Below are 1,153,433 nucleotides of genomic sequence, written 5' to 3' on the forward strand. Positions count from 1 at the left end.
TGGTTTTTCTCATTTTTTTAACCTTTGTGAATGACTTTGCAACAATTTTTAAATAATTCAGCAACAAAAATATTTTTGCGTATGTAAAATATATATGCACCATTCAACTCCTAATTAAGGCAAGATGCTTTATAAATTTAAGTTTAAAAGAAAAAATGCAATTTCCGGCGAAAAAAACTTAAATAATCAATAAAAATTTGATTTTTTCATTGAAAAATCATGTTTTTGGGTAGTTTTTGTTGAAATACTAAGTCAAAACCATTTTTTAGAAAAATGTGTTCTATGAACAATTTAAAAACAAATAAATTTGCTTCAAAAGCATGAAAAAAGATTCGGAATCGATTGAGTAATTATGAAGTTATGGACAAACAAAAATGATTTTTTTAGTAAAATGAGGAAAAATTTTGATAAAAGTATTTTTGACTAAGACTAGTTTTGATTTTAGACAAATTTGATGTTCTAGAAAGTTTTTACAAATTTAATTTTGAAGGTATTAATGCTAAAAGTTTCAAATTTGGTTGAAAAACTACAAAGTTATGTTTATTTCACTGAAGGTCATATTTCATAACTTAAAAATTCACCTTCAAGACGCTTGCGCCACCTCTAAATGTTAATATTTTTGGCTCAGATTTTGAGGTTTCTCTTTTAATGTGATTAGAATTCAGTAGAGCATACGAATTTTTGGTTTAGAGAACTTTTGAAAAATAAGCCGCACCCTACTATACAGTCTAGCTAGAGCAAACAACAAACAGGGCCGTTGTACATCACGCGTGAATGTTGTGCTGTGTTGTACTATTGCTTTTATATTGCACGAGCCGTTTTCTTTGCTGGTGGTCTGTGTGGCGTGTGGTTGTGGAAAAGCTCCCAATAACTGCACAACTTGAATGCGAACCCAGTAATCCCACAGAGTGCACTCGTCGTCGGTTCCCGGGTAGAGGTGAATAACAAAATAATGCTGAAATGAGAACATTTTTTGCAATTATCTTCATCTTCTTTCTAGCGTTACGTCTCTACTGGGACAGAGCCATCTTCTCAGCTTCTTATGAGCACTTCCACAGTTATCATCTGAGAGCTTTCCTTTGCAATTAACCATTTATGCATGTGTATTATCATGTTGCAAACACGGGGCCTTCTTTAGCCGAGTGGTTAGAGTCCGCGGCTACAAAGCACAGCCATGCTGAAGGTGTCTGGGTTCGATTCAGGATGTTTTAGTTGGAAATTTCGTTGACTTCTCTGGGCATAAAGTACCCTTGTACCTGCCACACGATATACGAATGCGAAAATGGCAACTTTGGCAAATAAAGCTCTCATTGCTCACGTAGTGCTCATAAGAACACTAAGCCGAAAAGCAGACTCTGTCACAGTGAGGACATAATGCCAAGAAGAAGAAGCTCGAAGATACTCTATGCCCTGGAAGCCGAGAAAATTTCCAACCCGAGAAGATTCTCGACCAGTGGGGTTCAAACCCATGACCTTCAGCTTGGTCTTGCTGAATAACTACGCATTTACCGCTACGGCTATCTGGGCCCCTGAAGAGTTATTGAGGTATTATTTTGTATTCAATTTATCAAAAATAACTTATCATGTAATAAACTTGTTTCTATACTTTTGTTATTGGTTCGTTATTACAATGGCAAAATAAAATATTTTTAGGTTTTTACCATACAAATTGAATTATTTTTTTTTTGTTATTTCTATCTCAAACAAACAAATAACAAATTTTGATATTCAACCGTTCTATTTCAATGGCAGAATTGGACATTTATTTGCAATTCTCCACCACCCGGGTTGGTTGTTAGGTCACATTTTCCCGAACAGTTCCTACTGTATGGGACTTCTTCCACGGCTTGAACAACAGAAGTGTGCTTCCAGCGGAGAGCTGCGGTGCCACTGAGCCAAGGCGGAAGGAAGGAAACTAAAGGGCGCAGCGAGCTTCGTCGACCAACAACAAAACAGGATTTGTAAACATTTATTTTCCCCGAACCACTTCCGGTAGTCGTCGTCGTTGCAGGCTGCACATTCATGGTGTGGCGTGCGACAGAGGATCTCAATTTGTCGTAAAAGTTTACTTCTCGTTATTTTTACACCAATTTTCAACAAGGTTCCATAAATCATCTATTTTCAAATTATGTGTCGTAGTTCTTTGTTCAGTAGTTCTTTGCAGAATCTCAAACACTATGAAAAATTTCTTCAGTCACCATGTTGCTGTAGTCATTCCATAAAAAATAAAAATATTTAATGTCAGGCAGAAAAAAGCTCCTATGAAAAAAAAAATAACACGCTGAGCTATATCTATGAAATCTCTAAATTACAAAATGCTGTTTTCATAAGACCATGGTGGTACCAGAACTATTACCAGAATCGATTTAGGGACAACATATCGAAAGACAAAATGTCTAAATACAAAACGTCGAATAATAAATCTTCAAGCTGCTTAGTGGAATATCTATAAATACAATCATTTCTCCCTTACTCGATATTGAATGGACCACCGAGTTAGGGAGGTATCGAGTTACATAACACAAAACCAATGCAACTGCGATCCAAGGGACCATCGAGTTTGCCATGAAAACCAACTTTTTCAATGGTTCTCTAACTCGATATCGAGATACGGAATATCGAGTAAGGGAGAGTTAACTGTACATGAAAACCGAATTTAGTACCTTACCATTAAATTCCACTAGAGTTTGTATCCTTTGACAGATACGCGTATTTCGACTTCAACTGTAAGGCCGTTTTCAGTGTCGTGTACTAGGCTTGACTTACAAAACGCCGAAAGCGGTAAATTTCCTACATTGTTTCTAGATTTATTTTTCGCATCGTGTTCGATTGAATGTGCTATGAATAATAGAGATTCTCTATTGATGTCTTTCATTTTATTTAGAAGATGTGTCCAATATTTCCTCGTAGAAATCTGCATTTATTTAGTCGTTTAACTAAGTATGATTTTTTCATATACAGTAACCTGTCCCTTATTTCTATATTTTGTTTCTCGATATCGGTTAGAGTACAAATTGGTCACTTTATAATAAATTTAAGATGTCCTGGGACCTAAAAATAGTCATTTTTAGGATCATTCAAATGCAGGAAACGTTGTTACCCAATTTAATCGATTCTCAAAAAGTTCCACCGATTCCGGAAACTATTTGTGACTTGAAATTTGCTTACCTCCAGGGGCATGAAAGCACAGCACCCTTTTCTTCCGACCTGACCCAGTTTCTCACCGGATTAACTCCGGCCATAGCAATATTCCCGAAATCCTTTGGTCACTTTTAGAAGCTAGAAACAGTACTAGACAGAATAAAGTACGCTTTGGCTGTTTTTTATTCAAAATGGTCAAGTTTGGAGTTTGTGTGCCAGTCTACTGACAAAAATGAATGAAATCCGTTAAGTATTCGCTGAGCGGTGAGAGTTTTAGTATTTTTTCTTTCACTCAGGCCTTAACGGGTTAAGTGAATACCCCTATTGTCTTGATTCGATCCAGAAAAATCAGGCAACAATGATGAAATTTCATCCAGCTTGAACAGCCAATCAGGCTCCGCATTCGATCCTAGTTGTTCACCAGAGTCGATGCTCACAGGATTTTCAGCTGCATTGTGTCCAGCCCCAAGCATCTTCAAAATTCACAGGTTGTCTCTTGATCCAGCAAAGGATCTTCCGATACTTATAAAAGCTTAGACTCTATCCCACTTCTAAATTGAAGAAAAGACTGGAATTATTGACTCCTTGAAGGTTTATTCCACTATATTAAGAAGGTGGTATCTTCCGAAAACTGACAGCTACTTGACGACGTCATTCCTATCCACTAGAGATGGTCGGGTCTCGGGTTTGAAAATTTGAATTTTTTCGAGTTCGGATCGAGCAGTGAGGAGCCTGCCTTGTTAATTTTTATGCCGTGGTTTATTCAAGAATGTCTTGTATTAATGTCTTCAGTAGGCTTAAATCAAAAGTCATACTCTCAGACTACTATGATTATAGCATTAGTGTTCCAAGAGCGCTTCTACAGTTGTTAGTTGAGAGCTTTCTTTGCAAAAGTTGCCGTTTTTGGATTTGTATGCCGTGTGACCTGACAGGTACGGTGATACTTTATTCCCAAGGAATTTAGGACAATTTTCATGACGGAAAGATTCTGAACCTATCGGAAATCGAACGCAGACACCTTCAGCATGAATTTGCTTTGTAGCCGCGGACGTTACCACTAGGAAGGCCCGTGGATGTGATATGAATCAAAAGTCTTGAAATAATATACGAAATCACAATTGAGAACCCCTGCCACAAAACACCCCGTGCGGAACTACGAGCATTCGAGGAGCGCCACCACTGTTAAGAATCAGGGGGACTCGTGCGCTCCGTCGATTGTTCTTTTTCGGTTGCTTCCCCGCGATGCACTTTTGTTCGGGTTCTCTCTCACTGTGTGGAAGGTCCATTTCTTTTCCGCAGAAAACTCCTTGCAGTGATAGGGGAACATGGGGAAATATGCGCTTCATAACGAAAAACAATACTTACGTTCGATGTCCGTGTGACATGTGAACATTTCCAGAAACCTGGAAGAAATTACCAGAACCCCACTCAGTGCCGTCGGTGCCAAAAGTGGGGTCATGGTACAAAAAATTGTCGCATGGATGCCAAATGCATGAAGGAAGATACCTCCAAGTTTATATGCTCTAATTGTGGGGCTAATCATAAGTCAAATTTTTGGAATTGCCCTTCACGCAAAAGAGTCATTGAGGCTCGTGCCAGGCAGATGAAAGATAATATCCGTTACGATAACGGTCGTTTCCGGAATTTGCCTGGTAGAATATCGAACAATACCGTAAAACGGGGTAACTTTGATAATGCGGGTAACTTTGATAGTGCGAGACCCACAACATATTAAACGAAATAACGAAGTTTCTGTTAATCAGTTAAGCAAAACGAATGCAAAAGTAAAGAGTATTAGTATGACACCTCATGTCAAAGCTATTTTCATTGGAATCAAGTGCATTTGAGGCTTTTTATACGAATATTAAAAATTGACACAATTTTAGCATTTTCGAAACGCTTACAAACAATCTGTTCTACGATCACTATTTGATGTAGTTTTGAATAGTTGGCCACTTATCTTTGACAGCCTAGTTATCATAGAACTTGAATACGGTCTCAAATCTCTTAGCGAATAGCATTTTCACAAACTGGGATCATTTTTGTAATCTAAGTCAGAAATTTCCATATAACGTTAAACGCCTAGAGGTATGCAATACCCTACAAATGTACGTTATTCATTCAATTTTGTTCGATTCATACTCCATTATCAAAGTTACCCCAAAACAGAAAACCAACTTTCGATTATATGAAAAATTATATATCCATTCAAAATAAATCTTTTGGAAATCTATCGACTGCAATCGATAGCTAGGATGCCAGTACTTGTTTTAAAAATATAAATTATTATTCTTTGAAACAGCATGCATAAATATTCAAGTTTTCTTCGAAAAAACTATCAAAGTTACCCCGTTTTACGGTACTCATTTTTCAGTTAACGATCGCTTGATCATAAATCATACCCATCAGGAAGATCATAATCATGCTCATTCATAACTAATTTTAATCCATCGGGTAGCCGTTCGAATCTTTCAATTTCGAATGTATCTACCCACGGTAAATCCTGTGTCGATATCGTAACAGGTAATTTGAACTCCTCCCCTGTTCTTTCCATGAGTACCCATTCTACTTGTTTCAAATCAAATGGAAAAAACCCTATCGCCACAGCTACGCTACTCAGCTTCTTCGTCTACCGAAAAATCTAATGGGAAATCATCAAATGTACCCAAAAGTGTTTGAGCGTATCGTTAATAGGAGATTGACCACAGAACTTGAGGAGAAGGGACGACTTGACCAAAGGCAGCATGCCTTCCGGGCCGGCCGCGGCGTCGATACGTATCTAGCGGAGCTGGATAGATCGTTACCCAATCGCGATGAACACTGCCTTGTAGCATCACTAGACCTTTCAAAGGCCTACGACTGCACATGGAGATTCGGAATTTTGCGTACCCTACGGAAGTGGCGGATTTCTGGGCGAATGTTCAACATTTTGAACAGTTTTCTCGCTGACCGTACATTTAGAGTAAACGTGTGTGGTGTGCTCTCGCAAGAAATGCAACTGGAAAATGGTGTCCCTCAGGGCTCTGTGTTATCGGTCACGCTCTTTCTCGTAGCGATGCAACCGATATTCCGTGTAGTCCCACGTACCGTCACTGTTCTTCTATACGCGGATGATATCTTGCTGATAGTACGGAAGAATAAGAAGCAACTTTTACATCATGAACTGCAGGCCGCTGTAACAGCAGTCAATAAGTGGGCAAAAAGTGTCGGTTTCAAAATCTCAGCGGATAAATCCAATATATTTTATTGTAGCCCAAACGCTCGCCAGGAACCGAAGAAAGACATCACTATCGACAAGATGGCTGTGCCAAAAACACGGCAATTGAAAATTGTCGGCATTATTCTGGATCGAACTCTGACGTTTAAACAGCACTGCAAGCTGTTAAAGGCTACCTGCGAATCACGATTACGAACACTAAAAATAATTGGTGCTAGAAACCCTCGTGGACAGCGGGGATCGTTGCTGCGTATAGGTTCAGCGATCATCACGTCACGCCTTCTCTATGGAGCTGGAATCATCAGCAGAGCGAAAGAATCGGTGTTTCGAAATCTCGTACCCGTATATAATAAGATGATTAGAATAGCATCTGGCGCGTTTGTAACAAGCCCGATTCCAGCTGTTATGGCTGAAGCAGGCACTTTGCCATTTAACCTCGTGTACCTCCAAGCAGTAGTTCGTGTTGCCATCCGCATGTTGGAGAAGGACTCCAGTAATAGCAGCCACCCTGTTGTTCAACGAGCGACTGAACGCCTCATGGAGACAACTGGCGTACAAACCCCAAACATTGCTGTGCGGACACGATTTGGAAACCGAGCGTGGCATGCATCCAAGCCAAACGTCATGTGGGACGTGAAACGTCAAGTAAAAGCAGGGGATCCCCCGGATATCGTACGCCCCGTTGTAAACGAGTTATTGACAAACCGGTTTCGTCAAGCTACAGTAGTGTACACCGATGGATCAGAATCCGATAGTGCTGTTGGAGCGGGTGTGTTTAGCAGCAGTGTGCAAAGATCAATAGGCCTTCCACCACAGTGTAGTGTTTTCTCAGCGGAGGCGTTTGCAATCAAATCAGCCTTATTAAATGTCACATCAAACGAATTGCTGATATTATCTGATTCAGCTAGCTGTCTTTCGGCCATAGAAAGTGGCAAATCACAGCATCCTTGGATTCAAGAAATTGAAGATATAGTTCGAAACCGCCAGGTACGCCTCTGCTGGATCCCTGCACATACTGGTGTCCACGGCAATGAAGCAGCTGATCGTCTAGCTGGCGAAGCAAGAAATAATCCGCCGCAAAACGTAGCAATTCCAAGAAGAGATGCCGTGAAAGGAGTGAACTACACCATCCGTCAACAATGGGAAAACCAATGGATGTTAATGACAGACATGAAACTGAAGGAGATCAAGTCCGACACAAAAAAGTGGATGGATCAAGAAAGTTCAGCTGATCAGAGAGTTCTCACTCGACTTTGCATCGGACACACAAGACTAACTCACGAATTCTTGTTGAAGAAATCATCACCCCCGGTTTGTGAATGCTGTGGAACGGTCGTTGATGTTCGTCATATGATTCTGCATTGCAGAAAATACGATGACGTTCGAAGGAAGTACGGAATCGAACCGACGAGTCTACGTGAAGCCTTGTGTAATGATGATGACAACGAGAAACGAATGCTGATGTTCCTAAAAGAAATTGATGTTTATCGCAAACTGTAAAAAGAGATGCGTTTAAGAAGGATGAAACCAGCTGGAAAAAGAAGAAGATGGAAGAAATGGTGAAGGAGAAACGAATAAGAACAGAGTATGGCGTGAAAAGTGATAAAAGTGATAACTTATAAAGATGAAATTAAGGGAAAAAACTACATAAGTGATTCATGCGAACACAAGTTGCGCGAAGATGAGACAATGCAAATGAAACAGTGCCTAAGACAAACTACACAATGTAATGCAACGAAGAAAGCAGGCGAAGCAGAACGGACCAGAGCCACATAATTGCAAATCAAGGAAACGAAAACGTCCAAGATAAGTACAGAATGAATCTAATATTATGTGTAATACAAAAGATTTTTTTTTATACGACACGAATGCACTTCGGTGTAAAGTGTCTCTAATAAATAATAATAATAATCATAATAATAATAATCAAATGTACCCACTTCAAGTGATATGTCTGCCTCTGATTTTAATTTTCTAACTGAACAATTGAATCTAATGATTGATGCAATGTTCAAAGCCACCACTATGACTGAAGCAGTCCAAGTTGGTGTAAAATTTACAAATCAAATTGTTATTGGATTACGTTTTTCTAATGGATCCAAAAAATAATTTAAATATTTTAAATTGGAATGCTCGTTCTTTGAATGGTAATGAAGACGAGCTGTTTAATTTTCTTACGGTTAATAACGTGCATATAGCAGTTATTACCGAAACGTATTTAAAAACTGGATCTAAACTCAAAAGAGATCCTAACTTTTTTGTTTATCGTAATGATCGACTTGATGGGGCATGTGGGGGAGTTGCAATCATCATTCATAGGCGTATAAAACATCAACTGTTTTCGTCATTTGAAACTACAGTTTTTGAAACTTTAGGTGTATCTGTTGAAACACAGTTTGGTAAATATACTTTCATAGCTGCTCATTTGCCTTTTCAATGCTCTGGACAGCAAGTTTATTTGCTCCAAACTGGCATGCGAAAATTGACTAGCAATAAGTCAAAATTTTTTGTCATTGGTGACTTTGATGCCAAACATCGGTCATGGAATAATTCTCAAAGTAATTCCAACGGCAGAATTTTATTTGATGACTGCTCTTCAGGATATTTCTCAATTCAATACCCTGATAGCCCTACATGATTTTCCTCTTCTAAAACCCATCTACGATTGACTTGGTCTTAACCGATGCTGATTTTGATTCTGATCATGTCCCTGTTACGTTTCAAATATCCCATAAAACGATTCTAAATCCTATCAACTCCACTTTCAATTATTTTCGAGCCGACTGGAATATATATGAAACATATATTGATTCTAATCTTGATGTTAACATTTCTTTACAAACAAAACTTGAAATTGACAATGCTCTTGAAACTTTAACAAATTACATTGTTGAAGCCAAGAGCATTGCAATTCCAAAATGTGAAGTAAAATTTGAATCCGTGATTATAGACGATGCTCTTAAACTTTTGATCCGTCTTAAAAACGTGAGAAGAAGGCAATTTCAACGCACTCGCGATCCTGCTTCGAAAATTATGTGGCAAGATTTGCAGAGAAACGTTCTTCACAATTCAGAAACGACAATTTTGAAAATAAAATTTCTATATTGGACCCTGGCTTTGGAAATTATCTAGAAATTTGTAAAAAATTAAGAAGCCAATACCGGCATTGAAAGAGGAAAACAAATTATTACTAACTAATTGCGAAAAAGCTCAAAAATTTGCTATGCAGTTTGAAAGTGCGAACAATTTTAATTTAGAACTTACTAGTCCAGGTTACTCAGGTTTTCGAAAATTCCTGGGAGACTGATTTGGAAGAAGTGAGAACTATTATTAAGAAATTCAAAAACATGAAAGCCCTTGGTGATGATGGAATTTTCTACATCCTCATCAAGAAACTTCCAGAAAGTAGCTTGTTATTCTTGGTTGATATATTTTACAAATGTTTTTAGTTGGCATATTTCGTTGACGAATAGAAAAATGCTAAGATTGTACCAATTTTAAAACCAGACAAAAATCCTGCAGAAGCTTCTAGCTATCATCCAGTCAGTTTGCTATCCTCCATCAGTAAACTTTTTCAAAGGGTAATTTTGAAAAGAATGATGGTCCACATCAACGAAAATTAAATTTTTGGCAATGAGCAGTCCGAATTCCGCCATGGACATTCAACCACTCATCAACTTTTACGTGTAACAAATTTGATTCGTTCCAAAAAACTGAAGGCTATTCTACTGGTCTTGATCTTCTGAACATAGAAAAAGCATTCGACAGTGTTTGGCATGAAGGTTTGATTGTAAAATTAATAAAAAAACTTTAATTTTCCTACATATACATTGTTAGAATAATCCGAAGTCATCGGTCAAATCGTACGCTTCAGGTTAATTATCAGAACTCCAAGTCTGTAAGATTTCCTGTAAGAGCTGGTAATGATATTAAAAAAGGAATTAAAAAAAATCATTAATATGTTTCTTAATCTTTGAGATAAATATTGTAGTGGCGCATTTCACTCCTAGTTTCCCTACAAACGAAACGCAATGTCGTTGTTGTTGTTGCTGGTTCTTCTGATGCTGCTGTTTCGCTGGGAGTGTTGTATTTATGGGAGATAATTTGTATGAGAAAGTGCTTGTTGGAACACAATTGTCTACGATTTCCTGGCTCCTGGTCGGTAGTTTTTGGTTTTTGCCGCTTCCTTCCGTCCCATTCGAGAATGGAACCTCGGAGGAAAAAATAAAGGAAGGCGAGCGGTGCGAGAGGTGATGCCATTCCAATGGCAGCATATTTCTCCCGAAAGTGCACCCAAAGTGCTGTTGATTTATCTGTTATGGTATGATTTTTCCTCGTTTTCGTTTGCCGGTTCGAGTGGCCATTTATATTACACTGGCTGCTTCTCCGGACATGTTCTCCGAGCTTAAGAGTTTGTAATTAGCGCAATAAATCAGACTATTAAAAAGTGCATCAGCAGGGTTCGCCATTTGGTGGATTTGATTCACGACCCGCAGGAAGTGTGCCAACATTTGCAAATCAATCCACTTAAAAAAGCTATCAATCGAATTAGGGTAGGCATGATGATATGCCAGCTGCAAACAGCTGAAGCATCAACAAATACTAAATTGAAATGTGCCCAATGGTCCTTGTCGATACAATAGATTGTAGTAAATGAAAAAGCCCAATTTAAGAATTTATTCATAAAATCATGAATACACATATTCATGGCACTCTCCATATCCATGATTCCAGGAATAGATTTTTTCCGTGTGGCCTTAAAAAAGTTATCAAACCAATTCCATAAGTTATACGCGTCTTCAGATTTCAAAGTTTTTATCTAAATTTAGTTCTAACTTTTAAATGTCAAATATTATAAACTTGCAATACTTTGCAAAACTGTGTATGTTAACAACTTTGTTTTCCTGCAAAATTGTCGATTCGGACCATTGTGCTATCGAAAAGTGTACTGACCGAATTTGAGGGCTCTATGCAAGTCCAACAAGAGTTGAGGGATAATCAAACAAAGCGTAGACATGTATGAAATTGATATCATGTTTACATTCGATGGTCGCTCTTTCTATATTTGCTCAATCTGTTTGATAGACAGGACTCAATTTGTTGAATTATATTCCACTCCCATGCCGATCTTCCATCTGCTTACAAACGCAACCGAATCCCATGCCCATATGCACTGAAATTCAAATTACATTTATTGATCAACTTTCCGTAGGCTATCTGTCGGTTATTTAGTTTGATTGCATGACATCCATATGCAACACGGTTGAGATTTATCTGATAGAATTTGACTGACTGCCCCCAAGCGAAACCGAATCTTGTATGGAGAGCATACGCAATGCATACAATGTTGAGTTTCCATGAACAGTGTTTGACGTACCTTGCCAGTCATAAGCAAAACCCAATTATTATTGAGCTCTTTTCCGCGATGCACAGACTCGTGTGCAGTCATGTAAGCGAATATTGCGCTTGGATGTGCTGATAAAAATAGTTTCCTGTGAACACTACAGCTATCAATACAAAGTCATCAATATCGCAGTTACATACTCAGTCTTCATCAGAGAGTTGCTCATAAAATTTGCTTGAAAGCTGATCTTGAAATTCCCCAAAGAGTCTCTTTAGTAATATTTCCAGAAGTCCCTTTTGCATTCCTAAAGCATCTTGTTTTGGAATTTCTGAAGAAATGACTACTATTTTTTTCTGTGTATTTATTGCAGGAGTTGCTGTCGTTTTTACTCCTGCAGTTCATTGTGAAGTTGCTTGCAAATTTCTTCAGGAGTTCCTTATATAATTCGTTTTGGATATTTCTCTAAAAGTCGTAAAATAGTTTTCCTATTAGTTGTTTCTGAAATTCATCAAGAAGTTACTTCAGAAATTATTCCAGAAATTTTAGAAGGGTCTCCTTCTGAAATTCCTCTAATTTTTAATGCATTCCCCCCTGCTTCTGAAACTGCTTCACGAGTTATTTTTGAAATTAGTCTAAGGAGTTTTTCTTCTGGAATTCAAACATGTTTTTTTGTAAATCTCCTTCAGGTTCATAGAGGAGTAATTCTCACAGAAATTCCTCCTGAAATTTATCTGGCAGTTGCCTCTAAAATTTCTCAAATTGTTGCTTCTGGAATTCCTCAAAGAGTTGTATCGGAAATTCCATCAAGAAATCCTTCTTATTTTTGTCTGGGAAATGTTTCCGGAATTCCACCAAGAAATCCTTGAGTTCTTACTGGATTACTTCCAGAATTGGTTTTAATATTTTGCAACTTGTAACTTTTTTTATGAACTAAGGGAAGTTCTCTTCAATCCAGAAAGATCGAAATATTTCAAAATATTGGAAATGCCATTACCTATAGTCCTCACCCTTTTCTGGAACGCAAATATTTTGTTCAACTATTTTCCTCCACAACGCCTCACAGCGTCAATCAATGTAGTGCCACCGAAAACCGATGTCCCGAACAGAAGCCGTAGGTACTTTTCCCCAAATATCGATTCCCCAGCCAATCCCATCAAAACGTCATTCATTCGGAAATAAAGCCATTCTCCTAATGCCGCATGATGGATGTATCAACGACCGTCAGTCATATGGTTTGCCACACCTACGTTAACCATCACATGGCGTGGCTGTGGGCTCCATAGTTCGCGGACGAAGCTATAGTTTTGTAAATTTCCATTCAACGGGCTCTCTATTGTCACATGGCGAAACATTTCCACGGGCCTACAACCGGGACTGGCGTGTGCATTAGGGTGCAGCTTATAGAGGAAGGTCTCAAAACCGTTGTTGTTTGTGTTCGTGTTTGAATTATTCAAAAAGAGAATCAAAAAGTGGATGCTATAGTTATTGTAACCGAAGAAGACTATAAGTCACATGTCACTTCTAATTCTTCATATTTTTAGCTCATACTTTGAGCTTTCTCTTTTTATCTGATTTGAATTTAGAACAGCACACTATTTGTTAGTTTTGAAAACCTTCGAAGAATAACCCACACCCTATCGTGCATATGGTCTCCGAAAAAGTCTGCTCCAACCAGACACAACACAGGGCCATCCTTTGTCCGCTACTGAGAATTAGGTTCAGCCTGCATCTCCACACCGTGCATAGTTTGACCGACTAGAAAGCTTCAGTTTTAGAATTTTTTTCCCAAAGGCTACAACTTTAGCTGAATCGAATCTCCAAAACAGCTTTGCCACGCATCATGAAACGGAATAATGAAAAATGGTGACTGGCTCGTTTGTCGGAGAGTTTTTGGATGTGTGTGTGTCGAGATGCTATTGGATACTCGAAAAAATGGATCCTCCTATCAGGACGAAGATATCAAATGACACCGAGGGACACGACGCTGCTCGGCCTGATGGGCTTAACGCCAGCCATTCCACAGCAATTGCTATGCCCCTCGCTTAGTTCTGTTGTTCATTGACGTAGTCAGGAATTCGTTTAGGGGAGGACAAACAGTCTCTGGGGGTAAATTACTGGACGTTGCGTACCATGTGTACCGTGATCCGGGGTAACATTGATCATTTTTCTGAAGGTTTCTTAAATATTTCTTTTGAAAATGCAAATGTTGTAAATTTTATATTTTTTAAATAAGTACTGCCTCCCATAGCTCGAGACTTTGTACTGTATTTTGTTTATTGAAAGATTTAAGCATGTTAAAAAATGTTTTAGGCGATTTATTTTATTTACCTGATATGGGGTAACATTGATCACCTATGTAAATAACGTTCGGAAATACTGAAAATGTCGTTACTTACTTAAATCATGGCCTCTTATGCCGAATATGAAGGCAAAACGCTTACAAGTCATTTACTTTTCAGGTTCATACTTAAAAACACCACGAACCACGGAGTATGCCTGAATTTAGGCAATTTTCTAAGAGAATTTTACATTCTTAACAGTACTTCGGTAATGTTGCCTAATTGAGCATACTTATAAAAGTTTTGACAATGAAATCGTTTTCGGAGATGTCATTTTAAGTAAGCACCACATTTTCCATGCTTATATCGTTTGCAGAACTTATGTGAGACATGAATCTTCGGTAGTGTCATCCTTAACAATTAAAATCATTATTTCGAAAAGACAGTGCGCATCGTACCTTCGTGCTGTGCGTACACGAATTCTCTCTGCTCTTGGAAGTTTTCTTAAAAACTACCTAAAGCAATAAAACAGTACTTTTCAGTGCTACAAAAACAGTACTTTTCAGTGCTAAAATTAAAAACGGTACTTTTCAGTGCTACTAAAACAGTACTTTTCAGTACTATTTTTTCTACTATTGATCCCTTTACGATTCTTGTTTGGACCCGTGCCTTCGATTTTTCGTTGGACCCGTTGGCGAAAGCTAGCGGTGGTAATCCTTCTTGGACACCGTCTAGGGAAAAACCTCTCGAAGGTCACGTCTTCTTTCGTTTATTAACTAAACATGGTATCAACAACAAACAAAAGGAAGGGTGAATCTCTGAATTCACTACTTCCTTCCAAAAAAGTGGGTTTTAAAACTGTCACTACACGTGGCAAGAATGGAAGAAAGGACGTTTCTCCGGAATGCGAACTTTCTTCCAAGGGTGAAAAGAATAATTGTATCGAAATGAGCAATCAGTTCGATGCTCTAGACAAATTTTCCGAACACCAAATCGAAGCAGCCTCTAGCCCGGGCTCTTTGATTCAAGTGAGGAAGCAAAGAGTGCCGCCTATCGTGGACAGTTGTTCCGAATTTGCGGGATTTAGGCAGGAGATCTTGAGCTCCATTAGGGGAATCAAGGTTTCCTTCCAAATCGCAAAGAAAGGAGACTGTCGCGTTTTGCCGGAAACTCTTAAAGATCGTGAACTTCTTCTCAAACATCTTGAAGAGAAGAAGCACAATTTTTTTACTTATGACGACAAAACTGAACGTTTGTTCAAAGTTGTCTTGAAAGGTCTCTCAAGTGACTATAAGTCACCTGAAGAGATCAAAAATGGAATAAATGATTTACTTAGATTTTCCCCAGTCCAAGTAATCATTATGAAAAAGAGAACCCAATCTGGCATTGTTCGGAAAGGGCTTTCTCAAGAATTTTATTTAGTTCACTTTAACAAAAAAGAACTAAATAATATTAAAGCTTTAGAAAAAGCAAAACTTTTGTTTGATGTCCGTGTGACATGGGAACATTTCCAGAAACCTGGAGGAAATTACCAGAACCCCACTCAGTGCCGTCGGTGCCAAAAGTGGGGTCATGGTACAAAAAATTGTCGCATGGATGCTAAATGCATGATTTGCGGAGGTTCTTCTCACGCCAAAGACGTCTGTCCAGTGAAGGAAGATACCACCAAATTCATATGCTGTAATTGCGGGGCTAACCATAAGTCCAATTTTTTGAATTGTCCTTCATGCAAAAGGGTCATTGAGGCTCGTGCCAGGCAGATGAAAGATAATATCCGTTACGATAACGGTCGTTTCCGGAATTTGCCCGGTAGAGTATCGAACAATGCTCATTTTTCAGTTAACGATCGCTTGATCATGAATCATACCCATCAGGAAGATCATAATCATGCTCATTCACAAACTAATTTTAATCCGTCGGGTAGCCGTTCGAATCTTTCAATTTCGAATGTATATACCCACGGTAAATCCTGTGCCGATATCGTAGCAGGAAATTCGAACTTCTTCCCTGTTCGATCCATGGGTACCCATTCTACTTGTTTCAAATCAAATGGAAAAAAAAACCCTACCGCCACAGGTAACTCCGCTTCTTCGTCTACCGGAAATTCCAATGGGAAATCACATGACATGTCTGCCTCTGATTTTAATTTTCTAACTGAACAATTGAATCTAATGATTGATGCAATGTTCAAAGCCACCACTATGACTGAAGCAGTCCAAGTAGGTGTAAAATTTACAAATCAAATTGTTATTGGATTACGTTTTTCTAATGGATCCAAATAATAATTTAAATATTTTAAATTGGAATGCTCGTTCTCTGAATGGTAAAGAGGACGAGCTGTTTAATTTTCTTACGGTTAATAACGTGCATATAGCAGTTATTACCGAAACGTATTTAAAACCTGGATCTAAACTCAAAAGAGATCCTAACTTTTTTGTTTATCGTAATGATCGACTTGATGGGGCATGTGGGGGAGTTGCAATCATCATTCATAGGCGTATAAAACATCAACTGTTTTCGTCATTTGAAACTAAAGTTTTTGAAACTTTAGGTGTTTCTGTTGAAACACAGTTTGGTAAATATACTTTCATAGCTGCCTATTTGCCTTTTCAATGCTCTGGGCAGCAAGTTAATTTGTTCCAAACTGACCTGCGTAAATTGACTCGCAATAAGTCAAAATTTTTTGTCATTGGTGACTTTAATGCCAAACATCGGTCATGGAATAATTCTCAAAGTAATTCAAACGGCAGAATTTTATTTGATGAGTGCTCTTCAGGATATTTCTCAATTCAATACCCTGATAGCCCCACATGTTTTTCCTCTTCTAGAAATCCATCTACGATTGATTTGGTCTTAACCGACTCTAGTCATCTTTGTAGCCAACTGATTACTCATGCTGATTTTGATTCTGATCATGTCCCTTTTACATTTCAAATATCCCATGAAGCGATTCTCAATCCTATCAGCTCCACTTTCAATTATTTACGAGCTGACTGGAATATATATACAACGTATGTTGACTCTAATCTTGATGTTGACATTTCTTTAGAAACTAAACTTGATATTGACAATGCTCTTGAAACTTTAACAAATTCCATTGTTGAAGCCCGGAGCATTGCAATTCCAAAATGTGAAGTAAAATTTGAATCCGTGATTATAGACGATGATCTTAAACTCTTGATCCGTCTTAAAAACGTGAGGAGAAGGCAATTTCAACGCACTCGCGATCCTGCTATGAAAATTATATGGCAGGATTTGCAGAAAGAAATCAAGAAACGTTTTGCTCAATTAAGAAACAAAAATTTTGAAAATAAAATTTCTCAATTGGACCCTGGCTCTAAGCCCTTTTGGAAACTATCTAAAATCTTGAAAAAACCTCAGAAGCCAATACCGGCATTGAAAGAGGAAAACAAATTATTACTAACTAATTGCGAAAAAGCTCAAAAACTTGCTATGCAGTTTGAAAGTGCGCACAATTTTAATTTAGGACTTACTAGTCCAATTGAAAATGAAGTTACTCAGGAGTTCGAAAATATTCTCAATCAAGAGAACGTTCTCGAAAATGCCTGGGAGACTGATTTGGAAGAAGTGAGAACTATTATTAAAAAATTCAAAAACATGAAAGCTCCTGGCGATGATGGAATTTTCTACATCCTCATCAAGAAACTTCCAGAAAGTACTTGTTTTAATTATGAATCGTGGTTTACGGCCAACCAGCCGAGTGGAAGTTTAACAACTACCGAAAAGCTAAACATTACATATAATTTGCAATTGGATTAGATGGACAAATTGATGTGAAGATTTGCGAAAAAGTTACACGTCTTCTCAGTGAGAATCGAACTCACGACTCCCCGATCTCTAGTTGGGGCGCGTTAACCACTACGCCATGAGAGGACTCATGAACGCAGAAGTTAACCTGAATTCGATTTCAGCTCAATAATCACGTGGTCCTCTTTCGCAAAGTGCACCTCTTTCGGAAGAATTAGATGCCCATCCAAACACAACGCTTTCTATATATATCCAATGCCTAGCCCGAGAGCGCATTGTTTTTTAGGTATAGGAATAGCACACTACACTAGCCAGCAACTGCGCTGGCTGAGGTTTCTATTGTGTGGGCTTCCAATGGGTCGCGACGTTCTCAAACGACCGGTTACGGAACATGAGTCCGTTGCTCGATAAATACTTGTTTTAATTATGAATCGTGGTTTACGGCCAACCAGCCGAGTGGAAGTTTAACAACTACCGAAAAGCTAAACATTACATATAATTTGCAATTGGATTAGATGGACAAATTGATGTGAAGATTTGCGAAAAAGTTACACGTCTTCTCAGTGAGAATCGAACTCACGACTCCCCGATCTCTAGTTGGGGCGCGTTAACCACTACGCCATGAGAGGACTCATGAACGCAGAAGTTAACCTGAATTCGATTTCAGCTCAATAATCACGTGGTCCTCTTTCGCAAAGTGCACCTCTTTCGGAAGAATTAGATGCCCATCCAAACACAACGCTTTCTATATATATCCAATGCCTAGCCCGAGAGCGCATTGTTTTTTAGGTATAGGAATAGCACACTACACTAACTAGAGATCGGGGAGTCGTGAGTTCGATTCTCACTGAGAAGACGTGTAACTTTTTCGCAAATCTTCACATCAATTTGTCCATCTAATCCAATTGCAAATTATATGTAATGTTTAGCTTTTCGGTAGTTGTTAAACTTCCACTCGGCTGGTTGGCCGTAAACCACGATTCATAATTAAAACAAGTATTTATCGAGCAACGGACTCATGTTCCGTAACCGGTCGTTTGAGAACGTCGCGACCCATTGGAAGCCCACACAATAGAAACCTCAGCCAGCGCAGTTGCTGGCTAGTGTAGTGTGCTATTCCTATACCTAAAAAACAATGCGCTCTCGGGCTAGGCATTGGATATATATAGAAAGCGTTGTGTTTGGATGGGCATCTAATTCTTCCGAAAGAGGTGCACTTTGCGAAAGAGGACCACGTGATTATTGAGCTGAAATCGAATTCAGGTTAACTTCTGCGTTCATGAGTCCTCTCATGGCGTAGTGGTTAACGCGCCCCAACTAGAGATCGGGGAGTCGTGAGTTCGATTCTCACTGAGAAGACGTGTAACTTTTTCGCAAATCTTCACATCAATTTGTCCATCTAATCCAATTGCAAATTATATGTAATGTTTAGCTTTTCGGTAGTTCCAGAAAGTAGCTTATCATTTTTAGTTGATATATTTAACAAATGTTTTCAATTAGCATATTTTCCTGACAAATGGAAAAATGCTAAGGTTGTTCCAATTTTAAAACCAGACAAAAATCCTGCAGAAGCTTCTAGCTATCGTCCAATCAGTTTGCTTTCCTCCATCAGTAAACTTTTTGAAAAGGTTATTTTGAACAGAATGATAGCTCACATCAACGAAAATTCAATTTTTGCCAATGAACAGTTCGGATTCCGCCATGGACATTCGACCACTCATCAACTTTTACGTGTAACAAATTTGATCCGTTCCAACAATTCTGAAGGCTATTCTACTGGTCTTGCTCTTCTAGACATAGAAAAAGCATTCGACAGTGTTTGGCATGAAGGTTTGATTGTAAAATTGAAAAACTTTAATTTTCCAACATACATTGTTAGAATAATTCAAAGTTATCTGTCAAATCGTACACTTCAGGTTAATTATCAGAACTCCAGATCTGAAAGACTTCCTGTAAGAGCTGGTGTTCCTCAAGGCAGCATTTTGGGACCAATATTATACAATATTTTCACATCTGACTTACCTGAGCTACCTCAGGGATGTCAAAAATCTTTGTTTGCGGATGACACAGGCCTCTCCGCCAAAGGACGAAGCCTGCGTGTTATCTGTAGTCGATTGCAAAAAAGTTTGGATATTTTTTCTTCATACTTGTAAAAATGGAAGATTTCTCCTAATGCTTCCAAAACTCAACTAATAATATTCCCACATAAACCAAAAGCTCTTTATTTGAAACCTTCAAGTAGACATGTTGTCACGATGAGAGGGGTTCCAATAAATTGGTCAGATGAAGTTAAGTATCTAGGGCTCATGCTAGATAAGAATTTAACTTTCAAAAATCACATTGAGGACATTCAAGCCAAATGTAATAAATATGTAATATGTCTCTATCCCCTTATTAATAGAAAATCAAAACTTTGTCTTAAGAACAAGCTGTTGATATTCAAACAAATTTTCAGGCCAGCCATGTTGTATGCTGTACCAATATGGACTAGCTGTTGTAATACCAGGAAGAAAGCTCTGCAGAGAATTCAAAATAAAATTTTGAAAATGATTCTGAGGCTTCCTCCCTGGTATAGTACCAATGAGTTACATAGAATATCCAATGTTGAAACATTGGAACAAATGTCAAATACAATCATTAATAATTTCAGGCAAAAATCGTTACAATCTTCTATTGCCACGATTAATGCGTTATATGTTTAGGTTAAGTTAGGTTAAGTATATTAAAAACGTTTTTTTTTTCTCTTATAAGCAGGTGAAATCAACTCACCTGTAAAAAAACTGAACTGCTACGGCAAATAAAATGTAATATGTTGTTAACAATATGTTAATTAAATCTTAAATTTGTTTTACCAAATTAAAAAGGGCAAATCGTCCACTGGAAGCATTAACGTATTGGTGTCTTTTTTAAATCTCTCTTCGGAGGGTGTTGCTGATCATCATCCTCATGCCAGCGTGAAACTCTAAAAACAGTAATTAAGCCTTATTGGCATGAAGCTCATTCCCAAATTATTGAGAAATCTTCAGTTCCGCCTGTAGATTCGAGGGCCTATACAGAAGAGAGTTCTTGGAGTAGTGTCAACGATAAAACTATCATAAAAATAAATAAAACTAGTTAGAATCTTGACCTTGTCGATAAGCCATTGTCAGTCAGTCAGTCTGTCAGTCAGTCATCTGGTATGGAAATGATTAATGCAACCGATGAACTCATCGTGATCGGTGATTTCAATCTACATGACATATCATGGGATACGTCACATAGCGGCTTTCTTTTTCCGGATGTGGATCAATTCGTTGTTCAAGCCAACGCCTCATTTATCCTGGATAATTTCAGTTCAGCGACTCTTTTTCAAATCATGACATGGTTGATCAAAATCAAAATCATCGCAGTTTAGATCTCTGCTTTGTGCTCAGGACATAGCCCAATTATTATGTGAATCTCCTTCTTCTCTAGTAAAAACAACCCAGGTAACCGATAAGCATTTGAATAAGCCGTGTTGTAGAAGTCTTACTGCATTTGGCTTGCTTGCTGCCCTATCTAAGCAGCATGATTGCTTAGCTGCCATGAATTAGCAAAGGCACTGCTATTCAAAATCTCTTGGTTGTTAATAAGCATCTCCACAGCACAGGCTTTTTACTGTTTTCAGCCATCGGAATGCTCTTTTGTTGCTGTACAAATGCAGTTAAGGAGTAGTACAGAGTGTGTGTTACATAGTCAACATTGCATTCTATCTCTCTCACACTTTAGTGCGCTCGCTTTGACGTCTGATGTAACCGATTTTGGGGGAGACATGAATGATTGTTGCAAAAGGAATTAGCAGAATTTTGCTTTCTCGGATACACATATTCCGGCATGGCAGAATGAAAATTAAATGATTTTCTTTTGGTTTTTTTTTTCAAGCTTCCAGCTATCAATGTGCGGTTATACAACGAATGTTCATAATGTGCTTGTTGGTAACTGAATGAACATTCCAACCCTACGTTCCTAGATAAGGGTATAAAATCAGTGCTCGACACAACATCGTTTGTAGCGTATACTGCAGCGCGAGGCATTATCATCAACTTCGGCAATCACCAGGTCTTAAGTTTCAACCACACTCAGCTCAGAAATAAAAAAAAATGCACCAAACAGCGAACAGTATCCGAAAATAACCCAACAAAGACGGCGAACCGGTGAGAGAAGATAGACAGAGGTGAAAAATATTTTTGTTTTGATTTGCTCCTGGCGGAGGCGTTACTCTTTTTTGACAGCAGGATTCGACTTTCCTGAAGGTGCAGCATTGAAGCAGCCCGTTATTTCGCCAAAACCTGCATTGAGGCAGCACTATATGCTGCTATACGTTCAACTAGCATTAAATGCATAGCCATGCGGGCACATATAACGCTGAATGAATGCTGTGTTAAGTGCTCCTTGGTTACTTGGGAACTCTTCATCATCCTCCTATGCAGTTTTCTATCAAAACTACGCTGTTACATGACTTTGGCACATCTCCCGCCACAGTGTCATACGATTTTCGCAAAACTGACCACCGTAACATCGCCAACTTGCTCTCCAGTTTCAATTGAAATGACATTCTTTTCAATGCTGATATCGATACAGATCACAGATTTTTTCTAACGTTTTGAACTACGTCATCGACCGACACGTCCGAATGAAGTCTCATCATCTCCCATCTCGTTTCCTTTGGCAAGTAAATGAACTGCGTCATCTGAAATCGAGAAAAAGAGCAGCCTTTAGGAAGTACACAAAGCATCGAACAACATCTCTTCGTCCATATAGTTCATATCGAACAACGCCGTGAAGCGTCCTCTTTGATGCTCAATGGCATCTCAGCTTCCACCCTGAATTAATTTGTTAGAATTTTGCATAAAAATTAGATTGATTGATCGAGGGCGATATTTAGCTCGCCACCAATAGTGTTCCACTTCTTGGCGATAGCATGAAGAATATCGATATTGATAGAAACGTAATTGCTAGAGCATACTCCAAACTAAAACAAAACCTTCAATCATGTATTCGATGGTATTCCTTCGGCGTTCCTCAGTTGTCAATGACCATCGGCGTCTTCCAATCATGCTGGAAGCTAGCGTATATGTTTCCTGTTCACAAAAAAGGGAACAAACGGGACTGCGGCAATTATCGCGAGATTACCGCATTAAGTGCTATCGCCAAGCTGTTCGACCTGACTATAATGCATGATCATACATGGAGCCATTGCTCTCGCACACTGTAAGCAGCACATTAGTACCGATCAGAATGGTTTCTTGGCTGGTCGATCCACGCCTAATAACATCTTATGACTTACATCGTAGGGGAACTGGGGGTAATTTGCCCATAGGGGGCAAAACGCGCCACCCTCGATTTGGACAAACGATGTGTTTTAGAATGCTTTTTTCCACTCTAGATTGTAGAAAATAGATATTAATGCTTCTCTTAATATATTTTAATGTGTTCTTCTCAAGAAAATCGTAAAAAAACGTATAAAAACTTTTTTCGCTGTTTTCGTTGTAATTTTGTGTGACTTTCAAGACCATTTTTAAGGTCGAAAAATAACCAAATTTCTGAAACTATCGACGAGAGCCAACTTGCGCACTGTCATAGTTTGTATTACATGCAAAAAATATGTTAAATTTGTCCTTAAAACGCTTATTGAAGAACCTAAACTTTAATCAACTCGTGGGGCAAAACGCTCACCCCTTTTTCATATTATAAAAACAGCCATTTGAATTCGATTTCTACCGAACGTTATGCCACGTTGAAGTTACGCGCAAATTGAAACCTTACAAAAGCACATTTTTCGCATCAGCATGTATACTATTATTCGAAAACAACATCTGAACAAAAGTCCGGATGCATGCAGCATATAAGCGGGTATGATTGTGTGCGTACGTTTACAGCACGAGTAACACCAAATTCAAGCGGGGCGTTTTACCCCGCAAAACAATACATATGCAGTTAAGCAAGCATTTTTTGAAAATTGATATATGAACCCCAAAAGAGCTGAAATTGATACCTGTTCCGACTATTTGATAGATGACATGTTTGTTTATCCGACCATAGTTCATAAATTAGAGTTTTAATAAAAAGTTTCAATTTTTTTATGAAATTATTTTGCTTCAAATTCATTTATATTCGATTTTAGGTTTACCGCAAGTGCTTCTACAATGCTAAAATGAATTAAAAATACTTACTTCAAAGCAATGTAATGGAAATTGTTTCTATTTTCTCAAAAAATATCGCCGTTTTTAATACAAACCTGATTATTTAATAAGCTAGCATCCTCTATTGCACTGAATGAATGAAACGTATAAGAAACAACAAAATCATGAACCTTGATGTTTGAATTTGTTCACAAGATTTGCTTTAAAAGGATTCTGATTGCACTGGCTTCTGTATCGCCAAGATTATCAACTGAAAAACAACAAGGCAATCTTAGTAGAGCTGTCTCGTCCTGTTCTAGGCCCAAACCAGCCTCCTGACACCGCCCATACAACCCCATAGGAAAATAACGAGCAAACATCTCTGGTTCCCACTGGGAAGTGGTTCCCACTGACAGCTCAATGTTTGTAAACAAATAGTCTTTTAAGGACTAACCATCGAGGAAGGCGTAATCTTTTTTGCCGAAAAATTTCTTTTCTCACAACAACAGTTATACTAGCACAAACAAACGGTTGCAAACTATTCGTTTGCAGTACAGCAAGTTAATTAGAGTTGATATGGTGAGCGTGGCAAACATTCAAATATCGGAGAAAAATGTCCCTAATATGATTACGCCAATGTACGTTGTTGTTCTTGAGTTTGATGCTGACCTCAAAATCATGGCTGCCTAGCACCAGGCTGGCCCAAACAGACGTTATTTATACGGATTAGTTGCTTTAGACAAATTAAATCACCGCATAGCTGTTGCAAAGCTTAATAGGCTGGAAATCAACTGCAGCGTTTTGCAATGGTTTCAATCAGAGTGTCGTCAATTGCAAAATTGGAACAGCGGCGAACTGTCATTTCCATACAAATCCGCGTTCCAATCGAGCAGGAGACCTGTCAAAACTGGAACATGACGACACTCTTGTTTATATAGGCACTCTAGTGTCAATCGTACTTAATCGGTCTTCATCTGATAGCCGCGGTGACGTGTCGGCGCGCCGCTTTAGGAGTAAATCGCCTACTGTTGTTGTCACATCTGAAATTCCAAAGGGAAGCCACCTGGGAACCATATTATTCTTGACTTACCATGCCCACACAGTTACGGATCACCCACAGTGACGGATCACTTTGGCGTTCAACATCGGATAATTCGCTCAAAACATGAACGTTGACGTAAAACATATATTTCCCATGTTATACTATTTGTCGTCTACCATTTGTAATGTTAAGCACAACATTCAACCGCTAAATAACGGTGTATTTGACAAATGTTTAGTTGGTACCACACAGCTATCATTATATGGTCGTTTTCTGTAAGAAGTGCTGTCAGCATTCATAAGCTCCCACAGGTGGTAAAATTCAAATGTTATAGCATAAAACATGCTTGTTCGCTTCGATTAAGTATGAATTCATCTTTGGAAAACATTTTCTTGATTGTTGATTCCAAATACCGATTATTAGCACTTCTAACTAGTGATCCATAATATGGACCAGGAAATAATTGTTTACCACGGTTATGGATCACTTCCTATAAATGTAAATTTCTGCCGTTTTAAGCAGTAGATTCGACATTTTCAGACAATAGCACTAAGGATCAAACTAATAAAACATCAAGGTTTGTAAATTTCATTTTTAGCAGACAAAAATGGGTGGAATACTTGGTGTGGAGCAAACACAGTTCATGTCTCAGTTATTACAATGCAGTATCACAAAAAAGGGCATTTAATCCTTGTTTCCAGTTCTAACACTACTATTTTTTGCAGTAATATGTGACACATTGTTTACTTTAGCCAAATCATGCAATACAGATGAATTGAGTTGAAAATCTCTTGATTTTACACATTGATCAGTAACGTGCTACAATTTGATCCATAATATGAAAATTGATCCATAACATGGTTTTCAGAAACCGATACAATTTTCAATTTTTATTCAATCCTATGTAAATATTTCACTCAAAACAGTTTACTAACCGAAGTTCCAATTTGCAACGATTCAATTCGTGCTTTTAAATTACAATTTTACGTTTTACATGCCGTTTTATTGAATTTTATAGGTTGGACTTTACACTATTTGATCCATAACTGTGGGGTCATGGTACTTTAACTTGGTGACTTGAAGATTTTTCATCGAATTCGTTCAACTGATAGCTGTAGATTTCTTCAATTTCAGCAGAAGAATGAAGAATAAAGAATAGTAGAAGGCTTGAATTTCGAGAAACTTACGGCTCTTCCAGTACAGTAGTTCAAAAACGTGAATCTCATCAAGTAGCTTATGTTGGGTACATGCATTTTCTAAATCATTAGTGTCATTAAATGCAAGAAATGCAGCAGGAAATAGAACATTTTTCTACAGTTATTTTGGGATGCCCTTAGCAACGGGTGTTTTGCTATTTTCATGGCTTTTTGCCTAAGGCTGCGATGGGCGTGAATTTTACTGGCTTCGCTGACTGTAATTTGCATTGCTTCGCTACTGTAAAGTAAATTTCAAGATTTTTCCCAACCCTGACAAGAACTGTTCGGTAGTTTGGACGCCTTACTACAACAATGGAGTTGGAGAGAGTTGAATCTGTTCAAAGGAGATTTTTACCGTGATCGGATCGCTATCGTCTGCCAAGCTATGGAAGCCATTGCCTCCTTATTCGCCTGGAACCTCTGTCCATCCGCAGAGATACAGTTAGAGCTTTGTGAATTGTCGATATTCTGCAGGGACACATAGATTGCCTTGCCCTGCTGGAGCATGTCAACATAAATGTGCAGCGCGAGTCCTTTGCAACAACGTGACGATGAAATTACCTCTTCAACGAACTTATTACAACCTGAGAGAGACTCGCGAAGAGGAAACATATCAACGTCATATGCAGTCCAGATCTCGCTGTCACAAAACGTCAAATGGAGCCCGTCGTTTTTATGGCTGAAAAAGTGAAAAGTATTGTATTCAAAATAAACTGTTATTTAAAACCTCAGTCAGCAGAGCAATTTTTCCAAATATGCTGATAAATCCAAACACAAAACTAGGTAATACTAATGTCTGCTACGTTTGCTGACATGATTTTTTTTTTGCTGAGATGTTCATGCGATGGTTTGAACGGCCGGCGCATGATTGATGTAAACACAGAGTGTAATAAGAAGAAAAACGCAGCAATCACAGAAAAAGAAGACCGTCTACGCGAGTCTCGTCTCAGACAGTGCCGTAGCATGCGGTTGGCCAGGTTGGCACCCGCCAAGGGCGCCAGGCTTCAGGGGGCGCCAAAATGCGTGACGCACCTAAGAATTTTTTTTGAGAATCATATTTGTTAAGGGCGTTTCTGGAGTCACAGTATTTAGAAAAACAAAACTTAGACATTTACAAATTTAGATAGAGGGCTAATGAACAAACTACAGTCAACTCTCCCTTACTCGATATTGAAGGGGCCATCGAGTTAGGGAGGTATCGAGATACAGAACACATATTTTTCAATTTTTAAACTTTTTATTATTTTAATAAAATACATTAAAAATAGTAATTTAAACGTGAAAACAAATTTTTTATTACATTCACCTATGGGGCTCTGCATAAAAATCTTCCTCTCTCTTTCACTCCTCCGTGAAACTTGTAAACAACAAGGCCAGTAAAAGTCAAAATCCCATGCAAATTCAAAACAGTGCATGTGAAGCTTTTTGAACAGTATCTTCTTCTTCTTCTTTCTGGCGTTACGTCCCAACTGGGACAAAGCCTGCTTCTCAGATTAGTGTTCTTATGAGCACTTCCACAGTTATTAACTGAGAGCTTTCTTTGCCGATTGACCATTTTTGCATGTGTATATCGTGTGGCAGGTACGAAGATACTCTATGCCCTGGGAATCCAGAAAATTTCCATTACGAAAAGATCCTCGACCAGCGGGGTTCGAACCCACGACCCTTAGCATGGTCATGCTGAATAGCTGCACGTTTACCGCTACGGCTATCTGAGCCCCTCAAACAGGGGAACAGTATACAAAAGTTAAAAAATTTTTAACCCTGAAATGGGTCGTAAACCATCATTTTACTATCAGTATAAGCAAATTATTCAAATTCATAAAATTCATTTACATTTGGATGATATTTGAAACTTTTCATGGAAATATCGAGTTAGGGAGGTAAATTTGCATGCAAAACTGAATCAGATAGCATCGAGTTAGGGAACATCGAGTTAGAGAGGTACCTATCTATTAACAGAGGGATCAAAGATTGATCTTACACATTCGTGTAAGAGAAAAAATCGAGATACAGAATATCGAATAAGGGAGAGTTGACTGTAGTTCCATCATTACTCTTATATAAATTATTAACTCTATTCATAAACATGGTCGATTTAAACTATTTCTTTGAACGATTTTAACAAAATACTTTGGAAGCATCTCAGAAGGATTTCCTGAGATACGGACTTTATAATAAAAATTCATTCAATAATTTCGAAAACAGTTCTCCATAGCAATGATAAATCAGCTTATGCACGGTGCCTTGTTTAAAAATGTCTATAAAACATCCACATAATGAATATGTAGATTTAACCAACAGGAAATTAAAATAGTAGCATTCCACAGAATAGCTAAAAGGATTCTCACACAACTCGGCACATAATTTCCATAAAAAAATACATCCAAAATAACCTATAGCCAATACCATCAAATAGCAGGCGGATTCCAGACAGAATTTTAAACAGAATTTTTTGGTATTATTTAATGGTGTTCTCGCAGAACCTCAAGCCAGTTTTGCATAGAATCTTCAATAAAAATTTGATTCAATCCTGAGCGAAATTATCATATATTCCCGAAAAGGATTATCAGATATTAACATAACATTGAAAAAAAGAACATAAGTGAAAAACGGAAGCGGGCCATTTGGCATACAACCATTTGTCATGAAAGACTGTTAAGCCAAATGACCATCATGTCAAATTACCGTTATGCCAAAAGCCCTTTAGGGTATTTTTGTAAACCAGTTTTTAGTCTTGATTTTTCTCAAACACTGCTCCGAACTGACTGATAAATGTTTGAATTCGTACAGAACTTTTCATAACATCCATTTTATTGATTGACAACGTTTGGTATTTAATTCTCTCATTCTAATTAAAAAAAATTAAATATAGAAGATCTTGGTAAGATTTCCTTAAAAATCTTCTTTTGATCTCTTTGAGTAATTCCTGAGAATAGAGTATCAAACTTTTTTCACAAATTCATTGCGTAAACTTTAAACTTCTACTTACAAAATCATTGTGCTACTTTGATGAAAATTATTCTTGTATGATTCAAGGCAAACATATTCGACAAATTCTAGTTGTTTATCAAGAATTTAATCAAGCGCTTTTTTGAATATATTCGACTATTGACCTTCGTTTTTCAAGTCAGCAAAATATGCCTAATATAGCAATTACGATTTTTTTGATCGTTTCCTTTAAAATATTGGACAAAGGAATTAAAAACTTATGAAAAAATAAATGAATCAACGATGTCTACTATAATGTTTTCAGAGGTATGCATTTCATTGAAACTTTAATAAAGGCACCTAAGAGACGTGACGCTAAGTTCTTGGCAGTGAAACCAGTAATTTCTCTCGTCTTTACCCATATAAACATTCATTTAATTTAAAAATCTTCAAAAATCTTAAAGATCCTCTGGTTATACACACAATTCACCTTTAGAAGTGATTTGAAAAAAAATGTGTTTGACTTGTTGCACAAGCCTAGCCAAAGTAAGCTAATGTTTAAGTACTATATGAGCTTTAACATGTTATTTTTTGATAATTTTGATGAACAATATTTTCAGGAAACGCTTTAGAATTTCGAAACAAATTCTTCAAAATCTTCTGGAACTACGTAAATCTGTGAAAAATAAAGAACCACGAACAAAGGGCGCTCAAATTGCGGTTCGCCAAGGGCGCCATGAGGTCACGCTACGGCTCTGGTCTCAGATTGCAACTAATGTAGTCCCACGTTGCAAAGTAAGGGCATAACAGTCTCAATATGAAGTTTGAAGCCCTATAGCAGCTACAAAGCTTTAATTATGTTCAACTTTACATTTTTTGCTTAGCAATAGTAGCTAAATTTGTTAATTGTGCGGTTACGTCAAATTAATATGACATGCGGAAATGTACTAGAAAATTATGAATATTTGTATGAAAAGGCAAATTTCATGCTTTGTTCGTTATTTCCCCAATGCCTTCTTTTTCCATATGGAACAGTTATGCCTTTATGAGCAGTGCAAGACACAAATTATTACGATATCGATCATCAAACATGCAGCAACAAAGTCATTGTCCTCCCCTACTCTTGTTCTACTACAATTCTATTCTGCAACAGCAGATTATCACCACTTGAACAAAATATGACAATGATCGCTCACCACGTACCCCGTGATATTTTAGGCTTTGCATTGCAATTTTCGAGAACTTTCTCCGTGTTGGTAAACAATGCCACATATGCGAACAGCATCCATAAAAAAATTCGTACTTCGCTAGTAGAGCAGCATGAACACTGTTGTTCTTCTGATATCAGCCACAGTGCATCTTGAGCGCCTGTACACTAAGGAGGTGTGGCTCAACCAGCGTCTGTTCTGGCACCCAGCGACTGAATACGAAATGCTCTTCTTCGGAAGCTGTACCTGGGTAGATTCTCTAGCCGATGAAGGCGAGAAAGCTGCAGCAGCTGGCGACATACGCCTCTATCTATCTATCTATGATACTTTACGTCGCCTAAGTGGGGTAAAGATGGAAAGAAACGCTGCTCATTGATTCAGCTGAACCGATGGTTTGAACACTTTGCAATTTTTTGGAAGTTTCAACCACGTCATCAACTTCTCGACATGATTTGCCAAGAGTTTGACACCTTACTCGTGCCGAGCTGGAGATAGAAATTATTTATTCTACAATATCTGGGAAACCACGAGATTCAAGGCATCTTAGTGAAGGTACCTAAAAGGTGACCTGACTGCCCAGGTAACCATTAAGCCGTATATTGGGCCAAAATGTTGATTTACGGCTGATATAATGCCAATAAGCCGCTGAATAGCATTATACAGTGGCCGAAATTCCTATAAGCGCACACGCATTTTTCAACATTTGCGACTAGTTATTACATAAAACATTGACGATCTGTTACTAACATGATATTTACTATATTTCCACTTGGTTGTATGAAAGACAGTCAAAATTAATAATTTTTCGATTTTGTGAAATAAAAATATCATTTTTTGGCCAGGAAATTCCTATAAGCGCACAGTGTCCAAGCTAACGCCATTTGTGTTTGCTTCACTCACACTACAAAAACTTGTCATTTTCTTTTGCTGCCGATGTAAACGGATGCGTGCGGAAAGTTTTGCGATTCGTGCACAGTGTTGTTTGTTGACAGTTTTCAAGATGCCGAAAGGAAAGTTCTTGGACGAAACGGAGCGAAGATTAATCCTTGAATTGAAGGATGTTGGCCAAAGTAACCGTGCAATCGCCAAGAGGATCGGTAGAGGAGAGACGGTCGTGCGAAATTTCCTGAAGAAAGGTGAGAATTACGGCATCCGGAAGAAAAACAAGGGCAACTCCAAGATCACCAACCGTGAGAGGAACTGAATTATCCAGCTTGGTGAAGCCGGGGAGCTGGATTCATCCGGTATTAAGAAGGAATTGGGTCTTTCCATCACAACAAGGCGAGTATCTCAAATACTACGTGGATCTGGACACATGGTGTACACGAAAAAGGCCAAAAAACCCAACCTTACTCCGAGGCATGTTCAGGCAAGACTGGATTTTGCCAGAAACCATATGTTTTGGAAGCGGGAATGGAACAACGTGATTTTTTCCGACGAGAAGAAGTTTAATTTAATGGTCCTGACTGCTGCGCGTATTATTGGCACGATCTTCGGAAGGATCCGCAAGTGAAGCTGAGCAGAAATTTCGGTGGAGGAAGTTTGATGGTCTGGGCTGCATTTTCACGTAGAGGTAAAACCCCGATTGCAACAATTACTACCAGAATGAAGTCCGAAAACTATGTTGAGCTTCTGGACAGTGTTTTGATCCCATTTACGGAGGATGTGATGGAAAACGAATTTGTTTTTCAACAAGATAACGCTGCGATCCATGTCAGCAATGGTTTTTGGAGCAGGACATCCCAGTTATGGATTGGCCAGCGCGGAGTCCGGACCTAAACCCAATCGAAAATCTTTGGGGAATCCTCGCAAGACGGGTTTACAGTGGAGGACGGCAGTTCGGATCAGTTCGAGAGCTGGAAGCAGCTGTTAGAGAGGAGTGGCGTAAAATTCCTTTGACAATGCTGCAGAACCTCGTCGATTCAATGCCGAAACGAATTTATGAAACAATTCTGAAAAATGGTAAACAAACCAAGTACTAAAGTTGTTGTGTTCTTGTGATATGATTTTTTATGATCTGAAAATAAAGGTGCGCTTATAAGAATTTCCATACTCAAATCCCGTTTTTTCCTCTTCATTCCAAACTGTTTGAAAGAAAAGTCTTAGTAGTTGGTAGAAATATCATATTATCCGAATACCTAAAAGCAGAGATGATTTATTGAAGTATTGGACTTTCATACTACATGTGCCGGTGAAAAATGGTCATGCGCTTATAGGAATTTCGGGCACTGTATAAGCCTTATATAGGGAATTGGGCCCGATATACGGCTCATGGTTACCTGGGTGTCTGCGATAATTGGCGAGGCATCAAGTAATTGTGTATAGGTCTCAAATTTCTGTGCAAAGTAATCTTGGAGCGGATACAGGAGAAGATTGACGCGACTCTCCGGCGGTATCACGCAGGATTTCGTGCCGGGCGATCCTGCTTGGAGCATACTTACACGTTCTGTGTCATCCCGGAGTCGGTCAACGAATAACAAGAGTCCCTACTTGTTGTTCAATGACGTCGAAAAATAATTTAACCGGCTTAAACACGAAATACGAGGCGCAAGGATGTCCCTGAGAAAATCGTCGACCTCATTGAAGCACAGTGCGAGACATTCACTTGTAAAGTTTTACACAACGGCATTTTGTCCGACCGGACGGATCATGGTGGCGCAGCTTCAACAAAGAAATAAATTAAGTTGACCAAAATTTTATCTGCCAGTCAAGACCAGGAAGTTAAGCAACAATTTGTCGTTTCAATTGTGTTATTCACACATATGGCCCTCTGTTAAAACAAATTTTCAACATCTATTCATTTCTCTCGTCGCTCGCTTGCGATTCTATCCATCTTGTCGTTCCATTACTTTCGTTACTCCCTTTCGCTCTGAGTATAGATATCGCTTGCACCTAAAAAAAACAATACATTTTCATAATAATAGTAGTAAGTGATTGTTTGGCTTAAAACTCGATAGATTATGTTTGTTCAACCTGCTTGAGTATGAATCTCATTTAATAAGTTTCGAGAGTTTACTAGTTATGCCTGTAGATTCAGAGAAATACTGTTTTAAACAGAGTTTTTTGATAACCTCACAGAGTTGTGGGATTGAAATCTGAGTAGGACATATTTTATTGCGCCTCTTTGGGTATAATTAATACTATTTGACCTTCAAGAGATCATCAGAAGATTTACACTCCAAGGATTTTAACAGTAACCTGAAAGCTTAACCGGAACCGAAACTTAGTCCAACATGATTGTATGAGCCTGCATGAGTTAAAACCATGTTTTTAAATAAATTTCTTGAACAACCCTAGTCGGTCAATGGATTCAAATCTGATTTACCCCTAAAACTCCCTCTAGTTTCACCAGCGGTTGAAAGAATTCCTGAAATGCTGGGACAATCATAAAAAATTATTACGAGGAGTATCTGAAGCATTCTCTTTTCTTTTCCTCATCCAGGGGAGGAGAGCAACGACTTCTGGCTACGCCCATGCCGAAGTCTATTCGCCGGTGAGCCCGAATTCGCAAGCTCGGCAACATATCTCGGTCACGAGGTATTAAATTCACCTTGATGAGTTTCCAACAACATGCTCCACAGACCGACCAACACTGGGTTCGCTCGCTTCAACCGCGGAAGTTACGAATCTCCACTCGCAAAGTTCTTCTTTTTTCCGCGCTTCCGTTTTGGGCCGGGAGGTATTAGCGCTTGTTGAACGAATGGAAACAGACAGCCAAGTTAAAAAGCATTTAAAGAGTACATTGTTAAAATAATGCAAAGTTAACTGTCAATTCGTACATTTCACGTAAATCATTAGAAGTCCTAGTCTTAAAGACTTCCTGTAAGAGCTGGTGTTCCTCAAGGCAGCATTTTGGGACCAATATTATACAATATTTTACATCTGACTTACCTGAGTTATCTCAGGGATGTCAAAAATCTTTGTTTGCGGATGACATAGGCCTCTCCGTCAAAGAACGAAGCCTGTTTGTCATCTGTTGTAGATTGCAAAAAAGTTGGGATATATATTCTTCATAATTGTAAAAATGAAAGATTTTTCATAAAGCTTCCAAAACTCAACTTAAAATATTCAACACAAACCTGAAGCTTGTTATTTGATATTTACCTTCATGTAGACTTGTTATCACGATAAGAGGGTCTCCAATAAATATGTCAGATGAAGTTAAGCATCTAAGGTTCACGATAGATAAAACAATAACTTTCAAAAATCACATTTAAAGCATTCAATCCTTTGTCTCAGAATTCAATTCCTTACTCTTCTATAATTTTATCATTGCTTATTTATACTCATATGTTGCTTGTTTTGAATTATTTTACTGGCTGGTTTTTTGATAATTTTAAGAAGGCTATCCTTTTCCTAGGGCATGATTATATTTTCCCCGATGGAAAACGGGGGCGGCGATGGCATCAGCAGCTGTGATGACGGTGCGGATCAAGAGCGCTTACCTGCTTGATGATGAAGGCTTCAGTTTTCCGCGGTGACGATCTGAGAGTTGGCCTTAATGAAAGATTACCTGCTGCGATAGTATTCCTCCTACCTAGTGTGGAGAGCCGAAGCGTCGCCTTCAGCGTGGCAACAGCAGGAAGAGGGCATCGTTTGCAATTTTATCTTCCAAGCCGCGCGGTCTGGGCTGCAGCCGCCGTACCATGAGAGGTTGATACGGGGTTTAATCCGGATTTCTGCCGAGGGGAAATCTGATAGGATTTTAATTGCTCCGGCTAAAATTTTATTCCGGCGCGAATTAAAGCATTCGACGGCTGACGATATGATTGGATGACAGAGCTGAAGACTTCTGAAAAAAAAAGTGAACTTAAGAACATGAACCAAGAACACTAAAAAACAAAGATTATTTTTTTTTTAAATTCCTTGTTACATTACGACAAGTCTTTCTGTTCAAAATCTCATTTTATATTTTTTTCGCAGAGTTTTTTTTCTATTTTTCTTGAAATTTCCTTCAAGATATTTTCAAGATCTTAACTCATTTTTTCCAAGCATAATCCTAGGGATTACTTCAGAGTATTCTCAAGGAATAGGGTCTTAAAACCCCATCCCCATATTTGTATCAAACGCATTAACTTAAGCCAGAAACACATGTACAGTTAGTTTTTAAATGTGTGTATGTAGTTTAAGCCGAAAAAAAATATTCTTCGGTGTTTTAAGATTTTTCCACATTTCTTCACTGCTCATAACTGCATATTTGTAACATTCGAAAAGAATTCAGTAAATGGAATACCAAGTATGAACTTTATGGCAGTATGGGACGAAACTAAAATTTCTAAAAGTAACCAAGAATTCAAAAGTGCTTTTTTGAGGATGAAATTTTGTACAACTCATATCGTATATCATACTGAGTGAATAGTCAGAAAATAATTCTGCTGGATATTTTATCGCTACTTAATTACGGTATTCATGTATAATATCAATGTACAATTACCAATGTGACAAAACAACTTGGATTTTTTTTCGTATTTAATTGAACTAACTTACAGATTTCAGTGAGTTGATCCAAAGCATTTATCATTTGATGACTCTCCCCGGTATTAACTTTAAATTATCAAAAATGTCGAATTTCACAAATATGCAGTTATGGGCAGTTCAGTTAATTCAAATATTGGGTGAATTTTGTTTTCAGTCTACCTTCCAAAATATCAGAGTAAGATATTTTGTTGTATATTAAGGCCTGTTTGTCGATGAAATAAGCGTCATGATTGTTTAAATTCTCAAGGTTGGTGTTCCGTACGGAACATACCGTAAACATGTGCGATTTAAAATACATCCGAGTGCAGCCCCTTACACGACCCTCCCTGCCGACGCCTCTGTGGTCGAGAGTTCCCACATTGAGCGAATGAACTCCGTGAGTTACCGAATGATCCCGTGAGTTCCCTTCCACGAGTGAGTGACCGAGCTACGTGCATCGCGACTATAGGCCAGGAGAAGTGGATGAACTTGTCATTCATTTTTTCTGTCAATTCTCATACAAAATCTACTTTTTCTTTGACATGAATTCACTCTAAGTGAACCACTTCCCCTGGCCTATTCCACGTGCTTCTATGAATGACGACTTCGGGTGAATGACCTGAATGACCTTCGGGTGAAAGTCCCTCACAAACAACAACAACAACAATAGTAGTCGAGTCAGTCTTGTTTTAACCACCGCGAGTCTACTATCGACCGAAAGTGAATTAAAGTGGAAGTATAGTGAACAGAGTGTAACTAGTGAACAGTAGTAGTGAGAAATAAAGTAGTAGTGACTAGTATAATCAGTGGTGTTGATTCCCTTCATCCGAAAATTCAGTCCACCCCGACCCGACCGGAGTTGGCCACGGTTGACGCGCCAACATTTTTGTTTTAATTTATGAGCTCAGTTAAGAATGTTCGCAAAGAATCAGGAACTCATTGAAGAAATTCTCGATAAATCCGAAAGGTATTACAAAGGGAATTCTTTATGTATTCTTCATTGAAACCTCTGTAGAAATTCCTGATTAGTTTTTGCAAGCCTCTGAAAGGGGGGCGGGACGTTTCACATAAAGGCGTTTCGCATACGAATGTTTGGCATAATGGACATTTGGCATTATCAGAATTATATGCCTCTCTTTAAAATGCTACCTATTGTTGAATGAATCTGCTTTATGCCAAACGTTCGTTTGCGGAATGGGTCACCCTTTCTCTGAAAGAGCTTGTTGAATCATCAAATCTCAAATTTCATAAAAACAAAATAGAAACAAGAATAGTTCTTTAGATTAATACCATCTTTAAAATTACTTTGAGTATAGGATTTTAAAAGACACCTACACGTTAATGCTTCCAGTGGACGATTTGCCCTTTGAAGGAAGCACCACACTAGACAACGGACTAGTGGCACAGTAGAAATACATTCCTGATGGAATATTTTCCGGACTGAAGCGGGAATCGAACCCATACTCCATGACTCGATGCGGCTAATTGCTTGCTATCACTAACCGCACGGCCACGAAGTCCACAATTTTTTAATGATGCTTAATATTATGTATGATACTTTTGGTTTTTCTTTTTTATTTTTGTTTCAAGATTGGTTAACCATTAGAGTGATGCAAATTTTGAAATTTTGGCTTCCCTTTGCTTAAACGATTTATATTATGGTAAATAGCATCCTCCCAATGTTTGAAATGATTCGGAAGAAATTTGACTGTGCACAAGCCATTTGAAGTTAATATGGGGATTACTATGGAAAACGCCAACTTTTTGTGTTCACGCCTCTATCACTTCGGCATAATATTTTATGGAAAAATGAACAACCTCAGCTCATGTGAAATCCTTTCAGCTACAACTTTGCTGAAGACCACATTTTAATAGGACTTAAGGATAAATTGCTATTCCTAATCATAAACAAGGTTTGCATTTTGCAAGCTTAACTGCTGTTGGCTCTGCTATGGATCAATGTCGTTTGAGCCTTTAGTATATAAAAATTTCTGTACCGATTTCAGAAAAGATAAAGAGGGTTTATGCCTTTTTGGGAAACATATATTAAATGATAATCACTCAAAGGGGCTTTTCGCTCTTTCTAAATTTTAGTTACAATAAATAATTAGAATACATGTTGAATTTTTTATGTTTTTTTAAAACATTATGCTCAATTTCCGGACAAATTTCTGTTGCAATGGTGGGATAAATCACTGAAGTATAGCTTAGCTAAGCTTAGCCTAGCTTAGACTGACTACACATACATATCAATAATTGCTATTCCGTGATTGACCGAAGTCAGTGAAAATGCACAAAGAATCAACTAGAAGTTCGGCTGGGATTGGTCATAATCTTCTTCAGTGTGCATAATTCAGTGCCTCTATTTATACATGGTCAATAACGGCGCCGGCCACGTCCTTGCAGTCAGGTGAGATTGGGAGAAGGAATGTTAGTGTGTAACCTTTGCTATTTGGAGATCGTATTTGCCTCTGCATCTCCACAAAGGTTACTGGGAGGGATGTTTGTTAATGGGAAGGATCGTTGGGTCACAGGATTCACTTTGATAAGCGATTAGGCCATGATAAATAATTATTTGTGAGATATAAACATGCTTATATGTAAATATAATATTTTCGTTTGATATGAACAATATCTATGTAGAGAAAAATTATGCCGACACTTTTAGTGTCGAACCATTCAAAGTATTTTTTTAATTACAAAATAAAAAGTAAAAGAAGAAGGTGTCTTCAAAAAAGAAATTGACATAAATTATTTATGAATCAGAGTTTATGTCGACACTCATAGTGACGATCCATTCATAGTTTGTTGAAAAATCATATTTACGTCTCACCGTTGTAACGATTATCTGCAGTCATACATATTTTATAGATTAGAAATAGTAGCATGAAACGAGCTCACCAATTGATCCGTCATCCTTGAGCAGCCACTATCAGTTTCAGTTTCACCCGTTTGCTCGGCTATATAAAAGCACTCAGAGAAAGTAGGCGCGTGACCCGAGAGGGAAAACAACTCACGACTGCTCGGACTTTCATGACGCACTGCCCAGGAGCAAGCGTCAATGTCGAAAGATCAAAAAGGACTAATCGAACGCGTCACTTTTTCACTTTACTCGACCGACGCGCGACATGTTTGATCCTGCTCTCATCGCCGGCCCTCGCAGGAGCAAGCGTCAAGGTCGAAGGATCAAACACAACTCGGTGGGCTAAATCACTGAAGTATTACCTTTAAACTACTGTTGAAATATCTTCAAAAATGAAGAAATAATTCTTGGTAAAAATGCTGAAAAATATTAAGAGTAAATTAATGAGAAATCCCCGGTCAAATGTTGGACGATTTCCTAAAGAAAGAAGAAGCTCTGTTATTTACCCGAGGTTATCAACACTGTTAGCAAAGCCATATATGTGCTTGAGGAATGTTATTAAGCTGGAAGTCACAATACGCCAATTGGCCATAAGTACAGTTACCGACACCTAACATTCACTTCGTCATAAAGGCAAATTTTTCCTGCTTTTTTAATTCTGATTTCCGCATTTAAAAATCTTACCCACGTTCGTAAGCTGCAAGACCCAAAATTCAAGGAAGATCCCGACCACACTCTCCGAATGCTTTCATCAGATGAAGATCAGCAGTTCATTACGAAGAACGATGATATTTTCAAAATAATAATAAATAATAAAAACATTACGTTCATATCTTTGAGTAATAAAATAACTTGTGGAGCAATTTTTCGAAGAATGATGATATTTTCTAAGAATAATTTATTCACAAGAGCTTAATATTTCAGTCAATGTACAAAAAAACTACTTCTAAAAGGTTCATTTGAACAATCATCAAAATCCTAGATTTTGGCAAAACTTCAAATTATAAATAAAAATATGTATGAAATTTAAAAATAAGACTACATAAAATGTCACATTTTTATTCAACAAAGTTAATGATTCAGGTTATTGAACAGATTACGTTATCTTACAAACTATAAAAAACTTAGAAAATAATGATCAAGTTTACCAAGTGATCTTTCAATAAACCATTTGAAGATAAGCTTTCAACTAAATTTCCGTTTAACTACCAATATAAATGTTACAAAGCAATTCGACCAAATGTCCTTTCGACCAAGTGTCATTCGAGCAAATGTCATTCGACGAAATATCCTAAAGCCAATGTAGCTAACACTGTAGCCTAGGCTCAATCATAACATTGGTAAAATGCGTAGAATGCGGCGAGCAAAGGGATCACGAGTAGGACTAGACCAAGAAGAGCGGGCCAGGCATTGCAGGATTCGCTCTCATTTGAGTATGAAGCACGATCAAAGCAAGCAAAGAAAAACATCCCATCTGTTGCGGTCCACGATCGTCATTGTATCGCAAGGTGTAACAAGTCTGATAAATGGAAGCAGCGAGCGAGAGCCCCAAAGAGAGAGCGATGATAAAATCCATTTTTCACGCTTGTTTACCGTTGGGGATAGGTGTTTTTCTTCACTTGCACTCTAAACAATCTACGAACTTCCAATAGCAATAGTGTCCCCCAGGCTTGGAGCATGGTTAGAGGGGTTTTATCATGCACTACTATCCCCCCAATTTGATCAAAGTTGTAGCAGTATACGATAAACAGTCTCTCATAATGTGCAGCATGTTATGATAGTTACGGAGAGCGATACGTGAGAGATTCTCTCAATTTTCTCAGGATTCAATCCCTGGAGCGGGCGTACCGTAGTTTCGGTTATGAGTAGTTAGGGCAAATCCTCTTCAGCGAGATCGCAGGACCGACCACGGCATCTGTCTAGATGTTCGTCGGAGTTGGATAGATCCACCGCCGGGAACTATTCTGAGTAGTACGTAGCGTATCACCGACTTGAGTTGTCAGAGTGGCAGTGAACAAGAAGCTATCTTACCTACTTGTGTGAATGAACAGGAAACCATCATCCACCCATATTTGAACCGACTTCAGCACTCAACCGGCTAGTTTCGGAGCAAGAAGAGCCGCCTTCGATGAACAGGCACTAATTGAAGCAAATCACCAGTTTCGGGTAGTCTAGGTACAGCGAACGGGAAGACATCATCCAACCGAAATCGCTGGACCGACCTTGGCATATAGGTCAATAGGTCGCGACGGGTTAACTTCTAGATTCCTCGCCGGTAAAAGCACCACTTTCAAAAAGCTTTCATATATGCTACTGGATCTATGGATCTATGCAACAGTGCTTCGCGATTGAAATTATAATCAATTGATGATTATTTGGTGACAATCAAGATACAGTTAAAATTCATTGATAATATCATAAAAGGGTAATGTAAAAAATGTACAAAATATCGCAAACTTTTACGCAACTTCTCCAAAACAAAACAGAATCTCGTCCATGTCCTTGCCACAAACTAGCTTCCATCATTCACCATGGAAATACATGTGTCACTTTGTCCGTGTGATATCTCTTTCAGAAACTATGCTGCGGGTTGAATCAATGTCGTCCCACTTGCGTCGTCGTCGTTATCGTCGTCCCTAACCTAGCCACATTAGAGAAGAGATGTGTGAGCGTCCAGTCCATCAAAGCCCGAAAACCGGACAACAGTAAACAGAACTTCAAAACCATTTCACCGATGAATGGATGTGCTTTGGCTGCTGCAGTTTCGTCCATTTTCCCATATTCAGCTTCTGTGAATTTGGGTGCGGGTCTCCCGGTTCCAGTTCAGTTGAGTGCTTCATCGGTTCGGGTGCTGGTCCATTTATTCATACTCGTTGGGTTGCCGGCTTCTGTCTCTACGATGATGGAAACAGTTCTGCGTTTGAAAGCAGCAAACCCACTCTCGCCGTTCGGACAATTTCTTAAAACAATTGAAATATAAATGGTCTCATATTGTCATTCCGTCTGCTCCAGAGGGATGGCTTTCTCCGGTTCCCGGAGAAGTGAATTTGTATCGGTCATTCTTTCTGTGAAATGTGATCCTGTCTCCTGGGCTTGTTTAGGGATGCTGCTGCAATGGGAGTTGCAGCCGGTCTTGTTTGCAAGCCATCCCTTGCTGAAATAGAGCAGTCGTTTGTATGCAGATTTGATGCAAGCACCAAACACTCTAACGAGTCAGGAGTAGGGTGTCCCAAAGTTAAGATACAATGTACTACTTTTTGCTTATGGAAGATCAATGCTTTGTTTTCAAATTTTCTGTCGAGAATCCTGAGAGAATTCTGTCGAGGACCACGAGATAATTCTTCCACTGAACCCTAGAAGGATTTTATCAAGAAACCGAAAAGGATTCTGTTGAGAATCATGAGAGGTTTCAATTGATAATCCTGAGAGGATTCTGTCGAGAACTCTGAGAAAGTTGTGTTGAGAAACCTGAGATGAATCTGTCGAGAATCTTGAGAGGATTCTGATGAAAATCTTGAGGCGATTCTGTCGAAAATCCTGTGAGGATTCTGTTGAGAATAATAAGAGGATTCTGTTGAGCATCATGAGGAGATTCTGTTAAAAATCCTTAGAAGATTTTATCAAGGGTCCTGAGAGGATTCTTTTGAGAATTCTGAGAGGATTCTGTCGAATATCGTGAGAGGATTCTATCGAGAATCCTGTAAGGATTGTGTCGAGAATCCTGAGAGGATTCTGTCGAGGATCATGAGAGGATTCTTTTGAGAATCCTGAGACGAATCTGCCGAGAATTATGAGAGGATTCTATCGAGAGACCTGAGAGGATTCTGGTGAGAATTCTGAGAGGATTCTGTAGAAATTCCTGAGAAAATTCTGTCGAGAATCTTGAGAGGATTCTGTCGAGAATCTTGTGAGGATTGTGTCAAGAATCCTGAGAGGATTCTATCGAGAATCCTGAGAGGATTTTATAGAGAATCCTGAGAAGATTTTGTCGAGAATTTTGAGAGGATTATTTCGAGAATCTTGTAAGGATTGTGTCGAGAATTCTTGAAGGATTCTGTTCAGATTCCTGTTAGGATTCTGTCAAGGATCATGAGAGGATTCTGTAGAAAATCCTGAGAAGAATCTGCCGAGAAACCGGCGAAGATTCTGTTGAGAATCTTGAGAGCATTCTGAGGAATATCGTGAGAGGATTCTATCGAGAATCCTGTCGAGAATCCTGAGAGGATTATTTCGAGAATCCTGAGAGGATTCTGTTGAGAATTATGAGAGGATTCTGTTGAGAATCATGAAGAGATTCTGTTGAAAATCCTGAGAGGATTCTGTTGAGAATTCTGAGAGGATTCTCTCGAATATCCTGAGAGGATTCTGTAGAAAATCCTGAGAGGATTCTGTCGAGAATCTTGAAAGGATTCTATCGAGAGTCTTGAAAGGATTCTGTCGAGAATCTTGAAAATTTTGTGTCGAGGATCCTGAGAGGATTCTGTCGAGGATCATGAGAGGATTCTGTTGAGAATCCTGTGGTAGCTAGAGCCGGTATATTGTATATTATTTGAAATATTACTTATGTTTAGTTGAGTGACATGTATGGTATGTTATTGGCGTGCATGTTTTATATCAGCTTGCCTTTTAATTTCAGTGTAATAAAATTGACAGTTTGAATGAGCGCGCAAACAGCTTGCAGCTTTGTCTCGCGATCGAAACCTTAGTTTAGTGAAAATAGTTATGGAGTGCAGATGCTCTGTTTGAAGCAGAGGAAAACTAATTCGGCTGATGGTGGAATCAGCCGTATGTGCAGGCTGAGTTTTGGATACTACAAATCCTGAATCTTCCGAGAATTATGAGAGGATTCTGTTGAGGATCATGAGGAGACTCGGTTTAAAATTCTGAGAGAATTCTATCGAGAGTCCTGAGAGGATTCTGTTGAGAATTCTGAGAGGATTACGTAGAAATTCCTGATAAGATTCTGTCGAGAATCTTGAGAGGATTCTGTCGAGAATCCTGTAACGATTGTGTCGAGAATCCTGAGAGGATTCTGTCGAGAATCCTGAGAGGATTCTGTCGAGAATCCTGAAAGGATTCTGTAGATAATCCTGAGAATATTCTGTTGAGAATCCTCAGAGGATTCTGTCAAAAATCCTCAAAGAATTCTGTCGAGAATCCTCAAAGGATTCTGTCGAAAATCCTGAGAGGATTATTTCGAGAATCTTGAGAGGATTTTGTTAAGGATCCTGAAAGTATTCTGTTTAGCATTCTCTTAGAGGATTCTACTGAGAATCCCAAAAGGATTCTACTGAAAATCCTCAAAGGATTCTGTCTTGAATCCTGAGAGGATTTTGTTGAGGATCCTGAGAGGATTATGTCGAGAATCCTTGGATGATTCTGTCAAGAATCCTGAGAGGATTCTGTAAATAACCCTGAGAGGATACTGCTGACAATCCTGAAAGAATTATATTGACAATCCTGGAAGGATTCTGTTGAGAGTCCCTAGAATATTCTGTCGAGAATCCTGAGAGGTTTCTATATTAAATTCGCAAAGGGTTCTATACAAAACCCTAAGAGAATTCAGTCAAGAGTCCTGATAAATTTCTGTCAAAAATCCTGAGAGAATTCTATTGATATTCCTGAGAGTATTCTGTTGAGAACCCTGAGAGGAAGGATTCTGTCGAGATTCCTGAGAGAGTTCAGTCAAAACCCTGAAAGGATTCTTTTAAGAATCCGTATAGGATTCTGTTAAGAATCCGTAGAGGATTCTGATAAGAATCCGTAGAGTATTCTGTCGAGATTCCTTAGAGTGTGCTGTTGAGAATCCTGAGAGGATTCTGTAAAAAAAAAACTTAGAAGATGCTTTTCAGAATCCTGAGTGGATTCTATTTAGAATCCTGAGAGAATTCTGTCAAGAATCCTGAAAGGATTCTGTCGCGAATCCTGAGAGGATACTGTTGAGAATGCTGACATGATTCTCTGATGTTTAGAATCATTAGAGGATTCTGTTTAAAATCTTAAGAAGATTCTGTTGAGAGAGTCCTGTGAGAATTTTGTTGAGATCCTGTGGAGACTTAACGTCTTTATCTCTCATTTGGGGGATGAGCCCGCCAAGTTTTCTGACAGAGTGAAATTCTGGAACACCCAAGTGACGAGGCTCTCCCATAGAACAAAAGCTTGTTTTGTTATGACGGCAACTTGAACATCGAGAGAAGGTTAATGCAGTTTTATGGTAGAATCTGCTTCGAAAGCCATCCGCTTCTTCCGCATCCCGCCGGAATGCGTTGCCTACGAAGACCAACGCCTACATTTCTGCCTTTGTTCTGCCGGGGAAAGTGAACTGACCGACGACGAGCAAAAGGCAACTCCCACTCCTGTTGGCGGTGCGTTGGGGACGAGAAACGATAGATAAATTAACATGCACAAATTGTTTTGGTAATGGTAAGAGTAATAAAATCCTTTCCCTTATGTGAGCCGGCAGACTGTCTACTGGCTCTGGACTAGAAGCGATGCCCGAGCAGAACCTAGATACAAAATCTCATCAAAATTAAATCAAATTTTGTCTTTCACTACTTATTTCTAATAGGTTTTGATCATAATGAATCATATTGTAGATTTTAATCATAGTCAAGATTTGATATTCCTAAAATTTATTGTTTAACGACCAAGAATACCTCTGCATTTCCACAATTATCACGGGAATGGTGTTGGTTAGTGAGGGAGGATATTTGAATTTGTTTTCTAATTTAAATATTAAAATTTTTATCAACTTAGGTTTCATTTATTATATTTCCACAATTCAAGAAAAAAAAATCTGCTATGTCTTTTTTATGTTTTAGATTAAAATATCGATTTGTTCAATTAGCTTTTGGTTTGATATAGTGCTGCAACATTTTATTATTCTTTTTTTAAACAGCATTTCGATCCCATATATTACTATGTTTGTTGTCAACGGTAATGACAATTTCGACTGGATCTTGAGTACTACTTTCGGATGGCTTCTCAGTCTTGAAGTCGAAAACGATGTTTTTTACATTCCCGACATTTCGGCCGATACGTATTGGCCTTTTTCAAGGGGCCCCTTAAAAGAGGCCAATAACCCATCGACCGAAACGTCGGGAATGTAAAAAACATCGTTTTTCGACTTCCATACTGAGAAAGCCATCCGGAAGTAGTTTGTTGTCAACTTAATCAGAGTATTCCCTCATATAAGATGATCACAACATCAAAATTAGTTACCATTAGTTACCATCGCCTGCTCGGGTAGCTTGTGCTTTGCCAATGCAATCCATAACAACATCCCACACACACTCACACGCCTTCCATCATACTGCACAGCACCGAGTAGTTAGTTTTGGTCGGAAAACGTGAAATAGGAGTTACTGACATCTGAGATATTTTACGAGCTTTCCATGTTCGTCAGTTCGGGGGAAAACTGCTAACTAACTGCCTGCTAGAGACCGGTGGTGGCTGTTGTGGCATTAGGGGGGAAGGGGGAAAGTAGCTCCCATCTCGGTCACTCTGACATAGTGTAATAAATGTTCTGACATGTAGGTAATGATTTACGCTTGATGAAAAGCTGGGACATTACGGTTGCGTAGGTGCTTTCGATAAATGAGTAATGGTTTTCAACTTTACTGGTCTTTTGGCTACAGCTGACTTCATACAGTACCATGGATTCTATGAGATAAGAAAAGTTGTTTGTTTAAATATAGAAAACATTTTTTGAATTACTAGCTCAATTGAAAACTTTTATCTTAATTGTCTAAAACTTTTAATATAATCTGATTCTAAAAATATGATCCATGTAATACCAAGCCGATTTCTCCGGAATCCGTAAAATAATCAAAATGATATTTTGATTTACTTGGTAAACTGGCACGACATACCATAATTCACAAAAATGTTTCGATCTTATCCGACTAGCTGAAGCTATCAAAACTATAACTTGATGAGTTATTTAGTTACGATCTTTTTTTTAACATCGATTGTTATAAATTAGATGCAGGATGTTGTTAAAGTGGTTGTAGGACAAAAGGTCGAAGGACATAAGGTCGAATGGACAAAAGGTTGAATGAAAAAAAAAGGTCGAATGGACAAAAGGTCGAATGGACAAAAGGTCGAATGGACAAAAGGTCGAATGGACAAAAGGTTGAATGAAAAAAAAAGGTCGAATGGACAAAAGGTCGAATGGACAAAAGGTCGAATGGACAAAAGGTCCAAATTGTACCGTTGAAAAGATTATCGTACACTCAGTTGCTAACATTTTGACCACAAATTCCTCCCTTCTCATCTGAAGTTTTTCCTTCTTTTAAATGATAGCGGTTCTTCAGAATTACCATTTGAAGCAATAATTTTTATTAAGGCTATTGTTTTCCAAACAAAAGATTCATTTTCTGAATGTTGGTTGGTATTATTTTCAAATATAATATATATATGCCAAAGCATAGAGTAATTATAATTAGCTTTTTATTTGATACACTTTGAATAGAGATTTGTCCTTCTTTTAAAGATTGGCTGATCTTTTGGAGTTATACATTATAATGAGTTTATACTGATGTAGACACTTGTATCGACGATTATTCCTTCTTTTATACACCAGCTGCTCTTCATAGATTTCCCTTTTAAATCTTGCCTGTATTTTTTTTTTAATTGAAATGTTGCCTTCTTATGAATATCGGCTGTTCTTCATGATTTACAGTATTTATGGAAGTATTTTCCTTCTTTTGAAGTTTTCAGGAAAAAATAGTCACCCTTTTTCTGGAATTAGGTCCCAACTAGGGTAAGGTCTGCTTCTAAGCTACTCTAGCATTTACTGAGAGCTTTTCTGATAACTTGATCGTTTTTGCTTATGTGCATCATGCTTTTTATTAGGAGATGATCTGCAACCCGAACCGTTAGAAGATAATTCAATACTACCCATGCTCTGAATGGAGGTTTACAGAAAACACATACGGACTCAGACTAATTTCTCTTCCGAACCACTTGATGGTTTTACTTCGAGGAGAGGCTATTGCATATAGCAGTTTACCATTTGCAGCAGAAAAAGACTAGGCAAACTGCTTCTCCTAGCCGCCTTGAATATTGTTACAGGGAATCAGCCTCGGCAGAGCGAACCCTCTGCTCTGCAGTCCACTCATGGCTGCACGGTGTTTTAATTCCAGAATGCACCTATGTACGAGTTTATTATTTGACATTTGAGCGGTGCCGTGTTGTTTATGCGACCATGGTAACGAGTGAATATGGCACCGATCAAACGTCTAATTAGTGAACTCTTGCATTGGTCCATAATCTGAATGACAGCCGTAGTTACTGCATTCCAACACATAGTACATCGAGTGCCATGCAGAGTTACATAATTACCAGGAGAACATAAATGAACTAACGAGTCTCCAACCAAACCGCCTTTCAACGCATCAGAATCTTAGTGTGCTGCGCTAGGTTCACGAAAATTTTGAAAGCGCGCGCTAGGGGAGATTCAACACATGCGCTGCTAAGCGCTACGCTCGCCATCGATAACCAAGTTGTAAAACAACTGCTCAGTAACGAAGAGTCTCTACAGCTATTTTTACCTTATTATACAGGTGTCTAGATGGTCTACATGATACGGTCGAAGACGCGCGATCCGGAAGCTACAATTTAGATTCTCGTTTTGAAATTTTGTTTTCACATCAATTATTGTGCTCTGAACAAGCATGTGACGAGAAGCGCATGAGACGCATTGAGAAATTACCCTAAAAAAGCGGGGAACACCAACACAGGTCTCAAAATGTACTGTACACGGGTGAGAATGAAAGGAATATGGCTCTTGCACATAAGGCTACAGTACGTACACAGTAAAGAGTTACTGCAACGACCTGAAAAGTCTAACAAAATTTCACCCCGAAAAGATCGTTGACCAGCTGTATGGTCTTTTTGAAAATATGCGCGTTTTCGTCACGTCTATTTTAGCTATAGCGCTTGTGCTTAAATTAGTAATAAGTGCTTTTTATCTAAAGAGTATAGCCTTTTGTACTCCCTAAATTTTTAATCATTCGAACTTTTATCCATTCGACCTATTGTCCCTTTGACCTTCTGTCCATTCGACCTTTTGTCCATTCGACCTTTTGTCCATTCGACCTTTTGTCCATTCGACCTTTTGTCCCTTCGACCTTTTGTCCTTCGACCTTTTGTCATAGATTCATACGTCGATCTGCTAGATTGAAGCGATATTTCCCAACCGTTTGCCCTTCCGCGACCCACTGTCGCTGAGGTTGAAGTGAACCTGTATCGAGCAAACGGCCGCATCAAACCCCGTAGGAACCCGTTCCCGTCCTCGCTGTGGCCCCAAAACCGCAAAAGTCACTTAGCCACACATCCATTGCCCATAATCTGATGCCGTGACCAGGATATCTGGTCCTCCCGTTCCCGAACACGTGCACAACATAACCTCCTTTCGATTCGCTCTCCGTCATAAATCTCCCTGGAGGCTGTAGCTGGATCCTGATTTTATAAATATACAAGCCTCTCTTATAGAGAGGTTCCAGATAAGTACCTCTCCAACCTGTTTACCCCCAGTTGTGCGGTACTTCTTGGATCTTTTTGATCTTTCAGCCCGTCTATCGATCAGCGTCGTTGGAATGAGGCTCAGCAATGGTCGACGAAAAGTGCCTGAAGATCAAGGAGGTTAAGCGGCGGAACGCGATCGAGGTCTTTAAGTGGATGGATATATTTCTCGCCAGCTATGTTCCTGAGCAACACCAGCGTGAGATTGCTCCTCGTTTGAACCGTTTGGAAAAAGTATGGGAGATTTTTGAAACCGTGCAGGACGAATGTGAAGAGCTGGATGAAGCGGAAGAATCCGTGCAGAAGAATTTGGAATTACGTGGTCAAGTAGAGGCTTTATACGTTCGCGTTAAAGCTGGTCTTGATGCAAAACTGCCACCAGCACCTGTTCCAGCAGTACCAGGACCTTCATCGGCGCCGATTACTCCGTCGCAACTCGCTAACGTCAAGTTACCTATCATATCGCTCCCCGAGTGTGATGGCGATTTCAATACCTGGCTGACTTTCCACGACACCTTTTTGTCAATGATTCATTCATTGGTGCAGGTGCAGAAATTCCATTATCTGCGTGTTGCTTTAAAGGGTGAAGCGGCCAGTTCGATCCAGTCGATCACGATCAAAGCCAACAATTACGCCGTTGCTTGGAACACTTTGGTCAACCGGTACACCAACAAGGCCATCCTACGAAAGAAGCATATAAGAGCCTTGCTCAAGTACCCTAAGATCCGTGGAGGCGCTTCACAAGGTCGTCGATGAGTTTCAGCGCCACACCAAAGTGCTAGAGCAGCTTGGTGAGCCAGTGGACCATTTCAGCTCTATTTTGATCGAGTTGCTGGAGGATAAATTGGATGATGCTTCGCTCACAGCTTGGGATGAGTCGATTGCTAATGATGCACATCCCACCTATGACAAGATGGTCGACTTTCTGCTAAAACGAGCCCGCATTTTGGAGACAATCGTCATAAATCGTCCACAGTATCCTATCGCCAAGCCGGCGGCTCATAATCACGCATCGAAGAAACCAATTCAGCCCCGTATAAGCATTATGGCAGCGGCTTAAATCCAATCGAAGACGTTCCCGATTTGCCCAGCATGTGACAAGTACTCAATATTCGACTGCTCTGTCTTCAATGGCTTGGACACAAAAGGCCGTTTAAAGGTGGTGGCCAACAAAAAGCTTTGCAGCAATTGCTTCCGCAGCGACCATTTTGCCCGCAACTGTCGCTCCAAATACTGCAAGCACTGCTCCAAACGTCACCATTCCATGATCCACCTAGGACCATTCGAGATTGCTTCCGAAGGAATTTTTTGCCCAATATCGACGCTACGCTGCACAGTGGGACGAAACCTGCACAGTGGGCTTCGTAGCCGTGCGGTTAGTGTTACCAGGCATTTAGCCGCATCGTGTGGGTTCGATTCCCGCCTCAGGCCGGTAAACTTTTCGTGAGGAATGTTTTCCGATTGTGCCACTGGGCGTTGCATGCTTGTCCGTTGTCAAGTGTGGTGCTTCCTTCAAAGGGCATAAATGCCCACTGGAAGCATTAACGTGTCAGTGTCTATTTATAAAACTGAAAATTGACGGTCAAAACCTCTTAGAGGCGATTTAGTTCATAAGTGTCTTCGGGACATTGTTTTGAATTAGCATCCCGAGTAATAATAAAAAAATAATTTTCAAATTAGACTGAACAAAACACCCGAGCAAGAAATAATTTCTTGAAATTTTTTTTTTCAAGACCGTTAATTGCTTTAGCAAAGTTTTAGAATCTTTTTATTTTCAACAACTTTACTGAACATACTTGATATTTTTGACTTCGTTTTCACGGCTAAATTCTTAAATTTAACCTATTTTAACATAAATATCAGTTTTTTGACCATTTCTATGCTCAATGTGCAATTTATGAACATGGCATGTTGTACAACATTTTATATGTTACAAAAATGCACAACTTTGCCGAATATTTCAAAGCTGTAACAACATCACATCAAAAGATATAATGAAATGATGGTAAAATTTATATAATTTTTGACCATTTTTCTATGCAAGTTTCTCCTGAATCGGCACTTTTCGGCAGCCATATTTAGTATACTTTGATGCCTCATTATATCAACTAAAGCCCCATGGCAAAAGAATGATCGGGTCTCACAGGGCACATTGATTTCAACCATTTTTTGACAAGCATGGAATTTTATTTTGACATCAAATAGATTTTTGACCTTTTGTGTGCTCACAGTGCAATCAATAAACTTGTGATGTTCTGTTATTTTTTGTATCACAAAAGTCAATAACTATATCGAATGCATCTGTATAAGCTGACAAGCTGTAAAAGCGTTGCACATCGAAAAACATAATGTTTTTATTAAAATAAATACTATTTTTGAGAATTTACTTGGTAGATATCTCATGTATCAGCAATTTCCAGCATTAGTTAACTTTTGCTGGCACAACAACCTAATGGTTGAAAAATGAGAGGAATTGAGTTTAACAGGTGAAATTATGTTTCACTGTATATTATTATTATTATTTGCTTTTTGTCATAAAATACATATTATTATATGTTCTTAAAATTTTCACGTATTCATGCCCGAAGCCGAATTATCGTCGGCTACTACGATTTGATGCTAAAATTGAGCAGTTTTAGTATGACAAAGGTGTTGAATACATAGTATTCCAAATTTATTGATTGCACTGTGTGCATACAAAAGGTCAAAAAACTATTTAAGATCGAAATTCCAAGCTCGTCAAAAAATGGTGGAAATCAATGTGCCCTGTGAGACCCGATCATTCTTTTGCCATGGGGCTTTAGCTGATATAATGAGGCATCAAAGTATACTAAGTATGGTTGCCGAAAAGTGCCGATTCTGGAGAAAATTGCATAGAAAAATGATCAAAAATTATATAAATTTTACCATAATTTAATTATATCTTATGATGTGATGTTGTTATAGCTTTGAAATATTCGGCAAGGTTGTGCATTTTTGTAACATATAAAATGTTGTACAACATGCCATGTTCATAAATTGCACATTGAGCAAAGAAATGGTCAAAAACTGATATTTATGGAAAAATAGGCAAAATTCAGAAATTTAACTGTGGAAACGAAGTCAAAAATATCAAGTATGTTCAGCAAAGTTGTTGAAAATAAAAAGATCTAAGACTTTGCTGAAGCAATGATCGCCCTAAAACATTTTTTTTAGAAAATATTTTTTGCTCGGGTGCTCTGTTTAGTCTAAGAGTGATTCCAAGCAACAGCACCAAAATTTGGTAAATTTTTTAATTCATTTTTTTCTATTGAGCTGAAACTTTGCACAGTTTTCCAGTTCCATCTAAATCGTCATTTTCCGATATCAAATCTTCAAGTTGAGTCACGACTAACTTTTCAAAAGGATGTATGTGAAAATGGTTCAAAAATATTCAAAAAGCTGCACAGCAAAACACAAAAACTCAAATATCTCAAAACCCTATCGGAATACCAACGGTCCATTATATTAGCTATCTACCATAAAAATTTGGTGATGGTAAACCAATAAACAAAAAAGTTATGACATTTCAAACATGTCACAATTTTCACATTTAGTAGAAAAAAAAATTTTTTTTCGGTGTAAATTATTACGGGAACCGCAGTTTGTTGCTGATTTTATTGTTAAGGGCCTTGCGTGAATTAAACAAGTCGTTTTCATGTATTCATTAGTATTATGTATATTATATGTATAAATATTATGTATATTTATAAATATTATATGTATATGTATACATTGTCTTACCGATTTCGGCAACAAGGCTCGATTTTTATGTTGCCAAAATTGGGATGTTGCCAAATTCGGGAATTTTGAAATGCTTGTGTTTTTATCATTCTAATCTCTAAAAGAATCAGAACATGCATGGCAATTACTACGAATGATGTGAAAAATGTCTGTGAGCCTTCTTCAGTTCAGCTTTTGATTTAAAAGCAGAAACATGTACCGTAAAACGGGGTAACTTTGATAATGCGGATAACTTTTATAGTGCGTAACCCACCGCATACTAAACGAAATATCATAATTTCTGTTAATCAGTTAAGCAAAACGAATGCAAAACTAAAGAATATTAGTATGACACTTCATGTAAGAGCGGTTTTCATTTGAATCAAGAACATTTTAGGCTTTTTATATGAATTTAAAAACATTACACAATTTTAGCATTTTCGAAACGCTTACAAATAATCTGTTCTACGATCACTATTTGGTGTAGTTTTGAATAGTTTGTCACTTATCTTTGATAGCCTAGTTATCATAGAACTTGAATACGGTCTCAAATCTCTTAGCGAAAAGCATATTCACAAACTGGGACCATTTTTGTAATCTAAGTCAGAAATTTCCATATAACGTTAAACGCCTAGAGGTATGCAATGCCCTACAAATGTTCGTTATTCATTCAATTTTTTTCGAATCATACTCCATTATCAAAGTTACCCCAAAACAGAAAACCAGCTTTCGATTATATGAAAAATTATATATCCATTCAAAATGAATATTTTGCCAATTTATCGACTGTAATCGATAGCTAGGATGCCAGTACTTGTTTTAAAAATATAAATTGTAAATCTTTGAAACAACATGCAAAAATATTCAAGTTTTCTTCGAAAAAACTATCAAAGTTAGCCCGTTTTACGGTACTGATAATATGCGCCATCTGAAAAGCACACTTGTTCTACACAGTACAAGCGTGGTATTACTTCCAGTGGCCATTTGCGACTGTGCTTTAAAACCAGACCATATCAAAAGTAGCTGATTATGAATACAAGTTCGGTTGAGGATCCTTTCGGGTGGGTTTATTTTAGAGATTTCGTGAACATATAGCGCAATTTTGGTGACCACACGTCTTAATAGTGAAGAAGGTTCTAAGTGGATCTCCAGATCCAGATCTCCGGTCCAGATTTTTTTCGTAATGGAAATTTTCTTGACTTCCCTGGGCGTACTTGCCATACGATATACGCATGCAAAAATGGCAACTTTTGGCGTAGAAACTTCTTAGTTAATAACTGTGGAAGTGCTCATTGAAACAAAGCTGAGAAGCAGGCCCTGTCTCAGTGAGGACGTAATGTCAAGAAGAAGAAGAAGGATTGGAAGATATTTCTAGAAACAAAAAATCATGTTATAGAAGAAATAATGTGTGAAGAGCAACGCGAGGAGTTATATTCAAACTGAAAGTTATTGAAAATTTTGCTGCCGAAATTTCAAATTTCATTCATTTCATTGCGTTTCATTTTTCAAGATTTATTTATTAGATTTTTTTTACGAACTCGTCAAGAAACTGCTTGCAAAATCTCTATTGTGCATATAAATTTACTCAAGGATTTCACTATTTGATGCTTCTGGTAGATATACAATCGCTGCATGTATCTCTAATGTTTTGATTTGATTTCTGTAAGATTCTGTAACATCCGTAAAAATGAAAACGGATAGCAAAAAAAATGTAGCTTAGATGCGGAGTCAGTGGAAAAAAATTGTAGTACAGGTCGGACTCGATTATCCGGAGTATCGATTTTTTTTCACTCTGGATAATCGAATCACTGAGAAAAAAAATGAAATCTTCGATAGAAGAACATAAATATTATCTTCTTTTGTTATTTTATTTATATGACGCGGTGGTGTAACCTGAAACTATTTCTAGGAAAGTAGGGGTCTTTACAAGAAACAAATTTTTTTTTTGACCAGCATACACAAAAACCACTTTTTTAAACCCCCCTGTTCTTAAATATTTTCAAAACTGCAAAACCATTCATGTTGTATATTGCAATACCAAATTATCTCAGATTTATGCATAAAAATGCAAAACAAGAACATCAAAAATCAAGTTCCGGATAATCGAGTCTTAAATTCCGGAGATTCGAATCCCGGATAATCGAGTCCCCGGATAATCGAGTCTCCGGATAATCGAGTCAGACCTGTAATCATTTATTTTTTCTTCTTTTTAATTGTAGAGAAGAATCATATAAATGTTAACAATGTCCAAAGAATTTTGAGCATAGGCTTTTTACTCACTCCTAGAATTCTTCTAAAGAAGTTTTTCAATGACTACTTCAAAACCCATTCTCAACAATTTGCCCAAATTGTCAACTAGTGTTATGAACAAACTTTCTCGACGTTTTCCTCAATAACTGTTACTAAAATTCCTACAGAAATACCCAAAAGAAATCATTCATCAATTATTCAATAAAATTTTCTACGGATTAACTAATCAATGATCACGAGACAATTTGAAAACATTTTGAGGATCTTCAAACCACCACACATAATCCGATTTGTACGTTAATTACAAGCACATAACAATAACAAAACATTAACGATCAACACAGTAAAGATAATCATCTTAACATTTGATGCTTTTATTACACTTGTTTTTACTGTTGATTACTATCCTATTCCTCCAAATTATTATGCCTTTTAAACAATGTAGCATTTATTTTTACAGCTTGCCTGCTTTATGTCAATTCCTTATTGAAATAAGCGCGTTTTACTTATAAGTACATTCAACATTAGCTTTCTAAGCTCGCAATGGTCACCAACATTTTCATTTTGACTAATTTTTGCTTTGTTTGAACTCACAATATTAGGTTTCAGTGCTTAATTATCAATTGAAAATATTTTTCCATGTGTTGCCAAATTCGGGAAGAAAATGTTGCCAAAAACGGGTGTTGCCAAAATCTGAGGTAGACAAAAGCGGGTGTTGCCAAAATCGGGAAGGCACTGTATATGTATGTATATATGTAATGAATTAACAGATTACACGAAAATAAAAATTTTTTTTACCAGGATATTTTTTTTTAGAGTATGATCGATGAGTTTCTAAATGTTATATGTAAACTTTAAAAGTTTTGGATTTGGGTATGCGTTATGAGATCATGAAAACATTTTATTAATACTTATTTATTTATTTATTGTTATTCAATTTTTTTACAATATCGAACACTTTTGCATCATTATCAGTACAGTTCGAGTATAGTTTTGCTTTAATTTTATTTTCTGACAATGGAATGAAACAGTGAAATTTTTGGGTTCCTTGGATCGTTTTCGCGTTATTATATTGCTCGCTGAGCTCTGATGCCGTTAATTCGTACTCTTCAGTAGTAGTAAAACAAAATGATAATTTTGTTAAATCTTCTTCTTTTCTGCGATTCGCCCAATCAAATAGTTCTTTTGCAGTTTTAATTGGATGCTCACGTTCTTTGGCTAAACTTGCTCTTGTGGCCATGCGCTTTATGTTTCCTCCAATAGCATCACAAGGACCTTTGCCATGTGACGTAGCAAAGAAATGCCATCCTGCATCAATTCCGTACTTTGATTTAAATTTACATAGGCTCGAAAAATTCTTACGGTTTTTGTACTGCGATGCTGCTCCATCAGACATGAAATATATCTTTCTGATTTTTTTTATCCTTATCAACGCGTAAAAAGTTAATCATTTTGGCAATGAACAAATTTACAGATACTGAGTCGTGTCTTAAATCTTCGGAAATTACAATAAAACTTAAATGTTCAATTTGCGTACTTCCATTGAAATAAATAACGAATGGATGAATTGTAGCTTGTTGTACATTCCAGTGATGGGACTGCACTTCATCTTGCAATACAAAGCTATAGTTTTCAGAAAAATCACAAATGACTAAAAATTCACCATCTTGTAATGTATTTTTCGTATTTTTTAAAAAGCGGGATTGCTCTGTTTTAATAAAGTCGTGAGGAATTGAACTTTCTAATTTCAAGCAAAAAAATGACACAAACTCATCTACAGGTTTTACAATAGTTTCTAGGTCACACCTATCCGTGGTCACCCATTGCTCAAATGATAACTGATCAATATAATTTTCTTCAAACTCAGCGAATAAAGTATTTTCCAATGATGAAGAATCTGGACAATCCGAACAAGATCGTAGATAGCAATTTGATGTTGTATTTTCACACAAAAGACTACCAGTTAACATTTTAATATTCTTTGATAAATTGATTCTTTTCAAACTATGTAAGATTAGGTTAATATTTTCGTGTGTTGTGCACACACAAACATTATGTGTTCCTGAATTGGATAGAAGCTTGCATTGCCTTGGACGAAGGCTTGCAAATGAGGAAAAACCTACCTTAATATTTTCGTTAATTTCCTTGAAGCGTGTATACGCTTCTTTCAAAGTAGTCATCATTAATCGTTTTTGGATTGCTTGACGCTTTCCATCTTTTTTTACAGATACATAATCTTTTTGGCCAGGCATAGCTCTACTTACTTCATCGTCTTCAAAATATTGAATTATTTTTTCTTTTGTCTCATCTGTTAATGAAGTACTCGACCTAGCATTTTTGGTTGCAAGACAGTTATTTTTGAATTGTTTTGCCTCTTTTGCTGTATTTCTATTGGTTTTGAACTCATCAATGGCGTCTTGAATAGACCACGAGCTTGGCAGCATCGACAAAATCAATAATTTTTCTTTCCTTGTCGTGGCTAGATTCGAGAACCTTTCCTTCATATTCATAATTACCTCATCGTAGTCTGTATTTTCCATATCCTCAGGTCCTAATTTGAAGAGGTTTCTTCGTACAGCTTCGTTGATTTCACGGTATTTTTTCTCGGGATAATTGACGTAACCCATCTTCGTCCATTTAATCGAAGTCAATTTTATTCCAGCTATTCCTTCGTTGAAGCGTTCGATGTTGACCTTCTGGATGCACTTATCTTCTGATTGATTTGTTGAAACAAAATTAAATTTGTATTCAATGTAGACATTGGAGCATAACCAGCCGCTTTCAGTTTATCTATGGTGCTTTCGGTGAGATTTCGTAGCTCTTTCGAACACTTTTTTTCTGCAAACGGCCTGCAACAGTTGAGAAAGCGACTACTCATGTTGCTCGTTAGATTTTAATAAACAAAATCACTTTTAAGTTTTTACTGACTAGTTTGGTGTCGTTTGCTTGACTGAAGAAAAATTTTACAATTAAATCTTTTATAACCATAGTGGTAGTATATTTTTAGCTTTTTCGTGAGTATGTTCATGGTATGTACCCATCATGTTTTTGATGTTGTTGAAGTTACTCGCTTTCTCCCAAATATGATTAACAAAGTCTATTATCTACCAAGGCGGGTCTATACCCAGGTGTAATCAGATTTTAACTTTGTGGAGAAAACCAGCGCCGAGAAAACCGACCTGCTTTACGTATACTAGATCACCTGGGTATAGACCCGCCTTGTTCTCTACGAGGTAAACTTTTTGTAGGTAAACTAGTCGTATACCTGTATAGAAAACTTTTTTTGTAGCTTTTGTCTTCAATATTAGATTTCTTATAGGTTTCTTTTATCAAAAGGTTTCAACACTATTGAGAGAATTTTTCTTCAGTTACGTACAATAAAAAATATGACACTATCAAGACTTTAGATCACAACACTGGATCGCGTCTAACTTTCTAATAGATGCTATAATAGTTATGAATAATTAGATAAAATATCATGAAAACAACTTGTTAACCTCATGTAGTACCCTTAACAAAAAATTCAGCAACAAACTGCGGTCCTAAAAAAAATTAACAATGAAAAAAAAAAAAATTCACTAAGTGTCAAATTTGTGAAATATTTGAAATGTCATAACTTTTTTGTTTATTGGCTTACCATCACCAAATTTTTATGGTAGATAGCTAACATAATGGACCGTTTTCCCTCAAAAAATTACGTTTTCCGATAGGGTTTTGAGATATTTGAGTTTTTGTGACAAAAATTATTTTTTTTAATGCAAATAAAATTTTTTTTACTGTGTGTTTTTTTTTTGGAATCTTTATTTAGTTGTCTAACTTTGTTTCTTTAGTTGTCTAACAATCGAACGAACCGTTTTTGCTGTGCAGCTTTTTGAATATTTTTGAACCATTTTCACATACACCCTTTTGAAAAGTTAGTCGTGACTCAACTTGAAGGTTTGATATCGGAAAATGACGATTTAGATGGAACTGAAAAACTGTGCAAAGTTTCAGATATATTTCAAATGGTCGATCAGAATCGACTTGCATGCCTCCGTGGAATCCCTCCTAATTTAAAAATTATTTTTTATTATTACTCGGGATGCTAATTCAAAACAATGTCCCGAAGACACCTATGAGCTAAAACGCCTCTAAGAGGTTTTGACCGTAAATTTTCAGTTTCGTTCCACTGTGCGCTGCCCAGCACTTCCAGTGTTACCACCGCAGTGGCAGCAGCACCCGTATCAGAGATTGTGACCACGGCTAAATCATCCAGCACTAATGTTCTCCTCACGACCGTCGTGCTGATCATCGTTGATGTCTACGGTCAAGAGCATATCGCTCGCGCTCTGTTGGACACAGGCTCGCAACCCAATGCAATCAGTGAGCGATTGTGTCAGCAGCTTCATCTCCCCCGAAAGGTTGCCAACGTGCCGATTGCTGGAGTGGACAGTATCGTCACTAATGTGAAACACGAAGTTCGGGCAGAAATTTGCTCTCGAATTGCTAATTTCAACGAATCTCTAGATTTCCTTGTTCTGCAAAAAGTGACCCATGATTCGCCATCCATGTCGTTTTCCACGTCACAATGGAGACTTCCCGATAGTCTTCCACTAGCTGATCCCGACTTTCATACTTCTCGAAAAGTGGATATGATTATTGGCGCCGGTCATTTTTACTCGTTCCTGAAGGATGGAAGGTTCCGCTTGCACAACAATGGTCCGTTACTCGTCGAAACGGTATTTGGTTGTCCTTGCTTGTCCTTGCTTGTCGAACCCGTCGTCCAAGACGATTTGTTTAGTCTGGTCATCCGATTTCGGAAATTTGCGATCGCTTTGGTGGCTGACATCGAGAAGATGTACCGCCAGATTGTGATGCAAGGACAAGATCGTCCGTTGCAAAGAATTTTGTGGCGCTTCGACAGTACGCTTCCGGTTCAAGAGTTTGAATTGAGCACCGTTACTTACGGTTTGGCTCCATCTTCGTTCCTCGCTACACGAACGCTTCTGCAACTTGTCGCACCAACTTGGCACCCCGTTCCCGCATGCAAGCACAGCCATCAAGAAAAACACTTACATCGACGATCTACTCGCTGGAGCCGACAGTATTGCTGACGCAATTCAGCTCCGTGAAGAACTCTCTAATCTGCTACAAAAGGGAGGTTTTCGTCTACGCAAATGGTGTTCGAATTCGCTCCCGGTCCTATCCGGACTTCCCTCTGAGCTGCTTGGGACACAATCGTCTGTGAGGTTCGATCCCGGTGAAATAATCAAGACCTTGGGAATCGGCTAGGATTTTGTAACAGATGTCTTTCGTTTCGATGAGTCTCCCATGGTGAAGAACCAACCTGCTTCCAAGCGCAATATTTTATCAACAATTGCGCAATTATTTGACCTGCTTGGTATCATCGCTCCCGTTGTCGTGCAAGCAAAAATACTAATGCAGCATTTATGGTTACTGGCCTCAGATTGGGACGACGAAGTATCGCCTGACTTGCAACGAAAATGGCACTAATTCTGCGAGCAACTTCCACATCTCTCCAACTTTAGCATCAACAGATTTGCGTTTGCTCACGGCTATTGCTCTGCGGAACTGCACTGTATTGCTGATGCGTCTGAGGTCGGTTATGGCGCCTGCATGTACATCCGCTCCGAGGATCCTGAAGGACGTGTACGTACATGTGAGCTTGCTCGCTTTCAAATCGAAGGTAGCCCATCTAAAACCGTTGCACAGTGGCGGTCCTTCACACAAAGGTCGGACATAACCTCAAGTACGTCCCAAATCGCTTGATAATGGTAATCTAATAAATATCTTGTATACCTGATATCATCCCGTTGGAAATAATTGTTAAATTAGAAATTCGATTTTCTAGTGAATTTTGTCTAAATTAAGTATTTCCACCCAATCGAATAAAAAGGCTAGTATTACAATAATATTGGTTGTAATGCAGAAATTCATGCACAAACTAGAACTAGAGACACACATTTAATTTCCTTTTAGGAATTTTAGTAAAGTTTCAAACGAGTTATGACGCACACGGAAAAATCAGTTTACCTAATTTTTGAGTTGACTTTACCCAAAATTAAGTATACCGATTATTCTCTCAACCCAAAATCTCTCGGTATTCTCTCTCTTCCCCACCAATGTTGTCAAAAACAGAGAAAACTGCACCTACTCAATGGGGGTAGTTTGGCCCAATAAGATAAATTTGGGTAAAATGCATTATTCTCAAGCTTGGGTTGAATGAACTTAATATTGCGTTGAATCAAACCAAATTTAAGTAAATTTTTCTTATGGCTTTTAAGGCAAAGTACCTAATGGAGGCCTTGGAAATTTAGCCAAATTTGGGTTATTGGGCTCAACTACGGTTTTGCGGTGAAACAACTCAGATTGGAGTAGATCCGCGTTGCCGTGCATTATACAGATTTGAATGATGAAATAGATGAATTATTTTCATCATTCAAATCTGTATGGGATCTGTAATGGGATGTTTTTAACAAACTATCTTCAAAATTTTGGTACATTTTTAATACGTCGTCAGTTTTATGTGAAGTGTTTCGGGAAAATGAGTCACTCACTATGAACCAGCTAAGCATCCATACTTTCAGACGTGTAATAGTTTTTCTTGCCCCTCTTTGCCCCTAGAGGTAAAAATTCCGTTTCCATTTATAAAAATTTTGCTTTCTAAAATATGCTTTTTTATATAATGATCAATTTCGCTCCAATGTGTCATTTTCAATTTTTTATGATTTTTTTAATTTTATGAAATGTTAAATTTTATTTACAGATACGCAGTTTGGTTTTCGCAGAGCCAAAGGAACGAACGACTGTCTTGCGCTGCTTTCTTCAGAAATTCAACTTGCCTTTGCCCAAAAGGAACAGATGGGTTCAGTGTTTTTGGATATTAAGGGTGCTTTTGACTCAGTTTGTGTTGATGTTCTTTCAGACAAACTCCACGCAAGTGGCCTTTCATCAATTTTGAACAATTTTTTGTTCAATTTGTTGTCCGAGAAGCATATGAGTTTTACTCATGGCAACTTGTCAGTTTCACGAATTAGCTACATGGGTCTACCACAGGGCTCATGTCTGAGTCCCCTTCTTTATAATTTTTATGTGAGAGACATTGATGACTGTCTCATGGAAAATTGCTCGTTAAGACAGCTTGCAGACGACTGTGTTGTTTCTGTCACAGGACCAACAGCAGCCGAACTACAAGGACCCTTACAAGATACTCTGGACAATTTGTCTACTTGGGCCTTAAAGCTGGGTATCGAATTCTCTGCGGAGAAAACTGAGATGGTTGTCTTTTCAAAGAAACACAAACCTGCCAAGTTTCCGCTTACACTCATGGGTAAAACAATCACTCATAGCTTATCTTCTAAATATCTTGGGGTCTGGTTCGACGCCAAATGCACCTGGGGAAAACACATTGCGTATCTGACACAGAAATGCCAAAAACGAATCAACTTCATGCGAACTATAACCGGAACATGGTGGGGAGCCCATCCGGAAGATCTGATCAAGCTGTACCAAACAACCATCTTGTCGGTCTTGGAGTACGGTAGCTTTTGTTTTCAATCCGCGGCGAAAACACATATGCTGAAGATACAGCGGATTCAGTACCGTTGTCTTCGCATCGCGCTAGGTTGCATGAACTCGACTCACACAATGAGTTTAGAGGTACTTGCAGGAGTACAGCCTCTGACAGATCGTTTCGCGGAGTTAACACTCAGGTTCCTCATCCGTTGTGAGGTTCTCAATCCATTGGTTATTGACAACTACGAAAAGCTGCTTGAACATAACCCGCAAACTCGTTTCATGAGTGTGTACTACTGGTACATGACGCTGGAGGTTAGCCCATCTTCGGTTAACACCAATCGTGATAACTTCCTAGACTTCGACTGTTCCTCTGTAGTATTTGATTTGTCCATGAAGCAAGATATCCATGGTATACCAGATCACTTTCGTTCAAAGTTTATCCCTCCCATGTTTGCAAGTAAATTCGGGCATGTCAGCGAGAACCGGCAGTTCTTCACTGATGGGTCAAAAATGGATGATATCACTGGTTTCGGTGTTTACAACGTTTTTCATAGCGCCTCCTTCATGCTTCAAAAGCCATGTTCTGTATATGTTGCTGAGCTAGCAGCTATACATTACGCCTTAGAGTATATCAGTTCTCTCCCACCCGAGCACTTCTTCATTTTTTCCGACAGTCTAAGCTCTCTGGAGGCTCTGCGGTCAATGAAGCCGGTGAAGCACTCAGCGTACTTCCCGAATAAAATACGCCAAGCATTGAGTGCTTTGTCAAATCGCTCTTACACTATTACCCTAGCTTGGGTCCCTTCCCATTGCTCCATTCCGGGCAATGAGAAAGCGGACTCTCTGGCTAAGGTAGGCGCTAAAGAAGGCGATGTTTACGAGCGTCAAATCGCCTTCGATGAATTTTTTGCATTGGCCCGTCGGGAGACCTTGATCAGCTGGCAACAGAAATGGAGAGACGGAGAAATGGGTAGATGGCTGCATTCCATATTTCCACAGGTGTCGAAAAAACCATGGTTTAAGGGGTTGGGCATGAGCCGTGATTTCATTCGTGTCATGTGTCGGCTTATGTCCAATCACTATTCGTTAAGCGCGCATACCCACCGTATTGGGCTCTCAGAAAGCAATCTCTGTGTTTGCGGCGTGGCTTACCAGGATATCGAGCATGTTGTGTGGGGATGCAGTGAACATCGTGGCATCAGATCTGAACTGACTGAAACTCTCCGGATCCGAGGAAAACAGCAGAAGTCTGTCAGGGAAGTGTTGGCGGGCCTTGATTTAGAATATATGAATTTTATCTATCTGTTTTTGAAGCGTATCAATGTCCGAGTTTGATTGTCGTTCGTTCCCTGTCTTTCTTTTTCCCCTTCAAATTGTCCTCTTCTCGTCGTGTCTCCCATAAACCGTTTTTGTTTAGACTCGTTACAGATCTGGACATCCTGTCCCTTCAAGCTTCATCAGCATAGTAGTCTAAGTAGCTTAAGATATCCCGAAAAATCCTTTCCTTTCCTGATGTACAAATGTATTCCCTAACCTTAAAACTTTCCCAAACTAACATAGTTTTTAAAATAAATACAAATTTCAAAATGTATATAATGTAAACAAAAAGAAAAGATTTCGGCTCTGTTATGCCATACGGCGCCCGAGCCTGCCAAATAAACGAGATAAGTAAAAAAAAAAAAAATAAATTTTATTTCATAAAAAATCGGTTACATAAACTGATAGAGATCAATGAAGTACTGATTTTACCGAAATAAATTTGGCAATTTTTGAATTCCAAAGAAAATCATGACAAAAAGTTGTGAAAAAGTGATCAATTTGCCCCCGGATTACGGTACTTTGTCTTGGTCGCATTCACCACCAGTCCAACTTTTGCTGCCTCGCGTTTCAGGCGGATGTATTGGTCTGCCACTTTTTCAAATGTTCGGCCGAGAATGTCCATAACATCCGCAAAGCAAACAAATTGACTGGATCTTGTAAAAATCGTACCCCGGCTGTTGAGCCCGGCTCTCCGCATAACACCTTCTAGCGCAATATTGAACAACAGGCACGAAAGTCCATCACCTTGTTGTAGTCCCCGGCGGGATTTAAAAGAAACTGGAATGTTCGCCTGAAACCTTCACACAATTTTGCACACCTTCCATCGTCGCTCATCAGTTTCGTGAGCTTCCCGGGAAAGCTGTTCTGGTCCATGACTTTCCACAGCTCTACGTGGTCGATACTATCGTATGCCGCCTTAAAATCGATGAAAAGATGATGCATTGGGACTTGGTATTCACGACATTTTTGGAGGATTGGCCGTACAGTAAAGATCTGGTCCGTTGTCGATCGGCCGTCAACGAAGCCGGCTTGATAACTTCCCACGAATTCACTTTCTATAGGTGACAGAGGACGGGAAATGATCTGGATAATACTTTGTAGGCCGCATTTAGAATGGTGATCGCTCGGAAGTTCTCACAATCTAACTTGTCGTCTTTCTTGTATATGGGACATATTACCCCTTCCTTCCACTCATCCGGTAGCTGTTCTGTTTCCCAGATTGTGCCTATCAGCCGGTGCAGACAAATGGCCAGCCAGCCTTCAGTTTTGTCGTCATAATTGAAAAAAGTGTTTCTTCTCTTCAAGATGTTTGAGAAGAAGTTCGCGATCTTTAAGAGTTTTCGACAAAACGTAGCAGTTCTCTTTTATTTGGAAGGAAACCATGATTCCCCTACCTTCAGGAGTTGAAGATGGCACCCTTTGTTTCCTCACTTGAATCAAAGAGCATGGGCTAGAGGGTGCTTCGATTTAATGTTCGGAAAATTTATTTAAAGCTGTCTAAAGCATCAAATCTAAAGCATTTCGATGCAATTATTAATTGTTTTTAACATTGAGAGTTACATCTACATCCAGACCGTTGTTACATCATTCCTCAGAATCTCTTACAATCTTCACATATCTGTTGCTATTTTTATATCAGCACTGCACCCACCACATCATCATCATGATTCGTTCGTTTGATTAAAGGTTCATTACGTCATCATGTCCTCAGCCTTATTCAAATAAGTGGGCACTAGAGTAAAGACAACCAACCAACCAACTTTCCACCACAGCGCACTCCTTTCTATGTAGTACTCGGAATGTGAGTCTCATTTTTCTCTTCACTTTGCAATGATTCAAGCACCAGCAGCAGCAGCAAGTACATTTCCTTTGCCAAGTGTCCCATGTTTGTCTTGCCAGCAGCCATATCGATGGCAGTTTCCGAATGCTCTTATTATGTCAGCTCACCCGGCACCCACTACGATCCGTCGCTACAGCAGACGTTCAACAACTACTGAACATATAGAAATAGGTATACCCAATGCACCTCAAATCATTTTTCCATCTTACGAACAACCCCGACCGACCCTCGACGTTTGCATTGATACGGCAGAGGAGCCAGAAGGATGGCGTTGTTCTTGTTCAATATTCTTGGCATTCGCTCGCTGCATCCTTGTTTTTTCGTCTTATGTTTGCTGTGTTGTTCCATCCGAGGTAAAGTAAATCTTCGAGTAGGGCAGTTGTGGTGGGCGTCAGTTGAGGTTAGAATAAGAATGATTCTAAATGAAGCTTACGTAGATTCATAATACAGAAAAATCAGTTCTTTGGAGGATCCGAATCATAGAATCATCTTTGAACTGATATTTATATCGTTAACGTGGTTGAAGTGTATGCATGCTGTTATTAATTTGATAAAGCACTGATTATTGCTCCCAGCTTACGCTGTTGAATAGCGTTGGGCGAATTTGAAATCGATGTTTTCATTCCGAATAATCGATTTTTTGAATCGATGTTTGGGGAATCTGACATCGGCTGAATCGATTTTCTGCATTTGGTTTTTTGATTCGATTCATTTGGTTGAACTTGATAAATATTTCTTAACGAGCTGGTGAGAAGGGAACCAAATTTTGAACTACCGTTTCGATTCATATTACGGACAGCTTCAAATTCCGGACACTCTACTTTGTATGGGAAACATTTCACACGAAATGTTTCAATTTTTGTAGTTCAAAAGTTAACACGTTCGAGGCTCGTTTTAATAAGCTTTTTCCATGAATATCTATGCAAGTTTATAATGCCCAATTGCCTTAGACGTCTCTTTAGTGGTTGAACGATTTCCATTGATGATTTGACTTGTCTATTAATGATTTTCATGAGCTGTCCGGAATTTGAATCAAAGTGTCCGGAATATAAGGCAAAAATGAGGAAGCGTCTGGAATAAGAATCATGAAACGGCCATACATTTCGATTTATTTAAAATTATTCAAATAGCGCAAGTGTATTCTTTACCCACCATTCGAAAGTTAAGGGTTTCCGACGCTCGATAACGCTGAGGAATCATACAGAATGATTTATTTAATATGCGTTGTGATGAGTTATACGTCACTGAGGCCTTAAGTGTCCATAATATGAATCAAAACGGTAGCCTCGAAGTAGTAATTCTGTTTGTACAAATTTCAAAACTAATATATTTTAAGGATGGTAAAATCGAATGCAAATGCTTTTGGTCTCACATAAAAATTCATAAATTTTAATTCGTATTCGATTCGAATTGATTCAAAAACATCGATTCAAATGATTCGGTGAATCGATTTGCAGTTCAAATGTGAATCGAATCAGTAACATCGATGTTGTAGACAAATTCGTCCAACGCTACTGTTGAACGTACTCTCCATACATTGACGACTGACTTGATTGCATCCATAATTGATTAAACTTTTCTGAATCCGGATTGGTTAAGTTGACCGTTCATATTGGGTCTTCCACGAATGTTCAGGTTTTTTTTTGATAATTTTGATATCTACAGCAAATCATTAAGAGAAAAAATGAGATTTGGCCCTCGCATCCATGACCAACCCGAATTTATCAGCGCTCTCCACGCTAAAGTGGGCCAAGTTTTCCAGTGAGTCGTCCAACCCATGTTATAGCCAGTTAGTTGTAGTCCGTGCAGCGAATATTGGATTGTTTTCAGTGGTACAATGAAACCAGCGTTTTTCAAGCCAATCAGCATACAGGGTCGAGCATCTTGAACAGCAGCCAGCTTGTCTTCATCAAACATTGAGTTCAGCTGCCTCACTTTCTCGATATCGAAGTTCATATCGAGAGTTTGCACATAACGAATGTAATTTTGCTCTGTGCCTTTTTTCTTGAGCTGCAAAGCCAGAGATGTCGATGTGATATACCGTTCGTCTAACGATAATTCACAAAAGAAGTTGGTCCTTAAAGTCCAGTTTTCGCCAAAATGGTAGCAGGTATTGACAAAATTGAAATAGCGCGAAGATTTCTTCGACGCAATTTAAAACTTTGATCCTCACCTTTCTTTGGTTAGAGTCCGCGGTTGAGAAGCAGGCTCTGTCCCAGTGGGAACGTAATGCCAAGAAGAAGATCCTCACCTTTCCAATATGAAATAATGTGTACGCGTTTTTATTGAGCATTTTGCACCTTATTAGACTACTGTGCAAATAATTTTTGCACAGTGAACATTTTCACACCTCACACATGCACTTGCATAACAGCCTGACAGTTGCTTCGATAGGTACCAAAGTTTTTCGTCTTTGTTTTGAGTTTTCTTTGCGCGAAATATTATCATCACCTGAATAAGTGCATATTTAGGATTTCCATCAAAACTCATCCGCAATTTATCTCTGGTAAGTGTTACGTTTGAATTTCGATGTATTTAAGTGATCAACAGTGATTTCTGTCGAGAGTCACGTATATTGTTCTAGTCATCATTTTAAAATTTCAAAATGCAATCCGATCATTTCTAGAAACGCCACCGGAAGAATGCTCCAGTTATTAGTGCAGATGACCATGGTGATCCTGTAGTTCAGGACGTTCCTGCCTGAGCGGTTAAGATTGCTTAAAGTTCTACCAGTAGAATGCCGGAATGCCGTTCCGCTCATCGACAAAGAACTGAACCTGGCAACAGGAAACGTAACCGATTCCTAGCACTCGGATAATGATCAACCGTCCCTGACATGGAGTACAGGCACTGCAAAAGCAAACCCTCCCCCTTCTCTGTTAGCATACGACCTAAGTTCCCATCGGTATTGATGACACGATCTTCCCTAAGGTTGCTCGAACCCCGGTCAGTACCGTGAGAAGATAGAGATAGGAGTGGCTTGGTTGGTGGCTAAGCACCACACAGATGTTGAAGTGGATCAAAAGTTAAAAAATAGGATCCGGTCCCTCATATTCAAATATTTATTTATATTCAAAACACAACCTGAAAACGTGCGTGAAAATAAACAAATTTTGATAACATCCATCTTACTACTTTGAATAATTCTGAAACGTCATAGCTTCTAAAACATACGCCTACTGGTCTTAGCGAGTGTGTAAGTTGTATCTAGCAAACGAACAATTGCATTAGAATCTAAAAATTCGTGCAATGGTCAATACCATTTACATTGCACACATTCGGCATACTATTTAGGTGGAAATCTACTAGGTAACTTATCGCAGTGAGCCAATTCGTGATGCTTTTGATACGAATTAAACACTTTTTTGAAGATCTACAGTTTCTTCTGGCGTGATCCGATTGCTGGTTCTGCGTTAAGCAACAGAAAGTCCCCGAAACTGCTCGCCCTTGTCCAGACTGAAGTTGGAACATACATACGGAAAATATTTCAGCGCGCAATCGCACCGACTGCTGCGATCATTTTTTCTCATTTTTTTATTAACAAGTCTCGTCGAGTAAAGAAGCGTTGCGTTATTAAGGTGAAGATGAATCGAAGCCAAACTTCAAATTTTCAAGAGCACGGATCTGGAGAACCAATCATCCGTTTGGGCAGAGAACTTAATCGATTGGTCACCACGAGCTAGTGACCAATCGATTAAGTTTTCAGCTCAAACGGATGTTTGGTTCTCCAGATCCGTGCTATTGAAAATTTGAAGTTTGGCTTCGATTCATCTTCACCTTTAATCAATATTTTAAATTCAAATCTATTTCCGGTGTAAAGCAAAGTATGCACTTCAACAGAAAAGTAATCGCCTATCTCGATGCGTGGGAAATTTCTTACAAGAAAGGTACGCAGTTGAAAAGGAATGTCATTTCAAATTGAGCTCATTGTAGGAAATTGCTTGGCCATTTCTTGAGCAGAATTTTTTTTTCTTGAGCGGAACAGCATACCTAGCTTAAAGCCTGATTTGCTACTGAACAGGAATCGCTAAAGAAATTTCTCGCCGATTCCTTGTAGAAATTTTCTACAGTGACTCCCGTTTGAAATGACATCTCTTTCTAACTGCATACTGCGATCAGAAAAAAGCGCTTCCTTGATCGATTCTTTGCAGGAATTTCCCATGCATAAAGATAGGCCAAGAAATTACTAGGCAGCAGAGAATCAGGCTTAACGCGGAATTTGTGGACATTTAGAAAAAAAAAGATCCGTGAAGTGTTTTTCGTGGCGCGAACATTTTGCATCGCGAGTGAACAAAATGGCGGATACAAAAGTGTCCTTGGAGAAGCTGGACGACCAGAACTATTCGATCTGGAAGTTCAAGATGGAGCTTCTTCTGGTGAATGAAGAACTGTTGACCTTTGTCACGGATCCTAAGCCTGATGTGCCGACGGTGGATTGGTCTTTGAAAGACGGAAAAACTCGCGCGATGGTCAGTTTGGTAGTGGAAGACAGTCAGCTAGTGCATATCATCCGGAAGAAGACAGCCAAGGAGCAGTGGGACGCGTTGAAGCCGATTCACGAGGCATCGTCCTTGTCGTCAACACTTCACGTCTTGCGCAAGCAGTGTTCCCTGCAGCTATCAGAAGAAGTCGATCTCCCTGCAAGGAAGAGGGAGTTTTCCGAACACGACAAAAGAAGAAGAAATCGGCAGATGGTAAGGTGAATCTGGCCGCTGAGGTACCGGATGGAATGGAGATGTGTCTAATGGCTGTGACGACCTCTGGCGCAAACTGGTGGTACTTGTACTCCGGTGCTACGTCTCACCTGACCAGCGACAAGATTCTCCTGAAGGACGTGAACTCAGCAAAGCAGCCGGAAATCTGCCTCGCCCGTGAGAAACGAATCAAGTCGAGCGGCGCCGGAAGGCGGAAAGCTGGTGTCAGTCAATGGTGATGATGTGCGGATGGATGTCACCTTCAAGGATATGTATCATGCTCCTTCGTTATCAGGAAATTTGCTCTGAGTAAGTAAAATTTGTGACTGGATGTGAAGTTAATTAAGATCAAAAAGCAGTGCTGGTTGGTGAACGGAGTGATGGCTTGTACCGTTTGAAGAACTACTCTCAACAAGTTTTTGTGACCAAGGCTGAGCATCCGGAACTGTGTGAGCACCTGTGGCATCGAAAGTTCGGACATCGGATCAGTGAAGCAATCTCGAAAATCGACGATGAAGAACTTGGTTTCTGACCATTTTCAGTCAGAAATGTGACATCCAGTGAGTTTGTGGTATTTGCTGCGAAGGGAAGATGAGTCGCATACCGTTTCCGAAAGGATCCGGTAGTAAATCCAAAGCAGTTTGGGATTTAGTGCATTCTGATCTGGGGGTCCAATGAAGAAAGCGACTCCCAGTGGTTTCAAGTACTATATGACGATGGTGGACGATTACAGTGGCTATACAGTGATTTACTTGATGAAAGCAAACACTGAACAGAAGTTTCGGGAATATTGTGTCATGGTGAAGAACCAGTTTGGTCGTGCTCTGAGGGTGATTCGTACCGATGGAGGCGGTAAATATTCCAGTGCATCGTTGAAGGTGTACCTGGCGGAGAACGACATCATTCATCAGCAACTGCTCCGTATTCGCCACAGTAGAACGGGTAGGCGTAACGTAAAAATCGGTATGAAGTGGAGATGAGGTGCTTGCCGGCGGAGTCTGGTCTTGACAAGAAGTACTGGGGAGAACCGATTTGCACTGCAAACTACTTGCAGAATCGGCTACCAACTTCTCGAGAAGACGTCGTACGAGCTGTAGCATGGGAAGAAGCCGTCGTACTCTCATTTAAGGACCTTTGGATCCGAGGCATATGTTCATGTGCCAAAAGAAAAATGTTTGAATCTGTGCAAGATGGCGAAGAAGATGATTTTTGTCGGATACGCAGAAGGAAGGAAAGCTTACCGTTCTCTGGATCCAAAAAAGGATTGGATTGCAATCAGCCGAGATGCCAAATTTTTGGGACTGGTGTCTTGAAGTCAGAACGTGCGGCCGAATCGGAACAGTCCTCGACGGTTCAACAACCAGACTCATTGGAGATAAAAACGTTTGCTGAATAGGCGGAAGATAAGGTGGTGGCGGAAACTCCCAATCCGGGTTCATTGCCTGAAGCTGTGGACAACCTGGAGTCTGAGGAAGAACTGGAGAATTCGAATCCCAGTCGCAAGACGTACATCGCGGCCTAACAAAGGCATTGAACCGAGAAGATTAATCAAGGAGATATTTGCTGCCGCTGATGTGTCGTTCCAGGATCCGATAGAGCCAACCGGCTTTAAGGATGCGATGACCGGTGAAAAGTGCGTAGAATGGAGGCGTGTCATGGAAGCTGAAATGCTGAAGCTACCTGATGGCCGAATACCCGTTGGATGTCGTTGGGTATATAAGTTGAAACGGAATGCGGTCGGTGATGTGGTGAAATATAAGGCACGACTAGTGGGTCAAGGTTTTAGCCAGAAATTTGGTCAGGACTATGACGAGGTCTTTGCTCCTGTAACCAAGCAAACAACTTTAACTGGTTGGTCGACTGTATATTGGATGTTTTGGGTTGAAATTGGCAGTTCAGTCTATTGAATTAATTAACAACAACTATATGTTTTTGTTGTCCGACGTTTCGGTCCTTATTGGACCTTTTTTCTAATCCTTGACTGAACTGCCAATTTCAACCCAAAACAAGCAAACAACGCTGAGGATCCTATTGGCCGTCGCAAGCAAGGAGAAACTGATCCTGAAGCATTCCGACGTGAAGACGGCGTATGGTGAGCTTGAAAATGAGCTGTACATGAAGCAACCGTCTGGGTTTGAAATAAAAGGTAAATACGCATTGGTCTGCCGCTTGAGGAGGAACATCTAAGGGCTGAAGCACGAGAAGAGGACTGGTTGGCGGCCAAGCGACTGGTCCGCTTCTTGAAGGCTACGAACGACTGGCGTCTTCAGTACGGAGAACCGGCTGGAACACCAATTGTCTATTCCAACGCAGATTGGGCTGGTGATGCCAAAACAAGGAAATCGACGACCGGCAACATCTTTTGGTTTGCTGACGTGGCAATATCTTGGGTGAGTCGTTTGCAGAGCTGCGTAACTTTGTCGTCAATGGAGTCGGAGTACGTTGCTCTAGGATAGGCAAGTCATTAGGCTTCGGAAGCTGCTCGAAGATTTTGGTGAACCACAATTGGAACCTGTGGATATATCAGCCCGACCAACCAGTCCTCCGATTTCTTTATAGTTCTTTGTCCAACGATGACGATCGCCAACGATTCAAAACGAATCGATATAGATCGCTGTCAAAAATTACTGACTGGTTGACCGGGAGAAGACAACCAAAGTTGTATTAGGTTCGTCGGATCGGAGAGAGGCAGTCGACGATCGAAGCACATAGAAACCCGAGAGACCTACGTGAAGGAACTGTTGTACCGTCCCACCGAAGACATGGTACGCACTTACCAACCCGCTGAGCAGGATCAAGTTACATAAATTTTATTGAGTCATCATTTTGAGTTCAAATCTAATTCCAGCGTTATTATTTCATTGCATTTCAACCTAATATGGAACAGGCACATCATTCGATGCAGGCTCTCGGGACACTGTACGCACTCGACCTGCTACCTCTGCTGATGCATACACTCAAGCCGTAACTTGAACCAGTCTTAACTTCTTCCATAGACGTTTTTGGTTCTTCCTTTTTAAGTTCACGCTCGCGCTTTCGCTTGAGGCTTTCTTCCGTCTTCAACGCCAGGTCTTGTGTCTTCAGGTCATCTTCCTCGATATCCTCTTCCCACAAAATAGCCTTTAGTTGGCTGTTTGCATACAAATAATATGTGGTCGGCCGATATAGCACTCATCGAGCAGTGCGCCTTCTATACCTTGCCAGGATCGAACGTTTTACTAGAATCAGTGCAATTTAATTCTCAAGGAAAATTACGTGAAATAAAAAAGTTTTTAAGAAGTTAGTGTTAATAAAACCAGTATTCGATTGAAGATTCGCCAATAAAGTCTACGTATAGTGTTACAAATCGCATTGAGTGCTTTTGGACTGCGAATTATAAACTCACTCCGAAACAAAAAGTGATTGTGTCGCTCGAGATAAGTATCGTCGATGGATCGAGTGCTTTCGTTCTCTTGGATGTAAGTCTACTCCTCACCCTGACCGCTACATTGGCTGTTAGCTTCGCTGATACGAGAAGATACGCTTTTCTTTGAACTAGAGAACAGCTAATCCACCAGAGAAATAAAAATGCAGTATGGAGAAAGTGCGATAGGTGATGCCTAAGATAACATGAATACAAAGTCATGTCTATCAATGGGTTGAATGGCCTTATACGGTCAATGTACAGGAAAAAGCACATATCTCGCGTTCAGTATCATAAGGGCGTAATTGCAGTGATCGATTTTCTCTTTGGCTAATAACTTGGCCGGACGACTATTTTCAACTGTTATTTTTGTCTCAGTAGAAAGTATTCATCATCCTGCTTCGTACTGAACAGTAAAATGTTTCGAAAATCGATTCAATTTCTTGAAATATTGCAAAGAGAAAATCGACGAAGAGAAATCGATCACTGCAGATACGCCTGTATGATACTCAACGCGAGATATTATTGTGCGCCAGCTACCGAGGAGTATCTCTCCTGAATTTAGTGTACAAAATAACATATCGTGTCTTGTTTAGCAGGCTATGATTGCTTAAGTAGTCCTCCGGTGTTGTTACGTGAGAATGGTTATGCAAACCCCTGAACGCTGTCGGACTACGTGCAATTATATGTATGTCAAACTTCGGTGTTTTCGGCTTTGCTTTGTCGTTGTTGATTATAAACAACAGCAGAAGAACCAAGTTTGTTCTTAGACGAAAACACCGAAGCTGTAAGTAATGTCCTATTTTTATGTTTATAGTAAAGTATTTAACAATAAATTTTAGCTTTATAGCATGTGGCAATGCAAACTACGGTGTGTTCATCATTATTGCCCTGCTAAAAGAACGGTGTCTTTCGCTGTTTGCAATAGGTGTCGTATACCACCCTCTAGTTTTCGTTTAGAGCGCTCAACAACATAATGGCTTGCAGACTCATTACTGATATCAAGACAGCGTATGATTCAGTGAAGAACAGAAGCTTTGGCAGATAATGTCTGAACGTGGTTTTCCAGCAACAATAATTAGTCTAATATGTGCTACCCTGGATTGTTCGATATCAAGTGTTCTGAATGCTTAGGCTGCATAAGCAGTAGAAAAGCACTTGAGAATCGTTAACAGCCGTAGAACTTATGAAATATTTTCCAAGACCTATGTAGATGGAGCTATTCAATACTCCCGGCAATAGCGTGTAAACATCATGATTCAAGGCAGGTTTTTTCCAACCCCAAAAGTCCACACTTCACGAGCACAACCTGTAGTTACCCGATTTTCTCCATCAAGTATACATAACCATTATTGGCGGATCGCTGGCTGGTTCTATTGCTTTCCGTATCATTATCTCCGGCCAACGATTCAGAATTGGAGACATTCACGTCTTCCGGTTTCTACCATTCTCTTTTCAACCAGTAAGCAACGCTGCACCACACTCAACAAGCATACCCTCAGTGAGAGTAGGGCAGTCCCAGAGTTCTGGTATCGACGACTGGTGGCGCAATGACCAGCGACGCGACTGAGAGCGGGAAAAGCTGGCTGATGCCTTTCTACATGAACGTTGCTCCTTTTCGGCGCTGGGAAGCGTTTTTCTCCAGCACAAGGATCATAAACGAAAAGAAAGGGATTATACTGGCAAACAACAAGATGAATAACGATAAACAATTGTTTCATATGTATACTGGATGTTCATTCCTTTTTTTTCAAGCACCACACTCAATTGTGCATCCTTATTGAAGATGACTTTGAACCGAACTGTGTCGAAGTTTGGAAAATTCCAGGGATGGTAGCGACTAAGTGTCTTAAAACTAGAAATATAAGATACAAGTTTTAATATTTTTTCAATTGCAAAAAAAAATATGTGAAATATATGAAATGTCTGGATGAAGAGGAAAATTGTTGTCTATGTGTTGGTTATAAAAGAGATATTCTACAATCTCTTAAAAGAGAGCTGCTACCAGCACAGCAATTCTTACTTCATGCTTTCATACCTTATGCCAACAAGATCCCCAAACTTAAATCAAATATTTGTATCGATTCTTTTTCCCTTTTCACATCTGAACCCTTCGGAAGTTCGGAACAACAATCTGGCCCCGGGTGAGAATTTTCAGCTGGGTGAAACCATCGATGATGATGACTCCGGAGATGCCAACCAGCAATGGGAACATTTCTTGGCAACAGGCGTGCGATTCTGAATTCTGAGACTGAATTGCAAATAAACCCCCATGACTTGGCGATGAGGATGACGACGATGCACAGAGGTTCTGTTTTCCATAATGCTGGTAAAAATGCGCCGGAATGCAGGTCAATTTGGAGATGGGATGGAAATGTTGACGTGTTACTTGCTTTATGGAAGCCGAGTAGTCCTCTGCACTTCCACAAGAATATACTGGGAGTTTGGATATGGGAAAAGTTACTTAAGGTTTAATGTACTTAAGTGTTTAAGAGGTTTAAGGTTTAAGTATTTAAGGTTGTTTGTTATGTTCCTTAACACTATTCGTAGCTTAAGGTAGTAAAATACCGAGAATGCGAAATTTCAGTAATGATTTTCCCAAACCGGACCACTATTCGATTATGGGTTATAGTAAAAGAGACGAATCATTGCTCGGCGTCGTCGGCATGCATGTGTGTTCCCGTAAGATTGAGTTAAATCTTGCCCGGAGGCCCATATCTGGGTTGTTGTTGCTGAAGTTTTCCTTCCACCCTTGTGCTCCTTTCCAACCAGCTGGAAGATATAATAATGTGATTAGTTGACGAGTTAAATACTTGAGAGTGCTTTAGGGCACCGTTTGCCTGAGAATCGAAGTGTGTTTGAGCATGCATGGTTCGAAAAATTTGCCTAACGAGTTTGAAACCGATCAACAAACTCGAATAGAGATTTAATTATGATTTATTGAAAAGCATAATCGATAGGCGTTTGAAACTGGGAACGTGTCGAATGCTTTCGAGATTGAAGTCTTCAAGCTGTAACTTAATAGTAGGGTTCATTTCCTGTTAAGGTATTTTATCAGTTTACATTCATTAGGATTCTTATATAGACTAGTGTATAGTTAAGTAAATAAACACCGAAGTTAGTGCGAAAAAATTCCGAAAATTTACCAAAATTTCTGATAAAATACCTGCCACTGGTTTTAAAATTCTATATGAATAATTTGTGAAAATGATTAATGCGATGGCGACTACGGTTGAAGCTGTCCAAGTTGGCGTGAAATTTATAAACGAAATTGTAATTTGAAATACAAAGTGCTCAAAAGAACACGTAAAGTTGTGAAGAAGGTTTTGTCCCAGTTGGGACGTAAAGCCAGAGGAGGAGGAAGAATGTATATGTTTCAATACTCATTTTTTAATTGATGGAGAGGAGGAACTGTTTGATTTTCTTACAGTTGATAACTTGCATATAGCAGCTTTTACTGACATCTATTTGAAAAATAGGTACCCACATTTTTTTTTGACCGTAATGACTGGATGGAGCATGTGGTGAACTTCCGGGCAAATGGTTTCTGTGCTAATGTTACAAAATCGATTGAAAGTCGACCAAATTCCAATTGTTATTTAGTCATACATTTGAACGAAGTCTTACAAAGCCAAACAGATGTCACTCAAACATGGGACATGTATTGAAATGAAATTGAAAACTGTATCTCAAACTATGCTAGTCAATCCAGGTTTGGATTATAATCTTATATCACCAAAATAATAGCGTCCATCCCGTAAGATTCATTGTCCTTGTCAATCTTACTGTTACACTTCATCATACCAGCACTCCCATTATTATTATTGGCAGACTGAGCTGTACGCCACAATGGACGGACGAGAGGATTTGCTTTTACGTCACCTCATGTGTAGCTATAATGCACCTAGTTACTACTATCCTGATATAGAGTAACTTGGTGTAATACGCTCCATCTGGGAAACACGACAGTCCTTGATACTCAATGGCCGAAAATCTTTATAACATATAAAATTACTTTAAATCTTTATTATTCACAAATTTATTTCTCAATGCAAGTTTGACAGCTGTCTTGCACAGCAAAGCCAAAATAATGCAAATTTCGATGCATTTCTTTTTGTTTTAGCATTTTTTATAGATAAGATTAACAGGTATGATACATCTTTCTGATTCCGGGTCATTTGACCGAATGGCGTTTGACCGAACGCCATTTGGCCGAAAGGGTCATTTGGCCAAAATTAATAACAATAGTGAAGTATAGTTAGCATGCATTAATATCGAATTTAAAAAAAACTGCTTCCCTTTAAAGATAGATAAATCATAATTGATACCCGAATAATAAACTCGTTAGTGTTAGTTCAAGAAACAGTCAGTGCTCAAGGAAGAACATCCTAAGTGTAAGCAATTATTCACTTCTCTGCTAGCAGTAATAGTTGCCAGCAGAGCTTTCCGCATTGCGTGTAGTCAGCTTGTGACAGTAACTAAAGCGGTTTATGGCTTTTCTTCCTTCTGTAGGAGCGGTTTACTACGATCCCTCGAATCGTACTAAGTAAATTATTTCTTAATTCTAGCCTGTTGTTTCACTTTCAATAAGTATGAAAATTAGTTTTCTCTTGAAAACACAGCCTTTGATCAAAAGCCGGAAAAATCTTTTATGAAAATTTTAGAAATTGTAATACAAATAATCGTTATATCAGTATAACTCTCAATAACTTGTTTTTAATTATTTATAATTCGTGGTTTACGGCTACCCTGCCGAGTGGAAGTTTGACAACTACCGAAAATAGCTTTGAACATTACATATACTTTGTAATTGGATTAAATGGACAAATTGATAAGAAGTTTGCGAAAAAGTCAATCTCAGGGTGAGATTCGAACTCACGACTTCCTGTCCTCTAGATAGGGCGCGTTACCCCTACGCCACAAGAGGAATCATGGACTTCACCTTTTAAACTGAACCGCACATAGCCATGTCTAAAAATAACTTCGATTCTATTTTGGACGGAGCGGGATAGCATTATCTTAAACGATGCCCAACGCAGCGTGAATAAACACAAATTGCTAACGACCATCATAACGCGACATTGCACCGGTCGTTGCTAAAAACGTATGGGAAACAGCAACCCATCCTATCGGTTAACAGCGCGTTTGTATATTTGGCAACGTTATCCAACCGATCCAACCGTTGCTATTCTTCAAAACAAAGTGACGTGCAGTCTTTCAGGCATTCATCCGGGGATTTGCTGCAAGAATTTCTCCGGGGACTCGCTCCAGGTATCCCGTCGGGTATATATTTTCTTCAGAAATTTATCCGTGGATTTCTTGCAGAAATTCCTTTTGGGATTTCAGGATTTTCTCTAGGATAATTTTCTTCAGAAAAACTTTCGGAAATTTTTTCAGAGAATTTTTCCGGAGATTTCCTCCGAGAATTTCTCTTGGGATTTAAACCAGGAATTCATTCGAGAATTCTCTCCAGGATTTTTTTTTCTAGAATTCCTCCAGGGGTTTCGAGGATTCCTTCGGCGATTTCCCCAGAACCTCCTCCGGGAGTTTTCTCCAGGAATTTCTCCGAGAATTTCAGGGTTTCTCTCTGGGGGTATTCCTAGACCTTCTTAGAGATTTTTTCCAGGAATTCAACAGGGGATTTCTATACCAATTTCTCCGGGGATTTCGTCCAGGATTTTCTTCAAAAAATCTGTCGGGGATTTTTTTTTCAGAGAATTTTTTCGGAGATTTCCTTTACGAATTTCTCTTAGGATTTGAATTAGGAATTTCTCTTGGGATTTCAACCAGGAATTTCTCCGGGGATTGCAAGGATTACTCCAGCAATATCCCCAAGAACTCCTCTGAGAATTTTCGCCAGGAATTTTTCAGGGGATTTACAATAGTTATTCCTCACGGGATTTACTCCAGGAATTCCTCAAGGATTTTCCAATAGCAATTCCTCCGGAGATTTCGTACAGGATTTTCTCTGGGGATTTCGTCTAGAAATTCATTGAGAAATTCCTCTGAGGATTTTCATCAAAAATTGTTTGTGGGATTTTTTTTAAGAGAATTTTTTCTTCTCGAAACTTCTCCTGGGATATCCTCCAGGAATTCTTCTGGGAATTTCGTCCAGAAATTCCTCCAGAGATTTCGTCCAGGAATTCCTCTAGAAACTTCTTTGACGATATGCTCCAGGCATTCCTTCCGGAGAATTCCCCCAAGAACTCCTCCGGGGATTTTCTTCAAAAACTCTTCAGGAGATCTCCAATAGCAATTCCTTCGGGGATTTGCACCAGAAATTTCCCTGGGGATTTTCTTAAAAAAATCCTTCGGAGATTGTTTTATAGAATTCCTCTGGGGATTTACTCCAGGAATTTTTCCGAGAATATCAAAAAGAAATTCCTTCGGGGATGTTCGTCAAGACCTCTATTGAGAATTTTCTCCAGGAATTCCCCAAAGGACTTCTAATAACAATTCCTACGGGGATTTCGTCCAGAAATTCTTCTGTGCTTTCCTCCAGGAATTGCTTCGAAATTTCCTCCAGAAGCACCTCCGGAGATTGGTCCAGGAATTCCCCTGGGCATTTCCTCCAGAAACTTCCCTGGCGATTTGCTCTAGGAATTACCAAGGGGATTTCCAATAGCAATCTATCAGGGGATTTCGTCCAGAATTTCCTCTGGGTATTTCACCCAAAAAACATCATAAGGATATTTCTCCGGGGATTTTTTTCAGAAATAATTTCGGTGATATTTGCAGAGAATTTTACTGGAAATTTTCTTCAAGTAGAAAATGGAAAATTGGCAACAGAATTTTTCCCGAAGATTTTTTCCAGGAATTTCTTAGAGGATTTCTTTCAGGAATGCCCCCGGGGTTTCTTCCAAGAACTTTTTCGAGAATTAATTATTAAATAATCCGGGGATTTCCTTTGGAGATATTCTCCAAGAATTCCTCCGGGAATTCTTTTGGAGCTCCACCAGGAATTCCTTGGAATTTCCTTCTTAGTTTCTCCAGGAATATCTCTAGAGTTCGTCAAGCAATTACCCCGGAGTTTCTCTAGAAACGCCTCCAGAGTTCCTCCAGAAACACATCCGGACGGAGTTCCTCCATAGTTTTTCTAGGATTTTCTTTTGGAGATTCTGTAGGATTTTGTCCAGACTTCCTACAGGAATTTCTTTAATGATCTCTGGGTATTCCTTCGAAGCTTCACCGTTTATTCCTCCTGAGTTGTTCCAGAAATTCTTTAGGAGTTCATTCAGCAATTCTTCTAGATGAAATCCAGTATATCCTCCGAAGTTCCTCCAAAGTTCCACCGGGAAGTACTTTGGATTTCCTTCGTAGCTCCTTTAGAATTGTTGTGTAGTTCTTTTGGGTATTCCTCAAGGAATTTTCCGGGTTTCCCCCGTGAATTCCTCTGTAGGTCCTCTAACAATTCTTCCGGCGTTCCTTCAGAAATTTCTCCGGAGTTCTTCCTGAAGCTTTGAAGAAACATCGAAACATATGCTGGATAAAATCCAAAAGAATTGCTGAAAGAACTCCAGAGGAATTTCTGGAGCAACTCAGGAGGAATCGCCGGTGAAGCTCCGAAGGAACTCTAAAGGTATTCCTGTAGGAATTTTGGACAAAACCCTAGAAAATCTCCAAAGGAAATCCTGGAGTAACTACGAAGCAATTCATGGAGAAACTTAGGCGGCGTTCCTGGAGAAACTCCGGATGTGTTATTGGAGGAAGTCCGGAAGCGTTTCTAGAGAAACACCGAAGTAATTGCTTGACGAACTCCGAAGAAATTCCTGGAGAAACTAAGGAGAAAATTCAAATTCCCACAGTTGGAAAGAAATTCCGGAGGAACTTTCTAGAAATCCAAATGAATCGCTGGAGGAATTTCTGGAAGAAATTTAGAAGAATTGCCGGTGGAACCCGGAGGAAGTTCCGAGGAATTGCTGGATGATATCCAGAAGAATTGCCGATGGAAACCCGGAATAATTTTTAGAGGAATCCCCAGAAGAAGTCTAGAGAAATTCCTGGAGAAACTTTTCAGAAATTTTCTGAGGAACTCTGGACAAACTCCCGGAGGGAATGTAGTGAATTATTCGAAGCAACTTCAGAAGAATTCCATTTCATGTTTACTATGATGGTCCTCTCAATCAACTTTCCAAAGCATTTCTGTTCTATGAGTCGATGGGAACTTCAGTAATCGATTCATGGAGGTTTGGCTGTACTTGAGGAACTCTGGAAAATTCTGGAGATATTTCGAAAAAAAAATCAGGACGAATTATGGAGAAAATCCGAAGGAATTCCCGGTGGAGCTTCAAAAAAAATTCCCGGAAGAGTTCTTGAAAAACTAATCTCTGGAGGATTTTTTGGTGGAACGCCATGGAGGAAATCCTTGACCCCGGAGGTGAAACCTTAAGAGGAGTTCATGGGACATCCCTGGAGGATTTTTTTGAGAAAATCACCGGATGAATTTCTGAAGAAAATTCTGGTGGAATTCCTGGTGGAAATAACCAAAGGAATTCATTAGCGATAATTTTTGTCTAAACGTCCAAACAATGCGGAACAAACACTCCACGTTATGTCGTGCAAACACTGTAGCTGTCAATAATGATAAACAAGAAGCAAGAATAGCAACTACCGGTGCGGAAGCAGGGTCGTACTCTACCAACCTTGATATTAACGATCGGTGCAGAAATGAAAGAATAGCTAAAATAGAACCGCTTTGCGTATTCATTTTATGCACGCATCTGTGAACGCACTGGTGGGCATCGTCTTAAACATCAGCTTCACACTATGCTATCCTTCTTTTGTTTTTAGTTGGCATTCGAATACAATCTGGTTTCGTATTAAGCGCACTCCTACTACGCGAACTTTGGAACCAGGGCTTATGGGATTTCGTATTTTGGGCTATTATTGAATATCTCATATGTGGTAAAAGATAGCGCGGTACTATCTTCGAGGGAGTTTCAGTACTCTTTACGATCTACCTTAAAGAGTTAGTGATCATCCTTTCGAGCTGGCTGGAATATATATATGAAACATATATCGATAGTAATTTTGATGTTAGCATTTCTTTACAAACACTTCTAGATATTGACAATACTCTAGAAACTTTAACAAATTCCATTGTTGAAGCATGGGGCATTGCAATTCCAAAATTTTCAGTAAAATTCGAATCTTTGATTATGGACTATATCATATAAAACTTAATCCGTCTTTAAAACGTGAATTATATGGCAGGACCTGCACAAAGAAACAAAAAAAAAAACTTTTTTCTCAGTTAAGAAACAAAAAATTTGAAAATTTGACCCTGGGTCATAGCCTTTTTGGAAATTTGGAAATTATTACTAATTGCGAAAAAAAAAAACTCAAAAACTTGCTCTGTAGTTTGAAAGCGCGCACAGTTTTAATTTAGGACTTTCTAGTCCATCATAAAATCAAGCAACTAAGGATATCAAAAACATTCTCAATCAAGAGAAACTTTTCAAAAAATTCTTGGAAACTGATTTGGAATAGTGAGAACTATTATTAACCTTCCAGTCGTCACGTGGTTGACCACCATCAGAACCAGCTGTTGTGATCGAAAGGCGAGGTTTTTTCCCCAGTGTTGTACCAAATACAACAGCGCGACGACTGAAGTGTTAAAAAAAATCAAAATTATGAAAGCCCCTGGTAATGATGAGGTTTTTTTACATCCATATCGAGAAACTTCCAGAAAGTAGCCTATCATTCTTAGTTGATATATTGAACAAATGTTTCCAGTTATCGTCCAATCAGTTTGCTTTCCTCCATTAGTAAACTTTTTGAAAAGGTTATATTAAACAGAATGATGGCCCACATCAACGAAAATTCAATTTGGCCAATGAACGGTTCGGATTCCGCCATGGACATTCGACCACTCACCAACTTTTACGTGTAACAAATTTGATTCGTTCCAACAAATCTGAAGGCTATCCTACTGGTCTTACTCTTCTAGACATAGAAAAAGCATTCGACAGTGTTTGACATGAATGTTTGATTGTGAAATTAAAAATCTTTTATGTTCCAACATAAACATCTGTCGAATCATACACTGCAGGTCAATTGTCAGTCGTTCGAGTTAATTTCGAGAAAACACTTGCATTTTTACACAACTCTCAAGATAATGAGCCAAATGAAGTTTTTACTTTAGATATAGTAGTTAGAGAAAACAATATTTTCATTTTTCTTCAGAGTGCGTATTATACCGGGTTATCCTAGTAGAGCTGCATCAACTGCACTGCGATGGCGGTCTTTGTTTTTATCTCGTTTATTAGAGGCAAGTGGATTAGACCATTATCTAGACTGGTGTTCACTGGCTGCGAATGTGTAGCGATATTCTCACCCTCGTTAAATCCTCCATCAAATCCTAGTCTCGTATGCATCGCTGGAATATGCGCTACGTTCGGAATGGAGCCATGAACGCGGCTGCGAATGGCTCCCACAGGTGGACGATAAGCCGGGATCGAAATTAAAATACCACTACAATTTCACGCCAGAAAGTGGCACCGATCGCTCCGAGGTAGATAAGGTCCTCCAAGTTGGGCCCTTACTCCTGGTTGAGTACAATAGCTCTTTGGCGTTGCCGTCGTAAAGCTGCTAATGACTTTTAATTTACTGGACCGTCAACGACTCGCGAATACTCAGTTGTCAAAGGCAAACACAAACGACGGTCTTATCGGAAGGTACGCAGCGTGAATCGATGGCACATGTGGATGCAGTCCGTGGGATAGATAGTCTAGCTGGGTGTATGGGCGTAAACAGGGTTTCTGCCAGGGGGTGTGTAACCTTAGAAGTTCATTATATATAGGTGTACTGTGTATTGCCTGGTTCACGTTGTTCGGGTGAAAAAAATAAGAGTGCGTCAGGAGTGTCTGGTTCGCTTAGTAACCGCATAGTATCGCCCATTTTTATGTATGCTCACGTATTTATTTCTAATTATAACTCTATCGTTTACCAATACGAATCCTTTCCCAAATTCAAACTCCCAGTGCATTCTCATGGAAATGCAGAGGATTGCTTGGCTTCTATAAAGCAAGTAACACGTCAACATTTCCCTTTCATCCAAATTGACCTGTATTCGGACGTAGCTGGCACCCTTATTGTTTGTTATAATAATGAGAGCACTAGTATTTACACATTAAAGATGCTACTGATCCTAATTAAGTACAGCTGTTCTTGCATGTTTTGTTTGGAAAGAAATGCTATCATCAAGATGGCTATCGATGTATGTTTCATATGTATTCCAGTTAGCTCGAAAATAATTGAAAATGAAGCTGATAGGATTAAGAATCGCTTCATGGAATATATTAAATGTAAAAGGGACATGATCAGAATAACAATCATCATTAACAATCAATTGGCTACATAGGTGACTAGAGTCGGTTAAGACCAAATCAATCTAGAAGAGGAAAATCAGGTAGGGCTATCAGGGTATTGAATTGAGAAATATCTTGAAGAGCTCCCATCAAAAAAAATTGTGCTATTGGAACCATTTTGCGAATTATTCCATGAGCGATGTTTGACATTGAAGTCACCAATGACAAAAATTGTCAATTTTAAGCAAATTAATTTGCTGTCCAGTGCATTGAAAAGGCAAACAGGCAGCTATGAAAGTATATTTACCAAGCAGTATTCCAACAGAAACGCTCAAAGTTTTAAAAACTTTGGTTTCAAATGTCTAAACAAGTTTATGCTTTATACGCATATGAATTATGATTGCAACTCACCCACATTACCCATCAAGTCCATCATTACGATAAATAAAAAAGTTCAAATCTATTTTCAATTTGGAGCCAGGTTTCAAAAATGTTTTAGTAATAACTGAACCCCATTTGGCATAAAGCCATTTGGCATAATGCCATTTGGCATAATAGCCATTTGGCATAACGGCCATTTGGCATAATTGGATGAAATATTATTTTTCTCTCACATTTCAAAACGTTCATTTAGGTGCTTGAAATACCGTTTTGATTCATATTACGGACAGCTTCAAATTCCGGACACTCTCGTTTGTATGGGAAACATTTCACACGAAATATTTCAATTTTCGCCGTCCAAAAGTTCTCATTTTCGAGGCTCGTTTTATTAGGTTTTTTACATGAATATCAAGGCAAATTTATAATGCCCAACTACCTTAGACGTCTCTTAAGTGGTTGAACGATTTCAATTGATGATTTAACTGTTCCATTAATGATTATCATGAGCTGTCCGTAATTCGAATCAAAGCGTCCGGAATATGAGGCAAAAGTGAGGGAGCGTCCGGAATAAGAATCATGAAAAGGCCACACGTTTTGATTTATTTAAAATTATTCAAGTTGCGGATGCGTATTCTTTAACCACCATCCGAAAGTTAAGGGCTTCCGACGCTTGATAACGCTAAAAATACAAACAGAATGATTTATTTTGTATGGTCCAAGCTGGGTTATACTTCACTGAGGCCTTAAGTGTCCGTAATATGAATCAAAACGGTATATGTCAAAGACAAGTAAAGTTTATTGGTAGAAGGCGAAAATATTGACTATGATTTTAAGTTTGAATAAGTAATGTGAAGTACAAGGAAACACATTAAGGAATAATCGTTGTCACAAAGTGTGCATTTGAGGCTGATGACAAAAACATCAGCAATGTAAAGTCACATCTGTGATTAAGCATATCGTGGAGATGGAGATCCTAGCATATGGGATAATTGATTTCAATACAGCATCATTAGAAAGGTTTCAAGTTTGAGTGTGTTGAAACACAAACACCTAACCGAATTGTTGTGTACAATTTGACCAAATGAAAGAATGGGCTTGACTCCCATAAGTCATAAAATTCCTTTTGCGGCTGAGAACTCTCTTTGATTTATTTGAATTTCACGTATACATTATACATCTAGAGGAGAAGTTGAAGTGGCAGAACCTGCAAAATAGTGCAACCAATAGTTCCAATTTTACAGAAATGAAAATTCGCGTTGGTGCAGAGCAATTAAAATAGATTAGTGAATTTCTCCTTCTTCCAAACATGAGCTGTTCTTTCGAATTTGCATTTCAGCTAATCTTAACTTTTAAACCGTGCTCCTTCGAATTGCTAGACGCTTTGAAAGCAGGGTAGTGGCATGTTTTTGGACCTTATTCCGACTTTCTCGTAGCGGTGTCGATGGTGTAGTGGTAAGCGTGATTGCTGCTCTCCCCAGGTGGTCGGGTATCAATTCTCGTCGACGGCGTCGGTCACGTCTTCTTTCGAAAGGGAAGAAAAGTCCTTGGTCCTAGCCCATTTGCTTATGTGTTCGATATGTAGGGTCCCAGGTGTGTGTGGCTGTCTCTCTGGCCATCGGAATTTAAAGGCTTCGATTCTAGACCCAGTCAAAACAGTCGTATTAAACAAACAACTGGCCCAGTAAAATAAGAAGAAGTGTTTTTTCGCCTAAACTCCATAATTGCAGCTTCTTCTACATTATTCATGCATAAAAGTAGCCGAAAAACGATTTTTGTGTGAATTAAGGCCGGTGTCCAAAATTCGAAGCGTATGAGCAATTCGAATCAACACAATCTGATGTAATAAACTTCAATCTTGGCGTGCCTATGATCCGTTACGTTCCAAACTAAAAAGAACAGGTTATGTTGGAAAGAAGGTATAATTTCTAAAAGAGTAATTGGCCAACTGTTGAATGCCTAAAGGCTCGCTAATAGTAGAACATTCAACGAGATGTTAACTGCCCTACTGAATTATTAACCAATATCAACTGATTTTTGTAGCATTTAAGGAAAAGCCTCTCTCTTGAGATTGTCCTTCCTTAGAACATTGGTAGTTCTTCATATTCGGTTTCTACGCCCTCAGAAATAAAAAAAAATCTATTTGTTTAGAGGCTAAGCTAATGGTTTCATATAAAATTGTGACATCCAAGCCACGGTCAAAAATCGAACTACAGCATTACCACAAATAAAAGAAGACAGACGTTCAGAGAGCATTATACGATTGATTAAGTGAGATCACTCTATGGTGGCAAATTTTATACTCCTCATATTACTCCTTCATGAAGCGATACGAATAAGTACTCAAATCTACAAGTGTGACTTGGAAGGCGTCGGTCGGAACTGGGAAGTGATTAAATTCTATTGTCTAGAGTCGAAGATGACACATTGGGCCAAAATTTGAGATTTTTTTTTGGAAATGTATTCTTCAAATTATGCCAAATGGCCGTTATGCCAAATGGCCATTATGCCAATTGGCAATGGCGTTATGCCAAACGGCATTATGCCAAATGGCATTATGCTAAATGGGGTAGAGTCATAACTGATATATGTGCGTTATTAGCTGAAAATTAAACAGTTCTTAAATAAAACTCAGAATCTTCCCGATACTCAGAAGAGCGAACTTCCTTTTTCACCTTCCTCTTCGCTCACGCCATGCTTGAAACGTTCTTGATTCAAAATTCAAAAAAAAAAATCCTGTTTCGAGCTAAATTCAAAAAAATTCTTCAGAATTTGAATCACAGACTATTACATTTTTTTTCCTAAAACTTCTGTACAATCCATCCAGAAGTTTTGTCTGGAATTTTTATCAACAATTCATAAAAAAATGTTATCTTAAAGGAATTATTCGGGTCATTTTTTAAAGAAAATCACTTACAGAAATTTATACAATGCAAGAAGTTATGTCTGGAGAAAGTTCTTTGGAATTCTGCAGATAAATTTCGGTGGGATATTCAAAAAAATAATAATGCCTGAAGAAATCATTCGACGAACTCCTTAAAAATCTATGACACATCTTCCAATGTATCTATGAAAAAAATTCTTTTCCAATATTTGGAGACGATCTACAAAAAAAAATCTATAAAAGTCACAAGATTAGTTCCTGAATAATTATTATTTATCGTTGTTTGAGTGGCTTTTCGCCCTTGGCGAGTTCGTTACTTATAATTCCTGTAGGAATCAATGCTATATATTTTCGATAAACTTTGTTGTCATAACTGAAGGAAATCAAAGCAAAACCAAATATTAGGTCCTTGTGGTAAAATAATTGAAATTCTAATAAATTGAAGAACTTCTGAAATATGTACATAGAATATATATTTGTGTGGAACTTCAGGGATAAGTTCAAGCCCCTTGGAAATTCTTGGAAAAATCTATCATGAAAACCCAAAGAAATTCTTGCAGGAATCATTATGAGATATTTTTATGTGATACCTGAGGTGTTTCCTAGAATAATCCGAGAAATAATGCTAGAAAAAATATGGAGCCAAAAAACTTTAGTGTATGCCAATCATATGAATAATCCTGTAAACCGCCTTGAAGAAGCCCACTCAGTATTTCTGAAGAAATTGCTGCGATAATAATGTATGAAAATATTGAAGATCAATTACTGGAAAAAAAAATCGTTTGTTGAGATAAGTGGTTAAAATCGTACCTTCAACAAAAATCTCTACAAAATAGTGGAACGCTACGCAATCAGTAATGACTAATCAATCGTAAACGGCATTAAACTTATCTTACAATCTAAATTTCCTTTTCAGATATAATTGATCGATACGCTACTACCAAAAACGAATAACAGATGGAGTCTCCTCTAGCTAGATAAAATTTGACTACGCTGAATCACGGTCTATACATGTATTGAAGAATGTAGTGAGAAGGATCGGTTGAATTGTCCATGAAATTTAAACTGTGTCTCAAGCAGATTAAACTTATGGGACAACATTAATGGATTAATTTGTTGAGGAACCCTTTTTCAAGGTAATGCTCTCAGTGAAATTCCTTTCGGTTTCTATGAACAAAGTTTTTGACTAGTTGCACTTTTAGAAATCAACAATTCCCAGAAAAAGTTTAGAGAAAATTAATTTTTCAAGGTTTTTTTTTCTAATTTTATTTTATTTCTAATTATTTTATTTATAGCTCTGGGCTAGTTTTTCTCAGGTCCATCGGTTTTACTTCCCTTGCGGAGGATGTCGTCGCTTTTACCTTTCAAGGATAAATTTACTAGTAATTCTAGAATGAAATCAAAGATATCTACTGGAATAATTTCCGGAATTATTTATTGGAATGGTTTTTGAAGAAATTCTTTGAAGAATCTAAAGAAAAATGTAGAGTGGACAATAGATAGGAATCCCAGAAGGAATTCCTGAAGAATTTGAGAAGGGATCTCTTATCGGGTTTCTTCTACGAAAAATTCTTTGATGCATTCATTTTAAGATAACTTTTTGAGTTTCATAACGAAATTTTGGCAGATTCCCCGCCAGATTCATTGCGTACAGTTGCTGAATACTTCGAATGTTTTGAGGTAAGATCTTTGGGATGTATACTTGGACTCCAAGAATAATTCTAAAAAGTTTTTATGACAAAATTTTACGTGAACATCAATGCAGAGGACCATCTGTTAAAAGTTCAATCCTTTGTAGCAAACCAGTCAAATATATTTATTTTTGTTATCCAGGAGGAGCTACAGTCCCCTGTCCCTGATTACGCCCAACCTATAATTTTTCGATCTCGGCGTCCCAAGGTGGGTTCGATCCAAAAAGCTTCACTTCGTAGGTACTGCAGCAACGTAAAGCGCCTACGGTTGACTAATTTAATTCAGCCTTCAGATATTTTGGCGCTTCATCCTGCAACGACAAACTGGCACCAGCGGCTGTAGAATAGTCCAAATTTCGAACGTCCTCACACGCAATACACCCTCCTACTTGAGTAGCAGTGACGTGAACTTAATTAGACTGCCTTCGGAGGAGCGGATTCACAGAACACACCACCTCCAGTAGCAGCAGAAGCAGCAGTAGTGATTGGCACTGGTCCGACCATACAGGAGGACAAACCGTACAAAACTATAGCCCCAGCGATGCAATCTTCTTTGCGAAACCGTCCATGACGTCCGGAAATAAGATAACCAGGGTGTTTGTCTTTCGAAGTGGACAGTTTGCAGAGTACAAATCTTGTTATGTAAATGACACTTTTGCATTTCTAACGAACTAATTCCGGCTCGCTACTGCTACCTATTGCTGATGCTAACAAATGTTCCCAAATCGCTCCACCTACCCGAATGGGAACAACGATTCGTTTTCGGAAACAGCAAAACTTATCGCAAACTTTCATTTTTAATACGAATTATCATTTGCCCACGAAACCATCTCCTTTGAGCACTCGCCGTCTTTTGAATGTGCCTCCACGCCCAACAACAAAACGATGAGAGGTTGAAGTTTAATATCCTAAAAGCATATCCTTTCTTGTGTGCTCGCTGCGTTTCAACGGGAATCGTAAAGAACGGAAACAGACTTGGGCTGCCATTCATGAGACGACGACCGCAAACGGCACCAGCAACAGGCTCTTCCCCTTCATACATTGAAATGTGGCAAAGGCGAATGGTATTTATGCTTTTCTTCGACTTTTACGCCATTCATCCGAAAATAAAATACGCCGTTTTACGAGACATTCGCCGATATGACATCACCTGGATGTGGACGTGGGGGAAAAAGGCTGAACTTTCACCGTTTCTCAAAAGATTTGCTTTTATGAAAAACGAAAACCAATGTTCGCCGCCGAGATTCGTAAAGTTTGCCTATGTTATTGAAAGGAAGTCGAATATGAGATTAAGTGGAAAAAAAGGATGTGGCTTTTTCGATATTAATAAATAGAGCGAGAAGTGTTACGTAGCTCTTCGGTAACAAGTGCAGCTATATAATAAAACCAAATTTTGGAAGACTAACTTCGAATCCCGATTAGTTCTAGGATCATTTTAACGATATTTCATTTTTAATTATTTTGAATGAAATCTTTTGATGTACTCGCAGATTACTAAACACATTTATTTCGTGTTCGATCTTTACTTTCATCACGTGATGAATTCCTTGCTAAATGTCTGGATGATACTTATGAAGATCCTTGATTTTCTCCGTAGGATATATGAAAACTATATGTATAGAATTTATTAGAGCGTTCTATACAAAATGAGCTGGCATTTTTCTATGAAGCATTGTCGATTACATGCTGAATTATCCATGTGCTATTCCATGTTTGCTGAAAGTAGCAAAAACTGGGTATTTAGTTAGAAATTCCCCTTCGAAAGTAAGGTACTTGAACAAGCACCACTTAGACTGTACCATTTTGCATGAGTCTTGATCGTTGTTTTTATTTTATGCTTAAGAATATTCTGTGCTATCCTAACCGTAGCCACAATTCAAAATAGGCAAGGTTAAGCTTCTATTTCAGTACAAAAAAAAAAGTTAGATATCGATTATTAATAGCTGTTACGTAAAAACGCTCCCCCAGATCAAAGCGAATTTTTTTATAGCGAAAAAAAAAAAATTGCCGCAATTTTGCTGCATGCACTGTTTGATGAACGCGTCCAAGCCACAGCGACGCGATTTTGGTCGCGTCAGTCTAGATGGTTCCATTGTGTGCTTGCAGCGACCCAACAACGAAATCGCGACGATTTTTTGTCGCTGTCGCCGTTAATAGTCGCGTGGATATAGGGAAGCATTAAATCTTCACTGGCCCACGGATTATAGCCCTGTCTATCTTCGACAGGAATCACCCCGTCCGACACCACAGTCTTCAGTGTCGTCTTCCAAATCTACGAGACATGACATCAGTGCACGGATTCATCGTCTTTGGGGGCTTACTTAAATACTCGCCACCTGCTGCCTTAAGTGCCCCAGCGGGGGCTACTGTACTTAGTCAACTTGGCGGACGAATGATGTAATGGTGCTGAACGGTCTATTGAGCTTCCTCAGCATGCTGTTGATTGTCGCGAATGAGAAGAATGCATATCTTCTGGATTCCTGGACGGAATGATCCTTACTGCGTGCAAACGGTAACCACTCTGATGATACCATCAGCGCCTGGGTGAATCTCAGTAGTGTCACTCGACCAAGTTGCCACTGCAGCGGTGGTACCTCATCCTCCTTCAGCAATACCATAGTACCGATGTGCAGGTTGTCCCATTTTCTCGTCCATTTGTTTCCGTTGTGAAGATCCGACAAGAAGTGCGTAGACAACCGTTACCACAGCATTTGACTGAAACGCTGAACCAGTTGCCACCTACTCAGTCGATTCTCCGGAATATCTGTGAGATAATCGGTGTAATCGGCCTCGAGTTGAGGCAAGCCTCGATCTGCGTGACAACCGTCAGAAATTCATCCGAACGAAGTACGATGTTGCCGATGACTATCCGCATGTGTCTCTTGAATGACTTCACAGCCGCTTCCCATAATCCGCCGAAGTTCGACGATTTGGCTGGAATGAGTTTAAACTAGATGGAATCTTTAACTGTATCTGACACTACTGCGTTCTGGAATTGTTCTGTTCGGTACAGTCGATGTATATCGCTGATTTCTCTCTGCGCGTTATCACAGAAGATAACTTATGGCTTGCCACGCCTCGCAACAAACCTCCTTAATGCGGCCATGAACGCATCTGTAGTGAGATCTGCAACCATATCTACGTGCATCGCCTTCGCTACCAGGCAGACGAATACGCATAGGTAACAGTTTACCGGAGTGGCCTTACGAGATCCTTATCGAACATTGAAAGGTCCACAATTGTCAACTCTGACACGAAGAAATACAGAAGCAGGAGTCACTCGTTCCATTGGAAGATCTCCCAGCTGTTCGTGGACCTGTGGACGAGCCCTGAAGCAGATCAGGCGCTCGTGCACTACTTCCCTTGCTAAGTTTCTTCCGTATAGCCGCCAGAACCTATCCTTCATGCAGGATAGCATCAGCTGTGGTCTTCGGTGAAGTAGTCGACGGTGGTAGTCAACCATAATCAGCTTCGTCAACGGATGACACTCCGACTGTGCTAATTTCACTAATACGCTCAGAGCTTCCTCGTGTTCCTTCGCGTTGAGCACTCCAGTTCTTCTGCATGCTCGGTTGCTGACTCTGCAGTTTTGGGCGAAGCGGAGTGTCAACGCCATTGACCGAATCAACTTCAGCAGCGACGAATACCGGGTAAAGATTTCGCTCGGCGGTAGTATCTGCAGCCGCTAGTAACAGGTTTCTCCTCCAAAGTTACCGAATCAAACTGCTGTTCTGAACTACTTCTCATCATCGGCCACACAGTCGAATCTTCTTGAAGCCACGCCGGGCCATTCCACCACACAGTGCTTTTGACAAGTTGTAACGGTGTTACACCGCGCGATATAACATCTGCTGGGTTCTCGACGCGAGGCACGAGATTTCAAACGCCATCTAGAGTAATGTGCTGAATCTGCGACACTCTGTTGGAGACGAACGCTTGCCATCTTGACGGATGGGAGGAAAGCCAGCATTTCACGATCGTCGAATCAGTCCAGAAGTAGGTTGTTGCTGAAAACTGAATACTCTCCTCTACTGTCTCGTACAAACGCACCAATAGTAGAGCCGACGACAACTCTAATCTGGGGATCGACTGCCTCTTCTTCTTCCGTTTCAAATCCTCCAACGGAGCTACCTTGGAATTAGCCATTACTAATTGGACTGTGTCTTCTCCCTTCTGTGTTACGCATCAGAGATACATTACTGCTCCGTACGCCATTTCTGAGACGTCACAGAATCCGTGTAACTCGCATGATACCACGTTATGACTGAATACGATCCAGCGTGGTACGGAAACTGCATCAATTCGATCCAAATTCGGTCTGGATTCTAGCCACTGTGACTGGGTGGTAAATGACTGGACAATGCGTACCATTGGTACTTCGCGTACCTGCAGGTATAAAATAGATCCCATTTGTGGTCCGTAGCCTCTTGTCCAGTAACTCCTATCCCTACCTCCCCGTGGTGCCGCCTGGGGTACGAGTAACCGTAGGGAAGATCGGGTAACCAATCCTGGTGGGACCTTGGTCGTATGCTGACAGGGTGTATCAGAGCGTCTGTTCTCCATGTTAGGAGCGGCTCAAAACAGCGTCTGTTTTCCATGTTAGGAGCGGCTGATCATCGTCCTAGTGCCAGCGTGGGACTCTAAACAGTGCTGTGCACGATGATCTTCCGGCGAGACAGGGGGTTGGTGCAGGCCTTACAAGCCAGCCGTAAAAATCATCAGTACAGGAAGCATACAATGTAAATTCGCACCGGAACCATCGACATAGACCCAGGTATAAAAAACGGACTAACGATTGGAAACTCGGATCATGGAACTCTAAGTTTCTCAATTTCTTGGGAAGTACCCGCATTCTTTCCGAATTATTGAGGGTCCGCAAGTTCGACATCGTAGCGCTGCAGGAGGTTTGCTGGAAAGGGTCGACGGTACATACGTATAGGGATGGTTATATCATCTACCAGAGCTGCGGCAACAGACATGAGCTGGGCACAGCTTTTATCGTGATGGGCGAAATGCAGAGACGCGTGATTGGGTGGTGGCCAATCGATATCAGAATGTGCAAGTTGAGGATCAAGTGCCGTTTATTCAATATCAGCATAATCAACGTGCACAGCCCTCACCTAGCATGTGACGATAACGATAAGGACGCTTTCTACTCGCAGCTGGAACGTGAATATGACGGCTGCCCAAGCCATGATGTCAAAATCGTTATCGGAGATCTAAACGCTCAGGTTGGCCAGGATGAGGAATTCAGACCGATTATGGGGAAGTTCAGCGCTCACCAGCTTACGAACGAAAACGGCCTTAGACTGATTGATTTCGCCGCCTCCAAAAACATGGCCATACGTAGTACCTACTTCCAGCACAGCCTCTCATATCGGTACACCTGGAGATCACCCCAACAGACTGAATCACAAATCGACCACGTGTTGATTAATGGAAGGCACTTCTCGGACATTATCGACGTCCGAACCTATCGCGGTGCAAACATAAATTCGGACCTCTACCTTGTGATGGTTAAAGTGCGCCAACGACTCTCCGTTGTGAACAACATTTTGTACCGTCGCCCACCCCGGTACAATCTGGAACGACTCAAGCTACCCGAAGTCGCAACTAAATACGCGCGAAGCCTTGAGGCAGCGTTGCCGGAAGAGGGAGAGCTCACCGAAGCCCCTCTTGAGGACTGCTGGAGTAGTTTCAAAGCAGCCATTAACAATGTGGCGGAAGGTGCCATTGGGTTCGTGGTAGGAAATCGACGGAACGGTTGGTTCGACGAGGAGTGTCAGACGATTTTGGACTAGAAGAATGCAGCGCGGGCGATGATGCTGCAGCAAGGCACCCGTCAAAACGTAGAACGATACAAACAGAAGCGAAGACAGCAAACCCATCGATTCCGGGATAAAAAGCGCCACCTGGAAGAGTTGGAGTGCGAAGAGATGGAGCAGCTGTATCTCAAGAAACACGTAAGTTATACAAGAAACTCAATGCATCCCGCAAAGGCTTTGTGCCGCGAGCCGAAATGTGCCGGGATAAGGATGGAGGTATCTTGACGGACGAATGTGAGGTGATCGAAAGGTGGAAGCAGCACTACGATGAACACCTAAACGGCACAGAGGAGGAAGATCAGGACAGCAGGAGGAATGGCTTCATCAGTACGGCGGATGAGGGAGCCGTGCCAACTTCCACAATTGACGATGTTAAGGATGCTATCAAACAGCTCAAGAACAACAAAGCAGCTGGAAAGGATGGTATTGGAGCGAAACTTATTAAAATGGGCCCGGACAGGTTGGCCACTTGTCTGCACCGATTGATAGCCAGGATCTGGGATACAGAACAGTACCGGAGGAGTGGAAGTAGGGAATAATATATCCAATATACAAAAAGGGTGACAAGTTAGAATGTGAGAACTATCGAGCGATCACCATTCTTAACGCAACCTATAAAGTGCTTTCCCAGATCATCTTCCGCCGTCTATCGCCACAGGCAAGCAGATTTGTGGGATATTATCAAGCCAGTTTTGTGGACGGGCGATCGACAACAGACCAAATCTTTATGTTGCGACAGATCCTTCAAAAATGTCGCGAATATCAAGTCCCTACGCACCACCTATTCATCGATTTCAAAACGGCCTTCGACCGCGAAGAGTTCATCTGCTTTGCTGACGACGTGGAGATTGCCGGAAGAACGTTCCAGGTGGTTTCTGAACAGTATACCAGGCTGAAACGTGAAACAGATCGGGTTGGATTGAAGGTAAATACGTCGAAGACGAAATATCTACTGGTTGGAGGAACCGAGCGCGATAGAGCTCGCATTGGCATATGCGTGATGATCGACGGAGATGAGTTCGAGGTGGCGGACGAATTTTTCTACCTCGGATCATTGCTAACGTCGGATAACAACTGCAGCAGAGAAATCCGAAGACGTATCATTGCCGGAAGTCGTGCTTATTACGGATTCCACAAGACCTAGCGGTCTGGTAAGCTTCACTTCCGTACTAAGTGTACCATGTACAAGACGCTGATAAGACCGGTAGTTCTCTACGGGCATGAGACGTGGACAATACTCGAAGAAGACCTGCAAGCGCTAGGAGTTTTTGAACGACGTGTGCTTAGGACGATCTTCGGCGGAGTATGTGAGAATGGCGTATGGAGGAGAAGAATGAACCACGAGCTTGCACAACTCTACGATGATCTCAGTATCCAGAAAGTCGCCAAAGCTGGAAGAATGCCGGACAACAATCCCGCAAAAATGGTGTTCACCTCAAATTCGGCCGGTACAAGACGAAGGGGAGCGCAACGAGCTAGGTGGTTTGACCAAGTGGAGCAGGATCTTGGAAGCGTGGGGCGATCGAAAAATTGGAGGATAACAGCCATGGACCGAGTTAGTGGGCGAAACATTGTGGCGCAGGTCATGTCTTGAAGGACGTTGAGCCAGCATAAGTAAAGTAAGCCACTGTGACTGCACTGCCCCTACTCGCATAACATATTTTAATTACGTGGGATTTCCTACATATGGGACTGTTATGCGAGTATAGGCAGTGCAGGTCTGGGCTCAACGGTTCATCCCAAGAATACATCTGTTTCCAAAGCTCTTGGAGAAACATCTTTGCCTGCACGATCACTGGCCCCACTAGTCCATAAGGATCGAATAAACGTGCGGAATCAGACAGCACGATGCGCTGAGTAACGGGTAGAGGCAGCTTTTTGTGCGGCACAACTCTAACTCCCAGAAGCATGCGAGCTGCTCATGAACTTCTTTGGTGGTAACAGAAGCGGTTACTGCAGTAAAAGTAGAGATGGAATTGTCAGGAACTTCTCCAGCTACTATCCAACTTGACAGCAACTCGTAGAAGATGTCCACACCCAGAATAGCATCTATGGCCGAAAACTCGTGGAAATCTGGATCGGCGAGACAAATGTCTGTGGACAGGTTCCAGGAACTGGTGTCGATGTTATGCTATGGCAGGTTCAGCGTAATCCGGGGCAAAAAACTACACTTCTGCAGTTTCAAATGATGAGCAACGTGACACTGATTGTTTGGACACCGTCGAAACACCGCCAACTCCATTCACCGGTAAATTTTCGTGGAACTATTTGAAGTTCAGCCGCCGCGATAGGTTTCCCGTGATAACGTTGTGAAAAGTAGCAGTATGGTGAGAAGTAGTCGGTGTATTTGTGGGAGGTGGCTGTCGTGTTAGACTGGCCCTTAAACAAAAAAGTTGTAAAACTTAACGGGGCACCCCCCTAGATATGAGCCTTAGGGTAAGAAAAACGCTCGCTCAAAATTTCAATTCAATTGGTTGGTGGTGGCTGGTGCAATCGTTATGAAGTTTGTATGGGATATTCGTCTCAAATATATTGAAAATTGACCCTATGTCACTGTTTCGTTCCGTATACTAATTGTTCGCGTTCAAATAAGCCCAGAATGACAAATACACTAGTTGATACCCTAATGAACATCATTGCAGAAGGTTGTATCTGGATTTAATCTCATTTTCATTACTTTTTCAGTAGTTGAAAGTTAGGCTTAAATCAGCACTCCCGTACAGTCACTTATATGCATCCGAAATGTGCCTCAGCTCTCCCAGCGTCATAGGTGGCTATGATGCGCTTAGTGGCTACCTCCAAGCTATGTTGAAGAAATACAAGCTGTATTGCATGATATACTTCAGATAGTTAAAACACCAACTTTATTAATTTTGATCATGGTACAATCTTCTGCAATATTCTTCGCTATTATATCAAGTAGTGTTTTTGACATTCTGGATCCAATTGAACGCGATCATCAATTTTCCTGAACCAAACAGTAGATGATGTGCTGTTCCTCATATGTTTGAGCTGATAATCCTATATTAACTTCAATTCAAATGCGCCAGCTTATGGAACGACCAAATGAGCTGAATTTTTCAGAAAGGCTTCCTCTAACCCCAAGAAATAATCCTGGGGGGTGCCCCGTGGAATCATACAACTTTATTTTTCGCCCATACTGAGCTGGGCCAGTCTACTGTCGTGTATGTGGCGGGGTAGTGTTTTGTACTGGAGATGCGATTGCGATTGTTGTCCTTGGAACTAAGGACGAGAGACGTTTATATTCGCGTTCGCGACTTGAGACCTGCTAGGGTTGATCGGGTGTTGATTCAGCGGGATAGAAGTGTGTGGAGAATACGGATGTAACAGGTAATGATATCGTTGACCACACTTGGAGCACGTACGTCTGGAACAATCAACCACAAAATGTCCGGACGATAAACAATTCAGGCAGAGTCCAAGTCTACGAACAAGCATTTTCCTGTCGACCACTCTCATCTTCGCAAAACGACAACACTGCTCGATGCTGTGCTGTCCACGGTTGCAGTTTGAACAACTGCTGGTAACTGACACTAAAGTGAGAACAATTGAACTCTTGAAGGGTCGTTTTTGTTCTACTGCACTTCGAGTAGAAGTAGACTAAAGAATGGCGCAATGTTTCTCAAGAAAATCGACCATGGGATCGTATTGAGGGATATCCTTGGATCCATGATGAGTCTCCGATTGGCGAAGCGTAGTGGTATCCAGCTTCTGCGATAGCATGAACGTCAAAAGAATGCTTCAAACTTTGGTATTTACTCCCAGTTTCTCCAGTTGCTGTAGATTGACCTTGATTATCGTAAAACCGATGATCAGCGCCTCAAAGGTCTCTGATTTAATTGCTGGAACTGCAAACAGCGCTTTCAAGTGCTCGTGTGCTATCAGCTTGTGGTTTTCATACTTCAACCTCAAAAAACAGCTCAATTATCAACCACTAATTGTGGGAAGAATCGCAAGTGTGTCAATTAATCAACCAGAGATCTTAAATTAATCCTCCCCAATTCGAATGATTAAAATAAAATTTGTCAAAACTCGCACCACAGTACGGTAACAGAACGCAAGCTATGTGTAGCATTCAAATGCGCTTTAAATTGATAAGCCTTTCTTTACATGCAGGGCACACTATCCAAAGCCACCTGAACCACACATTCACACGCACTGGCTACTTATCTGACTCCGTTGGGCGCTATATGATGATCCTGGGAAGAAACGATGTGCCGAAAAACTGCATCCAAGAATTCAATGAGCAGCCGACGGGTTGATGGAGGGTGAAAAGCATCCAAGGCTCTGGAAAGCAGTTGATGATGTCAGTTAATCTCCAACTGCATACAGGGCACTGCTGCAGCCTTAAGCACTATTTTGTGATCAAATTCGATCACCACTTCACACGGGCAATCCAGACGGCCATGTTTGTAAAAGTTACAATGGGCAGAAACACTTTTTGAGCGCGAGCAATGGCTTCGATCTAAAGTTCACTGATCGAGCACTACGAAATCGACGGAAAATGGGTCACCGCACAATGTATCCAAGCCACTTCACAGTATTCGCTATTGACGTGGTCACGCGGATTGCCCTGATCTGGTTCGAAGTCAATATTACGTATAAATCTTCACTGGCCGGATTAGTACACCCATGGTTCACTCGCGGAATAGCGCGTTAACGGAAGTTGGTTTAAACACTCGATTTAACACTTAGCACGAAACAGATTTAGTCACAATGAATGTAAAAATACACGAGCTTACTGTAGTGAACTGTATATTCAAAATTATTTGTACCTAAAATGTCCGCTCACTACTATTTAACCGAGAAGGGAGACTGTTTACGGGTATTCTTCCGGAGGGTCAACCGATAGATAACAAGTTCAGTTTAACTTCACGATCAGAACTGATCTTTCGATTTCTTTATTGACATCAGAACAGCTAGCAAGTAGCTAGCAGTGTTGCGCGTAACGCTTTCTTTTCTTAACATGGTTGCTGAATATGCATATGCACGTATAAATGTTTTCAGTCAAATGTTATTTCAATATACAATAGTCCTTTCCCCTTTGGAAAGTTTGAAGGAAATACAATTATAGTGATATAATCTTGGATTTAATAATATTCGAATTCACTGTCTAATCTCGATCTCTTAATTCTACTTGAACGTCTAGGTAGGCCAGTAAGCTCTGCCGGTTCGATATGTTTTCTTTTCCTGGCTCTTCTTGTTGCACTAACTTCTGTTGCATCGTCACTCAGATCAGGTAACTGCCTGACAGTAATCTTGTCGTTCTCGATGGGCATCTCGGATTCTGGGACATCAGTCGGAAATTGCCGACCTGTCTGGACCACACGCATCGACGGCCTGTTCTGGCCAGATGCTCCACGTCCATAACGACTCGAATCTGCGTTGGATGGGCGGTTGTTGTTGCCCCGCTTCCAACCATGATCTGTAAAAGATTTTTCGAAAGTCTTTTTAGGAATGATGCTTTTATCCATTTTTCATGCATGTGTGGAACGTTGTGCTTCTACCACAGCACGTTCCCAGGTATTAGTGCGTCCAACGGATCTAATTGTATATTCGTATGATTTGAAACAGTTACAGATTCAACATCGGGGGTTTTTGGTTCCAGCATCTGCTTATAGTGTTTCTTTGGGTTAACCAAATCGATCAACATCTTTGGTGTATAAGCAAAAACCTTTTCAGAAGGGAAACTGCCTTCCATCGTCAAATTGTTATTTCTATAGTTGAATAAAAAAAAAGATTTATCTGGTCTTCCAAACTCAATTTTAGCATTTCTGGTAGGAATTTCTTAAGCACGTCCTTCAGCGTTCTTACGAGTCTTTCCACCTGGCCATTACTAGCAGGATTGTAAGGAGGACTGTTCAATACATTTATACCTTGCTTTTGAAGGTAACTTTTAAACGAAAACGAGTTAAAAGGAGGACCATTGTCCGATACTACAACGTCTGGCAATCCAAAACGAGCAAAATATTCAATAAGTTTCGTTAAAACTTCTGAACATTTAGTACCTTTGTTCATCACTTCTACCTCCACCCATTTAGAGAAACAATCTACCAATAATAAGCACCTTCTTATGCTTATGCTCAAAATAAAAAAAATCTATATGAATCCTACTGAAAGGTCTTGAAGTAGGTGTCCATTTTGTAGTAATATTTTGTTTCGGGACGCTTGCCATACTTGAACAGACATAACATGCAGCAGCAAATTTTTCAATATGTGCGTTTATTCCAACCCAGTATACCGATCACTAGCCAATCTTTTCATTTTGAGGACTGCCTGGTTACTGTGTAAAAGTTTCAAAATCCTGTTTTGTATCACCTATGGTACGACAACCCTATCTTGAAACAACAAGCACTCATTGATAATCTCTAAATCATGCTGACTTGCAAAAATAATTGCAAAACGTTTAGGTATCCTTTTTGACCAACCCAGGCACATGAAATTCATAATTTCTTGTAGAAACGAATCTTCTTTCGGTATTTCTGGAGCAAGACAGAATCCGTCTTGTCCAGGACTTCTTTGAGCTTCTGGGTAAGTACCTCATAAGTCACTTCCTCTAACAGCGCTTCCGTAGGATAAGTTTTCTCGGCAACGCTAAATAAATAGTCGCCTCCCAAGAGGAACATCTGGTCCTTCCTTTGACCATCGTCGACTTTATTAACTCGGAAATGGAAAACAAGTCGCGGTATCCACGAAGCGAAAGACTGTCCCTTACGATAGGGTTCAATGTTGGGAGCCACCACATAAGATTACATATGAGCCAATATCTACACGAAACACAGATGATAAATTTATGAATGGATGCACAACAATAATTGGCAATTGTTAGTTAAATAGTGCAACATTTTCTAGACAAAAATTTAATCTAATATCGTTTTATCCCTTTTTTCGAGCAAAAAAAACTCAAAATGAAAGAGGCACAATTTATGCAACTCCGTTCCAACCACAAAGTTAAAATGTCAAATGTTTCAAAACTCAACGTAGTAGATCCTTAACGGCAAAGGCAAAGTCCGCCGCAAGATGTTACGATGTATAACCTCTCAAAAATAAAGGAAAAAACACTCCTAATAGCTGATATTTAACTCTTCAATATGTTTAAAAGAATTCAAAGCAAGCAGAAACGTAGTTCTACTCCAAAATCTCAGTTCTAATAAACTATTCTTTTGTTCTTAATAAAACGACGCTACGCCACCAACGAACGCAAATGGCTTTCCGATTAACAAAGGTGCTTTATTTCCTTTTGTTACCACCAAAAAACCACGCCAACTGTTCACCTTTAAACAATAGCTGCGGTACCTTCTACCTTGAACCGGATTGTCACCAGCCAATTTCCGCTGCCTACTCCAGCTCGTGTTTCGGAAATCCGTTCTTCGAAAAAGTCGTGCCATATTCCGCCGCTTCCAAATTCTCTCGTCGGCACTAAAATGTCCGCTAACTACTATTTAACCGAGAAGGAAGACTGTTTACGGGTATTTTCCGGAGGGTCAACCGATAGATAACAACTTGTGTTCAGTTTAACTTCACGATCAGAACTGATCTTTCGATCTCTTTATTGACATCAGAACAGCTAGCAAGTAGCTAGCAGTGTTGCGCGTAATACCGAAACGGCAGACGTACGGGAGAGAACTGACTCTAGCTATCGAATCTACTTATCAACAACATGATCGGTGGCACTCAACTGCCAAATAGCTACCTATACTAATTATCGATATGGCACTCTTCAGCGCATTAGATATGTTGATCTGATCGTGTGTACCCTCTGATGCTCTGAGATGAGGCAATCGCGCTGTGATTCTAACATAAGTCTATATGTATCTCATATACAACGTAACAGTCGCCAAAGTCGAAAAAGTACGGAATACGCTGTAAAAAATGCATAGTTCATAATCCAAGTTCATTAATATCTAAAGCTAAATTTAAGTAAATCTCCAAATTCTTACCATACCATACCAAAGTCCAAAGACATTTTGAAGTCCATGTCCAAATACATGTTCTATTGTACCAAGTAATATTGCTTTCCGAATCAAAGTTAAGATCCAAGCCCAAATCGACATCAAGTTCAAATCCAATTACAGGTTCAAACTCAAGTCCAAAACCATGTGCATATCTAGGTTCAAAATTCAAATTTCCAAAATTCAAGTACAAATCCCAAATCCATGTCCCATGCAAAGTTCAGACAAACTTCAAATCCATGACTAAATGCAAGTTGAAATACTTTCCAAATCAAAGTTGAAGGCATGTACGAATCCAAATCTGAATCTATGCTCAAGTCTTAAGTCAAAATTTATGCAAGTCAAAATCCAACATATTCAAATTCAAGTTGAAATTCAAGTCTAAATCTAAATTCAAATACATGTCCAAACTCAAGTCCCAGCCAATTTTCAAATCAATGTCAAAATCCAAGTGCAAATCCATGTCCAAATCCAGTCCAAATTCAATCCTTATTTACCATATAACATATTATTCATTTGCATGTTTCTATTTTTGTCAATATTCTATCAAGATTTTTGTTCATGGCTCAAACTAGCATTCCGGTTCAGACATCATGTCGCGCTTGAACTCCAAAATCGCACAAACATATCATGCATTGTCCTGCCACTGTGAATAGCTTGACAAGCGGTTACATTCCGGGGGCTATTCTTGAGACAATACACGACAACAGTCAAGGTGACGGCATTCCATTGCATAGCATCCACGTGTTGAATGGCAACTCCAACCCCAACCGTCTGCGAAACCATCGTCGTCGTTGCCAGTGTGGACAATAGCTGATCCTATGCATCTTGACACAAAGGACATGTCATGTAAATTATGCTGCACAAACTCCCCCACATGATGTGGATGAATACTCGTGTATTTCTTGCTTCTGTCGCAGGTATAAAGTACGGACGGGAGCTTTCGCCAATGCAGCTACTGACTATGTGGGTGAAAATGCACATTTCTAGGGAGAACATCAATGAGCCAGAAGTGCAACAATTGTGTGTTCTCCATTCTTCAAGATACTATGCAAACTTATGCTTAAGGTACACTGGAGGCTCCATTTACGCAATGGGTAAGGGGTACGAAAATAGAATTTGCAGACTCACCATCTGTTTGTTAATTTCAAGACAGCTTATTCAGTGAAAAGAAATGAGCTGTGCTTAGCTGAGATAATGTCTGACATGGTTTTCCAGCGACACTAATACGATTGATACGGGCAAGGCTGGATGGTTCGATACCGGGTTTTTGGATTGCAGATGGGGTGTCAACCTCGTTTGTGACGTTAGACGGTTTGAAACAGGGAGACACACTTTCGTAATATTACGTAAATGGAATTTTAATAAATAAAAGTTACATTAATGGAGAATTCAGTGCATAATGCTATACTCCTCAATAAAGGCGCACTTATGATCACAATGGTATGCACTCTGTATCCCAAGGCGCACACAATACTTTGTATTCACTATCGGTTTACGTGCTATTTACAGTTGTGGGAACGGAACATTCTTCAATGCCTCCGCAATAGTCTGGAACTTCTCATCCATCATCGATTATTTTGTCTTGTGCTGATAGCTGTCGCTGTCGTTTCCGGTAAACCAGCTAACCAAACAAAAGCATACCATAAGTTGTGACGTTAGGCAATCCGATATTTATTGCCGTTTTATGCTCTCCCCAGGATAATGTCCCGCGCTAAACTATTCCACCACAGTCCCAGCGCATAAAAATGTCCACTGGAGAGCATACATACATCTCCGGATCTGCCATTCGCTTTTTGCGTTTATGTACTCACACGGATGATGTAGTCATAAATGTACCTACTTTTTTACTATCGCAGACTATCATCCGCAGCCGTACACACGATTATCGTTCTCGAGATGTCATGATACAGTGAGAAGCTGGTTGGGATTCTACCAACCCACTCCACCGTATCGGAAAAACACGTAAATACCACATGAAGAAGCTCTGCCGTGCATCAACTCACTACTTCCGAAGGGAGGACATAAATTGCGAATCGTATGCTGGAGGTAATGGTTGGATGTTTTTCCTGTCGTAAGCTCTCGTTTTATTTAGAGTTGACTCGGTTAAGTCAGATCCGACGTTGTGTAACACTAATCTGGAGGATGGGATTATGATATTTATGGAGCTGTGCAGGTAATAACTGTCTATTCGGAATATTGCCCTTTTAGCGTTTACCGATGTTTTTGATGATTGAATTTGTCCGTCATTAGGAAACACTATAACAGTTATGAAGAAATTCCAAGCGATATTGAGACAAATAATGAAAACATGCGTGCATTTTTTTTAATGAGAACAATGTAAAAAAAAAAACATAATGTTGGTAAATGTTTGGCATGACGTTCCATTGGTAATTCGTGCACTTGAGGTAAATACACCTCGTTGTGTTTTCCTTAAGCCAGAACCTTCCAGAAATTCTTATCCCTACCTCGTCGAGATACTGGTAACCTTGAGGATGATCGTTAGAAATGCTGGAGTACAGAAGGAGCGGCCATCAAAGCTGCTGAAGGCAACGACTTGTAAGGAGTCGACAGAACGATTGGTTCAACAATCGAATGTAGGCAAATTCTGCAGTAGAAAAATGCATTTAGAATGGATCTACGTGGAATATTATAAACTAAAACAGCAGACCTGCCTCTTCCAGGAGGAAAAACGTCGTCTGAAAAAAGCGTCGGGAAGATAGAGCAGCAGTTCGGGAATGAAAATGGGAGTATCGAACGAGACGGATAAACGAGAGGTGATGGAAAGGTGAAAACAGCACTTCGATGAACACCTGAATGGTGCTGAGAATTTCACTTCAGCCAAATCGTTATAAATTTTGAACTCGTTAATAGAAAAGAAAATACTAAAAAATATATCTTGAAATTCAAGTTATGTTTGATGTGCTGTGAAAATTTCATCGAATCTGAGATCTAGCTTACCAAAGTTGATAATTTTGTAGGGAAAATCAAAAAAGTTGCAAATAGTTTGTTTCATGACGGATTGGCATGACGAAAAACAACCTTTACGATGAGAAATTGCATAAGTTCTGCTATAAGTATAAATTCAAATGGACTGATGGACATAGGCCGAGAAAGGACCGAACGCTTTTAAATAATCAGGTGACTCAAACATTTTGTCCGGAGTTAAATTTCCTCAAACAGTAAAGCAGCCCAGTAACTTCTAGTCACTAAGTTGCAAAAAGCTATCCCTCCCCGGGACAGGTTGAAACGATTTTAAGATAAAATATTTCATACAGGATTACAGCAGTCCATGAACCTGCTGCTTGACAACATCAACAAGCACTATCTGCCGTGTAACGAAGGTCGGTTTGGTTGGGTAGGTAGGTACCTTCCCAGCTTCAAACCAATAAAGTCTGCTGCCGGTAACAAATACGACCAACTGTGACACAAAAACATCGTCACAAATCGTAAAAGCTTAGATAAGCATCCTGACGGTTCTGTCCTGGTCGAAGTCGAATGCTGCCTGGCAGTTACTACCGATGATGGCACCCTTCACAAGTTGTTGGTAGCACGGTGAACGCAGGGCTGGTAGCGACTAAGTGCCTTCAGCGTATGAACTTTAGAGACCTTATCGTATGAAAAAAAGGCTGAAAAAGAACGAGAACCAATGAGAGACCATACAACCAAGAAAGCAAAAACAATGCAAACCGGAATAGGACACCTATTTTTACAACACAATTTTACAATTTTCATGATCTTTTGGCTCTAATTTCAATAATTTTCAGTCAATTTCAATAAAACTTTGACATAACATCACAACACTATTCGAGTTTCGTGACCTGTACTGGGATCCTTAGTCCTATGGTCGGTTCCGGATTTATATGGGTGTTCCGTGGGGTCTGTTCGAAGGTTATTTATGACTTTCAATAATAAATTTGTACGGATCATAAACAATTAGTACATTCCGACTCTTTCAACTCATTTGAAACCATTATGGCCGGTTCAGGACTTCCTGGAACCAGTTACACACAAAATTTGATCAATACAAAGGATATCATGCGACACATCAATCTTCAAGATTTTACAACAAAATTATAATACAAAGCTTATTGAGTAATTGTATGCAACATTGGACCATCTTCTTCAAGTACTTCTGAAATATCCTTCAGCCAATTCCGGGACTCTAGTCTTGGCGATATATTTTGAGGATTGTTGTATCGCATGATATGGATGGCAATCATTAGATTGATGTCCTTCTTCAAGGTCCCTGAATCTTCAGTACATCCCGGAACTACTTGTTTATGACCCTATGTTGCAATGAATCATGAGTATACATCGCCTTGAAGATTGATGTGTCGCATGATAGGGTTTGTAATCATCTGATTGATGTTCTGGTTTGAAGATCCAGATGATATGATTTGTGCTGATCAAATGTAGGTCAACCAACTGACGCCTCAGAAAAAGGTTCCAGGGATTCCTGAACCAGCCAGAATGGTTCCAAATGAGTTGAAAGAGTCGAAATTTACTAATTCAGCTACAACCACTGTAGTTTTGTTTGATCGTTACAAAATAATTATGGAAATGTAACAAATGACCTTCGGACGAACCCCACGAAACATATGAATACATCCGCAACCGAGTGTCTGATTCCCAGAAAAGGTCACAAAATTTGAAAAGTGATGGGGTATTCTGTCAAAATTGTATTGAAATTGGCTGAAAATTATGGAGGTTAAAGCCAAAAGATCACGAAAATTTTATTGTAAAAACAGGTCAGGGACGCAAAGGTTAAAGTTCTCATGAAAAGTTTTCAGAATATCTGACCGAAAAATTTCCTGTAAATCTTGTCAATTTTTAAAAATCACAAGTATTACTCTTTGAATTTTTTCAAGATATTTTCAAATAATTCCGTTGAAAACAAATTCTGAAATTTGCCCGCAGAATACATTTATTTATTTAATGGCCATTCAAGGAACTCCCTGTAGATTTTTTCAATATGCTTCTAAGAAATCAACCTGAAATACTCCACACATTTATCAACAAACATTTTTGTATTGATTTCGCTAGGATTTCACCCAAATTTCCGTAAAGGACATTTTCATGAGCTCAAGTAATAATGTATCCAATGATACATCCACTGATTTCTTAAGATTTTCTAGAATCAAGAATTTCTCAGAGTATAGCTTTAGTAATTACTCCAGAAATTCCAGCAAAAAATCATCGAAAAATCCAAGGAATCATCAAGAACATTTTGAGAAATTATCGTGGAAATCCATTAAAAAACCTGGCAACTATTTTTATTCATAGTCCTCATAAAATAACCATTCGAATTCCTGGATAAAATTCAACCGGATTTTCTGGAAATATTCCTTGAAAAAATACTAAACAGTATTCCTGAAGAAAATTTTTAAAAATGTCTGGAGAAATTGCCAAAGTATTTACTGATGTAAACGCTTAACAAAATATTAAGATTTCAAAAAATTTATATTTGAAACAATTCTCGATGGTGGTAGGTCATTTGGCATAAATTCGTTTGGCATAAAGCCGTTTGGCATAAAGTAGTTTGGCATAATGGTCATTTGGCATAAAGTCGTTTAGCATAACGGTCGTTTGGCATAATGGTCGTTTGGCATAATAATCGTTTGGCATAATAGTCGTTTGGCATAATAAGTCTGAAACCAAGAATTTCTAAAGATGACATTTTTTTACGTTTCTATTGAATCTTCCTGATAACATCAAGCTAGTTGTTTAGTCAATTGATGCAAAATGTCACTTTATTCATCAATCATATGCTCTTGAATAAACTAATGCATATTAGGAATGTTACTGCCAATAGTATTTTATTATTTATCCTGAAATTACCTTTCTTTCAAATATTAATTCTTCTTTTGAGTTCCGCTATTGGAATAAATGTGGAATAAACACTGAAGATTGATGTTGATATATTTAGCACAAATTTAGCCTTCTTTAAAACATTCTATGTTTTTTTTAACTATGATGTAATTATCATAATAGGTATATAAACTATTGATTTGAAATTTCAATAAATTTCATCTTATTTTATACATAGGCTGTTCTTTGGAGCTATATTTTTTAGATATATTTTTGTTACTAACTGACAAAAGGGCGGCAATCGATAACATTGTTATGTTCAAGTTATCAGCGAAGAGAGAAATCGATTATAGCGGTTGTGCTTCTTTTCCCCAAAAGTCGGTTGTCCGAATGTGGTCACCCTAAATGCCAGTTCCCTGAATGCCTTTTCCCCGAATAGCCCATTTCCCAGAAAAGTTTGAGGCTCTCATAATTGTCGTAACTTTATACATTTCAGGGTGGTAAACGAACTAGCCATCTGATATGCATCCTTCTTTATTTAATTGGCAGTTCTATCGAGTTTTACCGTCCTCAGCATTTTTGCCAACATGTAGATAGCCGAGAATGACAGAATACTTCCTTCTTTTGATTGCTTATCATTCTTTCTCGTTCACCATCCCGCCACTGTGTACTATTATAACACCTATTTAAACTGCACCACTTTTCGGAGGAACGGGTCATTCGGGGAGCCGACATTCGGGAAAAATTACACAATCACTTAGATGTTTCTAACCCAATTTTTGATGTCTTTTCGTTGTATTATGCCGCAATATTTTTTGGCTTCCAATCTTCTATTGGTTTAATCATAAATGTTGCCTTCTTTTAAAAATAGGCTGTTCTTTATATTTATACTGTTTCAAATTTTATTATTTATTATTATAAGCTGGATTTTAATAATTTTTATATTTTGCTATTTTAATAATTCTTGCAAGCACCTTTAGAATGATAATAACTTTAGAATTTGCCAACATTCATTTTTTGTGCAAACACAAGATCTCTTTTCGAGATATGCTGGTAAAAATATTATTTCAATCACAAATTTTCCCTTCTTTCGATAATAGACAGTGCATGAAAAACACTTCCAAAATTAAAATTTATATTGAATCGTTGAAAAGTTTTGCCACAAATATTGTCTTTCAAACATGTTTTGTTCATTTGAATCATGTTGTGAGAAGATATTCTGCGTTAGAGCCTTGAACATTTTAAGCGAAAAATAATCTGCTCTCGTATATAGACTATTTTGGCATTATGCTGCAATAATAGATCTTTGGATAAGAGATTTTAATATGTTGCAAATAAATTTTCCTTTCTTTTACCAAGTAATTTTCATCAAGTGTGTTACGTCCAGACTGGGACAGAGCTTGATCTGCAGCGAAGTATTCTATGAGCGTTCCCTTTATTAATAACTTTTGACTTTTGACATTCATAGTTTGGAATATCTCTGAACGACCACCACGCTTGTTGAGAACCTACGCAATTTTTTGCTATGGGCTCGGTGGTGTTGATCTCGATAAAATCTTCGAAAATGCCGATATTCATACTAAGTCAATCATTAAGCCAAACGATCATTATGCCAAACGGCTATTATGCTAAACGACCATTATGCCAAACGACTTTATGCCAAACGGCTTTATGCCAAACGGCCTTATGCCAAACGACTTTATGCCAAACGGGGTACAATCATTCTCGATTATTGTTTGGAACTGATGGGGTAGCTGCCCAGCAACGCCAGCAACTAGACGAGCGGTTGGATAAGGGACGAATGACCTTCGGGTTAAAGTCCCTCTCAAACAACAACAACAACAACAACAACGAGCGGTTGGGAAGAATCAACGCTTCTGGCGATATCAACAGCCTGTGGAACCCTATCCACGATGCTGTAAACACAACAGCGCGAGAAATGATTGGCACTGGTCAATGACGAAGACGAAACGAATGGTTCGATGAATGGTTCGTGAAGAACGTCGCCAGAAGCCGTTTGCTTGTGGACGGTACCTGACAAAACAGAGAGCGGTACCGGACAGTTAGAGCCGAAGAAAATCGAATCCACCGCAGAAAGAAAAGGCAGCATAAGGAATATGTGGCATGGTAATCCGGGGTAATATTGATCAGTTTTTTTTTATATTAATCAAATATTTCATTTGAAAATGCAAATGATGCTAGTTCTCTATTTTGAAAACAATTACTGGCTTCCATCGCTCGTGGCTTTATGCGGTATTCTGTATTGTTTCCGCTTACCGATGAAAGCCGTTAGTAATCAGAGCTGTAGAGTTGTTGCTAATAAATCGTTAACGTTCAACGCTCCCTCATCGTAATCATCGCCATCATCGATATTTCAAGAGCAGTTTTTCTGTTCAAAACTAGAAATTATTCAATAAAAATGTGTTCAATGTGTTTTTGTTGGAGAGTAGAATACAGTGAACACATTATCCTGTAAATTTTCTTGATTTGAACGAAAAAACTGCTTTTGAAAGTTTTGAAATCAATTACGGATCCTGCACCCTTAACTGCAGCAAACTGTATATCGTTGCGTATATCCAGTATAGCAAATAAAGTGTCGTTTTTTCATTCCCCAAAAAGACGGAATAGACCGATCAAAACAAACATGAAAAAACAAATTGTAAATCCCCACACGCACACTGCAGTTTAGATTTTAATTACACACACCGACAAACACGATATGCCACACTAGGGTGATTCAAAAAATCGTTTTTGCTCCACACCGCTCATTCAATTCGAGATCATATTCTAAGTGTCCTCCCAAAATTTGAGACAATTCGGGTGAAAAATCAAGCCCTTCAAAGTTTATATGGGAATTACTATGGGAAAAGCAAACAAATTATTCAATCGGTCATAATATTTGCCCATGTGCTCTTGGGGATTAGAACTATGTTGATAACGTAAGATACATTCATCAGATACAACTTTGCTGAAGAACGTTTTCAAATCGGACGCCTCAGTAATTAGTTATTGATTTGATCATATAACCATGTAATCATTATGGTTTAGAATCACTTCAAGATTTTACTCTATCATCAGAACGTATTTATTTTGACCAAAAAACAGAATTTTGAAAATCGACCAATAGTAGTTCTTAGAAAAACTTTTCTAATAAAAATTTCTCCATCATGAAACTTTGTCCAAAGCATCTTTTTACTATCGAGATTCTATGATGAAAATTAAAAAATATTAAAAATGGGGTTTTTGTGTAACATAAATTTAAGTTTGTTTTGGAATTTACCATGAAAAAACATAAAATATTTTTCAGTGTATATTTTTTTCTTGTAGGCCAAACGGTTCACTACAATTTCTTTATAGAACATTTTTCTCTAAAATAAACAGTTTCGGAGTTAAAATTTTTCAAATAAGTTGCATGCAAAAAATTATAGACCATTTTCAAAAGCTATTCTCAAGGCAAAATGATCGATTTTTCTATGGAAAACATTTATTGTTTCATACCAAAACCTGCGCAAAATTTAATCCAAATCGAAGACTATCAAGCACGATTTTTATTTTTTTTTTCGGCTCATTCTGGATGGAATTCGTCATAACATATTAACATATGAAAGAGAAGCACCGTGCATGCAATAAAAATATTCCTTTGAAAAATGGTGTTTCGAACTTCTAACTAGGAGGGACTTTCCGATCAATGTTACTCCGGATTAAGGTAGCTGAAGCTCAAAATGGCATGACCTGGAACGATATGCGGAGATTTTATGTAACGGTCAATGGCACGCGGCACAATACCGCCCCAGTGCTCGCCATGTGCAATGATCGAGAAGGAAATTTGCTGACCAATAAAACAGCAGTGTAGAACAGCTTTCAGCAGTTGTTGAACATTGATGATGACGATCAAGATGTGGACCCACCGACCATTGGTTGAAAAGGCTCTCAGCGAGCTGAAGAACTGTCAGGCTGCTGGGATGAGTGAGACACGGTCAAGCTTCTCAAGCACGGAGGTCAGCTGCTTTATCAGTCGATCCACCGAATACTTCTGAAGGTATGGGACATAGACTGGAATGCGCCAACTACAGATAAATAACCCTGCTGAATTTGGCGTACAAAATACTGTCACGCATCCTGTTTAACAGACTGCGACAGTTCGAGGAGTCCTTCGTCGGCGAATACCAAGCTAGTTTTCGTGAGGGTCGATCGACGACGGATCAGATGTTTACATTTCGGATGGACCAAGTTATCTTGGTCCGGGAAGTTAAACTCCCTGCAGACTCACCATCTGTTTATTGATCTCAAGGCTGCGTACGATTCAGTAAAGAGAAATGAGCTGTGGCAAGTAATTTCTGAACATGGTTTTCCGGTGAATATAATTAGGTTGATACGTGCAACGCTGGATGGTTCGGAATCAAGTGTTCGGATTGTCGTCGAAATGTCAACCTCGTTAGTGAAATTAGCAGTGAGGCGTACTTTCAAATATATTGATAATCATTGCACTAGAGGGTGTTATTAGGGGATATGGTGTACATAGAAACGGCACTATCATCACACGATCACACATGCTGCTTGGCTTGCGGACGATATCGACCTTATTGGAATGGATCGCAGGTCAGTGGAGGAGGCCTCGATGCCTTTGAAGAAAGAGACAGCGAGGATAGGCCTGACCATTAATTCTACCAAGACAAAGTGCATGGTTGCAGGTAGAGATATATGAAGGCTTGTTGGTGTAAGTACCGAGGAAGTGTTTGATGGGCACGTGTTTGAAGTTTGAATTCGTGTTTAACTTGGAACATTTGTGACAGGTGACAATTACGTGTCTCGCGAAATGAGGAGAACTATTGAGACTGGGAATAGGGCTTTTCACGAGCTCAGTTCCCGCAACATGCACACGGAAACAAAATTCGCCCTGTATATTACATTGATTCTTCAGGTGGCTCTCTTCTGGCACAAACCGTGGACGTTGAAGGGAAGCTGGTGACCCTAAACGTTCGGGGCAACTGGAGAAGTATCGCCCAAGACCGACAAAGATGTAGCTCTACAATACTCTCGGCAAAAGCGTGTCGCTTTTCTGTAGTCATCAAGGCAAAGTAAGGTATTGTTTGGAAAAGCTGTATCAGTGATCATAGGTGAAATGTTAGGGAATTTAGGAACAGATTTCCATGTATTTTTGGAAGAATTTGCGGCAACTCGACAATATCCTGTATATGAATTCACGAAGGAGTTCATATGACAATGGCTGGAGGAATAACAGGAAAATCGACGTAGCTACACTTTGAGGAGTTCTTGTAGGAATTCTTGGAAAAACTCAAACGAATTCGTTCAAAAAATCTGGAATGATCTCTTGGGGATTTCATTGGAAGAGCTCATGCAGCAATTGGAAGATCTGCTAGAGTATTGGTGGAATAATACCAAAAGAAAATATTAGAATGACATTTTGAAGATATCACTGTGGAAATTAATCAATTAATCAATTTCAATCAAGAGGTGGCCCAATACTGTCTTCATCGAAATTTCAGCACTCAGTACGATCTACCTTTAGAAGTTGAAGATCATTCTTTTAGTCGCGAACTTGGTAGGTAGAGGTGCTTTTTCTACTTACACTATATGAACATTGAGGGATAATAATACAATTTTTTTAACATATAATAGATCTCTGGTAGGATTCTGATGATTTCGAAGGTTGGTTTCTTTGGAAGAATTGTTCAGTAGCTCAAGGGCCGACATAAGGTTATCATTCAGATACAGAATTAGAATTGCTAGTGAGCACAAACTTTTCTTTGGAGATATCTCAGGAACCTGGCCACCTAGGAAAAATATTTCTTTGTTGGCAGGATTCTTAGAATACGCAAAACAAAAGTTTTATATTCACTAGCGCTGTGTGGTGGCAAAATTTTCAATCAATAAACTCAAATCATGATAACCATAGATACTGAACAATTTTACCAAAAACGCCACCTTTCTAACGCAAAATAAAAGTTAAATACTCACTAGCGCTGCCTGGTGCTATTCCTTATGTCAGCCCTTGTACACAAACCTTCCAAATCATCAGGAACTGGAGATTTATTATATGTTCTAAAGTTAGCATTCTTATCCTTCAAGGTTCATAAATTGCAAGATAGAAAAAGTGCCCCTACTGGCTAAGTTCTCAACTAAGAGGATCATCTTCAACTTCTAAAGGTAGATCGTACTAAGTACTGAAACTTTGCCGAAGACAGTATTATGCAATCCAGTGTCTGCATATTTCAATATACAGCCAACAACGTCGACCCTCAGTAGGATCCGTTATGGTTGATTTCTTCTTTGTGTGAATCTTGCTTTGACAATACTTGCACGAATCTGGTACCATTCAGTATTTCAATAAATGTATCTACACTGATTCTCATCCACCTACCGAAATTCGGTGGCAGCATATTTAATTTCGCCTGTGAAAAAAAAAATCATTTTCATCAAAATACCCCACAAAAACATCCGCAAATGACAAAAAATGTATTTTTTTTTTTCATGAAAGACAATCCTGATTCATCACCACTTTTCCGTTTTCTTACACCAATATATAAAAAATGTTTGCATTTTTTATATTTAATTCTCAATGTCACTGCCACTAGCTGAAATTGAAAATTTAAATGACACCAACAGTGAGTGACACTGAATGTGTGCGTGTGTTGCACCCATTCTCTTTCTCGTCGCATTCGCTCTTATTCTCAGATTGGCTTCGTGCTAGTGGAGTTTGTTTTTGTCGTTTTCGCACTGATCGGGAATCATTCGGCTATTTTTTTACGATACTGATACTTTCTCTTAATGTATGCGAGATATTAAACGACACCCCTAAATTGATGAAATTCCATAAGCCCTAAGTCTCCTGTACTGATAGTATCTGATAGTATGGTTATCATCCGTCCTGATTCAGCAGGACATGTCCTAATATTGAGGTGTCCTGATTTATTTTTCATATTGCAGGTTTTGCCTTGCTTTTTCCTGCTTGACGAACAACGTGAGATGTCAGAGATATAAGCATAAGCATAGATGACCGTATAATTCGTAGTTGCTACTCCGTGATTGACCGGAATAATCAATATTGCACAGGGAATCAACAAAAGTAGCTTGGGAGTATCATACATTTTTAATGTATAATTTCGCGGATTCCAAACTTGGTAATTTCAATAACGGCGCCGGCCTCGTCCTTACGTTCATCGCGGAAAGGGAAGGAATATGAATGTGACGTCCATTGCTACTAGAGACCGAGATCACCTCTGCATCTTCATGGTTTTCACAGAAAGAAGTGTTTTTAGTAACATTGCTACTATACAAATTTGTGTTATCACCATGCATTAAATGATCTCATGAATTATCATTTTCGATGGGTTTCGTACTACATACAATTTGAACGAACTCATCAAATTTATCAACACATTGAGGTTAAATGAAAATCTTCAATCTGTCCAGGGATGACCAGAACATTTCTCCAAAAATAGGTATCCTCCATATAGACGCCCTGTCTCAGGTCCTGCCTTGCGTTCTGCACTCTATGAATCTGCAACTTCCGGAACATCCATTTTTCAATCTATGGACCGATGCACGTGTTCACTAATTTGACGTTTGAGCGGTGCCAAATTCATTCGTTACCATGGCCACATAAATAACACGGCACCGCTCAAAAGTCAAATAGTGAACTCGTGCATTGGTCCATTTCAATCTTAAAAAATTAAAAATTGAACCAAAAATTTGACGGGAGCTCAAACAAAGGAAAGAAGCACAGCACACTTCGATCTCCAACAACGTGAGATGTATGCGATATTTCGAATAAGGGAAAGCTATTCTTATACCTAAAACTGCAAGAATGTTTAAATGGCATCTATCCAAAAATCCATGTTGAGTTTTGTGGGACAGAAACCGACTTCAGCTGTATAGAAAGTTTGGGATGCGTTTTCTATTGTATCACAACACTTTCAGGTTCAGCCAATGATTGACGATTCTGATGTTTTTGATGGAATCCTTTGGGCTCGTACTTTAACACAAGCTATCTTTTTTGGTGTATTTTCACAGAATTTTATTGCAATTAGCATGAAAGAGATTCTCTCATTATTTTGCCATATTTTTGGAACTGAAAGAAATCTCAAATGAGAAAGCTTGTACGATCATTGTCATTGTCATTGTACGTCATTGAAGGTGTTTTTAAAAGGCACAATTTGCAATTTTAGAGGAATTTTTTTTCTGTGTTGGGCGCATTATAACTGCGATCATTTGGTTGATCTTTAATATCTATAAAACACATGGCCGGATCGAATCTATGACATTTGGTCGAAACTGATTTGGTCGAATGACATTTAGTCGAATGACATTTGGTCGAAAGTACATTTGGTCGAACGGACATTTCGTCGAATGGACATTTGGTCGAAAATATTTAGTTGCAACAGAAAGCATATAATATTTGGCCGAACCAACTTTCGTAGAAAAGATAGTGGTCGAATCTAAATAGTATGAAAACGAGGGTTTGCGTTTAGTCTGACTATCGTTGAGAGCTGAGAGAGAGCAGACAGCTCACTGACAACTGGCTTGTTTTCTTGGCTTCTTTGATTTCTTCTTCTCATGTTTGGGTTGTGCACAATGGTTCGGAGAGCACAAAGTGGGTCAAAACCATTTTCACATTTCATTCGTTATCAAAAAAATCATAAAATTAAAAAAATAATAGCATTTTGAGTCCAATCGACAATATTTGAATAATCAACGATTTTATATGCGAGAGCACCGGAAAACAACCTGAATTTTCAATCATATCCAGTTTTAGTTTGGCTAAATTTTGACGGGTTTTCACGCTCTGCCCTTCGAATGTGCAGTTTTCCAGCGACAGTTGATGACAGGTTCCCTTGACTTTTGGGAGCTCACAATCTAAGACAGCTGTCTCCTCTCTCTCAGGTTGAGAGTATTATTTTGACGCTAATACTAAAGTGATTGAATCATTGAAAGAAAAAAAATTGTAATCCTACCAATAATCCATATGCGCAATCCAACTTTTGTCGCCTCAGTCAACTCGTCTTCCCTATCCGGATACATTAGCTCAATTTTATATTTTTATAATTCAAAGCTTTTACTGCATACTCTGTTCATTCAAGGTCAGCCAAGCCATATGTTTGCTTGAGAAATGTTATCAAGCTGGAAGTCACAATAAGCCAATTGGCAATTAGTAGAGTTACCGACACCTGACAATCACTTCGCCATAAAGGGTTTCCTTAAAGCAAATTTTTCCTTCCATTTTATTCCTAATTTCCGCATGTAAAAATCTTACCCACATCCGTAAGCTGCAAGACACGGTATTCAAAGAAAGATACCGAGTACTCTCTCCGAATGCTTCCATCAGATGAAGATCAGCAGTTCATTACGAAGAACGATAACATTTAAAAAGGATAATAAATAATAAAAACATTACGTTCGCATCGTTGAGCAATAAAATAACTTGTTTAGTAGTTTTGCAAAGAATGATGAAATTTTCAAAAAATAATAAATCCACTAGAGGAAAACATTTCAGGCAATGTACAAAAAACCTACATCTAAAACTAAACGTCATTCGACAAAAATAATTATTTTTAAAGCAATTCGATCAAATGTCCATTTGACCAAATCTCCTTTGGACCAAATGTACTTTCGATCAAATGTCATTCGACCAAAAGTCATTCGACCAAATGTCATTCGACGAAATGTCCTAAAGCCGGCCGGATCTACAATATTAAACCAGAAGAGCACGACCGACTAGCATGTCGCACTCCATGAGTGTCTGGAGAGATCCTTAACGAATGTCTCTCAGAATTGTGTTGAAAAAACCGTCGGTTTCTTGTGAAGATCTTTGCCTGATCTCTCCCAAAAACTTTGATTGATTTTTTGTAGGACTCTTCGTGAATTTCTAGCAAGATCGTTGTCGAATTATCACGAGTTCTCAATGAAAACATAACGGAAGCTTCTTTGTGAAACTTCTATAAAGATTTTTAGCAGATTATTTGTGAAACCATAAGTCAAAGAATCCAAGCGATGAAATGATCTTTATAATAAATCTCCAAAAAGACTAAGCGGATTTTGAATATAATTCTACTATTTATACTTTAATCTTAAGTATTCTTTGTAATTTTCGAAAGAGATCTTGAACAGACACATCACAACAGTTTTTTTTTATTAAAATCATCGGTAAATTGTTGACGATATTGAGACCCTCGATAGATTCGATATTTAAAAAGTTTCTCGAGATTGCACATTACAAGCCCTCTACGTTAATAATTGAAAAAATAAAATCTTCGTAATCGCTGCTGTTATATGAGTCATGTTAAGAATTTGTGACAACGTGGAATATGCGCAGGAAAATGGCAACATGTTCTGATTTTGAATCTCCAGGATATAGTCACTGTATTTAATAGGAGACCTGATAGTTTCTAGAACCAGAATTCACTGTAAGGCTAAGGAAAATAGCGACTTTGGAGACCATTTTTGATAAAAAAAAAGAGACTTTAGAGTCCATCCATTAAAAATAGATTTACATTAACTTAGAGTCCAAGTCTCTGAAAAGACACTACCAGCCCTGCAAACGATAACAGCCTGCAGCGTATATAAAAATATTACGGTAGCAGCATCTTTGGGATCGGACGCGGACGAATCCGCTTTACAACGAATACACAGACCAACGGGAAGTATCCTGCTTTAGTATTCATATCGATTTCGTTTCGCAGCAGATAAGAACGACAACTGGCTTTAGTGCTTGGGCAAACGGTAATCGTACGATTAACTGTTAAATATGTACCTGGGCTCAGAGCAATAATCTGAAATAACCAGAAATTTTATTCCTTACTCTGAATTATTTTCGCGGAAATGCTCAACTGATCGATCGATAATAAAGCATATAACTGTTAAAACACAAACAAAGGGACCCTCCTCCAGGCCAACGATGTCACAAGTCGTGAAATATGACTCTGCCCCGGGAAAGGGAATCGTCTTCATTAATCCAAACATCAAGGGATCCAAGAATTTCCAATATCAGGCCTCATTTGGTCAAATATTCACAGTCGCAAACCAAACATATGCTACGACTAGATTATTCAGAGTCCGCTGTACTACAACGTCCACATTAGAATTGAGTTGGAACAAGACACGGGGGCAGACACATTTGTTTGTCCCATATCGAGAATTAGGGAAAATCTACTACAACGCCCAAGTGTAACCTACTGCAGACAATACTGCCGGTTTCCCCCCTGATGCCAAATCATAAATCAATCGGTGAAATAGCATCGGAATCCCCCGGCTTTATCGTTTTATTGTGTGTAGGGTGAAGTAGTTTGAAATGCACTTATGGGGTAATATGGCCCCGTTTATGTTTTAATGAAATTGGTCTCAAAATAATAATTTTTACACTATTAAGTCACGGGTCTCTCGGCAGGAGCTGGTTGATTTCTTTAAAAAACTTTTCTTGGCAAAATTGCTTAACATTGAATGGTTTGCAACTTTGCTGAAGCATGTATAAAATAATTTCGACAAAAGAGCAAGCTAGTTATACCATTTCTATAATAATGTCGACCACCTTCTGGACCTTATACATTGCTAGATGGTACCAGATCGCATATTCGCTTATCGATTTATAAAAAATGCCTATTTTTGATAAAAATTGTCTTTGTTATTTCATTATTCAATGCGATTGAGCTTAAGTTACCATTTTGAACCCTCTTCCCCTAGTGTATGGAATAGTGGCGAATGGGGCTCGCCCGCAATGCAGACGTCGACGGCGACTCATCTTGGTCCCCTCTCTCCATCGGTGAGTAATAGCGAGCGGATGGCGGATGGCGAGGTCGGGCGTGGGAGATTAAATTTCTTCGATTTGTCAATATGTGCTGTGTGGCTGTGGCTGTGACCGACCTCGGCGTTTTCCGACAACGACCAACAAGGGGGGAGATCGATAGATCTTTCGCGTTTGTGGACTTAATGCTCCCATGTCACGGTCTTTTGACTGGGACACTTAATTTTACCGGCGGCTCATGGCATTCGAGATGGCAATGACAATTGTATAATTGAGTTTTCAACTGATTTACGTAGTTAAGGATCTGCGGTTTGAAGTTGAGAACGGTAGAGTCTTATACCGATGGGATGTCACGTGGGTTTATTTGTGGTAGCGAATGAAGTATGGGAGAGAGATTCGTTTTAAGTGACATTATTGTAAGAACATTGTATACTGAAACCATCATTTGAGTGAAATCTTCTTCTGTAAATTGTTTGTTACGGAAACTGTTTATAACTGCATATACAGTATCGGACATATAAAATGCATCAAAGCCGTTTTCCCATACAAAATGGTCAACTTCAGAGAACTATATCTCCGCCGTTTCTCAACAGATTTTTCTCATTTTTTTTATGTGACAAACTACAAATTACCTCAATTTTTGAAAACTATTAAAAAAGTTGTGTGAAAACTATTGAGTCAAAAGTTACAGATATGTTGAATTTTGACATAAAAAATGCACCAAGACACAAAGTGCTGTAGCAGAAAAACTAAGCGTCGTATCCTTTCGGTGTCTTCAGCGCATATGGTTCTTATGACTCAATGAACAAATGCGCTGAAAAAACCGAAAGGATACGACACGTAGTTTTTCTGCTACAACATTTTGTGTCTTGGTGAAATTTTTATGTCAAAATTGAACCTTTCTGTAACTTTTGAATCAATAGTTTTCACACAACTTTTTTAATAGTTTTCGAAAATTGAGGCAATTTGTAGTTCGTCACAGAAGAAATGAGAAGAATCGGTTGAGTAACGGTGGAGATATAGTTCTCTGAAGTTGACCATTTTGTATGGGAAAACGGCTTTTGTGCATTTTATATGTCCGATACTGTAAATATGGACATCAAACTTCAAGATTTTTGAAAGTGATAATTCCGGAAGCATTTCTAGAACCACCGACTCCCATGACCACTGTATAGTAGGTTCGAGGTACCCCGATGGTAGTAACCAATTGCACACTTGTACGAAATCATATTAATTTGGGTAACAAAATTCAACATTTATACACAGCATAAAAATTCTCAAATTTACATGGCATGGCATTTTTATGATAATCATGTAAAAGAAGTTGCAAATGAACATTCAACGATAATAAATGTAAACTGTCTCATTGCATTCGAAAATGCTTGCAATCTTGAGTGAAACTGAAACATTTCATGAACTTACATCCAACATTCGCCAATATTGCATGCTTTCTTGCATCCTGAAAGTGAAATTGCAAACTAGAATGCTCGGTTTACATGAGTCTACGCTGAATATTCTGTCAAAAATAATGCACATGGATGGATCGACGGCTTGTCATGTCATGTGCATTATTTATGATTAAATTTTCAGCGTGAAAATCTTGTAAACCGAGCCGTTTTGCATGCAACATCCTTCGAGAGAAGACGTTTCGCGTTCAATATTAAGGATTTTGGTAACAATGTTGTATATAATAGATGTGTTTATAGGTTTTATCATTGAATAATACATGAGAAATGGCTTTGCATGATTGGGGCTAAAATTACGTTACCGTAATTCGGGGTGTAGTTGATCAGCGGGGAGAAGTTGATCATTCCCGTACCCACATGTATAGAGTGTTATAAAAGCTATGACACGATTTCAATTGTCACAATTTCTGAGTTGTGGCATTACCTGATAGCTACTCTTGATTTTCATAAATTCGGTTTAGCATTCAAGGTAATTATTTCATGGAAAAACAGATATTTTAAGAAATGTTTGAAGAACTGTTGAAGGGTTCTTCTCCAAACAATCGACTATTTCCACGGCTATACAAGATTTCAATTTTAATAAACTGTTTCATACATTCCAGATATATTTTGTGTACCCAGTTTTGAATTTATATTGAGGATACAAATTCTTTATTAAGAGAAAAAATTATCTTTTTGCAAAAGAATTGCGAATTTCAAAGAAAATTGCCTACCTTTAGGCGTTTAATGTGGTGTAATCTGTAGTTCACAACTTTCAATTAAAAAAATACCCGATTTATCAATAAGTTGTAAGATTTTTGAGTCTTGATTCAGATTCAGAGACCCCAAATTTAGTAAAGAGCATACTTCTTTATTTTAGGAAACCTATCGCAGTAATTGATCAACTTCACCCCGGAATCAAAAACACCACTTTTTGATTTCCAAAAAATGTTTTTGTTATTATGATAATAATTCGTCAAAATTTCGTTTATATAATTCGTTAAACATTCAACCAGTACAGGTTTTAAAAATATTTGGATGATAATACATGCATCCCACTAGGAATTATAGCACAGAATCGGTCAAAAGTGATCAACTTCCCCCCAGTTTACGGTACGTGTAAATCTAAGATTTTTTGGTGTGTACAATTCATGATTCAGGAAGCAGTTTTACCCTTTGCTTTTGTTTTCAACATTATCCATTTTTTGGGAGGGTCCAAGGTATTGGAAGGAATTATACAGTACAATGGAACGTTATATTTCTATTTTTGCCATGTTTAGCGACATCTTCAAATCTCATATTTTTGGGGGGGGTGGGGGTAGTTGTGAATCCAGATTCACCCTTCGTAGACATTGTTCAAGAAACTATTCTGAAATAGATCCAAACGGATCCAAATGAGATTCGTTGAAAAAATCAAAAGATAATGAAAGTAGTATTAAAAAGTACTGCTGTATTACATTAGGTAGTGCTGCCAAAACTGAATCTTCAATGCCAGTGAACGAAATCCACCCTCTGTAAATGGAATAACCAGCTTCAATAGCGACATTTCTCAAATTTTTCATGAACGAAAGTGAATGACCTTCGATAACAAAACAGCCAAATCAATAAATCATCCATCTCCCAAGCACTGCTTACAGAAAACACCTGCTCGTTTCGAGCCGAACCCTCTGCCTCTTCATTAGTCTCATCACCCTTCAGAACTTTCTTCGACTCGACTCCTTCTGCCACTGCTGGCTGTCGCCTCCCATTTGAGCTATGACAAATGTTTGTTTATAATTAGTAATTAGGTGATTTATTTCCAATCCCGCGCCCATTGCGGCGGCGTCGGCGCCCTCAGGAAGGGAAAAACGATTGAAATGGATGATTTATGTTTTGTCACAATGCCAGTTAGGGTAGATGTACCAATAGTGGAGGTACTAAGCACGATTGAACTTCATTCAAACGCTCAAATTCAAGATGCGCAATTAATGTACATGTTAATGTTGTAACGGGAAGTAACGACCATTGACTTAATGAAAAAAATGATTTCATCGCAGTAATCCACGGCATGTCAGTGAAAAATAATACCTCCACTATTGATACACTGTTCCTTTAGTTGAGGTAAATTTTTAATTTGTGTTCCTATAGTTGCGGTATCCGTTGTTTTCTTATGGAATCCTCCACTATAGGAACACTTTACCGCAACTATTGGTACAAGTGAAACAAGTTTGAGCAGTTTTGGTAATATTTCTTCAGTTTAAAGTAATTTGAACGCTCTTTAAAACTATTCCGTGTATCAACAAGCCAATACATCGATTGGCAGTGTCGGTTCTGTGGTTAATGGAATAAAATCAGTGAAAACGGCACTACCGCAACTATAGGAACACCCACAACTAAGGGAACACTTACTGTTCGGTTCAAAACCGAAGTTTAGTTTTAAGTCATTTTTGTTTTATTTGTTTTCCACCATTTTGTTTGAATTTAGCCCTGAAATCCATTACCTTTATGTAAATCCAAAATCATTGCCCCCTTTTCCCCACTCCCCATGTTAATTAGTCATTGCGCCTTTTCCCCAATATCCACAAAAGTCAATACCTTTCTCCCATTCCCGAAACGAAAAGTAATAAATGTTAGTTTGTAAGTCAACCAATCCAAAAGTCAGCCAGAATGACAGTATTTCCCATCGCAGCAACCCTGTCCCATCCAGCTTTGTAGTTTTTGTTCTTTTTGTTGTTTTTTTTTTTTTCTTGCCTTTGACGTTTCCATGGAGATGGGAGGAGCTAGTTAGAATTTTTCAATTGTCACGATGCCAAGATTATAGGTATAAAAGTAAACCATTTTGCGCAAAGCGCATCAGTATTTTTGTAACCGTTGTAGTGGTAAGATCGAGAATAAATCGCCGATTGAAGAAGCCAGCAGTTTTTTCTTTCACCGAAGAGCATCCAGTTCCCGTCCTCCACTGCCAAGTCGAGCCGATCGCTGCTGCTGCCGAAACCACCGATTCAAGATACAGTCCACCGTTCGTCGCTGGCAATTGGATTTATCCGTTCGTTCCTGTCCACAAATTGATCCCACCCGAGGTAGTCGATTGTGGACACGGTTCGTTTGCACGCGGAAAACCAATTGTCCAGCAGCATTCGAGTTCCGCCGCTTCTGGAACAGCAACCAGGGTTTCATAGTAGTGTTCGTCCCCTCGATTCGATCCACGGTCAGACCTTTCCGGTAATCTGCTGTGGACACCGTTTCGACTGTACACGGACAACCTACTAGCCCTGGCCGGTTGTTGTTAGCCAGTCGCTGGAACCGATTGCGCACCCGCAAGGATCCCGTTCCCTCCCGTTTGCCACTTTGTGCACCGCACATTGTTTGGTCCCATTTCGAACCGGATAGCAGCATCGGTGGCATTCCAAGCGCAGCTGGAAGGACACTTAGTCAGCTCTGGTGGAGGAAAAAGAAATTGCTCCGCGATCATCCCTCCCCGTACGGCGTCTCTCGCGTTCCGAAAGTACAGTTCGCGCGAAGTGAAAAAGTGAAACAGGTCCGAACAAGTTCGGTGAAAATAGTTGTGTGTGTGAGCCCGTCGAGGGCTGAAAATCCTGTCCGAACAGGTTTCGGAAAAGACAGTAGCGTTGTGTTGTGAGCCCGACGTGGGCTGAAAAATCCTGTCCGAACAAGTTTCGGAAAAGACTTTAGTGTGTGTGAAAAAGGACAGTTCCAGTAGTGTGTGTGCCCAACCGGGACGAAGAAAAAGTGCTAAAACGTGTGTCGATAATGCTAGAACACACCCCCGTGAAAAGCAAGCAGGACAAAATGGCCGAGTTGAAGACGCTCGTCCATCTCCGTGGCCAAGCCAAGGCCAAAGTGACCCGGATCCGGAAAGCCATCGAGGAAGTTATTGAAGGCGACGTCATTCAGTTCACCATTGCCCAGCTGAAAGTGTACTCGAGGAATTTGGAGACCCATTTCCAAGAGTACCTCAACTTGCACCACCAAATCACAGCTTTACTACCACCGGAAAAGCTGGATGATAATGATGCCACCTACCTTCAGTTCGAGACCCACCACACGGAAACCGCCATGTTGGTGGAAGGCCTGATTTCGTCCGCTACCCCGCAACCCAACCAGCCACCGCAAGTGCTCCAACCCGATGCAGGTATGATGCAACCACAGATTGTTGTCCAACAGCAACCACTTCCGGTTCCTATTCCGTCATTTGATGGGAAGCCGGAAAATTGGCCACGATTCCAGCAAGTGTTTTCCGACATCATGAATCGATCCAGGGACTCCAACGCTGTGAAGCTACACCATCTTGAGCGGGCACTAGCGGGTGGTTCCGCCGCGAAACTTATTGACCCGAAGACGCTCAGCGACGGAAATTTCGCCCACGCTTGGGAGTTATTGCTTGACGTGTACGAAGACGAACGAAAGGCAGTAGACTCTCACATCCATGGCTTGCTGGGTTTGAAGCGGATGAATAAGGAGAGCTCCAAGCAGATGAGGGAGCTTTTGAACGAGGTAACCCGCCACGTCGAAGGATTGAAGCTGTTGGAGCAGGATTTGGAAGGCGTATCCGAGAGGTTTGTCGTCGTCATCCTGTCCGATGCATTCGACCCCGAGACGAGGAAGCAGTGGGAAGCTACCATTCCCCATAAGAAAATCCCAACCTATGAAGCCACCATCAAGTTTTTGAAGGAGCGATGTTCTTTGTTGGAACGTTGGGAAGCCAGCCACCCGAAGTTGTCGTCCACCAAGGAATCCAACCCGAAGTCCACCCCGAAGCCCCAACCGGCGAAGTCGTTCGCTATGGCTACACCCGTAGCTAATAGTGAGGCGACCTGTGAGATTTGCAGTGCGAGTCATCCCAACTTCAAGTGCGACAGGTTTGTTTCCCTAACGGTACCTCAAAGAAGAGTTAAGGTAAGAGATCTTAATCTTTGCTTTAATTGCTTGAGGAAGGGCCACCTTGCCTTGAAATGCTCTTCCAGCAAATCTTGCCAGGAGTGTCAAGGAAGACACCATACCCTACTGCATGAGCCCAAAATTCCAAAACCCGATCCAAAGCTTGTTGACATTCCAAAATCCAAACCAGAATCTGCCCAAGTTGTCGTTAGTTCCGAAGTTCCACCTCCAGTGGAAAGTGTTTCGCCTCCTGTTACGTCTAATCCTGTCCATAAGGTTCCTCGGTCGGATGGCACACTTTTGTTAACGGCCATGGTTGACGTCCTAGACAGCCATGAAAATTCCCATCCTTGCCGTGCATTCCTCGACTGTGGTTCCCAACCACATTTGGTTTCCCGTTCATTAGTAGAATGTTTGGGAATCGACCAGGAACCTGTCCACGTTGAAGTGTTTGGAGCAACCGGTAAAAGATCGGTGCTCGATAGGAAGGCGACACTTTCATTCCGCTCCCGTTGCTCGAATTACCAATCCAAAATCGAATGTTTAGTCACTGATGTGGTGACTGGTCCTCTCCCTGGTCGAAAGATTGAAACCCAGTCTTGGAACATTCCCTCAGGTTTGTTGCTTGCCGATCCGAACTTCCATACTCCTGGAGAAGTTCAGCTTTTGATTGGAATGAAGCTTTTCTTCCATTTAATGTTGCCCGGTCAGTTGATGCTTGGTAGTCAGCTCCCAATCCTAAAGGAAACTCGTTTGGGATGGGTTGTGGCCGGTGGTGCCGAGGATGTTGATGAAAATCAGCATTGCTATACAGCCAGTTTGCGACCGCTCACAGAATGTATGGAGAAGTTTTGGTCTGTTGAGTCGGTTGAGTCCATTGATGCTGTGTCTAAGGAAGAGCAAGATTGTGAACAGCTTTTCAGTTCCACTACCGTTCGAAATCCTAATGGTACTTACACTGTCCATCTTCCGTTGAAGGAATCCGTAAGCGAACTGGGAAATAACCGTTCATTGGCTTTGAAACGATTCAACATTCTCGAAAATCGCTTTGCCAAGAATGCTGACTTGAAACAAGCTTACGTCGACTTCATAAAGGAATACAAATCGTTGTCCCATTGCCAGCCTGTAGCTGAATCTGATGATGCCCCTGACAAGCTCGTTCACTATTTGCCTCACCACGCGGTTTTGAAACCAAGCAGTTCCACTACCCGATTAAGAGTTGTCTTCGATGCCTCGGCTCGATCAACTGGTCCATCTCTGAACGATGTTCTAATGATCGGTCCTACCGTCCAGGACAATTTGTTTTCGATAATCCTCCGATTCCGAAAGCATCGTTATGCCATAACAGCTGACATCTCCAAAATGTACAGAAGAATCCAGGTTGATGAAAGTCATTCTGGTCTTCAAAGAATTTTTTGGAGGGAAAACCCCGATGATCCACTCCAGATTCTTGAGTTGACTACTGTCACTTATGGCACAGCCAGTGCCCCATATTTGGCCACCCGAACACTTTTGCAGCTAGCCCGTGATGAATCTCAGCGTTTTCCAATAGCGTCCAAGGTAGTAGAAGAGGATGTCTATGTGGATGACGTGGTGACGGGAGCTGATACTGTTGAGCAGGCCGTCAATCTCCGCTCGGATTTGACAAATCTGTTCAACTCTGGCGGATTCCCAGTCCATAAATGGTGTGCGAGTGATGCAACCATTCTCGACACTGTTCCGGAGGAAGACCGCGAGAAGTTTATAGAATTTGAAAGCTCAGATGTCAACAGAGTTATCAAAACCCTGGGCCTACTATGGGATCCAGAGCAAGATATTTTCCGTTTTCATTGTGAGCTGAAATTCGAACCATTATCCATGCCAACCAAACGTATCGTCCTTTCCGAAATAGCCCGGTTGTTTGATCCTTTGGGACTAGTCGCCCCGGTGATAGTTTTGGCCAAAGAGATTATGCAACGGTTGTGGAAGAATAAGGTAGGATGGGACGATCCTTTGGATGAGGATATTTTGAAGTCTTGGCTTGAGTTTCGGAATTCTTTGAAACATATTGACATGATCAAAATTCCGCGCTTTGTTGGATTGGAAGGTGTCGAGTACGTTGAAGTACATGGGTTTGCCGACGCTTCCAGTCGTGCCTACGGAGCTGTGGTCTATCTGAAAGTTGTTGCTGAGAACGGCATCAAAATCTCATTGCTCTGTAGTAAGTCAAGAATTGCCCCGCTAACTCCTTTGACAATTCCGAAAATGGAATTGTGTGCCGCCCTGTTACTGTCAAGGTTGATTCCCAAGTCCATTTCCGCTTTGAAAATAGACTTCCAACGCGTCTGTTTGTGGTCCGATAGTAGCATTGTTCTTGCATGGCTCAAGAAGTCTGCCAACCAGCTTGAGGTCTTTGTCCGCAACCGTGTGACGGAGATTAATACCGCTACTGAAGGCTATGAGTGGTCTTACATCCGATCGGAAGAAAACCCAGCTGATGTCGTGTCCAGAGGCCAAATGCCACAAAACCTTGCGAATAATTGTCTGTGGTGGAATGGACCATCCTTTTTGAAATCGCGCAAGTATGAAGTAGCGAATCCCGATGCGATCCCAGATTCTGAATTGCCCTGTCTAATTGTGACTCTGCCAGTTGTCTGTGCTACCGTTGTTTTGGAGGACGTTCCCTTTCTTGAAGCTTTCGGATCTTTCCGTAAGTTGCAGCGAGTAGTCGGATATGCTTTGCGCTTTGTGAACAACTGCAGATCTAGCCGTGCAGATCGCATAATTTCCAAAACTCTGACTGTTCCCGAACTGCGTAAGTCGATGATTGTCATCATCGGACTGGTTCAACGTATTGAAATGTCGGATGAAATTAACCTGGTCTCATTCAAAAAACCCAGTCGTCGTTTGGCTGCGCTAGACCCAATGTTGGTTGATGGCTTACTAAGAGTAGGCGGTAGATTGGAGAATTCTCGTCTGCCTTACGAAGCGCGGCATCAAATCATACTTCCGAATAAGAGTCCAGTTTGTGACTTGCTGATTCGAGACATGCACCTGGAAAACCTTCACATTGGTCCCTCTGGATTATTGTCCTTGCTTCGTCAGAGGTTCTGGTTGATCAACGCCAAATCAACCATTCGGAAGATTTTGAGAAAGTGTGTGACTTGTTTCCGCAGTCGTCCTCGTTGTCTGCAACCCATGATGGGCCGTTTACCCGAGACTCGCGTTGTTCCTTCCGCTCCATTCTCTCGCACCGGCGTGGACTTTGCCGGTCCGGTTTTCGTAAAGGTTGGCCTCCGAAAGTCCGTGAGAGTGAAGGCCTACATATGTATTTTTGTTTGCCTTGTCACAAAGGCAATCCATTTAGAATTAGTTTCTGATCTGTCATCTGCAGCATTTGTCGCTGCTCTGCAAAGGTTTGTGAGCCGTCGGGGTCTCGTGGAAGAAATCCATTCCGACCACGGCACAAACTTTGCCGGAGCTAAATCCGATCTCCATGATCTCTATTTGCTGTTCCGCGACGATCAGACTAAGGGAAAGATCGATGAGTTTTGTTGCGCACGAGAAATCGTCTGGAAATTCATTCCACCTCGATCTCCCAACTTTGGGGGATTGTGGGAGGCTGGGGTGAAGAGTACAAAAACCCACCTACGGAAAGTCTTGTCGAATGCCTGCCTCACATTTGAGGAGTTCTACACTGTTCTCACACAAATCGAAGCAGTGTTAAATTCGCGTCCCCTCTTCGCTAACTCTTTGGATACCCACGAACCCTCTGCCTTAACGCCTGGTCATTTCCTTATCGGCAGAGAATTGGTCGCTATTCCTGAGCCTACGCTTGAAGATATCCCTGCAAACCGTTTGACCCGATGGAAATACTTGCAATCTCTCCGTGAACACTTTTGGAGACGATGGTCAAACGAATACCTCAACACTCTACAAGCTCGCTCTAAGTGGTTCAAGGGATCCCAAAACGTAATTCCCGGATTGATCGTTCTGGTTAAGGAAGACAATCTTCCACCGCAGTCATGGAAATTGGGCAAGATCATGAAGGTTTATCCTGGCAAGGATTTGATAGTAAGGGTAGTAGATGTAAAAACTGCAACCGGGGTATACCGTCGTCCAGTTTCCCGACTCGCACCACTTCCAATAGAAGAAAACGATGACGCACTCGCATCTGCAGATCCACAGTGAATCCCGGCGGGTGTATGTTCGGTTCAAAACCGAAGTTTAGTTTTAAGTCATTTTTGTTTTATTTGTTTTCCACCATTTTGTTTGAATTTAGCCCTGAAATCCATTACCTTTATGTAAATCCAAAATCATTGCCCCCTTTTCCCCACTCCCCATGTTAATTAGTCATTGCGCCTTTTCCCCAATATCCACAAAAGTCAATACCTTTCTCCCATTCCCGAAACGAAAAGTAATAAATGTTAGTTTGTAAGTCAACCAATCCAAAAGTCAGCCAGAATGACAGTATTTCCCATCGCAGCAACCCTGTCCCATCCAGCTTTGTAGTTTTTGTTCTTTTTGTTGTTTTTTTTTTTCTTGCCTTTGACGTTTCCATGGAGATGGGAGGAGCTAGTTAGAATTTTTCAATTGTCACGATGCCAAGATTATAGGTATAAAAGTAAACCATTTTGCGCAAAGCGCATCAGTATTTTTGTAACCGTTGTAGTGGTAAGATCGAGAATAAATCGCCGATTGAAGAAGCCAGCAGTTTTTTCTTTCACCGAAGAGCATCCAGTTCCCGTCCTCCACTGCCAAGTCGAGCCGATCGCTGCTGCTGCCGAAACCACCGATTCAAGATACAGTCCACCGTTCGTCGCTGGCAATTGGATTTATCCGTTCGTTCCTGTCCACAAATTGATCCCACCCGAGGTAGTCGATTGTGGACACGGTTCGTTTGCATGCGGAAAACCAATTGTCCAGCAGCATTCGAGTTCCGCCGCTTCTGGAACAGCAACCAGGGTTTCATAGTAGTGTTCGTCCCCTCGATTCGATCCACGGTCAGACCTTTCCGGTAATCTGCTGTGGACACCGTTTCGACTGTACACGGACAACCTACTAGCCCTGGCCGGTTGTTGTTAGCCAGTCGCTGGAACCGATTGCGCACCCGCAAGGATCCCGTTCCCTCCCGTTTGCCACTTTGTGCACCGCACACTTACCCTAGTTGGCATAACAACCGAGATGATATGTGCTCGTTCCGAAAATCGACCATCAATCTGTCGGTGAGCAACTGGCGACCTCCCATAAAGGGTCCACGCGGCGATAAATCATTCGACCGGGGAAATACAATGTTGCAAACTTTATGGAATCAAACAGTGTTTGCGCAGGTGCTAATTGTATCAATTGGTTTCTGAAAACGGGCTGAATATTATTTGAGTTGAATCAATCTGGTCACTTCCGTTTTCTGTTGATTATTCCAACTAGCAAAACTTTTCAACAAGAGTCCCAAACATCTGTTAACGCCCACATCCAATCCAATTCCAGTTTTGCCGCCTGAACCGAGCTTACCCAGAAGCCAGAGTTGTGATTTTAACAGCCGATAGAATTAAAAACACTTCAGCCAAGTTTGTTTAAACAACATTTAATTACAGAGATAATCGGCGCGTCCCGATGACTGACGGGCACTTTTTCGAAGAAGCAACGTACGCATCACCAAATCACTCTGCTACGCCTCCCTCTTTCCACGGGATGGGAAAGGGAAAATTTGTTCACCCAAACCATGAGCGTACTTTGCCGCAGTGATGCCAGTTCTACAAAAATTCCAATGTATCTGTAGTAATAATGATGAACTTTAAAAATAATAAACGATTTAATAAAACAATATGGAATATGAAATGTCTGAAAATACTTGAGAGTGTAAGATTTGGAATGTATCGCGGGTCTTCTTCGTTCGGTTGCATCGAGTTCTACTTCTTGTTGTAACGATGGACCGGTTATGTGAAAGTGTGAGTCTGAAACTAGCAACACATGCTTGAGTGACTAGCAACACATGCTCAACCACTGAATTTCTCCAGAGTTCCTTAAGTAGTTCCTCGGAAATGCTCCAGAGTTCCATTCCAATTACTTCGAAAAAAATCCCTATATTCTCGCCGGAAATTCTCCCAAAGTTCTTCCAGAAATTTATCCGGATTTCCTCCAGCAATTCCTTTGAATATCATCGAGAAATTCGGCAGAACTAACTTCGTATTTCCACCATAAAATTTTCCAGAGTTCTTTCAAAAAAAAAATTGAAGTTCCTCTAGCGATTCCTCTGGATTTCATCCAATAATTCCTGGAAAGTGCCTCCGGAACTCCATCAGCAATTTCTTTGAATTTCCTTCTTAGTTCCTCCAAGAATTGTTCGAGTAACTCTCCGGAGTTACTCGAACAATTACCCCGAAGTTCCTCTAGAAACGGAATTCCTCCAGAAATTGTTCTGTAGTTCCTGCAGGTTTTTCTTTGGAGATTTTATAGGATTCTGTCCAGAGTTCCTCCATTTCTTCCGAGCTTCACCGGTATCCTCCGAAGTTAGTCCAGAGCTCCACCAGAACTCCCTCCGTGGATTTCCTCTATAGTTCCATTTGGAATTGTTCCGCAGCTCTTTTAGGAACTCCTCCAGAATTTTTTTTTACTCTGAGGTGAGCTCCACCGGAAACTCCTTCGGATTTCTGCCGTAGTTCCTTCAGGAATTTTATTGGAGTTTAAACAGAACTTTTTCAGATTTCCTCCAGTAATTCCTCGGAAATTCTCCAGAGTTTAACTATGAATTTTTCTGAAGTTACTCTGAGAAATCTCCTATATTTCATCCCAGAAATCCTCCAGAGTTCCCCCAAGAAATCCTCCAAAGTTTCTTCGGGAATTTCTCAAGAGTTTCTCCTAAAATACCTCCGGAGTTCCCCCAGAAAATTCTCTGGATTTCATCCAGCAATTCCTCGGAAGTTTCCTACGAAGATTCACCGGAAATTGCTGTGATGTTCTACCCTTAAGGTGAAGATGAATCGAAGCCAAACTTCTAATTTTCAAGAGCACGGATCTGGAGAACCAAACATCTGTTTAAGCTGAAAACATAATCGATTGGTCACCAGCTGGTGGTGACCAATCGATAAGGTTTTCAGCACAAACGGATGTTCGGTTCTCCAGATCCGTGTTCTTGAAAATTTGAACTTTGGCTTCGATTCATCTGCACCTTAATTCATCTGGAGTTCCTGCAGCAATTCCTCCGGATTTGATCTAGCAATTCCCGGTAGTTCCTTTGGAGCTTCAAAAGGAAATCCTTCGGGTTTCCTCCATAGTTTATTCAGGAATTTCACCAGAGTTTTTTAAGCAATTACATTGGAGTTCCAACAGGAACACCTCCGGTATTCCTCTAGGAATCCCCCCGGAGTTCTTCTAGGATTTCTAGTAATTCCTCGGAAATCCTCCAGAGTTCCACTAGGAATTTTTATTTTCTGGAGTTACTCTGAGAATTTCTCTAGATTTCCTCCGAGAAATACTCCAGAGTTTCTTCGGGAAATCCTCCAGAGTTTCTTCGGGAATTTTTCACGAGTTTGTCCTAGAATTTCTCCAGAGTTCCCCCAGAAATTCCTCTGGATTTCATCCAGCAATTCTTCGGAAGTTCCTCGGCGTTTCACCGGAAAGTGCTCTAGAAATCACTCCAGAGTTACTCTACCAATTCCTCCGGAGTTCTTATAGAGTTTTTATCCTATATCCTCCAGGAATTCCTCGGAAATCCTCCAGAGTTCCACTAGGTGTTTTTCTGGAGCTACTCTAAGAATTTCCTCCGAGAAGTCCTCCGGGTTCTTTCGGGAATTTCTTAAGAGTATCTCCTAGAATTACTCCGGAGTTCCTCAGAAGTTCCTACGAAGTTTCACTGGAAATTTCTGTAATGTTCTACCATAAATTCATCTGCAGCAATCTCTCCAGATTTGCTCCAGAAATTTCCGGTAGTTTCTTTGGAGCTCCAACGGTCATTCCTTCGGGTTTTTCCATAATTTCTCCAGGAATTACACCGGAGTTCCTCAAGCAATAACTTTGGAGTTCCAACAGGAACGCCTCCGAAGTTCCGCTATGAATGGCTCTGGACTTTCCTCTACCGATTCCTCCAGAGTTCTGCTAGGATTTTTATCATATGTCCTCCAGGAATTCTTTCAGAGTTCCTCTGGTAATTCCCTCAGATTTTCTTCACGGTTGCTCCAGCAACTTCTCGGGAGTTCCTCCAGTAATTCCTTTGGAGTTCTTCTAGAAATTCCTTAGGGGTATCTTCAGAAATTCTTGCACGATTTCTCCAGAAATTCCTCAGAAGTTTCTTTGAGAATTCTTTCAGACTTTCTCTGGGAAATACTATAGAGTTCTTTTGGGAAGTCCTCCAGAATTCCTTAAGGAGCTTCTCTCCAGAATTTGCCCAGGGATTCCTCCGCACTTCTTCTAAAAGCTGGAAGCTAGAAGCTGTGAGCTGACAGCTAGAGGATAGAAACTGGAAGCTAGAACCTAGAACCTAGAAGCTAGAATTTTGAACCTATAAGCTTGAAGCTAGAAGCTAGAAGCTTGAGCTAGTAGCTAGTAGCTAGAAGCTAGAAGCTAAAAGAAAGAAGCTAGAAGCTACAAGCCGGAAGCTAGAAGCTAGAGAGAAGAAGAAAGAAGGTAGAAGCCTGAAGCTAGAAGCTAGGAGCTAGAAGCTAGTAACTACAAGCCAGAAGCTGGAAGCTACAATTTAGAAGCTAGAAATTAGAAACTAGAAACTAGAAGATAGAAGACAAAAGAAAGAAGCTAGAAGATAAATAATAGTATAGAGAAGCTAGAAGCCAAAAGGAAGAAAATAAAAGCTAGGATGAAGAAGTTAGTAGGCATGAGCTAGAAACTAGAAGCTATAATTTAGCAGCTAGAAGCTTGAAATTAGAAGCTAGTTTTAGCTTCTAGCTTCTGATTTCTAGCATCCAGCTTTTAATTCTTAATTCAAGCTCTAGCTAGTAAAAGCTAGAATATAGAAGCTAAAAGCTTGAATACGGAAGACAGAAGATAGAAGCTAGAAGCTAGGAACTGAAAGCTAGAAGCTAGAAGCCAGAAGCTAGAAGCTAGAAGTTAAAAGTTACAAACCAGAAGCCAGAAGCTAGAAGCTAGAAATTAGAAGCTAGAAGCTAGGAACTAGAAGCTAGAAGATAGAAGCTAGAATACAAAAGATATAAAGAAGACATAAGATAGAAGCTAGAAGCTAGAAGATAAAAGATAGAAGATAAAAGCTTGAAGCTAGAAGCCAGAAGCTAGAAGGCAAGAGCTAGAAGTTGGAAGCTAGAATTTAGAAGCTAGAAGCTTCTAAAGTTTTAGCTTCTAGCTTCTAAATTCTAGCTTCCAGCTACTAGCTCCTGATTCTTGCTCTAGCCTGCTAGAAGCTAAAAGAAAGAAGCTAGAAGCAAGAAGCTAGAAGATAGAAGCTAGAATATGGAAGACAGAAGATAGAAGCTAAGAGCTTGATGCAAGAAATTAAAAGCTAGAAGATCAAAGCTTGAGCTAGAAGCTAGAATATAGAAGTTAGAAACTTGAAGCCAGAAGCTAGAAGCTTGAAACTAGAAGCTAAAAGCTAGGAGCTAGAAGCTAGGATACATGTTAGAAGCTAGAAGATAGAGGATAAAAGCTTGAAGATATAAGCTAGAATATAGAAGACATAAGATAGAAGCTAGAAGTTAGAAGATAAAAGATAGATGCTCGAAGGTATTATCTAGAAGATAGAAGATAGAAGCTAAATGCTAGAAATTAGAAGATAGAAGATAAAAGCTAGAAGCCAGAAGCTAGAAGCCAGGAGCTAGAAGCTAGAAGCTAAAAGCCAGAAGCTGGAAGCTTGTAGCTAAATTCTAGAAGCAAGTAAAATAAATGAATTAACCGATAAAAATATCAAATTATTTGGGATTTTCTTGTTTGCCTTCGTTTCGGAATTTCCATTGGTACGGTTCATTCTTCATGGTTTTGGATACCTGTGACTCTTCTAGTACAGCTTTAGCAGAATGAGTACTTTGGCCCTTCCTTATAGATAAATTACCACTCTGAATTGTTTTGACCACCGAAATAACCCACTGGAGATATTCGTATTGTAGAATATTTTAGTTTTTGTACCAAATCTAGACATGCGACGGCGCAATTTTCATGATTTTGAATACATGTGACTTTTCTAGTTCAATTATATACGAACGACCACTTTGGATAATTGTGATCGAAAATAAAATCTGAAGTTCGTGGACACAAAAGTCAATTTGGATAAATTGAGATGTAAAATTTGTGAAAAATAATGGAAACGTTCAGGTAAGCTTTGATCCCACTACTCCCTATACGCTAGACTGGGCACGTTAATCAACTACACCACAGAACGGGTAACAAATCTGCAGCATTGTCGGCCAATCTGAAACCTGAGAACCTGAGTGGACATTTACTTATTGTTGTGTGAGAAAAATCACATGCCCAAAAAACCAGGGAGATTGAGCCGAGTCACAGGTATCCAAAATCATGAAGAATGAGCCGTCGCATTCCTAGTTTTGGTACAAAAACTAAAATGTCCCACAATATCTCTGGTGAACATTCTCAGATTATTTCGGTGGCCCAGAAGTACCAAAGTGGCCATTTATCTATAACTAAACTAGCAGAGTCACAGGGATTCAAAATCATGAAGATTGAGCCGTCGCATGCCTACTAAAGAATTGGGCACAATTCATTTGGTTTTGGGGCATAAATCTGAGTAATTTCATCCATTTGTCCTGATTGGCCACCTTCCGGGACTCCAGAAACCGGTTCCGCATAGACCATACTTGACCGAATTTTTTAAGGGATGTGCGCCGGTAATTGGTTCCTCATTACAGAAAAAAATATGCCAAAATATCCATCAACCGAATAGTACCGATGTGAATTACATAAACAAAACTGCGATGGAAACTTACTTTTCGGATGTTCCGGGTTTCCGGAACCGGGTATGAATAACTAAGTGATTTGAGAATCTCTATTCACAGTCTACGTGAATACCTATTCAACAATATGAGGACAGCTAATATTACTTCTTTAGTTACGAAACTACAGGCTGTCAAAGTAAGGGTCTCTAAAGGGACTTCTTTCAGATGTAGCAGGTTCCCGGTGGCCATAGTGACCATAAATCCGGATCTCCAGGAGGGTTTCTGACACTAGACATGTGTGCCTTTCATTAAAGCCCAACAGAACTAAATAAGGTTGAACTAAAACACATAGATTTTTGCGAGCTGTATGAATGTTCGGGTCGAAAACGACCCTAAGTCACAATTTGTAACTTTTTGTAAGGGACTAAGGAAGGATAAGTACTTATATAGGGTAAATGTACTAGTTATGGACATAGTGGTTCCCTATTTCGCCATACGTAATTAATGTCTTAAAATTTTTATTTTTTGTGTGTTGTAGTAGTTTGATTTAAGATATAACTTCATGTTAAAACATCCAAAAAGAATCAAAAAGTCATCAAAATTTCACACATAGCCAAATAGGGAGCCATAACTGGTACACTTGCCCTATATACATAATTTTGTTTTTCAAATTTTTGTGCCACAAAAAAGTGATAACAAACATTCGAATTATTTTCAAACGGCAAAAAAACGTTCAATTGGATGGACATCTTGTGAACTAAGTAAAACTAAAATTGTGAAATACTATTCCTGGAGTAAAAATATTCGATGATGTACAAATTTTCAGAAATTAAGCCAATTTCATATTCTGTCCGGTATTGGGAGCCACCATTTATAATTGGCCAATTTGGTACTAGAATACATCATCAAAATGTAATAATAAAATTTACAAAACCAATATTTATTGAATAAATAATTTAGTGACTTAAATGTCCGATTGTGTCAGATCTATGAAATCAATGCTCAAAGAAAATTTGGCATCACTGACTTTACGATGGACACAATACGCCAGGGCAATGAACGGCGAAAACCGAAAACGAAAGAAATCGAGAAAAACATACAAATTAGAGATTTAGCCACTGTGTGCGTCCATCGCTCCCTCCGATTTAGAAAATGTCCCTCCGGATTTCGGTTGTCTCTTCAGTTTCCATCAGCTCGACCGACGAATGCGACGAGACGACGTGAGGGGAATTCGGTAGATGTTTGTGTTGTTCCAAGTAAGCGCGCGTGGTTCGTTCGATGTTTTATGTTTGGTTTAATTTGTTTTCATTAGAGGCCAGCTGGAAACAGATCTTCCCCCGGGTTCCGAAACCGCTGAAGCGCCATCGAAACGTATTTTTCCCGGCTCTTCAACGACAGATAGATAAATCCTCCTCTCAATTCGGAGTAAGGGTGTGCGATGTGTATTTTTTTCATGCCGATATGAAACGAAACTGGAATTGAAAGCAAACATTGACAGGTCATTTTGAATTCAGATCAAAATTTCGTGAAATTCTGCTTTATTTAGTCTGTTATCCAAAAAAAACACTGTCTTAGTCTGTTATCCAAAACATACTTTATTAGATTCCACGGAATTTTACGGAATCATTAGAAATGTCACATACCCTTATTCCGGATCGGCATGTTACCTTCATCATCACATCCATTGAGACAACCGAGGCTTTAACCTGGGAAATCGTTCGCAATTATCAGCCGTACTTCTGGGAATCTTAAAGATACCATAGATAGATGCGAGAGGGTGGTTTGAGGCGCAAAGGAGACAAGCACGACATAACTCATAGGAAAAAAGAAGGAGACACGATTGCGACTGGAAACCTTTGGTGAAAAATTGCCATCCTGGTACCGGAACATGCGGGATCGAATGGCACGACACGGCCTTCCCCCGACTACTGGGTCAAGTTTTCCCAACCGTGAGGCAATCAATTTCAATTTGAGGGGTTTTCCGAGGATGATTGTTTTCCTTTCCGGGAATGGTTGGAACGTGTGAGGAAGGTGCCGGTGGAAGGGAATGTTCTATGAGTGTTCTTAAATTGGCACCAAACGTATGATGTTGATTGTTTGATACGGATAAAAGCGGGAAAATAGTCCTAGTGCTCTTAAAAACTTGTAAATGAACATTTTTTTGTCTTTTTTCTAATCAATACCGTTTTATTAAAGTAGCGACAAATCTATGATAAATGCTGGGCATGGCGTACTTTTGGTACTTCACGTACCTTCAGGAATAAATTAGACCCCTTTGTGTGGTCCTTAGCCTCCTGCCCAGCAACTCCTATCCCTACTTTCTCGTGGTACTGGCCGGGGTACGAGCAACCTTAGGGAAGATCGAGTAACTAACCCCGGTGTGAACTCTGGTGATATGCTGACAGGGAAGGGGAGGTTTTGCTTTTGCTTTTGCTTCTGCAAACCTGGAGCGTCTGTACTCCATGTTAGGAGCGGCTCACAACAGCGTCTGTTCGCCATGTCAGGAGCAGCTGATCATCGTCCGAGTGCCAGAGAAGGACTCTAAGCTAAACTGTGCACTACGGTCCTCCGAACATTTTGGAGGAATGGCCCTTCGAAAGTCTAGGGGGTTGATGTCAGGCCCTGCAAGCCAGCCGCAAAAAAAAACATCAGCATTGGGAAAGTTATTCTCTCGTTAACAGACCAGAACAATCGGCAAATACTACTGACGAATTCCATCCAGAATGAGTCGAAAAAAATAAAAATCGTGCTCGATAGTCGTCGATTTGGATTAAATTTTGCACATGTTTTTGGTATGGTAGAATAAGTGTTTTCCATAGAAAAATTGATCATTTTGACTCAAGTGTAACTTTAGAAAATGACCTACAAATTTTTGCAGGTATCTTATTTGAAAAATTCTAACTCCGAAACTGTTGATTTTAGAGAAAAGTGTTCTATGAAGAAGTTGTAGTGAACCATTTGGACTATAAGAAAAAAATATACACTGAAAAAATATTTTATTTATTTTCATGAAAAATTCAAAAAGAAAACTTAAATTTTAATTTACACAAAAACCCCATTTTAAATATTTTTCAAATTTTCACCATAGAATTTTGATAGTAAACAGATGTTTGAGACAAAGTTTCATGATGGAGAAATTTTTAATAAAAAAGTTTTTCTAAGAACAACTTTTGGTCAATTTTCAAAATTTTGATTTTTTGTCAAAATAAATATGTTCTGATGATACAGTAAGCATCTTGAAACGATTCTACGCCATAATTATTACATGAATAATTTATCCAGAAGTAGCCATTTTCGAATTTTAGCGAGTTTAATGCAAAAAAATTTATTTAACTAATAAAATAGGCCATTTTCATTAGTTATTCGTGATTCTCCATCAAGGAAAATAAGTAAGTTGAAAGAAATATGGTCTTTACTCTCGTTAACGTATTATTATTAATGGAGAAACGCGAATAACTTATAAAAATGGCCTTTTTTTAATTTTCAAACAATATTTTTTGCATTAAACTCGATATAATTTGAAAATGGCTACTTTAAGAGAAATTATTCATATAATCAATATGGTTCAGAATAATTTCAAGATGCTTACTGTATCATCAGAACGTATTTATTTTAACAAAAAACCAAAATTTTGAAGATCAACCAAAGGTTGTTCATCGAAAAACTTTTTTATTAAAAATTTCTCCATTATGAAACTTTGTGCTAAACATCTTTTTACTATCATGATTCTATGGTGAAATTATAAAAAAATATTAAAAATGGGGTTTTTGTGTAATTAAAAATTCAAGTTTTATTTTTGATTTTTCTATGAAAATAAATAAAATATTTTTTCAGTGTATATTTTTTTTCTTATAGTCCAAACGGTTCACCACAACTTCTTCATAGAACATTTTATCTCTAAAATCAACAGTTTCGGAGTTAGAATTTTTCAAATAAGTAGCATGCAAAAAATATAGGCCATTTTCAAAAGTTACACTTGAGTCAAAATGATCAATTTTTCTATGGAAAATACTTATTCTACAATACCAAAAACATGTGCAAAATTTAATCCAAATCGAAGATGGTCGAGTTCTGTGACTGACCGATTTGACATGGAATCCGTCTACTGTGACGGAAACGGACTAGCGACTGGAAACTCGGTACATGCTGAACAGCATCGATGATGCGAACATTTGGAGGTAACCATACCATCTACCAGGGCTGCGGCAACACACGTGAGCTGGGAACAGCTTTTATAGTGATGGGTGATATGCAGAGGCGTGTGATCGGGTGGTGGCCGATCAACGAAAGAATGTGCAAGTTGAGGCTCAAAGGCCGGTTCTTCAACTTCAGCATCATAAACGTGCATAGCCCACACTCCGGAAGCACTGATGATAACAAGGGCGCATTTACGCGCAGCTTGAACGTGAATACGATCGCTGCCAAGCTACGACATCAAGATCATCATAGGAGATCTAAACGCACCGGCTGATCAGGAGGAGGAGTTCAGACCGACGATTGGAAAGTTCAGCGTCAGACGGCTGACGAACGAAAACGGCTTACGACTGATTGATTTCACCACCTCCAAGAATAAAGCCTGTCCACGTTAAATTTCGGACACCCAAATAATGGCAGCAACAAAAAGTTACTCATAATTCAACAAAAACAATTGTTTATTTCAGAATAAAAGAGTTATATCTACAAAATAAACAGTTGACAAGGATGTTAATCCTTCTTTCTGTAAAATTCTCGAACTTTCTGTGGTACACCCGCCATCCGTGTCCGAAATTTATCGTGGACAGGCTTTATAGCCATTCATAGCACCTACTTCCAGGACAGCCTTCCATACCATTAAACCTGAAAGTCACCACAGCAGACAAAATTACAAATCGATCACGTTCTAATTGGTGAACGGCACTTCGACATTATCGACGTCAGGACCGTGGCGCTAACATAGACTCTGACCACTATCTGGTGATGGTTGAGCTGCGCCCAGAACTCTTTGTCGTTAACAACGTACGGAAATAAACCATAACAGAGCCAAGATCTTGAAGGAAGAAAATCAATAAGCTGTGGTGGTCAACGGACAAACGATGAGATAGGTTCCCTAAACTCTGAAAAGATATTCAAAAAAGCCAGTAACATACAACACAAATTTCATTTAAATACTCAAACATAATTGTCATCATAGAAAGGAAATTACAGCCAATAATATCACGAATGGATAAAGGTTCAGCGTGACCTAATGTTTAAAAATTATCAAGAATTTTCTTTCTAAGTAAAACATAATTCTTGCAACAAAAAATAATGTGATCAATATCTTGATAAGACTCGCCACAGCCACATAAATTAGAATCTACAATATTAATGCGATATAAATGGCTATTGCAAATATAATGATTAGAAAAAAGGCAAATGAAATTTCTAACAACACACAATTACGGAAACGATCTTATCATCAGTACACTGAATTAAATAACAAATATTAGGTCATATGTATAAAATATCAATTGTGAACAAGTTTTATAAAAACAGTTGCTTCTCACCTCTCAACGAGTACGGTTGTGTTTTATATCCAGCTGTGGTTCAGTACAGAAAAATATACTAGTAGCGTGTGATCTTTGGGATCTCATTTTTCGTGCTATCTTCTTTCCACCTTCGTTTTTCGGTTCGCAGATAAGTACCCTTTTGATTGATTTTTCTTTTTTGAGTGACTACAGCAACTGCTGCAACAAAAAAAAAGTTATCCGTTTGACGCTCTGGAAGCTAAGCTTCCATATTGAACCATGGACCAAGACAGCGATCACTGCGAGGAACCTCCAGCTAAGATCAAGCCACCTGATCCGAATGGTCATGTACAGCATACACAGCCGATTTTGCTGTCACAGATTCCTTCTCCTGACTCTGCTCTTTCCGTACCGCCATTGTCCGCTCACGCTGCTCCTGTCGTTCCTCCTCCGCCTATGCCTCCGTCTTCCAGTCACGTTGCTCCACCGTCGTCGTCGTCGTCGCCATCACTCCAGTCGATCTCAATACCAAAGCCCCCGCAATCAAAACGGCACAGATGTTACCCAGAGTCCTCCAAGGGTCCGTACGAAGTGTTCGTTCGTCAGAAAGATAAACCAGTCAAAGTTCTGCTTGTACCGGCCGAGGTTCATAAACATTTTCGGTCTGTCAAGGAAGTCAAACAGATCGGGTTCACTAAGGTTCGAATCTGAGAGAGACTCGCGTAGATGGAAAATATCAACGTCATATGCAGCCCAGATTCCGCTGTCACGAAACGTCAAATGCAGCCCATCGTTTTTATGGCTGAAAAAGTGAAAAGTATTGTATTCAAAATAAACTATTATTAAAAAGCTCAGCCAGCGGAGCAGTTTTTCCAAAGATGCTTATAAATCTAAACATAAGACTAGTTATTTATAATGTCTGCTACGTTTACTGGCATGAAATTTCACTCAAAATGCCGTTTTTGCTTCGGTGTGATGCAAACGCAATTTTTTTTTTTGCTGAGATGGTCACGTGAAAGCTTGCGCGTCCACACCCCGAAGGTCATGCTCTGTGCCAAATGTAAAAGATTTGGTCATACCGAAATCTATTGTTCGAATCAAGCTTGTTGTGGTAGCTGCGGTAAACGCCACGCTGAGGGTGAATGTACGATACAACAACCAGCTTGCTTGTATTGCAAAGGTACTCACCTTAACAAAAATGAGTGCCCTACCTATAAGAAACAAATGATGCTAGCAAAGGCTAGAGCTGTTCAAAAGTCCAAATTGAGCTACGCAGCGATAGTGAAAGCTCCAGTATCTCCCAATTTTGAGCATGAAAACGAATACAGCTCGTTGATCGAACTGTCCGATCTTGAAGAAGAAGCACATCATAGCAGTTATGTTCCTCCCTAAAGGAAAAAACTTCGATTTGATAATGTTGCTAAGCGTACAAAGCAGCACAACGATAAAGTTCCCTCCCCAGTCGGTCAATTTCTCCAAGCAAGCTAGGTCTCCTCTAGAAATTCCCGGATTCAAGAAAGATGCATTTCCTCCATTCCCAGATCGTAATGGTGGTTTGGATAGCAACCGATGCGCAAATGAGTCCTCTAATTCGAACCTATGTACAGATAAGTTCAATGTTCCTCAATTGATTCAATTGTTCGCAGAAGCGTTCGATCTAGGCAAATTTTGGATCGACCTGCTGTTGAAACTGACTCCCATTTTCAAAACCATTCTTTAGAAGATAATAACGTGCTTGCCTCTCCTCGGTTCATTCCTGTCTATCGATGGCTAATTCGAATCGAAAAAAAAAAAGATTCTCCATTTTGCAATGGAACTGTCGAAGTATTTACCAAAAATAGGTAATCTTCACTCTTTTCTCAATCGAATAGAAGCAGATTGTTTTGCACTCTCTGAAACATTTCTAGTAGAAAATTTGTTCTTTAGCATTCCTTCGTTTAATATTGTTCGTCTAGATCGTGAAACTCGGTCAGGAGGAGTATTGATCGGTATTTAGAACAACTATTCATTCGAACGAGTGACCATCCGAAATAGTTTGCCCATAGAAATTGTCGCCTGTTCTGTCCAGATAGATAATCAAAATATCACAATTGCCTCCATTTATATTCCACCCTCGGCTAAAATAGATAGAAATAAGCTGCGTGTAGTAATTGGTCAAATTCCGCAACCAGCATTCATATTAGGTGATTTTAACTCCCATGGCACTGAATGGGGAGAGTCAGTTTACCCGAATAGCTTGTCCACCCCACAGATGTAGCAGAGTAGACCTTTCTCTCTGCGCTTCAGGAATTGCGTTAAGTTCATCCTGGTCTGTCATGGATGATCCAGCGGACAGTGACCATCTTCCCATTCACATCACATTCGGTTCTTTTGAACATCAACAAGCAACTGTACCATTTGATCTTTGTCGCCACATAAATTGGAATGATTATTCGTCATTGATTTTGCAAGCTATTGATGACAAAAATGAGTTGCAACCGGACGAATTATATTCTTTTCTCACTTCGATCATAAACGAAGCCGCAATGAAAGCTCAAACAAAGTCCATATTGAAACACCCATCTAAATCTAAAACACCTACAATTTGGTGGGATAAGGATTGCACTGAACTGCAAGCTTCCGAGGCTCTTGTTTATTGTCAAAATTTCAATCGTATGAGAGGATCTTCAAAAATCAAGCAAATCCATAAAAACATATTAGCGTCATATTTTCCGATCATATTAGGCACAGAAACAAGTTGGGACGAATCTATAAAAAGCGAAGAAGTTTTCGGATGTGATTATAACGTTTTTAGAGACGATCGTGATTTTCTTATGTCACAAAGAAAATCAGGAGGAGGGGTCCTCATTGCAGTTTCTTCAAAATTTAATTCTGAAATTATTTGTTCCTCGAAATTTAAAGAGTTTGAACATGTTTGGGTGAAAGTAAATATAGAAAACGAAAAACATGTATTTGCATCAGTGTACTTTCCACCTGATCATGCCAACAAACATGCTTACGACTCCTTTTTCAAAAATGCTGAAGATATCATATCTGGCCTTCCCCCTGAGGTGAAAGTACACATATATGGTGACTTCAACCAACGCAATGCTGACTTCATCCCTGATTTTGAAAATGAGGGCATCATGCTTCCAGTGGTCGGGGAAAATGAAACATTACAATTAATTTTCGACAAAATTGCAATTTTGGGCTTGAACCAAATTAATCATGTAAAAAATCGGCAAAATTGTTACCTTGACTTTCTATTGACAAACATCCAAGAAGATTTCTACGTTAATGAAAGTATTGCACCCTTGTGGAAAAATGAAGCATTTCATACAGCACTAGAATACTCATTATTTATTCACAATAACTGCAGACCCACAGTGTGCGAATATGAGGATATCTATGAATACGATAATGCAAATTATGAAAACATAAAAAATAGAATAAATTTAATTGACTGGCAATCACTGATCAGAGAAGAAAATACTGTCGAAAAAGCTGTTGATATCTTTTATAGTTTACTAATGGAAATTATTCGTGAAGAGGTACCTCTCAAAAGGAAAAAACTTTTTGGTAATTCAAAAAATCCCATATGGTTCAATAGAAATATCAGAAATTTAAAAAATCGAAAGCAAAAGGCTCACAAAATTTATAAAAAGCATGAAAGTGATGATAATATGCAGAAATACCTGGACTTATGTGAACAGTTGAACATTGCTATAAATTCTGCACTTGAAGAGTACAATAGAAAAATTGAGAGCGATATAAAGTCATGCCCAAGAAGTTTCTTTAACTATACTAAAACAAAATTAAAATCAAACAATCTACCATCAAAAATGCAACTTGACGATAAAGACGCTAACAACCCGGAAGAAATTTGCCACCTCTTCTCAACGTTTTTCCAAGAAATCTATACGACATTTTCAGAAGAGGATCGGGACCTAAATTATTTTTCATTCTTCCCTGCTTCCTCAAATGACATTAGTGTGCACCAGATAAGTGTACAAGACATCTTATCAGGCTTGAAAGGATTGGATGCCACAAAAAGTGCAGGACCTGATGAAATCCCTCCAGTATTTATGAAGAAGCTTGCTGTTGAATTAACATTTCCTTTGTTTTGGCTGTTCAATATGTCACTAAAATCCGGCAAATTTCCTAAAATTTGGAAGAAATCATTCTTAGTACCTATTTACAAATCAGGGAAGAAAACTGATATTCGTAATTATCGTGGAATTGCTATAATTTCCTGTATTCCAAAGCTCTTTGAATCCATTGTTAATAGAAAATTGTTTGGGCAATTAAGGAACAGAGTTACAAATGCACAACATGGATTTTTTAAAGGCCGTTCCACTTCTACAAATTTACTAGAATTCACCAATTATACTTTGAATGCTATGGACAATGGTAACTATGTAGAGGCTCTGTATACTGATTTCAGCAAAGCATTTGACCGCATTGACATCTCTATGTTACTCTTCAAGTTAGAAAAAATAGGATTTGATAAACCATCTTTAAACTGGATACAATCATATTTAACAAATCGGCAACAAATAGTAAGATATAATGGTAAAAAATCGAATCCTATCCATGTTACATCAGGAGTTCCTCAAGGCTCACATCTAGGACCTCTTCTTTTCATATTATATGTAAATGATATTTCCTACATTCTTAAGCATATAAATATTCTTATCTATGCTGATGATATGAAGTTATTCATGGAAATCAAGTATGCCAACGACATTGACATCTATCTGAGTGAAATATCTATTTTTGATGAATGGTGTAGTAAAAGCCTACTTCAGTTAAATGTTAAAAAATGCAATTTAATTACTTTTAGCAGAAAGCGAAACACAGAAGAAACAACTGTAGTTTTAGGAAATCAAATCGTTGAAAAATGCGATAGGGTCAGAGATTTAGGCGTAATTTTAGACTCAAAACTCACTTTTATCGATCATTACAACACCATTATACATAAAGCAACAAATATGCTCGGTTTTATCAAACGCTTTGGTTTTAACTTTAATGATCCATACACTATCAAAACTTTGTACGTCGCTTACGTGAGGTCTATATTAGAGTATTGTAGTATTGTATGGTCTCCTTTTATGAAGACGCATGAAGAACGTCTTGAATCAGTTCAAAAGCAATTTCTGTTATATGCTCTTCGTAAATTGAGCTGGACATCCTTCCCTCTTCCATCTTATGAATCAAGATGCATGCTCATTGATATTCAGACATTGAAAAAGCGCCGCGAATTCGCTATGGTTTCATTCGTGAACGATATTGTTTCGCATCGTATAGATTCTCCTAACCTATTAAACAGTTTAAATTTTTATACTCCTTCCCGGCAATTGAGGAATCGTAACTTGTTTTTTATTAATCACCGTCGTACTAATTATGCAAAATTTTCTCCTCTAAACCGAATGATGAGTTTATATAATCAACATTGCGAAACAATAGACTTAACAATGTCGCGTAGTAACCTAAGAATATACTTTAACTCTGTAAGATATAGCAGTATATAGATTTAAGTGTTAACATGTAGTCTACTTTGATTGACGATAATAATAAATAAATAATAAATAAATAAATAGATATGATCAATCAAAGATCAGAAGCTTATAAAACGTTCAGAAGATCGGGAGCGACAGAACATTTTTTACATTATAAGAAAGTTGAAGCGAAAACTAAACGCCTTCTTAAACAGAAGAAACGTACTTTTTGGAGAACATATGTAGAATCACTTGATAGTCAAACTGCTTTCAGTTCTCTATGGAGTACAGCACGCAAAATGCGTAATTATGTCCCTCCACCGAGCAATCTTGTTAAATTCAATTCTGAATGGATTCAAGATTTTGCCCAAATCATATGTCCTGCTTTTGCGCCCGTGAAAAGACCAAACTTTCAGAATGAAAGCTTGGTTATGGATGGCTTAGATTTATGTCAAAATTATAGTTTATCTGAATTGGAACATGCATTAACAGCTTGTAAGAACTCAGCACCTGGATTTTACAATGTTAAATTTCCTCTGATTCAAAAATTGCCTGATAAAGCTAAAGTCCTTTTATTAAAATCATTCAATTGGATCGTTCAAAATAACATCATTCTAGATTCATGGTCGATAGTGAAAATCGTTGCAATCAAAAAACCTGGGAGAGATCCAGGCAGCGCGGATTCTTATCGTCCCATAGGATTATTATCATGTTACCGAAAAACATCTCATAAAATGGGCCAATGACAATGGATTAACGTTTTCACCAAATAAAAGCGAAATTGTAGTCTTTTCAAGAAAACGTTTCCCCGCAAAAGTTGAAGTACAACTTGGATCAGAAAAGATTCCTACATCATCAAGCACAAAATACCTTGGAGTATGGTACGATTAGAAATCTACATGGAAAATGCACGTTGAATATCTTGTCACGAAATGTCAAAAGCGGATAAACTTTCTTCGAACAATATCAAGTACATGGTGGGGTGCACATCCGAATGATATGATTAAACTTTACAAAACAACCATTCTGTCAGTAATAGAGTACGGTTGCTTCGTGTTCCATCAAACAGCGAAAGTCTACTTTTTGAAACTAGAAAGGATTCAATATAAAAGTCTACGAATATGCTTAGGACTAATGACTTCAACCCACACAATGACAGTCGAAATACTAGCAGAAGTGCCGCCGGTCGATGTAAGATTTCTAGAATTGAACTCTTGAACACATATCTTCGTCACCTATCCTCAATAACCTAGATAAACTGTTTGAAATGAATCCGGAGTCCACTTATTTGAAATCATATAGACTTTGTTTAACGATCCCTTCTGGACCTCAAGAACATTTACATTACTTTGACATAGACCGCTCATCTGCCTTCCCTGATATACCAATCGATAAGTCTTTGATATCTGCAGTTAGAGATGTGCCAAGCGTTGAGCGTAGGATGATACCAGCTATCTGCAACGAAAAATTATCTGGTTTTGACGAACAGAACATATTCTACACCGATGGATCGTTGTTGGATGAACATGTGGGCTTTGGGGTTTACAATGTTAATCACCAAGTGTATTTTAGATTGGTTGAACCATGTTCAGTGTTTATGGCTGAACTTACAGCAATATTGTATGTATTAAATTATGTTGGGTCTTTACCACCAGGCGAATTCTTAATATGCTCAGATAGTTTGAGCTCTTTAGAAGCCATTAAAAGCCATTATCCTCCAAAACTAGTAACACGGTACTTGAGATCAGAAATAGTATTTCTGAATTGCAAGGAAGAAATTTCAAAATTTCATTCCTTTGGGTTCCTGCTCATTCCGGAATACAAGGAAACGAGTATGCGGATGCCCTGGCAAAAGAAGGCACAGTACAAGGAGAGGAGTTTCATCGAGCATTGGAACCACATGATTTTAATACTGTTATAAAGCACACTATGATAGAAATTTGGCAAAACCAATGGAGTCACAGCGATCTGGGAAGATTCTGTTATGGTATTCTTCCTAATGTAAAACTAAAACCTTGGTACACTGGAATCAATTGCGACCGCACGTTTATATAAAATATGTCAAGACTCGTATCTAATCACTTCACTCTGAACGCTCATCTTTTCAGAATTAAGATTACTCAAACCAACCTATGCGAATGCAATGAAGACTACGAACACTTCGACCACATCCTTTGGAACTGCAACAAACATACGGATTCAAGAATTACGATGCAGACCGCTCTGAGTCGAATAGGAAGACCTCTTAACACTCCCATTAGAGATGTTCTTGGAACGATGGACATTCCAGTTATGCGAATCATCAATAATTTCATATTAAACGCCAAAATCAAAATATAATATCTAGTAGTAATAAGAAAAAAAAATGCTTAACCATATATAAAATTCAACTATTTTATAAAAAAAAACTCGATGTATCGGCTACGAAATGGTTACAACTAACTAAAATTGCCTAATAAATCGTGGGTTTGTACCAACAAGAAATTAAAAAATAATAAAAAATAAAGTTTTATAAAAATGAACTCAAACAAGATCCTTGAGGAAGGCCAAAATAACTATAACGGGACATTTTTGATGAACCATTATGATAAAAATGCATAATTTTGAACGAAAATAAATTGTAAATGAAATTGGATAAAATCGAAGGAACTTTACAACTATTCATTTCTAAAGATGTAGAAATAACTTCTTGTTTTCTGTTGAAAGAAAGTTGTTTTTGAGAAGCTAAAACAGCTGTACAACCTCGAGTACCTCGACCTTTTCTGAAACCGAATAGAGATGAAGAAAAAATAGTTTTTTTTTCAGCCCACAATTCAAGACGATTCAAAATCATCCTTTCCATTAATTTACGAAGACAAGATAATAAACTTATTGGTCAACGACTATCTAACAAAGCAAGATCTTTTCCAGGTTTTAGAATACTTACTACTTTCATTGAACGCCATTCAAACGGACACATATTTTGAATAAGGAAAGAGATGTATGAGGAGCCTTGCTTAGCCTAGTGGTTAGAGTCCGCGGCTACAAAGCAAAGCCATGCTGAATGTGTCTGAGTTCGATTCCCGGTCGGTCCAGGATCTTTTAGTAATGGAAATTTCCTCGACTTCCCTGGGCATAGAGTACAATCTTACCTGCCACACGATATACCAATGCGAAAATGGCAATTAAGGCAAAGGAGGCTCTCAGTTAATAACTGTGAAAGTGCACTAAGAACACTACGCTGAGTAGCCGGCTCTGTCCCAGTGGGGACGTTAATGCCAAGAAGAAGAAGATGTATGAGGATATCAAATGATTTTTTCCTTCAAATGGTAGATTTTTAAGAACAATAAATTCAATATCATCAATACCTGGAGCTGTATAATTAGTAATAGATAAAGCCAAATTTAATTCTTCTAATGTTAATGGAAAACTTAACTCTGTAAAATAATTGATTTTATTATTATTTTTAAAAGTAATAGGACGAGGTACAAAATCAGGAAAGGCGAAGAACTTCCCTACAATATATCATATAGTTTTCTCTTGGGCAAAATCGACGAAATGTTTTAAAAGCCTTAGATTTATTCTTCGAAGCATTAGAATAATCGTTATCCCACCAAAAAGTGGGACGCCTTTCCCGTTGAGTATGTGAAATTATTTTCCTTTTCTGAGACTTGAGTAAACATTTTATTAAATTTTTGATGAATTGATCATAATATTTATCTACAGAACTATAGTTTTCTAAATTAATTAATGAAATTGAAATTTAATCGGAAAATTGTGTCCAGTCCACATGTTTTGTACAATCATGTAAATTTTGGTTTTCTAAATTTTCATTATTAGAAGAACTATTAACTTCAATTAAAATAGGAAGATGATCATTTCCATTTGGGTCATTGATTATCTTCAAAGATGATATAAGAGATAAATTACTCGAACATAAGGATAAATCAATACATGAATTTTATAGGGGTGGAACAGCAATTCTTGTAAAAGAACCATCATTGAAGATATTTAAATTAAATTCATCAATTAAATCCATTAATAAAGAACCTCGACCATCAGTTCTATCACTACCCCAAGAATAATTATGAGCATTGAAATCGCCTTAAATAAAAAAAAGGAGCAGAAACATTATCTAAAGCCATTTTAAGTTCAGAAATTGAAAAAGTTGAATTAGGGGGAGCATACAAACAAATAATACAAAATGTACATTCGTTATGTTTCACAGAAATAATAACATATTCAAATTGTACATTAAATGAAAAATACAAATATTTACATTCAAAATCATAATTGATGCCAATCAAAACTCCTCCATATGTAGTACCCCTATCTTTTCTTATTTTATTAAATTTGGGAATACTCAAAAATTTGGAACTAGTAAACCACGTCTCATTCAAACAAAAAAAAATGTCTATATTGTTGTAACTAATTAAAACTTTCAATCTCTCTATTCTAGGAATAATGCTACGGCAATTCCATCGCGAAATTTTTGAGTTTATCTTCTCATTCGAAGCCATTACTATTAAAAAAAACGAAGCAATTAAGGGACCAAATGAGTTCAACTTATCAAGTTAATAAGCTTTAAATGGTTAAATCATTTTGATAATCTTTTTACAAAAATCATTAAATCTCAAAAATACGACTAATACTTCCAAAATTCCTAAAACTGATGTTTTATCATTGGCACTGGTATCATCATTTGCTTCTACGTTTGCGTTAAAATTACTGTTTGATGGATTCGAATCAACACGTTGAAATCCAGGTACTGTTCGCGAAGTAGATGAATTTAAACGAGAAAAATGTTTATCAAACGATTTAGTATCAGGACTTAAATTATTTTGAGCATGTGTAGCAGATTTTTTAATGCGCTTTCTTTTAGAAGGGGGTTTGCAAACAAAATTTACCGAATCAGGAGAATCGTCTTGCTCATCATCACTTAAAGATCGATATATATTGGGAGCAGAAATATCCTCGGATTTTTTTTTAATTTCTTATTACGATAATTGACTTCTACTTTTTAATTTCTTATTTATTTTGAGTTGGTTATTTATTTAAACAGGGCAATCTTACAATTAATCATGTTTTTGATTACAATAAACACAAATGTCTGATTTTTTATTACAATCAGAAGCTAAATGTGATAATCCACATTTAGAACATTTGGATTTATTAGAGCAAAATTTATTGCAATTTTAGAGATAACTTTCCGTTCTACGGTTGAACAGAAAGCTACCGCAGTCGTCACATTACTGATTGTCACAAAGCATCATCGATCGGCTGCGATGATACCTTGGAAACCACGCTAATGACTGCTGTTTTCTGCCGCGTTTCAAAGCTTGGGACTCTACAAGCATACTTTGATTAGATGGTTTCGTTCAATGATACAATGATTTTCAAGCCTGCGGTAGAACTTTGACAGCTGCGGTAGAACTTGGCGGCTACCGCAGAACGGAAATTTTTCAAAAGAACCGTAATAATAGTATGTCCAAAAAGAAGGCATTTCTCACAGTGCATTAATTTTGTAAAATAAAGGCTTTCATGAAAAATTACTCCATCTACTTGAACAAAATCTGGAAGAACTGATCCAGCAAAAGCAATTGTAATACAATTTGAATGAATATATTGTCCTCCTATGTCATTAAAAAGAAGCTTAGATAAGCGTTGACTGGCGATATAGATCTATTTTTTAAAATACCAATGCCATGATTGTTAATATCATCACATTCTAAAGATTCATCGTATATGACACCACTGGTTTCACAAAAATCACATGGTGCATATATACGATCCAACCCAGAAAAAAGCTGAGATTCAAGAAGGGAATTCGCTTCATCACGAGAACCAAAAACAATTCTCAATTTATCAAGAGACATCTTTTTGATTTCCTTGACTGATGAAAATTTGTCATAAACTTTGGCAGATATTAGTAAAACGTTGATCGGTTTCTCCTTTTTCCGAAAAAATACTACATACGCGCCAGAAAAAAAAGACAATTTACAGCGTCTTCAGCACATAGGCTGCACAGACTGAACGATCACTAACATTAGGCAACGAACAACACGAAACACCCAGTAGCCCCGCACCACACAGGAGTCGTATTTCCAGATTCTTGAAAAAAATTATCCTGAAAAGAGAAAAATGTCAAATGATGGAAAAAAACGTTTTACTCGTTCAAGGCCTGCTACAAGAAAAAAAGAAGTACTCTTAGTAGTTCTTGAGTATCTTTAAACAGTCGTTGAACTGAAATCTTGATAGACTATAAGTATAAACTTAAGTTCGTATAGATCAACCAAGTTCCTAATCCTACAAACGATCCCTAGCTACGCTTTTAAATCTGAAGGCCTGATTCCATAAAAAAAAATTAAGGATAATCTTCAATAGTCGCTTGATAAAAGCTTACTGTAGAAACCTACCTGTGTGGATGCATTCCAAGTATTTGAAATGTCACTCATTGCGCTAGTAGATCCCTGTACTCGCTTGATGATGACCTGTACTCCAAGAAGCTCTTGAGTAACCTTATATAGTCGTTTAACTCAAATCCTGGAAGTATGTAATAATAAAAGTTCGTAGGGGTATCAACCTTGTTGGCCTTCAAGGTTGAACTCAAATTTTGACGAGCCTGTCATGAGCCTGTCTGAATATAAATGTTGTTCATAAACCTTCGAGAGATCACTAGTTACGCTTGTAGATCTGAAGACCTGGTTCCCATGGAGTTCGGTTCTGACCTAGCTCACTGTAGGAACTCAGTAAAACACCTGTTGACTGCTTGAATGTCGGTATCGAAAGAGAGTGTTTATTTCCCACCAGCTTGCTATGATTATAATTTATTTCTTAGCCTACTACATCTCTCCCTTAGTTTATATTAAAGAATCTATTTCTATATTATGAATTTTTGTATTTTTGACTACGTTACATAATTTTTAAGATAAACTGGTTTTCGATGATTTCTTGTTAATCTGTTTCGTATTGAGCTTGAGCTTGAGCTTGATTGGCCGCCCGTGGATGCACTCCAGTATCGCCAGATCAGCTGCACTTACACAAGGAACCAACCGAATGACTGCTTGGGACTAACAGGCATCCTCAGTGTATAAGTGCTGGTGATCTTCTATTTTTAGGCAACAATGGCACCTGCCACGTCAGAATGCAGACCAATGAGGGGAAGGGGGAGGAATTGATGATGCATTGAACTGACTCCCACGTAGACCGTATATTCCACTGCATCCACGTCAGTTCATGCGGGAGTGTATGGATTGTGGGAAAGGCATGGGGCAGAGAGGTTTGCTTTTGTGGTTAGCAGACTGCCTATGTATCAGGCGTAAGAAATGCATGCGCGTGGAAGTAGGAAGCGTTAGGGAAACGGTTTCTTGTCCGTTTCTGGTTCTAGCGTTTGCTATGAACGAATAGTATGAGTGGGATATATTTAGAATGGAAGATTGAAGCAAGTGAGAGATATACAACTACAAAGTACGAGGAAAGGGACGGGCCTGGGATTGAACCCATGACCTTCTGCATATGAAGCAGAAGCGGTAGCCATCAGACCACCAACCCCGTATCTTGTTAATCTGTTTCGTATTGGACCTGAATTTGATAACTGGTTCTGATTAGACATTTTTGCGCTGTCGCTTTCAACGGTAGTCTTCGGTTTAGTACAAGCTTTCTCCAAAATCGGAGACTGTACTGTGTTTTTCATTTGATGGTCAGAAAGTTCCAGACTGCGGAATGGACTGTTAGAAATAAGGATCTTTACATGATTAACATGCCTATCTAGTTCAACTCCTGTATCGAGATTCCTTAACGTAAGGCGGGTTCCGGTTTTCTTCACCACGATGTGAGGCTGAGGGTTGAAAGTCCGAGTGAGCTTATTTTGTTTAACCACATTTTTAATCAACACGTGATCACCGATATCGACTGTAGAGTGCTTTGCTTTCCGCTTCCGATCGCCATATTTCTTCCCTTTTTCTTTATTCTTGTCATCTATGCTGGTTACATTATCCTTTTCCTCCAATTCCTCTGTCAGCATGTCAGGTATTTTGTCTTTTAAATTTCTACCAAACATGAGTTTTGCTGGAGAAATGTTTGTGACCGTACCGTAAATTCGGGTGAAATTGATCAGTAGGGTGAAATTGATCACCGTGTCACTCGATTTTATTTCTTCCTAATGGAGCACAAATATCAATGTAACCTGCAGTGAATGAACGTTGTTTGTCGTAACTATTGTTGAATTGTGTATTGTTAAGTGTTTTGCGTTAAAGAATGTTTATTTCTATGAAAATAATGTAAAATTCCAATATCATGTGCGGTGCAATATTGACAAACATCCATAAACTTCTAGTTCTAAACAAGGATTTGAACATGTTATAAACCTGAAAGTTTGTGAGGATGCTTGGGATATATCCCCAAACAAGATTTCATAACCAAAACACGTACCAATTTGGTCATTCGGTGGAAATAATTGAATTTCTAATAGATATCGAGATATTCCTTAGGAAATTGCATACATTTAGGCGTTTTTCGCGTAATTCTTGAAATTTAACTATTCATTATTTCTATAATTATTGTATTGTTAAGAATTTAGCAAGCATATTCGGATTCAGGGACCTCAAATTTATTATATAGAGTTGGTTTGAAAACTAACAATAATTGCATTGACAAGTGATCAATTTCACCCCGAAATAAGATTTCCCGATTTTTTATTTTAGAGATATTTCTTAGCACTAAAATGACATTTGTTAGAAAATTTCGGTACATGAGTCAATGAGACTCACCTTCGTACTTGTTTTCCTGCATTCAATTTTTTGGCATTGTTAACATTATAGAAAACGGACAAGAAAAACCGTGAAAAATGATCAATTTCACCCGAAATTACGGTATGTGGTGTATTCCGGTAAGCCAGAAGAAAATCATAAAGGTCGTTCTTCCAGTCTCTTCCCATTGCTACGCTTATCTTGACTATTTTCAGAAGAGTTCTGTTATGTCTCTCTACTAGTCCATTTTGAAACGAGCGTATCGAATGCTTAAGAACAATACCAAAAGCGGTGCAAAAATTTACGAACTCGTCTGATGTAAAAGGTGGCCCATTGTCACACACAATTTCGTAAGGATACCCAAATCTTGCAAATATTGTACGGAGTTTGAATATCGTATATTTGGCAGTCATAGAAGTGATGATTTCAACTTCGGGATACCTTAAATAGTAATCAACAATTACCAACAAATGAATTCCTTTAGTCACTTCTGTGAAATCCAACGCCAGCTTTTTCCATGGTTTGTCAAGTAATGGGGACCTTACCATCGGTTCAGTAGCCGGTTCGGAAACTAGAAGGCATCCATTGCATGAACTGACGTATTCTTCTACCATAGAGTCCATTCGTACCCACCAGACTTCTTCTCTCAACCGCTTTTTCATAGCTGTGTTTCCCAAATGTGGCTCATGACCTAGTTTAAGTATCTTATCATATAGTTTTCGTGGAATGATAATCTTCTTATTTTTCAGAACAATATTACCGTCACTGGAAAGATCATCAGCTATTGGTCTATATCGTGTAAGAGTGCTTGGCCAACGTCTTGGCGGATATGGCAGCCAACGCATCAATTCAGTCAGCTCTATATCATGCTGAGTGGCTTCGATAATTTCATCAAGTGAAATAGCAACCGGACATACATTGGTCGAGACTAAACGAATTACTCTCTCGCACTCTTCATCGTAACTTTCTGCATCACCAGATTCTCCTTGACACAATCGCGAAAGAGTGTCTGCAATGTTCGTTTTGCCTGGTCGATAGAGAACTTTGTAGTCGTAGGACATTAATCTAATCTTCCACCGTTCGATTCTTGCTGAAGGTTTGATTCTATCGCCAAATATTGAAACCAAAGGTTTGTGATCAGTGACTATCCAAAATGACATTCCATAGAGATAGTAATGGAACTTCTCTGGAGCCCATACTAATGCTAAAGCTTCTCTCTCTGTTTGAGCGTAGCGTCTTTCTACCTCAGATAGGGTCTTTGAGGCGTAACATATAATGTTAAACGTTCCGTTTACAGATTTCTGGTACAAGACAGCATCCAACCCTACTGGACTCGCATCGGTTTCTACATACGTCTCTAGATTTGGGTTGAAAAACGCCAATGTTTCAGATTTGCTCATCAAATCCTTCAATGTTTCAAATGCTTCTTGATGTGAATCTTTCCATTCAAATGGTGCACTTTTCCTTGTTAATGCATTCAAAGGACTACTTATTGTTGAGAAGTTTGGTATATGCCGACTTAAACTACGCTAACGCTAACGCTTACGCTAGAAGTTTGGTATATGCCGACTTACGAAAGTAGCTAGCCCCAAAAAGCTTCTAACTTCTTCGGCAGATTTTGGCAGTCGAAATGTCTTTATGGCTTCTAATTTTCCAGGTGAGATTTTGACACCTTCAGCAGATAATTGATATCCAAGAAAATCTATCTCTGTAGCACATTCTACCGTCTTATTTTCGTTCAAAACAATACCATACTGCTTGAAACGATTCTTCACTAAACTCATTCTTAGTTTCAGTGATTCCTTATTTGGAGCATGAATCAGAACGTCGTCAATGAAAATTACCAACCATGGAAAATCTGCAAGTATGGTTTCCATACATTTCTGGAAAATTTCTGGTGCCGCCGACAATCCAAATACTAATCGTTTGTAACGCATTAGACCCAAAGGCGATATAAAAGTTGTGATATATCGACAATCTTCTCGTAATAGAAGATGGTGGAAAGCTTGCTTAATATCAAGTTTTCCAAAAACTGTACTGCCCCTTAATTTAGCCATCATTTGTTCCATTGTAGGTAGGGGATGAACTTCTCTTACAACGGCTTTGTTGGCTTCACGAAGGTCAATAATAATTCGCACATCATTCAAACTTTTCCGCTTGACGAGCATTGGCGATATCCATTCCGATGCCTCATAAACTCGTTCAATTACATCTTGACGTTCCAACTCCTTTAGTTTCAGAATAGTAACTTCTTCTAGAGGAATTGGGATACGGCGATAACTCTGACGAACAGGGGGTACGATTTTATCTATTTTAATGCTTGCACTCATATCTGCATAATGAATTTACAATATAATAATCTATCCTATTTTTAAATCAGTTACAGATTCTTACCTTTGATAACCGGGAAAATCTCTTCACTCACCGATCTCAGAAATTTAACTACACCGAGCTTTTCTGCGCTACGTCCGGAAAGTAGCGAATGCTTACCATCCTGAATCACAAACAATGTGGTTCTTAAAGATTCATCTGCTGTTTTCAACATCGCGTCGACTTCTCCTAGAACGGTCAACGGCTTTCTTGATCCGTAAGCTTGAAAAACCTTAGCGCCTCCCTTTCTAATCGCAAACGCCTCAAATCCAGTCCTTTTTAATGTGTTCCAATCTTCAATACTCAAAACGTCCTCGTCTGCCCCAGTATCCACGATAAACCGGAGCTGGACCCCAACTACGGAGACGACTGTTGTGCGCTTACCATTCAAATGGAATAACTCGCGTATTTCCGCTGTCTTGGTGACGTCATCAACTTCTCGTACAAACTTTTGTTCACGACGATCTTCCTGCATTTGTTCGTATGCTTGACGCTTTCTGCTGATTGATTTCGAATGGTGTTGTAGAAACGGTTTCTTCATACCTCTGCAACAGCGCGCATAATGTCCCATTTTATTGCATCGGTTACAATGCGATCCACGAGCTGGACATTTTGAATCAGTAGGCAGGTGATTCCCCAAACAACGACTGCAGGACAGCCTGGGTTTCGCTTGTTTTACGGAATCGTCTATCACGTTTAGCTCGGAATTGTCGGTTGGATTGATGCGAAATTCTTGAACCCAATAATTTTTTTCTTAAAATCTGTGAAAAATAACCAAATTATTAATATACCTGCTTATTGACGATTTCATGCGTGCGACCGATTTTCAACATTTCGTCTAAAGAAGTGTCGACCTCCAAATACTTAGATCGCAGTTTGTCATCCGTTTGAGTTACGTAAATTATTTGGTCCATTATCATTCCCTCAATTTGGTCACCATAACTGCAAGCGGCAGCTTGAGCCCTTAATCGTATAACAAACTGATCCAGCTTCTCTTTAGGGTTGAAAGTCATTTGCCGAAACTTGAATCGTTCATAACGTAACGACATTCGAGGTGAATAATAATTGTCGAGTGCATCCAGTACAGCACGATAAGCATTGTCCAAAATATTTCCGCTTACAGTCACATCCTTGGCAATCTTCCTCACGTCAGGTCCACTAAAACATATTAGTGCTTTATGCTTTTCGTCTACGTCACATATTCCTTTCAGGTCGAGGTATGCAATAAACTGGTCTCTCCATTCTTCCCAACGAGAACTAACGAGGCCAGCTCCAGATTCACAATAAGGTGTAATGTTGTAATTCAACTGAAACATAACATATATGTTGTCACAACAAAAATAATGCTTCCTAGTTACTATAGCAACCTGTATGTATCTGTCAGACTGATGATTTTCAAATTTATTTTTGTTTTTTTTTTTACATAACGTGAACGCAAGCTAGTAGTCGTAGGCTGTTTCCATAACAACAATTTTTCCGGGTTTTTTTTTTTTTTATTTTATTTTCTCACTCCAAGCAGACTGGAATAACCAAGGGGCAAGACAGTGTTCAAAGCAGAGTAAATCTGGAGCAGTTCAGAGTAACTCTGAGCAACTCTGAGGAATTTGCGAATTAAAATTCCCACCCTTCAATCATCTTGATTTTGACAAAACGGTACAAAAAAAAAAACAATAATAAAGCAAACTCAGTGTGTCGAATCGAATCAGCGATAAAACATAAAGATGAAAAGATTTGAAGTGATTTCAAACTGTGAAGTAAGTAAATCCACATTATTATTATTTCAAATTTCCCTAATTTATTATGATTCTTTTTTTCCTGGCAATTATTTCTTAGCTACATACAGCAATAGATCCAGCGTTGAAGACATCCCTTGTGCAACAATCAAACGGTAATCCTGCTGCTCTTTCGCCTACGCTTTGACAAGTCTGGATATTAAAACCAAATCGGAATCAACAACCAAGTAAGAGCTGAAGCAGATGAATTTACCCAAAACATGGGGAAAATTTCTAGAAAATGAAAGCGCCGACTCCTAACGAGGAAAATGTTTGTCCGAGAAAGACAAGAGACCGATAGACCTGAAGGAAAAAAAAACAGCAAATGAGTTGATTTTCCAGTGCTGGAGAGAAAAGTTCAGGATGGTTCAGTTCACAATTCGGGTAAGAAGCAGGAACTATTTCCTGTCGGAGATTTTACTCAGTTTCAATATTTGTTTTTGAATACTTTGATGTTACACTTGAAATAAAATGTGAATTGAAAATATTTTCATGTTTTTTTGTTGTTGTTTTGAAGCTCATAACGGAGAAGATTCGAGCTGAAAGACCATCTCTTCTCAGACAGTCGTTTTGTTCGACGCAGCATACGCATTGTTCTGCCGGAAAAATCCTAGCGGTTCGGCTACATCAACGGTGTGCATTCAATTTATATATAATTGCAATGTAAACCTTCAGCATACGTGTAATGACCAAATAAATGGTACACAATAGATCCACTTAATCATCGATCGAAAGTAATCATACACAACCATAGTCAATTTGAAGAGTGACAGCTGGCGGCAGAATTTGATTTGGTCTGATTATGTATGAGGCAAACTGAAGCATGCTGAGCAAACCTGAGCAACTCTCGTGTTTTCTCAGGAATACCCGTTTAGAACTTCCCACCATGTTTTACCTTGGGATCACCCAGAAAAATTTGTAATCTAAGTGAATTTGATGAATTATGAGTAACTCTGGAGAAAATATTCACTCGTGTTGAATCTGTCTTGCCCCTTGGGAATAACTTTATTCCCTATACTTGAATGCAGAAACGGACTAGAACTTCCGGAAAGTTCCCTACGTTTCTTCCAGGAATAAGACTGAGATTCTTTGAACCTCCTATAATTCCTTTGAAACAGCGAACTGGAATCCCCTTCGCTTGTTCCTTCCGGTGGGCTGGAACTCGAGGTTCCCACACCGTTTGTGTTGCTCATGGAAACTAACTGGAATATTTTCCAATGAAAAATAGATTTTCCATTTTCTCGATGGATTTGACGATAGGAATAAATATCCCATTTTCAGTTCACTTCTTGCGTTCACGAATGCACTTTTTTCTCATTTAACCATCACACAAAATTGAATTCTATACTTTACCGATGTCATTTTTCGAAAATGTCCACGTTTGACTTTCGCCGATGCTCCAGAAAAAAAATCCCAATCACTCGTATGCCAATGTAGGAACTCAGTAAAACACGTGTTGACTACTTGAATGTCGGTATCGAAAGAGAGTGTTTATTTCCCACCAGCTTGCTATGATTATAATTTATTTCTTAGCCTACTACACTCACCAAGGCAAATAAACATACAGCTGACATAGCTTTACACAGGTTTTTTCATACAAGTCTTGTGTGTAGTTCATTTGATATGGATTCAAGAAATTTTATACAACATTAATTTCATTGGCTTGCATCCCATTTACGTAACAAACAAAAAATAAACTCATAGAGAGAAAAAAAAACATTTGCTCGTTGTAGTAGAAAATAGAGGTTGCCAACTTATTCCTATTGCAGACTTGCCCAAAATTCCACTATTTGTTTTCCATAAATTAATATTCGCTCGCAACGATATTTTTGACTCCTACACAGTTCAATTTTCACGACACCCTCCAAGTTTGAAGCAAATGCTGAGAGCATATTTTCCATTGCGTTGCATTGTTGGAGAACACGTAACACCAATAACGTCAGCTGCATCAAAACAACTTCCTGAGCTCACTTCTCACCACTCACCACAAATGATCTGTGTTTTCCACTTTTCCACAGACCATAGCTGACATTCTCTCGCTCTCTCGTTATTCTCACGAACGAGCGCCCTTACTTCTCACCGATTACTGGTCCATCCAACCGCGCGCTCCGACGAAACCTGACCTTCGTTACATTTTGAATTCCCTCAGTGCCAACCGATTCGGATCGACGAACGACGAGAGAATTTGGACCACGCGCGAGAGCGTCGAGAGCAGCAAACTGCTTCCGATTTTCCTTTCGTGAATGGAAAGCCTGGCGACTGTATCTACGGATGGTGATGACGATGATGATGATGACGGCCTGGCTTGGCGCTTGTAGGATTCGATCTGGTTGCTCTCGGAACGACAGTCGGGCGCGCGGATGCTCCTTTAGATGCGAATCGCATGCCGGTCGTTCAGGACGTGTACTCGCGGCGTGATTTTTCGTGGTTCCTAGTTGCTGCTCGTGCTTGGATTGCAATCTGTGTGCTGTAGTTCTGAAGTTCTGATTTCGCGCAGCATAGTTTCCGCTGATTAGCCTGCGGTGGCTGAACGAGGTGTTCTATTGCGCGAAGTGACCTACGTGACGGAGTGCACTTCCGGAAGTTGAGAACCGAATTAGGGTGGATCGGAACTAAATGGCTTCATTATAGGAGTGCGCTCGGGAGTTTCTCGTGAACATCGGACCCGGATGCAGTCAGCCGTCCAGCTGCGCTATTGTTTTTGTATGGTCAACCGGACGCAAGTCCTTTGTGCTTCCGAAGGGGCGCTCGTTTGCGTTAGGAAGAAGAGAGTGGAAACAAAAAACAGCGGTAAAAGCAAATATTTGAGTGCTCTCCAGTGAAATTGGATGTGCTGCTGACCGAGTGGCTGGACGAGTCCTGCGGTCCAAAAAGCGATAGTGATACTCAGTTGGAGGTGGGGAAGGTCATAAGGTGGAAAGCGAGGCCAAGTGCTCAGTGTAGGTGGAAAATTGAGTTGAAAGTTATTGGCGAGTCGAGTTCACGTGCTTGGGAATATTTGCCGCAGCTCTCTGTGCTCTGTGACCGTACGTAAAGCTAGAAATCACACAGAAAAAAAAAGAGTGCAATTGCAACTGTGCGGTGTGTGGGAAGACGCGAGCATCAGCCAAATAGTTTGTGAAAGGAATCGGAGCATACCCGTCCGATGAAAGAAAAATAAAAACCAGCTCAGTGTCATTTATCCTACGGAAAAAATACATACTGAAGCAATAAGTGTGTGTGTATGCAGCCGTGGAAAATAAATGTGTTTCCGAAGCGAGTAAAAAAAGTGCGAAGGTGAAAAAACAGGTGCTCAAATGAATGGCACTTTGATACAGTGAAACTCAACAACAACCAGTGAATACCGATTGAGTGAGATGTACCAGTTTTATTGAATCTGCAAACAGTGATTCCGACAAAAAGGTAGGAAAATATGATCCAATTCGGACCATGTAACAATTTTTACAGTGATTTGAATCATAACATTATTTGATGTAAGCCAGGGGTTTTCAGCCTTTTTGACTCGCGGAGCACTTTTTGAAATAAAATTGTTGCGCGGAGCACCTGCTTTCCATCACCACTCCGTTTGAATTCCGGATTTTTTTTTCAAGCCTTAATTGACCCTATAATTTCTATGAGAACGTTTAATTAAGATTCATGTTGGTCAGTCTTCCAATAATTTTGATTTTATTTTGAACTTTTAACTCTAGTTTAAAAATATTTGTTTCATTTTATTATTATAGCTATTTTATTATAGACTGAATTTGTGACAATTAGCCATCTAAATTGAACTAAAAATTTTGTGACCTGGAAATGGTACAATTGCTTTGGGTAGGAAATTTTCCGACTTTTGTTTTTAGTTCGAACAACTAAGCAATTCTCTGCAGCAAAATATTTTTTTTTCAACCCCTTATTAATTTGTTTGAATGGAATAACCACAAGTTCAACACTCACGGAAATATTTATAATCTTGATAAAACTCGAGGTACAACTACCTAAATTTACGCATGAACAAAACTTATTTTTTCCAAAAACTTTCAGCTTTAATAAGCTCCTTAATATAGAAAAATGAAACAGCATTCATACATTAAAAATGTTACAAAATGTTGATTCAAACTTCTTGCTACGAAGGTAATACCGATCAATTGAACCCCGGTTTACGTTTACGTTTTACAGATTTCTGTCGATGAGGATGAGTATCCCGTTAAAAATTTCATACCCTGAAAGTTTTAAAATATTTTATTGGAGAAAATTGAATTTCTTCAACTTGAAGGTTTGTTGTTTTTTAAGTTTAACTCAAGAATGATCAATTTTGCAGCTAAAATTGTCCTAAACAAAATTATTAAATATTTTCGACGGCAGGATATTTCTAATTTTCCAAAAACAAAATGTTGGCGCAAATGCTGATTTTTTTCGTAAAACCACCCAAGGTATATGAAAGTTCGATAATGTCTATATATTGCCACCGTGGAACCTTTGTTTCGTCTTACACTACAGCCACATAAACTTCATACAGTAAAGATGAATTAAAACTACCTCTAAATTTTCTGGAGCACAAATCTAGCGAACAAAACAACGGTCTTCAATAAAAAATTGATTATTTAGTCGCAATAATCAGTCATCATTGAAATTTACAGCAGGATCGTTCGTTTGTTCTCAAAATTTGTACTTATGAAAGTTTTGACTATGGCTTGGTTTGATGTAATTAAAAGCGTGTTTTAAAATAAAAAGTTGAGATGTTTCAAGGAATTCCTACACATTTTTTAAACGATCGCGGAGCACCTGCCAAGGCTTTGCGGAGCACCAAGTGCTGAAAACCGCTGATGTAAGCTATTATCGTTATGTTTGATGAAATGCAACACGCCTTTGGCGCTACCAAGCAAATTAATGACGTTTATTGGAACGATTAGAAACAGAATAAATGGAAGGGGAAATCCTTCAGTAGGGGAACTGGAGGTAAAATGAACACCCTAAGCAATTTTCATGCTTTCTTGCTTATGGATCTGTCAGATTCTTCTTTTATAGCTCAGAATTGAAGAAGGATGTCTATGAAATGTAACAAGTTGAAATATTGAGATGGGAATAAAATTTTAGCAACATTATTATAATTTTGAAAACTTCTTTGCACAGAGTCAATGTTCCAAACATGTGGGTAAAATGAACATGTAACGGGGATAAAATGAACATATTCTTGGGAGTAAAATGAACAGATGCTGGGGGTAAAATGAACATGTGGTGGGGGTAAAATGAACACATTCGAAATTGAACGGGATGCGGCATGATTCTCGGCATCTGGTACATGATCACATACATTCCAGAATCGATGGATCGTTTAGCCGCGGCCATTTGGATGGCTGTCCACGTCTGTATTTGTATTTTCTCTGGAATACTCTCTGCAACTAAAATAAAATCCGGTAGTATTCGCCCTGCCCCGGTGTTCATATTACCCCCATCTCGAATGGTTCGTTTTACCCCCAAAGAATCAACATCTTCAAATCATTGGTTTTAAGAATTTACAAGATGAAAATACTTTCAATCTCGGTCTACTTATCATAAATATTTTAGAGACATGATGTGCCACGCTGTTCAGTACATTTTTGATGATTTTAGTCATTAAAACCTTAATTCCTCAAGTGAAAAATTACATCATCTGAGAAAACGGAGAGACATACTTTGTTTTTGTTTACTTTTCCAGCTTTTGACAGTTCTAAATCGCGTAAGAGTTGTCGAAATAGTTCCTTAGTCTGAGGATTAAGGATGGTACTATTTTTTGCATAGATTTATTGCATAATTACCGTAAAACACAGACCTGTTCATTTTACCCACAGTTCTCCTACCGGATGTATGTATGTATATTTATTAGATACCGTTTAACCATTTGGTCATTCCGGTCGTTGATTTCATGTTAAATACAATTTGGTCTTATTATGTTGTTCACTTCTTAATTCTAACACGTTTTAAAAGGTTCTATGTTCCATTTGTTTCCGTGGATGGAGATTTCTGCCTAGACATCGAGGGCTGCTACAGATTTTGCAGCTTACATTGCGGTTTTCTTCCACTGTTTCCTTAGAATAGTGAGGATGCCGATGAGCAGTTGTATTGTTGAGATTATCAGGATCAGGTTAATCTTCCAATCGTGGTCTTCTAGAAGTCCGGTGTGGACTTCCTGATTCTCGATAATGGTGACGTCCTGGTCACCGTTTTGGGTGGGTTTCTTGGAGTTGTCGTTGCCCATGATGTTGATGAGGTTTGGTTTTCCACTGGTGGTCGATAATATTACTGATGCTTGTTTGTCATTCGTCGACGGTATAAGTAGGAGAATTATGCTGACATGTTGGCTTGATGGTGGATGGCTTTTGCAGCTTAATGTTGGATCAGCATTGGTGTGTGTTTTTGGTGTTTTTTGTAGGTTTATATCAGCTTGTCGAGTTTGCAGTCTTTCAGAAATTGTTTTGTTTTTTCAAGGGTGCTCGTGTCGTTCCCCAACAGTTCATGCAGGGAATTGCCGAGTTTGTAATTTCTGCGCTCTGTTTCGTAGAGACGACATTCGATTAGTATGTGGCTTACGGTGATTGGTTCACTGCATGTTCTACAAATTGCTGGATCTTCTTTTTTTGCATAGTGCCCATGGGTCAGATATGTATGCCCAATTCTTAGCCTAGTTAATATTCGACTGAAGTGTCTGTCTTCATTGTATGACGTGTTCCATTCTTCTATAGTATTTTTGATTTGCCTGAGCTTGTTTCTGCTTGCATACCATTTGTTTTGCCACACTTGTTTAATTTGTGTGTTTATGAGGTGTTTGAAGTCTGCGAAGGGCGTTTTAATATCTAACGGAGTTTGAAGCATGGCACCATTTTTTGCAAGCTCATCCGCTTTCTCGTTTCCATGGATGTTTATATGTACTGGGACCCAACATAGTTCGATGCTGCCTTTTTTGTCCTGTAGAATGTTTCTGATGCGTGTTATCCATGGATGGCTTGAATTTTTGTTAGCGACGGCTTCCAGAACACTTTTAGAATCGCTAAATATGACATTAAGCCCACTGGGACAGCTGTCTATCGCTCTCAGTATAGCGAATGCTTCTGCGCTGAATATGGTTAGATGTTTTAATAGGCATATCGATGTGTTGAGGTTGAGGTCGTGTGAATATATCCCGCATCCAACTCCATCATCCATTTTTGAGCCATCGGTGTATGTGTGAGTATGGTTATGATACTCGGTATTGCAAAGCTCCTTGAAGTGATTTTGTTTTGCTGCCGGTGGGAGTCGTTCTGGTATTTCTAAGTTGATTCTGTAGGTGGTTTCTTCCCAGTCCAGTAGTGCTGTAGAGTCTTCTTCTGTGACGGTCATTGGTGGTATCTGTAGATCATCCAGAATACTGCTTACTTTATTTATTAGGTGGAGATCAGGATTGTGGATTCCGCGCGCAAGTTGTTTCAATGAGTAGTTGATAGTCATTTTTGTGAAGATAAGTTCCAGGAGAAGAAGTCCGCTTTCCGATAAAATACTGTCTATTGGGCTAGAATGAAATGCACCAGTGGCATATCGGATTCCCTGGTGATATATTGGGTTTAGTTTGGTGATTACTTGTTGCTCCGAACAGGTTCGTGCTGGTGCACCATATGTGAGTTTTGGGAGGATGATCATGTTCAGTATATGCAGTAAAGATTTTCTGTCCGCTCCAAATTTGGTTTTGCTAAGGCATTTCATGATGTCCAATCGTCGCTTTACTTCATCTCTGGTTATTTTTATGTGGTAGTTATAGTTTAGTCGGTGATCGATCCACACTCCCAATAATTTGTGTTGTTTCACTAAGTTGATTGCTTCTGAATTAAGCATAGGTGTTGCTTGTTTTTGTAGTTTTCTTCGTTTTCCAACGTGCATTATTGCTGATTTTGTGGCTGATACGCTGAAACCGGTTTCGGTACACCATTTCTGAATGCCGTTGAGAATTTTCTGTACTTTTGATCGGGTCCATTTAGCGGATTTTGTTTCGACTGCAATGGTGATGTCGTCTGCATACATTCTGATAAAAGTGTCCTGTGGGATCAAGGTTTTGATGCTTTCCACTGCTAATAGGAAGAACGTCACTGCCAAGACTGATCCTTGTGGGACCCCATTTTCTTGGATTTTTGGGTTTGAGAGCTGCCCGTTATAACGGACATGGAACTCTCTGCGTTCTAGAAATGAACTACAAAATTTTGCCATGTTTCCTGTAACATTGGCTTTTGCAAGTCTTTTTAAAATAAGTCTGCGCCATGTTCGGTCGTATGCCTTCTGCAGGTCGAGGAATATGATTTCTGCGTGTTTCTTGTCGTTGATTGCTTTTCTTGCATAATTATCTATGTGAGAGATTACGTCGTTAGTCTGATGGCCTCTCCTGAAACCGAATTGTACTTTTCCTAGTGTGTTGTTCTTTTCCAAATAGCGCATAAGTCGCCTATTTACCATTCGTTCGAATAGCTTTAAAACACAGCTTGATAAACAAATGGGCCTGAGATTGTTTGGGGTATTGGGACATTTTCCTGGTTTCGGAATAGGTACCAAGATGGATGTTCCCCATAGCTCTGGAAAGTTCCCGTTTTTCCATATTGTGTTGTATGCTTCAAGTAGTTTTCTTTTAACGTAAAATGGTAGTTGTTTCAGCATTGAGTTGTGAATACCGTCTGGACCAGGTGAAGATCCAGTAAGCTTGTCTATTTGGAAGATCATTTCATTCATAGAGAAGTCCATATCCATTTCGGGATTTTCTTGCCTTTTAAATTTGATTGTAGTTTTTTCGTCTTTTTGCTTTTTTTGTTGGAATTCTGGAGAGTTAGCATCGTTGGATGATTCTTTGTAAAAATGTCCTGCTAGATGGTTGGCTATGTCTGCTGGGTCATAAAGAATTCTTTCACCCGTGTCAATAGCCCATGTCCTTTGTGAAGATGATCCTTTTTTGGATATTGCCCGTATTTTCTTCCATATTTCGTTTGTGGGAGTGTCTTTGTTGATTGAAGATGCGTATTGTTCCCAAGACTTTTGTTTTTCTTCTTCAATAATTTTCCTGGCGTTGTTTCTGGCTTTTTGGAATTCATCCAGAATTATTGGAAACATAGGGTCACCTGGGTGGGTATTTTGCTTTTTCCTTAGTTTTTTCCTTCTCACTTTTATGGCGTCCGCCACTTTCTGGTTCCACCATGGGACAGTTCTTGGATGTCCCTCCGTGGATGTCTTTGGGATTGATAGGGAGGCTGCAGTTTGGATTGCAACTGTTAGCTCTTCGATTGTGTAGTGTTGACTTTGGTGAATGAGTTCTTCGAGCTTATCTTCAAAGAGGTTCCAATTTGCTTCGTGGATTTTCCATCTGGGTGTTCGTGAATGTTTTGCAGCCGTGGAAAGGCCAATCGTAATTGGGAAATGGTCACTGCCATGTTGATCGTCTAGAGTTATCCAATTCAGTTTGTCTGCTAATTCAGCTGAGCAAAATGTTAGGTCAATGCACGTTGAGCTGTTTTGTGCTCCCGTGTGAATGAAAGTGGGGCTGCCGTCGTTAAGAGTAATTAATTCGTTTTCCTTAACTATGTTTTCAATGGTTTTGCCACGGCTGTCGTCTTTGGATGATCCCCAGAGGCTATGGTGTGCGTTGAAGTCTACTGAGGTAATACATGGTTTTGGTAGTAGCTCAATGATGTTGTCAATTTCTGTGTTGTTTATGGGTTGGTTAGGTGATAAGTATATACTGCATACAGACATTTTCCTTGGAATATTGGTTTCAATGGCAATTGCTTCGATATTTGTGTTTAGGTCAACTTTTGAGAACTTTATTCCGTGTTTGATAGCGATGGCAGCTCCACCTTGACCTGATGGTCGATGGCAGAATACAGTATCGTAACCAGGAATTGAGTAGTTGGTCGAGCTGTTTGTTCTTGTTTCTTGCAAGGTTATCAAAAATGGGTTATACTTGGTGATCAAAACTTGTAGTTCGGCGGTTTGGCTTCTGAGGCCATTACAGTTCCATTGGATTAATTCTGCTGTTGTTTGATGTATAATAGAGGGGTCCATATTCAGTTCCTTTGTTTGTTGAGCTAGTCTTCTTCAATGATTGAATCATCAGATTCAATCACTAATGACTGTGTGTCCATTTTTTTGCAGGATTTTTTTCTTAATGGTGATGTTTGATAGTCTGAGCTTTGCCTTCCATGTTTCGTTCCGGATCCAATGTTTTGAGCTTGTGTTTCCTTCCTTTCGGTGGATTGAATCCACTTCGAAAGGTCGTCGTATTCTTTCTCTGCGCGTTTCCGAGCTGTTCTTTCTTCCGTCATCCTGTTTAGTGCCTTTTGGTAATTTTCGTTAATTTTTTGAACTTCCATTTCCAGTGACTTGATTTTGTTTTCGTATGCTTTGATCATTTCTTTGAACTCGTTTTCTCTTTGCAATGCAGCTTTCTCGTAAACCTCTGCTGTCGCTTGTTTAACTTGTTCCGCATAGCTTTTCTTCTGTTCTGCTTCAATTAACTTTTTGGCTTCCCAGTAGCTTATTCTCTTATCTACTTTCAGCTTCGTGATTTTAACTTGTTCTTGGTATTTTTCGCACTCGTTGCTGAGAGCATTGTGTTTGCCCTTGCAGTTTATGCATTTTTCTTCTTCTTCACAGGATTCACTGTGATACACTTGGCTGCACTTTCTACATGTTTTTTCTCTTTTGCACTCTCTTCCTAGATGTCCGAACTGTAGACAGTTGAAGCATCTTAGTGGCCTTGGATAATACGGCCTTGCTACCACTGATAGATATCCAATTTTAAAGTTTGATGGGGGGACACTGGCTTTCACATGTACAATGAAGGATGAGGTTTTTTGGAGTTCCGCATCCCTTTTCCTCATAATTCGTTCCACTTTTATCACGCCTTGTGGTTTCAGTACTTTTTCGATTTCCGAGTCTTCTTCGTACATCAGTTCTCTATCTGAGATCACTACGCGACAGGTGTTGAGCGACCTGTGCTCAACAACCGACACTTCGTAATTTCCCATTTTTTCCAGCTTCATCATCACTTTTGCTTGTTTTTCCGATTTGGTCAACACCAAGATTTTGCCATCGCTAGTTTTTTTTATAGATTGCACTTCACCGCATGTAGCTTTGACGGTTTTTTCCACCAGAATTGGAGAAGCTTTGGCAAGGTTTTCGTCTTCGGATTTGCACTGAATTACAAGATAAGTCCCGTTTGATTTGTTCGGGTTTTCTCTCAAGACGGGAAAGGCCCCAGTTCCGCCGCTGGGAGGCGGCATTGCGGAATTTGATCCCCCCTGAGGGGTGCTTGGTTCTTGATTTATTATTTATGCACTGATTTGTTCGCTATGTCACCTCGCGGTCACCTGCTTACACTGCGTAATTTGATCCCTCCCGATGGTTGGTGTCGGCGAAGTTAAATTTAATTGCTTTATCGCACCGATTTGTATGCACGTCTGAATGCACCGAATAGTTAAACTCGAAATGCTCCTACCGGCTACCTAAGCCAATAAGTTCATGTTTACATAATTATTGGTTTATACCCATTCATGATAAATATTATCAATTACGTAAATAACGTGAAAAAAAATATTTGAAAATATAAATATGAATTTGGGTATAATTATTTGCTATAATAACAAATACAGCCCTTATAAAAAAAACATAATGGAAAAGAGATTATTTCAATTTGAATCCTTTGCAGAGCTTTCATCCGGGTGTTACAACTAGCGTTGGGCAAATTTGTCCAGAACATCGATGTTACTGAATCGATTCACATTTCAACTGCCGAATCGATTCACCGATTAAATCGAATCATTTGAATCGATGTTTTTGAATCGATTCAAATCGGATGAAAATTGACATTTATGAAACATGGAATGAGACCAAATGCATTAGCATTCAATTTCGACATCTTTCAATCAAAACAGTTTCGAAAATCAATCGAACAGATTTACTACTTCAAGATAAGTTCAAAATATGGTTCCTTTTCCACAAACTCATTAAGAAATATTTAACGATTTCAACAAATTGAATCGAATCAAAAAATCGAATGAAGAGTATCGATTCATCCGATTTTAGGTGCTCCAAACATCGATTCAAAAAATCGATTAATCGGAAAGCAAACATCGATTTTCGGAACATCGATTCAAAATCGCCCAACGCTAGTTACAACTATTCCATATTGGAACAATATACAACATGGCAGGCCTGACAATTTGTTTGAAAATCAAAAACTTCTTCATGTTTTTGTTTCTTATGTTATCATGTCTTTTCGAAGACAGTCGAGGAACTGAAGAAAGTATGGGTTCACATGCAAAAAAACGGTTGATTCACAGGTTGTGCAGAATCTCATGGCCGGGGTTGAGGCCAAGGTGCGGGCATTTACGTATGGACTGTAAATAAAATACGAGTAAAATGGTAAAATGAAGTTTAATAGTTATTTCTCAATCCCTGATATTTAGATGACATTCGGATGAAAACTCGAATTTTGCGAATCAATTTTGTGTGTGGCAATTTCATCGTGGACACCCTTTACTCTATGCCCAATTCAGTCAAGAATATTTTTGTTACGAAAAGATCCGGGACCGACCGGGAATCGAACCCGGAACGCTCAGCATGGTCATGAAGAATACCCTCGTCTTTACATCTTCGGCTATGGAAGCCCTATATAACCTGGTAGATTATATAACTGGACTCTATTTAGCAAAAAAAAAAAAACACTGCCACAAGGGCAGATTTGACGTTCTGAGCTCCAGGATAGTTTGGAAAAGCTTTTGAGATTCTCAGAGGTCAATAGATTCCGTTTGAGTTGAAAATATTATTATTTGCAGCGTTGCCAGATTTACGGAAATTCCCGCTTATCACTTTTAGTCTACGGAATGATTTTCAAAGAAATCTGGCATCGCTGATTATTTCTAGCGCAAGCAACTACTGCTGGAAATTTCGAGAATTGAGCTTCGGGATAGTCTGAACGTCGCAGAATATCCCCGGACATGAAAAGGCATGTGAAGCAGCGTTTTTCTTGACATAATAGGTATGTATTACCAAGTACGAACATCAATTGTATTTACAAAAGGCATTTTAAGCTATTTTCATACTAATTATTCTATTTGTCAGACTTCTGCATGTTCAGGATGTTCTAGGTTGCCAAGTAGGACATTAAGGCATACACCTAAAATTTTTCCCTGACAGGGAAGTATATTTGCAAGGACTTTTCCGAAGACAGTAAATTTTATTCATTAGTTCTTTTTATACAGCCATTTTCCGACTGCGGTCATAAATGACCGTGCCGGCCCCAAAGGGAAAACTTTGATCATTTTAGCGAGAAAAGTTACAAGGGTAGACCTGTAGTTCTGAACTCCAGGGTAAATTGGAGGGCCTGGAATATCACCAACGTTCCTTGAAATAGCCAATTGGTCTGTGAGAAGGTTCAGTGAACATGGTAGATTATATAATTTCACTCAGTTTAGAAGGAAATATTACTGGAAAAATAGTGGACCTGAAGTTCTGAAGTCCTGGGGAAATTTTGAAGGATCTGCAATATCTCAATCGTTCCTTGAAACAGCATATTGATAAATGAGAAGGTTCAGTCAACATAGTAGACTATATGGTCGCCGTTAAGTCAGAGAGGACCAAGTACAAAACTTGGGAAAATTGGATTATTCTTTCATTAGATGCGAATTTACCTTGCCTCCGTTACACTTTGATCAGATTTGAAGAATGCTGTAAACTGCGAGAGATATGTAATAAGTTTACTCTGGATGATCAACAAAAATCGATAAAAGTGTGCAGTCAGAATGGACCAAGTGCTGATTACCATAACAGCGAAAATGATCAGCGCGCTGAGGAATGCGAGGAAATGAAAAACAATTCAGGAGATTTGTCAGATTTTTCGACATCGAATCATTCTTCTACTTATCCATCAATAGAAATTTATAAATGTAACTTAATTCGATGCATTTGATTTTGATTTCTGACCATTTACCATATTCGGATGGGTGATCGGAAATTGCAACAAATTCTGTGCAGACAGAGCGGACCAAGTGTTGAAAAGCAATAAAATGATTGATTACTGTATTTTATGAGTCAATTTCAGAGTCCGATAGAAGTTTACGGTAGATTTATGGTGTATGTATGGCATTTTCTAGGACCCGCTTATTGAAGCAGCATATTTTGGTCGGTACTCAAGATTTTCACTTGGTCCACTCCGACTGAACGCATATTTGAATATTTCTGGTCTTCAATGCCCTGACCCTGCGAAACCTTAATTTTCAAGCTCTCGTAATGCCACTGATTTTGGTATTTACTACATGGATTATTTAAGAATTTACGATACTGGTGTCGAAGGGTCTTGATAATCTGTTTGTCTTAAAGATATGCACCCAATTTGACCATGATTGTTATTTTCCAAGAAATTGTTCAGTCAGAGTGAACCAACTCACTGAACGGTGGTCTTTAGTTAAGTCAGAGTGGACCAAGTACACATAGTCCATTAAAAAATCGTTCTATTAGAGGTTTGGAATATGATTTTTAATTATTATTAGTTCACATTATATTGTTTGAAAGTAACATAAAGACGTGTAGAAATATTGAACTACAATTTAAACGAGTGCAAAAATTACAGAGTGTTAGACTTTGAACCCGTTTTTCTCAAAATTACAAAAATGTCACTTGGTCCACTCTGACTTAACGCCGACCATATAACTTCACTCAGTTTAGAAAGAAAAATTACTGGAACAAGGGGAGACCTGTAGTTCTGAACTCCAGGGTAATTTGGAGGGCCTGGAATACTCCAAACGTTCCTTGAATTATCTTTTTGATTCGTGAGAAAGCTCAGTAAACATTAAATAACTTCATCGTTTAGTAAGAAAAATTACTAGAACAATTGTAGATCTGAATTTCTAAACTCCGGAGTAATCTGGGTGGCTCGGAATACCCCAAACGTTCCTTGAATTAGCCTATTGATCCGTGACAAGGTTCAGTAAACTTGGTAAGTTATATATCTTTACTCAGTTTAGCACGAAAAAAATACTGGAATAAGTGTAGACCTGAAGTTCTGAACTCCAGGGTAATTTGGAGCACCTATAATATCCCAAACGTTCCTTGAAACAGCCTATTGATGCATGAGAAGGTTTAGTGAACAGGAAAGATTTTATAAATTCACTCAGTTTAGCGAGATAAATTTCTGGAATAAGTGTAGCCCTGAAGTTCTGAACTCCATGGTAATTTGGAGGGCCCGGAATACTCCAAACGTTCTTAAAAACATCCTATTGATACGTGCGAAAGTTCAGTGAACATGGTAGATTATATAACTTCACCCAGTTTAGCAAGAAATACTACTGCAATAAGTATAGACATGAAATTCAGATTTCCAGGGTAATATGAAGGGCCTGGAATACCCCAAACGTTTCTTGAAGTAGCCTTTTGATCCGTGACAAGGTTCAGTAAACATTGTAGATTATATAACTTCACTCAGTTTAGCGAGAATAACTACTGGAACAAGTGTAGACCTGAAGTTCTGAACTCCAGGGTAATTTGGAGGGCCTGGAATATCCAAAACGTTCCTTGAAATAGCTCTTGAGATTCTCAGAGGTTGGTAGATTCTTTTTGGATTTGTAATGTTATTGGTTTTAACCCAAACAATTACTGTTACGGTTGTAGATTTCAAAGAGTGTGCTTCAGGACAGTTTGGACGTCCTAGAACATCCCAGGACATAGCAAAGCAAGTGAAATAGTGTTTCCGTTAAAAGAGTAATTCTGTATTATCTAGCCTGAACATCATTTATGTTCACAAACAGCATTTCACGCTTCGTATGTACTTATAGTTCAATTTTCCAAACTTCAGGATGTTCAGGATGTTCTAGGTTGTCAATTAGGTCATAAAGGCATATACTTCGTATTTTTCTCTGATAAAAGAGTATATTTGGGACAACTTTGCCGAAGACAGTATATACATTTGTTCATTGGTTCATTTTTTACAGCCTTTTTTGTACATGCGTCATATATGACCGCGCCGGCCCCAAAGGGTTAAGACAAACTTTTGTTTTTCCGTTAATAAAGTGGATAAAGAAATTTCATATATTTGTTACAAAGCAAAGCAATGCTGAAGGTGTCTGAGTTCGATTCCTGGTCGGTCCAGGATATTTTTGTAATGGAAATTTTCTTTGACTTGTGGGCAAAGAGTAATAACGTACCCAAAGGCGCGACCACGTTTGAAACCATGGGTAGGACAAACTTTGAAACATATTGTGAGCATACAAGAAAAAAAGCCTGGACTGGTAATTAAAAGATACTATATCTGAGGGGCTCAAATGTAAAGGAGTGTGATATTTTGGGGCGTTTGAGTTAAAAAAAATTCTACTGTAAAGCGATCTAACGATGTCTCCAGGTGATTTTTCCACTGAACAGAGAGAAATAATATACTCATTTTTTAGAAAACTGGTTTGTTTTTTTTTGGCTTATTTCTCCAATACAATTTGTGTAAAATGAAGTTTGAAAAAAACTTGAAAATGGATTTTCTCAAAACTAGGTTTTTGTCACTGACACCCCCTTTTGCCGTCTAATTTTCATGCTAGTCGTTACCACAAGTCTAAGAAAACTTTCTTCGGGAGGTGGCGGCTGAGTGCTTTAAAAATAGGGAATCGAAGTCCTCTGCAAGAAAAAAGAGACTTAAAAGGAACCAAACAGAGGCCGAAAAGAGACCAAATAAGAACCGACACAACAAAACGAAACCTAATAGGAGCCAAGAGATAAGAGTTTTTTTTTCTTGATAGCATCAGAGCTGACATTTCTTCGAGGTCTAAGACTTCTTTATGATAATTACTCGTAACGACAAGTATTACTGAATGTGTTTTTCATAATTTTCTCTAAAAATTTCATTAGAAATGTTGTCAAGTATGTGCCCAAATGTTCGGATAATACTCCGGAAATTTCTAAAGGAGTTCATTTTGTGATTATTTTCCAAGGAATTTGTTTACGAATTTTTCTAGGGAACTTTCCCAAGATGTTTTTTTTTACGGATACCTCAAGAATTCAACCTGATTTTTTTCCAAGGAGAACCATAGAAATTTGATTTCTCCAATGATTATTTCAAAAAATATCTGAATTCCTCCTAACACTATTTGAGAAATTTTCCAAGAGAATCCTCACTCCTCCAATATTCTATCCAGTGATTCATCCATAGATTTCAAACAATAACTTTTCCAGAAAAATTCAGGGATTCTAGGATTCAGGATTTGTATAAAATTTCAACTAGGAATTTCTCTAAATATGCTTTCAGCATTTGCTCACAAGAATCGTTCTAAGATTTCTACAAAAATTCCTCCAGTAGTTCTTTGAAATTGTCTCAAGTAAGTCTTGAAAGTTTTTTTTTTCAGAGATTCTTCCAGGAATGTCTCCAGGGAAATAAAAGGCAATTTTTTCTGGAAAATAAATCCTTTAGGTTTTTCTTAGGAAAGTCTTAGATTAACCTCTGATGAAACTTGGGTAAGTTTTGAAGTCATTCTTAATGAAAAAGGAATTTTGAAACAACTCCATGATTCTTAAGAAAGTTTCAGAAGCTTCCCTAGATAATTTGTTAAGATAATCGAAAAAAAAAAAAATCAATCGAATCTGGGAGTAGTTTTTCACAGCATGTTCTAAAGAAATTTCCCGCAAAACATTGAACAGAATCACTATAGAAATTAGTGTAAGAATGATCGTAAGAATTATTTAAAAAATGCTGTTCATACTAATGGAGTGAAAACTTATAGAAGCTTTTAAGAATTGCATGGGAATTTTTTGAGAAACTTTTTAAGAATTGATAGACCTGCAGTTTAGGTGTGGATGAAAAAACCATTAAGGAAAGAAAACATGAAATTTTTGATGAAACCCATACGAACAGGCAGCTGAAGTTGATTTATTCAAACGCTTTGGAATAAACCTTTGTGGACTTCTTCGGAAGAAATTCTGAGGACATCTTATAAGTAAAATGTGGAGAATCTGGTTGACAGATAAGTGAAAAAATGTCTTGAGGAAATTGTAGGATAGTTTTGGAAATAAATCAAAGTAATACCTGAAAAAATCGCTAGCGATAGTAACTTTGGAGTTCTCAAAGATTTCTTGGAACAAATTCTGGAGAAAATCTTTCAAGAACCCTTTGAAAAACCGCGGAAAGAATTTCTGGGGTAGTTGGCAGGGAAATCTCTAGAAAAATTTCTGGAAAGATCCCAGTAAGGTACCCTGGAAGTAATAAATAAAATCACAATGATAATTCCTGAAGATTTTCCTCAGGAAATCTGAAACAAAATTCTTGAAGAGCCTGTTGAACCCGTTATAGTCTCTGAAGGTTTCTTGATGCTTTAGAGTCCATTGAAAATTTATACTTTTTAGAAAATTGTATTAACATATAGACCAAGCCTTTTAAAAGAAATATCAGCCTGTCATTCATTGGATTAACTTTTATTATTATTCATGTTAAAAAATATGATTATCCTTTATACATATTATTTAAAAATAAATTTTAATGAACAAGTTTGACAAAAATAAACCAGCTTGCTAGTAAGATTTTTTCTAGTTAACAAATTGATGAACGTCAAAAAAATATTAAATTGTGGGCTTCGTGGCCCTGTGGTTAGCGACGTCAGTCGTTTAGGCGTAATGTGCCACGATGCGTGGGTTCGATTCCCGCTCCAGTCGGTGGAAACTTTTCGTCAAACGAAAAGTTCATCACAGGGCTACTGGGTTTTCTGTGTTGCCCGTTGCCTAATGTTCGTGATTGTTCAGTCTGTGCAGTCTTTGGCTGAAGATATTTACACCGTGTACCTTTTTTTTAATTATGTAAATTTGTGTGGTTTTTTGTTTCTTTGTACCAAAGTGACCCGGACAATCGCAAAAGCTTTCAGCAGTAACATATGGTTGAAAAATGTTTTATCGCGCAGAAACTCTATTAAATATTTTTCTGGACTTTTTTCAACAATTCTGCAAAAAAATCTCTCAAAAATTGTTATGGTCTGCATTAAATATTTTTATGGGTGATGCCACAAAAAAAAGAAGAATTTTGTTCAAATCATTTTGTATGAATTATTCTTAAAAATGATTTGATTCTAGGGATTTCTATAGGAATTAACTAGCATAAGTATAAGCAATTAATTACTAATGATGCATATTAGAGTGGTTCAAAAAATCGTTTTTGCTCCACACCGCTTATTCGATCCTAGATCAAATTCTGAGTGTCCTCCCAAAATTTGAGCTCATTCGGATGAAAACTGAGACTGCACAAGCCCTTTGAAGTTTATATGGAAATTACTATGGGGAAAGCAAGCAGTTCATTCAATCGGTCATAGTGTTTGCCCATGTGCTCTTGGGGATTAGAACTATGTTGATACTGTGAGGTACAATTATCAGCTACAACTTTGCCGAAGACCGTTCTTAAATCGGATGCCCCAGTAATTAGTTGTTGATTTTTGAATGAGTTGTAAAACTTTGGCAATAATTATTGGGCTGTTCAGCGGACATCACTGGATATATGCAGTAAAACATAGTAGCCATGATTTGTGCGTGTATCTTTCGCGCCATGTGCAGCAATGTTGCCTGTTAAGAATTTAAATGAGCACTGCTGAAGAATTTGTGACTGGATATAAATCAATAACTAATTACTGAGGCGTCCGATTTGAAAACGGTCTTCAGCAAAGTTGTAGCTGATGAATGTATCTCACAGTATCAATGTAGCTCTAATCCCCAAGAGCACATGGGTAAAAACTATGACCGATTGAATGAATTGCTTGCTTTTCCCATAGTAATTCCCATATAAACTTCAAAGGACTTGTGCAGTCTCAGTTTTCATCCAAATGAGTTCAAATTTTGGGAGGACACTTGGAATTTGATCTAGAATCGAATGAGCGGTGTGGAGCAAAAACGATTTTTTGAACCACTCTAATAAGCATAGATGACCGTACAATTCGTAGTTGCTACTCCGTGATTGACTAGAACAGTCGAAATTGCACAGAGAACCATTTAACGGGGCTTGGGATTAGCTAACCATGCTTAATGTGCACAATTCTAGAGCTCAGAATATTATGAAGTCAATAACGGCACCGGCCACGTCCTTACAGTCATCAAAGGAAGGGAAGGGATGTTAGTGTGACTACCGTTGTTACTAGAGATCGAGATCAGCTCTGCATCTCCACTATTGTCACAGGAAGGATTTTTGTTAGTGAGAAGGGTTAAAAAGTTTCATGACCAGGATTCACCTTGGTAAGTGATACGACTTAGGAAACTTTGATTTAAAATATAACTATTTTTGGGTACAAATGGACCAGTTTTCGAACCGGCGTTCAAACCAATGTTTGGGTTTGGCTCAGGTTCGCGTGTTTCGGTTTGCACACGAGAATAGAGTACAAGAAGAGTACGAAACCGCCTGAAGCAACGTGTTCGGTGTTCGTTTGGGAAGACTGGTTTGTCCACATCTGTGGTGACAAACTATTGAAATTTCAAAAAAAAAAAATTAGATTTGATGAAAGCTTTTTGCCATCACAGGGAGTGTATTAATTTATTATATTCAATTCAAATACCATTTTTTGATGTTTAATCTTCGGTCTCCGAGTGTCGCGACTAATATCTGAATAGTTCGCTGTATCCATAAAAAGTTTAAGAAGGCAGCGCCTCGCTATAAATCCTGTTTAAAATCACGGCGAGTTGAGGTACGTCGCGAGGGAGTTGTGCGCTTTTCGGTTTGCTAGCCGAAACTTTGATCACAAGCTCTGTTATACCTTCTATTTCTCCCATTGATAGCTCATTGTATTATCAATTAGTTAGAAAGATCGAGTAATGTTCACAAATATTTGACGTCATTCACCCGTCGATGGCATCCTCGACCTGACAGCTCAAAATTCGTTTATAACAAGGGGTCATACACAAATAACGTCACGTTCCAAGGGGGGGGGAGGGGGTCAAACCAAGCGTGACAAGCCTTACAAAATTTTTGGATGACTTATACAAAAAACATGACAAGGGGGGAGTCAAAAAATAACAAAATGATTACCTTGTTATTGCTTTATTATGTAGTTGTTATTCGACTTTGCGTGGGAGATTATATCGAAGATGATCAAACGTTCGAAAATCGCTAGCACCAGCAAACTCGTGCTGTGTATAACACGATGCGATTGGTATTAGATTTATCCAAATGGATATAATGTTACTTCATCCAAATCTCATCAATGTTTATCTGAAAATTCTCTATGGATGTTCCAGAAACTTCCCAACTGGCCAGAACTTCTGGGGAAAATGCAATACCATATCACGCTGTACTAGGCATGAGAATACCATGAGAAATCTTATCGTTTCTTCCATCCTCCATAAGGATAATTTCGACGTTGTTCAAGTTTGTTTGTATCTTGAACAAATTATATTATAAAAATAGGGGTCTCGTAGCCTCGAGGTTACGCTTTCGCTTCGTAAGCGGAAGGTCATGGGTTCGATTCCCAAACCCCCCACACAAAAAACTCTGTCCAGTCACAAGAAGACGCCGCACGAAGGAACGTGTATTGGGGAGCACATCCATCCTCCGTCAGTATCAGATGGTGACTGAGACACACTGACCCTCTTTGTAGGCTGTTGCCTCACATGACACGGAAACAGTGTTGCCACATTTTTCCGAATTTCATCTGTGATTTCAGTCGAAAAAATCTTTTTTATCCTAGGTAAAAATCTGTGTTGTGCAAAAATCCAAAATATATGTTTGTAGATCGAGAAGAATCTTTGCAAACGTATTATTTGTAATTGAAAGATGCATTCTGATGCTTCTGAAAGTTCAAATACTTAAGTTTTTGAGAAAAAAATAAACAGAGTAATGGCATTTCTACGTTACAAAACTGGGTGCTTAACTCGTGAAATATCCTAAAATTGTAAAAATATTTTTTATCTCAAAAATCTGTGATCTGTGATCGCAGATATCTGTAGGCAAGAACGGAAAAAAATCTGTGTAATTACAGATAAATCTGTGTATGTGACATCACTGCACGGAAACATGGCAAAATGAACCACCGCACACCGATGGACTACCGCTATATGGATATGAATTGGACCAATTGCAGCACTCTCCTCTACCTATCTAGGCTATAAATAGATTCTATAGCTACACAGCTTTAGAAACGATATGATAGTCGGCATTGTACGCAATGAGAATACATACCAAGGTGTGGAAGAAGAAGCAATGGCTAAGTATTGATAAAGAGAAAAAAACGTTAACAAAAATAACTACATCACTAATTTACACGGCTTTTTATGGGAGCTCACTAGCTTGTAGTTGTGAGACATTTTGCACCATACACGGATGTCACGCACACTAAATTTCATTTGCACACCTAGGCTGATTTTTATCACGCCAATCTGTCATGAAACGGCCTACTTTCCTGTACTGAAGTATGCAGTGCGGGAATAGTCATTACGCAACTGAAACCAGTGCTGTAATGATTTATTACGCAACGCTTTTCTCATTACGCAACTGTTTTGAGTTGCGTAATGAATCATAACACAACAATTTTCCAGAAATTGTAAATTAATGGTGAATTCATTCTGATATAATTTCTGATATCCTCAAGTGGTTTTCTACGAAATTGCGAAAAATGTTGTACCTAATTCGTTTCAGAAGTCGATTTTTACAGCACTCGCTGTAATTATCCTACTCGACAAGCCTAGTAGGATAAATTTACGACTCGTGCTTTAAAAATCATCATTCTGCAACGTTAACTACTATTAATGAACACTAGATTGAAAATCACTCCGTTGCCAGGAATAGTAAGGACTGTTCATTTTATAAAGTGGACACCTTGTGCATACTGTATCTTTTTAATTTATCAATGAAATTTCAATCTGTTTTCTGCACATCGTTCGACTAGTATTGTACAATGTTGTGATAATAAAAATTCTCCAAAATAATTAATTTTCACGCGAATATGGAACAACGATTAGAACGGTCGATTTTTTAGAGGTTATCAAAATCAATGATTGATAGAAATTGGCTGGAAAATTCAACAACTTATATTTTTTATTTTCAAAAAAGGCTTGTTTTTCGAAAGCATCATCAATCAGAAGCCTGATAGAAAAAATCAAGTTATTTTTGGAACAACAATTTTACAGATATAATAAAATCATTTTTACCCCATATTTTCTAGAGAAACTATTTTAAATTTGAAGGGAACTGATATGAGTAGAATCTTTTGATTAAAAGTACGTCCTGACGGAAGACATTGACAATCATCAAAATTGGCAACACTGCTGTAATAAAATCTATTTTATTTTCCACATATTATTTTCATAAAATGTTATTTTAAGATTACCAATTGAAATATTCGGAAAAAAACATTTACAATTTGCTGTAGATCGATGAACATGAGTACACGATTTTAAAAGTATGAGACTTTCTAGTAAAACTACCATAAACAGTAAAATTTGTACTTAAGACTGTGGTTTAAACGCACGATTTAGCTTTCGTTTGTACAAATATAGTTTCTTTAGTGAAACAAACTAGTTTTGAACACACTTTTTGCTTTTCTCTTTTACTGGGAGTGATAGGATGGAGTATCAACAAATTTGACCATAAATGAGTAAATCACTAAAGTTACCTAATGTCAGAGAATGGTGGAATATAGTGAATACATACAATTTGTGCATAAATATTGAAAGTTTTGTTTTACGAAAAATAATGTTGAACTTTGACGAACAGCTTTTATTAGGAGTTTTTGGAAAAACTATTTAGCTCTTCAACCAAAAGCATTTTCTAAGATCTTATATTTTCATAGCATTGTAGAATAATAGTTAAACGATGCACAGAAAACCGATTATGATTTCATCAATAAATAAAAAAAATATAGCATAAACAAAGTGTCCACTTTATAAAATGAACAGTCCTTAAAACAAACAGACGTCATTTCGTCTACGCAAATTACTTTGAATCCCTCAAATCTAGTCTTGACACCTTTGATAGTGAACATATTGACATACGGAGAGAAAATCTGGAATGAAAATAACACTGAGATAGGGAGATATCGAGATAAGGAGGATATCGATACATGGAGAGTCTGTCTCTTCATTCTGCATACCTTTTTGTATGCAGAATGAAGAGACAGAAAAAATCATCAACACACAGTGGCCCGCAACTGGCCAAAATTCATGAAGTTTGCAAATCATTTCTCGAACATTTTTCCTTGATTTCTTTCGTATTGAATAACAATTCCCTTAAGTTTCAGATTGATCGGTGTATATTTTAATTTTTCACAGCATGTGACCTGAAGAGCTGTTAGCTGAAATTAACCCTTTTGAATTTTTCAAATTTCGTGAAGGTTGTTCTATAGAAATTGCAGTTTCTGTAATAAATCAAGACCAAGTCTTTCTCAACCGGTCTCATTTGAAAAAAATATACCTTAGGGTTTGTTTTGAAGATATTCCGAACCATATTTGGCATGTTTCTTTTTGAGAATATCAAGAAGTGTATAGCATAGAGCTCCTTTAAAAATAAGGCATTTTTTCAAAGATGGTGCAAGATATCTAGGAAATGCTCTAAAATTATCATTCACCCCTCAATGTGTGGCAACGTGTTTCATAGTATTTGATGTACTTTGGCTTCACTTGCGCTTTTTTGCGCCAAGATAAGGAAAAATATTTTTTTTAGTTACACTACGAATCAGAGAATTAGACCATCATACTTGTTATAAATATCGCATTTTTTACCATAATTCACACCTAACCGGACACTCGGAGTTCGGTAAAGAAAATTACCAGAATACATCGGTGATATAGAAATTTACTGATGATTCGGTATTTTATAGCCCGATTACCAATATCTGTAACTTAAAAGACGAAAGGTTTGCGAATTTTCACGAATTTAACGAACACGGTGAAATATTTTACTGATTAATCAGTAAATCAGCCATATTATCGAAATCCGTAAAATTATAAGCCAAATTTTGGTAAATCATGTCCTTCAATACCGAGTGTAGCATGTTTATTTTAACGCATTTCAAAAAGATCATAATTTAAGGATCATGACAGCTTACATTGCTCAACTTCTAGGAAAACATTCCCACACGCAAGTTAGCTGTACTTGCATCTTCAAAGCATTTGGTACATGTCATTTTTCAACTAATCGACTAGGTTTCATTTTTCACAACCCATCGATTATCCACATACCACACAACTTGAGCAACTTATTTTGTTCTCATGACGAAGCGCATTCATGCTGAGAAGCTTCATATTTCAATTCCCATAAAGACAATTTCTACTTTTGCCTTTGCACTGATTTGACCCGACAGTGCAACGGCCCAGCGAACACACATGTAAACGTTTACCCATCCGTTTGGTAAACGCCTTCTTTTAAATTTGTATTCTATGATTGGTTAATTGATATTGGTTGTTTCAGCCTTCTCGTAATATAGTGGAGTACTAGATTAAGCTCGAGGTTAGCTGTAAGATTGACTTCAAAATAAAAGAGAGAACATAATCAACAACCATAGAGGCAAGTTGACTAATTCCGATATGTCCTTTATGGTATCATACCAGATGGCGACCGGACTGGTTGACACTTTGTGAAATATTCACAGTCGACAAAGTTTTAGTGGAAAAACTGACAAAGTCTTAGTGGAAAATCAGACAAAGTTTTAGTGGAAAAACAGTGATATTATAAGTGATAATGGGCTTTTTCAGTAACGATGAGATTGTTGCCAATGCATCCACGCCCGAGAACACAGTAATTGCATCTACACTCGTAGTGATTGTGGCAGTTTTAATTCTTTTCGTCATAATGAGGATGTACACAAAGTACATGCAAGGAAAAGTGAAAGAAGAAGCGAGGAGAGAAGTACAATTAAGTAACCTCCGCACAGTTTGAAAAGGTTAAAAGGTGATTACGAACAAAACATTCTTGGTTCCAGTACAGTATGTGTGCAAATGAAAATCTAATACAGCCGTACAGTGCACAATTATGTGAGCATTTTGAGAGTTCACGGAAAAAGTTATTTCAGAAAAGTGGAAAAGAATGACTCTACATGGTTCAAGGTGAAAGTGCGAGTCGTGTAAATTTGAGATTTTTTTGCGGTGGAGCAGTGGTGCAACAATTCAACGTACAGGGATGGTGCCAGTGTCCAGTGATTCTAGGCAGCTTAATAAGAAGATGATGCCTGCTTGCTGCCGCGGAGATTCGTGGTTGCGGAATGCGGACCAGTTAGTACGTAAGATGATTCCGGCTTACCGTCGCTGAGGTTTGTAGTCGCGGACCAGTCGACTAGATGAGGTCAGTGTATCTATTTCTCTACGTGCAATTACATCACTATTACATCACCATCATATACTGATTTAGGAAAAATTATTATGTAACACATAGCAAGCATCACAAATTTATTGTTATTTTAGTAATTTCATTTATAGTTAATAATTTCCAAAGATTTAATAATCTTGAATTTCAAATGAGTGAATATGAAAAATTAAAACATTTATATAATTATATAAAAAAATCAATTAACACTCCTCTAACAGAGAACACCCTGAGAGAGAAATCAGATTCTTGTAAGGAAATTTATGAAAATTTGCAAATTTATTTTAGTGAAAACTCTGTGGATGAAATTTTAATAAGTAATGCAAAAAAGTGGTATTTAGAAATAAATCAAGTTTTAAAAGCCAAGTTAGATAATTTAAACACCAAAAACCAGTTGGACGAAACTTCGATCAGTATGGTGCAACCAGAAGTGGAACGTCAATTTGACGTTAAACAAGCAACAGCGCTAGTGCAGCCCTATGATGGTAGTGCGGCTGGTTTGGAATCGTTTATTGATTCTGTAAATTTTTTAAAAGAATTGATTCAACCTAACCATACGGCAATGGCCGTAAAATTCCTTAAAACACGTTTAATAGGAAAAGCTCGCTGTGGCTTTCCAGATACGATAGTAACAATTGATGCATTAATTGAGCACATTAAAATAAAGTGTCAAGATACTTTAACACCAGATCTGATTGTTGCAAAATTAAATGCAACAAAACAGAGAGGGCAAGTATTAAATTTCTGTGAAGAGATTGAAAATCTCTGTAGCAAACTCGAAAATAGTTACATTTCCCAAAAGGTCCCGGAAAATGTAGCAAAGGCAATGACCACAAAAGCAGGCGTAAATGCTCTCATTAATGGCATTAACGCTAGCGAAACTAAACTAATCCTAAAAGCTGGCAATTTCTCTTCGATTAGAGAAGCCTTGCAAAAAGCACAAGAGAGTGCTACTGATAATACATCATCGCAAGTTTTCAATTTGCGGAATAAACAATTTAACCCAAATGAAAGGAAAATGAATTTCCGAGGTAATGGTTTCAACAGAAACCGAAATTTTGGAAATTGCTATAGAGGAGGTTTTTCTCAAAGACCCCAAAACAATTATTATCATAACTCTTCGCGTGGAAGATACCAACGTGGTGGTTACCATAACGGATACAATAATCGTGGAAGATTTAATGATAATCGTCCACGATATGACAACCCTAATCGAGTATATGTGGCAAATGTGGATCAACCGTACGGTCCACCACAAAACCAGAACCGCGATGCTCCAAACAGAGCTGCTCCCCAACAACAACAACAACAACAAAGTCAAAGAAATTTTTTAGGTCAGTGTTAACCATAAACCTTTCTGCTTCTAATTTTATCGAGATTGGAGTAGAAATGGCAAATTCAGTTTGTACTTTACTTGTAGATTCCGGTGCGGACATTTCTATATTTAAAACTGACAAAATTTTAACAAATCACAATATAAACTACAAAGTTAAAACAAGAATTACAGGCATTACAGAAGGAGAAATTGAAACAATGGCAATAACAGAGACAGTGTTGAATTTTGGAAATGGGATAAGAGTTAATCATTCATTTCATTTAGTTGATGCGAATTTTCCGATTTTAACAGATGGTATTTTAGGAAGAGATTTTTTGTCTCTTTTTAGATGCAATATTGATTACGAATCTTGGCTTTTGAATTTTAATATTGATAATATAGCTGTATCTGTTCCAATCCAAGATACAGTAAATGAGAATTACATAATTCCGCAGAGATGTGAAGTGATTCGGAAGATCAAAGATTTAAAAATCACGGAAGACATGGTTTTATTTTCTAAGGAAATTAAGCCTGGTCTTTTCTGTGGTAATGCAATAATTTCACCAACCTGTCAGTATGTAAAATTTATGAATACTACATCACGACCCATCAATGTTTCAAATGTTGACCTAGAATTTATGTTAGAACCATTAACCCGTTATCAAATATTAAATACTAGAAAAAATAATAAACCCGATGACACACAGAAAAGAAATAATGAAATTTTGAAGGAAGTTGACTTAACAAATGTTCCAGATTATGCAAAAAATGATTTAAAACAATTAATTACAAAATATACAGATATTTTTTCACTACCCGATGAACCAGTAACTACAAACAATTTTTACGAACAGACCATTAATTTGAATGATCCAGTTCCAACTTATATACCAAATTATAAAACTATTCATTCTCAAAGTAATGAAATACAATCCCAAGTTAATAAAATGTTGAAGGATAATATTATTGAACCCTCAGTATCCTCATATAATAGTCCAATACTCTTGGTTCCGAAGAAATCAACAGATGATAAGAAAAAATGGCGTCTTGTCATAGATTTTAGACAACTCAACAAAAAGATTTTAAGTGACAAATTTCCTTTACCAAGAATTGATTCCATATTAGATCAGCTTGGTAGAGCGAAGTATTTTTCAACTTTAGATTTAATGTCGGGATTTCACCAAATCCCATTGGATGAAAATTCGAAAAAATATACAGCTTTTTCGACCCAATCAGGTCATTACCAGTTTACAAGATTGCCGTTTGGACTAAACATTAGCCCAAACAGCTTTCAAAGGATGATGACAATTGCAATGTCTGGGTTGACGCCAGAACTAGCATTTGTTTACATCGATGATATAATTGTTGTAGGTTGTTCAATGTAACACCATTTACACAACTTATCAGTTGTTTTTGAAAGAATTCGAAAATATAATTTAAAATTAAATTTGTCAAAATGCAAATTTTTTAATACAGAAGTAACGTACTTAGGGCACAGAATAACCGATAGAGGTATTTTGCCTGACAGTAGTAAATATGATACCGTAAAGAACTATCCAGTTCCCAAGAACAGTGACGAAGTCAGAAGGTTTGTAGCTTTTTGTAACTACTACCGGAAATTCGTCCCAAATTTTGCAACAATTGCATACCCGTTGAATCAATTGTTGAGAAAAAACATAAAATTTGAATGGTCATCAAAATGTGAAGATGCTTTTAATGCTCTAAAATCATTTTTGATGTCACCAAAACTATTACAATATCCAGATTTTAAGCAAACATTTATATTGACTACCGACGCATCAGATGTAGGATGTGGTGCGGTATTATCACAGAATATTGATGGCAACGATTTACCCATAGCGTTTGCCAGTAAAAGTTTTACGCCTGGAGAAAAAAATAAATCAGTAATTTTGAAGGAATTGACAGCAATACATTGGGCTATCGATTACTTCAAAGCTTATTTGTATGGACGTAAATTTGTAATTCGTACAGATCATCGTCCATTGGTATTTTTATTTAATATGAAAAACCCAACATCCAAACTGACCCGGATGAGATTAGATTTGGAAGATTTCGATTTTACTATTGAATATATTCAAGGTAAAACAAATGTTACTGCCGACGCGTTATCACGTATAGTAACGACGTCAGATGAATTAAAATCTAAAAGTATATTTACTGTTAATACACGAGCCATGACAAAAAGAAAACTGAAAGAGTCTAAACGTAGTCAGGAACTACCTGATGAAAACAAAAGTCAAAACAATGCCGTTAATAATAAGCCTGATCAACTTGTTATTTATACGACAGAGAATCCGACTGAAACTAGAAAACTACCAAAACTTCGAAGTGCTATGGAAAATGAGAATTTAATTTTTACATTACATGAAGCATCACAAAAGAATAAAATAATAATACGAATTACAACACAACTGCGAAGTATAAGACAAACATTAGTGTTTGCACTTTCAGTGTTAGAAAAAGAAATGCAAATGAAGAGAATTACAAAAATCGCGCTATCGAGTCATGACTGTATTTTTGAATGGGTACCCAAAGAAACATTTAAAGAACTAGTTTTGAAATCTATAAAAAATTTGCAGATAATAATATATAATCCACCCAAGTTCATTAGTGATCTTGATGAGATTAAAAGAATACTTGAAAATTACCATCAAACACCGACTGGAGGACATATAGGTCAGCACAGACTATACCTCAAGTTGAGAGAAATTTATAATTGGACAAATATGAAAAGTTCAATAGCACAATTTATAAAGGCCTGTGAATTGTGTAAACTGAACAAGATAACCAAACATACAAAGGAAAAATTAACAATTACAAATACACCGTCTAAACCGTTTGAAGTGGTATCTATTGATACTATAGGACCACTTCCCAAATCAAACAATAATAATAGATATGCTGTAACGATACAGTGTGAATTAACTAAATATGTAGTTTTAGTCCCTATTCCAACAAAAGAAGCAAACGTAATTGCTAAATCTTTAGTTGAAAATTTTATTTTAATATATGGAAAATTTTTAGAGTTAAAATCGGATCAAGGAACTGAATACAAAAATGAAGTCCTTGATCAAATTTGTAAACTATTACAGGTTAAGCAAACTTTTTCTACAGCCTATCATCCTCAAACGATTGGTTCGTTGGAAAGAAATCACAGGTGCTTAAATGAATACCTGCGAAATTTTGTCAACGAACATCAGTCAGATTGGGATGATTGGTTACAATTTTATGCATTTACATATAATACTAGCCCACACACTGATCATGGTTTAACACCATATGAATTGGTTTTTGGAGTTAAAGCAAGAGTACCACACGAAACATACACAGATAGAATTGATCCTGTTTATAATTTTGATCTCTATAGTAAAGAATTAAGATACAAACTTCAAAAGTCACATGAAATAGTTAAACAAAAATTACTTGAACAAAAACAAATACGAAAGGAAATAAATGATCGTTCGATAAACCCATTACAAATCAAGATAGGAGATATAGTTTATTTGCAAAAAGAAAACAGACGTAAATTAGATTCATTTTATTCAGGTCCATATAAAGTAAAATCAATAACAGAACCAAATTGTGAGATCATCAATTTACAAACAAATCAATTATCTTTAGTTCATAAAAATAGGTTAATTAAATCCTAGGAAGTGTTAGTTTTAAAACCGAGCCTAATCTCATAAAAAAAAAATAATGAAAATCAAAAAACAGTAAAAAAATGAGATAGGTCAAAATTCTTAGCGCAAGCTGAGAAGTGAGAAATTCGGATATTTAATTAAGCATTTTTTCTTCTTGTTTTTGAATACATTTACCAATATTCTATCAAAATAATATAATCTAACATTGTAAAGGAGATTGAAACAACATTTTTTTTTTCATTTATATCACATATGTTGACAAGAATTGAATGTCTTCACTACGTTACGTCATTCACCCAAAGGGGGATGGTGTAGCATGTTTATTTTAACGCATTTCAAAAAGATCATAATTTAAGGATCATGACAGCTTACATTGCTCAACTTCTAGGAAAACATTCCCACACGCAAGTTAGCTGTACTTGCATCTTCAAAGCATTTGGTACATGTCATTTTTCAACTAATCGACTAGGTTTCATTTTTCACAACCCATCGATTATCCACATACCACACAACTTGAGCAACTTATTTTGTTCTCATGACGAAGCGCATTCATGCTGAGAAGCTTCATATTTCAATTCCCATAAAGACAATTTCTACTTTTGCCTTTGCACTGATTTGACCCGACAGTGCAACGGCCCAGCGAACACACATGTAAACGTTTACCCATCCGTTTGGTAAACGCCTTCTTTTAAATTTGTATTCTATGATTGGTTAATTGATATTGGTTGTTTCAGCCTTCTCGTAATATAGTGGAGTACTAGATTAAGCTCGAGGTTAGCTGTAAGATTGACTTCAAAATAAAAGAGAGAACATAATCAACAACCATAGAGGCAAGTTGACTAATTCCGATATGTCCTTTATGGTATCATACCAGACGAGATCGGTACAGGGCAGCGAGAAACGTCAAGTCCACCATTTTTCCACCAGTTTTCGTTCAGCTCTTGTGTCTTGATTGGATGCGTCTGAGTGGTTTAGTGACAATTTTTGTTATTTCGTGAAGAGAATATACCTATGCCAAATAGAAGGAGCAAAGCAAGAAGGTTAGATTTTTTTGTAGAGAAATTATTCGGTGGCTTAAGTCAAAACATGTTTTTTTTTTCAGATGGTTAGTAGTTAGGTATGGCTACTTTCATTCGAACGCTGTTTCAGCACATGATTATATACCGTGGTGAATCAAAATCCGGACGGTATCAATATCCGGAAACTCTGAATTTTTTCTTCAATTACAAGTTAAATTTAGTGTTAATATATTTGGTTTTACACTTAACTTACACTTTTATCAACGTTGATCATTTTTCTTTCTTTGGTAATCTAGTTACCATTGCCAGATAATTAATAGAAATGAATACAAAATTGTACCCCCAGATAGACTTTATTCATTGTCAGTGCTAGATAAATTTTGAAATCGGTGACGAACGCATCACAACATTTAGTCAACAAAATAGTGCTGAAATTATATTCTTGTATTATATTTCATCATGAAAGTGAAGAGCAACGATTATACATGGATTTGGCTACCGAGCTGTCTTAAAATATAGTGTGTATTATTATTTAAAGTAGTGAACGAAAGCTGTCCGGGATCTCAGGCAAGTGGTTTTAAATCCGGACAACATATAAAGTCCACATTTTTTACTTGTTCGAGCTTGTATTTCAATGAAATGAATACAATACCAACACAACATTATTGTAAGAAGTGTTCTTAGTGAATAGAATGCTTTTTTGCCTAAAAACAATGTATTCGCATAATCACTGAACCAGTTCAAACCCGCAGGGTCAAATCAGATATGTTTTGCCTCAAGTGAGATAATAAAACCAAAAGCTGTTTACTGCTCATACAATTATGTAATTTGAAGCTTAAAATTGTTATACATGTGGCATTTATCGATTTAACCTATACTTTCACAAACTTTTCACGAATTTTTCGCGTTGAAATGTAGCTGTCCGGATTTTGATTCAAATGTGTCCGAAATTAAATACAAGCTTTCCTCTGATGTCCGGATTCAAGGACTAGACTTATCTCATTGTACTAGCAATTTACACGCTCTAATTGTAATTTTAAACGTAAAATTTATCATTATTAGCAAGATATAATGTATAAGTGTCTGTTAGATAATTGGACTTCAACTTGACTCGATGAAATTTTTTTCAAAACTGAATTTGAAGATTTGCTATTGTTTAAGCGTCCGGGTATTGATGCATCATGGTATAAGGCAAACGATTCAAGAGCTCGATTCCAACCGCATACATATCTCGCATAACTTCTGATCTCGCCCTAAAAGCCATTGGTAACCATGTGTGTAGCTCGTTGTTTCTGAGCATTTGAAAGAATGTTCATGTTATTTAACAACGCTAAGGGAAAGAAAGGATCATTAGCTACCTGCCCGTGATGTTGGTTTGGATGCTTATTCTTTCTTTTGCTCAGAAACAACGATCTACACATGTGGCTACCAATGGCTTTTAGGGCGTTATCTCAGAGTATGCGAGATATCTGCAATCGCAAAATCATGGCCTGCTCCGTGAAAGGGGACTGTAAGACGTAACATGGATATCAGCTGAAGCACGGGCAGATGCTAAGACAAGACGTGACAGGTCAAAGTACAAAAATGAAACCAATTGCCTGTCAAAAAAGACCACTTCTCATTGGTCGTTTTGGCAAAGGTCTACTGTCACATCGTTGAGTTGGATTGCAACAGGGTACTTTGTTACTAGCTCGACCGTGTTGCCAGTTCATAAATTAGAATTTTCATCGAAAGTTTGGAAATTTTTCGTGGAATCTTTTCGTTTCAAATCTATTTATATTCGATGTTAAGTTCAACGCATGTGCTCTTACAATGCTAAAATAAATATAAAATACCTAATTGAGACCAAAATAGTGAAAATTGTGTCAATTTTCTCTAAAAATATCACCGGTTTAAATTTCAACATAATTGTTTGAAAATATAGCACCCTCTATTGCGCAAAATGAATCAAGCGTGCAAGTAAATATCAGATTATGAGCCTTGATATTTGAATTTGTTCACAAGATTTACATAAAAAGGATACTGGTTACACTGGCTTTTGTATCGTCAAGGTTATCGACGGAAAAACAACAGGGCAGTCTTAGTTGAGCTGTCACGTCCTGTCCTAGGGCAGATGGATGTTTATTGGCCACGGGATCCTGATTTACCGGATTACCGCGAGCTTCAACAAGAGGAAGAGTACCCGAGGAGGAAAGAATAACTCGCCAATAACTTATGCATACCATATTTTGGTATCATACCAGAATTAGGTATTGTTCAGTTATCAATACCTCATTTTGGTATTATAAAGGTATTTGAAAAAAATGTTTAAAACAATTAAAAATACTTCATTTTGGTATTCGACAGCTATTGAGGACTGCTGCAGGTATTGAACTAGTATTGAAAAACTTCACTTTTATATGAAAATCCATCAAGTATTATTGAGGTATTACAATACCTGATCTAAGTATCAGCTTGGTATTTGTTGAATATGCAGAAGGTATTATTTGAGGTATTTTACCTCTTATGAAGGGCTCATTCATACCTCATTCAGGTTGTAAGTATTGGAAATTATCTGGTATGGAATACCTCAATTTGGTATTTAGTAGTTATTTTCTTCTGCTCGGGTAGGCCGATCGATTGACTTTTCCCAATATAGTATATAACTATAAAATAGTCCTAGTTTACAAATGTGACGGTATTTTTTTCGTTTACCGAATCGATTACCGACGGTTCAGCTGTTAAGATTTTGTAGACGAATCACCGAAGTCGGTAATTTTTCCTTAGTGTGTATGCTCCCGAATAGATTCAGAAATCACCTCGAGTTTGACCACGATATTGAACTTCAAATAGGCATCCTAACAATGACGTTTCATTTGATTTTGATCTGGATACGAATGTCATTGATTGTATTAAAAAATATGCAATTTTAAACTAATTCTGTCAAATGTACCGGAAACGTTTTGAGTGAGAATTGTACTTTTGGCCAGCATTTGTATGGAGTGCTGCCACTATGCGATATAGATGTAGAACATCCAGATGTGGAGAGTCGACTGTAGTTTGATATATTTTTCAAGTTTTCTACTGATCTTTTTTTGTGTTGAATCGTGGGTGGTACAATTTTTTAACTGTCATACCCAAGTGTTTAAGTGCCACTGATCGTACCTGCATACACGATATACGAATGCGAAAATGGCTATCTTTGAAAAGAAAGTTCACAGTTAATAACGGTGGAAGTGCTAATTGAACACTAAGCTGAGATGCAGGCTCTATCCCAGTTAGGACGTAATCTCAAACAGAAGAAGATGATATATTTGTTACATTTTGCTTGAATATCGAATATTGAATATGAAGCCAATGTGGTTTAAGAAAGTTAATTTTTTATCTAACATGAGCTTCAGCATATTTTGCCAAATTTTGAGGTCATCGACCGTCCTAGGTTGTACAAGAACTTCTTCGAGTATATGCCTTCAGATCTACAAGCGTAACCATTGATCTTTCGAAAATCTATGAATAAGATTTACGTCTGTTAATACGAAGGCCTTCACTCAAAGATGTTTTTGGATAACCGTAGATAATCGTTAATTTAGAAACTTTATAGGACATATTTCATTGAGCCAGTTTGGCTGCGAACCTTATTTATTAATGTCAGTAACGTTACAAGTTACGCTTGTAGGCAACATTCAGATTACCGACATCTCAGTAAAATCAGTACCGAGATTAGGGATCAAAAACTACTGAGATCTCAGCTATTTGGTTCCCGGCGATCCGTTTTTCGTGATGAAATAATTAAAGTGCGAGCCAGCTGTGTTGAAATTTATCACGCCAATCACAAAGGAGCAACATTTATAAAGTATCTGAAATTAAATAATTTTCATTAAGCCAATCAAAGCGAATTCAACGAAACCGCCAGAATCCTTTTTCAAGCTTAAAGCTTGACAATAGTCCCCTTTTGCTTGATATCACCATGCAACGCCCACCCATTTCCATACAAATAATAAATATTTACATTCTGAGGACAATGCAGCATAAATGAATTTCAATTATGGTCCATATTCATAAAACCGACCGACAAAAAAATCGCAAAAATTAAGCCCAAAAAGGTGAAATGCCTACCGTCCCCCTCAAAACAGTTCGAAGCGTTCCCGGAATTGGGCAACGTATTTCCTGGAACCGTGCATTTCGAATATATTTATTGAAAATTGGAATGAACATGAAACCGATCGTTGACCCCCATTTACTTCCGAAGCCTCATATCCCCCTTAAGGATCGAAACAGTATGAATCGTAAAACATATCCGTTTACTGTGTCCTTCAATTAATAGCCAATTAATTACCTTTTGTCGCGTATCACCTTTCGCAGACTCAACAGAAATGGTGCATCTCACTCAATCGCGGTAGTCATTGGTTGTCGTTTCACGTACTGTATTATTGTGCCATTCATTCAAGCATGGTTTGTTTTTCACCTCCGCACTTTTTTTTTTATTCGCTTCAGAAACACATTTATCTCCCACGGTTGCTTGCACACTAGGGTTTCCCATGAAAAATGTATTCAGGGAGTCAAGATTAAGCCCTACAACAAAATATATGCTAACTTATACCATTTTTGTAGCACAAATCAATTTTCTCCATGCCCTCGGAAGTTTTCAAAATTATCTAAAGCAGTAAAACAGTACTTTTCAATGTAACTTTTTCTACCAATTGAACCCTTCTTGGTCCATGTTTGGACCCGTACTTTCGAATTTCCTTTGGACCCGCGACTTTGATGCCAAACATCGCTCATGGAATAATTCGCAAAGTAATTCCAACGGCAGAATTTTATTTGACGAATGCTATTCAGTATATAACGCAATTCAATGCCCTGATAGCCCTACATGTTTTTTCTCTTCTAGAAACCCTTCTACAATTGATTTGGCCTTAACCGACTCTAGTCACCTAGTAGCCAACTGGTTACTCATGCTGATTTTGATTCTGATCATGTCCCAGTTACATTTCTAATATCCCATAAAGCGATTCTCAATTCTATCAGCTCCACTTTTAATTATTTTTGAGCCGACTGGAATATATATGAAACATATATTGACTGTGATCTTGATGTTAACATTTCTTTAAAAACAAAACTTGATATTGACAATGCTCTTGAAGCTTTAACAAATTCCATTGTTGAAGACAGGAGTATTGCAATTCCAAAATTTGATTCCGTGATTATAGACGATGATCTTAAACTCTTGATCCGTCTTGAAAACGTGAGGAGAAGGCAATTCCAACGCACTTGCGATCCTGCTTTAAAAGTTATATGGCAGGATTTGCAGAAAGGAACTAAAAAAACGTTTTTCACAATTAACAAACAAAAATTTTAGAAATAAAATTTCTCAACTGGACCCTAGCTCTAAGCCCTTTTGGAAATTATATAAAATTTTGAAAAAACAGGCATTGGAAGAGGAAAACAAATTATTATTAACTAATTGCGAAACAGCTCAAAAACCTGCTTTGCAGTATGAAAACGCGCACAATTTTAATTTAGGACTTACTAGTCCAATAAAAAATCAAGTTACTCAGGAATTCGAAAATATTCTCAATCAAGAGAACGTTTTCGAAAATTCCTGGGAGACTGATTTGGAAGAAGTAAGAACTAATACTAAAACAATCATAAATATTAAAGCTCCTGGCGATGATGCATTTTTCCACATCCTCATCAAGAAACTTCCAGAAAGTAGCTTATCATTCCTAGTTGATATATTTAACAAATGTTTTCAATTAGAATATTTTCTGGACAAATGGAAAAATGTTAAGGTTGTACCAATTTTAATACCAGACAAAAATCCTGCAAAAGCTTCTGACTATCATCCAATCAGTTTGCCTTCCTCCATCAGTAAACTTTTTGAAAAGGTCATTTTGAACAGAATGATGACCCACCAATATGGACTAGCTGTTGTAATACCAAGAAGAAAGCTCTGCAGAGAATGCAAAACAAAATTTTGAAAAGGATTCTGAAGCTTCTTCCATGGTATAATACCAATGAATTACATAGAATATCCAATGTTGAAACATTGGATAAAATATCAAATAGAATAATCAATAATTTTAGGCAAAAATTGTTACAATCTCCTATTGCCACGATAAATGCGTTATATATTGAGGTTAAGTAAACTGAAAACGTGTTTTTTTCTCTTATAAGCAGGTGAAATTTGTTGGCAGAGCCAAACCAGCAGCAGGAAGTGAGAGACCAAGGGGGTTCCACCACTTTCCTACTGTTACTTACTTACCAATATCTTTTCCGTGTCTTTAAGGACCTTCCGAGTGACTCTGCTCGGACTTCACGGTTCGGACGTTGCTAAAGAAAATAAGCCTAAAAGAAAACTTTGAATAAATGGCCTTCAAGTTTATTCAAGTTCACAAGCCGGGTTGCCGACCGAAAACTAGTTGAACTGAACTGGTCAAGTAACCGAACTACCCTACTCTGCTACATTCTACTCTAGCGATGTCTAACATAACTGCTGACACTGTTGCCGTTTTTGGTTTTGCTATTTCATAGGGTTTTATTTTCATCCATCTGTCATCTCTTGTAGAGGGCCGGCTACCAAATGTACTTTTACTGTTTACGGCCTTCCTGTACTTTTACTGTTTACGGCTAACGTTACCTAATGATAAATTACATATTTCAACAAAATTAACTTACCTGTAAAAAATCTGAACTGCTACAGCAAATGAAATGTAATTTGTTGTTTATAAAATGTTAAAAAAACACAAATTTGTTTTACCAAATTAGGATGATAATGTTGTCTAACACAGAACACTTAGATATAAGAATAATAATACTCATAAAAAATTGAAAAAAAAAAATCATATGGGACAAAAACTTTATCAGCACTCTAAATTTGTTATTACTTTTGTAAAATATTTTACTAGGATTTATTTTTGAAAAATTTTGGATTTTCTTGACTTAATACTTTGCAATCTTGTGGGTAGGTGATCCAATAGTTGGAACAATGTCACGCATTTTATTATCAAGCTTATGAACTTTAAGAAGTCTTTTAACTCTTGGCAATGAAGGTTAGATTCTTTCAGTGAGTTTACAACATCAACAAAAACCGATTGATTGATTCTTTAAGCGCTTCGTCAACATGCCTTACCATTCCTGGAAGAGAATCTGTTCTTTGTATACGGTAAGGTCATTCTTGAATTTAATTTTTCATTATTTCTTCGTACTTTACTTTATCAAAAATTACTGTGGATTTTCGTTTTGTGTTTCCGGTTTTGTGTTGAGTTTTTTGCTTACACTGCGGAACACGTTTTGTCTCAAGCACCAAAAATACCGCTATTTACTTAATCAGGGGTTGCTGAATTCATTTCCGTTTTAAAAAATATCATAGCACATCTACTTTCTGAGATATAGGCTGTTGACAATACAAAAATTGACTATGGTAGTCATTTTGCATACAAGTTTGCCGGCTTGTAAGGCAATTTATCTGCCTAATTTGCCACAGAATTTAAACTTTATGTGTATAACAATACTTATCAAAAAAGTTTATAATACTTTCGATGCAGAAAAGTTTTTTTTTATGATTTGAAGAAGTATTGTATTTTCCTTTATGAGAGAAACGAAAAATTTTGAATGGCTACAGCAAGCATGTTCAAAAAATCGGTTTAAACTAAATTTAATCGTGCAATTTTAACCAAATTATTTCCAAATTCAAAACTCAGGTCCTATTTTGCATGCTTAGTGGATTAGATCACAAAAAAGTTTGATACTTTAAATTTTATGTATACATCAATAAAACTAGTGTTTTATACAACTTTGACGACCTGTAGCTAAAAATTGTGACGTGCTGGAATATTTCTGAGAATGGCATCAGATTCAGCAACCCCAAAACTACTAGAGACACATAATTTGATCCTTGAGACACGCAAAATTTTAATTTTTGTTACGCCGTGTAATGTTGTGTCTTGGGGTGTAGTGTTCGTGTTAAAGACACAGACACCGTCTTCAGCCATTTAGCTGCACAGACTGTAACTTAACACTAGACAACGGACAAACATGCTCCAGTGGCACAGCCGAGAAATATGTCTGACGAAAAGTTTCAATGGCTGAAGCGGGAATCGAACCCACACCCAATGACACGATGCGCTAAAATGTCTGACAACACTAATCGCACGGCCACGAGGCCCACAGGTGTTGCGGATGATGTTGGCGGTGTGTGATTTTGTGAATTATGTTGATTATTAATATTGATTGCTGTTTCGATATAAAATCTTTTCAATTCAATCTTAAAAAAATATATTCAAAGCACTCCAATGAAACGAAAGTTTCAAAACACAAGGCATTGCTTTATAAGCTTATCTAGGAATTCTGGTAAACATTTCTCTAATTTTTATTACTATGTTTAAAGCGAGATTTTCGGTCGTAAACTGATTCATATCGTAGATTTCAAACTCTAAATTACTTAATTTTTAATTACTCCAGGACATCATCCAAAGATTGCTTTGAGGATACTGCCTTGGCTGGATTGTTTGGCAGGAATCAAAACTAGTTATTTTTCTCAATTTCTTTCATTTGCATTCAACTCCCATCTTGGAAATCCACTATAGATATCTTTTTTATTTATTAACAATTATTCCTGGATTCTCAGGAACTCAACCAAGAATTCCTCTACAGACCTTTTTTCTAAAGCTTCCTTCGATGCAAACCTTCGTTCAGAATTGTCATCAGTTACAAAGAAACAAATCTCAATATTTCCACTAGATCACTGAAAATTGTTCAGAGATTCTTCTTAATATCTTGAGAGATTTCTCCCTTTCAGTGATATGTTGAATAGGGTCCTAAAGCCCTGTCCCAATTTTAGTATCAAACGCTTAAGTTTAGGGCAGAAACATATGTTTACTCAATTTTTAAATGGTTTTCATTGGTTTAAGTACAAAAAACATTTTTTTTAATGATTTCTGAGATTTTGTCACACCCCTTGGTTTAAACTCAAATTTTGGGTATATTTTTTTCCGTGTCCCTTCCGAAATGTCAGATAGGAACTACCCCAGTGTTAAAACTATAATCCCTGTGGAATTTTTGTCGAAAAAGTGAATGTCAAACATGATCACAAGTGTCAAGGTTCATATTTGGAACCATTTTTAAAATTGAAGTTTAAAAATGTTTTAGCCGCAATTTGAGCTGGAAAACTTGCTAAAGTAGTTGCAAGAACATGCTCTTTCGTATTATTAAATAAAAACAAGAATTCATTAAACATTTTAGGATCCAATTCAAGATATAATATTATGAAAAAACTTCATAGGTATTTCACAGACGAATCCGTGGAGATGTCCTTAAAGTTATTAATGTATAAATCCCAGTAGTAACTCCTGAAATTGGAACTGGATGAATTTTTTGAGGCATTTCTGAAACCATGTGAAGTACCGTAAAATGGGGTGTTGAGGGATGAAAAAAAAAGTCATCTCGAATTTCAAGCAACTTATATTATGTCAATAATAGAACGAACGACAGCCCTACCATTCTCTCGTCATTTATATCAAATGCCAAATGCAATTATGAGGATACTATGATAGATATCTGAGATAATAATGAAAATGTGTGATTTTTGGCCGGAATGCAAAATGGGGTGTTAAGGAATTTGAGTTTCATAAATATTCCATATTTTGCCAACAACAAAACATAATCTTTTTGGTCAATTACTTTGATGCTTTCATTCATTTCATTTCCAACCTTAATCAGATAATACATCAATATTATTGAACTTGGAACTCCTGCAAACGCAAATCGTTTTATTTTAACTGCTAAATCTTTCATAGTTATTATTATTATTAATGAACTATCAATACATCGTAAAATTGTCTTGAAATGGTTTTTATACTTATATGCAACAGGATCGCAACTTCTTTTTTTGCAGTTAGCGAATCCAAATAATGCGTAACTTCATAAATAATCTATAATACAAGGATAATTTCAACAAGCTTTTAGTTTTAACAGGGGAAATGGCCAATTTGCCCTGCAAATACAACACTACACTAAACAAAGTATTTGCATGCAACACCCAGTGGCATGGTCAAAAAAATACTGAAGAAAAGTGTTCTAGTATGCAGCGGAAATCTAACGCTCACTCTATAACACAATACGATCAGTGCCCGACCAGTCCGCGAAGTTTCTCAAAAAGAGCTCGGAAATGACAGAAACTTTATATAGAGAGTTGCACGAAAAGGATTCATTGAATGATTGTTTTGCTTCGTCTTCGAAAATAGCCCCTATCTATCTTGCTGGTCTGCTCGATAGGTAGACGGTTTGACAGTTCGATTTGGTTTTGGTTTCACTCTTCGCGCAACTCTTCATTTATAGACTTTGAGAAATGACAAAATATTATTATTGTTTACCACTTCAAAGGATTATCATTAAAAGAATCAATGGCTTCAAAACCATTTCAAAATACAGTCGACTCTCCATAACTCGATATTCAAGGGACCATCGACTTATAGAATTATCGAGTTATAGAACATACCGAAACCAAAAATTTTAAAATCAAAGGTTCAAATTTCTATATTTCTAATACTTTTATGATCACTTCTGCAAACAAACAATATCATCTTGTTGATAGCATTTTGAAAAAATATCTTTGGACACTTTTTTCAAAATGTTCGGAAAAACCCTTGTTTTTACTAAAAAAAATATTTTTTTATTTTTATGTTTTTAAACTTTTATTACACCTTGCAAGTCCTTTATTCACTGCCAAACCAAAAATGGTCCATGTCTCCCTGTATAAAAAAGGGTTTTTAGATGGATATCGAGTTATGGAGGGAAATTTTCCTCCTGCGTGGCATCGACTAATGGAGACATCGAGTTATAGAAATATCGACTTATGGAGAGCATGTTGTATGGGAATTTGAAGGGACCGCAAAATCCATCGAGTTATAGAATATATCGAGTTATAGAACATCGAGTTGTGGAGAGTCGACTGTAAAATAATCATTCAAACTTTCCAAACATTTTATCAGTGTGTTCGAAAAAGTTTTGGAAATAGTATCAAGAAAATTCCCAAATTTACTTCAATACGTTGTTAACAAGAATTTCCTACCAATTTTACCGGTTTTCGAGATAAGACATTTTTTGTGATAATAAGTAACAAACAAACTAACTATTACAATGCAGTTTTACTTCGTGAAGCAAGCCAAAAGCATATTGGAATATACGGCGGCATAAATCGAATGAATTTTGTTATTTGTAAAAAATAGAAATAAATCTCTTAACACACCACGTATTTTCAAAAAAAAAATTTTTTCCATAAAAAATATTAAAAGTCGAAATCTAGATAACATTTTCAAAAATTTTTGTCTGCGTTGTGATCTCAGAAATTGAGTATACTCTTGAAGGTTTACAGGTAGTTGAACACAAATAACTAACGCATTTTCTTGACCGTATATGAGTATAAATGTTGTTCAAAAACCTTTTCGAGATCAGTCGTCATGGGGTTGAGGCAAGCACATTTATTGAAGTTCACCAAGCATTCGACTTACTTTTGGAAAAAAGGAAAAAGGTAGTATAGATTCTTCCCATTACCATAATTTGTTTGTAATCTCGTTATTGTGCTGGTTTCTCTCAACTGGCAGAACATCTACGATAGAATCCACCAGACGCAATCAATCGCAACACTGACAGATTACACCATCAGCACACAAATCAACAAACCATTGCCTGCAAACGATAAGCCACACTACTGTAGCAACCACTGCGGATTATAGCAATTAAAATTTCAACATTGCCATTTCCCTGACTGACCGCCCAGTAGTACCTACTAGTGGGCGTGGGGTGGAAACTCAATGTGGAACAACGATGGATGTTGTAAAACAAGACTGAAAACGATCGCCGCCACTCCCTCCGCAAAACGGGATAAACAAACACCGCAGACTGTCCGACCAAAAGACCGTCCGACTCGGGGGGAAATATTTATTGCACAACCCATTAAGCGCCATTCGTCATAATTAAATTAATTACAAAAATCATGTCCCGCCAGAGTCGGTACGAATGGACATATCTACCGACCAACCACCATACGAGCGACCAATTGTATGCATAAACTCTCTCACGTGTGCCGATATGATGATGGGTCCAGACAGAAATGGCCAACGCAATTCAATGGCTACCGTAATTTTGGGTGAAATTGATCACGCCCTATTCTACATGCATGGAGGAGTGAGCCTTACTGGATCAAGTACATAAATTTTCTACCAAAAGTAATATACAGTTAACTCTTCCTTACTCGATATTGAAGGTACCATCAAGTTAGGGAGGTATCGAGTTACAGAACACAAAATCAGTACAACTGCTATCCAAGGGACCATCGAGTTAGCAATGAAAACCAACTTTTACTATTGTTCTTTAACACGATATCGAGTAAGGGAGAGTTAACTGTAATAATATTTCGAAGTGAAATTGATCACCCATTGAAATGATGATCGTTGGTTTTGAAAACAACTCTAGTGTAAGGTGGGGTGACCTAGGATAGTATAATCATCATTTCCAGATAAACTAGTGAAATTTGGGCCACCTTCAGCAATTTATTCTCTAAATTTGTCCAATGCATATCACACCTACCGATTAATAGCATCATGGTGTGTTTTTTTTTTTCTGTTCGGAACATAAACCACTACGACCAAGATTTGATCTATTGTAGTATATCCCGCGTCCTTTGTTTAGTGCATGTCGTGTTACCTTATCACTATTGAGAAGTGATAAAGTATTCGGTTTTCTTACAGTTGTAATTCCTAACTTGATCGCAGGAAAGCATTCTAATTGAAAGGTTCCGCTATTTATACCCTTTGAAGAATGTGGTGGGTACACTCTCCACAGGTGCGCCCCTTTATCAGTCAAAATCGGATCCCTTGATAAAGCCAAGAAATTACAACGATATTGTCCAAACTAGAGAACTAAATAAATAACAGATTAGAAAACAAATTGTTGTATTCGACTCATTTTTTTTTCCTTGTCTCAAGATCATTCTCGGCAACCGGGAAAACCGAGACTTGTCACTTTCAACAAGGTTTACAATTGTGATAAGGACTAAAACATGTTCCTTTGATTACTATAATATCCTGTTATCTTCGTTTGAAGCAGTCAGGACTAGGGTTCACTGGTAGATCTTTACCCCATAACGCACCACGAAAAGGTGATCTACCAGCGTTATGGGTGTTATGGTGTTAGTTTAACATCTTCTCATAGGCATTGTGCTATCTAACTACATACATAAAAATGGAATGGTGTTTGTATGTCACAAAATGGATTGAGAACAGGTCAACCGAAACGAACGCTGAGTACCAGTTAGAGTTACATATTTCTCAGAAGCACATAAATGTACTGACGAATCTTCATCCAAACCGTCTCTCAGCTCACCGGAATCCTAGTGTGCTGCGCTAGATGGAGGCTCATGAAAATTCTAAAAGGCGCGTGCTAGGTGATGTGCTCTCGGAGAGACTCGCCCCATGCGCTGTTCGGTTGTTGAAACAACTGCTTAGTAACGAAGAGCCTCTACTACTATTTCGCCTGCAGGTGTCTAGATGGCTTACATGATATGGTCGAAGACTTGCGACCAGAGAGTTACAATTTCGATCCTCGTTGAACGTTTTTATAATCACTTCAGTTATTGCACTGAACTTTAAACAGAGCATGTGACGGAGCGCATGAGACCGCAGTGAGACACATCTCAAGAAAAATGAGGCGCACCAAAAAAGGTCTCACAATGCCCGTTCGCTTGCAAGCAATGAGGTTCCTGCACATAATGCAGCCCACAGACGTCTGAGCAGCATTGACTCCGCTCCCAGGTTGGTGCTATGTTTGACCGTGTGTGATGCTGCTTGACGAACCAACTTGACAGTTTATGAAACCGATTTGACGGTTGGCGAATCGATCGGATTTAGCTCAAACCACTGGTGGGTGGAGCCAAAAGTTTGACGAAAAGATCGTACCGTCTGTGGTGCTGTTGTACCAACAAATTGTCAAATCTCAGTTTGTGCTCTGTTGGTCATGAGCTAGAATATTTTCATTTGCGGTCGCGAATACGTTTGCAGTTGCAGATGCAAGAAACAGCAGCAACACAAAGTTCCTGAATCGCGCAAAAAAATCGCCTGGACAGTGTTCCACGGAAAGTAAATTCCATAAAAAGATCCACAGGAGGAAAACAATGACGGTCGATCTTGGTGGATACATGGGTTTGATTGCGCCGGATGTACTGGCCGCCACTTTGTTCCATCAATCGGTCCATCTAGTTATTTCTCCAATAATTCTTAGGGGTTGGTAGCGAATCATTCTTTGGTGACTTGGGCACTTTTGACTATTAGCAATAAAAAATCACTATTTTCAAAAAATTGGCCACCAAAATTACTATTTTTAAACGAAGGTGAAGAAACGATAAGTAATCTTTCCTCAAACTCAAACAGCAAGGGGTTTTTTTAAGGACTGTTCATTTTGTGCATGCTGTATCTTAATAATTTATCAATGAAATTTCAAGCGGTTCTCTGCACATCGTTCGACTAGTATTGTACAATGTTGTGATAATAAAAATTCTCCAAAATAATTGAATTGCACACGATTATGGCACAACGATTAGAACTGGCGATTTTTGGAGGTCATTCAAATCAATGATTGTAAGAAATGGGCTGTAAAATTCAACAATTTATATTTTTTATTTTCAAAAAGGCTTGTTTTTCGAAAGCATCATCAATCAGAAGCCTGATGGAAAAAATCAAGCTATTTTTGGAACAACAGTTTTACAGATATAATAAAATCATTTTCCCCTATATTTTTTAGAGAAAACAATTTAAAATTTGAAGGGCACTGATATGAGTAAAATTTTTTGATTTAAAGTATATCCTGACGGAAGTTCTAACATAATATTAATATGAAAAATAACTTACGCTTTCATAAAGATACTTATCTAGTCCTCACGTCACATATAAAGAGCAATAGTAACACAATTGCTTTATTCTTACAAGACCTTTCAAAGAACATTGACAATCATCAAAAATGGTAACACTGCTGTAAAATATCGATTTAATTTTCCACATATTATTTTCATAATATGTATGTTATTCTGAGAATACCAATTGAAATATTTGAAGAAAACCATTTTAAATTTGCTGTGGATCGATAAATATGCGTACACGATTTTAAAATTATGAGACGTTTTAGTAAAACAACCATTAATAGTAAAATTTGTACTTTAGACTATGGTTTAAACGCACGATTTAGATCTCATTTGTATAAACATAATTTCTTTAGAAAACCAAACTAGTTTATAAAAAGCTTTTTACTTTTTTTTTTGCTTTGAGTGAAACGATGGTGTATCAACAAATTTGACCATAAATGGGTAAATCCCTAAAGTTACCTAATGTCAGAGAATGGTGCAATATACTTGATTTGTTTAAAGCTATACCTTCAGTAGAATAGTAAAGAATACGAACATACAATTTGTTTATAAAAATTAGGATTTTTGTTTTGCGAAAAATAATGTTAAACTTTGACAAACAGCTTTTCTTAGGAGTTTTTGGAAAAAAAACTATTTAGCTCAACCAAAAGCATTTTCTAAGATCTTATATGTTCATACCATTGTAGAATAATAGTTGAACGATGCACAGAAAACCAATTTCGATTTTATCAATGAATAAAAAGGATATAGCATAAACAACGTGTCCAATTTATAAAATGAACAGACCTTAGATATTTTAATTTCAATAGACAAGTACTTTTGTTGATACCGACTTTGAAAAGCCGAAAAACATTTTGGTTAGAGATTCTGTGAGTAATTTTTCCAGGAGTTCCTGAAGAATATTTCCCTGGGATACCTCGAGTGATTCCGACCCCTCCAAGAATTATCAGGGTTATTACTTTCGACCTGGTCACTAAAATTCCATTAGTCATCTAACGTTCTAGTTTTCACAAAATTGGTCACTAAGGTCACTATTATTCATACGAAGATAATGAAACGACAAGCAATCTTTTGTTATTCGAATAGCAAGATTTTTTTTTATTTTCTATGAACAAGTAATATTGTTGATATTGACATGAAAAAGTCAAGTAGGGAAGAGATTAATAGCGATTTTTTCTAGCAGAATGTCTTAAACTTAATTTTTGGAAATGAGAAGTAATTTGTGGTGAAAACTCTAAAAAAGAACAAGTAAGGGCATATACTTTTAGGCATCAAATTACCAATATACCTGTTATGAGAATTAATGGTTAAATTTAGAATTTATTCAATTTCAGTCGTAAAATCAACTAGGACTTGTATGAAAAAACTTTACAGTTTCAGAAAGTATGGTTTTCAGCAAAATATTATACATTATCTTGATTATACAGTCAAACCAAGTCGATATTGAAGAAACCATCGACTCATGGAAATATCGAGTCATGGAACGGCTATTCTTTGGAAAGCTGTTTGAAGGGACCATCATAGTAACCATGATTTTATGTTTTTAGTATGGCTCCATGAGTCGATATCGAGTAATGGAACATCGACTCATGGAGGTATGACTGTAGTAGTTTACAGAACAAGTTGCAGAATGATGATGAATATTTTTTGCAATTTCGAAGAAGACTACTTGAGGGTATCAGAAATTATATCGGAATGCATTCACCATTACATTTAACTCTCCCTTACTCGATATTCGGAATATCGATATCGAGATAGAGAACCATAGTAAAAGTTGGTTGTCATGGCTAACTCGATGGTCCCTTGGATAGCAATTGCACTGATTTTGTGTTCTATAACTCGATACCTCCCTAACTCGATGGACCCTTCAATATCGAGTAAGGGAGAGTTAACTGTATTTTACAACTTCTGAAATATTGTTGTGTTATGATTCATTACGCAACTCAAAACAGTTCTGCAATGAGAAAGCGTTGCGTAATGAATCATTACAGTACTGGTTTCAATTGCGTAATGACTATTCGCGCACTGCATACTTCAGTGCAGGAAAGTAGGCCGTTTTATAACAGATTGGCGTGATGAAAAACAGCCTATTACAATTAGAGAATGCAAAAAATATATTTTTGCAATGTTTTCTTCAGATTTTAATTTAAATTGATTCCCAAGAAAACACTGTTTCATTATATCACGCTTCAGTCTATCACGCCAAAATTTTGGGGATCCGTGATATAATCGGAAAATTATTGTACAAGGGATTCGTCAAAAAAATCGGTGAAAAATAATGATGATGATTTATGTTTATTATAATTAGATTATTGAATTTTTGAATCTAGTCTTGTCGTTGACTGACTAAACTGGAGATGGGCAAAAAGAATCGGAGCCGTTCAAAAGATCCGGATCAATCAAATGAATGAATGATCCGTGGCTCTTTTTTTGGTGAGAGTTGGTTCATTTGATCAGCACGGATTAGACGAAAAGTGACCCAAACAAATAACAAACCAATTCATTTCCCCTATTTTCTCTTGTTAATTTCTCGTATAACGCTTGACACCTAACTCGCTTTGCGCGTCATACCACAAATGCAAACACAGTTTGCTGTAGATCCGCACTCTCAGCATTACACAACCAAACAACTACCTAATTTGCATACATTTGGGTTCGGGTAGGGGAAATCGGCCGAGTATATCGTTAGTTTCTGGGGAACAATGTTCAAAGAATTAGAAAGCAAAAGAAGGTACGACGCATGCCGCGCAAATTGGAGTGAACCGCTCTTCATTGCTTGGTAAAGTACGTTCTTCTTTGAGAGCCGCTGAGCCACTGAACCGTTCAAAAGATCCGGTTCACTAAAATTAGTGATTCGGATCGGATCCGTTCACTAAAATGAGCCGTTTTGCCTATCTAAAGACTAAACATATCTTAGTTTGTTACTGAATACAATTTTAAATAGTGTTCAATATGATTGGTTACTATTAATGATGGTAAAGAGCGCATTTTTGTTGCAGATGTCAATTTTCAGTCTCTATTTTGTTCATTTTAGGCACTTTAATTTTGCTGTCTGGTCTACGCTCTTCAATTCTATTATTAAAGAATATCTCCCAGTTCTTCCTTCATGGTGTCCTCCAGGATTTCCTAAAACCGTGTCTATAAGGCTTCTTCCAGAGATTCATCTAGGAATTTCGACAGGAATCCGTCAGAAAATCCTTAAGAAATTCTTTGAGAAATTCCACCGCAAATTTATGCAGAAAATATTACAGTCCTCCTTCCTCCAAACGTGTACTCAGGGGTTCTTCTATAAATTCCAGCAGGAGTTCCTTCAGAGAATTCTTCGGACTTTTTTTCAGGGATTTCTTCAGAAATTACTCTCTAAATGCTTTTGGTTTTACTAAGGGCTTGTTCATATATTTCATAACGTCTAAATTGGTCCTTATTTTTCGAAAATGCGAAGTGTTATAAGTTTGTCATTGTAAAGTGCTCATTTTAGAATGAAAAAAAAAATCAGGTAAAAATTTGAAGTCCATACGTGACGCTAAGTGGTTTTCAACGGCCTTAAAGGTATTATGCGTAGATGACCCCGTGTGCCAAATCGAGCTCACTGCTCTAGTGTACGCAACATGAGTACGAAAAGCCACCAGTAACAAATTGACCTGCGCGCGTTTTTAGAAGTTTTTTTTTCTTTGTAGTTCTGAATTTTATGTCAGCGTGCAGTGTTAGTGGCTTTTCGTACTCATGTTGCGTACACTAGAGCAGCGAGCTCGATTTGGAGCAAGGGGTCATCTACGCCTAATACCTTCTGCGTTGGGGGACCACTTAGAGTCCACGTACGAACTTCAATTTTTTACCTGATTTTTTCCTTACCAAAACGAGTACTTTACAATGACGAAATGTTATAATTTCGCATTTTCGAATAATAAGGGACGGCCTAGTGTCCCTGCCTGAAATTAGTGCCACTTCTTAAAGCGGTATCATGCCACTCCCTAAACCGTTATGAAATTTATGAATAGCCCCTCGCATAAGAATAGTTTGAAAATACAAAATTCTTTTAGAGATTGCTCCAGAAATTTGAACCTTGTCCTTCAGCTATTCCATGAAATCCCCTAAGAATTCCTCTAGACATGTTTTGGCAACATCACTGCAAGAATCCCACAAAGAATACATGACTCAATACCTAAAAACCCTTAAGAAATCTTTGCAAACATTCTGGAAGGAACCTGTGGAAGAATTTTTGAAGTAATTTATGAAATGCTTTGAAATTCCTGGCGGTGCTATACCTGGAGGAATCTCTTGGTTGCATTAGATGTTTCTGAAAAAAAAACCTGAAAAAATCTATCAAAGATTTCGATTTTGATCCCATGAAAGAGAAACTCATGGAAAAATATTTGAAGGGTTCTTTATGAAGAAAATTGAGATGAGGAATAACTGGAAGAATCTCTGAAGTAATTTCTGCATAAATCTTTTGGAGAATTTCGAAAGAAATTCCTGGATGTATTTCTGGAGAAATCTCTGCAAATACTTCTGACGGAGAAATTCCTGAAAGTGGTATACCTGGAGGAGTCATTGGAACAAATCCAAGAGGAAACCCTGGGCGTATCTCCAGAGGAATTCTAGGAATAATCTCAGGAATATTTTCGGAGTTATAGTAGAAAAAATTTCTGTATGAATACCCAGAAAAAACATTAAGTAATCTGCGCTTATTTTACAGGAAAAAATAAGGAAAAATTCCTGGATGATTCCCTGGATAAATATTTGGAGGAATTTCTGAAGCAACGCAATGAACGATTTTGCTTAATCTGAGCTGAAACGAAGAAATCTTGAAAAGCATTTCTGTGAGAATTTGTTGTTAAACTTATAGAAGAATCCCAAGTGGAATTCCCGTAGGAAACCCTGTAGGATTTTATGGAGAAATTCTTAAAGGAATGTCTATAAGAATACTTGGATACATTTCCAGAGGAATTTTAGAACGAATTCTTTTAAAAAATAAGATCTGCAGTCATTTATGGAGAAAGCTATGTAGTCAGTTTATAAAGAATTTACTGGATTAATCGCTAAAGTTAATCACTGGAGGAATTTCTCAAGTAATCTCTGAGAGATTTTTTGAAGGAGAACTGGAATTTTATGGAAGGACTTTCAGATGTATTTCTGAAGTTATCTATGATAATAACTACTTTAGGAATTTTTAGCCTAATTTCTGTAGAAAATTCTGGATGAATCACTGAAGAAATTTCTGGATGAATCTGGAATATTTCCTGAAAGAATCCCTCGATTATGTACACATGGAATTTCTGAAGGAATCGCTAAGACACTTCTGGTAAAACCCCTGAAATAATTGGGAAAAGAATCCCAGTAATATTTTCTTGAGTAATCTCCCAAGAATTTTCACGCATCTCTGGAGATATTACTGAAGAAATCACTGGAAAATTTGCTAAAGGAATCATTAAAAGATTTTATTAGGGATTTCTGAAGAAGTTCATTGTAGAATTTGTGCATGTATTCCTGGTGTCATATCTGGAAGAAATTATAAAGGAATCTCTGATGGTCACTCTTGGTAAACTTGTAGTAAGTTGTTTGGAGGAAGCTCGTATGGAATCTTTGAAAAATATTCTGAATGTATCCCTGGAAGAATTTCTAAGAGGTATTCGTATTTCTGGAGGAATCTATGGAGGATTTTCTGAAAATATGCTTGGAAGTATTTTCTACCAGGAATACTTGTGGATTTTGTGGAATAATTCTTATAAGAATTTCTAAAGAAATCTTATACCTCATGTAGTAATTTCTGGTGGGATTTCTAGATGAATCGCTGAAGGATTTCCTGGAGGAATTTCCCGATGAATTTCTGGTGGAATTTTACAAAGATTTTCTAAAGGAGAAATATTTCGAGTAATTTGTTTGGAATTTTTGGTAGAAATTTCTGGAGGAATTTATGATGTTAATATCTCGGGAAAGTTCCAAATAAATCTCTGGAGGGTTACATTGAGGAATCCCTTATGGAATTTGGAGAATTTTTGGTGAAATTCTATGTAGAATTCCTGAAGCAATATTTATTGTTTACTTCTGGAAGAGTCGCTGAGACAATTTCTGGATGAATCCGTATATGATTTTGTGGAGTAAAGCCCGATGAAATTATTGGAAAAACTATTAAAGGAATTGCTGATAGAATCCCGGACAGAGTTTCTGTATAGCGAATGGTGGAAGATTTCACTTAGGAATTCCTGCATAAAACCCTAGATGAAAAAGTAGGGAAATTGGTAGAGGATAATTTGGAGAAATTTCTTTGGGCATGCCTAGTAAAATCGCAAATTTCAATAATAAATTCCAATGTTGCTTTAGAGAATAGCCTCAGTAAAAATTTTAGATCCAAGTGGGGTAAAGAATCACTTTGTTACATTCTGGATTCATTTGGTACTTTGGGGTTTTTATTGGCCGAATTGTCTGAAATGCAGCTCCCTGCATGTTTCCAATCATCAAATACCGGTGTTTGATGATGAGCCACAATAATCGCGTGTCAAATTATTTAAGCTTGTTCAAGATCCACTATTCGATGGAAATCCGATGTTTTTTTTCTGCTGCATTGCATTCACGCAACAATCGAAAATATCCTCCATCCAGGTTCCATAATCACATCAGTACTCTATGAGCCGATATCACTCGAAATATGGTGAATAATGTTGGTGTAATCAAATCTGACAGTTCGTCAAGCGGTCGTACGAACTTAACTCGGTTTGACTAACTTGGGGGCGGAGTCAATGTTTGTCAAACCTTCTGAGCGTCTGAGGCCTACATAAAGCTACAGCACGTGCACAGTAACTCCAGTACCAGTACTTATTTTGAAAACACAAACCTTTCAACATTTGCACTTTGAAATACATTTTTTTAAGAAATTCAACTGACCAATGTTACCTCGGATTACGGTATCTCTTTTTCCGAGTTGTAATAATCCTTGGCTGTGTTAATTCGCTTACGGTATGCCATTTATTACAACGGTGTGTTGTGCGACGAAGGATATTGATGGGGGAAAGGTCGGTATCGTCAGCCACTGAATGGGTCGTAAAACAAATATCCACACTCGGGCAAAGTGTGGGTGTAAGTTTAATGCGTTGAAGCGCCAAAAAAAAACCACCATTTGCCACAAACTTTGACCCATTTTCCCTCGAGTCGTTAACGGTGGCTAGATAGGAGTGGAGATTTCGACGATCTTTGAAAAACACAATGACCTCACATTTTTTTTTAAATTTCTTCATTAGTATCATTCTAAACATTACATTCATTTCTTATATCTAGGTGTTCTGTGTTATAAGACAACACTATCATCCTAATTTGGTAAAACAAATTTAAGATTTCATTAACATTTTGTTAGCAACATATTACATTTCATTTGCCGTAGCAGTTCAGATTTTTTACAGGTGAGTTGATATCACCTGCTTATAAGAAAAAAAAAAAACGTTTTCAATTTACTTAAACTAAGCATATAACGCATTAATCGTGGCAATAGAAGATTGTAACGATTTTTGCCTGAAATTATTGATTATTTTATTTGACATTTGTTCCAATGTTTCAACATTGGATATTCTATGTAACTCATTGGTACTATACCAGGGAGGAAGCCTCAGAATCATTTTCAAAATTTTATTTTGAATTCTCTGCAGAGCTTTCTTCCTGGTATTACAACAGCTAGTCCATATTGGTACAGCATACAACATGGCTGGCCTGAAAATTTGTTTGAATATCAAAAGCTTGTTCTTGAGACAAATTTTTGATTTTCTATTAAAAAGGGGATAGAGACATTTTACATATTTGTTACATTTGGCTTGAATGCCCTCAATATTATTTTTGAAAGTTAAATTCTTATCTAGCAGGAGCCCTAGATACTTAACTTCATCTGACCAATTTATTGGAACCCCTCTCATCGTGACAACATGTCTACTTGAAGGTTTAAAATAAAGAGCTTTTGGTTTATGTGGGAATATTGTTAGTTGAGTTTTGGAAGCATTAGGAGAAATCTTCCATTTTTGCATGAATGAAGAAAAAATATCCAAACTTTTTTGCAATCGACTACAGATGACACGCAGACTTCGTCCTTTGGCGGAGAGGCCTATGTCATCCGCAAACAAGGATTATTGACATCCCTGAGGTAACTCAGGTAAGTCAGATGTGAAAATATTGTATAATATTGGTCCCAAAATGCTGCCTTGAGGAACACCACTTACAGGAAGTCTTTCAGACCTGGAGTTCTGATAATTAACCTGAAGTGTTCGATTTGACAGATAACTTTGAATTATTCTAACAATGTATGTTGGAAAATTAAAGTTTTTTTTTTTAATTTTACAATCAAACCTTCATGCCAAACACTGTCGAATGCTTTTTCTATGTCTAGAAGAGCAAGACCAGTAGAATAGCCTTCAGATTTGTTGGAACGGATCAAATTTGTTACACGTAAAAGTTGATGAGTGGTCGAATGTCCATGGCGGAATCCGAACTGTTCATTGGCAAAAATTGAATTTTCGTTGATGTGGGCCATCATTCTGTTCAAAATAACCTTTTCAAAAAGTTTACTGATGGAGGAAAGCAAACTGATTGGACGATAGCTAGAAACTTCTGCAGGATTTTTGTCTGGTTTTAAAATTGGAACAACCTTAGCATTTTTCCATTTGTCAGGAAAATATGCTAATTGAAAACATTTGTTATATATATCAACTAAAAATGATAAGCTACTTTCTGCAAGTTTCTTGATGAGGATGTAGAAAATTCCATCATCGCTAGGAGCTTTCATATTTTTTATTTTTTTAATAAAAGTTCTCACTTCTTCCAAATCAGTCTCCCAGGCATTTTCGAAAACGTTCTCTTGATTGAGAATATTTTCGAAGTCCTGAGTAACATGATTTTTAATTGGACTAGTAAGTCCTAAATTAAAATTATGCGCGCTTTCAATCTACATAGCAGCTTTTTCGCAATTGGCTTCTGAGGTTTTTTTTTTCAAAATTTTAGATAATTTCCAAAAGGGCTTAGAGCCAGGGTAAAATTGAGAAATCTTATTTTCAAAATTTTTGTTTATTAATTGTGCAAAACGTTTCTTGATTTCTTTCTGCAAATCCTGCCATATAATTTTTATAGCAGGATCGCGAGTGCGTTGAAATTGCCTTCTCCTCACGTTATTAAGGCGGATCAAGAGTTTAAGATTATCGTCTATAATCACGGATTCAAATTTTATTTCACATTTAGGAATTGCAATGCTTCTGGCTTCAACAATGGAATTTGTTAAGGTTTCAAGAGCATTGTCAATATCAAGTTATGTTTGTAAAGGAATATTAACATCAAGATTAGAGTCAATAAATGTTTCATATATATTCCAGTCGGCTCGTAAATAATTGAAAGTGGAGCTGATAGGATTGAGAATCGCTTCATGGGATACTTGAAATGTAACAGGGACATGATCAGAATCAAAATCAGAATGAGTAATCTGTTGGCTACAAAGATGACTAGAGTCAGTTAAGACCAAGTCAATCGTAGATGGGTTTCTGGAAAAGGAAAAACATGTAGGGCTATCAGGGTATTGAATTGAGAAATATCCTGAAGAGCACTCATCAAATAAAATTCTGCCGTTGGAATTACTTTGAGAATTATTACATGACCGATGTTTGGCATTAAAGTCACCAATGACAAACATTTTTGACTTATTGCGAGTCAATTTTCGCAAGTCAGTTTGGAGCCAATTAACTTGCTGTCCAAAAGGCAAATAGGCAGCTATGAAAGTATATTTACCAAACTGTGTTTCAACAGAAACACCTAAAGTTTCAAAAACTTTAGTTTCAAATGACGAAAACAGTTGATGTTTTATACGCCTATGAATGATGATTGCAACTCCCCCACATGCCCCATCAAGTCGATCATTACGATAAACAAAAAAGTTAGGATCTTTTTTTAGTTTGGATCAAGGTTTTAAATAAGTTTCGGTAATAACTGCTATATGCACGTTATTAGCTGTAAGAAAATTAAACCGCTCGTCCTCTTTACCATTAAGAGAACGAGCATTCCAATTTAAAATATTTAAATTATTATTTGGATCCATTAGAAAAACGTAATCCAATAACAATTTGATTTGTAAATTTTACACCTACTTGGACTGCTTCAGTCATAGTGGTGGCTTTGAACATTGCATCAATCATTAGATTCAATTGTTCAGTTAGAAAATTAAAATCAGAGGCAGACATATCACTTGAAGTGGGTACATTGTCTGATGATTTCCCATTAGAATTTTCGGTAGACGAAGAAGCGGAGTAGGATTTACCTGTGGCGGTAGGGTTTTTTCCATTTGATTTGAAACAAGTAGAATGGGTACTCATAGTACGAATAGGGGAGGAGTTCAAATTTCCTGCTACGATATCGGCAAAGGATTTTCCGTGGGTAGATACATTCGAAATTGAAAGATTCGAACGGCTACCCGACGGATTAAAATTAGTTTGTGAATGAGCATGATTTTGATCTTCCTGATGGGTATGATTCCTAATCAAGCGATCGTTAACTGAAAAATGAGCATTGTTCGATACTCTACCAGGCAAATTCCGGAAACGACCATTATCGTAACGGATATTATCTTTCATCTGCCTAGCACGATCCTCAATGACCCTTTTGCGTGAAGGGCAATTCCAAAAATTGGACTTATGGTCAGCCCCGCAATTACAGCATATGAACTTGGTGGTATCTTCCTTCACTGGACAGACGTCCTTGGCGTGAGAAGAACCTCCGCAACTCATGCATTTAGCATCCATGCGACAATCTTTTGTAGCATGACCCCACTTTTGGCACTGAGTGGGGTTCTGGTAATTTCCTACAGGTTTCTGGAAATGTTCCCATGTCACACGGACATCGAACATAAGTTTTTCATTTTCTAAAGCTTTAATAATATTTAGATCTTTTTTGTTAAAGTGAACTAAATAATATTCTTGAGAAAGCCCTTTCCGAACAATGCCAAATTGGGTTCTCTTTTTCATTATGATTACTTGGACTGGAGAAAATCCAAGTAAATCTTTTATTCCATTTTTGATCTCTTCAGGTGACTTATAGTCACTTGAGAGACCTTTCAAGACAACTTTGAATAAACGTTCAGTTTTGTCGTCATAAGTAAAAAATGTGTGCTTCTTCTCTTCAAGATGTTTGAGAAGAAGTTCGCGATCTTTAAGAGTTTCCGGCAAAACGCGACAGTCTCCTTCCTTTGCGATTTGGAAGGAAACCTTGATTCCCCCAATGAAGTTCAAGATCTCCTGCCTAAATTCTCCAAAATCGGAACAACTGACCACGATAGGCGGCACTCTTTGCTTCCTCACTTGAATCAAAGAGCCTGGGCTAGAGGCTGCTTCGATTTGGTGTTCGGAAAATTTGTCTAGAGCATCGAACTGATTGCTCATTTCGATACAATTATTCATTTCAACCTTGGAAGAACGTTTGCATTCCGTGGAAGCGCCCTTTCTTCCATTTTTGTCACGTTTAGTGACAGTTTTAAATCCCACTTTTTTGGAAGGAAGTTGTGAATTCAGAGATTCACTCTTCCTTTTGTTTGTTGTTGATACCATGTTTAGTTAATAAACGAAAGAAGACGTGACCTTCGAGAGATTTTTTCCCAAGACGGATTACCACCGCTAGCTTTCGCCAACGGGTCCAACGAAAAATGGAAGGCACGAGTCCAAACAAGGATCGTAAAGAGATCAATAGTAGAAAAAATAGTACTTAAAAGTAATGTTTTAGTAGCACTGAAAAGTACCGTTTTAAATTTTAGCACTGAAAAGTACTGTTTTATTGCTTCAGGTAGTTTATAAGAAAACTTCCAAGAGCAGAGAGCATTCGTGTACGCACAGCACGAAGGTACGATGCGCACTGACAATTGTACACTAATTAAAGCAATCTCAAAGCTACTGAATGTCCTCACAAAGTAAACGGTATGTGACTTTCATTCCCATTTCAACTCCACTCTGATGTAAGTACTGTGAAAGAACAAACATCAAATTCCTTCTCAGTAAGTTCCATCCTGGCGTCGACGACGACGATTCCAACTCTGTCGTAGTCGTCGTCGTAATTCACGGTCAAACAAAGAGTTGAAAGAGTCAAAGATTTATCGTTTCCTCCGGCTTCTTGTTCCTTCGAGTTGCCATCACCACCCAGAGTTGCCATAACTGGGTTTCAGGTCGGTCGGGTGGGAAATCCATTGCGGTGCCACCTTCCACCACATTTATGCACCTTGGTGGGAAACACATTGCATTCGACTAGGTATTTCCCATCCGAGCTCGACGAAGACGACTCAACCACCAACGAATGCGACGACGACGACGACACTCGTTCAGGAACGAGGAAGATGAATGAAAATCACACTGCGGGAGCGCCGTGACGACGACGACGACGATGGAAAACCGTTCGTTCCTTCCGAGGGGTAGCTACTCTTGGTTGGCCGGAGCAGCGCGTATGGTTTCGGGGGAGTTTGTCATCGTTCTTGCTGCTGCTGGCTTCCCGTTTTCCATTGCCATTCTTCTTCTCGACTGGCAGCTAATGGTAGAGCAGCAGTACCGTAAAGCGGGGTAACTATCATAATTTTTCAAAAGCAAATCTCACTGTTTTTACATTCTGCCAAAATGTTTTGTTTTAATATTGCATAAAAAATAATTTAAAATACATCTACATTCTCCAAACTCAATTTTAACTTTTGGAGGTATGCATTCATTTCATTTAAATAATTTACTGAAATTATGTTATTTCGTATGATATTTTGCGGGTTCGTACTATCGAAGCTACCCCGTTTTACGGTACGCATACTTCAGTAACAACTGTACCGGCGAAATCTGCGGATGATCACACAAATGTGGCATGATTTAAGAAGTCAGGCCTCCCCGCCGTCGCAGAGCCCTCCCGGCACTTACGCCAAATGAAGAGTGAAAAGGAACAAGGTGGAAATTTGTTGGAGTAAATTATGATACATCGTGAATGTCAACTGGCTTTTCGGGCGAAACGAGAGCAGAACTACATCGGCTACAATCTTACTGCCTGGGAGTAGTTATTTATGAGATTTTGATCTTTGCCAGGGCGAATCATTGGTGTACATATTTTTCCAAGGTTCGGTTCGGTCGAACGCAAATTTGAATGATCATTTTCTGTCGGGCGTGATGGATGGGAATATTAGTATATCAGGAGTGTTAGCATAAATTACGAAATGCAGTTAACAAGGGTAATAAATTTGGTATTTCGTTTAAACAGAATCTGCAAAAGAATTGTAATCAATCGAAACTTATCCATTGAGTCGAGGAGTCTTTATGGATTGCTGTCAAACATGGAGTTGGCTCCTCCAATTTTTGACTTTTTTATTGGTAATACTACTGACTGGTATCAAAAAACAACCTATTGAATAAATTCAAAAAACCAAAATAAAGAATATAAAACGCGTAAAAGTTTAAAGTAAAAACACGCTTTTTCTAGCTATAGCAGAAATTGACACGGTAAACAAGGGTAAGAACATCTATTATGAAAATTAAGAAGAGGAATTTGGAATAGATCAATGAATGATCCTTGACAGCGGTAAAAAGATAAGTAACAAAAACGCCAGATGCCGTTTTCTAGTTTACCGCCGAGTATTGTTCGCAGCACTTTACGTTTAAACACCCCGAAAGCTCTCCGGTCGACTTCCTTCAATGTCCATGATTCATGGCCATAAAGGACAACCGGAAGGATCAGTATCTTGTATAACGCGAGTTTTGTTTTCGTTTGCAGACTACGGGACTTCAGCTGGTTACGGAGCCCGTAGAAAGCCCGTCCCGCAGCTGCAATACGTCTTTTCACCTCGCGGGTAACATCATTATCGCATGTCACTAGTGTTTCAAGATACACAAATTCTTCTACCACTTCAAACTTTTCACCACCTAGCACCATTTCGCTACCACTAACACGTCCGGACCCACGTTGACCACCAGCTATCATGTACTTCGTTTTTGTGGTGTTGATCGTGAGCCCGATCCTCGCTGTCTCCCACTTGAAAGGCACGAACGCTTCTTCCACTGCCCGACGGTCAATCCCGATGATGTCGATATCGTCCGCAAAGCCAAGGAGCATATAGTGGTTTCGCAGCGCCATCTCACCAATACATTCTCACTTGTGTAATCGTATAAAAACGAGTTGTTTTCAACCAGCAAATTAGCTGTCAAACTGTTGTTGAAAAATATTAAAATTGTTTTCGTTTTCATAATGGTGTGAAGTGTATGATTTTTTCGTGTCCGGTTTATTCAAGCCATAAAACACATCAGATGTTTCGACTTCCAGCGATATTGAAACGGATGACCGAATCTGAGCGATGTTTAGCTGTAAATCGGCTTGAGCTGTGGATGCAAGCATGCGGATTGGCAAAAACTCCCGCGTCCCATCACCGTGTTTGCAGTCGCCACTTCATGTCTGGCAGACCAGCCAAAAGTTTTGAAAAGGATGCTGTAGATTGGATTCCGACGCAGAATTTATCAAATGAGGTCGTACCGGAGAAGGTTGATGCTGATAACATATCGGTAGACTGTGAAGAGGAGGGTAACAACGGCACTGAACTCAATCCAGTTGTCCCGGATAATGACCACAGCGAAAGTTTGGAATGCAGTGTTGTTCAGTCCTATGAACATTTTTTACGTGATATATCCGACAATGCTACAGTGGAATCTATGCTAAATGGACGACATGTCTCTGAAAAGGAGTTACGACCAAATGAGCTGAATGGTATTCAAATCAATGAAGAGTATGTTCTCAATTTGTTTTCAAGACACATTCTATTCAAATATAGTGGCTCAATTTCATATTCGTACTGAACACTTTTCACAAAAAAAACTATTGAATGATATATTGGGTTTAAAATGTTTTAGGGTAGGGCGGGGCAAGATGAGCACCCTAAGGATAGACAGATTTTTGCATGTTATAATTATTTTTCATTCAAAATAATATGGAACTGATTATGTAACATGTTTTCTACCTGCTATAAACATAGCAGGTTCAAAAAATAAAAAAAATCATATGCTGCGGGCCAAGTTGAGCACCCCTGCGGGGCCAAAAGGGTACTCTCTTAATTAACTAGGGTAATTAACGGCTTCGGCTATGACCTTCATTATTGATAAAATGTATTCGAGTCGATATGTAATTTAATAGTTTTTTTACCGACTTGATGTGAAAACAGTGCCCTGTACGAGTATGTAATTTTGTAATTTTGAGTGTATAATTTTGAATGAATTTCAGATCATCCTTTAAATCAGCTGATAGTGGTTATGTTGATAAGGATGTCTCGTTCTCGGGTCAATCTTCAGGTTTAGCCACATTTGTCTTGCCAGTTTCCATGAATAGGTAAATATAAATTAATCTTTCAATAATGTTTTTATCGTAAAACTATCAATCCATTTATAGCGTATCCAGCGTAGGAAACGTCATCAATATTCATTTCCCTGCTGATGATATCACCTGGGCCAATTCACATTTTTCGATCACACAACCTGTTGATTTGACAACGATATCAGAGATGCCGCAAAAATTCTTCAGTGATATCAGTGTTCAAACTGATACATGCATGGAGAAGGAAGTGCAGCTGTGGAAAAGCGCAATCGATCAAACCAACAAAGAAGTAGTTTTTCTTCGAAACCTCCGAGAAAAGTTGCAACGGGACTTACGTTTCGCCAGAGACACTAGCCAGCTTTCCGTTTCGTCACTTGAAATCAGTGACAAAAAATGTTGCTATTTCACTGGACTGAGCTCTGGGCGTACGTTGAGGCACCTCTACGAAAATTTGAAAGGATATTTACCAGAATATGAAACGCTGGATAAGGAAAAAACCTTCGTTTTGGCCTTGCGCAAACTGCGATTAAATGAGCCGTTCTGCACTTTAGGCTATCTATATGGCCTGAACCAAACAGCGATTTCTAAATATTTTTTCGAAACGATAAATGCGATTTTTCCTTTCATGAAAGGTTTAGTTCGATTTCCATCCCGGGCTGTCTTGAAACAACATATGCCATTATCGTTTCGGCAGAAATACGATGATAATGTGACCATTATCATCGACTGCTTTGAGATAAATACTGAATCTCCGAATACGAAAGCCATGGTAGCCAGTGCTAATGTATTTTCGAACTATAAAAAGCACAACACTATCAAAGTGCTGATTGGAATTAGTGCATCTGGTGGAATCATTTATGTATCTGAGGCATTTGGTGGTCGAGCGTCCGATAAGGAAATTGTAAAATCTTCCGGATTCTTGGGGCTAATTCGTGAAGGGGACTTTGTGATGGCTGATCGTGGTTTCCTGATCGAGGACCTGCTGGCACCGTTGAATGCATCCATAGCCTACCCAGCGTTCAAGAAAAAAAATCAGCAGCTGGAGCCGCTTGATGCAGTTCACTCTAAAGAACTCTCATCTCTAAGGATACATGTCGAACGGTTGATTGGTTCCCTACGGCAAAAGTTTTTGATATTAACTGATATAATCCCCATAACAATGTTGCAACATTGGAATAATAATACACCTGCGATTGATCAACTTATAATGATATGTGCAGCACTAGTTAATTTGTGCCCTACAATAGTTCCAGCAGTTTAAGTTCTATTTTTTATTTTGATTAAGTATTAACTTCTAGATTTTAACATGTTTGTATCTGTATTCACACATTTGTAAATGTCTTAGCAACTAGTTCAGGAAATAGAACATTTTCAAAAAAAAGTACAGCCTTTTGCTTGCAATATTTCCAAAAATCATCATAACGTTTAATTTCAAAGAGCAAAACTTGATTAGGTGATCATACATAGAAATAACCATAACTTGCATTACAAATATAAATCTGCATTAAAGCTTGATAGTAGTATTTATGTTTAGTTCTAAGTATGACTTGATAATCCTCGTTGCGTGCAATAAAAGAGCCATTTAATTCTAATAACGTTTCGACCATATCTGAACGATTTCTAGCTGAGAAAGGACATTTCACTTCAATCGTTATCTTACCATGACAATCGCAAAGAAAAACCGCATCCGGAGACGCCCCCAAGAATGGAAACTCGTTGTCGATCACCAGTCCTGATTTTGATTTCCGCAGATTTTCATGCAAATGTTTTACAGATTGGAACAACTGGTCAACTGCTTTGTCCTCATTCTTTTTGCCATACCTTGTAGCTGCTGTCGAAAATGCTTTTACACTAGGGTAACAAATTTTCTTAATCAACGATACAGATGGTCGCTCCAACCGCGTGCAACAAACATCTTTCAAATTAGATGCTGTGATACGCCCACTCCTGAATATATTCCACCACTTGGAATTAGATTGATCGATGGTGAGGGTGTTGATCCGCTTCAAAAAAATTGGTTCCTTCGGGAGATTTCGAACAAACTCGGACGCCCGTGCTTTTAAATCAGCTATCGAATTTATATTTGATGGATCATACAATAGTTGATAGTTGTAATCTTTAAGTTCATCTCTCAGTCCATCTTCATACGAGCATTCGCTGCACCTAAAGTTCTCTTCTCCGCAAAACAGGCTGCTGGCAACAACATTCAAACCATCATTCTGCAGTGTGTTTAAAAGATCGCGGCAACGATTGTCGATGTTTGATGAAGAGGAATTGCTGGTAAAGTAGTCTCTCTGTATCTGTCTCCCAAAATCAATATCACGTACTTTTTTATAAAGATTGACATTGATACTTGCAGGTGGCTTTTTCCAGTACGCCGGCAAGTCTGCAACAGCCATCTGGAACAAAAAAGTCACGGGTTAAAATTGTATTCAAAACAACTAATATTATGGGTAATGTTACAACACTAGCCCGAATGCCATTAGCCTTTGGGATAGTCACGTAGAGTCATTGGCGTAGCTATATTTTTTTATAGAGATGGGTGGTGAGGGGAGGGGACTCGATTATCAGGGATTCGATTATCCGGAAATTTAGGGCCCTATTCCGGATTTCACTCACGGTGACGAATAGGTGAAGTGATCACTTTCCTATTACGGATACCACCTAAGTGGGAAAATGTGGAGAAGTTCATCGCAAGTGACAACTCGCATGAACACGAGCTATTACGAATAGCACGCTAACGGTGAAGATCGACAAAAGCCGTCACTTGAGGTGGAAACTTTTCACTGTTATTTCTGAAGGTGGAAAGTTGTCGCGTGAGATGGAGTGCGTTAAAAACAACATTATTTTCGGCTTTTATGTAATAAATCGTATATTTTCGTCATCCTAGGAAGCAGAAAACAAACAAGCGACAACTCGCTTGGCTTGTTTCGTTCATGGAGAAAAATCCAGAGCTAGCAAAAGGCGTCAAATTTACAGATTCTCGAGAATCAGTTTCTACTTTGTGGGCGACAGCGCAAAGTTCCCTTAACAGTTTGGGACCTCCAACACGGTCCGTTGTCAAGTGGCAAAAAGTAAGTAGAAGTTCCTGTATCCACTTACATATTTAAATTAAATATATTCCCATTTTATATTAGGTTTGGACCGACAAAAAACTGCAATTAAAAAAGAAATTGCAGCATAATAGAAACGAGGTTAGAGCTACTGGAGGGGGGCAAAACACGCAGCACTCCTTTACGGATTTGGAAGAGGCTATCATTCGCCTTTTATCTCTGGATAGATTGGTTAATCACAGTGGTAAAAATTCATTAATTAATCGTAGTGTATGATAACTTGTATTTTCATTTCTGAATGAAGGAGCCGTATTCGGAACACCGCCTTCTGTTTCCGGCACTGAAAATGGATGTCCTGGCCGATCACTTCCTCGCGATGAGGATCTGCAAGCGGATTAAGGCGAATCTGCGAATCTTGAGCAGCCGCATCCTGACGAATCACACTCTGATCGGCAGCAACAAGCCAATCAAATATTGACCGGAACAGCACGAGAACATGAACCTGAAATAAATCGTCGGCCTACTATCAACCGTGGCCATATAAAGAAGCGCAACTATCGCAAACCTCTTCTCGAAAAACAGACTCATGACCTCAACAAGATGATGGAATATGTTTCAGATTGCGCTAGATATTCACGTAAATCTTTCGCAGTACATCAGAAACGATTGGCTGTGGATGAAAAACGCTTTCAATTGGAAGAAGAAAAGTTTTGATTTGAGAGGCAAATACGTTTGGAGGAACAAGAACTGCGATGCAAACAACTACAGTTAAAATTGCAAATGCTGGATTATAAAAAGCAGAAACTGGATTTCAAGATGGGACGGGCAACTACCGAACAAACTGAAAAGCGTTACGACACATGTTGTTCCAACGAAGAGATATGAGGGCCATGATTTGAATAGCTGCTCGATCCTGTGGAACTTCGATAGAGTCGAAATTCAACCGCTGCTGTAGTCAGAGTAGAAATCGTACATGTATAAACCTTTAAGTTTTTCAGAATGTTACCGAAACGTGGTTTCTTGTAGTGTAATACAAGACGTCTTTGTTTTGAAGATATTTTAAACTTTCTGTATTTTTTAAAGTAAAATTAATTTTAAAACTGAGAAATAAAATTTTCGTTTACATTTATTGAGACTTCTTTTGGGTTACATTTGCTTGTCTGTGGATCTAGTTTCCAAGTGCAGATTAATTTTATGACTTTAATCATTTACAGAATATTATGCATGATTTCTTCCCTGATTCTAATTGCATTTTCATAATTCGCGTCAATATCTACAAAATCCTCATCCGCTTCGTCATTCAGCTCCGGTTCATCCAAATCCATTTTATATCTGATTCTGAGGTTATGTAGCGCAACACACACGTTGATGATTTGAGTTGCTTTTTCCGGCTGGTAATGCAACTGTCGTTCTTTCAACATACATCTGAAAGTATTCTTAAACACTCCGATTGATCTTTCCACAGTAATCCTGGTCTTAGAATGTATTCCGTTGAATCTTGTCTGTCGTTCATCGGTTTGTTCTCCAGTACGAAAAGGTGTAATCAGAAATGGTGTTAGGGGGTAGCCAGCGTCACCTGCAATGAAAATTTGCATTTCAACATAAATGCAATATTACTTAAGTTCCATTTTTACCAAGTAACCAAGAGTTTCTCTCTCCGTTTGTATATTCCTGTTGCAATAATTGATTTAGTACACTTCCATTCCAAACAAATGAATCGTGAGAGGAACCCGGGTGATTGGCGTTCACATATCGGATCAACAGATTGTGGTCACATACCTGTAATAATAATGTATGAGTTAATTCAACGAACTGCTGTTTAAGTTTTACAACTTACCAACATAACATTTAGACTGTAGAACCCTTTTCGGTTGTAAAATATGTGTTTGTCATGAGTTGGAGCTATTATGCTCACATGGGTTCCGTCTACGCAACCGATGACTCCTGGAAATCCCGTTTGTTCGTAAAAGCCCTGTTTTATGATATGCTTTTCACGTTCGTCGGTTGGGAAAACAATTTCGACGGGGCATATTTCCTTCTCAGGTATGTCCAAAACCAACTGCAATACTTTTGACATCGTAGGTTGCGCCAATCCAACATATCGATCATTTCCAACACCCTTCTGATAACTTCCGTCGGAAAAGAACCTCAAAGAAGCCGCTAGCATAATCAATGGAGAAACTGCAGTTGAATGACTAGATGGTTTCAGTTTCGTATCAATGATTTCCAGCAGGTGTGAAAAAATGTCTTTTGACACTCTAAACAATTTGACAAAACTAAGAAATATGCCATTAAACATAGATGTCGATCAATATATATTCGAGAAATAAACTTACGATTTTTCTGTTTGATCTAGTGGATTAGAGTAATCCCTTATACGCCTACGTTCTACGGCAAGATTGGCATACTCCTCGTCGTCTTCACTGTCAGTATCAAACCAAAGTTCCACGCTCATGATTGAAACAAAAACTGAACTATCCCACCTTCTTAGCAACAATTAAGCAAATAAGTAATGAATACTCTTCTACTTTCATTTGTTAGAAAGAACAACGAACGCAGCAAGTGACAGTTTGTGGCTTCCGATGTTGCACTATAAACATTGCGATTATGAATACCACTACACTGCAGTTGTCACTCCACTGAGTTCATTTTCAATCACTTCACCGTCCGTGACAACGGGAATAGACCAAAACAAGTGAAGTGATTGGAAGGTGAAGTGTAAGTGAACGTGAAAGTGATATCCATAATAGGGCCCTTAGACTCGATTATCAGAATTTTGTTTTCTGATGTTCTTGTTTTTCAATTTTTATGCATAAATCTGAGATAAATTGATATTGCAATATACAATATGAATGGTTTTGCAGTTCAGAACGAATTTAAGAAAATAAATCTGAGATAATTTGGTATTACAATATACAATATGAATGGTTTTGCAGTTTAGAACGAATTTAAGAAAAGTAGGGATTTGAAAAGGTGTTTTTTGTGTATGCTGGTCAAAATTGTTTTTCTTGTAAAGACCCCTACTGTTCCAAGAAAAAATTCCTGGCAACGCCACTGCATTATATAAATGAAATAACGAAAACAGATAATATTTAAGTTCTTTTGTCAAAGATTTCAATTTTTTTCTTTGTGATTCGATTATCCGGAGTGAAACAAAAAATCGATACACCGTATAATCGAGTCCGACCTGTACTTAGCCTTCATTTAAGGTGAAATTTTTTCATATCGGACTATTTTTGCAAACGATTGATGTCGAAAAAGAGCCAAAGAAAATGTTAGACAAGCCTGGCCTAGAATCATTATGGATACCTACCTTCTTCTCGATTATCGATGTTCGAATCCCTTCTAGGGCAAAAAGCGTTGCTCCGACGTGGCTGCAAGCTTCCAGAAGACCAATTGCACAATTGCAGTGTGCCGCAAGTATCTTTTCGGACTCATTGATTAAAATCCACGGCGTGAGCGGCTTCTCGTTGAGAGCAAACGAATGTCGCACAATTCCATGCACTACAAAAATATCTTGGATCTTCTTGCCTGAGACGCTTTTCACCCAGCCATTTTTGCAATAAAAAAGTGCATCCATTCCTTTGGCACAGTTCTTGGGGGCTCCCGTAAACAGATTGGGGTCAACTACCAGGAATTGATAGATGCTGGCGAACGTTACTGTTAAAGGCACTTCCTGAGGTTTCGTTTGCAATGCTGACGGATTCACCCCGTAGCACATAGCAACTTTCTCGCGGTATCTCTGAGCTGCGACTTCACAATCCTTAAAATATATTCAAACAGAGTTAGTTTTGATACCGATAGATGTTTTAAATTAATCAATTTACCATTTTTGGAACGGCAATTTGGTTTTGCTACTATTTTTTCACTGATGGTTTGACCAGGCTTGACAGCAGTTTGTTTATATTTTCAACCAGCAAAATTTATGTGGTTGTGAAACATCTCACTAACACTAGAGAAAGCAGAAACCACTATGAGAACGTGTGATCACTGTTCGACAAAAAAGTCGATATGAATGCACAGAGACCGGACACCCCGGGCTTGAAAGTATAAAAATAAACAAAAATAATGGCGTTTTCAGAATGTTCGTGTCTGGACGGGTCAACTAATCTAATTTTGAGGTGCATCCACGGAGATGAACTATGACCACCGGATACCGGTGATAATCCGGATTTCCGGAAGCATGTCTTATGCAGTAAAATTATGACGTGTTTTTAGCAAAGGTCTCGGCTAAAAAATCAAAATTTTACTACACATGAAGATAGAAGATCTAATTCTGAAGCGATTGGTGCGCCAAGTATTAATATTGGTCCAGAAACAACCAATATATGGCCATTTCCCCGGAATCGGTGCCGGTAGTGGATCCGAATTGGGATCAAACAATTTATTCACTCAAAATATGTCGCGCAATATTGTTTTCTCCCTAGCTTATCATAAAATACCCTATTATAAGTTAAAAATGAGTCTTGTACAGATTTGGCCATTCATGGCGCCGCCCAGTGCCCCGGGGGAACCTTGCATAGGGGACATTTCGATTTTGACACCAAAGCATATCATGCGACGGCTCATTCTTCATGTCTTGTCGTAAATAGGGCAACTGTAGACTCAAAATGGATAGTTGACTACAGTGACTACTTCCGGGACCACCGGATGTTCCAGAGGGAACCTATAATTAGGGACAATTGATATTGAACTCCAATACATATCGTGCGACAGTTCATTTTTCATGTCTCGTGCTAAATAGGGCTATTGTAGAACTAAAATGGATAATTGACTACAGTGGCCAATTTTTGGAACAACCGGAATTTCTCGGAGGAACTTGGCATTGGGGACATTTCTGTTTTTACACCAAAACATATCATGCGATGGCTCTTTCTTCATGCCTTGTCGTAAATAAAATAACTGTAGACTCAAAATGGGAATTTAATTGAATTGGCCACTTTTGGGACTACCGGGTGTCCCCTAGGGAACCTATGATTAGGGACAATTGGAATTGAGCTCCAATACTCATCGTGACACGGCTCATTCTTCATGTTTAGTCATGAAAAGGTCAACTTTAGACCGAAAATGGATATTTAACTAGAATGGCCACTTTGGGGACCTCCTATAGTTCCCTAAGGAACCTATCACTTTTGAGACCACCATCACAAGACATCACAGCCTCCCTCAGGGATATCCGGTGGTCACAAAAGTGGCCACTGTAGTCAAATATCCACTTAAGGTCTACAATAGCCCTATTTAGCACGAGACATGAAAAATGAACTGTCGCACGATATGTATTGGAGTTCAATATCAATTGTCCCTAATTACAGGTTCCCTCTGGAACATCCGGTGGTCCCGGAAGTAGTCACTGTAGTCAACTATCCATTTTGAGTCTACAGTTGTCCTATTTACGACAAGACATGAAGAATGAACCGTCGCATGATATGCTTTGGTGTCAAAATCGAAATGTCCCCTATGCAAGGTTCCCCCGGGGCACTGGGCGGCGCCATGAGTGGCCAAATCTGTACAAGACTCATTTTCAACTTATAATAGGGTATTTTATGATAAGCTAGGGAGAAAACAATATTGCGCGACATATTTTGAGTGAATAAATTGTTTGATCCCAATTCGGATCCACTACCGGCACCGATTCCGGGGAAATGGCCATATATTGGTTGTTTCTGGACCAATATTAATACTTGGCGCACCAATCGCTTCAGAATTAGATCTTCTATCTTCATGTGTAGTAAAATTTTGATTTTTTAGCCGAGACCTTTGCTAAAAACACGTCATAATTTTACTGCATAAGACATGCTTCCGGAAATCCGGATTATCACCGGTATCCGGTGGTCATAGTTCATCTCCGTGGATGCACTTCAAAACTAGATTAGTTGACCCGTCCATTACTTCTTAAAGAATTGAAATCGGTCAATTTTTGTCAAAGTTACAGCATTCCAAAGTTGGTCCAATTTTTGCCTGTCCCAGTTATTTTGACAACCCCCTGTATATCAAATATTCCATCATTTGCGATACTTTAAAAATGGGGTGGGTACAAAAAAGGGGGGAGGGCTCCCTGCAAATCTTATAACAACTCTTCATATTGTATTTAAAGTTGAAAACATTATATGGCACATGAATTCCCCTGTCCTGAATATAAAACACTGTGTCGGTTTATTGATTAGATTAGATTTTTAAATAAAAAATGCAAAAAGTTCAAGTATATTTTAAAAATGACCAGGGGCAGACACGAACATTCTGAAAATGCCATTATTTTTGTTTATTTTTATACTTTCAAGCCCGGGATGTCCGGGCCCAGATAGCCGTAGCGGTAAACGCGCAGTTATTCAGCAAGACCAAGCTGAGGGTCGTGGGTTCGAATCCCACCGGTCGAGGATCTTTTCCGGTTGGAAATTTTCTCGACTTCCCAGGGCATAGAGTATCTTCGTACCTGCCACACGATATACACATGCAAAAATGGTCAATTGGCATAGAAAGCTCTCAGTTAATAACTGTGGAAGTGCTCATAAGAACACTAAGCTGAGAAGCAGGCTTTATCCCAGTTGGGACGTAACGCCAGAAAGAAGAAGAAGAATAAGTGTCCGGTCTCTGTGCATTCATATCGACTTTTTTTGTCGAACTGTGTAATGGTACCGCTTCTCTGCACACCGGCTCTCCTGATAGCACCTTCAAGCGCTATGTTAAACAGCAAGTTAGAAAGAGCGTCACTCTGTTTCAATCTATCTAAGGTTACGAACGATGAAGAAATCTCGTCCATCACCCGCACACTTGATTTCGATCCATCAAGCGTTGCACGAATCAGTCTCATCAGCTTCGCCGGAGAGCCATGTTCGGACATAATTTGCCACAACTCGTTTCTCTTCACTGAATCGTACGCTGCTTTGAAATCTACAAACAGATGATGAGTCTGCAAGTTGTACTCCCGGAATTTATCTAGGATTTGACGCAGGGTAAACATTTGATCCGTCTTTGATCGGCCCTCTCGAAAACCGGCTAGGTATTCGCTGACAAAGGACTCCTCATACGGTCTCAATCTGTTGAACAGAATTCCAGACATGATTTTGTACGCCGAATTAAGGAGTGTTATCCCTCGGTAATTGGCGCACTCCAGTCGATGCCCTTTCTTGTACAGAGGGGTAATGAGACCTTCCAACCAACTAGTAGGCATTTGTTCTTCCTCCCATATCATCAATATGATACGGTGAAGGAGTTCGTGCAGCTGCTCACTTCCGTGTTTGAGAAGTTCGGCCGGGAGCTCGTACTTCCCAGCAGCCTTGTTGTTCTTCAGCCCATTGATAGCTTTTTTTACCTCATCTAGCGTTGGAGGTTCCGCAGCCTGTCCATCGTCATCGATTTGAATTTTGCTACCAGATCCACTTCCGTTATCTCCGTTCAACAATGACTCGAAGTACTCTTTCCACCTGGCGGCCACCATTGTTTTATCCTCAGCAAGTTTCCTTCACGGTCGTTGCACATGGCGGGAGACGGCGCTGTTTTTCTCCGCACACCATTTACGGACTCACAGACCCGTCGCATGTCGTTCTGTTCCATAGGATCCGTTTTTCGGTTCCCCTTGCTTCCTTGTACCGCTGCTCTGCGGGTACCAGTCACCAGCATCCGGCTTCTAGCCAAGTTCTTCTCGTTCGTCATTCTCTGGTACTCCTCGTCGAACCAACCGTTCCTTGGTCTTCGTTGAGCAGTACCTACCACTTCTCGCGCTACTGTGCTCACCGCTCCGTGGACTGACTCCCACAGATCGCTGAGGTTGACGCTTTCCTCGATTTCGCTAATCCGCTCGTCGAGCTTTTGATGGTAGTCCGCTGCTACACCATCTGCTGACAGACGTTGGATATTGAAACGCAACGATTGTCGATTTCTAGAACTCGAAACGGTTGATAATCGCGCTCGAATTTTACTTAAAACGAGATAGTGGTCTGAGTCAATATTAGGACCCCTGAAAGTTCTAACATCGATGACATCGGAAAAATGTCGGCCGTTTACCAGAACATGGTCGATTTGGTTGCAAAGTTCGCCATTTGGGTGTTGCCAGGTGTGCTTGTGAATATCCTTGCGTGCAAAGTAGGTGCTACTGATGGCCATCCCCCTGGTGGCAGCAAAGTTAATTAAACGTAGGCCGTTGTCGTTGGTAACAGAGTGAAGGCTCTCTTTATCAATGATAGAGCGGAAGAAGTCCTCTTTTCCGACCTGCACATTAGCGTCGCCGATGACAATATTCACGTCGTGTTTTGGGCATTCTCCATAGGTCTTGTCGAGACAATCGTGAAACGCGTCCTTCACGTCATCGGGTTTGTCGATAGTCGGTGCATAGACGTTGATCAGGCTGTAGTTGAAGAACTTGCCCCAAATCCTCAATACGCAGATCCGCTCGTTTATCGGCCTCCACCTAATAAAGCGCTTCATCTGCTTCCCGATCTGAAACCGACTCCGTGTTCAGCTTTATCGCCACCGCTGTGGTAGATGTTGTATTTGAATGCGGTGTTAGCGACGGGGTCTACCGCTCTGAATTCACGTTCTCCAGATCTTAGCCAACGCACTTTCTGAATAGCAGCCACGCACACGCCAACTTTTCGCAATTCACGAGCCAAAAGGCTCACTCGTCCAGGTTCATTTAAGGTCCTGACGTTCCAGGTACCGAGTTTCCAATCAGTCCTTATTACGTTGCCAGGTCGGTTGCCGAAAATAACGTTCGTTCGTGGTGGATAATGAATTCGGTATGCTACCTCACAGGGGTCGCGCTACCTACATCACGTTGATGGGACTGCCATCTTAGGTGTAGCTGACGTGATACAGCATTTCATACTCAGACGCTGGATGCCAGAACAGACGCTGTTTGAGCCGCACCTCCTGGTGCACAGACGCTCAGAACGTACCTCCTCACTCTAGCTGATGTCAGAAGGACAACAGTGCCCAGGCTGCACTACCAGCTAAGTACGCAACCCTTTGCTGGCGGTCTTTGTCATCATTTGACCCGTGGAAGCGCGAGGTAGGAACTTGTGAGGACCAGAGCTGTGTTGGTCGCTCCTTCCTGATTGTCGACTTACTATTTTGCAGCCCAAATGTTGATCACACTTCTTCAGAACACAACGATATGTTGATAGCTTTTCAATACCAACTCAATATGTGTCAAAAACTTCATCATTTTGAGATTGAATATTGTGTTTAATATTACAAGTAGTGGAAAATAAATAGCACGATTGGACAAAATCTCTCCAAGAAACCTTTTCGTTCCAGTAAATAGCGAATGTTTTCATTGAATAATCAAGCAACTTTCTAATGTTGAACAATTTTCATCCAGTGCGAGTAGTAGCTTCAGTGGCCGACAAACGCAAACAAACGAAAACGGTCAACTATGAATTGCTAAAAGTGTATTTTGAAAATATGTCATTAGGCAGTATTCTGATTCAAAAAATGCTTCAAAACTGGTTTTCATAAAAAAATTAGTGCTTTTCAAATCGACTTTTTCTTACCTACCGAACTAGGTCAAAAAACTATATATGACGTTTTGTAGGACACCTCAAGAGATTTCATTTGAGACGTAATTTAAGAACGCCTTTCCAAAGATTTTCGATTTTTTTTTCGGATAGCCTTTGAACACAATCAATCCGCGAGAGCACGCAACTTCATACAATATCTATGTTTTTAGATTGGACTGGGGTTTTATTCACCATGAGGCTTGCTTATCAAAAGCAAATTTTTAAATAAAAAACCTGATTTTCGATATCTTTTGATTTTTTTTTTGATTGTTTATACTTCTCAAAGAACATATACAGGGTGATTACTATATCCTGTCAGTAAAATAAGTAATCATAGAAAAAATATGGTTGTATGAATTTTAATAACCAGTGCATATCCAGTATTGGACATCTAGAACATTTATCTTCACTATACATAGATAACATATTAATTTTTTCACCTCAATTTCCAGCCACATGCGTGGGTTCAGAAGCGTTACAGTTAACACGAACGTTATTCTAAAGCATATATTTTAACCAAAAAATACATATTTTTTTCGCTAAAATTTTCCATAATCAGTCTTATGCTATTTCCTAGTTAGTCTTAAAGATTGTGGTAACATGCAGTTTCAATCAGGCAATTTTTCCAGCGGAGTTTAGTCAAAAATATAAATCTGTGGAAAACGTGCGTGCCAGGTGCAATGCCTTTAAAACAACACATATGGCTAAAAACTAAGGTAAATGAAAAAAGATTCAATCTATACTTTGTCAAAACAAACTTTATAGATATGCAAAACAGGATGTATACTGAAAATTAAAATTCATACATACATCTTTTATCTATGATAATTTACTTTACTAACAGGAATTAGTAATCACCCTGTATGCGCAACATCATTTTTTCGCGAATAATTCAGATATGTGATCCTATTTACGAGTAAAAGAAGCCTCAATCCCGTGAACATGAAGAGGGGCATATTGCTCCTTTGGGGCGTATTACACCGTGTTACCTTAATGTAGAGTAAACATGCCAAATTTCAACTGAATCCGTGCATATTTACTAAAGTTACAGCAATTTTTGTGATTTTGCATGTTTTGCTGCATGAAATCTTTGATGATTAGTTTGTCCCACTTCCCCCTAAAATAAAAATCTGAAATTTTGCAAAACATCTACTTGTAGAGGAAGACGGGGTAAGACCCGCCTAAGCAATTTAACCTTTCAGTCGTCGCGCGGTTTGCCACCGTCAGAACCACCGCGCTGCTGTTGTGAACGTAAAGCGAGGTTTTTCCAGCAGTGTTGTACAAAATACAACAGCGCGACGACTGAAGTGTTAATTCACATGTCAAAATCAAGAATCAATAAATCGTTTTCCGACGCAGCATGTCGTTTTTTGAAGCCTTGGGCATGATCAAAAAATATCACAGGTGTTGTATTTGTAAAAAAATATTTATTACTTGAAGCTTGAAAAAATGATTTCTTATCACGATTATTTTGAGCGACGGGGTAAAACCGCCTACCCACGGGGTAAAAGTGACCACCTCGATTTTCGTTCACAATTTTGCCATAAAATATATCAGTTACCTGTATTCTAAAAAGTATAGGGGGAGATCCCCTAGTACCGGACAGCACCCAATACCGGACAAAGTCGAAACATTGAGAAATCATGGTCCATGCAAGATGGTGTATTAGTAGTGAAGGAAGCATGCATGCCTTCTTAAAAAAGTACAAAAGTTTGAACATTTCTGAAAAAATTACGTGTTGCCTTAATTTTGAGCCTATTTAGTAATTATTTTGAATATGAAAAAATAATTTGAATCACGCAAGCATATTCGAACATAATCCTGATTTGATAGTATGAATGTATTTTGTACCATAATTGGACTGAATATGGACAAATCACAATTTTGGTTAAGCACCTCCTGTCCCCCAGTTTCGGACAGCCTGATTTGTTATATGATATCTTTGTAATTATTGCACCAGTGTCTCAAAATACTTTCATTTTTCATGGATTCCGTCGATCATGGCATCAAAGATGCAATAAAAATAAGGAAAATGAACATTCAGAACAACATTATAAAATGTGCTATTTTTCATCATATAAGAAAGAGGTTTTTTATGTACATCTTGGTAACTAAGAAATATTCAAATTGTTCTTTTAAATGTTGCAAATGCATTGAATTGGCAATTATATACTATTCCTATGGGACCTTCCTTAGCCGAGTGGTAAGAGTCCGCGGCTACAAAGCAAAGCCATGCTGAAGGTGTCTGGGTTCGATTCCCGGTTGGTCCAGGATCTTTTCGTAATGGAAATTTCCTTGACTTCCCTGGGCATAGAGTATCATCGTACCTGCCACACGATATACGAATGCGAAAAATGGCAACTTAGGCAAAGAAAGCTCTCAGTTAATAACTGTGGAAGTGCTCATAAAGAACACTAAGCTGAGTAGCAGGCTCTGTCCTAGTGGGGGCGTCAATGCCAAAAAGAAGAAGAAGAATACTATTCCTATAGTAAACACATTCAATGATGTTCAAATTTACAGAATTCGAGGCATTTCCAGATCGTGTCCGGTATTAGGTGCCACCTTTCATGATCGATCAATTTGGTACTAAAATACATCATCAAAATGCAATGTCAAAATTCATATTTATATATTCAAATTTATTTTTGTACACTATAAAAATGATAATATTTATCATAAATGAGTAACACGAGTGCATAAAATCAATATTTTACGAATTATGAATTTAGTGGCTTAAGTGTCCGGTACTGGGGGATCTCCCCCTATTGTTTTATAATTCTACATTGATTAACGTGGATATTGAATTATTTTTAGGGTTAATTAGTTCCAAAAACTTAGATATATACAATGATAAGTATAGATTTTGGAAAAATATGCGGATTTGGTTTGTATTTTTAACAAACTTGATTTTATTTTACTTGAATAGTAATGTACAGCGTAGTTACAACTTTTAAAATGGTTTAGATATTTTATTTGGTATAAATTAGGGATCGCGGTCTTACCCCATTAACAGTGGTCAGTTTTACCCCGCTTGCGCAATTTTCATAAGTAGGGCATCATTTCAAAGCTAAACATTTACAACTCATATTTTACTTCACTGAAGCATATTTCACATTTATGTTAAAGCAGAGACGGGTATTTTGTTATGTTTTGACAAAAAATCCCGTCCGAAATCCTTAAGTGAGCAACTGTTAAAATTAGATCAAATTCAGAATATACGAGCAAAAACTTTGTTCTGATATTTTTCATTGAGAAAATAATGTTGGTATCACCCTAAATGCTTTGGAATGTCTAAAATTTTGTGTTTATGCAAAGTGCTTGATGAACTTTCAAGAAAACCGCCATTTTCATGCCAAACTGGAGGTGGTCCGTCTTACCCCGGCGGGCGCTCTTACCCCGTCTTCCCCTACATAAAAGAACAACACCTGAAAATTTTCCGATTTGCCCGATCGGAGAATACCAATGCAACCTCATTTACTCATTACAAGCAAATTTATTCGATACCTCTTTGTTATCGCTTTGAAACTTATCAATTCCAATTTTATTTGGTATCGAATAAACAGTTTTTACACTTCTTTGCAGTTCAAAATTGTGACGTGCTGTAAGCTTTTTGGGAGTGGTATCAAATTGAGAAACCCCCAATTTACTAACGACACATGACTTAAACTTCGAGACATGCAAAAACAATATTTTTACTACGTTGTGCTTTGAACACTTATTGAATTGAATTTTGATATTTCGCTGCATTTATCTTTATCATTCAGTTTGCAAAGAAAAAATAGAATAAAACGAAAATACCTTAAAATCATCTTTTGTGGCTTTTTTCGGTCAAACGTAGTGAAAGCATTGTGCTAGAACCTTCCCCAGAATAATTTCTCGAATTCGGTGACAATCATGGCTTGGATTTTTTGAAATCCGACTATGAACTCTTAGACTACCTTGCCCAACGTTTTTAAGAATCCGACTTATATTTTCCGGAAAATTTAGGTCAGAATATAAGCTAATGATCATGCATTCATCTTCTACTTATTCTTGACATTATCGTCCCTGCCACTCAGCGTAGTGTTCTCATGAGCACTTCCACAGTTATTGACTGAGAGCTTTCTTTACATAAGTTGCCATTTTTGCATTCGTGTATCGTGTGGAAGGTACGATAATACTCTATGCCCAGGGAAGTCAAGGAAATTTACATTACGAAAAGATCCTGAACCGACCGGGGATCGTACCCAGACACCTTCAGCATGGCTTTGCTTTGTACCTCTAACCACTTTTTTTTTCGAATGGAAATTTCGTAATCTCGTAATGGAATCTTTTCGTAATGGAAATTTCCTTGACGTCCCTGGGCATAGAGTATCATCGTACCTGTCAAACTATATACGCGAAAATGCCAATTTTGGCAAAGGAAGCTCTCAGGTAATAACTGTAGAATTAGGGTGCGGCTTATTTTTCAAAAGTTCTCAAAACCAAAAATTCGTGTGCTCTACTGAATTCAAATCACATGGAAAGAGAATCCTCAAAATCTGAGCCAAAAATATTAACATTTAGGGGTGGCGCAAGCGCCTTGAAGGTGAATTTTCAAGTTATAAAAAATAACCTTCAGTGAAGTTAACATAACTTTGTTATTTTTCAAGCGATTTTAAAACTTTTAGCATCAACACCTTCAAAATAAAATTTACAAAAACTTTGTATAACATCAAATTTTTAGACAAATTTCAAAACATGTTTTAGTTAAAAGTAATTTATTCCAAATTTTTCCTCATTTTGCTAAAAATTTCAACTTTGTTTGACCATAACTTCATGATTACTCAAACGATTCCAAATCTTTACATGCTTTTGAAGCTATTTTAATTGTCTTCAAACTGTTCATACAACACATTTCACCAAATAAATGTTTTGAGCAAGTTATTCAGCAAAAACTGCACAAAAACATGATTTTTTAACGAAAAATGCCAGTTTTCCCAAATTTTTGCCAGTTAAATATTATCTCTAAAGCTGAAACTGGTTTTTCTCATTTGTAAAACCTTTGAGAAGGACTTTGCAACAATTTTTAAATAATTTTGAAACAAAACTATGTTTTCATATGTTGAAAAATATATGCTCTATTCAACTCGTAATGAAGGAAATATGCTTTCTAAATTTAAGTTTTATAGAAAAAATGCAATTTCTGGCAAAAAAAAAACTTAAATAATCAAAAGAAATTTGATTTTTTCATTAAAAAATCATGTTTTTGGATAGTTTTTGGTGAAAAACTTAGGCAAAACCATTTTTAAGAAAAATGTGTTATATGAACAGTTTGAAAACAACTAAGTTCGCTTCAAAAACATGTAAAAAGATTCGGAATCGATTGAGTATTCAAGAAGTTATGGTCCAAATAATTTGAAATTTTTAGTGAAAATGAGTAAAAATTTGTATAAAAGTATTTTAAACTATGACTAGTTTTGATTTTAGACAAATTTGATGTTCAACAAAGTTTTTATAAATTGAAAAGAAAATGATGCTAAAAGATTTGAAATTGGTTGGAAAACAACAAAGTTATGTTTACTTCACTGAAGGTAATTTTTTATAACTTTAAAATTCACCTTCAAGACGCGTGCGCCACCTCTAAATATAAATATTTTTGGCTCAGATTTTGAGGTTTCTCTTTTGAGGTGATTTAAATTCAGTAGAGCACACGAATTTTTGGTTTTGAGAACTTTTGAAAAATAAGCCGCACCCTACTGTGGAAGTACTCATTGAACACTAAGCTGAGAAGCAGGCGCAGTCCCAGTGGGAACGTCATACCAAGAAGAAGAATAAGTTGTTGATATGTTTTTCAGAAAGCCTAAAACTAACTTTGCTAGATGAAGGCGTTGACTGATTATTTCTTAATAACAATCTGAACTCACTCACAATCAGCATGATAAATGGAGCACTGCAAAACTTAATGAACCGTTCCGAATGGTAGTGAACACTAGCAAATCAACCAGAAGAAATTGAAATTCCGCTGGCGGGCGCCACCCGGACAATCGTTCAAAATCTGCAAATGAACTGATTTCGTTTTACGACACAGCTGCGATTGCCCGAATAACATTTATGTTTGTACGGAGAGGGCAGAATGCGTGTCTAACCAGCATCCGGTAGCGGTGGGATTTTTCCCCGCTTCCTCAGAACTCTTGTTGGGTCATAAATTAAAAACAAAACCTAAAGAGAGAGATGAACCAACGCGGTTGTATCGCCCTTCCAAAAAACCACCCAACGAGTGAACGGTTCCCCCCCTTTACAGTTAGCGACTAGCGAATGAGAATGAAAAGGATTGTTCTCTTGTATATCAGTGCCACGGTGCTCCCCAGACCATTATTGTTAGGAAAATCTCCATTTAATCGGTGCTAACTAATCGATTTCTTTACCTTTAACAAAAAAAAATCGTATACCTCGTTTATGATGTTACGCTTTTTTGTATGCCAGTCTACAAATTAAAGAGAAACAGTGATATTAACACGATTTGGCCTTTGCCGTTACTAGCAGAGGAAACATACCATTAGGTTTTTGTTGGTTTTCTGTACAAAATGTGAGGTTAATTCGAATCCGTATTTATAGCCGATGATCTTAAAACCTTGATCTGTCTTTGAAAAGTGAGGAGAAGGCAATTTTAACGCATTCGCTATCTTGCTTTGGAAATTATATGGAAGGATGTGAAAAAATAAATCAACAAACGTTTCACTAAGAAACAAAAATTTTAAAAACTAAATTTATCAATTGGACTCTGACTCTGAGCTCTTTAGGAAATAATCTAAACTTATGAAAAAAAGAACCAGAAAAAACTCAGGAGCCAACTTTGGCGTTGAAACAGAAAAACAAATTATTAACAATTATAACAATAATAAACAAAATACAAAAAATAATCTTGGGGACTGATTTGGAAAAAGTGAGAACTATTACTTAAAAAATCAATGGTATTTTTAACTTCCTCCAACCAAGAAACTTCCAGAGAGTAATGTTCTTAGTCGATAAATTCAAAAAATGTTTTCAGTTGGCACAGTTTACTAATAAATGGAAAAATGCCAAGGACCGGACGAAATCCTGCAGAGTTCTACAGACGCTTCAAGGCTAGCGTTTTGGGACCAATATTGTACAATATTTTCGAAGTCAAATTCTGAACATAGATTTTAAGGAGATTTTTTCCCCAGGCAATAACGATCTAGGGAGCACCGTACAGTGCGCTTGTTAGAGGATGAATTAGATGAGTATCTCATTCGGTGGTATATTACCCGAGAGACTGACTTATGGTCTGTCTCAGCCAGAATTGTTGCGATTACCATTAGTGGGGAAAACGACGAAGACCCAAGGAAAGGAAGGCTTGGCAGCATTCAAGTAGAAGAATGTTTCGTTTGTTCAGTGTTTTGCGAATCGGTGCGGTTCAAACGACCGACCGATCCCTGATGATGATGACTGTATGGCAACAGCCAGCGAGCGAGCTTCGCAAACAAACATTTCTTTTAGGACCAATGGAACATAAAAGGAAAGTTTTTTGCGAGCTCCCGTCGTCGTCGTTGGTTTGGCAGGAAAACAAAGCAAAAGTTGTTGGAGAAAATTTCAACTTTGCTAATTGTGAGTGTGGTGAACCGTAACAACATCGTCCGCTGCCTGATAAGTAGGTGTACATGAAACAGCAACGCACTCTCGGGGGATGTGCGCAGATCGGGTGGGCACGCTGTTTAGGAGTACAGAACTACTTGTAATGTACATATGAACATACAGCTACATTGTGGAATTCTAAAGGACGAGCTAAATCTTGCTATTAGGTTGCTCACTAGTTGTGAAGCTGGTGAGATGGCAAGGAGTTTTCACATCTATCTTCCAAAGGATACCTTTCCTTTTCGCGAAAATAAGTCATTTACTCAATGACAGTCGGATATTTGTATTTGTTTAAGCAGTCAAAAGTTTTTCATTTTTGTTTTTGCTTTAAACGTTAAAGTATAATGGCAGCAGTTTTATTCAATCCGTCTAACGTCATAAATGAGCTTGACATCTCGTCTGCAATCCCAATACTTGATTTCGTACCATCAAGCGTAGCACGTTCCAGCCTTATTAGTTTTGCCGGAAAACCGTGTTCAGACATTATCTGCGACAGCTTAGAACTTCTCACTGAATCGTTCGCCAACTTGAAATAAATAACCATATGGTGGGCCTGCAAGTTATACTCCCGGAATTTATCTAAGATCATTCGCAAGGTTGACATCTAGTCCGTTGTCGAGCGGTCCTTAAGAAAACCAGCTTGGTATTCGCCGACGAATGACTCCTCTATCAGTCTGTTAAACAGGATTCCTAGGGGCCTTACAGTTCATCGGATTTCCAACCTCTCTTATTATCTAGTTGTCCCCAGGCTTGATAGATACTCCTCTGCGATGGAAAGATGAGTCAATTTTACCGTTTTTCTGAGGAATAAAAACGAAACTCAAAATTTTCAACACAGATTTTTTTTTGTACTCTCTTTTTTGTTGCGATTCTCACTTTTACTCACGCTTCAAAAGAACTCTTGTGTGTCCTTCCCGAACAAGACAGTTCTCGGAGAGTTGTGAGAGCACTCTGTTTTGATGGAATTTTAATCTGTTTTATTTCGTGCTGCATCATCCTCGTTCATTTTTCGTTGCCTCTCTGTTTAGCAGTTTTACGCTCTCTCAAAAAGAGGCATATGCAGCACGCTGCTCTAGAGTATGACACCGAAATCTGATGATGTTGAGGAGTATTATCAAGCCTGGTTGTTCCTCATTCTTCTTCTTTCTGGCGTAACGCCCCCACTGGGATAGAGCCTGCTTCTCAGCTTCCACAGTTATTAACTGAGAGCTAACTATGCCAATGACCATTTTTGCATGCGTATTTCGTGTGGCAGGTACGAAGATATTCTATGCCCTGGGAAGTCGAGAAAATTTCCAACCCGAATAGATCCTCGACCGGTGGTATTCGATCCCACGACCGTTACCTTGGTCTTGCTGAATAGCTGCGCATTAACCGCTACGGCTATCTGGGCCCCCTTACTACATTTATATTTTAGCCGTTCAACAACTGTTGATAGTGCTCCTTCTACCTGACACCCACCGCGATTTTATCGGTCAGCAAATTCCCGTCCCGGCCATTGCACATGGCGGGCACTGGTACGGTATTGTGCCACGTGTCGTTGATCGTTTCATGAAATTTCCGCATATCATTCTAGTTCATGCTATCATGAGCTTCAACTATCACAGTTTCCTCGTGCTACCTTTTCTTTGTGCGGTGGAATCGCTTTTCTTCAGCTCTCGCTGTCCTGTACCGCACTCTGTTCTATCGCGTACCGGCCACAAGCATTCGGCTTCTGGCGACATTCTTCACGTCTGTCACTCTCTGGCACTCTTCATTGAACCAGTCTTTTCGTGTTCGTCGTTGAGCAGTGCATCGCATCCCGCGCCGTTGTAGTTACCGTTTCGTAGATGGGGTCCCACAGTTTTTTGACATCTCCAGAAACGTTGAGTCTTCCCAACTGCCCATCTAGCGGTACTGTGCAGCTACTCCATCAGTCGATAAGCGTTGGATATAGAAGTTCAGCATTCTGTTAGTTCTGGAACTCGTGACGCTGGTGAACCGCATTCGAATTTTAGCTACAATGAGATAATGAACCGAGTTGATATTAGAGCCTCGAAAGGACCTGACATCCACGACTTCTGAGAAATGTCATTGATTAACCGGCATGTGAGCTGACTTCAATAATTTCAGGGAAAACTCCCGGGAATTTTTAACCGACAGGGTGAGGGATGCATCTGCCGAAATGATTTCACGTATCTCCTTTCCTGGCTTGCAAGTTTTTAAAAGTCCTTTGATTCGTAAAAGATTAGGTTTTGCTCCTTTCAAACGAGCCTCGCCAATGATCGCCGCAGTCCTTCAAGGTTTTGTCCGTAACCTTCAATGAGTCCGGGTAGTGGATCCACTCTCAAATGGCGGTAGGAGCCTTCGATTATCTTTTTCTCAATTTGCTGGTCTTAATCCGTCTTCTTCATGATGACGACCGCATTGCTTTGACCCGCCGTGACACTGGCTTCTCTTTAAGTTCTTTCCTGTTCCTCGTCTCGTCCTGGTATGTCTTGATGCGTTGTCCTGTCTTCATGACCCCTGCAACGATGCTTCTTGAGTATTCTGGTCATTTACTGTTACGTTTATCGCTTTTTCCATGTCTACGATGATTTTTCCCTCATCTGATTGCGTAGTCAACGCCTATTCTAACCGCTCGTTGAGGTGCGTCAATTGTTCGACTGTAAACTGCTGCGTCGAATGATTAACTGCGAAATCTTCTATAAGTTCTATCACCGGAGTAGAAATGCGGGTACATTCTGTCCTCCTGGATCGCAGATTAGCTAGCTTCTTCCAGTGTAGTCTGTTCTTTCTGTCTACTTCGCATTCTTCTGCTCGGCGTAACCTTGGTCAGGAATAATGAGAATCCTTTGGGATACTCCTGATCCAGTTTTAAATGCTGGGATCAGCACATCAGCTTGTCCAGTTTAACGTAGAGGCGTTGAATTGAATCCACCATGTACTCTTTTAAAGCTTTCTTTCCAGTACATTTTGGAATTTAGGAGTTCATATTCATCCTATGGCTAACGGCTGTTAGATTTTCTTCTTGATACTTCCTCAGCAATGCCACATCCTTCTGTGCGCTTAAGATGGATCTCTTCAAATCGATGAAAATACTCGGCTCCATGATTCAATAATATGAGGAATATTTGCGGCGATTTCTAGTAATGTTTTTGAAGAAATTCATTCAAAGATTTCTCCAGAAATATCACAAGGGATTGAACCAAAAATATCTTCAGGTAATCCTGCAGTATATCACAATCGCATAATCCATCCCAAAGAAATTCTTCCGGAAAAGTTTCTATGTGAAATTCCTAATGGAATCTTCAGAAGATCAATGTATAGTTCATAGAGGAATTTCTGAAAAAAATGCTGACGAATTGCCTAGAAAAATTCCTGATTGATTTTTCGAAGCAATTTTGGGTGAAAATTATGGAAGGATACTCTTAGGAGTATCACTGTAAGGAAATACCATGAAAAGTACAAGAAGAAATACCTGATTATTCTGAAATGTTTTTGTAAAGTAATATCTGATAAATCTCCGACGGAATTGGTGGTCTAAAGGCAATCGCTTCTGCTTCATAAGCAGAAGGTCATGGATTCAATCTCAGGCCCGTCCCTTTCCTCGTACCAAAACTACAAATAGTTGTATCTCTCACTTGCTTCTATCTTCCATTCTTAATCCATCACACTCAAACTATTCGTTCATAGCAAACGCTAGAACCAGAGACGGGCAAGAAATCGTTTCCCTGACGCTTCCATTGTTCCATCGTTATAGCACGCCTTTCCTTACGCCTGATACATAGGCAGTCTGCTAACCATAAAAGCAAATCTCTCTGCCATATACCTTCCCCCAATCCATACACTCCCGTATGAACTGGAGTAGATGCAGTCGGTCTCCACGGTCTACAGCGGGCCAGTATAAGTGCAACATCAATTCCTCCCCCTTTCCCACATTGGTCTGCATTCTGACGTGACAGGCGCCTTTGTTGCCTAAAAATAAAAGATCACTAGTACTTATACACTGAGGGTGTCTGTTTTTCCCAAGTAGTCATTTGGGTTGGTTCCTTGTGTAACTGCAGCCAATCTGGTGATACTGGAGTAGCATACATGGGCGGCCAATCAAGTTCAAGCTCAAGTAATATCTGATAAATCTCCTGAGGAATTCCTGGCGGTGGTATACCAGGAGGAATCTCTTTGGAAGTTTCTTAAGATGTTTATGGAGAAATACCTAAAGAATCATGATTAAATTTTTGCAAGTACTTTTAAATAATTCTCTGGAAAAATATATGAAAGATTTCCTCGCTGAAACCATAAAGAAATTACTGAAGGAATTGTTGGAGAAAACAGAAAAAAAACAGAAGGAATTCGTGGAGAAATACTTGGAGGAAGATTCCTTGATAAATAGAAACATAAAAATGTCATAAAGAATTACTGGAATAATTTCTAAAGTAAATTCTGCATAAATATTTTGGAGAATTATGACAAAAGTTCCTGCAATAATTTTTGGAGGAATACCTGAAGAAATCTTTGCAAATATTCTGAGAGGATTCTCTGGAGGAATTTCTGAAAAACTATGAACTCCCTTGGTAAATAATTAGGAAGAAATTTCTGACGATGGTGTAATTGGCGGAATCGTTGGAAGAAATTCAAGAGGGAATTCTGGACGTATCCTAAAGGAATTCCATGAAAAAATCCCTGGAATATTTTCGAAGTAATCGCTTGAAAAAAATCCTCAGAAATACGTGGAAATAATTATGAAGTAATTCATGGCTATATTCCATATCTAGGATGATTCCCTGGAGAAATATCTGGAGGAATTTCTGGAGCAATCCAATAACAAATTATGCTGAATATGAGCAGAAAAATAGCTCTTAGCTTATTTTAGTAAAATAAACTTCAGCTATTACTGTTACATGAGAATTCCTGAAGATATTCTTTAGGAATTCCTGAATGATTTATCAAGAAAATTTGTGAAGAACTAGTTAAAAAGCGACTTTCTGGAAGGAATCAATGAAGGAACGCTCAGGAGAATCCCTTTGAATTTCTGCTGGAAGCTTGGAAGTAATTTCTAGAATTCTCTCTTGTTAAAATTCAGAATCAATATCTGGAAGAAAGGCCTTGGGCCCAGTTAGCCGTAGCGGTAAACGCGCAGCTAATCAGCAAGACCAAGCTGAGGGTCGCGAGTTCGAATCCCACCGGTCGAGGATCTTTTCGAGTTGGAAATTTTCTCGACTTCGCAGGGCATACAGTATCGTCGTACCTGCCACACGATATACGCATGCAAAAATGGTCATTGGCACAGTAAGCTCTCAGTTAATAGCTGAGTAGCAGGCTCTGTTCCAGTGGGGACGTAATACTAGAAAGAAGAAGAATCTGGAAGAAAGCATAGAAGAAATTCAGAAGTACTTCGTGGAAATATTCCTGGGTGGATTCCTGATGGAATTCTTGTAAAAACCGTTGCAGTGAAAAATTCCTGAAGCAAATCGTAGAGGAGCTCGTGGAAAACAATCTGAAGGAATTCGTTATTGATATTCTAGAGATATTACTGGATGACTTTTCAGAGGAATCGCAGAAGGAAATCTTTGAGGAATTCCTGTCAAAATTTCGGGAGAACTTTATGTAAGAATCGTAGAGGAATCTCTGTTGGAATTTCCTGTGCATGAATTTCTGAAGAAATCCCTAAGAGAATTTCTGTGAGAATTTGGTGTAGATTTAAAGATGAATTCCTAGAGGAATTTCTTAATGAATCTCTGAATGATTTTTAAAGAAATTATTAGAAGAATGCCTATATGAACTCCTGGATACAATCCCAGAGGAATTTAGAAATGATTTTCTGAACCAGAACTGGAATTTACTGAATGAACTCTCAGAGAAATTCCTGGAGGATTCTATGATGGAAACTTCCTTAGGAATTCCTGGAGTAATTTCTGTAAAAAATTATAGATGAATCACTTAAGAAATTTCTGGAAGAATCCGGAATATTTCCTGTAGGAGTTCCTGGAGAATTGATTAAGGAAGGAATCCCTGGAACATTTCCTGGAGTAATCCTTGAGGAATTTCCAGAAAGAATTCGTTAAGTAGGAATTTGTTTCAGAATTTTGAAAGGATTTTTCGGATGGATTCACTGACAGAAATGCTGGAGGATTTTTTCAATGAATTCCTAGAACAGAAAAAAACTTCAGGAGGTTGGTTTGGAAATCTTGTAAGAATTTGTGGAGGGAGCATCCATACTTCAGCCATTCTATGAAAAACCGATCAAGTGGGTCACCGAATTCCGTGAAAATTTACTTCCTTATCCGAAATAAGGATACACGTGTTTTTGGATTTTTTTTTTTATAAGGGTGACCATTTCCGAAACAGGGTGACCAGAAAAAATCGCGACTTTGCAAATTTTTTATGTAAAAAAAAAACCATAACTTTAGAACCGCTTGACCGATTTATAATTTTCTTGGACGAAATGAATGCTCAAGATTTTGACTTTTAAGAAGAAAATAATCATCATCGTTTTTCAAAACCAGTTTTTTCGCTCAAAATTGAAGCAATGTTCAATTAAATCTATCATTGCATTGCACTTACTATCTGTAATTTAATGATAGATTTTCATGAGAATTTCTTTAAATTTGAACGAAAAAACTGGTTTTTCGTTTTTGATGATTGAATGATGGATTCTTGAGCCTTAAAGAAAAATTAAAAAAAAAACACAAAAATTGGATTTTTGTATGAAAAAAAATCAAAATTTTCTGGTTTCTTTCGTGTCTTGAAGGCCTCATGACAAAACGGGCTAATGCTGTTCTAATTTTTTCTTGGAAGTTCAGAAAATTTTCCGTTTACTGTAAAATTTTCAGCGATGTATATTTTGTTTTTCAGTTTTTGAGATAATTTTTTTGAAAGTAAATAATCGGTTATTTTTATCGGCACACACTGTAGGTTTCAGCGCATTAATTTTTTTTTTTATTTTCGATAATCATAACTTTTGATCAGCTCGACCGATTTTCAATCTTTTTTATAGAATAAAAGCTTAAGATTTTAACTTTTCGGAAAAAAATATTGAACTCTGAAAAAAATACATGAAAACATTTAAAAAATTCGAATTTTTATTTTATATTTTCTCCTGTTACAAAAAATCAGAGTTTAATAGTTTTCTGAAAAGTTGAAATCTTAAGCTTTCATTCTATAAAAAAAATCCAATCCAATCGGTTAAGCTGTTCAAAACGTATGATTTTTTTGAAATAAAAAATCTAATGCGCTGAGACCTGCAATGTGTACCGATGAAAAACGACTGATTTTTTATATTCAAAAGTAAATATATCTAAAAAACTAAAACACATACATCGCTGAAAATTTGACAGTAAACGAAAAATTTTCTAAACATTCAAGAAAAAATCAGAACAGCTTTTGTCCCGAGGCCTTCAAAACACGAAAAAATAACAGAAAATTTTGATTTTTTGACATGTAAAGAAAAAAACAATGTTCGTTAAATTTTATATTATTCTTTAAAAGTCAAAATCTTTAGCTTTCATTTCGTTCAAAAGATAAAAATCGGTCAAGCGGTTCAAAAGTTATGATTCATTAAAAAATAAAAATTTTGCAAAGTCGTGATTTTCCTGGTCTCCCTATTTCGGAAATGGTCTCCTTAATCGAACAATCAAAAAACACGTATATCCTTATTTCGGATAAGGAGAAAAAAACAGCAAATTTTCACGGAATTCGGTGACCCTCTAGATCGGTTTTTCATGGAATGGCTGTATGTATAAGTGGAATTTCGAAGGAATCACCAAGAAACTTCTGGTCAAACCCCTGACATGATTAAGAAAGGAATCCCTGGAAGATTTTCTGGGGGAATCTTTGAAGAATTCTCAGAAAGAATTTCTTATGGAGGAATTTGTTGAGGAACTCCGAAAAAGTTTGAGGCTATAGAAATCTCTGGAGAATGTCCTGAAAAATATCCCTGAAAAATTAGCTGAAGGAATTTCTAAAGAAATCACAGACAGAAATGCTGGAAATTTCGTCGACGAGATCCTTATACAAAAAAAAAACATGTAGGAGGTTGTTTGGGAATCTTTGAAAGAATTTGTGGACGAAGCTCCTATATTTATTTCTGGTGGATTATTTGAAGGAAAACTTTGCAACATGTCTGAAGGAATTTCCGCTGAAATCTACGAAAAAAAAAAAATCTGGAAGAAGAATTTTTCAGGGCTATGTCAGAAGGAATCTCTGGAGGATTTCTGAAAATTTCTTGAAAGTATTCCCTGAGGCATTCTTTGTGGAGTTTCTGGAATTCTCAGAAGAATTTCTAATCAAGGATTTTTGGATGAATCGCTGAAGGTATTGATGGAGGATTGTCCGGATGAATTCTTGGTGTAATTTTTGAAGGATTTCTTAAAGGAGGAAAATCTTGAGTAATGTCTTGGGGATTTATCGTAGAAATTTCTGAAAGAATTTCTGATGTAAATATCTGGACAAAGGGACCCAGATAACCGTAGCGGTAAACGCGCAGCTATTCAGCATGACCATGCTGAGGATCGTGGGTTCGAATTCCGCTGGTTGAGGATCTTTTCGCAAAGGAAATTTTTTCGATTCTCAGGGCATAGAGTATCTTCGTACCTGCCACACGATAAACACATGCAAAAATGGTCAATCGGAAAAGAAAGCTCTCAGTTCATAACTGTGGAAGTGCTTATAAGAACACTAAGCTGAGAAGCAGGCTTTGTCCCAGTTAGGACGTTACGCCAGAAAGAAGAAGAAGATCTGGACAAAACCATGGAGTAAGTTCGTGTAGAATTTCTGGAGGGTTTCTATGAGGAATTCCTAGTAGTATTTGGAGAGTTCCTGGCGGAACCCTATGTGGCATTGCTGAAGAAATATTTGGTCTTAACTTTTAGAGGAGTCACTGAGACAATTTCTGGAAAAATCCGTTTAGGATTTTTTGGAGTAATCCCTGGTGAAATTATTTAAATAAATCTCTAGAGGAATTATTGGGAAAATTCGTAAGGACTATTCTGGAGTAATTTCTTGAAGCACTTCTAGTAACATCGCAAAATTCAATAATAATATCCACTGTTTTCTTCGGAATTTTGTTGAGTGAAAAATATAGATCCAAGTGGGGTAAAGAACTATACTTGGTTACTTTCTTGATTTTTTCGGAACTTTGGGGTAATTATCGGCTGAATTGGGTCCTAAAATTTTTAATGAAATCTTGTTTTTATTTAATAACACGGAGGAGCATGTTACTGCAATTCCTTTAGCAATTTTTCCCGCTCGAACAATGACTATATCCTGTTTATACTTTAATTTAAAAATTTGGTCCATGAATGAACCTTGACACTTTTGATCATGTTTGACGTTCGCTTAGTCGTCAAAAACACCACAGGGCTTTTAGTTTAAACACTGGGGTTGTTCCTATCTGACATTTCGGAAGGGACACGGAAAACAAAATATATCCAAAAATTTGAGTTTAAGCCAAGGGGTGTGACAAAATCTGAAGAAACATAAAAAAATGGTTTTCGGGCTTAAACCAACGGAGAACATTAAAAAAATTAGTAAACACGTGTTTTTGGCCTAAACTTAAGCGTTTAGCACTAAAATTGGGACAGGGATTTAGGACCCTATTGTCTGAAATTCAGCTCCCTACATGTTTCCAATCATCAATACTGGTATTTGATGTTGAGCCATAAAAATCGCGTGTCAGATTGAACAACTTGAGCAAGAGTCACTATTTGATTGAAATCCGATGTTTTTATTTTTGATGCATCGCATTTTCAAAAATATCATAGCACGTATAGTTTTTGAGATGTTAACTGTTGAAAATGCAATATTTGACTATTTTAGCCAACATGCAAGCAAGTTCGTCAGCTTGTATGGCATTATGCATATTAAGCAAATAAAATTTGCCACGGAACTCAAACTTCATGAATACAACAATATCTAAAACAAAGTGCTTAATACATTCGATCCTCAAAAGTTATTTTTTGACGGTTTAGAGAAGTATTGTATGTATCAATTTAAGAGATACGAAGAATTTTGTATGAAGCATGCATGCTTGTTAGGGGCCCAGATAGCCGTAGCGGTAAACGCGCAGCTATTCAGCAAGACCAAGCTGAGGGTCGTGGGTTCGAATCCCACCGGTCGAGGATCTTTTCGGGTTGGAAATGTTCTCGACTTCCCAGGGCATAGAGTATCATCGTACCTGCCACACGATATACGCATGCAAAAATGGTCATTGGCAAAGTATGCTCTCAGTTAATAACTGTGGAAGTGCTCATAATAACACTAAGCTGAGAAGCAGGCTCTGTCCCAGTGGGGACGTAACGCCAGAAAGAAGAAGAAGAAGATGCATGCATGTTGAAAAAATTGATGTAATCTGAATTTAATGTTGCAAAGTTATATCTGAAATGAAAGTTCAAGTCCTATTTTGCATGCCGGGTGAATAAGATTATCAAAAAGTTTGATATATCATACCTCAAATTTCATGTAAACATTAATAAAACCAGTGCTTTATAGAACTTTGGCGACCTGTGACGTGCAGGAAAATTTCTGAGAACGGTCTGAGATTTAGCAACCCCATATCTACAAGAGACACATTTTTTTATCCTTGAGATACGCATAAATGTCATTTTTGTTACGCTTTGTAATCATATCACTTGAAAAAAATATGTTTTTTGTGTAGTTAGTGTAGTAGTTAGATATCAACAGAACATTGAAAATTATTCAAACATGTGCAAGTTTATGAAATTTCACATGTGTTCAACAAGGGAACCACTATGGTCATAACTGACACACTCTCCCCAGATAATTTTGTGTATTTAGATTATCTTCCAAGGTGTATTCTTTGATACATAATTTCGTATTAACTACCACTGAAAAAGTGTCATATGTTGCTTTATCATATTTCGTTGTAATAAAATACGATTCCGCACCTTGTTAAAACCGAATGAAGGAACAATTTATCTAACCATCATATCACATTACATAAAACAGTTCAGTCAGATATCACTCCTCGCACAAAGAACAATTTCCCCCTTGCATAAAAGCTTGTACAACGTTCCATTTCTCATTAGTCCCAGGAGTGTTTATCGAAATGCAAATTTTGCAATTTATTCTCGACTGCACTCGACGGCTGACTGTCCGATGACCATTTATTCTATTTTTTTTTGCTGCGCTTCTTTCCCTGTTGCAAACCTGCCGTTTTTTTTTCTGCCGTTTGGAAGAAGCTGAGGGACCTTGTGAACGGCAAAATAAAATCGTACCCATTTCTCCTGTCCCTTGAAGTTGCTGTCGGACGTGCTGCCTGGTGAATGGAAATCGGACGCCCTTTGGGAGCGGAGGTGCACAGTAAAAAAGAAATTGATATTGGCCAACATAATTTTTGAGTTGATTTCAAAATATTAATATTTGGGCTTAAATGAATTCGATTACATCATATTTCACAAGAATATTTCGCTGAAAACGTAATCGGATTCGATCAACGAGGCAAAGAGACCCATTTCGAATAGCAGCACAAAATTTGTATCATATTGATCTCACTGATGTGATCACCGTTGAGATGATCTAAAGGTATCGGACGTGACTCTCACTCGGTAGACCATGAATCTCGAAAGCTTTTCTGTTTTTTTTTTGTTAATATCTCAAACTGGTTTTATTGATTGCTTGACCCTGATTATCAGTAGTCTGATTTATATGTAATTGTATACCATATTTGCAAATCAGTGCAGCCAAAATGACGTCATCAGTGAATCAAATTGTCACTGAAACAGACGCAAAACAAACAACAAAGCAAGCATGCTGAAAATCTTTTGTCTTAACTTTTGCGGATCGGGACAACATCGCACGCGGTTAGCGATCGTTGTTATATTATGTTAAGGTTGTGATAATCTATTGTTGCGGAATAAGATTGTTGCAACAAGAATGTTGTTACGTGTTGGTTGCCAATTGATTCACTGGACTTGATATCCCAATTTATTTTTTGCTGTGCAGCTGGCAAAAGCAGTCCATCGTTATTTCTGTTGCTCGAGCACGAATTGTACGTACCTACGAACATTTCGCTCTGACTGACTTTTTCTTCTCGCTTTTATTGACGTTTCGAAATTTGATAAGGAGAAAATGATAAATAGGGGTGCCGTCAGCAAACGAATGGAAACGAAATCACACCCCGCAACGCAAAAGGGGCCGCCGAATCCTAGGGAGACGTCATATCTTTCAGCTGTCTATTTAGCGCGTGCTAAATTACCCCCAAAGAAGACGGCAGAAGCCTACAGCTTCTCCCAATTGAGTGGGTGGGTTGCTCGGGGAAATGATATATTTTTCCTCGCAATTACATTTTGCCACTTCCAATAAGGTGCTAATCCAGTGAAGCCTCCGGGAAACGATTCCGATTTATTCATGGGCGGGGTTAGGATTTCTATCATTACACATAACCTCTGCATTCATTCTGCATTAAACGTCAAACTATAAATTGTTTTTTAGCACTTCCACAGCTATTAACTGAGAGCTTTCATTTTTTTTTCTTGATTAACGAGATTTTTAGCCCTGGGCTAGTTCATCTCGGGACCAACGGCTTTACTTCCCTTCCGAAGGAAGTCGTCACTACAACTTTTTTGTCAGTGACTATCTCGGGGATGGGATTCGATCCCAGGTCCTCGGCGTGAGAGAACTTTCTTTGCCAACGCTGCCATTTTTGCATTCGTATATCGGGTGGCCAGTACAATGGCACTCTATCCTCAGGGAGTCAAGAAAATTTCCATTACGAAAAGATCCTAGACCGACCGGGAATCGAACCCAGACACCTTCAGCTTGGTTTTGCTTTGTAGCCACGGACTCTAACCACTCAATACAAGAAGGCTCTAAACTAGCTATTTATCCTTTTTTTTTGTGGGCAATGGTACCTTCCTCTATTCCTCTCTGACTACCCCTCTGGATTTACCAGACGAATACGAAGAAGACGGAGACGCCGAACTTAATGGAGGTGTCAATTTCGTATTCTATTGCGTGTACCTTTTAGTACAGGCGAGGAATCGTGCTGCGAATCCGAGCGTCTTTCCATAAATTTATCTTCCGGGAAAGCTAGGATTTCTATCCTTCTGATGAAACTCAATTTTCCAGCCACTCCCCAGAGAAACAAAACTCCGAGCCGTAGAAAACGAAGATGTTTAAAACAATCATCACCCATATCGCCATTATCTTTATCACGGCGGCGAAATTGCTGCTGTCAGGATAGATTCCCTCACGGCTCACTCCCGACCAACTTCCCATTTGCGCTGCATCGTAGCTTGGTGGCCAGTTGGGTAACATGGAATAGGATCTACCTGGTCGGCAACAATCTTCGGAGAAGCGATCCGGAATTCCGCGAAGGAAATCGACACCCAATTTCCACCTCATAAACTCCACAGGCCGAAGCAGTATTCCTTCACGGCTTGGTGGGTGCCTGCTAAAATGCGACCTGCACAGTGGGAATATCTCCATTTTCAATGAAAGAATCGTCAAGATATTGAATGGTAATAGTTTCATTCACCGGAATCGTGTGTTAATGCCCATTTTGCCCTAAAAATGTTTTCTTTTTCTTTGGAATAAAAAACAGGTGCAACTGAATTAGGCTGGTGCGACGTGCAACTAGGTTTTGCTTGGTGATGACTATCGGCTGAAATGGACCTTTAACTCTAGCCTTGAAAAAGGCTGTTTTGGCTTTCGGTAGAAGGGGAAAAGGGAATTTGTTCACTTAACTACTATATATCTGCTCTTCGATGGTTACAGAATGGTGATTGAAGGAAAACTGATAGTTACTGACTGCCGATTCAAAGAACACTGATGAATGGGATGTTTTTCAATTCAATTTAATTCATATTTATTTTCATTAAGTTTTGCATGTTAAATTTTCAAGCGATTGATTTTCTATTGGACTAGTAAGTCCTAAAATAAAATTGTGAGCGCTTACAAACTGCATAGAAATCTTTTGAAGAAATATACCTATTAGTACTGAACGATCCTTAGTGAGCATTAATTTTCCTTCACTATTTTCTTAAAAGGTTAATTATTGTAACCAAAATTCCGTTTTTGGAAGGTCAAAATATATTCCAGCGGGGAAAAACAAACAATATCCATACAATGGCGTAGCCAGAACTTCTGTTGGGAGTAGTTTGAACCGACATTTTGTGTTAATTGTTATAGGCATGATATGATTTTTAAAATGATCTTGAAGGGTATTCTAAGAAAACTTTCTGTGGTTAGTGTAGAAGAAGAATAACTGGAATAATTGGTAGAAGTATGCTAAGAGTAATTCCAAGTTGTGCTTCTGGAAGTATCATCAAAAGAATCCTGGAACAATTTATAGGAAACATCTGATGAATTCGCTGGAAAAAATTGCGGGAATTTAAGTAGCAAATTTTGCGCATATTACCGACAAAATCTTTGTTGTGTCTTTTTATTCAATTCTTGAAGGCAATCAAGATAATTCTTGATGCTAGATGATGTTATTTTTTGAGGAATGTTATTCAAATTCTCTAGGGACTTTCTCTTGTATTTGCTGGAAGACACCTAGCTTGCTGAGGAGTTAAAATATACTTCTTTTTTTACTGTTGAAGTTCTTTAAATTCTTGAAAGAAACTCTTTGTAACGGTCTAAGAAAAATTCTTGCAAGAATATTCAGAGGAAAATTTGAAGTAAAATCTGGTAGAACCGCTATGGAAATATGCTACATGTATTACTTGAAGAACTTCTTTCAGTAATGTCTAGAATAAGTCCTGATCAAATCCAAGAGGGATGGCCAATTATCTGATAATTTACGCAAACTTCCAAGATAAATACTAGAAGGAAATCGTAAATGCGTAAAATAACTAAAATAATCCGTGGAAGAATCCCTGGAACACTTCGGAAATCACCCAAAAAGATTTATTGGTGTACGCTTGGGAAGGAAATGCCTGGAAGTCTCCTCAGTATAAAAACTCTAAAATTTTGCTTGATTGATTCCTGTTAGAATTCTAAAAGAATCCCAAAAAAACTGAATTGAAGGGTTGTCCGTCCATTTAGGAACGTCGGATTGATTATAACTAGCTCTATTGGTGGCGTTGTTTGGAATATTCTATAGAATTTCTGTATGGAAGCAAAGGGGAAAATTTCCTGGAGTAGTTGCTAATTCAGATTCTCAAAGAAATCCAATGAGAATTTCGGCAAAAACTTCTTGGAGAATTCCCAAACAAATTCTTGTTAATGTTTCAGTAGTTTTTAACTTAATTTTGGAGGAATTACTGGATATGTTTGACCTAAGACCTAAGACCTAAGGGGCCCAAATAGCCGTAGCGGTAAACGCGCAGCTATTCAGCAAGACCAAGCTGAGGGTCGTGGGTTCGAATCCCACCAGTCGAGGATCTTTTCGGGTTGGAAATTTTCTCGACTTCCCAGGGCATAGAGTATCTTCATACCTGCCACACGATATACGCATGCAAAAATGGTCATTGGCATAGTAAGCTCTCAGTTAATAACTGTGGAAGTGCTCATAAGAACACTAAACTGAGAAGCAGGCTCTGTCCCAGTGGGGACGTAACGCCAAAAAAGAAGAAGAAGAAGAAGATGTAACCTAATATTGATGGTATAATTCATGGCATAATCTATATTAATAAAAATGGAATGGTGTTTGTATGTCACGAAATAACATGATTGTGAAGAATAATATTTGTTGGAATCAGGCGAGATAGTTAAGAACAACGAGAAATAGAAATTCATCTTTTGTATAGGTATTTGACATAGCCTATTTCAAAGCCTACATGGCAATGCAACGCTTGCCACAAAAACTAGTCTCAAATAAATTATCAGTAGAAAATTTTTGAACAAATATCTCGATCATTTATTCTAGTTTTCTCTAGGATAAATTTGGATGAATGTTGGTTACATACCTACATGAAACATATCAAGCTTTCAGGTTTTCGAAGTCCTTTAGACCAAACTCAACATATATAAAATAGAGTCCTGAGCCTACTTAAAAATCTCAGAGTCACATTAAGGTGAAGATGAATCGAAGCTACAGCTAAAATTTTCAAGAGCACAAATCATAAGTATCAGACAGCGTATCGAGCTGAAAACTTTATCGATTGGTTATCATCAGCGAGTGTCGTTTACAGCTTGAACGGCTGTCTAGTTATCTAGATTTGTGCTTCGATTCATCTTAATCTAAAGCTATAAGAAGCTTATAGCTTACAAGAATATCAGCTAAAAGTAAATTAATTTATTTTTCTCGAGGCCCCTAAACTGTGAGGACCCAAGGACATGGTCCTCTGGGCCCCTCAGGCTCACTGTAGATTTCGCCCTGTTGTTTTAAAAATAAGTGATAATCATGAGACCCCTGTACATTTCTTATCCAGGTCTCATCAAAAAATTGTGCTTGCCATGTTCATTTTAATTTATTATCTTACAAATTGTCAGTTTCCTACTTGTTTCTGTGCTATAAGATTTATGATGATTTTTAGGTTTTTAACCTCTTATATAATCGGTTGGTCCACAGCTTGACCGTCTTCATCAATCGCTACATATCCCTTTCGGGACGAACCAGCACAATTGTGCTATTCGGCACCCTTGACATTGAATAATTATTTCAGCCATTAAATCATTGTTTTACTAAACTTTTTCGATTTCGATTATTGAATTATCATTGATACTTGTAATCAAGCACAACAGCTTTTGTTTACATCGTGTTTAGAAAACACCAGCTCAGGGTAAACAAAAAGTAAACAAACACCGTAAGAATTGAAAAAGTTTTATCTGTCGCAACTTTTCAACTATTCGTTTTTTCTAGGTATGCAAAGATACGAATCGAGAGTGAAAGAGTTATTCTTTGAAATGGTGAAGACCAAATGAAAATTGATTCAACCAGCAAAGATTTCTGGAGGGACAAAGTGGGACCAGCACAATTGTGCTAACCTAAACATATTACGCATTAATCGTGGCAATAGAAGATTGTAACGATTTTTGCCTGAAATTATTTATTATTTTATTTGACATTTGTTCCAATGTTTCAACATTGGATATTCTATGTAACTCATTGGTACTATACCAGGGAGAAAGCCTCAGAATCATTTTCAAAATTTTATTTTGAATTCTCTGCAGAGCTTTCTTCCTGGTATTACAACAGCTAGTCCATATTGGTACAGCATACAACATGGCTGGCCTGAAAATTTGTTTGAATATCAAAAGCTTGTTCTTAAGACAAAGTTTTGATTTTCTATTAATAAGGGGATAGAGACATTTTACATATTTATTACATTTGGCTTGAATGCCCTCAATGTGATTTTTGAAAGTTAAATTCTTATCTAGCATGAGCCCTAGATACTTAACTTCATCTGACCAATTTATTGGAACCCCTCTCATCGTGACAACATGTCTACTTGAAGGTTTCAAATAAAGAGCTTTTGGTTTATGTGGGTATATTATTAGTTGAGTTTTGGAAGCATTAGGAGAAATCTTCCATTTTTGCAAGTATGAAGAAAAAATATCCAAACTTTTTTGCAATCGACTACAGATGACACGCAGGCTTCGTCCTTTGGCGGAGAGGCCTGTGTCATCCGCAAACAAAGATTTTTGACATCCCTGAGGTAGCTCAGGTAAGTCAGATGTGAAAATATTGTATAATATTGGTCCCAAAATGCTGCCTTGAGGAACACCAGCTCTTACAGGAAGTCTTTCAGATCTGGAGTTCTGATAATTAACCAGAAGTGTACGATTCGACAGATAACTTTGAATTATTCTAACAATGTATGTTGGAAAATTAAAGTTTTTTAATTTTACAATCAAACCTTCATGCCAAACACTGTCGAATGCTTTTTCTATGTCTAGAAGAGCAAGACCAGTAGAATAGCCTTCAGATTTGTTGGAACGGATCAAATTTGTTACACGTAAAAGTTGATGAGTGGTCGAATGTCCATGGCGGAATCCGAACTGTTCATTGGCAAAAATTGAATTTTCGTTGATGTGGGCCATCATTCTGTTCAAAATAACCTTTTCAAAAAGTTTACTGATGGAGGAAAGCAAACTGATTGGACGATAGCTAGAAGCTTCTGCAGGATTTTTGTCTGGTTTTAAAATTGGAACAACCTTAGCATTTTTCCATTTGTCAGGAAAATATGCTAATTGAAAACATTTGTTAAATATATCAACTAAAAATGATAAGCTACTTTCTGGAAGTTTCTTGATGAGGATGTAGAAAATTCCATCATCGCCAGGAGCTTTCATGTTTTTGAATTTTTTAATAATAGTTCTCACTTCTTCCAAATCAGTCTCCCAGGCATTTTCGAAAACGTTCTCTTGATTGAGAATATTTTCGAACTCCTGAGTAACTTGATTTTCAATTGGACTAGTAAGTCCTAAATTAAAATTGTGCGCACTTTCAAACTGCATAGCAAGTTTTTGAGCTTTTTCGCAATTAGTTAGTAATAATTTGTTTTCCTCTTTCAATGCCGGTATTGGCTTCTGAGGTTTTTTCAAGATTTTCGATAATTTCCAAAAGGGCTTAGAGCCAGGGTCCAATTGAGAAATTTTATTTTCAAAATTTTTGTTTCTGAATTGAGCAAAACGTTTCTTGATTTCTTTCTGCAAATCCTGCCATATAATTTTCATAGCAGGATCGCGAGTGCGTTGAAATTGCCTTCTCCTCACGTTTTTAAGACGGATCAAGAGTTTAAGATCATCGTCTACAATCACGGATTCAAATTTTACTTCACATTTTGGAATTGCAATGCTCCGGGCTTCAACAATGGAATTTGTTAAAGTTTCAAGAGCATTGTCAATATCAAGTTTAGTTTCTAAAGAAATGTTAACATCAAGATTAGAGTCAACATACGTTTTATATATATTCCAGTCGGCTCGTAAATAATTGAAAGTGGAGCTGATAGGATTGAGAATCGCTGCTTGGGATATTTGAAATGTAACAGGGACATGATCAGAATCAAAATCAGCATGAGTAATCAGTTGGCTACAAAGATGACTAGAGTCGGTTAAGACCAAATCAATCGTAGATGGATTTCTAGAAGAGGAAAAACATGTGGGGCTATCAGGGTATTGAATTGAGAAATATCCTGAAGAGCACTCATCAAATAAAATTCTGCCGTTGGAATTACTTTGAGAATTATTCCATGACCGATGTTTGGCATTAAAGTCACCAATGACAAAAAATTTTGACTTATTGCGAGTCAATTTACGCAAGTCAGTTTGGAGCAAATTAACTTGCTGCCCAGAGCATTGAAAAGGCAAATAGGCAGCTATGAAAGTATATTTACCAAACTGTGTTTCAACAGAAACACCTAAAGTTTCAAAAACTTTAGTTTCAAATGATGAAAACAGTTGATGTTTTATACGCCTATGAATGATGATTGCAACTCCCCCACATGCCCCATCAAGTCGATCATTACGATAAACAAAAAAGTTAGGATCTCTTTTGAGTTTAGATCCAGGTTTTAAATACGTTTCGGTAATAACTGCTATATGCACGTTATTAACCGTAAGAAAATTAAACAGCTCGTCCTCTTTACCATTCAGAGAACGAGCATTCCAATTTAAAATATTTAAATTATTATTTGGATCCATTAGAAAAACGTAATCCAATAACAATTTGATTTGTAAATTTTACACCTACTTGGACTGCTTCAGTCATAGTGGTGGCTTTGAACATTGCATCAATCATTAGATTCAATTGTTCTGTTAGAAAATTAAAATCAGAGGCAGACATGTCATGTGATTTCCCATTGGAATTTCCGGTAGACGAAGAAGCGGAGTTACCTGTGGCGGTAGGGTTTTTTCCATTTGATTTGAAACAAGTAGAATGGGTACCCATGGATCGAACTGGGGAGGAGTTCGAATTTCCTGCTACGATATCGGCAAAGGATTTACCGTGGGTAGATACATTCGAAATAGAAAGATTCGAACGGCTACCCGACGGATTAAAATTAGATTGTGAATGAGCATGATTATGATCTTCCTGATGGGTATGATTCATGATCAAGCGATCGTTAACTGAAAAATGAGCATTGTTCGATACTCTACCAGGCAAATTCCGGAAACGACCGTTATCGTAACGGATATTATCTTTCATCTGCCTTGCACGAGCCTCAATGACCTTTTTGCGTGAAGGACAATTCCAAAAATTGGACTTATGGTTAGCCCCGCAATTACAACATATGAATTTGGTGGTATCTTCCTTCACTGGACAGACGTCTTTGGCGTGAGAAGAACCTCCGCAAATCATGCATTTAGCATCCATGCGACAATTTTTTGTACCATGACCCCACTTTTGGCACCGACGGCACTGAGTGGGGTTCTGGTAATTTCCTCCAGGTTTCTGGAAATGTTCCCATGTCACACGGACATCAAACAAAAGTTTTGCTTTTTCTAAAGCTTTAATATTATTTAGTTCTTTTTTGTTAAAGTGAACTAAATAATATTCTTGAGAAAGCCCTTTCCGAACTATGCCAGATTGGGTTCTCTTTTTCATAATGATTACTTGGACTGGGGAAAATCCAAGTAAATCATTTATTCCATTTTTGATCTCTTCAGGTGATTTATAGTCACTTGAGAGACCTTTCAAGACAACTTTGAACAAACGTTCAGTTTTGTCGTCATAAGTAAAAAATTTGTGCTTCTTCTCTTCAAGATGTTTGAGAAGAAGCTCACGATCTTTAAGAGTTTCCGGCAAAACGCGACAGTCTCCTTTCTTTGCGATTTGGAAGGAAACCTTGATTCCCCTAATGGAGTTCAAGATCTCCTGCCTAAATCCCCCGAATTCGGAACAACTGACCACGATAGGCGGCACTCCTTGCTTCCTCACTTGAATCAAAGAGCCTGGGCTAGAGGCTGCTTCGATTTGGTGTTCGGAAAATTTGTCTAGAGCATCGAACTGATTGCTCATTTCGATACAATTATTCATTTCACCCTTGGAAGAAAGTTCGCATTCCGGGGAAGCGTCCTTTCTTCCATTCTTGCCACGTGTAGTGACAGTTTTAAAACCCACTTTTTTGGAAGGAAGTAGTGAATTCAGATATTCATCCTTCCTTTTGTTTGTTGTTGATACCATGTTTAATTAATAAACGAAAGAAGACGTGACCTTCGAAAGGTTTTTTCCCAAGACGGTGTCCAAGAAGGATTACCACCGCTAGCTTTCGCCAAAGGGTCCAACGAAAAATCGAAGGCACGGGTCCAAACAAGGATCGTAAAGGGATCAATAGTAGAAAAAATAGTACTGAAAAGTACTGTTTTAGTAGCACTGAAAAGTACCGTTTTTAATTTTAGCACTGAAAAGTACTGTTTTTGTAGCACTGAAAAGTACTGCTTTATTGCTTTAGGTAGTTTTTAAGAAAACTTCCAAGAGCAGAGAGAATTCGTGTACGCACAGCACGAAGGTACGATGCGCACTGATTCTATGAATTATACTTAAAGGCATTGCAAGACGAGCTTCGAGGCAATTACTGATGCCATTTTAAAAGAAATTCTGGAAAAAAAACCTAAAGAAATTTTCGTTTGTTTTTTCTTAGGAATTCCGGTGTCGTAAGAAAAATTCTTAGATAATTCAACGGTTAGGTAGAACTAAGATTCAGATTGATGCCGGTTGTCTTACAGGCCAGAGCAAAATTGCCGATCAAAGGGATCCTTTGGCGCGAAATTTGAGAATGAAATTGTGAGGGCCGCTTTTCTTCCCCTGATAAACAAAAAAAACACCTGACTTCGCCCATGTTCCTCGCCCCCTTTAAAGGCTATGTAGGTCGTAAACGTAGTTCATAAGCAAATATTAACACGTTTAAATTTGAAGAACAGAAACAAAAAATATGTCCCGATTTTGTCAGGTTCCCCATTTTGTCAACCTAAAATTCATCGGTGGCTGACAAAATCGGGTCTCTACTGTACTACAATGACTTAAATTCCATTTTAAGCAAATAGACTCGATGTAAAAAATAAAATAAAGTTAATTTGATATTGGGAGCCAGATAGTCATAACGGTAAACGCGCAGATACTAAGCAAGATCATGCTGAGGGTCGTAGGTTAGAGTCCAGCCGGTCGAGCATCTTTTTGTAAAGGGAATTTTCTCGACTTTCCTGAGCGTAGAGTATGATCGTACCTGCCACTCGATATACACATGCAACATTGGTCGATTGACAAAGAGAACTGTTAGTAAATATCTGTGGAAGTGCTCATGAGAAGTTGAGAAGCAGGCTTCTTTAGCGTCAGAAAGAAGAAGAAGAATTTTTTTGGTAATTATTTGCACTTAAAAATGCGCCATTCTTGTTCATTAACGTCCAAGCTGTCGCTCACATATGACGTAAATTTACATGAATTTTTAGGGAAGCTGCTTACGCAGACTGAATATTTTGACGTTTCCATTTTAGCTCTAGGAATAAAATGAATGATTCCAGTTATTTAAAATAAATTAGTTCCATGTTATCAACCTTAACAAAAACATCGTTCAAGCATCATTTGAAGGAGGGCTAAATGATTTCAAAAGTGATAGTGTATATGTTAGGTAAAGTGAGTGAAAGAGAGTGGAGGGAGTTTCTAAAAAAATAATTTAATTATCGAGTTTAGTACACGACTCTGACAACGGCCTTATAGTGGAGGTCGAATTATGCGTAACTGTCAAAGGATAGAAACTTTTATTGGTATTCCACTAAACAATTCGAAGGTTTATTATTATTTTCATTTTTTGACGTTGGATAACGTCTTACGGCAACATACTGGGGTACAATTTCGAAAAACGAAAAATCGCTCGCGTCACGAAAAGTGGTTAGATTTTGACTGTTAATAACTTACTAATGCCCGGATAGATTTTCTAGATTCTTGCACCAATCGATTGGAAATCTTTCTACGAATCTACTCCAACAATGAAAACTATTGATTCTCATGGCTAAACTATTGAAAAATTGAGAAATATCGAAGCATGTCTTATTTTTCGAAGAAAAGCACATTTTTCCTGTGTATTCCTGACACAGACATCATTGAGAGATATCTTAGCCACTTTCGTCATTCGAAGGGAAACGCCCCTTTCGGTCTTCTTCTTACTTCTCTTTATTATCTCGTGTTCAGTCAAAGCCAATCAAATTCCACTTCACGCGCACGACCGCATTTTAATTCAATCGTCTTCGGTAATCTTTTGGTGTGTTTCTGTCTAACAATGGAATGAAAACCCAGTTCGATGGATTGTGACTACCACCAACCGTCCTTATCAGGACGACAATTTAATTTTGAAAGAGAGTTATGAGAATTTTACACCGTGAAGAGCGACATTACTGGTGAATGGATGTGATGGATTCATATTTCGGTCAGTCATTTGCCACATGCATGCCAAAGCAATCAGTATAAACTTGTTGAATTGAAAGCTAAAACTTATCAGCAACAGCTTTGTTGATGATTTGATTTGGTAAGAAATTGTCGATCGAAACCAAATAAGCGCATAGAGAAAACTGCAAAAATGCTACCGCCGCCCGACGGGAACCTAGCTAAAACTTTGTTTGCCGTTGAAAAACTAATCATCCGAAATTTAAATTGGCAATTAAATAAATTAATTAGTTAATAATAGGTGAAATATCTTAAGCCGTAACTCTTTTACGTGGAATACATTGTTGTGGCTCTGAAAAGGGCCGTTTTGCTTGAAATTGCGTCCTAATTCAATTTAAACTCGTTCGCCACGGATACGACGAGCCAGCTAGAAGGCCTTCGGCATGATGGTGACACGCTTGGCGTGGATCGCGCACTTGTTAGTACCCTCAAAGATAGGCCTCGCTCGCTTCCTGCTGGGCCATGACGCCAAGCTGTGTAATCGCAAATCGGTCTTGAAGTCCTGAGCGATTTCACGGACCAGGCGCTGGAAATACAACTTGTCGATCAGCAGCTCCGTAGAATTCTGGTAGCGACGGATCTCACGCAGAGCGACCGTTCCTGGCCGATAGCGATACGGCTTCTTGACTCCTCCGGTGGCTGTGGCGCTCTTGCGAGCGACTTTCGTGACCGGCTGCTTGCGAGGGGCTGCTTTCCAGCCATCGTCGTAGTAATGTTCTCTGGACGGATTGAAACAAACGAATGATTGAATTTGCGCGGCTGCCGGTCCCTTTTATGACCTTCTCTTGCGAGCGAGCGAGACGAACAGTGAACAGCGAGCGAGCAAGAAGATTTCATCCATCGCGTACCGCATAAAAGCAGCCGAGCCGGCGGCCGAGCATCAGTTTTGTTACAATCGTTGCCGAAGTTAGACCGGCCTCGGAAAAGGAAGCGCCAAGCGTGACAACATCCATTGCATCATCATCAAGCCCGCCATCCGCCGTCTGGCTCGCCGTGGCGACGTCAATCGTACCTCCGGTCTCATCTACGAGGAAACCCGCGGTGTGCTGAAGTCATCCAGAATTCTGTCGGCTACGCTCTGAAGTGGCAGGGCCATACGCTGTACAGATTTGGAAGCTAAATCGTCCCCATCACCGACAGCAAAACTACCACTGAATTCACAAAACCTGAGCATGAAATGGCGATCGACGATATCCTCACCCAACCGTCCTTTTCAGGACGACAATTTAATTTTGAAAGAGTTTCGAAAATATTTCACGCAACATTATTGGCAATAGTCACAGCAACAGAACTGTCGGTGAATCAAAAATAATAGTTTTGGTGAAATTTTTAGTGATTTGCGGTAAACATTTTACCAAAATCAGTAAAATTCCAACAATATCTACAAATTTTGTTTACCGAATGTTCCGCTGCTGAGTTATTACCAAAATTCGTAACTCACCCTTAGTGTGTGGACAAGAAATAGCATCAATAATTTACAATCATTAAGGTGAAGAAGAATCGAAGCCAAACCTCAAATTTTCAAGAGCACGGATCTGGAGAACCGAAAACCCGTTTGAGCTGAAAACTTAATCGATTGGTCACCACCAGCGAGTGACCAATCGATTAAGTTTTCAGCTTAAACGTATGTTTGGTTCTCCAGATCCGTGCTCTTGAAAATTTGAGGTTTGGCTTCGATTCATCTTCACCTTAAGCTGCTGCAAATCCAGTGTCCGGTTTGTGAAATCGCTGGCTACGAGATGGCTGAAGAAAATCAGCTCAAGCCGCTTGTTCAAGCGCCCATCATCATCGCCACCGCAAATCTTATCGGGCGAGGAGGATTTCAACCTGTTCGCTGGCAAAATGTGTCCGCGTTACTCGATTCTCACAGTTCAATCGGCCCTTTTCAGTGCCAACAAATGTGTCCTAAAGAGTTATTTGTGTAATATTTGCTAATGTGTTTACCATATTCTTACATTTATTCATCTCGTAGCATCATACAATATCTGATTAGTTATGAATAATTGACAAAACGACAAATCAAGAATGTTTCCGAGTCGTGCTGTCGGAATGCAATAAATATATTTTCTATTGTTAAGGAATGATTCAAATATTACATAACCCAAAATGTGCCAGTTCTAGACCCCCTCCTTCCCCACGTAACAACTTTTGTATGGAAGATTTAAATTGTGTATAAGGGCTGTAACACTATGGAAGACCCTCTCCCTCCCCATGTGACGGAACGATATATTTGAACGATAAGGCCTGATGTCGTCACTGCGTTCGCATGTTTTCCAATCTCCGTTGTGATGCGCCGTCATTGCCAAAGCCAAGATAAAATTTTCCTCAGTACCGCCAGATGCAATTTCTTCTTAGCAGACGCAAAAGTTATCTTCTTTTTGACGTTGGATAACGTCTTACGGCAACATATGGGGGTACAATTCAGAAAAACCAAAAATTGAGCATGTAACGAAAAATGGTCAGGTTTTGACCGCTAATAACTCAGTCATTTATCGATAGATTTTCAATATTTATCCATGAATCGATTGGAAATTTATCTACGCGTCGATTCAAATGGAGGACACTATTGATTATTAGCAACAAACTATTGAAGTATCGTAAAACGTTGACCCCTTTCTTATCTAACCAATCACGTTCAAGCACATTTTTCGGTTCCGCTTCCCACTATAAAAGCGCACCGCACCCTGCTTCTTCCCTCATATCAGTTAGGGACGAATGACCTTCGGGTTAAAGTCCCTCTCAAACAACAACAACAAACTTCTTCCCTCATTCTTCTTTTTGCCGTCAGACTGTGAACACGGTCGGCAAGCAAATTTCGAGAGTCATTCGCGTCCTCAGTTCAGTTTTCAATAGGACGCGAATACAACACGCATTAGAACCGAAGAACCACGCATTTCGGAGCCGCAGCAACTGAAGCCGCTCATTTGAGTGCACCAGCCAGCATAATCGTTTTCGGCCAGAAATCGTCGCTACCAGCCATTGCTCCGCTGTCATTGCCATGCGGGAGGCTAGCGTGGTCATTCTGGTTCATTAGATCGAGCGGCACAGCCGTCACCGTCCGTGTAATATTCCCTAATTTGTTCGAGATGGCTGAAGAAAATCGACCAAAGCCGCTTGTTGAAGCGCACATCGTCATCCGCACCGCAAATCTCATCGGGCGAGGAGGATTGCAACCAGTGCGCCGTCAAAGTGTGTCTGTGTTACGCAAATTCAACAATTCAATCGGCACTTTTCAGAGCCAACAAATGTGTTTTAAAGAGTTGATTGTGTAATATTCTTTAATTTGTTCGAGATGGCTGAAGAAAATCGACCAAAGCCGCCAAAATGTGTCCGTGTTACGCAAATTCAACAATTCAATCGGCCCTTTCCGGAGCCAACAAATGTGTTTTAAAGAGTTATTTGTATAATATTCCCTAATGTGTTTACCACATACTTGCTATAATCTCTTAATTCATCTCATAGCATCATACAATAATTGATTTATTACGAATAATTGACAATACGGCAATTTGAAGCTGTTTCCGAGGATGCTGCTGCAGTGCCGTCGGGTTGCAATAACAGCATAATGCTAATCTGTACCAGTGTTGCCACATTTTTTCCAACTCTTATCTGTGTTTTCGACTGAAAAAATCTTTTTTATCGTAAGTCAACCTCCAAAAATCTTGGTAAATATCTGTGTTGTAAAATAATCAAATTTTCAATGCTTTTATTCAAAAAAAAAAAAGACTCTTTACAAACGTATTTCAGCTGTTCTTGGCATGTCAACAATTGTTAATTTGAACTTATTGTTCTAGATGTAAAATAAAAATGCGTTATTGTTTCTAAAACTTATTATAACTTGAGTTTTTGAGAAAAACTAAATAGAGTAATAGCATTTCTGATTTAAATCTCCCAAAACCATGTCCTTAATTCGCTAAATATCCTTAAATCTTTAAAATCTTTTTCTATCTCAAAAATCTGTGATCTGTGATCACAGATATCTGTAGGCAAGAACAGTAAAAAATCTGTGTAATTACAGATAAATCTGTGTATGTGGCATCACTGATCTGTACATCCCTTACCCAGACATCAGTTTCATATAGCCTATTTCCCAGATAAGAAAACGAAGAATATGAAAGGAGGAGCATCATCTGCTATTCTAAGGGTATAAAACATCCCTCCCTCGTTGAATCTGGTTTGCAGTTTACTTTCACCCCTTGAGGGTATCGGACGTTTTTCGAGAGCGCGGTTTAATATCGTAGTAAGTTCGCGGCTTGCAACCCAGTATGGGACGCAAGCGAAAGGTTCGGAACGGAAAGCCGGCCGACATCACGGCCAGCACACCGGAGCAGTCAAACATGAAGAAGAAGCGTCAAGTTGACGAAATCTCTCTTCAGGAGACAATCCTGTCGCGAAATCGGTACAGCACTGGCGGAACGGCTGTCAACGATAGCGACCTTGGCGACTTTGGCGACGTACCGGATGAGCAGCAGCAACAACAACAGCAGCGCGATCCGCCTGGAAAAATCCCTCCGCTGATGGTAAAGTCTGTCGGCCTCAGCAAACTGCAAGCCACCATGAAGGCGCTCAACATCAACGCGATGTACAAGCTATGTCGCATTGGAGTCAAAGTGATCCTCAACTGCAAGGAAGACTACCAAAAGGCCAAGGCCTACCTGGTCAGGAGCAAAGCCGAGTTCTACAGTTTCGACATGCCGTCGGAAAAGCCATTCAAGGCTGTTATCCGTGGCCTCGATAACATGGAACCAGAGGCCATCAAGATGGAATTGGAAAATCGCTACAAACTCAAGCCACTAGCGGTGTTTCCAATGAACCGTCACGACAAGAATAAAGTGTACCGAGACGCCCTGTACCTCGTGCATTTTAGGAAAGGAACCGTGACTCTTGGAGCTCTGAAGGCAGCTAGAGCAATCAACGACGTCATCATCACTTGGGAGGCATACCGTGGAGCAAACCGAGATGTTACCCAGTGTATGCGATGCCTGCATTTCGGTCACGGAGCAAGAAATTGCAATGTGAAACCGAGGTGCGGTGTCTGCACTCAGCAACACGAGACCAGGGACTGCCCCATCGAAGAGGTAGTCGACTACAAATGTGCCAATTGTGGCGGCAACCATCGAGCGACCGATCGCACCTGCGAAAAACGAGCGGAATACAAGCGGATTCGAACTCAAGCAGCAAGCCAATACCAGCCTAGACGCCGGATGAAGGAGGCACCGCAGTTCAACGTGGAGAATTTTCCTCAAATGCCATCGCAAGCCGGAGTCAAGCCATCCGACCGCCAAGCAAGCGCCCCACCACCGGGTTGGTCCTATCGGGATCGACTCTGCCAGCGTGGAACATCTGGCTGCCAGCCTCAGCAGAGCAATGCCGCGCCGCACGACAACTCGGCTCCATTGCTTACGCCTGAGCAATTACTGCCCATCTTCCACGATATGTGGCAACAAATGCAACAGTGTCGCACCCGTGCGGACCAAATCCTCTGCTTGGGGGAATTCATCATCAGACATGGCTACTAACAGTCTGAAAATCCTGCAATGGAATGCCCACGCCGTCAAAGCGAAGGGCGTCGAGCTTCTGGACCTAGCAACAAGAGAAGACGTCGAGGTTATCGTCATCACGGAAACACACTTGAAACCGGGAGTCAACTTTAGCCTGTCCGGATACACTACGGTAAGAATGGATCGAACATCAGCCCGAGGAGGAGGAGTCGCCATCGCTATCAAGCAACCAATCAAGTTTACAGTGCTTCCTCACTGCAAAACGACGATAATAGAGGCCATCGGTGTTGAGCTGGCCACGTCCAATGGTCCACTCCTTGTGATCGCCGCGTACTGCCCCCAGCAGTGCTTCGAACGCCAAGGGAAAGCTAAGCAGTTCAAGAACGACCTTGTCAAGCTGACACGCCACAACAGGAAGTTCATCGTGGCATGTGACCTCAACGCCAAGCATGAGTCCTGGGGTAATCATCGTCGGAACCAGAATGGTAAGCTCCTGTTCGGAGAATCGCAGCTTGGGTACTTCTCCGTTCAAGCTCCCTGTGAACCAACGTACACATCGCCGGCGGGTGCACCGGCCTACATCGATATTTTCCTCACCAACACGGATGTGTCGCCCCCATCATCAATCAACGATCTGAGCTCGGACCACTTGCCCGTTACCATTCGGGTCGGTGGTACAGCGGAGAGGCGGCAGCGACGAACGCGAAAGGACTACCAACGAGTGAACTGGGTCGAGTTTCAGCGCAGAGTGGATGCCGAGATCGACACCGAAACAGAGATACAGACCAAGGAGGACGTCGATCGCGCAGTGGCCAATCTGCAATCGGCCATCACTTCAGCGGAGAGTGCTTGCGTCCCTCAAATTTCGCTTGTAAGTACACAACACCAACTAGATCCATTCACAAAGAGTGTCATTCGAGCTAGGAATGTCTTTCGGCGCCAGTTTCAACGCACAGGTGACGAAGACAAAAAGAACAAAGCTAGATACCTAACAAAAGTGATCGCTTCTCGAGTCCAAGCATTGAAAAATGATAGGTTCAGCCAAGATATTAGTAAGATGAATCCATATGATAGGCCCTTCTGGAAAGTAGCTAAAGTGCTCAAGTCGAAACCTCAGCAAATTCCTCCTCTAAAGTGTAACAACAACCTTCTTGTGTCACCATTGGAGAAAGCAAATGCCATTGCTTCTCAGTTTGCAGAATCGCATCTGTTAGGGAGAGCTTTGGTCAGCCCCGTAGAACAAACGGTCGCAGATACCCTGTCTACCTTGCGCAACACTCCCTGCTATGTCCCAGCGAACAAGCGTATAACTGCTGAACAAGTGGCTACGGCACTGAAAGGCTCCAAGAGTATGAAAGCCCCAGGCTTTGACTGCATATTCAACCTGGTCCTCAAAAAGTTAAGCATGACTACATTGTCCCACATAGCCAACATTTGCAACAAGTGTCTCGATTTGCACTATTTCCCTTCCTCTTGGAAATTGGCGAAAATAGTGCCCATTTTGAAGCCCGGGAAAGATCCAACTAGCCCGAAAAGCTACAGACCGATTAGCTTGCTATCCGCCCTAAGCAAACTTTTCGAGAAGTTGGTACTTGATCGCGTTCAGGACCATGTTCTGAACAACAACATACTGCTTCAAGAGCAATTCGGGTTCCGCAAGGGTCACTCGACGACCCACCAGTTGTACCGAGTAAGGGAAATAATCAACCGAAATAAATCCGTTGCCAAGTCCACATTCATGGGCCTTCTCGACGTTGAGAAGGCCTTTGACAATGTGTGGCATGATGGATTGATACATAAGCTGTACCGGTATAACTTTCCGAACTACGTCATCAAAATTATTCAAAACTACCTCCAAGATAGGCAGTTCAAGGTATCCCTCAGCGGCGCTATCTCAGACAGCCAGCAAATCCCAGCCGGCGTCCCACAAGGGAGTTTGCTCGGCCCCATACTCTACAGCATATACACGTCGGATGTTCCTCAACTCCCAGATGGTTGCTATTTGTCGCTATTCGCTGATGACACTGGTATCATGGTCAAGGCTCGAAACACGTCCACCGGGATCCGCAAGCTCCAAGAATGCTTGGATTCATTCCAGCTATACGCTGGAACTTGGAAGATCAAAATCAATTCAGCAAAAACGCAAGTTATCATCTTTCCCTACAATCGTTCTGCTAGACTGATTCCTTCAGAAAACCAAAGAATTGTTATGGATGGAACACCACTCGATTGGTCGGTTGAAGTGGTGTACCTGGGGCTGACTTTAGACCAGAAACTACTGTTCAAATCTCATGTTGAGAAAACCAAAACAAAATGTAACAAAGTTGTGCGTGCTCTGTATCCGCTAATAAATCGTAGGTCTAGATTGTGTTTAAAGAACAAATTAGCAGTATACAATCAAATAATAGCACCTGTGATACAGTATGCTATGCCAGTTTGGCAAACCACTGCTATGTCACACAGGAAATCACTCCAAAGATTACAGAGTAAAACATTGAGAATGATTATGAATGTACCGTTCAATACTAGAACTACAGAAGTACATGAGATGGCAGGAGTGCAGACTATAGATCAAAAGATAGAACAAATATTTCAAAAATTCAAAGAGAAGGCGGTACAATCCGAGTTTGTACTAATAAGAACGCTCTTGTGTGTGTGTGTGTGTGTGTGTGTGTGATACAATCCACCTCCCACTGGCCGGCAGTGCTTTTATGGAAGAAAATTGTATGCATGTATTTAATAATACCCTTCGATATCTTTATATCTGCAGACAATTTTAGCCCAGGAGATGAAAGGTGATAGCTCTACTGAAATTCCAACGACCCATTTCAAGAATGGCAGTAAATACACACACATTCTGAGGTCATTTTCATTTACAGTAAGCCCCGCATAAAAACATCCAGATATCAAATGGATATATGCAATGTTTTTACACTTCCCGAATCGAAAATTATATTTTCGACCCTGGCACGTATTTAGTTTGAATTGGTAATAAGTGAGTAAAGTAAACAATAATAAAGAACGATTTTACCAGGATGTGAAGCAGATTTTCTCCGTCGCCGCACTGGGGTTTCCGTAAAATACTATACACTTTTTCACCGCACTCCACGCGTAACACGTTCGATCCTGACCGCATCACCCGCCCCGCAGGAGCAAGTGTCGTAGTCAAAGGATCACACACTCTTGTACTAATAAGAACGCTCTTTGAGCAAAATTAGATATAGGTAGGAAAATTAGTTTATAAGTAGATTTAAGGTAATTTTAAATGAATTATTTGCTAAGAGCAACAAAACAAATGTTTAACTCAAAATGAAACAAACCAAAAACAAAAAGGTCAAAGCTGAAATGTTGTAAACAGTATCACTTGAAATGTAAACCATACAAAAATGTAAAAATAATCAGAAATAAATATGAATTTAAATCAAAAAAGTAAGAGGTTGTTTCCGAGATACGACCGCCAAGTTGACGTTGGATAACGTTAGCTTCTTCTATTTCCTGATTTAGGACCGTCACGAACTTATGAAAGATTTACCTAGAAATCTAAAAATCTAATCAATTTCCAAACTATTTGTTGCATGTCAATTCTGATCTATTATGGATATTGAGTGTTATTATTTGGTTGGTTCGGTTAACACTTCAACACCGATAGAACCGGTCGATGGAAGAAAAAGCATGGGCGGTAACTTTTGCTCTCCAAATAAACAGAGAAAACTCTTTCTGTGTTCTGTTTGTAGTATGAAAATGATGTCCGTAATAGGGAATGCATCACCAAACTCGCAACTAATCAATGATCATGACTGCGATAATTGACAAGAAAATTATGAATGAAATGGATCACTTGGGAAATACGACCGTTCCTTATGAATAATCCCAGAGATAATCATATTCTTTAGTCCTTACATTTAATAGATGGAAATAATATCCTTGGGGGTCATCCATTTATTACATAAAGGTTCATGGGGGGAGGGGGTTTCAGATTTCTCACGCGCTATACAATTTATATTTTAATTTATTATTATTTCTATACAAAAATCAAACGGGGCTGTGTACAAGACCCGATTGCATGACGTTAACTACGCTGCGTCCTCGGAACCAGCCTCAAATTGCCGTATTGTCAATTATTAATAATTAATCAATTATTGTATGATGGAATGAGATGAATTAAGAGATTATAGCAAGTATGTGGTAAACACATTATGGAATATTATACAAATAACTCTTTAAAACACATTTGTTGGCTCTGAAAAGGGCCGATTGAATTGTTGAATTTGCGTAACACGGACACATTTTGACGGCGCACTGGTTTCAATCCTCCTCGCCCGATGAGATTTGCGGTGCGGATGACGATGTGCGCTTCAACAAGCGGCTTTGGTCGATTTTCTTCAGCCATCTCGTACAACAGCTTGCCTCTGGTGGCGAGGAGCTGAGCAGGTTTGGAGGAGCTCTTACCAGCTCGAAAGCGAAAACAGAATCAAACCAGATTCAACGAGGGAGGGATGTTTTATACCCTTAGAATAGCAGATGATGCTCCTCCTTTCATATTCTTCGTTTTCTTATCTGGGAAATAGGCTATATGAAACTGATGTCTGGGTAAGGGATGTACAGATCAGTGATGCCACATACACAGATTTATCTGTAATTACACAGATTTTTTACTGTTCTTGCCTACAGATATCTGTGATCACAGATCACAGATTTTTGAGATAGAAAAAGATTTTAAAGATTTAAGGATATTTAGCGAATTAAGGACATGGTTTTGGGAGATTTAAATCAGAAATGCTATTACTCTATTTAGTTTTTCTCAAAAACTCAAGTTATAATAAGTTTTAGAAACAATAACGCATTTTTATTTTACATCTAGAACAATAAGTTCAAATTAACAATTGTTGACATGCCAAGAACAGCTGAAATACGTTTGTAAAGAGTCTTTTTTTTTTTTGAATAAAAGCATTGAAAATTTGATTATTTTACAACACAGATATTTACCAAGATTTTTGGAGGTTGACTTACGATAAAAAAGATTTTTTCAGTCGAAAACACAGATAAGAGTTGGAAAAAATGTGGCAACACTGGTACAGATTAGCATTATGCTGTTATTGCAACCCGACGGCACTGCAGCAGCATCCTCGGAAACAGCTTCAAATTGCCGTATTGTCAATTATTCGTAATAAATCAATTATTGTATGATGCTATGAGATGAATTAAGAGATTATAGCAAGTATGTGGTAAACACATTAGGGAATATTATACAAATAACTCTTTAAAACACATTTGTTGGCTCCGGAAAGGGCCGATTGAATTGTTGAATTTGCGTAACACGGACACATTTTGGCGGCTTTGGTCGATTTTCTTCAGCCATCTCGAACAAATTAAAGAATATTACACAATCAACTCTTTAAAACACATTTGTTGGCTCTGAAAAGTGCCGATTGAATTGTTGAATTTGCGTAACACAGACACACTTTGACGGCGCACTGGTTGCAATCCTCCTCGCCCGATGAGATTTGCGGTGCGGATGACGATGTGCGCTTCAACAAGCGGCTTTGGTCGATTTTCTTCAGCCATCTCGAACAAATTAGGGAATATTACACGGACGGTGACGGCTGTGCCGCTCGATCTAATGAACCAGAATGACCACGCTAGCCTCCCGCATGGCAATGACAGCGGAGCAATGGCTGGTAGCGACGATTTCTGGCCGAAAACGATTATGCTGGCTGGTGCACTCAAATGAGCGGCTTCAGTTGCTGCGGCTCCGAAATGCGTGGTTCTTCGGTTCTAATGCGTGTTGTATTCGCGTCCTATTGAAAACTGAACTGAGGACGCGAATGACTCTCGAAATTTGCTTGCCGACCGTGTTCACAGTCTGACGGCAAAAAGAAGAATGAGGGAAGAAGTTTGTTGTTGTTGTTTGAGAGGGACTTTAACCCGAAGGTCATTCGTCCCTAACTGATATGAGGGAAGAAGCAGGGTGCGGTGCGCTTTTATAGTGGGAAGCGGAACCGAAAAATGTGCTTGAACGTGATTGGTTAGATAAGAAAGGGGTCAACGTTTTACGATACTTCAATAGTTTGTTGCTAATAATCAATAGTGTCCTCCATTTGAATCGACGCGTAGATAAATTTCCAATCGATTCATGGATAAATATTGAAAATCTATCGATAAATGACTGAGTTATTAGCGGTCAAAACCTGACCATTTTTCGTTACATGCTCAATTTTTGGTTTTTCTGAATTGTACCCCCATATGTTGCCGTAAGACGTTATCCAACGTCAAAAATCATACAAGAAGTGTTAGGAGGGGGTGAGTTAATTGGTTGATTATAAATTACTATTTTCGGTGTTATGAAATTTAACAATGAATTCATTATCGCAAGATATAGAAGAAGATTGTTGTCATGGTCATTGTTATCATTCCAGATCAATCCATTATTGTAGGTAGAGTTGAAGCTTGTTATAACGACAACTTTTATAGTGACTAAAGCTCTCTATAGCTCTCATTTTCCGGTCCCTTGAAAAATATATTAATGTTATAACTATTCTCTATAGCGACTTTTCTCTATTACGACGGTCCCTTGAAATGTCGTTATAAGAAGCTTCGACTGTAGTCGTTTATATTTGCAATAGGCAAGTATTATTTATTTCTAGAGATGTTTAGTTTGGTGAGTATATGTCATATTTTGTTATATATCTCTTACATAAGTTCGTTGAGTGCTTCGTGAAGCCCAAGCAGGACAGTTCGGTTTTGCGTCGTCGGATAGATTATGCTCACGGTTTCGCGCGTGTTTTCGTCTCCGAAGAATTTTTTTTCTGTTTTGGAGCGTCTTGCTGGGTAGGTATTTAGGAAGGTACAAGCAAGACGGGTTGTTTTCGGGACGCCAAGAAGTTTTGCTGTCAGTGTCAGTTTTGTGTTCAGTCGAGGATGGATTACCAACTGGTGAGTTCGTTTCATGCTTGTGATAACACATATTTTCTTGAAAGCGTAACTTTCAAGTAATATTAAAACAAACTTTGTATGGTTCGTCACTATAAGTGTCGGAATTATGCTTTTTTCTTACACAATTTCAATATACATATATTTTTCTCTAAATTATTAAAAATTATCTTTAGAATTGTTCGACATTGTGAATGTTGACGTATTTTTTGAAACTTCTACCATATCCAGACAAAATGCACAGTAATACTCATATGTAATTTTCAAACAAACTATGTATGTATATAGGATATATCTTGATGTTAAAACATTCGAAAAGATTAAAAATGTTAAGGTTATCGAAATTTCACATATGGCCAAATAGGGAACCACTATGACCATAACTGGTACACTTTCCCTATTAGATCTGCTAAAATTGCACTTCGAGAGTAAGCGGAAACTCCCATCCCTTATTCATTTGGATCGTAGTGCAATTCTTACCAGTTCCGATCAATCACGGAGTAGCAACCATTGACATGTACAGTCAGTCAATGCTATGGTATGCTATGCTATCTCTTACATAATTTCGTTAATTCCAAAGAAGGGAAATCTTCCATATAATTATAAATACTTAAAATGCAAATGATTAACTTGAAGACAAACATCTAGAGTCAAGTCAAAAATTCATGTTATGATACGTGACATCATCTTCAACAATTATATTCTAGTAGTGTGACGCCAAGAAAAGCGTTACATTCGCACTCCGAGTCTGCTCTTCAATTTAATGCAGTGAAAATAGTTCCTTTGTCTCTTCTGCCAACAATTTTCAATGATTTTAAAACAATTTTGATCACATTTTGAGCCACATATATAAGCATTGCCAAAAGCAGCTTGAAAATATTTGAAATTCGTCGAGTTTGCAAAGTAAAATTTGATTTCAAAGTCAATTCAGCAGTCAAGCTCCAATTTAACATACATAGTACAGGTCGGACTCGATTATCCGGAGTATCGATTTTTTGTTTCATTCCGATTAATCGAATCACTAAAAGAAAAATTCAAATCTGCAACAAAAGAACTCAAGTGTTATCTTTTTCCTTTGTTTTATTTATTTGATGCAGTGGCGTAGCCAGAAATTATTTCTAGGAGCATTAGGGGTCTTGAGAAGAAAAAAAAATTGACCAGCGTACACAAAAAACCTTTTTTCAAACTCCCCTCTTACCTACGTCAAAAACTGCAAACCATTTTTATTGTATATTGTAATACTAAATTATCTTAAATTTATGATTAAAAATTGAAAAAAAAAAACAAGAACATCAAAATTCATACTTCGGATAACCGAGTCTTAAATTCCGGATAATCGATTCTCCGTATAATCAAGTCCGACATGTATTCAGCATTTAGTATGGCGTGCATTTATGATGGTATAAAGAATAAGGTATAAAGAATAGCCTATGATTTAAAGAAGGGAAAATGTATAATAGAAGTTTAAAGAGCAATAATGAAATTAATGAATGAATAAGTATGACTCGAAAGAACAGTTCAAGCATAAAAAAAAATAAAAAATTGCTGATTGAAACACAAATAGCAGCACAAACTCCAATAATTTTGTCGTCAGTATAAATATAAAGAACAGCCTTCAATTTAAAGAAGGCATAATCTCTGATGAAAAAATTGCCAATCATAAGTGTACAACCAAATTCGAAAGATGAGTAGCAGTTAAAGTGTCGTTCATATTCTTGGCATTACGCCCCAACCCAAGTTTTCAGTTAAGTGTTCTAGAAGCACTTCCACAGTTATTAGCCAAAAGCTTTGCCAAAGTAATTTGGAAATTATGCCTATCGTCTATTATGCCTAATGTCCAATGTGCCAAACGTCCATTATGCCAAACATCCATTATACCTATCGTATTTATGCCTATCGTACTTATGCCTAACGTATTTATGCCTAACGTCGTGCACCCCTTTATCAGGGCTTTGGACCTGTAGCTCTGGTTCCCTATAGTTTCAAGGTCATTCAGACATGCCATATGCTATGGTGAGCCGTAAGGTGCTTGCGGTGTTTCAAAGTTACCGGCATCATAAAAGATACCCTGTTTTACGGTACGGTACCCTTATATAAAGATTAGGACACTTCTACACAACTCTGGTGCATGAAACTGTCAATTTCTTGACGTTTTTTTTAATGGAATGGGTATGGAAGTTTTGGAGAAATAAAACCAGCCACAAGAATTTGAAGCTGTTTTGGGTCCATTTTGTCCCACTGTGGCACCGGTAAACGCTTGATTTGGCCTTTTCGGGTAGTTGTTGCTATCGGCGGAGAGCCGGATTTGGATTACTCTCAATGTGACCTTCTGGGAAAACAGGACGCGATTTGGGCAAACAGTTCCTCGTTGGTCGAACTTTGGTTCTGCTTGGTCCGCAACGAAATGCCTTCGGGCGATGGAAAATCAATGATGTGCAGTTTTTTTTGGGTGGGCTGTGATAGGTAATCGCTCTGGTGACCCGAGTCGGGTGCTAACGCTGTGTCATGAAGTTAACTTCAGGAGGGATGTTGTGTTATCTGGAAGTTTCTATATGATTACCTCAGCTCAATTTTAGAGCAACAGACAGAGCTGTTAAATGTCATGAATATCACGTGACTTTGACGATTGAATATTGCTAATATCATCCTTCCCCATGAAAAAAGTCATCGAGAAATGTTTTTTTTTCCAGTGACTTTTTCCAAAATACTATCAGTTGGAAATATTTCCCGATACGATATTTCGCATGGGAGAGTGCTATAAGCATTTTGAAATTTTCTAAAATTTTGACATTCAACAGCACTGGCAACAGTACTATGAACTATGAAGTGCATTGCTTCTTATTATTCGCAATAAAATGCGTGTTTTTTTTTAAATACAAGCATTAAACTGCAAACAGACGAAAAGTGGGAATGCTGCACCATGGCCGGTCAAAACCTCAAAAATTCATGTTCTTAAAATCGTTTGTTAATATTTTCTATAGACTTCTATACTATTAAGTGACGATTTCTCAAAATTTGAGATTGATCTGTTTCGTTTTCGATTTTTGGCAGCATCGTAAGTGCGCAAAAGTCAACCAAATTAGACTGCTTAACATTCATCAACTATGGTACACTAAGCAAACTTCAAACAGCTATATCTCAAAGAAATCAAAACCGATTTAAGCTCAATAGGCTTATATTGAAAGCGTAGTCTTAAGCCTTTGATTTGGCTATAACATAAATTTTAACACATTAAGTTGTTAATTGCAACAAAAAATATTTTTTTTTGTAATCATTCTCTAAAATTTTGAGAAATTTTCAAAACTTCGTCCGTTTAACGTGAATTGTTTCGAGAAAATGAGTCACTCACTATGAAGCAGCATATCATCCATACTTTCTGAAGTGTAATATTTTTTCTTTCCCCTCTTTACCCCAAGAGGTAAATTTTCATTTTTCATTATAATTTATCTATTTCATCATTCTAATCTGTATAATGTGTCATAAAGCGTTATAAATTATACTGAAATTACTACAAGGAACTTGAATATGTATCTCTAGTTTAGGTTTACACACACATTTCTGCATTACAACTATTTTATTTGTTGTAATCGCCTTTTTATTTGATTGAATTACAAAACTTAATTTGGACAAATTTCACTAGAAAATCGAATTTTCAATTTGGCAGTAAGATGTTTGACCTTTTGTCCCTCTTCTTTTGTTCTTCGAACTTTTGTCCTTTCGACCTTTTGTCTTTCGACCTTTTGTCATAGATTCCGTATTTGAGGTTTTGTCCGACCTTTGTATGAAGGCCCGCCACTGTGCGATTCACTAAAAATCAGCCTATGCTCTGCAGCAGAGACGAAGTTCAGGGGCTTAAAGGAACCTTCTCCCCCCTAGGACCTCTGAGAGTTGGAGTGTTGCTCAGGATGAGGTAGTTCATAAATACCATAAAATTCCGAAAGCTATTCTATCAAAGCGACCGGTGCCGCTTAAAGTGGCAAAGCACCCTAGCCCAAATTAACAAGAGGGTCAACCCGAGGAGGAAAGAATATATCGGAATAACTTATGCATACCACATTTTGGTATCATACCCCAATTAGGTATTGTTCAGTTGTCAATACCTCATTTTGGTATTATAATGGTATTAATTAAATGCTTCATTTTGATACTCAATAGCTATTGAGGACTGCTGGAGGTATTGAACTACTATTGAGAAATTTCACTTTTATATGAAAATCCATCATGTATTATTTAGGTATTACAATACCTGATCTAATTATCAGCTTGGTATTTGTAGAATAGGCAGAAGGTATTATTTGAGGTATTTTACCTCTTATGCAGGGCTCATTCATACCTCATTCAGGTTGTAAGTATTGGAAATTATCTGGTATGGAATACCTTAGTTTGGTATTCAGTAGTTATTTTCTTCTGCTCGGGAACCGGTTCATCAGGATTGATGCCAGTATGATCCTGATTATGGCATACTGGTATCGACACACTAGCTGGTGGTGACCAATCGATTAGGTTTCTGCTCAAACGGGTGTTTGCTTTTCCAGATTTGTGCTCTTGAAAATTTGAGGTTTGGCTTCGATTCATCTTCACCTTAAGCTTGGAATATTATCAACCAGTCAAGCATTATTCTGTATCGTTAACATCGTGTATCGTTTGAAAACCTGCAAACCTATCCAAATAGATTTTTACACGCTACAAAAATGATAATAAATCATAAATGTGTAGAAAAATCGAATAAACCAACATATTTGTTTTTGTTATAAATTTAGCGGCTTGGGAGTTCGGAACTGGAGGATCTTCCTTTAATGCTTTTTATGGTTACATAATTTTGAATGATATGTATACACCTTGGTTCTTTTCCAAAAGTTTTCGAAACAATTTAACAGAAACGCTCATCTACCATCGTCACTAGCAACGGCCAGCGTAGGATTAAATTTCCAAAAAGGATTAAAACGTCGCAGCGTGGCCCTGACACTCGGAAGTCCGTGCGGTTGGATCCCACACTATCGTTAGTCCTTGGCCATATCGCCGCCAAGACCGTGGCAACGACGATTGGGGGCGTCCTCGTTGGACAAAATTTTTGGATTGCAATTTTTCATAGGATATATTTTAATTAAAAATTGTTTGCGGTAGATTCTCCCCGCGAGTGGTGGGCGCTTCATGCGCGTAAATAGACAAACGGTTGACCCGGACGCGCTTTGCGATGGATTGAGCGAATAAATTAAAACGGATTTATGGTTTTCCGCTGAAGTCGGTCGTGGGGTGATAAATTGAGATGATGATATATGAAAAATTTGTCGTAATGAAAAGCGCCATTCACATTGACTCTTTGTGAGGAATTTATGCATCATTTCAATGGATGTATGCAGGAAACATTTCAAATTAGCACACGAGTTGAAGAAGTCTGTTGTATTCATTATATGATTGAAAAGCAGGTGTTGAAGCAACACCTCGATCAAAGAGAAGTATACGCGTTTTCAATCTGAACCCCTTTCCTAACTCCTCACTCATTTTCGTTAGAGCTGATATCAACCCTCTTTGGGGTTCGTTACTAGCGATTCCGTTGAGGGTTCTGAGTAGAGCGATTCATAATATGAAAGTGTTTAAAAATACAATCACCTAGAGCTTCCTTACCACCCCTACCATAAAAATAGCTTTCTGTGAAATTTTCAGCTTTCCAGGTGGTGATTTAAAGGTGGCCCAAAGACGATGTAAGTTTACATGAAAAATACTATGGAGAAATTTTGAAAACTATTCCAAACACGTTAGTACTGTAATGCAAGTACAAACTTATAATCCCATAGTGAAAACGCATTCTTCAAACCTTCGGGCAGACCAATTTCAGTTCCTTTTATTTTTTTGGAAAAATTATTATTCTGCAACTTGTTGCGTAAGCTACTATTTTGTAATTTGTATTTTTAAATCAAAGTTATTATAAAGTTATAAAGGGCTCATAATCAAATACATGGTTTATCACCTTATCATAATATTACTTGTCATTTTTTTCAAATTATTGTTTACTGATAAATTTGATAGCTGCTCTGCCTCCTGCAATCTTTAAATTTCGTGTTATTCCACGTTCTTGTCGGATTGAGGTCTGAAACCTCAAAGCACCTTCGAGCTACACATATCTAGTAGGATGAACTTTTCGGATTGGCGCCACTTCAACCGTCATTTGCGATATGTGTTTGTTTACCTTCCTTCTGTTGCTCTAACTGCCAAACATGAGACCGCCTGCCGGCAGTGTCCGTCCCTCCATGTTTGTTCGCACTTCCTGAACCGGGAAATAGGGTCAAAAAACAACAACACCATCAATCATCACCCGGTAATTGACACACCCTCTCAAAGGGACAGGCGATGATTTGTTGACACAGGAGACGGACGGCCATCCAATTGGCTAAGTGGTGAAATGCGAGATTGGAGATGTGTGGGTGTGTGCGCGAGATTTGGACTGATTTATTTGACATGCTGGACAAAGATGCTTTATGAAAAAGGTCATCGATTACACACGTCTCCATAGGGGTTCTCTGGGCAAACTTTCTATAATTTATATATCAATTGCCTACAGTTCTAGGGCATTCCAGCCTAAAAAATTACTTACCTTGTACCTTGAGGGCTCCAGTGTAGCGTTACGCCATTGCCGGGCGTATTGAAGAGCTTCATCTTCGTCGGCCTTGGGCGATACTACTCCAGTTGCTCCGAACGTTTAGGGTCGCCAGGTCCTGTTCCACTACGTACAGAGAGCGTATTTGTTGTCTTCCACATCTACCTGCTTCTTGCTGAATATTATTTTCGTAATTCTTTCTTCCAACATTCGCACTAAGTGACCAGCCCACTGAAGTCTGCTGTATTTTGCACGTGCAATTCGCATTTTTATACACTTGATACGATTTGTAATTGATGCATCTGCGCCACAATCGAGCTCCTGAAGTGACAATGCTCACTACTGAAAATTTGTGGATGATTTGAAGAAGACGTTTGAGTTTCAATCCGACTGCTGACATACATTGAGCGTTGTCCATTGAGTCCAACTTAGAATAACAAAGAGATGGAAACTGTAAGGACTCCTTTGTATTTGTTAAACAAGATAGCTTTTTTGTCGCAATCTTTAGAGAATCTTCTCTACGACTTTTAAAAAACTAATCCTCGATTATTCTTTCATTACAGGTAATTCATCAACTTTTGAACTTAAATATTATCTCTAGGTATACGGTAAGTACTTCTCCACTTGAAGAATTTCTTCGACCACTACATTATTAAGTACCGTAAACCAGGGTAACATTGATCATTTTGGTTTTATTATTTCTTGAAAATGACATGAAAACCACAAATGATGCAAGTTTTGCATATTGGATATAAGTTATGCCATCGAAGGCTTGTAACAATGTAGTATGGTCCAGAAAGCAGATTACGGCGAAAGGATGTATTTAGAGCTTTAGGATAAAACATTAGACGAAATGTGTCTTTTACAAAGTTGTTTGAAGCTAGGCCCTTTGTTTCGTGTTATTCAAATTTAAGCTGGTCCAAGTTTCTAAAGCAATGGAATACAAAACATTCTGTTTTGTATGAATTATGATGTACATACTTCTGCAAAGTTGTTGACCATTCAATTTAAAGCAATGTTACCAAGATAGTTTTTTTTTGTTTTTTTTTGCTCTAAGAGACCGATTCCGAGCTTCTTTCCTGTGTTGACCTACTAAAAAAATTGAGACGCGTCATTTTTCTATTTTTAATAAAATGCACCGAAAACTAAGAGTATTGTTAAAAAAATCTTTAATAATTTTTGAACTTAAATAGATACAAACAATCTTATTGCATGCAAATTGGCGGCAAAGTGGCAAACGTCAAAATTAAATCAACGTTTCCAAAAAAAAAAAACGTTTCTGCGGCTCAACTTTTTTCGATTCAAAGAATTTTTCTCCAAACAACTTAGGGTTATAAGTAAAACATGTTTTTTGACTCTAGTTTTTTTTTACTCTGTGACTCAATGGTTAGTCGGTCCCTTCAAATTTCCATACTTCGTGCTCTCCATAAATCGATATTTCTATAACTCGATATCTCCCTTAGTCGATGTCTCGTGAAAGGTAAATTTCTCTCCATAACTCGATATCGTTGAAATCTTTCTTTGATTTCTTTCTTATTTGCAGAAACGTGGTCCTTTTTTTGTTTGAAGTTGAATTAATAATTGCAATTTGTAATAAAAGTTGAAAAAATGAAAATAATTAAAAATATTGTCAGTAAAAATAATATGATTTTTTAACATTTCGAAAAAAGTTTTCAGATAATTGCTTGTAAAATACAATCAATGAAATAATATTGCTTTCTTACAGAAGTGATCATATATGTATTAGAAATGTAAAAATTTGTGATTTTTTGTGTGGGTATATTCTATAACTCGATGATCCTATAAGTCGATGGACTCTTGAATATCGAGCTATGGCAGGTTAACTGTACTAACTTCTCGCCAAAATAGCTTATGAACGATTTCTGGAACTTGGGAATATTCAAATTTTCATGCAAAAAGATTGTTGTATTTTCATTGGTTCAAAAGCTCAGAAAGTTCATAGATTACAAGGTGAATAACAAAATATTAAAAAAAAGCTTTTTATCCAAGCTATACACACATTTTTCATGAGGCTTGGATATGCTTCTCCAAGTATCTTCGAGAAGGTTCTCCAATAAGTTTGGAAAAGCTTCTACAAGAAGCTTGGAAATGCTTCTCCAAGATGCTTGGAAAAGCTTCTCCAGAATGCTTGGAAAATTTTCTCCAAGAAGCTTGGAAAACTTTCATCAAGAAGCTTGACAAATTTTCTCCAATTAGCTTTGGATTGTTTCTCCTAGAAGCTGACAAAAGCTTCTCCAAGATGATTAGATATGTGCTTCTCCAAGAAGCTTGCAAAAGCTTATTCATGAAGCATGCAAAACCTTCCTCCAGAAGCTTTGGAAAGCTTTTCCAAGAAGCTTTGAAAAGCTTCTCCAAGATGCTTTGAAAAGTTTCTCCAAGAAGCTTCAACAAACTTCTCCTAGATGCTTGGAAAAAACTTCTCTAAGATGCTTTGAAACGTTTCTCCAAGAAGCCTGGAAAAGCTACTCCAAGATACTCGAAAAAACTTAAAGTTTGCAAAAGCTTTACCAAGAAGCTATGAAAAGTCTTTCCATAAAACTAGGATAAGCTTCTCGAAGATGCTTGGAAGAGTTTCTTGATGAAGCTTCTCCATGATGCTTGGAAATGCTTTTTCTCGAAGCTTGGAAAAGCTTCTTCATGAAGCTTGAAAAAACTTCTTAAATAAGCTTTGAAAGCATTGAAAAGCTTCTCCAAGATGCCTAACAACGGTTCTCCAATCAACTTTGGAAAGTTTTTCCAAAATTTTTTAGAAAGTTTCTAATAATTCTCCAAGAAGCTTGGAAATGCTTCTCCAAGATGCTTGGAAAAGCTTCTCCAGAATGCTTGGAAAAGTTTCTCCAAGAGGCTTGGAAAACTTTCCTCAAGAAGCTTGGAAATGATTTTCCAATTAGCTTTGGATAGTTTCTCCTAGAAGCTGATAAAAGCTTCTCCAAGATGATTAGATGTGTGCTTTTCCAAGAAGCTTCAACAAACTTCTCATAGATGCTTGTAAAAACTTCTCTAAGATGCTTTGAAACGTTTTTCCAAGAAGCCTGGAAAAGCTACTCCAAGATGCTTGGAAAAGCTTCTCCAAGAAGCTTGAAAATGCTTCTCCAAGAAGCTTGAAAATGCTTCTCCAAGAAGCTTGGAAATGCTTCTCCAAGAAGCTTGAAAATGCTTCTCCAAGAAGCTTGGAAATGCTTCTCTAAGAAGCTAGGAAAAGCTTCTCCAAGAAGCTTGAAAAGGCTTCTCCAAAACGCTTAGAAAAGCTTCTCCAAGATGTTTGGAAAAGCTTCTCAAAGAAGCTTGAAAATGCTTCTCTTAGTAGCTTGGAATAGCTTCCCAAGGTGCTTGGAAATGCTAATTCAAGAAGCTTGGGAAATCTTCTCCGAGAAGCTTGCAAAAGCTTCTTCAAGAAGCTTGCAGAAGCTTCTTCAAGAAGCTTTGAAAAGCTTCTCCAAGATGCTTGAAAAAGCTTCTTCAAGAAGCTTGAAAAAGCTTCTCTTAGTAGCTTGGAAAAGTTTCTCCAGGAAGCTTGGAAAAACTTTTCCGAGAAGCTATGAAAAGTCTCTTCATAAAGCTAGGAATAGCTTCTTCAAGAAGCTTTGAAGAGCTTATTGATGAAGCTTGGAAAAGCTTTTCCATGATGCTTGGAAATGCTTCTTCTCGAAGCTTGGAAAAGCTCCTTCAAGAAGCTTGGGAAAGCTTCTCCAAGAAGCTTTGAAAAGCTTCTCCAAGAATCTTGGAAAAGCTTCTCTAAGAAGCTAGGAAATGTATGTAAATTCTTCATGTAAAAGCTACTTCAAGAAGCTTGAAAAAGCTTCAAGTTTGCAAAAGCTTCACCAAGAAGCTATGAAAAATCTCTTCATAAAGCTAGGAAAAGCTTCTCCAAGAAGCTTGAAAAAGTTTCTCCAAGTAGCTTGAAAAACTTTTCCAAGAAGCTTTGAAAGCTTTGAAAAGCTCCTCCAAGATGCTTGAAAACGGTTCTCCAATCAACTTTGAAACGTGTCCCCAAGATTCTTTAGAAAGTTTCTAATAGTTTTCCAAAAGCCTCCTCAAAAGATTGGAAAAGCTTCTCTAAGAAGCTTGGAAAAGCTTCTCTTAGAAGCTTGGAATGCTTATCCAAGATGCTAGGAAATGCTATTCCAAGTAGCTTGGGAATGCTTCTCCAAGTAGCTTGCAAAACCTTCTTCAAGAAGCTTTGAAGAGCTTCTCCAAGATGCTTGAAAAAGCTTCTTCAAGAAGCATGGGAAAGCTTCGCCAAGAAGCTTGGGAAAGCTTCTCCAAGAAGCTTGAGAAACTTGAACTTCTCCAAAAAGCTCGAAAATGCTTCTCCAAGAAGCCTGGAAAAGCTACTTCAAGAAGCTTGGAAAAGCTTCATGTTTGTCAAAGCTTCACCAAGAAGCTATGAAAAGTCTTTTCGTAAAGCTTGGAAAAGCTTCTCCAAGAAGCTTGGAAGAATTTCTTAATGAAGCTAAGAAAAACTTCTTCATGATGCTTGGAAAAGGTTCTTAAAAAAGTTTGAAAACCGTTCTCCAAAAAGCTTTGAAAAGTTTCTCCAAGAATCATTAGAAAGAAAGTTTCTACTAGTTCTACAAGAAGCTTGGAAAAGCTTCTCCAAGAATCTTTGGAGAGCTTCTCCAATAAGCGTTGAAAAGTTTTTTCAAGAAGCTTGGAAAACCTTCTCCAAAAAGCTTGGAAAAGCTTCCTCAAGAAACTTTGGAAAAGTTTCTTCAGGAAGCTTGGAAAAACTTCTCAAATAAGCATTGAAAAGTTTCTCCAAGAAATTTCGAAAAACTTCTCCAAGATGCTTGGAAAAACTTTTCAAAGAAGCTTTGAAAAGTTTTACCAAGAAGCTTGAAAAAGCTTCTCCAAGAAGCTTGGAAATGCTTCTCCAAGAAACCTGGAAAAGCTACTTCTTGAAGCTTGGAAAAGCTACTTCTTGAAGCTTGGAAAAGCTTCAAGTTTGCAAAAGCTTCACCAAGAAGCTATGAAAAGTCTGCTTGGAAGAGTTTCTTGATGAAGCTTAGAAAAACTTCTTCATGCTAACAACTACCGAAAAGATAAACATTACATATACTTTGCAATTGAATTAAATGGACAAATTGATGTGAAGTTCAGGGAGTCGTGAGTTCCATTCTCACTGAGAAGACGTGTAACTTTTTCGCAAAACTTCACATCAATTTGTCCATTTAATCCTTTTTTTCGGTAGTTGTTAAACTTCCACTCGGCTGGTTAGCCGTAAACCACGATTCATAATTAAAAACAAGTATTCTTCATGATGTTTGGAAAAAGTTCTTCAAGAAGCATGGAAAAGCTTCTCCAAAACGCTTTGAAAAGTTTCTCAAAGAAGCTTGGAAAGCTTCCTCAAAAAGCTTGGAAAAGCTTCTTTGGCTTGTTACAACTTGCGAAAACTTTCCGATCATGGACCGATACCGAAGGGAAACCCTATTTCTGCATAATTGATGCTTTTGAGCTACTTTATAGTATATAATTATTCAAACTTTTGCAGTGATAATACAGCCGGGGATGACCCATTTCGCATAAAAACGTTTCGCATAAGGACGTTTTGCATAAAGCAGTTCCATACAAGAACAGGTAGCATTTTAAAGAAGGTGTATAATTTTGATCATGCCAGATGCCCATTATACCAAACGTCCGTATGCGAAATGTCCCACCCCCAATACAGCCGATCAATGTATCAAATATAAGTAAAATTCAGCAAAAACTCATTTCTTTATGGGTAGTGTTTCCCCCAAGAGATGAACGAGTTGATCCTGCTGTGGAGCCAGGAGGAGGAGAGATTGAGAAATTATTTCCAACCATCCGAGTAGAGACTAATCTGTGGCCGAAACTTTCCATCCAACTCGGTGGGTAATCTACACGATGTGCTGCACACAACGAATGGAAGCGGATCATCCATCCCGAGCATCAATTAACAAATTGATGTTAAACTTGCAACGCTCAACTTTCCCGAAAAAAAAAAGTTGAGCAAAAACGTATCGGGAAGTTTCCCGGAAGCGTGTAAGCCGCCAGGTGGATAATGAACTGCTACGCAATAATTTCCCGGAGCGTTGAGAAAGTTGTTCTTTTCCGGAAGCTCTGCCTAGAATTATTATGAGTATATCTGTTTCATTGACTACGGCGAGATGATTCAAGTCGGATTAAAGCTCTACTGGAACAACTTGAAGATCAATCTTGCTTCCAGCCGTATTTATTCCGGGAAATATCATTTCATTGCTCCCAATATCGATCGGCCATAATTTGCAGCAGCATAAAGGTTTTCCCTCCGTCGAGAGCCATTTCGGAGCGGCACGTACACGTGGGTCATAACACCATCAATCAAAGCAAATCACCCAAGTTTGTGAGAGCCGTGTTTGTGTTGCTCCTTTTGGCTCCGGCAGAGACATCCTTAATGTGGAACGACAAACCATCTGTCGGCTTGGCTGTCGACGTTAGGGTGCGAATTATTCCGTGAGCGATGTTTGGCATTCAAGTCACCAATGAAAACAAATGTTGACTTGCGAGTCAATTTCTGCAAGTCATTTTGAAGCGAAATAACTTGATGCCCAGGGCATTTAAAAAGAAAATAGGCAGCTATGACGGTATATTTACCAAGCTGTGTTTCAACAGAAACATCCAAAGGTTCAAAAACTTCGGTTTCAACTGACGAAAAAAGTTGATGTTTATACGCCCCATCAATTCGATCATTACGATAAACAAAAAAGTGTGGATCTCTTGTGTGAGTGTGTTTGGATCCAGGTCTCAAATAAGTTTCAGTAATAAATGCTATATGTACGTTTAAAGCTGTTATAAAATTAAACAGCTCGTAAAACGTATTCCAATAACAATTTGATTAGTAAATTTTACACCAACTTGGACTGCTTCAGTCATAGTGATGGTTTTGAACATTGATTTGATTCAATTGTTCAGTTAGAAAAATAAAATCAGACGCAGACATATCACTTGAAGTGTGTACATTATCTGATGATTTTCCGTTAGGATTTTCGGTAGACGAAGAGGCGGAAAAGAGGTTTCCCGTGGCGACAGGGTTTTTTTTTCATTTGATTCGAAACAATTAGAATGGTTACTCGTAGTATGAAAAGGGGAGGAGTTTAAATTACCTGCTAAGATATCGGCATATGATTTTCCTTGGGTAGATCCATTCGAATGGCTACCCGATAGAATAAAATTAGTTTGTGATCTTCCTGATGGGTATGATTCCTAATCAAGCGATCGTTAACTGAAAAATGAACATTATTCGATACACTACCAGGGAAATTCCGGAAACGAAAAACATGACCGCCATGTGGCTGGCACGAGCCTCGACGACTCGCCTAAGCGAAGGGCAATCCCATAAGTTTGACTTATGATCGCCCCCGCAATTGGCGCATACAAACTTTGTAGTATCATCCTTCACACGATAGACGTCCTTAGCGTGAGAAGAACCTCCGCGAATCTTGCATTTAGCATCCATGCTGTAATGTTTTGTTCCATGACCCCACTTTAGGCACCGACGGCACTGAGTGGGATTCTGGAAATTGCCTCCAGGTTTCTGGAAATGTCCCCATGTCACACGGACATCTTGAAGTTTCAATATTATTTGAATCACTTTTGTTAAGGTGAACTAAATAATATTCTTGAGGAAGCCCTTTCCGAGGAATACCAGATTGGGTTCCTTTTTCATAATGATTACTTGGACTGTGGAAAATCCTAGTAAATAATTTATTCCAGTTTTGATCTCTTCAGGTGACTTATAGTTACTTGAGAGACCTTTCAAGAGACTGTTCCGACCTGATGTTCGACAAATTTGTCTAGAGCATCGAACTGATTGCTCATTTCGATGCAATTATCAACATTATCCATTTCACCTTCGGAAAAAAGCGGGTATTTCGGAGAAACTTCCTTTCTTCCATTCTTGTCACGTTTAGTATTAGTTTTTTTTTCATCAGTTTTCTCTATTAACGAAATTTTTAGCCCTGGGCTAGTTCATCTCTGGTCAAGGTGCTGTACTTCCCTAGTAGTTCCATTGTAGTTGCAATCATGTTTAGTGAACGAACGAAATAAGACGTGACCTTCGAGAGGTTTTTTTTTCCCAAGACGGTGTCCAAGAAGGATTACCACCGCTAGCTTTCGCCAACAGGTCCAACGAAAAATCGAAGGCACGGGTCCAAACAAGGATCGTAAGGAGATCAATAGTAGAAAAAATAGTACTGAAAAGTACCGTATTTTATTTTAGCGCTAAAAGCACTGTTTTTGTAGCACTGAAAAGTATTGTTTTTTTGCTTTAGGTTGTTTTTAAAAATCTTCCAAGAGCAGAAAGAATTGGTGTACGTACAGCATGAAGGTACAATGCGCACTGAGTGCCATTACCTACCTTGATACCTTGATGGCTACAGCGTAGCATCACGCCATTGCCGGGCGTATTGTAGAGCTCCATCTTTGTCGGTCTTGGGCAAAACTTCTCCAGAACAGATGGGAAACCAAGGATTTCTATGGAAATCCTGAGCTTCTAGTGGGATGGCTGTAGAAGTTATGTTGAAATGATGAACAAATATTTTGGTAGACTGCTTAAATACTGAAGAAATCAACTAAAAATACATCAGGAATCTTATTTAACCCTGCAGTTCTCGTAAATGACCTGAGAAAATCGTCTGAAAAATTGATGAATGAAATCCTGTGGAAATGGAAATCTTTTCATAATACTGACACATAACTGGTAATCTTCTCGAAACTGTATGTGAAACCTTCATGAATTCTGTAGAAATAGTCAGACAATATTTTCATTGAATCATGTGAGATTTTTTTTATCCGGTGAATACTTTTAAGCATCCTTTGAGAATTCTGTTGGAATCTGCGGGAAACCTTCAAGTTGTCCTATTGAAATAATGTTGAAATACGTTAGGAATCCTGCTAAACTTTCAGTGGTTTTGAACACGATAAGATATTATCATATTTGTGGAAACTTTATAAGTATGTACCCCGGAACCATTTGATACTAACAAGATTGGAGTAAAAATGCATACAAGTATGCCTGGCCTGTTGTGTGTTGGTACGGTGTAGGACTCACGTTAGCCGTGCTCAATAGCTAAAAAACATTCTCTATTGTTTCTGTGTCTCGATCCCCCAGAACTACATCACGCAGCTTCAACGGGGGAGGGCTGTGCTCATGCACTTTGTCAGTCTCAGCCTCTAGCTGTTCTTCTAGTTCGCTTTTGGAGCTCAATTTCGTCAAAAACGCTGCTCACTACGACATTTCAGCGATGTCTTTGCGACTACTCGTTTTTCCCAATTGGCGGTTGAAGATCTCGTCGAGGCCTTGGACAGCTTTCTGTGCGACGACGAATACTCCCCTTGGTCTGGCCTCGCGTCAGAGCCCTGTTGAATTTCTGCTGGACGGTCATGTGCATTTCGTTACTCTACGACAACTCGTTCTTCGCTGCTGCTGCTCTCCTGGTTAAGCAGTCGGATGCCGAAGTTGGTCCAGCGATTCCGGTTGGTGGATGGCTTCCGATTCACTGGCGCTCCGACGACTCAACCCGGTGATACGCTACGTACTACTCAGAGTAGTCCCCAGCGTTGGATGTATCCTACACCGACGAAGATGCTATCCGGGCAGATACCGAGGTTGGTCATGCGATTCCGGTGGTGCAAAGCTTCCGGATCACAGGCGCCCCGACGACCATTTGCTGGTGCTGATTCGCGAACTACTCAGCTACACCCCAGCGGTGAACTCAGCCTACACCGACTCGAAGTTGGTCGGTTCTGCAATTCCGGTTGGAGAATGACTTCCGATTTGCAGGCGCCTCGACCGCTACGCTACGCCCGCTCTACTCGATCTAGTCCTCGACGGACGATCTTGCCTACTCCGATCGTTTCCCGGAGCTCTCTGGTCATCATGCCATCTCCTTTGCAGCGACGACATAATCTGCATTATCCCTCTGTTCACTGCATTCAAGGTTCTTTCATGCTGACATATGGTCTGCACGATGTTGTCCGGATTTAGGACGCTTGCGGTTTCTGGCATCTTCTCGCTTCGTATATCCCTGATCCGAGGGCAGTCAAATATAACATGCTCCGGATTGACAAACCAGACAATGCGGAGATTCTGTGCATTCCGGAAGCATTAATGGCCTGACAAAACTGGGTCAGAAATAAATTATCTTTTCCATGTTTTCTGGTCGTCCACACTGACACGTTTTAAATGAGTCTGTGGGTCAACCTTCCTTTCTCCAAGTTATTTCTCTCTTGTTCCCACTTGGCCATTGTATCCAATCTGATGGTATTCCTCACATTCCTTGTGTCACTTTGCTGCTAGCATGCTATATCCTCAGCCAGAGTGACACAGATGGAGATCATTCCGGTGATAACGCACACTGCATCCGACGATATAGTGCGGTAGGCACTCGTCACCCGTATAGCCATGAGCCGGAACGTATCTGCCAGATTTTCTCGATTGCGTACTTAACGCTGCAGCTCAAACCGGGACTCCGTATCTCAGTATGAACGATGATACGGTCGCCAGAAGACGCCTCGTACTGCTTCTTGGTCCTCCAATCTTGGGCATGGTCCTAGCTACAGTGTTAGCTGCTTTCGCTGACCTTTTGGCAGACATAGTCTATGCGATGGCCTCTCCTCTTCTCCTTTCTCCGTGCACGCGATGACTGTCCGAATACCATCCATCGTCGATTTTTTTTTACGGGAACTGAACTGCCTTTTCGACAATCCTTTCTCGCCTTCCGTGTAGATCGAGAGCTTGCCGGGGATGACCTTCTCCAGAAGTTTGCCAAGAGTATCCAGCAAGCATATTGCTCTATATGAAGCAGGATCTTCTGGCGGTTTTTCCGGTTTTGGCAGCAACACCAGCTTCTGCACCTTCCATCTGTTTGGGAAGCAGCTTTCCGCTAGACACTTCTGTGACGCTGTACTAAATATATCTGGGAACGCCAAGATTGCTGCCCTTAGCAATACGTTAGGAATACCATCTAGACTGGGAGCTTTGTTCAGCTTCAATCCTTTCGCAACCGTTATCAGCTCGGCGCTAGAAACTAGGATACCGGCATTTTCTTCATCTACGTCAGCGTACGGTGTGGGTGGCACGCGGCGGGAGCATCCGTAGGAAAGACACCGTTCACTATCAACTTCAGTTTTTCGGGGCACATATTAGCTGGTGTTACTAAGCCCTTAATCTTCACCATCACTACTCGATAAGCGTCCCTGGGGCAAAGGGAATTGCGTCAGCTTCCCGGCACAACTCCGTGTAGCAGTTCGATTTACACGTTGCTATCTCCCGTTTGAACGCGGCTCTGGCCAGTCAGTAGGTCGCTGTACGCTCTTCCATGCCGGCTTCGGATCTAGCTCTCTGCACGCGTCTTCTGGCTCTTAAGCAGGCTGCACGGATGGTGCTGAGTCTGTCGTTCCACTAATATGCAGGACGCCGTTGATTCTTTGGCTTCAATTATTTCGGCAAAGTTACGTCACACTCTCTCGCCAACGCTTCTTTCAGCTCTCCTGCATCCATGTTTGGAGCGTCGCTTACTGATCGGAGTACTTCGACGAAAAGATCCTTTCGAAATGTTTCGTCTTCCATCTACGTTCTTCATTCCTCCTCTGCCGTACTGCACAACTTCTCTGGCCTACGCATTAGTGGATTGCTTAATGGTCACTGTGGGTGTATTCGTCACTAACTCTCCAGTTCATATTGGTAATCAGCGACGGGCTAAAGGTCATGTTGATGATGGATTGCCGTCGCCTCTGCTCTGTCTGCTACAAAAATGCCGTTATCGAGAGGAATCCGATACGGGTTTGCAATGATCGCAACGTCGCACTTTGTTTCCGTTGTCGACTGCCACAATAGACCAATCCAATTGCGTCTGCGTAGTAGTGCAATGTTGACAAAATTGTCTTTGTTCGTTGTGAAAACTGTGAGAAAGCAAACATAAACGGAATAGCTGCCGAGCATTCACTTCCTTGTTGGACTGACGTTGACCAAAAGCTCAAATGACGTCAAATAAAAATCGATACGTTTTTCATTCTAAGGAAACCGACTTGTGTAAGATTGATCGTGCGTTGGTGTTCTTGGTAGTTTATTTGTAGACCTCTATAGTTGTTGACGTCGTCGAAATGATTGAGGTTCACTTGCGTTATCTTCATCATCATTACTGCCCTGCCTTCACCTTCTGATATTTTGGGCAGTTGTAAGTATTGTGCATTTACGTGTATGTGCTTGTGTGTGTTTCGATCGCATATCAGTTTGCGTTGCAAGTTTTTTTTTTTAATTTTTAAACATATCTCGTTTTGCCATTTATATTTGTGGTAACTCGTTATTACAGTTACATTGAATTTGGTCCTAAAATAACAAAGTTATGTGAACTTTACTAAAGATCACATGTTCTTACTTTAAGTCGCATGCGTCTTCATTCTAAACATTGAGGTTTCTCTTTGAATGTAATTTAAAGTCATAAAATAGCACGATATTTTTGGTTTTGAGAACTATCGCAAAAAAAGCCCCACCCTACCGGACATGAAAGTCCGGCTCTTCCGGGGGACCAGTTGATGACCAAACAAGAAGGCGCTTTTTTGGGGAAACATCCGGAGACGTATGAAGTCACGTCATACGTGAGGATGAACGGCCACGACGATGATGCAAAAACTTTCCTACGCCGGAAGAAAGCAAAGAATCTGGCACAACATATTTGTCAATGTCATCGTATATATTAAATAGATATTAATAGACACGTCTCTGAGTGAAGCATTAGTGCCAGCGTGGTGCTTGGCCTTTGCTGATTCATTGGGTTGACACTGGAACAAATGCAATAAATGCCATTTCTTCGAAATAATGCTCTGTTTACTTCATTATTATCAGATTAAAGCAAAGAAAAGTGATTGAAATAGGATTTTTTAAAAGCAATGCATTCTAAATATCAAAATTAAGTTAAAAACAACGTCATTAAACCGATGCCCGAGATATCAAAAATCTCTAAGGTTTTAGAACATCTATTGCGATTCCGATCTTAACGTATAACTTTAAAAAAAGGACTAGGGTAGGTGTACCAATTATGGATGCAATATGTCAACAGTAGTGATGAAAATCAAGTTTTCACCGCGTTTCTAAAACGTAAACATGACTTGTTGGTGTCAATTACTAGTTTAAAACCTTGCGAATCTGTTGATTTAAACAGTTTTAGTACTAAATTGACTTTGAGCTGCTAAAAATTGATTTTAAAAAGCGTTGTCTTTGTACCAATTATGGCAATAGCGTTCCTAGCATTCGACATAAAAGTGTACCAATTATGGACTCTCGAATATTTGCACGAAATGAATTCGAACGCCATCCAGAGCGAATGATAATGCAACGCTAATATGTAATAAAGTGATTGCTTATAAAACTTTCCAAAAATTTTGTGTTGAATAAATTTCAAATCAATTTATTGCAATGGGTTCATGGGAGAAAATTTATTTTCGAAAAGGAGTCGAAATGTAGTGCAAATTATGATACAAAACAGCATTAATGATCTCACATTACCTTTCCAGTGCCTAATTTTAACGAAAAAAAGAGGGAAAATTAAAAAATCGAGTGTCGCTGAAAACCCTTCTATACCATTATATTAGCATCTTCCGCTTGCGAACGTTTTCGAACGTGTGATTGAAAAATCTTAGTAATTGGGTACAAAACACGCAGATAATGCCTTACTAAACCGTCCCGTCGTGGAAGTAACCCGTGAAATAGCTTTACTTTTTTTATTTCACTGATCAAAAAATGTAAACAAACCGCCTCCAGAGTATCGCCATAATTGGGCTCTCATACACTTTTTGTACCATTTATCGTAATAGTGGAAAAAAACACGATTTCCAACTTAAAACAGAAGATTTGTTTGCACACCAGCTACATTTATTCATTTGTTCTCACTAGGCATCATACATTCATCGGTTGAAGCAGTTTTGCCGGATGAAAACATACATTTCGTAACGGGTGTCCCTTATCAAACTGCTAAGAAGGTGACATAAATGTGAGGTAAAATTTTCAAATGTTCATTTTTCGAAGCTTATTGCACGAATGTTCTTTTCAAGGTATAGTTACCATCAAAAACAAATAGTTTTATCATTTCTGTGAATATTAGCCGTTACATTCTAGTGAAACATTAAAAAAATCTCTTTTTGTTTCCACTATTGCCATAATTGGTACTTCTACCCTACTGCAGATCCGTCCAGAAAAGGAACTTCACGACATCGTTAAATAATGAATTTCATCCCCAAAGCCGTAAAGGCAGTTGGGAGGAAAGCATTCTGCACTGCACACAGGTAGGTGGCTATCAGAGCAGGATTTACGAGAAAAGCCTACTTGACGTGGCCCAAGAAGATGACGACGCTGATGATGATGATGACGATGCAGCAGATGCTGGTGAGAGCAAAACTGTTAACTCATTTGTCACACAGTGTACCAGATCCGAAGTGTTGCACAGAGGTCCAGTTTTGCAAAATTTTGGAAGAAACTCAATTTCAAAATACAGCTTAAAGTTGAGTAAACGGTGTCAAAGTTATATCTGAAATTTGAAATAATCGAGAGTACACATGAGAATTCCAAATGAAAAATGTTTTTATCATTTTTGGACGCTAAATAGCTACAGGCACCTTCAGTGTATTTCTTGGGGCTAAGGCAGGCCGAGTGGTTAGAGTCCGCAACTACAAAGCAAAGCAATGCTGAAGGTGTCTGGGTTCGATTCCCGTTCGGACCAGGATCTTTTTGTAATGGAAATTTCTTTGACTACCCAGGGCATAGAGTATCATCGTACCTGCCACACGCATTCATATGAAAATGGCAACTTAGTGCTCTTAGAACACTACGCTGAGTAGCCAGCTTTGTCCCAGTAGGGGCGTTAATTCCAAGAAGAAGAAAAGAACCTTCAGTGTATGAGTACTGGTGACCTCATACTTCTAGGCATAATAGCGCCTGCCACGTCAGAATGCAGATTAAGGGATAAGATAATATTATGACAAAGAGGATTGCTTCCTGATAGCACACTGCCTATGCATCAGGCGTAAGGAAAGGCGTGCTATAATGATGGAAGAATGGAAACGTAGGGAATTTTTCCATGAATTTTAAAACCTGGACCACTGTGTGCCGGTAGGCTCACCAGGATGACGCCGATGGTCGCCTATAAAAGGACACTGCACTGGTGATGGCAATGGCAGGATAAGAACGGTTACGACGGCGATGGCTCAGTAGGTTAATGGGAAGAAAATGCTGTCAACTTTGGTAAACGACCTACCATGTTGTGAAAATTAGTGAGTTACAAAACGGTGCACAATGTGATACCGTTTGCGCAAATTTGGAGCAAAGATGGAGAGACTGCATGGAAAACAGATGAACAACGAGTGACTAATCGTTTTGCTACTTTGGAGCAATTACTCAAGTATTTGATTTATGTTGAGTTACGTTAATGCAATTTTTGATTTTAATGAAAATATTCCCTCGAAATTGCAAGAAACAGGTTGATTTCTATTGTTGCTTTAATGAATATTATAAGCTTTCATGAAGAGTCGATCTTGTTCATGATTTTCAATAATTTCACGTTGACGTTACATTGCTTAGCAGTTGGTTTAAATGTATTTCATCACGTCCCATCTCTCAGTTTGACTCAGCTTACTTTAGAGCTAACTTGGGCAGGCGTCAGTACTGTACATTATTGTTTTTTTTTTGGAAATAAGTTATGCGCTGAACATTACTTTCACCAAGTGGTAGTGATCAAAATCGATTGTAAAAGAGTTACGAATTTTTTAACAGAATGTACACAAAATCGTATGAAAAAATAGTTAGAAATCATTTTTATTCGTAACTGTTGACTGAGATTTTTAACATTTTTTGTCTACTACAAAGTTGTTAGATATCTTTAAACGCGTGTTTTTGCTGAACATCACACCTCTCTATCTCTTGAAGTAAAGGAATTATCGGTAGAAATCGTTTTAATAAGGCTTATTTGTTCAATAGTTAGAACCCATTGAAAGACGCTTATAGACAAATGTTTTTATCATCTGCCGAAAGAGAAGATATGGTACTGAGTTGTCTGCGCCATTTTGCGCCGAAGGCAGTTGTAGGGGCCTTAACTACCCCTTGAAAAAAAGAGTTATTCTTAAATAACTTTGGTACTGCAAAAGATAGCGTGATGATGTATTCAGCAAAAACACGGTTTTTTATGACAAAAAACTTTGTAGAAAACACAAAAAATGTCAAAATTCTTGAAAAAAAGTTATGATTGAAAATATGATTCTTAGGGGCCATTCACCTACAGCGGCATATAACTCAAAAAGTATAAGAGATAGAAAAATCATGTCTTCGACAAAGTTGTTTCAAATTGCCAACTCTACAACTTTTCCTAAGACACTATATGTCTATCTAAATGTTTTGAAAAAATAGTTTTTCTATCTCACTGCTAGGTGGATTGATCACAAAACTTTTTTCATCAGAAGATGCGCTTTAATATACCAAGAAACTTCTCCGAACAAACTATATCGCTTAAATTATTGGTTTGGGCGCTATTCAAAAAGCGCATGAAATCGACGAAATAATACACAGTGCATTAAAGGACGAAATAAATGATCAGCAAAAGTTGATGTTCATTATTTAACATTTCCTAATTCGTTTGAATTTCACAGAAGCCAATCACAACACAATGGTTTAAGCAATTTTTCATACCACGTACGAGTTCTCAGCGGCACAATTTGTATTTCGAAGGTTTATTCAATTAAGTCTTTGCCGCACCCTTCAACACACTTTCCAAAATCTACACATTCTCTGCCTATCATGCACGCACCAAGGAACCCATCCAAACTCTAAACACGCACCGAGCACTCTCCCTAAGACATCATACATCCTCAAAACCACTTCAGACCGAAAGGAGCCGTACGTCGTCTGATAGGAACAATTTTGGCAATTTTAGAACTGAACCATACTGCGGTCGAATGATAAATTGGAAGGAAAAGGCAAAATTACTTAATGGAATTTAATAAGCTCCAGCAGGCGAATGGAGGAACGGAAGCGCATCAGTATCAGCACTCGAGCCCGTCGGAGACAGACTCACCCCGCTGATATCTAGCGAAGACACGGCCATGGGGAGAAGACTGATGGTGGGCAATCCTCGACTCGACCCGGACGAATTTGGAAAGCTAAAGCTCCAAAAAGGCAGCGTCGTCGCAGAAACAGGGATGCCAGCTTGGAAAATATCAAAGTGGAGTAGATTTTTCAAGAAATACTTCTAGTAATATATTTAAGGGCAACTCTAGAGCGGTCGATAAGAGATTCTTTCAAACAATTCTCATGAAATCTCTACAATTCAGATTTTTTTTCTGGGAATCCATGCTTCTGAAATTCTCCTCAAAGTTTTCTATGGTTAACACCGAGTTTTTTTCGGGAGATTTATGTATTTTTTCCAGGCATTCCTCATGAAACTCCTGCTGAAATCCTTAATTCCTTGGAAATCAAATATTTCTTCAAAAACCCTTTTTATAAACGCACTCAGTGCTGTCGGTACCAAAAATGGAGTCAGGGTACTAAAAATTGCCGCATGGATGCCGAATGTACAGATTGTGGAGGGTCTTCTCACGCTACGGACGTCTGTCCTGTAAACGAAGATACCAAAAAGTTTGTATGCGCAAATTGCGGGGGCAACTATAAGTTTACCTTTGGGATGCCCTTCTCGCAAATGATCCGTTGAAGCTAGTATCAGGCAGATGATTGATAAAGCTTTTCGTTTCCGGAATACCCCAGGCAGCATCTCCAACAATGCTTATATTTCAGTTAACGATCGCTTGTTTAAGAATCATACCCATCAGGTGAATTACAATCATGCTCATTAACAAGCTAATTTTCTTCCTTCGGGTAATCGTTCGAATCCTTTGAATTGGAATGGAAATACCCAAGGAATTACCTATGCCTATATTGCCGCAGGTATTTTCAATTCCTCCCCTTTAAATTTTTTTCTTACGAATAACCGTTCGATTTATTTCAATTCAATTGGAAACGTCTTTCTATCAATAGAAAATCCCGACAGAGTATGTATCTACTTCTAGTAACTTGTTTCCCTCTGGTTTTGCACCATTTTTTTTTAATTTTTCTTTCTGATTCCATCTGAATTCTCTTATGCATTTTTTAAATACAAACAGGCTTATATTTGGATGCTTCTGTACACAGAATGCAATATAATGTACTGCTATCCAAGACACAGTTTCCTGACAAGGACACTCTAAATCAAAATCCCAACTTAAGATGTCTTCAAAATCATTGAATTGTACTTTTAATGTCTTATGTATAATACTACATACCCAATCCCTCACTTCCTTCGATGAGCTGCACATTTTAATACGACGCTCATTACTATCAATTACGTTGCTTCCACATCGTTCACAGAAGGCAATTTCAACCCCACCGATACCGTATTGGACCTCTTCCAGTTTATTAACAATCAGATCGTTGAATAATTGAAACAATGCTGATTTATCTTCAGCAAGAAGATAAGAATAACTTAAGATTTTCCATCTAGAAGCCAAATTATTTGCGGATATAATGATTCCACAAGAGGTGTGAAACCTTTTGAACTGAGAAACGATCGATAAAGCAGTTTCACAGAATCGAGACCATTGTCCAATTGGGGTATTAGTGTTATCCATTTCTTTTCATTCCGTGTTAATTTAGACATGTGCTTAAAATTTAGAAGATATTTTTCTCCAACTTCACAGTTCTCGTCATTGTTTTTAATGATATTCCAAACAAAAAGGGCTTTACATTTTTCCGTTGGGTCTATCAAGCCAAGACCACCACTATCAGTATCGCGATAAAGCTGTCGCCTATCAACTCTTAAAATACAATTTTTCCATATGAAGTTTCCCACTATTGTTTTGCCAAATAGAGATTTTTCGCAGGAAAAATCTGGGCCAAATACCACAACTTCGATAAAACAAAAACGTTGACATACCAAACTTTTTCCAATAAGCACATGTTGCGGAATGACACTTGCCAAATACGATGCCTCATTTCACCTAATAATTTTACATAATTCGATTCAACAGTAACGTTCCAAAAGGAATTGAAAGTAACCCCTAGTAACCGCAAATTTTCAGTTTCTGGGACCTGGAATGGGCCACCACGACAGTTATTGATCCTTAAAAATTTTGATTTTTTCAGATTCAAGCTAATCTTCGAAAACTTTGAAAAAATAGCTATAATATTCAGCACGTTATCAAGCTCTTCCGAGTTTCGAAGAAAGATATTCACGTCTTCCGCAAATGCGATCACTCTCAGGAATTTGTCATACACAAGTACCCCGAGCACGCTTTGATCAATCATCCGAATAAGAGGTTCCACATATAAAACAAATAGCAACATGCTCAGAGGGCAGCCTTGTCTGACAGACGACCTAATTTGAATTTCCTGCGTCAGGAATCCGTTGAACAAAATCTTGGATGTTGCCTTTCCGTATAAACGCAGAATACATTGAATCAATTGGTCTGGAAAACCAATATTTCCTAGAACTTTCCATAAAAAAGCGTGGTCAACCTTATCGAAGGCTTTTTCCAAGTTGAGACTAAGGACTAGACCTTTGAACCGTTTGCTTTCTGCAGCTTTAGTCATTATCCTACGCACATCTTTCAAGTTTTCAATACAGGATCACCCTGGTATGCTTGCAATTTGTCCGGGTCCTACGAGTTTCTCAACACTTATCTGCATTCTATAACAAATCATTTTGATGAAGAGCTTGTAATCAGTATTTAATAAGCTGATGAGGCGATGGTTGTCCAAATTTGTCAGATCTCCTTTTTTGGAATCAAAGTAATAATTCCATCAGAAAAATCTTTTGGAGGTATAATCTGTCCACTTAAGTACGCGTTGTACAATCGCAAAAGTTCGGTTTTCAAAATTTCAAAGTTAGAAAGGTAAAACTCGTAGGTCAAACCATCAGGACCCGGTGACTTTTTCTTATTGCAAGCTTTTAGATTCCTCAACAATTCATCCTCAGAAATTTCTTGCACCAAATCATCAACCTCTTCTGCAGGAAGAGTTTTAACGATCGAATTCAACGGATTTTCATATCTATTTAAGTCTGAGTCATCTATTGTACCTTTATACAACTTTGAAAAGTGGTCATGTACCAAAGAACCTATCTTTGAGTTGTCCGTTTCAAGAGTATTTACATTTTTAGTCTCAACCCAAACACATTTGATCTGTGGATTCCTTTAGAAAGAATATAAATTGTTACTTTTTGTCCTCTGTTATTGCACTTGTAGAAATTTTGGAACTTGAATTCTGTAGTCTGCTCTGCTCTAGATCCATTAGTTTGGATTTGGTAATAGCAATTTCGTTGGTAACATTTTCACCTGCGGTTTGTCTGTTGAAGTACTCAAAAAGCTTGCTGGAAAGAACTGCTTTCGATGATCGGTTGGATTGGTTCAAATGCCAACTCTCCGATTTATAAAAACTTCTTGCTTTTGGTTTAAAGCAATAATGCCACCAATCGCTAATATCTGACGTATAGGATGACCTTTGCTTAAGTTTTTCATACTCAGCACGGAATCTGTTTCTGGTTTCAACACAATGTAAAAAACTAAGATTAACTCTCCAATAGCCACGGCCACGTGATGATATCTGTTCTTTTGTAACTTTTAACGTTAAAATCACACAATGGTGATCAGAAAATACAAGAGGCAAAGTTTTGCAGTAGCTAACATTGCAACCAAACTCCTTCGGTATATAAAAACGATCTAAACGTGAAGCTGATTGATTTCTATGAAAGGTGAAACGGTCTGATTTGAGCGATTTGGCTACATCTTTGAAAGAAAAAAGTTCAACTAAATTCTTCAACCCATTAGAAAAGTTCTTTGTCGATCCCAACGAATCTTTAGGATCCAAAATACAATTGAAATCACCTCCAAGCATCGTGAAAACAGTTTGTGGTTTGTTAAGGTGAACGCTTAAACCAGGCCTGTCCAACCTTTTTTGCTCTTTTTCGACATAAATTGTTGGTGCGTTCGCAAGAATAGGCCAATATGAACAAAATTAGTCTCAATTGAAAGCTTTGTAGTATATATGTCTAATCCATGCTGAAAATTTTAAATTTATATCAAACTACTCACTTACGATGCAAGCAAAGGTAAAAATCAGTCCGGCCCGCGGGCCGGATCATTTTTTGCACTTAATTGCATCGGCAGCAAAGAGGTTAGTATACATTTTAAATTTCCAGCATGGATTAGACAAATATACTAACAAGCTTTCATTTGAGACTAATTTTGTTCATATCGGTCTATTTTTGCGAACGGTCTATTTTTGCGATTGGTGCAATCATTTATGTCGAAAAAAAGCCAAAAAGGTTGGACAGGCCTGGCTTAAACCTTCTGTGAACAGTTCATCCCTCTCTCACTTCTTATCACTTCCTGACTGCGCGATAATATTTATTTAGTTCACTCCATTTACAACTAGGGTAGGTGTACCAGTTATGGCCATAGTGGTTCCCTATTTCGCCATACGTGATATTTTGAATGCCTTTACATTTTGAAAAATCTTTTGTGTTTTAGCAGTAAATTAAAGAGTAAATCTTGATGTTAAAACATTCAAAAAGATTAAAAATATAAAAGTTCTCCAAATTTTGCATATGGCCAAATAGGGAACCACTATGGCCATAACTGGTACACTTTCCCTACTGATAAAATCCTACCAGATGGATCGAATATAAAATCCGAGTAGCTGAAGCTTTTTCTAATTAGAATTGCCGTCCCTTTCCTTACGTTCACCAATGCATTGTGTGATGACACAAAAGCAAAATCATTGTAGCTTACTTCCTGTAAGAACACAATTGAAATTGTGCTCGTAGATGAAATCTTTTAAAAGGCTCCTATTAACTGCTGTGTTAGTACTGTTAAGGTTTATCGTTGCTACTGAACAAATAAAATTCATTGTTAGTATATGTTAGCCTACTCTCTGTGGTTGGTTTTCTTTTTGGTCGTGACTGACCTTGAACTACGCTGCCGTGAATCGCAAGTCAGTCCCATCTGCATTTTTGTCAAAATTGAGTTGAGCTCAGTTTTCAACATATCTTTCAATACTCTTTCATCTGTACTAATGAGATAATATGATTTGTTCGGGAAAATTAGGAAAAAAACAGCAAGTCAAATTATCCCATAATGAAAAGTAATCATATATCAGTCTCAGTACAGATTTCCGCATAGTGTAGCACAAAAATTATACGCGTTTTGATTATCTTTATATTTATCTCGGAAAGATACCATAGTAAAAAGCAAATTGTGATAGTTTCATTAAGATTCAAACATGTTCCAACCCTCAGGATTTTTTTGAATATTCGTGTGGAAAACGAGTTTGGAAACTTCACAGTCCATTTTTCTCAATGCCTACTTTTTGCAGATGGGACTGACTTTCGATTCACGGCAGTACGGTTCTGTGCTACTAGCAGTTTGCTATCGTCGGATGGTACGATGATTTGCTTCCTCGACACCGCATCAGACTCTGACGATTCAGAGTCCACGCGTTTCAGATCACGTGTACGTTTTTTTTATCCATTTCCTTCATCTATCGACTCTACCACAGCAGGCTTGCTGGGAGATTCACCGGCCGATGGTTCGACTGGCACCGCGACGCTGTTCACATTAGAGGAACCCAATAGTTCCTCCGGTTTACTGCCATTTTTGGTTAGCACCACCATACCCGGCATGGGATCTGGTTGTGCCAAGAGACCTTTGACGACAACGTTTGCGAAGGATCCAGGTTCCTTACTTCCACAGGCTGAGTTGGCTGCTGCGTCTCTCTGGCCATAAACTTCCTCCGTAGAAAGCTTCATCCGCGCGTTCACACTCTGACGTTTTGGACAAGCCGCTTTCAAGTGATCCAAAGCTCCGCAAACGAAACACTAATGCTGCAATCCTTCATAGAAGACCCTTGCTCTGGATGCTCTGGATATGGAGTTGCGCCGGAATCTCGGACACCATCTCCATATGTACTCCTCGAATACCATTCCAGATAGGGAAACCCGTCTCCACAGAGTATCGTTCACGGACCATCTGATGGATGGTACCGTACTTCGTCAATACAGTAGTGATCTGTTCGTCCTTCACCTCTGGCGGCAAACCAAAAATGCGGACATAACGGAACGCTCCGTTCGCCAAACTCACCGATGTTTGTACCTTATCTCCGTTAGCGTACTTGAAATCGACGTGCGAGCCCAGCTTAATAAGGGCATCCTTTACACGTGCCTCCGTCTGGAAGCGCACAAACAAGCTAAAATTCTCCCGGTACATAGCACTCAGGTCATCACAGCTCCATCCTTGTTCCTTGAAAAACGTGAACATTTCTTCGTTGGACGGATTCCAGGTATGCGATCCAAAGCGAAGCTTGATGGTGTTTTCTCGTTTCGGTTCCATTGTTCGTTCCTCTAACTAAACACTACTATGATACAAAAAAAGGGAAACAATATCCACAATAGCACTCTTTCACTGTCTTGAAACACGTCTGATTCGGACGAAGACTGAAAGCGAACTGACAAAGTTGTTGTTGGATTATGTTTTTCTACTGAATCCAGATAAATATTTGAATATTTTGAATTGGAATGCTCGTTCTTCCAATATTAAGAAGGATGAGCTGTTTAATAGCTGATGACTTACATATAGTAGTAATTACTGTAATTTATTTGAAACCCCAGGATCCAAACTCAAAAGAGATCCAAACTTTTTTGTTCATCGAAATGATCGCCTGGATGTAGTTTATGGTAGAGTTGCTATCATAACTTTGGGTGTTTCTGTTGTAGGACCAATAAAGGAGAGCTTGATATTCGGACTTGACTCAATATATGCAATGAGTAGAAGATATTTTCTGGTCCTATAGAAGACATTGAAAGAAATAAAACAAACTGGCATCCCGGCCGAGCAGCGAAGCGATGAATTGTGGGTTCCAGTTTGGGAGGAGGAAAAGAGCCAAGATAAATGTCTTACCGACGCACGCACTTACTCACACTCGCACACCCTTCGAGGATACGAGCTCACCGATGCCGATGGTGGAGACGAACAGAACAGCTTGGTTTGGCTTTTCATGGCATATTGTTCGGAGGCGTTCCAGCTGGGAGGCGATGGGGCTGGATAGTGGATGGCTTCAAACATGGAAAATTGTCTCAATTTGGCATTGTTCGATGGGGGCCGAGAGTGGGGTGGTGCAGTTTTGGGTTGAGGGTTTGCCTTTCTGACACCGTAGCGAAACTAATTTGTGCTAAAGGCGGTGAAAACGGTCACGCACGGAGTAAATTGCGGTTTTGGGGCGAGTAATGTGGTTTGTCAGGGGTTTTACCGATAGGTGTGCAGTGTTTTCATAGGTGACCACCTAATGCAAGATCAAGATATCAAATTTGAAATGATGACAAACTCACATTAACTTTCATCCAGCCAACGTACTTCTCACTTGTTGAAAAAACACACTGAATTGGCGTATTTTTTTGTTTCTGGACGGATTTGGTTGCAAATTTATGGTGAAGATGAATCGAAGCCAAACTTAAAATTTTCAAGAGCACAAATCTGAATATCCAAATACCTGTTTGAGCTGAAAACCTAATCGAGTGGTCACCACCAGCTAATGACCAATCCATAAGGTTTTCAGCTTAAACTGATGTTTGGTTCTCCAGATTTGTGCTCTGGAAAATTTGAGGTTTGGCTTCGATTCATCTTCACCGTAATAATTCAATGTCCGAGAAATTTGGTTGCATGATCCAAATGGTTCAGGAGTTATTCCGAGTTTTCGTAGGTTAGCTGATCTGGCCATAACGTCCATTCAACGCATATCTCAATATGCCGATGAGCTAGAAGGTTAATGGTGCTAAAGACTGGAACGCGCAAAAATTGGTCGACGTAAATATAGGATCTTTCAGTCAACATTCATAATACAAAACCTCCTTTTAAGTTTTTTGGTAGCTCGATTCATACATTTAAAAGAAAAAATATTCGTTTGTTCTTTTGGTTTGCCAAATCCGAGCTGTCAAGCCTTCAGGTTAACCCCTTCAATACAATTTTGCACATTGGTCTTATCGCTCTTATTTGCAGCCAAACGCCAAACGTTTTCCATGGACCTATTAGTTTTTTTTTGAAATTCCATCTGACCAAGGTCCCATACCGTTCGATACGGTGGAGTTATAGGCTGTGAGGAGGGTTGTGGTTTTTGGGTACCGTCGATGGGGGTGACAATGGGTCTAGGGGGTGAGATTGGGACAAAACGGAAAATATGATTAATGACATATTTCAACTAATAACGCTGATATTACGTAAATTAATAATTCAAATGTTAGGGAACATATTAGAACATGGAATTTATCACAATATACATTTTTAGAAACAGTAGATTTTGTTTACTATATCAATAAAACTCTATGTTGAAACTAGACAAAATATTCATCAAAGTGCAAAGTATCAAGCATGTTCTTTAACCTCTATCGTTATATTAGTAGAAAGTTGAAAGTCTTTTAATGACACTTCACACGTATTTTCCGGAATATATTTGATTTTTTCACAAAAATTTCATTTTTTTCGGTACGGTGTCTAAAACATCAAAATTGGGGGTGAGATTGGGGCAAGCAAGAACGATAGTACCGTAAAATGGGGTGTTAAGGGATGAAAAAAAAAATCACTTAAAATTCGAGCAACTTCTAGTATGCCAATAGTTGAACAAAATACAGTCCTACCATTCTCCCGGCGTGTATACCAAAAGCCAATTACAATAAAGACGATTCTATGGCAGATTTCTGAGATAATCATAAAAATGTGTGATTTTTGGCGAAAATGCAAAATGGGGTGTTAAGGAATTTGAGCTTTGTATATAAAACTATATTTTGCCAACAGCAACAAAAATATTTTGGTCAACATCGTTGAAGTGTCCCTTCAACTCTAAAGGTATTGTTCAATCTAAAGATGATATTACTTCAATATAATTCAAGTTGGAACTCCTGAAAACGCTAATCGTTTTATTTTAACTGTTAAATCTCTCATACCCATTGATTCTATTTTCAAGCAAGCTATCAGTGCATCGCACAATTGTCTTGAAAAGATTTTTATACTTATATGCAGTATTCGTATCCTAGAACAGTGCAGAGCAATCTAGTCATGACTTGTCAAAAGAAGGATAATTTCAACAAGCTCTAAGTGTGAATAGGGTAAGTGTCCAATTTGCCTTTTAAATAAAGCACCACACCAAATTCAGAGTTTCTTAATATCAAAAGTATCAGCTGATGGCTGATGCTCTAAAACTATGTATCAGTATCACTTGCGAGCTATCAATATCACATTGATTTGACAACCAACAGCATTGATGCGACATAGAAATTTAGATCATAATCACTGCAGAATGAGTGATCACGTGGTAATTATCCATACTTTTAAGGTTTTTCAGTGACCAACACGTAATTTTAATCTGCTTGCAGCACTGTCAAAAATATCATACTAATAAATTGCCATTTTATTTGCCTAATTTTAGGCTAAACTTAACCCATCAGTGATATCCATAGTCTATCGCCATCAATGCACTGGTGATGTGATATGGAATGATCTGAATTGTATCGCATTCGGCCTGTACAAATCAGCAAATTTTAAGCGTTGATAGTGTCAGCGAGCAACTCTGCACCAAATAACGGATTTGCATGTAACACCCAGTGGCATGATCGAGAAAAATCCTAACGAATATTTTCCAATATAGAGCGGAAATTGCTCACACTATACCGCACACTATATATTTTCCAAAAAGAGCTCGAAAATATCCTTATATTATAATTGTTTATCTAGGTCCTAGGTAATGCTTAAAAGAATTAATAGCTCCAAAACCATCTCAAATAAGATAATAATTCTTATATGCAAACTTTTCACCAATGTGAACAGCTTTTGAAAATATTATCATGAAAAACCCATATTCACATGAATCAGTTTTTATCTACATTTTCCTACCAATTTTACCAAATTTTGAAATAAGTCATTTTTGGTGATATTTAGTGGCTTACTAAATAGACACCTTAACTTTACGTTGCAGTTCAACTTCACGGAACAACTCAAAACTATATTGAAATATATTACGGCATAAATTTAATGAGTTTAGTTACTTAGAAAAGCTAGAATAGATAATTCCTTAACACCCCACTTATTTTCAAAACGAGACTTTTTTCATAAAAGTTTCTAAAAATCGAAACCTAGACATAATTTTAAGAAGTTTTTGTCTGTACTATGATCTCAATTAAATTTCCTTATCTTCTACCTTACTCGCGAATTTTTCTCAAATATATTTCATGGTTTTGTAGATAAATGTTTTTAGACCCTAAAATTTGAACAAAAATGTTTGGAAAGGTTTTCAATTTCTAGAAACCACAATACTTCATATTAATAGACAGCTCCTATTACATAATGCAATTAACAATCCTCTGAACAAATCGAACATTTCAGATGACTTATATATCGACTTTCTAGGTTTCTGTGATTTGTCGAACTTGGCTGAGAAGTTCAATCCCTTAAAACTCCACGAGTCCTTAACACCCCATTTTACGGTAAATGAAATTGCACGTCCATTTTTTTTGACGTTTAACGGTGCTGGGTTTTCAATGTTTTCATTAAGATGTGTTTATTCTTTCTAAATACAGCATCTCTGAAACATCAAACAAGTCTACTTGAGTATTCCATGCATTGAATAACAATGCAACGCATTTTGACAACTTCTCAAACCAGCAGCTGTGTTTCGTGCGCAGCAACATCGTAAATTTTTATCAAATGGATTTTTTTTTTAATTAAATTATTAATCAGTGTTTTCATATTATAGAAACTTCTCACGGAAGTACAAAAGAGTTGGATCGCTGAAATACCGGGATTATGACGTCAACATCTGTCCGAAATATATTGATCGTGGAATGTCGCACCGAAATTTAACTATTTGCGAAGGTTTAAAATAATCACTGTTTCAATACACCTTTGTGGAAACTGAATAGGCTTTATGGCAATTAAGATAAGGCTTTAAAGACAATTTCAGGGAAAAAACAGAAAAAAAATGTATGTAAACTTGACGATAAATGTTGGGTTTACATATTTTTTCTCATAGCTCTTCAATTTATTGGTATAATTGTTATATTAAGAGGGTTTATCATACTTGTGGAACATCTTAGATATCTTTTCGTCTTGTTTGCATCGTATATCATCAATATTTCTCAGCTGTTGGGGACGGACCTGGTGTAGTGGTTAGAACACTCGCCTCTCACGCCGAGGACCTGGGATCGAATCCCATCCCCGACATAGTCACTTATGACGCAAAAAGTTATAGTGACGACTTCCTTCGGAAGGGAAGTAAAGCCGTTGGTCCCGAGATGAACTAGCCCAGGGCTAAAAATCTCGTTAATAAAGACAAACCAACCAATCTCAGCTGTTAATGGTTTTGCAATCATATTCTCAAAAACAAGTTATTTCAATTACAGTGACCCAATGTCACCCCCTCTATGGGGTGAGATTGGATCATTTTTCATGCACTTGTGGTGCCGCTGTGAATAAATATTTTTCTTTGATTTTTTGAATAGTTTTTAATGTACCATTACAGTACATACACTCCAAATATGAAGTTTATTGGAGTTAAATTGCGATAGGTATTCAATAAATAAATCGTACGTATCCCTTTTTTACCCCCAACGACGGTATCAAAACCACATTGTTTGCAACGTTCTGCTTGCTAAGTCTGGCCAGAACAGCACAGGTCAATTATGTTGCTTCAGGAATGATAGCAGTTGCTTTCCGAGGCTCTCCTAGACGTAAATCTTCTGATTGATGACAATGTCACTTTTTAGATCATACGTACATATGGCATGCCGATCAAGGTTTTGTTCCGCGAACTTAGATAGTTTGATAGTTTTGAACATTTCAGCCACCTTAAGGGAATTCCCTTTTCCTGATGCGATATAAAACTCCAGTCCCTGAAGCTGCTTAATATCCGCCTTCACATAGGTTCGTACGAGAAATTCGGATTCTGCAGCTGCGCGAGCAAAATTTTGATGCGCTGCTCCCCTTGCTTGGACGTCATTTTGAAAACTAGAGATCAAAAATTGATAACTCATCATAGCCCATCATTTTATATAACTTTCAAATGCAGCTTTCAGGGGTTTTAAATGCATTTTCAATAGAAATACATCAATTTTAAGTTGACCAATTTTTGCGCGTTCCAGTCTTTAGTTACAATTTCTTCGATCTTTTGTATCTCAAGAGCTTGATCTGCTAGAATTGATCGAAGATAGCTCTTTGCATCCCGTTCATTCTTGTTGTCAAACGAGGCTGCATCGTCGGTCTAATTACTATCGCTATGGCTCACTAAGCGGAAGGTCAACGATTGTATTGAGCGAAGATGTTTAGATTTTCTCTGTTAGTCGAATCTCTCTCAAAAAAAAATTTTTGGAACTATATGGACATCGTCAAAAATTAGCTCTAAGCCTTCAACAAAAAGCCCATTGAAAAATACAAATGAACTATTGTATAAAAAAAAAACCTCTATAAAATGTACTGTGAATACGGACTTCTACTTTCAAGTGAGGTTTCCGATCGAACTGCTAATATTTTTTTTTTTTGATTCTTATTGAAACGTTGTTTTTTTTCATGTTCCATATACGTTCCCCAATCGTAACAGTGTTGCAAGAATATTTCCAGTTTGAGAGCCTTTTTTGCTAAAATCTTCATTTTGTATTCGTATATCGAGTGACAAACACGATTTCAATTACGACAAAATCCTGGACTAACAAGAGTCGATCCCCTATATTTTGCTTTTAAGAACATTATCCACATGACTTCAATCGTTATTTTTTCATCTCGAATGTGATTCTCAAAAGAATCACAATTATGACGCGATTGTAAGGCAACCACTTTGTAAAGAACACTATTGCCCTATGATGCCTTAAACAGCAATCAAATAAGTCAGTTAATAAATAAAGTAATTCCATTTCTCATTTTGAAAATTATGCCTACCGTACATTATGCCAAACATCCAATATGCCTATCGCACCTATGCCTAACGTCCGTATGCCTAACGCATTTATACCTAACGTCGTGCACTCGTTCTGGAGTGCAAATGCACAGCTTTGAGGCAAGATTATTTTGAAAACAGCCGATTTCAAATATATGTTTGGTTGAGGACCTTTGAGGTGGTTTTATTTTTAGGATTTCTTGAACATAGAGTGCAACTCTGGTTACCACACGTCTTATGTAAAAATAGTGAACAAGGTTCTTAGTTGAAAAAAAATGAAATGTCTTATAAATGATTATGCTAAAATCAATTTTATCACAGTTGAAATTTAATGTCAGGAACACATAGAGAACAAGAGGATGAAAGATATCTATCAAATATTTACAGTTGGGTACGGTAAAAAACTACACGCCTGTTTTGGATCATAATACTTTTTTAATGATTAATATCGTTTGCTGAGATTCGGGAAATATTTTTCTGAAAATAACAAAATGGATGATGAGAAGATTGGAAGGAATTTCTTGAAAAGAAAATATGTTAAGGAATAAATGTGCAGTTCGACGGATTTCACGCCAACTCAACACGCGATTGGCAGCACCCCTTCAGAATTCAATGAAACTTTCTGGATGTCAAAAGTATGCAAAACTAAGATACTTTGCATATATTGTTTTTTTTTTCAAAATCGATCTAGACTAACATTTGGAAAGGGTCAAAGTTTTTTTTTACTTTTTTTTATAAACCCGTATAACTCAAAAACAGTAAGACCTACAAAAAAGTGTTGTATGGGGGACTGTCGTGAAATATCCTGACGTTTTAGAAAAAAAAAATTGAAAAAATGAAAAACATTTTCTACACTGAAAAAAAAAAATGATTCAAAACTTTGAAGTCGATTTAAAAAAAATGGCCAGATTTTGATCATCCTTAAGCAAAAAGTTTCGTAATTAAATTTACTAAAAGTCGTCCATACATTGCAAATTGGGCATATTTTAGAGAAAAAAATTTTTCTAACATCAATTTTTTTAAGTTCCAAAGTTTTTTTTTACTCTTTTTTTATAAACCCGTATAACTCGAAAACGGTAAGACCTACAAAAAAGTGTTGTATGGGGAACTGTCGTGAAATTTCCTGAAGTTTTAGAAAAAAATATTGAAAAAATAAAAACACATTTTCTAAAATGTTCAAAACTTTAAAGTCGATTTTAAAAACAAACGGCCATTTCAAATTTTGATCATCCTTAAGCAAAAAGATTCGTAATTAAATTTACTAAAAGTCGTCCATACATTGCAAATTGGGAATATATTAGGGAAAAAAGTTTTTCTAACTTCAAATTTTTTAAGTCCCAAACTGAAATTTATTTTTTCAAAGATTTTGTTTTAAACCGGCAAATATGATTGTGTTTTCAAGTGATAAATGAGTTTGAATCAGAAAATAGATTGTATTGTTTATTGAGAATAGTTAAAAAACGGAATTATACAGTGATTATGTTTTTTAAATGCAGGCAATCAATGGACTTCGCCTCTGCCTATGAGAAAATCAACTCCGTCTAACAATCCGACGGATTTTTATGGTTCTGTATGTAAAGTATCTTAGTTTCACATAGTCTTCACACCCAGAAAGTTTCATTGAATTCTGAAGGGGTACTGCCAATCCCTTTGTCGAGTTGAAGTTCTAAAGTTGAATTTAGTGTTTTAACATTTAAAGTGGCCACATTGTTGTAGATTTTATTACTTTTAGAAATTAATGGTGAACATAAATGTTGACAGTCAGTGAAAGCAAGTAAGTTTGAGTTGAAAATTTATCCGAAAGTGTTGGTCGTAGCGTGTTTGTTGCAGTACGAAATATCTTTCCAATTTAGTGTAACGATCAATCAACGGGAATGAAAATAAAGTGAAAATAGGAAACATCTTTGAATTGAAGAAACATTGAGTTACAATCAGTAATGTTTTGTTTAAATGAGCCTTTAAAGAAAGCCTTAGCAACCGAAAAAGTTTCTCGCTGCCAGCCGGAAGATGAAAAAATAATGCAAATGATTGGTACACCACGTGTTACCAAGGTGATGGTTTTTTGGTTGACATAAGGAGGATTTCACCTTATATTTAAATGCGATGGACTGCTATGATACGTTTATGGTTGTGAGTAAATTATGAGTATATGGTACTTAATATTATGTGTGACCGACGAGTAGATGACGGAAATCGATGTCCGACACCATTTTTAAATCCAAGATGGCGACTTCAGGTTTGCCAAAATTCCTTCAAACCTATGGAATATGGGTACTTTTGGAACGGGACCGATAAGTAGATGACGGAAATCGATGTCTTACACCATTTTGGAATCTAAGATGGCGGCTCCCGGTTTGCAGAAATCCCTTCGAACTTAGTTCGAGGAAGTCGCCATCTTGGATTCCAAAAGAGCGTCGGACATCGACTTCCGTCATCTACTCGTCAGTCCCGTTCCAAAAATACCCATATTGCGTGGGTTTGAAGCACTTTTGACAAACCGAAATTCGCCATCTTGGATTCGAAAATGGCGTCGGACATCGATTTCCGTCATCTTCTTTTTGGCCCGTTCCAAAAATACCCATATTGCATGGGTTTGAAGCGATTTTCACAACCGGAAGTCGCCATCTTGGATTCCAAAACAACTTCGGACATCGATATCCGTCATCTTTTCGTTGGTCTCGTTTTAAAAATACTCATGTTATAATGTAAAAAGTGTCAAATTGTGTACACTTTGAGCATGTTTGGCCAACACACTCCGTCAGCATCACTCTTTGCGTAATCGCTTACACTCTCTTTCGTACTGCGTGCCCTCATTGTGTTCGTGTTGTTACACTTTGCGCGCGTCTGTCTCCTCTTTGTGCAGTGGTTAAATTCTGCTCTTTGCGCGCATTGTGCGAGTTGATGTCAGCCCTGATTATAGCAGCACGCCTTGCAAGAATTGATAAAACAGCAAAATATAAAAATGGTTAACATAAATAATAAAATTAAAACCAGTATTAAAATAAAGAAAAGTCTATTTTTAAAAGAAGGCAAAATTAATAATTAAATCTATAGAAGATTGGACGCCAAAAATTATTGCGGCAGATTAAACGAAAAGACATCAACAATTGCGTTCAAAATCATCGAAGTGATTGTACTACTTTTCTCCGAATGTCCTTTCTCTGAATGTCGGTTCCCCGAATGCCAGTTCACCGAATGACCCTTTTCTTCGAATGCCATTTCCCCGAATGACCGATTTTCCCGAATAATTAAAATAGGTGCAATAATAGTCTTCAGTGGCAAGATAGTGAACGAGAAAGAACGATGAGCAATCCAAAAAAGGAGTTATTCTATCGTTCTCGGCTATACACATGTTGGAAAAAATAATGAGGACGGTAAATTTCGAAAAAACCGCCATTTAAATAAAGAAGGGTGCATATTAGATGGCCAGTTCGTTCACCACTCTGAAATGTAGAAAGTTACGACAATTATGAGTGGTAAAAATTTAAGCAGATCAATGTTATCGAATGCCGCCCATTTGTCAAATGGAAACAAAAAAATATTTATAAAAAATATAGCTCCAAAGAACAGCATATGTATGGAAGAAGGTGAAATTTATTGAAATTTTAAATTAACAGTTTTTATACTTATAATTATGGTTACATCATATTGAAAAAAAAAAAGACAGAACGTTTGAAAGAAGGATAAATTTGTGTCAAATATATCAAAATCTTCAGTGCAAAAATTCATTCCAATAGCGAAACTCAAAAGAACAATTAATATTTGAAAGAAAGGTAATTTCTGGATAAATTACGAAATGTTATTGGCAATTACTCTCCTAATATGCTTTAGTTAATTCAAGAGCATATTGTAACAATAAATTTTAACATGGATCTTGTTCACCGTCAATAAAATTAACAGTGTAGCCAAAGCTTCTATAAATTTAGACCCTTTTGCAACACCTGCGCCATCTCCCGTATTAGTAGAGACATCTGAAGCTTTGAAATTCAAAAGCTCCGATTGATCGTTTCAAATAACAGGTGAGAGCCTCCACAGGATCTCATTTAGCTGACCAAAAGACAAATTTAAAGAACCTATTTGAACTAATTTGGACTGCAAGCGGAAATCTGCTACCTGCGTATATAGGATTTATACAGCGAAAAAGGTAGAGCGAGATCGGAAAAAATATAAATGAGTAAGGCAAAATGAGATGGGGTGTTTCTAAATTGCGTTCAAACAAAAATAGGTAAGCAATTGGGGGGATTTTATAAAAACTAAAATTTTGTTGCGGACATTTTATTCTCGTGCGATTTGTCAACGATTCGAAATCGGTTTTTGAGAAATGTTGAAAACGTTTGAACGAAGATCAGAATAGTTCATTATTTAAAACTAATTGAAAAGTATTTTGTGCAAAAAGGTTAAAAGTTTCACAAAGTTTGCTAATAGTGCAGGTGAATAATCCCAATAGTGTTTAAGGCGCTTAAGTTTAATTAATTTAAATAATTCTCCTTAGATAAAAGACAAAGTGCCTAGAACGCCATTTTGAAATTCGCCTTTTAAGTAAATTGAATTCCCAATTATTTGAGGTAAGGTGAATTTCCTATTAAACTCATTATACCGTGAATTAATACGAAATATCGAATGACCAGGTGAATCCCGCTGGTCATTGCGGGCGTTTATGATAGGTTGTGAAGTGCGTACTCAACTGAAGAAACCGTGACTGGAATTACCCGTCTTCGAGTCGAACCACCCTAGCGAACTCTATTGCGAGCGGCTGGCCAGCGTGCAACATCCGAAAGCTCTCTTCGCATCGTCTTGTGTCGCATCAGTAACTCGCTCACCACGCTCGTCGCAAGCTCCCTGTCGCTCTCGAAACATCGCACGAAAGAGACACGAGGCACCGAAGCTTTTGAGTGTGCCATCTGCAGGTGAGAAGTGACAACTTTCCGTACTGCTAAGGGAGTACGCGACCAACGATTTGATCGGTACGTGGGCAAGTTAGTTGCGAAGGCTCGAATCGATTTAGGAATTGCACTTTTGCATGCGCATGCGATCACGTGGAAAGGAGATCACGTGGGAGGATTATCGCCGATGAAGTGACCTCATCAGTGGATTGGAGGATTCCTGGGCTACAGCTGACAACCGGCAGGTTTGCTGATAGAAAGGTCAGAGATTTTATTTGTACTTTTTTCCCTTTTAGTTTGTAAGAACCAAAAATAATAGAGTTGTGTTTGATCTTCCAACCTTGACACTTGCTCATGCGGGGGCCGGCGATGAGGGCAGGATCAAACATGTCGCGCGTCGATCGAGTAAAGTGAAAAAGTGCCGCTTTCGATTAGTTCTTTATGATCTTCCAACATTGACGCTTGCTCCTGGGCAGTGCTTCAAGAAAGCCCGAGTAGTCGTCAGTTGTTTTCCATCACGGGTCGCGCGCCTATTTTCTCTGAGTGCTTTTATATAGCCGAGCAAACGACTGAAGCTGAAAGAGGATTGTTGCTGCTCAATGATGACGGATCAATTGGTGAGCTAGTTTCATGCTACTGTTCCTATTCTATAAAATATGTATGACTGTACCGTTAATCGTTACAACGGTGAGATGTAAATATGATGTTTCAAAAGAATATGAATGGTTCGTCACTGTGAGTGTCGACATAAACTCTGATTCATAAATTATTTATGTCTAATTTTTTTTTTATTCAATACTCCTTCTTCTTTTTACCTTTATTTTTGTAATCAAAAATAAAACTTTGAATGGTTCGACACTTCAAGTGTAGACTTCCGAAAGGTTCTCTTTATTCAACAAACTTTGAAAGGTTCGTCACCTCAAGTGTCGGCATAATTTTTCTCTACATAGATATTGTTCATATCAAATGAAAATATTATATTTACATATAAGCATGTTAATATCTCACAAATAATTATTTATTATGGTCTAATCGCTTATCAAAGTGAATCCTGTGACCCAACGATCCTTCCCATTAACAAACATCCCTCCCAGTAACCTTTGTGGAGATGCAGAGGCAAACACGGTCTCCAAATAGCAAAGGTTACACACTAACATTCCTTCCCCCAATCTCACCTGACTGCAAGGACGTGGCCGGCGCCGTTATTGACCATGTATAAATAGAGGCACTGAATTATGCACACTGAAGAAGATTATGGCCAATCCCAGCCGAACTTCTAGTTGATTCTTTGTGCATTTTCACTGATTTCGGTCAATCACGGAATAGCAACCATTGATATGTGTAGTCAGTCTAAGCTAAGCTAAGCTAAGCTTTTAGTTTGTAAGAACCAAAAATAATAGGTTTAGGATTTAAACCAAATTCGGTGACGTCACCTTCAAGCAAGTTTAGGCCTATGTATACTCTTTTGAACTGCAATAAACTGGATTTGAAAACACTAGGCCGACCCTATTTCGAAGGTTGACGAGTTATACGATTTGAATTACCAAGAAAACTTAAATAATTTGTCTCATTTAGCTTTATTATTTTGCGTATTGAATAACTTTAAACTTTTTGTACATATTTTCCTAATTTGATTAGTTCAGTTGGGTACACTTTGAAACCAACCTTGTGGTTAGCTAGGTGTGATCGGTGTTTGAGGGAGAAATTCAACCCGCCCTAGATAAGAGCCTTTGCCGGGCCATTAACAGCCTCAGCAGCCTCACTTTTGGTGAGTGGCGCTTAAGCTGCTGCTGGTCTTGAACCTGAAGCATTCGTTGCAATATGATTGTTGAAAAAAGTGTCATTTGACTTCGAAACAAGCCTGATGTCATCACAAAGATTCAATAGAAACGATTAAACGAATGTCACCTTAAGAAATGCTTGATTTCAGAACCATTATGACAAACGACTTTATGCCAAACGGCTTTATGCCAAACGGCTTTATGCCAAACGGCTTTATGCCAAACGACTTTATGCCAAATGACCTACCACCGTTCAAATAACATTGACCAACATTAAATCAATCCTTTGAAGCACTAGAACAAAAACCAATTAGAGTCTTTTGTTGAAAATTGTGACTGTTACATCCATGAAGACTTTTTTGAAAAAAAAAAACACATCATCAAAACGATATCAATTTTATCAACGACTATTTGATTACGAAAAACAATAAATCAACATCGAAATATTGCTGTTTGCGTTTGACGTGCTAATCTTGTTCAAATGCGTTCCAAATGCGGTAATACAAACTAATCAAAGGACACCTAGCAACCGTGATCTACACACTTAAATTATTTTACGGATTCCTGTAAAATCTCAACAGCTGAACAGTTCGGTGAAATAAATTAACGGAGTACGGTAAATTTTTACAGTATTCCGTGAAAAATCACCGGAATCCGTAAAATTTCGACGGAATTACGGTGTTTTATTTCACCGAACTGTTCAGCTGTTGTGATTACGGTGAAATTCACCGTATGAGCGTAGTGTGTATATCACCGCCAACATAGCAAAGAAAAGCTAACTCTGACTTCGCCTACCTTGTGAAAAATCTTACCGCGTTTGGTTTTCCCGCATTTGATATTTGCATTCCAAATGCATACAGCAATATAACTAGTGCTCAATAGAGATTTGAGAGAGAGAGGAGACAGCTGGATTAGATTGCGAGCTCCCAAAAGTCATGGGAACCTGCCACAAACTGTCACTGGAAAACCGTACATTCGAAGGGCAGAGCGTGAAAAACCGTCAAAATTCAAGTGAACGTTATTAAAATTTCTAGGTATTTTTCGAAGATTTTACATTTTAAATAGTTGAATTCCTAAATATAATTGTGTGTGGGCTAAGTGCAATTAAGTTTTTTTATTTATATCCTTTTGCATGGTTAGCAATATTAAGTGAATTTGATTTTGACCGAAATAAGTTCATCTGACCGTTGTGCACAACCCAAAAATTAAAGAAAGAAGTCAAAAAAGGCAAAAAAACATGCCAGCTGTCAGCAGGTTTGATAATACTCCTCAACATCATCAGAGTTCGGTGACATACTCTAGTGCAGCGTGCTGCCTCTGCCTTTTTGCGAGGGAGCGAAAAAATGCTAAGCAGAGAGGCAACGAAAATTGAGCCAGGAAGAAATAGCACAAAACACAACAGAGTAAAATTCCATAAAAAAAGAATGCTCTCACAGCTCCCCGAGGACTGCCTTGTTCGGGCTCGGTGCTTAAGAGTTCTTTTGAAGCATGAGTAAAGGTGAGCATCGTAACAAGAGAGAGAGAGAGAGAGAGTACCAGAAAAAATCCTCACATTTTTTTGCACTCTCATTCGAATCCTTCGAGGATCTTTGTTGAAAAAAAATGAGTTCAATTTTTTCTCCTCAGAAAAACGGCGAAATCGCCTCCTCTTTGCATCGCAGAGAAGTTTCTATCAAGCCTGGATACCAAGGACGGTGAAGCTCTTGAGAACCTTGAATGGCGGTAAGAAGGGGGAATATTTAGGACCAGTTCACTCATCACCCTAAAATGTATGTAATTGAGATAGTTGTGAGAGCCAAAACCATTTCAAGGAAATGGACTATTCGGGGAAACAGGCTATTCGGGGAAACAGCTTATTCTCACTCCCAAGTTTTTCGGACAATAAACTCAAAAAGTTTTTCGGGGATTTCTAAAATTTTCAGTATCGATGTTGGAGTGTTTTTTAGCATGTGAAATGCTCTTATTATTATTCTTCTTCTTCTTCTTCTTCTTCTTCTTCTTCTTCTTCTTCTTGCCATTAACGTCCCCACTGGGACAGAGCCAGCTTCCCAGCTTAGTGTTCTTATGAGCACTTCTACAGTTATTGACTGAGAGATTTCTTTGCCAAGGTTGCCATTTTCGCATTCGTATATCGTGTTGCAGATACGATTATACTCTATGTCCAGGGAAGTCAAGGAAATTTCCATTACGAAAAGATCCTGGACCGACCGAGAATCGAACCCAGACACCTTCAGCATGGCTTTACTTTGTAGCCGCGGACTCTAACCACTCGGCTAAGGAAGGCCACTTGTGAAATGTATGTAGGGTGAAGATGAAGATAAACAAGACAGTTGAGAATGTCATTTCGAAATTTTCAAATGAATTTACTGATTATTGCCGTCGCTTACAATCGGACATCGAAACAATAACCAGCCCTGTCGTCCTGCTTAGTCGCGCTTAGTCGACGACTAAGAAGCTTTTTTTTAATGTTTCTGAAATCAGCTACAATCTAACGCTCTATAAGACATCAATCAAAATTTACAAACTCTTAGCAAAGAACATTGCGAGATCAGGCACACATTACCGCCCTGTATGACATCAATCAAAAATGTAAAGCTGTATCAACGCCCTGGAGTAATTTGGCTCTTTTTCATTAATAAAACATTCCCAGCTATATCGAGGCCCTTGAGTAACTTGACCATGCCTCATGTAGATCAACTGCATCTTTACGCCCTCTAGGACATAAATAGAAAATTCCTACATGTATCAATGCCCTGGAGTATTTTTGGTAATCCTATTTAGATCAAGTGCATCTCAACGCCCTGTATGACACCATTTTACATTGTCTTACGTTAGGACATCAATTCAAAACTCCAAGCTACATTTACCCCCTGTGTAAATCTGACCTTGTCCTATTTTGATTAGATCTTAACGCCCTGAATGACATCGATACATATCATCAAGCTGTATCAACTTCTTGGGAAATTTTACCTTGAACTATGTAGATCAGCAACATCTTAACAAGTAGATGAAAAAACCGAATTTAGTACTATACCATTTAATTCCACTAGAGTTTGTATCCTTTGACAGATACGCGTATTTCGACCTCAACTGTAAGGCCGTCTTCAGTGTCGTGTACTAGACTCGACTTGAAGAAAACCATCGTATGCACACATTATATATTAACACTAGGTACGCCCTAAACGTATTTCCCTACCAATTATTATTTTTTAACTTAAAATTTATGAGCTTTAGGTACATTCCATCCCTCTTTTGTTGAAACTTTAAATGCTGAAAGGTACATCACGGGAACGATTAGTAGGTACCAAGTTGAATAGCCATGTATTGCCGTTGCCGTTGTCTCTGTTGAGTAGCGTCGTAGGTACCTGTTTGCAAATTTCCAGACTCTCCGCCACATCCAGTTTCCAAGGAGAAGAAACATTTCTCAAATTTTTTTGATATCGGCCGTCGTAATTGTATGTCCTTCTGAAAAGATATGTTCTGCCACCTTAGATTTGAAATCGTATGTCATCCCCTTGTCTATCGTCTTCTGAGCTTTTCCTATTTCCGCTAAGTGACACTTAGCGGAAATAGGAAAAGCTCAGAAGACGATAGACAAGGGGATGACATACGATTTCAAATCTAAGGTGGCAGAACATATCTTTTCAGAAGGACATACAATTACGACGGCCGATATCAAAATTTTGAGAAATGTTTCTTCTCCTTGGAAACTGGATGTGGCGGAGAGTCTGGAAATTTGCAAACAGGTACCTACGACGCTACTCAACAGAGACAACGGCAACGGCAATACATGGCTATTCAACTTGGTACCTACTAATCGTTCCCGTGATGTACCTTTCAGCATTTAAAGTTTCAACAAAAGAGGGATGGAATGTACCTAAAGCTCATAAATTTTAAGTTAAAAAATAATAATTGGTAGGGAAATACGTTTAGGGCGTACCTAGTGTTAATATATAATGTGTGCATACGATGGTTTTCTTCAAGTCGAGTCTAGTACACGACACTGAAGACGGCCTTACAGTTGAGGTCGAAATACGCGTATCTGTCAAAGGATACAAACTCTAGTGGAATTAAATGGTATAGTACTAAATTCGGTTTTTTCATCTACTTATAGGTATTCTACTAAACAGCTCGAAGATTTATTAACATCTTAACGCCCTGCAGATCATACATTGAAAATTCCAAGCTATATCAACAACTTGGATTTTTTGTTCCTAACAAGATCATGTGCATGTTAACGCCCTGTATGGCATCAACGCCCTGGAGTAATTTGACCTTATCTAGTGTTGATCAGGTCATCTTAACGCCCTTTAGGATCAATTGAGAACTGTAAGCTGTATCAACGCCCTGAATTTTTACTTTTAAGACCAGATTATATTAACGCCCTGTATAACATCAATAGAAATTGTTACACTGTATCCACTTTTCAAGATGTATAAACGCCCTGAAGTAAATCGAATTCATCTCACGTATATCAGGTGCATTATAACGCCCTTCAGGACATACATTACAAATTCCAAGCTGTATTAACTCCGTGGAGTAAAGCATCTTAACACCCTATATGACACCAAATGTCAAGACATATCAATGTACTTGTATAATTTGACCTTGTCTCCCGTAGACGATGTCATCTCAACGCCCTGTATGACATCAATAGCTTGACCTTGTCTCACATACATCAGATCATCTTAACGCTTTTTAGAACATCAATTCTCTAAGCTGTATCAACGCCTTAAAAAAGTTGACCGTGTCCTTTTTAGATCAGCAACATTCTCATGTATGGCATCAATAAAAGTTGTAAAAATATATCAACGCTCTTGTGTAATCTGACCTTATCCCACATAGAGCAGGTCAATTAAGCGCCCTTAAAGATATCAATTGAAAACTACAAGCTGTATAAACGCCCTGAAGATTTTTTTCTTTATCCTATTTAGATCAGGTAAATCTTAACGTCTTGTTTGACATCCATAGCAATTGTCAAGATGTATCAACGTCCTGCAGTAAATCGATCAATTGCATCTTAACGCCCTCTAGGACATCAATCGACAGTTTCAAGTTGTATCAACTCCCTGAGGCAATTTTGTCTTGTCCCATGTACATAAGTTGTATCTTGGACGAACATTGAAAATTCCAAGCTGTATGAACGCCCTAGAGTATTTTTTTTTGTTATCATAATTAGATCAGGCGCCATTTTCAATTTGGCGTGTCCCAAGTAATAGCCCGTTTAACCCGAAATGAGCCAGCGACCCACTCTGGACACAGGTACATTCCAGAATTCCCTTTGCCAGTTTCAAAAACTAGACATATGTACGAGTATACTGACAAAAAATGTATTGAAATCTGTTAAGTATTCGCTGAGCGGTGATGGTTTTGACTTTCTTGGTTTCACTCAGGCCTATATGAGTAAAAGGAAGTTAAAATAAAATTTAAAAATTTCCTATCTTATACAACAAGTTTGTACATTTACCACGTGATAAAAAATTCGGGGTTGTAGATATTCTTCCAGCTTTCTCAGCTTGTGTAGTTTGAGGGGTTATTGAGTAATGAAAGAAAACAAAATTATTTTAAAATTTCGACATACACTTTAGCATACATCACGGTGTCTCTGGTAGAAAACATTAATATAAAAAAATCAGTATCGATGAAACACCCATCAAATCAAAGCTTAGGCTTTCCCCTTTCATTTGAAACCGGTTTGAAAATGTTCTATCGGGGGGTCCTGAACATTTTTTTTTTATTTTAGTAAGAGATACGTACCATAGGTGATCTTCTTCCATTAACCATTATTTAGATTCAGTTGTATGCTACCGTCTTAAAATTCAGATATATTTTCATAAGATATTGCTTTTTACGATTAGTAATAACCAAAGCGTTTGAAAACATTTACTCATGGATTATTACATTACCAATGGTTTCACAGATTGCAAAAAACATCTAAATTGGCATCAATGGTAGGGAAATCGGCGCTGCGTTATAACGCTTCATTGCTTAAGTTGTCGCATTCTGAGGTGGTATAGCGAGAAATTGGTGCTTGTGTCGCGTGATAAGTTTATAAATGCATTGTTTTGGGTCAACATTTTGGTTTGCTGATTAGAGGTATGCCTGTTAATAATTACAATAAATATATCCCAATTTTACACCTAATTATAAATATATATATATTTACACTACACTCTGTCAGGAGACCTGAAACATGAAACCGAAGAGCCATGAAGACAATCGTTCGAAGATTTGCGTATTGTGTTCAAAGAATTTGTGTCTGCAACCGTTATCAGCAATAGTGGTTGATATTATTGAACAGCACATTCTTCACGACATCAGGATTACAGTCTTATATTGTCCTACAAAAGTATGTCGAGCTTGCACGTTTAGTCGTTCAGTAACCAGTTCAAACTTTTGAATATAGCCCTGTATAAATATAAATACAATTTAAAACCTACCACTCAAAGCATGTAATGATTGAGAACAACAATCTCACCAAAACTAAAGGGAAAACGTGGTAGACACAGTAATGCAAAAAATAAGTGCCAATTGAATTGGTTGGTTGTCGAATCTAGACGGTTTACCACCCAACTGAGAATCATATTCAACATCTGTGCAACCTAAAAAAAAATCCATTTGTTCGCTGATGACTTGTTTTTGATTAAAAAAAATTGATTTGAGCACCAGATGAGCGTTGCACTGCCCATAACTGCATATTTGTAACATTCGACAAAAGTAGGCATTGAGTAAATGGGGTACCAAGTTTGTGTTTTACTGCAGTATGGGAGGAAACTAAAATTTCAAAAAATCATTAAGAATTCAAAAGCGCATATTTGAGGCTGAAATTTTGCACAACTCATACCGCATATTGGGTGAATAGACAGAAAATTATTCTGATATAAATTTCGTTGCTACAACATTATGAGGCTCATGTATAATCTCAATGTGACTGTTATGCGGTTACATTTGCCAGTGTGACAAAACAACTTGGTATTTTTTTCGAATTTTCTAGAACAAACTCACAGATTTTAGTAAATTGACCGAAAGTATTTATCATTTGATGGCTCTCCCCGGTATTAACTCCAATTTGTCAAAAATGTCGAATGTGACTGTTATGCAGTTATGGGCAGTGCAGTTGAGCAGCTGTCTAAGGGGTTTGGATGTTGCAATCGCCCCAAACATCGTTTTCGAAATCAGCAGTCCTAACCAATCAGTTCAGGGGTTTTTAGAGGTAACACATTTGCACTTTGATTTGAATAATAATGCAGAAACTGTAATAACGTAAATAGAAATGCATATAAATGCGTTCAGGAGCCTTCCTTAGCCGAGTGGTTAGAGTCCACGGCTACAAAGCAAAGCCATGCTGAAGGTGTCTGGGTTCGATTCCCGGTCGGTCCAGGATCTTTTCGTAAAGGAAAGTTCCTTGACTTCCCTGGGCATAGAGTATCATCGTACCTGCCACACGAGATACGAATGCGAAAATGACAACATTGGCAAAGAAAGCTCTCAGTCAATAACTGTGGAAGTGCTCATAAGAACACTAAGCTGAGAAACAGGCTCTTTTCCAGTGAGGACGTTAATGCCAAGAAGAAGAACGTTCAGGAGTTAGTTGATTATATGTGACGTCCAAAGAGGGGGGTTGGCTTGGGAATTTCGATCTGCAAGCGATGGAGAAGGGTCCTTTAATCATTTACCCTGTTGATTATCGTGCATAATTCCGACGTCATAGGGACTCAAGGCCGATGTAAGGATACTGGCATAAAAATACTGTTGCTGTTTGCTGTTGCTTCTGGCGTTCCAGAAAAATATGGCAATATTGAGAAAATGTGGAAGACACTGTTGCTTTTGAATAATTGTAGGTGCTCCATTGCACCTAATAATGGGAGGTAGTTCAACATTTCCTTGCCCATATTGTACCACACAAAAAAGATTTATCCAATTTAGCTGGTCATTCTCGAATACTTTGTCACATACGCGTCCGCGAAATGGAGAAGTCTCGGCTCGGACCATAAACTGGCGGAGCAGTTCTTCAATTATATTTACTATCCACTGCTCCAAATTGATCCAAATAATGTCGAGGAATAGGTAAGCATCAGCAGTTTGATTGTGTGATTCATAAAGATGACCTTAAAATAATTCTTTTATCACAGGTGAGGATCATCAGTTGCCAACGCCACAACAAAAGTGGATTCACCAGATGAAACTGTCAGAAGCCTTTGAAAAATCGGCATGTTTTGGAAGTGTAATGGGATCTAAGTTTGCTAGCAATTATAATTTATCGTACTGTTCTGTAAATTATCTCTTTTAAATGAAAAAATGTATTTCAGGCGCTTGATCATTCTGATCAGGTACATAAAAGTTGTTTTCAAACGAGTCTAGATGATGAGTTGAGAACTTTTCAAAAACGAGGATTGCTTACCCAATAGCTCGAAGTTCCATATTTCCGCTATCATATCCCGGAGTTTTGTGAACTCACAGGTAGTGGTTTGAGCAAATACGGGAAACAAGCCAGTGAAACCGTGCATTTCGATTTTCAAGTTGCTTGGAATCATGTTAAGGTTCCGGAGAACTCCGAAGCATATGATCGACAGCTTCTTTGAGCTGTAGTAATGTACTTACTTTATCGATATGTCGTGTATATAATTGGTTTAAATAGAATGGTACAATGCTAAATCTAAATCCTTTTTATTAATTGGTTAACTATTCGTAGTACAATTTCTCATGGCTACCTAGATAAGCATGAAAGAAAATGACTGTGTGAACCATAATTAAGAAATCAGTACTGAAAAAACGGCATTGTACTGTTTTGAAAAAAATGTTCAGGACCCCCCGATAGAACATTTCCAAACAGGTCTCAAATGAAAGGGGAAAGCCTAAGCTTTCATTTGGTGGATGTTTTAGCGATACTGATTTTTTTTATATTAATGTTGTTCTACCAGAGACACCGTGACATAACCTAACACACCTCATACACCTCATAAGAACTGATGAAATAAGTGAAAGTTTGATGCTGAAATAATCTTCAACTCATGTGTCCTTAAGACAATCAATTCATTTTCTTGTTCTTGTTGGGCCAATTTTAGCAAAGCATTCACATAGCATACAAAGCATAGCGACAACAATTTTATATCAACCTTTTTTTTATTGAAAGTAACATTTTTAATCTTTCGCTAAAACTAGTTTGTAAATTTGAAAGAATAGACATAAATGTTTTTTTAAATCAATAGATCCACTGATACACAAATTACGAAAATGTAACGAAATATACAGTAATCCTCAACTATTATTTCTTTTGAAATCACTTCAAGCTCGACACATGTTTTCATTAAGCAATATATTATGCGCTATATTTGGATGCAGACCTGCTTCTAAAGAACCAAAAAAACCATGGAACCTTCTAGTTCTCCTGCTTTCTAAAACCTTTGAAAATAGTTTCGGGGGAATAATTTATCGATATATTTTCTTCTTTGAAAAAATATCATTAATTTCTTCAAGCCAGATAAGTATCCAACAACGCCAGCTTAGTAAACAACAACGCAAAATAAATGGTGTATAAATATCGTTAATTAAAAGAAGGTTATGGGTATTTAATCACATTTTATTGCTCTTTTTTCGAATACATTCGATTCCTCTGAGCAAAATCTCAATAGATAAACTTAAAAGTAGATTGGAGTACCTTGTACCTTTTAATTCCGCCCTAAATCCTTATGTTTGACAGATACGCATATTTATTTTATTTGTATTATAAAGTGAACCACACTAAAGCCTAAAAGTTGTCAATTTTCTTGGAAAATTGCAACCTGTCACAAAAAGAACAAGTTTTTTCAGCGTAACAGTTAATCAAACATTTCCTTAAAATATTTTTTAATGGTATTATCTTTTGAATGTAAAATCAAATTTGAGGCAATCAAGTGTAGCTATCAGATAAGGCGACATCATAGAAATGTTGATCATTTAAACTGAATGTTGGCTTCCTTGACACTTTATACATAAGGCAATGCGTAATTTCTCCAAACTGATCGACTACAACCCGAATACTTTCAAAACAAATATTTGAACTGAATAATCCCATATACTTGAACCCTTCGTTGCACATTTTAATTGAATTATAATACAATTTTAAATCGTGCAAATGCATATTGGTTCTTGTCTGTTTAAATATTAATTAAAATTTTCTTATGAGACGACTTCATTAACGCCTGGGAGTAGAAGCGCCCTCTGGGTTATAGTAACGCCCCCCTCAAAAAGGGACGCCTAAGAAGCTCAAATTTTACGACGACAGGACTGACAATAACCAAAGACCAAACTTTAGTACATAGCATCCGTTCCCCTCCCTGTAGTCCTAGTCGACACTTCCTCCCACTAGGTATCATCATCACAGCACAACGGAGGAGCACCTACTCCCAACAATGCAGCTTATTAAAAAACTTTTAATGATTTTTGCTTCTTCCCGAGCGGAAGCGACACTGACAATGGCCACACTCCGGAAACAGACCCTCGTAAAGCTCTTTTCTCCGTCTTTCCCGTCTCGCCATTCGTCTCCTGTTGCGGCAACTCAAAGGGCTCGTCCATCCGCACTGCATTGACCACAAAGCCATCGTTAGTTATAATGAGGAAATTAAATTAGGGTGGTTTTGCTCGGGAAGGTTGGCCGAGATGCCGCATCCCGGAAGTAGGTATTAATGTAGAAACTGTTTAACATGGTGCAAATGTTTTGGAGTTCGTCTGGAAGCATCGCAATGAATCGCCCGCATCTGAAGTAACAAATTAGTGCTAATTTCGGAGTGTAAGGAAGTAATTATTTAAACCTTTCTTTACAAGAAGGATGAGTTCTTTAAGAGCTTAGATAAGGCCTACGGTATCCTGGACCGATTCTCTTCTCTATAGATGACTAGAGTAGTACTTTAGGAACTAGGACTAGGAAGGCTTCCATGAATTCGTCCATGGAAAAACCGCAACTTCTCTTCCAGAGATCGAAGCAATTCTTTTGAAGGTTTCTTCCGATTTCTTTCGGGGATATCTTACTGAATACTTAATATCGACACATGTACCAGTTATCGACTTCTTCCAGTTTTCATATTCCTGTTTTGTCATCATTGTTGATGTTAGTAACAGAACAACAATATACATTCAAAGAGAGTAATAGTATTTCTATAGAAAACAAATCAACTAATACAGCTTAATTAATCCTACAAAAGGTGTTGAACGTCTAACGAAAGACTGCTCGAAGCTCAACGAAGTGCCAACATAAATATCTCCACTGAAATAGCTTCCGCCAGTCGGATACTCACAGTGCACTGTTAGCTTCCATTGCTCGTCTAGCAAGAAGTGTAATTAGTTCCTTATCTTCTAGCACGGGAATTATTCAAATTTTTCTCATGCTCTTCCGCCGCTCCTCCACAACACGGGGGATGAGGGGGAAAGCGATTCCCGAGGCATTCTGATACTTCGAGCACTTCGAGTGAGAGATACAGCTCCGGAGTTGGCAGATAATAATTTCAAGTGTCGCTATTCATCTTCAACTTGTTCGTCTGCTGTGGTGACGTGTCAGAACCCGAGTGGAAATGAATAACGAGCAGCTATCAGCCATTAACCCGATTGCTGTCGCTCAAAATTCCATTGTTTTAAACAATCAATGAAACCTAAGAAAGGTATTGGTAAGATATCGAGGACTGCTAATAACAAATGTTACTTTTGTATGAAAATCCATGACGTATTATTCAGTTATTCAGATCCAAAAATAAGTCAAATTTTCGAAAATTATGTATAAAATATCATTTTTGGTATTTTACCTCTTATTCAGAGCTCTTTAACACTTCATTCATGTAGTAAGTTTAAGAAATTATCAGATATGGAATACCCTCATTTGGTACTCTGCAGTAGTTTCCTCCCGCTCGGGAAGAGGCGCGCGCTCACAGCACTCTGAATGGTGGCGTAGGGTGTCGTCGAACATTGTTCTCGGATTATGAGTGCGGCGAACAACGCCCGGGATCTATGGCAAGGGCAATGAAAACGACTCAGGAACGGCGAAGCATTATGGCAAATTGTGCGAGCATGACCAGAGTGCGAAGCAGGCACTTGAGTTTTCACATCATCCCAGTACCCGATCATAAGTGCATAACAGAAAAGAAACTCATTCATATTGGATGCTATTGAAAAATGAACGTTTTTTATATGTAGATATACGGCAAATCACTGCTCTAAGAACATTTTCCTACTACATAAGAAACCTATATTTCTGTAACGAGTCTATTTTGTAAATTTGGGTCACGTAAATTAATTTCTCAAGACTCAAGTTTTAAGTTTCACGACTATTCAAGGTTACTGAAGAGCTCTTTTGAGTATAGGCCTTCAGATGTACAAGCATAACCAGTGATTTTTCGAAAGATTGTAGTACAACTACTGTTTAAGGTTATCCAAGAACAACTTGGAATAAAAATTATCAGGTCTACAAGAGTACAGAATAACCTTTTAGAATAGTGTGAACCCGTATGATATCCATACAGGCTTATAAAGCCGTAAAAGTAGATGGAGTACCCTTTCCATCTTCTTTTAAGTTTCTCTTTTGAGATTCTGCTCAGATGATTCGAATATATTGATAAGAGTTATATAGCCTGTTTTGAGTTCCACGATTGATAAAGGTTATCCAACAACTGCAGTACATGTACAGGTCTTCAGATCCAAAACCGTCACAAGTGATCGTCCGAAGGTTTATTGGCAACATATTTACCCAGTTAGGCCTTGTACTGATGCATATTCTTACAGGTATAAATGTGTATACATGTTGTTCAAAAACCTTCGGAAGATCTTTGGGTACGCCTATAGATTAGAAGGCCTGAACCCAAAAGAGTTAAGACAAAAGGGGAAATCTTCCATTTTTGCAAGTATCAAGAAGATTAAAATATCCAAACTTTTTTTGCAATCTACTACAGATGACACGCAGGTTTGACGGAAAGTGTCATGCGCAAACAAAGATTTTCGACATCCCTGAGGTTATTCACGTAAGTTAGATGTGAAATTTGGTATAATATTAGTTCCAAAATGCTGCCTTGAGGAACACCCGCTCTGGAGTTCTGATAATTAACCTGAACTGTACGATTTGACAGAAAACTTTGAATTATTCTAACAATGCATGTCGGAAAATTAAAGTTTTTTAATTTTACGATCAAGCCTTCATGCCAAACACTGTCGAATGCTTTTTCTATGTCTAGAAGAGCAAGACCACTAGATTAGACTTCAGATTCAGTTACACGTAAAAGTTGATGAATGGTCGAATGTCCATGGCGGAATCAGAACTTTTCATTGGCAAAAAATGAATCTTTGTTGGTGTGGACCATTCTGTTCGAAATGATCTTTTCCTCGTAAGTAAAAAAGACACGGTGGAATTACGTTTCCACTTAAACCTTATTCACTTCACTTTACTATTTAAACTTTCGAGCCTTAACTAGCTCGGTTTTATTTCACTTCACTTATACTGCTTGACCGTTTTCCGGTCCAGAAAATAACTGTTCGGTGTATCAGTTACGCTCCTTATATAGTCCGATGGAAGACCTCTGGAACATTCCGAAGCATTCTCTGCACTGCTAAAAAAAAGTCACTCACGAGTAACTCACTCCGTCACAATATGCACACCCCTGCTGAGTGCCATTCAGATGACGTTAAATTACTGTCAGCTGTCATAGGCCTTTTCATGTGACAGGTCCGTCTATGCATTTGTTTACATCGGTGGAGGACCGGTGCATACACGAGGCTGTCATTTTCATAGAAGAACTGTCAAAGAGCTTCCCGATCAGTTGATTTGGAACGTCATGTGAATAGGCCTATTATCACCTGGTCGAGTCATCGGTCGGCTTCGTTGCTGCTGACTGTTGTTTACCATTGGCGTAGCTAGGATTTTATCCTGGAGGGGGCCTGGACAATTCTTGGTTCATCCACAAAATGTCGGTCACAACCTTCAGAAATTTCGTAATTTGCATAGATTTTCACAAATTTCCTAGTTTGCATAGATTGTATTAATTTTATTTGTCAGCCCTGTCGTCCTGCTTAGTCGCGCTTAGTCGACGACTAAGAAGCTTTTCTCAGATTTTTTTCTTAACGCCCTTTGGGACATCAGTTGAAAATTCAAGTTGTATCGTCGACCTGAATTAATTTAACTTTGTTGCATGTAGATCAGGTGCAACTAAAAGCTCTGTGTAACATCAATCAAAATTGTCAAGCTGTGTCAACGCCTTGGAGTAATTTTACCTTGTGTCAATTAGATCAGTTGCATTTAGTGCCCTGTAGGATATAATTTAATAACTACAAGCTATATCAACGCCCTGGAGTATATTGACTTTGCTCTATGTAGATCAGGTGCAACTTAACGCTCTGTATGACATCAATCGATCAAGCTGTATCAACGCCCTGGAATAGTTTAACGTTGTTCCACAGAGGTCCTTGCAAGATCGGGAGCATCTTTACGCCCTGTAGAAAATCAATCGAAATTTCTTATCTGTACCAACGCCCTGTAGTTATTTGACCTAATTATGTATATCAGGCGCATCTTGACGCTCTATAGGACATCAATCGAAATTTTCAAATTGATTCAACGCCCTAGACTAGTTTGAATATATTCCACACATATCTTTTCTGTAGAAAATTCATCAAAATTTCCGAGCTGTATATACGCCCTGGAATGTTTTGACTTTGCCCTATGTAGATCAGGTTCATCTCAACGCTCTGTAGGACATCAATTGAAAATTCCAAGTTTTATCAACGCCATGCAATAATTTGATATTGTTTCACGTAGATCAGATGCATCTTTACTCCCTGAGTGACATAATTCGATCCATCTGTGCCCTGGAGTAGCTTGACTTTATTCCACATAGATCTTTGCGAGATCTGGATCATCTCAACGCCCTGTAAAAAATCAATCGAAATTGTCATGCTGTGTTAACGTCCTGGAGTAATTTTACCTTATTCCATGTAGATCACGTGCATCTTGACGCTCTGTAGGACATCAATTGTAAATTCCTAGCCAACGCCCTGGAAAAATTTGGCTTTATTCCACACAGATCTTTGCGAGATCTAGAGCATTTGAACGCTCTGTTGAAAATCAATCGAAACCTACGTGCTCCAGGGCGTTAATACACCTTGGAGTAATTTGAGCTTATTCCATGTATATCAGATACAACTTAACGCCCTGTAGTACATTAATTATAAACTCTCAGCTGGATCAACGCCCTGGATTAATATGACCGTTTTCCATGTAGATCAGGTGCATGTGACCGCCCTTTAGGACTTAATTTGATAATTCCAAGCTTTATCAACGCCCTGGAGTAAGAGTCCACAAAGATCTTGGCGAGATCTGAAGCATATTTACGCCCTATAGCAAATCAATCGAACTTCTCTTGCTGTATCAAACCCCTACGGTTATTTGACTTTATCCTATGTAGATCATGCGCACCTCATAGCCCTGTATTTATAATATCAATCGAGATTGTCAAGCTATATCAACGCTGTGGAATAATTTGATTTAGCCTTAAGTAGATAAGCTGTATTTTAACGCCCTGTAGGACATTATTTAATAAATTCATTGCTGTATCAACGCCCAGGAGTAATTTGTCCTTATCTTTTGTCGATTAGGCGCATCTTAACGCACCGTAGAACGTCAATTGTAAATTACAGGATGTATCAACACCCAGGAGAATTTTGACAGTATTCCAAATAGATCAGGTGTATTTGAACGTCCTGTATCAAATTAAAATTATTCCTACATCAATTAAAATTGGTAAGCTATATCAACGCCCTGGAGTAATTTTACTTTATTTCACCTATATCTTTGCAACATCTGAAGGATCTTAAAACTCCTTTGAAAAATCAATCGAAATTTCCATGCTGCTTCAACACACTGAATATACTTGACCTTGTGTTATGTGGATCAGCTGCATCTTAACGCCCTGATTCAGATGAATCCTTATCCTATGTAGATAAAGTGTGCCTTAACGCCGTAAATCAAATAAAAATTCCAAGCTGTATCGACACCCTGGAGTAATTTGACCTTATTTCAAGAAGATTAGGTGCATCATAACGCCCTGAAGGATATCAATTGTAAAATACAAGCTTCTAAAACGAATTAGAGTAATCTGACATTGTCTTATGTATATCATTTCGATCTTAACACTCTGTATCATTTGAAAATTTCAAGCTGTATCAAGGCCCTGGAGTAATGTGACCTTATCCTACATAGATCAGCTGCATATTAACGCCCTTTATGACATCAATCAAACTTGTTAAGCTTCATTAACGTCATGGAGTTTGTCCATGTCTCATTTAGGTCAGACCTGTAGGACATAAGCTGAAAGTTCCAAGCAGTATCAACGTTCTGGAATGATTTGACTTTATTATATGTAGATCGGCTGCATCTCATCGTCCTGTGGGACATCAATTAAAAATTTCTAACTTTATCAACGCTCTGAAGTATATTAACCTAATTCCACGTAGATCATATGCATATCAACGCCCTGTATGGTATTAATCAAAATTGTCAAGCTGTATAAAAACCTTGGAGTAAATTCTAGCTGCATCTTAACGCCCTCTATGCCATCAATCGAAATTATCCCGGGCTGTATTAACGCACTAGAGTAATTTGATATTATCTCAGATGGCTCATCTGAATTCTCTGTAGAACAATAATTGAAAATTCAAAGCTTTATCAACGCCTTGCAGAAACCTTGATCTACATAGATCAGGTACATATTTACGCTCTGTAGGACACCAATCGAAATTGTCAAGCTAAATGAACACCCTGAAGTAATCAGGAGCTAATTAACGCCATGTAGAAAATCAATTGGAATTTCCGAGCTGTACGACCCCTTGTCACTACTGAATTCTGAAATTCTGATATTCTTTTGGTGTATAAACCACTTTTCCGTGTGAAAACAAAAATTATGTTGAATTCAGCATGAAACAGTATCGATCGAATCATCTCAAGTAACTCTTGAAGATACATAAGATACATGTAATTTTGAAGCAGAAAAAAATCTTTTCATATGTTATAAAGACGATCATTTCGTATTCTTGTTCATTTTGGACCAATAGTCACTATCACATAAAAAGATAGTGACGGAAATTCACTATCAAGTACGCATCAAAAACGGTATTTGCTGAAATGAGTTTAAAAAATCTGCTGTAATGAATAATTAACAATTATAAAATCCACTAATAGATCCAACGCCAAACTACTATAATTAACTTTAGCGTAATATTTTGAAATCCAGATTAATAGTCAATTTTTTTTCACTTTGATACCACTTCAAGAGCGACATTTTATTTTAAAATTAGGTGATATATTTGGCTGAAGTTTGAACCTTTTGTTTAATCCAAAAATAAGGTTCAAACTTTCTAGATGTCCTGCTTTAAGAAACCTTGGGCATTTGTTCGTGAACTTAAATTTTCGATTCTATTTTTTATATAAAATAATAAAAGGGAATCTATTTATTTTCAGCAGTCTTATTGTCTAATTTATTTAAGCATGTAATTGTGACTATTGTCGGCATCCTCTTTTTTTCGGCAGCCTTTCCCATAAGAACTGCAAGCAAATCTGTTCGACAATTCCACGTAAGCCGCATTTTGAGGCGTATTTATTTCAATCAATGACATCCTGGCGAAATTGTTTGTTCGTAAATCTCGTCAGGGGGAGGCAGGCTTATTAGTGGATCCTTCTTACGCTAGCTAGCAGTTTGAAGAGAAGCTCATGTTTTGTTACATTTCAGGTATTTTTTCACGTATCTTTCTTTTCATATATCCTAAAACACAACCCGAGCAAAGTCGAATAACAACCGCATAACATAGTGATAACAAGATGTACAGCATGATTTCATTTTGTTATTTTTTGTTATCAATACGAATACTCTTGTTATCAACGTATTTTGAGCTGTCAGATCGAGGTTGCAACCGACGGGTGAATGACGTCAAATGTTTGTTATCATAATTCGATCTTTATAACTAAATGATAACATAATGAGTTATCAATGAGGGAAATTCGCTGGATAACAAAACTTGTTATCAATGTGTTTCAAATGATAACACAATGAGTTATCTATATGATATCTTTGGTATGAACTTTTGTTATCACGTTTGTTATGTTGCCTGCTTATTCAACCAAAATGATAACAAACTATGCTATCAAATGCTTGTTATCGGATAACATAACTTGTTATCATTTTGTTACCCAACTTTGCTCGGGAAATCAAACTGAGAAAGAATGTAGCTTTCACATGCAATAATTTGGTCATTTTAAATTCGGTCATCTTGAATTTTATCAGAAAAAAATGTTTCACCATTAGTGCACCATTCGTTTTTAATTTTGTGGTCACCATCAAAAAGCTATCTAAGGGGTTACCCAAAAATGACATTCATCATTCGAGGAAGGGGGTGTTCTACGAAAGTGTAACAGTGTATGTATTAGGTTTTGGAGGGGGTTTAGAAATCTAGAAAAATGATGGACGTCATATTTGAAACTTCCCTAAGAAAAAACTGAGTTAGAACAGCTTGCAGAAATTAGGTGAGCAATGGTATTAGCCGTTTGAAACGAACGATTTTCTAAATTTAGTAAAAAATATATTTCGTACAATAAAGTAATAAGTATGCAATCGCTGATTATTTCCTCGAGAAAACTGTAAAATGGGATTAAATTTTGGGTTAAAAATCTGGTGGCCATATTGTATTATGAAGCCATCTTGATTTTAAGCAAAAGTATGAGTTATTTAGTATGATGATACTTATCATGTTGAAATATGAAATAAAAATTGAGTTGCAGCAAATACTCTGCATTTTGAGAATCTGTGTGAGTTTTGATCATTTGTCCATGGTTTTGAAGATATTCCGATGTACCTAGAAGGTTCGACATTATTCATTTTTTTTTAAATTTATAGGTGTTTCTCCGTTTCACATTTTAATTGGAATCAGCTTTGAACACAAACTAAACACGTGCAAATGCATATTAGTTCTCATGTGTATGGAATATATGTTAGTTTGATACAATTTTCTTGTGAGACTCCCACATTAACGCCTGGGAGTACAACCGCCCTCTGGGCTATAGCAACGCCCTCCTCGAAAGGGGATGACTTAGAAGCTCAAATTTTGCGACGACAGGGCTGTTATTTGTTTGTGATTTTGTCTCACAGCAGTAATACTTGTAAATTACAATTTTCACTACTAAAAATATTGATTCTTTGTCCAATCGAGTTAAAAAATCCTTCAAGAACTCTTCCAAAGAATCAACGACGAATATCCCGTAATTCTTCAACATATTGTTCAGGTCGAAAATTTCTTCATGATTCATTTCCATACTTTTCTAGGGCATTCTCCAAAAACTCATTTTCTAGTTTTCACTGAGTTTCTCCTGTGATTCCCATGTAAATCATTCTAAGGATTAGTACTTATTATTCAACAATTTGTTTCCTGAATTTTTTAGGCTTTCTGATCTTAATAGAAATTTTCTCGAAGAATCTGTATCAAATTGCTTGAAAATATCCCTTGAAGAATTTTAGAAGAATAGAAATTTTCTCGAAGAATCTTTATCAAATTGCTTGAAAATATCTCGTGAAGAATTTCGAATTTTAGGCATTTCTCCACATTTCTCCATGATGGTCCTATAAGTATTTATTACATTTGAATGCTAATTGTTAGATTGAAATATTATCGAGTTATTCCTTAATAGTATAATAATCATCAAAATTGTGTTCAAAATCACCAAGTAAGGATTCTTCCTACAAATTCATCAAAGATTGTCTCAACAGTTTTTCCAAATTTGCCTTTGGAGTTCTTCCTGAACTTTCAGAATAAAAAACAAAAAAATCACAGCATAAATTATTCAAGACTTCTTGCAAAACATATTAAATGATTCTTTATTAAATGAACTCTATTATGATTATCAAATGAACTCTTAGCATTCCTTCTAATATTCCACAAAATTTTTATTAACGATTAAACAAGATTCTATATTGGGAAAAGGTTTTTATCGATTGCTCAAAGAAGTTCTCCACAGATACATATGCATTTTTTTCTTTCAAAGAAAATTCTAGAATTGTTATTTATCTAAAAATCAATTACGTATTGCTTCCCGCATTCCCTCAAAATGCTATCACGAAAATAATGTTTAGAATTTCTTTAAAAAAAATGTCTCCTTGAAAAAAAATTTAATAGTTCAAACATTCCTTTAAAGTTTCAAGTGGAATACGACGTTCAGTGTTCTTTTATAAACTCTTCCGCAAAAGTACTCAAAAGCTTCCCGAAAAATTTGTTCACGGATTCCTTCGGAGAATAATATTATTGTTTCCCCTGGTTTTCGTCCTAGAATTCTATCGATAAATTAATCAGAAATGCATCCAAGTATTTTCCAAAGTTTTTTTTACTCTAAGCAGCATTAGCGATTCTTCTGGGGATATTTTAATACAAATGTTCCAACAGAGTTACTAAAGGATTTTTCTATTCATTCTAGAATTTAAAAAAAAGGTTCTCAGAAAATTTTATCAAGGATTCTAAAAATTCCTTCATATTATTTCCGAGTGTTTATTCAGGGATTCTTCCACAAAAAAAAATCTAGAAATCTATACACTCTTCATATTTGGTTCAAATCCTACTCCAAGAACACCTCTATATTTTTGTTAAAGATTTCTTCACAAATTACTCTACGGATTACTCAATATCCGTATCCGATTTATTACAAATTTATAGAGTTTTGGAAGAACTTTTAAAAATTTGTTTAGGTAATTACAGTTTAAATTGAACTTGTAAATATTTACTAAATTCTTGTCAAAAAATTCAAGAATTCAGCGTAGAAACCGTCTGAAAATTTTTGACAGAATTCCTATCGATGTACCTCACAGAAAAGCTATTGTGGTTTTGTAGGATTTAAAACAAAAATTCTTATTTTTTTTACTCGTCCTTTATAATTGACAATGATTTACGTTAATGGGAATTGAAATTTGATTATACTAATTTTTTTGAGAATATAAAACTTTTTCATGGAAAAGTTGCATTCATGCAAAATTGTTTGAAAACATTGAAGCAAAATCAAAGAAAGAAATTAGTGCCAGAATAAAAAAAAAACTATGATCAATTTTGTTGGACTTTTCTTAGAAGCCTAACCCACGCTGAAATCTTCAAAAAAATCTGTTATGAATTTAGCCTTATTTTCGCCTAAAATTTCAGCCATCTCTTTTCAAAAAGGTTCCTTCAGTTATTTTGCCTATTTTTTATTTAATTTTGTCGGACATTATACGAATCATAAATAATGTATGGATTTATTTAGAGAGCTCTTATACGGGTAATCATCATCACCGGATACCTCGAGCAAGGCACCCTGAAATAACTTGGGATATCATATGGCAGTGAAAATGATGCTTTATGCTAAAACATTTGAAACAGTATTGTTTGCATTATTCAGAAAATACAAATTAAAGGAACCAAATTTCCGCGTTTTAGTATCACGGTATGTTTTGCAAAAGAAATGTCGAAAAATTGCGCTTATCGCACACAACAACAAGCTAGTTCTTGTGGAAAACCAATTGAGCGACAGCAGCACGATTAATCTTTCGGATGTCGCACGATTCACCAAAGTTAGAACCGCCACACTGATGCTGTGTACGACAAGCGAGGTTTTCCCAAGATTGCTGTACAAAACAAAAGAACGTAACTACTGAAGAATATTTGTCAATTCATTCAGAAGATCTTTCTTCACATTTGAATCACGTAAATTATTATTTCTTCAATTTTCATATTTTGTATATTATCATCAAAAATTTCTTGTCCTGAATGATTCTGGAGGGGGCCTGGCCCCCTGGCCCCCCTGTTCCTACGCCAATGTTGTTTACACGGAGAAATCAGACTACCCAAAAAAAAAGTTGTTTTTTACTCAAATTTGGGTAAACTGCATTCAGTTTTTACCCACGGCTGGGTTGTTTTGCCTCTCTCGCAACAGCAATGTTGTCAACAACAGAGAGAGACGCACCGACCCATCGTCGAAGTTCAATGGAATAAGCCAAATTTGGGTTCTTTCGAGTTTACCCAACACTTAGTTGTTTCAACCCATTACGGAGACTTCGAAAGCTTACGCTGGGTATTTTTTTTGCACTGGGTTGTTTTTTTCGCTGTTTTTAAAGGAGAACTACCTGACGATAGGTATATGTCAGTTTACCCAAATTTGGGTTATCCCACGGAAGAGCCGAATTGCGTCAAAAAAGTCAAAGTTAAGTTGATTTGTGGTTCCATGTACATTAATCTTCTTCTTATTCTTGGCATTTACGTCCTCACCGGGACAGAGCCTGCTTCTCAGCTTAGTGTTCAATGAGCACTTCCACAGTTATTAACTGAGAGCTTTCTTTGTCAAAGTTGCCATTTTCGCATTTGTATATCGTGTGGCAGATGCCCAGGAAAGTCAAGGAAATTTCCATTACACTTGTTTACATTCAGTGGGTGGCAAATAGGCCAGAAAAAGTGGATGAACTACTTTTTCTCTGCAATAAATTCACCCTAGGTGAACCACTATCCCTGGCCTATGGTAGGTAAATCGTGCTCTACGAAAAACCTGATGTGTCTGTTTCCAAGTAGCACGCCTTGTTACTTTGACATCACAGCAATTTGTGTGTAACAAACTCAAAGAAAAAGTCAAGGCTAATGCAACGCAATATTCAACAGTTATGTAACGGAAAAAGCGCAGGAGGTGGAGCCAGTATGTAACAAATAAAGCAATTTTTCACTAGTCACATTTAAAATGCAATCGTTCAAATTGCTACAACTGCGAAACAGACAAACAAGACAAGTAAAGTTGCAGAATTCCAGCAAAAAGTATTCATGTCGTTAATTTTTTTTACCTTTATAGAATATATACAAAAACTAAAATAATGGGGGAAATTGAAGGCGTTAAATAAGGTCTCTTCAAATTTATTTTCATGTACGTTACCGCAAATTTTAATGCGATTCAAGTTTTACTGTGTTTTCTTATATGATACTTTAGAAAAATGTATGCGCCTCAAATACATAAGCTATTTCTCCTAACATTTTTAAAATATTAACTATCGGTGCATGCAATATGTTTATGGTACCGATCTAATTTCTGTAGGCCATCCACCATCTCACATGCACTACCTTCTAAAAGATTTGATCATAGGTACACATACATCAATCCTGATTACATTTCTAATAATCGAAATAAGCGATAGTAAATCAAAATCGAAATACTAAACTGTTAAATTATCGAAAATGTTTCAATAATGTGATCGACGTGTTTACGCTGGAAAACTCGTTGATTTTCTGCGGATGACACTCCGACATGATCTCGAGTTTTGCAGTGATTTACGGCGTCTTTGCTCCTGGTGAGTCAGCGAGCTCTCACAGCTTTCCAAAACCAGGCGTTCAGTCTCATCTATAACCAACTTACCAGCCAAAGTCGCTGATAGCTGCTCAATCCTCAGTAGATTCGCATATTCTCGATAGTACATATCCAGCTTCTTCTAGTAGGCTCGCATCAGTGATTATTTGGTCTTGAATAGGTCATCCTTCGCCTCCTCCAGGTTACGAATGTTGTACGAGATCTTTCGGGTGACTTGGTTACGTAGATGGATAAGCTTCTGTATCTCAACCATGCGGGGTGCCACAGCTCTTGGGTCAGATCGACAGGAATTGCTCAGCTAGTCGCCTTGTTGACCAGCAGGAATTTCTAGAATGGTCACCTTGTTGACCACGGGACACGGAAGTCACTTCCGTTACACGCCTTGTTGTCCAGGGGAAATGAGGTCTGCTTCTACTGATACCTTCGTTGAGCAGAATGCTTCGTTGTTGCCGATTGCCTCACAGACCGGTAGATGTCTCTCACTTGTTTGATATTCTAGTGGCGGCAAGAATATTACGCTTCGTTCCGATTCGCTCGCAAATCAACGGAATTTCCTCGATTAGTTACCTCTTTGACCAGGGAAGAGCTACGATAAGACCGATCGGCTGAGGTTTCTCGTCCGGTTGCCTTGTTGACCAGGGAGAAAGTGCCTCATTGACCTGCAGAAGCCTACGATAAACAAGGGGTCTGTAGAAAAACTGATCACGAGTGGCGCCACGGTTTGTTTTCTCACCTGAATCAATGAGCCTATAGGCTATAGGCTGTTTCGATTTGATGTTCGGGAAATTAGTGTAGAACTGATTGCTCATTTCGACGAAATCATTAACAATGACCAAAGTGTAATAGGAATCAGAACTTGTTTCATCATGACTGTATGAACCCACTTGAGTGTAAACATTATTCATTTATCTCCAAGTATTGAACGGAGTTCCCTAGTCAGTCATTGAACTCAAAACTTGATGGATTATGTTTGTTTGAGTCTGTATGAGCTTCAACCTTATTCATAATTCTCCAATAGATCCCTGGGATATGCCTGTAGATTCGAAGGTCTTTACTCAGTGGAGTTTTTGGATAACTGCAAATAATTATTGAACTCAAAACTTGATTGGGCATATTTTATTGATCCTTTTTGGATATAGACCTCATTCATCAATATCAAAAAGGTCATTCATTACACGTGTAGATTTGATGTCCTTTATCCAAATGAATACTTGGACAAACCTAGGTTGGCTTTGATCTTCATACATACAAGGTGTATCTTATTTCTAACAACTTTTGTAATAATCGATCATCTCAATCTCAATTATTTTAAACATACATATATCTAAATGTTATAATAATGTTATTTCTCCCCGATCGGATAGCGATGCTCGTGGAAGTATACCCCAGGAAGAACAGTGCGATGACAGACATTTATCCGAAGATGAAGTGAGTGGCAATTGCATTTTAGGTTTGTCGGAGGAAGAATTGCATCGATTCATATTCTGTCGTTCGGCTTCGGCTTCGGATGGATTCTTTCGGTTTCGTTGAGTGCATAACGGGCCCGAGGGGCAGTTATAAATCATGGTCTGCTACGATATTAAGTGCGCTTTGATATTTTGTCTGCTGGACCCGGGAGTTCCAGTAGCATGTTGTGGAAAACAGATCTGAATGCCCCGTTTTGATCCATTCAGTGAAGTACACAGACGTCGATTGTAATAAATGATGCCTGACAGGATTGCCATTTTTCAAATTGCTTCGATGTATGAGATACTTCAGTAGGCATGAATGGGATGCGCTTGGGTGCATCATTCATATGTGCGAGATGTGAAAAACGAGTCATATTTTGGGCTGAACGTTTGGGTAAACTGTCATGTTGAGCTTCTATATGGTATGGTATAGTATCAACATCGGTGGATTTTTTTTTCACGAGAGGTCCTCGAAGAAGCGCTTTCTGGTGTCTAGGAAGTAATGTCCGTTGCTTCGTGAATTATTAGTCTTTTTGTGATCCTCGGATCTATCGATTCACACATTCAAATCGCTGTGCACATTCAGCAGGCATGCAATAAGTAGCACTTCAATATGACGCATATTGTTGCTAACTATCAGCTCGATAGGCCACTAATGATTCGATGGGGCTATCGAATCATTAGTGGCCAAATATATGATACTACCCTACTTGACATAAATCATAGCAGATATTATGATAGGATTCCTGAAGAATTTTTGAAATTTTTTTGGAGGTTTTATCCTACGGTTAGTATAGAAAATTCAATAAATTTCCACAGATATTGTTGATTTTGTCTGGCAAAATTTTTGAAGGTTTTGTGAAATTCTGGAACCTTTATGGCAAAACTACAGACCAAATTTTGAAAAAAAAGAAGTATAAGAAATTGTACAAGTATTTTAAAATTGTATTACCAAATTCCTTGATTAATTTCTAGAGGATTTTGTGCTAACCTGTTTATCATTGGGGATAAGGACAAATTTAATCATTAAGTTTCAAAGAACATTCTTCAAAAAATATCATGCTTTACATTTGAAGAATGCGTGCCATGGATACTCAACCCACGCATAATTCATCGACATTCAATTTACATCCCATTTCAACAGTGGCCCTTTGAGTCATGACAGAACATCATCACCATTTCTAGTGAGCCCCAGGATTGTAAGGATATTTTCATTTTTCTACTCACTGCGTTTCCTCGTTCGAGCACAACAAATTTAACCTCCAAGCGACTGTCGATTCTAATGCACCCCACAGACGCTCAGACGTTTCGACCAACATTGACTTGATGCTCATGTTGGTGCTATGTTTGACCGTGTGTGGTGCTGCTTGACGAACCAATCTGACAGTTTGTGAAACCGATTTGACGGTTGGTGAATCTGTCGGCTAAAATCAAACGGTGGGCGGAGCCAAACGTTTGACGAACTGATCGTTCTGTCTGTAGGGATGTTGCACGAACATGTCAAATTGAAGCTTCGACGTCCCATGAACTGCGGATGCAGATGGGTGGTAAGTCAAAATGCGTGAATTTATACAGCGTTGATGGCATGGTCCCCACAATCTTTAACCTATTTCTTTAGCAATTATACCAGCAGTTCTACCGATGATTCCGTAATACGGAATTCCTCCAGGGATTGTACCAGGAATTCCTACAATCCATTAGGATTTTAACCAGGAATTCATCCAGGGGGAGGGGGCTCCTTTTAAACTTGTTCCAGGCATCAGGAGAGTTTCTCTAGGAATTCCATCGGAAGTTTCCCTTGGGATTCCATCATGGGGATTTCATCAGATGTCCTTCTAGAGATTCCATCAGGAGTTACTTCACTGGTTCCATCTGAGATTCCTCCAGGGTTTCCAATAGGAGTTCCTTCAGCGATTCCACCTGGAACTCCTCTAGGAATTTCATCAGGAGTTCCTCTAGCAATTCTATGAAAAGTTTCTCGAGGGATTCCATCAAGAGTTCCTTCAGAGATTCCACCTGAAATTCCTCAAGATATTCTATCAGGAATTCCTCTGGAGATTATTTCAGGAGTTTCTCGAGGAATTTCATCAGGATTTCTGCTAGGGATATTATGAAGAGTTCTTCTAAGAATATCAGAGGATTCCATTAGAAGTTCCTATGGGAATTCCATCATGAGTTTTTTATAGGAAAATCATCACGAGTTCCTCCAACGATTTCATCATGAGTTCCTTCAATAATATCTTAAGGATTTTCTCAAAGGATTCCATCAGGAGTTGCTCTAGGAATTCCATCAGGAGTTCTTCCATAGTTCCTCTAATGATCTCATCAGGAGTTCCTTCAATAATATCTATAGGAATTTTTCAAGGATTCCTTCAGGAGTTCCTATTGGGATTCTATAGAAAGTAGCTTTCGGGCTTCCATCAGACTTCTCCTGGGGATTCCCTCTTGAATTCCTCCAGAGATTATATCAGGAGTACCTCCAAAGCTCTAAGGATTCTATCAAGAGTTCTATCAGGAATCTTATCAGGAATTTCCAAAGGGATTTCATCTGGAATTTCATCAGGAACTCTTCTAGAGAATTTATCAAAAGTTCCTCAAATGTTTCCATCAGGAGTTCCTATATGGCTTCTATCAAGAGTACCTTTAGGACTTCCATCAGAATTCTTCTAGGGATGCCATCAATAGTTCCTTCATAGATTTCACCTGGGATTTTTCCAGAGATTCTATCAGGAGTTCCTCCAGATAATATATCACGAGATCCTATAGAAATTTCATAGGGATTTATTCTAGGGATATCATAAGGTGTTCCTCTAAGGATTCTATGAGGAGTTCTTTCAGGAATCTTATCAGAAATTCCTCCAGGGATTTCATCAGCAGCTACTATAAGAAATCCACCAGGAGTTTTTCTAGGGATTCCATCAGATGTTTCATCAGGGATACCACCTGAAATTCTTCTTGAGACTATATCAGGGTTTCGTCAAGGAAATGCATCAGGATTTCTTTTGGGGATTGCATAAGGAGTTCCTCCAGGGATTCCATCAGGAATTTCTTCGGAAATTTCAACAGGAGTTCCTATAAAGATTCATTCAAAAGTTTATCTATATATTACATCAAAAGTTTCTTTAGATATTTCACCTGGAACTCCTCCAGAGATCACATCACATTTTTTTCTAAGGATTACATCAGGAATTATTCTGGGGATTACATCAGAAGTTGTTTGAAGGATTTTATCAAGAGTTCCTTCAGAAATTCCAACCGGAATTCCCACAGGGTTTTTTTTTTAGATGTTTCGCTAGGGATTCTGGAATGTTCCTTCGGGTATTGCACCTGCAATTTATCTAGAGATTATATCAGGGGTTCCACAAGGAATTCCATCAGGATTTTTTCTTGGGTTTTTATAAGGAGTTTCGACAGGCATATTATCAGGAACCTTTAGGGATTTCATCAGGAGTTCCATAAATAGTTCCTTCATAGATTTCACCTGGGATTCTTCCAGAGAATCTATCAGGAGTTCCTATAGAAATTCCATAAGGATTTATCCTAGGGATATCATAAAGAGTTCCTCTAAGGATTCTATCAGGAGTTCTATCAGGAATCTTATCAGAAATTCCTCCTGGGATTCCAGCTGCAGCTCCTATAAATATTCCATCAGAAGTTTTTCTAGGGATTCCATCAGAAGTTTCATCAGGGATACCCGACCAGATCCACATAACAAGATTATAACACATTCCTATCAGCAGCAGTTAAAAATAACAGAAGTTGATAAAATTCTGCTATCAAGATGGCTTTGTTCTCAACTTGTTATAATTTTAGTAACACATTTATAACAACATTTGTTACATATTTGACATCGCATTTATAAGTTGGTTTCAAATGACAACCGATGTCATAAACAGTAACATAGTTTGCAATAATTTTGTTATTTAGTAACATCCTTGTAAGACATTCCATAATAATTTTGATATAATTGTAACAGGGTTTGTTATATTTTAGTTTATTTTGGTGCAAATTTTGTTAGAATTTTTGTTATTTTAACTACTAACGGTACATGTTTTATAATAGCTGGTGATATAAAAATCATATCAGGGGAACACATTCTGTTATAATCTTGTTTCTTCCGTCTGGTCGGGTACCACTTGAAATTCTTCTAGAAATTACTTCAGGGTTTCCTCAAGGAAATGCATCAGGATTTCTTTCGCATAAGGAGTTTTTTACATCTATATAAATAAAAATGGAATGGTGTTTGTATGTCTCGAAATGACTAGAGAACGCGTCTACAGACTCACCTGATGCTTTCACTGTTGGATTCGATAGGGTATGCGACGTGTTCGTGCGTGAGAAAAGTTTAGGAAAAGCGCCGTAAAAGTCGGAGAAACTGGATAAAACTAAACTGTCATATTGTATGGGGTACTGCAGGGCATTTTTCAACAGCCTACTTGATGGCAAGACGAAGTTTGCCGGGACCACTAGTATATTATATATTACATCAAAAGTTTCGTTAGATATTCCACCTGGGAACCCTCCAGAGATTAAATCACATTTTTTAAGGGTTACATCAGGAGTTGTTCTGGGGATTACATCAGATGTTCTTTGAGGGATTTTAAAAGGAGTTCTTTCAGAAATTCCACCCGGAATTCCTACAGGGTTTTTTTCAGAAGTTTCGCTAGCGATTCTAGAAAGTTCCTTCGGAGATTGCACCTGCAATTTATCTACAGATTATATCAGGGGTTCCTCAAGGAATTCCATCAGAATTTCTTCTTGGGATTTTATAAGGAGTTTTGGCAGGCATATTATCTGGAATCCCTTTAGGGATTTCATCAGGAGTTCCTACAAGAATCCCGCCAGGAGTTCTTTCAGAGCATTACATCAGGAGTTCTTCTAGGGATTACTGCAGGAGTTCATCAAGGGGTTCCATTACGAGTCCGTCTAGAGATTTTATCAGGAATTCTTCCCATGGTTTCATCAGGAGTTCCTTTGAAAATATCAAAGGTTTCTGAAGGAATTCATTTAGGAGTTCCTTCAGATATTCTACTTGTAATTCCTACAGGAATTCAATCAAGAGTTTCTCTAGGGATTCCATCAGAAATTCCTTCAATGATTTCATCAGGAGTCTTTCAATAGCTTTCATTAGGATTTTCTGCAGGGATTCCATCAGAAGTTTTTCCATGGATTCTGAAATACTTCTAGTGTTTTATTATAAATCCTCATGGGACTCCATCATGAACAACTTCTGGGATTCCGTCAGAAGTTTTGGCAGGGATTCTACCAAGAATTCTTCCAGAAGGTTCCTCCCGGAAATGTTTAAAGGATTCTACCGGAATTTCTTTCCAGGAGTATTTCTAGAAAATTCTTCAAGGGAATCGTCCCGAAATTAATCAAGGGATACCTCCCAAAATTCTTTAGGACATTAATATCTCTCAAGGTTATCAGGAATTCCTTCTGGGATTTCAACAGAAATTTCTCGTAAGTACTTAATTAGCGGAATTACTCAAGAGATTTCTTCCGAAATTTCTCGCGGAAAGTCTCCAGGGATTCTTAGGTTTTTCAGGAAACTAAAACATTCTGGAAAAATCCTCCAAGGGTTCCGCCAAGGATCCCATAACGAAGAGGTTTAAACAAAGCATTTCTCTGAATGTCTTCAGGTTGAATTCCTGGAAGGATTTTATTGGAATGTTTCTGGAAAAAAAATGAAACAGTTTATTGTGAGGAATCACCAAAGAAATCACTGGAGAGATTTTCAGAGAATTTCCTAGAGAAATTCCTTAATATATCTCTGGAAGAACTTTCAAAGCAATCCTACAAGATTTTCTAAGGTCATTCTTGGTGGATTCCTTGGAAAAAATCCTTAAAAAAATACTGGAATGAATTGATGGATAAATTCCTGTAGGAATCCTCGGAAAAATTTCTGGTAGATTCTTGAAGTAATTCTTTCATAAAAATTGATAGCAGAATCTCTATAGGAATTTCTGGGAGAATCCCGTGTAGGATTTCTTTCAATTCTTTTACAGTATTTCTTGTGGAATCCTTGAAAATTTCCTGGTGGAAACCTTGGAGGAATTCCTTGATGAATCATTGGAGAAATTCTGGGTAGAATCACTGTAGGAGCTCCTGGAGTAAATCTTGGCATGTATTTCTGTAGGAATTATTGAAGGAATTTCTAGCGAAAATCGTGTAGGACTCCCTGGAGCAATCCCTACAAGAATATTTGGATTAATCAGTGATGGATTTTTTGGAGGTATTCCAAGGGAAATCACTAGAAGAATCACTGGAAGTTTTTTGATAGGAGCAATTTCTTGGGAGGGATTCATCGAGCAATTTCTTTAAGAATTTTGGTGGAATTCCTGGTGGAATCGCAAGGAAAAATCCCTATTGAATTGGTTCATAAATTCCTGAAGTTTTGCTGGACTTCTGAAGGGCTCTGTAGAAAAAGTACAATAAATAATCGCTGAAGATTTATTTTGGAATTTTCGAAGCAACGTCTCATGGATTATAAGGAAGAGTCCTAGGAGGAAGCCCTTAAAAAAGCCTGGTAAAATCTTTGGGGGAATTTCTGGTGATGAATTTCTTGATATATATCTGAAATAATTCGGTATGTGATTCCTGAATAATGCATGATGGAATCCTTGGAACTAACTTCAAGTAGGCCTCCTTGGAGTAAGCTCTGAAAAATTACTGCAGAAATCACTTGAGGTATTTTTTTGGATTGATCATCGAAGGAATCGGTGGAGATACTACCCTACTTGACATAAATCATAGCAGATATTATGATAGGATTCCTGAAGAATTTTTGAAATTTTTTTGGAGGTTTTATCCTACGGTTAGTATAGAAAATTCAATAAATTTCCACAGATATTGTTGATTTTGTCTGGCAAAATTTTTGAAGGTTTTGTGAAATTCTGGAACCTTTATGGCAAAACTACAGACCAAATTTTGAAAAAAAAGAAGTATAAGAAATTGTACAAGTATTTTAAAATTGTATTACCAAATTCCTTGATTAATTTCTAGAGGATTTTGTGCTAACCTGTTTATCATTGGGGATAAGGACAAATTTAATCATTAAGTTTCAAAGAACATTCTTCAAAAAATATCATGCTTTACATTTGAAGAATGCGTGCCATGGATACTCAACCCACGCATAATTCATCGACATTCAATTTACATCCCATTTCAACAGTGGCCCTTTGAGTCATGACAGAACATCATCACCATTTCTAGTGAGCCCCAGGATTGTAAGGATATTTTCATTTTTCTACTCACTGCGTTTCCTCGTTCGAGCACAACAAATTTAACCTCCAAGCGACTGTCGATTCTAATGCACCCCACAGACGCTCAGACGTTTCGACCAACATTGACTTGATGCTCATGTTGGTGCTATGTTTGACCGTGTGTGGTGCTGCTTGACGAACCAATCTGACAGTTTGTGAAACCGATTTGACGGTTGGTGAATCTGTCGGCTAAAATCAAACGGTGGGCGGAGCCAAACGTTTGACGAACTGATCGTTCTGTCTGTAGGGATGTTGCACGAACATGTCAAATTGAAGCTTCGACGTCCCATGAACTGCGGATGCAGATGGGTGGTAAGTCAAAATGCGTGAATTTATACAGCGTTGATGGCATGGTCCCCACAATCTTTAACCTATTTCTTTAGCAATTATACCAGCAGTTCTACCGATGATTCCGTAATACGGAATTCCTCCAGGGATTGTACCAGGAATTCCTACAATCCATTAGGATTTTAACCAGGAATTCATCCAGGGGGAGGGGGCTCCTTTTAAACTTGTTCCAGGCATCAGGAGAGTTTCTCTAGGAATTCCATCGGAAGTTTCCCTTGGGATTCCATCATGGGGATTTCATCAGATGTCCTTCTAGAGATTCCATCAGGAGTTACTTCACTGGTTCCATCTGAGATTCCTCCAGGGTTTCCAATAGGAGTTCCTTCAGCGATTCCACCTGGAACTCCTCTAGGAATTTCATCAGGAGTTCCTCTAGCAATTCTATGAAAAGTTTCTCGAGGGATTCCATCAAGAGTTCCTTCAGAGATTCCACCTGAAATTCCTCAAGATATTCTATCAGGAATTCCTCTGGAGATTATTTCAGGAGTTTCTCGAGGAATTTCATCAGGATTTCTGCTAGGGATATTATGAAGAGTTCTTCTAAGAATATCAGAGGATTCCATTAGAAGTTCCTATGGGAATTCCATCATGAGTTTTTTATAGGAAAATCATCACGAGTTCCTCCAACGATTTCATCATGAGTTCCTTCAATAATATCTTAAGGATTTTCTCAAAGGATTCCATCAGGAGTTGCTCTAGGAATTCCATCAGGAGTTCTTCCATAGTTCCTCTAATGATCTCATCAGGAGTTCCTTCAATAATATCTATAGGAATTTTTCAAGGATTCCTTCAGGAGTTCCTATTGGGATTCTATAGAAAGTAGCTTTCGGGCTTCCATCAGACTTCTCCTGGGGATTCCCTCTTGAATTCCTCCAGAGATTATATCAGGAGTACCTCCAAAGCTCTAAGGATTCTATCAAGAGTTCTATCAGGAATCTTATCAGGAATTTCCAAAGGGATTTCATCTGGAATTTCATCAGGAACTCTTCTAGAGAATTTATCAAAAGTTCCTCAAATGTTTCCATCAGGAGTTCCTATATGGCTTCTATCAAGAGTACCTTTAGGACTTCCATCAGAATTCTTCTAGGGATGCCATCAATAGTTCCTTCATAGATTTCACCTGGGATTTTTCCAGAGATTCTATCAGGAGTTCCTCCAGATAATATATCACGAGATCCTATAGAAATTTCATAGGGATTTATTCTAGGGATATCATAAGGTGTTCCTCTAAGGATTCTATGAGGAGTTCTTTCAGGAATCTTATCAGAAATTCCTCCAGGGATTTCATCAGCAGCTACTATAAGAAATCCACCAGGAGTTTTTCTAGGGATTCCATCAGATGTTTCATCAGGGATACCACCTGAAATTCTTCTTGAGACTATATCAGGGTTTCGTCAAGGAAATGCATCAGGATTTCTTTTGGGGATTGCATAAGGAGTTCCTCCAGGGATTCCATCAGGAATTTCTTCGGAAATTTCAACAGGAGTTCCTATAAAGATTCATTCAAAAGTTTATCTATATATTACATCAAAAGTTTCTTTAGATATTTCACCTGGAACTCCTCCAGAGATCACATCACATTTTTTTCTAAGGATTACATCAGGAATTATTCTGGGGATTACATCAGAAGTTGTTTGAAGGATTTTATCAAGAGTTCCTTCAGAAATTCCAACCGGAATTCCCACAGGGTTTTTTTTTTAGATGTTTCGCTAGGGATTCTGGAATGTTCCTTCGGGTATTGCACCTGCAATTTATCTAGAGATTATATCAGGGGTTCCACAAGGAATTCCATCAGGATTTTTTCTTGGGTTTTTATAAGGAGTTTCGACAGGCATATTATCAGGAACCTTTAGGGATTTCATCAGGAGTTCCATAAATAGTTCCTTCATAGATTTCACCTGGGATTCTTCCAGAGAATCTATCAGGAGTTCCTATAGAAATTCCATAAGGATTTATCCTAGGGATATCATAAAGAGTTCCTCTAAGGATTCTATCAGGAGTTCTATCAGGAATCTTATCAGAAATTCCTCCTGGGATTCCAGCTGCAGCTCCTATAAATATTCCATCAGAAGTTTTTCTAGGGATTCCATCAGAAGTTTCATCAGGGATACCCGACCAGATCCACATAACAAGATTATAACACATTCCTATCAGCAGCAGTTAAAAATAACAGAAGTTGATAAAATTCTGCTATCAAGATGGCTTTGTTCTCAACTTGTTATAATTTTAGTAACACATTTATAACAACATTTGTTACATATTTGACATCGCATTTATAAGTTGGTTTCAAATGACAACCGATGTCATAAACAGTAACATAGTTTGCAATAATTTTGTTATTTAGTAACATCCTTGTAAGACATTCCATAATAATTTTGATATAATTGTAACAGGGTTTGTTATATTTTAGTTTATTTTGGTGCAAATTTTGTTAGAATTTTTGTTATTTTAACTACTAACGGTACATGTTTTATAATAGCTGGTGATATAAAAATCATATCAGGGGAACACATTCTGTTATAATCTTGTTTCTTCCGTCTGGTCGGGTACCACTTGAAATTCTTCTAGAAATTACTTCAGGGTTTCCTCAAGGAAATGCATCAGGATTTCTTTCGCATAAGGAGTTTTTTACATCTATATAAATAAAAATGGAATGGTGTTTGTATGTCTCGAAATGACTAGAGAACGCGTCTACAGACTCACCTGATGCTTTCACTGTTGGATTCGATAGGGTATGCGACGTGTTCGTGCGTGAGAAAAGTTTAGGAAAAGCGCCGTAAAAGTCGGAGAAACTGGATAAAACTAAACTGTCATATTGTATGGGGTACTGCAGGGCATTTTTCAACAGCCTACTTGATGGCAAGACGAAGTTTGCCGGGACCACTAGTATATTATATATTACATCAAAAGTTTCGTTAGATATTCCACCTGGGAACCCTCCAGAGATTAAATCACATTTTTTAAGGGTTACATCAGGAGTTGTTCTGGGGATTACATCAGATGTTCTTTGAGGGATTTTAAAAGGAGTTCTTTCAGAAATTCCACCCGGAATTCCTACAGGGTTTTTTTCAGAAGTTTCGCTAGCGATTCTAGAAAGTTCCTTCGGAGATTGCACCTGCAATTTATCTACAGATTATATCAGGGGTTCCTCAAGGAATTCCATCAGAATTTCTTCTTGGGATTTTATAAGGAGTTTTGGCAGGCATATTATCTGGAATCCCTTTAGGGATTTCATCAGGAGTTCCTACAAGAATCCCGCCAGGAGTTCTTTCAGAGCATTACATCAGGAGTTCTTCTAGGGATTACTGCAGGAGTTCATCAAGGGGTTCCATTACGAGTCCGTCTAGAGATTTTATCAGGAATTCTTCCCATGGTTTCATCAGGAGTTCCTTTGAAAATATCAAAGGTTTCTGAAGGAATTCATTTAGGAGTTCCTTCAGATATTCTACTTGTAATTCCTACAGGAATTCAATCAAGAGTTTCTCTAGGGATTCCATCAGAAATTCCTTCAATGATTTCATCAGGAGTCTTTCAATAGCTTTCATTAGGATTTTCTGCAGGGATTCCATCAGAAGTTTTTCCATGGATTCTGAAATACTTCTAGTGTTTTATTATAAATCCTCATGGGACTCCATCATGAACAACTTCTGGGATTCCGTCAGAAGTTTTGGCAGGGATTCTACCAAGAATTCTTCCAGAAGGTTCCTCCCGGAAATGTTTAAAGGATTCTACCGGAATTTCTTTCCAGGAGTATTTCTAGAAAATTCTTCAAGGGAATCGTCCCGAAATTAATCAAGGGATACCTCCCAAAATTCTTTAGGACATTAATATCTCTCAAGGTTATCAGGAATTCCTTCTGGGATTTCAACAGAAATTTCTCGTAAGTACTTAATTAGCGGAATTACTCAAGAGATTTCTTCCGAAATTTCTCGCGGAAAGTCTCCAGGGATTCTTAGGTTTTTCAGGAAACTAAAACATTCTGGAAAAATCCTCCAAGGGTTCCGCCAAGGATCCCATAACGAAGAGGTTTAAACAAAGCATTTCTCTGAATGTCTTCAGGTTGAATTCCTGGAAGGATTTTATTGGAATGTTTCTGGAAAAAAAATGAAACAGTTTATTGTGAGGAATCACCAAAGAAATCACTGGAGAGATTTTCAGAGAATTTCCTAGAGAAATTCCTTAATATATCTCTGGAAGAACTTTCAAAGCAATCCTACAAGATTTTCTAAGGTCATTCTTGGTGGATTCCTTGGAAAAAATCCTTAAAAAAATACTGGAATGAATTGATGGATAAATTCCTGTAGGAATCCTCGGAAAAATTTCTGGTAGATTCTTGAAGTAATTCTTTCATAAAAATTGATAGCAGAATCTCTATAGGAATTTCTGGGAGAATCCCGTGTAGGATTTCTTTCAATTCTTTTACAGTATTTCTTGTGGAATCCTTGAAAATTTCCTGGTGGAAACCTTGGAGGAATTCCTTGATGAATCATTGGAGAAATTCTGGGTAGAATCACTGTAGGAGCTCCTGGAGTAAATCTTGGCATGTATTTCTGTAGGAATTATTGAAGGAATTTCTAGCGAAAATCGTGTAGGACTCCCTGGAGCAATCCCTACAAGAATATTTGGATTAATCAGTGATGGATTTTTTGGAGGTATTCCAAGGGAAATCACTAGAAGAATCACTGGAAGTTTTTTGATAGGAGCAATTTCTTGGGAGGGATTCATCGAGCAATTTCTTTAAGAATTTTGGTGGAATTCCTGGTGGAATCGCAAGGAAAAATCCCTATTGAATTGGTTCATAAATTCCTGAAGTTTTGCTGGACTTCTGAAGGGCTCTGTAGAAAAAGTACAATAAATAATCGCTGAAGATTTATTTTGGAATTTTCGAAGCAACGTCTCATGGATTATAAGGAAGAGTCCTAGGAGGAAGCCCTTAAAAAAGCCTGGTAAAATCTTTGGGGGAATTTCTGGTGATGAATTTCTTGATATATATCTGAAATAATTCGGTATGTGATTCCTGAATAATGCATGATGGAATCCTTGGAACTAACTTCAAGTAGGCCTCCTTGGAGTAAGCTCTGAAAAATTACTGCAGAAATCACTTGAGGTATTTTTTTGGATTGATCATCGAAGGAATCGGTGGAGGAAATCCTGAACAATTAGTAGAGGAACCTTTGAAGAAATATCTGCAAGAATGCCATCTGAAGGTATGCCTCTTCGGAGAAATTTCTAGTTCAAATAGTGGATAAATTTTTAGAGAAATTATTGTGAATATTCCTGGTAGAAGCCCAGGTAAGATATCCGAATTCCTTGTATAACCCATGGATTCCTGGAAAAACTTCAAAGTAGAATAACTAGACATAAATTACCATAGCCATTTCCATATGGATGACTGTTTAAAATAATCCCCGACAAAGACCCGTCAAAATATTAGAGTTTTGCCGGAATTCTTCGTGCGAATTATAACTGGAATTCCTCATCAATGTCCATTTCTTTCGGTACCCTAATTTTGAAAGTTATGCTCTTCGTCACTTCGATTATTGCCCTTAAGGTGAAACAGTTTGGAATCAACTTCTAAGATTGCACTCAAACTTCAAAGGCACAAATCTCGCGAAAAAAGCATCCAACAATAGTGCACTTTTTATTTTGGTTTTGTGCACTAGCAGAAAGCTTAAAATAAGAAGATCAGAAACATTTGCTTACTATTTCTCCAGTTTTGTGCCTTTGAAAACGTGAGTAGGGGTATAAGTCGGCCATTGTGCCGGCCATCTTTGAACTCCGAGATGTTTCACCTTATACCGAAGAAATATGCCCACCTCCTGCCGAATATAAATAAAATCACCTATTCACTAGACTTGCCGAGATCATTCAAAACATGCGAAGAAATAAAGTGTTGCTGCAACGACCCGAGGAGGAAAGAATAACTCGGCAATAACTTATGCATACCATATTTTGGTATCATACCCCAATTAGGTATTGTTCAGTTATCAGTTTTGGTATTATAATGGTATTTGAAAAAAATGTTTAAAACAATTAAAAATACTTCATTTTGGTATTCGATAGCTATTGAGGACTGCTGGAGGTATTGAACTATTATTGAAAAATTTCACTGTTATATGAAAATCCATCAAGTATTATTTAGGTATTGCAATACCTGATCTAATTATCAGCTTGGTATTTGTAGAATATGCAGAAGGTATTATTTGAGGTATTTTACCTCTTATGCAGGGCTCATTCATACCTCATTCAGGTTGTAAGTATTGAAAATTATCTGGTATGGAATACCTCTATTTGGTATTCAGTAGTTATTTTCTTCTGCTCGGGGAACTACGACAGTCGGTCAATCGATTGCAACAACAATAATCAGTTTGACTAACTTGGGGGGCGAAGTCAATGTTGGTCAAACCGTCTGAGCGTCTGTGGGCTGCATCATGATGATGATAGTAAACAACTTCCACCCCACGTAGAGATCGCTCATTACCTGGAAATATTGAAAACAAGAAAATGATTACACTGTATTTCATTACAATGCTTCCGAGGCGCGCCCATTCATAAACAGAGAAATTTCCCCAAACCTGGAGAACCTTTAAAATTCGAAGAATGCAGCCCGACTCGCTCTGGTAGAAGAATTGCGTTCTTTTTCACTTTTTTCCAGATGCCTTAACTCAAAGCAACTGCCTGTAGGTACCATGGCGAGGCATCAACCAACCGAAAGATGCCGTCGAACGGCGAAGCACCAGTCGAGATAGGAAAAATTCAATTATATTAAATGAAATTTCTGGGCGCCTTTGTGCGCCCATTTGAAGGGGGTTTCGATAGAGACCGAGAGCCGCACTTTGCTTTAAATGTGGCGTTTTACGCGAGCTTTTGCCTAAGGAAACTAGACAACTGGCCGATTGCAGGAGATGCGTTTTCAAGCACAATTTCTAGGTAAACTCGTAAACGTTTAAAATTTGTGTAACATCTAGTGCTCTTGTTTATATTATTAGAACTCTCTTATCTGCTGCGATCCTATTCAATTGTCTCTTCTAGGGAGATAACTCAATTTCGAGGTTCAGTTACAGCCATTCTAAACCCACTTTTTTCAAATAACAAATTCTAACATTTCGTTCTTTCTGCTTCTCCTATCCACTTTCAGAGATTTGTTTATTCAGCCTTCCTACCGACGACGAGAGCCAGAGACATCCTTCCCGTTCGACGCGCTCCGTCACCATCGCACGTCACATTGCCATTCAAATATGGTAGAATAGCTGTCATCCCGTGCACTTGAAGCGTGTCGATAGAGCTCATAACAACGAACGAAAAAAAAATCCCTTTCAAAAAGCATAATTAAAAAAATATTTATGAATAGCATCGAAACCCGTCTGTCAGTGTGAATGAAAGTCATAAAGTGGGAGGCCACCAAAACATCGCCAGCCATAATATCGCCCCGGTAAGGCCAAAGAACTGCTCTCGGGTGCTCGTCTCTAGAAAAGTGTGCCGTATGCGTGCATATGTTGTCCAATTGCGGGATGAGAGCCGAAGACGAGTAGCTACGACGGCGAGGATATAAAAACAATAAAATTAGCTTCCGACAGTGCGCCGACGACCGGAGAGCATGTTAACATAAACGAAGGGTAAAAGGTTTTTGGTACAATGAAAAAGAAAACATCGCTCCTTAAAAATAGAGTGTGATAAAATTTTCAATTTTTTCAGTTAATAAGTAAGGTTTACAAAATGTTTCGGTAGAACACAAATTATCTGATCATTTTTATTGGATTGTACCGAGTTTTCGAACAGTGGCACAACAAACTATGACAACAAACGCTTGGTAACGTAATGTTATCAAATGTTAGACATTTATTAAGATATAATTCAATAATCACCAAAAAGTTTTGCAAAAATATAGGGACGGACCTGGTGTAGTGAATAAGACACTAGGGTGGTTCAAAATTTAAAAATGTTTGAAAATCCAATCTCCCATATGCTCCTTAACATCCTTACCATAAAATTAGAGTTCTGTGAAATTTTCAACTTTCTAGGTTGTGATTTAAAAGTTGCGAAAAGAAAATGTAGGTTTATATGGAAATTACTATGGAGAAATTTTGAGATATGCCAAACACGCTAGTACTCTAATGTAAGTACAAACTTATTATCCCATAGTTAAAACTCATTCTTCAAACCATAATAAAAAAATTTGGCGAAGAGAAACTTAATCCGACAGATAGCAGAAAGAATATTCATGAATTTGTTTGCTATTATTTAGCTCAATATGGGATTAGAGCCCGGCAAACATGTACAAAAATCCCAAACAAAAATAGCTCAAAAGGGATTTGTTTCTTCAGCAACATCCTTCATTAAGATTTGAAGAATGAGCTTTTAATATGGGATGATAAGTTTCCACTTACATTACAGTACTAACGTGATTGGAACATTTCTCAAAATTTATCCATAGTAATTTCCATATAAACCTACATTGTCTTTTGGGCCACCTTTAAATCAACACCTAGAAAGCTGAAAATTTGACAGAACACTATTTTTATGGTAAAAATAGTAACTCATGGCGTAAATGTTATAGAGTCGACTTCATTCGGAAGGGGTGTAAAGCCGATGGTCCCAAGATTAACTAGCACAGGGTTCGAAATCTCATTGACCATTTCAATGATATTTCCATTACGAAAAGTTACTGATTAGATCTGGAATCGAACCCAGACATCTTCAGCGTGGCTTTGATTTGTAGCCGTCGACGTTAAAACTAGGTAAGGGAAATCCAGTAACCTCTTGAAGATTTATGAATGAGGTACATACTCAAGTAAACTCAAACAAAAATAATTTTGCAAGTTTCGAGTCAATGTGTAAAGTTATCCAAGAGCGATTCTGAATGTTGACTGCCATAATGGTTCTAACTACTGGTGGCAGTTGAAATAGTAACTATTCAGCTGGAAAACAATTTGAATATTGTCATTTCAATTTACAGACGTTATTTCTCAGATATTTAGGAATGAGTTTTATACTCATGCATAGTCCATATTCGTGTAAATGTCGGAAGATTGCTGCTTAAATTTTCAGATCTGAAGAACTATATTCCAATGAATTAATCTTACACAGTCGCTGAATTCAAAACTAGGTAAAACCTAGAACCTTCTACATAATTCTATAAAAGATCACTACCCGAGGAGGAAAAAATAACTCGCAATAACTCATACATACCATATTTTGGTATCACACCACAATTAAGTATTGTTAGTTGTCAATACCTCATTTTGGTTCTTTAATGGTATTTGAAAAAAATGTTTAAAACAATTAAAAATACTTCATTTTGGTATTCGATAGGTATTGAGGACTGCTGGAGGTATTGAACTATTATTGAAAAAAATCATTTTTAAATGAAAATCTATCATGTATTATTTAGGTATTACAAAACCCGATCTAATTATCAGCTTGGTATTTGTAGAACATGCAGAAGGTATTATGTGAGATATTTTACCTCTTATGCAGGGCTCATTCATACCTCATTCAGATTGTAAGTATTGGAAATTATCTGGTATGGAATACCTCAATTTGGTATTCAGTAATTATTTTCTTCTGCTCGGGTAGTTATGCTTGTGAAGATGTATACTAAAATATGTTCTTGTATGACCTGAACTGCTCGTCGAACTCAAAACTTTACAGAATATACTTGTATGAGCCCATATGCGTGTTGATGTTGTTCATAAACCATTCGTTACGCTTTTAGATCCGTTGAGCTGTATTACAAGTAGTTTTTTCGATAATCTTAAACAATCATTGTACTGAAATATTTATAGAATTTAACTAAGTGAGTGAGTATGGGTATTAACCTTGTCCACAATCTCTCAAACAATCCCTGCTTACGCGTGTAAATCTGAAAGCCTAAACTCATAAGAGTTTTTATGTAACCAGTTCTTTGTAAACAGTCGTTGTAAATCAAAAGTCCATACTCAAAGAAGTTGACAGAATATGTTTTCATTGGCTTATACAAGTATAAATGTTGCTAATATACCTTGAAGATATCACTAGTTAAGCTGGTGGATATGGAGGCCTGTTTCCTACGGAGTTCGTGGTAGACTAAGAGTACCTAGACATATTCGCATAAAGCTGACATAGTTTTTCAGAAGCTTTGTCACAGCAAGCTGTCGAACAGCCTCAATGGAACTGTTCACCAAGTTTAGACAATATTTTCGGATTTTTTAAGGCAATTATTGATTACTCTGGTATGGAACGTAACACAACAGGGAAAGTGAATCCTTCCCATTATATTTCAGTGGGTAAAGTAGATTCCGAAATGCGATTTGTTTCACAAGTCGATGGACAAGACAATGGCTTCAGTTAACGAAAAAGCCCTGGAATCAAGCAAAGGATATCTCCAGTCACAATCCCGGAGTTTGTGCATGTGTTCTGCTATTAGTTTTAAGAGGAACTGCTCCAATAATCCGCCATGAAGTCCACAAGGTTTTATCTCAAACTTCCTAGCGACATTTCTGCATGTGTTATTCTTCAGGAACTGATTACGCTTCTAGAACTGAGATTATCTAGGTATTTCATCAAAGATAATCCTTCATACGTACATCAAAGAATTCTTTCCTAAAATGCATCAGAAACTTTCTAAGAATTGCACTCTTCTAAAAATTTCACTCATAATTCCTTTTGGAACTTCACAACAAATGAATTGAGGTTTTTTATATTTAATGCTTTCAATAATTACACTATTCACAATAACGGTATTTTAAAGGAAGTTCCTGATTTAATTCTTTGTGGAATCCAGGAATAACACAACATCATTCCTAAGTTAATTCATTTTCTGAAATGATCTTTCCATTGCCTGGAAAAATATTGATATAAAACTAAATACTCCTCTTTATAGAAGCATTGGTTAAAAATGTAATAATCCATTCGCGTGCTCAGTAGTTACAAGCTACACGTTTACTTAAAAATGGTTTTTAACGCGAGATCATAAATTAAGCGGAAATTTATTTTAGGATTCATATTTGTTTTTCACAGAGAATGCCAAAAACAATCTGGAGTAATTTCTAGGAAAATACCTGCTTAACCATTTTCTAGACAAATTCTGAGAAGAATTTATAAGACTCTCATTTGTCGGCCCCGGAACCTCTCGGTTCCAGAAGGGAACGGAAGGCGAGAAAGACGATGGTGAATGTCGTGGGAGCGAGCCCATGGAAAGGGCGGCGTTCAGCGGGCGATAAGTGTTGGTTGCTGGGCCCACTTGTCACTGATTATCCCGATGACAGGATTGTAGAGGGAATCGTCGTCGTTAGGGCCACTGGTTGAGGCCACGCCGGTGTGCCTCCAAGATGTAGCGATCGGGAATACGAGATACGGCTCCTACAGGCCACTGCTGTGCTTGAACACGATGCAGGGATTCCGGTAACTCGGTCTCTTGGCCACTTGACGGGGTTCCCCGAGCCTTTTTAGTAGTAGGCGTTAACTTCGAGCGATTGACGGGTTACCACGCGGCCGCAAAGAAAGAAATATTTCGTGAGATCACAACCGTTTGCTGTCTCGGCCAAAGATCAACTGCCCTTCGTGCTCCAGTCAAATCGTTTTTTTTTTCATCACCAGGCGCTCGGCCACCTACGGCAGACGTGCTCCTTCCTCTCGATAGCGCTACCTCCTCGGTGGCACATTTTACTGAGGTTGCCCAACTCCCGAAACGCAAACGAAAGCCACCCACCGCCGATTCAAATTAGTCGTTTCTAAAGCCGAGCTTCACACTTATTTTCCCTACGTTTTCACGTTAATTTAATATATTAGAAAAGATGTTACCCGACGGTAACAAATTTTTGCAGCAACTTCTGAACAATTAAAAAAAATACTGGCAAAAACTCCTTTGTCGTTACTTGGGAAATATATGCCTATAAAATTATTTGGAAGTAGTGTTGTTAAATGCCATGAATATCACGTGACTTTGACTTTTGAATATTGCTAATATCATCATTCCCCGTGGAAAAAGTCATCGGAAAATGTTTTACCATTTTTGAATTGGTTGGTCATATTTGCTGATGCTGAATTCCGCATGGAAATGCGCTACACGCATTTTAATTTTTCCAAAATTTTGACATTTTACAGCACTGCTTGGTAGTGTCCTTAATGACATTTTTATTTAAATGACATTCCTGGTCGAATTATCGAATGATTCCTGTGAGAATAGTTGATAAATCTTTGTGAGAGTTTATGATACGATTTTCAAACATATTTTCGGAATTCTCATAGCATTTTTTATTTTGTTAAACGCCTTGGCAAATTAAAAACTACTTAAATTAAAAAATATTAATAATAAGTTGTATTTTTTGCCCTAGGATTTTTTGAGGATTCGGTTTAGGAATTCTTGAAAACATTTATAATAAAATTTCTCAGAAACTTCTTATTCTAGAACAAAATATTAAAAATTCCTAAAGAAATCTCCCAAAGATAAAATAGAAAAAAATTCTGCAGTCTGTGAAATTTACGTGGGTAATGGCTACACGTCGGTCCCCCAAGCAATTTGGGAATATCTCCGAATTCAAATGGCAAATGATCAATATCTACACAGATTCTATTCTTAAATTAGAAGAGTTTTTTGAGAGCTTGTGAAAAGATGGTGCAGAAATATCAAGAAACATAAAAGTTATCGCGATTTGAATATATTTTTAGCAGTAAAAAATGTAGCTGCCTGTAGCGAGGTTGAGCTTTTGAGACATTCCAATGGTAACTCCTGGACGAGTTCGAGAAGGAATGCCAAAAAATGGCATATTTTTCAGTGCTACCATTAGTGGAATTACGAGACGAATACTTAGAGAGTTCCACAAAATATCGTAATGTGTTTCAAAGGATTTATTGCAAATATTACTTAAAAGTGAATTTGTTGTCTTTCAAATAATAGGACGGAGTTGGTGGTCTAATGGCTACTGCTTCGGCCTCATAAGCAGAAGTCGTGGGTTCAATCCCAGGCCCGCCCCTTTCTTCGTACTTAGTAGTTGTATCTTTCATATATTTTCCACTCTTAAACTATCACAGCTGATCTCTATTCGTTCATAGCATTTGCTAGAACCAGAGACGGACAAAAAACCGTTTCCCTGCGCTTCCATTCTTCCATCATTGTATCACGCCTTTCCTTACGCCTGATACATAGGCAGTCTGCTAACCATACAGCAAGCCTCTCTGCTCTTCCTCCAAACCATACACTCCCGCATGAACTGACGTACATGCAGTCCGGACTCCACGGTCTACAGTGGATCAGTATAAGTGCAACAACAATTCCTCCCCCTCCCCATCATTGGTCATCGTTCTGACGTGGCAAGCAATGATTCAGTTTGTTCATTCTGTAAGTGCAGCTGATTTGGCGAAACTGGAGTAGCAATCACGGGCGGCCAATCAAGCTCAAGCTCAAGTTTGAAAAGTTCTGCTCATTTGCTACGCTTGTGGATGCGATGTGCTGCATTACAAGTAGTTTTTGGATAAAATTAAACATTTGTTGTACTAAAAAGCCTCAAAAGCCCACTGGTTACGCGTAGATCTGTGGAATTTTTAAACGATTATTGAACTCAAAACTTGACCGATTACATTTTGCCTGTATACGTATAAATTTCGTTCATGGACCTTCGGAAGGTCCCTTCGCTTTTAAATACCAGTACTCCAAGAAGTAATTGGAACTCAATACTTGGCAGAACGCAACTTTTTCTTCTTTCTCTGGCGTTACGTCCCTACTGGGACAGAGCCTGCTTCTCAGTTTAGTATTCTTATGAGCACTTCCACAGTTATTAACTGAGAGCTTACTATGCCAATGACCATTTTTGCATGTGAATATCGTGTGGCAAGTACGAAGATAATCTATGCCCTGGAAAGTGGAGAAAATTTCCAACCCGAAAAAGATCCTCGACCGGTGGGATTCGAACCCACGACCCTCAGCTTGGTCTTGCTGAATAGCTGCGCGTTTACCGCTACGGCTATCTGGGCCCCGCAACTATCAGAGTCATTTGGGGGATCCTATCCCATAACCCCGAATGTCACTACCCCGAATGTACCAGTATCCCGAATTCCATAACCCCGAATGCTTTTTCCTCGAATGAACAATCATGTAGCCGGTGATATAGGAATTCGAGGAATTTGGATTTATGGGTCATTTGGTGTATTGGAATTCGGGGTGATTCGAGTTGATGGCATTAGGGGTAATGGCGTTCGGGTTAATGTGAATCAAGATTAACTTATCTATTTTGATTTTTGCTTAAAGTGGCCCACATCAACCGGGAGCGGCCACTTGAAATCGACTACAAGCAGAAAAAAATCATTTTCTGTTTCCAATTATAACAGGAAATAAAAATGAAATTTAAATTCTAGCTGCGAAGCACATCGCACTGTTTTCAGATGTGTTTCATATTTATTTGGACTCTCTGACACTACCCCGAACGCCATCACCTCGCAAGCCATTACCCCGAATGGTTTGTTACCCCGAATACATGACATTACGAGATTATATCTGATAGGAGGGTGCGGGCATAAGTGTACGGTTTCTCATGAGTATAGAACGGCTATGGCTTAACAATGTACTTTCCATATATTGAAAGATAAAAAAAAGGATTACTTTTCAGCAAATAGTTTTACATACTAAATTTTGTTTGGTTTGGCCTTTGATTTGGATGTGATTCGCGCAGCCACACTGCAATACTCTGAAGAACAGACTTTTTCGAAAAGAATGGCGAATTTAGTATGAAAAGGATAGCATTCGCAAAATGACGAAGTAGTTAAATATACTTTTGAACGCTGCTGCTTACCACCTCCACCCTTTCTTTTTTGTTTGACTACCGACATTAGGATAGTGCAAAAGATTTTTTTAAAGGATGGCAAAGGATGATCACCCTGATATTATCGCTACAAGTGTTGTTCTTTGGGACCCGCATAGATTATGCTAATATACTTGTACATGATTCTACACAGCGTTGGTTTATGTTCACACCACTGTTGGTGCTTCAAGATGTAAAGCCTCGAATAATTCCTGGAATAATCTGGACGCCTCAAACCGATTTCTTATAAAATAAACAATTCATATTAGTTTCTAGCTGAGAATACTAGAAAAAAATTCCGAGAAGAATCCTTGCACCAACTTCTGCACAAATTCAAGACGAAACACTAGACGAAACTTCTTATGATATTGCTTGGGAAATATTTTCCTGGAAAAGAAATACTCGGATGTGTCGCGAACGAAATTCCGGTGTGAATAATTCAGAAATCTTCGTTAGAATTCCTGAGACTGACAACTCTGAGAATGACTGATTCAGTATTCTCCATCAATCAATAAGATCTACCTTACGATGATTACATCTGATAAATGACTAACTTTTTATTGGGTGTCCTTATAGAGCTCTTTTTGTTGCAAAATCCAGCTTTTTTTCATTCTTATATTTGTTTTACTCCCAAGGTTGTTAAAATTGTTTTTGATTTTTGTTTTTTTTATGTGGAAATTGGATTTCTTTTTTGTGAGAGGTATAAAATGGTCGTTTGACTAAAATACTTTTATCTAACAAATATTGAGGTGGCGCGTTTTGCCCCAACGGTACATTTAACGCCAAGCTCCACTACAAATTTTCAAAATATATCTGATGAAATCGTTTATGAACAATAGTAAACATGGCCATGTATTGAAAATAATAGAAGGATACGTTCAGATATCTTTGTAAGAATTCAAGAATCTCTCAAACATGCTTTATGGGATCCCTGAAAACCATCTCTTTAGAAATTTCTGAAGCAAACTGTGATAACAAAAAATCTCGAAAAATTAGGTGGTTTTTGAAGGACCTCTCATAAAGATTTGTTTTATAAATAAAGGGAGAGCACAGAGACAAATTCCTTGAGCAATCCCAAAAGTTATTCCTTTGAGGAATTTCAAAAGATTTTTTTTAAGAATTCTTGCAAAAGTTCTGGCATTAAGTAATGATTGGAATTATTTCTCGGTAATTCTTGGAAAGTTTCTTCAATAGTTCGTGTTAAAATCATAGAATAATATGAAAGAGATCTTTCACGAATGTTCAAATAAATATTCACAGGAATCTGTAGAAGATTTATTAGAGATATTTTCCAATGAATGATTGGTATAATCTCTGAAATAACTATTTTAGAAATTTCCAGATGATTACTTTTTAGAATTTTCTAATGACTTCTGACAATATTCAAGAAAAAAACTTAAAAAGTTCTAACAGGACAATACGGAGAAATCTCCTCAGGTTCTATACCATTTCCCGGAAAGACGTTTCTCGGAAATCATTTCCCGGATACCCTATTTTCCAGGAAAGACATTTCCCGGAATAACCCATTTCCATGAAAGCTACTCTATGGTAAAAAAAATAAGTAGCTTCCGGTTCTAAACCATTTTTTAAAGTAAGGTCATATCAGAACCATGAAAACAAAATGGCAAGTTTCAAGAATACTTTGTAAAACTAATGTAGCTATGATATGCATCCAAAAGAATGATCAAAGTCACCCCTATGCTCAAAGTCATCCCGCACGGCGGTAATATTTCATTGATGCTTTAATACTGAATTGCATCCTCATTTTTTATGTTGAATAAAACTATTTAAACATTTAATAATTAAACAACAGGCAACGTGATTTTAGCTTTTGTCCTTATATTTGATATTCTGACTTGAAAAGCAGTTTTATCGTAGCATATTAATAAGACCTATTCCTGCGAATGCCGTGAAAAAATATTTGCAAAAGTAATTTTGAAATAATTTAAAAAGATATATAATCATGATTGTATCCACCATATTTTCAGTTTTTCAATAGATCGAAGTTTTTGATTAAACGAATTTTTAACAGTTAGGATATTAAAAAAACTGATTGCAAGCTTTAGCTATTTATATATTATGTAGACCAATTGTCTAGATCTCATATCCCTTTGAAAGGTTTCCAATTGTAGACTTACTTTAAGACCTAATAATCCCAAGACATTTTGAACCTATATACCATTTTTGTGCAGTCTGTGAGAAAGTTTTTGGCCGGTCCTTTTTCATGTTATTCTGGTATAATTATTGTTGACCACACTGTCTACATTTTCATTGCTCTTTTTCCATACATAGACTGTTCTCTCAAGGCATGCTTTTTAAATAATTATTAATGTTCAAACTGATAAATAAATTAATGAACATAAACTTCAGTTATTGCTACTGCCATTTTTATAGAGAATCACCCTTCTTTTGAGAAGTTGCCGTTCTTTCGAATTATACTGACAGTAACATTTTTGGCGAGAAGGCTGCTATTATTTCCCTTCTTTTAAACTAAGGTCATTCTATTGAGTTATTGGAATATTTCAGGGCTGGGGATGGTAATAGTAGTAAGCATGAATGTCGTGAAACTCACGTGACTCCTCTCATTACAGTAGTTTGAAAACGTGGATCTCATCAAGTAGTCTATTTTGGGTGCATGAATTTTCTAAATCATTAGTGTCATCGAAGGCTGTAAATGCGGGAAATGCTCCAGAAAATAGAATATTTTTGTATAGCAGTTTTGGGTTGCCTCTAGCAAGTTTAGAGTAGAATGTTTTACTAAATTCTAGGCATTTTGCCTACAGCACCGAAAGGCTGAATTTCACTGCCTTCGGGATTTGCTCTGCTAGGCTACAGTAGCGTAAATTACATGACTGTTTGCAACCCTGGATTAGCATAAGCATAAGCATAGATGACCGTAGAATTCGTAGTTGCTACTCCGTGATTGACCAGAACAATCGAAGTTGCACAGGGAATAAATGAATGGGGCTTGGGATTACCTTACCATTCTTCACAAATCGAGAGCTCAAATTTAAAAGTCAATCGTTCTTGTCAATTTTATAAGGCTTGTGACTCTTCCTTCAACTCCTTCCGCACCTTTGGAATGAGACACTAGCTGGAACTTTATGCTGTAATAGTGTTTCAATTAGTATGATCTTCTTCTTTTTCTTTCTGGCATGACGTTTAAACTGCTTTTCGGCTCAATGTTTATATTAGCACTCCCATAGCTATTAACTGAGAATATTCTTCGCCAATTGACAAAGAAACTCCATGCTCTTGAAGGTTGAAGAATTTTCCAATCCTAAGAACCCTCGACCGGCGGAATTGGAACCTGCGATACTTAGCTGGGGTCTTTCTGAATAGCTACTCGTTAATCGCTTCGAATATTAGGGTTCCACGAAAGTTTAATTTTAGTGCATTCCGGGAAGTCGCATTCCGGGAAATGAGTTTTCCGGGAAATGGGTCATTCCGGGAAATGATTTCCGGAAAACGGCTTTCCGGGAAATGGTTTTCCGGAGAATGTCATAGAATCTCTCCTCAAACTTCTTGGAAGAACCTGTGGATAAATTCATGGAAGAATCCCTGAGGAAATTCCAGAACCCCTGGGAAACTCTAGTGGGCCTATTCCTGAAGGAGTCGTGGGATGAACCGAGCAGCATACCTAAGAGGAATTTTTGGTTGCATTGCAAGAGAATGTGTTGGAAGAATCACTGGAGGATGGCATAGAGCAATCTCTTGAAGTACTTCTGGCGTAATTTCTAAGGAAATAAATTAAAACATTTTAGGATATAGTCTTGGTCATTTGAAAGAAATTTCATAAGGTTTTTTGTCGCCAAAATGAGTCTGAATAAGTTTTAGTTATCCTGAAAAAAATATAGCATGAATATTTCAAGAAGTCTACGCCGAAGTCCTTGAAAGATCTTATTGAGACATCCATAGAAAACACTTGGAAAAATTAAATAAAAAGGCTTTGAAAAACTTGTCAAAGAATATTGAAAGAATCCCAGGTTCAATACTTGAAATAAATTATGAAGAATCCTTAGGGTAATGTATTCAGTAAGAGAGTGCTTATATTAGTAACCCTTGAAGCAATTACTGTACGAGTTCTTAGCATAAAAAAGGATGGATTTTTCGAAGCGAAATCTGTACAAAATGTTTGAGATTATTGGATTGTTTTCTCAGGGGACTAAACAAATCATGAAGATATCTCATGATAACAAAATACAGCTGAAATCATGGTATATGTAGGTATGTACACATTTTGGAAGAAATTCTTGAAAAAATAATGATGAAATTTCTTGAAGAAATTCATGAACAAACATCCAGAGTTTTTCTTCTGTGCAGAAATTCATTATGATATCATTTACAAAAAATCCTTGGAAAAAGCAACAGCGGCATCAATACCACGGAGATGAACCAGCCATAGGGCTGAAAATCTCCTTAATAAAGATAATAATAATAATAATAATCAATACCATCAGGTGTTGCGCTGCCAATGGTTTACACACTGCTTGACTGTTTTTGTCTCTCCTCTATGACCGTTTTCGGGCAGCCATTCCAAGGTGAATGATTGAAAAAAAAAGTTAAATAATTCAATCGCTAATATTTCGCTTGTGTTTTCAACTAAGTGAAATCTATTAGCGCTAACAGCGAGAGCACAACCATTCCGTTGCGATGCATATAAACAAGTTCAATGTTATGCCACCTTCATAGAGCAAAAATTCAATCCCCGAAAACCGGAAAAATCGTCTTACCACTGTGCTCGAGTCTTTTCGCATTCGGGTTTGAAATAACGTTGGGAAGAAGAAGATTACAGTTTTGAAGAGCCGTGACATTTTTTGTTTTGAACTGTCATGTTTGCTTTGGATTTTGATGGTCGTGTAGAAAGATGTGAATGTAGAGGCGGTAAATATTTGCTACAGTACATTTCCCATCCCTGCTCCAGGATGAATCCCTGTAGTAATCATTAAAAAAAATCCCAGGAGGAATACCAATAGAGAAGGATTCTCGATAAAATCCGTTAACGAAATCCTGAACTTCTGAAAAAATTTTAATGAAATGCCTGGACGAATAGCTGTAAAAGTTCCGTAGACAATGCTCGAATATTTTCTGTAGGAATTTTTTACTGGTGATAATTTTGCAGCTGATTTTTTATCGGCGTTAAAGCTCAATACCTGGCCCCGTTGAGTAAACTAGTTAATTATATAAAAATATAAGCAACACCAAGAAAGTTTTCGGGTTTCATTGCATTTGGGGCATTATCGTATGAAAAAAAGGATTGACAACATAGTATACATACCAAATTTATACAATGGTATCGTATCTTTCATCGAAAATAAGTGGCAATAGCTTAAATATGCTTCATCGATCTAATTCTACGCGAAAAAGTGTACAAAATAAAATCAAATTTTCCCTTGTAATTTTCTACATCGGAAGTAGGATCAACAAAACGTTTTAAATCAGCGTTTTCTTTAGATTTTTTTAATTGGGTGCGTTTTTGCACAAAATGTCAAGTCAATAGGTACAAAATTTACTTTATAGAAAAATATAAATAAATCAAAAATTGGATTCGATCGAATGTTGGATCCGCCTAAACAAGATCCCTCATCCTTGTTTACGGGGGATTATTCTTTGATATTTATCTTTTTGACGTTAACTACGTCTTACGACAATATACTGGGTGTCAATTGAAACTCTGAAATGTTGCCACCGTCACGAAATTATGTAAGATTTTAAATACTAATAACTCAGCCATTTATCGGTAGATTTTCAATATTTTCCCACCAATCGGTCGGAAATTTATACAACATTTTATTCAAATAGAGAAAACTTTTGATTTTTGACGATAGACTGTCGAAAATTGGGAAAATGTCGACCCCTTTCTTACGCAACCAAACTCGTTCATATTGTCTTCCACGATTCTTTTGGGTTGGGAAGCGCACTATAAAAGCAGACCATTTTCATTTTCTTCGCTCATTCTTCTATTGATGTTAACTACATCTTACTGGGTGTCAATTAAAAATCTTAAATGTTGGGACCGTCACGATATTATGTTAGATTTTGAACTAAAGGAAGGCTGCCACTATGAAAATCGACTAAAATTCAAATGCAAAAAAATCACTTGGCGTAGTTAACGTCATGCGGTCGTGTCTTGTACACAACCCCCTCTGATTTTTTTTAGTACAATCTGAGTCAATAGTCAGAATACTTGGTGTTAAACCGGTACATTTTAGTGATTTTTGTCGGTTAATTTTACTGCTTTATGGTGGAAATTGAAAACTTTAACTGTATGTTTTTACTTGTTTTATGGAGCACGTTCACATTTTTATGGTGCATTTTTATCTTTTTTTACAGGTGCATTCAATAAGCTGTCCGTAGAGTTTCACTTTTGGAGGGCGGATAAAACAAGAGTTCTGGAAGAGAAGAGAAAAGGCTGGAAGTGACGTTTGGAAGGGCGGAGTGGTTTGTTTACTTGGCCGCTGATGGAACGACGTCGACAACGATTCCCATCCGTGAGTGAAAATCTATAAAAATCTTCAGGGGGCAATTAAAGTGTAGTTCGGTTCGACGACGATGTTCTTCCCTAACTTTCCAGTTCCAGTGGTGGAGGTGGACGCCAGCTGAGCTCAAGTGGGCAATTAAAAATTAATGTGGAAACAAGTCAATCCGGCAAGGAAACGGCCTCTTCATGCTAATCATTATGGGAAAAGTGTGAACAGGGTGTGAACTGACTGCCGGGTATATAATTCGATTCGGGATCGTGAGTGCGTGAGTTTTTGGTGCGTGAGAATATTCTGCCTGTGGAATAAAATTCAACGAGAGTGCATTTTGGGAAACCCAAACAACTGGAAACATGTGGCCGCAGACGACGAGTATTGGCGGTTGGTTCAACAACATGCGGATCGGCGGAAGTTGCCTTTTGCGTAGGCTCATCAGCGTCGGGATTCTGCTGCAGATTTTGGCAAACTTCGGTAAGTGCGGGGTGTTCATTTTTTTTCAATTTCAGGCACACATAATGTCGAACTATTCAAAGGTTACTTTTAGTACTGATAAGAAAAGAAAAGTATAAATATAATTAATTTATATAAAACAGGAATAAGGCTTCATGCCGTCACTTGTAGTGACGAACCATCCATAGTTTGTTTGAAAATTAGATAAACGCAATGTTGCCTGTGTTATCATTAGCATAAAACGAGCTCACCAGTTTGTAATCCATTCTCGACTGAACGCAAACATTTTTTCGCACTTGCATTAGGCAAACCGGACACGATTCTATTTTGACATCTAGTCGTTTTAAATTTCATAAGCAATGTTTAAACTTTTTTTTTTCGTGACCAATAACAATCGCAAAGCGAGATTTGAGTGTATGTGCGATGTAAAAATGGGTGGGGTCGATTCGAAAAAACTCATCAATTTCTGCGATTTTAAATTGGTTCGTGGCTTTCAGTTGGTTTGCGGTTGCTGCAATGATCAAGTCTGGAGTTTTTGTTGCACCGAATAGTTATTTCGGTGACCACTATGATATCGAATCGGAAACCGATGGACCGAAAACCGCAGTCGTGTATAGTTTTGAGGTGAGAGGAAGGCCGCGAAGTGGTGTTTAGTAGCATAATAACAGCGGAATCATTGTGCAGTCATCTATGAGCGAGCGTGGTGGTGACATTGTAATGTGGCCCTCAAATATTCTCATCAAACAGTTATTTTATGATCCAATGGGAATGTGTGGTTTCTGTGGTTCGTGTTCATTACATTGCTGAGTTCAGGGTTATCAGCTTACAGCTGTGAATAATATTCGGTTGTAAGGAAGTGGGTTTCGATTTGATTAGTGCAGTAGATTAGAGTTACTGACTGGCTGACATCGAAAATTTGAGCAAAAGCCAACACCTTCTTATATATGGCAATTGAAATTATTTTCCATTTTCAACAAAAATGCGTCGGTAATTTTGAAATGTCATCCATTTTGTAAACAAAGATACATTTAATCGTACCCGAAAAACTTTTCATAACATAATCTATCTTTCTATACCTTCAAGCAGGTTTCCAATCAAAGAACATACGTCTATTTATAAGCACTTCCTAAAATGAACTTTCGGTAAAAGTTATTTGTTCTGAACTCGTTATAAAGAGATTGAAAATGCCTCTGACGTAAACTGTACCTCCCAGAAAGCGCCCTGCTCCACCTTCGAACCACCCTACTTAGTCAGTAGCAAAGCTGTTTTCGAGCTGATAAAATGCTCTGCTCCTATTCACAGCCAAAACCATTTTGCACCATATTTCGTGAAGAGAGATATTTTAAGCAACGTTCCAGCTGATCTCTTTTGCCAGTCGAAACATAAATATACACGACTGTTAGACTTCCCGACTTTGTTGATGCTGTTTGTTTCTCCGCTCAAAGAAACCAAAATCGAAAATAAAACAAAAACATACCTTCTTTGGTCCATGCGGAAAAAATAGGCGGAGCGCTTATCTCATTTCAACGTGTTTATTGAAGCTGGCAGCAGCGTGGAGCCGCGCTTCTGAAAAACGAAGAACAACAACAACAGCAAACATATAAGCAATCACAGCAAAACTATTGAACAATTTGTTTTTCGATTTTGGGCGCAAAAGTTTTTATTTTCAGCCCCTCGTTACGTTCTCTCGCCTTCCGTGGTCCCATTGAACAACCTACAGTGCTCTCCAGACCGTTATCATAAGAAAAAAAAAGAATCTGCTTCAAATCAGCTCACCAATCGATTGCTTGCTAAAATACATGTGTGGATAAAATTTCAAACAAAATAAATAATCAAGGGCTTGCTTTGTTATTATTATTATTAACTTTATTAACAAGATTTGTAGCCCGAGGATGGGTCATCTCGGTAAAAAGAAGTTGAAAGTACCAGAGGGGTATCCCTCAACAATGTTGCTGCACAGTTTTAAACGTAATCCAAATCTCAGTCCGTTTTTTTTCGTATCCTATGTCTTCACCGTTGCTACGTTTGTTGTTCAGAGGAGGGTTTGAGTGTATTCCTAAAGCTCGTCAAAATTCGTCAAAGCTCGTCAAAGATACCTGCTCCCTTAAGGAAGTTAAGTAGGATCCTCTCATAAGTGCGGTAATTTTGAAGCGCTCGACTGGTTGAGGTAATGCCTTACTGTGGTTTTCGTAGGTGGGGCAGTTGCTGATGATGTGCCCGACGGTGTTCCTGGTGTTACAAGTCTCGCAAATCTTCCGGAAGCTCCTGCCGTCTCCCATGTTGTGGGTTGCTCGGGTGTGGCCTGTTCTCAAGCACGACATGACCCTTTGCTGTCTCCAGCCGCGTACGTCCGTCCACGGTAAGATGTCCGGCTTGATTTGCTGGAGGAAGGAGGATCTGTCTCACTTCCACTCAGTCGCCCATGCCTTCCATATTGTGTTTCTTGTACAGACCTTGATGTCTTCATCCGGGACTTCATTGGTTCGAACAGGATGGCTCAACAGTCATGGTACGATTTGCAACAGATTCAGTCAATTTGTTTGCTTCGCGGATGATATTACCATTGTAGACCGTACTTTGATAACACATCGTTTTGTTTCATAACTAATGGTGCCTTAAATTCTGTGTACCGAATCAAAACGATAAAATAATTTGATTAAGATTCTTTAAAATTAAAAACATCGGAAGTGAATAATAAAAAAATCAATGATAATTATTCAGAGATGGTATTTTATACAGTAATACTCAAATCGTACGAAAGCATGATAAGTTTTATACTTCCATATCCTTCCCATGAAGCAATAATAGACATGTCATGAAATCAATGATCCAAACACAATAAACGTTCCAAATCGCTGCAAATAGCTCCGACCCATTCCGTCTTCGGCAATCACTCATATCTAACGAACAGCAAAGAAGCGAATGTTTCAGTCCAAATCCATGGAAATAAAACCAACGAACACAAAACACCATAAACACACAATCAGTGAAACAGTCATAATAATAGTTGTTTTGTCGCGTTCGTTGCCGATTATGCCGTAGTGGTCCACATAAATGCTATCCAGATTAGTTTGCGTGGCCTGAATGATCCAATCGCTAGCAGAGTCGCTCACAATAAGAACTGGGCTATCTTCAGCGATCGTAAAGTAGATTGATCCTGGCGGAAAACACCGAACACTGTTCTGGCAGGCGGTATGCCTGGTTCAAGCAGATGGCGTGGATACCTATGCCCACTCGGCTCGCTAGCTTGGAACCTTCCGTGTAGCGTATTTCGGTGTCACTGTATCGTTCCTCCAATATTTGCCGGAAGCATGTTTTAACCGCTGCAGAGATCACGCCTCTTCGGAATTGGGACTTTATCGAGGAGTCAAAGGTGATCTCTCTGGCCTTCCAGTTTCTCGGTCCTACAAGGTGGAGCCCGGCCACCGGGGTAAGCGAGAACCGGCCACCTCACTCAGGGAATAGTTGGCATGCACTCCGAGAAAGCAAACTTGCCTGTCGTCCTCCGTGCGCTCAGGATAGCTGACTGCTCGTATGCAAATTGTCAAGTATTCCGGCTTCTGCGCAAGCGGCGGCGGCTGGAGTTAAAGAAAGTAGGCCCGACAGTGTTCTCATAGTACTGTTATATGTCGGAGACAGGCGGGACACCATTGCATCGAATGCTCGGCAGGATAGCTCGATTCCGTAAAGAAGTCGACTGTTGCTTATGGCGTCAGCTACGCACTGTCGGGTTCCTCTGTCGCTTGTGGTGCGTTTACCTGAGATACTCCGTATCAGCCTTACCCGGGGTTTGCATGCCTCTTTGACAGTGAAGTGAGTGCGGAAGGTTAAGTACCGATCGATGTTCTCGCCGAGGACTTTGATGGTTTTGCTTGTTAGTATGGTCTGCCTTTGACCGTGATTCGTTTTTGTGGGGGCTTGTGCCTGTTTTGGCACTCCTGTGGTACACCTGTTTCTTCTCTTACTACCTTGTATTTGTGGTTTCCCACATCTACTTGGAATATTCGCCCGTCAAGGTAGTTCCTGACAAACAAAACCATGTTACCTGTTGTTCCCCGGCGGGTAAGTTTGTCAAGCATTCCGGGCGTCCACGCTTGATTAGAGGCCTTGGCCAGATCAAGTGCTGCCATTTCAACGTGTTCGCTATTCTACTGAGCATCGTCCAAAAATTGGCCGAGAGAGGTCAGATATGTGCCACTGCCGGTGGAAGGTGCACTCATTGCTGATGGTTGCCAGTAATGCGGCATTACCGCTTGGAAGAAGTTTTCTCAGCATCGGGTACCCGATTTCGTCGGGATCAGCTGATTTCCCTTTTGCTTTTTTGATGCTGTACTTAAGCTTTTTGAGCGAGAAGGGACGGTTGCAAGGTTCAGATTTGTTTGGGGGAACTTGGAAACGGTGAATCGCTGTTTCCGCTGAATGTTTTTGGAATAGATGAGAATTCATGGAAAGCATCCGCCAGAACGTCGGCTATGACATCCGGGTCTTTTGTTGTAACACCGTCAATTTTTAGGGCCCTATTTTCTGCCCGTCTTTTGCCATTGAAGCAGTTTATGCGCCGTCAGAGCTTAGACGTCGACTGGTCTTCGGTAATGCCGTCCAGGAAGTCTGTCCAGGTATTACGAGCGACCTGGTTTCTTGGGCAAGAGTCCAGTCCGGATGGTCTTCGGGAAATCTTCTTTTCGCCCGTTGGAATACCCAGAGCGCTTTTCTTCATCGGTCCTCCAGTAGAGCGTGTGACGTCCCGGGCTGGGGCTTGTTTTAGGGATGGTGGTAGACACAATGGACATGGGAAGGTAGTGTTCCCACTTGATTTCGAGCGATGTTTGGAAATACAGCCAATTTTCTTGCGGTCGCCGCATTATTTCGGGTGCCAAAATGTTTTCCGAAGCTTAAGTGATCAATGCGTGATTGCTCCCTCGGAGATCATTCTCCATCGACTTGAAGAAGCGGTTGGTGATTTTAATTGATACTAGGGAGACGTCAATCGCGGTATCGACTTGTCTACGGGAGAAGGTTGGCGACTACCCCAAGCTCGATGGTGGTCATTGATGTCGTCTAGGATCATAATTGGCTCTTGAGTTTGCTTAAGAGCGTCCTTGAGTCGGGATTTTAAATTGTGTTGATTGTCGCTCGGTAGGTAAATGGAAGCCACCGAGACGGGGAAGGGCCACAGGAGGCGGGTCTCAACAATCGGTAGATCAGTGTCTATCTTGATTTCGCTAGCGGAGAGTTCGACGGCCAATCCGATAGCAACCGATTGGTAGATGTTGGCGTAATTCTTGGAAACGTGATGACATCAGGTAGAAGTTCACCTCTCCATGCCTACTATTCATCCACGTCGACAGGACTTTCTCGCAGTCACACTCGTGTAGATCCGACTCTGGCGATGTTCCGTACATTTCTGTCGTCTCTTTGTTGGTAGCACGCGATTGTTCAAGGTGGTGCAAATGGTCATCATACCGGCTATAACGAATACAGCATCTGACGATATCGTTCTAAACTGCCATTAGCTGAAACGCTCTATTCAGCTTTTGGCGGTTCCGTTTAGCTTCTAGTGCCTTTTCCCAAACAGGAACTCCATACCTCAGTATCGATGACGAGACGTTTGCTAGCAGTATTTCTGTTTTGTGGTGAGCTATCTGCAATTTTGATCCGCTCATCCAGTCCTCGATTGAGTCAATTGTATTAATCACTGGCATCTCCACTTCTTTCAGTGTCTCGAGCATCTCCGTTAGTGACAATTCATCCACCAAACCAACAATCTTCACCTTCCTGAGTAGCCTCAGTGTCGTACATCCCGTTCCAAAGAGTTGGACCGAGAATAGAACTTTGAGAGACGCCCGCTGTCACTTGCACTGACTTCTGCCCTTCATTTGTTGCGTACACCAAGATTCTGCTCTGGAAGTGCTCTTCAGGATCTTGCACAGATAATCGGGAACCTGCATTCTGTGTAGTGCCAGCTGACGCTGTTGAATGCGTTTTTCACATCCATCGTGACCACGTCACAGTATCGATCTCCTCTTCGATTCTGCTTCGATGCCTTCTCAGCACACTCGAGTGCTGCTCGAATTGTATCTACCATTGATAAGCCTTTGCGGAATCCAAACTGCATTTGTCACAACCCGCGCTCACTCTCCTTCAATCTGTTAAGGATGATTCTTTCCAGGAGTTTTCCGAGCGTATCCGTCAGGTAGTCCCTAAACGAGGCTGGATCTCCCAGTGACTTCCCTGGCTTTGGCAGCAGTAACAGTTCCTGGAGCTTCCATATTGCTGGAAAGTTACCTTCGTCAAGGCACTACTGCAACACCTTCCATACATGTCCAGAGCTGGACAAGGGACTCTTCGATTTTAGTCGTTTCGCCGCTTCTACAAGCTCCTCGTTAGACACTTGCCGATCCTCAGTGAGTGCTTCTGCGTTTCCACCGTACGGCGTTGGTTACCAAATTGACCAAAGACTCCGAAAAGTGCTAACGGATCCATCATTGCACAATCGTACATCTAGCTTCGCTAAGGCTTCCTGCAGGATATATCCTCTTGCGTTGGTCACTCAACTGCCCCACACCACAGCCCAGGCATTGAAGTATCCTGCAATGAGTGGCATCTGACGAGTGCAGGCTTTGGCTTTCCTTTCTTCTTCTGCTCCATTTTCTGTACCTCCGTCCACGACTATTCTTCGGTGAAGTGAAGTTCGTACTACGCATCTCTCTTGGAGCGACGTCTCTAGTATCCTGTCGCGTCTGCTTCTTGGATCCACCTGGTCTCCCATCTCCCAGCGAGGTTCTGGTTCTCTTTAGAGTCATGGAAACAGGTGTGTTTTCCACCCCCACTGACCTCTCTTTCGTCCGCTTATCCGATGTAACAGCGAGAGCAGCTTTAGCCGTCCTCCGCGGTTTCGGCTCTCACCACTGCCGTATCGTACTCTTTCACCGCCAATGAGAAAGCCTTTTGAATCCGTACGGTCATGAGCTTTATCTCCTCGTGGACGTTTTCTTATTGTCCACATAATTGTGGAGTTCCTCCGCAAGGCACTTTGCCACGACTAACTTCGGTTTTTGTGGAACTACGTTCAACCCACTGCACGTCTAGCATTACACCCAGATGTTTCTGCGTTCGATGTGATGCTACGGCATGCCCTCCTACAAAGATCTCGGCTTGCACGAATGCTTTGCAATTGCGAACTAGTGACGCCTCCGTTTTGTGGTGGGCAATTTTCAGCTTGACTGCCTCCATCCAATCTTCAGCAAGGCCAATTGCCACCGTAGCCAGCATTTCTACTTCCTCCTGCGTCTCACTTATTACCGTTAGGATAACGTCATCGGCAAAGTCGGTGATCTTCGGGTAGCTCCAGAGATAGGTCCCCGTCGTACAACGCGTGCCACAGCGTTGGACCCATTATGGAACCTTGTGAGACTCCAGTCGTTATTCTTAACTCTTTTGGGCTGACATCGGTTTCATACCTCAGCACTCGGTTTGGAAGTCATTCTTAAAAATCTGGCCCAAGTAGTCGGGTACCCGCATTCTGTGCAGCGCAACGGCAATGGCCTCCCAGCTGACGCTGTAGAACGTGTTCTTCACACCTATCGTAACCACGGCCTCCCTTAACGCTTGTTTCGAAGCCTTTTTGGCCCTCTCCAGCACCGTCCGAATTGCGTCCAGAGCGGATTGGATTAAAGGTAAATACGTCAAAGACGAAACATCTGCTGGCTGGAGGAACCGAGCGCGATAGAGCTCGCATTGCCAGACGCATGATGATCGACGGAGATGAGTTCGAGGTGATGGACGAATTTGTCTACCTTGGATCATTGGTAACGTCGGATTTCATTTATCATTGTGGCGCAGATCATGTCTTGATGGACGTAGCGCCATCAAAAGTGAGTAAGTAGGTAAGTCGACCTTCCTTTCCGGAATCCAAATTGCCTTTCTGATAGTCCGTTCTAGCTCTCTGTGCATTTCGTGACCCTGTTGAGTATAACCCGTTCCAAGAGTTTACCGAGTGTATCCAGTAAATATCTAGACCATCATTGGAGACCTGACGAGTTTCGGCATTTCCTACCTCTTCATTGCCTTATGGTGTGGCCGGTTTCTGCCGATGACTCTCAGTTTGTCCGCAAATGTCTCGATCGGCGTCGACGGTGATTTTCGCAATCATCACTCCGTAGGCATCCTCCCAAAGATTAGCATCAGCTGCTCGGCGCAGCTCTTTGAAGCAGTTAGACTTGCTCAGCATAATCTGACGTTTGAAATCCGCTTTGGGCTGCTGGAACACAATTCTCCGCTCATCGTGGACTTCCTCGTGGCCGCTCTCCTGGCTTTAAGATAAGCGGCGCAAAGCATGCAGTATACGGGACGCCGGTTGTTTGGTGGCTTCTGTTTTCTCGGCATTGCTATGTCACACGCCCTGACAATCGTCCTTGTCAACTCCACCGCAACGAGATCCGAGATATCGCTGTCCACATGAAGTGCTTCGACGAAAAGGTCGTTGTCGAAGGGCTTCGTTCACCACTGCTGCACGTTACTCGTGTTTCTCGGCGTTGCCACGCAGTGCCGACGGCCAATGGTATAGCGGATTGCCTGGTGATCGCTATGGGTATACTCCTCACTTACCCTCCAGTTCATGTTGCCCGCCTGCGATGGGCTACACCATGTAAGATCGATGATCGATTCCCATCCGTTTTCCCTCAATGAGCTAACGGTACCTTCATTGCACAATTGGAGATATAGCTTGGTCAGGGCCTTTAGCAGACCTCTGGCATTGGTCACCCTGGTACTCCACACCACGACCCATGCATTGAAGTCTCCTCCAATTGGTACTGGCTTCCGACCGACAAGCACATCGGTCAATTTCTCTAACATCCACCTACGCTCCTTGGAGGAGCGTAGCAGCTACCTTCGTAGACACCATTGACCTTCGCGATCACAAATCCTTCTTTGGTGCTAGAAACCACTTCTTGGATGGGGAACCTACCCATCACCTGTATCGCCGCTATTCGCGTGCTATCCGCCACCCAGTTGGAACTATACGGCTCAGCTATAAAACCGCCCGTTTCATAGGCGTTTCCTTCCTCTGATTTACAGAGTAAACACTTTGATTGCTTCGTGCAATCTTTCCCGAAGTGCATTTTCGCTTTGCATTTCCTGCACAACTCGGATCTATCCGGACCATTACAGAGATTGTCGCCTGATGTCCGAAGTCCATGCACTTGAAGCACCTCATAGGTGGCCTCTCGGCTCAGGAGGTGAGTCTCAGCGGGCAAACCGACCATCCAATTTTCACCTATTCCTTCTCCAACAGTTTGTTGGCTGCGGCCACTGCTAGCCGCATCGTCGCCATCGTACGACTGAATCTGCAGTCCAGATATCTGCACTCAACCACTGCCTCCTGAGTTAAAGCTTTTACGCTTGCCTCGTTTGCCAACGACTCAGCAATCAACTCCTGGTAGGCCGAGCTCTTGATCACCGGATCGTTCCTCAGCTTGAAGAGCATTTCTCCTCTCAGAGTACGTCTCGTTCTGACCACGTTCTCTTCGATGTCTTTCAGCTTCGGATCATCTCTGACCTTACGAAGTATCGCTGAGTACGTGGTTTGGTTGTTTGCCTTAACAAGTATGGCGTTCCCCTTCGACCACTCATGCCGCGGGCGGATTGTCACTTTCTTCGTAATCTCCTTTTTCTTTTCACGGTTTGCCATTCTCCATCGTTTTCTGCTCCGTGCAGCAGGTCACTTTTCTGTTTTTTTTTTTCGGCCAGCTTCTTCTCCTGGAGAGTCTTTATCACGCTTCTTCAACGACATGTTGGCATGTGCCTTAAGGGTTTCAGACGCATCAGCAACTGTTTGTTCCTTTGCATTACACTACTTTCCGGCTCTCATATCAAGCGCTTTCTGTTAGTTTTCGGCTGCGTTTATGGTGGATTTTATGTCCATTACTAGAATCCTAATGTTGTAATGCACATTATTCCTGTCCTTCGCATACTCGTCGAGTTCAATGACCTTCTTTGTTACCTCCATCAACTTTGAATTCCCCGTTAAACCTTCCTGCCAAATACTGCTGCTCGATTTCGGTGTGAACGATGGGCCCTAGTCCTCCATGGAGTCCAGAATTCACCCCTTGTAACGAGCTGCTGCTACTTGCTGACGTGTCTCCTGCTGTGCTCCTGGCGAACGTTGTAGCTGTCAGCTACTCGCAAACGCGTTTGCATTCACACCTTCTGCTGCTTCAACCTCCATTACGGTATTGTCTGATATGTTTTCCATTTTGTTGGGTACCTCCTCCAACTCGGTATTTTCATCCGCCGTAAGTAGTCGCCTTCGTAGCGGTACCAGGTCGCTTGTTCAGAGCTACATGCAGATGTGTGGTTTTTTGTAGGGATTCAACAGAGCCCACTGATGAACCCCCGCTTCATCCTAGGTAGACCATGCTTGAGCTCCTGGTGAAATGGACCAGAAGCTCGGCCACTTCCCGGAGGAATTGCCAAAGATGGCTGTATGGATGAGTTCCACTGGCATGAGTCCCAATCTCTCACCATGTATATCGTGTGGCAAGTACGAAGATATTCTATGCCCTGGGAAGTCGAGAAAATTTCCTTTAACGAAAAGATCCTCAAGCGGTGGGATTCGAAAGCAAAATCCCCAGCTTGGTCTTTCTGAATAGATGCGCGTTCATCGCCACGGCTATCTGGGACCCTATGGAGATTTATCATCTGCTAACATCGGTCTGAGAAACACCGTGCATCATCAATGGACGAAGAAAAAAAAACACCCAACTCGTATTGTATTGGGAGATTATTTCCCCGAAACTGGGCAAATTTTTCTTCCTTTCGTATGGATTTGGAAATTGCTCTGTCAGTAAGCGAGATTTTCTCAACTTTCCGATAGCGCCTTCGGAAGCGAAACGAGAAAAATAATAGTTTTTATTTTCGGAAGAACCTGCCATGGGTGGCTCGTTATCGCTGCGAAAGCAATTTCCCAGACATAAATTTCCGGTTTGTATGATGGGGAGGGGGCAGGGGGTTCAGTGTTTCCTCTCCGTATCGATAAACACTCAGTTCGAAACGTAGAGGCGGCGGCGACGGACACCCTGAGATAATCTTATGCTAATGAACAATCGATAAATCTGGTCCACCAGTGGAGATCCGTTCGTTGGCTAGCGGTAGTCGGTATCGCACAGAGGTCCAGTTTCAAATTCACCAAAACTCTTGTAAACTTAGTTAGCATTATCATTTTTTTCTGAAGCATTTCCGGATACAAATTTATTTGCATCCTTCGTTGACCCTATTACTGGTGATATGTTATATCATGAATATCTTCTTGATATCGTACAATTCACTCCCCTTGGAGATATTTTGCTCAAATGCCTTTTTAGGTCGAAGGAATCAATTAAAGAAGAATTCTCTTCCCTAAGTTTACCTTTTTTAGTTGAGAGCCTCAAAATGTATAAAAAGACATAAATTTTGTTAAAATTGGGTCTATGTCACACACTTGAACACATGATCGAAATTTATACCACACTGAGGATGCGTAGTTCTGGTCTTGATTTCTCAAATCTGGCACACTGTGTGCCGTCGAGGGCGATGCAAAACGGACCGGAATGTGGAACGCTTTTATCCTCATAATCGTAATTTAGCTCCGTTTGTTAGCCGTGGATTGCTGGTCCAGTCAGGTTCTTCTGCCTTTGACAACCCATCGGACATCTGCTAGACGTCCAATTAAAGTTCGCTTGCCTGCACTTGGCCGTGCGTTGTGCGTTGAGAGCAGTGATTCTCAAAGCATTCGTTGGGCGCCATTCTTCTTCTTCTTCTTCTTCTTTGCATTATGTCTTCACTGGGACCGAGCATGCTTCTCAGCTTAGTGTTCTTACGAGCACTTCCACAGTTATTGACTGAGAGCTTTCTTTGACTAAAAGCTATTTTCGCATTCGTTTATCGTGTGGCAGGTACAATGATACTCTATGCTCAGAGAAGTCAAGAAAATTTCCATTACAAAAAGGTCCTGGACCGACCGCGCAGCATGGCTATGCTTTGTAGCCGTAGACTCTAACCACTCGGCAAAGAAGGCCCCTTCTGTTAAATGATTCTTTATTTAATTTTTGTTAATGAAATTTCGGCACTGTTCAATGATTAACGATAACTTGTTGCAGGGAAATTCAATAATTTGGATTGCCTCGCGGAAATAACGCGCAGCAAACAATCTCCGCAGAGACATTACAGATTTGCAAGAGAACGATAATTTAAATAGAATTACCTGATGCAGGCCAACATGCCTCATTTAACGTGTGCTCATCGTAACAACTGTTAAATTACTAATGATCTACAAAGCTCTGAATCTCCACATGGTTCAATACAACTATCTCCTAATCATACGCAGTTCTAGATATGGTGGTTTTGAACACTCCTCGTAGCTTGTATCGGGATTGCAGTTAATTTCCTTTAAAAAACTGTGAAACTTGGTATACCAAAAAAAATTATTTATGTAAACGTACGTGGTTTTCTCAATTCTCAAGAGACTACACGTAGGACAACCGGAAGCAAAAGTCCACGTAATAACTCGTAAATTCATACATATTACATCAAACTCGCAAAACACGGAAGATTGATACGTCAGATTGATGAATTTCCTCGCATAAAACGCGAGATCATTTGTACATTTTGTTTCGTCCCGTACACTCGTACCAAGTTAGTCGAATAAAACCGTTACAGCTATGAAATCAACATTATAAGTTAAGTCGCATAAGATCACACTCTCATTGTATGCTTTTATTCATATCATAATATATGCGCGTATATCGCCTCCACTTTTGTACGTAGAAGGCCTTTTCGCGACATCTTATAAGCCTGGCGCGCAAAGCAAGGCACGTGTAAAGCGTTATAATAAAGCTGAATTCATTCTTTTCATGCAGCCCACAGACGCTCAGACGGTTTGATCAACATTTACTCCGCCCCCAGGATGATGCTCATGTTGGTGCTGTCTATGACCATGTGTAATGCTGCGTGACGAACCAATTTGACAGTATAAACCAACCATCAAAAATTACTCCAGAGATTCCATCAGTAGTTCCTCTTGAGATCAGGATTTATTCTAGGGAATTAAACACGGGTTCATCCAGGCTTTCAATCGGGAGTACTTCTAAAGGTTCAATCATGAATTCCACGAAGGATTCGCTCAGGAGTTCCTTCAGGGTTTTTTATCAGGAGTTCCTCCAGTAATTCCATCAGAAGTTCCTCTACGGATTCCATCGGAAGTTTCTCTAGGGAGTCCATCGGAAGTTTCTCTAGGGAGTCCATCGGAATTTCATCTAGGGATTCGATCGGGAGTTCCCCTAGCAATTCCATCAGAAGCATCCTTAGGGATATGATCAGTTATTGTTTCAAAGGTTCCCCATGGATTCTTTCAGGAGTTCCTTCAAGAACACAAGAAATTCCTCCAGGGATTCCATCAGGATTTTTATAGGGATTCTATCAGGAAATTCTCTAGGGCTTTCATTAGAGTCCTTATGGGGATTTCATCAGGAGTTCTTCCAGAGTTTCCGTCAAGAGTTCTTTCTGAGATTTCACTTGGAACTCATCAAGATATTCCATCGGGAGTTCTTATCGAGATTAAATCAGGAGTTCTTCGAGGAATTCTATCAATATATCTTCTACGAATACTATTAAGAGATTCTCTAGGAATTCTATCGAGACTTCTATCTGGAAATTTATTAGGAATTCCTCCAGGGATTTCACCAGAAGTTCCTTTAGAGACTCAATCAAACATTCTTCAAGTTCTTATCAGAACTTTAAGAATTCCTCCAGGGATTCCATCAGGAGTTTCTATAGGGATTCTATTAGGAGTACCTTTAGAGCTTTCTTAAGAGTTCCTCTGGGGATTTCATCAGGAGTTGCTTCAGGGATTCCATCAAGAGTTCATTCAGAGATTCCACCTGTTATTTATCCAAAGATTCTATCAGGATTTCCTTCAAAAAATATATCAGAAATTCCTCTGGAAATTATATCAGGGGATGCTCAAAGAACTCCATCAGGATTTCTTTTGTGGGCCTCGTGGCCGAGCGGTTAGTGTCGTCAGATATTTAACAGCATCGTATCCGATTCGTTTATCGCTTCAGCTATGGAAACTGTTCGTCAGGAATTTTTCTCGGCTGTGCCACTGGAGTTGTCTAGTGTTAAGTTTAGTCTGGCTGAAGACAGTGTCCGTGTTTTTCTTTTTTTATAGGGATCCCATCAGGAGTTTCTATCTGAACCATTAGAAGTTCCTCTAGGGATTACAGCAGGAGTTTCTCCAGGGATTCAATCAGGATTTTATCAGGAGTTCCTCCAGGGATTCCAATAGGAGTTCCTTGAGATATTCTATCTGGAATTTCTACAGGAATTCTATCAAGAGTTTCCCTAATGATTCCATCAGGAATTCCTCCTGGGATTACATCACAAGTTCTCTCAAGGGTTCTACCAGATGTTTCGCTCATCAGAAGTTTTTTCATGGATTCCAATAGAAAAATTTCTAACGTTTCATGAACACCTTCTAGGATTACATAAGAAGTTCTGTCAGGAATTTTATTAGGAATTCTTCTAAAAAGTTCTTCAGGAATCCTTCTGGGGATATTCTGGGTTCCATCAGGAGGCTATTTATTGCGTGTTTTTCCCAGAAATTATTAAGATATTCTGTGTTTAAAAACAGGAATTTATTAGTGGATTCCTCTGAGGATTCCACCAGGGGCTAGTCCGAGAATCTCGCCAAAATTAAATCTAATGATCCCATAGCGACTTTCCTTTGGGATTTGACCATAATTTTTTTTACAAAGATGCCACCAGTAATTCCTTCTGAGACTTCACCAGTATTTTCTCTATTTTTTTTAACTGCAATTTTTCACGAGAGAAGTTTTTTCCAGAAATTTTGCCATAAAACACTTCAAAGGATTTTCCTTTAGAGTTATCAGAAACTCATCTAGGGGATTTACTGATAATTCGTCAGAGGATCAAACAAAACATTTCTATAAATGCCTCCACTTTGAATCCCTGAAGTGGATCTGAAAAAAATTCAAAAATAAATGGAGCATTTTCTTGACAAATCCTGGGTGGAATCACCAAAGAAATCACTGGAGAAATTCCCAGAGAATTGATTAGAGAAATTCTCAAATATATTTTTGGAAGAACTTTTGAACCAATCCTTGAATAAATTCTTAAGGATTCTCTTAGGTAATTCCTGGTGGATTCCTCGGAATGAACCCTTCAAGAAATACTGGAAGGAATTGATATATAAATTCCTCAAGGAATCCTCGGAGAAATTTATGGTAGATTACCGAAGTAATTCCTGCAGATATCCCGGGACAAATGGCTCGTAGGGCCCCTCCAGTGATACAAGGAAGAATCATTGAAGGAAACTCCGGTGGAATTTATAAAAGTATTTATTGAAGATTCCCTTGGAAAATACCGAAGGATAACCTGGTGGAACCTCTCGAAAATTGCAGACAGAATCCCTAAAGGAATTCTTGTTTATATCCGGAGTGGAAAGTTTTGATGAATTCTTTTGCACTATTGGAAGAATCACTGAAAGATTTTGAAAGAAGAAATTGCTGATGAAAATTTTTGGAGGAATTTTAGATCTTGGAAGGGATTTTCTGAGCAATACCTTTAAGAATTTCTAAAGGAATTCTTGGTGGAATCGCAGTTAAAAAATCCTGATAGAGTCTGTTTAGAAGTTTCGCTCGTAGAATTCTTAAATAAATCTTTGGAGGATTTTTCGGTGGAGTTCTTGAAGGAAACATTGGATGAATCACTGAAAAAATCCCTCGGGAAGTTTTTGCATAAAACCCTGAGGAATCTGTACAAAACTTTCTAGAAAGAATCACTAAAAAATCCTGGTGGAATAACTAAAACATCTCCTTGTGGAGAAATCATGAGAGGAAGCCCTGGAAAAAGTCTTGGTGAAATCCTTGGGGGAGTTTCTGAAGATGAATTTCTTGAGGAATCTCTTGAGAAATATCTGAAAAAATCGTAATGTGATTCTAGGATAATGCGTGATGGGATCCTTGGAACTAATTTCTAGAGAAATTTCTTATGGAATCTTTTAAGAAATTGTTATAGCTATCTCTGGGGGAATTCTTGGAGGGAGTCTTGAAATAAGCCCTGAATAATTACTGAAGAAATTGCTTGAGGGATTTTTTGGATTGATTTTCTGAGGAATATGTGGAGGAAATCCACAATAATTTGTAAAAGAACCTTTGAATCTCTGGACGAATGCCTGAAGGATTTTTCCCGGAAAAATTTCTGGTTGAATCTGTGAATAAATTTCTAGAGGAATTATTGATACAATTCCTGGGAGAGTCCCAGTAAGAATTTTTGGTCGAATACCAAGAATACCTGGAGAAACTTCAATGTAGAATAAATAGAGAAAGCACTGAATGATTCTGGAGAGTATGTTTGAGAAAATTCCCATAGCCATTTCCATATCGATGTGAGCAGTCATCGATTCTCCGACAGAGACCCCTCACAATTTTAGAGTTTTGCCTGAATACTTCGTGCGAATTATAACTGGAATTCCTAATAAATATCCATTTCTTGCGGTACTTGAATGTTGAAAGTTCTGCTCTTCTTTATCTGACAATACAAACGATTCTTCAAAATAGAACAATCTTCTTGATTCCAGTAGTGTAATATATTCTTCTACAACTATCTCCAGACACTCATGTGGAATCATAGTCCAATCAGTTCCAAAGAGTTCTTGAAGAACTTTTCTGGCCTGATTAAGAACCAAATATATTAATAATATGTTATTGATACTAAAAAAGCATAATTTCTCAAAATAATAAAATTTTATTCCATACAAATTGACTCCAAAAGGCAAAACATCGTTTTACGAACTAAGCTCCTTCGTTTTATGCACTGATTGAATTTACGCAATTTACACATCTCCAATCTAGTTCGTAAATTGAGGGTACAGTGTATTTGTTGGGGGGTAGAAGCAAAGGGGTGTAAGTGACAAAAATTTAGTTTTGGGAAAATCAGCTTAGAAATTTATGTAGCATTTATTCATTTCATGTAAATTGTTTGGGAACCACAAAAACAAAGTGAATTTTCTACGAATTAGGCGGACAAATCATTACTTACTTGTATTTTATAAATGAAATTGCAATTATTTCGCCCACTTCCTCATTGTAATGGGAATTGCGCCTCGGTGGTTCAGAAACTATTGCAATTATTCAGGTCAATTCCCTTTTTAAAAATTATCATGTGACAGAAATAACGCCCCTGTGACTGAGGATGTATGACAATTTTCCCGCTCACCTCAAGGAATAATATCATATTGTAAAATTTGCACCCCTTTGATCCTGGGATAATGACAAATTTTATCATGCACTTATTTAATGGGTTCTATTTTTTAAGTGCGCCTCTGTGATCCAAAAATAAATTATTCATTGTTTCCTTCACACCCTCTATTGAATAATATCTTGTAATTAAAATTATGCTCCGTAAGTTTAGTAGTTATGCCATGTTTTTCCTGAACTATTAAAAAACTCTACCATCCAATGAAAAATGTGCACCTTTGATCCCATGCACTAGTCAACCGGTCACAGTGAATGAAAAAAAATTGCACCCCCATAAGCTAGAAATCACGACAATTTTTCCGCCCACCTTATTGCAAAATATAACATAATGAAAATTACGATCCTGTGCTTCAGGAACTATGATAAATTTTTCCATCCACTACATCAAAAATGTTAAATTTCGCCCAGATTATACGGGAAATATAAAAAATAATCTCCTACCTCCTTTGTGGGGAACTACCATGTACAAAAATTGCGCCCGTATTTTTCTGCTGTCATCCATGCATTGAGTACTTCCATCCAATAAAAATTGTGCCCCTTTCATTCAGGAATAATAACCTTTTTTCCGCTTGTAAGCATATAATGTAAGCTGCGTCCCTATGATTCTGAAATTCTCTCATATTTTTTTAACCTTTTAAAACTTTCTGTTCACATTCTCATTGAATAATATCATACAATGGAAATTGCGCCCCATATAGCACCATAGTTCAGAAATTGTTTCAAATTTAACATTAACTTCTCTGAAGGGTTTTATCATGTTTTGAAAATTGCGTCATATTATTCAGGAATTGTGACATTTTTTCCAACCACCTACCCTTATTGAAAATTGAGCCCTTATAATCATGAAATTGACTGCTCAAAAGGTTTCATCGAATAAAAACTGTGCCTTCACGATATAAGAATTATGATACTTTTCTGCTCACCCCCTAACTGTTTAAAACCATGCAAGGAAAATTACGCCTCAGAAGGTAAGAAGTTCTAATGTCATTCACTTCTCAAGAAAGAAATTCTCTTCTTATAAACATTGCGTTCCGTTTACTGCACAACATAAAACTGTCGTGGAAGGAAAAGTTCGTCCCTATCATAATCGGAGTTATATTAATTTTTCGTCCAGCTTTTCTTAAAAATTTCCACCTTTTCCTCTTATTTGCGCCCTACAGATTCTGTATTTATGACCTTTAATTTATCCGACATACGGAGTGACGCCCTTATAATCCCATATCGCCCCTAAAATAAGTTTCATTGTTCTCCTATTTGTTGAATAACTTAAGTAAAGTTTGTTGAAAATTTTAGGAACAAATTGTGCTCATTCAAACCAAGAATCATGGTAATCGTCCACTTCCTTATAGAGTAATATCATGTAATGGAAATTGTGCTCGCATTGTTCAGAAACTATGACAATTTTTCAGGTCACTCCCACATTGAAAATTAGTAATGAAAATAACGCACCTGTGATTGAGGAAGAATGACAATTTTTCCGCCCACCTTAAGGAGTAATATCATATCGTAAAAATTGCGCTCCTTGATTGAGGGATAATGACAAATTTTATCGATCGCTGCTTTAATAAATTTGTTTTATTTATTGGAAATTGGAATGGAAATTGCGCCCTTTCGGTTTAGTAGTTATGACAAGTTTTTTAATAAACTATAAAAAATACTATCATCTAATGAAAATCGCGCACTCAAGATCTCATCCGCTAATCAACAAGTCACTGTATTCTTATGAAAAATTGCACCCCTTTGCTTCAGGTACTGTGGTAGTATTTACATTGATAAATCTATAAATTTTACCATATAAATTTCGCCACAATTATACGGGAATAATATTAGAAAATTTTCCTACTTGCTTTTAAAGAGTACCATGTACAAAAATTGCGCCCGTCTTTTCCCGCCCATCTCCACTCATTGAGTAATATCATTCAATAAAAACTTTCCAATAACTTTTTTTTCGGCTGCTTCCGCTTCTGAATTTTAGTCATATAATGGAAATTGCTCGCTTTGATTCTGGAATACTTCCTTTTTTTGTTTACTATTCAAAATTCTTCGCCCACAATGCCGTTGAATAATATGATTTTGAAATCGACCTCCCAGAAGGTTTTTATCATTCAATAAAAATAGCGCCCACAAGATCTAAGAATGATGATATTTTTCTGCTCACCTAATTGTATAAAATCATGCGAGGAAAATTTCGCCCATAAAGGTAAGGAGTTCTGAAGGTTTATTTTACTCCCTTCTCAAGAGGGTACTCTCTTCTATTGAAAATTGTGCTCCGTGCACCACACAACACAATAATGTCATGGGATGAGAAGTGCGCCGCTATGATTCAGGATTTATGACATTTTTTCCACCCAGCTTCATGCATTAACTTGCATCACATAATTGATATTGCGCCTTATTGAAACTGTATTTATAATCATTTTTTTTATCTCACATATAATACGGCGCCCCTATGATCCAATGAAAATGAAATGAATGATTGAAAAAAAAAATCATGTTACTTAAATTGCGCCCACAATTCAGAAATTTTGGCATATTTTTCGCCCACTTCCTAATTGAGTAACATTGTGTAGTCAAAATTGCGCTACTATGGAGTAATTTCGAGCGATAGCACACTAACATTAGTTTTGTCATTATGCTTCCTATTCAGCTTAAACCCATGTTTATTAGGGTGCGGCTTCTTTTTCAAAAGTTCGCAAAAGCAAAAATCCGTGTACAAATCACATTAAAAGAGAAACCTCAAAATCTGAGCCAAAAGTATCTACATTCAGAGGTGGCGCAAGCGTCTTGAAGGTGAATTTTCATGTTATAAAAAATTACCTTCAGTGAAGCAAACATTTCTTTGTTATTATTCAATCGATTTAAAAACTTTTAGCATCATACCTCAGCCATTCCATGAAATCCCGATCTAGTGGGTCTCCGAATTCCGTGAAAATTCGCTATTTTGTTCCTTATCCGAAATAAGGATACACGTATTTTTGGATTTTTTGATTAGGGTGACCATTTCCGAAATAGGGTGACTAGAAAAATCGCGATTTTGCAAAATTTTTATTTAAAAAAAAATTATAACTTTTGAACCGATCGACCGATTTTCAATCTGTTTGGACGAAATGAAGACTAAAGATTTTGACTTTTCAGGAAAATATAAAATTTCACAAAAATTGTGTTTTTAACATAAAAAACTCAATATTTTCCGTTTTTTCGTGTTTTGAAGGCCTCGGGACCAAAGGGGCTATCGCTGTTCTAATTTTTTCTTGAAAGTTCAGAAAACTTTACGTATACTGTCAAATTTTCAGCGATACTTGTTTTTTAGTTTTTGAGATATATTTTTTTGAAAATAAAAAATCAGTCATTTTGTATCAGCACACACTGTAGGTCTCAGCGCATTAGATTTGTAATGTTTAAAAAAAAATATAACTTTTGAACAGCTTAACCGATTTCCAATCTTTTGTTATGGAATGAAATCTTAAAAGTTCAACTATTCAGACAAAATTGAAAAATCTAATAAAAATAAGTTTAAACGTGAATAAATATAAAAATTTCTATTTTTTTTTAGAAATTTTCATATATTTTAATGTGAAAATTTTTTTTTTTAAGTTTTCTATTTTTTTTCTATTTTTTCTGAAAAGTTGAGACCTTAAGCTTTCATTCCAATAAAAAAAGATTGGAAATTGGTTGAGCTGTTCAAAAGTTATGATTTTTTTTTAACCATTACAAATCTAATGCGCTGAGATCTACAGTGTGTGCTGATGAAAAATGACTGATTTTTTATTTTCAAAAAAAAATATATCTCAAAAACTAAAAACATACAGTGAATCCACAATTAAGAATCACCCACAATTTATGAATCAGCTGCCTTTAAAGGACAAAATAACAGTAAAAAATAGCACAAAACATCACGAAAACATTTTTGCTTATAATTTATTTTGAGTATAATTATTTACGTGATGTTTTGTGTTGATTTTTGTTGTTATTTTGTCATTTAAAGTCAGCTGATTCATAAATTGTGGACGATTCTTAATTGTGGGTCCACTGTACATCGCTGAAAATTTGACAGTTTACGTAAAATTTTCTGAACTTTCAACAAAAAATTAGAACAGCGATAGCCCCTTTGGTCCCGAGGCCTTCAAAACACGAAAAAACGGAAACTATTGAGTTTTTCATGTAAAAACACAATTTTTGTGAAATTTTATAAATTTCCTGAAAAGTCAAAATCTTTGGCCTTCATTTCGTCCAAAAAGATTAAAAATCGGTCAAACGGTTTTAAAGTTATAATTTTTTTTAAAATAAAAATTTTGCGAAATCGCGATTTTTCTGGTCACCCTATTCCGGAAATGGTCACCCTCATAAAAAAATCCAAAAATACGTGTATCCTAATTTCGGATAAGGAACAAAATAGCAAATTTTCACGGAATTCAGTGACCCACTAGATCGGTTTTTCATGGAATGGCTGACCTACAAAATTAAATTTGTAGAACACCAAATATGTCTAAAATCAAAACAAGTTATACTTAAAAGTACAGGTCGGACTCGATTATCCGGAGTATCGATTGTTTTTTCACTACGGATAATCGAATACTCCGGATAATCGAATCATTAAGAAAAAAATTGAAATCTAATTGAAATAAATATTATATTTTTTGTTGTTTTAATTATGTGATGCGGTGGCGTAGCCAGAAATTATTTCTAGGAACACTAGGGGTCTTTACAAGAAAACAACATTTTTGACCAACATACACAAAAAACCCTTTTTTCAAAATTCCCTTTTCTTAAATGCGTTCAAAACAACAAAATCATCCATATTGCATATTGCAATCCCAAATTATCTCAGATTTATGCATAAAAATTTAAAAGCAAGAACATCAAAAAACAAATTCCGGATAATCGAGTCTAAAATTCCGGATAATTGAATCCCGGATAATCGAGTCCCCGGATAATCGAGTCTCCGGATGATCGAGTCCGGCCTGTAATTTATTTCGAATTTTTCATCATTTTACTAACAAATTCAATTTTGTTTGACCATAACTTCATGATTACTCAACCGATTCCAAATCTTTTTACATGCTTTTGAAGCTAATTCAATTGTTTTCAAACCTTTCCTAAATTACATTTCACTAAAAAAAAATGGATCTACCAAGTTTTTGAGCAAAAACTGCACAAAAACATGATTTTTAACAAAAAATGCCAGTTTTTTTTCAATTCTTTGCCAGGTAATTATTATCTCTAAAGCTGAAATTGGGTTTTCTCTTTTGTTAAATATTTGAGAAGGACTTTGCAACAATTTTTAAATATTTTTGAAACAAAAATATGTTCTCATATGTTTAAAAATATATGCACTATTCAGCTTGCAGTTAAGGCAAGATGCTTTATAAATTTAAGTTTTGTAGAAGAAATGCAATTTCAGGCAAAACAACTTAAATAATCCAAAGGAAATTGTTTTTTTCATTTAAAAACCATGTTTATGAATAGTTTTTGTTGAATAACTAAGTCAAATCCATTTTTTTAGAAAAATGTGTTGAATGAACGAACAGTTAAAAAAAAAAGTGTCATAAACATATAAAACGGAATTGATTGAGTATTAATGAAACTATGGTCAAACAAAAATATTTTTTTTAGTAAAATGAGGAAAAAATTGGATAAAAGTTTTTTTTAACTAAGATTAGTTTTGATTTTAGACAAATTTGATTTTAGACAAAGTTCTAATAAATTTAATTTTGAAAATAATGGTGCTAAAAGTTTCAAAATTGGTAGAAAAATTACAAAGTTATGTTTACTTCACTGAATGTCATTTTTTATAACATGAAAATTCACCTTCAAGACGCTTGCGCCACCTCTAAATGTCAATATTTTTGGCACAGATTATGAGGTTTCTCTTTTAATGTGATTTAAATTCAGTAGAGTTCACGAATTTTTGGTTTTGAGAACTTTTGAAAAATAAGCCGCACCCTAATGTTATGCCTTGTTATCAGTTAACGTTAACAAACAAAAACTCTACAATTTCCCAAAACTTTAATTTTACCATAAGTTTCAAAATCATGTTTGCCACGACTCATGTATATGTGGTTCACAAGCAGAAGCGGAGTGTCAAGAAATTGATCAGCTGCACCGCTTGCTTTTGTGTGATCACTTTCCCAAATGCCGTCTACATCTTCCGTTGTCTATCACCATCATTAAATTGGTTTGTGGAAAGTAATCAAGCTTGTTTTATCAACGGCCACTCGAAAACAGACCAAACTTTACTGTACAGAAAATCATACAGAAATTTTGTGAATATTAGCTCCCAATACCTTGTCTTCGACTTCGACAGGGTGGTGAAAGTGCCTGGGTTTAACAACCGAGGTGCGATTTTCATAAGAACCAGGTAATTTGTTTGCTTCGCTTATTGTTTGCCTATTGTCGGCAGCGCATTTGAAACGATGGCAGATTTTCCAACTCGCTTAAAACCTGAGCGAAAACAAAAAGTCGGATTGGTAATTACCCAGTTTTCTGAGCAGGGCATGCTGCAATCCAAAAACCCTGCAAAATTGGAAGGCGTAGATCGCAGAGAGCGAGTCGGCATGATCATGTGTTGTGTGGGCCGAAACCAATGCTGGGGAGAAGCAGCCATAGGCCGAGTATCTTATTGACAAAATACCAAGACAATAGACAAACCCATTTGGTCGCATTGAAAAACCATTGATCAAGATTCGGCCTGTTTGAAAACCACTGGCTCGCAGGGTATTGAAATTATCTCGACACGCTTCATTTCACACGCAGATAGATACGCATCCTCTTGGTTCCGCTGAAACACGTACTAAATTATGTGCTAAGGATTTATGCGATAATGGAACAACCGTAGCGTAGCGAGCTAATGCTTAAAATCGCGTAACGCAACTTTAAGACGCTTTGCATGTTCGCCAATTAGGACCAGCTTTTAGGCCTAAATGGATTTCAATAGGATATCATTGTCTGATGGTGCATAATCCCGCTTCAACTTGAACATAAGGTTTCGCTTTCATGCAAACTCGCACCAATCAGCTGTGAACGATTTTATGGTTTATCACTTCTCATTAACTTTTAAATCCATGATGTGTTCAAAACTTCAAAGCTGCAAAAAATCGACCAGACCAGACACCTCTCATTCAAAACAACATTTGTTTTGCAAATCAACGCAAATTAATTGCGTACGCAATCAAACCGAATTACCATTTGAAGCACAACATAAATTTGAAATTTCATCACCAGACTCCCGAATGGTTATCTCTAATGACCTGGCAGTTGTCACACTGCCGGAGCATTTATTCCCACAACGGTTCCGTTTGAGGCTTTCATCGGTTCGACAACTGATTGTGGTGGTCGATTCGGTTCCATCGTGGAGGGGATTCAGGAGGCGGAACATGTGTGAGATATATATGTAGATCATTGGTGATAATGTGAAACACATCATTACCGCCATCGTTACAGTCATGATTATCACAACAGTCATAAAGTTTAGTGTGAATTGTTCTGGACCAGACAGAATAATCAGTCATCAAAAAAATATTACATTGATGAATATTAGTAGTATATTAGTAGTATTTCTTTGCCAAAGTTGCCATTTTCCCATTCGTATATCGTGTGGAAAGTACGATGATACTCTATTCCCAGGGAAGTCAAGGAAATTTCCATTACGAAAAGATCGTGGACCGCCCGTGAATCGAACCCAGAAACCTTCGGCTTTACTTTGCAGCCGCTGACTCTAATCACTTGGCTAAGGAAGCCCCCCACCTGCCCGTTGTACCTATACTGTGCTTGAAAAAGAGATGTGAGTCCTAGATATGCTTACCAAACACACATGCAAATAAATTTGCAATCACCACCAATTAGACCATATTTTAATTTAATCTACTATTCAGCATCCCTCGCCCCCAGTGGGGGGAAGGAAAGCATCGCAAACATCACAAGCTCTGTCAGCAGCATAGCAGTTTGCCAAACAGAAGCAGCAGCAGCAGCAACTTGCAACAACCACAAGGCAGACACCACTTTGCTAGTTGTTCAATTGAGGGAAGCATTCAAATCGAGTTTCAAAAGGCTAATATTCCCATTCGGCTTTCTGTCGCCACTCCAGTGCACCGGTTGGTTCCCCCATAATATTGCACCAGGCTACTGGTGGTGGGATAAAAATACCGAGAAGCTCTATTTGGCATACAGAACCAGCATGCAAACAACTATAATCAGGGCTGGATTTTCGGTATCACTCGGAACAATCCGGTCATAAAAACAGTGTTCAAAAAATTTTGTCACCGCACAAGTAGGCCTATTGAACTTCAGTTCTGAATAGTAAAGCATAGAAGAGACTGACTGTTCATATTAGTGTGTCATGAATGTTGCTTCTAGAGACCGAGAATACACAGATAAACGTATTTAAATTCCAAAGTAGTGTAAACTGAGGCAAAGAGTAAAAATAAACCAAAAACTGCTTGAATGTTACATGATCGTGTAAATTTAAAGTGCATTTGATTGAAAAAAAAAATGCGATTTATCGTTGATATTTTAGTTTATTTTGATGCTCCAAATATGTGCATGAAAATAAACTTAAATTTACAACATATTTTTAACTGTGTACCTCTGCATCCCCACAATCACCACAGAGAGGGGGGTGATTAGTGAGGGAGTTAAATAATCTGGAAGTCACCTTTGGCCGGTGATGCGATCCACGGATAAGAAGGAAAAATATGACTCTTACTTAAAACTAGTTTCGCATATTTGTCTAGCAGTGAAAAGATATTGTTAAAAAATGAAATAAATTACATCGACATCGAAAATGACGAATTATTCAATAGTTATTTTTGCTAATGACGAAAAATGCAAGGTATGTGAATTTTAAATTTATATCTACCAGGATGAAGGGTTTATGTCGACACTTGTAGTGGCGAAATCTCCAAGATTTGTTTAAAAAATACATAAACTTTACGTTGCAACGAAAGAAATGTGCTATCATAAGCATGAAACGAGCTCACCAGTTAATAATCCTTCCTCGAGTGAACACGAATAGGGTCGGTGTTCCCTTAGTGGACAGTCCCCTATAGTCGCACTAGTGACTTTTCACGGCCGTTTTGCTATAAATCTTTTCAAAACATTTTTTGACATGAAGGTCAGGACCTATTTATCTAAGTATCATTGATTTACATCTTGATTTTGCTAAAAAAATGATCGAAAAAAATATTTTTGCTTAAAATTTGAGCTCCCTTGCGCCTATAGTAAACCTATTGTTCCTATAGTAGCACTACTGAGAGAAACTATTTTTTATTATACGAAATAATTGATGAATTAATAACTTTTTTTACATCAAACGAAAGCTTAAGAACCACACTTTTTAGGAAAAATATAAAAGTTTTGTAAAAATACGGTTTTGATAAGTATTTTGCCGACGCCGTGATACTAGTGCTACTATAGGAACAGAAATTAGAAATAGTGCTACTATAGGCACATGTATTCCTATAGTGGCACACGCGATAATAAATACAAACATTTGAGTTTTCGTAGGTTTTATATTTTTCCCACAAAACCAAGATAAAAAGCTATCAGATGATGTAAAAATAATGACGCTAGCATTATTTTTCGATTTTATACGAATTTTTGTTCTTAGCTATGCGGCTATTGGTACATCGACCCTATCTGTTCGCATCCGCACAACGCGAACCGGACACGATTGATCCTTATTCCGTCGCTCGCCCCACAGGAGCATACAACGGAATCTAAAGACTACACACTACTCTTTAGCCTTTTTTAAACGCACTGTCAGTACAGCGCGAACACTAAAAAACGAAACAGTCACACAAGCGCTTAAGCGGTTGAAAAAAAGAAACCGCTTGCTTTAGCTTTCCGAAGCGCCTTTTTAATATTGAACTTCAGTTTTGAAAAGAATGTTAAGTCCAAAAATAGAGGGATGTTTCTTTTCACTGTTATTGAGCACCTCACACATACTCCTGGATAACAGTTTGACAGTTGTTACGATACGGTTTTTCGTCCCAGTATTGATTTTTTTATGCGAACGATCATTTTTTCATAAATAACACATTAGTTTTTGCAAAAAACTAGTGCAGTAATTAGGGTTTCCATCAAAAATAAGGTGACTCGTCCACAACTTATCCCTGGTAAGTGTTTGGTAATGTGTTTTGAATGATCAAATGAGTTTTGTGATTCACACGACTCATTTTGTTTTAGCCTTAATCATCATCAAATTTCAAAATGTTATCCGAACATTGCCAGAAATTCATTACGCCACCGTAAGATTACTCCAGTGAGTAATGAATACGACCTGAATCTGGCAACGGGAAGCGGAACTGTTGCTTTGACGGCAGACGATGGTCAGCTGCCACTGACATGGGGAACAGACGCTGTTGTGAGCTGTTCCAGCTGCAGAAGCAAACCCCCCTTCCCTGTCAGCATACGGGTTAAGTTCTCACAGGGGTTGGTTACCCGATCTTCCCTAAGGTTGCTCGTACCCAAACAACCGGGTAGGTACCACAAAGAGGTAGGGATAGGAGTTTCTCCTTCAAGTACGTAAGGTAAGCATGGTATGCCATTTACCCCTCCCAATACGATGCATATTGTGGCCAATTAGCTCAATACCGTCTTAAAACGCATGTCGAAGGGAAACCGTGCGTGTAAATTTATAAGTTGTGAGAAATTCAATCTTACTGTTTTGTATAATTTTGAAATGTCACAGCTTTTATAGCCCACGCCTACTGGTATTAGCGAGTGTGTAAATTGTATCTAGCAAATGAATAATTTCACTGGAATCTAAAAATTCATACAATCGTCAATATCAAGTGTTTGGCAAATTTGCATCAGATATTTTCCCGAACGTATAACTTCAAATGTTTCGAAATGTCACTCGAACCAATATAGGAGAACCAAGACATTCGGAGAACCGGCTTTGTGGGAAATAACATTAATCGGGAATTCTTGAATTCAGGAAATTAAACCGCTTGCAGGATGATAATATGAAAAAGATTAACTTTATTGGCAAAGTATTTGAATATGGGAAAAAGGTACGAAAAAGCAAATTTCAAATTTTGGTGGGTAGTGGTTGACCATGGTGTAGTGTTTACACTCAGAAACACGGGTACCGTAATCCGGGGTATCATTGATCAGCGGGGTAACATTGATCGGAATGACTCATCTCGTAATAAGTTGGTATCATCATTTATTGATGAAACATTTCCAAAGCATGAATGTTGCTTCTCTTTCTTATATATAAGAGCTATTAAAAATTGAGACTTTTGCAAAAATTGCGCTAACTTTATGCGTAAATTTTTCAAGTTTGCGAAACAATGATTTCAATGGTTAAGGATGACACTACCGAAGATTCATGTCTCACATAGGTTCTGCAAGCGATATGAGCAAGGAAAATGTGGTTCTCACTAAAAATGGCATCGCCAAAAACGATTCCGCTGTCAAAACTTTTATAAGTATATTCAATTAGGCAACATCAACAAGCAAATGAGATATAAGCGTTTGGACATCATATTCGGCTTCAGAGGTCATGATTTAAGTAAGTAACGACATTTTCAATATTACCGAACGTTGTTTACATGGATGATCAATGTTACCCCATATCAGCTAAATGAAAAAATCACATAAAACATTTTTGTAAACATTCTTAAATCATTCAAAAAACAAAATACAGTATATAGTAACGCGCTATGGGTGGCAGTACTTGTTTTAAAAATATAAAACTCAGAACATTTGTATTTTTAAATTAAATATTTAAGAAATATTCTAAAAACTGATCAATGTTACCCCGGATTACGGTAGTCACAAAATTACTAAATTTTAGTAATCTATGACTATTTTCTATCTGCTTCTCTTTCATTCAGCAGGAAATTTTATTCCTATTTGTCAATTCGTCTAGTTTGAAGTATCGCTAAGCTTCAACCCAGTCGAAATGACAGTTAGTGTAAAAAATCACGGTAGAATGAAAGAGAAGCAGACAGAAAATAGTCATCAATAAATAAACTTTATTAATTCTGTGAAATAAGAATATTCTGAGTGAAGGATTAAGGAATTGACAATCTATTAAGGTAAGTGAAATATGTTGAGCGTGTGTATTCCAGCATCAGCGCACTCAAAAAAATCCAAACGTCATTGCTACGTGAAAAATCACGTAGATCATTCCAAATTCATGTTGCCTTCACTTCACCTGACTAAGATAAAGATCACTAAGCCATTCTCATTCGCAGTTAAACTCTCGTTCGGATAGGACGTATATCAAGTGTGCTCCTCTACTGATTGGAAATATCGTTCTCTACTTTTTTATTCCGACACTCCGCTTTGTTAAGTATTACTCTATTGTTTTTGTGAAGGTCGTGACATTGCAACTGCTGTCGCCGAGAACAGTTCCGCCAATAAAATGGCCCCTCCAAAGGGAGGAGGTAAGAAAAAAAAGGCAACTGAAGTGCAACCCAAGCTCGATGGTCATCGGGAAGGTCCTAAGTTCATCGTAATTAAACGCAAGGATTTGAAGGATGGTTCTTTTGAGAAGGTCAGCCCGATCTTCATCCACAAAGGGATCAAGAGCATCTGCGGTGAACCACTTAACATTATCAAGTTGAGGGATGGAACGTTGTTGGTCAAAACGAAAAACATCAGCCAAGCCAACCAGCTTCTTCGTGGTAAGATGATGTTTGACATGGAAATTGCTGTCGAGGAAAACGCCAAGCTCAATCAGACAAAAGGAATCGTAACATGTGCTGACCTCAGGTACGCTACGGAAGAGGAAATTATGGAAGATCTTCAAGAGCAAGGAGTATCCAATGTCGAAGTCATGAAGCGGAAAAGGGACGGTAAGCTGGTCGCCACCAACAGCTACATTCTCGCATTTAAGTCTTCGGGAGTACCTGAGAGTGTCAAAATCGGATACCATGTTCTGAGTGTGCGTTTGTTCATTCCCCGGCCGATGAGATGCAAAATGAACACATCGATAAGTGGTTCGCGAAGCCTTTCCACTCGTAGGATTCATTTATCCACGCGCTTTTCATTCTGGTGATTCATTGCAAGGTTGCTTCTTCTCGTAAAGTCAAGCAAACACTCCACACTAAGCCAGCTCCACGCAGCGCATGTATTAAAACTACACAGAATGAGGCAACCAATGCAGAACTGGTTGACTGAGTGAAAATTCTGTGAAAATTTGAACTGAATTCCGCATTCCAAGCATTCCTCCTCTGTGCTCATTTCACTCATTCAGTTTTGTTTACCACCGTTTGCACAAAACTGTGTACAGCCCCTTTGCACAGAATCTGTGCTGCATGAAAAAGGCCAATTTTGTGCGCTCGGCACTCATTTTTTAGCGGAGCAAGTTTAGCGTGATTGTTGCGAGCCCGTTTGAAGATGATCGAAATGAATATTTTCCTGCTCTTCGCGAAGAACAGGCAGCGTGGATCATACCGTTCACATTACCGAGCGATGGAAAATCACCCGATGATAGCGTCGGGAGAAACAGCGGTCCGAAAATGAAACACGAACGAATGAAGCGCCCGAACGGTTGTTAGTGTTTATTCGCAGATTCTGTTTTGATGCCTACGAAAATTCATCGTGCCTCGCGTTTCCGATCGTTGTTCAGCAACATTGATTCCAACCAGTGAATGAAATTATCGCGGAAATGAGACGAAAATAGGCATTTTTCAAGCAACCCGACAAATCATTGACGCCTTTATCTGCGAGAAACAGATTTCGTGAACTGCTATAATTGTTGATCATTGTGCTGACGAAAAACCAAGATCGATCCGATCGATCATATGCACTGATCCAACTTTATCGGTTCTAAACTTATCGTAATAATTATTAGACGGGAAATAACAAAAATGTTTGCCGCCGATGGGGTTCGAACCCATGCCCATGAGCAAAAACGTTTTCAAAACGCGCGTGCACCATAACCACTCGACCACGCCAGCTGAACGAAGAGGGAGAGAAATTTGGTATATAAAAGCTACATGCGGAAGCGAAGGACTCTCAAAACGACGAAACAAGAGAAGAAAAGAAGGAAGCCAACTTTTCGTTGCTGGTGATAATATAAATTCGCTGCTGCAGATCTCGTGAGAGCACACTCTCGCAGTACTGGACGGGTAGGATATTATCGCACGTCTCTTTTCGCCGGAAAATCGGCTTGAGCGATAGGCTTATGATTATCACCGTGACCGATGATTTCACTCCCTGATTCCAACATAATGTGAAGGACAGCCGTAGTTACTGCCCTCCAGCACTCGGCAGCTTGTTATAAAACAATTTCGAATCTAGGATGACTCGGCCAGATGGGCCTTGTCACCGGGGTACCCCTAACTTCTGGTCACAGCCACGGAAGTCGTCATGGGCGGGCGGGTACTGATCAGTGCCCAAAGTAAAACAACACCACTTTATCACTGGTGAAGATGAATCGAAGCCATAGTTCAAATTTTCAAGAGCACGGATCTGGAGAACCAAACATTCGTTTGAGCTGAAAACTTAATCGATTTATCACTAGCTGGTGGTGACCAATCGATTAGGTTTTCAGCTCAAACGGATGTTTGGTTCTCCAGATCCGTGCTCTTGAAAATTTGAACTTTGGCTTCGATTTATCTTCACCTTAATTAGGTTTTTATTACACTTATTACTGTGTGGCGTGTATGGTGTAGTGTGAGTTGCTGGCCAGCTTACGGGGTACTCGGGCGATGCGGATGGGTGGGCACTCGAGGATGAACGGGTGGCGTGGTGTCTCCCAACAAGATGGCCGCCGGTTGGCGTGCCTCCTACTTATAGATGGACCCGGGGAGGGCCTACTTCGGAATGCCTGGAAATCCGGCTTGGATTTTCCTTGGACTCAAGCTAAGAAGCAACAATGGGTCCTATTGTGGCACTAATGGGAGGTCTTAGGGCTGGGTCTGACTAATGATGTTTGAGTATATTCCATACCTGACTTCGCTGGTAAAAGTTGAAAACTCTCTGGAGGAGAGGACGTGTTGCTGTATGCCGGAGTCGATTTTGTGAAAAAACAAGTGTTTTATTATGAAAATGTGCTTATTGATGCATGCAAGATAAAAAGTGATGTTTCATATTACTGTACATAAGCGAGAGATTATTGAGCGATTAAAGAAAACGGATTTGAATTTGGAATAAAAAGTGACGCCGCGATTTGTTTGACTACGATGAGGTGGAAAAGAACACATGAGTGTGTTAGTGAGATGAACGATGAGAAAAGTGGTGCGAAATACATGCATACGCATAATATAAGATGCATCAAGTGGGGGCAGAGTGAGTGAGGTGAAAAGTGCGAGATTACACGCACCCAGCTAGTCGCGCGTTCATTCAATGATGATGATGGCTGTCAATGAAAATACACGCACAGATTAATAATACCAAGGGATGCAACTAAGTGCTCTATGTGCGTGTGTGTAACAATGTTCAATGATAACAGTGAACCAGCAAAGGGCTGAAAATCTCCCTACTAAAGATAAATAATAATAATGATAACATGCAAGCGGTGTCAAAACTTGGTGACCGATTTCAGCGGAGTGCTTTTTTTCGGTCGACGCGTGATTTGTGCTAAGCAACCAATAATGTGGTCCAAAACGAGGTGCTCCAAAAAGTTCCCAACTATAACCAAATACCGGTGAGATCTTTTCATGATGGATTATATTTGATTATATTTCTACTATTGTATGTATTTTGGGTTGGGCTGGGACCAACAGGGCACTCGAATGAAGCGATTTGGACAGGGAGCTTGGGACTGCCTCCTCCCTGTTGTTAACATTTCGTTGATTGAGAGCGGGCTCTTCGATCCCATCTATTGGGAGTATTCTGTCAATCGAGGGCTTGATTTTACAGTTGTTCGTGAAAACTTTCTTCTGGAAGGAGATTCTCTTCCCCTGACGCGGGTTTCGTACAAGTGTCTCTGCTTGCGGGTCCGCACATCCATTTTTGGCCCTTCATACAGGAGACTGACTGCTCACAAACAACAGTACAATCTTGATCAAATTGCTTTTCAGATTATTCCAGTGCTATAGGCAGATGCCTTGCTACAATAGATGGTAGAACCAAATCATCATCATCATCATCATCATCCCCGGCCGATGAGATGCTACAAGTGTCAATTCTTCGGTCACTCGTCCAAATTTTGTTTGAAGGAAGAGATATGTAGTAACTGTTGTCAGGTTGGTCACACGTCCAATGATTGCTCAGGAAAAACACACTGTAGGAACTGTAGCTCCTCATAACACGCGTCATGGTCCACCAAATGCAAGGTGTTTGAGGCCGAACAAGAAATCACACGTATTAAGGTCACCGAGAACGTTAGCATTAGGGAAGCTCGACAGTTATACAAAGCTAGGTACCCCACCATCACACACGCTTTTAGTGAGATAGTCAGGAACAGTCAGGTACAGGTACAGAACTCGATCTCTCAAATTCCAGTGGATGAACCAAAAGTCTTATCGATTAGCTCTCCTTCTCAACAACAACGAGTAGACTCTCAATTCGCTTTGCCGAGCTCAGTGCATGCTGGCTCAGATCATGTTGGTGCAATAGGCATGGAATACCAAGTAGCGAAAGCATCCCGTCCTCTCTCTCAAAATATGAATGAATTAGATGAACATGAACTCGATGTGAAGAGAATGAGAGCTGCCCCATCTTCTTCAAGCGGTAGTAGTAGATCGTCTGATTATGATATCTCCCTTGCCAGTAATGGACTGTAAAAACTCAATCGTACAATGGAATTGCAATGGATTCTTCAATAGCTTTCAAGAAATTAAAGTCTTGGATGCCCAGTATAATCCAATGGTAATTTGCTTACAAGAAACACACCTTAAACATCGTAACTCAGCTTCTTTTAAAAATTTTGATCTCTATAGATGTGATTTTGATGATAATGACATTGGTTAGATCTCAATTCGTCTCTCGTCGTTTCAATGTAGATACTGTACTTCAAGTGGTTGTTGTCGAACTATTATATCCATTTAAATTTACCCTATGTAACATTTATCTTCCTCCCAACGAACTTATCGAATATGATGAACTTGCTAAGTTAATAATTCAATTACCAAAGCCGTTTATTATTCTCGGAGATTTTAATGCTCACCATTCCCTTTGGAATTCGCAGGTGAATTCAACCCGGGGAAAGCTTATCGAAAATCTGCTTTCTAATTTCGACCTTAATATCTTCAATGATGGCAAAGGAACACGTTTAAATTCTTCCAACGGTAACGAAACATGCATAGATCTTACTATCTGCTCGGCTTCTTTAAGCACCCTTTTCTCATGGAATGTTCTTGATGATACCTGTAACAGTGACCATTACCCTATTTTCATAACGCCTCTCAACACTCGTACAGTTGATGAAAAGCGACCTCATTGGATTTTAAAAACAGCTGATTGGGAAAAATTTTCACTAATCGCAAATTTTGATGACGCTTTCTTCAATAAATCAATTGATGATCAGAATGCCCACGTTGTTGAAACGATAATAAATGCAGCAAATCACTGTATTAAAAAATCTTCTGCCAAAGCTGGACGAAAGTCAGTTCCATGGTGGAATGATACAATATCGAAAGCAGTCAAAGATAGAACACATAGTTTAAACTATTTTAAAAAACATCCAACATCTGAAAATGAAAAACGATATAAAATCCTTAAATCTAAAGCAAGGGCTCTCATGTGATATCACAGTAAACAATCATGGAGAAATATGGTAGCTTCAATTAACTCTAATGTCCCGCAAACACTTATTTGGAAGCAAATAAGGAGTATAAGTGGGAGACACCAATCCAATTTAATAACAGCATTAAAACATAATGACTCCATTCTCTCAAGCCGTACTGATATTGTCGAACTCTTAGGAAAACATTTCTCAGAAATATCTTCATCTAAAAATTACTCCTCTTCATTTCAAAGACACAAATCAATAATCGAAAAATCTCCACTAATTATTACGAACAATGAAAAAGCCTATAATAAATCATTTACGACTTTTGAATTTAAATCAGCCCTAAACTCGACTAAAGGATCCTCTCCTGGATTTGACATGATTCATTATGAAATGTTGAAACATTTATCTGAATCAGGAAAACGATATTTATTAAAATTTTACGATCGAATATGGACACAACAAATCTTTCCTAATGAATGGCGACTAGCCATATTGATTCCTATTAATAAGCCTGGAAAAGACTCTTCTTTGGCTTCCAGCTATCGTCCGATATCGCTGACAAGTTGTCTTTGTAAGCTCCTTGAAAGAATTGTTAACAAAAGATTAATCTGGCACATTGAAACAAATCATATTTTATCCAACTACCAATTTGGGTTTCGCCGCGGACTATCAACAACAGACAGTTTAACTATCATTGAATCCGATATCCAAGAAGCTCTTCTCAAAAAACATCATACTTATGCGATATTTTTTGACTTGGAGAAAGCCTATGACTTGACTTGGCGTCGCCATGTTTTGAATAAATTGAAATATATAGGAATAGATGGTAACATGTTATGCTTTATAAATAATTTTCTCAAAAATCGTAAATTTCGGGTTCTGCAAGGAAACACATTTTCAGCTCCATATGAATTGGAAAACGGTATCCCTCAGGGTGCTGTTCTTAGCGTTACTTTGTTTCTACTAGCAATTGATGATATATTCCAGCAAATCGACTCTAAATGTAAAATGTTGCTTTATGCCGATGATATCGTGTTGTATATGTCATCGAACTTCCTGAATTCAATTAAGAAACGAATCCAATCTTCAATCAACAAAATGCAAAAATGGCTCTCAAATCACGGTTTTAGAATATCAATATCAAAAACATCTTGCGTTCATTTCTGTAGAAGGAGAAAACACAGCACAAATTTGGTTTTCCGTATCAACGATGAAAATATCAAGGAAGTTGAAGAAGTAAGGTTTCTTGGAATGATTTTTGATAGAAAACTATCGTGGCGAACTCACATTGCAAATGTTAAGAAAAGATGTTTAAAAGCTATGAATATTATCAAGACATTGTCGAACATCAAATGGGGATCTGATCGAAAAACATTAATTAAGTTGCACAATGCTATTGTATTATCACGTTTAGAGTATGGAGACTGTGTATATTCCTCTGCATCATCAAACCTTCTGAAATCTCTAGAATCCGTCCATCACCAAGGCCTTCGCTTAGCAAGCGGAGCCTTCCGATCATCTTCAGTAGCTAGTATTTTAGTGGATACTGGCTTTTTACCTTTGAGTTCAAGAAGAGACCAGCATACCCTATTTCAAATGTCAAGAATTTTGAAAAATCAAACCCATCCTATGCTAGAGTTAATGCAAAATTTGTCGGCAGGCCGTAATGTTAAAGACCGAACTTTTTACTCTAGGTGCACTAAAATTTTAAATCGTTTAAATGTAGAGTTACCAACTATTAAAACAGAACATTATAGTCAAGTTTCTCCATGGTTGCTTTCTGAACCCGATATCAATATTGATTTTAGTGTTTTTCGTAAAACAACTACAAATCCTAAGGTATACATGTCCATGTTTAATCAAATTGTCCATAAATATTCCAATTATCGTTTTTTATTCACAGATGGGTCGAAATTAAATTCGATCACTTCTTGTGCAATATTCGATGAAAGCAAACAAGTAACGAAGAAAATCAGACTTCCAAATAATTGTTCTGTGTATAACGCTGAACTAACAGCTATACTACATGCGATAGAAGAAATCATTTTCACTGATTATGACAAATTTATTATAATAACTGATTCATTGAGCGCATTGCTATCACTATCTGACCCCTTTTCTAATCATCCTATCATACAAAATATTTTTGATAACATTTCTAAATGCCAACAAAAAAATAAAACAATTAAATTTTATTTTGTTCCAAGCCATATGGGAATTCGGGGCAATGAAATCGCGGATAAAGCGGCAAAAGAGGCATTATCTGAGTCAGATCAGCAAGGAGAATTATTAGCTAAAGATTTCAAAAATTTTACTAAAATGCGGTTTTTCCAATTTTGGGAAAATGTATGGAAAAATATCACAGACAATAAATATCGCCAGATTCGTGATTCAACACACTATTGGCCTTGTATTAATACGCTTGGTAAAAGAGATTCGGTCGTCATAACGAGATTAAGATTAGGCCATACTCATTACACCCATTCTTACCTGATGTCTAAAGATGATCCGCCAATCTGTGATTCTTGTAAGCAAACCATAACTGTCAGGCATATCTTTGATGAATGCTCAAAATACTCCATGATAAGAAGAAAATTGTGCATCCATGGTATAGATACTCTCAAAGATGATTTAGTTGGTATGAAAAATGTTGTTCGTTTTATGAAAGAAACTGAACTGTACAATCTAATACAGAAAAAAAAACATTGAAAAAAGAATATATGAAATTAATAGAAAGCATTGTATGTTTCTTAAAGTTAAAGGTGTTAAGTTAGGTTTTTAATTATTCACTTTGTTATTATTATAGTATTAGTGTTATTGTATTATTATTGTATCTTTATATTTATTGTATTAATCATTGAAATATTGTATATATAACTGCCATCTGACGGCCCATATAGCCCTAGTTGCGCTGGTGGCCGACCAAATAAAATAAAATAAAATAAACTAAGCCATTCATAACCATCAAATAGTGAATCGGTAATTGTTACTGAGGTTACCTATCGCACTTACGTGAAATTCACGTAGGTGCCTAAGTTCATTTTGACATCTGTTCGGCGAAGTTCGGCGTCGGCATTCTACCGAAGTGCTACGCCGACAAAGGCAATCCTTATGCGTCGGCGAAGCACCAAATTAGAATGCCGACGCCGAACTTCGCCGAAGTTTTGACTGCCGAACTTTTAATTGTCACTCAAATTGTCAATACATCAAATTTCTCTCTCCCTTCGTTCAACTGGCGCGGTCGAGTGGTAATGGTGCACGCGCGTTTTAAAAACGTTTTTGCTCCTGGGCATGCTTTCGAACCCCGTCGGCGGCAAACTTTTATGTTATTTCCTCTGTGATAAGTTTAGAGCCGATAAAATTAGATCAGTGCATATGATCGGATCGATCTTGGCTTTTCGTCAGTACAATGATCAACAATTAAAGCAGTTCACGAAATCTGTTTTTCGCAGATAAAAGTGGCAACTAATAGGGTCCTAAAGCCCTGTCCTACCAAACGATTAAGTTTAGGCCAGACTCACATGTTTACTCAATTTTTATATGATTTTTGTTGGTTTACGGCCAAAAAACATTTTCTTCGGTTTTCTGGGATTTTGTCACACCATTTGATTTAAACTCAAATTTTGGGTGTATTTTGTTTTCCGTGTCCCTTCCGAAATGCCAAATAGGAACAACCCCAATGTTAAAAAGATGAGCCCCTGTGGCGTTTTTGCCGAGTCAGTGAATGTCAAACATGATCTAAAGTGTCAAGGTACAAATTTGAACCTATTTTTGTAATTGAATTTTAAATGTGATATAACCGTTATTTAAACAGAAAAAAATGCTAAAGAGGTTGCAAGAACATACTCTTTCGTCTTATTAAATAACAACAAGATTTCATTAAAAATTTTAGGACCCTATTGTCGGGTTGCTTGAAAAAATGCCTATTTTCGTCTCATTTCCGCGATAATTTCATTCACTGAATTTGACATTAGGGTAACTAAACTTCAACGTTATCAATATTGATTCTTTTAAACAGAAATGTGGCTTACGTTTAAGTTATTAAATGAGCTTAAAACATTTGTGTGGTCTTGAATAAATATCATTTGTCATTAGGTTGGACAGTCAAACATCACGGTTCGATCAAAGAATAAAATAATAAAGTCTAGATTCACTACTATAGAACCTGATATCGTAAATAGTCGTAAACAATGATTTAAAGTGACACACATGTCTGCTGAACCGGAACAAAAATAAAAAAAAAAATATGTTCGCGAGCATCAGAGTGCTGATTAACTTGCATCTGTCATGCTCGCGAGTAATCGAAGCAAAAGTGATCCGTGAGCGCGCTCGAAGCAGTGCAGAGTCAATTGCACTTTTGAAAAGAAAAAACACAATTTCCCCTAAAAAAATCTGGTTTTCACACTTGTTAATTACTACAAAGTGATAGTTTGCTGTCAATTTGATAAATTATTCGATTATTTGCGAGAAATTGTTCACGAACTTTTAGCTATTTTGTTTTTTTTTTTCACACCAAGCCTGTTCGCGAGTCTTATTATGTTTGTTTTGCGTTGGCTTACACTCGTGAAGTGCTTCGTGATGCAAACATATTCACCACTGATTGGGACGATTAAAAATATGTTGATCAATATTAGGAATCTCTGTTCTCAGTTTCAATAATCACACAAAAAGTTGGCAGAAATATATATGATAACGGCATGACAGTCCCATTTGTAAAGAGTAGGCATTTAGAGTACAAAGTTTGAAGTGTACCTTCTCATATAAATGTTCATAATTTTCTAGTTCATTCACGCATGTCATATTCATTAAGGACCACCGTACATTTTTCTCAGTCTGCTAATTTTAATCAGCAAAAAATATAAATTTCAACATGATCCAATTTTTGCATTTGCTCTTGGGGCGTAAAGCTTACTTAAAAACTGTTGTACCTTTATTTTTCAGTGTGGGACTACAATAACTTCACATTTCCAAACAAAGTGTGTTATATTTTATATGCAATGTCAAGCATAAACTCAAACATGAATACACTAAAGTTTTTTATACACGTTTTTTTGCACGTTTTATTTTTACACAGCTTTTTTTACACGCCTTTCAGAAATTACACTGTACTTTTTATACACGGAATTCGGAATAAACACGATTTTTTACTTTTTTACACGGATTTCCGAATTAACACGGCTTTTTTCTTATTAAAACGGATTTCAGAATTAACACGGTTTATTTTTACACGGATTCCTAACAGAAACTTCACGTTTCTGATTGAACTACTGATATGTTCGATTCTTGATATACTAATATAAAAATTTCAAAATTTTTGTTGGAAAACAAATAAACTCTAGAGATTTTTAAGGGTGCAGTGAGACGCAAGTGCCATTTTAGCACTTTTTTGACTATTAAACCAAAACCATTCAGTAGTTTTTGGAATGGTTAAAGCATTACGGCAGTACCAGTAGAGACCCAAAAGTTTTCTGAAAACTTACTTGAGATTTCCACATAGGATTTAACAAATTGAAAAACTTATCGATTAACCAGAACCACACTGTAAGATTCAGACACGAAAAACAGAAAACATCATCTCAATTGATTATTCTACCTTTGCTGGAAACTGTTTCTAAATGGGTCATTTCATACCAAGTGTGCACAGCACGTGTAATCGACCATCAGTGGTTTCGCCTATATTCTGATTAAAATATTCATCAACCACGCCCTTAAGACCAACCGTGATTGCAAATTTTACAAAAATCCATGCTTTCGCTTGCATTCTTAAATTTATATCTTCGAAACTATTTGAAACTAGTGGTCCCGGCAAACTTCATTTTGCCATCAAGTAGGCTGTTGTAAAACGTCATGTAATCCCCGTACAAAATTTTCCAGATTATGGGGTTCTGCATAAAAATGTACCTCTCCCTTTCACTCTTTCATGAAACTTTTAAACAACACGGCCAGTAAAAATCAAAATCCCATACAAAATCAAAACAGTGCAGAGGCCGATTCCGGATACTTTCCCAAACTTTTCCCTCGCACTATCACGTCGCATCCCCTGTCGAGTACAACTGTGAAAAACTTGTCAATCCGTTCTCAAGCCATTTCGTGACATACAAGCACCACTCCATTTTTGTTTATATAGATGATGGATGACAATGATAATTGTGCATAATTTCTCTGAATGCCGTTTCCCCGAATGTCACTTCCCCGAATGCCACTTCTCCAAATGACCCGTTTCCCCGAAAAGTAATGCTGTTCAAAAATGTGCAAAAATAGTCTTCAGTGACAGCGTTGTGTACTGGAAAGATTAACATGCAATCAAACTAAAGCGATATATTGTCATTCTCGACTTAACACATATTGCCACAGATGTCGTAATCAGTGAAACTGAAAAGAATCGCTAAAAAATGAAGAATGGTGCACATTAGGTGATCAGTTCATTTTCCAATTTATGAATTTATGAATTTATGAAATTGATGAAGTTACCACTTTTTTGAGTACCAAAATTTTTCAGAGAAGTAAGCTAATCGGGGAAACGGGGTATTCGGAGAAACGACATTCGGGGAAAAGTAGCACAATTAAAAGTGACTTTCAGCACTGTCGAAGAAAAACTTGACGAATTCAGAAAAAAATGCTAAAGCTTTTCTAAATTTTTCGTCGAATAAGTTTATACAGTGGAGGACCGAAATCCGGACAGGCTCAAAATATGTACACTTCACACAAATAATAGACATTTTGAATGAAGTGTACGGATTACGATTCCTTTCTTAGGCATATGAATTTCGATCCCACACGGTATTGATTTGAAATATTTTGATTCTATGATGTTTGTCAGACTTTTTCCAGTCGAAAACATAATTACCCGAAGAGTTTTGAGCGTACCTTGAGAAAATGCGTTTTAAGTTAAATAGTCCAAATTTTCCATCTTAAATACCACGCGTTCATGAATTTTGACAACAATTTGTTGCGGAATGTAATTTAAGGTATTCTAGGCTGATTTAGAGTTGAGTATAAGGCAGCGTCCATTTATTACGTGACGCCAGAATTGAAAATTTTACATCCCCCCCTTTCGTAACGCTTTTTGTACTAACATTTTTAAAATTTTGTATGAGTCGTAACGCTTGAGCCCTCTTCCACAAGGTTACGTAATTTATGGACGGTGCCTTACAAAAAATAAGACGGTATTTCTAGATTACTTTTTCTAAATAATATTTAACTTAAAAATCAAGAAAAAGTTTTCAAGCTTTTGAAATTTTAATATATATTGAAACGTATTATAAAAAAGAATTTAGTTTGTAGTGTTGCCTAATATGAGAAATATGCGAATTGAATAAAAAAATCAATCATTGGCCAATAAGATAGAAGATTGTTTTTTTATTTATAAATTATTAAATTATTAAAATTGTTGATTTGGCAACACTGCTGTAAACCTTTTTTTTAATGTCTATTGTTTGTCAGTTTTTAATCAGTCCACAACACCTTAACTTTGCATTGAGCAAAAAATTCTCCATCTAATGCAAGATTGCAATGGTTAATATGTTAAATTTGGACTTTTTATCTTAAAAATGTCATTTATCAAGATTGACACAAAACATCACAGGGGGTTAAGTTTTTTCAAGCGGAAAATGTCTAATGAACACGATGTCAACAAAATTTTTATAATCAAAAATACTCATGGGACGAAATGTCGATTTAAAATTTTAAAATTGTCAATAAGTATAGTTTGCAACACTGTATCATTAGGCCAAAATTTGGGCAATATCGGTTAAAGCCAATTTCATGTTCGTACTTTTTTGTGGAAACTTGGTATGGAATGACCTATTGACTTAAAAATAAAGAATAATTTGTGTAGAGAGAATTTGTACAAACAATTCCTCGAAAATTTATTAAAACATCCTCAAGTCTCAAAAGTAAACAAACTTAGTTTATCGATCCTACGTGTTTCGCAGACGAAATTATACATGTTTCGCACTAAACCAACTCGATTTTTCAGTTTTCGAACGTTTAATTACCGGTTTTACTAAAAGACGTCATTACTAACCATTACTTTGGCTGTTCCGTTATAAAGAGAGACAAAGTGACTTAACCACGAATCAGAACAAAACACTACTTGAGTCGATTTTACACTGCTACAAAAACGTCGTAAGTAATTGAATGAAAAGGTGTATCATTTTGTCATCTAATTTTAGTGAAAAATAATAGGAACTTCCTAGTTATCGAACGTGAGTTGATTGCATGCAAAATTTCTCGGCGAAAAAAAAAATTAATAAGGGGATTAGTTTCAATGTAGTTTTAGAAGACAGGTTGTGACTATTTCAAATTGATTTTATTGAAACTGTATGAAAGTTACTTACGTCGATTAGAAAAAGTAATCGAAATTGCTTTTGCTCCATACTTATGGCTTCCCTCAAATCTGGCCCTGTCTACAACGACATTTGTGATGGGGGATCAGAGGGGCACTTCTGTATCCAAACATCGTTCAAAATCAAGGCTCTGATTGCAAATCAAAATCTTATTCAACACGAGACTTAACCACCATCGGGATGCTGCATCTACTGATGCTCCTGGTTCGTTCCGGATTGCCCAGTTTATCCAAACGGGTGTTGCAAGGGTCGGATGCTTTGAAGAGTAGCAATGTGCGGCTGCTATTGCTGGTGCTTCTGCTTCTGCTATTGCTGTGCATACAAACAGATCGAGTCCCAAGCCAAAACGGAAAAACATTCATCCGAGTGCAAATTTGTTGTTTGGCTGAGGTTTGTCAGCAGCCACTGAGTTTGATCGGTGCATATGCAGAAGGCATGCACACAAATTCTTTTGGAGAAAATTTTCCCTGTTCATTTTTGGGAGGATGAATCTGCGCGCAGCGGTTTGAAGTGAAGGGAATTTTACGGGGCAGAAATGAATAAAATTTGAATTCGTGATGATAACTTATTCAAGTTGTATGTTTTGTTTTCTTTTTCGATGACAATGAAATTGTCAACGATAAATACATGCTGAATATCGACAAACTTTTTTGTTCAAAAAATTAATTTAAGAAAGGCAAAACAAAACTGTCAAATCGTACACTTCAGGTCAATGATCAGAACTCAAAGTCCGAAAGATTTCCTATCAGAGCTGGTGTTCCTCAAGGCAGCATTTTGGGACCATTATTATACAATATTTAAACATCCAACTTACCTGAGTTGCCTCAGGGATATCAAAAATTCTTGTTTGCTGATGACACAGGCCTCTCCGCCAAAGGACGAAGTCTGCGTGTCATCTGTAGTCGGTTGCAAAAAAGATTGGATATTTTTTCTTTATACTTGCAAAAATGGAAGATTTCTCCTAATGCTTCCAAAACTCAACTAATAATATTCCCACATAAACTAGAAGCTTTTTATTAGAAACCTTTCGGTAGACATATTGTCACGATGAGAGGGGTTTCAATAAAATTTTCTAATGAAGTTGAGTATCTAGGGCTCATGCTAGATAAAAATTTAACTTTCAAGTATCACATTGAGGGCATTCAAGCCAAATGTAATAAATATGTAAAATGTCTCTATCCCCTTATTAATAGAAAAACATAACTTTGTCTTAAGAACAAGCATTTGATATTCAAACAAATTTTCAGGCCAGCCGTGTTGTATGCTGTACCAATATGAACTAGCTGTTGTAATATCAGTATACTGAATCACTCTTATTGAAATCTTTCTTCTGTCTACTTTAACGGATGTGATATCTCATTTAATTATAACAATGGATTACTTGGTCCGAAGACCGAATTGAACTGTTTGTATTATTTGATTCAGGCGGTTTTTATATCGTGCAAGAATGTTGCACAGCTTGAGGTTACATTATTGAATTTGCTTAAGACTTATGGGAAGCCTTCTGGAGCGCGTATGCTGAGGTCAGCGTGACAAACAAATCGATAATTCGCGGATTGGACCTTGCCCTACGCAGCCGATCAATTGCAGCCGAGTTGTACTTGCCGTGGCGTGGTGCCTCGATACAATGTATCGTATGCGTAAGCATAACAATTTGGTAAGGCGGGTAAAGCGTGTAAGTGTTTAAATATGTACACTACATCAGGAAGAAAGCTCTGCAGAGGATTCAAAATAAAACTTTAAAATGATCTTGAAGCTTCCTACCTTGTATGCCCTACCTTTCTACACCACCGTTTCTCAATCGAAATCAAGCTGATGAAAAACCGACATCATAATCAAATGCAGAAGTGCAGCAAAAATTTCCACCCCTGGATGCTGCTACTTCTCGACCCGAGAATCATAGCCAAAACAGGATGAATGCACTCGAATGAATGAACTGCGCTGTCTCCGCCACCCTGTTTCGTTTCCCACCCACGCTGCTTCAGCAGCATATATGTTTATGGGTGAGAACGATACGATACCAAAGGGTGGTAAAACATACATGACACGACAGACAGACAGAAGCACACGAGAAGGTAGCAGTTGGAGCGCGGGCAAAAAACTGAAGCAAATTTATAAAAACCACATGACTATTCTGGAAATGTGGCGAAGCAATTGTACGGCAACGGCAAAAAAATGACTGTAAAAAAACAGTAGAGTAAAGTGGGGTGATAGTTCGAGTGGGGCAAGATTTTCTTTATAAGATTTCTAGCTCAATTCAAAACTAATGTTATAAGCGCCATAATGTTTCGAAGAAAGTTCAAGGAAGTCATTTTTGGATATTACAAGTAACTCTGTTTTTGGGCAAATTTTTGATTTAATTATATGTGTTTTTTTGGTATAAAGTATGCCTATCATAGAAGTATCGACATTTTGTGTTTCCCCACCATACTCTACGAACTGAGAGTCTTTGTAGAGTACATATTCAAACAGACACAGATGCCAACTCCCGTGGAAGGAATGGAAAGGAGGTCTGGGGGCAAGAGTTTCGCCGCATGTGTCAAGTCTGCAGCCGAGAGTCACACACAAGGAAGATAGAATAAAAATTAATTTATTTTGCTCCAGTTTGTGAGTTGGCTGATGCTGCGACGGATTGCAGGATAAGCAGAATTAAACAGTCAAGGTTTTCGATTTTTTTTCTTCTTGTCAGGAAACTATTTTCAAAGAAGCGGTATTTGTACTCGCTTGTTTTGGTCTTTGAAACGGCTGATTGATTTATTTCTAAGAAATAGTGAACTGTGTTGATTTTAGCCTTGGGAAGTGTATTTCCGAATGAAAGGATGCAGGAAAATAACTGATTTCTGCGATATTCCGGGCTTTGAGCCAAAGTCTAGGGTTAGTGGTTATTGCTTTTGATTCTATTGTATTTCTCCTTTTTCTTCTTTCTGGCTCTATGTTATGACTGGGACAGAGTCTACTTCTCAGCTTACTCTTCTTAAAAAAGCGTTCAGAGCTGGGAAGCTGGGCTATTGAATGACATTTTTCCTTCTCTTTAAATGGGGAATGGTTGATTACCACTTTCGTCTATACCAAGGTAGTAATTATCTGTGCTGCCTCGTCCCCAGTGCTATTCCGATGTTTGTTGTAGTCCTGCTTCCACCTTTCCACGATCCTATTTCTATCAGACTCCTGCTGATAACAGTTTGAAACGTTTGCGTGGTGCATTGCACTTTTGGCAAAACTTTCGAACTTCTCATTGGCGACACAATTAGTCTGATTTCTTACACTACTACTTGAAGCAGCGGTGATAGCAGTGCAGGTAAAGCAGACTCGGTCAGCTGATGGATTTTCGATAGTAATGAAATTTATTGAGCAAGTGTCTGAAGGTCTTTGCTGTCGGCAAAAATTGCCGGTGAACTCCTTAAGAAATTTCTCGATTTTCTCAGGAGTTCTTCGAAGGATTCCATGAGGGATTCCTCTAAAGCGCATTCAGTAATTTCTCCAGATACTCAAAAATCCTTCATAAATATAATCTTCTCTGATTTCAAGATTTTTTTCAGTGATTTATCCTGAAATTGTACTCGTAGGTCTTCCAAGCACTTTTTCAAATTGACTTCCAAAAATATCCCAAGGTTTACTTCAGTAGTTCCTCCAAAAAATCCTCTAGAAAAACTTTTAGGATCCCCCTGGAAATCTTTACAGGTTTTCTCAGAAAATTATCTAGGGGTCATTCGCTCCTAAAAGGGATTGAAGATTTAGAAAAATTAATATATAGTGCAATGTACTGGAGAGGCTCATGTAGTATGAATTAATTAAGAATTTCAGGAAGAATTGGCTTAAGGAATGTGGCGGGGCCCAGATAGCCGTAGCGGTAAACGCGCAGCTATTCAGCATGACTATGCTGAGGGTCGTGTGTTCGAATCCCACTGGTCGAGGATCTTTTCGTAAAGGAAATTTTCTCGATTCCCAGGGCATACAAGTATCTTCGTACCTACCACACGATATTCACATGCAAAAATGGTCAATCGGCAAAGAAAGCTCTCAGTTAATAACTGTGGAAGTAGTCCTAAGAAGCTGAGAAGCAGGCTGTGTCCCAGTTGGGACGTAACGCCAGAAAGAAGAAGAAGTAGCTTAAGGAATCTTAGAATCATTGAAGAATCCCTGAAGATTTTTTTTAATGAACATTGGTAAAATTTCAGCTAGAATCTTGAAAGAATCCACGAAGAAAACATTAGAGATATTGGCGGAAAACACTGCAAAATTTGTTGCACTTGGAAACAATAAGGATTCCTTAGTTAATTTCCAAAACTCATATATGTTTCCTTAAAGGTAACAAGTCATGCATCTTTATTAAGAAAATTTCTTGGAAAAATCACTGAATAAATCTGAGCAACGATTTAGGAATTAGTGGGTGAAATTCCTGAAAAATTTCCTGAAGAAATGCATGTAGGAACGCTTGAACACATCACTGGACAAATCAATTCCTGAACAATTTCTGAAAACCTGCAAATATTTCCAATAGGGTAGGTTTACCAGTTATGGCCGTAGTGGTTCCCTATTTCGCCATACGTGATATCTTGAATGGTTTCACATTTTGAAAAATCTTTTGTGTTTTAGCAGTAAAATAAAGGATAAATCTTGATGTTTAAACATTCAAAAAGATTAAAAATGTAAAAGTTATCCAAATTTTGCTTGTGGCCAAATAGGGAACCACTATGGCCATAACTGGTACACTTTCCCTATATTAAAATTTTTATATGATCCTTAGAGATTATTTCTCCGGTGAATTCATCGAGAATTCCTGCTGGAATTTGTCCAAGGCTTTCACCACGAATTTCTACGGGAATACTTCCGAAGATTCCTCAACGAAGTCCTCCTACAGAAATCTCCAGCAGCTCTTCCAGGGGTTCTGGCAAAGTTCCTCCGATGTGCCTTACAGGATTTCCTCCACGAATTTCCTCGGGAATTCTTTCAGGAATTCTTCCGGTGATTTGCTGCAGGATTTCCACCGGGGATTACCTCCAGTAAACCCTACGGATGTTTCCATCAGAAATTCTCCGTGGATTCCGTCCAGAAAATCCTTCAGGAATTTCCTCCACAAAATCCTTTTTGGATTTCTACCAGGAACTCCTCCATGGATTTTTTTTTCATGAATTTCTTCGAGGATTTCTTGCAAACATTCCTCCGGGGATTTTCTCCAGGAGTCCCTCCTGGGATTTGCTCCAAGAATTCTTAAAGGGCTTTCCTCCAAAAATTTCTCCGGGGACTCTTGGAATTTTTCCAGGGATTCCTCTGGGGATTTCGTCCAGAAAGTCATTGATCGTGGATTTTCTCCAGGAAGTCCTTCGGAGAGAAATTATCCGGAGTATTCCGGATACTTTGGTGTTTTGCACCAGGAATTTCTCCAGTTTTTTTTTCTGGGGATTTCCTCCAGGAATTCATCCGAGTATTTCCTCCTGGGATTCGTCCGGAGATATCCCCAAAGAACTCTTCCGGGGATTTTCTCCAGGAATTACTCAGGAGATTTTCAATAGCAATTTCTCTGGAGATTTCATCTAGGAATCCAATAATTTCCTGCAGAAACTCTTCTGAAGATTTGCTCCAGGAATTAATGCAGGGATTTTCTCCGGAAATTTCTTCAGATATGCTTCGGGCATTCTTGCATAAATTTCTTCAGAGTTTCTCCAGGATTAGCATCGAAGTGTCTCCAGAAATTCCTTTAGAGTTCTTTCAGAATATTTTCTGGAAACTACTTCGGAGCTCCACTAGGAACTCTTTCAGGGTTTCTCCGAGCATTCTACCGTAGTTACGACGGGAATTCCTTCGGAGCCAACTTTATTGTGTTATGCTTAATAGTATGGTATGTGGTGAAATACTTCAAGTCAATGAGAGAGTAAATCTATGAGGAGTGACGAATATGGAATGAGGAGCAATAAATGAGGAATGAGGAGTGAGTAATGAGAAGTGAGGATTGAAGAATGAGGAATGAAGAGTGAGTAGGGAATGAAGAATTAAATGTGAGGAATAATAAATGAGAAGTAAGGAGCGAAGAATGAGGATTGAGGAATATGGAGTGAGGTGTGAGGAGTGCGGAATGAGGAGTGAGGAAATAGAAGTAAGAAATGAGGAGTTAGGAATGAGGTAGAAGGAGGGAAGAATGAGGAATGAGGTGTAAGAAATGAGGAATAAAGAGTTAGGAATGAGGAATGAGAAGTGAGAAATGAGGAATGAGGAGTGATGAATGTGGTTTAAGTTATGAAGATGAGAAGTGAGTAATGAGGAATAAGGAATGATGATGTGGAAGATGATTATGATGATATTGAAACAAAATGTTCTAACATTTTTGGAAAATATGTATGTTATCTTTAGTATGAAAGAACTCAAGGAAAGCAAGAGATGAATGAAAAATATTATAAATTAATTTTTTTCATTGAAAGATAAGAGAAGAAACGATCATATTGTTGTAAGAGTAGATCAGGAGGAGAATGTACGGATCGAGAGGGGTACTAGAGAAGATATAAACTAGGCAGAAAGGCATATAGTTTGAGTAACAAGGAAAACCTAAGCAAACGGAAAGAAACGAATGACTCGTCAGTCTTGTAAAGTGTTTAGAGCGATAAAGTAGCATTGGAATTGCTCCTGTAGCAACTTGGCATATTCCGGTTCCTCCCTCCGGACACTACATCTTCCTCCAGACATTCCTCGGAGCACTTCCACGAATTCCTTTGGAGATCCACCAGAATTTTTCTTCAGAATTCCTCCGGAATTTACTCCATAGTTCCTTCAGGAATCACTCCGGAGCTTCTCTAAACATTATTCGGCAATTCCTTCGAAGTCCCTGCAGGAATTCCTTGCGAGGTTCCTCAAGAAGTTTTTTAGAGTTCCTCATGGAGTTTCCTTGGAGTTCTTCATAGAGCTTCTTCGGAGTTCCTCCAGGAATTCCTTCAGATTCACTCTAAAAAATTTTTTTGAGCTACACCGGGAATTTCCACCGGGAATTCTCACAGAATTCCTCAGGAAATTCTTCCAGAGTTTCTCCAAAAATTCCTGCAGACTTCCTCTGGGAATTCTTCCAGAGATTCTCGTGTAAATCCTCCGGGGCTCCTCCAGGATTTTTTTTTTAACTTCCAGGAGATCTTCTGAACTTCCTCCCGCAAATTCCTCTGGATTTCATCCAGCAATTCCTCGGATCTTCCACAGGATTTCCACCTAGAAATCTTCCAGAGTTCAAAAATTCTTCAGAAGCTCCTCTAGATTTCATCCATTAATTCCTCGAAAGTTCCTCCGCAGCACCATCCCGAATTCCTTCGGATTTCTTCCATAGTTTCTCCAGAGGATTCCTCCAGAGGGGGATTTCTCCAGAGTTCATCAAGCAATTACTCTGGATTTCCTCCAAAAACGCCTCCGAAGTTTCTCCAGAAATTGCTTAGGAGTTTCTCCAGGAAGTCCTCTCGAATTTCTCTAGGATTTTATCCAGAGTTCCTTCAGAAATTCGTCCGTAACTTCCTTCAGAGTTCCTCCAGCAATTCCTTCGGAGCTTCACCGGTCATTCTTTCAACGGTTCCTCAAGCAATTTTTTCGGAGTCCCTGCAGAAATTCCTTTGGTGGTTCTTCTAGCAGTTTTTCAGAGTTTCTCATGAAATTTCTTTGGCGTTCTTTAAGGAACTTCTTCGGAGTTCCTCCAGGAATTCCTTCAGATTTACTCTAAAATTTTGTTAAGCAGCTCCACCAGGAATTCCTGCAAAGTTCCTCCTGGATATTTTTCGGAATTTCTCTAGGAGTTCTTCAGAGTTCCTTTAGTAATTCCTCGGAAATCTTCCGGAATCAACCAGGAATTCCTCTGGATTTACTTCGAAAAATTCCTTAGATTTCCATCGGGAATTCCCTCAAAGTTCCTCAAGAAATTTCTCTAGAATATTTTCGGGAATTCCTTAAGACTTCCTCAGGGAATTCTTCCAGAGTGTCTCGTGCAATTCCTCCGGGGCTCCTTCAGGATTTTTTTTATCCAGTAATTCCTTGGAACTTCCACCAGATTTCCATTGGGAGTTTTTCCAGAATTCTTCCAAAAATTCCTCAGGAGCTCCACTAGATTTCATCCAATAATTCCTCGAAAGTTCCTCCGGAGTTTCATCGAAATCTGCTTCGGATTTCTTCCGGAATTTCTCCGGAGTTTTTCAAGTAAGTAATTCGGAATTCCTCCAAAAACACCTCTGAAGTTCCTCCAAAAACACCTCTAGAGTTCCTCCAGAAACGCATCCGAGGTTTCTCTAGGAATTGCTTCGGAGTTTCTCCAGGAAATCCTTTCGAGTTTCTCTAGGATTTTATCCAGAGTTCCTCCAGGAATTTGTCCGTAACTTCCTTCAGAGTTGCACCGGGAATTCCTTCGGAGCTTCACCGGTAATTCCTCCCGACTTCCTCCAGAAATTCCTTTGGTTTTATTCAGTATTTCCTCCGAAGTTCCTCCAAAGCTCCAACGGGAATTCCTTTGGATTTCTTTCATTGTTCCTTTTGGATTTTTTTCGTATTTCTTCCTGGAATTTCTCCAGCGTTCCTCCAGGTTGTTTTTCTTTGATGTCTCCCATGAATTCCTTCGCAGTTCCTCCCACAATTTTTCCTGAGTTCCTTCAGCAAATTCTTCTGCAGAGTTCTTCAGGAATTCCTTCTGAGTTCCTCCGGGAATTATTTCAGAATTGCTCCGGGAATTTCTCCGAGAACTTCTTCAAAGTTCGTCCAGGAAGTCCTCCAGAGCTCCACCGGGAATTCTTTCAGATTTCCTCCGGGTATTCCTTCAGAGTTACTCCAGGCATTTCTGCAAGATTTTTTTCAGAGCTCCTCCAGGATTTGCTTCGGAGTTGCTTCAGGAATTTCTTCTGAGTTTATGCAGGGATCCTTTCGGAGTTTCTTTATGACATCTTTCAAAATTTTTGCCGGGAATTCCTTCGGAGCTTCAACAGGAATTTTTTCAGAGTTTCTCCGAGAATTCTACCGTAGTTACAACGGGAATTCCATCGGAGCTCCACCGGGAATTCCTTCTGATTTTTTTCATATATTTTCCAGGAATTCTTTCAAAATTCCGCCTGAAATTCCTCTGAGCTTCATCACGAATTTCTATGCAGATCCACTAGGATTTTCTTCAGAGTTCCTCCGGGATTTCCTCCATAGTTCCTTCAGGAATTCCTCCGGAGTTTCCCTTGAAATTATTCAGCAGTTCCTCCAGCAATTCCTTCGAAGTCCTTGCAGAAATTCCGTCGGAGGTTCTTCAAGAAGTTATTCAGAGTTCCTCATGGAATTTCTTTGGAGTTTTTCAAAAAACTTCTTCAGTTCAATTGGCGATAGCGGGCCCCTCACGGAATTCTGCTTGTTTTTCTGCGATACCAAAACTTCAATTAACTGCGAAGCCGTCGATCCCATTCAATGTTTCTGGAGGATCTACACAGCATAAACGTCCGGAACGATGCCCTGAAAACCCAAGTGATATGCCATTCGATCTGCGAATTTACTATCAGAACGTGCGTGGCTTACGAACGAAAATTGATGATGTGTTCCTGTCTACGGCGGAATTAGACTACGATGTCTACGTTTTCACTGAGACGTGGCTTGATGAGTGCATTGAATCTCGTCAGCTGTTTTCTCCGGATTATTCTGTATTTCGGGTTGATCGTTGCGCTACCAACAGTTCTCGCCGTCGTGGTGGTGGCGTTCTTATCGCCGTTAAAGAAAAGTTTGGAGCGACAGTTGTTTCTACTCGAGCTAATATTGAACAACTGTGGGTTAAAATGTCGACTCAAGTGACTGATATTTTTATTGGTGCTTTGTACATTCCTCCTGACAAAAGTCAAGACGGAACTTTTATGCAACTTCATCTCGATGTTATTTCCGAGGTCTGCAGTTCACGCAGCGATGCAAGTCCGCTTGTAGTTTTTGGTGATTTCAACCAACCCCGTTTGGCATGGCTATTGAGCAACGGTTACGCTATCGTTGATGCACTAAACTCCCACATTTCATCGGCAAGTCAAATTCTTCTCGACAACATGGCATTCCAAGGCTTGCGACAACGTAATTCGATCCGTAATTCCAGTGGCCGCGTGTTGGACCTTGTGTTTAGCGATGACTCCAGTAAAAAAAGTGTACTTGCAACTCCAGCGACAGAACATGTTGTCCCACTTGATCGATATCATCCTGCTCTTGATTTCTCCGTGCAAATACCATCATCAATGACGTTCTACGAGGACATCGACCTTTCGGAACGAGACTTCCGTCGTTGTAATTTTGATGCACTAAACAGTCTTCTTTCCCAAGTTGATTGGTCCGAAGTACACCAGTGCTCTGATGTAGACAGTGCAGTAACATGCTTTAATGCCATTATTCATAATTACATTGCTGAAACAGTTCCGCTGAACAGACCGCCAAGAAAACCGGCTTGGTCTAACCGACATCTTGGTGTCCTCCGACGTCGACGTGATAAATTGCTTCAACAATACAATCGTCAAAAATGTGCACATTTCAAACGACAGTTGGACGAGGCTAGTCGTATATACCGTGGATACAATCGCTTTCTGTACAAAAATTATGTCTCCAGGAAGCAGAATGATCTTCGTCGGAATCCGAAGAGTTTTTGGAACTTTGTCAACTCAAAACGGAAAGAGCACGGCCTTCCAACAACAATGCACCGAGGAGATGTTTTCACAAGCAGTCAAGATGAAAAGTGTGCGCTTTTTGCACAGCAGTTTTCAAGCGTTTTCGTTGGCCGCATTCCTACTGTTCAGGATACTGAAGCTGCCAATTGTATAGTGCCACGTGACGTTGTTGACCTTGATATCTTTCATGTCAATGAATCAATGGTTTATGCTGCATTACAGAAGCTTAAATTATCGAATTGCCCTGGACCTGATGGTATTCCATCCTGCATCTTTAGAAAATGCGGTGCTTCTTTGGTGGCTCCACTGGTAAGCATTTTTAACAAATCGCTGCAATCGCAACTGTTTCCAACTGCTTGGAAAACATCCTACATGCGGCCGGTATTCAAGAAGGGCGATAAGACCGATTTTGCCAACTACCGTGGAATAACATCCCTTTCAGCAGGTGCGAAATGCTTGGAAACCATTGTTAATAAAGTAATGTTCAGCTCGTTCTGTTGCTATATTAGTGAGGCTCAACACGGCTTCTTCCCTAGGCGGTCGGTAGAAAGTAACTTGGTTGATTTTACTTCGACCTGCATTAGGTCCATGGATAATGGAGCGCAAATAGACGCTGTTTACACGGATATCAAGGCTGCCTTTGACACTGTGAACCACGAGATTCTGTTGGCGAAATTACTCCGACTCGGTGTTTCAACACGAATGTGTAATTGGCTGCAATCGTACCTTAGAAACAGGAGTCTCTGTGTGAAGGTTGGATCTACTGTATCGCATCCTTTTCACCCTGCATCTGGGGTACCGCAGGGCAGCAACCTGGGACCCTTATTGTTTTCGCTGTTCTTCAATGATGTGACTATCGTTCTTGCAAATGGCGGTTTGTTAATCTACGCAGACGACCTAAAAATTTTCCTCGTCGTGAGAACTGAAGCGGACTGCAGAGACCTCCAGGAGCTATTGAACCAGTTCGCACGCTGGTGTACCATGAATTTCCTGGCTGTTAGCGTTTCCAAATGCTGTGTGATTTCATACCGTCGCTGTAAATCACCAATTTTGTACGATTACAATATAAATGGTCAGGAACTCGAACGTGTGGACAAGGTCAAAGATCTGGGCGTTTTGTTGGATTACAGATTGACATTTAAACTGCATTATGCCACTATCATTGACAAGGCGAACCGTCAACTGGGCTTCATCTTAAAAATTACAAAAGAATTCAACGACCCGATGTGTCTGCGTTCCTTGTACTGTTCTCTGGTTAGATCCATTTTAGAATTTGCTTCTATAGTATGGTCACCTTATGAGGCAGTGTGGATAACCAGAATAGAAGCAGTTCAGCGTAAGTTTGTGAGACATGCTTTGAGGGATCTACCGTGGCGTGATCCGTTGAACTTGCCTCCTTACGACCATCGTTGCAGATTGCTGGGACTGGAACCGCTGCACGTCCGGCGCAAAAATAGCCGAGCTGTTTATGGATCGAAAATTGTTCGTACGGAGGTTGATTGTCCTGCTTTGCTTCAACATGTGCAATTTTATGCTCCAGAGCGCGTACTACGGACAAGGCAACTGATCCAGATAGCTTCCAGGAATACTGGTTATGGAGCAAATGATCCGTTAAATTCCATTTGCAATGAATTCCGACAAGCTTATGGTGTATTTGATTTTAACTTGACGACAAATACTTTTAGACAACGCTTAAGCAGAACACGTTTTATAAATTGACTATGTTTACATTTTTTATTGTGTTAGTATTAGTATTTCATTAAGACCATGATGTCCGATGGAAGTAATCAAATAAATAAATAAATAAATAAGTTCCTTCAGGGATTCCTTCAGATTCACTCTGAGTTTTTTTTTGGAGCTTCTTCAGCAATTCCTCGGGTTTACTTCAAAAAATTCCCTAGATTTCCACCGGAATTTCCGCCAGAGTTCCTCAGGAAATTTCTCAAGAGTTTCTCCAAGCATATCTTTAGACTTCCTCCGGGAATTCTTCCAAAGTTCCTCGTATAATCCCTCCGGAGTCCTCCAGATTTTTTTTAATGTTCCAGAAGATCTTCCGGACTTTCTCCTGCAAATTCCTCTGAATTTCAACCAACAATTTTTCGGAACTTCCACAGGATTTCCACTGGAAATTCTTCCAGAAATCTTCCAAACATTCCTCAGATGCTCCTCTAGATTTCATCCACTTATTTCTCGAAAGTTTATCGAACTCCATCAAGAACTCCTTTGAATTTCTTCCATAGTTTCTCCAGGAATTTCTCCAGAGTTTCTCTAGGATTTTATAGAGAGTTCCTCCAGGAATCCATCCGTAAATTCCTTCAGAGTTCCTCCAGCAACTCCTTCGAAGTTCCTGCAAAAATTCCTTGCAAGGTTCTTCAAGAGGTTTTTCAGAGTTACTCAAGGAATTTCTTTTTCGAAGTTTCTCCAGGAATTCCTTCTGATTTACACTGGGATTTGTTTTGGAGCTCCACCGGGAATTTCTTCGGATGTCATGCAAAGTTCCTCGTTGATGTTTATCGAAATTTGTCTATGAATTCTTCAGAGTTTATCTAGTAATTCTTCGGAAAACCTGCGGGAATCCATATGGAATCCATCTGGAGTTACTTCGAAAAATTTCCAAGATTTCCAATGGGAATTTCCCCAGAGTTCCTCAGGACATTTCTCAAGAATTTCTCAATTCCTTTAGACTTCATCCGGGAATTCGACCTGAGTTTCTCGTGTAATTCCTCCGGAGCTCATCCAGGATTTTTTTTTAAACTTCCAGAAGATCTGCCGGACTTCCTCCGGCAAATTCCTCTGGATTTCAACCAGCAATTCCTCGGAACTTCCTCTGGATTTCTACCGGAAATTCTTCCAGACTTCTTTCTCGAAAGTTCCTCCGGAGCTCCATCGAGAATTCCTTCGGATTTCTTCCTTAGTTTCTCCAGGAAATCCTTTCGAGTTTCTCTAGGATTTTATCCCGAGTTCCTCCAGGAATTCGTCCATAAATTACTTCAGAGTTCCTCCAGGAATTCCTTCGAAGCTTCACCTCTAGTTCCTACTGAGTCCCTCCAGAAAATCCTCCGGTGTTCATTCAGCAAATATTCTGATTTTTTTTCAGTATTTCCTCCGAAGTTCCTCCAAAGCTCCACCGGAAATTGCTTTGAATTTCCTTCATAGTTCCGTTTGGAATTTTTCCGTAGATCTTCCAGGAATTTCTCCATTGTTTTTTTTTTAGGTTTAATTTGTTTCTCCCATGAATTCCTTCTCAGTTCTTTCTTAGTTCCATTGGCAATTTTTCAAGAGTTCTTTCAGGAATTCCTTCTGAGTTCGTCCGAGATTTTTTTCAGAGTTACTCCGGGAATTTCTCCAAGAGCTTTTCGAGAGTTCCTCCAGGAAATCCTCCAGAGCTCCGTCGGGAATTCTTTCACAGTTACTCCAGGCATTCCTGCAAGATTTTTTTTTTCAGAGCTCCGTCTGGATTTGCTCCGGAGTTTCTTCAGGAATTCCTTCCGAATTTCTCCAGGAATTATTTCGGAATTTCTTCAGAACTTCCTTAGGAGTGTCTCTAGGAATTCTTTCAAAATTTTTGTCGGGAATTCCATCGGAGCTCCAACGGGATTTCCTTCGAAGTTTATTCAGATATTTCTCAAAGTTCCTCCAGAATTTCCTCGAAGTTCCTCTAGGGATTCTTTTGGAGATACTACAAAAATTTCTACAGAGTTCCTTCGATGTTTCCTCCACAGTTCCTTCAGGAATTTCTCTGGAGTCTCTCTAGAAATTAATACGCAGCTCCGCCAGCAAATCTTTCGGAGTTCCTCCAGGAATTCCTCTGGAGGTCCTCCAAGAACATCTTCAGAGTTCCTCATGGAATTTCTACGCAGTTCCTAGAGCTCCACCGGGAATTCCTTCGGATTTGCGAAAAAGTTCTTCCAGGAATTTTATTTTCTCCAGGAATTCTTCAGAGTTCCTCCAGTAATTCCTCAGATATCCTCCGGAGTTCTACTCTGTATTCTTGTGGAGTAACTCCAAAAATTCTCCCAGATTTCCTCCAAGAAATGCTATAGTGTTGTTCTGGGAAATATTACAGATTTTTTCCGAAAAATCTACCAGAGTTCCTTTGGGAATTTTTGAGAGTTTCTCATAGAATTCCTCCGAATATCCTTCAGAGCCCTTCTGGAATCTTTCCGGAGCTCCTCCAGGAATTTTTTCTCTCCCAGGAACTAAACAGTTCTCTTAAGGTTTTTACAAGAGATTCTTCCGGGGATTTCCTTCGGAAATTCCTGAAGGAATTTTTCAACAACACGTGAATTTTATTACTACTTATTGCCTTGAATTGACGATACCTGCATGCTATTTTTATATAACCTTACTTATCATGAGCACCTTCTCAGAATCGCACAGGAACACCATTCCCCGAGGGCATTCCAATAAAATCCCGCTTCCCAAAAGAGTACAAAATAATACAAAATTCGCTTGAAACGTCCCATTCCCGTAGAATCGTCGTCAGTCATCATCTTTATCCTCGTCGCCGCCGCCATCATCAGCAGAAATGTCCCGCATTTGAATCGCTCGTTTAGCGTTCATAAATATGTCATAAAATATTACGACCCTTCCGCAAACTGCGACTGTTGACTCCGCGCTTCGTTGAAAGACACCTGACGCTTACAAAGAGATTTTAGGGACCAGGAATAAAAACGGCAACATACCAGCTTTCTTTTCGTTGTCAGTTAAGTCAGGAGCAAAGAGCACGAAATCGCCGGAAGTCACTTCCAATTTTGAATGAGGGCACCGGTACTTACAAATAAAGCAAGCACACCGTGAAAATGATGATTTCACTGGTGGAATCGCAAAAAATGTGTGCCGGTTGGCAAACAGCGAGGAAAATGAGATTAAATAAGTGAGCAGCCAGGGATGAGTCAAAAAAAACAAACTGTTTCATCAACAACAACGTCGTCGTTTCGGTTGAGGTGAGGACGGGAAAAAAAGCAGCGACAAAAAAGCGGGCAACCGTTTGCTCTCCGAATCTTCCGGGAAGGTTTTGCTGAACCCGCCGTGACGCCACTTGTGATGGGGATTAACCAGTCGTGGGAGTTGGAAAAAGTTGAGCAACATTTGGTGAAATGTATCAATTATCTCCGAATGTGAGGTGCAGAGTCAGGGTTTGCTTTGGGGGCTGCCATTTTTTTTTCTGTCAATATGATACATTTGTCCTGAAAGGGTCAAGGAATAGTATGTATCTCAAATCATCATCTTAAAGCTTATTGTAATACTTGTGTGCATCTATGATGCTAACTTAGGGCTTATCATTGATGTTTATGATTGCTTTGGTGGTTCAATATAGTCCTGGAAGGTTTAACAATTAAGACATTGCATTCGGCACATTTGTCGTATTGCTAATGCTTGGAAACCTCAATCATTAGCAGCCTCAATATTTGAATTTTAATGACATCATCACTGTACATATGAGTAACAAGTTCAGTCCCCAAAAACTTCCAAATAACTGCATAAAGTTTCGACAGCTTCTAACAAGGTCGAACGAAACAAGCAAGCAAACAAGCAAACGTGCTGTCTTCTCTGCAACAAACTTGTTCCCCCTTTTTTTGCAAATCAGTCGTGTTTTATGCATTATCCTATTTTTTCTCGCTCCATCCTCCAAATATTGGATCATCATCATCGTCGTCGTCAACGGGAAAACTTTGATCCCTTTGTTCTTGTTTGAGTTGTGGGTGGGGAGCCTTCACTTTCGTGCATTCGTCGCATCATCCTCTGCGCCACTATTAGAGCGCACTAGCATTTTATCAATCACCACCACAACTGCCGCATAGTAGGACCATTTCAGAAAAAAATGATCAAAACCTTTAAGGAGTCTAAGAGAATATGTGTAGAATATTTTTGTACGTCCTTAGGAGCAGTTCATTATTCACGTAAGACAACCTCCCTCTCCCCATTGTAATGGTTCGGATCTTTTTTTTTTTTTTATTTCTTTATTAGTATTATTCCAAACATTACATTCATTATTTCTTATATCTAGGTGTTCTGTGTTATTAAACAACACTATCATTCTAATTTGGTAAAACGAATCTAAGATTTTATTAACATTTTTTTAACAACATATTACATTTCATTTGCCGTAACAGTTCAGATTTTTTACAGGTGAGTTGATTTCACATGCTTATAAGAGAAAAAAAAACGCTTTGAATATACTTAACCTAACTTAACCTAAACATATAACGCATTAATCGTGGCAATAGAAGATTGTAACGATTTTTGCCTGAAATTATTGATTATTTTATTTGACATTTGTTCCAATGCTTCAACGTTGGATATTCTATGTAACTCATTGGTATTATACCAGGGAGGAAGCCTCAGAATCATTTTCAAAATTTTATTTTGAATTCTCTGCAGAGCTTTCTTCCTGGTATTACATCAGCTAGTCCATATTGGTACAGCATACAACATGGCTGGCCTGAAAATTTGTTTGAATATCAAAAGCTTGTTCTTAAGACAAAGTTTTGATTTTCTATTAATAAGGGGATAGAGACATTTTACATATTTGGTACATTTGGCTTGAATGCCCTCAATGTGATTATTGAAAGTTAAATTCTTATCTAGCATGAGCCCTAGATACTTAACTTCATCTGACCAATTAATTGGAACCCCTCTCATCGTGACAACATGTCTACTTGAAGGTTTCAAATAAAGAGCTTTTGATTTATGTGGGAATATTATTAGTTGAGTTTTGGAAGCATTAGGAGAAATCTTCCATTTTTGCAAGTATGAAGAAAAAATATCCAAACTTTTTTGCAGTCGACTACAGATGACATGCAGGCTTCGTCCTTTGGCGGAGAGGCCTGTGTCATCCGCAAACAAAGATTTTTGGCATCCCTGAGGTAACTCAGGTAAGTCAGATGTGAAAATATTGTATAATATTGGTCCCAAAATGCTGCCTTGGGGAACACCAGCTCTTACAGGAAGTCTTTCAGATCTGGAGTTCTGATAATTGACCTGAAGTGTACGATTTGACAGATAACTTTGAATTATTCTAACAATGTATGTTGGAAAATTAAAGTTTTTCAATTTTACAATCAAACCTTCATGCCAAACACTGTCGAATGCTTTTTCTATGTCTAGAAGAGCAAGACCAGTAGAGTAGCCTTCAGATTTGATGGAACGGATCAAATTTGTTACACGTAAAAGTTGATGAGTGGTCGAATGTCCATGGCGGAATCCGAACTGTTCATTGGCAAAAATTGAATTTTCGTTGATGTGGGCCATCATTCTGTTCAAAATAACCTTTTCAAAAAGTTTACTGATGGAGGAAAGCAAACTGATTGGACGATAGCTAGAAGCTTCTGCAGGATTTTTGTCTGGTTTTAAAATTGGAACAACCTTAGCATTTTTCCATTTGTCAGGAAAATATGCTAATTGAAAACATTTGTTAAATATATCAACTAAAAATGATAAGCTACTTTCTGGAAGTTTCTTGATGAGGATGTAGAAAATTCCATCATCGCCAGGAGCTTTCATATTTTTGAATTTTTTAATAATAGTTCTCACTTCTTCCAAATCAGTCTCCCAGGCATTTTCGAAAACGTTCTCTTGATTGAGAATATTTTCGAACTCCTGAGTAACTTCATTTTCAATTGGACTAGTAAGTCCTAAATTAAAATTGTGCGCACTTACAAACTGCATAGCAAGTTTTTGAGCTTTTTCGCAATTAGTTAGTAATTATTTGTTTTCCTCTTTCAATGCCGGTTTTGGCTTCTGAGGTTTTTTCAAGATTTTAGATAATTTCCAAAAGGGCTCAGAGCCGGGGTCCAATTGAGAAATTTTATTTTAAAAATTTTTGTTTCTTAAATCTGCAAAACGTTTCTTGATTTCTTTCTGCAAATCCTGCCATATAATTTTCATAGCAGGATCACAAGTGCGTTGAAATTGCCTTCTCCTCACGTTTTTAAGACGGATCAAGAGTTTAAGATCATCGTCTATAATCACGAATTCAAATTTTACTTCACATTTTGGAATTGCAATGTTCCTGGCTTCAACAATGGAATTTGTTAAAGTTTCAAGAGCATTGTCAATATCAATTTTAGTTTCTATAGAAATGTTAACATCAAGATTAGAGTTAACATATGTTTCATATATATTACAGTCGGCTCGTAAATAATTGAAAGTGGAGCTGATAGGATTGAGAATCGCTTCATGCGATATTTGAAATGTAACAGGGACATGATCAGAATCAAAATCAGCATGAGTAACTAATTGGCTTCAAAGATGACTAGAGTCGGTTAAGACCAAGTCAATCGTAGATGGATTTCTAGAAGAGGAAAAACATGTGGGGCTATCAGGGTATTGAATTGAGAAATATCCTGAAGAGCACTCATCAAATAAAATTCTGCCGTTGGAATTACTTTGAGAATTATTCCATGACCGATGTTTAGCATTAAAGTCACCAATGACAAAAATTTTTGACTTATTGCGAGTCAATTTTCGCAAGTCAGTTTGGAGCAAATTAACTTGCTGTCCAGAGCATTGAAAAGGCAAATAGGCAGCTATGAAAGTATATTTACCAAACTGTGTTTCAACAGAAACACCTAAAGTTTCAAAAACTTTAGTTTCAAATGATGAAAACAGTTGATGTTTTATACGCCTATGAATGATGATAGCAACTCCCCCACATGCCCCATCAAGTCGATCATTACGATAAACAAAAAAGTTAGGATCTCTTTTGAGTTTAGATCCAGATTTTAAATACGTTTCGGTAATAACTGCTATATGCACGTTATTAACCGTAAGAAAATTAAACAGCTCGTCCTCTTTACCATTCAGAGAACGAGCATTCCAATTTAAAATATTTAAATTATTATTTGGATCCATTAGAAAAACGTAATCCAATAACAATTTGATTTGTAAATTTTACACCTACTTGGACTGCTTCAGTCATAGTGGTGGCTTTGAACATTGCATCAATCATTAGACTCAATTGTTCAGTTAGAAAATTAAAATCAGAGGCAGACATGTCATGTGATTTCCCATTAGAATTTCCGGTAGACGAAGAAGCGGAATTACCTGTGGCGGTAGGGTTTTTTCCATTTGATTTGAAACAAGTAGAATGGGTACCCATGGATCGAACAGGGGAGGAGTTCGAATTTCCTGCTACGATATCGGCAAAGGATTTACCGTGGGTAGATACATTCGAAATAGAAAGATTCGAACGGCTACCCGACGGATTAAAATTAGTTTGTGAATGAGCATGATTATGATCTTCCTGATGGGTATGATTCATGATCAAGCGATCGTTAACTGAAAAATGAGCATTGTTCGATACTCTACCAGGCAAATTCCGGAAACGACCGTTATCGTAACGGATATTATCTTTCATCTGCCTGGCACGAGCCTCAATGACCTTTTTGCGTGAAGGACAATTCCAAAAATTGGACTTATGGTTAGCCCCGCAATTACAACATATGAATTTGGTGGTATCTTCCTTCACTGGACAGACGTCTTTGGCGTGAGAAGAACCTCCGCAAATCATGCATTTAGCATCCATGCGACAATTTTTTGTACCATGACCCCACTTTTGGCACCGACGGCACTGAGTGGGGTTCTGGTAATTTCCTCCAGGTTTCTGGAAATGTTCCCATGTCACACGGACATCAAACAAAAGTTTTGCTTTTTCTAAAGCTTTAATATTATTTAGTTCTTTTTTGTTAAAGTGAACTAAATAAAATTCTTGAGAAAGCCCTTTCCGAACAATGCCAGATTGGGTTCTCTTTTTCATAATGATTACTTGGACTGGGGAAAATCCAAGTAAATCATTTATTCCATTTTTGATCTCTTCAGGTGATTTATAGTCACTCGAGAGACCTTTCAAGACAACTTTGAACAAACGTTCAGTTTTGTCGTCATAAGTAAAAAGTTTGTGCTTCTTCTCTTCAAGATGTCTGAGAAGAAGTTCGCGATCTTTAAGAGTTTCCGGCAAAACGCGACAGTCTCCTTTCTTTGCGATTTGGAAGGAAACCTTGATTCCCCTAATGGAGTTCAAGATCTTCTGCCTAAATCCCCCAAATTCGGAACAACTGACCACGATAGGCGGCACTCTTTGCTTCCTCACTTGAATCAAAGAGCCTGGGCTAGAGGCTGCTTCGATTTGGTGTTCGGAAAATTTGTCTAGAGCATCGAACTGATTGCTCATTTCGATACAATTATTCATTTCACCCTTGGAAGAAACTTCGCATTCCGGGGAAGCGTCCTTTCTTCCATTCTTGCCACGTGTAGTGACAGTTTTAAAACCCGCTTTTTTGGAAGGAAGTAGTGAATTCAGAGATTCACCCTTCCTTTTGTTAGTTGTTGATACCATGTTTAGTTAATAAACGAGAAAGACGTGACCTTCGAGAGGTTTTTTTCCCTAGACGGTGTCCAAGAAGGATTACCACCGCTAGCTTTCGCCAACGGGTCCAACGAAAAATCGAAGGCACGGGTCCAAACAAGGATCGTAAAGGGATCAATAGTAGAAAAAATAGTACTGAAAAGTACTGTTTAAGTAGCACTGAAAAGTACCGTTTTTAATTTTAGCACTGAAAAGTACTGTTTTATTGCTTTAGGTAGTTTTTAAGAAAACTTCCAAGAGCAGAGAGAATTCGTGTACGCACAGCACGAAGGTACGATGCGCACTGATTGTAATGGTTTGGTGAAATCACGAACTCTCCCTCCCCCAGTAAACCCTTACGTAATAAATGGACTAAAGGGTCGTCCATTTATAACTTAAGGCTATTTTAAGGTTAAGTCACAAGGTTGGTCCGAGCCAAAAAAAAATCCTTTGAAAATATTTTAAGGGACTGTCCATTAATTATTTAAGACAATTTCCGGATTTTCAACTATCCCTCTCCCCATGGTAAGTTTTTCTGTATGGAAACTAAAATAAATTTTATGGCGCGTAAGAAATCTCAGACTCCCCCTCCTCCCATGTAATTAATGGACGGCCTCTTAATTGTTGTTGCAGAAGAATGTCTTAAAAAACGAGATACCTGTTTTCACCTCAGTTCACATGGATTTTTTCAATAGTCTTTCCAGGGTTAATTACCAGAACTCGTTCCTCGGAGTACCGTTGAATTTCTCCATCAGATCATCAACAATACATCAGGGTATGTTTTGGTATGCAACCTGATACAATTTTCTGAAATACACAAGGATTCAAATAGGAAGTTTATAAGGATTTCTCAATATTTTAGAAGCCTCCGGGATTGCATTTTTTCAGAAGTTTTTTCATGCATTCTATCTTGAGCTCGGTCAGCAGTCCCGAGCAAAGTTGAATAGCAAGATGTTAACAAATTTTGTTACCTGGTTATCATCATTTGATAACTGATTATGTTATCATCTTGGCTAAATGAATTTTTACGTCGAATAACATAGTAATAGTAAATTATGTCATCAGTGAGTTCAAGTTGATAACTAAATGTTCATCATCATATTTTTGTTTAATACTATAGTCATAAATCACGGAAAACTTCTGAGAAATTAGTTTTTTGGATTAAACTTTCGCTCCAACCAATTGTACATTTTGTATAACGAAGAGTCAACTTTGTTTATTAACCCTCTTATACCCAAATTTTTATTTTCGATCTTAATATCATTTTTAGTTATCTAAAATCGTTCTAAACATGTTTTGGGCAATAATTTATTTTTATTCGCAAATCTATGAATTTTGGTTTTTGATTTTTATAACTTTTATTTTTGAACATCCCTATCCTTTTTAATTTTCTTTTGAAGCCTCTTCTAGTTACTGATTTTTGACAATAATAAAAATTCAAGTTTTTCGGTACTCTTAAAAATAATAATTTTTTAATATTTTTCTGGAAATATTTCTAATTTCGTGTAAATAACGGAAAAACAGGTTTGAAATTATTTTAATACCCCCAAACTGTTCTTCTGTGATAGGTTGTGATAGTAGAAAAATATAAAAGGTACGATTTTTTATATTACACGTTAACATAACCCTATGCATTTGTAGGTTATATGAGAATACAATTTTTCAAACAATTTTCAAAAATACAAAAAAGTTTCAAAAGTCATAAAAAAACTTCGCTTATATGCGTGTCATGAGTCAAGGTTTAAGCCAAAAATAAAATTATTTTGATTTCCGAGCCACGAAAAAATACACAAAATTCCAAAGTGTACCCCGTCTAAAGGCGGGGTTGGGTATTAGAGGGTTAACAAACGTTTTATAAAAATGTTATGGGAAAGATATATGATAACATATTTTGTTATCAACCTGTCATCGAACATGTCTGTCACGGAAACAATGATAACAAATTATGTTGTCATTCGGATATAACTGATAACAAAATATCAAAATGATAACAGCGATAATAAAAGTTGTTATCAATTTGATATCATCCAGTTATCCGACTTTGCCCGGTGTTGCAGTCAGAATTCTGCTCTTAAAATTATATAATTTTATAAAATCACTTCATTTTTTTTTTCATTTTCCTTGTTGTCTATGAGAGTTAATGCTCTTTGACGCTCTCTCTTCACGTTGCGGGAGGGTGAATACCACCATTCATAGTGCTCTCTAAATGCGCTGTGTGACAAATTATTATGATTCACGAACTGTTACACTCTCTGAATATGGTTCGACCGGCTTATTCGGATCAAAATCCAAACGCTGCAGGAAACCCTTGATGAAATTCAACATAAGACTTATCATAAAATTTGGTACCTCTAAGAACTCCACCAAGAACTCTTGCAGTGGTGCTTACAGACATTTCACTAATTATCATTCATGAATTTTTGAAGCATTTGCTGTAAATGCTTCAAAAATTCAATTGTGAATGGATATTCGGATAAATTTCACCAAAAGCTACCAAGTTTATAGAATGATTATTACATGAGTTACTCCAGGAAAAATCAAGGATTCGATCCGGGATTCCACTAGGAATATCTCCAACCATTGCCTTAGACAGAGATTTCTCAAAGAAAAAAATCAATATTCTTCTAAGTAACTCAATAGGGCCTAACTGATATGGGCGATTTCTCTTCATCGATCCTCTCTTTCGCTATTTACTTCGCTAGCTTAGATGAATCTGGAATATTTCTTGCTGTTGAAGCAAGATACAGTGATTCCTCATCCTACAGCACAAATATATGTTACGAAAACTCCTTAATAGAGAAAATAATAATAAGAATGTTACGAAAAGAGAATCAGTTTTCAGCAATAATTCAAAGAGAGTAACGATGAAGAGCAATCGATGAATGCAGATAAGCCCTTATGAAAAAACAATGCTGAATTTGCCAAAGAGATGTTTCTAGGATTGCTCCCTGAAGACTTTCCAAGAAGAGAGAAAAATCTAATACCAGAAGTGCCTGATGTGATAAAATTTGATTTCATACAGAAATTATATTTTAAACGTGTTTTATCAATTTGTCTATGAGTGAAACCTACGATAATCCTAGGAAAAAGTCTCATATTCCTAGGAAAAAGTCTTCAAGATTCCTCCAAACATTCAGACAGGAACTCTTCCAAAGATACATTAGTAATAATTTCAGATACTTTTTCAGGATTTCATCTATTAACATTTTCTAAGAATACAACTAAGAACACCGATTCTGAATAAATCGGAAGCTTCGACAATGTATATTGGAAAATTTTTGTATTAACCCTTGGAATACATTCTGAAAAATAATCGGGAGTACTTCTGGAAGAAAGCCCTAACTAAACGCTGGATGAAATTTCGAAACAATATTGGAAAAAGTTCTGTATACATCTCTGAATGCAATTCTGGAGAAATTCTTTCAAATTATAATAAATTTTTTTACACGGGGGATACCTGCCGTGCAAAAAAAAATCCGCGCGAAAAACACCGTGCTAATGCCGGAATCCGTGTAAAAAAATCATGTTAATTCTGGAATCTGTGAAAATTAGAAAAAAAAAGTGTTAATTCCGAAATCCGTGCAAAAAAGTCGTGTCAAAAGAAACCGTTTAAAATAACTTTAATGTATGTATGACTGAAGGAATTCTAAGAAGAGCTCTTAAGGAATTTTTTGTTTAAGTTTTGGAGAAGCTTCTAAAGAAATTCGTGGAGAAATTCTTACATGAATCTTTACAAGAAATTCGGTTATCTCTACATGAATCTTTACAGGAAATATCGGTTATTAATTTTCGAAGAAAACTTAAACCTATGTCATGAAATGTTTCTGTAGGAAATACTATAATATTTTTGAGTTTTTCTGAGAAATATTTCTAAATGAACATTTAATCGTTGTAGGAATTTCAAAAAAATCCTCAAAAAAAATTTCAGGAAAGACATAGATGGAAGAATCTTTGATTAAATTCATGAAACATTTATACTGGAATCTAATAAAAAATTGCCAGGAGAATATGTCTATGTGGAGAATATCTGAAATAAAATAGAAGATTATAACAAAATTAAAAATTTAATTAAAATTAAATTAAAAAAAATCTGAATTGATCCTTTTGAAAATTTTGAGTGTAGCTCTTGATGGAATTCAGGAGGAAGTGTTAGAAGGCATATAATGAAAAATCGAATGTATCATTGAGCTCTTTAAAAGAAATAGAAATCTTCGATATAGTGTACGGGGTAATATTAGCCACAAATGATAGTATAAAACTCCACGAACTTATGGATTGTGTCTATAAAACAAAAAATTATCAAGAACTATTAGAATCAATTTTTTGAATAGTGCATATAATCCAGAGCGAATACGAAAAACAAATCTGGAAAATGTCTAAGGAATCTCTAGACATTTTCGGGGAAATTTTCGGTCCTTTGGAGTTGTTCCTGGAAGGAATTCCAATGGAATCTATCTGAGGACATGCTCAGAGGAACTGTATGAAGACTATATATCTCATTTCAATAATCGGCAAGGCTTAAATTGTCAGTTTAAAGGAACTTTACGAATCGGATCTTTGGAGATTCTCCTACCTGGAATATTTCAAGGCGTACAATGGACTCCTTACTCATGACCCAATAAATTGAACCAAGGAGCGTTTCGGATTCCACTGTAGAAGAAGAAGGAATTTCATGAATTGAGGTCTAACACAAAAAAGCTCCAAACCTGGGAGAAACTATTGCTATCGGAGGATCGAGAATTGGTTATCGTGCCAGTAAAGTAAAACACATACCTCCAACGGTAAACAAGCGAGAGAACTGGATTTTATCATCGTTCTCTCTTTGGAGCTCACGCACGCTGCTCCTATGTATTGCTGTGTGCGTTTGAAATGCAAATATTGAATGCGGGAACACCAAACGCGGTAAGATTTTTAACAAGGAAGGCAAAGTCTATAGACTTATAAGATTGGTTTCCTTTGCTAGGTTGGCGGTGATATCGATCATGGTTGCTAAGTATTTTTTGGTTACATTGTGTTACCGCATTTGAAGTCCAGTTGAACTGGATTTGCACGTCAAACGCAAACAGCAATATTTGTTACAACTTGCGATACATTGCCGATCATAGATCGCATCAGATTTTTCTTCGCTTGCTTTGATCGTGCTTCAAAATCAAATGAGAGCGAATTATGCAATGCTAGTTCTTGAAGGAACTGTATGAAATCTATATATCTTCTTATTCTTTCTTGGCATTACGTTTTCCCTGGGACAGAGCCTGCTACTCAGCTTAGTGTCCTCTTATGAGCACTTCCATGTTTTTTTACTGAGAGCTTTCTTTGCCAAAGGTGCCATTATATCGTATTTGCCAAAGGTGCCGTATATCGTGTGGCAGGTACGATGATACTCTATGCTCAGGAAAGTCCAGGAAATTACCATTACGAAAAGATCCTGGACCGATCGAGAATCGAACCCAGACTCCTTCAGCATGGCTTTGATTTGCATCCGCGGACTCTTGGCTAAGGAAGGCCCCTGTCATGAACTCATGTATTGTGTCTATTAAGCAATACATTTCTGAAACAATTCTTTGAATAGTGTATATTACACAAAGGGAAAATGGAAAATAAATCCTGGAAAATCTCTAAGTTGGTTGGAGGAATGCTTGCTAGATGCCTGGAGAAATTAGGGGATTGTTCCTGGATCGAATGCTGATGAAATCTATCTGAGGGTATTCTTTGAGGAATTGTATGAAATCTATATATCTCGTTCCAATTATCGGTAAGGCTTAAATTGCCAGTCAATAGTCTACTTCACAAATCGCATCTCTTGGGATTCTCCGATCTGTAAAATTCAAAGGCGTTAAATGGACTTGTTACTCAGCCAACAAATAGAATCAAGGAGCGTTTCGGATTACACCTTGCTCACTGTGAAAGAAAAAGGAATTTCGTGAATAAACTACCTGTTTCGTATTACGGACACTTAAGTTTAACATAGCGTAGAGCATACAAAATAAATCATTATGTATGATTCATCTGCGTTATCGAGCGCCGGAAATCCTTAACTTTCGAATGGTGGGTAAAGAATACGCTTCCGCAACTTGAATAATTTTAAATAAAATGAAATGTATGGCCTTTTGATGATTCTTATTCCGGACGCTTCCTCACTTTTGCCTCATATTCCGGACACTTTGATTCGGATTCCGGACATCTCATGAAAATCATTAATAGAAAAGTCAAATCATCAATTGAAATCGTTAAACCGCTAAAGAGACGTCTAAGGCAGTTGGGCATTATAAATTTGCATACATATTTATGAAAATAGCTTATAAAAACAAGCCACAAAATAGTGAACTTTTGAACGGCAAAAATTGAAACATTTCGTGTGAAATGTTTCCCATACAATATAGAGTATCCGGAATTAGAAGCTGTCCGTAATATGAATCAAAACGGTATTGAAGTCGCATAACACAACCGCTAACACACCCCGGATGGAAATTCTGGCTGCGCCCATGGTTCCGGGTCACTTAACCAAACGTTATTTGGCCAAACGCCATTTGGCCAAAAATGGTCGTTAAGTCGAATGCCATTTGGCCGAAAAATAACCCAAATGGAAAACTATAGATAGCATGTCAGAAATGAGTCTATGACATTTCGTCGAAAGCCATTTGGCCAAATGACATTTAGTTGAATGATGTTTAGTCGAATGTACATATGGTAGAACGAACATTTCGTCGAATGGAAATTTGGTCGAAAACGTTTGATTGCAATAGAAAGCATATGACATTTAGTCGTTCTGATATTTCGTCGAAAGGGCATTTGTTTAGTTCGATTATTCTCTATAGAAGCGTTTTGCTTCTTGTACACAGTGATTAAATTGTTGAAAAAAGTAGTAGTTTATTTGCCAACAATTGATTGTGATTAGCAATATTTCGTTATTCAATTTGATGGACGGACCTGGTGTAGTGGATAGAAAACATGACTCTCATGCAAAGGGTCTAAGATCAAACCCCATCGCCAAGAGTGTCATTTACGCTTATTCATTACAGTGATAACTTCCTTTGAAATAAAGTTGAGCCGTTGGTCCCGAGGCTAAAAATCTAATTAATAGAAAAAAAAACTAATCAACCATTACTGTCCCAAAATAGACCCACCCCTTGCGTTTTTTACGTTGTATTCTTCTTTTTCTCTTGTTCCGCGAGTTGAGATAAGCTGATCACAAATAGAAGTAAACTGACTTTTGCCACCTCAGTCAAATCGTCTTACTTAACCCGATCATCTACTGAATAGGCTTTTTTTTTTTGTTTAGGTATTTCCAATATACTATTTTTCGATGCTCTCATCATTAGCATTCAAAGCGTCCACCGTAAGCTTTTTATTAGTTCGTCAAACATCGAAATTCCAGATATTTGCATCACTTCCAATCTCAAAGAATTGGACTATTAAGTTTGAAAATCAGATAACAGAAAGGTTCCCGATTTTCACCCATCGACAGTTGATAATTCAGGTTATGTCATCAACGTTGCGAACGACAGTCAATGTTTGATTATTGAATATGATTAATAGTTGAGCTATGCTGACATGTAAGATTAGCTAAAATAAACTGTTGATCAACTGTTGTAAAGTTCTAACCATATATTCCATTGCAAAATTATCAAAATCATTAATTTAGCAGGAAATATGAGTTTCTTCAGTTCTTGTCAATTATAGACGAATGATATATTCAGAGAAGTTTTGCCCAGATAGCCGTAGTGGTAAACGCGCAGCTATTCAGCATGACCATGCTGAGGGTCGTGGGTTCGAATCCCACTGGTCGAGGATCTTTTTGTTAAGGAAAATTTCTCGATTCCCAGGGCATAGAGTATCTTCGTACCTGCCACACGACATACACATGCAAAAATGGTCAATTGGCAAAGAAAGCTCACAGTTAATAACTGTGGAAGTGCTCAAAAGAACACTAATCTGAGAAACAGGCTTTGTTCCAGTTTGGACGTAACGCCAGAAAGAAGAAAAAATCTTCTTAGAAAAAAGTTGCAATGGTTGGCCCTAATTTATGCATAACTTTTGACTTATACTTTTTTGTTTGAAGAAATTTGTGGCTGCAATCTTTTAAAAAATGTTATTTAAATTTGAACAACAACAAACTTTTTATTTAAAATTTCATTTTAGCTAAGAAAACTGATTCTGATAGTTTAAATTCTGGGTGGACCCAAAAAACAAGCATTTTTGGTCAAACTTTTTTGACTTCTGTTTTACGTGTATGTGGTCTTCAGAAGAGTAATAGAGGAAGTAATGATGCACATTTTGCTGAACATTGCATGATTTTAATTCTTGTGATTCTGAAGATACAAGCAAATTTCAATGATAAACTATGAAATTCTTAGCCCTTAACTCACGGAAAAGTTCGATTTTTTTATAAATAAATCACATTTCTCCGAAAATTTGGGTATGAAAAAGTGTAGATCTCGTTAAAACATACAACTTTGCACGTCAATAAGTTAAAAACCTTGTGAGTTATAGGTGATTTTTTTCAAATGAACTTTCTCAATTAACAAAACTAACTCTCACAGTTTTGACAGCAAAAGTTGCGTAATTTATGGGTCTTCTAATGCCGCTGAAAGAAAAAAAAAACGTTATAGAACCAATTTCATTAGTTATGGTCATCCAAAGATTTCAGAGTTTTTTACTTAAATTTGCTTATAACATCAAAATCAAAAGAAATACAAATTTCCAATATTCAGAAAAAAAAATGTGAACCTTCAGCAACCCTTCTGAAAGACCATATTCACGTAAAACTGAAAACAAATATGTTAGACCAAAAAACCTGAACCTGAAACAAAAAAACCGAACAACTTCTCTGAGGACGTCATATGTCTAAAATCAAGTTTTCAGTCAATTTATCAACAAAAAATATGGGCTACATAATGTTAGGTTCTAAGGAGCTTTCCTGAAAAAAAAAAATCATACAAATCGTTTCAGTTGTCTCCGAGTAATTTTGAAATTACAGTTTGCTGTTTTTGAGGTTTTCAAGGTCCTCCTATGGTCAGTAGAGAGATGCAAATTTTGAAATGTTGGCTCCCCTATGCTAGAACGATTTATATTATGGTTAAAAGCATTCTCCCAAAGTTTGAAATGATTTGGAAGAAATTTGACTGTGCACAAGCCATTTGAAGTTTATATGGAGATTACTATGGAAAACGCCAACTTGTTGTGTCCAGGGCTCTATCTCTTCGACATAATATTTTATGGAAAAGTGAACAACCTCTGCTCATGTGAAATCCTTTCAGCTACAACTTTGCTGAAGACCATATATTGATAGGACTTAAGGATAAATTGCTATTCTTAATCATACACTGGGTTTCCATTTTGCATGCTTAACCAACTGCTCGGCAGGCAACAGTGGTGCTCCTGATGGGTAGAATAGATCAAAGTAATCCAGGCTACTATGTTCTACAGCAGAATAGCAGTGTTGCTCTGAAAGTAATTGAATGATCATCTCAGCATGATTTAGACTTTGTTATCACTAATAACAAATTATCCTTACGTCCCATCAAAATGTGGTCTTCGGCAAAGTTGTAGCTGGGAAGATTTCACATGGGTAGAGTTTGTTCACTTTTCCATAAATTATTATTATCAGCAGTTAAAGGACTGAACACAAAAGGTTTGTCTTTTCCATAGTGATTTCCATAGAAACTTCAAATGGCCTGTGCACAACCAAATTTCTTCCAAATCACTTCAAATTTTGGGAGAATGACTTTCATCATAATTGACACCGTTTAAGCATAGGGGAGCAAAAACTTCAAAATTTGCATCAGTCTAATGGTCAGAGTGGTGCCACAAACATAAATGTTCATATCTTAAAAATGCTTGCACCAAATTTGCGTTCGTCCCCCATAGAATTTCGGAATATCTCCACAGGATCCACACGACCACAGATTCTAAAAGTTGAAGAGTTTTTGGAAGCTCATATTTTGTACGATATGAGCCATACGAATGCAACTAAGTAGAGTGCGACTGAGTCCTCTGGGTGAATTACATCCTTACCTAAGTCATCATTGCTTTCGGTCACTTTATGCCGTTCATTGAATAGTGCCTCTGATTATTCGAACGTTATAAATTGAAAAAACCGACGATTTTTTAAAAAAAAGGTCAAATCTCTTATTGAGACATAAATTGGTTATGAATTCATAATTCGTCTACATGACATTCGACCAAACGACCGTTTTGGCCAGATTGTATTCGATCAAATGACCAGATACCGTTCACAAGTAAAATAAAGCATCAATATATTGTAAGCAGTTCTGAACATGTCGACAGCATTTGGGACCCTATCCACGAAGCTGTGTCGTCAAGTGTACGAAACGAGTGGTTGGATGAAGAGTGCCAGAGAGTGACAGACATGAAGAATATCACCAGAGCGCCGAAGAGAAACGGATCCACCGCAGAAAGAAAAGGCAGAACGAAGAAAGGATAGTAGTTGAAGCTCAAGATAGCACGAACCAGAACAGTATGCGGAGATTTGACGCAACGGTCAATGGCGGGCGATACAATACCGTACCAGTGCCCTTCATGTGTCATGATCGAATTTGAGATTGAAGCAGCGAGACGCACTTTCGAATTTACTGTTCAACGTTGCATTCAAGGGGGCTATTAGGAGACCTGGCGCCTTGCATCGCTCGCAGGTCAGTGGAAGAGGCCTTCTTGATAATTATTATCAAATTTTTAAACATTTTGTTTTGTAGTTTGATATCAATTAAACCTTGATGGCAAAACATGCAATGGCCAATGGCCGAATAGGCAACCATCACAGCCATAACTGGTACACTTTCCCTAAAATAATACTAAACATCTTATTTTGCTCGGGGGGTTTGTGGCCAAGCCTCAAAATAATGTGCTACAAAAATATAGAGGAACATTCTGAACATATTAGCTTAGCTTAGCTTAGACTGACTACACATATCAATGGTTGCTATTCCGTGATTCACCGAAGTCAGTGAAAATGCACAAAGAATCAACTAGAAGTTCAGCTAGGATTGGCCATAATCTTCTTCAGTGTGCATAATTCAGTGCCTCTATTTATACATGGTCAATAACGGCACCGGCCACGTCCTTGCAGTCAGTTGGGATTGGGGGAAGGAATGTTAGAGTGTAATCTTTGCTATTTGGAGACCGTGTTTGCCTCGGCATATCCACAAAGGTTACTGGGAGGGATGTTTGTTAATGGGGAGGATCGTTGGGTCACAGGATTCACTTTGATAAGCGATTAGACCATGATAAACAATTATTGGTGAGATATAAACATGCTTATATGTAAATATAATATTTTCATTTGATATGAACAATATCTATGTAGAGAAAAATTATGCCGATACTTGACGTGACGAACCTTTCAAAGTTTGTTAAATAAAGTGAACCTTTCGCAAGTCTACACTCGTAGTGTCGAACCATTCAAAGTTTTTTAATTACAAAAATAAAGGTAAAAGGAAAAAGGTGTTTTCAAAAAAAAAAAATTAAATATAAATAATTTATGAATCAGAGTTTATGTCGACACTCACAGTGACGAACCTTTCATAGTTTGTTTAAAAATCATATTTACGTCTCACCGTTGTAACGATTAAAGGTGAAGTCATACATATTTTATAGATTAGAAATAGTAGCATGAAACGAGCTCACCAATCGATCCGTCATCCTTGAGCAGCAACAATCCACTTTCAGCTTCACTCGTTTGCTCGGCTATATAAAAGCACTCAGAGAAAATAGGCGCGCGACCCGAGAGGGAACACTACTGACGACTGCTCAGGCTTTCTTGACGCACTGCCCAGGAGCAAGCGTCAACATCGAAAGATCAAACACAACTAAGCGAACGCGGCACTTTTTCACTTTACTCGACCGATGCGCGACATGTTTGATCTTGCCCTCATCGCCGGTCCCCGCAGGAGCAAGCGTCAAGGTCGAAGGATCACGTCACTTTTTCACTTTCACCTAGAGGAACATTCTGAACATATTCTCTAAAAACGCGGATGCGCAAAGTCATCCCCTTAGAGGTTTTGACCACATGTTCTTGAAATGATCCCATTGTGACACCATCTCCCTATAATTCACCCGAACAGAGGGCGAAGACGTGCAAAACTGTCGCTTTTCCAACCGCAAAAACCTCGCCGCATTTTGTTCTGGAGTTTTTCTCGACTTGCTCATTTGAGCCAAACTTTCTCACGGCGGATTTTTTTTCTCTCTGCTGCGACCAGCAATAAAGTGGAACATTTTTCACAACGTGCATAAAATTGAGAGCTAACAGATTTTGGATCGGACTTTTCCCCTATAGGGAGAAAGTTTTCGTGTAATAGTGCTTTTTTGTGTTGCCAATCTGACTTTTTTTTTGTTAGTTTGAATTTTTTTTCCCGGGGCAGTTCTACAATCTGGAAGTGGGATGATCACATCGTTCAACACGTTTTCACCTTTCCGACGTCCGGGTTTTTATTTTATGTTGTTGAAGCTAGGTGAAAAGGAGGAAGTTTTGTACTTCCACTAGAGCCAAATTTAACGAAGGTGTTGCAAAAGTGGTTAATAATGTGGAAATTGAAATATCGTATTGGGTTTTTGCCCTTTTCGAGAAAAGTAAATAAAAGGAAAAAAGGTTCCCGCCTCATTACTCAGCAAGACTCGTTTGAAGTTGTTTCCTCAGTGGTTTCCTACTACCGAACGGTGCCCGGATCATAACTTTGCCCCAAAGTTACTGTTGATATGCAAATTTACTCAATCACATTATCCCCGTATCGATGATTCAGAAAACATGATTCCGTAACCGATAACTTGGAACAACTTATGGCGCCTGCCATGATGGCAAACGAAAACCGCAATCTGCATGATGTTGGTAAAATTCGAGGGAGGAAAGGAGTTACTCCTTCCATCGAATTTCAGGTATGGCAAAGTGAATTTGCTCAGCTTCCGGCTAACCTAAGATGCAAGCAGAAAGCATTTGCTTTCCGGAAAAGTTGAAAAGACCGGCCAAAAACGAGGCTCACATTTCGCAATGGAAGTTTCTGCGAAAGTATTAGAAGGCACTTCGTTACAGCAATTTTGATTAGAAGGTAGACCTTTGGCTTTTTCATTCTAAGCGGTGCTTGTTAGAGTACATTAGGTAAAGTTGGATAAGTAGTAACTTCGTTTTCATAAACCAGTCAGCATTGGATGACAAATATGCTGCAGCCATTTGGTGGTTTTGAATATTCCATAAATCATTTGATTCAATTGTTCAGTTAGGCAATTAAAAATGTTACTAGTTACGCATGAACATACGTCATTGAACATAAGTCTTGCTTTTTCTAAAGCTTTAATATTTTTTAGATCATTTTTGTTAAAATGAACTCAATAATATTCTTGAGAAAGCTCTTTCCGATGAATGTCAGATTGGGTTCTATTTTTCATAATGATTATTTGGACTGGGGAAAATCCAAGTAAATCATGCATTCCAGTTTTGATCTCCTCAGGTGACTTGTAGTCACATAAGAAGCCTTTCACGACGACTTTGAACAATCGTTTAGTTTTGTCGCCATAGTAAATAAAATAGTGTGCTTCTTCTCTTCAAGATGTTAGAGAAGAAGTTCGCTATCTTGAGCAGTTTCCGATAAAACGCGACAGTCTCCTTTCTTTGCGATTTCGAAGGAAATCTTGATTCCCCTAACTGAGTTCAAGATCGTCTGTCTAAATTTTATTCACTAAACATGGTTGCAACTACTAACAAAAGGAAGGGTGAATCTCTGAATTCACAACTTCCTTCCAAAAAAGTGGGAATTAAAACTGTAACTAAACGGGGCAAGATTGGAAGAAAGGACGTTTCTCCGGAATGCGAACTTTCTTCCAAGGGTGAAATGAATAATGTTGATAATTGTATCGGCATGAGCAATCAGCTCTAGACAAATTTTTAGAGCATCAAATCGAAGCAGTCTCTAGCACAGGCTCTTTGATTCAAGTGAGGAAACAAAGAGTATCGCCTATCGTGGTCAGTTGTTCCGAATTTGGAGGATTTAGGCAGGAGATCTTGAACTCCATTAGGGGAATCAAGGTCTCCTTCCAAATTTCAAAGAAAGGAGACTGTCGCGTTTTGCCGGAAACTCTTAAGATCGTGAACTTCTTCTCAAACATCTTGAAGAGAAGTAGAACGAACAGGCTGTTTGGGACACGTCAGAAATCAATCATCAATGTTAACTTCCTTTTCCCGATCAGCCTAGATAGCCGTGTAGTGTCGGTAGCGGTTGCTTCAATTGGCTAAGAATTAACACTACAGACTGCCTGTTCCGGTGATAAAATTCCACCTAACAGGTGACCCCTAATTCATGCGGCTTTAAGCTTACCGTGCCTAGGAATGAATGGTTAGGGGGGTCTAAATAAAACCTAACCGCAAACGGAGCCTGTGGAGTACCAGGGTGCCCTCTACAGTATCATGTCCTTCCTGTGCTACCCGGAGCAATGGTGCAGGTGACCTTGTGTTTCTCCGAGATAATCGGCTGCCTTTCTTCAGTCTCAAGCCTGAGGCTTAATAAGGGTGGGATTATTAATACGTTGTGATTTAGTTTAAATTTTCACCTTTATGGTTTCACATTGTGCGTTTTACACAGTGTGTTCTGTGCTCTTTCGCCTTTGGCGACTTTTAAGGGATACCGAGCTGGTTTTTTCGCTGCTGGTCTTTTTCGTGCTGAGATTGCGAAAACCTTAATCCTGCCTGCTTTGGGTTGTGGCTACGGTTAGGATAGCTTAGTTAGATCAATCTTCAGCATAAAATATCAGCAACGATCAATCTTTGTAGACTCATGCAAATGATACAGATCAAGTGGCGATAGTTCAAAACCTTACTTTTATGAACCTTTATCTAGGTAACCTTGGACCCAGTTTTTGCTACTTTCAGAAAAATGAAATGGCAAACTCGCGTGACATGCCTCGTGCATGCGTGCTTGTAAATAGCGCTGACGTTGCTACACTCATTTCTGAGTGAACAACCAGAGATGTATGTGTTGTCACAATTGAAATTTCTGTTGATTGTGGGCAGTGATGCTGATACTCATCACATCATCTGGAGCAGCTCAGATATCAATTTGAGAAGCTCCAGTCTGATGGAATGCTTAAGTAGTTCAAATATTAGATTACTTATTATAGGAAATCGCCCAATCTTCATGGTATTTGCTAGAGAAGAAGTGTTAGACATAATGCTCTGCTCGAACAGAATCAGTCACGAGTTGACGAATTGGTATGTATCAAATGATGAATCATTATCTGATCATCGCTACATCTCTATATGAACATATGAATGTGAATTCCCAGACTTTGCATTTGTTATGCTCCACAAACTGGGAATTGGTTGTGACCAAATTCCATAGATTCTCTCCGTCCATTGAAAATCCTAGTGATTTGGATGTTTCCACTTCCGCTGAATTGGGACACAATTGTCCTTGAGTGATCTCACAATTTCTTGTCATTTTGCTCATAGGAAATGTTCGTCACAACTCTCTTCGCGGGACGAGCGGATGTCTGGTTATTTGTGAAGGAATATGTCAGATAGTCAGGCTGCTTTTAAAGCTTTTGCTTTAGCCAACTCAAGATCTAAGCTTGTTATCGCATGTTATCGAACTCTATTTGACGAACTGAATTCACTAAACTCTGTAAACCTTGTATGGGTTCCTAGCCATTCTTCCATCGCTGGATATGAATTGGCTGATGACCAAGCTCGCGATGGAGCATCGTAAGACTTCATTGGCCCTGAGCCGGCTATTTCAATTTCGAAGTGCTGGGTGAAGCTTCAGATGAATTCTTGGGCGGTAGTTCAGCACAAGCAATATTGGAATACATAGTTTGGAGTCGTGTCGTCAACCAAATTGTACATTACTGAGCCATCTCCAAGGGTGGCGAGGTATTTATCAAATCTATCAAAGCAGAATTGCAATCTCTTGGCCACTACCGACTCAACTATCACATGGCAAATATTCAGCGTGAATGTGATTGTTGTGACTCCGATTCTGGAACTTCGTATCACCTGCTATGTAACTACCCAGTTTTTTGCGCAAATGCGATTCCAATTACTTAATGAACACTTATTAAGTGAAACTGAATTCAGAAGCCTGAATCTTCAGGACATTCTGTTATTCTTAACCCGCTGTGGTAATGAGCTAAAGGCTCTCTTTACGCTCATCCGTTTTGCAGTGCCCTTTTTAGGGCGCTGTTATGCGATTTTCCCTCTTCAAGGGACCCCACTCCTATTTCCTCCCATCTTTCCCTTCCCATTCCTCTCCCATCGAGTAGATGATGGAATAGGCTCAAATATGGCGATGGCACAAATCTCCCAAATTGCGGGGAACGTGCCTCTGGAGCCGGCCTTCTGATACCTGATACTTTATTACCTATCAATGGAAATGGAGTAATACGACATGCACTGTACACTTATAACATGGATAATGCTACAATATATCTTAAGGCGAAGTAGGCCGTCATTAAAATTTGTTCCCGTTGTTGATGATTGTTGCTAATTCATCTCACGATTTCGAATCAAAGGAAATCAGTTGGTTTTGCACTGACACAGCTGAAAAAGTTTCAGCATACTTTATACATGTTAGCGCGTACAGTGATGGCTAAAATATTAACGTCCCATAAAAAAATATAAAATTTCCATAAAAAATGTAAAATTTGCCAGTAAAGAAACAAGGGTAAAATCAACAGAGAAGTTAAAAATTTCCATAAAAAAATAAAGAAGTGCATAGAAAAAACAAAATTTTCCATAAATAAAAAAATTTGAGCAATAAATAGACTCAAAAGTGCAGTAGAATCGACAATAATCTCACTAAAAAATATCGAATTTTCCATTTAAAAACCTCAAAATGTCCCTATTTTCTTCACAAAAAGCAAGAAATAATTATAAATTTTCCACAAAAAAAGCCAAAATTTGCAATAAATAAATAATAATTCGCCCACAATAAATCAAAAATTTCCATTAAAAAAATCAAAGATAGCAATAGCAGCAAATGCAAAGTTGCAATAAACAAACCCAACTGAGCAATTCAAAATGACAATCAATACATGAAAATGTTGTAGAAAATAGCAATATTTAAGTAAAACTTTCCATAAAAATAACGTAATTTTCCAATAATGAGTAATAATGTGTGTAACGGATTTCACAAATTTTCAGTCAAACTGAAGCATTGTTTTCACAATTGGAGCTAATAAGTCGTCGTATGTAGATGTAGTAATTGCATTTCAGAGTTCGATAATTAATTACGTAAGAATTTAGGGGAGAGGAGAGTGGGGAGATTGGCCAGGTTTGAAAAAAAAATGTCTTGCCATATAGAATAAATTAATGTTTCATACAAAAAATCATACATGGAGGGGAGGCGAAGCTTCGAAAAATCACAAAAAAATGTTTTTTAATACACCCCATCGTTAGGCGCTACAATTTTAATTATTTCGGCAAAATTGAAATGAAACATGAAGTGGGTGATGAGGTACAAAAGTAACGTTACAGCATGCTTAACCATATTTGTAGTACTGAGACAACCCACTAGATCTAAAAATGAACCTATTAGAAGATACTTTAAAAAGCGTTATGTTCGTATGCAAATAAAAAAAAATATTTAGGAAAAAACTCATCAATCGAAGTATACACATTTCTGCAACTGCTGTGGGCAGTTACTTTACTGATGCTTAGTTTGTAAACACCAGTTCCCTGGCTGGTGGGGCATGAGAGCATAAGCTTCTACCATCAATGTAGTTGGACATAACCCAAGCAGTGGCATAAGTGTTCCTAATATTGGAAGATTAGATATCCCATGTTCCATGTTTCATTTCAACTTTGCCGAAATAAGTAAAATTGTAGCGCCTATCGATGGGGTGTATTAAAAAACATTTTTTTGTGATTTTTCGAAACCTCGCCTCCCCTCCATGTATGATTTTTTGTATGAAACATTAATTTTTTCTATATGGCAAGAAATATTTTTCAAACCCGGCCAATCTCCCCGCTCTCCCCTCCCCTAAATTCTTACGTAATTAATTATTGAACTCTAAAATGCAATTTCTACGTCTACATACAGTATTGGACAAAACATTTGCAACTTTTTCGATTTTCCATACAAAATGACCAACTTTGGTAAGTTATATCTCAGTTATTTATGGACCGATTCGAATGAAACTTTTACAGAACATCAGATGTAACTTGAATTTTAACATATATTTTTGAATAATTTTTCCAATCACGAGTTTATAAGTAATAACGATTTGAAGTATAATTTTCGACGAAAAATTCAAAACTTTTTATCTCAAAATCTGATAGCCTTACACAAAAACTGTCTTCAGCAAACTTAGTCATCTCGTCAAAATCTACAACTTTGCTGAACATACGATGAAGCTATTCCTTCAATATGTTAAGTTATGTCAATTATGAAAAATCGTCAAAAAATTCACTTTAGTATAATGTGACCAGATGTGTCCCGGAAAAAATCCGGGACGCTTGTCAGATCTCATCCCCAAAGAAGCGTTGCGTAAATTTGATGTGTATTTTACATTTATATTGAATCTTAGACATGTACTATATACTAAGTCAATTGAAATAAAAAGTATTGACACTGTACTGTCAAGTTATAAATTGTTCTGTCCCGGATAATCCGGGACGTCTGGTCACTTTACTTTAGTATAACCGTTACTGCTTTTCAACTTGTGATTGTAAAAATCACTCAAAAATATATGTTAAAGTTCAAGTTATGTCTGATATTCTGTGAAAATTTCATTCAAATCGGACCATTAATAACTGAGACATAGTTTATCAAAGTTGGTCATTTTGTATGGAAAATCGAAAAAGTTGCAAATTTTTTGTCCAATACTGTATGTACGACGACTAACTAGCTCCAATTGTGAAAACAATGCTTCAGTTTGACTGAAAATTTATGAAATCCATTATACACATTATTGGAAAATTATACTCATTATTGGAAAATTACGTTATTTTTATGGAAAGTTTTATTTAAATATTGGAATTTTCTACCACATTTTCATGTATTGATTGTCATTTTGAATTGCTCAGTTGGGTTTGTTTATTGCAACTTTGCATTTACTGCTATTGCTATCTTTGATTTTTTTAATGGATATTTTTGATTTATTGTGGGCGAATTATTATTTATTTATTGCAAATTTTGGCTTTTTTTGTGGATAATTTATAATTATTTCTTGCTTTTTGTGAAGAAAATAGGGACATTTTGAGGTTTTTAAATGGAAAATTCGATATTTTTTAGTGAGATTATTGTCGATTCTACTGCACTTTTGAATCTATTTATTGCTCAAATTTTTTTTATTTATGGAAAATTTTGTTTTTTCTATGCACTTCTTTATTTTTTTATGGAAATTTTTAACTTTTCTGTTGATTTTACCCTTGTTTCTTTACTGGCAAATTTTGCATTTTTTATGGAAATTTTATATTTTTTTATGGAACGATTAATTGTCTGCCGTACAGTGATATTTTTTCAAGTCAATGTAAACTATCAAGACTGAGTTTTATCACTTTGAAATGCAAGCTGAAAAGTCATCATTGTTGCCATAACGAATGACGGGCTACTTAGCCTTAATAATGGTCGCAGTAGCTCATCCGAGCAGAAAAAGATGCTGGAGCTCGGGCTGTGCTACTGGCAAACCTCGCAATTTTCCGTGTTCCGTGACCACCTTTACGACAAAAGCTACTGTTAAAATATGCTGTTGGAAGACATTTCTAATAACGGCCATTGGGTAGCAGTACAAGTCATGGGACGATATCCCATCTAAGAAGCAGTCGAACGCTTATACTAAGTACATCAGGTGTGTACAAGATGCGTTAATCTATACAATGATCGAAGGGATGTTGTAGATTAACAATAATGGGGCTGTTGGCTGGTGTAACATACTAACTTTTTATTCCAAAGAAGGCCGGGAATTCATCTTCGATGTAACATTCTGAAGCTTGTCGCTGGATACTCAGCGACCATCCAGACGATCAGATCCCATACATTATTGACCATGGAGGATAACGCGATGGCGGAGGACGAAAGTGGGACAAAAATCGAAAAACTTCGACTACCATTACTCGTCGAGGCTCCCCGTGCAGAAAGCTACGATCCAAGCATAGATCACATTCATAGAACTATTCTTCAGAATTCTATTGCTGGACCGACCCTCTGGAACGCTATGTGTGACGGAGTGTTGAAGTTGCGCTTTTCCTGGGGTGTGAAGATCGTCGGCTTCGCGGACGACGTGTTGCTCGTAGTCATCGGCGAATCACTAGAGGAAGTAGATATATTTGCTAATGAGGCAGTGGAAGAATGGATGCGAGGAAAGAAGCTTGTATTATCCCATCACAAATCCGAAGTAGTGATGATAAGCAACCGAACGACAGTGCAGCGTGCGAGAATATCAGTTGGACAGTGTACTTACCACCTGGAAGTCAGACACCTGGGAGTGATGATCGATGATTGGCTGAGCATTAACAGTCATGTCGATTACGCATGCGAGAGGGCCGTGAAGGTGATATCCGTTCTGTCTCGGATCCTGCCCAATAATTCAGCGATCAGCAATAAGCGACTATTGGGGAGCTTGTCTACTTCGATACTTAGATACGCTGGCCTTGTGTGGGTGACAACACTGTAGACGAAGAGGAGCCGCTCCCGGCTGAACAATACGTGGCCATGCGTGTATCGAGTGCGTATTGTACGATATCATCGGAGACAGTCCATGTGATTGCAGGATTGATCCCTATCAGCTTTCAACCCGAAGAGGACAGCGAGTGTTACAGGGACCGCTACAGTGGGAAAGCGCTGAGAACGGTAGATGGACCCACCGACTAATTCCATGCCTGTCGATGGGTGACCATAAAATACGGAGAAGTGAATTTCCACTTGACGCAATTTTTGTCTGTTCATTGCTGCTTCAAGAAATACCTGAATAGGTTTCGACACGCAAGATTGCCGTTATGCTCCGGATACGGCGATGTTGAGGAAACCCCTGAGTACGTGGTCTTCAAATGCCCACGCTTCGAGCATGAGCGAGCCGAGATGAGACCCGTCATCGACAATGATGTTAATGTGCACAGCATTATTCAAAGAATGTGTGCTGACGAAGAAAAATTGGAACGCGGTAAACAGGATAACCGTCCAGCTGATGTCTCTGTTACAACGAAGATGGCGAGAGGAGCAGCGGCACTTGACCGAACTCGACACTTGAAAAGTCAGTCTGTCGAAGGGAGCATATGAAAGAGATCAATGGGTGCGACCGGAGTAGGCTAGATCCTCCGCCGATGACTAGACTGAGTGAGCGGGCGTAGCGTAGTATCGGTAATAGGTTGTCGAGGCACCTGCAAACCGGAAGTCATCCTCCAACCGGAATTGCAGGACCGACCCTGGCACTTAACCGACCAACATCACGTCGAAGTAGGCTATGTCCTCTGCCGGGGACTAGCTGAGTAGATCGCGAAACGGCACCGGCAAATGGTCGTCGGGACGCCTGTGAATCGGAAACTTCCCTCCACCGGAATTTCAGGGCCGACCTCGACATTCGCCCGGAAAGCATTGGTTCATGAGATTTTCCGCCGTGGGAGAAATCTTTGTCGGAGTAGGACAATTCTGAGTAGTCCGTAGCGAGTCACCGGCTTAAGTCGTCGGGGCACCAGTGAACCGGAAGTCATCCATCAACCAGACTCGCTGGATCGACCTCGGCACCCGGGTCAGCAGCAGTGAAACGGGAACAAACGCCTAACGTCAACGGTTTCCGGAGAAATTCCTAGGTCGGAAACTCTCCGCTGATGTAGGCTAGCTCCACCATCGGGGTCTATGCCAGGTAGCACCGATCGTGACAAACCACCAAATCAGACTCCGGCCACAAGAATATTTCCGAGTTCCTCTAGTCATTCCTAGATACTTTAGAATGTTAGATACGTTAAGAATGCGCTGAGCGGTGAGAGTTTTAGTATTTTTACTTTCACTCAGGCCTATACGGGTTAAAAAAGATTTGAAAGGACCTTCAATAAGTAAGGGATAAGTATGTATGTTGATCATAGTTTTTGATTTTTGATCATAGTAAGTTTTAGTATTTTTATTTCCACTCAGGCATATAGGCCTCTGCATTGTTTTGATTTTGTATGGGATTTTGACGTTTACTGGCCTTGTTGTTTACTAATTTCATGGCAGAGTGAAAGAGAGAGAATGCTTTTTGTGCAGAGCCCCATACGGGTTGAGAAGCTTTCCAAAAATTTTCAAAATTTATAAGTCTTTCAATTTATCCTCAGTATTCGAAGGAAAAAAAATCACTGAATGCAGTCCCATCTCATCTCATGAATAACACTAACGATTCTTGAAATCGTTAATTAGTCGAATGCCCAACGGTAAAAAAAAAAACAGATCATCTCTAAATTAACAATTTCGCCACCAACACAGTATTTCCCATTCTTCTCGCCACACGTACAAAAGATTCCGGTATCGTCAGCTTGTCTTGTCCTTGAAGCCGCTTCTTTTGAGATGAGAACCGACCCACAAGGAACGCTGCTTTCCGAAGAAAATTAAGAAAAACATAAACAAACAATGTCTTTGTCTCGGAGCCGAGCCGAGTCCGACTCCGAAAGCGATTTCCGGCACTTGTGACCATTTGGTCCGACTTGTTGGGCTTCTCGCAGAGGTTTTACGGTTTATAATTTGCGCCTGGTAGGTACCGTGGTGGCTCAAGTTCCAAACACTCTTTCATTCATGAAGATTTTATTGAAATATTTCCCTTTAATATTTTGATAATAAACACTATGTATTCATGCTGTTCCGAACTTGAATCAAGCTTTTCGGAACATGAGACAGAATAAGCACAGCATATTCCCAAACTCCAAACTCCCAGTGTTATCTTGTGGAAATGCAGAGGACTCCTCGGCTTACATGAGGCAAGTAACACGTCAAAATGTCCCTCCTATCCCCAAATTGACCTGCATTCGGATGCAGCCGGCACCCTTGTTGTGTCTTATAATAATTTCACATTGAGGATTAGGCCTGACATTTACGGCTTATAGTTACCTGGGAATGGAAACTTAAGTGTCCGGAATATGAACCAAAACGGTAATTGCCCCACCTTATTCAGAAACTTCAACCATGGTTGCGGAGCCGAGCCGAAGGAGTTGAAACAACTTTGATGGGTAAACAAACAATCAAAGAGGGAAATACGATTAAAACATGCGAGTTGATGAGCTACACGGAAGGAGGGGACCGTCATGCTGTCTGGGATCTGGGGTGGAAATTAATTGAAGTGGGATTTTCTCCGCAGTTGGATAAACTGGCGGCGGCGGTTGGTTTAATTGATGAGCACTCACTCGAGCTCGTTGGGACTGTGACGATTCAAATGTGATTAATGCATTTCTGTTTTTCTTTTTTTCCATTGCAGGTGAGTTCGACAGCTAGAGTATATGAAGAATCAAGGGCGTACAACATCAAGATAAGTATTGTTATCTTAAGTGACCGTCTAAGTTTAGAAAATATGTCTTACTATGTCGTTGAAACCAATATTTTCAAATACCAGTGAAAAAAATTGTAGCTTTACTATCAGTTTTTTTTTAGTTCTCTATTTCTCTGGTCTTCTAGTCGTCTAGTCTTCTAATCTGCTAGTCTTCTTGTCGCTTCATCTTCTCGTCTTCTAGTCGTCTAGTCTTCTAGTCTGTTAGTCTTCTAGTCTCTTCATCTTCTAGTCTTCAAGTTCTCAAGTCTTCTAGTCTTCTAGTCTTCTTGACTTCTTGTCTTCTAGTCTTCTCGTCCTCTAGTCTCCTCATCTGCTAGTCGTCTAGCCGTCTAGACTTCTAATCTTCCATCCTCATAGTCTTCCAGTCTTCTAGTCTTCTAGTCTTCTGATCTTCTAGAAGTCTACTTTTCTAGTCGTCTAGTCTTCCAGTCTTCTAGTCTTCTCGAATCTTCCAATCTTCCAATTTTCTACTCTTCAAGTCTTCTAGTCTACTCGACTTCTTGTCTTCCAGTCTTCTAGTTGTCTATATTTTTTATCTTCTATTCTTTATCATCAAGACAGTTTTCGCTGGCATCTATGGGGTTTCATGTAAAGTGCGATGTAATGAACTGTTTTCCATATCACCACTTGTGGTCCGCTCCCAACAGCAAACTGTAATCAACTGATGAACACAAATTTCCCGGAAATTTACCTTCTTGTTGCAGTAAACAACAAACCACAGCTTGACCTTTTCCACATCCTGACTGACAACCACTTCACTAACCGAAACTATCGCCCTTGTGCCCTATCTCCACGCGATACCACAGAGCTTCCAGGTTCTTTCCGCAAAGAGAGCAGTCAACAGCTTCATCATCAGCATTGCATTCGCTCGGTTGGTTGGTCTCGGATGGAAGGATGGTTAGCTCGCAGCTCATGCATATACGGCGGCAAAACAAGCCTTCTCGTCGTCCTCGTCGTCATCGCTTAATGCCACTTGTGTGACTAAATAGCGCACCAAAGTATGAGCTACAAATATTTACAGATTCAACATTTTAAAACCCCTTCGTCATTTGCTGATCCCCACAGGCAAGGATTCCGTATGGGCTTTTTTGTGTTGCCATTTGCCGTTCAGGCTTAGGCCAAGCCGACCAACTGAATCACTGTGGAGTATTTGGCGAGTCAAAGTGGCCAAAAAACTTTCTAGTCTTCTCGTTTTCTAGTCTTCTCGTCTTCTAGTCTTCTCGTCTTCTAGTCTTCTCGTCTTCTAGTCTTCTCGTCTTCTCGTCTTCTAGTCTTCTCGTCTTCTAGTCGTCTAGTCTTCTAGTCTTCCTGTCTTCTAGTCTTCCTGTCTTCTAGTCTTCCTGTCTTCTAGTCTTGTAGTCTCCTAGTCTTCTAGTCTTCTAGCCTTTCAGTCTTCTAGTCGTCTAATCTTCTAGTCTTTTGGTCTTCCAGTCTTCTTGTCTTCTAGGCTTCTTGTCTTCAATCTTCTGATCTTATAGTCTTCTAGACTTCTAATCTTCTAGTCTTACAGTCTTCTAGTCTTCTAGTCTTCCAATCTTCCAGTCTGCTAGTCTTCTAGTCCTCTAGTCTTCTAGTCTACTGATCTTCTAGTCTTCCAGTCTTCTAGTCTTCTCATCTTCTCGTATTCTTGTCTTCCAGTCTTCTAGCTTTCTAGTCTTCTAGTCTTTAAATCTTCCAGTCTTCTTGTCTCCTAGTCTTTAAGTCTTCTAGGCTTATTGTCTTCTAGTCTTCTGATCTCCTAGTTTTCTTGTCTTCTAGTCTTCCAATCTTCCAGTCTCCTAGTCTTCTAGTCCTGTAGGCTTCTAGTCAACTGATCTTCTAGTCTTCTAGTCTTATAATCTTCTTGTCTAACAGTCTTCTGATCTTCTAGTCTTTCAGTCCTCTAGTTTTCTAGTCTTCTAGTCTTCTAGTCTTCCAGTCTTGTGATCTTCTATTCTTCTAATCTTCAAGTCTTCTAGTGTTCCAGTCTTCTTGTCTTTTTGTCTTCTAGTCTTCTAGTCTTTTTGTCTCTTACTCTTCTAGTCTTCTGGTCCTCCAGTCTTCTAACCTTCTAGTCTTGTAATCTTCTAGTCTCTTACTCTTCTAGTCTTCTAGTCCACTAGTCTTTTAGCCTTCTAATCTTCCAGTCTTCTAGTCTTGTAGTATTCTAGTCTTCTAGTCTTCTAGCCTTCTAATCTTCTAGTCTTCTAGTCTTCTAGTCTCCTGGTCTACTAGTCTCTTCTAGTCCTCTAGCATTCTAGTCTTCTAGTCTTGTAGTCTGCTAGTCTTCTTATCTCATACTCTTCTAGTCTTCTAGTCCACTAGTCTTCCAGTCTTCTAGCCTTCTAGCCTTCTTGTCTTCCAGTCCTCTAGTCTTCTTGTCTTTTAGTCTTCTGGTCTTCTTGTCTTCAAATCTTCTAATCTTCTAGTTTGCGAAAACAGTTTTTTGTCCAGCTAGATTGTCCAAATCCCCCATAGTGCGACCGTCATCGTCTTCATCCTGGCCGTCCGTACCATGTTGCACGTTGTAGTGCCTAGCGCTCTCGAGTGCTCGGATTCCCCGTTGTTGGGGGGCCGCCCGGATTTTTACCGTATATGCATAACGATGTTCCCACTGGCAGCCAGCAGCATATGAAGGGGGATACCGTGCATAAGTGTTTATCATTCATCGTCGGTGGCAGAGCATGTAGCCAGGCGCCAGGATAGCACATGGAAGTTCAAGGATCATCAAGGATTTTTTTTTTCGTTCGTTGCTTGATTTTTCTGTGTGTTTGTGTGCTCAGTTTCGTTACCAGCTCTTTACGGGATTTGATGGTCGTAAACGTGAATGGTCTCGTGTCCAGTAAGGTGACCGGTCGGAAATCTCGACAATCTCGGAGGATTAATCTGTTGGAGGTTCGGTTTTGCATTTGTTGAAGCTTTTCGGGATGGAAGAAGGGCTCAACCCTAATCTGCAAAAGATTACTGTTCAACTTATGGTAGAATACCTGATTGTCGTGCAGTAACTACAATGACAGTCTAGATAAACGGAGATTATTGTTTTGGTTTTACTTTCGGGGAAATTTCTGAAGGAATCCCAAGAGAATTCCTGAGCAAATCCCAAGGGAAATTTTCGAAGGAATCCCAAGGGGAATTCCTGAAGGAATCTCAAGGGGAATTCTCGAAGGAATCCCAAGGAGAATTCTCGAAGGAATCCCAATGGGAATTCCTGAAGGAATCCCAAGGCAAATTCCTAAAGGAATCCCAAGGGAAATTCCTGAAGGAAACCCAAGGGAAATTCCTGTAGAAATCCCAAGGGGAATTCCTGGAGGAATCTCAAGATAAATTGCTGAAGGAATCCAAAGGAAATTTATGAAGAAATCTCTCGGAAAATTCTTGAAGGAATCCCAAAGGAAATTCCAGAAGGAATCCCAAGAAAAATTCCTGAAGAATTACAAGGGAAATTCATGAAGGAATTCCAAGGGAAATTCCTGAAGGAATCCCAAGGGAAATTCCTGAAGGAATCTTACTGGGACATTTCTGAAGGAATCCCAAGGGGAATTCCTGAAGGAATCCCAAGGGGAATTCCTGAAGGAATCCCAAGGGGAATTCCTGAAGGAATCCCAAGGGGAATTCCTGAAGGAATCCCAAGGGGAATTCCTGAAGGAATCCCAAGGGGAATTCCTGAAGGAATCCCAAGGGGAATTCCTGAAGGAATCCCAAGGGGAATTCCTGAAGGAATCCCAAGGGGAATTCCTGAAGGAATCCCAAGGGGAATTCCTGAAGGAATCCCAAGGGAAATTCCTGAAGGAATCCCAAGGGGAATTCCTGAAGGAATCCCAAGGGGAATTCCTGAAGGAATCCCAAGGGGAATTCCTGAAGGAATCCCAAGGGGAATTCCTGAAGGAATCCCAAGGGGAATTCCTGAAGGAATCCCAAGGGGAATTCCTGAAGGAATCCCAAGGGGAATTCCTGAAGGAATCCCAAGGGGAATTCCTGAAGGAATCCCAAGGGGAATTCCTGAAGGAATCCCAAGGGGAATTCCTGAAGGAATCCCAAGGGGAATTCCTGAAGGAATCCCAAGGGGAATTCCTGAAGGAATCCCAAGGGGAATTCCTGAAGGAATCCCAAGGGGAATTCCTGAAGGAATCCCAAGGGGAATTCCTGAAGGAATCCCAAGGGGAATTCCTGAAGGAATCCCAAGGGGAATTCCTGAAGGAATCCCAAGGGGAATTCCTGAAGGAATCCCAAGGGGAATTCCTGAAGGAATCCCAAGGGGAATTCCTGAAGGAATCCCAAGGGGAATTCCTGAAGGAATCCCAAGGGGAATTCCTGAAGGAATCCCAAGGGGAATTCCTGAAGGAATCCCAAGGGGAATTCCTGAAGGAATCCCAAGGGGAATTCCTGAAGGAATCCCAAGGGGAATTCCTGAAGGAATCCCAAGGGGAATTCCTGAAGGAATCCCAAGGGGAATTCCTGAAGGAATCCCAAGGGGAATTCCTGAAGGAATCCCAAGGGGAATTCCTGAAGGAATCCCAAGGGGAATTCCTGAAGGAATCCCAAGGGGAATTCCTGAAGGAATCCCAAGGGGAATTCCTGAAGGAATCCCAAGGGGAATTCCTGAAGGAATCCCAAGGGGAATTCCTGAAGGAATCCCAAGGGGAATTCCTGAAGGAATCCCAAGGGGAATTCCTGAAGGAATCCCAAGGGGAATTCCTGAAGGAATCCCAAGGGGAATTCCTGAAGGAATCCCAAGGGGAATTCCTGAAGGAATCCCAAGGGGAATTCCTGAAGGAATCCCAAGGGGAATTCCTGAAGGAATCCCAAGGGGAATTCCTGAAGGAATCCCAAGGGGAATTCCTGAAGGAATCTCAAGGGGAATTCCTGAAGGAATCCCAAGGGGAATTCCTGAAGGAATCCCAAGGGGAATTCCTGAAGGAATCCCAAGGGGAATTCCTGAAGGAATCCCAAGGGGAATTCCTGAAGGAATCCCAAGGGGAATTCCTGAAGGAATCCCAAGGGGAATTCCTGAAGGAATCCCAAGGGGAATTCCTGAAGGAATCCCAAGGGGAATTCCTGAAGGAATCCCAAGGGGAATTCCTGAAGGAATCCCAAGGGGAATTCCTGAAGGAATCCCAAGGGGAATTCCTGAAGGAATCCCAAGGGGAATTCCTGAAGGAATCCCAAGGGGAATTCCTGAAGGAATCCCAAGGGGATTTCCTGAAGGAATCCCAAGGGGAATTCCTGAAGGAATCCCAAGGGGAATTCCTGAAGGAATCCCAAGGGGAATTCCTGAAGGAATCCCAAGGGGAATTCCTGAAGGAATCCCAAGGGGAATTCCTGAAGGAATCCCAAGGGGAATTCCTGAAGGAATCCCAAGGGGAATTCCTGAAGGAATCCCAAGGGGAATTCCTGAAGGAATCCCAAGGGGAATTCCTGAAGGAATCCCAAGGGGAATTCCTGAAGGAATCCCAAGGGAAATTCCTGATGGAATTTCAAGGAGAATTCCTGAAGGAATGCCAAGTGAAATTCTTGAAATCCCAGGGGAAAATCTCAGGGAGAACTCCTGAAGGAATCTCAGAGGGAGTTCCTGAAGGAACTCAGGGGGAATGCCTGGAAGAATATCAGTAGGAATTCCTGAAAGGATCCTAGGAAGAATTCCGCCCTTAAAAGCTTGAAAATATGAAATGGAAATTTATTATTTTTTAAATTTTCCATATATGGTGTCCAAAATTACTCTTACTACCTTAGCCATTTTGCCGGAACAGAGAGTGCTCATCCAGGTGGTAACCTGTGTCATTAGCAGCTAGCACATGGATGGCCTTACAGATTTTGCATTTTTCGTTTTTTTCTTTGAACTGTAGCCTGGAGACTGCTTCCACCGAGTTCTGCACATTTGGCTCTTGAGTGTTTCTGCCATCATCTCGTTGGTAACAGGCATCAGACAGATTAAAGCATGATGTATGTTAGGTGCCTAGTTTGTTTGCTCAAGAACGAGTTGACACAAAATTAGGTAATGAGCTTGTTACTTTGAGATAAAAAGCTACGATTTTGGTACTTCCGTTCTACACTGACATGGAAATAAGCTATAAAAAGTTTCCGCTTTGTCCTAAACATTTACTTGACTTGAGAGGAATTCCACTTCCCGAACTCGAGCAAAACATATGGAACACATCAAAGTAAACGACAACAGGCAATTTCGAACCGCCACAAAAATTTGCATTACCATATTTCCTCCTCCAATACCGCCTGGTCCTAATTCGATTGCGTGAATGCGAACAAAGATTTCCACTTTTCAATTAACTTTTACTCCTCGACGTTTCAGAAAAAGAATGTCCACAGACAAATGGACGTAATACTGACAAAATTTCCATCAACCACACTCTAAACGATTATTTCAAATTTCTTAAGTTTCATATCTCACAACCAGAGGCGCTCGCATCGCTTTCCTTCGTGTTTGACGTTCCACACTAGCGCCCTCTGTAGGCCTTGTTGCACATAATCGCAGAATGTACGTTTAACGAAATCACCTGCTTTATGCGAAGCTTCAATGGGCAAAGTTTCACGTATAAAATGTCATAAAAGAGCCTAAATAATACGTAGAGATTTTATAGCGAACTAAATTGTAACCATTTGCGACACAATTAATGAAAACAAACAATATTTGAACTTAAAAAGTAGCGTCTTATCCCAGACAACCAGAAATCGCATGAAAGTTCACGTTACAACTCGTTTATTCATACTAATTACATCAAACTCGCTAAACACCGTGGATAAACTCGTCAGATTGATGTGTTTCCTCGCATAAAACGCTTCAGTTCATTTGTACATTTTGTTTCGTCCCGTACACACGTACCAAGTAAATCGGATCAATCCGTAGCAGCTGTCAAATCATCCTTTGTTATCATAAGTTAAGTCGCATAATATTGCAGGTTAGTTCGGTAGAATATTTATACACTCGCATTGTATGTTATTATTCATCACATAATATATGCACGCATATCGCCTTCACTTTTGTACGTAGAAGGCCGTTTCGCAACATCTTATAAGTGAAATTTTGCACATATAGAGCCTCCAGGTGATTTCGTTATACGTACATTTTGGTTTTCTGGGATGCGAGGAAACTCGTCATTAAAACGATTTCATCCACCATGTTATGCGAGTGTGACGCAACTTGCATAATTAAATGACTTTCCACGTAAATTCCTTTGTGACTTCTGGTCGTACGTCTGTTTATCTGTGAAATGCCTCTTTGTCTTCGAGTCTCGACCGACTAAACCACGATGCCACGTGCCTTTTTGTTGGAAATTTGCCTCAGACTTTGGCTTGGGAAGACGGAAATGAATACATTTTAGCATTTTGCTTCAACACTCCGTCGACGACGTCGTTTCGCTTCATTTCATAAATAATTAACGCGCAAAATTTGGCTGTTGGTAGTTGGAAGTGGGGTCTGAAGAGTGGGGGTTGACGGTTGGCGTTGGAAAAATCGACTGTCTAGGCTGGTTTTCGTCAGAATCGTCATTAGGGCCCATAATCAGACGTTGGCAGCGTCTAGGTCGAGGAGTATTTCCGTCGGCTTTCGCGTCCAATTATGATAACAGCCTTTAGGTTCGAGCAATTATTCTTCATTTCTGATTCAAATCGATGCTGGCAATGCTGAAGGTCTGCGTAAAAGTTGAGTGCCGGAAGAATTTTTTCGTTGATCAATTTCAAGAATTGCGAATGTTTCAATTTATATTAAAGTTTCGCAAAAGTTGCTCCGTACAAGAAAACCATTCATCTGTGATGCATTTTTTTTATAACTGCGGTGAATGCAGTAAGAATTTCTATAGAAATTTGTGAGGAAATTACTGTGAAGTCTCTAGGAAAGCCTATGCAAAAATGGCAGCAGAGACTTTATTGGAAACTTTTCTGATTTTTTCGCTGAAGACTTCTGTGAAGAATTCTGAGAAAACATCCGCGAAGAACTCTGTGAAGACTTCTGCGATGACTTCAACGAAGACTTCTGTTAAGACTTCTGTGAAGACTTTCTAAGAAGACTTCAGCGAACACTTCTCCGAACACTTCTGTGAAGACTTCTTCGATTACTTCGGCGAAAACTTCTGTGAAGACTTCTGCGATGATTTCAACGAAGACTTCTGTGAAGACTTCTGCGAAGACTTCGACAAAGACTTCTGTGAAGACTTCTGTTTCGTGAAGACTTCTATGAAGACTTCTTTGAAGGCTCCTGTGAAGACTTCTATGAAGACTTCTTTGAAGGCTTCTGTGAAGACTTTTGTGAATACTACTGTGAAGACTTCTGCGAAAACTTCTGTGAAGACTTCTGCGAAGATTATGGAAAATACTTCTGTGAAAACTTCTGCGAAGACTTCTGTGAAAACTTCTGCGAAGACTTCTGTGACGCTATCTGAGAAGACTTCTGCGTAGTCTTCCGTGAAGATTCCTGCGAAGACTTCTATGAACAGATCTGCAAAGACTTCTATGAATACTTCTGTGGAGATTTATCCATAGAATCTCATGAAGACTTCTATGACGAAAACTGTTATATTGAGGCAGCTTTGAATTCTGATAGAAGAACAACGACATTGCACACTTTTATAGAGATATCTGCAAAGATTTCTCTGGTGTATTTTTTGGTATTTTCTGTGAGTACTTCTGTATTCTGTGGAGAATCCTTAAAAAACCTCTGCAGAAATTGCTGCAGACTTTTCTGGAGACTTTTATGAAGACATTTGTGGAGATATCTGTGGAGCTTTATATCTACAGAGTCTTGTGGAGCCTTCTGTTGAGAAAACTGCTTTGTTGATACAACTGCGAAGACTTCACAGTAGTTTACAATGGAGAATTCAGTCTCCATCTAGTAGAAGCTTCTGGAATCATACAGATGTTGCTTCTGGATTTGTTAAGAAGAGGTTGTTGGATTTGTTCAGAAGAGGCTTCTGGACTTATACAGCAGAGGCTTCTGGTTCTTCCCAGAAGAGGATTCTGAATCCATCCAGAAGTGGCTTCTGGATTCATCCAGAAGAGGCTTCTGGATTAATCCAGAAGAGGCTGCTGGATCTACCCAGAAGAGGCTTCTGGACCCATCCAGAAGAGGCTTTCAGGCCCAGCTAGAAGAGGCAGCTAGATTCATGCGTAAGATGTTTCTGGATGTATCCAGAAATGGCATTCTGGATCTATCCAGAAGAAGCTTCTGGATCAATCCAGAAGAAACTTCTGGATCCATCCAGAAGAGGATTCTGAATCCATCTAGAGGGGACTTTTGTATGCATCCAGAACACGCTTCTGGAATTGCACAGATGTTACTTCTGAATTTGGTCAGTAGAGACTTCTAGATTTATACAGCAGAAGCGTTTGGATCCATCCAGAAGAGGTTTCTGAATTATCCAGAAGAGGCTTCTGGATTCATCCAGAAGAGGCTTCTGGATCCATCTGGAAGCGACTTCTGGGTCCATTTAGAAGAGGCACCTGGATCCATACACAAAAAACTTCTGGATTTCTACAGAAGAGGCTTTTGAATCCATTCAAAAATAGCATCTCGATTCAAAAATGAAGTATTTATATGAGTCTCTGTATTTTTTGCATAAGGTTTCGAAGAATTCGTTAGTCACAACTATCGATATGAACTCGACCCTTTTCCTCAAATCTCCAGTAGAAAAGTAACACGCATCAGATAAAGAATCAAATGGCACGCCGGCGAAGCTCTCTCTCTCTCTCTCTGATGCTGAGCGATGGGAACATGTTGTCACGCTGAACTGATGGGTGACATGAGCCTCGTACAGCTCCACAGTTCCACAATACCAACTATGTATAGCTCTTGCCAGGAAATAGAGGGAAAGAGGGGGCAACACGTGTACTAGGAAGCCCTGGGCTTATGTGTTTTATGATGTTTACCCGAAGGAGTACTCTCGTGTTAATGACGATTTTGAGCCCGGTTGCTGCCGTGTGGAGCGCTGAAATGGAGTTTAGAGTAGCCGAATGCTGGGCAGAAGGACGGCAGTGAGGAAATGTGGTAATGGCATACGCTTAAGCAAATGAGCTTGTAAAGTTAAGGGACACATAGGAGCCTAGATTTGGTAAATAATGGCAGAATTTACTAATGCCTAATTTTTGATCATGACAGGAGCTGAGAAACAAGTTATCGATGCCCAAAATAGGATCTGCAACTCCTATTTTCGGCCTAGTTACTATCGTTTGAGTTTCATAGATTTTTTGTAACAAAATTGCTTAGCCTCAAAATACATTTTGAGGCTCTCAACTTTTTTCAAAAATAAAGCGTGTGCTTGAATAAGGGCGTAAGTCGCATGATCGATTTCTCTTCATCGATCCTCTCTTCTGCGAAAAAAGGTGACAAGAAGCGGATTTGTAAACATGTTTTCACCTTGGGACGCAAGATTGCATCGCTGTCAAGCGGTCTGAAGTGGAAAAATACTAACGAACTCGCATCTTGTCACCTTTATTCACAGAAGAGAGGATCGACGAAGAGAAATCGATCATGCGACTTACGCCCTTATTCAAGCACACGCTTGAAATATGATTTTTTACAAAATCAGGCAAAAGTTTTCATTTTGAATCGATTCCTTAGACTCATTAGTTAAGTTACTTGTAAAACTAATGCAGAAAACTTAATTTAAGTGAGTTTTGGTGAATATCAAGAACAAAAATTAAAGTTTTTTGGAAATATGCAAAAAAAATGGAACTTTAATGAAGAAAACAATTTTTTTTTTTTCGAAATTCTCGTATGTGTTACTATCTGATATTTTATATGGATGTTTGTCTTTGGACATTGAGTTTTTACCAGCTTTTTTGTAAAACTGGACCTCTGTGGAACAGAGGAAACCTGATGGAGAGTTTTGGACCAGCCAGCCATGCATCGAAGAAAGAAATCGGATGGGATGGACTTTGGTGGGAGGAGCGACGTCTGACGATGATGACAGTGATGTGGCAATGATGAGATGCTAAACGACAAAAGTGACGATGTGGGACCTTTCTGCACTTTTCCATGCGACCAGATTATGTGCTGTGCTGTGGGTGTGGAATCTGGCGCCAAGGAGGCATATTTGCATGAGAAGAAAAAGGCTGATGATTGCATTAGTGTTTGCACATTTAGGCGTTGGAATTGTACATGAAATGAGTGAAAAAGTTTTTGACTTGAGTTTCGTTTAATAAACTTGGTCTACAAAACGTGAATAATATTAAGGCACAGTTAAAGTCACTTCATACATTTATATCAACCTTTTCATCTATCTGAATTTCTGGGAATTTGCTGATTTTTCATACTTTCATTCAATTCTACTTTGATTCTATCGTTTTCGTAACCACGATTCAGGATTTAAGTTTTTGTATCACTCTATCGATCTTTGTGTCATTCCGTCATTATATCTTTCTATCATTCTATCGCTTCATTTATTATCGTTGATGCTTCTGTATCCATCCAGAGGTAGCTTTTTGAGCATTTCAAAAGTAGCTTCTGAAACTGTCCAGAAAAGGCTTCGGGATTTCTTCAGAAGAGGTTGCTGGATTCATCCAAGATTCATTCATTCATTCAGAAAAGGCTTCTGGATCTGGGGCCCAGATAGCCGTAGCGGTAAACGCGCAGCTATTCAGCAAGACCAAGCTGAGGGTCGTGGGTTCGAATCCCACCGGTCGAGGATTTTTTCGTGAAGGAAATTTTCTCGACTTCCCAGGGCATAGAGTACCTTCGTACTTGCCACACGATATAAACATGCAAAAATGGTCATTTGGCACATAAAGCTCTTAGTTAATAACTGTGGAAGTGCTCATAAGAACACTAAGCTGAGGAGCAGGCTCTGTCCCAGTTGGGACGTAACGCCAGAAAGAAGAAGGCTTCTGGATCTATCCAGAAGAGGCTTCTGAATCCATGCAGAAGAGACTTCTTGATCCATGAAGTAAAGGCTTCTGAATCCATCCATAAGTGGCTTCTGGATCCAGAATCTTCTAGAGAGATCCAGAAGCCTCTTCTGGAGGGATCTAGAAGCCTCTTCCGTATTGATACAGAAGCCGTTTCTGGAAAGATTAAGAAGCCTCCTATGAATGGATCCAGAAGCCTATAGTAGAGAGATCCAGAAGCTTCCTTGTGAGGAATCCAGAAGTCTCTTCTAGAGGGATACAGAAGCCTCTTCTGGATGGATCCAGAAGCCTTTTCTGAAGGGATCCAGAAGCCTCTTCTGGATGGATCCAAGAGCCTCTTCTCGATAGATCCAGGAGCCTCTCTTGCCTGGATTCAGAAGTCTTTTATGGATGGATCCAGAAGCCTCTTCTGGATGGATCCAGAAGCCTCTTCTGGATGCATCCAGAAGCCTCTTCTGGAGAAATACAGAAGCCTTATTTGGAGGCATCCAGAAGCCTCTTCTGGAGGGATCCAGAAGGCTCTTCTGGAAGGATCCGGAAGCCTCTGCTAGAGGGATACAGAAGCCTCTTCGGGATGGATCCAGAAGCCTCTTCTGGAGAAATCCAGAAGCCTTATTTGGAGGCATCCAGAAGCCTCTTCGGGATGGATCCAGAAGCCTCTTCTCGATAGATCCAGGAGCCTCTCTTGCCTGGATTCAGAAGTCTTTTATAGATGGTTCCAGAAGCCTCTTCTGGATGGATCCATAAGTCTCTTCTAGAGGGATCCAGAATCCTCTGCTAGAGGGATACAGAAGCCTCTTCTGGATGGATCCAAGAGCCTCTTCTCGATAGATCCAGGAGCCTCTCTTGCCTGGATTCAGAAGTCTTTTATAGATGGTTCCAGAAGCCTCTTCTGGATGGATCTATAAGTCTCTTCTAGAGGGATCCAGAAGCCTCTGCTAGAGGGATACAGAAGCCTCTTTGGGATGGATCCAAAAGCCTCTTCTGGATGGATCCAGAAGCCTCTTCTGGAGAAATCCAGAAGCCTTATTTGGAGGCATCCAGAAGCCTCTTCTGGAGGGATCCAGAGGGCTCTTCTGGAAGGATCCAGAAACCTCTTCTGTAGGGAGCCTTTTCTGGATGTAATTGGAAACCTCTTCTGAATGGATCCAGAAGCCTTTTCTGGACCAATCTAGAGGGCTCTTTTGAATGAATCCAGAGGCTTCTTCTAGATGGATCTAGAAGCCTTTTCTGAATGGACCCAGAAGCCTCTTCTGGATGGGTCCAGAACCCCTTCTGGATGGATCTGGAGTCCTCTTCTGAATGGATCCAACTAATGCTTCTGGATGAATTCTTAAGCCTCTTCTGGATAGATCCGGAAGGCTATTCTTGATGGATCCAGGAGCCTCTTTTCGATGGATCCAGAAGCCTCTTCTGGATGGATCCATAAGTATCTTCTAGAGGGATCCAGAAGCCTCTGCTAGAGGGATACAGAAGCCTCTTCGGGATGGATCCAAAAGCCTCTTCTGGATGGATCCAGAAGCCTCTTCTGAAGAAATCCAGAAGCCTCTTCTGGAGAAATCCAGAAGCCTTATTTGGAGGCATCCAGAAGCCTCTTCTGGAGGGATCCAGAAGCCTCTTCTGGAAGGATCCAGAAACCTCTTCTGTAGGGATCCTTAAGCCTTTTCTGGATGGAATTGGGAACCTCTTCTGAATGGATCCAGAAGCCTTTTCTGGACCAATCTAGAGGGTTCTTCTGGATGAATCCAGAGGCTTCCTCTAGATGGATCTAGAAGCCTTTTCTGAATGGACCCAGAAGCCTCTTCTGGATGGGTCCAGAACCCCTTCTGGATGGGTCTGGAGTCCTCTTCTGAATGGATCCAACTAACTCTTCTGGATCAATTCTTAAGCCTCTTCTGGATGGATCCAGAATGCTATTCTTGATGGATCCAGGAGCCTCTTTTGGATGGATGCTTAAGCCTCATCAAAATAGATTCAAAAACTACTTCTGGATTGATCCAGAAGCTTCTTCTGAATTGATCGAGAAGATTTCTGGATAAATGCAAAAGCTTATTTTCAAACTTAACATCTGATATGGGGATAGATCTTCCCCCATTTTCGCACTCTGTAAAACATGATTCAGAAACACATCCAGTACTAGCGACGATTGGACGCTAATGGCGAAGGAAGGCACCGGCGACGATGGCAGCCACCCACCCGGAACGGAAAAGTTCGAACGAGCTGCGAAAGTACAAATTAATGAGGGTACAATAAAAAGTTGGCAACATTTTGAGTAAAATGTAAACATGTTTTAAAATTCAGGCTCATTCCGAGCGGTAGCCCCTGGCTAGTGGCCTTCCAGTCACTGGGTTGGATAGTGTATTTAGGGAATTGGTGGGATGTTTGTCGAAATGTTGGCAAGGAGAAATAATCGGTGCACATTTGGCAGATTCATAATTGCGACGCAGTAAGGAACTTTTATTATAAGAAACTTATGAAAATGGTTTGAGTTTTGCAGATCAGCACTTGTTCCAAATACTATTGGTGTTCTCTGGAAGCCTCTGTTGAAATTTCAAAATAATTTTGATCAGCTATGTTGGTGATATTTCCACAATTCTTTTTGTATGAATTTGAAATGAAAAGATAGGACAAATCCAGAGTCTATTAAGAATACAACAAAACTTTTAAGGAACTTATTGCCATATCTCTAACTACATATAATTATGATTTGCCAGAAATTTCTGTACTATAAGATTGTTTAAACTTGGGAATGAAGAATTTTCAATGTTTCTTTTTTTTTCGATACAGTCATTACATGTTTCCAAGAGTCTAAAAGAGTCTAAACAATATAACTGTCTAATTTACGTACAATTAATAAAGAACGTTTTAAAGCATCTTCAGAAATATGTCACGGAAAACTTCTTCCATTCAACCTTCTGAGCGTCCTGTGAAAATCGTAAAATCAGATCAAAACGTCTTTGAATGCACACCGCTGCCATCTCTTCAGAGCTGTCAATAAAAGGTTTACAATGTGACAATCCTTTCTAACCTGCCCCGCCAATCAACCCGATCAATAAAATCGACGACAACCTGTAAGGAAACAAAGACATTGAGCTTTCTTCAAGAAAAAATAACCGCCGTCTCCCCCCGACTCGACTGCCGCCAGTAAAAGGCGCACGACACATCCATTAAAATCAAGTTTATCCTCGGTGACAAGCCCATAAAACCCCTTTCGCCCGTTCATTGCTTTTGCTTCGGGTGGTTCTTAGGGAAGGTCTTAGGGTAACTCAACGATACACGACAAAGACGAAGACGACGGCGATTCGATGAGATCCCTTTATCGTATTTTCTTTTCAGGAACAACTTGGTGGCAGGAGGGGGTTCCAAGAATGGGGCCCGGTGCACAGTGGCCCTAAGCTTACTGAAAGTTGAAAAAAGGTTGCGAATTCTTTCACTGGCATTTTTCCGGCTTTCTTGAGAATTTTGAATAGTAACACCACAAAAATTTGCTATGATTAGTTATTTTCGAGTAAATGTTTCAGCCATAATTGATCCTCTTTGGATTTTTTTAAATTTCTCTCCTCATGTTCCTGCATAATCCAAGTTTCTATACTGAATCGTAACCAAATCTAGCTCAACTGATCTCATTCTAAAGAAAAGACATTTTTCTTTGGTAAGAAAATGTTTTGAATCGTATTTGACATGTTCACCATTTGAGAATGTTAAGAGTAAGAGGTATATAGTATCTTAGTACCGAAAATGGTCAAATGGCAAAGAAAACCCTCAGTTAAGAACACTAACATAAGTAGGCTCTGTCCCAGTTGGAGCGTAACGCCAAAAAGAAGAATGATATTTAAAATATCTCTTCAATTGCTATAGGTATGCCAGGAAATCTTCTCTCAGAATGCTTAAAGTGCAATTCATTGCAATGTCAACAATTTCAAAATAAAACATTTTAGAGGTAGTTTACATTGATATCACATTAAGATTTTTGAAAATATAAATCTTATTTAATTTTAAAATTGTGGAAATATCTGATGATATTTTTCATTAGATATTTTTCTGAATGATTTATGACCATTTCGTTGAAAAAATGGACCCACTGTGCTGCGCGGTGATAGGCTTCGTCACGCTAACTTTATTGTGCCTCATGATTCAATCGCTTAATTCGATTTTATTATACAGCCTGCTTTTGCTCATACTCTTAAAACCAATAACACAGCCTAACAAAAATGACATTTTTGCGTGTCTCAAGGATCAAATTATGTGTCTCTAGTAGATTTGGGGTTGCTTAATCTGGTGCCATTCTCAGAAATGTTCCAGCACGTCACAATTTTTAGCTACAGGTCGCCAAAGTTGTATAAAACACTGGTTTTATTAATGTTTACATGAAATTTAAAGTACAATTTATCAATCTTTTTCATAATCTAATCCACCAAACATGCAAAATAGAACTTGAACTTTCATTTCAGACATAATTTGATTGAAATTGCGCGATTAAATTCCGATTAAACCGATTTTTTCAACATGCTTGCAGTCTCCATACAAAATTCTTCGTTTCTTCTATATGGCAAAATACAACAATTCTCTAAACCATCAAAAAATAACTTTTCCGCATCGAAAGTATTTCAAACTCTGATGATAAGTATTGTTATACATATAAAGTTTGAATTCTGTGGCAAATTAAGCCAATATATTACCTTACAAGCTGACAAACTTGCATGCAAGTTGGCTGAAATAGTTTTCAACAGTCAATATCTCAAAAACTAGACGTGCTATGATATTTCTGAAAACGGCAATGGATTCAGCAACCCTTAATTAAGTGAATAGCGGTATTTTGGTGCTGGAGACAAAAACGTGTTCCGCAGTGTAACAATTTCGACAACCAATGCAAGATATTGTCAGCTCTGGATTATGTCTGGAAACAAATGGGCATCTTTCGGTGAATTACTGGCTGTCTAAAGTCGTAAGGGAAAAGCTCGCCAATCGCTTAAATTGACAGCGAGTATGGTTGAATACAATGTCAATCGATTTTCGCCATTTTTCACGATAAGTCAATGGCTAAAGCTTTCCAAGCAACAAGTAGCAGCCATGATTGAATGAAAAATGTGCTGCAACTGTCTGATAACAGAGTCGTCTTCTTTATATATGAGAGTGTTCTGGTATCATCGACTGTAAAGTGTGGCGGTTAGTATCATCCGGACTGTTGCAGGAATAGAAGATAGAAGTGTGACACCACAATATGAATTTTTCGCCCTGAATTTGATTGACAGCTATGTGATCTATGTGAGTGGCATATTGAAATTGGAGTTCATTGACGTAACTCTTTTCTGAAACGACCTCGCTCGAGTGGGGGCGTATTTATTACGGAAAATGTTCAGTTATTTTTGGTGGCTCTCGATATACCTCCCCCAATACCCAATCACTATCCTGTCCATCCTTAAAAATATAAGTGACAACTAACTTCAAGTTGTCTCAAAGCTACGTTGTCTGTTCCTCGGGGTCATATTGACCCCAAATTCAAATCGTGACAACTTCACGAAATTTCAATCAATTTTTTTAAGCCGTTTTGAAAATAATATTTAATTCAATTTTACTAAAATATATAAGATAGTTCAAAAGGGGGTGATTCATTGCGGGGAGGGGTTATTGTGAAGATTGGTTCAAAAATTGTGAAACTCGGACAATTTGGACGCCTATATCTCAGAAAAAGGTTTACATTGAACTATATTTTCTTCGATGAAGATTTGCAGCAGTGCAACGACTAGGGAGCCGGATCCCATTCTTGGCACTTTTGATTCACTTCGGCAGTGGGATTTTTTGAAAGCTACTGAGCTCATACTTGGCCACAATGTGCGTCGCATTGAAGTGCTTCTTATTGCAAAGTTTCAGACGATTCGGCCGAGGAAAACCCCCCAAGCCAAAGTGAATCATGGAAGTGCTCAAGTAGCTCTGCACCCTACTATGTTGCGCATTGGTTAGTTGGGAATCTCACGCGATGATGGCATGATGGCACTATCTCAGAATCCATTGTTTTCTGATTCCCCTGAACGGCTATGACGTTTAATAACTAGATCTTAGGATGATTCTTATTTGATTCTATATTCTGATAATTTGGAAAACTGATGTCTTCCGCAAAGTTGTTCATTTTTCTAGACTGTTGCTTAGTTCAAAATTCTTCGACGGGGTTGGTGGTCTGATGGCTACCGCTTCTGCTTCATATGCAGAAGGTCATGGGTTCAATCCCAGGCCCGTCCCTTTCCTCGTACTTTGTAGTTGTATATCTCTCACTTGCTTCTATCTTCCATTCTAAATATATCACACTCAAACTATTCGTTCATAGCAAACGCTAGAACCAGAGACGGACAAGAAACCGTTTCCCTAACGCTTCCCACTTCCACGCGCACGCCTTTCTTACGCCTGATACATAGGCAGTCTGCTAACCACAAAAGCAAACCTCTCTGCCATGCCTTTCCCCCAATCCATCACTCCCGCATGAACTGACGTGGATGCAGTGGAATATACGGTCTACGTGGGAGTCAGTTCATCATCAGTCATCATCAATTCCTCCCCCTTCCCCTCATTGGTCTGCATTCTGACGTGGCAGGTGCCATTGTTGCCTAAAAATAGAAGATCACCAGCACTTATACACTGAGGATGCCTGTTAGTCCCAAGCAGTCATTCGGTTGGTTCCTTGTGTAAGTGCAGCTGATCTGGCGATACTGGAGTGCATCCACGGGCGGCCAATCAAGCTCAAGCTCAAGCTCAAGCTCAACTGTTGCTTAGTTCAAAATTCTACAACTACGAGGCGCTAGTGAGCCGCTTATATTCCAAACACATATAACTAACGACGCAAAACTGCTAGAAGCCCTGCATGAGGAATCATGCGATGCATGCTTGATTAGTTTGTTATTCCACCAGTATACAGTGGCCCAAATTCATAATCGTACGGGGCACTGTTTTCACATCAAGTTGATAAAAAACTATTAAATGATATAATTAGTTTCAAATACTTTGTCAATAATGAAACTCATATGCGTCATCTATAATTCGACAATTATAAAATGTTTTTGAAATAATGGAAAAGTATTGAATCGAAATAGTTATTTATGCAACAAGTTGCAAAATGATGATTTTTTCAGCACGAGTTGTACATTTATTCAACGAGGCTCGCCGAGTTGGATAAGTACAACAAGTGCTGAAAAAATCATCATTTTGCAACGAGTTAAATACAACATTTTTTGCTATTACGAAAAATTCCGTTCTATTTAATTATTTCTACAAGAACAAACATATTTCAAGAGTATCCACATGGCTCTCCATGCGACGCATAGTCTCAGTAGTTTTCAATATGGTAGGCTATGACACAGCAGCCCGATCTTGAGTATGACAGTCACAAATGTTCACGCCTTAAGCTAAGTATGCTGTTTCGCTCAAGAAAAGTAGTGAAATTCCTTGACTGAATGGGTCAAGAAATTTTCTACAGAGAGCCCCCATTGAAGTGACATTTCTTCTCAACTACGTACTGCGATCAGAAAAATGAGATTTTCTTGACCATTTCTTGGAAGAAATTCTCCACGCAACGAGATATGCGATTCCTTTTCTTGTCAGTAGCAAACCAGCCTTTAATCGATATTCTATTGATCTGATTTCGACGATGGAACCGTGTAGAAGCGTGATGTTAGGTTCCGGACATTTTTGAATTAACTCTACAGCAACCTTCATAAACACTGAGTGATCTAATTCTCAATCAGAATGGCTCCCTGGGCTCCCTTTAATCGGATACAAATCGACAAAAGGTTGCAGAAGCATTGTTGAACTAGTCATTGAGATTCACAGGATAGTTCAAAAAATAATGTATGAAGAGCCGCATTAGCTGGTGACTCCCAAAACAGAACTGAAAAGTGCTACTTCTCAGCACTGTTTTTGTTGTGAATAAAAGTAGACCGTTATGTGGTTAATTTCCTTGATATATTTACTAACTTGATGGGCTACAATTCGCTACGATGAATCTGCGCCGAATGGATGAGTCTTCTCCACTGGGCTCGGTTCTGGGCCAATCGCTTCCAGTCGCCCTGAATGTTAAGTGTCCTTAAGTCTCCTCAACTGCGAAAAGCCATCGTATGCGCGATATATCACGAAGTCGGCGGTCTCGTCCGGGTTCTCTGTTGAACATTATCTTTGCTTGTCGTTTTCCCAGCCTACGGGCAACGTTACCAGCCCAACGCAGCCTGCCGTGTTTTATGCGCTTGACAATATCCACCTCTTTATATACTTAGTACTACTCGTGATTAATGCGACGCCGCCAGATGCCGTTTTCTAGTTTACCACCGAGTATTGTTCGCAGCACCTTACGTTCAAACATATCGAAAGCATTCCGGTCGACTTCCTTCAATGTCCATGATTCATGGCCATATAGGACAACCGGAAAGATCAGTGTTAGGCGCGCCACGACGACAACCCGTGCAACAATATCAGAATCCCTCCACACGCCACTGTAAATTATTGACTGACGTTTGCGAACAAAGCGATAAAGGAAAATAAATTTGTTTGCATAGTCAGAAGTGAAATAGTTGCGTTGGGAAATTGGAGTTCAATCACTAGAAGTAAGCAATGAATTATAAAATTAATCAATTATTAATGTTATATGTATTTTAAGGAATTTAATAATTATATTCAACCTGGAATAAATTATAAAATTGGGATTGATTCTTCTGCCGTCTGCCCCCGCAACAATCAGTGTCTTATATAACGCGAGTTATGTTTTCCTTTGCAGGCTACGGGACTTCAGCTGGTTACGGAGCCCGTAGAAAGCCCGACTCGCAGCTGCAATACATCTTTTCACCTCGCGAGTAACATCATTATCGCATGTCACCAGTGTTCCAAGATACATAAATTCTTCCAACACTTCAAACTTTTCACCACCTAGCACCATTTCGCTACCACTAATATGTCCGGACCCACGTTGACCACCAGCTATCATGTACTTCGTTTTTGTGGTGTTGATCTTGAGCCCGATCCTCGCTGTCTCCCTCTTGAAAGGCACGAACGCCTCTTCCACTTCCCGACGGTCAATCCCGATGATGTCGATATCGTCCGCAAAGCCAAGGAGCATATGAGAACGTGTGATAACGGTACCGCTTCTCTGCACACCGGCTCTCCTGATAGCACCTTCGAGCGCTATGTTAAACAGCAAGTTAGAAAGAGCGTCACCCTGTTTCAATCCATCTAAAGTTACGAACGATGACGAAATCTCGTCCACCACCCGCACACTTGATTTCGATCCATCTAGCGTTGCACGAATCAGTCTAATCAGCTTCGCCGGAAAGCCATGTTCGGACATAATTTGCCACAACTCGTTTCTCTTCACTGAATCGTACGCTGCTTTGAAATCTACAAACAGATGATAAGTTGTACTCCCACTGTAGCAAGTTTTACTCCCGGAATTTATCTAGGATTTGACGCAGGGTAAACATCTGATCCGTCGTTGATCGGCCCTCTCGAAAACCAGCTTGGTATTCGCCGACAAAGGACTCCTCATACGGTCTTAATCTGTTGAGCAGAATTCCAGACATAATTTTGTACGCCGAATTAAGGAGTGTTATCCCTCGGTAATTGGCGCACTCCAGTCGATGCCCTTTCTGTTACAAAGGGAAAATGAGTTCTTCCAACCAACTAGTAGGCATTTGTTCTTCCTCCCATACCCTCAAAATGATACGGTGAAGGAGTTCGTGCAGCTGCTCACTTCCGTGTTTGAGAAGGTCGGCCGGGAGCTCGTCCTTTCCAGCAGCCGTGTTGTTCTTCAGCCAATTGATAGCTTTTTTTACCTCATCTAGCGTTGGAGGTTCCACAGCCTGTTCATCGTCATCGATTTGAATTCTGCTACCAGATCCACTTCCACCTGGCGGCCACCATTATTTTATCCGTCAGCAGGTTTCCTTCACGGTCGTTGCACATGGCGGGAGACGGCACTGTTTTTCTCCGCACTCCATTTACGGACTCGCAGAACCGTCGCATGTTGTTCTGTTTCATAGCTTCTTGCGCCTGAGCAATTACTGCCTCTTCATGCTCCTTTTTCTTTCTGCGATGGATCCGGGCAGCCCTTGCTTCCTTGTACCGCTCTCTGCTCTAACTGGTACCAGACACCAGCATCTGGCTTCGTTCGTCATTTTCTGGCACTCCTCGTCGAACCAACCGTTCCTTGATCTATGAGTACCTACCACTTCTCGCGCTACTGTGCTCACCGCTCTGTGGACTGACTCCCACAGATCGCTGAGGTTGACGCTTTCGTCGATTTCTCTAATCCGCTCGTCGAGCTTTTGATGGTAGTTCGCTGCTACACCATCTGCTGACAGGCGTTGGATATTGAAACGCAACGATTGTCGATTTCTAGAACTCGAAACGGTTGATAATCACGCTCGAATTTTGCTTACAACGAGATAGTGGTCTGAGTCGATATTAGGACCCCTGAAAGTTCTAACATCGATGACATCGGAAAAATGTCGGCCGTCTACCAGAACATGGGCGATTTGGTTGCAAAGTTCGCATTTGGGTGTTGCCAGGTGTGCTTGCGGATATCCTTGCGTGCAAAGTAGGTGCTACTGATGACCATCCCCTTCACGTCGGTGCATAGACATTGATCAGGCTGTAGTTGAAGAACTTGCCCCGAATCCTCAATACGCAGATCCGCTCGTTTATCGGCCTCCACCTAATAACGCGCTTCATCTGATTCCCGATCACTATGAAACCGACTCCGTGTTCAGCTTTATCACCACCGCTGTGGTAGATGTTGTATTTTAATGCGGTGTTAGCGACGGGGTCTACCGCTCTGAATTCACGTTCTCCAGATCTTAGCCAACGCACTTCTTGAATAGCAGCCACGCACACGCCAACTTTTCGCAATTCACGAGCCAAAAGGCTCACTCGTCCAGGTTCATTTAAGGTCCTGACGTTCCAGGTACCGAGTTTCCAATCATAGTCCTTATTACGTTACCAGGTCGGTTGCCGAAAATAACGTTCGTTTCTTCTTCATTCTCCATTTTTCGTGGTGGGTAATGAATTCGGCATGCTACCCTACCGGAGTCGCGCTACCTACATTACGTTGAAGGGGCTGCCATCTTAGGTGTAGCTGACGTGATACAGCATTTCATACTCAGACGCTGGATGCCAGAACAGACGCTGTTTGAGCCGCACCTCCTGGTGTACAGACGCTCAGAACGTACCTCCTCACTCTAGCTGATGTCAGAAGGACAAAAGTACCCAGGCTACACTACCAGCTAAGTACGTATAAGAATATTTTTTTCAGTAACTCTTCTTCTGGTTTCATTGCAATGAAAATTACAGATTGAAAACCAGGCCCTTAGCGAATTAATCCACCTCGGTGCCGTCGGCTTGATTGTGCTCTGCTCCGCAGGCTGGTTGGCGTTCGACTGGAAGAACTACGTCTCTGGTCAGCTTGCGCACGGTTGCTGGACACACAACCACTTCGGCTTCGCAGGTAGGGTTTTCTGCTCTGGCTGGAGACTTCTGGATCGAACTGATCTTCGTCACGGGTTTGCACAAAATACTCATGGTTTGCGTATTTGCAGCCTCTATTTATATTAATTGCGCGGAGGCTTTTCTAGCTTAATAGTTTCTGGTTGGTAGGAACACTTGTAAGCAACGAGCCAATCAGAGTCAAGCAAATGTTGCGCACAGTGCTTGGAACAATTATCGTTACATCTTTTGATGTTATTACCGGATCCAAGTCAGATTTTTGGTCCAACGCCTGTTCGCAGATCCACCGTTGTGCCTCACAATTTCAAAATCTTTTAAACTGATTCAAAATTAAATTTTGCCCGATAACCGCAGATGCAAATTGTCACCAAGTCTCAAATTTTATAATGAACCACCATTTGAAGTCATGCATTTTACAACGATGGTGTTCTGTGTACAATAGTTTTACAAAATTGGCCATAACTCAAAAACGAAATAAAAGTACATACATATCAAAAATTTCAGCGATTAAAGCTTATAAAATTACCTTCTCAAAAATATATTTTTGAAAGTTTTCCACTAATTGGAACATAGTTTTTCCGGCTTTTCTTAACGAATTTCCTCAACGGTGGAAAATTTTGTGGAAAACTGTTTCCAGTTAATAATTTTTTTATTTCTGAGAAAATCTGCTTTCATTTTCATAAAAAAAAACTTTGTTTCTGCGATGCTTCGTTCTTGAGTTACGATTTTTAAAAGAAAAGGCTCGAAATGGCACATTTGCACATTTTTTACAAAATTGGCCATAACTCAAAAAACGAAAAAAAAATACCATTTCAAAAATTTCAGCGATTATGACCTTCTCAAAAATATTTTTTTGAATATTTTCCACAAGTTGGAGCATAGTTTTTCCGGCTTTTCTCTACAAATTTTCTCAACGGTGGAAAATTTTGTGGAAAATTTTTTCCAGTTATTTTTTTTATTCCTGAGAAAATTTGCTTTCATTTTCATAAAAAATCTTTGTTTCTATGATGCTTCGTTCTTGAGTTATGATTTTTCAAAATAAGTAGTGTCAGGGGAAAACAAAAAAATTCCAAATGAGTTTTCCGGGAAAATAGGCGACCCTGAATTTCTCTATTTTTTTTATTCATAAATTGATGAGCCCTGCCTGTGGAAAAAGTTTCATGAAAATCTGAGACCTTTCGGCCCAAAACCGTACGGAAATAAAAAAAAATCCCCAATGTTAATATAATCTTTATTTATTTTTTTAATTGATATTTCAGTATCTAAATTTACTTGGTTATACTTATATATAAAGGCCTGCCGAAGACACCAACCTTCTAGCTGTTAAGTATCTTTAGATACAGACAATTGAAAAAAAATTGTCACTAGCGCCACCTATCGGAAAAATTTCTCAATCAGGCACATCACTGTCAAATAGCCCTTGATTTGCTGAACAACCTTGTAACTAATAAGGATCTTGAGATACAGATGATTGAATAAAATAAGTCTCTAGTGCCACCTAACGGATGAATTCTCAATCAGATTTTTCATCGCCAGATAGTCCTTGATGTACTGAATAACTTTGCTGAAGACACCAAATGAGCTAGGGATGCTGAGATATCCGTGTGAAACCAATTTTGGACCCCTCCAGTCCACGCTTTTTCCGTTGCCTAGAGAAGGGGAAGGGGTCAGGGGGGATGTCTCACCAAAGGATTGTAAGACCAACCAACCGCATTTACTTCAAAATGTATTTCAAATTAATTGATCTACTTCTTCTTCTTTCTGGCGTTACGTCCCCACTGGGACAGAGCCTGCTTCTCAGCTTAGTGTTCTTATGAGCACTTCCACAGTTATTAACTGAGAGCTTACTATGCCAATGACCATTTTTGCATGTGTATATCGTGTGGCAAGTACGAAGATACTCTATGCCCTGGGAAGTCGAGAAAATTTCCAATCCGAAAAGATCCTCGACCGGTGGGATTCGAACCCACGACCCTCAGCTTGGTCATGCTGAATAGCTGCGCGTTTACCGCTACGGCTATCTGGGCCCCATGATCTACTAGTCTCCAAATTGTGGTCATTTAAAAATTCAAGGCCCGTCTCGGGATTTTAAGGGTTAATAGAATTTCTCTTGAGACATTTTGTGAAAATTCTCCAAGGATTTGTCCAACGCTTTCTTCGTAGGTTCTTACTGGAATTTTTCTATGTTTTCATTCAACGAATTCTCCATGAATTTTTTAACTGGTACTTTAAAAAAACACAGGAATTTTCTTTGTTTTTTTCCAAGAACATCTTAAAGAATACTTTTTTTACTAATACCCATACATTAATTTCTTCATTTGTTTTTCAAGAACTTCACAAGGATTTATATAAAAAAGTCTCAAATGAAAATTGCAGGAAAGTTTTTTCCTGGAATTCCAAGAAAATTTCTCAAATATCTATCCACCATTTTTTCCAATAACTTCTCTAGGAATCTTTAAAAGTCTCCTACATAAATTTCGTGTTTTTAAGCGATTCTTTCTGAAGTTGCCCCAGAGAATCGTGCAGAACTTTACTTCGAGAAGTAATTGACGGTTTCTCTATGTCTTTCAACAGCACTGCTACAAAAAAAATGTCCTTAGTTCCTCTAGAGATTGCTCCAACATTTCATAATCTTTTATGATTATCTTTTGAAATCTTTTGAAAACCTGAGTAAATTTTCAAACTTAACCACGTTAAAATCACTAGCGCCGCCACACAACTAATTGCGTCAAACAGTGATGTTGCTACTTGTGTTGCCATTTAAAATGACCATTAATTGTCTTACACAGTTTTACAATAGGACTTCAACGTCTGTTATCTGTGACCTAACATAACCTAAATATATAACAGCTATAGATGATTCCAACGATTTTTGTCTAAACATATTGATTATTTTATTGGACATTTGTTCCAATGTTTCAAGATTGGATATTCTAAGTAACTCATTAGTACTTTACCAGGGAGGAAGCTTCAGAATCATTTTAAAATTTTTATTTTCTTCTTCTTCTTTCTAGCGTTACGTCCCCACAGGGACAGAGCATGCTTCTCAGTTTTTGCATGCGTATATCGTGTGGCAGGTACGATTATACTATATGCCCTGGGAAGTCGAAAACAATTTCCAACCCGAAAAGATCCTCGACCGGTGGGATTCGAACCCACGACCCTCAGTTTGGTCTTGCTGGATAGCTGCGCGTCTACCGCTACGGCTATCTGGGCCCCCAAAAATTTTATTTTGAATCCTCTGAATAGCTTTCTTTCTGGTATTACAACAGCTAGTCGATATAGGTACTGCATACAACATGGCAACATCTTTTTCCTTAGACAAAGTTTTGATTTTCTAGTAATCTTTCTACCGGCAGCATCAAATTTTACCACTAAAAAAATATTCAAAACCCGATAACTTTTTGGTTTCTTGATATTTTTGCACCATTTTTCACGAACTCTGAAAAACTCCATATTGTTATTTTCAGATTTCTCCAAGAATACTGAACCGATTTGTATGATTTTTTCAGAGTAGCTTCTTATTGCCTGGCATTGTATCGTACACATTGTATTTTATTTTTTGGATAAATTGAAATGTCGGTCTTTCAAGGAACATAGGGACATCTTCAAAACTAGATCACCAATGATTAATATTGAAATGGATTCTCAAACTAGAAGAGTTTGTTGAGATCTTGTGAAAAAATGGTGCAAAAATATTGAGAAACAAAACAGTTATCGCGATTTGAATATTTGTTTAGCGATGAAACATTAAGCTGCAGGTAGAGGGATTAATAAGTGGATAAAGACATTTTACCTATTTGTTCCATTTGGCTTGAATGCCTTGTGAGTTTTGAAAGTTATTTTTTTATCTAGATACTTGACTTCACCTGACTTATTTATTGGAACATGACTTGCATGTTTCAAATACAAAGAGGTATATGTGGGAATATTATAGGTTGAATTTTGGAAGCATCCAGAGTAATCTTCCATTTTTGCAAGTATGAAAAAAAATCCAAACTTTTTTGCAATCTACTACAGATGACACACAGGCTTCGTCCTTTGGTGGAGAGGCCAAAGTTGTCATCCGCAAACAAAGATTTTGACATCCTTAAGGCAACTCAGGTAATGTCAAAATATTGTACAATATTTGTTCCAAAATGCTGCATTGAGGAACAGCAGCTCTTACACGAATCCTTTTAGACTTGGAATTCTAGTGGCCAAGATGCCATTGATTTCATGTTTTATTCAGTTGTTTTATCGATGTACTGAACGTGCACGTGCCTCCATCGACTCGGAGAAAAATGTCCTTTCCCTTCTGGGAGGTGGATATTTACTACCCACATGGCCGAAATGGTATAAACGTAAGCATGAGACAGGAAACGTCGGCCACATTATGCAACGAGTTCCACTTCTCTTATCACTGCGAAACGACCCGGAGGTGCCAATATAGTGAATTCTTAGTATGCTGATATGCCGGAACTTATAGTAACAGTGCAGTGATACACCGATTTTTTTTACGGGTTTTTAAGTTCATCAAGATTTTAACTTAATCAAGGCTTTAGTGAACAGGTTTCTATATCTCATGATATGATATTTATCAGCCCAAGAAAACTGGCACTCTCTAGACATCTCTAGTCAAAAACCAACCTGTTCACCTGCCCCCGACGGTGGCAAACCAAAACGGATATCTCAAAGGCTATGGATCAATCTTATTGTCCATAAATGGTTGGGTCCTGGGGAGTGCTGGTTACTCTAAGCTATGATTCCTCGAATAATATGGTCAACAGCGCGTGCCGTCGTCGACTCGAGGCAACAAAACTAGCAGAAAATGTGACTGGAATATTAATATTTGTTTTTTCCGGGATTAACCACTGGCCCTGCGGTGGGGGAGGGATCTAATGGCCCTTTCACTGGAACAAAAGATGGTCGAGAATGGGAAAAATATGCCACTTGGATTAGATTACGTGCAGTAACGTGTGGGCGGGTTTTGCTACGGTTCGTTACCTTCCAGCTGATCTGTAGCAGCTGTCTAATGGAGGGCGAGTGGCATTGCGTGGTCGAGATTAAATTCCTTCTGAGAAATCACTATTACATTGTGCTGGATCCAAGGAATTTTCAATATTGTATCAATCACATTCTACAATAAATACTAAAATCAGTTGTGGATTCGCATGACTATTCCCGTTATTAAATTTACGTGACGTAGATAGGATTCATTTGCAATGAACCATATTATATACATCTGAATCATCCCTCAGGGTACACAGAAGTAAATACCGTAAAACGGGATAACTTTGATAGTTTTTTCGAAGAAAACTTGGCTATTTATGCATGCTATTTCAATGAATTTCAATTTATATTTTTAAAACAAGTACTGACATTCTAACTATCGATTGCGCTTGATAGATTGCCCAAAGATTTATTCTGAATGGATATCTAATATTTCATATAATCGAAAGTCGGTTTTCTGTTTTGGGGTAACTTTGCTAATGGAGTTTAAATCGAACAAGATTGAATTAATTACGGAACATGTATAGGGCGTTGCATACCTCTAGGCGTTTAGCGCTATATGGAAATTTCTGACTTAGATTACAAAAATGGTCCCAGTGCTGCGCTCAGTCAAATCTTCAATTATCATTTACAAATTGTCTTATAAAACATCGACTGCGATATTCTCCCCTAAACAATAAACCTCAAATGAAAAGCTCCATACAAAGAAGCGCATTACAGCGCAGCTAAAAGTAATCTGCTGAATAAAAACCGAGACTTCAAGATAGATCCTACGAAGATGAAAACCCACAAACAGACAGACGCCCTCAAGAGCTGCAGCAGCACACTTTAATCAGCCGTTGTCGAGTCGAATCTCGGCGGGAAAGCGGAAAACTTTGCATATCTCAACTTTCCCACCTTTCTTACAATGTCGAGCCACGTCTCGGAATCATCCGACGAGGGGGAAACCTTCAACCGAGGAAAATCTGTTGGTTGGTTGGGGCTGGTTGTTGGTTGTGTACTTAAACAGTCGGCGGCAGTCAACAAGAACTTTTCCACTTTTATTCACTTAATCTCACTAGTTGTCGTCGTTTGCGTGCTTTTCGTGCATTCCGGCCGAAGAAAGCGCCCGCGTTTGCTGGGGGAAGAAGAAGTTTTATGATTTAATGGTGCCATTCAGGAGTGCCGTTATTAAATGAAGTCCACTGGAGCAGTACCCAACTGTGAGTGATGTGATCAGGTGGCGGGCTGATATAGTTCTCGAATTAGCCATGTTTTTGCCTATACACGTTCGTTATTTCAGTGAAGACGATTTAATGGGAACAAATGTGATGAAATGATATCATTTGCGGAAATAACGTGATTGATTTGAAACTTTTGCTTTGAAATTACTGGGAATCAAGCTGCAAGCCATTCTCAACTAGCCATAAATAACTCCACCCAGAGGGAGTTCTTTAGGACTTGATAGAGTTCCACACTCAATTAAATTAGCCACACCTTTCGGATGACAAAGCGCGCTCAGTCCAACCCAAATCGTGTTGATTTACTATTCGTTGGGTCGCAACTATGCTTCGACGAAGAGAAAAAAGAGACATCGCACGCATCTGAATAATTCATGCAACGTCCATCATCCTCCGCGTGCCAATTCGTCGTGTCGAGGCTTCATTTGTGATGGCCGATCGCCCATTTTGCCCATTTGTCCACCAGTACATAGTGGTTTCATTTGTGCTGAGAAGCGGCCATATCTCACCTCATATAATGTTTGGTGATAAGTACTATCAGAAATTGCCAAAACAATTATGATTTGAATTTAAAGAAACACTATCGATGTTGTTATCATTGATATCTCTTTAAAACTTCATCTCATGTAGAAGAGTAAGTGAAATCCAAAATTAAATTTTACTCTTATAACATCTATAAATTAATTTATTTTATGTTTAACTGTCTCTGTGCTTTTATTTTAAACACCTAATAAATGAATATAAAATGGTAAAGTATACCACAAACTTATTTGCAAACATTAGCAGCTAAAAATTGTAGTAAAAACCAAGACTATTATTTTTTTGATTTTTGGCCAATGCACGGTACCAGTGTGCATCGCGGGGGCCTTACCGCCATTTACCACGAACAAAAAAAGCATCAGGAAAGCAAATGCCCTCCCGGGAATGGAAGGTCCGGCTTTTCAATTAATTTAATTAGCCCCGTGCCGAAAATGTAAATCACGCTTATTTTAGTGACCATAACAGTGATGCTAATGTAATTGGGGCCGGGCCTGGGCCATTGTAGGTCATTGTACCATGTTGCCATAGTTTTGTGTGAGCCATGCGGCGTGAATCTACCCGCCAGGTGGAAATTGATGTTTTATCTAAATTGTATCGAGAAGGCGGGTGCCGGTTTTGTGCTGTTTGTTGCTGACCTCGATTGAAACCGAATGAATGCTTTTCCTTGGATGGAAATAGGATCCATCGGAGTCGGATGGGGTCTCCCTCCCATGTATAGGATTATTCCAGAAAATTTATGATTAGAATTTTGCAGAATTTATCAAAACGGTTTTGAAAGTTTTGAACAAAACCTGAAAATCGATGGTTGAATATCGCGGTCTAGCAATCGATAGAAGTATCAGCTTAAGAAACGAACAAAAATAATTTTGACTGGGATTTGAACCCTAGTTCCCGAGTGTGAGGCGCGTCCGATACCTCTCAGCCATATTACCATGCTGAGTGAAGAGCATTCAATTTGTTGTAAGTTTTATATTAGGGTTTCGTTCTACTTCATCGTAAGCGCTATTATTCATCGTATCAAACTCAGGGTGTCTACTACCTGGAAAAACCTGGAAAACCTGGGATTATCAGGGAATTTTACTCAACCTGGAAAAAAACCTGGAATTCTCAGGGAATTTCGACCACAATCAGGATTTTTTTTAATTAGAATATGTATATCATGTGATACAAAACCTTTTCAATCGACAAAATTTTCGACTGCGCCGCTATCAAAATGCTACTTGCGATGTTCACTCCTTTATGTTTTTAGCCATTTTTATTTATTCAGCATAAAACATATTTAGATAATGAAGCAGAACTTAAGATTGCAAATACGAGGTAACGTCTATATTCTGGCTCGGCACAAATGAAAGAGATTTATCGTATGTTGTAATTTTTTTTCAGATCTCAGCTACACTGTTCTACATATGCTTTTACATTGATTTAGTGTTGGTAACAGACCACAGTGTATACTTGTAAAACAGTGAAGGCTCTGTACAGTTTAATACGTACAGTACAGGCTGACAGTACAATTGCTAATTTGGTAAAGGCAAGTACAGTTCCCTCCCAGTTCCTGTTGGGTATCGTTCACTAGAATATGAAACATGGTTGAGAACATTCCAAATTTTTTGTGTATTCTACAAAAATAATAAACTTTGTAGGTAAAGAGCAAAATTTACAACATGTGCGAAAAAAAGTATATTATTTTTAGAGTCTATTTATGATGTTAGGTCTCCAAAGTCTATTTTAATCAAAAAGGTCTCTAAAGTCACTTTTTGCCTTAATTCTAGAGGCTTCAGAGAAACCTTCAGTAAACCTATTACGCGACTTTTCTACAAGTTTTTAATGATATTTTACTCAGATTCCGGAGAATGGTTCAGGAATTCTAGTGATTTCTCCAGAGATGCCTTCTGGAATACTTTCAGGTACTTCTTCTAGGATGCTACCAGCGATTTCACAAGGAATGCTTTTTGAATTTTGTTAGCATTTGATCCAGGAAATCCCAGAACACTCAAAGGCTACTACCTCCAGTAATTTTTACAGAAATTACTCTGAAAAAATCTTAATGCTAATCCCAGGATTTTCTCCACATGTTTTTTCACTGGTTCTTGCACCGATTTTTACAGTTGTTATGGATCCTACAGGACTTCTTCTCACAGTTTTATTCCTTTATTTTTGAAAATAATTCGTTACGACATTTTTTCCAAGAAACCCTACAATAATTGCTAAGGTGATTTTTTCAGTTATTCCAGAAATTTACATAAATATTACTTTGAAATTCATCTACGATTACTCTCAGGAATTGTTTCAAAAAATCTATCAACCATTATTTGTTAAAATCTATGATAAACCAAACCAAAAATCCATACATGAATTTGAATTGGTGTTCCTCATTAAATTTCTCTCGGCATTTTTCCAGCAATTTATCTGAATATTATTACCTCGATTTTTTTTTATTTTCTTCAGAAATTCCAAGCAGATTTTTTTTCCAAATTTTGATCCAAAGAAATCTGAAAAGTTTCCTTGACATTTTTCTGGAGACATCCCTTGATGAATGATTGGAAACAAATCTTTGAAGACTTTTCTGGGAATTAAGTGCGATAATAATTGGAAAAAATTGAATTTTTTAACACGCTCTAAATGAAAAAGTTGGAGAAAGTCCTAGGGAAAATCAACGGAAGAATCAATGGATACATTTCTGGAAAATTTGGAACTTCCTACAAAAAATGTAGCGATCTTTGGAGGGAAATGATCTTTGTAAAAATCCATATTGAATTCATGAAGGTAACTAAAAGCAAATTTTTGGAAGGATTGCTCAGAAAATTCGTTAAAAATTACAAATTAAACTCTTTAAAAGATCTTCGGAGTAATATGTGGAAGAAATATACAGCAAAACAAGCTGTTATACTTGTCGTAATGCCACTTGGAATTCCAAAAAAATCTTAGAAATATTCTACAATAATTGACTGTTCAAATGAGAAATTAAACTCTCAGGAACCGTGAGAGGTTAGGTTTTTTTTAAGGAGGAGGTCTTTAAAGTTGTCATTTCCAAGACAGCCACTACCAGCCCTGGTTTCCCAATAATATCATTTCTCGAAAACTTATTCAAACAGACTCAAGTCAGGAAAGTTAAAAAACTTACTTTATCAATCCTACGTGTTTCGCAGACGAAATTCTACACGTTTCGCTCTATAGCAACTTGATTTTTCACTTTTGGAACGTTTAATTTCCGGATTTACAAAACGACGAAAGTAGGATTCGCCACTTTCGCAACCTAACCGCTACTTTCGCCTTTCCGTTGTATGGGAGACAAAGTGACTTAACCACGAATCAAAACAAAACACTACTTGAGTCGATTTTACACTGATTCAAAAACGTCGAAAGTAACTGATTGAAACGGCTTATCATTTTGTCATACAATTTTTGTGGGAAGTGATAGGAACTACCTTGAGTTTTAATGCGAGCTGATGGCACGCAAAATTTAAGTGATGTACACGGTAAAAAAATGTTAAAAAGGGGATTCATTTTAAAACAGTTTTAGATGAAAGGTTGTGATTCTTCTTAATAAATTTTCTCAAAACCGTATGAAAGTTACTTACGTCGATTTGAAAGAGTAATCGAGATTTATTTAAATATTCAAAACGTCCTCCGGCGAAATTTTCTGGGTACGTCGCTGATGTCCATCAATCCGAATCCTATTTCAAGAGAACGGTTTTTTTTTTCTTAAATTCGAATAGACTATTTTCTTAATAACTGACTTTGACGATTAAAGGCACTTTTAGATTAAGAAGAACTAGTGACAACACAGCAAAAATTTGTGAATATTAAGCAGCACGCAATTTGGACATCGACGGAAAATTGTGGCAGGCATTTGAAAATTACAAGCGTTAGCCAACAGCTTAAGGAAATATGACCATCTGTCAACCAATCAGGGCCTTTCCAACTATATTTCAGTTAAATTCGCAAAAAAATTACAGTACTGGACAGAATAAAGTACGCATTGGCCGTTTTTCCATACAAAATAGTCAAGTTTGGAGGCTTATATCTCGATTTCTAGATGCCCGATTGACCTGAAATTTTCACCGCAGCTTGAAAGTAACCTCAAATTTGCTAGGCTAGAAATTCATAAATTTCCATTAACAAACTTTTATGTTATCGCAAATCTCAAATTTCCATAAAAATGACAAAATTTTTAAATAGAAATAATTTTTAAATGCAAATATTTAGAGCAATATGTCCTTCTGCAAAAATTTGCAATTTGATGAGACACACAAGTTGTAGAATCATTTTTCGGTAAAACTGATTGTTTTCAAAATATTTTCAAAATAAAATTATGAAATTTTTTGAAAATTGAGAGATTTTCAATAATTCAAAGATTGTGTTTCAAATACAGTGATATTCCAATTGAGTAAAATCTATGTTATATCTAGGCTGTGGTGAAAATTTCAGATCAAACGGAACACTAGAAGCTGAGATTCAGATCTCCAAACTTGACCATTTTGTATGGAAAAACGGCCAATGCGTACTTTATTCTGTCCAGTACTGTACATGAATCTGCCACAAAACAAACACAGTCACGCTCAACAATCACGCAACCGAGAGAACGCTCCGCATTATTGACTGCTCTTTCAATCACATCGTTCGTGTGAGTCGTTCCATGTTATTTTTATTAAAATTGGGTTGTGACATTTTTATAATGATTTTTTTTAAATTATTTATTAATTATTTTATAAATACTTCATCAATTAATTTATCAGAAACACTTTGAATGGTTCGTCGCTACATGTGTCGGCTTTAACATTACCTCATAATTTCCATAACAAATAAAACATTCACATTTCTTTTGCGTGTTTTTGTATGTGTAAAAATCTTTGAAAGGTTCTAGATTTCTTGCTTGGGTTTTCGATTTCTAGATAAGGTTTTCGAGGAAATTAAATAAACATAACCAATTTATTTCTTAAGTTTACATATTTAGAACGAAAAGATATTTTTATTTCATTGAAGTAAAGTATTTACTTTGAAATTTGTCGATAGATTTTTGTAGTTCAAGTGCTTCGAAGCCGAACGCCTATCTTTGAAAATAATTTTTTAGTCATCTAAACCGAAAAAATGGCAATCATTTATTTATTTTGGAGAATTTCTTGAACCTGGAATTATTTTCCAAAACCTGGAAATACCGTGAATTATCAGGGAATTTTATTTTTGCAAATGAGTAGACACCCTGAAACTTAAAATGTCCCACTACGGCGGATATTCCAACTTACCTGCAACATAGACTCATTTACCTAGTGTAATTTTGTGGAAGCTGTCATCGTTCGTACACTAGTACACCAAAAAATGCCATAAAACTACTACATTTTGATAAATAACTTCAGTTCAATTATCCACTTTGCACTTTTTCGTCGAAATCGCATGGACGAACACGATTTGAGAGAAATGCTTCACGATCCACACCAGTCACACCACTCTATGATACAAGTTTCTTCCCACCCCCCTGTGTGACTTACTACACCAGGCACTTATTTTCACTATGGAAAACCTTCGTATTTCTACACTGAAGGATTTCATTCCAATCACACGCCGTAAAAATTCTATAATTCACAAAATTTTATGAAATTTCCTCAACGACCGCGTAGAATTGAGAATGTAAACAAAGTTCAATCCGTCGTACTGAGGAAAAAAAAGCTTGTGCGCATCAATGTGTGCGCGATGCTTGACGTAAAAATACGGTTCCTTTGATTGTGTTGTTTTCGCTACACTGTGAGCAAATGTAATCAGTGTACGGTCAAAAGGAACTGTGTTCATATGTTTGGGCTGAATTTTGATGACGAACAATGAATTTTAAAGGAAATTAGTATATTCCATCATGCTGAAGGAATGGAGGGAGATGCCCGTAGATCTATATATTCTAGTAAAACATTTTATTATAGTGTTGATATGTTGTGTTTTGACCACTCACTATACACAGTGAGCCGTAAGTTGTGAGACGAATCTGGAAACTGATTGCGATAGAAATGAAAACGATACGACGGATTGAAAATACGGCAAGATGCATTTTATTTGCATTATTTCCCAAAAAGAAAAGGTTTATCAAATTCTAATTGTACAATGCTAAAACCTTTTTGAGAAAAAAATGTTTGGCATTGATTTGTATCAGCATCATTCACTGCAACACTGGGAAAATTGCAGTTCTCATTGATCAATGCTTAATACGATGGATACAAGCACATCACCCTCCTACTTGAAACGAATTTCTTGGAATTTTCGTCGATCGAATCCGATTACGTTTTGAGCGTAATCTATACAAGATTTTTGTCAAATTCTTTTGTATAGCTTTGGCAGATAATGAGTTTCCAATGCAAACTGTCTAGAATCAAAATGCATCTTCGATACGGAAATGAGGCCGAAAAAAACACCCCAGCGATCTTTTATTGCCAACTGTCATGTTTTGAGGTTATGCTTGCACAACGATCCGTTGCAAAAGACATTCGACCTATCCACAAAATAAAAATGTTGGCACTGTACAAATATAAATAATTTGTGCCATTAAAATTCCCATTTTGGCGCGGGCCAACAGGATGTTTTCAATATTCCACCTCGAAAATTCCCATCATAAATATGTCCCACCGTACAACTCCATTTACCTTGATGTCGCCGGCAATAAAACCGGAATCTTTACGGTAATGGGCCTCAACCAACGAAACTGTTTCCGTTCTCGGGCTCATATTGATGTCAATTTGTTCCCCTTTCGCGGCACAAAAAAAAAGACGAAACACGAAAATATCATCATTTTTAGGGCAAATATGTCGTAATGTCCTGCTCCTTCCCAAGGATTCCCTCCTAGTCCTAATCCACCCGATGGCAACCATAATATTTTCGCTTTATTTTTACGAACCATTGCTACCACCGCTAGATCCGGCACAACATAACATGTCAAATGTGACTACCGTCGCGTCCTCGCAGTCGTCGACATCATCATGGAGGAATAAAAAAACGAAAACGTGAATGGTATGCGGCATTCAACTCCCACCGCGTCAAATTCCACATTTTATTTGCAAGCAATCGCGGCGAAATGGCGGAAAAAGCTTCTGCGAGTCTTAAATGGGTGTAGCCAGAGGGGGTTTCTCCAAAAACTTCCAGAGATTATTCCACAAAAATTTCCTTAGGAGTACCTCGAATTTCTCCAGCAAGTCCTCAACAATAGCTTTAGGTATTTCTTATTAATCATGAAGTAGAATCCATTATTCCGAATCCCTTTATCCCGAACTTCATGCGTGTATTCCCAATGAAATTGAGAGATTTACGTACATTCCACGTACTGAACTTCCAATCGCTAGTCCATTTACGATGCTGTAGTCTTCGCCGATTGTCCCGGTTCGTATTCTCTCCCAACCCCCTAGATTTCCGGAGGACCATTTCCCCTAAACGTTTGGAGGGCCATATTGCACAGTTTAGCTTAGAGTCCTTTCTCTGGCACTCGGACGATGGTCAGCTGCCCCTGACATGAAGAACAGACGCTGTTGTGAGCCGCTCCTAACATGGAGCACAGACGACCAAAGTTCCCACCGGGGTTCGTTACCTAATCTTCCCCAAGGTTACTCGTACCCCGGCCAGTAGCACGATGAGGTAGGGATGGGAGTTGCTGGGTAGGAGGCTAAGGACTACACAGAGGGATCTATGTTATTCCTTCAGGTACGCGAGGTACCAATGGTTTTTACAAAAATGGTACGCCAAGCCCAGCATTATTCAAGTTTTTGAAGTTCGATAACCCCGAATGTACAATTAAGGGAATCTTGGTTTAGGGTGATGTGCTAATACCCATCGTATTAAGCTTTGATCGGTGATAATGCATTAGTCGTATCAATTTACATATCGGCCTTAATTAGTTTTGATTCGTTTACAACTAACGGCTCACTGTGATAGTGAGTGGTCAAAATACACCACTACAACGTTATAAGAACTTGTTGATAACAGCATGATGAAATATGTGGATTACTCTTAACCTTTGCGTCCCTGACCTATTTTGTAGCTTTATTTGATCCGTGCAAAATAATTATGGAAATGTCTCGAATGACCTTCGGATAGACCCCAAGAAACATCCGCATAAATCCGGAACCGACAGTCCGATTGGGGTTCCCAGTAAAGGTTACAAAACTGGAATTGAGTTGTGTTAAAATTTTATTGTAATCGACTGAAAACTATTAAAATTAGAATCAAAAGATCATAAAAAAATTGATTGTAAAAAGAGTTTAGAGAGACAATGGTTAAAATTCATTGGCTTCATCAAAATACAGCCCAAACAAACGATTACAATTTCTTCCGACCAAATAAATGAATGATGGCTCACAGTGCAACGAAAACAATTAAAAACAAATGAATCGTTTTCTAACGCACACATTTATGCGTATAAGTTTCATTCTCAGCCCGGACGGTTGAAAACCTTTGTTAACGATCTCAATTCTATGCGATCGTTGAGGAAAATTTTCGTGAATTATAAAAGTGAAGATGTACGAAGGTTTTCCATAGTGTAAAGAAGCGTGCGGTGAAATAAATCATACAGAGGGCAGGAAGAAATGTGAATCGTGATGTGTCGTAGCTCAGTCGATTGCTAATCAGATGTCGCTCGATACGTCTTCGTCCATGCTATTTCGATGAAAAAGTGCCCTGTGAATAATACAACTGAAGTTATTTATCTACAACTAGACGAACCATGACAGCTTTCACACATGGGATATTTATGTTTATTGTAGGTTAGTTCGAATATCCACCGTAGTGGAATATTTCAAGTTTGATACGACGAATAATAGCACTTGCGACGAAGTAGATTGAACCCTTGAAACGCTGGAACTAGGGCGAATATAGCATGATTGATTTCTCTTCATCGATCCTCTCTAGCTTGCCAACAAACTTGCATTTTGTCATCTTCATTCACAGAAGTGACGATTGATAAAGAGGAATTGATCAATTTAAATATAAATTCGCCCTAATTCAAGCACGCGCTGGATATGCACTTTTAAGACAAACCGACCCACTATGCTGTATTAAAATATTTGCAAAGTAATTCCCCAGATAGCCGTAGCGGTAAACGCGCAGCTTTTCAGCAAGGCCAAGCTGAGAATCGTGGGTTCGATTCTCACCGGTCGAGGATCTTTTCGGGTTGAAAATTTTCTCTCTCCCATGGCATAAAGTATCTTCGTACCGTAAACGGGGTAACTTTGATAATGCGGATAACTTTGATAGTGCGAGACCCACAAGATTTTAAACGAAATAATGAAGTTTCTCTTTAATGAATGTTCGAATCCTCTGAGCAGAATCTCAAATAGAGAAACTTAAAAGTAGATGGAGTACCGTGTACCTTTTAATTCCGCTCCTAAATGCTTATCTTTGACAGATACGCGTATTTCGACTACCACTTGCAGTCTTCTTCAGTGTCAGTTACTCGTATCCTGGGAGGGAGGCACCGATACTACACACGAAATACAGAACAAAGTTTGTTTGAACTGCAAGATAACTCCAGCTTGCCAACAACAATCAAGGCAGGCTTGGGGAAAATCGCTAGTTTTCTTTTGTTGTGTACTTTCGATCTTTCCTGACAAACATGGAAAAAGGGCCACAGTTTTCTATGCACCAAATATTAATTTTCATTGGAAAAAGTAAAACCATGCGTTTTTCAATACTTTATATTCAATCAGTTGAAAGGTGCTCACGTGACATTACTTGTATTATGTGCATGAATTGATTTTCATTCAATTTTTGTCACTCTTGATGAAATGCGAAAATGTGTTTTAATCATCTACGCGCTTTTTCCATGTTAGTCCAATGTTTGAGATCTGGGCTCACAGTGACAGTTCGTGACAGCGGAATCCCGGCTCACTATGACGTACAGAAATTTTGTATTGGTTTCTCCCTCCCAGCTCGTATCCACTAGTGGATACACTAGTGACACTGAAGAAGACTGCAAGTGGTAGTCGAAATACGAGTATCTGTCAAAGATAAGCATTTAGGAGCGGAATTAAAAGGTACACGGTACTCCATCTACTTTTAAGTTTCTCTATAATGAAGTTTCTGTTAATCAGTTAAGCAAAACGGATGCAAAAGCAAAGGGTATCAATATGACAATCCATGTCAAAGCTATTTTCGTTGGAATCACGTGCATTTGAGGATTTATATACAAATATTAAAAATTTATAAGATTTTATCATTTTTGCAACGCTTACAAACAATCTGTTCGACGCCTATCAACCTATTCATTTTTGTCATTAGAAAAAATGTTCTACGGACTCCCTTTAGCTTTGAGCCGCATGACCGATATAGCCATAACAAAATATAATAAAAGAAAAATAATATATCCTTTCAGAATGAATCTTTTGGCAATCTATAAAGTGAAATCGATATCAGTACTTGTTTTAAAAATATAAATCGTAATACTTTGAAAAAGAATGCATAAATGTTGAAGTTTTCTTCGAAAAAACTATCAAAGTTACCCTATTTTACGGTACCTGCCACACGATATACACAAGCAAACATGGTCATTGGCATAGTAAGCTCTCAGTTAATATCTGTGGAAGTGCTCATAAGAACACTAGGCTGAGAAGCAGGCTCTGTTTCAGTTGGGACGTAACGCCAGAAAGAGAAGAAGGGAGAGATGGGATCAAAAATTTTCAATTTTAGCGTTCGTTAAAAAATGGATGCTACCTAATACAATTTGAATAGAAAAAAATCCACGAAACATGTCACAATTTTCACAAAACATTAGTAGAAACCCCTATTTTGAGTGACATTGCCTTGTGATGATAGAATTTGGGGCAGTTATTCAAATTACCATTAAAACAGATACAAAACAAGCGAAAATACGATCGCGCTCACAATCGTTTGTTCCAACTACTACGGATTGGGATAAAATCTATAGAAAAATTGTCATGACAAACACATGGTATTGCACAACCTTCTCAAATTGTGAATAATTAGTCATTCTAAACACAAAATCAAATTTGTTGTTTTTGGTTGTTATCCGATAATGCAGTAATGTTCTACAATACAGAGAAAGTTCTCGAAAATTGCAATGCAAAGCCTAGAAAATCCGTACGCACGCGGTAAGCGATCATTGTCGTATTCTGTTCAAGCTGTGATAAACTATTGTTGCGGAATAGGATTGTAGTAACAATAGTAGGAGAGGACAATGTTGCGTGTTTTATGACAAATGATTCACTGATTTAGGGTTATGTCATTCGTGGTCATGGATTGTTCGGGGATGCGGAATTCGGAGTGACAGCATTCGGGTTAGCGACATGCGAGGTAATGAAATTCGGGGTCATGGTACTTGGTAATACCTCTAAGAATTCTTCCAGAAGTTTATACATGAATTTCTCTCGTGATTACAGTTTCATCTAAAATTTTAAAAATGACTAATATTCTGAACAGTGGCGATGTCAATAGTAAGAATTTATATTTTCAAAAATTTCAAATTTAGAAGACTTATAGAAGAATCGAACATCTTGTGAAAAAAAATGATTTGTTTTCTTGAAAAATCGCTAGAAAAAGTCGAGTGTTCGCAATATAAGTCATGTTTGGAATTTGAGACAAAACGATACTCTGAAAATAACATTTCAAATCCTGATGGAAACGCAAGAAAATTCTCCATGTTTTTATCTGAGAGAGAGGAGACAGTTCACTGGCTGTAGGCATGTTTTCTTGCCTTCTTTGACTTCTTTCTTTAATTCGTAGGTTGTGAACTTATTTTGGTCAAAATCATTTTCACTCCTTGTTACTCTCTATGGAAGAGGAGCCTATATAAATATAAAAACATCAAATCAGTTTGCCAACACAGGTATTCCACTTTCTGAAATGTGAACTCATCGAGAACCGCCTAGAAATGATAATTACGTTTGCTTTGATTTTGACGGTTTTTTACGCTCTGCCCTTCGAATGTGCGGTTTTTCAGTGACAGTTGATGACAAGTTCCCTTGACTTTTGAGAGCTCGCAATCTAAGCCAGCTGTCTCCTCTCTCTCGGGTTTTCATCAAGGAATTTCTAGCAAAAAATTAAAAAAAAAACGCAGTTTATGAGACTTTATTCGATTTCATTTTTACTCAAAAGAGCACAAATATCGATGTTATTTGTAGTAAAGGTACTTTGTTTGTCTCAACTATTGTCGAATTTTATGTTCTCTTCAAAAGTCCCTATAAAAACCCCTTTCTTAAAATTTTCTCAAGGAGTTTTCGATGAATGCAATCTGAGTCTCATTGAACATAGTATCAATAACTACCGCAAAACTAAATATTGCATATACTTTGTAATTGGATTAAATGGACAAATTGATGTGAAATATGCCAATGCCAAGCCCGAGAGCGCATTATTTATTAGGTATTGAAATACCCCCACTCACCAACGACGTGCTTGCGTCCTATCTAGAGAAAAGGGAGTCGTGAGTTCGATTCTCACTGAGAAGACGAGTAACTTTTTCGCAAATTTCACATCAATTTGTCCATTCAACCCCATTGCAAGGTATGTGTAATGTCTAGTTTTTTGGAAGTTATTGAACTTGCACTCGGTTGATTAGCCGTAACAACGATCATAATTAATTGAACAAGTATAGTTTAGATACCTCTGAGAAATGTTTAAAGAATTCTTGTTAAGATTCCTTCTATTTGCCTTCTGGATTTATTCTAATCATGGTTCCCCAATTCAATTATCTACCGAATTTTTCAATAACTCTACCAGGAATAGTTCCAATAATATTTTCCTCAGAACATCTCCAGGCATTGCTTTTGTTAGGAATTCGCAGAGAAAATCCTTCACAGAATTTTCCAAGTATTCCTTCTGCATTACTGGAAGAATCTCTTGAATTTTTTTTCGGTACTCCAGTGGCTTTTATTGAGAAGTCCAACAAACTAAGATTCATTGAATAATTTATGGGATTTCTCCAGGAAGGTTCACAGAATATCTCCTTTCGGTTTATTTCTCCAGCAATTACTTATAAAAACTGAACAGCGATTACTGTTCCAGGAAATACTCTGGGATATCGCTTTTGATTTTTCACATAATTAAATTCTCTTTCAAAATCTCTTAGAGATTTCTTTGGAATTTCCTCAAAAAATGTTTTATGGCATTTCAAGTGGTCCTTAGACAAATAATCCAAGGATTTACTCATCAGTATTTCTTGAGGTATTCCTCTATATGCTTTCACTTGATTTTATATTGGAATTATAGCATAAGGTTTGATCGCTTATAATCTGAACACGGTAGGTATTGTGAAAAAGGACGCAGAATCAACACAAATCAGCCAATGAGGTAACCAGAAGCACAGTTCATTCGTTGTGTTTAGGATGACTGGAAGTTCAAATTAAAAATAAACGTCGTTGGATTGCATGAGGTACCGTTCAAGTTAGCGGGGATGCACGGTTTTCTAAAATAACAAAAGTAAAAACTGTCAAAATCATTTTCGGTCGCCTATTTATATGAATCTACGTTCTATTTCAGATTGCCGCGAACCTGTTTTTGTTCGAAAGTTTTGGTTTCATAAGGCAAATTTATGAATTTCAACCCGACATCTTGTGGCGAATTTTCATAAGCAATTTCGTTGTAGGGAAGGTGTACCGGTATTCGCAATGTTCCAGTTATTCGCCACCCCACCCCAGATTATATACCGTTTTACGACATATATGGTTGCCAATTGTTTAGTGTTCGCTAAATTGCTTCAAGATGCTCCTGAAACATTCTTAGAAACCGCAAAATTTTCTCAGAAAATAAAAGAAAAAAATCATTTTCCTTAAAATTTTTGCTCCTTTGCATCTATTTTTTGCCATGGTGTTGAAATCGTAGCGAATACTGGTGCAAGTGATCCAGTAATCGCCACCCCCATTTTCAATGCAAAAACAAAGTTTTTGATTAGTTTTTATGTTTTCCCCGCTGAGCATGGATTGAAAGCTTTTCTTTTAATGTATTGACAGTAACCAAAGGTCGTTTGATTTATGTATAAACAATATTTTTCCTTAGGGTGGCCAAAAATGGTACACTTCCCCTATTTCGGTAGTCCATTTGATTGAGTGTACCATCGTGCACCGGTGGGTGAAGTGGTCGAATCAAGTGTGGGCAAAAGTTTGCTGACTGAAACACAAAATATCGATACTTTATACGATAACTTATGTTTGCATGAAAATACACACTAAATTTGGGTAAGAAGTCAGCCCAAAACAGGTTTAATTGTAATATACTTATAAAAGTATAATAATAATGAGTAGCGAACTCGCCAAGGGCGGAAAGCCACTCGAATAAAGATGAATAATAATATAATAATAATGAATTTTACTTATATAACTGCAACATGGTTCAATGTAATATTGTATTGTTTAATTGTAATAATGATTTCCAAATCTTTATGTAAAAACTAACACATCTCAAAGCATCCTTACGACAGGCCAAACTATGCCCATACATAAAAAAATCTAATATTTTTTTTCATTTTCGTTTCGTTTTATAAAATAAAAATTCAATCAAAAATTACAATTAACAAATCTCGCGTTGAGTATCATACAGGCGTATCTGCAGTGATAGATTTCTCTTCGTCGATTTTCTATTTGCATTATTACATGAAATTCAATAGATTTTCTAAACGTTTTGATTTTTAGTACAATGAAGAATAATGAATACTTTCTATTGAGCCAAAAATAGCAGTCGACAACAATCACTCACAACAATTAGATAAAGAGAAAATCGATCACTGCAGTTACGCCCTTATGATACCGGACGCGAGAAATACTTTTTTTCCAAATTTCAATCGATTTAATCGAAACAATTCGACTCGAATAACATCTGAACCATCTGGGACCTTCCTTAGCTGAGTGGTTAGAGTCCGCGGCTACAAAGCAAAGCCATGCTGAAGGTATCTGGGTTCGATTCCTGGTCGGTCCAGGATCTTTTCGTAATGGTAATTTCCTTGATTCCCTGGGCATAGAGTATCATCGTACCTGCCACACGATAAATGCGAATATGGCAACTCTGTTCCAGTGAGGACGTTAATTCCATGAAGAAGAATAAGAAGAACATCTGAACCATCATAACACTCCACTCGAACTTTTGCCCCACTTTACTCTACACAAGGCAGCCAGTCGAATTTCTCTTGTAAGGTATTAGAAAAAGTTGTTTACGGCTAACCAGTCGAGTGGAATTTTGAACAACTACGGTAAAGTAAACATTACATATACTTTGCAATTTGATTAAATGGACAAATTGATGTGAAATTTGCGAAAAAGTCACACCTCGGCTCGGTGAGAATCGAATTCACGACTCCCTGTCCACTAGATAGGACGCGTTACTCCTACACCATGAGAGGACTCATGGACTCAGAAGTTAACCTGGATTCGAATTCAAATCAATAACACGTAGTCCGATTTTGCAACGCGCACCTCTTTTGGAAGAATTAGATGCCCACACAGTAAAAAAAATCTTAATTTGTCCCTACGGACTTTTCCGTAACTTATTCTAAAAAGGTTTATCACATCATGTTTAATTTATTGCATTCCACAACACATCAGATTGAAACAAATTTCTTTTCCAGAATAAATTTTAAATTAGCATTCATTTACATTCATTGTCATTTCGTCCAAACGCTGAATGTTAAATATATTATGCGATATCAAAACACATGGCGTATACTTATTTAAAATTATAAATTAAAATTAATTTTGAATAATGCAGCAATTCTGGCAATAATAAGGTCAATGTTTTAGAGCATGTTGCTTTCAAACATGGCGGCGCCTGTTGCAGTCGTTTGTTCTTATTGTGAATGAAAATGTGAAAAATAACTGCACCGTAAAGTTTAATTACGAACGATAATTAAAATCGGTTATTATTTTTTTTTTATTTAGTTGGTGTAACATCAATTAATTTGATAAACCTCGTTAACGATGTTACGCCAATTTACTCGGTCCAAGGCTGTGTCTCTCCAACCTCGATTTTGGCCCACGTTCTCCAGATCTTGTTGCACCTGATCAAGCCACCTCGCTCGCTGTGCTCCCCGCCTTCTTGTGCCAACCGGATTCGACGCGAACACCATCTTTGCAGGATTGTTGTCCGGTAGTCTTGCAACATGCCCTGCCCAGCGCACCCTTCCGGCTTTCGCAATCTTCTGGATACTTGGTTCGCCGTAGAGCCTAGCGAGCTCGTGGTTCATTCTCCGCCGCCACACACCGTTCTTCTGCACTCCGCCAAAGATCGTCCTAAGCACCCTTCGTTCGAACAATCCAAGTGCTTGCAGGTCCTCTTCCAGCATGGTCCATGCTTCATGTCCATAGAGGACCACCGGTCTTATAAGCGTTTTGTACATGGTACATTTGGTGCGGGGGTGAATCTTTCTCGACCGCAGCTTCTTCTGGAGCCCATAGTAGGCGCGACTTCCACTGATGATGCGTCTCCGTATTTCACGACTAACGTTGTTATCAGCCGTTAACAAGGATCCGAGGTAGACGAACTCATCAACCACCTCAAAAGTATCCCCGTCTATCGTGACACTGCTTCCCAGGCGGGCTCTGTCGCGCTCGGTTCCGCCTATCAGCATGTACTTTGTTTTTGACACATTCACCACCAGGCCGACTTTTGTTGCTTCACGTTTCAGGCGGGTGTAGAGGTCTGCCACCGTTCCAAATGTTCTGCCGACAATATCCATATCATCCGCGAAGCAAACAAATTGGCTGGATCTTGTGAAAATCGTATCTCGGTTATTGAACCCGGCTCTCCGCATGACACCTTCTAGCGCGATATTGAACAGCAGGCACGAAAGTCCATCACCCTGTCGAAGTCCCCGGCGGGATTCGAACGAACTGGAATGTTTACCCGAAATCTTCACGTTATTCTGCACACCGTCCATCGTTGCTCTTATTAGTCTTGTGAGCTTCCCGGGAAAGCTGTACTCGTCCATGAATTTCCATAGCTCTTCGCGGTCGATGCTATCATAAGCCGCTTTCGATGAACAGGTGATGCGTTGGGACTTGGTACTCACGGCATTTCTGGAGGATTTGCCGTACAGTGAAGATTTGGTCCGTTGTCGAGCGGCCGTTGATGAAACCAGCTTGATAACTTCCCACAAACTCATTTGTTATTGGTGATAGAAGACGGAAGATAATCTAGGATAGCACTTTGTAGGCGGCATTCAGGATAGTGATCGCACGATAGTTTTCACATTCCAGTTTGTCGCCCTTCTTGTAGATGGGGCATATGACCCCTTGCTTCCACTCCTCCGGCAGCTGTTCGGTTTCCCAGATTCTGACAATCAGCCGGTGCAGACAGGCGGCCAACCTCTCCGGGCCCATTTTGATGAGTTCAGCTCCAATACCATTTTTACCAGCGGCCTTATTATTCTTGAGCTGGCTGATGGCATCCTTCTTCTTCTTCTTCTTTCTGGCGTTACATCCCAACTGGGACAAAGCCTGCTTCTCAGCTTAGTGTTCTTATGAGCACTTCCACAGTTATTAACTGAGAGCTTTCTTTGCCAAATAACCATTTTTGCATTTGTATATCGTGTGGCAGGTACGATGATACTCTATGCCCTGGGAGTCGAGAAAATTTCCAACCCGAAAAGATCCTCGACCGGTGGGATTCGAACCCACGACCCTCAGCTTGGTCTTGCTGAATAGCTGCGCGTTTACCGCTACGGCTATCTGGGCCCTTAACTTCCCTCAATGTGGGGGCAGGTTGGTTTCCTTCATCCGCCGTGCTGACGTAGTCACTTCCTCCGCTGTCGTGACCCTCGTCGCCTGTGTTCTACGTGCCATTCAGGTGTTCATCGTAGTGCTGCTTCCACCTTTCAATCACCTCACGTCCGTCCGTCAAGATGCTTCCGTCCTTATCCCTACACATTTCGGCTCGCGGCACGAAGCCTTTTCGGGATGCGTTGAGCTTCTCGTAGAATTTTCGCGTTTCTTGAGAACGATGCAGCTGTTCCATTTCTTCACATTCCGCTTCTTCCAGGCGGCGCTTTTTGTCCCGGAATAGGCGGAATTGCTGCTTCCGTTTTCTTTTATATCGCTCCACGTTTTGTCGCGTTCCTTGTTGCAGCATTGCAGCCCGCGCTGCATCCTTCTCCTCCAAAACCTGCCTGCATTCTTCGTCGAACCAATCGTTACATGTCCTCCTTTCCACGTACCCGACGATGCTCTCGGCTGCGTTGTTGATGGCTGCTTTTATGTTGCTCCAGCAGTCCTCGAGAGGGGCTTCGTCAAGCTCGCCCTCTTCTGGCAACGCTACCTCGAGATGCTTGCGCGTATGCGGCAGCGACGTTCGGTTGGGCCAGTCGCGCTAGGTTATACCGAGGCAGGCGTCGATACCGTACATTGTTGATAACGGATAGTTTTTGGCGCAGTTTCACCATCACTAGATAGTGATCAGAGTCGATGTTAGCGCCACGATAGGTTCTGACGTCGGTAATATCGGAGAAGTGCCGTCCATCGATCATAACGTGGTCGATTTGTGATTCCGTCTGCAGTGGTGATCTCCAGGTGTATCGATACGGGAGGCTGTGCTGGAAGTAGGTGCTGCAAATGGCCATGTTCTTGGAGGCGGCAAAATCTATCAGTCGTAGGCCGTTCTCGTTCGTCAGCCGGTGGGCGCTGAACCTTCCAATCGTCGGTCTGAACTCCTCCTCCTGGCCAACCTGAGCGTTCAAATCACCTATGATGATCTTGACGTCGTGGCTTGGGCAGCGGTCGTACTCGCGTCCTTGTCATCATCAGTGCTTCCGGAGTGTGGGCTATGCACGTTTATGATGCTGAAGTTGAAGAACCGGCCTTTGAGCCTCAACTTGCACATTCTTTCGTTGATCGGCCACCACCCGATCACACGCCTCTGCATATAACCCATCACTATAAAAGCTGTTCCCAGCTCACGTGTGTTGCCGCAGCTCTGGTAGATGGTATGATTACCTCTAAACGTTCGCACCATCGAACCTGTCCAGCACACCTCCTGCAGCGCTACGATGTCGAAACCGCGGATCTTCAGTACATCGGAGAGTATGCGTGTGCTTCCGATGAAGTTGAGAGATTTGCAGTTCCACGTACCGAGTTTCCAATCCCTAGTCCATTTCCGTCGCTGTGGTCTTCACCGATTGTTCCGGTCCGTATTCTCTCGTTGACGTTCCTGTGCTGATGTGTTTTTACGGCTGGCTTGCAGGGCCTGACACCAACCCCCTAGATTTCCGGAGGACCATTCCCCTTAAATGTTCGGAGGGCCATAGTGCGCAGTTTAGCTTAGAGTCCTTCTCTGGCACTCGGACGATGATCAGCCGCCCCTGACATGGGGAACAGACGCTGTTGTGAGCCGCTCCTAACATGGAGTACAGACGCTCAAGGTTTGCAGAAGCAAAAGCAAAAGCAAACCCCCCCTTCCCTGTCAGCATACGACCAAAGTTCCCACCGGGGGTTGCTTACCCGATCTTCCCTTAGGTTACTCGTACCCCGGCCAGTACCGCGAGGAGGTAGGGATAGGAGTTGCTGGGCAAGAGGCTAAGGACCGCACAGAGGGGTCTATTTTATTCCTTCAGGTACGCGAGGTACCAATGGTACGCCATGCCCAGCCATTTACCAACCAATTAAAATCGGTATCGTGGGTAATTTATGCGACGTTATTATAAGAGACTAGATGCGAACTTCAGTTTCTTACACGGTGAGTGATTGCGTAATAAAAGTTTCTATCATTAACATGCGCTGATTGAGTTGTATAATTAATTGTTAGACCCGCATAATAAATATTAAATATAATTTTATTCCTTTCTCCTGTAATTTTGCTTCGTATGTTGAGGCTTCTGCATCACTAATAAGAATTTAACATTAGTGATTTGCTAGTGAAAAACGGCAAATAGGGAAGTTGTACCGGTATTAAAAAAAACATTGCAATGAACAAAATTCAAATTACTGAGAAGCCAAGAAACGAGTATTTCTTAAGGTATTCCGGTATTAAAAAAACATTGCAATGAACGAAATTCAAATTACTGTGAAGCCAAGAAACGAGTATTTCTTAAGGTATTCCTTCATATGTTATAACTTGATTTCCTCTAGAAATTAATAAATTTTATAAATCATATATTAATAAATCATAGTTAAAAAATGTTTGAAGTTTCTCTTTTCAAGTGATTTGATTTCACAACAGCAAACGAATTTAATTTGAGAACTTTTGATAAATAAGCCGCAATTTACTGTAGAGGTTGTATATATAAACGTTTTTGCGATAAAACTAGTGCACCAATTTTTTGGGGTCGATCGTCCCTCCTGATGGCTATGCCCATGATGTTCCACATATGAATCCGAACTGACAGCTCCATCCCTGGCATCGTGGGATCCCACAGGGGAGGAAAAAGGCTCCATCGGTGGTTGAGGTTGATGGAGTTGGAGTCACTTTTTTCTCCTCGTCGCCCCGTCTAAATAGAGCTGTGCGGATTTGAAAAATGACATTTTCGCAACTTTGTCACCGCATTTAGCAGAAGCTGCAGCAGAAGCTTCGACCGAATTTGGGACATTCCCAACTCCCTACATCGCGAGACGATTGCCACATTTGGCTCATCTATGACATTTGAAAACCATTAAAATGAATGATGTTGTCTTAATGTCATAAAAGTTTCCATTTTTTTTTTCTCTTTTTCCGGGCTCCAGTCGGCATGAGTCGATCTTTTGTCGAATTTGGGCTAAGGAGATTACCGGATGGGTGGCCGTAATCTGTCATGAATATTCGGTTGGGTTGAAATGGTCGGTTTTTATTTGCGTGAATGCTTAGAGAATTTTATATATCGATGTAGTATATTAGTCTGCCTATTCCTTTTAGAAATTGATTTTTAAACACCATCTTGTATGCATACATTATTATACATTCTTTTGTGTAAGCGATATTATTTGAACGGTTCCGTTAATGGTCAATGGTTGGGATTTGAAATGAAGCCCAGGAACATGGGAAATCACCCATAGATTTTTTCAAAACTTTCTCCTCCAATAATTACTCCAGGGAATCCGACGATAATTTCATTATTATTTCTCCGGAGGTTCTTCTAGAAGTCCTAGTAATCTCTAGAGTTTTCACAAGAAACCGCTACTTCTTTCTTCAAGTATTTTCTTCTTGGTTCCTCCAGTAATGCATTCAGACATTATTACAGCAGCTTCTGTAGTATATAGCATACCCTTACCACAGCATACGAAACATTCGTAAGAAAATTCGCAACATGCTCAGAATTAATTTCCTAACGATTGTTCCAGAAAAATCACCTGCTCATTCTAATTACCCACAAATTTTCGGGTCAACGCAATCCAACGGCCGCGAAACGAACCTCTCTCACTCCGATCTGCATCAATAAACTTAATTGGTGCCATTAAAGCAGGAAGCGTTAATTAAAGTATCCTTACCGGGCGAAACTTTTTTTGTTCCGTCGATCGCCATCCGACCCACTCTTGACTCATTAGCATTTTATTACATCAAACTGTGCGGTATAATTTTCCCCCGAGCTGTAGCCGTTTCCATCAGACAGGGTGGAGGAAATTCGCGGAGATAACCCTACTCTGATTTTCCATCCGAAAATCCCTTTGTCCTCATAAAAGGCTCGATTGTGGGAAGGATTGTGCGGACTGGGATTTCGATGGATGGATGACTTAATGACGTCGTTTTGAAACACGAGATCGACAAGGGATAATGTTTTGTTTAGCAGTTTTTCACGCGAGTGGAGTTATTTTGCGTCCTGTAATGGAACATGGAGAAAACGAAAAACCCATATTTAAGTATTTTTTAACCTCTTTTGAGTTATTTTTCTCTCCCTGTTTCATTCGCTCCTTCTATTGTTGTCAAAGTGCGAAGAGCAAAACAACCCACAAACCGAAACTATATGCGTTACTTCAAATTTGAGTAAGTGGCATAGTACTGGGAATTGAGCTATTTGATCTGCCGGTTGAGTGAAAAGAACTTAGGCAGTAGGTATTGTTTCGCATGGCTGCAAATGAAAACAACTTCCTTCCTATCAACTCAAAACTAGGTTAACGGACGAACTTGAGTGCAATGAACTCACATTTAAGTACTTCATTTTCTCCGTGAATATTCCTGGGGTGAGATACGACAGAAGAGATCAAAAGAAATTGGCTGGTTTCCCAACTATTGGATCACAACAGAGTTGTAATAGATTTTGCTACTCAGCTGACACGTTTTCTCTTACAAAATATGTTATAATTTTGGCTGGTTAGTAATTAAAACAACAGAAATTGTACCACGTTTTTTTTTTCTAAACTGAACATAAATGAAACAAAATATGTTATAATTCGGCACGGAAAATGGCAGGGCATGGCGTACCATTGGTACCTCGCGTACCTGCAGGAATAAAATAGACCCCTTCGTGTGGTCCTCAGACTCTTGCATAGCTACTCCTATCCCTACCTCCTCGTGCTTTTGCTTTTGCTTCTGCAAACATGGAGCGTCTGTATTCCATGTTAGGAGCGGCTCACAACAGCGTCTGTTCCCCATGTCAGGGGCGGCTGAACATCGTCCGAATGCCAGAGAAGAACTCTAAGTTAAATTGTCATCCGAACGTTTAGGGGGAATGATCCTCCGGAAATCTAGGGGGTTGGTGTCAGGCTCTGCAAGCCAGCCGTAAAAAAATCAAGCAACGAACAATCAACGAGAGAATACGAACCCGGACAATCGGTGAAGACCACAGCGACGTAAAGGGACTAGCGATTGGAAGCTCGGTACGTGGAACTGTAAATCTCTCAACTTCATCGGGAGCACACGCATACTCGCCGACGTGCTGAAGGAGCGCGGATTCGGCATCGTAGCGTTGCAGGAAGTGTGTTGGAAGGGATCAATGGTGCGAACGTTTAGAGTTAACCATACCATCTACCAGAGCTGCGGCAACACACATGAGCTGAGAACAGCCTTTATATTGATGGGTGATATGCAGAGGCGCGTGATCGGGTGGTGGCTGATCAATGAGAGAATGTGAAAGTTGAGGCTCAAAGGCCGGTTCTTCAACTTCAGCATAATAAACGTGCACAGCCATCACTCCGGAAGCACTGATGATGATAAAGACGCTTTTTACGCACAGCTCGAACGCGAGTACGACAGCTGCCCAAGCCACGACGTCAAAATCATCATAGGAGATCTAAACGCTCAGGTTGGCCAGGAGGAGGAGTTCAGATCAAGAATATGTCCATTCGTAGCACCTACTTCCAGCACATCCTTCCATACCGATACACGTGGAGCAGACAGAATCACAAATCGACCATGTTCTGATTGATGGACGGCACTTCTCCGACATTATCAACGTCAGGACCTATCGTGGCGCTAACATCGACTGTGACCACTTTCTGGTGATGGTTAAACTGCGCTCAAAACTCTCCGTCGTTAAAAACGTACGGTACCGACGGCCGCCCCGGTATGTCCTAGAGCGTCTCAAGCAACCGAATGTCGCAGCGGCATACGCGCAGCACCTCGAGGCTGCATTACCAGAAGAGGGTGCACTGGATGAAGCCCCTCTTCAGGACTGCTGGAGAACAGTGAAGGCAGCCATCAACAATGCAGCTGAGAGCAACGTCGGGTACGCGGGACGGAGTCAACAGAACGATTGGTTCGACGAGGAATGTAGGCAGATTCTGAAGAAGAAAAATGCAGCGCGGGTGGTCATGCTGCAGCAAGGGACCCGACAGAACGTGGAGCGTTATAGATGAAAACGGAAACAGTAGACCCGCCTCTTTCGGGAGAAAAACGCCATCTGGAGGAGACGGAGTGCGAGGAGATGGAACTCAAGATACACGCAAGTACTATCAGAAGCTCAACGCATCCCGCAACGGCTTTGTAAGGATGGTGTCGGTGCTGAACTCATAAAGATGGGCCCGAAGAGGCTGGCCATTTGTCTTCACCGGCTGATAGGCACATTCTGGGAAACAGAACAGCTACCAGAGGAGAGGGAGGAAGGGGTAATAGGCCCAATATACAAGAAATTCGACAATTTAGATTGTGAGAACTTTCGAGCGATCACCATTCCAAATGCGGCCTACAAAGTATTATTCCAGCTCATCTTGCGTCGTCTGTCACCTGTAGTAAACGAGTTCGTGGGAAGTTATCAAGCCGGCTTCGTCGACAACGGACCAGATTTTTACTGTACGGCAAATCCTCCAAAAATGTCGTGAATACCAGCTCCCAACGCATCACCTTTTCATCGATTTCAAGGTGGCATACGATAGTATCGACCGCGTAGAGCAATGGAAAATCATGGACGAGAACAGCTCTCCCTGGAGACTGATAAGAGCGACGATGGAAGGTTTCAGGCGAACGCTCCAGTTCGTTTGGACCCCCCGGGGACTACGACAAGGTGATGGACTTTCGTGCCTGTTGTTCAGTATTGCTCTAGAAGGTGTTATGCGGAGAGCCGGGCTCAACAGGTGGGGTACGATTTTTTTTTACGAAATCCAGTGGATGATATGGACATTGTCGGCCGAACATTTAAAAAGGTGGCAGACCTGTACACCCGCGTGAAACGCGAGGCAGTAAAAGTTGGACTGATGGTGAATGCGGCCAAGACAAAGTACATTCTAGCTGGTGGGACGAGCGCGACAGGGCTCGTCTAGGTAGCAGTGTTACAATAGAAGGGGATACGTTCGAGGTGGTCGACGAGATCGTCTTCTGTGGATCCTTGCTGACGGCTGACAACCAGAAATCGCATGAAAGTTCACGTTATAACTCGTTTATTCATACTAATTACATCAAACCCGCAAAACACCGTGGATAAACTCGTCAGTTTGATGAGTTTCCTCGCATAAAACACTTCTTTTCTGAGTTCATTTATACATTTTGTTTCGTCTCGTACACTCGTACAAAGTAAGTCGCATCAATCCGTAGCAGCTGTCAAATCAACATTTGTTATCATAAGTTAAGTCGCATAAGATCACAGGTTGGTTCGGTAGAATATTTATACACTCGCATTGTATGTTATTATTCATCACATAATACATGCACGTATATCGCCTCCACTTTTGTACGTAGAAGGCATTTTCGCGACATCTTATAAGTGAAATTTTGCACAAATAAAGCCTCCAGGTGATTTCGTTATACGTACATTTTGGTTGTCTGGGTAAGGCCGGTAGTCCTCTACAGGCATGAAACGTGGACGATGCTCGAAGAGGACTTGCAAGCACTTGGAGTCTTCGAACGTCGGGTGCTTAGGGCGGTGTGCAGGGAAACGGTGTGTGGCGGCGAAGAATGTACCACGAGCTCGCCCTACTCTTGGGCGAACCCAGTATCCAGAATGTGTCCAAAGCTGTAAGGATACGATGGGCAGGGAATACTGCAAGAATGCTGGACAGCAACCCTGCAAATATGGTGTTCGCTTAGGATCCGGTTGGTACAAGAAGGCATGGAGTGCAGCGAGTTAGGAGGCGGATCAAGTGCGTATCGATTTGGCGAGTCACCTCTGGCCCTGCGAGCCCCTTTTTCGCAGAAATTCAAAACTCTATGAGATTCCTTGTAAGAACTCTTGAACAATCATCTCTGGAGAAATCTCTGTCATTCCGAAAGATGACTTGCTAGTAGCATTACTTATCGGGATTCCAGCAGGATTCTTAAGGAGAACCACTAGAGGAATTTCTGATGGATTCATACGAATATTCAACTGAAGGATGATTTTGGTGGACCGATAATTGAAGTCTCGCACCTGACTGGAAACTTACATCTTCTTATCTTAGTTACTTTTCTGATTTTCGAATTTTCAACAAATCATTCCAAAAAAAGTTGCTGTGATTTAAACAATGTATCTCAAAACCTCAACAATCAAAAGAAAATCAAACAAGCTACTAACCTGGACAGGTCTTCGCAATGGCTCTTGCCTCCCTTACGGATTGATAAATTTGCATCTTCACATCTTCTGCCAGACAATTGATTTCAGATTGGAAAGCTGTTCGAGCAACACACCGCTACCGACTGCCATCAAAGGAAATCAATTCAAGGGAAAGCAACACCAGATTACATCCTTGATTGATCCTTTTTCCATCGCACCGGAAAGACCAGAACCAATCACACACCGGCGGCGGTGATGTGAAGGCAATCAACCGGCAGTAGATCCGATTCAGGAAGAGAGCTTTTCCAATCCTCCCACGATGCACCTGAGAAGACTTCGGTCCCACGTCGTAGTGTTTGTTGCTTTTTGCTGTTTTCCGATTCCCAAGTCGTTCACTGTTCTCAATTGCCATTTGCCTTTGCGGCACTTTCTAATCTCATCTACATAAAATTAATAAAGAGCTCATTCTTCTCAAGTGGGATAGACAGTCGGTCGGTACCTTTGCCGACGAGTTGAACAGCACCAGCCAGTCAGTTGCTCGCTTAGAAGGGATGGAAACTTCGTAATCTAGGGTAAGGTAGGGTAAAAGGCTACTTTAGTTGAATAATCAATATTTCCTGAAAAAATAAAACTGTTGAACAGATTTAAATACTATGGACTGTTCATACATCGCGAGATGGGCACGTTTCAGGAAAAAAAGCTCTTCTTAAAAAACTTTTTCTAATCTAGAATGAAATTTTAAGCGTATCAAACAAAACTAAACAAGTGAAAGTTTCAATCATCTCAGAATTCAATTAAGCTCAATAAGTCAATTTTGTCTAGAAGTTCAACAGAATTGCAATTTTTGGAAATGAAACCATAGCTTTTCCAAAGTTTAATAGATTTCTACAACACCTGGAATGAAATTTTCTCAGTTGAAAGTCGTTCAAACCACCATGACATTCATAACATTCAACGAGAATATTGCTACAAACCTTTAAAATTAACTTTTGTCCCACCTTACCCTATAGATGGAGATACAGGCACAAAAGGGGAAATCCACTTGGGGTCGCCCTCGTCGTCTTTGTCGCAGTCAATGTCTCCCCCCGCCCGTGTGACAGAACCGAAAGAAGAACGCAACGCCAGATAAATGGATCAAAGGATATGCTAGGAGCAGCTCGATTCAGCCGAGAAGATTAAAATATACGATATCAATTGCTTTTGATTAACATTTCTAACGAGCTGTAAGCAGCCGCCCCGGCTGACATTCGAAACCGAAGCGATACTAAGCGGGGCGCTGACTGTGCTTTTGTAAAATATTGGAAAGCGATTGTTTCTATTGCTTTAACCAACAGCTAAGGATAATAACATATACTTTGTTGGTTAGCCCACTTCCAAAATATATGAAAAATAAATAGTACATGTTTGATACATATCTGATGATGCTTCTTTTTCTTTAATTCCTTCATTAGTATCAATTCGAACATTACATTCATTTCATTCATGTCTTATAATTAGGTGTTCTTTGTTAAGTAACACTATCATCCTAATTTGGTAAAACTGAATTAAGCTTTCATTTACATGTTCTTAACAACGTATATAACATTTCATTTGTAGTAGCAGTTCAATTTTTTTGCAGGTGAATTGAGTTCACTTACGTATAAGAGAAAAGACGCTTTTCAGTAAACAGCCATTCCATGAAAAACCGATCTAGTGGGTCTCCGAATTCCGTGCAAATTTGCTATTTTGTTCCTTATCCGAAATAAGGATACACGTATTTTTGGATTTTTTGATTAGGGTGACCATTTCCGAAATAAGGTGACCAGAAAAATCGCGACTTTGCAAAATTTTTATTTTTAAAAAAAATTATAACTTTTGAACCGTTTGACCGATTTTCAATCTTTTTGGACGAAATGAAGGCTAAAGATTTTGACTTTTCGGGAAAAATATAAAATTTCACAAAAATTGTGTTTTTTACATGAAAAAACTCAATAGTTTCCGTTTTTTCGTGTTTTGAAGGCCTCGCGACCAAAGGGGCTATTGCTGCTCTCATTTTTTCCTAAAAATTTTACGTATACTGTAAAATTTTCAGCGATGTATGTTTTTTAGTTTTTGAGATATATTTTTTTGAAAATAAAAAATCAGTCATTTTTCATTGGCACACACTGTAGATCTCAGCGCATTAGATTTGTAATGTTTAAAAAAAATCATAACTTTTGAACAGCTCAACCGATTTCCAATCTTTTTTTATGGAATGAAAGCTAAGGGTCTCAACTTTTCAGAAAAAAATAGAAAACTTTGAAAAACAATAAATTCACATTAAAATATATGGAAATTTCTAAGGAAACTAGAAATTTTAATATTTTTTCACGTTTAAACATATTTTTATCAGATTTTTTAATTTTGTCTGAATAGTTGAAATTTTAAGCTTTCATTCCATACAAAAAGATTGGAAATCGGTTAAGCTGTTCAAAAGTTATAATTTTTTTAAACATTACAAATCTAGTGCGCTGAGACCTACAGTGTGTGCCGATAAAAAATGACTGATTTTTTATTTTCAAAAAAATATATCTCAAAACCTAAACAACATACATCGCTGAAAATTTGACAGTATACGTAAAATTGGAAAAGTCAAAATCTTTAGCCTTCATTTCGTCCAAAAAGATTGAAAATCGGTCAAACGGTTCAAAAGTTATAATTTTTTTTAAAAATAAAAATTTTGCAAAGTCGCGATTTTTCTGGTCACCTTATTTCGGAAATGGTCACCCTAATCAAAAAATCCAAAAATACGTGTATCCTTATTTCGGATAAGGAACAAAATAGCAAATTTTCACGGAATTCGGAGACCCACTAGATCGGTTTTTCATGGAATGGCTGTAAAGCTAATTTAACTATATGAGGCATTTATCGTGGCAGTAGAAGATTGTAACGATTTTCGTCTAAAATCATTAATAACTGTATTCAACTTTTGTTCCAATGTTTCAACATTGGATCTTCTATGTAATTCTTCAGTACTATACCAGGGAGGAAGCTTTAGAATCATTTTCAAAATTTTATTGAATCCTTGATATTTCAAAAAAAATATATAAAAAAAAATCTTGAAATATTACACACTTTTCTAAATTTGATTTTTTTAGAGGTTATTCAAGATATTTTTCGTCATCTGTAGCTCAATTTGTAAGCAATAAGAGCTGAAAATATTCCAGCTGATTTTCTATGCTCGACTTGGAGTACATTTGTTCTTAATTGGAAGTGCTACAATTATTCCAAAAGGCTCCCTGGCTGGTACACTCTGAGTAGAATTGATAGGAAATATGAAATAGGTATAGAATAAAAAAAAATATAGAAATATAAGCTACACACGAAATATGACACAACACTTTTCCAAACTGCAAGATAACTCCAGTTCATCAACGACAATCAAGGCAGGCTTGGGAAGAATCGCTACTTTTCTTTTATTGTGTACCTTCGATCTTTCTGGACAAACTTGGAGAAAGGGCCATAGTTATAAGTGAATTTAATTTTAATTTTGATTGGAAAACTGTAAAAAAATGCGTGTTTCAATACTTTATATTCAATCAAATTGAAAGGTGCTATCGTAGCATTAATTTTTTGTGTGCAGGAATTGATTTTCAACCGATTGTTGAAATGCAAAAATTTGTTTTGATCAATTACGCGCTTTTTATCAAGTTTGTCCGTCCTGTAAGATCTGGGCTCACAGTGACAGTTCGTGACAGCAGAATCTCGGCTCACTATGACGTACATAAATTTTGTATCGGTTTCTCCCTCCCAGATAAGAACTATTGTTGCTGGAGAGTGTATTCAAACCGTATTCTGATTTGCTTCTTCATGTTAATAAAAAGAATTGCGAATAAAAATCAAACTTCATTCAGCGCAAATCATAGGGGTAAGCTAGTGAAAAAATCAAAAAAAAAAAATGAAATTAAATTTAATTGAATTGTTTTCAATTTCATGGCATGCTAGTCTACATTATCACAACAAACTAGCCAGATGAAATATGTGTTTCCAATATGGCGGAATGAGCAATTTTTCACATTGAACTAACTCTCTTCTAGTTACCTGCTCTATGAATAAACATATAAAACGGCATTATTTGCATTTTTCAGAAAATGCGATTTTTGGGAAAAGGATTTCTAGGAATTATTGACACCACGGTTGCAAAAAAACGAAGATGTTGAAAAATTACGCTTGTTGCACACAACGACAGGCTGGTTCTTGTGGTAGTCAATTTGTTTATTTTTTGTTTGTCGCGCGATTCACCGAACGCAGAACCGCCATATTTAAATGAATTCAGAAGATTTCAAGACAAGATTTGAGAACCAAACAGCGCCCACCTTTGAAAATTTATCCCATTAGTTACCACCAGCAAGCAAGTAATTTGATTGATTTTCAACACGAACTGTTGTCAGATTCTCCAGTCTTGTGCATTTGAAAATTCAAAGTTTGGCTTCGTTTTATAACCTTAAAGAATTTCAGGAATTAGTGATGAGAAATGAATCTCAGTAGTCAGGATTTGATTTAGGCAACAAACTGTTGCAATGAACCGATGCACGACTTCACTATGGACTGATGCACGAGTTCACTATTTGACGTTTTAGCGGAGCCGTGTTATTTATGTGACCATGGAAACCAGTGAATTTGGCTTCGCTCAAACGTCAAATTAGTGAACACGTGCATTGATCCATGGACCGATGCACGATTTCATTATTTGACTTTTGAGCGGTTGCCTTATTATTTATGTGACCATGGACACTAGTGAATTCGGCACCGCTCAAACGCCAAATGGACCGATGCACGAGTTCACTAATGGACCAATGCACTAATTTGACGTTTGAGCAGTGCCGAATTCACTCGTTTCCATGGCCACGTAAATAACACGGCACCGCTCAATCGTCAAATTAGCAAACTCGTGCATTGGTCCATTAGTGAACTCGTGCATCTGTCCATTTTGACGTTTGAGCGGTGTCGAATTCACTTGCTTCCATGGCAACATAAATAACACATAAAAAAATATTTGAGTAGCCAATGGACCAATGGACCAGTGCACGAGTTCACTAATTTGACGTTTGAGCGGTGCCGAATTCACCAGTTGCCATGGTCACGTAAATAACACGGCACGCTCAAACGTCAAATAGTGAACTCGTGCACTGGTCCATGCACGAGTTCACTAATTTGACGTTTGAGTGGTGCCAAATTCATTCGTTGCCATGGTCACGTTAAAAGCACGGCACCGCCCAAACGTCAGATAGTGAACTCATGCATTGGTCTATGGACCAATGCACGAGTTCACTTATTTGACGCTAAGACAAGACAAGTCAGATCAGAGTGCAAAAACGAAACCAATTGCCTGTCAAAAAAGACCACTTCTCATTGGTCGTTTTGGCAAAGCCTACTTTCACATCGTTGAGTTGGATTGCAACAGGGCACTTTGTTGCTAGCCTGGCCGTGTTCATAAATTAGAGTTTTAATAAAAAGTTTCAAATTTTAAATGAAATCATTTTGCTTCAGATTCATTTATATTCGATTTAAGGTTTACCGCATGTGCTTCTGCAATGCTAAAATGAATGAAAAATACTTACTTCAAAGCAATGTAATGAAAATTGTTTCAATTTTCTCAAAAAATATCGCCGTTTTTCAATATAAACCTGATTTTTAAATAAGCTAGCATCCTCTATTGCACTGAATGAATGAAACGTATAAGAAACAACAAAATCATGAACCTTGATGTTTGAATTTGTTCACAAGGTTTGCTTTAAAAGGATTCTGGTTGCACTGGCTTCTGTATCGTCAAGGTTATCGACTGAAAAACAACAGGGCAGTCTTAGTTGAGCTGTCACGTCCTGTCCTAGATTTGACGTTTGAGCGGTGCCGAATTCACTCGTTGCCATGGTCACGTAAATAACACGGCACCGCTCAAACGTCAGATAGTGAACTCATGCATTGGTCCATAACCTGAGTAACCTGAAACGTATAACTTAGGGGTCTATTTTATAAGTCGAGTCGATCAAAATGACTCGACTGGAGTCACTGTCGATCGAAAAAATCGCTCGACCCAGCTCTGTCACTCGAGTTTTTCGACAGTTGTCACTTTATGTGACTGGATTACTATGGGAGTCGACGGGTGACATCTGAAATATGCATGCTTACTTTGATCGACAGTGACTACAGATGAGTCACGTGAATCTGCTCGATTTACAAAATAGACCCCTTAAATCTAATTTAAACATTTCGTTAAAGAGTTAATCCCCAAGCATCACTTTCTTGCAAAACTGAAACTAAAATCGATTTCCGTTCTCCTTCTCTTCCGCAGATTTCAGCGCCGGAGCGATACGAAACGTGCACCTGGTGGTAGATCCGCCAGCCGTCCGCCGATCCCACCACGCCACCCTCCGCTGCCTGTACGACCTGGGTGACTCGCCACTCTACTCGGTCAAGTTCTACCGGGGCCTGCGGGAGTTCTATCGATACCTGCCGAGCGAGTATCCGGAGAAGAAGGCCATCCCCTTTCCGGGAATCAACGTCGACGTAAGTCCCACCATGAGACAGAGAGTTTTCCGTTCTCTTAGGCGGCATCCATTTATTACGTAACGCTAAAATTGGAAATTTTTGAACCCCTCCCCCCCCTCCGTAACGCTTTTTGTATGAAAAATTTCAAATTTTTGTATGAGCCGTAACGCTTAAGCCTACTCCCCCCTCCCCCTAGAGCGTTACGTAATTTGTGGATGCCGCCTTATTGTTTCTTATGTAATTATAATCCTTTCGAGAGGAGGACAAACCCGTTTCGGAGCCAGCGGAAACCGGGACAATAACGTGGCCTGTTTGCCAATTCCGACTAAAGTTGAATGGGGAGTTTTCTTTAAATATTTCTCCTGTTCCGTCGTTGCGGTGCACAGAGGGGTAACTAGAACAAGCTGTTTGGTATCTTTCTTCACAGGACAGACGTCCTTTGCGTGATGTTTTGTACCATGACCCAACTTTTGGCGCCGACGGCACCGAGTGGGGTTCTGAAAATTTCCTCCAGGTTTCTGGAAATTTTCCCATGTCACACGGGTATCGAACATAAGTCTTGCTTTTTCTAAAACTCTAGTATTATTAAGATCACTTTTATTAAAGTGAACTAAATAATATTCCAGAGAAAGCCCTGTCCGAACAATGTCAGAATGGGTTCTCTTTTTCATAATGATTTGTTGGACTGGGGAAAATTCAAGTAAATCATTTATTCCATTGAGAGACCTCTGAAGACGACTTGAACAAACGTTGTGTGTATAATATAAAGAAAGGTGACGAGGCGTTGGAGGGTCGCGAAACACAAGTTTGGGGAACTATGTCTTAAAGCATCTAACTGATTGCTCAATTCGTTGCAATTATCAACATTTACAATTTCACGCTTGAAAGAGAGCGCGCATTCCGGGGAAACGTCCTTTGTTCCATTTTTGCAACAATTAGTGACAATTTTAAACCCCGATTTTTGGAAAGAAGTTCTTTTTGTTTGTGGTTGCAACCATATTCAGTACGACGCGCACTCATAATTTGACATGATTTTGACCATGATTAACCGAAATCACTCTTGTGTGCAGTGGGTGAGTTTTCGGTAGCTGGCGAAGTTAAGCTCACGCTGATCGTTATTGCAATCAGCGAAAGTGGAGTGGTCGGGGGCAGGGAAATTGAAAGCGTCCGAGTAACGAGTTGGTCGGGGCAGGTTTAGGGAAGTCTCTTCTCGGTTTCAGTTTTGTCCGAGCTGGAAGCGAAAAATATAGGATTACACTCGATTATCCACCTACAATTCGGGAGAAAAGCTTTACGCTCGAGAGTTGTCTGATAGCGGGATTTACGATGGACGAGGGTAAAGCAATACTTGGCAGTGTGTTTTCGGCAAGATTTTCTGGAAATTGGGTTTCGAGTTTAAGAGCAAAATTAATTGGGTGAAAGTTGTATCACTGGATGGTATCGTTCACAGATTAATTACAGAATTAAGAGAAAAACAATCGTTATTGTGAAAGTTATAAATACTTACTCTGTGTGCAACTATATCATGCAATTTTTGTTTCAGATTGTGTTTTAAGTTCATTCGACCTAAAATTCCATGAATGTTCTTTCAAATCTTAGTTTTATTTCAACAGCTTTTTTTCAGATACTCTACCAGGGATTCGTCATAAATGGCCTTCACGCATTCCGGAATGATGTTCAACATTGCTTGAGTTTTGTTCACGAAAGTTTTTCTGGAATTTGATTACTTACTTTCTTTCACAAATGAATTCTAATTATTTGTTTATGAAACAATTCAAGGGTGTCCGCAAATTACCCGTACAAACATTAACCACATGGCTCTCCACAATTAAGCGGAAAAATTTCAGCATTCCTGCATGTTTTAATTTCTTGGCCTATTATATTGTTGAGCAGTAAGTTCAACACATTTCCGATTTCAAATATTTGTTTAACGAAGCCAAATAAATTAAGTGGTCTGAAAGCGACCCATTTTTTGAGCTTTATGACGGAAGAGAAATGTTCATCGAACTCACTGGATTTGAACCGCATGATTACCTCCTTTCATCCTATTCCAATGATCTGTAAATTATTTAAAATAACAATAAGAAAATTTGAATTATTGTTTTTTTAGATTTTAAGGTGAAATCAATTTCTGAATGTCTAGCGACTAATTTGGTTATCTCAGTACAATGCAATAATTTCTAAACTATTTTAAATTCTATTTTGTGTTAACATATGATTATAACGAAACATGTACATGGACATTGATTTATTATTATGTTTTCAATGATAGGTCATCTTTCCCACATTTTGCTGTTCGGGTAATTTACGGGCACCCTGCATTGCTCTAGTAATTCCTGCAAAGAATCATCCTTGAACTATTCCAAATATGGTTTATTTATTAAATTTACTTTTTTCTATCAGATTGTGTTTTAGAGTTCCACTAATGACTCTATATATTTCTAGCTTTTTTCACGAAACTTCACCAGAGATTCTCCAAAAATGCATTCATATTGAATATTTTTTAAATTAGTAGCTCTTGTTCTCGAGAGTTCCTCTGTAATTTGTCAATCTGTTCAGGAGTTCCTCAAACAAGTTTTGCAAGGACCTTGATTCCAAATTTCTTAACTAATTTTAATGGAAACTGCTCAAGGGATGCCTACGTATTTTTTTAAAGGAACTTACCAAGAGTTTTGAACGAAAGTTTGCCCAATGAATGCCAATGATTCGTTGAAGAACTAATTCATAGATTACTCGACTAGTTCCGGCAAGGAAACATCTTGTAAATTGTTCAGGAATTTCTACGGTTGTTATTGTGTATTCCTTAAAGAATTTATTTGCAGATATCACGGATTCTTATTGTAAAGAAAATTCATGGATATTTTTTGAAGAAGTATTCCTTGGAATTTGTTGTGAATTCTTCATGATTCAGAATTTTTTCATCAAAACCTTAATTTTTCGAGAAATTCCACTCTAAACAAACTCTTTCTAATGACTACCGAAAAGCTAAACATTACATATAATTTGCAATTGTATTAGATGGACAAATTGATGTGAAGATTTGCGAAAAAGTTACACGTCTTCTCAGTGAGAATCGAACTCACGACTCCCCGATCTCTAGTTGGGGCGCGTTACCACTACGCCATGAGAGGACTCATGAACGCAGAAGTTAACCTGAATTCGATTTCAGCTCAATAATCACGTGGTCCTTTTTCGCAAAGTGCATCTCTTTCGGAAGAATTAGATGCCCATCCAAACACTTTGTTTGGTTTTTTGTTTACCATGTACTTTTGACGTTTCGCGATCGGAGTGACCGTTCGATTACAAAGGAAAATGTTAAGTCCTGATAACACTCGCATGTTTTGTTTACTGGTCCGTTTCGGTTGCATGCACACTTTTAGCTGTCAGTCCTGTCGCGCAAAGTCCTTATGGATAGCCTTATTGCTGATAAATTATAAGCCAGTGTTGACGTAAATTGTGTTTAATCATAATATCAAATTTCTTTTTGAATAAAAAACCGTATGAACCTCTGTATTTAAGTTTTATTACAATTTGAAAAATAGGAGAAGGGGTGGTAAAATGAACACCTTAAAGAAATCATTGTGTTTCTAATAGAAAAACGAGGAATTTGTACAGTTTTATCCCACAACATCAAAAATAGGGATGTCATCTATAGCAGCGACATGAATTCAGACTAAAATAGTTGAATTTTCACATATATTTGGCGCAAGCAAAATTTGATGTAAATGTTCATTTTACCTGCACTATGTGGGTAAAATGAACAGCTGTTGGTAGTAAAATGAACATCATACAAAAATCGTGAGCAAAACAAATATTTCTGAAAATTTTCATTGCGTTACCCAAAATATATCCATTAATGATTGTAACCCATTCAAGAAAATCTAAAAGTATCAGATTTGACATCATATGACAACGATATTAACCTCACTGAAAAACCTCCAAGGTAAAAGTTACGTCAGTTTCAATTTTCAAACGTGGTTTTATAAAATATTAGGTTTCAATGATGTTTTCACTTTAATTGACTTACGTATCGACTTGAACACCCCGAATTATGCTCTAAATTGTTCGTGCGTGATGAAAATTCATCGAAATTTGTTTTTTTCTCGGTAAAAGGCACGGTGTTCATTTTACCACCCCTGTTCATTTTACCACCACTTCCCCTAATAGTGTGTTCAATAAGTTCGAATACATCTTTTCATTGTTGTGTAGGTGCGCATCATGAGCATTCTTTGTATTAGTATTGGTGTCAGCTTTAGCCTCGTATATAGGCTAACCGACGCGCATGATGTCGAATTGCTGTCATTTGTTGTTTATTTACCGCTCACGATGAAAGAGAACCGCGGCGTCATAGTAAAGTTATTTGCGAGAGGTGAGCTACCTATTCCTTCGGTTGAAATCCCACCGCCGGGTGGCCGCGTTCGGTTAAGACACCAGCAGTCATCAAGATGGTGAGGGAGCAGGTTTGCCCAAAAATGAACCGCTTGATCCGGAAGACCGCTGCTGATCTGGATGTGTCGATCGGGACTGCTTATACCATCATGATGAAGGACCTGGGATACAAGCCGTGTAATAAGAAACGCAAGGTTTACTGAGTAACGGAGGCTACGACGAAAAAAAGGAGGGACAGAGCCAAACCAGCACTTTCGTGGCAAGCAGGTCAGGAGTTCGTGTTTCTGTTGAGAAACTCTTTGTCTTGCAACAGCCCCACAATGTCCAAAATCATCGGCTGTGAGCGTTGACGTTCGTCAGCAAGTCAGCATCCCCGTCCCTCATAATCATCCCGCAGTTCCAAAGCGCCGTGTCGGTGATGGTTTGAGGGGTCATATCCAGGCGCGGGAAGCTCCACTGGTTTTTATCGAGAAAAACGTGGGAATTAACGCAGCGTACTACAAGACCAAGGTTCTGGAGAAGGATGTGGTCCCGGCACTTTGGGGCATCTACGGGAAGGATTATTACGTCTTTCAACAGGACGGTGTATCGGCCAACATGGCGAATATCGTGCAAGCGTGATGTCGAGAGAATTCGAGTGATTTTCTCGATAAGACTTCTTGGCATCCCAGCTACCCGGACCTTAATTCTCTGGACTTTTTTGTATGCTCGTATATGCTGGTCAAGAAGAGCGAACCTCAAATGAGAACTGTGCACCAATTTATGAAGCTTCATTATTTCTGAGACGATGGACCAGTTGCGTGACGCGTGCGATTCTTTTGAGAAACGTCTCAAGCTCAAGGATTGAATCCTGATAAAATTGAGAAAATCACTCACGTATCGCTGTCTGTAACTATTATAATACACAGCATATTTTGAGAAACTGTTTATCGTATACTGAGTGCATGATAAAATCCCTCTAAACAAGTTCTAAACCTGGGGGATACTATTGCTATCGAAAGTTCGGGGATTGTTTGTCGCGCCAGTAAAATAAATCACCTACCCCCAACGGTACACAAGCGAGATAAATTGATTTTATCATCGCTCTCTCTTTGGAGCTCTCGTTCACTGCTCCTATTTATCAGACTTGTTACAACTTGCGATAGATTGCCGCAACAGATGGGATGTGTATATTCGTTTGCTTTGATCGTGCTTCAAAATAAAATGAGAGCAAATTCTGCAATGCCTGCTTAAGATTCTGGGATGTGGAGAAAATTATTATTCCAAAAACATCTTCCAGCAGATCCGTCTCTAGTTTTATTCAGTTATGCTCTCTTATGTCACTACAATTTTTGACATTCATAGCTTGGATTATCTCTGAACGACCACCACGCTTATTGAGAAACTACGAAAAATTTTTGCTATGGGCTCAGTGGTGTTGATCTCGTTAAAAGCTTCGAAAATGCCGATATTCATTCTAACTCAATCATTATGCCAAACGGCCATTATGCCAAACGACCATAATGCCAAACGACCATTATGCCAAACGACTTTATGCCAAACTGCTTTATGCCAAACGACCTTATGCCAAACGACTTCATGCCAAACGGGGTACAATCGGTTTTCATTGGGTTACAAATCGTCCCCTTAATGCTACAACTAGATAACTCGAAATTTGAATTTTTTGACTTCAATATGTCAAAACATTTTTCTTAAAATGCAAAATATCCACAGGTCTTAAGCGTGTGATTCAAAATACACAAGTTAAAGATTATTTTTCAATCATAATCTCTGCGATTAACCATCACCTTGTTAAACGGTCATACTTTCAAAATTGCACATCTCAAAATTTTGATTTTCGAGTTATCTAGTTGTAGCATTAAGGGGACGAAATAATGGTAGGGGTCAGTGTTGCGATGGATCTTCTTCGCGAACGTTAATCGACGCATCTTCGCGATCCAATATTCGCCAAAATTCATTCATCACTTTTGCGTCACGAAGAGCATCGCAAAAAGTGAACGGATGCAACGCCAAAGAAGCAAAATGAACACACTGATAAGTGGCTCGCGAAGCCTTTCCCACTCGTAGGATTCATTTATCCACGCACTGTTCATTCTCGTGATTCATTACAAGGTTGCTTCTTCTCGCAAAGTCAAGCAAACACTCTGATGGTTGCATGGTGTACTGACAAGGGAAGGTCACGATGGTGTTACACGAGGTTTTCAATCGGACTATTTTTGTTAGATTCTACATGTCGAAATATGAAAAACCCCAAAGCCTTTCGGGTGATGGGCCAGTGGTGTAGCCAGGAGGGGCTCTGAAAGAGGCAATTTTGTACGAATATAATATTATTGAGTTAATTGAAAATTTGACAAAAAGATTTTTCTCAGTATTCGTTATGAAAGTAACGAACAAATGTTCAAAATGTATTTTTATGCCATAGGCGTAACTAGAATAAGTTCTTCTTGTCATACTTTTCCAATAAAATCAAATTGATTTTGGTGTAAATATTCCGTTCACTTCATGGTTTTCTGATATCTATCATAGAACCCGAGATAAACTTAATGTTTTTTTTCTGTAGTGTAGTAAGAAGAGCTTGGAAAGGGCCAGTTGAATAATGAAGAAGATATGGAGATACAAATAGTACTGACAAGATATATTGCCAAGAAAATCCTCCGAGGTCATAAATGGGACTGTTTTCCAGATTGCAAATATGTGTAGAATTCCAAAGTTTGTTGGAACGTTCGTAAACCAGTAGTGTAGTCAGAAAAAGCATCAATGTAAGCAATTTTTGATATTTTTTTAGATTATTTTCTAATATTTCAAATATATTAATAATTACAGTTTTCTTGAATTATTAATAATTGTAGCAGAATAAAAGACAGCTGTATAATAATTGATACATTTTATCATTTACATAACTCTAATTCTAGTATTTCACTAAAATTTCATCAATTCCCTCACCTCCGCAACATTTTTGTTTGTAAATTTGTTTGCATCGTTTCACTGGTCCATATCTTTCTATTCAGCGTCCTTTCTATTCTACATTTTCTCAAGTAGAATAAAATAGCCTCAGAATTTCAGGGATTGCTTTCGTTTTTTTCCCTTGTCAACCTATCCCCTAAATCGCCTTCAATATATTCTTTCTCTTGATACATTTTTTTCTTAATAGAGAAGGTCACGATGGTGTTACATATGGTGTGACTTTTTATCAGAATCGTATAATCAGAAAGGGCTTGTTTTCAATCACTGGTCAGAATAAAAAAATCAGAATGCATTGAAGGAGCTCCGAGGTTTTGACGAGCCTAGTTTGTCCAATAATCTACTTGGGAAAATGCAAAGTATTCTGGAGAGAGATAATGACTAGTGTTAAGATACAAACAATCTACATACAAATTGATGCGAAAGAGTAAACATTTGTAATATTTTGTTTGTTTTAATGTTTCGTAACAGCATTGTATATTTTTACCGACCTCAACACTCGAATATATCACGAGTTTCTTCCAAAAGCGTTACGTAATTTAAAGATAGTGTAAAACCATTTTACGTTTATTTGGCACTGTGTGTGACGTAAGTTACAATACAGGCAATACAACTGTCTCTTATATAGTTTCACCTTAAATTTTATTATTTTGTTACAACTGAAATTAACAAGCATACAAACAGTACACATTAGTTCCATAACAGGCTCAAAAAAAACAAAAAAAAAAATAAAAAGGTAAAGTGGCAAAATGATTCCACATGGACCCTTACTGGCTACACTACTGCTTCATTCTTGACAATCCCTTTCTAATTGAACTATTGCAAAAAATGCATGTCTTCTATGAAAGAAATAAGAAAACCATGAAATGCACGGAATATCAACACCTAAATAAATTTGGTTTTATTTTAATAATACCGTCGTTGGGGGTGACAATGGGTCAAAAAGGCATATGTACGATTTGTTTATTGAATAACTATCGCAATTTAGCTCCAATAAACTTCAAATTTGGTGTGTATGTACTTTGATGGTACATTAACAACTGTTCAAAAAATTATTGAAAAATATTTATTCACAGCGGCACTACAAGTGAATGGAAAATGACCCAATCTCACCCCATAGAGGGGGTGACATTGGGTCACTATTATTGAAATAACTTATTTTTGAGAATATGATTGCAAAACCATTCACAGCTGAAAAATATTGATGAAATACGATGCAAACAAGACGAAAAGATATCTAAGATGTTTCAAAAGTATGATAAACCCACTTAAAAGAACGATTATACCAAAAATTTGAAGAGCTATGAGAAAATAAATGGAACCCAACATTTATCGTCAATTTTACATAAACTTTCTTGTTTGTTTCCCTCAAATTATCTTCATAGTCTCATCCCCATTGCCATGAAGCCTATTCAGTTTTCTCAGAGGTGTACTGAAACAGTGATTATTTTAAACCCTCGCAAATAGTTATATTTCGGTGCGACATACCTCGATCAATATATTTCAGACAGATTTTGACTTCATAGTACCGGTATTTCAGCGATCCAACTCATTCGTACTTTTGTGAGATGTTTCTGTAATATGAAAACACTAATAAATAATTAAATTTATTAAAAAAAACAATTGATAAAATTTTACGATGTTGCTGCGCACGAAACACAGTTGATGGTTTGAGAAATTGTCAAAATTCGTTGCATTGTTATTCGATGCACGGAATCCTCAAGTAGACTTGTTTGATGTTTCAGAGATGCTGTATTTAGAAAGAATAAACACATCTTAATGACGAATGAGAACACCCGGCACCGTAAAATTTCAAAAAAGTGGTCTTGCAATTTAATTTACTATCGTTCTTGCTTGACCCAATCTCACCCCCATTTTCAATGTTTTAGACACCGTACCGAAAAAAATAAAAATTTTGTGGCAAAATCAATTAGATTCCGGAAAATACTTGTGAAGTGTAATGCAAAGTCTTTCAACATTCTACTAATACAACGATAGAGGTTAAAGTACATGCGTTATACTTTGCACAGGAGAAATTTAATGCTGTAAATTTTATCTTGTTTCAACATACAAGTTAATTGATATAGTAAACAAAAATTACTAATTCTAAAAATGTATATTGTGATGAATTATGTGTAATAATATGTTCCTCAACATATGAATAATTATTTCCAGCGATATCAGCGTTATTAGCTGATATATTACATAAATCATAATTTTCCGTTTTGACCCAATCTCACCCCCTAGACCCATTGTCATTCCCATCGACGGTATGTCAAGAAAAACCCATACTGGTTACGCCTATGGCATGAAAAAATACATTATAAACAAACATTAATATAAATTCTCTTCTTTACTATCACAAAAAATACTGAAAAAATCTTTTCGTCAAATTTTCATTTAACTCAATAATATTATATACGCAAAAAATTACCCCTTTCAGAGCCCCTCCTGGCTACACCACTGGTCCATCACCCGAAAGGCTTTGGGGTTTTTCATATTTCGACATGTAGGATCTAACAAAAATAGTCCGGTTGGAAACCCCGTGTAACACCATCGTGACCTTCCCTTGTGAGTACTTGCAGCCCAAGAAAAGCACGCTTGATGTGCACAGCACGAGCATGCCTGGGTGCTGCTGGCTATGGCTAGGAGCGCGACCGCTATTGAGCTAATCGCGCAAAAATTTTCTGGTAATGTTAAGGTACAATTGCAACATAAAATCGATGGAATGTATACGAATCGCAAAATGTACTGACTTTGACACTTTAGTGAGATGTAGAAGTATGGCATCAAACTATAAAACAAAAAATTCTTTTGTTACTTTGTCGTTGAGTTTAATTAATTTACCCAAATGTCGTTATAAACATGAGAGGTCTGGAAGATTTCGATTGCAGGTTTTCTACCATTTAAATGAACCAAAGTAGATACATGCACATCAATTTTCTTTTTCAAATTAATAAAGCAATAAACGACGCGTATGACAAACACGCCTTTCATGGCGCACAAGCTTGTTACGAGCCTGCATGAAGATGATCGAAGTGAATATTTTCCTGCTCTTTGCGAAGAACAGACAGCGTGGATCGTACCGTTCACATTACCGAGCGATGGAAAATCATCCGATGATAGCGTTGGGAGAAACAGCGATCCGAAAATGAAACACGAACGAATGAAGCGCCCGAACGGTTGTTCGTGTATATTCGCAGATTTTGTTTTGATGCCTACGAAAATTCATCGTGCCTCGCGTTTCCGATCGCTGTTCAGCAACATTGGTAGAGGTTATCGAATTTTTGAACTAAATGTAGAAAAAAATTAAGACTAAATTTCCAGATAAGGATTCGTATTTGGAATTCACTTTTTTAGTAGAGCGTCTGTGCTATTCATTAGAGTTTAGAACTGCTAAGGTGTATGGACCTAGATAGCCAGATTAAGAAATTAGGTCGAGGATCTTCTCGGGCCAGAAATTATCCCGACTTGGCAAAGAATATCTTCGTAACTGCTACACGACATGCGCATGCTAAAATGGTAAAGTGCAAGGAAATCTCTCAGCTATCAACTGTGAAAGAGCTCATTTAACACTCAGCTGAGAACCAGTCCCTGTCCCGGTTTAAGACTCAAATAACTCTCAATAAAACATCGGTCATTTCTCATCTAAATCCAACGAATTTTTCATCTAACAATTTCTTCCCTTGCGTTGTTTCCCTATGTTCTCTCATGACAACATTTATTTTAAACTAGTGGTCCCGGCAAACTTCGTCTTGCCATCAAGTAGGCTGATGAAAACCGTTACGAATCGTCCCATACAAAATGACAGTTCCGTTCACTGTCGTTTTTCCGGCTTTCCCGGTGAATGTCCTGGAACTTTTATATACACAAACACGTCGGAACCCTTGAAGAACAAAATGGAGAAGGAATCATCCAAATCCGCTAACCCGTTCGTAAGCCATTTCGTGACATACAAACACCATTCCATTTTTATTTATATAGAAGATAGATTATATGTGCTTCTGATTCCTTCCTTTTTCCTCGAAATCCCGTAAAACAAGAACTTGCGAATGTTGCAGAACGTGTTGCCATAAATCGCCCAACCGTTCGTCGCCACAAACGTTCTCAATGAGAATTGTGTTCCCCAAACAAGGCAGTCTCAAGAACCAAAAAACACGTCAATCTCCCTACTGCGAAACTCAAAACCCACAACTGATATGGCTGACGCCCACGCCTTTGCCTCTTTTGGGTGGAAACGACAGCGAAAGACCGATCATCTCATAAATATATTACGAGGCTCGGTGGTTCCATTTTCCTGGTTTCCACTCCATTGAAGGCGCGGCTCGCCGATATATATATCGAGGGATCATATTTTGAAATGAAATATCGCGCTCTACCGTTGCCTGTTTGTTTTCCGCCTTTTTTTTTTGTTTGGCTCCGAGTCTATTGAATTTGCAGGGCGATACTTTGCTGTGGACAGGGTTTCTCAACCTCATAGAGATCGATTTTTTATAAGTAACAGCAGGTTTTGTTTAATGATGCGCTGCAACAAACCTAAAGTATACAATATCTTCTTTCAGACTGGAATTGGTAATTAAGATTGTTTCACAAAGACATGGTAACATCAAGATAACTATCGATGTATGTTTCATATGTATTCCAATCGGCTCGTAAATAATTTAAAGTGGAGCTGATAGGAGTAAGAATCGCTTCAAAGGATATTGGAAATTTAACGTGGACATGGTCAGAATCAAAATCAGCGTGAGTAATCAGTGGACAACAAAGGTGACTAGAGTTGTTTAAGACAAAATCAATCCTAAAATGGTTTATAGAAGCAAAAAAAATACAGGTAGGGCTCTCAGGGTATTGAATTGAGAAATATCCTGAAGAACACTCATCAATTAAATTTCTGCCGTTGTCATTGCTTTGCAAATTGTTCCATGAGCGATTTTTGGCATCAAATTCTCCAAGGACAACATATTTTGACGTATTGCGAATCAATTTACGTAATACACTTTCAACCAAATTAATTTGCAGCTGATGTTTTATACGCCTATGAATTATGATTGCAACTCCACAACATGCTCCATCCAGTCGATCATTACGATAAACAAAAAAGTTTGGATCTCTTTTGAGTTTTAATCCAGGTTTCAAACAAGTTTAAATACATGTAAATTATTGGCTATAAGAAAATTCAAGCTCACCCCCTTTACCATTCAAAGAACAAGGGTACCAATTCCAATTATCCAAAAAAATATTTGGATCCATGAGGTTTTGACATATTCAAATAAATGTTTATACCTGATCAATTACCATACTATTAACACAACCATAAAATTCAGTTAAAACCTCCACTTGGCCACCCCTGCAAATCCACAGGAATCGCAAAATTGACTGAAAACTTTTTGTTTCTTCACTCACCGCTCGCTGCCGTCGTTTGTTGAAGTTGAAACCTTCCCCCAATATGTTCCGATTTTACGAACAGAAGCTGCACTGGCGGCAGCAGCAGATCGGTTGCGGAGAAAACTTTTTCAAGCTGTCTGCCATTTTGTTGTGTATCTTATTGAGTTTGGCTTTTGCTTTGATTTTGTGTGTGTGTTTCCGTGTATTTGTTTATGCCGTCAGTATACTGGAGGGAAACTTTTGCCCAACCAAGTCATGCTCTGTTTATCGGGGTGGTATTTCTCATTTTTTCGGAGTAAAATTGATTTGAGAAAGGAACAAGCTTTCTTAGCGTTTATATAAGTTGTGACTCCTATTGGAAAATCCTAGTCGAAGAAGAAACTGTTTGTTGTTTTGATAACTGTTGTGTGCGTCGTCTGAAATGTTTCGTTTTTTTTCTCCAATTTATTTTTCAGCTATCGCTTTCAAACGCCAGTCAAGTCGTGATCCGAAACGTTGGCTTCGGACTGTCTGGGAACTTTTCCTGCGAGGTGACGGCGGATGCTCCGCTATATTCGACGGCGACCGGACACATCCAGATGCAAGTGGTCGGTAAGTGCAGAATTGGTGGTTGAGTATTATTGTATGACTGTTATAATTGTTGGATTATTATTGGATCTTGACTAGACAGTGCTTGGATTTCGATCCAAATAAGCCGATCGAACCATGTTCAGAGAGTGTGGCAGTTCATGAACCATAACAGGTCGTGGCGCATTGCAATCAGCTAGCCCTATGAATGTTGGTTCACTCTCTCGTTTGGTACAAGGCGAGAGAGCGTTCAAGGGCTGTAGCTCTCACAGACTACACCGGTATCGAGCCATTCGGAAGATTTATGTTTTGCATAAAATTGGTAATAACTTTCATAGTTTCTGGTAATGCAACCTCAAACAACTTAATTATAATCTGTTGGATCATCGACACCACTTTGAAAGAAAGCATGCAATATTGGCAAATGTAGGATGCAAGAGCAGGAAATCTTTCAGTTTCACTGAATATTGCAAGCATTGTTGAATGCGATGAAGCAGTTTACGTTAGTTATCATTGAATATTTAGTTATAACTCACTTTACATGACAATCAAGAAAGATAACGTGCTGAGTAAATTTCAGATTTTGTTGGTATGTAAGACTTGGACATTTGCCTCACAGATTACAACTTTTCCAAAAAGACCAAAAAGGTTTCCAAACAGGGTAAGTGTACCAGTTATTGCCATAGTGGTTCCCCATTTGGCCATACGGGATAAGTTGAATGTCTCCACATTTTGAAAGGTTTTGTGTGTTTTAGCAGTAAGATATAAGATATATCTTGATGTTAAAACATTCGAAAATATTAAAAATGTGAAGGTTATCGAAATTTTACATATGACCAAATAGGGAACCACTATTACCATAACTGGTACACTTTCCCCATTTATACAAAAACTAACACTTTTTGAAGCATCCTCATGACAGGCCTACACAGCAAAAAAAATCTTTAAATTACGTGATACGTAAACGTAAATCAGGTAAAACGTATCATAACTGAATATTGAACGATACATAATGTAAACTGTCTCATTGCATTCGAAAATGTCCGCAATATCGAGTGAAACTGAAACATTTCAGGATCTTCTATCCCACATTCGCCAATGTTGCATGCTTTCTTTCATCTAGAAAATGAAATTGCAAACAAGATTGCTCGGTTTACATGATTTTACGCTGAATATTCTGTGAAAAATAATGCACATGGATGAATCAGCGTGAAAATCATGTAAACCGAGCCGTTTTGCATGCAAAATTCTTTAAGAGGAGACGTTTCTTGTTCAATATTAAAGATTTTGCTGGCAATGTTGGATATGATAGATGTGTTTGTAGGTTTTATCAATGAATAATACATGAGAAATTGCTTTGCATGATTAAAGCTTAAATTACGTTACGTGTATATCTAATATTTTTTTAGTGTGTGTGAAAATTATTTGCTAAAAATCTAGCTCCTATTTTACTTTCCAATATTTGAAAAAAAAACATTGTTAGGTCAAACTTGTTTAAAACTTATGAGGAACCGTAGAATTACCTTCTAATCACAATTAGTCTTAAAATATTATGCTTTTGGGGTAATAACGTTCGGGGTAGTGACCCATTCAGGGTAATGGCATTCGGGATAATGACATTGTGCTTAGCTTTCATAGATTTTGAAGCTACAATAATTTGAATCTGAAATGTTGTGTGAAACTGAAACATTTCATGATTTGCATTCAACATTCACCAGTATTGCATGCTTTCTTGAATCTTGAAAGTGATACAGCATATGAGAATGCTCAGTTTACACGATTATACGCTGATTATTCTGTCAAAAGTAATGCTGTAATAATAAGTAATAAACAATTTCATGTGCATTATTATAATTGAAATTTAAGAATAAAATCATGTAAACCGAGCCGTTTTGCTTGCAACATTCTTCGGAAGACGACGTTCCGCGTCTAATATAAAGAATTTTGCTCTCAATGTTGGAAGTTATAGATGTATTTGTAGTTCCTATCGTTGAATAATACAATAAAAATGGCTCTACATGATGGAGGTTAAAATTTTGTTCCGTATAAATCTAAGATTTATTTGGTGTTTCTATCTAATAGCATCTAATGTGATTGTATTCTATGACGTTTTGCCGTGCAGGATTGTTAGAGGAATTCCAACAAATTCTTCAAGATTTGTTCAATAAATCCTCCAACCACTCATTAAACACTCAAGCAATTCCTCTAAAGATTCAATCAGAAATATGGATTATTTGAAGATTTCTGTCAAGTTTTTCTCCACAAATAGCGAAAATTTCCACTTGATGTTTTCAAAAGATTACAAAAAAAAATGAATTTCTCCAAGGACCCCTTTAGAAATGCTTCCAACAACTTCTGAAATTGTTGATTTTGGAGCAAACAATAAGACAAAGCTTTTGATTCAAATCCATAGGGTTATATTAAAACTTTCCTGGGCTTCTGCAGATATACCTTAGGAGCTTACTGCAGGAAATACTACAAGAATTTGACTGGAATTTCGACAGGGATGTTTCTATCAATTTGTCCAATTTGTCAAGGAAGTTATCTATGGATTCCTCCACAAGTTTAATCAGGATTTGTTCAAAAATTACTTTGAACATATCTCTACTGATTTCTCGCAGAATTCAACAAAACATATTTCAACGATCCTTTCTTTCTATTTTATAAAGAGTTTTCAAGGTGTCACTCAGGGTTTTTTAAATAACTCAAATACTGACTTGAGGATTTTGTCAGATATTTCTCAATATCTCAAGTCCCATATGTTTCTCCAGAGATTTATCAAAGGCTACTTTGGAGTTCTTTCTCATAATTCCTTGGTGATTCATTCCAGAGATTCCACATTCCATTCTCTTGGGATGTTTTCTTAAACTACTCCGAGGATTAATGCTTAGATTTCTCAAAAAAATAAAATAGTGTTTTTGTTAGTAATTGTTATGATTCAGGGGCCCAAACGTTAAGAGGTGTTATTGATATGTTTTTGGTTTCTTCCATACCATAAAGCCATACCATAAAGTTCTACAGTTTCCAAACTTTTTCCACCCAACAGGTCAAATAACATTGTTTGTAGAAGATAGGCTTGTTTTACCGGCTCCCATACAGTTTCTCCCTCTTCTTCTTATACTTACAAGCTCGATGCATTTATTGTAGAATCTGTGAAAGAATTACGTCAACCAGTTGAGTAGTTTTCAAGTCAATTCGTGACATGCAAACACCATTCTTTTGTTATTTATAATCCTTTCGAGAATCACAAGAAAATTTAATTATTAATAACTGTGGAAGTGCTCATAAGAACACTAAGCTGGAGAGCAGGCTCTGTTTTGTAATGCCAAGAAGAAGAAAAGGAAGAAGCTGGAAATCTACTGTTTCAAAAGCTTGAAAGCTCCTTTTCTAGAAGATGGAAAGCTTCTCTTCTAGAAGCAGGACAGCTGTTCAAGAATCTAAAAAACTTCTCTTCCAGCAGCTGAAAACAATCTTTTTCAGAATCAAGAAAGCTTCTATTCTGAAAGTTGGAAAGCCTCCCTTCCAGAAGCTGGAAAGCTTCTCTTCCACAAGTTGAAAAATATCTGCTCAAGGAACTAGAAAGCCTTCTTCCAGAAGCTGGTGAGCTTCTCTTCCAGAAGCTGGTAAGCTTCTCTTCCAGAAGCTGAAAAGCTTCTCTTACAGGCGCTGGAAAGCTTCTTTTTCAGAAACTAGAAAAGCTTCGCTTCCAGGAACTGAATAGCTAATCTTCCAGAATATGGAAAGCTTCTCCTTAAAAGCTAAAAAGCTTCTCCTATAGAATTTAGAAAGCTTATCTTCTAGAAGCTGGAAAGCTTTCTCTTGTAGAAGCTGGAATGCTTAACTTCCAGAAGCTGGAAAGCTTCTCTTCTAGAAGATGGAAAGCTTCTCTCCCAGAAGCTTAAAAGCTTTTCTTCCATTAGCTGGAAAGCTTCTCTTCCAGATGCGGGAAATTTCAGCTTTCGAATGCTGAAAAATTGTATTCCTTAAACTGGAAAGCTTTTCTTCCAGAAGCTGAAAAGCTTCTTCGCCAAAAGCTGGAAGAACTTCTCTTTACAAAGCTGAAAAGCTTCTTTTCAACAAGCTGGAAAGATTATCTTCCACAAGCTGGAATGCTTCTCTTCGAGAAGCTGGACAGCTTCTCTTCCAGATGCTAGAAATCCTCTCTTCCAGATACGGGAAAGCTTCTTTATCAGATGCGCGAAAGCTTCTCTTTCAGAAGCAAGAAAACTTCTTTCCTTAAGCTGGAAAGCTTGTCTTCCAGAACCTGGAAAGCTTCTCCACCAAAACTTTAAAGCTGGGAACATTTTCAGCTGAATAAATAACGGTTTATTCAGCTAAAATATATTCATTTCAGTTGACTAAGCTGTTACTCAGCTACTGATGTTACTTGGGAAGCCTTTCTTCCAGAAGCTGGAAATCTTTTCTTCCAGTAGCTGAAAAGCTCCTTTTCTTGAAGCTGGAAAGTTTCTCTTGCAGAAGCTGGGAAGCTTTTCTTTCAAAAGCGGGAGAGCTACAATTTTGCGATCGTGACCGGTGATAGCTTTTTAAAAAAAGGTTAAAGGCCGTTTACCAACATTTCACTTACTACTTTTTAATACATAACAATTCGATTAGTTTTAATTAAACTATTCACACGCGTAACGATCCTGTCTCGATGATGTCCGGAGAAGAAGAGAGAGGCGCCAGCGATTGACGACCGTTTTTATAATTCAATTCTGCTGACTGTGTAGTTCTGGAAGTGGTTCGATGATAACTGCTGACCTGGTTATCCACGTGGCGTCGGGCTCCGTGTAACTCTACACTTCCAGAAGCTATGAAACTTATCTTTCAGAAATTGGAAAGCTTTTTTCCAGATGTTGGAAAGCTTCTCTTTCAAAAGCTGGAAAACTTCTCTTCCAGAAACTTAAAAGCTTCTCTTACCCAAGCTTGAAAAGTTTTTCTTCAAGAAACTGGAAAGATTTCCTTCCACAAGGTGGATAGCTTCTCTTCCATAATCTGGAAAGCTTCTCTTTCACAATCTGGAAAGCTTCTCTTCAAGAAGCTGGAAAGCTTCTCTTCCACAAGCTGGAGAGCTTCTCTTCAGAAGCTGGAAAGCTTCTCTTCTCTTCAGAAGCTGGAAAGCTTCTCTTCAGAAGCTGGAAAGCTTCTCTTCAGAAGCTGGAAAGCTTCTCTTCAGAAGCTGGAAAGCTTCTCTTCAGAAGCTGGAAAGCTTCTCTTCAGAAGCTGGAAAGCTTCTCTTCAGAAGCTGGAAAGCTTCTCTTCAGAAGCTGGAAAGCTTCTCTTCAGAAGCTGGAAAGCTTCTCTTCAGAAGCTGGAAAGCTTCTCTTCAGAAGCTGGAAAGCTTCTCTTCAGAAGCTGGAAAGCTTCTCTTCAGAAGCTGGAAAGCTTCTCTTCAGAAGCTGGAAAGCTTCTCTTCAGAAGCTGGAAAGCTTCTCTTCAGAAGCTGGAAAGCTTCTCTTCAGAAGCTGGAAAGCTTCTCTTCAGAAGCTGGAAAGCTTCTCTTCAGAAGCTGGAAAGCTTCTCTTCAGAAGCTGGAAAGCTTCTCTTCCACAAACTGGAGAGCTTCTCTTTTAGAAGCTGGAAAGCTTTCCTTCAGAAGCTGGAAAGCCTCTCTTTAGAAGCTGGAAAGCTTCTCTTCGGAAGCTGGAAAGCTTCTCTTCAGAAGCTGGAAAGCTTCTCTTCAGAAGCTGGAAAGCTTCTCTTCAGAAGCTGGAAAGCTTTTCTTCCAGAAGTTTGAAAGCTTCCCTTCCCGAAGATAGAAAGCTTCTCTTCCAAAAGCGGAAAAGCTACACTTCCAGATCACAGATGACCGTACAATTCATAGTTGCTTCTCCGTGATTGACCAGAACAATCGAAGTTGCACAGAGGTTTAATAAATGGGGCTTGGGATTAGCTTACCATTTATCAGTGCGCACAAATCGAGAGCTCAAATTTTAAAAGTCAATAACAGCGCCGGCCACGTCCTTACGGTCATCGGGGAAGGGAAGGAATGTTAGTTAGACAATCATAGTTACTAGAGACCAAAAAATCTACTGCACCTTCACAGTTATCATGAGAAGGATATTGGGTTAGTGGAACAAGGTAAAGATCTGGGAGTCACTAATGGTTGGTGATGCGATCCATGGTATAATCATGCCTAACTGGTGGATTCGCGATTTATTCGTACGCCGAACAAGTGTTCATCGCTCACTCTCTCAAGAGCAAGCGATACAATCCAATGATCAAACACTACAAAAGCGATCCGCGATATGCGACTCGCAACACTGTTTTATCGCGCTATGCGAGCGACGCGCAACACGATTCATCCAGACCGCATCCCGCATCACCCTCCCCGCAGGAGCAAGCGACACGGTGAAAGGATCAAACAGCACTAACCGAAAGCTTCTCTTTCAGAGGCTCGAAAGCTTCTCTTCCGGAGGCTCGAAAGCTGCTCTTCCCGAAGCTGGAAAGCTACTCATCCACAAGCTTGAAGAGCTTTCCTTAAAACACTGGAAACTTTTTTTCCACAAGCTGGAAAGCTTCTGTTATACAAGCTGGAAAATGGAAGGTTTCTCTTCAGAAGCTTCTCTACCAGAAGTTTGAAAGTTTTACTTCCAGAAGCTGAAGACTTTTTTTTCCAGAAACTGAAAATCTTCTCTTCCAGTTTTTTTTTTATTTATTTTTTCTGGGTATCTCCTGAAATTTTTGAAGGTTTTCAATTCTTCTAAGAAATAATCCAAAAATATACATGCGTAAGGAATTTCTCCAAAGGTTGGTTGGTTGGTTTGACTTTATTAACGAGATTTTTAGCCCTGGGCTAGTTCATCTCGGGACCAACGGCTTTACTTCCCTTCCGAAGGAAGTCGTCACTATAACTTTTTACATCATAAGTGACTATGTCGGGGATGGGATTCGATCCCAGGTCCTCAGCGTGAGAGGCGAGTGTTCTAACCACTACACCAGGTCCGTCCCCCGTTCTCCAAAGGATTAAACATAGATATATCCTGGAATCACATGCATAGAGCTTGAGAAAAAAGTTGTTGCTCTGAGTTTCTAGCAAAAAAAAAGGTATTTTTTGATAAATTTATTTTGCCCGTAAAAAAGACGTTTTTTATAGTTGCTATAGTGAGAAACATCCAAAAAACATCCCCGATCGGGGAGTCGTGAGTTCGATTCTCACTGAGAAGACGTGTAACTTTTTCGCAAATCTTCACATCAATTTGTCCATCTAATCCAATTGCAAATTATATGTAATGTTTAACTTTTCGGTAGTTATCCAACTGACGTTTTCCTTCGTACAATATCTCAAGTAACCCCAAGCAATACAAAGTAAGTATAAATTCAGCATCAGAAATACATACACTCTTTATAATATCATAAAAAAATGCCTAATCACAGCATTTCAATCATATGTGAACCCTATTACCGCATCATTATTGCTTCAAAGCTTGATAAATGCAAACATTAAAAGAACGATTGATAGTGTGACATTCATTGTTACTAGAGATCAAGATCACCTCTTGTTTTTTTGTTAGTTGGTTCAAAAGCTGTAAGACCTGATATCCCTTGATAAGCGTTGTGATTTATGCAACCTCAATTCGAAAAATTAGCGATCAGTCACTGAAGAAAACTTGGACTTATAGTTAGTCGACAGTTTTAGAACCGTTCAAATTATTGATTTTGTTTTGAGGAAGATTTTTTAATACTATTCCAAACATGAATTAGAGATATGCTGACGCGCATGTCACGATTTAAATGTATGACATCATATAAAGCGTTGTCACGATTTAAATGTATGACATCATATATACTTTACTCATTTGGAGAAAAAAAGCAATAGAACGAGCTCACCAATTGAGCTACAAATCACATTAAGCTTTGTTTACTGCACATAGGTTAACTAAGAAAAAACATACTCCAGATATGCGAGAAAAGGAACACGAATGCTTGACCGTCACGAAGCAATTGTTAACATAATTTTTTGGGAAGACATAATGTTTTATGAAGCAATCTGCATTTGGTAAGCTTTTGAACTTGTTCAACTCTATAGTGAAGCAGACAGATACACCGACCAATTAATAATTATCTGCTTTTGATCGCCAAACAGAACTTGAAACTAGATAACGCGTTCCATGCAGAACAGCTGTCAAAGTACCCCAATCAAATGCCTCGGATAATAAACTATCGAAAACGAAATTCATTCGCTCGATTAATCATCTTTCCAAGTTAGACTTCGATAGCTCCACGGGGAAGCTGCAAGGGGCTGGTAAACCCATTTTGCGAAGTATTAACCCCACAGGTACTTGCTCGAAATGGGCGGCACTGACATGGCAGGAAAGCTGCCATTAATAATGCATGGGTTCGCCTGTTTTGCTTGGCACCGAGAGGACACGCTGCCTGGGACCATACGCTGGCTGAGAAGACAAACTCGCACGTGTATACGAGGAACACGCTTGTTAAGAACCCGATTCGAGTCGTGGAAGTGACTTCCGAGTGTGTAAGAGAGAAGGAAGGTTCTTAATAAGGCAAAACCCATTTCCTATTATGTGTGCTGTTGGCCTCTTATCAGCTCCTGGCCATTTAAGCTCGACGCACAGTGGCCCCAAAGCTGGACAAAATTCAAAAACTAATTATTTTTTTCATATTCTTGTGTTATTTAATACTGAACAGCAATTCCCCAAATTTTTACGTTACTTCATGTACATTTCGAATTTTTCCAGCATATATAAAATTTACCAGAAATTACGGTTTTTGTGTCAGCGACCATTCCCGTAAAATTAACTTAAAAAATCATGTAATGTTCATGAAATATGATTTTCAATCTTTTTGTGAGATTTGTTCTTTCAGCCAACATTCCCACGAAATGCGTCCACCGTGCACCGGTTGAGTGCGAGTTGCGACCGGCTGTTTCTGCGAAACAAAGACATTATCTTAACGCAAACAAGATTGTTATTAATAGCTAGTCAAGCATGAGGAATCGCACATCGCTTTTCCGAGCGGCCGTCGGTCGCTTTCTCAGTCGGATTAGAACTTCCTTCTCTTTGGTCTTATTGCGAGTCGGATGTGAGAAGGGAGGGTGGGGGTGTGGCCACTCGGAAACGAACATGTCTATTTACCTTGAAAGGGCGTCGAATATGTTAATCTCTGTTTGGGGGCTTATGAAGACAAATAGATTATCGGCTTTGGCTCGCACGCACCCACTCTGGAAGTGACTACATATAACCGGGCGATAGGCGAGTGGAATTGCGTTCCAAGGTGAGCCTTGCTATAAGCGCCAGTCGAATAACTGGGTATGGCATTATCGAATTTCTGGATCTCGCACCGGAATTAAGTGGAAAATATGTTTCCGAGCGTTTATAGCTGTGCGATAATGAAGCATTACTGCTGAATTGATTATGGTATGGTTGAATAGTGGCGTTTCTCTGGAATTCTTGGAAATGTTCTCTATTATAGAACAAGTCTATTAATGGCATTTCAACGTAAACATTTCAAATCCAAAGACGTCTGATAGATGCAATCTTTTGAGCAAGATCCGAACTAGCTTGACATGATATTGAATTTTTATAATACTTTTTCCGAAAAAAATACCAAGAAACCCAAGCAACCAAAAGTTCGGATTTTACTTGAGAAGTGAACTCAGAAGTTCATATCAGGTTCGAATTTTGTTCCATGGAACTTTACTGCTGATTAAAAGAAGATACAATTTGAAACAGAACTTCATTCTCAAAAAAGATCCGTATGTATTTGCTAAATACTTTGAAGTGCATATAAAGTTGCATACTTTCTTCCAAAACAACTTGAAAGTTCAAATCAGGTTTACAAAGAACCCGTTGAAAACTTGAATACAGAGTTCATTGAAGGTACTAACCGTACTCAAGTCGAACTTCTCTTCGACTTGAAAATAGAAATAATGTTCGAAATAAGATTTCACAGCAACTTGATACGGATCGAACGGAACTTGCTTTGAACTTTAAGCAACCGGTTCATTTTACTTGCAAACCGTACCTGTTGTAAACTTCTTTTAAACTTGGGAATTATTTATGATCCGGAAAAATAATTGAATCAATCAGACTAAAAATTAACGTAATTCACCACTCAACACCACTGTTTCACATCATCACGATTAAAAAATATCGTTATCTTTTGGAAGCCGTAAGTATTGGGTGAACAAATGCACTTCCTAGCACGATGACTTCCTTGAACGAATACACTTCCTAGCACGAATACCATAATGTCGCTGTACTTTGTTTCACGAGCCGTCGAACATATACATCGATTAACTAGGTTTTCACTTTATCATTGAGTTCACCTACCTGCATCTATAAATTTCCATTCCTTTCAATAAATTCATTTTGTGCGGAAGAATTACAGCACTGCTCCTAGCAGAGTCGAGTGCAAACACTTTATCTGCGTCATACATTCTATTACCTCGAATCTTCTCGTCCTAATTGGCACTGTTGATTTCGGCTTCAAAGCTGATAATATCTGAAGAGTTCAGCAATTTGTTTCACTTTTATATGAGCTTGAATTTATCATATTTTAGACACTTATTATAATGAAAATAGGACACCTGCGAAAACAAAACAATCTGAGAAATGTCAAACCACGCAAGTTCAAAAGAAGTTCCTAGTGCACTTGTTTGAACTTTAAAGTGTCTATTAAGTTCTATGTGAACTTTGAAGAGAAGTTGAAGTTCACAACAAGTTTCGAAATAGAAACATTGAAGCACATACATAAGAAATCAAGACATTGCGTTATTTCTCAAGCAACAGCACAACACGTATGTGGAGCAGCGGTACGTACTACAGATTCAACGATGACGACTTGAATTCGAGTCTTGTAGCAGACATTGAAAAACAAACATTCTCCAAATGACTAGTCAAAAAAAAATAACCTCTGATCAAAAATGTGACACAGCACACCGATAGAGAGAAAAAGAGTTTTATTTTTACATTTTTGTTATCCTAATTGGAGTTTCTATTTGAGCTGAATTACATTCTTCACAGCAGCTTAAAGGAACGTTTTGTGAACTTAAGTTCGGATAATTACTTAAAAAGTGCGCTGTATAGAACGCTTTCCATGATCCTTCGATGAGCTGAATAAGCCTAAATATGCTCTTTTGTCCGAACTATTGGTTGCTTGGGAATATTAAGACAAAGTCATCGCATTATCAAAAAAAATCCTAATGGAGTCTCTGGAGACACGGCGTGTCTGGTAGAACAATATTAGAGTAAAGTGGGGCAAAAGTTCGAGTGGGGCAAGAGTTTCTTTTTAAGATTTTTAGCTCATATCAAATCAAAACTTAGAAATGTCATGGTGGTTCGAATGCTATTCAAGTAAGAGACTTTCACTCCAAATATCATAAAAATCGATTGAGATTTGGAAAAGTTATGGCTATTTGTTGTTTTTCGACGTAAATATTGTAATATTTGGTCAAACTTTCGATGCATGGAACCAAATGAAGAGAAAATATTTTTCAATATTTTATGTAAGGGCGTTTCTAGGTCTTTCATAAGGATGCTTCGACGTGTATTAGTTTTTCCATAAATAGTTGGAATCAGTTTTTGGCCCATAGCGGGGCAAAAGTTCGGATTTGCGGGGCAAAAGTTCGACCCATGTATAAACCCACGGAAAATTTTTCAAATTTCCTGAAATCTACATATTATCTTCAAATTTAGCGAAATTTACCTGATCGTGCGAAAAATGTCACAAAAATTTTACATATTCACTTAGTTTTGCGAAAAAGTGCTATTTTTTGGGTGTATTACAATTAACCCTGTTTTGGGCATTTTTTTGATGAAAATTTAGTGTGTATTTTTCGGCAAACATAAGTTTACGGCTGGTATAAAGTATGCCTGGCATAAAAGTATTGATATTTTATGTTTTAGCCAACGAACTTTTGCCCCACACTAGATTCAAACTTTTGCCCCACCGGTGGGGCAAAAGTTCGTTTAAGACAATCAATTTTGAAACTGTTATAACTAAAAATGGGTAAATATTTTGACACAAGTTTGTTCAGCAAAGTTATAGCCAATATGTTGAAGGTTAGCTGTATGGTATTTGTTTTGTTTCATCTGCTATTATTTTCATGGAAACTTTGATTATACCACTAAGGTCGAACTTTTGCCCCACCTTACTCTATCACAAAAAATAGGCATCGCTAAATCTTTCAGCATTCGAAAATATAGGGTTTTAGCTTTCATTTGACGGGTTCCCCAAAAAAATCCACCGAGGGATCCCGAACATTTTTTTTTTATTTTAAATTTTTGTTCCTTGAAGTACAATATTTTCGAATATAATCATGGTAAAAGACAGTTTTTTTTCTCCCAAGCTTGATGGTAGCCCAAATTTCAAATGAAAGTTGATATAGCATAGATATATAAGATTACATATTGTAATAGATATAACTGTCCTATGTGATCTTGGGGATACGACACTTACTCGTACAGTGGAGGACACACTCAGTTGAGTTCAACTAATTTTCATTCATTTACCAAGATCCGCACAGCTGAGCGGTCAGAAAATTAATTTTAACTGATATGTCAGCCTAACATCACGTTTACTTAAAACAGCGCCTTTGAGTGCCGTTACCAAACGTCACTTTTACTAAGATGTCAACAAACGACCTTTTACCGAGATTTGCACAGCTGAGATCGGCATTCGGATTTAAGTGTGTATTTGATTCTAGTGTATAACTGTTTCTGATCATATTTAGAAAAGATTAATTTTCTTTTCCTTGTGTCTGAAATAACACCCCTATTGAGACAAAGCCAGGTTCTCAAAAAAAAGTTGTTCGGTTACTCATCAACTGAGAATTTGATTCGCCTATCATTAATGTTTTTTTTTATATTGTGTGTAAGAAAAATATACTCGACCGATGAGATCTAATCAACCATCCTGAAAATTCCACAAACTACGTAACGCTCTAGGGGGAGGGGGGAATAGCGTTTAATTTTTCCATACGAAAAACGTTACGGAGGGGGATGGGGTGAGGTGGTCAAAAATTTACGATTTTAGCGTTACGTAATAAATGGACGCTGCCAAACGAATGATACGAAAAAGAGCTCTTTTGAACCATTTTTACAAATCAATATCACTTGCTGCTGGGTTGATATTGTCATATTTTCCACAATAGACCATTTCCGTCAGACCTTACCCCCTATTTTTATATTTTTCTTCGAAAGACGATTATTTTTAATGATTATTGACGCTTTCAGATCTAATTTATATGCACTCCTGATTTTATTGTAAATTTTTGAAAATTCGAGAATTTACCACATTTTGAGTAGTGCGGCACAGTTGTTTTAACCCTGTGGGTAAACAAAGTGGAGATTTTCCCACAACTTTCAATCTCACCCCTGCGCTAAGTGTTTGTAGATATGACGAAATGTCAATGTCAAATCAAGCACACGAGACGACACGACAAAATGGAGAAATCTGAGGTCCGATGGGCAAGCCTCGTTGTAAATGAAGCCCATCCTTTACTATTATACTTATAACAAAAACTTTTACCGGAAGACGACTTCTAATAGACCGTTTTAAGCTTAGCAAGTGATGGAATTCTCCTTGGAAGCATTTCTGCAACGCTGCGGAACGTTTTCTACAAGAGGGGCATATTGGCCGGTTTGTTTTGAAACGTCAAGAATTGGACCGTTTGCAGATAACGTCTTGTACTCGCTTTAGAAGCTACCTGGCAAGAGAAAGTTGCATGCAAAGCATGATTAACTAAGTGAATAACACTTTGACATCAAAAACTGTATAAGTAATGGATTTGCCACTGCGATAGAGCAGTTTTTCCTTAGGGGGCCTATACCTGTTTACCCTACCCTTTGATATCTGCTGCTTATGTCGTCAAGCTGCTCCGGAACCATATGACCAATGGATTATACATACTTCCCCATTTTACCACTCTCGTAGGTCTCCCCGAAAAATCCTCCACATCCACAACATATGTCCCCTTCATCTTCCTGCCGGAAGCCTCTGCCGTGTTCCGCGATAGTTCTCGAAAAGGGTTCTGCTCTCCTTCGGCTCTGTGCCCGGCGGCAATCTGGGGACGAAGATTTCACCGTGCGATGGCGTCCTGTTTCAATTACTCGATTCCAATGAAACCTTCAGGAATCCGAAGAGAATGATGTGCCAAACAAGGATCTCTTGCAATTTAGAAAAGGCGATCTTCCGGATGTCACCAAAATCTTCGCAACCCTCAGCCAACCACAAAACCGAGCAGGAGCTAGCGGAACACCACAGTAGCCACAGGCGATGGAGATGAAAAGAATTCCCGCCGTTGTCATGAAAGATTTTATCGTGCGCGATCCGTTCTACCATCAAATTAGTAGAACTACGACGATGGGAAGTGCTCGAGCAGTCTCGACACAAATAAAAACGGGGAAATAATTTTTGGTGTCAAAGTGTTATTTACTTAGTTAATCATGCTTTGCATGCAACTTTCTCTTGCCAGGTAGCTTCTAAAGCGAGTACAAGACGTTATCTGCAAACGGTCCAATTCTTGACGTTGGAAAACAAACCGGCCAATATGCCCCTCTTGTAGAAAACGTTCCGCAGCGTTGCAGAAATGCTTCCAAGGAGAATTCCATCACTTGCTAAGCTTAAAACGGTCTATTAGCAGTCGTCTTCCGGTAAAAGTTTTTGTTAACGAGGCTTGCCCATCGGACCTCAGATTACTCCATTTTGTCGTGTCGTCTCGTGTGCTTGATTTGACATTGACATTTCGTCATATCTACAAACACTTAGCGCAGGGGTGAGATTGAAAGTTGTGGGAAAATCTCCACTTTGTTTACCCACAGGGTTGAAACAACTGTGCCGCACTACTCAAAATGTGGTGAATTCTCGAATTTTCAAAAATTTACAATAAAATCAGGAGTGCATATAAATTAGATCTGAAAGCGTCAATAATCATTAAAAATAATCGTCTTTCGAAGAAAAATATAAAAATAGGGGGTAAGGTCTGACGGAAATGGTCTATTTACAGTAGATTTTTTTGACTTTATTCTAAGGGTTTCAATATCTCGAAAAGATACCTTCCCATTCGTGTGGACATTAGCGAATACAGGGTGCAACTTTTGCAATTTTTTGGGTTATTTCATGAAAGCAACATCAATCAACTGACTGCATTTATTGGTCGTAGCAAAATGAGCTCCATACAGCATGTATTTTACATTACCTTTTGGAGCTTTTTGGGGGGTTTTGCGATGATAACGACTCAAGAGTCTGCCTTGAGCTCTGCCTCTGTTTTTACAGTAGCTCCATAAACTTAAGTCAGTAGGAGTCAAATTAGGATCTCCAATATCAAATCATGTGTCCCTTTTTTATGTCAGATGTCCATGGAATTTCCGTTGCAAAGACATAATGAACAAACTTCCAAAGATATCGAATTTTATCGACTGTTTCGTACTGTTTGAAAAAACAAAATTGACTCAATGATTCTTTTGGTCTGGTCCAAACTGTTAGTACTTACTTGGCCATGGAAAAGCGTTTCTTGAATCTTAAAAAGATTTTCTGTTCCTCAAATGTGGCATTTTTGCTTATTTATGAAGCCAGATTGTGCCTGTTGACCACGATATTTTCAAGGATATAACAGTTGAGTTAACACAACTGTAAGACTATTTTCAATTCAAAGAGTAACTATTTTGGCATGTTGTTTTTATATATCATATTAATAGACCATTTCCGTCAGACCTTACCCCCTATTTTTATATTTTTCTTCGAAAGACGATTATTTTTAATGATTATTGACGCTTTCAGATCTAATTTATATGCACTCCTGATTTTATTGTAAATTTTTGAAAATTCGAGAATTTACCACATTTTGAGTAGTGCGGCACAGTTGTTTTAACCCTGTGGGTAAACAAAGTGGAGATTTTCCCACAACCTTCAATCTCACCCCTGCGCTAAGTGTTTGTAGATATGACGAAATGTCAATGTCAAATCAAGCACACGAGACGACACGACAAAATGGAGTAATCTGAGGTCCGATGGGCAAGCCTCGTTAACAAAAACTTTTACCGGAAGACGACTGCTAATAGACCGTTTTAAGCTTAGCAAGTGATGGAATTCTCCTTGGAAGCATTTCTGCAACGCTGCGGAACGTTTTCTACAAGAGGGGCATATTGGCCGGTTTGTTTTCCAACGTCAAGAATTGGACCGTTTGCAGATAACGTCTTGTACTCGCTTTAGAAGCTACCTGGCAAGAGAAAGTTGCATGCAAAGCATGATTAACTAAGTAAATAACACTTTGACACCAAAAATTATTTCCCCGTTTTTATTTGTGTCGAGACTGCTCGAGCACTTCCCATCGTCGTAGTTCTACTAATTTGATGGTAGAACGGATCGCGCACGATAAAATCTTTCATGACAACGGCGGGAATTCTTTTCATCTCCATCGCCTGTGGCTACTGTGGTGTTCCGCTAGCTCCTGCTCGGTTTTGTGGTTGGCTGAGGGTTGCGAAGATTTTGGTGACATCCGGAAGATCGCCTTTTCTAAATTGCAAGAGATCCTTGTTTGGCACATCATTCTCTTCGGATTCCTGAAGGTTTCATTGGAATCGAGTAATTGAAACAGGACGCCATCGCACGGTGAAATCTTCGTCCCCAGATTGCCGCCGGGCACAGAGCCGAAGGAGAGCAGAACCCTTTTCGAGAACTATCGCGGAACACGGCAGAGGCTTCCGGCAGGAAGATGAAGGGGACATATGTTGTGGATGTGGAGGATTTTTCGGGGAGACCTACGAGAGTGGTAAAATGGGGAAGTATGTATAATCCATTGGTCATATGGTTCCGGAGCAGCTTGACGACATAAGCAGCAGATATCAAAGGGTAGGGTAAACAGGTATAGGCCCCCTAAGGAAAAACTGCTCTATCGCAGTGGCAAATCCATTACTTATACAGTTTTTGATGTCAAAGTGTTATTCACTTAGTTAATCATGCTTTGCATGCAACTTTCTCTTGCCAGGTAGCTTCTAAAGCGAGTACAAGACGTTATCTGCAAACGGTCCAATTCTTGACGTTTCAAAACAAACCGGCCAATATGCCCCTCTTGTAGAAAACGTTCCGCAGCGTTGCAGAAATGCTTCCAAGGAGAATTCCATCACTTGCTAAGCTTAAAACGGTCTATTAGAAGTCGTCTTCCGGTAAAAGTTTTTGTTATAAGTATAATAGTAAAGGATGGGCTTCATTTACAACGAGGCTTGCCCATCGGACCTCAGATTTCTCCATTTTGTCGTGTCGTCTCGTGTGCTTGATTTGACATTTCGTCATATCTACAAACACTTAGCGCAGGGGTGAGATTGAAAGTTGTGGGAAAATCTCCACTTTGTTTACCCACAGGGTTAAAACAACTGTGCCGCACTACTCAAAATGTGGTAAATTCTCGAATTTTCAAAAATTTACAATAAAATCAGGAGTGCATATAAATTAGATCTGAAAGCGTCAATAATCATTAAAAATAATCGTCTTTCGAAGAAAAATATAAAAATAGGGGGTAAGGTCTGACGGAAATGGTCTATTGCTGTTACTCAACTCTACGGGGCAAGTGGGCACATGAGATTTAACTTTTTATTCTTTCTCATAATACTTACCGTTGCCAATAATCACATAATTAACCATATTTCATGTTGATAACATATATTATATGAATATTATATCAATCTAAAAGGAGTATAAAATGTTAAAAGTTTCTTGTTTGTAAGCTACTTACGTGTTTTAATTACTGCAGTAATTGTGGAAATTATATTATTGTTGTTCTGCTTGTCAGAAAACCACGTTCACGGTGGAATTATTTTTAATATTTGATTTCACAAGCAATATCAACCACTATATTCTTATTGAATTTTGAAATTCCAAGCTAAAAACATCAAAATAACTTCAATACTTTAAAAAAGTCTGTGTAGTGTCACTTACTCCGGGTGCCTCAATAATATTTTTATTGTGGATTTTTTAAGCTTTTTGCTAAGGCTTGGGTAACAGGGTGTTTAAGCACATTCCATTTACTTTCGTAGGCCGTTGTAATGTTGATCCATTCTACTCAACGAACTCTAAGCTGGGAAGCAGGCTATGTCCCAGCAGAGGTGTAATGCCAGACAGAAGAAGAATACATTAAATGTATTCTAACCATGAAAAGAAACAGTGCTCGGTTAGATATACTTCCACAGTATGAATAAGTGAACAGTCGAATTTACAACATATATAATCGAATAAGTGTCCTATAGCTCAATAAATCCTCAAAATCACATAAGTCAGTTTTGTTTTTTACAAAATGAAACTCAATAGATATGTATGTATATTTATTTTACGAACTTTTATATGGAAATAAAACTTTTATCCAACGAAGCCGTCTTTTGCAATGATTACATTTAAAAAATAATGTACTCTTAAATAACAAAAATTTTAAATAAAAAAAAATGTTCGGGATCCCTTGGTGGATTTTTCTGGGGAACACGTCAAATGAAAGCTAAAAACCTATATTTTCGAATGGTGAAAGATTTAGCGATGCCTATTTTTTTTGTGATAAACCTTTCCCATATACACGCCGTGGAGAGATTCGAAAAGCATTTTTGGAGAGATTATAGAAGACCTCTGGAGAGATTCCACAAAAATCTCTGGAGAGATTCTAGCAGGATATTTGGAGAGATTCTAGAAATATTTCTGGAGAGATTCTAGCAGAATCTCTGAAGAGATTCCAGAAGAATTTCAGGTAAGATTCTAGGAGAATCTCTGAGGAGATTCCAGCAAAATTTCTTGAAAGATTCAAGCAGAATCACTCTGAAGAGATTCTAGAAAAATCTCTGGAGAGATTCTAGGTAAATTTCTAAAGAGATTTCAGCGAAATTTCTGGAGAGATTCACGCAGAATCACTGGAAAGATTTCAGCGGAATCTCGGGAGAGATTCCTGAAGAACCTCTAGAGTGATTCCAGCAGAATCTCTGGAAAGAATCTAGCAGAATTTCCGGAGAGATTCTAGCAGGATATTTGGAGAGATTCTAGAAGAATCTCAGGAGAGATTTTAGTAAAATCTCTAGAGAGATTCTAGCAGAATCTCTGAAGAGATTCTAGCAGAATCTCTGGAGAGATTCTAGCAGAATCTCTGGACAGATTCTTGCAGAATCTCTGGACAGATTCTAACAGAATTTATGGAGAGATTCTAGCAGAATGTATGGAGAGATTTTAGCAGAATCTATGGAGAGATTCTAGCAGAATCTCTGGACAGATTCTAGCAGAATTTCTGGACAGATTCTAGCAGAATCTCTGGAGAGATTCTAGCAGAATCTCTGGAGAGATTCTAGCAGAATCTCTGGACAGATTCTAGCAGAATCTCTGGACAGATTCTAGCAGAATCTCAGGAGAGATTCTAGCAGAATCTCAGGAGAGATTCTAGCAGAATCTCAGGAGAGATTCTAGCAGAATCTCTGGAGAGAATCTAGCAGAATCTCTGGAGAGAATCTAGCAGAATCTCTGGAGAGATTCTAGCAGAATCTCTGGAGAGAATCTAGCAGAATCTCTGGAGAGAATCTAGCAGAATCTCTGGAGAGATTCTAGCAGAATCTCTGGAGAGATCCTAGCAGAATCTCTGGGGAGAATCTAGCAGGATCTCTGGAGAGATTCTAGCAGAATCTCTGGAGAGATTCTAGCAGAATCTCTGGAGAGATTCTAGCAGAATCTCTGGAGAGATTCTAGCAGAATCTCTGGAGAGATTCTAGCAGAATCTCTGGAGAGATTCTAGCAGAATCTCTGGAGAGATTCTAGTAGAATCTCTGGAGAGATTCTAGCAGAATCTCTGGAGAGATTCTAGCAGAATCTCTGGAGAGATTCTAGCAGAATCTCTGGAGAGATTCTAGCAGAATCTCTGGAGAGATTCTAGCAGAATCTCTGGAGAGATTATAGCAGAATCTCTGGAGAGATTCTAGCAGAATCTCTGGAGAGATTCTTGCAGAATCTATGGAGAGATTCTTGCAGAATCTCTTGAGAGATTCTTGCAGAATCTCTTGAGAGATTCTTGCAGAATCTCTGGAGAGATTCTAGCAGAATCTCTGGAGAGATTCTAGCAGAATCTCTGGAGAGATTCTAGCAGAATCTCTGGAGAGATTCTAGCAGAATCTCTGGAGAGATTCTAGCAGAATCTCTGGAGAGATTCTAGCAGAATCTCTGGAGAGATTCTAGCAGAATCTCTGGAGAGATTCTAGCAGAATCTCTGGAGAGATTCTAGCAGAATCTCTGGAGAGATTCTAGCAGAATCTCTGGAGAGATTCTAGCAGAATCTCTGGAGAGATTCTAGCAGAATCTCTGGAGAGATTCTAGCAGAATCTCTGGAGAGATTCTAGCAGAATCTCTGGAGAGATTCTAGCAGAATCTCTGGATAGATTCTAGCAGAATCTCTGGAGAGATTTTAGCAGAATCTCTGGACAGATTCTAGCAGAATCTCTGGACAGATTCTAGCAGAATCTCTGGAGAGATTCTAGCAGAATTTATGGAGAAATTCTAGCAGAATTTCTGGACAGATTCTAGCAGAATCTCTGGAGAGATTCTAGCAGAATCTCTGGACAAATTCTAGCAGAATCTCTGGACAGATTCTATCAGAATCTCTGGAGAGATCCTAGCAGAATCTCTGGAGAGATTCTAGCAGAATCTCTTGACAGATTCTAGCAGAATTTCTGAACAGATTCTAGCAGAATCTCTGGAGAGATCCTAGCAGAATCTCTGGAGAGATTTTAGCAGAATCTCTGGAGAGATTTTAGCAGAATCTCTGGAGAAATTTTAGCAGAATCTCTGGAGAGATTTTAGCAGAATCTCTGGACAGATTCTAGCAGAATCTCTGGACAGATTCTATCAGAATCTCTGGAGAGATCCTAGCAGAATCTCTGGAGAGATTCTAGCAGAATCTCTTGACAGATTCTAGCAGAATTTCTGAACAGATTCTAGCAGAATCTCTGGAGAGATCCTAGCAGAATCTCTGGAGAGATTCTAGCAGAATCTCTGGAGAGATTTTAGCAGAATCTCTGGAGAGATTTTAGCAGAATCTCTGGACAGATTCTAGCAGAATCTCTGGACAGATTCTAGCAGAATCTCTGGAGAGATTCTAGCAGAATCTATGGAGAGATTCTAACAGAATCTCTTGACAGATTCTAGCAGAATTTCTGGACAGATTCTAGCAGAATCTCTGGAGAGATCCTAGCAGAATCTCTGGAGAGATTCTAGCAGAATCTCTGGAGAGATCCTAGCAGAATCTCTGAAGAGATTCTAGCAGAATCTCTGGAGAGATTCTAGCAGAATCTCTGGAAAAGGTTCCAACACAATTTATGGAGCGATTTCTACAATACATCATGTCGGAGAAATCAGTTGCTAACAACAATTCAATAGGCAAAACTATGTTCGACAAATTAAGCATTCTTCGTTTCTCAAACTGATTCAATTTACAAATTAGTTTATTTTACAAGTCCCTCTCGGCCCGTTTTGAGAATGTTCCATACACGAATATGAACACAAATTATCTTTACAAAGTCCTTCGGCCTTATCCACTTAATCCATTAAGGCAGATATCCATATCGTTTGCATGATAAAGAAACAATAATCCAAACAACGATAACAATCGATTCACAATAGCTTTCTGGAACAAATTAATGCTCTTTGCTTCCCACCAGTATAATACCGAGAGTCCTTCCGGTGTACAGATTTGGAGTCGATATAAATGATAATTTCTACCTCCCTAGGAGTGCCCCTCGAGCAAGCTTTCCTTAGGCATAATCTTCTGCCTCAGTTATCTATAAGTCTGAGCTCTACTCTGCTCCAAGAAAACGTTCCGAGACCAGTCCATTGCTAGTTTGCTGCTGGTTTCGAACGGATAATCCACCCCCACACGATACCAATTCAAAAGGAGCTCGTGTATTCCCACGCCTCGGGTATCGGAAAAAGGAGAGAGATTCTCCTCTTCCACTCGATGGCAGTCAAACGGAGCAATAATAATAAAACTTGAGATAAAAATAATAACACCCGGTGGCGAAGACCGGACGACGACAGGCAAGAAGACGATAACTGTTATACCCGATCAGGGGAATACAACTGGATTATAACAGATTTTGTTTACTGGCTGACACTTTTTTTCTAAAGTTTTTACACAATTATGTTAACTCAGAATGCTTCTTACAAAAATGAATCAAAATTTGTTATTTGTGACACATTTTATTACAATTGAGAAACAATTTTGAATTAATCTATTGCTCGGGTAGTGTTTGCGCTATAAGATTCATCGTTCGTACACTGAAGGAAATCGATGTGCTAAGTTCGAATGAATCTCATAACGATTATGGGAGAATTTCAATCATTTTAATTTGATCTGAAATAATTGAAAATGATTCCAACAAACTATAGTTATCGAACAACCAATAATCATCCTTGTCCGTACTGCTAATTTTTCTACAGTGCCAAAGGAAACAACAAAAGGTATAAGACTCCTGAAAGAAAGAACGGATCATCGCCTCCGAGGGTTCGTTTTTCTTACGAATTGATTCGAAACGATGAAAGCAAGCTCGGTGATTTGATTATGTACTTCGATACCGATACCGTCCGAGCACATGCAAGGAGTGTGAACCATGTGAATGTATGTGCCAATAGCTACCGGATGGAATATGATTGGATATGACCGAAAATCCAAAAATCGAACATAAAAATAATAAGAGAATTTAGTACCAGCTATGGCGTAAAGGGATTATAAACATATCATCCGACTGAAGCGCTGCCAGCACCCTAGGTCATCAGAAGGAACGGGAAAAGTTTTCTTGTTAAGCACACACCAGCTTCAAGATGAATTCAACTGGAATTTCTCTGGAGGTCATTAGGGTGGCCTTGTTTTATATAAAGAAAAAAAAATCACTGAATACACCCCTTGTGCTCATTTAAAACCATAGAAGCTGGGGTAGTAACATGCAGCTACAAAAATTTTAGCAGAATCAATTATTTTAATTGGAGAAGCTTCAAGTCACTAATAAAAAAAACTTATCGACTTTTGCGCCACCTTTAACTGAAAATTTAATTGGAATCTATATTATGACGATTTTCTCCATGTTTCAAAAATTTTCAAAACCAATCAAGTTTGAGAGTTGCATCAAACTTGATTGGTTTTGAAAATTTTTGAAACAAAACGTCGAATACCGAAATGTCAAATTTCAAAACATCGAAAGGAAAAAAAAATATATTGAAGAGGCAAAGAGGACATCAATAGAAAATAATTGGAAGAAAATTATTATTTTGAAAAAATAATTAATTCGACTTTTGGTCTTTTTCACGTTGTCTTCCTATATTTTGTCGCTAAACTCTAAGACATGAAAGGGTGCAACTAAAGATTTTTGAAATTTCATAATTCTGGGCCACCCTAGATTATGGGTTCCTCTGGATTCGAACTCTGGTGACGGAGCAAGCAGTGATGATTCGTTCCAGAGGTGCAGTCCTTGAAAATGGTTCTATTGACTCTCTCTCTGTTGCGAGGGTGAAGGTTATTGAGCGATGAAGCTGTGAGTAGCGGACTATAAACTTAGAATCATCGTTGAAAAGCTTGATTTATTGGGATTAGAAAGAATCGTTTGCTGAAGTGCAGGGTAATAAGTGGAGTCGTGATTCGTCTGAGGAGTTTGATTGAAGTGCAAGTGGATTGAAAAGTTGAAAATAGATTTTTTTAAATATCCGCTAAAATGGATATACAGAGTATAGAAATACCCAATTAAGTAATTCCACCGAACATGACGATTTTTTTTAAATTTAATTTTTGTATATTTTGAATCGCCTGAAAACTGCATACAGATTCTTTATGACCAAAAATGCCATTTTGCACCTTCAGACCACCATTTTGAACCTCGCCTTATTTTTGAGAAGGGCGTATCGGAAAATGCATAGCAAATCTTTAAAAAACTGTAACTAGAAAACGGTTTGTCCGATCGATTTGAGATCTTCTACAATGTTGTAGGTATTGCTTAGGACTATATGGAGAAAAATATGCACGGTGAAAAAAGTTACAGATTATTTTTTATTTCAAAAACAAAATTTTAAAATCGATTTTCTCCAGAAACGCAGTTTCGATTTTTTTTTATTTTTGGATATGTTTTAGGGGACAACTTATGTGATTTATTGCACAATGTTTCAAAATGGAACATTATTCTTCCATTATATTCTTAAATATATTGTTATTTTTCTGTACTCAAAAAATCGCACCAAAAATATCGTTTTACATAAATTTGTTTTATTTATTTTTTGAAATAATTTATTTTTTATCCAAAAATTTTCCGTTTTGAGGCATTGTGCAAGAAATTACAAACAATATGCTGCAAAACATATCCAAAAATTAAAAACATCAATGTTGCGGTTTTTAAGAACTATTAGCTTCAAATTTTCATTTGAAAATATCGTGTATATTTTTTACCGTGCATACTTTTTTAAATACCTTAGTATTAAGAATTTGATCAAACAATAAACAATTCAGCTACGATTCACTCAATCAAAATAAAATATTTCCGGAATGGAGAAACACGAAATATGTTTAAAAAGGGCCTATTTTACTTTTTTTATTTGAAAATTTTATATATTGCTGTTTGCGTTTGACGTGCAAATCCAGCCCAACTGGGCTTTAAACGCGGTAACACAAAGTAACCAAAGGATACTTAGCAACCATGATCCATATCACCGCCAACCCAGCATAGAAAATCAAACTTTGACATCGCCTTCCTTGTTGAAAATCTTACCGCATTTGGTGTTCCCGCATTTGAAATTTGCATTTCAAACGCACACAGCAATAAATATGAGTATATCTCGAAATTGATGCAACCTAGAAAAAATTTACTTAAGTACTTTTTGATTGCAATTTTTCTGTACTTTCAAATAATCACATAAAAAATTATTGTTTTCCTCTATTTCGATTTTTTTTTCAAAATCTGTAATTTTTTTAAAAATCATAACTTTTTTGTCCATAATTCTTCCATTTTGAAATATTGTGCAATAAATCACATAAGTTGTCCCCTAAAACATATCCAAAAATAAAAAAAAATCAAAACTGCGTTTCTGGAGAAAATAGATTTTAAAATTTTGTTTTTGAAATAAAAAATAATCTGTAACTTTTTTTTACCGTGCATATTTTTCTCCATATAGTCCATAGCAATACCTACAACTTTGTAGAAGATCTCAAATCGATCGGACAAACCGTTATCGAGTTACAGTTTCTTAAAGATTTGCCATGCATTTTCCGATACGCCCTTCTCAAAAATAAGGCGAGGTTCAAAATGGTCTGAAAGTGCATAATGGCATTTTTGGTCATGCAAATTTTCAGGCGATTCAAAAAATACAAAAATAATCGGGTTTGCAAAACGCCTTGGAACCGCTCAATTGTATTATAAATGAGAAAAAAAAAAAAGCTTCCATCAGAAGCTTTGAAAAACATTTAGCAGAAACTTGGAAATACTTCCAGCAGAAGGTTAGAGAAGCTTCCAGCAGAAGCTTGGAACAGATTCCAGCAGAATATTGACAAAGTTTAGCAGAATCTTGGAAAAGCTACCAGCAGAAGCTTGGAGAAACTTCAAGCAGAAGCTTGGAAAAGCTACCAGCAGAAGCTTGGAAAAGCTTCTAGCAGAAGCTTGGAAAAGCTTCCAGCAGAAGCTTGGAAAAGCTTCGAGCAGAAGATTTTAAAAGCTTCAAGAAGAGTCTTGGAATAGCTCCCAGCAGAAGCTTAGAAAAGTTTCCAGCAAAAGCTTGGAAAAGCTTCCAGCAGAAGCTTGGAGAAGCTTCCAGCAGAAGCTTGGAAATGCTTCCAGCAGAAGATTGACAAAGTTTCCAGCAGAATCTTGGAAAAGCTACCAGCAGAAGCTTGGAAAAGCTTCCAGCAGAAGCTTGGAAAAGCTTCCAGCAGAAGATTGACAAAGTTTCCAGCAGAATCTTGGAAAAGCTTCCAGCAGAAGCTTGGAGAAGCTTCCAGCAGAACTTGTAGAGGATTCCAGCAGAAGCTTGGAAAAGCTTCCAGCAAAAGCATGGGAGAAATTCCAGCAAAAGCCTGGGAAAGCTTCCAGCAGAAGATTGAAAAAGTTTTCAGCAGAATCTTGGAAAAGCTTCCAGAAGAAGCTTTGAGAAGCTTCCATCATAAGCTTGGAAAATCCTGCAGAAGAAGCTTGGAAAATTTTCCAGCTGAAATTTAGAAACTTGGAAAACATTTCCGCAGATGCTTGGAATAACTTACCGCAGAAACTTAGAAAAGCTTCCAGCAAAAACTTAGAAAAGTTTCCAGCATAAGCTTGAAAAAGCTCTCTGCAGAAGCTTATAAAATCTTCCAGCTGAAGCTTGGAAAAGTTCCAGCAGAAACTTGGAAAAACTTCCAACAGAAGTAAGGAACAGCTTCCAGTAGGAGCTTGAAAAAGCTTACAGTAGAAATTTGGAAAAGATTCCAGCAGAAGATTGGAAAGGTTTCCTAATCTTCTGCTGGAAGGTTTCTCCAGCTCCTGCTAGAAGGTGTCCCAAGCTTCTGCTGGAACCTTTTCCAATCTTCTGCTGCAAACATTTCCAAGCTTCTGATTGAAGCTTTTCATAGCTTCTGCTTTAAGGTTGTCCTAGCTTCTACTTGGAGTTTTGTCATACATCTACTAACACAATTTTCATGCTCCTGCTGGAATTTTTCCTAAGCTTTTTTTTTTGATTATTTTCGAATGAAAGCTTTTCCCACCTTCTGCTGGATACTTTTCCAAGATACTGCTGAAGGTTTTTTCAAGCTACTGCTGAAAGTTTTTACAAACTACTGCTGGAAGCTTTTCCAAGCTTCTGCCGGAAGCTTTTCAAAGCTTCTGCTGGCAGCTTTTCAAAGTTCCTGCTGGAAGCTTTCCCAAACCTTTGCTGGAAGCTTCTCCAAGCTTCTGCTGAAAGCTTTTCCAAGCTTCTGCTGGCAGCTTTTCCAAGCTCCTGCTGGAAGCTATTCCAATCTTTTGCTGGAAGCTTTACCAAGCTTCTGCTGGATGCTGTTCCAAGCTGCTGCTGAAAGCTTTCCCAAGCCTCTGCTGGAAGCTTCTCCAAGCTTCTGCTGGAAGCTTTTACAATCTTTTGCTGGAAGCTTCTCCAAGCTTCTGCTGGAAGCTTTTCCAATCTTTTGATGGAAACATTTCCAAGGTTCTGCTGAAAGCTTTTGCAACCTTCTTCTGATTGCTTTTTCTATCTTCTTCAGGAAGCTTTTATAAGCTTCTGCTGGAAGCTTTTCCAAGTAACTGATGGAAGATTTTCTAAACTTCGAAGCTTCTGCTGGAAACTTATTCAAGCTTTTGCTGGTTGCTTTTTAAAGCTTTTGCTGGAGACTTTCAGGATGCTTACTGAAGTTTATTATTGTTATTTTTTTTCAGGAATTCTTAAGATATTTCCAAAAATTCCTACAAGGAGTTTTTAAGGAATTCCTCTTGAGTTTCAATCAACTATTTCCATAGAAAACCATAGAAGATTTCCTCCGTGAGCTTCCTCAGGTGCTGGAATTCTTCCAAAATATCTTTTATGATTTTCTTCAGGAATTTCTATGGTTATTTCTATAATAACTCCTCTAAGAGTTCCTCTGAAGAGACTTCCAGACGTTCCTTCAGGAATACCTTCAAATATTCTTCCTTATTCTATCGAAATGCCTCCAAAATTCATCCAATAATATATCAAGCCATTCCTTAAGTAATCCACCAGGGGTTCCTCCGGAAACTCTTCCTTCAGAGACTTCTGCAATGATTCCCTGAAGATTTTCTCCAGATATTCGAGCAGGAGCTCCTCATAATTTGTTTTCCAGGATTTCTTACAGATTATGGTCAATTTAGTTTTCCAAGAATATCTCCTAAAATTTCACCAGAGATTGCTCTAGATTTTTTTATAAGGATTTCTTTAGAAAATGCACCGTGGATACTTCAAAGAATTTCTCCAGGATTTTCTCTAAAGGTTCCTTTATGAATTTCTTTAAAAACTCTTCAAAAAAAAATCCTTTGAGATTTTTTAATTGTACGAATAAAAATCTGATGGAATATTTTCAGAAATTCGTGAAAGGATATTTAGAAAGAAACATGATTTTTTTTTTTAAACCCATAAAAGATTTAATGCAAACCTTTGAAGAAATCTGTGAAGTTTTTCGTTGAGGAATTCTTGTAGCAATAAAAAAAATTATAAGACTCGTTCCCGGTTGAGTTACAGAAAGAAATTCTAAGGAGAAAGTTTGAAACGACTATCAAATACACCTGAGGAAACTTTTTGAAGAATTATTTTTTAAGTTAAATTGAAAATAAAAAAAAATCGGAAGGAATTTCTGTAATTAAAAACCGACGATACATTTCTGGAAAAATCCTAATAAGTTTGCATTTTAATAACAATAATATCGTGCTCGAGACCTTTGTCAAACATTCCACAGAACACTATTTTTATTTTAAGGATGGTAAGAAAGATATGGGAGGGGGGATTTCAAAACTTTTTTGAATTTTTAACTGACCTATTTAAACATGTTTGATACACTTACATATCAAGGAATTTTTCATTTCATCTTTGGTGCTGCTCATTTCAGGATAATGTTTATTGATTGCAATAATCACATTTTTGAGTTTGGTTTGTGAGGGGTTCCTTTCAGGTAATCCAGGATAAATAATTTAATGAAACTCTGAATTGATGGCAGTAGGACTTCCTGCAGGAATCTCCAAAGTGGTCTCTTAGTAACCCTTTCAAGCGTTTTTCAGAATATTCCGTAGATGAATAATTCTATACATTCGTGAATACATAATCCGATGAATTCCCTGCTGGAATTCGTATTGAAATTGTTCGAAGGATTCAATTGGAAACTGAGGAATCTATATGGAGTAATCAGCAAGAATTTCGGGGATAATTATTATATAATTCCTGAATAATTATTCTTTCGTGAGTCTCCTGAATTTTTTCTAGCATAATCTTTGGAATATCTCCAGACATTTTTTTATATTAAGAATTGCGGTTCCCATACTTGATAGAATTGTTGAGGTGTTCTTGCGGGTTTACTGAAGGACGTCCTGGAGTAATCCCTGACAAAATTCTCGGAGGAAATTTATGAAATCCTTAGAGTTTTTTTTTCAGTGAACTGTGAAATCCTATAAGAAATATTGTTTAGAATTCCTTATAGAGAAATCCATCAATGAATTTTTGAGTAAATCCTTAAATAAATTACTTAATAAATTCAAAAATGAAACGTTGTAGAAAAATAACAAAAAAATCTGATTATTCAGACGGAACTGTAGAAAATTCGAAAGTGGCTTTTGTAGAAATTTTGGAGTACTATTAAGGAAAACTCCATGAGGTGCTTAAGAATGAACTCTTTGAAGGATTCTAGAGGAAACAATTTTCAAAATCCTTAATGCAGCTTTTGGTAGTATACCGCATGTGTTTTCCGATAAAGTATTGGAAAGGTTTTCGAAAAATTTAAAAATAATCTTTGAAGTATTTCAAAACGAATCACCTGGGTTTGCCAAATGTAACTCTTCTAGAAATTCCAAAAGATTTCATGAAGGAGAAATTCAAAATGGATTTCCTTGAGAAATAACACTTATAGTTTTTGCAAGAATTTATGGAAAACCCGCAAAAACTTAGAGCAGTTCTTAGAGTAATTCTAGAGGCACCCATTGAAGAGTCATTGGAGCAGTTCTTGGTTTTCAACCCGGCAGAAAGTTTTATGATAAATGCTTGAAGAAATCTCCAATCTCCATATATTGCTTGAGGAATCATTTGTTTAATGCTTGAATTAATTACTTAATGAATTATGTAGTAAACTAACGAAAAATCACTGAAGGGACTTCCAAAAAATCCCTGGAGATACTATTGTTGGAACTCCAGAGGTTTTTCTGAAGTAATCTTTTGAAATCCCTTGGAAGAAACTACTGGATAATTTCCTAAAGGAATTCCAAGAATGATTTCAATATCATTTTCTAGAGGAATCGCTTAAAATTTTAGTGGGTTCCCAGCCGGAACTCCGGGATAACTTTGCTCAAAAGTTTCTTCGAATCCTGCCTGAAAGAACTCTACTTCATCTGGAAGCTTTTCCAAGCTTGTTCTGGCTGTTTCTGTAAGCTTTTGCTGGAAGCTGTATAAGCTTCTGTTGGGAGCTTTTCCAAACTACTACTGAAGGCTCTTCCAAGCTTCTGCTGGAGGCTTTTCCCAGCTACTATAAAAAGCTTTTGCAAGCTTCTGCTGGAAGCTTTTGCAAGCTTCTGCTAGAGGCTTTCCCAAGCTTATCCAGGCTGCTTTTTTAAGCTTTTGCAGGAAGTTTTTATAAGCTTCTGCTGGATGCTTTTCCAAGCTTCTTTTGGAAGCTTTTCCAAGCTTCCGTTGGAAGCTTTTCCAAGCTTCTGTTGGAAGCTTTTCCAAGCTTCTGCTGTAAGCTTTTCCAAGCTTCTGCTGGAAGCTTTTCCAAACTTCTGCTGGAAGCTTTTCCAAACTTCTGCTGGAAGCTTTTCCAAGCTTCTGCTGGAAGCTTTTCCAAGCTTCTGTTGAAAGCTTTTCCAAACTTCTGCTGAAAGCTTTTCCAAGCTTCTTTTGGAAGCTTTTCCAAGCTTCCGTTGGAAGCTTTTCCAAGCTTCTGCAGGAAGCTTTTCCAAGCTTTTGCTGAAAGCTTTTCTAAACTTCTGCTGAAAGCTTTTCCAAGCTTCTGCTGGAAGCTTTCCAAGTTTCTGTTCTGTTCTTCTCCAAGTTTCTGCTGAAAGCTTTTCCAAACTTCTGCTGGAAGCTTTTCCAAGCTTCTGTAGGAGAGTTTTCTAAGCTTCTGCTGGAGGCTTTTCCAAACTTCTGCTAAGAGCTTTTCCAAGCTTCTGCAGGAAGCTTTTCCAAGCTTCTGCTGTAAACTTTTCCAAGCTTCTGCTGGAAGCTTTTTCAAGCTTCTGTTGGATGCTTCTCCAGTAAAAGATTGAAAAAGCTCTCTGCAGCAGCTTGAAATGGTTTCCAACAGAAGCTTGGAAATATTTCAAGCAGAAGCTTGGAGAAACCTTTTGAAGTAGAGAAAGCTTCCAGCGATTTGTCGAAGACTTTGACAAATAGAGTTGTAAATAAAATAAAATGAGCTGAGGTAGGAGTTCAGATAGGGATCTGGATAGGAATCAGGACAGGAATATTGGATAAGGATTTTAGTAGAGTTTTGGATAAGGACTTAAATAGAGAATAAAGTAGGAATTGAGATTTTGAAGGCGATTTGGATAGAGTATGGAATGGATGAAATCAATGAGTGTAAGAAGATTGGAAGAATTCCAGATAACGATTTATAAATGGCTTTGAAGATTTGAATGAGGATTTGAAGATGGTTTTGTAAGGAATTCAAATAGAAGTTTTGAAATAGTTTTGGGACATTTTTGTAAGGATAGGAATCATATTGAGCATTTGGATGAAGATGATATAGGGGGGGGAGATACAATTAGAGGTTGGATAGAGATTTTGATAAGAATAAACAGCCATTCCATGAAAAACCGATCTAGTGGGTCACCAAATTCCATGAAAATTCGCTATTTTGTTCCTTATTCGAAATATGGACACACGTATTTTTGGATTTTTTGATTAGGGTGACCGTTTCCAAAATAGGGTGACCAGGAAAAATATAAAACTCTGGAAAAAAAATTATCATGAATATATATAAAAATTGATAGTTTTTTATATTTTATATATATATATATTATGTAAAAAAAATTCTCACAGTTTTATATTTTTCTGAAAAGTTGAAATCTTAAGCTCTCATTCCATAAAAAAATAATGGAAATCGGTTGAGCTCTTCAGAAGTTATGATTTTTTTTTAAATTAAAAAATCTAATGCGCTGAGACCTACAGTGTCTGCCGATAAAAAATGAGTGATTTTTTATTTTCAAAAAACATATCTCAAAAACTTAAAACCATACATCGCTAAAAATTTGACAGTAAACGTAAAATTTTCTGAACTTCAAAAAAAAATGAGAATAGCCTCTCTGATCGTAAGGCCTTCAAAGCACAAAAAAATGGAAATTTTTGATTTTTTGTTTTCATTTTCAAAAAAACAATCTTGGTGAAAATTTATATTTATTTTGCAAAGTCAAAATCTTTAGCTTTCATTTCGTTCAAGAAAATTGAAAATCGGTCAAGCGGTTCAAAATTTATGATTTTTTTTTTTCAAAATTGAAATTTTGCAAAGTCGCGATTTTCCTGATCGTTCTATTTCGGAAATGGTCACCCTATTAAAAAAATCCAATAACACGTGTATCCTTATTACGGATAAGGAACAAAATAGCAAATTTTCACAGAATTCGGTGACCCACTAGTTTCAATTTTTCATGGAATGGCTGTAGAGATAAAGATTTTGATAGAGATAATGATGAGGATCGTGAATGGACTTAGATGAGAATTTGAATAAGTATTGTGATAAGAATTTAGATGAGGAAAAACATAAACAATTGGATAGGTGACGAATTTGTATTTAAATAAAAATTGTGATAATTTTCTTGATACAGATTTGGATAGACATCAGGAAGATATGAGGTTTAAGTATGAGCTTTATCAAGGGTTTGGATAAATATTTTCACAAATGTTTCAATAACTCTTTGAGTAAGGATTGTATAAGGATTTGGACAGGTAATCAGCAATGATTTGTGATAAAAAATATTAGATTTAAATTTTGAAGGCTTTGAAGAAGCTATCTTGATCCCTATTGATATGAAGTGCAACTCAGTTTAACCCCTTCACCGGCAGCTTCATATTTTACCACAATAAAAATATTCAAACCTCGATAACTTTTATGCTTCTCAAAATTTTTGCACCATTTTTTCTCAAGTTCTCAAAAAATTCTTCTCGTTTAAGAATCTGTGTATTAATAATATTGTTCATTGGTCAACTAGATTCTGAGATATTCCACAATTTCTCGGGGGACTCACGTAACTATCTCTGGCTACACATTTTTTATCGTATTCAGATATTCTCTCTCCGGAACAATACATTAATGAGAGTATGTTTTGAAGAAATGAAGCAATTGGGTGCAGCCGTTTTTGTGTAATAAGCATGTTTCTGGTACCACGTTGGCCAAATAAAGCAGTTCAAAAAACATCATATCGTAATTTTCAGATATCTCAAAGAATACTAAACCGATTTGTATGATTTTTTCAGAGTAGCTCGTTACCACCTAGCTTTGTGTAGCCCACATTTTATTTCTTTGATATATTGGCGTAAAACAAAATGGCCGCCAAAGACATTTTACATAGAGAATGTTGGTCCCAAGGAATATCGGAATATCTTCAAAACCAGATCACCAATGTCAGAACATCGACATAGATAGATTTTTAGTATAGAAGAGTTTTCTGAGAACTTGTGAAACAATGCACAGTGGACTTTTTTGCACAAAAATGTCTTTAAATTCAATATCTTTGGATTCCGCTAAACTAAAATCGATCTTTTTACCGCAAAAGAAAGATTTTTTCATTGGCTAAACGATAGTGAGGTGAGTGTCCACTGCACGTTATTTTTTTGTGTGGTTTTGGCCTATTAAAGGCCATTTTACCCTATTTTTAAAGGAAATGATACATTCATCAATCAACATCTGATTCCGCTGGAAAAAAAATATCTTTTCACCGCAATAGAAAGATTTTTTCATGGGCAAAACTATAGTGAGGTGAGAATTCACTGTATGTTATTTTTTCGTACTGTTTGCAGTGAAAAGATCGATTTTATTTCAGCGGAATCCAAAGATATTGATATATGAATGTATCATTTCCATTAAAAATAGGGTAAAATGACCTTTAATAGGTCAAAACCGTACGAAAAAAAACGTGCAGTAAACATTCACCTCACTATCGTTTAGCCCATGAAAAAATCTTTCTTTTGCGGTAGAAATATCGATTTTATTCCAGCGGAATCCAAAGATATTGAATTATGAATATATCATTTCCATTGAAAATAGGGTAAAATGACCTTGAATAGGACAAAACCGTACGAAAAAAATAACGTGCAGTGAACACTTACCTCACTATCGTGTTTCTCATGAAAAAATCATTCTCTTGCAGTAAAAACATCGATTTTATTCCAGCGGAATCCAGAAATATTGATTTACTAGTGGTCCCGGCAAACTTCGTCTTGCCATCAAGTAGGCTGTTGCAAAACGTCATGTAATCCCCCATACAAAATGAGACCTAAGTCTTCTCCCGTTTTCCCAATCATTGCGTAGACTTTCCCAAACTTTTTCCTTGCACGAACACGTCGCATCCCTTGTCGAGTGCAACAGTGAAAAACTTACCTCAATCCGTTGATCCGTTCTCAAGTTATTTCGTGACATACAAACACCACTCCATTTTTATTTATATAGATAGGGTAAAATTACCTTTGATAGGTCAGAACCGTACGAAAAAATTACGTGCAGTGAACTCCCACCTTACTATCGTTTAGTACGTGAAAAATTCTTGCTTTTGCTGTAAAAATATCGATTTTATTCCAGCGAAATCCAAAAATATTGAATTATGAATATATCCCCAAGTAACCATTAAGCATTTAAAATAGCATTCATGACGCATTATATACGCCTTTAAAACAAGGTATTTAAGGCCTTTTGGTGCGTCATCACAAAATGGCTTTTTCCAAAATCATTAACATATTGTTATGATAGTATTGGTATTTGCAACATCGATGAAATATAACTGCTCATTACCTGATTTAATGGATAATTTATGCGAAGAAAAGTGCCTCAGGTGGTATTTCAATATTTAATCAACACTTTCAGATACAGCATTATTAATTTAGCGACAATATGCATGAGATTTATATTCTCAAAAAAAAAAACCTCCGATTTCATGCCGCGTTTCATTGCCTCACACAATTACACTTGTAAATAGAAGGTGCTTACCTTTTCCATTGTAATTCAGCGGCAAGCATTTGTGTTTTGGATTCCATATTGCGTTCACTACACTTTCACTAAACAAATCTTTTATTCACTTTCCTTAAAGGAACACATTTCCACTGGGATTTCAATATTTATAAAGTTTTATCAACCGCATCACTCAAAACTATTATGGCGATAGTTTTCATTTGTTGCGAATCGACGCCGCCACCGCACACTGAGACATGCCTGTGTTCATAGTCTAAAATATCCAACTTTTTTTTTCTGTTGTATTAATTTTCAGTGCGGAAAGGTTGGGCAAAGCATAGAAACTTGAAACTCATACGTTGTTTGTTTTTCGATTCTTCCAAATTACAGAAACTATCTCTACGAAGCATACAATCATACCAAATGTTTATCAATTAGGACCACCCAAAATAATTGAAAAGCTCCACAGTGCGATGCGTCGGGATGCGTCGGGACGCGTCTATCGTGTGTGCACAATCATCGCGATCGTTGAGCGCAGTGATGTCAGAGTTGCTATCTGTAAAATCATAGCGTTTAATGTGAATTGATCACAAAAATCATAAAAAATAAATAAATCAGTGATCTTGTGATGGAAAACTATTTGCAAAATGATAAGTTTTTATAATATGCAGCAAATGTTCCGAAAACAAGCATATAATAATTGCTAGAAAAATCTGTCATCAATCACTTGGCAACACCGTCATCCCTTGCAAACATAAACCGTACCGATGCATAACAAAAATATGCGATAAATGCAATAAAAAACAGATAAATTCCGTTGCCCTTCATTAAATTGTAATGTTTTCTTTTGATATGTACGATTGAACAGATGATTTTGATTTCCAATACTCGTCAATCTACCAAATTTACCATGTGTTTACATAAAAATATGCTTAACACAAATGTTATATATTTTGTTTGTTTGTTTTGGAAATATACATGAAAAGGCGACACTACTACTGTTACATCAATGATGATTCTAATGATTCTTTGAGTTACACACCGCTTCACCTTAATGCTCATCGGACATATAGCTGCTTATAGTGCAGCTCCAAGGCAGGATTTGGCGAAATATAGGGCTGTCTGAATGCTAAACCTTCAGAAACATTTCTTTTCGCTGTCAAAATAAGCGTAACGCCTGGATGAAGAGCAAAACAAAAACAAAAATTTCTCAACTCGCTTACTCTTTCACTCACCCGCTGCTGCATCGCAATTCTTTGCTTCCTTAGCATTTACGAGATTCAGTCTCATAACCCGGTGATTTACCAGCCGTGAATCCGTGATGTTCCTCAGCGCTCCAGAATGTGCCACAGTAGGTTCGATAGTAAGTTTTGATTTAATGACCTATTTAAGGTTCGTTCCCAAATTGGTTTCATTGGTGCTGCCTTATGGAGAAAATGCATTGAAACAAATGAACAGAAAGTGCAAGTAAAACAAGCGATTTATCATTGATAGGCATTCGCAGTTCGAATTATTGTAAATGTTTCGAGATATACTGAATGGTTCACAGAGGGACGTTTTCCTGCCGCGTCATTCTCATGTAATTCATAGTTTGCCGTTGGTCCCGAGATGAACTAGCCTAGGGCTAAAAATCTCGTTAATAAAAAGTCAAACCAAACCTGCTAGCTGAATTTGGAAGTAAGATTTATCCTTGCTAGCTGTAATCTCAAGAATATTGACATGATTGATCTAGAATAAAATCACAAGAGGGTCAAAATTTAATCACGTTCCTAATTTCCAGATTGCAGATGTGTGTTTAGGATTTTAGGTGATAAAAACATTGTTTTTCTTTTTCGTTTTCGTACGCACGTCGACAGTTTCTTACCATGTTCTCCGCAAGAGCGAGTGCGATTCAAAATCTCTTCACACCAGCTTTGTTTGTGGGAGAGAAACAGAACTCGTTGTCAAACAAGTAACACATCACCTCTACTGTTCTCTCTTTGCATTCGTATGGCAAGAAAAAAGCATTTTGGTTGCTTCTTACCAAAAACGACCCATGCAGTTGAAATATTCATTAACAGCCGAAAGATTTTAAACAGCAGTTCTTCTGCTTTTTCAAGGCAGTCAAGCATTCAAGATGCGATAATAAGACAATAAGCAGTTTTAATTCTGCAAACAATCCACTGCACGACTAATTTAAATGCTTAGTGGTTACCTGGGTCATTTCCATTGAAAATAGGGAAAAATGACCTTGAATAGCTCAAAACCGTACGAAAAAATAACGTGCAGTGAACACTTACCTCACTAGCGTTTTTCTCATGAAAAAATCATTCTCCTGCAGTAAAAAGATCGATTTTATTCCAGCGGAATCCAGAAATATTGATTTATGAATGTATCATATCCATTGAAAATAGGGTAAAATGACCTTGAATAGGTCAAAACCGTACAAAAAATAACGTGCAGTGAACACTCACCTCACTCTCATTGAGAAAATCTATCTTTCGCGGTAAAAATATCGATTTTATTGCAGCGGAATCCAAAGATATTAAATTATGAATATATCATTTCCATTGAAAATAGGGTAAAATGACCTTTAATAGGCCAAAACCGTACAAAAAATAACGTGCAGTGGACACTTCCTCACTATCGTTTTGCCCATGAAAAAATATTTCTTTTGCTGTAAAAAGATCGATTTTATTCCAGCGGCATCCAGAGATATTGAATTGAAAGACATTTTTTTGCAAAAAAGTCCGCTGTGCAATGGTGCAAAAGTATCGAGGAACAAAAAGGTTATCAAGGTTCAAATATTTTCATTGCGGTAAAAAATGAAGCTGCCGGTAAAATTAATTTTGACAGAACTTTAGACTAGGATTTTATAAAAAGCTTTGAATAGAAATGGAATTGAGATGTGGAAAAAAGCCGAATAGATTTTCTGTCATAAATAAGGATAAAAGCTTACATAGAGGTATGGAGAAAATTTTAATTTGAATGGGGATTTTAATTTAAAAAATATTGAATGTTGATTATATAGGAATTTGCATGTGAGGAAATTGGATAAGGATTGGAAAAGGGATTCACTTATGAATTTAGACTGGAATTTTGACAGATATTTTGAAAGAAAGAGAATGAGTACTTGGATCAGCATTTCGATGATTTTGAGAGATATTCGGATAAAGAAAGAATAGGGATTCATATGAGAATTTCTGTAGGGACTAAGACAGGGTTTAAGATAAGGATTTCGAAAAGAATTTAGGTTTAGGCTTCAAAAAGAATTTTTAAAGGGATGTTGATAGGAATTGGAAGGAGTTTTAGATAGGGATTGGTAGAAAGGCTTTGACTAAGGATATTAAAATGGAATTGAATAAAACATATGATTGTCATATAAACTTTGATAGAAGCTGGATGAGCAATTAAATTCATAATAGTGATTTAGATTGGTATTTGAATTTAGTCCTCATTCAAACAAAAATTTATGGTAAAGATTTAGAAATGGATAAAAAAACATATTTAGGTAGGGTAAGTGTTCCCTTAGTTGTGGGTGTTCCTATAGTTGCGGTACTGCCGATTTCACTGATATTATTACACTAGCCACAGAACCGATACTGCCAATTGACGTTTTGACTTGTTGATACATGGAATAGTTGATAAGAGCGTTCAAATTGCTTCAAAACTGATGAAATATCACTAAAATTGCTAAAACTGTTCTTACTTGTACCAATAGTTGCGGTAAAGTGTTCCTATAGTGGAGGATCTCATAAGAAAACCACGGATACCGCAACTATAGGAACTCAAATTAAAAATATACCGCAACTAAAGGAACAGTGTACCAATAGTGGAGGTATTATTTTCCACTGACATGCCGTGGATTACTGCGATGAAATCATTTTTCTCATTAAGTCACTGGTCGTTACTTCCCGTTACAGCATTAACATGTACATTAATTGCGCTTCTTGAATTTAGCCGGTTAAATGAAGTTAAATCGTGCTTATTACCTCCACTATTGGTACATCTACCCTAATTATTTGTATAGGAACTAAGAAAGGCATTTGGATAAAGATTATTACACAAATTTATATAAGAATTTCAATAGAGATTTGTTTAGAGATCAGATGCAGATATTGACATAGATTTGAACAAAATGGAATAAAATTTTGACAAATTTCAATGGAAATTTAAAAGCTTTCTAGATGCTAATTAAGATGGCAATCAAGATGGCAAATCAGATAGAAAGGCTACCGATTTGCAAAAAGATTTAGATAGAAATTTGGATAAGTATTGAATATGGATTTGGATAGGGTTTATGCCAGGAGTCGAGCTTAGGATTCCGATACATATGTCGATGGATATGAGAAAAAGTTCAAAATTCGGATAAGGATAGAGATCTAAACATGTGTTTGGCCAGGGATGTGAAAATTAATTCAGATAGGAACTTGAATAAGGAATAGCATAGGGTTCTAGATAGGGAACGGAAAAGGATTGTTATGGGGATTCAGATTAGAATTTTGCTAAAAATGTCTATGATATTTGTAAAGCAATCGATAGCGAATTCATATGGGGATTAAAGAACTTAGACAAGGATTTGAATAGCGAAGTCAAAAGGATTTCTATTGGAATTTCAACAAGTTTTGATAGAAATTTGGAAAGATATTTGGATATATATCAATAAGGAATTGAGAATGCATTTGGTTTTGTTTCTGATAAAAATTCATCTTGTTAGTCATTTTCGTCATACTGCGAGCATTTTCCAAAATCGCTTCTTGTTCTCGAAGTTCAACTATGACATTATAAACCCGAAACAATGAATCAACTGAATCCAGTTCCAAGCTTATCTTCGCTCACAAATAGAAGAATCCCCTCTCCTCACCGCCTCCTCGAGCAGTTTCCCTGCAGCAAAGCGCAAGCAAACTGGAAAATAAATATTTTATAATGATCCTCTTGAACTTGTTTTCCACTCGAGTGCAGCGCTTCATGGACCAGGACCAACTACTTCTTCCCATTTTAGTTTCATACCGGTATCCTTCCGTCACGCGTGCTTGTTCCTCGTTAAGAACGAAACTTGGCTGGTTCCGCCGGTCTCCGATCCGTGTTTAACTAAAGTATTACGGCGAGAAGAAAGCAAAATAAGTACACTTTTTGTCGACATGGCCGTCGTCGTCGACATCGTCATCATCTTACGCATCATAGAGAGAGCTTGAATACCGGGGAGACTAGTAGGTAGTGGCTGAAGTTTCCATACTTCCGTTGTGGGAGATTCTTTCGTGGAATGGTTGGTAATCCGGTGAAAAGGCCAAAAACCTTGACTCCGTTCGACGAGCGAGAGCTCGCACAAAGAGATAAAAATAATGCCCTTATCATACACATTGTCAAATATCTAACTTTGTAGCTTGTGTTGCTTGGGACGGAGGGGGATTGTGATAGGCGCGGTTTGGGAAACTCGATTTGATAACAGCAGAGCAGAGGCCGGATTAGAGGCGAGATACTGGACGATTCTTTGACGTAGCCAGCGATAGAGAGGCTTAGAGGTGAACAAAAAGCCTTTCCTCGTTTTCTGTTTCCTGGAATAGGCTATTTTTAGATTTATCTTTATTTTTGAGGAAGAGTATCGTTATGCAATATGAAACATTTGAAAACAAAAAATCATTTGTGTTGAAAAGTAAAATGGTTTTGAGCTAAGAAAGGTGCTGTGGTTTGAATGCTCACTATAGTGCTGTTCCTTTTGAAACTCCTTCATAAGTTCCTTTAACCCTCTAATACCCAACCCCGCCTTTAGACGGGGTGCACTTTGGAATTTTGTGTATTTTTTCGTAGCTCGGAAATCAAAATAATTTTATTTTTGGCTTAAACCTTGACTCATAACACGCATATAAGAAAAGTTTTTTATGACTTTTGAAAGATTTTTGTATTTTTAAAAATTGTTTGAAAAATTGTATTCTTATATAACATTCAAATGCATGGGGTTCATTTAACGTGTAATATAAAAAATCCTACCTTCTATATTTTTCTACTATCAACCTATCATAGAAAAACAGCTTGGGGGTATTAAAATAATTTCAAACATGTTTTTCCGTTGTTTATACGGAAAATAAAAATATTTCCTGAAAATATATAAAAATTAATTTTCAAAAGTACCGTAAAAACTTGGATTTTTATTATTGCCAAAAATCAGTAACTAGAAGAGGCTTAAAGAAAAAATGAAAAGCGATAGGGATGTTCAAAAATAAAAATTATAAAAATCAAAAACCAAAATAAAAAATAAATCATTGCCCAAAACGTGTTCAGAACGATTTTAGATAACTAAAAATGATATTTATATCGAAAATAAAAATTTGGGTATTAGAGGGTTAAATCTTCTCCAGAAAATTCCTTTGTTTTTTTCCGGAAGTTTCACTAATAGTGTTTCCGGATGTTCTTTCAGGTGATCTTCGGAAGTTCTTGTAGGATTTCATCTAACGAGTTCTTGTGGAAGTTGCTGCAGAATTTATCCTGAAACTCCCTCCGAAATTTTCCAAGAAATCCTCTGGAAGTTCTCCGGGCAAATCTGCTACAAGTTCTTTTTTATTATTATTATGATTATTATTATTATTTATTTATTTTTACTAAAACTTTGAAAGAGGGAAAAACCCCTTTGAGTGATTTCTATTGGAAATCTTTCTCAAAGAGGCACAAAACCTCTTTATCTTTTCAATAAACGTTACAAATCAAACCTAAAACTAAAGGCTCATACGGTTACAAACCATAACAGAGCCAAAATCTTGAAAAATAACCATCGGCGTTAAAATAAGAGGGTCATCTGAAGCCAGTGAGGGAGAGAGTCAAAAACGAATCCGTGATATCTGAAAATAAAAGTAAAAGAAAAAACAAAGAGTATCAAACCAAATATGAGATCTCATTTAAAAACTGAAATAGAAGTTTCATTACAGGATACCATTTTGTACCAAGAATATCACGTACAGATACAGGAATAGGTTGACCCAAATCTTCTGTATTGTTGATTAATTTATTTCTAGGAGAAATGAATTTGTGACAATGAAATACAATATGATCGATGTCTTCATAAAATTCTCCACAATCACATAAATTGGAATCGCATTAACATAGCGATATTAATGACTGTTACAATTATAATGATTTGACATCAACCTCGAACAAGTTCTTTTTATTGTTGCTCAAAAATTTCTCCTAGAAGTTCCTTTAGTAGATTTTTCGTAAGTTCTTCTAGATTTTCTTTCTTTTTTTTCTAAAACTTCCTTCAGAACTTCCATTAGAAGTTTTTTTGGAAGCTCTTCTAAGAGTTCTTACGGCAGTGCCTCTAAAAGTTCTTTCGGATTTCTACTAGGAATTTTTCCTGAAGTTTCTCTAGGAGGTCTTCGGGAGCTTCTCTTGTATTTTTTTTGGAAGTTTCTCTAGTTTTTTTCTAGTTTTTTTTGAATTTGAATTTGAATTTGAAAAGTTCCTGTAGGAGTTCCTTTGGAAATTCTTGTAGAAACTCTTTATGAAGTTCCTGTAGGAGTTTCTCTGGAAGTTCCTGAAGCAGTTCGTCCGGAAGTTCTTGTAGAAATTTGTCTGGAAGTTACTATAGGTTTTCGTCCGGAAGTTCCTGTAAGTGTTCATCAAGACGTTCTTGTAGGAATTCCTCCGGAAGTTCCTGTAGGATTTCCTTTAAAAGTTCATGAAGGAGTTTTATTCCGGAAATTCCTGTAGGTGTTCTTATGCGAGCTCTTGTAGGAGTTCCTCTAGATGTTTCTTTAGCATTTTGTCCGGAAACTCCTCTAAGAATTTCTCAAGAAGCTCATCCAGCTCCTTTATAAGTTCTTTCGTAAGTTCCTAGGTTTTTTTTTCCAGAAGTTTCACTTGGAGTTTCTCAGAAAATTGCTCTTGGTGATCTTCCAAAAATTCTCTTTGGATTTTATGTGGAGAATTCTTCTGGAAGCTGCTGTAGAATTTATCCCGAAGCTTCCCCCGGAATCTTCAGGAAATTCCTCCAAGAGTTCCTCCAGCGAATCCCCTAGAAGCTCTTCCGGAAGTTTCTCAAAGATTTCTCCTTAAAGTTCCTCTCAAAGTTCCTCTAGGAATTCCTGAAGCTCTTCTAGGTAAACCTCCAGAAGATCTTGTAGAAGTTCTTTCAAAAAATCCTCTCTCCTCCGGAAGTTCGCCAAGCAGTTTCTCCAGAAGTTTCTTCACCAGAAGTTTCTTCACCAGAAGTTACTCTGAACGTTTCGTCAGGACATCTACCTGGAGTTTCTTAAAAAGTTCATTCCGGAAGTTTTGCTAAAAGTTTCTCCAGAAATTACTCAAGGAGTTCGTCTTGAAGTTCCTCAACATTTTTTTAAAGTTTTTTTCGGAAGATCCTTTAGAAGTTTCTCCAGGAGTTTCTCCAGACGTTGCACTAGAAGTTCTTCAGAATGTTCCCGTGGTAGGTCTTCCGGAAGATATCTTAGATTACTTCTGGAAGTTCCTCTCGGATATGTTCCAGAAGTTCTTGCGGAAGTGCCTGTAGAAGCTCCTCCAAAAGTTCTTCCAGAAATTTCTCAAAGAGTTCTTCAGCAATTTTTCTTAATAGTTCCTCCGCAAATTTTCCCAGGAGTTCCTCTGAAAGTTCACTAGAAGTTCCTTCAGAATTCCCTTAAACATTTTTCAAGAAGTGGCGCTAAGGGCTACTTCGGAAATTTCACTTGTTGTTTCTCCTGCAGGAGTTCCTCCGGAAGTTCCTGAAGGAGTTCGTCCAGAAGTTCCTGTAGGAGTTTTTCGAAGTTCTCGAAGGAGTTCTTCGGGAAGCTCCTGTAGGTGTTGCTCTGCAAGCTCTTGTAGGAGTTCCTCTGGACGTGTTTGTAGCATTTTGTCGGAAAACTCCTGTAGGAGTTTCTCTTGAAGCTCCTTCTGGAGTTCCTCGATAAATTCTACCGTAAGCTCCCAGATTTTTTTTCCGGAAGTTTCACTTGGAGTAAGTTCCTCTGGGTGATCTTCCGATAGTTTGCCGTGGATTTTATGTAGAGAATTCTTCTTGAAGTTGCTTCTCAAATTTATCCCAAAACTTCCCCTAGAACCTTCCTGAAATTCCTCAAAAAGTTCTTCGGGCAAGTCCTCTAGAATCTCTTCCGGAAGTTTCCCAAGGACTTCTCCATGAAGTTCCTCTCAAGGTTCCTCTAGGAATTCCTCCAGAAGCTCCTCTAGGAGTTTTCCGGAAATTTCACAGGAAGTTCCTCCAGGAAAACCTCCAGAAGTTCTTGTAGAAGTTCCTTATTTCCTCTCTCGTCCGGAAGTTTGCCAAGCAGTTTCTCCAGAAGTTTCTTTACCAGGAGTTCTTCCAGAAGTTTCATAAGAAGTTTATTTTGGAAGTTCGGCTAAGAGTTCTTCCAGAATTTTACCTTCTTCTGGAGTACCCCTTGGAGCTCCTTTGCAAGTTTTTCAAAAATTCCTTCGGAAGATCCTCTAGAAGTTTTCCCAGGAGTTATTTTGGATGTTTCACTAAGAGTTTCTTCAGAAATTTCGCTAAAAGTTTCTCCAGAAGATCTCCTATGAATACTTCTAGAAATTTCCCCAGATTTTTCTCCAAAAATTCCGCTAGTGATTCCTCTGAAAGTTCCTTCGGAAGCTCCTCTAGGAGTTTCTCTAGAAGCTCCTATAGAAGTTTACTTAGAAGTGTTTTCAGGCGTTGCACTATTAGTCCTTTCGGAAATTCCCCTGGTAGGTTTTGCGGGAGAATTCTTAGATTTCTTCTGAAAGTTTCTCTAGGATATGGTCCAGAACTTCTTCCGGAAGTGTCTGTAGGAGCTTCTCCAGAAGTTTCTCCAGTTCTGAAGTTCTTCTGCAAGTTTATTTAGTATGTCTTTTGGACGTTCTTTCGGAAACTCCTCGAAGAGGCATTCCGCCAGATTTCTTACTTGTTTTTCTGCAAATTTCTTTCAGAGTTCTTCTGCAAATTTCCTTCGGAGGTTCGCTAGTAGTTCAGAATTCCCCTAAACTTTTTTCTAGAAGTTAGGCTAAGAATTGTTTCTCCTGCAGTAGTTCCTAAAGGAGTTCGTCCGGAAGTTCCTGCATGAGTTTTTTTTTTTCTGGAAGTTCCTGTAGAAGTTCCTCCGGACGTTCTTATAGGAATTCCTCCGGAAGTCCCTGTACCCGACCGACCAGTCTTCATAATTCTTTATAGATCTTTAACCAACGATGGCGATCGCTAACGGTTCAAAACGAATCTATATCGATCGCTATCGAAAATCACTGACTGGTTGACCCGGTAGGAGTTCCTCCGGAAGTTCCCGAAGGAGTTCATCCAGAAGCTCTTGTAGGCGTTTCAGGAGTTTCTCTGGACGTTTATGTAGCATTTTGCCCGAAAACTCCTCTTGGATTTTCTCAAGAAGCTCCTCCAGGAGTTCCTCTATATGTTTTTCCGCAAGTTCCTAGGATTTTTTTTCTGGAAGTTGCCCTTGGAGTTTCTTAGGAAGTTCCTCTAGGTGATCTTCGAAAAGTTTCTCCTTGGATTTTATGTAGAGAATTCTTCTGGAAGTTGGTGTAAAATGTATCCCGAAAGTTCCCCCGGAATCTTCCGGAAATTCCTCAAAGAGTTCTTCCAGCAAATGCTCTAGCAGCTCTTCCGCATTTTTTTCAGGGATTTCTCCTTAAAGTCCTCTCAAAGTTCCTCTAAGAATTCCTCCGAAAGCTCCTCTATGACTTCTTCCAGAAATTTCCCCACTTCTGGAGCTCCTATTGAAGATCCCAAACAAGTTTTTCAAAAGTTTCTTTGAAAGATCCTCTAGAAGTTTCCCCAGGAGTTACTCCAGAAATTTCGCTAAGAGTTTCTCCAGAAGATCCCCAAAGAATGCATTCAGAAGTTTCGCCAAAAAATTCTCCGAAACATCCGTTGGCAGTTCCTCGAAAAGTTTCTGCAGACGTTGGACTGGGAGTGCCTACGGAAGTTTCCCTGGTAGTTCTTCTGTAAGATTTCTTTCGAAATATCCTTGGATTTTTCCCGGAACTTCCACTAATAGTTTCTCCGGATGTTCTGTTAGGTGATGTTCCAGAAGCTCTCCTAGGTTTTCATCTAGAGAGTTCTTCTGGAAGTTGGTGTAGAATTTATCCCAAAACTTCCCACGGAATTTTCAAGGCATTTCTCTAGAACTTCTTTCGGCAAGTTTTCTACAATTTTTTTTTACATAGTTTCTTAAACAATCTTCTGGAAGTTTCTTCGGATGTTCCTTTAGTAAATTATTCGTAAGTTCTTTAAAATTTGTGTGGTAGAACACTCTGAAAATTTTCTTTGGAAGTTCCATTAGAACTTCCTTTGGAAGGAATATATCTCTATATCCGCTAACATTTTCTCCAAAAGTTCCCCTTAAAGTTTCTTCGGAAGTTCCCCTAAGAGTTCCTCCAGAAGCTACTGTAGAAGTTCCCCTGGGAGATTCTGCAGACGTTGCACTAGGAGATCTTCTGGAAGTTCCCCTGGTTGTTTTTCCGGAAGATGTCTTCCAGAAGCTCCTTGGATTTTTTCTCGGAAGTTTCACTAATAGTTTCTCCGGATGTTCCGAAAGCTCTTGTAGATTTTCATCTTGAAAGTTCTTCTTTAAGTTGCTGTAGAATTTATCCTACTGAATTTTCCACTTCCTACTGAATTTTCAAGGAATTCCTTTAGAACTTCTTCCGGCAAGTTTTCTACATATTTTTTCAAAGTTTCTTAAAAGATCTTTAGGAAGTTTCTTCGGAAGTTCCTTTAGTAGATTTTTCGTAAGTTCCTTAGGAGTTCCTCTGGAAGCTCCTCTAGGAGTTCCTCTGGAAGCTCCTCTAGGAGTTCCTCTGGAAACTGCTCTAGAAATTTATCTGGAAGCTCCTCTAGGAGTTCCTCTGGAAGCTGCTCTAGAAATTCCTCTAGGAAGTCCTCTGGAAGCTCCTCTAGGAGTTCCTACGTAAGCTCCTCTAGGAGTTCCTTCGGAAGCTCCTCTAGGAGTTCCTTCGGAAGCTCCTCTAGGAGTTTCTCTGGTAACTCCTCTAGGAGTTCCTCCGGAAGCTCCCTGTAGGGATTCCTCCGGAAGCTCCCTGTAGGGGTTCCTCCGGAAGCTCCCTGTAGGAGTTCCTCCGGAAGCTCATCTAGGAGTTCCTCTGGAAGCTCCTTTAGGAGTTCCTCCGGAAGCTCCCTGTAGAAGTTCCTGCGGAAGCTGAAAAAAATCTACAGTGTTTTCTGAAGGAATCGTTTATTATTTCTCTTAGGTTTTGGAAAAATTCTCAGTGTAAGTCCTGGGTATATTCTCAGAGGTATTCCTGCAGACATTCTTGAAAAAAATCCTGGAGAGATTCCCAAGAAAGTTTTTGAAAATTAGAAGGGTAAAATTTTTGAAGAAATAGGTATGTCAAGTTACTTAAGAAAATTCCAGTGCATAACATATAATTTCAATATGACAAAGGGTACTCTATATCAGCCCTAAGTATAGTAACATCTCCCCATAGTTGAACAAAGTGATGACGCGCTTCGGGTCGCTTCAAAGGAACTAACTCCAAAGCTTCCGTCGTCGGCACTCACAAACAATCACCAGAACCGGGCCCACGCCGGAAAGCCAAATCCTTTTGATGGTATTATGTTCATTCATGGAGCCGCGCGCTCCAAAACTGTGCCGCCGCTTACAACCGGTTCGCTGCTTCTTTTATTATCAAAATCCAATTAATCAAAACATAGCATTGTTGTTATGCTTTGGTGTGCGAGGGGGTCAAAGGGGGGGGAGTGGGATTCGGTTCCGGATGTACTCCGCATTGTTCACTGTCGGCAATACAGAATTAATGTTTTCGGAATTGAAAGCAAAGTCCAGGATCTTTGATGCCATTATAAGATGAAAGATAGCGGGGCATCAAGACACTTTCGGAGAATCATCCTTCCCCAAAATGTTCTGTGGTAGAGAATGAAAAACGAGATTCATTCCGCAACCGGACGGTTATGGATCCAGGTACTTTACAGCTCAATTCACTTCGCCGGTTATATGGACCCCGGTAAATCAATGCCCACTAACTGGAGGATGTGCACAGTGAGGCTGTACAGTGGTAGCACCCATAGGCAAAAAAATATTAATCAATGTTATGCCAAAATCTCGAAGATTGCCTCCGGAATATGTACAGAATAATGGTGAAGATGCACCGAAGCCAAATCTAATTTTTTTCAAGATCACACATACAGAGAACCTGACAACCGTTCGACCAGTGAGTTAAATTTCCAGAACAAATGGTTGCCTGGTTCTCTAGATTTGTGCTCTAAAAAAATCGAGGTTTGGTTTTAATGCATCTTCACCTACAACGATTTTTATAAAACAAATCAATCTTCATCACTGGAATATACATCTAGAAAAATCTCATCTAGAGTTCGAAGATTCTTAAAGAAATCCCAAATGTTTCCTGAACTTTTAAAAAAAATCCTACAAAAATCACATAATGGATATTGGAAGACATGGATTCCACAGTTCTAAGTAAATATCAGAACCTTCTCCGGCACGTCAAAATTTCCACATAAAAATCAAAATTTTAATGAAATTTTTTGAATTCTAGCCAAAATTTCAGTGTTCTTGTGATATCCTTATGCCAGAACGCCCACTTTTTTTCTATTTCCTCGGTTCAGCCGACAAGGCCATAATTCCACCAACCATAAACCCTCAAGCCACAAAAATTGATGAAACACCAAAGGAACGAACCCACCTGGTTCACCCACACGATCAATCTTCACATTCGCGCGTTTTGCGCTTTCACTGCCGTTCATTGTTTTCACAATTTTTCGGTGGTAAGTCCCTTTGGCTTCACTTTTGCCCACTATTGTCGACCGTTCTATTATTTCACAATCACTGGTCATTGGCCAGCCACAAAATGGCCTAGGCTTGGCGTCACTTCGCACTAGCACTTTGGCCAGCGATTCGGCTCGAAGAACCACGTTCGAGACGACACTTGAAAATGACGCGGATACTCGCGAAATATCGCGATTCCGCCGGCACGACAATATTGCGGGCAGTAGAGAAGTCGAGGGGATCGAGCTTTCTTGCACCTTCGGGTTAAAGTCCCCATCAAACAACAACAACAACGAAGTTGGTTGTCATGAGACCTGATTAAACCGCATCGTTTACCTTGCATCCAGACATTGTAATTTACCAATCCAATCCTTTCAATGACCTTACCTGCTTCCCAGTATCAATCGTTGCCTTAGCAAACACCAATTCGCCAACGTTGAACTGTCTCGGATGCTTAGCGTTGTCTTGTTTCACGGATTCACCAATGTTCGGAGATTTGTTCACTGGTCTCAATAGGTCTCGGTAGGTCGAGTGTAGTTCTCATACACTCCCGTGCAAAAGTTTGGGTTTACCCCCTCAAAATCATACAAAAGTGTTCTGTCCATATCTCTGTGATTACACGTCCAATTGAAACTCTTTAAGCCGCATTCGAAAGGCAAAGAGTTATTCTTACTTCGTATGTATTTTTCAAAAAACATTTTTTGAATTTTGTATACTAATTTTTTACTTAAAGTTGTGACATTTTTCAAAAAACACACTGAAAAATCATATTGAATTTTCTCAGCATTGGGTCGACCAAAATTTTAAATCAAAGTGTCATTAGAATCGTAATCTTATATTCTTTGAAGAGACCCCACGAAATTTTGGCGGAAAAATCTGGAAAGTATTCAAAATCAATGGAACAGTCAGTCAAGTCATCGTGCAAAAGTTTGGGTTCACCCCTCAGTATGATGCAAATCGTGCAAAAGTTTGGGTTCACCTGAGCCGCATATATCAATATCTCTGCAATTTTTCAACCGATTTTAATAGTTTAAAGCTTTATTGAGCGCAAATAATGGCGTGTACATGATTGGTTTGAGATTTCACAGATTTAAGTCAGTTTAGGTGAACCCAAACTTTTGCACGATACACCATACTGAGGGGTGAACCCAAACTTTTGCACGATGACTTGACTGACTGTTTCATTGATTTTGAATACTTTTCAGATTTTTCCGCCAAAATTTCGTGGCGTTTCTTCAAAGAATATAAGTTTACGATTCTAATGACACTTTGATTGAAAATTTTGGTCGACCCAATCCTGAGGAAATTAAATATGATTTTTCAGTGTGTTTTTTGAAAAATGTCACAACTTTAAGTAAAAATTTAGTATACAAAGTTCAAAGAATGTTTTTGGAAAAATACATACGAAATAAGAATAACTCTTTGCCTTTCAAATGCGACTTAGAGAGTTTCAATTGGACGTGTAATCACAGAGATATGGACAGAACACTTTTGCAAGTTTTTTAGGGGGTGAACCCAAACTTATGCACGGGAGTGTATGTGTGCCGAACATCACTTGGCTGGGTGATTTTTGTCCAGTGGATCCGCACGGTGTTGAACGATACGTAGCCAGAAATACATCTAACGTCTCCCACGCTGATTTTCTTGAGCGCCTGCTTCGTCGAATCTTTAAATCGCCTGCCCGTTGGATTGCGTAGGGGCGGTGAGTAAGTGCGTGATGCCATTCCCTTGCAGGATTTAAATTCTTCACCAATGATTTGCGGAGCATTGTCCGAAACAATCGTGAATGGAAGTCCCAATCGTGAATATGTGCTTCGAAGAAACTGTATTGTAGCCTTCTCAGTAGATGTTTTGGCCGTGTAGATTTCCGGCCACTAAATGAGCGTACCATGCCCACACAGTTACGGATCACCCACAGTGACGGATCACTTTGGCGTTCAACATCGAATAACTCGCTCAAAACATAAACGTTGACGTAGAACATATTTTTCCCATGTTATACTATTTGTCTTCTACCATTTGTAATGTTAAGCATAACATTCAACCGCTAAATAACGGTGTATTTGACAAATGTTTAGTTGGTACCTCATAGCTATCATTATATGGTCGTTTTCTGTAAGATGTGCCGTCAGCATTCATAAGCTCCAACAAGTGGTAAAATTCAAATGTTATAGCATAAAACATGCTCGTTCGCTTCGATTTAGTGTGAATTGATCTTTAGAAAACAGTTTCTTGATTGTTGATTCTAAATACCGAATATTAGCACTTCTAACTAGTGATCCATAATATGAACCAGGAAATGATTGTTTACCACGGTTATGGATCACTACCAAAGAATGTAGATTTCTACCATTTTAAGCATTGGATTCGACATTTTCAGACAATAGCACTAAGGATAAAACTAATACAACATCAATGTTGGTATATTTCATTTTTTAACAGACAAAAATGGGTGGAAAACTTGGTGTGGAGCGAAAACAGTTCATGCCTCAGTTACTACAATGCAGTATATCACAAAAAAGGTCATTTTACCCTTGTTTCCAGCTCTAACAATGCTCTTTTTTGCAGTAATATGTCAGACATTGTTAACTTTCACCAAATTATGCAATACAGATGCATTGAGTTTAAAATCTCTTGATTTTGCACACTGATCCATAATATGTCACAATTTGATCCATAATATGAAAATTGATCCATAATATGGTTTTCAGAAACCGATGCAATTTTTAATTTTTATGTAATCCTATGTAAATATTACACTCAAAACAGTTTACTTACTGAAGTTCCAAATTGAAACGATTCAATTCGTGCTTTTCAATTACAATTTTACGTTTTCCTTGTCGTTTTATTGAATTTTATAGGTTGGACTCCACACTATTTGATCCATAACTGTGGGGTCATGGTATGAACAATTATTACCACCAGACTCCATCAGTCGGTCCCGCGATGTCAATATACAGACGTTGTTATGGTCCAGATGGCGTTGGCTATGCTTCCGATGTAGCATGAGCTGGACACTTTGTCACTGGCGCGTAATCCTTGCACTGTTTTACGAACGATTCCGGGCCAGAAGCAAAACTTTGGACATATGACTTCATTCGAACAATGCCCGGATGTCGATGGTGCAATCGCTGCAAAATTTGCCTCTGATAGAATCACCGTCAAGTTTTCCATCCGGTTGTAGAACGTCTTTAATTCCGGATGGTCGAGTTCTGTTGACCAGCCACTATCAATAGCTATCACTACACGTTGAAGTAGTCTGCCTTCCATTGTACTTTTTGCAATCATCTTGGTCATAACTGGAGTGTTCCTACCGAGTCTTCCAGAACAGCCAGTAAGGGTGCAGGTCCTTAGGCCGAATGCCATTAGGCCGAATGCCATTAGGCCGAATCCCGTAAGGCCGAAAGGGTCGTTAGGCCGAAATAACATTTGATCATTTACTACTATGTCAAATGGCCAACACATTCATCAGTCCTTTGCCTTCTTTTAATCAAAGGCTTTCTTTCCAGTTATATTTCACATCGAATATTGTGGGCTTCAAGGTAATGCAAATTATCCTGATCTAACCCTGTTAGTTACCCATTACCTTACCATTCATTAGAACTATCGGTCATTTTTGGCCTAAAGATCCTTTCGGCATAACGACCCTTTCGGCCTAACGACACTCGGCCTAACGGCATTTAGCGTAATGGGATAGAACCCCTGCCTTGCTTCGTACTTTTTGCAATCATATTGGCCATAACTGGAGTGTTCCCACCGAGTCTTCCAGAACAGTCAGTAAATGCTTTTACAGCTTTACCGAAGCGATGATATAGGCCTCCTCCGGTTTCAACTCTGAACTGATCAGTCTGGATCAGGTTATGATAAGGGTCCGCGTGATCTGTGGGGATTTGAATTCGAAACTTGTAACCAACTGAGTTTTTGGGTCACCAAGTGGCTCGGTACCTTAGTGGGTAAAGCGCTCGTCTAGCATACAATAGTCCTGAGTTGGAATCCCAGCCGAGCACGTGGATTTTTTTCATAATTTCACCCATAATTTATACATCTCTACCACGCCTAATGAGCTAAATAATTTTATAACCATGCGGATTAGATAACCGAATATCTCAAAATGCGTGTCAATATAAATTGTAGTAGTTTTGAAAAATTGCATAATTTTTATAGTACGGCTGTTGATTTTTGAAAACCTATCTAGATTTTTCACTCGATATTTGCTTTTCCGGTCAGAAATTAAAAATACAGCGGATTGATTATATCACATCTAAATTTTCGACCCTTGGTAGGAGCCTTCTTCAGGGAAGTCTATTTTTTTTAAACAATTTTTTGGTTTGCAAAATATCTTATAATGGGAGTTCCGCTATTGTCTATTATTATTTGTGGGTACGTGTTGAGGGAGTAAGTTATGTCACTAATTTTTACCACTATACCAAACACCAACATGACGTCCAGACACTGTAAACTAACCTGTGTGTGTATTGCAACATTGTTATTGGCGGAGAGTTTTCTCACTTATAGGGTTTGTGTGTGTATGTATGTCCCTGAAGAAGGACCCAACCAAAGGTCGAAAAATTGGATGTGATATAATCAATCCACTGTATTTTAATTCCTGACCGGAAAAGCCAACATCGAAGGAAACTTCTTCTTTTTAAAGTGATGCATAAATTTCCTCAGTGATTTCAGTAAAAACGTATGTTACGACTTTTGTTCAACTTTCATAGTTTTAACACAATATTTAACTAAAAAGGCACTCCAAAAAAGTTTGTTTGGGATTTCTGCAAGTAGGGAAAAATTGCTTTTTTGCATAAGTCTGTTCGCTATGATATCAATAAATTTCGGAGGTCATGAAAAACATTTTCTTTATTGTTAAAAGAAATATCTTCAGTCTAAATGCCATCTGTTTTAATGACTATCATTGTCCATCAGAAAAGGCGAAGGAAATAGAACAAAAATTTATGTAGTAAATCATACGAAACCCCTATTTTTTCTGTGAGATCTAGATTCAGAAATTTCGTCAAAACGTTCCAGAAATTCTACGGTGAGTTCTTGAATTTTCCGACAGGAACTTAGTATTTTTTTCAAATTCAATTTAAGTTCAAATTTTCTATAGAAGTTATTCCAAATAAGTCCGGTTCCGGGTCATTTGACCGAATGCCATTTGAACGAATGTCGTTTGGCCGAACGCCATTTGGCCGAAAGGGCCATTTGGCCGAATACCATTTGGCCGAATACCATTTGGCCGAATGCCGTTTGGCCGAAATAGGAAATAATAATGAATTACAGTTGGCATGTTACTGTAGTGAGTTTGGAAACTGAATTTCAAAGAACTAATTAAAAAAAGACAAAAAAGACAATTTACACCGTCTTCAGCGCAAGGCTGCACAAACTGAACGATCACAAACATTAGGCAACGGACAACACGGAACACCCAACAGCCTAATGATGAATTTTTCGTTTGACGAAAAGCTTCCACCGACTGGAGCGGGAATCGAACCCACACTTCATGGCACAATACGCCTAAACGACTGACGCCACTAACCGCACGGCCACGAAGCCTATTTTTAAAGAAGGTTAATCATCATTGATATACACATAATCGAGTCCTAAAGCCCTGACCCAATATTAGTGCCAAACGCTTAAGTTTAGGACAAAAACACATGTTCACTCAATTTTATAATGTTTTTCGTTTGTCTGAGCCCAAAAAACATTTTTTATATGTTTCCATAGATTTTGTCACACCCTTTGGCTTAAACTCAAATTTCGGGTGTATTTTGTTTTCCGTGTCCCCTCCGAAATGTCAGATAGGAACAACCCCAGTGTTAAAACTAAAAGCCCTGTGGTGTTTTTGTCGACTAAGCGAACGTCAAACATGATCAAAAGTGTCAAGGTTCATTTATGGACCCAATTTTTAAATTTAAGTTTAAATATGATATAGCCGTTATTTGAGCGGGAAAAATTGCTAAAGTAGCTGCAGTTACATGCTCTTTCGTGTTATTAAATAAAAACAAGATTTCATCAAACATTTTAGGACCCTATTGGCTCTTTGATGTTAGTTCAACAAACAGTCAGTACTGAACGAAGAACATCCTAAATGTAAGCAAATATTCACTTCTCTGGTAATAGCTGCCAGCAGAAGTTTCTGCATTGTGTTTGTAGTCAGCTTTTGACAGTAACTCAAACGGTTCACGACCCGTTTAGTCCTGCTGCAGGACTGGACTGCTTCGATCCCTCGAATGGTATTAAGTAAATTATTTCATAATTCTAGTAACCGCAAATGTTGGCTTCTTCTTTTCACAACGGAGAAATCGTGAGCTTTTTCCACGTAATTGTTTACCGAGTCAATCGGTTTACTGCTATACGCAAGCGGTGTTGCAGAGCTCAGTTCACACGTTGCAATTTTAATATTGGAGGAGAAACAGAAAGAACAACCTATGATCAAAAGAAGGAAAAATCTCTTATGAAAATTTAAGCAAATGCTATGCAAACAATTTGTATATTGGTAACTACAAAGAACTGCCGATGATTTGAAGAAGGTAAAATTCCTAATTAAAATATATCCTGAATTATTGCCAACAGTAACGAAACCAGTATAACTCGAAAGAATTGCCTATGCTTAAAAGTAAGAACAACTTTAAATGACATTATTAAAAAGCTGGAACCCTATCATACCGTTGGTAGCTCCAGATGAAACAACCATGAGCTTTGAGTCTAGATGCAATGAGTGGAGTTCACAACTTCGTCCTTAATTAACGGGACAATTGTATCATTCTCTTGGAGCACTTATATAGTGACAAACATGACGTCCCATCACATCATTAAAGTCAATTAATTAGCTGATCATTTATTGGGCAACACCTAAGAATATTAAACGTAAGTGTTGCAGTAATTTGATTTTTTTGTTCGTAATTCGGCCAAACGGCATTCGGCCAAACGACCCGTTCGGCCAAATGGCATTCGGCCAAACGACCCGTTCGGCCAAATGGCATTCGGCCAAATGGCGTTCGGCCAAACGGCATTCGGCCAAACGGCGTTCGGCCAAATGGCCGGACACCATTATTTCCATATGTATTAGGTAGGGGAAGGGGTGGTAAAATGAACACCTTAAGGGAATCATCTTGTTTCTGATAGAAAAACGAGGAATTTGTATAGTTCTATCCCACAACATCAAAAACAGGGATGTTATCTATAGCAGCAACTCAAATTCAGACTAAAATTGTTGAATTTTCACATATTTTTGTCACTAGCAAAAAACGATGGAAATGTTCATTTCACCTACACTATGTTGGTAAAATGAACAGCTGTTGGTGGTAAAATGAACATCATTCGAAAAACGCGAGCAAAACAAATATTTCTGAAAAATTTGATTGCTTCTCTGAAAATATATTCATTAATGATTGTAACCCATTCAAAGAGAATTCTAAAGGTATCAGATTTGACCACATATCATAACGATACTCACCTCACTGAAAAACCTCAAGTCTTCCGAGCTAAAAGTTACGTCAGTATTAATTTTCAAACGTGGTTTTCCTAAATCTTAGTTTTCGTTGATATTTTCACTTCAATTGACCTACGTATCAACTCAAACACTCTAATTTATGCCATGAATCGCCCGTACGTGATGAAAATTTATCGAAATTTGTTTTTTTCTCGATAAAAGGCAAGGTGTTCATTTTACCACCACTTCCCCTACTCTAGAAATTTTATATAAATTGGATATGGAGTGGCTCGTAGAGTAATTTGCAAAGTAATCTCTTAAAAAATATTCCTGTAGTAGTTTATGAAAAAAAACAATGGGGAGTGGAAGGCTTTCTAGAACCTAAAGGAATAACTGATCGATTCCAGAAGAAAATATTGCAAAATCCTCTAGTGAATCTGTTGAAAATTTTCTTTAAAAAATACCCAAAAGAACCGCTAGTGCTGTTTGAAGAAAAAAGTCTTTGGAGAGTACTTGGTGGATGTTAAGAAAAAATCTTAGTACGACATCCTAGGAGCAATTAAACTATAGTTTTCTGGAGAAATCCTTATTCAATGATTCAAGTTAAAGTTGCTAGGGAAATTATTGAATATTTTGGAAGAATAGTTGAAAGAAAGCATTCTACAATAAACTTTATAACAGGGCTGCTCAACGTACAGTCCGTAACGTTATTGTGTGCGGTCCGCGAACAGTTTGAAGATACTTCTCACATCTGGCCCATTTATTGTTTTGCTTATTCAAAGATAGAACCTATCAAGGATCATTATTTAAACTTTCGATTGAATTTCAAATCAATATTTCAGAATGGTGATTAAGCTTTCGATTGTTCTAAATTTATTTTATGAATAAACCCATATGATTCAATTTCAAAATAAAGAAAACAAGGGAAATAATCTAATACGGCTTTCTTCAATATTTATATTTCAGGAAAAAAGTATGATGTTAAAAGTTTATACTAGCTGGAAAGAAATTCATTGCAAAAGCTTGATTCTTATGAAATTCTGTACATTAATTTTCTGAAAAACTTGTGTAAATTTCTCACAAGAGAAATCTAAAGAAACACTTAAAAAAATTTCAGTGAAAAACATATACATAGATCTGTGGAGAACTTCTCTGAGGAATCGCCAAGAACATTTTCCCAATTGAATCGTGTTCTAGTGCTAATTAGGTGAATACAGCCAGACCTCTTTTTACGCGCCTATCTGGGGGAGCGTAAGTTGGAATTCGGGGCGTAAAAAGAATCAGAAGCGGAAAAAAAGCTTTCCGTTCGTCCTCAAGTAGTTTTGCGAAGAGGTGGGGTTGATCCGTGGATCTTCTCAGTGGTATTGATAGGGATGACGTAAACCATAGTCTGACGCCACTTTGGAATCCAAGATCTTTTTTTTTCACAGGAAGTCTTGGATAATTTGTGCTGCGATTTTTGAAAACAATCTTTGAAGAATTTCCGACAGATTTTCAGGAGCAATTGTTGAAAGAAGTTGAAGAGAAACTTCAGGAAGAAGCTCAAAGGCAAAGTTGGAAAAACTGTTCATGTACTCATTGAAAAGAATACTTGTTTGATGATCAAACTCAAGATCGGTGATACTCCAAGAATTTTTTTTTTCGATGCTTTCTCTTTCCGTAATCTATGCTAATGCGCTAAAAATGGGGAATAATAGAGACATTCATGCTATAAGTACGAACTGTATTTATTAACATATCAAAAATATCAAAGTTTTTTAAACAGAAAATAAAGTCCCGATATCTGTCCAAAAAAAAAGCTTTCAGTGTACCTTTGGATAAATGGTGTTCTGATTTTCTGTTACTTTGTCTATTTCTCCTTTTGCGTGTTTCGGGATTTCAAATTATCGCTTTTGTGGTTCTGTATATTTTTTTGTCACATTTTTCATACAGAATTCTAAAAGCTTAGCAATTGCCAAAGGCTCATTTTTCTCTACGCATGCTAGGAATCCAAAATGTTTAAATATCAAAAATGTAACGCTTAATCGAAATCACTTCAAATTATTGGTTAAAACAAAACTAACAACATGTTTTACAATTGCTACAAACAAAACTTAAAAGAGCATTATTTACACGCTTGACATATTTTTGAGACTATTACTCATTAACGATCAACGCTCCGTCATCGTCATCATCGAAACTTGAAAAGCAGTTTTTCTGTACAAAACTAAAAATTATTCGATGAAAATGTGGTCACTGTGTTTCGGTAGGGGAACAGAATACAGTGAACACATTTTCCTGTGAATTTTCTTGTTTTTGAACGAAAAAACTGCTTTTGAAAATTCCAAAATCAATGACGGATCCTGCCTCCTTAAATGGAACAAACATAAAGTTTGTAGATGCATTGGTTTTGAAATGATCGTTGTTTGAATTTTACAAATTAATTTCGTCACAGTCCTTATTTCTTTGAGAAACCCTCAGTGCTTCCAGAAAATACATAACAAATTAATAATGTTGGAAGACATGTTAAACCAACAATTAGAAATTACATGCAATAGGCACGCAGAGGACCTTGCTTAGGAAATGTTTAAAATAATTTCAGAACGAAATAGCCTGAAGGAACTTCAGGAAAAAACTATTGAATAATAATTACTGATGCCGGGAATGATTTTCTGTTGTAATTCCAGGACGAACTTAGTAAAAACTGGTGAAGGGTGTCTTGCAGAAAGCACTGAAAAAGTACGAAAATAATTCATGAAGAAATCTTCGTGGGAATTCTCAGAGGAATCTCTTGAAAGCACATGGCTTATACCTGACAAGTTCATGGAAGAATAACAAAGGATATTTTTTGTGAATTCTTTAAAAGAAATTCACTTCAAATCTATGCAAACTATTAGTTTTAGTAAATACGTTCGACATTACTTCTGTATTACAAAAATTTGCTAGGCCGCCTCCAGAAAAAAATCCTAGCTACGTCAATGTACAAGGTACTCAAATCAACACAGGGACGAAAATACTCAATCTACTTTCGCCTACATTGATACTTGCTGGGTAGAATCTTCATTGATTTTTATTTGTTTTATCTTCACCTTGACAACACAACAAAGATTGGCAAAGCGCATGCGCAAGATTGCCAGTTTCCTTCAAACCTGCTACTACTCAACCGCTTTTTGATAATCGGAAACAAAAAATGATATTCATTCTAACTAACTTGACTTTTTTACATTCCGCTTCGGGAAGTTGTAATTTGTGCACGAGGCTCACTGAAGACGCGTCAATATAATCCATTCCGTGCATCGGATCCTTCATTACCCGTATAGCAGCATATTTTATAATTAATTTGAACCTCATTGATAATCAATTTTTTAAAACTGACACTCTTCTGCTTCTGATAATCAAAAACACCAACGACATACGAGCATCGTTGTTTGTTTTGTCCATCTACTTTTGTACCATCTTCATTGGTACAATCATATTGGTGGTGGTGCGGTTACTTTGATGGTGGCATAAATTCAGTGAATTGAGTATAGTGAGCATGATTTTTTTTTCGTCCCTGAATCAACATTCTTGAACCTCGAGTGAGTTTTTGATGCTCTTTTTCTTTAAATAAGGTACACTGGGGGAAGTGTATCAGTGGGGTAAGTGGATCATTCGTCAATATTAAGCATAAATACTTGCATATGTGGAATGTTTTCGCACCATTGCACAGTGGACTTTTCTGCAAAAAATGTCTTTAAATTCAATATCTCTGGATGCCGCTGGAATAAAATCGATCTTTATACCGCAAAAGAAAGATTTTTTCATAGACTAAACGATAATGAGGTGAGTGTCCACTGCACGTTATATTTTCGTACGGTTTTGGCCTATTAAAGGTCATTTTACCCTATTTTCAATGGAAGTGATACATTCATAATTCAATATCTCTGGATTCCGCTGGAATAAAATCGATCATTTTACTGTAAAAGAAAGATTTTTTCATGGGCGAAACGATAGTGAGGTGAGAATTCACTGCACGTAATTTTTTCGTACGGTTTTGACCTATTAAATGCCAAATTACCCTATTTTCAATGGAAGTGATACATTCATAATTCAATATCTCTGGATTCCGCTGGAATAAAATCGATTTTTTTACTGCAAAAGAAAGATTTTTTCATGGGCGAAACGATAGTGACGTGAGAATTCACTGCACGTTATTTTTTCGTACGGTTTTGGACTAATAAAGGTCATTTTACCCTATTTTCAATGGAAGTGGTACATTCATAATTCAATATCTCTGGATTCCGCTGGAATAAAATCGGGCTTTTTACCGCAAAAGAAGGACTTTTTCATGGGCAAAACTGTAGTGAGGTAAGTGTTTACTGCACGTTATTTTTTCGTACGGTTTTGACCTATCAAAGGTCATTTTACTCTATTTATTTTTTATGCGAATTAGATGTTTATAAATGTATATCTCTAGACTCCACGGTGATAGAAACGAACATCTGAAGAAAGATTATTTCATATTTGAATGGATGGTGCGATGAGTATTCACGGCAAACGAGTTTTTTGCACGAGTTTGTCCGACCGATTGTCATACTACTGTTTTTGTTAGAAAGTATATGCTTCTTAATCAATATCTCTGAATTTTGCAGAGATAGAACCGATATTTTTGCCTCAAAAGAAAGACATTCTCAATAGGAAAACAATATTGAGGTGAGAAGGTGGGGAACGTGATTTTTGAGTACGATTTTTGCCAATTAGAGATTATTTTTTGTATCCTATTTTTTATAGGATTGAGATATTCATTAATCGTTTCTTTTGATTCCGCTGAGATACTAACGATCCTTGTACCTCGAAAGAATCAAAAATGTCATGAGTAAATTAATGGTGGAGTGAGTATTTACGGTACGTTATTTTTTCGCATAGGTTTGTCCTATCAAAGGTAATTTTACCCTGTATTTGTTAGAAATGAGATACCTCAAAACAAACCTTACCATCGATAAATATATATATATATATATAAAGTAGTTATTAATATGGCTTTTGGTTGTTATGTTATGTTATGTATGTTATGTTAAAACATTCTAGAAAGACTTATCTTATCGGTTCTTGGTTGTTGTCAATACTAAAAGTAGAAAGGTGTAATGATTTTTTCATTGGATGCGAGTAACTGACGCTGAAAAAGACAACTGGTAATCGAAAAACGCGTATCTGTCAAAAGATAAGTAATCAGTATGGAATTAAAAGGTACTATAACCATATCAACTTTTTTGATCCTTTTCGTTGCAATTATTAAATGCTGAGTGCAGGTGTCTAACTATACAGGTGTCACTATCGTTTTGCCCATGGAAAAAAACTTTCTTTTGCGGAGAAAATTTCGAGTTTATTCCAGCGGAAACCAAAGATATTGATTTACGAATATATTATTCCATTTAGGGGGGGTCTGTAGCCTTGAGGGTACGCTTTCGCTTCATAAGCGGAAGTTCATGGGTTCGATTCCCAGCCCCTCCACAAAAAAAACCCGTTCAGCCACCAGAAGACGCCTCACGGAGGACCTCCATCCTCCGTCAGTATCAGATGGTGACTGAGACAAACTGACCCTCTTCGCAGGCAGCTAGCCTCGCTAACAGCAGAGCTCTCTCCTACCTGCTCGATGTGAGAGTTTAAGAGTAGGAGAGAGTGAAAGTAGATGTAAATATAGATAAGTTGAAAATAGATCTGTATCGGTAGCTACAGCGGTAGCTGTATAGAAGCTACAGATCAACTAATTCCGGCACAGTAGTGGCCACGAGCACAGAGTGCCTTAAAAATAAAAAAAAATAAAAATATTATTCCATTTAATAAAGGCTAAAATTACTTTTAATAGATCAAAACCTTACGAAACAATACCGTACTGTGAAAGCTTTTCCCATTATCGTTTTGCCCATGAAAAAATCTTTCTTTTGCGGTAAAAATATTGATTTTATTGCAGCGGAATCCAGAGATATTGAATTATGAATATATCATTTCCATTGAAAATAGGATAAAAAAAACCTTTAATAGGTCAAACTTGTACGAAAATATAACGTGCAGTGAACACTTACCTCACTGTAGTTTTGCCCATGAAAAAGTCCTTCTTTTGTGGTAACAAGATCGATTTTATTCCAGCTGAATCAAGAGATATTGAATTATGAATGTATCACTTCCATTGAAAATAGGGTAAAATGACCTTTAATAGGCCAAACCGTACAAAAATATAACGTGCAGTGGATTCTCACCTCACTATCTTTTAGCCTATGAAAAAATCTTTCTTTTGCGTTAAAAAGATCGATTTTATTCCAGCGGAATCCAGAGATATTGAATTTAAAGACATTTTTTGCAGAAAAGTCCACTGTGCATTGCTTCGTTTAAGGTTATATTCTTACGCACACACTGATACTATTGAAAAACTGGTACTACACGTACACTATTGAAATACGAATATATCATTTCCAATGAAAATAGGGTAAAATGACCTTTAATAGCTCAAAACCGTACGAAAAAATAACGTGCAGTGAACTCTTATTTCACTATCGTTTTGCCCATGAAAAAATCTTTCTTTTGCAGTGACAAGGTCGATTTTATTCCAGCGGAATCAAGAGATATTGATTTATGAATGTATCATTTCCATTGAAAATAGGGTAAAATGACCTTTAATAGGTCAAAACCGTTCGAAAAAATAACGTGCAGTGAACTCTCACCTCACTGTCGTTTCACCCATGAAAAAATCTTTCTTTTGCGGTAAAAAGATCGATTTTATTCCTGCGGAATCCAGAGATATTGAATTTAAAGACATTTTTTGCAGAAAAGTCCACTGTGCATTGCTTCGTTTAAGGTTATATTCTTACGCACACACTGATACTATTGAAAAACTGGTACTACACGTACACTAACACCAGGAAACTTGTTAGCTGCAAAAATTAATTAATTTTAAATTTGTTTTCCATCAATCAAAAATCAACTGTATCTCTGTCTAAAGTCGAATACTACTAGTTTTTTCTACACGTGGTGAGCCTTTCAGTTCTAATTGAATGAATCACAATGAAAAATTTGTGATTTTTATAAATAAATACAGATATATTGGACATGGTACACTTACCCCTACTTTTTGATGGAGTGGGGTTAGTGGATCAAGTATTATTATTATGTATTGGCAGACTGCTTACGATAATTTTAAAAAGTTTTAGTATCCGCAAATGTTGTTTGCCCTTAAATTTATTCATTCCCAGTTTAAATTTGTCAAATTGACCATAGAACATTTGAATTAATCTAACCTTTTTTAACCTTTCTGGTATAAAAAAGTGATAATTTTAAAATTTACACGAAACTTTTCGTGGTTTATCTAAGCTAAGTTGCAGAAGAGCAAAATATACCGTTAATTCGGGTGTAATTGATCACCGTGTCACGCGATTTTATTTCTTACTAATAGTGCACCAAGCTCATTCCAACTTATAGTAAATGAACGTTGTTTGTCTTAAATAATGTCTAATTGTGTATAGTGAAGTATTTTGTGCCACATAATGTTTATTTCTATGAAAATAATGTTAAATTCTAGATTCATGTTTAGTGTGAAATTGATCATCATCTATAAACTTCTAGTTCTAAACAAGGATTTGACCATGATGTAAACCTAAAAGTTTGTGAGGATGCTAACAATATATCTCCAAAACAGATTTTACTATCAAAACTCTTACCAATTTGCTTGTTTTGTTGAAAAATTCAATTTTCTGCAACATTCATTTTTCTTCTTAGGAAATTGCCTACATTTAGGCGTTTTTCGTGGTATTCTTCAAATTTAATTATTGATTATTTCCATAAATATTGTCTCGTTAAAAATTTGGCACGCATATTTGGATTCAGGAGGCCCAAATTTAGTATGTAAAGTTGATTTTGAAACTAACAATAATAACATTGACAAGTGATCAATTTCACCCCGAAATGGGATTCCCCGATTTTTAATTTTGGACCAGATTTTTGGCACTAACATCACATTTGTTAAACAATTTCGGTACATGTGCCAATGAGGTACACCGTCGTACTTGTTTTCCTGCATTTAGTTGTATGATATTGATAACATTTTAGAAAGCATACCAAGAAAACAGTGAAAAATGATCAATTTCACCCGAAATTACTGTACAAATTTTCCAATTGAAAGCATATAATCGTACCTTATTTGACCATATAAATTGTTCTAGACAAATGATACAAATATATTCATAAATAGAATAAAAGGATTTCAGTTTGTTATTCAAAAGTAAATGTAGCTAATATTTTTAAACTACGAATGTTTATATAAAACATTGTTAAGAATAATCCTACAATACTTCTTTATAACTTATGTGTAGAAATTGATGAATTTTCTTCAAATTATTATAGCTACAATATTTTTTTTTCGAATTATTGTGAACTAATGTATAAAATATGTATATACATAAATTTTGATTAAATAAAGATACTTTTTAATTTCAAAGCATTAAAATGTAACATTACTAGCACTAATAACAAGAACGAGAGTATTATCATTCGTACTATACATAATTAAACCACATTTGTTTTGATAACAGATGTTTGTTATTGGTGATCCACTTACCCCAAGTGGATCATTCGGCGCAAATTTGAATGTCGCTCATACTCAATACATAACAATCAGAAAAATCGAAATAAATGACGATTTAAAGAATATTAGTCCCTTATTTGTTATCCACAGATAAAAGTTTGAATTGCATTATTCACGTTAGCTGTACATAACAATGAAGTTGACTATTAATTTTTCTGTATCCACTTACCCCACGGTACCTTATATAAGATGATTTATGACCACTTTGTAGAACACATAGAACTACTATGCGCTGCCAGTTGACTCTTTGATGATCACCTCCATTCAACAGTGCAATTGTCTGGGACCGGCGGCACCCCTACCCTTCAACCACCCCCGATTCAAAACCGTAACTTAACCCGGTGGTGTTCTGATGGTGGTTTGGTAACGTACCGTACCGTGGCAATGTGAACCAGCATTTTCCAGCAATTCTACAAAACCGCCCCAGAACTCCAGGGTGCGGCAGTAAAATTTAGGAGCGCATCGTGCAGACACACCACCAGGTTAAAACTATGACCTGTAATTTATTACCACGGACGTAAAACGGGGAAGTTTCGCTGGCTGATGCGGGGTTTTTCGGGTAGGATGACCGAAGTCTCGTCAAAGGACGAAACTGAGGTGGCTGGAGGAGCGGCTATTCATGTGGGAAAAACGGGTCGAAAGTTGATTATGAACATACATGAATTGACCGAGCTCGTTTTTCTTCCTGCTGTGCGAGAGGTGGACTCCTGATTTCGGGAGCAGAAGTCTATACGGGTGCTGGAGGAAAGTTACAGCCAGCTGCAGTTGGTGGTTTAGTCCTTTTTTGGGAGAAACTCGTAGTATCACTGAACTTTTGGAAGGGCAGCAAGCCGATTATTTGGAAAACAGTTGCGTAATGAGAAAGCGTTGCGTAATGAATCATTACAGTACTGGTTTAGTTGCGTAATGACTATTCCCGCACTACATACTTCAGTCATAGGTCGTTTCATGACAGATTGGCGTGATAAAAAAACAGCCTATTACGATAAGAAACTGCAAATAAGTTAATTTCAAATGAATTTGAGGTCGTTTTACCCGATCTTACCCAGTGACCCACCGAAATAACTCAAAATTAGTGAACGTTACAAACAAAACAATAACTGTCGAAAAACTAGACATGCCGACGATTTCATTCGAGCTGAAACGAATATAATCCGGCAAGAATTACCGAAAAAAAATTACATCATGAAAAGCCTATTATGCAGCCAGAACTGTTGAATACAAAATGTATGAAAAAAGTTTCACTGACAGAATATTTTTTAACCTTCCAATAACGAAATCCTACCAGTAATTCTATACCGTTTTCGTCAATTTTTTTTTGGGGGAAACAGAGTATTCGAAGAAGTGGCATTCGGGAAAATAGCGTTCGGAAAAACGACAAAACGACAACCCTTTTTCGACCATCGGTTCACAACTCTATTCCGTTCGGTTTCCTTCAGAAGGTGCATCCCCTGGCACTGGACTTCCAGCTGGGAAGCAAAGGGTGCTTCCGATAAATTTTACTTTGGTTGTATCCTACCCATTTTGGCCCTGTCCGTTATGGCGGCCGGCGGTGGGGTTCTACATGTGCTAAATTGTGGCTAGTTCATTACCGACACACGTGCGGTTACCGATGGCGAAAGGTTTGCTCTTGCATGTAGGTATGTAGGTACCTACTGCAAAGTCGTTCCTGCTTGTCGTCGTCTTTTCGGGTCGACATCTGCTGACAGTGCAGAGGCACAGTGGTACAGAGTTAAAAAATCATGGAGAAATTTACGCATTTTCAATATTTGACAAGTTTTGACCATGACAAGTGTTGTGGAACACGTTTTAGGGTAGCAGACCCTGTTTGGTTGGCTTATAGACAATACTTCAAAAAGTTGATATACGAAAGGTGAAAAGGACAAAAGGTTGCAAATGATTTGCTTGGTAGGATTTTTTCTTTTGAAATTTTCGTATATGTGTTTAACTCTCTAATATTGCAGATGAATGTTTGGTAAACAAAGACCAACTAGAAATGTGTAAAGTTATTAGATTTTGCCAGCTGTCGTAGAAAACTGGACCTCTGTGAGCCGGTGGAGAAGCCATATGACCCCGATTAGGAGCAGGATGATGCGAATAAAACGATGTCCTAGGGATGGAAAGGCAACGTGATTTCATCAGGTTTGAGCATTCATCACTTTGAAGCCACGACGGGCGGCACTATTTTGATAGCAAACAAGATTTCGTTCCAAGTCGCAAGTACGTCTCCCAAAGTTTTCTCGGCGTTGATACAGAGGTGACAACGAGCTTGTGTTTGTGGAAAAACAATATGCGTGTGATGATAATCAACGAGTGACAACAAAAGCTCTTACCGTCGTCGTCGCCTCGAAAGTGCGACTTATTGCTGCTGCTGAGTAGAATCTACGGGAGATATTATTTGCGGACGACTGGAAGGGGTGAAGCAGGGGTCGGCTTAACTCGACTCTCTCCATCACGTTGAACTTAGAAATTGAAAAGAGCCCGCAGTTCTGAGAAAAGCGAGACTGGCGTTGAAACGTGCCAAAATCCCTAATACTACAACAAAAGCACCTCGAGCTTCCGAATCGTGAATCCACCTCTCGCAGATGGACTGACTGAAACGCAGTGATGTCAGAATTTCAGATCATTGATTCTGCAGATTTAACTAACTTCTTATTTCATCTCCTTGGCATTAAGTCCTCCCTGGAACAGAGTCTGCTTCTCAGTTTAGTGTTCTAAGAGCTACTGAAGGTTTTCTTTGCCAATATTGCCATTTTCGCGTTCGCCCGAAATTTGACCTAGATTTAGGTTAATGTACAAAAAGAAGACTGTCGCGTTATGCCGGTAACTCTTAACGTTCAACGCTCCGTCATCGTCATCATCGAAGCTTCAAAAGCAGTTTTTATGTTCCAAACTAAAAATTATTCGATGAAAATGTGTTCACTGCGTTTCGAATGGAGAATAGAATACCTACAATGAACATATTTTGTTGTGAATTTTCTTGATTTTGAACGAAAAAACTGCGTTTCAAAACTCCAAAATCAATGACGGATCCTGCCCCCTTAAAGATCGTGAACTTCTCAAACTCTTCTCTCTTCTAGAATACAACTACTGTTCAACATTCTCCGCTTGCGGTATTGGATAACCGGGGTCAGAAGAATCGTTCAAAAATGCGTCTTCTGTGTCCGATTACGTCCAAAACTCGTCCAGTAGTACATATCCGAGCTCCCAGTCGAATTACTCACAAGTACACCATCCCCGAAATCGATTATTGGAGCACTATTTCACTCGAACCGATTCATCGTCAAGCAGCAGACTGTGGAGGACTGTGGAGCCTTCTGCCAATTTCATCATCTGATGTCAACAATGATTCTTCAAATGCGCCCGAACAATCTACCTAATGCAACGATCCCATGTAAACAACAACAATCCAGCATTTATTGAAGACTTCCAACGATAAGCACCTAAAAATAGAGAATTGTAGGATACTTTTACCTAGATGATAAAGTAATCACCTGTCCTATTAGTTTAGCTGCCTTTGAAACCGTTACCGGGACTTTAGGCCCAAACGGAATGATAGCGGAACGACAACGGAACCGGTTCGCCAGCATGAATTATAACATGTCTGTCGAGTCAGTGTTGCCACAGATTGTACCCCGTTTGGCATAAAGTCGTTTGGCATAAGGTCGTTTGGCATAAAGCCGTTTGGCATAAAGTCATTTGGCATAATGGCCGTTTGGCATAATGAATGACTTAGAATAAATATCGGCATTTTTAAGCTTTAATAAAGATCAACACCACCGAGCCCATAGCAAAAAAAAATTGATTGGTTCTAAACAAGCGTGGTGTTCGTTCAGAGATTTTCCAAGCTAAGAATTTTAAATATTGTTGTGACATTAGAGAGCACATCTAAATGAAACTCGTGACGGGTCTCTACACCTGAGAACATAAAGTATCTTTGAGCTTGTTGCGATATACATATATGAAAACAGTAAATTGGCAAAGAAAGTTCGCAGTTATTCATCAAGGGAACGCTCATAGAATATTTCGCTACAGATCAAGCTCTGTCCCAGTTTGGACGTAACACTCGTTAAAAATAACTTGATAAAAGAATGGATTGTTTTTGCAATATATCAAAAGCTCTTATCCAAAGATCTATCAATGCGACTTAATGCAAAAATAACCTATATACGAGAGCCGATTATTTTTCGTTTAAAATGTTTAAGGCTCTAACGCAAAAAAATCTGTTCACAGCTTAGCTCAATTGAACAACACATCTTTAAAAGAAAATATTCGTGGCAAAATTTTTCAACTGTTCAATATTAATTCTTATTTTGGAAGTGTACATAAAAAACACCGTCTATTATCGAGAGAAGGGAGAATTTGTGATTGAAATAATAATTTTTCCACCATATCTCGGAGGGAGATCACGCGTTTGCCCAAAAATAAATAAATGTTGAATATTGGCTTGTTCTAAAGTACAGTACTGGACAGAATAAAGTACGCATTGGCCGTTTTTCCATACAAAATAGTCATGTTTGGAGGCTTCTATCTCGGTTTCTAGATGTCCGATTGACCTGAAATTTTCACCGCAGCTTGAAAGTAACCTCAAATTTGATAGGCTAGAAATTCATAGTTTTTCATTAACAAACTTTTATGTTATCGCAAATCTAAATTTTTTATAAAAATGACAAAATATTTATATGGAGATAATTTTTAAATGGAAATATTTAGAGCAATATATCCTTCTGCAAAAAATTGCAATTTGATGAGACACACAAGTTTGCAGAACATCGTTTTTCGGTAAAACTGATTGCTTTCAAAATATTTTCAAAATAAAATTATGCAATTTTTCGCAAATTGAGAGATTTTAAATAATTCAAAAGATTGTGTTTCAAATACAGTGATATTCCAATTGAGTAAAATCTATGTTATATCTAGGCTGTGGTGAAAATTTCGGATCAATCGGACCACTAGAAGCTGAGATTCAGATCTCCAAACTTGACCATTTAGTATGGAGAAACGGCCAATGCGTACTTTAATCTGTCCAGTACTGTAATTACCATTCGAACAACACATCTGGCAAGAATTGTTAAAACCGCAAAATATAAAATTGGTTAACATTTAGCATTACTAAATAATAAAATTTAAAGCAGTATGAATAGAAAGAACAGCCTATTTTTGAAAGAAGGCAAACATTATAATTAACCCAATAGAAGAATAGACGCCAAAAGTAATTGCGGCATAATAAAACGAAAAGACATAAAAAAGTGTGTTCAGAATCATCGAAGTGATTGTGCTACTTTTCCTCGACTGCCATTTCCCCGAATGACTAGTTTCCCCGAAAAGTGGTGACGAGGAAGAACGATAAACAGTCAAAAGAAGGAAGTATTCTGTCATTCTCGGCTTTACACATTTTGGCAAAAATGCTGAGGAAGGTAAAACTCGAAAGAACCGCCAATTAAATAAAGAAGGGTGCATATTGGATGGCCAGTTCGTTCACCACCCTAAAATGTATAAAGTAACGACAATTGGGTTGTTTAGTAAAGAAAAATTCACCGTTTTTTGTAGCTTGATCGAAAGAGCACATTTTTCTAAGTATAACACGATTTTATTGCACTTCGATATCTTAATGTTGATTTTTTTTTTTTTTTTTATTAAGGCACTCCGTGCTCGTGGCCACTACTGTGCCGGAATCAGTTTTATCTGTATCTTCCTTACCGATACAGTTCTATTTTTAACTAATCTATATTTACATCTGCTTTCACTCTCTTCTGCTCTTTTGCTCTCACACCGACCAGATAGGAGAGTGCTCTGCTGTTGGTCCAATTGATTTCCATAAGCCATAGTCCATTGCTCTTGCGGTGGTTCATTTTGCCGTGTTCCTGAGTCGTTTGAGGCTAGCTGCCTGCGAAGTGGGTCAATTTGTCTCAGTCACCATCTGATACTGACGGAGGATGGATGTGCTCCCCTATGCACGGTCCTCCGTGCGGCGTATTCTGGTGGCTGGACGGGTTATTTTTTGGAGGGGCTGGGAATTGAATCCATGACCTTCCGCTTATGAAGCGAAAGCGTAACCTCAAGGCTACGGACCCCCCATCTTAATGTTGATATTATCAATGATTACAAAAGATTTCAATCCGTCGACTCAATGACATTTCATTTTACATAATGACAACTCGTCCCAAAGTAAAGTTTACCGAGGGGTGATTCAAAAGTGTTTCCATACTAATTTCAAACATGTTTCAAAATAGTTCCAGGTCACGAAAAATTGCGAAGCTTTGGATTCTAGTTCAATTTTTAACGAAGATTCAGAATATGTAAGAAACTGGATACCCTTAAACAAGCCAATTATGAGTGCTAAAAACTGTTCGGGGAAGTGGGCTAGTCGGGAAACGGGATATTCGGGGAACTGGCATTCAGAAATAAGTAGCACAACCCATTGAAATAACTACAGTAATTGATTTTTCTTTTCGCTGATTGCCGCTTTTTTGTCAGTTGGAAACAAAAAAAATACTAAAAAAATATAGCTTGAAAGAACAGCCTATGCAAAAAAGGAGATTTTTTTTTTGAAATTTTAAATCAACAGTTCTCTTATCTATAATTATGGTTACATCATATTTAGAAAAAAAAAAGAACAATCAAAAGAAAGGTAAATTTGTGCTAAATATTAAAAAAAAAACTTCAGTGCAAGAATTTGTTGCAATAGCCAAACTCAAAAGATTTCTGGATAAATAATAAAATGCTATTGGCAATAACTTTAAATGTGCTTAAACTTATTCAAGAGCGAATTATTGTTGAATAAAGTGTTATTTTGTATTACTTGACTCCAAAACAAACCTGATGTCATCAGAAAGATTCATTAGAAACATAAATACGAAAAATTGAGAAATTCTTGGTTTCAGACCCATTATGCCAAACGACCATTATGCCAAACGACCGTTATGCCAAACGACTTTATGCCAAACGGCCTTATGCCAAACGACTTTATGCCAAATGACCTACCACCGTTGCCACATTTTTTCCGACTCTCATCTGTGTTTTCGGCTGAAAACATATTTTTTATCTTAAGTCATGTTCCAAAAATCTTGGTAAAAATCTGTGCCGCAAAAATACCCAAAATTTTTATTTTTAGATCAAAAAGAATTTTTGCAAACGAATCATGACTATTTTTGGCCTGTCAATAATTTTTAATTTGAACTTATTCTTCTTAAGATAAGTTGAAAGTACATAACAGATTCTAAAATCAACCATTCCATGAAAAACCGATCTAGTGGGTCACCGAATACCGTGAAAATTTGCTATTTTGTTCCTTATCCGAAATAAGGATACACGTATTTTTGGATTTTTTGATTAGGGTGACCATTTCCGAAATAGATTGACCGGAAAAATCGCGATTTTGCTAAATTTTTATTTTTTAAAAAATTAATAACTTTTGAACTGCTTGACCGATTTTCAATCTTTTTGGACGAAATGAAGGCTAAGGATTTTGACTTTTCAGGAAAAATATAAAACTTCACAAAAAGTGTGTTTTTTTTACATAAAAAAAACTCAATAGTTTCCGTTTTTCTGTGTTTTGAAAGCCTCGGGACCAAAGGGGCTATTGCTGTTCTCATTTGTTCTTGAAAGTTCAGAAAATTTTACGTCTACTGTCAAATTTTCAGCGATGTATGTTTTTTTAGTTTTTGGGATATATTTTTTTGAAAATAAAAAATCAGTCATTTTTCATCGGCACACAAGAAAAAATGAGAACAGCGAGCTTCCCGGGAAAGCTGTTCTCTTCCATGATCTTCCATAGCTCCACACGGTCAATACTGTCGTATGCCGCCTTGAAATCGATGAACAAATGGTGCGTAGGGACCAGGTACTCACGGAATTTCTGGAGGATTTGCCGCACCGAAAAGATCTGGTGCGTTGTCGAGCGGCCGTCGATGAAACCTGCTTGATAACTTCCCACGAACTCGTTTGCTATAGGTGATAGACGACGGAAGAGAATGTGGGATAGCACTTTGTAGGCGGCGTTTAGGATAGTGATTGCACGATAATTTTCACACTCCAGTTTATCACCCTTTTTGTAGATCGGGCACATAACGCCTTGCTTCCACTCCTCCGGTAGCTGTTCCGTTTCCCAGATTCTGACCATCAGCCGATGCAGACAAGCGGCCAACCTGTCCGGGCCCATCTTGATGAGTTCGGCTCCGATACCATCCTTGCCAGTAGCCTTGTTGTTCTTGAGCTGTTGAATGGCATCCTTAACTTCCCCCATCGTGGGAGCTGGTTGGTTTCCACTGACCGCTGTGCTGACGTAGCCATCGCTTTCGCTGTCCTGGTCTTCTATGCCTGTGTTTTCTGCACCATTCAGGTGTTCATCGTAGTGCTGCTACCTTTCGATCCCCTCGCGTCCGTCCGTCAAGATGTTCCCATCCTTATCCCGCAACATTCCAGCTCGCGGCATGAAGCCTTTGCGGGATGTGTTAAGCTTCTGATAAAACTTCCGCATTTCTTGAGAACGGTACAGTAACTCCATCTCTTAACATTTCACCTCTTCCAGGCGGCGCTTTTTGTTCCGGAATAGGCGGGTTTGCTGTTGCCGCTTCAGTCTGTATCGTTCCACGTTTTGCCGCGTACCATGCTGCAGCATTGCAGCCCGCGCTGCATTCTTCTCCTCTAAAACCTCCTGGCACTCCTCGTCGAACCAATCGTTTCTTGAGCTCCGTTCCACATATCCAACAACGCTTTCGGCAGCGTCGTTAATGGCTGCTTTGACTGTCCTCCAGCAGTCCTCAAGAGGGGCCCTATCGAGCTCGCCCTTATCCGGCAACGCTGCCTCAAGATGCTGCGCGTACGCAATTGCGACATCCGGTTGTTTCGGTCGCGCTAGATTGTACCGGGGCGGGCTTCGGTACCGTACATCATTGATGACGGATAGTTTTGGGCGCAATTCACCACAATGGTTGAGCGCCACGATAGGTTCTGACGTCGGTAATGTTGCGATTATGTCTGCTGAGGTGGTCTCCAGGTGTACCGATACGGGAGACTGTGCTGGAAATAGGTGCTACGAATGGCCATATTCTTGGAGCCGGAAAAATCTATCAGTCGTAGACCGTTCTCGTTTCCGCCAAGAACTCCTCCAGGAATTCATCAGGGGGTTTCCAATAGCAATTCCTCTGAAGATTCATTGATAAATTTTCCGAGGATCCCAAAGATTATCTCCAAAAATTCCTTCGGAGATTTTTTTTCAGAAGATTTATCCGGAGATTTCCTTCAGGTATTTTTTTTGGGGATTTTTACCTGGAATTCCTCCGGGAAAAACCTAAAGCACTCCTCCAGAGATTTTTGCAAGGAATTCCTTAGGGGAAATCCTATAGTAATTCTTCCGGGTAATTCATCCAGGAATTCCTCCGGAGATTTCAAGAATTTATCCGGAAATATCTCCATTGGTGATTTTCTTCAGGAAATCCTTAAGGGATTTCAACAGCAATTCTCACAAGAATTTCGTCCTCAGGAAATTTCATTTAGTAATTCTTCATTTCCTCTAGAAATTCCCCCGAGGATTTCAAAGATTCCTCCGAAGACATCCCCCAAGAACTCCTCAGGGCATTATCTCCAGGAATTCCTCAGGGGAATTCCAATAGCAATACCTCCTGGGATTTCGTTTAGGACTTTCTTCGAGGATTTCGCCCAGGAAATCATCCGGGTATTTCATTAGGAAATTGCTTTGGGAATTTACCTAGAAATTCCTTAGAGAATATTTTCAGAGAGTTTTTCCGGAGATCTCCTCCAGGAATAAATCCAAGAATTTTCATCAGGAATCCCTCCGAGAAATTCCTCCAGGAATTCCTTCGATGATTTACTCCACGAATACCTCCGATGATTTTTTTTCTGATCATGCATCGGAAGATTGCTTCCAGGAATTTGCCCCAGTGATTCCTCCGGAGATATTCCATAAGAACTCCCCTGGGTTTTTTTTTTCCAGAAATTACTTTAAGGGTTTTCTATGGATTTGCACCAGAATTTTCTCCGAAGATTTCCTCCAGACATTTCCCTGGGATATTCTCTAGGAATTCCTTCAGAAATTGTTCTGGGGATTTCCTCCTAATACCGGGGATTTCCTCTAGAAATGCTTCCGGGGAGTTTTTTTTTTCCTCCGTCGTTCTAGAAGTATTTTTCCTTTGCTTTTCTGCTTCGCCGGGGATTTCCCCGGGGTTTCCAAAATATACTCCGGAGATTTCCTGCAAGAACTCCTTCAGGCATTTCATCCAGGAATTCTTCAGGAGATTTCGTTAAGAAGTTCTTCCGGGGATTTCCTCCAGATTTTCATGCTGAGATTTCGTCTAGGAATTCCTCCAAGAATTATCTCCAGCAGTTCCTCCAGATTTCAAGGATTCATTAGGAGATATCTCCAAGAAATCATCCGGACATTTTCACCAGAATTTCCTTAGGAGAATTCCTATAGCAATTCCTCCGGAGATTTCGTCCAGGAATTTCTCCGGGGATTTCATTAAGAAATTCTTTCGGGTATTTTCTCCAGAAATTCCCTCGAGTTTTTTCAGAGAATTTATCCGGAGATATCCTCCAGAAATTCCTCTGGGGATTTTCTTTAGAATTAGCTTCACAGTTTCTCTCCAGGAATTCCTTCAGTGGTCCCCTATAAATTCCTCCGAAAACTCCTACGAGTTTTTCCATGGCATTTCAAGGAATTCTTTCAGTGTACCCTAAAAACTTCTTCGGATATCCTGCGTAAATTTCTCGGAGCTCTTCCAAAAATTCCTTTGGAAATCCTCCAGGATATTCTCCAGAGTTCCTCCATAATTTCTTAAAGAATTTCTTCGTCGTTTCTCCTATAATGATTCCGCAGTTCCTTCAGCAATTGCTTCGGAGTCCCTGCAGGAATTCCTTTGGAGGCCCACCAAAAATTTCTTCAGAGTTCCTCATGGAATTTCTTCGTAGTTTTTCATTGAATTTTTTGAAATTCCTCCGGGAGTTCCTTCAGATTTTATCCGGGAATTCTTTTGGAGCTCCATCGGGAATTGCTTCGAATTTCCGCTATATTTCCTTCTGGATGAATTCTTCAGAGTTTGTTTTCTGTTCGAATGCGCCATTGCGACCATTATTTAGGTCTATTGTGGCATTACCCGTATTCTAAGTGTATAGTGCATAACACAATACTCCATTTTCATTGATAGGTAATGAAGCATTTCTGTACAGTTCTTGTTTTGATTCCTCAGAGATTGATAGAAATCGAGTGTGATTAATAAGTCTCGCTATTTACACCCTTCATAGGGCCTTACATCTTTGCGAAGGCTCGCCCCTTAGCAAACATAATCGATCAAGCTATAAAGCTTGAGCTTTAGCTCGACTGGCCACCCGTGGTTGCTACTCCAGTATCGCCAGATCAGCTGCACTTACACAAGGAACCAACCAGATGACTGCTTGGGACTGCTGGTGCTGGTGATCTTCTATTTTTAGGCGACAATAGCGCTTGCCACGTCAGAATGCAGACCAATGAGGGGAAGGGGAAGGAGTTGTTGATGCATTCAACTGGCTCCCACGGTAGACCGTATATACCACTGCATCTACGCCAGTTCATGCGGGAAGGGTGAAGGGGTGGGGTAATTTTTATGGCAGAGCGGCTTGCTGGTTTGGTTAGCAGACTGCCTATGTATCAGGCGTAAGGAAAGGTTTGCTATAATGACGAAATAATGGAAGCGTAGGGAAACGGTTCATTTCCGTCCGTCTCGGGTTCTAGCAAATGTTATGAACAGTGATATATTAAGAGTGGTAGATAGAAGCAAATAAAAGATACAACTACAAAGTACGAGGAAAGGGACGGATTGAACCCATGACCTTCTGCTTATGAAGCAGAAGCGGTAGCCATTAGACCACCAATCGATCAAGCTATAAAATTTGTTTAGTAATCAGAATTCATGTGAGTCTTTGTTTTAACAGTCCTTGTTGAGTTAATACCCATGGTTGTTATCCTGGCTTCAAGTGTAGTCTCGGGACTGACAACCATAAACACAGCGGTAGGGTGACTGAAAGTTCAAATTAAAAAAGAATCCCGATGGTTGACATGATGTATCGTTCAAATTAATAATCAAAAGTACAGTATGGCCTACAAAAAATGTGAAAAAAGTCTTATGATGGGGGTCTTAAAAAATTCCTCATATTGTCGTACTTTATAAGTAGACCACCCCTTACTATAGAGAAATTGAAAGCACACTTTTAAATTTTATCATACATTCATCGAGTTCAATAGATTTGTGATGAAAGATTTTGAAACGAAAACTATGGGATGAGAGTAAATCATAAAGTGTCATAAGTGGCTCCATTTTGCTAAAAACCTATGAGTTGGTATTGATCAAGGTTGTCTCTAGCCAAACGAACAAATTTCTTTTTTGAAAAATATCTTATAGGCCTCTGTATTTATGATAATGAATCTTCGAGCTGTTTTCCATAAGTATATGGAAACCGAATTTAATACTATACAATTCAAGTCTACTAGAGCTTGTGTCTATTGACAGTTATGTGTATTCTGACCTCAACTGTAACGTCGGTTTTAGTGTCGTGTACTAGACTCGACGGGTCGTAGGTTTTATCTATGAATTCCGGAGACTCATAGAAACTTTATAATTACGGAAATTTTCGTAGATGTGACATCACTGCCGAACCGAACTAGGTAAGTGGCACACCATGTGAGCGAGTGAAGTCTTCATTCGTCATCTCGCAAACTATCTCTCTCGCTCCAAACACGGCGTAGAGTCTGCTTGCTTGAAGGGCCTGACAAGGACCTTGCCACTAAGACGAACGACATAATTCTTCCGGTTCGTTAACCCTCTAATATCCAGTCTCGCCTTTAGGCGGGAATCCTTTCAGATATATTTACTTCTAAATCAAAATGATTTTTCCATCTAAGAATTAGAAAGTTAGAAAGTTAAAAAGTTTGAATGACTTTCAAAATATTTGTATGCATGAATAATTTTTGAAAAATAGAATTACTTTACATTGAAAAAAGCATCATGTCATTAGTTTCATTTGAAAATTGTTTTCCGTTAGTTACAGGGAAAATAAAATATGTTTCAAACGAAAAAATCTTAAAAAATTATGCTAAAATTTAACTATTTATTATTATCGAAAATCGGTAACAAGAACATCTTTTAAAAAAATTAAAAATAAAAGATATGGGCATTCAAACAAAATTATATTAGGATCAAAAAATGATATTAGGTCAAAAAATAATTATTTGGGTATTAGAGGGTTAACGCTAAGAACTGATTCATGTCTGGTATGATACCATAAAGGACATATCGGAATTAGTCAACTTGACTCTATGGTTGTTGATTATGTTCTGTCTTTTATTTTGAAGTCAATCTTACAGCTAACCTCGAGCTTAATCTAGTACTCCACTATATTACGAGAAGGCTGAAACAACCAATATCAATTAACCAATCATAGAATACAAATTTAAAAGAAGGCGTTTACCAAACGGATGGGTAAACGTTTACATGTGTGTTCGCTGGGCCGTTGCACTGTCGGGTCAAATCAGTGCAAAGGCAAAAGTAGAAATTGTCTTTATGGGAATTGAAATATGAAGCTTCTCAGCATGAATGCGCTTCGTCATGAGAACAAAATAAGTTGCTCAAGTTGTGTGGTATGTGGATAATCGATGGGTTGTGAAAAATGAAACCTAGTCGATTAGTTGAAAAATGACATGTACCAAATGCTTTGAAGATGCAAGTACAGCTAACTTGCGTGTGGGAATGTTTTCCTAGAAGTTGAGCAATGTAAGCTGTCATGATCCTTAAATTATGATCTTTTTGAAATGCGTTAAAATAAACATGCTACACCATCCCCCTTTGGGTGAATGACGTAACGTAGTGAAGACATTCAATTCTTGTCAACATATGTGATATAAATGAAAAAAAAAATGTTGTTTCAATCTCCTTTACAATGTTAGATTATATTATTTTGATAGAATATTGGTAAATGTATTCAAAAACAAGAAGAAAAAATGCTTAATTAAATATCCGAATTTCTCACTTCTCAGCTTGCGCTAAGAATTTTGACCTATCTCATTTTTTTACTGTTTTTTGATTTTCATTATTTTTTTTTTGAGATTAGGCTCGGTTTTAAAACTAACACTTCCTAGGATTTAATTAACCTATTTTTATGAACTAAAGATAATTGATTTGTTTGTAAATTGATGATCTCACAATTTGGTTCTGTTATTGATTTTACTTTATATGGACCTGAATAAAATGAATCTAATTTACGTCTGTTTTCTTTTTGCAAATAAACTATATCTCCTATCTTGATTTGTAATGGGTTTATCGAACGATCATTTATTTCCTTTCGTATTTGTTTTTGTTCAAGTAATTTTTGTTTAACTATTTCATGTGACTTTTGAAGTTTGTATCTTAATTCTTTACTATAGAGATCAAAATTATAAACAGGATCAATTCTATCTGTGTATGTTTCGTGTGGTACTCTTGCTTTAACTCCAAAAACCAATTCATATGGTGTTAAACCATGATCAGTGTGTGGGCTAGTATTATATGTAAATGCATAAAATTGTAACCAATCATCCCAATCTGACTGATGTTCGTTGACAAAATTTCGCAGGTATTCATTTAAACACCTGTGATTTCTTTCCAACGAACCAATCGTTTGAGGATGATAGGCTGTAGAAAAAGTTTGCTTAACCTGTAATAGTTTACAAATTTGATCAAGGACTTCATTTTTGTATTCAGTTCCTTGATCCGATTTTAACTCTAAGAATTTTCCATATATTAAAATAAAATTTTCAACTAAAGATTTAGCAATTACGTTTGCTTCTTTTGTTGGAATAGGGACTAAAACTACATATTTAGTTAATTCACACTGTATCGTTACAGCATATCTATTATTATTGTTTGATTTGGGAAGTGGTCCTATAGTATCAATAGATACCACTTCAAACGGTTTAGACGGTGTATTTGTAATTGTTAATTTTTCCTTTGTATGTTTGGTAATCTTGTTCAGTTTACACAATTCACAGGCCTTTATAAATTGTGCTATTGAACTTTTCATATTTGTCCAATTATAAATTTCTCTCAACTTGAGGTATAGTCTGTGCTGACCTATATGTCCTCCAGTCGGTGTTTGATGGTAATTTTCAAATATTCTTTTAATCTCATCAAGATCACTAATGAACTTGGGTGGATTATATATTATTATCTGCAAATTTTTTATAGATTTCAAAACTAGTTCTTTAAATGTTTCTTTGGGTACCCATTCAAAAATACAGTCATGACTCGATAGCGCGATTTTTGTAATTCTCTTCATTTGCATTTCTTTTTCTAACACTGAAAGTGCAAACACTAATGTTTGTCTTATACTTTGCAGTTGTGTTGTAATTCGTATTATTATTTTATTCTTTTGTGATGCTTCATGTAATGTAAAAATTAAATTCTCATTTTCCATTGCACTTCGAAGTTTTGGTAGTTTTCTAGTTTCAGTCGGGTTCTCTGTCGTATAAATAACAAGTTGATCAGGCTTATTATTAACGGCATTGTTTTGACTTTTGTTTTCATCAGGTAGTTCCTGACTACGTTTAGACTCTTTCAGTTTTCTTTTTGTCATGGCTCGTGTATTAACAGTAAATATACTTTTAGATTTTAATTCATCTGACGTCGTTACTATACGTGATAACGCGTCGGCAGTAACATTTGTTTTACCTTGAATATATTCAATAGTAAAATCGAAATCTTCCAAATCTAATCTCATCCGGGTCAGTTTGGATGTTGGGTTTTTCATATTAAATAAAAATACCAATGGACGATGATCTGTACGAATTACAAATTTACGTCCATACAAATAAGCTTTGAAGTAATCGATAGCCCAATGTATTGCTGTCAATTCCTTCAAAATTACTGATTTATTTTTTTCTCCAGGCGTAAAACTTTTACTGGCAAACGCTATGGGTAAATCGTTGCCATCAATATTCTGTGATAATACCGCACCACATCCTACATCTGATGCGTCGGTAGTCAATATAAATGTTTGCTTAAAATCTGGATATTGTAATAGTTTTGGTGACATCAAAAATGATTTTAGAGCATTAAAAGCATCTTCACATTTTGATGACCATTCAAATTTTATGTTTTTTCTCAACAATTGATTCAACGGGTATGCAATTGTTGCAAAATTTGGGACGAATTTCCGGTAGTAGTTACAAAAAGCTACAAACCTTCTGACTTCGTCACTGTTTTTGGGAACTGGATAGTTCTTTACGGTATCATATTTACTACTGTCAGGCAAAATACCTCTATCGGTTATTCTGTGCCCTAAGTACGTTACTTCTGTATTAAAAAATTTGCATTTTGACAAATTTAATTTTAAATTATATTTTCGAATTCTTTCAAAAACAACTGATAAGTTGTGTAAATGGTGTTGCATTGAACAACCTACAACAATTATATCATCGATGTAAACAAATGCTAGTTCTGGCGTCAACCCAGACATTGCAATTGTCATCATCCTTTGAAAGCTGTTTGGGCTAATGTTTAGTCCAAACGGCAATCTTGTAAACTGGTAATGACCTGATTGGGTCGAAAAAGCTGTATATTTTTTCGAATTTTCATCCAATGGGATTTGGTGAAATCCCGACATTAAATCTAAAGTTGAAAAATACTTCGCTCTACCAAGCTGATCTAATATGGAATCAATTCTTGGTAAGGGAAATTTGTCACTTAAAATCTTTTTGTTGAGTTGTCTAAAATCTATGACAAGACGCCATTTTTTCTTATCATCTGTTGATTTCTTCGGAACCAAGAGTATTGGACTATTATATGAGGATACTGAGGGTTCAATAATATTATCCTTCAACATTTTATTAACTTGGGATTGTATTTCATTACTTTGAGAATGAATAGTTTTATAATTTGGTATATAAGTTGGAACTGGATCATTCAAATTAATGGTCTGTTCGTAAAAATTGTTTGTAGTTACTGGTTCATCGGGTAGTGAAAAAATATCTGTATATTTTGTAATTAATTGTTTTAAATCATTTTTTGCATAATCTGGAACATTTGTTAAGTCAACTTCCTTCAAAATTTCATTATTTCTTTTCTGTGTGTCATCGGGTTTATTATTTTTTCTAGTATTTAATATTTGATAACGGGTTAATGGTTCTAACATAAATTCTAGGTCAACATTTGAAACATTGATGGGTCGTGATGTAGTATTCATAAATTTTACATACTGACAGGTTGGTGAAATTATTGCATTACCACAGAAAAGACCAGGCTTAATTTCCTTAGAAAATAAAACCATGTCTTCCGTGATTTTTAAATCTTTGATCTTCCGAATCACTTCACATCTCTGCGGAATTATGTAATTCTCATTTACTGTATCTTGGATTGGAACAGATACAGCTATATTATCAATATTAAAATTCAAAAGCCAAGATTCGTAATCAATATTGCATCTAAAAAGAGACAAAAAATCTCTTCCTAAAATACCATCTGTTAAAATCGGAAAATTCGCATCAACTAAATGAAATGAATGATTAACTCTTATCCCATTTCCAAAATTCAACACTGTCTCTGTTATTGCCATTGTTTCAATTTCTCCTTCTGTAATGCCTGTAATTCTTGTTTTAACTTTGTAGTTTATATTGTGATTTGTTAAAATTTTGTCAGTTTTAAATATAGAAATGTCCGCACCGGAATCTACAAGTAAAGTACAAACTGAATTTGCCATTTCTACTCCAATCTCGATAAAATTAGAAGCAGAAAGGTTTATGGTTAACACTGACCTAAAAAATTTCTTTGACTTTGTTGTTGTTGTTGTTGTTGGGGAGCAGCTCTGTTTGGAGCATCGCGGTTCTGGTTTTGTGGTGGACCGTACGGTTGATCCACATTTGCCACATATACTCGATTAGGGTTGTCATATCGTGGACGATTATCATTAAATCTTCCACGATTATTGTATCCGTTATGGTAACCACCACGTTGGTATCTTCCACGCGAAGAGTTATGATAATAATTGTTTTGGGGTCTTTGAGAAAAACCTCCTCTATAGCAATTTCCAAAATTTCGGTTTCTGTTGAAACCATTACCTCGGAAATTCATTTTCCTTTCATTTGGGTTAAATTGTTTATTCCGCAAATTGAAAACTTGCGATGATGTATTATCAGTAGCACTCTCTTGTGCTTTTTGCAAGGCTTCTCTAATCGAAGAGAAATTGCCAGCTTTTAGGATTAGTTTAGTTTCGCTAGCGTTAATGCCATTAATGAGAGCATTTACGCCTGCTTTTGTGGTCATTGCCTTTGCTACATTTTCCGGGACCTTTTGAGAAATGTAACTATTTTCGAGTTTGCTACAGAGATTTTCAATCTCTTCACAGAAATTTAATATTTGCCCTCTCTGTTTTGTTGCATTTAATTTTGCAACAATCAGATCTGGTGTTAAAGTATCTTGACACTTTATTTTAATGTGCTCAATTAATGCATCAATTGTTACTATCGTATCTGGAAAGCCACAGCGAGCTTTTCCTGTTAAACGTGTTTTAAGGAATTTTACGGCCATTGCCGTATGGTTAGGTTGAATCAATTCTTTTAAAAAATTTACAGAATCGATAAACGATTCCAAACCAGCCGCACTACCATCATAGGGCTGCACTAGCGCTGTTGCTTGTTTAACGTCAAACTGACGTTCCACTTCCGGTTGCACCATACTGATCGTAGTTTCGTCCAACTGGTTTTTGGTGTTTAAATTATCTAATTTGGCTTTTAAAACTTGATTTATTTCTAAATACCACTTTTTTGCATTACTTATTAAAATTTCATCCACAGAGTTTTCACTAAAATAAATTTGCAAATTTTCATAAATTTCCTTACAAGAATCTGATTTCTCTCTCAGGGTGTTCTCTGTGAGAGGAGTGTTAATTGATTTTTTTATATAATTATATAAATGTTTTAATTTTTCATATTCACTCATTTGAAATTCAAGATTATTAAATCTTTGGAAATTATTAACTATAAATGAAATTACTAAAATAACAATAAATTTGTGATGCTTGCTATGTGTTACATAATAATTTTTCCTAAATCAGCATATGATGGTGATGTAATAGTGATGTAATTGCACGTAGAGAAATAGATACACTGACCTCATCTAGTCGACTGGTCCGCGACTACAAACCTCAGCGACGGTAAGCCGGAATCATCTTACGTACGAACTGGTCCGCATTCCGCAACCACGAATCTCCGCGGCAGCAAGCAGGCATCATCTTCTTATTAAGCTGCCTAGAATCACTGGACACTGGCACCATCCCTGTACGTTGAATTGTTGCACCACTGCTCCACCGCAAAAAATCTCAAATTTACACGACTCGCAATTTCACCTTGAACCATGTAAAGTCATTCTTTTCCACTTTTCTGAAATAACTTTTTCCGTGAACTCTCAAAATGCTCACATAATTGTGCACTGTACGGCGGTATTAGATTTTCATTTGCACACATACTGTACTGGAACCAAGAATGTTTTGTTCGTAATCACCTTTTAACCTTTTCAAACTGTGCGGAGGTTACTTAATTGTACTTCTCTCCTCGCTTCTTCTTTCACTTTTCCTTGCATGTACTTTGTGTACATCCTCATTATGACGAAAAGAATTAAAACTGCCACAATCACTACGAGTGTAGATGCAATTACTGTGTTCTCGGGCGTGGATGCATTGGCAACAATCTCATCGTTACTGAAAAAGCCCATTATCACTTATAATATCACTGTTTTTCCACTAAAACTTTGTCTGATTTTCCACTAAGACTTTGTCAGTTTTTCCACTAAAACTTTGTTGACTGTGAATATTTCACAAAGTGTCAACCAGTCCGGTCGCCATCTGGTATGATACCATAAAGGACATATCGGAATTAGTCAACTTGACTCTATGGTTGTTGATTATGTTCTGTCTTTTATTTTGAAGTCAATCTTACAGCTAACCTCGAGCTTAATCTAGTACTCCACTATATTACGAGAAGGCTGAAACAACCAATATCAATTAACCAATCATAGAATACAAATTTAAAAGAAGGCGTTTACCAAACGGATGGGTAAACGTTTACATGTGTGTTCGCTGGGCCGTTGCACTGTCGGGTCAAATCAGTGCAAAGGCAAAAGTAGAAATTGTCTTTATGGGAATTGAAATATGAAGCTTCTCAGCATGAATGCGCTTCGTCATGAGAACAAAATAAGTTGCTCAAGTTGTGTGGTATGTGGATAATCGATGGGTTGTGAAAAATGAAACCTAGTCGATTAGTTGAAAAATGACATGTACCAAATGCTTTGAAGATGCAAGTACAGCTAACTTGCGTGTGGGAATGTTTTCCTAGAAGTTGAGCAATGTAAGCTGTCATGATCCTTAAATTATGATCTTTTTGAAATGCGTTAAAATAAACATGCTACACATGTCGGCCGTCTTGGGACAAAGAAGTGAAGTAGTGGGTGGCAGATGACGGATTTTTTTTTGGCATTGGGAAGAACCCAATACTTGACACGTCTATTCTTCTTCGTCTACAGAGGCATCGTCATCATCATCATCATCCTTAACGCCATCATCTCGGTTGTCGTCTTGTTGCGCTTGACGAATGGTGATGGATAACACAGGAAGTGAGAATTTCTCCATTTTGGCGCCAGATCGTGTAAATGATACGGTGCCATGGCAGCTTCTTGAGGGTATGATGTTTGCTGAATGTGATGTTGCTGTCATTCATCACGCACCACGTAAGAATGTTCTGTTGAGAATTCCAGGGCTCTGAAGGGAAAAATACAATGGGCTGACGACAAGGGTGAGGAATGGTTTTTGGTAACATGTGTGAACTACCGAAAAAGTGGTGGAGGAGTTTGTTTACGAACGTGGGGATGATTTGACGCAGCTGTGTCGATGTGGAATGCCGATACCAAGAGATATCCCGCGGGATATATTTGCTACTACGTCACGAGTGATTCCTACAACATCAGGGCATGTATGATGTGTAAACGATACTAAAATGGCAAATACTTATCAAAACAACGAACGTTCTCCATTGTGCGTGAACTGTTTACCAATTTGAATGTGCAGTCTAGAACTTTAATTAGGAAGTAGTATTTCGGGTGATTGCAATGTTTGCAATAGTCTGTAAGTAACAATAGTTGCCTAACTAATCTCCATCTCATTTCGTATGATCTTAAGGACGTGGCCGGCACTATTATTGACTTTTTAAAGCTTGATTTGTGCATATTGAGAATGGTTAGCTAGTCCCAAGTCAAATTGATTGGTTCTCTATGCAAAATCGGTTGGTCTGATCAATCATGGAGGAACAGGAAAGGAATAGGATAGGAATAGGAAAGGAATAGGAAAGGAATAGGAAAGGAATAGGAAAGGAATAGGAAAGGAATAGGAAAGGAATAAAAAAGGAATAGAAAAGGAATAGAAAAGGAATAGGAAAGGAATAGGAATAGAATAGGAAAGGAATAGGAAAGGAATAGGAAAGGAATAGGAAAGGAATAGGAAAGGAATAGGAAAGGAATAGGAAAGGAATAGGAAAGGAATAGGAAAGGAATAGGAAAGGAATAGGAAAGGAATAGGAAAGGAATAAAAAAGGAATAGGAAAGGAATAGAGAAATAAATAGGATGACTACAACTAGAGTTGCAAACATTTGCCCATCAAATTTGCAAATAATTCATAAGCATTTGCCTTAATTTAATAGCAGCAATAATTAGTAGATGCGAAGTTGTTCATTTCGATCCTCCTCATGTCCTAACATGCATTAATTGCTTTCGGCTCTCAAGAACAAGAAGAATGAATATATCATGCCTCGTTTAATCATGATCCAATTCAAGTAGCCAACTCATTTATCTTTCAAATGCTCTCAGCATTCTCTGAGGTACCAAACTGTGCCTACCAGAATTCATTTGCACCGAGGAAAATTCTATTTCATTGACTGTAGGAAAGTTTTCCTATCGTAACCTTATGAAAATTTTCCCTTTTTCTTGGAGTGGAAATTCCGTTCTTCTCCAGGAATAATGGATAATGAGAACAGGTACGAACTGTCTCCGACATGGATGAGCCATTCTAAAGCTAAATACCCATTGCAGTCAAATCCCGGATCAACAGAAGGCTGTTTCTATTTGATTGTTCCGGTGAGGACATTTTGCTGATTACTACTAAAATTTGTTCTTTAGCATTCTTCTAGTAAACACTTGTGGCATTGGTAATTCTCTCACACTGCCATGCCAATCGGACAAAAGCTCCTCAATGCCAATTAGTTTCTGGAAGTGACGTGCTTTTCCTTACCAAAACGAGCAATAGATTTGCCTACATTCTCCCATAAACTGTTGCTTTGGGGCTAATCGAAGCCTCTTTCATTTATATCGGATTAGGAATGATGAAAAATTCCACCTGGAATATTCGGAAACACCCTAATCCACCCCCGGTAAGCTTCTTACTTATTTTCTGGACTCCCAATCCGTTCTCGATCAACCAGCATCAGCGGGTGGAAAATAAATCGTGCCTCCGGCGGCGGTATACCGAACCCACAAGAAACTTTTCCAGCCCGTTCCATACGGAGGGAACGAGAACTCGTATTGTTTCTGTTTTTTCCGTCAACTCGTACGGGTGGGGGGAAGATTATTCTTGAGACGAAACAGAGACCATTTTCCGGCCCATCGACTCTGCCCGAACTGTGCTGTTGTTTTCTTCCCTCACTCACATCCTGTTGGTTTCCTCTCGTATGGGCCCATACTTTCGGAAAAAAAAACCAGTGAAACTGTTTGTTTTTATGGACCGCCCGGATGTGATGGTTGTTGGTTTGGTTTTATGGTGGAGTGGGAATGTTCAACATGTTTTGTTGGCATACTTACGGAAGGAAGTAGGAAAAATGTCGGTGTAGGCGAGAATCAAATGGAAAGTATTCGACTCTGAAGTCGTGGCGTCTGTTGTCATGACGATGGGAGATATTAGTGAAAGAAGTAAGGAATGCTCGTTCTTTGAATGGGGAAGAGAGCTGTTTAATTTTCTTACAGTTAATAATATACATAAAGCAGTTAATATTGAATCTTATTTGAAACCTGGATCCAATCTCAAAAAAGATCCAAACTTTTTTGTTTGTCGTAATAATCGACTAGATGAAGCATGTGATGGAGATGCAATCTTCATTCATAGGCGTATAAAATACCAAACTTTTTTCGTCACTTAAAACTCAAATTTTTGAAACTTGTGGTGTTTCTATTGAAACACACTATACTATATTACAAAAAAGTTTACTTGCAAAAATGGCAATTTAAACCTTCAAGTAGACATGTGCTGTCTAACTTCTAGGTCACGTACCAAACTAATACAAATTTCACTGTAAGATCCATTATTGTACATCCGCCCATTTGCATTCGGAACTTTCTTCCATTCTTACCCAAACAAACTCTCGGAAAGATTCCACTTTCGCCAAATGCACATTTTCCAGTGCAAACAAAATTTGTCTTCATTCGCTCTGCATCGGACATGGTCAATTCGGCCCACCTCCTGCTTCCATCCTCCCCGGACTGGTATGCGAACTTTGTCCGATTTGTTCCGAGGAGCGTTTCTTTGTTGGGTGAGTAACTCCACACATACTTTCTTCCTCGTTCTGTTTGGGAAACTTGCAACTTGCTGTAACTTCCTGAAAGCACACAAAACGAGCAAATGAGTACTTTCGGTAAAGTGAATATAAACTTTTCTTGCCCCCTTTCCCAGTTGATAACTGCGGTCCGGGGTTTGGTTTTCTCATTTTCAAGAGGTGGGATTTAAACTGCGTTAAAGTTTAAGTAATGAGCACTGGAGGTTTCCGTGGCTGTCGAGGACTTTTGCAGATATTTTTCTTAATAGTGCTACAAAAATAATAGTGCTAGAAAAATCCACCAGCACTCCACCTGCAATTTCACATCGTCGTGACATCATTGCTGCCTATCATCATCGATAGAAAAGGTAAGCAACCGTTAGGGATGGTACACAAATTATATCACGGTAAATCTAAAATTTTTTGACCACCTCCCCCTTTTGTCACGTTTTTTGTATGAGGCCTCCGAAAATTTCCTAAGGCTTGTTACGCTTGGCTTGACCTCCTCCCCCCCTTGGAGTGTTACCTAATTTGTGCATCACCCCCGCACGTGCAGTAGTACATGAGCTTGTGTGAGTAGAACAATATCAGACAACAATCAATCTCGCATTGTTTGAGATCTGTCATCACTCGCCTGTCATCGATCAAAGTCGGCGTAGCCATCTGTTTGTCAGCATCGAAACAAACGTCGGGAATTGATGAGCAAAGCTCATTTTAAAAACGCAGCTGCAATTGAAGCGAACGAAAATGCAGCTGCAATTGAAGCGAACGATACCTATCAAAAACTAATTGAGGAAAGGAAGAGTGAGATTAGAGACAGTTTAATAGCCAAGATCAGACATTAAATTAAAGTCCAGTTGAACAAGTTGTCTCCTGCGGTGCTATCTCCGCTTCCTCGATTCTTCTAGTTTGGTCATGCCAATTCCCCAAAGAGAAGACGAGACGATGAGGCTGTGGCGTCCAATCAACCCTCTAAAATCCTTCGTGGTACAGGAGCTTCGACAGCTGACATACCATCATCTCACGTGGACAGAACAAGTGACAAGTTCTGGGTGTACCTATCGAAAATATCTCCTGGAGCGACGAACAGACAGTTACGAGGCTCATATCTCATCGTATACGAAAACTGTTCTATCACCTTTCAGAACTTTACATTTACAAACGCTGTAACCAGAATCGTAGAACAACCGTTCTTTGCACCATCAACCGACCTAAACATATCCAGGACCCAAACTTATCAAACTGTTGGCATTAACAGAATACACCAACTTCATCTGAAAAACATCAAAAAAATTGGAATATCTGCACACAAAGACAGATGTAACATCGTGGTCATTGTGGGGAGGATTTCATTCACCACAACATTGATCATTCTACTAGGATTCTACATCTTCGTTAAGGCACATCAACAAACAGCTTCAGTTAACATCATCACACCTCAAGAAAAACCACAAGCCACTCCGCTACATTACATTTATCAACCACCGACACTTGCTGACACATACAGTTCTACCAGTCGTTGATCCAGGAGGCTCAACACTTCAAAAGGGGAGTAGTTAACACCCATTCATTCGAATCATCAAAATAACACCGGATACCCATCGCCTGCGATGCGCTGACGCTGCACCACGCGCTGCAATCAACCCGTGTGGAATCTAGGCCGTTGTCAACGCCGATCTGCTGCTTAGGTTGCATTTTATGTTTTCATTTTAATTGAAATAAAATTATTGCTCACTTCTGTTTCGACCGTCAACGAGTCCGCGTTCTTTTTTAAAACCCGAACAGGCCCCTCAGGTCTTAACTTCAATGACAGATTTCATTTCACATAGAATCCTTGAAGAACCTAAAGTAGTATATAGAATGGTTTCTGCATAAAAATTTAAAAAGTTCTGCAGAAAACCATAATTAAATTGGTGAAGAAATGCCAAGAAAATTGTTCTTCAGTTTTTGGACGAATACCTGTACGGTTTTTTAAATAATTTGTGGAGCATTCCAAGAATTATAACTGGATTGTTCTTTAAAAAGGCCGCTGGAAGAATTCATGAAAAAATGCTGAAATAATTTATAAATTTCTAGACTCCGTAAAAGTATAAGGTATCATATGTGGAATTGTTTGTACAATGCATAGTTGAATTCACTTTGTATCCTGGAGAAATAACACATGAATATCAACTTGTAGAATTTCTGAATATCCCTGTCGGAATTATTTTAAGAATAGGTTTTAAGTTTATACATGAATACCAGGACAGTTTAACATAAGCCATGGAGCAATTATTGTCGGAATATCTTGAGGCATCCTCAGAATCCGTCGAGAAATTTCGATATCGATTTATGACTGTATTCAGTGATAGTAAACGCTTTAATTGCTTGATTTAATATTGGTTGGTGTTAGAATCTTGAAAAATGTTTATAGCAGTTCATAAACCATGTTTTTGATAAAAAATGTAAAAATAAATGGGTCAAAAAAAAAAGTTACGTTATATCGAGGTAAAAATTACGTTATATCGAGTTACGTTATAAAGAGGTTACGTTATATCGAGGTTACGTTATATCGAGGTATTACTGTATCGAGTTTAATGTAAAAAAATTTGTTGAAATATTAAAATAGACCATTTTCATTAGTTATACGCGATTCTCCATCAAGAAAAATAAGTAAGTGGTAAGAAATATGGTCTTTACTCTAGAAATCGTATAATTATTAATGGAGAAACGCGCATAACACATAAAACGGCCTATTTTAGTATATAAACAAATATATTTGGCAATAAACTTGATATAATTTGAAAATGGCTACTTCTAGAGAAATTATTTATATAATCATTATGGCTTGGAATCATTCAAGATGCCTACTTTATCATCAGAACGTATTTATTTTGACAAAAGAAAAAATTTCGAAAATCGACCAAAAGTTGTTCTTCGAAGAACTTTTTTATAAAAAATTTCTCCATCATGAAACTTTGTCAAAAACATCTGTTTACTATTAAGATCTATGGTGAAAATTTGAATAATATTAAAAATTAGTTAGAGAGTTAGAATTTTTCAAAATAAGTTGCATACAAAATTAATAGGCCATTTTCAAAAGTTACACTTGAGTCAAAATGATCATTTTTTCTAAGGAAAACACTTATTCCACCATACCAAAAACATGTCAAAATTAATTCAAATCGAAGATGGTCAAGTTCTGTGATTGACCGATTTGACATGGAATCCGTCTGCTACTTCTTTTGACATGTTCTCCCGAGTAGGCGGTTGCGGACTTACTCACACCTAGCCAGTTCATGAGTCAGTGATGTTTGTTTTGCGTTGTATACACTCGTAGCTGCTTCGTGATGCATCTTTTCCAGCACTGCTTACAAGAGAGAAATGGGTAGCACACCTTCAAATTGTACCATGCCGTCATGGAGCTCAATATTTTTGTGATGAAAACTTTTAAAACGTAAACGATGGGATGAGATTCTCCTCTCGCCTTGTCTTGAACATTCGCCAATGTCAAATGATAGAATGGGTTTATACCATGATGTAGTGTCCGGATCCACAAAACACTTCACTTTCGTCCGATTCCGCCGATCGATTGAATACACACGAGCTGCGTTCAAACCAACACAACCGCCGCCACAAAATCCTTCATAAACTGATTTCCCGAGCACGCAATTTTTATCACGTATTTTAACTGTCAAATAATATCACGCTAAAAGATTCATGCCAGGTAAAATATATTGTGCACTGACAAACAAATCATACACACTGAAATGAATATATGAAGTAATAATGTGTTACTTTCAAAAACATAAACTATTCCACATAGCCTCTCTAGCTACCACACTGGAGCACTGGAGACTTAGACATATATTGGAGAAAAAAAATGGCTCATTCTGAATCGCCGTGGTTGAACCTTCATAAATGTGTGATAAGCGGCTCTGTTCTGCTAAAAACGTGTGAGTTGGTATTGATCTAGGTTATCACTTACCAAAGGAATAAATTCTTTCTTCCACAAAATCTTAAAGGCCGCTGTATTTACGATATTAAACCTTGGAAATGATTTGAAACAATTTAATTCCTCTAGATTTTGTATTCTTCGACAACTACGCGTGTTTCGACCTCAACTGTAAGGTGGTCGTCAGTGTCGTGTGCTAGACTCAACGAGTCGTAGATTTTATCTACGAAAGCCGGAGACCCATAAAAAAAATTTTCTAATTTCGTAGATCTATGAAAATTTCAATAGATCTAGCATCACTGCCACATCAAAGTAGGTAAGTGGCACACCATGTGAAGCCCTCATTCGTCATCTCGCAAACTATCTTTCTCGTACCAAAACACGCGCAAAGTCTGCTTTCTTGAAGGGACTGGCTAGAACCTTGCCACTAAGACGAACGGCATATTTCTTCTGACTCGTTACCGTGCGTTGTTCGTCAAGTCTATCTTTAACCCTCTAATACCCTGTCATTATGCGGGATTTTTTTTGTATTTTTCATGACTTCAAAATCGAAAAATAGGACCATGCTACGCATATCAAGAAAGTTTTTCATGACTTTCGAAAATATTTTGTATTTTTGTAAAATATTTGAAAAAATGATAATTTTTAAATTGTACGAATTTAAATTCATTAGAGTGTTAGAGAATACATGCACATGTTAGCTTCATCTACGACCAACCTAGCATAGTAAAAGAGCCTGATGATATTGAATTATTTCCTAAAATTTGTTTCCGTTAGTTACACGGAAAATAAAATCTTCCATAAAACATAGAAAATTATGAATTATTCATAGCAGGGTTGGGAAAAAATCTGAAATTCACTCTACAGTAGTCAAACAAAGCCAATCACAGTCTGCGAAGCCAGTGAAACTCACGCCCATTTTAGGCTACTCGATGAGATTCACGATTTTAAACTACTGTAGTGAGCGAGCCACGTGATTTTCACGAAATTCAACCTACTACTATACCATTGCCAGCACTGATTCTTAAAGAATCGTCAAAATTCAAATAATTGGTTAAAATTGGTGGTAAAAGTAAAAAAAAAAAGATTGTCGTAAACTGAATAATGTACAGATTTAAAACAAAACTCTGGTTCTGAGAGGGTTACCGCTAAGAACTGATTCATGTCGGTCGTCCTGGAACACAGAAGTGAAGTAGTGGGTGGCATATGACGGATTTTTTTTGGCATTAGGAGCTACCCAATACTTGACACGTCTATTCTTCTTCGTCTGCCAAGGAATCATCATCATCATCATCTTTAACGCCTCATCTCGGTTGTCGTCTTGTTGCGCTTGACGAATGGTGATGGATAACACAGAAGTGAGAATTTCTCCATTTTTGCGCCAGATCGTGTAAATGATACGGTGCCATGGCAGCTTCTTGAGGGTATGATGTTTGCTGAGTTGCTGTCATTTATCACGCACCACGTTAGAATATTCTGTTGGAGCATTCCAGGGCTTGAAGGGAAAAAATACAATGGGCTGACGACAAGGGTTGAGGAATGGATTTTGGAACATGTGTGAACTAACGAAAAAGGGTGGAGGAGTTTGTTTACGTATGTGGGGATGATTCGACGCAGCTGTGTGATATGAAATGACGATATCAAGAGATATCCCGCGGGATATATTTGCTGCTACGTCACGAGTGATTCCTACAACATCATGATATATGATGTGTAAACGATACTTAAATGGCAAATACTTATCAAAACAACGAACGTTCTCCATTGTGCTGAAACTGTTTATCAATTTGAAGTGTGATCTGAAATTTAATTGGAGAGCAGTATTTCGGGAGATTGCAATGTTTTGCAATTGTCTGTAAGTAACAATAGTTGCCTAACTAATCTCCATCCATTCCTTATGATCCTGAGACGTGACCGGCACCGTTATTGACTTTTTGAAGCTTGATTTGTGCATATTGAGAATGGTTAGCAATCCCAAGTCAAATTGATTGGTTCTTTATACAAAATCGATTGGTCTGATCAATCATGAAGGAACAGGAAAGGAATAGGAAAGAATAGAAAGGAATAGGAAAGGAATAGGAAAGGAATAGGAAAGAATAGGAAAGAATAGAAAGGATAGGAAAGAATAGGAAAGGAATAGAAAGGAATAGGAAAGGAATAGGAAAGGAATAGGAAAGGAATAGGAAAGGAATAGAAAGGAAAGGAAAAAGGAAAGAATAGAGGAATAGGAAAGAATAGGAAAGGAATAGGAAAGGAATAGGAAAGGAATAGGAAAGGAATAGGAAAGGAATAGAAAGAATAGGAAAAGAATAGGAAAGGATAGGAAAGGAATAGAAGGAATAGGAAAGAAAAGAAGGAATAGGAAAGAATAGGAAGTAATGAAAAAGAAATAGGATGACTACAACTAGAGTTGCAAACATTTGCCCATCAAATTTGCAAATTTCATAAGCATTTGCTTTAATTTAATAGCAGCAATAATTAATAGATGCGAAGTTGTTCATTTCGACCTCCTCATGTCCTAACATGCATTAATTGCTTTCGGCTCTCAAGAACAAGAAGAATGAATATATCATGCCTCGTTTAATCATGATCCAATTCAAGTAGCCATCTCATTTATCTTTCAAATGCTCTTAGCATTCTCTGAGGTACAAAACTGTGCCTACCAGAATTCATTTGCACCGAGGAGAATTCTATTTCATTGACTGTAGGAAATTTTCCTATCGTTACCTTATGAAAATTTTCCCTTTTTCTTGGAGTGGAAATTTCCATTCCGTTCTTCTCCAGGAATAATGGATAATGAGAACAGGTACGAACTGTCTCCGACATGGATGAGCCATTCTAAAGCTAAATACCCGCCAAATCCCGGATCAACAGAAGGCTGTTTCTATTTGATTGTTCCGGTGAGGACATTTTGCTGATTACACTGAAATGACGGACAAGTGTTGTAGCGGATGCATTGAGTCGAATTCAAATTAATTCTCTCACTCCAACACAACATTCGGCCGAAGACGATGACAGTAACTATATTATATCGACTGAAGCCCCACTTAACGCATTTAGACTTCAAATTATAATTGAGCATACCAAAATTAATCCCGAAACGATAGTTACGACTCCCTTCCCAGGTTATAAAAGAATTTTGATAAAACGGACTCAATTTACGGAACAAGTACTTACTACCATTTTAAAAAACTTTTTTGTACCTAGTAAACTCATTGGCCTACATACATCTGAAACCATCCTCGGACAACTTCAAGAAGTATACAGAAAATATTTTAGCAGAGCAAATTTATTAAAAATCCGATTCACACAAAATCTCCTTATTGATGTAACCGACCCCAATGAACAAGATAAATTAATTGAAAATACTCACGAAAGAGCCCATCGAGGCATCAACGAGAACAAGCAACAAATTTTACGCACACATTACTTTCCAAAACTCTCTGCAAAAGTGAAAGATTTCATACGAACCTGTGACACTTGCAATACAACGAAATACGACAGACACCCTTTAAAAATCCATATCCAAGAAACTCCTATCCCTAACCATCCTTACGATATCATTCATATAGATATTTACCAGATTGACAACAATTACTTTTTGTCCAGCCTAGACAAGTTTTCAAAATTTGGAAGAATGATACCTATTAAATCACGCCATGTTGTTCATATTCGTCGAGCATTTGAAGAAACCATAACGTCTAATATCATTCCTTCAGCCGTGACAACGGATAACGAGAAAGCATTTTTGTCGCCAGAAATAAAAGGCATTATGTTAGATCTGAATATTCAAGCATACGTTACCCCCAGTAATAAATCTGAAGTTAATGGACAGGTTGAACGATTTCATTCAACCATCACTGAGTTATACAGAATTCAAAAATCTCTAAACCCATCTTACCCTTGTCGAAGATTGATGGCAATATCCGTGAACAAATATAACGACACAATTCATTCAACCACCGGGAAAACTCCAAAGGAAATTCTTTTCGGTAAATCCAGTAATCCTGTCCCTATTGAAGAAATTGACCATGTAAGAAATAGACGCTACGACGAAGTTATTGTACAATTAAAAGCGAAACAAGAAAAACTTTTGGAAACACATAACAGGAAAAGACAAGAGCCCCCAGATTTAGAAACAGGGCAAGAGATTCTTGTAAAAGACAAAATTTTCAAAAGCAAACATAAACCCCTCTTCAAAAAACATTTTATCCAAACCAATCAAAGAGTAACGGTGAGAAACGAGAAAAATCAAAATTTACATAAGTCAAACATAAAGAATATCAACATACGAAATCAAAACTTGTAAGATTCCAGCGAACCAATAATCCTTCCTCTAACACCGCACCATTCTTTTCATTCCAGCATACCCCCTATCCTTGCATCCCTGCAAATCCACAACCTGGATAAAAATCCCATTGCTATAGTAAAATTAAGAAACGGAAGAATATTAGAAGGCTACACAAAATTCATACACACTGTCAATGTGACGTCTATTCAAACTACTGTAACCTACCTTGAAGATATTGTAAATGAAAAAAATTGTTCTAATCCAATACTTACTCATAGAATCGAAACATTAAAAAATAACCTAGCACAAGTAAAACCCTTAAATAGCAAAAGAGTCAGAAGATGGGACGCTTTAGGTAAAGCATGGAAATGGATGGCTGGATCTCCTGATTCAGACGACCTCAAAAATATAAATAGTTCGATAAATCACCTTGTTGACAATAATAACGATCAAGTAGAAATCAACGAAAAATTAGAGAAAACACTTACAAATTTGACTATCTATTTGAATGACATAAGCCTCTTAGATTCTCAAAATTTTAACGAAATATCAAAGGAGTTAGATTCACTGAAAATTATGTTTCATCTAGATCTAATAAATGACGAAATCGAAGCTATTAGAAATGCAATAATATTTTCAAAATTGAATATTTTAAATAACAAATTGTTAAGTCCAACAGAAACCGAAGAGATTACATCCAGATTGGAGACACAAGGAATTCACCAGAACCTGATAGATGAAGCCTTGCAGTTCGCTACCACATCAGTCGTCACCAACGGAGAAGTCATCTTGTACATTGTAGGCATCCCCAACTTCAGCAACACTACATTTCAACAACTTCGAGTCGAAGCTGTGATCAATCAAGCAGAGCGTATTGTGATACCCGGCAAAATCTTCTTTAAAAGCGTGTCAAACCTTTATCTGTTGATAACACCATGTACGGAATTGGCTAATTGGACCATTTGCAAAACATCTGAACTTAAAGACGTGTCCACCGATAGTTGCATTAGCAACGTAATAACAGGTTCTCCAAGCAACTGTTCATACGAAGTCATCTACAATCATATTCCAGTCATCGAAATGGGAACCACAACAGTACTTCTAAATGATGTACACGACACTCTACAAAATACCTGTGGAGCGACGAACAGACAGTTACGAGGCTCATATCTCATCGTATACGAAAACTGTTCTATCACCTTTCAGAACTTTACATTTACAAACGCTGTAACCAGAATCGTAGAACAACCGTTCTTTGCACCATCAACCGACCTAAACATATCCAGGACCCAAACTTATCAAACTGTTGGCATTAACAGAATACACCAACTTCATCTGAAAAACATCAAAAAATTGGAATATCTGCACACAAAGACAGATGTAACATCGTGGTCATTGTGGGGAGGATTTTCATTCACCACAACATTGATCATTCTACTAGGATTCTACATCTTCGTTAAGGCACATCAACAAACAGCTTCAGTTAACATCATCACACCTCAAGAAAAACCACAAGCCACTCCGCTACATTACATTTATCAACCACCGACACTTGCTGACACATACAGTTCTACCAGTCGTTGATCCAGGAGGCTCAACACTTCAAAGGGGGAGTAGTTAACACCCATTCATTCGAATCATCAAAATAACACCGGATACCCATCGCCTGCGATGCGCTGACGCTGCACCACGCGCTGCAATCAACCCGTGTGGAATCTAGGCCGTTGTCAACGCCGATCTGCTGCTTAGGTTGCATTTTATGTTTTCATTTTAATTGAAATAAAATTATTGCTCACTTCTGTTTCGACCGTCAACGAGTCCGCGTTCTTTTTTAAAACCCGAACAGGCCCCTCAGGTCTTAACTTCAATGACAGATTTCATTTCACATAGAATCCTTGAAGAACCTAAAGTAGTATATAGAATGGTTTCTGCATAAATATTTGTAAAAAGTTCTGCAGAAAACCATAATTAAATTGGTGAAGAAATGCCAAGAAAATTGTTCTTCAGGTTTTTGGACGAATACCTGTACGGTTTTTTAAATAATTTGTGGAGCATTCCAAGAATTATAACTGGATTGTTCTTTAAAAAGGCCGCTGGAAGAATTCATGAAAAAATGCTGAAATAATTTATAAATTTCTAGACTCCGTAAAAGTATAAGGTATCATATGTGGAATTGTTTGTACAATGCATAGTTGAATTCACTTTGTATCCTGGAGAAATAACACATGAATATCAACTTGTAGAATTTCTGGAATATCCCTGTCGGAATTATTTTAAGAATAGGTTTTAAGTTTATACATGAATACCAGGACAGTTTAACATAAGCCCATGGAGCAATTATTGTCGGAATATCTGGAGGCATCCTCAGAATCCGTCGAGAAATTTCGATATCGATTTATGACTGTATTCAGTGATAGTAAACGCTTGAATTGCTTTGATTTAATATTGGTTGGTGTTAGAATCTTGAAAAATGTTTATAGCAGTTCATAAACCATGTTTTTGATAAAAAATGTAAAAATAAATGGGGTCAAAAAAAAAAGTTACGTTATATCGAGGTAAAAATTACGTTATATCGAGTTACGTTATAAAGAGGTTACGTTATATCGAGGTTACGTTATATCGAGGTATTACTGTATCGAGTTTAATGTAAAAAATATTGTTGAAATATTAAAATAGACCATTTTCATTAGTTATACGCGATTCTCCATCAAGGAAAATAAGTAAGTGGTAAGAAATATGGTCTTTACTCTAGAAATCGTATAATTATTAATGGAGAAACGCGCATAACACATAAAACGGCCTATTTTAGTATATAAACAATATATTTGGCAATAAACTTGATATAATTTGAAAATGGCTACTTCTAGAGAAATTATTTATATAATCATTATGGCTTGGAATCATTTCAAGATGCCTACTTTATCATCAGAACGTATTTATTTTGACAAAAGAAAAAATTTCGAAAATCGACCAAAAGTTGTTCTTCGAAGAACTTTTTTATAAAAAATTTCTCCATCATGAAACTTTGTCAAAAACATCTGTTTACTATTAAGATCTATGGTGAAAATTTGAATAATATTAAAAATTAGTTAGAGAGTTAGAATTTTTCAAATAAGTTGCATACAAAAATTAATAGGCCATTTTCAAAAGTTACACTTGAGTCAAAATGATCATTTTTTCTAAGGAAAACACTTATTCCACCATACCAAAAACATGTCAAAATTTAATTCAAATCGAAGATGGTCAAGTTCTGTGATTGACCGATTTGACATGGAATCCGTCTGCTACTTCTTTTGACATGTTCTCCCGAGTAGGCGGTTGCGGACTTACTCACACCTAGCCAGTTCATGAGTCAGTGATGTTTGTTTTGCGTTGGTATACACTCGTGAGCTGCTTCGTGATGCGATCTTTTCCAGCACTGCTTACAAGAGAGAAATGGGTAGCACACCTTCAAATTGTACCATGCCGTCATGGAGCTCAATATTTTTGTGATGAAAACTTTTAAAACGTAAACGATGGGATGAGATTCTCCTCTCGCCTTGTCTTGAACATTCGCCAATGTCAAATGATAGAATGGGTTTATACCATGATGTAGTGTCCGGATCCACAAAACACTTCACTTTCGTCCGATTCCGCCGATCGATTGAATACACACGAGCTGCGTTCAAACCAACACAACCGCCCGCCACAAAATCCTTCATTAAACTGATTTCCCGAGCACGCAATTTTTATCACGTATTTTTAACTGTCAAATAATATCACGCTCAAAAGATTCATGCCAGGTAAAATATATTGTGCACTGACAAACAAATCATACACACTGAAATGAATATATGAAGTAATAATGTGTTATCTTCACAAACATAAACTATTCCACATAGCCTCTCTAGCTACCACACTGGAGCACTGGAGACTTAGACATATATTGGAGAAAAAAAATGGCTCATTCTGAATCGCCGTGGTTGAACCTTCATAAATGTGTGATAAGCGGCTCTGTTCTGCTAAAAACGTGTGAGTTGGTATTGATCTAGGTTATCACTTACCAAAGGAATAATTTCTTCTTCCACAAAATCTTAAAGGCCGCTGTATTTACGATATTAAACCTTAGGAAATGATTTGAAACAATTTAATTCCTCTAGATTTTGTATTCTTCGACAACTACGCGTGTTTCGACCTCAACTGTAAGGTGGTCGTCAGTGTCGTGTGCTAGACTCAACGAGTCGTAGATTTTATCTACGAAAGCCGGAGACCCATAAAAAAAATTTTCTAATTTCGTAGATCTATGAAAATTTCAATAGATCTAGCATCACTGCCACATCAAAGTAGGTAAGTGGCACACCATGTGAAGCCCTCATTCGTCATCTCGCAAACTATCTTTCTCGTACCAAACACGGCGCAAAGTCTGCTTTCTTGAAGGGACTGGCTAGAACCTTGCCACTAAGACGAACGGCATATTTCTTCTGACTCGTTACCGTGCGTTGTTCGTCAAGTCTATCTTTAACCCTCTAATACCCTGTCATTATGCGGGATTTTTTTTGTATTTTTCATGACTTCAAAATCGAAAAATAGGACCATGCTACGCATATCAAGAAAGTTTTTCATGACTTTCGAAAATATTTTGTATTTTTGTAAAATATTTGAAAAACTGATAATTTTTAAATTGTACGAATTTAAATTCATTTAGAGTGTTAGAGAATACATGCACATGTTAGCTTCATCTACGACCAACCTAGCATAGTAAAAGAGCCTGATGATATTGAATTTATTCCTAAAATTTGTTTCCGTTAGTTACACGGAAAATAAAATCTTCCATAAAACATAGAAAATTATGAATTATTCATAGCAGGGTTGGGAAAAAATCTGAAATTCACTCTACAGTAGTCAAACAAAGCCAATCACAGTCTGCGAAGCCAGTGAAACTCACGCCTCATTTTAGGCTACTCGATGAGATTCACGATTTTAAACTACTGTAGTGAGCGAGCCACGTGATTTTCACGAAATTCAAGCCTACTACTATTACCATTGCCAGCACTGATTCTTAAAGAATCGTCAAAATTCAAATAATTGGTTAAAATTGGTGGTAAAAGTAAAAAAAAAAAGATTGTCGTAAACTGAATAATGTACAGATTTAAAACAAAACTCTGGTTCTGAGAGGGTTACCGCTAAGAACTGATTCATGTCGGTCGTCCTGGAACACAGAAGTGAAGTAGTGGGTGGCATATGACGGATTTTTTTTGGCATTAGGAGCTACCCAATACTTGACACGTCTATTCTTCTTCGTCTGCCAAGGAATCATCATCATCATCATCTTTAACGCCATCATCTCGGTTGTCGTCTTGTTGCGCTTGACGAATGGTGATGGATAACACAGGAAGTGAGAATTTCTCCATTTTTGCGCCAGATCGTGTAAATGATACGGTGCCATGGCAGCTTCTTGAGGGTATGATGTTTGCTGAGTTGCTGTCATTTATCACGCACCACGTTAGAATATTCTGTTGGAGCATTCCAGGGCTCTGAAGGGAAAAAATACAATGGGCTGACGACAGGGTTGAGGAATGGATTTTGAGAACATGTGTGAACTACCGAAAAAGGGTGGAGGAGTTTGTTTACGTATGTGGGGATGATTCGACGCAGCTGTGTTGATATGAAATGACGATATCAAGAGATATCCCGCGGGATATATTTGCTGCTACGTCACGAGTGATTCCTACAACATCATGATATATATGATGTGTAAACGATACTTAAATGGCAAATACTTATCAAAACAACGAACGTTCTCCATTGTGCTGAAACTGTTTATCAATTTGAAGGTGTGATCTGAAATTTTAATTGGAGAGCAGTATTTCGGGAGATTGCAATGTTTGCAATTGTCTGTAAGTAACAATAGTTGCCTAACTAATCTCCATCCCATTCCTTATGATCCTGAGGACGTGACCGGCACCGTTATTGACTTTTTGAAGCTTGATTTGTGCATATTGAGAATGGTTAGCTAATCCCAAGTCAAATTGATTGGTTCTTTATACAAAATCGATTGGTCTGATCAATCATGAAGGAACAGGAAAGGAATAGGAAAGGAATAGGAAAGGAATAGGAAAGGAATAGGAAAGGAATAGGAAAGGAATAGGAAAGGAATAGGAAAGGAATAGGAAAGGAATAGGAAAGGAATAGGAAAGGAATAGGAAAGGAATAGGAAAGGAATAGGAAAGGAATAGGAAAGGAATAGGAAAGGAATAGGAAAGGAATAGGAAAGGAATAGGAAAGGAATAGGAAAGGAATAGGAAAGGAATAGGAAAGGAATAGGAAAGGAATAGGAAAGGAATAGGAAAGGAATAGGAAAGGAATAGGAAAGGTATAGGAAAGGAATAGGAATGGAATAGGAAAGGAATAGGGAAGGAATAGGAAAGGAATAGGAAAGTAATGAAAAAGAAATAGGATGACTACAACTAGAGTTGCAAACATTTGCCCATCAAATTTGCAAATTTCATAAGCATTTGCTTTAATTTAATAGCAGCAATAATTAATAGATGCGAAGTTGTTCATTTCGATCCTCCTCATGTCCTAACATGCATTAATTGCTTTCGGCTCTCAAGAACAAGAAGAATGAATATATCATGCCTCGTTTAATCATGATCCAATTCAAGTAGCCATCTCATTTATCTTTCAAATGCTCTTAGCATTCTCTGAGGTACAAAACTGTGCCTACCAGAATTCATTTGCACCGAGGAGAATTCTATTTCATTGACTGTAGGAAATTTTTCCTATCGTTACCTTATGAAAATTTTCCCTTTTTCTTGGAGTGGAAATTTCTGCCTCATTCCGTTCTTCTCCAGGAATAATGGATAATGAGAACAGGTACGAACTGTCTCCGACATGGATGAGCCATTCTAAAGCTAAATACCCGCCAAATCCCGGATCAACAGAAGGCTGTTTCTATTTGATTGTTCCGGTGAGGACATTTTGCTGATTACTACTGAAATTTGTTCTTTAGTATTCTTCTAGTAAACACTTGTGGCATTGGTAATTCTCTCACACTGCCATGCCATTCGGACAAAAGCTCCTCAATGCCAATTAATTTCTAGAAGTGACGTGCTTTTCCTTATCAAAACGAGCAACAGATTTGCCTACATTCTCCCATAAACTGTTGCTTCGGGGCTAAACGAAGCCTCTTTCATTTATATCGGATTAGGAATGATGAAAAATTCCACCCGGAATATTCGGAAACACCCTAATCCACCCCCGGTAAGCTTCTTACTTGTTTTCTGGACTCCCAATCCGTTCTTGATCGACCAGCATCAGCGGGTGGAAAATAAATCGTGCCTCCGGCGGCGGTATACCGAACCCACAAGAAACTTTTCCAACCCATTCCATACGGAGGGAACGAGAACTCGTATTGTTTCTGTTTTTCCGTCAACTCGTACGGGTGGGGGGAAGATTATTCTTGAGACGAAACAGAGACCATTTTCCGGCCCATCGACTTTGCCCGAACTGTGCTGTTGTTTTCTTCCCTCGCTCACATCCTGTTGGTTTCCTCTCGTATGGGCCCATACTCTTCGGAAAAAAAAACCAGTGAAACTGTTTGTTTTTATGGACTGCCCGGATGTGATGGTTGTTGGTTTGGTTTTACGGTGGAGTGGGAATGTTCAACATGTTTTGTTAGAATACTTACGGAAGGAAGTAGGAAAACTGTCGGTGAAGGCGAGAATCAAACGGAAAATATTAGACTCTGATGTCGGTGGCGTCTGTTGTCATGACGATGAGAGATATTAATGGAAGAAATAAGGAATGCTCGTTCTTTGAATGGGGAAGAGGAAGAGTTGTTTAATTTTCTAACAGTTAATAATACATACATAAATCAGTTAATACTGAATCTTATTTGAAACCTGGATCCAATCTCAAAAGAGATCCAAACTTTTTTGTTTGTCGTGATAATCGACAAGATGAAGCATGTGATGGAGATGCAATCTTCATTCATAGGCGTATAAAATACCAAACTTTTTTCGTCACTTAAAACTAAAATTTTTGAAACTTGTGGTGTTTTTTTTTGAAACACACTATACCATATTGCAAAAAAAGTTTAGTTGCAAAAATGGCATTAGAAACCTTCAAGTGGACATGCGCTGTTAAAACTTCTAGGTCACGTACCAAACTAATACAAATTTCACTGTAAGATCCATTATTGTACATCCGCCCATTTGCATTGGGAACTTTCTTCCATTCTTACCCAAACAAACTCTCGGAAAGATTCCACTTTCGACAAATGCACATTTTCCAATGCAAACAAAATTTGTCTTCATTCGCTCTGCATCGGACATGGTCAATTCGGCCCACCTCCTGCTTCCATCCCCCCCCCCCCCCCCCGGACTGGTATGCGAACTTTGTCGTTTCTTTGTTGGGTGGGTAACTCCACACATACTTTCTTCCTCGTTCTGTTTGGGAAACTTGCTGTAACTTCCTGAAAGCACACAAAACGAGCAAATGAGTACTTTCGGTAAAGTGAATATAAACTTTTCTTGCCCCCTTTCCCAGTTGATAACTGCGGTCAGGGGTTTGGTTTTCTCATTTTCAAGAGGTGGGATTTAAACTGCGTTAAAGTTTAAGTAATGAGCACTGGAGGTTTCCGTGGCTGTCGAGGACTTTTGCAGATATTTAGAAAAATCCACCACCACTCCACCTGCAATTTCACATCGTCGTGACATCATTGCTGCCTATCATCATCGATAGAAAAGGTAAGCAACCGTTAGGGATGGTACACAAATTATATCACGGTAAATCTAAAATTTTTTGACCACCTCCCCCTTTTGTCACGTTTTTTGTATGAGGCCTCTGAAAATTTTCTAAGGCTTGTTACGCTTGGCTTGACCTCCTCCCCCCCTTGGAGCGTTACGTAATTTGTGCATCACCCCCGCACGTGCAGTAGTGCATGAGCTTGTGTGAGTAGAACAATATCAGACAACAATCAATCTCGCATTGTTTGAGATCTGTCATCACTCGTCTGTCATCGATCAAAGCCGGCGTAGCCATCTGTTTGTCAGCATCGAAACTAACGTCGGGAATTGATGAGCAAAGCTCGTTTTAAAAACGCGTTATCATGCAGCTGCAATTGAAGCGAACGATACCTATCAAAAACTAATTGGGGAAAAGAAGAGTGAGATTAAAGACAGTTTAATAGGCAAGATCAGACATGAAATTAAAGGCGAGTTGAACAAGTTGTCTCCTGTGGTGCTATCTCCGCTTCCTCGATTCTTCTAGTTTGGTCATGCCAATTCCCTAAAGAGAATACGAAACGATGAGGCTGTGGTGTCCGATCAACCCTCCAGAATCCTTCGTGGTACAGGAGCTTCGACAGCTGACATACCATCAGCTCACGTGGACAGAACAAGTGACAAGTTCTGGGTGTACCTATCGAAAATATCTCCAGCAGTTTCCGAAACTGACATCGAGAGATTTGCCAACACTTGCTTGCACACGGATGAAGTTGTTGTCAAGTCGTTGATGCCCAGAGGCCGCTCACTGTCGACACTGTCCTTCGTTTTGTTCAAGGTAGGAGTTAGCATCGAATCGAAGATCAAGGCCATGGATCCTGAATCATGGCCACAAGGGATTGATTTTCGTGAATTAATCGAGAAAGAAGGACGAAAGATTAAGCATTTTTGGAAGCCGGTACTGACTGTAGACGCAGGACCAAAGAACCAATCGAATCAAATAGCACACCTAGCTTATTGTCTACTTTTCCGATATCGGCATTGGCGTAGCTAGGATTTTTTTCAGGAGGGGACCTAGGGGGGGCCTAAAAAATTTCATAGTTTCATATTTCATGATATTTAGTTTTTTTTAGTTTCATAGTTTTGCAGCCGTGATCCTAAGCTCTGTTTTTTTTTTCAACCATTTTAATTCCTGATGGAGGATTGTTTTCGTTATAGTTTTGTTTGATGTTCTTCATAACTTTGGGAGTAGAACAGTATCCCGAAGAACGGGAACGTTTCAGATTTAAGAGATACAGACATCTTTGGTGACCACGGATTTATAGCATCCATAGCAAAATTTCAAAGTTTTAACAGATTTGTATAGATTTTAATTATTTGTTATTCTGTCTCATTTCACGGCACATTAGTGATGTTTGTAAATTTCAATTTTCGCTACGAAAAAGATTAATTTTTTTTTTGTAATCCAGTCAAAATTTCTTAAATAATTCTAAACTCACAAGAAATGTCCTTTGTTATTCTTACACGAAATTTTTGATATTCAACCATGTGTTTTGAAGAGATTCCTCTGAAAATTCCTACGGGATTTTCTTCAGGAATTATTTTTTTGTAACTTTCAGTTTTTTCTCCAAGAACTCCTTTACCAGTTTTCACTGATTTTGTCCTGGGATTCCCACGGAAAATCATTCCCAGACTTTCTGCTCTTACCAGAAAATGTCTCGAAGAATCTCTATCGAATTGTTTTAAAAATATCTTGAAGAACTCTGCCAGATAATGCATTACAAACTATTTTTATTATTTCTCCTGGAAGGTTCTCTACGCACTTTTTACATATAAATTCCAATATTTTCTTTTAAGTATCCTCTGGTTGTTCATTAATAATTTGATTATGATTTTTTGGAATTATTGAGGATTACTCCAAAAAAAGCTCTAGGAGTTTCACCATAAATGTCTTTAAGATCACCAACCAAGGATTAATTCCACGGATTCTTAAGAAAGTTTGCAACCAGTTTTTCTACTTTGCTTTTGAAGTTCGTCCTATAGTTCCTCTACAAGATTGTTTGAAAAAATCTTAGCAAAAATTGTCCAAACTTCTTACAAAAAAAATTAAATGACATCTCACAAGAAATTAAAAATAATTCAATTGTAAAAATGCTAATCATTCTCATAGAAGCTCTCCGTAGATCTATCTGTGTTTTTTCACAAAATATAATTTTTAGATTCTTTTTAAAAAAAAGGAACAACATCTCGTATTCCTTCAAAACGCTTTCAAAAATATTTTTTTTATTTGCTTAAAAATGCCTAACTATGAAATGTTTGAAGAAATCTAAAATTCCTATAAAGTTCCTAGTGTTCAACCGTTATTTCAAAACTCTTCCACGAAATTACTCAAAGATATCTCGAGTAATTTGTTCAGGGATTTTATAGAGAATTATATTACTGTTTCCCTAAGAATCTCCTAAAAAAATTAACCAGAGTATCATATACGTATTCTCCAGAGATATTTTTTCTTCAAATTGCACTCACGATTCTTTTGGGACTTTTTCACATTTTTTTTTTCACCAGATTAACTAAGATTTTCCAATTCATTATTAAACTTCTCAAAAAAATTCTTCATAAGTTCCAAGAAATATTCTTACTAGTTCTAAAAATAACTTCATTTTTTTACAAACGGTAATCTCAGGATTCTTCCATAAAAAAAAAATATCAACTTATTAACTACTTCAGGAATTTTTCAATATTTTTAGTGATTGCTTTACAAATTTCTATACCAACCGCTGCATATCAGATTCTAGATAAACACATAGAAAGGGTTAGAAGAAATTTGTTAGTATTTTTTTTTTTGACTAATTCTTCATAAAAATTGCAGAAAAAAATCTTATTTCCTGTCTTAATGTTCAAGAATTAATTCATAGAATTTCTGAAACTTGTTGACAATGTATCTCACAGAAAAGCTTAAGTGGTACTTGTAGGTTTTACTACAATGATCTTGTTCTTTTTCTTCGTCTTTTATTATTAAAATATTATTGGTGTTAAAACGGCTGGAAATTTTACTGTAAATATTTGTAATTAAAATCTTAGATAATCTATTGTATGAACCCCGAAGATTCATGATACTATGATGAACATATTGATGTAGATCCCATTTTTCTTACCTTTAGAAATTCCAAACAATTTTTTTGAAAAGTTTAATTTCGATTATTTTGTAGTACTGTAGTACTGTTTGGAGTATGAAAAATGTTCCATGCGAAGGAAGGTGAAACAACAAAATGTTGAAGTCGGTGCTTAGAACAATAGATGGGCAATGGTATAATGAAAAACAATCTATAATCTTTTCTTTATAGGTAAATTACAGGATAATTAAAACCTCTCTAATAAATTTTCAAATACCCTAAACAGTGTATTTTTGATAATGCGGGTAACATTGATACAACATGCTAAACGAAATAACATAATTTATGTTAATCAGTTAAATATGCGAAAGTAAAGAGTATTAGTATGATACTTCATGTCAGGACTATTTTCGTTGGAAGCGATAGCATTTTAGTCTTTATATTCTAATATTAAAAATCGATGAGATTTTTGCATTTTTGAAACACCTATAAACATTATTTGATGAGATTTTAAATAATTCGTTGCATATCCCTGACCTTATAGTAGATCATGAATCCAGTCTCAAAGCTCATACCGAACATCATTTTCACAAATTTGGGCCATTTTTGTAATCAAAGTCAGAAATTTCCATATAATGTTATTCGCCTGAAAGTATGCGACATCCTCATTCGGATTTGTTCGAAATATTTATATTTCAAAAATGTTTGATTTATGTTGAATTCAATGTCGAAATTCTATATTTTTTAAGAAATATTAGTTTATACCCATTTATACCTATAAGTGTTTGTTATGCATATTTGAACTTGAAACACTTTTGCAGGTGATTTTTTTTACAAATTCTGTTATTTTATAAACAAATTGGAACCCACGTTCTCCATTAACATTCTATTTATCTATTAGTTCAACATCTTTGGCGGAAGCCACACAGACTGCTTAAATATTCTTAATTCTATTTTTAAAAACTAATCTACTAATATTGAAATCAAACAAATCGTAAATGCCGTTGAATAATCTACAAGATCTGTCCAATGGGTTATTATAGCCATAAGCGGTTCGGTGTGCAGAAGTCCATAATTAGTGTTGCGTAGTTGTCGGAGAGGGGCACGAATATTGATTTTCTGGAGCACGCTGTTGCAATCAATATGATGATTTATCATGTCAAATATGAATAATGAATGCAGCGAAGTACGGCGTTTTGACAGCGTTTCCAGTCCGATAAGCGCACATCTATGTTCGTATGCTGGTAAGCTATCAGGATTGGTCCAAGTCAGCCGCCGTAAAGCAAATCGAACGAAACGTTTTTGGATGTGTTCAATACGCAATTCGTGAACAGCATGATGTGGAGCCCATATTTGAACTCCGTATTCGAGAACACTTCGAACTAGCGAGCAATACAATGTCTTCAGAGCGTAAACGTCGTCAAAGTCTGCGGCATTGCGGCACATGAACCCGAGCATGGAACTTGCCTTAGCAATTGTTTTTGAGATGTGTTCAGTAAATCTCAATTTGCTGTCTAGAATGATTCCCAGATCCTTAATGGAGTAAACTCGTTCAAGCGGAGCATGATTCATCGTGTAGTCAAATCGTGTAGTCTCCAATCAAATTATAACTGAAATGATGCTGAACAGCAGTTTGGTTGGCGATTTTCATGTGTTTACACACCCATTATCAAAAAGTTACCACAAAACCAAAAATAGACTTTCAATTATATGAAAACTTATTGATCGATTCAACATGAATCGTCATGCAATCTTGGAACTGCAATCGATAACTGAGATTCCAGTGCTTGTTTGAACAATATTTGATAAATATATTTCAAAACTAATGCAGAAATATTCAGATATTCTTACAAATTTCTCAAGAAGGTCCAGCAGAATCTTCTTTGGAAATTATCCTTAAAATTTATCCTTCTTCAACTTATGGTTTTCTAGAATTCTGCCAGAAAGCCTCTAAAATTCCACCCTCGTATCGCACAAAATTCAAACCAAGAATATGGATTCTGCTAATAATTGATAACATTGATTCTAAGAAGTGTTTAAAAGAAGACCAATATATGTATCTATGAATATCTTAATAAATGTTTGCCTTCTTCCCAGTTATTTTGCTACATTTTTTTCTACAGTTTACTTTAACCCTATGCTAATTTTGAAAGTGAAAGTTTTCCTGGAGGTTTTCAGCAAATTGCCTTAGAATCATGCAAGAGACGTTTCAAAAACATTTTTTTTTTCAATTTTTAAACAAACCGGGGATTTGAAGAAAAAATCCTTAAAAAAAGGGTTTCTTATGCAATTTACGATGTTTTTTGGAAATATTTCTTAAGGATTTTTAATGAACTTCGCGGAAAAAATTGTAATATTTTTTCTTTTGAAAAACTATTCAAAGATATGTCTAATAGAACTCTCAGCGAAATATATTAGTATTAGATTTGATAGAATCAATGATTTTTGGAGGAATGGCGAGGGAAAACTGAACTTTTGAAAGATTAAGTAACTTTTTCTAGGTAAATCTGGGAACATTGTCCGGAATCAATTTACTAATAAAAAGTAGACAAAGAAGAAATGAATGTCTTCCAGAAGGAATTCGCTTTGAAAGTATGAACAAGTCCCACAATTTTAATTAACTAATTTCTAAAAGATTTGCAAAAGTTTGAAGCCAACCTTCAATGTTCCTTGAGGAATTTTTTAGTATAAAATTTAGTATAAAATTCTATAGAGTACCGTCAAGCTACCATTCACCGTGCATTTAAGAAAAATTTGCACTTCAAAAAATTATATAACTTTTCCAAATAATTTGAAGCGTACTAGAAAACCACTACGTAGCGTGCAATTACATTATAATCCAGGGAAAAATCTAAAACTAGTAATGCATAACAAAAAATTACTCAAAAATTATCTTTGAAAATGTCATGTTAAGGTCGCCTCGTACCGTTCTATGTCACCATTTACCGTGCACACTAGTGCACCATTCACCGTGCGTTTAGTTTTCGTCATGATTTTATTTTGTATCTTGAAGAAATGTTTTTGATGGAGCAACTATGTTCACACTCATTTTTAAGAGTATTAAAATCTTCATTTACAATAAAAACCATAAACAGTTTAAAAAATTGCTAAAAAAATATTTTTTCACTAAAATCGTTATAATAGGTTTGACTGTATTGTCCAAACCATTCCATATTCACTCAAAAACTAAATATGAAGTAGTTCAATCACGATATAGCAATAAATCTAATATTACCGAATAATTTAATGCCTTTCACCCTGATGCACGGTAATAGGAACAATATATATTGAAAAGGGTCCATTCACCGTGCATTTGGGTTTCGACTGAGACACAATAGAAAATTCTAATTTACATAAAATCTCATTGCTCATACGATGAAATACATCTTATTCATAGTATCCACAGTGAAAACTTTTTGAAATTTTGAAAAATTTCATACTCTAACTAAAAATGTGAATTTTTGGCGTTTCTACTAAGAATGTTGAAAAATCTCATTATCAAACAGAATTCACATAATTTTGACTACATAAACTAGGTTTTTCAAAATGCTTTGTGACAAGAACTACTTAATTTCATTAGTTTTATCTTATTTTTGCTGACAAAAGAATAATTTGTGAAAATTGTATGAATATTCTGTATGAATTTGTATATGTGCACGGTGAATGGAGGCCGCACGGTGACTGGTGACTTAACGGTACATCAAAAAGTTTTTTTTGAAAAATTTTGCTACAAATCTGTAAAAAAAAATGAATCAACATCAAAGAGAGAATTTAAGCCGAGATGAGCCAGCCTCGGGCTGCAAATCTCGTTAATAAAGATAATAATAATAATAATAATAATAGAGAATTTATTGCTGGAATAAACACTCTGATTGATTTTGTAACATTGTTTCACACCAGGTTTAAGTTCTACCATTCATCTGAAGACAACTAGGAAATGCTGGAACACCTTGAAAGTTGAGCCTGATATTTCGACAAAAAATTCTGCTATGAAATTAGAAATTAGTAATTTTGTCTATTTTTTTCAAAAAATTTTGGGACATTATACGAGTTGAAATTAATGTACGGATTATTTAAATGAATTCTCATAAGAAAAATCATCATCGCCGGACATCTCGAGCAGGTTATCCTCCAAAAACATGAGAAACCAAAATACTGTTAACATGCTACTTTATGCTAAACAGCATTATTTGGATTATTCAGAACGAAAAAAAAAAACGAATTTTGAGAATCAAACTACCAGGATATTGACGCTATTTTGTACCATGGTAGTTTTTGGAACGAAGATGTCGAAAATTTGCGTATATCGCCTAGACCAAGAAGCTAGTCTCAACAGTTACCAATCGATTGACAGCCGGATATTCAGCTTTCGGTTGTCGCGCGTTCCACCGAAGTCAGCACCACCACGCTGATGCTGTGTATGACAAGCGAGGTTTTCTCACTATAGTTGTTAAACGTAAAATAACGTAATTAGTGAAGATATTTTTGTCAATACTTACTTTACTTTTGCTGGCTCAACGTCCTTCAAGATATGACCTGCGCAACAATGTTACGCCAACTAACTCGGTCCATGGCTGCTAACCTCCAATTCCTCGATCGCCCCACACTTCCAAGATCCTGCTCCACTTGGTCAAACCACCTAGCTCGTTGCGCTCCTCTTCGTCTTGTACCGGCCGGATGTGAGTTGAACACCATTTTTGCGGGATTGTTGTCCGGCATTCTCACAACGTGTCCCGCCCATCGTACCCTTCCAGCTTTGGCGACTTTCGTGATACTGGGTTCACCGTAGAGTTGCGCAAGCTCGTGGTTCATTCTTCTCCTCCATACGCCGTTCTCACATACTCCGCCAAAGATCGTCCTAAGCACACGTCGTTCAAAAACTCCTAGCGCTTGCAGGTCCTCTTCGAGCATTGTCCACGTCTCATGCCCGTAGAGGACTACCGGTCTTATTAGCGTCTTGTACATGGTACACTTAGTACGGAAGTGAAGTTTACCAGACCGCAAGGTCTTGTGGAGTCCATAGTAAGCACGACTTCCGGCAATGATACGTCTTCGAATTTCTCTGCTGCAGTTGTTATCCGACGTTATCAATGATCCGAGGTAGACGAATTCGTCCACCACCTCGAACTCATCACCGTCGATCGTCACGCGTCTGCCTATGCGAGCTCTATCGCGCTCGGTTCCTCCAGCCAGCAGATATTTCGTCTTCGACGTATTTACCTTCAATCCAACCCGATCTGCTTCACGTTTCAGCCTGGTATACTGTTCAGCAACCACTTGGAACGTTCTTCCGACAATGTCCACGTCATGGTATCATAGGCCGCTTTGAAATCGATGAATAGGTGGTGCGTAGGGACTTGATATTCGCGACACTTTTGGAGGATCTGTCGCAACATAAAGATTTGGTCTGTCGTCGATCGCCCGTCCACAAATCCGGCTTGATAACTTCCAACAAATCTGCTTGCCAGTGGCGATAGACGGCGGAAGATGATCTGGGAAAGCACTTTATAGGCTGCATTAATAATGGTGATCGCTCGATAGTTCTCACATTCTAACTTGTCACCCTTTTTGTATATTGGGTATATTATTCCCTCCTTCCACTCCTTCGGTAGCTGTTCTGTATCCCAGATCCTGGCTATCAATCGGTGCAGAAAAGTGACCAATCTGTCCGGGCCCATTTTAATAAGTTCCGCTCCAATACTATCCTTTCCAGCTGCTTTGTTGTTCTTGAGCTGTTTGATAGCATCCTTAACTTCACCTATTGTGGGAGTTGGCACGTCTCCCTCATCCGCCGTTCTGATGAAGCCACTCCTCCTGCTGCCTTGGTCTTCCTCCTCTGCGCCATTAAGGTGTTCATCGTAGTGCTACATCCACCTTTCAATCACGTTCGTCCGTCAAGATACCTCCATCCTTATACCGGCACATTTCGATTTGCGGCACAAAACCTTTACGATGTGCATTGAGTTTCTTGTAGAACTTACGTGTTTCTTGAGAACGATACAGCTGCTCCATCTCTTCGCACTCCAACTCTTCCAGGCGGCGCTTTTTATCCCGGAATAGATGGGTTTGCTGTCTTCGCTTCTGTTTGTATCGTTCCACGTTTTGACGGGTGCCTTGCAGCAGCATAATCGCCCGCGCTGCATTCTTCTCGTCCAAAACCGTCTGACACTCCTCATCGAACCAACCGTTCCGTCGATTTCCTTCCACGAACCCAATGGCACCTTCCTCTGCGTTGTTAATGGCTGCTTTGAGACTACTTCAGCAGTTAGAGGGGCTTCGGTGAGCTGTCCCTATTCCGGCAACGCTACTTCAAGGCTTTGCGCGTAATCAGTTGCGACTTTGGGTAGCTTGAGTCGTTCCAGATTGTACCGTGGCGGGCGTCGGTACCGAATGTTGTTCACAACGGAGAGTCGTCGGCGCACTTTAACCGTCACTAGGTAGTGGTCCGAATCGATGTGTCTTCCATCAATCAAAACGTGGTCGATTTGCGATTCAGTCTGTTGGGGTGATCTCCAGGTGTACCGATACGGGAGGCTGTGCTGGAAGTAGGTACTACGTATTCAGTCTAAGGCCGTTTTCGTTCGTGAGCTGATGAGCGCTGAACTTCCCTGTGTAATCGGTCTGAATTCCTCCTCCTGGCCAACCTGAGCGTTGAGATTTCCGATAACGATTTTGACGTCATGGCTTGGGCAGCCGTCGTATTCATGTTCCAGCTGTGCGTAGAAAGCTTCCTTATCTTCATAGTCACTTGCTAGGTGAGGGCTGTGCACGTTGATTATGCTAATATTGAAGAAACGGCCTTTGATCATCAACTTGCACATTCTGTTGTCGATTGGCCACCACCCAATCACGCGCCTCTGCATTTCGCCCATCACGATAAAAGCTGTGCCCAGCTCATGTCTGTTACTCATGAGTTACTGGACAAGAGGCTAAGGACCACAAATGGGGTCTATTTTATACCTGCAGGTAGTTGAAGATTAGTTGAAGAAAATACCAAAAATAAATACCATAAATTACGATGAATAACACCAGTATAAAGACAATCTGAATTATTGTCACACTGAGCGCGTAAAAAACTTTTTTAGGAGCTTAAAAACTATTGATTACTTTTTTCTTATTTTTTGTATTCACTCCGGTCATATCTTATCACAAAAAATCAGTAAGAATAGATTATCTGCAGTTCCTTTTATTATGAATGTTTAATATGATCTCATTAATGAGAGAATGTGCAAGTTGAACATCAAAGGCCGGTTCTTCAATTTCAACATAATAAACGTGCGCAGCCCTAACTCCGGAAGCACTGATGATGATAAATTCACGTTTCACGCGCAGCTCGAACGCGAGTACGACAGCTGCTCAATCACAACTTCAAATTCATCATAGAAGATTTAAACGCTCAGGTTGGCCAGGAGGAGGACTTCGGATCGACTATTGGAAAGTTCAGCACCAAGGATGGAAAAAAAATCGTCTCTAGCGATCAACAACACAGAATTGGAATAATCTAAGAGGGCCATTACTCTCTCAGCAGCATGATTTCAATACCTCACTACGCGCGCGTAGAGCCGATATATGAAGCATCAGATGCACTGTTTGTCGTGGGACAAAGGGTTTATCGGATATTGTTACAAGTAGCGATCAACTTGAATCATGCCGCATGCGCGCTATTATTTATCACTCAACCAATGTCCGATTAGTTCTAGAATCACAAACAGCATATATGGTGGTAGATCATTAAGTAAAAGTGGAAAAATCCTCAAAATGATTAAACTTTTATTCGCGAACAGTTAATCGCTTGCACACGTGCAACGCGATGCATTGTTCGCGGAGCGTAGTTTGTTGTGATAACTTGACGACAAAAAGTTAATCGTTGTTGCTATGATCACAAGATAAAGAACAATGCGAGGCATCATGGATTTTGTCATGATCACTAGATTTCCATTCTTGTTCAGCACTCACCGGCTGAAGAACGAAAACAGCTTAAGACTGATTGATTTCGCCGCCCCCAAAAATATGACCATTCGTATCACCCACTTCTAGCAGTAGCCTTCCCTTCTGATACACATGGAGATCATCACAGCAGACTGAGTCACAAATCAACCACGTTCTGATTGATGGACGGCACTTCTTCAACATTATCGACGTCAGGACATACCGTGGCGCCAACATCGACTCCGACCACTACCTGGTTATGGTTAAACTGTGCCCAAAACTCTCTGTCGTTAACAACGTACGTTACTGACGGCCACCCCTGTATGACCTTGAGCGGCTTAAGGGGACACGGGAGACCGTGTTATTTTCCCTATCTTTCGTCTCACTCTAACAATAATCATCAAAACTTTGTGGAAGCAAATCTCGAGTTTTAGTGAACCGATGAAGCTGAAAATTTATCGGGTTGTGCACTACATATATAGAATCATAGTGATACATTTTCGCATCGATATATGGAGTGGTTCTTGAGATTTGCTTCTTGAAATGGATAGGGTGATTATGATGACATCCCGTGCGGCCTTAAGAGCCAGTTCGCGAGAACCGCAACCCCTTCTTGTATCGATGTTCTTCGATCAGGCTGAAATTTTCAGGGATTATTCTTCTATATAAAAGAAGATGTTTTACAAACTTTAAGATTTTTATATTAGGGGGAAATAGGACAAAATGACCCCCAATGATTTCATGTCACTAAACATGCTAAATCTCAAAAATTGTTATAACTATTGTAAAAGTGCACGGATTATATTGAAATTTGGCATGATTACTCTACGTTATATAAAATTTAAGGTTGGCATGGTATTTGGATTTTGAAAGTACTTTAAATCGAGAAAAACGAGTTTTTCATAACACAATTTAGTGATTTTCAAATCGATTTTTTTCTTGCCAACCGAACTAGGTCAAAAAACTAAATATGACATTTTGTAGGGTAACTCATGGGATTTCATTTGAGATATGATCCAGATATGCCGTTTCAAAAATTTTCGAAAACAATTTTTTTTCGGGTTAGTGTTTGAACTCAAGCTATTTTGCGAGTACCGCAACCCCATTGCATAGAGAGGTTCAATTGATGTTCTCCGATCGAGCTGAAATTTACCCGAGTTAATTTCCTATATAAAAGAAGGTATTTCGCAAAATTTCAGATTTTTATATTAGGGGAAACTGGTACAAAATAGCCACTAATGATTTAATATAAAAAGAAAAATATACACAATCAATTAAACTGCTATACCTATTAGACTGGCCCTTAAACAAAAATGTTGTAAAACTCGACGGGGCACCCCCTAGATATGTGCCTTAGGGTAAGAAAAATGCTCTCTCAAAACTTCAACACATTTGGTTGCTCCCCCAGCTGGCGCATTCAATTCGAAGTTTGTATGGAATATACATTTCAAATATATTGCAAATTGACCCTATGTCACTGTTTCGTTCCGTATACTAGTTGTTCGCGTTCAATTGAGCCCAGAATGACAAATTCACTAGTTGAAACCCTAATGAACATAATTGAAGAAGGTTGTATCTGGATTTAAGCTCATTTTCATTAACCTTTCAGTTGTTGAAAGTGAGGCTAAGATCAGCACTCCCGTACAATCACTTATATGCATGCACCTTGTACCGCAGCTCGCCCAACGTCATAGGTGGCTATGATGCGCTTAGTGGCTACCACCCAGCTATGTTGCAGAAATACTAAGCAGTATTGCAAATCTATTTCAGATGGCTAAAACACCAACTTTCTCAATGTTAATCATGATACAACCTTCTACAATAGAGTAAAGTGGGGCAAAATTTCGAGTGGGGTAAGAGTTTCTTTTTGAGATTTCTAGTTCAATTCAAAACAAATCTTATAAATGTCATAGTGGTTCAAATGCTATTCAAGTAAGAGACTTTCACTCCAAATATCATAAAAATCGATTGATATTTGGAAAAGTTATGACGATTTGTTGTTTTTCGACGTGAATATTGTAATTTTTGGTCAAACTTTCGTTGCATGGAACCAATTGAAGATAACATTTTTTCCAATATTTTATGTAAGGGCGATCCTAGGCCTATCTTAAGGTTGCTTTGAGGTGTATTAGTTTTTGCATAGATGCTTGAAAACAATTTTTGGCCCATAGTGGGGCAAAAGTTCGAATCAGCGGGGCAAAAGTTCGACCCATGTATAAAATCACGGAAAAGTTATCAAATTGCCTAAAATCCACATATTATCTTCAAATTTAGTTAAATTTGTCTGATCGTGTGGAAATTGTCACCAAAATTTTACATTTCCACTTTGTTTTGCGAAAAACTGCTATTTTTGAGTATATTACAACTAACCCGTTTTTTGGCAATTTTTTGATGAAAATTTAGTGTGTATTTTTCGGCAAACTTAAGTTTATGGCTGGTGTAAAGTATGCCTTTCATAAAAGGATCGAAATTTTGTGTTTTAGCCAGCGAACTTTTGCCCCACACTAGATTCGAACTCTTGCCCCACCGGTGGGGCAAAAGTTCGAATAAGACAATCAATTTTGAAACTGTTGTAACTAAAAATGGGTATAATATTTTGACACAAGTTTGTTCAACGAAATTATAGCCAATATTTTGAACGTTCACTGTATGGTATTTGTTTTGTTTTAACTGCTATTGTTTTCCTGGAAACTTTGATTATACCACTAAAGTCGAACTTTTGCCCCACCTTACTCTATTGTTCACTATGGTATCAAGTAGTGTTTTTGTCATTCTGAGTTCAATTGAACGCGATCAACAATTTTTCTGACCCGAACAGGAGATGATGTTCTATTTCCCATATGTTTGCGCTAAAATTCCCATATTAACTTGAATTCAATTGCGCCAGCTCATGACACGACCAAATGAGCTGAAATTTTCAGGAAGTCTTCCTCTTACCCTAAGGAATAATTCTAGGGGATGCCCCGTGGAATTATACAACTTTATTTTTCTCCCATACTGAGCTGGGCCAATCTAATACCTATACTAAAAATGCACAAATTTGTATGAAATTTTGCATGTTTTCTTCACGTTATATGGTCGCCGTTAAGTCAGAGGGGACCAAGTACAAAACTTGAGAAAATTGGATTATTCTCTCATTAGATGCAAAATTACTTTACCTTCGTAACACTTTGATCAGATTTGAAGAATGCTGTAAACTGCGAGAGATACAGTAATAAATTTACTTTGGATGATCAACAAAAATAGATAAAAGTGTGCAGTCAGAATGGACCAAGTGCTTATTACCATAACAGCGAAAATGATCAGCGCGCTTAGGAATGCGAGGAAATGAAAGACATTTCAGGAGATTTGTCAGATTTTTCGTCATCGAATCATTCTTCTACTTATCCATCAATAGAAATTTATAAATATTACATGATTTGATGCATTTGATTTTGATTTTTGACCATTTACCATTTTCGGATGGGTGGTCAGAAATTGCAACAAATTCTGTGCAGATAGAGCGGACCAACTGTTGAAAAGCAATAAACTGATTGATTACTGCATTTTTTGAGTCAATTTCAGAGTCCGATAGAAGTTTACGGTAGTTCTATGGTGTATGTATGGCATGTCCTACGATCCGCTTATTGGACCAGCATATTTTGGTCGGTACTCAAGATTTTCACTTGGTCCACTCTGACTGAACGCATATTTGAATATTTCTGGTCTTGAACGCCCTGACCCTGCGAAACCTTAATTTTCAAGCTATCGTAATGCCACTGATTTTGGTATTTACTATATGGGTTATTTAAGAATTTACGATACTGGTGTCGAAGGGTCTTGATAATCTGTTTATCTTAGAGATATGCACCCAATTTGACCATGCAAGCATTAAATGATTGTTATTTTTCAAGAAATTGTTCAGTCAGAGTGAACCAGCTCACTGAACGGTGGTCTTTGGTTCAGTCAGAGTGGACCAAGTACACATAGTCCATCAAAAAATCGTTCTATTACAGGTTTGGATTATGATTTTTCATGATTATCACTTCACATTATATTGTTTGAAAGTAACATAAAGACGTGTGAAAATATTGAACCAAAATTTAAACGAGTTCAAAAATTACAGACCGTTAGACTTTAAACCCATTTTTCTCAAAATATCAAAAATGTCACTTGGTCCACTCTGACTTAACGCCGACCATATGCACTTTAAAATAAACATGATATTTGGATTAAAAAAATGTTTCAAATCGTGAAAAAATAATTAATAAATAATAATGAAAAAAAAATAATAAAAATATTTTTTTGTTAAATTCGTTGTTTTTTAATCGACTTTTTTTGTCAACCGAACTAGGTCAATAAACTAAATATGAAGTTTTGTAGGGCAACTCAAGGACTGTCATTTGCAGTGTAACTTGGTGAATCAAAATCCAGGCGGTACCAATATCCGGACATTCTGATAATATTTACAAATAAAATGCTAAATTGATGCTGATGCTAAATTAATATGATTACTTAAATTCTAAAATATGCTTTTTGTATAAAGATGATAACATACAAAGTTATAGTTTAAAAGTTTAGTGACACCACATTGCAAAAATATGATGTAATTACAATTTAAAAAAATAAACAGAGACTGTCCGGAATTGGAGTCAAATGTTTTTTTAAATTCAGACATTGTATTGGAATCGTATGTTTAGATGCCATAACTACACAATTTTCCAAAAAAACTGAAATAATACTTTGAACATTATCAACACATAAGTTAAAAATAAAAACAATATAAACAATGTGCGTCGTTCATTGCGGATTTATTGAACCAATCAGTGATGATTGTAGTTTAAACCACAAAAATGTCTGTCCAAACAACTAATTCACAAACATTGCTTACTTTTGTATTTTGAAACGAATACAGTACACATGAATTCTACTATTTATTAAGGGCATAATATATTTAGTTGATTTTGAAAAGCTATGCTTGGTCCTATTTTAGAATTTCATGTTGAAAAAAAGTTGCTCGGATTTTCATTTAAAAGTGTCCGGATAGGTAGCTATGATTTGCTGCATTTTTCGTTGTAGTAACCAAGTTTCAATAAGCACAATTCAAAATTTATCAGCTATCTCATAATAATCTATACTTTTTCAGGATTTGTTTGTTACTACACTGTAACCTCAATTTACGAACTAGATCGGGGGTGCGCAAATTGAGTTGGTGCGTAAATTGAATCAGTGCGTAAAACGAGGGAGCTCAGTTCGTAAAACGAGGTTTTGCCAATTTATCATTTCTATATAAAAGAATGTCTCACAATACTGGACCCTAGAAGATTGTTATATTTTTAAGTAGCGTTTGTATTGTCAGATCCAAGTTTTGGTAATTAAGTGAGTACAACATGTGTTCTAGTTCATCCAAAAACTTCCTGGAATATATACCTGCAATGCACTGGCATATTTAGCGATCCTTTGATGTTTTTTTGAAATGGCACAGGCCCTTATATATTCATAGTAGTAAAATGAGTATTTTTATAATTTGTGCCGATGTCCTAGGTCCTCCAAGGAATCCATTGAATATACGTCCTAGGTCCTCCAAGAACTCCATTGAATATAGACCTTGGGATCTACGACTGTAATAAGAGATTAGAGGTTACTTTTCAATTACTCCACAGGCCCCTAACCATTCATGTGAGTAAACGGTGTATTGTAATAATTTGTGCGGATGTCCTAGGTCCTCTAAGGACTCCATTGAATATAGGCCTTGGGATCAACGACCGTAATAAGAGATTAGAGGTTACTTTTCAATTACACAACAGGCCCCTAACCATTCATGTAAGTAAACGGTGTATTGTAATAATTTGTTCGGATGTCCTAGGTCCTCCAAGGACTCCATTGAATATAGGCCTTGGGATCTACGACCGTTATAAGATATTAGAGGTTACTTTTCAATTACTCCACAGGCCCCTAACCATTCATGTGAGTAAACGGTGTATTGCAATAATTTGTGTGGATGTTCTAGGTCCTCCAAGGACTCCATTGAATATAGGCCTTGGGATCTACGACCGTAATAAGAGATTAGAGGTTACTTTCTATTTACTCCACAAGCCCCTTACCATTCATGTGAGTAAACGGTGTATTGTAATAATTTGTGTGGATGTCCTAGGTCCTCCAAGATCTATATCGAATATAGGTCTTAGGATCTACAAGCGTAACCAATTATCAATAGATGCTTTTTTGATATGGCACAGGCCCTTATCTATATGTAGCAGTGAAATGAGTATTGCTATAATTTGTACCGATATCCTAGGTCCACCAAAGACTTCATTGAATAGAGGCCTTTGAATCTACAAACATGATCAATGGTCTATAGGTAGTTTTTTTTTAATATGACACAGTCTCTTAACCATTCATTTAAATCAACGGAATATTTCATTGATTTATACGGATGTTTTTGGTGCTCCAAGGACTCCATTGAATAAAAGCCTTTGGATCTACGGCCATACTAAGTGAGTAGAAGATAGTTTTCAAATACTCCAAAGGCCCCTTATCATTTCTGTGGGTAAACGGTGTATTGTATGAATTTGTGGGGATGTCCTTGGTCCTCTAAAATCTCTATCGAATATGGGCATTAGGATATACAAGCGTAACCAATCATCAATAGATAGTTCTTCAATATTGCAAAGGCCTCTTACTGTCCATATTTGCAAACGAAGTGTTGTATTGAGTTGTGTCGATGTTGTTGTACTTCCGAGGACTCCACGATATATAGACCTGAGTATCTACAAACTTAAGTAGTTGTACATTGATGATACTTATTTATAGCATAAAATATAAACTCTTAAGGCTAAGTAGCCCGTCATTCGGTTTGGTAGCCTTGTTGATTTTCCAGATTGCAATTTCAAAGTGATTAAACTCAGTCATCTTAAGTAATATTGATTCATAAAAGTATCACTTACATATAGAAAATATGCTGATATATTTTCAGCAATGTCAGTGCAAAATCTAGTGATTTTCTTTAATTCGCAATCGTGAGACGGTTTAGCCACAATCATCGATGCCCACTACAAATTTCAATGACGCATTAATATAAACAAATGGATCAATGTATTGATCTGTACTGATGTTCATGAATTTACTTCGTTAAACAAGTGACATTTATTGAATTTGCGTAAAAACAGACTTTGTTGATTGAGGTTTAGGTGAATTTAATTTAAAAATGGCGTCAGACATCGATTTTCGTCAAAAATATTCTCCAAACGTGGTCGCCATCTTGAATTCAAAAATTGCGTCAGACATCGATTTTCGTCATCCCCTCGTCGTGTCCGTTCTGAAAATACCCATATTGCATGAATTTCAAACGATTTTCTGAAACCGGAGGTCACCATATTGGATTCCAAAATGGCGTCGGACATCGATTTTCGTCATCCCCTAGTCGTGCCCGTTTCAAAAATACCCATATTGTATGGGTTTCCAACGATTTTCCCAAACCGGAGGTCAATGATTTCCCACAGAATTGTCAAAACTCAATTTACGCACTGCGTAAAAAAAGTGACTTAAATTGAGGTAGCGTAAAAAAAGACTTCGTAAATTGAGGTTTTAGTGTATTCAAAAAGGAACCCATTTGGCAAAACTACACTTTTCATAAGGGAAAAGTGGGTCAAAATGACACCCAATATTTTTGGGTCGAAAAATACACAAAATCATAAGAACTACTATAACAAATAAACGGATTTTATTGAAAAGTATGTTTATTGTGTAAAAATACATAATTTGTCTTACGTTGCTCACACCGTCCGGATTTTGATTCACCACGGTACATGTTGAGGCCACCAGCAAGCCGCCGGGGTGTTTTCATACACCACTCAGGCGGACGATCATGCCTCATGCAGGCAGCCTCACAAACACACCACAATACTACATACTCACCACATTTCCACCTGGATCCATCTAGAAATACCTAAAAGTAGAAAAAGAACATTAATGCTATTGAAATCATACTTACCTTCAGAACACACTAGAACTACCTATTGCTTTTGTTTTGCTTTGATTGTTTTGACAGTATGCTAGAATGTTCGAAGATTCAGGCTAGGTTACACTTTACTTTCGCAAACACGCTAATAATAAGTAAGGCAACAATAGAGTATTGAACATATGGAAAATTCCACACGCTTATTGTAAACGAGCAGTTTAAATAACACCCAGTTGGAAAAGGTCAAGTCAGTCTGAAATAAACCGTGAATTCAAACGTATCCACTTTGTGAAAATTATTTCTCCCCTAGTTCGTTACCGCTCGAACAGTACACTTCAAATAAAAGTCCTTGAGTTGCCCTACAAAACTTCATATTTAGTTTTTTGCCCTAGTCGATTTAAAAAAAAATATTTTACAAAAAAAAACAGGTTTTCCGCGATTTGAAACATTTTTTCAAATTCAAATACCATGTTCATTTTAAAGTTCATATAACGAAAAGTAAACATGCCAAATTTCATACAAATCCATGCATTTTTAGTATAGGTATAGCAGTTTAATTGATTGTGTATAATTTTCTTTTTATATTAAATCATTAGTGGCTATTTTGTACCAGTTTCCCCTAATATAAAAATCTGAAATTTTGCGAAATATCTTCTTTTATATAGGAAATTAACTCGGGTAAATTTCAACTCGATCGGAGAACATCAATTCAACCTCTCCATGCAATGGGGTTGCGGTACTCGCAAAATAGCTTGAGTTCAAACACTAACCCGAAAAAATTTTTTTTTCGAAAATTTTTAAAACGGAATATCTGGATCATATCTCAAATGAAAGCCCATGAGTTACCCTACAAAATGTCATATTTAGTTTTTTGACCTAGTTCGGTTGGCAAGAATAAAATCGATTTGAAAATCACTAAATTGTTTATGAAAAACTCGTTTTTCTCGATTTGAAGTACTTTCAAAATCCAAATACCATGCCAACCTTAAAGTTTATATAACGAAGAGTACCGTTTTGATTCATATTACGGACACTTAAGGCCTCAGTGAAGTATAACCCAGCATGGACCACACAAAATAAATCATTCTGTATGATTTTTTAGCGTTATCGAGCGTCGGAAGCCCTTAACTTTCGGATGGTGGGTGAAGAATACGCGTCCGCAACTTGAATAATTTTAAATAAATCAAAACGTGTGGCCTTTTCATGATTCTTATTCCGGACGCTCCCTCACTTTTGCCTCATATTCCGGACGCCTTGATTCGAATTACGGACAGCTCATGATAATCATTAATGGAACAATCAAATCATCAATTGAAATCGTTCAACCCCTTAAGAGACGTCTAAGGTAGTTGGGCATTATAAATTTGCAATGATATTTATGGAAAAAACCTAATAAAACGAGCCTCGAAAATGAGAACTTTTGGACGGCGAAAATTGAATTATTTCGTGTGAAATGTTTCCCATACAAACGAGAGTGTCCGGAATTTGAAGCTGTCCGTAATATGAATCAAAACGGTAATCATGCCAAATTTCAATATAATCCGTGCACTTTTACAATAGTTATAACAATTTTTAAGATTTAGCATGTTTAGTGACATGAAATCATTGGGGGTCATTTTGTCCCACTTCCCCCTAATATAAAAATCTTAAATTTTGTAAAACATCTTCTTTTATATAGAAGAATAATCCCTGAAAATTTCAGTCTGATCGGAGAACATCAATACAACTTCCCTTGGAAAGGGGGTTGCGGTTCTCGCGAACTGGCTCTTAAAATAAAAATAATAAAATAATTGTAAGATTACACATATTCGTTATCCATCCATAAAAAAATTCAATTCCTCACTCAGAAGAAACAATAATTTTCGACATTTTAACACTCCAGTTTAGATAAATTCCAAAAAGGCTAACTTCCTAATTAACTGATTGGCCAAAAGCTCAACGAAAACGTATAAACGATAACAAATTAAAAAGAAAGAAAATCACCTTCAAACTTTCGCCACCGACGACCATTTGCTAAACGAGAGGAAAAGTTTTCCTCTTTCGCAAATCCAGCGTCTATTTCGGCCACGATTGAAAGTAGATTTGTGAAAATAATAATTTTAAAAGCAGCTGCAGCAACTTCAGACTATCTTTTTCAATTTGTTGGTAGACTTTTCTCCAGCGCTTCCTACCGCCAGTTCGGCGTGCTCTCATAATGGGGCGAGTCAGTCCAGTGCACAATGGTTGAGAAAATTGAAGTTTGGCAAAAATTATCAACTTAATCGAAGACATATGTTATCCTTATATGCTATTTTGTGTTTTTATTGTTTCAGGAAAGATTATTCACATACAAGGACACTTTTTTGATCCGTACATATATGCATATGTTTTTGTTAGAAATGTAATCTTATTTGATTTGAAACACAAATTTCGTTGATGAATATTTTAAAATATCGACAAAATATTATTAATGTGAATTAAATTTTAATTGAATTCAAATTAAATTGAAATCAAATTCTTTCTTATAATTTCTGATGTGTTTGGCCGCCTCTTTGTGTGAATCCCGACCACGGTGCAGCGGGATCAACGAGAAAATGTGGATCTAAAGCTGTGATAGCAACCAGGCTTGGGAACTGTGATCATAATTTGCCACAGTTCATCGATTCTGCCAGTCAACCAAAACACAAAGCTGCAGCAGCATCAATACCATCAGGTGATGCGCTGCCAACGGTTCACACACTGCTTGACTGTTTTTGTCTCTCCACTATGACCGTTTTCGGGCAGCCATCTCGAGGTGAATGATTGAAAAAAATGTTAAATAATTCAATCGCTAATATTTCGCTTGTGTTTTCAAATATTTTTTTTTAATTATTATTATTATTATTTCCTTATTTGGAGCAGGGAAAAGCCCCTGGGAGTGGAATGTCCTTCTAAACTCCTTCTCCCAAAGGCATAAAACCTCCTCATCTTTTCAAAATACATTGTACATAACTACACTTCCAGTGAGAATGTTCAATTCTCTTTGAAGGAAGCGTTATACCTAACAACTACTATTTTACAATCAACTTACAAAAACACAAGTATATAATACAAAATTTGATTATTTTATCCCAGGCTGCTGGATAGCAGTTCAAGGCTGGATCATTGAGCGATGATTTCGTCGGTTGTGTCGAGAAACGGCTGGGTCTGATACTTCCTCTAGATCACCTCTCCTACAGTCCGATGGACAAACGGTTTATAGACGGCTGAATGTGGACGTTTTCGCTGGAACAATTAATTATTTATTAGGCGCGCAGCATCACTGGCTTCGGCCAGACATATACCAGTCTCTTACCTGGAAGAGCTGAATTTTCCTCTCAGCCGAAAGATGAGCGGTCCACGGATGAGGTCTTGTCATGAAGGGCTAGATTCTCCTCTCGGTTAGCGGGCCAGCGGTCGTTGCGCCACTGGAAGAGCTGGGTTCTGCTCTCAGCCGATAGATGAGCGGTCCACGGACGACTGTTCGCAGCACGTTATGGTTGGCGGGGGAAGCGGTCGATATACAGAAAGAGCTGGATTCTACTCTCAGACAAAGGATGAGCGGTCCACGGATGAATCAGAAGGCTAGATTCTCATCTCGGTTGGCGGGCAGGCGGTCGATGTGCCTCTGGAACAGTTGGTCCAACTGATTAGGCGCGCAGCATCACTGACTTCGGCTAAACATATACCAGTCTCTTACCTGGAAGAGCTGGATTCTGCTCTCAGCCGAAATATAAGTGGTCCACGGACGACTGTTTGCAGCACGTTATGATTGGCGGGGGAAGCGGTCGATATACTGGAAGAGCTGGATTCTGCATTCAGACAAAGGATGTGCGGTCCACGGATGAATCAGAAGGCTAGATTCTCCTCTCAGTTGGCAGGCAGGCGGTCGATGTGCCTCTGGAAGAGCTGGATTCTGGAAGAGCTGGATTCATGCCTCTTAGCCGAAAGATGAGTGGTCCACGGACGACTGTTCGGAGCACGTTTTGGTTGGCGGGAGAAGCGGTTGATATTCTGGAAGAGCTGGATTCTGCTTTCAGACAAAGGATGTGCGGTCCACGGATGAATCAGAAGGCTAGATTCTCATCTCGGTTGGCGGGCAGGCGGTCGATGTGCCTCTGGAACAGTTAGTCAAACTGATTAGGCGCGCAGCATCACTGACTTCGGCTAGACATATACCAGTCTCTTACCTGGAAGAGCTGGATTTTGCTCTCAGCCGAAAGATGTGTGGTCCACGGACGACTGTTCGGAGCACGTTGTGGTTGGTGGGGAAAGCGGTCGATCTACTGGAAGAGCTGGATTCTGCTTTCAAACAAGGGATGTGCGGTCCACGGATGAATCAGAAGGCTAGATTCTCCTCTCGGTTGGCGGGAAGGCGGTCGATGCGCCTCTGGAAGAGCTGGATTCTGCTTTAAGCCGAATAATGAGCTTTGCACGGATGACTGTTTGAAGCACACTGGCCTCAAACCCTGAAGAGCTGGATTCTACTTTCGCTGTAGGATGAGCTGTTCATGGCGATCGTACGCAGATGTCCGGTTAGCTTACAGGTGAATTCTTGTTGTGAAGGAGCTTGCCCAAATATGCTACAATCGGCAGTTTCCGGCACATGTTCTTTGACGGTTTTCCATAATGTTGTGTTTCTCATATTATGTATCTGTCCACTACAGTACGTATTTTGGACAGTGCTGATGCGTATGATAAGCTATACGCAAAGGCGAAAACCAACTTGTTGACAGTAGCTTTGTGGATATTTCGCCTCAGTTTTTTATGACAATGGTTGTTTATCGAAGTTAATGATATCGCCGCCAATTTATGGATGGAATTTTCTTCGATTAGCAAGACGAAATTTACCTCAAATGTGCGTTGGGACCCCAGCTGCCGTTCAACACTAATCGTATCTCAGCCACGTTGGAATTACGGAGATGTATTTCACCATTTTTTTTTATTATAATTGTAGTACTCAAATTTTGTATTCAATCTTCTCACAGCCGTGTTGCCAGTGTTGAAATCTATTAGCGCTAACAGCAAGAGCACAATCAGTCCGTTGCGATACATATAAACAAGTTCAATTTCATGCTGCTTTTATCGAGCAAAAAATGCAAAACCCCGAAAACCGGAAAAATCGTGTTACCACTGTGCTTGAGTCATTTCGCATTCGGGTTTGAAAAATGTTGCGTAGAAGAAGATTACTGTTTTGAAGAGCCGTGACATTTTTTTGTTTTGAACGGTCATGGTTTGCTTTGGATTTTGATGGTCGTGTAGAAAAATGTGAATGTCAAGGTGGTAAATGTTTCCCATCCCTGATAGCAACCATTCGGTAGGAAGAGAACAGGATTAAAAAGGGAAACTTTTTGCCTCCGCACGCGCCCGTTTCCATTCGCAACCACCGAGAGCTTACTTTCAGCTTTCAGCCGTGGTTTAGTGCGAGTGGCGGTTGGTAATGGGAGAAATATAATTGGAAAGCGGAAAACAAGTTATTATTTTCACTATTAATCTTCCTATTTTAAAGCTGATGCGATTTTGCGTTTTTAAAAACTTAATTATAAAAAGGAAAATATAAGCTATTCATGTACAAAAAAACATATTTACGTAAAGCAAATTGATCTTTTTTAGAAGATAAACTAGAGAAACTACATTTTATAAGACTAAGATACCGAAAAGTTTGGATGCTCTAATGAATCCAAACTTAGAAGAGATTCAAACTTTTTTGTTTTTCATAATGATCGACTGGATGGAGAATGTGATTGAGTTGCTATCATCTTTCAAAGGCATATAAAACATCAACATTTTTTGTCAATTGAAACCAAAGTTTTTGAAACCTTAAGTGTCTCTGTTGAAACACAGCTTGGTTATTATTCTTCCATAGCTGCCTATTTGCCTTTTCAATGCACTGGGCAAGCACGTTCATTTGCTTCAAAATGACTTGCAGAAATTGACTGGCAATAAGCCATTAGTGACTTTAAATCCAAACCTCGTTCATGGAAAAATTCGCAAATTCATTCTAACGGCTGAATTTTATTTGACGAGTGCTCTTCAGAATATTTCTCAATTCAATACCCTGATAGCCCCACTTGTTTTTTCTCTTCTATAAACCCTTCTTCAGTTGATCTGGTTTTAACCGACTCTAGTCACCTTTGTAGCCAACTAATTATTTATGCTTATTTTGATTCTGATCAAATATTGAAAACAAGTATTTTAAATTCTCCAAAGACTTTTTCTGCTGAACTCGTAAGTCTAAGCACTGAAAATCTTTTCTTATTTAAAAACTTTCCAAGCAGCAATCACTCGTCCACCATTGTTAACCACGACTTCTTTAACGCTTCCGTGCACAGGAGAGCCCAACTGACTGAAGATAGGCCGGAAGCAAAGGCTCAAACTCAAAAATTAATTAACCTAATTCTTCCTGGAGAACGGAGTTTTTCCACCGGCACCAGGCCGTCGGCCCTCCCCTTCGCCAATGTTTTCCCTCCCGATTAACTCGTTGAAAGTTCTGTGAGAAATTGAGTTGGAACAATCGAAAAGTGCTCGAGGCGCCAAGCGATATTTTTTCTCATTTCAGTGCTAATTACCAACCGGAGTGAACTATCCCGTTTCCTATCTGAAGTAGTGCGAGCAGGCCCAACCAGAAAATGCGGGTTTTGTTCCCTCGGTGGAGTGCACAGTAGGATCGACCGGAGGACAAAATTCGAGAAAAGTTGCTTTGTTCTTGGATCAATTATGGTCTCAAAATCGGCGAAAAAGATTTTCTATCACACAGTTGTTAACTGAAAGCTTTCTTTGCCAAACTTGCCATTTTCGCATTCGTATATTGTCTGGCAGGTACGATGGTACTCTATACCCAGGGAAGTCAAGGGAATTTCCATTACGAAAAGATCCTGGACCGACCGGAAATTGAACCCAGACACCTTCAGCATGGTTTTGCTTCTGATGGCAATTTTTTGGGCAAGATGATTTTTGACCACTCGGTAGAACAAATGCAACCATTGTGAAGTATGACCTACCGGTCCCATCATCGGAGTCGCGGGGTTCCAAACGGAGGGGCGACAGCACTGGCCACCGTGAATTGCAATTGGTAAATGGAAAAGTTTTCTAGAAACTGTCAACCGATTCCGGACACGATGTTGGGAAATGCATTTCTGGATTGTGCCTCGTGGCGATATTTCCTTCGGAAGCAGGAGATAGTTTTATGAATTGGTTGGAAATTTCGGCTCTGGATTTAAACTTGAGCTACGGAAAAGAAAAAAATCCCCATTCAAACGACGGTTGCTTTCAAAAGTTCTCATTCTGCCACAGGACCACAAATAAAAACACAAACATTCCCAAAGTATCATAAATGTAAACACAGCTTACGACCCCAACCCTTTCTCTTTTCCTGAAAGCATATAAAGAAAGGACGATCCGACAACATAACCTACTCACATGAAACGACGACGATACCGTGGGAAACGACAAGAAGGCATCTCTGCCAAGTAAGGGTATGCGACATGAATGTTTTTGTCAAGTCGATACGACACGAGCCGAAGTACGGAGTTTCCGGATTTGTTTATGCCGAAACGAAACGAAGTATGAAAACGTTTCGTGAATCACGATTCGAAATTTCGTAATGCCTCTATTTAGGAACAAAACAAAATGATTGTTTCGCGGTTTATATTTTGTTAGTATTTTTAGTTTTATTAGTTTTTTATTAGTATCATTTCAAACATTACATTTATGTGTTATATCTAGGCGTTTTGTGTTGTAACCCTAAATATTTATCCGTTTCCGTGATATATGCTTAGTGTGTATTCAAAGCGTTTCATAGCGACAATATGCCACCTATATCTGAAGTCATCAACCTCTCTGAAATATTTCGATATGAGAAGCTTTAGCAATATCGGGTTTCGAGCAATGAGCTATTGATGCATACATTAAGGCGAATTCACCAAACCATTTTGAAAATGAAAGGTATGACGTTTTTCAATACAGGTGTATCCCAATGCAATTTAATGACTAATGGAAAATTACTGCCTCTCTCTCTACAAAACTGAGTTTAAGGGTCTGTCTCAATTGCGTAATTAAAATTAGTCCGAACTTAAATTTGACACTTCGGAAATTAGTTCCCCTCCAATTAATCAACGAACCGTCAAATTTAATTTTTGTCTGGTCCATTTCGCAATCGTTGCCTTTTCAGGAAATTTCAACCCCAAGTACAAGCAGGTTACCACAAAATATTGTCGCAACGCCACCAAACCAGACAGCGAACAACTCACCCGCAACTCTCCGCACTTCGAAATCATTTTTCAAGGGTGGCGCTTCATTCTTACGTTTTTTATGAACAAAGCGCACTTATCACATGTTATTTGCGACGCTCGGAAAAAGATAAAAAAAAATTGAGAAAATGTGTTTTTCCTTTTTTTTTTCCTGATTCATAACATCATCAAAAAAGTTATTTGAAGTAGAGTTTACAATTCTTGCATTTACTTAAATTTATTTTCAGCTTTTAAAGTTTGTGGCTGCTGTTCCTCTACTGATGGTTAATAATCATTACTGATTTACAGGATGCGTAATGGACAGATATGTTATGAATGTCTCGTCAGAATAAAAGAAAATCTGTACGTATCCATAATGGTTTTTCATAAGGGCTGCAATGCTGCAAATTGTTTTCCACAAAGAATATTTCAATTTGAGCGACAATACTGTTGTTTTGTGTTAATTCTCTAGGGCGTCATACATAAGATTTCAAGTAGTCTCTCCCTTGTAAGAAATATTTTGAATTTTAATACACCCCCTCCCCCTAAAATAAATACGATTTTATTTTTTGAATGAATCATTAGTGTGGACAAAATACAGATACTCGATATAGCCCATTTTTCAGATTCCATTTGGTCCTATAACAACTGTATGAAATTTCACCTCGATCGGTTAAACTATAATTTAGTATGGGATTCACTATGGCAAAACTAACTTTTGCTAAGAAAAATCATTGAAGGATGCTCATCGACTTCTATTATAAATTTTAACGCAGACCACGATATGTAATTTCATTATGAAGAACATTGCGCAAGACCACGAAGCAGTCCAAGTCTTGTGGAAAAAGTTATGCAAATAAAACCGATCAGCTAGGTGACTTTAAGGCTGATTTGCTACTGAAGCCTGATTTGCTGCTAAAAAGGAATCGCCAAAGAAATTTCTCGCCGATTCGTACTGCGTACTGCGGGTGGTAAATGACTGGACAATGTGTACCATTGGTACTTCGCGTACCTGCAGGTATAAAATAGACCCCATTTGTGGTCCTTAGCCTCTTGTCCAGTAACTCCTATCCCTACCTCCCCGTGGTGCCGCCTGGGATACGAGTAACCGTAGGGAAGATCGGGTAACCAACCCTGGTGGAACCTTGGTCGTATGCTGACAGGGAAGGGGGGCTCCTCTCTTCTGAGGGTGTAGCTTATCAGAGCGTCTGTTCTCCATGTTAGGGGCGGCTCAAAACAGCGTCTGTTCTCCATGTTAGGAGCGGCTGATCATCGTCCTAGTGCCAGCGTGGGACTCTAAACAGTGCTGTGCACGATGATCCTCCGGCGAGACAGGGGGTTGGTGCAGGCCTTACAAGCAAGCCGTAAAAATCATCAGTACAGGAAGCATACAATGTAAATTCGGACCGGAACAATCGGCATAGACCCAGGCATCGAAAACGGACTAACGATTGGAAACTCGGATCATGGAACTGTAAGTCTCTCAATTTCTTGGGAAGTACCCGCATTCTTTCCGAATTATTGAGGGTCCGCAAGTTCGACATCGTAGCGCTGCAGGAGGTTTGCTGGAAAGGGTCGACGGTACATACGTATAGGGATGGTTATACCATCTACCAGAGCTGCGGCAACAGACATGAGCTGGGCACAGCTTTTATCGTGATGGGCGAAATGCAGAGGCGCGTGATTGGGTGGTGGCCAATCGACAACAGAATGTGCAAGTTGAGGATCAAAGGCCGTTTCTTCAATATCAGCATAATCAACGTGCACAGCCCTCACCTAGCAAGTGACGATGACGATAAGGACGCTTTCTACGCGCAGCTGGAACGTGAATACGACGGCTGCCCAAGCCATGATGTCAAAATCGTTATCGGAGATCTCAACGCTCAGGTTGGCCAGGAGGAGGAATTTAGACCGATTATAGGGAAGTTCAGCGCTCACCAGCTTACGAACGAAAACGGCCTTAGACTGATTGATTTCGCCGCCTCCAAAAACATGGCCATACGTAGTACCTACTTCCAGCACAGCCTCCCGTATCGGTACACCTGGAGATCACCCCAACAGACTGAATCACAAATCGACCACGTTTTGATTGATGGAAGGCACTTCTCGGACATTATCGACGTCAGAACCTATCGCGGCGCAAACATCGATTCGGACCACTACCTTGTGACGGTTAAAGTGCGCCAACGACTTTCCGTTGTGAACAACATTCGGTACCGACGCCCGCCCCGGTACAATCTGGAGCGACTCAAGCAACCCGAAGTCGCAACTGAATACGCGCAAAGCCTTGAGGCAGCGTTGCCGGAAGAGGGAGAGCTCACCGAAGCCCCTCTTGAGGACTGCTGGAGTAGTCTCAAAGCAGCCATAAACAACGCAGCGGAAGATGCCATTGGGTTCGTGGAAGCAAATCGACGGAACGGTTGGTTCGACGAGGAGTGTCAGACGGTTTTGGACGAGAAGAATGCAGCGCGGGCGATGATGCTGCAGCAAGGCACCCGTCAAAACGTGGAACGATACAAACAGAAGCGAAGACAGCAAACCCATCTATTCCGGGATAAAAAGCGCCGCCTGGAAGAGTTGGAGTGCGAAGAGATGGAGCAGTTGTATCGTTCTCAAGAAACACGTAAGTTCTACAAGAAACTAAATGCATCCCGCAAAGGCTTTGTGCCGCGAGCCGAAATGTGCCGGGATAAGGATGGTGGTATCTTGACGGACGAACGTGAGGTGATTGAAAGGTGGAAGCAGCACTACGATGAACACCTAAACGGCGCAGAGGAGGAAGATCAAGACAGCAGGAGGAATGGCTTCATCAGTACGGCGGATGAGGGAGACGTGCCAACTCCCACAATAGGTGAAGTTAAGGATGCTATCAAACAGCTCAAGAACAACAAAGCAGCTGGAAAGGATGGTATTGGAGCGGAACTTATTAAAATGGGCCCGGACAGGTTGGCCACTTGTCTGCACCGATTGATAGCCAGGATCTGGGATACAGAACAGCTACCGGAGGAGTGGAAGGAGGGAATAATATACCCAATATACAAAAAGGGTGACAAGTTAGAATGTGAGAACTATCGAGCGATCACCATTCTTAATGCAGCCTATAAAGTGCTTTCCCAGATCATCTTCCGCCGTCTATCGCCACTGGCAAGCAGATTTGTTGGAAGTTATCAAGCCGGATTTGTGGACGGTCGATCGACGACAGACCAAATCTTTATGTTGCGGCAGATCCTCCAAAAGTGTCGCGAATACCAAGTCCCTACGCACCACCTATTCATCGATTTCAAAGCGGCCTACGATACCATCGACCGCGAAGAGCTATGGAAGATTATGGACGAGAACGGTTTTCCCGGGAAACTGACTAGACTGATCAAAGCTACGATGGATAGTGTACAGTGCTGTGTGAAGATATCGGGTGCTTTATCGGACCCGTTTGAAACACGCAAAGGACTTCGACAAGGCGATGGTCTTTCCTGCCTCCTGTTCAATATTGCGCTAGAAGGTGTTATGAAACGGGCGGGCTTCAACATGCGGGGCACGATCTTCAATAAATCCAGCCAGTTCATTTGTTTCGCTGACGACGTGGACATTGTCGGAAGAACGTTCCAGGTGGTTGCTGAACAGTATACCAAGCTGAAACGTGAAGCAGATCGGGTTGGATTGAAGGTAAATACGTCGAAGACGAAATATCTGCTGGCTGGAGGAACCGAGCGCGATAGAGCTCGCATAGGCAGACGCGTGACGATCGACGGGGATGAGTTCGAGGTGGTGGACGAATTCGTCTATCTCGGATCATTGATAACGTCGGATAACAACTCCAGCAGAGAAATTCGAAGACGTATCATCGCCGGAAGTCGTGCTTACTATGGACTCCACAAGACCTTGCGGTCTGGTAAACTTCACTTCCGTACTAAGTGTACCATGTACAAGACGCTAATAAGACCGGTAGTCCTCTACGGGCATGAGACGTGGACAATGCTCGAAGAGGACCTGCAAGCGCTAGGAGTTTTTGAACGACGTGTGCTTAGGACGATCTTCGGCGGAGTATGTGAGAACGGCGTATGGAGGAGAAGAATGAACCACGAGCTTGCGCAACTCTACGGTGAACCCAGTATCACGAAAGTCGCCAAAGCTGGAAGGGTACGATGGGCGGGACACGTTGTGAGAATGCCGGACAACAATCCCGCAAAAATGGTGTTCAACTCAAATCCGGCTGGTACAAGACGAAGGGGAGCGCAACGAGCTAGGTGGTTTGACCAAGTGGAGCAGGATCTTGGAAGTGTGGGGCGATCGAGGAATTGGAGGTTAGCAGCCATGGACCGAGTTAGTTGGCGTAACATTGTGGCGCAGGTCATGTCTTGAAGGACGTAGCGCCAGCAAAAGTAAAGTAAGTACTGCGATCAGAAAAAGTACTTCCTTGATCGTTTCCTTATAGGAATTTCCTATAATGCATATATGCATCAAGATATGCCAAGAAATTACTTGTCAGCAGCGAATAAGGCTTGAAAAGGAATCGCTCAAGAAAATTATCACTGATTCCTTGCAGAAATTCTCTACAGCGATTCCTGTTCGAACTGACATTTCTTTCAAACTGCGTATTACGATTAGAAAATAGCGTTTTCTTGGGCGGTTCCGCCAGCTAGTGACCAATCGATAAAGTTTTCAGCTTAAACGGATGTTTGGTTCACCAGATTTGTGCTCTTGATAATTTGAGGTTTGACTTTGATTTATCTTCACCTTAACACGAGATTATACTTTCTACACTCAGAAATAAAAATAGTCGCAGAATTACTAAAGTTTATGCATTAATGACTATTTTAACTGTCATTTCGACTGAGTTGAAGCTTCGCGATGCTTCATCCCAGGTGAATTGACAAATAGGAATAAAATTCCCTGCAGGATGAAAGAGAGGCAGACAAAAAATAGTCATAAAATACTAAAATTTAGTCATTCTGTGACTACCCGTGTTTTTGAGTGTATTGCTGTTTGCGTTTGACGTGCAAATCTTCTCTAACTGGGCATCAAATGCGGTAACACAAAGTAATCAAAGGAGTCTTAGCAACCATGATCCATTTCACCGCCAACCTAGCAAAGAAAATCAAACTCTGACTTCCTCTTCCTCGTGAAAAATCTTACCGCGTTTGGTGTTCCCGCATTTGATATTTGCATTTCAAATGCACACAGCAATACTGAGGCTAAGACTCTCCTAGCCCCCTGTTTTCTCGCCAATGTACTTAAATGATCAAGGTAGATATTAATAACCCACAAGTTTTTATCCAAAAAAATGCTTAAAAACGAAAATGCGGCGTCAAAAATATCAAATTTTTCGACAGGAATCTCTGAAAAATATTCACCTGAAACATTCCAGAAAAAGCCAAAAATCTCTACCTTTTAAACCTTTTAATTCCTATATTAAAACAGTTGACGTCTAACAAAAATGTTTGAAACATTATCGCTAAGAATATTGTTTGAGTTTGAGGAACTAGCGCAGCTCATACTTTCTTTGTCATAGTGACTTAGGGTTAATTCACAAATTTCATAACGCTGAAAATGGCCATTTTTGACATCCACCCCCTCGTAACGCATTTTGTATGAATATTATACAAATTTTCTATGAGCTGAAACATTCCAAGAGCAACCACCCCTTCCAGCGTTATGAAATTTATGAATGGGTCCATTAAATAACCCTTTACCTGCAAAAGTCAATTTTGTCTGAAATAGAGACTTTAGTTACCAGGTAAAAAGTGACTCGCTAACAGCCCTGCATCTATCCGTTTCATCCAAACCACGATTTTTTTTTGTTTGACCATCCGGATTGAACAACTTATCCCACCAAGTAAGCTTTATAGCTCGGTAAAAAGCTAGAAACGGTTCCCCTCCGACGTTGGTTTTTTCTCGGAATCTATGCTAGATGCTTAACTTCGGAAGTGGTGCATTCGATTCGCATCCGGATCATCCGGATGCGCTCTAATGCGCCCTACTTCCGATGCAGGGTATCTTGCATGGATAGTGATAAAAATCCGGCGAATTGCATTTTATAACTTACAAACGTTCCTCGGTGCAGCTGGAAGATCAGACCGCCCACATCGGTAATCGAAGCAGGATCATAAACGTAAACGGCATCCATAATAACAAACACGAAGTAGCGAAATAATCCGCGATCTGTCAAAAATAAGTCTCCTCTGAAGCAGACTTATTTTTGACAGATCGAAATCAGAGGGGAAATAATTTCCGAACTGTCAAATTTAAGTTCAGACTCGTTTTAACAACGCAATTGAGACAGACCCTAAAAAGAACACAATAGTACAATAGCAGATAGTATTGCGCATTGGATTTTGAGCACAAGCCAATTCGACTCGCGGTTAAACGCCTATTTCTGGTGAAGTGTTCAAGTCGTTAAGACGTATATTTTTTGGAAAAGTTTTGGTGAACTATAATTTGATTGTGAACAATAGTAAGACAAAACTCGAAGTAAGTGCGCGATACGTTTTATCATTTTTAATCAATTCAATTTGTGTTTAAAATTTTTTAGTGAACTTAGTGAGTTATTTAGGAAAGTTTGAGAAAGCCTGAAATTTGAGAAAGTTTGTGAAAATAAGCCAGGTAAGCTGGTGAGCCAATTGACCGAAGACATTTGCTAATAATTCTGACCGCGTTGAACAGGCCTAGCGTGGGTGGTTTATCTGGTTTCCCCTAGTGAAGCCGAGACCGGAACCAGCGTTTAAATATTCGAGCATCCGTTTTTCCAAGTCAACCACGTGTTCGACAACAGTGGTGAGAACGATGAGCCAAGGAACTCGAACTCGTCGCGCCAAGACGTGTGGTAGCGAGCTACGCAACACCTGCTCGAATCTCCACCAAGCGTGAGGACGCATTCGCCTCACTACCTGGCTTCGAACTGCTCGACATCGTTCGACGTGGGAGCAGCGCCGCAGCGAATATTAAGGTCAGACCTTTTGACGTTAACTACGTCTTACACTGAGCCAGAAATTGCGTACGAATTTCATAAGAGAACGCTTGTGAATTGATTTCTCGACTGGTTTTCTCTCTTTCAAAAGAGTCTTATGAAATACAAAACGTCCGATATTCACAAGAAATTCTTGTCGTTATCATTAGAGATCTTATGAATATCTTTATTTTCCTAAATTCAAAGAGCGATTCTCTAAATACATAATGGTCGAAAAGAATTCCATAATTGAAATCTATGATCCTTCATAAGAGTATCTTATGATATTATACCCATTTATATTATGAACACAATGATCGATGGAAGTTCACAAGTTTTTCTTATGAGTCTCATTAGATGCTTCTTATGTCTTTATTCCATACGAAATTCGTATGAAATTCTTACGTGTTTTTCGATAGGAAGTCGACTGTTTTTCACAAGTGTTAATAATAATTGTCATAAGCGCGCTTATGAATCTCTATCGTGAATATTATGTTATTACCATCGCTACACGTAATTCATAAGATTTTCGTATGAAATTGTTAAGAAAATCGTACTCCATTAGATTGTCTTATAAAAGCCAATGTTCAATGCGTATGATAACCAAAACGAGGTTCTTATGAAATTATATCTGTCTATGTAATGAGTGTTGTTTCATAAGTCTGCAATGGAATTTTATAAGATTCTCGAATGAAAAACAAAATACTTCTTATGTCGTTATTCCATAAGGAAATCTTATGTACCTCATACGTTTCGTTTCCTCAGTGTACGGCAATATACTGGGTGTCAATTGAAAATCTAAAATTTTGCGACCGTCACGAAATTATGAAAGATTTTGAACGCTAATAACTCAGTCATTTATCTATAGATTTTTAAAAATTTTCCCACCAATCGGTCGGAAATGTATACAGCAATTTTCTCGAATGGAGAAAACTATTGAATATCGACAATAAACTATTGAAAATTTGGAAAATGTCGACCCCTTTCTTACGCTACCAATCACGTGCAAGCAGTTTTCTACGCTTCTTTTGCGTTCCGCTTCGCACTATAAAAGCAGACCGATTCCTGCTTCTTCGCTCATTCTTCTTTTTGCCGTCAGACTGTGAACATGGTCAGCGAGCAAGTCTCGAGTGCCTTTCGCATTCTCAGCTCAGTTTTCAATGGAACGCGAATGGAACAACAACACGCCGCCACGACTGAAGCCGCTTGTTGAAGCGCACATCGTCACCGCCACCGCAAACCTCATCGGGCGAGGAGGATTTCTACCAGTGCGCCGTCAAAATGTGTCCGTGTTACGCAAAATCAACATTTCAATCGGCCCTTTCCAGAGCCAACAAATGTGTTTTAAAGAGTTGATTGTGTAATATTCTTTAATTTGTTCGAGATGGCTGAAGAAAATCGACCAAAGCCGCCAAAATGTGTCCGTGTTACGCAAATTCAACAATTCAATCGGCCCTTTCCGGAGCCAACAAAAGTGTTTTAAAGAGTTAATTGCGTAATATTCCCTAATGTGTTTACCACATACTTGCTATAATTTCTTAATTCATCTCATAGCAGCATACAATAATTGATTTATTACGAATAATTGACAATACGGCAATTTGAGGATGTTTCCGAGGACGCTGCTGCAGTGCCGTCGGGATGCAATAACAGCATAATGCTAATCTTGTAATTCCCTTACCCAGACATCAGTTTCATATAGCCTATTTCCCAGATAAGAAAACGAAGAATTTGAAAGGAGGAGCATCACCTGCTATTCTAAGGGTATAAAGTATCCCTTCTTCGTTGAATTCGGTTTCATTCTGTTTTCGCTTTCGAGCTGGTAAGAGCTCCTCCAAACCTGCTCAGCTCCTCGCTACCAGAGGCAAGCTGTTTGTACGAGATGGCTGAAGAAAATCGACCAAAGCCGCTTGTTGAAGCGCACATCGTCATCAGCACCGAAAATCTCACCGGGCGAGGAGGATTGCAACCATTGCGCCGTCAAAATGTGTCCATGTTACGCAAATTCACCAATTCAATCGGCACTTTTCAGAGCCAACAAATGTGTTTTAAAGAGTTGATTGTGTAATATTCCCAAATTTGTTCGAGATGGCTGAAGAAAATCGACCAAAGCCGCCAAAATGTGTCCGTGTTACGCAAATTCAACAATTCAATCGGCCCTTTCCAGAGCCAACAAATGTGTTTTAAAGAGTTGTTTGTGTAATATTCCCTAATGTGTTTACCACATACTTGCTATAATCTCTTAATTCATCTCATAGCATCATACAATAATTGATTTATTACGAATAATTGACAATACAATTGAGGATGTTTCCGAGGACGCTGCTGCTGTGCCGTTGAAATGCAATATATTGACGTTAACTACGTCTTACGACAATATACTGGGTGTCAATTGAAAATCTATAATGTTGCGACCGTTACGATATTATGTTAGAGTTTGAAGGAAGGCTGCAACTATGACAATCGACTAAAATTCAAATGCAGAAAATCACTTGGCGTAGTTAACGTCATGCGGTCGTGTCTTGTACACAACCCCCCCTGATTTTTTAACTAATACGATTGCGCAACGTATTAAGAAGTTTGACGAATAATAAGAAAAGACCGAATGTGACGTAACTCGGTCCGTAGCCAGTTTTTATTTGATTAAGAATTAAAATAATTTGAAAAACCGAAATGAAAATGAATTGTATAATTGTAATGCTCATTAAATTTACTATTTAGAAACAATATTTTTTAGGTCCGTAGAATTTATAATAAAGTTCAATAACTACTTCGAGTTTGGTAAATCCACTCTATCAGACCGTTTTCGTTTATTTTTTTCAATCTCTTACGAATTTGTTCGAGCTTTAATTCATCGTAAAACTATCGCTCAGTATTGTAGAGAGTTTAAATAGTTCAACATAATTTTAAAAATTCCCTCCGCTGTTATTATTATTTGTTTTTTTTTTTTTTTTGAATTTTAGTTTGGTTAATTTGCGTCGCGTTGTTTGGGTCAATGTTGTTGATAAGAAGTTTCTACTAAACTGTTTGGCCTGCCCTGAGCAGGAGTTCTCATACCGGGTTATGAACAGAGGTAACGGTTCTTCAATCTGAAGGTGGCGCTAAAGCCGTTAGCTTTGTGGAACGGAACGGATTGTTACAGTGTTAGGCCACACTATCATCCTAATTTGATGAAACTAAATGAAGCCTTTATAAACATTTTGTTAACAACAGCTGTTGAATGCCATCCTTAACCTCCCCCATCGTGGGAGCTGGTTGGTTTCCGCTGTCTGCTGTGCTGACATAGCCATCGTCTTCGCTGTCCTGCGCCATTCAGGTGCTCATCGTAGTGCTGCTTCCACCTTTCGATCACCTCGCGTCCGTCCGTCAAGATGCTCCCATCCTTATCCCGGCACATCTCAGCTCGCGGCACGAAGCCTTTGCGGGATGTGTTGAGCTTCTGATAGAACTTCCGCGTTTCTTGAGAACGGTACAGCAACTCCATCTCTTGGCATTCCACCTCTTCCAAGCGGCGCTTTTTGTCCCGGAATAGGCGGGTTTGCTGTTTCCGCTTCAGTCTGTATCGTTCCACGTTTTACCGCGTACCATGCTGCAGCATTGCAGCCCGCGCTGCATTCTTCTCCTCTAAAACCTCCTGGCACTCCTCGTCGAACCAATCGTTTCTTGAGCTCCTTTCCACATATCCGACAATGCTTCCGGCAGCGTCGTTAATGGCTGCTTTGACTGTTCTCCAGCAGTCCTCAAGAGGGGCCCTATCGAGTTCGCCATCATCCGGCAACGCTGCCTCAAGATGCTGCGCATACGCATTGGCGACATCCAATTGTTTCAGCCGCTCGAGATTGTACAGACCAAGTTGAGGGTCGTGGGTTCAAATCCCACCGGTCGAGGATCTTTTCGGGTTGGAAATTTTCTCGACTTCCCTGGGCATAGAGTATCATCGTACTTGCCACACGATATACGAATGCAAAAATGGTCGATTGGCAAAGAAAGCTCTCAGTTAATAACTGTGGAAGTGCTCAATAAGAACACTAAGCTGAGATGCAGGCTTTGTCCCAGTTGGGACGTAACACCAAAAAGAAGAAGAAGAAGATTGTACCGGGGCAGGCGTCGGTACCGTACATCATTGATGACGGATAGTTTTGGGCGCAGTTTCACCATCACCAGGTAGTGGTCGGAGTCAATGTTAGCGCCACGTTGCCGTCCATCGATCAAAACGTGGTCGATTTGCGATTCTGTCTGCTGAAGTGATCTCCAGGTGTACCGATACGGGAGGCTGTGCTGGAAATAGGTGCTACGAATGGCCATGTTCTTGGAGGCGGCAAAATCCATCAGTCGTAGGCAGTTCTCGTTCGTCAGCCGGTGGGCGCTGAACTTTCCAATCGTCGGTCTGAACTCCTTCTCCTAGTCAACCTGAGCGTTCAAATCTCCTATGATGATCTTGACGTCGTGGCTTAGGCAGCGGTCGTACTCGTGTTCGAGCTGCGCGTAAAATGCGTCCTTGTCAGCATCAGTGCTTCCGGAGTGTGGGCTATGCACGTTGATTATGCTGAAGTTGAAGAATCGGCCTTTGATTCTTAACTTGCACATTCGTTCATTGATCGGCCACCAACCGACCACCGCCTTTGCATATCACTCATTACTATGAAATCTGAAAGAGTATGCGAATACTTCCAATTAAGTTGAGAGATTTGCAGTTCCACGTACCAAGTTTCCAATCGCTAGTCCATTTTCGTCGCTGTGGTCTTTGCCGATTGTTCCGGTCCGTATTCTCTCGTTGACGTTTCTGTGCTGATGTGTTTTTACGGTTGGCTTGCAGGGCCTGACACCAAGCACCTAGATTTCCGGAGGACCATTCCCCCTAAATGTTTGGAGGGCCATAGTGCGCAGTTTAACTTAGAGTCCTTCTCTGGCACTCGGACGATGATCAGCCGCCCCTGACATGGGGAACAGACGCTCCAGGTTTGCCAAAGCAAACGCAAACTCCCCCTTCCCTGTCAGCATAAGACCAAAGTTCCCACCGGGGGATGGTTACCTGATCTTCCCTAAGGTTCCTCGTACCCCGGCCAGTACCGCGAAGAGGTATGGATAGGAGTTGCTGGGCAGGGGGCTAAGGACCGCACAGAGGAGTCCATTTTATTCCTTAAGGTATGCGAGGTACCAATGGTACACCATGCCCTGCCATTTACCAAACTCGGACCACTATAGCACTATACCACTATACCACTATACCACTATAGCTTCTTGGCTAGTTCACTTTGGTCCATCATACGCCACATTAACTTTTGACGAAACATAGTGCCATTCTGTTGGATTGGATTTGGAACGAACTGAAAGGCAACGAACTGCCGATAGCCCCGATGATCGGTGTGAACCAAGAGAGGATTGCTTACGAATCGGCCCAAAATACTCGTTCCGATATCGGAAGACTGTTACTATGGCAGAGGGGTTTCAACGCCGCCTGAAGCTCCAACCGTGGAATGGTGAGCTTTTTCAGAGGTGATACTTTTGCTTTCCCTTCGACGAGTGCAGAGTTTACCTGAAATAGGAGACGCACGCATAGGCAGTCTCACTACCGTCGATGATGAATTGGAGTTGCAGGTTACTTATAGTCGGATGTCGTCACAAACGGGAAATTCGCACTTCTTCCAGCTGTTTAAATTTGGCGGTCTATGAACGCCATCGCTCCGAAATCTGCTCGTCTACCGTATCGTCCCAACCAGCTTTTATACGCCAGATGTCCTGGATAATAACGGGGTTGAGGATCAGGAAGTACGAAAGATCGAACTGGCTCATTACACATCGCAGGATGCCTCTTTTTGTGGGAACCACTACTTCCACGGCGACCACGCTGGAGAATACGAGAACATCCTCGGCTGCCTTCCATTGCGTGCTCCTCTACCACCTGACATGGTTCATCCTCGCTGCCAAAGCTATCCAGCTAATCGTCCACATAAGTGTCGACGCACGATTGCCTCTGCTGCCCTTGGAAACTCCACTGCGTGTTCATATTCAAGTTCTTTACAATGGGGACGGACCTGGTGTAGTGGTTAGAACACACGCCTCTCACGCCGAGGACCTGGGATCGAATCCCATCCCCGAAATAGTCATAAAAAATTTCAGTGACGACTTCCTTCGGAAGGGAAGTAAAGCCGTTGATCCCGAGATGAACTAGCCCAGGGCTAAAAATCCCGATAATAAAGATAGAAAAAAAAATAAAAAAAAAAGTTCTTTACAAACTGCGCCGAACATGGTGAGCTTGTTGAGCCGAACGCCGCTACGTCGATTACGAAGGTCTTTCATTTCCATGATGACTACGGCGATCTTTCGTTTCCGAAATCCGCAGAGCATTTCCGGGAGTGGTTGCACTAAATCCGGATCTTTTAGCAGCATGCTGTTCAAGGAAATGCCGTCCACTGTAGCTGCCCCTTCCAACAAAATTCGGATCTTGTTCGGTTTTGAACGATTCCGACTGGGAGGTACCACAATTTTCTTAGGTTGGTGGCAGCCAACGCCCTCCCCGTGGATGTACCCCTTCTTTTAGAATGCTCTATTTGGCATTGTACGTTCTCGAATAGGATTGGATCCGTGTTGAAGCGTTATTCCAAACACCGTAGCCGTCTCGCCACCATAGCGTAGTTATCTGGAAACTCGACGATGTCATGGCGCCACAGCAACCCGGTTTCAAAACCGCCTTCGATTCATCAAGTTGTCTTCTAGAGTAATGCTTTGGCCAGTTAGTCTTCGTCCGAATCAGGACTCCAATCGATTGAAACTCCTATATTCTCCACCGTAAAATATTGCTTCACAAGCTCGTGCAGAGTATTGTCGGAGTCGCAACCACAGATGTGCAAATTACAACGCACGATGTTTGACCCATTCGGCATTGATCCTTATGTCGTTTTCGTTTTTAGGAACTGGGTCGGTGATCAAGACATAAACAAACAAACGTCAAGCAAATTGTAGTTCGGTCGAACCTGAATCGGGTTGGGGTTGGAACTGTGATTCAGAACGGGTTGCGCCAGTTCCAACCTAGGTTTAAAAACGAATTCGACATTAGATAGTCCATCCGAGACGAGTCTTCGCCGCTTTAGGCTCTCCTTCTCGTATTTGTTGAGTGGCGGTAAGATGCGTACCGTAAAATGGGGTGTTAAGGGATGAAAAAAAAATCCACTCAAAATTCGAGCAACTTCTAGTATGCCAATAATTGAACAAAATACAGTCCTACCATTCTCCCGGCGTGTATATCAAAAGCCAATTACAATGAAGACGATCCTATGGCAGATTTCTGATATAATCATAAAAATGTGTGATTTTTGACGAAAATGCAAAATGGGGTGTTAAGGAATTTGAGCTTTGTATATAAAACTATATTTTGCCACCAGCAAAAAAATATTATTTTGGTCAACATCGTTGATGTGTCCCTTCAACTCTAAAGGTCTTGTTAAATTTAAAGATGATATTACTTCAATATAATTCAAGTTGGAACTCCTGAAAACGCTAATCATTTTATTTTAACTGCTAAATCTCTCATACCAATTGATTCTATTTTCAAGCAAGTTATCAGTGCATCGCAAATTGTCTTGAAAAGATTTTTATACTTATATGCAGTATTCGTATTCTAGAACAGTGCAGAGCAATCTTGTCATGACTTGCCAAAAAATGGATAATTTCAACAAGCTTTAAGTGTGAATAGGGTAAGTGTCCAATTTGCCTTTTAAATAAAGCACCACACTAAATAACGGATTTGCATGTAATACCCAGTGGCATGATCGTGAAAAATCCTAACAAAAACTTTCCAATACAGAGCGGAATCGCTCACACTGTACAACACACTATATATTTTCCAAAAAAAGCTCGGAAATAACCTTATACTATAATTGTTTATCTTGGACCTAGGTAATACTTAAGAGAATTTGATGGAATATCGACCGTCTAGACTGATTTTGAGATTTATTGGGGTAATTTAGGTCAAACCTGTTTAGATGTGCTCGGGTGAAAGCTGTGTAAGTTTGTGCTCCGTTCAAATTAAAATTATGTGAGTTAAGTTATTATGTCCGAAATTTATTTGTAATTGCAGTGTAATGTTGTTAGCCGTTCAATCAATGTTTGTCCAAACCCACTTGACTTAAAAACAAATCAATGATGTAAGTAGTATTAATTAATGTTTCGGACTTGACCAGACAAATAGTATATATTTTTGTAAATTGTAGTTTGCCCTGAAGATGAGCAAATAAATGCTCGAAACGTCGGCTTTAATCAAGACGATTGTTTATTAATGTAACCTGTGGACCGAAATAACGCCAATACATCTCAAAACTTGAAAGAATTAATAGCTCCAAAAAGTCATTTTTGGAGATATTTAGTGACTTACTAAATAGATTCCTTACCTTTACATTGTAGTTCAACTTGACGGAACAACTCAAAACTATATTGAAATATATTACGGCATAATTTTGATGAGTTTAGTTACTTAGAAAAGTTAGAACAGATAATTCCTTAACACCCCACTTATTTTCAAAACGAGACTTTTTTCATAAAAGTTTCTAAAAATTGAAACCCAGACATAATTTTATGAAGTTTTTGTCTGTACTATGATCTCAATTAAATTTCCTTATCTTCTATCTTACTCGCGAATTTTTCTCAAATATATTTCATGGTTTTATAGATAAATGTATTTAGCACATAAAATTCGAACAAAAATGTTTTGAAAGGTTTTCAAATTCCAGAAACCACAATACTTCATATTAATAGACAGCTCCTATTACATAATGCAGTTCACAATCCTCTGGACAAATCGAGCATTTCAGATGAATTATATATCTATTTTCGAGGTTTATGTGATTTGTCGAACTTGATTGAGAAGTTCAATCCCTTAAAACCCCACACGTTCTTAACACCCCATTTTACGGTATTATTTGCTCCGATTTCGAAGTAGATGACCGGCAACTTCCGTAGATGCTCAAAACGACCAGCGAGCTCTTTGAGAACCTTCTTCTTCGGGACTGCTATTGCTCTTCCAGGTTAGGCTAAGACGCATTTCCTCTCCTTCAGCCTGTAGAGCATCGGCTATACTATACGTTACGGATACGATCATCGATGAAAGCTACGGTTTCTACGCTTCGTCCTTTACTGAAGAGTCGCACGAAAAAGCGTGGAGCTCTGGGTGTGATGAGCGTTCATGACTTCGGTGGGATTTCTTCACGGCACTGTCTCATTTACCTGTGGTGCCGGCTTGACTGCGTTTTTCGGACGTTCCGAATCGCTGTGCAGAAGCGATGCTGATGACGAAGTGTGGACCCTTGCACATTACAACGCGCTGACGATTGACACGGCTTCTTTCCGTGCTTTCCGAGGCAGATCTGGCAAAGAAAATAGTTTTGAATGGATTTCCAACGATCGTCGCAATCCATCTTAACTACCTTCGATTCTTGAACGTTACTCACTCGTGATTCAAGTTCGCTGGAAACTTTATCCGCAAGCTCTTGGAGTAGCACCGGATTTGATAGAATTTCTGCACTGCCATGTCAATGGCCACTATCGTACAGAAATTGTTCACCTTCGGGGCCGGAACTTCTCGTACTTTCTGGAGCAGTGCGTAAGTAATTTGCTCCGGTTGCCCATTCAACATCTGCAGCGTCTGCATCACTTGCGACACGACGGAGGTAACAGCAACCGGCTTCGATCCGCTTCCAAAGCACCGCTCTTCAGGCTACGAGTCTTCCGAAATATTCCACATTGCTATAACAGCAGAAGGTGTTAAACGCAAAGTAAAACATGGGCCACTCTTCCGGATTGCCACTGAACAATAGTAGTTCCTTCGGCATAACGTGGCGCGCCGCGAGTTGACGAGAAGTTGCTGCTGATGGATCGATATGCAACGCAGAAGCGGCAAACGGTGTTTGCGAAATGTTTGGGTTGGAATTAGGAAGGTTCAACGGGAGGGGTAAGGGAGCGTATGACGAAAGATCAGTGTTTGGATTTCGATCAGAATAAGCCGATCGAACCATATTTGGAGAGTGTTACAGTTCGCGAGCCATAACAGTTCGTGGCACATCGCATTCGGAGAGCCCTTTGAATGTAAACATTCACTCTCTCGTTTGGTACGTGGCACGAGAGCGTTCGCGAGCAGCAACTCTCACAGACTACAACAGTATCGAGTCGTTCGGGTGATATCTGTTTTGTATAAAATTAATAATAACTTTCATATTCACTGATAACGCAGTTGTTAAAGACCTATTTATAATCTATTGGACCATTGAACACCCCTCTGGTTGCAAACATAGCACAGAAAATACAAAATATTCGCCTCTGTTTCTCGATCAGAATGAGTGTTGTTCAGCGATTGTTACAAGTGTTGACACACAGTGATCGGGGCCAAACAGTGGGTGGTGTGTGTCTGTCTTGTTTGCGTTCGTGGCTCATTATCTTCCACGAACGATAAGTGTCATGCGTGTGGTATGAATGTAGGCGGATAAATGGGCTGGAATTATGGTTCGTGTGTCAATGATCGTTAAATTTTCCAAAGCCTGCGAAAGATTCAAATAAAGAGCTTGTGGTTTATGTAGGAACATTAAAAGTTGAGTTTTGGAAGCATAAGGAGAAATCATCAATTTGTGCAAGTATGAAGAAGATATATCCAAATTATTTAGCAATCTAGGGGGACATGGGGCAAGAAGGACACCCGGGGCAAGAGTGCCACCTCTAATTTCACGTAGTTCAAATCAATTTTTTGATGTTTTACGCAGGATAAGTATAAATTGAGTACTAATTGAGGGTTGTGTAAATATTACAGTTAAAAATGTTAAGTACAAAAAAATAGAAAAATGTCTTTAACTCACCAACGCAAAATATGCGAAATATTATAAGAATGTAAGACTGGAAAACAAGGTTTGACTCCCAATAAATACAAAACATATTGATTTTTCCGCACAGTATTGATGATTTTCAGTTGTTTAATATAGCTGTGAGGATTTTTTTTTCGAAAAAGTCCTTTTGACATTAAATTTTACATATATAATAACAGTATGTCTTATGGGGCAAGAGGGACACCGCAATTTTCTCATATAAAATCAAATGAACTTTTATTTTTCTTGTTTAATATTGCATTCAATCAATGATTACTACTAAATAAAATCAAAATAAACCATCTTGGACATTCAAGATGGTTTCTGAAAATGTTTACTATTATTGTTACAGTCAAATAAGATGAAAACTAAATTAATTTCGTAAAATTACAGTTTAACTATAAGTCAACTTTTATCCCTCAGTTTTTATCTTTACTTACTCTAGAATGTTTCGTTTAGGCGGGGAAATAATAATATACAAAATTTGTGGCATTTTGCTCTGGTGGTCTTCTGGCCCCATACGAGTGGCACTCTTGCCCCGTGCCTCGTTTAAAAACCTCATAAGAAGGGACATTTTCAAAAATCTCAAATCATCATGTGTTTCTTATATTTTTGAAATCTATCGATAACATCATTTAGAACAAGAGCTGAGCTTGCCCCTACACTGGAATAATCTTCAAAAATTGTGCTAATCAACCATGATTTGAACCTATATATCTTAAGGTGTCCTTCTTGCCCCCAGCCCCCCTACTACAGATGAAACACAGGCTTCGTTCTCTGGTGGAGAGGCCTGTGTCATCCGCATAAATTTGTTTGCTATTATTTAGCTCCATATGATATTATATACACGCTCAAAAAAGCGTTCTGGAAAACGTGAACTGTCAAAAATACACCGTGAACTACCATAAACGATCTCGTATACATGATCAAGTTCACGGTGTATTTTTGCTTGTTGACGAGTTCACGCCTGCTGTTCACGGATACGAGAACGGATTTTTTTCTGAGTACTCCTCGCAAAGCGCCATTTGATGGAACCATTCTGATTATCGCACACCCTTGCTGTCGAGCAGAATGGCTCTCCTTCCGCCTTCATCCCTTTCAACCAAAGAACGCAAGGAATGAATGGTTGCAAACATGGTTTAAGGTGATTATAAAACGAAGCCAAACTTTGAATTTTTAATTGCACAAGACGAGAGAATCTGACAACAGTTCGCGTTAAAAACCAATCAAATTGCTTGCTTGCTGGTGGTGAACAATGGGATAGATTTTCAACGCGGAGCTCTGTTTGGTTCTCAAGTCTTGTGCTCTTGAAAATTTGAGGTGTGGCTTCGTTTTATAATCACCTTAATGCGAGGTTTTTTGCTGGAGCAGAACCAAACCGGAAAAGTTTAAGACTGCTGCACGCTTCAACGACATTTAATGGATGGTTGCTGTTGTATCATTGAGGTCCGGGTCCGGGTAAGTGTTTTGTGTGGCGGAGGCGTTTTTGAGGTGGGGTCACAAAGGTGTGTTTTTGCTTGAAATATCCTCTATTTAGATATGACAGCAACGGGTGTTTAAAGAAAATAAGTCGTGAAATGGTTTCGTAAGCTCCTTTATGCTTCCTTACCATACGGTCGGTATACGTTTTCGAGGACTACTGTTGCACTTTAAGCGCTAGAAACGCTCTTTGCTTGAATACTGTATGTTCCACTGATCCACAAGAAAGTTTTTAGAGTTTTAAATTGTTTAACCTGGGTGATTTTAAGTGGAATACCACTAACCTGATTGATTTTATGATGGAAACTACGATGAGTATACTTCATCAATATACCTTCTTCTTCAGCAAGACTATGCTGTGTTAAACAACCGGTAACAATTGCACTCTGATATTTCTTTCAATCAGCAGCAACTTTATTACATACATTGTTAATCCTAGCCTATTCAGCCAGAGAAACTCCGAATCCTCTAAACCGAGACAAGGTTGCACCGTAACTGAATAGATGATATTGATTCTTCGTTCACTGCTGCCGCTCCTCCTCCCAATAGCTGTGGGGACGGATGAAAACGTTCAAGATTGTGTGTCATAAATTGGAAACCGTATCAGGTTGTTTGATGCAACCGCATCGTAAGCTTCTTGGGCAACTCTTTCTTTCGGGAAAAAGTACAAGGATACACACAGACACATGCATTAGGGTGTCCAAGAAAAATCAATGTTTGAAACGTCAAACAGCAATTTTCTGTCGGGTTCCGGTGTGCTTTTCAATTATTGTCGCTACAAAGGTGAATAGATTCGGTTAAGACCAAAATCATCGTAGAAGTGGTTAATAGAAAAGGAAAAACAAGTAGGGTTAGAATTGAATTGAGGAATACCCTGAAGAGCACTCATTAAATAAAATTCAGCCGTTCTAAGTGCTTTGGGAATTATTCCCAATGACAAAAAAATTTGACTCATTGCGAGTAGATTTCCACAACTCAGAAGCAAATTTACTTAATGCACAATGCATTGAAAAGCCAAATAGGCAGCTCTAGAAGTATTATTTACAAGCTGTGTTTCAATAGATACAAGCAAAGTTTCAAAAACTCTGATTTCAAATTACGAAAAATGTTGTTGATAGCAAGTTTTCTTCTTCTTCATCTTTCTGGCGTTACGTCCCCACTGACACAGAGCCTGCTTCTAGCTTAGTGTTCTTATGAGCACTTCCACAGTCATTAACGAGAGCTTACTATGCCAATGACCATTTTTGCATGTGTATATCGTGTGGCAGGTACGAAGATACTCTATGCCCTGGGAAGTCGAGAAAATTTACAACCCAAAAAGATCCTTGACCGGTGGGATTCGAACCCACGACCCTGAGCTTGGTCGTGCTGAATAGCTGCGCGTTTACCGCTACGGCTATCTGGGCCAAGTTGATAGCAAGTCGTTCATTGCGATAAACAAACAAAAAATGAGACATGTTACTAGAATCAGGTTAAGTTTCTGTTGATATTTCTATTCAAATAGAAAATATTCGGAAGATATTTACTTGTAAATGAGCATGATTAAAACTTTTCTTTTTCTGTGACACCCTAATACACATGCAATCGAAACCATTTGCCACGAAAGGATCCTCCTCAGTGCCTTCTTTCATTGGTGATGCACCGGCAGAAAGAATAGAGGTTGGAACCTTTCTTTTTTATACTCGTTCCAGTCTTCCTCTAAATCGGAAAAGTTATGTAAGTGTGATGGTTGATCACTTTCCAACACGTGGGACCACCCGACTTTCGGTTGGGAAGAGATATCTGCAACCGGCAAAGAAGGACACACTTCAGTTCCATTTGGAAGAAAGCATGCAGCAGCACAGGTGAAGTGGGTCAACCTCGGGATGAGTCCAGAGACTGGAAACTAAACTGAGACTGAGCAAGACGCAAAGCGGTTGGAGCTGCTAGAAAAGAGCACCACATTGCATTGGGTCAAAGCCATAGTTGCACACAAATCGTATTTTATCGTTTGTGGTTTTTCCTTTGCCCAAAGGGAGCTGCTTTCTTGGTGGTTTCCTCCCAAATTGAGTGACTATGGAAATCTGTTGCAATTTCTCAGAACGAAGTGATTTAACCCTTTCAAGTTTTGGTATATTCGGGATGTCCAGATGTTAATCCAGGAATTCAAGTCAGATGATCTACCTTCTAACTTTCCGTTCTAACAGCACTTATCCAACCATGTTATAACAGCCCTTTTGTAGCAATACCAATCCTTGATCTTACATACTTGTTCTCCTAGTATCTGCAAATCAACTTTCAGCTCCATTCTTTTGATCAACTAGATTAATAAAGGCGGAGATGATGTCCACGATAACGGTAATTATTCAATTAGAGATAAGAAGTTACACTGTAAATTTCATTATTCACTTTTATTTATTTAAGATGTTCCAAATCAGAATGGTCAAGACTCCAGAATAATGATTGACTCTTAGATCTAACTGTGGCTTCGCTCCAGAATGAGTTACAATTCGAGACACTGAGATTACTGTTACGGTTTGGAAGGTAACCTCTGCTTCTCGATGAGCGTGTTGTTGACAGTTGGTCCAACTAAGCGTTAGTCACTCTGACTTCCTCCTCCGGGTGCATCCTGGCGGTTGCCAAGGTCAAGAATCCACGTCCAAAAGCGCGAGCTTCGCTAATGCCCGCCGTAGTACACCTTCTGAAGTTTGTACCACAGCCTGACGAACTCTGCCATCGACAACAGGGATTGATTGCTTGATATGTCCACGCATCCAGTTATTCCGTTCTTCTACCTTCATCACCTGATTACCGTCACGTTGCTGTCGGACTTCTTCGTTTAACGTCTGATGACCGCCAGGTATTCCATTATCTGGCGTTCCCAGAACCGGCCTAGCTTCAGTTGAATCTGTTCGTACATCTCCTTCGGATGGCGTGAATGGCTGTGGCTGGTAACATGACTGAAATGCGTGGCTCCACTTGACGACCCCAATAGGAAATGAGAATTCGGATCCCTCAGAATCGAGCGACTGGTAAGTCAGAGGCCTTATGTTGACGACGCTTTCCGCTTCCACGACCAACGTTTGTAGTCCCTCATATTCGAACTTCCATAATTGTCTTCTTGACAGATTGCACTAATGGCTCCCTTTTCGTTGTAGAACTGGTAAACGTTGAAGACAGTCCCTGGTTTTATCTGCTCTCGTAGCAATCGCTCAGCTCCTTGAAAGTTCGTCCCGTTGTCAGTGATGAATTCTACCGGATATTGACAAACTGCGGTGCGAGCATGTGATTCTATGGACCGTCTTTCCTTTTGAGTCCAGAACAGGGATGGCCCAGTGTGTCCCCGCCAACTGTAGATATTCCATAGAAGATACGAGCATTGGTACTCCATCATACTATGGTTGAACGACTGATCGAAGAGATGGGTTACTTTATTCACCTGTATGATCGTACGAGCGGTCTACCTAGAAGTAGCATATTCTCGAATTACATCGAATATTGAGGAACATGACCTAGCCCAATTCTTGGCGACATTTGATTTCCGTAACGTGGCAACTGACTATTTTGACTGACGTGCGTTGTAGCGTGGGATAGGTGTAGCTCGTGATGGGTGTTGATGAACGAAGTTGACCTCTTCCACCACCGGATAGAAAATCGGCGTCGGGCCCATAACGTACGGGTTCGATGCACTGGCTGACTGAAATTCCGTCGCAATTGATCTATCACCAACGGGAAACTGACTTGATAAAGGCGGCAGCATGCACATGGAGCTAATTCCATGATTGGCACTAGTTAGGCTAGCTACAGTGAGAGGCAAAATAAAGTGCCCACCTTACCAGTTTTCGAATTTCTCTCATTGATTTGGTTCAAATTAAAGTTAACACACCTAAATCTTTTGTGATATTTTATTTTTGATGTTCTTTTAAAGTTGCACTTACGAAATTTTGATTAAAAAAAGAATTTTACTTAAAGAAAAAGAAAATCAATTTGTATTGAAAAAAAAGTAGTGACAAAAATAAGTGCCCACTTCCTTCTTGGCCCCAGAAAAGATGATTTAAGAAAAATAAAAAGCAATTTAATAGTTAATGTGTCCTCCTTTGGCCTTAAGGACTTGCTGGAGGCTCTTCGGCATGCTTTTCACCAGGTTTTGTAGGTGTTGTGGATCTAGTTCTTCCCAGGCGCGCTCCAAGGCTTCAAAATAATTATTTTTGTTGGTAACACCAGTTTTTTCAACCCTGGCATCGAGAATCGCCCACAAATTCTCGATGGGGTTGAGGTCTGGGCTTTGTGGAGGCCATTCCAGCGGTTTAATCCGACAAGACCGGAAAAAAGACTTGGTCTTCTTTCCAGTATGCTTCGGGTCGTTGTTCTAGAGAAATATGAATTTCTCTTCAAGGCCCGTCTGGATCAGCGAAACCTCCAGATTTTCCAGCAAGATGTTAATGTAGGAATCTGCCGTCATTATTCCGTCGATTTTCACGACGCTTCCTACTCCACTCCATGAAAAACACCCCCAGACCATTACATTTCATCACATCACACTTCCATGCGTCACCGTTCCTTGGATGTGGCGCTCCTGAAGCTCGAGCTGTCTAACCGAGAGCGGCGGGCTCGTGTGTGATGCAGAGCACCACATCCAAGGAACGGTGAAGCATGGAGGAGGAAATGTGATGGTCTGGGGGTGTTTTTCATGGAGTGGAGTAGAAAACCTCGTGAAAATCGACGGAATAATGATGGCAGATTCCTACATTAACATCTTGCTGGAAAATCTGGAGGTTTCGCTGATCCAGACGGGCCTTGAAGAGAAATTCATATTTCTCTAGAACAACGACCCGAAGCATACTGGAAAGAAGACCAAGTCTTTTTTCCGGTCTTGTCGGATTAAACCGCTGGAATGGCCTCCACAAAGCCCAGACCTCAACCCCATCGAGAATTTGTGGGCGATTCTCGATGCCAGGGTTGAAAAAACTGGTGTTACCAACAAAAATAATTATTTTGAAGCCTTGGAGCGCGCCTGGGAAGAACTAGATCCACAACACCTACAAAACCTGGTGAAAAGCATGCCGAAGAGCCTCCAGCAAGTCCTTAAGGCCAAAGGAGGACACATTAACTATTAAATTGCTTTTTATTTTTCTTAAATCATCTTTTCTGGGGCCAAGAAGGAAGTGGGCACTTATTTTTGTCACTACTTTTTTTTCAATACAAATTGATTTTCTTTTTCTTTAAGTAAAATTCTTTTTTTTATCAAAATTTCGTAAGTGCAACTTTAAAAGAACATCAAAAATAAAATATCACAAAAGATTTAGGTGTGTTAACTTTAATTTGAACCAAATCAATGAGAGAAATTCGAAAACTGGTAAGGTGGGCACTTTATTTTGCCTCTCACTGTAGTAACGATGATATTGGAGCACTAGCTTAACAGCTGATTGCACTGGTGGAGTTGAGGGGCGCGGTGACGGATACATTGGTGTTTGCTGACGTGAGGTCACTTTTCGATGTTCCAGATGCCCAGACGATTTGCCCAATCCCCAACAACCCCCAGCTCGTTGACATCTTGAAATTGGCCAGTCTGCGTACTCAACAACGCGTACCGTAATCGCCAAGCTTCCTTCTCCAGCTGCAGCTTCTTCTGCTCGAATTCTCGCTTCCACTTTAACTCGATCTCCCTCAGTAAGAAGGACTGTTGCTCCTCAAGCAGTTTGAGGTTACGCTTCAATCGCTCTGCCGACGGGTCTGAAGAGCACGGCCCACCGATCCCGGAGACGGTGGTCAAACCCGACTGTCGAGAACCTTGCCAACCTATTGCTCCTGGTTCTGGTGTCTTAGCCACAGCCCCAGCAAAACAACTCGAGCACTTCCAATGCACATTGGTCCCAAAGCCATATCTAGGAAGACAAAAATGATTGCGCCTAAACCGTCAATTTTAGATATATGGTGTCTTCGGCAAAGTTTCTCCATATTTTTCAGACATTTTTTTCAGGGATATGAAATTAGGGTAGCCCACATGGTTTACGAGATCAGCACATAAACTTTTTTGCTGACGCATTTAGGACTACACAATGTTCTACAATGTTGTAGAACAACCGATTTGGAGCAACTTTGCCGAAGAACCCAAATTTCTATCTCTTATGGTTCGCGAGTTATGATTTTTTTTTAACAAAAATGTTAGGGTGGTACTGAAAAATCAGTTTTTTCTTGATAACATTTTATACGATAATTTCTCGCAAAAATTTTGTTCCGAGCACTTTTAGAACTTTTGATTGCGCAACTTTTTGCCGAAGAAACTACTGTTCTATCTCCTATGGTTACAGAGTTATCAGAAATTTTCTTCGAAAAAATGATTGTTTTCAAATGCCGATATCTCAGAAAGGCGCAAACGGATTTTCAATCTTTTGTCGGCATTAGAAAGATTATTTCTTTCTCTGTTTGTGGTGAAAAAACTGTGAGGACGTTTTTTGTTTGAAAAGATTGATAGAATTTTGAAAATGATATGTTTTCAACCGAAAATTGTCCATAACTTGAAAAATATTCGAGATAGCTCTTTGGTGCCTTCAGCAAAAATGTGCAAAATTGAAAGTTCTGAAAGTGCTTCATACAAAGTATGCATAAAAAAAATCATTGTTTTATGATATATTCACCATAAACCGAATTTTGTATGGTAAAAAAAAGCGAAAAAAGAGATATTTGTTGGAACAACCGGAATAACTGTATGTGAAGTCATTTTAAATTGAAAATATATGTAATGAAATAAGATCGATCACAGTAAGGGAAATGTTTGGAGTTAGGGAAAGTTAGTTGCTGAAGCAGTTTTAACAGTGATCCATGGAACATTAATCCATAAACGGTGTCTTGTTATTTCACGCGACATAATGTTTGTCCAGCTAACCTATGCCGTGGTTGGTTATAAATTGCTACCGCTTCGGATTACTGAGCAGAAGGTCATGCATTCAATACCGGTTCCGTTCATTATATTATCAACCCCAAACGATAACAAAACGTATACTTTGAAGAATTCCTTCAAATTACCAAAACTTTACTTCCCATGATATCCTCCCATAGAAATATAGAAGTATCTGCAATCATTCTATCTGGGCATCCAACTTATCCCATTCAATTCAATCAAATCCAATAAATCTGCCACAACGAATAAGTCAGGGCAGCATTCGCCTGTTGAAGAATGCATGAATCTTGAACAAGAGCCAGATATAAATCCCAAATATCTGTCTAAGGTAACGAACCAGAAAGTGGGCCTTGATCACTTGCTTCAGCAAATAATTTAACTTTTTTCAACTCCTTAGATTCCGCTTACTATGATCGATATCAATACATGTGTATTCAATTTTAAATGACATACATACAGTTATTTCGATTGTTCTAGCAAATATCTCTTTTTTCGCTTTCTTTACCATATAAAATTTAGTTTATGGTGAATATATGTGTAAGCGTTGATTTTTCATGAATACCTTGTATGAAGCACAATCAGAACTTTCAATTTGCACATTTTTGCTGAAGGCACCAAAGAGCTATCTCGAATATTTTTCAAGTTATGGATAATTTTAGGTTGAAAACATATCATTTTCAAAATTCTATCAATCTTTTCAAACAAAAAACGTCCTCACAGTTTTTTCACCATAAACAGAGAAAGAAATAATCTTTCTAATGCCGACAAAAGATTGAAAATCCGTTTGCGCTTTTCTGAGATATCGGCATTTGAAAACAATCATTTTTTCGAAGAAAATTTCTGATAACTCTGTAACCATAAGAGATAGAACAGTAGTTTCTTCGGCAAAAAGTTGCGCAATCAAAAGTTCTAAAAGTGCTCGGAACAAAGTTTTTGCGAGAAATTATCGTATAAAAAGTTATCAAGAAAAAACTGATTTTTCAGTACCACCCTAACTTTTTTGTTAAAAAAATCATAACTCGCGAACCATAAGAGATAGAAATTTGGGTTCTTCGGCAAAGTTGCTCCAAATCGGTTGTTCTAAAACATTGTAGAACATTGTGTAGTCCTAAATGCGTCACCAAAAAAGTTTATGTGCTGATCTCGTAGACCATGTGGGCCACCCTAATTTCACATGTCTGAAAAAAATGTCTGAAAAATATGGAGAAACTTTGCCGAAGACACCATATATCTAAAATTGACGGTTTAGGCACAATCATTTTTGTCTTCCTAGATATGGCTCTGGGACCAATGTGCAATGTTCTTTCTGCTTTCCGTCATCAAATCCCACGCAGTCGAAGCCGCCACATCCACCTTCGCATTCAACAATGTCGTCGATAGTATCGCTATTTGTCAAGCTACAGCTTCGGCAATCGAAACGGCTGGTTTCCTGCACTCTGTGGTCACCAGTCGTCGATACCTACCTTGATGGCTACAGCGTAGCGTCACGCCATTGCCGGTCGTATTGTAGAGCTCCATCTTCGTCGGTCTTGGGCGAAACTTCTCCAGTTGCCCCGAACGTTTAGGGTCGCCAGATCCTCTTGCACTTCGTACAGCCAGCGTATTCGTGATCTTCTCCGAAGTCGTCAACCTCTACCTGGTTCCCTGCTGAATATTATTTTCGCAATTCATTCTTCCGACATCCGCACGAAGTGACCAGCCCACTGAAGTCTGCCGTATTTCACACGGTATATTCGCATCTTTGTACACTTGGTACAACTCGTCATTCATGCGTCTGCGCCACACACCATTTTCGAGTTTCCCACCAAGTATATCCCGCAGCACTTTACGCTCGAAAACACTGAAAGCTTTCCGGTCTGCCTCTTTCAACGTCCACGCTTCGTGCCCGTAGAGAGCCACCTGAAGAATCATTGTTTTATACAGAGCGAATATTGATTCTGTTCGCAAGCTGCGGGACCTAAGCTGGTTGCGTAGTCCGTAAAAGGCCCTATTCGCCGCCGCAGTACGTCTTTTCACTTCGTGGGAAACGTCGTTGTCACATGTCACAAGTGTTCCAAGGTAAACAAATTCTTCAACAACTTCAAACACATCCCCATCAAACACTACCTCAGCACCTACACCACCATACCTGATTCTATCTCTAGCTGCAACCATCTTCTTCTTTCTGGCGTTACGTCCCAACTGGGACAAAGCCTGCTTCTCAGATTAGTGTTCTTATGAGCACTTCCACAGTTATTAACTGAGAGCTTTCTTTGCCGATTGACCATTTTTGCATGTGTATATCGTGTGGCAGGTACGATTATACTCGATGCCCTGGGAATCGAGAAAATTTCCTTTACGAAAAGATCCTCGACCGGCGGGATTCGAACCCATGACCATCAGCATGGTTTACCGCTACGGCTATCTGGGCTGCAACCATGTACTTCGTTTTGGAAACAATAATGGTCAGGCCTATCCTCGCTGTCTCCTTCTTCAGGGGCACGAAGGCCTCTTCCACTGACCTGCGATCGATTCCAATTAGGTCTATATCGTCCGCAAGGAGCATGTGCGATCTTGTGATAATAATGCCATTTCTCTGCACGCCAGATCTCCTATTAGCACCCTCGAGTACAATGTTGAACAGTAAATTCGAAAGTGCGTCTCCTTGCTTCAACCCGTCTAACGTCACGAACGAGGTTGACACCTCGGCTGCAATCCGAACACTTTATTTCGAACCATCCAGCGTAGCACGTATCAGCCTAATTGGTTTCGCCGGAAAACCATGTACAGACATTATCTGCCGAATCTCATTTCTTTTCACTGAGTCGTATGCCGCCTTGAAATCAATAAAAATAAACATATGGTGAAGCTGCAAGTTATACTCCCGGAATTTATCTAGGATCATTCGCAAGCTAAACATCTGGTCCTTGTCAAACGGCTCTCACGAAAACCAGCTTGGTATTCGCCGACGAAGGACTCGTCGAGCGGTCTCAGTCTGTTAAACAGGATGCTCGACAGAATTTTGTACGCTGATTTCAGCAGCTTGTAGATTAAGCGTATGAGGCTATCCAACCAGCCGGTGGGCAATTCTTTGTCCTCCCATACCTTTAGAAGTACTCGGTGGATCGACTGATAAAGCTGCTCACTTCCGTGCTTTAGAAGCTCAACCGGGATCTGTCCTTCGCAGCAGCCTTGCAGTTCTTCAGCTTGCTAATAGCCTTTTTAGCCTCTCGTATGGTCGGTGGGTCCACAGCTTGTTCATCCTGTTCCTCGCTACATTTCCATTTTCACCGTTCAGCAATTGCTGAAAGTGCTCCTTCCACCTGGCAGCCACCGCCGTTTTATCGGTCAGCAAATTTCCTTCTCGATCATTGCACATGGCGGGCAATGGTACGGTATTGTGCCACGCACCATTGACTGTTGCATTGAATCTCCGCATACAATTCCGGTTCGTGCTTTCTTGGGCTTCAGCTACCCATTTTTTTCGTGCTGCCCTTTCCTTATGCGGTGGATTCACTTTTCTTCGGCTCTCGCTGCCCTGTACCGCTCTCTGTTCTGTCGGGTACCGGCCACAAGCATACGGCTTCTGTCGACATTCTTCATGTCTGTCACTCTCTGGCACTCTTCATCGAACCAGTCGTTTCGTCTTCGTCGTTCCCGCGCCGTTGTTGTCACAACTTCGTACCCTATACGGCTGTCGACGACTCCAGCAACGTTGATACTTCTCAACTGCTCGTCTTGTTGCCGACGGTACTGTGCAGCTACCCCATCAGTTGACAAGCGTTGTATATTGAAGCGCAGCGTTCTGTTTGTTGTGGAACTCGTGACGCTGGATAACCGCGCCCGAATTTTAGCTACAACGAGATAAAGATCCGAGTCGATATTAGGGCCTCGGAAGGTCCTGACATCCATGACATCTGAGAAATGTCACCCATCAACCAGCACGTGGTATATTCTTTCGTGCGAAGTAGGTACTGCTGATTGTCATCCCTCTAGCAGCTGCGAAGGTTACTAGTCGCAGGCCATTACACTGCGGAACACGATTTTGTCTCAAACATCAAAATACCGCTATTAACTTAACTAAGGATTGCTGAGTCCATTTCCGTTTTCAAAAATATCACAGCACGTCGCACGTCTAGTTTTTGAGATATTGGCTGTTGTTAATGCAAAATTTGCCTATATCAGTCAAACTTGCATGCAAGTTTGGCAGCTTGTATGGCAATTTATTTGCTTAATTTGCCACAGAATTAAAGCTTCATGGGTTAAACAACAATTATCATAAGAGATCATAATAGTGTTGGTGCTCAAAAGTAATTTTTTGATGGTTTAGAAAAGTATTGTATTGTGCCATATAAGAGAAACGAAGAATTTAGTATGAAGACTGCAATCATGTTAAAAAAATCGATTTTATCTAAAATTAACCGTGAAATTTCAACGAAATTATATCTAAAATGAAAGTTAAAGTCCTATTTCACATGTTTGATGGATAAGAGCACAAAAAAGTTTGATAAATCATATTTTAAATTTTATGTAAACGTCAATAAAACCAGTGTTTTATTCAACTTTGGCGACTGTAGCTAAAAATTGTGACGTGTTGGAACATTTCTGAGAACGGCATCAGATTCACTAACCCCAAATCTACTAGAGAATCATAACTTGGTTCTTGAGACACGCAAAAATGTCATTTTTGTTACGCTGTGTTATCATTGGTAACGGAATGAAGGCTACGGCTCGCATTTCTCTATGAGGGTTCGCAACTGACCCTGATGGATGCCTACATCGCAGGTCAGCTGAATATCGTCGGAGAAGTGCTTCACTAGGACAGCAAACATCAAACGACGAGAGGCCGCATCACATAAAGTTGATTTGCTAATCTCTGGTTCATCGAATGATACAAAGTTTGTGTTGGACGAAGTTCGCACGGTAGAGGGTATTCGGTTACGTAGGGGATCTGGGGAAGGTGAATAAATCGCCGTTCACGAAGGAAAGTCTGGGCATTGTGGCTCTACGAACACTGAAGGGAAATGACGAACGCCGCGCAAGAGAGATTCTGGTAATAACAGCAGTACATCGTGAAGATGGGTGCTTCGAGACTGGATTATTGTGGCGTTATGACAAAGTACAGCTCTCACAAAGCTACGTCATGTCAAAGAGTAGACTGTCCTGCCTGCACCGTCGACTGAAATCTCAACCGAACTGCTAGCGAACTTAAATACCCAGATTGCTGAATACCCACAAAATGGGTACGCAGACACTGTGTCGAAGGATGAAATTGAGGAGTTTGTCACTAGGGATTGTTACCAATCCACGAAAACCAGGTAAGATCCGCATGATTCGGAACGCAGCGGCCAAAGTAAATGGCATCTCGTTCAACGGATTGCTACTGAAAGATCCAGATCTTCTGTTGCCGCTGCCAAAGGTGTTGTATCAGTTTCGTCAGCGACAGGTAGCGGTGGTGGGAGATGTGCGATAGATGTATCACAATTTTTTTATCCGGCTAGTTGATCGTTCAGCGCAGTGTTTTCTCTGGAGTTCGGATCCATCCCAATCCCCGGAGGTGTTTGTAATGGATACAGCAACCTTCGGTCCGATGTGATCTCCGTGTCAAGCTCAGTTCATCAAGAATCTGAACGTAAAGAATTGGGCCAACGAGAGGAAGCAGCCGCAGCACTGGTAGAAAACCACTATGTGGACGACTACTTGGACAGTAGGTATACAGCAGCAGAGATGGTGAAACTAGCTACGGACGTTCGAATGGTACACGCCAAAGCCAGGTTCAAAATCAGGAATTGGCATTCGAATTCGAAGCAGGTGTTGTAAAATCGGGGTAGCAACTCGCAGCTCAGCGGAATGATTTCACCGGTAACAAAACCAATCAGGTTGAACGCGTACTAGGGATGGCTTGGCTTCATAGCGAGGACGTATTCACATTTATTCTATCGTTATTCTATGTGTCTGTTCGATCCTCTTGAGCTTATTTCTCACGTCTTTATACATGGAAAGATCGTCATTCAAGATCTGTGGCGCAGTAAAGTCGGATGGGACGACCCTATCCCTGAAAAAGTCGATGGAGATTGATGAAAATTTCCCGCGACTGGAGTTGAATGATGCGCTAATTGGGATCGTTTAGCGAAGTCCATTACCGACAGCTATTTCCTGGAAATCACGAAGCGCTGTTCAAGTAATAATGGTTGATTCCTAAATTAAACTGTGGCTTTGCTCTAGAATGAGTAACAATTTTGAGACAAAAAGAAATAAAATGATCCCAAGCGCCTTTTGGCGCGATTACTTTTACGGTTTGGAAGGTACTCTCTGATTCTCGGTGCGCGTGTTGTGGGCGATGGACAGTGGGCCCAAATTAGCGTTAGACGCGCTAACATCGAAGATTCAAAAGATTTTCGATCACTTAGTCATATTTATGATTTTCCTGAGGAAGTGAACACTATATTGACGCCTCTGAAACCCACATACCGAACATCATAATTTTGCAAACCAAATATTTAGAACTTCAAGAGGAGTTTCACAAGCAGTTAGGTGTAGTGTAGTCAGGTGGATTGACCAGGTGCACCAGGACCTGTAAATCTGGGGGATCTGGTAGTTGATCCACATGAACCATGAACGGTAGCCATGAATCGAGTGAATTGGTGAAATTGGTGACGTTTTATCAAGTTGATTGATGAAGAACCAAATAAATAAATATTTGATTTATTAAAATACAAATACAAATCAACTTTTGTACGAAACAAAAGTAAGTAAGTAAAAGATGATAGAAATTGTTAACAAGAGTGTACAAACCCAATTATTTTCGAGTTAGTTTAATTATATAAACGGCTTAGGTACATTTGAAAAGAAAACCTTAAATCCATTCGTAAAACGTTTGTATAAAAAAAGCGTCCTGAAAGGGATAGCCCCATGGTCGAATCTCACAAAGGAATTTGGCTCTACCGAAAGCAGAGAATTTACATTTCCCCAACTAACAAGCTCGGCCATGACCAGATCGGATTTCATATTTTCTCGGCCTACACTCGCCCTCACCCTTCCAGATTAAAGCTTTATCCAATTAAGTGTATTTCTTGTTTCTTTTTCAGAACTACCGGACAGTGGTCCCACCCTGTGGACGGAAAGCAACCGCTACGAGGCCGGAGATGTCCTGCGGGCAAATTGCAGTTCGCCACCTTCCCGACCCAAAGCGGACCTGAAGTTGACACTGAACAACATTGTGGTAAGTGCATTGTTCACACCCTAGAAAGAACGAGCGAGGGAGTTGTGTTTCTTAATCCAATTAAAATAAATTTCCCTCACTCATTGGGGCTACGGATGTTCGGCACGGTTTGGAGTTTTCAATAGAAATCAACAATTTTGTTGCCTCGAAAGGGACAAACTGGTGCAATCACGTGGAGACGGTGCAAAACAACCAAATTAATGCAGTAGAGAAGAATACGATGTCAAACAGACAGTGCGAGAAAAAACATCAGTTGCTCGACTCAAATCAGCCATTCTGGAAGAATCTGCTTTTTTCTGCAAATGTCTTTTTCATACCGGGAACAAAAAATTCTATGAAGAATAGCTGTGGGGAAAATTAAACATCCTAGGTTCGTACCTTCAACATTTTGTAGACTAGCAATCGTTGGGGTACGGCTTCGACCCCTTTTCCGGGGCACAAAATGACACGGTGCACTGGTGGCCTCTGCTGCAGCTGAAGGCAAGGTTTAATTAAATTTCATTCTACGAAATAAACAGACTTAATAACACTGAATGGCGCCACACAGAATTGTTTCTCCGAGTGCTAGGGGGACCTCCGGGTGCTAGTTTGGAGTTTAAATTTAATTCGGTACCAGCTTGCCGAAGAGTGATTTTTTGTAGAATTTTGATGTTGCAACATTGTGAAGGAAGGACGAAAAAGTATGAAAATATAGTATTGCTGTTTGCATTTGAGATGCAAATCTTGACTAAACTTCCTCCAAATGCGGTAACAGAAAAAAAAATCAAAGGACACCTAGCAACGATTTTCGAAAGGACCACGTGAGCTGAAACCGAATTCCGGTTAACTTCTGCGTTCATGAGTCCTCTCATGGCGTAGGGGTAACGCGCCTTAACTAGAGATCAGGGAGTCGTGAGTTCGATTCTCACTGAGAAGACGTATAACTTTTTCGCAAAATTTCACATCAATTTGTCCATTTAATCAAATTGCAAACTACATGTAATGTTTAGCTTTCCGGTAGTTGTTAAGATTTTATCATTATTTAGAGCTGATGTAGTGTAATATTATACACATCCGTCATAGTATAATGTTAATACATAAATCGTATTGAATGGACACAAAAATATCCATTTTTGTTATTCAAATTGAATAGTAGAGAGTGCCACATGTGATGAACCTTGTTACTAAGCATCCTTTTATGATGGTAGACTTAAAAATATATTTTAAGCTATCAATTAGCCTCTGCTTTGTGAGTAATATTAATAGGAAATAAAGAAAATAACATTTCAAGTAGAATTACATGCAATGGTCATGCGCCGGCCGCCTTGCCCCATATGAGTAATAGTTTAGCCACAATCAGACTCGCTTTCTGATAGGGATCAAACGAACTGGCATTTGGGTTGGGTCGTTTGACAGTTAACCGCTAAATTTTTGATCGATCTTATCGATTTGCTATCAAACGATCCAAGCCACATGTCAGATCGCCTAGTCCCTACCAGAAAGCGAGCTTTTTATGGCGACCATTAGCGCTCGTAAAAAGCTGGATGGTAAAATTTTAGTGTACACCCTGAGAAAAATCTAAATTAAATAGTTTAAATGTCACACTTAATCGCTATTTGGCTGGATTTGTAACCTGTGATTGCAATTATGTCATTTTGTGTAGTTTTTATGTGGAGTGTATTTTACACCCACTTTATTTTCCGTGTCAATTTTACCCACTTTGGAGTGTTTTTAGCGTGGTGTGTTTAACGTCACTCTATGTTGATTTGTTTTTCATGTTTTTGTTCATGTGTTCATTGGCAACATAAAATCCACCACAGTGTTTTGCATTTATTTCAACTTGTTCATTTTTTTAAATATTTTATTTAAAATGTTTGTTAAGTGTAGTTAGAATGTAGGGGATTAATTATCGAGTGCATTGTATCCGCGAGTGCAATAACATGAGCTCTCCATCTCCTCCCGTTGCAAGAAAAGCGGCGGCAACAAAACAACATAATAGTCGAGCACGGTGGCAGGAGATGGTGACGTTTGGATGGCGATTTGTGTTGGTCGGAACCAGTGGCGCGGGAAGTGGGTAGGACAGGTAGGACATGTCCTACGCACAAAAATACCTGGGTAGGACAGTCAAAGGATTGTCCTACCCATGATTCAACACGAAGTAACATCATTTTTACAGCCAGCCGTAGATGTTCTTGGTAAAATTGCCATCAGCATTTATGGAAGTATTTCTTGACGAATGACTGGATTGCAGGAAGAACTATCAAGCAATTTTTAAAGAATCGTTAGAACAATTTATGGATTGACCCAAGACCGGTAGCATCGTGTACGTATCTTAATAAGCTCGCTTGTTATACACAGCACTAGTGTAGTACTGCTGGCTATGGCTGATGATGCTCTTGATTTCTCAAGCCATTCTTAAGGAGGAAGCTGATGACGATCTGTTGAGCAATTCCTACAGAACTCCCGAAGCACATTTCATAGAAATTCTCTGCATTACCGCAGGAAATGCTTGATGAATTCTTAGAAAATGATAAGATTTTTCATTTTCCATGATTCATTAAAAATAGAGTATTTTTTCATCTATTCTTCTTTCTGACTTTACATCCCAAATATGACAAATCCTTGTTCTCATCTGTTCTTAAACGCACCTTGACAGTTATTAATCGAGAACTTGTTTTGCCAATTAGCCAGTTTTGCATGTATCTATCGCATGAAGACTCTATGCCCAAGGAAGTCGAGAAAATGTCCTTTGTGGAGAATTTTTGTCGGAAACATTAGAAATGCTTGCAGAATTGTTGGAGAAATTCCAACGAAATATTAGATGGAGTTCCTGTACGTTGAACCATTCACCAATAAAATTTAGATTGTAAAGTATTGTTACAATTATTGCCCGAAAGTTTCTAGATTCGGTGATATCCAATTCATACCATTGCTATGAATCGCAAATCATATTGAGTGGATATCATTATTCATCATATCTTCCAATGACGACTAAGAATAGAAATAGAGAATAGAAACTTTAGAGACAACTTTCCTGAAAAAAAGAAACCAAACATGAATCAAAAAGAGATCAGAAAGCGACTAATAAGAATCCAAGATAACAAAACAGAAACCTCTTAGGAGATAAAATTGTTTCTTATCAGATATTTCTCTGACAATATTTGAAATATACTTTTTCGGGAATTTGACATTACGACAAGTATTACTACTCGTATTTCTGTATGAATTTCTACATTATTTGCTCCAGGAATTGATTCAAGTAGAAATATTTGCTCGAAGATTTCTCCAAGAGTTCATTTCGTGATTTTTATGGAATTTCTAAGGATCCTTAAATTTCGGTTTAGGAAGTGAGGAAATCTACACGCTCAAAAAAGCGTTCTGGAAAACGTGAAGTGTCAAAAATACACCGTGAACTACCATGATTGGTCTCGTATACATGATCTAGTTCACGGTGTATTTTTGCTTGTTGGCGAGTTCATGCCTGCTGTTCACAGATACGAGAACAGATTTTTTTCTGTGTACTAAAGATAGCTACAGTAATTACCTCAGATGTTTCATCAAAACTTCCTCCAAAGATTCTTTAGATTTTTTTTTTTCAAAAAAGTAATCCAAGAATTTATTCAATGATTCAACCATCCAACTCCAAGATTCTCGTTAAGAACATTTGCGAGAATTCAAACAGTATTTTATCCAGGCATTTTCCACAAAGTTGTCGTTCAAAATTGCTTTAAGATTCTTTCAGGAATTCTTCCATGAAACTTTTGAGAATTTTCTAAAACCTTAAAAAAATCGGCTTTATTTCAGGGGCGCCTCCAAGAAAGTGTCATGATTTTTTTTTTCAGATATTAATAGATTTTTCCATATAATATGGGATGAATTTCAAATATGAAACCCTAAATAATGTCTGATGAATCCTGATTGAGTTCTGGAGTAACCCTTGAATAACTCCCACAAGGTTGGGTGTAAGAACTTCTAGACTATCGACGAAATCTTTGAGGAATTCTTAAGCAAATTGCTAGTTGGTATCCTACAGAAATTCCTTGAAAACTATTGGATGGGTTTCCTAAAAAAATTGTATAGGACAGAGCGGAAGAATTATTAAAATGATTACAGAAGTATTATCTGGTGGGAAATCCTAAATAAAGAAATTTTACGAAATATTCAGTAAGATTTTACATTAAAAAAATATTTGGAAGATATGTAGGATAAAACTTTGAATTACTACAGCAATTCCTGTGTGAATTTAGATGAGTTATTGTAGGAAATAAAACGAAAATGCCAGGAAAAATGCTTCAAAATCTTTGGAATGAACCTTTCTTGATTTTCTTGGAAAAACTCTTGTAAACTCTCTCCCAAGGAAACAACTAGGGCAATCCATAAAGGTGACAGTAAACAAATATCTGGAGCTATTACTGAGAATTACTTTCATAATAATCCATAAATTGCTGAAGCATCAAAGTGTTTCAGGATTCCATGTAGTAAATTATTAAATAATTCCTCTAAGCATCTCTTGAAACACCGATGGATGATTTCCTTGTAGAATAAGTGAGGGAATCTGAAGAGGGATTTCTGGAGGAATCTCTGAAGAAGCCGTTTAAAATATGCAAGGAGGGATCTCTAAAGAAACTCTTTCTCGAAGAAAAGAAAAGATTCTAAAAAAATGTGAAATAGATGCGTAATATTCTCTGATTTTGTTTTCAAGAGCTGTTAAATTTAGCAGCAGGATTCACTGCAAGCAAAATAAGGAAGAAAGTGACTTAAGCTACCATGTTTATTAACCCGTATCCGACCGGGTTAAGAAAAAAAAATCAAAAAATTCTCGTGAAGCTATTTTCTATCCGATTTGCAAACTTCTTTCACTATATGAAATCCAAACTCTTCTATTTTTCTATGCTAGGGAAAGTGGTCCAAAATTTTGCCTGTGGCCGGAGTTATTCCGGTGTCCTCCTGGGTCAAGTCGGGTGAAAAAATGATCAACTTCCTTTCCTGAACAGTTTTATAATACTTAACTGTCATTTAACTACTCAAGTTTTGTAGGAACAGTCAATCGTGCAACATGAAAGATATTCAAGTGATTTAAGGAGTCACTTTCATGGAAGTTTCCTTGAAAAACTGAAATATGCCTTCCGGAAGATCCGGAACATCCGGTAAAGTGGTCAAATCGTTAAAAATGACTTGGAAAGCCGCGGTTTTTTTCAATCTCACTAGTTTTCAGCATACATGGACATAAACGATGCTTTGAGTGCATAAGACCCTGTATGGCCATCGGGGGGCTCACCGGAAGATCAGGAACATCCGGTAAAGTGGTCAAATCGTTAAAAATGACTTGGAAAGCCGCGTTTTTTTTCAATCTCACTAGTTTTCAGCATACATGGACATAAACAATGCTTCGAGTGCATAAGACTCTGTATGGCCATTGGGGGGCTCACCGGAAGATCCGGAACATCCGTAAAAGTGGTCAAATCGTTAAAAATGACTTGGAAAGCCGCGGTTTTTTTTTTCAATCTCACTAGTTTTTAGCATACATGGACATAAATAATGCTTTGAGTCCATAAGACCATGTATGGCCATTGGGGGCTCACTGGAAGATCCGGAACATCCGTAAAAGTGTTCAAATCGTTAAAAATGACTTGGAAAGCCGCGTTTTTTTTTTCAATCTCACTTGTTTTCAACATACATGGACATAAACAATGCTTCGAGTGCATAAGACTCTGTATGGCCATTGGGGGGCTCACCGGAAGATCCGGAACATCCGGTAAAGTGGTCAAATCGTTAAAAATGACTTGGAAAGCCGCGGTTTTTTTCAATCTCACTATTTTTCAGCATACATGGGCATAAACGATGTTTTGAGTGCATAAGACTCTGTATGGCCATTGGGGGGCTCACCGGAAGATCCGGAACATCCGGTAAAGTGGTCAAATCGTTAAAAATGACTTGGAAAGCCGCGTTTTTTTCAATCTCACTTGTTTTCAACATACATGGACATAAACAATGCTTCGAGTGCATAAGACTCTGTATGGCCATTGGGGGCTCACCGGAAGATCCGGAACATCCGGTAAAGTGGTCAAATCGTTAAAAATGACTTGGAAAGCCGCGTTTTTTTTTTTTCAATCTCACTTGTTTTCAGCATACATGGGCATAAACGATGTTTTGAGTGCATAAGACCCTGTATGGCCATTGGGGGGCTCACCGGAAGATCCGCAACATCCGTAAAAGTGGTCGAATCGTTGAAATTGACTTGGAAAGCCTCGTTTTTTTTCATTCTCACTAGCTTTCAACATACATAGTTAACCCCCAAGTGGCCATAGCTGATCATAAAGCGTTCGAAATATTAGTTTCGTCTTGGAATGTAGAAAACTAGTGTAATAAAAAACAACGAGAATTTTCGAGACATCTTCTATAATTATGTCAGTTTTACGGATGTTCCGGATCGTTCGGGGGACCAATCAGTAGCCAACTAGAGTCACATGGTGGCCTAAATACTGAAAACAATAAATTTTCAAAAAATTGTAGTGTTGTAGGGTAAGTCACGTTAATTGTCATCTTTTCCGGATATTTCGGTCTTCCGATGAGCCCCCCCAATGGCCATACTGGGTTTTTGCACTCTTATGCACTCAAAGCATTGGTTATGTCCATGTATGTTAAAAACTAGTGAAATTGAAAAAAAAAACCGCGGATTTTCAAGTCATTTTTAACGATTTTATCACATTTACGGATGTTCCGGATCTTCCGGTGAGCCCCCCAATGGCCATACAGGGTCTTATGCACTCAAAGCATCGTTTATGTCCATGTATGTTGAAAACTAGTGAGATTGAAAAAAACCGCGGCTTTCCAAGTCATTTTTAACGATTTGACCACTTTTACGGATGTTCCGGATCTTCCGGAAGGCATATTTCAGTTTTTCAAGGAAACTTCCATGAAAGTGACTCCTTAAATCACTTGAATATCTTTCATGTTGCACGATTGACTGTTCCTACAAAACTTAAGTAGTTAAATGACAGTTTAGTATTATAAAACTGTTCAGGAAAGGAAGTTGATCATTTTTTCACCCGACTTGACCCAGGAGGACACCGGAATAACTCCGGCCACAGGCAAAATTTTGGACCACTTTCTCCAGCATAGGAAAATAGAAGAGTTTGGATTTCATATAGTGAAAGAAGTTTGCAAATCGGATAGAAAATAGCTTCACGAGAATTTTTTGAATTTTTTTTCTTAACCCGGTCGGATACGGGTTAAAATACGGACTTTAGAGACCTACCGTCAAAAATGCATTAATAGGTCTCTTACAAGAGATCCGCTAACAGTTGCAAGCTCTGTTAAGAAACCTTTCGAATCTTTATTGCAAAACTCTGCGAAGAATACAAAGAAAAAAAAAACAAATTCACTGCATTTTTATGTTTTCATAGGAAAATTATAGAACAATATCAGCTGTTGAGTCTCGCAGTTAGTTCTAGTTTTTGTCAAGTCCGTCAAAAGTAAACTGGTTCGAAAAGGATATAAATTTTTATAATATATTAAATCACTTATGAAGTTGATCATATCAATAATCTTGAAGCTTTCTCAGTCTTGTGGTAATAACTGAGATGAAAACAGTCACGTCAAATTTTATGTCAAGGATTCCATAAATTTGAAAATTTTCTGATCTTCCTTGGACATGAATATTTTGCTTACGTATGTCCTACCCATGGTTTTGAATGTGGACGCGCCTCTGGTCGGAACGATGACGTTTTAAGTGGAGAGTGTTACGAACTACAAAGGGCGACCGTCGCGTTTAATTTGTTTCCACGAACTAGGAAAATTTTCGCCACCAAAACCGGGAAAAGTGCCGTTTTTGTCTGGAAGAAAGCTTGAAGATTGTTTCCAGCACCGTGATAGTGGTTCCCAATCGGAAAGTGCTGGCCGGTGGTTTCGAGAACCATTTTGGGAGTGCTAATCGTTAAGGAGCTGTTCGCCATACGGTGTTTCCGTCGAAGGTTCTTAAAATTCGCCGTCTTCGCTACACGGGCTCAGCCAATAGAGCAAAGTCTTGCCAGTGTAGCTAACCACCAAGGAAGACGAAGACAGGTGCGTACAAAGGGGCGTACCACCTGTGGCAGAACTCTGTGGATTCTGCCGGGACTGTCTACGGCGAGTAGGCAGTTCGATGATTATCACCAGCGTTGCTAGGGGGGGTCCGACAAAGGAGTCTATATCCTCCCCTAGCTTATCGTAAGCGAACGACCACCACTACCGCTGCTGAAAGGGTCCCAACGATCAACGAGTGGACCGGTGCCGTAGCCAGGTATGAGAGGAAAAAGCCAGAAGTAGAATATAAGTTTTTAAATTGCAATATTTTTCTCTTTTTTCCATTTTAACCCAACTTTATTTCATATCAATCGCATTTAAATTAACACTGATCACATTTTTTTTTACGTTAGGGGTAGTCACTACCCCTAACGTAAAAAAACTAATCACTTCAGAGATTCCAACCATAACTTCTTCACAAAGTACAGCTAAATTTCCCAAGTTTTTCAACGAAAGTCCTTGCTGAAATTGCCCAATTATTACAGGAATGTCTCTAGAAAATTTTCAAGAATTTTTCAAGACATTATTGAAGAAATCCCTGGAAAAGCCCGGAAAGTATTGCTAAAACAAACCCTACAGTTATCTCTGATAGAAAATTCCTGATCTTGAGAGGATCTCTGAAAATCTTCCTGAGATCAGAGAGGTTTTTATGAATCAATTTATAAAATCAAAAAAAAAAATCAAATGAATCCCTGGGTAAAATCCTGTAGCGGTTCCTAAAAGCATTCGATGAAAAACATTGAACTGTAGAAATAGTTGGAATGATTGCTGTAGTATTTGCTGGTGTGAAACCTTATATGAAGAAGAATTTAAAATATATTTCCTGAAACATCCATGGAATAACTTTGGAGATTTTTTCGTAGAAAAAAAGGCTTTAAAACGCAGCTTTAAAGGAAATCATATATTTGCATTTTGGAAAATATTAAAGTTATCACAGTGGAAATTCCTGGTTAGGTTTATCGAATCAAGGAAAAGGAAAAAAATCACAAAACGGTCTCAATTTTGGTTTTGAAATGAGACTTTAGAAACCTACCATAAAAATATAAATTTTTAGAGACTTGCATTGAAAACAGAGATGCTGTCTCTGAAAAAAAAACTTGCTACCAGAACTGCTGTATGCATTTTCAAGATGTTTCTCACGAATTGCTTCAAAAATTAATTAAAAAATGTGATAAAAGTTTAATACTACGGAGATTTCGTTAGGAACTCATAATTTATTTTGATATGACGATTCTTATAATTTCTTTCATGGTACTTTTACGAATCCAACCTGGTTTTTTTAGTTTGACTACAGAAATAACCTCAGAGATTCCTATATTTATTGTTTCAGGAATTCTTCCACTGGTAATTCTACAAATTTTTCAAGAAAAGCTCAAGTCTTCCAAGAGTTTATAAAGTGATGTTTCTAACAATTTCGTCAGTATTCAGTGTAAGATTTCCGCTCAGGCCATCCTACTGTTAAATCGTCTTATGGTTATTTTGAAAAATTTGACTGGCTTTTCAGTCTAGTTTGGCAATTTAAAGCAACTGTATGACTTTTTCCGACGTTACGGTTCTAATTGGATCTTTTTTATGGACCCGAAATTGTATGTTGATTTTCGTCTATATGTTTGTTATTGAGTTTTCACCGTTATATTACTACCCGGAAAACAATTTTATTTTTCAAGAATTGGAATTCGGTCTACCGTTCTACGCACTAGTGCGACATCCCAAAGAAAATTACAAAACATATTCCAAAGAAAATTCCGTAGGAAACTCCGAAAGAAATTCTAAAGAAACTTCCGAAGAAAAAGAAGCTCCGAAGGTTATTCCAAAATATATTGAGAAGAAAATTACAAAGGAAACACCTAAGGAAATTCCAAAGCAAATTCCAAATGAAACTTCAAAGGAAAATTCGAATGCAGTTGCAAAGCAAATGCCGAAGAAAATTACGAAACTTTCAAAAGAAATTCCGAAGAAAACTCCACAGTAAATTACAGAAGAAATTCTGAAGAAAGTTACATTCCGAAGAACATTCCTAATGTTACTCCCAATGAAATTCCAAAGGAAGCTCCAAAGTGAATTTCGAAGGAAACTCTTAAGAAAATTTCAAAGGAAACTCCATAGGAAATTAAAAAAAAAAATCCAAAAGAAATTCCAATGAAACTTCTCGAAGGAATTTAACTAAGAAATTCCCGCACGAGCTTTCCAAATGAAACAATTTTCCGAAGGTAATTCCACTGGAAATTCCGGGAGAAATTTCAAAAAATTTCCGACGAATATTACAAATGAAATCCCGAAGGAAATTCCAAAGAAAATGAAATTCCGAAGGATGCTCCAAAAGAAATTCCAAAGAAAATTCCACAAAAAATGAAAGGAAAGGAAGCTCCAAATGCTATTCCAAAGGAAATTCCGAAAGAAACCCCAAAGTAAATTCCGAAGGAATGTTCTAGGGTAATTCCGAAGGAACCTCCAAAGAAAAATCCAAAGGAAAATCCAAAGGAAAATCTAGAGGAAATTCCGAATGAAACGCCAAAGGAATTCTTGAAGGAAATTCCGAAAACTCCAAAGAAAATTCCGAAGGAAGCTCCACAGGAAATTCCGAAAAAAAAAATACAGTGGAACTACCAAAGAAAATTCCAAGCCCCAAAATAAATTCCCAAGAAAATTCCCTAGGTAGGGAGACTTACGGCTTCGGCACCATTCGACTATTATCGGCAACCAAATTTCAAACGCCAAATATACAGTATTTTTCTATCAAAACACATCATTGGAAACATTCAGATGATTCTTTGCTCTACACGCTTCCCGCTGGCGAGATTTCCGAGACTAAACAAACGATATCGCCGGAGATGTCATCAATTTAAATGAGCACGCCACAAAAAGGGACTGATTTGGAGCTGCCGAAGAGATTCACCAGCAGTTGTTATGGGAAAGTTGCCGAAGAGATTAAGGCTGCCGACAATAGTCACACTGACAAGGGATGTTCGCAGCGTTGTAAAAACGTTTCCAAAAGCATACGTAAGTTTCCCTAATTCCAAATGTAATTCCAAAGGAAATTCCAAATAAAATTCAGGAGGAAGCTGCAAAGGTAGTTCCAAAGCAAATTCCGAAGGAAAGTCCAAACTGAATTCCGAAGGAAACTATTGAGGAACGCCAAACAAAACTCCAAAGGTATTCCCGAAGAATCTTCTCGAAGGAATTTTCCAAAAAAACTAATCGAAAGAATTTCTCGAAGGAAATTTCCAAAGGAACTTTCTGAAAAGACTTCCCGAAGGAAATTCGGGGAGAAATTCCAAAGTAAATTCCAAAGAAAAAAAAAACTCCAAAGGTTATTCCAAAGGATATTTAGAAAAAAAAAACTACATTGGAAACTCCGAAGGAAATCCCAAAGAAAATTCTTAAGGAAATTCCAATGAAAATTCCAAAGGTAATTCTGAAATAAATTCCACAAGAAATTACAGAAAATTACAAAGGAAATTTCGAACAACATTCCTAATGTTATTCCAAATGAAATTCCAGAGGAATTCCGAAGGAAATTCCTATGGAAATTTCAAAAAAAAAAACTCTATAGGAAATAAAAAAAATCCAAGGATATTCCAAAGGAAAGTCCAAAATGAATTCCGAAGGAAACAATTGAGGAACTCCAAAGAAATTTCCAAAGAATGTTCTCGAAGGAATTTTCCGAAGGAACTAACCGAAAGATTTTCTCGAAGGAAATTCCCAAAGGAACTTTCTAAAAAGACTTGCTGAAGTAAATTCCAAAGGGAATTCCGAAGAAAATTTTAAATATTCCAAAGGCAATTCCAAAGGAAACTCCAGAGGACATTCTGGATGAAATTACGCAAAAATAACAGATAAAATTCTGTAGATAATTCCAAAGGAAAATTTCAAGAAAATTCCAAGCCCCAAATGAATTTTCGAAGAAAAATCCTAAAGAAATTTCGAATTAAACTCCAAATAAATTTCTAAATGCAAAGAAGAAACTTTTCGAAGAAACTTACTGAACGAATTTCCCGAAGTAACTTCTCATAGGAACTTCCTGAAACAACTTCCCGAAGGGAATTCTGGAAGAAATTCCAAAGGAAATCTAAAGAAAATTCCATCAGAAATTAGGAAGGAAGCCCCAAAAGAACTTCCGAAGAAATTTCACAAGTAATTCTAAAGGAGTTTCAGATTGAAACTCCAAAGGAAATTTCGAAGTAAATTTCAAAGAAAATTCCGAAAAAAATTTCAAAAATTCCAAAGCAAATTCCGAAGGAAACATCAATAGAAAATCCAAAGGAAATAACTAAAAAATCCAAAAGAGATACCGAAGGAATTCCAAAGAAACTTTTGAAGAAACTTCGCGAAAGAATTTCCCGAAAGTACTTCCCAAAGGAACATCCTAAAGAATTTCCCGAAGGAAATTTCACAGATAATTCCTGAAGAAATTTCCTCTCATTAAGTAAGTGCTACATCAACATTTCCTTTCCCTATCCCAAGTTGAGGTAAAGATGGGCGTGGCCGGGACTAGCAATATTCATGGTTTTGGTACTCTTGTTTAAGATTGGATAGAGGTTAACTCCCAAGCCTTGTTCCTGAAAGCAATCTGGATGAGATTATCAAAGAAAAAACATGAATATTGCTAGTATCCAATCTATGAAGTATACCGTAACTACGCTAACGCTAACGCTAATTTCCAATAGGAGAATAGAAACAATAAATTTCAAAGGAAATTCCAATTGGAACTCCAAATGAAATTTCGAAGAAAATTTCAAAGGATATTCCATAAATTACAAATGAAATTCCGAAGGATACTCCACTGGGAATTCTGGGAGAAATTCTAAAGAAAATAGAAAAGAAAATTCGGAAAAAAAATCTATAGAAAAAATCCAAACTCCAAAAATAATTCCGAAGAAAATTGACAAGAATTTAATTCTAAATGAAATTCCCAAAGTAATTCCAAAGGAATAAATGAAAATCCACAGGAAACTACAAACGATATACAAAAAAATCCAAAGGAATTTTCGATGAAACTTCTCGAAGCAATTTTCCGTAGGAACTTACCAGGATACAATGGAGGAACTTTTCAAAGGAACTTCCTGTAACATCTTCCCGAAGGAAAATCCCCAGGAATTTCTTCGAATCATGAAGTTGCTCAGCGTTTTCCGACGCTTCCTACTTGATGGTTAAGCATGTCTTTTGAGCCAGCCTCGGGCTGCAAATCTCGTTAATAAAGATAATAATAATAATAATAATAAGCATGTCTTGCTAAAAATACTCCATTCAAAACTCGACTCGTTGAAGATCTTCTTCTCATCAAAATCCGACTTTTTCGGATTCTGAAGTATTTCCAAAACTAGATTTTCTCCCTATAGAGGCTTAACTGGTAGCTTGCCAGTGTAATTCAAAGGCTTCACACTAGTCGGACTGGCGTATTCCTTCTGAGCGGACTGCACACAGTTATTTGATGTCGCAGCGTGATGTACTTAATGGTCTTGTCAGATATCGTGTATCACAGTGTACTCTGGCTACCATCCATTTTGGAGCCTTTTCAAAGTTCTCTGATTTGGGACGTATCAGCAGCTTATATTCCTCCTCAACCTTCAATGATGGATTCCGTTCCAGAGTTTACGATAAAGGTTGGTGTACTCTCGATATGAAGTACATATCCAGCTTCTCATCATAAACCTGTAGCAATGACTATCTTATCTTGGATAGACAATCCTTCGCTTTTGCCAGCCTTGTCGGGTATTCAAATGAAGCTCAAATGAAAAACTGATTATATCTTATCTTTTTTGTTACTGTAGATTGTGATCAAGATAAGCTAGCAGTGGATGATTATGTCTCAGTATTGTTTTCTAGTGAACCTTTCTAGACTGGACGACCTGGAAATAATATGTTCCATGACAAAGACTTGAAACACCTGGTAAAAGTTCCTCCAACGAAACCAAAAAATTCCTTCCCTGACCATCATCAGGTTCGATCAGATATTGAACTTTCCGAATGAATTTCCGGTCGTTAAATATCAATTCGCTTTTGCTGCCTCGTATGGCAAGAAGCATTTAGAACGTATTTCCCACCCTACTGACCCAATGCGAATTCAGGCCATCTGCAACAATCCATGACCAACTTTTTGCGCTTTTCAACTTTGTTGGACCAATGATATTGGTTTTTATGGGGACAAAAACTGGCTCTAGGGATGACAACCGTTCCACTTGTTTGAGGGTACCATTAGGGGCAGTAGGCAGTGAAAGCTTGGTTCAACGATGATTTCACTTTTACAGTGAAAACTTTAAATGTAGAACAAGGATGAAGTGGTGTACCCAGCCATGTAACAAGCTTTCATCAAGCTTCGACAACCTCAATACTTCGTGATTTAAAGCTTTGACCTTCATCCATACTGGAAATTGGTTAGCTCTTGAAGAATAATGGATGTAAGTGAACTCGAAAATTATGAACCGTAAATAGATATCATCACGTACACTTGTAGCATATGGTTTGAACAGTTTTAACAGAGTAAAACACCATTCCAGAAACTTTCTCAGAAAACTTCCAGCAGAAGTAAGGCATATTGAAAAATGAATATTGAACCTAACAATCGTTCAAACACGCATTGCTATCGATCTTTCCGCACGTAGCAGCTCCCGTTCCAGAAAACTGAGTCAAACAAACCTGCCAGGCTGCCGGAGACTGCTCCCGGTTTTCTAATTTGCTAGATTTATGAGCGAAAAAGTTCCAAACGTTCGCACCACATGGGATTGATTGCGGCCAAATAAATCACCGGCTGAACTTTTCGGCGCAAATTTGTTATTCCCGAACGATGTTCAGCAACGCAGATACACCTTTTCCTTCCAAAGGAGATCCTGGTTCTTTGTGTGCATGGATGGATGGATGAAAGGGGGAAGAAGGATTTGGTTTCCATTCGAAACAAATGGAAGATTGATTAGATGGGAGAACATTCCGAGAAAGGGCCAACTCTTTCGGTGAAAGAGTCATCACACCTGCAGGGGAATGTTTGGATATTAAATTTTGTGAAATTTGGTCGCTTTTTTGCGTGCCCTTCAAACTACAGTTTTAGAGCATGGAATTTTCGTGGAATAATTTCAACAGCCCTCCCTATATTTCAATCTTCCTATCATCATAACTTCCTAACTTCCTATCCTCATATCTTCCTATATTCCTATCTTCCTATCTTCCTTTCTTCCTATCATCATACCTTCCTAAATTCCCATCTTCCTATCTTCTTATCTTCTAATCTTCCTTTCTTCCAATTTTCTTATGATAGGAAGATTGAGATATTGAGATTTTCTGGCTTTCTATCAACCATTTCAACAACCATTCCAAGAATATTCCAACCATTGAATCATATAAATCCACGCCTATTCTGAATGTGAAGTTTTTTTAATTGGACAAAATGTTGTTTCTGTAACCATTTAAAAACACTTCTTCCTATGAAAAAAAATGAAAAACTAAGACTGCATGAAATGTGTATGGATTCATCGTCATAAACGGAATACGCTACCCAAAATTAAACTCGCCAGCAAAAACTATCATCGACGAAAGAGGAGAAAAATAGGCTTCAGTTTCACAGGAAATCCACCTGCACTGAAAAATTCGACGAAAAAACTACAGAACTAACAAGTTCTACATGACTACGGAGGAAAAAACGGCTGAAAACTCAACTCGAACGTATGTATCACTTTTGCATGCCTCGCCATTCCTCGCTCAGTCTACCCAATTGCTTCTTCTGCTGCTGCCTGACCGAATGTGTAAAACGTGTGTTTGTTCTTCGTTTAGCGGCAGGTATTCGTTACCGCAAGCTCGACTACTGACGCTACTAGGACCTACCTACAAACCAACAACGAGACTCCGCTACGGATGAAGGCAATACCTACTCGGAAATCTTGTTTTTTGCGGAGTTTTTACCTAGAGGATTTTTTACCATCCTGTTTTTTCCCCTATGATGAGTAACCATCTGCGTGGAAAACTGGATATCTCCGTGTCTAGTGGAGTCGCATTTCTAACCTGCAGTTAGCGACATTGCCCTCCTTGTTAAAACGAATGGGCGCGGCTTGTGATTGAGACCGAGGAATTAGAGCGTGAAGTGAGGCCATCGGCGAGTGGGTTTTTGGCGGGGTTACAGTTAGTGGTTTTAATTGCATAAAAATGATACTCGGCTCCGTAAAGCGTAATAAGCAATTGAGCCTTTGATGATTTGTTAAAAAAATCAAAACTCCTTTTATTTTTTTGTGTTCATATTATCCTATTTTCTATCTTCCTGTCTTCCTGTCTTCCTGTCTTCCTATTTTCCTATTTTCCTATTTTCCTATCGTCCTATCTTCCTATCTTCCTATCTTCCTATCTTCCTATCTTCCTATCTTCCTATCTCTCTATCTTCCTATCTTCCTATTTTCCTATCTTCCTTTCTTCCTATCTTCTTATTTTCCTACATTTCTATCATCCAATCTTTCAATCTTTTTTGCTTTCTATCTTTTTGTCTTCCTATCTTCGTATCTTCCTATCTTCCTATCTTCCTTTCTTCCTATCTTCCTATCTCTCTATATTCATATCTTCCTATCTCTGTATCCTCCTATCTTCCTTTCTTTCATAATATGGATTAAATATAATCTTTAAATCTTGGAATATCTTGAAATAATTTGAAATATCTGGAAATGTCTGAAAATATTTGTAAATATCTTGAAATAATTAGAAATATCTTGAAATATCCTGCAATTTCTTGTAATATTTTGAAATATCTTAAAATATTTTGGAATAATCCGAAATATAATGAAATACCTTGAAATATCTTGATATATCAGAAAATATCATAAAATATTTTGAAATACCTTGAAATATCTTGATATATCTGAGAATATCTGGAAATATCTGGAAATATTTTGAAATAATTAGAAATATCTTTAAATATCTTGCAATTTCTTTGAATATATTGATATATCATGAAATATCTTGTCTTGAAATCTTGAAATCTTGAAATCTTGAAATCTTGAAATCTTAAAATCTTGAAATCTTGAAATCTTGAAATCTTGAAATCTTGAAATCTTGAAATCTTGAAATCTTGAAATCTTGAAATCTTAAAATCTTGAAATCTTGAAATCTTGAAATCTTGAAATCTTGAAATCTTGAAATCTTGAAATCTTGAAATCTTGAAATCTTGAAATCTTGAAATCTTGAAATCTTGAAATCTTGAAATCATGAAATCTTGAAATCTTGAAATCTTGAAATCTTGAAATCTTGAAATCATGAAATCTTGAAATCTTGAAATCTTGAAATCTTGAAATCTTGAAATCTTGAAATCTTGAAATCTTGAAATCTTGAAATCTTGAAATCTTGAAATCTTGAAATCTTGAAATCTTGAAATCTTGAAATCTTGAAATCTTGAAATCTTGAAATCTTGAAATCTTGAAATCTTGAAATCTTGAAATCTTGAAATCTTGAAATCTTGAAATCTTGAAATCTTGAAATCTTGAATCTTGAAATCTTGAAATCTTGAAATCTTGAAATCTTGAAATCTTGAAATCTTGAAATCTTGAAATCTTGAAATCTTGAAATCTTGAAATCTTGAAATCTTGAAATCTTGAAATCTTGAAATCTTGAAATCTTGAAATCTTGAAATCTTGAAATCTTGAAATCTTGAAATCTTGAAATCTTGAAATCTTGAAATCTTGAAATCTTGAAATCTTGAAATCTTGAAATCTTGAAATCTTGAAATCTTGAAATCTTGAAATCTTGAAATCTTGAAATCTTGAAATCTTGAAATCTTGAAATCTTGAAATCTTGAAATCTTGAAATCTTGAAATCTTGAAATCTTGAAATCTTGAAATCTTGAAATCTTGAAATCTTGAAATCTTGAAATCTTGAAATCTTGAAATCTTGAAATCTTGAAATCTTGAAATCTTGAAATCTTGAAATCTTGAAATCTTGAAATCTTGAAATCTTGAAATCTTGAAATCTTGAAATCTTGAAATCTTGAAATCTTGAAATCTTGAAATCTTGAAATCTTGAAATCTTGAAATCTTGAAATCTTGAAATCTTGAAATCTTGAAATCTTGAAATCTTGAAATCTTGAAATCTTGAAATCTTGAAATCTTGAAATCTTGAAATCTTGAAATCTTGAAATCTTGAAATCTTGAAATCTTGAAATCTTGAAATCTTGAAATCTTGAAATCTTGAAATCTTGAAATCTTGAAATCTTGAAATCTTGAAATCTTGAAATCTTGAAATCTTGAAATCTTGAAATCTTGAAATCTTGAAATCTTGAAATCTTGAAATCTTGAAATCTTGAAATCTTGAAATCTTGAAATCTTGAAATCTTGAAATCTTGAAATCTTGAAATCTTGAAATCTTGAAATCTTGAAATCTTGAAATCTTGAAATCTTGAAATCTTGAAATCTTGAAATCTTGAAATCTTGAAATCTTGAAATCTTGAAATCTTGAAATCTTGAAATCTTGAAATCTGAAATCTTGAAATCTTGAAATCTTGAAATCTTGAAATCTTGAAATCTTGAAATCTTGAAATCTTGAAATCTTGAAATCTTGAAATCTTGAAATCTTGAAATCTTGAAATCTTGAAATCTTGAAATCTTGAAATCTTGAAATCTTGAAATCTTGAAATCTTGAATCTTGAAATCTTGAAATCTTGACATTTGAAGCTCGATGAAAGCTCGATGAAAGCTCGATGAAAGCTCGATGAAAGCTCGATGAAAGTTCGATGAAAGCTCGATGAACGCTCGATGAAAGTTCGATGAAAGCTCGATGAAAGCTCGATGAAAGCTCGATGAAAGCTCGATGAAAGCTCGATGAAAACTCAGTGAAAGCTCGATGAAAGCTCGATGAAAGCTTGATGAAAACTCGATGAAAGCTTAATGAAAGATTGATGAAAGCTTGATGGAAGCTCGATGGAAGTTCGATGAAAGCTCGATGAAAGCTCGATGATAGCTCGATGGAGGCTTGATTAAAGCTTGTTGAAAGCTTGATGAAAGCCTGATTTTAGTTCGATGAAAGCTTGATGGAAGCTTGATTAAAGCTCGATGGAAGCTTGATGAAAGCTCGATAAAAGATCGATGAAAGCTTGATAAAAGCTCGATTAAAGCTCGATGAAAACTCGATGAAAGCTTAGTAGAAGCTTGATGAAAGCTTGATGAAAGCTTGAAGAAATTTTGTTAGTCCTAATGAAATCTTGTTGATAGGAAGATTTGAAGATAAGAAGATAGTTACATAGGAAGATAGAAAGATCGGAAGATCGGAAGATAGGATGATAGGAAAATAGGAAGATCTGAAGATCGATTGATTAGAAGATAGGAAGAGAGAAAGATAGGAAGAAAGTCAGATAGGAATATAGGTAGATAGGAAAAGGGAAGATAAGAAAATAGGAAAATAGAGAGTTGGGTAGAGATGGAGATAGAGATTCCTTTTTATCATTTACTAATTATTGGCTCTTCATCTAATTATATTACTGTTATTTTCTCTTGTTAACTCATTTCTATATTTCTTTCTTATTTTTTACCTTTCTATCTTTCTGTTGGCTTGTCCAAATATTTGTAAGTATGTTTTCCAATAACTTCCACTAGTTAACCCACCGTGCCCAGACTTCTCAATTGAGCAGAGTTTTTTGCATACCAATAGCCATCAGCATCGGCTTTCCTGATGATGATGCTTCTTAATCCACTCCGCATGGAAGCAATCCTTGGAGAAGCCTCCGGTGCGGATACCAATTCGGGATGGAAAAACCCTTCCATTCGTTCGCCACCCAATATCCGCCTCACATGTCCGATGCACCAGAACTAACGATGATGCAGCTTCAATGGCTTCATCCAGTCTCTAGCACTAGTTCTGTACCCCGAAGAAAAATGCAGTCAAGGGGAAAATCGTTTACAAACAGCGCCGTTTTTCCGGTCCTTCTCGCTTCCGAGCACAGTTGAACAAGCAAAAAGTGCTCCCCTCCTCGGGAATCTTCCATCAAAAGAAAAGTCATGAAGCAGCTTGTCAGCCATCCTTAGCGTGTTCCCCTTGGAGAAGAAAATTGCCGAGGAGTGCCGGGGAAATATTGACTCGGCTGATAAAATGACAAATTTCATTTACAAAATGTCCATACTGTTGTTGCACTTTCTCTCTCCCTTGAGAAATGGCAAAAGGCGGCAGACTTGGTTGCTTTTTATTCGCCCCAAAGTATGGTCCCGGCGTCGAGGATCGGAATGCAAACGAATTCAGCGCTAAAAGGCGTGCGCTCGAAAGTGTTAAAGTTTGCACAAGAGGCAGTGCAGGAAATTGCAGCTTTTCCGGATTTACATTCGTTTTTTTTTTCGCTCTCTCGGATAACTTTTCTCGTGTATAAAGAAGGATTTCGCCCGAACAACTTTTTGGAGCATTGTCTGCTTCTGAAAACGAGCCGGACCGACCGCTTCCAATTATCAACATAATTATCGCACTGCTGAGAAGTGCTTTCAAGTTTGCTCTCCGTAAGCGAATTAATATTTCATAAAGTGGGTGACGCGAAAAAAACGGAAGATCCAACCCTTTCCGTCCGGTGCGGCCTTTCTTTTGTGAGTTGCTTCAGGGGGGTTTCGCTTCTTTTTTTTTTGTCTTGGGTAGTTTGATACAATTTTAAGGCATTATATCGCGATTTTTTGTCCAACGAATTGGCGAAGGGTCCTCCGGAAGTTCCGGCGCCGGATTCAACATTGTCGTCTTCAATTCAGTTATCAGATTTTTAATTAAGTGCTTGATGCTGCGATGATGTTCGCCAACTGACAGAAATGGGAGCTGAAATGGGAAGGAAGATAAAATGCTAATTAGCTTGGCAACGAGATGACCAATTAGCCGCTGGAAAAATGGGCGCTTTTCTTCAAGTGGTAGCGTTATGAAATGTTTTGCTCTGAAGAATGAAGGCAAGATATGTTGTTCTTGAGGTTTTAAACGGCATCCTTTAATTCTTTTAAATTGAGGGTTGTTTGGTTTCTATAGTACGGTCAATAGATGCTTATAGTCTTAGCACCATTCAGGTGTTCATCGTAGTGCCACTTCTTCCTTTCGATCACCTTTCGTTTGCTAGTCAAGATGCTGAGAAAACATCTCGGTTCTTGGCAACCTTTGGGAACCTTCTGACATCCCAAGAGATCTTATGAGAAATCCTCACAAACTCTTCAGGTATTGCCGAAAAGTTCTGTGACATCTAGGAATAACCTATTGGAAAACTCTCTGAAAATTGATTGAGGTTCTAGTATATCTTCCACAAATTCAGTTCTAAAGCATTCAGCATTCCTAGAATTCCACGAAAGACTTCTTTAATTTGCACGTAAGAGAAAAACAAATCTATTGCAGCAGTATTGCATAAGTTCCATTGAATAATTGCACTATAAACTGCTCTAGAAATTTTGAAAATACTTCCTCCAGGAGCTTTGACATGATTTATTTCTGGAGCTCTGCTTAAAAATTATAAATAAATCACAGAAGCCAGAATTTCAACATCTACAAAGTGCATCAGCTGGAAATTTGTAATGTATTTCAGTCTCGTAACCTCAATTTGAATCAAGTATCAGAATTCGCTCGAAAAACATCGATTTTGCTGTTTTGTGAGTTTCTATGCTTTCGAACAGATTAATTCATTAATATTCCCTGTCTTCACCACCCCTGACCTCACTAATTCAGAGAGAATGGAATGGAAACACTTCATCACAATCGAGATCATAATTCAAAACTAATCAAATAAAAAGTCGAATGGAATCCAGCTCTGACCTCCCTCCCCCCTGTCTTCGACTTCCATCAGGCACAGATACGAATTAAACTTGGAAATTGACTTTTTTTTCCCTGTCGGAAAAACCAACGCTGGAAGCGCGTGTTCATTAGCGGACTTCCGTTGCGCCCCCTCTACCCGATATGATTCCGGTTTTGATTCGACACTTTTCGCCGAGTCCTTCCGATGATGACTGCCTCTTTTTTTTTGGTCCTAGCTTTGGGAACTTTTCCAATGTCCTTACCTCGCTGGCTTCTTCGACGTCTGCAGATTTTTGATCCAATTAAAATATTGATTACTTTCTGGCGCATTCTTTTTCCACTGCGAAGTTGTTGGATATCGTTGGCCACAGATATTCGCTGACCTGCTCTAAGTTACGAGAACTTAGGTGGATGCGACTGGTGAGAAGTGGCGAGAATTGGGGATGATAATTTTTGCACCCCGGTAAGCCAGTGGAGAGCTTTGGACTAAGTTTTGCAAATAAATTGCTTTTTAATTTGGTTCTGCTCTAGAAGTTTTTCTTCACAGGGAAATTCAATGCACTGAATGTGTGTGTTCTGTTAAATAAGTTTTCTAAGCGAAAATTGCATTCGAATCATTTTATTGGTGGTTGTATAATTTCATTTAAGTACAAGTTAGGATCTTCAGAATTACAATGAAACACAACATTTGGTTGACACTTCAATGTGACTTTCAAGGTATTTTTACGGTTTTTGTTATTAATGTTCGATTTCAAAACCATTACAAACCCACGTTACAACCAAACCGTTGGTTGTCATTGTATTTAATCTCATTATGGAATTTCTTTGTTTTGAAGCACGAAATATTATCCATCGGCATAGCATAGCCAGAGAGTGGGGCAATAGAGTGCCTGTAAACAAGAGTGACGTCATGTCTCCTGTTCGATTGGAACGCGAATTTGTATAGTGGTTATCACGCCCAATGATATGGGTGCCCTAGTGTAGATTTGGTTGTGAACCTTAGAGGAAAACAATATGCACTCTGTCTCGAAAAACACCCAGAATCCGGGTGTAAATTTTTCAAATTGGTTAATATTTCCATGTGCATTTTGATGAGTCTGGAAATCGTGTGCAAGTTTCTTTGAGGAAAACAAAAACAAATATGTGTATGCTAGTCTTCGTGTGTTCAAATGTCACTAAGCTCTATGAAATTGACAGTTCGTCGCTGTTCCAATTTTGACATTGATGCCCTTCTTATCTAAATCCACTCTGGGGGGCAAGATAGCCCGCACACTGGGGCAGATCGCTATTTTCGACGGCCAAAACTTCTATTAAACTGGATATGCATCCTAGAAATTTGATGTCTTCTACAAAGTATTTTGAAAAAAAATAAACTAAATTTTGACTCGTTCTGATTTGATCTAGATAAGTTAAAGCTGATCTAGATATGTTTTATCTATTGACTGGAGCATCCTATCAAAAAACTTTCTTCTGCAAAATTATTGAGGCATTTTTGACATTTCTCGATTACTTTTTCAAATCGACGTAAGTAACTTCCATACGATTTTGAGAAAATTAATTCAGAAGAATCACAACCTGTCTTCTAAAACTGGTTAAAAATGAACCACTTTTTTAACATTTTTTCGACGTGTACATTGCTTAAATTTTTCATATAATGAGCTCGCGTTCAGAAACTGTGGAGTTCCTATTATTTCACACAAGAATTTTTATGACAAAATTATAAGCCGTTTTATTCAGTTACTTGCGACGTTTTTCTACCAGTGTAAAATCGACTCAAGTAGTGTTTTGTTTTGATTCTTGGTTAAGTCACTTTGTCTCTCCATACAGCGGGGCGGCGAAAGTAGTGGTTAGGTTGCGAAAGTTGAAAATCTTACTTTCGTCGTTTTGTAAATCCAGAAATCAAACGTTCTAAAAGTGAAAAATCGAAATGGTACAGAGCGAAACGGGTAGAATTTCGTCTGCAAAACAGGTAGGATCGATAAAGTAAGTTTGCATACTTTTTGACTTGAGTCTGTATGAATAAGTTTTCGAGATTTCTTATGATGATACAGTTTTTGGCAATCAAAAACAGCTATCTGCCCCAGTATGGGCCATTCGCCACAATAGATCAACTTGATGGTCGCAGTGGTATCTTGTCCCCACAATTAAAAAAAAGATCAGTTGCTTCTTCTCCGACTGACGAAAAAAAATCAATATCGTTGAGATATTTACGACTATCTTGTTTGAATTTCTTCAACGTGTCTTTAGCATGACATAAAATTTATATGTTTATATAAAAATACATGATTAAATTTTTGGTGTCCAACTTAAAATCAGACTTCTTCCAAAGATCTTCCCAGAAATCATTCGAAGATAACCCAATTCCGATTGAAAAAATATTGCTAACAAAAATATCCTTGTGTTTGATTTTTCCAAAGATTGTTCCCAGAATTCATATTTCTTAAATAATTGAGTCTCAATTGATCCATTGAAAAATTTCTGGTAACTTCAAACTATCAGGCTCCTTTCGAAGATCTTACCAGAAATAATTTGAAGATTTATTAACAAACTAAGGCAGCGTCCATTTATTTATTTTTTCCTTAACTTTATTTGGTTGGCGACTCGTCCACTTTGGGCACCACTGGGCTGAATCACTTTATGATTTGTATGGTGAGCCTAGGATCAATTTATATTGTGTGTACTTTTGTCCGTCGTCTCATCTCGAGATGCGGAGAGTATACCTGTTGCTTGCAGCAGCTGATGTAGTCGCGATTGCCTACCTATCAGGCGACGTTGTCCGTCTATTTCTCCGAGCCATAGTCCATTGTTCTATGCCTGGTTTGTTGTGCCGTATATTTCGAATCGTGTGCAGGAATGCCTGCGAAGAGGATCAATTTACCTCAGTCGCTCTCCGACCACAGTTGAGGATAGATGCGGGGGCTCCATCATAGCTCAACATTGTGGATCATTGAGCAACTGGGCGGTTTTTTGTTGGGGGCTGGGAAAAGAAACCTCGAAGTTTGAGCCAAAAATGTTAAGATTATGAGACCTGAAGGTGAACTTTCAAGGTATTAAATATAATCTTCAGTGAAGTCTACATACCTTTGTTATTTCCTAATCAATTTCGAAACCTTTGGCATTATACTCTTCAAAATTAAATTTATGAAAAATTTGTAGAACAATAATGTAACTAAGATCAGAACTAAATTTAGTTAAAAATAGTTTTCTTCCATTTTTTCCTGATTTTGTTTAAAAAAATCTTCTTATGATCAAATAACTTCATGAATTCACTATCAATTTCAAATATTTTTACATGCTTTTGGAGCAAATTCAGTTGTTTGCTAATTGTGTATACAACACAATTAACTCTTCTCACATTTAATTATTTCAAATTATTTTGACTTAATTCAATACTACCGAAGACCTTTTTTTACGGAAAAATGCCAATTTAATTGATTTTTGCCAGTTAAACAATCCCAAAACATCCGATAGTACTACTGTGCCTGAGGTTTGAATCTAGCTTAAAGGGGTTTTATCATGCACTGTTATCCTCCCGATCTTATCAAATCTGAAACAGAACATGATAAACAGACTCTCATGATGTGCTGCGGATCATGATAGTTACAAAGAGCAATAAGTAAGAGATAGCGTCACAGGGACCTTTGCCGTGGGATGTGGCAAAAAAGTGCTACTCTGCTTCCAATCCATGTATTTTCTTGAAATTACATAAGCTGACAATTTTTTTTATTTTTATAATGAGCTGCAGCTCCATCTGACATAAAAATAACATTTGATTTGTTTAACAAAATTTATCAATTTTGAAATAAATAGCTGAACTGCTACTGTGTCATGGGTCTGATATTATAATAAAACTAACATTTTTCAATTTATTATCTTTTTTATGGTAAATCTAGAATTGGTGTATCGTTGCTTGGGAATTATTCCAGTAATATCCTTGAGCAGCGTTATAATTTTCAGAAAAGTTGTTAATTACCAGTATTTAAGGACATATAGGAAGGAATCCCTGTCATGGCAAGAAAAATGGCTTCCTGACACATACAAACATATTTGACGGTGGTTCACATTTTTTCTCAAATTATTTCACTTACCTATAATCAATCACTCCCAAATTGCTAAAGGGACATCCGAACACTGCTACCTTACAGTTTTCACAGTTTGGTAATTAGTAATTAGTCAAATTTGCACGAATCGTGCTAATTTTCAACACGAGCGGCGAACGTTGCTACGTTTGTTTACACTTGTTCACCCGCGAACGGAGGACACTTCTCGCACAATTGTATCATTTTCGCCATACTTAGACCATCGTACACAGTTTACTTTTATTACTTGTTTATTAAAGAACACTTTATAGTTGATTTCTGAAGAAAACAACTTTAAACTTTGCAAAACCGTGCTTAAAACAATCACCCGATCACAACTTTTCGCTTTTTTTATTTTTCTAATTTTGGGTCGGCTGATCGCTTGCAGTGCTGTCAGGAATGTTGATAATTGGGTACGGCGACAAGCAATATTATTCAACCGACGTGAAAAAGATTCAAACTGATGCAGTGATTACTGGCAACGATGTATTATTAATTATAACTTCACTAATACCAGCAGTTACGAGAATATTTCTTGTGTACCACTACTTGCATCCAGAAATTTGCGGATTCAACGGAGTTTCACCTTAACCTTGTTTTAAGGAGTCTTTTTGTTTCGTAGAAAAGCAGACTGTTATTTGCAAATAAAATCATGAGTTATGAGCTTATCAACTTTTTTTAGGTAGATAACAATACAAACGTATTCATTATTTCTTATTCATCTGGCGTTTAACGCAGGTACGTTTAGTAAGTTTTTTTTTTCACAAAACTTTTTCTAGAAGAGAATATAATGGGGTATGGATAAGGTTGTTACTTTTCAATGTTTGCAATACTGTTGTGATACCTTTCAAACCATAAAAATCCGTCGGATTGTTAGACGGAGTTGATTTTCTCATAGGCAGAGGCAAAGGCCATTGATTGCCTGCATTTAAAAAACATAATCACTGTATAATTCCGTTTTTTAACTATTCTCAATAAAAATACAATCTATTTTCTGATTCAAACTCATTTATCACTTGAAAACACAATCATATTTGACGGTTTAAAACAAAGTCTTTGAAAAAATAAAATTCATTTTGGGACTTAAAAATTTGAAGTTAGAAAAACTGTTATCCCTAAAATATGCCCAATTTGCAATGTATGGACGACTTTTCGTAAATTTATTTACGAAATTTTTTTTGCTTAAGGATGATCAAAATTTGAAATGGCCTTTTTTTTTAAATCGACTTTAAAGTTTTGAATGTATTTTTTTCAGTGTAGAAAATGTGTTTTTATTTTTTTCAATAGTTTTTTTTAAAACTTCAAGAAAATTTCACGACAGTCCCCCATACAACACTTTTTGTAGGTCTTATCGTTTTAGAGTTATACGGGTTGTGAAAACTTCCCGTAGTTGTGTTTAACTAGCAACTCGACTGAAATATATTGCGATATTAGATTTTGACAATGCTTACAAACTAACGAATTCTTACAAATTGGTTTCCAACTCAACCGGTGTAAACGCACTTACGGATGATTTCTTCTCTCGGTACTATTTGCTATAGGTAGAACATAATTAGTGTGAATATCAATTCAAATAGTGTTATGCTTAACTTACGACTAACTGTGTAATTATAAAAAAAATAAATGAAAATACTAATTCAATCACTGCCACAAAGTTCTTCGATGTAGGTTTCTATACAAATTGTAAATAGTTTTAGGTTATATCGTACAAATGGTTTTTAAAGCATTAAGTTCACCACCTTTAGGAATACAATTTATAAGGCAATTTAGGGAATTCATACATTACACTATAGCACGTAATAATTCAATCTAAAAGTAGATAATAACAATAAATTTTAGGAATTTAGCTGATATTTAGTTCATCACTTGTATGCACGCTGAGTCATATATCTTTCCTTCCAGCTTCTCAACAATAAACAATATCACCTCGTTTGGCTTTGACGTGATCTAACTACCTACAGGGCCTATCGCTTGTACGTCGTAACAGTCCCCCCCGTAATACCTATTGCAGAATGGTCTTACTATTATCTTGGACGTCAATTAAGGCCACCTTAGTTGCAGCTCTTTTAAGAATCCCTGAATCTGTTTGAACATCCACCTTCCTGACCTGTCCATCTCCTCCTGGATACACTTTGATCACACGTCCACGTAGCCACCCGTTGCGGACACCTTCATCGACGATGATAACTAAGTCTCCGGCTTGTAGGGGACGTACCTCATTAAACCATTTGGTCCTTCGTGCGATGGTCGGTAGATATGCTTTTATCCAGGTCTTCCAAAATTGATTTAGTAGATGATTTAAAAGTTTCCAGTTCCTTCTCAGTGCCCCAGAGTTTTCAAGAGCTATTTTGGGAGCATTATTTGCCCCATTGGAATCCATCAGCAAGAAACAATTTGGTGTCAGTACTTCTTGGTTGGGTTCATCTAGCGGAACAAATGTCAGTGGGTGGGAATTGACAATCATTTCCGCTTCCATTAGAAATGTTGAAAACTCCTCGTCATCAAGTTTATCACGATGGCACAATGATTTAAACGCCTCTTTTATAGAACGGACCTTCCGCTCCCACACTCCTCCCATGTGGGGTGCGGACGGGGGAGTAAAGGTCCATTTCGTATCCACATTTGTGAAAGTGACTGCAACTTCAGCATTGATATTTTTGATCTCTTCTGCCGATTCTCGAGCGGCCCCTCGAAAGTTAGTGCCGTTGTCGCTGAAAATCTCTCGTGGCGCTCCTATGCGAGCTATGAAGCGACGAATGGCCATTTTGCAGGACTCCGTGGACAAGGAGTGCACCACCTCTAAATGCACTGCTCTCACGGTGAGGCAAGTAAACAATGCTACCCAACGTTTAACATTTGTGCGACCTCTTTTTACGAGCATTGGACCAAAGTAGTCCAGTCCAACGAAAGAAAACGGTCGTATGTAAGGTTGCACTCGTGGTTCAGGCAGCGCTGCCATCTTCGGTGGACTTGGAACTGCACGATACACTCGGCACCACATGCATCGCTTTACTAAGCTCTTTACGACAGCCCGAAGATTTGGTATGTAATATCTTTGTCGCAGCTCATTAACAACGGTTTCTACATTAGCGTGACCGAACCGTTGATGATACTTCAATACTAGGAGTTCTGTAACGTGGCCTTGTTTGGGCAAAACGATAGGATTACGGAAGTTGAAAGCATAGTAGATTGCATTTGGGTCAATGCGGCTCTGCAATCTAAGCACTCCGTCCTCATCGATAAAAGGTGATAATTTCGTCAACGGACTCGATTTTCCTAGACGAACTCGTTCGTTCAACGGCAAAGAAGCGTTTTTCTTCAGCGTGTAAATTTCGTTGTGGAACTCTTGCGCTTGAACGATTTTCCATAAACTCTTTTCAGCTGCATCATAATCCTCTTGATTTAACATCACCTTGCCTGTAGCCGATGGGGACCTTGGTTTGCTGACACAACATCGTCGAAAATGGTGAAGATATGCAAGTTTTCTCAGCAACGAATCTAATTGGGAAAATTCGGCGAAGTCAATTATCGACTCATAGCCAGTTTCTCGATGAACGTTGATGGCTTTGAGTTCTTCTGGTGGATCCATAATATGGGGCTGTTTGATAGTCCATTCGGTTTCCGGCCGAAGTAGAAAGCTTGGTCCACTATACCATTCACTTTCAGAATCGAAATCAGGCCCGTGACCCCACTTGGTTGTCTTATCAGCAACATTTTTTGATGTAGCAATCCAATACCATTCACTAATTTCGCTCTCCGATAGTATTTCTGAAACTCTTAGTGCTACGTATTGGCGATATTTACGAGGATCTGCGTGAAGCCAGGATAAAACAGTTGTTGAATCCGTCCACAGAAAGCGTTTGTTGATTGTGAATGAATGGTTCTTCTTAATCATCTTCATGAGTCGAATTCCGATGACGCTAGCATTTAGCTCACTTCGTGGGGTAGAGAGAGGCTTGAGTGGCGCAACTTTAGCTTTTGCAGCTACCAGGGCGCATCTTGGTATCCCCCTATCCACAATACGAAAATAAGCAACGGCACCGTAAGCCTGATCTCCAGCGTCTACGAAAACATGGAGTTGTAACGTCTCAAAGCTGTTTGGATCATATGCTGGGAAGTAACATCGGGGAATTTTAACTTTGGTAAGCTGTGGCGCAAGCAATACCTATCTCTGCCAACTCACAAAGTCTTCATTGGTGATAGGGTCGTCCCAGTTGGCTTTGGAACGCCAAATGTCCTGAAGAAGTATTCGCCCATGTATGGTATAGTTGGAAATGATTCCAAGCGGATCAAAATAACTCATTACCACTCTCAAAACTTGACGTTTGGTTGGTACGGTATCACATGATAGAAGAGGGAGTAGATCTTCTCGAAATTGAGTTGAAAACACAAATACGTCATTATCTGTCATCCAGGTCATTCCAAGAACACGTTCCGTTGGAGTCGACTTTTCAGCAGCAAAATTCTTCACCGAATCATGACACTTCTCTCCAATACGTCGTAAAATTTCTTTGGAGTTGGATTGCCAATTCCTAAGCTCAAATCCAGCTTTCTGGTTGATCGCTCGTACATCAAGTGACAATTGGACAGCTTCATCGATAGTGTCCCGTGAATCGAGATAGTCGTCAACGTACGTGTTTTTGACAATGGCTTCTGCTGCGTCTGGAAATGTGTCCATGTGTTGAAACGCGTTCAAATTTTTGGCGTATTGCGCCGAACATGGCGAGCAGGTTGCGCCAAATGTGGCCACATCTAATACATAAACCGTTGGAGTGGAACGAGAATCAGAACGATATAAGAAACGTTGAACTTGACGATCTTCTGGCTTTATAAGAAGTTGATGGAACATTTGCCGGATATCGGCTGAAACAGCATATTGCCTTTGGCGAAACTGGCACAAAACAGTCAGCAAAGGTGTCAGCAGGTCAGGTCCAGGTAAAAGAAGTGAATTTAGAGAAATTCCATTTACCTTGGCCGCTGCGTCCCACACAACGCGAACCTTATCAGGCTTTCGAGGGTTGCGTACCACTCCTAGTGGTAAATACCAGGTGCGCTTTGGGTTCGAATTTTTTAGCTCATCCTCAGTAGCTATGTGTCCGTATCCGAGTTGTAGATATTCTCCAATCAAATCATCAACTTTCCTTTTAAGTTCTGGTTCTCTTTCAAGCCTTCTCTCGAGGCATCTCAATCTTCTTTCTGCCATAGGATAGCTGTTCGGCATTTCGATGTCATTCCTTCTCCAGAGTAATCCGGTTTCAAATTTACCAGATGATGTGCGTTTCGTAGATTCATGCAGAATTTTTTGTGCGCGCTGATCTTCTGCAGATTCCATTACAGGAGTCGTAATTCCGAGATTATCTACAACAAAATATTCCTTAACAAGCTCATGTAATGAATCATCTTGACAGCATCCACAATCGTGCACCAAAAGGTTAGCAGATTCAGATTTGCATCCTATACCTCCGAATAAGGCCCAACCAAGACGCGTCTTTGTTGCCACTGGTTCTCCGATTCTTCTCTCTCGACGAGCTAACGTCAAAATCAAGTTTGCATTGTTCGCACCAATTAGAAGTCGTGGAGTGGCCTCACGATAACTTGCGATTGGGAGGCCTTGCAAGTATGGGAACTGGGAAGACAACTGCTCGTACTCCAAAGTCTGCCGAGGGAGGTCTAGCTTTTTAACAGTTCTAACATCGAACATTTCATATTTAGAGCCTCCGTGGATGTTTGAAATACTTATATTAACTTGTCGAGATGTTGGTTCTTTCCTAGTCACATTTCCCGTCCATTGAAGACAAAGTGGCATATTTTCTCCATCGAGCCCCAATTCGTCAGCTAAATCCTGGTCCATCAACGTATGGCTGGACCCGTCGTCTAAGAAGACATAAGTTGTTATGGTTTTACCGGCCCCATACAATGTTGCAGGAATTATCTTGAATAATGTTGACCGCAGTACGCAATGATGAGTTGAGATTAGAGCTCGTGGATCCGATGTACTAACTGTATCGATAGCTTGCTCTGAATGCAGAAGTCTGTGGTGCATCTCAGTACATCCATTCATGCTGCACGGTTGTTTAGTCCGACATGGCCATTTGCCATGGCCCACTAGGCATCGCTGACACAACCTGTGTTGATCGACCAGTTTGCGTCTTTCCCCTACCGTAGATTCTTTGAAGATGTCGCAATCGCGTATTCTGTGTCCAACGGAGTTACATAATGGACAAGGTCTCACCTCAGCGTTCTTGGGTTTCGAAGTTGAAGACTCCTCTGAGCTATGTGCATTGATGAAGCTAGACTTATCCTTCCTTCTCGATGAAATATCTTCTGATTGCGAAAACTCCGAAGACATGGATACATGACATGCTGCAGATCTAATCGTAGCAACGAAATCACTGAATGCTTTTAGTGACTCGTCTCCTGTTGAACGGGAATGCAATCCCCAATCCAGTCTAAGATTCGGCGGAAGTTTGGCTACCAACTCCGAAAGCAACATCGGGTTCGAGAGGTGGGCCTGAAGATTTGCGGCTTCGATGTAAGTGACAAGGTTACTGACCTCCCGTCCAAACGTGATAAGCGTATCTAACTTATTGATGTTTGGATGCGGTGCACCTCGCACTTTAATGAGCAGACGATGTACCAGTTGGTCAGGCCGGCCACATTCGTCCCGTAATGTTGCAATAATATTGGGGACAGCAGCAGGCAACGTGAGAATACTCTGGACTTTATCCCGAGCGCTTCCAACGAAACATTTTTGAAGCCTAGCCAGATTTTCATCTGGTTGTATGCCGCACAGTTGCGTTGTCGTTTCGAATGCCTGCAGAAACATAGGCCACTCCAAGGGATCACCAGAAAATTTCGGTAGCTCCCTAGGCACCACTTGCCTAGCAGCGAGTTGCTGTGCGCTAATCGCAGTCACCGACTGCAACGGCAGAGGTTGTTGCACTATTTGACTTTGTTGACAAACAGATGGTTGATGGCTGAGTAAATACTCTTGTCGGTCGCGTTGTGGTGAACCTGATTGACCAGTAGCATGGTGGTATTGGTTTGGCTGACCATCGTGGTCAGCGTACAGTTGAGTACTGTCGGTGATTTGAGCATTGATTGAATGTCGTGATGGTGCTAACGGTCGCTGGTAACTCATATGACCATTCCACTCAGCCTGTGGTGCACGTGTATGTGCGGAGAGAGGATGTGCATCTGGTCGATAAGAGAATGTTTCTTTATTGATAGTATGTTTATATCTCGGTGCTGGTTGTGGAGTGCTACGCTGATTATGCATCACAGCTTGTTCGAAAATGTGTTGCGATTAGAGTGTCCATCCCGGGACATCCCGGGACAAGAAATCCCGGGATTTGACAAATTTCGGGATTTCCCGTTTCCCGGGATTTTATTTCTGGCATCCCGGGAATCCCGGGATTCCCGAAATGTACGTAGAATTTGATGAAAACCACTAAATTTCAATGAAAAACAATGTCATTTTTCCTCACTATCACCTTATTTGATAAAGTAGTAAAGCATAATGGGAAAGAAAATAAACGAACAATTATTTTCATGAAAAGATTAATTTACCAACTGGTCAGTGTTCAGACAGACCGGAATAATGATATTTTGGCCTTGTAAAGATATGCCAGGAACTCCGCCGATTCTGATTTTCCCGATGCTATTTTGATACATATGTTTTACCAAATAGATAAGTTCTATTATTATAGCAAAAAATGCGAATATATTGTTATTCTTGACGCTTGGGGTACGTTTTCCTGAAATCATTTAAAAAAGCACTTGGTTCAGTCTGTCTGAACACCGACCAAGTAAGAAACACATATTTTTATTTGTCTAGTTGTAAAGTTTTAATGCTTTTTTTTCCAACATTAGTCGTTTTTATAAGCCTATGCTGAGATAAAAAATTGGAAGTACACAAGTACAAGTCAATGAAACTTTTCCAAATCTTTCCTAGAAAAATATAAAGATGACCAAATAACGATTCATTTTTGTGAATCACGATGCAAAAATCTGCAGTGGTACTAACATGCGTTTACTTTTCATTATGGGACAATTCGACTTGGTGTTTTTCCTAATTTTACTGAACAAAAAGTGATTTCTCGTTAGTGCAGTTGAAAGATCATTAGAAGATATTTTGAAAACTATAATGAAATATCAATTCAATTTTGACCAAAATGCAGATAAGACTGACTTGCGATTCACAGCAGTGAACTTCAGTCAATAATTCTCAGTAATTAACTTTAAGCATGATCTACAATACCTTCAATGATCTTTAATCGCTTCTTTTGTTTTAAAGTTTTTATGACTTTTCAAATGTTTGAAGCAAATTGCTTTAAAATTGTGACTTTTGTTTTGTTTTAACCATACTTCCATTCATATGTGTTATGAAGAATTTGAAAAAATCCATAGAAAATCCGTAATTAGTCAAGCTAAGTTTTGATTATTGTTAGATTATTTCATCAGAAAAAGAAAGTCTTATCTGAAATGTGGTTTGCTATAATTAACATATTATTTTGAAAAGTTACATTATCTGTTTATTTCATTGAAAAAATATTTTATTGTTGAATTTGTACTTCCAATTCAACCGAAATGCTAGTTTTATTGAAAATTTAATAAATCCCGGGATCCCGGGATTTCCCGGGACGAGCATAGATTTTTTCCCGAATCCCGGGACGAGCAAATTGGCCGGGAAATGGACACTCTAGTTGCGATTGTTCCAGTAGTCGAGGTTGAGCTGACACATCAACGTATTCAGGCTGGCAAGGCATACATACAGATCTATTTGAACCTGATCCCCGAAGTGGTGCGGTTGTATGTAGTTCCATGATCATCGGCTGGTTTTCTATGGTGGCTGGTTCCAGTAAGCCGAATGTTTTAGACGGTGGAGCCAAAGCCACAGATTGGCCAACGCGTGATTGTATTGAAACACGACGTTGCAGACTTCGGACGGCAGGGTCCGATCGTGGATGTTGCATGTTCAAAAGGCTCTCTTGCATTTGGACCTGGGATGAATCGTGTGGTAGTTACTTTCCTTCCGTGTAATGGTCGAGTTCAATGCTCTGAGCTGCCTGTACTGCTGCTTTACGATTAACGATGGGCAATTCTGCAGTGGATGTGAAAATAGGGGTTGCTGGATGTGTACCCGAAACTGTTTTAGGAATGGTCCCTGTCCTAGGACGTGCAGCTGCTCTTTCAAACAAAGATTTGCTTTCGGTCAATTCCAAGCCACCTACGGCCCCTTCTAGAGAACGATTTTGGTCCACTATCCAATCGTGCAGCGATTTGCGACGGCTATGCGACGTATCAGACCCTCTGCTGCTGGATGTTTCCGTCACATCTGACTCAATTTCAGTTTCGATTTGATGCTTCTGGGTAAGGTAAGCGCGATCTCTTTCCGCCTTTTCCATGAAGATACGATCTTCGAGATCTTTTGCCTCTGCAAGTTGTCGGAGCCGAAGACGAGCATTAGAACTGGTAGATTTGAACGACTTAAGTGATTTACGGCATTCGACGCAATTTATGCAAATCCACGACCTCTCACTTACGGATGCATGAACTCCAGCTCAATTAAAGTGCCACCAATTATTGCATTGGTCGCAGGCAACCATGTCGTCTACATGAATCGGGCGGTCGCATCCTTTGCACCCTTGGGGAGATATTGGTACGGATGTTGTGGAGTCCTTTCCGCTCATCCTGTGCGCCACAATTTTCGAGATTGTGAAAACTTCCCGTAGTTGTGTTTAACTAGCAACTCGACTGAAATATATTGCGATATTAGATTTTGACAATGCTTACAAACTAACGAATTCTTACAAATTGGTTTCCAACTCAACCGGTGTAAACGCACTTACGGATGATTTCTTCTCTCGGTACTATTTGCTATAGGTAGAACATAATTAGTGTGAATATCAATTCAAATAGTGTTATGCTTAACTTACGACTAACTGTGTAATTATAAAAAAATAAATGAAAATACTAATTCAATCACTGCCACAAAGTTCTTCGATGTAGGTTTCTATACAAATTGTAAATAGTTTTAGGTTATATCGTACAAATGGTTTTTAAAGCATTAAGTTCACCACCTTTAGGAATACAATTTATAAGGCAATTTAGGGAATTCATACATTACACTATAGCACGTAATAATTCAATCTAAAAGTAGATAATAACAATAAATTTTAGGAATTTAGCTGATATTTAGTTCATCACTTGTATGCACGCTGAGTCATATATCTTTCCTTCCAGCTTCTCAACAATAAACAATATCACCTCGTTTGGCTTTGACGTGATCTAACTACCTACAGTGCCTATCGCTTGTACGTCGTAACACGGGTTTTTAAAAAAAGTAAAAAAAAACTTTGACCCTTTCCAAATGTCAGTCTAGATCGATTTTGAAAAAAACAAAGTATGTAAAGTATCTTAGTTTCACATAGTCTTCACACCCAGAAAGTTTCATTGAATTCTGAAGGGGTACTGCCAATCCCTTTGTCGAGTTGGCGTGAAATCCGTCAATGGCATGTTGTTCTTTCGACATTAATTTTATTGCAGCTATGATTATTTTTAGTGGCAATAAAAATTCGATACTACACTTTAAATTTATTTTAATAAAAAAAAACTTAAAAAAAATCCATATTTTCCTGTTTGCATATAAATCAATTTTTAAATGATATCATGTAGTTTTTTCGGCATAAATTAGATTGTACGAGCTCAATGAGCATGTTGGAGCCGAAAACTTAATTTTGAATTACAGCCAAAACTTTTTTTATTTTAAAACCTTTGAAAAATTTGAAATTTTCGAAACGTTTGTTCGTAAAACCCAAAGTTGTTTTGTATATTTTTACAGTGAATATGTTTGCTCAGAAATAGTATTTTTTATATACACTCACAATTTCTGTTACCAAAAAAAAAAAAACTACGAAAAGCTTATTTGTTTCAATAGGGTCCTAGTTTTAAGGCCCTGTGCCAATTTTTGTACCAAACGCTTAAGTTTAGGCCAAAACACATGTTTATTCAATGTTTTAATGTTTTTCTTTTGTTTAAGTCCAAAAACAATTGTTTATGTTTTTTTTTAGGTTTTGTCACACCTCTTGGCTAAAACTCAAATTTTGGGTGTATTTTGTTTTCCGTGTTTCTTCCGAAATGTCAGATAGGAACAACCCCAGTCTTAAAACTAATAGGCCTATTCACATGACGTCTCAAATCAGCTGATCGGGAAGCACTTTGACAGTTCTTCAATGAAAATGACAGGCCCGTGTTAGCACCAGCCCTCCACCGATGTAAACAAATGCATAGACGGATCTGTCACATGAAAAGGCCTATACCCCTGTGCTGTTTTTGTCAACTAAGCGAACGTCAAACATGATCAAGAATGTCAAGGTTCATTTATAGACCTAATTTATAAAATAAAATTTAAATGTGATATAGCCCTTATCTGAGCGGGAAAAAATGCTAAAACAGTTGTAGTAACATGCTCTTTCGCGTTATTAAATGAAAACAAGATTTCATTAAACGTTTAAGGATCCTATTATGTGCTTTTAAAACGAGTATCAAAGTGACGACATGTAGTTTTTCGACGTAAATTTTATTGAACGAGAACAGTACCTATGTTTGAGCAGAAAGAGAAACTCTGGATCAGACTAAAAACTTCTTTTACTTAAAAAAAATCACAAAATCCTCTAGTTTCAGTTTGCCTGTAAATTAGAGTGGAAATCGATGAATATGATTCTTCCAGTGTTAGATTTCTAATTCACATACAATGAACATGTTTAAGATAAAGTAGACATTTTGTTTTATCTGAACTTTAGTAAGAATGAAGCACTGTTAAAAGTTTTTGAAAAAAGTAGGTTATCTTAAGTTATTGAGCTAACGACATTTCCTAGTTTCATCTGGTACGCTTTTTGGCCAAACTCAACAATGCAACACCATTCCAAACGACGAAGCATGGTATTTTTTGATAGTTTTAAAACTCCAATGAACATGTTCACAAGAAGATACACTATTTTTTTAACCCGTATAGGCCTGAGTGAAAGAAAAATTACTAAATCTCTCACCGCTCAGCGAGTACTTGACGGATTTAAATTATTTTTTGTCAGTATACTGGCACACATATCTAGTTCCTAAAAGTGGCCAAAGGATTTCGGGAATGTTCATGTGTCCGGAGTTATTCAGGTGGGTTACTGGGTCAGGTCGACTGAAAAGGGTGCTGTTCTTCTGTGCCCCTGGAGGTGGGCAAACTTCAAGTGACAGATAATTTCCTGAACCGGCAATAATGTGGCTGAATTTTATGAAAAACGCATCAGCGTAAACCTTTCGAGAAACGATTGAATTGGATAACCTTGTGCCGTACATTTCTTCGACCCTTGAAATAACCATTTTGGGTCCCCAGGATGCCTTAAATTTACGACAAAGTGGCCAATTTGTATCTAAACATATGTGTCAAGCCCATGGGAACGTATTTCAGTAAATTATTTTGTTTGATCTCTACTGTTAGAGAATTTAAACGGTTTAGCATCCAACAAATCTATAGCCGGTTCCTTAGCGCGTTAAGCCCGAGTGACCACATCCAGTACATTCTAAACGGTGCCTCTTCATTTATAATATTGAATATCACATCTTTATGATTTATACAAATTAAAACGATTGCCATTGCAAATAAATGAAGACAACTTGGCGTGTCCCAAAAAATAGCCCTTTTTAACCCGACCTGACCCAGTAACCCACCAGAATATCTCCAACCACAGGCACATTCCCGAGATCCATTGGCCACTTTTAGGAACTAGGTATGTGTGCCAGTATACTGACAAAAAATTATTTGAATCCGTTAAGTAATCGCTGAGTGGCGGGGGTTTTAATATTTTTGCTTTTGCTCAGGCCTATACGAATTAATAAACTCAAAGCTCACTACTTAAAACCCAATTTTCTAATCCTGTTTGCATAAATTTAACCCGATAACATTATTTTTTCGACATGAATTTAATTGTGGAAGCCCAGTGATTTTTTTTATTACAATCCGTATTTCTTTAATTGAAAACTACGAAAATCCATATTTTTCAAGCTTGTTGGCCCATATTTCCAAATTTGAAGCGATGACATTTAGTTTTTACAAACATGAATAAGAATATAAAAGACTGGTGAATATGTTTGAGCAGAGATCCGATTCTTTGCACCCCACATTTATTTTAATTAAAAAATCTACGAAAACCCCTATTTTTCAATCTTTTACAGAAAAGTCAAAATGTATAGCGAAGGCATGTAATTTTTCCACATAAATTGGCTTAGAGAAAACCAATATACATAATTGTGAAGAAACCAAATATTTTGATCCAACTAAATTTGTTACTATAAAAATTACATAAACCTAACTTTTTACTACTGTTGATTATCATTACATTTAAATTTCATTCATTGACTTGTACAAATGTGTATTTCGAAAAAACACACTATTCATCGCTCTGGGATTTGATTTACAGACAAACGGACTATACAAAAAACATTTCGTATATAAATACAAGAAATTTTGAGTGTAACCTAAAATTAATATTTATGCTAATATGTCCATCATCTTAGAGATTGCTTTGAATGTTGGTTTTCGAGGAAATGTACTCAAAAACTTGGACTTCTTCAAATAATATTTGGTAAAGTAAAAGTAAAAGTAAGAATAAAAAATCTATTCTTGCTCTAGCATGTTAACTTGACCTGTACAATCATTTTTATGTCGAAAAAATTACATGTCATAGCAAAGAATTTGGAACCTTTCATAGCCGAGTGGTTAGAGTCCGCGGCTACAAAGCAAAGCCATACTGAAAGTCGCGGTCAATCCAGGATCTTTTCGTAATGAAAATTGCCTTGACTTCCCTGGGCATAGAGTGTCATCGTACTTGCCACACGAATGCGAAAATGAAAACTTGGGCAAAGAAAGCTCTCAGTTAATAACTGTGGAAGTGCTCATAAGAACACAAAGCTGTGAAGCAAGCTCTGCCCCAGTGAGGACATATTGCCAAGAAGAAGAAGATTTCGAAAAACTATGTTTTAAACTGCCAGGAGAAAATCGAGAGCTATTCCTGGAAAAAAATGCAAGTGACATGTAACTCAAAACGTAAAACGTTTTATTCAAAAAGTGAATACGGCATCTGTGCAAGTAAAAGAGGCAACAATAACGGGTTGAGGAATGAAAAATCGCCAAAAACGTAACGGAAGCTCATTTTTTCATAATTAAATGCGTCATTCAAAAGATTTTGTATTTTGCGTGAAAAATAATCTGAGAATAATGAAAGCATTGATTAAAAAGCGCTTCCTCCATTATTGGGACATGTTCCAGTAATAGTGGTATTTGCTAACTTCTGTTCCTATAATAGTGGTTTACATTTATTTCCCAATAAAACTCACTATTTTAGGAACGCACAAAGGAGCAAACAACTTAAGATTTTAAAATGTTTTCTACCAAATTTTAAGATTTTTTCTACACATTCATTTCATTTTGACAAAGGTCATGTTGAACAATACACACCAAAATAAAAAATGGCCTATAAAACGCTCTAAGCCACACTACCACTGGATACCCTATAATGAATACCATCAGATACCCTATAATGAATGTCTTTGCAAGAAATTTGTCAATGAGCAGAAACGGTTTTATGTATGAAAAATTCATATACAACCATTTCAAAACCTCCTTAGAACCATTACTGCTGATTTAAAATATTCTTCTCCGTCTTTCTGGAGTTACGTCTCAAATACGACAGTTTCTGATTCTCAGATAAGTGTTCCTGTGGGACCTTCCACAGTTATCAACTGAGAGCTTTCTCTGCCGATTGACCGTTTTTTGGATGTGTATATCGTGAGTCAGATATGAAGATACTGTATGTCCTGGGAAGTCAAGAAAATTTGCCATGTTTTTGACTTATAATTGTCATATTGCTGTTCTGAGAAATAATGGGTAAGGTGATTATAGAACGAAACCACACCTCAGATTTCCAAGAGCACAAGACTTTAGAACCAAACAGCGCTCCGCGTTGAAAATTTATCCCATTGGTCACCACCAGCAAGAAAGTTATTTGATTGATTTTCAACGCGAACTGTTGTCAGATTCTCTAGTCTTGTGCACTTGAAAATTCGAAGTTTGGCTTCGTTTTATGATCACCTTAACGATTACCCAGCAGATCATCGTTTAGATCTCAATTTATTATCAGAAGTCACTCCTCGAGCCAACATGTAGGTTTAATCTTGAGCAACTACTCCAGCTTCAATGAAGAACATCAATTGACACAATGAAAGTCACTCGCAACTGTCTAGCGTCTGCACAACCATTTAATCAAACTTTCAAGCTTCGTTAGCATTCATTGAGTTAACCTCCCCACAAAAAGGCTTCCACACGGAGTGTGTTAGACAAGTTGCTCTTCCTGAATTTTACGACACCATGTCGAATCCTGTGTCACAATTCGGGCGCACCAAAACCAACACCGGCAGTTGCTCCAAACCGACAAAACAACTTTATTTCTATTTACATTTAACATATTGAATAATCACAAAACCGACAGAAGTTTCAACTTTTGCCAACTTCCCGCCCTTCCCGGACTCGGTCCTACTCTCGTGGACTGTATTATAGGCTTCAAACTTTCACAACGCCATCATCCGTCAGCCCTGAAGGCTCCATCGCCAGCATTCGGAGTCATGCCAGGGAGGCTATAAAATTTATTGCGGATAAACTGTCTCGTACTGGATGTGAATGCTGCTGCAGGGCTGTGTCGGTTTGAATGTGTGATTTACTTATTATGCGCTGTGCCTCAAAGTGTATCTCTGCTTTGTTATTATTGCCCCCGCCACCGAATTCAAGCTTCGTAACATATACACAGCACTTCCTCCACCAGATCGGTTTGCGACGATGTGCCCTCCGGTGTTCTTAGATTCGAGCGGAGAAAATCCGGAAAACAGGAAAACATAAATTTCATCTCCGCCATTTAACCGAAGGCAGTGCGTCTCCGGTCCTAATCTTGACGGGTTGTAGTTCGGTGTCATCCTGCTCTCGGTTCGTCGTGTCATGCCGGAGAGAGAGATCAGACCGAGACATAGTGACAGTTTTCGGTAACCCGGTCTCGAAAGTCAAGCCGTTTTGTGTTGGATGTTTCACGTAGGGAAAAGTTGGCCAATGTAGGGCAGGATTGATAACAAATTCCGAAGTTTTCCTAAATTCAAAATTAGACTAACTCTCCCTTGGAAGTTTTTCTAACTTTCTTTTGGAAAGTTTTTCTTATTTCCCATTGGAAGTTTTCGTCTTCCTCTGGGAAGTTTTCTTAATTCATTCTATAAAGTTTTCTTAACTTCTCCTGGGAAGTTTTCCTGATTTCTTCAGTCAAATTTTCCTAACTTTCCTAACTTCTTCTAAGAAGGTTTCCTAACTTCCCTTGGGAAGTTTTCCGAATTTACCTGGGAAGCTTCACGAACTTTTCCTGGGATTTCTTTTAACAAAACTCCCCTGGGAAGATTCCCGAACATCCGTTGGGAAGTTTTCTAAACCTTCACTGATATTTTTTCCGATCTTCCCCTGGGAATTTTTTAAGAGCTTCCTGGGATTTTTTCTGAACTTCCCCTGGAAAGTTTAAAGAACCTTCCCTAGGAACTTTTCCTGGGAAGTTTTTCCGAACTTTCCCTTAGAAGTTTTTCCGAACTTCCCCTGGGAAGTTTTTCTGAACTTCCCCTGGGAAGTTTTTCCCGAACTTCCTCTGGGAAGTTTCTCGAACTTCTAATGGGAATTTTCCCCAACATCCCCAGGGATTTTTTTCTGAACTATCCTGCGAAGTTTCCCAAACTTCTCCTGGGAAGTTTCCCGAACATCCTCTGGGAAGTTTTTCCGAACTTCCCCTGGGAAGTTTCCCGAACTTCTCCTGGGAAGTTTCTTGAACTTCCGCTGTGAAGTTTCTTGAACTTCCTCTGGTAAGTTTTTCCGAACTTTCCCTTAGAAGTTTTCCGAACTTCCCCTGGGAAGTTTCCTAAACTTCTTTTGGGAAGTTTCTCGAACGTCCCCTGGGAAGTTTTTTCGAACTTCCTCTGGGAAGTTTTTCGAACTTCCCCTGGGAAGTTTTCCGAAGTTCCCCTGAGAAGTCTCCAAAACATCCTCTGGGAAGTTTTTCCGAAATTCCCCTGGAAATTTTCTCGAACTTCTAATGGGAATTTTTCCGAACTTTCTCTGGGAAGTTTTTTTGACCTTCCCCTGGAAAGTTTTCCGAACTTCCCCAGGGATTTTTTTCTGAACTATCCTGTGAAGTTTCCCGAACTTCTCCTGGGAAGTTTCTTGAACTTCCTCTGGAAAATTTTTCTGAACTTCCCCTTAGAAGTTTTTCTGAACTTCTCCTGGAAAGTTTTCCGAATTTCCCCTTAGAAGTTTTTCTGAACTTCCCCCGGGAAGTTTTTCCAAACTTCCCCTGGGAAGTTTCCCGAACTTCCTCTGGGAAAATTTTCTGAACTTCCCCAGGGATTTTATTCTGAACTATCTTGTGAAGATTCCAGAACTTCTCCAGGGAAGTTTCCCGAACTTCCTCTGGAGAGTTTTTCCGAACGTCCCCTGGGAAGTTTTTCCGAACTCCCCCTGGGAAGTTTTTTCGAACTTCCCCTGGGAAGTTTTTTCGAACTTCCCCTGGGAAGTTTTTCCGAACTTCCCCTGGGAAATTTTTCCGAACTTCCCCTGGGAAGTTTTTCCGAACTTCCCCTGGGAAGTTTTTCCGAACTTCCCTTGGAAATTTTTTTCGAACTTCTCCTGGGAATTTTTCCGAACTTTCTCTGGGAAATATTTTCGAATTTCCCCAGGGTTTTTTTTCTGAACTATCCTGGAAGTTTCCCAAACTTCTCCTGGGTATTTTTCCGAACTTCCTCTGGGATATTTTTTAAACTTCCCCTGGGAAGTTTTTCGAACTTCCCCAGGGATTTTTTAAAAACTATCCTGCGAAGTTTCCCAAACTTCTCCTGGGAAGTTTCCCGAACATCATCTGGAGAGTTTTTCCGAACTTCCCTTGGAAAGTTTCTCGAACTTCTAATGGGAATTTTCCCGAACATTCTCTGGGGATCCCCAGGGACTTTTTTCTGAACTATCCTGTGAAGTTTTTTCGAACTTCCCCTTAGGAGTTTTTCCGAATTTCCTCTGGGAAGTTTTTCCAAACTTCCCCTGGAAAGTTTTCCAATCTTCTCCTGGGAATTTTGCCGAACTTCCTCTGGGAAAATTTTCCGAACTTCCCCAGGGATTTTTTTCTGAACTATTCTGAGAAGATTCCCAAACTCCTCCAGGGAAGTTCTCGAACTTCCTCTGGAGAGATTTTCCGAACTTCCCCTTAGAAGTTTCTCCGAACTTCCCCTGGGAAGGTTTTCAAACTTCCCCTTAGAAGTTTTTCTGAACTTCCCCTGGAAATTTTCTCGAACTTCTAATGGGAATTTTCCCGAACTTTCTCTGTGAAATTTTTTTCGAACTTCCCCTTGAAAGTTTTCCGAACTTCCCCAGGGATTTTTTCTGAACTATCCTGTGAAGTTTCCCGAACTTCTCCTGGAAATTTTCCCAAACTTCCTCTGGGAAATATATTCGAATTTCCCCAGGGATTTTTTTCTGAACTATCCTAGGAAATTTACCGAACTTCTCCTGGGAAGTTTCCCGAACTTCCTCTGGAAAGATTTTCCGAACTTCCCCTTTGAAGTTTTTCCGAACTTCCCCTGGGAAGGTTTTCAAACTTCCCCTTAGAAATTTTTCTGAACTTCCCCTGGAAATTTTCTCGAACTTCTAATGGGAATTTTCCCGAACATTCTCTGGGGATCCCCAGGGACTTTTTTCTGAACTATCCTGTGAAGTTTTTTCGAACTTCCCCTGGAAAGTTTTTCCGAACTTCCCCTGGGAAGTTTTTCCGAACTTCCCCTGGGAAGTTTTTCCGAACTTCCCCTGGGAAGTTTTTCCGAACTTCCCTTGGAAATTTTTTCGAACTTCTCCTGGGAATTTTTCCGAACTTTCTCTGGGAAATATTTTAGAATTTCCCCAGGGATTTTTTTCTGAACTATCCTGGAAGTTTCCCAAACTTCTCCTGGGTATTTTTCCGAACTTCCTCTGGGATATTTTTTAAACTTCCCCTGGAAAGTTTTCCGAACTTCCCCAGGGATTTTTTCCGAACTATCCTGTGAAGTTTCCCGAACTTCTCCTGGGAATTTTCCCAAACTTCCTCCGGGAAATATTTTCGAATTTCCCCAGGGATTTTTTTCTGAACTATCCTAGGATATTTACCTAAATTCTCCTGGGAAGCTTCCCGAACTTCCTCTGGAAAGATTTTCCGAACTTCCCCTTTGAAGTTATTTCGAACCTCCTCTGGGAAGTTTTCTAAACTTCCCTGGGAAACCTTCCGAACTTCCCCTGCATTGCACATTTTTCGAATTTAGCACGGAAATATTACCAAACTTGCTCTTGACAAGCTTGTCCCATTGTGTGTCAAGCTCCCTTAAAATTTTGATATGACTCAACCAGAGGCAAATTTAGTTTCGCACCATACCTTATGGAACTTGTATAACATTGCACGCTGGGAGCTGTAAATATTATCCATCAAATAATTTGGCATGCAGCCGGTTGTCTGTTTGTCGTAGTTTCGAAAGGATTGCCTTCAGGTCACACGAGGGGCCCAACAATCGATTCGATTACACAAATATTTGATGCCTCGAATAATATAATAACGAAACAGTAGGAGACATCATGACAAATCAGTTACACTTGTAGGGCCCTTTTCCCAAAAGCAAAGGCATCCACCGGAAGGAACGGCAACAGCAACTCCATTCCGAGAGCCCAGGATGGAAGTGTCACCGTAAGTCACCGGAGCCATCGTGAGAATGAATACCGTATATTCCATTCAGCTGATTCACTGCTCCTTTTCGGGTGTCAGCAGAGAGATCAGTACAAACTGCCTGCTTAGCCTGACTTTCCGGGATGCAGGATAAGGAAGATGGTCGTCCGTCTTCGGTGTGTCGTAGGATTAAGTGTCACATAAATCTGCTGCTGTTTCTTCTGTTCTGCTGCAAGGATTCAATTTAGCCGAAGATGGGCGACAGGATTGTTGCGCTTCTCAGAAAAGGGAGTGGGAGGGAAGGTAGGCTTAGACGGGAAATGCTTTTTATTTATAGTTGCAAAAGTTGACAGCTTGAATTGTACTGACTTTTGTTTAGCAGGAGAATGCAATGTAGCAGTACATATATGAAAATTGAAGGATTAGGTGCTACTTCTGTCGGATGAATTGTAGAGCTTATACATAATACAATTGCTTCTCGAGTAGCCATAAGCACTAATAATGATTCCTCAATTATCTTCATAGATGTGTACAGGCATTACAACAGCACTACAAATGCTTACTAGCGTTACAACAGCTCTTCCACAGCATTGAAACCCTATGATTGCTTCTAAACCTGATGCATACAGGCATTGAATAAGCACTATATTGACTCTTTATTCCCATATAGTGCATGTTTCAATGCTATTCAGTATTTCGACAGGTATACTATGAGCTTAGTGTTTGCATGGTGAAGTAAGCCATGTAGTAGTAGGGACAAAATGTCGAATCCCAACGCGTCCAAAGGAGCTGCTGAAGCATACAAATTTCCAAGCTCATTTAGCCCCCCTCAGAATTGATTAATCCCGTTCAAACTTTTTCTGGAGGTCCAAATGAACAAGTTGAGGGGATGTAAGTTGAGATTTTTGTAGTTTACTCATTATGGGCCACCCTACTGTTGACCTACGACTCAACAGCCAGTCAAATCCAATTATCTAGCACAACATAATTACTCCTACGAACCCTTTCGTAACATGAAGCTTTTCCCGCTTTCCAGGTGAAATCCGTAACGCATTCCCTAACGACTTATTATATCGATAGGATGATACGAAACTCATCATATCAAATCACATTCCCGCTGGCTTTGCAAACACCAGATTGCATTACGAGAGTTGGAGATGGCATGGCATGGTGCTCAGGCAGAAGTTCCTGGTTGCTGGTTACCAGACAACCAGCATTTCCTGCGGAGATTAAATGAAAATCGAATCCAGTTCTGCAATCTGAGCACCAACCAATCTACCTGCCTTGGATTCTGTGCATCGTTGATGTGTTGTGCTTCATATTCAGATGGATATATTTTACCATCATTATTTTTGCTTTAAAGGTGGGTTTGTAGAAGTGAATGTGTTTTTGCGTGTTGGTTCTCTTCTACTTCGAAACTTAACGTTTATTTGAGATTTGAGCCTGTCTTTTGAATTAACTGTTCTTAAAAACATTTTCACAGTTTGTAAATCGACAATATAAAAATGCTCAAGAATCGAAGAGATCTTCAAACCGATCGAGAATCGATTCCACAATCTGTAAGTAGGAAGTCCAACACCTTATCCATTTGACCAACTGAAGTTCTGTATGAGTTGATATGAAAAATCCGGTTTAAGTTTAACTAACTTTCAAATCCCAGACAGTACAAACACAGCTCGTTATCATTGGCATACTGAAGTGATGTACTTATCTTGCAATTCGAATTCATCTATGATTTTGGGAACCGGAGATTCCATGGAACAACTCATTGTTCTGATGGGATATCAAATGATGAATGAATAAATGGCTACTCTTGCCTGATATGGATAGCGCAACATGTTTTAAATATCTGCGTACTATTTGAGAAAATTGGTGAACCAGTTTTCATACGAATCCCTTGTCAAGGTTTTCTAGGCATACACCGTTGGAAAAAAAATATCGGTTTTCACATATTCAATATCAGATTTCTAAACATGTTGCATTCCCAATTCTTCAGCAGAAAGCTAAAGAATCTAGTAGATTTAAAAATCGATGTTCCAGAATGATCTAGGCGACACAATATTCTTCTTCTTTCTGGCATTACGTCCCCAGTGAGACAGAGCCTGCTTCTCAGCTTAGTGTTCTTATGAGCATTTCCACAGTTATTAACTGAGAGCTTACTGTGCCAATTAACATTTTGCATGCGTATATCGTGTGGCAGGTACGAAGATACTCTATGCCCAGGGAAGTCGAGAAAATTTCCAACCCGAAAAGATCCTCGACCGGTGGGATTTGAACCCACGACCCTCAGCTTGGTCTTGCTGAATAGCGTTTACCGCTACGGCTATCTGGGCCCCTGTGACACAATATATATTTCTTTAATAGTATCCTATTTGTATCCAATTCTTATACAAGTAATAAATTCCAATGATTCTTGCGGAGTTAGCAAAAAAAAAAACCTGTAAAAGCATACAATTCGAGTCTTCAAGTCTATTCCTCAAAGATGTTTTCTAAACGGTTACAATGTTGGATTCTTTATGGATTTCTACAGAGATTCCTCTAGAGGTGTCTCTGGAATATGTGGCAAACGTTTTTTCGGTGATATCATTAAAAATTCTTCCAGCGAATCTTCATCATCATTCAGAAATTGCTTCAGATAACCCTACAATCTTGAATGAAATATTAAAATCACTAAGATTAGGATTGAGAACCCAAACTATCTTCATAGACGTCACGGGATAAAGATATTGTGTAAGTAGGGTAGGGTGGGTTCCGGGTCATTTGGCCGAACGCCATTTGGCCGAATGCCGTTTGGCCGAAAGGGTCATTTGGCCGAATGCCATTTGGCCGAAAGGGTCATTTGGCCGAATGCCATTTGGCCGAATGCCGTTTGGCCGAAATTGAAAATAATAGATGATAGATAATAGTTAGCGTGAATTTTTAATGAATTTCAAAGCTGAATTTCAAAGAACAATTTATTCTTAAAGAAGGATAAATCATCATTTATGTACAGCTCTTTAGTATTAGTTCAAGAAATAGTCAATGCTGAAAGAAGACCATCCTAAATGAAAGCAATTATTAACTTCTCTGCTAGCGGTAAAAGTAGCCAGCAGAGGTTTTCGCATTGCGTTTGTAGTTTAAGACTTATTCGTCCTTCTGTAGCATCGATTCGTTTCAATGCTTCGAATCGTATTAGGCGGCTCTATTCATAGTTCAACGGAGAAACAGTGAACCTGTTTGACGTTCACTTAATCGTTCGATTTATTGATATACGAAAGCAACGGTGCATAGTTAATCTTGGAGGAGAATGAAATCTTACCTAAATTAGCCCTTGTGCTAAAAATATGTTTTTTATAATGCTTTCTATGAGAGTATTATAAGTCATAATTCCAATAAACTATGAAACATATTCAAATATGAAAGAACACCTATGGTCAAAAAAAGGAGAAATCTCTTATAAAAATTAAAGCAAGTGTTATGCAAATAATTATTATATCAGTATAACTACAAAGAACTGCTGATAATGTAAAAAAGGTAAAACTCCCAATAAAAATATAAGATCTATTATTGCCAATAGTTATGGAACCAGTACAAATCGAAAGAATAGCCCACGTTCAAAAGAAGAAAAAAAGTCTGATGAAAATCAATCAGGAGTAAACCTAGCACACCGTTGATAATCCAGAAACGAATCAACCATTAGCTTAGAGTCTTGACGCGAGTTCAAAACTTCATCCTGAATTAACGGATCGTTTTAATTATTCTCTTAGAGCACTAATATAGCGACAAATGTGACGTTCGGCCACATTACCAAAATCAACGAATGAATTACCTGATTAGTTATTGGGCCACACTTATGGCTCCTACTTATCAGCGTTGAAGCTATTTTTTTTCGTGATTCGGCCAAACGGCATTCGGCCAAATGGCCGGACACCGGTAGGGTGTCTAGGAGGATGAGCTCAGTTCGACAATTTAGAGCATTATAATGTTATGTATAATGCAAAATGGTGAGTCGACAATCACAAGTTCCTACCTCGCGCATCCACGGGTCAAATGATGACAAAGACCGCCAGCTAAGAGTTGCGTACCTAGCTGGTAGTGCAACCTGGGCACTGTTGTCCTTCTGACATCAGCTAAAGTTAGGAGGTACGTTCTGAGCGTCTGTACACCAGGAGGTGCGGCTCAAACAGCGCACAGTGAGAAAATCGGGCTCCAAAACGCGACTAAATCGCAATATCTCAGCTGGGTAACGGTTCCAGGAAATGATTTTGGCCATTCTAGATCGGAAAAAGACTGCTAAATCGATTGGTGGCGGTCCCATTGACCGGAGACTTCACCCTGGCCACCTAGAGCCCTGGAATCATCCTGAGTTCCTTACAGCAAGTAGAATTAATGGAACTGAAAATAAACTGTCATGATTACGTTTTGCTGCGAAGCCGCACACGAAAATATTCTTACATGGGGGATTTAGTGAAATGAATGATTGATCGTTATGGCCATTTTATGGTTCCGGAGCGAACCCGGAACATCCGTAAAATTGGAAATATTAAAAAAATATATTCTGATAGTTCCTTTGTCTCTTGTTTGTTAGAAAGAAGTACTCTTACAATTCGTATTTAGTAATCTGAATGTTTGACCATTACGGCCATTTTATGGTTCCGGAACTAACCCGGAACATCCGAAAAAATGGAAATACTGAAAAAAAAAATATTTTCTGATAGTTCCTTTGTCTCTTGTTTGTTAGAAAAAAGTACTCTTACAATTCGTATTTAGTAATCTGAATGTTTGACTATTACAGCCATTTTATGGTTCCGGAACTAACCCGGAACATCTGTAAAATTTTCCATATTGAAAAAAAAAGATTATTCATATGTTCCTTGTTGATTAAAATTAAGTATTCTATCATATTCTATGTTCCATGTTAGTTTTAATTAGGTATTCTTAAATGTCGAAATAAGTTATATGAATGTTTGACCATTATGGTCATTTTATGATTCCTAAACTAACCCGGAACAACCGTAAATACTCCATATTGGAAAAAATCTGATAGTTCAGGAAGAATGCTAAGAGAAATCTTTGAAAGAACTCCTGGAAGTATTCCTGGAATAATTCCTGAAGAAACTTCAGGAGAATACCTGAAGGAACTCCTAGAAAAACAACTGGAAAAATCCATAAAGTAAAATCGCAAGAGGAACTTGAAGAAATCCTTTAAGGGATTCAAGGGAGAATTCCTGGAAGAACTCCTAAGGGATCTCTAGCGGAACTCCTTTAAGAATCTCTCGTGAAACGCTTGGAGGAATCGCGGAGGAATTTCTTAAGGGACTCCTGGAGTAATTCCCGAAGTAAATCTTGAAGGAATTCCCGAAGGAACTCCTGGAAGAATATTTGGAGTAATATTCAAAAGAATACTTGGAGGAACTCCTGGAGGAATTTCCGAAGAACCTCCTGTAGGAATTCCTAAACGAACTTCAGGAGGAATTCCTGAAGGAACTCCTAGAGAAACTGAAGGAACTCCTGGACTAATCTCAGAAGAAACTCTTTTAAGAATTCTCGGATGAACTCCTGAATGTATAACTGAAGGAACTCCGTGATGAATTCCTGGAGATACTCCTGGAAAGGTTCCTGAAGGTACTATCGGAGTAATTCCTGTAGAAACTTCTGAAGGAACTCTTGAGGTATTACAAAAGGAACACCTGGAGAAATTCCTGAAGATTCTTTTGGAGTAATTCTTGAACGAACTCTTGGTAAAATTCCTGAAGGAACTCCTGGGGCAATTTTTGAAGCGAACCCTGGAGGAAATCTTTATAGATCTTCAATAGTAATTTATGAAGAAATTGTTAGAGGAATTCCTGAAGATATACCTGGAATATTTTCCCGAAAGAACTCCTTAAAAGACTCCTGGAGGAATGGCTGTAGAATTTCCTGGAGGAATTCCTGAAAGCACTTCCTGTAGAATTCCTGGAGAAATCCCTGAAGAATTCCTGGAGATATCCCTAAGATACTCCTGGAGCAATTCTTAATGGGTTTCCTAGAGAAACTCTTGGAGTAATTCCTGAAGGAACTCCTGAAAGAATTTCTGGGGGAATTTCGGAAGAAAATCCTGGAGTAACTCCTGAAAGAATTCCTGAAGTAAATCCTTGAAGATTTTCTGAAAGATTTCCTGGAGTAATTCATGAAGAATTATCGAAGGAATTCATGGAGGAATTCCTGAAGGAGGTTTTGAAGGAAATTTTGGAGGATTTCCTGAAAGATCTGCTAGAGGATTTTCTGAAAACGCTCATGGAGGAATTCTTGAAGATACTCCTTGAAGATTTTCTTGAAGGAACTCCTGGAGAAATTCTTAAAAAAAAACTTCTGTCAGAATTCCTGTAAGAGCTCTTTGTGAAATTGATGAACGAACTTCTTGATGAATTCCTGAAGGAATTCCTTAGTTACTCTTGGAGGATTTTGATGGAAGATTCCACAAGAACAAATAGAAGAATAATTCATAATTAATAATTCATAAATTAATATTAATACAGAGATCCCATGTGAGTTTGCTAGTGGAATACCGAAGATTTTCTTGAGTAAATCTTTCGGAAACCCCCTCTGGAATCACCGGGAGAATCTTTGGCCCTTTTTCAAATAATAATTGAGACATTCCACTACGGAAATTTTGGAGTAATGTATAACATCCTAATATGATACGGTGATCTTATACTGCAAGGAACTTGATTCCTAAAAATGATCCAAAATATTTTGTCTCTTGTTTGTTAGAAGAAAGTACTCTTACAATTCGTATTTAGTAATCTGAATGTTTGACCATTATGGCCATTTTATGGTTCCGGAACTAACCCGGAACATCCGAAAAAATGGAAATACTGAAAAAAAAAATATTTTCTGATAGTTCCTTTGTCTCTTGTTTGTTAGAAAAAAGTACTCTTACAATTCGTATTTAGTAATCTGAATGTTTATGGTTCCTGAACTAACCCGGAACATCCGTAAAATTTTCCATATTGAAAAAAAAAACCTGATCGTTCATATGTTGTTTATCAGTTACGGATTTATCATACTCCAATTGACATACATGGTCACAGTAGATGAGAAAAATAATATATGCAGCGTGCTTCCGATTAAAATTATCTTTTCAGGATTAGAGAAGTACTATTTCATATACAATCATCTCTCCCTCATCTGTAAAATTTTTCACATTGAAAAAATAAACTGATAATTCATATAAATCAGGAATTCTGACAGAAGTTTTTTTTTAGGATTCCTCCAAGAGTTTCTTCCTTGGGGGACGGACCTGGTGTAGTGGTTAGAACACTCGCCTCTCACGCCGAGGACCTGGGATCGAATCCCATCCCCGACATAGTCACTTATGACGTAAAAAGTTATAGTGACGACTTCCTTCGGAAGGGAAGTAAAGCCGTTGGTCCCGAGATGAACTAGCCTAGGGCTAAAAATCTAGTTAATAAAGTCAAACCAACCAACCAAGAGTTCCTTCAAGAAAATCTTCCAGGAGTATCTTCAAGAATTCCTCCATGAGCGTTTTCAGAAAATCCTCTAGCAGATCTTTCAGGAAATCCTCCAGAGTTTCCTTCAAAAACTCCTTCAGGAATTCCGCCATGAATTCCTTCGATAATTCTTCCAGGAGTTTCTTCAGGAATTACTCCAGGAAATCTTTAAGAAAATCTTCAAGGATTTACTTCAGGCATTCCTTCAGGAGTTACTCCAGAATTTTCTTCCGGAATTCCCCCAGAAATTCTTTCAGGAGTTCCTTCAGGCATTTCTCCAAGAGTACCTTCAGGAGCCTTTCCAAGAGTATCTCCAGGAATTCATCACGGAGTTCCTTCAGTTATACCTTCAGTAGTTCCTCCAAGAATTCCTGAAAGAGTTTCTTCTGAGATTAGTCCAGGAGTTCCTCCAGGTATTTATCCAGGAATTCCTCCAAATATACTTCCAGAAGTTTCTTCAGGAATTCCTCCAGAAGATCTTTCAGGAAATCATCCAGGGTTTCCTTCAACAATTCCTCCAGGAATTCATCCATGATTTCCTTCAAGAATTTTTCCAGGAGTTCCTTCAGGATTTACTCCAGGAAATCTTTCAGGGAATATTCGATGATTTACTTCAGGACATCCTACACGCATTCCATCAGGGAGTTCCTTCAAGAATTCCTCCAAGACTTCCTGTAGGAAACCCTTCGGGATTTCCTCCGGCAGTTTCCCAGGGATTCCTCCAGGAATTCTTCAGGATTTTTTCCAGGAGTTCTTTCAGGAATATTCCTCCAGATATTCCTTCAAATTTTACTCCAAATATTCCTGCAGGAGTTCCTTCGGGAATTCCTTCAGGGTTATTTTCAGGAATTCCTCCCGTAGTAGCTTCAGGAATTTCTACTGGAGTTTCTTCAAGTATTTCTCAGGAATTTCTGCAGAGGTTCTTTCAGGAATTTTTCCAGGAGTTCTTTTAGGAATTGTTCTAGAAGTTCCTTCAGGAATTCCTACAAGAGTTCCACTAGGAAACCCTTATGGGATTCCTCCAGGAGTTTCTTCAGGAATTACTTCAGGAGCTCCTTCAGGATAATCCTTCAGGAATTTCTTTAAGAGTGCATTCAGAAATTCCTCCACGAGATTTCTACAGGGTTTCAGGAGTTCCGTCAGGAATTTTACCAAGAATTCTTTAAGGAATTCCTCCAGGTGTTCCTCCGGTAATACGTCCAAGAGTTCTTTGAGGAACTCCTCCAGGAATTATTCCAAGAGTTCTTTCAGGAATTCATCCAGTTCCTCAAGAAATTCCCTCAGAAGTTCCTTCAGGTTTTTTTTTTCTAGAGTTTCTTCTGGAGTTTCCTCCAGGAGTATCTCCATGATTTTTTCTAGGAATTCCTTCAGTAATATCTCCAGCAATTCTTTCAGGAATTTCTCTAGGAGTTCCTTCAGGAATTCCTCCTGGAGTTCGCTCAGGAATTCCTCCAGGAGGTTCTTCGGAAATTCCTCCAGGAGTTCCTCCAAGTATTCCAGGGGTTCCTTCGGGAATTCCTTCAGAGTTATTTTCCTTTAGGATTTACTTCGGGAATTACTCCAGGAGTCCCTTAAGAAATTCGTCCAGGAGCTTCTCCAGCGATTCCTCCAAGCGTTTCACGAGAGATTCCTTAAGGAGTTCCGCTAGAGATCCCATAGGAGTTCTTCCAGGAATTCTTCCTTGAATCCCTTAAAGGATTTCTTCAAGTTCCTCCAGAGATTTTACTTCATGGATTTCTCCAGTTGTTTTTCTAGGAGTTCCTTCAGGGATTCTCCTGAAGTTTCTTCAGGAATTATTCCAGGAATACTTCCAGGAGTTCTTTCAAAGATTTCTTTTAGCATTCTTCCTGAACTATCAAATTTTTTTTCCAATATGGAGTATTTACGGTTGTTCCGGGTTAGTTTAGGAATCATAAAATGACCATAATTATCAAACATTCATATAACTTATTTCGACATTTAAGAAAACTAACATGGAACATAGAAACTATCAGAACATTTTTTTCAATTTTACGGATGTTCCGGGTTAATTACGGAACCATAAGATGGTCAAAGTGATCAAACATTTATATCACTAAATCCAATATGTTAGAATTCTTAATTTTAATCAACAAGGAACATATGAATAATCTTTTTTTTTCAATATGGAAAATTTTACAGATGTTCCGGGTTTGTTCCGGAACCATAAAATGGCCGTAATGATCAAACATTCAGATTACTAAATACGAATTGTAAGAGTACTTCTTTCTAACAAACAAGAGACAAAGGAACTATCAGAATATATTTTTTTTTTAATATTTCTAATTTTACGGATGTTCCGGGTTCGCTCCGGAACCATAAAATGGCCATAACGGTCAATCATTCATTTCACTAAATCCCCCATGTAAGAATATTTTCGTGTGCGGCTTCGCAGCAAAACGTAATCATGACAGTTTATTTCAGTTCCATTAATTCAACTTGCTGTAAGGAACTCAGGATGATTCCAGGGCTCTATGTGGCCATGGCGAGGTCTCCGGTCAATGGGACCACCACCAATCGATTCAGCAGCCTTTTTCCGATCTAGAATGGCCAAAATCATTTCCTGGAACCGTTACCCAGCTGAGATATTGCATTTAGTCGCGTTTTGGAGCCCGATTTTCTCACTGTGCAGCGTCTGTTCTGGCATCCAGCGGCTAAGTATGAAATACTGTATCACGTCAGCTACACCTAAGATGGCAGCCCCATCAACGTGATGTAGGTAGCGCAACTCCGGTAAGGTAGCATGCCGAATTCATTACCCACCACAAATAATGGAGAAAGAAGAAGAAACGAACGTTATTTTCGGAAACCGACCTGGCAACGAAATAAGGACTGTGATTGGAAACCTGGTACCTGGAATGTCAGGACCTTAAATGAACCTGGGCGAGTGGACCTTTTGGCTCGAGAATTGCGACAAGTTGGCGTGTGCATGGCTGCTATTCAGGAATTGCGTTGGCTAAGATCTGTAGAACGTGAATTTAGAGCGGCAGACCCCGTCGCTAACACCGTATTCAAATACAACATCTACCACAGTGGTGGCGATAAAGCTGAACACGGAGTCGGGTTCATAGTGATCGGGAAGCAGATGAAGCGCGTTATTAGGTGGAGGCCGATCAACGAGCGGATCTGCGTATTGAGGATTCAGGGCAAGTTCTTCAACTACAGCCTGGTCAACGTCTATGCACCGACTAACGACAAACCCGATGACGTTAAGAACGCGTTTTATGAATGTATCGACAAGACCTATGAAGAATGCCTAAAACACGACGTGAAAATTGTCATCGGCGACGCTAAAGCACAAGTCGGAAAAAAATACTTCTTCCGCCCTATAATTTGTACAGAGAGCCTCCACGCTGTTACCAACGACAACGGCCTACGTTTAGTGAACTTGGCTGCCACCAGAAGGATGGACATTTTTCCGATGTCATCGATGTTAGAACTTTTAGGGATCCTAATATCTACTCAGACTACTATCTCGTTGTAAGCAAAATTCGAGCGCGATTATCAACCGTTTCGAGTTCTAGGAATTGACAATCGTTGCGTTTCAATATTCAACGCCTGTCAGCGGATGGTGTAGCAGTGGACTACCATCAAAAGCTGGACGAGCGGATTAGCGATCTGTGGGAGTCAGTCCACGGAGCGGTGAGCACAGTAGTGCGAGAAGTGGTAGGTACTGCTCAACGAAGGAACGACTGGTTCGACGAGGAGTGCCAGAGAATGACGAACGAGAAGAACTTGGTTAGAAGCCGCATGCTGGTGTCTGGTACCCGTTAGAGCAGAGAGCGGTACAAGGAAGCAAAGGCAGCCGAAAAAAGGATCCATCGCAGAAAGGAAAAAGGAGCATGAAGAAGCAGTAATTTCTCAGGCGCAAGAAGCTATGGAACAGAACGACATGCGACGGTTCTACGAATCCGTCAATGGTGTGCGGAGAAAAACAGCGCCATTTCCCGCCGTGTGCAACGACTGCGAAGAAAACCTGCTGACAGATAAAACAATGGTGGTCGCCAGGTGGAAAGAGTACTTCGAGTCATTGTTAAACGGAGATTACGGAAGTGGATCTGGTAGCAGAATCCAAATCGATGACGATGGACAGGCTGTGGAACCTCCAACGCTAGATGAGGTAAAGAAAGCTATCAATGGGCTGAAGAACAACAAGGCTGCTGGGAAGGACGAGCTCCCAGCCGAACTTCTCAAACACGGAAGTGAGCAGCTGCACGAACTCCTTCACCGTATCATTTCGAGGATATGGGAGGAAGAACAAATGCCTACTAGTTGGTTAGAAGGTCTCATTTCCCCTTTGTACAAGAAAAGGCATCGACTGGAGTGCGCCAATTACCGAGGGATAACACTTCTTAATTCGACGTACAAAATTATGTTTGGTATTCTGTTCAACAGATTGAGACCGTATGAGGAATCATTTGTCGGAGAATGCCAAGCTGGTTTTCGAAAGGGCCGATCAACAACGGATCAAATGTTTATCCTGCGTCAAATCCTAGACAAACGCCGGGAGTACAACTTGCAGACTCATCATCTGTTTGTAAATTTCAAAGCAGCGTACGATTCAGTGAAGAGAAACGAGTTGTGGCAAATTATGTCCGAACATGATTTTCCGGCGAAGTTGATAAGACTGATTCGTGCATCCATCGTGCATCGCTTGATGGGTCGAGATCAAGTGTGCGGGTGGTGGACGACATTTCGTCATCGTTCGTAACCTTAGATAGATTGAAACAGGGTGACGCTCTTTCTAACTTGCTGTTTAACATAGCGCTCGAAGGTGCTATCAGGAGAGCCGGTGTGCAGAGAAGCGGTACCATTATCACACGTTCTCATATGCTCCTTGGCTTTGCGGACGATATCGACATCATCGGGATTGACCGTCGGGCAGTGGTCGTGCCTTTCAAGAGGGAGACAGCGAGGATTGGGCTCACGATCAACACCACAAAAACGAAGTACATGATAGCTGGTGGTCAACGTGGGTCCAGACGTGTTAGTGGTAGCGAAATGGTGCTAGGTGGTGAAAAGTTTGAAGTGGTGGAAGAATTTGTGTATCTTGGAACACTAGTGACATGCGATAATGATGTTACCCGCGAGGTGAAAAGACATACTGCAGCTGCGAGTCGGGCTTTCTACGGGTTCCGTAACCAGCTGAAGTCCCGTAGCCTGCAAACGAAAGCGAAACTCGCGTTATACAAGACACTGATCATTCCGGTTGTCCTATATGGCCATGGACATTGAAGGAAGTCGACCGGAGAGCTTTCGGGGTGTTTGAACGTAAACTGCTGCAAACAATACCCGGTGGTAAACTAGAATACCGCATCTGGCGGCGTCGTATAAGTCACGAGTTGCACCAATTGTACAAAGAGGTGGATATTGTCAAGCGCATAAAACACGGCAGGCTGCGTTGGGCTGATCACGTTTCCCGTGTGCCGGAGGAACGACAAGCAAAGATAATATTCAACAGAAAACCCGGACGAGGCCGCCGACTTCATGGAAGACCGCGCACGCGATGGCTTTTTGCATTTGAGGAGGACTTAAAGGCACTCAACGCTCAGGGCGACTGGAAGCGATTGGCCCAGAACCGAGCCCAGTGGAGAAGACTCATCCATTCGGCGCAGATTAGCGAATTGTAGCCCATCAAGTATTAAGTATCAAGTAAGTAACATATGATAATAAGTACATAAATATCTATTTTGAACTTACCTGATACATCCAATCCATTACTGAAAAAAAAAGTAAAAAAATACGTTACACTATGCGAACAATACACTATCACCATTCCACAGCACTACGCGTACGACGTAACTGACACGTTTGATCCTGACCGCTTCACCCGCCCCCGCAGGAGCAAGCGTCGTGGTCAATGGATCACACACTACTCGAAATACGATACAAACTCTAGTGTAATTAAATGGACTTTGATGATCTGAATTTCGTCTTTCTCAGATTTCGCCTTCGATCACCGCCGCCCATGCAATCATCCTGATGTTCATGACAGTTCACTCCGGCCGGCTCAGTGTTTACCATATTTTTCTCTTTGTTCTCGACTCACCAGCTGGTCTGGTTTACATAACAAAACCAGCTGGTCTTCCGTAGAGCTCCTGTAAACAAGAGTGACGTCATGTTCCAGTTTTGACAGGTCTCCTGCTCGATTGGAATGCGGATTTGTATGGAAATGACAGTTCGCCTCTGTTCCAATTTTGACATTGACGCCACTCTTATCTAGATCCACTCTGGTCATCCGATGTCTACAGTCATCGTCATTGTTCTAACCTCCAGCTGGTGTGTCGAAACCAGCTGGTAGTGACAGAAATCAAGGATGAATGGTAAATGGTGTTTGAAAATGTACCATTAGTACATTATTGGTAGCTTCTCAATTTTGTCGTAAAAGTCTAATCATTCGTGAAAATTACAATACTATAGTATAATAATATATTTGTTAAAACCTAGTGGTAATCCACTGAATAATTGGAATGGGCTTGGGTGAAACATGTTCAAGGATTTCTTTAGGAATTACTATATTATATTCTTCACAAAAATCATGCATACGGAGATTTGAGTTTATCAGTATAAACAACTTCAGGCCTTATCTAGAAACTAATCATTCGTGTTTCGAAATCATACAGCAATAGAAAACTTCTCCAGGTATTCCAATAATAACCAAATGTAGGCAGTCACAAACTTGTCAGACATGTCGATCAACTTTTAATTTCAATGTCCGATTGTACTCAGTTTCCTAAAACGAGTAGGACACCCCGTAAATTACTATTCCTGTAACACAAAAAGGAACTCATTTAGTCATTAAGAAACTCCCCTTTTCCTACCGCATGCTCAGCAATATTTGACAAACTGCTCCGAAGCTCGCCTCCGCCAACAGAACGGTCCCCCATTGCGAACACCGGAAAGATCTGAAATATTTAAACATTTATCAATGTTGCAAGAAAGCTGCCCTGCAAAAATCTCAGACTCGAGTTTTGAGCACCGAACAAAAGTGTACTTCCTGCCAGCAGCCCAGAAGAAAGCCCTAGTTTCGAAATGAAAAATGAATGACCGGCGTCGTCGTCTTCCTTCGCAATGCATTTGCCATCGTTGAACCCCTTCCTCCGCCCCTTGTCCAAAAAGGGATTGAAGGTGAGAAATGCTCAAACTTATCAACACTCATTTTGCGCACCTTTTCCCGAACTTCCTCTCGAGTGTAACCTCTTTCGCACTTTATCCTACATCAGCACAGTGGAACGAATGCTGAAGATCGTAATGTTTTTATTCTGTAGCGTTTTTGAAGTTATCTGTCAAATCGTACACTTTAGGTTCATTATTAGAACTTCAAGTCTGAAAGACTTCCTGTTAGAGCTGATGTTCCTCAAAGGCAGCATATTGGGGATAATATTATACAATATTTTTGCACATCTGACTTACCTTAAGAAATTCGAAAACCTTTGTTTGTAGATAGCACATGCCAATCAAAGGCTCTTTATTTGCAATCTCCATGTCGACCTGTTTTCACGATGAGAGGGGCTCCAATAAATTGGTCAGATGGAGTAAAGGATCTAGGGCTCATGCTAGATGCAAATTAAATCTTCAAAAATCACATTGAGGACATTCAAGCCATAAGTAAATTAATGAATAAAATGTCTGTAACTACTTATTAATATCAAATTTTGAAAATATTTGGAAAAAAGGCATATTTAGGGTTTTTTATTAAAAAAAACTCTTTAACTCGGTAGGGTAGCCAGATAGAGAGTTGTTGTATTCAGCATATTAATTTCAATTTCATTAATTTATAACTTTGCTAAACTTATCGTATTTCAAATTCCTCAAATAAAACAATTGAAACTAATCGCGAAACCTCTGGCGAAACTTAAAACAAAGTATTTTGGTCACTCAAAGCGGTGTATATTTCAAAAAAGTTCATCTAAAGACACTATTTAGATATTGAAAATAATTCACCATTTTGTGCAATTATTCCACTGTGACCAGGGCTGGCATCGAGTGGGAAAGAGTTTAAATTTTTGAAGGGTTACAGCTTTCGAACGCCTTTCAGCACCGCAACTTCCGACCGACCGACCGGCTTTCGGAAGCCCCAGGAGTTCAACAAATAAATGCCCTTCCGGTTGCTGCTCCGGGGTTTGGGACACTGGAAGGAGGGGAGCAATGAAAAACTGTTCCGAACGGAAGTAGATGGGGCGGCAAATCAGCTTCAAAGCTGGACGTTTTTTTGGTGCTCGGGAGGAGTTGAGTTGTGTACCGCCTAGTAGCTAGCTAGCAAGGTAGTGTGGTCGGTGATGGTGGAAAATCGCGCGCAAGGTGATAATAAATGGGGAAAGTTTTTTCGGAAATTAGTTTTCTCATAAGTTATAGTAAAATAAATTTCTGCTCGTTATATTAATTCCTTGTTACTGTGTGCTAGTCGAGTGGCAACTGCGGTGAAGATTCAAGGATGAAGGACGCGCTGCGAGTACAGAAGTTCATTACTTTCGGACGAATTATGTACGTGATGAATTATGGACTGAGTTTGAAGCGGAACAGCTGTCGAAGTAATTAATCGATGGCTCAGTAAATAATTTGGCTTCAACTGCTGTTCAGCATCATCATGAGGATCAGGTCATTCTATATTCCACTTGTTAAACTTATTCTTTCGTTTAAATCTTTTTTTTACAAGATGAAAATCAGCAAACAGAAGGTAACACAGGAAGTGTGGGGTGCCGCACCAACTATGACCCACTAAAACCAACCCCTGCACTGTACATGAGCAATTCTCGCTGAGTTGCTCAAGTGGTGTACAGAATGCGCAGATTACCCTTGACCTCAGACCCTTATCTCCCCGAAACCACCTTATGGTATTTCTTCGGGGAGGGGACAGTGCATATAGCACATCACGTATAGCAGAAGTAGCCTAGGCAAACTGCTTCAATTAGCCGTCTGCTACCGGGGACCAGCCTCGGCAGGGCTAATCCTCTGCAGCCAACTGTAGGTCGGCGCGCCATAGGCACAGACATTCTAAGAAATATGTGTTACTCGGGAACGATTCCTGGACAGCATGTCAAGACCTGAAGGATCCCCTGACTCCTGGTCAAGCCACGGAAGTCGTCTGGGGTGGGCTACACCCGCCTCTTTACACAGGGTCGGCTAGACAACGAATGGAACGGGGCGGATCAGAACACAAAACCAACTCTTTCGGTCCTATACTTTCAATTACTTTTTATTGAATTTTACTTACGCTATGAATGTGTTATGTGTATGTGTGGGTTGAGGCGCGATGATCGTTGGCCGGCCGTGTGGCGGCTTTGCGGAACGCTGGTGGTTTTACAGGTTGCCTACCCTAAACCAAACGGCCAGATCTGGTCACTGGAGGAAGCGCTTGATAGTCTCACAACGGCGGATGTCGGGGGGAACACGCCGCTCCGTAATTGCTTGGAGGTTAGACCAATGCGTGGTCAACACCTAATGGGTCATGACTCTCCACTAAATCCCACTAAGAGCTGTTCTTATTTTCCACTTGGACTTATAACTTGTTAATCAAAGACACTTGGTGATCACTTTTCTAGGCTCAAGCTGATGTTACTCCTTCGAGCACTTGAGTGGAAAAGAACGCTGATAGGATTCGCGAAGCCCTGCCTACCTCCCATTCAGACCTATATATCTATATCTCATATATAGCCAGGCACTGCAGAATCCATTCCTTTAGTTCAGCATTTTTCGTGTAAAGTGTGCATGTGAGTGTTTTAACAATCTTATTCCCTAGGATTCAAATTTTGGTCAAGTTTGGTCCTCCATACCTTAGTATGGATAGCGCCACGCTTGCCAGTAGCTTGCGTTTGCTGGCAATTGCAGCAGAGCTGTAAGATATCATCCTCGAAAGCGCCGCTATAGACGTAGAAGCCCTTTTACAGGCATATTCAACGTGACTAGCGAAGCTGACCTTGTCATTGATCATTCCCGACTAGAGGCTTGTAACAAAAATATAATAAAATTTTATCAGAATATTTTGTTAGGCTCCGTTATCCATAGAACATAATAGAACAGAAATATAACATAATGTGTTGTATTTCCCTATAAGATATTTATTTGTTCATTTTTAACAACTTTATAACAAAATAAATAGAATGTTATGCATTTCAATGATATACAATATTATCGTATATCAAACAGTGTTATAATTTTGATACTTTGTATCAAACATTATAACTTGGTTTGATATGTTTTTGATAGAATTAAAACACATTTTGTTATGTTTATTAGAGTGGTTCAAAAAATCGTTTTTGCTCCACACCGCTCATTCGATTCTAGATCAAATTCTGGGTATTCTCCCAAAATTTGAGCTCATTCGGACGAAAACTGAGACTGCACAAGCGCTTCAAAGTTTATATAAGAATTACTATGGGAAAAGCAAGCAATTCATTCAATCGGTCATAGTGTTTGCCCATGAGCTCTTGGGGATTAGAGATACGTTGATACTGTGAGATACTTTCATCAGCTACAACTTTGCCGAAGACCGTTTTCAAATCGGACGCCTCAGTAATTAGTTATTGATTTATATCCAGTCACAAATTCTTCAGCAGTGCTCATTTAACTTCTTAACAGGCAACATTGCTGCACATGGCGCGAAAGATAGCACGCACAAATCATGGCTACTATGTTTTACTGCATATATCCAGTGATGCCTGCAGAGCAGTCCAATTATTATAGCCAAAGTTTTACAATTCATTCAAAAATCAATAACTAATTACTGGGGCGTCCAATTTCAAAACGGTCTTCGGCAAAGTTGTAGCTGATGAATGTATCTCACAGTATCAACGTAGTCCTAATCTCCAACAGCACATGGACAAATACTATGACCGATTGAATGAATTGCTTGATTTTCCCATAGTTATTTCCATATAAACTATAAACGGCTTGTGCAGTCTCAGTTTTCATCCGAATGAGCTCAAATTTTGGGAGGACACTCAGAATTTGATCTAGAATCGAATGAGCGGTGTGGAGCAAAAACGATTTTTTGAACCACTCTAATGTTTATGTTACTATTCATACACTTTTTGTTATAATTTTAGTTATTTTAACAACATCCTGCATCAAGTTTGTAACAACCTATGTTCGAAAAAAAAACTTATAACATAATAACATATGCTGATATAATTTTGTTATGTACCCTTAGTCGGGTTACCTCATGATCTGTGAGGGATTGCTTGGTCTCTATGGTACAATCACCTATAGAGTTGAGCGCCCGTTGCTCGGACTTGCGGTCGTTGACCATCACCATCTCAGTCTTATGATGGACCAGACCTAATTCCTTAGACCCCATCCATTCTTCAACTATGATGTTAGAGTGAGCTGCTGGCAACTCTACTTCTTCCATTGATTCGCCATAGACAACTAGGGTGATATCGTCGGTGAACTGGTTGTTGGACAGGCCGTCTTCACCTTCCGTATACGGTACTAGCCTGATGAGGATCAACCTCTATAACAGCTTGCCCGTCGTATCTAGTAGACAGATAGGTCTACACGCCGACGCGTCACCTGCTGGGTTCCCCAATTTCTTTCGATTCCATACATTCGGAAAGAGCAGCTCGGGCGATTTCTCTTGGGGCGCCATAGCACCTTTGGTCTTGTCCATTACCACTCTATAGGCATCACCCCCGCAGAGGAGTAAGACCAAGGCAGCAGGAGAAATGGCTTGATCAGTACGGCGGATGAGAGAGACGTGCCAACTCCCACAATAGGTGAAGTTAAGGTGCTGTAACCGACAGCTTTGCACGAGGATTCGTAGTAGAAACTCCGGACGAGATACCGAGCAAAGAAAACACTTCTTACTTGTTCGTTTGCTCACAACTTAGTGACAGTTTATTTGCTCTCATTTCCTGAATGGATTTTAATGACAACTAACGCTAATAGACAGGTCATGGAATAGTATTGTGCGATATAATACAGATCAGTGCATTTAAGGTCCAATCCCAACAGCTTTCCCCCCTTAACAGAATTGTGTCCTAACACATACATAGAATTCAACACAAAAAGATAGTATTGTTAGTCACAAAGGTCATTACAGGTTCAATCGTTTTGGTGGTTTTCTGATCCTTGAAGATCTACGAGGTGTCACGTTCCTATATTGCACTGACCTGTCTACCACCTGTGGTAGTACTCGCGTTTCGCTCAGAACTTTTTCGACAGTCGGTCTCGATGATGTAGTGAGTTGATTGCCTGGCTCTTCCGCAACTGGTTGGGGTTCCATGCTTGGAGTTTGATGTGCTATTGATAGTAGACGTGGTAGAGTGTCATTGCTGCATTCAAAGGAACTTGGTTGGTTTGTGCAAGATGTCGTTGGATCGCGTCGTGATCTGTCAAAGAACTCCGTCCAAGAATCGGATTCAGCTTTCTCCTTCATTGGACCCGCTCTCATTTGATCCACATGGCGTTTCCAGATTCTGCCGTCGTCCAATTCGATCATGTAGTGGAGCTTGCCCAATCTTTCAGTTACCGCACCGAACTTCCACTTAGAGGATCCTAAGAAGTCACGAACAGCTACCCTTTCATTGATCGCAAAACGTCTCACGCTCTCTTCGCCTCCACGGAATGATTCTTCTGGTACACAGGCAGGGACCAGTAAAGCGAGTCTGGATTTCATCTGTCTCCCAAACACAAGCATAGAAGGGGACTGTCCCGTCGCTGGGTGGACGTCTTTCCTTTCAAATTTCAGTGCCTTTGATTTATCCTTAAAAGTTTGAACAAACCGTTCAGCCTGACCTTTCGTGGCTGGGTGGTACGGAGCACCCATTTTGTGCGTGATGTTGTTCCGTTTCAAAAAAGCCTGGAATTGGTCCGAGGTGAACTGGACTCCTCGATCGCTGACGATGATCGATGGAACTCCGTAAGTCACGAAGTATTCTCGCAGTCGGTCGATGGTGGTATCCGTTGTCATATCGGGAATGATCTTAACCTCCGGCCACTTGGTATACGAATCCACTATCACGAAGTAGTACAGTCCAAGAAATGGCCCAGCAAAGTCAATGTGGATACGCTGGAATGGTTCTGACGCTTTTTCCCAACAGTGCGGAACGACCTTCGCCGGATTCTTTCGGACTCTGGCACACTCGCTGCAATCTCTCGACAGCTCCTCAATATCGTGGTCGATAGTCGCCCACCAGCAATACGATCGCGATTTCATTCTGGATACACCGAAGTGACCCGTGTGCAGCTCTTCCAGCACTTGTCGGCGCAGTTTGGAAGGGATGTAGACCCGTATGCCTCTCATCAGACAGCCCTTCTGGATCGAAAATTCGCTTTGGTTGATGCCGAATCTGTCGCGTCCCACAACGTTCCTTCCCACTTTTAGGCCTTGCACCAAATTTTTCACATTCACGTTCTCTTTAGTGTACTCCGCCAGTTCCTCTGCGGTTACAGGCAACGTTTCAATTTGGTTAACCTCCACAAGATCCACTTCCTCGATACGGTGCTGGTTATTCACATCTTCAATCGGCAGTCGAGACATTGCGTCCGCATTCGCATTCTCCTTCGAACCCCGGAACCTTATCTCGTAATCGAACGACTCCAGGAAGACGGCATAGTGCTGCATTCGCAAGGCACTCAGAGTCGGGAGTCCTTTATGCGGCGTTAAGATTTGAGCAACGGCTTTATTGTCGGTAACGAGGGTGAATCTACGGCCAAATAGGTATTGGTAAAACTTTTTGACCCCAAATGTGATCGCATAGGCCTCTTTGTCGACTTGGATGTAGTTTTGTTGCGATCGGTTTAAAGTTTGTGAGGCATAGTGGATCGGCCTCTCGGTTCCATCCGGATACAGATGACTCAATACTGCACCAACACCATAAGGAGAGGCATCAGTAGCCAGTACAAGCGGAAGTTTCGGATCGTAGTGTACTAAAACTCTATAGGACTGCATTTCCCTTTTGATCCATTGGAACGCCTTGTCATAGTCCTCGTCCCATTTGAACGATACATTCTCTTTCAGGAGGTTGTTGATGGGGTAAATACGGGTACTCAAGTTCTTCAGGAAACGGCCGTAATAGTTTATTAACCCCACGAACTATCTGACTTGCTCACGGTTGCACGGTTTCGGCATCTCCTGGATAGCGTCTACTTTGGTTTGCATCTTCCGTATTCCCTCTTTATCGACCACAAACCCGCAATACTCTATGCGATCTGCAAAGAAATCACATTTCGCCACGTTCAGCCGGAGGCCGTGCTCGTCCAGCCGTTGTAGGACCATGTTCAGCCGCTCCAGATGAGTATTATTATCTGAGCCAGTCACCTTGATGTCATCTAGGAGGACCGAGACTCCGGGAATATCACCCAACCGCTGCGAAATCTCCTGCTGGAAAATCGCCGGCGCGGACGACACACCGTACATCAGGCGCGTTGGCTGATAGAGGCCCAGTTGTGTATTCAGGGTTAGTAGTTCACGATCTTCTTCTCGTACTTCCATTTGCAGATAGGCCTGTGTCAAATCCAGCTTCGTGAATTTCTTGTCACCGGCCATATTTGAGAACAGCTCGTCAATGGTCGGCAAGGGATGTTCGTCAACCAGGATGCATTTGTTGACTGTCACCTTATAGTCTCCGCACAAACGCACTCGGTCCGCTAACTTCATAACGGAAACCACTGGAGTTGCCCAAGCACTGCGTTCCACCTTCTTCAGAATTCCGCTTTCTACCATACTCTTGATTTCACGCTCCACAGTGTCCCGAATCGCGAAGGGAATTTTATAAAAACGGGTTTGCTGTTCGGTTTAACATGAAGCGTAGCCTGGAAACCCTTAATCGTACCTACCGACGAATCGAACACCCGAGGAAAACGTTCAATTAAATCCTTCACAGCACCAGACAACGGTTTCCCAGGAGTACGAACCGCGACAGCTCCCACGCAAGACACCGGATTCCGTATGATTTCATTCCAGTCAACGTTTAGCTCCCTCATCCACTCACGGCCCAGCAGAGGATGACGATCAGAATTTACAACAAACAAGCGCAACGAGTTCGAATTACCATTATGTTCTACCTCCGCTTTCACATAACCACAAACCTCGATCTTACTTCCGCAGTAGCTGATCAGCTCCACGTCGGACTTGAGCAACGGCAGCCCGTCCAGGTAGGCCCCCTTGTCGGCAAGGCTCATGAGCGAAACGGGAGACCCACAATCTACCTCGAATTGAATGACCCGCTTGTTTACATTCAGCGGTAGCACAATTTTGGACAATGGTTTTGACTTTTCAGCTTTACAGAACTTCATCTACCTCTGACTCACCCTGTTCTTCCCTTTCCTCCTCGCTACTGCTACCCTCATCAACCAGATTCGTATGCATTTTAGTTTTCGTTTTCTTTTGAATATCTTTGCCCTTCTTTGATTCCCGTTGTAGCTCCGTCACGAATTCCTTTACGGTTTCACCCTCCTTCTGTGTGCGGTTGCGAAACTTCCACACTTCCACCATTTCAAGCGGCTCCGGGTCGAAAAATGCGCCCAAAGCAGTAACGGTGCGGCCATAGTAACGCGTGTGCGTGCGCGAACGCGATGCGATCAAAGGATTTCCTATTGTTGATATTCTGCTTTGTGGGCTCGCAGACGCGGACGCGTCGCATGACGCGTTTACTATGGCAGCGCCCTAACGATCTCAGCGTACGTTTTCGTCTCCGGCTCGATCGGGCTCATATGGTCACATAGTAGATCGTACGTCGTTGGCCCCATATAGTGTGGGAGGTAGTCTTTATGGCGATCTGGTGCCACAACAAACATCCAAAACCCGCCCTCCAAACGTTTCACCCATCTCGCCCACTTTCCATTCTCCTTCTCGAATGATTCCATGGCGAAATTAGGCGCAACGGATGGCGGAAAAGCAGCAGCAGCGGCGGCAGGATCACCACCAGCAGCAGCGGTGGTGGCAGCGGTGGCGGTGGTGGCAGCGGCGGCCCTAGCAGCATCGTCTCTTTCATCGTCCGACATTGTCTACGTTGGATGTCAGCAGTAGCAAGTAACACAAACACGGTCATCGATCGATGGTTGCAGCAGCAGCAACGTGGAACGTCCACACAGCAACAACCTCCCGTCGCACTTCAACTGGTACTCACACTGTTTTTTGTTTGTACGCAGCTATACGTGTATTTGTTTCAGCAAATCACACCGTCGTCTCGACCGCGACCGTCGTCGTCCGGGAGTGCCCCCTTTCGTAACGCTAGTGAGGTTAGAAATGGCACGTTCTCCTTCGTAGATGCAATTCTCCTTCCTGGTGAATCTTCCGGTAACGCGGACTTTCACCGTCCCGGGTCGGTTCCTCCGTCCTTCGCGTAAGTTTTCTCCGTTATCGTCGCCAAACTGCTGTAACCGACAGCTTTGCACGAGGATTCTTAGTAGAAACTCCGGACGAGATACCGAGCAAAGAAAACACTTCTTACTTGTTCGTTTGCTCACAACTTAGTGACAGTTTATTTGCTCTCATTTCCTGACTGGATTTTAATGACAACTAACGCTAATAGACAGGCCATGGAATAGTATTGTGCGATATAATACAGATCAGTGCATTTAAGGTCAAATCCCAACAAAAGGATACTATCAAACAGCTCAAGAACAACAAGGCAGCTGGGAAGGATGGTATTGGAGCGGAACTTATTAAAATGGGCTCGGACAGGTCGCCTACTTATCTGCACCGATTGATAGCCAGGATACAGAACAGCTACCGGAGGAGTGGGAGGAGGGAGTAATATACCCAATGGATCAAAGCACGAGTTCATTATTTGACTTTTGAGCGGTGCTGTGTTATTTATGTGACCATGGTAATGAGTGAATACGGCACCGCTCAAACGTCAAATTAGTGAACTCGTGCATAGGTCTATATACAAAAAGGGTGACAAGTTAGAATGTGAAAGCTATCGAGCGATCGCCATTCTTAAAGCAGCCTATAAAGTGCTTTTCCAGATCATCTGCCGTCGTCTATCGCCTCTAGCGAGCAGATTTGTGGGGAAATATCAAGCCGGTTTTGTGGACGGGCGATCCACAACAGACCAAATCTTTATGTTGCGGCAGATCCTCCAAAAGTGTCGCGAATATCAAGTCCCTACGCACGACCTATTCATCGATTTCAAAGTGGCCTATGATACCATCGACCGCGAAGAGCTCTGGAAGATTATGGACGAGAATGGTTTTCCCGGGAAGCTGACTAGACTGATCAAGGCAACGATGGATCGTGTACAGTGCTGTGTGAAGATATCGGGTGCATTATCGGACCCGTTTGAAACACGCAAAGGTCTTCGACAAGGCGATGGTCATTCCTACCTCCTGTTTAATATTGCGCTAGAAGATGTGATGAATCGGGTGGGCTTCAACATGCGGGGAACATTCTTCAATAAATCCAGCCAGTTCAACTGTTTTGATGGCGATGTGGACATTGTCGGAAGAATGTTCCAGGTGGTTTCTGAACAGTATACCAAGACTGAAACGTGAAGCAGATCGGGTTGGATTGAAGGTAAATACGTCGAAGACGAAATATCTGCTGGATGGAGGAACCGAGCGCGATAGAGCTCGCATTGGCAGACGCGTGATGATCGACGGGATAAGTTCGAGGTGGTGGACGAATTTGTCTACATCGGATCATTGATAACGTCGGATAACAACTGCAGCAGAGAAATTCGAAGAAGTATCATTGCCGGAAGCCGTGCATACTACGGAGTCCACAAGACCTTGCGGTCTGGTAAACTTCACCTTCGTACTAAGTGTACCATGTACAAGGCGCTGTTACGACCGGTAGTCCTCTACGGGCCGGTAGTCCTCTACGTACACCACGCTCGAAGAGGATCTGCAAGCGCTAGGAGTTTTTGAACGACGTGTGCTTAGGACGACCTTCGGCGGAGTATGTGAGAACGGCGTATGGAGGAGAAGAATGAACACGAGCTTGTGCAACTCTACGGTGAACCCAGTATCCAGAAAGCCGCCAAAGCTGGAAGGGTACGATGGGCGGGGCACGTTGTGATAATACCGGACAACAATCCCGCAAAAATGGTGTTCACCTCGAATCCGGCCGGTAAAAGACAAAGAGGAGCACAACGAGCTAGGTTGTTTGACCAAGTAGTGGAGCAGGATCTTGGTAGTGTGGTGCGATCGAGAAACTGGAGGCTAGCAGCCATGGACCGAGTTTTTTGGCGTGACATTGTGGCGCAGGTCATGACTTGAAAGACGTAGCGCCATCAAAAGTAAAATAAAGTAACCCCCTCCCTCCTCCATGGTAAGATTTATAGTATGAAAATGAATTCTTAGCCCAAGTTTTAACGCATCCTAGACTGCTTTAATCACATTACGGTAGACTATTTGTTTAGGATCCAATTTCCCGTCTCTGGGAGGATGACATTTTGATCACAATTGAGCAGTACTTAAGTTTGTAACAGTGTTGCACTTTCAAAACTTACAACACTTCCTTGAATCCTCCAGAGGCATTGGAAAGTTCCATACTCAACTTTGTGAATATACTAAGCTTCAGATACGATTTGTACTTAAAAGTATTCTAGTTAATTCGTTGGAAATCGGGAATATGTTTTTATTCCACAACATAAAATACTGCCATTTGCATTCATAACAATACACAACACTTTCTTTAGAATTTGCCTTGCCTCACGTTGTTAGGCAACTTCCTTGAATCCATTCCCCCTGGAGCACGTCAGCCTAGTAGACGAATTGTCTCTTCCCCCTGGGCGCAAGACCGCGACGTGTCCTGCATAGAAAAACAACAGGCACTCTCACATCCTCACGAGCACAGAGCAAACACAGCGGAAAAAAACCCACCCGAAACACAATCGACTGGTGAAATATTTATCAACTTGTGTTCGGCCCATTATCCTGGAACCAGACAAACACATCCCCACTGCGGATCCGTTCTCGAATCCTACACCGGGAAATTGATGAGACTTTTCTTCTGCGCTGATCCCCTCCTTACTTTGCCTTGGCGCCACCCCAGTCCACATTGAGAACCGTGTCGCCGCTACCACCAACGACCCGACTTAGGCAAACAGCATTTCGATGAAAGTGTAGTTTTTTCCTCTCCTCCGTCTTGTCCGGAGCAGAGCGATCCTGCTGATGAATGAGTCCCTTGATAAGGCGGGACATGAGACTCAGCCACACACACGTGAACCCCCAACCAGGCAGATGTCGGACGAAGGATTGTTTGCATTGCTTCCCTACGGATACGGTGGCAGGGCGATTCAGGACCGACCAGACAAGATGAATGAATCCCTTTGGTCAATTATTGGCGGAACATGGGAGTCGATTAGATTCGGAGTGATCGATTCGGTTCCGAAAGTTTACTGAAGCTAGTCAGCGAGGGGATAAGCCAGATGGGTGTTTTTTTTTTGCTCGGGCTGGGAACAGGTGTTGACATAAATTTATTTTCAGTTTTACATATGCTTGAGGGGCCCAGATAGCCGTAGCGGTAAACGCGCAGCTATTCAGCAAGACCAAGCTGAGGGTCGTGGGTTCGAATCCCACCGGTCGAGGATCTTTTCGGGTTGGAAATTTGCTCGACTTCCCAGGGCATAGAGTATCTTCGTGCCTGCCACACGATATACGCATGCAAAAATGGTCATTGGCATAGTAAGCTCTCAGTTAATAACCGTGGAAGTGCTCATAAGAACACTAAGCTGAGAAGCAGGCTCTGTCCCAGTGGGGACGTAACGCCAGAAAAGAAGAAAAAGATATGCTTGAGGTTTGTTGGATGAGTTGTGAAAATGACTTTGATGCTTTTGAAGATATTTTAATTTATCTACCACAACGACAAGGTCTTATCAATACCTACTAAAAACGAAAAATCATTCTTTTTGTGATCCTGTCAAAAATCCTTTAAAAAAAATCTAACAAAAACACTCACAATGAAAATTCTTTGTGATCCTTCTACGATTTTTCAACCATGTGCTTTGAAGAGATTCATCTGAGAATTCCTACGTGAATTGCTTCATAAATTATGTTCGTACCTTTCAGTGCTCTCTTCAGGAACTCCTTTACTAGTATTCACTGGATTCATCTTGGGATTCTCACGGAAAATCATTCTCAGACTTTCTGATCTTACCAAAAAATCTCTTGTAGAATTCCGCCAGAAAATGTGTTAGAAATAATTTTAATCATTTCTCTAGGAAGGTCCTCTACGAACTAATTACATATAAATTCCAATTGTTAGTTTAAACTATTCTCCAGTTGTTCATTAATAATTTGTTTAGGATTTTCAGAAATAAGTGAGAATTACTTCAAACAAATGTACCTAAAATTCTAGGTATCTCATCAAAAATGACTTCATGGTAACCAAGTAAGGATACATTCCATGAAATCTTTAGAGAGTTTGCCAACAGTTTTTCCAACATACTCGCAGCATATATTATCCCGACTGCCTGCAAAAAAAATGATTCTTTCAGGTGTCACTCTAAGGATTCCTCGTAATGCATAATAAGAATTTCATGTGCAATAAAAAGAATTCAATTGGGAAAATGTTGTTCATGATTTCTCAAAGAAGTTCTCCGCAGACCTATCTGCATTTTTATTACAGATAATTATTTTTTAGATTTTTTCAAAACCAAGTATTCCTTCAAAACTATCTCGATTTTTTTTCTCACAAATGCCTTACTTTTCTTTGAAGTTTCCAACGGAATACATTCAACTGATCTTCCAAAACTCTTCCGCGAAAATACCCAAATATTTCCCGAGTTGTTTGTTCAGGGATTTCTCAGAAAATTAAATCCAGAACTTTGTCGAAGACGCCATCTTTCTAAGTGGTCAGTAGGGTGCCAATGGAATGTATGGGAAAAATTTTGCCATCGAATTTCAAAAAAAGGTAGGGCTCAAAAGTTTTGTCTCCTCGAAAAAAGTCCCCATGCAAAATTTGAGCTCAATCGGACTTCATTAAGTGGACCCCCAAAGCGGTCAAAGTTTGGCTTTTTTGACCCATGAAAAATCTCCAAAGGGGGGGGTACATGAAATTTCCGAAATCGAATTTTTTTTTTTGATGCCAGATGTCTTAGAAATGCATGAAACGTCGAGATCTGGTGTTATTTGGAAAAAAAAATTTTTTGAAAAAATCGACCTTTTGGGACTTAGTAAATTTTTGAGTTGGGGGAGAGAATTGAATTTGAAATGAACGATTTGAATTCAATTGCTGATAAATTCAAGGCAATAGTATTGAAACATATCCTATATGATTGTTGGCCACTGAAAGCATATGATATGTGATATTTCATTAGGGTGGTTCATTTACTTTCCATTAGGGTGGTCCTTTTTGTTAAAAAATAAAAAAAAATAAAAAATAGAATTTTAATTGAATATTGAAGACAATAGTATTGGAACATCTCTCACATTATCGTCAGCCATTTTCTACATTTAATATGTGGTATTTCATTAGGGTGGTTCACTTATTTTTCATTACGGTGGGCCTTTCTGTCGAAAAATCATAATTTGAATGGGATATTAAAAACAATAGTATTGTATCACCTCTTTCATCATCGCAGGCCATTTCCTTCATTACAATCGTGATATTTCATTGGGAAGGCTCACTTATATTCAATTACGGTGATTCTTTAAAAAAAATTGAGTATTTGAATGGAATAGTCAATACAAGAGTAATTAAACATCTCCTATGTCATCGTAGGCCACTGTTAATGTATAATATGTGATATTTCATTGGGGCTATTGTCCTCAGTTTTGCTCAGGGTGATCATTTAATTTGTAAAATATTCTCAACAGATCTAACAAATCAACTTTGTTTGTATAGTTTTGAATCATGATTCTTCATTGGCATGCAACTCTTCGTTAAGCTATTTTCATTAAGGGTTTCTTTTGAATAGTTAAAATAAAACGTTCCAATCATCAGTGAATTCAGTGAAGCACAACTCTAACTGCCATAATCAAAATACAGATAAAAAAGGAATGAAATAATTTTTGACGTATACAAATTATGACAATAGCTTGATGGGCGACGATGAAGGGCAACAAAAGTGTTTAGTTTATATTTTCAAAAGAGTTTTTCAGCCCTGGGCTCCTTCATTCCCGAAACAAAAGTACGTTGCCTTCTGTTTGCTATAGTACACGCGATTCGGTTGTGACAACGTAAGTAATTCAAGTTTTGACAATCAGTTCTCGTTTATTCTTCAAAGATGTAACAAAGTTCCTTCAAGACTTTTCGTCGGAATTTCATATGGATTTTGACGTAGAAGTACGTCTTTCTTCTCTATACAGGAGTGAAATTGGAATTTCAAAACCAAGAGCGTTACGCTGGCATGAAATATTTTAAACGTTTATTACTTCTCACTGGCTTAACGAAATTTCTTGATTAGCACCTCAATCGAAAGATAAGACATCAAAGCTTCATGTCGTTCACTTACTGAATCCCACATACCTGTCCAAATAGTTTAATAACTGTTTTAAAATAGACGGTTGATTTCAAGCAAATCTATAAATAGGGGTGCTAGAGAAAATTTGACGTCATTTGCTTTTCACTCTCCGATTGGCTCGCATCACAGCAGGCGACAGATCGGCTTGCTCTGACCAGGCGTGCTTCTCAGGCACAGACATCGATAGCGAAGGACGCCCCCGTTTGTCTTGCTTCGCTCAAATCAAACTGTCGAGCGAGCGAGAGAAGATGCCGTCCGAAGCTAAATCCATCACCGTTGCCGCCGTCTAGAAGAAGAAGAGGAAGCAGTCCACAGGTGAATTTGCGGTCGAACTGTGAACACGGTCGGGCGAGTCATTCTCGCTTTGTGGTTCACCGCTTGTTTGCGTTCACCCAGTCATCGCCGCCGCAAATTTCATTGGCCGAGGAGCTGTTGACTCGCGCTTCAAAATTTCGACTCGTGATGAAATCATCTTTGGTGGTCAAGAAACAATCCCGTTAGGAGCAAATACCAGAAGCCCCCTGAGTTTTGCTGGTCCGAGCAGTGTCATTTATCCGTAACAACATCGAAGCTAACAAAGCCATCGGTTCTTTTCAGAGCCATCAAGTTTGTGGAAAAGAGTTAAAAGAGAAATATTTCCGACTTTATTTATAACTTCTAATATTCCTAAATCAATTTCACGGCTTCATACAAAATTTCATTTGTCATGAATAATTTATGACTCAACCATTTGAGATTGTACTCGCGGACGCTGCTGCAGTGCCGTCGGGGTGAGCGCTCAACATTTCACAACGATTGTAAAATAGAGTGGCTTTTCCAACAGTGCCTTTTATGTTCCATATTTCATGGGAACACTTTGATTAGGAAAATTATCACATGTAACAAAATTGCGACATATTTAGAATGCTTTTGATAAGACATTCTCATTGAACAATTGTAATAATTTTGGCACCCATGGATCCGAAATTTACCGTCATAATAAAGAAAACTATTAATTATCAATAGCTCGTATTTAATATTTGGGGAATGTCAATCATTCCAACAATTCATGTTCGACCAATTTCTCACGTATCAGTATTCTCCGCAATTTTCAAGTAATTCCAAACCCAACACATTATTGGCACATACCCATTTCCCAGATTGGTCGATCAGAAAGCGAAGAGCACAAAAGGGAGGAGCATCATCTGCTATTCCCAGGTTATAAAACATGCTGCCTTCGTTGCAGGGCTGTGCATTTTCGAAAGCATTTTGTGAAACACGAAGGCTTGGTTGTGTCGTCTCGATGGTGACGAACAACTGCGTCGCTTCGTTTTTCGTTCCACACTCATTCGTTTCGTTATCCGAATTGAAAGCAACGAACAAGAAAGGTGAAATGAAAGAATAAGAATTTCGTTTCATTTAATTTCATTGAAATCCATCAAAATGTTTCAAATTGCATTTTACCTATTTTTTGCAGTGTAATTATGTAACTTGTTGAGTAATTAATTAAGATAGAGATACTATACGGGCCAACACGTCGTTCATTTGAATTAATCAGCTCCTAAAGTTAGAGACTACCGATTGAAATACCAGCTCGCTGCGGTGAGGCTCCGATTTATGACGCGCGACGCATAAGCAGCACGCAAGAGATGAGAGACTACGCTTGCTGCGATGAAAGGAAAGCTTCGTCGGATTGAAACGAAACAGTAGAGTTTCAACTGAAAGGCAAGCTTGAGTCAGTCAGTTGGGGACTGAAAATGCTTTCAATGAAATGAAAATGTACGGCCCTGCTTCGTTGGATTCAGTTTCATTCCATTTCCGCTTTCGAGCTGGTAAGAGCTCTTGCTTAGCGAGAAGTACCTCGCTGCTAGAAGCCTGCTGAGCTGTTAATCCAGAATCTGGTTTGTGAAATCGCTCAAGATTTCAAAATTGAGCTACGTTTCCAGATTTCAACTAAATCCCTGTGATCCGCTACCCTGTTGCTGTTGTGCACCCATGAAATATTTAGCTGGTTTGTCGAATAAACTGAGAACTTATTCACATCTTCTTATTCTTCTTCTTCTTCTTGGCATTAACGTCCTCACTGGGACAGAGCCTGCTTCTCAGCTTAGTGTTCTTATGACACTTCCACAGTTATTAACTGAGAGCTTTCTTTGCCAAAGTTTCCATTTTTGCATTCGTATATCGTGTGGCAGGTACGATTATACTCTATGCCCAGGGAAGTCAAGAAAATTTCCATTACGAAAAGATCCTGAACCGACCGGGAATCGAACCCAGACACCTTCAGCATGGCTTTGCTTTGTAGCCGCGGACTCTAACCACTCGGCTAAGGAAGGCCCCAACTTATTCACATGCATTTGAAACTTTTTCAATTTTCCATACAAAATGACCAACTTTGGTAAGTTAGATCTCAGTTATTTATGGAAATATTTTCGAATGAAACTTTCACAGAACTTCAGATGTAACTTGAGTTTTAACATATATTTTTGAATAATTTTTCCAATCACAAGTTTATAAGTAATAACGGTTTGACTAAACTGTAATTTTCGACGAAAAATTCATAACTTTTTATTTTAAAATCTGACAGCCTTACACAAAAACTGTCTTCAGCAAACATATTCATCTCTTCAAAATCTACAACTTTGCTGAAGATACCATGAAGCTATTCCTTCAATATGTTTAGTTATGTCAATTATAAAAAAATCGTCAAAAAATTCGCTTTAGTCAAACCGTTACTGCTTTTCAACGTGTGATTGGAAAAATCACTCAATAATATATGTTAAAATTTAAGTTATGTCTGATATTCTGTTAAAATTTCATTCAAATCGGTCCATAAATAACTGAGATATGGTTTATCAAAGTTGGTAATTTTGCTTGAAAGATCAAAAGAGTTGCAGTTTTTTTTCTCAGCGAAGAATCACACCCAGTGTTGCCACATTTTTTCGAATCTCATCTGTGTTTTGAGTTGAAAAAATCTTTTTTATCTGTAGCCCACCTACAAAAATCTTGGTAAAAATCTGTGTTGCACAAAAATTTAAAATTTCAACTTTTTAGATCAAAAAGAACATTTGCTAACGCATGTTGGGTGTTCTTGGCATGTCAACAATTTTAAATTTAAATTTACTCTACTAAAAGTGAGAAACAGATGCACAATTGTTTCGAAATATTTGAAATACTTACGAATTTTAGAAAATTAAACAGAGTAATGACATTTCTTTCCACATCCATGTCCTAAACTCGTGTTATATCCTAAAATCTTAAAAATCTTTTTGAACTCAAAATTATGTGATCTGTGATCACAGATATCTGTAAGCAAGAACAAGAAAAAAACTGTGTAATTAGAGATAAATCTGTGTATGTGACATCACTGATCGAACCATCAACGAAAATTGCGCGAAAGCAATAACCAATCGCGTGCGAGTAGCGAACGGAGTGACGAAACAACCAAGCGAGAACCCCACCACTCGCCATCCGTGAACGGAGCTCGAGCAAATAAAACCACTGGTTGTTCTGCTCCCAGCTCATTCACAAATCGAACGGCATAACGAACGGATCAAGCAACAGAGCAGCAAAGAAGAGCGCGTGAAAGCCACAGCAGTGTGCGAGTAGCAAACGGAACCAGAGAGCAACGAAGCGAAAGCAACAACTGAAAAACATTCAGTGGACGGATTAGTAGTCAGCGCCAATCGGCGACCTGTTGGAAAGTAACGTCAGCGAAATATACACCATCTGCTTCTCCTTACCATTCATATTCTTGTACTTGATGAATTCAATGAAATGGTTTGGTTTGGGGATGGAGCAAAGAGTTATTTAGGATGATTTTACTTGACAAAGAGTTGTTGATAAATATTCCAATCAAAGAGAGTTGTCTTGAAAAAGTTCACTTTTAGCAGAATTTTCTTCGGAAAATTTATGCTTTACCAAAGAGTTGTTAATGAAATTCCTGCAGCAAAGGGTTGAGTTTCTCCCCACGAATATTTCCAGCCAGGACCAGTCATGGCCCCGCTTCCAAAACTCTCGAGTACGGAAATTGGAAAATGTATCAAAATTGCGACAGATTTTAAATACTGTTCAATAAACTGTTTCTTGACCAATTGTAATGAGCAACTAATGATCTGAATTGATTTTTCTACATGTTGTCTATTGCGTTAATCTGAGAAACAGGCTATATGAAATTGATGTCTTGGCAAGGGATGTACAAGATGACCATTATGCTGTTATTGCATCCCGACGGCACTGCAGCAGCGTTCTCGGACCATCCTAAAATTGTCGTATTGTCGATTATTCGTGATAAATTAGATATTGTATGATGCTACGAAATGAATTGAGAGATTATAGCAAGTATGTGGTAAGCACATTAAGAAATATTACTAGCTATACTGTGTTTATCACGAGAAGTTCTTACTAGCTCGAAAGTGTAAATGAAATGAACCGAATCCTGTTGTTGTTACAGAGGGATTTTAATCCGAAGGTCATTCGTCCCTTAAATGAACCGAATCTGTCGAAGATAGTATGTTTTACATAATTTGAATTGCAGACGATGCTCCTCCCTTTCGTATTTTCGCCTTCTTCTGATTGACCAATCTAGGATAAGTTACATGAAGTTGATGTCTTGGTTAGGGACTTACATATCTTGGAAAATTCACATGCGCGTTCGTATGGACAGTAAAAATATCAACATTATTTTAACAGCTTACAATAAATTAAAATCACGCATGTTTTGGTTTCGTGCAAATTATAAATATTTCTGATCACCGCGACGGCACTGCAGCAGTGTCCGCGATTACAGTCTCAAAATGGTTGAGTCATAAATTATTCATGAGAAATGAAATTTTGTATGAAGCTGTGAAATTGATTTAGGAATATTAGAAGTCATATATAAAGTCGGAAATATTTCTCTTTTAACTCTTTTCCACTAATTTGATGGCCCTGAAAAGGGCCGATGGCTTTGTTAGCTTTGATGCTCTTCCAGATAAATAACACTGCGGGATGTTATCAGTTGATTGCCATGGTCAAACGGGGAATCCTCAACTCAAATGTATAAATTTGAGCAAGTTATTTGCTTATACGACGAACCGAAAGTTTCGTGGCGTGGATGGCGCACAACAGTAACAGTGGATCACCGGGCTTAAGTCGAAATCTGATGATGGCGGCGATGACGATGGCTGGGTGAACGCAAACAAGCGGTGAAGCACAAAGCGAGAATGACTTGCCCGACCGTGTTCACAGTTCGACCGCAAATTTTCCTGTGGACTGCTTGCTCTTTTTCTTCTCCTTCTTCTTGGCGGCAGCAGCAGTGATGACTTTAGCTTCGGACGGCATCTTCTCTCGCTCGCTCGACAGTTTGATTTGAGCGAAGCAAGACAAACGGGGAGGTCCTTCGCTATCGATGTCTGTGCCTGAGAAGCACGCCCGGTCAGAGCAAGCCGATCTGTCGCCTGCTGAGATGCGATCCAAGCGGAGAATGGAAAGCAAATGACGTCAAATTTTCTCTAGCACCCCTATTTATAATCAACGTTCTATTTTAAAACAGTTATTAAACTATTTGGACAGGTATGTGGGATTCAGTAAGTAGACGATATGACCCTTTGATGTCTTGTCTTTCAATTGCGGTGCCATTCAAGGAATTTCGTTAAACCAGCAAACAGTTATAAGAGTTCAAAATATTTCATGCCAACGTAAGGCTCTTGGTTTTGAAATTCCAATTTCACTCCTGTATAGAGAATTTTTATTTTACTTTCAAACTGTGCGGCATAATCAACTGCAAACGCATTCAGTTCCCGATGGTTAGTGCCTGTGCTTTTACTGTTCATAAGTCGCAAGGTGGAACTTTCCCCGAGGTCGTGTACGACTATGACAAAAGCCAGGATCAGCAATTGGTATATGTTTGTTTGTCGCGGGCTACTTCACTGCAAGGACTATTTTTGCCAAACTCTACTTTTTTCAAGTTCCATCACGCCAAAGGCAGCAATTCTCCCAAGAGGGTTGACTTGAGGAATGAGCTGCAGCGCTTAGGCAATCATCGATTAGTGACGCTTTGAGACGAACTGCGTGAAATACTGGATCATAGCGGCCAAGCCTGCATATTGATGAGTATCAATGTACAGAGCCTAAATGCTCATGCAATGGATATTGCTACAAACCAAAGCACTGGACCGATTCTATCGATTCTAACGATCGAAGCACCCGAGCTATCAAACATCTAATCTACTGGAGGAGTTTGGCGAACTACAGCTGGAGCCAGAAACCGATCACCCAACCAATCAACACAAGGAAGCAACGACCAAACAAACAAATTCAATCATCTGGCATTATTCCTGGAACACCAAACACTGGTTTTCGGAACCACAGAACGACAAATGGTTCTTTTCAGGACTACCAAAATAAGTCCGAAAGAGTTAACTTCTGAAAACTTCATCCGATCAATAACAACACAAAACTAGTACACTTACAAATTCATACACATGACAAATCAAATTATTTATCATCGTAGTTCTACGTCAACCCCGCGGTAATGTAAAAGACATTACCCACCCCATTTTTTTTCGTTGGAGTTTTCAACGGAATTTTCTTTGGAGTTTCCTTTTGAATTTTAATCGGAATTTCCTTCGAAATTCCTTTTAAAAATTTTCATTTGACTTTTCTACGAAATTTCCTTTTTTTTCTACGGAATTTTTATCAAAATCGGAAATTTATCCTGAATTTGCTTCGGAATATCCTGTGGAATTTTCTTCGGTACCTTTAGAAGTGCCCTTTTGAATTTTCTGTGGTATTTCCTTCGAAATTTCCAATGAAGTGTCCTCCGGAATTTCATTCTGAACTTTTCATTGGAATTTTCTTCGAAATTTGCTTCGGAGTTTCTTTTTGAGTTTCCTTCGAAATTTGCTTTGGAGTTTCCTTCCGAATTTCTTCTAGAGTTTGTTTCGGAATTTCCTGTGTTATTATCTTTGGAGCTTCCTTCAGAATTGTATTCGAAATATTATTTGGAATTTCTTTCAAAGCATTGGAATTTACTTTGGAAATTCCTTCGAAATTTTCTTTGGAGCTTTCTTCGGAATTTCATTTGGGATTTCTTTTGGACCTTTGAAATTTACTGCGGAATATTCTTAGAAATTTCCTTTACAATTTTCTTTGGAATTTCCACAGAGTTTTCTTGAGAATTTCCTTACAAATTTGCTTTGGATATTCCATAGAAAATTCCTTAGAAATTTTCTACGAAATTTCCATTTAACTTCCTTTTTTCATTGCAATTTGCTTCGGGATTTGCTTTGGAATTTTCTTTGGAATTTCCTTGGAAATTCCCTTTTGAATATGCTTTGGATATTTTTCAGAATTGTCGTCGGAATGTCCTTTGGAATGTGCTTCTTTTGCAATTTTATTCATTTTTTTAAATATTTTTTTCGGGATTTCCCTTGTATTTTCGAAAGTTTCCATCGAAGTTTCCTTTGAAATTTCTTTTGGAGCTGTGATCTTTTCTTCGAAATTTCCTTAGAAATTCCTTTTTGAATTTCATTCGGAATTTGCTTTGAATTTTTTTATGGAATTTCCTATGGAGTTTTCGGAAATTCCTTTGGAATTTTCCACGGATTTTTCTTCAGAATTCCCTTGGGTTTTTTTTTCGGAATTTCCTTTGGAATTTTCTACGCAATTTTCGTCAGAATTTCTTCTGAAATTTGCTTCGGAAATTCCGTTGGATTTTTTTTAGTTTCCTTCGGAATTAACTTTGGAATTTCCGTCGAAATTCCCTTAGGAGTATCCTTTAAAATTCCTTTGCAGTTTTCTTTGGGGCTACTTATCAAATTTTCTTCAGAATTTTCTTAGGAATTCCTTTATTACTATAAATTCTCTTTGAAATTTCTTTCGGAATTTCGTTTGAAGTTTACTTCCAAATTTGCTATAGAGTTTCCTCGGAATTTCTTTTGGAATAACCTTTGGAATTTCCTATGGAGATTTCGAAATTTTATTTAAAAGTATTGATAGGAATTTTTTCCTTTGGACTGTTTTACGTAATTTTCATCGGAATTTCCGTTGAATTTTCGCGGAATTTACTTTGGAATTTCCTTCGTATTGTTTTTTCGGAATTTTCTTAGGAGTATCCTTTAAAATTTCTTTGTATTCTTCGGAACTTCATACCTCATTTACTTCAGAATTTCCTTTGGAATTTCTTCATGAATTACTTTCAGTAAGTTGCTTCAGGAAGTTATTTTGGATTTCTTTGGAATTACTTTCAGAATTTCCTTCTTCAGTTCTTCAAAATTTTCTTCGGCGTTTCATTTGGAATTTCTTCTGGAATTGCTTTCGGAATTTCCTTTGGAATTCGCTTCGGAAGTTCCTTTGAAATTTCTTATGGAATTTCCTTTGCAATTTCTTTTAGAGCTGGCTTCGGAATTTCATTTGGAATTTTCTGCGCAATTTTCGTCCGAGTTTTCTTTGGAATTTGCTTCGGAACATCCTTCAAAAATCCATTCGGATTTATTTTTCTGGAATTTCCTTTTGAATTTGCTTTGAAATTTCTTTCGGGATTTGCTTTGGAATTTCGTTTGGAGCTACCTTCGAGATTTGATTTGGAATTTTCTACGTTATTTTCGTCGAAATTTACTTTGCAATTTGATTCGGAATATCTTCTGGAGTTTTCTTCGGAATTCCTTTTGGAGCTTCATGCTAAATTTGATTCGGAATTTGATTTGGAATTTCTTTTGAAGCTTTGAAATTATTTCGGAATTTTCTTCGGAAGTACCTCTATAATTTTCGTTTCCTCTGGAATTTTCTTCGGTATTTCCTTCGGAATTTTCTCTGGAATTTCCTTCGGAATTTTCTCTACAATTTCCTTCGGAATATCCTCTGGAATTACCTTCGGAATTTCCTTTGGAATTTCCTTCGCAATTTCCTCTGGAATTTCATTCGGAAATTACTTTGGAATTTGTTTCCGTATTTCCCCTAGAATATTCTTCGAAATTATCTCTGAAATTTCTTTCGGGATTTCCTCTGGAATTTCCTTCAGAATTTTCTCTAGAATTTCTTTCAGAATTTCCTCTGGAATTTCCTTCGGAATTTCCTCTAGAATTTCCTGCGAAATTTCCTCTGGAATTTCCTGAGATATTTCGTCTGGAATTTCCTTCGGAACTTTCTCTGGAATTTCTTTCGGAATTTCCACTGGAATTTTCTTCGGAATTTCCACTGGAATTTCCTTCGTAATTCCCTCTGGAATTTCCGTTGGAATTTCCTTTGGAATTTCCTTCGGTATTTCCTCTAGAATTTCCTTCAGAATTTTCTGTAGAATTTCCTTCGGAATTCGCAAAACTAAATTGGAAAGGTCACGAGGCTCAATGCTTGATCTCTGAGATGAGTGCATCTGAAATCACGAAGTAGCAAGCGGATTTTGTATGAGACGAGGACTCCGAACTGGTTCAGCTTAGTGAAGTGTTGCATTCCGAATGAAAATCACGCAAAATTTTTCAAAAAGACCTTTCTAACAATGAGAGGCCTTCTAGAAAACTCTTTTGTTGTTAACTAAGTTACCTTTACATTTTTCGTGGAACATTACGCAAATATTATGTAGTAGTCCACACCATAATCTTTCGGTCTGTAGATATTAAGGTTGAAATTTTTACAATGATACCATAATTAAGGAAAGTGGACGAGACTTTTTCGAGAAATCATGGTTTCAAACTATACGAAAAATGATGCACCCTAATGGAAAATAAGAGAAACTCCCTAATGAAATATGTTAACAGTATCCTACGATGATGTCGCATATCAAACGGAACTAGAGGCGCATGAATTCAGAGGAATTTAAAGCCTCTCTAAACAAAAATATCACGAATCTAATGAAGGAAATGCCCTACGATGATGAAAGAGGTGATAAAATACTATTGTTTTTAATATCCCATTCAAATTATGATTTTTCGACAGAAAAGCCTACCCGAATGGAAAATAAGTGAACCACCCTAATAAAATACCACATATTAAATGTAGAAAATGGCTTACGATAATGTGAGAGATGTTCCAATACTATTGTCTTCAATATTCAATTAAAATTCTATTTTTTATTTTTTTTTTATTTTTTAACAAAAAGGACCACCCTAATGGAAAGTAAATGAACCACCCTAATGAAATATCACATATCATATGCTTTCAGTGGCCAACAATCATATAGGATATGTTTCAATACTATTGCCTTGAATTTATCAGCAATTGAATTCAAATCGTTCATTTCAAATTCAATTCTCTCCCCCAACTCAAAAATTTACTAAGTCCCAAAAGGTCGATTTTTTCAAAAAAAATTTTTTTCCAAATAACACCAGATCTCGACGTTTCATGCATTTCTAAGACATCTGGCATCAAAAAAAAAAATTTCAATTTCGGAAATTTCATGTACCCCCCCTTTGGAGATTTTTCATGGGTCAAAAAAGCCAAACTTTGACCGCTTTGGGGGTCCACTTAATGAAGTCCGATTGAGCTCAAATTTTGCATGGGGACTTTTTTCGAGGAGACAAAACTTTTGAGCCCTACCTTTTTTTGAAATTCGAAAAATCGATTTTCATTGGCACCCTAGTGGTCAGGCTACTAAGCTATGCGCAAAACAAAAATTCTTTGCTCACTAGTGCCGTCTAGTGGCAAAATTTCGAAACTTTCGGCTCAATTAATGTTAGCCCTTGTGATTCTGAGCATTTTTGCCGAAGACGCCATCTTTCTAAGTGGTCAGGCTACTGAGCTATGCGCAAAACAAAAATTATTTGCTCACTAGCGCCGTCTAGTGGAAAATTTCGAAACTTTCGTCTCAAATAATGTTAGCCCTTGTGATACTGAACAACTCTTCCGAAGACACCAACCTTCCAAAACATCAGGATGTAGAGATATCATATGTTCCAAAATTTTGCATTCTTATCCTTCATCGTTCATATAGTGCAAATCAGAAAAAACGCCCCTACCGGCAAAGTTCTCAACTAAAAGGATGATCCTCAACTCCTCAAGGTAGATCGTTCTTAGCACTAAAACTTCGCTCAAGACAGTACTGTGCTATCTCTTTTGGCATACGAGATATTCAACAACACCCCCAAAGTGATGAAATCCCATAAGCCCTGGGTCTCCTATAACGTAGATTCCTATTACGCCCCCCAACCATGTGTCTAATAGGAGACCTGACTGTACAGGGTGATTACTAATTCCTGTCAGTAAAGTAAATGTTCGTAGATAAAAAATGTATGTATGATTTTTAATTTCCGGTGTACATCCTGTTTTGCACATATATAAAGTTTGTTTTGACAAAGTAAAGATTAAATCTTTTTTCATTTACCTTAGTTTTTAGTCATATGTGTTGTTTTGAAGGCATTACACCTGGCACGCACGTTTTCCACAAATATGTATTTTTGACTAGACTTCGCTGAAAAAATTGCCTGATTGAAACAGCATGTTACCACAATCTTTTAGACTTACTAGGGAATAGATGAGACTGATTATGGAAAATTTTAGCGAAAAAATATGTATATTTTGGTTAAAATATATGATTTTGAATAACGTGCGTGTTAACTGTAATGCTTCTGAAACAATGCTTGTGGCTGGAAATTGAGGTAAAAAAATTAATTTGTTATCTATGTAAAGCATAGACAAATGTTATAGATGTCCTAAACTGGATATGCACTGGTGATTAAAATTCATTTAACCATTTTTTTTTTCTATGATTACTTATTTTACTGACAGGATATAGTAATCACCCTGTATAACTCCATTTTTATCACGAATGGTAATCTCAGGCTTCTTTCATAAATAACGAATAGAATTTATGAACTCTCCAATGTTTGGTTCAAACACTACTCCAGGCATATCTCAATATTTTTAGGAATTACTTTACAAATGCTTCTACGAATCACTCCATATCAGATTTCTAGAGAAAAACATACAAAAAATGGGTAAAAAGAGTTCTGTTGGTAATTTGTTTTAATAATTGCAGCTAATTCGGAGAAAATCTTGTCGTAAAATTAGCGTTAGCGTTAGCGTAGTTACGGTATACTTCGTAGATTGGATACTAGCAATATTAATGTGTTATTTGATAATCTTATCTAGACCGCTCTCAGGAACAAGGCTGGGGAGTAAACCTTGATCCAATCTTAAACAACAATACCAAATTCATTAATATTGCTATTCCTGGCCACGCCCATCTTTACCGTAACTTGGGATAAGGGAAGGAAATGTTGATGCAACACTTACTTAAGGGGACACGGGAGACCGTGTTATTTTCCCTATCTTTTGTCTCACTCTAACAATTATCATCAAAACTTTGCCGAAGCAAATCTCGAGTTTTAGTGAACCGATGAAGCTGAAAATTTAATCGATTGAGCACCACATATATAGAATATAGTGATAAATTTTTCACATCCATATATGGAGTGGTACTTGAGATCTGCTTCTTCAAATGGATAGGATGATTATGATGACGTCCCGTGCGGCCTTAATGAGAGGCCACCGACTCAGCGACGCCCTCATAAGTGCTACGGAGATGGAGGTTGGGAGGGTTATTAGGTCCGGTCAGGATTCGCCTGAAAAGCTGGCGATGGACCAAGAGCATTTGTGATTAGATGTTTATAATTTAATCATTCAAATGCCGGCATTCAAATGAAGGAAACAATTGTTTTATTTACAGTTTAGTTGATTACACTTCGAAACCGGTTGTGATTTTCTGCTCATAAAACTGTAACAAGCAGAACCGATCCCTCCAGGGTCATCGGATTCATAAAAATATACGTGAAATTTATTACCAGATACTATCAGGTGCGTTTGAATTGACAAGCAAAACGCGAAGACAAAGACAAAAAAAAGAATAAAGAACGCCCGAACTACGCACGACGAATTTCACGACATGCGACAGGCCAAAGCGCGTAAATCAATCAAATATACCGTACTTCGAATGAACGAGAGAAAAAGAGTCGAATTACAACGCAAAATTCAGACGCGCCAAACACAAAAACGAAAAAAAATGTGGAAACTGTGTCATATTTAAAACAGATATCCATTCAGGCTTGGACCTCTTGATTCAGTCATCGCGAATCGAAGATACACAACATCACAAACATAAACAACAAAAACCGAATCGTTCCGGTGGCATCTATCAAAATTTAACTATTGCAATTGCAAACTGAGTTCCGAATAATAATATGGAACAAACTCACCAGATCCTCCAACCGGGTATTAGTAGGTAAAAACGACTGTTCCGGCTACAGTACGAGAATTCGTGTTACCCCGAACAGCGAAACTTCGGCACACCACTACATAATTCTTTTCCGACAACCACTTTACCACTCATCCACGTTCCGAACAAAATTTTGCACCAAAAACACTTTGCTAGAGATTAAAGTTACAACCTGGGAGGGAGAAACCAATACAAAATTTCTGTACGTCATAGTGAGCCGAGATTCCGCTGTCACGAACTGTCACTGTGAGCCCAGATCTCAAACATTGGACTAACATGAAAAAAGCGCGTAACTGATTAAAACACATTTTCGCATTTCTTCAAAAGTGATAAAAATCGAATGATAATCAATTCATGCACATAACGCAAGTAATGTCACGTGAGCACCATTTAATCTGATTGAACATAAAGCATTGAAAAACGCATCGTTCTACTTTTTCTAATGAAAATGAATATTTAGTACATAGAAAACTGTGGCCCTTTTTTCATGTTTGTCAGGAAAGATCGAAGGTGCACAACAAAAGGAAACTACCGATTTTCTCAAAGCCTGCCTTGATTCTTGTTGGCAAGCAGGAGTTATCTTGCAGTTCAAAATAAAGTTGTCTTATATTTCGTGTGTAGTATCGGTGCCTCCCTCCCAGGTTACAACCAGCGAAAATATTTTTTCAGTCAAATTAAAATTGACAAGCGCGAGAAAAAAAAGCAGCAAGATTTTTTTTTAACGTCCGTTCTCGGCCACCGCTTGCTGCGATCTTTCAAAAAAAAAAAAAAAATCTTGTCGTAAAATTCAAAACTTAAAGCGTAAAATTTCTGATACTTGTAGACAATGTGCCTCACAGAAAATCTAAAGTGATCCTTAAGGATTTACTACAACAATTATTGCTCTTCGTCTTTTATAATAGAAAATTATGTTTACTGAAAGTGTTTGTAACTATAATCTTAGATAATATTTTGTATGAACTCCGTGCTATGAACATATTGATGTAAAAAGAAGCCCTAATTTTCCTACCTCTAGAAATTCCAAACAAATATTTTTGAAGTGTCTATTATTGATTATAGTTCGGCACTGTAGAAGTTTAACGCGAAAATAAGAACACTCCATTGTATTGTAGTAAAATTCATAACGTAAGATTTTAATGAATTTAAATCTTAGGGAGAACATTTGCGTTACTTTGAAAATTTGTTGAGGAATTCCTGATGGACTTTCGGAAATCAGGAACCAAACGTATAGGAAGAACAGTAAATGGGCATTAGTTCAATGAAAGATTGTTTATAATATTTTGTCTAGAGGTAAATTACAGGATAGTTAAATCCTCTTTGATGAATTTACAAATAAAACAAATGTCTCTAGAAGTTCCATAAGAAACTTTTGTTGTCCTTGAAGAGCGAATGAGAGCGAATTCTGCAATGTCTGCACTTGAGTCTTTTATGCTTTATCAAGCTTTTTAAGGCCTTTTGAAAAGTACATACTCCTGAAAACAATGGAATTTTTGGATAACCTACCTTGATGCCTTGCTGGCTACAGCGTATAGTCACGCCATTTCCGGACGTAATGTAGAGCTCCACCTCGTCGGCCTTGGGCGATACTTCTCCAGTTGCCCCTTCCACAGCGTACAGCTAGGGTATTCTGGTCTTCCACGAAGTTGCCAACATTTACCTGGTTCCCTGCTGAATATTATTTTCTTAATTCTTTCTTGCAACATTCACACTAAATGACCAGCCCACTGATGTCTGCCGTATTTCACACGATTAATAATATTCGCATCTTGATACAACTCGTGATGCATGCATTTGCGCCACATACAATTTTCGAGTTTCCCACCGAGTTTTGTTCGCAGCACTTTACGCTCTAAAATACCGAAGGCTTTCAGGTCTGCCTCTTTCAACGTCCACGCTTCGTGCTCATAGAGGGCCACCTGTCGCGACTTCGCTTGCAACGCACCATACCATCAAACACCTCTTATGTACAAACCTCTTTTCGATAGCCTTGTCGTCAATGAGCTTATGCATGCTATAAAACGTTTGACTTTTACTGTGCGCCCTGTTTTCAAATTGCCAGTGAGAGAGAGCGAGACAGCACCAACACACGGCGCACAGTAAAAGTCAAAAGAACAAAAGGATTTATGGCACGTACAGAGGCTCATGACAAGCGCCCAGCCGTCTGCGCGCCACTGTGTTGGTCGTCAGTGTGAGTAGTCATAAGAAGTAAACGATGATAAACGTCAGACAGATAGATAGTTGCGATCAAAACTGCAAGTCAGCGTCAGAATTCAATGAATCGGCACACAGTTAGAGGCTTGAAATAATTTCAGCATTTCTTTTAACGAATTCGAGTTAAAAAGTCTGTGAATTTGCTAAGTCTAGTGTACAGTCTGTAATTCCAGTTCGTGATTCCTCCAACAGTCACTGATACGTTGCCAGTACCGCTTTCCCAATAAGACGAAATTAGTACGTCGTACGTCAGAATAGGTTGGTGAATTGATCTAAATTGTATCCTAAAGCGTACTGGAAACTTATTACACAGTCACAGCTTAGCATCTCCTGAAGGCCATTTACGATTTCAGTCAGTAACAGACCAAAACAGACATAAACAGCATTCCCAACACCGAATGAATTTACGAAGACAGAAAAGACACTAAACGTAAGTTTTTCTTACATTTCTATTGAATTACATAAACCTAGACACATAAGACAGCAAACAACTTATTCTATTATGTACAGTATAAACCTACACTACCGTATGAACTATATTGACAGGAGTTTTTTTTAACGCCGTCGTCATTGTCGTCGTTGAGCCAAGTTAACACCAAATACACGTCGTTCAAAGAACCGGAATCTGTCTTATTTTTGTTGCTATAACACCACCGAAAGAATCAATTCCGTTGGTTAATCCATCATGAGATTTCTCTGAAAAAATGGCTTAGGAAAGTCTTAAAGGAATTGAAAGAATATTTCAGAAATCGCTGGAGCAGTTCGTAATTTTACATTTTAGTTATACTAAGGAAAGATCCTTGTACGATTTAATGAGCCTCAAACTTCCATTACCAATATGAAACGCTTCTGCTGTTAGTCGATCACAATAATACCATATCCCCATGAAAAAAAAATCTTGTACCGTACAAAAATCTTCAATGCTCAAACAAACGCATTTGACCGGATCAACCGAAGCTGCAAGAGGGAGAGGAGGTGGGCGGCGGCAAGAGAAACGTGGCACTGTTAAAAGTTTGTCAACATAAAATCAACTTTTTACGACACTTGACTTCCTGCCCGAGGCTAACGAGCTGTTTGCAACTTCCGATATTGTTGACGGGAAAGAAAATAAAAACAAATGCTTCTGTTGGATAACTTTTTTGATTGTTTCAATGCTCAAAGCACTTTTGGGTGCCATGCCAGGATCTTCCGAATTCGGAGGAAGATGTTGCGGTAAAACTGTCGACGATTTCCAAATTTGGTCGGTTTGGCAGTTTTTTCCCTGAATAAGCTTTGGGCGCAGGAACACTGCTGCAAAAAGTTGGGAAAGAACGCAGCAGATCAGGTTATGTGCCTTTGACATCCAACCCTCGGTGAACTTTTGCCCCGCCGCCGGCATACGTAAGAATTTAATTTTCAAGCACCCTCTTTCCAAGCTCGTCGTCGTCGTCGTCGTTAGGAGGTAAGTTGACATGTTCACCGAGTAAAGCTCTTTATTGAATAACTTTCCACCGCACGACAAGAGACAAGAGCATAGGATGGCACACAAGGCTTGTGTTGGATGCACTTATGAAGTTAGCTCGTTCCGACGATGTTACCTACTTTCCAGTTTTTGTAGGAGGGGGGGGGACTCCGACAGGCACATCCTTTGATTAATTAGCAAAGGCGATGCCCCCCTTCATTTTCTCCGAACGATGCGAAGTTCATCAAGTTCAGGCTGTTGCTTCGGATCCGGGATGCCAGGTGATTTATTTCTGTGTCTTCTAATTGCGCGTAGGAATGTCTTCCAATCAATTTATTTTACTTCAAAATAGGAAATTATTGGAAAAAGAGGAAAAACTCTAAAATAATTTCTGAAAAAGTAGGAGATGATAGGGAAATGCTATATATTCTTAAACAATGTTCGGTTATTTAAAATATGGTCACGCTGCCGGAAAAATGACAAGCACAAATAATACTCATACTAAGTACTACTAAGTACTAAGTTAGAAGAGAATCCGTACGAGACCGTCGACATCGTGGTAGTCGCACACACGTTGGCTTTTTGAGGGTGAAGGACTTAATGCTACTTAACGTTTAGGGTGACTGGAAGCGATTGGTTCAGGACCGAGCCCAGTGGAGAAGAATTCGGCGTAGATTCAACGTAGAGACATTCCCGAGTGAATTCTTGAAGGAGCGCTTAATGGGCTGCATAGTATTCCTACAAGAATTCACTAGAGAATTTCTGTAAGTTTAGTTAGTTTAAGTTTTGCTGGGTCTTCGTTATTCAAGACATGACCTGCGCCACAATGTTACGCCAACTAACTCGGTCCATGGCTGCTAACCTCCAATTCCTCGATCGCCCCACACTTCCAAGATCCTGCTCCACTTGGTCAAACCACCTAGCTCGTTGCGCTCCCCTTCGTCTTGTACCGGCCGGATTTGAGTTGAACACCATTTTTGCGGGATTGTTGTCCGGCATTCTCACAACGTGTCCCGCCCATCGTACCCGTCCAGCTTTGGCGACTTTCGTGATACTGGGTTCACCGTAGAGTTGCGCAAGCTCGTGGTTCATTCTTCTCCTCCATACGCCGTTCTCACATACTCTGCCGAAGATCGTCCTAAGCACACGTCGTTCAAAAACTCCTAGCGCTTGCAGATCCTCTTCGAGCATTGTCCACGTCTCATGCCCGTAGAGGACTACCGGTCTTATTAGCGTCTTGTACATGGTACACTTAGTACGGAAGTGAAGTTTACCAGACCACAAAGTCTTGTGGACTCCGTAGTAAGCACGACTTCCGGCAATGATACGTCTTCGAATTTCTCTGCTGCAGTTGTTATCCGACGTTATCAATGATCCGAGGTAGACAAATTCGTCCACCACCTCGAACTTATCCCCATCGATCGTCACGAGTCTGCCTATGCGAGCTCTATCGCGCTCGGTTCCTCCAGCCAGCAGATATTTCGTCTTCGACGTATTTACCTTCAATCCAACTGGATCTGCTTCACGTTTCAGCCTGGTATACTGTTCAGAAACCACCTGGAACGTTCTTCCGGCAATCTCTACGTCGTCAGCAAAGCAGATGAACTGGCTGGATTTATTGAAGATCGTGCCCCGCATGTTGAAGCCCGCCCGTTTCATAACACCTTCTAGCGCAATATTAAACAGGAGGCAGGAAAGACCATCGCCTTGTCGAAGTCCGTTGCGTGTTTCAAAAGGGTCCGATAATGTACCCGATATCTTCACACAGCACTGTACACTATCCATCGTTGCTTTGATCAGTCTAGTCAGTTTCCAGGGAAAACCATTCTCGTCCATAATCTTCCATAGCTCTTCGCGGTCGATGGTATCAAAGGCCGCTTTAAAATCGATGAATAGGTGGTGCGTAGGGACTTAATATTCGCGACACTTTTGGAGGATCTGCTGCACCATAAAGATTTGGTCTGTCGTCGATCGCCCGTCCACAAAACCGGCTTGATAACTTCCCACAAATCTGCTTGCCAGTGGCGATAGACGGCGGAAGATGATCTGGGAAAGCACTTTATAGGCTGCATTAAGAATGGTGATCGCTCGATAGTTCTCACATTCTAACTTGTCACTCATATTGTATATTGGGTATATTATTCCTTCCTTCCACTACTCCGGTAGCTGTTCTGTATCCCAGATCCTGGCTATCAATCGGTGCAGACAAGTGGCCAACCTGTCCGGGCCCATTTTAATAAGTTCCACTCCAATACCATCCTTTCCAGCTGCTTTGTTGTTCTTGAGCTGTTTGATAGCATCCTTAGCTTCGCCTATTGTGGGAGTTGACACGTCTCCCTCATCCGCCGTACTGATGAAGCCATTCCTCCTGTGCGTCGTTTAGATGTTCATCGTAGTGCTGCTTCCACATTTCAATCACCTCACGTTCGTCCGTCAAGATACCTCCATCCTTATCCCGGCACATTTCGGCTCGCGGCACAAAGTCTTTACGGGATGCATTTAGTTTCTTGTAGAACTTTCGTGTTTCTTGAGAACGATACAGCTGCTCTATCTCTTCGCACTCCAACTCTTCCAGGCGGCGCTTTTTATCCCGGAATAGATGGGTTTGCTGTCTTCGCTTATGTTTGTATCGTTCCACGTTTTGACGGGTGCCTCGCTGCAGCATCATCGCCCGCGCTGCATTCTTCTCGTCCAAAACCGTCTGACACTCCTCGTCAAACCAACCGTTCCGTCGATTTGCTTGCACGAACCCAATGGCACCTTCCGCTACGTTGTTTATGACTGCTTTGAGACTACTCCAGCAGTCCTCAAGAGGGGCTTCGGTGAGCTCTCCCTGTTCCGGCAACGCTGCTTCAAGGCTTTGCGCGTAAAGACTTCGGGTAGCTTGAGTCGTTCCAGATTGTACCGTGGCACAACGGTACACAACGGTACTCCGTTGTTCACAACGGAGAGTCGTTGGCGCACTTTAACCGTCTCTAGGTAGTGGTCCGAATCGATGTTTGCGCCGCGATAAATTCTGACGTCGATAATGTCCGAGAAGTGTCTTCCATCAATCAAAACGTGGTCGATTTGCGATTCAGTTTGTTGGGGTGATCTCTAGGTGTACCGATACGGGAGGCCATGTTTTTGGAGGCGGCGAAATCAATCAGTCTAACAAGGTAGGGTCACGATAGCGTCCCCCGGGGTTTTCATCCGGACTATTTTTGTTTGATTCTACATGTCAAAATATGGAAAAATCCAAAGCCTTTCGGGTGATGGGCCAGTGGTGTAGCCAGGAGAGGCTCTCAAAGGGGCAATTTTTTGCATATCGAATATTAATGTACAATTTTCTAATCCAACAAAATAAATAATTTTGATGCTGATTGTAGTAGAAACAAGGAGAAGGCATATTAATCTTTATGAATAATGCATATTTACTACACCAAGGGCGTAGTCAGGGTGAAAACTCGGGAGTACAATTTCATAATAACATAATATTATTTAGTATCGATTTCTGACCAGTTCACGCTATTCCACCTATACCAAGAAAAAAGAAGGAGAGCCAGATATTTTCTCCAGTGGTGTAGACAGAAAGGGCTTTTAAGGGCTATATTTAGCATGGAGCAAATATGGAGATACGGGTTCTTAAATAAAACAAGAGAATGCTGGTGCCACATTTATTTAAAATCAAACCAATGTTTCAGACTGTTTATTCATTTACAGAACGTGTGTAGTCGTTTTATCAGTGTATGATCAATGCAGAATACTTTTTCACAATTTGCACATCTGATAAACGCAGTTTGTTTGCAGTCTGCTTCTGAATGAATGAATTGTCTTTATTATCGAGACTTTCAGCCCTTGGCTGGTTCTTTCGCAGCAATAATCAATAGGAGTATCGAATGGCCCTGGATGATTTACAATATAACCGCATTTAAAATAAGCAAAACGTATGAGATTTTCAAACCGTTTGGCACTAAACTGATAGTGTGCAAAAGATTTAATTCGCAGAAAATAGTCACTGTGCCAAATATTGACGTTGTCCTTAGCTATCAGTAGTGTGTCTGTCAAAAACCGGACGAAAATTTTATATGGACGGAAGAAGTACACATCGGCCGGTTGCACGATACCAGTACATTTAGCTGGAATCAAGCGTTTGATAAATTTTACGTTTTTGGGGACTGTCGATTTATAAAGGTCATCATCTTTATTGGAGGTCCAGGAATCGACCAACAGAAGGACATTTTCTCTTCCAACTAAATCCGGCCACACAACCTCATCCTAAAAAATCTTCAAAGCTTTCTTCGAAATGTTCCCTGCAAATGCTTTGATATTTGGATAGTCGATTGCTGTATGGACTGGAAACCGACCGGAGGGCTCTGAAACTAGAACATACATATGGGGAAGCAGCGTCCCGTTCATGACGAGTACAGGCATGATCAAATATATAAGAAAATTTTACATTAATATTCGATATGCAAAAAATTGCCCCTTTGAGAGCCCTCCTGGCTACACCACTGGCCCATCACCCGAAGGCTTTGGATTTTTCCATATTTTGACATGTAGAATCAAACAAAAATAGTCCGGATGAAAACCCCGGGGGACGCTATCGTGACCCTCCCTTGTGAGAAGCAGGCTCTGTCGCAGTGGGAACGTATCGGCAGAAAGAAGAAGAAGAAGAACTATGTTTCACAATTCACAACAAATTCATTTTGCTCTTACGAATGCTCTTGCAAAAATGGCCAAACCTTGGTCCCTTTGGAACTGGTTCTGAGCGTCCAAGTCCATCCAAACCAAGATTTTTATCCATATTCAAAAAAAATAAGCCTTGATGATAATTTTGAGTACAAAAATATTTATATTTGTGAAAAAACGGTTTCGTAGCCGTTCGTTATCAAATTCGGGTCAATATGACCCGAACACCTTAAACGTAACTTTTTTTGTCCAGCCCTTCAGAATTGTCCTACAAAAAAATTTCAAACGTGAAGCTCTTATTTTCCACAAAAAATTTAAAGTCACCAAATTTTATAACAATAGGAACTAAAAACAAAAGTTGTGGCGCTTTGAAAGTGCGTTTTGGGACCTATTGACCCGAACACCGTAGGTAGGTTAAAGTAATTCCTCTTCCATTTCCCATAACGATTACCCAAGTAACATTGGCAGCTGAGTAATAGTTTGTTCAGCTGAAATCAGTTGTATAAACAGCATTTGTTTTTGGAGTTTTCGGCTTTCAGTCTCTAGGGATCATAAACGGATTTCCGTTCTACACCTGACGTTTCGGTCACATTTATTGTGCCTTTTTCAAAGGATCTACAAATGAACAATTAGTACGAAGCATAAAACATTAACATAAACACAATCTTACAGACAACGATCACTCCGTTCACTCGTTTCATGTATGTCTTAAACATAATTGTACGTCGGACCATAACTATAACGAAACACATGATAATAGGGTATCAGTTTGTGAAGGAGGTGTTAAGAAACTCACGTGTTTCGAGTTCCCTTCTTCTACGCTCGTTTTAAATCTACCGGTTGAATTTTGTTGTACCTCCTACGATAATTCACTACCGTCACTTTCGCGCCAGGTATCAATTTCATTTGTGTGTCGTTATAGCTATAATACTATTGTGTGTTATCTCTTTCTGTTGTTCTACGTGTTGTGTGTTGTATCGTTTTGGCAGTGTGTAACACACCAGCGTACGTGCCGCTCAAGTTATCGGTATCGGTACGCTTGTTGACAGTGTGTGGTGTGTTCAAGATGTGGCATGACTCTAATATGGCTAAATTTTGTTTCTTGCTAGTGGAATCCAATACTTGTACCCTGTCTAGTAGAAATTGGTGGTTGTTGGTGATGCAATGATCCAGTAGTGCTGTTCTCTCCCGTAGCCTTTCCATCTCGTAGTCCGTCGCGTCCTTCCCTGCTTCTCGCAATTCTCTAACTTTGTTGATTGTCGATCGGTGGCCGGACACCCGATCTTTCAGTCGGCATGATGTCATACCTACATAGCTTGCTTCACAGTCTCCGCATGGTATTTTATATATCACGTTTGATCGTTGGTTGATCTCTACCTTGTCCTTCACTCCTGGTATGATTGACTTGACAGTTTTTCGTTGTTTCGGACAGATTACGATTTCCGGATAATCGGTTTTAAGTGTCCGTTGGATTGTCCTGGTAAGAGGACCTATGTTGACGATCGATCGGTATTGTTTTTCGTCATTCGTGGGTGGAGTTACGGTGGGTTGATTTACTTGGCTTTGGTTGATGAGGCGATTGATCAGTGATCTGGGATAGTCGTTTTGTCGTAGTCGGTTGTGGATGATTTTGAAAAAAAAAAAAAAATGATCAGTGAAATGCGATCAAAACAATCATCACTCGGAAAGAAAAAGCAATGCTAACTTGTTAAATTCATTCGTACATGTGTCATGCATGATTTGATTATCATCAGGTTGCGACGCGGTGCTCGATCTTTGGGCATTTATTGTAATTTATTGCCTTAAAAAACATGTAGTCTTTTGATGGTCAATAAATTCAGAAATGTATTTTGTTTTATTCCCTTTGACTAGGGCCTGAAAAAATAATGCCAATGGGTGTTTTATATACCATGTATATTGAGAAAACTGTAATTTCTGGGTACTGCGGAGTACAAATTTGGATCAAACAATGTTAAAACTCAATTTAATCTTATTAGTGTGTTCGAGAAACTTTAACAGAATAGAATTAGCTTTCAAATAGTGGTAATAGCAAGTGGTTTTGATTTTCCACATGCTAGTTATGATTTTTCAAACCTTGAAATAAGCCCAAAAACAAATTTTCAACTTGAAGCATACTGAAATCTTTATCAAATGAGCTGAAAATTTGACCAGACATTGTTGTTGGCATGGGAATTCCGAATACTGCTTGACCGGTAGATTTCCAGGCATTTTTTAAAATATGAACAGGTCTATTATATATCCATCTATTTCAGAAGTTACCTTTGTAGGAATCCCAAGACCAATACATATAAGAATATGTGCAGGAATTCTTTGATAAATTAAAAAAAAAAACTTAATTCATTATGTTGCATCCGCGGAGGAATTCCTGGAAAAAGTTCCTGTATTAGTGAGCTCTTAATTTTTGAACCTGAAAAATGAAGACAAATAATTTAATTTCAAATTGTTTAACTTCATTAATTTGAAAAAAAAAATCTTCCAAATGTCTTCCATCCTGGCTGGCATCATTGCTTGAGAAGTTTGTGGAAGAGGGTTGTATGAAAACGCCGCCCCAACCAGCAGTGAAAGTGTGTGTGCAGATATCGCTTTGCGTAAGACTATGCTCCGGTTCCATTCCGTTATGAAAATGGATTGTGTCCCTGTTGCTGCTGCTGCCGCCGCCAGAAGCGATGTGCGCCATCGAGTGAGTCTAAGTTTGTCGTCAATCTCAAGTACTTCGGTCTGAAACGTTCACAAACGAGTTACAAACGTTGAGTGGAGAACGAAACCGGGAGGATAAAAGCCCCCCAGCAGGTAGCGCATTGTGATTGCCGAACAATGGAGAGTTGCGTTTGTGCGAATAATGGGGCATTGTTTTGTCGTTCAACACTCGCCTCGATGTTTGTCGACTTTTGTTTGCTTTGTTTAGAAATTTCAAAGAGCCAAGTGTTAATTGTTTCCAAAAAGATGTGAGGCGACGTCGGGTGTTTTTTGTGCTAGGTTTACGGAGGATTCTGAAAATAATGCGATAAAATTAAGCCGATGTTTAAAACGAGTTGGAAGCAAAAGAAAAAAACTGCGATTTTGTTGAATACCACGTATTCGCTGGCTGTACGTAGTGGAAGAGGACCTGACGATCCTTAATGTTCGGGGCAACTGGAGAAGTACGCCCAAAACCGACGAAGATGAAGTTCTATAATACGCCCGGCTATGTAGCCATCAAGGTATATACTTAGATAAAGAAACAATCTTGGAGAAATAACAATAAATATTTCTGAAGAAATTTAGAGAGAAGTTACTTGGACAACTTTTAAAAAATAACTTTTTGCTCATGAATACATATTAAACATCAACTGCATCATTTCCATTTTTTCGAAGAAAGTTTTCAATTCAACAGAATTGAATTGAATAAAGTCTTAGAAAAAACACATAAAAGTAGATAAAGACAGAAAAAAATCCAGCAAAAACTGACCCAGAAATGAACATCACTCAATTTGACAGACAAAAATCCCTTACCAGCCAAAACAAAAAATCTGTTTCTATTTCTCCTGACGCAGTGCTAAAATATAAACCATTCAACGCATGAAGTGGTCCTCATCCTCTGTGAAATCCCGACCTCCAACCCACTGAACGGAGACAAAACCAATCCCCAATACACAACCCCAAAAACGAAAAACTCCGCCAAGCAGGAGGACAGTTCACAACATGAAAAATGTATTTAATTCGTTCCCTTCAGCAGGCAATCTGTGCCGTTTGGGACTTTCCTTCTTCCAACGCGCCATTTGTTGGATGATCTGCCGACGCCGGCCGTTGAGAAAAAGCCCTTTCCACCCGTCATGAAAATGAAATATTTATGTAACCCAACACAAGTCATTTTCCTCCGATCCCCCTCTTTCTGCTTCGAAACGTTCGTTCACAGTTTGTTTTCTCCCGTATTTTTTCTTTTCAGATTTTCACCCCGGATCAGACGACGCGAACCACGACGGACAGTCTCGTGACCACGGCCATCTCGTTGCGAATCCATCTGCAGAGTTCGCACTTTGCCGGGGTCCAGATGGGTGGCGGGGGCAGCGGTAGTGGAACCCTGGTGCTGCGATGTACGGCCACCATCGGAACGCTGTACGAGCGGTACTCGGAACTGGAGCTGGGGGTACCACAACGGGATCCGGTTCCCGCGAGGGGTAAGTCGAAAATTTAGGGATGCGTGAGATTGTGATAGTATTGTTGGGGTATGATATGTATGTAAGTTGAACTTTATTTGTATTGTGATGTCAGGTATACGTTATCGCACAGAATTCATCTCAGGACTCAGGAGAGTCTTAAAAGAGCAATCAATTATTATTTATTTATTTGGTTTTACATCAATTAGCTTGATAAAACCTCGCCAACAACATTGCGCCAATTCACTCGGTTCATGGCCGCTTCTCTCCATCCTCGACTGCGACCCACGCTCTCCAGGTCCTGGTGCACCTGGTCAATCCACCTAGCTCGCTGCGCCCAACTCCTTCTTGTTCCGACCGGATTCGTAGCGAACACCATCTTTACAGGGTTGTTGTTCGTTGCAACATCCCCTGCCCAGCGTATCTTTCCAGCTTTAGCTACCTTCACGATACTGGGTTCGCCGTAAAGTTGAGCGAGCTCGTGGTTCATTCTTCGTTCACACGCCGTTCTCCTGCCACGCCGCCAAAGATCGTCTTTAGCACTCGGCGTTCGAAAACGCCAAGAGCTTGCAAGTCCCCCTCGAGCATAGTCCACGTCTCATGCCCGTAGAAGACTACCGGTCTTACGAGCGTTTTTTACATGATACATTTGGTGCGGGAGTTAAGAATCTCGCGAGGGAGAGTTCTAAAAAATGTTCATCACGTTTTTACTGCCTAACTACAACTAACTTTATTAAACAAACTGAATGTCACACTTCGATAATTGCCAGAATGCCCAGACAACCAGAAATCGCATGAAAGTTCACGTTACAACTCGTTTATTCATACTAATTGCATCAAACCCGCAAAACACCGTGGATAAAATCGTCAGATTGATGAGTTTCCTCGCATAAAACACTTCTTTTCTGAGTTCATTTGTACATTTTGTTTCATCCCGTACACTCGTACAAAGTAAGTCGAATCAATCCGTAGCAGCTGTCAAATCAACATTCGTTATCATACGTTAAGTCGCATAAGATCGCAGGTTAGTTCGGTAGAATATTTATGCACTCGCATTGTATGTTATTATTCATCACATAATATATGCACGCATATCGTCTCCACTTTTGTGCGCAGAAGGCCTTTTCGCGACATCTTATAAGGGGCCGTCCATTAATTACGTAAGGGTTTATGGGGGGAGGGAGGGGTTTGAGATTTCTTACGCGCCATACAATTTATTTTTTATTTTCATAAAAAAGTCTTACCATGGGGGGAGGGGGGGTTGAAAAATCCCAAAAATTGTCTTACGTAATAAATGGACCGCCCCTAAGTGAAATTTTGCACATACAAAGCCTCCAGGTGATTTCGCTATACGTACATTTTGGTTGTCTGGGTGCCTACGTTGGGTTGCCTGGTGCGCAGTCCGATTCATTGCCGTTGTTACCAATCGATGAACTGGCGAGGATGCTTAGCTTCGCGGCTGTTGCTGTTCGACCCATGTTGCTGACGTCGGTGGAACCATCGTTAATAGTTGGCAATATCCGGTTGGCGATATCGTTAACTCGGGTGTGAATCTTTTTTGACCGCAGCTTCTTGTGGAAGCCATAGTAGGCCCGACTTTCACTGATGATGCGCCTCCGTATTTCACGCCTAACGTTATTGTCAACCGTCAGCAAGGATCCAAGGAAGACGAACTCGTCGACCACCTCGAACGTATACCCGTCTATCGTAACACTGCTACCTAGGCGGGCTCTGTCGCCCTCGGTTCCGCCTATCAGCATGTACTTTGTTTTTGACGCATTCACCACTAGGCCGACTATTGTCGCTTCACGTTTCAGGCGGGTGTACAGGCCTGCCACCGTTCCAAATGTTCTGCCGAAATTATCCATATCATCCGCGAAGCAAACAAATTGACTGGATCTCGTGAAAATCGTACCATGGCTGTTAAGCCCGGCTATCCTTCTAGAGCAATATTGAACAACAGGTATAAGAGTCCATTCGCTTGTTATAGTCCCCAGCGGGATCCAAACGAACTGGAATATTCGCCTGAAACCTTTACACAATTCTGCACGTCGCTCTTATCATTCTCGTGAGCTTCCCGGGAAAGCTGTTCTCGTCCGGGACTTTCCATAGCTCTACGCGGTCGATACTATTTTATGCCGCCTTAAAATCGATGAAAACGTGATGCGTTGGGACCTGGTATTCACGGCATTTTTGGAGGATTTGCCGTACAGCCCAGACAACCAGAAGTCGCATCAAAGTTCACGTAATAACTCGTTTATTCATACAAATTACATCAAATCCGCAAAACATGGTGGATGAAATCGTCAGATTGATGAGTTTTCTCGCACAAAATGCTTTTTTTCTGAGTTCATCTGTACATTTTATCAATCATCATACATCAACCCGTAGCAGCTGCCAAATCATCATAAGTTAAGTCGCATAAGATTACAGGTTAGTTCGGTAGAAAATTTATGCACTCGCATTGTATGCTATTATTCATCACATAATATTTGCACGTGTCACGTCCACTTTTGTACGTAGAAGGCCTTTTCGTGACATCTTATAAGTGAAATGTTGCACGTGCAAAGCCTCCAGGTGATTTCACGTACATATTGGTTGTCTGAGAGTAAAGATCTGGTCCGTTATCGATCGGCCGTCAACGAAGCCGGCTTGATAACTTCCCACGAACTCGTTTACTACAGATGACAGACAACGGAAAATGATCTGGGATAATACTTTGTAGCTCGCATATAAGGTGATTATAGAACGAAGCCACACCTCAAATTTTCAATAGCACAAGACTTTAGAACCAAACAGCTCTCCGCGTTGAAAATTTATCCCATTGGTCAACGCGAACTGTTGTCAGATTCTCTAGTCTTGTGCATTTGAAAATTCGAAGTTTGGCTTCGTTTTATGATCACCTTAAGTAGAATGGTGTGTAAGAAACGACAGCCCGGCAGGGCGGCCTGGAGCAGGGTACTTCAACCAAACTTTGAATTTCGGATGGGTTAAATGGAAAAAAAAGAAAATATTCAATTTAAAAAAAAAAACCTATATTCTACGTCTGACCTTAACTTGCTCCACTCCTCGCTACGGCACTGGTCGACTTCACACGTTGGGGCCCTTTGTGGTTAGCAGTGGTGGCGGTGGTCGTTCTCTTCTTCTTCTTCTTCTTCTTCTTCCTCTCCTTCTCTTTCACTTCCACTTCGCACGGATTGTGCGAAGACTTCTTTGGGCTGTATTCGCCGCCGAAACGACTGTCCTTGGCACTTAGCTAGGGGGAGGAGGCTGGCTCCTTTGTCGGACCCCCCCCCCCCCTAGCGACGCTGGTGTTTCTACACCGAGGACATCCACTCACCGTGGATACCTCCGGTAGACTCCTCGGAGCTCTACCACAGGTGGCACGCCCCTTTGTGCCCTACCTGCCTTCAGTGTTGTGAAAAACTCAATTTCTCACAACTCACGCTTGAGATTTATCATGTGTGAGTTGTCAATCATGCAACTCAGCAGTCAAAAAATCATGGATGAGTTGGCTCACCTTTTTAACTCATTGTCTCGTATTTCCACAGTTTACTCACACACGGCAATAATTTCTTGTTAGTCTGGTAAAATTATGTTAATCCTTTCTAACGTAAACAACAACACTCGGGTTTCAAGAGTTTTTGTCGGGTTTGGCGACTGAATCATTTTTTACGGTTTGAGTTGATTGAGTTGATTTTGCATCAAAATCTCATGCGTGAGATTTGCGAATCAGATCTCTAATGAGTTTGCTCTCACGGGAGAGCGTATTGATTGAGATTTTGAGTGTGTGTCTATCAACACTGCCTGCCTTCGTCCTTCTTGACGGTTAACTGTGGGGGCGAGGTACTCTATCGGCGGAGCCCCCACAGTAAGGACGGCGGGTATCTACTGGGGTCCTTTGCGATTAGCCGCGAGAAGCGAAAAACTCCTTTTTGTTTAGTCTCTCAATGGCGGCGACCCAGTTCCCTTTCACTGTCACTACACAGCACAACTTTTCGGTCACGGAGCCGGCAATTTCGAATCGCAAGGCCAGAACAAACTCCGGATGAGCACTCACGACGCGGCTGGATATATTTCGAATCAGTCAGAAATCGATATGGAGTCTAAAACTTCCCGGAAAAACTACGCACGACTTGATCCCACCGTGACTCGAACTATTCTCCCCAAAAAACGTCATCGATCGACCAAAAAACATTCCGCCATCTCCTGCCACCGTGCTCAGCTGTTATGTTGGTTTATGTTGGCTGCCGCTTTTCTTGCTACGGGATGAGATGGAGGCCTAATCTCATTCAGCTCATCGATACATATTATTCGATAAATTTTACCCTACATTCTAAACCAACTGACTAAATATTCTAAATAAAATTAATAATAAAACGAACGAATTAAAAATATTTACACAACACAGTGGTGCATATGTTGCCAACCAATACATACAAGTGAACAAATTAAAAAAAAACAATCCGACACATGGGTGACACAAAAACACACCACACTGTAAAACACCCAAAATGCAAGTAAATTGTAGCCACATGTTACAGGTGATCGCTTGAAAGTTCTCACAATCTAACTTGTCGCCTTTCTTGTAGATGGGGCATATTACCCCTTCCTTCCACTCCTCCGGTAGCTGTCCTGTTTCACAGATTGTGTCTATCAGCCGGTGCAGACAAATGGTCAGCCTCTCCGGGCCAATCTTTATAAGTTCAGCTCCGATACCATCCTTTCCAGCAACTTTATCGATCTTGAGCTGGTGAATGGCATCCTTAACCTCCCTCAAAGTGGGGGCTGGTTGATTTCCATCGCCCGCAGTACTGACGAAGACATTTCCTCCTATGCTCTCAACGCCATTTAGGTGTTCGTCGAAGTGCTGCTTTCACCTTTCGATCACCTCACGCTCGTCCGTCAAAATGCTCTCATCCTTATCCCTGCACATCTCGGCTCGCGGCACGAAGCCGTTGCGGGATGCATTGAGCTTCTGATAGAACTTGCGCGTTTCTTGAGACCGGCACAGCTGTACCACCTCCTCGCACTCCGTCTCCTCCAGGCGGCGTTTTATCTCCCGAAAGAGGCGGGTCTGCTGTTGCCGTTTCCGTCTATAACGTTCCACGTTCTGCCGGGTCCCTTGCTGCAGCATGACCGCCCGCACTGCATTCTTCTCCTCCAAAACCTCCTGGCACTCTTCGTCGAGCCAATCGTTCCTCCGACTCCGTCCCACGTAACAGACGTTGCTCTCAGCTGCATCGTTGATAGCTGCCTTCACTGTTCTCCAGCAGTCCTCAAGAGGGGCTTCATACAGCTCACCCTCGTCCGGCAATGCAGCCACGAGGTGCTGCGTGTATGCCACTGTGACATCCGGTTGCTTAAGCCGCTCTAGGTCATACCGGGGCGGCCGTCGGTACCTCACGTTGCTAATGACGGAGAGTTTTGGGCGCAGTTTCACCATCACCAGATAGTGGTCAGAGTCGATGTTAGCGCCGCGATAGGTCCTGACGTCGATAATGTCGAAGAAGTGCCGTCCATCAATCTGAACGTGGTCGATTTGTGATTCTGTCTGCTGTGGTGATCTCCAGGTGCATCGGTATGGAAGGCTGTGCTGGAAGTAGGTGCTACGAATGGCCATATTCTTGGAGACGTTCGTCAGCCGGTAGGCGCTGAACTTACCAATCGTCGGTTGGAACTCCTCCTCCTGGCCAACCTGAGCGTTTAGATCTCCTATGATGATTTTGACGTCGTAGCTTGGGCAGCTGTCGTACTCGCGTTCGAGCTGCGCGTAAAAAGCGTCTTTATCATCATCAGTGCTTCCAGAGTGAGGGCTGTTCACGTTTAATATGCTGAAGTTGAAGAACCAGCAATTGAGCCTCAACTTGAACGTTCTCTCATTGATAGGCCACCATCCGATCACATACCTCTGTACATCACCTATCACTATAAAAGCTGTTCCCAGCTCGTGTGTGTTGCCGCAGCTCTGGTAGACGGTATGGTTACCTCTGAACGTTCGCACCAATGATCACTTCCAACACACTTTCTGCAACGCAACGATGCCGAATCCACGGTCCTTCTCTGGCACTCGGACGATGATCAGCCGCCCCTGACATGGGGAACAGACGCTGTTGTGAACCGCTCCTAACATGGAGTACAGACGCTCCAGGTTTGCAGGAGCAAACCCCCCCTTCCCTGTCAGCATACGACCAAAGTTCCAGGTTACCCGATCTTCCCCAAGGTTACTCGTACCCAGGCCAGTACCACGAAGAGGTAGGGATAGGAGTTGCTGGGCAAGAGGCTAACGACCACAAAAAGGGGTCTATTTTATTCCTGCAGGTACGCGAGGTTGTATGATGATGGGGCCCAGATAGCCGTAGCGGTAAACGCGCAGCTATTCAGCATGACCATGCTGAGGGTCGTGGGTTCGAATCCCGCTGGTCGAGGATCTTTTCGCAAAGGAAATTTTCTCGATTCCCAGGGCATAGAGTATCTTCGTACCTGCCACACGATATACACATGCAAAAATGGTCAATCGGCAAAGAAAGCTCTCAGTTAATAACTGTGGAAGTGCTCATAAGAACACTAATCTGAGAAGCAGGCTTTGTCCCAGTTGGGACGTAATGCCAGAAAGAAGAAGAAGAAGGTACGCGAGGTACCAATGGTACGCCATGCGCAGCCATTCACCGAGCCATATCTTTGATAATGTGAATTACTTTTATAGTATGGCACCCACAACATTGACTAAATAACATTAAAAAGAATTAGTACATCCCAACCTCTTTTTGCGACCGTTATCGGGGGGTCGTAAAAAGAGTAGGTCGTACAAAAAATCAGGGTTATAATTACTTTTTTTTTTCTTTGAAAAATACAACACCTACACACTCAATCACGATTTGCTTGTTCGGTAATTTTAAATACTGGGTACGATTTGTAAATCATAAAAAATACCGAACTTTCAGCTTTTTAATTGAAAACTTCTGACGTTCAGTATACTATATTTTTTACTTTTTACTGAACTACGGTTGCTGTCAGACCCAATTTTGCAACATTACCGAACAGGCCGAAAAGTCAGTAAAAACAATTACCGACTATTCAGTAGTTGATGTTTTTTTACTGACTTGTCGTGAAAATCAAATCAAAACAAACTGATGCACATGCGGGAAAGTGTCAAATGAGAATCTCCTGCTGTAAAATCGCCCGACGCCGGGAGACACGGCTTTGGAAACCAAACTTTTCCTGCACCTATTTTGCGCTTTCTCGTGGTAAGTAGTCGAAATTTAGTGAGAAACTCAACCATTTTTAAGCAACCAAAAAGGCTCAGCACGATTTAACTGCTTACGTTGGTAAATTCGGTTGGTTTCCATATAAGAGGTAAATTCATCTGCATCATTGAGTTTGCCTCTTGTATGTAAACCATCCAAATAATGATTTTGTCACGCATTTTTCGATTACTTCCACTGAGATATGAGCATACCGTAGACATTTATTCTAACGAAGAATGCATGACGATGTCCATGTCCATGTCGATTGGAGTTTACTTTTTATTGATTTCTGAAAAAACAGTATCCGGAGAAGCAAAGCATGAAGCATGGGAAACTGAAAAATCAGTAAAAATGCTCTACAAGTTTACTGACTAAGTCAGTAATTTCCATCAATCAAAACATATTTTGGTTTACCGGGTTTTTTTCGGTAATCGTAAAAATTACCGAAAAAACCGTAGTTCCAAAACCCAGTAAAATTTTACTGGGGTCGGTAATCTGAATTGGCTGTGTAGATGGGGAAATACTGAACCGAGCTATTTGACAAAGTTCAATGCATTGAATGAGAACTTCCAAAATGGCCATTTAAGTTTTCATATTCCGATAAGAGATGACAACACTGCCCGATTGTTATCCAAAGAGCCAATTATACGGGGATGTTATATGCAGATACCAATAAATTTTAAAGATAACGATAAAGAATGTGCACCAAAGTTAAAGGAATTGTTGCATGCCATACAGTCGGCCGAAACACAAATGTTCATGAGGCTGGCGACATTGCACAATGGTACGAATCGAAAATTTAGCCGTAAAAAAGTGTTTTTTTTTTCTGCACTCGTTGATTTCATACTTTTTCACTTAAATTAGCTCATAACATCAAAATCACAAGAATTACAAACTTGCGATGTTCAGCAAAACGGTGAATCATTATTTCCTCTGCAACTCTTCTGAAGACCACATTCACGTAAAACTGAAAATAAAAAAGTTTCTCGGGTCCACCCTAAGTTAAAACTTTCAAAATCAATTTACTTAGCTCAAATGAAGAGTTAGATCAAAAGTGTCTTGGACAAAGTTGTTCAAAATAACATTCTCTAAAAATTTGCAGAAGAGCGCAGCCACAAATTTCATCAAACAAAAAAGTTTGAGTCAAAATTTTAACTTAAATGAGGACCACCCTATTCAAAATTTTTCTCAAAAGATGCACAACTCAATTACGAATAACTTCTCTGAACACATCGAACGTCTAAAATCGACGAGAACAGAGAAAACACCTAAATCCGGCTAAATTGTCGATTCGTAGCATTGTGCACTGTTAACCCTCTAATACCCAACCCTGCCTTTAGACGGGGTTCACTTTGGAATTTTGTGTATTTTTTCGTAGCTCAGAAATCAAAATGATTTTATTTGTGGCTTTAACCTTGACTCATAACATGCATATAAGAAAAGTTTTTTATGACTTTTGAAACTTTTTTCTATTTTTGAAAATTGTTTGAAAAATTGTATTCCTATATAACCTTCAAATGCCTGGGGTTCATTTAACGTGTAATATAAAAATGCGAACCTTTTTTATTTTTCTACGATCAACCTATTATAGAAGAAGAGCTTGGTGGTATTAAAATAATTTTAAACCTGTTTTTCCGTTAATTACACGAATAATAAAAAATATCACAGAAAAAAATGAAAAATTTCATGTTTATAAAAGTACCCTGAAAACTTAAATTTTTATTATTGCCAAAAATCAGTAACCAGAAGAGGCTTCAAGAAAAAATGAAAAAGGATAGGGATGTTCAAAAATAAAAATTTTTAAAATCAAAAACCAAAATTCACAAATTTGTGAATAAAAATAAATCATTGTTTAGATGCGTGTTTAGAACGATTTTAGATAACGAAAAATGATATTTAGATCGAAAATAAAAATTTGGGTATTAGAGGGTTAAGGTAGAATTAACTTTTGTTTAGCGGATATCTCAGGATTCTGACAATTTTGAAAGATGGCCTCTTCGGCAAATTTTTTCAGTACCGTAATCCGGGGGAACATTGATCATTTTTTTGAATATTTCTTAAATATTTCGTTTGAAAATGCAAATATTGCAAATTTTATATTTTTAAAACAAGTACTGCCACCCATAGCTCGTGACTATATACTGCATTTTGTTTTTTGAAAGATTGAAGCATGTTTAAAAAAATGTTTTAAGTGATTTTTTGATTTAGCTGATATGGGGTAACATTGATCACCTATGTAAACAACGTTCGGTAATATTGAAAATATCGTTACTTACTTAAATCATGGCCCCCGAAGCCGAATATGAAGGTCAAACGCTTACAAGTCATTTACTTTTTGAGTTATTTTAAAATTAAAAACACTTCGAACCACGGAATACGCCTAAAGGTAGGCAATTTCCTAAGGGAATTCTATGTTCTTTACAGTAATTCGTTAATATTGCATACTTATAAAAATTTTGACAACGGAATCGTTTTTGGCGATGCCATTTTTAGTAAGAACCTTATTTTCCTTGCTCATATCGTTTGCAGAACTTATGTGAGACATGAATCTTCGGTAATGTCATCTTACCCATTGAAATCATTGTTTCGAAAAGTTTACAAATTTACGCATAATGTAAACGCAATTTTCGCAAAAACCCTCACTTACATTAGCTTATGAATATAAGAAAGAGAAGCACAATTCGTGCTTTGGAAATGTTCCATCAATAAATGATGATACGAACTTTTTACGAGATGAGTCATTCCGATCAATGTTACCCCGCTGATCAAAGATACCCCGGATTACGGTAGCTGAAGGGCTATCATTGTTATAGTCAAGAGATCCGAGGTTATTCCACTAGGCCTGAATACTTGATGCTCAGTAAGATAAGAAGTATCGAGCTAGCTGCCTCCAGGTGGCGCTAGTGTACATAAAACTTTTATTTTACATATATCTCAATTAGGTCATCGGTAAAGTTGTTAACTTAGACAAAGGCTATCATTGTTCGAGCTAGTTATTTCAAAATGTTGCCAGCACGTGCACAATGGTGGGAAAAAACGAAGTTTGGCCAAAACTAGTTGCATCGCCTTAATCGATGAAATATGTAATCTGAAAATGTTATTTGGTGGTTTTATTGTTTCAGAAGGGGTTGTTCACATATTACGTAATATTTTTTAAAGTTTTTTTTATTAGAAATGAAATCAAATTTGGCTGAAAGCACAAATTTTGTTTGTATTTTAAAGAGTTTGATCAAAATATGTATGAAGAGTGGTTAAATATATTTTATATCAACTTTGCATGAAAAATCTCGTCAAAATGTATGAAAATATTGAATTATTCAAATAGCTCTAACTTGCAAAACAGCAAATTTCTGCAAAAAATTTAAACGTTTTTTGTGAGATCTAAGCATGCATTTTAAAGTGCAATATTCGAAATGGCGGCGACATGACGCGACAAGAGTTGTTTTCATTTTCAAAATCATCAAAATTACTAAAGTGTAATATTGAACAGTATTAAAGCTTCAACCAAATATTTTTTTTCCATGCTCATGTTCGATAAAAGTGTTGAACCATAATCTTTCAGATAGTGTGTAACTTTGGGAAAATATTGCATTCTTTAAATATGAATTTTGTACTTTATTTTATAGTTATATTTTTCAATTTTTTAACTTCAGTCAGTTTGACGTGACAAAGAAATTTAAATTTTAGTTCAATTTCAATTAAGAACCATAATAGTATAATACAGGGTTTCCCAACCGGTGGTCCGCGGACCCTTAGGGGGTCGTGACGACTTCTCAGGGGGTCCGCGGTGCCATTTGAAATAACGGTTTTTTTATGATTGATAGGTAGCTTATAAAAAGTGTTGGGCTATTTTATATATTTAGTCGATCAAAATGGTTCGACTAGAGTCACTGTCGACCTAAAATTTTGTTCGCTCGAAACGACTCTGTCAATCGTCAAATAGGCCCCCAAATGTGACGTATCTCTTACCTCTCTTGTTTTGCGGGTTTCAAATTCTTGGCGATACAAGTATTTTTGAAAATTTGACCCGTGATGTTTTAGTCCTAAAACCATTGATATGTTGTACCGCCCGTTAGACGCATTGTCTTCATTTCAGGTAGTTTTCTGGTACAAGTACCCAAGCAACCAAAAGTTCAGATTTTACTTAAGCAGTGAACTCAGATTTTAAGTTACTGTGTAACAATATCGCTGAATAAAAGAACATAACGCATACTAACAGCTTGATTCTCGAAAAAGTAACTTATGCATTTATCAACAACTAGAAAGTTCAGAACATATTCGAACCGATCTGTTTACTTACTTTATGGTACACATCACTCTAAAATACTGAAACTTAAATATACTTTATGTGAACTAAAGTTTGATTAATTACTTAAAAATGAGCTACTTAAGCCAAAATATACCCTTTTATCTGAACTTTTGGATGCTTAGGCAGTGATTTCTTGTTTAGCTGATAGAAAAATACAATAACCTTATCCTACCTAAAGAAAAATGTTAGGTTTTAACAAGTTTCAGGACAAAATATTACAGAACCATTTTAGCCTTGATTGAGAGATTTTGAATAAAAATCTAAAGCGCGAGATTCTTCGTATCTAGAGAGATTTCTGAAAAAAAAAAATTATAAATATATCATAAGGTTTTTGATGATTTCTAATGAAGCTCTTCCAAACGTCGTTACTTGGCATAAAAGAAACCCATGATCAAGTTTCTAAAGATCTCTGAAATAACCAACAGAAGTGGTGCTTGGTAGATATCTAACTTATCATTGAAAACATTCTTGACGAGAGCTTCGCGAATGCTAGTGGAACCCTTGAAGATGCCTGAAAAAATCTTTCAAACCTTATGAATATCTTTCAGGATGGTTATTGAAGAAATTTTCATTGTACTCCTCCAAATAACTGTGACAAATCGCTGGCTTCTAACTACCTGATCTTTTTTGTTAGCCACAGTGATGACAGACTCACACTCAAATGTCAATCAATGAGCTCTTGTGCGAGAGCAATCTCATAAGAGATCTGCTTCGAAAAAATCTCATACTTGTGTTTTCCACGCAAAATCACTCAATCATACTCAAGCCGTCAGATTCAGTGATAAAGCCTGTCAAAAACTCGTGAAAATCGAATGTTTACTTAAAAAAGGATTACTATGTTTGTACCAGACCAACAAGAAATCTTTGCTTTGTGTGAGTAAACTGTGGAAACATGAGACAACGAGTCAAACACGAGGCTCATTCATGTTTTTTATTGCTGAGTTGCGTTGCGTTGCGTTCAATCGAAAACTACCGCATGAAAAATTTCAATCGTGGGTTGTAAGAATTTGAGTTTCTCACAACACTGGTTAGTCATCACAAGTTAGATCCATTTTAAAAGTTCCCTTTGGAAAGATGTTTAGTATACTCCTAGCAAAACTCTTAGAGCATTTTTTGGATCTACATATTTATGGCAGTATTCTTGCATGTTGTGGATTTCAGACGAGATTTTTCGGTGGCATACCAAACATATATTTTAATTTATTATGAAGACTTACATAAGCTTTCATGTTGAGAACATTTATTTTAGGGGTCCGCGAGATGTTTCAAGAATTTCAAAGGGGGTCGTAGCTTTAAAAAGGTTGAGAACCACTGGTATAATACATGAGGTATATTTTAAAATGATAAAAACCATAAAAATCTCAAAAAAGTGTTTTGGTAGTTTTGGCCGCTCCTTTATATGGAGTCCGACCATTGTGACGTGGTGCTAGTGAGCACGAAACTGTTGTTTTTCGGATATATCAAATATCTGACCACTTAGAGAGTTGTGTTTGATCTTCCGACCTTGACGCTTGCTCCTGCGGGGGCCGGCGATGAGGGCAGGATCAAACATGTCGCGCGTCGATCGAGTAAAGTGAAAAAGTGCCGCTTTCGATTAGTTCTTTATGATCTTCCGACATTGACGCTTGCTCCTGGGCAGTGCTTCAAGAAAGTCCGAGTAGTCGTCAGTTGTTTTCCCTCACGGGTCGCGCGCCTATTTTCTCTGTGTGGTTTTATATAGCCGAGCAAACGACTGAAGCTGAAAGAGGATTGTTGCTGCTCAATGATGACGGATCAATTGGTGAGCTCGTTTCATGCTACTGTTCCTAATCTATAAAATATGTATGACTGTACCGTTAATCGTTACAACGGTGAGATGTAAATATGATGTTTTAAAAAAAATATGAATGGTTCGTCACTGTGAGTGTCGACATAAACTCTGATTCACAAATTATTTATGTCTAATTTGTTTTTATTCAATACACCTTCTTCTTTTTACCTTTATTTTTGTAATTAAAAATAAAACTTTGAATGGTTCGACACTTCAAGTGTAGATTTCCGAAAAGTTCACTTTATTCAACAAACTTTGAAAGGTTCGTCACCTCAAGTGTCGGCATAATTTTTCTCTACATAGATATTGTTCATATCAAATGAAAATATTATATTTACATATAAGCATGTTTATATCTCACAAATAATTATTTATCATGGTCTAATCGCTTATCAAAGTGAATCCTGTGACCCAACGATCCTTCCCATTAACAAACATCCCTCCCAGTAACCTTTGTGGAGATGCAGAGGCAAACACGGTCTCCAAATAGCAAAGGTTACACACTAACATTCCTTTCCCCAATCCCACCTGACTGCAAGGACGTGGCCGGCGCCGTTATTGACCATGTATATTGCTATGTGCGTTTGAAATGCGAATATCAAATGCGGGAACACCAAATGAGGTAAGATTTTTAACAAGGAAGGCGAAGTCAAAATTTGATTTTCTTTGCTGGGTTGGCGGTGATATGGATCATGGTTCCTAAGTATCCTTTGGTTACTTGGTGTTACCGCATATGAAGCGCATTTAGGCTGGATTTGCACGTCAAACGCAAACAGCAATAAATAGAGGCACTGAATTATGCACACTGAAGAAGATTATGGCCAATCCCAGCCGAACTTCTAGTTGATTCTTCGTGCATTTTCACTGACTTCGGTCAATCACGGAATAGCAACCATTGATATGTGTAGTCAGTCTAAGCTAAGCTAAGCTAAGGAGCTCTTACTAGCTCGAAAGTGTAAATTAAATGAACAATATCTGTCGAAAGTAGTATGTTTTACACAATTTGAATAGCAGACGATGCTCCTCCCTTTCGTGTTCTTTGTCTTCTTCTGATCGACCAATCTGGGACATAAAGTGTATGAAATTGATGTCTTGGTTAGGGATTTATATTTCTTGGGAAAATCATAAGCGCGTTCGTATGCACAATAAAAATACCAAAATTATTTCAATAGCTTACAATAAATGAAAATCACGAATGTTTTAACTTCGAGAAAATTTTGAACATTTTTGATCAATGTGCGTAAAAGTTGTGGAAATTGGGATTCGAAGCCCAGTACAAGCGTTAATTAAAATGCTCTGATTCATATACTATGGCATCAGATTTATATACTAAGACATTACTGATTTCTTTATTGAAACTAACAATTATAAACAGTTTAGTGGACAAAAAATCTTTCGCAATTTTAATACATTTGCCGATTTCCGTACTTTAAAATTTAGGAAGTGTTTCCCCATTATATGATAAATCAACGACGCTGTTGGAAATGCCATACAATGGCACTATGATGTTATCACAGTCCGGCTACGCTGCAGCGGCTTCCACGGGTAAATTCTCTAATTTCATGTGATTATGTGGGGTAAATTATGTGAACCAAATCAAGTTTTGTATAGTACCGCGAGATTCAGATCATGATATATAAATCAGGAAATATTATTCAATAAACCCCTTTATGAACGTTTGTAGGCCCTGAAAAAGGCCGATTTAGCTTCGATGCTGGCACTGCGCGATGTAATCAGTTGATTGCTATGGTCAAACGGGGAATTCTCAACTCAAATGTATAAATTTGAGCAAGTTATTTGCTTATACGACAAACCAGCTGAATGTTTCGTGGCGTAGATGGCGCACAAGTCGAAATCTGGAAATGTTGCTCACTCTTGAAATCTTGAGCGATTTCACTAGTCCAACGCTCGATTAGCAGCTCCTCGTACCAGCAACTCAGAAAGCTTCTGGTATTTGTTCCTAACGGGATTGCTTCTTGACCAAAAATGCTGATTTTATCACGAGTCGAAATCTTGAAGCTCCTTGGCCGATGAAATTTGCGGCGGCGATGACGATGGCTGGGTGAACGCAAACAAGCGGTGAACCACAAAGCGAGAATGACTCGTCCGACCGTGTTCACAGTTTGACCGCAAATTCTTCTGTGGACTGCTTCCTCTTCTTCTTCTTGGCGGCGGCAGCGGTGATGGCTTTGGCTTCGGACGGCATTTTCTCTCGGCCGGTTGACGGTCAGTTTGATATAAGCGAAGCAAGACAAACGGGGGGTCCTTCGCTATCGATGTCTGTGCCTGAGAAACACGTCCGGTCAGAGCAAGCCGATCTGTTGCCTGCTGAGATGCGTTCCAGGCGAAGAGTGAAAAGCAAATGACGTCAACATTTCTCTAGCACCCCAATTTATAGATTTGCTTGAAATCAACGTTCTCTTTCAAAACAGTTATTAAACTATTTGAACAGGTATGTCGGATTCAGTAAGTAAACGACATAAACCTTTGATGCCTTGTCTTTCGATTGAGGTGCTAATCAAGGAATTTCATTAAGCCAGCAAACAATTATAAACGTTTAAAATATTCATGCCAATGTAAAGCTCTTGGTTTTGAAATTCCAATTTCACTCCTGTATAGAGAAGAAAGATGTAGTTCTACGTCAAAAAATCATCTGATTCGGTACAGTAAAATAGCTGTTGACTGACTTAGGATCTTTTCCATATAATTCATTTTTCAACTGAGCAACTTCGCCGAACACGCTATCTCTCTAAGTGAATAGGATACAGAAGAAACTTTAAAACAAACTTTCTGTTGCTAAAGAGCAAATTTCAAATTTTATGGCCAAAATAATGTACCTTAAGCTACTCAATAATTTTGCCAAATACCCTATATTCCTTAATGGCCAGGAACCTAGCCTGAGATAGCCCTAAAACAAAACAAAAATCATACTCACTGGTGCTGTCTGGGGCAAAATATTGGATTGTGTGACCTGAACAATATAACCCTTGACTTAATGAACAAGTTTGTCAAAGGTGTCATTTTCATATGGTGGTAAAATCCTGCAATACAAAAGTTTCGAACTCACTAGCGCCGCCTGGTAGCTAAATTATGAATCTCATGGCGTAATATACTGAACAATTTTGCCGAAGACGCCATCTTTCTAAATAATCAGGATCCTAAGATATCAGAAAAAAATCGCTGCCCGATATAATTTTATGCAAATTTTCATTTTAATTAGGTGAATAGCGGTATTTCAGTGCTTAAGACAAAAAAAAAGTGTTCCGCAGTGTAATCAGCTATCAATGTTGTAAGGTACCGTGGGGTAAGTAGATACAGAAAAATCAATAGTCAACTTCATTGTTATGTACAGCTAACATGAATAATGTAAATCAAACTTTTTTCTGTGGATAACAAATGAGGGACTAGTATTCTTCAATTCGTCATTTATTTCGATTTTTCTGATTGTTATGTATTGAGTATGAGGGACTTGGAAATTTGCGCCAAATGATGCACTTGCCCCACCATGGTGGGGTGAGTGGATCACCAATAACAAACATCTGTTCTCAAAACAAATGTGGTTAATTATGTATAGTACGAATGCTATTACTCTCGTTCTTAATATTAGTGCTAGTAATGTTATATTTTAATACTTTGAAATTAAAAAGTATTTTTATTTAACCAAAATATGGTTTCTATGGTTCAATCGCCGCGAACTTGATTCTCCATTGGTTCATCGATTGGTTTTCGGCGAGAAATAAACACAAATTTTATTTGCCAGACTGTCCGGACGTTTCGGTCGATTTACTGGCTTTCGACCATCTTCTGCGGACTCTAAAATATATTTTAATTTAAAAAACACATAAAATACATCAAAAATAAAAACTCACAATCTTCCAGCCGTTTGTTTACATTCGACGGCTATTACTTTTACACTAATTACAGTCCCTACAAACATTACATACAAACATATCTTTTACATACATACATATTTTCGTTAGGTGATAGGGGTGGATTTAAGCTTATTGATAATAGAGTTGTACGCTGTTTTGAAATTTGCGGAATCTCTTTGTATGTTGACAACATTTTCATCGCCCCTTATCTTTATGTAAAAAGTCTCTGTTATTAGTCTAGTGTAGCTGTTCGTAACTTTGTCAAGAATTTTTGTCTTGTCAAAATCGAAAACATGTCCTTCTTCTACAGCGTGTTGTGTCAGACCAGTGCCGGAAATATTTCTTGTTTTTACATTGTACTTATGCTGGTTTAAACGCTTATATAAAAACTGACTCGTTTCGCCAATGTAAGATTTCTCACATGCACCACATGGTATTTCGTAAACTAGGTTTATGTTTCTATTTTTGGTTATTTTGTCTTTTGTTTTTGTGAATAGTCTATCTTTAATTTTGTCAACTGGTCTATAAGCTATTTTAAAGTCATGTTGTCGTAAATATCTAGACAGTTTTTCTCCTAAACCTTCAATGTATGGTATTGTTATAAAGTTGTTAGTAGCGTTTTGATTGTCTTGTAACGTGTTATACATTTTGTGTAGTCTTTCCCTTATAACTTTTTCCACAAGATAACAAGGGTAGTTATTATTCGCAAGAATTTGTTTAACAGTTTTTAACGTGTCTGTTCTATACTTAGCGTGCGTCAATTTCAATGCTCTGTCTACTAATGCTACTATTGTGTTATTTTTATGTATAAAAGGGCTAACAGAGGTGAAGTCTAAATATCTACCATTCACATCTTTTGGAATCCATTCAGTTGTTATTGTGTCATTTTCGCGTCGTACGATCATATCTAAAAACTTTAGTTTCCCTTCTACTTCCATTTCCACTGTGAATTGCAACCGTTGATGGAACCCGTTGAATTCATCCAATATTGCTGTCACTTCCTCTTCTCTCGCACACAGCAGACAGTCATCCACATATCGTCTGAAAAACCGGGGTACTATTCCCCGAACCCGTAGTTTCTCTAATGCGGATTTTTCTATTCTCTCCAAGACGATATTTGCAACGACCGGCGAAATTGGAGAACCCATTACCATACATTGAAGGTTTAGGAGAAAAACTGTCTAGATATTTACGACAACATGACTTTAAAATAGCTTATAGACCAGTTGACAAAATTAAAGATAGACTATTCAGTGCGCATCGTACCTTCGTGCTGTGCGTACACGAATTCTCTCTGCTCTTGGAAGTTTTCTTAAAAACTACCTAAAGCAATAAAACAGTACTTTTCAGTGCTACAAAAACAGTACTTTTCAGTGCTAAAATTAAAAACGGTACTTTTCAGTGCTACTGAAACAGTACTTTTCAGTACTATTTTTTCTACTATTGATCCCTTTACGATCTTTGTTTGGACCCGTGCCTTCGATTTTTCGTTGGACCCGTTGGCGAAAGCTAGCGGTGGTAATCCTTCTTGGACACCGTCTTGGGAAAAAACCTCTCGAAGGTCACGTCTTCTTTCGTTTATTAACTAAACATGGTATCAACAACAAACAAAAGGAAGGGTGAATCTCTGAATTCACTACTTCCTTCCAAAAAAGTGGGTTTTAAAACTGTCACTACACGTGGCAAGAATGGAAGAAAGGACGCTTCCCCGGAATGCGAACTTTCTTCCAAGGGTGAAATGAATAATTGTATCGAAATGAGCAATCAGTTCGATGCTCTAGACAAATTTTCCGAACACCAAATCGAAGCAGCCTCTAGCCCAGGCTCTTTGATTCAAGTGAGGAAGCAAAGAGTGCCGCCTATCGTGGTCAGTTGTTCCGAATTTGCGGGATTTAGGCAGGAGATCTTGAATCAAATAGGGGAATCCAGGTTTTCCTTCCAAATCGCAAAAGAAAGGAGGCTGTCGCGTTTTGCCGGAAACATTAAAGATCGTGAGCTTCTTCTCAAACATCTTAAGAGAAGAAGCACAAATTTTTTAGCTTATGACGACAAAACTGAAACGTTTGTTCAAAAGTTGTTCTTGAAGGTCTTTCAAGTGACTATAAATCACCTGACAGAGATCAAAATGGAATAAATGAATTTACTTGATTTCCCCAGTCCAAGTAATTCATTATGAAAAAGAGAACCCCAATCTGGCATTGTTCGGAAGGCTTCTCAAGATTTTATTTAGTTCACTTTAACAAAAAAAGAACTAAATAAATATTAAAGCTTTAGAAAAGCAAAACTTTTGTTTGATGTCCGGTGTGACATGGGAACATTAAAAAAGAAAAAAAAAAAAAAAAAAAAAAAAAAAAAAAAAAAAAAAAAAAAAAAAAAAAAAAAAAAAAAAAAAAAAAAAAAAAAAAAAAAAAAAAAAAAAAAAAAAAAAAAAAAAAAAAAAAAAAAAAAAAAAAAAAAAAAAAAAAAAAAAAAAAAAAAAAAAAAAAAAAAAAAAAAAAAAAAAAAAAAAAAAAAAAAAAAAAAAAAAAAAAAAAAAAAAAAAAAAAAAAAAAAAAAAAAAAAAAAAAAAAAAAAAAAAAAAAAAAAAAAAAAAAAAAAAAAAAAAAAAAAAAAAAAAAAAAAAAAAAAAAAAAAAAAAAAAAAAAAAAAAAAAAAAAAAAAAAAAAAAAAAAAAAAAAAAAAAAAAAAAAAAAAAAAAAAAAAAAAAAAAAAAAAAAAAAAAAAAAAAAAAAAAAAAAAAAAAAAAAAAAAAAAAAAAAAAAAAAAAAAAAAAAAAAAAAAAAAAAAAAAAAAAAAAAAAAAAAAAAAAAAAAAAAAAAAAAAAAAAAAAAAAAAAAAAAAAAAAAAAAAAAAAAAAAAAAAAAAAAAAAAAAAAAAAAAAAAAAAAAAAAAAAAAAAAAAAAAAAAAAAAAAAAAAAAAAAAAAAAAAAAAAAAAAAAAAAAAAAAAAAAAAAAAAAAAAAAAAAAAAAAAAAAAAAAAAAAAAAAAAAAAAAAAAAAAAAAAAAAAAAAAAAAAAAAAAAAAAAAAAAAAAAAAAAAAAAAAAAAAAAAAAAAAAAAAAAAAAAAAAAAAAAAAAAAAAAAAAAAAAAAAAAAAAAAAAAAAAAAAAAAAAAAAAAAAAAAAAAAAAAAAAAAAAAAAAAAAAAAAAAAAAAAAAAAAAAAAAAAAAAAAAAAAAAAAAAAAAAAAAAAAAAAAAAAAAAAAAAAAAAAAAAAAAAAAAAAAAAAAAAAAAAAAAAAAAAAAAAAAAAAAAAAAAAAAAAAAAAAAAAAAAAAAAAAAAAAAAAAAAAAAAAAAAAAAAAAAAAAAAAAAAAAAAAAAAAAAAAAAAAAAAAAAAAAAAAAAAAAAAAAAAAAAAAAAAAAAAAAAAAAAAAAAAAAAAAAAAAAAAAAAAAAAAAAAAAAAAAAAAAAAAAAAAAAAAAAAAAAAAAAAAAAAAAAAAAAAAAAAAAAAAAAAAAAAAAAAAAAAAAAAAAAAAAAAAAAAAAAAAAAAAAAAAAAAAAAAAAAAAAAAAAAAAAAAAAAAAAAAAAAAAAAAAAAAAAAAAAAAAAAAAAAAAAAAAAAAAAAAAAAAAAAAAAAAAAAAAAAAAAAAAAAAAAAAAAAAAAAAAAAAAAAAAAAAAAAAAAAAAAAAAAAAAAAAAAAAAAAAAAAAAAAAAAAAAAAAAAAAAAAAAAAAAAAAAAAAAAAAAAAAAAAAAAAAAAAAAAAAAAAAAAAAAAAAAAAAAAAAAAAAAAAAAAAAAAAAAAAAAAAAAAAAAAAAAAAAAAAAAAAAAAAAAAAAAAAAAAAAAAAAAAAAAAAAAAAAAAAAAAAAAAAAAAAAAAAAAAAAAAAAAAAAAAAAAAAAAAAAAAAAAATAAAAAAAAAAAAAAAATAAAAAAAAAAAAAAAAAAAAAAAAAAAAAAAAAAAAAAAAAAAAAAAAAAAAAAAAAAAAAAAAAAAAAAAAAAAAAAAAAAAAAAAAAAAAAAAAAAAAAAAAAAAAAAAAAAAAAAAAAAAAAAAAAAAAAAAAAAAAAAAAAAAAAAAAAAAAAAAAAAAAAAAAAAAAAAAAAAAAAAAAAAAGATAGACTATTCACAAAACAAAAGACAAAATAACAAAAAACAAAAAAAAAATAGAAACATAAACCTAGTTACAATACCATGTGGTGCATGTGAGAAATCTTACATTGGCGAAACGAGTCAGTTTTTATATAAGCGTTTAAACCAGCATAAGTACAATGTAAAAACAAGAAATATTTCCGGCACTGGTCGACACAACACGCTGTAGAAGAAGGACATGTTTTCGATTTTGACAAGACAAAAATTCTTGACAAAGTTACGAACAGCTACACTAGACTAATAACAGAGACTTTTTACATAAAGATAAGGGGCGATGAAAATGTTGTCAACATACAAAGAGATTCCGCAAATTTCAAAACAGCGTACAACTCTATTATCAATAAGCATAAATCCACCCCTAGCACCTAACGAAAATATGTATGTATGTAAAAGATATGTTTGTATGTAATGTATGTAGGGACTGTAATTAGTGTAAAAGTAATAGCCGTTGAATGTAAGTAAACGGCTGGAAGATTGTGAGTTTTTATTTTTGATGTATTTTATGTGTTTTTTAAATTTAAATATATTTTAGAGTCCGCAGAAGATGGTCGAAAGCCAGTAAATCGACCGAAACGTCCGGACAGTCTGGCAAATAAAATTTGTGTTCATTTCTCGCCGAAAACCAATCGATGAACCAATGGAGAATTAACCAAAATATGTGTATACACATATTGTATACATTAGTTCACACTAATTCGAACAAAAAAAAATATTGGAGCTAGAATAATTTGAAGAAAATTCATCTATTTATACACATAAGTTATATAGAAGTATTGTAAGATTATTCCTAACGATGTTTTATAAAAACACTCGTAGTTTAAAAATATTAGCTACATTTACTTTTGAATAACACACTGAAATCCTTTTATTCTATTTTTGAATATATTTGTATCATCTGTATAGAACAATTTATATGCTCAAATAAGGTACGATTATATGCTTTCGAGTAGAAAATTTGTATATTTTGCTCTTCTACAACTTAGCTTAGATAAACCACGAAAAGTTTCGTATAAATTTAAAAATTATTACTCTTTTATATCAGAAAGATTAGAATAAACTTTAGGTGGATTAATTAAAATGTTCTTTGTTCTATTTGACAAATTTAAGCTAGGAATGAATAAAGTTAAGGGAAAACAACATTTGCGGATACTTAAACTTATTAAAATTATCGTAAGCAGTCTGCCAATAAATAATAATAATACTTGATCCACTTACCCCACCCCATTAAAAAGTAGGGGTAAGTGTACCATGTACAAGATATCTGTATTTATTTATAAAAATCACATATTTTTCATTGTGATTCATTCAATTAGAACTGAAATGCTCACCACGTGTCGAAAAAACTAATTGTATTCGACTTTAGACAGAGATAAAGTGGATTTTTGATTGATGGAAAACAATTTTCAAATTAATTAATTTTTGTAGCAAACAAGTTTGCTTGTGTTGGTGTACGTGTAGTACCAGTTTTGCAATAGTATCAGTGTGGGCGTAAGAATATAACCTAAAACGAAGCAATGGTGCGAAAACATTAAACATATTCAAGTATTTATGCTTAATATTGACGAATGATCCACTTCCCCCACTGTACCTTATCCGTTTCATGTACCTCTTAATGGTAGAGCTTAACCAGTTAAGTTCAAAATAATTGTTTATCTATGTTTTCAACGGACTTCTAATACTAGAAGTAATCCATTCACCGTCAAAGTATTCTCTAAAGTTACCCCCGAGCCAAAATAAACGACCACACTCAATTCAATCAACAGATGTCCCGAAATTGATTTATCGTTTGCCGTACTCTTCCAGGGAGAAAGCAAACCATAGAAAACCAGCGATTTGTAGTTAGCCTCCATTTAGCCTCCAAAACAATTTTTGCTGTTGTAGGGTTCTTGGAGGCTAACTACAAAATGTTGGAGGCTAAGGTTTTGGAGCATTTTGGGGACAAACTAATACCGCCAATCGAAAGATCAGACAATTTACAATCGAAATAAGTGTAAAAACTTTGAGTTTTGGTTGAAAATTGCGGCTATATGACAAAAAACAAAATTCTCCTACCAACTTGTATGCAAGTTTGGAGGCTAACTACAGAAATCACGAAAACATTGGAGGCTAAGGTTTTAACAGAGTTAATTGATAAACCCAGCACACGGAAAGTTAGCTGGGATCTAGACGAAGCGATTGAGGCTAAGAAATCGAAAATCCGTTGATATTTACTCAACTTTTTCGGAAATCTACGGATTTTTATAATTTCATTGGATTTTCAAGCATGGGCCCCACTAAAAGTTGGAGGCTAAGGTTTTGGCAGAGTGAATTGACAAACCCAGCACACGGAAAGTTAGCTGGGATCCAGACGAAGCGATTGAGGCTAAGAAATCGAAAATCCGTTGATATTTACTCAACTTTTTCGGAAATCTACGGATTTTTATAATTTCATTGGATTTTCAAGCATGGGCCCCACTAAAAGTTGGAGGCTAAGGTTTTGGCAGAGTGAATTGATAAACCCAGCACACGGAAAGTTAGCTGGGATCCAGACGAAGCGATTGAGGCTAAGAAATCGAAAATCCGTTGACATTTACTCAACTTTTTCGGAAATTTACGGATTTTTATAATTTCATTGGATTTTCAAGCATGGGCCCCACTAAAAGTTGGAGGCTAAGGTTTTGGCAGAGTGAATTGATAAACCCAGCACACGGAAAGTTAGCTGGGATCCAGACGAAGCGATTGAGGCTAAGAAATCGAAAATCCGTTGACATTTACTCAACTTTTTCGGAAATTTACGGATTTTTATAATTTCATTGGATTTTCAAGTATGGGCTCCACTAAAAGTTGGAGGCTAAGGTTTTGGCAGAGTGAATTGATAAACCCAGCACACGGAAAGTTAGCTGGGATCCAGACGAAGCGATTGAGGCTAAGAAATCGAAAATCCGTTGACATTTACTCAACTTTTTCGGAAATTTACGGATTTTTATAATTTCATTGGATTTTCAAGCATGGGCCCCACTAAAAGTTGGAGGCTAAGGTTTTGGCAGAGTGAATTGATAAACCCAGCACACGGAAAGTTAGCTGGGATCCAGACGAAGCGATTGAGGCTAAGAAATCGAAAATCCGTTGACATTTACTCAACTTTTTCGGAAATTTACGGATTTTTATAATTTCATTGGATTTTCAAGTATGGGCTCCACTAAAAGTTGGAGGCTAAGGTTTTGGCAGAGTGAATTGATAAACCCAGCACACGGAAAGTTAGCTGGGATCCAGACGAAGCGATTGAGGCTAAGAAATCGAAAATCCGTTGACATTTACTCAACTTTTTCGGAAATTTACGGATTTTTATAATTTCATTGGATTTTCAAGCATGGGCCCCACTAAAAGTTGGAGGCTAAGGTTTTGGCAGAGTGAATTGATAAACCCAGCACACGGAAAGTTAGCTGGGATCCAGACGAAGCGATTGAGGCTAAGAAATCGAAAATCCGTTGACATTTACTCAACTTTTTCGGAAATTTACGGATTTTTATAATTTCATTGGATTTTCAAGTATGGGCTCCACTAAAAGTTGGAGGCTAAGGTTTTGGCAGAGTGAATTGATAAACCCAGCACACGGAAAGTTAGCTGGGATCCAGACGAAGCGATTGAGGCTAAGAAATCGAAAATCCGTTGACATTTACTCAACTTTTTCGGAAAATTTACGGATTTTTATAATTTCATTGGATTTTCAAGCATGGGCCCCACTAAAAGTTGGAGGCTAAGGTTTTGGCAGAGTGAATTGATAAACCCAGCACACGGAAAGTTAGCTGGGATCCAGACGAAGCGATTGAGGCTAAGAAATCGAAAATCCGTTGACATTTACTCAACTTTTTCGGAAATTTACGGATTTTTATAATTTCATTGGATTTTCAAGTATGGGCTCCACTAAAAGTTGGAGGCTAAGGTTTTGGCAGAGTGAATTGATAAACCCAGCACACGGAAAGTTAGCTGGGATCCAGACGAAGCGATTGAGGCTAAGAAATCGAAAATCCGTTGACATTTACTCAACTTTTTCGGAAATTTACGGATTTTTATAATTTCATTGGATTTTCAAGTATGGGCTCCACTAAAAGTTGGAGGCTAAGGTTTTGGCAGAGTGAATTGATAAACCCAGCACACGGAAAGTTAGCTGGGATCCAGACGAAGCGATTGAGGCTAAGAAATCGAAAATCCGTTGACATTTACTCAACTTTTTCGGAAATTTACGGATTTTTATAATTTCATTGGATTTTCAAGCATGGGCCCCACTAAAAGTTGGAGGCTAAGGTTTTGGCAGAGTGAATTGATAAACCCAGCACACGGAAAGTTAGCTGGGATCCAGACGAAGCGATTGAGGCTAAGAAATCGAAAATCCGTTGATATTTACTCAACTTTTTCGGAAATCTACGGATTTTTATAATTTCATTGGATTTTCAAGCATGGGCTCCCACTAAAAGTTGGAGGCTAAGGTTTTGGCAGAGTGAATTGATAAACCCAGCACACGGAAAGTTAGCTGGGATCCAGACGAAGCGATTGAGGCTAAGAAATCGAAAATCCGTTGACATTTACTCAACTTTTTCGGAAATTTACGGATTTTTATAATTTCATTGGATTTTCAAGCATGGGTCCCACTAAAAGTTGGAGGCTAAGGTTTTGGCAGAGTGAATTGATAAACCCAGCACACGGAAAGTTAGCTGGGATCCAGACGAAGCGATTGAGGCTAAGAAATCGAAAATCCGTTGATATTTACTCAACTTTTTCGGAAATCTACGGATTTTTATAATTTCATTGGATTTTCAAGCATGGGTCCCACTAAAAGTTGGAGGCTAAGGTTTTGGCAGAGTGAATTGATAAACCCAGCACACGGAAAGTTAGCTGGGATCCAGACGAAGCGATTGAGGCTAAGAAATCGAAAATCCGTTGATATTTACTCAACTTTTTCGGAAATCTACGGATTTTTATAATTTCATTGGATTTTCAAGCATGGGTCCCACTAAAAGTTGGAGGCTAAGGTTTTGGCAGAGTGAATTGATAAACCCAGCACACGGAAAGTTAGCTGGGATCCAGACGAAGCGATTGAGGCTAAGAAATCGAAAATCCGTTGATATTTACTCAACTTTTTCGGAAATCTACGGATTTTTATAATTTCATTGGATTTTCAAGCATGGGTCCCACTAAAAGTTGGAGGCTAAGGTTTTGGCAGAGTGAATTGATAAACCCAGCACACGGAAAGTTAGCTGGGATCCAGACGAAGCGATTGAGGCTAAGAAATCGAAAATCCGTTGATATTTACTCAACTTTTTCGGAAATCTACGGATTTTTATAATTTCATTGGATTTTCAAGCATGGGCTCCCACTAAAAGTTGGAGGCTAAGGTTTTGGCAGAGTGAATTGATAAACCCAGCACACGGAAAGTTAGCTGGGATCCAGACGAAGCGATTGAGGCTAAGAAATCGAAAATCCGTTGATATTTACTCAACTTTTTCGGAAATCTACGGATTTTTATAATTTCATTGGATTTTCAAGCATGGGTCCCACTAAAAGTTGGAGGCTAAGGTTTTGGCAGAGTGAATTGATAAACCCAGCACACGGAAAGTTAGCTGGGATCCAGACGAAGCGATTGAGGCTAAGAAATCGAAAATCCGTTGATATTTACTCAACTTTTTCGGAAATCTACGGATTTTTATAATTTCATTGGATTTTCAAGCATGGGTCCCACTAAAAGTTGGAGGCTAAGGTTTTGGCAGAGTGAATTGATAAACCCAGCACACGGAAAGTTAGCTGGGATCCAGACGAAGCGATTGAGGCTAAGAAATCGAAAATCCGTTGATATTTACTCAACTTTTTCGGAAATCTACGGATTTTTATAATTTCATTGGATTTTCAAGCATGGGTCCCACTAAAAGTTGGAGGCTAAGGTTTTGGCAGAGTGAATTGATAAACCCAGCACACGGAAAGTTAGCTGGGATCCAGACGAAGCGATTGAGGCTAAGAAATCGAAAATCCGTTGATATTTACTCAACTTTTTCGGAAATCTACGGATTTTTATAATTTCATTGGATTTTCAAGCATGGGTCCCACTAAAAGTTGGAGGCTAAGGTTTTGGCAGAGTGAATTGATAAACCCAGCACACGGAAAGTTAGCTGGGATCCAGACGAAGCGATTGAGGCTAAGAAATCGAAAATCCGTTGATATTTACTCAACTTTTTCGGAAATCTACGGATTTTTATAATTTCATTGGATTTTCAAGCATGGGTCCCACTAAAAGTTGGAGGCTAAGGTTTTGGCAGAGTGAATTGATAAACCCAGCACACGGAAAGTTAGCTGGGATCCAGACGAAGCGATTGAGGCTAAGAAATCGAAAATCCGTTGATATTTACTCAACTTTTTCGGAAATCTACGGATTTTTATAATTTCATTGGATTTTCAAGCATGGGTCCCACTAAAAGTTGGAGGCTAAGGTTTTGGCAGAGTGAATTGATAAACCCAGCACACGGAAAGTTAGCTGGGATCCAGACGAAGCGATTGAGGCTAAGAAATCGAAAATCCGTTGATATTTACTCAACTTTTTCGGAAATCTACGGATTTTTATAATTTCATTGGATTTTCAAGCATGGGTCCCACTAAAAGTTGGAGGCTAAGGTTTTGGCAGAGTGAATTGATAAACCCAGCACACGGAAAGTTAGCTGGGATCCAGACGAAGCGATTGAGGCTAAGAAATCGAAAATCCGTTGATATTTACTCAACTTTTTCGGAAATCTACGGATTTTTATAATTTAATGGATTTTCAAGCATGGGTCCCACTAAAAGTTGGAGGCTAAGGTTTTGGCAGAGTGAATTGATAAACCCAGCACACGGAAAGTTAGCTGGGATCCAGACGAAGCGATTGAGGCTAAGAAATCGAAAATCCGTTGATATTTACTCAACTTTTTCGGAAATCTACGGATTTTTATAATTTCATTGGATTTTCAAGCATGGGTCCCACTAAAAGTTGGAGGCTAAGGTTTTGGCAGAGTGAATTGATAAACCCAGCACACGGAAAGTTAGCTGGGATCCAGACGAAGCGATTGAGGCTAAGAAATCGAAAATCCGTTGATATTTACTCAACTTTTTCGGAAATCTACGGATTTTTATAATTTCATTGGATTTTCAAGCATGGGTCCCACTAAAAGTTGGAGGCTAAGGTTTTGGCAGAGTGAATTGATAAACCCAGCACACGGAAAGTTAGCTGGGATCCAGACGAAGCGATTGAGGCTAAGAAATCGAAAATCCGTTGATATTTACTCAACTTTTTCGGAAATCTACGGATTTTTATAATTTCATTGGATTTTCAAGCATGGGTCCCACTAAAAGTTGGAGGCTAAGGTTTTGGCAGAGTGAATTGATAAACCCAGCACACGGAAAGTTAGCTGGGATCCAGACGAAGCGATTGAGGCTAAGAAATCGAAAATCCGTTGATATTTACTCAACTTTTTCGGAAATCTACGGATTTTTATAATTTCATTGGATTTTCAAGCATGGGTCCCACTAAAAGTTGGAGGCTAAGGTTTTGGCAGAGTGAATTGATAAACCCAGCACACGGAAAGTTAGCTGGGATCCAGACGAAGCGATTGAGGCTAAGAAATCGAAAATCCGTTGATATTTACTCAACTTTTTCGGAAATCTACGGATTTTTATAATTTCATTGGATTTTCAAGCATGGGTCCCACTAAAAGTTGGAGGCTAAGGTTTTGGCAGAGTGAATTGATAAACCCAGCACACGGAAAGTTAGCTGGGATCCAGACGAAGCGATTGAGGCTAAGAAATCGAAAATCCGTTGATATTTACTCAACTTTTTCGGAAATCTACGGATTTTTATAATTTTAATGGATTTTCAAGCATGGGTCCCACTAAAAGTTGGAGGCTAAGGTTTTGGCAGAGTGAATTGATAAACCCAGCACACGGAAAGTTAGCTGGGATCCAGACGAAGCGATTGAGGCTAAGAAATCGAAAATCCGTTGATATTTACTCAACTTTTTCGGAAATCTACGGATTTTTATAATTTCATTGGATTTTCAAGCATGGGTCCCACTAAAAGTTGGAGGCTAAGGTTTTGGCAGAGTGAATTGATAAACCCAGCACACGGAAAGTTAGCTGGGATCCAGACGAAGCGATTGAGGCTAAGAAATCGAAAATCCGTTGATATTTACTCAACTTTTTCGGAAATCTACGGATTTTTATAATTTCATTGGATTTTCAAGCATGGGTCCCACTAAAAGTTGGAGGCTAAGGTTTTGGCAGAGTGAATTGATAAACCCAGCACACGGAAAGTTAGCTGGGATCCAGACGAAGCGATTGAGGCTAAGAAATCGAAAATCCGTTGATATTTACTCAACTTTTTCGGAAATCTACGGATTTTTATAATTTCAATGGATTTTCAAGCATGGGTCCCACTAAAAGTTGGAGGCTAAGGTTTTGGCAGAGTGAATTGATAAACCCAGCACACGGAAAGTTAGCTGGGATCCAGACGAAGCGATTGAGGCTAAGAAATCGAAAATCCGTTGATATTTACTCAACTTTTTCGGAAATCTACGGATTTTTATAATTTCATTGGATTTTCAAGCATGGGTCCCACTAAAAGTTGGAGGCTAAGGTTTTGGCAGAGTGAATTGATAAACCCAGCACACGGAAAGTTAGCTGGGATCCAGACGAAGCGATTGAGGCTAAGAAATCGAAAATCCGTTGATATTTACTCAACTTTTTCGGAAATCTACGGATTTTTATAATTTTCATTGGATTTTCAAGCATGGGTCCCACTAAAAGTTGGAGGCTAAGGTTTTGGCAGAGTGAATTGATAAACCCAGCACACGGAAAGTTAGCTGGGATCCAGACGAAGCGATTGAGGCTAAGAAATCGAAAATCCGTTGATATTTACTCAACTTTTTCGGAAATCTACGGATTTTTATAATTTCATTGGATTTTCAAGCATGGGTCCCACTAAAAGTTGGAGGCTAAGGTTTTGGCAGAGTGAATTGATAAACCCAGCACACGGAAAGTTAGCTGGGATCCAGACGAAGCGATTGAGGCTAAGAAATCGAAAATCCGTTGATATTTACTCAACTTTTTAGGAAATCTACGGATTTTTATAATTTTATTGGATTTTCAAGCATGGGTCCCACTAAAAGTTGGAGGCTAAGGTTTTGGCAGAGTGAATTGATAAACCCAGCACACGGAAAGTTAGCTGGGATCCAGACGAAGCGATTGAGGCTAAGAAATCGAAAATCCGTTGATATTTACTCAACTTTTTAGGAAATCTACGGATTTTTATAATTTTATTGGATTTTCAAGCATGGGTCCCACTAAAAGTTGGAGGCTAAGGTTTTGGCAGAGTGAATTGATAAACCCAGCACACGGAAAGTTAGCTGGGATCCAGACGAAGCGATTGAGGCTAAGAAATCGAAAATCCGTTGATATTTACTCAACTTTTTCGGAAATCTACGGATTTTTATAATTTCATTGGATTTTCAAGCATGGGTCCCACTAAAAGTTGGAGGCTAAGGTTTTGGCAGAGTGAATTGATAAACCCAGCACACGGAAAGTTAGCTGGGATCCAGACGAAGCGATTGAGGCTAAGAAATCGAAAATCCGTTGATATTTACTCAACTTTTTCGGAAATCTACGGATTTTTATAATTTTATTGGATTTTCAAGCATGGGTCCCACTAAAAGTTGGAGGCTAAGGTTTTGGCAGAGTGAATTGATAAACCCAGCACACGGAAAGTTAGCTGGGATCCAGACGAAGCGATTGAGGCTAAGAAATCGAAAATCCGTTGATATTTACTCAACTTTTTAGGAAATCTACGGATTTTTATAATTTTATTGGATTTTCAAGCATGGGTCCCACTAAAAGTTGGAGGCTAAGGTTTTGGCAGAGTGAATTGATAAACCCAGCACACGGAAAGTTAGCTGGGATCCAGACGAAGCGATTGAGGCTAAGAAATCGAAAATCCGTTGATATTTACTCAACTTTTTAGGAAATCTACGGATTTTTATAATTTTATTGGATTTTCAAGCATGGGTCCCACTAAAAGTTGGAGGCTAAGGTTTTGGCAGAGTGAATTGATAAACCCAGCACACGGAAAGTTAGCTGGGATCCAGACGAAGCGATTGAGGCTAAGAAATCGAAAATCCGTTGATATTTACTCAACTTTTTAGGAAATCTACGGATTTTTATAATTTTATTGGATTTTCAAGCATGGGTCCCACTAAAAGTTGGAGGCTAAGGTTTTGGCAGAGTGAATTGATGAATCCAGCACACGGAAAGTTAGCTGGGATCCAGACGAAGCGATTGAGGCTAAGAAATCGAAAATCCGTTGATATTTACTCAACTTTTTAGGAAATCTACGGATTTTTATAATTTTATTGGATTTTCAAGCATGGGTCCCACTAAAAGTTGGAGGCTAAGGTTTTGGCAGAGTGAATTGATTAATCCCAGCACACGGAAAGTTAGCTGGGATCCAGACGAAGCGATTGAGGCTAAGAAATCGAAAATCCGTTGATATTTACTCAACTTTTTAGGAAATCTACGGATTTTTATAATTTCATTGGATTTTCAAGCATGGGTCCCACTAAAAGTTGGAGGCTAAGGTTTTGGCAGAGTGAATTGATAAACCCAGCACACGGAAAGTTAGCTGGGATCCAGACGAAGCGATTGAGGCTAAGAAATCGAAAATCCGTTGATATTTACTCAACTTTTAGGAAATCTACGGATTTTTATAATTTTAATGGATTTTCAAGCATGGGTCCCACTAAAAGTTGGAGGCTAAGGTTTTGGTAGAGTGAATTGATAAACCCAGCACACGGAAAGTTAGCTGGGATCCAGACGAAGCGATTGAGGCTAAGAAATCGAAAATCCGTTGATATTTACTCAACTTTTTAGGAAATCTACGGATTTTTATAATTTTATTGGATTTTCAAGCATGGGTCCCACTAAAAGTTGGAGGCTAAGGTTTTGGCAGAGTGAATTGATTAATCCAGCACACGGAAAGTTAGCTGGGATCCAGACGAAGCGATTGAGGCTAAGAAGTCGAAAATCCGTTGATATTTACTCAACTTTTTAGGAAATCTACGGATTTTTATAATTTTATTGGATTTTCAAGCATGGGTCCCACTAAAAGTTGGAGGCTAAGGTTTTGGCAGAGTGAATTGATAAACCCAGCACACGGAAAGTTAGCTGGGATCCAGACGAAGCGATTGAGGCTAAGAAATCGAAAATCCGTTGATATTTACTCAACTTTTAGGAAATCTACGGATTTTTATAATTTTAATGGATTTTCAAGCATGGGTCCCCAAAGGGGCAAGGTTAAATCCGTAATTGAAAGTTGAGTAAATATCAACGGATTTTCGATTTCTTAGCCTCAATCGCTTCGTCTGGATCCCAGCTAACTTTCCGTGTGCTGGGTTTATCAATTCACTCTGCCAAAACCTTAGCCTCCAACTTTTAGTGGGACCCATGCTTGAAAATCCAATTAAAATTATAAAATCCGTAGATTTCCTAAAAAGTTGAGTAAATATCAACGGATTTTCGATTTCTTAGCCTCAATCGCTTCGTCTGGATCCCAGCTAACTTTCCGTGTGCTGGGTTTATCAATTCACTCTGCCAAAACCTTAGCCTCCAACTTTTAGTGGGACCCATGCTTGAAAATCCAATAAAATTATAAAAATCCGTAGATTTCCTAAAAAGTTGAGTAAATATCAACGGATTTTCGATTTCTTAGCCTCAATCGCTTCGTCTGGATCCCAGCTAACTTTCCGTGTGCTGGGTTTATCAATTCACTCTGCCAAAACCTTAGCCTCCAACTTTTAGTGGGACCCATGCTTGAAAATCCATTAAAATTATAAAAATCCGTAGATTTCCTAAAAAGTTGAGTAAATATCAACGGATTTTCGATTTCTTAGCCTCAATCGCTTCGTCTGGATCCCAGCTAACTTTCCGTGTGCTGGGTTTATCAATTCACTCTGCCAAAACCTTAGCCTCCAACTTTTAGTGGGACCCATGCTTGAAAATCCAATGAAATTATAAAAATCCGTAGATTTCCTAAAAAGTTGAGTAAATATCAACGGATTTTCGATTTCTTAGCCTCAATCGCTTCGTCTGGATCCCAGCTAACTTTCCGTGTGCTGGGTTTATCAATTCACTCTGCCAAAACCTTAGCCTCCAACTTTTAGTGGGACCCATGCTTGAAAATCCAATGAAATTATAAAAATCCGTAGATTTCCTAAAAAGTTGAGTAAATATCAACGGATTTTCGATTTCTTAGCCTCAATCGCTTCGTCTGGATCCCAGCTAACTTTCCGTGTGCTGGGTTTATCAATTCACTCTGCCAAAACCTTAGCCTCCAACTTTTAGTGGGACCCATGCTTGAAAATCCAATGAAATTATAAAAATCCGTAGATTTCCGAAAAAGTTGAGTAAATATCAACGGATTTTCGATTTCTTAGCCTCAATCGCTTCGTCTGGATCCCAGCTAACTTTCCGTGTGCTGGGTTTATCAATTCACTCTGCCAAAACCTTAGCCTCCAACTTTTAGTGGGACCCATGCTTGAAAATCCAATGAAATTATAAAAATCCGTAGATTTCCGAAAAAGTTGAGTAAATATCAACGGATTTTCGATTTCTTAGCCTCAATCGCTTCGTCTGGATCCCAGCTAACTTTCCGTGTGCTGGGTTTATCAATTCACTCTGCCAAAACCTTAGCCTCCAACTTTTAGTGGGACCCATGCTTGAAAATCCAATGAAATTATAAAAATCCGTAGATTTCCGAAAAAGTTGAGTAAATATCAACGGATTTTCGATTTCTTAGCCTCAATCGCTTCGTCTGGATCCCAGCTAACTTTCCGTGTGCTGGGTTTATCAATTCACTCTGCCAAAACCTTAGCCTCCAACTTTTAGTGGGACCCATGCTTGAAAATCCAATGAAATTATAAAAATCCGTAGATTTCCGAAAAAGTTGAGTAAATATCAACGGATTTTCGATTTCTTAGCCTCAATCGCTTCGTCTGGATCCCAGCTAACTTTCCGTGTGCTGGGTTTATCAATTCACTCTGCCAAAACCTTAGCCTCCAACTTTTAGTGGGACCCATGCTTGAAAATCCAATGAAATTATAAAAATCCGTAGATTTCCGAAAAAGTTGAGTAAATATCAACGGATTTTCGATTTCTTAGCCTCAATCGCTTCGTCTGGATCCCAGCTAACTTTCCGTGTGCTGGGTTTATCAATTCACTCTGCCAAAACCTTAGCCTCCAACTTTTAGTGGGACCCATGCTTGAAAATCCAATGAAATTATAAAAATCCGTAGATTTCCGAAAAAGTTGAGTAAATATCAACGGATTTTCGATTTCTTAGCCTCAATCGCTTCGTCTGGATCCCAGCTAACTTTCCGTGTGCTGGGTTTATCAATTCACTCTGCCAAAACCTTAGCCTCCAACTTTTAGTGGGACCCATGCTTGAAAATCCAATAAAATTATAAAAATCCGTAGATTTCCGAAAAAGTTGAGTAAATATCAACGGATTTTCGATTTCTTAGCCTCAATCGCTTCGTCTGGATCCCAGCTAACTTTCCGTGTGCTGGGTTTATCAATTCACTCTGCCAAAACCTTAGCCTCCAACTTTTAGTGGGACCCATGCTTGAAAATCCAATGAAATTATAAAAATCCGTAGATTTCCGAAAAAGTTGAGTAAATATCAACGGATTTTCGATTTCTTAGCCTCAATCGCTTCGTCTGGATCCCAGCTAACTTTCCGTGTGCTGGGTTTATCAATTCACTCTGCCAAAACCTTAGCCTCCAACTTTTAGTGGGACCCATGCTTGAAAATCCAATGAAATTATAAAAATCCGTAGATTTCCGAAAAAGTTGAGTAAATATCAACGGATTTTCGATTTCTTAGCCTCAATCGCTTCGTCTGGATCCCAGCTAACTTTCCGTGTGCTGGGTTTATCAATTCACTCTGCCAAAACCTTAGCCTCCAACTTTTAGTGGGACCCATGCTTGAAAATCCAATGAAATTATAAAAATCCGTAGATTTCCGAAAAAGTTGAGTAAATATCAACGGATTTTCGATTTCTTAGCCTCAATCGCTTCGTCTGGATCCCAGCTAACTTTCCGTGTGCTGGGTTTATCAATTCACTCTGCCAAAACCTTAGCCTCCAACTTTTAGTGGGACCCATGCTTGAAAATCCAATGAAATTATAAAAATCCGTAGATTTCCGAAAAAGTTGAGTAAATATCAACGGATTTTCGATTTCTTAGCCTCAATCGCTTCGTCTGGATCCCAGCTAACTTTCCGTGTGCTGGGTTTATCAATTCACTCTGCCAAAACCTTAGCCTCCAACTTTTAGTGGGACCCATGCTTGAAAATCCAATGAAATTATAAAAATCCGTAGATTTCCGAAAAAGTTGAGTAAATATCAACGGATTTTCGATTTCTTAGCCTCAATCGCTTCGTCTGGATCCCAGCTAACTTTCCGTGTGCTGGGTTTATCAATTCACTCTGCCAAAACCTTAGCCTCCAACTTTTAGTGGGACCCATGCTTGAAAATCCAATGAAATTATAAAAATCCGTAGATTTCCGAAAAAGTTGAGTAAATATCAACGGATTTTCGATTTCTTAGCCTCAATCGCTTCGTCTGGATCCCAGCTAACTTTCCGTGTGCTGGGTTTATCAATTCACTCTGCCAAAACCTTAGCCTCCAACTTTTAGTGGGACCCATGCTTGAAAATCCAATGAAATTATAAAAATCCGTAGATTTCCGAAAAAGTTGAGTAAATATCAACGGATTTTCGATTTCTTAGCCTCAATCGCTTCGTCTGGATCCCAGCTAACTTTCCGTGTGCTGGGTTTATCAATTCACTCTGCCAAAACCTTAGCCTCCAACTTTTAGTGGGACCCATGCTTGAAAATCCAATGAAATTATAAAAATCCGTAGATTTCCGAAAAAGTTGAGTAAATATCAACGGATTTTCGATTTCTTAGCCTCAATCGCTTCGTCTGGATCCCAGCTAACTTTCCGTGTGCTGGGTTTATCAATTCACTCTGCCAAAACCTTAGCCTCCAACTTTTAGTGGGACCCATGCTTGAAAATCCAATGAAATTATAAAAATCCGTAGATTTCCGAAAAAGTTGAGTAAATATCAACGGATTTTCGATTTCTTAGCCTCAATCGCTTCGTCTGGATCCCAGCTAACTTTCCGTGTGCTGGGTTTATCAATTCACTCTGCCAAAACCTTAGCCTCCAACTTTTAGTGGGACCCATGCTTGAAAATCCAATGAAATTATAAAAATCCGTAGATTTCCGAAAAAGTTGAGTAAATATCAACGGATTTTCGATTTCTTAGCCTCAATCGCTTCGTCTGGATCCCAGCTAACTTTCCGTGTGCTGGGTTTATCAATTCACTCTGCCAAAACCTTAGCCTCCAACTTTTAGTGGGACCCATGCTTGAAAATCCAATGAAATTATAAAAATCCGTAGATTTCCGAAAAAGTTGAGTAAATATCAACGGATTTTCGATTTCTTAGCCTCAATCGCTTCGTCTGGATCCCAGCTAACTTTCCGTGTGCTGGGTTTATCAATTCACTCTGCCAAAACCTTAGCCTCCAACTTTTAGTGGGACCCATGCTTGAAAATCCAATGAAATTATAAAAATCCGTAGATTTCCGAAAAAGTTGAGTAAATATCAACGGATTTTCGATTTCTTAGCCTCAATCGCTTCGTCTGGATCCCAGCTAACTTTCCGTGTGCTGGGTTTATCAATTCACTCTGCCAAAACCTTAGCCTCCAACTTTTAGTGGGACCCATGCTTGAAAATCCAATGAAATTATAAAAATCCGTAGATTTCCGAAAAAGTTGAGTAAATATCAACGGATTTTCGATTTCTTAGCCTCAATCGCTTCGTCTGGATCCCAGCTAACTTTCCGTGTGCTGGGTTTATCAATTCACTCTGCCAAAACCTTAGCCTCCAACTTTTAGTGGGGCCCATGCTTGAAAATCCAATGAAATTATAAAAATCCGTAGATTTCCGAAAAAGTTGAGTAAATATCAACGGATTTTCGATTTCTTAGCCTCAATCGCTTCGTCTGGATCCCAGCTAACTTTCCGTGTGCTGGGTTTATCAATTCACTCTGCCAAAACCTTAGCCTCCAACTTTTAGTGGGACCCATGCTTGAAAATCCAATGAAATTATAAAAATCCGTAGATTTCCGAAAAAGTTGAGTAAATATCAACGGATTTTCGATTTCTTAGCCTCAATCGCTTCGTCTGGATCCCAGCTAACTTTCCGTGTGCTGGGTTTATCAATTCACTCTGCCAAAACCTTAGCCTCCAACTTTTAGTGGGACCCATGCTTGAAAATCCAATGAAATTATAAAAATCCGTAGATTTCCGAAAAAGTTGAGTAAATATCAACGGATTTTCGATTTCTTAGCCTCAATCGCTTCGTCTGGATCCCAGCTAACTTTCCGTGTGCTGGGTTTATCAATTCACTCTGCCAAAACCTTAGCCTCCAACTTTTAGTGGGACCCATGCTTGAAAATCCAATGAAATTATAAAAATCCGTAGATTTCCGAAAAAGTTGAGTAAATATCAACGGATTTTCGATTTCTTAGCCTCAATCGCTTCGTCTGGATCCCAGCTAACTTTCCGTGTGCTGGGTTTATCAATTCACTCTGCCAAAACCTTAGCCTCCAACTTTTAGTGGGACCCATGCTTGAAAATCCAATGAAATTATAAAAATCCGTAGATTTCCGAAAAAGTTGAGTAAATATCAACGGATTTTCGATTTCTTAGCCTCAATCGCTTCGTCTGGATCCCAGCTAACTTTCCGTGTGCTGGGTTTATCAATTCACTCTGCCAAAACCTTAGCCTCCAACTTTTAGTGGGACCCATGCTTGAAAATCCAATGAAATTATAAAAATCCGTAGATTTCCGAAAAAGTTGAGTAAATATCAACGGATTTTCGATTTCTTAGCCTCAATCGCTTCGTCTGGATCCCAGCTAACTTTCCGTGTGCTGGGTTTATCAATTCACTCTGCCAAAACCTTAGCCTCCAACTTTTAGTGGGACCCATGCTTGAAAATCCAATGAAATTATAAAAATCCGTAGATTTCCGAAAAAGTTGAGTAAATATCAACGGATTTTCGATTTCTTAGCCTCAATCGCTTCGTCTGGATCCCAGCTAACTTTCCGTGTGCTGGGTTTATCAATTCACTCTGCCAAAACCTTAGCCTCCAACTTTTAGTGGGGCCCATGCTTGAAAATCCAATGAAATTATAAAAATCCGTAGATTTCCGAAAAAGTTGAGTAAATATCAACGGATTTTCGATTTCTTAGCCTCAATCGCTTCGTCTGGATCCCAGCTAACTTTCCGTGTGCTGGGTTTATCAATTCACTCTGCCAAAACCTTAGCCTCCAACTTTTAGTGGGGCCCATGCTTGAAAATCCAATGAAATTATAAAAATCCGTAGATTTCCGAAAAAGTTGAGTAAATATCAACGGATTTTCGATTTCTTAGCCTCAATCGCTTCGTCTGGATCCCAGCTAACTTTCCGTGTGCTGGGTTTATCAATTCACTCTGCCAAAACCTTAGCCTCCAACTTTTAGTGGGACCCATGCTTGAAAATCCAATGAAATTATAAAAATCCGTAGATTTCCGAAAAAGTTGAGTAAATATCAACGGATTTTCGATTTCTTAGCCTCAATCGCTTCGTCTGGATCCCAGCTAACTTTCCGTGTGCTGGGTTTATCAATTCACTCTGCCAAAACCTTTAGCCTCCAACTTTTAGTGGGACCCATGCTTGAAAATCCATTAAATTTATAAAAATCCGTAGATTTCCGAAAAAGTTGAGTAAATATCAACGGATTTTCGATTTCTTAGCCTCAATCGCTTCGTCTGGATCCCAGCTAAACTTTTCCGTGTGCTGGGTTTATTCAATTCACTCTGCCAAGATTTTCCCCAGTCCAAGTAATCATTATGAAAAAGAGAACCCAATCTGGCATTGTTCGGAAAGGGCTTTCTCAAGAATTTTATTTAGTTCACTTTAACAAAAAAGAACTAAATAATATTAAAGCTTTAGAAAAAGCAAAACTTTTGTTTGATGTCCGTGTGACATGGGAACATTTCCAGAAACCTGGAGGAAATTACCAGAACCCCACTCAGTGCCGTCGGTGTCAAAAGTGGGGTCATGGTACAAAAAATTGTCGCATGGATGCTAAATGCATGATTTTGCGGAGGTTCTTCTCACGCCAAAGACGTCTGTCCAGTGAAGGAAGATACCACCAAATTCATATGTTGTAATTGCGGGGCTAACCATAAGTCCAATTTTTGGAATTGTCCTTCACGCAAAAAGGTCATTGAGGCTCGTGCCAGGCAGATGAAAGATAATATCCGTTACGATAACGGTCTTTTCCGGAATTTGCCTGGTACAGTATCGAACAATGCTCATTTTAAAAACCATGCTTGAAAATCCATGAAATTATAAAATCGTAAATAAGTTTGCGAGTAAAATACGTATTCTTAGCCTCAATCGCTTTGTTCTGGATCCCAGCTAACTTTCCTGGCTGATCAATTCACTCTGCCAAAACCTTAGCCTCCAACTTTTAGTGGACCCATGCTTGAAAATCCATGAAAATTATAAAAATCCGTAGATTTCCGAAAAAGTTGAGTAAATATCAACGGATTTTCGATTTCTTAGCCTCAATCGCTTCGTCTGGATCCCAGCTAACTTTCCGTGTGCTGGGTTTATCAATTCACTCTGCCAAAACCTTAGCCTCCAACTTTTAGTGGGACCCATGCTTGAAAATCCAATGAAATTATAAAAATCCGTAGATTTCCGAAAAAGTTGAGTAAATATCAACGGATTTTCGATTTCTTAGCCTCAATCGCTTCGTCTGGATCCCAGCTAACTTTCCGTGTGCTGGGTTTATCAATTCACTCTGCCAAAACCTTAGCCTCCAACTTTTAGTGGGGCCCATGCTTGAAAATCCAATGAAATTATAAAAATCCGTAGATTTCCGAAAAAGTTGAGTAAATATCAACGGATTTTCGATTTCTTAGCCTCAATCGCTTCGTCTGGATCCCAGCTAACTTTCCGTGTGCTGGGTTTATCAATTCACTCTGCCAAAACCTTAGCCTCCAACTTTTAGTGGGGCCCATGCTTGAAAATCCAATGAAATTATAAAAATCCGTAGATTTCCGAAAAAGTTGAGTAAATATCAACGGATTTTCGATTTCTTAGCCTCAATCGCTTCGTCTGGATCCCAGCTAACTTTCCGTGTGCTGGGTTTATCAATTCACTCTGCCAAAACCTTAGCCTCCAACTTTTAGTGGGACCCATGCTTGAAAATCCAATGAAATTATAAAAATCCGTAGATTTCCGAAAAAGTTGAGTAAATATCAACGGATTTTCGATTTCTTAGCCTCAATCGCTTCGTCTGGATCCCAGCTAACTTTCCGTGTGCTGGGTTTATCAATTCACTCTGCCAAAACCTTAGCCTCCAACTTTTAGTGGGGCCCATGCTTGAAAATCCAATGAAATTATAAAAATCCGTAGATTTCCGAAAAAGTTGAGTAAATATCAACGGATTTTCGATTTCTTAGCCTCAATCGCTTCGTCTGGATCCCAGCTAACTTTCCGTGTGCTGGGTTTATCAATTCACTCTGCCAAAACCTTAGCCTCCAACTTTTAGTGGGACCCATGCTTGAAAATCCAATGAAATTATAAAAATCCGTAGATTTCCGAAAAAGTTGAGTAAATATCAACGGATTTTCGATTTCTTAGCCTCAATCGCTTCGTCTGGATCCCAGCTAACTTTCCGTGTGCTGGGTTTATCAATTCACTCTGCCAAAACCTTAGCCTCCAACTTTTAGTGGGGCCCATGCTTGAAAATCCAATGAAATTATAAAAATCCGTAGATTTCCGAAAAAGTTGAGTAAATATCAACGGATTTTCGATTTCTTAGCCTCAATCGCTTCGTCTGGATCCCAGCTAACTTTCCGTGTGCTGGGTTTATCAATTCACTCTGCCAAAACCTTAGCCTCCAACTTTTAGTGGGGCCCATGCTTGAAAATCCAATGAAATTATAAAAATCCGTAGATTTCCGAAAAAGTTGAGTAAATATCAACGGATTTTCGATTTCTTAGCCTCAATCGCTTCGTCTGGATCCCAGCTAACTTTCCGTGTGCTGGGTTTATCAATTCACTCTGCCAAAACCTTAGCCTCCAACTTTTAGTGGGGCCCATGCTTGAAAATCCAATGAAATTATAAAAATCCGTAGATTTCCGAAAAAGTTGAGTAAATATCAACGGATTTTCGATTTCTTAGCCTCAATCGCTTCGTCTGGATCCCAGCTAACTTTCCGTGTGCTGGGTTTATCAATTCACTCTGCCAAAACCTTAGCCTCCAACTTTTAGTGGGGCCCATGCTTGAAAATCCAATGAAATTATAAAAATCCGTAGATTTCCGAAAAAGTTGAGTAAATATCAACGGATTTTCGATTTCTTAGCCTCAATCGCTTCGTCTGGATCCCAGCTAACTTTCCGTGTGCTGGGTTTATCAATTCACTCTGCCAAAACCTTAGCCTCCAACTTTTAGTGGGGCCCATGCTTGAAAATCCAATGAAATTATAAAAATCCGTAGATTTCCGAAAAAGTTGAGTAAATATCAACGGATTTTCGATTTCTTAGCCTCAATCGCTTCGTCTGGATCCCAGCTAACTTTCCGTGTGCTGGGTTTATCAATTCACTCTGCCAAAACCTTAGCCTCCAACTTTTAGTGGGGCCCATGCTTGAAAATCCAATGAAATTATAAAAATCCGTAGATTTCCGAAAAAGTTGAGTAAATATCAACGGATTTTCGATTTCTTAGCCTCAATCGCTTCGTCTGGATCCCAGCTAACTTTCCGTGTGCTGGGTTTATCAATTCACTCTGCCAAAACCTTAGCCTCCAACTTTTAGTGGGGCCCATGCTTGAAAATCCAATGAAATTATAAAAATCCGTAGATTTCCGAAAAAGTTGAGTAAATATCAACGGATTTTCGATTTCTTAGCCTCAATCGCTTCGTCTGGATCCCAGCTAACTTTCCGTGTGCTGGGTTTATCAATTCACTCTGCCAAAACCTTAGCCTCCAACTTTTAGTGGGGCCCATGCTTGAAAATCCAATGAAATTATAAAAATCCGTAGATTTCCGAAAAAGTTGAGTAAATATCAACGGATTTTCGATTTCTTAGCCTCAATCGCTTCGTCTGGATCCCAGCTAACTTTCCGTGTGCTGGGTTTATCAATTCACTCTGCCAAAACCTTAGCCTCCAACTTTTAGTGGGGCCCATGCTTGAAAATCCAATGAAATTATAAAAATCCGTAGATTTCCGAAAAAGTTGAGTAAATATCAACGGATTTTCGATTTCTTAGCCTCAATCGCTTCGTCTGGATCCCAGCTAACTTTCCGTGTGCTGGGTTTATCAATTCACTCTGCCAAAACCTTAGCCTCCAACTTTTAGTGGGACCCATGCTTGAAAATCCAATGAAATTATAAAAATCCGTAGATTTCCGAAAAAGTTGAGTAAATATCAACGGATTTTCGATTTCTTAGCCTCAATCGCTTCGTCTGGATCCCAGCTAACTTTCCGTGTGCTGGGTTTATCAATTCACTCTGCCAAAACCTTAGCCTCCAACTTTTAGTGGGGCCCATGCTTGAAAATCCAATGAAATTATAAAAATCCGTAGATTTCCGAAAAAGTTGAGTAAATATCAACGGATTTTCGATTTCTTAGCCTCAATCGCTTCGTCTGGATCCCAGCTAACTTTCCGTGTGCTGGGTTTATCAATTCACTCTGCCAAAACCTTAGCCTCCAACTTTTAGTGGGGCCCATGCTTGAAAATCCAATGAAATTATAAAAATCCGTAGATTTCCGAAAAAGTTGAGTAAATATCAACGGATTTTCGATTTCTTAGCCTCAATCGCTTCGTCTGGATCCCAGCTAACTTTCCGTGTGCTGGGTTTATCAATTCACTCTGCCAAAACCTTAGCCTCCAACTTTTAGTGGGGCCCATGCTTGAAAATCCAATGAAATTATAAAAATCCGTAGATTTCCGAAAAAGTTGAGTAAATATCAACGGATTTTCGATTTCTTAGCCTCAATCGCTTCGTCTGGATCCCAGCTAACTTTCCGTGTGCTGGGTTTATCAATTCACTCTGCCAAAACCTTAGCCTCCAACTTTTAGTGGGGCCCATGCTTGAAAATCCAATGAAATTATAAAAATCCGTAGATTTCCGAAAAAGTTGAGTAAATATCAACGGATTTTCGATTTCTTAGCCTCAATCGCTTCGTCTGGATCCCAGCTAACTTTCCGTGTGCTGGGTTTATCAATTCACTCTGCCAAAACCTTAGCCTCCAACTTTTAGTGGGGCCCATGCTTGAAAATCCAATGAAATTATAAAAATCCGTAGATTTCCGAAAAAGTTGAGTAAATATCAACGGATTTTCGATTTCTTAGCCTCAATCGCTTCGTCTGGATCCCAGCTAACTTTCCGTGTGCTGGGTTTATCAATTCACTCTGCCAAAACCTTAGCCTCCAACTTTTAGTGGGGCCCATGCTTGAAAATCCAATGAAATTATAAAAATCCGTAGATTTCCGAAAAAGTTGAGTAAATATCAACGGATTTTCGATTTCTTAGCCTCAATCGCTTCGTCTGGATCCCAGCTAACTTTCCGTGTGCTGGGTTTATCAATTCACTCTGCCAAAACCTTAGCCTCCAACTTTTAGTGGGACCCATGCTTGAAAATCCAATGAAATTATAAAAATCCGTAGATTTCCGAAAAAGTTGAGTAAATATCAACGGATTTTCGATTTCTTAGCCTCAATCGCTTCGTCTGGATCCCAGCTAACTTTCCGTGTGCTGGGTTTATCAATTCACTCTGCCAAAACCTTAGCCTCCAACTTTTAGTGGGGCCCATGCTTGAAAATCCAATGAAATTATAAAAATCCGTAGATTTCCGAAAAAGTTGAGTAAATATCAACGGATTTTCGATTTCTTAGCCTCAATCGCTTCGTCTGGATCCCAGCTAACTTTCCGTGTGCTGGGTTTATCAATTCACTCTGCCAAAACCTTAGCCTCCAACTTTTAGTGGGGCCCATGCTTGAAAATCCAATGAAATTATAAAAATCCGTAGATTTCCGAAAAAGTTGAGTAAATATCAACGGATTTTCGATTTCTTAGCCTCAATCGCTTCGTCTGGATCCCAGCTAACTTTCCGTGTGCTGGGTTTATCAATTCACTCTGCCAAAACCTTAGCCTCCAACTTTTAGTGGGACCCATGCTTGAAAATCCAATGAAATTATAAAAATCCGTAGATTTCCGAAAAAGTTGAGTAAATATCAACGGATTTTCGATTTCTTAGCCTCAATCGCTTCGTCTGGATCCCAGCTAACTTTCCGTGTGCTGGGTTTATCAATTCACTCTGCCAAAACCTTAGCCTCCAACTTTTAGTGGGGCCCATGCTTGAAAATCCAATGAAATTATAAAAATCCGTAGATTTCCGAAAAAGTTGAGTAAATATCAACGGATTTTCGATTTCTTAGCCTCAATCGCTTCGTCTGGATCCCAGCTAACTTTCCGTGTGCTGGGTTTATCAATTCACTCTGCCAAAACCTTAGCCTCCAACTTTTAGTGGGGCCCATGCTTGAAAATCCAATGAAATTATAAAAATCCGTAGATTTCCGAAAAAGTTGAGTAAATATCAACGGATTTTCGATTTCTTAGCCTCAATCGCTTCGTCTGGATCCCAGCTAACTTTCCGTGTGCTGGGTTTATCAATTCACTCTGCCAAAACCTTAGCCTCCAACTTTTAGTGGGCCCATGCTTGAAAATCCAATGAAATTATAAAAATCCGTAGATTTCCGAAAAAGTTGAGTAAATATCAACGGATTTTCGATTTCTTAGCCTCAATCGCTTCGTCTGGATCCCAGCTAACTTTCCGTGTGCTGGGTTTATCAATTCACTCTGCCAAAACCTTAGCCTCCAACTTTTAGTGGGGCCCATGCTTGAAAATCCAATGAAATTATAAAAATCCGTAGATTTCCGAAAAAGTTGAGTAAATATCAACGGATTTTCGATTTCTTAGCCTCAATCGCTTCGTCTGGATCCCAGCTAACTTTCCGTGTGCTGGGTTTATCAATTCACTCTGCCAAAACCTTAGCCTCCAACTTTTAGTGGGGCCCATGCTTGAAAATCCAATGAAATTATAAAAATCCGTAGATTTCCGAAAAAGTTGAGTAAATATCAACGGATTTTCGATTTCTTAGCCTCAATCGCTTCGTCTGGATCCCAGCTAACTTTCCGTGTGCTGGGTTTATCAATTCACTCTGCCAAAACCTTAGCCTCCAACTTTTAGTGGGACCCATGCTTGAAAATCCAATGAAATTATAAAAATCCGTAGATTTCCGAAAAAGTTGAGTAAATATCAACGGATTTTCGATTTCTTAGCCTCAATCGCTTCGTCTGGATCCCAGCTAACTTTCCGTGTGCTGGGTTTATCAATTCACTCTGCCAAAACCTTAGCCTCCAACTTTTAGTGGGGCCCATGCTTGAAAATCCAATGAAATTATAAAAATCCGTAGATTTCCGAAAAAGTTGAGTAAATATCAACGGATTTTCGATTTCTTAGCCTCAATCGCTTCGTCTGGATCCCAGCTAACTTTCCGTGTGCTGGGTTTATCAATTCACTCTGCCAAAACCTTAGCCTCCAACTTTTAGTGGGGCCCATGCTTGAAAATCCAATGAAATTATAAAAATCCGTAGATTTCCGAAAAAGTTGAGTAAATATCAACGGATTTTCGATTTCTTAGCCTCAATCGCTTCGTCTGGATCCCAGCTAACTTTCCGTGTGCTGGGTTTATCAATTCACTCTGCCAAAACCTTAGCCTCCAACTTTTAGTGGGGCCCATGCTTGAAAATCCAATGAAATTATAAAAATCCGTAGATTTCCGAAAAAGTTGAGTAAATATCAACGGATTTTCGATTTCTTAGCCTCAATCGCTTCGTCTGGATCCCAGCTAACTTTCCGTGTGCTGGGTTTATCAATTCACTCTGCCAAAACCTTAGCCTCCAACTTTTAGTGGGACCCATGCTTGAAAATCCAATGAAATTATAAAAATCCGTAGATTTCCGAAAAAGTTGAGTAAATATCAACGGATTTTCGATTTCTTAGCCTCAATCGCTTCGTCTGGATCCCAGCTAACTTTCCGTGTGCTGGGTTTATCAATTCACTCTGCCAAAACCTTAGCCTCCAACTTTTAGTGGGGCCCATGCTTGAAAATCCAATGAAATTATAAAAATCCGTAGATTTCCGAAAAAGTTGAGTAAATATCAACGGATTTTCGATTTCTTAGCCTCAATCGCTTCGTCTGGATCCCAGCTAACTTTCCGTGTGCTGGGTTTATCAATTCACTCTGCCAAAACCTTAGCCTCCAACTTTTAGTGGGGCCCATGCTTGAAAATCCAATGAAATTATAAAAATCCGTAGATTTCCGAAAAAGTTGAGTAAATATCAACGGATTTTCGATTTCTTAGCCTCAATCGCTTCGTCTGGATCCCAGCTAACTTTCCGTGTGCTGGGTTTATCAATTCACTCTGCCAAAACCTTAGCCTCCAACTTTTAGTGGGGCCCATGCTTGAAAATCCAATGAAATTATAAAAATCCGTAGATTTCCGAAAAAGTTGAGTAAATATCAACGGATTTTCGATTTCTTAGCCTCAATCGCTTCGTCTGGATCCCAGCTAACTTTCCGTGTGCTGGGTTTATCAATTCACTCTGCCAAAACCTTAGCCTCCAACTTTTAGTGGGGCCCATGCTTGAAAATCCAATGAAATTATAAAAATCCGTAGATTTCCGAAAAAGTTGAGTAAATATCAACGGATTTTCGATTTCTTAGCCTCAATCGCTTCGTCTGGATCCCAGCTAACTTTCCGTGTGCTGGGTTTATCAATTCACTCTGCCAAAACCTTAGCCTCCAACTTTTAGTGGGGCCCATGCTTGAAAATCCAATGAAATTATAAAAATCCGTAGATTTCCGAAAAAGTTGAGTAAATATCAACGGATTTTCGATTTCTTAGCCTCAATCGCTTCGTCTGGATCCCAGCTAACTTTCCGTGTGCTGGGTTTATCAATTCACTCTGCCAAAACCTTAGCCTCCAACTTTTAGTGGGGCCCATGCTTGAAAATCCAATGAAATTATAAAAATCCGTAGATTTCCGAAAAAGTTGAGTAAATATCAACGGATTTTCGATTTCTTAGCCTCAATCGCTTCGTCTGGATCCCAGCTAACTTTCCGTGTGCTGGGTTTATCAATTCACTCTGCCAAAACCTTAGCCTCCAACTTTTAGTGGGGCCCATGCTTGAAAATCCAATGAAATTATAAAAATCCGTAGATTTCCGAAAAAGTTGAGTAAATATCAACGGATTTTCGATTTCTTAGCCTCAATCGCTTCGTCTGGATCCCAGCTAACTTTCCGTGTGCTGGGTTTATCAATTCACTCTGCCAAAACCTTAGCCTCCAACTTTTAGTGGGGCCCATGCTTGAAAATCCAATGAAATTATAAAAATCCGTAGATTTCCGAAAAAGTTGAGTAAATATCAACGGATTTTCGATTTCTTAGCCTCAATCGCTTCGTCTGGATCCCAGCTAACTTTCCGTGTGCTGGGTTTATCAATTCACTCTGCCAAAACCTTAGCCTCCAACTTTTAGTGGGGCCCATGCTTGAAAATCCAATGAAATTATAAAAATCCGTAGATTTCCGAAAAAGTTGAGTAAATATCAACGGATTTTCGATTTCTTAGCCTCAATCGCTTCGTCTGGATCCCAGCTAACTTTCCGTGTGCTGGGTTTATCAATTCACTCTGCCAAAACCTTAGCCTCCAACTTTTAGTGGGGCCCATGCTTGAAAATCCAATGAAATTATAAAAATCCGTAGATTTCCGAAAAAGTTGAGTAAATATCAACGGATTTTCGATTTCTTAGCCTCAATCGCTTCGTCTGGATCCCAGCTAACTTTCCGTGTGCTGGGTTTATCAATTCACTCTGCCAAAACCTTAGCCTCCAACTTTTAGTGGGGCCCATGCTTGAAAATCCAATGAAATTATAAAAATCCGTAGATTTCCGAAAAAGTTGAGTAAATATCAACGGATTTTCGATTTCTTAGCCTCAATCGCTTCGTCTGGATCCCAGCTAACTTTCCGTGTGCTGGGTTTATCAATTCACTCTGCCAAAACCTTAGCCTCCAACTTTTAGTGGGGCCCATGCTTGAAAATCCAATGAAATTATAAAAATCCGTAGATTTCCGAAAAAGTTGAGTAAATATCAACGGATTTTCGATTTCTTAGCCTCAATCGCTTCGTCTGGATCCCAGCTAACTTTCCGTGTGCTGGGTTTATCAATTCACTCTGCCAAAACCTTAGCCTCCAACTTTTAGTGGGGCCCATGCTTGAAAATCCAATGAAATTATAAAAATCCGTAGATTTCCGAAAAAGTTGAGTAAATATCAACGGATTTTCGATTTCTTAGCCTCAATCGCTTCGTCTGGATCCCAGCTAACTTTCCGTGTGCTGGGTTTATCAATTCACTCTGCCAAAACCTTAGCCTCCAACTTTTAGTGGGACCCATGCTTGAAAATCCATTAAAATTATAAAAATCCGTAGATTTCCGAAAAAGTTGAGTAAATATCAACGGATTTTCGATTTCTTAGCCTCAATCGCTTCGTCTGGATCCCAGCTAACTTTCCGTGTGCTGGATTCATCAATTAACTCTGTTAAAACCTTAGCCTCCAAAGTTTTCGTGATTTCTGTAGTTAGCCTCCAAACTTGCATACAAGTTGGTAGGAGAATTTTGTTTTTTGTCATATAGCCGCAATTTTCAACCAAAACTCAAAGTTTTTACACTTATTTCGATTGTAAATTGTCTGATCTTTCGATTGGCGGTATTAGTTTGTCCCCAAAATGCTCCAAAACCTTAGCCTCCAACATTTTGTAGTTAGCCTCCAAGAACCCTACAACAGCAAAAATTGTGTTGGAGGCTAAATGGAGGCTAACTACAAATCGCTTAGAAAACCGACAAAATAAAAGTCAAAAACGATGATCATCATTCTACTGCGCGAGGGAGAAAGGGGCAATCTTGGCATTCATGTTTGTTAGAATTCCGCTTCCTTAACAAAGTTGATTGAATTTAGCCAGAATATAACACAAAGTAGACGGACGATCCGGCGTCCCTCCTTCACTCTATAGAAGTAAACGACTCATTCTTTGGCTTAAATTCTTCCCCGTCTTCGCCCGAGATAGACAACAATGGAAGTTTCGACTGGAAAATCGAACATTTTCCGCTTGAAAATTTTACTCCACATAGAGTCGAGGGTGAAAGAGCGAAGGCTCTTGAAAAAAGGATGTCCTACTTTTAATCAACCGAACAGAGCATTTAACAATCTGATTAAGATGATTTTCAATATTGGCCCGTTCTTTGTTGGACCAGGCAGGACCTCCTCCATCAATGGGTCCCACAGTAAAAAATTAGGGGAATCGCTCTAAACGAATGTCTGTTTTTTTTTTCAGGCCAGGCTCGTTCGTTTCTCATCTTCATTCTAAGCGATAGGAAGGGATGCGGAAAAGAACCAGTCATGCAAGACATTAGCCGGGATTTGGGAAACCATTCCATTCCGGTGGAGCTAACAAGCCAAACGGGCAAACGGTCAGGACGATTGGCTTTTTTTCTGAGTGGATGAGCTTTGGGGACGGGATACCGTTTGTCGGATCAGTGGGTTGAGGTGCTTCGAGCTGGACTTAATTGATTAATCAATCAGAAGACAACCGAAGCAAGACACAAAGGATCGGGGACATATTAGGATAATTGGGGTGCTCTATTGTGACCACGGTCAGCACCGTGAATAAACATTTAATTGGGGATAGGAACGTTTCGATATTGCAAAGTATCAATATTTGATTCTATGCGATTATCGAATCAAAGTATTAATACCACCGTTATATTAATTTAAAATATCTGTGCATCGGAATATTATATGATATATTTAATAGGAGAGATATTTCTATATTGCTTGGAAAAAATTCTTTGAATTCTCAAGGTAATTGCTATTTAACCGACTTTCAAATAAATATCTTCTGCTTAGAATTCGAACGGAAAAAGCAATTTTCAACACAAAAAATATATATGTATAGGGTAAAAGCTCCGGTTTTGAGCAGCCTAAGAGAAAAGGTCAAAATAAATTAAATGGGAAGCCGTATCTATACTACAAATATGTCAAATGCAAGCTTTTATTCCATATTGTGTGTGTAAAACATCAAAACTGAGCTAAAACCATTTTTTCGCCTTGAAAGTCCCGTTGGTCAATATGGGCCAACGGAACCAGTTTCGACCATAGATTTAACTTCGGTTCCTAAATTAGCCAATTGCATTGATTTCTCATGAGAGTGGGAGTTAACATTATAAGGAAAATGAATTGTTTTTCTTATGTTTTGAATCAATTTGGACGAGTAAATGAATGTAGCTCTATCATATGAATGTGATCTACTGAAAACAAAAGGTTTCATGTTGATTGCCTATGTAAAACGGTGTTTAATCAACTATGGCTACAACTGGCGTATGGCCAAAACCGGTGCTTCTACCCTATGTGGAAAAAAAACATTCCAATTCTTTTCCATCTATAAGAGGACGTAGAGATTTTTGCAACTCTCGTCGTACACCTTATCAGAAAATGTCAGATCGTTAGACTATGTTTGCGTAACAATCTGGCATTTACTATCCCTTAGCTTACGCAAGGACGTGGCCAGGACAATTTTCGACTGCCGGTGAATGCGACATGTTCGTCTAAGATGCAGATTTGTCCCAAAGTAGGCAACCTTTATACAGCGGTTTAGGACTGTACCACCATGAATTTGTGCGAATTACTTAAGGTGAAACATCTCGGAATCCATAGATAGCTGTCACATTAGCCGATTTGTACCAGGATGGGTATGTGGCTGTCAACTACAAACAAAGCTTGCCCAACAATCATCTCTCACACGGGTCGCCCTAACAGGACAGGTCGAAAACGCGGGCGGTCCCGGTTCGCCGGCAATTTAGCAGGAATTCCTTGCGGCTTTACATGTTGCCCAATTTTGTGTTGTTGTTAGCTAGCTTTTAATGAGTTGGACTGTTTGTATACCATATAGTTCACTGATGTCTGTGCAACATGATGTGCGTGAGTTAGTCATCAAATAATTGGAGGTTTCGGCTTTCAGTCACGAATAAAGCGTTGATTATTTAAAATCATTGCCAACGTTTTGATCCACTTGTTGGGATCTTCTTGAGGGCCTGTTGTTTGTTGTTTAAAATATTAATAGTATCGTGTTACATGATTTTGGTTTCTTCTACTCAAGAAGTCTACTGTACGGCAAATCCTCCAAAATGTCGTTAATAACAGGTCCCAATGCATCACCTTTTCATCGATTTCAAGGTGGCATACGACAGTATCGCCGCGTAGAGCTATGGAAAATCATGGACGAGAACAGCTTTCCCGGCAAGGCTGATAAGAGCGACAATGGAAGGTGTATCAGGTATCAGAAGGCCGGCTCCAAAGGCACGTTCTCCACCAGTTGGGAGATTTGTGCCATCGCCATATTTGAGCCTATTTCATCATCTACCCGATGGGAGAGGAAAGGGAAGGGAAAGATGGGAGGAAATAGGAGTGAGGTCCCTTGAAGAGGGAAGATCGCATAAGTGAAATGAGAACATGTAGCTCAACACCACAATGGGTTCGAACAGCGCTCTTAAAAGGGCACTGCAAAACGCATGAGCGTAAAGAGAGCCTATAGCTCATACCACAGCGGGTTGAGAATAACAGAATGTCCTGAAGATTCAGGCTTCTGAATTCAGTTTCACTTAATAAGTGTTTACCAAGTAATTGGAATCGCATTTGCGAAAAAACTGGACAGTTACATATCAGGTAATACGATGTTCCATAATCGGAGTCACAACTATCACACACAAATGAGTCAACACGCTGAATATTTGCCATGTGATAGTTGAGTCGGCAATGGCCTGTCAACGCTCTGACCAAGAGACTGCAATTCTGCTTTGACAGATTTGTTAAATACTTCGCCACCCTTGGAGATGGCTCAGTAATGTACAATTTTGTTTGACGACACGACTCCAACCTATTACAATATTGCTTGTGCTGAGTTGCCGCCCAAGAATTTATCTGAAGCTACCCAGCACTTTGAAATAGGAATAGCTGGCTCAGGGCCAATGAAGTCATGCGATGCTCTATCGCGAACTAGCTCATCAGCCAATTCATTTCCAGCGATGGAAGAATGACCATACAAGGTTTACATACAAGGTAAGGTACCCATACAAGGTTTACAGAGTTGAATGAATTCAGTTCCTCAATTTGAGTTCGACATGCGATAACAAGCTTCGACCTTGAGTTGGCCGAAGCGAGAGCTTCTATAGAAGCCTGACTATTTGAACAGAAGTATATAACTTTACCCATTACGCGCTGTTGAAGTGCTGATTGCACTCCACACATAAGAGCAAATATTTCCGCCTGAAAAACGGTGCAGTTTCTACCAAGTGAGTAAAACTGATTCAGCCTTAGCTCACGAGAATATACTCCTGCACCAGCTCTACCTTCAAGAAGGGAGCCATCAGTGTAACATATTATATTGTTTGATATACTTCTTTCCAAATAGCCAGACGTCCACTCTTCCCGTGAAGGGAACTGTGTGGTAAATGTCCTGTAAGGAAAGTGACAAGCAATTGTGAGATCACTTGGAGCAAGGACAATTTTGTCCCAATTCACCAAAAGTGGAAACAACGAAGTGTGTGTAGATCTACGATTCACTGGATTTTTCTCCAGTAGATCCAGTACCCATAAACGGTAAGAGCAAGAAAGTGCTTCTTGTGTAAGATATATGTGTAGTGGCGCAACGTCGAAAATGGCCTCAAGCGCTGCTGTGGGAGTTGTAGAGAACGCACCAGACATCGCCATCAAGCACATCCTTTGGAGATGGCCCAATTTTGATTGGATTGTTCTCACTTCGCCCTTTTGCCACCACACAAGATATCCATATGCTAATATTGGTCGAACAACTGTTGTGTAAATCCACTTGATATATTTGGGTTTGAGGCCAAAAGTTTTACCAAAGGTTCGTCGGCATTTATCGAAAGCCATGGAAGCTTTTTTGACTCTGAAATCGAAGTGAGGTGTCCATGAATGTTTGGAATCAAGAATGACTCCGACATACTTGATCAGTCACATTAATCTCAGAGCCAAAAAGACGTAAAGGTCGAATTCCATCGCGGTTTCGTCTTTCCGTAAAAAGAACAATAGATGTTTTATTTGGGTTTACCGAAAAGCCATATTGGCGACACCAAATCTCGACTACCTGAAGAGCAGTTTGCATCAGGTCGAATAGGGTGCTTATGCACATATTTACAGTCGTCGGCAAATCCATAAGTTGGAAACCCGCAATTATTGAGTTGCCTCAATAGCGTATCTGCTACGAAATTCCACAAAAGTCGTGACAAGACTCCCCCTTGGGGGCATCCGCAAACAATAAATTTTCGAATCGCTGCTTGACGCAATGTCGAGAAGAGATGTCAGTTTTTGAGCATTTGATGAATCCAATTGGTAATCATTGTGTAATATGATTTTGGTTTCTTCTACTCAAGGAGTCTACTGTACGTCAAATCCTCCAAAATGTCGTGAATACCAGGTCCCAACGCATCACCTTTTCATCGATTTCAAGGCGGCATACGACAGTATTGACCGCCTAGAGCTATGGAAAATCATGGACGAGAACAGCTTTCCCGGGAAGCTCACGAGACTGATAAAAGCGACGATCAAAGGTGTGCAAAATTGTGTGAAGGTTTCAGGCGAATACTCCAGTTCGTTTGTTTACCACCGGGGACTACGACAAGGTGATTGACTTTCGTGCCTGTTGTTCAATATTGCGCTAGAAGGTGTTATGCGGAGAGCCGGGCTCAACAGCCGGGTACGATTTTTACGAGATCCAACCAATTTGTTTGCTTCGCGGATGATATGGACATCGTCGGCCGAACATTTGAAAAGGTGGCAGACCTGTACATCTGCCTGAAACGCGAGGCAGCAAAAGTTGGACTGGTGGTGAATGCGACCAAGACAAAATACATGCTAGCTGGTGGGGCCGAGCGCGAAAGGGCTCGCCTAGGTACCGGTGTTACGATAGACGGGGATACGTTCGAGGTGGTCGACGAGTTCATCTACCTTGGATCCTTGCTGACGGCTGACAATAACGTTAGCTGTGGAATACGAAGGCGCATCATCAGTGGAAGTCAGGCCTACTATGGTCTCCACAAAAAATATTCAAATGTATCATGTACAAAACGCTCATAAGGCCGGTAGTCCTCTACGGGCATGAAACGTGGACGATGCTAGAGGAGGACCTGCTAGCACTTGCAGTCTTCGTACGTCGGGTGCTTAAGACGATCTTCGGCGGTGTGTGACGGCGAAGGATGAACCAGCTCGCCCAACTCTACGGCGAACCAAAGCGGTGGCCAAAGCTGGAAGGATACGATGGGCAGGGCATGTTGCAAGAATGCCGGACAGCAACCTTGGAAAGATGGTGTTCGCTTCGGATTCGGTCGGTACAAGAAGGCGTGGAGCGCAACGAACTAGGTGGGCGGATCAAGTGCGTATCGATTTGGCGAGCGTGGGCAGAACCAAAGATGGAGAGATACGGCCACGAACCGAGTATTGTGGCGTGAAATTGTTGATTTAGTGTTATCTGTCTAGAGGTAAACTGAATAAATGAATAAATACTCAAAGAGTCCCTACAATCGAAAGCTATCCACGTCCGTGTCCAAGTTCCAAATGCGTTAGAAGATGTGATAAAAGAAGCACGATCTTCAGATAATCCGTTCAGCTGCTCGCCGAAGACATAGATATTGTAGCACGAAACTTTGAGACGATGGTGAATACGTACATTTGACTAAGGACTGAAGCTAGGTGAATCGGACTGAACATCAATGTGCCAAAAACGAAGTACTTGAAAGCGAAGGTCTCAAGAGAAACCACGGCACGCCACCCAACTCGAGTTCATATTGACGATGATGAAATCGAGGTTGTCGAAGAATTCGTGTACTTGGGCACACTTGTGACCGCCGACAACGACACCAGTATAGAAATCTAAAGACGCTTCTTCTCCTTCTTTTTCTTCTTCTTCTACTTATTCTTCTTCTTCTTCTTCTTCTTGACATGACGTTCACACTGGGACAGATCCTGCTTCTCAGCTTAGTGTTCTTATGAGCACTTCCTCAGTTATTAACTGAGAGTTTTCTTTGCCACAGTTGCCATTTTAGCATTCGTTTATCATGTGACAAGTACGGTGATACTCTATGCCCAGGGAAGTCAAGGAAATTTCCTTTACGAAAAGATCCAGGACCGATCGGGGATCTAACCCAGAGACCTTCAGGCATGAAATATGGATCCTAAGTGCAGAGGAATAATGGTGTTTTCGAACGGAAGATGTTGCGGACCGTCTACGACGGAGTGCTGCTGGGAGAACCAACCATCGTTCACCTTGCAAAAAATATTAGGTTGCGGAGGGCCAGGCATGTCATCAAAATGTCGGATAACATTCCGGTGAAAATGGTTCTCGATAACAATCCGACCGGCACAAGACGACGTGGTGCGCAGCGAGCAAGCTGAGTCGATCAAGTTAACGATCAACGCTCCTTCATCGTAATCATCGTCATCATCGAAAATTCAAAAGCAGTTTTTCTGTTCAAAACTAAAAATTATTCGATGAAAATGTGTTCATTGTGTTTCGGTTGGAGAATAGAATACAGTGAACGCATTTTCCTGTAAATTTTCTTCTTCGGGTCAGCATTGGTCATACCCCTGATGACGGTCTTGGAGAGTTCATCACCAGCAATGTCGTGGCTGAAGAACTCCAACTTCGACTCCTTCAGGAAGCTGCACATTCTGTCGTATTCCGGCTTCGTGTACACCATCACTTTGGTGCCAATCCTGGGGAGTTTGTACGCCGCGGAGGCACCCAGAGCGGAAATCTTGCTAGCTAGCTGGTCCAGAGGCAGGTTGTTTACTATCAGCGTTAATCGCGCTGGTTTTCAATTTCGGGCTCCTCGCCTTATTCCCCCAGATGGCTATCATTAATAGCCGTAGCACTGTTGCTGTACCGATAGTCGCAGAGGAGCGTTTCCACTATGGAAGCTTAATCGTCCTTCCTCTTCTTCTTCGCCAGATCCGGAGTGCTGACTGTAGTATTCGCTGACTGGTTCGCATTGGTTTTCTTACGCCGACAGCCCATGTGGTCGACGGTTTGCTCCAACTATCCCTAGCTATTGACTGCAATTGCGTTCGTCACGCGCGAGAGGTAGAAAGCAACTGATCTCTGACCTTTGACATTTAATGATCTTTATTTTCTGTTTTAAATTATTTGCATTATTTTTACATTTTAAGTGATTCAGGGGAACCTTTTCAACTTTAGTTTTAAGTTTTTCTATAAAGTAATGAATTAATTAGACCAGCTATATAATATAAATGTTTACCACAAATGTGGATTGATGAAATTTGAAATTATACTTAAAACTACTGTACATACCTTAAACCTAACCTAATATACTATAAACAAGGTGCTTGTGAGGTGTTCAGAGATAATGCATTTCTGCTTAAATGACTCTGTCGTATCCCCAAATGTTGTCGGTAATTCTGGGGCAATTTGCCTGCTCGTGTAGGTCGATGATCCTTGTGCCATAAGGGCTACCAAGGATCATCCTTAGCGCACGATTTTGTGCGACTTGGAGCCTGTTTTTGTGTGTTTGTGCGTATTGTTCCTACACCGGAGCTGAGTAGAGTAACACCAGTTTGTTCACCCTCGAGAGGCGAGATCTACGACATATGAGTGGATACAGGCTTCTGGTAAGGGCGGAACGTTTGGTCAGGGTTTTATCGACATGCGAGCGGAACAGTAGTTTGTCGTCGAACAGCAATCCGAGGTACAGTACCTCTGACGACCACTCGACCCTTGTGCCATCCATGATCACAGTGCATTTTGGTGGGGGTTTCAGTTTGTAAGACTGCCGATGGAGGTACATCACCGCCTGAAGTTTGGAAGCATTGATTTTGATCTTCCAGGTGGAACCATATTCAACAAAGGCGTCAAGGCATCGTTGAAGTTTGTTGGTGATTTCGGTAGGCATCCTTCCTTTGAGTGCTATTGCGGTGTCATCTGCGAACAGAAAGAACACACAGCCATCGCCAAGGGGAGGAATGTCGGATGTGTAGATGCTGTAAAGCAGCGGACCAAGCAGGCTGCCTTGCGGTACTCCTGCTGGTATTGGGAAGGCGTTAGACAATAGCCATTCAACGATACCCTGGACGACCTCTGCTGTAGGTAGCTTCGGATAGTTTTGATCAGGTGAGGTAGAAATTTGAAGTAACAAAGCTTATATACAAACCCATCGTGCCATACACTGTCAAACGCCTTCTCGACGTCTAACAAGGCCATGGCAGTGGATTTGGACACAGCTTTGTTACTTTTGATGGTGTTCATCACCCTCACGAGTTGGTAAGTTGTGGAATTTCATAGAGTTTGCTCAGTGCTGAGAGCAGGCTGATAGGCCTGTAGCTTGATGGTAGAGTGGGGTTCTTCCCGGGTTTGCGGATCGGTATGAACTTGACAACCTTTCAGGAGCTTAGAAAGTAGTGCAATTCCAAGCATCGGTTGAAGATGACGCTCAAAAGTTCATAAACTTTGAAGTTTAAATGTTTGAGGATGAGGTTGAAGATCCCATCAAACCCGGGGGCCTTCATGTTATTGGTTTGCTTCAGCGATGATGAGATTTGTTCAGAGGTGATCTTGTCTTCTGGTGGGACAGCACAAGGGCATCTATATCGTGGAGGCATTGCGCAACCTGGTCTTCCGTTGGACTGTGGATTTGTGATTCAAGCAGATGGGATGAAGCAATGTGATCGCCGATCGCATTGGCTTTTTTGAGCAGAGTGATCAGAAGCGAATCACCGACCTTGAGTGGTGGAACAAGTTTTGGGTGGCTTTTGAAGACTTTGGCTACCTTACAGAATGTTCTAGATCGGTAATTGAGGTTATGGATAACACGTCCGCAACTTTCGTTGCGGATTGAAGCAATTCTGGAAGCAATCTGCCTGTTCAGAAAGGCCGTCTGATACTCGTCTCACAGACGTTTCGTCGGCCACGGTTATGGCCAGGGTCTGATCGATGTCCTTCGCGGTGTACAAAAGCTGGTTCGCATCGGTTCGGCGGTTCACCATTCGCGCGTATGCCACCCAGATGACATGGTGGTATTCCTTACGCAGGTAGGATGAAGCGTTCACGTTGATTTCGGCCACCACCGGTTGGTGATCAGAGCTGAGGTCGTTGAGCACAACAGGTTTGGAAAGTTGGACATTGGCCAGGAAAAAGTCCAGGGTTGAGGGATTTCCTGCCGGCGAGATGAAGGTGGGTTCGTCCGGGAATTGCACCGTGTACAATCCATGTTGTTCGTGGTCGAAGAGCAACTTTCCGTTCTGGTATCGCTGATTGTTCCGCCAAGCTTCGTGGTGGGTATGCAGGTCGCCATCGATGTCAAAACAGGAGTTTGTCCTGGTGAGGGCAGTCAGGTCGTTCTTGAAGCTGGTTCCCAAGCCGTTGCTATCGGTACACTGCGGGAAATTGGCGCCAGCTGAAAGCGGCGGGAAATCTTCAGGCTTGAACGCATTTTCGTAAGCTCGTCGCGCTGAGCTATCCTGTGGACGACAGTCGCGTACAGTTTATAGCGGTTCGTGCTTCGGGTCGGTGTTATGCATACCCCTGATGACGGCAAGGGATGTCGTGGGTGAAGAATTCCACCCCTGCGTCCTTCAGGTTGGAACACACCCTGTCGTATTCCGCCTTCGTATGCACCATCACCTTGGTGCCGATCCTGGTAAGCTTAAATACCGCGGAGACTCGGAGAGCGGTGATCCAGCTGGTTAGCTGGTCCAGTGGCAGGTTTTTCACTACTAGCGGAGACAGTTTGACCTTAACGGTGTCACCGGTTGCTTGATGTGGATGGGCGAGGGGTCGCTATCATTTTTGGTGTATTTTCACCTAATTCGTTCGCTATCAGAATATAAGAGATTCTCTGCCATATTTACCATGTTTTTGGAACTCAAAGAAATCAACATTATTTTTCTGCATTTAACAATTTGTCTTCATCGAGGCTCTCTAAGCATTATTGCAGGAACTGATTCACTTTTCGTAATATGTTTTCGAGTTGTTGGATAAAGAATCACTATACCTTGCTTCATGATCAAGCAATATTACAGATTTTTTTTTTTTTAACTTGGTGAAATTATTAGGATCGATAAAGAAAAATCGCTCATACTAGTTAAGCTTCTATGTAGGAACAGTGTCGAAATAACAAATGAGGAATCTTGTACAATTGCTGTAATCATGGAAGATATTCTCAAAAGGCATAATTTGAAATTTCAGAGGAGTTTTTTTTAATGTATTTGGCGTATTATCACTGGGACCATTTGATTGTTCTTAAGTGGACATAATAGTGAATCATGGAAGTGCCCAAGTAGCTCTTCACCCTATTTATAGAATAAAACATTTCCGAAACTACAAAATCAAACCAGGAGAGCACGACCGACTACCATATTTTACTCCATGAGTTTCTAGAAAGATAATTAAGGAATGTCTCTAAAAATTGTGTCGAAAACCTAAAAGGGTATGTCCCTATGGCGTTGTACGAACTGGTGACGTAGGACCACGATGATTAATTTAATTGAATTTGATGTTGTTCTTGTTAATCGTTTTGACTTCATACTGTTTTCAGTGATCGAAACTTTCGTAAATATTCATGCATATAACGATTTGCAGCCAAGTGTACGTTTAATCATGTCCCAAATATACATTATCTTTATCCGATGAATTCGTCATATTCATCCATGAAAATTTGAAATTTCGCTTCAGGAAATATTACTCTGTTAACTCTTTTACGCACATTTGGCAGTAGTTCGCCGCTCGGAGAAGCGCCCAAGCCATCGTCATCGCCACCGCAAATCAATCTTGCGTCTTCCTCTTCCGACGACACAAATTGTACTGTGACGCGAGTGCAAACGCAAATCGAGAATGACTCGCCCGACCGTGTTCACACTTCGACCGCAAAAAGAAGACTGAGGGAAGAAGCAGGGACCCATAGGCCAGGGGAAGTGGTTCACCTAGAGTGAATTTCTGTCAGAGAAAAAGTAGATTTTGTATGATATTTGACAGAAAAATGAATGACAAGTTCATCCACTTCTCCTGGCCTATTTGCTTTAATAGTGGGAAGCGAAACCGTCAAAAAATTCTCGAACGTGATTGGTTGGATAAGAAAGGGGTCAAGTTTTATCAAAGTTTCAATAGTTTAACAACAAAATTCACTTATCGGAAACATTACTTACGATGCGTAGATACATTTCTCGAATGATACTAACATAATAATTGGTTCATAAACAACTGAGTTATTAACGGGGGGTGGTTGTGTACAACCCAGACAACCAAAATGTACGCATAACGAAATCACCTGGAGGCTTTGTACGTGCAAAATTTCACTTATAAGATGTCGCGAAAAGGCCTTCTACGTACAAAAGTGGAGGCGATATGCGTGCATACATTATGTGATGATTAATAACATACAATGCGAGTGTATAAATATTCTCCCGAACAAACCTGTTATGTTATGCGACTTAACTTATGATAACAAATGTTGATTTGACAGCTGCTACGGATTGATCCGACTTACTTTGTACGAGTGTACGAGACCCAGGGCCCAGATAGCCGTAGCGGTAAACGCGCAGCTATTCAGCAAGACCATGCTGAGGGTCGTGGGTTCGAATCCCGCTGGTCGAGGATCTTTTCGTAAAGGAAATTTTCTCGATTCCCAGGGCATAGAGTATCTTCGTACCTGCCACACGATATACACATGCAAAAATGGTTAATCGGCAAAGAAAGCTCTCAGTTAATAACTGTGGAAGTGCTCATAAGAACACTAATCTGAGAAGCAGGCTCTGTCCCAGTGGGGACGTAACGCCAGAAAGAAGAAGAGTGTACGAGACGAAACAAAATGTACAAATGAACTCAGAAAAAAGTATTTTATGCGAGGAAACTCATCAATTTGACGAGTTTATCCACGGTGTTTTGCGGGTTTGATGTAATTAGTATGAATGAACGAGTTATAACGTGAACTGTCATGCGATTTCTGGTTGTCTGGGAAGTCACGACCGCATGACGTTAACTACGCCATGTAATTTGCTGCATTTGTATTAAAGTAAATTGTCATAATTGCAACCTTCCTTTAGTCATAATTCAGAATGTAATGGTTTGTGAATTTAAGAAAGAAATATGTTTGTAGTTTTGTTTCTTTGTTTAATGCAATTTATCAATGCTTAATAACTCTCTTTGAAGAATTCGGTGGCCCTGAAAAGCACCTTAAGAATCGGTCGATGAAAGAAGAAACAAGAATAATAACTCTTGTTTTCTACCCGAATGTTGCGCGTGAAGGTCATGTCGATACAAGAACCGCTGAGATTGGTTGGCTTAGAGGGATCCGAAGCTAGTTTGAGTATCAGATACTTCTCCATGAAATCCACGAACTCGATATTTTCCTGGTTGGTAAGATCGATGTTTAAGTTTCCTGTCACGATCATTGGTCTGTTCTCCTTCTGATACTCGAATAAGTTCCACGTCATGAAAAACTTCTTTTGCTTCGTTGTGGTATTCGGCTCAATAAACACGCAAAACAAAATCGTTCGCTGGCCCATTATAGTTATCTCTACAGCGCAGATATCACCATAATGGTCTGACTGGCCCAGCTCCACATCATGACTGGTACAAACTTGCCGGATCGTGTGTGCGGTAAGGCCAAGGTAGACGCAGAGTTGTTTTGATGTATTGCTACATTAGCAGCTCTAGCGTAATAACGCTTGGCCTTGGCGGTGCAGGTAAATCCTTTTACCTCCGAGGGGCTGCCAGTCTCGGACAAGGCCGATACTTCCGATATATCGGAATATCGATATTTTGCTTTCGATATTCGATATTTTGGTATCGATATTTCCTATTCAATATATCGGTGGTATCGATATTTCCTTCCGATATATCTTAATCCAATATTTGGATAACAATTGTAGGGTTTTCTGGTAAAACAATTGATTTTTAAATGTAGTTGATCAGTGGGGAGAAATTGATCATTCCCGTACCCACATGTATTAACTGCTAAAAGAGCTATGGTCCGTTTTTAAATATCACATTTTCTGGGCTAACGCATTACCTTCATGTTTCTGAATTCGGTTCGCCGTTCAAGATAGTTATAACATGGAAAAAACAGATTTTTAAGGAAAAGTTCGATGAGCTGTTGAAGGGTTCTACTCCAAAAAATCGAATGTTGCCAAGGCTATATAAAGACACCATTTAAATAAACTGTTTCATACATTCCAGAGATGTTATGTGAACCCAGTTTTAAATTTATATTGAGGATAAAAATTCATTTTTGAAGATAAAAAAGATTTGTTGATGAGCGAGTTGCTAATTTCAAAGAAAATTGCATACCTTCAGGCGTTAAATGTGATGTATTCCGTAATTTACAACATTCAATTCTAAAATTGGCCGATTTATCAACAAGTTGTAAGATCTTTGAGACTTTATTCGGGATCAGTGACCCCAAATTTAGTAAATAGCATGTCTCTTTATTTAGGAAAGCTGTCGCAGTAAGTGATAAACTTCACCAGGGAAACAAAAATTCAACTTTTTAATTTCTAAAAAATGTTTTTGTTATTACGATAACATTTCGTAAAAATTTCGTTTGTTTAATTCGATGAACATCCAACCAGTACAGGTTTTAAAAATTATTTGGATGCCGATACATGCATTCTTCTAGGGATTATAGAGCAAAAACACTCGAAAGTGATCAACTTCAGCCCATTTTACGATACCCAAACGATACACGAACTTTGCGTCCTTCAAATATATCAAATGATATTGCGATATATAGATATTTTGATTCAATATATCGGTGGTATCGATAATTCGATCCGACAATTGTATCGAATCAAATATCGATACTTCGCAATATCGGAACGTCCCTAGGCCAAGATATCAGCCATCTTCATGATGGGATCGGCTGCTATGTCGGATGCATACACCAAGAGGCTTCGAACATTTAAGCTCATCAAGCAGAAAGCGGATTTACTCTGATCGATGGCTCTAATTACCTCCATCAAGTCGACGATCTCTTGCGTACTCGGTTCGTCTTCCATCGTGAAAATCACTACTTCGCACTATTTGTCTATTTGCCGATATGAGAGATAAGTTCGTAATCTTCCGACTGCTTGGTATATTGGTTTGATGTCTGTGTTTGGGAATGCATTACTGCCTGGAGTTAATCCAAAAGCAAGAATTGTGTACTGAAATCACAAAACATCTGGAAAGCATGATCGTACGAAACATATATGTATATATGCATATAACATATATATGCATATATGCATGTTAACGTTTCTGCTCATACTTTAGCTTGAGTACTGAGACCTATTTTTGATTTTACCAAAAACCCTTTAGAGTGGTAATTGTGATAATATCATATATTATATATTATATTTTTATATTATTATATTTAATAAGAAAAATACTACTCAGCCATAGACATCATTGCAAAGAAGAAGAAGAAGAATTTGCAACATGCGGTATTAGGCCAAATTTTATCTTGGCTTTGGCATTGACGGCGCATCACAACGGAAATTGGAAATCATGCGAACGCAGCGATGACTTCAGGCCTTATTACCGATCGTTCAAATATTACGTAACGCAACAGGAGGAGGGAGAGAGTCTTGCGTAGAATTACGGTCCATATATGCATTTAAAATCTTCTATACAAAAGCCATTACGTGGGGAAGGGGGGAGGGGACTAAAACTGGCATATTTTGCGTAACATAATATTTGAATCATTCCTAAATAAGAGAAAATGTATTGCATTCCAAGCAAGGATGGAAAAAAATCGTCTCTAGTGACAAACAACACGGCATTTGAATGGTCTAAGAGGGCCGTCGCTCTAACAGCAGTATGATTTGAGCACTTCACTACATGTGCGTTTTATCTATATACGGAGCATCCGATGCATCGTTTGTCGTGAGACAAAGAGTTTGTCGGATAATGTTACAAGTTGCGATCAACTCGAATCATGCCGCATTCGCGCTTTTATTTTTCGTGCAGACCATGTGCAAATGATTTCAGAATCATAAATAGCATGTACAAAGGCAAATCACAAAGGAAAAACGAAAAAATCCTCAAAATAATAAAACTTTGACCCGCGAACGATTAATCGCTAGTGCACATTCAGAACGATGCATTATTCGGCGAGCGCAGTTTGTTGTGATTACTTAACGGCAAAAGGTTAATCGTTGTTGCTATTGTCGCACGATAAAGAACAATCACGATGCATCATGGATTTTGTCATGATCACTAGATTTCCATCCTTGATTCCAGCAGCGTTGCAGCAACGTCCTCGGAAACATTCTCAAATTGCCGTATTGACAATATCATAACTAATCAGACATTGTATGATGCTACGAGATGAATTAAGAGATTATAGCAAGTATGTGGTAAACACGTTAGGAAATATTACACAAATAACTCTTTAGTGCACATTTGTTGGCCCTGAAAAGGGCCGATTGGATTGTTGAATTTGAGTAACACGGACACATTTTTATGGTGCACTGGAGGAGGATCCTCGCCCGATGAGGTTTTCGGTGACGATGACGATTGCGCTTGGCTGATTTTCTTAAGCCATCTCGTACAAACTTGCCTTTGCGCCCCGATTCCTGCATTGTTCAATGGGAATTTCTTTTCAAAAGCATTTTAAACATGTCGCAATTTTGTTACATGTGATCATTTTCGTAATCGAAGTGTTCTCATAAAATATGGCAAATCAAAGACACTGTCGGAAATCCCACTCTAGTTTACAATCATTGTGAAAGTTGAGCACTCACCCCGACGGCACTGCAGCAGCGTCCACGAATAATCAATTATTCATGACAAATTAAATTTTGTACGAAGCTGCGAGATCGATTGAGGAATATAAGATGTAATAAGGTCGGAAATATTATTCCACAAATTTGATGGCCCTGACAAGGGCCGATGGCAGATAAATAGCACTGCGGGATGTTATCAATTGATTGCCATGGTCAAACGGGAAATCCTCAACGCAAACAGCAACGCGTAGTGGATCCCCGGGCACAAGTCGAAATGGAAACGATGCTCGCTCTTGAAATCTCGAGCGATTCCGACGCTCGATTAGCAGCAGCTCCTCGGATCAGCAACTCTGGTGGCTTCTGGTAACTGGTTCCTAAATCTGCTTCTTGACCACCGATGCTGAATTTATCACGAGTCGAAATCTGGGAGCGCGGATAAATTTGCGGCGGCGATGACGATGGCTTGGACGCTTCTCCGAGCGGCAGTAGTTCGCCGCTCGGAGAAGCGCCCAAGCCATCGTCATCGCAGCCGCAAATCAATCTTGCGTCTTCCTCTTCCGACGACACAAATTGTACTGTGACGCGGATGCAAACGCAAAGCGAGAATGACTCGCCCGATCGTGTTCACAGTCCGACCGCAAAGAGAAGACTGAGGGAAGAAGTTGTTGTTGTTGTTGTTGTTTGAGAGGGACTTTAACCCGAAGGTCATTCGTCCCTCGAGGGAAGAAGCAGGGACCCGTTTGCTTTTATAGTGGGAAGCGAAACCGTCAAAAAATGTTTCAACAGTTTAACAACAAAATTCACTTATCGGAAGTATTACTATCGATGCGTAGATACATTTCTGATCAAATGATACTAAAATCATAATAATTGATTCGTAAACAACTGAGTTATTAACGTTTAAAATCTCCCCTAATTTCGTTACATGTGTCATTTTCCGTACTTTTAAAGTGCACCCCAATATAGAAAACAAAGACATAATCTGTGGTAATGGATTCATAACTGTACATAATATTGACAGTTCATTGATGTATTAAAGCTATAAGAAATGAACATTTAAATTATGATCTTATATTATTGATATCAATAATCATTATTTGAAAAATAGGACCTTTTCAGTTATTACGCTCTTGGCTGCGTTCGGTGAGCATCACGTTTGATAAAGGCTTCAGCGGGAAAGTCATTTAAATCTGTGTAGACATTAGAAGCCGTCTCTCTCACTCGGTGTAGAACAGAACGAGAGAGTGTGTGCACGAGAAACACAGATCCGATCGAAAGCTTGACTATGCAACGATCACCGGAAAAAAATGAGTCAGTCAATTCGTCATCAAACGTCAACATCCCACCGCAAAATCGCTAGTGTTTGGAGGTGATTTTAACCTCCAAAATGCGAAATCATCACCTCCAACTTAGTTCTAATACCCACCGTTATATAAATTATGGTGGCGCGTCGATCGTCGTAAGTTTCTCGTTAAACAGTCAATCGGTTATAGTTAACAGCAACGGACGTGTTGCGACGACCCCGTAGAGGATGCTTAACATCCTCTACAGGATACGACACTCTTCAACCAAAAGCATTTTGTGAGATCTTATATTTTCAAAGCATTGTAGAATAATAGTTGAACGATGCACAGAAAACCGGTTATGATTTTATCAATGAATAAAAAAGATATGGTATAAACAAAGTGTCCACTTTATAAAACGAACAGTCCTTATCCGCTCCCGATGATCGATACTTTTCTTGTTTTTACATAACAACTTTGGAATCTTAAATATAAAAAATATTGCATCTTTCACACGAAAAATAAGTCAATTATGAACTATTGCAGAACATTCCTGTAATAAAAGATCTTATTAATATATTTGTATACAAGATACTTACCAACACTCCACTTTATTAGAAACGCCAATAATAACAGAATCTCTACAAAATTACAAAAAAACGACAATCATTCTTTCGTATATTCAAAAAAAAATCATCAACTATCTTGTCAATATTTAATAACATATTTAACCGTTGACACATGATCAATCTGATAATGAGCTTTTGGATGGAAGTACTAGGCTTAGAACCAATCCATCAAGCAAAAGTATCCAATAACAGCTTCTTTATCATTGTTCAATTACATATTCCAACACTCAAAACCTGAGCTTTGGAGCTTACCAGGCTCCAGAAGAATCCATCATGCAACAAAATCAGTCAATAAAACAACATCTTTGTCAATTCTTGTTTACAATGATTCTTTATGAGTTCTCATTTACTATATAAAACTCAAGTATAATATTCACCAAAACTTATTATGTTCTTTTGCATGGAGCTTACCAAGCTCCAGAAGAATCCATCATGCACAAAACCAGTCAATAGAATAACTTCTTTATCAATTCTTGCCTATAAATGGTACACCACACTACCAGGTAACAAAATCGAAAAAAAATCTACCACTTCTTTATCAGTTCTCATTTACATGATATAACACTCAAAACCTAATTTTCACTTAAACTGATGGTTTTTTTTTATGGAGCTAACCAGGCTCCAGAAGAATTCATCATTCAACAAAATCAGTCAAATAAACAATAACACCCTCAACTGATTCCAATAACACTTTCTAGGGTGGAGCTTACCAGGCTCCAGAAGTACCAATCAGGTGTCCAAATCAGCAATTTTCCATAAACTTCTACAGCATCTCTCAATCGACATATTCTACAGTCAATAAACATCCTCAACTGATTCCAATAACACTTTCTAGGGTGGAGCTTACCAGGCTCCAGAAGTACCAATCAAGTGTTCAAATCAGCAAATTTCCATAAACTTCTACAGCACCTCTCAATCGACAGTCATATGATCATGAACATGTCACGCGTCGGTCGAGTGAAAGTGAAAAAAAAAACGCGATTGCTTAGTTGTGTTTGATCCTTCGACCTTGACGCTTGCTCCAGCGGGGGCGGGCGATGAGGGCAAGATCAAACATGTCGCGCGTCGGTCGAGTGAAAGTGAAAAAAACCGCGATCGCTTAGTTGTGTTTGATCCTTCGACCTTGACGCTTGCTCCTGCGGGGGCCGGCAATGAGGGCAAGATCAAACATGTCACGCGTCGGTCGAATGGAAGTGAAAAAGTGGCGTGATCCTTTAGTTGTGTTTGATTCTTCGACCTTGACGCTTGCTCCAGCGGGGGAAGGCGATGAGGGTAGGATCAAACATATCACATAACATGGTGAGCTCGTTTCATGCTACTATTTCTAATCTATAAAATATAAAATAAAATATATCTATAAAGTATGACTGCACCTTTAATCGTTACAACGGTGAGACGTAAATATGATTTTTCAACAAACTATGAAAGGTTCGTCACTGTGAGTGTCGACATAAACTCTGATTCATAAATTGTTTATGACTAATGATGATTTATGACTCATTTTTTTCCGGTGATCGTTGCATAGTCAAGCTTTCGATCGGATCTGTGTTTCTCGTGCACACACTCTCTCGTTCTGTTCTACACCGAGTGAGAGAGACGGCTTCTAATGTCTACACAGATTTAAATGACTTTCCCGCTGAAGCCTTTATCAAACGTGATGCTCACCGAACGCAGCCAAGAGCGTAATAACTGAAAAGGTCCTATTTTTCAAATAATGATTATTGATATCAATAATATAAGATCAAAATTTAAATGTTCATTTCTTATAGCTTTAATACATCAATGAACTGTCAATATTATGTACAGTTATGAATCCATTACCACATAATCCTACGTCAAAAAACTGTAGGTTTCCGGTTAAGATCTCTGCCAAATCTCTCCCACAAACTTTGATTGATTTGTTGTAGGATTCTTCATGAATTTCTATCGGAATCTTATCCATAATTTTGGAAGCCCGGGATTAGAGTTTTCAATTTTCCCGGGATTCGACTTCCCGGGAAACGGGAAATAAAATTGTCATTTCCCGGGAATTCCCGGGATCCCGGGAAATCCTCAAAAACCTGTAAATTAAGCTAATTTGATGGAGTTCTTCGATTTTTTTATATTTAATGTATATTATATTTTAGAACAGTAAATTGGCACGATTATTTCTCTTATTTGTGAGTTTCTTCAAAAATATCTGTTGGCTTCGTTTTTAGATAGTTGAAGTTCATCAGGTCATGCTAGACAAATCATCGTCATTTCAAATAATACTTGCCAACATTTAGGAGTCTATTTTCTAAATCGAACCATTTTATGCAACTCGTCTGCAGTCACTGTCGAACACAAAAGGCATACATATTTCAGAAGTCACCCATCGACTACCATATTAATCCTGCCACATAGAGTGGACAACTGTTGAATAATTCGAGTGACAGATTCGCGTCGAGCGAAATTTTTGGTCGACAGTGACTCCAGTCCAGTCGTTTTTGATCGACTCGACTTATAAAATAGACCCCTTAACCAATCATTTCGAACAATATAATAAAAACCAACCAGAGTCTTTCGTTAAAAATTGTGACTGTTACATTAATAGAAACCGTAAACGAGATGGACCAACGAGGTCCGAGCTCGTATAGAATGCAACAACAATATAGACATCATAAAAAGTCTATGAGCCTACTCAAATCATGGAATAAATCACTCGAATGTTCCTTTATATTTATTGTATTGCATATGTACTTTCTTGGAAAAACATATCGTTAAAAATATATGCATTTATTATTAACTATTCGATTACGAAAAAACACCAATAAACATCAAAATATACCGTTTTGTCTCAAATTCCGAACAGACTCATATTCCGAAAACTCCGTTTTTGTATGACGATTTGGATGAAATGTTTCGCTGAAATATGTCATCAAATAACAAGGAAATGTCAGTCATTTCCAATTCAATTTTAACGTCTTACAATCTATTTTATACCTCGGGAATAGTGATGATTCCTTAGTTCGAGACCAGTAAAACTAGCTTAGATGAATTTATTTGCGAAATTATTTATTTGAATACGCTTTATTCGTGCTGTTCGGAATTTGAATCAAGGTGTTCGGAATATGAGACAGAATGAACACAGTGTTCGGCATTTGAATCAAAATGTTGTTTCATACTTTTACGTAAAAACAATACTAAAAAAGTTTAAATTAACAATTTTATCGACACATCCAACAGAAATTAGTGTTCACAAATATCAGCTTATGTATGCCTTTAATATGCATTCGAAGTCACTGTTGGCCTTAAGTGTTCGGAATATGAGTCAAAACGGTAGTTAGTAATCTACTGAGGACATTTGTTGGTATGATATGAAATGTAAATTGTGCGTTAGTTTACTTGAATATAGATACTCAATTCTTCATTGAGACAGAGCTTCCCGGGAAATACGGGAATCCCGGGAAACAGAAAATCATTTCCCGGGAAACGGGAATCCCGGGAAATCTCATTTCCCGGGAAATGTTCCCGGGAAATCTCATTTCCCGGGAAATGTTCCCGGGATTGAAAACCCTACCCGGGATTAGCACGTTCCATTTTCTTCAAAACTGAAAACTAGGAAAGTCTGTTAATGGAATCCGATTTTTTTCCTAAGCCATACATTATATTCAATACTCGCAGTTTTTCTCAAATTGTTTTTCATTCCACTAAGGCCAACATTTTAGCTTACCTTACTCTATACCTACAAAGTGTCACACGAGGTTGTAGAACAATTTGAAACTAGTTCAGCACAGTACACAAACACCTTTTAACCACCATACACTAACACTCAACCCTTTCCTCTTTCCATTACAGTCACCCTGACCGGTGCCGCAGCGAGCATCTGCAATTCATCGACCACACTGCTGATGGTGGGTTTCGCCCTGGTTCTGCTGTCCCTGATGACAAGCGACCGATTAGCTGCTTCAACGCTGCCATCCTTGCCATCACCGCTGGTCCACCGAAGATAGTCAGCTTAAGCTGGTGCACTCCTTCCAACAGTAGCTGTAGCAGCCACAGAAGCAGCCGGAGAAAGTGTCCACCCGAAAGTTGTTCTATCGACGAAATAACCGTGAACGATAATTGAAAAATACCCCTTTCTCTCTCGCCGAAATAGTACTTTGTCCCATGTCGATGGGACAGAAAAGGAAACAAAATTCATCATCCACCATCCCATTTCGCGGTAGATCCTAGAGGGTTCGGTACGAAAAACAATTCACCGGAGGATGATAAAAAAAGGAAAAGAGCTAGTGTCGATGGGAATCGATCCCAGGTGTACGATGCAGATTATCGTTTTGGGTTTAGGTAAAATTCGGATCGGGTAGAAGACGGGTGGGCTTGGGAAGGTAGTGCAAAGTGGTGTCACCATCATCGTCGGGATGAATTCGGAGGGAACCGCACTCTTACAAAAATTCAGGTAAATTTACGTCTTCTTTGATGCACATAAAAGAAGCGAACCATTTGACATAAATTTACATCCATTCTTAAAATTACATGACAACAAAAAACCAAAAAAAAAAAAATAAATACACGCCGGGACGTAAAAGCCATAACAACTGACTTTTACATCACGACGTGTAATTCTGTGCTTATCTTGTTGTCGTCTCCTCAAGAATACGATGACCAATTCTCATGCGCTAAAACGGAAATATTTTGAAAAAACTTACCTTTTGCTACTATAAACTATGAATACACATAGGACTGGTAAAAACTTGGAAGAGCAATCGTTGCAACGAGTTTTCTGTTGCATACGTTTTTGTAGATTCCTCTATTCTCGCGGGAGTGAGAATTAGAATGCAGGTTTAATTGCTTCTTTTTCGGCAAACACGCACTTTATTATGAGACGAAAAATCTTCAACGTATAACAAGTAATGATGCTTTCATCAGATTACACTGCTTTAATAATTTAACGGAACACTACTGGAACCGGTGTAAATCTCTTCTTCCAAATTATAGGTCGCAATCAGCCGTCGCGAGCCAAATTTTCACACCTGCGGAGCGTCACTCTTAATAATGCACTAACTACCGCACAACCACACTTTTCCGATTGAAGATAACTATTAACAGTTTCACTGCAAAATGATATTTGCAAATATCGCGTTCTGAATAATAAATTTTCAATTAATTCGCACATAAACACTCCAGAGAAAAGTCGCGACGTATTACACCGGCCATGTTTGTTGAAAACAAACTCAATGACTGGTATGCTGCCGGCACAAAGTCAAAGATCATGTAAATTTAGGGTTTTTAAAACTGAAATTCCAGTCTAATAATTATATTCTACGGCATGCAACATGTGCGATTAGAAAATTGACGCAAACGTTACATGTGCTTGGAAAGTTAAATTAGTGAACGTGATTTTCAATCTAGTTTTATTGGAAATCTTTTTTTGTTTTACGGTTTTGAACCTTAAATCATAAGAAACATAAAATTGTGTTGTAAATGCATTTGCGTCACAAATTAAATCAGTGCAGATTGGATTAAGTCGCATGTAAATTTCATTTTTTTTAAGAGTGCGTGTAATGATAATTTTATTTAGGTTTAAGAGCACATATAGATTTTAGACAGGCGGAGAGCGTGAACTTCACTCTGGTGTACAAAAACTCTTACTAGGGAGCTTATCTGAATATGGTTTTGTCCATCAGCGCCCGCGAAATACAGCTATCCCCGGATGTAGGACGATAATTGGTACCGCGTAGATGGGAACCACGTAGGTGAAGACGCATTGCTTATTGGGACAAACATGTTTTGAAATCCATGATGGCGGATGAGAAAACAAAATGACGACCACGAAATGATGATTTTGATCGTTAATATTCTATGTCTTGAGTGTAACAATATATCCCATGATAGAATCAACTAACTGAAATCTCATAAGCTACGGGTCTCCATCTACGCGGATTCGTCCAATATGGAAACTTTCAGAACCGTACTACGTGAAAACCGCATAAGTAGATGCAATACGTCATAGATCGGGAAATAACTGTATTTCGCCATACAGCGCAGTAGCGGAAAGCAAATTTGATAGCAAAATGAGTAAAATGAAATTTAATTCTCCTAAGTTGTACTTTATTCTCCTGTGCAAAGTGGCGACACACGAACACCCACATCCACACTACCAATAGCGCTGGGGGCGATGGATTATCGAAGCTTTTTTTTTTGAAGAGTTGGGAAAAATTAGACGGTGGATCGACGATGACGATGATGGTGATAGGTTTTTTGTAGAATTTTGCTTCGACGATCAGAGCACATGGTTAAGTGAGGTGGTGGTAGTGGCGAGAAGAGGGGCGATATGTAAAACACGGAGATATCCCAAAAGCTCCATGCATGATAAAATTTAATTTTCATTTAACGACAGCGAAGAATTGTGTGATAGACTGCAGCAGCAGAAGATGGAAGAAGAAGGGAGAGCTTCGAAAAAGCGGTGAATGCAAATAGTAGTTTAACGTAGAAATATCTGTCGCTGTTCCCTGTATTTGTATCTAGTGAGAAAGCAAAGTGATTTGCCAAATAGCCAGATAGTGCAAGGAGAATTTCGAATGAATGACGACGACGATGAGTGTGTGGACGAGATAGAACATCGAGCGAACGATTCCCGAACCGGGTAAAGAAGAATATATTATTGCTGCTACTGAACGTTAAAATGTAAATGTTAAATAATTAAATTAAGTACTTCCCCGTTTTATATGCCCCCAGAAGAAAATCCGGAAAGGAAGATGTTTACCGAATAAAAAGTGAATATTTTACGATTAGGAAGCATGCAGCAGCAGTATCGTAGCAGAGGGTGTGCGACAGCGAAATGATCAAGAGATGGTTACACTTTCGTGGCAGCAGGGATCCCATATGACTATTTATAAAATTATTCTAGAGCTATGATTTAAGAATTTCGAGCCCTTTAAGAAAAATCTTCATACTTATTCAAAAGTGTGTTGAGTATTTTATACTTACAGGTTACAGGGGAAAATATTTGCCAAAGGACAAAAGTCATGAGGAAAATGGAAACCGTAAATAAATCCGTATGAATATTGGTGGATTCGCAAATTAAATCCTCTGTACCTGGACGAATGGTTGAAGGAGTTCCAGAAGGACACCCTGGCAGGATTCCTCAAATTTTCCTCAAATCTTCCTCCTCAGGAGCAGTTCGAGGATTTGTTGTTTGATGAAATTCACAGACTTTACGTAAAAAAATAATAACTGGATGCTTTGCTGTTTTTCTAAGCGGAAAGAATCTTGAAGAAAATCATCGAAAAATGCAGCACTTATAATTGCAGAGATTCCTGTAAATATTTCAGAAGTTTTTTTTTTTCAACAAAAATACCTACCGTCAAACGGGGTGACTTGCAACACTTTTCAACTTCAATCAACTAAAACCTTGATCTAAACGTAATCTAAAAATCTAAATTCCTTGTAGAACTTTGAATGGCCGGCTCGCCTACAGAATGAGATGATGAAAAATTGAATCGAATAATTTTGTCATATCAAAAGTCATCAAAAAGGTGAAATTTTTTAAATGTCCTTGTGCGGGGTGACTTGCAACACTCACTGCTAATTTAGTTTTTTCCAACAAAATGTTGATATTTTTTATTAGTCACAGTTGTTAATTATTGTTATTCATGTATTTAAAGCATTCGAACCAGTACAAGAACATTTAGAATACATTTTTGTAAGAAAATAATTGAGCTATTTTTGTATGGGAAAAAGAGGCGTTAAATCATCAAGGTCCAATATCTTAACTGAACAATGTTTTTAACGAGTGTTTGTAGTTGATTGATGAATTATTACTCTTTTGATTATAAAGTAGACCTAACACAAAAGTTTTTAACTTTTATAAAACTCTAAATTGCTTAGAAATAAAGTGTTGGGTACATGTGTATAAAAATTATTTTTATTAAAAAGTTATTGCTACAATTTCGTAAAATAAAGTTCGTCATATAATCACTTATAAGTCTAGAAACAACATCTAGAGTATTACTTTTGTACATTTAATCTATCTCATGTTTTCTGGTCACGATTTCGAAGCTCCATCATGTATCAGTTTTCTAGACATTTAAAAGAATTATGTTTATTGTATGAACATATTTATAATAACAGTTTTAATCGTGGCCCCTACTTGAATTGTGAGTCACACGTATTGAAGCACCGTTTTAAAACGAATTTTCTATTGAAAATTGTGTTTTATAGTGAAATTTAGTTGTAAATTACAATGTGTTGCAAGTCACCCCGCCGTTGCAAGTCACCCCGTTTGACGGTATATGATTTTTTGAAGTATCCGTACAAGAATCCCTTCGAAAATTAAGAAAACTGGAAAGAATATCCTGATAGCATTTCTGGAGGTAAGCCTCAAATGAAGCCTCTTGAAGGATTTAAGGAAAAAAAATTGGATATATAATAGTAGATTTTTCAAATAACTTTTTTCCTATCAGTGTCTCTGGAGAAGTTCTCGTAGAAAACTCGGGATAAACTTGAACTATTTTGAAATGTATGTAAAATATTCGGCTAAATCTTTACGATTGATGGGGACGCTTGCAGGCATTTATTGTAAAATTGCTTGCAAAATCTGTGAATAAACATTTGAAGGCTCCAAATGCAAATAGGTCCAAATGACATTTTGGTCATTATTGCGTTAGGTATACCACAAAATCTTCAGCTTTCAAACTTCTAGACAAGAAAGACTTTTCGAATAGATTACACCATATTTTGAGGAAAAAACCTCCAAATTTCCGCAGGTATCCCTAAAATAATTTCAACGAAGTATTCCTCTAAGAAAGGCGTCAGAAACTCCCCTATAAAATGTCTCTGGTTGGCATTAGAGATTTCTTCTAGATTTGTTTTTGATTTTTCCTCCGGTTTTGTATTTTATCAAGTGTTAAATATTGAAAACATAAGGCTTTATTTCATAATTATTATACATACATTTGCTGCAAATGTTCTTCCGTTAATTGTTGCAGAGATTTCTCAAGTAATTTTTCTGAAAGTTCCACTAAGGATAAATTCAATTTATCGAAAATTTCCGCTTTAATTCCTTCTGGAATTATACTCAGAATTCCTTTAGGGATTGTTTTAAAGAAACTGTCAATCAATTAAAAAAAAATCTCAGGAGTTTTGTCTTAATTTTAAATTGGGAATATTTTTCTTTTGAACTCTGCCATACATGTTTCAAAATTCTATCAAGGATTGTTCCATCAATATCTTTGGATGAGTTTTTTAAAGATTGCTCATAACATACATCTGAGATTTCAAAAAGTTTTTTTTAAGGAATATCTTCAAAACTATTCTCTTAATACAATTCTCTCAGCATTTTTTTCTGAAATTTATTCTGACATTCTTTGCAGGATGCTTTTAGGATTAACATCATCAATTACTGCAAGAATCAAGTACATTTTTAGATTACTAAAATTCTTTTTCAGAGTTTCATTTAAAAGCGTCCCTGCGGATTTTTTAGAAACTCCTAGCAATAATTTTCTCAAAAGCTCTTCATAGCATTCGATTGATCATAATTTTCTAAAGATTCCTAAAGAGATTTGTTCAAACATTTCTTGGAGGAAAATTTCAAAATTGTCTCATGAAATGGTTCTTCGTGAATTTCATACTAAATATTTTCAGATAGTCCGTACAGAAATTTATGGAATCCAAGAATTAATCACCTTGAGAAATTTCCTTTGGATTCAGCAGATTTATTTTTGTTTATAGATATTTATAGAAAAAAAACATAATTATAAGAATAAAACCCGAAGAAAGCATTGGATGTAATTCTGAAAATACCTCTGAACTATTTTGTAATTGCAGTTACTTCTGGTTAAATTCAGGAAACTCTTGAAAATTTCAAAATTCCGGAAATCTCTGTATGAAGATATATTGTAGGAATTACTCCAGGTATCACTCAAAAGAATTTTTTTAGCCATTTTTCTAGGATTCCATCAAAGTGTTCTTCTTCTTTCTGGCATTACGTCACCACTGGGACAGAGCCTGCTTCTCAGCTTAGTGTTCTTATGAGCACTTCCACAGTTATTAACTGAGAGCTTACTGTGCCAATGACCATTTTTGCATGTGTTTATCGTGTGGCAGGTACGAAGATACTCTATGCCCTGGGAAGTCGAGAAAATTTCCAACCCGAAAAGATCCTCGACGGATTCGAACTCACGACCCTCAGCTTGGTCTTGCTGAATAGCTGCGCGTTTACCGCTACGGCTATCTGGGCCCCGTCATCAAAGAGTTAAATAGAATTTTTTCCTGGAGTTATTGCAATAAGTTTTTCAGGAGTTCCTCAATAATTCATATGAGAATCTTTTCAAGAAATCTTGAAATAATTCCAATTATCTAAACCTGCATTTATCCTTGACCTAAAGTTATCCTTGAAATCCTTGGAGCAATTCTTTGGGGAATCCTTGCCTAATACAATACCAGGAGATGTTCTCAGCGAAATTGCTGGTTTGGTGTAAATTCTGTATGAACTCCAGAAGAAAAATTTAATTTCTGATAAGAATAAAAAACAAAGCATTTGATTACAGTGAAACTTCCATTACTCAATATCGACTCATGGAACCATATTAGAAACAAAATTTCATGGTTACTATGATGGTCCCTTGAAACAGCTTTTCAAAGGATTGCTGTTCCATGATTCGATATTTCCATGAGTCGATGGTCCCTTCAAAATCGACTCATTTAGGTTTCACTGTATTAGCACGTTGCATTTAATCCAGGATTAAAAAAAAAAGGAAAATGAACTTTCAAAGGACTTTATGGAGTCATTGAAAGTAAAATCCCAAGAAAGTTATCAGGATTAATTTCTAAAAGTAAATCTTGAGGAATTACTGAAGATATTAAAAAAAAATAACAGACTAATTTTTCAAGAAACAAAAGAAATATATTCTAGAAATAGATTTTTTTCTATCTAGGGGAACTTACGTATTCTCGGCGGTCTAAGCCGATGCCGCGCTTCTTTTGTAATTTTCTCGATTATCAGCAGACAAATTACGTGTTTGTTTGTTTACATTTATGCGCTGCTCAATCCTCTATCGATTCACACCGACAGACTTATTAAAATCTTTCTGGAAACGTTTTTGCAACGCTGCGAACATCTTTTGTTAGTGTGACTATTGTCGGCAGGCCTAATTCTCTTCGGCAACTTTCCCATAAGCGCTGCAGGCGGATCTATTCGCATTTTGAGGCGTGTTCACTTCATTTGATGACATCTCTGGCGAAATAGGCCAGGAGAAGTGGATGAACTTGTCATTCATTTTTCTGTCAAATCTCATACAAAATCTACTTTTTCTTTGACAGAAATTCACTCTAGGTGAACCACTTCCCCTGGCCTATTGTGTGTGTCGTCTCGGAAATCTCGTCAGCGGGAAGCTGACAGAACAAAGAATCAGATGATGTTTTCATTGGCGTGTTTTGATAGAAAAGTACTGTGTATTTGGCGTTTGAAATTTGATTGCCGATAATAGTCGCATGGTGCCGAAGCCGTAAGTCTCCCTATATTAACAAGATTATAACACGGGCTAGTTCATTTCAGGACCAACGCTTTTACTTCCCTTCCGAAGGAATCCGTCACTGAAGTTTTTAGTGGTTATCTCGGGGATGGGATTCGATCCCAGCTCCTTTGAAGTTGATTATTTTGGATGTAAATAACGTTCAAGTTCGAGAGGGGATGCATCGAGGAATTCTTTAAAAAAAACCAGAATGATTCCCGAAAGTGGCATCTTAGACTAGTACTAGTAGGAATTTCTGCAAAGTTACTAGTAAGATCGTTGTTAGAAGTGCTGAAACAATTCATGATGAGTTCCTTGTATTTTGAACAAGATGGTTTTGTTAAGTCTCCGTACATGAATTCTTAGTGATGCCTTGGAAAAAATTTAATGTGATTTTTTTTTGTAGTTTTTTTGTACAATACAAATCTCGCGTAACAATTCAAAAGGGCCAATCCTCAGATCGTTGACTCTGAGAAAATTCGATTTGAATATTATTCACCACATTTTCAATTCCTATTTCTCAGTATTCAACTCAATCAATGTGATCTCTTGCTCGTTGAGTGACGATTTACTATTACTACACGCTAATTTTATTCTAAAAACTGTCAAAAATGTGGAAATATTTATGAATTAAAATGCCTGGCCCATATTCGATTTTTAGCAAGACATGGGCCTTTTTATTGGCCAAATTGAATTTTATTGGCGTGCTTGGCCCAAGGCTAGGCCTTTTCGATTTTCAATGAATGAGAAAGAGAGAATCATTGACTTCTCACCATGCTAAGGCCAATGACAGTTTGTGAAATTATCCGAATGTAGACCCTCTTGATGGAGCGAGAACCGATCATTGATTTGGAAAAAAGCGGTTATTGGCCGTTTTGAAAATCGAGTTTATAACGGTATGTTTTATGATTATGTTGACAATGTTTGCATAGTTTGTAGGTGTTGGGAGATGCTATCGAATGGTATCAAAACCTGATTTGTTTACAATTCGGTCATTGGCCCTTTAGAATTATTACACGCATTAGCGTAGCTAGGATTTTTTCCTGGAGGGGGCCTAGGGGGGGCCTAGCAAATACTTGTTTTACAGAAGAAATGTCGATCGCAATAATCACGATTTTCACAAATTTCGTAGTTTTAAAAAATTTGTATGGATTTTATTTATTTGTTGCTTAGTCTCATTTAGGCAGCACATCAGTAATATTTGGTCGGGGTTCTGCTAAACCGCACCAAGTGCCAAAATCTTTATTCCGAGATATTTTACTTTAAAGTCTTTTCCTGTACTAGTTTATCACGGACGATAATTTTATTTTTTTTATCGCTCACATGCGATTAACAGTGTTCAATAAGTACACCGAGATTAAATATAATAGTAAATTATCCAAAATTAACAATGTAATTGGATTTCATTAAACAATATGAAGCACTCAGTTCACTCTGGCTGAACAAAAATTGAAAAATATGGTTCTTGGTACGGTATGGTTGAATGTGTTTCACAGTTTTCAACAACACAAGTAAAATTGGAGACAAATGATGCTTATCATCACCCTGCATGTTTGAATCCATGTCACAAGTGTATATGAAAAGGATTCGTATGTATTGAATGAAGGTTCTCACGTGTTCATACATAAATCCTAATGATCGAAGAAAACCATGAATTCGCTCTGCCAAAGCGCACCAAGTTGCTCCCATTTGGTGCACCTTTGCTGATCAAGTTTACAGTTCAATGCGCGAAGTGTTAACCAGGAATGACCATCATTTCAGATGCACATTGACCTGCTGATGTTTTACTGCAATATAAAAATAATTACAGATCTAAGATTACAAGGGATTGTTCAAATCATTCGATATTTTTATGGTAGAGAGGTTATGATTATTGAGGTCCTTTGGTGTAAAAATCTCAATTTGGGAAAAATGGCACTTGGTGCGGTTTAGCAGAACCCCGACCATTTGTAAATTTCAATTTACGGTACGGAAAAGAATATTTTTTTTTGTAATCTAGTAAAAAATCATTCAAGAATTCTAGTATAAAAATCTACAATGAGTATCCTTAGCAATTCATCCATGAAATTTTCAGATATTAAACCATGTGCTTTGAAGAGATTCCTCTGAGAACTCCTACGGAAATTTCTTCATGAATTATTTTCGTACTTTTCAGTGTTTTCTGCAAGAACTCCTTCACCAGTTTTCACTGCGTTTGTCCTAGAATTCCTACGGAAAATCATTCTCAGAGTTTCTGTCTCACCAGGAAATTTCTCTTAGAATCTCTAGCGAATTGCTTAAAAAATCTCCTTAAGAATTTCGCCAAAGAATGCATGGGAAATTCTTTCTCCTGGAAGATCCTCTACGTTCTTATTACCAATAAATTCCAATTGGGTCCTAAAATTTTTAATGAAATCTTGTTTTTATTTAATAACACGAAAAAGCATGTTACTGTAACTACTTTAGCAATTTTTCCCGCTCAAATAATGGCTATATCATGTTTAAACTTTAATTTAAAAATTTGGTCCATAAATGAACCTTGACACTTTTGATCATGTTTGACGTTCGCTTAGTCGACAAAAACACCACAGGGGGTTTAGTTCGACCACTGGGGTTGTTCCTATCTGACATTTCGTAAGGGACACGGAAAACAAAATACACCCAAAATTTGAGTTTAAGCCAAATAATGTGACAAAATCTAAAAAAAATATATGATAATAAATCTTCGAGCTGTTTAGTAGAATACCTATAAGTAGATGAAAAAACCGAATTTAGTACTATACCATTTAATTCCACTAGAGTTTGTATCCTTTGACAGATACGCGTATTTCGACCTCAACTGTAAGGCCGTCTTCAGTGTCGTGTACTAGACTCGAGTCGAGTCTAGTACACGACACTGAAGACGGCCTTACAGTTGAGGTCGAAATACGCGTATCTGTCAAAGGATACAAACTCTAGTGGAATTAAATGGTATAGTACTAAATTCGGTTTTTTCATCTACTTCTAAAAAAAATGTTTTTTGGGCTTAAACCAACGGAAAACATTAGAAATTTGAGTAAACATGTGTTTTTGGCCTAAACTTAAGCGATTGGCACTAAAATTGGGACAGGGCTTTAGGACCCAATTGTTAGTTGAAAGTAACCTCCAGTTGTGTATTAATTATTTCTTTGTGATTTTCAGAAATTACTGAGGAATTCTCTAAAAAATAGTACAATCCTAGGAGTCAGACCAAAAATATCTTCAAGATCACCAAGCAAGGATTCATTCCAAGATTTTTTTCAGAGAGTTCGTCAGCAGTTTTTCCAACTTTGCTTTTGAAGTTCTTTTTAAAATTCCTCTACAGGTTTGTTTGAAAAAAAAAACGTAGCAAAAAATATCTAGACTTCCTTCAACAAATAAATTATTCTTCCTCTAAGGATTCCTTGTAATATTCCCTAAGAAATCAACAATCAAAAATAATTCAATTGGGAAATTATTATTCGTGACTCCTCAGAGAAGTTATCTGCAGATCTATCTGCATTTTTCATGGATAATTATTTTTAGTTTTCTTTATTATCAAGAAGCATCATCCCGCATTGCTTCAAAACTATCTTGAATTTTTTTTTATTTGTACAAAACTGACTAACTATGAAATGTTAAAGGAATTCAAACATTCCTATAAAATTCCTAGCAGAACTTGCTTAACTGTTCTTTCAAATACTCTTCCGCGAAAATACTCAAAGATTTCCCGTGTAATTTGTTCAGGAATCTCTAAGAGATTCATTAAGTTATTTTTTCCCTAAGATTCTTCCGAAAAGTTTAATAGAGATTCATTTAAGTATTTACCAGAGAATGTTTCCTTTGAACCATTCTATCGATACTTTTGGGAATATTTTGATGAAATTTTTCGTCATATCTACTAAGATTTTGCAATTAATTCTCGAACTTCTCAAAAAATTTCTCCAGAAGTTCGATCAAGTATTCCTCTAGGTTCTAGAAATAACTGCATTTTTTTCTGAATGGTCATCTTGGGATTTTTCATAAATAACATTGACAAATTTATTCAATTGGTTCAAAAATCACTCGAAAATTTTATTTGGGATTTGGGATTGGTTTACAAATTCAAAATGGTTTATAATTCAAATTCTATATCAGATTTCTAGAGAAACACATACAAAAAAGGTTCAAAAGAAGTAATTTTTTGAATCATTGCAGCTTGGATATAATTCAGGAAAAATTAACTTAATTCCTGTCGTAAATTTTAAGAATTAAACCATAGAATTTCTGAAACTTGTTGACAATGTACCTCACAGAACAGCTTAAGTGGTTCTACGATTATCTACAAAAATGCTTGTTGTTTTGTCTTTGTCTCTTATAATATAAAATAATTGGTATTAAAACTGATGGATTTCACACCAAAGGTACTTGTAACTAAAATCTCAAATAAAATTTTGTATGAACTTCGAAGTTTCATGATACTATGGTGAACATAGTTATGTTGAACCCATTTCTTCCAAATGTTAAAAATTCCAAACAAACTTTTTTGAAAGGCTATTATCGGTTTTTTGTAGTACTTTAGAAGTTTAACGCCAAAATATTGCCGGTGTTTTCAAGAATATTACCGAAGATGAATTGTGATAAAATTCGTAATGTTAGATTTAAATGAATTTAAATCGTAGAGGGAGCTTTTGCATTACTTTGAAAATTTGTTGAGGATTTCCTGATGGACTATCAGAAATCAGGAATCATAGTGTAAGAATTCAGCAATTTTTAAAAATTCCTATAATATTTATTAATTTTATATTTAAGATTCTTTAAAATGTTGCTTTTTGGAGTATGTAAAGATTTTTGTACAAAGCTCCTCAAAGTGTCATGTGCAAGAAGGAGAAACAAAAAAAATGTTGAAGCAGGTAGAACAATAGATGGGCAATGACAAAATGAAAAATAATTTTTAATCTTTTCTCTATAGGTAAATTACAGAATAGTTAAAACCTCTCCAATAATTAACAAATTTCTCAGGAAGGTCCATCAGAATCTTCTTTAGAAATTATCCTTGAAATCTATCCTTCCTTGACTTCTGGTTTTCCAGAATTCTGCTAGAAAACCTCTAGAAATTCCGCCCTTGTATCGCATAAGAATTTAAACCAAGAATATGGATTCTGCCAATAATTGGTAATACTATTTGTAAAGCAGTATTTAAGGGAGATCAATAAAAAATATTTATGAATGTCTCAATTAATCATTTCCCCCTTCCAAATTATTTTGCCACATATTTCTCTATAGATTCCTTTACTGCTATGCTAATTTCGGAATTTCAAGTTTCCCGGGATTTTTCAACAAATTTTATCTGAAGATTCGAAGGCAAGAGAAATTTCAAAAACAATTTTCTTCCCAATTCTTGAATAATCCGGGAGTTTGAAGAAAATTTTTAAAACCATACATAAAAGCATAGTTTTTGACGCAATTTGTAATGTTTTTTTTTATATTATTTATAATATTTATAATATTTCTTTAGGACAGTTAATGAACTTCGCGGAAAAAGTTGTAATAAAATGTGTGGGAAAAGTATTCAGAGAAATTCACAGAAGTATTTTTAGTAGAACTTTCAGCAAAATATCTCAGTATTAGATTTGATAAATTGAAAGAATTTTTGGAGGAATTGCGAAAGAAAACTGAACTTTTGAAAGCTTAAGAAACATTTTCCAGATTCTGGAATCAATTTGCAAATAAAAAGTAGACAGAAAAGGAATAGATGTCCACCAATTTTCAGAAGAATTCACTTTAAAAGTATGAACAAGTCCCACAATATTTTTTTACTAATTTTCAAGAGATTCACAGCAGGTTTAATTGCTGCCAATCATCTGGAGAAAACTTGGCCAAGCCGAAATCATTGAAAGTTATTCCTTATTTCTCTACAAACATTCTCGCTTTGTATTGTCTGAGAAATTCATTCAGTAATGTTGTGTTTTTTTATTTTTTTTCGGACATTATACGAGTTCGAAATAATGTATGGATTTTTTGAGTGAACTATAATTAGGGAAATCATCATCACCGGGCACCTCGAGCAGGATATCCTCAAAAAACATGAGAAATCAAAATGCGATGACTATCTGCTTTATGCTGAATTAGCATTATTTGGATTCTTCAGAAAAACGAATTTTGATACGCTTTTTTGTACCAGGGTATTTTTTGCAATGAAATCGATGTCGAAAGATGTCGAAAAATTGTGCTTATCGCTAGCTCTAACAGTAACCATCGATCGACAGCCAGACGGTTAAGCTTTCGGTTGTCGCGCGATTGTATAAAACAAGCGAGGTTTTCTCACTATAGTTGTACAACATAAAATAAGTAACTATTAAAGAGATTTTTGTCAATAACAAGAGTCATTGCTTAATGTTAAATTGTTTTTTTTTTCTTATTATTATCAACAAAAATTCTGGAGGGGGCCTGGATGGTTCTGGAGGGGGCCAGGCCCCCCTGGCCCCCCCTGTTCCTACGCCAATGATTACACGAGAAATTCTCAGATAAAATCAAGAAAAAAATTTTGAAACATTTGGAGAGGAAGAAAACTATCTTGAAATACTTCTGAGGATTCGATTAATAAATTCAACCTACTCCCAGGAATGCTTTCTGAAATAAAATTATTAAAATGTTAATCGAAGAACATGAAGGATCTAATGGAAATATATATTGTAAAATAAAAGAATTCCAGAAAGTATCGTTGTGAATATGTGGAGTTATCTCTTATTGGACTCCTTGACGAATTTTTCGAAGAATTCTTGAATGAATTCATTTCATTCAAGAATTTAACAGATTTATTTTATTCTTCGCAGGATTCAAACTAATTAGACCTAAAAATGTCTGAAGTGCCATGAATCGCAAGTCAGTCCCATATGTCAAAAGTAGGCAACACATTTTTGCCTAGCTTATCAGCAAAAGTTGTGCTGCATCGTTAATTCAACTGAAAGATAATTGGGAGATATGTTGGACACTGATATAATTTCAATTCGATTTGACATAGCAGTGGCGCAAACTGGATGTCACCGAAGCTTGCAGAAACTTCTTTGAAAATTTCGCTGGAATTTCTTTAACATTTTTTAAGAAGCAAGCATTTTCAGAGTTTTCCAAAATATACTCTATTTTATGAATCATGGGAAATATGATCTAATCAATTTCAATGAATAAATAAGGAATGTCTTGCAGAAATGTTTACGACAATCAGGTCAAGGACTTTTAGAGAGTGTATTTTGCGAGTTCTGTGGGATTTACTCAACAGATCTTCAACATATTTGATTCGGAGGAATGCAATTCGGGACTACGAAGCTGCTGATGTTTTTTTCGGTTTTCTGTGAGAAAAACAAGGAAAGATATATTTTTTGCTTTTTTTTCACGCACACGGTGACAGTTCCTTACGAGGTTTCCCATAAGTGCGAGTGCTTTGTAAATCTCTTTTTGTTTCGTAGTCGCGAATAGGCCTATTCACATGACGTTCCAAACAGCTGATCGGGAAGCTCTTTGACAGTTTTTCTATGAAAATGACAGCCTCGTGTATGCACCGGTCCTCCACCGATGTAAACAAATGCATAGACGGACCTGTCACATGAAAAGGCCTATCGACTGAGGGAACTGGCACAACTCTAAAACAACGTCTTTCCAACCACCAATCCGACGTAAACAAATTGGAAAAAATGACAGAACGAAATCCTGAAAGTCCGACAACATCATATGATCTTTCTCACTTGAAGAAGAAAACTGCCTTATTCCAACATTGCATAGAGAAGGATCATCGGTTCGCATTCGACAAAGTCATAATACTTGACCAACATCGTCGCTCCTCTGCATTACCCATATCGGAAGTTTGTCATATAGTCAACACTGATCATACGGTAAACAAACGATCAGATGTTGACTGTTTATCTTCACAGTATGCTGGTGTCTTACACCAAAGAAGAGAACACAACGACACAGAGGGAGATGAACGCTATTTGCTTGCAGAAGAACGAGAACAACCAACACACAACCAAACTTGAAAGCAGGCTTGCATACAATATAGTATAGTTAATTCAGAACGAAATGACAGTTGGACAAGTAGGGTAACCAATATAATTTGGACCCCTATATATTTTGGACCCCCTGGTCCATTTTCTTGCAAATTTCCAAGTTTAATTCGAAATACCAACTCAATTCGCGTGCCATATGGAAAGATAGGACTATTCCGTACTTACATCAACCGTTTGTACATAGAAAATGTGTTTGTTTTATCTGAAATTAATTAAATTTAATCGGTTCATCCATACAACCGTTACAACATGTTACACACAGAAATTAAAGCCGTCAGAAATTTTTCAAATGTAAACAAAAACTTTTTTCAAATTTCTGTACTAAAAGCGTAGAATTTCTTCGGTTTTCCAATGTCAATCGATTGATTAGACTATGGGCAAGCATATTATACAACCAGTGTCGTGGACTTTGTCGCCAAACGATAAAAAACACCGGGGGTCCAAAATATATACTTTGAGGGTCCAAAATGTATTGGTGTGTCCAAAATAATAAAAAGCAGTACATCACAATTCAATTATTTTCGACGTTTTTTGTATCCTACATGACCGTTTGGGCATTTTTATCTTGTAAAGGAAGTTTTTCTCTACATTTTGGCATGTTCTTTGACTTGGTTACGCTGTGCAATTAATTAATTGGGACAAAAAGCTAAAATCACTTCCTTAGGGGGTCCAAAATACGACCGTTAACCTAGATTTAAGACAAACAAAACTAAAAAAATGTGTTTTTTAACTAAGAGTTTTTTTGCCAGTAATTATATTAATTTAAAACATTTTGACCAAGTACAAATGATTAATGTATTCTGTAATGTTTGTAGGAAGTTTTGTTTGAATCTTTAAATGTGTAATGACCATTGCTCGACAGTTATATATACGTTATACGTTGCGTAATATTTATTGCGCAACTGATCACAGTTGCGTAATGACTATTACGACACTGCATAATTCAATGCAAGAAAGTAGGTCGTTTTATGACAGATTAGCGTGAGGAAAAACACCCTATTACGGTGCGAAATTGCAAAAAAAAACGTGTTCGCATATAGCAACGCTATAGTAACCATTTGGAAAAATCCTGATCAAACTTTCCTTTGAATCTTGATGGTTTGAGAATCTCTCAATACATTTTGTATCGGCAAGATAATCTTGAGAAATATCAGGATGCTAGGAATTTGAGTAATAAAATATTGGAAACTCATATATGTCAGCCCCATTTTGCAAAGATCTTTTTGATCTCACCATTTCATAAAATTGGGAAGATAGTATATTGATACGTCGCTTACACTTGCTTATGGAAATGGGGCTGACAAAATCGGGGCATCTAGGTATTCAGACAACTGGCATTCGGGATGTGTTGTTCGGGGAAACGACATTCGGGAAACCAACATGTGGAGAAAAGTAGCTAAATATATCGAAAAGTATGAACATTTACCTAGAAAGCCAGAGCTTACAGGTTTACAGACGGAATCTCAGGAGCATTTTGTAAATTTTCTTGAGAAACTATTGTGAACATTCCAGGAGTAACCTTTAGAGAATATTCGAAGGTAATTCTAGGAATAGGAAATTCCTTGAAGAATCGAAGGAGCCATCATTGTAGTACCATTTTGATTCGTATTACGGATACTTAAGGCCTCATCAAAAAGCTTATAAAATAAATCAGTTTGTATGATTCCTCCGCGTTATTGAGCCTTGAAAACCCTTAGCTTTCGAGTGGTGGGTGAAGGTTTTGATTCTGTAACATGAATAATTTTAAATAAATGGAAATGTGTGGACTTCCCATGATGCTTATTCCGCACGCTTCCTTACTTTTGCCTTGATTTCCGGACATTATGATTCCAGGGGGCCCAGATAGCCGTAGCGGTAAACGCGCAGCTATTCAGCATGACCGTGGGTTCGAATCCCAACGGTCGAGGATCTTTTCGGGTTAGAAATTTTCTCGACTTCCAAGGGTATAGAGTATTCTCGTACCTGCCACACGATATACGCATGCAAAAATGGTCATTGGCATAGTAAGCTCTCAGTTAATAACTGTGGAAGTGCTCATAAGAACACTAAACTGATAAGCAGGCTCTGTCCCAGTGGGGACGTAACGCCAGAACGAAGAAGATGATTCCAATTCCGGACACCTCATTAAAAGCATGAATAGAGAAGTCAAAAAATCGATTGAAATCGCCAAACCACTAAATAAACGTCTACGGCAATTGGCCATTTGTAAACGTTCATAGATATTTATGAAGAATACTTATTAAAACAAGCTTCGAAAATTTTGAACAGCGAAAATTGAGACCTTTCGTGTTTCCTATCCTAGAGTGCCCAGAATTAAAAGCTGTCCGTAATATGAATCCAAACGGTATTTTCTGAAGAAACTTCTTCGAAAACAACAGAGATTTTCGTACTGAAACTCGTTTAGCAATCGTTAAGGAAATCCTAAATGAAGATATGAAAATGTACTTATTAAGTGTTGAATATTTCACAATCAATTAGCAAGTGAAACTTCAAGGCGACAGCGTTTTGTATCTCAATATTTTGTTCAAAATCAGCAAGCTCTATTTTACAATCAGGAGTTTATGAAAGCCATCAGATACGTGCTTTTATGCAATTTTTCATATAAATATGAAATACGGTGATTTCAGCCTTATTTACGATATTGAAAATAAACAGTAAAAAAAGAGTTGCTGTTGTTTCAAATTTCACTCAATGAATTTTCTGTTCAATTTCGAGAAAAGATGTAAATCATGTAAGAGGCTGCTAAGGACAATGCACTTAGATTTTTGATTTTTTTTTATAAGTTGTCAATTGTTGTTTCCACATGATAGCTTTACTTTTTCTAAGCACAACGGTTTTTTTCCCTCAGATTTTTCACACATCCAAAACACAAGATAAAAACCGCACAAATCAAATTTCACTCATTGATAGACGGATAACGTAATGACAGATCGCTTTTTACCGAAATTTTGGGTGGTTTTGGTTTATCGTGCATAGTTTGTTTACAATGGATCATTAAAATAACCAAAACGGCCGCTATGAAAAGCATAGATAGCGCCACCGTAGCCTCACAGAGAAACAGACGTAACACTTAGAACAAATCGAGATCAAAATCATAGTCGCGAAAACATGTACGCCCAATGCTAAAAACACTGTAGGTGGCCGATGGACCAACAGGTGGCGGTAGTGTGTAAACGTCAAACACGAACAAAAACGACGCGAGCGCTGCGGGTGGTCGGTTGATCACCTACCATATATTTGAATCGAAGGTTAAAAAGTTGGTCGATGGACAGCAGTGAGAGTGTGACGTCTGTTTGTCTGTGGTAGCCTTGTGTGTTTGACAGAACAGCAATGCTGTCACAATGTTAAATCCCATATACAGTGGCGCCTTTGTTTTGATGCGGTGAGCACTTGCAAAAACTACCTTCAATGATCCATTGTAAAGGAGATCATGGTACGATAAATGAACACAGGTTGTCTAAACGAACAAGGATGAACCTTTCAAACTCATTTTAAGCGTGTGTTGGAATAAGGGCGTAAGTCGCATGATCGATTTCTCTTCATAGATCCTTTCTTCTGTGAATAAAGGTGACAAGATGCGGGTTTGTCAGCATTTTTTCAACTCTGCTTGAGCGCAAATCCGAATATTTGTGGTCTTCAATGCACTGACCCAACAACACTTTAGTTTTCAAGCTGTCTTAATGTCATTGATTGCAAAATTAAAGATACTACATTTATTGAAAGTAACACCAATATGTGTGGAAATACTGATCCAAAATTTTCACGAATTTCAAATTGCGAATCGTTAGACTTTAAGCTCATTTTTCCTAAAATATGAAAAAAGTCACTCGGCTCACTCTGACTTTACGCCGGCCAAATAATCTTAACACCCCTTCAAAAACCCAATTTCTATACATATAAATGCAATCTATCCCCCAGTGCAGAAAACTCAAGGCGATGACGAACACCAAAAAAATTCAACAAAAATAAAACTCCTAATCAAATTCATCTCCAATCGAGTGTAAAAGTGCAGTGAATCGAAAGGTTGAACGATTCGCATGGAGCTGAAATGAATTTTTCATTCTGCTATCGTGCGGCCATCATCACGATTGATTGCAGCAACTAGGACACTAGAACTTAACGATGGCCTGGCGTAGAATATTATATAAAAAAAAACTCGATTAAAATAAACAACCACGAGTGCAATTTGATCCTATCGAGAGAAGTATAGGCCAAACGCTGCCGTCGTCATCAGTGATGCCAGATTTTTTGGACTGGTTCAGCCATAATTGTGGCTTTGAACATTGCATCAATACCGTAAACCTTAACTTAGTTCACAATTGTCCTACCATAGAATTGTTGTGTTTTCAGAATAGTTCTCAATTAGAAACTTTATTATTCCATAAATTTGCCTTCCGCAAGTTTTATCAATAAAATCCGTAAAAATCTAGAAAAAAAATCCGCCGATCTGCCGACACTGGTCGTCACACGTGAAAAGCTCTCGAAATTCATTTGCGCTCATCGCTATCGGGGGGACCCACTATTAATTGCAAATATATTGAATCTAATCAATCACGGCCCAACGGGCAGATGGCGTCGATGACGTTCGAAATGGGATTCCTGCTGCCTGATACAAGAGAACCTCCATCCACGCGTTGCATCGCACGTCGAGTCAGATCAAACGACGAACCCCCGTGTAAATAGTGCATTAATTGATAGAGAGCTGCACCACCCACTAGGTTACGCGTAAAATTCAGTTCGCACCAGAGAGCATTTTTTCCCCCAATCGAAACCATTGCATTTAAAAAACACCCGGCTGAAAGAGGTCTAAAAAAGTGCAGCGAGGGCGATCCGCCTAAATTTAGACAACATACGCTTGTTGCCATGCGATGAAAGTTGAAGCTGTCGCGCTGCGACGCACGCTGCGATGAAGCTTTCAGCAGAGAGTGAGTCACGAATTCCCTTTTAAACTTAGTTCACCTTTTATACACCTAGATGAGGATAATTTTTAGCCAAAGAATCAAAATGAGATACATTTTCATACTAAATTAAATTAAGAGAACGGTGGCTTACCAGCCACGCGATACATTTAAGGGCAAAGAAGAAACAATACACGAGACTAAACATTTGTTGATGTACTTATACGCCGAATTTGGGGCAGCGGAAAGCAACTGGGAGACGAATAGCAGAATGTTTATAGCTAAAAAAAGGTAAGAAAAAACCAATCGGAAATAAAACTGCACATATAGATGATATGAAACCAATGAAGGGATACGAGCAACTCAAATCTAATTAGGTGGCTTTTGTAAAATGAATACTAATTCGGAACACCCATATAAGACGAAGAAAATTTCGAACAATCGGACAAAATCTTATATAGGTAGAATAAGGAAAACAAAGATACTCTGGCACTTGGAGAAGAATACCGAACGCCGACGCATGGATTAGGCAAGAAAAGTGGTTTTGTTGAGGAGACAGAGATTGCAAACAAGCATTTCGGGCGAGATTCAGATGCGGTTGACGTTCGGTATAAGGCAGACGAAGAAAAATGCTGTTCTAAATTGACAAAATAATAAAGAAGAATAAATCGTGGTTACACAGTGGAGTAAATAAAATCAATATATTTATGAAAATTTAAAGGGATGATCTGTTTTGTTTCTGTTTGATGACTGTCAAATTGGTGCTGGGAAGTGTATCTGATCGAAGTGGTTCTCCATTACAAGCATCACCGAACGGGAATAAATGAATAAGGTGGAGATCGTTGAAAATAAAGATTTTTTTCCGAGTTATGTTATAGGATTGAAATGTAAGTGTCTTGTACAGTAAGACAAGTTGATAAGGACTAACATAAAACAAACGTTACTTCGAATCAGACATAAGGAAATATCGGAAGAGTTCTATCCAGTTTTTGGAGCATATAAAGATGAACGATAATGATGCAGCAGTTTTTGGTCCGCAATGTGATAACGTGAAGTTCATCTGTCTCCAGAGAAAATAACTGCCAAGGCGAAGCAATTCTAATGAAATCTATATTGCTATAGAATAAGTTATTTTTAAGAATAATATTTTAATTTTTGAAAAATTTGACGCTATAGGCCTTTACAGCTACAAAATGGTTTTACTTTTCTTGAACATGTCATCGATTCCTTCATGGAATCTTCAAGTGACTCTTCAACGAGTTTTAGCAGGTAGCTATTTATCCACCAGATTCTACAAGGATCCCTCAAGTTATTTTTCCAGAGTGTCCTTTAGGGATTTATAGAGGAACTTTTCCAGGAAGTTTCTGTAGGAATTCTTCAAGACAGTCTACTAGAAGTTCTCGCAGTACTTTTTAGGATTCCTCTAACTATTCTTCCAGGAATCATCCCAAGATTTTTATAGAAATTCCTCCAGTGATTTATCCAGGATTTTTTCCTGGAACTCCTCCAGAAAGTCATTCAAACATTGTTCAGGATATCCTCCAAGACATCCATTAGGTTTTTTTCAACGTATTCCTCTAGAAATTGTTGCTGGAATTTATCAAAAAATTCCTTCAGAAATTCTTAGACCAACTGCACGGGTGGTCTAAATCATCGGTTTGGTTATCAGAAGGCCGGCTCCAGAGGCACGTTCCCCGCCATTTGGGAGATTTGTGCCATCGCCATAATTGAGCCTATTTCATCATCTACCCGATGGGAGAGGAAAGGGAAGGGAAAGATGGGAGGAAATAGGAGTGGGGTCCCTTGAAGAGGGAAAATTGCATAAGCGAATTGAGAGCATGTAGCTCCATACCACAATGGGTTCGAACAGCGCCCTAAAAAGGGCACTGCAAAACGCAAGAGCGTAAAGAGAGCCTATAGCTCATTACCACAGCGGGTTAAGAATGACAGAATGTCCTGAAGATTCAGGTTTCTGAAATCAGTTTCACTTAATAAGTGTTTACCAAGTAATTGGAATCGCAATTACGCAAAAATTGGACAGTTACATATCAGGTGATAAGAAGTTCCATAATCGGAATCACAACTATCACACACAAATGTATCAGCACGCTGAATATTTACCATGTGATAGTTGAGTCGGCAGTGGCCAGTCAAGGTTGTAACCAATAGACTGCAATTCTGCTTTGACAGATTTGTTAAATACTTAGCCATTTTTGGGATGGCTCAATAATGTACAATTTTGTTTGACGACAAGACTCCAAATTATTCCAATATTGCTTGTGCTGAGTTGCCGCCCAAGAATTTCTGGAGCTTCACACAGCACTTCGAAATTGGAATAGCTGCCTGAGGGCCAATGAAGTCATGCGATGCTCCATTGCGAGCTAATTCATAAGCCAATTCATTCCCAGCAATGGAAGAATAGCAAGGACCCATACAAGGTTTACAGAGTTCACTGAATTCAGTTCCTCAAATTGAGTTCGACGTGCGATAACAAGCTTAGACCCTGAGTTGGCCGAAGCAAGAGCTTTAAAGGCAGTCTGACTATCTGACATATTCCTTTACAAATAGCCAGACGTCCTGCGAAGGGACTTGTGAGGAACATTTCCTATAAGCAAAGTGACAAGCAATTGTGAGATCACTCGAAGCAAGGACAATTGTGTCCCAATTCACCGGAAGTGGAAACATCCAAATCACTAGGATTTCCAATGGACGCAGAGAATCCATGGTATTTGGTCACAACCAATTCCCAGTTTGTGGAGTATAACAAATGCAAAGTCTGCAAATTTACATTCATATGTTCATATTGAGATGTAGCGATGATCAGATAATGATTCATCATCTGATACATGTCAATTCGTCAACTCGTGACTGATTCTGTTCGAGCGAAGCATTATGTCTAACACTTCTTCTCTAGCAGATACCATGAAGGTTCCTACAATAAGTAATCCAAGATTTGAACTATATAAGCATTCCATCAGACTGGAGCTTCTCAAATTGGTATCCGAGCTGCTCCAGATGATGTGATGAGTATCAGCATCACTGCCCACAATCAGCAGAAGGCCTTTTCATAGGCAGTGAACGACAACTCGTTTGAAATCATCCATTGGGGATGGTTCATCATGTGGTAAATACACCACAAAACGAAAGACGTATTTCCTATTGAATATATAACATATGAACAGAAATATCAATTGTGACATCACATACATCTCTGGTTGTTAACTCAGAAATGAGTGTAGCAACGTCTGCGCTATTTACGAGCACGCATGCACGAGGCATGTCACGTGAGTTTACCATTTCATGTTTCTGAAAATAGCAAAAACTGGGTCCACAAGGTTATCTAGATAAAAGCTCACAAAAGTAAGGTTTTTGAACTAGCGCCACTTAAGCTGTACCATTTGCATGAGTCTACAAAGAATCATCGTTGCTGATATTTTATGCTGAAGATCGGTCTAACTAAGCTATCCTAACTGTAGCCACTACCCAAACTAGACAGGATTAAGCTTTTCGCAATCTCAGCACGAAAGACCAGCAGCGAAAAAACCACATCGGTATCTCTTAAAAGTCGCCAAAGGCGAAAAGCACAGAATACACTGTGTAAAACTCATAATGCGAGACCATTAAGGTAAAAATTTAAACTAAATTATAACGTATTAATAATCCCACCCTTATTAAGCCTCAGGCTTGAGACTGAATAAGGGAAGCCGATTATCTCGGAGAAACACAAGGTCACCTGCACCATTGCTCCGGGTAGAACAGGAAGAGCATAATACTGTAGAGAGCGCCCTAATACTCCACAGGCTCCGTTTGCGGTTAGGTTTTATTTAGACCCCCCTAACCATTCATTCTTAGGCACGGTAAGCTTAAAGCCGCATGAATTAGGGGTCACCTGTTAGGTGGACTTTTACCACCGGAACAGGCAGTCCGTAGTGTTAATTCTTAGCCAGTTGAAACAACCGCTACCGACACTACGCGGCTATCTGGGCTGATCGGAAAAAGGAAGTTAACATTGATGATTAACTCCTGCCGTGCCCCGAACAGCCCCCACTGGAATTGCTGGAATTTATCAAAAAATTCCTTCAGAAATTCTTAGACCAACTGCACGGGTGGTCTAAATCATCGGTTTGGTTAAGTTTTTTGAACCATATCGAAAATTGGAGAGGGTTCCTTCAAGATTTTCTATGAGTTTTTCCGTCTGCGTCTGGAAGACTTCCAGGAAATTCTACACGATTTTTTTTTCCTCCATTAAATCCTGCGGATTTCCTCCGGAGTTCTTGCAGGGATTTCTTCGGAGTTTCTACAAGAGTTCTTCCAAAGACCCTTCAAGAATTCCTTCAAAGTTCCTGCACGGATTCACCAGAAATTTCTTGGAAGTTTCTGCTGGGATTCCATGGGAGTTCTGTCAGGAATTCCTGCAATTCTTCCGTATTTTTTTAGCAAGTACTCGGGAGTTCTTCCAGGATTACCCCTTAAGTGTCAACAGGAACTCTTATGATGTTCGTCCAGGAGTTAGGTTCCTTTGGAGTTTCTCCAGAAAGAACTCGAGGAATTCCTTATAAATAAATAAAATAAAATTTCCTCCAGGAATTTCGCCCAGGAATTCCTCTCTTGCTTACTTCCAGAGGATCTTCGGAGTTATTCATGAAGGAACTCCAGAGGAATTCCCGAGAAATTTCTGGAGGAACTCCGGAGGATCGTAAATCCTTGACGACCATCATGAGAGTTCCTGTAGACTCTTAAGGGGAAATCCTGGAAGAGCTCTGGAGTATTTCTAATAAAAAAAAATCGGAGAAATTCTTGGAAAAGCTTCGAAAGAATAACTGTAACAATTCCCAAGGATTCCTTGGAGAAAGTTCGAAGAAATTTCTGGAGAATCCATGCAGGAACTTCGAAGGAATTCTCGAAGATTTTTTGGAAAAACTCTTGTTGAAATTCCGGAGAAATTCCTGTAAGAACTCCGGAGGAAATCCGCAGGAATTCCTGGAGGAAATCAGCAAAAAATCCTGAAGAATTTCCTGAAGGACTTTCGGACGCATTCCTGGAGGATCTCCGAAAAAATTCCTGTAGGAATTCCAGAGAAATACACAAAGGATCTCCAAAGGAGGAATTCACGGATGTAATTTGTGGAATTCCTGGAGCAATGCTGGAAGAATTTCTTCAGTATCTATGAAGAAATTCTTGGGGAAACTCCAGAGGAATTCTTGGAGAAACTCCGGAAGAATTCCTGGAGGATCTTCAGAAGAATTTTTGCAGAAACTCCGAAAGAACTTTTGGATAAAACTTCAGAAGAAATTACTAGAGGAATTCCATAATATTTCCTGGTTAAATATGACGAAATACCTGGAAGAACTCCGAAGGCATTCCTGAAGGCATTCTGGAGTAATCCCTGCAAGAACTTCGAAGCAATTCCAGAATGATTTTCAGAGGAATTTATGAAGGAACTCTGGAGGAATGCACAAAGGAATTCCAGAGAAATCTCTGGAGAAACTCCGGAGAAATTGCTGGAGCATATTCGGATGAAATGTTGGAGCCACTACGGAGAAATTCCTGGAGGAACTTAGGAGGCCTTCTTAAAAGAACTGCAGAGCAATTCCTGGAGCAAATCCGGAGGAATTCCTGGAGCAACTCCGGAATCATTCTGGAAAATTTTTTGAAGTTCCTACAAAAACTCCTTCAAAGTTTTTCCAGAATGCTTACAGATCTACGAAATATCTACGGAGATTTGTTTCAGAAATTCCTTCGGGAGATTTCCTCCAGGAATTCTTCCGGGAATTTTGTCCAGGAATTCTTCCAAAGATTTCCTCCTGGGATTTACAACCGGAATTTCTTCGGTGAATTCCTCTCGGAATTTCTTCCAGGATATACTCCAGGAATCGCTCCGGAGTTTTCATTGAGGAATTCCTCAGGTTTTCCTCCAGGAATGTCGACCAGGAATTCCTCTGGGGATTCCTTCCAGAGGATCTTCGGAGTTATTCATGAAGGAACTCCAGAGGAGTTTCCGAGTAAGCTCGTAACGTAACGTAACTCCTGGACGAACATCATTGGAGTTCCTGTAGACACTTAAGGGGAAATCCTGGAAGAACTCCGGAGAATTTCCTATAAAAAAAAAACAGCTGGAGCACCTTCGGAAGAATTCCTGTAACAATTCCGAAGGAATTCCCGAAGGAGCTCCTGAAGGAATTCCCGTGGGATCCCAGGAGAAACTCCGAAGAAATGTCTGGAGAATCCTTACAGGAACCTTGAAGGAATTCTCGAAGGTTCTGTGGAAGAACTCCTGTAGAAACTCCGAAGAAATACCTGTAAGAACTCCTGATGAAATCTGTAGGAAATCCGCAAAAATTCCCGGAGGATTTCCTGAAGGGCTTTCGGATGCATTCCCGAGGGATCTTTGAAGAAATTCCTTTAGGAATTCCGGAGTAATGCACGAAGTGTCTCCAAAGGAGGAATTCACGAATAAAATCTGTAGGAATTCCTGGAGCAATGCATTAATTCACGGAGATACTCCAGTGGAATTCCTGGAGAATCTACGGAAGAATTTATGCAGGAACTCCGGAAGAATTCGTGGAGAAACCTCCAGAGAAATTACTGGAAGAATTTCACAAGATTTACTGGAAACACCATCTAAACTCCTGGTAAAACTCCGAAAGGTGAAATGGTGATGAATTTCTTGAAGAACTCCGGTCGAGTTCCTGGAGCAACTCCGAAGGAATTCCTGGAAGAACTCCGGTGGAATTCCTGGATGCACTCCGAGGTAATCCCTGTAAGAGCTTCGGAGGAATTCATGGAAGATTTTCGGAGGAATTTATGAAGGGACACCGGAGGAATACACGAAGGAATTCTCATGAAATCTCTGGAGGATCTCCGAGGAAATTGCTGGAGCACATCCGGATGAATTGTTGGACTACGGAAAAATTGTAGAAAAAACTACAGAGGAATTCCTGGAGGATCTTGGAAGGACTTCTTGAAAGAACTGCGTAGCATTTCCTGGAGCGGTGGAACTCCAGGAGCAACTCCGGAGTTATTTCTAGAATTTATTTAAAGTTCCTACAGGAGTCCCTCAGAAATTCCTTTAAAGTTTCTCCGAGAAATCCTACAGATTTCCTCCGAAAATATCATCTAAGCTCTACCGAAAATTCCTTTGGATCCATAGTTCATTTAGGAATCTCTTCGGATTTCCTCTAGTAATTCCTCCGGAGTTTCTTCAGCAATTACTTCAGAAGTCCTCCAAGATTTAATTTGAGTTCAAGAATTCCTCCAGAGCTCCAGAAATCCCTTCATAGGTTCTCAGGGAATACCTTCAGAGTTTTTTCCGAGAATTCTTTCAAAGTTCCTTCAGGAATTGCTTCGGAGTTCCTCCGAGAATTCCTTCAGACTTCTTCCGGTAAATTGTCGACAGTTCTTTCGGGAATTCTTCCGGGAATACCTCTAAAAACATCTTCAGAGTTCCTTCTGGATTTCCTTCGAAGCTCTTCTGAGAGTTCCACCAGACTTCATCCGGAAAATCTTCAAGAGTTCCTCCAGGAATTCCTCCAGAGTTTATTCCGAAATCCTATTGAAGTTTGTCTGGACATTCTTCCGAAATTTCTCCAGCAATTTCTCTAGATTTCATCCAGTGATTCCTCCGAAGTTCCTCCAGAAAATCCTCTAGGAATTCCTCCGGTGTACCTCCGAGAACACCTTCAGACTTCCTTCGGGAAATCCTTCAGAGTTCGTCCAGGAGTTCCTCAGAAACTCCTCCGGAGCTCCTCCAGCAATCCCTCGGAACTTCTTCCCAAGCTCAACTCCAAGAATTTCTTCTGAGTTCCTCCAGAAATTCCTCCGGAGTCCTTCCACGAATTACTCCGGTGTTCCTCTAGAAATTAATTGTTTTAAATTTTTCAGAGCTCCACCGCAAATTCTTTTGGATTTCTTCCATAGTTCCTCCCAGCATTCCTCCCTAGTTCTTCAGGAGTGCCTCCAAGAGCCTTCAGAATTCCTCTCAGAATCATTACGGAGTTCCTTCCGGAATTCCTCCAGAGTTTCTTCAGAAATTGCTTCGGAGTTCCTCCGAGAATGCCTTCAGACTTCTTTCGGTAAATCGTAAACAGCTCTTTCGGGAATTCTTCTTGAGTTCTTCCGGGAATTCCTCTGAAAACATCTTCTGAACTCCTCCTGGATTTCCTTCGGAGCTCTTCCAAGAATTCCATCAGACTTCTTCCGGGAAATCTTCAAGAGTTCCTCCGGGAATTCCTCCAGAGCTCGTCCCGAAATCCTTTCGGAGTTTGTTTAGACATTCTTCCAAAATTCCTCTAGCAATTTCTATGGTTTTCATCCAGCAATTCCTTAGAAGTTCCTCCAGAAAGTCCTCTAGGAATTCCTCCGGAGCAATCCAAGAACCCCCCCAGACTTTCTTCAGGAAATCTTTCAGAGTTCGTACAGAAGTTGTTCCAGAAATTCCTCCAGTGCTCAACCGGGAATTCCTCTAAAGCACTACCTGTAAATTTTCCTTAGTTCCTCCGAGGTTTTCTTCTGAGCTCCTCCAGAAATTCCTCCGAATTCCTTTCTAGTTTCTCCGAAGTTCCTGCAGGAATTCCTCTCAAAGTCCCTACGGAGTTTCTCCCGGAATCTTTACGGAGTTCCTCCAAAAATTTCTTCAAACTTCCTCCGGCAAATCGTCCACAGTTTTTTCGAGAATTCTTCTTGAGTTCTTCCGGGAATTCCTCCAAAAAATCTTCAGAGCTCCTCCTGAATTTCCTTCGGAGCTCTTCCGAGAATTTTATCAGACTTCTACCGGGAAATCATCAAGAGCTCCTCCGGGAATTCCTCCAGAGTTCGTCCCGAATTCCTACCGGAGTTCGTCATTCCTCCGAAATTCCTCTAGCGATTTTTATGGATTTCATCCAACAATTCCTCTGATGTTCCTTCGGAGCTCCACAGGGAATTCCCCTTCAGTTCCTCCAGAAATGTCTTCGGAGTTCTTCCTCAAATTCCTCCGACTTTCCTCAAGAAATTGATTGTTTAAAAATTTTCTAGGATTTCCTTCAGAGCTCCATCGGGATTCCTCCCAGAATCGTTACGGAGTTTCTCCTGAAATTCTTTCAGAGTTCCTCCAGAAATTCCTTGGGAATTTTTCCAAAGCTACTCCAGGAATTCCTCAACAGTTCTTCCGAGAATACCCGGAGGAAGTATTCCGGGAAACACTTCAGAGTTTTTTTTCGGGAATTCCTCCAGGGTCGATCCGTTAATTCCTCCAGACTTCCGGCACGAATTCATTTGGAGTTCCTCTATGCATTTCTTCAGAGTTCCTCCAGCAATTCCTCTAGATTTCATCATTTGGGGTTGGTGGTCTAATGGCTACCGCTTCTGCTTCATAAGCAGAAGGTCATGGGTTCAATCCCAGGCCCGTCCCTTTCCTCATACTTTGTCGTATCTTTCACTTGCTTCTATCTATCACTCTCAATATATCACAGTTGATCTATCACATAGTTCATAGCATTTTCTATAACCCGAGACGGACAGAAATAAAAAGTTTCCCTACGCTTCCATTCTAGCATATCTTTCCTTACGCCTGATACACACCCAGCCAACAAATATGTTCACATAACTTAGACTGCAAGTGAAGAAAGTGAACACTTATTCGGTAAACACAGATTGTATAAAATGCACGGATTCCCTCTATTCGCACAAATCTGGAGGCCATATAAGTACATTTTAGAGAATTTATCATGGTCAATACAACTTCAGACAATTTGATTTGGCGTTCACTGTAATTTTATGTATGATTGTGTATTGCAGTTTATATGACTTAATTTTTACAAACAAATATAATAAAAAGAAAAAAAATATCTCGAGACAAGCCTCGAACCTCGGACCTTTATATCACTAGTCAGATACGCTATTACTATGCCGCACAGCCTTAGTTGTTAGATTCGGTCTTTTAGCAAATATAAATAAAACACTGTAGAGCAAAAAAAATCGTAATGGAATGACAGTTTAAAGTTACATATTTGGTCAGACTAAATTGGAATTCTATAAGATGCAAATTCAAGTCATAAGAAATTGATGACTTCATTAACGATTTCAATCAATTAAGTTTTGCATCATATCCAATTCCAACGGAAATTGTACATTTATACAATTTGAAATGAACATCCTTATATGATCTCTGGTTTGCTGGGCAGGCAATCTGCTAACCAAACCAGCAAGCTTCTCTGCCAAAAAAGTTACCCCCACCCCTTCACCCTTCCCGCATGAACTGGCGTTAGATGCAGTGGTATATACGGTCTACCGTGGGAGCCAGTTGAATGCATCATCAACTCCTTCCCCTTCCTCTCATTGGTCTGCATTCTGACGTGGCAGGCACCATTGTTGCCTAAAAATAAAAGATCACCAGCACTTATACACTGAGGGTCTCTGTTAATCCCAAGCAAGTCATCTGGTTGGTTCCTTGTGAAAGTGCAGCTGATCTGGCGATACTGGAGTAGCAACCACGGGCGGCCAATCAATCTCAAGCTCGAGCTCAATTCCTCTAGATTTCATCACGCAATTTCTCCGAAGTTAATCTAAAGTCCCACCGGGAAATCCACTGCAGTTAAACTAGTAATTTCTTCATTATTCCTCCGAAAATTTCTCCAAAGCTCCACCAGGAATTCCTTCGGAGCTCTGCCAGGATCTCCTTTGAGATTCTTCGGAGTATTTCTTTCGAGTTCTTTCGGAGCTCCACCGTGAATTCCTAAGGAGTTCCTGTCAAATAATCTTCCTGAGTTTTCCCGGAACTTCTCCGAGTGTTATCGGAAAGTTTATTCAAGAATTCCACCGTACTTCCTTCAGGAATCTGCCTGGGATTTTTTTTAAAAAAACCCTTGCTGGGAGTTACACCAGATAATTTTTGAAAGTTCCTATAGAAATCCACCCGAGAATTCTCCAGGTATTCCCCAGGGAGGTCTCCAAGATTTCCCCCATGAGTTCCTCCATCAATTCTTTCAGAAGATCCTCCAAGAATATCTAAGGATTCTATCCCCGGGAGTTTTTCCAATAATTTAAATAGGATTTCCTGCAAGAATTTTTTGAGTCTTCCCCCAAGAATTTCTAAGTCCCAATCCTTCCGGAAATTTGACGATAAATTCCACCAATTTTACAACACCAAGAACTCCTAAATCCGTCAGAAATTCCTTCAACTGTTTCGCCAGGAACTCCTTCCTACGAAATTCAGCTTGCTGACATCAATTTCTCTTTTTTCAGTAAGGGTCTGCAGAAATTTTTAGAGGACTGCGATTCCTTAGTTTTTTCCACGTGCTCCAGATGACTCCAGCTCCGGGAATTTCTTCAAGTTTTTTTTTTCCAAAAAAAATACTCCAAGAATCCCTCAATGGATTTCAATAGCAATTTTTCCAGGTTTTTCCCAAGAATTTATTCTAAGAATTCCTCCAAAAAATTCCTCAGAGAATTCTCAAGAAATTTATGTATTTGTTAAAGAATGATTAAAAACATTCCTCCGAAACTCCTCCAGGAATTTCTCTTAGGACTCCTGTAAGGGGTTCGCTTAAAGACGTTTCGCATAAGGCAGAACCATAGAAGAACAGGTAGCATATTAATGAAGGTACCGTAAAACGGGGTAACTTTGATAGTTTTTTCGAAGAAAACTTGAATATTTATGCATGCTGTTTTAAAGAATAATAATTTATATTTTTAAAACAAGTACTGGCATCCTAGCTATCGATTGCAGTCGATAGATGTCCAAAAGGTTTATTACGAATGGATATATAATTTTTCATATAATCGAAAGTCGGTTTTCTGTTTTGGGGTAACTTTGATAATGGAGTATGCATCGAACAAAATTGAATGAATTACGAACATTTGTAGGGCATTGCATACCTCTAGGCGTTTAACGTTATACGGAAATTTCTAACTTAGATTACAAAAATGATCCCAGTTTGGGAAAATGCTATTCGCTAAGGGCAACTTCACCGGTGATCCAAATCACCGGTTGGTTCCAAATTTTTGGACCATTTTCAAAATCGGAGCTTGCACCGGTGTTGCAAATTATGTTCCAATTTTATTTTATACCAGTTTTCTGGTCTATTTTTTTGGAACAGGCTAACTGCCTGGTCCATTTTTGGTCGGATTTGGAACAGGATTTGAGCTGTTCCAAATCTGATTTGACACAGAAAAACAAGGAGAGAGATATTTTTGCTTTTTTTCACGCACCCGATGACAGTTCCTTACGAGGTTTTCCGTTGGTGCGTGGTGCTTTGCATTGTGGAATCTCTTTTTCCTTCATCGCCGTCGCGGATAGTCTTCGAAGTGAAAAGGTGCTGCAAGAGTTACGCCAGGGATTTAATCCAGGAATCCCGTCGGGTAAGTAGTTTCTTCAGAAATTTCTTAGTGAATTTCTTCCAAATTCTTCCGTTGATTTGCACCAGGAATTCTCAGGATTTCCTCCAGAAAATCATTTCCACCAGGAATCCCTCCGTGGATTTCCTTCCATCAAGAATTTTCTCCAGGAATACCTCCGGGGTTACCTCTAGAAATCCCTCCGAGGATTTCATTCAGGAATTTCTCCGGTTTTTTTTTTCAGGAATTCTGGGGATTTATACAAGAATTCTTTCGGAAATTTCAGGCATTTTTCCGGAAATTGCTTCGGGGCTTTTTTCAGAGAATTCATCCGAGAATGTTTCTAGGGATTTGCAGCATGAATGTTTTCGGGGATTTTGTCTAGAAATTCCTTCGGCGATTTCATTATGAAATTCCTCCAGACATTTTGTCCAGAAATTCATTCGGGGATTTATTCAGAGAATTTATTCAGAGATTTCCACCAGGAGTGTTTGGGATTTTAAACCAGGTATTTCTCCACGGAATGTCGTTCTTCTGGAAATTCTTCCCTCTGACAATTTCGGAGTTCCTGCAGGATTTCTTCCAGACTTCCTCTGGAAATTCCTCAAGAGTTCTGCCGGGAATTCTTCCAGAGTTACTCCGAGCATACCCCTAAGAATTTCTTCGGAATTCCTACAAGATTTACTTCGGAGTTTCTCCAGGAATAATTTTTGAGTTTTTCCAGGATTTCCTTTGGTGGTGGATTTCCTTCCGTCGGGATTTTTCTCAAGGAATACCTCCGTGGATTTCCTCTAGAAATCCTACCGAGGATTTCATTCAGGAATTTCTCCGGGTTTTTTTTTCAGGAATTCTTCTAGGGATTTATACAGGAATTCTTTCGGAAACTTCAGGCATTTTTCCGGAAATTGCTTCGGGGCTTTTTTCAGAGAATTCATCCGAGAATGTTTCTAGGGATTTGCAGCATGAATGTTTTCGGGGATTTTGTCTAGAAATTCCTTCGGCGATTTCATTATGAAATTCCTCCAGACATTTTGTCCAGAAATTCATTCGGGGATTTATTCAGAGAATTTATTCAGAGATTTCCACCAGGAGTGTTTGGGATTTTACACCAGGTATTTCTCCACGGAATGTCGTTCTTCTGGAAATTCTTCCCTCTGACAATTTCGGAGTTCCTGCAGGATTTCTTCCAGACTTCCTCTGGAAATTCCTCAAGAGTTCTGCCGGGAATTCTTCCAGAGTTACTCCGAGCATACCCCCAAGAATTTCTTCGGAATTCCTACAAGATTTACTTCGAAGTTTCTTCAGGGCTTCCTTCGGAGTTTCTCCAGGAATAATTTTTGAGTTTTTCCAGGAATTCCTTCGGTGATCCTTAAAAAGTTCCTCCAGGAATTTCTTAAAAGTTTCTATGGGAATTTCTACAAGAATTTTTTCAGAGTTTCTGCAGCAATTCCTACGGAGTTCCTGCAGGAATTCTTCCAGACTTCCTCTGGAAATTCCTCAAGAGTTCTGCCGGGAGTTCCTCCAGAGTTACTCCGAGCATACCCCCAAGAATTTCTTCGGAATTCCTTCAAGATTTACTTCGGAGTTTCTTCAGGACTTCTTTCGGAGTTTTTCCAGGAATTCCTTTGGTGTTGTTTCTTTAAAAGTTCCTCCGGGAATTCTTCCAGACTTCCTCTGGAAAATCCTCAAGAGTTCTGCCGGGAGTTCCTCCAGAGTTACTCCGAGCATACCGCCAAGAATTTCTTCGGAAGTCTTTCAAGATTTACTTCGGAGTTCCTCCAGGACTTCCATCGGAGTTTCTCCAGGAATATTTTTGAGTTTTTCCAGGAATTCCTTTGGTGTTCCTTCAAAACTTCCTCCAGGAATTCTTTCAGACTTCCTCTGGAAAATCCTCAAGAAATCTGCCTTGAGTTCCTCCAGAGTTACTCCGAGCATATCCCTAAGAATTTCTTCGGAAGTATTCCAAGATTTACTTCAGAGTTTCTCCAGGACTTCCTTCGGAGTTTCACCAGCAATAATTTTGGAGTTTTTCCAGGAATTCCTTCGTTGTTCCTTTAAGAGTTCATCCAGGAATTTTTCCAGACTTCCTCTGGAAAATCCTCAAGAGTTCTGCCGGGAATTCCTCCAGAGTTACTCCGAGCATACCCCCAAGAATTTCTTCGGAACTCCTTCAAGATTTACTTCGGAGTTTCTTCAGGACTTCTTTCGGAGTTTTTCCAGAAATTCCTTTGGTGTTTTTTCTTTAAAAGTTCCTCCAGTAATTCCTCCAGAGTTCTGCCGGGAGTTACTCCAGAGTTACTTCGAGCATACCCCCAAGAATTTCTTCGGAATTCCTACAAGATTTACTTCGGAGTTTCTTCAGGACTTCTTTCGGAGTTTCTCCAGGAATAATTTTTGAGTTTTTCCAGGAAATCCTTTGGTGTTCCTTTAATTTTCCAGAGGAAGTCTGGAAGAATTCCTGGAGGAACTTTTAAAGGAACACCAAAGGATTTCCTGGAAAAACTCAAAATTTATTCCTGGAGTAACTCCGAAAGAAGTCCTGAAGAAACTCCGAAGTAAATCTTGAAGGAATTCCAAAGAAATTCTTGGGGGTATGCTCGGAGTAACTCTGGAGGAACTCCCGGCAGAACTCTTGAGGATTTTCCAGAGGAAGTCTGGAAAAATTCCTGGATGAACTTTTAAAGGAACACCGCAGGAATTCCTGGAAAAACTCAAAAATTGTTCCTGGAGAAACTCCGAAGGAAGTGCTGGAGAAACTCCGAAGTAAATCTTGGAATACTTCCGAAGAAATTCTTGGGGGTATGCACGAAGCAACGCTAGAGGAACTCCCTGCAGATTTCTTGAGGATTTTCCAGAGGAAGTCTGGAAGAATTCCTGGAGGAAGTTTTAAAGGAACACCAAAGGATTTCCTGGAAAAACTCAAAATTTATTCTTGGAGTAACTCCGAAAGAAGTCCTGAAGAAACTCCGAAGTAAATCTTGAAGGAATTCCAAAGAAATTCTTGGGGTATGCTCGGAGTAGGGATTGAGGATTTTCCAGAGGAAGTCTGGAAGAATTCCTGGATGAACTTTTAAAGGAACACCGAAGGAACTCCTGGAAAAACTCAAAAATTATTCCTGGCGAAACTCCGAAAGAAGTTCTAGAGAAACTCCGAAGTAAATCTTAGAATACTTCCGAAGAAATTTTTGGGGGTATGCACGAAGCAACGCTAGAGGAACTCCCTGCAGATTTCTTGAGGATTTTCCAGAGGAAGTCTGGAAGAATTCCTGGAGGAAGTTTTAGTTTTAAAGGAACACCAAAGGATTTCTTGGAAAAACTCAAAATTTATTCCTGGAGTAACTCCGAAAGAAGTCCTGAAGAAACTCCGAAGTAAATCTTGAAGGAATTCCAAAGAAATTCTTGGGGTATGCTCGGAGTAGGGATTGAGGATTTTCCAGAGGAAGTCTGGAAGAATTCCTGGATGAACTTTTAAAGGAACACCGCAGGAATTCCTGGAAAAACTCAAAAATTGTTCCTGGAGAAACTCCGAAGGAAGTGCTGGAGAAACTCCGAAGTAAATCTTGGAATACTTCCGAAGCAATTCATGGGGTTATGCACGAAGTAACGCTGGAAGAACTCCCAGTAGATTTCTTGAGGATTTTCCAGAGGAAGTCTGGAAGAATTCCTGGAGGAAGTTTTAAAGGAACACCAAAGGAATTCCTGGAAAAACTCAAAAATTATTCCTGGAGAAACTCCGAAAGAAGTCCTGAAGAAACTCCGAAGTAAATCTTGTAGGAATTCCTAAGAAATTTATGGGGGTTCTTCTTCTTCTTTCTGGCGTTACGTCACCACTGGGACAAAGCCTGCTTCTCAGATTAGTGTTCTTATGAGCACTTCCACAGTTATTAACTGAGAGCTTTCTTTGCCGATTGACCATTTTTGCATGTGTATATCGTGTGGCAGGTACGAAGATACTTCTATGCCCTGGGAATCGAGAAAATTTCCTTTACGAAAAGATCCTCGACCAGTGGGATTCGAACCCACGACCCTCAGCATGGTCATGCTGAATAGCTGCGCGTTTACCGCTACGGATATCTGGGAAATTTATGGGGGTATGCTCGGAATAACTCTGGAGGAACTCCCGGCAGAACTCTTGAGGATTTTCCAGAGGAAGTCTGGAAGGATTCCTGGAGGAAGTTTTAGAGTAACACCAAAGGAATTCCTGGAAAAACTCAAAAAATAATCCTGGAGAAACTCCGAAAGAAGTCCTGAAGGAACTCCGAAGTAAATCTTGAAGAAATTCCGAAGAAATTCTTGGGGGTATGCTCCAAATAACTCTGGAGGAACTCCCGGCAGAACTCTTGAGGATTTTCCAGAAGAAGTCTGGAAGAATTCCTGGAGGAACTTTTAAAGGAACACCGAATGAATTCCTGGAAAAATTTAAAAATTATTCCTGGAGAAACTCCGAAGGAAGTCCTGGAGAAACTCCGAAGTTTGTCTTGGAATACTTCCGAAGAAATTCTTGGGGGTATGCATGAAGTAACGCTGGAGGAACTCCCGGTAGATTTCTTGAGGATTTTCCAGAGGAAGTCTGGAAGAATTCTCCACGATAAAAATATATAAGAAATAAGAGTTCATAAAACTCTAAGCTGAGAAGTAGGATATGATCCAAATGGAGCGTAAAACTAGAAGTAGAAATTAAAGAGAGAGCTTAATATGAAGAATTACCTATTTTATTGTAGTCGCTAAAATTAGGTCTGTTCTAGACTTCATTCGAGGTAACCAAGCTAACGAAATCTATGAAATCGTTGTCCTGGTGGGAGCATCCCTCAATATGGGCCAACGTTGGAAACTGAGCGATCATAGTGTCTACTCCACTCGGTTCTTTGGCAGCCACCTTTTGCATTTCCCATGTGTCGGATTCTTCCACGAAATATTTTTCTTTCATTTGCACCGAAACTTCGGCAGTCCCAAATTTTGTCTCATGGATCATGTCAATTGGAATCGATTCCTGCTCCGGGCGCCTTCCCACCTATTACAGCTCGAATTTTACCGCTTGACATGTCCACTTCCTGGATGACCAATTCCGGCCACATCACGACATCGGCAGTATCCGTGATATTGATTCCAGTTCATGGCTATAAGCGCTGGCAACATATACGAACGTGACGACCTAGCGGTGGCAATCGCAAATCCCGCCGTGTTTCTCCAGCACCTTGAGAATGACATCCTTCTCGCCAAAATTACGTATACTGGAAGGCCAACTTCTGGGAAGACATGTTGTAAGCCTAGCACCGGATGAATTAAGCTTTTCCCGGGTCCTGTCGAACGGAAGAAATAGAAAGACTGAGTTAGTTTTGGCGGAACGACCACCGAACGGTCTACTCCAGGTAGAATCAGTTTAAGTTTTTTTTTGTCCTTGTGATCAATACCTACCACAAAACGTGATGAAGGTCTGAAGCACTATATTTTTCGAAAATTCTTTCACAATTCCGCGTTAAAACACAAAATTTACTAATTTTGATTCTTTTCGTTGTTTACATTTCAAATGGATCGCGAAAACTAAATAAATAGAACAACCGGTGCGCACGCGGGCGATTTGGCCTTTTTTTACTGGTCTAATTAATTTTGACAGGTCCATGTTTGGAATATATTTGGAACATAAAATAGATCACCGGTGAAGTTGCCCTAAGAGATTTGAGACCGTATTGAAGTTCTATGATAACTAGGCTGTCAAATATAAGTGGCCAACTATTCAAAACTACATCAAATAGTGATCGTAGAACAGATTGTTTGTAAGCGTTTCGAAAATGCTAAAATTGTGTCAATTTTTCATATTCGTATAAAAAGCCTCAAATGCACTTGATTCCAATGAAAATAGCTTTGACATGAAGTGTCATACTAATACTCTTTACTTTTGCATTCGTTTTGCTTAACTGATTAACAGAAACTTCGTTATTTCCTTCAATATGTTGTGGGTCTCGCACTATCAAAGTTACCCGCATTATCAAAGTTACCCCGTTTTACGGTATATAATTCTCATCATGCCAAATGTCTATTATGTCGAACGTCCTTATTCGAAACGTCTTTATGGTAAATGTCCCACTCCGTACTGTAGGATCCTGCACGAAATCGTTGAAAAATTTCTGTAGGAATTTCGGGAATAGGGAATTTTCGACGAGTTCCTTCAGGGGTCCCTGAAGGAATTACTGGTAGAATTCAAGAAATCGTGGAATTCTTAAGGAACCGCTGAACAAATTTCCTGATGAAGGCTTGGATGAACTCGTGAAGGACACCCCCTGGAAAAAAAATCCTGATAGGACGAAGATGCAATTGCAGGAATTCTTGGAGAATTCTCCGGATGAATTCCTGATGCAATCATGGAGGTATTCATAGAAGCCCTTGAGGGATCCCTGCGTAATTTTCTGGAGGAATTGCTGGTATTTCTGGAAATATTCGGATGAATCCCTCGAAACATTTCTAGGAGAATCCCTAGAGGTATTTCAGGTGAATTTTGCCCAAAATGCAGTGTTGATAGACTCGCACTCAAATGTCAATCAATATGCTCTCCCAAGAGAGCAAACTCATTAGAGATCTGCTTCGCAAATTCACGCTTGAGATTTTGATCCAAAATCAACTCAATCAACTCAAACCGTAAAAAATGATTCAGTCGCAAAACCCGGCCAAAACTCGTGAAACCCGAATATTGTTGATTACGTTAGAAAGGATTACTATAATTCTACCAGACCAGAGTTGCTCGCTGTCACTATCAACGCTTAAAATTTGCTGATTTGTACAGGCCGACTGCGATACAATTCGGATCAATTTACATCATATCAATATCATGCTGTCTACTCCATCACAAGTGCATTGATGGCGATAGACTATGGATATCACTGATGGGTTAAGTTTAGCCTTAAATTAACCAGTTAAAATGGCAATTTATCAGTACGATATTTTTGACAGTGTTGCAGATAGGTTAAAACTATTTGTTGGTCACTGAAAAACAATAATAGCATGGATAATTACCACGTGATCACTTATTCCGCAGTGATTATGATCTAGAGTGCGATGTCGCATCACTGCTGTTGGTTGTCAAATCAAAGTGATATTGATAGCTCGCAAGTGATAGCGATAGTTTTAGACCATCAGCCATCAGCTGATATGATTGATGTTAAGCAACTCTGTACCAGACTAACAAGAAATTATTGCCGTGTGTGATTAAACTGTGGAAATACGAGACAATGAGTCAAAAAGGTGAGCCAACTCATCCGTGATTTTTTGACTGCTGAGTTGCGTGATTGACCACTCACGCATGAAAAATCTCAAGCGTGAGTTGTGAGCAATTGAGTTTTTCACAACACTGCCAAAATGCTATGCTACGAAATCTTGGATGAATCCTATTCATATTAATTTAATGTGTGAGATAGTTTTTAATAATTATGTGTCGTTACACATATAGAAAAATAATGAAATTTTTGCAGTGTACATATTTTGTATGAACCGTAACATCAAGGGGATACCCAGCCACCCCCTTTAGCGTTATGAAATTTGTGAATGAGCCCTAACAGCTAAGATATAAGATGCATGTGGGATTTCTTTTTGATTGTAAAATAAAAATTTCATTTTAAGTGTACGTTCAAACCCTTCGCTTTCGACTGGACAAATTCGTTCTCCGTTTTCAACGATTTATTTTTGATTGTAAAATAAACATTTTATTTTGAGAAATAGTTCAAACCCTTAGAAGTTTAAGAACACTGAAGGTCACTGCCTTCAGAATACCAGATCTTCGAACGAAGCCGGATAATATGGAAGACAAGGCGGATTCTGAACCGCAGATCATTTTGTTCGAACGGATAAACGAACCGGTAAGCATAAAAAACTGTGTTGCGTAGGCGATCACTATCGATTCCCCTGGGGCACCAGGATGAATTTGTAAGCACCTGTCTGACCTGACTTGTTGTGAATGCAGTTAACCTGGCACCACCAACAAAGTTGCAGCAGCAGTTTGTTGGCAGCCGCCATAATGATCCGTTCGCTCATGGCCGGTGAAATGTCCTCGCCGAAAGAGTCCAGTTGATTGATTCCACCGTATTCGTGATCAAACGTTAACATCCCACCGCAAAATCGCTAGTGTTTGAAGGTGATTTTAACCTCCAAATTGCCAAATAACCTCCAAAACATCACCTCCAAGTTAGTTCTAATAACCTCCGTTATATGAAATATGGTGGCTCGTCGATCGTCGCAAGTTTATCGTTAAACAGTCAATACAAAAGATTAAACATTCAAATGAACTTGACCCACTTTTCGGTTTCTTGAAATATTTTTTTTTCTGATTGCAGGCAAGTCAAACAATCTACAAATGCACATGGAAGGGATGTGGCGTCGTATACGTATCTTGTTCTGAGGTCACCGCTCACATACGAAATGCACATCTAGGGTAAGTGAACATTTCATGCTTTAAGTTGACCCTAATGAACACATCGATCTCCCCGTTCCCCTTCCAACAGTCCCCGCAAACCGGACGAGGACAGCGAAGAGGAGGATTTCTTCTTCACAGAAATTGAGGATGAGAGTGACAGTGTACTTAGTGCACCCCATCCACCATCGGCACCGACTCTGAACCTCCGTGATATGACTCTACCCCGAAATCTGAATGAAATGTTCTCCATGGATTTTTTCGGTTGAATCTACCCCGAAAAAGTATTTCGATTGCCACAATCTAAGGAAACCTAAAGCCGAAAAAATATAACTTTTTTTCAATTAAATTCAATTTAATTCCGAATGTATACAATTGATGGTTACAATTACAAACACTAATGAACTGATGTTCTTCTAAAGGGTTGTTGAAGGTTTTATCTTATCGATCTATAGTACAATACTGGACAAAATGCTTCATAAACCAAGAAAAAAAATCAGAGGGGATTATGTACAAGACACGACCGCTTGATGTTAACTGCGCCGTATTATTTGTTGCATGTTGATAGTTTCTGATTTCAATTCTACGACGCTTCATGATTCCTTCATAATGTAGATTTTCTTGACTTTTCAGGCATCATATGCCTTCGTAGCCACAAATATCCAAAACGATATAAGAATGGCAAAATTTAGAAAATTGTGAATAATCACCCTGAAGAGAATCGCTCTAAACGAGCATTGCGTCCTCCGCGTTAAACGTCCCACCCAAACCAAAGTACCTTAATACATAGGTACTAGATTCCCGCAAATGTTTATGCATCACTGAGAAAAGAAAAAAAAGTAATGATGTTTGCTGCATATTGAATGGATACTCCCCAAATGTTCAAGGAATTTGGACTTTAAACAAGTAGTTTATTTACTTCGTTGTCTATCCCATAAAACTGGATAAAAATAAGTTTGAAAAAAATTTTACATGAGGTGGTTTGTGCTTCAAACCAGTTCCAAACGGAAGATTATCAAATTTTACATGCAAAGAATTGTTGAACTGAGCAATTTTTTCTGAAATATCGGAATACAGAATAGAATTAAAATATTTCATTACTACTTTTCGGGAATCCAGTACCTGTGCATTAAATTACTTTGGTGCCAAACAGAACTGAGAAGCGTGTTAAAACGCAAAATGAGAATGACTCGCCCGACCGTATGCACAGTAGTAATCCTTTATAAGAGAGATTCGCGGAAGCTGACATTTCTGTCAAAGTGTGAGCTACACGCTCGTTTAGATCTACTCAAAAGTGAGTAGATTTCGACTCACTTCGGAACAAAGTGGAACTGCTCAAAAGTGAGTAGCACCATCGTTACTCACTTTAGAGTAACATTGTCAAATGTCAATATGGGAGTAACACTTACTCACTTCGTTTAATTTGAAATTTGCGAAAGTGAGTAGATGTCACTCACTTCAGGAAATAATATTTTTGGAAATAAATGTATTATATTATTCATAAAATCAGAAGAAATATACAAAGAGCATAACATTTATTCATTATCTCTTACATCACTATATGAATAACACATGATAACAAGTAGAAAAAATGATATTTGTGTTGAAATTTTCGCTGCTCTGGAATGGATCCCCGGATGTTATAAATCTCTGGGGGATTGATGAAACTCATGGAGGATGTAGTGGTTTGACCGAGCCAGTAGCCTTCCCAGTTAGACTGTAAAGAATTGATAATTAGTCCAATAAAAAGTACGGCGGTAAAACTTACTGTTTATATTTATTTTTCTTATGGTTGTTCGATCAAAACCAGGACTTGGTCATTTTCACTCCGACTTCGCAGCACTAATCTGGAATTCGCCAATTGGACTTCCGAAGCGAAGTTTAAAGCAAACTAACTGTCATTGCTCTGCCGGCTAGGCTTTTGTCTTTATTGTTTTTGAAAACAGTCCGATATCACCGTCGGAAGAAATTTCACCACAACGGAGGATTTGTCAGTTCGAGCGCGCGAAATTTTCACAAGTCTTTGACGTTTACAAAGTGAGTCAAATATGTTTGTGTTTACTCAAAAGTGAGTAAGGTCGTTTTCTTTCATGGTTGAGTAAAAAGTTACTCACTTTGATAAAATAAAGTTACTCACTTTTGACAGCTAACTTGAAACTTCAAAAGTGAGTCAAAGTTACTCTCTTTTGAGTAGATTTGAACGAGCGTGTAATCGAGCAGCGAGAGCTGTCAAAGTGTGAGCCAAACGAACATGCGTTATGTTTGTTTTGAACTTTTCTTGAAGAGTAATATAATCCGCTTGAAATTATTTCGGTTAAGGTAATTTTGCATGAAGCAAAAAAATGAAATATTTTTCTTTTTTAAATGTTTGTCAATGCGATTATTAACTGTTGATATTTTTGGCTGTTTATTAGTTTGGATATGTAGCTCAGAGATCTATAACGAAACAAAATACACTTTTTAGCAATGAGGAAGTCATGTCCATGTTACAATATTATTCTCGACGCCGAGCAAAATCAGCACTGCTGGTCTGTTGCCAAATCATTCCATTTTACTTCCGCTTATCTCTCTATAAAGGATCACTAGTGCACAGTCTGTCGGCGAAAAGAAGAATGAGCGAAGAAGCGGGAATCGGTTGGCTTTTATAATGCGAATCGGAACGCAAAAGAAGCGTAGAAAACTGCATGAAAGTGAGTGATTGTGTAAGAAATGGGTAGACGTTTTCCCAATTTTCAATAGTTTATCATTGATAACCAATAGTTTTCTCCATTCAAGTAAAATGTTGTATAAATTTCCGACCGATTGATGGGAAACTATTGAGAATCTACCATAATTTCATGACGGTCGCAAAATTTGAGATTTTCAATTGACATACTGGGTGTCAGGGCGTAGGATGTAGTTAACGTCAAGAGAAGACTACCGTAAAACGGGGTAACTTTGATAATGCGGGTAACTTTGATAGTGCGAGACCCACAACATACTAAACGAAATAACAAAGTTTCTGTTCATTAGTTAAGCAAAGCTATTTTCGTTGGAATCCATTACATTTGAGGATTTTGGATTATGCAAATATTTAAAAAATGTAAGATTTTAGCATTTTCGAAACACTCACAAACAATCTGTTCTACGATCACTATTTGATGAAGTCATAATGAGTTCGTCAATTATTCTTGACAGCCTAGTTGTAGAAGAACATGAATTCGGTCTCAAATCTCTTAGCGAAAACCATTTTTACAAACTGGGACCATTTTTGTAATCTAAGTAACAAATTTCCATAGAGCGTTAAACGCCTAGAGGTATGCAACGCCCTATAAATGTTCCGTAATTGATTCAATTTTGTTCGATTTGTACTCCATTATCAAAGTTACCCCATAACAGAAAACAGACTTTCGATTATACGACAAATTATATATCCATTCAGAATAAATCTTTTGGCAATCTATCAACTGAAATCGATAGTTAGGATGCCAGTACTTGTTTTAAAAATATAAATTATAATTATTTGAAACAAGCATAATTATTCAAGTTTTCTTCGAAAAAACTATCAAAGTTACCCCGTTTTACGGTACTTAGATATCCTTAAGAACAACGCTGTTCCGAACGATTTAATATTGATTGGAAAAGGTTTTACCATGCAACAGGATAACGTCCCCTAAACATTCCGCCAAAATATGTCGAAGGTTCGTCCAAGAAGTGGGCCAGAACGGAACATTATCCGACATGATTTGGCCGACGCAATCACCGGACCCAAATCCAATCGAGCTGTTAAGGGATGAACTGGATCGGAACACGAGAAAAATGCGACCTCAGAACCACAAGCACTTGTGAGAATGCTTGCAAACAGCTTGGAAGCAAATCACAGACGATGCATTGAAGAAGCTTATAGAACGAATGCTCAGAATGTGTAAGGCTGTCATTAAAGCCAACGGAGGTTACTTCGAGGAATCTTAAATTTGATTATGAATTATAAATTTAAAATTTAGTTACAGAGCATTGTAATATTTTGAATTCAGCTAAGTTTTTTTTCGTTTCTAAGCGAAAAGCTTGAAACAAACATTATATACATGCATTATTTCTAACCAAACTTTCAACCTTTCAGATATCTGTGAAATTCTGAATAATTATGGCAAAACTTGAACTTTCTATCTTACCAAAATTATGAGGTGGAACTAGCTGATTATGAACAATTTGTCCTTTACCTTACAAGTTTGCTGAAAACTTGAAGAAAATTAGAAAATAAATAAGAGAAATGACAAGACAGAACTAATTAAAATTTTCAATAATATGTGCTCTATAGTGGAAGTTTTTTAAACCACACCGTTTACCTTTTGCATGCCCTTGACTTTCTGAACAACTTTGCTGAAGACTCAAACATCCTATCTAATCTGGATCGAACTGGAAGACTCGATCTTTCTATCTCATGTGGATCACAACTAGAACTAGTTAATAATGCTCAATTTTATATGCTCACTAATGCCACATAGCGGCAAAGTTTCGAACCAAACAATTGTAGAACACTACAACAGCAATTCAAAGCCATCCCAGATAGCGCAGTACCAGACCAAGAACAGAACATTCTTCACATGTGGCATCACACATGGGCCAGAAATCAATTAGGCCTTTTCGGCAACGTTTTCAATCAGGAGTATCACAACTCCATAGCTGTGCCGTTGGGCTTCAGCCCAACCTTGAAATCAGCAGACGACACTGTCTTTCAAGTGTCGTAAAACGGGGTAACTTTGATAGTGCGAGACCCACAACATTCTTCTTCTTGGCATTGTCGTCCTCACTGGGACAGAGCCTTCTTCTCAGCTTAGTGTTCTTATGAGCATTTCCACAGTAGTTAACTGAGAGCTTTCTTTGCCTAAGTTGCCATTTTCGCATTCGTATATCTAGTGGCAGGTACGATGATACTCTATGCTCAGGGAAGTCAAGGAAATTTCCATTACGAAAAGATCTTGGACCGACCGGGAGTCGAACCCAGATACCTTCAGCATGGCTTTGCTTTGTAGCCGCAGACTCTAACCACTCGGTTAAGGAAGGCCCAATGCATTTTAAACGAAATATCGAAGTGTTTGTTAATCAGTTAAGCAAAACGAATGCAAAAGTAAAGAGTTTTAGAATGACACTTCATGTCAAAGCTATTTTCGTTGGAATCAAGTGCATTTGAGGATTAATATGCAAATATGAAAAATTTAAAAGATTTTAGCATTTTTGGAACGCTTTCAAACAATCTGTTCTACGATCACTATTTGATGAAGTCATAATGAATTCGTCACTTATCCTTGATAGCCTCGTTATAGTAGAACATGAATTCGGTCTCAAATCTCTTAGCGAAAACCATTTTTACAAACTGGGATCATTTTTGTAATCTAAGTCAGAATTTTCAATTAGCGTTAAACGCCTAGAGGTATGCAACGCCCTATAAATGTTCCATAATTCATTCAATTTTGTTCGATTATCAAAGTTACCCCAAAACAGAAAACCGACTTTCAATTATATGAAAAATAATAAATCCATTCAGAATAAATCTTTTGGCAATCTATCAAGCCATACGATTGGTTCGAGGACCAACTACTGGGAACTGTTCTGGCGTAGGACTACGTCTTTCTTCTCTATACAGAAGTGTAATTGTAATTTCAAAACCAAGAGCGTTACGTTGGCATGAAATATTTTAAACGCTTGCAGGCTTAACGAAATTTTTTGATTAGCACCTCAATCGAAAGACAAGGCATCAAAGGTTCATGTCGTTTACATACTGAATCCCACCACATACCTGTCCAAATAGTAACTGTTTTAAAAGAAACCGTTGATTTCAAGCAAATCTGTAAATAGGGGTGCTAGAGAAAAGTAGACGTCATTTGCTTCTCACTCTCCGCTTGGATCGCATCTCAGCAGGCAGCAGATCGGCTTGCTCTGACCGGGCGTGCTTCTCAGGCACAGACATCGATAGCCAAGGACGATCCAGCTTTTTCCAAATTGCATTGTCAGTTCTTCCCGAACCGCTAGGGTAATATGAGGCGGTACTCCATCGTGTTGGAACACCACATCTCTCAATTCTGTCAACGTTTAATCTTCCAACAGCTCGGGGAGTTTGCGCCTTAGGAATCGGACGTATTTTTCGCCAGTCAGGTTATCCTCAAAAATGTGTGGTCCAATTAGCTGGTTCCTTCAGATGCCAGCCTATACGTTGACTGTGAACCTGGTGTTAAGGCTATAGGTTTGAATTATGTGACCACCTATGCTGGTTGTTGTTACAATAAATGAATAAATAACGAACAATAACATAAGTCAACAAAATAACGAACATTTGTAACGTTCCCTCTGCCTCTTGAGTAGGAAACGTCACCAGGGATGCCAAGTCAATTTTTTTCAAATATCTGGAAGATTTTAAAATTTTGTCTGGAAAACTCTGGATCGCTTATGTCGTATATGGAGAACCTTGCTAATTTTTACAAAACTTCACAAATTCATTATAAATTTTATCTGGATCTTCTAGATTTTTGTAAGATATGTTCTACGATCACTGTTTGATGAAGTCATAATAAGTTCGTCACTTATCCTTGATAGCCTAGTTGTAGTAGAACATGGATTCGGTCTCAAATCTTTTAGCGAAACCCATTTTTGCAAACTGGGGCCATTTTTGTAATCTAAGTCAGAAATTTCAATATAGCGCTATACGCCTAGAGGTATGCAACGCCCTATAAATATTGCGTAATTCAATCTATTTTGTTCGATTAATACTCCATTATCAAAGTTACCCCAAAACAGAAAACAAACTTTCGATTCTATGAAAAATCATATATTCATTCAGAATAAATCTTTTGGCAATCTCTCAACTGCAGTCGATAGTTGGGATGCCAGTACTTGTTTAAAAAATATAAATTATAATTCTTTGGAACAGCATGCATAAATATTCAAGTTTTCTTCGAAAATACTATCAAAGTTACCCGTTTTACGGTACGCGTATTTCGAACTTTAGTGTACTACCAAACATGACTACAGAGATCGATAGTAACTACCCCACACATAGAAGTCCAGCGGTGTTAGATCTGGGCTTCTTGATGGCCACGGTACATGACCGTATCAACCGATCCATCTTCTTCCGAATTGCCTTGTAAATTCTTCTCGAACCGCTAGAGTAATCTGGGGCGCAACACCCTCTCAACCCTGCCAACGTTAAATCTTCCATCAGCTCAGGAAGTTTGTGTGTGAGGAATCGGACATATTTTTCGCCAGTCAGGTTCCCCTCAAATATATGGGGTCCAATTGACTTATTTCTCCAGATGCCAGCCCATACGTTGAATGCGAATCTTATGTAAGTTTCAATTACAAATCAAGGTTACTGGTTTGAATCATGGGTTTATACATCAATACTGATATTTGGTTTCCTTTATCATTTTATTTCATTTTTGACCACCTATGCTGCTTGTGTGAATATATTACCGTAAAACGGGGTATCTTTGATAATGCGGGTAACTTTGATAGTGCGTTACCCATCACATACAAAACGAAATATCATAGTTTCTGTCTATCGGTTAAGCAAAACGAATGCAAAACTAAAGAATATTAGTATGACGCTATATGTAAGAGCTGTTTTTATTTGAATTGAGAACATTTGATGCTTTTTATACGAATATTAAAAATTGACACGGTTGTAGCATTTTCGAAACGCTTACGAACAATCTGATCTTAGACACTATTTGATGTAGTTTTCAAAAGTTAGTCACTTATCTTTGACAGCCTAGTTATCATAGAACTTGAATATGGTCTAAAATTTCTTAGCGAAAAGCATTTTCACAAACTAGGACCATTTTTGTAATCTAAGTTAGAAATTTCCATATAGCGTTAAACGCCTAGAGGTATGCAACGCCCTACAAATGTTACGTAATTCATTCAAATTTGTTCGATTTATACTCCATTGTCAAAGTTACCCCAAAACAGGAAACCGACTTTCGATTATATGAAAAATTATATATCCATTCAAAATGAATCTTTTGGAAATCTGTCAACTGTAATCGATTAGTAGGATGCCAGTACTTGTTTTAATAATAGAAAGAAACAGCGTAAATATATATTCAAGTTTTCTTCGAAAAAACTATCAAAGTTACCCGTTTTACGGTACCGTAAAACGGGGTAACTTCGATAGTTTTTTCGAAGAAAACTTGAATATTTTTGCATGCTGTATCAAAGAATTATAATTTATATTTTTAAAACAAGTACTGTCATCCTAGCTATCGATTGCAGTCGATAGATTGCCAAAAGATTTATTTGGAATGGATTTATAATTTTTCATATAATCGATAGTTGGTTTTCTGTTTTGGGGTAACTTTGATAATAGAGTATGAATCGAACAAAATTGAATGAATAACGAACATTTGTAGGGCATTGCATACCTCTAGGCGTTTAACATTTATATGGAAATTTCTGACTTACAAAAATGGTCCCAGTTTATGAAAATACTTTTCGCTAATAGATTTGAGACCGTATTCATGTTCTATGATAACTAGGCTGTCAAAGATAAGTGACTAACTACTCAAAACTACATCAAATAGTGATCGTAGAACAGATTGTTTGTAAGCGTTTCGAAAATGCTAAAATTTTGAAAATTTTTAATATTCGTATAAAAAGTCTCAAATGTTCTTAATTCAAATGAAAACCACTCTAACATGAAGTACCATACTCATATTCTTTAGTTGTGCATTCGTTTTGCTTAACTGATTAACAGGAATTATGATATTTCGTTTAGTATGTGGTGGGTGACGCACTATCAAGGTTACCCGCATTATCAAAGATACCCCGTTTTACGGTACGTATGTTGACATATTACAGCACACAATTACATTTGTAACGTTCTCTTTATCTCTTGAGTAGCGAACGTCAATATCTCATCAGAGTTGCAATTATGCAGAACAGATTTTACCAACGTGAACCACAAATCCATACAGCATCGCACGCTAACATAAAAGTACCCTTTAAATGGGTTTCTTGTACCCATTTTTATCGTCAGTATGAAGTTGTCAAAAAAAGAGTATTTTCCAATGACATAAAAAAGGGTACCGTAATCCGGGGTATCATTGATCAGCGGGGTAAAATTGATCGGAATGACTCATCTCGTAAATCGTTCGTATCATCATTTATGGATGGAAGATTTCCAAAGCATAAATGGCGCTTCTCCTTCTTTTATTCAAGAGCTAATAAAAATTATGATTTTTGAGAAAATTGCGTTTACTCCATGGATAAATTTGTCAACTTTTCGAAACAACGATTTAAATGGTTAAGGATGACACTACCGAAGATGCATGTCTCACATGAGTTCTGCAAGCTATATGAACAAGGAAAATTCGGTTCTCACTAAAAATGAAATCGCCGAAAACGATTTCGTTGTCAAAACTTTCATAAGTATGTTCAGTTAGGCAACATTAACGAATTACAGTTAAAAATGTAGAATTTCCTTAGGAAATTGCCTACCTTTAGGCGTATTCCGCGGTTCGAGAAATTTTTAATTTTAAAATAACTCAAAAAGTGAATGACTTGTAAGCGATTGGCCTTCATATTCGGCTTCAGAAGCCATGATTTAAGTTAGTAACGACATTTTCAATATTACCGAATGTTGTATACATAGGTGATCAATGTTACCCCATATCAGCTTAATCAAATAATCGCCAAAAACATTTTTTTGAACATGCTTAAATCTTTAAAAAAACAAAATACAGTATATAGTCACAAGCTATGGGTGGCAGTACTTGTTTTAAAAAATATAAATCTAGCAACCTTTGCATTTTCAAATGAAAAATTTAAGAAATATCTAAAAAACTGATCAATGTTACCCCGGATTACGGTACTTTAGCCTCATTATGAAGTTCCATAACTAGCAGCAATAATGGGTAAATAGTACACATGCTTGTTCGCAAAATGAAAGTGCATTTTTTTCTATTTTAAATTTATTGTCGTTCAAAGTGAAGCGAGAATTAAGTAAATTTACGAACTTTTCAACACGTAAGTAATGTTAGTAGATAAGTCGCTGTGCACTAAATCTAATGATCTAAACAATTACTTATCTTGTTGCAGATTTTTGGATGACCACGACGATAATTTGCTGTTTCGAGTTCTTTGCCCGCTGCAGCGGTTCCCGTGATAGATGATCACCTAGATGCAGAGTTTTTATTTTAGTTTGTTAGGAAGCTTCGGTCGAGACATCGACGGAACAAATTTATCGATCGAATAAATTGCATGATATATGAGAAATCAATGCTATATGTTGCAAACAAGGTCTTTTATTTCTTTTTTTGTATTTTGTGATGTATTTTTATCGTTAACCTCAATCTGCATGCAGCATCGCTCATAAAATAATGGGGTTTAATTACCCATTTTCCTGCTATCTGAAGTTCAAAGCGAATACTCTTTAATGAGTAAATCGACTTTACTCTTTTAATGAGTTAAGCCACTTTAGTTGGAAATGGGTACGAAAGTACTCATTAATGGGTATTTCCAAGTTAGCGTGTGCACTCAATTATAATATGCTTTAGAATATAACTTCCGTCCGTCGAAAATAAAATGTCAAATTCTAGAGATATGAATCCACAGCACCGGTTTTTCATGTACTCGGTACTCGGTATTCGGACAGTTATTTGGATTACCAAACCTGTTCGTGAGGACTCATGAGTTTTGAAGACGGCATAGTGGTGAACAGAGACCCGAGTAAGAGAGCTTGCTGGAAAGGACAGTTCGGGGGATTAGAGGGACTAAGACAAAAAGGATGGAGTGTCCTCAACCTTCTCGTTATAGAAAGAGAATCATGGATTACAAATACTCTTGTATGGACTTTAGCTCAAGGAGACAATCAAGTCATTTGTACACAATATACAATAAATCCATCTAAATAAGCATGAGTTTTTGTGGGCGAAGACAAATAAACAAAACCGAAATGTGCTGATGAAGGAGAAAATTTAGCAGCAAATTGCTACTGATTTGATGCAAACCGGTAAGTACTGAAATCCCTAAGGAAATAAGTTTTGGATGGAAACTCCCACTCGTATATTTAACACCAGTAGAGAACGGGGTTGTGTAGCATATGTATCACAATCATCTCATTTTGATCATTACAGTCGATTCCGTCAAAAGCCGCTGGAAGAGCTTGCGAGATAAGTTTGTTCGTGAACAGAATGAACTGTCGCAAATGACAACATCCGGATCAGCTGCTCTCAAAAAGGCAAAGTGGAAGTTTTTCAACGAATTACTTTTTCCGAAAGGGCATTGTCAAAGAAGACCGTAAGTTTTTGCTTAATTTATTGTATGGCAATATTTTGATATGTTAATTTATGTTGTAACAGAACACCTACAAACTACCGGAACACTTAATCATCGCAGCTTGCGGAATAGGAGGCAGACAATAATGCAACAAATGATCCCTCCCTCCTGGAAATGGCGTCCGGAATGAAGAGTGAGGAATAAGGAATGATGAGTAAGGAATGAGAAAAGAGGAGTGAGAAGTGAGGATTGAGAAATGGGGAGTGAGGAGTAGGAATTGAGGAAAGAAGAGTGAAGAATGAGTAATGAGATGTGAGAGATGATGGATGAGAAATGAGGAATGAGGAGTGAAGAATTAGCAATGAGGAGTAAGAAATGAGCAACGAGGAGTGAGGAGTGAAGAACGAGAAGTGACGAGCAGTCCTGAAAATATTCATGTTCACAAAACTCATTAATTGAGACATTCAATGTACTTTGTATTGAAAACCTATGGACATCAATCGAAAATCAAGATGGCCAAACTCGACAACCGATGAATTCCAACGAATTAACTACTGCCATTCAAAACACTCAAAAGTTCATTCAACCACGGATGCCAACTCAATTTTTAAAAAATCTGGAAGGTTTTGAAAATTTGTCTGGAAAAGTCTGGATCGTGTTAAAATTACTTTTTTTTGGGCCAGCGTAATGTGGCCTTCTTGGGGACTCAGGGTCGTTCAAAATTACTCCGGTGAGGAAATTGGGTGGAGGCGGAAAAACTTCCCTTAAAAACTTGGACTTAGTCCTACGCCAAATGTGGCCAAGGTGGACCCAACGATTAGAAGAAAGAGAAGCAGAGCTCAGCGTTTAAACAAATTGAAAAGAGCGTTCTATACATTTAATAAACGTTATAATTTCATTTTTCGTATCGAAATATTAGGAAAAGGGGGTTATTTTGGGTAGGACACACCTGTTACAGGATCATCGTCGGGGCGTTGCTTCAACCGACGCTCGATGCTGCTTGGACGGACTCCCAATTCGTTCCTTTTGGAGGACGGTTCCGACGACCATTTTGTGGAAAGTTTGAAGGCCCGGACTGGGTGGAGTTCTTCAGGCGTAGGTGGCTTAGACCGACCGCAAATCTCTCCAAACGACCAGCACACTCGGAAGCCGCCCGGACGGGTGACTGGGTCTTCCACGAACTTCACAACACTTGAACACTGGTTGGCCGGCAGAATCCAGCTCCTGGAACACTTCCACCGAAGGATGCTTCACTACGCGGTCCTTCCCAGTACAATGGCTGATTCCGTACGCAAGTTCGGTTCACTACTTTAAAAAAAAATACCGGATAAAAATTATCGTACTATCGGTGTTGACGGTGGTTCATCTATTAGAGGATTTCTGTCCGGTGACAAGCAGTTTTATGTCATCGCTGATCTCGAACGGCTACCAATGTCTGTGTGTAGTCGGCGTTATGGAAATCGGGATGGGGATGTTCAGGTGTGATAATTTCGATATAAATTCTTTTGTTTCAATTTCAGTGTGTATTCTTTATTTTAATATTTCAGTTAATCGTAATGAAGGTAGCAATAATAAAAATAATTATGATGAGGAAAATAATAATAAGTATGAAGAATAGTAATAAAAAATTAAGGTAATATTTACAAAATAACAAATGTAACCATTTTGAGAGGTTACAATCGCTTATCTCGTATACCGTAAAATGGGGTGTTAAGGACTCGTGGGATTTTAAGGGATTGAACTTCTCAGTCAAGTTTGACAAATCACAGGAACGTGGAAAATCGATATATAAATCATCTGAAATGCTCAATTTGTTCGTAGGATTGTGAGCTGCGCTATGCAATAGGAGCTATCTAATAATATGAAGTATTGTGGTTGCTGGATATTGAAAACTTTTCAAAACATTTTTGTTCGAATTTTATGGGGTAAATACATTCATCTACAAAACCATGAAATATACTTGAGAAAAATTCGCGAGTAACGTAGAAGAAAAGTCAATTTAATTGAGATCATAGTGCAGACAAAAACTTCTTAAAATTATATCTGGGTTTCGATTTTGAGAAACTTTTATGAAAAAAGTCTCGTTTTGAAAATAAGTGGGGTGTTAAGGGATTATCTATTCTAACTTTTCTAAGTTACATAACTCATTTGTTTTATGCCGTTGTGTATTTCAATATAGCTTTGGGTTGTTCGAATATCTCAAAATTTGGTAAAATTGTTAGGAAAATGTAGATTAAAACTGAATTGGGGATACGACTGTGATAGTTATGTTCTAGGTTATGGCTTTCACTCTTTTATGCTCAAAAACGGATTTGAACTGTTCATGTCCGAAACGTCGGATGAAAATTTAAAATTCGTTTTGAGCATAATAGACTGAAGGCCATAACCTAAACGATAAAAACTGATTAATCTAAATATGGGGTTTTCATGATAGTATTTTCAAAAGTTGTTCCATCGCATTGCTGAAAAGTTTGGAAATAGGAATGGTTATCTTGTATGAGATGGTTTTGGAGCTATTGATCTTTTTAAAACTACCTACGTCCTAGATAAACAATAATAGTATAAGGTTATTTCCGATTTCTTTTTGGAAAACTTTTACTCGTGGTCATGTGTTGAGTGTGTGCGATTTCCGCTATATATTGGAAACTTTTCGTTAAGATCTTTTTTTCCGGTTATGCCATTGGGTGTTACAAGCAAATCCGTTATTTGGTGTGGTGTTTTATTGAAAAGGCAAATTGGACACTTACTCTATTCAAACTGAAAGCTTGTTGAAATTATCCTTCTTTTGACATGTCATGACAAGGTTGCTCTGCACTATTCTAGGATACGAATACTGCATATAAGTATACAAATCCTTTCAAGACAATTGTGCGATGCACATATAGCTTGGTTGAAAAAAGAATCAATATGTATGAAAGATTTAGTAGGTAAATTAAAACGGTTAACGTTTGCAGGAGTTCCAATTTGAATTATATTGAAGTAATATCATCTTAAGATTGAACACATCATCGATATTGACCAAAATATTTGTTTTTTCTGTTGGCAAAATATAGGTTTATTTACAAAGCTCAAATTCCTTTGAGCAAACCCCATTTTGCATTTTCGTCAAAAATCACACATTTTTATGATTATCTCAGAAATCTGCCATAGAATCATCTTCATTGTAATTGGCTTTTGAAATACACGTCGGGAGAATGGTAGGACTGTATTTTGTTCAATTATTGGCATACTAGAAGTTGCTCGAAATTTAGGTAATTTTTTTTTTCATCCCTTAACACCCCATTTTACGGTATGCAGAACCTTAAAAATTATTTACAAAACCTTACAAATTCGTTTCAAATTTTATCTGAATCTTCCACACGACAACGGACCAATCGATCGACCGTCAACGAAGCCGGCTTGGTAACTTCCCACGAACTCGTTTACCACAATTGACTGACGATGGAAGATGATCTGGGACTGAGATAATACTTTGCTGGCTGCGTTAAGAATGGTGATTGCTAGAAAGTTCTCACAATCTAACTTGTCGGCCTTCTTGTAGATATGACATATTTCCCCTTCATTATTGGATTGTTGTTGTTCTTAAGAAAAATGACAGTTGCACTGAAATCAACTGTTGTAGTGTTCTGACTTTCGTGCAGTGATAATTTTATATTTATAGGCAACAATGGAGCCTGCCACGTCAGAATGCAGACCAATGATAGGAAGGTGGAGGAATTGATCATGCATTTAGAACTGGCTTCCACAGTAGACCGAATATACCCCTTGTTGCAAATAGCAACGAAAATAAGACAGATTCCGGTTCGTGTATTTGGTGTTAACTTGGCTCAACGACGACAATGACGACGGCGTTAAAAAACTCCTGCCAATATGGTCCATACGGTAGTGTAAGTTTATACTGTACATAATAGAATAAGTTGTTTGCTGTCTTATGTGTCTAGGTTTGTATAATTCAATAGAAATTTAGGAAAAACTTACGTTTAGTGTATTTTCTGTCTTCGTAAATTCAATCGGTGTTGGGAATGCTGGAATTCGGGGTTTCTTAGGTTAAGTTTAGGTTAAGATTGTTGTATTACTGCTTTCGAACCATACCTGCTTATGTCTGTTTTGGTCTGTTACTGACTGAAATCGTAAATGGCCCTTTAGGAGATGCTAGGCTGTGACTGTGTAATAAGTTTCCAGTAAGTTTTAGGATACAATTTAGATCAATTCACTAACCTATTCTGACGCACGACCTACTAATTTCGTCTTACTGGGAAAGCGGTACGGTAACGTTTCAGTGACTGTTAGAGGAATCACGAACTGAAATTATAGACTGTACACTACACTTAGAAAATTCACAGACTTTTTAACTCGAATTCGTTTAAATAAATGCTGAAATTATTTGAAACCACTAATTGTGCGCCAATTCGTTGAATTCTGACTCTGACTTGCAGTTTTGATCGTAACTATCTATCTGTCTGACGTTTATGATCCTTTACTTCTTATGACTACTCACACTGACAACCAACACAGTGGCGCGCAGACGGCTGGGTGCTTGTCATCGACGACAAGGCTATCGAAAAGAGGTTGGTACATAAGAGGTGTTTGATTATATGGGGCGTTGCACGCGAAGTCGCGACACCCCTACATCTACGCCAGTTCACGCGGGAAGGTGTAGATACGGTAGTTTTATGGCAGAGAGGCTTGCTGTTTGGTTAGCAGACTGCCTATATATCAGGCGTAATGAAAGGCGTGCTATAATGATGTAAGAATAGAAGCGTAGAGAAACGGGTTCTTGCCCGTCTCTGGTTCTAGCAAATGCTATTAACTGGATAGATCAACTATGATAGATTAAGATTGGAAGATAGAGGTCAGTGAGAGATGCAACTACATAGTACGAGGAAAAGGGACGAGCCTGGAATTGAACCCATGACCTTCTGCTTATAAAACAGAAGCGGTAGCCATTAGACCCCCAACCCCGTGTATTTCTAATCAATTTGATTTAAAAGCTAAAAATCATTTCTTAAACTAAAAAAATCGTTGGAACTTGTTTCGGGATGAAATTGATCACTTGTCAACTTTACAACACACAATTGACAAAATCAAAGTTTCCATAAATGAGTCAATAAACAATCACAAGTTTTGAGAAATTTTCGAATTCCCGGGAAGCTTTTTTTACAGTTTTCAATTAACTACGATTATTACCCTAGGTTAACTGGCCCGTATGAAGCCAAACTCCAACCATGGCCAAGGTGAAACCCATCTCATCATTTTTTTTTATGACGGAGATGGTCCGGATATTCTATTACGCGGTGCCGACGACTATTTACTCAGCAGTCAACGCGGTCATCAGGGCGAAATCGGTTTTCCGGACAGGTAGCTTCGTCTGCCTGTGGGTCGCGAAGCACAGTGGTTCCATTTGTTCTGAAAAGCGGTCAAAAATCATTGCATATATTGGTAAATAAATTCTGCCGTTGGAAATCATATTTTTGATATCATAATTGATCCAAGAAAAAGCATGGGAATGGAAAACAAGACACGACTTTTGGCCTATGTTCGGAACCACTGTGTATAGGTGCCCTCATCATCGTCACATTCGCCCTCGCACCGGTTTCAAGTGCGGCGGCGGCGGTAGTCAAAATGCAAAAAGCGAGAAAATTGTTGACTTTTAATTTATTTCCGTTATTTTTTATATCCTTTTTGGAGTGCTCCCGGAGTGGCTCTCGCGCTTACAGTCGTTTACATAAAATGAGGGTCACCACGTGTGGCAATGCGCCCACAACACGCCTGCTGATGATGAAAAGTCCATCTCTCGGTGTCGTCATTATCGGTGTGATCCGGATCCGGATGTTGTGCCCTGGGGGCTTGAAGGCGAACCGTTTCCCGTGCGATCGAAACGGGAAATGGATTTTTTCGGGCGAGAGAAAACAGTGGATTGCTATTTGTTTCGTTGATGGCAGGTGAAATGAATTTCCCCAATTTTAATTTACTTGGATGAAGCTGGGTTTCAAAAAAAAAAAATTTTGCATGACACATACATTATTTTTGGTGTTTGAAACAAAATCAAGAATTTTACCAGAAACATATGAAGGAATTCTTACAGAAATTATTCCCTACATTAATTTAGTTATTTTTTTCCACGGATGTAGAGATATTTTACTAGAAATTCCTTTGGAGATTTCGCAAATTATCTTTGAAAAATCTTCTAGGGATTTCTCCTAAAATTGTCTGAGAATTCCTCCTGGAGTTTGTTCACGAAATATTTCACGAAAATCGACATGGATTCCTCCTGAAATTTCCTTCTCCATGGATTTGAGAATTACTACAATGATTACTACAAAAATTACGAATAATACTTCGAAATAATCTCCAGGGATTCCACGAAGAATTTATACTGGGATTCCTCCAGCAATTTTCCCATGAAGTCGTTTAAAAGTTCCACTATGGATTTCTGGATGAATTCCTCCAGGGATTTCTTGAGTAGTTCTTTCGGCAATTCCTCCAAAAATTCATCCAGAGATTTCTCTGGAAATACTTCCAGCAGAGCCCTTAGCAGTTCCTCCGGGAATTCCTACAGAAGTTTCAACAGGGATTCCACCAGCAGAGGATCGTCTAGGAGCTCCTTGAGGGATTTCTCCTGGAGTTCATTCAGAGATTCCTCCGGAAGTTCATTAATGAAATCAATTAGGCTTGTTCAGGAGTTTGTTCTAGGATTCCTCCAGAAATTCCTTCATGGATTCTTTCAAGAGTTCTTTTAGGGATTCTTTCAGGATTTTTTTCTGGATTCCTCCCGGACTTCCTCAATGAGTTAGTTTTGGAGTTCCTGCAAGTATTGATCCAGAATTTGTACCTTCAGAAATTTTGTACAGAAGTTGCTCCTTCAGGAGTTCCTCTAGAGTTTCTTTTAGGAGTTTCTTCAGGAGGTCTACCAGAGAATCTTTCAGGAATTCCACCAGGAGTTGTTCCTCCAGGAAATCCTCCAAGGGTTCAGTTGTTCTTTCAGAGATTTCTCCGTGAGTTGCTCTTTCAGGGATTCCTCCAGTAATTTCACTAGTGATTCCTTCAGGAGTTTCTCAAGAAGCTCTTTCACGGAAACCTCCATGAGTTTTTACAGAAATTTCCCCAGTATTTCCTTTAGGGATTCTTTAAGGATTTCCTCAATGGGTTTCTGCAGAAGTTTCCTCCAGAAATCTTTCAAACGGTTTCTTCAGGAGTTCCTGCAGGGATGCATCCAGTATTTGTTCCTTCAGAGATTCCTTCAGGAATTTCTTCATGAGTTGTTCTTTCAAGGATTTCTCCAGGAGTTGCTCCTTCAGGAATTCCTCCAGTAATTCCTCTGTATATTCCTTCAGGAGTTTACCCAGAAGCTTTTTCAGAGAATATGCATGAGTTATTACAGGGATTCTCCAGGAGTTCCTTTAGGGGTTCTATCAGAAGTTTTTTTTTCTTGATTCCTCCAGGACTTCCTTAAGGGGTTCGCCCTGGAGTTTCTTTAGCGCTTTCTTCAGGATTTTCTGCAAGTTTTAATCCAGAACTTGTGCCTTCTACAGAAGTTGCTCATTCAGGGATTTCTCTAGATTTTCTTATAGGAGTTTCTTCAGAGTTTCTCCAGGAGGTCTTTCAGACAATCCTTCAGGTATTCCACCAGGAGTTGTTCCTCCAGAATTCCTCCAAGAGTTGAGTTGTTCTTTTAGCGATTTCTGTAGGAGTTGCTCTTTCAGGGATTCCTCCAATAATTTCACTAGTGATTGCATCAGGAGTTTCTCCAGAAGCTCTTTCAGGGAATCCTCCATAAGTTTCTACAGAAGTTTCCCCAGGATTTCCTTTTGGAATTCTTTCAGGATTTCCTCAATGGGATTCTGCAGGAGTTTCTTCAGGGATTCAACCAAAGTTTTTTTCGGGTATCCTCCGAAAATTGTTTAAAGGATTCCTCCAGAAGTTTCTAAAACGGTCTGTGATAGCTTTCTCCAGGAGATCCTACTGGGATTCACCCAGAATTTGTTTCTTCAGAGATTCCTCCAGGAGTTGTTCCTTCAGGAATTTCTCCAGGAGTTGCTCCTTCAGGGATTTCGCCAGTAATTTCTCTGGAGATTCCTTCAGGAGTTTCTCCAGGAGCTCTTTCAAAGAATCCTCCATGAGTTCTTACAGTGATTTCTCCAGGCATTCCTTTAGGAATTCTTTAAAGAATTCCCCAATGGATTTCTGCAGGAGTTTCGTCAGGACTCAACAATGTTTTTTTTTTCGAGATTCCTCCAGCAGTTATTTGAGGGATTCCTTCAGGAGTTCATTAAAAGGTTTGTCCGAGATTTACTTCAGAGCTTCTTTCAGGAGTTCCTACAGAGATTCATCCAGAATTCGTTTCTTCTGGGACTCCTCCAGGTTGTTCTTTCAGAGATTTGTCCAGATGTTGCTCGTTCAAGGATATCTCCAGAAATTCCACTGGATATTTCTTCAGGAGTTTTTTTTTTCTAATTTGCTCGATTAGCTCCTTCAGGAAATTTTTCATGGGATTCTTTCAGGATTTTTTTTCAACAGGTTTCCACAGGTGTCCCTACAGAGATCTAACCTTTTTTTCAGGATCCTCTTAAAAGTTCTTTCAGGGATTACTCCAGGAGATCCTTGAGCGGTTTGTCCAAGAGTTTTTTTTCAGGTTTTCCTACAGTGATGATTAGTTCAAGAATTTCTCCTTCAGGAATTGCTCCAAAATTTGTTCTTTCAGAGATATCTCCAGGAGTTGCTCCTTGAGGGGCTCCTCCAGTAATTCTTCTAGAGAATCCTTTAAGGTTTTCCTCAGACTTTCTCCCGGAGCTCGTTCGGGGTATCCTCCAAGAATTCCTAGGTAACATTCTAGGAGTTCTTCTCAAGATTCCTTAAGGAGTACTTCTCAAAGTTCCTTTAGGAATTCCTCCAGGAGTTCTTTTAGAATTTTTTCAGGAGTTTTTTCGGGAATTCTTCAATGAATGTATTTTTAAGGGTTTCTCTAGAAGATAAGTCGGGAATTCTTCAGGAGTATCTGAGGCGATCTCCTTCAGAAATTCGTTCAGATGCTCCCTCGAGGATTCGTCCAGAAATTCCTCTGGATATTCCTTCAGGAGTTTCTTCAGAGTTTCTTTCAGAGTTCACTTTCATAAAATCCTTCATGAGTTTTTACAGGAATTTCTCCAGGAGTTTTTTCGAGGACACTTTCAGGAATTCCTCAATGGGTTACTGCAGGAGTTTCTCCAGGGATTCAAATAATGCTTTTTTTCGGGATTTTTTCGACAGTTCTTTCAGGGATTCCTCCAGGAGTTCCTTAAGCGGTTTGTCCAAGAGTTCCCTCAAGGTTTTTTTTCCAGGTGTTCCTGCATAGATATACGCAGAATTTATTCCTTCAGAATTTTTGTCTAAAAGTTGTTATTTCAGAAATCACTTTAAGAGTTGTTCTTTCAAAAATATCTCCAGGGTTTCCTCCAGTAATTCTTCTACAGAATCCTTTAAGGGCTTCCTCAGACTTTCACAGGAGCTCGTTCAGGGAACCCACCACAAATTCCTATAGGAGTGCCTTTTAAAGTTCCCTTAGGAGTTCTTTCAGGAGTTCCTCCAGGAGTTTGTTCAGGAATTCCTCCAGGAGTTCCTTTGCAGTTCTTCCAGGAGTTCTTTTGGGAATTCTTCAATGAATTTATTTTTTAGGGTTTCTCCAGGAGACTAGTCAGGAATTCTTCAGAAATATCTTAAGCGATACCTCCAGCAGCTCCTTCAGAAATTCATTCAGATGCTCCTTCAAGGATTCCTCCACGAATTCCTCCAGGAATTTCTCTATGGATTCCTCCAGGAGTTCCTTCAGGAAATGTCAGGGATTGTTTCCTGATTTCCTTCAGGTATTCTTCCTTGAGTTAATCAAAAGGTTTCTGCAGGAAACCTTTTACTTTCTGGATTCCTCCGGAAGTCCCCTAAAAGGATTTGTGTAGAAGTCCCTCAATGTTGCCTTCAGGTGTTCCTGAAGGGATGCATCCCTAATTTGTTCCTTCAGGAATTTCTACAAGAGTTGTTGTTTTCAGATTTCACCAGGAGTTGCTTCTCCGGGATACTACCAGTAATTTCTTTAATGATTCCTTCAAGTGTTTCTCCAGAGGCTTTTTCAGATAATCCTTCATGAGTTCTACAAGGCTTCCTCAAAGAGTTCCTTCAGGGATAGTTTCAGGAGCTCTTCAATAGGTTTCTGCAGGAGTTTCTTCAGGACTTCAATCAATTTTTTTCCAAAAGCTATTTCAAAGATTCCTCCGGGAGTTTTTTTAAGGGGTTTGTCCAGGAGTTCCTTCAAGAATCCAGAATTTGTTCCTCCAGGGATTCACCCAGAATTTGTTCCTTCAGGAATTTCTCCAAAAGTTGTTCTTCCAAACATTCCACCAGGAGTTGCTTCTCCAGAGATTCCTCCAGTAATTCCTCTAGAGTTGTTTTGAGGAGTTCCTTAAGAGTTTCTCCAGGAGTTCTGTCAGGGAATCCTCCATGAGTTCCTACAGGGATTACTCAAGGAGTTTCTTTAGGGCTTCAACCAAAGTTCTTATTTCGGGCTTCTTCCGACAGTTCTTTCAGGAGTTTTTTTTTTGAATTCTTCCAAAAGTTCCTTCAGGAATTTCTCCGTGAGTTGTTTTTTCAGGGATTTCTTCAAGAGTGGTTCCTTCAGTGACTTCTCCAGTAATTCCTATAGAGTTTCTTTTAGAAGTTTCTTAAATGTTTCTCCTGGAGCTTTTTCAGGGAATCCTCCATGAGTTCCAGGAGTTGTTCCTTCAGGAATTTCTCCAAGATCTTTCTTTCAGATATTTCTCAAGGAGTTGCTCCTTCAGAAATTCCGTTGGTAATTACTCTAGAGATTCCTTTGGGAGCTTCTTCAAAGTTTTTGCAGAGTTTCTCCAGAGCTCTTTCAGGAAATCCTCTATGAGTTTCTACAAGGAATCCTTTAAGAGTTCTTTTTGAAGTTCCGTCAGGAATTCCTCCAAAAGTTTTTTCAGGAATTTCCTCCAGAGGTTTCTTTAGAAATTCTTCCATGAGCTCCTTCGGATTTCTTTTAGGAGTCCTTTCGATGATTCTTCAATGAATTCATTTTTCAAGGTTTCTCCAGGAGTTTGGTCAGGAATTTTCCAGGAGTAACTTAAACGATTCCTCTAAGCACTCCTTCAAGATTCCTTCAGATGCTCCGCTGAAATTACTTCAGAAATTTCTCTATGGATTGTTCCGGGAGATAGTTCAGCGATTCCTACAGGAACTTTTCCCGGGATTTTTTTCACGGATTCTTTCATAATTTCCTCAATGAATTTGTCCAAGAGTTCCTTCAATGTTTAAACCAAAGTTTTTTTTTTTTTTTGGATTCATGCAGGAGCTCCTCAAGGGGTTCAACCTGGAGTTCCTTCGTGGCTTCTCCGGGTGTTTCGGCAGGTATGCATCTTGAATTTGTTCCTTCAGAAATTTCTTCAAGAGTTTTACTTCCAGAGATTTATTTAGGAGTTGCTCGTTTGAGGATTCCTCCAGTAATTCCTCTACAGCTTCCCTTCCCAAGTAGCATGCGGAACATCCTCCAAAGAGATGCTTCTCAAAAATGGTTTCAATCGCGTATTGATAAAAGCACTTACCTGCTTCTAGTTCGGTTGCATATCAATATCAACGCTTATTAAGTTTCATTGTCGTTCCAGTGAACATGCATTGCACTCCTTGTTTGACGTTCAACATTTTGGAAACGACAAGATTTACTGCAAATATCCTTTGCAAATAGCAATGAGGTCAATTTTATCAAGATGTTTTCAGCAACCCTCCGAACAAACTCTTGAAACTTCACCCAAAATGCCGGTTTTAATGTTATGTTTCAAATCACTTTCATTTAAAGCATCCGCAACTTGCATTCAATTTCGTTCCCATGCCCACAATTCAAGAAGATTCATCCCAGTTGCGGGAAAGTTGCACTAAACTACGTGTATGACTGCTAAAAGTTTGTTTGTTTTAATCCAGTTGCAATATGGTTGAGTTGCACCTTACGCATCATCTAACAACGAAAACATGGTCTAGCAACAGTTTGTTTCCTATAAAGATGTTTCTCATGTGTTGCGTGGAAGTTTTTGTGAAAAGTTTAGATTATTTCAGGCGTGGACTAATTTCGCTAGCTTGGATAGCTTGTATTCCAAAGGGTGCAGTGAAGTTAGAAGCAACAATCTTTGATTAAATGACCCATTAATCAAAGATTGTTGCTTTTATAGGGCATTGGCGAAGCAATTGTTCGAAGAGCTGGTGGAGTAGTGAGTAGAGGAGAAGATTAATGATCTTGAGGTCGGATGTTCGATTCTCGTTCATATTTTTGTTGTAATTTTTGTTTCTTCTAAGTATTTCTCAACAAATAAACAATTTCGATATAACTTTAAATATGTTGCAAACTGACTCCGCCTCTTGCGCTTTTAGCGTTGCTATTCAGTGAAATTATAAGCCATATTTTTAATAGTTGACAACTCTGATTGATTTCAAGAGATAATTTTATTCTTGAGTTGCAACAAACTGTGCTGCTTGGGTTAGGAGTTTCTTCAGAGTTTTTCAATGAGCTCTCTCAGGAAATCCTCCATGAGTCCTTCAAGTAGTTCCTTCAGGATTTCCACCAGTTGTTTCCCAGGAATTCTTCGTGGGGCCCTTAATACATTCCTCCAGGACTTATTCCAGGAGTTTCTTCGGGATTTAATCGATGAATTTATTTTTCAGGGTTTTTTTTTTCGGGAGATTCGTCAGGAATTCTTCAGGAGTATCTTGAGCGATTTCCCCAGGAGCTCTCTCAGAGATTCCTTCAGGTGCTCTTCAAAGATTCCTTCTGAAATTCCTTCAGGAATTTTTTTTATGGATTCCTCCAGAGATTGCTACATGAATTCCTTCAGGGATTATGTAAGAGCTCCTTCAGTGATTTCTCCATGAGTTCCTGAATTTCTGAGTGGATTCCTATTAAGAACCTTAAGGAATTCTTTCAGCAATTTTTCAATCGTTTGTTTTAGATATTTCTGCAAGAATTGTTTGAAATTTTTTTTTTCCTAGAAATCTCTTAAAAGATTTCTTCTGGAATTCTCCATAGTTTCATAAGATTCTTATAGATAATTAAATTTTGCATGATATGTTCAATTCAACATCGAAAACTTTGAGTTTCTTGACAAGTACCTCCATGTTACCAAAATTTCGAGGATTATTCAACTTTCAAGCTTCTGTACTATGATTTCATTGAAAGTCAAAGTAAATATCATCATTATCAAACGAACGCCGAACCACAATCACATCAAATCAACCAATGTACGATGGCTTCATTCTGTGCATCCAATACCCACAATTCAACGGACAAATCATCCAAACTATTTCGATAACCATTCTTCCCACCTAGCGTTTGAACGAAAAAAATCAACGGGATCACAAGTCACGTTCGGGTTATAGCGACCAACCAAACGACGCTTCGTACGCTTCCCATCACAAATGGGATTTGTCCATCGCAAACCCGAAATGGAGCGCCATCCCCACACACTAGGGTGCGGCTTATTTTTTTAAATGTCTCAAAACCAAAATTGTTAGTGTTTCTCTGAATTCAATTCACACACAAAGAGAATCCTCAGATTTTAAGCCAAAAATATTAGCATTAAGAGGTGACACAAATTAGTTAACAAATAATTTTCAAGATATAAAATATTTAAAAGTAACTCACTCTAATTTTAAACTTGTTTTAAAAGTTATTCAAAAATACTTAAATAATTCTCATCTAATATACATGCTTTTGAAGATAATTTTACTGTTCCTATACTGTGAGAATAACAAAAACCATAATTTTGAAAATAAAATATCCGCAGACAATAAAAACTCAGAAGCCAGAGCACGTTTTCAACAATTCCTAGAAGACTGATTTGGAAGACGTGCGAACTATTATCAAAAAAAAAAAAAAAAAAAATAAAAAATTTGAAAGCACCTGGCGATGATGGAATTATTTACATCCTCATCAAGAAACATCCAGAAAGTAGTTTATTATTCTTAGTTAATATATTTAAGTAATATAAACAAAGTTGGCATTATATCCTGACAAATGGGAAAATGCCAAGGCTGTACCCATTCTAAAACCAGACAAAAATCCTGCAGAAGCTTCTAGCTATCGTCTAAACAGAATGAACATCAATGAAAACTCAATTTTTGCCCATGAACATTTTGGATTGCGACATTGACATTTGACCTCTCAATTTGATTCGTTCCAATAAATCTGAAGGATATTCTACTGGTTTTGCTCTTCTAGACATAGAAAAAGCATTCGACAGTGTTTGGCATGAAGGCTTGATTGTGAAATTAAAAAAAAAAAAACTTTAATTTTCCAACATACATTGTCCAAAGTTATCTGTAAAATCGTATACTGCAGGTTAACTATCAAATTTTTGGTTGAGAACTTTCGAAAAATGAGCCGCACCCTATCGAACATGAAAGAAAAACCGTGGAAGCGACCATCCGCGAGTTGGTTCCAACCAACCTGAACGAAATGAAAAATGTATATTCGAAAAATAGAGTTTCCTTCGTTATAAGTTTCACAAAGTTTTTGAAACTCTATGTATCTTTTTTAATGTTTAGATGATTTTCTGGAAAATTCGTTTCGAAATTCAAACTAAGGAGTAGAAACAGGTCAGAAATCTGCACAAGAAACCTCTATCGAAAAGATTTTCATCTCAATTTAAGGCTAATGAATGTGCACGCTATTGTTTCTTGATTAAGGTCCTTTTTTCCTCTCGCTGGTTTACTCTTACGTAGAGCAGCCAAACGCGAAAATGAAGATATGTGAGCTGACTGCGGAATTAGGGGGAGAGTTTCAATCTCGTGCAGCTACAATACCCCTTTCTACTTTGTGTGCGATTTACGACCGTGGAAATTCAACCGGTAATATTGGCTGCGAGGTGACGGGACTCGTTTCCCACACAGATATAGCAACTTCAAGCTCCTGCTGCTGCAGGAAGCAGTCGTGATTAATGATTACTCAACCACACCGATGACGACGACGACGTTCAACTTGAATTAAACGCTTCCCATCCAGCAAAGGTCCTGGGAAGTGCACCACTTTGCACACTAATAATCTCGAGCAGCGTAAGTGACTACTTGAAACAACGGGCGGAAGAACGTGGCTCCCTCGCGCGGAGGATAGCGATGCCAGATCTACGGAAATTTTCGTAAATCTTCAGAATTGCAGAGTTTCTACGAATCTACGGATTGGGTAGATTCTATAATCCGTATTGTATAGAATGGAATACATATACTGCAATGGGTTTCTGAGGAATAGTTTTCTAGGTAGTGTTTTGTTCAGCGTATAATGTGGTTACGAATCCTGTTAGGTGTGAATATCTCATGGATTCCATCATTAACTATTGTTGACCCCCCGATCCCTACCTTATCCTACTAACCAATGTCCTTTCCATGACAACTGTGGAGATGCAGAGAAGAGTGCGGCTTATTTTCCAAAAGTTCTCAAAACCAAAAATTCATGTGCTCTACTGAATTCAAATTACATTACATTAAGATAAACCTGAAAATCTGAACCAAAAATATTAACATTTAGAGGTGGCACAAACGTCTTGAAGGTGAATTTTCAAGTTATTAAAATTGACCTTCAGTAGAGTAAACATAAGTTTGTTACTTTTTAACCGATTTTAAAACTTTTAGTAACAATACCTTCAAAATTAAATTTATGAAAATTTTGCAGAATTTTTTCTTGCTGTTATAAGGCTTACACGTTTTAAAGTTTACAGGTAGGGTAAATGATGGCTTCAGCACCTTGAGGGTATTTTCGGCAGCACTTACTTATCGTTCTTGTTTAAATTTATCTACGGAACAAGAGTTAACTTCAATGTACTCAACATATTCCTTGAACTATAATCTTCCATGTAAATCACAATAAATGCTTACGAAATTATCGTCATTTGTGAGCTGCCGAATAAAACAACACAAGAACAGCTTACAAAAACTCACCACTTTAAAAGGTCCAATTCTCCGCTCCAATGACATTTTTTTTCACAAAAGCTACGCACCGATCACTTATGCACTATTGAACTTTTGATTTGTATATAAAGCACGCAAAAATACTTAATTTGTATGCTTTAAATCACAAATTAAAATTAATGCACTTTGATTTCCTCCTATTCAATTGCCGTGTATTTATTATACACGATTTGAATTCACAGAAATAAACGAACATGACTAATTAATTTATTGGAATTAGGCAACAAAGCATACATTGGTAACAAGTAAGCCTTTTAAAACTTTCTTATTTGTAGATTGTAGTGCATAATCTTCAATATACTGAGAAACATATAAAATATACGTCTTTTAATAGTTGAACTATTTTGGCAACACTCCTGTTGTTCTACAGACATTCAGAGGCATCAGAGAATGATGTTGTGTCAAGCCATAAGTGAATTGATTTGCAAAGGGCCTATTCTGATTTTCTCATACACTGAGATTAATAGGAACGCAAATAAATTTTACTGGCAAAGTTTGGATTTTGATCCGAATGAGCTGTTCGAACAATATTTATAAACCAGAAAAAAATCGTGGAACATCGAAGTTACCATTCATTCTCTCGGTAATAACTTGATGATAGAGCGTTCAAGAGCAGCAACCTCTACAGACCACAACCATATCGAGCCATTCAGCGTGTCTGCGAATAGTTCAATTCACGGTAAAATTTCGAATTTAAAGAAATTTGAAAACAAATGTGCAAGAACCGTCGTTGGGGGTGAGATTTGGCCAAAAATGCGTCCTTATATATTTTTGAACAAATTTCGCAATTTGACTGGATGTGTGCGGCTAAGTATGAGAATATATTACAAATTCTGAACAAATAATTGAACTATCGATAAACATAGGAAACCCTTATGAAAATTCGCTACAAGAAGAAGTATTGAAATTCATAAATTTACGTTATAAAACCAAATTCACAAACAGAAATATATTTCACGGCAACACATCAACACAATTATCACATCTATCTTTTGATACTATCAAATGGTACTATCACTATGGGCTTCTTGAAAAATGATGGATAGAAGATTATCTCTATCAATTGATATACGGATACTATCAGCATTTTTTCATCACTTATGCATCAAGCATATCTTTATCAACTATCTTTGGTGAAAAATATACTATCTGCAAAATTCTATAGCTATCCCTATCCTATATGATAGTATATTGATACAAAAAGCGAAACCAAAATCTTGCGCATAATGGAAAAAAGCTAATAGAAATAACTCAAGGTATGTTCTCATGGGTATCTTCGGACCGGGCACGTTGAGAGGATGACGGAAATCGATGTCCGACGCCATTTTGAAATCCAAGATGGCGGCCTCCGGTTAAGGAAAATTGTTGGAAATGCAATATGAGTATTTTCGAAACGGGCGCGACGAAGGGATGACGGAAATCGATGTGCGACGCCATTTTGAAATTCAAGATGGCGGCCTCCGGTTTGGTAAAATCATTGAAATCCCATGCAATATGAGTATTTTCGGAACGGGCACGGTGAGGGATGACGGAAATCATAAATCATTCATAAATCATGTTTTTGATAAGAAAAATGGAAAAAAATAAATGGGAGCCAAACAAAGTTACGTTATATCGAGGTAAAAATTACGTTATATCAAGGTATGACTGTAATTATTACAATCCCTAGCTGTTGCTAGGACATGGCCAGAACAAGTATCGACTGTAGAAAAATGTATCGATCTTGTCTAGTAGCCCTAGTCAAGATTGAATATTCTGGGACTGTTTGGATAGCACTCGAGAAGAAGGCACCCCTCATTGAATGGTACAAGTCGGACTCGATTATCCGGCGACTTCATTATCCGGGATTCAATTATCCGGAATTTAAGTTTCGATTATCCGGAATCAGTGCTTCGATATTCTTATTTTTCAGTTTTAATGCATGAATTTGAGATAGTTTATTATAGCAATATACAATATGAATAGTTCGACAGTTTTGGACGTAGGTAGGAATACGGGATTTGAAAAAAGGGTTTTTTGTGTATGCTGGTCAAAAAAAAAATATTTTCTTTTAGGGACCCTAATGTTCCTTGGAATAACTTCTGGATATGCCACAGCATCATACAAATATAATAACGAAAAAAGAAAATATTTTAGTTAAAAGTATCGCAAATTTTTTTTTTTTTTAATGATTCGATTATCCAGAGGATTCGCTTATCCGGAGTGAAAAAAAAATCGATACTCCGGATAATCGAGTCCGACCTGTAAAGGAATTAATACCTACGTTACAAGTGATACTACACGGAGACGGAATTCAAATCAATTTTGGGTTGTTTCAACGCAATTCCGTAGTTGAGCCCAATAACTCAATTTTGGCTAAATTTCCAAGATCCCCACTAGGTAGTTTGGCTTTAATTCAATTAGAAAAATATACTCTATTTTGGGTTGATTTAACGCAAAATTGAGTTCTTGCGAACTAAACACAAGAAAAGTTGCATTTACCCAAATTTGGCTTATTGGGCTAAAGTACCCCCATTGGGTAGATGCAGCTCTCTCTATTTTTGACAACATTCGTGTGGGAGAAAGAGAAAACCGAGAGATTTTGGGTTGAAACTATAATCGATATACTTAATTTTGGGTAAAGTAAACTCAAAAATTAGGTAAAAATATTTCTCCGTGTAGCATAATGTCGAAAATTCAACCCCGAGGCATTTGAAAAACATAAGGCTTGCTTCAAAGTAAGTATTAAGTTTACTTTCTGAACATTCCGAAAAAACAAAAATTTCAATATTTTGGTGTTGATAAAAACGGAATACATTGTGAAAGAAATCGGAACGTGATGAAAACGGAACATACCTGTATTGCATGAGTTTTAAATGATTTTACCAAACCGGAGGTCTTTATCTTGGATTTCAAAATGGCGTCGGACATCGTTTTCCGTCATCTCCTCGTCGCGCCCGTTTCGAAAATGCCCATATTGTATCGGTTTTCAACAATTCTTACATTTCTGAAGCCGCCACCTTGGATTGCTAAATATGGATTTTTTTAATTTTCTATACTTATCGTCCAACAATTTTTATTCTATAATATTATCAATTGATAAAGATAGAACCTCTACCATTGTTATTTTTTTTCTATCTTTATTAACGAGATTTTTAGCCCTGGGCTAGTTCATCTCGGGACCAACGGCTTTCTCGGTTCTCGGTTCTCGGTTCTCTCGGTTTTCTCTTCCCTTCCGAAGGAAGTCGTCACTGAAATTTATAGTGACTCTCTCGGGGATGGGATTCGATCCCAGACCATTGTTATTTGAGTGATGTTGTACTGATGGAATCATCTTGAGATTTTTTTGGGATAGGGATACTATCACTCTATCCTCTATCTCTGATAGAAACCATTCTCTCAGTGAGACTATGAGGATACACAAGAAGTGATAGTATCTTCTGGCTGAACTGATAGTATCAGTTGTCTATCAGATAGATGAAAGTAACATCGTCTATCTGATAATTTTGATTCCTGGTTACCTGGACTCGAACCAAGAACATTGCAATGTACAGGCTCGTGCGCACTCCCCTCGTCTATCGACGCCTTGATGTGGGGTGATGCTTAAACGATACATAAAGCTTTCGTATTGCAATAATCGTTCCATCTTTCTTAATGAAAATGTATGAATCTCTATAGTCCAGATCGCCGCGTGCAGAATTGATACGCAATAAGAACAACCCCCCCTCCGCAACGGTCTTTGTGAGAAAAAAATAAATTTTGTGTTTGAGCCTACTCGCCCTCCCCCTAGAGCGTTACGCAATTTGTGGACGGCGCCTTAGTCTGCACAAATCTAGTGGCGTTGTGTATTAAATGGTTTATGGACAAAAGGTCGAAAGACAAAACGTCGAAAGGACAAAAGGTCGAAAGACAAAAGGTCGAAAGGACAAAAGGTCGAAAATGATTTTCTTGGTGATAAATTTTTCCTTCTTTGAAAAAAGATTTTCGACCTTTTGTCCCTTCTTTTTTGTTCTTCGACCTTTTGTCTTTCGACCTTCTGTCCCTTCGACTTTTTGTCTTTCGACCTTTTGTCATAGATTCGTATTAAATATGACTCTCAGCTAATCTATTTATAACTGCAATGCTGTTCTCAGTGTAGTCTGTATTTTTCTGCATTGGCCCTTTCAACGAGTGGAGCATAATGAGTGACGTTTAAATTCAGGTATTGTCAACAAATACGAAAAGTTACCAATACATGATCTAGCTTTTGTACAGTTTTGGATTGCCGAAGAGAACAATTTAGCTGCCGACAATAGTAATTGCATTGCCGATAAAAGAACAAGTGCCTCGCGACTTTGGTGAGATAAAATAGACTATTTAGAGAACTAAATAGTGTTTTGTGCATAACAATTACTAAATAAAGAGTGCTCAAGTGTAGTTCAGGTGTCTCCTGCTAATTGTTGTGCTTCATTGTTCTGTATAATTGCCTTCTTCAAAGTTCAGCTGCTTAGGCTGCCGACAATACGTAAGTTCCCCTACCTGGCTTTGAATAGTCCGCATTTTTTTTTTTCATAAATTGACGTAAAAAAAATTAAATTCCAGTCAATAAATAATTTAAATTTTATCAGTAGATTACTAGATTCTGCTGCTGGGTTTAAAGTTTGACCTAAAATATGACTATCAGAACTGTCAGCGTAGTTACCCTAATAATAATTATGACAGCTTTGACTGTATAACTTTTGGGTGTACTAAAGTGTGTCCCATATCAAATAACATAACGGAAACAAACCGTTAAATAATGTATACCATGTACAGAATCTAAACACCGCTAGGGCATGAAGATTCACCATGGTAGCATGTCCGAAAGAACTTGAAACTATTGAGAACCAGAGCTAAAAGTCCAAAGCCCTAATGAAGTCGGTTGTTTGTGATGGCTATGACCGTGGTCATCATGTAAAGAACAAACGGACAATACTGTATCGTGTCAGCACCGAGGAGGCCCTTCTAGTACGATGTAGGCAGCGCAACCCTGGTTAGGTGGCCTATCGAAGACTCTACACTAACCAAGAAAGGCAAAAGTAGAACAAACGGATTGATTTTACGGCAACAGGTCCGGCAACGGTTGGAAAGTAGGATCTTGGAACGTGAGAACTCTGAATGAACCCGTGCATGTTGCGATCCTGGCTCGTGAATTGCGGAATGTCAGTGTGAACGTGGCAGCTATCCAGGAAATACGCTGGCCGTCACTGGCTGATACTTCATTCAATCTACTACAGCGCTGGCGACAGAGCAGAACGTGGAGTTGGCTTCATAGTGATTGGGAAGCAGATGAAGCGAATTATTCGGTGGAAACCGGTAAGCGACCGAATCTGTGTGTTGAGAATGAAGGGCAAGTTCTTCAACTACAGCCTGATCAGCATATATGCGCCAACGAACGATAAGCCCGATGACATGAAGGATGAGTTCTATGAGCCTGGATAAGGCCTACGGAGAGTGCCAGAAACAAGATGTCAAGAGAGTCATCGGCGACGCAAATGCGCAGATCGGGAAAGAAGATTTCTTCCGACCTGTCATTGGAACGGAAAGCCTCCATTTCGTTAACAAAGATAATGGCCTGCGACAAGTAACCTTCACTGCTGCTAGAGGGATGGCAATCAGCAGTACCTACTTCGCACGAAAGAATATCCGCACACACCTGGTGACACCCGAGTGGCGATGCCTGTCCCGAAATAGACCACGTTCTTGTTGATGGGCAACATTTCTCAGATGTCATTGATGTCAGGACCTTCCGAGGCCCTAATATCGACTCAGATCATTATCTCGTTGTAGCTAAAATTCGGGCGCGGTTATCCAGCGTCACGAGTTCCACAACAAACAGAACGCTGCGCTTCAATATACAACGCTTGTCGACTGATGGGGTAGCTGCGCAGTACCGCCAGCAACTAGACGAGCAGTTGTGGAAGAATCAACGTTGCTGGAGACGTCGACAGCCTGTGGGACCCTATCCACGAAGCTGTGACAACAACGGCGCGGGAAGTGATTGGCACTGGTCAACGACGAAGACGAAACGTCTGGTTCGATGAAGAGTGCCAGAGAGTGACAGACATGAAGAATGTCGCCAGAAGCCGTACGCTTGTGGCCGGTATCCGACAGAACAGATAGCAGAAACAGGGCAGAGAGAGCGAATCCACCGCAGGAAGAAAAGAGTGTATGGTAGCTGAAGCTCAAGAAAGCATGAATTTTCTATGCAACGGTCAATGGTACGCGGCACAATAGCGTAACAGTGCCCGCCATGTGCAATGATTGAGAAGGGAATTTGCAGACCGATAAAACGGCGGTGGCTGCCAGGTGGAAGGAGCACTTCAGCAATTGTTGAACGGTGAAAATGGAAATGTAGCGAGGAACAGGATGAACATTGATGATGACAATCAAGCTGTGGACCCACCGACCATAGGAGAGGTTAAAAAGGCTATCAGCGAGCTGAAGAACTGTAAGACTGCTGGGAAGGACGAGATCCCGGTAGAGCTTCTCAAGCACGGAAGTGAGCAGCTTTATTAGTCGATCCACCGAGGACTTCTGAAGGTATGGGAGGACGAAGAATTATCCACCGGCTGGTTGGATGGCCTCATACGCCCAATCTACAAGAAAGGGCACAGACTGGAGTGTGCCAATTACAGAGGAATTACCCTACTGAATTCGGTGTACAAAATTCTGTCGCGCATCCTGTTTAACAGACTGAGACCGCGTGAGGAGTCCATCGTCGGCGAATACCAAGCTGGTTTTCGTGAGGGCCGTTCGACAACGGACCAGATGTTTAGCTCGCGAATGATTCTAGATAAATTCCGGGAGTATAACTTTCAGACTCACCATCTTCTTCTTCTTTCTAGTGTTACGTCCCCACTGGGACAGAGCCTGCTTCTCAGCTTAGTGTTCTTATGAGCACTTCCACAGTTATTAACTGAGAGCTTACTATGCCAATGACCATTTTTGCATGTGTATATCGTGTGGCAGGTACGAAGATACTCTATGCCCTGGGATGTCGAGAAAATTTCCAACCCACGACCCTCAGCTTGGTCATGCTGAATAACTGCGTGTTTACCGCTACGGCTATCTGGGCCCCTCACCATCTGTTTATTGATTTCAAGGTGGCGCACGACTCAGTGAAAAGAAATGAGCTTTGGCAGATAATGTATGAACATGGTTTTCCGGCGAAACTGATACGTGCTACGCTGGATGGTTCGAAATCAAGTGTTCGGATCGGTGTCAACCTAGTTCGTGACGTTAGACGGGTTGAAGCAGGGAGACGCACTTTCGAATTTACTGTTCAACATTGCACTCGAGGGTGCTATTAGGAGATCTGGCGTGCAGAGAAATGGCACTTTTATCACAAGGTCGCACATGCTCCTTGGCTTTGCGGACGATATAGACCTGATTGGAATCGATCGCAGGTCAGTGGAAGAGGCCTTCGTGCCTCTGAAGAGGGAGACAGCGAGGATAGGCCTTACCATTAATTCTACCAAAACGAAGTACATGGTTGCAGGTAGAGATAGAGTCAGGCATGGTGGTGTAGGTGCTGAGGTAGGGGATGTTTTTGAAGTTGTTGAAGAATGGAACATTTGTGACATCTGACAACGACGTTTCCCGCGAAGTGAAAAGACGTGTTACGGCTGCGAATAGGGCCTTTTACGGACTACGTAACCAGCTTAGATCCCGCAGCTTACAAACGGAAACAAAATTCGCCCTGTATAAAACATTGATTCTTCCGGTGGCTCTCTACGGGCACGAAGCGTGGACGTTGAAAGAGTCAGACCGGAAAGCTCTCGGTGTTTTTGAGCGTAAAGTGCTGCGGACAATACTCGGTGGGAAACTTAAAAAAGGTGTATGGCGCAGACGTATGAATCACGAGTTGTATCAAGTGTACAAAGATGCGAATATTATCAAGCGTGTAAAATACGGCAGACTTCAGTGGACTGGTCACTTAGTGCGAATGTCGGAAGAAAGAATTGCGAGAATAATATTCAGCAGGGAACCAGGCAGAGGTCGGCGGCTTCTGAGAAGACTACGAATACGCTGGCTGTACGCAGTGGAAGAGGACCTGGCGACCCTAAACGTTCGGGGCAACTGGAGAAGTTTCGCCCAAGACCGACGAGGATGGAGCTCTAATGGCGTGATGCTAAGCTGTAGCCATCAAGGCAAGGTAGGTACAGAACCTAATGAGTGGAGTTGAGCATAATATGCCCAAAGCTAATCAATGGGTTATATCAGGTTTTTCTGTGATGTAATTTGGCGTGGGACACCCTTCATTCCTTGTTAAACCCTGAAGCCCCGGGACAGCCCTTTTATATTCAATCGATTGGTGCTCCTAAGCAAATAAGTTTAATAAAATGCGGTTTCTAAATCTTGTAGTCCGCAAATTATTCGTACAAATTTTGAAGGCATTGCTCTATGCAATCAAGCAGTATAAATTCAGTATTCTTGCATGGTTTAAAACATTTACCATTAAGATTGACACATTTCCGATTTCAAATATTTGTGAAACCAAGAAAAATCAAGATACCTCTTAAGGGGAGCTGTTTTTAGAGCTTTATGACTGTAGATTACTTCAAATAAGAATAGGACATTTGGATTTATCTCTTTTAGATTTTGGGGGCAAAACATCTTTAGTATAACTAGCGGCCCTCAGGGAAAACGCCTCAGAAAAATTCAAATTCGCCTATCTCAGTAAGAAGCAACAATTTCGAAATTATTTAAAATTGTATTTTATGTTTACATATAGATGTAGTTAAAAAGGTACATGGACATTGATTTTATATTGTTTTCTATACGAGATCATCATTCCCATATTTTGCTGTTCGGATAATTTACGGACACCCTGTACGATCTATGATGATGTTAGACTTCCTGCAAGTGGGGTTTTGAAATAGGAAGTTCGGGTCTGGACATGTTTTTTAACTGGAAATAAGCGCTCCTTAGTGAAATTTTTCACATATTTAACAACGAAACCTGTATTTAACGATAGATTTTAGTAATTTTAAAACTTTGAGTAACAGACCAATGCAAGAATATATGATATGGTTGATTTTATTGCATGAAGCGAAAGCTGGAACCTAGCTCCAGAAGAACTTTGCGGGCAGAAGCCCAGACCAAGGTATTCGTCACAGTAACCCAAGCAAAACATCAACTCTAAATATGGACCAATGCACGAGTTCATTATTTGACGTTTGAGCGGTGCCGTGTTATTTATGTCACCATGGAAACTAGTGAATTCGGCACCGCTTAAACTTCAGATTAGTGAACTCGTGCATCGGTCCATGGACCAATGCACAAGTTCACTAATTTGACGTTTGAGCGGTGCCGAATTCACCGGTTTCCATGGTCACATAAATAACACGGCACCGCTAAAACGTCAAATGGTGAACTCGTGCATCGATCCATTGTCAATTTTATCGTATGTCCAAGTTTAGGTTAATCTATCGTTTGTTTTCGGTTTCGTTGGTAATGATGTGAAAAATGTGACTAGGGAACACTTATTTTCGGTTATTAAACATGTTCAGACCTCCACTCGCAGGAAGTCTAACTCATCCCATAGATTGCCTTCAAAATCTGGCATCGCTGTCAAGCGAATGTGGGGAACAAGTGCAAAGTTTTCTCCATTTCTCACCCTTAATATCGGCGATTACGCACGACATCTGGACCGAGGACAATAATGATTATGAACCGTGACCGAGAAACGACGGCGATGATGAGTTTCCCTGTCGAGGATGCAGGAGAGCCCAGCTCAAGTAGGTAGGTAGGAGAGCTCATAATCATCAGCATCCGTCATTGTTACCGCGACCCTCGCTAGTGGTGCTGGTGGTGGTCGTCAAGCTATGCTTTTCCGAGACATTTCCTCTTAACACCCGGCAGGAGATCCTATAGTTAAACGTAGCCAAGATGGGTGGTAACGACTCGGGGTTTCTTGATTAAGCGTCTTCGCGGGGCAACAATGGGTCGGATAAGTGAATCAATTGACCGTAATTTGTGGCAGAATTTCTGTAAAATAAAGAATCCAAATAAACAATAACTCCAGAACACAATTGATTATTAACGAACTCGAGAAAAGAACAAATTAGTTGAATGTCGGATATAAAGAATTAGAATTTCATCAGCATTTCAATAAATCAGTGGCGACTCGTAACCTCACTTTCTACCTGTTCTACGACTCTAAAAATGACTATTTCGGCAAATTTAGATTATAAATCAAAAAGTTAATTATTGAAATCGTCCTTTCTAACAAATCTCTACTCATTACATGCAAATTTGTTGCTGAAATTCAAGAATTTCTAATCGTGGAACAGGTAGATTTGAGGTTAGGGAATCGCCACTGCAATAAATGAATTATTGAAAATAATCACATTAATCAGTGGAGAGCCCAGCTCAAGTAGGTAGGTAGGAGAGCTCATAATCATCAGCATCCGTCATTGTTACCGCGACCCTCGCTAGTGGTGCTGGTGGTGGTCGTCAAGCTATGCTTTTCCGAGACATTTCCTCTTAACACCCGGCAGGAGATCCTATAGTTAAACGTAGCCAAGATGGGTGGTAACGACTCGGGGTTTCTTGATTAAGCGTCTTCGCGGGGCAACAATGGGTCGGATAAGTGAATCAATTGACCGTCGGTTTCGGGGCAGGGGAGAATTTCCCTCCGCTGCTCGACAATTGCCGCAAGTGGCGTGGTGAAGTGTCGGGGCTCGTACTAATGAATGTGATTAATTGGGGTGCTGAGTACTGCTCCAGGGGGGAAAATCAACAGTCATTTTATCATGTTCCACGTGGAAAAGCGGTGGCGTGGTACGATTTGCATTATGATAGATACTGTACATCACGCCCCAATGTGCATGGGAAATGGAACAACGTAGTGACTTTGTGTTTCTCCGGGATAATTGGCTGCCCTTTTTAAGTGGTAAGCCGGAGGATAAAAAAGATGAGAATATGGATATGTTGATTACATTTATCACCAATTTGGTTTCGCATTATGCGTTATACACAGTGTATTCTGTGCTTTTTCGCTTTTGGTGCTTTTGAACAGATACGGATCTAGTTTTTTCATCGCTAGTAATTTTCTTGCTGGTATTGCAAAAGCTCAATGTTGCCAAGTTTTGGTAGTGGCTCTGGTTAGGATAGCTAAGATCAATCTTCAGTATAAAAGAACAGCAACGATCAATCTTTGCAGACCCATGCAAAATGTTACAGTCTAAGTGGCACAAGTTCAAGAACCTTACTTTTTTAAAGGGAACTTATATCTAGGTAACCTTATGGACTCACTACTTTTAGTTAATATGAAGCGGCGAACTCGTGTGCTAGGCCTCGTAAATAAAGCAAGCGTTTCATTTCATTTATTTAGTTAACATCTACACTGATAACACTGAATCAACCATTTCACGCCACAATACTCGGTTCGCGGCCGCATCTCTCCATCCTCGGTTCTGTCCCACGCTCGTCAAATCGATACGCACTTGATCCGCCCACCTAGCTCGCTGCGCTCTACGCCTTCTTATACCGACCGGATCCGACGCGAACACCATCTTTGCAGGGCTGCTGTCCAGCATTCTTGCAACATGCCCTGCCCATCGCATCCTTCCAGCTTTGGCCACCTTCTGAATACTGAGTTCGCCTTAGAGTTGGGCGAGCTCGTGGTTCATCCTTCGCCGCCACCCACCGTTTTCCTGCACACCGCCGAAGATCGTCCTAAGCACCCGAAGTTCGAAGACTCCAAGTGCTTGAAAGTCCTCCTCGAGTATCGTCCACGTTTCATGCCCGTAGAGGACTACCGGCCTTATGAGCGTTTTGTACATGGTATATTTGGTGCGATGGTGAATCTTTTTTGACCGCAGGTGGGTGTACTGGTCTGCCACCTTTTCAAATGTTCGGCCGACAATGTCCATATCATCCGCGAAGCAAACAAATTGACTGGATCTCGTAAAAATCGTATCCCGGCTGTTAAGTCCGGCTTTCCGCATAACACCTTCTAGCGCAATATTCATCAATAAGCACGAAAGTCCATCACCTTGTCGTAATCACCGGCGGGATCCAAACGAACTGGAGTGTTCGCCTGAAACCTTCACACAATTTTGCACACCTTCCATCGCCGCTCTTATCAGTTTCGAGAGCTTCCCGGGAAAGCAGTTCTCGTCCATGATTTTCCATAGCTCTACGCGGTTGATACTATCGTATGCCGCCTTGAAATCGATGAAAAGGTGATGCGTTGGGACCTGGTATTCACGACATTTTTGGAGGATTTGCCGTACAGTAAATATCTGGTCCGTTGTCGATCGGCCGTCAACGAAGCCGGCTTCAGGGCTGGTAGCAGTCAGACAGCAAAATAATAGTGACTTTAGTGACCAAAATGATCAAAAAAGTGACCAAATAGTGACCAAAAAGTGGCCTAAAAGTGACTTGAAAACTACAAGTATTAGTCTTTTTTTTGCGTTTACTATAGAGGTTTTAAATTATTGAATTAATTTGCCTCTTAAAAAAGATTTAATTATTTACAATAATTCAAACAATTTCGCTCTTCTGAGAAACGCTAATAACTTTCCTTCTGATTTTCTGTCATTCTTCAAAATGTTTTTCATTGATTTAGCTAATCCCATTTTGTCTCTTAGACTTTTAAACTAATTATAATTGATTAGAATGTGTTCTATGCTGTTCTATTCTTGACACATGCTGCAGACTGGAGGTGATGTTTTATCGAGTATGTGACCTTTGGTGAGTCGACTGTACGACAACTAGTTAAACATTTTTGTTCTGCAAGAGCTGATCTGTCGATCCATTTTGCAGTAGTAAGCTTAATGACTCTAAGCTGATTTTCAGTTGATTCATTCAGCCATGCTTCATGAAATTTTGAATAAACGAGATTTCTGAACCATTCAACTAAATCTTCTATCGGGGTTCCTTCTTTTAGGGGTCAACTGATTCGTCCTCGTTTGGCTGCTTCGTCGGCGGCTTCATTTCCGACAATGTTGACATGTCCTGGAACCCAGACGAAAACTATCTCCTTTCCTCCAAGGTTTTTTTCGATGTGTTAGATAAAGGGAAAGTATTAGTCATTGAAATGACTAGAAATGAAAGTATGGTCTAAGTGAATATTAACCATTCTACATATTAGGCGAATCTAGAATGTAGAGAACTGCAGTAATTTCAAATATTTCGTAACAGTTATCTGTCCGAGATAAGACTTGATTGTCATAAATGGTCAAAAAGATAACCTTTTTCGAGATTTCATTTATCATTATTTACGAGACGAACATTAGCTTAAAATAAGGTTACTGTTATATCTCTGATTTCAGTTTAAAAAAATTAAATACATGAACTTTGGTAAACAAACTCGTGATAGAATTCTAAACAAAATTCCTGTACATGATGAACTTACTGGCAAGATTTTGAAGTAGAGATGCAAAATGAATTACTTAAAGTAAAGCATTTCTTAACAAAGCTGTGGAATAAATCGAGGAAAAAGGTTTGGTTGTAGACAAAATTGTGGTGAAAATTGAGAATAAATTTCAGTAAATTTTGAAAAATTCCGGACAGAATTCAAAGTCCAAAAACAAACGAAAAATAGAAACTCATGCTAAATTTGTGGCAGAATTTCTGTAAAATAAAGAATCCAAATAAACAATAACTCCAGAACACAATTGATTATTAACGAACTCGAGAAAAGAACAAATTAGTTGAATGTCGGATATAAAGAATTAGAATTTCATCAGCATTTCAATAAATCAGTGGCGACTCGTAACCTCACTTTCTACCTGTTCTACGACTCTAAAAATGACTATTTCGGCAAATTTAGATTATAAATCAAAAAGTTAATTATTGAAATCGTCCTTTCTAACAAATCTCTACTCATTACATGCAAATTTGTTGCTGAAATTCAAGAATTTCTAATCGTGGAACAGGTAGATTTGAGGTTAGGGAATCGCCACTGCAATAAATGAATTATTGAAAATAATCACATTAATCAGTGGCGACTCGTAACCTTACGTTTTATCTGATCTACGACCCTGAATTTTGCAAATTTAAATTATAAAGTAAACAGTAAACGATAGAAAGCACATATTTGTTGCTGAGATTCATGAACAGGTTGATTTTGGGTTAGAGAATAGCCACTGACAACACTGTTGATTAATTATTATCGTCCAACAATGTTCTATCATTCATTATAGAATCATGTAGGGGTGATCGGGGCAATATAGGCCGCCTAAGGAAAACATCATGGAATGCATAGAAAAACAGCAAAAAATATGGTTTAAATGCAAGTGACTTGTACTATAAAATGTTATATTCCATGTTACGTCGATAATTATTGTTAACATCAACTTGCAAATTATTTCAGGAACTTTTTGGAAAACCATGTTTTTCTACATGGTCACCAATCATATGGGGCATTATGAGCCACCCTACGGGGCAGTATGAGCCACCTCATTCAATCGAATGATTTTTATTTAAAACAGTAAGGTACCCCGGGGCAAGTGAGAATCCGGGGTAAGTGGGGCGTTTCGTCATAGCTCACTTAGTAAAACTTTTTCATGGGGGTATACTTCTAGAAAGTTGAAGATACAATGACAAGGAATGTATGAAGTACAAAAAAATATTGTGATTTTTATTATCATATGGTTCATGTAACAGTTGTCAACTCAGCTCCATTTCAAACTTGCATGAAAAATTTTGACACGTTTCACGTTTTGCATTGGCTCGCAAAAAATAAAGGTGTTATAAATCGAATTTCCATCGGTAAGCTACAATTTTAAATATTATTACAAGCTGCTTACGATAAACCGGTATTTTTTTTTTCATTTCATATGAAATTTTCGATGTTCGAACTTATCCCAAAATATCTTTATACCCGGGGTAAGTGGGACCTATCAAAACAAAAACTAGAATCAAAACTTTTCCCACACGATTCAAATAGTTTCGTAGAGAGTAGCAATAAATCATTCAAACAAATGATTTTTATCATAAAAGATCAGTCTCAAATCACATAATTGCATTAGAGGGACAAAAAAAGTGTAATTCTTCTATATTTTTCGATTTTATTTTTATTTTTCAAATACGAGTTCAAAATTGTACAAACACAGAGATGAAATTTAAAATGCATCATGAGAACGATTACTTTTCTATTCTATTTGAAATTCATTTGTTATTTCTACCAAATTTCGTAGTGACGGAAAACAATTTCATCCCATTAAGTGGTTTTCTGCCATGCATATTAATAATAACAAAACTTATTTATACTTTCGACAATTATTGATTGTTTATGTGCTATTTTTTTAAATAAACAACTTATAAATGATATGTTTTAAACGTGTTTTATTCCTCTTTACGCTTTTATTGAGGAATTTTTAGTTCATATTAAATGCGAGGTGACATACTAATTAATAAACGTTTTCTTCCTAAAGCGTTACGTATTTTATGGTTGATCCCTTATGTACATCAAACATGTACTCTAAATTAAAAATCTATGATTTATCAATCCTATTATTGTAATGGTTGACTTACTGATGTGGATTGACGCATGAAACTGGATGTGTCCCACTTGCCCCGTTTAGCGAGGTAACTGCGTTTAATGACACATTCTAAAACTATCTTCCAAGGTTTTCACAATTTCGAAATTATTTGATCAATTTCATGCACACACCAGCAAATGTGTTGCCAAAATGTGGTTGTGTTGTTGTATTTGAAAAAAATTGCCATTTGAAAATTTTAGTGAAATTTTGTTTGTTTTTTCGTTCCCACTTGCCCCGCGGTACCTTATAGAGAAGAGTTAGTGGTGAAGAGTACATTATTGGAAAGGAAATTGTATTAGCTCTGCTTGAAATTATTGATTCTAGCGGCTTATTTTTTAAAGATACCTAATAAATAGTAAACAGACCATGTTATACTAGTACTAAATTGCGATACTTGGTTCAACATATTTTCTAGTAAAGTGTTCCACTTGTTATGGTGCATAAAGATGACTATGCAGTAAAAAAATAATCTGGTTTATTTAGGCAATGTATTTTTATGTTCAAAACATCGCTTGTTTTGCTTAAATCTAGGTGGCTCATTTTGCCCCGCCCCTTCATCTTGAAAATAACATATTGTTTTTCAATAATTTTGTTTACGAACAAATCTAATTTCACTCACGAACTGTTCATTATGATCAGAAGTTTCAATGGATTGGTAAAATTTACCAGAATTATAAATATAATTGTCTTATAGGCTTAATTAAAAACTGCCAAGGACAAATTTGTACATTTGTGTAAATATCTTGAGTGTTCAAACGAATATTACGGTTTTTATTGTGGTGGCTATTTAAGGCATCCTTTAGCAGATCCTAATGACACTAGACATTAAAACACTGTTTTTGAGGTCAAAACCGGGGTGGCTCATATTGCCCTGTATGTTCATATTGCCCCCATGCGGTTAAAAGCTTGGTCACACTAACCGCACGGCCACGTTGGAATTTCTGATGTGATATCTGAAATGATTTCCAGCAAAAATAGTACTTGCTGTTGAAGTCCTGGACGAATTTCTGACAAACTTTTATAATTTATTTTGGTTGTTATTCTTAGCCGTCTCTGGCTTATCTTCCGGAGGAGTTTTGATGATGTTTATTTTAGAAACCTGGTTTTGGATTTCTTGTATAGCCATAGATTACTCATATCAGATATTGGTTCTGGTTTTTGCCAAAATTTAATAAAATCTTTCGGACAACAAATTTATCCTAATGTTGCTTTCTAAGTTTTGCCAGAATGTTCTCCAAAGTTTTTCCAACGAAATTTTTAAATTTTCCTATCGGAAATGTCTACGGAATATTCACTTGAATTCTTCCAAAAAGTAAGCTGGAAGGGCGGGGATGAACCAGTCTCGGGCTGAACCTTCCCATAATAAGGATTCAATAATAATATAGTTAGCCAGGAGTCTCTACTTTTCTTGAGTCAAGAATCTTGACACTTTGATTTCAAATCACACTTTTCTTGTCTTTATAATAACAAAAATCTGTTTCTTGTTGTTTTTGTTTGAAAAGCTAACCCAGCCTTAAATTACATTATCATCAGATCACAAAAAAAGTGACTTTAGTGACCATTTTCCTGAAAAAAGTGACTTTAGTGACTTTTTGTTGGAAATAGTGACTTTTTAGTGACCAGGTCGAAAAAAGTGACCAAGTCACTTAAAAGTGACTTGCTACCAGCCCTGCCCGGCTTGATAACTTCCCACGAACTCGTTTACTACAGGTGACAGACGACGGAAGATGATCTGGGATAATACTTTGTAGGTCGCATTTAGAATGGTGATCGCTCGAAAGTTCTCACAATCTAACTGGTCGCCTTTCTTGTAGATGGGGCAGATTACCCCTTCCTTCCACTCCTCCGGTAGCTGTTCTGTTTCCCAGATTGTGCCTATCAGCCGGTGCAGACAAATGGCCAGCCTCTCCGGACCCATCTTTATGAGTTCAGCTCCGATACCATCCTTACCAGCAGCTTTATTGTTCTTGAGCTGGTGAATGGCACCCTTAACCTCCCTCAAAGTGGGGGCTGGTTGGTTTCCATCGCCCGCAGTTCTGACGAAGGCATTTCCTCCGTTGTCCCGTCCTTCATTGCCTGTGCTCTCAGCGCCAATCAGATGTTCGTCGAAGTGCTGCTTCCACCTTTCGATCACCTCACGCTCGTCCGTCAGAATGCTCCCATCCTTATCCCTGCACATCTCGGCTCGCGGCACGAAGCCGTTGCGGGATGCGTTGAGCTTCTGATAGAACCTACGCGTTTCCTGAGACCGGCACAGCTGTTCCATCTCCTCGCACTCCGTCTCCTCCAGGCGGCGTTTTTTTCTCCCGAAAGAGGCGGGTCTGCTGTTGCCGTTTCCGTTTATAGCGTTCCACGTTCTGCCGGGTCCCTTGCTGCAGCATGACCGCCCGCGCTGCATTCTCCTCCTTCAAAACCGCCTGGCACTCCTCGTCGAACCAATCGTTCCGTCGACTCCGCCCCACGTATCCGACGTTGCTCTTAGCTGCATTGTTGATGGCTGCTTTCACTGTTCTCCAGCAATCCTCAAGAGGGGCTTCATCCAGTTCACCCTCTTCCGGTAATGCAGCCTCGAGGTGCTGCGCGTACACATTGGCGACATCCGGTTGCTCGCTCTAGGTGCTTCCCAAACTTCTGACGTAGGACTACACTCAAGATAAACTTCTCATTTGATTCATGTGCCAACCCATATGGATTTTTGCAATGGGGGTATGCACATACATAGTATGTGCGAAACCAATAATTCATCACCAATCTTCATCTTCATTGAAATCATGATTACTTCATATTTAATCCATAATCGAAACACATACTTTTCATAGCTGGCTTAAATGGAATATATTGGTCACCTGTATCGACTTTTTTCTTAGCATTAAAAGCAAGAATTTCCACTCTTCGTTCCTCGGATCAGAAATATTTCATCGGAATCACACACACATGATTCCAATGAAATAAGATCCAAGAAACAATAAATAATGAACAGTTATAATGAGCATACGAAATAAAAATTTATTAAACTAAACTTATTATTAAAAGATTATTTATCACGCGGAAACTTATCTTCGATTTCATTTATGGCTTGCAGCATTTGGTCACGATGCTATTCAGGAACTCTCTGTTTCATGATTCCCGCATCTGCACAAATGTAAATAAATGTTATAAAACCACTAGAATAGTTTTTTTTTTCTTTTATAAATACCTGTATATTCAATCAAGATATCACCGAAATACTGCTATTAGAGTACACCGAGAAGATCACAATCGCGGAAACATTTTTCGGAGGCCATGTTTGTTTACTCCATGTGTTCCAGAAGGGTATGAACTTTGCACATACTTTGAATGTTCTTCAAATGATATAGATGTTACTCAAATACATGGTATTAATTACGAGCATAATGAATATAAGGTACACATACAATTAATGAGAATGAAAATTCGGCCAATGTATGTGCAAATGCACCTTTATTTAAGGGGGCTGTTTTCTTGAGTGTACGTCTTTGTTTTCTATATTGGGGTGCACTTTAAAAGTACGGAAAATGAGACATGTAACAAAATTAGGGGAGATTTAGAACGTTAATAACTCAGTTGTTTATGAACCAATTATTACGATTTTAGTATCATTCGATCAGAAATGTTTCTATTGTTTCTATGTTTTAACTATTGAAAATTTGATAAATGTCGACTCCTTTCTGATCCAACCAATCACGTTCGAGCATTTTTAGACGGTATCGCTTCCCACTTTAAAAGCAAGCGGGCTTCTTCCCTCTCTTCTTTTTGCGGTCGGACTGTGAACACGATCGGGCGAGTCATTCTCGCTTTGCGTTTGCACCCGCGTCACAGTCCAATTTGTGTCGTCGGAAGAGGAAGACGCAAGATTGTGCGCCATCCACGTCACGAACCATTCAGCTGGTTCGTCGTATAAGCTAATTCCCCGTTTTACCATGGCAATCAACTGATAACATCCCGTAGTGCTATTTATCTGTGACCGTATCGAGGCTAAGAAAGCCATCGACCCTTGTCAGGGCCATCAAATTTGTGGAAAAGAGTTGAAAGAATAATATTTCCGACCTTATTACATCTTATATTCCTCAATTAATCTCGCAGCTTCGTATAAAATTTAATTTGTCATGAATAATTGATGGCCCGACAATTTGAGACTTTTCGTGGACACTGCTGCAGTGCCGTCGGGGTGAGTGCTCAACATTTCACAACGATTGTAAACTAGAGTGGAATTTCTGACAGTGTCTTTGATTTGCCATATTTTATGAGAATACTTCGATTACGAAAACGATCACATGTAACAAAATTGCGACATGTTTAGAATGCTTTTGGAAAGAAATTCCCATTAAACAATTTTCATAATTTTGGCACCCATGGATCAGAAACCTTCATATTAAAGAAAACTATTGATGATCAATAGCGAACTATTGAATATTAGTAAATGCCAACCCTATCATTCATGTTCGACCAATTCCTCACGCATTATCATATTCCGCAATTATCAAGTAATTCTAAGTCCCACTCATTATTGGCACATATGCATTTCCCAGATTGGTCGATTAGAAAGAGAAGAGCACGAAAGGAAGGAGCATTATCTGCTAATCTAAGGGTATATAGCATGCTTCCTTCGTTGGATTCGGTTTCATTCCATTTTCGCTTTCGAGCTGGTAAGAGCTCCTCCGAACCTGCTTAGCGAGGAGCACCTCGTAGCCAGAAGCATTATACAAATTTCTACTCTTGCGTTGGGGATTCTTCGTTTAACCATGGCAATCAACTGATAACATCCTGTAGTGCGATTCATCTATGACAGCATCCGAGCTAACATAGCCTTTGGCTCTTTTCAGGGCCACCAAATGTGTGTAAGAGAGTTAACAGAGTAATATTTCCGACTTTACTTATCAAATTGCCAAGCAATGAATAATATTTCTCTCAAACCATAAGATCAACAAAGCGATGACTGAAGCTTTCATTATAATCCTCGAATAACTTCCTATAGACACATTGCTGTTAAATATTCTTTAATTAGAATTACTTAGATTTTGCTTCAGCATACTGAACAAGCCTCAATCACTACGGTTTTTTCCAATGCTACCATATATTTCATAAGAGGTTACTAATATAATTTCAAAATGATCATACAACCAACCACAGATAAATATGACGAATTCATCGGATGAAGATAATGTATATTTGGGGCATGATTAAACGTACACTTGGAAGCAAATCGTTATATGCATAAATATTTACGAAAGTTTCGAGCACTGAAAACAGTATGAAGTCAAAACGAGCAACAAGAACGAAATCAAATTCAGTTAAATTAACCATCGTGGTCCTACGTCACCAGTTCATACAACCCCTTAGGGATGTACCCTTATAGTTTTTTCTTTATTTTTGAGAAGATTCTAAACAAATCCGTGAAGAAATTCTTGTATGATAAATGTAAGTAACAATATATTAGATATCTCTGAAACAAATTATGATAAATTCGTTGTATGTGTTTCATTACGAATCTCTAGAGCAATTCTTCAGGGAAGAACTCTGGAAAGTTTTTTTTCATAGAATTCATGAAAATGAATTTAATGTTTATAATTGCACTGTGTACGCAGTGCGATGAGCACTGAATTTCCATCGATCACACAGCGTAACAAAAATGACATTTTTGCGTGTCTCAAGTATCAAATTATGTGTCTCTAGTAGATTTGGGGTTGCTGTATCTGATGCCGTTCTCAGGAATGTTCCAGCACGTCACATTTTTTTTTGCTACAGGTCGCCAACGTTGTATATGTTTTCATTAATGATTACATTACATGTGAACTATGATGTATCAAACTTTTTTGTGAACTTATAGGCCAAGCATGGAACATATGGCTTTAGCTTTCATTTCAGATATAATTTGGTTGAAATTGCACGATAAAATTTAGATTAAATCGATTTTTCCAACATGCTTGCAGCCTTCATACAAAATTTTTAGTTTCTCTTATAAATACATTTTCAACAGTCAATATCTCAAAAACTAGACGTGCTATGATATGTTTGAAAACGGTGTGGAATTCAGCAACCCTTAATTTAGTAATTAGCGATATTTTGGTGCTTGAGACAAAAACGTGTTCCGCAGTGTTATTATCTTATTGTTGAACGCCCTCGACTCTTTATGTTATAGTCGAGCACGAGTCATTCTTGATAAACCAATTGAACCTTTATTAACGAACTTCTCAGCATAGTCGATGAATTGAACAGCTTCCATCTTCAAACGCACAAAGAAAAGGTTCCTATTGGACTTGGCAACCCCACCGAAGTGAACTCAACTCCCATAAAGTACTCGATTACGACCGTGAAAAGAACCTGCGGAAATGCGAGGCTCCCATAACCGTAAAAAGGTTTCCGCTGGCTATGAACTGGCAGCGAGTAGGTAGGTGCTTATCCTTCACGCGGTGCAGCAGAATGAGCGGAACTTTGCAAATTACGCAACAGATTCATGACCTCTTGGCGGCGGCGTGGTGGAGTGTAGGTTTTTCATGCTCTCCCGATTCCCTTCGAATAGCCACAAAACGGAAAAGTTTTTCCTTTCTTCACGATAACAACCTCCGCCCAGTCCCCCAGACTGACCATCTGCCGCAGTAAACTCCCAAACGACGTGAATAGGGTAGATGAGCCGTTCTTTATCCCAGTATTGATCTCTTTCAAGGGTTAACTATCATGTTGAGAACGAGGAATATGACATGTGTTTTGTAATCATATGTGACTAAATACGATTCGCAGTACAGAGTATCCGTGCATCACTGATCATTCAAACTGATTGAGCATTTGTGCAGTCACCCCCAGGCTTGATAATTCTCCTCAACATCATCAGAGTTCGGTGACATACTCTAATGCAGCGTGCTGCCTTTGCCTCTTTGCGAGGGAGCGAAAAAATGCTAAGCAGAGAGGCAAAGAATAATGAGCGAGGAAGATGCAGCACAAAACACAACCGAGTAAAATTTCATCAAAAATGGGTGCTCTCACAACTCCCCGAGGACTGTCTGTTCGGGTGGCAGACTCAAGAGTTGTTTTGAAGTGTGATTTATGGTGAGCATCGCAACGAGAGAAAGAGTACCTGAAAAAATCCTCGCATTATTTTTGCACTCTCACTCGAACCGCTTGAGGATCTGTGTTGAAAATTTTGAGTTCATTTTTTTCTCCTCAGAAAAAAAGCAAAATCGCCTCCTCTTTGCCTCGCAAAGGAGTTCCTATCAAGCCTGGTCACCCCACATTTATGGATCTTTTTTTTAGAACAAAATATGATTAGAAGACATGGTTACGCTGTACAAAACAAAATTAGCTCCCTGGCACTGCAAAATATTGTTGTTTTAGAGAGTACACCTCAAAATTCCTGGCTATTTACGAAAAAGTGTCGATTTCAATAGAAATTTCAAACGATGTCAACCCCATAGGCCATAGATGTGGATCAGTGGGAGAGGAGGATCCCTATTATGGATCAAATCGACTCATATTATGGATCAAAACACTATAACAGCAATTTATCTGCTATGGGTAAACGAATGGTGTGTTTGTGAAAACATGCATTTTGGCGTTTATTTCGGAAGCGTCTTATCGTTGATTCATAACTATGGTATGGTTTTCAATGCCCACAGTTATGAATCAACGCTTCTGGGAATACGTTTGACATTTTATATACTACGGTCGGACAAAATATGCCTAAGCGTATTATAATTAATTGCGATGCTGTACAGATGTATGGTTCACGTAGGTAAAATTTGTTCTGTGTAATTGCATCTCTAAGTGATGAGATTTTCTCGTTCTAATCCAACTCTGATCCATATCTGTGTGCTATCCATAACTGTGGGGTGACTGTACATGGTTTAATAGATCAGATAGCTGTAGCATTGAGAGTTTTTCCGTAATTGAAATGTTCTAGACTTTCCAAGGTAAAGAGTATTTTCGTACCTGCCAAACGATATACATATGAAAAAATGGTCGTCAACTGGCATAGAAAGCTCTCAGTTAACAATTGTGGAAGTGCTCATAAGAACACTAAGCTGAGAAGCAGACTCTGTCCCATTTGGGACGTAATGCCAGAAAAAGATGTGTGCATAATATGTGAAGAAATTGTGCATAAGCCCATTTATGACTAGTAAATCCGCTTCTGACGTTTTACAATTATATTTCCGATAATTTTATTTCTTATGAGATGAAGATTGGTACATTCACCCTTCCACCCGGCTGCTGCTGCTGTTAGCACAAACGACGTCGCAGAGACCGATTATAACCAGATCAATGTGAAATCAAATTCTAGCTTCTAGTTACTATTCTGTGAGCATAACGATAATAAAATTTCTCTACCCGGGTTCGGACTGCATTTCGGTAGCAGAAGCAAACATGAACGCGACACACATAGGTCCAGTTTTCTGAAAAGCTGACTAAAAATGCAAAATGCATGAAAATTCTCGCTAACTTGTGATCTTGCCTTAAAAGCCATTTGGTAACCGAGTGTGTAGCTTGTTGTTATTGAGCAAAAGAATGGATTTACACATGGTACGATGGTACCGTAATCCGGGGTAACATTGATCATTTTTTTGAATTTCAGATTCTCGTGGCTACCAGCAAAAGTTTGTTCGCTGTCCGCAATTTCGAACGACTTAGCCTGACTTTGGACCAATCACAATGAAAGTGGATGAACGGTTTCACAAGATTTTTTTCCCAAGCAATTGCATCCTCCGCACTGACCTAAGGCAAGGGACGGCAGGTGGTTAGTACCTACTGAAATCAAACACCAGTGCAGCACAGCATTGATTGGACGCAATGTAAGAGCTATCAGAATCGGAATAGAAAAGGAAATTTTTCTGGATTTTGCATTTTCCAAAAGAAAAACAATTGATAGGGAGCCGGATTCTATTCGCTGCACGTTTGGTTCACTTCGGCAGTGGGTTTTTTTTTTTTTTGAAAGCTACAGAGCTCATATTTGGCCACAATATGCGTCTTACTGAAGCGATTCTTATTGCAAAGTTTCAGGCAACTCGGCCGATAATAATCCCTCATGCCAAAGTGAATCATGGATGTGCCCAAGTGGTCCTGCACCCTATGTATCAATGTATCAATGAAAAACTATAATGGTACATCCCTATGGGGTTGTACGAACTGGTGACGTAGGACCACGATGGTTAATTTAACTGAATTTGATGTCGTTCTTGTTGCTCGTTTTGACTTCATACTGTTTTCAGTGCTCGAAACTTTCGTAAATATTTATGCATATAACGATTTGCAGCCAAGTGTACGTTTAATCATGTCCCAAATACATTATCTTCATCCGATGAATTCGTCATATTTATCTGTGAAATTATATTAGTAACCTCCTATGAAATATATGGTAGCATTGGAAAGAACAGTAGTGATTGAGGCTTGTTCAGTATGCTGAAGCAAATCTAAGTAATTCTAATTAAAGAATATTTAACAGCAATGTGTCTATAGGAAAATATTCGAGGATTATAATGAAAGCTTCAGTCATCGCTTTGTTGATCTTATGGTTTGAGAGAAATATTATTCATTGCTTGGCAATGTGATAAGTAAAGTCGGAAATATTACTCTGTTAACTCTCTTACACACATTTGGTGGCCCTGAAAAGAGCCAAAGGCTATGTTAGCTCGGATGCTGTCATAGATGAATCACACTACAGGATGCTATCAGTTGATTGCCATGGTTAAACGAAGAATCCCCAACGCAAGAGTAGAAATTTGTATAACGCTTCTGGCTACGAGGTGCTCCTCGCTAAGCAGGTTCGGAGCGAAAATGGAATGAAACCGAATCCGGTGAAGGAAGCATATTTGAAACCCTTAGATTAGCAGATGATGCTCCTCCCATTTGTACTCTTCTCTTCTAGTCGACCAATCTGGAAAATGGGTATGTGGCAATAATGTGTTGGGCTTAGAATTACTTGAAAATTGCGAAAAATTATAATGCGTGAGAAATTGATCAAACATGAATAGTTGGAATGCTTGACATGTACTAAATGTTCTCTAGTTAGCTATTGATAATCAATAGTTTTCTTTAGTATGAAGGTGAATTTCTGATTAATGGGTGCCAAAATGATGAAAATTGTTCAATCAGAATTTCTCTTGACAACCATTCTAAATATGTCGCAATTTTGTTACATGTGATAATTTTCATAATCGAAATGCTCCCATAAAATATGGCAAATCAAAGACATTGTTGGAAATTCCACTCTAGTTTACAATCGTTGTGAAATGTTGAGCACTCACCCCGACGGCACAGCAGCAGCGTCCAAGAATAGTCTCAAATTGTCGTGCCATCAATTATTCATGACAAATTAAATTTTGTACGTAACTGTGAGATTGATTGAGGAATATAAGATGTAATAAGGTCGGAAATATTATTCTTTCAACTCTTTTCCACAAATTTGATGGCCCTGACAAGGGCCGATGGCTTTCTTAGCCTCGATGCGGTCACAGATAAATAACACTGCGGGAATGATCAGTTGATTGGCATGGTCCGTGGATGGCGCACAACAGCAACGGGTAGTGGATCACCGGGCACAAGGCGAAATCTGGAAACGATGCTCACTCTTGAAATCTTGAGCGATTTCATAAGTCCGACGCTCGATTCGCTGCTCTTTTCTTTTCGGATCAGCAACTCTGGGGACTTCTGGTATCTGGTTCCTAACGGGCTTGCTTCTTGACCACCGATCACCAGACGCTGGATCGCTAGCTTGAATGTCAGCAGGTGCGGACGTTGCTACACAGGATCGGAGGAGCTTTTGCCATCTCGGAAGTCGAAACGGAATGAAACCGATTAATTGATTATTTGAAGAATATAAGATGTAATTAGGTCGGAAATATTATTCCTTCAGCTCTTTTCCACAAATTTGACAAGGGCCGATGGTTTTCTTAGCCTCGATACGGTCACAGATAAATAGCACTACGGGATGTTATCAGTTGATTGCCATGGTCAAACGGGGAATTTGCTTATACGACGAACCAGTTGAATGGTTCGTGACGTGGATGGCGCACAATCTTGCGTCTTCCTCTTCCGACGACACAAATTGGACTGTGACGCGGGTGCAAACGCAAAGCGAGAATGACTCGCCCGATCCTGTTCACAGTCCGACCGCAAAAAGAAGAGAGGGAAGAAGCCCGCTTGCTTTTAAAGTGGGAAGCGATACCGTCTAAAAATGCTCGAACGTGATTGGTTGGATCAGAAAGGAGTTGACATTTATCAAATTTTCAATAGTTAAACAACAAAATTTACTTAAAGGATATATTACTTACGATACGTAGATACATTTCTGATCGAATGATACTAAAATCGTAATAATTGGTTCATAAACAACTGAGTTATTAACGTTCTACATCTCCCCTCATTTCGTTACATGTCTCATTTTCCGTACTTTTAAAGTGCACCCCAACATAGAAAACAAAGACGTAGTCCTACGTCAAAAAAACTTCAAAAGCTTTTCCCAGAACTTCCCAAAAGATAATTTGAAGGAATTCCCAGAATTTCAAATACAAATTTCTAAATAAATGGTCCCAAGACTGCTCCGAAAATTCATCGAGGAGTTTCTTATGGCATTCCTTCCATAAATACTCCACACATTCTTTCAGAAAATACACTAAGGAACTAGGGGAACTTACGTATTCTCGGCAGCTTAAGCCGATGCCGTGCTTTTTTTGTAATTTTCTCGGACATCAGCAGATAAATTCCGTGTTTGTCTATTTACATTTGTAACGAAGCGAAATGTACTTACAACCGTTCAGCAGCTTAAGCGCCACTCCCTGGACTAGGGAGACTGCTGACGTGCGTCTGAGTCCGGCTGAGACTCTTATCTGAAGGCGGGTAAAAGTAGTTCAAACACTCTCGTTCACTGTAACCACCCAAACATAAAGCAACAATACTATAGGAAACCCTTTGAACCCAAATGGAAATCAATCATCAAACAAACCGATCAAAAATTCAGAATAAAATCAGAAAATGTTACCATTTGACCAAAGAAATTAGATACTATTAGCCCAAACGGCCGCTTGTATTAATCTCTCTTCTATTTTAGGGGCATACATTTATTGAGGGGCAGATTTCCTAATTCTATCCTACCTTAGCTTCTTCGCTAAACCTGGCTGAGGGTGGTGAACTCCCACGACGCGTCAATCGTTCGGCCGATGTTCCTCGTTGGCGATCGCATAAAACTATTTCCAGCTGGATGATCTGTTCAAAGGTGTCTGGACAGTGGCTCCCAAAACCACGACGGTTAGCTTGTCTAGTGCCCACTCCGTACTCGAAAGATTCAACGGTTGGCCGATGAACGCTGAGATAAGGCCGAATAGCAGAGCCTTCCGTTCGAGCAGATTTTCTTGAGTGTCGGATTGGTGTAAGCGTTGCGCTTGGAATGAACGCACAGGCGGCAACCGAAACGTTGGAATCGAGCACTTAACAGTCACGGAATTTGGGCGTCGAGCACGTGGTTTCTAACGAAGGTTTCACGCTGATCAGCTTAAGCAGTGGTGCTTGAAACTAATTGGAAGCCACAGACACGTTTACTGAAGCCACAGATCACACCGACGTCCTACGGTTCGGGCGAGGTAGCACGTGGTATTGTTCTTAGACGTTGAGTCCGCACCAGCACCCCACGTTGAGTAGGGTGTCCTGTTCAACGGGATGTTAAAAGCTAAATATACGCCTAACAAGCGATTTCAAATGCTTACCTAAGCCTGTTTAAACTTGGTCACAGCTAACCAGTTTACTAGGCAACAAAATTGTGCTTCAACGTCAAATTATCTCAAGAGCTAGATACAAGATTATAACACTTTATAGAAGTTGTTGGATAAATCACGTTAACTCACTACTTACATTGCTTCACTCTTCACAATAATATAAGGTTTTGCACGTGATTTAACAATTTAATAACTTTCCGTTACTATCTAGTAGTACTTAACACGTCTGGCTTTAACTAAGAACTCTGCTCAAATGGCGCATTTGTCCAATTGAATAGGCTATTATACCCATTTGGGTATAGAATTTCTAATACAAGAAAAAGCAATGGAAAACTACTCGGCTGTTTCCCAGGCGTCAAAGAGTTTCCATGCAAATTCAAATAAGCGCATTCGATCACTCCACACAATCCATATTGCTCGAGTACAATCGAATGAACGTTAAATCGGTTGCAATCGTACGCTCGAGTAGTCGCAGTGAACACATGGGTGGAACTCAAAACAAGTGCGCGAAAATTAAGCTATCAGAAGTTCTCCTAGTGTCCGTTAGGTGGCAGCACAAGTTTACCAAAAGCTCACGTTGTGAAATAGTGAATGAAATTTAGGAAACCACTAGGGTGGCACATATTTTTCGTTACACATTTATGCGTTGCTCAATCCTCTATCGATTCACACCGACAGACTTGTCAAAATGCTTTTGGAAACGTTTTGACAACGCTGCGAACATCCCTTGTCAGTGTGACTATTGTCGGCAGCCTCATTCTCTTCGGCAACTTTCCTATAACAACTGCTGGTGAATCTCTTCGGCAACTCCAAATCAGTCGCATTTTGAGGCGTGCTCATTTGAATTGATGGCATCTCCGGCGATATCGTTTGTTTAGTCTCGGAAATCTCGCCAGCGGGAAGCGGGCAGAACAAAGAACCATCTGAATGTTTCCACTGATGTGTTTTGATAAAAAATACTTTGTATTTGGCGTTTGAAATTTGGTTGCCGATAATAGTCGAATGGTGCCGAAGCCGTAAGTCTCCCTATCTAGAACTTTTCCTAAGAATATCCCTTGCAGAAACTTGTTGCAGCCAAGAAACAATATTCTGAAAGAAAAAATCCTACGATCTCTGCAAAGGAAGTTTTGGTGTTCTAAAAGGTATTCATGGAAAAATGATAGTAAACCCTAGAAGAAGCATAAGAAAAGTACTGAAACCATGCACTGAAACTGTTGATGCATCTGAGGAATGAATCCTGTTTGAATATTTGTAGAAATGCTTATAAAAAATCATTAGATTATTTTCTAGGGAAACCACAGGATTAATTCTAGGGTGAATCAATTCTTAAATTATTTTTTCGAAGAGACGCTTGATAAATTCCTAAACTTCATAAGGAATTATCGAAGATTTTTTAAGAGAACTGCTGGAAGGATTGTAGAAATACATATATGACGAAATTTGATAAAAAAATTGCCTAGAGAACTTTCTGCAGGAAACGTTATTGAATCTTTTTAAGAATGCTCGAAAATATATACAGCAAAAATTCCTCCACAACTTAAAATTGTGGGAGGTACTCTGCAAACTTCTTAAAGTTCATAAGTTATTTTTAAAGAAATTTCTACGATTGTGTCCAAACTATTTAAAAAGAATTACTTTGAATTGGAAATTTCTGGAAGAATTTTTGAAAGAGCTTTTGAAGAAGCTCTAAGAGGTATTCCTGAACAATGTTTTGAGTCTTAGGTTAACCTTTCAGTCGTCGCGCGGTTTGCTGCCGTCAGAACCACCACGCTGCAGTTGTGAACGAAAAGTGAGGTTTTTTCACCAGTGTTGTACAAAATACAACAGCGTGACGACTGAAGTGTTAAATTTCATCAAAAATATATGAAAATAATTGATGAAGTGGACCTTTCTGAAGAATTCCTAAAGGAGATCATGCAGTTATTCACAAATCTCAAGCAACTTACTAAGGAATAGTATAAAAAGGTAAAAATTGTTTCCGAGATACGACCGCCAAGTTGACGTTGGATAACGTTAGCTTCTTCTATTTCGTGGCTGAAAGATTTCTAGGGAAAGACCACCAATTTTCGACCAAACACTGATTTTCGACCCTTTCATACAATTTTGGCCTATTTTGTATGAAAATCCGAAAATGGTCACAGAATTCTTGTCGGTCAAAATTAGTGCTTTTCCCCTATTGATAAAAATCTAAGAATTTTTCACACTATTTGTTGTATGTCAAATAGGACCTGTGTTATTATTTGGTTGGATCGGTTAACACTTCAACACCGATAGAACCGGTCGATAAAAGAAGAAGCAAAAGCGGTAACTTTTGCTCTCCAAATAAATATTCCAGTTGAATGTTAGGTCCACGCATGATCCACTAAGATTGGTTGCTCTAGTGCGTTCCGAAGCCAGTTTGAGGCCAGTTTGGCCCTGCAGGAGTCGAGTGTGGCCTAACTGGCCGGTTTATTTGAGGATACCAACCGGTGCGCGATCCACGCCAAGCGTGTCACCATGCCGAAGAACATCCAGTGTGCTCGTCGTATCCGTGGCGAACGCACTTAAATTGCATTGAAGCACAATTTCAAACAACGGTCCTTTTCAGGGCCACAATTGATTAATTTATTTATTTTAATTATATAGGGTGCCGGTACCAATGGTTGTAATGTACCAGTAGATTGGACTATGGAATAAAACGTACATATTTCGATAAAAACGACTTGTGCTATTTTTGGTGGATAGATCGCCTCTAGTTTAGTCGATTTGCCAAATTTCAGCTTTTTATTTCATCAAAAAGTCATATAAATAATTAAGTTTACGCAAAAAATTTGCTCCCTTGCACCAATAGTTGCCGTCGTGTTCCAGTAGTGGATCAACGGATGGAAGCAATTTTTAAAATGGATGTATAAAAATGAAGAAAAGTCCCAGAGATGTTCTTAATGCTTCATTCGAAAGATATTAGTTGCTGTTCGAAGGGAAAAATGTTAAACCTGTGTAAAAATTTGCCTTTTTGTTTAAAATTCCTTGTATGATTCCCAAACGTCTACTACTGGAGCACTAGCGCAACTACTGAAACACGTGTACCAATAGTGCCTCAAGCGATTTTATGTTAAAAAAATTAGTTTTATCACTCTTTTTATATTTTTCCCATATAGTAGAGGTTGAAATCTTTCTGTTGACGCCAAAAGATCTCTGCTAAGGCTTTTCGTTATTTTGTTATGATTTTTTGAAGCTTAGGTAGTCCACTAATGGCACCGGCACCCTACAATTATAATTTCAGATGATAAGTCTTCAACGGAGATAAATGGCAAACAAAGTTTTACGTATGTTCCCGTCGCTCGGGTCGGGTGGCGGTAGCTTTTTATTCTGTGTGCGTATTTCGATTCGATTTTTCCCGAAATTTATTTCCCATGCAAATGACTGATCAAAATCTGAATCAATCACATCCAATCACCAGTAATGTCGCTCTTCACGGTGTAAAATTCTCATAACTCTTTCAAAATAAAATTGTCGTACTGAAAAGGACGGTTGGGTGTAGTCATCGTCGATCGAACTGGGTTTTCATTCCATTGTTAGACAGAAACACACCAAAAGATTACAGAAGACAATTAAATTAAAGTTCGGTTCGGCTTCCCTTGTCCATCCTTGTTTTCGATGGTTTGCTCCATCCTCCGACGGCAATTATCAAGGTTTCTGGACGCGTTCTCCACGAATTCGATGGGCTGCCAATGGCCATGATGAGCGATTTTACGGAACCCGCAGCATTTAGCTTAGGAACTAACAGCAGCAGCAGTGACGAACGTGTAAAATTTATTTCGATAGGAGTTCTTCTCCGGTTGCTGGTCGACAATTGACTAATGCGCACGTGGCTGATTGAAGTTTGGCTGGCTTCAACTGAACACGATAAAATGAAGATGAGTTAGAAGAAGCCCAAAAGGGGCGTTTCCCTTTGCATGACGAAATTGGCTAAGATATCTTTCAATGATGTCTGTGTAAGAAATACACAAGCAAAATATGCTTTTCTATGGAAAATAAGACATGCCTCGATATTTACCCATTTTTCAATAGTTTAGTCATGAAAATCAACAGTTTCCATTATTGGAGTCGATTCGTAGAAAGATTTCCTATCGATTGGTGCAAGAATCTTGAAAATCTATCCGGGCGTTAGTAAGTTATTAACAGTCAAAATCTAACCACTTTTCGTGACGCGAGCGATTTTCGTTTTTCGAAATTGTACCCCAGTATGTTACCGTAAGAGGTTATCCAACGTCAAAAATGAAAACGTAACGTACAGCCGGCGTTACGGTAAAATGCTTCATGATTTCATGACTTTTGGTCATGGTGTATTTTCATAACATGAAAACACACCTTCCTCCCGAAATCATGACTCCTTCTCCCGTTTTAGAGTGCCGCATTTTTACCCGTGTATAAGCTGATCAGGCGGTTGTGCTACTTTTCCCCGAATGTCGGTTCCCCGAACGCCAGTTCCCCGAATGCCAGTTCCCCGATTATCCCGTTTCCCCGAATAGCCCACTTCCCCGAAAAGTTTTTGGTACTCATATTTGTCATAACTTTATACATTTCAGGAGGGTGAACGTACTGGTCATCTGATATGCATCCTTCTTTATTTGATTGGCGATTCTTACGAGTTTTACCATCCTCGGCATTTTGGCAACATATTTTTAGTCGAGAATCATTAAATGCCTCCTTCTTTTGATTGCTTATCGTTCTTCCTAATTCACCATCCTGCCACTGAAAACTATTATAGCACCTATTTGAACTGCTACACTTTTCGGGGAAGCGGGTCATTCGGGGAACTGGCTTTCGGGGAACCGACATTCGGGGAACCGACATTCGGGGAAACGACATTCGGGGAAAAGTAGCACAATCGATCAGGCTGTAGTTGAAGCCTTCATTCTCGACACACAGATTCGGTCGCTTACCGGTTTCCACCGAATAACTCGCTGGATCTGTAGCTCTGGTTTTCATGAATTTCAAGTTCTTTCGGATATGCTACTATGATGAGCCAAACGATATAAGAATGCGGAAATGGCAGCTTTGACAAAGAAAACTCTCAGTTGAAAAGTGTAGAGATGTGCATAAGAACACTAAGTCAAGAAGCAGGCTCTATCCCAGTGACGACGTAATGCCAAAAAGAAGAAGAATACCCGTAAAAATTTTCACAGGTCTGACATCGCTGGTTCCCAGACAAATGAGCCGTCCAATTTGTCACCTTCAATCGATGTAGGCCGCCGCCACTGCTGCGAAGATTGAATAATACCCCGACTTGGCATCGAACATAATGACTTCCCATTGTTTCATTTGTCGTGACCTTCCTTCGGCCAGCTGCGCGCTCCCGATCCTGGAACCTCTTCCGCCCACCCTCATCTGATTCACACGCGGGGTGTTTGTTGTCGCCGTTCTACAATCAGGTGATTTATCGCAGATTCTTTATCGCTTGCACCGTTGGTTCCCTTTTGGCGCTGCGCTTCGCTTTTGCCATTATTCTGGGACCACGACGGCTGACTGCAAATTTCGTGACGAAACTCCTGCTGCTGTTCTGCGCATTATTGTCCCATATTCCAAAATATGAAATATTTAAATATTTGAACTATGGCTTTGATTTACATTCAACATAACTCAATTTCAAGACTTCCTCAAGGTAGTACTAATTTGAAATACTATTTACGGAAAAAAAAAAACAAATTTGGTTCCAAATAAGTAGTGTTCGAGTAGAGTAATGAAGTGTGACAGTTACAGTGGGGGACCGACTCTCATGATGTGTTGTGGATCTTGGTTGTTCCAGAGAGGGATAAGTGAGAGATAGGGTGATGTGCTAGTATCCATCGTATTAAGCATTGATCAGTGAGAACTGCAATTTTTCCAGTATTGCAGTGAATGATGCTGATACAAACCGATGCCAAACAATTCTTTCTCAAAACGGCTTTAGTATTGTACAATAACATTTTGATAAATCTTAATCTCTTTTTGGAAATAATGCAAAGAAAATGCATTTTACCGTATTCTCAATCCGTCGTATCGTTTTCAACTCCGTCGCAATCAGTTTCCAGATTCGTCTAACAACTTACGGCTCACTTTGATGTATTGAGTGGCTAAAACACAATACATCAACGCTATAATAAAATGTTTTACTAGAATATACAGATCTACGGGCATCTCCCTCCATTCCTTCAGCATGATGGAATATACTAATTTCCTTTAAAATTTATTGTTTCTCATCAAAATTCAGCCCAAACATATGAACACAATTACTTTGTGATTGGAATGAAATCCTTCAGTGAAGAAGTACGAAGGTTTTCCATAGTGAAAATATTTTGGTGTACAGGTGGACGAATCATAAAGCTTTTACGAAATTACATTTGGAAAATGAATCTATGTTGCAAGTTGGAATATCCGCCGTAGTGGAACATTTTAAGTTTGATACGACGAATAGTAGCTCTTACGACGAAGTAGAACGAAACCCTATCCTCATATTTTTCAGAATTCATCCCTTTGGTATGTTTTTCATAATGTTTCTGAACAAAGTTTACAATTTATTCAGGGTTTTCTTGAAACTGTACGGCGAAAGGTCAAAATCGACATAAACTAACGTGGGACAGTTACGCGTATATCTTCGGTAACTCTGCAGCGGTGTTTAAACGGCGTGAAAATTGTGGTTATTACAGGTAGGTACTGTTATTCGGTTGCGAGTTGCCGCGGCCCGTGTCCCTGTTTAACGTTAAATCTTGCGAGGATCCAGGGGAGAAAACCCAAAAATTGTGTGCGCTTTTTGGGTGTTCTTTCCCAATCGGATGCAATAGGGGATGGTTCTCCGATCCGGTCATAAATAAGAATTATAGCGGCGATGTTAATGGTATTTACGACACGATAATAAACTGTTTATTTTCTACGGATTGTATACAGGCCGTTCTGCTGGTGGAGGCTGATTTTTGTAGCATCCAGGAAGATTCAGTATATAAATAAATATTGTTTCAAGAATATGGATTCATTGAAACCATAAATCCTTTTACAATCACACATTTTGTCAATATTCAGAATTTTAAAGTCATTAGGGATAGAGGTGTGCGCCGCGGCCGCCGATTTTTTTTTTCGGCGCGCCAATTGTCACGCCACGTATCTCAAAACTATCACGCCGTTTTTTTCAATATGTAAGGCCATCATTCAAAAAATGCATAACTCATTCAATACTACATCATTCCCAATTGATGTTGTTTCTTGTATAGAAGAAGTCGAGTCTAGTAATACGTTACTGAAGACGGCCGTTGATGTCGAAATACGCATATCTGCCAAAGAAAACAAACTCTAGTAGAGTAAATATCGATTGATCTTCTGGAACCCTTATTTGTGTGCTTTAATAATGCTTGATTAAATGTTTCTGCTTAATGGTAATTTACTTTGAATGTACCTACATACTGTCAAACGGGGTATTAGCTTGCAACACTTTTCAACTTCAAATCTATAGAGTAAAGTGGGGCAAGAGTTTCTTTTTAAGATTTCTAGCTCAATTCAAAACAAAACTTATGAATGCTATTCTAGTAAGAGACTTTCATTCCAAATATCATTAAAAAACGATTGTGATTTGGAAAAGTTGTGGCTATTTGTTGTTTTTCGACGTGAGTATTGTAATTTTTGGTCAAACTTTTGTTGCATGGAACCAATTGAGGATGGAATCTTTTTCAATATTTTATGTAAGGGCGTTTCTAGGCCTACCATAAGGATGCTTTGAGGTGTATTAGTTTTCGCATAAAAGCTTGGAAACCCATAGCCCATAGTGGGGAAAATTTTCGACCCATGCACACTGGGCCAGGAGCAGAATTTAGCCAGACAAAACCTCTAGCGCTTTAGGAGTGCATTTTTTCGAGTTGGTGTCAAAGAAGACTTGTCTTGAATTCGTTTGTTCTTCAATTTGATGATAAAAGTTAGTTGGAAATTTCGCCGCATAGGTGGCGCTGCGATGCAAACTTTTTTGTTTTGCGTCCTAGAGCTTTCGCGTCTTCGGCAATGTTTTAGAACGTGTAAAAATACGACAAGTTGTCGAAGACACCAAAGTTCTAGGACTTCAAATAACAAAGTTATGGTAAAAAATGTGTAAATCACTTAAATTTTACGTTTTTTCTACTCTTTACCTCAAAATCGTAAAATATTTTATTTTAACAACCGTGCGTCGTTTAATTTCGATGACATGCATGTACTGTATGAAAGAAAATCTTATTATTATATAAATATTTGAATTTTTGAACAAATTATTGTAAAAACATCATAATTTTTAACATAACTTTACTCAAAAAGTTGCAAATTTTTGCAAACACTTATCAATGTACCGAAATACGCTATATTTCATCTACCAAATGTCAAAGTTTGCCAGATGTATATTTTGATATATTTGAGATATCTTAATTCAAAATAGCCATCCCTTCATATAAAAAGAATGGACTTATTATAAATTTTATCATTATTCTACAAGATTTTTGACACATTGCGTCGGTTAAGATTTGTTAATCAAATACTTTTTATTAGTCAGGTGTTACAGTATCTAGATATTTTCATATTGTTGTGTGGCTCTTATGTCATCTCCAGCAATCTTGTAGTACAATGATAAAATTGATAATAAGTCTATTCTATTTATATGAAAACGGTGGTTATTTTGAATTCAGATATCTCAAATATACCAAAATATACATCCGGCAAACTTTGACATTTGGTAGATGAAATAAAGCGTATTTGGGATCATTGATAAGTTTTTGCGAAAATTTGCAACTTTTTGAGTTAAATTATGTTAAAAGTTATCATATTTTTACAATAATTTGTTCAAAAATTCAAATATTTATAAAAAAATAAGATTTTTTTTCATAAAGTATATGGATGTTATATCGAAATTAAGCGACGCATTGTTGTTAAAATGAAACATTTTACGATTTTGACGTAAAGAGTAGAAAAAACGTAAAATTTAAGTGATTTACACATTTTTTACCATAACTTTGTTATTTGAAGTCCTAGAACTTTGGTGTCTTCAACAACTTGTCGTATTTTTACACGTTCTAAAACATTGCCGAAGACGCGAAAGCTCTAGGACGCAAAACAAAAAAGTTTGCATCGCAGCGCCACTTATGCTGCGAAATTTCCAACTAACTTTTATCATCAAATTGAAGAACAAACAAATTCAAGACAAGTCTTCTTTGACACCAACTCGAAAAAATGCACTCCTAAAGCGCTAGAGGTTTTGTCTGGCTAAATTCTGCTCCTGGCCCAGTGTGCCATGTATATAACTCACGAAAAAAATTGCGAATTTGCCTCAAATCCACATATTATCTTAAAATTTTGTCTGATCGTGCGAAAAATGTGACCAAAATTTAACATTTCCACTTTGTTTTGCGAAAAACTGCTATTTTTGAGTATATTACAGTAAACCCTGTTCTGGGTAATTTTTTGATGAAAACTTAGTGTGCATTTTTCGGCAAACTTAAGTTTACGGCTGATGTGAAGCATGCCTGTCATAAAAGTTTCGATATTTTGTGTTTTAGCCAGTGAACTTTTGCCCCACACTAGATTCGAACTCTTGTCCCACCGGTGGAATTTCCAATCTCTTATAAGGGCAACTTCACCGGTTGTCCATTTTTTGGTTCAAATTTGTTCCAAAAATGGACCTGTCAAAATTTATTAGACCAGTAAAAATAGACCAAACTGCACGCGCATGCACCGGTTGTTTTATTTTCCCGATCCATTTCGAAAGTGATAAAAAAAAACAAATCAAAATTGTAGAAATTTACATAAAAACCACCGGAGGAATGCGATTCCTGGCAGAGTTCATTAATTTTGGAATCTCTTGGCGTTTTGCGTATTTATCTCTGCGAAGTGGTGGACCTTGTCGAATAATTTCCGGAGGAATCACGACCTAGGAGACGGACTTAGGAATACTTGATGGAATTCCCTCCTGGGAACGGAATTCTCAGAAATTCTTGGAGGATCCCCTAGAGGAATTAATGGTGGGGAAATTCCTGAATAACTCCCGGGGGGATCGTGCAAAATTCTTAAGAGCATTCCTGGAGAAACGCCTGGCGGGATTCCTGGGAGAACTCCGGTAGAATTCCTGGTGGAACTGCCAGCGGGATTCTTGGAACAACCCACGGGGAAATTCATGAAGGAAGTACGATGGAATCCCTGGAGGAACTCCGAAAAAAATCAGAGAAAAACTCCGGATGAATTTTGGAAGTAATTTCTGAGAAATTTCCGGTGGAGCTCCTAAGGAATTCCCAAAGGAGTTTCGAAGGAGTGCCTGGATAAACTACAAAGAAATTCCCGGAAGAACTTCGAGGCGTTCACGGCGGAGCTCTGAACGAAATATCAGGAGGTATTTCTACTGCAATTACCCTGAGGCGTTCCTGGGGAAAATGTCCGAAGGAGTTCTTGACGATATCTTCGAAGAATCCTTGCAATTCCCGTAGGAAATCCTGGAGAAGAGGTAATACCGAATGATTTTTTTTAACGAAATTTCCCGAGGAATTCCTAAAAGAAATGCTCGAAAGAATAGCTGTTGGTAATCCCCTGAGGAATTCCTGGCGAAAATTTCCGGAGGAATTGCTATTAGAATTCCCCTGAGGAATCATTGAAATCTCCGGAGAAATTTCTAGCGTAAATCCCTAGCGAAATTCTTAAAGGAAAACTCAGTATGCATTCTCTGAAAACATCCCGAAGGAATGTCAAGCGAAAATCCTCTTAGGAAATCCCCGGAAGATTTTCTGGACGAGATCCCCAGAGAAACTCTTGGAGAGAATCCTTGAATGTTTTTTGGGGGAAAATCCCTGGAGGAATTCTTGGGAAAAATCATCGGGGGAATCCTTTGGGAAATCCCCGAAGAAATTTATAGAGGACATCCCCGGAAGAGCTCTTGTTGGAAAATCCCGAAAAACTTCATGGAAAAAATCCTCCGAAGGCGTACCCGGATGAACCCCAAAAGAATTCCCGGGGGAATTCCGAACGATTTCGCGGCAGGATTCGGAAGGAACGGAGGGAATTGAAGGAACTCTGAAGAAATTTCCGGAGGGATTCCTGGAGGAATTCTGGACAAAATCTTATAGGAACTCTAAAGGCCCAAACGCAATGATAGCGGAACGGCAGCGGAAAGCGGAACCGGTTCGCCAGCATGAAACACACCGTTCTGACTGAACTGTCAACGAACGAAAGTGAACCAAGTTTGAGTCGACAAACATGCTATAGTTTATGCTGGCGAACCGGTTCCGCATTCCGTTGCCGTTCCGCTATCATTGCGTTTGGGCCTTAAAGCTATTCCTAGAGGAACTCCGGATGCGTTCCTGAAGAAACTCTAGAGGCGTTTTTAGAGGAACACCGAAGAAATTTCTGAAGAAACTAAAAACATATGTAGCATCAGGTTTAAGTCACATTTAATGGCAATTTAATCAACCATTGAAGAGAATTTGATGGGAACAAGATTAAACATAATTCTGACAAAAAATTGTTTATAGGAACATCTGCGCCCGTACCCCTTTCTGAACCAAAGGACGTCGATCATGGTATCAAATATGCAATAAAATTAAGAAGAATGCACATTCAGAACAACCTCGTAAAATGTGCTATTTTTCATCATATATGAAAGAGGTTTTCGATAGGCATCTTAAAAACTAAGAAAAAATCAAATTATTCGTGTAAATGTTGCAAATGCATTGAATTGGTAATAATAAACTATTCCTATAGTGTACACATTCAATGATGTTCAAATTTACAGAGTTCGAGGCATTTCCAGATCGTGTTCGGTATTGGACGCCACCTTTCGAGATCGATCAATTCGGTACTAAAATTCATCATCAAAATGCTGTGTTTAAATTCATATTTATAATTTCAAATTTATTTTTGTACACTATAAAAATGATAATATTTATCATAAATGGGCAACACGAGCCCATAAAATCAATATTTTTCGATTTATGAATTTAGTGGCTTAACTGTCCGGTACTGGGGGATCTCCCCCTAACTGTCCCATATGGGTTTTCGAACCAACACCTTTTTTCGTCGCAACATTCATGTTTTAATTTATACATTACTGTACATATACAAATTGACACACCTTCTTTGAAAATTTTGTGAAAAAATATGTGGTTGGTGCAGTCTCATATTGAAAAATAAAGGCATTATAGTCTCTATATGAACTTTAAATCCTAATGTCAACTGCAGAGAGTTAATTGTGTTCATGATTATATTTTTTGATGATCAATAGAAGCAAAATGAGTTATCTGTGCAGTGATGCTAAATGGAAATTGCATGCAGAAATATACTAGAATATTATAAGCATTTGTATGAGAAGACACTTTGAAACTTTGAGTGCTATTTTCTCAATGCCGACTAATTCCATATGGAACAGTTATGCTTTTATGGGTAGTAAACTGCCAATAACACTGCGGAACACGTTTTTGTCTCCAGCATCAAAATACCTCTATTTACTTAATAAAGGGTTGCTGAATCCATTGCCGTTTACAGAAATATCATAGCACGTCTAGTTTTTGAGATATTGGTTGTTGAAAATGCGAAAATTGGCTATTTCAGCCAACTTGCATGCAAGTTTCCCAGCTTGTAAGGCAATTTATTTACTTAATTTGCCACAGAATTCAAACTTTATGTGTATAACAATACTTATCATCAAAGTTTGTAATACTTTTGACCCGGAAAAGTTATTTTTTGATGGTTTAGAAAAGTATTGTATTTTGCCATATAAGAGAAACGAAGAATTTAGTATGGAGACTACAAGCATATTGAAAAAATCGGTTTAATCAAAATTTAATCGTGCATTTTCAATCAAAAAATATCTAAAATGAAAGTTTAAGTCCTCTTTTGCATGCTAGATGAATAAGATTGCAAAAAAAATAATAAAATATACTTCAAATTTTAGGTAATCATCGATAAAATCAATGTTTTATACAACTTTGGCGACCTGTAGCTAAAAATTGTGACGTGCTGGAATATTTCTGAGAACGGCATCAGATTCAGCAACCCCAAATCTACTAGAGACACATAATTTGATCCTTGAGACACGCAAAAATGTCATTTTTGTTGTGCTGTGTAACAGTATTATTGTCCCTTATGGAAAAAGTTGGCATTGAGAAAATAACACTCAAAGTTTGAAGTTTGTCTTCTAAAACAAGTTTGCACCACCGCAGTGATAACTCATTGTTTCTATTCTTCATTAAAAAAAAACAAACTTTAACACAAATCACGTTTTACAGTTGATATTTGGGTAATAAGTTTATAAGAGATTTTTGTTTTCTATCTTTATTAACGAGATTTTTAGCCCTGGGCTAGTTCATCTCGGGACCAACGGCTTTACTTCCCTTCCGAAGGAAGTCGTCACTGAAATTTTTAGTGACTATCTCGGGGATGGGATTCGATCCCAGGTCCTCGGCGTGAGAGGCAGAACACACTACACCAGGTCCGTCCCCTATACATATATACAGAGATTGTTATGCCTGTTTGTTAACCAATTTAACATAATCAAACAAGCATCGACCCTAAAATCTATCGAACATTTTGCTAGAAATTTCATTAAGAATCTGCTAATTAGCTAATATTGACCCATCCTCGGACAACTGCCGTTGACTTTTCGCTAGGTTACGTTTACCATTGAAGATTTTGCCAGAAATTTCTTCTAAAATTAAACATCTAAAAAATTCTTGCAAAAATCTCATTAAAAATTTGTCGTGAATATAAAAAGAAATTCGTCAAGAACTTTGGATTTAAATTATGTTCCTTAATATCTCTTTTGAATGTGTTCAATATGTTCAACTATAAAATCACAAAGCATCCCAAAAAATATAATAAAAATTGTAAGAAAATCTGCCAAAAATTACTTAGATTTGCTTTTGCAAAAAACATACCTACTAGAAACTGTCTAACTAACAATTAAGTCGTATATTTATTTTAGTCTCATCCATAGTGCTTTTTGCCGGTATGTTCTACCATTTCCCTGGTATTTCATGTATTTATCGCGATAATTTGGAGTTCCCCGATGGATGGACATCCTGATGTTATTTTTTTAGAGTTCGATTAATGGAAGAAAATTAAAAATAATGTTTTAAAGATTATCTTGAGGAAATCTTAAAAAAGATTCGCCGTGAGAATTTTATACCAGAATTCTCGATGATTTTTTAAAGATTCTCAACTGAAATTCTGTAGATATCTAAAAGAATTTATAAATAATTCTTGGTGCCAACATTAGAGGACAATCTTAGAGGAATCCTTGAAGAAAATTCTAAACGTTCTTGAAATAAAATCTTAAGCGACTGCTAGAAGAATTATTACTTGAAAAATACCTGAAGATTGTTTTTAACAAGCATTATTCGAAATATTCCTTGAGGCAGTGATGCATTTGAACGCGTTCAGCTCGCGTTCCAGTTCAATTTTTTGAACGCAACGATCAAGCGCTTGAACATTGAGCAGTTCAAAAATATGAACCCGTGCGAGCCGAAAAATGAACTAATCAATATTGACTGATACACGACAAAAATCAATGTCAAAGTTATGTTTAGATATTTCAAACAGCAAGAGCAGCATGATTGTTATGTTCATGAAAATTTAAGACGATGAATTCATTCAATTCTCACGTAAGAGCTCCGATCGTAATTGGGAACTGAACGAGCCGTTCTTGAGCAGCGGATGGCTCTTGCTCGGAAGTTCATTGTCTACTGCGTTCTCGTGCAAATTTGGCTCGGGCTCCGTTCACTTTTGGCTTGCGTTCAGTTCAAAATGCACCACTGCCTTGAGGAATTTCTGAGAAAAATTAATAGAAAAACTGGAAGAATACTCGACAGAACCGAAAACTCTGCGTAAGAATTTTAGAGAAATTACGGTAGTATATCTAAGAATTACTAACTAGAAGAATACTGAAAAAAAAATGCATAAGGAAACTGTTATGATATCACGGTGTGTGTTGTGGAGCAACTTTATTACGAAAAAAATAGGTAGGTCTGAAATTCCAAACTAAAAATAATTAGACTTTGCTCTTTCATTTGCGACCAAAATCAAAAAAATCGGTCGGGGGGTCCAGAACATTTTTTTTTATTTTGTGTAAAGTATTTATGGATATGTGTTTTTGTATCGACGCACATTGCATTGAACGTATGGAGATACGGGACAAAATGCAAGATTAAACCATTTGCATACCTTGGCATGGAAATTAAAGTTGTTCTTGGTCAAAAGAGCTGTAAAAGCATAAATGACATATGTTATACGCATAATGGCAAAACTGTTTCAAACACCATTTTAATTATTTCTTACAAAAACCCTTGAAAATCGTACTTAAATTGGTCATAATGATGTAAGAAGTTATTAGGAAATATTTCTCGCATAACTTATGATCTCTTTCTGAGGTGAAGATGCATCGAAGTCAAACCTCGAATTCTCAAGAGTACAAATCTAGAGAACCTGACAACCTTATGCGTTGAACATTTTATTGATTGGCTTCTATGTATCTTCACTCTAAAAACTATTGGTAACCGAGGGTGTAGCTCGTTGTTATTAAGCAGATAAACGGACCAAAATAAAAACTGTTACCGCTGGGAGACTTCTCTTCATTTTAACATTGCGAAATAAAGTGTAAATCCATTCGTTTGCTCAGTAATAACAAGTTATACACTTGGTCACCTATGGCTTTTAGAACGACATTTTAAATTATGCGAGATTTATCTTTTTACTCGGCGATACAAAAGTGAAATACCGGAATCTTTTCAAATATATTACATTCTTGACAAATGTATTACATTCCGTGGAGAAATACCTGGTGGAAATCTCCAAATAAATTCTCTGAATAAATCCCCGAAGGAATTAAAAATGTCTGAAGGAATTTCCTAATGAAATCGCCGAAGGAATTTCTAGACAAAATCCCCGAAAACATTCATGCTGCAAATCCCTAAAAACATTCTCGGATGAATTCTCTGTAAAAAGCCCCGAAGCAATTTCCGGAAAAATGCCTGAAATTTCCGAAAGAATTCCTGTATAAATCCCCAGAGGAATTCCTGGAAAAAATCCGCGAAAAATTCCTGAATGAAATGATTGAACCAAAGCGGTTACTACCACCATTATCCAAACGAGGGAACTTATTCGCGTTCGATCGAGCCTGGTCCAAAGTTGTCAAACCGGTTTCTCGCTGAATTCCCTCATCGCCTGCACTGAACACGCACAGATCTTTAACCACATCGATTAGGTTTTGATAGCGTTCTTCCAGCGCGTTGGCTTCTTCGGGATTTTTGGACACCCGGATCAAAAGACCCTGCAGCACTACACGCAGGGTGACAATCAGCGCAGCCTGTTGGGGATCCATTTCAAAGTTCATCCAATTATCGATGCGAACCATGTTGTCGACCCATTCCACCTTCTTGCTACCGAACAGCAGGATATGGATCGGAGAAACCATGGGCATCTGCTTACAGGACACGGCTCTGGTAAGAATCTTTTCCCCGAACACGAACATCGGATACGGGAACACCTGCAACCTGCAGTTGACCGAAGTCTTGTGGATCAGGGCGGCCTTCGATTCCGTGGTCAGCACCTTACGTTTCTCCTCGTTTCTCCTTGTGAACGCACACGTTCGGATATAGACCTACGCAAAGCAGCGAAGGGCCATATCTAGGCGGGGATCGTCATCGAAGCCCATCTCAACCACCATGGTCTCTTCGGGGAACCCAGCCTGCGATAGCAGTTCCAACAGTTGTCGCTTGGCTTCCTACTGACTCGGAGCGTCGATAGCTGCAGTCCCTTCCATTCGCAGTATTGGTTTTCCGCTTCATCGCCCCACATCCGGTAAGCAATCAACATGGCAACGTAGTCGGAATTCCTCTTTCCGCTTAGCGCCTTCTGGTGGGTCATCGAACGGCGTTGTCCAACGTCCAGTTGCACGTTCCCGACGGAATTCCTGAAGGAAATCCACGGATTCCTGATGAAAATCCTAAAAGGATTTTTTTTGGGGGAAATCCTGAGAATTACTGGTGCAAATCAACGGAGGAATTTGGAAGAAATTCACGAAGAAATTTCTGAAGAATGTACATACCCGAAGGGATTCCTGGAGCAAATCCCTGGCGTAATTCTTGCAGCAAATCCCGGACGAATGTATGGAAGAAAACCCCAGAGGAAATTGTTTTTCGGCGTTAGTTCACTTTTTTTTTCACTTCGTAGCCTTCGTAGACTATTCGCGACGAGGAAGAAAAAAGAGATTCCACATAGCACACGCACCAACGGAAAACCTCGTAAGGAGCTGTCATCGTGTGCGTGACAAAAAAGCAAAAATATCTCTCTCCTTGTTTTTCTGTGTCAAATCAGATTTAGAACAGCTCAAATCTTGTTCCAAATCCGACCAAAAATGGACCAGGCAGTTAGGCTGTTCCAAAAAAATAGACCAGAAAACTGGTATAAAATATAATTGGAACATAATTTGCAACACCGGTGCAAGCTCCAATTTTTAAAATGGTCCAAAAATTTGGAACCAACCGGTGATTTGGACCACCGGTGAAGTTGCCCCAAGCAGTAAAACAAATTCATTTTAATCTCAATCACATAAAAAACCAATTTCATTCATATAACAATAAGGGGACATTTTATAGAGGTTTCCAAGTTTCGTTCAATCGACAGACAAACTCTCTAAACTTGACTCCTTTTGGCCAAGTGGATGCATTCATTGCCGTTGCTTTCAAACTCCTATTCAATAAAACTTTGAATGAAACGTAGTTAAGCGTGGTAATATTGTTCCATTTTGGCAATGATTTAACAACGTCCAAGCAGCTAGACAACGGAATTCCAAGTTGTTGTGATATCATCAAGGTGATGTCGTCTTTGGTGGTGCATCTGTCTACATCAGTCTTGGCCTTCGCCGGGCAACGGACTAATGTTCCGTAACCGGTCGTTTGAGAACGTCGCGACCCATTGGAAACCCACACAATAGAAACCTCAGCCAGCGCAGTTGCTGGCTAGTGTAGTGTGCTATTCCTATACCTAAAAAACAATGCGCTCTCGGGCTAGGCATTGGATATATATATATATATTGTGTTTGGATGGGCATCTAATTCTTCCGAAAGAGGTGCACTTTGCGAAAAAGGACCACGTGATTATTAAGCTGAAATCGAATTCAGGTTAACTTCTGCGTTCATGAGTCCTCTCATGGCGTAGTGGTAACGCGCCCCAACTAGAGATCGGGGAGTCGTGAGTTCGATTCTCACTGAGAAGACGAGTAACTTTTTCGCAAATCTTCACATCAATTTGTCCATCTAATCCAATTGCAAATTATATGTAATGTTTAGCTTTTCGGTAGTTGTTAAACTTCCACTCGGCTGGTTAACCGTAAACCACGATTCATAATTAAAAACAAGTAAATAAATAAGGTCCTTTCGGAGAGGAGATAGGCGCAATTCAATCGCAATGTCAAAATTCTAGTAGACTTGGATTTATTTGTTCTGCAAAAACGTAAATGATTCATGTTTCACGAATTTGGTAAACTTTTAGACATTTATTATCACTACGACTATCCATGAACATTTTAAGATAAACGCGTTTCGTGGTTATTTCTTGCAGAGCACAATAAATTACTTGATATATAGAGCGTAGTGTGAACGTAGCACTAAGCTATTATTCGACAAAAATATTTGTTGGGAGCATACTATTTATTTCTCTCAAGAAATGTGAAGAGAATCGATAAGTGATCTGGCCAAGAAAATGTGATTGAAACGATTGCTGATTTCATGAGCGTTTCCGGCAAGAAATTTTAAACGGAACGATACAGGAAATAAATTTCTTCCCAGCACTATACTCCACTGCACTGTGACGTCACGCATCAATTTTGACAGGTACTGGTCCTGTTGTTTACAGTTTGGACTACAGTACTTTTTTCGAATCATTCTTAATTTCGTGAAAGTTTGCTGCGAGGAGAGGTCAAATCTACTGCAGATACCCACGGATCGTATTATTCTATCTTCCTACCATGGAAAATCGTCACCATCAGCATGCTGGTTAGACTGATGCAAATTTTGAAGTATTTGCTCCCCTATGCTTAAACGATGTCAATAATGATGAAAATGATTCTCCCAAAATTTGAAATGATTCGGAAGAAATTTGGTTGTGCACACGCTATTTGAAGTTTATATGGGAATTACTATGGAAAAGGCAAACCTTTTGTGTTCACTCCTCTAACTGCTCGTCATGATAATATATGGAAAAGTAAACACACTCAGCTTATGTGAAAACTCCTCAGCTACAACTTTGCCGAAGACCACATTTCGATGGGACGTAAGGATAATTTGTTATTTTTGATAACAAAGTGTAAACCATGCTGAGATGATCATTCAATTACTTTCAGAGCAACACTGCTTTTTTGCTGTAGAACATAGTAGCCTGGATTACTTTGATCTATTCTTTCCGCCAGGAGCACCACTGTTGCCTGCCGAACAGTTGGTGAAGCATGCTACATGCAAACCAACTTTATGATGATGAATAACAATTTATCCTGAGGTCCAATCAAAAAGTGGTCTTCGGCAAAGTTGTAGCTGGGAGGATTCCACATTAGAAGAATTTGTTCACTTTTCCATAAAATATCATGACGAAGAGATAGAGGACTGAACACAAAAGATTGGCATTTTCCATAGTAATCTCCATATAAACTTCAAATGGTGTGTGCACAGTCAAATTTCTTCCGAATCACTTCAAACTTTTGGAGGAAGCTATTTACCATAATTGAAATCGTTTAAGCATAGGGAAGCAAACATTTCAAAATTTGCATCACTCTAATGCTGATGCCAGAAATGCGAAGATGGAAAAATGATGGAAAAACTACTAAGTCCGAAACGTAAACAACAGGACCAGCAGCTGTCAAATAAGTGAGGTTAGGCTCGTCACATGCAGCGCTCTATACCTCCCTTTACGTTCGATAAAAAAATATATAAACCTAGTAAGCCGTGCTGTCCTGCCAAACCGAAAATGTCACTTCGAATTCGACAATCGTGAAGATCAGTTGAGTAATTTCAAAATGCTTAACAGTGATATTGTGAAAGTCTATTTAAACTCTCGCCATAACAAGCAAAAAATTGTTGAATTGTTCAGCAATAATTGTGAAACCGCACCTGTTGATGCGGAAAAGTGGATTCGGCAATTTGTTCGTCTTTGGAATATTACGCGTTCAAGGAACCGGTTCTATGAAAGAAATCAAGATTGGCTCGATTCCGAATACTTGGTAAATAGACAGTATTTGTTCGTTCCACATTTATATAGGAAATATAGATTGAAGCAATTTTGCCAGGAATCTGAAGCAACCCCACCTTCATCTTCAGTCGAAGCGAGTGCTGCGAGTCATCGTAGAGGTCCAAAACGTCGACTCTTTGAGGATTTGTCAGAAAGGACAAAAAGCGAGCGTAGCCGGTCACTAACAAAAAACGGAACCTTAGGAGAAGCTCTTGCGGTCGGCAGAAAAAGCAGCACGCCGAAGCTCATTACCAAATACAGTTAAAATTTTTCACAGCTTAATTGTTGGTAGAGGGGCTGCGGCTTCCAAGCTGCTGAAAGGATCTCATCATTCGGAAATGGCTTCGATTGATGATTCACTTTTGCTGAAAACACGCCTAGCCCTAAGCAAGAGAAAGTATCATAAGGTTGAGAAATTTACGAAGCAGGTTTACGGTACGAAATTATTTTAGCCTTGGACAAAAATAATGGAGCATCGTAATAATGTAATTCCGAAGATTTCAAATCCGTCTTGGGAGGATGGTGTTCTTTCCGCTCACGTGAATCAGCGTGATATGGTAGTCAGTGATGTCACGAGGATTGTGGAACTGGCAGAAGTAAACGACAATATTTCGAAGCTGACCGGACCTTCAACTGGGAAGCCGATCGAGCGCACATTGCACATCTCAGCAGGAGTTGACTTGGCAACCGGATTTTCGTATTATAATCAAGGTATGATTCTCAAAAAAGACGATTCGCTTCTAGCCGAGCACGTGATGCCAACCCCCAATCTGACACCTTTTGCCACGCAAAATCGATGAGCTATAATTATCCACGCACAATGCGTGGATGCTTCCAAGATTTTGGTAATTCCAACCAGTGGTTCGAATGATTTTCCGCTACTTTACCCGTTTTAATGTCATGTTCAGTTGTCCTGATAGAGACCGATTAACATCATTGAACACGTGGATGTGCCCACGCGCTTGAAAATCTCATCTCAGGAAGCGTTGCATAGCTAAGTTGCTTCAACAACGCGGACAGAAATTCCGAACCGTAAACAACAAGGCCACGAAACGTCAAACACTTAGAAATTTTTACCTTAGCAACCGCGGCGTGCAGTCCCCTATTCAGGTTCAGCAGATCCCGATTCGGTAGTTGTATGAGATTATAGCTCAGTGCTAAATTTGTGCTCTGGTGATAGAATGAAGATAGCAAAGAAAGTGTAAAAATTTAGATCTGAATCACGTAATATTTTAGTTAGAACCAAAATATTGAGGGAGTTCAAATCGAAATTTTTAAGCTTATCAAACCAATTTCAGTGATATTGAAGCAAAAATTTATAGTGTTTTGAACTGAATCCTTGTATGTTTCTGGGCTGAGTATAATCCTATTTATAATCAAAGAAAAAAAAAATTATATCAAGAAGGGTTTTTTAAGCTATATCTGGTGAGTGGATTGCTCAACAAAAGAAACAGAATTCTGACTTAATTAGGGGCAAAATCTTCGCAGCAATTGAAAACATATTTTGAGAACAAAATCTACGAAAATTATTGGAATATTCTGAACATAATCATCTAACAGTGCCATGAGAGGTTTCTTTACCAAATAATGAAATATAATAAATGCTGTTTCGTATCCTGTAAGTATTCTGACAAGACTCCAACTTGAATATTGTAAAAAATTACCTGTAAATACTGTACAAATTTCTGATTTTTCCTCCGAATATCGATAAAAAACTAAATAGTTACAACAATGTTGAATACGAACAGACATATGTTAGGACTCCAACAATATTTTGAGAAGATTTCAACATAAATAGAAGTACAATAAATAAATAATTAGAATAAAAACCAAGTTCTGTTAACATATTGACTAGAATCCTGTGTAGATCCTGTCTTGTTGGAGAAAGATAACCTGTACGTGAGTGGATATTATTTTTGAATTTCTATGCAACAATAACATTTCTTCCTTCATATTTCAAATACAAAACCAATTTTTTTAATCTCTCCAATCCGGGACGTTTTCCGGGACGCTTGGTGATGCGGGACAAGTTGCTGGATTCCGGGACTGTCCCGCACAATCCGGGATGTCTGGTCACTTTATCGTACAGGTACCGTATCCGACGATTTTTCTGATGGCAAACAAGGGGACGAAAATACACTTTTAGATGAAATCGTTGATGAAATACTCGACAGGATCTACACGATGCGTAGCACGTACTGCACAGTTGGCTGTGTGGGATGTAATAAACCCTATAAAGGGCGTATCACAAAGCTTTGATTAGTGGTCAAACTGCTTCATCGAGAAAATCAAAAATCATTTAAAAATCATGATGTCCATCTACCATATATCGGTAATGACACAAGATGGAATGGTAAATTGTTAATGCTGAAATCTTTGCTGATTATAAACGCCAATTTTTTTACGTTGGATAACGTTTTACGGCAACATACTAGGGTACAATTTCGAAAAACGAAAATCGCTCGCGTCACGAAAAGTGGTTAGATTTTGACTGTTAATAGCATACTAACGCCCGGATAGATTTTCAAGATTCTTGCACCAATCGATTGGAAATCTTTCTGCAGTCACCCCACGGTTATGGATCAACTAAGGGTGTTTTTGCAGATCAAAATATGATTGAAAAACATGGTAACGCTGTACAAAACAGTACCGTAAAACGGGGTAACTTTGATAATGCGGATAACTTTGATAGTGCGTAACCCACCACATACTAAACGAAATATCATAATTTATGTTAATCAGTTAAGCAAAACGAATGCAAAACTAAAAAAATATTAGTATGCCACTTCATGTAAGAGAAGTTTTCATTTGAATCAAGAACATTTTAGGCTTTTTATACGAATTTGAAAAAATTACTCAATTTTAACATTTTCGAAACGTTTACAAACAATCTGTTCTACGATCACTATTTGATGTACATGCCAACTATTCAAAGTTGGCCACTTATCTTTGACAGCCTAGTTATCATAGAACTTGAATACGGTCTCAAATCTCTTAGCGAAAAGCATTTTCACAAACTGGGACCATTTTTGTAATCTAAGTCAGATATTTCAAAATAACGTTAAACGCCTAGAGGTATGCAACGCCCTATAAATGTTCGTTATTCATTCAATTTTGTTCGAATCATACTCCATTATCAAAGTTACCCCAAAACAGAAAACCAACTTTCGATTATATGAGAAATTTTATATATTCATTCAAAATAAATCTTTTGTCAATTTATCGACTGTAATCGATAGCTAGGATGCCAGTACTTGTTTTAAAAATATAAATTGTAAATCTTTAAAACAGCATGCAAAAATATTCAAGTTTTCTTAGAAAAAACTATCAAAGTTACCCCGTTTTACGGTAGTTGTTTTTGAGAATACACCTCAAAATTCCCGGTTATTTACGAAAAAGTGTCGATTTCAACAGAAATATCAAACGATGTCCACCCACAGATGTGGATCAGTAGGAGAGGAGGATCCCTATTATGGATCAAATCGACTCATATTACGTGCTAGTGAAAGCATGCGTTTTGGCGTTTGTTTCGGAACTGTCTTATCTATGATTCATAACTATGGTATGGGTTTCAATGCCCCCCAGTTATGAATCTACGCTTCTGGGAATACTTTTAACATTGTTTTGCCTACGGACGGGAAAAATATGATAAAGCATAATATGATTGATTGCGATGCTGTACAAATGTATGGTTCACGTAGATAAATGTGTTCTTCGTAATTGCAACTCTATTTGATAAGATATTCCCGTTTTAATCCAACTCTGATCCATATCTGTGTGCTAAGCTTCCACAAACAGCAGAGCAATGGAATATTGAAGCAGAAAAATTCGAAACTTGAACAGACTTCCCTCACTGTTTGGGTTTCATCGACGGGAAACATGTGATGATTTTGAAGCCGCAACATTCCGGATCATATTATTTCAACTATAAAAAAAACTTTCAGCATTGTATTGATGGCAGTGGTGAACTCCGATGCCGATTTTCCGATGGTGGATGTGGGAACCAACGGGCGTGTTTCAGACGGGGGAGTTTTTGCAAGAACGAAGTTCTTCGAAAAGCTATCTGAAGATAAATTGGATCTACCGGGAGCAGTACAATATGGCGAAGAAAGATTGCCATACGTGTTTTTGGGCGATGATGCATTTCCGTTGCGGCCGGATTTGCTGAAGCCGTATAAACACGAAAAACTGACACCCCAAACAATTCCGCAGAAGGCTACAAAAATTGTGTTAGCATGTTGTTTTCTGCACAACTTTCTGCGTAAAGCTAGGGGTGTAGTTTACACTACTCTCGATGAAATTGAAAGAAGCCTTTTTTTATTTTTTTTTATTTCTTTATTAGTATCATTCCAAACATTACATTCATTATTTCTTATATCTAGGTGTTCTGTGTTATTAGACAACACTATCATCCTAATTTGGTAAAACAAATCTAAGATTTTATTAACATTTTGTTAACAACATTTCATTTGCCGTAGCAGTTCAGATTTTTTACAGGTGAGTTGATTTCACCTGCTTATAAGAGAAAAAAAAACGCTTTGAATATACTTAACCTAATTTAACCTAAACATATAACGCATTAATCGTGGCAATAGAAGATTGTAACGATTTTTGCCTGAAATTATTGATTATTTTATTTGACATTTGTTCCAAAGTTTCAACATTGGATATTCTATGTAACTCATTGGTACTATACCAGGGAGGAAGCCTCAGAATCATTTTCAAAATTTTATTTTGAATTCTCTGCAGAGCTTTCTTCCTGGTATTACAACAGCTAGTCCATATTGGTACAGCATACAACATGGCTGGCCTGAAAATTTGTTTCAATATCAAAAGCTTGTTCTTAAGACAAAGTTATGATTTTCTATTAATAAGGGGATAGAAACATTTTACATATTTGTTACATTTGGCTTGAATGCCCTCAATGTGATTTTTGAAAGTTAAATTTTTATCTAGCATGAGCCCTAGATACTTAACTTCATCTGACCAATTTATTGGAACCCCTCTCATCGTGACAACATGTCTACTTGAAGGTTTCAAATAAAGAGCTTTTGGTTTATGTGGGAATATTATTAGTTGAGCTTTGGAAGCATTAGGAGAAATCTTCCATTTTTGCAAGTATGAAGAAAAAATATCCAAACTTTTTTGCAATCGACTACAGATGACACGCAGGCTTCGTCCTTTGGCGGAGAGGCCTGTGTCATCCGCAAACAAAGATTTTTGACATCCCTGAGGTAACTCAGGTAAGTCAGATGTGAAAATATTGTATAATATTGGTCCCAAAATGCTGCCTTGGGGAACACCAGCTCTTACAGGAAGTCTTTCAGATCTGGAGTTCTGATAATTAACCTGAAGTGTACGATTTGATTGAAAGAAGCCTTCTACCGCTCGAATGTTCGATGTCGCGTAATTCAACTAACGAAGCAAAACTTGTCAGGGACTAATTCTGTAAGGCATTAGTTGGTTAGCTTATTCATTATCTCTCTTCGCACAACTGTCCCATGTATATAGGAAAATCATATAACTTTTGACACTTGCGTGGATTGGGGCAGTTCAATCATTCGTGAATTAATAACCGCTCTGATATATTCGAATAATAAAACGTGAAAGCACATATTCAAATACATTTATTTATCCCATCTGAATTCTCCAATCAGCCTTACTTCATGATTGTCCTTATAAAACTTATATATCTAGACTTTATGATGGGTTAAGAAAACTGCGGGTCCTGTAATAACTCACTTACGTTTTCATAGCTTTCATTCTCTTGGTACACAATCTGAGGTTGAGCAAGAGAAATGGAGTATTGAGTCAAATCCAGTTGAGAGGGTGATGGGTCACTTTCAAAAGTGGCGTTTACCGTTTTTAATGTCAGTTTGCCAAGCTGACCGAGCAAAATAACATCGTCAATAGCCTTTTTGGCACAAAGCTGCTGTTGATTAGACATTTTCCGAAATCCACAAGCCCAGGCCTCGGCAAAAATACTAGCCTCATCTCTTTCACCATCGTTGCGACTTTTCCTGGCATCTAAATGCCCAATTGCCTTCTGGAAAAACTCGTCCCGATTGTCCTTAACGACTTTCTGCTTTTTTGAAGGTCTTGGAAGCTACAATGATAACAAAAATAATAAATGACGGATTCAGTATTATTACAAATACATTGATCTAATTACCGGCTCTGCATCTCGTGCGTCATCGGAATCCATGGTCGAAGTCTCTTGAACCGGTTCTTCTTGATCTCTCAAGAAGTTCAAGCGTTCAAAATACCATAACGACGGAACATAAACGTCATCTGATCCAGCGCTAGATTTTTCGCTTTCTGTGATTTTCTTCAGTTCTCTTCGGTAACACGTTCTGATATTATTTATGCGGGATATAAGTTGGTAAACATTAGCGTTAGGCTCTATGCATTGATAGAACCTTAACAGCTCATTCCAAGCCTTCTTATTTTTGTCTCGATTCTTGAACGAATCGTGTTTAATTTGCCACAACTCCGGAAGTTCCTTGTATTGTTCTAAGAAATAATGCCACTCCTCACTATCCTGTATCGTACTGGACATTCTGTTAAATTATTCCAACAACCATTTTTTTATTGCTTCAAACAATATTTTTGTTGAATTTAAACCATGCAGCGCATTAAAAACCACTTGCAATCTTAAGTTGTTTCAACTAACGTATTATGCTGAAATAAACTACATGTTTGTTTGTGCAAAATTTAACCCATTATTTTGGAAGAATTGAAGTAATATTTGGTTGCATTTACCATATTTTTCTCTCCGTGTACGAAAAGTACAATCTGAAGCAGTACCGGTAGCAGATTCGACAGTGAATATTCAATCCGCCGATGCGGTTCCAGAAAAGACCGCAAAATCGGATATGTGTCTCAGCATAAGCACAGATAACAGATGTTTATGCTAGAACAAAAATTTTCTGAAAACCTGTGTAAATATTCAAACAGAAACTCCTTGCAATCACTAGCGCCGAATTTAGTACTATACCATTTAATTCCACTAGAGTTTGTATCCTTTGACAGATACGCGTATTTCGACCTCAACAGTATGGCCGTCTTCAGTGTCGTGTACTAGACTCGAGTCACACAGCGAGCGAGGTGGCTTGATCAGGTGCAACAAGATCTGGAGAACGTGGGCCAAAATCGAAGTTGGAGAGACACAGCCATGACCGAGTAAATTGGCGTAACATCGTTAACGAGGTTTTATCAAATTAATTGATGTAACACCAACTGAATAAATAAAGGTTTGTAAGGATGCTTAAAATACATCCCCGAACCCGATTTCATCTTCTAAACTCGTATTAAAATAATTAAATTTCTATTAGAGATTCTCGGGAAATTGCCTACATTTTGGCGTTTTCATCGCAATTCTTGAAATTAATTATTTATTATTTCTTTAAATATTGCATTATTCGGATTCAGGAAGCTCATTGACAAGTGATCAATTTCACCCCGAAATGGGATCCCCGATTTTTTTTGACGTTGGATAACGTCTTACGGCAACATACTGGGGTACAATTTCGAAAAACGAAAAATCGCTCGCGTCACGAAAAGTGGTTAGATTTTGAATGTTAATAACTTACCAACGCCCGGATAGATTTTCAAGATTCTTGCACCAATCGATTGGAAATCTTTCTACGAATCTACTCCAACAATGAAAACTATTGATTATCATGACTAAACTATTGAAACATTGGGAAATATCGAAGCATGTCTTATTTTTCATAGAAAAGCACATTTTTCTTGTGTATTCCTGACACAGACATCATTGCGCGATATCTTAGCCACTTTCGTCATTAATAGGGAAACGCCCCTTTCGGTCTTCTTCTTACTTCTCTTATCTCGTGTTCAGTCGAAGCCAACCAAACTCGACTTCACGCGCGCATCAGTCAATCGTAGACCAGCATTCCAAGTCCGTCATCAAGTCTGTTCAGACGCGTTTTTCGGTCCGTTCGTAAAAGTTCACAAAGTTAGTTTCGAAAGTTGTTTCGCGTTGTCTCGCGCTCCGAACCCTGCAATGGGAAAGCCCGGTTCCTCCGGGACGCAAAAACGTCGCGCCGTCGACGATGACGAAAACGCGAAGAAGCGCGTGCTCAACAACAACCGTTTCGCCCCCCTCGCGGCGGATAACGCTGAGAAGAAGGAGCGCCTGCCGCCCTTCTACACCAAGGGATTCCCACCGAATCTCTATGAAGACATGGACTACTACGTCAAGCAAGGCCTGAAGGTAACCCTCCGTCGGTGCACGGACGGCTACAAAATCACCGTTCCGTCAATCAAGCACTTCCGTGCGATGGAATCCTACCTGGAGATGAAGAAAATCCAATTCTTCACCCACGACATCGAGGCCGACAAGCCATCCAAGGCGATCCTTCGGGGTCTCGACGACATGGAGGAGAGTCAGCTGGAAGCCGAGCTGAAGGCAGCGGGTCTCGATCCGCTAAAGATCTTCAAGATCAGGCGCCACGACAAGAACAAGCGGTACCGCGACCAGCTGTACCTAATCCACTTCCCCAAGGGTTGCACCATGCAACAGCTACAAGTGGTCAGAACGTTGTTCTACCACTCCATTCAGTGGGAACGGTACAAGCCGGTCCACCGGGATGTAACGCAGTGTTCCAACTGCTTGAGCTTTGGCCATGGGGCCAAACATTGCCACATACAAAGCCGCTGCTCCAACTGTGGAGGTAATCATGCTTCATCCAGCTGTGCAGTCGAGGACCCAAAACCCTTGTGTGTCAACTGCAACCAGGGTCACTCCTCAACAAGCCGCGCCTGCCCGAAGAGAGCGGAATTCATCCAGTTCCGCAAGCAAGCGAATCAACGGAAGCATCACCCGAAGAAGAAGCAGGATCCCATCGATCTCGGCCTCGACTCCTTCCCGGAGTTGCCCACCCCTAAAGGAACACGACCAGCCCAGAAGCAAGCGTACTCCGGCCCACCCCCTGGCTTTTGGGGTAACGCTTCCAGTTCCGGATCTGCGTTCCAGCAAGGTCAACCGACCGCGCCTCCACCCCCGGATGGCATGACGCAAATCATCAACCAACTGACATCTCTGGTCACCGAGATGCAAAAGATGATCATGCAGATGATGCAGTTCTTCGTCCGTTGCAACATTCACCCTCAAGTTGCTTAATTGGAACGCCCACTCCGTGGCGAAAAAACAGCTGGAAGTCATCGACTTTCTGCAAAAACACGAAATCGACATCGCGTTTCTAACAGAAACGTATCTCAAACCGGACAAGAACATCTGCTTCCCGGAACACACCATCATCCGACTTGATCGAGCCAACCAAGCGAATGGCGGGGGCGTTGCCATCGCACTTAGGAGAGGCCTCGAGTTCAAGATCCTGCCGGACTTTCGTCTTTCCACCATCGAAGCCATCGGAGTCGAGCTGGCTTCTCCCGACGGCCCAGTCATCTGCATAGCCGCCTACTGCCCTGCTCAGTGCAGAGATCCGGATGGCTCTTCCATGCGCCTGAAAAACGACATCCAAAGGCTGACCCGCTGGAATAGCAACTTCATCATCGCTGGTGATTTGAACGCCCGCCACAGTCTGTGGGGCAACACCCGGAACAACAAGAACGGCACGGTGCTGGCTGAGGACCTCCAAGCCGGCCACTATGTCATTCTCCATCCAGACTCGCCAACGTTCTTCTCTCCATCTGGCGTAGGTTCAACGCTTGACATCGTCCTCACCAACATGGCGGATAGCTGTTCCGCCATTCGTACCTTCATCGACCTGCCATCCGATCACCTTCCGGTGGTCTTCGAAATGGACCAAGCCGTCAACCTGCGTCAACAGGGTCAGAGGCGTAACTACCACCGAGCGAACTGGCCACAACTGACTCGCTACATCGAAGACCGCAAGACATCGGTGAAGCTGAGCAACGGTACATCCCATCAACGCCAAAAACACGTAAGTTCACCAATATCGACTCGGAAACGAAACGAATTATTTCGCTTAGGAATGCCATTCGGCGCCAGTTCCAACGAACGAAAAATCAGGGTCGGAAAGTTCTTTACCGGAAGTTGAGTAAGATTATCGCGATCAGGGTCCAGAAGATTAGGAACATTCAATTCCAGAAGGACATTCGCAGTATGCCTAGCTACTCGAAACCCTTCTGGCGACTCACGAAAGCCTTTAAAGCCAAGCCAAAACCCATCCCTCCACTAACCAGTGACGAGAAGGTCCATCTAACCTCTGGGGAGAAAGCCAAATCTCTCTCCAAGCACTTTCTGGCTTCCCACAACCTGGGTCGCGACACTGTCAGCCCGATGGAAGCGTCGGTATTTGATAGTATTTTCCAACTTGCTAACTCGCCAAACGAACTCCCCGACGATCAGCAGATCTCGTTGGACGAACTCACCTCAGCGGTTAAATCATTGAGGAACATGAAAGCCCCTGGATTCGATGATGTCTTTAACATCGTCCTTAAACACCTCGGCCCCAAAGCCCTATCGCTTCTCGTAAGCATCTTCAACCGCTGCCTTGCGACTGGATACTTTCCGTCCGATTGGAAGCGATCCAAAGTCGTAGCCATTGCCAAGCCAGGAAAGGACCCCACCTGTCCTTCGAGCTACAGGCCGATCAGTCTGCTTTCCTCAATAAGCGAGCTCTTCGAAAAGCTTATTTACTCCCGGCTTCTGTCCCACACCGAGGCCAACAACATTCTTCCGGAGCAGCAATTTGGGTTCCGCCGAGGCCACTCGACGGTCCATCAGCTCCAAAGAGTAGCGAATACCATCAACCAAGCGAAAGCCATATCGAAGACGACGGTCATGGCCCTGCTCGATGTCGAAAAGGCCTTTGATAATGTGTGGCATGACGGCCTAGTCCACAAACTTACCCAATACAACTTCCCGGTATACCTGGTAAAGATAATTTCCGGCTATCTTGAGGGAAGAACATCGCAGGTCTGTGTAAGCAGTGCACTCTCGGATCCCTATCCGATTCCCGCCGGAGTCCCCTAAGGTAGCATTCTGGGACCCCTGATGTACAATCTGTATACGGCTGACGTCCCTCCGCTCCCAGGTGGAGGCACCCTGTCGCTATTCGCAGACGACTCTGCGATTTCCTACTCGGGTCGTGTCATACGCCCCCTTGTGGATAGGCTCCAACGCGGTCTCGACACCTATGTCAAATTCCTCACGGATTGGAAGATACGTGTCAATGGTTCCAAAACCCAAGTAATAGTATTTCCACACCGAAACTCCGAGCGACTCAAACCGCAAACTAAAATCCGCATCCAAAATGCGGAAATCGAGTGGTCCCCTGAGGTCCGCTACATTGGACTGATGCTCGACATCAAGCTCCTGTTCCGCTCCCACGTCGAAGACCGAGTATCGAAGGGAATCACCTTGATGAAGTCCCTGTATCCCATCATCAACCGTCGCTCAAAAATGTCCGTCAGCAATAAACTGGCGGTATTCAAGCTCATCGTTGCCCCCATGCTGGAATATGGGTCCCCAGTTTGGCGAGGATGTGCGATAACCCACAGGAGGAAACTGCAGAAACTCCAGAACAAGTTCCTGAAAATGATTTTAAATCTACCGACACGCACGCGCACCACCGAGGTCCATCGGCTGGCTAACCACGGCACTATGGAGCAACGAATGGCCAAATTCACTAAACGCCATAGAACTAGAGCGCAAAACTCTGAATTCGAGTCCATCCGAAATCTGTACCCAATCATGTAAATAGTAGGTTAAGGTAAATAGGTAGCATTTTTAAATAATTTAAACCAAAAGTGTACAACAGTACCAAATGTAAAACAGGCCTAAGCCATCATCCCACAATAGCAATTAGCATATCAAAAGAATAACTTAAGACTGAATAACTTTTATAGTTGAACCACTTGATTTGTAAACCTTTGTAAGAAAAACGAACTGAACTGAATAAATCAAATTGAAATTGAAAAAAAAAATCGTAGACCAGCAACCGGACAAGGACTCATATCGGAATAAATTTTACACGTCGCTGCTGATGCTGCTGTTTATTCCCAAGCTAAAAGCTGCGGGTTCCGTGTTATCGCTCATCATGGCCCTTGGCATCCAGCTCGCCCATCGAATTCGTGGAGAATGCGTCCAGAAACCTTGATAATTACCGTCGGAGGAGTGAGCAAACCATCGAATACAAGGATGGACAAGAAAGCACAAAATTACCGACCGCATTTCAATTTAATCGTCTTCGGTGAGCTTTTGGTGTGTTTCTGTCTAACTACCACCAACCGTCCTTTTCAGGACGACAATTACATTTTAAAAGAGTTGTGAGAATATTCCACCGTGAAGAGCGACATTACTGATGATTGGATGTGATTGATTCAGATTTTGGTCAGTCATTTGCACGCAACCATAAATAGGACATGAATTTCCGATTGTGCGCGCGCGGGGCAATCGTCGACAGTGTGTGCATGAGTCGGATAAATTGCAAACGGCACTTGAATGAAGAATCCCTCCCGGTATGTTTCGCATTTAGTGATGATTGCATAATGCCGTTATCGCCGTCGCTACCTACATGATACTAGAGCGATCAGTATCAACTCGTCGAACACAGAGCTAAAACTAATCAGCAACAGCTTTGTGGACGTTTCGATATGGTAAGACATTGTCGATCGAATGGAAATACGCTCACAGAAAAGACTGCGAAAATGCTACCGCCGACCGACTGAACGACGGGAACCTATGTTAAACTTTGTTTGCCATTTATCTTCGTTGGAAACTAATCATCCGAAACGCGAAACTATAATGATAACTAAATAAATTATTTAATCAATTGTAGTCCTGAAAAGGGCAGTTGTTTGAAACTGTGCTTCAATGCAATTTAAGCGCGTTCGCCACGGATACGACGAGTATCGAAAGGCTTCGGAACCCACTTAAGCAATCAATCTTAGTGGATCATGCGTTTATCCTCAAGCGGAATATTTGTTTGTTGAGCAAAAGTTACCGCTCATGCTTCTGCTTTTATCGACCACTTGAAGTGTTAATCGAACCAACCAAATAATAACGCAAAATGTTCATAATAGGTCAGAATTGACATGCAACAAACAGTGTGAAAATTGATTAGAAAAGCACTTATTTTCGACCTACAAGAATTCTGTGCCTATTTTCGGATTTTCATACAAAGTAGGCCAAAACCGTATCGAAAATCGGTCGGTCGAAAATCATCGAAAATTAGTGTTGGGTCGAAAATTGGTGCTGCTCTCTTAGAAATCTTTCATAAGTTCGTGACAGTCTCAAGCCAGGAAATGGAAGAAGCTAAAGTTATCCAACGTCACTTTGGCGGTCGTATCTCGGAAACAACCTCTTACTTTTTTATTTAAGGGACGATTTTTAGCGCACATTTGTTAGAACATTTTGGCACATGATCCAAAGAGGCTGAACGTCGTACCGTAAAACGGGGTATCTTTGATAATGCGGGTAACTTTGATAGTGCGAGACCCACCACATACTAAGCCAAATATCATAATTTCTGTTAATCGGTTAAGTAAAACGAATGCAAAACTAAAGAATATTAGTTTGACACTTCATGTAACAGCTGTTTTCATTTGAATTGAGAACATTTGAAGCTTGATATAAGAATTTTAAAAATTGAAACAATTTTAGCATTTTCGGAACGCTTACCAACAATCTGTTCTACGACCACTATATGATGAAGTTTTGAATAGTTGGTCACTTATCTTTGACAGTCTAGTTATCATAGAACTTAAATATGGTCTCAAATCTTTTAGCGAATATCATTTTCACAAACTGGGACCATTTTTGTAATCTAAGTTAGAAATTTCCATATAACGTTAAACGCCTAGAGGTATGTAATGCCCTACAAATGTTCCGGAATTCATTCAATTTTGTTCAATTTATACTCCATTATCAAAGTTACCCCAAAACAGAAAGCCGACTTTCGATTATATGAAAAATTATATATTAATTCAGAATAAATCTTTTGGCAATCTTTCAACTGCAATCGATAGCTAGGATGCCAGTACTTGTTTTAAAAATATAAACTATAATTCTTTGAAACATTATGCATAAACATTCATAGACGGGGTTGGTGGTCCGATGGCTACCGCTTCTGCTTCATATGCAGAAGGTCATGGGTTCAATCCCAGGCCCGTCCCTTTCCTCGTACTTTGTAGTTGTATATCTCTCACTTGCTTCTATCTTCCATTCTAAATATATCACACTCAAACTATTCGTTCATAGCAAACGTTAGAACCAGAGACGGACAAGAAACCGTTTCCCTAACGCTTCCATTCTTCCACGCGCACGCCTTTCTTACGCCTGATACATAGGCAGTCTGCTAACCACAAAAGCAAACCTCTCTGCCATGCCTTTCCCTCAATCCATACACTCCCGCATGAACTGACGTGGATGCAGTGGAATATACGGTCTACGTGGGAGTCAGTTCAATGCATCATCAATTCCTCCCCCTTCCCCTCATTGGTCTGCATTCTGACGTGGCAGGTGCCATTGTTGCCTAAAAATAGAAGATCACCAGCACTTATACACTGAGGATGCCTGTTAGTCCCAAGCAGTCATTCGGTTGGTTCCTTGTGTAAGTGCAGCTGATCTGGCGATACTGGAGTGCATCCACGGGCGGCCAATCAAGCTCAAGCTCAAGCTCAACATTATGCATAAACATTCAAGTTTTCTTCGAAAAAACTATCAAAGTTACCCCGTTTTACGGTATCTATGATAATGCGGGTAACTTTGATAGTGCGTAACCCACCACATACTAAACGAAATATCATAATTTCTGTTAATCAGTTAAGCAAAACAAATACAAAACGGAAGTATATTAGTATGACAATTCATGTGAGAGCAGTTTTCATTTGAATCAAGAACATTTGAGGCTTTTTATACGAATTTTAAAAATTGACACAATTTTAGCATTTTCGAAACGCTTACAAACAATCTGTTCTACGATCATTTCTTTTTCATTAGTTTTGGATAGTTGACTAATTGTCATAGAACTTGGATATGGTCTCAAATCTTTTAGCAAAAACCGTTTTTACAAACTGGGACCATTTTTGTAATCTAAGTCAGAAATTTCCATATAACATTAAACGCCTAGAAGTATGCAATGCACAAAATTTAAATTATAGTTCTTTGAAACAGCATATATAGGGTAAATTATGTATTTTGGACAGGTTAAGGATATGTCTGGAAACGGCGATGGATTAACTGTGTTAGATACTAATATTTTATTACGTTACTAGCTTACCCGACGTGGCTTGCCACGTTGCAACGATTTATTGAGGGGGTGAGCCGTTTCACCGATACGTTTAACATTTATTTCGAATTTGACAGCTCGATAGTTATTTCCCCTCCGGTTGAAAGTAACCCTGCTCTGAAGCATGATTAAACTTGACTGTTCGAAAGTTATTTTCCGCTCCCGAGAATTTGAGTATAACTAAACCTCTGTCAACTTTGTTTAGAAATAACTACTCTACTGTCAAAGCTCAAATGGGTTGAGCGCGAAATTCAATTTAACCATTTGAGGGAAAATAACTATCGAAATGTCAAATTTTAACTAACAGTTAAACGAATTTGTGAAACGGTTCACAGCCTAAAGCAAAAAGCTACCTACAATCTTTCAAATCGCATGATACTGAATGCCTCAAAATCGCCTAAATTTATGCTCAGGCAATACTCCATCGAGCACGTGGCCTCAATACTGCTGTAGTGTTCTAATCTGAAATAATGATAGCCTTATATGCTGTTGTAGTGTTTCTTGTGTTGTGAAATATTTCAAAAGTTCCAGAAGATTCTATGAATTGAAGAGTAGAATCGTACCAAAAAATCTAGCATATCCTCCCAAATAGCTGATGTAGTGTAGTATGATTCATTGTCATTTTTCAAAATTGCAGTTGTGAAAACTGTCGACTCAGAGAAATAGGGAGCCGGACCCTATTCTTGGCACTTTTAATTCACTTCGGCAGAGGGGTTTTTAAAAAGCTACAGAGCTCATATTTGGGCACAATGTGTGTCGTACTGAAGTGCTTCTTATTACCAAATTTCAGAAAATTCGGCTGAGTAAACCCCCTATGCCAAAGTGAATCTTGGAAGTGCCGAAGTGGTTCTGTACCCTACCATGTCATGGAACAGGAATGTTTTAAGCAATCATCATAGTAAGCATAAAATTTTGTATTAAGCTTGCATCCATGAGTCGATATTGAGTCATTGAGCATCGACTCTTGGACGTTTCAATGTAAATCAATAAAACTCGAATATTTGGCGCACAATCATCTCATTTATGTTTATCCTGCTTTTGCATACGTCGAACTCGTTTTTGAACCTGAGATGGAACTGGAGAAACCGTTTCACATTTTCAACTCACACCCGATTCAAGTTCGACTGAACTGCAATTTGCTTGAAGTTGATTTATTGACGTTTGAACACCAACCAAATTTAAAATCAGACGACAATGATGAAATGTTCGAGAATATTCTACGAATTGGAATGAACAAAGTTCCAGAAAACTCCAGTATATTCTACCAAACAGCTATTGTAGTACTTCACAATTTGCAATTGTAATGTTCTAATCTTAAAATGTACTGTTGTAGTGCTCTTGAACTGCTGTTGTAGTGCTCAACGAAACTTTTCGATGAAACATTTCAAAGCGTTACTGACAGACAGACAACTCTGGGATTTTATATATATACTAGCTTACCCGACGTGGCTAGCCACGTTCCAATGAAATTTTAGAGCAAAATGCTACGTATAATCTTTCAAATCGCATGATACTGATGACCGCAAAATCGCCTAAATTTATGTTGTAACGTTCTTCTCTGCTCCTCAAGCAACGGCTTTGGCGCCACCTTCGACTTCCGAAGGACCGTTACTCTGTCTAAGCCCGGTATGAGACCACCCTTCTCAGGGCAGGTCGCAAATAGTTCAATGCAGAAGCAAAAACTCCAAAATGGCACACACGAAAGGACAAATGAACGGAAATTTAACTACAAACCAACTGAAAACCGGAAACTAAACCATAAAAGAAAGGAAAAAGTCAACCAGAACTGAGCGGTAGAAAAAGTCTTAACTTAAGGACCCAACAAATCTAAATAATTACTAAAAATAAACGCAAAAGAAAAGTAGAGTCGTTTTCATTCCGAACTCGAAATAATCATTAGAAACAAAATTAAATATAAACGAATTTATTAAAAATAAAATTGAATTTAGAGAGTTATTTGCATAGGACCTATTCAAAACGTATGCAAGCTCTCAATCTATTGTGAACATTCAAATAAAACCTAGTAACTTGTCTGGTGACGTCACGCATTTAACTCATTTAGCTTATTATATATATATATACAGTTTTCGGATGCTATTAATCAGTTCAAGAGCTAGTGTGGATCTGACCTTAGCTGCATCGGTGTGGTGCTCCAACGGCGATGGCTTGATCGTCCCTCGACGGCAGAAAAGCTTCGTCGGAATCTAATTGGAACGTGTGCTAGTAGTTTGACTCGCGCGTGGGCAATATCATCAGGGTAGATGCGTCCCTGGAGGTTGGTGGAGTGAGAGCGGGTTGCGTATGCTCTACGCCTCACGCTTTGGCGAAACGAGTCCAATCGTCGAAACACTGCTCGATTTTGGATCAATGACTCGGCCACACACTTTGGGCACAAGCTCACGTCCGAGCTTATCGAACCGGTGGAAAGCTAACTGATTTTCCACCCACAATGGCCCACTAGTCGGAACAGTCTTCGATCACCCGCAGGAAGGGACTTCGCACGGGAACACGTGGTACTCAGGTCAATCCAGGAAATCTTGCACCAGCCTGGACAAGCTGCCCACGTTGGATGGGCTTGACGCTGCCTATTCAACGTGATAAATTCTCACTAACATGAATCTCATAATAATTCTTCACTAAAGGCTTACCTGACTAATCACAATAAATTATTCACTTTATTCAATTTACCGGTCAAACTATTTAAACTCTGAAAATTCAAAATACTGAACCACTCGATTAAACAATTTATTCGAATAATTATGGAAAACTCGCGAACTTACTTCGAGTTCGAATTCAAAGCTCACAAATTAACGATAAGTTCACTTTCGAACAAAGACTTTCACTTTTGAAGAAAAGCTTACTACTTCGGAAAATGATCCGTTCACTTCAACTGACTCCACCAGAATAAAATGGAAAGCGCACAATAAACTTGTTCGAGCCTTAAAGCTACGACGTAATTTCCACCTTATCGTGTACTCTCTTTTTTGTACGATGATTTTTATTGGTCAGCTCTGGAGAACTTCGAAGGAATCTAAAAATTTTCCACTGGTTCGCTTTCCCGATTGGTGATTTTAGCAAATTCAAAAGGCCAGGTACAAATTAATTAGTGGAAAATTCCGTAACTTATCGAATGTTAATAAGCGTCCAGTTCATTCGCCTTTGGTTATGCACCGTGCGCAACACTTACTTTAGCTTAAATCTTCGGGCACAAAAGCTACACTGAAAGCTTGCTAATCTTTTGGTTATGAACAAAAAGGAATATTCTTAGACTGGCACAAAATATTTAAGTGTTACATATTCGCCTACACTAATAATAATAAAAATTTTGAAATTAATTTCAAAATTTTTATTAATTTCAGAGATTAAAAATCAAACTCTAATTTAATTCAAACTACATCGAAGAACATACAATAATTCTGAACTATAAACTAAACAAATACGACAAATGATTGGTCCTGCTATGCCATATTGAACTCTCACATGCTTTACAAACAACCGTACTCATTCAACCAACTTATCTTAACCGAAATGACCTCAGAGACGTCTGAGAAACTAATACCTAAAACCGAATTTACCTCAGAAATGTCTGAGCATCTTCAACTAACGAATTACCGACTAAAACCGAATTACCCTCAGAAATGTCTGAGCATATTTTCTTCCGAATAACCAACGTACTTCAGAACAATGGTCTGAAAATATACATGATTTCTTACGAACTTACCTAACGCAAAATCACTCATTAATTAATTAACCGCAATCATTCATATCAAAATGTCATAGCAAAACTCGAATCACGAACGCATAAACATCTCGACAAACGCTTCACAAATATCCCGAACTTTCAGTACCGGGTTCTAACACGAAAGCTTTTGGACGATCTGTCAAAAACGAAACACGAAATCGATCAACACAAAAAACGAACGCGAGCTGTGCTGATGAAATGGAGGTAAACTTAATTCTATAATTTCTTCAAAATTTAGGATTTAAACTGCGATTCGACGACGGAAACTACTGTGAAACGACTTTATGCTAACTATGGAGTGAATTGTGGATGAAATTTATGGTTGAAGATTGGAAATATTGAACAGATTTTGTGATTCCGGGCTATTGCAATTTGTAAACAAATTGAAATTATTCGATTTGGGTCAAGGTCAATGAAGTGCATCATTGACCTATATAAGTTGCAAGCAATGCAACACAGCTCAACACAAACATAAACGAAACGATATAAGCAAGATTCTATTCTAGGTTTGTTCGACTTATGCAACTGCATGAAAGTGCTCTACGATGTGAGGAAACATTTATGATGACTTCTCGAACATCGGAAATATGTATTTTTCACCTCAAAGAGTGTTTCATTGCAGACTTTTGGTTTATGTGCCAATCAGGATGCACCGTCATAGCTTGTTGTTTTCAAGTTGCTTACCAGTTCGTCAACGATCGAGGAAACACTAGGACGTTTCAGATCGGACTGCATCGTTGCACCACAGATGTGTGTTTTAGATTTGGAGTAGTATATGCATTACGCGGCCGTAATGCAGTCATAGCTTGTGTTTTTGGACAATATTTTTAGTCGACAATGTGAGGAAACAGAACTAGCTGACATCTCGAACATTGGACGTAGTTTAGGAACCTCATTGAGTATTTTCAGTAATAGTTTCGTTGTTTATGTACCTTCTCGCGAAGGACCGACATAGCTTTACGTATTACACTCGTTTCAAGAATGACCCGTGATAGCTTCCTGCTATTCGTTGGCCATCCAGACGTTCTAAGACGTAGGTGTTCGTACCAACGACTTCTTTCACGCGAACTTTCTCGAATTTGTTAGCAAACTTGCCTACGAAATTTCGAGACTTGTCTGAGAGATACATGGTCTTCTTGTACACCACGTCTCCTTTCTCGAACTGGTGTTTCCGATTAGCTCTCAAATTATATGGATGGCTGTACTTCTGATACGCCTTAAGCAAGTTTTCTTTAACTTTGCTGTATAGAAGTTCCATGTCTTTGTTGACTTCTTGGGGACTTTTAGGTGGTTCGCTTTCTCGCAAGGCTTCGTACTCACTACCAGAACTTATCATATTTCGCCCAAAATTGAGGAAGTAGGGGCTGAAACCCGTACTTTCGTGAACATTAGTCCGTATAGCTTTCGCGATTTGGTGTACATCCTTATCCCAATCGCGGTGGTCTTTTTCTCTGTTCAACGAGCACCTTATGGCTGTCACGATGACTCTATTGACACGCTCAGCTGGATTAGGGCTGGGGTGGTAGACAGACAGGGGCCAATGGGTCACGGAGAATCTTTGCAACAGTTTCTGGAACAGCTCAGATTTGAAAACTGTTGCATTATCTGTAATGCAAATTGATGGTGCGCCGAATACATTGAAAATCATATTCTCAACGAAATTGCAAGTGGACGCAGCTGTCGCAGAACGCAAGCATTGTACCATGACGAATTTTGAGAAAAAGTCGCTAACCACAAGCAACCAAACATTACCTCTCTTTGACCTTGGATAGGGGCCTAAGAAGTCCATTGATATTAGTTCCCAAGGGCGAGAACAATGCTTGGGCTTTCCGCAAATTGGTTGAACGTTAATGTTAGGTGTTTTTGATTCACGGCATATCTCGCATTGGCTGCAAAACCGCTTAACGTCTGAACCTAAGCGTGGCCAATAATGCCTTTCGCGAATTTTGGAAAGTGTCTTGACGAACCCTAGGTGGGCTTCGCTGTGAATTCTTCTGATGATGTCTCTCCTTTCAACAACTGGAACAACGTATTTCCAGCGGAAGGATGGATCTTCAGATACAGTAGAACCAATTATATATTTATAGACCTTTCCGTCTGATATACGAAAATCGGGATAACGTTCGGGTACGGTTTGAATCATCTTCATTAGTTGGGTGATGTACGGGTCCGAACTAGAAGTCACATCAATAGTGTTAACTGCACGAGAGAGTGCATCGGCAGGTACGTTGTCGCTCCCTTTCTTATACTGCAAGAGCATGTCGTATTTTGAGAGTTTTAACGCCCATCGAGCAATTCTTGGAGACTTACTCTCGATGGACATAGTCTTTAGGAACGTTAGACTCATTGCGTCAGTTTGGATGATGAATTGCGACCCTTCAATGAAATGTTTAAAGTTTTCAATACTCAAGAGAACTGCTAGGCATTCACGCTCTGTGGCACTATAGCGTCGCTGAGTACTCGAAAGTTTTTTGGAGTAGTACGCAATAGGTTTGCGTACTCCATCATGAACTTGAGCTAGCACGGCGCCTACAGCCAAGTCAGAGCTGTCAGTCTCAATTGTGAATGGCAATGAAAAATCTGCATTTGCCAATATGGGAGCAGATACTAAGGCCGTTTTAAGTTTTTGGAGAGCAGCGTCTGCCTCTTCAGTCCACTGAAACTTTTTCATTCCCTTTCTCAGCAGATTCGTAATAGGGGTTGTAATCTCCGAATAGTTTGGCAAGAATTTCTGATAAAATCCGGCAAGTCCTAATAACCGGCGAATATCTTTAACCGTTTTCGGAGCTGGGTAATCGAGAACCGGTTGAATTTTGCTTACGTCCATGGACAGACCTTCTTCCGATAATACGTAGCCTAGATATTTGATCTTCTTTTGGCAGAACTTGCTTTTTTGGAGGTTTATCGTTAATCCTGCTCTACGTAGTCTCTCTGCCACGATCTGAATAAGCCTTATATGCTCGTCGATACTGTTGGACACGATAATAATATCGTCCAAATAAACGTATACATATGGCTCTAAATCATGACCTAATACACGCGTCATCAATCGGGCCATGGTTGCTGGGGCGTTTGTCAACCCGAATGGCATTACAGTATATCGGTATAAACCTTTGTTCGTACGGAACGCAGTCTTGTCCTTCGCTGAAGTCTCGAGCGGCGCTTGGTAGTATGACTCCGACAAGTCAATCACCGAGAAGTATTTTGATTTGGGAATTCTCTGGAGAATTCCCATCATGTTCGGGAATGGAAAGTCATCTTTCTTGGTACATTGATTAAGCCTGCGGGAGTCCAGGCAGATACGCCATTTACCGTTTGCCTTTTTTATGGGTAAAAGCGGATTTAGGAAGTCAACTGGACCATGACACTCCTCAATAACACCTAACTTTTCCATTCGTTCCACTTCAGCATCGATGACACTTTCAACGTTAGGTGACCAGCGATAATATGCAATACGTTTGGGTTTGGCATCTGGTAACAGATCAATACGGTGCTGTATCAACTGCGTTCTACCCAAGCTGCCTTCATGAGTTTCTGGTAACTGCTTGATCGCTTCAAATAAGGCTTCTCTTTCTGTGTCCGAAAGTGGATGTTCTGTACTAAGGTCATCTAAGGTTTCAAAGGTCTTCTGTGGTAATTCTACGGTTGGCATCTCCAAACTCTCATCGATGTTTTCCGTAGGATCCGACAAATTGTTATCCAAACTAGGCACGATCTGGAAGCAAACTTCTTTACTGCGATCTCCAAAGTAGTCATCTGCAAATGGCATGGTGTTTGAACTACTTGTTTCTTCTTGACCTCTTGCTACTGTTGCTGGAGATGGAGGAAGAAGTCGAAATCCAAATTTATTCAAGAAGTCTACGCCCAATATCAAGCATTTTGAAACTTCTGGAACAATAACTGTCTGAATCACATGAGTTTTGTCCTGATATGTGAAAGGTGCATTGACGAAGCCTAGACATCGGTATGCTGTACCGTCAGCTGTCGAGATTTTAACAGCTATCGGATGAATTTTCAAACCCAATTTGTTAACTAAGTCAACCGAACTAATTATCGTTAGGCTTGCGCCAGTATCTGCAAGGCCTTCGATTTCTTCTGAGAGTATCTTGACTTTCAAGTGTGGACAACGATGAAACTTTGTGTTGATTTGATGAACATTATTGAAGATGTTATAGAAGGGTTTGGGAACCTCTGGATCGTTGCGTTGAGGGCAAGGATTCCCAGAATTGCCCACGCCTACTCGTTTTTTGGCAATTCCTCTTTCTGGCCTAACTCATGTTTGTTTGGACACCTATAGGCCGTAGTATCGGCTAATCCACAGACGTGACAGAAGATAGTCTTTCTTTTATCGCATTCTCGCCACATATGACCAACGCCTTGACAATTCCAACACATCGTTTGCTTAGTTTTATCCTTGCTATCTCCGGGGGTTGGTTTGGTCACTGGAAATCGTTTATTGAATCTCGCCTTTAGAGCGTTCAATTCTTCCGTCTCCTCAAGTTCACGTTGTTCATCTTCGTAATTCTCGTCACAATCTAGTTGATTGATTGCTGGCCTCGAATGTGCTGCAGTTGAGTACAAATTCGACTCGAGAGCGTCAAATTTGAAGCATAATTGCGCCAGATGCTCTATCGAGTGAATTGGTTCTAACGCAAGTCGACGTTTGTACGATTGCTTCATATTTTCCACAATGACTTCAAACTTCTCAGCTTCAGTCATCTTTTTCATCATTCTTTGGGCTAGCATTTCCATTTCCGTAAGATAGGCGCTGAATAACTCTGTAGGTCTTTGTTTTCTTGCACGCATTTCTTCGCGAATTATGCGATCCCGGTTGGGATTGTCATACCGCATCTTAAGATAAGATTCTAACATTTCCCACGACGTAAACTTTTCCTCATACGTTGTGTACCACACATACGCGCCATCTTTGAAAAGTAGGTGGGCGTGCATTCGTAACTCTGGTTTTGTAATATCATACGATCTACACAAAATGTCTATTTGTCGCAGAAAATCCGTGACAGGGACCGAATTGGTATCGCCAGTGAACTTCGGCCACTTCTCTATTATGCTACACTGCTGATGCGGCAAACGTCTGGGGTAACCGCTAGCAGACGACCTGCCAGAATTCATCTGGTTCATCGGAGCAAACGTGACGTTTCCTACACCAGAGTTAGCTGCGGATCGGAAATCATTTCTTGGTCTACTAGTTGAATGCATCGTATTCCAACCACTTGGATTTGGCACAGGGGTACTACGTTGTTCCAAAGTAGGACCAGATAACTGCAACGGTGGCGAAGGATCAGGGAATCTGAATGTCTGATTCACACTGGTATTCCGATTGTCACGTAGAGCTTGAGTCCGAGGATGGAAATTCATTTCGGCCAGATTATTCGAAAGTGCATCAACGGCTGGGTCCAACCGAACCGTTGAGAACCTCTGGCGAACCAACTGATCGAAGCATCTCTGGACGTACGTTGAAATCTCGGATATATGGACATACTCATTATTCTGCAAATTTATATTTTCAGGTACGGCATTGGATACCGGACTAGACCGGATAGGGTTCGGAACTGGCGTCGAACAACCAGACCTTGAACGATCGATAGTCGCCGACATTCCCCGCAATGGAATTGTCGGACGGAACACGTTTGGTTCAGTTACCGCTCCAGTCTGCACTCCGTGGTCATTCGGTGCATGGTCAAAGGTAGGACCATCTCCATGTGCTATTGAGGAAGGATTACCACACTGCTCTAGGGAGGCATCCGATGGATTTGCTTGACGCGGAACCGCTCCGGTGGTCCGTGTTCGATCCTCGTTCCGAAAATTCAAAAGATTTTCAACGAGTGCTGGTATCACACCCGTCGTATCATCCGATCGTTCCATGTTTCCTCCAACCGCTTCTTCTGCCTCATTCCAGGTCATCAACCAGGGAGACTCTTGATTACGCTGCGTAATCTCATGTTCGACAGCGGGATTTTCGGAAATGGATTGAGGTTCAATGATCACACTGAACGGTGCACCTGCGGTATTTCCGTCTGACCGAGGTACCCGAACTGTGGATTCAGCAATTGGTATTGAACGCACTGTATCGTCAAAGTTAAGGCCATAATAATGCATGGTTATCCTGGCAATCAGATCGAGCAAGTACTGCACATCTTCTTGCTGACGACGAGTACGAGGCTGATAGCGTCGAATCCTTTGATGGTAGTGCACCAAGCGAGAAAGGCATGAAGGATCAGATCCACGAAACAAGATGTCCGCAATCTTCTTCAACTTCCTTGGTACAGTGCAGAGGTCATCAACCATCATGTGCTCCGTTACTCGCACTAATCGTTCCGATTGTGGATCACGAAGTAACGCACGGAGATCTCGTCTACGTTCTTCGAGCGATCCTCGCGTAGAATAGTCACGTAACAAAAGTTCATAATTAAGTTCACTTTCGTCCAAGTAACAAGCGTTTATTTTATACCACTCCATTGTCAAACAAACCAAAATTCAATTCAAATGAAGAAAAACTTAAATTAAAGATTTTTTTTTACAAGTTCAAACACAATTCACTGAAAATTTTACACTAAACCGATAATACTTATAACCGAAACTAATAACCGAAAACCAAAACTAATAACCGACCGAACTTAATCACTAATTACCGAAATTATCAATCAAAATTAAACCTAGCCGCGCAGGTACTGAAGAAACTAAATGAAATTGACAGAATAGGTTGAAAAGTAACTGAATATACTATGTAAGAGTTCAATTAAGCAATGAATTCAATTTAATATGTACAAAGCCAGTCAAAGAAAAATAATTAATTTAATTTGAAATGTGAAACTATTGCTTTTCGAAGGCCCCACGTTGGGCGCCAAAATGTAACGTTCTACTCTGCTCCTCAAGCAACGGCTTTAGCGCCACCTTCGACTTCCGAAGGACCGTTACTCTGTCTAAGCCCGGTATGAGACCACCCTTCTCAGGGCAGGTCGCAAATAGTTCAATGCAGAAGCAAAAACTCCAAAATGGCACACACGAAAGGACAAATGAACTGAAATTTAACTACAAACCAACTGAAAACCGGAAACTAAACCAAAAAAGAAAAGAAAAAGTCAACCAGAACTGAGCGGTAGAAAAAGTCTTAACTTAAGGAACCAACAAATCTAAATCATTACTAAAAATAAACGCAAAAGAAAAGTAGAGTCGTTTTCAATCCGAACTCGAAATAATCATTAGAAACAAACATAAATATAAACGAATTTATTGGAAATAAAATTGAATTTGGAGAGTTATTTGCATAGGACCTATTCAAAACGTATGCAAGCTCTCAATTTATTGTGAACATTCAAATAAAACCTAGTATCTAGTCTGGTGACGTCACGCATTTAACTCATTTAGCTTATTCTATATATACAGTTTTCGGATGCTATCAATCAGTTCAAGAGCTAGTGTGGATCTGACCTTAACTGCATCGGCGTGGTGCTCCAACGGCGATGGCTTGATCGTCCCTCGACGGCAGAAAAGCTTCGTCGGAATCTAATTGGAACGTGTGCTAGTAGTTTGACTCGCGCGTGGGCACGATCATCAGGGTAGATGCGTCCCTGGAGGTTGGTGGAGTGAGAGCGGGTTGCGTATGCTCTACGCCTCACGCTTTGGCGAAACGAGTCCAATCGTCGAAACACTGCTCGATTTTGGATCAACGACTCGGTCACACACTTTGGGCACAAGCTCACGTCCGAGCTTATCGAACCGGTGGAAAGCTAACTGATTCTCCACCCACAATGGCCCACTAGTCGGAACAGTCTTCGATCACACGCAGGAAGGGACTTCGCACGGGAACACGTGGTACTCAGGTCAATCCAGGAAATCTTGCACCAGCCTGGACAAGCTGCCCACGTTGGATGGGCTTGACGCTGCCTATTCAACGTGATAAATTCTCACTAACATGAATCTCATAATAATTCTTCACTAAAGGCTTACCTGACTAATCACAATAAATTATTCACTTTATTCAATTTACCGGTCAAACTATTTAAACTCTGAAAATTCAAAATACTGAACCACTCGATTAAACAATTTATTCGAATAATTATGGAAAACTCGCGAACTTACTTCGAGTTCGAATTCAAAGCTCAAAAATTAACGATAAGTTCACTTTCGAACAAAGACTTTCACTTTTGAAGAAAAGCTTACTACTTCGGAAAATGATCCGTTCACTTTAACTGACTCCACCAGAATAAAATGGAAAGCGCACAATAAACTTGTTCGAGCCTTAAAGCTACGACGTAATTTCCACCTAATCGTGTACAGTCTTTTTTGTACGATCTTTTTTATTGGTCAGCTCTGGAGGACTCAAAATAATCTAAAAACTTTCCACTGAATCGCTTTTCCCGATTGGTGGGTTTTCGAATTTCAAAGGACCAGGTACAAGTTAATTTGCGGAAAATTCCATAACTTATCGATTGTTTCCTAAGCGTCCAGTTCATTCGCCTTTGGTTATGCACCTTGCGCAACACTTACTTAAGCTTTACTCTTTTGGGCACAAAAGCTACTCTTGAAGCTTGCTGATCTTTTGGTTACGAACAAAAAGGAATATTATTAGACTGGCACAAAACATTTAAGTGTTACAATGTTCTGGCCATACTTCATCGAAAACATGGGTTCAATACTGTTGTAGTGTTCTAATCTGAAATAATTATATCCTTATATGCTGTTGTAGTGTTTTTTCTGCTGTGAAAATTTCAAAAGTTACAGAATCTTCTAGCATATTCTCCCGAATAGCTGCTACAAAGTAGTATGATTCATTGATATTTTTCAAAATCACAGTTGTGGTGAAAAGACCATCGACTCAGGAAAATATCGAGTCAAGGAACAGGAATAGGCCAGGAGAAGTGGATGAACTTGTCATTCATTTTTCTGTCAAATCTCATACAAAATCTACGTTTTCTCTGACAGAAATTCACTCTAGGTGAACCACTTCCCCTGGCCTATGTTTTGAAAATCTACAATTTGTTTTAAGGCGAAGTAGGTCGTTATTGAAATTTGTACGCGTCGTTGATGATTGTTGCTAATGTCACGATTTCGAATCAAAGAAAATCAGTTGGTTTAGCACTGACACAGCTGAAAAAGTATCAGCATACTTTATGCATGTTAGCGCGTACAGTGATACATTTTCAAGTCAATATGGACTATCAAGACTGAGTTTTATCACTTTGAAATGCAAGCTGAAAAGTCATCATTGTTGCCAAAATGAATGACGGGCTACTTAGCCTTAAGTATGCATCTACGAGTCGATATCGAGTCATTAAACATCATGGAGATTTCGCTGTAAATTAATAAAATCGTATATTTGGCGAACATTCATCTCATTCATCTTTGCCTTGCTTTTAAATTTGTCAAACTCGTTTTTGAATCTGAGTTGGAACTGGAGAAACCCGTTTCACATTTTCAACTCCAATCCGATTCAAGTTCGACCAAATTACAATTTGCTTGAAGTTGATTTGTTCACGTTATAGGCACCAACCAAATTCCTATACAGACGACAATGATGAAGTGTTCGAGAATATTCCATGAATTGGAATGAACAAAGTTCCAGAGAACTCCAGAATATTTTGTCAAAAAGCTGTTGTAGTGACCGCTGTAGTGCTCTTAAATTACTGTTGTAGTGTTCAACGAAATGTTTCGATGAAACATTTCAAAGCGTTACTGACAGACAGACAACGCTGGGATTTTATATATATGGTGATAATATATGATAATGATGATACTTATATGCTTAATGTCTCATTGTACTTTGAGTTTCTGGGGAGAAAAAGCTTGCAAAATGTAGCATTAGCTGCCAAAATAGCGTTTTTCGTGGCCCGTCTGTTATACATTTCGGACATCAAATATACATATTGGACAGCCTCATGTGAATATAATTTGGACAGGAGCGTTAGCTCAATATCTATTCAATGGATTATTAAAAAACGGTCATATAATGGTTTTTTAAGAGTTTAGATATAACTTATGCGTTTTTTCGCTTATTGGATGTGTATATTAGGCGGCGTCCATTTATTACGTAACGCTAAAATTGGAAATTATTGACCCCCACCCCCCCTCCGTAACGCTTTTTGTATGAATTTTTTTAAATTTTTGTATAAGCCGTAACGCTTGAGCCTACTCCTCCCCTCCCCCTAGAGCGTTACGTAATTTGTGGATGCCGCCTTAGTGATAATCAATGATTTAATTTAAGGCAAAGAAATATCATCAGATCCACGAAAAACGCCTGCAAGTATGCATGCATGCGACATTCCAGTGCGTTTCATCACATGACCAAATTATATCAACTGAACAAAAACCATTATCTATTTTGGACATCACCTGATTTGAACCTTATATAATCATGTTGAAATTTTAGTTGAACTTGGCTTCAATTTTAGACATATTTTATCACATTACCACCTTTAAACTTTTTATGGATGCAAATTCTGAGTGCTATTATTGCATTTAATGCATATTCTTGAAATGTACATCCTCTTGCATTCGTAGGTTTCACAGATGTTCTGTTGATACAATTTACAATTTCGATATTTTTGAAGCCAATTTGCAATTGATATGGAAATGGCAATCATTAAGAAGTAACATAGTGTATTAATAATGCAATACATGATTTCCCGTACATAGTTTCTTCACCATCTTATTGTAAACGAGCATAGAACGACCAGCCTGTCCAAATTATATGCATGTCCAAGTTATATACGTTACCCTAAATGTTCTAGTTTTCTTCGAAAACCCATCAAAGTTACCCCGTTTGACGGTAATAATAATTGTATATCTTTATTTGGATATTCTTGTAAATATTCAATTCATGGCCTTCTGTTGAAAACATTTTCAACCAAACGCACGAGCATCAATGTGCTGAACAAATTTATTTGCAACCGAATCAAATTTTTTGCATTGCACCATTAAAGTAACTTTATCTCCATCGTTCCTAGCTAAAGCCTGAGGTCTAGCCCATTTTATCATATTTATAGACTGCACTTATGTGCAGTTCTTATTTTTTACTTGCTCAAGCGACACCTGGTCAGCTTACTCGAGATAAATTTGTTTCGTAGGCATTGTCAAAGTCTTATCTTGTAGGCTTTCCATAGCAAGTCCTTTGCATGGCTCGAATAAGACTGACTCGTGGGCAATTTTGGTATTATTGACGAACACTTCGAAAAGTAATCCATGATTTTGTGGTAAGCAAGCGACATATTTGAATAGCCTACAAGGACTTTCGGGTCGATAATGCTTGCAATATCCTTAAATTATTATTTTTGTCTTGCTGTGAGACTGATTTTCTTACTTAAGTTTAGTCGCTGGTTCTCCGGCAACTGCCGAACCTCCGAGACGGCGTTCGACAGTGTGGACAGTATGCTCCCGAAAGCTGTTACCGCTCGCCCAATCCTGGCAAAGCTGTCACTGGAGGATTCGACCAATCCTGCCAGGGTGGTCTCCATCCGTGAAACCATCTCCCGCACGGTTATTTTTGGCCCCAAGCCGGCCCCGCGGAAGAGCGGAGTTGATTGGATCGGCCGGACTTCCTCCCTGGCCGTGGCCGTGGAAGATCCGGAGGGGGGCATGATTGGAGCGGAACGTGACGACGACGACGACGGAGATGGCGGCTCGCATCGCCGTTTACGTGGCGGGGATGGTGGTGCTTCTGGCTCACTGTCGCTCTCGCCGGAAGTTTGCAGTGACGGCGGCGATGGAGACGTGAGGTCGTCGGCGTGCAATTCCTCGACGGGCCGAAGTACCTCGCCTTCCTTCTCGCGTTTTCGGCATTTGCTTTTTTAACGTTGTTTTCCGCGGTTCCGATAACTAATCCACTTCTAACTGGCGAGCCTGTTATCAAAACAAAATTTGTCTGGAAAAGACTGGATCACTATATCGTACATGGAGAACCTTACAAATTATTTATAAAACCTTACAAATCCCTTACACATTTTATCTGGATCATCCAGATTTTTGTAAAATGGGGCCTCAAAAATCTGGAATATTCCAGACAAATCTGGGAGGTTGACAACGCTGGCGGAGTGTGCTTCTTCAACGAAGTAACACAATTTGAGTTCCTCATTAGAGAAGTGAATCCTAGTGAAGCTAGACCAGTTGTTTGATTTGTTGCTCCATGATACACCAGCCAAATATGATTTGGAAAATTAATTTTTTGTTGAAAGATTATTCCTAAATTTGTTATACAAATCGTCCGACGTGTTCTGCTTGATAACGGTATCGTTCTCATTGATAACCGCCATGCAATCCTTACAGATAAACTCTGACTCAATGCAGGGATCCTCATCTACAACTTCAACATCGATGCCACATATCTGGCACGATTTAATGTCCAATGCCTTAAAAATCATGTGTTGCAGCATAAGCGCATGAATTTCATAGCGCTTCGACTGGACATTATCTAACACTAAATCAGTTTTGAATTGGTGAATATTCATCACACGCTGCATATTGAATATCACAAAAATAACACAATTGAAACTATAATTTTGTTTCTCACTGACCAAAGAGCTCATTGTCCATATCTTGAGCAATAAATGTGTAGCAGACTGAACGCGATGCTCCGAAAGGTTTCTTGAACTCTTCGAAGTAGAATTCCTTCCTGATTTTTAACATCTTTCAGATTTACGTCAGGGTTATTTGTAGTCTCCCGGAACAACATCCTGGACTCAAGTATGGTCAAACAATTGACGTGCTTAGAATGAAACATAGACAAACAAACCTTCATTCCCTCTCCAAAGCACCAGCATACAATTGTTCGCCGTTGTACAATGATTTGAAATCCATTCCAAGGATATGAAGATCTTTCGATTGGCTATTAACGCTGGGGAAAATGTCATAATCTGAAATTTGCCGGAAGTATTCCAGATTAATTTCCTTTTGCATTTGCATTATTTCTTCAGGACAATGCTGTTTCCTAAGAATATTGTTTTCTTTCTCTTCTGTTTCCATTTTCATCTCAATCAGGGTGCTCGTTGTCATGTCGCTCCTGTTGTCCCCCCACTAAAAGCTCAGTTAGAGCAAATTCTGGCAACAATATGGAATGATCTACCATTTTGACAAACCCACATTCGCCAGTAATATCTCCCGCTTGGCCATCCGAAATAGCGCTTCCTGCTGTTACCGCCTTGCCATCCGATATGGCGCTTTTGACGTTGGATAACGTCTTACGGCAACATACTGGGGTACAATTTCGAAAAACAAAAAATCGCTCGCGTCACGAAAAGTGGTTAGATTTTGACTGTTAATAACTTACTAATGCCCGCATAGATTTTAAAGATTTTTGCACCAATCGATTGGAAATATTTCTACGAATCTATCCAATAATGAAAACTATTGATTTTCATGACTAAACTATTGAAAAATGGGTAAATATCGAGACATGTCTTATTTTCCATAGAAAAGCACATTTTTCTTGCTGTTATAAGGTTTTGACGTCTAATTTCGGGTGAAATTGATCATTTTTCATGGTTTTTCTTGTCTGTTTTCAATAATGTTGAAAATGTAAAACAACTGAATGCAGGAAAACAAGTACGACGGTCAGTCTCTTTGGCTCATGTGCCAAAATTTTCTAAAAAAATGTGTTTTTAGTGGTAAAAATCATCCTTTATATGAAAAATTGGGGAATCCCATTTCGGGGTAAAATTGATCACTTGTCAATGCGATAATTGTTATATCTTGAAACGACTTTACATAATGAAAATGAGCTTCCTGAATCCGAAAATGCTTGCTAAATTCTTAATAATGCAATATTTGAAGAAATAATGAATAAATAATTTCAAGAATTGCGATGAAAACGCCTAAATTTAGGCAATTCCATAAGGAAATTACTGATACCGTAATTTCGAGTGAAATTGATCACTTTTCACGGTTTTTCTTGTCTGATTTCTATAATGTTGACAATGCCAAGTAACTGAATGCAGGAAAACAAGTATGAAGGTGAGCCTCATTGACTCAAGTACCGAAATTTTCTAACAAATGTAATTTTAGTGCTAAATACTATGTCTAAAATAAAAATCGGGAGATCTCATTTCGGGGTGATATTGATCACTTATCAATGCCATTATTGTTAGTTTTCAAAACAACTTTACATAATAAATTTGAGCTCCCTGAATCCGAATATGCTTGCCAAATTCTTAACAATGCAATATTTATAGAAATAATGAATGCTTAAATTTCAAGAATAACGCAGAAAACGCCTAAATGTATGCAATTTCCTAAGGAATTTCCTGATGTATAACAGAAATTCAATTATTTCAACCAAATCAACGAATTGGTACGAGTTTCGATCTTAAGTATCCTCACAAATTTTCAGGATTATACCATGCCCAAATCCTTGTCTAGAACTTCAAGTTTATTGATGTTTGTCAACACTGCACCGTACAAGATTTTGAATTTTTACATTATTTTCATAGAAATGAACATTTTTGAACGCGAAAAACTTCACAACACACAATTTGGGCATACTTACGACAAACAACGTTCATTCACTGCAGGTTACATTGATATTTGTGCAGGAAGAAATAAAATCGAGTGACGAATTTACGGTACCTAACAGAAATTTAATTATTTCAACCGTATGAGCTAATTGGTACGAAGAAGATGAAATCGGGCTCGGGGATATATTTTAAGCATCCTTACAAACACCACTTACTATGAATAGTGCCGTTGTCGTCGTCGCTACCTACATGTAAATGCACACATAGAAGACTGTAAAAATGCTACCGCCGCCCGACCCGAGCGACGGGAACCTAAACTTTGTTTGTCATTGATCTCCGAAAATGATCTCTGAAAACTAATCAAGTAAAATTATAATTGATAAATAAATAAATTAATTAATCAATTTATAGTAATAGATGAAGTGTCTCTGGTTGTAACTCTTTTACATCGAATGCATTGTTGTGACCCTGAAAAGGGCCGTTTTATTTGAAATGCTGCAATTCATTTTAAGCGCGTTCTCCACGAATACGACGAGTCAGCTGGATGTCCTTCGACATGATGCTGACACGCTTGGCGCGTACAGGTTGGTATCCTCAAACAAACCGATCAGTTAGGCCACTCGCAGGACGCCGCCTGCAGGACCATGACGGCCGAGCTCTAGAATCGCAGATTTGGCTCTACATTTCCCCGGATACCACGACTAAGCAGAATAAGTTCTTCATGGTGCGGAACTTCTTCGAGTATCAAAAAGAGATCATGCCAATCATCGTGACTAGCAACTTTAACATCGATTTGAGTAAAGAGGAGAACATGGAGCTCGCGGACTTCATGGAGAAATACCTTAACCTCAAACTGGCTTCGGAACCCATTAAAGCAACTAATCTTAGTGGATCATGCGTGGACCTAACGTTCGACCGAACTATTTGTTTGGGCAGCAAGGGTTACCGCTCATGGTTCTTCTTCCATTGACCGATTCTATCGGCGTTGAAGTGTTAATCGAACCAACCAAATAATAACACACAATGTCCATAATAGATCAGAATGACATGCAACAAATAGTAAAAAAAATGATTGGATTTTTATCCGTAGAAACCTTTCATAAGTTCGTGACGGTATCAAGCCAGGAAATAGAAGAAGCTAACGTTATCCAACGTCAACTTGGCGGTTGTATCTCGGAAACAACTTCTTACTTTTTTCTCCTTCCGCTTTGCCATCCGAAATGGCGCTTCCTTCGTCCACCGCTTCGCCATCCAAAATGGCGCTTCCATCTCCATCTAGGATGCCGCACTCCTCGAGCTTCCGCAACTGCCGCACGATGCCATGGAGCCGCAGCTTGTTTAGAGGCAGCGTTGCCAACCTTCCAGATTTGTCTGGAATATTCCAGATTGTTGAGGTCTAATTTTACAAAAATCTGGAAGATCCAGATAAAATTTGAAGTGAATTTGTAAGGTTTTATAAATAATTTGTAAGGTTCTCCATATACGACATGATCGATCCAGACTTTTCCAGATAAATTTTCAAAATCTTCCAGATTTTGGAAAAATTGACTTGGGATGTTTAGAGGGATGCCTGCATCCAAGCCAGCGGATCGGTACACGCGCTTATCAGCTAAGACAGCATTCGCGTACATCCACTTCGACCCATACGCTTGTTTGCAGAACTCGATCAGACTCGCTAATGGAAAATGTGAAAATATGTTGATAATACTCATATAGTGGTATTAAGTGAATATGACACTACAATGTAGAATATTGTTTTATTGAATTTTGTTTTTAGAATATTCTCGAACCCTTCATCATTGTCGTCTGTTTAGGAGTTTGGTTGGTGAATAAAACGTGAACAAATCAACTTCAAGCAAATTGTAATTTGGTCGAACTTGAATTGGGTTGAAGTTGAAAATGTGAAACGGGTTTCTCCAGTTCCAACTCTGGTTCAAAAACGAGTTGGACATATTCAAAAGCAAGATAAACATGAAGTTCAATTACTCGATATCGACTCATGGATGCATACTTAAAACAAAATTTTATGCTTACTACGATGATCCCTTCAAACAGCTTTCCAAAACATTCCTGTTCAATGACTAGATATTTCCCTGGGTCGATGGTCTTTTCACCACCTGTGATTTTGAAAAATGACAATGAATCATACTAAACTGCAGCATCAATTCGGGAGAATATGCTAGAATTTTCGGTAAGTTTCTACTCTCTAATTCATAGAATCTTCTGGAACTTTTGAAATATTTCACAACAGAAGAAGCACTACAACAGCATATAAAGCTAAAATTATATCAGAACTAGCTTACCCAGCGTGGCTAGCCACGCTTGAACAAAATTTGAAAGCGGAAAGCTATGCATAATCCTTCAAATATTGATAATATTTATGTTTTACTGCAAAATGGCAATATGAACTAATAAATTTCTCTGTTCATAACTGTGAAAGTGCTCTATAAATAATAAACTGAGAAACACACTCCGTCCCAGTGGAGCTGTAACGTTAGAAAAAGTCTATTGAGCACGTGACCTGAATGCTGTTGTAGTGTTCTAATTTGGAATAATTACAGCTCTAATGCTGTTGTAGTGTTTCTTCAGCTGTGAAACATTTCAAAAATTCAAGAACATTCTATGAATTAGACAAAATAATATTCTACTGAATAGCTGTTGCAGAGTTCCATAATATATTGTTGTCTTTCAAAATCACAGCGCCATCACACTTGAAAATATCGACTCATAGAACAGGAATGTTTTGGAAAGCTGTTATGAGGGACCAACATAGTAACCATGAAATTTTGTTTTTAGTTTCACTGTAAACAGAATAAAAACTCGATTTGGCGAACGATAAGCTGATTCATGTGTGCAGTGGCCCAATTTCATATTCGTACAGGATACTGTTTCCACATCAAGTTAGTAAAAAACTATTAAATGAAGTATTGAGCTACAAATACTTTATCCACATTGAAGGTAACAGGTGTTATCTATTGTTTGCCAATCACAAAATGTTTCCATTTACATTCATCTTTGGATTAATAGAAAAGTATTGAATTGATGTCTAAAATTCACCCAATTCCATATTCGTACACCTACCAAAATTCATACGCACAACGTTCAAAACTAAATTTAGAAGCTCTATTTGATTACTGAAATGCTTTATTATGATGTTCAGATGTAGTGAAATACATTTGGACAATTTATTAGTGGACATATATGAAATTTAGGTAAAGTTATGAGAAAAGTCAGTTTTACAATATTTTTTGCTATTAAATCCTATAATTCGAACATTAACGTTTATTCTTGTCATTGGATCCAATCTATAGATTATACTCGTAAGCTCTGATAGAAATTTAGTTGAAATATATATAGTTTACAGAAATCATAAACAGTTTTTATCCCTTTTGAGTTCGGAAAATTGTTGTGCCATAAGTTCAAAACTCTTCTAAAATGATATATTTAATCAATGTAAACCAAATTTTCATTCTAAACAACAGGTAAATGTTAATTTTGAATTTGTCAGTAAAAATAATTTGAACTACGAACTTCGTCTTACAATAAAGTACCCTAATCTACGCTGTACATACCTCCACATAATTGATGTCATCGTAATATTCAATTATCTTTGAAATAATATTCAAATTATATTCAAAATAGCACCTTTTTTTTTTCAATTTATTGATTTCATAAGAAAAATACAGAATAACTTGAATGAGCAGAGAGCATTGATATACTATTTAATAGAATATATTCTGGTGTTTTCATCATTTTAAAAAACGTTTGTGTTGCGGTTATGGCAACAATATTTATTCTTTAAATCTCTATAATCATGTTTGGTAGTAAAATGTAAATTAAAAATGATAATTACGCAATGTTTTGATAGGAACATTAACTATGGATTATGTATATACATTTAGGAGAAACATAAAGAAATTGACTAAAATTTTTGATTTTGGATTTGTTATAAATGTTATACTACATAAGATTCAAAAGTATAAGTTGTAGATATCTACTCCTAGCTACTCTAAAACTGATTATAATTTTTTTAAACTTGTGCAATATTCGCAGTTATCATTCTTAAGGAAGTGATGTTTTGAAAAAAATGCAATTTATTGTTCGACTTACCGAATATTTTAGCAAAAAACATGGGCAAACTGGTATTTTTCTTAAATTTACTTAAGTTTCAAATATGTCCGCTTTTAAATTTTCCAAATGTATTCTACTGCATCTGAACAACACAACAAAGAGCTTAAGTAATCATCTAGTCCATTAAAAATCAGTGGGGGTTGTGTACAAGACACGACCGCATGACGTTAACTACGCCAAGTGATTTTCTGCATTTGAATTTAAGTCAATTGTCATATTAGCAACCTTCCAGAATGTAACGGTTTGTGAATTTAAGAATATTACACAATCAACTCTTTAAACACATTTGTTGGCTCTGAAAAGTGCCGATTGAATTGTTGAATTTGCGTAACACGGACACATTTTGACGGCACTGGTAGAAATCCTCCTCGCCCGATGAGGTTTGCGGTGGCGATGACGATGGCACGGTGTGCCAGAAACCGTTATTAACAGAAAAAAATGTCCTAGAATTTGGCACCTACCATCCGAAAGATATAGTATTCAAGCAACTTCTCTGTGAATTTGAAAATATTCTAACGAGGGAATCGAAAGTTATAGTGATTTGAAGGTTTTGAGCTATTTTGCATGGGATATTCACATGCTTATAAATATTCCTCAACGGTGCATCATTCTTAATTTGTAAACAAGTCAAGTAACCATCAGCTTTGCATTAAGCATTCAAAACATGTGATATCGAAGTATTTTCCCTGTAAATTTGAAATCATTACGTTGAGAAAATTTGAAGTTACAGTGATTTGTATATTTACCATTATTTATATGAAGTTTAAATTAGAGCTTTTCTATGGCTTTGTTATATTAATGCACAGATTTTACAAATAAAAATGTCCATACGACTGACACTCGGCATTTAAAAGATGTATTATTCAAGGATCTTTGCAGCTAATTCGGGAAAACTTTATCTAGAGACAACATAATTAAAGTACTTTGAAGTTTTGGAAGTATATTTTGATTATTAAATTACTATGTTCAATGTTCCAACCACTACTGATTGCAACAAATGCTTATCAATATGTTGATCAATGTGATTTAATAGCGTGAATGACCGCCTACTGTTGCTTCTCCGTTATTACAAGAGCAACTATACATGCACAAGGAACCAACGGATGCTACTTAGGATTAATCGCACCACTCTTAGTGTGTAAGTAATGGAGTTCTCATTCCTTGTAATAAGCAGAACGCGGTACTGCTGCGTCCGAATACAGATCAATTGGGGTTATGGAATAAATATTTACGTGTTATTATCTTTGAGGAAGCCGTTGGAATCCTCTGCACTTCCACGATAAGCCAATGTAGTTTGAAAAATTGGAAGGGGTTATATTAAAGTTTCGTCTTGATAAAGAAAACGCTTAATTACAATAGTCCTAGGGATCATCACATCATTTTCTCTGATTATACCCTGTTATATCTCCCTCAAAACATAATGAAGTCAACAACATAATGAATAAGTAACCCTTTTTATGCCCAAAACATGACTGAAGAATCAATATGACGATACCTTTGATGACGAACCATTCAAAGATTTTGCATAATGCAAATCATGCAGCATCAATCCAAAAAATAATCTATCAGTATCTAAAGGAAAAGTCGACACTTACAGTATCGAATAATTCAAGGAACCAAACAAAATATAACGCTTGTTGCATTTATATATTTTGCAAAACATGAAACAAGGCTAATTTCTACAATAAACTCCTACTGATTACCGGGTATCCCCGTTGGTTTGACCACATTTAATCTGAAAACTTTTAAATTTGTACCCCGTTAATTTGCACATCGTTCAGATTAAAAATGGTTCAAACGTCATTTAGCTCATGGAACGGAGTAAAGTGGAATGGAACTAGATGTTCAAATTAAAAATGAACCCCGATGGTTTGCATGAGGTATCGTTCAAATTAACGGGGGTGTACGGTATTAATTGAGCAAACACTTATATAAACGTATCCCCTTCGCTGTCATGGATAAAATGTGAACCATCATATTTAGCTTATTTAAAACACTAGAATAAAACGATCTCACCAGTTGATAATCCAAACTCGACTGAGCAACAAGGTGCCCTTTCAAATTAATCAATTTCACCAATATGCTTATTTGGGCCATAAGGAAACACTGCCTCGCCAAACGCGCGGAGATGAAACAAAATTTACTAAAACGAACCCATTTGCTTGTGATTTAATGAAGCATTGGATTTCTTCAATGAAAGATACAAGTTGAATGCAAATCTGTTAAGTTAATTTGTGTCGAAATTATTAAATGTGTGTTGCCAACACTATTTCAGACGATTGAAAAAAAAAATCTTAATTACTCCAAAACTTCAAAGTACTCTAGTTATGTTGTCTTTTTATAAAATATTCTCAAACTAACTGCGAAGATAATTGACTACTGCACCTTTTGAATGCCGAGGGTCAGTCTAATAGACATTGTTATTTGTAAATTATGTACACTTTCATAACAAAGGCACATATATAAGCTCTAATATAAACTTCATAGAAATAATCATAAAAATACAAATCACTGTAACTTCAGGTTTTCTCGACCGAATGATTTCAAACTTGCAGAGAAGGTGCTTGAATATCACATGTTTTGAATGCTTAATGCAAAGCTGGTGATAATTTGGCTGGTTTACAAGTTAGTAATGATGCACCGTTGGGAAATGTTCATAAGCATGTGAATTTCCCTTCCAAAATAGCTCAAAACTTTCAAATCACGATAACTTTCGATTCCCTCGTTAGAATATTTTAAAATTCACGGAGAAGATGCTCGAGTGATATATCTTTCGAATGGTGGGTGCCAAATTCTTGGACATTTTTTTCTGTTAATAACGGTTTCTGGCACACCGTGGATGGGCGCTTCAACAAGCGGCTTCAGTCGTGGCGGCGTGTTGTTGTTCCATTCGCGTTCCATTGAAAACTGAGCTGAGAATGCGAAAGGCATTCGAGACTTGCTCGCCGACCATGTTCACAGTCTGACGGCAAAAAGAAGAATGAGCGAAGAAGCAGGAATCGGTCTGCTTTTATAGTACGAAGCGGAACGCAAAAGAAGCGTGGAAAACTGCTTGCACGTGATTGGTTGCGTAAGAAAGGGGTCGACATTTTCCAAATTTTCAATAGTTTATTGTCGATATTCAATAGTTTTCTCCATTCGAGGAAATTGCTGTATACATTTCCGACCGATTGGTGGGAAATTTTTTAAAATCTATCGATAAATGACTGAGTTATTAGCGTTCAAAATCTTTCATAATTTCGTGACGGTTGCAAAATTTTAGATTTTCAATTGACGCCCAGTATATTGCCGTAAGACGTAGTTAACGTCAAAAATTAGTTTTGAATGCTGTATATTTATTTTTTGTTAGGTGTACGAATATGGAATTGGGTCAATTATAGACACAATCTCAATACTTTTCCATTATTCCAAAGATTTAAGCAAATGAATACAGTTTGTCATTGCCAAACAATAGATGACACCTATAACCTTCATTTTTGATAATGTATATCGAAGTCCATGCACCATTTAATAGATTTATACCAACTTGATATGAAAACAGTGCCCCGTACGAAAATGAGATTGAGTCACTGTATATTGCTTTTCCACATGTCAAACTCGTGTTTAAAAGTTGGAACTGTTAAAACCCCTTCTGAATTACATATTTAACCCCAACCCAATCCAAGTTCGACCAAACTACAATTTGCTTAAAGGTGGTTAATTAACGATTTGATCACCGAACAACACGTTTAATCGAAAGCACACACAATTGATAACGATTCAAGCAAATTCGAGCGTTTCAACCAACATCATGTGTGTAATATCAACACATTCTGAAAAACTGCACTTATGTTGATATCTTTCGCTTTTCAATATGAAACTTTTCAATGCAACCAGACATTTTTGAAAAATAAGCTCGGTTTTGTTTAACTTTTTTTTAAAGAAAAGCTCCCAAAAATGAAAACAACTATGAAAAATTCTAGAAAATTCTACGATTGAATGTGTTTCATGAAACTCTATAATATTCTGTCAAACAACTGTTGTAACGCTCAGTGAAACTTTTTGGTGAAATATTTCAAAGCGTTACTGACAGACAGACAACTCTGGGATTTTATATATATACTAGCTTACCCAGCGTAGCTAGCCACGCTCTAACAAAATTTGAAAGCGGAAAGCTATGCATAATCTTCCAAAGATTGATAATGTCACAGATAACAGACGTTGAAGTCCGATATTAAAACTGTGTAAGACAATTAATGGTCATTTTAACCAGCAAGCAAGCAATTTGATTGATTTTCGACGCGAACGGTTCTCAGATTCTCCAGTCTTGTGCACTTGAAAATTTAAAGTTTGGCTTCGCTTCATAATCACCTTAACATGACCCGACATTGACACGTATGATACTAATGACCGCCAAATCGCCTAAAATTTATGTTCTGACCATACTCTATTTAGCACGTGGCATTAATGTTGTTGTAATGTTCTAATCTGGAATAATTACAGCCCTAATGCTGTCGTAGTGTTTCTTCAGCTGTGAAAATTCGAAAATTCCAGATCATTCTATGAATCGGAGAGAATAACATTCTCAAACATTCTACAGATCGCAGTGTTGCTGTGTTCCATAATTTATTGTTGTCTTTCAAAATCACAGTTCTAATGACGCATGGAAATATTGACTCATAGAACAGGAATAATTTGGAAAGCTGTTATGGGGGACCACCTTAGTAACCATGAAATGTTGTTTTTAGTATGTTTTTAGTTTCACTGTAAATAAAATAAAAACTATTTGGCGGGCAAAAATCTGATTCAAACTCGTGTTTATAGGTTGGAACTGTAGAAACCCCTTCTTAACCACATATTTTACCCCAACCGAATTCAAGTTCGACCGAACTACAATTTGCTTGAAGTTTACGATTTGATCACCGAACAACACGTTTCATCGAAGTCACACAAAATTGAGATCGATTCACACAAAATCGAACGTTTCAACCAACCAATCATGTGTGAAATGTCAATACATTCTGAAAAACTGCTCTTTTGATGATTTCCTTCGCTGTATATTGCACAGCGCTTATCAATGTAATATGAAATTTTTGAAGCAGCATATATCTGCACAAAAATGATTTTGCAGCATGAGTGAACATAGATATATTGGTACAGAATAGCTCGATTTGGTTTAACTTTTTTAAATGAGCAGTTCCCAAAAATGAAAACGACAACGATGAAAAGTTCTAGAATATTCTACGAATGCGGAAAAAACATGGTCCATGAAACTCTAGAATATTCTGTAAAATAACTGTTGTAGTTCTCTACAATTTGAAATTGTAATGTTCTAAGAATCAAATTCACTGTTGTAGCGCTCAGCGAAACTTTTCGGTGAAATATTTCAAAGCGTTACTGACAGACAGACAACTTTGGGATATTATATATATGATGACTAGCTTACCCAGCGTGGCTAGCCAAGCTCTAACAAAATTTGAAAGTGGAAAGCTATGCATAATCTTTTAAAGATTGATAATGTTTATGTTTAACTGCAAAATGGCAATATGAACTAATAAATTTCTCTGTTCATAACTGTGAAAGTGCTCTATAAATAATAAGCTGAGAAACACACTCCGTCCCAGTGGAGCTGTAACGTTAGAAGTAGAGGATAATGATTATAATTTAACAAACATGACCAGACTTTGACATTGAGCTCTCGCCGAGCGGTGTCACGAACACATGCGCAAATTTACTGGTTGAAAATACTGCGTTTGATTTTGCTGGGAACAGCTGATCTTTGTTTATATTTTCCACCAGAAATGTTGAAGCAGTGTTGGTGACATGTACCGTGTATGTACACGAGCGCAGAAACCACTATGCACGATACTAATGACCGCCAAATCGCCTAAATTTATGCTCTGACCATACTCTATTGAGCATGTGACCTTAAAGCTGTTGTGATGTTCTACTTTGAAATAATTACAGCTCTAATGCTGTTCTAGTGTTTCTTCAGCTGTGAAACATTTCGAAAATTTCAGAACATTCTCTGAATTAGAAAGAATAACATTCTCGAATATTCTACTGAATAGCTGTTGCAGATATCTATAATTTATTGTTGTCTTTCAAAATCACAGATGTAATGACGCATGAAAATATCGACTCGTAGAACAGGAATGCTTCGGAAAGCTGTTATGGGGGTCATCATAGTAACCATGAAATTTAGTTTTTAGTCTGCTTTTAGTTTCACTGTAAAAACTCGATCTGGCGAACAATAATCTGATTCATGTGTATATTGCTTTTCCAAATATCAAACTCGTGTTTATAAGTTAGAACTGTTGAAACCCCTTCTGCATCATATATTTAACCTCAACACAATCAAGTTCGACCGAACTACAATTTGCTTAAAGGTGGTTAATTTACAATTTGATCTGTTTGCGTTTAATCGAAGATTCTCAAAACTGAGAACGATTGAAGCAAAATCGAGCGGTCCAACCAATACATCATGTGTGTAATATCAACACATTCTGAAAAACTGCACTTATGTTGATTTCTTTCGCTTTACAATATAAAGCTTTTCAATGCAACATGAATTTATTGAATAAAATACTACAACAGTATTGAGGCCACGTGCTCGATATAGAGTATGGCCAGAGCATAAATTTAGGCGATTTTGCGGTCATCAGTATCATGCGATTTGAAAGCTTATACGTAGCTTTTCGCTTTAAAATTTTGTTAGAACGTGGCTAGCCACGTTGGGTAAGCTAGTTCATCAATAATTGAACTAGAAGAGTCACAGGGATTCAAAATCTTGAAGATTGAGCCGTCGCATGCCTACTTTTGTTGCTAAAACTTTGTGGTCTAATATTACGGGTTTCCCGGTGGCCATTCCGGTTTAAAAGGACCAGAATAACCATTCTTTCTTTCTTTGGGCAAAATACATCCAATTATAAAAAATCGTAAAGAATTGGACACAATCCATTTCGTTTTGGGGTTCAAATCTGAGTAATTTCATCGAATTGTCCAGATTGGCCACCTCCCGGGACTCTAGGAACTGGTTCCGCATGGACCATACTGGACCGAATTTTTCAAGGAATGTGCGCCTTATTACAGAAAAAAATTACGCCAAAATATCCATCAACCCAATAGTACCGATGTGAATTATATATACTGAACTGCGATGGAAATTTACTTTTCGGATGTTTCGGGTTTCCGGTTCCGGAACCGGGTATGAATAACTAAATGATTTGAGAATCTCTATTCCCAGTCTACGTGAATACCTATTCAGCAGTATGAGGATGGTTCAGATTACCGTAATCCGGGGTATCATTGATCAGCGGGGTAACATTGATCGGAATGACACATCTCGTAAAAAGTTCGTATCATCTTATATTGATGGAACATTTCCAAATCACGAATGGTGCTTCTCTTTCTTATATTCATAAGCTAATGTAAGTGGGGATTTTTGCGAAAATTCCGTTTACATTATCCGTAAATTTGTCAACTTTTCGAAACAATGATTTCAATGGGTAAGGATGACACTACCGAAGATTCATATCTCACATAAGTTCTGCAAACGATATGAGCAAGGAAAATGCGGTTCTTACAAAAAATGGCATCGCTGAAAACGATTCCGCTGTCAAAACTTTCATATATATGCTCAATTGAGCAACATTAACGAATTACTGTAAAGAATATAGAATTCCCTTAGGAAATTGCCTACCTTTAGGCGTATTCCGTGGTTCGAGTTGCTTTTAATTTTAAAATAACTCAAAAATTAAATGACTTGTAAGCGTTTGGCTTTCATATTCGGCTGCGGGGGCCATGATTTAAGTAAGTAACGATATTTTCAATATTACCGAACGTTATTTACATAGGTGATCAATGTTACCCCATATCAGCTAAATCAAAAAATCACTTAAAACATTTTTTTAAACATACTTAAATCTTTCAAAAATCAAAATGCAGTATATAGTCACGAGCTATGGGTGGCAGTACTTATTTTAAAAATATAAAACTTGCAACATTTGCATTTTCAAACAAAATATTTAAGAAATATTCAAAAAAATGATCAATGTTACCCCGGATTACGGTACTTGTTTAGTTATGAAACTACAGGTCGTCAAAGTAAGGGTCTCTAAAGGGACTTTTTTCAGATGTAGCAGGTTCCCGATGGCCACAGTGACCAAATCCAGATCTCCGGGAAGGTTTCTGAAACTAGACACACATGCCCAACAGCCCAACAGAACTAAATTCGGTCAACACACTGATATTTGCGAGCTGTTTGAATTTTCGGGTTGAAAACGACCCTGAGTCACAATTTGTAACTTTTTTTATGGCAGCTCCCCTAGGGGTCAATCAAAACTTTTGTTTCCACAAAACCAAAATTTCCCACAAAAAATAATTGTCAGAAAGTTTCAAATTGCTAGGTTATTTCAATCAAAAGTTACATTGATTTGAATTTTGAAATGGGTCGAAAAAGACCCAAGGTCCTTACTAAGGTTAAATTTTTTCGAATGTCAATTTTGAGCGTTATTATTGCATTTTATGTTTTCCCTGAAATTAACATCCTCTTGTATTCGTAGATTTCACAGATATTCTATGGACACAATTTACAATTTAGATATTTCGAAGCCAATTTGTAAATATTATGAAAATGCTCATCATGAATTAGTAACATAGTGTCTAAATAATGCAATACATAACTTTTCGTACACACATTCCCCACCACGACTAGCCTGTCCAAGTTATATACATACGTTATGATCGTGTATGATAAAAGCATACAACAGCAGTATTGCATTTCAAATAACCTATCCACAATTTCGTTTCATCGCGTACAAACGTTGTTCAACAACCACTATTAATCTCACAGCTTGCTGAAACTCCCACTGCGGCCATCGTCCAAATTAATCTTTAGAGAGTGAAAATACTCCCGTCTAATCCATGAAGTTGATCCCAGTTCCGACCAAAATCCTGCCATGCCTTTTCGCACATCTTCGCTATCCGAATAGCTACGTGTATGGTAGGCATCCACTCAACGGCAATTGTCTACCGACCGATACATACTGGCAATTCCCAAACGGGATCAGCAGAGGTATCCACCCACCCATCAAAGAGGAAACCACGTTAATCAAAAGCTAACCGGTCCCATAATCCTGCGCCTTAAAGGCTTCTATCTGCTGTACGCTCGCAAACGGCGCCTTCGCCTTTTGGATGAGGTGCCGCCGCTCGCTCTGTTTCATTTCCGTGCAAAATCGCAACAATGAAAAAGCCATTAGGGGAAAACCTGGAGTCGCAGCAGGGACCACTTTCGAAGCACACCGTTAAACTACTGGCACCGGCGGGGTATTTCTGCTGGCGGTGGTTCACAGCGGGAAAATGTTCGCCACCACTCTCTCGCCGTTGTTTAATGGCGAACAAATTTCGTCCTCACGGGCGAAGGTACTACGATAAGGGTTTCGCCATGGTGTATCGATACAACTGGGGGAAAGCTCCCAGCTATGGGCGTAGTCAGGGTGGGTGTTGATTATTTAGCAACCTTAAAAGTTATGTTGAGAATTGGGGGTGATTTGAATCAAAAACTAGACTTAGTAAAACGACTGTTGGATAATATAATAATTTCACAAGCGATTCAACGGATCCGGGTAATTTGTTTGCTTTGTTTGCGATTATATGAACATTGTCAGCCGAACATTTTACTATAAGCCTAAAAAAAAAAATGTGGTCGAAAGACCGTGCGGTTCACACACGCACCAAATACAATGTACACCATGTACAAAACGCTAATCAGACCGGTAACCCTGTACGGGTATGTGAAGCGTGGACGATGTTCAAGGAGGACACGCAAGCACTTGGAGTCTTCGAACGCCGGTTGCTTAGGATGATCTTTGGCGCTGTATAGGAGAACGGTGTGTGGCGAAGGACGAACCAAAAGCTCGCCTAAATCTACGGCGAACCCAGTATCCTGAAAGCGGCCTATGATCCATTGTGTTTTTAATTCAACGTGTAACCTTCAAAACGTTACATTATCTTTGTACATATTTTTTTTCTATTTTTTTATTACTATTATTTCTATGTTTATTATTATGATCTCACGGTTTTGATAATATAAGGTATTTGAATAAATGAATTAATGAATTAAAATGAAATAGAATTAAAATGGAATTTAAAAAAAATATCGAATTTTCCATTCCTCCTAAACATTCCTATTACCCAATACCCTATCCAACCGTAACGCATCCACAACCGACAACGGCCTGCGTAGTAGTGCAATGTTGACAAAAATTTCTTTGTTTGGTGTGAGAACTGTCACAATATTGCTTTTGTTTGCTGTAAGAATCCAAATATAAACAGAATTGCTGCAAAACAATCACTTCCTTGTTGGCCTGCAGTTGACCAAAGCTCAATAACGTCAAACAAACATCGATACGTTTTCATATTGAGGAAATCGACTTGTGTAAGATTGATTGTGCGTTGGTGTTCGTGGCAGTTTGCTTGGGGACCTCTATAAGTTCGTCGTCTGACACACGAAGATGACGGGTTGCAAAATGGTGAGTCGACAACCAGGAAGGAGCGTCCAACATAGCTCTGGTTCTCACAAGCCCCTACCTCACGCTTCCACGGGTCTAACGATGACAAAGACCGCCAGCTAAGGGTTGCGTACTTAGCTGGTAGTGCAACCTGGGCACTGTTGTCCTTCTGACATCAGCTAGAGTGAGGAGGTGCCAGGTGGAAGCTTGGGATTTTTACCCTTTCCAAGCGAAACTCATACATACAGCCGTATGGAATACCACCTTTAGTACTTCCTTCGGGAGGTGGCCGAGCGTCTGGTCCATCTGACCAGGGGCTCAAGCATGGTCTACCTAGGATGTGGCGGGGGTTCATCAGTGGGCTCTGGTGAATCTCTACAAAAAACCACATATCTGTAAGTAACCCTGAACAAGCGACCTGGTACCACTTTCAAAGTGCCTTAGCCCAACCATTGGAGTGCCAACCGGCACATTAGGATCGATGCCAGTAAGATCCTAATTACGGCATACTGGCTGCAAGGACAAGGACAAGGTCAAGGACTGTATCAACACGACGCTATAGAGCTGACAATCGCTCTATTCCACTTCCTTAGTAAGAATGGGTGACACTATTCTGAAACGGCAGGTGGGCTAATGGAACGGTTGCCCCCGTCCCGTTAAAACCGTGGCAGGCCTCCTAGTACGTTCAAAGCTCGCCACCTTAGCTGGTGGAAGTAGGCTCAGATGGATATTCCTGACTAGCGTCGATCTGGCTCTGAACCCGGTACCCCATGAAGGACCGTGTCAGCCCTCGCGTGGACCTCACTGCAAGCAAAGGTACCCATGGGATCACAAGGACGACTACTTACGACGGGTGGAGATAGCGGCTTGGAGGGGGGACCCTTAAGCATGGAAGTGAACAACATCAACGTAGGTGAAGCAGCGAATCCGTTCGCAAAAAGTGGCTTGCCGAGGTCGCCACCGAAGCAATGCCAACAGCAAGAGCTGGAACAGCAGCAGCTGGAACAGCAGCAGCTGGAACACCAGCAGGGCGAAGATGAGCTGCACGAGCAGCGAACACGTGAACAGGAGCGGCGGGATAAGTCGCAAAGTGAGCAGGAGCAGCGTGAGAGACAGCAGCAACATCAGCTGCAAAGTGCGTGGAAGTTACCCCCGAGGCAATTGAAGGTGGAAGCGGCGAAAACCGTCGTAGATGAGCTTCAGGAATTCGTCGATAAGAGGCACAACGTGCACAAAGACATTAAGGACCTTGTGGCAAGGATTCAAGGAACCCTCGGATCCGCCGTCAAGGACTGGAGGAAAGTGATGCAGAGGATTGAAGCTGTTGAAACCGAGTTAGCGGCGACCAAAAAGGCCCTGGCAGATGCGGTAGTGCAGCCGGAAAAAACCGTCATAGCCCCTCGGAAAGACAGCAAGGGGAAAGAAAGGTCAGCGGGAATAGGAACTACGCCAAGTTTCACCCCCAAAAGACATAGGTCGTCACCAGGAGACGAAAGACAGGCTGTATCCAAGAAGCCGAAAAACGTAAATCCAAAACCGGCGGATGAAGTGCTCAGAGGGGGACCTGGCGATATCCCATGGCAAGAGGTCCGGAACAAGAAGAAGAGAGGCAAACAGGAGAGTGCCAGAAAGCAAAGGCCAATCAGGAAGAAGGCAAAATGCGGAGCTGTTGTCGTCAAAACTAGCGAGGACACTTATGCTGAAGTCTTGCGGGCCATGAGGACGGACCCTCAACTAAAGGAGTTTAGTGCCGACGTTCAGAAGATCAGACGCACCCAGACGGGAGACATGCTCATCGAGCTAAAAAAAGCTCGACATACAAAGAGCTAACAGAGAGAGTCATGGGCGAAAAGGTGCAGGTGAAAGCCATCCCAAGTAACAATTTTAGTTTTACGAATTACTTCCAGGGTGCTATAAATAAACGCCCATAAAACCACGGTCAAGGCACTGTTGCCTTCATCGCATCCCCCAAAACCTCTTGTAGATTAGAACGTGACTAGTTGGCCCACTCTGAAAGAGGCTATGAAGTGCATATTTATGTCACACAAATAAATCAAAATAGCATTAATGGTAGCAATTTTGAGGCCACCTGTTCTAGATGAATGTCGCTTCATCTTGAAAATGATTTTATCATAACGTTGTTCTTACAACGTAAACAAAACAAAATAATAGTGAAAACGTCTGTGATAATTTATTTCGTAGTGCTTTTTATTTTATATAGTGCTCAAATCTTTAGTGCCGAGTGAGATTTACTGTGAAATGTGATGAGAGAGAAGAAAATTTGCCTGTGCCCCCTCTGAAAGTGGCATATTTCTATTAATTTAGCAATTGCTAAAATAGATCGCCAGGTGAAGGATTCAACATTTTTTGGTTAAATTGGGCAGTTATTGTGCTTTAAATTATATTCAGTCAGTTTAATCATCACACCATAGCATCTTATGAGCGAATTCATGAAGATAATGTGAAAAGAAAAAATGAAATTGTGGAAACCGGAGTGAAATTAATATGGCGGAACCAAAATTGATAGATTGCCATCGACAAATGCTGTTTTATAATCATAAATACACAAATAAGGGCACATAGTTAGCATTCGGCATTTGTGGGTGTTAAATTACCTTTATAAATGCTCATTGAAGATGATTCAGCTTTGTTTCGCTTTTTATGGTAACTAAGCAGCATTCAACAAAGTTTGACAGTTTGGGTATGTTGTTATGAAGAATATTCGCAAAAACAATGAAACGGACATAAATTTGTCGTTTTTCCATCAGGAATAAGTGTTTGCAATGCATCGAAATGCATTCGCAATACATCTGAAGAGCCCAAATACTGATTTCAAAGGTATAAACAAGGTATGTTATCAATATTTAAGTGCAAGTCAATCAGTTTAAAAGCAGCTTTTATGACAGCAAGGTGCATTATATCAGTCTTTTAGTCTTTTATCATAGCCGTCACAAATAAGTGTCATTCAGCCACCACTAGCAGTTTAAATGAGGTTTTATATGCTGTAATAAAGCTGGTTTTGTAGCCACAAAATATTAACCTTACAGTTTGTCTCTAAAAGGTTTTGAAAACAACTAAGAGCTGACTCACAACATATAACCTTCTAGCAACGTTAAATGTCGCCTCTAGCTATCCTAGCATTCACGTTACTGTCATAAAACATTAATAAATCCACACGAAAGCCAAATTGCTGTGGAATTGTTACTTGGGATGTGCCCTGAAGTGACACTCCAATTGCGGGATCTGGATTGGATCACCACCGAAGAGGAAGTGAGGACCGCCATAAAGGAGCAGTGCGATCTGGAAACGGTGCAGATGACAGTACGGCTAAGAAGAGCACCGCTTGGTACACAGGCGGCGTCGATAAAGCTCCCAGTAGACGCAGCCAACAAAGCGCTGGAAGTCGGGAAAATTCGAGTCGGTTGTTCAGTATGTCCACTGAAGATCTCCCAGAGACCGGAGGGATGCTACAGGTGCCTGGAATACGGCCACCTGGCACGGAACTGCGAAGGACCAGACAGAAGTAAGCTCTGTAGATGGTGTGGCGACGAAGGTCACAAGGCGCAAGATTGCAACAATAAGCAAAGGTGCCTGATCTGCAAGGACAAAAGTCGCAACAGACACGCGACGGGAGGCCCTAAGTGTCCGGCCTTCAAGCAAGCGAGAAATTCTAAACCGCAGTGGAGGTAACTCAGCTAAACCTCAACCACTGTGACACAGCGCAACAGCTGCTGTGGAAGTCCGTATCGGAATCGAAGTGCGACGTAGCTATCCTTGCCGAGCCGTATCGAGTACCAGCTGGAAACGGTAACTGGATCGCTGATAAGGCGAAGACAGCGGCAATCTGGACGATGGGGAGGTATCCTATCCAGGAAATAGTGTTCCAGGCGGACGAAGGCTTCGTTATTACAAAGGTTAACGATGTGTACGTGTGTAGCTGCTACGCACCCCCCCCGCTGGACATTGGATCAGTTCAACGAGATGCTGGACGAGCTAACCGATAAGCTAGCCGACCGGAGACCAGTCGTCATCGCTGGCGACTTCAATGCTTGGGCAGTTGAGTGGGGCAGCCGTCTCACCAACCCAAGAGGGCGTAGTCTACTAGAAGCGCTGGCAAGGCTGGACGTAGACTTGGGTAACGAAGGAACAACCAGCACCTACCGTAGAGATGGCCGGGAATCAATAATCGACATCACTTTCTGTAGTCCTGTGTTGACGGGAGGCCTGAACTGGAGAGTCTGCGATGGGTACACTCATAGCGATCATCAGGAGGTCCGGTATAGAATTGGTGGAAGGACACAATGCTCACAGAGAGCGAGTACACCTCACGAGCAGATGTGGAAAACACAACGTTTCAACGAAGAGCTTTTCGTGGAAGCCCTCAGAAGAGAAGAGCAGGTTCTGAACTTGAGATCGGAGGAGTTAACGGCTGCGCTGGTACGAGCATGCGACATTACCATGCCACGGAAGGTCGAGCCGAAATACAGACGTCGTCCGGTATACTGGTAGAATGAGAGACTTGGCAACCTCCGCAAAAGATGCCTCCACGCCAGGAGACGGATGCAAAGAGCCAAAACCGATGGTGAGAGGGAAGAGCGAAGAGTAACACTGAGGGCGGCGAAAGCCGATCTGAAAAGAGAAATTTCGCTGAGCAAGAGAACGTGCTTCAAGGAGTTGTGTCGCGATGCCAATGCAAATCCGTGGGGAGATGCATACAGAGTAGCGATGGCCAAGATCAGTGCACAGTGGTCCAGGAATCAGTTTTACGCGGAAAGATGCATTTTGAGCTTTAGAATAAAACATTAGACAAAAACGGTCTTCTACAAAGTTGTTTGTATTAGTAAGGTCGTTTGTTTGGTGTTATTGAAAATTAGGGTGGACCACTTTTTCATAGAAATTGTGTAACTAACTTTCTTATTTGTAGAAATTATATTATACATGCTTCAGCAAAGTTGTAGACCATTCAATTTCAAGCAACATTGCCAAAAAAAGTTTTTTTGCATCTCTTGAAATGATTGATTTAGAGCTATTTTCCTAAAGGTGACATAGGGTGGTCCGAACAAAACTGGTTTTCTGGCTCTAGAGTTTTCAATTCAAATTTCTCATCAAAGTAGTCTATGAAACACTTTTAGAGCTCTAAAAAATGCGTAATTTGGTGGGTGATGAAACTCGCTATCTCCTTCCGTTTGGGAGTTATTGTTGTTTTTCTCTCAAAAACATGCCTACTTTGATTGTGAATATCTCTGATTGGGGCAAACATAAAAAATATCTTTTGACGGCATTAAAAAGGCAAAATACAATTGTATATTATATCAAAATATTACACATGTGTTATTTTTGTAACTCTTATAAAATGCCCTGAAAAACAAAGGATTTTAAGCAGAAAAACTTTAATAACTTTTGAACTAAAATAGATATCATCAATATTTTTACATGGAAATTTGCGTTTTGTTAAGTTCTTAAAGTCGTTCATAGACCGCTTTGACGAGAAATCTGAAATAAGAAAGATAGGGCTCTAAAACTATTTTGAAGATTTTCATGGTATGTATTTCTTCATTATTTTGCATTTTGAGCATGAAAATGAAATTTTAGACAAAAATGATCTTCTACAAAATTGTTTCTAAAAATGTAAGCTTTCATACTGTGTCATTTAAAACTAGGGTGGCCCACAATATCACACAAATCATATATTCAACTTTTTTATTTGCAAAAATACTGGTATATACTCTTAGACAAAGCAATAGAACTTGAAATTTCGACCAACTTTGCCAAAAAAAGTTTTTCTGTAGCTCGAAATTTGTCCAATCTAGAGCATTTTTTCCTAATCATCGCAGGGTGGTCCAACAAAAATAAGTTTTCCAACTCTAGTTTTTTTTAATATTAGTTTCTCGTCAAAGTCGTATATGAACGACTTTAAGAACTCAACAAAACGCAAATTTTCATGCAAAAAGATTGATGATATCTATTTTAGTTCAAAAGTTATTAAAGTTTTTATGATAAAAAATATTTGTTTTTAAAGACATTTTATAAGAGTTACAAAAATAACACATCTGTAATTTTTTTGATATAATATACAATTTTATTTTGTCTTTTGAATGCAGTCAAAAGATATTTTTCATGTTTGCCCCAATCAGAGATATTCTCAATCAAAGTAGGCATGTTTTTGAGAGAAAAACAACATTAACTCCCAAACGGAAGGAGATAGCGAATTTCTTCACTCACCAAATTACGCATTTTTTAGAGCTCCAAAAGTGTTTCATAGACTACTTTGATGAGAAATTTGAATTGAAAACTCTAGAGCCAGATTAAGTGTAGAACTAGCCCTCGTGCGTTAAAATACACTCAAATAAAGATTTAAAAAAAAAAAAAAAAAAAAAAACTCTAGAGCCAGAAAACCAGTTTTGTTCGGACCACCCTATGTCACCTTTAGGAAAATAGCTCTAAATCAATCAATTCAAGAGATACAAAAAAACTTTTTTAGCAAAGTTGCTTGAAATTGAATGGTCTACAACTTTGCTGAAGCATGTATAATATAATTTCTACAAATAAGAAAGTTAGTTACACAATTTCTATGAAAAAGTGGTCCACCCTAATTTTCAATAACACCGAACAAAGGACCTTACAAAGACAAACAACTTTGTAGAAGACCGTTTTTGTCTAATGTTCCATTCTAAAGCTCAAAATGCATCTTTCCGCGTAAAATCGATTCCTGGACCATAGTGCAGTGGTCCAGCCGTACCCGCTGAAACATGCCCAGAGAAGTTGCAGATTATCGTCGACCGGTTGTTCCCACAACACGCGCCAACGGTCTGGCCACCGACACCGTATGGCCAGGAAGGTGAAGAAAGAGCAATCATTACCAATGAGGAGCTCATAGAGGCGGCCAAGAAAATGAAGCCGAAGAAAGCGCCTGGCCCTGATGGTATCCCCAACGTAGCGTTGAAAGCAGCTATCACGGCCAACCCAGATATGTTCCGGACATCACTCCAGATCTGCTTAGATGAGGGACATTTCCCAGCACAGTGGAAAAGGCAAAAACTGGTTCTGCTACCGAAACCGGGTAAGCCCCCCGGTGAACCAGGCTCGTTTCGGCCGATATGTTTGCTCGACACACTCGGAAAGCTGTTGGAGAGGATCATCCTCAATAGACTGATGGCGTTCACTGAGGGAGAGCGTGGACTGTCGGAGTGGCAGTATGGATTCCGGAAAGGAAAGTCAACGGTAGATGCCATCAAAACAGTGATTGACACAGCCGACAAAGCAAGGACAAAAAAACGAAGAGGTAACCGTTACTGTGCTGTCGTGACGATAGATGTGAGAAACGCCTTTAACAGTGCAAGCTGGGAAGCCATTGCTGTGGCGTTACATAAAATGAAGGTTCCGGATTATCTGTGCAAGATACTAGGAAGCTACTTTGAAAACCGGGTCTTGAGCTACAGCACTAGCGAAGGACAGAAGACGAGGTCGGTAAATGCGGGAGTTCCACAGGGCTCTATCCTGGGTCCAACGTTGTGGAATGCTATGTACGACGGAGTGCTGACGCTTAGACTGCCAACAGGCGTCAAAATCGTTGGATTTGCAGACGACATCACGCTTGTGGTCATTGGTGACTCACTGGAAAGGGTGGAGGTTCTCGCTACAGAAGCAGTGGACACAGTCGAAAACTGGATGTACGAGAAGAAACTGGTGATAGCCCACCAAAAAACGGAGCTGTTGCTTATCAGCAACCGAAAAGTGGTGCAGAAGGCTGAGATTACAGTGGGAGAACACACCATAGCCTCAAAGTGGGAGCTAAAACACCTCGGCGTAATGATCGACGATCGGCTGAACTTCAACTGCCATGTCGATTACGCGTGCGAGAAAGCAGCAAGGGCAGTCACGGCGCTGTCCAGGATCATGCCGAATAACTCGGCGATTTGCAGCAGTAAGCGGAGGCTATTGTCTAGCGTGGCTACGTCGATCCTGAGGTACGCTAGCCCGGCGTGGGGAACCGCAATGAAGACGAAGAGGAACCGAGTCAAGCTTAGTAGCACGTATAGGCTGATGGCCATGCGGGTAGCGAGTGCCTACCGAACCATATCTTCGGAGGCAGTATGCGTGATTGCCGGAATGGTCCCTATCGGCTACGTTTTGGAAGAGGATAAGGAGTGCTACGAAGCTAGTAGTACTAGAGGAGCCCGGAAGATTGCCCGAGCCGACACGATGGTGAAATGGCAACGCGAGTGGGATACCGCTGAGAAGGGAAGGTGGACTTATCGCCTTATTCCAAATCTGGCGAAATGGGTGAGCAGATCCCATGGAGAAGTCAACTTCCACTTGACGCAGTTCTTGTCAGGTCACGGCTGCTTCAAGAAATATCTCCACAGGTTCGGCCACGCAGAGTCGCCGCTCTGCGCTGAGTGCCCAGTCGTAGAGGAGTCGCCGGAACACGTCATTTTCGAGTGTCCACGTTTTGCTGCGGAACGTGGCGAGATGACAGTGGTCTGCGGTGCTGACGTAACCGTAGACAACGTAGTGGATAGAATGTGTAGCGATGAGGTGATGTGGAACGCGGCGAACATGGCGGTGACGAAAATAATGTCATTGCTTCAGCGGAAGTGGAGGGAGGAACAAGCCGGTGAACCGGAAGTCAGTCTCCAACCGGAATCGCCGAACCGACCTCGGCACCCAACCGGTAGGTAAGCTTGATCCACCGTCGGGGACAAGACCGAGTAGATCGTGGAAAAGCACCGGAAATTGTAGGCTTCGTGGCCGTGCGGTTAGCGGCGTCAGTCGTTTAGGCATATTGTGCCATGAAGTGTGGGTTCGATTCCCACTCCAGTCGGTGGAAACTTTTCGTCAAACGAAAAATTCATCATTGGGCTACTGGGTGTTTCGTGTTGTCCGTTGCCTAATGTTTGTGATTGTTCAGTCTGTGCAGCCTTGAGCTGAAGACGGTGTAAATTGTCTTGTCAAATTGGTCGTCAGGGCACCTGTGAACCGGAAGTCATCCGCCAACCGGAATCGCAGGACCGACCTTGGCACCTATCCGGGCAGCATCGGTACCGGAAGAACTTCCACCTCCGGGGAAGTCTTCGTTGGGGTAGGGTAGATTCACCGCCGGGGACTATCCGAATAGTGCGCGAGAACCTGGAGTGCTAAATGGCATGCGTCCAGCACCGAGAGAACTTCCTTCGTCAGGGAGTTTCTGGCACCCATGGTATCGTGAGCCGAATGGCTGAATATGGCATGTTTAGATCACAAACTAGGAATACTAACAAATTATTAATGGGAGCCGAAGGGCTCAGCATGGCATGGATTAGGAACTAACAAATTAATGATGGAGCCGAAGGGCTTAATGAAGGGTGCGCGTAGCATGTGTCGCCTCATCTTCGAAGTAATACCGCAAGGTGGTGCCGGAGAAGAATTCTTTACGGTGACGGTGTACCTAGGAGACTGTTTTTTAGTGGGTAGGCGCCCCATTGCGAATCCCACACAGTGCCAAACCATACACTGTGGCATGAGCATGAATAAATACAGACCAGTCTTGAGAAGATTTTTTTTAACTCCTAGAGATGCATGAAAAAAAAAACAAAAAAAAAAACACGAAGATGACGACGACGAATCAACAAAACTGGTTGTCATCATGATTTCAACAGCTAATAGGTGAAACACCATCAAGATCGCAACTGTGCGCGAATTTAACCCGTTTTTCTCCTGAATAGTGAACGCCTGGTGCCAGTCCGAAAAAATATAGTGCCGCGTGAAGACTAGTCGGTGTGCCAGAAGTTGTGTGGCCCGGCAGGAAGAAGTGGACAGTGCCTAGGAGTCCGTGGTGTTCCAAGCCTGTGACGTGACGCGAAGACGGAGGAGCAGGAGTCTCGAGAGAACGACAAGGAAGTCGCCGTTTCTCAGCCCAGTCGAACTACCTGGTTTTGAATGTCGCCAGCTTGTCTTCCGAAACGCCGCCAGGATGGGAGTGGCCCGCCACCGATCAGCTCGTAATGCGCAACATCTCACCATCACTGTCCGGTAATGTGCAATTTTTCCTTACCCTCCAATTTCCATTAAAAAAAACATCAATGAATAGATAGAAAATGTTAATTTAAATGCCTTCTATTGTTGCCTTTCATTTTCCAACCGCTGAGCCTTGATTTCCACTCTCTTTTGTGTGTAGTCCACCTCGCCTGTTTTTTTTAAGGGAAGGTTTTCCGCCATCACCCAATTTCCTCACCGGAGTAATTTAGAACGACCCTGAGTCCCCAAGAAGGCCACATTAGGCTGGCCCAAAAAAAGTAACTCTAACAAACGTTTATCAAAGTTTATCCAAGTATTCCTTTGAATTTAAGAACTTATTTTCTTATGAGGTTCTCCATTAGAGGAACACTTTCCCGCAACTATTTGTACAAGTGAGAAAAGTTCAAGCAGTTTTAGAAGTATTTAATCAATTTAAAGCATTTTAAATGATGTTTTCAACTATTTCGTGTATCACCAAGCCAAGACGTCGATTGGTAGTATCGGTTCGGTGGCTTATTCAATGGAACCAGTAAAAATGACACTACCGCAGCTATACAAACAACCACAGCTAATGGATCATTTACCCTATTTGGAAAACTTATACATAATACTCATTTTTGTAGAAACCAGTTGATTACAGTTTTTTTTCATTGATCTCTGGTTACGCCCATGATCTATCTATGGCTCTGGCCAATCCAGAAGCAAGGCATCATCCACTAAAGCGCTCCACTCCTCCAGTGGGTGGCTGGGTAGGCAGTTTCACGCCGATGACACCATCGAGGGTGCTGAAGAGAATTGCTTTTGTTCTCACTTTTGTGCTCGATCACAAGGGCCGTTTCTTCTTCGGGAAGCGGTGAAAATTCGTACAAATGTCTACATCGTTCTTTGCGCATTGAAGACCGAAAGCGAAGAAAGGTGCTGTACTGGGAGGATGCTGCCGCAGGGCTTTTTCCGATAGCGACTGTGACAATTGCTTCGGGAAGGATAAGAGTTGGTTTCTTTAGGTTGATTTGATTAGTAGCTCTCCGATTCTTGAGGTTCTTGAGTACCGTAAAACGGGGTAGCTTTGATAATGTGGGTAACTTTGAAAGTGCGAGACCCCCAACATGCTAAACGAAATAACGAAGTTTCTGTCAATTAGTTAAGAAAAACGAATGTAAAAGTAAAGAGAATTAATGTGACACTTTATGTCAAAGCTATTTTCGTTAGAATCAAGTGCATTTGAGGATTTTTATGCAAATATTAAAAATTTACAAGATTTTAGCATTTTTGCAACGCTTACAAACAATCTGTTCTACGACCACTATTTGATGAAGTCATAATGAGTTCGTCACTTACCCATGATAGCCTAGTTATCATAGAACATGAATTCGGTCTTAATAAGAGATTTAAACGAAAACCATTTTTACAAACTGGGACCATTTTGTAATCTAAGTCAGAAATTTCCATATAGCGTTAAACGCCTAGAGGTATGCAACGCCCTATAAATGTTCCGTAATTCATTCAATCTTGTTCGATTTATACTCCATTATCAAAGTTACCCCAAAACAGAAAACCGACTTTCGATTATATGAAAAATTATATATCCATTCAGAATAAATCTTTTGGCAATCTATCAAGTGCAATCGATAGCTAGGATGTCAATACTTGTTTTAAAAATATAAATTGCAATTCTTTGAGACAGCATGCATAAATATTGAAGTTTTCTTCGAAAAAAACTATCAAAGTTACCCCGTTTTACGGTATCTACTTTTGTGTGGCTAAATTAAACTGAATTTTTCTTGGACACAGTTATCAACAAAAGAGTGGGTTTTAAATTAACACCAAACGTTCAAAAGTAAAAAGGAAGAATATTCTTCAAAATGCGCTTTCTTCCGAAGATGAATTTATTAATGATAGAATATGCATCGAACAAATCGATCTTTTGCGGCAACAACTATCTTCTGGTCAATGATTAAACTTTTCGATTGATTTCCTGCTCACCGAACGTGGTGTGAGCCCCTCGGGCCAACGAATCAAACTCAAGCAGCCAGAATTAATTATGACCGACGGCCTGAGCAGCTTTCAACTGTCATCTAACTTAACGGTAGTTTGCAGTTCAACCACCGCAGGACAATATTGGCAATCTAAAGAGGTTGATCCGTCCCCGCTCTGAACAGTATCCGCGGCCATTATTTCCGGCATTGGGTCGGACATATTCCCAATTCCCCAACAGTGGCCTTTCGGTCAGAATGGTCACGACTCGGATGCTACTCGGTGAGACTCGCGCGCGCAGCGGTTCGCGTGGTTCCCGGAAAGAGACGAAACGCTCCGAAACAGTGCTTATCACTTTGTTTATTCCGCTCTGACATGCGACAGATAATCTGTTTTTCATGTGTGACCTGCATATGATTATTCGGAGCGGCAGCTTCTGATGTACGTACCCTGGAGAGGGAGGTTTCATCGATTGGTGCAGGCAGAGGAGGAATCGAGTTTTATTCACACCTCATTAACGAATCGAACGGACGTTGCACCGGGCGCGCTTGTGGAACATCATGATGGCGCTCCTTTAAGGGTATGTGATATTTATTTATTTCCATGTCGATACTTGTACGATCCGTGTATCGGAATTCCTAGCATAATTGTTACTGATGAAACGAAACGAAATATGAAAATGGTTCGAAAAGCTCGATAAACGATTTTTTTTTGTAATGAAACAAAATTTTAATTTTATCAAACAAAATTTTAATTTTATGCAACTTCTCAACGATTCAGACACTGGGTGGTAAGAATAAAAAGCTTTGAACTTTACTACATGTAGCATCTGAGCATGAGCATGAGCATGAGCATGAGCATGATTGACCGCCCGCAGTTGCTACTCCGTTATTGCAAGAACAGCTGTACTTACACAGGGAACCAACAGACACTACTCGGGATCAGTAGCATCCTCGATGTGTAAGTACTGGTGCTCTCATTATTATAATAAACAATACCGGCGCCGGCTGCGTCCGAATGCAGGTCAATTTGGGAATGGGAGGGAAAGTCCTCTGCACTTCCACAAGAAAACACTGGGAGTTTGGATATGGGAAAGGATTCGTTTTGGTGGTAAACGATAACTGATTTCGTTGCTCGCTCGACAGGAGCATACAACAGGTTCAACGTATCAAATTCTACTGACGCATTTTTTTTTTGTTTTTCACCGGCGCATTTCGTTTTTTCTCTCGCGCAACGCGAATCGGACATAATGGATCCGGATTCCGTCGCTCGCCCACAAGGAGCATGCAACAGATTCAACGGGTCCAACACTACATGTAGCATCTACTCAAAAACAAAATCAACAAAGTTTCCTACACTTTTGGTATGAATAAAAAACCTTTCGAACATGTAGTACCTACTACTTTTGAACATGAGCAGGGATTGATGCTTCATGTTAAGGAAATTCCATTCAGAGTGACTTATAATCAATATAAACATGCATATATTCCAAATTTGTCGCTTATTCACACGACAAATCATGTGAAAATATTAATATTACTACATACCCAGTATAAATTGCGTAATCGATCATGAACACAAATTCATGTAGGTTATGTAACTTTATACGATTTGAAGTGTAAATTTGCGATAACCATTCCCTCTATGTACATGTGAAGTTTATAATGATTTGACAACAAGGGTTTTTCAGAGAATTTTGGGATTTTAGCTAGAAATCTGTATCCTATGAAAGAATCTTGAGATTACAGCAATTGTGAAATTATAAAGTTCCAGTACTGAGAATTTTGAGCTTCCTCTGTGAATTAAATAAAAAAACAGCATGTTGAACTCCGATATGGGATATGGGATTTTTGTTGAAATAAAACTACTACAAAACACAACAAGACTTCTGCTCCACACCGCAGGCTACTGACTGATATCGCTACCAGCCAGCTCATCTCTTTTATTTCATGTCTGGGTAAAGATATCTACAATTCATTCACTTAAAATACTACCTCTACAATTCTTACCCATCGACATCTCCACTACAGGGTGTGTGATGTACCTGCTCTCCAACAATTTTTAGTATTTCTGTGGTATTCTCGTTATTTCGGTAGGTTTCCTGGTATTATCCCTGGAATTCTTAGAAAGCAAAATAAATTCTCACAATAGTGGTTGAATTAAGGATTTTCTTTTACATTTTTACATTCAAAGGTTTATACTATAATTGAAGATTTCCTCTGAAACCATAACGGAACTGGAAATCAAAAGGAAACTAAAGTTTTCAAGAATTCCAAAGATTCGGACCAGAGTTTGCAGGAATCTCACTTGAAATCTCAGAGATTCTTACAGAAATACCGTCTTGAAGATACCCGAATAATTCCAAAAGGTTAATAGCTAGATCAAATATCGGATATACAATATTCTCAAAAGAATCCCAGAATGGCTTCCACAATCCCAGAATTGTTACAACGAATCTAGAATGCCTATCGGAAACCCAGAATAACTATAGGGATTCCAGAATTCCAAAGGAAATCTGGGATGTCAGTAAGTCATTCTTACTTGAAATTCAAAATTACTTTTTAATTATCTGAAATCCATCTGACATCCGAGAATTCCTAAGAAACAACATAATTGAGGGATTCCACGGAGGCATGCAAGTCGATTCTGATCGACCATTTCAAAAATATCTGAAACTTTGCACAGTTTTTCAGTTCCATCTAAATCGTCATTTTCCGATATCAAATCTTCAAGTTGAGTCACGACTAACTTTTCAAAAGGGTGTATGTGAAAATGGTTCAAAAATATTCAAAAAGCTGCACAGCAAAAACGGTTCGTTCGATTGTTAGACAACTAAAGAAACAAAGTTAGACAACTAAATAAAGATTCCAAAAAAAATACACACAGTAAAAAAATGCATTAAATGCATTAAAAACATCATTTTTGTCACGAAAACTCAAATATCTCAATACCCTATCGGAATACCAACGTAATTTTTTGAGGGAAAACGGTCCATTATATTAGCTATCTACCATAAAAATTTGGTGATGGTAAGCCAATAAACAAAAAAGTTATGACATTTCAAATATTTCACAAATTTGACACTTAGTGAAAACACATTTTTTTTTCATTGTTATTTTTTTTAGGACCGCAGTTTGTTGCTGAATTTTTTGTTAAGGGTACCAAATGAGGTTAACAAATTGTTTTCATGATATTTTATTTAATTATTCATAACTATTATAGCATCTATTAGAAAGTTAGACGCGAACCAGTGTTGTGATCTAAAGTCTTGATAGTGTCATATTTTTTATTGTACGTAACTGAAGAAAAATTCTCTCAATAGTGTTGAAACCTTTTGATAAAAGAAACCTATAAGAAATCTAAGATTGAAGACAAAAGCTACAAAAAAAGTTTTCTATACAGGTATACGACTAGTTTACCTGCAAAAAGTTTACCTCGTAGAGAACAAGGCGGGTCTATACCCAGGTGATCTAGTATACGTAAAGCAGGTCGGTTTTCTCGGCGCTGGTTTTCTCCACAAAGTTAAAATCTGATTACACCTGGGTATAGACCCGCCTTGGTAGAGAATAGACTTTGTTAATCATATTTGGGAGAAAGCGAGTAACTTCAACAACATCAAAAACATGATAGGTACATACCATGAACATACTCACGAAAAAGCTAAAAATATACTACCACTATGGTTATAAAAGATTTAATTGTAAAATTTTTCTTCAGTCAAGCAAACGACACCAAACTAGTCAGTAAAAACTTAAAAGTGATTTTGTTTATTAAAATCTAACGAGCAACATGAGTAGTCGCTTTCTCAACTGTTGCAGGCCGTTTGCAGAAAAAAAGTGTTCGAAAGAGCTACGAAATCTCACCGAAAGCACCATAGATAAACTGAAAGCGGCTGGTTATGCTCCAATGTCTACATTGAATACAAATTTACGCATTTGTACGTCCTGCCGTTTAAACGTTGACAAACGGGCAATCTGTACATCATCGGTGGATCAGGTTGCAGGAAGTTCGAAAACAACAACAACTGAGGAATTACTAGATGCACCGACAACAACTGAGGAGTTACCAGAAGTACCAAGTGCAGATAGTCTTGCCACGGTACCATCAGCGACATCTGTTTCTGAGGATGTGGAAAATACAGACTACGATGAGGTAATTATGAATATGAAGGAAAGGTTCTCGAATCTAGCCACGACAAGGAAAGAAAAATTATTGATTTTGTCGATGCTGCCAAGCTCGTGGTCTATTCAAGACGCCATTGATGAGTTCAAAACCAATAGAAATACAGCAAAAGAGGCAAAACAATTTAAAAATAACTGTCTTGCAACCAAAAATGCTAGGTCGAGTACTTCATTAACAGATGAGACAAAAGAAAAAATAATTCAATATTTTGAAGACGATGAAGTAAGTAGAGCTATGCCTGGCCAAAAAGATTATGTATCTGTAAAAAAAGATGGAAAGTGTCAAGCAATCCAAAAACGATTAATGATGACTACTTTGAAAAAAGCGTATACACGCTTCAAGGAAATTAACGATTAAGGTAGGTTTTTCCTCATTTGCAAGCCTTCGTCCAAGGCAATGCAAGCTTCTATCCAATTCTGGAACACATAAAAATCACAAAGGACTAAATTTCTCATTTCAATACCCTGATAGCCCTACATGTTTTTCCTCTTCTAGAAATCCATCTACGATTGACTTGGTCTTAACCGACTCTAGTCATCTTTGTAGCCAATTAGTTACTCATGCTGATTTTGATCTGATCATGGCCCTGTTACATTTCAAATATCGCATGAAGTGATTCTCAATCCTATCAGCTCCACTTTCAATTATTTACGAGCCGACTGGAATATATATGAAACGTATGTTGACTCTAATCTTGATGTTAACATTTCTTTAGAAACTAAAATTGATATCGACAATGCTCTTGAAACTTTAACAAATTCCATTGTTGAAGCCAGGAACATTGCAATTCCAAAATGTGAAGTAAAATTTGAATCCGTGATTACCGTGATGCATGAAGCAGTTCAATATGTTCTAATACTAATATATATATTTGCGTCAAATTTGATTAATGTACTCCCATGGCACGAATCGTTTTGACTTTTATCTTGATGAAAATAACTAGTTTTCTTGTTAAAATAACGAATAAAATATAAAAATATTGATTTCAATTACACATGTCTTGGTTTTAAATCTGGACACGTGAATCAAAAAGCCGGACATTTTTTAATCAATTTCCGGACACCCACGCTTTAGCAAGCTGTATTCAAGTAAAATTAAGAAAATTACATTTTGGTTATTATATTGTAAAGTTTGATTTGAAATATTGAGAAGCTAATAATAATGCTTTTAATATTGAATTATCAAGAATATTGTGTGGTTCGGTTACTGACATCTTTTGGTTGTAGTCACACGCCAATAATCTGAAACAATCATTATCAAAAAATCAATTTTACCACTACAACTTAATTTAGCGCACGACCATTCACTTTTCTAGCATTTCTTCCAGGTTTTGTCACATTTTTAAAAAAAATAGGCTTTCACTGATGCAAACTATAAGTTGAACGGGTAGCGTCCGGATTTCAAATCCATGGTTCACAAATCCGGACAGCACTTATCTTAAGTAAGTTCTCTTACTCTGGTTTTTACAGCTTTCAAATGTTCCAATAATTCATTTAATATGTTCAAATACAAACTAAAGTTCACCACAATTTACATACAAAGTTATTGAAATCAATTATCTTCAATTTGATCTATTTTTGTTTTGCTGGTTGACTTTAATCACGAAAACTGCACTGCAAACGAATGCACACTGGTCCAGGAAGCTAATTTAGGCGGACATGAGGTTTTCGTCAAGATTTATTGATTTTAGAGCCATAGTTTATTCTGAGAATATGTTCAGAATTTTCAGTACTACAAAATGCATGGAACAAAAATTTTTTTACGGTGATCGCAAGAGTGACGTATACGCCAACTTTTTTTATTTTAACGAATCGTAAGTTGGTATGTTCAGCAAAGTTGTAGCAAATGATCATAGAAACAACTTTGCCGAACAAACATTTTCTCGGTTTCGCTTCAGAGCCGAGATAATTAAGTATTTTTAATAAAAAATCGTTTTTTGCTCTTAAGTGTTTTATTTTTTAGTTTTATTGGCCTACTATGTTCTACAAAGTTTTTATACTTATCATTTGCTACAACTTTGCTGAACATACCAAAGTTGTATTTCTTATGGTTTTCATGTTATTCGAGTTTTTCATCTTAAAATTAGCTATTTTGTATGCCTTGTATCTCAATTATGAGCACCTCAAAAAAATATATCTTTCCACCAAATGATTTTGCATTCTTTCAAGTACCTGTGAGCAAAATTTGGAGAAGATGATATTTTTCTATCTCGTTTAAAATCGATTTTACTAGTAGACGATTTAAGATAAATCCATATTGATTGAATATCTATACATGTTCAACTCACAAAAGTCATGGCTACCTAAGCATATCAAACCAAAGGTAACACGTGTATTTATATAGAAATCTGAAGTACATCGTTTTTCAGTTGTTTTCGATTAACTTGGGAGCTTCTGCAAGAAATTCATCGTCTTTTCCTCTACCAGTATTTAATCTATTCTTAAGCAAGATCACCGGGTTGGAAGTCAACATAAGCCGTATAAAATACATATACAAAATTTACAGTCCGATTGAATTCTGTGGCATGATTTTCCCAGAATCTTCTGATGGATTTATTCCGTATTTTTTAATGCTTCTTCGGCGGCATGCCAGACAACATCACTCCATGCGAAAGTAGTTTTTGCACCGTTGGAGAGAGTACATACCAATCGTAGAACTGGCAATACTAACAGTACGTGTCTGACAAAAACTGTTCAAATGCCTCCTCGTTAATCTTCCGATTAAAGTTGACTACTTTTAAAATGATTGAGATCGGTGAAAAGAAGTTATTACAAGTGCGGAAACGCTAACAAAAGTGCGCAATTGAATCAAATCGGGTAGGTGTCTTCGGTGGACTTATTCTTCGTAAATCGCTCTGAAGACACCAACAGCATTCAATGCAATCCCTCACTTTTATTCATACTTTCGGACTTATGAGGCCGCACTTCGCAATCCAGTAGTGAAAGAAATACACAATATCTACTTCCCGTAAAAAGTGGCATGCCGTGTTACGACCATTTGAGTTCCTACCAACTGGAAGAGGTTCGTATAGTCGCAGCCCTAATCTTCCTTTGAGGGCTTTTCGTGGCGATCCTTTAGAATGCTGTTATACTTACTGATACGTCTACAACTATTGCACGGAAGTGGTGTTGTCCGACATGCCGCATTACCAAAGAAAAATATGAAACGTGGAATCCATCAGAAGATTCTGGGAAAATCATGCCACAGAATTCAATCGGACTGTAAATTTTGTATATGTATTTTATACGGCTTATGTTGACTTCCAACCCGGTGATCTTGCTTAAGAATAGATTAAATACTGGTAGAGGAAAAGACGATGAATTTCTTGCAGAAGCTTCCAAGTTAATCGAAAACAACTGAAAAACGATGTACTTTATATTTCTATATAAATACACGTGCTACCTTTGATTTGATATGCTTAGGTAGCCATGACTTTTGTGATTTGAACATGTATGAATATTCAATAAATATGGATTTAACTCAAATTGTCTATTAGTAAAATCGATTTTAAACGAGATAGAAAAATATCATCTTCTCCAAATTTTGCTCACAGGTACTTGAAAGACTGCAAAATCATTTGGTGGAAAGATATATATTTTTGAGGTGCTCATAGTTGAGATACAAGGCATACAAAATAGCCAATTTTAAGATGAAAAACTCGAATAACATGAAAACCATAAGAAATACAACTTTGGTATGTTCAGCAAAGTTGTAGCAAATGATAAGTATAAAAACTTTGTAGAACATAGTAGGCCAATAAAACTAAAAAATAAAACACTTAAGAGCAAAAAACGATTTTTTATTAAAAATACTTAATTATCTCGGCTCTGAAGCGAAACCGAGAAAATGTTTGTTCGGCAAAGTTGTTTCTATGATCATTTGCTACAACTTTGCTGAACATACCAACTTACGATTCGTTAAAATAAAAAAAGTTGGCGTATACGTCACTCTTGCGATCACCGTAAAAAAATTTTTGTTCCATGCATTTTGTAGTACTGAAAATTCTGAACATATTCTCAGAATAAACTATGGCTCTAAAATCAATAAATCTAGACGAAAACCTCATGTCCGCCTAAATTAGCTTCCTGGACCAGTGTGGAATGGTGTCAAACTGGGGTTGCAATTTTGTTTTTATTTTTATTAATTATCCAACAATGGCTACTAGATGATAATTTGTGGTAAAATCATGAGTAATGAGTAATGAGTAGAGCTCAGATAGGAATTATTAAAGCCACATTATTATTTAAATTCACAATTTAATTGATTGAAATGTTCAGAGTGTCCGGATATTGGTACCGTCCGGATTTTGATTCATCACGGTATAGACGATGATCTTAAGCTCTTGATCCGTCTTAAAAACGTGAGGAGAAGGCAATTTCAGCGCACTCGTGATCCTGCTATGAAAATTATATGGCAGGATTTGCAGAAAGAAATCAAGAAACGTTTTGCAGATTTAAGAAACAAAAATTTTGAAAATAAAATTTCTCAATTGGACCCTGGCTCTAAGCCCTTTTGGAAATTATCTAAAATCTTGAAAAAACCTCAGAAGCCAATACCGGCATTGAAAGAGGAAAACAAATTATTACTAACTAATTGCGAAAAAGCTCAAAAACTTGCTATGCAGTTTGAAAGTGCGCACAATTTTAATTTAGGACTTACTAGTTCAATTGAAAATCAAGTTACTCAGGACTTCGAAAATATTCTCAATCAAGAGAACGTTTTCGAAAATGCCTGGGAGACTGATTTGGAAGAAGTGAGAACTATTATTAAAAAATTCAAAAACATGAAAGCTCCTGGCGATGATGGAATTTTCTACATCCTCATCAAGAAACTTCCAGAAAGTAGCTTATCATTTTTAGTTGATATATTTAACAAATGTTTTCAATTAGCATATTTTCCTGACAAATGGAAAAATGCTAAGGTTGTTCCAATTTTAAAACCAGACAAAAATCCTGCAGAAGCTTCTAGCTATCGTCCAATCAGTTTGCTTTCCTCCATCAGTAAACTTTTTGAAAAGGTTATTTTGAACAGAATGATGGCCCACATCAACGAAAATTCAATTTTTGCCAATGAACAGTTCGGATTCCGCCATGGACATTCGACCACTCATCAACTTTTATATGTAACAAATTTGATCCGTTCCAACAAATCTGAAGGCTATTCTACTGGTCTTGCTCTTCTAGACATAGAAAAAGCATTCGACAGTGTTTGGCATGAAGGTTTGATTGTTTGATTCAGGTTAATTATCAGAACTCCAGATCTGAAAGACTTCCTGTAAGAGCTGGTGTTCCCCAAGGCAGCATTTTGGGACCAATATTATATAATATTTTCACATCTGACTTACCTGAGTTACCTCAGGGATGTCAAAAATCTTTGTTTGCGGATGACACAGGCCTCTCCGCCAAAGGACGAAGCCTGCGTGTCATCTGTAGTCGATTGCAAAAAAGTTTGGATATTTTTTCTTCATACTTGCAAAAATGGAAGATTTCTCCTAATGCTTCCAAAACTCAACTAATAATATTTCCACATTAACCAAAAGCCCTTTATTTTAAACCTACAAGTAGACATGTTGTCACGATGAGAGGGGTTCCAATAAATTGGTCAGATGAAGTTAAGTATCTAGGGCTCATGCTAGATAAGAATTTAACTTTCAAAAATCACATTGAGGGCATTCAAGCCAAATGTAACAAATATGTAAAATGTCTCTATCCCCTTATTAATAGAAAATCAAAACTTTGTCTTAAGCACAAGCTTTTGATATTCAAACAAATTTTCAGGCCAGCCATGTTGTATGCTGTACCAATATGGACTAGCTGTTGTAATACCAGGAAGAAAGCTCTGCAGAGAATTCAAAATAAAATTTTGAAAATGATTCTGAGGCTTCCTCCCTAGTATAGTACCAATGAGTTACATAAGATATCCAATGTTGAAACATTGGAACAAATGTCAAATAAAATAATTAATAATTTCAGGCAAAAATCGTTACAATCTTTTATTGCCACGATTAATGCGTTATATGTTTAGGTTAAGTTAGGTTAAGTATATTCAAAGCGTTTTTTTTTTCTCTTATAAGCAGGCGAAATCAACTCACCTGTAAACAATCTGAACTGCTACGGCAAATGAAATGTAGTATGTTATTAACAACATGTTAATAAAATCTTAGATTTGTTTTACCAAATTAGGATGATAGTGTTGTCTAATAACACAGAACACCTAGATATAAGAAATAATGAATGTAATGTTTGGAATGATACCAATAAAAAAAACTGTGTTACTGGTCCCGGTGTATGTTTGTCAGTCTCAATGGGTAGATGGCCAACCGTCTTCCAGGCTGAAATACAAGCTATACTAGAATGTGCTTCTATTTGCTTAAAAAGAAAATACAAGCATTCCAACATATGCATTTTTTCTGATAGCCAAGCAGCGCTCGCTGCTTTGAAATCATACACATGTACTTCGAAGTTGGTTTGGGAATGTACTCTCTTACTTCAAAAATTATCGGTAAATAATACTATAGTTCTTTACTGGGTGCCTGGGCATCAGGGAATAGAAGGAAATGAAAAAGCAGATGAGCTGGCAAGAGTTGGATCATCTCAACAATTACAAGGGCCAGAGCCTTTCTGTGGAGTCTCACCATGCTCCATTAAAATGGAGCTCAGGAACTGGGAAAAATCCATGGTAAATACCAATTGGAATAAAACTGTTGAAGCCCGCCAATCTAAAAAGTTTATAACACCCAATAAATCAAATACACAAAAACTTCTTGCCCTGTCAAAAAAAGACCTGTGTGCATACACAGGACTAATTACAGGACATTGTTTAGTTAAATATCATTTACGACTGATCAAAAGAATTGAAGATGATGTTTGTCGCTTTTGTAATGAGGAAACAGAAACCTCTGAACACCTTCTGTGTAACTGCGTTGCACTTTTTGCTGTGAGATTAAAGTATCTTGATCATGGGTTTCTACAGCCCTCTGATATATGGTCCTTAGCTCCATTCAAAGTAGTTCGGTTTATACGACATATTATTCCCCATTTTGAAATACCGAAATCATGAGTTGAAGATAACTAATCATAGTAATCTATCACCTTGAATACGGTTATACATTAAAATGGGTGGTGTATCACAATAGATCAAACAAATGGTCGCAGTGATTATAAAAAAAATAAAAAAAAAATTAAAAAAAAAGCAACAACGAAAAAAGATAATATTTAAGTTCTTTTATCGCAAATTTAAATTTTTCTCTCCTTCTTCTACTTCTTCTACTTGGCATTAACGTCCTCACTGGGACAGAGCCTGCTCCTCAGCTTAGTGTTCTTATAAGCACTTCCACCGTTATTAACTGAGAGCTTTCTTTGCCAAAGTTGCCATATCGCATTCGTATATCGTGTTGCAGGTACGATTATACTCTATGCCCAGGGAAGTCAAGGAAATTTCCATTACGAAAAGATCCTGGACCGACCGGGATTCGAACCCAGACACCTTCAGCATCGCTTTGCTTTGTAGCCGCGGACTCTAACCACTCGGCTAAGGAAGGCCCTCCTAGTGATTCGATTATCCTGAGGATTTGATTATCCGGAGTAAAAAAATCGATATTCCGGGTAATCGAGTATTCTATCGAGACCTGTATTGAATTAATCTAACACGCGGTTTGACAAGTAATGCTTTTTTTTTGTACTTTCCCATGGCCCACTGCTCTCCAACATGAGGTTCGTATTTCGCACAGGACCATTATTCATCAATTCTAGGATGGCGCAGATGGCAAGGCATACCGCTGAGACCATCCAGGTATCGAGTTCGAATCCAGTATCCAGGCGATTTTTAAATGTGCTTGTTACATCATGATAGTTGTGTGTACACAACCTAGTGTGTAGTGCATAGAAACAATTTTCATTTTATTATTTGTTTTTAATTTTTTTCACACCGGCTTATACAAATTGAACTAAATGCTTGTACAACGTTTTTAAAGCTGGAAAACAAATTAGGTTTTCAACGAGATGCTTTGTCTTCAGATTCGTGTGAACAACGCCTGAACAAAGGTTGGCCATGGAAATCATTAAAATGTTATTAAACATGATGCCGAACGAAACTGCCATAATGGTGTTTGTTAAATGAGTGAATGTTAGTTGGGTTTTATCTGTTGATGGTCAAACATTCGCGAACCAGGCTGCTATTATCATCATCGGTGGTAGTGAACATGTGGAAGGCCGTAAAAGAATGAAGCCAGAATAAATTGCTCTGTAAGCTAAACGTCTATGTCGTCGTCTTGAGCTTGTACGTGTGATAAGGTCACCCCATTTGAATTCTTTGGAAATAGTTGGTTGTGGTGTTAGAGGATTGGATTCTATTCTAGTAGACAAGGTTGCAACAGTTGAGTTTAGTTTAGAGATGTCATCTTGGATATCTTTGATAGCAGTGCGTAAAGAACCACTGTCTGTTTCATATCGGCTGACAATTATGAGTGCCAGGCATTTTTCGGGCAAATGGGCTATTCGGGGAACTAGCATTCGTGAAACTGACATTCGGGGAAAAGTAACACAACCAACTCGCCGCAAAAACCTCTGCATAAAATGCCTTCCTGATCCTGAACAACCTTTTGGTAGCATTTGCAAGACATGATACTGATCTTGTTTGATGGAAAGTGATGAGTATACCACTCGATGGAAAAAACAGCCAGAAAGTGTGGAAGCTTGCAGCTATTCCTATTAGATGCCGCTTCGAGTAAAAAAACGGGAGTGGTGTTTGGTTGTAGCGAGAGATAAAACCAATCAATGGAACGCTTCAATCAAGCAAGTAACGCAACTAAAACTGACAATACACTTGATACAACGTTTAACTTTCACAATGCACGAATAACACGACATAAGAACAAAAGGCTTATAACAAAAACTAAGTTATATGAACAATAATTCACCGCCAAATTCAACGGGCGAAAAAGTCGAAATTTAGCGGGACATAATTTGAGTACCATCCGCTTGAGGATAATTATCAGATCTCCAAGTCTGACAGACTGCCTTTAAGAGCTGGTGTTCCTCAAAGCAGCATTTTGGGACAAATATTACACAATATCTTCACATCAGACGTAGCTGAGTTACTTTAGGGATGTCAAAAATCTTTGTTTGTGGATGACACAGGCCTCTCCTCCGAAGGACGCAGTCTGCGTGTTATTTTAGAAGAGTGAAAAAAAAATGGAAGGAAGATTTCTCATAATGGTTCCAAAACTCAACTATGTAAAAAATATATGAAATGTCGTTATCCAATTATCAACAGAAAACAGAATGTCTTGAGAACATGCTTTTGATTTTCAGTCAAATTTTCAGGTTAGCCATGTCGTTTGCTGTACCAAAATGGACTAGCTGTTGTAATACTAGGAAGAAAGCTCTGCAGAGGATTAAAAATAAAATTTGGAAAATTATTTTGAAGCTCCCTTCCTGGTATAACACTAATGAGTTACTTAGCATATTCAATGTTTATACATTATTCGACATCTGACATTGTTGAAGTTGCCATTTTCACATTCGTATATCGTGTGGCAGGTACGATGATACTCTATGCCCAGGGAAATCAAGAAAATTTCCATTACGAAAAGATCCTGGACCGACCGGGAATCGAATCCAGACATCTTTAGCATGGCTTTGCTTTGTAGCCGCAGACTCTAACCTCTCGGCTTAGGAACGCCCCTGAACAAAGATCGTTGCAATATTCTATTGCCATGATTAATGCGCTATATATTTGGGTTCAGTGATTTGGAAGCGCGTTTTCTCTTATAAGCAGGTGTAATTTTCTAACCTGTAGAAATTATGAACTGTAACGACAATTGAAATGTTAAATGCTGTTAATGTGATTCAAAGCTCAAATCAGTTTAAACAAAATAGGATGATAGTATAGCCTAACACAGAACACCAAGATAAAAGAAATAAATGTATAGTTTCAAATGATACTAATAAATAAATTGAAGAAAAAGTAAGAGGTTGTTTCCGAGATACGACCGCCAAAGTGACGTTGGATAACTTTAGCTTCTTCTATTTCCTGGCTTGAGACCGTCACGAACTTATGAAAGATTTCTAAGAGAACAGCACCAATTTTCGATCCAACACTATATTTCGACCGATTTTCGATGATTTTCGACCGACCGATTTTCGATACGGTTTTGGCCTACTTTGTATGAAAATCCGAAAATTGGCACAGAATTCTTGTAGGTCGAAAATAAGTGCTCTTCTAATCAATTTTCACACTATTTGTTGCATGAACATTTTGTGTTATTATTTAGTTGGTTCGATTAACACTTCAACCGGTCGATGGAAAAAGAAGCATGAGCGGTAACTTTTGCTCAAATATTCCGCTTGAAGGTCCACGCATGATCCAATAAGATTGATTGCTTAAGTGGGTTCCGAAGCCTTTCGATACTCGTCGTTTCCGTGGCAAACGCGCTTAAATTGCATTGAAGCACAACTTCAAACAAGTGCCCTTTTCAGGGCCACAATTGATTAAATAATTTATTTAGTTATGCAATTATATCGGATGATAAGTTTTCAACGGAGATAAATGGCAAACAAAGTTTAACATAAGTTCCCGTCGTTCGGGTCGGGCGCAGGGTTGCCACATATACAGATTTATCTGTATTTTACAGATTTTCGCGAATATTTTATGACCAAGAATCTGTATATACAGATTACAGATATTTTGCAAAAATGCAGATACACAGATTCTGTATACAGAATTTTGCCAAAATTTTACAGATTTCTACAGATTTTTGAGCAAATATGAAAATAAATATTTTTGAAAACCTTAAAATTTAAGCTGAGTTGTGGCTATTCTTCATTTAAGTTACAAATGATTAGTGTTTTCTTGAATTTCTTTCGAAATCTCATGATTATATCAATTTTTGGGTATACAGATTTAAAATACAGATATTTTTCTCCAGGATACAGAAATACAGATATTCCAATAAAAAAATACAGATTTTAATGTGGCAACCCTGGTCGGGCGGCGGTAGCATTTTCGCAGTCTTTTCTGTGTGCGTATTTTCATTCGATCGACAATGTCTTACCAAATCGAAACGTCAACAAAGCTGTTGCTGATTAGTTTTAGCTCTGTGTTCGACGAGTTGATACTGATCGCTCTAGTATCATGTAGGTAGCGACGGCGACAACGGCATTATGCGATCATCTCTAAATGCGAAACAAACCGGGAGGGATTCTTCATTCAAGTGCCGTTCGCAATTTATCCGACTCATGCACACACTGTCGACGATTGCCCCGCGCGCGCACAATGGAAAATTTATTTCCCATTTATGGTTGCGTGCAAATGACTGACCAAGATCTGAATCAATCACATCCAATCATCAGTAATATCGCTCTTCACGGTGGAAAATTCTCACAACTCTTTTAAAATGAAATTGTCGTCCTGAAAAGGACGGTTAGTGGTAGTCACCGTCGATCAAACTGGGTTTTCATTCCATTGTTAGACAGAAACACACCAAAAGATCACCGAATATGATTAAATAAAAATGCGATCGGTAATTTTGTGCTTTCTTGTCCATCCTTGTATTCGATGGTTTGCTCACTCCTCCGACGGTAATTATCAAGGTTTCTGGACGCATTCTCCACGAATTCGATGACCTAGCTGGATGCCAAAGGCCATGATGAGCAATTACACGGAACCCGCAGCTTTTAGCTTGGGAATAAACAGCAGCAGCAGCAGCGACGAATGTGTAAAATTTATTCCGATATGAGTCCTTCTCCGGTTGCTGGTCAACGATTGACTGATGCGCGTCGAGTTTGGTTGGCTTCGACTGAACACGAGATAATAAAGAGAAGTAAGAAGAAGACCGAAAGGGGCGTTTCCCTTTGAATGACGAAAATGGTTAAGATATCGCGCATTGATGTCTGTGTCAGGAATACACAACAAAAATGTGCTTTTCTATGAAAAATAAGACATGCTTCAATATTTCCCAATTTTCTTATAGTTTAGTCATGAGAATCAATAGTTTTTATTGTTGGAGTAGATTCGTAGAAAGATTTCCAATCGATTGGTGCAAGAATCTTGAAAATATATCCGGGCGTTAGTAAGTTATTAATAGTCAAAATCTAATCACTTTTCGTGACGCGAGCGATTTTTCGTTTTTCGAAATTGTACCCCAGTATGCTGCCGTAAGACGTTATCCAACGTCAAAAAAATCGTAGTATCATACATCCTTACTCAGTGGCTTTGGGCAAGCTCCCGTTCCTGTATGGAACACCACCACGCCGTATGTTTTATCAAAACGAAAACATACATACATTTGTTGCGGCTTCGTGAGTGGTTCCCGTCGCCATCGGCCGGCCGACAGAGGAAAAAGGTGTCGTGTGATGTGCACACTGGGAATATAGGTGACTGCATTGAAAAATGCAACAACCGCTTTCGCGCCTTTTGGCACATTGTGCTCTTCGGTCTGTCGATGCGCGACAGACACTTGACACATCGTTGGACCGACAGATCGACAGATAGGTGGGCCATCGCGTTCAATCGGAAAGGACGAAATAATTGAAGCATCGCTTGAGTTGGGTGGAATGCTGTTTGAGTAGCATCAATTTGATGGGGCCTAGATAGCCGTAGCGATAAACGCGCAGCTATTCAGCTAGGCCAAGCAGAGGTTCGTGGGTTCGAATCCCGCCGGTTGGGAATTCTTGCTGGCAGGATTCCCAAAAGGAATTTCTTTAAAATATCGAGATTTGTTTAAAGGATTTTTCGGTCCAAAATCTTGAAGATTTTTTAACTCACGAGTTCTGGAAGAAATTTAGGAGTAATGATGACACTATATCCAGACCCTTTAGTGTTTTGAAATAAAATAAATATTCGGATAACACGGTTCAAACTAGAGAAAATAAGATGATGTCAAATCCGCACATTCATTTCATGTTGCATTCGAATAACTCAATCATCAGACAATGAATCCTTTTATATGCGCACATTGCAACATTCAACCAAGTGCATTCCTATGGCGCCTCCATAGTACAAGGTCAGCCACCAATGGCAGCTCTACCGTATCTCCTTAGAATAATTTGTCTTTCATTCCTGGAGCAAGTGGCCGCTGCCGTAACCGTCCAGAAGCAGCAAGACTCGAACCAACAATGAGATATCCCGTTCTGATTCCCCTGAGGAAATGCAATATATCAGGTGAATCTCATTTAAATTTTCAATTTAAATGAAAGTGATTCATCAAACATTGGGACTCTTGGGTCTTGGTGTCTGTTCATGTCCACCGCCCGAATACCATCTTGGCACATTGATGGAGCCCTTTGGCGCGGCTTCGGACACATTCCAGAACCGAGAGCAGTGGTGTCGTCTTTCCACTGTTTCCATTTAAATACCATCGTTACCTTCGGTTTTAATTACCGCCGTTCGGAACCAAGCAGGCAAACTAGGGCAGCTATCCGTCGATTGGTTGCAGGTCTTCCGGCACTGTCGTGTAAGTACTACAGTATGGATCATAAAAAACGTGAAAATCGTGTTCTGTGGAAGTTATTATATGGAAAGTGGATACGAAACATAAATATGACGAATCTATAACAAAAAATTGAAAGACAAAGGGTGAAATACGAAAGGTCGGATTACAAAAAATCGTAATTCAAAAAGTCGAAAGTCAAAGGACAAAAGGACAAATGTTGATGTACAAATCAAAAGGGACAAAAAGTCTTGAATATCTTTTTGAAAAAGGATTTTTTTAAGGCAATCATTTTCGACCTTTTTTCCTTTCGATCTCCTTTGCTTTACGACGTTCGTAAAATTTTCGAATTTTTGTATGGGCCACTCTGTAGCTACTAGGGTTACGTGGACGAGTGAAGACCGCCCGCAAGGAATTTGTGTCCGAGCTCCGAAGAGCCTTCCATCATCGTCATCATCATCTTCACCGGCAGCATCGTCGGAAGGGCGATACCGTGTAAATACAGTGACGACGACGACGATGGAGCTCTTCCATTTGATTCCACTCGGCAGACACCCATAGAATCCCTTACTTGAGTAGGACAAGCCGGACCAGCCGGTTGAGATGGTGGTCCATGGCATGGTGGTAAGCAAACGGGGAATGCAAATATCTCGGATCGAGAATTATATACCTTATTCTGTTTGATTGTTCGCGAGCAGATGTCAACAATGTTTCACGATGGGGAGTAGGTATCCGAATGATGAAGATGATGATGGATTGCCCCATGCTGGACGAATTGTGTAATTGAGAGTCATTTAATTGCAGCGACTCGAATCGAGATTGTGACAACGAAAACGAGTCGTGCTGCTTTTAATGTATTGGAATCATTTTCAAATCACTATTTCTTCTTTCTAGCCCTATGCCAGCGGGGCCCAGATAGCCGTAGCGGTAAACGCGCAGCTATTCAGCAAGACCAAGCTGAGGGTCGTGGGTTCGAATCCCACCGGTCGAGGATCTTTTCGGGTTGGTAATTTTCTCAACTTCCCAGGGCATAGAGTCTCTTCGTACCTGCCACACGATATACGCATGCAAAAATGGTCATTGGCACAGTAAGCTCTCAGTTAATAATTGTGGAAGTGCTCATGAGAACACTAAGCTGAGCAGCAGGCTCTGTCCCTGTGTGGACGTAATGCCAGAAAGAAGAAGAAGCCCTATGCCAAAATTCAAAGCCAAAGCTCAAAGCCAATGCTCGAAAAGAAAGCTCAAAGCCAAAGTTCAAAGCCAAAGCTCAGAGTCAAAGCTCAAAGCTCAAAGCCAAAGCTAAAAGAAAGCTCAAAATTAAAAACTCAAAGCCAAAAGCACATATCTAGAGCTCAAAGTCAAAGCTCAAAGCCAATGCTACAAAAAAAAAGCTCAAAGCCATAGCTCAAAGCCATAGCTTAAAGCGAAAGCTTACAGCCAAATCTCAAAGCCAATGCTAAAAAAAAAAAGCTCAAAGCCAAAGCTTAAAACCAAAGCTCAAAGCCAAAACTCAAAGCCAATGCTAAAAAAAAGCTCAAAGTCAAAGTTCAAAGCCAAAAGCTCATATCTAAAGCTCAAAGCCAAAACTTACACCCAAATCTCAAAGCCAATTATCAAAAAGAAAGCTCAAAGCCAAAGCTTAAATCCTAAGCTGAAAGTCAAAGCTCTAAGCCAAAACTCAAAGCCAATGCTTATAGACAAAGTTCAAAGTCAAAGCTCAAAGTCAAAGCTCAAAGCCTAAGCTAAAATCCTAAGCTCAAAGTCAATGCTCGAAAAGAAAGCTCAAAGCCAAAGCTTAAAGCCAAAGTTCAGAGCCAAAGCTCAAAGCAAAAGCTTTAATCCTAAGACCAAAGCCGAAGCTCAAAACAAAAACTCAAATCCTAAGCTTAAAGCCAAAACTCTAAGCCAAATTTCAAAGCCGAAGCTCAAAGTAAAAGCTCGAAGCCAAAACTTAAATCTAAGGCTAAAAGTCAAAGCTCAAAGCCAATGCTCATAAAGAAAGCTCAAAGCCAAAGCTTAAATTCTAAGCTGAAAGCCAAAGCCCTAAGCCAAAATTCTAAGCCAAAGCTTAAAGACAAAGTTCAAAGCCAAAGCTCAAAATCAAAGCTCATAGCGAAAGCTTAAATCTTAAGCTCAAAGCCAAAGCTTGAAGCCAAAACTAAAAGCCAATGCTAAATAAGAAAGCTCAAAGCCAAAGCTCAAAGCCAAAGCTTGAAAAGGAAGCTTAAAGCCAAAGCTCAGAGCCAAAGCTCAAAGCCAAAACTCAAAGCCTAAGCTTAAATCCTAAGATCAAACCCGAAGCTCAAATCATAACTCTAAGCCAAAATTCAAATCCGAAGCTTAAAGACAGAGTTCAAAGCCAAAGCAAAAACAAGCTCAAAACTAAAGCTCAAAGTAAAAGCTCAAAGCCAAAGCTTAAAGACAAAGTTCAAAGCCAAAACTCAAAGCCAAATCATAAAGACAAAGTTCCAAGCAAAAGCTCAATGTAAAAGCTTTAAGCCAAAGCATAAACCTAAAGCTCAAAGCCAAAACTTAAAGCTAAAGCTCAAAGCCAAAGCTCAGAGCCAAAGCTTAAAGCCAAAGCTCAAACATCAAAGCCAAAGCAAAAGGCCAAATCTCAAATCCAAAGCTCAAAGCTTGAAGCTCAAGGTTCAATGCTCAAAGCTCGACAATCAAAGCTCAAAGCTTAAAGCTTACAGCTCAAAGCTTACAGTTCAAAGCGTAAAGCTTTAAGCTCAAAGATCAAAGCTCAAAGCTCAAAGCTAAAAGATCCAAACTCATAGCTCAAAGCTCAAAGCTTAAAACCCAAAACTCAAAGCTTAAAGCTCAAAGATAGAAGCTGAAAGCTCTTAGATCAAAGCTCACAGGTCAAAGCACAAAGAACAAAGCTCATAGCTCAAAGCTCAAATCTCAAAGCTTAAAACACAAAGCTCAAAGTTCACAGCTCAAAGCTCAAAGCTCAAAACTCAAAGCTCAAATTTCAGATCGCAAGCTAAAAGCTCAAAACTCAAAGCTTAAATCTCCAAGTTCGAAGCTCAAAGCTCAAACCCAAAAGCTCAAAGCTCACAGCTAAAAAATCAAAGCTCAAAACGCAAAGCTCAAATTTCAATGCTCCAGCTCAAAGCTCAAAGTTCGAGGCTCTAAGATCAAAGCTCAAAGTTAAAAACTCAAAGCTCAAATTTCAAATCTCAAAGCTATAGCTCAAAGCTCTAAGCTCAAAAATTAAAACTCATAGTTTAAAGCTCAAAGCTCAAATGTCAAAGCTCAAAGCTCTAAGATCAAAGCTCAAAGAACAAAGCTCAAAACTCAAGACACAAATTTCAAATCTCAAAGCTCAAAACTTACAGCTCAAAGCACAAATCTCAAAGCTCAAAGCTGAAAGATCGAAGCTTGAAGCTCAAAACTCAAAGCTCAAATTCCAAATCTCAAATCTCAAAACTCAAAGCTCAAAACTCAATGCTTAAAGTTCACATTTCAAAGCATACAGCTCAAAGCTCAAAGCTCGAAACTCAAAGCTCATAGCTCAAAGCTCAAATCTCAAATCTCAAAGCTCAAAGCTCAAAACTCTAAGATCAAGGAGCTCAAAGCTCAAAACTCAAAGCTCTAAACTCGCAGCTCAAATCTCAAAGCTCTAAACTCACAGCTCAAAGCTCGAAGCTCAAAGATCAAAGCTCATAGCACAAAGCTCAAAGCTAAAATTTCAAATTTCAAAGCTCTAAGATTGTGAGCTTAAAGTTTAAAGCTTCAAGATCAAAGCTTATAGGCCAAAGCTCAAAGTTCACAGATCAAAGCTCAAAACTCAAATCTCAGACTCAAAGCAAATAGCTCACAGCTCACAGCTTAAAGCTCAAACATCAGAGCTCAAAGCTCAAAACTTAAAGCTCAAAGCTCAAAGATTAAATCTCAAACCTCTTAGATCAAAGCTCAATGCTTATAGTTCATAGCTCAAAGCTCAAATCTCAAAGCTTACAGTTCACAGCTCAAAGTTCGAAGTTCAAATCTTAAAGCTCTAAGATTAAAGCTCATAGCTCACAGCTCACAGCTCAAAGCTAAAACTCAAAGCTCATAGCTCAAGGCTCATAGCTCACAGCTCAAATCTCTAAGCTTAAAGCTCACAGCTCAAAGTTCTCAGCTAAAATTTCAAAGCTCACAGCTCAATGATCAAAGCTAAAGCTCAAAGGTCAAATCTCAAATTTCAAATCTCAAAGCTCAAAGCTCACAGCTCAAAATTCAAAATTCAAAGATCTAAGATCAAAGCTCAAAACTCAAAACTCATAGCTCAAATTCAAACATCAAAGCTCAAAGCTCAAATCTCAAAGCCGAAGCTCAAAGCTCACAGCTCAAAGCCAAAGATCAAAGCTCACAGCTCATAGTTCACAGCTCATAGCTCACAGCTCATAGCTCACAGCTCATAGCTCACAGCTCATAGCTCACAGCTCATAGCTCACAGCTCATAGCTCACAGCTCATAGCTCACAGCTCACAGCTTAAAGCTCAAACATCAGAGCTCAAAGCTCAAAACTTAAAGCTCAAAGCTCAAAGATTAAATCTCAAACCTCTTAGATCAAAGCTCAATGCTTATAGTTCATAGCTCAAAGCTCAAATCTCAAAGCTTACAGTTCACAGCTCAAAGTTCGAAGTTCAAATCTTAAAGCTCTAAGATTAAAGCTCATAGCTCACAGCTCACAGCTCAAAGCTAAAACTCAAAGCTCATAGCTCAAGGCTCATAGCTCACAGCTCAAATCTCTAAGCTTAAAGCTCACAGCTCAAAGTTCTCAGCTAAAATTTCAAAGCTCACAGCTCAATGATCAAAGCTAAAGCTCAAAGGTCAAATCTCAAATTTCAAATCTCAAAGCTCAAAGCTCACAGCTCAAAATTCAAAATTCAAAGATCTAAGATCAAAGCTCAAAACTCAAAACTCATAGCTCAAATTCAAACATCAAAGCTCAAAGCTCAAATCTCAAAGCCGAAGCTCAAAGCTCACAGCTCAAAGCCAAAGATCAAAGCTCACAGCTCATAGTTCACAGCTCATAGCTCACAGCTCATAGCTCACAGCTCATAGCTCACAGCTCATAGCTCACAGCTCATAGCTCACAGCTCATAGCTCACAGCTCATAGCTCACAGCTCATAGCTCACAGCTCATAGCTCAAATTTCAAATCTCAAAACTCTAAACTCGCCACTCAAAGATCCAATCTCAAAGCTCAAAGATCAAAGCCAAATCTCAAAGGTCAAAGCTCAAATTTCAAATCTCAAAGCTCTAAGATCAAAAATCAAATCTCAAAACTCATAGCTCAAATTCAAACATCAAAGCTTTAAGCTCAAATCTCAAAGTTCAAAGCTCAAAAATCAAAGCCGAAGCTCAAAGCTCAAAGCTCAACGCCCAAAGCTCACAGTTCAAAGCTCAAAGTTCAAAGCTCAAATCTTAAAACTCAAAGCTTTAAGATCAAAGCTCAAAACTCAAGTCTCAAAGCTTAAATTTCAAATCTCAAACTTCATAGCTCACAGCTCAAAGCTCAAATTTCAAAGATCAAAGCCAAAGCTCAAAGGTCAAAGCTCAAATTTCAAATCTCAAAGCACTAAGATCAAAGCCGAAACTCTAAGCTCAAAGATCAAAGCTCACAGCTCAAAGCTCACAGCTCAGCGTTCACAGCTCAAAGCTCAAAGATCAAAGATCAAAGCTCATAGCACAAACGTCAAAGATCACAGCTCAATGTTCACATTCAAAGCTCAAATCTCATAACTCAAAGCTCAAAACTCTAAGATCAAAGCGCACAGCTCAAAACTCAAAGTTCAAAACGCGAAGCTCAAATTTCAAATCTCAAGCTCAAAGCTCATAGCTCAAAGCTCATAGCTCAAAGCTCAAATCTCAAAGCTCAAAGCTCAAATATCGAAGCCAAAGGTTAAAGCTCAAATTTCAAATCTCAAAGTTTTAAGATCAAAGCTCAAAGCTTACAGCTCACAGCTCGAAGCTCAAAGATCAAAGCTTATAGGTCGAAGCTCAAAGGTCAAAGCTCAAAATTCAAAGCTCAAATTTCAAATCTCAGGCTCAAAGCTCAAAGCTAAAAGCTCAAAGCTCAAATCTCAATCCTCTTAGATCAAAGCTCAAAGCTCATAGTTCATAGCTCAAAGTTCAAATCTCAAAGCTTACAGTTCACAGCTCAAAGCTCAAAGCTCAAATTTCAAAGACCACAAAGCCAAAGCTCAAATCTCAAAGCTCTAAGATTATTGCTCAAAGCTCAAAGCTCAAAGATCAAAGCTCATAGCTCAAAGCTCGAAGCTCAAAGCTCAAAGTTCAAAACTCAAAGCTTAATGCTCACAGCTCAAAGCTCACAGCTCAAATTCCAAATCTCAAAGCTCAAAGCTCTAAGATCAAACCCCAAAACTCATAGCTCAAAGCTCAAAAACCGAATCTTAGAGTTCACATCTCAAAGCTCAAACATCATAGCTCATAGCTCATAGCTCAAAACTCAAATCTCTAAGCTTAAAGCTCACAGCTCAAAGTTCTCAGCTCAAAGCTCAAATCTCAAAGCTCAAAGCTCTAAGATCAAAGTCAAAGCTCAAAGGTCAAAGCTCAAATTTTAAATCTTAAAGCTCAAAGCTTTAAGATCAAAGCTCAAAGCTTAATGCTCAAAGCTCACAGATCAAAGCTCATAGCTCAAAACTCAAATCTCATAGCTCAAATTCAAACATCAAAGCTCAAAGCTCAAAGATCAAAGCGCACAGCTCAATGCCGAAGCTCAAAGCTCAAAGCTCAAAGATTAAAGCTCAAAGCTCAAAGCTCACAGCTAAGCAGTCACAGCTCAAAGCTCAAAGCTCACAGCTCAAACGTCAAAGCTCAAAACTCACAGCTCAAAGCTCAAATGTCAAAGCTCAAAGCTCAAAGATCAAAACAGAAGCTTAAAGCTCAAAGCTCAAAGATCAAAGCTCGAAGCTCAAAACTCAAAGCTCAAACTTCAATTTCAAAGCTGAAGCTCAAAGCTCAAAACTCAATGCTTAAATCTCACAGCTCAAAGTTCACAGCTCAAATTTCAAAGCTGAGCGGTTCCATTTGAATTCGAATGTCGGTTTACTTTTGCATTTTTTGATTTGGATGAAATTTTGCACATGCTTTCTTTATGCCCAAAAATGCCTTTTTACATCATCGGCTCGCCATTTTGACTCTAGCCTTACTTTTGAGAAGGGCCTAAGAAAAAAATCCTTAATAATTTAAAAATAAACTATAACTTAGAAACGGTTTGTCCGATCAGTTTGGTGCCTTCCGCAAAGTTTTAGGTTATTGTTGGGATTATCTGGAAAAAAATATACACTGTAAAAAAAAATGTTGTAATTTTTATATATCGAAAATAAAGCTTAAAAATCAATTTTCTCAAAAATCATATTTATGATTTTTTTTTTTATATGTTGAAGTAGACAAAAATGAAGTCTTTTGCACAGTGGGTCAAGATGGAGAAATCATGGACAAAAAAGTTATGATTTAAAAAAAAAGGTGAATTTGTTGAAAATGGTCATAATAAACTTTTCAAATGTTTCGGTAGCAATTAGCAAAATTTTCTCATATACCTTTTTTGTTGAACATTTTGCGTACTTTCATAAAATCGGGTCGAAAAGCATTCAAAAAGTTTATTTAGACCATATTGAAAAATCAACCTTTTTTTAAAAAATCATAACTTTTTTGTCCATGATTTCTCTATCTTGACCCACTGTGCAAAAGACTTCATTTTTGTCTACTTTAACATATAAAAAAATAAAAAAAATAAAAAAAAGGATTTTTGAAAAATTGATTTTTAAGCTTTATTTTCGATATATAAAAATTTACAGCATTTTTTTTTACAGTGTATATTTTTTTTCCAGATAGTCCCTACAATAACCTAAAACTTTGCGGAAGGCACCAAACTGATCGGACAAACCGTTTCTAAGTTATAATTTTTTGAAAATTGTTAATTCTTAGGCCCTTTTCAAAAGTAAGGCTAGAGTCAAAATGGTGAGCCGATGATGCAAAAAGGCATTTTTGGGCATAAAGAAAGCATGTGCAAAATTTCATCCAAATCAAAAAATATAAAAATGAAATTTGGGAAAAAAGTCGTCATTTTCTGTGGAACCGCTCAGCTTAAAGTTCTAAGATCAAAGCTCAAAGCTCAAATCTCAAAGCTCAAATTTCAAAGCTCAAAGCTCACAGCTCAAACGTCAAAACTCAAAGCTCACAGCTCAATGTTCACAGCTCAAAGCTCAAATATCAAAACTCAAAGCTCTAAGATCAAAGCGCACAGCTCAGAACTTAAAGTTTAAATCGCAAAGCTCAAACTTCAAATCTCAAGCTGAAAGCTTATAGCTCAAAGCTCAAATCTCAAAGTATACAACTCAAAGCTCACAGCTTAAAGCTCGAAGTTCAAAGTTCAAAGCTCTAAGACCAAAGTTCAAAGTTCAAAGCTCAAAGCTCAAATCTCAAAGCTCAAAGCTCAATGCTCTAAGATCAAAGCTTAGAGCTCAAAGCTCAAAACTCAAGGCACAAATTTCATATCTCAAAGCTCAAAACTCACAGCTCAAAGCTCAAATGTCAAAGCTCAAAGCTCAAAGATCAAAACCGAAGCTCAAAACTCATAGCTCAAAGATCAAAGCTCAAAGATCAAAGCTCGAAGCTCAAAACTCAAAGCTCAAATTTCAAATCTCAAAGCTTAAGCTCAAAGCTTAAAACTCAATGCTTAAAGCTCACATTTCAAAGCTCACAGCTCAAAGCTCAAAGCTCAAAGATCAAAACTCAAAGCTCAAAGCTCACAGCTCAAAGCTCACAGCTCAACGCTCAAAGCTCAAAGCTCAAAACTCAAAGCTCAAAGCTCAAAACTCACAGCTCAAATCTCAAAGCTCAAATCTCAAAACTCAAAGCTCTAAGATCAAAGCTCTTAGCTCAAAACTCAAAGATCAAAGTTCATAGCTGAAATGTCAAAGCTCAAAGCTCAAAGTTCACAGCTCAAAGCTCAAATCTCAAAGCTCTCAAAGCTCTAAAATCATAGCTCAAAGCTCTAAGATCAAAGCTTAAAGCTCAAGTTCAAAACTCAAGGCACAAATTTCATATCTCAAAGCTCAAAACTCACAGCTCAAAGCTCAACGCCAAAGCCAAAGCCAAAGTCCAAGTCCAAGTCCAAGTCCAAGCCCAAGTCCAAGTCCAAGTCCAAGTCCAAGTCCAAGTCCAAGTCCAAGTCCAATCAAAATTCAAATGCTTGTTACTAATCATTCAAAAGGGACAGGGTGCAAATGAAAAGAGAGTGTTGACAAAAGACACCTAGTCTTTGAAATATTGTATAGAAAAACGAGAAATCTTTTACGGGCCGTGAACACACAATGTTGTTACTGTTTACCAATCCACTAATGTGCCTTCAACTGTTCAGTAAATGCATTGAGCATCGTTCAGAAGGTTGCCCGACTGCTGCAGTTCAGAACTTTGCCTCATCATCCAGGCGATGGAGCAAATGAAGACTTCTTACGGTGGTGTGGCTTGCGCTTAAAAGCTATCGTTAGAAACGCCCCCTTGATTGCAGAGCCCTTCTGCGGAACGATAATTTCTTCTTTCGACTTGAACGTCTTCAAGATCGTAACCTGTCAATTGCAATCGTTACACTGATAGAAAAATTAAGGAAATTTTTCGTTAGGTTTCTTCAAGTCAAAATCACCAGCTTTTTTTAAAATCCTTTTCGTAAACCATTTTTTTTGTGAAGAGGTTATGTGATTTTTTAGTGTGCCCCCACTGGACACTATCACTCAATAATCTTGCAATTTTCCGCGCTTCTTCTCGCCTTCTCGGCTTTTCCTCCGAACACTCGGACCTGTCCTCGCCAGCCAGACGCATAATTTCCAGCGATAACTTTTTATTGATCCTCAATAAAGTGATTCTCGGCTCATCTTCATCCCTTGCGGGGAAAAGGGCCGGACAGCGCAAACGGCAATCCCAGGAGAAAGAGAGACAGAGAGGATGACTTTGCGACATCCAATACGAATGAACGAAAGAACGACGATGACGACGACCAAGGATAATTAGCAGGAATCAGAGGGTGTTATAAAATGTTTATAATTATGCTTATAATCTTTTTACGGCTTCTACTCTTTTATTGCCATTCGTCGCGTCAGCAAAAGCGAAAAGTGCCTACCTTAAGCATTAGAAACGCTTCTTCGCGCCAAATGCGATGTTAAGTGAAATAGCGATCTAACGATAACACAACGTGACAAAAATAGCATTTTTTCGTAACTCTCTTCACTATCAATACGAATGTAGATTTTATGTGCCACGTAATCTCACAGGCTTAAATGACATATGATTGACATCAGATTATATGACATTTAATAGACTAATACTTGACAATTCTTTGAAATTGACATGACATGTTATGTAAATACAAAGTTAACCAATATTCCATCGGGATGGCTGTAACAAAATGACTTCCATCACATTCACCACATTTTTCCATTAGATTTAGGAACTACAAGTTGGTTTCAATAGGTTGTATAAATTTTTCACGTCACAAATTAAATGAAGTTTTATATATTTTTTTGTTCTTACATGCTAATTTGTGCAAATTTCAGAATTTTTACTTTTAATATTTCGAATTGAATGGGAAAATGTTATGAATGCAAACAAAATAAGAATGTTTCGCTGTGCAATCGATGTCTGGGATATGGACGCTGATTGATTTTTATTATTTTTCTGAAAAAGTGATAACGCCACTCGTAAGCTGATGCTTCAAGTTTTCCTTTGGATAAACTACAGCCCCAACTTACATTGGAAAGATGGCACATTATAATCCCTTTGACAAACAATGCAAAAGTGGAAAGTTCTTTGGAGGAAAACCTCTAGCCAAACAACACAGCAAAAGATCTAACAATGGCCGTCGCCTGGTTTGCTACAGAATGGAAACGGAAGAGCTTTTGTCTGTCCGCGCTGTTTGGATAGGATGGAAATCCCTTCGAGGCAAAGGACTGGCTCATTTTTTTTTCGAGTACTTTCCTGGCCGTTAGGAGCTCTTCTTTTGTCTCAAGAGGTAAACCAATAATAATTACGCTTTAAAGAGCTAGGGACTGGATCCGGTTGAAGGGTTGCTGGAAACAAAAGACTAGTAACGGAGCTAGTTGCTTACAGTCTCGTTAAGATTGAAAAAAAAACCTACAGACAGCTTTAACTTGGAAGAAGTAACTCGTTCAAATATTAAGAAGATGATATGTATTGTAATTTTTGATTATGTGAGCCATGAAATACAAACATGGAAATGGTAGCAGGCAAAAAATCCTTGCAACAATTCAAGCGTGTGCTAGAATAAGGGCGTAAGTCGCATGATCGATTTCTCTTCATCGATCCCATCTTATGTGAATAAAGGTGACAAGATGCAAGTTCGTTGGCATTTTTTCACTTCAGACCGCTTGGCAGCGATACAATCTTGCTACCTAAGGTGAAAAAATTTGCATCTTGTCACTTTTATTCATAGAAGAGAGGATCGACGAAGAGAAATCAATCATGCGACTTACGCCCTTATTCTAGCACACGCTTGAATTTTGGTTTTATTACGGTTTTATAGACGAAATTTTAGTTTTAGAATTTAGAGCCATTTTAGAATTTTTGAATATGGAACAGCTTGTGTGATTAGGGGATTTTTTTTATTTCCGTACGGGTTTGGGCCGAAAGGTCTCAGATTTTCATGAAACTTTTTCCACAGGCAGGGCTCATCAATATATGAATAAAAAAAAATTGAGAAAAATTCAGGGTCGCCTATTTTCCCGGAAATCTCAGTTGGAATTTTTTTGTTTTCCCCTGACACTGCTTACTTTGAAATATCATAACTCAAGAACGAAGCATCATAGAAACAATTTTTTTTATGGAAATGAAAGCAAATTTTGTCAGGAATAAAAAAAAATTTAACTGGAAAAAGTTTTCCACAAAATTTTCCACCGTTGAGAAAATTCGTTAAGAAAAACCGGAAAAACTATGCTCGTGGAAAATTTTCGAAAAAAAATATTTTGGAGAAGATAATTTCATAAGCTTTAATCGCCGAAATTTTTGATGTGTACTTTTTTTTCGTTTTTGAGTTATGGTAAATTTTGTAAAAAATGTGAAAATGTGCCATTTTGACCCTTTTCTTTGAAATATCATAACTCAAGAAAGAAGCATCATAGAAACAAAGTTTTTTTTTAATGAAAATGAAAGCAAATTTTCTCAGGAATAAAAACAAAATAACTGGAAACAGTTTTCCACAAAATTTTCCACCGTTGAGAAAATTTGTAAAGAAAAGCAGGAAAAACTATGTTCCAATTAGTGGAAAACTTTCAAAAATATATTTTTGAGAAGAAAATTTCATAAGCTTTAATCGCTGAAATTTTTGAAATGTAATTTTTTTTCGTTTTTGAGTTATGGCCAATTTTGTTGAAAATGACCATTTAAGCCTTTTCTTTGAAAACCCATACTTCAATCGAAGCATCGGAAAAACAAAGATTTTTTATCAAAGCAATTGCAAATTTTCTAAAACATCTGAAAAAAAAGATATGGGATTGGTTTTAATGAAGTATCAGTCGGAATGGATGATATTTTTCATGAAAAATTACACCGCTAAGAAAAACTGAAAAAACTGTTTCTGCCTCAATTTTTCATTACACTGAAAAGGGATTCTTTCTTTTCTATGGAACAAATAAGATTATTATATTTTTTTTATTATTTTATTTATTCAATTATTCAGTATTTAACTTTTCATTTTAATACTATCTATTTTTTCAACCGGGAAGATTGTCTTTGGTTGCTAACATCAGCAGATTTTCGTTTCTTTGTATTATTAAGAACAAAGCATGCAGTATTTTCTTGGTTTTCATGTGCATCTGAGAATTCACTAGCAAAAATGCTTCGTTCGTCTTTTGGTATAAATGAAAGATATTTTTTTGTTCCAGGAGTTGGAACAAGGTTAGAAAATCTTTCCTGAAGAAATTTTTCAACCTCTGAATTGTCATTTTCAGTTGCATAGATAAATTCTCAATCATTATAGCACGCCCTTACCTTATGTCTGATACATAGTCTGTTTACTAGAGCAGGCCTCTCTGTAATAAAAAAAATACCTTATCCTTAATACCTTTACCTTTCCGCATGAACTGGCGAAGATGCAGGTTTCTTTATTCGGTCAACAGTGGGCTATTCCAAATGCAACATCAATTCGCCAACTTCAAACGATGGCAGAATTCTAAACAACTCGTGTTTTTGCAACTCATTTTATCGAAAAATTAAACCTTTTAACCTTCCAGTCGTCGCGCGGTTGACCATCGTCAGAATCACCACGCTGCTGTTGTGAACGAAAAGCGAGGTTTCTTCAACAGTGTTGTACAAAATACAACAGCGCGACGACTGAAGTGTTAAATCTGCATAATACGCCTGACAATTGTCCGTTACATAAGCACGTTCTTCTTCTTTCTGGCGTTACGTCCCTACTAGGACAAAGCCTGCTTCTCAGATTAGTGTTCTTATGAGCACTTCCAAAGTTATTAACTGAGAGCTTTCTTTGACGATTGACCATTTTTTCATATGTATATCGTGTGGCAGGTACGAAGATACTCTATGCCCTGGGAATCGAGAAAATTTCCTTTACGAAAAGATCCTCGACCAGCGGGATTCGAACTCACGACCCTCAGCATGGTCATGCTGAATAGCTGCGCGTTTACCGCTACGGCTATCTGCCCCCCCATAAGCACGTTATTTGAGGATAAACGGTTTATGAGCAAAAAGTTATGGTTATAGAGCTGTATGTTTAAAAAAATGAGTTAAGTACTTCACACATAAGCTTACACGACATTTTTAGCATCATAGTTTGCACGCAGGCTTAGCACCAGCGCGCGAACTCACATTTACAACAGTATTGCTCACACCATTGAAAACTGTAAATATAACCAAGTAAAACTTGTCTTAATAACAAAGAAAAAGTTCAAAATCATCATGAATCAGGTTCCGACCTTCAATTTCAACCCAGTGCCACCGGATTACGAACTATTTATCATTCAAGGAATAGGAGCACGTGAAGGAAATGGTCCATCATAAATACGAAAGTTCATTAAGTTTTTTTAGAACGGCGCATATGTTTTCGTCAGATTTGTTTATTTGGAGTTTTCACAACTATTAATGGGTGGTAAATGACTGGACAATGCGTACCATTGGTACTTCGCGTACCTGCAGGTATAAAATAGACCCCAGCCTCTTCTCCAGTAACTCCTATCCCTACCTCCCCGTGGTGCCGCCTGGGGTACGAGTAACCTTGGATAAGATCGGGTAACCAACCCTGGTGGGACCTTGGTCGTATGCTGACAGGGAAGGGGGGCTCCTCTCTTCTGAGAGTGTAGCTTATCAGAGCGTCTGTTCTCCATGTTAGGAGCGGCTCAAAACAGCGTCTGTTCTCCATGTTAGGAGCGGCTGATCAGCGTCCTAGTGCCAGCGTGGGACTCTAAACAGTGCTGTGCACGATGATCCTCCGGCGAGACAGGGGGTTGGTGCAGGCCTTACAAGCCATCCGTAAAAATCATCAGTACAGGAAGCATACAATGTAAATTGGCACCAGAACAATCGGCATAGACCCAGACATCGAAAACGGAGTAACGATTGGAAACTCGGATCATGGAACTGTAAGTCTCTCAATTTCTTGGGAAGCACCCGCATTCTTTCCGAATTATTGAGGGTCCGCAAGTTCGACATCGTAGCGCTGCTGGAGGTTTACTGGAAAGGGTCGACGGTACATACGTATAGGGATGGTTATACCATCTACCAGAGCTGCGGCAACAGACATGAGCTGGGCACAGCTTTTATCGTGATGGGCGAAATGCAGAGGCGCGTGATTGGGTGGTGGCCAATCGACAACCGAATGTGCAAGTTGAGGATCAAGGGCCGTTTCTTCAATATCAGCATAATCAACGTGCACAGCCCTCACCTAGCAAGTGACGATGACGATAAGGACGCTTTCTACGCGCAGCTGGAACGTGAATACGACGGCTGCCCAAGCCATGATGTCAAAATCGTTATCGGAGATCTCAACGCTCAGGTTGGCCAGGAGGAGGAATTTAGACCGATTGTAGGGAAGTTCAGCGCTCATCAGCTTACGAACGAAAATGGCCTTAGACTGATTGATTTCGCCGCCTCCAAAAACATGGCCATACGTAGTACCTACTTCCAGCACAGCCTCCCGTATCGGTACACCTGGAGATCACCCAACAGACTGTATCACAAATCGACCACGTTTTGATTGATGGAAGGCACTTCTCGGACATTATCGACGTCAGAACCTATCGCGGCGCAAACATCGATTCGGACCACTACCTTGCGATGGTTAAAGTGCGCCAACGACTCTCCGTTGTGAACAACATTCGGTACCGACGCCCGCCCCGGTACAATCTGGAACGACTCAAGCAACCCGAAGTCGCAACTGAATACGCGCAAAGCCTTGAGGCAGCGTTGCCGGAAGAGGGAGAGCTCACCGAAGCCCCTCTTGAGGACTGCTGGAGTAGTCTCAAAGCAGCCATTAACAACGCAGCGGAAGGTGCCATTGGGTTCGTGGAAGGAAGTCGACGGAACGGTTGGTTCGACGAGGAGTGTCTGACGGTTTTGGACGAGAGGAATGCAGCGCGGGCGATGATGCTGCAGCAAGGCACCCGTCAAAACGTGGAACGATACAAACAGATGCGAAGACAGCAAACCCATCTATTCCGGGATAAAAAGCATCGCCTAGAAGAGTTGGAGTGCAAAGAGATGGAGCAGCTGTATCATTCTCAAGAAACACGTAAGTTCTACAAGAAACTCAATGCATCCCGCAAAGGCTTTGTGCCACGAGCCGAAATGTGCCGGGATAAGGATGGAGGTATCTTGACGGACGAACGTGAGGTGATCGAAAGGTGGAAGCAGCACTACGATGAACACCTAAACGGCGCAGAGGAGGAAGATCAGGACAGCAGGAGGAATGGCTTCATCAGTACGGCGGATGAGGGAGATGTCCCGAATCCCACAATAGCCGAAGTTAAGGATGCTATCAAACAGCTCAAGAACAACAAAGCAGCTGGAAAGGATGGTATTGGAGCAGAACTTATTAAATTAGGCCCGGACAGGTTGGCCACTTGTCTGCACCGATTGATAGCCAGGATCTGGGATACAGAACAGCTACCGTAGGAGTGGCAGGAGGGAATAATAAACCCAATATACAAAAAGGGTGACAAGCTAGAATGTGAGAACTATCGAGCGATCACCATTTTTAACGCAGCCTATAAAGTGCTTTCCCAAATCATCTTTCGCTGTCTATCGCCTCTGGCAAGCAGATTTCTGGGAAGTTATCAAGCCGGTTTTGTAGACGGGCGATCGACAACAGTCCAAATCTTTATGTTGCGACAGATCCTACAAAAGTGTCGCGAATATCAAGTCCCTACGCACCACTTATTCATCGATTTCAAAGCGGCCTATGATACCATGACGTGGACATTGTCGGAAGAACGTTCCAGGTGGTTTCTGAACAGTATACCAGGCTGAAACGTGAAGCAGATCGGGTTGGATTGAAGGTAAATACGTCGAAGACGAAATATCTGCTGGCTGGAGAACCGAGCGCGATAGAGCTCGCATTGGCAGACGCGTGATGATCGACGGGGATGAGTTCGAGGTGGTGGACGAATTTGTCTACCTCGGATCATTGATAACGTCGGATAACAACTGCAGCAGAGAAATTCGAAGACGTATCATTGCCGGAAGTCGTGCTTACTAGAGGACTTGCAAGCGCCAGGAGTTTTTGTACGACGTGTGCTTAGGACGATCTTCGGCGGAGTATGTGAGAACGGCGTATGGAGGAGAAGAATGAATCACGAGCTTGCGCAACTCTACGGTGAACCCAGTATCCAGAAAGTCGCCAAAGCTGGAAGGGTACGATGGGCGGGATACGTTGTGAGAAAGCCGGACAACAATCCCGCAAAAATGGTATTCACCTCAAATCCGGCCGGTACAAGACGAAGGGGAGCGCAACGAGCTAGGTGGTTTGACCAAGTGGAGCAGGATCTTGGAAGTGTGGGGCGATCGAGAAATTGGAGGATAGCAGCCATGGACCGAGTTAGTTGGCGTAACATTGTGGCGCAGGTCATGTCTTGAAGGACGTAGAGCCAGCAAAAGTAAAGTAAGTACAACTATTAATGACGTAGAATCGACTGGGATTATTTGATTTTTTTTTTCAAGTTTTATCCTTTGATCCAGTTGATTTATAAATGTTCAAAATAGTGATTTGTAGGAGCCCCTAAAATGTGGGGGTCTAGAGGCCATTCTGACCTGGATGTGTAGCGAATGCGTATCAATTCCATTTACATGATACCACATACAAAGGAGTTTCAGTGCACATACAAAAATAGTCATGCCCAGCGTTGCCAACCTACCAGATTTGTCTGGAATATTCCAGATTTTCGAGGGCCCATTTTACAAAAATCTGGAAGATCCAGATAAAATTTGAAACGAATTTGTAAGATTTTGTCAAAAAAATTTTAAGGTTCTACATTTACGAGATAAGCGATCCAGACTTTTCCAGACAAATTTTCCAAATCTTCCAAATTTTTGATAAATTGACTTGGCATCCCTGGTCTTGCCCACAACCCAGTAAACATTTTGGTTGGTATAACTTTTGTTATACATCATTCTATATGAATCAATTCAATCGTATAGAATGCATGAAAAGCCTATATACCTACCAAAGTGGAGGCTATATGCGTACTTGGCACGACTTTTTCAGACTTTCTTCGATCAGATATACGATGCCACAAAATTTGGATAAAAATAAAAAAAAGTTTCCATCAAGTCTCGTACTCTGCACCTCAGGATTAGGAGTCGGATACCTCACCACTGCACCACCAAGGGTTCCGTGGTGGACTGGTCATTATTTGCCAATATTAATACATGTTTCTTGTACAGCGACACATACTGTGTTGTTCTTTGAGGACCATCGTCAGCAAATACCAAGTTTGGGTGGCAAATTTTTGCTAAGTTATTGCGATTTCATACGATGCTTTCTGGATTGATATATGATCTGTCAGTTTAAACAACTTAGCGCGATTCTATGTTGCACTATTTACGACATGTTTTGTTGTCAATACAGATTGTCGTTTATGAATCGTATTGGTGATTTATATACAACTTGGGTTGACATTGATAGCGTATAATTTGGCATCTAGTGCGATTCTGATTTTTGACGTACGAATATGTGATTTTGGATGCACATTCTTATACGATACGTGGTTCACTGGGAAAAGCATAACTGTCCCATATGGATTTTCAAACCAACACTTTTTTCATCGCAACATTCATGGTTTTATACTTTATTTCTACTTCACTACACATATACAATTTAACGTCTTTTCTTGAAAATGTTGCGGAAAAATATGAAGTTGGTGCAGTCCTATATTGAAAATTAAAGGCATAACCCAAGTAACATTAGTAGCTGAACAATAGCTTGAAATGCTGAAATAAGCTTAAGAGTGATTTGTTCAGCTCTAATTCAGCAAAAATATTTGTTGGGAACTGTCTCTGAATGAACCTTCAACCCAGAGAACAACTGCAAAACGTAAATTGCATTCAAATTATATATATTTTTTTTGCTGATTACTAAAACAAAATGAGTTATGTGCGCGATGAGGCTAAATGAATATGGCATGCAGAAATGTACTAGGAAATGATGAACGTTTGTATGAAAACACCAACCTTCAGCTTTATTTTCTCAATGCCAACTCCATATGAGATAGTTATGCCTTTATAGGCAGCTCAGAAAGCTCTCAGTTAGTAATTGTCGAAGGACTGTTAAACTGAGAAAAAGATATTATAAAAACAAGCTGTGTATGTGTAAAGTTCCCATTTTCAAATTCAACAATCTGTAATGTATGAGATTCATGGAATCAATAGAATCAATGAGCTGCGACCGATATGCATTAACAAGAAATGTGATCTTTGACAGTCACGCATCTCCCACCCATAAAAGCACATACCCAAATGAGCATCCAACAACATCATTTATGGGAAGAAAACAATAAAAGCTCATGAATTTTTCAGTGTCGAGGTCGTCCGGTAACCTTGCTCATCGCAAAACGCCATGCACACGAACCAATCCTCTCAGAATGACGACGAAGAACGCAACTCCTTCTTCATAACTGTTGTGTGCTCATAACCGGTTCGGGAGGTTCTTATCGATCGAATGCAATTTCCATTTGTAAGCTCGTCGTTCGTTCGCTTTCTTCCTCCGCAGCAAACCGGTGCGCTGTTGTGCATGAGCGAAAATTTGAGTGCGGGAATAAAAATCGTGCACCCTTTATGTTTGTTGATTTAATCACAGTAATAAATTTGATTTTCGTTGAGGTACTTCGGGCAAGTACCTCTCTCCACACGAGGTTCCAGTGGCAAAGCACCGTAACGAGCAAGAGAGACAGCGTGCAAGAACGAATCCGATTGAATGGCAAAATTGGCGGAAGATCGTAAATATTTCGGATCAAGTTATGATACTTATATATCTCATACGACCTCATTTCGCCGATTCGACTGGGGAACGGTTGGGAATTTTCGGACCCTGGATAACGGTATCCCGTGAAATTAAAGTAATATTCATACCCCCGCATGCCCGTCACTCAAAAATATGAATCATGTTCCCACAGTCATGAATAATTTCGGGATCAACAATTGTTTAAACACTAAGCATGTCGCCCTGACTGCCATTACTACTGGGGAATTCCCCAAAATTCAACATCTGGACCGATTTCGCTTTGAAATGTGGCTGTTAACCCACTTTGGAGTATTGTTTTGATTCCCGAGACGACGACGACGACTAGGACACGAATCAACCGTATAGCGGGGGAAGAAAGTAAAATCCCTCCTCACGCTTCACAGTGGTTCAAAGCTTTAAAGTTTCAAGATCAAATTTTATTCTGAATCCTTTCCTGGTATTATAACAGCCAGATTCCTTTCTGGTATTATAACAGCTAGTTCACATTGGTACAGCATACAACATGGCAGCCCTGAAAATTTGTTTAAAGATCAAAGTATAAAGTTTCAGATAAAGTTTTGATTTTTGTTATTACATGGATATATTTTATATATTTGTTACATTTGGCTTGAATGCCCTCAATGTGTTTTTTGAAAGTTAAATTTCTATCAAGCATGAGCCATTGATACTTAAGTTCATCTGACCAATTTATTGGAACCCCTCTCATCGTGACAACATGTGTACTTGAAGGTTTGAAATAAAGAGCTTTTGGTTTATGTGGGAATATTATTAGTTGAGTTTAGGAAGCATTGAGCAAAATCTTCCATTTTTGTAAGTATGAAGAAAAAATATCCAAACTTTTCTGCAATCGACTACAGATGACACGCAGACTTCGTCCTTTGGCGGAGAGGCCTGTGTCATCCGCAAAAAAAGAATTTTTGACATCCCTGAGGTAACTCAGGTAAGTCAGATGTGAAAATATTGTATAATATTGATTGCAGAATGCTTCCTTGAAGAACACCAGCTCTTACAGGAAGTATTTCAGACCTGGAGTTCTAATAATTAACCTGAAGTGTACGATTTGACATATAACTTAGGATTATTCTAACAATGTATGTTGGAAAATTAAAGTTTTGTAATTTTACTATCAAGCCTTCTTGTCGAACACTGCCGAATGCTATTTTTACGTCTAAAACGGTAAGATCAGTAAAGTGTAGAACTAGCCCTCGTGCGTTAAAATACACTCAAATAAAGATTTAAAAAAAAAAAAAAAAAAGGTAAGATCAGTAGCCTTCAGATTTGTTGGAGCGAATCAAACTTGTTACACGTAAAAGTTAATAAGTGATGTCGGAATTCAAACTGTTCATCGGCATAAATTGAATTTTCAAATCAGAATCATTGGGAGACATGTTACATTCCCTGTTGAATGTTTGTTTGGATTTTCCGTTGATTAAGTTGCGGATTTGAAATTACCTGCGATAACAGGTACCTATCTCATTGGATATTTCCATTTGAATTTAAACATTTCAAACTGTTGTCTGTAGGATGAAAATTTGTATTAAGTGTGGCCACTGTGGCCCAGTGCGACGACCGAGTGACTACTGAAATTTCGGCTTCGGTAAATCAAAAGCGTCTGTCAAGAAGAATAGAGAGCTTCAAAACATTCGGTCCAGACTGGTGGGCGAAAGAGACTCGTTCCGAAATGTGCTGCCTGGCGTTTGAATGCAAGTAGAATTTTAATCTGTTGGCTCGGGGCCGAAATATGACATAGATACAAGTCGGCTAAGGAACCCACTTTTTGCATTTGGTGTCATCGTGGTTCACTGGTTTTTGGGTGTTTGATACATTGAATAATGTCTTCTTCGCTTATTGAATACTATATTTTGACTGGAACATCTGTAAGGTCATCAAATTTCAAACACCGGTTTGTTTGGTCTCAGATTTTCATGAAACTTTTTCCACAGGCAGTGCTCATCAATATATGAATAAAAAAAAAATTTAGAAAAATTAAGGCTCGCCTATTTTCCCGGAAAACTCAGTTGGAATTTTTTTTGTTTTCCCCTGACACTACTTACTTTGAAAAATCATAATTCAAGAACGAAACATCATAGAAACAAAGTTTTTTTTTTTATGAAAATGAAAGCAAATTTTTTCAGGAATAAAAAAAAAGAGACAATTTACACCGTCTTCAGCCAGAGGCTGCACAGACTGAACATAACTTACATTAGACAACGGACACACGGAACGACCAGTAGACCAATGAAGAATTTTTCGTTTGACGAAAAGTTTTCTCCGACTGGGGCGGGAATCGAATCCACACTCCGTAGCACAATACGCCTAAACGACTGACGCCGCTAACCGCACGGCTACGAAGCCCACTGTCTCTTTAATAAAAAAAAAATATATTAACTGGAAACAGTTTTCCACAAAATTTTCCACCGTTGAGAAAATTCGTAAGGAAAAGCCGGAAAAACTATGCTCCAACTCGTGGAAAATTTTCAAAAAAATATTTTTGAGAAGATAATTTCATACCCAGTAAACATTTTGGTTGGTATAACTTTTGTTATACATCATTCTATATGAATCAATTCAATCGTATAGAATGCATGAAAAGCCTATATACCTACCAAAGTGGAGGCTATATGCGTACTTGGCACGACTTTTTCAGACTTTCTTCGATCAGATATACGATGCCACAAAATTTGGATAAAAATAAAAAAAAGTTTCCATCAAGTCTCGTACTCTGCACCTCAGGATTAGGAGTCGGATACCTCACCACTGCACCACCAAGGGTTTCGTGGTGGACTGGTCATTATTTGCCAATATTAATACATGTTTCTTGTACAGCGACACATACCGTGTTGTTCTTTGAGGACCATCGTCAGCAAATACCAAGTTTGGGTGGCAAATTTTTGCTAAGTTATTGCGATTTCATACAATGCTTTCTGGATTGATATATGATCTGTCAGTTTAAACAACTTAGCGCGATTCTATGTTGCACTATTTACGACATGTTTTGTTGTCAATACAGATTGTCGTTTATGAATCGTATTGGTGATTTATATGCAACTTGGGTTGACATTGATAGCGTATAATTTGGCATCTAGTGCGATTCTGATTTTTGACGTACGAATATGTGATTTTGGATGCACATTCTTATACGATACGTGGTTCACTGGGTAAGCTTTAATCGCTGAAATTTTTGAAATGTACTTTGTTTTCGTTTTTGAGATATGGTCAATTTTGTAAAAAATGTGCAAATGTGCCATTTTGAGCCTTTTTTTTTGAAAAATCATAACTCAAGAAAGAAGCATCGTAGAAACAAAGTTTTTTATGAAAATGAAAGCAAATTTTCTCAGGTTTAAAAAAAAATTAACTGGGAACAGTTTTCCACAAAATTTTCCACCGTTGAGAAAATTCGTAAAGAAAAGCCTGAAAAACTATGTTTCAATTAGTGGAAAACTTTCAAAAATATATTTTTGAGAAGGTGATTTCATAAGCTTTAATCGATGAAATTTTTGAAATGTTATTTTTTTTCGTTTTTGAGTTATGGCCAATTTTGTGGAAAATGACCATATAAGCCTTTTCTTTGAAAACCCATATTTCAATCGAAGCATCGGAAAAATAAAGATTTTTTATCAAAGCAATTGCAAATTTTCTAAAACATCTGAAAAAAATATATGGGATTGGTTTTAATGAAGTATAAGTCGAAATGGATGATATTTTTCATGAAAAATTACACCGCTAAGAAAAACTGAAAAAACTGTTTCTGCCTCAATTTTTCATTACACTGAAAAGGGATTCTTTCTTTTCTATGGAACAAATAAGATTATTATATTTTTTTTATTATTTTATTTATTCAATTATTCAGTATTTAACTTTTCATTTTAATACTATCTATTTTTTCAACCGGGAAGATTGTCTTTGGTTGCTAACAAGATTTTCGTTCCTTTGTATTATTAAGAACAAAGCATGCTGTATTTTCTTGGTTTTCATGTGCATCTGAGAATTCACTAGCAATAATGCTTCGTTCGTCTTTTGGTATTGTACACCACAGTAATCTTTTCCCGGCCCCGAATTCACTCGATGAAATTCGCGGACCGACCTTCGACGCTCAAGGTGGACTGGGACTGGCGGCAGACACATACACTGGGGGACTTCAGCACACGCGGGACTATCGGGTTTTCGGATTTGCACTATTGATTCGTTGTACTCCGGGTGGTAGGTTTAGCAAGACTGATTGTATTTCATGGATTGGGGTTCACTTTTATAGGGTAGCATATGAGTTAGTATTAGTATTACGAAAATTAGGCGTAGATTAGTAATACATAAAAAGGTACAATAGATTTATAAATTTCATGGTCGATCTGGCTTTCTCTTTTCTGAACAATCGAGACTTTTTACCGTTAGGTTGAATTCAAAGATTTGTTTAAGCTAGGGTACAGTGTTACAAATTCATTTTTTTATTCAGCATTTAACATCCCGGCCGCCAAAATGAATTTATGTTGAATAAATGTTTGAAAGATCGAATAGGAACCAACGTAACTTCAAGCTGAATCAGGACAGTACGCAATTATGTCCCAGTGAGTTACGCATTCCAGATTATACCGGCCACCAACTTGAATTACTTCTTCAAAGGATTGCGTCCGGCACGCCGACTTGATGATTGTACCCTGCTCTAGCTGTTCGATGCCTAGACCAAACTCTGGCCCTCTTGCACACGACACACGAAACCGACGTTAACGCGACCGAGTGTTCCACGGGTGACACTAAACCGCACGTATTTTCACAGGTTTTTGGTCGACTACAGTTTGGCGCAACCATCACGGATTGGTGCGTTTCAGCGACATCTGGCCACGGTGGAACAAAGATCTTGTGATGATTGCGTTTACGTCGCCTAGCTCTGCGACGCTTCCTAACACTAGGATTCTTGGACCCAAGTTCCACGTTTTGAAGATCTAATCGTGGTGACTTCTGAGCACTGATTGAAAGAGGCTGGGTTATCTCCGATACAGAAGTTAGTGGATCAACTTTAAGTTTTCGTTTGGCTCTTGAGGTATTCTTTTTTGAAGCACTGCAGCTAATTAAGCAAGAACTGTCGGATCCTTGATTTCCATTGTTCTGAACACAAGTACCAGAGACTATCCATCCGAATGCCGAGTTTTGGAGGGATGGTAGGTGTTTGCCAAGTTCAATGCGACCATTTCGGAGAACATCGAAGAAATGTTCTGCTCCAAGAATTAGCTCAATATCTTGCGGTTCATTGAACGCAGGATCTGCTAAACATACACGTGACGGAATCTTCAATTTCTGTATGTTTATTGGCGAAACAGGCAACTTCACGGACAACGAGGGTAGAACAAGGAGTTTCGAGGTAACAGAGAATGGAGACGATCTGGATGAAATCTTAGCGGCAACAACTTTGTCGGTGCGGAGGGTACTCTCGCCAATACCAGAAATCACTTTAGCTGGGGAGATGTTACAGTGGGGAAGTTGTAACCTTCGACATAATGAATTTGTAATGAAATTGTTTTGAGAGCCAGAATCTAACAGACAGCGTGTTACAACTTTGTGTCCATTCATTCCATCAATTTCCACTATCGCAGTCGGAAGAATTACAGTCGTCGGGACACTGAGCTTCTCACAATTCATCAAAGCAATGTTCGATTGGTTCTCTTGAGGTTGTTCTTCTGGATTATCCGATTGAGTAGGACAAGATTCATGCACGAGAATTGCTTGAGACGACAATGTTCCAGAGTTGCTAGGGTGTGGGTGACTAAACTGTGCTCCATGAAGAAGTGTATGATGCTTTTTGGAACAACGATTACAGGTTTTCCATGGACACGTCTGAGCCGAATGATCAACCCTTCGAAGACAGTTAAAGCAAAGCTTCTGGATTTTGGTGAAATTCAGTCTTTCGTCCTCGGAGAACTCATTGAACTCGGGGCAATGGAACAAAAAATGATCTGCATGACACATCTCACAATCCTTCCGAAAAGAAGCGTTCTTCGGAGGAGAACTTGCATGGATAGACGAGTATGTTGATCTTAGTCCCGAATTATGATGATCCCTGGTCGGGCCGACAGACTGCAGCACTCTCGCATAGTTTTGCAGATAGTTCACCATAGACACGTACGACGGTAAGGATTCCTCATCATCCTCCTCTTCGTCAGCGGTACCACCCAGAATGGCTGCCACGTTGTCGGAATCAAGACGAACACAATGATTCTCCCATTCCCTCAGGGTGTTGGGATCAAGGCGAGTGGATAGCTGGAAAACTAACAGCGAGCTCCAAGCCTGTGTGTCTTCTCCCAACCGCTTAAGCACTGATAAATGCTGCTCAAAACGGTCGACAAGATTGAGCAACTCTTCAGCCGACTCTCGTTTCATCGGCGGGGTATCAAACAATGCTTTGATGTGGCAACGAACTAACTGACGCTTGTTTTCGTACCGCAATTTCAATGCCCTCCACGCATCACGGTACCCATCCTGACTAACCGGAACGGAATTCACTATTCGCGATGCGTCACCCTGAACCAGACCCTTCAGATACTGAAACTTTTCATAGTCACTGATTTCTGGGCGACAACCGATGGCGGAATCGAAAGCGTCTCGAAAAACACACCAGTCTTCAAGACGTCCACTGAATCGTGGCAGACTCAACTCTGGATATCGAATATGCGTTACAGTTTGCGCGGGTTGAGGAAACGTTGGAGAAAGGGATTGCTTTTGCAACTTCAAAACAATTGCACGCATATCGCAATATGATTCTTCAAACTCTAACCTTTCACTCTTGTACGGGGCATCACCGTGCACTGACTCCAACTCACAAACCACGCGACGGTAATCTTGGGCGATTTGATCAATTCTTTCTGACCAGGCATCAATCGAGTTTATTAACTTATCGCCTCCATCGGCAAAATTTGCTTTTAACTGCTCAAAAGATTCCAGCAAGTTCTTTTTCTTTCCCCGCAAAAACACGGGATTCGAATCGGGATCAGTCTTTGGGGGCATTTTTACGCGGCACTAAGGGCACAACGCAAACGAAACGGGTTGTTGTTTTCCGGGTCAACACGCGGGTCGACACTACCGATCCGCGACGAGATATCGATCGAAATACGACGAGCCAATTACCGATTGGCTGTTCGCGACTGTCGTGTGCAAGGAATAAAAAATGCAGGGTACTTACGCAGCTGACTGGTGGTGAAAGCTGGTGGCTGCTTTCTTTGGATGAGGCGGTGCGCATAAAATGGATGCCAGCTAGCGGGAACGAGTCTGCTGTACACGCTGCAATGCCGGTGATAACACCAACACGAAATCTCGGGAACAGTTCACTTCGACGCAAAGCCTCTGCAGCTTTCACTAACACTGTGGTTCCAACCGTTGCACGTAGTAGTTCCGGGTTTCTTGTGGCGATCGTCCGGGTTTCTGGTTCCACTCACAAATCCAGCGAAGCAAAATACGATTCCACAAAGCGCGAAAATAACTACTACGGCGAGAGAGTTCCGAAATTCACTGCTGATATTTCAGCCACAGCGATCACGCCGGTACGAATTAGCGAATATACAACACCACAACACAAGTACACTATCACCGTTGGCGCGTAGAGGTTCCGGGTTTCTTGTAGGGATCGTCCGGGTTTCTGGTTCATCGAACAGAACCAGCGAAGAAAATGTGATCACCTACAAGCGAGAAAAAATACCACTACGCGCGAATACAGTTTGATAGTCGGCGCTAACACGCTTAGCTAAGCCGACGGCACTACCACGGAAAGTTTGACGCTGTTACACTCGCTATCTTTTTCACAAACACGTGGTTGGTGTTAATCGTCACTCACTCAACCAGCGTGGCTTCCGAACACGTGCTTACGCCTAGGCGATCTCGCAAACGGCATACGCACACACGCGTGTCTGCACTCGACCCAATAAGTGACAACGAACAGCGTAGCACTGCATACGCGCACTCGCTTATGTGGCTGTGTATAAGCGATTCGAACGACGCGCACTATCTTCACGCTCTCTCTTTTCGCTGTTTGAGCCACGTTTCACACACTACCGACGCGCAAGTTGCATGCGCACGAAACACAATGAACCACGTGGCTGGTCGAATACACTGAAGCTGAGAACGGCTTTTCACACTTTACCGCGTTTCCACTGGTCAACTGTCCAACGATCCGGCTCGAAGGACCACTTTGTACACCACAGTAATCTTTTCCCGGCCCCGAATTCACTCGATGAAATTCGCGGACCGACCTTCGACGCTCAAGGTGGACTGGGACTGGCGGCAGACACATACACTGGGGGACTTCAGCACACGCGGGACTATCGGGTTTTCGGATTTGCACTATTGATTCGTTGTACTCCGGGTGGTAGGTTTAGCAAGACTGATTGTATTTCATGGATTGGGGTTCACTTTTATAGGGTAGAATATGAGTTAGTATTAGTATTACGAAAATTAGGCGTAGATTAGTAATACATAAAAAGGTACAATAGATTTATAAATTTCATGGTCGATCTGGCTTTCTCTTTTCTGAACAATCGAGACTTTTTACCGTTAGGTTGAATTCAAAGATTTGTTTAAGCTAGGGTACAGTGTTACAAATTCATTTTTTTATTCAGCATTTAACAGGTATAAATGAAAGATATTTTTTCTTCCAGGAATTGGAACAAGGTTAGAAAATCATTCCTGAAGAAAGTTTTCAGCCTCTGAATAGTAATTTTCAGTTGCATAGATAAATTCCCAATCTTTTTTAAATTGGTATTTCACCTTTTGCGACACAGCCCAGTCGAAAAATTGTTTGTTTATTAATTTCTGCTGACTTTCTAATACTAGCATCTCTAGTCATTCGCTTGAAAGTTGGTTTGTTTAGTTATTTGTAACCTCTGAGCTGGGTTTTGAGTGAGAAAATAGACGAAAGTTTAGGTTACGCCTCTTTTAGGTGTAATCATTAAAAACACTAATTTTGTTATGATTAATTAGGCATGATAATACCGTTAAGCATGTTCAAATATTTTCAATCGTACATTGTACTTACACGCCCGCAAAGTCTCTCGCTTTGTGGACTTCGTGGCCGTGCGGTTAGTGGCATTAGTCGTTTAGGCGTATTGAGCTACAAGGTGTGGTTTCGATTCCCGCTCCAGTCGGTGAAAACTTTTCGTCAAACGAAAAATTCACCAATGGGCTACCTTATGTCCGTTGTTAGTAATCGTTCAGTCTGTGCAGCCTCTGGCTGAAGATGGTGTAAATTGTCTTTTTAATTAAGTGATTTTTCTCAAGCTCAAGCGTACTATAAGGCAATACGGAGCCAATTTTGTGTTAGTCATTTGAACAATTTTGTGTTAGTCATTTAGACAAACATTTAAAATGAAGCAACATTTATATTACAATTTTTAATTCCATTAAAAAAAATGTAATAACCAATGTTCTACACATTACATTATTGGCTTTCACTTTTTATCGCTGTTTTCTATGTCGTTCATATCATTTTATTCCATAAACTGCTAGCCATAATCGAAAACTCAAGTCCGAAAGAATTTTATGACGTATATTTTTGTTTCAACATACAACAATAGTTGCAACTCAAATAGTTTGAATCGTAAAGTACATGGGCTCACCAAACTATTCAGACTGTTGTGCTACAAAACTCATTTGTTTTTATGATGAAATTGGCTCCGTAATGCCGTATAGCGCTTGAGCCCATGAAAAATATGTTAATTGAGAAATAATTTTGCATGTAAGTGTAATGTGTCGTTGAAAACATTTGAACATGCTTATCGGTACTGGAATGCCTAACTAATCTATTGAAAATATTTGTTTCAATGGTTACACATTCGAAAGGGCGTAACTTCAAACTTTGTTAATCTTTTCACACAAAACTCCGCCCAAATAACTATATAAACCATTTTTGATGCAAATTTGAATGGTACATTTTTTTCGGATAATCACGGCAAAAAGAAAACATCTAAATATCTCAGTTTTTCTTTAACTTTGTGATCTTCTACAATCAAAAGAGCGTAACTCCAAAACGGGCCCTACAATTTTTTTTTTAAATTTCGCTCAGACATGCAGCTTAGCTTTAGACAACGACTGGTGAGCACAGATTTGATGGAGATTTTTTTTCTGATAATAACGGCCAGGGGAGCACCGTGAAGGGAAAATCCCCTTTGCCTAATTTTCTTTGAAATAGTTGAAACAATGTTTCAAGAATGACGAGTTTTTAAGGTCAAACGCTATCAAATTCACGTCATTTCATGTTTAATTCCCAATAGCTTGGCCATATCTGGTTAACATATTATTTTTACTGTTTTGTGAAAGGTCGATTGATAATTGGTGGAGTTGGCTAAAAACTAATTCATAAATTTTAAAAGCCTTTGCATTATTATGGCTTACCAGAAATTATCTGTTTTTAAGAACATCTACTTAAAACATATGATTCAGCAATATACAAGAGAACTTATTTAGGAATTTGCAATTAAAATATGTTTTCCAAAACATTCGTTTGATTATGCAAATTTGTTCCAGGCATTTGAACAGCAATTTTATTAGGAATTTATTGAAAGGATCTCTTACATAACCTTCGATAGTTCTCATAATGTTCTCACAAAAACAAATTAAAAATAATTTAAATTTGTTCTCTCACACACGCGTTAAAAATACGATAATATTCTATTTTTTCAGGATTTAATTTTAATATTTTATTTTTTCCGACTACAGTGTTCCGGAACGGTCCACTCATTGAAATTATGTTTAAATGATGGCAATCGATCATTATCTTAAGTTTTACATAAGGATTGTTCATTTAAAAAAATGGACACCTTGCTTATGCCATATCAGTTTTATTTATTGATAAAATCGTAACCGGTTTTCTGTGCATTGTTCAACTTTTATTCTAGGGTCGGTGTTCCCTTAGTGGACGGTCCCCTATAGTCGCACTAGTGGCTTTTTAAGGCCGTTTCGCTGGTAATCGTAGCAAAATAATTTTTGACATGAAGATCAGTAGCCGTTTATCTAAGTACCATTGACACATAGCTCGATTTTGTTCAAAAAATGATCGAAATAAATAGTTTTGCTTAAAATTTTAGCTCCCTTGCACCTATAGTTAACCTATTGTTCCTATAGTAGCACTACTAAGAGAAACTATTTTGTTATTAAACAAAATAGTTGATAAATTAGGAACTTTTTTACATCAATCGAACGCTTTTGATCCACACTTCAAAGGAAAAATATAAAAGTTTTGTAAAAATACGGTTTTGATTTGTATTTTGCCTATTCCGTGAGGCTAGTGCTACTATAGGAACAGAAATTAGGAATAGTGCTACTATAGGCACATGTGTTCCTATAGTGGCACAAGCGATAATAAATACAAAAACATGAGTTTTCGTATGTGTCATAATTTTTCCACAAAGCCAAGATAAAAAGCTTTCAGATGATGTAAAAATATTTCAGCAGGCTTTATTTTTCGATTTTATACGAATATTTGTTCTTAGCTATGCGGCTATTGGTACATCGACCCTACAATGTTTTAAAAATACAAAATCCTACGAAATGCTCTTGGTTCAGAAACTAACTAGTGTATCCAATAACTCCTAAGAAAAACTGTTTGGCAAAGTTAAGCATTATTTTTCGCATAATAAAAATACTTAGTTAAATGAACAAACTGTATGTTGGTATCCTTTACTATTCTACTAAGGGTAGAGCTTAAGAAAAACCAATTATACTCCACCATTCTCTGACGCTAGGTCACTCTAGTGATTTATCTTTTATGGCCAAATTTGCTGATACACCATCCTTTTACTCCCACCAAAAAAGTACAACAAAAAGCTTGTTTAAACCGGTTAAGATTACTAAAAAAACTATATTTGTGTAAAAAAGAGCTAAATTTTGACGTTTACACGGTTTCTTAGGTATACATTTTACTCTTTATGGTAGTTTTATGAAAAAATCTCATGCTTTCAAAGTCATGTACGCATATTTATCGAATAAAAAATAAAAATTATAAATTGTAAGCGTTTTCTAGAATACCCCATTATGAAAATAATGCATGGGAAATAAATTCGATTTCAATACAGCAGTGTTCCCGATTTTGATCATTGTCAATATGCTCTTAGAGGTCTTCTGAAAATAATGTATTTGTTTTTCATTTGTGCTTAAAATATGACGTGGGGACTAAACAAGCAACTCTATGAAGGCGTAGGTTATTCGGCATATTAATACTATATGGATCAGTGCGCATCGTACCTTCGTGCTGTGCGTACACGAATTCTCTCTGCTCTTGGAAGTTTTCTTAAAAACTACCTAAAGCAATAAAACAGTACTTTTCAGTGCTACAAAAACAGTACTTTTCAGTGCTAAAATTAAAAACGGTACTTTTCAGTGCTACTAAAACAGTACTTTTCAGTACTATTTTTTCTACTATTGATCCCTTTACGATCCTTGTTTGGACCCGTGCCTTCGATTTTTCGTTGGACCCGTTGGCGAAAGCTAGCGGTGGTAATCCTTCTTGGACACCGTCTTGGGAAAAAACCTTTCGAAGGTCACGTCTTCTTTCGTTTATTAATTAAACATGGTATCAACAACAAACAAAAGGAAGGGTGAATCTCTGAATTCACTACTTCCTTCCAAAAAAGTGGGTTTTAAAACTGTCACTACACGTGGCAAGAATGGAAGAAAGGACGCTTCCCCGGAATGCGAACTTTCTTCCAAGGGTGAAATGAATAATTGTATTGAAATGAGCAATCAGTTCGATGCTCTAGACAAATTTTCCGAACACCAAATCGAAGCAGCCTCTAGCCCAGGCTCTTTGATTCAAGTGAGGAAGCAAAGAGTGCCGCCTATCGTGGTCAGTTGTTCCGAATTTGGGGAATTTAGGCAGGAGATCTTGAACTCCATTAAGGGAACCAAGGTTTCCTTCCAAATCGCAAAGAAAGGAGACTGTCGCGTTTTGCCGGAAACTCTTAAAGATCGTGAGCTTCTTCTCACACATCTTGAAGAGAAGAAGCACAAATTTTTTACTTATGACGACAAAACTGAACGTTTGTTCAAAGTTGTCTTGAAAGGTCTCTCAAGTGACTATAAATCACCTGAAGAGATCAAAAATGGAATAAATGATTAACTTGGATTGTCCCCAGTCCAAGTAATCATTATGAAAAAGAGAACCCAATCTGGCATTGTTCGGAAAGGGCTTTCTCAAGAATATTATTTAGTTCACTTCAACAAAAAAAAGAACTAAATAATATTAAAGCTTTAGAAAAAGCAAGAATTATGTTCGATGTCCGTGTGACGTGGGAACATTTCCAGAAACCTGGAGGAAATTACCAGAACCCCACTCAGTGCCGTCGGTGCCAAAAGTGGGGTCATGGTACAAAAAATTGTCGCATGGATGCTAAATGCATGATTTGCGGAGGTTCTTCTCACGCTAAGGACGTCTGTCCAGTGAAGGAAGATACCACCAAATTCATATGCTGTAATTGCGGGGCTAACCATAAGTCCAATTTTTGGAACTGTCCTTCACGCAAAAGGGTCATTGAGGCTCGTGCCAGACAGATGAAAGATAATATCCGTTACGATAACGGTCGTTTCCGGAATTTGCCTGGTAGAGTATCGAACAATGCTCATTTTTCAGTTAACGATCGCTTGATCATGAATCATACCCATCAGGAAGATCATAATCATGCTCATTTACAAACTAATTTTAATCCGTCGGGTAGCCGTTCGAATCTTTCAATTTCGAATGTATCTACCCACGGCAAATCCTTTGCCGATATCGTAGCAGGAAATTCGAACTCCTCCCCTGTTCGATCCATGGGTACCCATTCTACTTGTTTCAAATCAAATGGAAAAAACCCTACCGCCACAGGTAACTCCGCTTCTTCGTCTACCGGAAATTCCAATGGGAAATCACATGACATGTCTGCCTCTGTTTTTAATTTTCTAACTGAACAATTGAATCTAATGATTGATGCAATGTTCAAAGCCACCACTATGACTGAAGCAGTCCAAGTAGGTGCAAAATTTACAAATAAAATTGTTATTGGATTACGTTTTTCTAATGGATCCAAATAATAATTTAAATATTTTAAATTGGAATGCTCGTTCTCTGAATGGTAAAGAGGACGAGCTGTTTAATTTTCTTACGGTTAATAACGTGCATATAGCAGTTATTACCGAAACGTATTTGAAACCTGGATATAAACTCAAAAGAGATCCTAACTTTTTTGTTTATCGTAATGATCGACTTGATGGGGCATGTGGGGGAGTTGCAATCATCATTCATAGGCGTATAAAGCATCAACTGTTTTCATCATTTGAAACTAAAGTTTTTGAAACTTTAGGTGTTTCTGTTGAAACACAGTTTGGTAAATATACTTTCATAGCTGCCTATTTGCCTTTTCAATGCTCTGGACAGCAAGTTAATTTGCTCCAAATTGACTTGCGTAAATTGACTCACAATAAGTCAAAATTTTTTGTCATTGGTGACTTTAATGCCAAACATCGGTCATGGAATAATTCTCAAAGTAATTCCAACGGCAGAATTTTATTTGATGAGTGCTCTTCAGGATATTTCTCAATTCAATACCCTGATAGCCCTACGTGTTTTTCCTCTTCTAGAAAACCATCTACGATTGATTTGGTCTTAACCGACTCTAGTCATCTTTGTAGCCAACTGATTACTCATGCTGATTTTGATTCTGATCATGTCCCTGTTACATTTCAAATATCCCAAGAGGCGATTCTCAATCCTATCAGCTCCACTTTCAATTATTTAGGCAATTTCAACGCACTCGCGATCCTGCTATGAAAATTATATGGCAGGATTTGCAGAAAGAAATCAAGAAACGTTTTGCTCAATTAAGAAACAAAAATTTTGAAAATAAAATTTCTCAATTGGACCCTGGCTCTAAGCCCTTTTGGAAATTATCTAAAATCTTAAAAAAAAACTCAGAAGCCAATACCGGCATTGAAAGAGGAAAACAAATTATTACTAACTAATTGCGAAAAAGCTCAAAAACTTGCTATGCAGTTTGAAAGTGCGCACAATTTTAATTTAGGACTTACTAGTCCAATTGAAAATGAAGTTACTCAGGAGTTCGAAAATATTCTCAATCAAGAGAACGTTTTCGAAAATGCCTTGGAGACTGATTTGGAAGAAGTGAGAACTATTATTAAAAAATTCAAAAACATGAAAGCTCCTGGCGATGATGGAATTTTCTACATCCTCATCAAGAAACTTCCAGAAAGTAGCTTATCATTTTTAGTTGATATATTTAACAAATGTTTTCAATTAGCATATTTTCCTGACAAATGGAAAAATGCTAAGGTTGTTCCAATTTTAAAACCAGACAAAAATCCTGCAGAAGCTTCTAGCTATCGTCCAATCAGTTTGCTTTCCTCCATCAGTAAACTTTTTGAAAAGGTTATTTTGAACAGAATGATGGCCCACATCAACGAAAATTCAATTTTTGCCAATGAACAGTTCGGATTCCGCCATGGACATTCGACCACTCATCAACTTTTACGTGTAACAAATTTGATCCGTTCCAACAAATCTGAAGGCTATTCTACTGGTCTTGCTCTTCTAGACATAGAAAAAGCATTCGACAGTGTTTGGCATGAAGGTTTGATTGTAAAATTAAAAAACTTTAATTTTCCAACATACATTGTTAGAATAATTCAAAGTTATCTGTCAAATCGTACACTTCAGGTTAATTATCAGAACTCCAGATCTGAAAGACTTCCTGTAAGAGCTGGTGTTCCTCAAGGCAGCATTTTGGGACCAATATTATACAATATTTTCACATCTGACTTACCTGAGCTACCTCAGGGATGTCAAAAATCTTTGTTTGCGGATGACACAGGCCTCTCCGCCAAAGGACGAAGCCTGCGTGTCATCTGTAGTCGATTGCAAAAAAGTTTGGATATTTTTTCTTCGTACTTGCAAAAATGGAAGATTTCTCCTAATGCTTCCAAAACTCAACTAATAATATTCCCACATAAACCAAAAGCTCTTTATTTGAAACCTTCAAGTAGACATGTTGTCACGATGAGAGGGGTTCCAATAAATTGGTCAGATGAAGTTAAGTATCTAGGGCTCATGCTAGATAAGAATTTAACTTTCAAAAATCACATTGAGGGCATTCAAGCCAAATGTAATAAATATGTAAAATGTCTCTATCCCCTTATTAATAGAAAATCAAAACTTTGTCTTAAGAACAAGCTTTTGATATTCAAACAAATTTTCAGGCCAGCCATGTTGTATGCTGTACCAATATGGACTAGCTGTTGTAATACCAGGAAGAAAGCTCTGCAGAGAATTCAAAATAAAATTTTGAAAATGATTCTGAGGCTTCCTCCCTGGTATAGTACCAATGAGTTACATAGAATATCCAATGTTGAAACATTGGAACAAATGTCAAATACAATCATTAATAATTTCAGGCAAAAATCGTTACAATATTCTATTGCCACGATTAATGCGTTATATGTTTAGGTTAAGTTAGGTTAAGTATATTAAAAACGTTTTCTTTCTCTTATAAGCAGGTGAAATCAACTCACCTGTAAAAAAAACTGAACTGCTACGGCAAATGAAATGTAATATGTTGTTAACAAAATGTTAATTAAATCTTAAATTTGTTTTACCAAATTAGGATGATAGTGTTGTCTAATAACACAGAACACCTAGATATTAGATATGAATGTAATGTTTGGAATGATACTAATAAAGAAATTAAAAAAAAAAAACTATATGGATGCTTCCGTCAGGACGTACTTTAAACCTTAAAATTTTAGTCAGTTCCATTCAAATTTAAAACATTTTTCTCTAAAAAAAAGAAGATAAAAAATTATTTTATGATATCCGAAAAATCGTGCTCCAAAAATAACTTGATTTTTTCTTCAGCATGCTCCAGATTGATGATGCCCTCGAAGAACACGCCTATATTCAAAATAAAAAAAATATATATTGTCAAATTTTCAGCTAATTTCTATTAATGATTGAATATGATGATCTCCAAAAATCGACCGTTCTAAACGTTGTGCCTTATTAGTATGAAATTTATTTATTTTGGTGGCTTTTTTATTATCACAATATTGTTCAAAATTTGTCGAACAATGTACAGAAAACCGATTGTGATTTCATTGATAAATTTAAAAGATATTGCATTACAAGGTGTCCTCTTTATAAAATGAACAGTCCTTAAAAACTTTGGTATTGTAACTGCAATGAATAAAAAATAACATATCAAAAATCTGGCACCCTCGTGACCCCAGTACAACACAGAAAATCTCCGGTATGGTTATGAATTCAGCATTATCCATTAATGATAAATAACTAGTACCGTAATCCGGGGTAACATTGATCATTTTTTTTTAGTTTTTCTTAAATTTTTCATTTCACAATACAAATGTCACAAGTTTTGCCAAGTACTGGCACCCACCGCTCCTAGCTATGTACTTTATTTTGTTTTACGAAAGATTTAAACATGTTTAAATAAATGTTTTAAGTGATTTTTTGATTCAGCTGATATGGGGTAACATTGATCACCCAAGTAAACAACGTTCGCTAATATTGGAAATATCGTTACTTACTAAAATCAGGGCCCCTGAATCCGAATATGAAGACCAAACTCTTACAAGTCATTTACTTTTTGAGTTATTTCAAAATTAAAAACACCTTGAACCTCGGAATTCGCCTAAAAGTAGGCAATTTCCTAAGGGATTTCTATGTTCTTAACAGTAATTCGTTACTGTTGCCTAATTGAGAATACTTATGAAAGATTTGACAACGGAATCGTTTTCGGCGATGCCATTTTTAGTAACAACCGCATTTTCCTTGATCACATCGTCTGCAGAACTCATGTGAGACATGAATTTTCGGTAGTGTCAGTGAAAATGATAGAAATCATTGTTTCAAAAAGTTGACAAATTTGCGCATGAACTAAACGCAATTTTGGCAAAAACCTTAATTATCATTAGCTTATGAATATACGAAAGAGAGGCACCATTCATGGTTCGAAAATGCTTCATCAATAAATCTTTATTTGAACGTTTAACAAGATGATTCATCCCGATCAATGTTACCCCGCTGATCAATGTTACCCCGGATTACGGTACCTTTTTAAAGTCAACTAAAGGTGGATACAAAAAATAGGTTTATGGACAAAAGGTCGAAAGACAAAACGTCGAAAGGACAAAAGGTCGAAAGACAAAAAGTCGAAAGGACAAAAGGTCGAAAATGATTTGCTTGGTGGGAAATTTTTCCTTCTTTGAAAAAAGATTCTCGACCGTTTGGAAATTGACGAAATGGCAGCTATTCGAAAATGCCATGTCAAAGGTCGGTAACGTAAAGGTTAGTAAGACAATCGTTTAGGGACCTTGACTAAACTTTCACATGGTTGGCTGTAGCATCGGTTTGCTCCAATCTTTCGAACCATACTAAGTAAACTATTTCATAGATCTAGCAACCACGGAGAACAGTGAGCCTATTCAACGTAAAAAATAATTGACGTAAAAAATATTTTTTTTATTCCCATTTGAAATATAAGCTAAATTACTGCCATTAGTTATGAAGTCAGAACAAATTGAAAGAATAGCCAATGTTTAAAAGAAGGAAACAATGTTTATGAACATCACTCTCAACCCTAGCACACCGTTGGTAACCCAGAAACGAACCAACCATCAGCTTAGAGTATCGACGCGAGTTCACAACTTCGTCCTGAATAAACGGATCGTTTTAATTATTCTCTTGTAGCACTAATATAGCGACAAACGACGTTCAGTAACATCATAAAAGTCTACAATTTTTTTAGCTAATCAGTTATTGGGTCATACTTATGAAACCTATTCATCAGCGTTGAAGCAATTTGATTTTTTGTTCGTCATTCTGTCAAATGGCTGGACATCCTGTCAAGATATCTTTCTTCTAAAATTTCGTCAAGGCGTCACTTATTTTGGCGCCTTTGGCGGGTGCCAAACTAGCGAACCGCACGCTACGACACTGCATTTTATACGAGTGTATTGATTCATATAGAATAATGTATAGCAAAACTTATACCAACCAAAATGTTGACTGGGTGCTCAATGAAATCGAGGATACTTTCTTTATGAAAATATCCTGGACTGTTCGGGAATTAAACGCATGGACCTACAGTATGACTATGCTCTATAGCCGCAGCCATTACGCTAAGCAAGACACAATACTCAGGTCTTGACTTCAGAATGTAAGCTCAAAAAATCGATTAGGGTAGGTAGCGGGCGTCATTAACCCCCCTACCGATAGCTTCATTTTTTACTTCAAGTAAAAAATTCAAAGCACGATAACTTTTTCGTTTCTCGGGATTTTGCACCATTTTTTCAAAAGTTCTTAAAAAAACTCTTCTAATTTAAGAATCCGTGTCGATATCGATGATTGGTTATCTGGTTTTGAAGATATTCCAATGTTTTGGGGGACCGACATTTTCCATATAAAATGTCTTAGGCAGCCATTTTGTTTACATCAACTTATCGAAAAAATAAAATGTGGGCTATACAATGCCATGTAATAAGAAGCTACTCTGAAAAAATCATGCGAATTGGTTAAATATTCTTGTAGATATATAAAAATAACGATATGAGTTTTTTTCAAGTTCTCAAGTTTTTTATTTGGCCAGTGTGGCAGCAACATAAAAGCTCATTACTCAAAGACGGCTGCACCAAACTGCTTCATTTTTTCACAACATACCCTCATTAATGTATTGTTCCGAAGAGTGAATATCCAAATACGATAAAAAAAATCTGTAGCCTGAGTTACGCGTCGATCCCCAAAGGAATTTCGGAATATCTCTGAGATGAGATGACCAATGATCAATGTTGACACAGATTCTTAAATTCGAAGAGTTTTTTGAGTTCTTGTGAAAAATGGTACAAAAATACCGAGAAACAAAACAGTTATCACAATTTGATTATTTTTTTCGTGCGGTAATAATTTAAGCTGCCGGTAGAGGGGATAAAGATGTGAAGAATACGTCAACACGCACTTAGAGTACCGTCTCAACTAAGCTTTTGATGGCAGGAGGAAGGCCCGCAAAGCCTTCGAATTAACTCAAATAATTCATGCTTCAGTCTTAGACTCTGTATTATGGAATGCATGTACGATAACATGCTGAGGCTGCTAGTGGTTCTAAAGGTCTATGGCGAATCGTTGGAGGAAGTAGAGTTCACCACAGCCATAGTTAAGGAATGGATGAAGTCTAGGATACTGGGTCTACGAGATAGAGGTGGTTGATCACCACAACTGCAAATCAGAACAACGGGCGCTTGTCTCGGTAGGTGATTGCACCATAGAGTACAAGCGATCCCTCAGGCACCTCGGAGTAATACTCGATGACAAGCTCAGCTTCTCTTGCCATGTTGAATATGCCTTAATAAGGCAGCTAGGGTTATGGCGGGGCTGATTTAATGGGTCAATGATAGTTCTCTATTCTCACATTTTGTCTGTTTGCAGATTTCCCCCTTGTAAAAAAAGAAGAAGGTTAAGAGATATAAATAATTGATATTTAAATCTACGAGGAAGTAGTCGATTCTAGGATTGAAGCAGAAGCGATGAAGCTATTTGCCTACTATATTTATCTAGATTCATCGAAAGTATGTCCCAAATTCGTCCACGGAAGAATCACCTTAATGAGCTTCTAATATAGTGGATCAACCCACAAATCAATCAACATGACCAACTGTGCCACATACCTATTGCCTGATCGTAATCGATCACATCCCTTAACTAAATGGCCTCAAAACGGGGGCTGCATAGCTTCGCGTAAAACGTCCAACCCCATTCATTAAATCACCCGCGCTTCCTTTTCACGCGATGCAGCTGCAATCCCCGAAGCCGTGGGTACCCCGCAATATTCTGTTTTATGATCTTGATGTAAATCCCGCAAATAGCTGTCCTCATTTCGCGGCGACAAAAAAAAAACTCTTGAAAAATGCAAAAGACCAAACTCGCTGTTGTTCCCGCACATCGCATTTGATCATTACTTTAAAAAAAAACACAGAACTAACCAACCGGCTTGGGTTAATCCAGACTGAGTGAAGTGCGCCCGCACCGCATATTCCCACCTTTATGTCAGCGCAAATCCGACGACAAAATTAGCATATTTGTTTGTTTTTATCTTCTTGTCCTGCGGTGCGTTGCACGAGGCATAAGCGAACGTCTGGATAAATTCTGCCATGCGCCAAGATAAATTGTCATAGAAACTTCAATGAAAATAAAATACTTTCACCCAACTAACCTCCTTTGGGTAGGTAGAAGAAAAAAACGACAGTTACACGGTTTGAATTTTGTTATTGAATTATACGGAGGAGTCAGGACATCAAATTAAGTGTTTACAGGGTGGATGTTCCAAATAAGCGTAAAAAAGGTTAAATGGCAGAAATTAGAATTCAAAACAAAACATGTTAGTAATTTCTCCGCACTTTCATTCAAGTTCGAGGAGAGATTTTTTTAGAAAATAAGTTATGAAGCACCAGAGCATTGAGAAAAACTAGGAAAGTAAATTTATTCAAACACACCATAGCTCATATTTCTCTTTAACGCACCCTAGGACATATTCGTTTTAGATTCGAGCTCCGTTCAGCGATCGTTTCAAGCGATACGTACCTAAGTGGAAGACGCATGTCAAACTCCGTACAACAACGTTGCTCTGTCTGCTGAAACAGTTGGTCATAAATTTATCAAATTTACCGATCGGATTAAGTGCCTGATGCGTGCGCTGATCGGGGAATCGATGGTGTAGATTGACAAAGCATCGAGCGTGCTCCTTGTGCCACTAACGATCGACGTGTTTCGGGTTTATTGTGGCGGTATTTGCTCAAACTTTTTTTGCAGCCTTGTATCACATGTGAAAATGAGTCAAAACCACAAATGTAAGAATTGATTTTAGAACTTCCGTAATTTAACAAACAAACAGACAAACTAACTGACTAACTAACTAACTAACGGACTTACTAAGTAACTTACTCATTTCATTCCATTTATTTAGTTAACATCTAAACAGATAACACTGAATCAACAATGTCACGCCAGAATACTAGGTTCGTGGCCGCATCTCTCCATCCTCGGTTCTGCCCCACGCTCGTCAAATCGATACGCATTTGATCCGCCCACCTAGCACACTGTGCTCCACGCCTTCTTGTACCAACTGGATCCAAAGCAAACACCATCCTTGCAGGGTTGCTGTCTGACATCCTTGTAACATGAACTGCCAATCTTATCCTTCCAGCTTTGGCCACCTTCTGGATACTGGGTTCGCCGTAGAGTTGGGCGAGCTCGTGATTCATCCTTCGCCGCCACACACCGTTTTCATGCACACCGCCAAAGATCGTCCTAAGCACCCGACGTTCAAAGACTCCAAGTGCTTGCAAGTCCTCCTCGAGCATCGTCCATGTTTCATGCCCGTAGAGGACTACCGGCATTATGAGCGTTTTGTACATTATACATTTGGTGCGGGTGTGAATCTTTTTTGACCGCAGCTTCTTGTGGAGGCCACAGTAGGCCCGACTTCCACTGATGATGCGCCTTCGTATTTCACGGCTAACGTTATTGTCAGCCGTCAGCAAGTATTCAAAGTAGACGAACTCGTCGACCACCTCGAACGTATCAGCTTCTATCGTAACACTGCTACCAAGGCGAGCCTTGTCGCGCTCGGCCCCACCAGCTAGCATGTACTTTGTCTTGGTCGCATTCATCACCAGTCCAACTTTTGCTGCCTCGCGTTTCCGGCGGGTGTACAGGTCTGCTACCTTTTCAAATATTCGGCCGACAATGTCCATATCATCCGCGAAGCAAACAAATTGGCTGGATCTCGTAAAAATCGTACCCCGGATGTTGAGCCCAGCTCTCCGCATAACACCTTCTAGCGCAATATTGAACAATAACATAGCATAGCATAGCATAGCATAGACTGACTGTACATGTCAATGGTTGCTACTCCGTGATTGATCGGAACTGATAATAATTGCACTGCGATCCAAATCAATAAGGGATGGGAGTTTCCGCTTACTCTCGGAGTGCAATTTAAGCAGATCTAATATTATTGATCAATAACGGCGCCGGCCAAGTCCTTACAGTCAGTTGGGATAGGAAAGGAATGTTAGGGTGTAATGATTGTTGCTTCTAGAGACCGAGAATACCTCTGCATCTCCACAATCACCACGGGAAGGGTGTTTATTAGTGGAGAAGGAAAATATCTGGGAGTCACCTTTGGTCGGTGATGCGATCCATGGATAAGGAGGAAAAAAACGATTTATTCTTAAAGCTAGTTTATAGTTTTGTCTCAAAAAGTTTTTGGTAGAAGATTTAAAATAAACGTCAACATCTATAATGTCGAACCATTCAAAAGAAGTTTTTATTAATGGCGAAAAGAGAAAAATATATGCGTATATCCTAAATTATATGAAACAGGAATAATGCCGGCACATGTAGTGACAAACCATACATAGTTTGTTTGAAAATTACATAGAAGTATTATTGAACATTTATGCCTCAATAAGAAAAGTCTTTGGTTGAAGTTTTAAAATAAACGTCGACATTCATAATGTCAAACAATTCAAAAAATATTTTAAGAAATGTCAAAAATTTTATGTTTATTAGAATTGTAAAAAAAAGGCATAATTCAGACACTTGTAGTGACGAACCATACAAAGTTTGATTGAATATTACAAAAAAAAGTAACGTTTTCATGAAAAAATGTGTTATCATAAGCATGAAACGAGCTCACCAGTTGGTATCCAACCTCGACTGAACACGAATATCTTTTCGCACTCACACAGCGCGAACAGCAAAACTTCTCGGCGCCCCGAAAACGAACCGTCTTGCTTGGGCTTTTCAAAACACTGCTCAGCACAACACGCGAACCGAAAACCAAACTCTCGGCGTCCCGAAAACGAACCATCTTGCTTGGGCTTTCCAAAACACTGCCCAACACAACTCGCGAATCGAAAACCAAACTCCCGGCGTCCCGAAAACGAAGCGTCTTGTTTGGGCTTTTCAAAACGTTTGGCATAAAGTCGTTTGGCATAATGGTCGTTTGGCATAATGGCCATTTGGCATAATGGTCATTTGGCATAATGGCCGTTTGGCATAATGATTGACTTAGAATGAATATCGGCATTTTCGAAGCTTTTACCGACATCAGCACCACCAATCCCATAGCAAAAATTGTTCGTAGGCTCTCAATAAACGTGGTGGTCGTTCAGGGATATTCCAAGCTATGAATGTCAAAAATTGTAAAGAGCATAATTAAATAAAACTGGTGACGGTTCTGGTGGAAGATCTTTCGGAATAATAAACATTTTTTCAACATCCCAGAACATAGAGTATCGTTGAGCTTATTGCGATATACATTAGCCTGGGACACGGTTATATGAAAAATTTAGATTCTCGCTCCAGTCCATTTTTTAGATTGCATTTAGGTCCAATAACAACTGTGCAAAATTTCAGCTCGATTGGAGAAACTATATTTTAGCGCCAGCCGTTCAAAGTTTGTATGGGATTTCCTATGGGAAAACTTACTTTTGCAAAGAAAAATCGCCAGAGGTCGCCCATTGACCTATACAAAAAAAACTGAACACAGATCTCGATAGGTATTTTTACGATGAACAACATTGTCGAAGACTGCAAAGCAATCCAATGCTTGTGAACAAAGTTATTAAGCATAGACTTTTCGGAAATTTTGCCCGATTTTGTTATTATTTTTATTTCTTTACGTGTTAATCAACATCGCCTTGCCAATAGGTTTTCATTGAATAAATTTTTTCACAAGCATCGGATTGTTTCGCGGTCTTGGGCAAAATTCTTCATGGTAAAAATAGCTATCGAGGTCTGTGTTCAGAATTTTTATAGAGGTCGATGGGCGACCTCTGGCGATTTTTCTTTGCAAAAGTAAGTTTTCCCATAGTAAATCCCATACAAACTTTGAACGGCTGGCGCTAAAATATAGTATCTCCGATCGAGCTGAAATTTGTCACAGTTGTTATGGGACCTAAATGCAATCCAAAAAGTGGACTGGAGCGAGAATCTAAATTTTGTCCCACACTAATATACATATTTGAAAATAGTCAATTAACAAAGAAAGTTCGCAGTTATTAATAAAGGGAACGCGCATAGAATATTTCTCTGCAGATCAAGCCTTGTCCCAGTTTGGACGTAACACTGGATGAAAATTATTTGGTGAAAGAAGGGAAAATTTATTTTCAAAATATTAAAAGCTCTTATCCATAAATCTATTATTGCAGCATACTGCAAAAATAGCCTAAGTACGAGAGCAGGTTATTTTTCGTTTAAAATATTAAAGGCTCTAACGAAAAATATCTTCGCACAGCATAAATCAAACGAACAACACATTTTTGCAAAAAAAATATTTGTGGCAAACTTTTGAACGATTCTATATAAATTTTAATTTTGAAAGTGTACATCAAAAACACTGTCTATTATTGAAAGAAGGAAAAAATTGTGATTGAAATTTTTTTTTCCCAGCATATCTCAAAAGGAAATCTTGTGTTTGCAAAACAAAAAAAAATGATGGATATTGGCACGTTCTATCTATATATTCTATATTGGCACGTAACTTCTTCTTTTAACGTGTAGTGTCTTCTAACTATCATTTCAACAGCACGTCTTGCAAGAATTGATATAAAACAAAGAAAAAAAAGGTTAACATTTAGTTTAACCAAATAATAAAATTTGAAACAGTATAAATATAAAGAACAGCCTATTATTAGAAGAAGGCAAAATTAATGATTAAACCAATATAAGATTGGACGCCAAAAATTATTGCGGCAAATAAAACGAATTATAAATGCGTTCAAAATCATCGAAGTGATTATGGTACTTTTCCCTGAATGTCGTTTCTCCGAATGCTGGTTCCCCGAATGACCATTTTCCCCAAAAAGTGGCGCAGTTTAAATAGGTGCTATAATAGCCTTCAGTGACTGTATGATGAACGAGAAGAACGATAAGCAATCTAAAGAAGGATGTATTGTTGACAAAAATGCTGAAGACGGAAAAACTCGAAAGAACCGCAAAATAAATAAAGAAGGATGCATATCAGATGGCCCGTTCGTTCACCACCCCGAAATGTATAAAGTTACGACAATTATGAGTGCCACAAACTTTTCGGGGAAGTAGGCTATTCGGGGAAGCGGGATATTCAAGGAACTAGCTTTCGGGGAACTGGCGTTCGGGGGTAACAACATTCGGGGAACTGACATTCTGAGAAAAGTAGAACAACTCATCGAAGTAACTGCATTAGTCGATGTCTCTTTTAGCTGATTACCTGAGCAGATCAATGTTATCGATTGCCACCCTTTTGTTAGTTGGAAGCAAAACAATATCTAAAAAAGTAGCACCAAAGAACAGCCTAAGCTTAAAAGAAGGTGAAATTTATTTAAATTTCAAATCAGTTTTTATACCTGATTTGATTATGATGATAATTATGGTGACATCATATTCATAAAAAAAATGTTTGAAAGAAGGGTAAATTTGTGATAAATATATCAAAATCTTCTGTGCAAAAATCTATTCCAATAGCGGAACTAAAAAAAAAAAATATTTGAAAGAAGGGTAATTTCTGGATAAATAATAAAATACTATTGGCAATAACTTTCCAAATATGCTTTAGTTTATTCAAGATCATGGGATTGTTTAATAAAGTGACATTTTGTATCAATTGACCTTGTAACAAGCCTGATGTCATCAGAAAAATTCAATTGAAACGTAAAAACTAATGTCATGTTAAGAAATTCTTGATTTCAGACTTACTATGCCTAACGACTATTATGCCAAACGACCATTATGCCAAACGACCATTATGCCTAACGAACATTATGCCTAACGACTTTATGCCAAATGACCATTATGCCAAACGACTTTATGTCAAACGGCTTTATGCCAAACGACTTTATGCAAAAAGACCTACCACCTTCCAAAACACTGCCCAGCACAACTCGCGAACCGAAAACCAAACTTCCCGGCGTCCAGAAAACGAACCGTCTTGCTTGGGCTTTCCAAAACACTCCCTTTTAGCACAATAATGAACAATAGGCACGAAAGTCCATCACCTTGTCGTAGTCTCCGGCGGGATCCGAATGAACTGGAGTGTTCGTCCGAAACCTGCACACAATTTTGCACACCTTCTATCGTCGCTTTTAGCAGTCTCGTGAGCTTCCCGGAAAAGCTGTTGTCGTCCATGCTTTTCCATAGCTCTACACGGTCGATACTATCGTATGCCGCCTTGAAATCGATGAAAAGGTGATGCGTTGGGACCTGGTATTCATGACGTTTTTGGAGGATTTGCCGTACAGTAAAGATCTGGTCCGTTGTCGATAGGCCGTCCCACGAAGCCGGCTTGATAACTTCCCACGAACTCGTTTACTAGTAACAGACGACGGAAGATGATCTGGGATAATGCTTTGTAGGCCGCATTTAGAATAGTGATCGCTCGAAAGTTCTCACAATCTAACTTGTCGCCTTTCTTGTAGATGGGACATATTACCCCTTCCTTCTCTGAAAATATATATTGTTTTATACTACTAAATCGTTCGTTTAAACTAAGAAATATTCGTTGTTTTCTGCAACGAAACAGTTTCGTAAAATGTATGCAACCAGCTTCGTGATATGATTCAAGCTCGAAATCAAAACAAACAATGATTGTTATATTATAATGTACTAAACATTTCGTAATCGAAATTCATTTGTTTCATATTCAGAACGAACTTCTTCTTACTTCCCTCGGCTGCGGTCGTGTCATGTTGTATTTTACGAAATGTGTCTACGAAACCTTTCGTTGCAGAAAACAACGAATGATTTCGTAGATTACACGACCAGTTTCGTAATACTAAACAATTCGTAATACGAACAACACGATAACGCACATCTACGAATTGTATATCGTACATCTTACGATTATTTCGTAAAGTCACTGAATCGCGAAAAATTCTGTCAAGTACAAATAATTCGTACAATGAATGAAAATAGCGTTATGTGTACGAAATCTTGTTTTACGGAATGGATTTTGGATAAAATACGAAGAGATGCTTTCAGTGTGTAAAAAACTTTTCCGAGAAAATACTCAAAAATTTCCCAAGAAATTTGGAATTAGGATTTTATTGAGATATTTGTATCTAACGTTTTGCAAGAACTCCGCACATTATGGTACTATGGCGAACAGATTTATGTGGAAACATTTGTTCTCAGACTTGCAGAAATTCCAAACAATTTTTTGTGGGACTATTATTTTTTTTATTATTATTGTTTCGTTGTTGTTGCTATTGTTTTATTATGTATTATTATTTCGCAGAACTCTGCCAGAAAGCCTCTAGGAATTCCATTCTGGAATTGCACATAAATTCAATCCCCAAATATGGATTCTGTCAAAAAATGATAAAACTATTGTTGAACAAATGTGTTAGGGAATATCCTCACAAATTTATTTATGAATGTCTTAATAAATCCCTTTCTAGGTATTCTGCTAAATGTTTCTCCGTAGTTTCCTTTATCGCTTTGCTTATTTCGGAAGCAAAAATATTCATGGGATTTTTCAAAAAATTTCCTCTTAAGATTCGAGACATATCCAAAACACTTGATAGATCATTCTAGTATACTTTGGAAATATTTCACTATTAGGGCTTAAGATGAATTTCGCGAAATATTTTTATAATAAATTATATGGTATTATATTACTATTTGAAGGAATTTACAGAGAGTTTTTAGTAGATCTTTCAGCGATAGTCAGGTTGAAATACCTTGAATACGTTTGTTGTGATTCCAGCCTCTGGAAGCCGCTAGAAATTCCTGCTATCTATTGTCTACGAAATTCATTTTGTAATTTTTGCTCATTTTGAAATTTATTTTGTTGGACTCTATATGAATTTTAGTTAATGTGTGAATTTCTTTGGTGAATTCTCAAAACCGAAATTATCTTATTCGGACATCTCAAGCAGAGCATCCTCCAAAAATATGGGAAATCATAATACAGTGAATATGTTGCTCTATGAACAAACATTTAAAACAAAGTATACGTATTTTTCAGAAAATACGATTTTTGAGAACCAGATTTCCAGGATATTGACGCTTTTCCGTACCAAGATATTTTTTGCAACGGAGATGTCAAAAAATTGCGCTTATCGCATTCAACAACAGACTGGTTCTAGCGGTAACCAATTAAGCGACAGTTGGTTGGTTAATCTTCCGGTTGACGCACGATTCACCGAAGTGCTGTGTACGACAAGCGAGGTTTTTCCACTATTGATGTACCAAATAAAAAACGTAATTGCTCAAGAGTTTTTTTTTGTAAATAATAAGAGTAAAATAAATTGATTTAGAAGATATTGCTTCACGTTCGAATCATGTATATTTTTGTTATTTTAATTGTTTTATTTATTATCATAAAAACTTTTGGGGGGGCCTGGATGATTCTGCCTGCCTCCTCCCCCGCCTGTTCCTACGCCAATGGTATCTGACTTATGAGAAGCCTTTTTCGAAGACATTTGTGGAGACTTATGTACAGATTTCTGTGGAAATTTCTCCCAAGATTTTTATAAGTTAAATTAATAATGTGAAGTTGATAATATTTATCCAGAAATGTCATTGAGTGGAAGTATTCGTATCAAACTGCGTAACCAGATATTTTTAGAAAAGGTAATTTTTGAAGTTAATACTTATTAATAGGTTCGCACTTAAGCAGACTAAAACAAAAATATTGTATCTAATTTGCGGTTTTCCAAAGTCATCCCATAAATACGTTGAGCCTAGGTCTTCAGATCAACAAACGTCCAGCATCCTATAGAACTGTGTAAGTACGTATAGGTATCGAGGACCTGTATAGATCTGAGGACCTGTACCGAAAGTAGTTTCTGTATATTAACTTGTCGTTGAACTCAAAATGTATCATTAGTACGTGACCCTAATTGAGTATAAGTGGTGTTCTTCAACTTTTAAAGAGATCACAAGCTGCGCTTGTAGATCTGATGACTTCAACTCAAAGGAGTTTAAGGGTAACCTTTAACAGTCGCTAAATTCAAGACACGGTACATTCTAACTGTATGACCCTGTATGAATATTGTCCTAGCTTATAAAATTCTGTGAGGTCGCTCGTTACCCTTGTAAAACTGATGACCTGTACTCCAAGTAGCTTATAGATAACCCTAAATAGTCGTTGAACCTCAATCCTGGTAGCATGTAATTATATAATTTCACATTGGTATTGACCTTGTTCATAATCCTCCGAAAGATCAGTGGTTACCAATTTCCCTAGAAAGGTGACCCGAAGACTGCGTGAATGATATGACCCATTTCCATGATAACATCTAGAGAGTCTGATGCAACCCCTTCAGAATACTAACGAGGAAATCGTTCACGTCGATTATGACCTGATTCCCCTGAAGCTTAATATTTGCAAATTTCCGTTGAACGACCCAGTAAAGGCTAGTGAACAGCTCCGACCGCCGTACGCCAACAGAAATTTAGTTCAGCACTATACCGGAACAAACATGCGAGCAGCAAAACAATCTCGAAGGCTGAACCCATCATCCGAACCGATGCCAAGTTCATGGGGTCAACTGCTCGCCTGCAAAGGCCTGCCACCGTACGCATAATCCACGGCTTCTTAGGCAAATTAATACTTACCGGTAATTGAATTAGCATACGTAATCAATCACCAATCATCGAACTGACCGCCAACCTGCGTAGTGGATAGTGAACCAGATCGCAATCCGTCTAAGCTCAGCAGTCAATGGATGTCGACAACAAAGCAATAACAATGCTGGTTTCTGCAGCCGTTCAGTCTCCCAACAACGACGATTGACCCCCGAACCCGTGCATTAAAGACCTAAATGCTATGATAATACGCCCGATGATGACGCGATACGGAGGGAACATTAATAGTTCCATGCCCGGGCTTCCCGAGGAGCTGGTTTGGATTGCAGAAGCCAAGCCACTCCACGCCTCGAGCCAAAAGCAAGAAGCGCGCCAACTATCATCGACTCAACCCGTTTGCAATAATTGAATAATTTACATAATTCCCTAAAATTAAGTTAATGCTAAGGTTTCGCCTATTAGCCCGGTGGATTGATTCCGTATCAAGTCACATGATCGACGATTTGCGGCGTTGCGAAGCCATACTGGTGGAGATGAAGCCGTCATCGATTCGATGTTTGACTCTGCAGGAGATGTTTCTTATGTGTACGGTAGATATATATGGGAAGACCTTCGTCGAACGCGTAAGTGATTGATTTATGGGTCGGAAAATTGGAGAGTGGGTTTCGTTGTTCGTTAATCATAGCTCACAGCATATTCGAAGCGTCTTTACTCTGTAGTTCAATGTATGAGAGCGGGGATAATAGGAAAGGAAACACTTCCTGAACAAATTTGAGCCTGGAGTAAGTTGAACGGAAGTGTGTCAGTAGGAGCAACGTTTTGTTTTGCATAAAGAAGTGACCTTCATGAAATATAATAACTAAAAACAGAGTTTTTGAGCTTTGAGTATAAGGGAGTGTAGTGTAATGCTGAGTCTAATTTGTCAGTCCTATGGTGATTTTCTTTATGTCAAGCTTCTTTAGAAATCATAGTGTAGACTTTTTTTTTAAACCTCTATTGTAACTCCTGTGAAACCTTCTGTGGAAGTATCTGTGAAGATCTATGTGTTCACATCTTTAAAAGCTTCTTGAAGGCTACTGTGAAGAATTTTTTAAATATTTATAAATGGACCCCTGTTAAAACTTCTGTAGAGACTTGTGCAGACTTCTGCAGATATCGGCAAAGCCACCAGTAATGACCATTGAGACACCTCCATGTACAACTCCTGTCAGTGATGACAAGTGGCGAACATGCCTGTTAAGTGATTCATGAACGTGTTCAAGGCTGCTTAGAGTCAATTGCGCTTTTGGGGAAAACAGGTATTTCCCCTCCGAGATTTCTAGCTTTCAAGGGGTATTGATTACAAACTGCTTGTTTACTGTCGATATACAATTGATTTTTCTGTCAAAACTATAATGAATCACACCTTGTTCGGTTATTCGCGAACTTTTTGCTATTTCTTCTAGTATGTTCTCCCGAGCAGGCGAATGCGAACTCATTCACACCAAACCTGTTCGCGAGTCTATCAAGTTTTTTTTTCCGTTGATTTACGCTCGTGAGGTGCTTCATGATGTGAACACATTCATTACTGACCCCTATTGAACTTTGATGATACCTTGTAGTGACTATTTTGATGCTCCTTTGGATAATATTTTGAAGATTGCTGTAGAGATTTCTGAGCAGAAGTCTTTGTCCATATCTTTGAAGAGAACCTCTACCAAAAAAATTTTCCTTATTGAGGCCCATGTAGAGATCCTTGTTGAGGATCCCTTAAAGACTTCATCTTTGTTCAGGAATCCTTGGGAACTCTCTTTTAATGAGCTTTCTTTATTTTTATAATTTCAAAATCACCCTTTCATTATTCACTCGAAATTTGTACTTAAGTACAGTTTTCATTAAAATAATTTAGACGTCATTAAGCGTGGTAACATGGGTAAATTATAGGGTGAAAATATGGAAATAAATCCACTGCTCGGCTGAGGACTCGAATCCAGGACTGCTTGCTGATGCTAGACCGAGCGCTTTAACCAACTAAGGTTAACCGAGCCACCTGGTGACCAATAACTTAGTGATGGATTACAAGTTAACTTCGGACATTAAATCCCTACATTTTTTACAAAGGTGATTCTGAATTTTAAATTCTTTATTCTTGTTTACACGATATAATTGTTGATGCTTTTGGATGTTATTCGACGTTCAAATACTAATTGTTTTTGATGCTCACTCAATCCCATATCCAATCCAATCCTTTATTTCCACCAATTCCAATCCCAAAAATCCCAACCCCACCAATCCATGACCAATCCCAATCCAATCCCAATCCAATCCCAATCCCAATCCCCAATCCCAATCCAATCCCAATCCCAATCCCAATCCCAATCCCAATCATCCCAATCCCAATCCCAATCCCAATCCCAATCCCAATCCCAATCATCCAATCCAATCCCAATCCCAATCCCAATCCCAATCCCAATCCCAATCCCAATCCCAATCCCCAATCCCAATCCCATCCCCAATCCCCAATCCCAATCCCAATCCCAATCCCAATCCCAATCCCCAATCCCAATCCCAATCCCAATCCCAATCCCAATCCCAATCCCAATCCCAATCCCAATCCCAATCCCAATCCCAATCCCAATCCCAATCCATCCCAATCCCAATCCCAATCCCAATCCCAATCCCAATCCCAATCCCCCAATCCCAATCCCAATCCAATCCCAATCCCAATCCCCAATCCCAATCCCAATCCCAATCCCAATCCCAAATCCCAATCCCAATCCAATCCCAATCCCAATCCCAATCCCAATCCCAATCCCAATCCCAATCCCAATCCCAATCCCAATTCCCATCCCAAATCCCAATCCCCAAATCCCAATCCCACCCCAATCCAATCCCAATCCCAATCCCAATCCCAATCCCAATCCCATCCCAATCCCAATCCCATCCCAATCCCATCCCAATCCCAATCCCAATCCCCCCAACCCAATCCCAATCCCAATCCCATCCCAATCCCAATCCCATCCCAATCCCAATCCCAATCCCAATCCCATCCCAATGCCCATCCCAACTCCCAATCCCAATCCCAATCCCAATCCCACAATCCCAATCCCAATCCCAATCCCCAAATCCCAATCCCAATCCCCAATCCCAAATCCCAATCCCCACATCCCAATCCCAATCCCAATCCCAATCCCCATATTCCGCAATCCCAAATCCCAATCCCAATCCAATCCCAAATCCCAATCCCAATCCCAAATCCCAATCCCAATCCCATACCCAATCCCAACGCCAATCCCAACTCCCTATCCCAATCCCACCAATCCCAATCCCACATCCCAATCCAATCCAATCCCATCCCAATCCCAATCCCAATCCCAATCCCAATCCCAATCCCAATCCCAAATCCCAATCCCAATCCCAATCCCAATCCCAATCCCAATCCCAATCCCAATCCCAATCCCAATCCCAATCCCAATCCCAATCCCAATCCCAATCCCAATCCCAATCCCAATCCCAATCCCAATCCCAATCCCAATCCCAATCCCAATCCCAATCCCAATCCCAATCCCAATCCCAATCCCAATCCCAATCCCAATCCCAATCCCAATCCCAATCCCAATCCCAATCCCAATCCCAATCCCAATCCCAATCCCAATCCCAATCCCAATCCCAATCCCAATCCCAATCCCAATCCCAATCCCAATCCCAATCCCAATCCCAATCCCAATCCCAATCCCAATCCCAATCCCAATCCCAATCCCAATCCCAATCCCAATCCCAATCCCAATCCCAATCCCAATCCCAATCCCAATCCCAATCCCAATCCCAATCCCAATCCCAATCCCAATCCCAATCCCAATCCCAATCCCAATCCCAATCCCAATCCCAATCCCAATCCCAATCCCAATCCCAATCCCAATCCAATCCAATCCCAATCCAATCCCAATCCCAATCCCAATCCCAATCCCAATCCCAATCCCAATCCCAATCCCAATCCCAATCCAATCCCAATCCCAATCCCAATCCCAATCCCAATCCCAATCCCAATCCAATCCAATCCCAATCCCAATCCCAATCCCAATCCAATCCCAATCCCAATCCCAATCCCAATCCCAATCCCCAATCCCAATCCCAATCCCAATCCCAATCCAATCCCAATCCCAATCCCATCCAATCCCAATCCCAATCCCAATCCCAATCCCAATCCCAATCCCAATCCCAATCCCAATCCCAATCCCATCCAATCCCAATCCCAATCCCAATCCCAATCCCAATCCCAATCCCAATCCCAATCCCAATCCCAATCCCAATCCCAATCCAATCCCAATCCCAATCCCAATCCCAATCCCAATCCCAATCCCAATCCCAATCCAATCCCAATCCCAATCCCAACATCCCAATCCAATCCCAATCCCAATCCCAATCCCAATCCCAATCCCAATCCCAATCCCAATCCCAATCCCATCCCAATCCCAATCCCAATCCCAATCCAATCCCATCCCCAATCCCAATCCCAATCCCCAACCCCAATCCCAATCCCAATCCAATCCCAATCCAATCCATCAATCCCAATCCTCAATCCCCAATCCAATCCCAATCCCAATCCCAATCCCAATCCCAATCCAATCCCAATCCCAATCCCAATCCCATCCAATCCCAATCCCAATCCCAATCCCCAATCCCAATCCCAATCCCAATCCCAATCCCAATGCCAATCCCAATCCCAATCCAATCCAATCCCAATCCCAATCCCAATTCCCAATCCCAATCCCAATCCCAATCCCATCCCAATCCCAATCCAATCCCAATCCCAATCCCAATCCCAATCCAATCCCAATCCAATCCAATCCCAATCCCAATCCCAATCCCAATCCCAATCCCAATCCCAATCCCAATCCCAATCCCAATCCCAATCCCAATCCCAATCCCAATCCCAATCCCAATCCCAATCCCAATCCCAATCCCAATCCCAATCCCAATCCCAATCCCAATCCCAATCCCAATCCCAATCCCAATCCCAATCCCAATCCCCATCCCAATCCCAATCCCAATCCCAATCCCAATCCCAATCCCAATCCCAATCCCCAATCCCAATCCCAATCCCAATCCCAATCCCAATCCCAATCCCAATCCCAATCCCAATCCCAATCCCAATCCCAATCCCAATCCCAATCCCAATCCCAATCCCAATCCCAATCCCAATCCCAATCCCAATCCCAATCCCAATCCAATCCCAATCCCAATCCCAATCCCAATCCCAATCCAATCCCAATCCCAATCCCAATCCCAATCCCAATCCCAATCCCAATCCCAATCCCAATCCCAATCCCAATCCCAATCCCAATCCCAAATCCCAATCCCAATCCCAATCCCAATCCCAATCCCAATCCCAATCCAATCCCAATCCCAATCCCAATCCAATCCCAATCCCAATCCCAATCCCATCCCAATCCCAATCCCAATCCCAATCCCAATCCCAATCCCAATCCCAATCCCAATCCAATCCCAATCCCAATCCCAATCCCAATCCCAATCCCAATCCCAATCCCATCCCAATCCCAATCCCAATCCCAATCCCAATCCCAATCCCAATCCCAATCCCAATCCCAATCCCAATCCCAATCCCAATCCCAATTCCCAATCCCAATCCCAATCCCAATCCCAATCCCAATCCCAATCCAATCCCAATCCCAATCCCAATCCCAATCCCAATCCCAATCCCAATCCCAATCCCAATCCCAATCCCAATCCCAATCCCAATCCCAATCCCAATCCCAATCCCCAATCCCAATCCCAATCCCAATCCCAATCCCAATCCCAATCCCAATCCCAATCCCAATCCCAATCCCAATCCCAATCATCCCAATCCATTTCAGATTTCAGATTCAGATTTCAGATTTCAGATTCAGATTTCAGATTTCAGATTTCAGATTTCAGATTTCAGATTTCAGATTTCAGATTTCAGATTTCAGATTTCAGATTTCAGATTTCAGATTTCAGATTTCAGATTTCAGATTTCAGATTTCAGATTCAATTTCAGATTTCAGATTTTCAGATTTCAGATTTCAGATTTCAGATTTCAGATTTTCAGATTTCAGATTTCAGATTTCAGATTTCAGATTTCAGATTTCAGATTTCAGATTTCAGATTTCAGATTTCAGATTTCAGATTTCAGATTTCAGATTTCAGATTTCAGATTTCAGATTTCAGATTTCAGATTTCAGATTTCAGATTTCAGATTTCAGATTTCAGATTTTCAGATTTCAGATTTCAGATTTCAGATTTCAGATTTCAGATTTCAGATTTCAGATTTCAGATTTCAGATTTCAGATTTCAGATTTCAGATTTCAGATTTCAGATTTCAGATTTCAGATTTCAGATTTCAGGATTTCAGATTTCAGATTTCAGATTCAGATTTCAGATTTCAGATTTCAGATTTCAGATTTCAGATTTCAGATTTCAGATTTCAGATTTCAGATTTCAGATTTCAGATTTCAGATTTCAGATTTCAGATTTCAGATTTCAGATTTCAGATTTCAGATTTCAGATTTCAGATTTCAGATTTCAGATTTCAGATTTCAGATTTCAGATTTCAGATTTCAGATTTCAGATTTCAGATTTCAGATTTCAGATTTCAGATTTCAGATTTCAGATTTCAGATTTCAGATTTCAGATTTCAGATTTCAGATTTCAGATTTCAGATTTCAGATTTCAGATTTCAGATTTCAGATTTCAGATTTCAGATTTCAGATTTCAGATTTCAGATTTCAGATTTCAGATTTCAGATTTCAGATTTCAGATTTCAGATTTCAGATTTCAGATTTCAGATTTCAGATTTCAGATTTCAGATTTCAGATTTTCAGATTTCAGATTTCAGATTTCAGATTTCAGATTTCAGATTTCAGATTTCAGATGTTCAGATTTCAGATTTCAGTTTCAGATTTCAAGATTTCAGATTTCAGATTCAGATTTCAGATTTCTAATTTCGAATTTTGAGTTTTTTGGGGTTTTGGATTTCGAATTTCAAATTTTGGATTTCGAATTCTAATTTCGGATTTCGAATTTTCGAATTTCGGATTTTGAATTTTGGATTTCGTAATTCGAATTTCGGATTTTGGATTTCGGATTTCGGATTTTTGGATTTCGGAAATTAAATTTCAGATTTTGGGTTTTGGATTTCGAATTTCTAATTTATATTGACAAAATTGCCAAACCTTAGGTCTTAATCAATCAATCATGTAAAAAATCAACAAAACTGTTATCTTGAACTCTTGCTGACAAACGTCTCCGATGACTTTGTGTTAATGAGCATTGACTCCACTTTGGAAAAATGAGTGTTTCATACGGCAATAGAATTTTCTCAGTTCTATTTCTAATACAGAATTTCTATATTGACAATGAATTTGAGGAAATATTCGACTTTAATTCAGCTAACTATGACAACATTAGAAATTAAATTACAATAACATTAACTGGAAATCGATTTTGAGAAGCAAAGATAATGTAAATAATTCAACAGAAGTTTTCTACAACTGTTTGTTCAAAATAATATTAGAAGACAGTACCAATCATTTAAAGAAGGTGTAATGGTTTTTCAAAACATCCTGTTGGTCAATAAAGAAATAATAAAATTTGAAGAATCGTAAACAGAAACTACATAAAATTTACAAAAGCATAAAAAGTCAAGAGAATTTACAAGTATATTTGAATATGAGCGTACAACTCAACTCAGCCAATGCGATTGGCATATTGAAAGCTACAACTCCAAACTCCCAACTTCGATTTCCATCCTGAATTTCCTAACGATGTTGGTATCAATAAATGAAAAAAGTATTCATCCAAATCAAAAACAGAATAACTACAGCGCAGCACGGCTTTTTTTAAAGGGCGTTCGACAGCCACTAATTTGCTCGAATTTGTAAACTATTCATTGAGTGCTATGGAAAATGGAAATTATGTAGTAGCTTTATACACAGATTTTAGTAAAGCATTTGACCGTGTTGATATACCCATGCTTATATTTAAACTACAAAAAAATTGGTATTGAAGCCAAATTGCGGAAATGGATTGAATCATATTTAACCACTCGCGAGCTAATAGTGAAATTCAAAGGAAAAAAGTCAGCTCCAATACATGCCACTTCAGGGGTTCCACAAGGCTCTCCATTTAGGTCCGCTTTTGTTTATACTGTTTGTGAACGATTTGTCGTTTATTCTTGACAAAATAAAAGTATTAATCTATGCTGACGATATGAAACTTTTATTTGGAAATAAAAACTGCACAGGACATACATACTTTTAAACACGAAGTACAAATCTTTCCACACGTGGTGTCAGAAAAGCTACTACAACTGAATGTAAAAAAATGTAACCTGATATCTTTTAACAGGAAAAGAGACATTCCCAATGTAACAATAACTTTAGGCAATCAAAATGTTGAAAAATGTAATAGAATCAGAGACTTAGGCATAATTTTTAGACTCAAAACTTACTTTCATTGATCACTATAACACTATGATAAATAAAGCTAATAATATGTTAGGCTTCATTAAACGCTTCGCTTATAACTTCAATGATCCATACACAACAAAAACATTGTTCATTGCCTATGTTAGATCAATACTTGAATATTGCAGCATAATTTGGTCACCTTTTTCAACAGTACATGATGAAAGGATAGAGTCGGTGCAAAAACAATTTTTATTATATGCTCTTCGCAAATTAGGTTGGACAGAATTTCCATTACCATCTTACAAAGCTAGATGTAAGCTGATTAATATTCAAACACTAAGAGAGCGTCGTGAATATGCCATGATTTCATTTATAAACGATATTGTATCCCATAAAGTTGATTCACCAGAATTATTATCTAAATTAAACTTTATGTACCATCCAGACGTTTACGCCATCGAGAACTATTTACAATCAACTATCACCGTATTTGGGCCAATGAATCAAATGATGACTACTTATAATAAACATTACAACTCAATCGACTTAACTTGGTCCAAAGCGAAGCTAAAACAATACTTCCGCACATTATCTTAAGAAGAAAAATTAGGTAATTGAATGTAGAAGTGTAACTAGCGCATAAGAAACTCTCTGTAACGGTCTACAAACATGATTGACGACAATAAATAAATAAATTTCCGATTACTAATTTCTAATTTTCGCATTTTGGGGTTTTGGGTTATGGATTTCGAATTTTAAATTTTGGATTTCGAATTTCTAATTTTCGAATTTTGGATTTCGTAATTCGAATTTCGGATTTTCGATCTCGGATTTCGGATTTTGGATTTCGGAAATTAAATTTCAGATTTTGGGTTTTTGGATTTCGAATTTCGGATTTCCGATTTCTAATTTCGTATATCGAATTTCGGATTTCGAATTTTGGATTTCGAATTTTGGATTTCATAACTCTAATTTCAAATTTCGGATATCTAATTTCGGATTTTGGTTCTCGGATTCCAGATTTTGGATCTCGGATATCGTATTTCAAATTTAGGATTTTGGATATCGGATTTTAATTTTCGAATTTCTAATTTCGGATTTCTAATTTCGGGATTTCGAATTTCGGATTTCGAATTTCGGATTTCTAATTTCGGATTTTGGATCTCGAATTTCGGATTTTGGATTTCGGATTTCAAATTTCGAATTTCGGATTCTAATTTCAATTTTCGAATTTCGGATTTCTAATTTCGGATTTCTAATTTTGGATTTCGTATTTCGGATTTCAAATTTCGGATTTCGAATTTCAAATATCCGATTTCGGATATCGAATTTCGGATTTCCTATTCGGATTTCGGATTTCTTATTTCGAATTTTGGATCACGGATTCCGGATTGTAGATCACGGAGTTCGGATTTCGGATATCGAATTTCGGATTCCCTATTTCGGATCTCTGATTTCGAATTTCGGATTTCGGGTTTCTGATTTCATATATCATATTTGAGGTTTGAGATTTAAGTTTGGAGATTAGAGATTATAGATTGAAGATTGGAAACTTGAGTTTGGAGGTTAGAAAACGAAGATCAGAGATGAGAGATTGAAGACAGTATATAAGAAATAGAAAAAAATGTAAAATTTGCGCATTGATTTTTTTTTCATAAAATTTTTGCCAAGTAACTGATGGTGTCGCAAAAAAATGGCATATACATATATGTTATTATTTGACAAAAAGTATATAACTCTTTAATTACAAGTCCGAAATTTAAACTTTTAAAGACAGAGAAATTTTATTTTCAGAAGAAAATATTGGACATGAAACTAGATAGTAAAAATGTAAAAATAGATTTTTTAATATTTCCCTGCAATGATCTACAACGAATATTTGTTTATAAATTACTTAAAAAAATAAATTGTTTTTTATTGATATTGAAACAACTTACAATGTCCCTATCCGATCGGTCGGAATATTTTTTTTTATGAAAATCGTTAAATTAACAACTTTTTGTAACAAAAACCTTTGATGAAATTAACGGAATTTCTTGTGTTTGCAATAATAACTACTGATATTTTATAAACAGACCTTCCAAGCCGGTGTAATTGCAGTAAGTGCAACAGTTAGGGTAAATCTAGAGAATGTTTTGGGAAGCACTATTTAAACATTTTCAGATCTAATTTGGATAAAATAATCAAGAGATATAAAATGAAGTTCAAGGTACATAAGGCAAGTTTTCTATGTAAAGAATTACCAAATTTATGTAACAGTCTCACACTTAAGATCCAAAACCTTGCAAATTCCAGAAACCTAATCGATCTTCCCAGAGAGACGATGAAACTCATCAAAATATTCAGAGCAACACAAATTAACCCACTTCCCGTCAGTTGCAATCCACAATACTGCTCATCATCGCTGCAAAGATGGAGCGCAACTTGGCACTGGCATCGAAAGCCCTTCCTGACACATTGCAATCAAGTTCCGCTCACGCCAGCCCTGGATAACAATAAAAATCCAATCAAACTCTCGATCCTGCTTACGATTCGCACAAGTGTGAAAATAAAGCACAGACACAGAGGAGGATGGAATAAGAATCAACGGAAGTACGATTCGCCGCTATTGTTGCCATTGTTATGTTCTTTTTCTTTACTTTTTTACTTTTTTAGTTTCGCCCTCTTAAACTTTTACGCTCCAGTTTCCCGGTTCAAGTAGCGCTTCTCCGAGTACCGAGAGTATCCTTTGTTCCGTCCCACCGCCAGCCGGAAGCACCAGCTGCCGGATCCAGAGAGAGAGAGAGTGGATGCAACGCGGTTCCCGAACTATTGCTAGTTCCAATTCTTGAATGATGGCGACATCGATATCGCTACCCGAGTTGCTGAAACTAACGAAATTATAACTTGTTGAGTTATTTAGGTAAACTCGTTTATTTAACAACGATTGCACAGTGGTCCAGGAATCAGTTTTACGCGGAAAGATGAATTTTGAGCTTTAGAATGAAACATTAGACAAAAACGGTCTTCTACAAAGTTGTTTGTATTAGTAAGGTCCTTAGTTTGGTGTTATTGAACATTAGGGTGGACCACATTTTCATAGAAATTGTGTAACTAACTTTCTTATTTGTAGAAATTATACTATACATGCTTCAGCAAAGTTGTAGACCATTAAATTTTAAGCAACTTTGCCAAAAAAAGTTTTTTTATATCTCTTAAATTGACCGATTTAGAGCTATTTTCCTACGGTGACATAGGGTGGTCCGAACAAAATTGGTTTTCTGACTCTAGAGTTTTCAATTCAAATTTCTCATCAAAGTAGTCTATGAAACACTTTTAGAACTTTGAAAAATGCGTAGTTTGGTGAGTGAAGAAACTCGTTATCTCTTTCCGTTTGGGAGTTATTGTTGTTTTTCTCTCAAAAACATGCCTACTTTGATCGTAAATATTTTTGATTGGGGCAAACATAAAAAATATCTTTTGACGGCATTCAAAAGACAAAATAAAATTGTATATTATATCAAAAAATTACAAATGTGTTATTTTTGTAACTCTAATAAAAGGCCCTTAAAAACAAATGATTTTAAGCAGAAAAACTTCAATAACTTTTGAACTAAAAAAGATATCATCAATCTTTTTGCATGAAAATTTGCGTTTTGTTAAGTTCTAAAAGTCGTTCATAGACCGCTTTGACGAGAAATCTGAAATAAGAAAGATAGGGCTTTAAAACTATTTTGAAGATTTTCATAGTATGTATTTCTTTATTATTTTGCATTTTGAGCATGAAAATAAAATTTTAGACAAAAATGATCTTCTACAAAATTGTTTATAAAAATGTAGGCTTTCATACTGAGTCATTCAAAACTAGGGTGGTCCACAATTTCACACAAGTCATATAATCAACTTTTTTATTTGCAAAAATACTGGTATATACTCTTAGGCAAAGCGGTAGAACTTGGAATTTTGACCAACTTTGCCAAAAAAAGTTTTTCTGTAGCTCAAAATTTGACCAATCTAGAGCATTTTTTCCTAATCATCAAAGGGTGGTCCAACAAAAATCAGTTTTTCAATTCTAGTGTTTTTAATATTAGTTTCTCGTCAAAGTCGTCTATGAACGACTTTTAGAACTTAACAAAACGCAAATTTTCATGCAAAAAGATTGATGATATCTTTTTTAGTTCAAAAGTTATTAAAGTTTTTCTGCTTAAAAGCATTTGTTTTTAAGGGCATTTTATTAGAGTTACAAAAATAACACATTTGTAATTTTTTGATATAATATACAATTTTATTTTGTCTTTTGAATGCCGTCAAAAGATATTTTTTATGTTTGCCCCAATCAGAAATATTCACAATCGAAGTAGGCATGTTTTTGAGAGAAAAACAATAATAACTCCCAATCGGAAAGAGATAGCGAGTTTCTTCACTCACCAAACTACGCATTTTTCAAAGCTCTAAAAGTGTTTCATAGACTACTTTGATGAGAAATTTGAATTGAAAACTCTAGAGCCAGAAAACCAATTTTGTTCGGACCACCCTATGTCACTGTAGTAAAATAGCTCTAAATCGGTCAATTTAAGAGATATAAAAAAACTTTTTTTGGCAAAGTTGCTTGAAATTTAATGGTCTACAACTTTGCCGAAGCATGTATAGTATAATTTCTACAAATAAGAAAGTTAGTTACACAATTTCTATGAAAATGTGGTCCACCCTAATTTTAAATAACACCAAACAAAGGACCTTACTAATACAAACAACTTTGTAGAAGACCGTTTTTGTCTAATGTTTCATTCTAAAGCTCAAAATGCATCTTTCCGCGTAAAACTGATTCCTGGACCATAGTGGATTGTCACAAGTTAGATGCAGGATAAAGCTACAATAACTAAAAGTTTACGTTACCCAAGTAAATAGTTGATACGATAATGCGGCACTATAAAAGAGTTTTCAAGAATCCCTAAGCACTTAAAAGACGCCCTAAAAAAGCATAAAAAGTATAAAGGCATAATAATAGCACTACAAATGCAGACGCACTTATTCACAGTAAAGTCATCGTATGGAAGGTTTCTATTACTGCATCTTTATTGCTTCTGAGCCAAATGCGTACATGTATTAAAGTAGCACTATATTAGCTCAACATTCGCATAAAGAGCATGTTTCAGTGCCAGTTTCAGTTGACTTGCTTCGGAAGGGAAGTAAAGCAGTTGGTCCCGAGATGTACTAGCCCAGGGTTAAAAAACTCGTTAATAAAGATAGAAAAAAAAACGTTTCAGTGCTATTCAGCACAGTAATGCTATGTGCTTAATGCTTGCATACACTAAACACGCAGTGATATAATTGTGGTTCAACTTGCCAGTCGGGTAAGTATACAGGCAGGAAGGAAGGAAGTCACCCCAGAACCAAGACAACAACATCACTTGATGACGACGAAAAGTATAGAAGGAAAGTGCACGAGTGGTATGTCGAAGAATACTAGCTAGTTGTTTCTTGGAAATGCACCACTGAGCTCCAACCGAAGAGAAATGCTTTATGATCTGAAAAATTGATAATAAATTCATAAAATCTGAAATGTGTTCGACGTTTTTCGTCTGGTGAGCTCTGGTTGTTCAAAGTTTTGCGAACGTGTTTCGGTCGGTTTCCTGTTGATAGTTTTTTCGAGTGAGATTTTCCATCCCAACGATTGTCCATCCGATGTAGGTTTAGTATGATTGGAAAATGCATTTAATTTCAAGAGATGATCATTACAGTAGGGTAATGCACCTTTTGTTCAACGGCTAAAGATCTCGCCTTTTTTACCAGTCCGTGTATTCCTTATGGCATGTTCAACAATTAGCGAGCATTTTTGCCGTTAAACAATGGATCATTAAAATAACCAAAACGGCCGCTATAGAAAGCATAGATAGCGCCACCGTAGCCTTGTGTGTTTGACAGAACAGCAATGCTGTCACAATGTTAAATCCCATATAAAGTAGCGCCTTTGTTTTGATGCGGTGAGCATTTGCAAAAACTACCTGCAATGATCCATTGGCGTTTCGCCCTATGTCGTTATTATGTGGGTCTGCCAAAGGCCATCTACAAACAACTTACCATAAACGATGTTCAATGCTATGTCGGATTTCGAATTTCGAATTTCGAATTTCGGATTTCTGGTTTCTGATTTCTGACTACTGGTTTCTCTGATTGCTCTGATTTCGGATTCCGGATTTTAGATGTCGGATTTCAGATTTCGGATTTCAGATTTCGGATTTTGGGTTTTGGGTTTTGGATTTTGGATTTCGGATTTCGGATTTCGGATTTCAGATTTCGAATTTCTAATTTTGAAATTCGAATTTCTTGATTCTGATTTCTGACTACTGGTTTAACCTTTACGTTACCGGCCTCCGACAAGGCATTTTCAAATAGCTGCCATTTCGTCAATTTCCATTCGATTTTTTAAAACCAGCGTCAGTTTACTTTAAAAAGGTTTCAGTTATTTGCCATAAATGGAGAATGCTGAATACGGAACCATGCCGGAGATATACCGGATTGTACTGGGGTCACGAGGGTGCCAAATTTGAGAAATGTGATTATTTTTTTGTTTATTTCAGTTACAACACTGAAGTTTTTATGTAAAACGTGAGATAATGATCGATTGTCATCATTTCAACATAGTTTGAATAAGTAGACCGTTCCGGAACATCGTAGCCGGTTCCGCCAGGGCCAGTTTGGGGACATTTCCGATTCATGTCCAAAACATACCGTGCGACGTCTCAGTCTTCATGAATTCGGGAGAACATGTCAATAAAATAATAAAAACCCCGGTACAAACAAATGTGGCCACTCCAGATTTCCTGGCACAGGTTCCACGAGGGCCTCTTTGGGGACATTTCCGTTTTATGTCCAAAATATACCGTGCGACGTCTCAATCTTCTTCAATTCGGGAGAACATGTCAATAAAAGAAGAATAAACTAAATATCCATAGATGTGGCTACTCCACAGCACCTGACACAGGTTCCACCAGGGCCTCTTTGAGGACATTTCCGTTTTACGTCCAAAACAAACCGTGCGACGTTTCAATCTTCGTGAATTCTAGAGAACATGTCTATAAAAGAAGAAAAACTTCAGTACAAACAGATGTGGCCATTCCAGATCCTGGCATAGGTTCCACGAGGGCCTATTTGGGGACATTTACGTTTTATGTCCAAAACATACCGTGCGACGTCTCAATCTTCTTGAATTCGGAAGAACATGTCAATAAAGGAAGAATAAACTGAATATCCATAGATGTGGCATTTGAAGACATTTCCGTTTTTTGTCGGAAACATACCGTGCGACGTCTCAATTTTCGTGAATTCGAGAGAACATGTCAATAAAGAAGAAAAACCTCGGTAAAAACAGATGTGGCCATTCCAGATCTCCTGGCACAGGTTCCATGAGAGCCTCTTTGAGGACATTTCCGTTTTTTTGTCGGAAACATACCGTGCGACGTCTCAATCTTCGTGAATTCGAAAGAACTTATCAATAATAGAAGAAAAACACGGTATAAATAGATGTGGCCACTGCAGATGTCCTGGCACAGGTTCTACGAGGGCTTCTTGGAGCACATTTCCGTTTTATGTACAAAAACATACCGTGCGACATCTCAATCTTCATGAATTCTGAAGAACTTGTCAATACATGAAAAAAAAAATACGGTAATGGAAGATTTAGCCACTTAAGAGCTTCTGGCACAGGTTCCACGAGAACCTCTTTGAGGACATTTCTGCTTTTTGTCCGAAACATAGCGTGTGATGTCTGAATCTTTGTGAATTGGAAAGTACATGTCAATTGAAAAAGAATTAGCTTATTATCAACTGATGTGGTCACTCCATAGCTCCAAGCACAGGTTCCGCAAGGGCATCCTTGGGGACATTTCGGTTTTATATCCAAAACAAACCGTGTGACGTGTCAATCTTCGTGAATGCGAAAGAACATGTCAATTAATGAAGTATGAACTAGGTATCAACTAATTAGGTCACTGCCAACCCAGTAAACACAAACTCGTATACGATAGCGCATAATAGTACAAAAGTGGAGGCGATATACGTACATGTGTCTTTAGACCGCATGCAAAATGTACGTAAGGTACCCCGGGGCAAGTGAGAATCAGGGGTAAGTGGGGCGTTTCGTCATAGCTCACTTAGGAAAAGTTTTTCATGGGGGTATTCTTCTAGAAAGTTGAAGATACAATGACAAGGAATGTATTTAGTACTAAACATATTGTTATTTTTATTACCATGTGGTTCATGTAACAGTTGTCAGTTGAGCGCCATTTTCAACTTGCATGATAAATTGTGACACGTTTCACGTCTTGCATTGACTCGCAAAATACAAATGTGTTATAAATCGAATTTCCATCAGTAAGCTACAATTTTAAGTATTATTACAAGCTGCTAACGATAAACCAGTATTTTGTTTTCATTTCATATGAATTTTTCGATGATCTATCTTACCCCAAAATATCTTTGTACCCGGGGTAAGTGGGACCTATCAAAACAAAAACCAGAATCAAAACTTTTCGTATACGTTTCATACATTTTCCTAGAGAACAGCACTAAAACATTTAAACAAATGATTTTTATCAAAAAAGATCAATCTCAAATTACGTAATTGTATAAGAGGCGGAAGAAAAGTGTAATTATTCTTTTTTTTTTATTTATTTTTTATTTTTGAAATACGACTTCAAGATTGAACAAACACAGAGATGAAATTTGGAATGCATCATAAGAACGATTATTTTTCAATTTTATTTGAACTTTATTTGTTATTTCTACCAAATTAAGTAGTGATGGAAAACAATTCCACCCGATTAAGTGGTTTTCTGCCATGCACATAAATGATAACAAAACATATATATAATTTCGTAAATTATTGATTTTTTATGTGCTTCATTTTAATTAACAACTGATAAATGATTTATTTTGAACATGTTTAATTCCTCTTTACGCTTTTTTGAGGAATTTTCAGTTTATATTAAACGTGAAGTAACATACAATTAAATAAAGGTATTCTTCCTAAAGGTTGGTTTACTACTGACAAGAAAAGGAATCGCCTATCTTGATGCGTGGGAAATTTCTTCCAAGAAATGGTCCAGAAAATCACATTTTTCTGATCACAGTATGCAGTTGAGAAGAAATGTCATTTTACATGGGGCTCTCTGTAAGAAATTTCTTGACCCATTCAATCAAGAAATTTCTTTACTTTTCTTTAGCGAAACAGCATACTTAGCTTAAAACGTTACGTATTTTATGGTTGATCCCTTATGTACATCAAAAATGTACTTAAAATTAAAAATCTATGATTTATCAATCCTATTATTGAAATGGTTGACTTACTGATGTGGATTGACGCATGAAACTGGATGTGTCCCACTTGCCCCGTTTAGCGAGGTAACTGCGTCCAATGGCTCATTCTAAAACTTTCTTCCAAGGTTTTCACAATTTTGAAATTATTCGATTAGTTTCATGCACACACCAGCAAATATGTTGCCAAAACGCGATTGTGTTGTTAGATTTGAAAAATATTGACATTTGAAAATTTTATTGAACAATTTGTTTGAACTATCGTTTTTTTTCGTTCCCACTTGCCCCGCGGTACCTTATATCGCCTCCACATATGTACTCTTATATCCTGTTATATACGATCGTGTGTTTACTGGGAAGCACCTGGTACTGGTTCCGCCAATGCCTCTTAGGGGTCATTTCAGCTTCATGTCCAAAACCTATTGTGCAACGTTTCAATCTTCATGAATTCGACAGAACATGGCAATTAATGAGGAATAGACCCTGTAATTCCACTCCTGAGCATCACGTACAGGTTCCAGAAAGGCCTGTTTTATGACATTACCGTTATTTGAAGGAAAAAATATGTCAATAAATGAAGAATGACCACACTATCAACAGATCTGGCTACTCCAGAGAACAAGGAATAGGTTTCGCCGAAAACCTTTTTTTGAAAATTTTCCGTTATTTGAACGAAACATGATTTGCCAAGGGTAAAGCATAATGGAAATTCTGAAAAGTATTCAAATAAATCTAGGATAAAATACATACAAACTGATGTGGCTTCTCTTCACTGATGCAGTCTTAGGCAGAATCTTTCTGAACAGATGTTTTTCACATTTTTTTGAAAATCTGTTATGCAGATCTTCATGAATACGCCAGGAATGCACTGTGCAACTAGTTAAAACTCAGTAGAAAGCTGATAAGAAAACTAACAAGGAATCCACCAGAACTTTATCTCGAACATCATCAGAAATCCAACAAGAATCCAAGGATTGTTGCCAAGAATCTATTGTAAACTTCGAAGGAAATTTTCTATTAATTACTCAGGGTTCTCAATAAATTTGTTGGTAAAAACTTAAAAGGAATTCGCTTTGGAGCTCCTCATGAATACAATATAAAAACATTTTTATGATTTATGAAATCCCTTTGGCTTACTGACCTTTGGCATGTTTACTGCCAATAATTGATTTAACAGTATAAAAAAAGAACAACCTATTGCCCGTTTAAAGAAGAGTAAACTCGACCAAACGTCGGTTCCGTATATCGTACCGCTTATTCATGAATGGAGGAATTCCACGTGCAACAGAATAAAAATTTTGCTTAGAATATGTTAAGGATTTCATCAGAAACTAAACAATAATCTCGCCAGCAATTATCTAATTTGGAACCCATTCGAGATTTCATCTATCACCCGCAAAGGATTTTCCTACAGATTAGTGTTCGGTCCATCGATTGTGTCGCTTGCCCCTACGGAGGAGAGCGATGCAATAGAAATCAGACGTGCCCGGTTCGCGCAGTGCGAAGAAAAAGTGGTGTAACCCAGAGTCTATGAATGGAGAGTTGTGCGAAGAAACTTCTTTGAATGGTTGTTCTTCTTCGTCATCGAAAACAGCCCCTATCTGTTTTGCTGGTCTGCTCGATAGGTAGACGGTTTGACAGTTCAATAGGTAGATTTGGTATCACTCTTCGCGCAACTCTCCGTTCATGAACTCTGGTGTAACCCAGTCATAAATGTTTGGTCCATCGATTGTATTGCTTGCACCAGCTGGAGCGAGCGATGGGACCGGAAACACTCACTAACCCAATGTACTGTCCAAGACAATTGTGGAGATGCAGAGGTATATTCAGCCTTTGAACTCTCGATTCGTGCTCTTTGAGAATGGTAAGCTTATCCCAAGCCCCATTCATCAAATCTCTGTGCATCTTCGACTGCTCCGGTCAATCACGGAGTGCAACTACGAAGCGGTCATCTATGCTTGTGCTCATGCTCATTGTCCGCAAGGGTTTTCTTTTTTTTTGAAGCTTGAAACTTAATAAGCCAGTTCATTTGCCCCAATTCAAATTGTATTGCTTTGGAGTGGCCAAATCTTTGTTTATTGACATGTTCCCTCGAATTCATGAAGATTGAGACGTCGCACGGTATGTTTCCGACAAAAAACGGAAATGTCCTCAAAGAGGCCCTGGCAGAACATGTGTCAGGTGCTCTGGAGTGGCCACATCTATGGATATTTAGTTTATTCTTCCTTTATTGACATGTTCTCCCGAATTGAAGAAGATTGAGACGTCGCACGGTATATGTCCCCAAAAAGGCCCTCGTGGAACCTGTGCCAGGAGATATGGAGTGGTCACATCTGTTTGTACCGGGGTTTTTATTCTTTTATTGACATGTTCTCCCGAATTCATGAAGATTGAGACGTCGCACGGTATGTTTTGGACATGAAACGGAAATGTCCCCAAACTGGCCCTGGCGGAACCGGCTACGATGTTCTGGAACGGTCCACTTATTCAAACTATGTTGAAATGATGACAATCGATCATTATCTCACGTTTTACATAAAAACTTCAGTGTTGTAACTGAAATAAACAAAAATATAATCACATTTCCCAAATTTGGCACCCTCGTGACCCCAGTACAGTCCGGAATATCTCCGGCATGGTTCCGTATTCAGCATTCTCCATTTGGGGATTTTTTTTATTACCGTACGGGTTTGGGCCGAAGGGTCTCAAATTTTCATGAAACTTTTTCCACAGGCAGGGCTCATGGATATATGAATAAAAAAAAATGAGAAAAATTCAGGGTCGCCTATTGTTCCGGAAAACTCAGGTGGAAATTTTTTGTTTTCCCTTGACACTACTTACTTTGAAAAATCATAACTCAAGAACGAAGCATCGTAGAAACAAAGTTTTTATATGAAAGTTTAAGCAAATTTTCTCAAAAATCCAAAAAAATATGAACTGGAAAAAGTTTTCCACAAAATTTTCCACCGTTGGGAAAATTTGTAAAGAAAAGCCGGAAAAACTATGCTCATGACTCAAGACTCCTCATGACTTGTTGAACCGGATTCAAATTATCTCAAAAATATGAAATTTTTGAAATGGAATCAGTTTCCCAGGACATTTTTCACTGTTTATGAAAACAAATAATGAAAACCCGATTAGCTATTCCAGCTTTCAAACAAAGTATATTTGAAAAGAAAGAGCGATCAATAAGATCCAATCCTACAATATTTTTCAATACGCTCATTTTTCGTTCCTAAAACATGATCTAATATTGCTAGGATGAGCTGTTTGAACCATATATTTACAAATTTATAAGTTCATAAACAAAATTTCTTAAGAACGAAACTACATAGAAAAAAGTTTTCTTCAATCAGAATGTAGACATTTTTTTACTGTTAGGTAACTACAAAATTGACAGTTAAATAAATGGGTAGACAATATGACAAATAGGTATTTACCAATTCAAGTTTAAAGCGTTGAAATGGCTTGAGAATCATAAGTTTACCAAAAACTAACAAAGAGCAGTGAGAAAGTGCAAGTGTTGTCTATCAGCTGTATATTTCTCGTTATTAATATTTGGAAAGTGAAAAAAGTTTTCCCGAAGCTGTTGAAATGGACAAAGTTCAATATTACGAATACAATTCTTTATGCTGTAACCCCTTCGGACTGGACGGCCACAAATCAGTAAGGACAAATCTACGATCGATCAGCCAAGGCCTCATCAGTAAGCTTCATTCGAATGGAGTTCGGTGGATTACGGAAAAGATGAAAATTCGCGAAGTGCTCCATTACCGGTGACCAGAAGGCTCTCGTAACGGATCTTCCAGAAGCAATGGCGTTTGAGGAACAAGTTTCACCACTGTCTTCGTTGGCGTCGCCAAAGGAAACTCCTTCCTCGGGTGAGTCAGTTGGTTCTATAAATAATGTACAAAAAATACAATAGCTAAAAAGGAATCACTAGTTGAAAACAAAGAAATAATGTACCAGATGGATTTCGCGGAAAATTATTCGTGCGTGATACAAGATTCCATTTAAAGCCATTACTTTGTACGACCTCAAGTAACAATACATCCATTTGTAATTTATTACAAAGACAAATCTTCGATCAAAGTCTTAAATTTTGCTGTAATTGCTGACATAAAAAAGCATAACACGACATCAGTTTATGCTTTTCAAACGAAACTAATTTCAAGATTGAAAAATAAATTTCCTGAGCTTGAAAAAAAAAATTTATCTTTCTGATGATTGCGGAGAGCAGTACAAAAATAAATCAAATTTCAAAATTGTATGCAACCATGAAAATGATTTTAAAATTAGAGCAGAATGGCATTTTTTCCCACCTTCACATGGAAGAGGTCCATGTGATGGTATCGGGGGCAATATTAAGCGAATGGCTAGAGATGCTAGTATTAGAAAGTCAGCGGAAATTGATAACGCCAAACAATTTTTGACTGGGCTGTGTCGCAAAAGGTGAAAGACCGATTTAAAAAAGATTGGGAATTCATCTATGCAACTGAAAATGACTATTCAGAGGCTGAAAAATTACTTCAGGAGAGATTTTCTAACCTTGTTCCAATTCCTGGAACAAAAAAATATCATTCATTTATTCCAAAAGACGAACGAAGCATTTTTGCGAGTGAATTCTCAGATGCACATGAAAACCAAGAAAATACAGCATGCTTTGTTCTTAATACTACAAAGAAACGAAAATCTTCTGGTGGTAGCAACCAAAGGCAATCTTCCCGGTTGAAAAAATAGATAGTTTTAAGATAAAATGTAAGTTATGTACTGAATAATTGAATAAATAAAATTAAAGAAAAAAATAAAAAGAATCTTATTTGTTCCATAGAAAAGAAAGAATCCCTTGGAATGGAAAAGAAACAGTTTTTTCAGCTTTGCTTAACGGTGTAATGTTTCATGAAAAATATCATCCAATCCGACTTATACTTCATTAAAACCAATCCCATATCGTTTCATTCAGATCTTTTAGAAAATTTGCAATTGCTTTGATAAAAAAAACCTTGTTTTTCTGATGCTTCGATTGAAATATGGGTTGTCAAAGAAAAGGCTAATATGGTCATTTTTCACAAAATTGACCATAACTCAGGAACAAAAAAAAGTACATCCTAAAAGTTACTAGAATTAAAGTTTATAAAGTTTCCTTCTCAAAAATATTTTAATGAAAATTTTCCTTGAGTTCGGGCATAGATTTTCCAGCTTTTCTTTATGAATTTCCTTAACGGTGGAAAATTTTGTGGAAAACTTTTTCCAGTTCATATTTTTTTTGGATTTCTGAGAAAATTTGCTTAAATTTTCATAAAAAAACTCTGTTTCTACAATGTATCGTTCTTGAGTTATGATTTTTCAAAGAAAAGTCTTATATGGCACATCTGGACATTTTTCACAAAATTGGTCATATCTCAAAAACGAAAAAAAGTGCATTCCAAAAATTTCAGTGATTAAAGTAATTTTATAATTACCTTTCCAAAAATATTTTTTTGAAAATTTTCCACGAGTTCGGGCATAGATTTTCCGGCTTTTCTTTATTTCTTTATTTATTTCTTCTTGTTTTTTTTTTTATTTTTGATAAAATTTGCTTAAATTTTCATATAAAAACTTTGTTTCTACGATGCTTCGTTCTTGAGTTATGATTTTTCAAAGTAAGTAGTGTCAAGGGAAAACAAAACATTTCCACCTGAGTTTTCCGGAAAAATAGGCGACCCTGAATTTTTCTCAATTTTTTTTTATTCATATATCCATGAGCCCTGCCTGTGGAAAAAGTTTCATGAAAATCTGAGACCCTTCGGCCCTTCGAATTTTGGATTTCGGATTTCGGATTTCGGATTTCAAATTTCTAATTTCGTATTTTTGGTTTCTGATTTCTGACTACTGGCTTAAAACTGCTTAGAACAGCTAAAAACGGTCAAAACGGCTAGAAACGACTTAAAACGGCTAAAAGCGGTTTAAACGGCTTAAAACGGCCAAAAATAGCTAACAACGACTTAAAACGGCTTAAAAAGGAATTTCAAATTTCAAATTTCGGATTTTAGATTTCGGGTTTCGGATTTTGGATTTCGGATTTTGAATTTCGAATTTCGAATTTCGAATTTCGAATTTCGAATTTCGAATTACGGATTTCTGTTTTCTGATTTCTGACTTCTGGTTCCTCTGATTTCGGATTTTGGATTTCGGATTTCAGATTTTGGATTTTGGATTTTGGATTTCGGATTTCGGATTTCGGATTTCTGTTTTCGGTTTTCGGGTTTCAGTTTGCGGATTTCGGATTCCGGATTTCGGATTTCGGATATCGGATTTCGGATATCGGATTTCGGATTTCGGATTTCGTATTTTGGATTTCGGATTTTGGATATCGGATTTCAGATTTCGGATTTCGGATTTCGGATTTCGGATTTCGGATATCGGATTTCGGATTTCGGATTTCGTATTTCTTATTTTGAAATTTGAATTTCAGATTTCGAATTTCTTGTTTCTGATTTCTGACTAGTGGTTTAAAACGGCCAAATATCGCTAAAAACGACTTTAAACGGCTTCTTCTTCTTTCTGGCGTAACGTCCCCACTGGGACAAAGCCTGCTTCTCAGCTTAGTGTTCTTATGAGCACTTCCACAGTTATTAACTGAGAGCTTACTATGCCAATGACCATTTTTGCATGTGTATATCGTGTGGCAGATACGAAGATACTCTATGCCCTGGGAAGTCGAGAAAATTTCCAACCCGAAAAGATCCTCGACCGGTGGGATTCGAGCCCACGACCCTCAGCTTGGTCATGCTGAATACCTGCGCGTTTACTGCTACGGCTATCTGGGCCCCTATATAACGGCTTAAAATGGCTAAAAACGACTTAAAACGGCTTAAAACGGGATTTCGAATCTCGGATTTTAGATTTCGGATTTTGGATATCAGATTTCTAATATCGAATTTCGAATTTCGGATTTGTGACTACTGGTTTCTCTGATTTCCGATTTCGAATTTCGGATTTCGGATTTCAGATTTTGGATTTTGGATTTCGGATTCCGGATTTCGGATTTCGGATTTCGGATTTCGGATTTCGGATTTCGGATTTCGGATTTCGGATTTCGGATTTCGGATTTCGGATTTCGGATTTCGGATTTGGGATTTCGGATTTCGGATTTCGGATTTCGGATTTCGGATTTCGGATTTCGGATTTCGGATTTCGGATTTCGGATTTCGGATTTTGGATTTTGGATTTTGAATTTCTGATTTCGAATTTAGAATTTAGAATTTGGGATTTCTGATTTCTGACTACTGGCTTCTCTGATTTCGGGATTCGGATATCGGATTACGGATTTCGGTTTTCGATTTTCGGAGTCCGGATTTAGGATTTTGGATTTCGGATTTTGTATTTTGTATTTCAGATTTCGGATTTCGAATTTCGAATTTTAATATCGAAATTCGAAATTCGAATTTCGGATTTCAAATTTCTAATATCGAAATTGGAAATTCGAATTTCGGATTTCAAATTTCTGTTTTCTGATATCTGACTACTGGTTTAAAACGGCCAAAAACGGCCAAAAACGACTTAAAACGGGATTTCGAATTTTGGATGTCGGATTTCGGATTTTGGATTTCGGATTTCGGATTTCGAATTTCGGATTTTGGATCTCGGATTTCAGGTTTTGGATTTCGGATTTCGGATTTTGTTTATCAGATTTCGGATTTCGAATTTTGAATTTCTTATATCGAAATTCGAATTTCGGATTTCAAATTTCTGGTTTCTGATTTCTGAATACTGGTTTAAAACGGCCAAAAATGGCTAAACACGACTTAAAACGGGATTTCGAATTTCAGAATTCGGATTTCGCATTTCTAATTTGGAATTTCTGGTTTCTGATTTCTGACTACTGGTTTAAATCTGCTTAAAACGGCTTAAAACGGCTAGAAACGACTTAAACGGCTTATAACGGCCAAAAATGGCTTAAAACGGCTAAAACGACATAGAACGACGAAAAGCGGCTTAAACGGCCAAAAACGACTTAAAACGGCTTAAAACGGAATTTCGAATTTCAAATTTCGGATTTTAGATTTCGGATTTTGTATTTCAGATTTCAGATTTCGAATTTCTAATTTTGAAATTCGAATTTCTGATTTCGAATTTCTTGTTTCTGATATCTGACTACTGGTTTAAAACGTCCAAAAATAGCTTAAAACGGCTAAAACGACTTAATACGGCTTAAAGCGGCTTAAAACGGCATAAAATGGCTAAAAACGGCTTAATTTCGAATTTCTTATTTCGAATTTCGGATTTTGGATTTCTGGTTTCTGATTTCTGACTACTGCTTAAAACGGCTAGAAACGACTTAAACGGCCAAAAAATGGCTTAAAACGGCTAAAACGACTTAGTACGGCTTAAAACGGCCAAAAACGGCTTAAAACGGGATATCGAATATCGGATTTCGGATTTTGGATTTCGGATTTCGGATTTCGAATATAGAATTTCAAATATCAAATTTCGAATTTCGGATTTCTGACTACTGCTAAAAACGGCTAGAAACGACTTAAAACGGCTTAAAACGGCCAAAAAAGGCTTAAAACGGCTAAAACGACTTCATACGGCTAAAAGCGTCTTAAAACGGCTTAAAACGGCCAAAAACGGCTTGAAACGGGATATCGAATTTCGGATTTTAGATTTCGGATATCGGATTTTGGATTTCGAATTTCGAATTTCGAATATCGAATTTCGAATTTCGGATTTCTGACTACTGCTTAAAACGGCTAGAAACGGCCAAAAATGGCTTGAAACGGCTAAAACGGCTAAAACGACTTAATACGGCTAAAAGCGGCTTAAAACGGCTTAAAACGAATTTTGAATTTCGGATTTCTGACTACTGCTTAAAGCGGCTAGAAACGACTTAAAACGGCTTAAAACGGCCAAAAACGGCTTAGAACGTCAAAAAACAATTTAAAACGGGATATCGAATTTCGGATTTTAGATTTCGGTTTTCGGATTTTGAATTTCGGATTTCGGATTTCGAATTTCGAATTTTGGATTTCTGACTACTGGTTTCTCTGATTCCGGATTTCGGATTTTGGATTTTGGATTTTGGATCTCGTATTTCGGATTTCGGGTTTCGGATTTTGTATTTCAGATTTCAGATTTCAGATTTCGGATTTCGAATTTCTAATTTTGAAGTTCGAATTTCGGATTTCTGGTTTCTGATTTCTGACTACTGGTATAAAACTGCTTAAAACGGCTTAAAACGGTTAAAAATGGCTCAAAACGACTTAAAACGGAATTTGGAATTTCTAATTTCAGGTTTTAGATTTCGTATTTCGGATTTCTAATTTCGAATTTCGGATTTCGGATTTCTGACTACTGGTTTCTCTGATTCCGGATCTCGGATTTTGTATTTCGGATTTCGGATTTCGGATATCGGATTTTGTATTTCAGATTTCGGATTTCGGATTTCGAATTTCTAATTTTGAAATTCGAATTTCTGATTTCTGGTTTCTGATTTCTGACTACTGGTTTAAAACGGCCAAAAATGGCTAAAAACAATTTAAAACGGCTTAAAACGGGATTTCGAATTTCGAATCTCGGAATTTAGATTTCGGATCTAGGATTTCGGATTTCTAATTTCGAATTTCGGATTTCTGTTTCCTGATTTCTGGCTACTGGTTTCTCTGATTTCGGGTTTCAGATTTTGGATTTCGGATTTCGGATCTTGGATTTCGGATTTCGGATTTCGTTTTCGGTTTTCGGATTCCGGATTCCGGATTCCGGATTTCGGATTCCGGATTCCGGATTTCGGATTCCGAATTTTGGATTTCGGATTTCGGATTTCGGATTCCGGATTTCGGATTTCGGATATCGGATTTCGGATATCGGATTTCGGATTTCGGATTTCGTATTTTGGATTTCGGATTTTGGATATCGGATTTCAGATTTCGGATTTCGGATTTCGGATTTCGGATTTCGGATATCGGATTTCGGATTTCGGATTTCGTATTTCTTATTTTGAAATTTGAATTTCAGATTTCGAATTTCTTGTTTCTGATTTCTGACTAGTGGTTTAAAACGGCCAAATATCGCTAAAAACGACTTTAAACGGCTTCTTCTTCTTTCTGGCGTAACGTCCCCACTGGGACAAAGCCTGCTTCTCAGCTTAGTGTTCTTATGAGCACTTCCACAGTTATTAACTGAGAGCTTACTATGCCAATGACCATTTTTGCATGTGTATATCGTGTGGCAGATACGAAGATACTCTATGCCCTGGGAAGTCGAGAAAATTTCCAACCCGAAAAGATCCTCGACCGGTGGGATTCGAGCCCACGACCCTCAGCTTGGTCATGCTGAATACCTGCGCGTTTACTGCTACGGCTATCTGGGCCCCTATATAACGGCTTAAAATGGCTAAAAACGACTTAAAACGGCTTAAAACGGGATTTCGAATCTCGGATTTTAGATTTCGGATTTTGGATATCAGATTTCTAATATCGAATTTCGAATTTCGGATTTGTGACTACTGGTTTCTCTGATTTCCGATTTCGAATTTCGGATTTCGGATTTCAGATTTTGGATTTTGGATTTCGGATTCCGGATTTCGGATTTCGGATTTCGGATTTCGGATTTCGGATTTCGGATTTCGGATTTCGGATTTCGGATTTCGGATTTCGGATTTCGGATTTGGGATTTGGGATTTCGGATTTCGGATTTCGGATTTCGGATTTCGGATTTCGGATTTCGGATTTCGGATTTCGGATTTCGGATTTCGGATTTTGGATTTTGGATTTTGAATTTCTGATTTCGAATTTAGAATTTAGAATTTGGGATTTCTGATTTCTGACTACTGGCTTCTCTGATTTCGGGATTCGGATATCGGATTACGGATTTCGGTTTTCGATTTTCGGATTTTGGAGTCCGGATTTAGGATTTTGGATTTCGGATTTTGTATTTTGTATTTCAGATTTCGGATTTCGAATTTCGAATTTTAATATCGAAATTCGAAATTCGAATTTCGGATTTCAAATTTCTAATATCGAAATTGGAAATTCGAATTTCGGATTTCAAATTTCTGTTTTCTGATATCTGACTACTGGTTTAAAACGGCCAAAAACGGCCAAAAACGACTTAAAACGGGATTTCGAATTTTGGATGTCGGATTTCGGATTTTGGATTTCGGATTTCGGATTTCGGATTTCGGATTTTGGATCTCGGATTTCAGGTTTTGGATTTCGGATTTCGGATTTTGTTTATCAGATTTCGGATTTCGAATTTTGAATTTCTTATATCGAAATTCGAATTTCGGATTTCAAATTTCTGGTTTCTGATTTCTGAATACTGGTTTAAAACGGCCAAAAATGGCTAAACACGACTTAAAACGGGATTTCGAATTTCAGAATTCGGATTTCGCATTTCTAATTTGGAATTTCTGGTTTCTGATTTCTGACTACTGGTTTAAATCTGCTTAAAACGGCTTAAAACGGCTAGAAACGACTTAAACGGCTTATAACGGCCAAAAATGGCTTAAAACGGCTAAAACGACATAGAACGACGAAAAGCGGCTTAAACGGCCAAAAACGACTTAAAACGGCTTAAAACGGAATTTCGAATTTCAAATTTCGGATTTTAGATTTCGGATTTTGTATTTCAGATTTCAGATTTCGAATTT

At 38.6% G+C, this 1,153,433-nt stretch overlaps 1 protein-coding gene and 4 long non-coding RNA genes across 7 annotated transcripts; 1 reads left to right on the forward strand and 4 right to left on the reverse strand.

Annotated features, from left to right (window-relative positions):
• Positions 1 to 162,491: 162,491 nt before the first annotated feature.
• LOC110674649 lies at positions 162,492 to 163,885 on the reverse strand. Its single transcript, XR_002499066.1, has 2 exons — positions 163,845 to 163,885; positions 162,492 to 162,794 (listed from the first exon to the last, which is right to left on the reverse strand). It is a non-coding gene; the product is annotated as an uncharacterized LOC110674649 (long non-coding RNA).
• A 110-nt stretch (positions 163,886 to 163,995) lies between these two features.
• On the forward strand, positions 163,996 to 882,060 carry LOC5566409. 3 transcript variants are annotated; one of them, XR_002498600.1, is made up of 9 exons: positions 163,996 to 165,893; positions 363,623 to 364,100; positions 377,592 to 378,208; positions 528,029 to 528,243; positions 541,416 to 541,551; positions 706,991 to 707,124; positions 808,017 to 808,248; positions 879,373 to 879,861; positions 881,915 to 882,060. XR_002498600.1 is itself a non-coding variant. In XM_021837392.1 (8 exons), exons 3-8 carry the CDS (start codon positions 378,091 to 378,093, stop codon positions 879,525 to 879,527), a joined length of 990 nt encoding a protein of 329 aa, XP_021693084.1. In that variant the 5' UTR covers positions 163,996 to 165,893; positions 363,623 to 364,100; positions 377,592 to 378,090; the 3' UTR covers positions 879,528 to 882,060. The 3 variants fall into 3 exon arrangements, 2 of the variants coding, with proteins under 2 accessions (XP_021693084.1, XP_021693085.1); XM_021837392.1 differs by having other exon boundaries at positions 879,373 to 882,060; XM_021837393.1 differs by having other exon boundaries at positions 363,623 to 363,916; positions 879,373 to 882,060.
• LOC110674053 lies at positions 229,228 to 230,754 on the reverse strand. Its single transcript, XR_002498602.1, has 3 exons — positions 230,345 to 230,754; positions 229,643 to 230,284; positions 229,228 to 229,584 (listed from the first exon to the last, which is right to left on the reverse strand). It is a non-coding gene; the product is annotated as an uncharacterized LOC110674053 (long non-coding RNA).
• LOC110674052 lies at positions 608,002 to 608,647 on the reverse strand. Its single transcript, XR_002498601.1, has 2 exons — positions 608,387 to 608,647; positions 608,002 to 608,321 (listed from the first exon to the last, which is right to left on the reverse strand). It is a non-coding gene; the product is annotated as an uncharacterized LOC110674052 (long non-coding RNA).
• Positions 882,061 to 975,486: 93,426 nt separating the features above from the next.
• On the reverse strand, positions 975,487 to 976,125 carry LOC110674650. Its single transcript, XR_002499067.1, has 2 exons — positions 976,095 to 976,125; positions 975,487 to 976,035 (listed from the first exon to the last, which is right to left on the reverse strand). It is a non-coding gene; the product is annotated as an uncharacterized LOC110674650 (long non-coding RNA).
• Positions 976,126 to 1,153,433: the final 177,308 nt, after the last annotated feature.

Source organism: Aedes aegypti, chromosome 1 (genome assembly GCF_002204515.2).
Source record: "Aedes aegypti strain LVP_AGWG chromosome 1, AaegL5.0 Primary Assembly, whole genome shotgun sequence".
Taxonomy (NCBI): Eukaryota; Metazoa; Arthropoda; class Insecta; order Diptera; family Culicidae; genus Aedes; species Aedes aegypti.

Excerpts from the sequence above, each read along its gene's own strand:
- LOC5566409 (XM_021837392.1), top strand. The coding sequence starts at position 378,091 with ATGTGGCCGCAGACGACGAGTATTGGCGGTTGGTTCAACAACATGCGG. Across the intron at positions 378,209-528,028 it reads GCAGATTTTGGCAAACTTCG|ATTTCAGCGCCGGAGCGATA; the intron begins GTAAGTGCGGGG and ends TCTCTTCCGCAG. Across the intron at positions 808,249-879,372 it reads GGATCCGGTTCCCGCGAGGG|TCACCCTGACCGGTGCCGCA; the intron begins GTAAGTCGAAAA and ends TTTCCATTACAG.